Source organism: Podarcis raffonei, chromosome 1 (genome assembly GCF_027172205.1).
Source record: "Podarcis raffonei isolate rPodRaf1 chromosome 1, rPodRaf1.pri, whole genome shotgun sequence".
Classification (NCBI taxonomy): Eukaryota; Metazoa; Chordata; class Lepidosauria; order Squamata; family Lacertidae; genus Podarcis; species Podarcis raffonei.
The window spans coordinates 91964639-93118071 of NC_070602.1; the positions used below are offsets into that span (position 1 = coordinate 91964639).

At 41.2% G+C, this 1153433-nt stretch overlaps 15 protein-coding genes, 1 long non-coding RNA gene and 1 pseudogene across 53 annotated transcripts in view; 4 read left to right on the top strand and 13 right to left on the bottom strand.

Annotated features, from left to right (window-relative positions):
- Positions 1 to 2865: 2865 nt before the first annotated feature.
- On the bottom strand, positions 2866 to 20308 carry HACD2 (3-hydroxyacyl-CoA dehydratase 2). The gene is made up of 7 exons (XM_053404033.1): positions 19944 to 20308; positions 17887 to 18004; positions 12805 to 12823; positions 10386 to 10474; positions 7260 to 7381; positions 4790 to 4968; positions 2866 to 3264 (listed from the first exon to the last, which is right to left on the bottom strand). Exons 1-7 carry the CDS (start codon positions 20099 to 20101, stop codon positions 3182 to 3184), a joined length of 768 nt encoding a protein of 255 aa, XP_053260008.1. The 5' UTR covers positions 20102 to 20308; the 3' UTR covers positions 2866 to 3181.
- Positions 20309 to 24140: 3832 nt separating this feature from the next.
- MYLK (myosin light chain kinase) lies at positions 24141 to 204288 on the bottom strand. 8 transcript variants are annotated; one of them, XM_053404081.1, is made up of 32 exons: positions 203880 to 204288; positions 159227 to 159399; positions 142189 to 142396; positions 139922 to 139970; positions 136831 to 136996; positions 135688 to 135853; positions 131049 to 131085; positions 128395 to 128978; positions 127219 to 127422; positions 125948 to 126082; positions 118810 to 118962; positions 103760 to 103900; positions 102094 to 102291; positions 98868 to 99114; positions 94232 to 94306; positions 92782 to 93824; positions 81643 to 81759; positions 78425 to 78496; positions 65815 to 65865; positions 63937 to 64064; positions 59878 to 60031; positions 52342 to 52644; positions 49841 to 49882; positions 49661 to 49754; positions 47419 to 47622; positions 42021 to 42238; positions 40210 to 40333; positions 31660 to 31812; positions 29181 to 29304; positions 28348 to 28477; positions 26409 to 26540; positions 24141 to 24872 (listed from the first exon to the last, which is right to left on the bottom strand). In XM_053404081.1, exons 2-32 carry the CDS (start codon positions 159389 to 159391, stop codon positions 24625 to 24627), a joined length of 5865 nt encoding a protein of 1954 aa, XP_053260056.1. In that variant the 5' UTR covers positions 159392 to 159399; positions 203880 to 204288; the 3' UTR covers positions 24141 to 24624. The 8 variants fall into 8 exon arrangements, with proteins under 8 accessions (XP_053260056.1, XP_053260066.1, XP_053260074.1 ...); XM_053404091.1 differs by lacking the exon at positions 203880 to 204288 and adding an exon at positions 202981 to 203129; XM_053404099.1 differs by lacking the exon at positions 203880 to 204288 and adding an exon at positions 166432 to 166521.
- A 10249-nt stretch (positions 204289 to 214537) lies between these two features.
- On the top strand, positions 214538 to 223042 carry LOC128402882 (tetraspanin-6-like). The gene is made up of 6 exons (XM_053367299.1): positions 214538 to 214722; positions 216330 to 216404; positions 218338 to 218433; positions 218981 to 219130; positions 222408 to 222491; positions 222862 to 223042. The coding sequence occupies exons 1-6, from the start codon at positions 214552 to 214554 to the stop codon at positions 222928 to 222930; spliced, it is 645 nt and encodes a 214-aa protein (XP_053223274.1). The 5' UTR covers positions 214538 to 214551; the 3' UTR covers positions 222931 to 223042.
- Positions 223043 to 226014: 2972 nt separating this feature from the next.
- CCDC14 (coiled-coil domain containing 14) lies at positions 226015 to 246090 on the bottom strand. Of its 3 annotated transcripts, none has more exons than XM_053404142.1 (13): positions 245956 to 246090; positions 244045 to 244100; positions 243283 to 243358; positions 241747 to 241819; positions 241517 to 241657; positions 240712 to 240954; positions 240517 to 240614; positions 238222 to 238795; positions 236658 to 236799; positions 235685 to 235764; positions 230232 to 230447; positions 230019 to 230148; positions 226015 to 227253 (listed from the first exon to the last, which is right to left on the bottom strand). In XM_053404142.1, exons 1-13 carry the CDS (start codon positions 245983 to 245985, stop codon positions 226281 to 226283), a joined length of 2832 nt encoding a protein of 943 aa, XP_053260117.1. In that variant the 5' UTR covers positions 245986 to 246090; the 3' UTR covers positions 226015 to 226280. The 3 variants fall into 3 exon arrangements, with proteins under 3 accessions (XP_053260117.1, XP_053260113.1, XP_053260127.1); XM_053404138.1 differs by having other exon boundaries at positions 230019 to 230151; positions 245956 to 246089; XM_053404152.1 differs by lacking the exons at positions 241747 to 241819; positions 243283 to 243358; positions 244045 to 244100; positions 245956 to 246090 and having other exon boundaries at positions 230019 to 230151; positions 241533 to 241600.
- A 5052-nt stretch (positions 246091 to 251142) lies between these two features.
- On the bottom strand, positions 251143 to 264485 carry LOC128421410 (ropporin-1). Its single transcript, XM_053404167.1, has 6 exons — positions 264341 to 264485; positions 262369 to 262495; positions 260928 to 261045; positions 255378 to 255539; positions 252202 to 252377; positions 251143 to 251288 (listed from the first exon to the last, which is right to left on the bottom strand). The coding sequence occupies exons 2-6, from the start codon at positions 262482 to 262484 to the stop codon at positions 251222 to 251224; spliced, it is 639 nt and encodes a 212-aa protein (XP_053260142.1). The 5' UTR covers positions 262485 to 262495; positions 264341 to 264485; the 3' UTR covers positions 251143 to 251221.
- Positions 264486 to 278995: 14510 nt separating this feature from the next.
- On the top strand, positions 278996 to 767565 carry KALRN (kalirin RhoGEF kinase). Of its 18 annotated transcripts, none has more exons than XM_053404179.1 (62): positions 279004 to 279281; positions 361003 to 361233; positions 483972 to 484046; positions 492280 to 492394; positions 517869 to 518061; positions 523067 to 523579; positions 540877 to 540999; positions 546645 to 546836; positions 554319 to 554450; positions 557654 to 557884; positions 571675 to 571797; positions 582100 to 582291; positions 589777 to 589946; positions 594549 to 594723; positions 597933 to 598128; positions 599918 to 600084; positions 612625 to 612744; positions 615066 to 615284; positions 616205 to 616354; positions 618106 to 618220; positions 621189 to 621304; positions 622294 to 622416; positions 623439 to 623621; positions 625013 to 625131; positions 626991 to 627057; positions 627836 to 627945; positions 629183 to 629252; positions 630042 to 630131; positions 638763 to 638855; positions 639690 to 639801; positions 640521 to 640711; positions 641015 to 641116; positions 643121 to 643263; positions 644285 to 644387; positions 680403 to 680649; positions 718061 to 718344; positions 719390 to 719494; positions 725510 to 725605; positions 728513 to 728560; positions 729458 to 729591; positions 730677 to 730743; positions 731021 to 731124; positions 732053 to 732122; positions 733315 to 733401; positions 734637 to 734729; positions 735362 to 735412; positions 736992 to 737069; positions 737986 to 738171; positions 739401 to 739572; positions 740768 to 741009; positions 742160 to 742407; positions 746475 to 746598; positions 752155 to 752214; positions 756998 to 757025; positions 757906 to 758077; positions 759536 to 759657; positions 760625 to 760756; positions 762317 to 762481; positions 762864 to 762942; positions 763092 to 763292; positions 763708 to 763846; positions 765611 to 767565. In XM_053404179.1, the coding sequence occupies exons 1-62, from the start codon at positions 279278 to 279280 to the stop codon at positions 766154 to 766156; spliced, it is 9138 nt and encodes a 3045-aa protein (XP_053260154.1). In that variant the 5' UTR covers positions 279004 to 279277; the 3' UTR covers positions 766157 to 767565. The 18 variants fall into 18 exon arrangements, with proteins under 18 accessions (XP_053260261.1, XP_053260154.1, XP_053260163.1 ...); XM_053404188.1 differs by having other exon boundaries at positions 719393 to 719494; XM_053404207.1 differs by having other exon boundaries at positions 615093 to 615284.
- LOC128403246 (uncharacterized) lies at positions 406177 to 406234 on the bottom strand (annotated as a pseudogene).
- A 4377-nt stretch (positions 767566 to 771942) lies between the features above and the next one.
- On the top strand, positions 771943 to 826116 carry UMPS (uridine monophosphate synthetase). Of its 3 annotated transcripts, none has more exons than XR_008332328.1 (7): positions 771943 to 772133; positions 773186 to 773339; positions 774031 to 774699; positions 775153 to 775328; positions 775875 to 775989; positions 777382 to 777621; positions 825897 to 826116. XR_008332328.1 is itself a non-coding variant. In XM_053404365.1 (6 exons), exons 1-6 carry the CDS (start codon positions 771999 to 772001, stop codon positions 777561 to 777563), a joined length of 1431 nt encoding a protein of 476 aa, XP_053260340.1. In that variant the 5' UTR covers positions 771944 to 771998; the 3' UTR covers positions 777564 to 777779. The 3 variants fall into 3 exon arrangements, 1 of the variants encoding a protein (XP_053260340.1); XR_008332327.1 differs by lacking the exon at positions 825897 to 826116 and adding an exon at positions 781792 to 782512; XM_053404365.1 differs by lacking the exon at positions 825897 to 826116 and having other exon boundaries at positions 771944 to 772133; positions 777382 to 777779.
- Positions 782612 to 856810, bottom strand: ITGB5 (integrin subunit beta 5). 2 transcript variants are annotated; one of them, XM_053404347.1, is made up of 15 exons: positions 856630 to 856810; positions 845517 to 845602; positions 835598 to 835802; positions 829894 to 830143; positions 825077 to 825245; positions 822821 to 822982; positions 820337 to 820432; positions 819167 to 819256; positions 815846 to 815980; positions 811736 to 812165; positions 793427 to 793649; positions 791655 to 791758; positions 786961 to 787077; positions 785068 to 785234; positions 782612 to 783194 (listed from the first exon to the last, which is right to left on the bottom strand). In XM_053404347.1, exons 1-15 carry the CDS (start codon positions 856715 to 856717, stop codon positions 783099 to 783101), a joined length of 2418 nt encoding a protein of 805 aa, XP_053260322.1. In that variant the 5' UTR covers positions 856718 to 856810; the 3' UTR covers positions 782612 to 783098. The 2 variants fall into 2 exon arrangements, 1 of the variants encoding a protein (XP_053260322.1); XR_008332324.1 differs by lacking the exons at positions 782612 to 783194; positions 785068 to 785234 and adding an exon at positions 787247 to 787331 and having other exon boundaries at positions 786990 to 787077.
- A 7628-nt stretch (positions 856811 to 864438) lies between these two features.
- On the bottom strand, positions 864439 to 881139 carry MUC13 (mucin 13, cell surface associated). Its single transcript, XM_053404383.1, has 12 exons — positions 881025 to 881139; positions 875590 to 876105; positions 874652 to 874774; positions 874234 to 874340; positions 871168 to 871226; positions 870288 to 870442; positions 868650 to 868784; positions 868076 to 868193; positions 867446 to 867483; positions 866545 to 866632; positions 865793 to 866021; positions 864439 to 864830 (listed from the first exon to the last, which is right to left on the bottom strand). The coding sequence occupies exons 1-12, from the start codon at positions 881077 to 881079 to the stop codon at positions 864792 to 864794; spliced, it is 1662 nt and encodes a 553-aa protein (XP_053260358.1). The 5' UTR covers positions 881080 to 881139; the 3' UTR covers positions 864439 to 864791.
- An 8549-nt stretch (positions 881140 to 889688) lies between these two features.
- Positions 889689 to 944679, bottom strand: HEG1 (heart development protein with EGF like domains 1). Its single transcript, XM_053404396.1, has 21 exons — positions 944107 to 944679; positions 921466 to 921801; positions 920577 to 920903; positions 917634 to 917960; positions 916794 to 917117; positions 914482 to 914808; positions 912113 to 912454; positions 909473 to 909814; positions 908579 to 908911; positions 905822 to 907192; positions 904684 to 904800; positions 904458 to 904577; positions 903680 to 903759; positions 902934 to 902992; positions 901729 to 901889; positions 899936 to 900070; positions 894209 to 894251; positions 894021 to 894058; positions 893091 to 893178; positions 891623 to 891797; positions 889689 to 890195 (listed from the first exon to the last, which is right to left on the bottom strand). Exons 1-21 carry the CDS (start codon positions 944384 to 944386, stop codon positions 890046 to 890048), a joined length of 5475 nt encoding a protein of 1824 aa, XP_053260371.1. The 5' UTR covers positions 944387 to 944679; the 3' UTR covers positions 889689 to 890045.
- A 6118-nt stretch (positions 944680 to 950797) lies between these two features.
- SLC12A8 (solute carrier family 12 member 8) lies at positions 950798 to 1014723 on the bottom strand. Of its 3 annotated transcripts, none has more exons than XM_053404407.1 (14): positions 1014557 to 1014722; positions 1008534 to 1008764; positions 1007244 to 1007390; positions 1003389 to 1003580; positions 999853 to 1000084; positions 979682 to 979795; positions 972813 to 972900; positions 971887 to 971974; positions 961364 to 961510; positions 959763 to 960432; positions 958289 to 958386; positions 957146 to 957263; positions 954375 to 954435; positions 950798 to 951020 (listed from the first exon to the last, which is right to left on the bottom strand). In XM_053404407.1, the coding sequence occupies exons 2-14, from the start codon at positions 1008651 to 1008653 to the stop codon at positions 950855 to 950857; spliced, it is 2241 nt and encodes a 746-aa protein (XP_053260382.1). In that variant the 5' UTR covers positions 1008654 to 1008764; positions 1014557 to 1014722; the 3' UTR covers positions 950798 to 950854. The 3 variants fall into 3 exon arrangements, 2 of the variants coding, with proteins under 2 accessions (XP_053260382.1, XP_053260392.1); XM_053404417.1 differs by lacking the exon at positions 1014557 to 1014722 and adding an exon at positions 1013767 to 1013845; XR_008332332.1 differs by lacking the exons at positions 950798 to 951020; positions 958289 to 958386 and having other exon boundaries at positions 1014557 to 1014723.
- Positions 1014724 to 1016382: 1659 nt separating this feature from the next.
- On the bottom strand, positions 1016383 to 1018191 carry LOC128421516 (uncharacterized). Its single transcript, XR_008332333.1, has 2 exons — positions 1016525 to 1018191; positions 1016383 to 1016489 (listed from the first exon to the last, which is right to left on the bottom strand). It is a non-coding gene; the product is annotated as an uncharacterized LOC128421516 (long non-coding RNA).
- A 4857-nt stretch (positions 1018192 to 1023048) lies between these two features.
- Positions 1023049 to 1057463, bottom strand: ZNF148 (zinc finger protein 148). 4 transcript variants are annotated; one of them, XM_053404450.1, is made up of 8 exons: positions 1057275 to 1057461; positions 1056331 to 1056798; positions 1041697 to 1042043; positions 1039848 to 1039976; positions 1036634 to 1036757; positions 1035959 to 1036042; positions 1031784 to 1031902; positions 1023049 to 1030810 (listed from the first exon to the last, which is right to left on the bottom strand). In XM_053404450.1, the coding sequence occupies exons 3-8, from the start codon at positions 1042024 to 1042026 to the stop codon at positions 1029206 to 1029208; spliced, it is 2391 nt and encodes a 796-aa protein (XP_053260425.1). In that variant the 5' UTR covers positions 1042027 to 1042043; positions 1056331 to 1056798; positions 1057275 to 1057461; the 3' UTR covers positions 1023049 to 1029205. The 4 variants fall into 4 exon arrangements, with proteins under 4 accessions (XP_053260425.1, XP_053260436.1, XP_053260418.1 ...); XM_053404461.1 differs by lacking the exon at positions 1056331 to 1056798 and having other exon boundaries at positions 1039848 to 1039973; positions 1057275 to 1057463; XM_053404443.1 differs by lacking the exon at positions 1056331 to 1056798 and having other exon boundaries at positions 1057275 to 1057459.
- An 8746-nt stretch (positions 1057464 to 1066209) lies between these two features.
- Positions 1066210 to 1096491, bottom strand: SNX4 (sorting nexin 4). Its single transcript, XM_053404504.1, has 14 exons — positions 1096315 to 1096491; positions 1093183 to 1093301; positions 1088378 to 1088516; positions 1086858 to 1087007; positions 1084193 to 1084240; positions 1083656 to 1083711; positions 1079991 to 1080063; positions 1078140 to 1078201; positions 1076107 to 1076172; positions 1074304 to 1074393; positions 1073539 to 1073638; positions 1071549 to 1071694; positions 1068400 to 1068514; positions 1066210 to 1068031 (listed from the first exon to the last, which is right to left on the bottom strand). The coding sequence occupies exons 1-14, from the start codon at positions 1096489 to 1096491 to the stop codon at positions 1067984 to 1067986; spliced, it is 1389 nt and encodes a 462-aa protein (XP_053260479.1). The 3' UTR covers positions 1066210 to 1067983.
- Positions 1096471 to 1137538, top strand: LOC128421534 (TGF-beta receptor type-2-like). 2 transcript variants are annotated; one of them, XM_053404495.1, is made up of 7 exons: positions 1096471 to 1096559; positions 1118629 to 1118670; positions 1120369 to 1120571; positions 1127782 to 1128593; positions 1129780 to 1129921; positions 1135341 to 1135468; positions 1136673 to 1137538. In XM_053404495.1, coding segments are annotated over exons 2-7 (1521 nt in total). In that variant the 5' UTR covers positions 1096471 to 1096559; positions 1118629 to 1118668; the 3' UTR covers positions 1136907 to 1137538. The 2 variants fall into 2 exon arrangements, with proteins under 2 accessions (XP_053260470.1, XP_053260460.1); XM_053404485.1 differs by lacking the exon at positions 1096471 to 1096559 and adding an exon at positions 1103130 to 1103380 and having other exon boundaries at positions 1118629 to 1118779.
- A 2175-nt stretch (positions 1137539 to 1139713) lies between these two features.
- OSBPL11 (oxysterol binding protein like 11) overlaps positions 1139714 to 1153433 on the bottom strand; it is a 46863-nt gene continuing 33143 nt past the window's right edge. For all 3 annotated transcript variants that reach the window (XM_053404512.1, XM_053404513.1, XM_053404514.1), the window contains exons 7-13: positions 1152614 to 1152759; positions 1147799 to 1147939; positions 1146670 to 1147159; positions 1143756 to 1143942; positions 1141881 to 1142063; positions 1141219 to 1141372; positions 1139714 to 1140107 (exon numbers count right to left, since the gene is read on the bottom strand). In XM_053404512.1, the coding sequence (XP_053260487.1) occupies positions 1140030 to 1140107; positions 1141219 to 1141372; positions 1141881 to 1142063; positions 1143756 to 1143942; positions 1146670 to 1147159; positions 1147799 to 1147939; positions 1152614 to 1152759 (1379 nt within the window). In that variant the 3' untranslated portion in view covers positions 1139714 to 1140029. The remainder of the gene's footprint in view (positions 1140108 to 1141218; positions 1141373 to 1141880; positions 1142064 to 1143755; positions 1143943 to 1146669; positions 1147160 to 1147798; positions 1147940 to 1152613; positions 1152760 to 1153433) is intronic.

Consider the following 1153433-nt stretch of genomic DNA (forward strand, 5'->3'; position numbering starts at 1 on the left):
AACTGGGACACAGCAGACTATTGATAGAATGAAGTGGAATGGAAACATGTGCCCAGAACCCTCCAAGAATATGGAATTTGGACCAGCATAAATTAATAACAAAGAGCTATGCAACTTGGGGCAGAACTTCACATAAATGTCAAAAAAGCATGTCTTATCAAGCTCTAGTCAGATTTATTTTAAAAATTATAACCTACGTTATGGTCCCCGAGAGGCTTTCAAAGCAGCTTACAAAATATGCTCACAACTCATTCTACACAAATTCACAAATATTTAACTGGACAAAGGACTACTGCAGTGACCTGAGAAACTGTTTCACCTGGAAGGAAGTTAAGGTAAAGGGACCCCTGACCATTAGGTCCAGTTGTGGCTGACTCTGGGGTTGCGGCACTCATCTTGCTTTACTAGCCGAGGGAACTGGTGTACAGCTTCCGGGTCATGTGGCCAGCATGACTAAGCCGCTTCTGGCGAACCAGAGCAGTGCACAGAAATGCCGTTTACCTTCCTGCCGGAGCGATACCTATTTATCTACTTGCACTTTGACGTGCTTTCGAACTGCTAGGTTGGCAGGAGCAGGGACCAAGCAACAAGAGCTCACCCCGTCATGGGGATTCGAACTGCCAACCTTCTGATCCGCAAGTCCTAGGCTCTGTAGTTTAACCCACAGCGCCACCCACGTCCCTGGAAGAAAGTTAGGATACATGTGCATGTGATAGCAGTGTGCATTCAGCCACATGACTGTGAAAGTGAGTATATGTGTTTGGGAGGCAGGACAGACTTCAGATGTGAATCACAAATAAATCAAATTTGTTGCCACAGACAATGTAAAGCAGCCCTTAAGTGCTGCAGCAAAGGTTAGAAGCTGATTTTGGCAGAACTAAGTTGTACTGATGGACATTACTTGACCAGAAGCAGCATCTGACTAGTGGTAAAGAACTCTGTAGTTTGTTTCGATTCCCTCCCTGTCAGGAAGATGAATGCTGAGCACAAGCAAGAGACAACCACTCTCTGTGTACCTAAAGCCCTTATAATTACAGGAGCGTTGCTGCTTGGTCCTGCTGGGCTCCTATAATGCAGTTATATATCATAGCTTTTACCTTTTCCTAGGTTACCATATGCAAAGTCACTTACATGGGGAACATTAAGATTCTTTGCCCAATTATACTTGCAAGGCTCATACTCAACCTGCAACCATCATAGCCTAAAATGGTAGTGTTCTGTGGGAAAATTCATATAAGGACATGTACAATAAACGGGTTAATGTGAAACCCTTGTTCTCCCTCAAAACTATATCATGGAGGTGTCCTCACACTTTCTCTACAATGCTTAATGCTAAGCTGTTATAGATGTTACAATGAGAAACCTTTAAAAAAAAAAGCAAGCCAGGTAGCGCCCGTGGGTTTCAAACCACTGTGGGCAATTGCAGGATCCAAGCTACGTGTTGATGGAACCGCTGGGCTGAGCTGGCTCATGAGAAACCTCTTTTAACAACACAATGGCAGTGTATATCAGAATGGAAGGAAATAACAGAGCTGACTGCAAGAGGAGTGCATCTTAACTCAAGATGATTAACAGGAATGCCAAAGTAGTGAAATGAGTCAATTCTCTTTTTTTGTCTTTCTAAATGCAGCAGAACAAAAGCATGTGATAGTGTGATGTGAAATGAATTGGACTTATTGAATGAATGTGAAAAATCCTGGATACCACTCTTAGTTATAGGATAGAAATAAAGTTAAATAGTGAATATCTAAGTTAGACCATAACAGTTTCTATGATTCACTCTGCAGGAAGCATGAACAACTTTGGTGCACTGATATTCTTCATAGGATCCCAAAGACACAACAATAGTGCACTGATATTCTTCATAGGATCCCAAAGACACAACAATAAAATGATGAATCATTTATTTTCTTTTGGTACCAGCTGAGCTAAAGGTTAAAGTTTAGCTATCTTTAAAGAGAAGGAATCCTAGGTCATTTTAAGAACTGGTGAATTTTTAAATGTTTTTCCAGTATAACTAGGAAACAAGAAGTGCATAAAGAACAAGCTGCATTTTGTCCCAGAGTGTCCAAGTTATTTAATAAAAAATGTTCACCTGGTTCCATTATAAAAAAGCCATTCTCTAAATAAGCTTTGAAGTAAGCTGAATTTACTAGCATTAATATCACTTTTATAAAAAAAGCCATTCTCTAAATAAGCTTTGAAGTAAGCTGAATTTACTAGCATTAATATCACTTTTCAGACACAAAATTAATGATGCTTTTGAAAACATTTAAAACTTTAAAAACAAGCTCATTTTAAGAAAAGGCTTTTTAGATAACTTGTCAAGATGCTGAAAATATATCTGTTTATGCTTGCCAAATGCTACTTGATGTATTTGGACAGCTAATTCAAAGCCATAAAAAGTTCTCAAGTAGCATCCAGGTCAATTACAAATTAGTTATATTTTGAGTATTTCAATAAAACTGGGCCTTCATTTTCAAGAAAATAAGTAAAAAGAGCATTCAAGAACAGCAGGAAAACATCCCAGCTTGAGGTAATAAGATTACGGTAAGTTGCACCTATAGAACACATGCTCTTGTGCAACACTGCACTATTTTTAAGGCCCCACTCTGGAGGGAAAAAAATCAGTTGTGCAATTACAATGAGTTACTGCTGCAATCATTGTAATGCAGCTCTCTCTCTAAGTTTGTGCCCTGAATTGCTAGGATTATCGCCTCATCCAGACCTAGAGTCAGAAAAATCTTTTGTGGGACTTCATTAGTCTGCCCATGGCAGTTCTAGGCAAACTGTCAAAAGCATTCTAAATATTATCTTTACAACAATACACGTAAGTATCTAGCATGCAAAGTTTTTTTAAAGGAATAAAAGAATCCTAATTCAGGCACCACAATTATTGTTATCACTCATACCATCAATATAAGGACATTATAATGCAAGTTTTTAATAAATAAATTAAAAGGTAAAATAAAAGAATAAGTGTTTCACTGTAATGAGACATGCCAAAAATGCAGTTTCACAGAGCAATGTTTTAAAAATTAAAATAAATATCAGTGTGGAAAGATATCCTTAGTAGGTTATCAAACTTTTTTGTTTTGAAAACTCATTTTAATACTCTGTATTATTTATAAACATTTGAAACATGTGTATCTATATGTACAGCTGTGAACAAAAGCTGTGATTACTCGGATTTCTTGTGTTCTTCAGGAAGGGAAAGTACTTTTCTTCTCTGATGTATCATATGAAAATACAGCTGAGGGAAGACTGAAAAACAGAAAAGAATTATGTAAATAAAAGTTAGTATTTTTTTAACCTACACACAATTTAATATCATGTATTCAAGGGATTTCACATGTATATCAGTGCCCCCAAAGCCAAACATATACTTTCTGCTCTTTTAATGAAGTGGAGGGAACCCCCCCCCCAAAATACAAGATTGTTTACTTGTAAACCAAGGGACCATGAAGCCATTTCCCTTCTGTTCATCTTTAATTGCAAGATATAATGTATGAAACATTGTACATGACAATGCTCAACTTAATGGCAAGGTGATTTCTACAAAGTGCTTTGAAAGAGAACGCACACAACATTTCCCCCCCCCAAAGCCTAGCATAGAACTATGACATATTTTGTTTTACTATAAATGATAAGTATAATTATTGGTGCACCAGTAATAATTAATAAGTATGTAAGTGGTTATTCAAGTAACACTCATTGTTCTAACTTTAGACGCAGTCAGAGTGTCTCTGTTGCTCACCACTTAGCCAGCTAGTCAATTCTATAATATCATATTCATTTGTATACCTCTCTATTCTATACCAGAACTTGGTTAAAACAAAAATGAATATTTTTTACACAAACACAGAAGCTGAGATAGCTCTGTGGAACAAACAGATGCATTAATTTTCTGCTCAAATGACACTGGATCTTGCTGTGAGAAAATATTGATTTGGTAAGATACATGCACAAATACAGCAATGTATCTTTCAGTATCATCTTTCATTGAAAGCCCAATAAAATTTGCAACTTTCACTGGTCACTCTATGTACCCAATTATTTTTGCAGTTCTATTTCACAATGTGAAGCTTGTGCGCTCAAGCTGACCTTAGGAAACCACTAGAATGAAATGCACGAAAGACAGCCTCATCTAAGGGCTTTTGTACGTTTTGCAATGTGTACATTTGTCATGTGGTCATGACAGTTTTTGAGTTTTAATAGGTGATAACTATGATAAAAATATCTGCACAGGCAAATATGCCAGCATGGGATTAAATGAATTTTTCATTTCTATCACAAAAGTTCAACTTAAAAGCTAGGCTTCAAAAACTTATTATGCTCTATTACATGAAAGAGAAAACAAAGCTAAAACCCAAAGTCTTCCTTCAAAACATGAAAAAAAGGTCAGTTGCAACTAGCACTCTTGAAACAAATATATATTCTCTTTTGCTTTCATCCCCTAATTTGGCTATAAGAAGAAGGAGAGAATAAATAGAAAAAGATGGCTATAGGTAAAAGAAAGAGAAACAAGAATTCCACAAGTGCCAGAGGGAAATCAATTGTAGAATTAAAACATAGTTCAAAAACTTGCTTTTGTTCCATGCCTCAGTGATCTGTGCATTTAAATTTACTGCTATTTTTCACTGTTGAAAACCCACCTTTTATAATGCTTGTACATTCTAGAACACTGAAACATGTGCAGCTAAAATATGTTTCCAGGCATTTTAAACTGCTTTTAGTCTAACAGCTACAGATCTCAAGGGTGGAAGTATTTAACTAGTGCTATACTTACGTGGAATATAAGATAGCATAGTCAAGATCAGGAATGTATAGTAGTCAAAGGAGAAATTGTATTTGTTAGGTAAACTAATTGAAAACAAGTCGGACCGTCTGACATAGGGCAGAGCAGCATATATTGTGAGCAATTCTCCTAAAACTCCCATTGGATACAGTACGAAGAACAACGTGTACCTAAAACAAACAAACAAAAACACAGATATGCAAACTTACAGGTAGGTAGCCGTGTTGGTCTGACGTAGTTGGAACAAAATTTAAAAATTCCTTCCAGTAGCAACTTAGAGACCAACTAAGTTTGTTATTGGTATGAGCTTTCGTGTGCATGCTTCACATGTTCACTCAGAAGTAAGTTCCACTATGTTCAATGGAACTGCAGAGTACATGAGACTAGGAGTATGAAAAGGTTGCTAATACAATGCAACGTAATATTTTCTATATGACATTATATATATTAGTGCAAATAACAGATGCTGGGGGTCATTCATCAAGAATGGGGCCACTGTGAACAGGGAAGGAAATTTAACTATTTCCTCCTGCCCTGGAGCCCTGCTATTTCGCACCTGAAGGAAGATCCCACTGGTGCCCATGTCTCTCCTGCCAAATAGTACCTTAAGAGAGAGTGATTTAGAAAACAACAACTCCACTTTCTATCCCATAGTTTGAAGTTAGTTTGTTTAGACAGGATTCTTTAAAAATTAAACTAAACACCTCTAACTTCACTCAAGCTTATTCTAGCTGCTGCACATAGCAGAGATGCAGCACCTGTTCCTCAGTATATATGTCCCAACTCCGATCAGCCCCAACCAGTATACCCAGTGGTCAGAGATTATGAGACCTATAGCCCAACAACATCTGGAGGGTCTCAGGTTCCCCACCCCTGATGTAGCTCAAAACTATAGATGAGCACTATGCAAATCAGTTCTGTAGTTGTCCCCGATTGTCCAAACTAATAAAACTTGGAGGATCACTAGCTTTTGCTTAGTTAGGACTTTTATTCAATAAAGATATATTTTCATTAATTCAACTATATTTCAAGTGTATTCCAAAGTACAAAATATTCTTTTATACAATAAAATATTAACAATGTGTAGAACATTTGCAAATACTTCTGGTCCTGAACCAAAGTCACACCATTCAAGTTGAAGCTAACTCTTTATTAGCAATAATGCATCTGCACAGACTTGGCAGAGTGTCAAGCCTAATGAGCACAGCAGTTCATCCCCAAAAGGTCTTGCTCCATAGATCAGTTGTTGAGACTGAAAGTCCCCACCTCCCCACAGCTGTCTTAAGTTACCTCTTCTCCACGGCTTTTCCCAAGCAATTAAGAGACTGCACCTATGTGCAGCCAACCTCTCCTGCACCCTTTTCATTACTTTTCTGGTTCTGGGAGATAAAGGTAGAGGGGAACTTATTGCAGCAGGAGAAGGAGACACCTATGACTCTTCATCAGCCAGACTCATCTTTGCCTCTTGGCATCCCTCCTCCCCTGCTTTAGCTTCAGCTTCTGCCTCTGATTCTGGACTTAGACTCTCCCAGCTCACTAAGTCCTGCTACCACTTAGCTACCACACTTCCTCCCAGTCTTCTCCCTCTGATCACTCACCACTGTCCCACCACCAATCCCTGGGCTCTGAGCCTTCTTCCCTTGGGACTTCCCCAGCTGGTTCATCCCACCATTATCTGCATCCAACCAGTTCATGACGCCAAGTTTGTGAACTTGTATTGCATTGGTAACCTCAAGACTTAATTATTGTAATGCACTTTATTTGGTGCTGCCTTTGGTTCTGGTCCAGAAGCTGCTACTAGTGCAGAATACAGTGGCCAGACTGCTCACAGAAGCAGAATACTAGGAACATGTTACTCTGATGTTAAGGCAGCTGCACTGATTGCCGATTTGCTAGTGGGTCAGGTTCAATGTTCTTGTGTTAATTCACAAAGCCCTCAATTACTTGATCCCGAAGTACCTTGAAGACCATCTAATCATTTATACTCCACCTCTATCACTGGGATCTTCTGATGCACATCTGATGGTTCCTTATGCCCCTGAGGTTCAGTTGGTCTTCATAAAGGACCAAACTTTTAGTGCAACAGGTCCTGTCCTGTAGAATTCCATAACTAGAGGTTCAGCAGGAGCCACCCCTACCTTCTTTCAGATGTCTTCTGAAATTGTACTGTTTAGACAGGCCTTCATAATGTGCATTTTTGCTTTATTCAACCAGTATTAACAGATGTTTTACACTGTGTTTTATATATATTGATAGATTGGTTTTATTGTATTTTATATGCTGTAAGACTCCTTGATATATTTTATGAAACTGAAGATTATTAATTTTTGAATAAAATAAATATGTCAACATTCTCTTTATTTTCTAGGACTGATATTTCTGTCTTGCAATTATTAGGGAAATATGCCCACTGATGTATAGTTTCTCAGACTCATAATCATGAAGTGCTTAATACCCTTACCTGGCCCATTTGATGAAGTAAGGAAGGTGGTTCAATAAGTTGAAAGTATAAAAGGAATAACGGATGATCTCTGTGATTGTCCAGGCAACAACAAAAAGGAGGATGCAGTCTTCATTTTGTACCTATTAAAGAAAAATACAGTTGCTGTAAGTTGAAAATAAATTATAAACTTTCTAAAATGACAAGCTTTTAAATCTACCTTTTCAAACTTTGTAATTCAGGTCCACAGGAAAGCAGAAATATTTATCGGGGGGGGGGGTTGAGGGTGGATAATACTCTTCTATGTAATTTGCCTTCTCCTTTGTAATTTCAAGGTTAGAATGCCTGTGCATACACATAAATTAAGTGTTGCTCAGAAATGACACAACATAAAAATCTGAGAAAGTTACCTTAAGTTGCTTCATAGTATGATTACGGAGTATATTTTTAAAACCATTTACCATTGGCCTGCTTTTTAAATGAAAAATAAACAAAGGCATAACAGCTGACATAATGTCTAATTTCACCAGAGTTCATGATGTATACAATGTTTCTGTATGAAGGTATAAATATGACATCATTTGGTAATACAAAGTAACTAAGCTTGATGCATCATCCCATGCAAACATGACATTACATACTCGTCACACAAAATCATTTCCTAGAAAACCCTATAGCCAACAATTTCCAACTTCAAATTTCACAGTACCCTGTGCTTCGCAAGCTTCCTATATAAGACTCAAGAGAAACAGGGAGGGGCTGGCTTTGCACCACCCTGGTACTTGCCTGGTCTGCTCTGCCAGCCAGCAAATGTGTGTGCTTTAGTATTTATGAAATGACTGTGTTGGCTGTATTAGCATTCCATGAACAGAATACTTTTCAGAGTTTATTCTTCTTGCCAATACAGATTTAGGCAAGAATAAAATAAAGTGCACAGGATATGGTATTATTTTGACAGTTTTCCTCACTAACTTGTTTTTGATTTCTCAACTATGCTCTAGATCAGGCATCCCCAAACTCGGCCATCATCCCTAGCTAACAGGACCAGTGGTCAGGGATGATGGGAATTGTAGTCCCAAAACATCTGGCAGGCCGAGTTTGGGGGTGCCTGCTCTAGATTATTTTCCACTTTTCTCTTAATAAGCATGAGCAGCATTCAGATTGATGCTTAGTGAACTTGCCTGAGATTTCAAATATCAAGTAGCAGAAAGGCTACAACATGCAAAGAAATAGCTAACAACTTGACCATTCCAGGAATAAGAGCAAGCACATTCTTCAAACATTACTGAACTGCCTCATGCAATTACTATTAAATATTAGGAACAAAGAATTCAGAAGGAATAACATGTAAACAACAAAATTCATGTTTCAGATTCCGGAACACCATTTGATTAGGCTTCATCAGAAATAATGTAAGACTTCTTCTTCAAGAAAGAGTTAGATATGTGAGAAAGCAAGCAAAATATTAAGAGTTTCTCATTCAAGAACCTAAGAAGCATATGGCAGATTTAACCAAAAAACAACACACATTATTCATGCATCCACATATCATCTTACAAAATCCGTAATAGCTGAACTTGTTCAGGGAGCTCAGGTATGTAGGTATTCCTTCAGGGGGAGGGGGGGAAGCAAAAGTTTTTTTGTTTTTTGTTTATTAAGAATGTAGGTAACACTCATCTCACAAGGAAAGGAATGCTAATGTGAACCTGTCAACTATCTCTTCATCTGAGATACTCGGGAACCTGACAGAGTACAATACAGTTTTGACTATTTTTATTGCCAAATTACTCAAACTGTTTTCTAACATGTTAGAAATAATCTGGATTCTATTTGCACATATAAAATGCTGCATATTGGATATTTGGAAAGTATCTTCACTTCCTCTGTCCTACAGTTACACTTCCTTTGAGTCAAGTGGGGCTACAACATGCTGCTTGTACAACAGCAAAAAGCAAGCGCCAATCAGGAAAGCGTGGCCTTTAAGTGAGCTGCTGCCAGTTTAACAGTCAGATAGGGATTTGACTCTCAGTGGGAGAGGGACTGTCAGATGGTTCAAAACCTAAACTGTCCACACTGAGTGGGGTCAGCTACACAGTGCAACTCAGTTTTTATTTCCTGACAGGAAGTTAAATCCTAGAAGGGGCTGAGTGGGTGGATGCTGCTGCTTAGAACTTGATAGCCATTTTAGGTGAAAAGTCTACCTGAGACTTGATTTGTAGGAGACTGCTGCTTAAAAAGTTTCTCTGAAAGGAGTGAGTATTTTAAACCAAGCTGTGTGCCTTATGAAACCACCAAGCGTTAAACTTCCCTGAAGTATAATTAATTAAATAAACATACAGTTTTGTTCCAGAAGTGCTGCCTCACTCTGAATCCTTGGTTGGGGAGAGTGGACACTGGGCAGCTGCCACAAAAATAAAACACCTCGCAGCTGTGAAATTTTAGAAAGCTACCATAAGCAGTTAATCATAGACCTCTACTGTGAAAACAGGGGGAGTTTTATCTGTTAATGCACCCATAATATTGGTCATGTTACCCAGCACCTATATTCAGTGATGGTGTCTCTCACAAATGGATACTTTTTATTTTTTAATAGTGTTTCTATATTAGCCATGTAAATAAAATTACAGGAAGTAACAGCCCAGTTAACCAAAGTGTAGAGATTGACATGAAAGTGGGAACTTTTGATGCACTGTCCCTTTCCAAACAATGAATAGTTAAACCAGACCTACATATATGATTTCCAACTCTTAGAAAACTGTGAATCTTGTTTCACGTATACTAGCTATCTGAAAATGGCAAAGACAGGCAACTTAAACCAAGTTTTAAGTCCAAAGTTTTGAAAAGAAGTTCACTAGTTAATTTGTTTTACATGATTTCCATTTCCATTCCCCACCCACCTGCATGCTTCTTTCCACACTACCTTATCTGCACGGTAGGTGGGAAGATACAACTGCATCAGTGGGCAAGGAGCCAGCACAGATGTTACAATTAAGAGTTCTGGAAACACATCTCACAAAAACAGCTGATCCTGAGGTGTCCACCAAAAACACACACAGTGGACCCAGTAAAAGGAACAGGAAATATAAGAGTACAAATATTTAGTTCTAGGGAAGAAACGGATCATTTTCTTGCTCTCCTTTAACTTACCTCTTTTACACTATGTGTTACAGCCCATGTCAGAAAAACTCTTGACATCACCTGGAAAGTAGTTAGCACAACAGAAGAGGGAACAATTCCTGAAAAGAAAGTTTATATTGGTCTATATCCTCAGTTTGTTCAATTTATATAAATATTTATATACTGTTATTTCATGAAATGTAACAAAATAGGTTACAATGAAAGGACATAAAAACATACAGTAAAAACGATATAAAAGATTAAAATGAGGCATCAAAGAACCATTGTGGAAAGGTGTATTCTCAACTGCCTACATAGGCCTGGTAGAATATAATAGATTCAGCAGGTGTTTAAAAGTTGCAACAGAAGGCACCTGCTGAATCTCTATCTCCGGTATCCAAAAAACCATAGTGATGATGCTAAAGGCTCTATTTCAAGTTGTTTTAAAATGAGCCTTACCCACTCAGGGAATAACCAACAACACTCCTGCTGATGATATCAGTGACTGAGCTGGGATATTAAGGTTCAGGTGTTCCCTAGTGCTCTAGAAACCTTCATCTTAATCACATGTTCCGAAAAAGATTTTTACAATATACCATTGTTAACATGCATTCCATATCTTTAGTGTGAAGGGGCACAATTCATGTTATATTTTTTAGATGTTTCAAGTGCCAGATCTTGTAAAACAATAATAAACTATTATATTGTAGGTTTTGTAAGGTTCTCACTTTTTGCATTAGATCTTCTTCTTCTTTTTTTGAGTACCTGACAAATAAGTACCTGACAAATGTCTCTTGGGAAAGATTTCAGATGTCAAAGAGATAAGCAATTACAGTCGTACTTCGGAAGTCGAACAGAATCCGTTCTGGAAGTCTGTTCAACTTCCAAAATGTTCGGAAACCAAGGAAGCTCCTGCAGCCAATCGGAAGCAGCGGAAGTCGCTTCGGACGTTCGGGTTCCAAAAAACATTCACAAACAAGTTAATAATGGAGGGACTAATGTCCACCTATTTCCTCTATAATTCCATGTACATTCACACATCTTGAATATTTCATCTTCTCCAGATGTTTCTTTACACTCTGCACTGCCTTTTTAAAAATAGCTTTCTAATCATTTTGTTGTTGACTGACAAGTCTAAAGGTTCAGAGGCTGTTGTTTATTCCAGTCAGTAAGTTTCTGTTTTGGCAGTTCTTCCCAGTCATTCATTAACTCATATTTCAGTCTTTTTCACTGTGTAGCAAGGTCTTTGTTTTTATTTTTTATCTCCTATGTTGGTGCCTAGAGTCTCAAAGTCTCAAATGCAATTATAGAGGGCCCTATTTGCTGCAAGGGGAAGAAAGTTGTTGCTTTTTCTTTGGGTCTGAAATATTTCATAAGGCTTCCTGCCTTACCTCATTGTGCTGATGCCAGCATACCCTCTCAGGGAACTTAGCTTGAAATCCTCATGGTGCTGTTGGGGTCAGTGGTAAGCCTAATTATGAAGCTGGGGTCTGAGAAACCCCAAACATTATGTCCATCTTGTGGGCACCCCTTTTTCTTTTTTAAAAGGGTTAGAAAACCAAAGGAAGAACAGACCTCTTCAGAGTCTGTTTCTTTTTAAACATCCGATATTGGGGACAAACAACAGGGATCAGTGATCTCCATCATGGCTTATTTGTGAGATTCCCAGATGTATCTTTCTGCCTACTGTTGGTGCCAAGAACAGAACAAAATATCCTATGGCTTGATCCGGCAAGGCAATCCTTGTGTCCTTACAAGAATGGCATTGTTACACATCATTTTTTGCTCAACAACCAATCCTTGTTTTACTAAGCAGAAATTTACAAAGATAGTACAGGAATAATGACAAATATAGATGGGTGATATGTAGTAACAACCTGTATTACATCCTGAATTTGCAAGTTACTTCGGAGTCATATACTGACACACTCATTATGCAATTCAAACCTCCCCCACCCTATCCTGATGTTCTACAGAATGGTCAGGCCACTGCCACATCATCAGGCAGGAGATAGACTGTTGTGGCAGCATGGAGCTGGTACAGTGATTGGGCCCAATGCTTTCATGTGATGGCATTGAAATAGCTCAGGCTCCAATGTCTTCTGGACTGGCTCAGCCCTGCCACATATTCAGAACACCCCATTTAGGGTGCTTCTACTGGGTACTGCCAGTGGGTATCCTGACTTTTGCTCTCCCACCTTCAGTACATTTTACAGGCAGAACAGGGAGGCTGGCAATGACAAGAGGCTACCTTGGCCAGAAAAGCTAATCAGAGGTACAGCTCCGCTCCCTCCTGTACAGTATAAGTGGGGTTTGGAATCCTCCTTAGAATAGGCATTAGGAAGAAGAAAAAGTGTGAAATTAGAAATGTATATAATGCTTTATATTTTTGCTATTCTTTTTTTAAAAAAGAATAAAGTAAATAAGCTACATGAATCCAGTAACTTACCTATTGCGCAATGCAGAATCTAGAACAAAAAGAACATATAAAGTCAACAAAAGCTAAGTCTTTAAATCAGCCAAATATAAGGACTCAAGCATTACACAACTTAAATAGTTTTGAGCAACTAATTACTCAACTCAACCAACTGGAAGAGGGAATAATCTCCCAACTATATTAGATCCTCAAACAATTGGCTGCCCTTCCTCTCACTTCATTAAGACTAAAATGATATATATATATATATATATATATATATATATATGAAGAATTAGAGGAACAACTCTAAGAACAAATTTGGAATAAACTACCATTTAGCTCCATCTCAGTTAGAACTGAAGAAAATGCTTTAATGATAGCACATCGCTGGTACATGTGCCCAGCCAGATTGTATAGAATTAATCATAACACATCCAACCTTTGCTGTTGGGAATACAATTTACCTGGTTCTCTAGTACACATGTGGTGGTCTGCTTTTCTTTTGGGAAGTTTTTCAAAAAATTAATCAAATGATGGGATAATTGCTACAACCAGAATTAGCTCTACTATCTCACTTTACTCCTCAGATTAAGAACATAACCAAGGCTGCACAGAGCCCCCAGCCCCCCCAGTAGCCATGGCCCCACCGGGACCAAAAACACCCCCTCAACGGCCCAGTAGAGCTCCAAGGCCTGGAGGCCTCCAGAGGTGAACAGAAAACAATAAGCAAAAAGCACCCCCCCCCAGCCGAACACCAGCTTGCCGTAGCCACTGCTGCCACCACCACCAAGGGAGACAGGTAGGAGGGTACTGGAAAGGCCAGGAAGGCCGTGAGGAATCAGGCAGCGCAGCCCAGGCTACCATGAGCCTACCTCCCCGGTGGCTGGCATGAAAAGTGCAGGCTGAGGGGGGGGGCCATGTGCCGGAGACCACCCCAGGAAAAAACAAACGCAACGCGGGACCTCCCCACTGGAAATTAATTAATCAATTAACTTATTTATTTGATTTGATTTTAAAAATATCTTTTATTTTTTATTGTTATTTTCTTTGAAGAACTGTAGTAGCGTCCATGCAGGAGTTCTGAACCATTGAAGGTCACTTCTGGGGACTGCCGCCTTAGCCCTAACCCAGGAACCCAATATCCAGGCCCCATGGGCCCTGCAGTGAAATTAAAACTTCCTGTGAGTCAAAATTACCACCAATACATTTTTTAATTATATACACAACCCCCTTTTTCATTAATACCATTAGTTTTCATTTATTAATAAAAATAATAAAAACAACCCTTTTATGAATATGGAGGTAAGAACTCCAGACTATGAGCAAACAGATGCAGGGGAAAATCCCTCAAAACAAGAATATACTGTGTCACTAAAAAAGAAGAAGAAATAACTTCAGAATTTGCTGATTTTTTACGCCAAACTGTACATCTCCCACAACACCACCTGAACAGGAAATCAGAAGATTCCTAACAGGGCTGACCATGCCAACCTTAACTGCAGAGGAACAAGAATTCATGGACAGCCCTATCACCCCTGAGGAAATAGAGACAGTATTCAAAATCCTGAAACTACACAAAGCCCCCAACCTAGACGGCTATATAACAGAATTCTACAAAAGATGCAAAGAACCCCTGATTCCTTACATGACCCACCTATTTAACGACATCATAAAAGGGGCCCCCATCTCCAAACCTGGACCTCTTCCAAAATAGTCTCTCTCACAAAACTACTCAAAGATAGCCTCAAAATAGAATCATACCACCTAATCTAATTGATAAGCCAAGGTTACAAGATATTCACATCAATCCTGGTTAACCGCTTAAAATCTTCCTACACAAACTAATCGCCCTGGACCAGGCAGGCTTTACCCCTGGTCGCAATGTAATAGACCCCCATTAGGAAACTGCTGGATCTGATAGAATACAGCAAAATGACCAAACTCCCACTGACGATCATGTTCCTAGACATCCTTAAAGCCTTTCATTGCTTAGAATTATCTATTTGCAGTATTAACTAACATGAAATTTGGCCCCAACTTCCTACTAACCCTCAAACAAATTTACTCCCAAGCCGTAGCAAAATGCAGAATTAACAATATGGACTCCAATACCAAAGCAATACAAAGAGGCACAAAACAAGGATGCCCACTGTCTCCCGTCCTAGTCATCTTGGCCCTGGAATCCCTAGCAATCTGACTCCAAGCAGCCCCAGATATCAAGGGTGTGGAAATAAAAGGTAAAACCTACAAACTAGGGCTCTTTGCAGATGACCTGATGTTCACAACACCAGACGCCATAAACACAACAACCACCCTAACTAAAGAACTCAACACATTTGCAATGGGGTCGGGCCTACAAGTAAACTTTGCAAAATCTGAGGCTATGTGCTTCAACACTCTCCCCCTCTGTCTGCATAACCAAAAGGAATTCACCAACATCAAAAGATAAAACTCTGCAGCACCAAATTCAGGTACCTAGGGGTTCAAATAACCAGAAACCTCAATAAACTATGCCTCTACAATTACAAGCCCAGGTGGCGACAAATCAACAGAGACTTGAGGAAATGGAACAACACCAACTTCACACTCTCAGACAAAATAGCCATGATCAAAATGATCACCCTCCCAAAACTAACCTATTTATTCCAAACCCTCCCTATCTGGATTCCCCCAGAAAAAACTACACTCATTTATTTTCACACACAAATAGCCAAGAATAAGCCCCAAATACCTGCACTTCCCCTCCTCAGAAGGAGGGTGGGGAATCCCCAACACAGAATCATATTACATCGCCAACCAAGTACGCCACATAATCCCGTATATTCTAGAAGAAAAGACAAAACAATGGGTCCACTTGGAGAGAGACACCATCGAAAACATTCCCAAAAGAAGCATACCCATTTCTTCAAGACAAACTAAAGAAAATCCCCACAACACTGAACAGGCTCACACAGAACGGAAAGTCCCCATGCCCACTAACCCCTCTGGCCTATCACTCACTATTCCAACATGCAGCTCAAAACCTCCAGATAAAAATGCGGCAAGCCAAAGACCTACACTGTCTAAAAGACTTCTACAAAAACAACAAACCCATACCAAAACAAGAAATACAAGACAAACTAAGGAACACCCAAATACCTTGACTAACATATCATCAACTACATATCTTCTTAAACAATCCAGCAGTAAAATCAGCAGCCACTAGGCCCTTGACCACCTTCAAAAACCTTCTCCTTATAGCAGAGGGACACAGCAAAGGGATGGTATCCACAATATACAAAATACTGCTCCATAATCCCACAACCCCCCTTAATGCAATCAAAGAACAATGGGAGCACGACACAGGCTATGAAATTAACCCCACCGAATGGACTAGAATGTGGTCTAAACCTCCCTTTAAGACCATATCAGCCAAAAGGGAACTCACTCTGAAACTCACCACAGAAACTGGCATTGATACGCCTAAGAACCTCACCAAGATGTTGGAGAGGCTGCACCTCCACAGGCACATAGCTCCACATGTGGTATGTGGAATGCCCTAAATTCCAACCCTTCTGGCCGTGGTCCTACAAAAGATATGCAAAATAACTAAACAGGTGTTAGAACTCACTCCAGAACTGGCCCTACTAAACATCTTCCAAGATCATAACAACTACCCACATTATAAAGAGCTTATAACCCACATACTCTCAGAGAGTAAACATGGACCAATGCAGGCTTCCTCAACCTTGGCCCTCCAGATGTTTTTGGCCTACAACTCCCATGAGCCCTAGCTAGCAGGACCAGTGGTCAGGGATGATGGGAATTGTAGTGTCAAAACATCTGTAGGGCCGAGGTTGAGGAAGCCTGGGCCAATGGTATCAAATTGTATGGGAAATGGCCTTAACCAATAAACTGAAACTGACATGGGGACACATAGAAGAGGATGCCTTCACCCTGGTATGGCTTTATCACATACACAGCCCAACAAGACAACAACAAGAATCCACTGACAGCAGCATACAAATCAATCTGGCTTACCTGACCAACAAGCCCTCCCCCCTCACAAATGCAAGCAAATCCCACTGCAGCCAACCACAGATAACTAACCACACTCTGCCCCACAATACCTCTCACTACCAAGCAAATGTAATAAACAAATAGAAAGAGAACCTACCCAGTTGACGCTGACACAGAACCCCACATGTACACTATACAAAAGATTATAAGCCTCACCACCCCTCCTCTCCCCCCTCTTCTTCCCCAACCTTATACTGTACTCAACACTAATGTTTCACAACAAATGTAACTGATTTGTAAGAAATACTGTACAACCTGAAAAAAGAGACAAGGCATGTACTTTTGTAAACCAAGAAAATATTTAATAAAAATAAATTTAAAAAAGAAAAAAAGAACACAACCAATAAATACTTCATTTCCCATATATTAACTGCAACTAGAAGAGTTGATTAGTGATTGCAAAAAGTGAGAAAAATTTCAGAAGTATGGGACATTGTGCTTATAGACAAATTAACAATTTCACAAAAGGAATATTGATCTGGGGACGAGGAAACTCGCACATTCTATACCATATGCATATGGCATCCTTTTATTGATTTTGGTTCTATCGACTCATGGAACCTTATGGGGAGACATTTGTTTGCATTTCTTGGAATGTTTAAAACCACAAACATCAGCCACTATTTTTCTTTCTTTTCTGTAAAACTACAAAGCTCTCTTGGTTTTATAGTAAAGGGAACAAAGGCACTAGACAATGGTCTCTAGTGCTGAAAATTTCAACATTTATGTAAAGTAATTAAACCTATTTTTCAATTAAAATTATGCTATTTAAGAATGGTTGCAGAGGGGCAATCACCAGAGAGTAGAACTTCAGAAAATAAATTAACTTGAAAATAATAGTTTCACTGCATAATGCCAAATTCTCTTTGATGCTATTGTTTTCATGTTTCAGATTTCACTTCTGATGTAATGAAGGAAACCAATACTTACCAGTGGTCTATCTATCAAAAGGGATAGAATTCAATGCAGGAGCAAGTTAATGAATGAAATGCATAGGAAATACAACACTTTATTTCACTGCAATTAGAAGGGCATGTTCCCTGGTACACATACCTCAACCAAAGCTCCAGTTTGGAAGAACTTCAAAGGTTTTTCTATTGAATAATAAAGATTGTGGTAGCTACCCTTGGTGAGGTATGCTCTGACTAAACCAACTGCTATAACAAGCCACCTAGAAGAAAAAAGGAGAGATTGCAAATGCTTTGTTAATGCCTATTGAAAAACAACTATCTTCTGACTGAAAGCAGGAACTAGTGCCGCTCTAGGTTTTTAATAGGCCTTTGGGCAAGACACCTTCATTGGATGCCAAATCCTCAGGGAGTCTACCCCCTCACCATCACTACTGACAGTTGCTGAGGCTGCTTCTCTTTCTTAGCTTTGCTACACCTTGCAAAGAGACAGTGAACAATCAGGCAGTGGCAGTAAGTCCTGTTCCACCTCTGCTGTTTGTTTACTCATCCTCTTTTTTAAAAAGTATGGTATGCCCAGTGACCTATAAAGCAGACTGGTTTTAAGAGCAAAAAGGCATTCAGGAAGGTTAGTCCTAAACCTCTGCTATGGCTGTACTTAGCCTCCCTGAAACCTACCCCTCATTGTCACTTTCCTCTCAGCTGGGCTGTTGTAGGCTGCAGGTAGTGGTGGGCACCCACTTTATGTATGGTTGGGTAGACCCACATTTAATGAGTTGGCTGTGCTTTTTCACATCTAGTTACATTCTAAGAACAGGAGATGAAATTCATACAATGTAGTAACACTGCATTATCAGAAAAATAAAGGCTCATAAAACAATGATTTTTAAGTTTTTATTCTCCTCTTTACCAGTACCAAGCAATGATTAAAAAGAAGCAGTTATATCTGGTGCAATTAGATGTAAGTGTAATGATTAAAAATGATAGTGTTAGTTGCAAAATCAAATTAAGCAACCTTTTATGATGGATGGATATTAGAGGATGCTATATTCTGCATTACTACATACTGTAAAACAACTGTAAAACATTTCTTTTCCAAACTGCATATGTAGTTTTTTCATTTGATGTACACAGTTAATATGCAGATATGCTTTTCACTGCAACTTTTAAACATACCTTTGCACTAAACCAGGGCAAGATATAACCTTGTCTTTTCAGGAGATGGCTAAAAATACATTTTGTTTGTACATGTACTCTGTTACTAAAGTACACAATCTCATATAATTATTCTGAAAAGATGCCCAACACAGAAAAACATGAATGCATTTATGAGCAATATAAGTTTAACATTTTTTTTTACTATACACATTACTATGAAGATGATTGGTGGGAGTTTATTAGGAATTAACAAAACTTTCACTCCCCTAGAATTACTGAAATGCTCAAATATCACTACCAATTTAAAATCATATATAGGAATATTGCAGACTAAGTTATGGGCTGTACACAAGGTATCATCAGGAACTGACACACCCAGGCCGGCTTCACACATTTCAATGGGTCCAAGGCATAACTATCACAATCAACACGGAACAGCGGCCAATATTCACTCCCTAGCCTAGAGCAAGTATTTTGGTACATTTGGTACATGTATACATTTTTATTACAGTATTATTATACACCAACACATTATTACAATAATTGTCTGTTCTTGTTGAAAGTGTGTGGGGTGTGTGTGAAAAGTACCATTAATGTTCCTCAATTAAAAGAGGGGCTCAAAAGGGACAGCAGCTGCTATTATTTGAATACCAGCCAAGAACGCCACAGAAGACCTGCCTTGCTCTGTCAGAGGCCAAGGTCAGCACTAGGCCAGCCCCCCCCCCCCCCCCGTCACCCTAGGAGAGAAGGGAGCAAGCAGGCTGAGGCGAGGGTGTGTGTGTGTGTGTGTGTGTATATATATATATATATATATATATATATATATATATATATGTGTGTGTGTGTGTGTGTGTGTGTGTGTGTGTGTGTGTGTGTGTGTATATATATATATACACATATATATATATATATATATATATATATATATATATATATATATATATATAAAAAATGGGAGCGGGAGGGAAGGAGGCCTTCTTGGTTACGTTCAGACGAAGGGGAAAGATCCTCTCTGTCACACCCACACCACCGGCGCTCGCTCACCCGGCTGTCATGACCACGTTGTAAATGACCAGGTAGGCCGTGGCCAAGGCTCCGGGGCCTTTCCGCCGCCGGGAGCTCGCCTGCTGCTGCCCACTGATCCCGTAGCCATTATCCGTTCGACGGCTGCCGCCGCCGCCGCCGCCACCGAAGGCCGCCATTGCACTGTCTCTTCGGCAGCGCTCTTCCGTCTCCTCCAGCGGCCCGGTGCGACTGCGGCTTTGCCTTTGCCCCCGCCCCCGCGTCTACTTCCACTTGGCAGAGGAAAGAGGCGGCGCTGAGAAGAAAGCGCCGGCGAAGGGAAGCGGCGAGGAGCGGGGCTTGCCGGGCCTCTCCCTGCGGCTGACGCGCTCCGCCTACTCCGGGGCGGATGTGGGGCCGCTGCCCCGCCTTCCACCTGGCAGGGCGAAGTGACGCCATGGTCAGAGTCCAGAGCCTCCAGCGCCTGGCACGGGATGTTTTCGTTTTGTCCCTGTGGCAGAGAGCCGGGCTGGGGGCATGTAGGAAACCAGCAAGCGCAGAATACGCTACCAGGTAATTGTAATGCAAAGGCGTGTACTGGTCAGGTTTGTATTCCATTTGCGTACTACTTGCGTTTGCTGTTGGGCCAGCTGTCGAAATCCCCAACGCTGTTCACAGAATTAAGCCTATAAGCACCTGTTTATCAGGATTTATGTGCCATTCTCTTCCTAAGGACATTTAAGTGGTCTAGATGGTGACCATCCAGTTTTAGTTCGCAACCACCCTGTGAAGGTTGCTTAGCTGAGAAATAATGCCTACCACCATACCAGGGACACCCAGCCAGCTTTGAGGCAATTGGCTTGCAGCCTAACCTGAGGTGCAGCATAGTCGCCCTGTAACCTTGGCTCCCCGAGACAGATGGATGCCAATCAAATAAACATTGAGTCTGCATGTATGTGCTGGGTCTGAAGAGGTTAAAGCCTTCTGAACTACAGCATCACATTTCATAAGGGGACTTGGGTGGCGCTGTGGCCTGAGCCTCTTGGGCTTACCGAATGGTGTTCTGTTGCACCAGAAGCGGTTTAGTCATGCTGGCCACATGACCTGGAAAAGCTGTCTCTGGACAAATGCTCGGCCTGAAAGCAGAGATGAGCGCCACATGCACCCCATAGTCAAATTTGAATTGACATAACTGTTCAGGGGTCCTTTACCTTCTTACCTTTCACACTTTATCCATTTACATGGGTCTAACAGTGGTGCAGCTACCAAACAACACGTAGGTGGCTCTTACAATTACGGACTTGCATGGAGTATTCACTATGTGTACTCTCTAAAGACAACAGCATAATAAACAGCATTGTCACCCCAATCCTCTATGCTCTAGTTGAACGTTGCTTGATATTTTGTTTTTGTAAAATTGTAAAAATAAAATCAATAATAATAGTTAGAATCTGCAAGTTTTTACTGGTAAATTGATTAATTAAAACCTTTAGAGCAGAAAAATACCTCCCTTCCATTGGCTCTGCCCAGAGGGAAGAAATCTCCCTTCCTCCCAGAACTCCTTCCTTCTTCTATAACTCCATGAACTCTATAAAGAACAGCCTATTGGAATGTGAGTAATATTTCTACATGTGCCTTGATTCTCTTCAATAAATCTATGTATGAGAGGTTTGTGGAGTTTTGTTGAAATCTATCCAGATTGAGAGAGGTCTCAGGACAGAATAGGTAACATTAATTAAATTGCATGCTGTTTCACATTCTTTTTAGTATCTCAATCAGCCTTTTGTGTTAAAGTTTTGGCCTTTGAGTAATATACAGATTTTTTGTATGTTGCTATTTAACTAAAACATAAATATTGTTTATTTGGTTAGCAGCCTTAACTGCAGTTTTTTTTACTTCAAGTGAAAAATGTTGATATACAAATATAATACTGATACATACATATAATATCTAAACCTTCCTACAATTTCCACACAAATTTCAAATACAAAAATGAATTTTGTAATGTGTGAACCAATCCTATGGGGAAATGGCATCATGTGCAACCTTCTACAATGGTACCTCGGGTTACATACACTTCAGGTTACATACGCTTCAGGTTACAGACTCCGCTAACCCAGAAATAGTGCTTCAGGTTAAGAACTTTGCTTCAGGATGAGAACAGAAATTGTGCTCCGGCGGCGCAGCAGGAGGCCCCATTAGCTAAAGTGGTGCTTCAGGTTAAGAACAGTTTCAGGTTAAGTATGGACCTCCGGAACGAATTAAGTACTTAACCCGAGGTACCACTGTAGAAGCATAGAATTGTTGAGTTAGAAGGTACTCTGAGAGTCATCTAGTCCAACCCCCTGCAATTAGGAATGTCAACTAAAGCATCCATGACTTCTGTTCATTAAAATTATTGTGACTATAAAAGTTGCTTCTATGGGAATTTCTTCTAGCATAAATAGATATTTTTAGTGCCCCTTATGGAGTTTCATATGAACTACCTCACCAACTGATGAAGGAGACGTGTTTGGACAGAAGAGGGTAGAGTGAGAAAATAACTTACTACCTTGCTTGACAAATGGGAAATATTATTAGTAAGTAGGATTTATGAAAATTAGGTGACGTGTAATCAAGAGCAACGATCATAGAAGGTAGAGAACCATGTTGCAACAAAAGTTCTGGGTGTAAGATTAAACAAATGAGCAAATGGTAGCATGCTTTGTGGTATTTCTTTATTGAGAAATTGTGAGTAACTACAGCTGTAGTGTTCTCATATCTTGCAACTCTTTTGGTTTAAGAAATCATTGGCATATTTTTAATTATGGTATACAAAAAATACACCCCATTGTTTTCTTAACACATTGAAAATGTGACAAAACGCTCTGTATGCACTAAATAATACTAAAAACCTTATAAGAATGTGTGGCAAACTGGCAATTATTGTGTTTACTATAACAAAAGTTCTTTATCCATTCAAAAAGAAGACACGATGGTAACCTCCTCCTAGCAAGAAACAGCAAAAGCAGTTATAAAAACCCACAGCAATAGTGAGTGAGCCTCATATATAGAATGTTGCATTCCAACAGGCAGATGAGCAAATAATATAGAACACATAACATTAGGCAATATCAAACAATCAAAACATGATACCGTATACATCTGTATTAAAGTACACTTAATTTCTCCCCTTTGCCTTAGTAAGCTAAAGTAATCTTCATTGTATACTTTTTTTAAGAAAAAAAGAAATCACTGTTACACTTAAAATGTTTGCATCTTACAAATAAAGTGAGGGAGGGAAAAGCCACACAACTGGAATGATGTGCTTACAGTGGACATATTGATTAAATGTAACTTTTCATGGCCTCTGGACTGCAACTAACTGTGAAAGAAAAGCAATGTCAGTAAATCTAAATGTGTTAATCAGTTTGAGGAAGAATCACATTTTATTATTGATTGTGCTGATTTTCAATTTTAAGTCATTAGCCTCACAGATACTGCTAAAACATGGCTTTGGAAGTTGGTTTCAAACCAGAGTTTGAACACGATCATTGATTTTACACAACATATTGCTTTGCAGCAGCACATATGCCTTTTCAGTTCAATAAGCAAAGTTCTGTATTTATCTTGGTTGCCCACGCGGTAATCTGCCATCAGGTAAGGTAACATAGGACTGCTTTTGGTTACCATTTCTGTTTGGCAGCTGTGGGGAGAAAGCCAGTCAATTACTATATAACCTACAGATAAGGCAGTCAAGAGAAGCTGTCACACCAATGCTTACACAACATTTTGGATAGTTTGTGGTTGAGTATCAAATCTTGAGTGTACCAGCTGTTATGGTTGGAAATCGCCATAAACCAGCTTTTTCTTGCTCTTACTAATGTCATGGTAACAACTGGCACGTCTGGAGAAAGAGTAACTGAGGAGAAGATCTACTGCTCAACTGGCAACAACAAATTAATGGGAAAATGTGCATTTACTGTTCAGAGAAGGAAACCTACACTACATTTAAGCTGAAATGCTTAGATTTAAGCTTAATTCATTCTCTTCCAATGATAATTATTTTGCATAAATTTAGTTATTCTGAATTACAGTTACGAATGATAATGTTCAGAGGAAGAACTAAAGAAGATACAGAAACTGAAATGCTGCTGTGGGGGAGTCTTCACTTATAAATATGCTGCAAACATTCTACGGGATGATGGCAAAATAACTGTGTTGTGTATATGCTTGACAAGTTATTCTGTGCAGCTCTCGTTCTTTTAGTGGCCCTTTGCAGGTAAGCCTTCTGCTAGATTGTGCTCAGTGTTCTCAAAATACATTCATATAAGATCCACTGATGCTAGGAGACTTACGTGCAGACATGATCGGGAGGATTGGCTCTGAAGTATTCCAAGTTCTCCATAGCTGTTGTATTGGTTGATGGAACAATTAGCGCAATTGTTCAGTCCCCCTCTCCTGATCAGCATGTTCAACAAATAAATTGTGGACTCTTGTTAAAATTGCAGATTAGCTTTTCATATGGTGTTGCTCACATTGATTGTTTGGGCAATGCAACTGATGCCTTAACTTAAACTAAACTGAAGCTTGCGAATTCAAGTTAATGCCCATAAATAAAACAAACAGGTTATCAGCCGACTGTGCTGAAAAAACAGGAAAAAATGACCTAATGTTACACTGTGTAAGCCTTAAAAACAGTCTTTTACTGGGTAATTTTCCGTATCTCTACCCCATCTTGATTTCATTCTTCTTCCTCCTCCTCTTCTTCTTCCCCTTCTTTCCCCATTGTTTCCACAATGAGTTCTGCAGTACAAGTTATTTCTCCAAGACTGTTAACTGCCTTGCAGGTGTATTTGGCATCATCGTCCCCACAGACTTCAGAAATAGTCAAAGAGCAATTGCCATCCTCATCATAGTCTATCTGGAAGTGCCTGGACTCCTTGATAGATTGGTCATCTTTGTACCAAATCACCTCTGGATCAGGGTAACCTGTAAGAACAGCAGGTGCAACAAGTCAAGCAACTTAAAACTATTTTTGCATGCTTATCCTTAAAAGACTGGTTCACATTAAGGGGCTGATACACTAATATTGGGAAGGGATATGTGTGCACATGTGCATCTGTTAACCTAATTTTGGTTGACACTAGGAACTGCTGCTTCTACTCATGTTGCTCACCAACCCCCCAACCCCCCCTTGTCAACGGCCCATCCTGCCTCAGCTGTTCACCTACCTGGCTGTCTGTTTACTCTCTGCGCTTTCTCAGCCAGGCTACCTGTTCAGACCGTAGGCTTCCCTTGCGCTGTTTTGTACCCATGTGAGCAAGCAAGAGGGTAGGCAGGTTATGGCAGTGACAGCAACAATTATGGCAGGGGTAACTTGGAAATGCCTGCCTGGGCTACCTGCTTGCCCATTCGCTCCAACCTGCTGTTGGCATCCTGCAGCTTGCGCCTACTGGCAGTCACTCAAACTGCAGCACAACACACACACATATATATTACAATAAGACGTGCCAAAGTGGCAGCTAGTTCTCTTTGCCTAGTCCATGTCTATGTTTATGTTGCAAATCACTTGGAGATAACAGTGAATTTGCAACATACACGTCTAGCTGAATGTGTAAAGATTGAGTGTAAAGATTGAGTCTCACTTCACATGACAGTCTCGTAAAACTTAATCAGCATGGAGCAACATAGGATTATGTATTATGCCTCTGCACTTTGAAGCCATTTTTAGACACTCAACAACTTGAGCATGATCAATCACAGCACATTCTGTGAAGGAGCTTGCCTTCTTTTCCAGAACAGCTTTTCATTGCTGCTGCTGAGAGTGCTAGAAGGAAGACCACTCCCTTCTGCAAGGATCTGGCCTAGGGGGCAGGGCCCAGACTCACCATGAACAGCTAAAAGAGACTCCTGGGAGGCCAGAAGGATATTGCTAGAACAACTGGCAAAAGTGGTTTAGAACGGTTTTAATTTTGGTTCCACTGTTTTGTTTTTGTTGGGTTGGGGTTGGTTAAATATTTAGTTGGGGTTGGCAGTTATTTTAATTTGGGTATAAATGTAAACAGATTTTTTTAATGTTTATGTTTCTATTGATTTATTGGTTATAGTCTGTATAAGATATTCTGTTTTTTAATGTTTGATGTTTTATTATGTTTTTATATATGCTGTAAGCTGCTCAGAGTGGCTGGGGAAACCCAGCCAGATGAGCAGGATAGAAATAATGATAATGACAATGACGATGACGATGACGATGACGATGATGATGATGATAATGATAATAATAATAATAATTCCAATTGAAACTCTCTCAAATACACAGCCTGTGTCCTTTGTCTCTGGTTAGCTGGGCATAACTGTTTATTAATATGTGATTCCATTTAGTGGAGCATCAAGATGTACCTGAAGAGTAAAATAAAGTGGCTTATGGGTAGATAAAATACTAGTGTGAAAAACACTGATGAAGCAACACAGAGAAAGATGGTATGTTGATAGCAGAAAATAGTCATCCAAATTTATGATGAGTACCTTCAATTTTGCAGTCAAACCTAGCAGCACTGCCTTCCACAACTTCTATATCTTGAATTGTTTTAGAGAAATATGGCTTCACATGGGACCTTTCTTCATCAACTGCTTCCAGGAGAGCACTAGCAGCTTCATCTAAACAAAGTAAACAAAGATCCATTAAACTTATATAGAAGTTTCTCTGGCGAAGGGTCTTTGTTTTAGTGGCCTAATCATCACCATCAAAGTCTTCCTTTACTTTCAGCAACAGTGCAGAAGTTCATGGAAGTCTGCTTTGTGTGCACATCATGATAGTCTTTAATGGTGGAGCTATTTTTCAGTAGCATAAGGACATAATTTCATTTGAGCAGCATTCTCACAGTTCAATCATAAACAAATTTACATGGAAAAAAGTGTGAGCTCCTTGGGACACTTCCCAGTAAATATTACTCCGTGCTTACGCAAACAAAAATATTTTATTAGCATTAATGATGATTCATCATAGCAACTATTCTGTAAACTGTGTAGTGATATCATGATGTCATATGGGGGATATCATAGCTTATGGCCTTTCAAGGGCAGTCACAGAATGGCTCACTACACACTCATCCTTCTCCAACCTGATGATCTTCATATGTTTTGAACTACAACTCTAATCATCCTTGATCATTGGCTATGCTGGCTGTGGCTTAAGGCAATTGCAATTTAAAACATGTACATCACATCACATTGTAAGTTGTTGAAACTATTTCAATAAGTGTTTTCAGAACACTGATATTAATAATAAGACTGCTGTTTAAGATTGTTTATTGTTCTTTATATGCCACATTTCTTTTTTACATAAAGGAAGCATATGAGAGTTATTTTAAAAGGGCTCAATATCCATCTATATGTTCATTTATGAATTGCTTCCAATAAAACTACTTGAAGCAATTTATCAATAAAAACAAAAACAAACAATTTCATATATAAATTCCCAATCCAGATACAGGCAGGGATAAAAAATTCCAATTAAAAAGCTCGTTGAAAAAGGAAGGTCTTCAATAGGCACCGAAAAGACAATAAAGCCAGTGTGTCGGATACGTATATGTGTCCCATCTGTACAGCATCTTGTCATGGCTGTAGCAGTCTACTGATGATCTTCCCAGGTTAAACTGAGATCTTAAATACCAATATAGCATACCTCCAGGAACATGTCCTAGTAATTTTTCATTATTCAGGAGGATCTGCATGGGAATTGTGCTGAACATACAGTACTGTATATGGTAACAAAAGTTGGCTCCACCCCAACTCTCTGCCGAGTGGTAGCAAGATTCCAGGAGGTTCCAGGCACTCACCCAGGGTTTGTGTTCCTTTGAGAATCAAGATGCACCAGAGACTGTTGTAGCTTTAAGAAATATGATTTATTCTCATATTTACACCTGAGTTTAGATGGAGTCCAGATCTTACAGCCTGGTCATCTCCAAGAGGGGCTTGTTTCCCATAGCAGTGCAGCACTTGAGTCCAAGGCACCTGTCCTAATTATTCTGTTCATAAAAACTAAGCCTCCTTTAATCATTTGCCTTCTAATGCTCTTTTGATGCTTTGAAGTACTAATGTTTATTCCCTCCCCTCACCTAACAAAGCAGTTCACCTGGCTTCATCAACACTTGTTTATTGGTTAGGATTAAAGTACGGTAAGTCCTTCATGTACTATTTGCTGTTGCTCATTTCGTTTCACACAGATCTTGATTATTTTCTCAACGTCCCACACACAGTCTTTACACAAACACTAATTTAAAGATTTAAAACTTACATAAACTTCGTTCTTACACACATTCATAATTAGAGTTGTAAAATATTCCGGTTACTAATTACAAGGGCTGTACATACTGTTTACTATGGATTTAAAATATCTGCTCAAATCTTGGAAGTCATATAGGACACATAAGTATGTGTTCAGACCATATCAACATTTTCGTACCTTCAGCTTCTGTCTTTTCTGCATTAACAGGACTTGTTGGTGAGCTTGAAGATGACTTCCTCCCACTCAGGCCAGATATCATTGCCATAGATGATAGTCTTCCTATTGCACGAACCGCATTCCCTGTTTTCTGAAATTTAACCCAGAAATGCTTAGTGAATCCATTCTTGTGATTACTGATCCCCAAATGTTTATAAACTACGTAGTGAAGAAACCACACAATTGTGTCAGGCCATTTGATGAGTATCAGGAGACAAAGATACCTAGCAAAGATTTCCACAGCCAATATTGGGCAGCTTGCAGAGTCAGGAAGCCAGAGCATTACTGAAGCAGCTGGAATATTTAAAGTTTCCATTTAAGGAACGAGAACAGAAGGAGAAATAGAAATGAACAGGTATGGAGTCAATAGAAAAACCTCACAGAAAAACTTTTCACCCACATTTCTGAAAGGCATGAACATCGATCCCCACCTTCCCTGTCGTCTTTGCTGCTATTTCCAATAAAAGCATTGAGCAGTTTTCAGTCTTCTTCAATTGCCCCAAAATGAGGACTCAGAGAGAATTTTCCCATCCCATTATTATCTCAGGAGACGTTTCCCACAAGCTCTGCACAGGATATGCATTTGAGCTCAGTGATTATGTGCTTTGCAGGACATGGGTTAGGAAAAGGGTAACTGAAAATCTACCTCTCCCATCTTCCAACATGTTTCCTGCAAAATATGTATGTTCTTCATAACAAAAGGCCCTTTATTCCCTCATCGTTCCCCACATCACAAACTTTAGAAATGGAAGGTATGGGGGACCTGCAGCCCACTTTTCTCTCCACTATATTACCTGCCATTTTCTTCTAGCCATGTACTTTTTCATTCTATCTTTCGATAGCTTTTTGGCTTCCATGGTTTTGGTGTCCTTTTGCAGCCAAGGATGCTGAAGGCATTGGGAGCAATCTAACCGGTCCCTGTGAGTTTAGAGAAAACAAAGTCAGGGTTGCAATGAACTTGCTATTGTATTAACATACAATTGAGCTCTCTCTATTTTTTCCATGAACAGCGTGGATCATTCAATTATCTCCTATAAGTAGTTGCCTCTGAGTCCAAGCCCCTCCCCGCAGAAAAGGGTGTCTCGCTGGCTGCGGAGAGGAGGACGACAAAGAGGAGTGGCCGCCACCACAATGCGAATGTGTGACATCACTTGCGCATGCCTGCATGTGGTGGATGTAACATCAAACGCACCATGTGCAACGTCGCGTCCGTTTTTGGAGGAGCCCGCATTACGGTGGCAGGCACCCACAATCCTGAGGGCGAGATAGTGCCTCTGCTAGGCATACCTTCATTGATGAAAAAACACCATGCCTTAAATTAGCTTGGGTTGCCTGAGTGCCTGATTTGATTGCTCACTCTTTCCTACCCTAGCCTGATCAGTCCTTGACCCAGGAGTCAAATCCCTTTGATGAAGGAATTATTCTTGCTCAACTGTGTGACTCTATACTTTTAGAACAAACTGGAACTAATTGTTCAAGGACACTGCATACTACCAGGTGTATCAGCCTCTCAACACCCTTCTCTGTTGAGACTGACACATACTGTCAAGAGGATGAAGGCACACTTATCCAGAAGTACCAATTGCAGAAACATTTGGCATAAAAATCACATTTAACCTATGGATACCTGTAGGCTAGGGACGCGGGTAGCGCTGTGGGTTAAACCACAGAGCCTAGGACTTGCTGATCAGAAGGTTGGTGGTTCGAATCCCCATGACGGGGTGAGCTCCCGTTGCTCGGTCCCTGCTCCTGCCAACCTAGCAGTTCGAAAGCACATCAAAGTGCAAGTAGATAAATAGGTACCGCCCTGGCGGGAAGGTAAACGGCGTTTCCGTGCTCTGCTCTGGTTTGCCAGAAGCGGCTTAGTCATGCTGGCCAGATGACGCCGGCTCCCTCGGCCAATAAAGCGAGATGAGCGCCGCAACCCCAGAGTCGGCCACGACTGGACCTAATGGTCAGGGGTCCCTTTACCTTTTTACCTGTAGGCTAGATTGTTCGTGGGGGGAAACTACCAACAGCATATAGCACTCTGCTTGCGAAATTCACACTGGCTGCCAATCTGCCACTGGTGCATATAAGGCCCCATACAGCTCAGAGCCAGGTTACTTGAGAGACCTTATACACATAGCAGATAGCTGCACTCTGCAGGAGAGTTTCTCCTGAAAGTTCCAAAGATCACAGAAGCCCACACTGCAGTCACTCAGAGCAGGGCTTTTAGTGTGGATGCCTGTTCTGTGGAATAGCATACCTGGTGAGATAAGACAGGCGCTCACTATCTGCACTTTCGAGAAACAGCTGAAAATGTTTGTTCCACAGGCTTTCCCAACTGGATAAACTGGCATTTACCATGAGTGTCTACTTTGAATGGTTTTGGTCTTTAAATGTATTTGATAGTCTATTGTGTTTGCAACTGTTTTTAATCACCTTTAGTGTAAATTGCTGTGAGATGGTTGTTTAGAAGGCAATTAATAAATCAATAAAAGAAAGAAAGAAAGAAAGAAAGAAAGAAAGAAAGAAAGATACTCCCATCACACACTGGGATCAGCATTTTCTCGCCGGAGTGGGCACATCCATCTAACAGTGTAAAGAGTAAGTTGCACTAAAACCATCAAGAATAACTTAGGTATCATTCACACATGACCTAATGGTTGCCTTAAAATAGTATGCACATAAACAGTACGCTTATTGAAATAGAAATTCTGATGAACTAGCAACATGAACAGATGTATTCAATTACACAAACATGTTCTTCTTTAGTGACAGAGCAGCAGTGGTCATTATATTGCATATAACACACTCCTTCAGATAAACTTGATTATCTCTGTAAACTTTATATGCTAGTAAATTGGCAACATGGATTATTACTATTTATAGGAGATTATTTAAAGCCACTGTAACTTTATATTTTAAAATGTGGTTTCACAGTAGCCATTCATATATACTTTTGCAGAATTTGGGACTTGAATTTGTTTATATATGAAAATGGCATACAGTACCTCTCCCAAAAGCATATATAGTACATATTTTGCCTATTGGATTACTAGTATATCAACTTTGGCATGGATAAAGAGAAAAGACTAGACAAGCACTCAAGTGTAGCTCTTCCACAAATTTTGTCAACATTGATTCAATGATGGTTCTTCAGCATAGGAACATGCAGATAGCAGAACAGTTATAATATTGAGGCTTCTATGCAATTATCCCCACAAGTTCATGAGAGGCAATCATGTCAACAAAGCAACATGAAAGGAATTGCACATAAGGCATCTTTACTTCATATCTTTCTTTAGAAGGCTGCTGATAAAATCCTTGGCATCATCTGAGATCTCATCAAAAGCTTCGTCATCAAAATCCCAGGTGGCTGAGGTAACATTGGCTAAAGTTTCATTGTCATTGTCTCCCATGAAAGGGGAAAGTCCACTGACCCTGAGGTTTAAAAGAACAAGAGCATTTCAAAATTATCGAAGTTTTGAGTTTAAAACCCTATGAGGAACACACATATTTATTATCTGCAAATCTATACATCCAACAGTTGTATGTACACAAAGGTAAACACAATGCTTCCAAAATCTCCCTGTAGGCAAGCTGCAGGAAAAACATCATAATGTGATGTGTCCCCTGCTAGTCAGTGTTGGGTTTGAAATCTGTCAACTGCTGAACAAAAATAATAATTCTATTTTTCACCCACTAGAGGGAACCAAAAAACTATGATGGTCTCTTTTTTTAGTTGTGGATGTTTTCCCTCAACAGAAAGTACTTACTAAGCATACACAAAAGCAATGTATGTCATTACTAGCGATGAAGGGGGAATTTATTTGCTCCAGACCAACCCAATTTAACATTCCCAAATTTGCTTAAAACTATCAGCTGAATTCTCGGACGCGGGTGGCGCTGTGGGTAAAGCCTCAGCGCCTAGGACTTGCCGATCGCATGGTCGGCAGTTCGAATCCCCGCAGCGGGGTGCGCTCCCGTCGTTCGGTCCCAGCGCCTGCCAACCTAGCAGTTCGAAAGCACCCCCGGGTGCAAGTAGATAAATAGGGACCGCTTACCAGCAGGAAGGTAAACGGCGTTCCGTGTGCTGCGCTGGCTCGCCAGATGCAGCTTGTCACGCTGGCCATGTGACCCGGAAGTGTCTGCGGACAGCGCTGGCTCCCGGCCTCTTGAGTGAGATGAGCGCACAACCCTAGAGTCTGTCAAGACTGGCCCGTACGGGCAGGGGTACCTTTACCTTTACCTATCAGTTGGATTGTGTGCTTCGTCATATTTAGTACTATGGTTTTGGCCCCCAAAGGTTTTCAACAAAAACATGTATTGTACAGTTATGTCAGGATTTTAGGGGGAAATTCATTGAACTGCATTGAGCAATGTGTATTTTACAATAAATGCATACAACTTACATGTGGATTTTTCATGCTTTTTATATATGAAGTCTGCAAAGAATGGAACAGAATGGGCCTATGATTGAGCACCAGCAAAACTGACACAGAATAAAGGTAAAGGTAAAGAAGCCCTGGACGGTTAAGTCCAGTCAAAGGCGACTATGCGGTGTGGTGCTCATCTCACTTTTCAGGCTGAGGGAGCCGGCATTTGTCCACAGACAGTTTCTGGGTCATGTGGCCAGCATGACTAAACTTCTTCAGGCACACGGAGGACCGTGATGAGTGCCAGAGTGAATGGAGTACATTAAGTGCATTAAGGTAGCCAATCCATCACGAGACATTCCTGTGGCAAGCCAATGCATATTCTGAGGATCAAAGCACATTGTCAGGGAACTGCCATCGGAACGAGAGGAGGAGGAGAGGCTCCACGATGATGCTGGAGAGGGGCCAAGTAGGGAGAAAGGCAGGTCTCCTGTTGGGGAAGAAATTCAGCGCGACACCAGGGATGGAGGGGGGCCAATGGGGGAAGCGGAGAGCAGGCTCAGAGACTCTTCACTGGACACCAGCGGAGAGAGCACAGGTCCTCCAATACCCACGCCCACCCTGCGCAGAAGGCTTCCGCGCAGGGAGGCTAAGAGGAGACTGGGCGTCAAACAACTTTTATGTTGGAAAAGGTTGAAGAAACACCCACTGTCGGATTCTGCCAGCGACTGAGCAGCCACGAAGTGAGGGGCTGTCCAGCCAGGAAAGGTTTAACCAGGCCACCTACCCAGGAGTGGCGGCAACTTACGCACGAGCAACCCCATAACCATTAGAGCAATCTGACAGTCCCTGAAGTTGCTTGTGCGCAGCGACAGGCAGGCAGCACCATGAGCCAAACCGGGGGAGCAGGCGCCACGGAGCAGGCAGCTGGAGTGCAAAATCTGGTGGAGAGGAACCGAGATTTGGAACAGCATGTAGCTCTGCTGACAGCGCGGCTAGAAGAAAGGCAGGTGCAGGATGGACAGGTCAGAACCACCCCCGTCGCAAGGAAGGTACCAGGACTGGTACATAAGTTTGGGGGGAAGCCCCAAGACTATAACACGTTCCGGACGGAAATAGAGTACGCTTTGGAACTGCAGCATAATGACTTTGCTGATGATGGGGAGAGGGTCGCATATGTCATTGGGCATCTACAGGATGGCGCCCGGGAATGGGTCAGGCCTCTAATGGTGACGCAAAACACTGCCTTGAAGGACCTTAGGAAATTTTTTGGCGCGACGGATGCAATGTACTCCAGCCAAGTGGAGCAAAATGTGACTCGCTGGGAACTGATGTGGTGCAAGCAGGGGAGCCAATCAGTTAGAGAGTACTGGTCGCGTTTTGCGATGTTGATCCACCGGCTCGGGTGGGATCTAGACTCGGCGCCCATTCAAATGTTGTTTGAGGAGGGGTTGTCCCCAACGGTGAAGGACGAGCTTTCCCACGCGCCCCGCCTGCAGTCGATGGATCAGCTGACCAAGGCTGTGCTTGCGATTGGATTACACCAGGAAGCGCGGGCGGAGGAGAAGCGCGGAGGGAGAGGGGAATGTTGCCATGACTACCGCATCCCTGAAATACCGAGGCAGTCTCCCCAGCCGGCTGAACCAATGGAGATAGATGGAGCGCGCGCGAGAGAGGTTTCAAACTCCGGTGAAGGTCGCAAAAAGGAGGGAAAGGATTGGAAAACCACCAAGAAGTGTTACCTCTGCCAACAGCCAGGACATTTTGCCAGGGTCTGCCCTCAAAGAAAGGCCTGGCAAGGAATGGTGGGAGCCGCTGGTGAGGGGGAGGAGGAGGAAAATGGGCAGGGGCAGGGAAACGCCAACGCTTGGCTGCCGATCAGCGGGCACAGCAGCCAGGCCAGCAACTAATAGAAGTGCCCCAGCCAGACCCCCCCAAGGCAGCAATAGCCATAGAAGTGGTGCTAGAACTCCCGAATGGGCACCCAGTCAAGGTTAAGGCGCTGCTGGATTCAGGCAGCTCCTGCAATTTCTTTAGCAAGGACTTCGCTCTGGCACACCAACTCCACCTGCTGCCCCTGGATTTCCCCTTGCAAGTGACCACCATAGATGGCAGAGAACTTCTGGGAGGGGAAGTGACGCACCAGACCCCGCCAATGAGAATGAGGGTTTCCCGGCACACGGAGACCATTGCCTTTCACGTAGCCACACTGGCAGGACCCCCAATAATACTGGGAATGAGCTGGCTGTCACTGCATGATCCAGTAGTGGCATGGCATCAACGGACAGTCACCTTTGGGTCAGCTTACTGCTTGGAACATTGCATGGTGGGGGGAAACGCCAAGGATGACAGTGGCCAGGGTGGCGGGAATGGCGGTGGAGCCAAAAGGGAAGGTGCCACCCCAATATGCTGACCTGCAGGAGGTCTTCAGCGAGAAGGAGGCGGATAGGCTACCCCCCCATAGGCCCTTTGACTGCCAAATCAACCTACTCCCAGGGGCTCAGCTGCTAGTGGGTAAACTGTATGCCATGTCGGACAGGGAGATGCAGGAGTTGCGGGAATTTATCGACAAGAACTTGAAAAGAGGTTTCATAAGAGAATCAAAGGCGGTGGGGGGCAGTCCGGTGTTCTTTGTGGACAAAAAGGATAAAAATCAGCCCAGGCTCGTTGTGGACTACCGGGGCGTCAACCTGGTGTCAGAACCCGTGACCTTCCCAATGCCCAGGATTGACGACATTTTAACACGGGTGAGGCAGGGGAAATTTTTTACCAAGCTGGACCTCAGGGGGGCATACAATTTGATCAGGATGAGGGAGGGGGACGAATGGAAAACCACCATGTTCACCCCCCTGGGAGCCTTCGAATACTTAGTTATGCCATTCGGATTACAGTCCGGCTCCGCCTGCTTTCAAGCTTTCATGCACCACGTGTTGGGGTCCCTGCTGTACAAAAACTGCGTAGCCTTCTTGGACGACGTCTTAATTTATTCTGACAATGAGAAGCAACATGTCAAGGACGTCAGGGAAGTGCTAAAGAGACTGCAGAGGCACCAGTTGTGGGTCAAGCTGGAAAAATGCCAATTTCACACAAGGGAGGTCGAGTTTCTGGGGTACAAGTTGTCAGACAATGGTCTAGCTATGGACCCCAGCAAGGTGCAGGAGGTACTGGAATGGAAGGCCCCCAAGACCCGGAAGGACGTGCAGAGGTTCCTAGGGTTCAGCAACTTTTACAGGAAGTTCATCAAGAACTTCGCTCATTTGACAGCACCCATCACAGACTGTCTCAGCAGCAAAAAGAAGTTCGTCTGGACGGAAGGGGCCCAGCGATCCTTTGAAAGCCTGAAGAAAGCATTCACGTTGGAAGAGCAACTCCTGCACGTGGATCTGGAGAAGCCCATGAGGCTAGAGACCGACGCGCCAGACAGGGCCATAGGAGCCGTACTTTTGCAGCCCGGAACCCAGCAGGAGTGGAGGCCGTGCGCCTTTTTCTCGAGGAAGCTGAACAAGTCGGAGCAGAACTACACGGTGTATGACCGCGAACTGCTAGCTGTGCTGCGTTTCGCCGGTGGAGACATCTGTCGATAGGGGCGCGGCACAAGATCCAGGTTTGCACGGATCACAAGAACTTGGAGTACTGGAGGACTGCGCGAGTACTCAACCAGAGACAGATTTGATGGGCACAAGAGTTCTCCAAGTTTTCCTTCGAGATCCGGTATGTGCCGGGAGCGGAGAATGTTAGAGCCGATGCTCTCTCCCGGAAGCCGGAGTACATGGAAGGAGAGGGACCGCCGGAAGCCCGACACGTGTTCCCCGAGGACAGATGTGTGGGGGAGTGTTGGTTGGGAAACGGGAACTGGCCGGTCTCACCAGGGACGACGAGTTCGCCCAAACTAAAATCAGGGCACTACGGGAAGGAAGGGAAAACCAGGGAGAATTTGAGGAAAAGGAAGGGGTACTGTACTATAGGGGAGCGCTGTACGTACCGGGGGAGACATTGAGGGGAAGGGTACTCAAACAACTCCACGACAACCCAACAGCAGGGCACTTTGGTCAGCACAAGACCATGCTGCTTGTCACCAGGCAGTTCTGGTGGCCAAGGGTGAGGGAAGATGTACGGGAGTACGTACAGGGGTGCGACCGCTGCCAGAGGGCAAAGGGGGAGAGGGCGGCACCTGCAGGGCTACTGGAACCCTTACCTACACCGGGAAGACCCTGGGAGGTGGTCTCCATAGATTTTATGACTGATTTGCCCAAATCAAGAGGGAAGACAGCAGTCATGGTAGTAGTCGACCTACTGACAAAAATGTGCCATTTTATAGCTTGCTCGCATGCGGTGACGGCAGAGGAAACGGCCAGATTGTTTGTAAATCACATATTCAGGTTGCATGGGGATCCCTCGAGGGTCATCTCAGATCGCGGGAAACAATTTACTTCAAGGTTCTGGAGGAAGCTCATGAGCTTGCTGCAGGTCGAGGTGGGGTTCTCGACGGCGAGACACCCGGAAACCAATGGACAAGCGGAACGAGCGAACAGTATACTCCAGCAATACCTACGCTGCTACGTCAGCGAGAGACAGAACGATTGGGTAGAGAAACTAGCGCTGGCTGAATTTGCATACAACAACGCTGAACACGTGTCCACAGGAATGAGCCCGTTCATGGCCAATTATGGGTGTCACCCCCGGGCCTTCCCGGGGAGAGGGGAGGAAGGGTGGAGCGTACCTGCAGCAGAGCAGTTTGTGGAAGAAATGGAGGCCTTGCACCAGCAACTCCAGATGAATTTGGAGAGGGCCAAAGAAATTTACAAGAGGCAGGCAGACAAGCACCGTCGGGAAGGGGAGACCATACGGGTGGGGGACCGGGTGTGGTTGTCAACCCGAGGGTTACCCTTTAAGGGAGGGTACAAGAAGTTGCAGCCGAGGCGACTGGGACCTTTTGAGGTAACACAGCAGGTGAACCCCGTGGCATATAGGCTCAAGCTGCCGGACAGCATGAAGTTACACCCGGTGTTCCATAGGTCCCTACTCTCTCCGTACAGGGAGGGGCGGGAATTCCCGGGACGGGAGGGGGAAGTCACCACACACCCGCAAGTAGAGGAGAAAGAACACCACAACCAAGCCACGGAAATACTCGATTCCAGGTGGCAGGGGCGCAGAGTAGAGTACTTGATCGCTTGGGAGGGGGAACCCCGGTCTGAAGACACGTGGGTTCCCACGGAGGCAATCAATGACGGGTATCTAGTGGAAGAGTTCCACAGTCGGTTCCCACGCAAACCAAAACCACCAGCGAGATTCTGGGAGGAGCAATTTGGCACCACCGACGACGAGGAGGAGTTCAAGGGTTTTCCTGACTCCGAAGAGGAGGGAGGAGAAGCGTCGGAGAGGGAGGATTCAGACTGGGAGGCCCACCCCGCGAGGAGAGATCAGAGAGGGTGGGAAGCGGGTTTTGAATCCTCTGAGGATAGCGACAGCTCCTTCCGAGGATTTCCCGCATCGTCGGCCGAGGACCGGGACGAAGTTGGATCCAGAGGTGGGGCCGGGGCTGGAGGGGGTTCTGGGGGGGAGATGGATGTCAGGGAACTGCCATCGGAACGAGAGGAGGAGAGGCTCCACGACGATGCTGGAGAGGGGCCAAGTAGGGAGAGAGGCAGGTCTCCTGTTGGGGAAGAAATTCAGCGCGACACCAGGGATGGAGGGGGGCCAATGGGGGAAGCGGAGAGCAGGCTCAGAGACTCTTCACTGGACACCAGCGGAGAGAGCACAGGTCCTCCGCTACCCACGCCCACCCTGTGCAGAAGGCTTCCACGCAGGGAGGCTAGGAGGAGACTGGGCATCAAACAACTTTTATGTTGGAAAAGGTTGAAGAAACGCCCACTGTCGGATTCTGCCAGCGACTGAGCAGCCACAAAGTGAGGGGCTGTCCAGCCAGGAAAGGTTTAACCAGGCCACCTACCCAGGAGTGGCGGCAACTTACACACGAGCAACCCCATAACCATTAGACACATCAATGCTGATTCTCTCTTGTGATGATACAAACCTGACTGTCAACATTTAAGGTGGTTTCAAATGCAGTGGTGTGTTATGTGGGTCTCGGGAAATATGAAATCCAAAACTGGTTTAAAAATACTTCCAGGAAAAGCAAGTATTTATTTCTCTGATTTGGAAGTGGAAGAACAGTGCATGAGGGGAGATTGCTGGAACTTTTAATGAAGTTTATCCCTAAAACATGTCCATCTTTATCACAGATCTTCATGCCCCAGTGCTCTGATCTCAGCTTTAAATAATAGCCAACTAAAGCAATAATGGAACAAAATTTTGACAAATTATGGAAACAATTTCCTTTCTGCAGTACTGAAGTCAGAGTGACAAAGATGAGCTGTGTCTGCTTCGGAGAAATTATTTGGGGTTGAAGCTATACAGTTACTATTACAACTAACACTGAGATGTTTACTGGAAAGATTTTTTTCCAGCTACTTAGATCAGGCATCTTCTTGGCAACGTAACCTTAGGCATAGTTAAGTTTCTAGCAGCATCCAGGGCCAGAACAAAGCTGTTCTTTGAAAAGAAAGTATTTCCTTTCAAAAATACTATGGCAAATCTGAATAAGCTACTCTAGCATTAGGATTGCAGCAACCCCAAAAAGATGTTTTTCACTGCAGCTGGCTGTTAACCAGAAGGTGGGAGGCTCAAACCCACCCAGGGACAGCTGTGGACAGGATTCCTGCCTTGCAGGGGGTTGGATTAGATGACTCTTGGGGTCCCTTCCAATTCTACAATTCCAGGATTCACTGCCCTAACATTGGCTCTGTAGGTAAGCAGGAAACCAAGAGTGTGCATGGCAAGCCCAGGACATTTTGCTGCCTGACACAATGGTCTCTTGATGTTTGTTTTTAATTTATGTTTGCTTTTAACTGGTTTTTAACCTTTTATGACTTTCTTCTTTGGTTTGATGTTTTTATATTGTTGTAAAAACTACTGTGATATATTTTTACAAGGCAGTGGTAAGATGAATCAAGAAAAGTACTTGTCTAAATGAGACTGGACAAAGTAATTTGGCTATTGGATTGCTAGGGATTTTTATTACTTTATTCTTTTAATATTACTATACAATATTTTTACAAAAATCTCACAGTGGTCAATTGCAGCTACTGGTAGCTGAATTCCAGGAAGCAACTGTGGAATTTGTTAATGAATATATCTGTGGAATAAGTTGAAAAACCATTAGCATAACTAAGAGAATATATAACATTCCCATAACATAGCTAGAGTATTAACACACCAATAAGTGACTCTGAAGAAAGAGCAAGGGTGGGTTGGGGAAAATACTCTAGAATCAAATAACCCTACTGGAAATGTCTGGCTCTGTTGCAGCATATAGGCATGGGAATGCAGGTAACAAACATAGGAGATAAGTATCAGTGAGATTGAGAAATGGTCAAGATTTGGCCCAGCAGCAAGTACTCACAAGATGTAGCAGATGACTCCTATGCTCCACATGTCTGTAGCATACCCAATAGGCTCATAGTTTATCACTTCTGGAGCCACAAACTCTGGTGTCCCAAAGAGGACTTTAAGAGAACCTGCACTTTCTGTGAAATAGGGAAAAACTGTTACACATATATATATATATATATATATATATAGAGAGAGAGAGAGAGAGAGAGAGAGAGAGCATGGAAAAACTATACCTCCTACCTTTCAAAACGAGAAATACCGGTACTTCCAGACTTGAACATGCCCTATATCAGTCCAAGCAGCTGTTTGTGATCAGAGCAGCGTTTACCCTCCTTCCAATAATGTTTGGAGGGAAATTAGGTGGAGAGACTGCAACTTGTCCAAGGCAACCCAGTGAGCTAGAAGGCCAAGTTGGGATATGAACTTGATTGCCCATGTCCAAACTCAATACACTGGGCTCTAACACCATTTTGCTCATCAATACTTTTAGGTGGGGAATGGGATAAAACTGTTTTTCTAAAGAGGCAGTGGGGTTAAAACCCACGATTCCTACTATACAAATAATTTCCAATCCACTGAGGTGGGAAGTGAATGGACATAGCTGCTAATACAGGACCATGTGGTAGTGGAGCATGTAGGGCCTCATGTGTTTTTCTTGAGTAAAGTCAGAACAAGATGGTCTCAAATGCGGCCGTCAAATCAAAAAGTATTCCAGTTTCTAATAATACTAAGAAGAACATTACTGGATTAGGCCAAATATTCATCTGGACCATCATCTTGCTTCTCAAAATAACTAATCTGTGAACTGCCCTGAGACGTGCAGGTATAGGACAGTATACAAATTTAACAAATAATAAAAAATAATAATAACCAGGAGAATTCCTCAAGCAGGAGGTATTCTGCTTCAGAATTCTGTGGACAGTGAAACAAAAACCGACACTTATTTATGCTTAACTGTTTTATTATGAGGGCCAGTGTCCCACATTTTCTGCCCAGGACTTGATTGGCGATGTAAATTGGCTGGTGACCAAGACAGAGCCATGTATTTTATTACCATCTGCATATGGCAGAATTGGTAAAGGGCCCTGGCCCTTTCAGTGCATGGTGCAGAACAAATCAATTTCTGAAAATGCTTTTTTTTAAAGAAATGCTTGAAGAAGACACCCCACATGAGGCGAAAACATCACAATCCCCACATACAAGTTCTAAACATACCAAAAAAGGTCAGGAAAAATATCCTGCTATATCTTTGGCATGTCTTGGCAAAACTAATTCTCTGTAGAAATTGACCACAAAAGGATCACTGATCTTAACTCATTTAAATGACATCAAAGCATAGAAGCTTAGCTGCACTGGTTTCCCCCCTCCTTTTTTTAATTGGTGAAAATACAACGAAAAGGCACATAAAGCTTTAAAATCAGAGAGCAAAGGCTCACAGGCTTCTCTCAGTTATTGTCCTATAGGGTGTAAGAGGAGGGTAGGGTGGGAAATGTATAAAAGGGGTTCCAATTTCCATATTTAATGAACCATTCTTAGCAAAACAATAGCAAATAGCTCACAGTGTAGACTAAGGCTTTCACGTGGGCTCTTCCAACTTTTTGGAATCTCTGGGATATGATCACTGTGTGCCTGAGGAAAGGAAGTGTACATACGAAGTGCCCATCACTACAGACTTTGCTCCAAGGTTGACTCAAACCATACGGAATATGGGAAGATAACAAGTTCTGAATTAAATACAATGCTTGGGACTTATGACATCTACACAATCAAATACCTATCAAATAGGTCATAGTTTAGTAAAACAGTTCCAAGAGTTTTTACCTAGCCTTCGTGCAAGCCCAAAGTCAATCAGCTTGATTCTTGTACCAGTCTTGTTGACACACATAATATTTTCGGGCTTCAAATCCAAATGAACAATGCCTTGCTTATGAATATACTGTACTCCTTCTGAGATCTGTTTCATGTATTTAATGCACTCTCTCTCTGTTAGCTCAAAGTCCTCATCAATGATTCTCTCAAAAAGCTCGCCTCCAGAAACACTAAAATATAATTCAAAAGAGAAAGATTTTTAAATTAACATTATTGTTTGGTAAAATTCCATATGAAGACAGTTTGCACGTGGGTTATTCTGGAGGATGAAAATACAGTTGGTGGGGTATGAACCAGTAGAGTGGTTTAATGCAGAACCATTAATATGTCCCCCAACATTCACCCAGTCTTCCCCCCTACTCTCAAACATCACATTATTGGGTCCTTATTCTGGGAGCCCAGTAAGATGCAATCCCTCTGTGCACTAGAGCAAATAAAAAAAGGTGGCACAGGTACTTCACTGTGACTTCCACAGGGCCCTGAAATTTGCCCTGCTCAGCTGATTTCAGGAAACAGCAATGATCTCTCACCTCTTTCCTATTTCTCCCCCACAGCTCCTCAAGGACCTCCCCCATTGTTAATCTTTCTCCAGTTTCCTGAGCCATTATTCAGTTATTCCTTATCAAGACATTTAACAAAACTTCCAACTCTTTCAAGCAAAACATATCAAGCTGGGATAGCTCAGTCAGTAGAGAATGAGACTCTTAATCTCAGAGTTGTGGGTTCAAGTTCCATGCATTGCATGGGGTTGGAGTAGATGGTCCTTGTAGTCTATTCCAATTCTACACTTCTATTATTCTATGAAATCATTTTATATAAACATACACAAGTTCTGTTTCCTTGAGACAGAAATTGGATTCTGACTAGAACTGGGTTTGCTGAACAAAAAATGCTCTCTGTACATGACCATCCACATCAGATGGCATTTGAAACCGGATATAATTTAAAATAAATTCTAAACTCATCTTAATAGATTAATTGAACAGTAAGTTAAGTAAATGAGCATGGACTTGTATATGGGAAAACACAGTATTTCTAATTTAGGAATTATATTGCCTTTGCTATTAGATGGTGCACATAAATGTCACAACAGGCACCTTAAGTGTGGGATTGCCTCTTAAAATGATGCTTACCACCTCCAGTTTTTATAAGCGCATATTAAAAACAGATACTTTTAGAAAAGTAATAGGATGCCTGATTAATCACTACACCTCTTCAGTTGATTAATTTTTTCTAAATGGATTAATACAATCAATTAGTTATACCCCTACTTTAGATTTCCTACTGTAGCAGAAGAAAAGGCTCCATCAGCCTGAAAGTGAGATGAGTGCCACAACCCCATAGTTGCCTTTGACTGGACTCAGCTGTCCAGGGGTCCTTTACCTTTACCTTTTACATATGGAGATTCAAAGGTATAGGAATATTCTACGGCTTTGAAACTGCAGTGCGTGAGAAGCTAATGCAGCTAAACTGCTTATTATTCTTTATAATCATGTACTTTATTCTAATTTCTTTTTGAAGGGGAAAGATTCAGGAGGCAAAATAAATTAATGTTGTTGAAAGCTCTACACAGTCCAGCAAACTTCATACATTCTCCCTATTTTCCATTAGCACTGCCAGTTCCCAGTTCCATGCTAAGTAGGATTGTTTCTTTTATTTTCTTACCCTATACTGTATAATTTATTTTACCCACTATCACCAACTTGGTCAAGGTTTAAATCTAAAAATAAACAACTATCTTCTGTTCAAGCAATGAAATTGCATAATAAGGATTCCAACTCTGATTCATGTCTTTTTGGCCTGTATTTTTATGCACCCTGTACATATGGCAACAAAGGGAAGGGAATTATGTGACCCTTTTCCTTAAAATTATTTTAACAGTTTGCTCCATTGATTTTTTAAAAATGTATTTTTTATTAAAGATTTCTTGGTTTACAAAAGTATGTACAATGTCCTCCCCGTGTTAACAGGGTAAAAGAAACAACAGCAGTGGATCCTTCTGGTCCAACACTTTGGTTTGTTTGTTTTTTTAAATAAATGTTTATTGAAATTTTCAAAAAATAAAGAAAAAACAAAAAAACAATTAAAAACACATAAAATTTACATTTCTTACTATCAATAACCAATTTCCTTGACTTCCCCGCACCTCCCCTTCTTGTATTCCAGTTCCAATTTTTAGCTCAGCAAGTTCTTGTCCCCAGACTTTACCTTATTTTCTTTAATTCATTTTAATTAACCAATTTTAACTTAGAAACCTCAATCTTTATGCATCAGTACTTATTCTTAAAAATCTTTTTCTAAGGTCGACCCCAATTCCCTTCCACGAATTCCCCATTTTTATGTTAGTGGCAAAACAAAATTAAATGAAACAGAATATAATTGTACACCCTTTGGATTCCCAAAACCCCACCACCCCTTTCCCGGTTTCGAACCCCAACAAAAGTCCATCAGTCTATCTGCTGTCAGCCTGGCGACCTCACGTCCGAGACTCTTAATTCTCTCTCAATTCCTCTCTGCCGGTTTTTTTGATAGTCCTTTATATTGAACACCAAATCTTGAAGAAGCTCTGTCCGAATAAGGTCCATGTTTCTTCCAGCCAGGCCTCCATATTTAAAAATGGAGCCAAAATCTTGTTTCTTGCTTCTCTTAAGTCCAAATGTCCCAAAAGCTCCAGTTTCCACTTTAGCCAGGTTTGTATTCCATAGGTCTTCAGATCTCCACATATGGAGATCCCTCCATTTTTCAGTTCCCAATTCAAACCAGATTTTCATCATCGAGTTCTTATTTTCCTTTGTAACCATCATGTCAGGCCTCTGGCTCTCCTTTGTCATCTGTGGCATTATAGCTCCTCCTTCCTTTTCCTTCAAATCATCATGTTTCTCTTTCATCACATTCTCAAATTTCTCAGATTTCTTTTCTTGTTCAGCTGCAGAGATTTTTAGTTCAACTGCAAAACTTTTTTGTTCAGCTGCAAAGACTTGAGTCAAGTCCCTCCCAGGCTCAGTAACTTTATTTACTGTTCCATTCAATATTGTAACATTTGTAGCCAAAACATCACTTTATTCTTGTAACTTTCCCAAGAGAAAAAAAGTCCTCTCCAGTTCAGCCAGTGTTTTTCCACTTACAGCCATTTTTGTAATGTCCTGAACCCCCTCTAGAGGGATTCTGGTTTCTTAATATCTTCCAGTTCCAACCCAAAAGTCAAGTTAGCCTTTTCTTCTTTATTTTTAACAATTTGTTGCCAAATTGTAACAAATATAACCAGCAAAGACAACAGAAACAAAGTTCTCCTTTTCCTCCAACTTTGACAGCTAGTTTGACAGCTGTCAAAGTCTTCTATGTCTCTTCTGCAGGCTCTCTCACCGATCGCTCCCGGGTCCTGGGGGAGGGGTGACAATTCCACTCTCAATATTAGCTCTTATCCTCCAGCACGATCACTTATATCCACAAGAGAAAGATGTTCTCTCAACCTTAGTTATAAAATCCTTGCTTTAAGATGTTTACAAGGCGGGTAGGCGGACTTCCTCTTTGCACCTTACCCGGTCGTACCTAATTCCCCCCCCCAAAATTTCTCTTTTTAAGTCCAATTTCTGTATTACTCACGGGTTGTTACTTTTAGTCCAAATGTTCTGAGGAAGAAGTCAGCGCTCTCCGTCCATGGCATGCGGCTTCACTCAGTAGGGGAAGCGGTCGACTCACAGCACCGCACCGCTCTCCGTCCCCCGTTCCGGAGCCTTTAAAAAGGCTCCTTCGCGGGTCGGGGGGGCGCAAATGGTGCCCGCCGAGTCACCAGGTCCACAGGGTTTAGCGCCTGTGGTTTCTGAGGGTCCCCGCGTCGCCGCCGCGGCAGGACCCGACCCCTACTAAGCCGATTCCCTCCGGAGCTCGGAGGGAATCCGCCATTAGGCGATGGCGCTAACCCGGAAGTTCTGGTCCAACACTTTGGAAAATTAACAAGCTGAGTCTCCTCTTCCCAAATACTACTGTCACACGAAAAAAAGGTGATCTAATGAGAAACATGTGGATATCAAGTTATGCAGCTTAAAAAGGCTGTGACATAAAGACTCTGATCCAAAGAGGCCCATAATGTAGAGGATTAGCAGAAAATGGAAAATGCTGGGGTATCATTTAGCAGCAGTAATTCTGCACCGCAGAGGATGTTGGACTTCTGCTCCCATCAGCCCCAGCCAATGGTAAGGGATAATGGGAGTTGTCCTCTAGCAACATCCCTAATCTACTGGCATCTTGCGAGCCAGATCTGTCCTGTGGACATGCAACATTTCAAATTATCATCTTTGATTATCCTTGTTATTTCTGCTGCTCCCGGCTGTGATAAATGGATCCATGCTAGCTGGAGGCAGTAAGGAGAGTATAGGAAGTAGTTGAAAAAGAAGCCTGAAAAACATTGCCAAGGCAAAAACCTCCTTAACTTTCAGATTTGGCAGAGAAAGGATTTGTAGACTGCTTACAGAAAGGAGATTGCAAGGATAAGGAGAGCTTCCAGTATAATACCATCTCCCTCTAGTGTGAATTCTTCCTTGGTTGTTGAGGGTGCATGTGTGGTTCCAGAGGGAATTACCGTATTTTTCGCTCTATAAGACGCACCAGACCACAAGACGCACCTAGTTTTTGGAGGAGGAAAACAAGAAAAAAAATATTCTGAATCTCAGAAGCCAGAACAGCAAGAGGGATCACTGTGCAGTGAAAGCAGCAATTCCTCTTGCTGTTCTGGCTTCTGTGATAGCTGCGCAGCCTGCATTCGCTCCATAAGACACACACACATTTCCCCTTACTTTTTAGAAGGGAAAAAGTGAGTCTTATAGAGCAAAAAATACGGTAACTCATGCCATCTTCTTACCATATTGATCACCACTGATATGCAGCCATACTTCAGCAAAATCCAAGATATAAGTATTCCTAGTGGTGGTTCTTAGCAAATTCAAGTTTATCTGATTTTTAAAGGGTGTATCAGTGAAGAACGCAATATCTGACTACAGTGGTACCTCGGGTTAAGAACTTAATTCTTTCCAGAGGTCCATTCTTAATCTGAAACTGTTCTTAACCTGAGGTACCACTTTAGCTAATGGGGCCTCCCACTGCCGTTGCCCTGCAGCCACGTGATTTCTGTTCTCATCCTGAAGCCAAGTTCTTAACCCGAGGTACTATTTCTGGGTTAGCAGTGTCTGTAACCTGAAGCGTCTGTAACTCGAGGTACCACTGTAATGAGAAAACTGTGAAGAACAAAGGAAGAAGAACTTGCAGATATGTTAAGAGACCTAGGAGGCCTTCGTTATATTTTTTTAAAATAACATTGTTATGGGAAAGTAACAATAGTCTAATTTATACTTACAGTTCCAAGACCATGACAATGTTTGCTTTCTCTTCGAAGGCATCTACACACTGAACGAGTTTTGGATGGTGCAAACAGTTCATAATGCTGATTTCTTGCCTTATGTTTTCTTTATCCTTAGCTGAATATGCTTTAAAAAACTTTCCTGCCCAAACTTTTCCAGTTTTCTTCTCAACAAGTCTGAAGACTTGTCCAAATTTCCCCCTGCAAAATACAGAGGAATCCACATTAAGCTGTTTCAATGTCTGAGGGTCAGCACACAACACAGGCTGAAAACATTAGAACATGCTTTTTTTGATGTCCTGGAATGATTAATGTGACCTTGAACTCAGAAGATAGGACTTGCTGTGTTTTAGACCAAATGCCCTGAGTCACACACACAAACACATATTTTAGGGTGTATGGTGCAATACAGAGGAACATAGGAAGCTGCCTTATACAAAGAAGTGGTTGCTGGTCCATTAGGACAAATGGTGCACTGCCCCACTAAACTCAGTCTGCCCTCAGCCAGTCTCCACCTGCCTGCCTGCTTTTTTTACAACCAGTCAAGGGAGTGGCACTGCTTGTTAATGCTACCCTTGTAAAACTTAGTGGGGAGAATGTTGCGGACAAAAGTAGAAATAGTTGGATCCACCTTTCTTTGGCTCTGGCTCCATGTTTGGGCTCCCTGCCTTCTGTCCCACTAGCCCCAATGGACATGAGTCACCACTGAGACTCCATACCAGTAACTCTGCAGCTCTGTCTTATCTACTCTTGCAGCAGCTCACTAAGGTCTCAGGAAAGATCTTTCCAATCACCTGCTCCCTGCTCATTCTAACTGAAACACTAGGGACTGAATCTGGGACATTCAGCAAGCAAAGCATGTGGTCTCCCACTGAGCAATGGTCCCTCCCCATATTAGCAAAACTAATTTTAATTCATATGTTGGTTTGATTCTGTGGGAAATCTATTTTATTTATTTACTTGCATTGGGCTATGTCTGGAGAAAGCATTAGAACAGATGTGGGGAACCTCTGGGCCTCCATAAAACCTCCCCCCCCATATGTTGCTGGACTATAACTCCCATCACCCCCTGGCTATTGGTAATGTTTGCTGCAACTGAAGGGAACTGTAGTTCAGAAACATATGGCAGGCCAAAGGTTTCCTGCACCTAGTTTATAAGATGCCAAATGAGATACACCTGGGATCTCATTACTTTTAGAGACCACCTTCTCTTGTATGGACCTACCTATGCTCTTAGAAAGTCAACTGAGGTCCTCTCCATATCAAGTTAAGAGGATTGATATACTGGACAAAACCTTCACAAGTATTGTACCCCAGCTCTGAAGCTCCTTCATTTGGCGCACTAACTATGGCTGTTCTGTTTCAGATGTGTATAGGGCAGTGGGCTAGTTTTGTCTTACAGTTTTATTTTAATGGGTTAGATCCAAAGTTGCGCTTCTGCAAATGGAAGCGCCTTGGAAGGAGGCAATTTTCAGTGATTTACAACTGGCCTTCACTGAGCAGTATCATCATAGCTCATATATTTTGGGGATTATAACCACTAGCAGCAAGGAATCTCTCCTAAAGGCAAGGCAAAAGGTTGAATCTCGTAATCTCTAATGAAACCGTAAAAATTGCACAGTGCTGTTCAGTCAAACACAAATTAAATTGGTTTTATATATTTGTAAGCTTTGAGTACTCTCTTCAACACAGGCAATTTTGAAACCATCTAGGAACCGTGAAAGAAAGGAAGAAACTCATTCACAAGGTTAGACTATACCTCGGGTTAAGAACTTAATTCGTTCTGGAGGTCCCTTCTTATCCGGAAACTATTCTTAACCTGAGGTACCACTTTAGCTAATGGGGCCTCCTGCTGCCGCCGCGCGATTTCTGTTCTCATCCTGAAGCCAAGTTCTTAACCCGAGGTACTATTTCTGGATTAGCAGAGTCTGTAACCTGAAGCATCTGTAACCTGAAGTAACCTGAGGTACCACTGTAGAAGGAACCACCAGTGGTGGAGCCAGAAAAAAAACAAACTGGAGTGGGGTGGGGTTTAGAATAGCAAAATGGTATTTCTGGGGCAGGGTCATGGACAAGCTATGCCCCGTGTGGTACATTTCTCAGAAAGAAATCATGGTATGTTTCACATTAACACTCCCATCCTAAACGTATTTTCTCGGAAGCGCAGCCACATTGATTTTGATGGAAGTTAACTGGCAGGAAAACATGCTTAGGAGAAAATGCATATTGCTACACTTACGATCCCAGTCTTTCTTCAACATTGTAGGAGTCTGAAACTTTTTGTTCTGTATTGATAGCCACTGTCCGATAGTCAAATTCTGTTTCCTTCTCTTCTAGAAGTTGGTAGGGGAAAAACACATCTGATTATAAGGAGGCCCACGCACTGCAAACATAGTATGGTGAAAGAGCAATTTCTTACCATCATCAGATCCTTCAGCTTCTTCTTCTTCTTCTTTGGGACCTATAACCAAATATAAATGTATATGTCTATAAAGAATGCCTTCTCATACTATCTTTATTCCCCCCTCTAAGGATTAAAAGTTGAATTCTGTATGTGAGTTCCTCGTCTCTCAACAAGGCTACAGGGATGACATCAGCAACTGGCATGCATGGGCAACTGCCAAGGCCCATTGCTGAATCATGTTCTGCTCCTTTAGTTTATTTAAATTTATTATAACTGTGTTTCCTTTCATGTATATGTGCCACTGCAAAATACAGAATTAGGGAGGCTTAAATGGACATTCTTCCTCCAGTGAAAGAGAGGGGCCATGATAGCATAGGGAAATGGGTACTGCCACCCAGCTGCCACTTTTTTCTGCTCCATTCTCTCTTTGAGGGAAAATCTCTACTTATATTGAGTGCATATAAGAGAGGATAATTCTGCTGATCAGTGTGATGTCCCTCCATTGAAATCCTCAATGAACAGAAGCTGGATAAATCCTATGTGCTTAGGAGCTGACGTTAATAATATCATACAGCTCTCAATGATTGCAATGTTATTTTATTCTATTATTTTACTCTAGAATAATATTATGAACTCTTTGTGGTTATGCCGAAGTAAATTAAACCTACAAAGTACTATATATAGAACATACTTAAAAACAGGAAGAGGGAATTGGAACAAATAATCCATTCTTCATGGACTGAATGCAAGAAAACGGGGAAGGGCCGTCACCTAACTCTCAACTATCTTTCTTTTAAAAACTGAAGCTGAACCTTCCAATGTCATACATGGCTCTTAGGAAAAACCCTATACATCAGTAGCAAGAAATTCACAAGACCCCCTTTAATTCCACTCTTGGAACATGTGGACGTCTGGGATATGACTTGTGCTGTATTTAGCCTCTCTTTTACAGAGGTTGTCTTTAGGAATGGAAAACATTAGGGAAAATAATACATATAGTAACTTTCTCGCCTTCAGGGCCTTTCTGTTTGAGGAAAGGACTTCCCCTCCCCACAATTTGGCATCTGTAGCAGCACCATGATTTCTTCCTCACTAATGGAGACATGTGAAGCAGGGGTGCAGTGAAAGAGAGACTTGTGGTTCATTTCCCCTCCTTTTTTAACTAGTCCAGCAATCTGTGCTCAGGAAGGCAAAAGCAAGAACCTCCAGAAAAGGAGGGGTGAATAGGAAGGCCTGTTAAAATGGCTTGTAGGACAGTTGAAGGAACAGGTAGCCCTACTAGTGTTAATCTGTTATTGTAAAGGGCAGCATGAGTACTGAATAAAACAACTCATAGCATGCACACGATGCCCTTTCTTTCCCTCAAATAATTCTGGTCACTGTAGTTAACCCCTCATAGAGTTACATTTCCCAGAAACCCTTGCCAAACCAAAGAGTCCAGAATTCTTTGAGGGAAAGAATGTGCTTCAAATTTATTTTGAGGGTATAGTGTGCACGCTAGATTGGTAGCCATGTTAGCCTGTTGCATGTTAGCCTGTTGTTGATTCTTTGCTGTGATTTCTGACGCCTTAAAAGCTATCGTTTTATTGTACCACAAGCTTCTGGGCACCAGAGACAATGATGAAATGGCCTAGAAAAGCTTGTGCCACAATGATTTTTAATGTGTGGCCAGTCAGCTTTAGAGCCCCATCTGCAACAGGAGATAATAATTCTGACTCACCTTTACATGATGGTTGTAAGGATAAAAGGGCACCAGAATTACAGAACGGCCTCACAAGAGAAACATGCCTGGCTCAGTCACTATGCCCCCACTCCAAGCTACATGTGGAGCTTGTGGCTGAGCTAGGATCTGAACCAGGAATTTCCAGGTCACAGTTCATGGTTCACCTGCCCTTCTGTACTACACCACTACAGCAACAATATAATGTCAGAAACTGGGATTCAATTAGAATACATAACTCCAAGACAGAGTGGAATTCAATGTTGTGCGAAACACTGCTGCTTGCCAGATAGAATTATCTCCCTTTTCCTCCCCCTGCCCCACCCTGTGTGCTGTTCTGAGGGTTTTCCTGACCCTCCCAAGCAGATTTGGAGAGGGCATGTGGGGGAGGAGGGAGGGGAAGTCCTGTTATACTAAAAGGACTCGTTGCACTGGCTTCCACTACCACAAGAACTGGTAAATCTGGCCTGCAAGCTTTTCCCCGCTTTTTGGTAAACAGTCTTTCCAAAACGCCGAAGCTGATTATGAAATATTCTCATACATATACATGCACACTCACTTTTTCAATTCTTTGAATCCTACGTTTTATAAAGCCACCCAGAACTTCTAACCAACTGGACCATGGGGAGATGCAAGAGCATAAATACTCAGTTTTCTTGGGTGTACTATCCAGTCTGGCACCCAGTCCCCAGATTAAGAAGAAAAAGGTGATCGACACATAAAAGCTGCCAAAGTAAAAACCAAATGGTATATATTATCATAATTAAACATAAATTTCAAGTGACAACAAACTTACCTTCTTGTTTGTCTCCCACTTTTACTAGCTCAGATTCATGACTTGGCTCACTTATCCCATACACGTTAGCAGCTCGCACCCTGAATTTGTACTCCCTGTCAGCCAGCAGGTCCTGGACGTTGTAAGAAGTGCTGCGGCATGTAGTGAGATCAGTCCATTTCTTGTCCGCTGTATTCCAGATTTCCACAGTGTAGGACTGCACTGCACTTCCACCATCGTATGAAGAACCGTACCATGAGAGGGTGAGGGAAGAACTCCTTATGTCTGAAGCACAAGGCGTTCCTGCTGGAGGATCAGGTTTATCTACAGATATGGGGGGGAAACACATAAAAATGTGTTATATGCCGACAAAGACATTCTCCCATTTCTCTCTCTTACAGACAGGCACTGACTCCGCAAGTGGACTCTGAGAACTCCTGCTGATTACCCTGCTTCACATGCTCTATGTGAGAGATGGGAAAGCTGTGGCCCTCCAAATGTTGTTGAACTCTGATTCCCACAAACCTCAGTCAACATGGGAGGCATGCTCCCCTACCAACAATCTGGAGGACCACCGCTTCCCCACCCCTGCTTTGTACACATCTTGCAACCATCATATAGTGCAACAAACACCAGGGTATGGTATGGGTTAAGAATTTATAGCTGGACCTGAAAATTATAGCCTTGTTAGGCTAATCCTTCACCCATCACTGATTTGAACCATGGATCCAACAGCACTATTTGCTACCTGGCACTTCTCGTTGGTCATCCTGGTTTAGAAGGCAGCAAGAGCCAGTAGCAGAAAGTGTTTTGTCTTCCTGGGTACAGAACTCTTACTGCTATAGGGTTAGCATGCTACATTAATATATATGCTGCATACAGAGATCATGCCGCACTATGTTGCTTTAAGTCTGGCTTTTCTAGCCTAGCTAGTGCCAACTTCTGTGTGTAAAGGTACAGAGATTTAAGATTGCTAGGCAAAAGCTTTTCCCCACAGCAGACCATACAGGCAACAATGAATACATTAGCTAAACAGAGTTGTTGTTGCTATACAAAGGTCTCACCCCAAGAGCAGGAGCCAACATTGTACAACAGAGCTGAAATAATGCCAGTATTATGTTTTTAGGAGCCCAGGTATTCAGACACCTAAGGTCCTGGAACAATAGTCTACTCTTCGATGATTACAGTAATTCACAACTCACCTACACTGAAACACATTTAATAAGTTTAATGGGAATACTTTAGAATAATTCACTTAATAGATTGTCTTGTTTCTCCTGAGGTACAAAAAGGTATATTTGGCTTTTCTCTAAACAGACTTTGCCAACCTGGTGCCCTTCAACTTCATACATCTCCCATCAGCCCCAATCAGCACATCTTGAGGGCACCGAGTTGGTGAATTCAAAACTAATTCTAACATTGCATATGGATGCTATATGCCTCAGAAGAATCTTTTCTCAGAACTGATCTTAAAAAATAAGGGTCAGAATCCACTGCTTGCCACACAATCCATTGAGTTCAATGAAATAAACCATTTATGACTGAACCAAAGGGACAACAATAATTATAAAGTTGAAAGACAAAGTAAAAACAGTGAGGAAAGGTAAAAGGAGAGAATATAGACAGTAACTCTGAAGGGGGATAAAAACTGAAGTAGTAGACAGATGCACACTGGAAAGTAATGAGGCAAACACAGGAAAAATAATTTAAGATCAGGACATATCCATTAGTCAAGTATGTGAGCAGTAAAGATTACCCAGAGATGGAAGGGCAACCTATCATGATGCCAAACTTCCTTTTTGGAAAAACAACAACTAAGAGGTTTTTTCCAAAAACAGAAAAAGATGTTTGCATATTTGTGGGAAAGCCTCTATTTCACTAGTGCTGAACACAACAATCCTAAACATATTTACTAAGTAATGGCTCAGTTGCACAGTCTCTTGAGCCAATAGCAGCAGTTATTCTTTTTAATTGGACTTGTAACTGCATTGTTATGTGTTGAAATGGCTGTGTAGAAGCTAGCTGCTGCTGGCTGCATGCTATAAACACATCAGTTTTTTGAACATCACCACAACATTACAGCTTTACTAGCAAAGGTAATTCTGCTTAAAAGAAAAGAAAGAAAATGCAGCAGCTGCTCAGCTCAGTGGATAGCAGCAAGCAGGCCAAGCCAATATAGGATTATTAAAACATGTGGTAGAGGTTTATCAATGTCTACTAGTGATGGCAATGCCCAAGTTCAGAAGCAGTATATCACAAAGCAGAATTGAATAGAGGTGGACTCTCCTTCCTTGTGAGATTTTAAGCAGAGGTTGGATGGCCACGGGGTTGGACTAGTTGACCCTTGGGATCCCTTCCAACTCTATAATTCTATGATTCTATGTTCTTATGTGTAGTGATCAGGTGGGATTGCTAAGAGGAATTATAACAAATATAGAGTAAGCCATCTGTGTCAGCAGTGAAAGCATTGCGTTGACTGGGTTTAAACTATTTGGATATGATTTTTTATCAATCCACACCTCTGCATCCCTGTTCCATTTCTTTTTCTTCACAAGTCACTACCCATTTAGACAGGGAGGCATCCTGGGTCATCAAAGACTGTGGGCAGTTTCTTTGATGTAGCTTTTCTGGTATGTTAATCCCAGGATGTTAATCATAGGGCCAGGAAACAGATCTCACATGAAGGTGATAATGACCGCTGTCCTCCTGGCCATCCTTCTTATCATGTATATTGCTTGTTTATCACCTCCAGGGTTGCCAAATGCTCTCCTTTGTAGTTCTGTTCTTTGTTTACCCCAGAAATCTGTGTGCTTAATTAGTTTTGGTAGTTTAACTTTCTCCCCGCAAGGTTTGTTGAAATGCTTAGAAGAAATCTGATTGGTTCTTACGAACACTCTGTAAAAAGTTCTTTTGTGAATAAAACGACCTGGGCTGAGGGGCTGGAGGGAGAGAGAGACTATTATACGCACCCTTCCCAGAGTCTTGCTGGTTCAAGCCTTTGTGTGTATTCTTATTAATCAGAGTTCAATCCTTCCTTTACTTTGAGAACACCTCATTATGTAACATCAGCTGTTGGGAGCAACAACAATGCAGGGCTATTGACTTTATAACCTGCTTGTGGGTTTTGTAACCTGCTTGTGCCACTGTGGGAAGCAGAATGCTAGACTTGATGGCCCATTTGTTTGATCCAGCACTCTGGCTATTGTGCTCTTATGACGTCAGTGGAACTGGCTCCAAATACAGCTGGTGCATACTGATGTCAAAACAGACAAGTTATGTTATTGTTAAGTAAAAGAAAGACAGAGGTTGGATCTAGACACATTAAAAAAAGCATTACAGGAAAACGCATTCTTAAGCTCATAATGGAAAATCAAATTGACGACAGCTCAAACAGCACCATCTGGTGTTGCATGTTTATAACAGTTATAACAATATACCAGTAATTGCCTGAATGTAGCTGAGTCCAGAGACTGAACATGTGCAATCTAAAGTGGTATTTGTTTATTTGATTTTGTAACAAGAAACTCTGTAAATATTATACAAAAACCTATTTTGGGGTAGGTTTTTGATTTAAGTAAATGTTGTTTATGTAGATATAATTTAATTTTAATAGTAACAACAATGGAAATTTTGTTTTGGATAAAATCTGATACATCTTTGATCTCATGGATAATTTCGTATTTGCTTAGAACCTTATGGTCCAACTTTTCATTTTCAACATGCAGAATCTTTCAAAGTCTCTTTCTCAGCATCTGAGCAGGGAGGGCAACATCAGTCTTACTGACTGTAGGCCAAAGTGTAGGCCTTCAGCAGAGACTTGTATGTGGGAACCTGGCTCCCTCTTGACAATCTAAAAAGCAGTTGAGAGAGGGCATTGTGATTTTGACCAAAAATAATGTATGTCCCACTAACTATTCCTGCAATCACATTTCATAACAACTTCAAGTACAAGGACAAATCGTTACATCTGGAAACACTGCAAGCAAATGGATGTATTATGGCCGCTATTATTGTGACTAATTTGTATTGCGGTTGAGTACTAACAGACTTGAAATAACCAGTGGATCTCTGCCTTCTGCTGAAAGAGAACGGATGTTTACTTATTCTTCGGTATGAACTGATTAGATATGGAGGACTAAGATCCAAAATCAACTTTTGAATTTAAAGCTATATTTAAGTAGTCTTGCACTGTCCTATTAATATGCACCACATTGTTACCTCTCTTTAATATAGAGCACAAAGCCTCAGCACCAAGTAAAATTATCCAGATACAGATGATAAAATATTTTTAAGATGTTTTTCTTTATAGAACTGTGAGGCAGGTGTGTGTGTGTGTGTGTGTGTGTGTCTGTGGAGTGTATACATGCACGGGCCTTCCACTGTAGTCTTGTATAACACATGGAACTTGGTGTTTAAAGCCCCAAACAGCCTTGGTCCTGTATACCTGAAGGAGCGTCTCCACCCCCATCGTTCAGCCCGGACACTGAGGTCCAGCGCCGAGAGCCTTCTGGCAGTTCCCTCACTGTGAGAAGTGAGGTTACAGGCAATCCGGCAGAGGGCCTTCTTGGTAGTGGAGCCTGCCATGTGGAACACCCTCCCAGCAGATGTCAAGGCAATAAGCAACTATCTTACTTTTAAAAGGCATCTGAAGGCGGCCCTGTTTAGGGAAGTTTTTAATGTTTGATACTGTATTGTGTTTTAATATTCTGTTGGAAGCCGCCCAGAGTGGCTGGGGAAACCCAGCCAGATGGGCGGGGTATAAATAATAAATTATTATGATTATTATAAATTATTATTGAGGTGGAGAAGACTATGTGTGAACACACTCTTTCTCTCTCTCTCTGATGTACCAGTTTCACATGTGCAGGGACCATTGGATCAGAGGGCACTTTCAAAGCATATATGTGCAAGTCTCATGAGTGCTGTACTGAATGCTTCTTTGCATGCTTACACTGGCTCGGATAAAATGAAATGCTTCTTCCTCAGATACAGTTTGGGAGATAAGAGACATACAAGTTATTTAATAATACAGCTAGTGGGACTTCTTTCCTATATCTTCACTTTTTAACTTAGAAGCTATTGCTTCTTTGGCTTACAGCTTCCCAAGTCCCAACTGCCATGATTGCTGACTGGGTGTCTTCCACTTGGGGACTTATCAGGAGGTAAGTTTTGCTTCAGAAAGGAAGCACCACGCTCAAGGTAGTCCTCTTTAGATACCTTGGCTACTTTAATTTGAGTTATCATATTACCATTCCACACTATTATTAGCTATTGTGATATTTGCCTGCCAGATGAAGAGCAGACATAAAGCAACAATTAATTCCTTTCCATGGGCTAGGCTATTTAGCCACAGAAGGTATTTAATATACTGCTAAAGCCTGCTGGATGATATCCATGCCGACATTGCTGGCAAAGACTGCACTTGAGATTCATCTGCGGGAGAAAAATGAAACCATAAAAGGCCATAACTGAACTCTATGTTACCGCTCTCAGGGCATGTGTGTGTGTGTGTGTGTGTGTGTGTGTGTGTGTGTGACACTGACTGTAAACTGCTCTGCTTTCATTAGAAAAAAAAGTACCATGCAGCTTATATTTCCAAGGGGGGAAATGGGCTGTAATTTAAAAGCATTATTCTGTATAGATGTTGATGAATTCTATCTTTAGCATAAACATGGGAAGGGGGAAAGGACAACTCTCTTTTTTTAAAAAAAGCACTTAAGATCCATCTTTACATAGCTATCAAGTTCTTCAGTGAAAAGAACTTTCCCCTCATAAAACAACAGTTTTTCTCAATATACTGACTTCAATGAACTTCCACTTTTAATCCTCCATGAGAGCTTCTGTGTGTCATTTCAATACACCACAGTGATCGTGCTGCTTGTGTTGTTGCTTCTAAAACTTACAGGCTCTGCTTTTTCCCACAACCAGGAGTAGATTGTGCCCATAAGCTCTTCTGCACAACAATGAGCGCTATATTAGAAGCTTATATTTTTGGGATTGTATATGCTAATTGCCTTCTGGGTTCTGTATAAGGCTGTAGTGTGTATAGCTGCCTTTATGGGGGAGGGGGGAAGTAGCACTTATGAGTAAAATACATTAAGACCCTAAATGTGATTTGGCCATACATGTATCAGTTAAGGTAGGAGTAGGCAACCTAAGGCCCATGGGCCGGATGCAGCCCAATCGCCTTCTCAATCCGGCCCGTGAATGGTCCGGGAATCAGTGTGTTTTTACATGAGTAGAATGTGTCCTTTTAATTAAAATGCATCTCTGGGTTATTTGTGGCGCCTGCCTGGTGTTTTTACATGAGTAGAATGTGTGCTTTTATTTAAAGTGCATCTCTGGGTTATTTGTGGGGCATAGGGATTCGTTCCACACCCCCCCCCCAAAAAAAAAATATAGTCTGGCCCACTACATGGTCTGAGGGATGGTGGACAGGCCCACGGCTGAAAAAGGTTGCAGACCCCTGAGTTAAGGCTTTCAAAACCACCAGTAACACTTTAAAAACTATAGATGATTAGATAACAATTAATAGTGTGATGGTCAGCCTTTATCACTGGTATCTTTCTTTTTCTACTTCCAGTATCTATCATCAGGTCAAATTCATTAGGCAGAATTGGGCTTTTTTTAGCTATGCAATTATATCTATTGGTCTGTTCAAAGCGGCAAATTAGGTTTTTTAATGTCAGTTGAAAGACATGCATATGTTAGCTGTGGCACTGGTGAGGATTTGGTTAACATATCTTCATCTATGCAGGCACAGAGATAAAAGTTAATTCGAGGCTATTTAACCCACCTGTGTTTGTTACCACAGTAAAACTGGTAATTAAGAACTGGTAATATCCCGAGTCATCCCATAAGACATATTAGATGGTCTACTGATTCTAAACGAAGGCTTGAACTTTCCCTGGCATGCTAAATGAATCTCTTTCCCCAACAGAAGGACTTTCCACTATACCTATATGTAGCTCTCATACTGCTAATTTTTAGGTTAAAAAACCCAGGTGACATGCATTTAGATCCTAGTGGGTATGGAAAATATATCCTGAAAACAACTCACATTTATGACCCTTTCCAGAGGAGGGTTTCGACTGCCAAGAATGAGGTAAAAATCAGAGCCTTTAACTAGACAAATGTCTTTACAATATCAGACCTAGTGCTATCAATCATTAATTATCAAGATTACAATTTATATTACTCAATTATAAGTGACCTTTAGAAATTATTGAAGGAAGAATACATTTGTTCTCATTTTCACCATTGAGAATAGGGGATAAATTTTGTTCAGTTCACATTTTAATACAAACCTGCCCAATTCACATTTCTTGAAATGCGCAAACTGAAATACAGTTATCTCACAATATTTACACTTCTCTCAATTCTGTGATGCAGCTCTCCATCCAAAAAAGGACACAAACTAGGGCATAAACTGATTCCAAAAATATGGAAAATAATCATTCATTGTTTTCCTCCATAATTAATTGCATTGGTTCAAGTTTGAGGAGCCCAGGTCACTTATCAACATTAACTACAAAAATAATAATCCAGTTTACTTACCTACTATGGTGAGGTTAACCTGGGCTTGTCTGCTGCCCAGTTTGTTTTCTACTACTAAAGTATAACATCCACAATGTTCCTGCTTAGTGGAGGAGATAGTTAGCTTACTGCTGTTCTCAGCATTCTCAATTTTGATGTGTTCACTCTCTTGGATCTGCCAAATTAAAGAGATAGGTTAAGGCAGGTATTTTGAAAATATAATTTAAAGTCAATTTAAGGAATTGCCAAACACTAAAGAAGTGGGACTCGTATGTTTGGCAGGACTCATCAATCTGTCGTATCCCTTGATATCACCCTTCAGTTTGCTCTCTTAGACCCCTTTCTAGTTGCCTAGGTCACCAGTCAAGCAGTTCCTATAATACTGTATGTTTTAAGTAATAAAACTGTGCAAAATTATTTATTGTGTAAAATAGTTATTTCAGTCATCAAACTGGGTACATTCAAAACATTGTACCCACTTTACAGAAATGAATTATAACTAACAAACAGCAAGACTGGCCATGAATTTCTTCAAATCTCTTAAGGGCTATCACATGGAAGACGGAGCAAGCTTGGTTTCTTCTGCTCTGGAGGCTAAGACCTGAACCAATGGAATCAAGTTACAAGAACAGAGAGTCCAACTAAACACCAGGAAGAACTTTCTGACAGTAAGAGCTGTTCTACAATGGAATGAGCTCCCATTGGAGGTTTTTAAACAGAGATTGTATAGCTGTCTGTCATGGATGTTTTAGTTGAGATCCCTGCATAGCAGGGGGTTGGACTAGATGACCCTCAGGATCTCCTCCAACTCTACAATTCTATGAAGCTAAGATGAGAATCATGGTCAAAAATGTCAAGAATACTTAGAACTTGATTTTCATGAAGTTTAGAAAATAAGGGCAAGCAAGAGGTTAGATACTTAATTTTTTTAAAAAAGCAGCACAGTCTGTTCTAAATATGAGAATAGATAATAGCGTCAGTGTCCTCCCCTCCACTTCCTGTTAGATAAGAGTTGCTCCAGCTCATCCAGAGTTTCATTAAAAATGAAGCTTATTTAGTTTGGCATGTCCTGCTGTACATTTTGAGACAAAAAAATCATGAAGGTCTTAGTAAGAAAGTCTATTCTGGCAAAAGACTGCAAAAGCTAGCTTCCTGTAGCTGATCCTGTAGGAGTAGTAATAAATTCACAAGATCTCAGGAGGATTTCAGTTCTCAACAGGCTTTATTTTGTCTTTATCACATTTTTTTACTAGTGTTCAGCAAACCTTAATGTGAAGCTCAGACTCCTTTAGTTCTGTGCAACGGAAGAAATGTAAACATGTGAATCACACACCATTCTTGAAATTGTTATCAAGAAATTGTACAATCTAGATAATAATTTTTTTATGTGATGAACTTGTCACCAATGGATTCCCTCGGTCCACGTGATTGTAGTATGGACACAGTCATCTATGGAATTTAGCTACATCTGGTATGATCAGCAAAACTTAGAAAATCTTGAAAAGGTATTGAGTGAGCCAGGAATTCAATGTGGTGATCATTCCACTTAACAGAACAGATTATTGGGGTATCAAGCCTAACAGAAGCATTATGGTTACATAGACCATACCAGAAACGATAGATTGGTACAACTGTCTGCCACTGAAGTCCTAGGTCTCAACATGAAATATCCCCAAGCAGCAGGCCTCTTGGTATATTGCTGCCCAGGAATTGGCACTAGGCTGGCCACTTATGCATTACCAAAAGGAGAGGCAATGCTTCAACAAAAATTAAAACAAAAGATGGCAGAGATGTTCATATTTGCATATGCATATGTATGCAAATTCAGAAATACCTTTGTCAGGAGCTGCTGGCAAGGCAGCTTCCTGATCATACTGTGAGCTCAGTGGTCAGCTGTGGACATGAGCCAAAATAGCCAAAAGAGGCTCAGCAAAAACCTCTGTTCCTGCATAATCCGTTGTCCACATGCTGTTATGAGCAATTTCAAGGTTCCTTCTCTTACTTCTTATCACTGTTGGTGTTTTTTTAACCTTTAAATTGACATTGGAGCAGACAGCTATTCAAATAGAGGACTGCTTTCTGTAAAGTAGGACAAACAGCCATCCTCTTTTATAGAAGGGACTTAGAGCTATTTCTCGATTGTGAATATTTATATCCTGCCTTTCTAGTTGATAACTGAACAACTGAAGGTGGCTAAGAAACAAAAATTTAAAACAGCATTCATAAAACAGATTTTAAAAGCTAACAAATGAGAAGCAAGTAAATCATCATCATAAAATGTCCCTGCCAGAAAGAACACTCAGCTCCAGCTGTCCGTTGCCCTGGGACTGCAGAAACAAGCGAAAAGGACACTCTGGCTCCATCCGTCAGCCAAAGGGAACAAAAGCCACCAACCACTGTCCAAGCAGAAACACCAGCCTGGCTCAAACTTGATACAGCTTGCCACATCATTCTGGCCTTGATGGACTGATCTCTCTCTTCTACCTTTTCTTCCATTCCCCTTCCCTTGTGTGCTTTGTTTAGTTTGTTAAGACTGAAGACAGAGTCTCTCTCTCTCTCTCTCTTTACTTTTGAGCTTCTTAGGGAGACAATTCTTGGCTGTAAAATGGGATAAAAATAAAGGAAAGAGACCCACAAAGCTGTCCAGAAACCATTTGTATTATTCCTACCTCTAACTAAACTCAGTTTGGGTGTGATCTCCACAAAGTAGGGGGAAAAAAAGTATACGACCTTTTCCCATAGAACACAAGTTATGCAGTGGTACGAAAGTGTAGCTAATATCCAAGCACTTACCCTTCCGCTCAAACGGCACAAGCATGTGGGGCAACTGGATTAACACTGATCTAAAAATAATAATGTATAACCCCTCCAAAGCAATTACAAGGGATTTTTCTAGATTCCAAAATGGTACTAAGGAATGGGCAGAAGAAGGAAATGAAGACGTATTTGTTGAAAATAATGGAATTCGTAAGAAAAACACAGACCAATGAAACTACAAAAACGTAAGAGTGAGAGAGGTTAATGACAAGAAAACCTCAGAGTGTAGCAGGCATCTCTTTCTGATCCTAAAAGTGAAATAATAACGAGTCTAATCATATCCCTGGTTTTTCAGTCAGCACTCTGAGGCAAAGCAACAGCTATCCGTAAGCCAAGATCTGAATACTATATTTGGCTGCCTCCACACAAGCTGAGATGGGACAAAAAAGCATATCTGGGGGATCTCTCAAGAGCAGTGTAGGGAGGAGAAGATCAGTAGAATTTATTTATTTGCATAAGATAACATACTATTACTGCTATGTTTGCCTCATGGAGGCAAACACCATCCACAAGCAATTAGTTTGCTAAATGCATCACTCATAATTTCATGAATGCTTATGAAATATTAAATAGCATGCATAGTGTGTGATCAGGACTGTGTTGTGCTGGGAGAGGGGATTTAACCACCCCACTCTCCTTGGTAGCTGTAGTCCCAACAAAATCAGACACACAAAACCTGCTCGCTGTTCCAGGAAAGAAGTTCCCATTGTAGTGACTTTCTTCCTGAACTAATAGCAGCATGGGAGGAGAATGTTTTTGCTGGGACTAAAACTACAGGACAGCGGAGGTCCAATCTCCTCTCCTAGCAAACGATGGCCCTAAACCTCATGTGGAGGGGGGCAAGGAGGGGGAGCTACCTACCACTGACCATTTAAAAAGGAATCACTACCTTAAGTGATGCATTTAGCACTGTGTGTATCTTAGCCCTTACTTTCAAGGAAACAGCAAGTCATTATTGAACTACACATTCGCCATGGTGTCTGTTTTACCACCACATTTAGTTAGGACTTTTCAGTAATATTCAGCATGGACAAACGTGCCACAGAGTTATCATTACTAGGATATTTCATAGGATAAAAAGCTTCTTGCTCCAGCTGATGTAGATGCAAGTTGCTGTGTAGGAAAATAGCTGACATTTGGCTGCATGTGCAACATATGATTCTGGGTGAACATGAATACTCCATATGTGCAAACATTATTTTCAGATACCACCTTCTATCATGCAACCTATGAACAAAAGAACAGCAACAAAGATAGTGTTACCTGCTTCCGAAATTTCATCCAGGTACAGGTTAAGGGCAGAGTTCCTGCAACTTTGCACAACAGCTCCACCGATTCACCAGCCCGAACTTTTTGGTCTTCTGGGAACTGAACAATCTGGGGGGGAAGAGCTGGCAAAAAGGGGGGATTTATTTAGAGGTAGGGTTCTCACTGGAGTAAGTTCTTGGTTCTGAGTTTAGGAAGCTAACAATTAAGGCATTAAAAGTGTGCCTACATCTATGTGGCTCTGCTTTCCTCCATTTTTCACTGATGGAGGGCTGCTTCTTGGGCTGACGGACAGACTTTTCAAAGTTATCATGTCAATGCATCCAGATGGGTAAGTTAACCTATTCCCATTTATCTAACCATTTTTTCAAAGCTTCAACTGTGAAAAGAGCCCAGCAAAAAGGAGCCCAGTTTCCTGGCTGAGTGAAGCCAGGGATGGGGGGTTAGAAGTAAAGCACACCAACAGCTCTACCAGGATTACAGGATAACAAGGCAGCAATTTCAGCTCAGTCTTGGAGATGCCCTATAGAGGTCTCTAGAGACAAGACGGAGCTGACAAATGAGGAAGAGCTGCAGCTCAGTGGTAGAGCAACTGGATCAGTGCTTGCCATCTCCATGTTAGGACTGAGAGAGAACCTTTCCTGAAACCCTGGTGAGCCTTTCAGTGTAGGTAGCACTGAGCTAGACAGACTAATGATATGACTGGGCTTATTCACACTTACCTTTTGCCTTGCTCTTTCCAAGCACAGGTCCACACTTTAAAGTTCTGTGTCCAAGTGCTCTTCTTTTTCCCCTTTCCCCATGAAAACATGCTCTTTAAAGTGAAGCGCAACAACCAGAAATTAGAGTTTTCCATGGATTCAGCTTTAAAAGAGTTGATTTTAATGGGGAAAGCTCTGGAGCAAAGAAGAAAGGGAAAACAAGAGAGAGCACTTGGACACATAGCTTTAAAGCATTAGACTGTGCCTGGAAAGCATGGAAGAAAGGGAAGTGTAGATAAGTCCTGCATATAAAGATAGCTTCCTATGGTAAAAACAAACAAGGGTTCCACGGAGGGCACTCTTGCCTAAAGTGTCCGTCATGAAGGGGGTAGGACTTCCTCCCTTGGTTTTGGTCTATGTAGTCACTCAAATCTCCCTCTACAGATGATGCAAGCTAAAAAGGATGTGTATGATTTTTTTCCAGACCTATAGGGAGGAAGATCTTAGATAATTTCTGAGTTAATCTGAGGGAGCTATGGGACAGCTCACCCATCTCTAGTCCCAAATTGAATGCAGCTAACCAGGCATTTTTTGTAGGCCACCAGAAGTCCATTAAACCTCTTGCTTTTTTTAGATGCCTGACATTGCAAAAACACTCATTAAGCATGAATCATTAGCCCTAATTTATAGTTGATGAACAGCATTTGACTTGATGGGTTATGAATTCTCCAGGTCTGGTTCAGTGTGAGTAAGGGCATGTATGGGGCAGAAATCTATCCATCAGCACAGGGAAAAAATTCTGATTTGGGATAAGAATTTGGTTAGTCTTTGAACTAAAGTCACTTTATTCAGTTATAATTGGTTTTTACTTTTAACTTGGGGAGGTCTAATGAGAGGGAGTTTAAGACTTCCTGTCTGACAGAACTGCACAGTCTCTTGAAAATGCTGTGTGTCTAAGCCTTAAAACAACATATTGTATTACACTGATACAAACACAAACCTGATAGACCTATAAAAGAAGACAGGTACCTGAGAAACGTTGTCTTGAACTGTCAAGCTATCAAACTCAAATGGGTACAACTAACAAGGTTGTTTAAAGTGTGTTGCATGGTAATTTTTCTGCATTTGTTTACTGTTCTCTTGTCTGTATTAATAGCAATATTCCAATCAATACCTGCTTTGGGTGAAGTCTTGGGAGCTGGTTTTTTCTTCACTGTTGCCTCACCTAATTAAACAAAGAGAGGGGTTTGTAGATGAACTTTGTGATGAGCACAACAAAATATGTGAATTCACTACACAAGTAGAAGCTGCCTGTTTGCAAAAGGGAACTGTGTAAACATGGCACTGTAACAAGTGTCAGGATCTCCCAACATCATTTTACTTTTGTAAAAAAGTCACTGGGAATCCCTTTGTTGGATTAGGATTATGAGACTCTAACTAGATCAACTCCCTGCTATTCCTACCAGCCAGAGGTAGAAACTTGTGCACTTAAAAAAAAAAAAAAAAAGTACCAACATAGCTAATAGCAAATGGTGCAGAGGCAACTCTGGTTTCAGGTCCCATGGAGCATGAGGAGAAAGCATCCAATTCCCCTCCCCCATGTCATGGCTCCAATCCAAAGCAGGGGCCCCCACTGTTGATTTTACAAAAAATAAAATTATATTGGCAGCTCCATACACACAAAGTACCAATGTAATGAGTGTAGTTTTGCCCTGAGAGGAAATGGGTGCAGCCTCCCCAGAATGCATTTGTTTCCTGTCAAGAGTAGGACTGAGAGCAAAGGAGGACAAATACTCCTATAATGTGGCTATGTAACTAATCACTTGTACGTTTGTTTTTAAAGGGTGAAATTTTCAAAGCATTAAAAGGCTGATATTGAAGCAGAATAATTTTAGGCATGAGAAAATCACACCTACTGTGGGGAAAGGCTCCTTTTAAATGGGTTTGCAGCTATGGAACATTTTGCCAAGCCATTTCAATGATGCAAATGCTAGTCCCATAAGTAGAGATGCTCAGAAGCGTCTGTGTTTGTGTCTGTCCCGATCTCCCTCTCGTTTCCCTTTTCAGGCATTTTACTAAAAATAGTAACACGAAACTCCCAACTGCTCCTTCCTTCCCAGGAAATCACTCACTGCACTGTCTGAGCCACACAAAAATGATCAAGTGGAAAAATCTCATATAACTGCAGTAAAGGCTGGAGACTATCTGGGCAAAACCTGTATCCACAAGTCTTCCTGTCATTATGAGTTGCATTCAATGCAGTGCTAAGGCTAAGGTTCCATCAACACAAGGATTTCTTGCACAATACTGTTGTCCCCCACACTCTGCTGAAGGTCCTCCAAAGTAGATTTGGGGATGTGCAGATGATGATGATGATGATTAGTTTATTAAACTTGTTAGCTTCTTCTTCTTGTCCAAGACAATTCAAAACAATTTCCAACCAACCATCCAACCAACCATCCACTTCACATTTAAAGAGCTTGTCTATCTTTTGATGCTGCCAAGTTGCATTCTAAGCACCCACAAGATGAAAAAAGATTTCAGGGAGGTTTGGTGCAAAAAGGGGGGGGGGAGAGTTTATTTTGTAGATTGGCTGTCTATATGTTCTCTGTCAAACTACCTCAGGGAGAGTCCTCTCACCTGGAGAAACCATGGCCTTCTGCTTTGTCACACTGCCAAGCTGTAGGAGAACTCCACCACAAATCAGGTACAGATGTTTGATAAAAATAATCAAATTGACAGATTTGTCCATCCTTACTTATAGCTAAGCACAGTGCAAAGTGCACTGCTGGTGAGACCTCAGATACCCACCATCTTAATTTCCCAGCGTCATCTCTCTCTCTCTCTCTTTATATATATTAGCATATGTAAATATTATGCTCATTTGTGTCATAGGCTTCTGCCCCATTGTCCTTTCAGTACCTACCAATGCCTGCTTCCACTATAAATTTTACCAATGTGGTCAAGCACAAGTACTTTCCCTAGCTTCGCTTCTATAAACCTGAGAGGTTACTTCCAAACAACCAGAAATTTTTAATGACTTCAGCAGTGTGACCCTGCACAATAATGCCACTGCAAAGCTTTTCAAAACAAAAGCTTATAGCTAAGCTTCTAAATCTCCACACTTAGGCTCTTTAATAAGCAGCTTGATATTTTAAAATGCTAGCCATTTAGCAGCTCAAACTTCAGCTGCACTCACAGGACAGCCCATACTTTCTGAGAAATTCAAGGAAACAGAAATTCAAGGAAATTTACCTGAAGCTATAGCTTTAATTTCCAGAGGGAAAAGAGTACTGTTCGTATTATAGATGTCTTTGCACACCATGGGCCATTTAACACCCGTGCCCACTCTGTATTAGTCACTGCTGTGACATCCTTAGAGTCAGGTCAAGGTCTCTCAAAATCCTCAACTATCATTAGCCAAGATTTCTCATGTCCCATGCGGCTTCCCCTCCACTTTGCCATACATTCCAACAATAGCCTCTGCTCCCGGAATACTCCAGTCTATTTGTATGGTGGGAAGCTGAAGAAACAATAGCTCAGTGGTAGAGCATCTGGTTTGCATACAGAAAGTCCCTTGTTCAAAACCCAGCATGTTGGGAATGTCTGTCTGAAATATCGGAGAGCCACTGCCAATCAGGGTATTCAATACTGAGTTACATTGGTATAAGTAGGAATAGTGGTCAGGGGGGAGCAGCACAAGGATCTGGGCTTTCTGGTACCAGAATTGCTGCTGCATACCAGAGTGGGGCAGGGGTGGGCAGGGCAGGGCAACAGTGAGGGCTGGGCAGTATGAGTCCACTGATGAACCCCTAGTGGCCTTTCCTTGGTATAATGGAGCCTTTTACATTATTATCTTTTACCAAAACCTTCCAACCAAGTTTTCTGAGGGCATTTCTAGCATCCATATTGCCTTTCCTCTCCTGCCCAGTTCTCCCAATATGACAACATAAAACTGTATCTACCTTTCAGACAGCTGGGTCTAGACTTGCATTCCGTAAATGAAAGGCTCCTTCCATTTGCGGAATGAGCTTTGAACAAGCAAGAAAGAGGAGACTATTGTCACCGATTTCCCCTTCAGTTTTGAAGGCCAGTCAAACACACTATTCCAGAGGGTGCTGTAACTCATCAAAGCAGTTGTGGTATGGTGTGCATGGGAGCTACAAGGGCAGGAGTATTTAGTGAAAATCACCTCCTCCCCTTTCACCAGTGGGAACATCTCCTGAGCAAAATTCTACTGGGATAACTTCCAGAGTCTGCAACTGAATTAGTGATCTAGTAAGACTCTTTTCATGATTAAATTAGCAACTTGGTCTTTTGGGAAATGGGCATGTCATGATGCAATCTGCCTTCTTTCCCACCCCTGCTATTTGGGTGGGCAGAGTTCTGCAGTACAGGATCTTGCTTTGCATGAAGAATGGCCCAGGTTCAATCACCAGCATCTCCAGTTAAGGAAGAGCCGCTGCCAGTAATTGTAGAAAATACAGAGCGGGATGGACTCCATATAAGGCAGTTCCCTGTGTTCTTAAGCAACTGTGTCTAAGAATCACACACCATTTTAAATTTTCCACTGCAACCAAGAACAATGCTTTTAGGAGCTCTGGGGCACTGTGTGAAGTTCAAAATGGTGGGGAATACCGGACTAATAGGAGAAAACTCTGCCATAAACAATCTGCTCCCACTCTTAGTAATCCTCAGCTTTTGGCCATGTGGATCTAAAGTTGCTTTGCTCATTGACCTTCGATTCCTCTACTATCTTCTTGGGAAATGGTGTGAATCCTATTGTTATCATATGCTTCATACGCATGAACTATATAAAAAAGAGAGGGGGTATTGGTTGGGGAGAAGATACCAAGTACATGCACTGATAATTCTAAGTGGAACTTTAGGCCCATATTAAGAGTGCAGCAATAGAATGGAAAGAAAAGCGAAATAAGATTGTATGAAGCAATTCCTGCCTATATAAAGAACTAGATGCAAAGCAAAACATCTAATCTGATTAAAATGGGTTAACCATGTTTGAGGAATGCCTGCTGCTGAAAGAAAACCACAACACATTTTAGAAGGATCTCTGGGCTGACCTTCACTGAGAGGACACGGGCAATTCAGCATAGATTGTACATTTACAGACAAGAAAACAACATTTCAGGAGTGGTGGAAATAAAAGGCAATTTTCACTGTGCCATGTGGGTTGTGTAACACAGAGATAAGATGTCATGATCAACTTCTATATGTGGCGATCAATAACAACCACCCTTCTCTTCTGCCTGTCCCCAGATAACTATGCAGAATGCAATGTAAACAAAGCCCTCATGGAAAATCCTGCTCTTTGCCAGTATTAACTCAGTCACAGCTTGTCAGGATGGCATAAACTATAAAGCATAATAAGCTGGCGGAGATTCAAGTAACATACCTGGCATAAACTTAAATACTTGCCAAGGAGGAATGGCATGCTCAACCAGAACATTTTCCTTACTGGTTTAGAGCAAGGATGGAAAACCCCTGGTGCTCCAGATGTTGTTGGGCTACCATCCCCACTATCTCACCAGTGTTTGACCCTTTTTCTTTGTTTCAAGTGACCAAATAAGCCAGCCATATGTTCAAAATGCCTTAAAATGTGGTATTTGCCACACTGATGCTCATCTCACAATGAAAATAGCCTCAAGGAATTCTAGACCAGGTGCTGTTTATCTAAAAGAAAGAAAGAAAGAAAGAAAGAAAGAAAGAAAGAAAGAAAGAAAGAAAGAAAGAAAGAAGCCCATTGCAGAAACTTTCCTGTACACTCCCCCTGAAACTGTGGATAGGAAGTTCTGTTATGATTCTGGTTCTGTTATGATGCGAAACATGGTGGGTAAGAGGAAATATTTTCTATTTTATCAGCTTCCAAGTGTCACTGAGATCTTCAGGTTTAATCCAGGAGTTTAATCTAACTGACAAGGCAGATCCAAAACTCCCCCACCCTCTATAGGCTGCTTTGACAGGTGGGTGGGGTGGCCCACCTGTCAATCACATGGCATCAAATGATTCTACTTCAAAGCAAGAAGCTGGAACACATTCTAAGTGTGCTCTCAGCTTTCCTTTCCTCCTTTGAAGCCCCAGCTTGAGTTCAAAAGAGATCCTCCCTTTCTAGCTGTAATTCAAAGAGCACACCATTTCCCCAGCAGAAGGAAATGAATGACCATGAATGAGCTTGGTGTGCACTTTTCTGCCTGACATCATACGTGTTGTTTGGGTCAAACTAGGAAGCCAGTGGGCCTAATTTGGCCCACAGGCCAGAAGTCTCCCACCAATGATCTAACCCTTAAGAAAATAAAATGGACAAACCACTGTAGAACTAATTCAGACAGAGGGACCAACACTTGAGAATTGTTATTTTTCCCACTTTGAAGACTATTTGTAAAATGAGTTCTCACACTATTGATTTGCCTGAGTTCTGTGCAGCATTGGATATAGTTTAGATAGAAGTCTGTTCCATGTTTCTTCTAGCAGTTCCAACATACCAGAATCTGGAGCAGTTCCAACTCAGGTTCATCCCCCCCCCCCCAAACAAAAGGTCATGATAGGTCTCACTCTAAGTACTTATTGATACCGAAGTTGTTTATTAAAACCACATTCTGTTTAAATCACTTCTCTGAATTTTCCTGGGTCTGTGAGAAATCTTATTCAAAGTGGAAATTTCACAAGCTCTCTGAATAGTGGAACATACTCTATATTTTGTTCTCTGGGACAAATGTGACAGCAAACTCCATTTCTGCATTACAGTTCTCTGCAGTGTAATTTGCCTGTCACTATCTACATAATTATCAAGAAGCACAAATTGTCACAATAAGTGCAGGGCCTAGAAAGCAAGATCTCAGCCTTAAAACTGTTCATTTCCTCATGTTGCACATGTTCATTCTCAGAAGTTACGACGACAATGATACCATTCCACTCCAATGACTTTTCAAACATGGAAAACTTGTTTTAAATGTCTAGGAGCTTGAACACAGTGGCATTTTGTTTTTATGCGAGGGGTGGTGGTGGTGGTCCTACTTGAAGCTGTTACTTTATTTCTACATTTTTATAGCAACTATATCTTATTACAGAGTATAAAGTTGCAGGCTAATGGAATTAAAAAGAAAGAGCAACGATGGAACTTTTGCTGCCATCCTCTTAAACGTATTGATGCTGAGCTGGGAAAAGGCAAGTGTGGGAAGCAGCAGGTTCTAGAACTCTGGGAGAAAGTGGTGATGCTGTGCTGAAGACTCCATTCATAAAAAGTGATTGGGCACACACCTCTAAGCCCTGTCCACAATAGGAAGTGGTCAGAGGCAGCATGTTGGCTATCAACTATGGCCGCAGACATGTTTAATGCTTTTATAATTGGAGCTTGGAAGAACTACTGGTTCTATCCCTAAGAAATAGGAAATGGAAATTAAGTCAAAACATTTTTGTGATTAGGTTGCAAAGACATTTGCCTAAAATGACACCTGTAAACTCCACTCCTCCACCTGGGGAAGATTTTGCTTTGTTTCTGAAGGGCAAGCAACAGAATAGGGCTTTGATCATTCTGGCTACTGAGAGCTAATCCTGGCCAGTTAAAGTAAGTGCTTTATATATATTTTCCACTGTGGAGCTCATGAAAATGAGGAGGAACTTTTGACATGTTTACACTGATGACATCCTTGTACACTGGCACTGCAAACATCTGTCTAATAATTCAAGAACAATGGAACATTGCTAGGACTCAAGCCCTACCCCACTACCAGTTTCACCATTTCTCCTCTTGAAAGTGGGGAGGGGATATCAGCAAGTTTGGGGGGCAGGCAACACAAAAGGATATTTGGATTGCGCAGGCTTACCTTTAATGATTAATTGACTGTTTTTTGTTTTTAAATAAAAGCTTTGCCGCTGCTTCAAGCAGCTGGTTGGATATGCCTTAGCAACCTGATGGTCTCTCCTTTGACAGTGTTTGGGATGCAGTCCTATAGTGGATTCTCTCTTAAGTTTCACGGGAAATATCACTGAGCTGCAGAGGGAAGCTAATGCACTAATTAAGCCTGTCCCAAAGTCGTCGTCCCCCCGCTCATTAAAAACACACACCAAAAAGCTCTTCTATTGATTGATTGATTGATTGCATTTATATCCCTCCTTTTTCTTCATGGAGCTCAAGGTGGCTTACATGGTTCTCCTCCTCATTTAATCCCCACAACAATCCTGTGAGGTAGGTTGAGCTAAGAGACAGTGACTGGCCCAAGGTCACTATTTCAAGCCCACCCAAAGATTAATCCTGCATTTGCCCTACGCACCGAAAGCACAGAGACTTGCTAGCTTGAATTATTCAGTCCAGCGCTAGCCAGGATATCAGGTCTAAGAAATAACAATGGAGATTTCCCTAGGTTTTGTTCTGGACAGTGTCAGTGGTGATGTATATTAACAACTCTCTGCAGGAGCACAGAATAGCCTAGCCAATACTTTTGTTTGAAATAAAATCGGACAGATTTTATGCAGTAGTCAGCATGAAGATTTATTAACTTAAGGATATGAGATACCCCCAAGCACCGTTCTTTTGATTGCTGGAAGACAGACAGAAAAAAAGAAAAAACATTACACAGTGAACTGTTTTAAACAGTTGGGATAATTCCCCCCCCCCTCCAATGAACACAAAAAGGGGAGTGCATCCTCTGGGACTTAAGATTTTAAGGTTTTTTTTAAAAAAAAATATGCCCTAAAATGAATTGGGAGACACAATTGAGGAGTTAGACAGCTGCTGGGAGGCCATGATGAACCAATAAATTGAGGATAAATTCTAAAAAGACATAGCTGTTATGTGTTCCAAGTCCTCATGTCCAGAAGGTGGTCTGTCCTGGATGGAGTTGTGCTCCCTTGGATGGAATAGGTCCATACCTTGGGGGTGTTCCTAGACTCATCCGTGCTTCTAGAGGCTAAGGTGGGCTTGGTGACTAGGAGTACCTTTTCCCATTTATGATTTGTTTGCCAGCTACTCCCCCTTTTGGACAGAAATGACTTGGCCATAGTGCTCTATGCTCTAGTAACTTCCAGACTGAGTCACTGCAATATTCAGTTGGTCCAAAAGGCAATGGTCAGATTACTGGCTAAAGTTCCATTTAGATCTCATGTAACTCATGTTTGAAAACAGCTGCACTGGTTGCCAGTTCATTTCTGAGTCCAGGTCAAGGTGCTCACAAATTCTGCAAAGTAGCCTAATCATTACTCACTCAGAGAGGGACAAAAATCCCAAAAGACTGTTTTTTTAAATAAGACTTCAGGGAACTATGCAGTCTTTGGGCTATAGATGGCATATTGCTCAGGGATCATTTGCTTACTCCAGGGGTCAGCAACGTTTTTCAGCAGGGGGCTGATCCACCATCCCTCAGATCATGTGGTGGGCCGGACTATATTTTTTTTTTTGGGGGGGGGAAATGAAAGAATTCCTATGCCCCACAAATAACCCAGAGATGCATTTTAAATAAAAACACACATTCTACTCATGTAAAAACACCAGGCAGGCCCCACAAATAACCCAGAGATGCGTTTTAAATAAAAGGACACATTCTACTCATGTAAAAACACGCTGATTCCTGGACTGTCAGTGGGCCAGATTGAGAAGGCGATTGGGCAGCATCCGGCCCCCGGGCCTTAGGTTGCCTACCCCAGGCTTACTCCCTGATCAGGAGTAAATCTAGATCAGCAAAGTCTAGAAAGTCACCCTTACAAAACTGAGATAAATCTGAGGCACAGTTTTTTAGTTGCTGTAAGCTCTCTCCCACAGTAAGCTTATGTCACTGATAACTTCTCCATGTTATCCCTGCATCTGCTTAAGAGTCCTATGGGCTAGGCTGGAGATAAGAGGAATTACAGAAAGTATATAAAAGGGAACTGCCTAAACATTTGTACAGCCCATCTTCCTGAGGACTGGTTATACAAGTTTAGGGACTGTGTAGCAGTCTTGCTCACTTCCAAGATTTGAAAGCTCCCCTGAGTGGCATCCTGCAGGCTAGTTCACACAACATCAGCATTTTCCAACCTGGCATTCTCCAGAAGCCTACTCTGTAGTAACTCAGTAGGGCGGCTGTCCCTGTTGAGATATGGCAGCAGGCACCCACTGCCTGTGCTTCCTGGAAATTGAAGACACTTTTGTTTTGACAGCGAAATGAAAAGGTCTTTGCCAAGGTGTTCATTTTGTATTATTTTAAAACCTATCTTCAATTGTTTTCTTACTGTTTTTTTTAAAAAAACAGTAGCAGCTTTTTAATGGTGTTTGTAAATCACCTGGAATCATATGTAAAAGGCAATTCAAAATCTTATTATTACGGTTAACAATAATAATGTTTTGTACCACAACTCCCATCATCCTTGACAATTGGCCATGGTAGTTGGGGCTGATGGAAGTTGTAGTCTAAAACATCAAGAGGACACCAGGTTGGGGTAGGGTGGACTACACAGTTACTTGGAGCCTTAAGGGTTATTTTCTCTGAAACTTGCTGTAGTGCAGCGATTCAGAAGCAGAGTGTGGCTGAGGGAGACTTATAAAACACCTTTGCTCTCCCAGTGCCTTATACCTGCTCAGCTCTATTCTGAATATTAATGTTTGAATAAACCTTTACTGCCTTTATCTGGTTTTTGCTGAGAGAATCATAAAGAACCTTTCATAAAAGAACATGGACTGTATGAAAAAATATGGAGAAAGCAGGCTGCAAAATGAGGTTTTATGTTTATACCAATCAAAGGAAGACATAACTTCTGAGTTTTTAGTAGTGAGATGGCATAAACATTATTGAATCCATCTCATTGTGAAATTCTTCATCACATATAAACCTAAAGAGTAACAATTTAATGCTGTTTATTTCAGTTCAAATATGAACACCCATAAAATTGGTTACTCTGGCTGTTTTTACTTAGAACAGTTCTTCCCATTAGTCGTCACAAAGCCAACACAAACACCATAAGATGAGAACAAAATGGCAATAAGTAGGCTTGAGTAGCAATAATTTACATCAAGGTTAATTTAATTACAAGATTAATAGCTACATTGTAGGGGGTAGATGATGATCCTTGGGTCTAGATGATCCTTGGGTCCCTTCCAGCTCTAAGATTCTATGAGTCTATGATCTAACACTGTCCCTATATTTTAATTTCCATGGATGGTAACTAGAACTTCTGAAAGACTCAACCCCTTAGTGATGCAAGATTGACTTAGATAGCTATACTTGTGACTTTAGTGAGAAAGCGGTCCAAATGCACATATAAGCAGTGAAGTCTGATCCATTAGGGCACTGCCCCACCAACCTCAGTCTGCCCTCAGCCAGCCCCCACATGGCTGCTTTCTTTCTTACAACCATTCCATGGGGTGGCCCAACAGGAAGGATGGGGACAAAACTAGAATTCGTTGGCTCTGCTTAGCATTGGCTCCGGCTCCACCTACTACTGACATCTCAGATTTCTGCCCTAACAGTCCCAAGGGGCACCAGCCATCACTGAATATAGCATATAAACTGTACATATATAAGGTGCACCATCCATTTGGGAACCCTGACTAGCCAGAGTTCATGAACTGGTGAAAGAGCTGTGTATATGTATGGCCCTTTTCTCACCAATGCCAAACGCTTGGCTGCCAGGGGTCATGGCCAGCAGGTGCCTCAGAAATGGAGGGGCTGTCCAGGAGGCATGACTCCATTGTTCCTATCCTGCATTTGCTGAACCCGTGAGGAGATTTTGTAAAGACCTCTCCTGACAAACACCATTCCTACACTAAGCTGCTCTGTTGTCTGTGTGCAAAAGGATTCCAGATTCTTTGGATGTTCTGAAAAATACCCTCTTAGAGACTAGATTGGGGTGGGGTAGAGGAGGCAGCAATGGGGAAAAGGTGGGATTTACTTTTGAACGGTGAAATTCAACTATTTCAGTATCAAATATGCACCAAGCACCACTGATTCTCCTGACTAGATTACTGGCTACCCAGGGTGCACTCAAATCTACAAATGTCAAGACTACCTTTCTCTACATTGTGCATTCTTTATTATAATAATCCGGCCACATCTGAGCATTGTACTGCACTTTCTAGCAAAAGGTAACCTTTATATAACATGGCAGCATCTAAGTGGCTACAGCTTACACGAGTGAATTTGCGAGTCATTCATTTACCGATATTATATTTCTTCATTTTGTGACATCAGAATAGATGGACATTGTTATTTTAATAATCATTTTAGGAGATTCCCCTTTTCCTTCTGAGGAGCCGAAGGATGACAGCTTCATTGTACCCCCTGCTCATTCTCAGCAGAGTTTGACAATTACCCTACACAGTGAAATAGTGACTAAGAGGACAGCCATTCTCAACAAAATGCAAGATGTCTAAGAGAACTTTAACTGTCTTTCTGTTATAATCTCAAATAAAATATTGGGTGGCGGGAGAGACAAGACCTTCAACAGCAGCAGTTGTAGTCATAGCACCAAGAATTAAGAATATATGCAGTAGCTAACAGTGATTTCTCTCTCTCTCCATTATTCAGACACAGGTATAATGTTACTATTTTCCCTTTGATGTTAAATTGAATAAAAACTCTTCCCTTGATTTTAACTGGATTTGGTAAAAGAATGTTGCTATAGAGGTCTTGTTTACACAGCCATGGAATCTGGAGTTGTTTCAAGGGTTTGATTTAGTCTTGTTATTCCAACTAAAATACATCACCTTTGACTGATTCATACCAACTTAAGTTTTTAACTCTGATTCCCAGCAGCAATCCTAGGGCTGCAGTCATCATTAATAGGAAGGAAGTGTTCTGTTCGCCACCAAAAGTTGTGAATGATCAGCCTGCTATTCCTTTAAGATGAAACCTACAAATAACTACCCTAAAAGAGGGCAAAGTAGACCTATTCACATGCTGAAAGAGCCAGTGTGGTATAGTGGTTTGAGTGCTGGACTAGAACCTGGGAGATCAGGATTAAAAACTTGACTTAGCAATGAAGGTTATTGGATGACCTTGAGCCAGTCATTATCTCTCAGCCTAGCCAGCCTCAAAGGGTTGTTGTGAGGATAAAAATAGAGCAGAGGAGGAGCTTGTAGGTCACCTTGAGTCCCTTGGAGGAAAGGTGAGATATAAATATAATACTCAGATGTTCCAAAAAGCAAGGGTATACAAGACAGTTTGTGGATATCTGACAATATGGAGTGGAAAAGGGGGAAACAATGCCAAAATTTAGGGATGGGTTTTATATATATCTTTAAAACAAAACACCTGAGCCAGTTTTGGAGACAATATATCCAGTATGAACAACGAACTGCTTTTGCATTCACCAACTACAAAGCAATTCCATTTAAAAAAATCAGTTCTAAATACACAAGGATTTGGCTTGGTGCACCCTTATTAAAACCATTTTTCCACCTCTTGGCTGTTATTACTTAAGATACTTTTGTATGCCCTGTATGAGGAATACCACCCTCATGATGACCCAAGTACGCCTAAGATTTCTGCTCATGTGGCTCCATAACAATGAGTTTATATAATGCAGAAATTGGGGGATTTGCTGCTTGTGTATCATACAAACATGATATCAAGAAGATTCACCTGGGCAGAAGGCTTATCATGATCACTGCAGGAGGTGACATCAACCACCCATACAAATATGTAAATGGAGGACCAGATTTTCATTATTGATGCTGCTGCCCTCTTTCTGTATGCCCCTAGCTTCAGTCACAATAAAGACAATCATCTTCGGAACCAACTACTTTCTAAAGTACCTGTTCAAACTCAGCCGAAAGGAAACAAAGCAGAACAACTTACTCTCTGTTGCAAGCATAGGAGAGAGTGAACTCTTTGGCTTTTTGCTCTTCTTTTCAGTTGGCTTTGAAGACTCTATAAGCAGAGGGAAAGAAAAAGGACAGTTAACAATTAAAACAACAACAAGCATTTAGAACTAAAGAGCAATGATTGCAAGAAAAACAGACCTCTCATTCTTTTAATTTGATTCTGATTGAGGTGGAAAGCAGATGGAAATTGTTAGCTTTTGTGATGTTTAAACAAGACTTATTGCACACAGTGGTTTGGAAAGGCTACATTCTGAATAAAAATAGCTGTATCTGCTGTCCAATAGATGTTCTGTGCAAAACTCCATTAAACATCAATGGCTAATATTAACAATTTAGTAGGATGCAACTTTCCACTGAAGTTACTCTGATTAAGCCCCAACTAGAGGACTCCCTGTTTTAAAAACACAGGGATCGACCAAAGAGGGTTTAGAGTGAAGGGATAAAATAAGATCACTATGCTGAAGTTGAAAGATTAATCAAATCTCAGTTCAAAAATATAGCAAGGCTAGGTAGCAGGCTGTTACAATAAAGATAGAAACCAAGCCTGGGAACAGACAGTAGTGTTTCCAGAAAGTTAAATATAGTCTGAAAGAGATATTACTGCGCATGGAATGTACGCTCAGTTGGTAAACAAAATCTGTAAGCTTTTGTATCATTTAAAAAACTTCTTAACCAGGAACAGCAATGGGGCAAACAAAATGTGCACCACGTTAAGACAACATATTATAGAAAAGCATGTGTGTTTGACTGGTACACCTCTTATAGGAACCACACACATTTGTAAGCTTTTAAATGGTCACCTCCCTGGTTGCCTCTAGTGCATAAACAGTAACTCCAAGTAACCAGGCAAACAAGTCTTACAAAAAACATGTTTCTCTGAAAGAGCCACTGCCATTCAATGCAGACAATACTGAACTAGATGGAATAATGGTATGAGACAGTTTGCTACATACATTGAATTCCTTAGAAGAAAAGCAGAACGTAATGATTTAAAAATATATGCAAACTTTGATTTATTCTATTTGCAAGATAATATGCCTCTAGCAAAAATCATTCATATCCATTCCATCCTTCCTGTTCAACCTGTGACGTCTTCAGCCATACAGCAAATATTCTCTTCCTTATATTGATCATGGTACCAGCATTTGTAGAACAGAACTGATGGGGCATCATTTTCAATATATGTTGCTGCCATTTCTTCTTTTTAAAAATATACCATCCCCTCCCCCCAAAAGCAGTAGGATGTTATACCAGATTAGCAAATCCAAAGCAAAAATGCTGTTATATTAAGTATTAACTTTTGTTAATCTCTGAACTCAGTAAATTGAATATTATAGAAAAGTTGGACCCAGGGAGAATATCACAACAAGGAAGCAACTGTAATGAGTAATGTAGAATTTCTGCAACTGCAAAATTTCATAATATTGGTTAGATTCAGAAATGCAGAGTTTCTTGCCTTTGTGAAGATGAATGATGTCCTAGATACTTCCAGGAAGTCTTCACAACAATCCAATGGAACAATAAAAGTGACCCAGGCACTATCCTGGTATCACTATGAGCAGAGTTTATTGCCTTACTCAAGTTTCTTTAGACAGCTGATGTAAAATACACATTCAAAGAAGGGTGTTTAAGTAGCTGAAGGAGCTGATTTGTTCTAATGATGTGTCTGCCTTATTTGGACTTTAAGGATTTGGTAGCCCATTTTGCAACAGCCAGGATCTTGTCTAATGCCCTTTGCCAAGATTTCACCTCCTTGGCAATTATCTGCAAATGGCTGAATGGCTACATAATAGGGAGACAAGTCTCGGCAAGAGAACACAGTAGAGCAAGCCCAGAAGTACTTAATTCCCCTGATGTTGAACCGGACACCAACAAGTGACATACCACCAATGCCTTGGAATTCAGCACATAACTGCTCACTGTCCCATAACAAAAAAAGAAGGGACTGCCAGAATTTATAAGACAACAGATGAAATTTTGAGCGAAGCAACTCCAAGCCTATGAATCAGAGAATCAATTCTGTCTTAATAACATAAGAAGAGCCTGCTGGATCAGGCCAATGGCAGTCGTAGCAGTTAAAGTGTAAGATAAGGATTGTGGAGGCAAAGGCCCAAATCCTCATTCAGCCATGAAGCTCACTGGGCCCGTCATATAATCTCTCTATACCTAACCACTAGGTTGTGATGAGAATAAAGCGGGAGGCGGGGGAAATGGCCAAATATACTGCCCTGAGCAACATGAACAAAGGGTGGGACCTAAAGGTAATAAGAGTAATGAAGTGAATAAATAAAGGGCTTAGAGAATCTGGGTTTGCCCACATATCATTTTACAGTGGTACCTCAGGTTACAAACACCTTGGGCTACAAACACTTTGGGTTACAGACTCCGCTAACCCAGAAGTAGTACCTCAGGTTAAGAACTTTGCTTCAGGATGAGAACAGAAATCGTGCGGTGGTGGCGCGGGGGCAGCGGGAGGCCCCATTAGAACCACAGGTTAAGAACGGTTTCAGGTTAAGAACGGACCTCTGGAACGAATTAAGTTTGTAACCAGAGGTAACACTGTACGAGGAACGTATGTTCTGTTTTCAGCTCAAGTGACCCCCAGAAGCCACGTTTGCTTCAAGACAAGTCTTTGCTGTTTGCTTTCCTGTCTGTTTGCATAGTGAAAGTGAGCATTAGCGCAGGCTGTTGACTGCAATGTGGTAGGTACAACAACAGCATGGAGCTCTTTCTGCTACCATCTTTGGTAAAAATTTCACCACGGTTTCCATTTGGCGATAAGAGTACCAGAACAAGAGCAAGTTAAATATTAGTTTATTTATTTAATTTTGCCTCAAAAGCACACACCATTGCTTACAAGGCAGCTTTTTAGATATGGTTTCAAAATGCCACAGAAACTATCATAGGTGAACTTAAATGTATGCAGAGAGGATTTTAAAGTCAATTCAGACGCACAGTTTTGGCAGCCTGAATGTGGAGTTGACACACAATGGTGTGGACACTGTTTAGCTCCATGTGGCTCATTCACTGTTGGTTTTAGATATTAAAAATTGTAACGTTTTCATGGAAGGAGTGTAGAAGAGAAAGAAGCAGAAAAAGCTACCTTTTTGTGGTTTTACAAATCAGAATCAGATTAAACAGGGTGAGGATAGCAGAAATTGAGGTGGGATAAGGAGGGGAAAGTCTACTTACCTTCCACCGACACGTTGCAAGCACACTCTGATTTTCCTGCTGTATTCTCAGCTATACATTTGTACTGGCCCTCATCTTCAGGGAAGGCCTTGTCAATGGTTAGTGAGCACAGTGATCCTAATGGGCAGGAAATAGAGGTTAGAAGGGGCCACCGAGCATTGTTTATGACAAAAGCACAGCACTGTTTGTTTCTGGTAAATTTTTATTTATTATTCAGATAATAAAACAATAAAACCCCACAATCAGTACAGCGAATACCAGATACATTTGTAGAAAAAAAATATGACAGTTAATAAATTATTTGCAATAGTGAATAAAGTCTTTTCCCCCCAGCTCTGTAGGTCCTTTGAAATATGCCTATGGAAATACAGCACTGTTAACATTACAACTTTATTTAGTGTTACACTAACTGAAATAATACAGAAGAATATATCTTAAGACTTATCTTGGTACATTCCATATTCATAGGCAAAGCAGTCTTAAGATAAATATTTTCTTCCTTCCTCAGCCTACATCCAGATGTATTGTTATGCAGGGCGGCAAAGGGCCATGGGTCTCTGGCAGGGCATATGCAAGAAAAAGGTTCCTGATTCAATCCACAACATCTCAAGACAGAGCTTGAAAAAGATTTCCCTCTGAAACTCTGGAAAACTACTGCCAGTTGTTTCAACCTTAAGTCACCAGATGTTGGATTACAGATCTCACCATCCCCAGCCAGTGGTCAAGGAGTTGTAAGCAAAGAACGTCTGGGGACCCAAGGTTGAAGAAAAGTGGCGTGGACAACACTGAGCAACACAGAATGCTCTGACTCAGTGTACACATTCTAGTGCTTCTCCTTACAACAGTTCTGTGAACACAGAAAAAGTTCATATATCATGAAAAAGGATTCTTGCTAATTGCCTCCCAATATGGGTCAGCACTGAAACATGTGGTCCCACTAGCTCTCTGATTTGGTCCACTTCAGCAAGAGCATCAACACATTAGTCTCCTGGTTGTGAAGCAGGAATCTTTAGTGGCATTTTTGCCTTCCAGCACAGTCACGCATATTCAGCAATGTGTTTATTTCTCAAAATCTTAGCTACTTCATTTTCATGAGAGGAACAGGCACTTGTACAGAACAGACAAAGAAAACAGGTTAAAACCTGATGCCTTTCAAGTTTGCCCCCAAAGGTGCTTTAACAAAAAAACACACCAAAAAATTCATTGAGAAAATGAAGTGGGAATATCACAGTGTGACGACTTCTTCAGTACCTTGAAAACTGTTGCATGAACTGGGATTCAAACATACCAGGAGACACGGAGAAGGCTGATGAGATAATTAGTGAATCAAGAAATAGTGTGGTGTGTAGTATCCAACTAATGAGTCCAACCACCACAAGATTTTACATTTGTGCAATGCAACTCTCCCACCTTCTCCCACTTCTGTGCATGCCCTCCTCAAATCTGCTCTGTGGGGTTGGGGGACAGATTTAAAGGTCACACAGATTTAAGGGTCTCACAGGGAGGGGGAAGAGAAAGTAGGGATTTTATGTTGTGCAAGTGGAAATCCTTGTGCCAGTTGGATGCTTTAGTGGGATACCTTTGACAGTCCCAACAATACTCCAGAAGTTGCAAACATCACCGGAGCAGTGATAATTGCATCAAACTGAAGACCAGCCACATGGTGAGGTTGCTTGTTAATAGCACCATGTTAGTTCCTATATATTGAATGTTTCAAGCATAAGATACATACAGGCTTATGATGTTTAATATGAGTTTTTAGGAGGTTAATCAAGGCTATACTCTCTGTCACCTTGCCAAGCTATGTTATCTGCCACCTTGCCAAGCGATTTTACAATCCACAATAAAATGAACTGTACTCAAAGAATGTTGATGAGACCAAAACAATCATCTAAGTCTAATTTACATAAACCAAAGTGTTAGCAGAAAAACTACAGAACTTCAGAGACGTTTTCTGCAAACAAAGACCAGTCTCACTTGTGACATGTATCTTAAGTTCTGTGCACACATATTTTACAGAAATCGAAAGTGACTTCATTCAGCCACTTTCACTGAGGTTGGGGGTTCATATGTATATTTTATGTACTATTATTGTCTTAAGTCGAACAGCAATGGCAAAAAAATGTTCAACTAGAAACCACAGTGGAACCAAAACAATTAAGACATGTGCCGGTGGGCCATCATCTACCTTCTCTGAACAAATGCTGTCTGTAATCAGTCAGAGAACAGAATGTACTTTTTAAAAGCTTAGACATTTTGGGTATGGTGTCAAGTGCCAGGGTAAAGAGGTACATCTTCAGCATATAACAAAAACTACATAATGAAGATGCCACACACACCTCTGTAGTGAGTGAATTTCGGAACTGTATGGTTGTACTGTACATATTTTAAGAATGAAGCCATTTTTATTTTTTAAAATGACTCTATTGTTTCAGATTGTTTTTATTTAAGAACATTAGAGGTCCAGAAGAACAATAAACTGTGGTAGAGACTGGTATATTGCTCCTTTCTGCTTTACACATAATGGTTCAATCCTATTCCCAATCCCATTTTGTCTATGCACTGAAACTCTATGCTCCTTCTTCTCAAGTCATGACCTTCAAAGCAGGGATAGAAAACCTTTTATTGAACTACAACTTCCTTCATCAAACCCAACAGTCCCATGCTGGCTGGAGCTGATGGGAGATGGAGTCCAACAACCTCTGTAGGGCCCTAGCTTCCTCACTCCCTGCTCTAGAACAATTGTGTTTTGTTACAACAAACCTACCGCCAATTTATGAACTTTAAAGGCTAATGAAGCCAAGAGAGTGTTGATTGTACACCACAGTGCACATGTAATAAAAGAATGATGAGGTAGAATGTTATCTTTGGACATGTGTTTGAAATCTGTCTTGAATCATGCACAAGTATTCCTCTTAACTAGATATACAAACAAAAAGCAAGTCGGATATATTTACTAGAGACATGAAACTTTCCAAAGAGGGTTTTGCTTTCTGTGACATAGGCAACTGCTTCATTCCCTGAGATGGGAGGCCAAATGTCTCTCAATGAAGCATTTGGTATTTCCTCTACAAAAGCCTCCACTGACCTCCAGAGATGAGATTCTTTTCTCATAGTTCTGAGGAAGGCTCTGTCTGGTGACTTCCACTGGGAATTCTGAATTTTTGGCACCTTACAAAATGAAATCCCAGGAGGGAAAATAACAAGATCGCTGTAAATGTTGACCTCTCCCCGCCCCCAAACTGTTTATATAGCTGTCAGCCAACTGTGTGTCATAAAGTTTACATGTCTATGTGAAGAAAGCACTGCAATGCATAGAGTTAGATACACTTGTGTATTAGACACAAAAAACGTGTTCAAAATGCCTATAATTGGAAACTTGTTGGAATATCCATGGCATACTGTGGGAAGGAGCCAATTGTCTGGAGAGTTCAGAGGCTTAAACACTTTAAGACACTCTCCCTGGAGTTTGGGGCTTATGGGAGATGTTTGGTTTAACCAAAATAGCACAAACTTGGCAAAATATTTATGGTTCTTGCCGCATGATAGCCAGTGAACTTCAAAACAAATATGCAGAGCCTCAAAACAAGGATAGCTCCTATATTTTACTTTCCTATCTTTGTCAGCAAAACATATTTCCCTCTGTTCCAGCTGCAATAACTCAGTTCGTGTACCCTGAGCAGTTTTTAAAAGGCAGCGGATGCCAAAAAGGATGCTGAAATCTGGAAGTCAATTAAGTCTGGGACGAAGAAGTAAACAACTTTGTGGATTTCAGCTTAGCCATCTTTACTGCTTTAGGGCCAGTTTACACTTCATTGCTGAAGCATATCCATGTTAAAATGTAGCATGCATTAATTTCTACCATGTAACCTAGGGTTCAGCTGCATACCGTTGTGTTAACTTATGTACACTCTGAGACCAGAACTAGGGTGAATCCCTCTGTTATGAGGATGAATCTTCATCATGGACACATGATGAAAAATGTATATTACTGGTAGGGGTGACAGATCCAGATTGCAACAACAGATAAAACATGTTGAGTTTGAAATTCAACAGTTAGGTGGAAGCTGAAGTAACCATAGATGCTTCCTCTTTTTCCTCTACTGATGTTTTCATCCATCCTTCCTTCTTGCCTGCAGTAGGGAAAACATGGAGTCTTGCTCGGTGCCACAGACAGGCAGATGAAAGGTCAGGAGATGAACAAGTAGCAGCAACTATGGCTACCCCAGTTCCTACCTTAATGGTGCATCTGGAAAAGGTTAAGTGCATGTTCTCCAGATTGAACCCTAGCAATCATTATAGGGGACACAGCTTATATTTATTCCATGAACTCATTTCTACTATATCAGGCATCCCCAAACATCGGCCCTCCAGATGTTTTGAGACTACAACTCCCATCATCCCTAGCTAACAGGACCACTGGTCAGGGATGATTGGAATTGTAGTCCCAAAACATGGAGGGCCGAGTTTGGGGATGCCTGTACTATATCACAGGAAGCATTCCCAAAAGCAGCCTCTCAACAAGAAGTATTCCTAAATCTATCCACCCACTTAAAGTTTGGGGGCAGTTGTATTATCCTTCTGCTGATTTCCAAAGTACTTAAGATCAAGGAGAATAATATCTGCTCAGGAAAACTGAGAACATCAAAGAAATGAAAAAAACCAAGGTCGCACAGAAACCTCTCCTACTAAGAAATCATATTTAAATGTAAGCAGAATTATTAGAATGAATTGTATACAATCACAACAGCCAGCCAATGTTTCAAAGTAATCACTTGCATATCAAAATGTGTAGTAGTGCTATAACAATATCATTATCTTCAATACGACAGCTATGGCACTTTCCACTAAGTCAATCTATCAAGAGTGTAGCATTTATAGTCCACCTATGCTGTATACACAGATCCAACAAGGCACCCTCCATATATTGGACTCCACCTCCCATCAGCCACAGCCAGCACGGCCAGCAACAAAGGGTCATGGGATTTGTATTCCAACAACACCTGGAAGGCACTAGGTTGGCCACTTAAGGTTAGATTAATGCGTAATTGTTGCCTGTTAAAATTTGTGCTGTCATCTGCTCAGCCAACTATGATTTCTTTAACCATATATGTTAGTGGAGTAATCAATTAATTGGCCAACTAATCCCACTGTTACAAAGCAGTCTTAATTAGAACCAATTAAAAAAAAATGAATGGTTGGGATGAGAGCATCAACGACAAGCCTAAAGCCTGATTCTGAAGAATATTTTTCTACAGAGGACATTGGGCACAAAGAATACACTGACAGCTCCAAAATAGCTCTGTAAGAATTAAATCCATTAAGGTGAGTTAACCCCAAGCAGCATTAACTAGTCTTCTCCCTACTGCACCAACCTTTTTTTTAGCAGAGGACGAACAGGCAGATTATCTTCAAAGATTATTAAAAGTTGCTCTTAGATTGGCTAAAACAATAGCTGTACAAGGCACGAAGACTAAGTAGGTTTCCCTTTCACCTCACCAAATTCCAGGATAAGCAAGTGGGCATGGATACAGTGATGCCTACAGTTGTGTTTGGATCATGATGTACTATGTGCTTTATGTTATGATTAATCACAGTAGTTCATTATAAAAAGGGTGCGTAAGAGAGTGTGTGAGTGATGTATATATTGCCATGTGCAAGGATTCCCTGGTCACTAGAGGTAGGATGAGTGAATCTGCCCATTTTGATTTCCTTCAGTTTCTGTTTTTTCCAATCTTGCGTTGCAATCTCCACATTTCCGAATTAGTTTGTGAATTATTTTAAAGAAGTCCTCATCAGCAAAATTCACCAGCATTTTAGTATTGATTTCTCTGTACCATGGGTAGGCAAACTAAGGCCTGGGGGCCGGATCCGGCCCAATTGCCTTCTAAATCCGGCCCATGGATGGGCTGGGAATCAGCATGTTTTTACATGAGTAGAATGTGTGCTTTTATTTAAAATGCATCTCTGGGTTATTTGTGGGGCACAAGAATTTGTTCATTTAAAAAAAAAATAGTCCAGCCCCCCGCAAGGTCTGTGGGATAATGGGGTGTGTATGTATGTATGTGTGTGTATATGTACATATATATATATATATATATATATATATATATATATATATATATATATATAAACTCTTTACCCTATTATATGCATTGCAGTGCATTTTGGTTGGCTGGACAACTGCACTGCAAAATTCAGAGAAGTGCAAATGTTGAAGGATGACTGTGTTTTGATTCTCAAATTGTTCCAGGAAGTGAGAGTTAGACAGGTGCACTTTTAAAAGTAAACAATCAAAACTCACCCCCACCTTCCCTAATTAGAGGTAAACTTAAAGCTTCTGAGATAGGGTAGTTCAGCTAGAATACAATAGGAAAGGCTACATAAGGCTGGCCTTTCAGTGATGCAGTTGATCACTCCTACCTGTAGATTGACATCTCCTGTACTATTACAGCAAAGTTTAAGGATTTAAGCTGGCTGAAGAATTACGGAGTGGCTTTTCCTTTTCCTGGCCCAGCTTTTTCTTCTCTCCTGTACCACAAGATCAAACTTTTCAATAGACAGATAGATAGACAGATCCAAACTTTTGCAACTCAGATTCAACTTTCCTGCTTATTGGGTAAGCAGCTTTCTAGGAGGATTTGCCTGCTAGTCTCCATGGGGTAGCTAAACTGTGAAACTCACGGACAAATAGAGTAGGATATGCAAGAGTTAGATGCAAAAAAAAAAAAAAAAAAAAGATCGAAGAAAGGATTACATTTCAGTGGGGAAAATCATAGTGAAAATAAATTATCCTAATGTATACATATGTAAGGCTGGTGAAAAAAGGAGCCAAAGAGAAGTACAATAAAGGCATACAAAAAAAGACTATTGTAATGAAAGAAAGTATGCCAGTGAGGTCCACTGAATCAGCAAGATGCCAAAAGACTCAAGGATGAGAATTATATTGTTTCTGACTGCACTAAGGGTAGACCCTGCACAGCCAGTCAAATGAGACAATACTGGGCCAGATGTAGTCTGATCAGGAACAAGGCAGCTTCCATAAGCGATATTGGCATCACTAACCCTATTTTTTCTAAGCAAGGCACTAAAGAATAAGCACAAATCAAAGTGACCACAAAAAAGATTTCACAAAGTAATTAATATGCTGAACATTTTTCCTTTGATGCCTCCAGAAAGATTCAAATTTCTCTCCTCGACCACAAAGAACTTGGAATGTGAAGTATAATAGCCATAACTCTTGTTTTGAATAAACAGAGAGATTGAAGAAAGGTTGACACCTTTCTGAAATAAAATTATATTGATGTCCCACTTTTCAATGCATGCTTATTTGTTCTCTCTCTTATTCCAGAATCAATAAAACTTTGGTTTAAAGGAAAAGTTAAAGTGCTGACAACTTCACTCCTCAAATGTTCAAGTTAAGGAGCTCACTTTAGCTGATGCAGATGCCTTTATTTGTGCTAGGTTACAAATTAGCTTTCATTCAACCATACTTTTGGGATGTTTCTTCTGGATGTCAGAGGATAATGAAACTCAGGCCACTATAAGATGGGTGGCCACGTAGCTGCAAAACTCTAAATAAAATGACCCTCTGCTTTCCCTATAAGCTGTCATTTCAGAGAATGACATTCATTAGAAGTGACGGGTTCTATATAAATTGCCAAAAATTTAGAACTGTGACAACTTTGCCATTTTTCAACAGAATTTTTAAAAATGTGGACAGATTATACCGTTCACCACGTAGATCAGGCATAGGCAAACTCGGCCCTCCAGATGTTTTGGGACCACAATTCCCACCATCTCTGACCACTGGTCCTGTCAACTAGGGAACATGGGAGTTGTAGTCCCAAAACATCTGGAGGGCCAAGTTTGCCTATGCCTGACGTAGATGCTCCATGACAAACTCACAGTGAAAGGAACACACCATCTTGATTTTATGATGAATACAATTATCAGGCTAAGGATTAACTGATGTATATTATCCATCTCATCAGATGTGAGTTGAACCTTGCACTGTAAGTCAGATAAAATAGCTAATGGAATGTTTACCTTTAGGACAGTAACCTATGAACTACACATTGGAAAATTCAGGATACAATTATAAACCAAAAAAAAATTGCTATTTATAACCATTATTTCCATGTCATTCTGTTGCCAGGAACTGAGGCTGTATCTCAAACCCACAGCTGGGCTCATATGTAACATCCAGTTAACCCACTCTGAGCATTAGCCTGTCCTGAGCACAGGGGGTGGAAAAAGCACTGCAAAGCAACTGCAAATGGAAGAAGCAATTTCACAAGTGCCTGGCAACTTGATGCACATACCAGCCTGAACAGTTATCAGCACTGAGTTGTCTAATGATACATTGTTCTTCTCAAACCACTGTACCATCAGGTACAAGGACACTGAGCTTAACACCTAGTTCTTCCTAAGGTGATAAGCCTATGCCTGGGCTGTACCATCACAGATTGCCTGCAGGGGCTCACTTGGTGGAAAGCTCTTCCATACACATTTTCTTCCTTCAACATAAAATACAGTAAGGATTCTAGCTTAGCCTCCCAGATATCTAGTTTTCTATATGCATGTGTGTTTGACCGAATTGGCACCTGAAGTGGCACAGCCCAGGTACAGATTTACCACCTCATTGAGATGTAGGGACACTGTGATTTAAAAAAGGAGACTTAAAATAAAACATTATTGTTAGAATTAATTGTTATTCATAAAAATATATATTTTTATAAATAAATATTACGGTAGTCTGTTTCCAACTAGTGCCCTTGTGGCAAGCACAAGGGCTTTTAATTCAGTGGGAGGTTTCTACTAACAGAAGAGGGAAGAGGATTTTTGGCATTTCCCTCAGCACCCCCTGAACATCTTTCCTGGAGAATACCACAACCCTCTAAAACAGAATTGGGGGGGTGATGCAGCAGCAGCAGGGGAAGAGGAGGAATCAAAGAATAAGTCCCCCCTGCTTCTTCTGTGAGCAGAAACCTACACTGGAGCAACTGCACTAGGAAGATCAATTGGATTCCGCTCATTATGGTTACGTCAGAGTAACTATCACCACCTCCACAATGACCTGGTTGTTGTATTTCTCTGACAAATTACTGCACTTTTCAGAGAACTAAACTTTTAGGTGATTTGTGGCTATCAAAATATAATAATGTGGTAAAGTGAAGGAAGAGTTCGGGTTTCCATCAACTAAGTCCTACTCAGAGTAGGACTTAATGGAATTAAGTGAATCTTGAATATTAGCTTCAATAAGTCTACTTTGCACAGGACTAGCATTGAATACTACCATTTATTACTACAAGTTCACTTAGGCAATGTCTCTGGCTTCTTTTGCCTAAGTGTAGCACAACAGCAGTTCAGCAACGAGGAAAAACACATCACTTCTTGCCAGAACATCAAAATTGGGTCTCATCAAATTCAGTAATACATAGCATTCCTCTTGTTATTCCGTCACACAACATGACAAGACAGTTGTTTTGCAAGGCCTGTGCAGAACAGCAAAGATATAATTCTCTTGGTTAATTCCAGGGCAAAGCCTGCATTCTTTCACTCTGCATCCCAACCGATGTGCAGCTACCATCCAGGGACAGTTTGGTTGGGCATCTTCCCAGCCATATAGCCCACTAGAGGGCCCACCTCTAGAAAACCGCAGCTATGTTGCTCCTGTTCCTTCCTGTTACCACCTGTTTCCTTGCACCCCCACTCTTTGGTATGAGCAGCTCAGTAGCAATAGCAATGGCAAACACAGACACAGGAATGTGGAGGTAGACCACTGGTCCACCTTGCTTGAGGATTTCCAGGGTTTCAGACCAGGAAATTCCCAGTCTTTCTTAGAGATGCTGGAGATGGAACCTGGGATCTTACGATTGCAAAGCACCAAGTTAACATGAAGAGTAGCTGCTACCTGCTTGTTCAATCACCAACCTTCTACCTGACAAACAAGTAGCAGCAGCAGCAGCAGCAGTTATGGCAATGGGGAGGATGAGGCCCCACAGAAAGAGGGCCCACATTTAAAGCCTGACTGACCTTAGCTATTGTGAGGAAAAGAGACTATGCATCTCCTCAGAAACTCAACTTTATTACTGCTGTTGTTTTAAATGTGTACCAATTTTCCTACTCCCCACAACCCAACTTCTTCCAGTGATTAACAATTGTATTAAAAAGGGTGGTTGCAGGACCAAGCCCTTATGAAGTTCAGGTGAAATGAGGCCTCAAGATAGTTCCAATTTAAAATATTAACCTGTAATGGTGCTTTGTGACTTGGGCACCTGAACAATTTTGATTGGTTAAATCCACTCTGCATGTTCCAGGTATCTGTGGCAATTGCCATATCAATCTCCCGCCCTCCCTCTGTGAAACATCAGCATATACACAGTGTGGGATAAATTGTTAGAATCCTTTGCGCTAAGCATTCCTAACTCTTATGCAGAGAATTGGACTAGAGAACTTTTGTGTCACCACTGACCCTAAAAACAGTACGAAAACAGGATGTTCTGTTCAATAAAGCATTTCCTGAATTCTGGTATGCTACTACTGTATTTGTCAACTAGTATCAAAATTATTTAAAACATCTATGTTGAACATACCAAGAGTCAAGTCACTTACACTCTTATTTCAGAGGATTCCTTTCCAGGCTTCATTTCCAGAACATGTTTTAAAGTATAATTCTACCCCAAACTCATTTATTTTCCTTCCAAAGTTCCCACGACTCAGCAAGAGTCATGCAAAAATTTTCACGTAATAGGAGAATCATACCTGAATTTAGATACTGAAATTGATATGATCCCCTTGCTATAGACCAGTTTCCAATTAAATACTCATTAAGTAGATACTGGATTTCAGAATCCTAAAACCACATTTAAATATAACTTAAACAAGAACGGAAGACGATTCAGCTTGCATCTGCAAGTTGTTAGATGCTGATCTGCCGGAAACATGTTTAATAAGACTATTCCTTGTCCCCAGCACGCCAGCAACCAACACATCTGGAATCAATTACAGGGTTAGCACTAAAATAGTGATATACATAACAAGTTAAAAAGAGCAAAATTTACTTAACAAAAATGAAAGAAGTAGGCTATAACAGCAGTGAGCCACACGGCTGCCTTGCTGTTTGCATCCTTTTACCTTCTTGAGAGAGGACAATGAACTTCGAGGATTTGATGACTTTCCCATCCAGAGTCCAAGTGACAGTAGCAGGTGGATCTGAGGAAACCTGACACTGCAAGATTAATTTGTCACCTTCTACAACATGAGTATCCTGTAGCTTTTTGGTAAATGATGGTGCTGTTCCCTTTGGCTGCTCTTTTTTGTTATCCTCTACTTTCTCTTCAATTATTCCTCCATCGACTACCGGTGGGCAACCACCTTTGCAGTTGTTGTCATTCTTATCCTCTTTCTCCTTCAGTTTGGTGTGTGGCAATTCAGAGTTGGTTCTGGCAAGCTGGGCTTCAGAGTTAATGCTAGCATTCTGTGTTTTAGATGAGGGGCTAGCATCCTTGGCTTCTGAAACAGTATTTTCAGCATATGGTATTTTAGAGCTGGCATTCTGGGTGTCCAGTGCTTTGGATACCGGTGGGTTTTTGGAGTTGGCACTTGCATCGGCCACTTTGGGGTGGGTGCTGGGTTTCTGCACATCCGGGACAGCGTTAGCATTTTGGGCTTGAGCACCAGGGTCACCATTCTCAGTGGGTGCTTTTTTCTTAGCGCCAAGCACAGACCTAAAATCTGGGGTAGCTGGCTTTGGGGCAGGTGCCTTCTCTGGAAATGAAGGTTTGGGGGCGCCCTTTTTTGCCAACACCGCACGGAAGTCTACCTGTTGAGGAGCATGGACTTTCCTTTCCTCTTCCGACAAGGTCTTGGGCTTGACCTGCCGCTGCAGGTTAGCACGGAAGTCCATCTGTTCGGCTGGAATTTCTTTCAGCTCCTCCTCAGAAAAACTTTTGGTGTTGACTTTCTTTGCCAAAATGTCGCGGAAGTCAATCTGTTCAGCCTCCTGCTGCCTAAGCTTCTCCTCTGTACTCTCCCGGGTTTCTACTCGCCTCTTGAGCACACCCCGAACGTCCTCCTGCTCTTCCTCAACTTGCTGGACTTCACCAGTACTCTTTCTGAAGTCTCCAAATGTCAGTGCATCATGATTATCAGCATCTCTCTGTTCCGTCTGCCTCCCACTGCAAGCAGAGAAGGGTTGCAGGGAAGGGGGAGGGAGAAGGGGAGGGAGAAGAGAAAAAGGGCAAGCAAAGAGTTGGTTTAAAATATCAAGGAACCACCTTAGAGCCAGGACAAAATATGTTTATAGAAGAGAAGGCTGATTAGAAGAACTTGCTCCATTAGTTAACTGCATCACTGATGACTTCAGGAACCATATAAGGCTACACACATGCAAAAAAAGAATAAAATAAAAAGTGTTCCACACTGGCTTGGTACAGTTTGCTTCAGCTGTGTGTGATGAAAACAATTTGTTGGGTCACATTTGGGGATTAGGCTGAACAGCAGCCAGCTTGAGTCTAAAAGGTAAGAGAATTAGCAAAGCAAAAAATAGAACCCACCCATGTAAGTCCCTGGGAATTGTACTTACTCTCTGTGTATTTCTCCTGTGGAAGTTTCTCTCAGCATCAAAGACACCTGACAGCTGCATTCTCCAACTTGGTTCCTGAAAAAGTTAAAATCAGAAAGTAAACTGAGCAAGCCACATACCCAAACCACCCACCCTCACTAGGCTTGGTTTCCCCCGCACCCAGCCCACTATCCCAGTAAACATCCAAGTTGCTATCACTGTCAAAAAACAAACAATATTCCCCACCCCTGGAACTTTTCTCCCTGCTTGAAAGGCACACTGAGTCATTGCTAATGAGCTTCAAAATAAAGGCTGGGGTGGGTGTGTTTTACCTCCAAAACAAGCAACCTGAAGGAAAATAAATATCAAAATTGTGAACCCAAGCAAGGGAAAAGCACTGTTTTGCAACGCTTAAAAGGTTCTCCAAGCCTTGTCCCTGTGTTTGTTTATACAATACCAAGCTTTTAACTTTCCTAACACTAAGATATTAAAAGCAGGGACCCCTCTTCCCTTCCCCACCCCCTCTTCTCCTTCCCTTGCAGATTGTTTCAGTCTGTGCATGTTTATATTAAAAAAAATATAAAAAATAAAAGTGTCACCATATATGGTGCTGAGCACTTATTCTTCCTTTTGCAGAGGAATGCCAGAGATGCCTGTTGGAAATGACTCCCATTAAAGAAGTCATTAAAATACTTTCCCCTTTTCCCAACCCCCCCCCAAACCATGTTATGCTTCACAGAAGATACATCTTCAAAATGGCTCATCTCCCCCAAGAGATGCCAAGTGGGGGAGGGGGGAAGCAACACAGATTTTATGGCTTCAGGCAACTCTATAAACAATGCTACTGCATTCATTTAAAAGAAAAGAAAGATGGACTGGCCCTTTGCCAACAGTTAAAAGAAGGAGGAGATATTTTATCAGAGGGTGGATTTTTAAGGGTTTCCCACTATAAGCCCAACCCCATGACTAGCCTGGAAGGTTTTTCTTTTAATTAATATTATCTGGAAGATTTATCTCTCTGGAAACATTCTCAAGGCACTGGATGTAGAAATAGGAACATGAGAAACTCCTGGAGTATTCTTTTTTAACCGAATCCCATTATGTTTTCAAAATGAATGGGATTTAGCAGAACCTTCAGAACAGAGACATATGACTAAAATCAACCTGCTGAACATTTTATTTTAGGTGTGAATCAAGCCACAATCTTCTACACCCACATAATTGGCTTAGACCATACAGTCAAAACCAGGAATGGAGAACCTGTGGTCCTTTTAAGTCCAGCTCCCATCATGTCTGACTATTGGCCACACTGGCTGGGGCCGAGGGCAGTTGGGAATTGGAAGCAATGGCATCTGGAAGCTCACAGGCTGCAAATAGGTCTATTCAGAACTAGATTCAAGTCATTTTAAATCACACTGATGGCATGTTTACAGCTAGGCAATTTGGCATGCAAACTCAAGCTCAACACAGAACACACAAACATGTGCTGACACAAAATACTTTGGTCACTTGCAACCCATTTGGTGCCTGATCATCTGCTCTACAGATAAAGATCACTATTACGGGAGAGCAGGAACCCTGAAGCTGCCCATTTATAAGTTGTACCTGGACAGCAACCTGGTCTCAGCTTTCCTCATTGTGGTGAGATGTATAGTATTTTTAGTTAAATTGTACCATTTCTTTCTAAATTTGCATGACCATGTACACAATTTTAATACAAATTTATCCCCTTTTTTGGGATGCAGATGACATCAATCTGGGAGGGGTAGCTAATGCCCCGGGAAGACAGATTCAGGATTCAGGATGACCTTAATGGTTTGGAGAACTGGGCCCAAAGTAACAAAATGAATTTTAATAGGAACAAACATAGTTGCACAAATATAAGATGGGGGACACTTGGCTTGTTAATAGTGCAAAATAAAGGGATCTAGGGGTCTTAGTAGACCACAAGTTTCGCATGAGTCAACAGTGTGATGCAACAGCAAATAAAGCTAATGCTGTTCTAGGCTGCATCAACAGCGCCCAATCAAGGGAAGTTATAGTACCACTCTATTCTGCCTTGGTTAGACCACAACAGTTCTGGGCACCACTTTAAGGAGGGTATTGACAAGCTGGAATGTGTGCAGTGGTCTGGAAACCAAGCCTTATGAGGAACAGCTGAGGGAACTGAGTACGTTTAGCCTGGTGAAGAAGAGACTGAGAAGATAGCCATCTTCAAATATCTAAAGTGTTATCACATGGAAGATGGAGCAAGCTTGTTTTCTCTTGCTCCAGAGGGTAGGACTCAAACCAATGGCTTCAAGTTACAAGAAAGGAGATTTTGACTAAACATCAGGAAGAACTTTCTGATGTTAAGAGCTGTTCAACAGTGGGACGGACTCCTTCCAGAGGTGGTGGACTCTCCTTCCTTGGATGTTTTAAAGCAGAGGTTGGATGGCTATCTGTCAGGGATGCATTAGTTGAGATTCCTGCATTGTAGGGGGTTGGTCTAGATGACCTTCAAGGTTCTGCCCAGTTCTAAAACGCTATGCTTCTATGAACCTTCAAAGCTTAATTAGATTCAGTTTTAAATCTCTACAACACAGCTTCACTTTCTATTCTAAACCCAGAACCAACAGAGGCCCATCAGCCCACTAACTGCAGTCTCACCTCCTCTTCCTAGACATTCCATACTGAATATGTAAGGTAGAAAGTTCAAAAAAACAAGCAAATGAAAACCAAAAACTTGTACCCACAGAACACTGAATTGGGGCAGTAAAATTTAAAATGTAACCCTAAGACTACAATACTTCCCTGAGAGTAAAGCCCCCACAGTAGAACTTACTTCCTAGTGAGTTCCATGCCTAGGACTGGGCTGCACAGGAAACTTTTGTATTTAACTAAAACTAAATAGGTAGCACAAGACAGTTTGTTTAAAAGTTATCCCAGGCCAAAAAAAGTCACGTAGGTTAAACAAAATCAAAAATATTAACCGAATAAGGCAATACATCTAAGCACAGTAAATAGCGTGTAATGATATTATCAGTATGAAGCTGTACCACTGCTTTTCTTAAGACCATACCAGGGAATATACTTTAGCATTTGATCAGCCTTGCCTGGAGGAAAAAGAATCTGAACATGAGTTGTTTTTCCCCCAGTCAAAAACATTTAAGTTGACACAATGTTTAAAGAACATACCTAAATTCAAATCCTACAAAAGTGGTGAATGGATCCATATGTGGGCAAATAAATGCTGTAAATACTATAAACTGCTTTGATAGGCTTTTGCAAACAGCACAGAGTTCTTTCCACGCTATACCAATGAATTAGGCGTGGTCAGAAGGCAGACTGGGATCTATTAGATTTCTGGATGATTTGCAGTAGCTTTTCAAAGATTTCTGACTCTCAAACTTTAACGACAGCAACAAAAAAAACTGCTTTCCCCCTCCCCACAAAAGGACAGGCTGTTACTACAGTTCAAGGATTCTAACTCAGATGTAGATTTGCAGTTATATATTCAAGTCATCCAAGGGAATGGCTCATGGAGTATGGTTAAATAACTGGCTCTGCTCCTTGATCCACTACTCTGCTCATGGCACTGGTTGGTGAACCTCAGGGTTCCAGTTTAAAAAAAAAAATGAAGCCAGGTCTGCAAGCCTGAAGTCTGTCCATGCCAAAAGAAGTATATAAAAACAATTTTTTGACCTGCAGTCCATATACATTTCAAACAATTTTGTGAAGCAGCGAATCCCCCTGTTTGTATTGTGGGAAATTATCAGGACAGAATGCCCAGTTTGAGCCACCTACTATCACACACAACAATGTTATGCATGCCTTTCCCCCTACTCTGAGTTTAAAAAATAAAATAAAATCAGCCTGGACAGTCTGCAAGCCAGAGCAGAATAAAGGTGGAGGGGGGACGGGGGGGGCGGGGAGAGCGCACACAGCCATTTAACCCTTTCCTTGCTTCTTATTTTCAAGACAAAATCTCCTACCCAAAGGTTTTTCACCTGCAGGGGGGAAGGCAAGAGATCACCACATCTTTACCTGTATCTCTGTCACTGAGGGTTAAAATGCCACTTTGGAAAGTTACTCTCACCAGAAAAAAATGACTGCCTGACAGTGGCGTAGCGTGGGGGGTGCAGGGGGGGCTGGCCGCACCAGGCACAACATCTGGGGGTTAGGGGGCGCAAATCCACGGGTTAGGGGTGCAAGTTACTTGCCTTGCCCCGGGTTCTGACAACCCACGCTACACCACTGCTGCCTGATTTTCATTTGTAATAAAGGAATGGGGAGCAGAAGAATAAAAACACAGAACCCCACATGCTGTGTAGTTTGAGCCTTAAAGATCCACTGAAAGCAGGCCAATGTGAAAAGCAGGCCATGAAAAGGCAGCAACAGCAAAATGCTTGCAACATAGCAAGCCTGGGCTAAACATCAATGGCTGCTACAAATATAAACATAATGCCCACAATGTCAATTTCCATGACTACTTATGCATGCTCTGGGAAGGTGAAAATAACCATTCATTAATAAATTATTAAAATGTCTTATAGTTCACATTTAGGATTACATTTCACGTACACCACTTTTAAATGTGAATAACTAAGTGGCATAGAAATGGCATGCATAAATAAATAAATCTGTTTAGCACCGTATAATTTTGCACTTGACGTACCTGAGCTGTATTTCGTACTGCCCAATATGAGAAGGCTGTACATTTCTTATAATCAATGTGAAGATGTCTTCATTTTGCAGGAATTCACATCCTGCTCCTGGCATCACTTCCTGCCCATCTTTGAACCAATGAACCATGGGGAAAGGATCTCCAGCAATGGCACAGGAAATAAGGACATTCTGCCCAGCTTCTGCTATCACTGATCTTGGCTTGCTAATGAACCATGGCTGAATGCCATCCTGAGGCTCTGGAAGAAAAATAAAGAAAAAAGAAAAAGCTGAAAGAAGTAATGGAGGTGGGTGTGATTCAAAATATAAACAGCTAAGTGGATTAATTCAACCTGAAGTTACTATCTTAGGATTCACATTAATTTACTGTATTTACATCACATTAATTTACATCATTTCTTCTTTTGTACACAGCACAGGTGCTTCATCATCCAGGGAGAGAGCTATCCTATGTGCATAAAGTCATAGTCTAGCCCAGAATCAAAGTTCTTCTCCTCCCAAACCAACACTGGAAACTCTGGTACCCATTCTAACCCAAACAACACTAAGCCTTGATAGATCTGAGACCAGGATCCATCTGGCTCAGCAAAGTCTCATCAGCATTTGAACACCAATTTGACTCTCTCACACTATTGCAGAACATCATATTGGGCCATGACTGAAACTAGTTGTTCAGGAGTGCACCTGTTAGAATTACTAAGGTAGAAACACAATGAGTTAAGTAAAAAATATAGAAATAGAAATTCTTATGCACATGAACATTTCCTTCTTTCCTTTTTCTTCCTTTCTCCATTTTTTTCTTCCTTTCAGGCAAAGGAGATGAACCCACCTGCTGGCCATGACCACAGTGGTTGTATAAAATAATTCATTTAGGAATTTTGCCTTCTTGTCTGTTCTTTCAAAGGTTGACCACCAGTAGAGAACACCTATGTCAAAAGACCAGAAGTGCTATCCTCATTTGAATTACTTTCCACTACCACCTTGGGAATATCCAAAGGGTTAAACTCTCCATTTCAGAATTTTAATGCTGTTAATCCTCAGGTTGCTGGTTCCTTTCTTATATTCAGAGGAACTAAGGAATGGGAAAAGTCAACATCTGAAATGTTATGAAAATCAAACATAGGCATCTGAAGTTCTGAACAGCAACTCACAACACTGAAGCAAAAACTATTTGGGATTGCACATAATTAAGTCAATGGAGGGAAATAAAGCTTGGGGCCTTAGCTAAGGGTATCTTCCTTTCTTCTAGTAGTGAGTACAGCCATAACAGGGAGATTTATCTAGGGAGAATCAGCCTTCTTTTAAGGGCTTGTTTGTATTTGCAGATATCCACTATTTTTATGATCCTAGCAATAAAAGCCAGAAGAATGTCTGGCTTCTGAACAAGTTTTCCAAGGGTCCAAAGTTTAAGTTAGGAAAAACAACAACATGAATTTAAGTGCCATTTAACAGAATTATTGCATGGCCTCTAGTATAGGGACAGTAAAGAACAATATATTTGCTTGTAGACCAATTTTTATTTCCATTGTGTCTAAGAAAATTTACATACTACTTGATTGTATAAAAAAATCCTCTAAGTGATTTACAAAAATATGAAATAAAACAGTAAAAACATATTTTAAAGATGTTCAGAAAATTTAAAGATGTTCAGAAAATGTTAAAAAATGGCAGTAGCTAAAAAAAAGTTAAAACACAGGTAACCTGTTTGCATAAACAAAAATGCCTAAATAAAAATGTTTCAAGCAGGTGACAAAAATGAATACAACAAAGGCACTGCTAATCCCCATCCTCCCATCGTTTGCCCCAAGCTCCCGTCTCTTCTCACAGCTTCTCACAAGACCCCCTTTCACCAATGCCATGGGCAAGGGGGTTGGGAAAGAAGAGGAGAAAAGCACACTTCTTTCTGTTGGTGGTGCCCTACCCCACTCACTCTGCTTGTCCCTGCCTGCTCATTCGCACACTATCTCCCAAACCAACCAGTGGCAGCTCCTGGAGGAGAGCAGGAAGGCTTGTAAAGTGTGAGCCACACTCATCTGCCTGCCTCCAGTTACCTTCTGCTTGTCCCTGCTTGCTCACCTATCTGCCTCCACCTCCTGCCTGCTGTTCTGTCCTCATGGTGCAGTCGCCATGGCCATGTATCAGCAGCCACATGAACTGCAGTGTGACGGCATTTTTCCTTACAAAAATATAGTATGGTGATATAGTGGTCTATAAATATTTTTATAAATAAAATATTTTCAGCAAGCATCATCCATGCAGTTACCTTACCGAGCACTCCTTTTAACTCCTCTTTCCCCTCTGATACTGATGTAGAGTTTGCTTCGGTTTCCCTATCTGCATTTTTCTGTCCAGAAAAAATTCACGGCAATCACTCATTGTGCTCCTTAGCGGCTTGGCTACACTTCCCTTTTGGATTAGTTCCTCATGCTCACTTACGATAATATCAAGGCTGTTTGCGTATAAGCTGGGCCAAGCAGATTTCCAGAAATTTTTAACTTTAAAGCCTAAAGAAATACTTGATCCTGTCAACCATGGTGAAATTGAACACCTCCAATAAGACTGTGTTACTCCCCACCCTATCATCCATCCATCCATCCATCCATCTATATTGTTACTTTATCCACAAAGGAGAGGATCCACAAAGAAGAGACATAACAGTGATACAGATGAATGCAGACTGTAACTTGATCTTAAAATGTCAGATTAATTATTGACAGTCTGCTAAGTTTCTTGAAGTGTAAGAAAAGTGTGGCTGGATCAGACCAAAGGCCCATCTAGTCCATCATCCTGTTCTCACAGCGGCCTACCACAGGCAGGACACAAGCATAATAACAATTTCCTCCTAATGGTCCCCAGCAAATGAAATTCAGAGGTATGCTGTTTCTGGTACTGAAGATACTGTCTTATCCCTGGCTTATTATTGACACTCACGTGCCTAGCTTTCCAAAATTTTTGCAGAAGCAATCTACAACCTTTACATACATCCTTATATTCTGATTTTATACTCTGCTATGCTTTTCCTAGTTTGGAGATTAGAGTAAATTCTTAAATACGCAGAATTCTTGAGAAAGTTATACAGAAAATGAAACCACAAGGGGAAAGTTTGAATTCTCTCCTCTCTCTTTGAAACTGTCATTCATCGGGTACAGCAGAATGCTTTCCTGTGTTGCTGTCACAAATGCTCAATAATGCTGAGGAGGACAGAAAAGAATGATTACCTTGTACAGTTAGTGTTGCTTCAGTCTGAATTTCTCCTAAGTCATTCCAAGCCTCACAGGTGTACTTTCCAGTATCCTCAGGAAATACCTCCTGGATATACAGGCTATATTCATTCCCCTTCTTCTCAAAATGAAAATCCTCCGTTTCCTGGATTTCTTTCCCATTGTGCAGCCAAATTATTTCAGGAGGCGGGTTAGCTGAGCCACAACAAAACACAAGGCTTTGAGATAAACCATAAGCAACAACGGAAGCGTGCGAGCTATTCTACTAGGCCAACTGCAGTCATGAGATAAGGAGGAACAAACAACTCACTTTGACTTCCTTTTGCATAGGTTTTTAAAATAGACCTATTCTCAGCTACATTCAGGTAGCTCAAAATTACCCTGAGGGCATATTGCATATAATGGCACTTAGGTTTAGCTATTTAACAACCCTCCTGCTGTCCTATGCTTTCCTGTGAATCCAGGAGCCACAAGGCTCTGCACCACCTTTCCTCTCTTATCCTCGGCTCTACTTCCCCCATACTAGGATGGCCATGTATACTTCTTTACAGGAGGCAGTCCTCTATTGAAAGATCAGTGAGAGGACAGTCCACTATTTGATGGTGTCCTCTATTTGAAGGGTTGTCCAGTCCAGTTGCTGAATATCGATAAATAATCCCATGGAGGAGCCTTGAAGTAGTCCATTCTCAGTCTGCATCCAGACAGCAGGCTGAGCAGGCACACAGCTCACCTGACAACAGATTCTCCGTCCCTCTGTACTGTTATTTTTATTTACATTATAATATTTATTTCTAAATTTGCATCTATCCATGTATATTAATTTATGCAAATCTTATGCAAATCTGTCCTTGAGAAGGGGTGATGCACATATTGCAGTCCTGCCCTTCTTATGGAAATGTCTGCAGCAAAATCTATATAGTAGCATATGCAGAAGTAGCATGTAGTCTCTTTTTTGTGCTTTCCTCACTATGGAATTGTCAGATTCCAGCCTACTTTACAGTCCCATGGTACACAATGATATCCCCCCCCCAAAAAAACCTTCCACTTCCTCGGCAGTCGCACATGCACCCACATAAAGACATCCACAATTCTGGTTTTCCAAAGCACACCAGATGTAATAAATTCCAGATAAAGATTTCTCTATAGCCTCCTTTTTACACATTTTAAATGACTCTTCCCCACTCCGCAGACAGTGGCTGGAAATACCATCCGCTGCCCTTTCTTTAAACTCTATCTGTTCCATGCAGATGGAAGAAGGGTTTATATGGATTTTTTTGTACTTTCCACTGGGCTGTGGGTGGGTTTCAGCACTGGCCTTAAAACATACCATATGTGGCAGATAATGCCCCAGTGCAAACTAAAATTAAAACCCCAGCCACACAAAACATATTGTCTGAAAGGACCCTATTGTCTGCCTAATCTTTGAAGTCTTAGGATGGGTTAAGAGCAAAATATGTTTAAAATAAGCAAATTTCTTGAAGATATGCATGAAATTTCCTGGCCAGGACAAGCCTCCCTAAATGTTGACTTTCCAAACGTTAGAAGGAAAAACTGGGATATAAAAAAGTGCCTAGAAACCAGGAGGAGAAACTGCTGGGTTAAAGTAGCCTTGTCAAACCTCAAAACAGGTGACCATGATCCATTAATAAGCACAGGCTCTTACCCGAAACTTCTACTGTCATAATCACTTGGCTTCCATCCATCACCTTGAGGTCACTTAGGCCTTTTAGGAAGATTGGAGGGAAGGTTTTGTTGACTGGGGCAGGATGTGCTCTTTGAGGTTTATTTCTGCTCTTCTTTTCTGCTTGAACAAACAAGACAACAGTTCAAATTAGGAAAGACTTGTACAAAGTAATAAACTGCTTTTTAATTGGAACAAAAACGGAATGGGACAGGGACCATTTCCAATGAAAAAAAAAGTCCATTGCTATTGTTGATCCAGCAGCAAGAGGCAGTTGTATGGAACAGAGGGTTTTCTTTCTGAAACTGAAAACAGCCCCCTAATATATTTTTCTGTTGAAAATTCTTTATATTTTTTAAAAATGCAATATTGACTAAAGCTGTGCATCCATTTCTATCATCCTTTTTTTTGGCCTTAAATTCAAATAATGTGGGAAAGAGAGAGAGAAAACGGGAGGGTGGGAGGATTTTTTTTAAGAGGGTGTAGCTTTCCCCTTTTTATTAGGCCTTTTACAACAGTTTTTATTTACCAAAGCTTTTTCCTTCCATTGAGAGGGATAGGAGGGAAATATGCAATGCCAGCTCCAGGGCTGGCACAGTCCTGCCACTGCTCCAGGGGCACATCAGTGAAACAAAATGATTTGGATTCTGTGGATCCACAGCATCTTCCAGCACATTCCTAGCAAATCCCCAGCACACCTAGTTTTTGTCATCTCAAAGTAGGAGAAGCACTAGCTGCAGACCTTTTGGAAGCCGCAGGTAGGAGGATTCCAAGGTTAGAGTTCCCTTTTCAAGGAAGGACCTCTCTCGCCACCTTCAGCTAGGAGAGACCTGAAATATACTGTTTCCCCCGAGACAATCACTGAGGAATCATAGGATTGTGCCTTGTGAGTATATACTTATAACAATATGAACAGCCACAACAAAGAAAGTTGCTCTCAGAAAACTACAATAGTCATGATTGCTGTGGCATGGCGGGTGGGGGGTGGGTGGGACACCCACCCACACCAGCATGATCATGCAAATCCCCTTCGGGAAGCAAGGTTGCCTGTGGTCTCTGGCTGAAATTGAATGCTTTTGCCAGCTCCTTTTTATTTTGTAGTAACAGGAAGGAGGGAAGTGGAGGGCTAACCCAAATCTACAGCCTTTAGAACACAATCCTACATAGAGCAATAGCAAGCCCTGCAAATACTTAAGAAAATGTTTCCTGGATTGCATAATACTCTTCCTTAACACTAACTATATTCACATTATGAGGGGGAGGGAGGTTTAAAATTCCCAATCAGAAGAGCTAAATTCTATTATTAGGTCAATTTGGTTCTAATCTTTAACCGATGTTCAGGTTGAAAAAATATGAATTCCAGACATGGTCTACTTAAAAAGAAAGTAAAGAAACACTAAAAATGATGCTTTAAAAAGCTTCTGATAAGAGCATATTAACAGATATGTCCTCACATACTCAATGAGTGCTATTATAAACATACATGCAATAATGCAACTTACTTAAGAAAATTTTATAATGAACAGCTTTAAGCTAGTTGACAGATAAAACACCTGTACCATAGGTTATTCAGTCTTATTGTACTCAACAAAAGGGAAAACACAACTTCTGCATTGCTTAACCTTTTGAGATCACTTAATGCAATAAAACATTTTATCTCTTTCTTATTTATTCAGAATCTATATACCTACCCCATCCAGGCAACTATTTCATACACCTAATGCCACAATATAAAGTCATTAAAGATACTACAGGGCTCTTAGTCGTCTCTTCTGCTACCAAAACAAATATCCTCTGTGATTTATGAAAAAAAGTATGTTTCCACTAAGCATTCATTATTCCTTAGTCTGTCCCGGATATATTAACATGGGAATATTCCTACTAGCAGTTTCCCAACTGTGCCCTGTATAAAACTCTTCACCTTAATGGATATGTCCATAACTTTCTCTTTTTAATTAAGTGGGATACATGCCATCAAAAATGCTTTGAGGATTAAATTATCCTCTTATTCATATCTAGACATGGTTATACAAAGGGCCAGCAAGAAGATTTGATCCAAATCTCTAGATCAGTAACAGAATCTTAATCTCACTGTGACACAATCTAGGTTTCAAAGAACAGAAAATTGAAGGACTACTTAACATCAGCTACTCTGAGTTGAGGGGCAGCAAACCCAGTTTCCTGGGTGTAAGCACCACTGACTTCAGTGGGACTTGCTTTTGAAGTAGACATGTATAAAATACTTCCAAAGCTCTAAACATACACAGAACTTGGCAAAATTATGTAACCAATGCCAGAAGACTAGTAGAAAAAGCTCCCATTGGCTTTTATTAAATTCTACAACATGCAGTTGGTAAATTCTTATTGACACAAAAAACTCAATGATTTGTACATGCATGTCTTCCTTCTGGTTTTAATCCTATCCCTTCAGATCTTTCAAAAGCTGCAATGACACAAGATTCAGATTTCAAATGGGGGAAATGAGAAGCAGCACTTCCAATTACTGGTCTAAAAAGAGCCATGCTTAGTTTGAGAGATTAGAAAAGAGAAAAAAAGGAAATTCTAAAATCCCATATCCTTTTTTAAAAAAATAATAAAGGCACACATTCACAATTAATTTCCACACAACATTTCATTTTATATAATGTAGTAACTTGGATCTGAATGAAGAGGTCCAGCACTTCATTTGTGGGCATTATCACTGCAAGTCATACAAACTATGCTTCACGGATGAGCTCCACAGAGATTAAAGTTTTCAAGTGCTTCCTTCTGAAAACAGTTTTCCACGTTTGGAAGTGAGGCTCATCATGCAGAGAAAATGCAGCCTGCGTTCAATCTTAATTGACCTAACAGCATGACTTACACTAAAGTTTCCCAGGACCTTCAGTTTGATGTTTGCTACAAAACCAGAAGTGTAAGTAGTATCACCAAGAAAATGCCCAGCTGAAAGGAAACTGACTCATGTGCTAACTCCAAGATCCCCGTGGTCTATCCCTCTGGGAATCAATGCAAAAAGGAATGCATGAACATGACCACACAGCCTTCCTCCCCATTCAAATATCCAGTGTGAATACACCTTTTTTTACTTAGCCTAACACTTACACTGTGCATTTTTCACAGTAGAAGAGTAAAAATAAAACAATAAACTTGGGTGGGGGGGGGGAGAGAAACTATTCAATTTTCTGGTATTTATTTTACTTTTGAAGAACATTTCATGCTGTAATTAGCACTCTGAATCAAAGTGCAAATCACCCACATATCACAAATCCACAAAAGAGTGCTGTTGTCATGATTAACTAAATGGTTAATCTAGCCACAGAACCTACTAATGATGGACTTTCTGTTTACGGGATGGGTGACAGAGGAAATGGGCTCTATTCAACTATGTTATATTCAGAGTAGACCCACAGAAATCAACGAACCAAGCTCATGAATAGGACCAACAGTAGATGCAACCCATTCTTCTTTCCACTACCATAGTCCAAGAAACGACACCAAGAAGCAGCCTAGATGTTTTGAATTCACCAGTAGGGAAAGTTGCTGTTGCACAGGTCCTCCTTGAAGGCTTCCCATGGCCACCTGGCTGACCACTGTGAGAACAAGAAACCTGGACTAGATGGGCCCTTGGCCTAATCCAGACATATTCTTCTCATGTTCTTAGGAATTCTTATAAATCCTAATTATCATCATTGTACAAAGTTCATCTCACATATTTCCACAAAAGCCCTTCAAAGGGCCCTTGCATGCTTAGCCTACCAGATGACTGCATAGCCCCTTCTGTTCCATCTACCAGTCTGTGCTGATGATGGTTAACTTAGTAGTTAAGCATTCAATTACATGAGACCATCCCTTAACCCATATCTAGAGAAGTGCTGTTCTCTGACTTGCAACTTCTATGGTTTCACAAAATCTGTTCCTATGACTTTGGGGTGCATATTGGCAACACATGGTTTATGGGCATATCTCCACTGAAAGTAGTCACTCGTCATTCTCTTATAGTCATTATTAAGTACACTAAAATGGTATCCAAACTGTATGGGGAAGGACTGTTTGTTGTTGTTATTGTTTTGTACAGCTACCCTTCCCCATGCCCTCTATTTTATCCACGGAACAAAAGATAACATAATCACTGTACTGATTTATCTCAACAGCCTCAGTAGTTTTTCGTAGTTCTGAGAACTGCCATGGGCCACTCTTGTGGCCAAGAATGGCAACATTTATATTCTTAGCTCTTAAATCTCCTGTGAATATCACTACCACCAGCATATCTAGCAAACACAGAAACTCTGAGAAACTGGTCCAGCTTCAAGCTTTTTCTTGAAAGTTGAGGGGGACTGAACTTCTGCTGACACCACTGTAGCTCATTACTGAAACAAGGAAAAGCAAGGGAGAGGGAAATGCATGCTGCTCATAATACTTTAACACTCGATCCAAACTATAATTCACATTTATTTCTAGGTTGGACTCTTTTAAGCTGGGATTGCCTATTTGCATATTTACATTCAAATGAACTGATACCACCCAATAGCATGAGGCTAACAACCAGCCCTACAAACGGCAAGAGCAGGCTGGTTCAAAAGTAGCCAAACAGCAATCTTATTTATTTGTCAGTAAATTCTCATCCTATTTAACTGAGTCTAAAGCGAGTATAATGTGAATAATCTTCTGTAGTGTTTAGTTTCTGGAAAAGATCTAATTATACCAGAAGAATCTGTTTGCCAGAGCCATACAATAATGCAGCCAAATAATGCCTAGCTTGAATCCTTTGCAGACACACATGCTCAGCAACATTGACCATTTATGGTGATTAAAATATTGTGTTGGCTCTGAGTCCAATAAATCAACTGAACTGCAGAAAAAGACTTAACTCACAAAGTGCTGGTTTGCTAAGCTCACAGAGGAGAAATCACACACAATTATACACAGCCAAGTAGTCACAGAACAGCTTCCAAATATGATTATATACTTCACAGCGTTCATCTCCATTCTGGTTGACATCCAATCTCCACTTTTTAACAGTGCTTTAATACTTTAATACTGTCAGCTCCATAAAAAGAAAAAACAGCTTCACGGAACAAGAATATAGAATTTATCTGATTTTTTTTTAAAAGTTGTAAAATATAGAAGTCTTGTTATAATCAACATGCACTGATATACTGTATTTCTTTCTTTCATGAATACCCTCCTTTCAGCTTTCAATTTTACAGATACAGACAAGAAATCTGGAGGCAATTTCTGAAATAAAGTGTAATAGGGTACACATGCAAACCCATCCAGATTTCTATTAATTAGCTACTTCTTCTTGTTGCATTAAGTGATATACCTTTTAGACAGAGAATCTTCTCCCCAATTCATAAATATATACAAGACAACCAACAACTGAGCAGGAGCTGCATAGTTGTGTCATTCAACCTGCCATCCACTGGCTTAAATCAAGAGAAATGCAAGCAGCCCAGAAATTGTCATGTTAGTTGCACCGGCCCCTTCCAACTTAAAACATTCCCCCCCCCCCCATGGCTGTAGTCCTTTCAAGACTATGTGATAGCATTTAAAGAAGGTATAAAAAATACTCTCCAGCACCGAGTTGAGCTTATTTTAGAAGGGTCTGTCTCTTTAAAGGCAGTCCAATATCCAGCAAGTTCGATTTGACTGCAACACTGATGGGGAAATTTGGACATTTCTCCTTCATCTGTGCTCCTTCTTTCTTGATTGAGAGGGGAGAAAGAAATGCTTAGCCAGGTGCATTTTCAGCACTTCTCAAAGCGCCAAGCGGAGGGCTGGGAACAGCCCTTGAGCTGTGATTCTAAAATACATGACAGTAGCTGGCTGTTAAAAGTTTGGGAATCCTGAGCAAGGGATACAGAGGCAGGGGCAGAACAACCCACCTGTCAATTATGTGACTTCATAATGATGTCATGTTTAACAGGAGGTTAGCCTGTGGGGTGGTGCCAGATAAAGACCTGGCTCGCAAAGTCAAAAAGGTTCCCCTAAAGCAGGCATGGCCATACTTGGCCCTCCGGATGTTTTGGGACTACAATTCCCATCATCCCTGGCCACTGGTCCTGTTAGCTAGGGATGATGGGAGTTGTAGTTCCAAAACATCTGGAGGGCCAAGTATGGCCATGCCTGCAAGAGTAAAATAAAATAAAATTGCTGTATCTAGAATATGGTTTTTGTCAATGCATGAACAGGCAGTGGCAATAACAAAGACTGCCTTTACCCAAAGTAGGCTGGTGCACTAGACAGGATTTTAGTTGCTATATAGGACCATGCTATATTTATCTTGCAATGCCTCCTGTTAAAGGAAGGTACCTCTAAACAACATAGCCTTAATAAACATGAAGCTGCTTTGAGTTGTTCCATGTGAAAGGCAGCAAAAACGTTTTTGTTTCGCCAAGCATTTTTAGAGAATTAATTTGATCCACTGTTCATCAGTTCTTCTGTATTTTATGATTTTATAGTCTTATGAAGTTTTAATTATTATATTGTGTGCCATAATGACATTTTTATGTGACACTGATTTATAAGTATCTTACAAATAAATAAGCATGGATGTAAACATAGGAAATACTTATGGGACTATCGGAACTGAAAATTGTCTCTTAGTGAATCAAAATAAGCTGATTGGGGAAGGACAGGAGTGTTCAGTTGTGGCCAGAAGAAATACATAGAACATTATTATGCTTCGTAAACCAAATGAGACATATACAAAACTGAGTTTGAAGGAAGGAAACAGCAGGAGCCAATACTTCAACTCCAAATTTTGTTCAAAATCTGCAGTATAGGGCAGACCCCTGTACTCCACCTCATCATATTAACTCATTTCCTAGATCACAAATGGCCAACTGGTACCCCACCACCATTAATTCTGCAAAACAATTTTGTCCAACCCCCTCAACCTTTAATTGTGCTCCACTAGAAATGAAATTCAAAAGGAAGGCAACAATACAGACGTGCTCTGGCTTCCTCTTAGGAATCAGTTTCACTGATGGCACAAGTGCCCCTGAAACTTCATCCTCTCTTGCTTTCTCTGTTCACTGCACAGGTTTGGAGTGGATGCACAAAGGGGAAGCATGTCTGCTCACACTGAACCTGGTCAGGAAAGGATGCCAAGAATATTTCTATCCTCACATCCTCCTCCCTGTGAGTTTGAAAATGATTGTACAGTCAAAGTGATCCGGTTCTCAATTAGGTTGTGGATTACTACCATGTAATAAGTAAGGTGTTCAGTTTACAATGTTAAAAAGGAATATGCCCCACCCTGCCATGCCACACGTCACAGAATGATCACAAAAATCAAACTAACATAGGAAGTGTCAATGTAAAACAAAAGTCACTGTAGGTTTGGTTTGATAAAACTTCACCATGATTTATGTTCAGTTCAAGTTAAAAAACAAACAATTTCAGTTTCTACTGTTGGTGCTGACATGTCAAACCATGCAATAAGGTAAATAAGACATGTGAATGTGTGGATCTAGTGGACATGAAGCCAACATCATCACATTTACTCCCCCCCCCCCATTAGAGCAAGACAGTTTCTCTTCTCAAAATTTAGTTAAAAGGACCTGCTTTTACATAAGACCGCTTCTCAGCTTCACGCCACAAGTTCTCCTGTTCACTTCCTTTTCAGACAACCTGATGTTTCACTAAAAACAAGCAACAACAAATCCCACAAAACAATACCCCACAGAACCATGACACTAGCTTTAGCAGACTTCTCTCAAGCTTGTTTTATATAACAAAACGTATTTTAGGCCCTCTTGCATGTTGTGTTCTTGAAGGACAAAGGAACCTACTGTCCCATCTCTAAGGCCTGAGGCTTTCAGCTAGGACCTCAGTCATTTTGTAACTATTTATTTCAAAGTTTGTACTGTACTCTGTCTTTCAGCTAATAAAATTACACACAACTGCCAGTAAAACATATGAATGTTGGAATATGATAATAGAAAGAGATTTACTAAGATTTACAAAGAAGCATGTTAGTACTGCTAGTTTGATTCTACTTCCAAGCTTCCACTGTATTTATAGGGTTAGAAGCATCCATTATATGGTCCTTCGTAGGTGTGTGCAAGTTCTATATGGCTACTTTGCTCACTTTATGAAAGTTTTACACGCTAAAGGTAAATAAATAAAAGTGAAACAAAATTTGAGCAGTGGAGCAATTTTGGAAGTGCATTCATCAAAAGATGCAACTTCATGTCCCAGGTTAAGCTCAAGGAAAGCCAGTTTTTGCAGTGTGCCAGGCACTTCAGCTGGGAATAATATTGACTAGCAAGCCTTTGGACATCATGAACCACCTCACCTACCATAATTCACCTACCATAATCCTTGGAACAGTTTTGCAACTTCTTTTTTAAGGAAAGAAATGTTCAAGTGAATCAATGCTTCAGAAAATAAACAAGGCAAAGCACCTCCTCCAAAGATTGGAGGGCAGGCAAGACTGATAACTAAACCAGCATTAGAATGTATGTGCATTTCTCTTTATCACAGTGAGCATCTGGGCCCACTTCAATGGAGGGGAAAAGCAAACAGCAGCAACAATAGTGCAACTACTATTTCAATGTATATTTGTACACATGCACACACCTTCCCCACAAACATAGAATAGAAAATTCATTGTCTGAAACGAAGGGCGTATTCTTATATACAACTCCCATATCTATATGCCATAGTGCTCCATTACACAACTTATTCTCACATCATGCTTAGACATGCACATTAAATAAATGTAAGAAGCTGCTTTCCAAGAGAGCATTGTCAATATGCAACAAAGCCTTTTGACACATGTGTGTCAACATATGGCTGTTACTCACTCATACACACAGAAAACAAAATGCAGCCTCAAACATGTTTGCACAGTTTACATAACAGCAAGTTGCCATTTTCCATGTGATAATTACACAGGTCACTCGAGTTCTTGTATGAATGAAGGCTACAACTACAGGGTCTGCTATCATGCTTTAGTGTTGAGTATGATCAAATGCACCTCCTTACATTGGTTGTAAGGTGAAGCAATAGGAGTAGCTGGGGAAACCCAGCCAGATGGGCAGGGTATAAATAATAAATTATTATTATTATTATTATTATTATTATTATTATTATTATTATTACCATCAATATTATAATCATTATTATTATTATTATTAGTGCAATTACTGTAAGGCAAACTGTCAAGTGCTCCCATGAATGGACAGATTAAGCTCAGTGTTCTCCATAAATTGCATTACTTCACAAAGTAACATGCAACATAATGTTTTGCATTCTGGATGGTCCTGGAACACTGGCAGATGACAGAAACTAATAATAAAATAATAATAATAATAATAATAATAATAATAATAATAATAATAACAACAACAATAATAATAATAATTGTATTATTTACAAACTGTCCTTCACCTGAAGCTCACAAGGTGGTTCACAACAAAAAAGACAATATGACAACACAAAATACATAATAAAACAAAAACAAACCAATAATCCCCCTCCTACATAACAGGTGTGACACTCAAGCACACATGCTATCTCTTAAACTCTAAACATATTCAAAAGAGTTGCTTTAAAAATCAGTGCACATTAATTTACAACATATATACACAGTATTTTGATTTAGCATGCCACTCAAGAAAGAAACATGTTTTTACAGTGCTATAAACGAACACAAGAATAAACCCACTTCTTCAAGACATCCAGAAGGGAAGCCTACCTGAAAACACCAAGTTGTATTTTGCTCCTGAAACAGGTTTTGCAAGCAATGTCTCTCTCCTCTCTTGCTGTGATAAACTGGTCACAGCAGCCTCTCAGGGGAAAAGCTTTCAGGTGACTCTAATCTGCTTGCCTGCTGGTCAATGAATGGTTGCTATAATCAGATTATGAGGACTATGGCTACCCAACACAAACATTTAATGCGGGTAGACTATATAAATATCTGTGGCTACTCCCTGGCTTCTAGCCTTGAAGGTAAAGAAGGTAAGAAGAAGAAAGTGCAGTGCAAACAACATCCCTCATGGTGTAGATCTTTCCCTCATGAGGAAAGTGTTGGAGAGTACAATGGCATCCTTGCAAGCCTGGGGATGTGATCTGTGCTACTTGGCTCCTTGCCCAGGGGCAACTGCTACCAGATGAAAAGCAGTAACAAAAATAAATAAATCTATAACTATGACAAAAATGCAAACTACTCAATGTAGCGTGTGAATCCTATCCCATCAATAAGAGCAAGCCTCATTTGATGAGAATAAAATCATTGTATCACTTCATATTTTGTGGTGTTTGAACCATGCACACTGCACCCTTGAATGCATACTTAAAGCACAACAGGTAATTATGCACAACATGCATTATGTCAAGGAGAAAGGCCATATAAATGGAGACAGAACCCCCATTGTGGAGCAGTATCCTTCCAGAGACCATGAGCTCTTTCAACAGAGACCCAGTGTGGTGCAGTAGATAATAATTAGAATCTTGGATAAGGGATACAATAATTCAATTCTTTGCTGAATTCTTTCACTGAGAAAGAAACCATCTCCCAGCCTTATTTCCTAAAAGAATCGTGAGAATTAATGGGGCGAACCCTGGGTCACAACACCAAGCCTTCTTGTATAAATGCAATATTTGAGCACAAAGGTGCACAAACAAATCCACACATACAATGAAATTATCTTCTTTTCCAGCCATCATCTACTCCAACAGTGAGGAACCTCTGACCCTCTGGCAGGGCCAGGCTTTGGTCTTTCAAATTTCAATGGTGCCCTGTGCAATGACAAAACTTGGTACCACCTCTCACCTTCCATTCTGCTCAATTCACTACATGATGCCCTGTGGTGCACCCAGGCTTGGTGCTCGGAGCAGCAGAACTGGTCGTGCTGCCCCAACCTCAGACCTAATGAGGCTCCCCATGTAGCCCATAAGACCATTTCGGTGAAGTCAGGCCGAGCTGTAGTAGACCTAACATCATATATGACATCTGATGTGGGGCAAGTAAAAATTATACTCTAGGCCAAGCTTCTGCTCTCATGCAGGCCACATGTCGTGTGTAGAGATATAATACATCATGTTGTGAGCTGCAGGAAACGGAAAAGGAACACAGTATATGGAGCTGCCATTCATGCACTACTTCAGAATAAGGGCTCCCCATTGGATGAGACCCTAATCTATAGCATACTATAGCATAAAATGACCCAGATCTGGGCAACACAACTGCTGACCAGGTTGTATGTAACACCTCCAAAAACACAATGTAACATGGATATGCAGTGTAGGGATGGTCATACTCCTGGTAGCAGGAAGATGGGTAAAGATAGCACTTTACACACAAGCTATTTTTACATCCATTTGACAGAACATCTCCTTTTGTGCTGATAATATGCTTTCAGTTTTAGAACTTGATCCCATAATCCCATGGAATTTATAAAGGCATGCTTTCTTTTCTTTATGTTATTTTCCATTTCGTTTACAAGCTGCTTATATGGGCCTTTTACAAGACAGTTAATGTCAAAACCCTTGGTTTAGTTCAGTAGTTCTTGTTCTCTTTTATAATAATAAAAGAACAAGGAAAGCTCTGAAAGATTTCTGCAGGGGGAAAATGTGTGGGCCACTTTAAAGACACTTAGCAGCAGGTAAACTTCCCCCAATCCTGTCAGCAGATGCTGCTGCTACGACTTATTCATCACCAAGGTGTCTGAAAGCAAAATGATTTATACATTAAAGTCACAGGCCATAGTCTGAAGCAGACACCTTACTGAAGTTAAGCAGGTCTGGGGCTGGTCAATGACTGAGTGGGAGATTGCCTGGGAACCCTATGCACACCGCTTTGAATTAAATGACAAAAAGGTAATGTAACAGAAATAAAGCAGCAGCTGTGAAAAAGTAACAGGTACTCTAAGGCACAGGTAACTGTAAAATTAAAAAGAAAAAGCAGTTGCTGTATAATCTCTTTCAGGGCAGAGTTATGCATTGCACTAGCAAACATGGATTCCCCACTCTGTGTTTGCTTAAAAAATGTGACCTGGAAGGAAGATTTGGGTAGAGTGGTGGTGGTCAGGAGAATTGATGAGCAAAAATATTAATCTCTTGGATGGTGATAAAATATTAATCTCTTGGGTGGCTGAGATCACAAGCTCTGTGGGATAATATCAAACACAGACATACTTAATTTAAGCAATGCATATCCAAAAGGATCAAAGAAGACATCTGGCAGACACAAATGCTGTTCACACAGATATAATACAGGAGAAAGGGCACAACGAATTCAGATACAAGGACTCCGATACCAAATTTCAAATGATAAAGGTTCTGCAGTATCATAAGATAATTTGATAGTACTTCACACATAACATAACCACAAACCTAAGACAGTCTTAGCCAGACCCCAACTGTCGTGTGACTTTTGAAATTAGGTGAATACATCTAAAAGTGTAATGGGTGAATATACTGTAATGGTCTTTGATAGGAATTTGCTTAATACTTTCTTCATTAAGATTAAAATACTAATCTTATGCAAATCTTTGTCATCAAATTCTAACACCAAAGGTTTACTCATTATTTCTCTTCTGCCTCTTACAAAAATTAAAACATGGCAAAAAGTGCTGGGGCAAAAAATCAATTTCAGCTCTCTGTGACCCCAACAAATGGGATATTTCATTGGACATGGGAATGCTATTTGTGGGACAGAAATGTGTCATATAGTAGAGAAACACTTCAAGTATATTATCCCTTTGTATCTGTGTTCTGATTTGTGGGTGCTTATTCTCCAACCCTTGGAAGCCAAAGCCCTGAGCAGTAGCACATTGTATATTATACAGTGTTACACCACAAGTACTCTTTAGGGAGCTTTAAAGATATGGGAGGAATATGTGCACAGATTTTTGAAGCTTCAATTCCAGTTTCAAGCCTATTTTCAGCACAAAAATCCATGTTTATCTCAATCTGAGACAGCAAAAATAAAATCCAAATGCAAACTAATGAGGTTTTAACAGGATGCCCTAAATCTGTTAAAATATTAAACATATGGCTCTCAATACATTTAAAATACTCAAGTCTATTACTGTAAAAAATATTCTCCATTTAGTCTATGTATCCCTATAACTAGACTGACATAAAAAGCACACCAAAAATCCAGGAAACAAACTCTACTCAGAACAGCACCAGGTAAATTTGGGTAGGGTCAACTGAAACATACAGATGACTTGTACCAGGGGTGAAAGACTGGATCCAGCTAACTTTCAATGGAACACTGACTGGTGAGCAAGGCTGTCAATCGCACAACATCACATGACCAGGTGATTCACAGCTTGTAAAGGGCGAATGAGGAGCACAATCTAAGTATGCTCCTGATTCTTCCTTTGTAGCCCTAGGCTTAATGTAACTGGGGCAATGGCAGCAAAGGAAACACTGGAAACATACCCTTAAGTGAACTATTTCTTCTTTTCCAGCTATAATTCAGTGCTTTTTTTAATTTGGTGCTTTTTTTGGTCACTGCAAAAAGACAGCAGAAGGTGCCAAATTTTCAAGTTCTGAATTCTACTAGTGGTTGAAAAGGAAGAACCGGGAGCTCATTTCAGTTTGGCCCTGCAGGTTTATGTGTCCTGTGCCTGAAGCCATATGATAGCAGGTGATTGACAGGTGGGTGGGAGGTTTAGGCCAAACTACATTCTGTGACATCCAGTGCTATTTTTCTAGAAAAAGAGGTGCCTGAGTTTACCATTAACTTGTTCTCTTAGAATGGCAATGGCATCTACCTGAGAGGTGCTGGAGCTGACCTCTGGTGAGCTCTGTCTGGAAAAAAGACCTGGATAGCCTTAGGTGGTCTAGGAGGTTCTCATTAGATTAGATTAAGTTCTGTTTAACTGCATTGGTTTGCTTAATTGTATGACTGGCTGGCCATAATGTGGTTGGGAAATGTGTGTTGGTTTCCCCGCAAGTGGTGGCACATGAACAGTGCTGATTCACTCAAAACAGCAGCACAAGAATGGAAGACCAACCAGAGTAATTTGAGAACACATGATCTTGGTTGTGAGCCCTAGAAAACCTGTTCCTTGCCTTGCAGGACTTTTCCCACCTGGCCTGGGAGGGTGGGGCCTTACTGACTACAGCTGCAAGAGCTGAGGCTGCTGAACAGACTCTTGGGTTGGGGGTATTGTTGGTGGGGGTTCCTGGGGTGTGTGCTGCTGTTATTGATATTAATTTTTTTGTTTCTTTATTTTAAATCATATTAGGATTTATTTGGCAAGTGTTCAATTTGGCTGTGTATTTTTTGATGTTTTATTTATTATGACTACTTTCCTATGTTGTAATTATGTATTTTTTCATGTTGTAAGTTGCCTTCAGCATGGTTTGGAAAGGCAGCATACAAATAAAATGACAGTGGTATCTCTGGTTACGTTACCTTCTTAGTTATAAAACTAAGAATGTTTCTATGTGGTCTGTCTAGATGGGAGAGTTCATGAGAGCTCTGAAATAGGACTGAGATATAAAACTTAAACATTCTAATTTCAACCTACAAAATGTAAAAGAATTTTTTAAAATGGAGTGCAAGAGAAACTATTCTAGCCTCTACCATCAGGGCTGAGTCATTCTTTCTCCAATTATCATTGCTGATCACACTCTTCCCTGCATTATAATTTCAACTTTTAAGTAGCGCTGAGAATAAAACCTGCAAAGAAATAAAATGAACTGTAAAAAGGCAATTCCAATCAAAGATGCCCAAGGTTCCCTGCTTCAGCAATGAAAATTTATCAAGCTGACTGAGAGCTGTTAATAAGGTCAATATGTAGATAAGGGCTTTTCAATCAGTAAGCATACAGAAATCATTTTTTATCGGTTCAAAATATGCTGTCAATTTCATAAGTTGCCCAAGAAGTATGAAGATGTATCAGCCAGACTCCCAAGATATAACAGGATTCTATCTGATCACCACACCGCATCATCAATTACACCATGCAAACTCTTATAAGCCAATAAAAAAGGCCAAAGCTACTGCTTTCAATTTAATCCATATTTGCTTCTTCTGAGCTGTAAGTAAGATGGGCACTCACCTTTGACAGTAACTTGAGCACTGCAGGATGCCCTTCCAGCACTATTTTCTGCCAAACAAGTATACATCCCATCATCTTCTGGTAAGGCATCTTGAACAGTCAGTTTTGCAAGTCCATCTTCAAAGGCAGAATGTGCATACTGAATAGGCCGATCTAGAGAAGTGGGGGTGGGGGGGAGAGAGAGAGAATCAAGAAATTGTTGAACATCCCAGTTACCAACCGATACTTCGTAAATCGCCAGTTGCTAGCTTTAAAGCTCATCTCATTGCCTTACCATTTCGTTAGAGTCAAGGATTAAATGCTTCTCAGTCACACAGGGATTCATTTATACAGATTTGAAATGCAAAAGAAGTTTCCAATAGGATCAGTCCTTTAGCTAACTTCAACTCTTTGTACCATTTTGTTAAATAACTTATAGAAATGCCCACTGTGAATTATTATGCATAAAGTCCACACCAAGCAGAGATTTTACATACATATGTAAACATGCAGAGATTCGTACACAGCCCTCTGTCTCCTTAACACGAAATCTTGTTTCACTAGTAACACTTGTTTTCTGGCCTTCCTTCAAATAACTCAGGGTGGCATGTTAGCCTCATGGCAACCTTTTGATGTAGATGTGGATGCCAACGTGGGGATTCAGGGCACAGTCCTTCAATGGCTGCGCTCGTTTCTCTCTGGCCGGGGACAGAGGGTGGCGCTTGGGGGGGAATTGTCATCGCGCCACTCCTTGGTGTGTGGAGTGCCTCAGGGTGCAATACTCTCCCCGATGCTTTTTAACATCTTTATGCGCCCCCTCGCCCAGCTTGTTCGGAGTTTTGGGCTGGGTTGCCATCAGTATGCCGATGACACCCAACTCTATCTGTTGATGGATGGCCATCCTGACTCGGCCCCAGACACACTGACCAGATGTTTGGAAGCTGTGGCTGGATGGTTACGTGGGAGCCGATTGAAGTTAAATCCTTCAAAGACAGAGGTCCTCTGGCTGGGACGGGACGATATGGGATTGAGGGGGCAACTACCATCTCTTGCGGGGGTGCAATTAGTGCCAGCACCGTCCGTTAAGAGTTTGGGTGTAATCTTCGATACCTCCCTCTCTATGGAGGCACAGATTATAGCTATAACAAAGGCGGCATGTTTTCATCTCCGCCAAGCTAAGCAGTTGGCCCCTTATCTCTCTCGCCCTGACCTAGCCACTGTGATCCACGTGACGGTCACCTCCAGACTGGATTATTGTAACTCGCTCTACGTGGGGCTGCCCTTGAGACTGACCCAGAAACTCCAGCGGGTGCAGAATGCCGCAGCGAGACTCCTTATGGGGTCTTCGCTGCGAGATCACATTCATCCGGTACTATACCAGCTGCACTGGCTCCCGGTGGAGTACAGGATCAGGTTTAAGGTGCTGGTTTTAACCTTTAAAGCCGTATACGGCCTAGGACCCTCGTACCTACGGGACCGCCTCTCCTGGTATGCCCCACAGAGGAACCTACGGTCTGCAAATAAAAACATCCTGAAGGTCCCAGGCCTCAGAGAGGTTAGGCTGGCCTCAACTAGAGCCAGGGCTTTCTCGGCTGCGGCTCCAATCTGGTGGAACGCTCTGTCACAAGAGACTAGGGCCCTGCGGGACCTGACATCTTTCTGCAGGGCCTGCAAGACAGAGTTGTTCCACCAGGCCTTTGGTCAGGGCACAGCCTGACTCCCTCCTCTGGCAACCTGCACAGAATTTTGCTTAACGGTTGCCATTAATTTGATTTTAATTAAATTTTATAATGAAATGTTTTTAGAATGTTGGATTATTTGATTGTTTGATTATTTGATTGTTGTTAGCCGCCCTGAGCCCGGCTTCGGCTGGGGAGGGCGGGATATAAATAAAATTTATGATGATGATGATGATGATGATGATGATGATGATGTTTGTATTACATTTACATCCCCCTTCTAGCATAAATATACATTATAGCATGCAATAATTATGTGGGTGTGGGTGTGTAACATTTACAAAGAGAGACAAAGTTAGCAGTTTAAAATAGTATAAGCTTATCTGCCATGTCAAAAAAGCCTGCTGAAATACAGAGGTCTTCAGCAGCCAGTGACAAACAGTTAGGGAGGCAGCCAAGTATACCTCATGGGCAGTATGTTCCATAATCTGGCCGCTGCCACCAAGAAGTCTCTCTTTCTTGTTTCTTACAGCTGTGCTGTATGGGTAAGAAGATGGGCCTCACCTTCTAATTCTAGAGAGTGGGCATGATGATATGGGAGGAGGTAATTCTTTAATGTATGTTAGGCCTAAGCCAGGGAGAGCTTTGGAAGTGCTCAACAACACTTTCAATTGTGTATGAAAGAAGACTGGAACCACAGCAGCTATTGTAGGGTGGGTGTAACATGATCATATGGACAAACATCCACCAGCATCTTTGCAACTACATTTTGGACCAAGTCAAGCTTCCAAAGACATTCCAAATGTACCACCATTTAGAGGAAGCTGAAATGCCAACCTAGATGTAACGAAGATGCAGAAGGACCTTCTCTGTTGTGGCTCCAAAGTGTTTGAATGTCCTTCCCTCCGAGGCATGTCTTGTTGTTTTCAGCACCACTGTTGTTGTTTTCAGCATCAGATCAAGATAGACTTCTTTGCCCAGGCTTTACGGCAGTGGTGGGGAACCTCTTTGGCCCAGCAGCAAGTGCCTTCTGTGCATTATGGACCCTTCTTTAAAATAAACTGACGTTTATCCAATCTAAATGACCACTGGATCAGAGACTAAGATAATATGGAAATTCCAAACACCAAGCTTACTCCTGCAACTGTACTGCTCACCATTTTGCCATGAGCACCATTAAGCATGCCTGGAACTAACAGTCATGGACAAGGAATGCAACTTTCTCCTTTATTTGGTTATGGACAGCTATCCTTTCCTGCAATGTATCCTTCCATGACAGAGAGAAGCAGATTGTTTGCATTCATGAGGATATTACAATTAGCCAACTTAATCCTTAAGCAAAATTATTTTCTAGAAGGTATATGCTGAAAAGCTGCAAGAAATCCCAGAGTTTAACTACAGTTTATAAGCTAGCCCATGTCTGTTTCCAAGTGATGTATAAACAGTTATGTATCAAGATCAGAAGTGAGAGAGATGAGAATTACTGGCAAGTTCTGGGAGTTGGGAATGGAAGTAACATGTTTATGTCTTTCAGATAATACATAATGTCCCTGTTTTCACTTCACATTTCCATGTTTCTTAAACTTCTGTTGCTGAAAGCTATCCCTGCCTGCCGGCTTACAATTAGGGTTAAGGTTTTAATCTGTAGCTTCCAAAGCCCTAAATGGTTTGAAAGCTAGTTACTCAAATAACTCTCCTTCTCCCCATTAGACCTTCTCAACAAGCATAGTACATAGTTCCGTATGCGGAAAAATAGAGACACAAATTATTGTACAAAATAAATTTGGAGGGCAGCTGACGGGTGCATCCATTGTAGGGTAGGTCTACGTAGGTCTACATCAAAAACGTAAGAACGAGAAAAGCCAAGGTGAACCAAACCACACATCCATCTAGTTCTGCATTCTGTCCTCTCAGTGGTCAACTAGATGCCTACAGAAGGCCTACAAGCAGGACAAGAGCAAAATGCTGTCTGCGATATGGGACATAATATATAGTTATTATAACTAGTATAAATGAAAGTCATTGATCAGAGAAGAAGCTTTGCCTTCCAAGATGCCAACCCCACAAGGCCACAATGGCCAAGTGATAGGATTTTCATTAACTCTTAACAGTTTGCAATGCAGAACAAACTACCTCTGCTTCAATTCAGACATCACGGAAAACTATGCTTTGTGCGAATCATAGTCAAGAACTGACCCTATCATTTAAACACCCGAACACGCAGAGCAAAGAAACCACGGTGCAGAATTTTTTGTCTGGTTTGTTTTCCTTCTGTTCAGGTTCTGCTCAGCATTCATTCAGTTCATTCTCACCTCTGTGGTGCACCAGCCTTAATTATGATGCGTGAACAATTTATGAGTTCAGACATATCTACAGTTATAACAAACTGTGAAAACCAGCTTCAAATCATGGTTTTTACGTCCTGTTTTGGCAGCCACTCACAAACCATGATTTGCAAAGCTGGGGTTTTGTGTTATGTCTGAATAAAAGCCTCTGTGTAGGGATGCAAGGCACCAAGTGGCAGTACTAGGCAGCTAGTGGTATTCCTTAAGAATAGGACTACTTAAGAAAGACAGCAACTGGACTCAGTGGGCTTTATTTTCAGGGAGCCACTTCCTCAATGTTTACAAAGAAATTGTCTGGAATTCTGTGACCAGAAAACCTACAGATTTGAATAAATGCATATAAACTAAAGACAGTCCACAATTACTGAGTCAGATACTTGCTCCATCTAGCTCAGCACTATTTACACTGACTGGCAGTGGCTCTTCAGGATTTCAGACGGGGAATTTTCCCAGACCTACCAGGAGAGGCTGGGCACTGAACCTGGGATTTCCTGCATTCTACCACTGAGCTGCTCCTTCTCACAAAAGGGATAAGTATCAAAATATTCAGTAAAACACCTCTACCATCAGATGTGTAGATGCAGCAGGGCACTCACTGAAGATAAGATGCATTCTGTCCATTAAAGCAAAGCTAAATAAGATCATAGCTAAGAAGATTTGCTGACCCTATGATAACAACTTTAGATCAATATGTGTAGCTACGAAACCAGCCAGATTACTGCAACCAGCAATAGGAGGCCCTGTTAACTGTATCATGGCCTGCAGAAGCCCAGCAGAGAAGGGGCTTTCTCCACAGTGCTGCATACAGTGAGGGTATGATCTTCCCCTGGATAGTAGTCAGCACTGACTGCAGGGTGCTTCTTCTGGTAATTAAGAACATACCTTTTAACCAAAGATTTACCGTATTTTTCGCACCATAGGACGCACTTTTCCCCTCCTAAAAAGCAAGGGAAAATGTGTGTGCGTCCTATGGAGCGAATGCAGGGGGGAGGCAGGCGGGAAAAGCCCCCAAGAGCTGCACACAAGCTCCGTGCGCTCTTGCGGGCTTTTCCACAGGAGGGAGAAGGGACTGACTGGTCGCATCAGTCCCTTCTCCCACCTCCCAGAAAAGCCAGGAGAAGCCGCGATCTCTTTAAAGGAGTCGCGCGGCTTCTGCCGGTTTTGCGGGAGGTGGGTGAATCCCCCCACCTCCCAGTAAAGCCAGAAAAGCCCTGCGCAGCGTCTCCCGGCAAGGAGAGGCTGCACGGGGCTAAAGGGAAAGCCAGAACAGCGAGCGGGATCCATCCCACTGGCTGCCTTGGCTTGCTCCATAGCTGCGCTCAACCCCTCCGGCAAGGAGAGGCTGCACGGGGCTATGGATTCTTTAGCTCTGCGCAGCGTCTCCTAGCAAGGGGAGGCTGCACGGGGCTAAAGGGGAAGCCAAAACAGTGAGCGGGATCCATCCTGCCCCCTGCCTTGGCTTGCTGCATAGCTTGCGCGCAACCCCTCCGGCAAGGAGAGGCTGCACGGGGCTATGGATTCTTTAGCCCCACGCAGCCTCTCCTGGCAAGGAGAGGCTGCACGGGGCTAAAGGGGAAGCCAAAACAGCGAGCGGGATCCATCCCGCTGGCTGCCTTGGCTTGCTCCATAGCTGCGCGCAACCCCTCCGGCAAGGAGAGGCTGCACGGGGCTATGGAGTCTTTAGCCCCACGCAGCCTCTCCTGGCAAGGAGAGGCTGCACGGGGCTAAAGGGGAAGCCAAAACAGCGAGCGGGATCCATCCCGCTTGCTGCCTTGGCTTGCTCCATAGCTGCACGCAACCCCTCTGGCAAGGAGAGGCTGCACGGGGCTATGGAGTCTTTAGCCCCACGCAGCCTCTCCTGGCAAGGAGAGGCTGCACGGGGCTAAAGGGGAAGCCAAAACAGCGAGCGGGATCCATCCCGCTGGCTGCTTTGGCTTGCTCCATAGCTGGGCACAACCCCTCCGGCAAGGAGAGGCTGCACGGGGCTATGGAGTCTTTAGCCCCACGCAGCCTCTCCTGGCAAGGAGAGGCTGCACGGGGCTAAAGGGGAAGCCAAAACAGCAAGCGGGATCCATCCTGCTCGCTGCCTTGGCTTGTGCCATAGCCGCGTGCAACCCCTCCGGCAGGGAGAGGTTGTGCGCAGCCTGTACGCTGCTCTTTGGGGGCGGGGGGGGGAATTTTTTTTTCTTGATTTCCCCCCCCTAAAAACTGGGTGCGCCCTATGGTCCGGTGCGCCCTATGGTGCGAAAAATACGGTATACCGGAAATGGAGGAAATGAGAAGATACGGTACTATATTCACTTTTCTTGATAATCAACCACAAGAACTTTGGAACTCCTTGCCTATTAAGATCAAGAATGTGCCTTTGTTGTATTCTTTTCAGTGCCTGCTAAAAACATTCCTGTTAAGGCAAGCTTAACCCGACGCTTAGAAAATTTAGGTAATCTTAATTTGTTTTTAGTATTTTAACTTTTGTATGTTTTTATTGATTTTATTGTTTTATATTTTTGTAAATCTTATGAAATAAACCATACATACTAAGGAAACATTCAGTCTCATTTCCTAAAATCTGCATTCTGTTGCAATAAAGCTCACGGCCATACAAGCAAACAACAAAAATGCAGCCTTGTCACAAATCACCCTCTACTGGACAAACTTCAAAACAGCAGCAAATATGTTTTCTTTCCTCGCTCCAGAACGCCTTGCCAGATCTTAGTTGTGCCACATATTTTAGGCAACTGTGATGGGATAGCAGCCTTTTTAGAAAAATCTGCCCTGAACTGCTCTGCTAATCTCAGACAGCTTGTGCGTACCTTCCATTGATAAGAAAGCAGAAAGATGCCTTAAAGCAAGTCAAACCATTGGTCCACCTAGCTCTGTACACCAACTGGTGGCAGCGCTTCGTGATCTCAGATGCCAGAAAGCTGCTGCCAGTCAGTGCAGGCAATACTTAGCTAAATGGGAAAATGATCTAAGTCAGTTTAAGGTTGCTTCCTATGTTCCGATCAAAGTCCCCTGGCTACCCCCTCACTGACTGACTGCCCCAATTCGTATGTAGATGCTGGTAACCAAAGTGTTAGCAATGTTACAAGAAACAGACAGTAGGGCTGCCATTTCTTTCTGACCAAGACTTACCATTGAGGAGCCAAGTGATCTCAGGCACAGGGGTACCCTCAACTAAGCACTGAAGCACAAAATCCTGTCCTTCACTCACACTGCATGACTTCAAAATGGTGGAAAAATAAGGAGCGACATCCTTCACTTTGGGCCCTACAAATCAAAGCAAAGGAAGACACACTAGAAACAGAAGGTTTGCAAAATCCAGCACCGGTAACCTGTTTCAGAATGGAAAAGCAATTCCCACAATAGACAGCAAAACAGTAAGTGTTTTACCAGCTATACATAATTAAAAGTTTCATTGTCAAAATGTCAGGTCATATTGGTTAAGGACTTCATAAAGTGTTGCAGTCTATTACGTATAAACACCAAATGACAGGTCACAATGCAGGCTTCATGGGTACCATTAGCCCAACAGCCCCTTCTCTGCATTCGTCCACACTTTAGCTTGTCCCATGCCTAGAAAGAATGGGTCTGAGCAGTTTTCTGTTTGCTCTGCCGCTTTCCCTGGGAAAATCCGCTTGTTAGTGCTGAACCGAAGCAAATGCCAATCTGAAGAAAACATGATGGACGTTTGCTTCAATTCAGCAGCAAAAATTGGGTTTTCCCAGGGGAAAGTGGCAGTGCAAGTGGAAGTCTGCATGAGCCCTCTGTTGCAAAGTGTCCTCAGGAGGGTTGCTTTGCAACAAAGAAAAGCTGGCGTCAGCAAGAGGGAGATGGTGCTTAATGCTTCCCTTGTTAACCTCTTTCTCCCCTGACACACTGCTGTCTATTCCCATCACCCACATTCTTTTCCCTGGACATATTGATTTTTCATTGCTTATAGAAAGCCTAGCTTTTGACTAACTGCTCTGAGAGCCAAAAGCATATTATAGAGTTTTCACTACAAACTTTAAAATTAGTGCTATCTCCCACCAGGTTATTTTTAAATGTGGAGCAGCTATGACTGCTTGGCATTGTTATAAAGAAGCACTCTTTTTATTTCTTAAATATGCAGGGCCCAAACGTTTGAGTGGTCTGGTCAAATCAGCACATTCCCACAGCCCAAACTCCCAGATCAAGAAACAATCACTCATGTTATGTATTAAGTCAAGGTCTCCAAGAAATCTTACCCAACTCATAATAATTGGGTAACAATCTGTATCATGTGGGCCCTTATGGATGACTTGCTTCATAGGTTTTTGTAATTATTATATTTAAACAAAACTGCTTTAACCTTTCCCCACTCACCCTGACACAAAGTCCTGAAACAATCATCTGTGCTAATCATGCACCAAAAATGTACTTACTTTTTACTGTTAATATCCACCTGGTTGAAGCCTGGCCTTGAGCATTGGAGGCTGTACAGCAGTAAGACCCACTGTTTTCCAACTGAGTTTTTTTCAGACACAAACAATGGATTCCATCCTCTTCGTATATTTGGACTTCATCTCCTGCTTCCATTTGGCATCCTTCTTTGAACCATACAACATTTGCCTTGGGTTTCCCTGAAACTAGTTCATCACAGGTGCATTATTACTAAAATATATTAATGTTACATATATATGTTGAGTGCATGAAAGAGTGTCTATGGGTATAAAAGTGTGGGGTAGCCTCACCCACTTTTGGCCATATCCACTGCTGGTCCAGAAGGGTGAAGGCCAGAAAGTACAGCTACTTGTGCTTTAAATAGAAGCCAGCCACCTTCTAGTTACTGAAAAAGCACAGAGGTCACCCATCATTAAGCAAACTAAAAAGTTCATCAGGCTGGAATATAGTGAGCAGAATGAAATGGGTTGTTGTGTTCTTAGCAGGAAGACACATGACACGACACTTTGTTTGGAGAAAAGCTAGTTTTGAAAATTCTTAAGGCAACAATAGAAAATTATGATGGAAACTATCCAATGGGACATCCAGTTCACAGGTCCCCAACATTTTGGGGGCCTGTGGGTACATTTCTAATTTAAAGATGATGTAATTAGCACAGGCATAGGCAAACTCGGCCCTTTAGATGTTTTGGGACTACAACTCCCATCATCCCTGACCACTGATCCTGTTAGCTAGGGATGATGGGAGTTGTAGTCCCAAAACACCTGGAGGGCCGAGTTTGCCTATGCCTGAATTAGCACCACACACATACCACAACCACATGCACACATGCAGTGAAACCACTCACAGAGAGAGAAACCACATGCATGCACTCCCTTCTCCCTCCTCTGCCAGCAGGTTGGAGATAGGAGTTCTGAATACCACCCCCCCAAATCGAGCAGGATCAGGGGGACTAGTCCAGCTTGTTCCCTATATTGCTAGTTTTCTTCTTGGAGGGAGGTGTTTTATGCATTTTTGTTTTTATCATCACGGAGAAGCATTCACAAATCTGATGCCCCTCCTGCATTGCAAAGTGGTACAGATCCTTCTACTAGCCTCAGTATTTTACCACCTAACGCTGCTGTTGCAACTGTGGGCAAAGCCTTTCTCCTATTTACCTTTGCATCTGAATGTAACCACTTCTCCTTCGAGTGCTTCTTGGCTTTGTGGGCGACACTCAAACTGGGGAGCGATCCCTTGAGTCTCCCTCTTTACATCAGTTATGCTTTTCTTTAATCCAACACGGTCATCTAATTCCTTAGTCCTCAAACCACTTGGCCTGATAGACGGGGCAGCCTGCCAGCCTGTTGTGAGTGGTTGCTTTGGCTTTTTCCCATCATCTTCCTGCCCAGAGGAAGCTGCCTTCACTTGTGCCTTTGGTCCAGTTTGTACTTTAACAGACTGTAGAGTTATGGTGCTTGATGTTTTTTGCAGGACTCTGCAACCTTTCCCTTCCTCTTTACGTGGCTCTATATGGGGTTCCTTCACCTCTTCCAGTTGATTCTGTTTGGCTTCTTTGGATGAAGTGAAAGGGATCTCTTTCTTTACGGCTGGCCTTTCTTTGGGTTCAAGCAAAAGTTCTGTGGTAGTGGATTTGAGTTCTTTAGCAATTCCATTGCTAGTGGCCTTTCTGAACTCTGACGTTTCAATAGCTTTGGTTGTGATGGTGGGTTTTGTAAAGGTACTGCATTTTGTTGGCATGCTAAAGAGAGGAGGGAAGTTTATTAAGTACACGGAACAATTCGCATCATGTTTGCATGCATTTCTTCAAATCTCTTTAAAATGGCTTACTAATCTCTTTTAAAGCAGGCTATATGTATTATGTGAGAAAGAAAGAAAGAAAGAAAGAAAGAAAGAAAGAAAGAAAGAAGGAGCTGTAGTCTATATAAAGTGTGCAAACCTTCTTCCTGACATGCTACTTGTATGTGCAGGGACAACATTCAAGCACTCAATCCTGCACCTACCACATGAATGATATAGGACATCTATTACAAGACCAACTAATCCATTACAAGGGATAAGGAGAAGCCATAGCTTAAAGTGCAGAAGGTTCCAAGGTTCAATCCTCAGGACCTACACTTTAATGATTTCAAAATGGAGACCTATATCTTAAACCAGAATAGGCAGTGTGATACTCTCCAGATTTATTGGACTCCAATAATCAATCCCAGGCACCATGGCCAATGGTCAGGTATGATGCATTTTGTAGTCTGAAGGTCACCATGCTGTCTACCCCTGCCCTAGACTTTGGAGAGCAGCTGCTGCTCTGAACTAGGCTGGACCAAAGGACTGACTCAGTGTAAGGCAACTTTATAAGCCTCTTGTGCCTTGGGTCACTAGTTTTAGCTCTGGGATTTTTGCTGAAGGTGGCATAGAAATCCATTAATGAAATAAAACCTTGAATAGGCACTTAATTTGCTGCACCATTTATCTGCTGTTCTTCTGTAACTAAAAAGCTTTAAAATGTACACCTTCTGGTGTAATTTTTTCACAGCACCTTGCAATTTTAGGCACTTTATCAGTAATCAATAGTAACTATAATAATTATAAGCTTCACAACACGTGGCCAAATGGATGATTCATGGAGTTTTAAAATATTCTAAGCTGTGGGTTTTTAATTCTTTTTATTTATTTATTAAGAGCCTACTATGAAATATTCAGTTCTTTCATGAGCCCATGGTGTGAGGGTTTGAGGTAATGGGAAGCAAATAAAAGCCTACTATTAAACCGTACATTTTGACCACTCAGCTAGTAATAACTCACATCCCCACTGTTAAAGTCTCAGGGCCTCATATATAGAACAGAAAGGGAGGAACAGCACCCCAAATCTCCTCTATCCTATTATCTGCTGCCACTAAAGGCACAGCCACAGTCCTAATCAGCCCCGCTACCCTGACTTTTAAAGTATGTGCCATATACTCACAGTGAGCTATCAGCCTCTTGCAGGCCCCAAGAGGCATCAACTCACTGTGGTGCTGCTTGTTGGAAGACTGACAATCCAAGCCTTCATGGCTACTAACAGATCCTTGGCCTCCAACATCATACTGCAGCTGTGGCTGGTCAGTCTTCCAACAAACAGTCCAGCCCTCTCACTGCGGTCAGGAACAAAGGGAGCTTCCCTGCTTTTCTCTCTGCTCTCCTTACCTTGGGAGTAGCATCCATGGGATTGAACCCTGGGCACCCAACACAGTATCTTTGCATTTCATATCAAAACACATTCAGGCAGATGCAGGGAGGCCAGGCAGAGCAAATTCCACCCAAAGAGCCCTACCCCTTGTAGTTCCACTAAACTTCTTATATGACCTGCATCCACAAGGAGTCAGGAAGCCCACCATAGAAAACCCAAGCCTTATTCAGGCATTCTTCTAGTATAGGATAGTCCACCTGAGAGGTGAGGACTGTGGGGAGGAGCATGCTAGTTCCACCCCTCCTTCCATCACCCTCCATGAAGGGTGATTGTCTGAAGAAGGGAGCCTCCTGTACTTATGTTGGGTCCCCACATTGAGGCTTAGAACCTTGGCAAATCAGGATTCTACATTGCATGAGGAACCTACACAAAACGAAGAAGCCCCATTAAGCATTTATCTCCAAATTCTCTTCCTCACATGTGAAATATCCAGATTAGAAGAGGGATCCTATGGAATTTGTAAACCATTATTAGGCTATATGGACTCAACAATGCAAAAAGACTTGTGACATACAGATAGGTTACTGTTTATTTTCTTAAAAGGATGGAAATCAAAATGTGGGTAGAGGGAGTTGAACAACATACCAAGGAGGATGAGTGTGCACGTCTTTCTTAATAGAACCTGAAATGACGAAGCATTAAAAGATATTATAAAAATATGATATTGGAATGTTAAGGAGAGGATATATGTTACAGTTTGTTTTCAAGACACAAGATCTGATATTACTGAGAATTCATGGTGGCCCTAAATTATATTCACTTGTCCCTGAGTCAGCAAAACACAATTCACTTCCAGCCACACAAATATTTGCCTGCCTAGCTTAAATGATAAGGTGACCACAACCAAATTATTTCTGGGACTGGGAAGAAAAAAGCCCCTGGAGATTAAACCCTTGTTAGACTGGGACTTTCAGAAAGGCCATATACAAATGATTTATTTCAGGGCTAAGGACATTGGCAGGATTATTGTAATAACCTGCAGTTTCATAAGAGTATATAATTAAAGTAGATGAATAAAATAATAAATTAATTTAGAATATGCAGGAAATGATAAAAAATAAATTTAAGGAATTGCAGAAAGAGGTGGAAGGAAGTAGAGTTTTGAAATGTTAAAATGACTGTGAAACAATTGAAATGTATATAACTGAAAATAATAAAATATAATAACAACAACAACAACAACAACAACAACAACAACAATAATAATAATAATAATAAACAACTTGGGTGCTCAAATCAGTACCATACAAAGGCAAGAGAAGCATGAAAGGCACCGCAGGTATAAGTCATAGCTAAGCAAGCTATAACATTGATCCAACAGTTGACACACCCTTCTGGGTTCCCATTATAAAGGGTGAGAAAGCATATTTGAGCTTGGCAAGCAAATGAAACGTCCTTCTTGTGGGCTGGGCACCTCTTGTGGAGGTGGAGGCAGTCCTGGCTGGGATCCAGACTTGCCACCTGATGTCAACTCTGAAGGCTTGGAAGTAGAGAGGAAAGCTCAGCAATGCAGGAGGCAGAGCAGGGGCTTCAGGTTGAGCTGTTGTGGGCCAGCCTGGTGACAGGTCAATCCTCAGACTCACCACCTGCCATGACCTCCCTTGACTACTCTGATACCTTGCAGGTCCTGACACAGCCCATCCAGGCTCACTGGGTCTCCCCCACCCCAGCCCTCCTGGGATCATCAGCCTCTAACTGCTTGAGCTCATCCCACCCCTTGTCCTGGTTTGACCAGCTTCTCCAAGGCATTTCCTCAGGGCTCATAACAATCAGACTGGAGATATCTTCAGTGCCTCTCCTGTTTTATTTCCAGAATGAGTGCACAGTGATGTATAAAAAAAGAAAACATCTCTTCCTCATCTAGAAGCCAAGTGTTCAATTTAAATACTGGTGGGATTTATCACCATCCCAAACTAAGTCTTTTTTCATTCTTCAGTTTTTAAATAGTTGCGGAAAATGGTTTCTGGGCATATTTAAAATGAGGTTTTGAATGACAGCCATATCCAAACTGCAAACAATATCACAAACGCAATTATCCTCGACTCAGCAAGAGATCACAAACTGAAACTTAGAAAAATTGCTGAGAAACATCCCACCCCCATTGCAGTGGACCTTTGCAGAAATGTAGCTATGTGCAACATTAACTATTGAGAGGAGGAATGTCATTTCACATGCACTGGTGTAGGTTTATGCCTGTACTGTGCTTTGGAGCTGTATACTGCCCTTTGCTTGAGTGCTGACTTCCATCCTCAAGTTTTATCCCCTGCGGCCATGGATTGCCTTCTTGGTTTTGATTAATTTGAAAAGCACAAACTCACTGCCTCTAACATGATCACGATTAAAGGCCTTTTATGGTCACAATATGAATATTTTGGTGTTTTCATCCCTACCTCAAACTGGGATGAAGTTGTGCCTCTGTACTGGCTTCTTGCTGCTTTCTGTTTCACATTTTAATTAATTGTCACTTACTTGACTGGTATCCTGCCTTCAGACCACAAGACCTAAGCAGGGATTCATCTTTTCCTGCTGCTCTGGCTAGGGTCAGCATCAGCATCTGGCCTCCTCAGGGCACTACTTGAGCCCACAGCATATGCCTGCACTCCACCCTCTTAATTTCATTTTCTGTTCTGTACCACCAGGTGACAGGATCTAGCCACATTTGTCATTTCCCCCTGTGCCCACGAAGAAGCATTGCTCTGGGGCACTGTGGGACAGTTAAATGATGAAACTAGGCCCACTGCTTGCAGTGCTGCCACTGTAGCCAGCTAAGCCCAGCAGGGCCTACTGACAGAGAAGGGGGGCCTCCACTCAAACTTGGGATTGGCCTTGGTTGCAACTGTGTTTTCCAGAAAATTCAGAGACAAGATTATATAGGTGATGTTCAATAACCACGAACCATTTTGAAACCAGGTCACATTTTAAATCCTGTGCTCCAGAAAGCAAAAGGCTACTGCTGGGTGTGCCCTCAGGAAAACCTGACCAACCGCTTACCTAGGCCTTTCTGCCTCATGCTGCAAACCTCACACAAGTTTTGGGTATACAAGAAGAACAAAAGCCCCTCCCCTATTAAATTACAGTGCTCAGTTGGGATCAGGGACAGTGTGGTGTAGTGGTTAGACCTCAGAGACCAGGGTTCAAATCCCTACTCAGTAAAGAAACTCACTGGGTAACCTTGGCCAGTCACTGCCTCTCAGCCTAACTGTGACCTCACAGGGTTGCTGTGCAGATTAAATGAGGAGGGGGGAGAACCATGTACACCACCTTGAGCTCCTTGGAGAAAAGGTAGGTTTATCAATGCAATAAATATATAAAATATCCACAGGAAATGTGTGTACCTTAGGCAGCTGTATACCGTAATTGTAAAGCATCTAAGCTAAGGGATAATGGAGCAGAATCTGACATTCCCAGAATACAGCCACAAGTGGTGGTGAGTTTAATAGGTTTTCTGATCCTCCATGATTTAATTCATTATTCGTCAAGGGAATAACAAGAACTCAGAAACAGAGCAAAGGAAGGCAACACAAGAAGAGGCCTTTTCAGTGGTGGCTCCCCAGCTATGGAATGCTCTCCCCAGGGAAGTGTGCCTGGTGCCATCATTATCAACATTTGGGTGCCAGTTAAAGGCATTCCAGTTTATCCAGGCATTGATTCTTAATTGGGATCATATGGCATTATGGTACCCTAGCCTGTTTTAGTGTTCAACCTTTAGTAGGGTAGGGTAGGGCAGGAGTACTTTTAGTAAAGAACGTTGCTTAATTCTTTTATGTTGTTTAAAATCTTTGTATCTGCATGTTTATTGCAACTGTAATTCACTTTGACACATTTTATGTAGTAAACAGCAAATACATGTACTAGACAACAACAACGCTACATAATGGGGGGAGGGGGGAATTTCTTCAAATGTCCCAGATCCAAAAAGATCTACAGCATCTTTGGGTGCATCCCAGTCTAGAAAAGAATATTACTGTGGAATTATTTTTTGGAGAGAGAGAGAGGAAGAAAGAACAAGAGAATTTCATTATAGCTGAAAGATGATCAGATAATCTAGAGAAGCTTTGAAAACACTCAGCTGTCGCTACAGATGAAGCAGCACTTTATGATCCAATCAACTTAAGAGGCCATTTACTCCCCTTCCCAGTGGAAAAATAAGGTTGGGGGGGGAGCTTGGAAAGAGCTTATCTATACAAGAGGTCTACATGGTTTTGCTTAAAATAACAATAATTCCAATTGTGTAACAGTTTATGTTGTTATGTTCTGAGGGGTAATGAAAAGGACTACAAATGAGGGCTTGAAGTTGTAAAATGAGTTGATAAAGACAAGTATGCTAAATATATAATGCTCTCTTTGTAATCAAAGTCTAGGGGGTCTGAATGACTCTAACAACAACCCTCTGAAAGTGGGAAGCCAACCAGTATTTAGAAATAGAAGAGAAAGATAGCCAGGGTATCTGAACACAGACACCAGTTTCAGAGTTGTGTAGTGAATGGAAGTATTGGAAATGGGCTGGTAATACCTGGACCAAAATTCTCATACAGCCAGAAGGCAGAACACCAGGCAGAATTATAACATGCAGAACACCATTCTCCAGTTGTACTTTTTTCAACAGCCACCTGTTAAACACGTGGGGTTAGTGGTAGTGTAATGGTTAAGAGTGTTAGAAAGGAGTTGGGTTCATATTCCCACTCGTTATTGAAGCTAATCATTGTAAGGATAAAAATGGTGAGAAGCATGCATGCTGCCTGGGAAGTCCTTTGAGAACTGGCAGAATAGAAACCTCCCCCTCCTCCCTCTATACCTTCACTAAAGCTATCAATTCTCAGGTCTGAGAAGCTAGTAAAGCTTCTAGAAAATAACATGCTTGTTTAGCTTTCCAGTTTATTTACAGGTGGGGGAAAGAAAGAAACACACACATGGGGCCAAAATTTCAATTAAAATAAATATAATTTTCAGTTGCTGTAATTAAGTGCATTCAGGATTTCCAAGATGAATAAATGAAGAATAAACATGCATTTCAGCAGCTCATTTCCGCTAGATTAAAATACAAGGCTTTTCTAAAAAATCTAAATGCTGAACTGCAAGTGTGGACCTCGTTTTAAATGTCATTCAAGAAAGCAGGAGGAGGAGGAGGGAGAAGAGGACTGATGGGGAGGAATTGGCTCAACTCTCGGAAAACTTTTAGCTGGCATGCCTGCATTCTTTCCCTTTTAGTCTATTTTAACCATACCTTGAACCATGAGCTCTGCAGACACAGAAGCCTTCCCAGCACTATTCATCACAGTGCAAGTGTAAATTCCAGCATCGACCAGCTGAGCATTCTGGATCTCCAAAAACTGGATGCCTGCTTTCTCAAACATGTTGAAACGATCACTTTTCTGCACCTGAATTTCACCCTGCATGCATCATGAAAAATACCAAAGGTGAACAGATACATTCATTAATGGTAGAGGGGGTGGGATGAATGCCTGGCAGATTAACACCTCATCCTTTGCTATTTTTCTGCTTTTACAATTCAGCTCACTGCTCTCTGTGGCATGTTTATATACTACTAGAATACTCCCAAGCGACCAGACCTCAGGCATTCCAGATAATCTGATTTACACCACGGATAAGACACACTCAGAATATGGACATTTTAAGGCTCAGTTGCCATAACCCAAAGCCAGAACTTTGTGAATTCTTCAGTCAAAAGACCTATTTGCCACAGCCTGAAAACCTAGCCCTTGCAAAATAGTTTGCAAACTAAATTCAGTCTGAATTACAATGGTCTGGATTCAACTAACCAGGTAAGCTAGCAGAAGCCAGTAGAAGGACTCCCACTAGCACAATGGGGCTTCCCCCCGTCCTTCCCCAAATCTTCTCTGGAAGGTCAGAAGAACTCACAGAACAACACACAAGGGGAGATTGTTCCATGTGGCAAGCAAAAATGCTTGCACTGACTGAAAGATTGCAATGTTGAAATTCCATTGTGTATTTTGCAGTATAGTTGCCATTTCTGAGTTCTCAGTGTGTAAAGGTTTATAAATTTGTGATTAATTAAAATGTTATTGCAATACTTTCCCCAAGATATCTCAACTTAATTTTGTGTACAAGGTTACAGAACATACTTCCACTGCAAGTTTTCCATGTCTTTCAGTGTGGAATAATTTATCATGGGAGTGTTCTGACATGTATCCCCATAATTTATTCTCACAGGGGAATAAGATTGAGGAAACTAAGTTTTCATGGTCAGGTTGAAAACTTTAAAAAATCTGGCCAAGCAAAACTGTGGCTAAAGATACTTCAAAGTACACAAGTTCAAATAAACAAGGCTTTGGGTTTCATTCCCTTTAGGAGAGGTGAATTTGGAAATCCTCTCAAGTAATTGTACCTTAAACCAAGTGACTTGAGGCTGAGGTCGTCCTGTTATCTTACAGGAGAATTTACCAGTCTGTCCCTCTCGCACTATGACCCGATTGGGTTTTGTAGCAAACTTGGGTGGGCATTCGCCCCAGATGCTTGGTCGTTGATCTACCGATGGAACAGTAACTCTACCACTGGAAAGGAAACAATATTATCAGAGCTCAGTAATTAATATAGCTACATTTAAAGAGATTGTTACTTCTTAAATTGTGCTACTTAAATGTGTTTTAGGAACAGTGTTCAGGTGATTAAAACAATGAAAGCAGTAGACTGGGGTAGGGAACCTGTGGCCCCCAATGTTGTTAAACTACAATTTCCATCATTTCTAAGCATTGGCCATAATGGCTGAGGATGGTGGGGGTTGAGTTCAGCAATAGCTGCAGGGGCACTTGTTCCCCACCCCTGCGGTAAACAATATGGTGTCCTTTTTGAGAACCTATTTGAAGTTTTTAAAAAATTCTAAGGTACAGTTACACAATGCATGTACCTCTCATCAAGTCTGAAGGGGGCATATGTCATATGAAAATACTAGGAAGCAGAGGCTTGACCTTTGCCAGCCACCCCTTCTGAGTACTTGAAAGGAACATGTACCACATTTTGTATATTAATTCCCTTCAGACCAGACACAATCAGAAATTGCATTTTGCACTTTATCCATACCTACGTACAAAATATAAAGTAAACAACTGGATATATGGAAAAGTATGGAACAATGCTGATTGATAGGTCACGAGTGTCCTTAAAAAAGGAATGCAGGGTAGCTGCTTACATAATGATCATTGCCATAGGTTCCTCCCAAAATGGAACACCATTTTGCCAGATGCCTTCATTTAATATGCACACAACACATACAAGCATGCTCTTTGACAGCTCTGGTTGTTCATAAGTAACAAAGAACAGTCTAATTGCCACATACAATATAAGTTCTCTTACTGGACATATATCCATGAATATTCCACTACGTAGCAGAATCATCACTATCCAAAATCTGATAAAACTGTTTATCTTTCTGTAACAATCCTCCAGCAGAACTGGGTGATCTTCTCAACATTCTCCTTCAGTTATCTAAGAAATTGCCCAACTTTGTTTAGAATAAAATAGGAACTAAAGGAACTAATACAGACCCTCTAACTCTCTAATAAATAGCACCCTAACTTAACTGGACTTCTGTCACAATTTAGATGCCTCTGGCAAATTCATCCAAAAGTGGGTAGTCATACTCTTTACAAAGGGGCCCAAGTGAGACATAGTTTTGCAGAAAATCCAATCATTGTTTTGCAGAGCATATAAACAAGTGCATTTAGAACAGAGATGGGCCAGTCCTTCAGCATCAAGAACCACAATGGAAGTTCTATGCGGTAGCTTGCTTGCTTGCATGCATACGTTCTGTAAAAATTTAACACAGGCACCTACAAAGGAGTTCAATGGCAAGTTATGGTGCAGGCATACATGGAATTTATTCTGTAGCAATGGCAGGTGCCGTGCCTCTGTCACTCTTTGGCTTGGCTGGATTTTGGAATCAATTTGAAATCCTGGCACATCAGAAACGTGGGATATGTCCCCCTTTTGCCTACAGAGTGACCCAGTCAACTGGTGCAGCCAAGTGATCTAATTTGGAGTAATCCCTCCAAATCTTAAAAGCCAAGAGCCACCCTCTTTTTAAAAAAATTACAAAGTGAAGAATCGTGTGATTTGAGGACACCTAGTTGATGACTGAGGTTTGTTTTACACCATAATCTTTTAAATTCCGCCCCAGCCCCCCAAGATTTAAGAATGAAAATTCATAGAACCTGCAATTCTGAAAATTCAGCCATAAACATGAAGCCAAAACCAACTCTAAATCAAAAGCTGGAAGTGGCCTTCCAGCCGCCTGCTGCTACATTTAAGGTGCAGAGTTAAATGACCAGCGTTAAAACATCTTTATAGTGTTGGCCCATCTCTGCTCATACTCAAGGAACAAGCTACTTCAGTGATGAAATCATCAATACCAAGTCAACTGAGCTGGTCGCTCTCATTCATAAACAGCCTTGAAATATGAGCCAATACGATAGCATGACGCAAACCCATGCAAATTACTATGGACAAGGCCTATTTCAACAGCAAATACACAACCACACATTAGCAGGAGATAATCAAGGGTGATGAATTTGAAGCTGTGGTTTTCAGGCAAGCAAACGAAACAAACGTTCTTGGGCCATGTGCATTTCACACAACAGCTTACCCATAAGCCAACAAGTTGTGCCCATCTCTTTCTGCTTCCACAACATATCAGAACACTAAGAAAAATCACATATGGCCTCAGCCCAAGGAGCAGTCACATCAATGTAAACATGACAATTTGGGGGCAACTTGATAATTCTGAATAAAATAAGGTCATGGTGAAGCTTTTTGTAGGCAACTAGAAATATAGATGGTCTCAGAAATCACATGAGTTGAAAAACATTGCTTTGAGCCTCACTTGCCTTGCCTTCACTTTTAACTTAAAAAAAGAAAATAGTGGGCTACTTAGACTCAGCAACAATACACTTCATACATTGCTCAGGAGCACAGCATGTAGGAAAAGCGGGAAAAATCACCCCTGAAACTGCTATTAGCCACAGGAGGAAAGTGTTCACCGGCACACACACACACACACACACACACACACACACACACACTCCTCTCATGCCCACAGCAGTTTGCGGAGAGACATGATGCTATTGCCTGCCTCCCAGCCCCACAACCACACACTATTATTTACATTTTAAAAAGGTACATGACATGCATTCACACATTTCAGCTGGTATCTAGCTGGCCTTAAAGGCAGACAGGTGGAAAGAGAGAACAAAAGGGACAATCAGTTAGCTGAGAAGCCTCAAGGGGCTGGTAAATGTACTGCAATTTTCTGTAAGTCTGTCCTAGTTGCAAGGAATGTTTTGAGCAAAATTGATATTGCTAATAGCAAGGGTCAATCTTGCTCAAGAAAGCATGGAGGGGGAAGTATTTCAAAATGTGTGCATATTCCAAAAGCTATCAGTATTCTTCCGCTCTAGAAATGTGAAAACCACTGGAATTCTTACCCAGAACTTTTGGCACCAGAAGGCAGACTGTACTTCTTCAAAACAGATCCTGGAAGCAGAAAATAGAAAGAAAGAAATACAATAAAAATACTAATCAGGGCTGCAATTTCTTTCAGATTTAGGGACACTGGCTATAGATTTAGAAAATTAAAAATTAAAAAGCCATCCTTCCATCAATTTCTAGTAAAATATATGATACAAGGTGGCAAAAAATAAATACATGTTTTCCTTCTGCAGCAAATGGGGGAAGCATTTACGTTCCATGTCTTGTGTGTATGTGTGTTTTGCTGTTTATATATCACTCTAGAGGTGGAGAAGCCACAACACTTTGGATCCCAGTGGTAACGGATGAGCCATTTGGTGTGGTGTGCTTTTCAACCAACGAAACAGGAGTCCAAAACTGAGTCCCATATATAAAAACAAAAAGCTATCTTACTCTTCACTAACATTTCTCCACATATACAAAGAGATAACTTTACCAAGCTGTGAAATGTCCTTTGCCATTTTTAAAATTACTAATTACTTTTCAATAGTGCATTTATATTTACTTCCAAAAGTAGTCCATTTTGATTTAAGCTCACCTATCTAAATTTGTTACCTTTTATTTCTCTCCATAAAGACAAAAAAACTGTTTTATACAAGAGTCAAGATATGAGGAATGCATTATTAACTGTATGTTTAGCACCATCTACTGGACATGGGCAGGATTATCCCAAGCCAACATAACTAAATGGTGAATACGCCCCCCCCCCTTTTTTTGGCAGAACAGTACTGTAGTATGAACTGACCTAGGAAGCTTGAGCAAAAGAAGCTTCCATAAATAATAATATCTTATTATTCAAGCACAAAATAATAATAAAGCACAGTGGTGAAGAATGAGCTGTGAATGCCTCCAGCTCAAATCTCACCTGCACTAGGTGATCTCACTAGGAAGCCATAGGCAAGCCACTACAGCCTTACCCAGGCCTCCTTATCACCTGATGTGGGGCAGAGCAGAGATGCACCAGTTAGTTCTGCATTCTCTATAGTATCTCTGGGGTTCTAAATTATGTGGAGAGCCTCCATGAGTAAAGCATTCGCCCTCCAATGCAAAGGCTTGCAAACTTATCACAGGCATGCAGTGGAGGAGCCAATGATAGCTAGCATATGCCCACACTTCCCCTCATTGCCCCCTCAAGAAGACCTGAAAATATCATGATAATATCACAATAGTAGCACTGACCTACCTGATAGGGTTATTGTTAAGAATTACTGAGATAATCAGCATGAACCACTTTGAACACTCTAAGGTGCTGCATCTGGATGATTTATTACACAAATAAGCCACACACAAAACACGCACAGAAACCTCAGTATTAGTGTTATAAATATTTGCAAAGAAAAGCAAAACAGATACTGCTGAAATAGGCCAGACTGGAGGAGGAAGAGGATCAGGCCAATCATCCAGTCCTGCTACTCAACAGAAGGCCACACCATCAGGAACTGGGGTCATCTGCATTCACAGCAGCTAAACATAGCCTTGAAGTGGATCCCCAACATTCCACAAGCACTGTTCTTAGTGGCAGCTGTTGCAGAGAGCTGATACAGTGGTTCCTCGGGTTACATATGCTTAAGGTTACATACGCTTCAGGTTACGACTCCACTAACCCAGAAATATTACCTCGGGTTAAGAACTTTGCTTCAGGATGAGAACAGAAATTGTGCTTCGGCAGCGCAGCAGCAGGAGGCCCCATTAGCTAAAGTGGTGTTCAGGTTAAGAACAGTTTCAGGTTAAGAACGGACCTCCGGAACGAATTAAGTACTTAACCGGAGGTACCACTGTACTATCAATGTGGAAATGACTTTAGCTTTGGTGCCTATGTTCTCCTTCTCCTTGGGTGGGAAGGCATAGGAATAGCCAGAGTTTCATTTTCTGCCTTACTAAAAGCCTTATCATTTTTATAAGCTTTTCCTGCTTACAGTGGTACCTCGGGTTCAGTACTTAATTTGTTCCGGAGGTCCGTTCTTAACCTGTAGCACCACTTTAGCTAATGGAGCCTCCTGCTGCCGCCGCGCCGCCAGAGCACAATTTCTGTTCTCATCCTGAAGCAAAGTTCTTAACCCGAGGTACTATTTCTGGGTTAGAAGAGTCTGTAACCTGAAATGTATGTAACCTGAAGCGTATGTAACACGAGGTACCACTGTATTTTCAATCTACTTCTCCGTTCATTTGCTACCAGGGTAAAGCATGCTATACATAACATGCAACAGAATGGAAAGACCCTTACCTTCCACTGTTAATTCTACTGTCACCTGACGAACGCCACCAGCATTCCGGGCCTCACAGGTGTATGGCCCACCATCTTCCTCCTGCACCCCTTTTATAATTAAGCTGAAAAGCCCTCGAATGCTACGGTCCACTACACAGCGCTCTCCCTCTGTCAGAAGTTGCCCATTCTTGTACCATGTGACTTGGGGTTCTGGGATGCCTCTGACCTAGAAAGATTGGGTGCAGAAAGATTGGGGGTGGTGTGAGGAGAGTGAGAAGGGGGGGGGAGAGAGAAACAAACACAGAAGGTGACTTTATCTGGAAGAAATGCAGAACACTTCATAAGCCAGTGGAAAGTATTTTCTAAAGCCATATCTGTTAAACACATACAAACTGTTTTGAGCCAAATGGCAAAAACCTGAAGAAAAAGAAAAGAAACTATTGGGTGCATCAAGCTGTTAAAACTAGCAATGCTGCTCCAGCAGGCAGCTACCCAGACAAAGCTTTTTTCTGTCTTTTGAAATTTTAAAGCCAGAAATGAGAAATTCTGAGAAGCAGAATCATGAGCCAAAATTATTAGAGCATATTCTACTGTCAAACGGCTGTCTAGACTAACAGATTTATTGTAGCATGACATTTGCAGGCCTCATTATCAGATGCATTCACTATGAGAGGCATTTACAAGAAGCAATGCTCATCAGCCTCTTTAGAAAGAGTCAAATACCACCCATGGAAAAATAAACCTGGTTGTGTCTTTTGAGTGTTAAGTGTGCATGTGTAACACTGTGTGTGTGCAAAATTTGGTTAACATTTTATCACACATAAAAGCTGAACTTTCCCCAAAATGAATTTCATGAATATCCAAAAGTAGCTATTTCTCCCAATTTTGGGGGGCAAACACCTGAAGAAGCACTTATTTCCATACCAACCTGTCCATGAATTAAGATCTTCTGCTGAGGGTCTTCTCCAGGTGTCGCCTTTATCTAAGCTACATTACTCAGTCACAAAGGAGAAGACTTTTTCAGCGGTTGCACTCTAGTTACAGAATGCCCTCCTTAAAGAGAGTGCCTGATTTACATTTTGTTTTGCATGAAGCAAAAAACATGTTGATTCATTCAGACATTTAAAAATTGTTGTTATTTCTATTTCTGCTTTGAATGAGCTTTATTTTCTGTTTTATTTCAGTCCATATTATGATATACATTTTGAGTGTTACACTTCCTTAAAATCCAAATAGGATACAAGACAGTACATAAGTATTTTATACAAAATAATAAATCCAACATTTACATTCCGAATGTCAACATTCCGAATTTCAAATATTCACTGAACCATATATTTCATTCCAACAGAATAAATCAAGAGGAGTGCCTAACATTCTTAACTAGAGCTGAAAACTGTAAATTTAGTTAAGCAATCAGTAAGGCTGGAAGTTAGTGAAACATCTGATTTTTTAATGTACTTTTTCTCCTGCATATTCAATTTCTAAACTGCAGACACCCCTTAATAATGTGAAGATGTGGAACTGTCACCATCAAGACCATGCAAAGTTACCTACTGACCAGTGCCAATGGGTCACCATGGCATTTTATCAAGCAATTCTTCAACCAGCAGATTTAGCCTGGGAAATTATACAAGCTTATCACATGTAGTCCAGGAAATGATATAAACTTTTCACATATAGTCCATCGCACTGAATGCATTTACACAGTTATTTTGAGCTACGACATAAACAGGATTAAAAAAATTATCCACCAGGTGGTGTCCTTGGCAGTTACAAAGTTCTCACAAAGTAACAAAGACCAACACCAATTAACAATATGTTGTTCCCCACAATAAACAAATATGGGGTGTGTGTTTTAATTTCATTTATTGTAAAGAAAACTGAAAAGCACACACAAAATCAACTGGAAGGAGGAGTCAAAAAAAGGGTTCCTTCCAGGGCTGTCCATGGTAGAAAACAGCTAACATGGGAATGCATCTGTAAATGGGGATGCAGTACATTTGAAGCATGAGCAGTGATCCTCATGGAGAAGTTTCCACAGAATGTTAAACTCCAAGGACAAGCATAACAATACAATGTCCAGCTGCAGTCTTAGCTATTTCCTTCTGCAACTAGGGGAAAATACTATACTATAACAATAATCTTTGTGAAGACTGGCAAACATTCCTCACACCATAGGAAGGGTGGAGCGGACCTACAAAGATCTGGTAATCCACTAGAAGGATTTAGTGGAATTTAGGAATTTAGTGGAATTTAGGAATTTAGGAATCACTGTCCTCTCCTCTGCTAATTTACTAATGAGAAACTTAGCTTCCTGATGTTCACACAAGCAATCATTCAGTTTATCATCATCTGGTGTAAAATAAAAGAAAACTAAAGATTTTCTGAAGTGGCAGTTAACAGCAGACTGAATGAACTAAGGCATAACTCAGGTTTCTCTGGCACTGCCATTGGTATTAATCTAATAATGTCACAATAAAGCAGATCCAAGCATATTCTCTAGATTACAGCGTGTCAAAAGCAGTGAGGGGTTTGGATAAAAGCAGGCACCAATGTCAGAAGTGCTTGCAGGAGAAGGAATTGATTTAACAAAACAAATAGATGGTAGATTCCTCCCTGGAAAATATTATAATCTCTTCCTATCATCCAGTCCAATTTCAAATAACACAGGCCACAAAGTATTGTGCCTTTCTCCTTCTGGATGCTATTCCAAATTATTAGTTTTCCCTCATGATAGAACATATCACTATAATTTCCCTTGGCTCCAATTGGACCATTCTATGTCATTCCTATCCAATTCTTCACTTATGGTTAGTTTCATAGGCTTCTTTGACCATCTTTTGGCTCTCCCTCATACATAAGCTACATTTCAATTTTTTCCATGTGTTTTTATTTTGCAAACATCAAGCCTCCAATTTGAGGAAGAACAGCAGGAGGGGCACATGCATCCAAAAGGATGAGAGAGTTCTTCCTAAGAAAGTCAGAGAGAGAGGCTGATTGATGCACAAAGGGCTTAATTTTTGTGAGCTTCGTTAGCCCACATTGCCTTGCAGCTTCATCAGTTGATACTGTACTTGGGGGGAAAAGGAGAATAAGGAGAAGCAGCAAGTGGCGAATTATTCTGTTTGTGAGGATTTACATTTCAAGCTAGAGTTTGAAACACATTTCATATGGAACTAACCCCTGCACTGAAAAGATGTATTCCTGCCATAAAAATGTCTGGCGATCCTAAAACAAGCTGCCAGTTACCTCAGTTTGATGCTGATGGTGGACCAATTCCAGAACTGCAGCAGGTTTTTCTATAAATAAAAAATTAATTTTTCTGGTAACTCTTTCAGGCTCTGCAGAAACATCTGCATTTAATAACACATCCACAATGGGTAAGGACTTATCCACTTATCTAATGCTCTGCAGCTTAAGGCTATAGCCCTTATTTATAGCCCTGTCTGCTCCTTACACGGGCCCTACAGATTCCTAAGAGTAAAGGGGTAGAGGATTGCTTTCACCCAAAAGAAAGGAACAAAGATTGAAATGCAGTTTACTTCCAAGTAAGGACCAATTCACATTGCATGCTGATTGTCTAACCTGTCTCCACTAGTAAGTGGGGTAAGGCCCTATGTGTGCAAACACATTATGCGTATGTGACAGGGACTGAGTTATAGCCAACTTCAGTGTCCCAATTGTATGGACTCTTGCGTTTTAACTGTTGTAGCCTGCTCTGGGACCTTAATAAATTGTAGTACAGTGGTACCTCGGGTTACATACACTTCAGGTTACATACGCTTCAGGTTACAGACTCCAATAACCCAGAAATAGTGCTTCAGGTCAAGAACTTTGCTTCAGGATGAGAACAGAAATCGGGCTTTGGTGGCACGGCGGCAGCAGCATGCCCCATTAGTGGTGCTTCAGGTTAAGAACGGACCTCCGGAACAAATTAAGTACTTAACCTGAGGTACCACTGTAATATTAATAGGTTTACAAATACTCATATCCTTTTTGGTATTAAGGTGTTCAGTAGGAAACAAATTGTAGATATGTAGAACATCCAGCCAGCCACGTAGTGTCTGAATTGGCCCTGAATTCAGTGAGCATTGTAAACTTGAGTGAAAGTTCCACAGAACATTAAAAAGTCCCCTCAAAAAGCTACTAGGACTTTCTCTGAATATTTTGTAACTGTTCTTTCCTCTTCAATAAATGACAGAATCAATGCCTTGGTTTGTACAGACTTCAGATAATGGAAGAATCTTGATAGGTTTTCAACCCATATCCAAACAACAAACTGTTTCTGGTCTAACCTGAAACCAGAAGTAGGCTAAACACATATAAGCTAGTTACAATATTTCAAGACCTATTTAAATGACATAGACCTTGAACTCCTGCAGTAAATTTCTGCTCAGAAGCCCAATGAAGAGTAACAAGACATGCTGTACCATTACCAGTACAACATGCAATGTCATAAGAAGGTGAGTTTCTTCCATTCTGAACACCATGATCCTTTTTATTACCCTTCTCAAGCTCTAATCAAGAACGAGTTTGCAAAGGTTTACAAAATATATATCCCCCAGTGCATGAGAGTTTTTGTCTTGCTTGCAATGCTGACTTTATAATCACACGGTTACACTAAAAAATTCAGTTGTCAACCCTTTTAAGGTCTGCTTTTATTGGCATTTTAATGAATATCTTGTATCATTTTGTGTAAGCTGCTTATATTTTTTATGAAGCTACATATTAATAATGATAAATAAAGAAATCTACCATGGATATAAAGTTAATCTTTAGAGGCAGTGTCCCAGATGACACATGAATTGCCTCTAACCTATTGTGGTTTTCAGTTCTTGGGATTTCCTACCTTAACCCATGAATCTGAAAACTTGCCCAATTGGGACTAGTAACACCTAGGACTCTTCTTACACAATAATAAATGTCTTAATTCAATAGTTATGCTCATTGCTCAATGTTTGGAAATCACACAAATTATTGCAAACACACACTGTCATCAACGAGTCTTAAGTATCCATTAAAGTTTTCAATCAAATTCCAGATTCAATATGACACCAGAAATGGCACACAATAAAATCACGGCATGCTTGATAGCAACAAAATATGGTAAAGGGCTATTTACCTATGTTCTAACATGGCTCCCAGTGCTTAACAATGCCTGGTCTAGAATCCTAGATGGCTTAGATTAACATCATCATTCAACTCAAAAGGGGAATTAACTCTATCTCATTCAAAATCATCCATGCATTGAAAGAGAGAGGATCAAATGCATGCTTCAGCTTGCAGCATAAGCTGTCATATTTTGTCTCAACATCTGGCATTGCTTAAGTTTCTTATTCCATATGTAAGCAGTGCTAATAAATCACTGCTTTGGGAGTTCACATTTGAAGAATGCCACTACTGAGATCTTCCCCCAAGCAATCCAAAGTAGCAGAGGAAAAATTTCAGCAATGTCTTTAACAAAATCCCTCAAAATCAGAACATTATTGAATTATTAGTCAACACTGTATCTAAGTAGCCTGACTCTACCTCATCTTTAACTGTGTGCTTTAGGACTTCATCCCATGGAACTCTTAGCTCTGTTTCCCTTTCATCGCAAATGGAAGTAAATTTTGCTGCACTGATTTATCCATCTATTTTAGGTAATGAGTCCATAGGCTAGTAACATTCATGGAAAACAGATTTATTAGCCACAATGGCTATTTGGAACACCCATGTTTAGGGGTTGCTTGTCTGAAACCTGAAAGAACATGCTCAGGAGGCATACCTTTGCCACCACAACCCTTCCTGGCAGCCACTATCTCACCCAACCCACCCAGCCCCTGAATGATGACATGGGTACACAGAAATCTTTCTAACAGAAACACCACATCATCATGTAGTGTCACCCTGATGAAACTTTAGAGGAACAAATGGCAGCTGTTTATAGAGGGATGTCTCCCATTTCACCGCCCACAGGAGGAGCAGCAAAGTAGGAGGGCATTTCATCTCAACCATAACTCATAAACAATTATTTTTAACAATTTAGATTTTAAAACCATGGGCCTTAAGTATTTTTTTTAAACCCACAGATCATATATTTTAAAAAGTTTTCAACCACCATCTAAAAATGCAACTGATTTTCAAAGGAAGGAAATTCAGCCATCAAGAAGGCTCTGCCTCTTGTTGCTCCCGGCCTGATCACACAATAGGACAAAAACCATAGCCTTCAATGGCAATCAGGAAGGCTAGTCAGGCCAGGTCAGAATTTGTGTACTTATCAAAACATAATTGCTTTGAAATATGCTTAGGGACAATGCATTACCCAGAAAAGCCCTCTGCTAAAAACCTTAGTCTACCCACAGGGAGTCTGCAGGAAACAGAGTCAAGACAAACTCTCTAGGATAGCCTCAAATGACTTTTATAATCTTAATTACTGGTCCCCCCGTGCTCTATTTTACCTGGCTCATCTACTGCAGTACCTTATTCAAGTAACTTAATGTGAAGGGAACATCCTATGTTCTCACCTCATGGCTTTTCACTCTCATCTCATATAAAGTAACAGAAACTCCACATCATTAACCAAGGTAACAGATGAATGAACTGACAAAATGCAGGAGAATGGCAACAGCAGAGGAAAAATAGGTCCATTTGGAAAGCCCCTGAAGCCAAAGCAATGAACCACCACTGTGGAAGCTGTGGCTTTTCCAATAAATACAAAAATTACTCCAAGGATGAGTGGAGAAGCTCCAACTAAGCCAACATTTATAGTACTCCCAACAGTGAAGTATTTATGAGCTATCTACAAAAGACATGGTCTGTTAGCAGAAAAGCAGACAGCAGCTGCAAATCATATTGTTGACAATCATCTTATTGTTTTCCAGGTTTCCTTACAAGAAACTGGTAGGGCTCTTGCACAGAAGTTGATTCTACCATTAGTCACCATGGCACATTAATCTGAACACAGCAAAAACATCTATTTCAGTATTCTATTAAAAGTGCACATGCTTTGAATTGTTTGTCCTAAGACAAAATGACTTTTTAGAACTATAGTACTTTTCTGTCCTTGCAAATAAAGGAGATAGCAAAAATGTTCTGGAAAATGTATGCAGAGGTTCATTATTACAATGGAGTTAGCTGGAGATTTGGAATTGGTGTAATCCAGATTCTCTTATATTATACAGCAATTAGAAAGAGATTCTTAACAAATGGTAAGTACGTACAAAAAAACATAGCTATGATGATCAGCAAAGCTCAAGTCTCCAAGCAAGTGCTAGTTCTGACATCCTTCTCCTGTTCACAATTAGCTTTGCTGCATTGTTCTCTATATTGTCTTCCAGGTACACAATCCCACTTTCCACTGCCAACATCATCTCATCCAACACCTTCCTTAGGCTTTCATCACTTCTAACCTTTCTTTTCTTGCCTTCTTTACTTGGCTCAGCAGCTGACCCTACCACAGATGCATTCACCTTGGCCACTCCTTCCTCCACACTTAAATTTTCTACTTCCTACTTCCTCCAACTTTCCTTCCCTGGCTGCTTTACAGTCAGCTATCTTCATAATTACAACAAATGGCAATTGGTTGCATACAAATACAATAAAAATACAATACATTGGCCACAATGCTTGTCTGGGCTTTGCCCCAGAGGAGGATGCACCCAATGGTTTCAGGGCCCAAAGTCATGTGTCATCACCGCATGCAAGTAGGAGTCAGATGTGATATATTGACTCAACTAAATATACAGTATTACATAAGTGCTATTTAGCAAAACTGGAATGAATATGCATGAATAGATGTGTGGGATTCCACTAATGAGTCCCATCAGAAGCCCTGCCCCAGGACGTCTGCTTGCACAACTGTCTTCCCGTTTCCTTCTGCGAAAAGTTATCTTGGGTGGTTCCAGAGAACCCCCAGAGCAGCACACAGGGGGAGGAGAGGAGGGATTGTTCCATTTGGCAAACCCAAATGCTTGCCCTGGTGGAAAGATCACCATATTGCAATGCTGAATTACTCTCAAATAAGGATAGCAACATCAAGATGTTGAGGTGTAGCTAACTAAGCTTCCACTATGTATATTTAGAGATTAGGCTGGAACACCTTGAGATGGAAAAATATTCAAATTAAGTCCTTAACTGTGCAAATGTTTCATCTGCACTTGCATACCACCAATGTGTCAGTGCCAATTTAAGGCATACACATGTAACCCTAAACCTGCATATGGAACAAAGATCTGTGAATTTGTACAGAGGTTAACTGTACAGATTGCACACTTGCAATCCTTCAACTTCAAGGAACACACGCCTCTTCTATCCTGGCTATACCTCTGCTGCAACTTGTGGTTGCTGCTGGGAATGCCTAATTCCCTGTCCATCTAATGCAACTAATGTTGTGATTAGATAGGTGAGCCAAGTTTGTTTACTGAACCAGGAAGATCTAGGATCAAATGCCTGCTTTGTCATGAAGCTCACTGGGTAATCTTGGGCAAGTCACCATTACCGCAACCTAACTTACCTTACAGGCTATAATGAAGTTAAAATGAGATACTCTCCCCAGGCATGTCAACTTGTCTGCTTGCTGGAAAAATAGGGTACAAATCTGATAAAAGAAATAAATCTTGCTGTTCAATGTCACTACTGATGTAAGACAACTCATGACACTCCACTTGAGAGGTGTGCAGTTTTAGATATTAAAGCACTCAGGTACCACTTTAAAAATACTTCTCATACAATTGTGCCCTGCAAATTAAAAATACTTGTTTTATTTTATATGGAAGGGCAAAAAGTTTCAATTTCCTGAAACAGAAGGCAAATAGAGAAATCCTATTTTTTCCAAAGGTGTATAGGATCTTTTTACCTCTCATGTTCTCACATTTCTACAGTTATCCTGCACAGTGACTGTTGTAGAATCAAATGTTATATATAATATTAAAAGGCACAGGACTTCAATTCTTCCCAAATAGCGCTTGCTTGGTCTTTATCACAGAATTGTGTCCCTTCAGAATACCAGATTTTTCAGAATTGAGTTGCAAGAAGGTTATTGGAGGGAAATGCATTTCTTCATAATGGACACATAGATGCAAGACATTAAAAAATGCTCTTTTGTGTTTTTAGCACAAGTCTCAGACAGAATTATAGCAAAAGGTTACTTTTTAGTAAATTGTCATGATAAATCATTACGCTGCAGGCAACATCTATCTTCCTTTTTAAGTATTACAGAGCTCTCGGCAGTATGTCCTTTATTTATGCAATCCTTTGAACAGGTGGAACTTTTATACCCTCCTTTGACCAACCCTGAAAAGCAAGTAGGGCTGAGCAAAATCTGTGCCTATATTTCTGCAGCATTTCCCACTTTGTGTTTCCAGCTAGCTGCTGGATTCTCCCCCATTAAAAAGCAATTGTGCAAACTGTTGTGCAACATCACGTGATACCAGGTCATGAGAGTTGTTGACTAGCTATGTCAATTGTCTATGGGAACACACATTGGAATACTTTGCCCATTCAGAGAAGGGCAAAGCTGTCAGACATTAGACTAAGAATGCCTTTAACCAAAATTAACCTGTGAATTACTGGAGAATATATACCAGGCATTAGAAATTTATAATGCTTAAATGTGGATGACAAAAATTGCATGCCTGCACTATCTCATGACATATTTAAATTTGTGAAATAAAATAGCATTAGTTCCAAGTGAAACTTGAGGAGCTGCCCAGGGCACCTGCAATTTTCCACACATATTTTCTATGAAATTTCTAAAAGAATGTTTGCAGGTTAGGTCCTTCAGTACAAGCTATTTCCAAGCATCAGCACAGCAAATAATCCAGGAACTACTTTCAGTGCTTATCAAATCAGTTCAGGAATCTGTCCGGAAAATTATGATATGCTCAAGTATTCATTTCAGGAAAAGCCTCTGGCACAGGAAGAGAGATTATTGAAGAACAACAGCAGGTTTGTGTTGCAAAACCCACTAGGACAAAAAATTTAAAAAAATCACCAGAAGCAACTCAAGAAAGAAACTAATAAGCTGTTGTGTTATGCTGTAAAATTGGGGTTCTTCTGTCCCTTTTTGGAATGGATAGTTTAATCACAATGTCCCTGTTGAAATGTTGTTAGGTTTAAATTTAAAAAATATCTTTACTAAAGATCAAATAAATTTTGCAAGATGTCAAGCTTTACGAAGTTCTTCAGTAGGCATAAAGATCTTGAGCTCCTAGTGTAACATGGTGGCTAAGACTGCTGTATGAATCGAAGGTTTCCCCAGTTAAATCTAATCTTGCCATGGACTCTGCTGGTGGCTTTTGATAAGCTGTCATCTCTTAGTCTGTGACGTGAGGTTGGCAATTTAGTATTTACAGGCAACCCAGGGTATTTACAGGCAACTCTCAGGGTGGCTCAAAACAAGAAAGGTAATGTTTTACAACAATAAAAGCATGTATACAGCATTTGCAGTGCATAAAAACGACTTAAAGCTAAGACATAATAAAAGACCTAGGGAAATAAATAGGCCTTTGCCTGGAACCAAACAACAGCAAGATTCACACCAATGAGCCTCTCTAGGGAGAGTATTCCACAGGCAGGGTGGCATCACTGAAGTTATGCACCTCATAGCCTCCTGCTGCATCACAACCAATGAGGGTGCATATTGAAGAGTCGTCCAAAAAGGGGCTGTTATTGTACAATCAGGGTTCTCTGCCTATGTAGCTACTAAAACAAACTACAGATCACGCCTCAATGCAGAGCCAGATATTTGGTTGCAGCTGTCCCAAATTTAACCAGTGATAGCCACATTGTGCAAATCAAAACAGTCCCATACCTCTCATTAGAATCTAAGTTCCCAAGCTATACTTTTATCGTTCTTTTTCGATGCCAAGTGACATTTTTGGTTTTGCAACTGTAAAAAAAAGTTTTAACTAGCATATGCATGCATGTAACATATTGTTGATTTACAATACCTGCTTTGAATTCATTCTCAAATGTTTTGCCTTACTCTATGTTTTTTGTTATTGTTTTTTGTTTACGTAGTTAAGTAAGTTCCTTATTTCTCTGAAATTAGTGGGGAAAGTAACATTTTGAATGAAGTGAAACTTGATGTTTAACATGCCCAAATGCTTAAAAGAATCCTCCATCATCAATACTACTGTCATTCAGTTCAGTGCCTATGTAGGTGCTAGGAGAAAATATTGTCCTTATGCTAAAGATATGTAGTGTTTTGAGAAAACAATATTTAACTTCCATTTTTAATGACTTTCAATGGGGAAAAATAAATTTGGATCAAAATTTTGCTATATGATAAAACATCAACTAACAACTTTGTGACTTTAAAAGTTTGGGAACTGCTGTTGTACACAGGTTACATTTAAAGCACAGCTGAATCATGTCTTCTCTCAAAGTGCTTAGTGGGTCCCTATAGTGGGCCTGCTATAAGCCTGTGCCATAATACTGGTTCTCTTGCAACATCTGTTGTGTCCTGGACTATAAGAACAATAAGGTGAGGATTGCATTATGTTTTAAGTGCACTGAGAAATCATTTACTAGTGGCTTCTGGTAACCCAGCTTTTTGCAGTACAGGCACACTAATTATTTGACAGCAAGGGCTATACACCAGATTTTGTACTCATTAGAATTTTTCTGTTTTTCCTATGCAGGAATCAAAAACGTCTCATAGTTGCATAAATGAGACAATGGTTCCTTAAAGTACCCCCTCTCCAGAAAATTATAATTAAACTGAGCAAACTAATAAATAAATGAATGCCGAATGAATTTTAGACTGGAAAAAAGAACCATGTTCATCATCTTCATACCTGCTCATACAGCCAGGCTACTGTCTTTCTCCCGAGGCATGGCAGAGACAACATGCAGCCCTAATATCAGGCACAGGTTCAGAGCAGTGTAAGGTTTCCCATTTCCTGATACACTTCAAAAGAATGCTTGTATTGCAAAGATAGCTTTGTTCTGGTTAGCATCAAGTTCTCAACAGCCTACTGATTTAGAGGGAGTTAAAGCTATCAGCCATGCCAGAGAGCACAAACATAGATCAGAATGCCTCTATTTCCAATGTTCAGCTGCGTGTGCCGTTGTTTGTGTAGCCAACAAAACACAACCCACAAGAAAGAAGAAGGTACCGTCAAGCTTCAGGGCACATCAAGGTTTTCAAAAGTACAAAAACCTTTAGGAAAAATAGCTAATAGTGATCTCACTTCGCCAAGTGGTGATGACTGGGAACAGAACACCGATGGATCATTAAAGGAGAAAATAGAAAACTTTGTAGCAGGCTGCACTTGTAAATTCTAAAGAATGGTGCCTTTCACAGGCCCATTCTAAAGCAATATTACACACACACACACACACACACACACACACACACACACACAATTTTCTTCTGCTGATTTAAAGACTCTTTCAAAATGTTTTACCTGGAATATAGTCAGACCCAGTTCTCGCTTCTAGACACTATGGACTAGTGGTCATTTTCTTGGCTTTTTTTTTTTTTGCAGTACTTCCCTTGAAACTACAAGGTTTAAATTTCTCTTTCCTTGGACCGAATGCACGTTGTCTATACAGTAATCTTTTAAAAATCCACTAGAGTTGTAATTTCTATAGGGCATTGGTCTGCTGCCCACTCAAAGCTGGAAGCAAGCAGTCAGATTTTTAAATAATTTTTTTTTGAAATGTCTGCAACCAGTTCTTTTAAAAAGTACCTGTCATTGTGAGGTAGCTGGACCAGTAAAACAGTGGCTAGCTGGCATCCCTACATTCACACCTTCACATTTATTTAATGCTCCTTATTTCTGCTTTTATAAAGCCAAACTTATTACTGGCAACAGTAGTTTAAAGAAGATGATACAGTGGCACCTTGGTTTAAGAACAGCTTAGTTTAGGAACAACTTGGATTAAGAACACTGCAAACCCCGAAGTAGGTGTTTGGTTCGTGAACATGTTCCGCTTCCTGTTGAGTGTTTTCTATTTGTAAACTGAGTCCCCCGCTGCTATGGGAAAGAACACCTTGGTTTAAGAACACTTTGGTTTAAGAATGGACTTCCGAAACAGATTAAGTTTGTAAACCAAGGTACTACTGTACTGGACTTCCATAAGGCAATTTACCATGGTTCTGTCATCTAAAATATCAGCAATAAGTATTTCCCAATATCAAGGAAGCAGACAGGCCATAGCTAAAAACCTTGTGTCTCTTGTGGAGGTCATTTTTGCACTTTCATATGCACTGATCTAATTTGTATGTAACACTAAACTGTGGTTTAGCATTACATGCATGAACCTCAGGGTCATGAGCTTCCCCCTTCCTTATTCTGCACAGTTACAAAGAGCTCAGAAGCATATTATTATTATTTAAATTTCTATACTGCCCTTCATCCTAGGATAACAGGACGGTTTACAATATAGAAACACAAAAATAACGTAGTAACAAATGAAAACAATAACTCCCCCCCCCCAGGGGCCAGGATTTAGGGAGAGACAACATCATGTTCTACATGGAATAACACAAAACATTTCCTTTTATTGTTAGTAAATTCATAGAGAAATTTCTTAAAGAGGAAGCACTACACATCTTGCTTTAAAAAGAAACTATCCATGTTATCAGAAAGATTGTAGGTTTTTGCTTTTTTAAAAAGATACACAGTATTTTGTTTTTCACCTCTACTTCAGTTGCCCTGAATTTATGAGGTCACTTTCTTTAACTTCTGCATTTTTCTTCTCTTTCAAGTTCTGCTTCCATGCAAATTATTTTGTCATATACTGTACACTGGGAAAAATAACAGAGATCTGATTCTGTGGGATTTTTATCAGGTTTTTTAAAATGAGAATATAAGATCTTTACAATATCAACTTTATATCCTGCCTTGGAGTCTCAAAATGTTTGTTCTTTCTGATAACATAAATTCCAGTACGGAAGAGTTCTTTGAAGAAAATCTCCTGTCTAGCCATTTTTGTTTTAGCCCAAGTAGAGTTTAATATTTATATTGTGTGATTAAGCCAAGTATCAGCAACCATCCATCAAAGCATCTGCTCCTTATTTTTCTGATAGAAAACTTTATATAGCTATAGGTACCATAACAGCTACACTTCAGTAAATGCTATCAATCAAATTAAAAACAAACTTGGTCAAATGTGGCAATCCCAAGTCAAAATCCCACCTTAGACATAGTCACACCTGGTCTTTCCATACAGGCAGAGTAAGCAAATAGCATACAGAGAGCAAGTTATGTTTTTTAAAAAATTGTCCACATAAACAGAAATCCAATAGAGCAAGCAAAGATCTGGGCTTGAAGCCTTTGTGCTGATCTGTTACTGCACATCCCATCTGCATTATACCTTTGAAGCATTATTTTTTTTTAATAATAATATTTTATTAAGTTTTAAGAATAAAAAATTCCAGAACAACAAACAGAAAAAAGTAAAAACACAAGAAAAATATAAAAACACAAAAATACAAAGTTACAAAATACAAAAATACAAACATTTAACATAAAAAAGAAAAAGAAGAAAAAAAAGTACACAAAAAACCACAAAAATCCCTCTTTTTTAGTTTCTCATCTTTGATTAACTTATTTTCCTGACTTCCTCACGCCTCCCTTTTTTGTATCCCTTTTAAAAAGTTGGTTCAGCAAATTCATATCCTATTAATTTATCCTTAATTGTTTTTCCTCACATAATATCGCTTCAAATTTTCATCTATTATCAATCCAATCTTACATTTTACCTTGTTGCTAGAACCCCTTCATTTCATTTCAATGTCATCAACATTCAAACATTTTACAATTTTTCTGTAAATAAATTTTAAATTTCCTCCAATCTTCTTCCAACAACTCTTCTCCCTGGTCTCGGATTCTGCCAGTCATTTCCGCCATTTCCATGTAGTCCATTACTTGCATCTGCCATTCTTCCAGAGTGGGTAAGTCTTGTGTCTTCCAATGCTTTGCGATGAGTATTCTTGCTGCTGCTGTAGCGTACATAAAGAAAGGTCTATCCTTCTTTGGCACCAATTGGCCAACTATGCCCAGGAGAAAGGCCTCTGGTTTCTTCAGGAAAGTGTATTTAAATACCTTTTCATTTCATTATAGATGATCTATACATTTGAAGCATTATTAGACCACTTTAAGTAGTCAAAGATATCTAACCTTGCTCAAGAGTTAGCAAGGGCTACCAAACAATGGAGCTAGTGGGGAACCCCCCCCCCATTTTAAGTAATTTCCCCCTCCCATTTTGAGCACTGGATGACACAATGTTTGGTAGGTCCCTCCCCACACAACCATATGAAGAGGCGTTTGTGGGGAATTCAGGAAGCTGCAGAAGGGGGAAGGACGAAAATCCACTGCATGAGTTTGTCTTCTATTTGCACAGCTCTAGATACAACCCAGTGTTTTATGGACTTACTGTTTTAAAATTCTTAGCAGCCCTGAGAAGTTTTACCTGAAGAACAGCAATCATCAAATAAATAATAGTAAATATGGAAAACCCCAGACCTTCATTCAATAAAGTGGAAACAAATTATTTGGAAGACATTCCATTAATGTCAAATGGGACTAATTTCCACATACTTATCAGAGGAGTGAATCCAATAGGCCATTGTACAAGCGAAACAACTTCCGCTCACAAAGCAGAACAGGTTGGGGAACTCCTACAGCTGATGGGGGGGTGTATAGGGGCATATAGAGAGTAGGAAAGGAACTTAGGTTGTGCTGGTGAAAGTCATTGGGCTCCTGCAATGATTTGGTTGGATACAACACAGTTTGAGCTAGTATTTTAGCAGGAAATAACAGCTGCAGCTTGCTTGAAAAGCAAAGTGTTGGTGGAAATTGCCCCCCCCCAAAGTAGAATATATTTTATTCAGACTTTCTGAAACATAATTCTGGAATAGATACTGTTCTTATAGAATAGTATCTAGTCTTCAAGTCTTCAAGTGTAGAAGCACTCTTCGTCTTCAAGTGTAGAAGCATCTGTGGCAAACTGAAACAGGGCACATTTATTAACAGTAGAACCTGCCAAAGTATAGCCCAGGGGAAATGCATGCAACTAGAGCTCTTAGTTGAAATATATACCCCATTCAAGTGGTCCGCAGCCAGTTATTAAAAGGAACTTCTCTGTTGTTGCTGCTGCTGCAATATTGAAAGAGATGTTGTTTTGAACAGCACATACACAGTGTGATTGCAGATGCAAAGGTGTGATTGCAAAACCCACTGAAACAAAAAAATCCAAAATGTAAAATAATGACTCCATCTCTACATATCATGGACAGGTTGTGTAACTTTTATAGGGAATATCATCAGTGGGAAAAGCTGCATTGCTAGTAGTTTCAGACAGGTATTTTAAAACAAATTTAAGTTGGCCTCTGATTAGCCATGAAGTTCACTGGATGACACTGGACCAGTCGCTGTCTGAACCTACATGTTTTCAGTCTACAAAAGCAGAGAATGAAACTTGTATAGTAGTAAATTACCCATGATGACAAACCCTCATATGGCAAAATATGCTGGTACATATATTTTCAAAGAACAGGAATGCAAAGCATAATACTCAGTGATAGGATCAGCTGACAATCACACGTGGGCAAACAGTAGTGTAGTAGTTATCACTCTGGACTCTAGCTAGGAATACCCTATCTGAGCCCACCCTACCTCAAATGCTTATTATAGTGTAGGTGTAGGTAATGCACATTTGTGGATGCCACCTTGAGCTCAATGGAAGAAGGATGGGATACAAACGTAAACATTAAAGTACCATATAGTGAACATCCTACTATTTCACATACTTGTGGGGCTCATTTTGAGCTGCTCATAACAGATTGTAGACAATCATATTATTTTTTACACATATATTTAATTCAAGGAAGAGACACCTTTAGGTCATTTGAGATTGTGCACCAAAGGCTCTTGCCAGGTAAATGATTAATTCAGAATGGCTGTTTTCCAATTTCTCAAGTGCACAACACTGGTGAATAGTACTCCTGCTGAGTACTTTTTTCCTGCTGTGAACATGTCCCTCCATGTTCCTGAGTTCAACTTGGGATACTTTCTTGTCCCCCTTTGCCCCAAGCACCCACCCAGAAAGCTTGCCTTACCTTTCCTTCAAACCTGGCCGTGCTTCCAAGTGGCACCCGGATATTCCTTGGGGGTAAAGTAAATGCCGGTGCTTCTGTTGGAGCAGGAGACTTTAGAGAGGAGTGGTCCAGGGTCAAGGTGGCTTTGGAGATCCTAGTAGTCGTTACCAGTTTCACATCCCCCATGTTAAGAGCTTTAAAAGCAGATGAAAAACAAGGAAGTACAAATGTCAGTTATTACTTCTATAGGGGCACTGTCAAAGCACAGAGAAAATTAAATTAAATACCCAAGTCTTATTTATTTCAGAGGGAGAAGCAAGTAGGATAAAAGCTGAAAACAGGCAATTGTTTCTCAGAACACTGAAGTGTTAAATCTCTTTCATCCAAATCAGTGCAAATTAAACGTGCTCAACTTTTGCAGGATTATGCCCAATAAGAAGACATTAAACCTATAGGAAAATGACACCGTTACTCTGGAAACCCCTTGGCTGCAAGAACAATGAGAATTTTTTAAAAAAGAAACCGAACACATAAAATAATTGATCCCTCCTTGTGTGTGAAAAACTGGAGGAATAACGAAGCTAGACCAACTATGAAATAATAACCACAAGAGCTTAATGGGAAAGGGGTGGAGGGGAATCCAGCAACCTGAAAACTACTTGCATCAGTAATAAATAAATACAATCGTCTAGACGAAAAGTGTGGTTTTAAAGATGGACTGTCTCCATTTATATGGCTTTTCCAGGACAGGACAGACAAGAATTAACTGTACTATAAACAATTTTGCAACAGCAAGCCTCACAATGGGGAAGGGAAATGAACCAAAAGCCTAGAATTATGCCTACAGTGGTTGTGCCTTTTCTTTTCACTGATTATACAAACTGATTTCACAAAATGTGATGGCAAATCATCAGAAAAGGAATTTCAGAAACAACTATGCAGCTGCATTTGGAAAGCTGCAGATTATTTTTTCTCTGTGATTTTTAATGTCTGCTAGGTCAAAGTCATAGTGATCCTATACCAGCCACTGAATCCCCTTATAAATCTCCACACAATCAAATACAGCTTTTGCCTTGCTGTGGCACCACTCATCAACAATATGAATTCTAGACCCCACTGAACCATGCTCTGACTTGCTTTTTATTCTTGTTGCTCTCAGTCTCATTCAGTCACTGCATCTACTTGTTGGTCCCTCAAGTGTCTTGCAGCAGCTATTTCCAAATTTTAGTAATGCAATTCTTAAATCCTGCACTGACTTCAAGGCTCTCTTGCCTTTTGCAAGCAGGGGAATCTAGGCCTACTAGAAGAAAGGCTGCTAAAATATTTTTTGATGAAGATTTTCTCCACAGTAAGAGCAGGAGGAATCTCTTTTAAAAAAGGAAAACAGAGGTTAAAATGTTTAAAACATGCAATACCACACAAATTAAGCTTTTTGGCCACCTGGGTTACTAAGCAGCTGGATATCTACCTGCCAGCAAAGCAGACACACTTTTTATATTCAGGTATGTAATGGCCACTGCCCCAAGTGCCTCTAGCAACTTCTTTCATGATTCTCAGAGTGGATTAACGATCACTCCCTCTTCACAAGGAATCTGGGAACTGTAGCTCTGTGAGGGGGATAGGGGCCACAGCACCATTAACAAACTTCAATTCCCAGAATTCTTTGGTGGAAACCATAACTTTTTAAAAATGGTATCAGTGTTTTAAATATATGTGTGAATGTGGCCTTATCCAGGTGACACCGGGTGTACTGAACGTCAACATCAAGGATGGGGGCCAAATCTAGCCCCCTGAGGCCTCTCTACCTAGCCCTCAGAGCTCTCCCAAGGCTACCACCTCCCTCAAGCCCTGCCTTGTTCCAGTGTGTTTTTGCCTAACTCAAATGTGTCCTTGAACTTTGATAACTCTGCTTGCTTGCTTGCCTGCCTGCCTGCTTGCTTGGAAGTTAGAAGTATTTGTGTGAGAGTATACAGATTAGCTTACTGTACAAATTTAACATTTATGTTCATTGCTTCATCCAATTTTGTCAGTTTTGGCCCTTTGAAGGTTTCCCACAAGGGAATGGGAACCTTGAGCTGAAAAATGTTTTCTACCTCAGTACTGTACAACGTCATTAAAATGGGTAAGAGATGAATTTTTAATGGACAAGACTTATGTAACGATTAAAAGAAAAGGTGGGGGTCTCTGGCATGCTACATGTCCAATACTTTCAGAAATGTATGTGAAACAGCAAGCGACACCTCTGTCCTCATCTGCTGACATTTATAAGGCAATAGCCATGAACACAAAAAATAATCATCAAGAACTTTTAGGCAATTATCAATTTATTAGGGAAAGGACAAAAGCACTAGTTCACAGGGAGGAAAAATGTGGACCTTAAGTCAAGAAATTAATTTCCCTTCTTGTTTTTCCAGTAAAATAAAAGTCTGAGATCACAGTTGGATCCCATTCATGAGACTGTCCCAAGAAAAGTAGACAATCCACTTTGATTTTTTCACACATATAATTGTTTTCAAAAGTCACAGTACAATTACTAAACATTACCTAGTCTATTCTGCCCTGTGCAGTCACAAAACCTAGAGAACCTTGCAGCTGAGCAATCAGAGCCTCTGTTTCCCCCTATCTGAATGTGCACACACACAACTATAGCTCCAATGCTTTTATCCAAGCTATCGCATGCTTTGTCATGAGGAATGCCAGGGGCTCTACAACCACAGGTTGTTAATGCTAAGTTATTACAGAGGTGACACTAGGGTGAGGACAAGCATGCTAAAGGCTGGAATGCCGGAATGGGATAGAATCTGGCTTACAGGAAGGAATGCATAAAGGCACCTGGATTCCATTTTCAAGTTCTCCATGAGTGCTCTGAAATCTAGGTAAAAGATTGCTACCCTCTACCCACCAGCTGCTAACTGAAAAATTCAGTGCATTACCCACACCTGAGAAAGAAAAATATTTTCATCCATAAGCCTAAAGGTAAAGGTAAAGGGACCACTGACCATTAGGTCCAGTTGTAGCCGACTCTGGGGTTGCGGTGCTAATCTCGCTTTATTGGCCAAGGGAGCCGGCATACAGCTTCCAGGTCATGTGGCCAGCATGACTAAGCCACTTCTGGCGAACCAGAGCAGCGCACAGAAACACCGTTTACCTTCCCGCCAGAGCAGTACCTATTTATCTACTTGAACTTCGTGCTTTTGAACTGCTAGTTTCGCAGGAGCAGGGACCGAGCAATGGGAGCTCACCCTGCCGCGGGGATTCAAACTGTCAACCTTCCAATCGGCAAGTCCTAGGCTCTGTGGTTTAACCCACAGCGCCACCCGCATCCCTATCCATAGGCCTACCTGCACCCTATAAGAATAGCACCCTAGGACCTTCAATGGATGAAATATCAGTAATACAGCATATAGGTGTCTTTTAGTGGATAGAAACTCTGGAGTCTTCTGTAATGCATATTCATGTCCATAATTTTAAAGTAAGAGGGTGAGTGGAACTTCACATGAGAAGGCTTATATTCCAGTCTTCCACTCTGCCAAGTCTGTTTTTCTTAAGAAATCATATTCCAAGGTTTAGCCATCCCCAAATATGTAATGCAGTCACTTTCATGACAGCATATCCATCACGGCGGATGTAAAGTGAGATGGAGAATTGCCAAAGGCCTCATGTCTCATATTCCAGTTCCTCTTTTCTTTTTAAGGAATGCTAATCTGTTTTCTTTATTAATTGAAGAGACCCCACAGTTCTATACTATGCTATTATTCCTACTATTCCTATTTTGTAGTCTTAAATCAGGAACAATTACTCCTCACTGGCCAAAATAGATGTTATTTTAATAATGATATAAACAGCAGCTGGGGGAGGGGTTGATTTTCAGAAAGAAAATGGTATGGGGCGGAAGAGTTAGATCTCCTCTGCTATGGCTGCTTTTGGTAAGGGAAAAGGTGTCAGAAATCCCAAATAAGGGATTCAAATGTGCTACAGTGGTACCTCGGGTTACATATGCTTCAGGTTACATACGCTTCAGGTTAAGAACTTTGCTTCAGGATAAGAACAGAAATCGTGTTCCAGTGGCGCGGCAGAAGCAGGAGGCCCCATTAGCTAAAGTGGTGCTTCAGGTTAAGAACAGTTTCAGGTTAAGAAGGGACCTCCAGAACGAAGTAAGTACTTAACCCGAGGTACCACTGTACAATGGTACTTCGGGTTACATACGCTTCAGGTTACAGACTCTGCTAACCCAGAAATAGTGCTTCAGGTTAAGAACTTTGCTTCAGAAGTACAGGTTAAGTACTTAACCTGAAGTACCACTCTACTAAAGTAATGCCTACAGTTCTGAAGCAGGCAATTCTCAAGGGAAACTTTAAATGTACATCACCAGTCCAGAACATTCATATTTGCAGTAGTTACAGCAGAGTTACTAAAACCAGGGCACAGTCTCTTAATGCATGTCCAAGGCACATGATGCTGCAGTCATAGTGAAGCTAAGCAGTCTGAACAACTTAGCTGGGACCCCATGTAGGGTCACCTGGAGTTCTAACGTGGAAGGGTCATAAATTGGGAAATGTAACATGGGTACTAGCCTTTAAAATAAAGAAAATCCTTACAAACAATACCAAGAGTAAACTGCTTCAGAAAATCTAGTTTAAAAGCATCTGACCCCCTATCTACTCGGTATTTGATATAGATGGAGACGGTATGTTTAACCTCCAACAGGTATGGAAAACTGATTTGAACATAGAATTTGAAGATGATGTTTGGAAAGCTTACTGGAATAAACCTAATCATTACAGCATCTAAACAAATTCAAGAAGGTATGATAAAGGTTGTCTACAGATGATACACAACGTTCGAAACTCCCATTGTTTTAGCCACGCTTCATAACAGGGAATTTCATTAATGTGAGCAGTTTCTGAGCTCTGGGCGCAGTACTATGCCTAAGATTTCAGATTAAAACTGGCACTGCTGGAAGGAAAGGAGTACATTTTTCTGGCTCCCCACTTCCAGCCGCAGTTTTGTAGTCTTCAGATGAGGACTAGACCATGTGAAAAATTAACAAACATTTTAGCTGCAGTTCATTCATTTTCAGCTTTGTATTCCTTTTTTAAAAAGTGTGTTTAGTTACTCGGTTGCAGTGCCCATAACTTACATTTAAGGTGCCATTTAGCTTCTAGCTTTCATATCTCAGTTTCTAGCACTGATGGTACATTATGCCTGTACACATAATGTACCATCAGTACATTACTCCACCATTATGGTAGAGAGGTTGCTTAATCCCTGGCACAGATTTACATATGTGGTAGACTTGCTCAAAATTTAATTATGAATCCACAATTGGCACTCTTAAACCATTTTTGTTGAAAGCAAGACTCCAGGCCTGCTTGAAATGAAGTTACAGGGCAATATAAGCAATTTCTGTGAAACGAGAGTGAGTGTGGTGTGACCACCTTGTATATTTTTCCTGGTATTGAGAAATGTTCCCTATTGCAATTAGAAGCAACAACATCAATGGGTGTAGATGTGTAAAATCAACACTGTATGATATCCACAATCAGGACCAGAAAGAAAAATGTAGCTGACCTCCTTTAGTAAGCATAGTGACGATGGGAGCAGGGCAACATGACTGGGTTGATTTAATCTTGGCCATTCCCTGCCTAAAACAACAAAGAATTCAGGGATTCTCTACATGTGTTAAGGTAAAATATAAACCCACAAGGACTCTTGATAGTGAAGCTCCCTGTGGCGACTTATTCCCTCACCTAGGTGCAAACTAAAGCTGGGCATGATGGAAATGAAAACTGTACTTTTATTAAGTAGCACTCAAAGAGGGATAAAAAGCATGGAAGTGTAACAATTAAAGGCACAGTACTTATTTTCTGTCAAAAATGCTGTTTCAGGTTGAAAGAAGAACTTTACTTTTAATTACCCACAACAGAAGTGTTTCTATCAAAATTATCTCCTCCTAGAATGGGGCTTTCCACTTTTACTCTTCCTGTAAAAGCACCTCTATCCCCTTTTGGGGATCTTTTCCTCAGGAAAATTAAACAGGTTTATCCTGCCTACCAAATCTCTAAGCATACCTAGCTACTTCCGTAGCCAGGCCCTATCTGCCAGCAAAACTTCCAATTTTCTATTTGCCATCCACATTCTTCCCTGGTTGGCTGTTTCTCCTGCCTGTCTTAATTTGATTAATGGTCTCCAGGATGAGAGACCATCACAAGCATACGGTTGTTGCGGGTGTTGTTTGTTTGTGTGGCCATAACTCCCACTCCAAAGCAGCTATTTTGGGACAAGCGCTCCCACCTTCACAATATTCATAATACGCCCACTGTTCCAAACAGACTGACAACCCCTGAACTAGACATTCTTTAAATAGCAGATTATTCCCTCACAGCAGCTCTTTAGATAACCCTGTCTTCAAGCAAAAACTACATTAACTATAATTACAATGCTGAATATGGCGTAACATCCACACAAAAAGATAAAAAATACAGGTGCACAACATAATCCTTTCTAAAAAGAACACAGATCCTTACAAATTCTCACACTATGCGCCATAATCTTCCTAATACTGAGACAAGCTGAGCACATTTCAAGCATTTTCTGTCAGGAAACTGCAGCCCAGCCCCACTGCCTTCACAGCCTCCCCTTGCTTTCTGCCTCTCTACATGCAGAAATAAAGGCAGGAAACGAAAAGATTAAGTCATAACTAGCTGCTCTCACCATAAATTTGTGGCAGGAGGTAAATATGTACCGTCGGCTTCCTACATAGCTGTTTGATTACATTAGGTTTCCTTTGCCCCAGTCAGAAAAAGAAGGGAAAGACGGAACTTAGATGCAGCCAGTGTTTACAGCTTAAATTTATTATTTATTATTATTATAATTATTATAATTACTATCATTATTATACTTCATTCCACAGCACTGCAATGTGGATTTTTGCTGCTGTTTTGTATTGTTCCTTAATAATGGGAAAGAAAAACACACTGGTTGTTGCTTGTATATATGGAACTACTGTATTTCACATTTTAAAATGTTGATAACAAAATTCAGTAAGTCCCTGCTTGGCCCAAACATATATTAGAAAACTCAGCAAAAATGTTGCTAGAAATTTTATTATCCGGGTTACTTTACACCCACAAGGTAGGATGACTAGTTGCAAAAGGGACAAGAATACCTCCTACCTTTAACAATGGGAAAGACAAATGCATTTCAGCTGATTTAGCTTCACTCACCTCTGTATGACAAGCTGCATGCAGCTTTCAAAAATTTCCCACTTCCACACAACTGTAAGGGTACAGGAGGAGCCTTAGCTTGCCTTGGCTTATTGAGAGAGCCAGCGTAATCTGCTCAGCTGCAGAGCACAAAGGAATCAAGTGCTCTGAGATTAGAAGATATCTAGAGGGGTGGCCCATCCCATTTAGCTACCAAAGGCAAAACAGGAAATGCTGCCTTCTGCTCCCCCACTGCATCCCCCCACTTCTGACAGTCACACCCCAGTTCTTGCTGAGCTTGATGGGAGTCAGGGTGCCCCTCAGAGCATTGCTGCCCACTAGGCTTCTCTGCCCATGGGTAGGGAAGACGAACGGCAACACCGCACATCTCCCCCTTGGTGGTGGAGCGATGCCTTTGCACTTCTGCCATCTGAGGTGGGCACTTCATTCTGCCTCATGTGTGTGCCATCTCTACTAATCTGACACTCCACCCTCTGACTCTTAAAGCAGCATCCGTTCCCCAATTTGGATTGCCAGTAAATATATCATTCTTAAAAGATGCACTTTTAAACATTTGCCTCATAAAAAGTACCCCGATAGTACACATTGTAAATGATTCCAGACTCTCTTTTGAGGCATACCAAACACCCATCTTCTCTCTGCCGCAATCCCTTCTTAGCACACTTCTTTATGCTAATCAGCCGAACAATTAAGTGTTGCACTACTTTAGGTAAGGTCAAATGACTGCCACCTGGTGCATTGTCCGCCTAAGCTCTATTTTGTACAGCTCTACTAGGATTAGTAACAAGGAAAGGCTCCCCTCGCAAAACTTGTGTGGTTTATTACAGTGCAACCTCAAGAAAGCCACCTTCTTTCCCTCCCTCTGGACTGCAATATAAAATGTCATTAAGAACATTTACTACTAGAGTTGCTAGCTATAACCTGGAGATTTATAACTGCTGCTGAATCAAGGGACACAACAATCTCTCAATTATTTTTCCTCAGCTCTTCAACATGCCAGATTCATACATAGATTTAGAGGGATAGGAAGAATCTCCAAGTTGCAACACTATTAAGCACTTCAGAGGTTTTTATGGAGCTATAGCAGAAGAATTTACAACTTGCTTTCGAGTAACATGTCTGTAAGGAAGGTGCAACGCCATAACACATCCTGCCAGTGTTACGGTGACAGCCTTGTGGAAATACATATTTATTTATTTTTCAAAAAAAATAAAGGAATTATATAGCTGACAAGTAACAATAAAAGTTGTAGGAAGGGCCTTGAAAGCATGTTTTCATCCATGTTTGTAAAAACTCAGAATGAAGCAAGTTAAGTAGTCTTTGGTGCAATTTCAGGGCCCTTGTTAGGAATCGACCATTATACATACAGATGTATGCACTGTATTATAATCTTTCTAAGAATCTAGTGGTCTCGTGCACAGACCCCATCACTCTTCAGAGAGCAGAGTTGTAGTCTAGGAATGCAGCTATACATACCTGTCAATTCCGTGCTTTGGCAGAGACACAGCTGATTTTAAAAGTAGCCTTGTGCCAAGTCTATCAGGCGCCACCACTCTTTTCATCTCCAATTTTCAATTTTAGATACCATTTTTTAACATGGCTGCACATGCACAGACTTTTTTAAAAAAGAAAATAAATGTAGGTAAACAAAGGTGGTTATACCCAATGGGGCTGAAGAGCAACAGAACTCATTCTCTGTTTTTCTAACTGGAAACCGTGGCAGGTGTGGCTACACTGCCCATGGCTTCCTAAAGAATGTATTTTCTTGCTCAATCTTATGTTGTAATTGTATTCCCTGGGAGTAAGTTTTATTGAACTCAAGGACTTACTTCTGAGTAGACAATGACATGCATAAGAACTCCACTATTAATATCTCTCTGCCAAGTCTGAAGTGGTTAAGATATTGCTGGATTTTTAAGTGCAAATTACATGGATGTATTAATGTTGATTAAACCACTGAGTTCTACATATAGGGCAAAGTAGGTCCACTGAAATTATTGGGCCTACTTAGTCATGTTCATTCATTTCAATGGGTCTATTCCAAATAACACTTAGGGCTCATCCACACTTAACTTTGCTCCATGTTTCTAGGCACAGGTCTGGCCTTTCCATGTCTGTGTCCAAGCACTTTTCTTTTCCCCGCCACTTCCCCCATGAAAGCAAACAGCAAGTCACAGAAAACCTGAATGGCTGTTTGCTCCAATTCAGTGGTGCAGATTGGGTTTCCTGGGGAAAGTGGCAGGGCAAAAAGAAAAAAAGCTCTTGGACAAGGACTGGGAAAGTGTGGGCCTGTGCCTGGGAAGCACAGGGCAAAAAGTAAGTGGGCGTGAGCCTTTAGCTGAATACTACCCAGCTGAATAGTACTGTAAATGAATTTTAAACCAGGACAACCTTGCATGCCTAATCTGAAACAGTAGATTAGGAAGTAGCAAATCAAGTATTGACCAAAGAGGAGGAAAAAAGTACAGCTGTTAGCTTTAAAATATTTTTTAAAAGAGCAGATAAAATGTGAAGCACACTGCACATTTTTAAGGCAATCTTCTATACTCAAGAGCTATTTTATAAAAGCAGAGTGGAAATTGAAACAAGTGGGAGATCCATATGGTAAGCAGAACACAAGAATCCAGAGGGAAGTGAGGAGGGAGTCATAGGCATTTGTGGTGGCAAATACTCCAGCTGCATCAGAAACATATGTTATGATTCTACACCATGACAGAAGGAGGAAACAATCTGTAGATGTTACAGGGCAATTTAAGTCTTAGTGATTATGCCGGATGTCCCATCTTATAATACATAGCATTTATTCTTAACTAAGGAAAGGCCCATTGAATACACACTGCTGGTTTTGGTTCTGTGTAGCTTCAGTCCTCCTTCTCCCAATACCATTTACCAGTTCCAGACTGCCTCCCTTCATGCAGTCTTTCCCAAGCAAACACCTGAGTTTCATGCAGGAACGTGGGAAACTTTGCATTGGTTCCCTTTGTCTCACCACAAAGTTAGATGTCATTTGAGATGGGATGGAAAATAGGCAACATTCCTTCAGTGCATTAATTTCTGCGTGTTGGTTACAGCAGCTATCTTGCTACCATTATGGTAGATTACTGTCATTCTCATTTTTACAGACCAGAAACTGAGGTTTAGGGTGCTTCTGGACTAAGCAAGGTGCATGATTTCTCAAAAGTAAGTGTGATTAACTATAAAGCGAGAGTGGGAGAATCTCAATTTCAGGTTATCTTATTTTTCAGTCTTTGCATTAAAAAAAAAATCCTCACGAAAATTTATTAGCATTTTAGTATGAGTTTCCCCTAATACACATTTTTCTATGCAATTTGCCCTGATATCACATTTTTGCAAAACAATTTCCCCTAATTTAATACAATTTTGTATATTATTTCCACTAATATATGCACACTTTACGGCAATTATAAGCATTTCTGTACATATTGCTTCGCCGGAGAACTGCATTGCAAAATTCAAAGAAGTGTGAATTTCAAAAGATGGCTGTGTTTCAGGGTATGAATTAGGTTAGCCTTGCCTTTGAATGGAAACAAATTGAATTTCTCCTCCATCAGGTACATGTTTTCTAAGTGGCAATTCCACTCACACTTATTTTGAAGTAAGCCCTGGAGAACCTATTCCAAGTAAATGTGTGGAGAATTGAGCCATAGGTTCCTCAGCATAGTAGCTGAAAACCTGGTAGTAAAATAGGCAATATCTTAAAGAAATAGTACCTGTCATGACAGCAGTTTGGGAGCTATTGCTAGAATGGTAGAAATGAACTAAAAGCAAGCAGCACAGTTGACCTGACTTGTACAGGCATATAAAACCATCAAACACCAGTTTTATATCTCTTTAACCATCAGAGTCTCTCCCAAAGTCTACTGGAAATTGTTAGCTGAGTGAAATGCGAAGTTTCCTAGGACAAGGGAATGAATATGAAACTAGCTTTAGTCTCTTGGGCAGATATGCTTTGGATGCCTAGCATGTGTCTCAATCAACATATTGGTTAAACGCAAAAAAACACTGAGATTACTAAGGAAATCACACCTCTGGAAGTCCCTTTGAAGAAAGCAACAACAACAACAAAAAGATGCCTCGCTAAACAAAATATCTGAACTTAAGGCTCTTTGGCTCAAAAATAATGCTATGTGTTGTAGACACTTAGGGTGGCCAGAGGTCAGGACTCCTACACCTTTAACTAATATACTGCCATTTCAGCAGGTGTAGCTTGCACGACCCACTGTTAAAGGTGCAGGGATCCTCTTCATCAGCTGCCTTCCCTAGACAGACTGGACATTTGCAGGGCTGCATGAGTCCCAAAGTATGTGACAAACCAAATTCTCCAGTGGACAGGCCAGCTGGTTTCACAGTGAGTACACATGCAGATGCAATAAAGGATAGGAGTGAAAAGGGTAAAACTGCCCAAAGACTCTTTACCTCTCCACAGGCACACTCTCTTTTCTCCCAACCAAAAACACTTCCTGTACTAAAGCTGTGCATGAAACATTTCAGGGAGGATTCTACTCTCCTCACCCATGTTGCTATAAAAAATGCATCTCCTGCTTCTTCTCCCTCCAAGGATTGGGATATATTAATGTCTACATGCTCGGATTTGTTGCCTTTCCATATAGTTCTGTCCTGACAGCTGGGTGTGTGTGTGTGTGTGTGTGTGTGTGTGTGTGTGTGTGTGTGTGCGCAAACTGAGAACATTTAAATTCCAACTGCACTATGTTAAGCCCAGTTGTTGTGTACAGACATGTAATGTCTGCAACTGCAAGCATCTCACTGCCATTTTTCATTATTGTAGAGAAAACTCACAAAGCAGGAACAACCTAAGTTTTGCTAAATCTCCTTATTATAAAGGCATCCACCTAGAAAATATAATCCAACTCCTTAAAAAAATCAACAATTATTTTACCGTAAATGTCAGTTGCATGTTGTCTGAATATCTGATTTTAGAGAAGTAACCCTCAACACAGGATCTTTTACTTGGAGTTTGGAGCCTTACAGCAATTCTGTAATTAACCCAATATGACTACTTGCACTTACCTCCATGTGCCATTACCCAGTTCATCTTGGGAAAAGATTCTTTGTCAGGATATTGTGTGATCTCAGCTATATTTAAGAAAAGGGGAAGCTTCCTGAAGAAACTTGAAGTTCCCTGTGTTTAAAGAGCTAATTTCATTTCCAACAGTTCTTGTAAGGTACATATATTCAAAACAAGTCAATGCCAGGCAGATAACAGCACAGCAGGAGGACCAGTCTTTCTTGAACAAACTGAAATTTGCCACTGAGTATAGACTTGTTTTCAGCCTTGTAGTCAATGACTGTAAGCTCCATAAACTGCTTTAATAATAGCACCACTAAGCTCTTAAATAGCACTTTCTACCCAACCCAGGGCCTTAAAGCCCTTTACACACAATAATGGATTAAACCTCTCAATGCCAGTTGAAAGCATGCAGGGGGAAGGCATTGCAACCTGCATTTCAAAGAAATGGAAACCATGGGCAAGCTGAGCTCTAGCATCACACTAGGGTACCCAAGTAAAAATGAAGGCATCTTTAACTGTGTTGATAGCCTTTAGGTACATATATCTGTTCCTTTGTGCAAAAAGATGTTTCCGTTTGCTCTATAGGACTTAAGAGATCACATGGAACCAATTTGCGATGCCCATGGACACATTCTGGAGCAACGTCTGGAAGGCTGGCAGTGCATTTCTACCTATATCTGATCTCACTGGAACTAAGCCTAAGGTATGTCATGCTCATCTGATAGCTATATGCAGGTAACCAGGTCAGGAGACTGGGTCACAGCACTGAAATAGTATCTAAGACCAATTGCTCAAGGTCATCATCACCTTTTTTTGACCAAGGCAAGGCTCCCACCCTCACCTCCTTTCAAATAAGTCATCGTAACCAGTTTCCACATTAGAAAGCATACTAGGTTGTGACTACTGGCTACCCACCTACCAAGTGTCATTCTCCACTAGAATAGCTGCACTTACGATGCTGCCAAGTTTGACAGACAATTCACAAGGACAAGTTTCTCCACATAAACATGTATACAGTACAGGCTTGGTTCCAAGAGTTGTGCTTATAGGTGTAAATTGTGTATAGAATTACCCTTGCAGCTGTCCCACAGTAGGCCAGCTTGCCTTCTATAAGACAATCTCCCCACCCTAACCCTAAAACCACTGCAAGAGTTGCTACAAGTGCTTCTTTTGTCAGTAAAGACTTAACTATCAGACATGTGCCTTCCGTAGCTGGGGTGGGCCAGGGCAATACATCTCTACAGGCAAACAAAGAGGGCATGGAGCAAGCCAGTGAGGGAGGTGGCCCAGGTAGTCCCAAGAACCTGCCTTGGATTAAGGCATAGGTTCTGCCCCTAGATGCACATACTACATCCTTTTATCACTGGGCTCCCCATCCCCATCCTGCTGGGTTTAAGGGACTTCTCAACCCAAGTTCACCAGCAACAGCACACAATTTCTGGCTATGGACAGAGATTGAAAGCTCCCATATCAACCCACCCTAATTCATCTCTACTTCAGTTAATTTGTTATCTGTTTTGCCAAGAATACACCTGTCTAATTAAGAACTCCATTTATGTCAGTACAGTAAGTTTAAACTTCACAAGTTGTAAGTAACTAGCAAGGTTGGCCCCCAAAGAGTTTTGAATCTGTTTTATATCCTTCCTTCATTCTGTGGGCCCAGTGCATTCTTTTCACCAAAGGGTCACCATTCAAGTAAGGCAGGGCTTCTCAAAGGCTTTAAACAACAAAAGCGATGTCCAGATGTTTCAAGTAAAGCCATAGGTTAGATGTAGCAGGGCAGATTGTTCAGAAGCAACATTAACAGGGCCTCTTCTGTTCTTTAGAATTTTGGATTCTGGACGTGACAGACAACACATAAGATGAGCTTTGTTCTGATAAAGTGGGGGATACAGATACATAAGGATGATAAAAGAGTGCAAGGAATAGATTTGGAATGCTTGGGTTTTGCAATCTGAAGCTTTTCTAGACAGCTGCTGAACAGAGTTAAGTCCCTGATACTGATGAAATTTAACATTTTACAAAATAATCGTGACTGTGGTTTTCCGCACTCCACTGCAGAAAGATGGGTTACAAGTGCTAGTCTGAGTTTTTGGGATTGTGAAACCAATTTAAATGGGATTGTTTCACTTTATTCAATTAGGTTTTCACTACATTTCACTCCCAAATCAAAATTCTGTATCCCAGAAACCCAGTTTCCACAATCAGAACAAAGTTATGCTCATTGTTATGCATTGTTAGAAGATTTCATTTTTGAAATGAAATTTCATCTTCATTTTTGTTTATTTATTTAGCAACAGCAGTAATTTTGACTTTCATATATATTCCAGAATTATTTGCAAGGCAGGGTAGGTAGCAAGGAGGCAGAGATAATTGGAGACACACACAGGGAATACTAACAGACGAGGGGAAAGTTTGCAATGCCCTATTGCCCTACTGGCCAATAATGCCATAAGCTAATGCCAGAGGTGGGATTCAAGATGACCTTAACAGATTGGAGAACTGGGCCAAAACTAACAAAATGAATTTCAGTTGGGATAAATGTAAGGTTCTACACTTAGGCAGAAAGAAACAGCTGCATAAATATAAGATGGGGGCATCTGGCTTGCCAGCAGTACATGTGAAAAGGCTCTAGGGCTCTTTGTAGACCACATGCCTAAACAGTGTGATGCAGCAGCAAAAAAAGTTCACATGTGCTTTAACCCCTTTTTGACTTATTGCTGATTTTAATTTTCTTTTGATTTTTTTATTCTTGTTTTTAATTGTTTTTATTGCTAATTTTAATGTTACATTCTTTTTGTAAACTACTTAGAGGTTGTTTTTTAACAGTCAAGTGGTATATAAATCTTGCTAAATAAATAAACTGGACTCTGGACATACAGACACAGTGAGCAGAGTCTGGACACACACTAAGTCGCTTCCTGCTCTTCCTTGAAGTTTTGAAGGTGAAAGATTCTACAACTATCTCAGGCTGTTTTTCACACAACTAAACTGCTCTTATGACAAGTAAATGTTTAATATCCACTGTGAGCCTTTCGTCCCGCAGCTTAAGCCAATTTGCTTGTTGCCTTTTCCATAGCAGAAAGAGTAAACAAAAGCTTTCCCCTCTTCTTCCTAACACCCTTTTTCATGTTAGATAACTGTCAACATTTCCATTCAATCTTTTTGGTCGTAGCAAAAGCTCCACGCTTCCTGCAACTCCTCCCCACTTGCCCTCTAGACACGTCTTCTCCAACCCGGTGCCTACTCCAGATGTTGTTGAACTCCAGCTCCCATCAGCCCCTGCCAACATGGCCAATGGTCAGGGATGATGAGAGCTGTAGTTCAAAACACCTTGAGGGCATCAGGTTGGAGAAGACTGCTTGTCATTCCTCTGGGTCTCCACATATCTCCACATCTCCATATCAACATGCATATTTACTAGAGAACCACCTTGTCATGTCATATGACAATTTTGATTTTTAGATCAATGAACAGCACAATCCTATGCATGTTTTACCCAGCAAAGTCATTGAGTTTTACTCCCTACTAAGTGTGTTTAGGGTCGCAGCCAAATATTTATTCCCCCCCTCAAAGCCATTACCTAATCTATTGATTGTCCTAATTAATCATTAACTGCTCATACTTCATGGAGGTGACGAACTCCTGGGAAAGTATGAAAGAATCAATGAAAGTTACCATGAATCCCAGTGAAAAAGGCCTGCCCACCTACCAACTGCACTATAGTTGAGAGAAAGATATTTGCAGAAGAAATTTTTGTATCTTGACAGTAGAAAAAGAAGATACACAAAATAGCAAGACCCATGGACTCTCATTACCTTGCAATATAAGTGCCAGACAAACCCGTTTAAATGAGCTAAAGAAGGTCATGCATTCCTAATTTTGATCACTTAGGTCAACAGGTTAGAATAAGAACCGAGGCAGGTATGCATGCTGACATCATTATGGTAGGGATGTTCATGCAATTCATTTATCAAAGTGGCTTTGAAGAGACCATATGTATCACTGTGTCACAGTGGGAAATTGGTTTCTTGTCCATTACCGCAAGCCCCCCCCCCCCCACTTCTACACTGCATGGCTGTTTTCCTTTACTAATGTTTCCTGCTTAAACTGATGTAGTACAAATTGCTATAAAGTTACCCTGAGAGGCCAATTTGCAGTAAAAATCATCTTATTGTTTACCAATATGATGTAAGAACACCAGTAAGAGGTACACATACGTATTTATATAAAGGCATTTCTGTAGATATATTTATATAAATATAGTGCTATCAATAAGCATAGATGTGCATGATAAACCATGCAGAGGGAGAAATTCTAAGCAAGGTGGTGATCACACTCACCTCTTGGGGTTTGCACTTTCTATAACGCCTTCTACAAGCACTGTAACCATGCTCGATAGATCTTTTCTAAAAGCATATGATGGCCAAGGAGGTGTTGCTCAGTACTGATTATATTAGCCACAGTTACCTCAATAATTTGCCAAACAGTACCCGGCTGCCTTGCCAAAATCACAGCTAAATGGCGACAAAGCCAAGGGAACAATCCCCATTGGCCTTAGATTGCCTTTAGATCAGAGCCTTGGCAAGGATTGCTAAGTATGTGTGTTGTGAGATTCTACCGTTAGGCACTAGCCATAATAATACTTTCCACATCTGTGGAAATTAGACACTTTTTGGAAAGTGTTTCCCTTCCACTGAATATGTTTTGACCAAAAGCTCTGCAAACTCTCACCATTTCAATTTCAAACTACGAAGCCATTTTACCCAAGAGCTCTGTTAGGGAGGGGAATAATACTCAAATAGGACTTAGTCACTCTTGATACAGAAATGAAGCAGATAATCCTTAAAGGTGGTTTCCTGTTGCAACCCAGGGAGGGGGGGGTGTTGTCTAAAGGCAGGTAATCCTTACTGTTAAAAGTTTGAATTAAACATTTTTGCAGTACTGTATAAGCGTACAATTAAAGGGATTGTTTTCCTTGACTTTTCTTATGATACACTACACCAGCCCCCAACAAATTGAGCAACACATTCAAAAGGGGTCAAGAACCAGAGAGGATGCCAGCAGAACTCTGCACGATATACTTAAGATAGAACATGTCATTCACCAGACAAAACGGCGTTTATTTCAACAGATCAAATGAGACAAGCCAAGAAACCCTTCAAATATCTCCAGGAGAAACACATCTGTTATCCCACATGCATAAAGAATCTACTTGCATATTGTTCACGTTACATCTTCCTCTGAACTTGACGCAGGTCATTTTGAAACTATGCACTAAATAAAATACAAGTTTCCGAGATACAGACAAGGGCGTAATTTTGACCACATGTTTGCCAGGAATGCCAAGTCCTTAAAAAGGTGTTGCTGTTGTGTGTGTTTTTTTTTAATGTTAACTAAACAGAAATTGCTCTCTAGCTTTTTAAAAGAATTTCATAAGTTAAAGTGCTATTCACCCATAATAAAAATAGACAGCTTCAAATACAAACTGTAGCTGTTTATCTCAATTTTATAAAGCCATTGTGTCAATACTGAGTAGAAAATATAAAATTTGAGGCAGATTTACCACTCCTAACTCCTAGTGAGGCAGGCTGCGTTCCTATTAATATGCCTCTTTAGGGTAACCTCTCCCCCTCCCTTAATGCTGTTTTTCACCAGCAATTGATATTTAGTGGCATATACTGCCTCAGGACATGGAGCAATGGGAGGAATCACAGAACGATGGTGGAGCACATGCTTTACATCCACAAGGTCCTGGGTTCAGTTTCCAGTTGAAATGAGATCATACAGCAAGGCTGGAAAAGCCCCTTGTCTGATGGCCCTGCAGAGTTACTGCCCTACAGAGCATCTAATACTAGGGTAGATGTAGCAGGGACCCGATCAATAAAAAGCAACATTTTATGCTCAGGTTTCAGGTATTATGTTTTCTAGTACTGTATTGTTTCTTTTAGAGATGATATGAGTCTTTAATTCAGACTCACATCAGGGCCTATGGAAGTAAAATTTTCCTTAATACCTGGTGGTTGTAAGGCCTGGTCCAAACAGGCAGCTTGCCTCTGTGGGTTGCTGATTGGTACATAACCACATTACAGATAACTTCATATGGCAAGCTGTTTGTGTCTGCAACAATCTTAACCACACTAACCAAACCCTTGGTTACGGTGGCATACCTGAGCAGTGTCAGAAGCCGCTTCGCATAAACAGCTTAGCCCACAAAGCTGACCTCATACAGGTGTAATAGAAGCAGCTACACATCTGCCTGCCTGGCTGCAGGTATAATTTAGGCTTCAGGAAGTTAATAAAGAAGGAACTATCAGTCTTGGTTGAGGGGTGGATTTTGTGTTTCCTCAAATGAAATGAAAATGTTGCATTTCTCCATTGGGAACCATAGAGGCCTGTCTCAGAAGCCTTTTGAAATCAGGGCTCAAAATGTAACAACATAGCTAAAAGAACCCTGTAAAAAAAGGTACACATCCTACTAAATCTTGCTGTTATTTGGTACTATGGCTGACATCCCATAATCTCCAAAGGAGAAAAGTGCTAATGATTTTGAATACTGGGAAAAAATACATCAAGTTCTTGGAACTATGAAATACATTCACAGATCTTTCTACTTCTTGGAACCCTAACCTCTCCAGCACTATTAGTATCCTACAGTGTGCCTAAAATGACATCATCCTATGAGATGGAAAATGAATATTAATATTAGAGTTTTGAACTATACCAGTTCCTTTTACACGTACGTCCACATGCTAGAGGTTAAAGTCGTCAACAAACATACAATTGCTGAGCAACTAGAGTTGCACATAAAGCCTTCATTTTGAAAACAGACAGGTCAGATTACAAAAGAAAAGGTTGCACACGTATTGCCAGGATTGTAATAAAACGCATTCAGGAAGCTTATACCATGATGTTGTGAAGTCATAAAATAATCAGATATGCCTGGAGTCTTGGAAAGAGCCCATGAATTGCTTTAGGATTGGCAGCATTCATGTGTTGGTGACTTATTTCTCTCCCTGTACATGGAGCGGGGCTTCTTTAATGAAGGGCAAATAAAACAGAAAATAAAAGTAAGAGAGGAAGAGTAGAGTTCTGGAGTTACAGTACTTTACTCACTGGCTCTAGTTTCTCTCTTTTCATCAAGAGTAGCATGCTGAAGTTCTGCCTGGCTTGTACCACTATGTTTTCCCACTTCTGCTGCCTTTCTGCTATGGGGACAGGAGACTCTGTAACTCAAATTGCTGCCTCCTTCAATACTTCAGAGGGAAGTCTTTCTCCCTGCCCAATCAGAGAAAGCATGGGTGTGTCATTTGAAGCAGGAAGCACACATACATACATACACTTTTCCTTCTGGGGCTGGCTAACCAAGCTTCCTTTGAGGGTGGACATGCAATGAGTCCTCTATTTGAAGGGCTGGTCAATCTGAGATAGGGCAGGGATATTGAAGTTGCTGATCGACAGGTGGCTCTGGATAGCAGACTGAGCAAGGATACTGCTCACCTATTCACAGTATTTCCCATTATGGTGAGATGTATTTCTATAGTTGTCATTGCTAAATTTGCATCTATGCATGTAAATTAACATAAGCAAATTTTATGCATTTGCATTTTTTATGTATTGGGTGTTTTTTGGTTTGTAGAACACAAGTGGCCACCCAACTGCCCTCTTCACATCTTCCTAGAGTTGTTTTTTACTAGCTCCCTATCCTCCCACCCAGCAATTATCAAGAGCGCAAGAGACTGGCCAAGTCAGTGCAAGTCAGCATTATTCTGTTGGTGGCAGATGGGTATAGCTGATAGAGCAGTTTCTTCTCCCTGCCTTAGCTAGCATAGAGCTGGGCAACCTGCCAACAGCATGGGACCCAGTGGAAAATTATTTGCTTAAAATCTTCAAAACTGATTTTTCTCCTCCAATATTTTAAGGACTGCGTGGTACTATAATCCCAGCCACAAGAAAGCCAATAGGAGCACCTGTAATTGCTTGAGAAATACAGCTGGTTGCCAACATTGTAGATTACTTTTCCAGCAAAGGGTGTCTGGCAAATCACTCCCTCCATCAAATCATACTGAAGGCGGCGGCGGCGGCTGCTACTGCAGCAGCAGCAGCAGCAGCAGGAGGAGGAGGAAGACCGTAACCACCATAATCTGAGATAGGCACCTACAGTAGGCTATGCTGCTGAGAAATTAACGTACATGCACCTTCCTTAAATCTGATTTGTACTTTATGTGTACTTTAACAGACAGCATGAAACTCTATTCTGGAAAAGCTGTGGTTGTATTTCTATTACCTTATAGCCTTATTTTTTAAAAAAACAAACCCACAACTAGAGAGTCCTGATCTGGACTGGGGAGGGGAGGGGAGTTAATCCTTACATACAAACACACAGAGAAAGCCATGCCATTTCCTCCATAAAATTTGTTCTCCTGAAATGGCAATTTGCCCCCAAATGGAAACTACTATTTTCACCCAAACAGTTTTCCTGTGGCTTAAGGTAGAATTTTCCATGGGGAAATTGGCAAATCCATATCTTAACTGCTTCATATGTAAACAAGGAATGTCTTCAGCGAAGTGACAGAAAATCAGAGAAGTTTCAGAATACAGTACTCATAAGCTTTAATGAATCTGATCTACTTTCTGAGGCAAAGCAAGGCGCGTTACCAGTATATATAGTGGAATAAGTATATGTACTTGAGTTTGAGTTTCTTTTGCATATTCATTTAGGCACTTTCCTTATAGTAGGTTTGTTTTTTGCATTATTATTAAATGAGCCTTCAGGTTTTCACAGAATCATAGAATTGTAGCGTTGGAAGGGACCCTGAAAGTGGTCCCCCTGGAAGGGACCCTACAACTGTCCCTGGGTGGCCTCAAACCACCTACCTTCTGGTTAACAACTAGACACATTGACCCACGGTTTTTATAGCACTTGTCTCTTTAATGCTATGTAAACTCTGGTTTCCTTAAATAAATAAATAAAATAGGACTGGTAAACAAACTAGGCCTGTTATTCCTGCATAACACCCCAATCCTATCCATGTCAATTCAGTTCCACTGAATTCAGTGGGTTTACTCCCTTGGTAAGTGTGCTAGGCTGCAGTCCAAACCTTTATTTGCATTACCTTTCTTCATGTGAAAATCACTTTAGAGGCCATTTTGATAAATTACAAAAATGGGCGATGGGTTGGCACAGAAAAGGGACACTTGCTTTCATTATGTGTGTATGTCTAGTAAATACAAAAAGACAGCTGAAATAGGGACAGAAAATAACACCGATAACACCAAATGTGTGAGATTCTTAGGGGTTGAAACTAGTATGAGTGTCATTATACTAAATTTGAGATCTGTGTGTGATCCCTAAGTTTTTTTCAGTTCTGACTGAAATGCCAATCTTATACACACTTACCTGGGAATATGTCTTAATTTTGTAACAAGAACAAGAGAAAATCAACTCTATGTTTCACTGAATGTTGATTTCTGTATTGTAATAAAATGGCCTCATGAAGTACCACTTGCCTGGAAACTCTGGAATAGACCGGTTCTTTAACAGATGGCTGAATCATATTCTTTAACTCCCTTGACAGGTAGTAATCTTACTTGACCCTTAATGTGCACTCAGAATCCTCTTTAATTTTAATTATCATCTATCTTGACCCTATGACTATAGTATTTCTTAGACATAAGTATAATAGTGGATTGTCACCATATCACAACAGGATGGGTAAAATTGGCATAAACTGGATTTTCCCAAGGCAAAAACCACTGAGTTCTACATTCTTTTTGTACTGTTGTTGTTGTTTTTTTTTTAAAAAAAAGGATAGTAAGATTAATCCAAATTTTGTATGGGATTTGTGGCAGCACACACAAATAACACCATTTGGGTCTCATATAAGCCAAGCTCACATATGAAATAAATAACAAGGGTCATAAGCGTTCATATGTACAATTATTACAAAGTTTTTACAAAAAAGCATTGGTATATCAACAATGATTCTACTTCCTGTCAAGAAGTTGATGGAACCAAAAAAAACATAGTTGGGAAGGGGCCATAGCTCATACTTAGCAGATTCAATTCTTGGCATTTGGTAACTGTAGGAAAGATCTCTGCCCAAAACCTACTGAGTCATCAAGGAAGCAACACTTTATTTGAAACCTATGCCTAATTTTTGTTCTCCAATGATTTCTGTTTTGTTCTAATATTTTTTCTCTGCCTTGTTACCTTTAAAACTCAACAAATATTATTCCAAAAGAAAAAAAGAAACCAAAGCTTGTAAGAATCCATCCACAGGTTCCATTTCTTACTAGGACACACACAAAAACAGATTGCAGGGGAGTTCAGAATCAGCCCACCTAACTAATGTCCTAGGGGTCATTCATATTCTGAGGAGAAAAATTCTAATAGCCCAGCCAAACATGTATGAAGATATTTTAAGAACTCAGCAAACGATGTGCATCTTCGTAATTCCTGGTGTTTAACAATTGTAACTTTAAGAGAAACATCAGATCAAGCCCACAATGGGGGTATTCTAGGAAGTGGAGCATGAAATGTCCTGTTTTAAGAGCCATAAGTGTTGGCTGCTTGCACTAGTGCAAAGTTCTCAAACATTCCAAGGAGGCCTTTCCACACTAACTTGTCATGTGAGAAGCCCCTGGCTGTCAGTTATACAACTAACCTCAATGAAGGCTGCCTGTCTCAAGCCATTCATAGGCAGGTGTATTTCTGCCTTGTAGAGAAGCTTCTGACATGTACATCACACCCACCAAGGGTGGCCAGTACTGCTTATGGTGCTAAGAAACCTCTTTGAGGGAAGTTTAGAGATCCAAAGCAATTCCACTTGCTGAGGCAATATTTTCTTTTGAACTCCAGAGCTATAAAACTTGCAGAACACCAAGATACACAAAGCATCTGCAGACCCCACACAAGCCACACCACAGTCATGTTGTTTCAGACCTAGATCTTCAGTTCACATCCACTGGAGACGTCAGAGGTCACAACATGAAAAAGACCAACCAACCTCCTTTGAAAGCCACAATCCAGACAAAAGGAAGCTTATATTTTGGAATGGAACAATATGAACACAGTCAAAATTATCTTTATTCTGATCAGGATCTTTAGACACAGTAACATCAAACAGTATGTAAAACCCTTTGATGGAAATTTAATTCTTTTAAAATATGCACAAGGTAATTGAGAACACATTTTAGAATACTTGGTTGTAAAAGCAGTAGACCTGCAGCTGCACAGCACAAACAACACTGAAACCTTTTCCTTCTGCCTGAAAATGATCTCGTGGACATTCACCACCACGATGCATAAATCTTACCTTGAAACCAATTCTTCAAAATGCCCCTACCCCTAACCATTGAGGTGTATAGGGAAAGACCTGCCCCTAGTGCTTAAGCTTTAAAATTAGACCTTTTATCATGAAACCACAACTGTGAAATTCCCTTCTCAAGGAAGCCTGCCAGGACTTTGGCAGAAGACAGGTGAGATCTTTCCTTCTTAGGCAGGCATTCAAACATATTTAATTTTCTGAATAAATTGTTGGATATGACTACTGCTACATACTTTTCCTGGTTTTGCTGTATATTTAAATAACGGCTAGAATGCAAATCCCACACACAACTTTCCACATGCACTGTTGTGCACAGGGCTGTCTTAAGCATATGCGGCGCCAGGGAGCAAAGATCTGCCCAGCGCCCCAGAGTTGCTGACATTTTTTTAGGGGGGGGGACCCCAAAGTTGTTGATTATTTTTTTTTAGGAAAGGTTCCCCAGAGTTGTCAACCTTTTTTAGGGAGCTGACACCACACTTGTCTCTACTCCAGAAAGAAAACAGAAACAGGTGTCTGGGGCTGCAAAGAGGAAGGAAACAGACCGTGGGGGGGCCGTATATTAATACCCCACCTTTTCCCCTGACAGGACTCAAGGCAGCTTACAGACCCCACTAGGATCCCACCCCACAGGGTCCTTCAACTCCAACTCTTCAAGTTCCGCCCATTCGTCCTCAGGATCCAACCATCCCATTTATGACACTTCTACAGGACTCATGACAATACTGGAGCTAAGCAGTTCAATTATAGCTAGTTCTTAAAAACACACAGAGAGACAGAGAGAAATTGGTTGTCTTCTCAGAATCCCTAACGATGATAAAACTGATACCTTGGAAGAGGCCTAGAAAGAAATGCAGAGTCAGACTTTGTGTATGCCCATTTTGGCATTAGGAAAGTGGTGTATCCGTCCATTTGTTCCTCACTTCCTGAGCCTTGAGTAGAGGAAAAACAGTGTTGGAACTGGCCCAGACCATTCAAACTATTAGAGTGCACGGTCACTTAACTGAATTCAAGCCTAACACAATTATCAACCAGTTGTCCTGCAAAATATACATATATTATAAAATAGCGGAGTCTTCTGAAGAAATGCAGAGCAATTTAGGGTTATTACAAATAATCTCAAGCCATTACTTGTCTGTAATTAGAATGATTGAGGTCTGAAGCTTGCTGCTTGGTTTGAAGGAATGAAAACTCCTAGGCTGCAGCAATCCTTCAAGATAGTAATTTAGAGGGCTGTAATAGCATGAAACAGGACCCCTGACAGATTCCTTCAATTACTGTAATTCCAGACACATCAAAAGGGTAGCTCACTTAAGATTTTTACAGAGGATTAAAACAAATAAATAAGCATAACCAGTCCCTTCAATTTAATCGAAAAGCATTTTACTGCTGGCACTAGATTAGTGTATTTAACTAGCAAAAAAATAAACCAATGCTCTCTCAATCAAAATACAGTGCCACCTCAAGAATATCATCACAAATAATCAGATGTCAGGCACATTTAAGCCCACAAAAATCAATGTTTGTTTGTCCATTAGTTATAGCATGTGACACAGGACACCAGTGTGTCTTTTAGTTATAGCATGTGACATGAGATATCCTATAGGCACCACCTGCATATTATTATTCTGCTTCTATTATCTGGATTAGGAGCAGGGAATCTGTGGTCCTCCAGATGCTGTTGGAATCCAACTCCCAACAGCGCCACCTAGTATGAGCGATTGTCAGGGGTGGTGGAAATGGTTGTCCAACAACATCTGGATGTCCACAGATCCCCTGATCTGGATAATCCAAGATTAAGAGGTAGCACATAGATAAAAATGGGCATAAATATTTGTTCTAATCCACATACACTGCTACTTATGTGAGTGCTGCAATGCCAAAGAAGCTCTTCCTCTGCGAACAGGGAATGTGCAAGATGCAACATATCAGCATCAGATGACTTGCTCGGTTTTCCTCTGCCAAATGAAGTAAGGTGTGTGGTTACATGATGCAGGTCCTTCGTAGTAGTGGCACCCAGGCTTTCCTTACTGCTTAGGTTCAGAAGGGTAGTGAAGACACTTTTTTCAGAGAGCTTTTGGGATAAGTGATCATTGAGTATTGTTCTAGATGTTTTCTGACTATTTGGATCATGTTGCTTTGGTTTTCTTTTGCAACTGCACCAATTTTTTGTTGTGCTTTCAGTATTATTTTGTTTACACTTCATTTTCCTGTTGTCTAACAGGCAACAAGGCAGGACATAAATGTATGCATACTTTATATCGGTGATTCCCAATCTGTAGATCGTGATCAGGAAGTAAGTTGCTAAGACTGTTCAAGTGGGTTGTGGGTTTTATTAGTAAACTCAAAATAATTATTGCTTTTAATCTTTAACGAGTATGATGAATACGTCTTACACCTGAAGTGCTCTTTTTATCTCAGGAGAAGATTTTCATCCGCCCCCTGCTTCAAGCTGTCCTGCCATTTACCTACATTCTAGTATTCCACCAGAAAACTTTTGGGAGGTCTAGACTTTTGATTAGCTTCCCATCACCCTGAAGAACCAGGCTGAATGGCTGAAAAGAATTATCCTTTTTAGCTTCAGTCATTGAAGAACTAATCTAGCAGTGGCAGCAGCAGCTACCCTCTGAGTGAATGAAGAAAGCGAGGATGAGAACATTTGCTTGACCTCTCAGCCTTTCCACTGTGGTTCATATCTCTAGTGTTTTGCTAACAGAAGAAAACTTCTCCAGTGCACTGATGAGGCTCAGAGACTAAACATAACATCTTCTGGTGTGGCTTCACTTCAAATGAAAAAATATATTCATTCTCTCTTCCTGCCGTCTGCCTGTGGTGCCAGTGCCAAATCTGGGCAAGAAGACAAAATTTAAGTATACAAAAGAATGCATTAGACACAGCGTCCAGGAGTTTGAAAGTATAAAGTGGACCAGTGGGAGATGTATGACTGACTCAAGTAGAAACATTTAATCAAAGTTCTATGCAACTAGCCCCACTCCCCATCCCTCCCCACCCCCTGGTGGGGTGATTGCCCTCCCTGAACTAATACCATGGGCCATGCTCTATCCAGTACACATGCAAATTATTCATTCGTGAACATTTAGGGTCAAACTCATCTTAAGCCACATTCATTCCCTAGACATTCACTTCTGCTGTGTGCATTAATCTGCTCCAAGTCTATTTTTTTCTTAAGTGTTTATGTTTAAACAGTTTTATTGGGGAGCTGTTGTTTTGCAACAAAGCAACCTAACTCTATTTCCTGATACTGACAGATCTTATCCTCTGAGCATCCACCCATAGGCAGAGTGCGCAGGAACAGATGTGAAGAGAATGCAGCCAATAGCCTATAATCTGACAGGAAGCAGCTAACACCTCCTCACATCCCAAAATCTTTATGGTACCACCCATGTGTTTTTCCTCTGCATAGTGAATCCCTACAACTACATAATAGAAGCACTTAGGACTCTTGAACGCAGCATGAGAAGGACAGTACAGGGGAACAGATGTGGGCACTCACTGTTTCTACTCCCAGAATTGCAACTCTCCCTGGCCCCCCCCCATTGTCTTTTAGATGTTTGTGGGCAGAAACCACATTCCCAGACTTAGGTCTCTGCCAAATGTCTAGGTTGCCCCCATATGATTTTGTAAAACAGCTAGGGCATTGCTTCTCTAAACTTTATGAAATAAAGTGCCCTAATAAACTTACAAGAGTGCCTATGTTCCTTCCAGTCTAAACATCTCAACGAGAGAATATACCCACATGGATCCTTCACTCCTTCAGCCATTTCTTCCTTTATACAGCCAGTTCCTACACTGACCAATGTGGTGTGGAGAAAGTGAATAGACAGAACTCTTTGGTTATTTTGGATTGGAAGATGCAGCATTTAAATAAATAAATAAACATGTTCTCCCTCTCCCATAATACTTGAATTCAGGGGCACCCAAGGAAATAGATAGACAAGCCCCTGCGGGACTTGACATCTTTCCGCAGGGCCTGCAAGACAGAGCTGTTCCACCAGGCCTTTGGCCAGGGCACAGCCTGACTCCCTCCCTCGGCAATCTTCGCGGAGCTCTGGCCCAATGGTTGCCAGTGGCTTGAATTAATTAATTTTATAATGGATGATTTTAGAGTGTTGTTTATGCTGTACTTTTGTACTGTTTTATTGTTGTTAGCCGCCCTGAGCCCGGCTTCGGCTGGGGAGGGCGGGATATAAATAAAATTTATTATTATTATTATTATAACATATTCAAGAAAGATCCCCCATATATATTTTCCCATCAATGCACAATTAAAATAGGGAAGTTGCTGCCATATACGTGGTGGTGACCACAGCCTTAGAATGATTTCAGCAATTCCATGGAAAATCGAATTATTAGCATTTACTGGCTGTAATGGCTAAATGCAATCTCCATGTTCAGAAGCAGGAAGGGCAAAGGCCTTCATGCCGTGATTATGGGCTTCCCAGAAACGTCTTGCTGGCTATTTTGTAGAACAGGAAACAATATACTAGATAAGGGTTGGGGTGCTAGATGTTGTTGAGTTCTATTCTCATGAAGGCAGGGTTGATGGGAGCCGGAGTCCAATAGTGTCTGGAGGGCCACCATTTACCCATCCCAGAACTAGATAGATCTTTGTTCTGATCCAGTTGGTCCTTCCTATCCCCCATTCCTTTTTTGGCTACTACACTGAATGGCTTACAACTCATGCCTCCCTCTTCCTGCACAACAGCAGCCTGAGTAACTGATAGGCAGCAATCTGCTTCAGAACCCAACTCCCCTGTTTCAGTAATGATGTGACCCACATTGCAAAATCCTGAGATTTCCTTTTGTTTAGGCTATAAGCAAGGTTGTTGATGGTTTACAAAATGTTTGGGCAATGAATCACCTAACTTATATATAAAAATATATTTGTGCACATTACCAAAGCATCAGTGTAGCTGCCTTCTGAAGTAACTATAAGGTAATTTAAGAAACAGAAGAGAGGAGTTATTGCCTTTGGCGCAGAAGCTAAATTTAGTCCAGAACCCCATAAATCAAATTCAACATTTAGAGCAGTGGCTATTGTAGAAGAGGGGATTTCGGGAGGTACGACAGCCTTTTTTGATATTTGGGTGTTATTCCCTCACACAATTAATGTAACATGAGAGGAAAAGCATAGTCTTCCTCGTATGAGGGCAAGCTACACATTGGGGAACGTTGGCAATGGAGAAGCCTGATCAAGGCATTATTGGAAGGGCCCAAATAGTGTATCACGGAGAAGTGAGTAAAGCTGAAACCTCTGTGATTGGCACAAGACCATAAGCAAGCCATTTTCCTATTAACTACAACAACAGAAATGGGAGTTTAAGTTGATTTTCCAGCGAGGAAGGGGCTGCTGCCGCATGGGAAACGATCCACAGCTCTCCAAAAGAGTGAATGTTAACAAATTATTGCACTTCTGCTCCTTGTAACTGATTATTTTATTTTATTTTACATTCAGTAGTGTTGGGTTTATTAACAACCACTTTGTAATATTAGGAATAGCACCTCAGACAAGTTTAAGCAACCAAATATTTCAAAGGTTTCCTAAACTGATTTTGATTTTTTAACAAAATAAGTTTCCTAGTTTGAGCATTTTGCAAGGGAGGGAGAGAAGGAGAAGATAAATCACCTGTGCTCTGCAGGTTGAGGGCCTCCTGCAGATACCATCTTAATCAGGAGTCTATTCCACACAATGTAGGAATTGGGCCTTTAGTGTTGTTGCACCTGCCGTTTGGAATTCCCTCTTCTTGAATATCAGAAAAGCACCATCTCTGTTGTGTCTTTGGCACCTACTGAAGACCTTCCTCTTTTAACAAACCTTTTAAGCAAGTATCTTTCCCAGTCTGGAATTGCTTAAGGCAGTAGTTTTCAACCAGTGTGCCATGGCACCCTGGGGTGCCTTGAATGATGGTCAGGGGTGCCACAGGCAACACTAGCCTCTGTCCATCTTTTCTTCCCTCCCTTCTCTGATGCCTTCTTGCATCTCTGCCTCCCAAAGGCTTGCACAGCTGTTTGTTGCAGCAGCCCTGGCTACAAGCTCCCCCAGGCAAATGGTGCCTCTGGGGCTGGCCAGTGGGTGCTTCCCAGGCCCCTCTGGGCAGAGGGAGGAGGCACCTCTCTTTGGGGTGGAGGTGGGGCATCAGCTCAGAGACCAGGAGTGGCAGTGCTGCTGCCCAGAGTACTTCCAAGGAGAGGGGAGAAGAGAGGAGACTGAGGGAACACTCCACAAGGGCCCATCCACACTTTCTTTCATTCTGTGATTTCAAGTCAAGGGTTCAAGAGGGGGCTTTTTGACCCACCAGTTTCCCTGGAAAACCTGCTGTTTACTGATGAATCAGAACAAATCTAAACTGGGGTTTTTGTGGATTGATGTTTGTTCCAATTGAGCAGTAAACAGCAGGTTTTCCCAGGACAAAAAAACCCCAACCCTATCAGACCCGTGACTTGAGATCATGGGACAAACGAAAGTGTAGATGGTCCCTTACAATCCATCCAGTCACAGAGACCTAACGAATAATGTCAGTGCCTCCCCAAGATTGCCATTTTCTATAGAAGATATATTCAATGCACTTCTAAGCTTCTGTTTGAACAACATCACTATGGAAACAGATCTGTGATGCCCTGCACCTTCATCAGCACTTCTGTATTTAAATGCTCTTCTTGAATTTTCAACAAAGCCATTCAGTGAACCTTAACTAATCTAAGATTCTGTTCGGATTCTCTCTTCCCGCTCTCTGCCTTCAAAAGATACTTTCCCACCATCAGTCCTAGAGTTCTGACACAACCTGATTCCTTGCATCTTAGCTCAGTATCTTTAGTGCTCTATTCAGTACTACACAACCAAAAGTGGAATTATTTTGATTTAAACTGCACCTTTTCAAAAGCTAACCTTTGAATTTTTATTTTGCAAAAGGCTAGAAACTATTTTGCACCAATGACCTGTGTACAACTATACTTCTCTAAGATTTATGGCTGATAAGCAAGCTGCTTTTATTGTTCAATCACAGGTTTCCTTACTCAATATAAAATCACATTGTATTGTGCTTGGGATGTTGAAATTTCTGACAATGATTAGCTCAGCTGATACGATGGAATGGAATGTTGACTTGCACAGGGAGCTAAACTGTTGACAGTCCAGATTCTGTGAGGGAAGGAAAATATGTCCATTTGCTTGGCATTAAAATGTCAAAGAGCCAGGCTGATGACTGGGATGAAGTCTTGACACACTGAGCCTGTATACACATTATAATTTTCTCTTATCCTAGTGTGCTCCCACAGCTAGCTTTTGAATCAGTGCACTGCCTTGTCGTGGCAAAGGGGCTTGAATAACTCAGAGAAGCTATGAGCTATGCCGTGCAGGGCCACCCAAGACGGACAGGTCATAGTGGAGAGTTTTGACCAAACGTGATCCACCTGGAGCAGGAACCGGCAAGCCACTCCAGTATCCCTTCCAAGAAAACTCAATGGACAAAGAAAACTGGCATATAAAAGTTATGACGCTGGAAGATGAGCCCCTCAGGTCGGAAGCGTCCAACATGCTACTGAGGAAGAGCGGAGGACAAGTACAAGTAGATTCAGAGCTGATGAAGCGGCTGGGCCAAAGCCGAAAGGACGCTCAGTTGCGGATATGCCTGGAAGTGAAAGGAAAGTCCAATGCTGTAAAGAAAAATATTGCATAGGAACCTGGAATGTAAGAACCATGAACCTTGGTAAGCTGGATGTGGTCAAAAATGAGATGGTAAGAATAAATATTGACATCCTGGGCATCAGTGAACTAAAATGGACGGGAATGGGTGAATTCAGTTCGGATGACCATCGTATCTACTACTGTGGGCAAGAATCCCGTAAAAGAAATGGAGTGACCCTCATAGTCAACAAAAGAGTGGCGAAAGCTGTACTGGGATGCAATCTCAAAAATGACAGAATGATCTCAATACGAATCCAAGGCAGACCTTTTAACATCACAGTAATCCAAGTTTATGTACCAACCACTGATGCTGAAGAAACTTTCTAGAAATGACACCAAAGAAGGATGTTCTTCTCATTATAGGGGATTGGAATGCTAAAGTAGGGAGTCAAGAGATAAAAGAAACAACTGGCAAGTTTGGCCTTGGAGTTCAAAACGAAGCAGGGCAAAGGCTAATAGAGTTCTGCCTAGAGAACAAGCTGGTTATCACAAACACTCTTTTCCAACAACACAAGAGACAACTCTACACATGGACATCACCAGATGGGCAGCATCGAAATCAGATTGATTATATTCTCTGCAGCCAAAGATGGAGAAGCTCTATACAGTCAGCAAAAACAAGACCTGGAGCGGACTGTGGCTCAGATCATCAACTAGCTGCAATCTGAAAGGAAAACACCCAGGGGCAGGAGACAGAAGGAAATGTACATAGTAATAAATGGGCTGCAAAAAAGAAACCAGAAGTAAGGGTAGGTGGCTTGAGGAAACGGAGAAGAGTGTTAGGTAATTGGGGCAAGGAGGAACTAATCAGAGATAGAACAATGTAAAAAACTTCCTAATGGTCAAGAGGGTCTGCGTGTTATGGAGGTAACAGGTAGGCAATAGGTATACATACTTAGAAGCCAAATCAGTGCTCAAGGCAAGAGACAGCGGGCTTAAGGAATAGACTGCTAGGTATACTCTGCAGATAATTCTGCCATTTGTGACTTCTTTTGTCATTGCAGCATTGCAAGTGGGCAATACAGGAGGGCTTCATGACAAAATATTGATTTGAACTAACCAGCCAATCAGATGCAAGCTTTTAGTACAAATGGAAATAACAGTTCCAGTGATTGCTTTGGGAGCTGCTTATACTTTGGGCTCCTTTGAGAGGAAAGGAGGGGAAGAAATGCAATATTGAAAGAATGAATAGAATTCCCACTCCCTATTAAACTACTCTATCCATTAATACCAGCTGGAATTCTGCACCATGTAATCCTAGGTGGCGGGGTTTGTATATCATGTCAATTTATTACTCTAACAGCTATTCCACAAATATGGTTTTTTTTTAAAAAAAAATTGTATCTTTTCAGAGCTTATATACAACTGAAATTATATATTTAACTCTTTTATTCATTCTTTTCCAGTTACAGAGACTGAAGTGTACCTTGACTGAAAAATTAACCACAGTTAGAATGAATTATCTCTTGTAAGTCATAGAGTTTGCTGAAGCAGCTGTTACCAGACATGGCCATTTTAAATAAGGACACATGAATAATTATATCAGCTTTTTGGAATGTAGCAGGAATGTACAAGATGTGCCAGCAAGAAGGTTCAAGCAACTGATGGTTGTCTTCCTAAAGTCAAAATATACAATTTAGCTTGTACATGGGCTCTGAATTGTTGGTTGTGTAATTTTTATGTTTGACAGTATGAATGGACATTATATAACTGCTGTGTAAGCAAACCGAATACATGGGGTAGCCTTGTCTCATCCAGTTCTCACTGAATTACCAAATTTCCCAATTTACTTTTTTAAAAAAAAGTTTTGGTTGGTCTTTTAACCTCCCCACCCCCCACAGCAGGGCTCCACTGTTTTTAACAGCTATGCAACATGTGGCAATTTTAATAGGGAAAGCTTTTCTTGTCACTGCACCTTTATCCTAAAAAAAAGAGCACCTGTTGAATTTCTATCTGTCATGTAGCTGTTAAAAGCATGGCAGCATTGCCCTGATGGGGAGCTAGTAACTCTAGTTTCAGGTCCTCTTATTTGCAGAGGCAAGGACACTGAAATCGTAATAGCAATAAGCAAAACATGCTAAAGGCTTAGAAACCATAGAACAAGCTAATGGAAAGTTAGCAATCTTACTTTAGTTAAGACCAAGGATACAATCAGATGTACACTTTTCTATGTATGCCCAGCTGAATTTAGTGGGGCTTACTCTTAGTCAAAAAATGCTTGCAAAGCTCTTCTTTTTTTAGGAATGGACTAAAGGTGTTTCACATCTAGAGATAATAATTTCAAAATACAGTGGTACCTCGGGTTAAGTACTTAATTCGTTCCGGAGGTCCGTACTTAACCTGAAACTGTTCTTAACCTGAAGCACCACTTTAGCTAATGGGGCCTCCTGCTGCTGCCGTCCCGCTGGAGCACAATTTCTGTTCTCACCCTGAAGCAAAGTTCTTAACCTGAAGCGGGTTTCAGGGTTAGCAGAGTCTGTAACCTGAAGCGTATGTAACCTGAAGTGTATGTAACCCGAGGTACCACTGTAGTTGATTAATTTGACTAAGAGCAACATGCTCACTGTAAAGCCTAGCTTAGCAGCTGCCATCACATTCATGTGGGTGCTAAATAATTTTGCGCAACAGGCAAGTTCACAACATCCCTGTATCATGTGCTAAATGTTCTTCCCCATTCCAAAGCTGCCTGTCCCCCTACTTCAGCCCATAAGCACTTGAGCTTCTTACATTTTTCTCCAAAGGAAAAAAAGAAAACTAGAAATCTTTCCTATACATTTAAGTGAAAGCTGAGATTTTTTCCCATTTTCATCATAAATCTGGCAACTTGAGACTTAAAACAACAACCCCATAATCATTTCTGATCTGTGGTTTAAAAAAAACACAATTGGAAAAATGGCATATTTCCATCCCGCAAGCACATGGTCTACAGAAGCCAGTGAGAAGGTAAATATCCACTGGGCCTGCTGAAAGATGATGAGGTATTACATCTTGGTTTTCTAAGGATTAAGAGAGCTTTCATTTGTGATATAAAGTCATGCCACTGCACAGTCTTCCAATACATACTGGCCTTCCACAGAAGTTAAAGTTACCGCAAAGCTACTGGTTTTTAGCATGGCAACAGCAACGAGTGGTATTGATTTGCTGTGACTAGCTTAAAAGAAAGCCATTTTATTAACCCTTCACCCTCCCACCAAAGCTACATCCCACACAGCCAATCTGCCTGCCAAAAAGACCTGGATATTATATCACTGCTACACTGTACAGGCAGTGGCACAAGCACTCCTGCACATTAATCAAGTTGTCATCAGTATTTTAAGGCTGTAGGCATCCTCAAGGAGAAGAAAAGAGAGGAAGAAAGGCCTGGGTAAAATAATGAGTAGTCAGGATCAGTCCCGAGAGTCTGCTTTCATTTAAAATGAGACATATGACTCCCAACTTGGCTTATAGCATGTAGATTTAATTCACCACTTCAAATAGAAGCAATTAATGTGCATGGCAACATGAATTCTTGTAGGGGAAGGAAAGAATGAAATGGCACATCCTTTGTTATATTATTTTCTCCATGGTAAGTTTTCAGTACAAATCTCTGTTATCCCATATTACACAGTGGCAGATACATTTGTGTGCTATATAAATATGGACAGTACCAAACAAAGAAGCTTATTAAAGTCTGAGAGGCTTCCACAGCTGTGGGGGAAAGATAGAAACTTCTTCCTAAGCATTTATGTGCATGACATTACAAAGCCAAGAGCTCAGAGTTAAGCCGTTCCCGCACCTCCTCCAAAACAAATGTATCTCTACCCCGCCCCCTTACTGACGATGCTCGGCAATCACTTTGTTTGTTCATGTCTTCACACATTCCTATAGGAGAGCCAACACACCATAGTTTTGAAATCACAGATAAAAACACAAGATAAGAGCTTGTAGGAGACCTTGAACCTTAACTGGTCAACAAATCCCATTTCTCGAAGGATGTTCTGATCTGCGTGACCTCAGAATTAATAATCTCCTGTGGAAATGGCAGAACATCCAGAAACTTTGGTAAAGTACATAGCGCTGGCATGATTTGAAGACTGTGAAAAGAGTTTGATACCTCCCTCTCTACTAAGTATGGATATCATGGAGCTGTAATCAAGAATTAATGACTGTATCTATGACTGTCAGTAATTGGCAAGAACCGGCAAACAGCAAATGAGTTGAGGGACATTTTGAAGTTCTGCCTAGTAGTGCACAGCATGGCGGGGTGGTACCACTCCCCTGGCCTCCAGTCAGCTGCCCTGCTGCAAATGCACCAGTGGAACCAATCTAGCACTTCCGGTGGTACATTTGTAGAGAACTCACTGATATTTCCTACCTCCCAGTGAGCAGCAACAACGCAACTGACCAGAAGTCAGATGAGCTGCAGTACCTCACCAAGCTGTCCACTACTGCTCTAAGCAGGATGTGTTTGGGAATGTACACAAATTTCCCTTTGCCTGTCCTCTCCCACATTTCTCTTGAGAAACACAGCAGCTTTCAGCTTCTAGTAGAACGCAATGGAATCAATGGGCTTACGCCTGACTAAGTCTGCATAGGATTGGACTGCAAGAGAAGCCCTACTCAGGCATTCAGTTTGCGCAATTAATAATTGCATGGACTGGGAGAACAGGACCACATTCACTGGCCCAACCCTTGCTCTGCCCATGCATGGGGGCAAAGGTCTGAAGGACAGGACGCAGCCTCCTGTTGGCACATATGTTTCTTGCACAATTTGGAACTCTTCATACCCCATCTTCACTCCATGGGGAGGCTAGACTGTCCCACAGCTCTCAGCTTTCAATGCTAGCAACTCCTTGTCCAGAGAGGAGGTGGCAAGGAGGAAAATGAATACATTTATTCTGATGAAAAAGTAATCATGGGATCCTGATCCAGATATGAGCCCCTCTCACCATGTTTTCCAATTAAAATTGGTTCCTCCCTACTCGTAAACAGCAACGCTGGGATCAAATTGCATACAGGAAGGGGCAATTCTCAGATGGAACCAAAGAGGGGATCTGATCTGGATCAGGGTCCCATGTTTGCTTCTTTGACAAAATTAAAATGGCCACTTCAAGCTTTTAAAAAGTGTGAATAACATACTTTGTAGTTTGGCCCTTGTTGTGGGCTAGGAGAGCTGAAAATAATGCCCATATATTTCACATCTGTCAGCCAATATGATCCTTTGGTTTCTGATAGTACATGGGTAGAAAAATCTAAAAAGACCGTGATAGAAATTTTCACAGCCCTCTAGCAGCTATGGTGGATCATTTACCAGAAGTACAGTGGTACCTCGGGTTAAGAACTTAATTCATGCCGGAGGTCCGTACTTAACCTGAAACTGTTCTTAACCTGAAGCACCACTTTAGCTAATGGGGCCTCCTCCTGCTGCTGCGCCACCGGAGCACGATTTCTGTTCTCATCCTGCAGCAAAGTTCTTTACCTGAAGCACTATTTCTGGGTTAGCGGAGTCTGTAACCTGAAGCGTATGTAACCTGAAGCATATGTAACCCGAGGTACCACTGTAATGTATTTAGCATTAACTCTGGAAGGGTATACTTGATTCTGAGCAAAGTAACCCTTCAAATGAGCTGTGAAAATTTGTGTTCCAGGCTTTTTAGACTTGTCTACCCTTGTACTATCTGAAACCAAAAGGGCACATTAGTTGCCAGAAGTGAATTTATTTCAGCTCTCCTACCGCACTATTGGTTAACAATTTACTATTCATCTACAGTTAAAATATGTGGCTTTATGGGTGACGAATCAGTGCAACATCTGGCCCAATGAGCACAAGAAACAAGAATCTATGACCTCAAGGACACCTGTTTTCACATCATGCCTCACAGCCACAATTAGCTCTGCATTGAGCCCTACAGTTTTTTGTTTTGCTTTTTTATTTTAAAAAACCCCCAATGATAACAGGAGTTGTAATTTCTTACCAGTAAAGGAACTAGAACAGCAAATTGGTAACATTTATCAGGCAGATAGCAGTGTTCACATCCCTTTGGGATTCATGGAATTTTCCTAAATCATAAATCAAAAAAGATTCCTTCTCAGGTGACAAACATTTGTCAAGTGGGGAGAGAATAGAATTGCTGCAAAGCTTTGTGCAAGATATAATACTAAACATATTTAGTTGGAACTAAGTAGATTCATCTGAAACCATGGGGCTTACACTGAAATCAATATGTGTTTGACAAAGCAAGATAAAGCTGGCAAAATTGGATTTGCATGACATGTTCTGACTGAATTCTTTTGCATGACTGAATTCTTTTGCTAATGACAATTAGTTTTGAATAAATAAAATGCAAAAGTAATTCTAAATTAAGACTTTAAGATAGCTGATGGGTAACAATAACATTTCAAAAAGATGAAACAATAATTAAAACGTATTGCAAAGGGCCTGTGTGCTTCTGTCAGCTAAATCACTTCACAAGGCTGAACATCTGGATTGGAAAAAAATCAGATCTTAATTCCTATACACTGCATGATAGAATGGATTTTTTATTTTTTACTAAGCAGCCAAAATCTGCATGAATTCACGAGCAGACAAGAATATTTTCCTTACTAAAGTTTTTTTGGAAGGGATTTGCATCCAGTGGATGCCACTGGAATTCATAAAAATCAAAACTTCCAAGTTTTCTTTAGCTCTGCTATAATAATAGACAGGAAAAACTTCTATGGACTTTTACATGTAAATTTTGATATGGCATAAATCACTTCAAAATAATTATTCAATGTTTTAAGTTTTGGAAACTCAATGTATACTTGCTCTGAATCCATTTCCCCCCACTCCTACTTGTTATATAAGGGAGAACTATTGAACTAAAAGATGCAAATTAACCTTTAATAACTTTAAAATAGTCTTTTTTTTATCTAGGACTATTTGTTTCTTTCCCCCACGATTTGCAGGATGCTTGTTTCACAGTAGACATTTCACAATGGAATGTACACCAGTTTCGCTTCCTAGCAATCTAGTGCCAGCAGATGTACTTGATTTAATGATTTTTTTAAAATCCAACCAAGGTAAGTACATGTTTGAATAGGGCATCAGAATAGCATGTGTTTTCACAGCAGCTTTCTCATCAACATCCCTTTACCCATCACACCAACCAAACTGAAAAAGTTGGATCTGGCTAGAAATGAAAGGGGCTTGCAAAGCAGTTATAGAATAATAGGAGTGGAATGTCAGCAAATCAACACTGGCCAGTGACCATGGCTTGCTAGCTGCAGCGTATTATACAATAGTGATTAAAAAACAAAAAAAGTTACTTATTATTTTTATTCACAATTTTTTAAAGGAACTCTACTCCATATAAAACACCCTACCCAGTTCTCATGTTGAAATTGATGTTCTAGAGTTTTCTTCTTCTTGTATAATGGCTACTCTCATATCACCCTGCTCATGTACTGAGATTTCCCTCAGCAGAGGCTTTCCTTTAGATGCCCTATCACCTGAGGAGAGGGCAAGCAGCAAACCCTAGAAAATGCCTTTTTAGCAATGGTGCCCTGTTTGTGAAATTCCTTTCCCAAGGAGACTTGCCTGGCAACTCACATTCTTCTATTTTCAGTATTGGGTAGGTAGAAACTGCATGTAGCTGCTGCTATAGTTTTTTTATCATGATATTCGCTTTCTGTTGGGTATTTTTATTTTCGTGCACACTGCCCTAGACAGCGTATGCTTTTCTTAAATAAATAAATATTGTGGATTATAGAATCTTAAATTTCTCACCTTCACTCCCAAAACACTGCCATGATACCCCCAATGTCCAGGAACTGGCAGCAATTCAACAGAGAGAAACAACCATCCAGGGGTGGTGAATTGGCAAGATCAACCCCAGAAGCATATAGAAAAAGCACTGTTTTGGTGATAATACACAGAAATCCTCCTCAGTTATTCAGTGTAGAATATAGCCATTGTGCCCCCTAGCCAGTGATGGACACCAACTTGTTCCTGGCCCTTTAACAGCAGCTTGATCTGGTGACATTAGCATGTGCTAATGCTTATGCAATGAGGTGCCTTATATGCAGAACTGGATTCCTGTCTCCAAATGCTTGTGCTGCATTAAGGCTGCATTACGACTCTTACTATTTTATGGTTGTTCAATCACATACCAACAAATCCAGATCCCACAATTAAAGCAGATTTGGCACTCTTGCCTTCTTCTCTCTCCCCACCCCCCACCCACCTCAATGAACTTTTTGCAGTAAGGAAAGTGATGGGAAAGTGTCAGATAACAATTGATGATAAGATGAAAAAGCCACACACAAAAATCAGAATAAAGGCTCAATAAACAGTGACTATTGTATAACAACCCTGCAAATTGATCTGAATGTATGTTCAAAAAGTGGGTCATCAAAGCGCAACCTAAATCTGTTAAGACTCTGTTGTTTTATCTACTGATTTCGGTAGATCGAACTGCTGTAAATTGCACAGAAGCAACCTTGTTTAAAATATTTATATTTAGTATCTCTGGAACTATACAGTGGTACCTCAGGATGAGAACGGGATCCGTGACTGCACATCTGCGCGTGCGCAGGTCGTGATTCACCGCTTCTGTGCATGCGCATAACGTCATTTTGACCGTCTGTGCACACGCAAGCGGCGAAACCCGGAAGTAACGTGCTCCGTTACTTCCAGGTCACCGCAGAGCACAACGCGAAAGCGCTCAACCTGAAGCATATTCAACCTGAAGTATGATTGTACAATGAAACCATCAATCAGGAAGATCAACCAAAGAAGAGTCGTCCTGTGGCAGAAGAAATAAAGAGAACCTGAGTAAAATTATTAAAGGCTCTCCAGTGTTTCTCAACCTTGGGTCCCCAGATGTTGTTGGACTACAACTCCCATCATCCCTGAGCTCTGGCCTTGCTAGCTAGGGATGATGGGAGTTGTAGTTCAACAACATCTGGGGACCCAAGGTTGAGAAAGGCTGCGAGTCTACCCAAAGAGTCAATATCAGGTACTCTACAGCATAGCTTCTTGTGCATCATCCTAGCGAGTGAGGAATCGAGGATCAGCGCTTGTTTCAGTCAGTTTAAGTGAACTGCTACACATCTGGGTGTTCACAGGTTTCTCAACAGCTGTATGTCGAGTACAATGAGAAAGAAAGATGAGAACCAGCACTGACCCAAGCCGTTTTGCTGCCTGAGACAAAGGGCAAAGTCGAGTGCCTTTCCTTCCATGTGCAGAAGCTGACTGGACTTCAACACTGGCAACAGGGCAGTGACCTCCAGTGCACCTGAGAGCTGGAGGCTATTTTAAGGGGTACATGGAAGCCTGTGTGGCACACATGGGTCTGATCTTAAACAATTGGGAATGGTCTGGGAGCTCAGCAGCAGCAGCTAGATAGATAGAGTGTTACTGCTGCCCCACAGCATCTGCTACCTAGGGCGATTGCTTCACTCTGCCTAATGGTAGGGCCAACTTTGGTGAAGAGGTAAGAGATACTGGGTGGGATTCAACTAATGAGTCCCATCAGTGGAAGCCCTGCACAATGACTTCCACTTGTGTAGTGGGGCTTTCCCCTCTCTCCTCCCCTCCTCCCCACCCCCAAAATTGGCACAGGGGGTTGGGAGAACCCCTGGAACAGCACACTAGAGGAGGAAAGGGGAATCATTCCATCTTGCAAGCCAGAAAGCTTGCGCTGGTGGAATGATCCACTTAGCACAATGCTGAATTCCTCCAACAGGCAGTGTCAGCATTTAGTGTCATACAGATAGTGAAAATCACTTTTTTAAAATACTGAAGCATATGGGTTCATCATGGATCCATACAAGTGATGAAATACTGTTACACTGTATTATCTATTATATTCCTTCCCCTTCCCTCCGGCCAGGATGATTATATGAGCAGGATCCATTTAAAATCCATCTCAAGGCATCATCCATGAACAAGCAGCGTGAACGTATTGCAACATAAAATTTTCACTTTTGCACCCACAGAAATAATTCCATGCACGATAACAGTTGAACAGGCAGAAAACTATTCCTGTGCACGGAGGATTCTGATAGGGTTCAACAGACCTCCCCTAGCACCATCCAGCCTGCCCCTCTTTGCCGTGCAATAGACAGAAGACATAATCATGCCTGAAGCAAAAGACAAGACAGCACTTAAGCCATTCCACATACAGAATCCAGCCAGACTGGCAGCTGAGTCTTACACCAGCAGAAGGACAGAGACCTCCCACACACAACAGAGAAACTTAGAGGGTGCTTTGTAAGGTATCTCAGGGGGAATTGGTGCAGGGGGTGCTGCGTACACTGCTGGAGGAGGTTGTCTTATTCTACCTAATGGTAGGGCTACAGTAAGGTAAAGATAAAGGGACCCCTGACCATTAGGTCCAGTCGTGACCGACTCTGGGGTTGCGGCGCTCATCTCGCTTTATTGGCCGAGGGAGCCGGCGTACAGCTTCCGGGTCATGTGGCCAGCATGACTAAGCCGCTCCTGGCAAACCAGAGCAGCACATGGAAACGCCATTTACCTTCCCGCCAGAGTGGTACCTATTTATCTACTTGCACTTTCACGTGCTTTCAAACTGCTAGGTTGGCAGGCGCAGACACCGAGGAACGGGAGCTCATCCCATCACGGGGATTCGAACTGCCGACCTTCTGATTGGCAAATCCTAGGCTCTGTGGTTTAACCCACAGTGCCACCCGCGTCCCAGGGCTACAGTAGTCCTACTGCAAATTATTCACTAGTAACTTGCAAGAAATGAAAATGGTGAGGCAAAGGTGGGGAGATACACACAGACTCTACACAGAGACCCTGCAGTCCCCTTAAAATGCATGTAAGTGGACCATTACCCAAGAACTTTTTCTCCATACCTACCACCAACTTCAGGCACATGCTCATTTGAAGAAACATAATATATACTGCAATTAATGGCAAGTACAGCTAGCAGCAATTCCTGAAAGTAATGCAGCACTTTTCCCAGCCAGTGCACCCAAGAGTGATTACTATGTACTTCTGGCTCGCACATTATGTTTTGCTTCAGGAGTCCTTGCTTAGTAGGCACCACTTGCATGTCTAAAAAGTATACTATTTGAAAGGGCCATAGCATTCCACTATCATTACATGCACAAGTACACATAGCTCCTGCCCCCTGGAAACATGTTGTATCTTAACAGACTTCAGCTGAAGGTGGTATTTTTGCTCCCCATCTCTTCCATATCACTCAGTCAAGGTTACTGGATTGAGAGGACATTGGTTCTTAGTTCCTTTTATTCCTTGCTATGTAAAGCAGGTTTGTGCAGTGTTTTTTTTAAAAAAACAAATACATAAGTACTTGCACCTTGTTTTTTTATTTAAAACAACAACAAGGCGAAAGTACTCATATATCGAGTGTCATGGGTGTCAGCACAAAATGGAGGTCATGGGCAGCAAAAAAAAAAGAGGTGTTGGTATTCTGTACAAGTGAATATTGTCACCAAAGAAAGCTTTGTGTGCGTCAGGACTTTATCAGGACTTCTGCTGGTTCCAATGCAGCCTACACAACACCTAACAACACTCCATACAATACAATATTACAAAGGCACAAACAGCAGGCTAGTGCACTTCCAAGTACAATTCTATGCATGTCTGTTCCTAGGTAAATCCCATAAAACCATCAATTCAGGGCTCAATGGGACTTATCCTCAGGTAAGTATGCCCAAAACTGTCCATAATAATTCCTTATGTTACAGATAGGTAGCCGTGTTGGTCTGCCATAGTCAAAACAAAAAAATTTTTTCTTTCCAGTAGCACCTTAAAGACCAACTAAGTTAGTTCTTGGTATGAGCTTTCGTGTGCATGCACACTTCTTCAGATACTTCTTCAGGTATCTGAAGAAGTGTGCATGCACACGAAAGCTCATACCAAGAACTAACTTAGTTGGTCTTTAAGGTGCTACTGGAAAGAAAATTTTTTTTTTGTTTTAATTCCTTATGTGTTCAAGTCAAGCATGCACAAAAGTCAATATTCTTTGCTATGTGAATCTGTGACTGAAATATATCAGACATTAGTCCCAGATAGTGAATCCTCTTTAAAACCTATTATAGTGGGATATTCAGGAAGCAAAACAGCTGCTGTTGATCATAGACACCAGGAAAAAGAAGTTGGGGGAACTGGTGTTCATCAAAATGATTCAGAACAATTGATAGGATTTGTACAGAGGGGGAAGGAAGGATGGTGCCTGGTTCTGGGCATGTGTTGGGTGGGAGAATGCGGCCCTTCAGGTCATGTGAGGAGTTGTTTTCAAACAGACTTCTGAGACAGAAGTAACAATTGAATTAGTCAGTTCAGATAGTTCCCACACATCGAGGCTCCTACAGGGCGATACTTTCAGAAAGTTGAAAAGGGGAACAGCAGCAGAAGTTGTACATTTCAGGCAGAGGGCGAGGAGTAATGGTGACCTTCGCTGCACAGATTATGGAAATAAATAAATAAAAGCCAGAGGCTTCAAGTAACAAACCGGAGAAGTTTCTTCCTAAGCTGCGCGCCAACCAAGATTCCCTCCTTGTCACCTCAGCGATTCCCTTCAAACGCTCCCTCCACAGAGACGCTCTAGCAGTCCCCCTCGCGCCATTATTAATTAAGAGGAAGTCACTGCTCCAAGGCAACCTGCACGTTTCACACACACACACATACAGTCACTTCCAACACCAAGCCAGCGACAAACCAAAGCAAAGGCCAAGAGGCTTTGTGCCTTGCACGCCCGGCCAGAGCTATAGCTGCACCAGCCCAAGCCGCCTCTCTCTCTCCCCCCGCCCCCTTTGCATTCATTCTCCACCACCAGACGGCTGCTGGCATTTTTCAATTAGGTGCGAGAGAAAACATCTTTGTGAATGGGGAGCTGCTGTTGCTGCAGCCGCAGGACACTCTCTGCCTGCCTGCCCGCCCCCCCTCTTTGAAAGGTCTACAAAGGTGAGGGAGATCAGTTAAACGAAACGCGCAAGCGCGAGTCAAAAGCACGTCTCCTCGGAAGTAAATCCCAGTAAGCCAAGCAGGGCTAAGGCTTTAGCAGGATTGCAGCACTGTTTCATACAGATTTACAGGGGGTGCGGCTGGAGGAAACTCCCCCTGTGGTAAACGGGATTTGCTCCCACGGCAGATCTGCAGCTTTAGGATTACAAAGGATTGGTTAGGAAGGACTGCAGCCTCAGTTACTAAGCAAACGCACTGAGGGAGGATGGCTAAAAAACCCAAGCCCACGTTTCAACGTGGAAAGAGGCGCATCATATTCGCTACCGCTCTCTAGCCATTATTATTGTTAAATCTCTCTTCGCCTGCACTTAGCCTAAGGTGACCAGAATCGGGGGAAAGAGACCCGCATCATCGGAGGCAATGGAGAAGAGGGAGGGAGAGACTCACCGCGTTCGCTTTGGTTGCTGCCGCCGCCAGTCAAGTTAGAAACTCCCGCCGGATCTCAGTCCCCCGCGCTCTCGCTCCGTCCCCGCTTGCTCAGTTTCTTAGCGACACGGTCCAGACGGCTCCCTTTTAACTCCCCAAGGCTGCCCCTTTCGAAAACGTGGACTGTTTAATGCCTGGGGAGCCTTATTAGGAAATGTTTGCAGGAGTTGGGAGCAGGCGGGACATCGGTTTTTGTGCGTGTGCATGTGGCTGAAAGCGGGGTGGGGGGCGGAGGAGGTAATCAGAGGCGGCGGCAGCAGCAGCAGCAGCCCTTCTGCACGGACTGCTCGCAGTTTTGACAACAAGCGTTGGTGACCTGCAGCCAGTGGGAGGGGGAGACGAGGCGGGGATGCGATAGGAAAGGCTGGAGGTGCAGAGTGGAGAGCAGACCGGCGCGGCGTGAGAGAGACACAGAAGATCACACCGCTAACAACTAGTGATCCATAGCGCAGGCAGCGTCGCCTCAGACCTGAAAGAAACCCGAGGGGCGTGCGCACCAGACTCCGTTGTCGTTGTCACAGGTGGAATCCCCTCAAAAAATAAAAAGACCGAAGAAGCGTCCTTCGCATTATTTGAGTAGATGACTATTGTCAATGCAAGAAAGGAGTCATTACAAAAATAATAATGAGTGCATCTTTTCTAACTATAGCTGAGCCAAGATTTCTCATTTTTTTCCTGATAAAGTTTCCTGGATTTTTTCTTTTTCTCACTACCTTAGAAAAAGGCCACTTTGATGAATTTTCTCTGAATTTTCTCCACTCCATTTTTGTTTATTTGTTATTTATGAGTGGTAACCACCATTTTCTAAAAAAAAACAAAAAAACTAGAGAACAACAGTGGTAAGGCAATTTGGACACTGTAAAATGATGGCTAGGCTACCTATACAAGTTGCCGCTTCTGCCACTTGCAGCAGTAGGAAACAAAAAGATAAATCACCCTTAGGTTAAGTAAGAAGGAGCTATACTATTGCCTTTGCCGGGGGGGGGGGGGCGGGCAAAGGCAATAGTATAGCTCCTTCTTACTTAACCCCAAGGAAAATGTAGGATAACTCATCCACCCCCAGTAATTTGGCAAAATGCTCCTCTCTTACTAAAAATAATCAGATCTGGCAAAGCATCAACCAGTTCATAGAATGGTAGAACTGTAGAGTTGGAAGGGATCACGGGGGTCACTTAGTCCAACCCCCTCCAATGTAGAATCACAACTAGATCATGCATGGCAGATGGCCATCCAACTTCTGCTTAAAAGCTTCCAATAAATTAAGCGGAACACCATTATCATAGAACTGATACGCACAATGTAGTTCCCTGTCCCTCCATCCCCCATCCCCATCATACCTACAATTCCTATTATAAAAAGTGGGCGGAAAACCAGGGAAATAAAAGGTGATTAAGCTGGTTCCAACACTTCTGCTTTTGCCTTCCGGGAGTTAAACATAGTTGGAGTAAATCTATTATTCACCTTTAGACTGGTTCTAAATCCTTGTTTCAAAAAAAAGGAACACCGATACTGGGAGACCATCTGCTACTTCCCTTCCTATTTGAACTCAGTGTTTGGTATCTTCTAAAATAAAAGGAACAATATGCCTTATTTGATGGGCAAGATAATAAAGTTCTACATTAGGAAGTCCCTCCACCCCGTCTCTCAAGGGGAGATATAGCTGCTTTCCTCTTATCCTAGGACGTTTACTCATAAAAATAATATAATTTAATTGCCTGCAAGGATTGCAGTTGCTTGGACTTAATCCAAATCATAAGAGAATAATAGAAGAAAAAAGTAAGCTTAGGGAAAAATCTTGTTTTCACTGTAGGCTGGTTTCTACATACACTCACATATTCCTCTCTGTTGTCCATCCAGGCAGGCCAGAAGTTCAAGGACACATTGGCCCTCAAGGAGAGTGCAAAGCAGGGCCCCTGAGGGGTGTAGCTGGGGAGAGTCCCAAGGGCCAGAGAGAGAGGCTTGGAGGGCCACATTTGGCCCCTGGCCCTGAGGTTCCACATTCCTGTCCCAAGGGCTCGGTCAATACAAGGTTCTTCACCACCCCAGTGTTTTCCTCCCCATATCAGTCCTCTGGCATAGGTTAGGTTGAGATACATGACTGGTCAGTTTCATAGATGAATGGGTTTGTAAACATGAGTCTCCCTCGTCCAAGTCCAGCACTGACCACTACACCATGATGATTACCAGACACTGAGAGATTACCTTGCCTACAGCTCCTACATGCCTCATCATTTATCATTTGTATTGGGCATTTGGCTGATCACTATAGGTGAAAGGAAAGGAAAGAATCCCCACCTCCTTATTTGCATTACTGCAAAGTTTGCTTGAGCATGTTGTAAAAGCAGTTAGATGTGTAAACACGACAAACAGGAGATAAGCCTCTAGAAATAGTCCACTCACTTTTGTTTGTGTACATAAGGCCAGGCATTGAATATTTGTCCTTCGCTCTTTTAACTCATGACATCATTCACATGTGAGCCAAGGGCAACTTTGGAAGAAAGGCTCTAGACCCAGCCATATTTGTTCCATATGGTTTTGTGGGTAAAGGGGTTTTGATGGAAGAACATGCTACTTTTATCACTAGGTACCATACAGTACTGAAAATGAACTGAATCTGAATGGTCATGTCCCTCACACACGTTAAACCAAGCTTTCTGCTAAGAGTACCAGTGCTATATTCCTTCCCTCCACCCACTTTTGTCAGGGAATTTGAGCACGGGGGTGGATGAGGCAATAAACTGAAACCAGTATATTTTCTCCAGAAATGATCCAAATAATCTGATTGCTGCGATTTTATCTGGTGAGGTGACCCCACCTTCTTGCATCCAGATTCCACACCCAGCCACAAGGAAACCTTTGGCAGTTGACCAAGTGCCTCCCAAGGTTAGGGAGAAGTATGCTGTGCAATTGATAAGCTGATGGTAAGTCGCTTCCACAGGAGACAGTGATGTTCACCAGCTTCAATGGCTTTAAAAGAGGATCATATTCATGGAGTGTAAGGCTACCAAAAGCTACAAACCACAATGGCTGTGCTCAGCCTCCACTGTCAAAGGCAGTAATGCTTCAGAATTGCTGGAAACTGCTCAGGTCCTGCTTGCAGATTTCCCCACAGGCATCAGGGCGGCCACTCTGAAAACAGGATGCTGTACTAGATGGGTCACTGGCCTGATCCAGCAGGCTCTTCTTATGTTCTTGTGTTAAGAATTTCATACCCACCTATGCAGGTTCTGAAGCTGAACAGCAGAATGGAAGAGCAACTCTGAACCTGAAAGATAAAGAGGAATTGGGTTGGAATAGTAGAAGGCTTTTGTCCATGGAGTTTTCTTGGCAGGGATACTAGAGTGGCTTGCCGGTTCCTGGTCCAGGTGGATCACGTTTAGTCAAAACTCTCCACTATGACCTGTCCGTCTTGGGTGGCCCTGCACGGCATAGCTCATAGCTTCTCTTAGTTATTCAAGCCCCTTCACCATGACAAGGCAGTGATCCTCAACAAAGGTCTGTATAGTTAAAGCTATAGTTTTCCCAGTAGTGTTGTATGGATGTGAGAGCTGGACTGTAAAGAAGGATGATCGCCGAAGAATTGATGGTTTTGAATTATGGTGCTGGAGGAGACTCTTGAGAGTCCCACCGACTGCAAGAAGATCAAACCTATCCATTCTTAAGGAAATCAGCCCTGAGTGCTCACTGGAAGGACAGATCCTGAAGCTGAGGCTCCACTACTCTGGCCACCTCATGAGGAGAGGAGACTCCTTGGAAAAGATCCTGATGTTGGGAAAGATTGAGGGCACAAGGAGAAGGGGACAACAGAGGACGAGATGGCTGGACAGTGTTCTCGAAGCTACCAACATGAGTTTGACCAAACTGCGGGAGGCTGTGGAAGACAGGAGTGCCTGGCGTGCTCTGGTCCATGGGGTCATAAAGAGTCAGACACGACTAAACAACAACAGTAGAAGGCTTCAACAGCCTAGGCTGGCTCATAGTTTGAGCCAACAAACTACCTAGACACATACCTGGGATAGAGGTGGAAGAGTATATAGTTGGAACCACCCTTGTTGGTCAGTTAATTACGTTTGGAGTTGTTTTTTAAAAATGTTTTTATTGTAACGATTCAGCTCCCCTCACCCTCCAATTTCAGGGTTGTGTTTGTAGAAGCAAACACACACAAAAAAGTGTTTAATGGAATCTTGCTTAAAAACTAACCACATGTATTTGAGAAAGTAGTTTCCACACAAAAACTTTATGCTATAATAAATCTGTTAGTCCTGAAACTGCCACAGGACTCTGTTGTTTACTCATTATGGAAGTACAGTGTTGAAGGCACAGGATGTGGGTCCTGGCTGCGGACCCTTAATATATTATGTTGCTCCTAACTGGTCACTTATTGTTTTGAAAGCTATAAACATTTTTCAGACAGCTGCTACAGAGGCATGTTTAGGAAGCAGAGTCCTGATGGGCTTATGCCTTGTTAAGGCACATTCTTTGGTGATACAGTGGTACCTTAAGGTCTGTTCTTAACTTGAAACTGTTCTTAACCTGAAGCACCACTTTAGCTAATGGGGCCTCCTGCGCCGCTGCTGCACAATTTCTGTTCTCATCCTGAAGCAAAGTTCTTAACCCAAGGTACTATTTTTAGGTTAGTGGAGTCTGTAACCTGAAGCATCTGTAACCTGAAGCTTCTGTAACCTGAGGTACCACTGTACTTGCAATTTTCCAAGCTTATAGACTACAAACCCCAAGGAGAATTTTCAAGCGGCTTCTGTATGAAACAAAAAGCAGGATAAAGTTACTGAGTGGATGCGTTTAGGGAAGCAGATGATTGAAGCTGAACTGTAAATACTGCAGTTCAGAGATGATTATCAGAAGATTAGGAACAGAGATGCCTAAAATGAGTTACAGTAAAAACGAGCAATGGATATGTGAGAATGTTAAGGAAGGTAGGAGAGGATATATTGTTTTGATATTATCCCTCCTTACTAATACTTACGCTAGTGAGTAAACAGCAGAGCACATTCCCTTTGCAACTTATTGGAAGCAAGCTGATGATTCATTAGAATCCTTTAATTAAGCAATCCAGCCTGGCTTGTCCCTGGTAAGTTTCCCCTTTATTTCCCTCTTAAAATAATAATAACACAACACAGTCTTCTTTAAAAGTAAGAACAAAGTTTTACTCACACTCAGCTCACAGCAGTAATCTGAAGGCAGGCTTTATCTTGTGGTTACAGTGAAAAGAAGTCTGAGCTACATCTCAGACTTTCTGCTTGTGGGTTTCATTGCATGTGAAGGTTGAGCCATGCACTGGCTAAGAGCCAGGAGAGAAAGAGTCCAAGGGGGAGATGGTTGCGTGGCCAGCCCTTTTATCTGGTCAGCTAGAGTCATGCCCATCTCTCTGATAACACACAGGACACCCTCCCTGTCTCCCTTGTCTGGAGCCACATTCCCCTATGGGTCCATTCTAGGCAACAGGAAAATGACTGCTCTAGTAATAATAACATCCCACAGGATATGGAGTGGTGTGGATGTGAGTTGAAGATGTTTATGCAGGGTCCTTTAACTTCTGTTGCAAGAGCAATGTAGATTTAAGACTTCTTTGACACAGCCATCTCTCACTCTCAGCTCTCCTCCTCATGGACCCACTCTCTGCCTGCACAAACCCCCACTCCGGTTCTCGCTCTCCTCCTCCCACCAGACCCACCCTCTGCCTGCATAGTTTGGGGGAGGAAGAAGAGACTGAATACATGAAAAAGGCGTCAAAACAGGATAGGTGACACTTTTCTCAAACAAATGATCACATTTTTCTAGGGATGGGTGGCAACCCTGGTTACACATGACAATACCACCCAGTGTTGTTAACTTCTGTGCATATATACCCAACTAAGCACCAAGGCCGTTGCTAACTGTTCTGGTACATGTGTGAGCATTTCCATTACTAAAGGTGTTTATACCTCCACCGATGAGCAACCCTGTAGGATATAATGCCATACAATGTGTGACAATTTTGCACATTCTTTGTGTGTGCTGCATTGTATTGCATTCTGTTGTGTCCTATGTGGTGCTTGTGTTGTGGGGAGTACATTATCTAATGTTTGCATGTGTTCTGTCCTATTATATTTTGTTCTGTTTGGCATATGTATTGTCTTGTGTGTTACTGAAGAATAGCTCAGCCGGTAGAGCACGAGACTCTTAATCTCAGGGTTGTGGGTTTGAGCCCTACATTGGGGAAAAGATTCCTGCATTGCTGGGGGTTGGACTAGATGACCCTCATGGCCCTTTTCAACTCTACAATTCTATCTCTTATACCTGCTTATTTCTCACATCGGAGTAAACAGGATTTAGACTATGCACGTTTAGTTGGGAGAAAGCCATGGGCATAGCCATGGGGGTGGCAGGGAGGCAGCTGCCCCCTCAATAAAGTAAATAAATAAAAATACTTAACTAACTGACCAACTGTATTGCAAATAACTTGGTTCTGTCCCCCTCTAAAACAAATCCTTGCTACGCCCATGGAGAAAGCCCAATCAAATTAAATGGGAGCTACTTCTGAATAGATCTCCATAGGAATGTGCTGCTAAGGAGTTTACTTTCACTGGCTCATGCCCTAAACTTGTATATCTCTTCTCTTTTTTTAGACTCAAAATGTTTCTTTTTGTTATGTGTCATGCTGGAGCACACCTGCAATTTGGCCTCACAAAATCTGAAGACATTTCAGAACTACAGAGGAGAGCCTCTTCCTCTAGCTTACTAGCAGTAAAAAGGTTCTGAAATGGCACCGCATGTACAACCTTTTGTTTATTATGGAAACACTTTAATCGCAAATGAAGTCAATTATCTAAGCAGCTGGAGTTGAAAATGTGAACAATGGAATAGTGACATTCCTGGATTTGCATGTAAAATGCTTGACTGGTAATGAAGAGATCAACTACAATCAGGGTCAAAGAATATTATTCTAGGCATTCTACATTTAATCCACTAAAAGCAAAGAAACCTGGAATACTCAGATCTCTCAGGAACAATTCACACATTGCTTACATTTAAAGTGCTTAGGACCCCTTTATGTTAAGATTCACTTATATGAAATGCATTTAATTAAAAATGTTTAGAATCCATCTTATATAATTATCCTTCAGAATCTATTGAGCTGCCTTGCTGAACCGTATAAAAACAAAGCTATTTCAAACAAAAAGGAAACAGCAGCAGTAAAAAAGCACAGCATACCCAGATAAGGAATAAGGACGGCTAATTGTATTCTGAACCTAAGGCCCTCTGAATTTGCAGAGCCTTAGCCTGTCAACCCAAGCATGAATCAGGTGAATATTTCCTGGAAAGGTGATTAGATGCCACCACTGAAAGGACTCTGTTTCACATTGCCACACACGGCATATCAGCATCACACCTGAGGCTCCATCTACTCAGTCGCTTTCTTTGCTTTGCCAGCACGAGTGCAATGAAAGACAGAAAGATAGACCTGGAGAGGGGAGAGATTCATTCTGTTAAAGCTCCAGCAATATTTTCAGAAACCTAGCAAGGGAGCCAGAGGTTGCAAACAGGAGTAGTCCATGTTGGGAACTACAACTCCCATCATCCCTGATTATTGGCCATACTGGGTAAGGCTGATGGGAGTTGCAGTTCAATGATACCTGGAATGTTGACTATGGTACAACCTCCCAAAAATATTCTTTAGACTCTCATGCCTAGAGTGCTGGACGGTGTGTGTGTGTGTGGGGGGGTGCTAGCTTGCTGGGAATGCCTAACTTTCTAATGCCTGCAAGCCACAAAAATGCTGAACTTCAACACTTGCACTGGCTGGAGCTCTGTAGGCTTAAATAATAATAATAACATCCCCATAGACTTTCTCCTGCCAAGAGCAGGACTGCCAGGTTCTGCGTATGGCCATTATTATTGCTTTGTTCATATACATAAAAGCCGAGACATGGTCTGGGACACAGTGGTAAAATGCTGGGAGCTGGTTCATACTTGGGGGGGGGGGGAGAGAGTGAAAAACAGACTGTTAATATTAATGTACACTGGCAAGAAAGTTCTAGTAATTTTTCCATGCAGGTGCAGACATGGCTGTTCTTGCACCCAGCTTTGATTCCACGCCAATACAAGCTGTTGTTTGCTGGCAAAGGACGGTTGCTAAACGGAGATACTTTTGAGTCCTGAAATTTTAATTTTTTAAAAAAGCAAAGCACAGACTCAAGAATCCCCCCTCTGGTCAAGCTGGAGCATGGCCTGGTTTCTTTCTTTAATTTATTAGTTAAAAAAATAGTCAATACTGTATCTGCAATTGCAGTTGCAGATAACAACACTAATTAGCATCACCTTTCACCAACAATATCTAATAAGTTAGTTACATTTGTTTAAGACAAGTCAATGATGAGAAGAAATGTTTGAGTTCTGGCTTTAATGGTCTGTTGGTGCATCTACTGCAGAGCAAGTCACAATTAGGTGTTCTTGTCTCTGAAAAGCTTCGAGAATACTACTAATGACTGGTTGGACCTGGACTGCATGGTCTCCTTGCAATGGCATATGGAAGCAGTATTTTACATCAGTAGGCAAAGCTTGTTTTCTAAGCATTTCACCACAACCATGAGAACTAGACCCTTTATTCTATTTAAAAAACATTCCTGAACTTTTCAGTATTTCAGATTCTGCAACAGCTTCCATGATAAAGCCCAGATGCTTTCAGAATAACAGCCATTAAAATATCAGGGTTTGATGATAGCTTCCTTCCTATATTTATTCTGCAGTGTACTACCATTTAGATTGAAAAATCCACAATAAGACAATATTTTTCTTAGGACCAGAGAAAGTAGTGAACAAATTTTCTGGTACTTCAGAACTCTTTAAAGATTTTCAATTATTTTGTAAGTTGAATTTCTCTGATGAACCAACACATCTCCCTTTACTTTTTGTTATCCAGACTGGTTTTTTTATTATTATTTTATTTTTTGTACACAGCTAATGACTATGCACAAGTGTCTTACTTCATTTGTTTATGGATGTTGGTATTGATAATTAGAAGGCATGAGCAGTGATCTCTATCCCTACATAGTGACTGGTAATTCAACATATAGAAGTCTGGAACAAGTTGCTTCAGGAGCAATGCATTATGTGACCACAGCTGATTTAGTTTGCTTTACCACACCACTCCAGAATAAGTGATTTAGGACTTTTAACAAACCTGTTCCTCTCTATAAAGCACTTGACATTTTCCATTAAAAGGATAATTAACTTGAAATTGGTGACAAGTGCAACAATTGAATGCTCATTAGAGTTAGTATATCTATCATCACTACTGGTTATTCAGGAGGTGTAAGACAGCAGTAAGCAAGATGAATGAAAAAGGGATTAGTAATTTTGAAAGATTTGTTAAAATTTGTTTTTGGCTGGCCATCTTCTTTTATTGGGTAAGTTGATTTTAGTGGCATATTTAGGTTTTGTGTTGAAATGTAGTGATTTGAGTAGAAGCTGTATAATCTATTACATAGCTTTTTTGTTGTTGAGTGAAACATTCTTTGTGCTTACAAATTGAATTGTGTTTGTGTGCAATCAGCTTCTGGTTTTGTTTTAGTTGTTCTACTGCTGTGCTTTCCAATAATTGTATAGATTTGTAACTGCTATAGGTTAGAAGTCTTAAGATGTCACTGTAAGGTTTCTGTGTAAAAAGTACTCTAGATAATTCTCTAGCAACCTTTCAAGTTGTACAGTGTTAATGAGCATAGCCTCTTTTAACAAGTTAAAATAGTTTTATTAAAATCTGCTTGGTCATCCAGTGTTGTTTAACAAAAATTATGCACTCCCAGTTTTTGAGAAAATAAGGCTGTAATCCTAACCCTAATGAGTAAAACCCATTGTGTTCAATAGGACTGGGTTCTTAGTAGGCATCATTCTTCTTCTTTTTATTTTTATTATATTTATTGCATTTATATCCCACCATTTTTCAAGGAGTTCAAAGTAGCATACGTGGCTCTTCCCCAACTCATTTAATCCTCATAACCACCCTGTGAGGTAGGTTAGTCTGAGAGGCGGTGACTAGACTAAGATCACCCAGCGAGCTTCATGGCAAGCTGGAGATTTGAACCCTGGTCTCCAAGGTCCTAGTCCAACATTTTAACCACACTGGCTCCCCTTGTATTGAGACATAATGAGAAAGTCAGACTTTCCTATTGGCCTCCTTCCTAAAAAGAAGTGCTTATGCAACACAAAATTTAAGAAAAAGGATGAATACAAAACTGATTGTATTTATATTGAGATAAAGAGGTGGTATGGGTGAAACGGAAAGGCAGTACAAGTCCAGGCCTTCCATGATGCAACTTAGAACTGGTAAAAAAACAAAGCCTGAAAGAGTACTGTACTGATATAAATTAGCTTTTATATTCTACATAGGAACAGCCAGCCCATGCAGGATGATACACCAAGGCTTGATCATTTGCAATCAGATTTACAATGGGGAAATTAAAGCAGTCCTTAATGCAGAGACTAGGGGGCAATTTAACAAGTTACACAATGCTTGTTTGTCATTTTTTAAATTATTATTATAAACTGTGTGACTAATATGCATGTTTCCTCAAGAGTAAGCTTTCACAGCTTCTTTTATTGACTCTTAACATTCTAGGTCTCTGGAGTTGTGTTAATGTCCATTGGAGTATCTGTTCAGGTGAAGCTCCGTGATATCTATGTAGTGATAAATGATGCTGCTTCAGAAGTCCCTGTGATCATAACAGTTATTGGCACACTTGTCGTCCTTTCGTCAGCCTTTGGGAAACTTGCTCTACTAAAACACAGTCCAAACTTGATCAAATTGGTAAGTAATGATACCCAGATTTCTAAGTCAGATCCAAAGCATGAGTAGGCCTTTAAATTTAGCTGAATCTTAACCTCTACCCTTCTGAAGGCACAGAGGAGGGCTGGGTCAAGAGATGCCATACTGTAATTGAATTGTTTTTTTAAAGTTGCAGTGCTTTCTTATCTGGGTTGTGTAATCCAATGGGGAGGTGCGCTTAGGTCTCTCACCCATTCTTTTAATTCCTTGTAATACCCACAGGAAGAACTATGCTAGGCAACCGTCCTGACAACCACAAATAATAAATGTATTGTTGCCTAAGCATAAGAAATAGGCAAGAAATAAACTAGTAATCTTGCACAATTGATTTCCCCACCCTCACTCAAAACAGATTAGGTTCAGAGCAAACGGTATAATGACCTGTCTTTAGAGCAAGTAAAAACCTTCTGAAGACCATAGGCCATGTACGGTGGAACCTCGGGTTAATTCGTTCTGGAGGTCCATACTTAACCTGAAACTGTTCTTAACCTGAAGCACCACTTTAGCTAATGGGGCCTCCTGCTGCTGCTGCGCTGCCGGAGCACGATTTCTGTTCTCATCCTGAAACAAAGTTCTTAACCAGAAGCACTATTTCTGGGTTAGCGGAGTCTGTAACCTGAAGCATATGTAACCTGAAGCGTATGTAACCCGAGGTACCATTGTACACATTAGCCATTATTCTGCCTCTATTGTATTCCCATTCCTGGCTTGCGTGTACACACCACATTACCCACAATGCAGAGCTATCCTATGGTTTATTGAGGAAAAACTGCTGTTTGATGTGATTTCCCTCAAACCAGCTTTAATCCAAAAGGCAAATTAAACCACATTCCATTCGCAGACAAGCTGAGGTGTGTAACTTTGAGACATCCATTGCAAATTCACAGATGGCAGCGTGTGTGCGGATGACAACTTCATGAATGGGAATTGGAGGGGGTACCAAACAGGTATCCCTGCCACCTCTCTGGTGTACTTAGCAATGTGCAAATGCATTGTGTTTTAAGCCGCTAATGTGTACATATCTTATATGAAGGAGTTTTTGAGTATACTTTGTGATAAGTAAAAAAATCCTCCCTATGTAGGTAACTGTTCTTCATCTCAAACCCTGTTCTCTTGTTCAGCTGGGAAAACTACTCCATCCGAGTGTGTGCCTGTTGGCTTTTAATACTGAACACATGCCCCAAAATATGTTGTTTTAGAAGTGAACATATAAACAGTGGTATACACTTTAACCACAGCAGGTTAATTTACCATGTATGGACCTGAAGGCTGAACTTAGATATGATCAGCCATTTGATTTTGACTATTCCTAAGTGTGACTTCATTTCTTAATCTATATTGGTGCCAGTGATAATGGACAAAATGTTGAATTTGGCTCTGTAGGCATCATACAATCAACTTGGCATCTCAGATAAATTAAAATTAGACTAGGGGATGTGGGAGACCTGGGTAGATAAATAAGAAAAAAATGAGGGCACCAATGCAATTTTCTGCAATTATTTTTAAAAAAACCACTTAGCACAATCCTGATGTTTGTTGTTGTTGTTAAGAAAATGACCTTTAAGCTGAAAGCAACTCTTCGTTTCTAGTTCATAGGCATATTGTTGGCACTGTTGGTACTTGAAATCTCAGTTGGTGCTGTCGCCTACACTTACAGACATAAGGTAAGTTTTGTGCTAAAACAAGGCACCACCTTAAATAGTTTTTTGGTGATGTTGGAGAGATGTAGAACTAGAGTCTTACCTAAAGTCAATATTCACAAAGAAAAGTGGGCAATTGCAGTAAGTGGGATGGGCACATATTTTATTATTTCGAACCGATACATAACACTCCTGTGCTTACCACCTTCCACAGCAAGGCGGTATTTCTTTCCTTCTCTGTCCCCCTCCAATAAAACAAAAGCCTTTTTAAATAAACGTTCCCAATCCAATAGCTTGTGCTTGCAGCCTTGGCCCTGTATACCTGAAGGAGCGTCTCCACCCCCAGCTTTCAACCTAGACACTGAGGTCCACCTTCGAGGGCCTTCTGGCAGTTCCTTCACTGTGAGAAGTGAGGTTACAGGGAACCAGGCAGAGGGCCTTCTCAGTAGCGGTGCCCTCCCTATGGAATGCCCTCCCATCAGATGTCAAGGAGATAAGTAACTATACAACCTTTAGAAGACATCTGGAGGCAGCCCTGTATAGGGAAGTTTTTGATGTTTGATGTTTTATTAAGTTTTTGTATTTGCTAGAAGCCGCCCAAAGGAGCAACCCAGTCAGATGGGTGAGGTACAAATAATAATTATTAATTAATTAATTAATTACTGCTGAATTGTCCCATCAGTCACATAGCCTACCTGCCCATGTGTCTTACTTTTGGGCAGCAGGTTTAGAAGACTACTCCAACCTGAATTTGCCAATATGTGATTGAATCCCACTTGCAAAATAGCCTGAAAACCAGCCGTGGTCTACTAATTCATGTAACTGGAACAGGCCTTTTGGTCAAAACTGGTGTGGAATGAAGAGATCTTCCCAGTCCTGAAGCCCATGTTCTTAATCTGAAGCACATACTATTTGCTTCAGTGGATAGAAGTAGGATTGAATCTGGTGGGGCAAGTCTTCCCTGGTTATCCTCTATACGTGTTGGTCTCTACCTACAGAAGGCCTTCAGGTTATTCCTCTAATTTGAGAGGGTGGTCCTGATGTGGTTCTTTTATATTTGCTTTATAAATGCTTCATAACACATCATTCCATTTTTAATTAAATCTTCAGCATTGAATTGAGTTTTTCTTGGGATATTTAACTGTGTGTAAGCTTTTAACTGCCTACAATGTGCTCAATAAATATGGAATAGAAAGGCTGAGGGAGAAAGTATGAAAATAATTTGTCTTGGCTACATTTCCCAATTGGTAAGGTGGACAAACCTCAGAAAGCAAATGAGTTAAACCAGAAGTCTTACAAGAAACATTAGTGCCAGTCATGTCTTCATAGGGTTTGCCACTAAACTGAAACACCAGAGAAAATACGGAAACACTTCTGCACAATGTTAGACTATACCACAGATGGTCCACATTTTTTCTCCAGAGCTAGTGTAAGAAGTGCTTCCTTAACCAAAATATGTAAATGGATTTCCATTCCTGCTTCTGCCTTGAGTGAGACCCTATGTGTTGCAAGTTGATGTACAAAGGGGGTGTTAGCTTGGAAGCAGTAAAGTAATATGCAGTCTAGTAATTATGCTTGGAACCTTGTAACTTGTTAATGACCCACCTGTTGAATGTGCCAGTGTCTCTCAGATGTTTGAATTCCCCTTTCTCTTCCTTACCTGCCACACAGAAAAGATAATATTGTGTAGTCCTAATTTAAGTGATTATTTTAGATGGATCCTTCTAGCATACCAAATGCTGTTCTTGCCTAAACTTTCATGGCCAGAATTGTGGGAGCCAAGCTAAGTGGAGGGAAAGGGCCCACTCAGTAAGAGTCCAATTGATTGATTAAGACACAACTTCCACTTGTGTGCTTGAAGTCCTTTCATAAAAAGAAATGGTTCTCCTTAGCTCTACCCCCCTCCACGCAAATTATTTTCTCCTGCCTTTGGAAAACCCTGTGTGTGTTAATGCAGTTGCATCAGACTTTGTTGAGTGATACCTTGAAGACATTGGACAAATATAATGAAGAAGTGCAGATCACCAAAGGGGTGGACTCTTTACAGACAGAGGTAAGCAAACTTTCTTTTCAATTATAAAGAGCAGAGGACTAATGGTGAAGCCCAGTATTCTGATAACATTTAAGAAGCTCAAGCGTGAATAACAATATTTTTTTTCAGTCTTTCTATGTTGCCATCTAAAGGCTATCGGATTAGACCAGAAAACCCACTGGTTCTAGAAAGAAAAGGGAAGAATCCCTCTAAGTCAAGGAGGCACAACTTTGAAGATGGCATGATAGAATGATTGCTTTTTGAGATTTTCTGTCCCACCATTTTCTCTGGTTGAAAAAGACTTTGTAGGGCTTAAAATAAAACCCTTGCAAAACCTGTCTGGCTAGAGTTGACAATGGGAATAAAAGAAATTAGTATTCACCCTATGGCTGTGACAAATTGTCATAGCGCCTTCAGATTACCTGTTTAGCAGAATAGCATATTAGTATAAGTAGAATCTTTCTTCATACTTTTTGTTGTTGTCAAGAAGAGTTGCTAGGCTTTCATCAACAACCACACTATCTGTTCCACTGCTTACCAACCTAAATTCCTTTCCCTTCCACTCTAGTTCCAATGCTGTGGTGCAGAAAACTATACTGATTGGCTGAACACAACATTTGGATCTCTCTCTTCATCTGTCCCAATAAGCTGTTGCAGAGTACCTGTGGAAAACTGCATCACAGATCTAAGCAAAGACACAGCAGGCATTAACCAGCAGGTAAACATCATATTGTCAAAAACCACATCTTGCATGTCTTGTCTCTTAAGGGAAATGTGTGTTTGAAACTAGGATATCCTTCAAAGTGGGCAACCAGTTAGGGATGTGCTAGCAAATAAAATGGGCTAGAGCTAGGCGAAAACTAGAGTGCAAGTCTCCCTCTAAAGTCAACCAAACACAGATTAGTGCACATAATCATGTCTACCAAGTGGCAGTGTGGTCCGTGATGTGGGCACATTTTGCAGCTAGCATCGCAGCTTCTAGTAGCCAACCAGCAGAGTTATTTAAGGTGGTCCAGAGACTGCTGAATCCCACTGTGGGGGAAGGGCCCCCTGGAGCCTTTGAGGGCCTGCTGTGAATAACTGGCTGCACATTGTGAGGATAAAGTCACCCGACTTCTGAATTATCTTGACTCTGCAGCTTCAGTGGAAGCATCCAATTCTATAGTCTTTGACATGTTGTGGAACTGATTTCAGATTATGTGGCCTGATGATGTGAACATCTGTATAGGGAAGTTTTTTAAGGTTTAATGCTTTAGTAAGGTTTTTATATATGCTCAAAGCCACCCAGAGTGGCTGGAGCAACCCAAACAGATGAGCAGGGTACAAATAATAAATTGTTGTTATTATTTGCTTGTGGCTATATGCCCAACCATGTGTCCTCTTGACCCCCCAACCCCTGGCTATAAGGCATAGTCGAGAGTAACATTGGGAGTGTGTTTTTTGTCTCCCTTGGAGTTCTGCTACAGAGGAGTACAGGGCGCTATTTTATTCCCAGTGCTATAACAATCTATATGGAGCTGTTGAGAGCGAAATTAGGTGATTTGGGGCAAGATGCCATCAGTCTGCTGATGTCACTCATCTCTGTCTCCATAAAATCTGAACTGGGAGAGGCCTGGTGAGCCCCAGACTGGTGCCTAGATGTAGTGGTGGACCAGATAAGGGAAAATAAACTCTATCTTAGCAAGATAGAGGTGCTCTGAGTGAGTGGTTCCCGCCTCTGAGAAATTGGCCAATTCCCATCTCTAGGTACTCCCTCTGAAGGAGCAGACTTGCATTCTGGGGGTGATTTTGGAGTCAGCTGTGTGTCTGGAGGCCTAGGTAGGAGCACATTTTTTCAACTCTGTGTGGCAGCTGCAGCTGTTCCTGGACTGGTATAGCTTAACCACAAGTAGTCCAAGCACATATAAATACTGAATTACTGCAATGAACTTGATGTGTTGCTCCTGTTGTGCTTGATCTAGAAACTACTGTTAGCACAGAATGATAAAGCACAATTACTAACGGGGGGGGGGAGACCTTATCAGCATATAACACCTGCACTGAGTTCTGCACGGGCTAGTAGTTTGTTACCAGGCCAAATTTAAGGTGTCACTATTACTATATAAAACCCTTAACAGCTTGGGACCAGTTTACTTAAAGGATCGCAATATATGCCATTTCAGCCTATGGATCTTGCACTTTTACAAGTGTGACATAATTTCCATTCAGCACTTGCAAGCAAATGATCCTTCAATGTGGCAGTATGTAATATTGTTCTAAATTGGCTGATTTTATATTTTGACATTTTCTCAATTTATTTTTAAGGTTTGCTTTCATTGGTATTTTAAAATGAGTGTTTTAGATTGCTGTTTGTAAATCACAAGCAGTGTGTACGTTTTGTTAAATGAAATGAGTAAATAGCGTGCGCATTTTACATCAATGCATCTGTGAACAGGAAGAGCTGTTGCATGTACAGAGAACACATTAAATCGCTTGTCTCTTAATGTAGCTGTCTATAATGTGTACACCCCACCACACACACCAGAGTGAGCCTAACCAAATTTGGTGTGACATCATATTTCTCAGTGTGACCAGCACTTGGAATACTTAATATGCATGAAAAACATCAGGCTACCATCCTCATCCTTTAGATCTGTCCTGAGTTCTAAGTTGATGGGGAACGTTTGGAATTCCAACACTTTGGTTTGGTGTTCAGATACGACAAAGCAAAACTCCATGTACTGTTATGAAAGGGAAAAGAGACCGATCCTATTTACATAAATAGCAGGATGTTCAGTGGTGTACCCCTACACAAGGTACGCACTAGGGACTTCCATTGTATTCCTGTAACATTAATGCAAGCATATTGCACTGAAGCTAGCAGCACAATCACTAATTCATGTAGGAGTTTCCTGAAACTCCCACTGAACTCCCAGTGATCTTACTCTGCCCAGATTCTAAATGCTGATGCTGAAGAACTTATACTCCCATCTTCCAGACAGGAAGGAGGTTGCCCATTCAGGGAAGCATGGCTCACGTAAAGGAAATATCTGCTGATAATCTCTCACCATTAGCCATTTCTGGGCCGGTTCATTTTTAAGTGACTTCTTTGCTAACGCTTTCTTTGCATGCCAGGTCTAAGTTTCTGTTGCAGTAACTTTTGGATTTCACTGAGAGTTTGAAAATCACAAACTGATTCGGGACTTTGGTCCCAGCACTCTTGGTAGCAGACTCCAGAAGTGCTCTTAAATGAAGGACCAGGTTAGGAATGTGGCATGGCTGGGCTCTCCAGATAAAAACTTCTAAAAGACAATGATCTACATTGTTTTAGACTGCATATATAGTTGTGTCTAAGCCCTGATCTGATGCTTGATAAATGAGTCTTAATGTTGCAAAACCTCCAGACCTTCCAAGCTGGCTTGGACATTGCATTCCACCTTGATTCTTTCTTGTGAAGAGGGGGAGGCATTAATTCATTTGTAGCTAGAGGTTCTCGTTCTTGTTGTTTAACCCTTGGAGGCTTCCCCATCTGTTTCCCATGCAAAAAAAAGCAATGACTGCTGATTTTCCCATCTATCAACCATTTTGGGGAGGAGGGTAGAGGAGATCAGCTTTTTTGCCTCCTGTGATGGTCCCCTTACCTACTGCCTTTAGGAAGATATGGGGATATGATTTAGCTAACACTGGTGGGAGTTGGGAGTCGAGGAATGCTGCCTGTGGATTTAATGATGGGCATCACTACTTTCTATCATAATTAGACAGCAGGAATAAAAAGAACTGGAGCCTCTGTTTGAAGACACACTCTCTCTCTCTCTCTCTCTCTCTCTCTCTCTCTCCCTCCCTCTCTCCCTCCCTCTCCCTCTCCCTCTCCCTTTCCCCCTTTGTGTGTGTGTGTGTAGGAATCTTAATCACAATGTGAAACTTAGATTTTCATTTATTTAAAAAGTTCTGCCTTTGATTTTGAAGGTGCCCCTTGCAGCAATTAAAATATCAGGTTTTTCTCTTTCTTTCTCCAGGGGTGTGTTCTAAAACTGAATAATTGGGTTGAAGAGCACATTGCTATACTTGGAGGGGTTGGGATTTTTGCTGGAGTTGCACAGGTAAGCATGAAGTGTTAAACTGAAGTGTTAGACTGGTCTATCAAGTAGATCTAGATTTAAACACTATAGATGGGTGCTATTTGATATTGATGTTGACAAATGTGAGAGCCAGGCTTTCGAAATTTAGAAATAAGGACCAGCCAGATGCATTTGGTTTTTCTAAAAATGTTTTTTTCTAATGTAAGGAGACAATCCCTATAATTCACATTGGAAGCAATGAGGCAAGTGGTTGCCCCAGTGTATATATAAAAATACATCTAGAGCAAAATAGTTCTGATTACTGTCTAGCTATTGCGTCTTCCCTCTTTGTGTTTCAAGTACCCAAGTACCCAATCCTAAAATTTCTGTATGTTCTGTGCTTTCTTTTTAGCTATTTGGGATTCCATTTTGCTATCTACTGCTGAGAACGCTAAAAGAAAATTATGAACATATTGAATAAGTTTCAAGAAGCTGATGTGAATTCTGTAGCTGGGATTGGAAGAAAACATTTAACAGTGCTGCGCTTTTGGGGGTCCTGCTTGTTGTGTAGTGCATAAATAAAATACTTACATCACTCCAGTGTGGTAGTTCTCAAACTTTCTACCATCCCATGGCCCATTTCAAATGGCTATACAAATTGAGACCTACTGCTCAAAAAATGGCTGCGGATGGAAGCACCATTTCTGTTGCATCACTTTCTCTCGATATCTGATCCCTCTTTGCAAATTGCTAAAAAAGTTATTCGTGAGTTCCTTCTATGGAACTTCCTGCCGCAATTCAGCTTTTCTCAGGACAGAAATAGTGGCTCTGGAGATATTATGAACCCACCTCCCCATTTCAGGCAGAATTTTATGCAGAGGTGCTGCTGTTGTATAGGTCCTCACCCACTCACCCCACACATTGCCTCTTGGTGTCTTTATGCAGCTCCTATGCTTTCTTCTCCACGCTTAATTCCATTCTTAGCATGTGCCCTCTGGACCTACCCCAAGCTACCAGTTTCTTTCATTCTTCCTTCGTGCTCCTTTTTTTTAAGTCTATTTCTTTCTCTTAATAGGTTTTCCTCTCTTCTCTGCTTCTTTCCTATTTCAGTGTGTGTGTGTGTGTGTGTGCGCGCGCGCGCAGTGGCGTAGCGTGGGTTGTCAGCACCCGGGGCAAGTAATTTGCGCCCTCTAACCCGTGGATTTGCGCCCCCTAACCCTAACCCCCCCAGATGTTGCACCCGGTGCGGCCGGCCCCCCCTGCACCCCCCACGCTACGCCACTGTGTGTGTGTGTGTGTGTGTGTGCACACATGCCCCCCTTACTTACCTTTCAAGGCACCCTCTTGCCCTCTTCCTTGAGAAGAGACTTCCCTTCTCTGCCTGCCAAAGTTCCCCATCTCCCAACCATCTTTATTTGGTATGTATACACTGCTGTTGACTTCTCAGCAAAACTGCCCAATGCTTGCTTGTCCTTATGAGGTATGGACTCATTGTTAAAACCCTGTTTATGGAAGACAATCTTACTCAGCTACGAGTGATCGCCAAAGAAGAAGGTAGCTGCTACCTTGGAGCTGGGCAGTAGAAGCCTTCTGGCTCAGCTGGAGACCAGGGGGGAAGGAAGATTTAGTGGGCTGTGTGTGTGTAGTCAGAAGGTTCATCAGCGTCATAATCACGGGTTGCTTTCCTGCCCTCCCCCCTCCCCACCCAATCACCCCTACCCTTCTTCCTCCACACTTGGCCAGCCAGTCCATCCACCCAATTGTCCATTTCCCTTATTTCCTCTGCTTTTCTGTCCCACCACCTTGCCTTCTAACCTACTTCCACTTCCACATGTGACGATGCTGTGTGCTGGTGGGGTTCTGCCAGCAGTCAGGCGAGGCAGGAGGCAGCAGGCAGGCTGTGACCCTGAGGCCCACTGCTAATTCCCCAGTCCAGTTTGATAAGCACTGATCATTTTTTCCCCATGAAAGGATATATGCCCTGCTTAGAGGAAGTGGTGTGTGTGTGTGTGTGTGTGTGTGAACAGGAGCAGCTCTACCATGAAGTAAAATGAGCTAGCTGCCTCTGGCTTGAACCTAGTCTGTCGCTTTTGGGGGCAATGGAAGACCCTGTCCCAGCTGCCAGTCCAGCTGGCTCCTGCACATGGAAAGATGACCGGTGGAAGGGCAGAGTCTTTTCTTGACCTTATTCCCCTCAAGCAACCAAGTATATTGAGCCACCCCTCACTGCGACGTGCTGGTAATACAGCTGTTCTCCGCAGACAACTTAACAAGGATAACCATGTTTATAATTAAAAACTTAACTATGTAAAAGTTTTCTAGCTTCAACAACAAAACTTCTATTTATAAGCTCATTCTAGTATAATGAATAACTTATACAAGCTGTTCTGAGAAATGAAGGCAGTGGCTTTGGAAGTTTCCTTTCCTCCTTCTCCTCTCTCTCTCTTGTCCCCTTTCAGAAATAACTATATAACTACACCTGGAAAATGATGTTAAGTCATTTTAGGACCTTGCAGTTTTTGAATTATAGCAGTCTTGGTAATGGGAACTGACAAGACATCACCTCAGTTAGTTTGATGGCTGGGACAATGGTAATCAAATCCAAGATAATGAAAAATTTTGTGGAAATGGGAATCATAAAGATTGGGGCTAAAACGCAAGCTGTCACCTTTTGAACAGGAATAGTACAATACTGCTTTGATTTCGATCAGCTTCTTAAATGTGATGCAAGCTTTTGATTTCATCAAGCTGAATGTTCCCAAAAGGGGAAGGCTATTTAATCTTTTCTCAGCCACCACCTATTATGAACTTCTGTATGATTAAAACCTTACAGTGCTGCACTGCAAGATTTAGCCCTGATAAGCTAATATTCTACTGTTTCTGTAAACTGGGATCTTCGTAAACCAGGCTACCTCTCTGACATTAGAGTACCTCAGCTACACTGTGGCGTCACTATTTCAAATGTAATTAACTTCAAAATCCTTTAATGCATTTCAATATAGGCTAAATGCCATATTTTTACACAGCAGTGGTTTAAAGCTCTTCGAGTGCTAGTTTCAATTGCTTTTCAGATGTCCTTTGAATGTGTCAAGTACCTCCATGTCCATTACAAGACCTGAGCAAACATCCCCACCCCAGCTGCTTTCTATATTCCGAGGGATCCTGCTCAGTCTTTGCCCAAAGGTTGCTCAGGCCTTTGTGGTGAATATATGGAGGTCAAGTATACAAACAAAGCTGCTCCCTCATTCCTCCCTCTCAATATTCAGATGTGTGAAAAGGGTGTCTGTTGATGGTGGGAACAAAGAAAGGAAAGGCTGGTGGGAACAAGGAAAAAACCGAAGGCAATTGCCTCCAGTGTTGAATTGTGTGTGGAAATCCAAAGGTCATCTAGTCCAACCCCCTGCAATGCAGGAATCACAGCTTAAAGAATCCGTGATGGATGGCTATCCAATTTGTTTAAAAACTTCCAAGGAAGGAGAGTCCACCACTTTCTGAAGTACAAAATCAAGCTTCAGGTGGTGTTTAGATGAAAAATTAACAGTAAATAAAGCCCACAGAAAAACAGTAGGTTCAATCAATTTATTAACTAATAATTAATAATTTATTAGAAAACTTACATTTATTTACATTTTAAAATTAAAATTTACAGGAATATTTCAGATTTAATGTTCATTTAAGTAATGAATAATTTTTTGCCAGTAAAACAGCTCATCTTGTCAGTAAAAAAAAAAGGGTTACAGCAACAATTCCAAAGTTATACAAGTACAAACATGGTATAAAATAACCAGATTTCAAGGAAAGCATTTCTCTAGCTTCTTCTGAAATAGTGCATTAAGGACTTGCTGTTTTTTTCAAACTATTCTGCAAAGTCTTTTGCAGTCTAGCTATGTTTGCATCCAAGGCTGCTAGACCGTTTTTGAAGTCTTCTTCATCTCTAGAAGTGAATGTTGAAAAGGAAGATATAGTCCATTCAGATTTTCCAGACATCCAGTCAAAAGTTGAGAAACTGGAGTCAGGAACAGAAATACCAGGGCCTTTTTTCTGTGTGTTTTCTTTCTGATGTGGAATAGAAGCATAAAAGAATTTATCAGGCTGAAGTCCATCTGGATCGTCTGAAATCATTTTAGCAGCTTCATTTGTTATTTCTTTTGGCTGCATTTGGCATCTGTCCCCCTCCAGCTTTGCTGTCTTCCCCTTACTTTCAGACTTATTTTCCGCAGTCTTTTTGGGACTAAAGCTACCATACAATTTAACAACGGCCTTTGCATTGTTGCCCGGCATCCCAAACCTAATTGGCTGCTTGGTATTGGCCAACCCAAAGTTACAGTCCTGTTTTGGGGGAACTTGACACTGTGTATCTGTACTTTCAGCTGCTGCAGCTGGTTTTTGAGATGGACTGCTACTCAATGGAATGTAAATAGTCTCATCCGGCCCATGCCCTTCTACCAAAGTACTTGAATTGCTGGCTGCTTCAACTTCAGGCTTTAGAAAGGCAAAGCTTTTTGGAGCCACTATTTCTCCTGCAATAGGGCTGTTTAGAGGAGGGTCTTCAGTTGCCCTCATGTCATATCCTTCACCTGGTACCTTCATCTTACTTTTTGGTAAGACAGGCTCTGCCAGAATAGGACTGGTTTCTAAATTCTTAAGGTAGCTCATTACAGAATCACTTAGAGGGTATGCGTCGGCCTGCAGCTGTTTTTCATGAATTTCCAAGAGTGCTTTTGACAGACTTCTTTCCTGTTTTGGTTTGGCAGTGTCCACAGTGAGGTCCGAGAGAAGTTTGGACATACTGCCCTGCAGAGCCCTGTTGAGAACAATTCAGTAGTTTAATTTTAATTAGGACAAGGAATATGACAAAATCCAAGATCCTGAATTTGTCTCAAGCAGTTAGGCATACAGTCCACCTTGAGACAATACAGAAGTTAGTAATACTGGTTAGTCATACCTATACAGAGCTTTTAAGTAAAACTTAAAAACTATGACTGCAGGTTGGACTATTTTGGTGGTCTGTCTTAAGTTTATCTTCCAAACGACCATTGTATTGAAGTAGAACATTATCTATTAGTTTTGTAAAGAGGCAAACACATTTAAACTTTCATTGAAAATAAAATAAAAAGAAAACTGAACATTGTGTGTGTGTGTAAGTAAATGTCATAACCGTGTGGGAGAGAGGATGCCAAGTGAGGCAGGCTATAAGTAAAGGGGGGTCTCTAGAAATGGGGCCATGTAAATACAACCGTACACCCAGCTACAAACACTGCTAGGAGGAAAAGCGCTGCCCCTTCCCCCAAAACTAGTGATCAATGGTTGGCTTGTTTCCCTAACATGCCCTAGTATATGTGTTGTTGTTGTTGATGATATTAATACAGTGGTACCTCGGGTTACAGACGCTTCAGGTTACAGACTCCGCTAACCCAGAAATAGTACCTTGGGTTAAGAACTTTGCTTCAGGAGGAGAACAGAAATTGCACAGCGGCAGCACAGCGGCAGTGGGAGGCCCCATTAGCTAAAGTGGTGCTTCAGGTTAAGAACAGTTTCAGGTTAAGAACGGACCTCCAGAACAAATTAAGTTCTTAACCCAAGGTACCACTGTAATAATAATAATTTAATTGTGTTGTGTTCTAATGTTGCACAATGTCCTGATATTACATGTTATAGTGATATAGAAATATTTTTATAAATAAAAGCCAAACGGCCACCATTCAGCCTTAAAGGAAGAACTAATGCTGCAATCGGAAGTCTTTACTAAGAGACACGCTTCCCATAACCCATTGCAATGGGTGTCTGGGGAAGAGCAGGAGAACCCCTCCCTTTGCCCATTGTTATGAATGGAATGCTTGCAACTTGAAAAAATAAATTGATTAAATGCTGCATCACTCTCTCCTGGAACATTCAAGGAAAATTCCAAAAACATTAAAAACTGAACTCAAAAGTGCTGCCCATGAAACTGTTGTGGCTGCACCCACGGTTCTTTTAAAAAATAAAACGGTCTGAGGATTAGCTGTTTGCGCGGTGGAGGAGTCCTGGCACGTGTTCTGCTCCCCACTGTCCTGAATAGCTGAAGGGGTAAAAATTTAAGCTTTTTGAATAGTCTCAGTAGTTCAGTTCCAACCTATTAAACAGGAGACAAACGTATGCACACAGGTTGCACAAACAACCCCCATCTAGTTTGTGCTACAGTCTGAAAAATCTACCTGTAACGTGTGGTAATGGTGCCCAACTGGATTCGGTGAAGCAACAAGAGAAAACAAGAGCTAAAAACCAATATGTGACAACTTTTATTCACCCTGGCAACTGTAAAGGGTAATTTTTTCCCCTTTCTAGCAAGACAGGTTTCAACTTAGTCCATGAATCTCTGACACCATCTGGTGGCTAAGTACTACACCCACAGTGCAAGACTTGATATAACACTAAATATATGTGACAGAACTATCAGTTAAACTTCAACAAAGGTCTTGTGCAAGACTACCAGCTCCAGAAGCAGTTGTTGTTTTTATTATTTAAATTTGTATACTGCCCTATACCCATAGGTCTCAGGGCAGTTCACAGGATAAATTATGCCCTCTTCAAACAATATTCTATTAAACAAGTAGCTCAAGTGAAATAAGGAGAGACAGAGCAGCTGGAGGTAAGTAAATAGACTTGGCTAAGCAGATTTGTTTCTCTTTGTCTGTTTCTACACAATTTCTTTTCATACTTAATGTACCACCTCAAAAGAAGTCTTAAGTAAATTGGATTCTTGATAGAAAGAGAGATTATTCAAACCCATTAACTGTAGAAAAACAAAGGACAAGTTATCTTTATTTTCTGAACTTCTATACATCCTTTGGACTCTCCCTCTGGGTGGCATTCTATAGTGAATGAATCAAGTCCCAAGAAGACTGAGCATGACCACCTCAATGTCAGCCGTAAGCCAATCAAGTTTCAGGAACTAGTGTAGAACACTCAAGTTCAGCTAACTGTCAGGATTACTTGCATTATACGGTTTTCAAAGAGCAACTAATTATTGAAACAAAGTCACAAGAGCAATACATTCTTCCCTAATAAAGTGACAGAAATGGGTTTCTACTATAATATTTTGCCAATTTATATAGTTAATGAATACTAGTTGTAATATTAGTTTCCAGTGAAACTAGTGCTTGACCCAAACATTTAAAATAAAAAGCTGAATATTGTTCCTTTGCCATGCTAAACATATGGCATGTTCCCCCTCCCAAATCTGAAGTTTGAAAATCCTACCTGAAATTATTCTGCAAAATCTTCGGAGAATGTTCAATTTGGCTATTATTTTCAGAGATATTGGTGCTTTTAAACTGAAAAGAATCCACCATTTTCCAATATGGCGACTTCTCCCAGTCTTCTATAAGTTTATCATAGCTTTCAGATCAACATACATGCAAATTTCAGCTTTTCATTCTAAATGTCTTGGGCCTAAAATTCTGCTAACTGCACAGGACTAAAGTTAAAAGAAGGAAGTTGGAGCAAGGGCAATGTTACTGAACATTAGTTATTTGCACCATTTGATTAAAAGGTGAGATACATATTTAACAAGCAAATTAAGATAGTTACCGAGTCAATTCATGTAACCTATTCACTTCTGCATCTTTCTGACGCAATGTTATGCCTAAGATCTGGTTTTCTTTCTCAGCAACTTCCAGCTTGTACTGCAAGCTCTTTGTGCTGTTCAACATATCGTCTGCTTCTGAAACACATTGAAGAAGTGTAAATTGTAATGTTTACATTAAACGAATATGAACCCAGAAAGTGCCTCAGTGTACACACCAATTTTGAGCCTTGTTGAGAAAATATCATATTGCTGTTGCTTTTCATGAAGCTCTTGGTCCCTCTTGTGAATTATTCTGGTCAGCCTTCTATTTTCCTCTTTTTGGCTTTGTAACATTTTTATGATCTCTTCATTTTTATTCCGCAGCAACTCATTGCTTTTCATATATTCATTCAACTGACTCTGCAATGTGATATTCAAAGACTGGAGCGAGACTATGGGAAGAAGCAGATAGTTGTTTTAAAAGACAAGTTCAACCCCAACAAATATTTATAACTACTAAAATATAAATAGGTGGCATGCCCTTGTAATCTCTAGGATTTTTAACAGCAATACATTTTGCCCGAGGCTTCCTTTGGAGGCTGTCTAGAAATTTTAATCAGTAGAGAATGTTGCAACACATCCTTAGGTGAATATGTATGAACTGTTCTGTTGTAGCTGTAATGAGTTTTTCTATTTCCTTCTAGGCCAAACTGAAGATGTCTTACTTACTGGTTGGAGCTGACTTAGAAAGTAGCAGCTGCAATCATGAAGATACAGCCAACTCGCTGCATGCACTAACTGGCTCACCTACTTTTCTCTACACAATAATGTACATGAGTGCAGGTAGAAATTCATTAGTGTGACCCAACTATACAGACTTTAACATTCAAACTGTAAGAGAAACCATGCATGTAACCACTTCCACAATCAAGTCAATAAGCCATTACTGAATAAAGTTGTACGATACAATGGCACTGTTTCATGTGTAAAGGGAAGTTCTCTTTCTGCACATAACTGTGGCATTCTGGGAAGTCTTGCTATGGGACGTCTTGCTTCTTTTCTCTGGCATTCTGGGAAGTCTCGCTTATAATCTTTTCTCTGCTTCTGCACACACTGTACAAACCTGTTCCAAATACCAAGACATTCCCTCATTGCTCAGTTCATCTTAAGTTCATGATGACCTGTTTTCAATGCATAGCTGACCACATCTACGGAACTCGATTATTATATTCTTTCATGTTATGATCAATCATTAGTAATTGTTTTAGTCATGCTATATCAATCTTTAGTTATAATTTAATTAGGAGGTTTCATGCCTGTCTAGTTCCAGCCCCGTTTCCCAGCCTTTAATCTATTGGTGACTAATGTTTATATGTAATTCCCGCCTTGTACTTATGTTAACCAATCAGCAACAAGTTGCTTTGTGTTTGTATCAACCAATCAGCCACAAGCACACCTGTGGCAATGTTTGTAATATTCAATAAAAGTGAGTTCCCGGGGCTTGCCCCGGCACACGCCTCTCATATGACACCTGCTACTCGTCTGTTGCGGTTTCATTCCAACATCTAGTGACCCCGACGTGATCTGCCAGATCCCTTATGCAGCCAGCCCTCATACTTCACTCGACTGGAAAAGTCTCAGCGCGCTATTTCGTGAGTATGGGAGGGGAATTGACTAAATTCCAAAAAGAGCATGCTAAAGAATTGCTTTATCTAGTTAGACAGCGGGCGGTGGGTGTTCATATTTCCTTAAAAGAAATTGAACATTTGCTATGCGAGATTGCTTGCCAGTGCCCTTCCTATCCAGAGACTGGTTCTTTGGAAGTAGAGACTTGGCAAAAGATCGGAAAGACCCTCTTCGCAGAACCGAGGGCTCCGATTCATTGTCTGCTCACTTGGCAGAAATGTGCAGATGCCGTTGCTAAATTAGGGCCCCAATTAGGACCCCAGGAGTCTCCTTTGGCCCCTGCTCTTCTAGCCGTAGCAGACAATCCCCCACCTTACCCAAAGCTTTTGCCTCCCTTGCAACTCTGCCAACCCCTCCCTGCGTCTCAACCGTCTCAGCCTGCATCCTCCCCCCCATCCCTCCTTCGCCTGCCACAGCCCCTGCATGCTTTACAGGAGCTGTGCGCACTGCGCTTTCTCTGGCCAGGCAGAAAGGGCTGCTGTCCTTAGAGGAGGAATCTGAGTGGGCTGGTGAAATGCCATCTGCTTTCCCTATCACCTATACAAACCCAGGCACTGCTCAACAGCAGGTTTTATACGAGACACTTCCTTATTCTGTAATGAGAGAATTAAGGAGAGCCATTATTGATTCTGGCTCCTATGTGATAGGGATGCTGGAGGGGATAGCAAGCGGTTACACAATGCTACCCCAAGATTGGAAAGATTTGATGCGCATGCTTTTATCTCCAGCGCAATATGTAGTTTTTGAAAGTGAATTTAAGCATAATGCAGCAGCCCTGTCTGATCCGCAGCATACAGCCAATCAACTTTATGGCACTGGTCCGTATGATAATATAACAGCCCAGGCGACATTGACACCTTTGCATTTCAGTCGCACCGCGACCTGTGTGCAACGCGCCTTTCGGAAAGTCCCTGTCTCAGGGCAACCACTGAGCTCTTTTGTTAATATTAAACAACAACATTCAGAGCCCTACCATCAATTTATAGATAGATTGAAAGAATCAGTCACTAGGCAGATTGATAACACCACAGCTCAAAATGAGTTGATGAAAAAATTGGCTTTTGAAAATGCAAACACCGATTGCAAGAAAGCATTGCAGTCAATCATACATCGCCCTAAATATGACCTGGCCGATATGATTCAAGCTTGTGCAGATGTCGGTAGCCAGAGCCATGCGATGTCTTTGCTTGCCGGCGCAATCCAAGCTACTAATAGACCTACAGGTAATTGTTTTAATTGTAAGCGCCCAGGCCATTTTGCCAAGCAATGCAGAGCCCCTGGCGGGGGGGGGGGCAAACAAGGATGGTGCTGCCAACAAGACTAGACCTTCCAAAAAATGCCCGAAATGTGGAAAAGGCTATCATTGGGCTAATCAATGCAGGAGTCCGGGCCACTCTCGGGCCAGGGCAATTAGAGAGTTTTCCACCTTTAGTTTCCGCCGCTGAAAACTTTTCTAAAAATACACCCTCTGAATTTGCCATTGATTTGATCAATCAAGAGACCAAAGGCTCTGTTTTACCTGGTGAAATTGTGCTTATGCCCACCCAACTGGCAGGCCCACTGCCTCCTAAAGTCGCAGGTTTAATTTTACCCAAATTTTCTGCAGCAAAAGAAGGAATCCAGGTTATTCCAGGAGTTTTGCATCCTGACTATGTGGGCACAATAATGGTTCAACTTTGGAGCCATATGCCCATGCAGTTAAAGAAGGGTGAGTCCTGGGCACATTTGGTAGTGCTCCCTTCTCAACCTACTGCTTCTATTATAGATAGTAATTTGCACCAGCTTTCTCCCCTCTCTCCGCAGCTATTAGCTGTAATCCAGAGGATCGGTGAACAGAAACTTCTTCGTAAGTATAAAATCAATGGCAAGGTTCTGGAAGGCTTGACTGACACGGGCGCAGACATTTCTGTCATTTCCAGTAATTGCTGGGACCCCACGTGGCCCCTTGAGTCTGCCTCTGCAGTTTGGGGTGTGGGTGGCCCCCAAACCTCTTCCAAAAGCGTACAGTGGCTGCCTGTTTCTCTGCCTGATAGCTCTGAAACCATTGCATACACCCAGCCCTGTGTGCTGAAAATCCACCTCAATCTGTGGGGTAGAGACTTATTACAACAATTACAAGCTACCATTCAATTTAATGAGTAAGCTTGCACTTCCCCTCAGCTGGAAATCTACCAGTCCTGTGTGGGTAGAACAATGGCCCATAACGGGAGAAAAGCTACTTGCTTTAAAACAATTAGTGAATGAACAATTATCGGCAGACCATATAGAGCCTTCAGTTAGCCCCTATAATACACCCATCTTTGTCATAAAAAAGAAGAGTGGCAAATGGAGATTTCTCCAGGATTTAAGGAAAATAAACCAGATCCTTGAACCCATGGGGCCCTTGCAGTGTGGTCTGCCTAATCCAAATGTGATTCCACATTCTTATCAATTGGCTATAATAGATTTGCAAGATTGTTTCTTCTCCATTCCCCTACAGGAGAAGGATCGTAAATTCTTTGCTTTTACTGTTCCTGTGTTAAATAACAGTTAGCCCACGGAACGGTACCAATGGAAAGTCCTACCACAAGGAATGTTGAATTCCCCTACCATGTGCCAATATTATGTGAACCAAGCCCTTCAGCCCTTTCGTTTGCAGTATCCACACCTCTCAATTTATCATTATATGGATGACGTGCTTCTCAGTGGGCCACACCTTTCCCCTCAATGGAAACATGATTTGATAACCTGTTTGTCACTTTATGGTTTGAAAATTGCCCCAGAGAAAGTTCAGGAATCTTCTCCCTTTCATTATTTGGGACACAAAATGATAACTAGCTATTCTATTCCTATTGTCCCTGAACTTCATGTTCCAAAAACAATGAAATATGCCTAGTTGCAACAATTGCTGGGCAATATCAACTGGATAAGACCCTATTTTAAAATCCCTCTTGAAGTTTTACGGCTGCTTTTTTCAGCCTTAAAAGGCCATCACTCTCCTGGTGCAAAAATCACTTTGACCTCTTCTCAACAGCAGACTGTTGCCCAGTTAAAGGAAATCATGCGTCTCCACTGGGTTGATCGAGCGATTCTTAATGTTTTGCCCGATGTAGTCATAATGACAGATTCTGTCCAACCTTTTGCGGCCATTATTCAGTTAGGCCCATCGAAAGTTCATATAATTGAATGGCTGTATTTACATCATACGCCAAAGAACACGGTGACTCCTTTAGTGGATCTCCTTGCTCAGCTCATCAGCAAGGGATGCCGTCGCTGCAAAAGCCTCTTTGGCTTTTGTATGAGAGGGATGAGAGGTAATGAGACAGTGGTAATGTTTTGATTAGCATCTCACATCTTAATAAGCCAAAATGTGAACCAATCTTCTGCTCACACATGCAGCTAATTCACAAGAGCACGTGAACATGCTAGGAAATCTTCAGCTAACTAGTTTCTGCTGTCATATGTACTGCAAATCTATTATTAACATATTTAGAAAATGTATTTAGCACTGGATACAACATATTATAAAAAATCATCGGCATAAAACAAACCATGGAATAACAGAGTGACATAGGTCTGAATAACGGCTAGGAGAAGCAGCAGCATAACTAAAAACCTTTAGAGCCAGAAATCTGCTGCAGTTTAGTAGACGTGAATGAAAAAACATAGCTAATAGTTAATTGTGAATGTGCCAATCATGCACACTTTGCTCTTACTAGTGGGCAGGAGAAAGAAAGCACGATCCTTCATTTGTTATTGGAGCAAAACAAACCTCTATTTCCAGTTTGGACACATTTAAGCCAGGGAAAGCAGGTATAATTTGTGGTAAACCATTAACTATGGCTTACTATTACATGAAGGGCTTTATATAAAGTAAATATATTCAAGTACCTCATTAGACGAAAACAGCATTGCTTCCAGAACTGTTAGAAGTGTGAGTAACCAGCAGAGACTGTGAATACGCCTCAAATTCTGTTTTAAGTGCTTTTAAAATACATTCAAATCTTTACACTTTGTTACTTACATTCATAGTTGCTATCCAGATTGCATTCTTTTTCTGCTCTCTCTTGGTTCTTCAGCTGTTGATTCAATATTCTTAGTCGTCTTCATTTGAATTGTGGGGTGGGAAAGTTTGCATTTAACAACTATTTTCTATGGCAATGGTTTTGATAAAAAGTGAGGGGACAAAACTATCTTCCTCAGCTTTTAAGTTAACTTTATCCATTCTGACAACCCTTCATTCTCTGCTAGATCCTCTTCTGCTTGGGACAATTGCACCACAGCTTTAAAACAATGCCAATACACAAAAAGCGCAATCCAAGAATGTTCCCACAACAGCTTGCATATTATACAGTTGAACCCCAACTGCATCCGAGATGAGCATCCAATCAGCTGAGGTTACCAGTGCTGATCTGATAAAGTCAGCAGAGAGGTTTGCTGTTGCTGAACCACAGTCCTATCAACCTGTATACACAAACTGATCACAGTTGTTATCACTAGAATTACCAACTGTTATTAATCACGATAACGGAACTATTCTGTTCCATTACGTGGATAACCATTATGTGGCGGTGCGGTGAACTGCCTTTTGCAGTTCCCCCCGCAGACCCCTCTTCTTCCACAATGAACTCTACAAGAACTGAAAACTGGGTGGAGAACAAGGCTTGCGCCAACTTTTATATCAAGATAGTCTGCTGATGTTTCAACTCCCAAATGCATCTTACTCATTTTAGTTGAACATTGATAAACAAGTTTTAGATTGTTTTGCAAAAATGTTTCAACATGTTAATTTATTATACAGTATTTCTGTTTTATAGATAACAGACTTAATTTATATGTATACATAAGCTATGCATCTACTCCTTTAAAAAAGGGCAGAATTGTAATCCTGCTGTAAAATGCTTTTGTTTTAAGTGCACATTCACCCTTTTGTTAACTGTTCTGAACTGAGATCTGGTGAATTACCATTGCTGATCTTCCATACATGTATTACTGACCTGCGCAATTGGGCATTTTCACTTCTGAGAGGTTGAACAGCAAGTGCTATTTCAGCTTGTACATTTGCATTTCCAACAACTGCAGGCAAGAGTGATACTGTGTCTTCCACTTCACCTAGCACCCTCAAAATTTCTGAATCATCTATAATGGGGAAAGGAAGAATCTGTTGAGTAATCAAATGCACTCCTCAAAACATGTTGTGGAAGAATAAAAATTCACAATCCTAGAAAGATACCAAGAACTTTTACATCAGCTTTATGCTACAATAGATTTAAGACAGAGCTCTGTCTTCAATATGTCCCTTTCCAAAGGAAGGGAACAAATTTCATTAATGTTTTTGCAGTGCATGTTGCTAAAAGAAAAAAAACCAGCACTTTACCCTGAGAATAATGAGAACCCTTGTGTATATATATCAACCTTGTTGTTCCAGGTGTAATGTTGGCAACATGATCCTAAACACATCTGCTTAAAGCTAATTATTCCAGAAGCTTCCTTTACTTTCATATAAGCTTGCTTGCTTACTTATCTGCCGCCCAGGATGAACAGTACTTGCCAGCTCACAAAGCGGAAATAAGAAGAATTCCACCATGGGTGTTTCCCCATCTAATAAGACTTAAATTAATATGGGAATCCACAAGAAACATTTTATAACCTATTCATATTAGGTAGGGCAAGGCAGATAGTTATATTTGCTTTCTATACTCATCAGATTATTTTTTAAAAAAAAGATGTCTCACATTCAGCTCCACTACCTAACAAACTCCATTGGAAGCTTTTATGCTGTACTGATCTGGAACATGATTCCTTAATCAAGAAAGTATCCAAAAATATTTTAATAAGAATAGCAATGAGTTGTAAATCACTAGTTTTCAATACATGAAGAAGATCTGATTAGGAAAATGAAGAGGAAGAGATTTGATTTATTTTTTTTTTACATTTGACTTCAGATTTTTTACAAAACAAAAAGCACCACTCAGCCATATTGCGAATGTGAACACTCTCCCTTGTGCAGAAAGGAGTCTCTGTGTTTTATTGCCTACTAAACGTAAAGGGACCCCTGACCGTTAGCTCCAGTCACAGACAACTCTGGGGTTGCGGCACTCATCTCACTTTACTGGCCGAGGGAGCTGACATACAGCTTCCGGGTCATGTGGCCAGCATAACTAAGCCGCTTCTGGCGAACCAGAGCAGCACACGGAAATGCCATTTACCTTCCCGCCAGAGCGGTATCTATTTATCTACTTGCACTTTTGTGCTTTTGAACTGCTAGGTTGGCAGGAGCAGGGACCAAGCAATGGGAGCTCACCCTGTCGTGGGGATTCGAACCGTGACCTTCTGATCGGCAAGCCCTAGGCTCTGTGGTTTAACACACAGGGCCACCCGCGTCCCTTTTATTGCCTACTACTAACAGATAAAAGGAACAAAATACTAAAATATGAAACCTTAGTAGAAAGAAAGACAAAATTAGTAGAAACAAATGTGGTTTTGTCATGTTGGTATTCAATTAAGTAACCCTTACAGAAGTATAAATCAATTATAGTGTAAGCAGAAATCTCATATTACCCTGATCAGTGAGCAAGGCCTTAAGTTCTCCCAAAAGATACTTCACGGTTTTCACTTTCTGAGCTGTTTTTTGAAGGCTTGTCTTTTTACGTTTTAAAATGTCCTTGTCAAAGCTCGTCTGACAGCTTGTATCTCTCACTGGTGCCGTATCAACTCCATCCAAGTTTTCCTCTTCACTCAGAGTACCCTCACTATATTCTTCAGCAGTGTCTTCTCTAGAAATCAAGGGCTTGGACTGAATTGGGTCAACATCCTGGTACTTTCCATCAACCTTCCCATTCTCCTTTTCATGTGCTTGCAACAGAGCCAGATGTGCTTGAATACATCTTATTAGGTCTGCCTCTTTAATCTGCTGTTCGTGGTTTCCTTGATCTGGCACAGTTTCTCTGGTACTAGGTGGAGCAAGTACTGTGGGTGGCGTAGGATTGTTTAGAGCAGACTGAATCATGTGGGGCAGGGCAGAACATGAAGGAACAGTCTGCCCTTGGGCACCAGAAGTGGAGCCACTGGGGCCTTCTGGCAAGAGAAGTCCCATTTGTGATGCACACTGAGTGCAGCTCTCAATGACAGCACCCTATAAAAAGAGCATACGCATAATTTATTATGTAATTTCGTTGTCCCTGAGAGGGGGCAATGACAATAAAGATATTTCTATATTTCTATATTTATTCTACACTGAAATGTTAGTACTGCACACTTAGTTATGAGTAGGTTGCAATAAAAAATAGTGTTCAGATGTGCAGCCTTCTACTATAAAGGTAAATATTACGTTAGGTACTGTATTTTTCGTTCTATAAGACGCACCTGACCATAAGGGGCCGTAAGGGGCTCCGTTTCTCCTCCCGCTTTGCTGAAGGGGCGCTGCACAGCTCTCCCTCTCTGCGCAGTGCCTCTCCAGAAAAGCGAAGTCAGAACAGCAAGAGGGATCGCTGCGCAGCGAAAGCAGCGATCCCTCTTGCTGTTCTGGGATAGCCACACCAAGCCTCTTCAGGGCAGGGGGAATGTTCCTCCCGTTGCTCTGAAGAGGCTTCGTGTAGCTATCCCAGAAGTCAGAACAGCAATAGGGATCGCTGCGCAGCGATCCCTCTTGCTGTTCTGGCTTCTGGGATAGCTGCACAGCCTGCATTCGCTCCATAAGATGCACACACATTTCCCCTTACTTTTTAGGAGGGAAAAAGTGCGTCTTATAGAGCGAAAAATATGGTAACTATTATCTTTTCTATGACACCATGCAGGATCTCTTTCCCCACTTCTTAAGCATACTTTCAAAGGCACAGCAGTTGACATACCCTATCCTAAAGTCTTATTTAACAATAGGCTATTATGCCATTTGATAGTTATCCAACACACAAAGAGAGACAAAGAGAGATTGCCTAAATTGTATTAGTAATTAGTTGAACCTGATGGGGTAATCTATGGCAGGTGTTTCAAAATATATGCAGAATTAAAGGTTGCTTCAGTACTGGTGTTCTTTGAAACAGCTTCACTTTGAAGCAGGTGAAGTTGGATTTGTTTTAACAATTTTTTCTTTCTTTTCCCCTTCCGGCTCGCAGAATTAATTTGTTGCAATTGTGCTGTATTGTGCTCGCCCAACGTCGTGAGGAAGAATTTAGAAGAATGGGTGACAAGCAAATTCTACTTATACAGCTCTGATACAGCTGACACCTTCCAGCATTTAGACATATTGGAAAACATGAAACTGATTCAGGACTAAGCATAAAGGTGTTCATAACAGTTTATTATTGTTCATTTGTAACAGTATTTATATAATGCCTACTACGGTCAGCCTCAAGACGGTGTACAAGGTGATAAAATATAGCAATAAATCTCAGTAAAATATAAAAAATGCAGCTGATAATCCAAAGGGCACTATTAATTCTCAACATTAAATGCCAGAAAAGGCTTAAGCAAAGAGGTATGTTTTTAAGAAGTGTCATGTGATGTGAAAAATAGAGTGTTTTCCTGAATGTGATCTGCCGGACTTTGGCACAAGCTGCTGACCTTAACAGAGTCTTACATTCCTGTTGTCCCCTCCATCCTCTTATGTCCTCAAATACCCAAGGGGAAATTGAAATTATATTATGGATCCTCCTCTTTGACAACCACAAATAAATAAAATGAAAAAAATGACTAGTAATCTACATCTACAACAACACTTGTTAAATTGCTTAGACTTTAGAAGCCCCCATTTTAACATGTATTAAGGAAACTTTTAAGGAAGGCAAAACAGTAGAAATCTATCAACAGTATGCACAGAACAAAACGTGGCAATCCAAAATTTGAGAGAGTACTTACAGGCTGAACAAACGAAGGATTAGCTGCATATTGTGGGGACAGAGCTGGTGTAGAGGTAGGCAAACGGGAGTTGAATGCTGTTACAGGCTGATATGTTGCTATCGATTGAGGTATAAAAACAAAATTGTCAATGTTAAGATTAAATATATCCATCCCACAATGTCTGTCAGATCAAATCATGCCATTCCCACTCACTGTGTTCAGGAACGATGGAACATGGAACTTCAGGAATGCTACTGGATTTTTGCAGCGGTTGGGTGTTTAGCAGAGACATCTGGGTTTGCACATGCTCACACAGTTTCTCATGGATCACAGGAGAGTGCTGAGTGCAAGGTATATGAATTGGTTGAAGAGGAGCAGGTTGCCCTGTGCTTACAGGAGTTGTGTCTTTTTCAACAACTGCAGCATTCACTGATGCTGGCTTATTTGGTATAGGCGCTACGAAAAGCAAAAAAGATAACCTTTAACTCTGTTAAGTTATATTCTAAAACAACAAAGATGTAGCAGTAACCTTTTGAGTTTTGGAATTCTGCTCTTGAAGCATTGCCATGTGCTTGTAGTCTGGATTATGTTTTATCTCACATTACGTAAGATAAAAGTAAAAATACGTAAGTTATACTCTTAAGTATTCCTCAAAGTCTAAACTATTTTCTAATAGTTCAAGAATATTCTTTGTGCAGTCACATGAGTATTGTTCACAGACTCATGGTGGCCTGTACTTGACCAAAGACTGTACAGTGAAACACGTAATTTAGTCCTATTGATGAATACAACAAAAAACTTAGACCTCCATGAAGCAAATTTGATCTACTAGTGCAGGTGAAATCTACTGAACATTTATGGTACAGTAAGGCTATTTTTTAAAAAATCAGATCTTTTAAAGAGTAATGTATAAATTGTGTTTTATCATTTTCTTACAGCTATTCTGTAACAAAACACTGAATGGATATAATAAAATAAAGAATTAACTTGAAAATAAAGTTGAAGAAAAACATCTTACCCATTCCTTTACGCACATTTGCAGAAATACTTTTTTTCTTTTGACCCCTCTTCTTTGAACCATTGACTTTACTGAGTAAAGGTCTTGAAGCTGTTCTGACAAAAGCTGCTTTTCCTGCCTTTTGACAGAGGTTTTCCATCCCTAGCACCATTTGAAATAATATCATTTAGCAACAAAGTAAGTTACTCGCAGAATGAAAACTGAATTCCAGTAATTAAAAAGAATACTACCTTCAGATTCATTTTGCAAAATGTCCTTTAGTAAAGATGCACAGCGATCCAGGCCATGATGAATGGTTGCAACCTATAGAAAGGATATGAAAGAGAATGCAAACAGTTTTCATTCACAGAAAATGGCTCATTATTACACCTTCTTTATTCTGTGAGCTAGTAAATGTTCCAAAGTGTATGTTGGAAACTGCAATCAGTACTGAATGCTTCTGCTAGGATGCCCGTGAGTGCTAGGCATTGAATGATTTGCCCTGGCTGCTGGTTTGTTTCCAGGCTCAATTCAAGATACTCATTACAACCCTTGCTGGCTTGGGACCTGCATATCTTAACAGCAGGGGTGGGCAACCTTGGGTCTGTAGGCTAATCTTGACCTATGAGGTCCTTTCCTTCCAACCATGTCTACCTGCCTGTCAGTTGACATAACTGGGTTAAATCCTGCAGTGGCTGCATGTGATTGTTCCCAGCAAGGCACAGGCCTATGTAGCAAATGAGTTAAATACTGTTCAAGTCAAATGATCAAGCATTTCTGCTTTTCAACATTGCAGTGTCTCGCCAGCCAAACACCGTCTACCGCGATGTTGAAAAAACAAGATGCATTGGCCTCTGCTTGCAAGACTGAAACTGCCCCAGCTCTCACCTCAAGAGCTGAGGCGATTTCACCCAGGCTTGCAGGCTAGGACAATGCAGCTTGTTCGCGCAGCTCAGCTGGGGGGAGGGAACATTTCCCCTCCCCAGCTGAGACACCCCTGTTCCTTTTGCTGCTCACACACGAGTGACAGAGAGTATTGGGGCTCCTTTAATTGCTAGACTGAGGCAAGGGCAGCTGTGCACTCCTCAGGTGAGCAGTTTAAAGATTCAGAGGGAGGAACAGGCTGTATCGGCGCCTCGCCGATACAGCTTGTTTTTCTCCCTCCGCGTCGTATGAAGGCAGTGGGATGGTGGTTTCACTAAGCCATGTATTGCTGGTGAAACCACCACTGCTCCTGAGTCCCTCTGCTAGCAGTGCCCGCTGGAAGAAGAAACATTTGACTCCCTCCAGTGCATGCTGCTAGCACAGGGATTCAGGAGCGGTGGCGGTTTCACCAGTGATATACCGCTTAATGAAACCAACATCACGGTCTGCTCTTCATACTGGTTCTGGGCAATATATTGATATATCGCCCAGGCCTAGTTTGAGCCTACAAAACTAGAGACTCAAACAGGAGCTGTCTGAAAGTCCTTTGCAAACAGGAAATGAATTTTAAATACTGCACTTTGAAATCCCAACAATCGGGGCTTCAAAGCGCAACATGAGCTGACATCACAATGGCATTAAGTGATTAACAGATGGGCAGCCATCCATCCAGAAAAGGTTCCTTACTCCTGCTTAAAAGATTACGCTCTTCCATATAACTTTCTGACAAGGCCCTGTTCTCCAGATTAATTGAAAATGTGAAAAATGATGACAGTAACCAGGGCTAGTGGCTTTTCGTAGCAATATTTAATATGCACAAATAAAAAACTTTGCTCAGATTTTGCATGATAGTCTGTCATTACCTGATCTTCAGAATCTGTGGAATACAAGGAGTAGCCAAAATCAGCATCAGGACGTGCCACTTTTCTTAAAGCATTCCTGAAACACAGAAATGCTGTGTCAACTCTCTCTCTAGCATACATACAAAACAACACTTGGACACATTTTGGACTTTGATATCTAGGAAAGGATAAATGCTAAAACACAGTATCAGAAACTCTAAAACCAACTTAAGGTGCATTTTGACGTAGTTTGAAGGCATTATATGTAATATTTGATAAGGAATTTAAGACGATTCTATACTCTTCATTTCTGAAGACAAGCATTGGTCCCAACCAGCCAGTCTGCAGGACCTGGCGCTTTGCCAGCAAAAAGGACATGTGGTGCTGTGGGTTAAACCACAGAGCCTAGGGCTTGCCGATCAGAAGGTCGGCGGTTCAAATCCCCGTGGCGGGGTGAGCTCCTGTTGCTCGGTCCCTGCTCCTGCCAACCTAGCAGTTCAAAAGCACATCAAAGTGAAAGTAGATAAATAGGTACCGCTCTGGCGGGAAGGTAAATGGTGTTTCTGTGCGCTGCTCTGGTTCGTCAGAAGCGGCTTAGTCATGCTGGCCACATGACCCGGAAGCTGTCTGCGGACAAACGCCGGCTCCCTTGGCCTATAGAGCGAGATGAGTGCCGCAACCCCAGAGTCGTCCACGACTGGACCTAATGGTCAAGGGTCCCTTTACCCTTTACCTTTACTGCTCAAACCTGAACAAATGTAGAAGTTATGAGGATATTCTTACTGTTTTCCTCCACTTGCTAGTTTAGCTGATCCTGTCAACCTTCCTGATGACAGTACCTGTTGGTTGCACAAACAAGCACTCAATATTTGGTATTAGTTTTCCAGAATAAGTATAACAGAACACACACCTCAGGCTTACAAAAGAGAGAGAGAGAGAGACACTACATCTTCTACAGGAAACCCAGCATGCAAATGATGTTTTATTTCAAAAAGAGCATAGAACTGATAACAGAAATAGTTCATTCTACTTCAAGAGTGAAAAGCGATATACAGTAGTGTAGCATGTCTGACCAATACTTTGTATGTAAGCTAGTTAAGAGTCTTTTTTAAGAATAAATAACCATTAGGAGCATCTAGGCCTTTGTGAATTGATTCCAATCAATCAGCTAAACCATATTTGCAAATATCAAGAACAGAATACTTCACATTTTGAAATTCAGATTCCCTGCACAAGCATGACTATTAACTGGCCATTTCAACAAGGAAAACACTGGTTTCCAACTAAGAGCCTTTATAACCTCAACCATTTCGTAATGTGTTCTATAACTATTAATAATAAATAAAACCGCTGCAGACCAGGAGAGGTTATGCTTAAGTAGTTAAACTCATACTATTTTTGTACAATCTGGTACAGTGGTGCCTCGCAAGACGAAATTAATTCGTTCCGCAAGTTTTTTCTTCTTGCGAGTTTTTCGTCTTGCGAAGCACGGTTTCCCATAGGAATGCATTGAAAATCAATTAATGCGTTCCTATGGAGACCGCTTGCCAGGCTGGCGGTGCGGAGAAGGGCTTTTCTCCCCACCGCAAGCCTTCAGGACAGGTACGGGAACAGAGGGGAAGGCGCGCAGCGCTTCTCCTCTGTTCCCGGGGCTTGCGGTGGGAGGAGGGTTTTTCCTCCCCACCGCCAACATTCAGAACAGCATTCTGAATGTTGGCGGTGGGAAGGAAAACCCTCCTCCCACCGCAAGTCTTCAGGACAGCCATCCGAAGGCTGGCGCGGGGAGAAGGTCTCTCCGCCCCACCGCCAGCCTTTGGAGGAGTCTTCCGAAGGCTGGCGGCGGGAGGAGGTCTCTCTGCCCCACCGCCAGCCTTCGGAGGAGCCTTCCGAAGCCTGGCGGCAGGAGGAGGTCTCTCCGCCCCACCGCCAGCCTTCGGAGAGGCCTTCCGAAGGCTGGCGGTGGGGCGGAGAGACCTCCTCCCGCCGCCAGCCTTCGGAGCAGCCTTCCGAAGGCTGGCAGCGGGAGGAGGTCTCTCCGCCCCACTGCCAGCCTTTGGAGCAGCCTTCCGAAGCCTGGCGGCGGGAGGAGGTCTCTCCGTCCCGCCGCCAGCCTTCGGAGGAGGTCCGAGGACAGTGGGGAAGACGCGCTGCGCTTCCCCCGCTGTCCCGGAGATTTCCCTATGGGCTTTCGTCTTGCGAAGGAAGCCCATAGGGAAATTCATTTTGCGAAGCGCCTCCAAAACGGAAAACCCTTTCATCTAGCGGGTTTTTCGTCTTGCGAGGCGTTCGTCTTGCGAGGCACCACTGTATTTCAAAAACAATCACAGTTCACACCATCACATTTTGCGTGTGTGCTCCAGGAGCAAGAGCAATAGTGATCAGCTTAAAGATCTTCTGCTTTTACGAATTCTAGAAGGGTGGGCTTGTTACCTACTCTGTTGGTAAAAGCAACAGAGTCCCGCGGCACCTTAAGAACTAAATAAGATGCATCAATAACAGAGGCGTTCGCGGATCCCACTCCACTTCCATCATCAGGTGCATGAACTGCAGCCTTGAGTCGGTAAGCATACAGGCATCATGCATGGTTATGGGGAATGCAGAGCCCTGCGGTTACGAGGGGGAACTCAGGGCGAAGAGCCCGAACTTAATGGCAAGGGAGGGCGCGCTTGCTCCCCCTCTCCCGCCCGCATTTACCTTGTGCCTTACGGAGCCCGGCCTCGCCATCTCCTTCCAGCCAAGAGGCTGCCTCTTCCTCCAAGCTGACTGACGGGCCCAACGGTTACTCACGGGGCAGAGCCTGTCTCAAGCCCCGCCCCCTACTTGCTCTCATTGAGGCGGCGACGGCGGCAGACCGAGCGGGAAAGGAAGAGGTAGGAGGGAAATAAATAAGAGCCCGGCGGTCTATTCTATTCTATTGGTCTATTCTATTGGTTAGAGCCGTTCCTAAGTCGGACCAATAGAGGAAGCGGAGCGTGAGAGAGGCGTGGCTTAGCCTGTTTTTCCCTTAGTCAACCCGCGGAGGGTTGGACCGGTGTTTACTAGGCGCGCTGCACACGTTTCTCTGGGAGTAAGAGCCATTGAACTGAGTGGGAAATCCCCACAGGCCAATTTTTTTTGCTGCTGGGGGAAGGGAAGGGGCCCTTGCTTTTGGCTCCGGAAGCTCATCCTTCGCTCAGTTAGCCTAAGGCAGAGGTTTTCAACCTTTTTGAGTTCACGGCTCCCTTGACCAACTTCATTCTTTTTGCGGCACTCCTGTGGGGCTCAGGAGCCCAGTTACGTCACCCCTGCAGAGCTGGCAGCCTCTCACCCTTTTTCGAACACCCTTGTGGGTGGAGAGCCTCCTCTCTTGGGAGTCCTCTGGGCAGCTGCTGCTGCTGCCGCCGCCGCCATCCCTGGTCCCCTAGCTGCGTCCCCTGCCCACAGGGGCCTGGCAAGCCCCAGAGGCACCCTTTGCCTGGGGAACTGGTAGCCAAGGCTGCTGCAACAAACAGCTGTGCAAGCCTTGGGGAGGCAGAGATGCAAGAAGGCATCAGAGAAGGGAGGGAAAGAAAAAGGGGCAGAGGCCAGTGTTGCCCGTGGCACCCCCACCATCATTCAAGGCACCCCAGGGTGCCACGGCACACTGGTTAAAAACCACTGGCCTAAGAAGATACCCAATCAGCCTTGTGGTTCTTTTATAAAATAAATCACTTTCTGTGGCGCCACAGCATTTGTTTCAACATACAATGCTGCTTCTTGTGACATCCTACAGTTACTGCTCATTTTTCCAACAATTCAACGCAGTCAGCTTTGTTATTGGGCAGCATATACATATACATATTGTTAATTTTAAAAATCCACTTAACATCAACCTACTTTTGCGGGAGTTATTGATTTGTTCTTGTTTTATGTATTTTGTCTTATCATTTTGTTGTGAACTGCCCTGTGATCTTTGGATGAAGGGTGGTATACAAATTGTTACTACAAATTATTAGTACAAATTAAGTAAACTTAAAGGTGTCAGACAAATTATTAAGGTATTATTTATCCCTTTGGTGTGCCACCTTGCACTCCTCAGAGCAGAGGGGAAAGAGGCAACAACAAACAAGCTTCCAGGCACCCAAGTCCAGTTTAGGATCAGCCCAGGTCTGGGAAGACACTTCAATAAGTGGCTGTTGCTTGGTGTCAGTGGGAGCAGACTGGCAACCCACTCCCTAGCGCCCTACCGAGCCTCAAAGAGGTACAGAGAGATACTGATGTTATTGCTCGTTTCAGGGTGAGAAACACACTCTGTGTTCAGCTCTTCAGCATCCTCCACCTTCGCAGGGGGAGCCTCTGCTCTGCACCCCAACTTTCAGGCACCCCCCCAAAAAAACCATAAACCTCATTCTCATGCTTCCTACCCACTCATACTCTCCACTCACAACACACAATTCAGAGGTAGATTCTTACCACTACCCATCTGAAACCTTTGTGGTGCTTGGTCTCCAATTTCTGTTACCACATTCAAACACCTGGTGCCAACACAAAGCAAAGCCATATCATGCCTACAATTTCCCCTGAAATGCCTGGGTGAAAATGATGCATTTTCAGTTGTTGACTAAAGGTAGGGAGGCAGGCAGGCAGTGATATCTCCCAAAAGAGAGTTCCAGAATTGAGATGCTGCTTGCTGGATTTCAGTGGGGTTAGCACTCTAGCAGTTAAGTATTAGAGACAGGCAAATTAGCTTTTATTGCTTTTTGTCTTGTACTCTGATTTCCAAATGTATTCTCACACATTAGTTTCCTTTCTTATTTTAACCGGTAATGGGTTCATATTTGTATGCTGCTATTTTTATAGTTATTAATTACTCGACTTCTATGAACCTTGTGTGTTTTCTTGGGGTTAAACTTTAGCTCTGAATCCTACTTGGTCAAACTGCTACTGAGTAATGTGGGCTTGTTGCTCAAGAGGCAGGGTTCTGGTTGTTTATCTCTTGCTTTCCTATCTAGCTCTTGCACACTGTTCAGTGTACAGCCCAGGATTCTCCTGGCTCAGGTTGAGTGGACTAACAGGAGTGGTGGCAGCATCTGCTGTGCAGGGCTGGTTTTACCCTAGTCATTTGGCACCTTCTACACCAAAGGGTAGCTAGTGCTCAGGTCTTGAGTGCCGAGAGTCTCTTACAGCTCCTATATATATCCATTTTGCCAGTTTGTAGTTGTCAAGTGAGCCAGGGCTAACAGATAAGTATAGTGGTTCTTGAAGGCCCATACCGTGGATCCACACTTCACTGAAGTGTAAATGGAAGTGTCCTGTCTCCTGTGCTGAATGCTTCTGAGTAGGAGTTTTTGGCCCAAGAGACGTTAAAAAAAAGTTGGTTAACCCTCCAGTGGCTGATGCAGTAGTGGGCATGGCCAAAGTAGGTATGACCAACAGACATTCACACAAACATTCAACACACATACAACACCAACACACATTCAGATAAGTAGTTAGGCAGGCAGATGTACACACATACACATGTTCATACAGTTTCCCCAATACACGTTCACTCTTCTGTCGATTTCTCATCACTACATTGGGCTGGGAGATGTTCCATTCCTCCTAGGTCAGCATGGCAATGGGGAGGAAGAATAGTCCTTCCTCTTCAGTTATCGGAACCTCCCCCCACCCCAGCCCATCACTGCAATGGGGAAGAAAGCTTTCCAATTACCTTGCAAAGTTGTCTCTTCTTCATCTAAGGTGGCATTAGTGCTTAGCAAAGAGGAAGGACTATTCCCTTAGAGTTAACACCTAGGAGCAGCAGTGCCCAAGAGGGAGAAAAAGTGCCTTTGTAGGATTAGTGGAGGTCAAGAGGAAAATAAACAGCACCCTTTGGCAGAGGGCTGGCTGGTCAGTCACAGGGAGCAGCTTTGTGGGCCCGATGCAGCCCACAGAGTTGCCACCCCTACATCACAGCAATGGGATTCCTGTCTTTCTGGCACCCAAATTCAATCAGGGCTAAAACCCTACTACACATTGACCATATTGAGAGACTGTTCACGGTTGCGATCATCTGGTCTAGTACCTGCTCTGATATGAAGCATCTTCGACCCCTTGTCTAAAACCATCCTTGGCAGCTCCCTTCCATCTCCCACAACTTATTTTGCAGTAGGTGTTGTTGTCTTTTGTTTCCTTAAAAGTGAAACTGCTTCCAGTTGTTTACATTTAGTGGACTTTAAAAGAGCAATCTTGCTACCAGACATTCAACCTAAGCCCTTCTTGCAGCTACCAGTTAGGTGCCTTATCAATCTGTGTGCTCAAGTTCCTGGGCAAATATGGATTTAGGGCACTTCTGCAGCACTGGATGCCAAGCCCAGGGGGTGCCACAGGGTGTCACAACTACTGTATGATCTAGTGACCATGCAAAATGGAAGGCAAGAGGTAGAGGGGTGCCAAATTTTGGCCTTGCACTACTGAAATTTGAAAGACCAAAGTCCACCCCTGTCCTGGGTGGAATGAACTTCTGCCATGTGCTTTTTTGTAAGAGTCTTTTAAGCATTCTTTAAAATTTGGTATCCTTATTGTGCAAGCTATGAGTACTTTCTAGGGAAATTTCTAGTTTGAAAGAGGCTTCCATTTAGTGTTGACCACCTACTGATTTTATGGGCTACAGAGATGTAGCTTGTTGAACTCACAGTAACAGTGGGTTGAAGGCCTGGGAGTTGGAGTTCATCAGCCCCCCCCCCAAAATCATGTAAAGTTCAGGTATGATACTCTCATTATAAAGTGTTTAAAAGGTGTACATATGTATAAAAATGCTTAAGGAAGCATTTATTGTCTACATTTTACATAGGTAGGAATCCTCTGGTCCTCCATATGTTGCTGGACTGCAACATCCACAGCCTCTGACCTTCAGCTGCACTGGTTGCTGGGGATGATGAAACTGGAACCCAACAACATCTGGAGGACCACAAGTTCCCCATTTTCTGGTTTTTTTAAAAAAAGAAATTGAAGAAAATAAAGTGCTTGGATTTTCCATATCCCACACCAGCAGTAATTAGAAAGGCAAACAGATTTCCATTGCAATTACTAGAGGGTGTAGCAAACAATGGATTGTGTCTCTTTTTTGTATGATATATGTTTTAAAGTAACAGATGCTAAATGAATGAATGAATGAATGAATGTACATGCACTTTTAAACTCTCCCACATGGTGCATATTTGTTTTGTATTCAAGGAAGCAGCTCTAAATTTCCAGGTCTTCACCGTTCCAAAAAGTTGTTATTTATCACTCCGAACATTCACAAACACCAGTGTTAAACATCTTTTATAAATCTGCTTATAGAGCCAGAGAGTCAAATAATACAATGTGTTTCTAGAGCCACTCTATTAGCTGTATTGAGACTGGGGTACCTTATTTCACGTGTGCGACACTCACACTTTTGTCTGCTTGTATCATTTATCAATTATAATATATCAATCATACCACAGAAAGTGAACTTCAGACTAGTTCATTTGAAATATGAAGGGTTGCACTATACCTGAATAAATGCACAACTGAACAATCACTAATGGAAAGCAAACTTGAAGGCCTCCTTTTTGTTCCCAGGGAAATAATGGAAACAATTCTGAAGTTTTCCCCTGCAGATGAAGGTATCTGAAATTCCCACCAGTTTCACATGGCAGTGCCGGATATTTTGAAATGCAAAAAGAGGGGAGAAGGGTGGACCTCAATATATATTTAATATAATAGGTTTATACTATTTGGTAGTCTATGATATTTATTTGGGTGGACGTGTGTATATCATAGCACCAGAAAGTTTAACAGTAGACTGTACTCTACTCCAGTGGCACCTTCTCAATCTATGTTTCCATCTTTCTTATTTGTTGCTTTGCGAAACTGTTTATTAACGGACACAAAGGGAAAAAAGAGACTGAGAGGTTGGCCTATTTGTAATTCTTATTCTGTCCTCTGTTTCGTCTTCTTCCTATCAACATAGCAGTGTATGATGTACTGAGAACTACTCCAACCTGACCCGCGGATTCTGGGTAAAATCATTCACCTTGATCAAGCCGTCTGGCCCAATGCTGTGTAGGGAACATAAAAATAAAAAATAAACTTAGAGGTTTGCTCAACCAGCAATACTTGATCTTTATGAAACATTCTAAACTTTTATATCACAAACATAATTGTAGCACCATCTTCTGTCTTTCTAGATGCCAGTCTTCTACCTCAGTGAAGCACATTTAAAAGAACTGCACTGAGTGCAGGCAGCGTAGTCCAAATTAGTCTGTGAGTCGAGGAATGCCACAAGGGGGCAGCAACCATATATAGTTTGAAATACAGGATGCTTTGACGCAAAACACTTTTCCCAAGACAGAGCCAAAGTGGATAGGAAAATTGGGATTTAAAATGTATGCGTAAATAAGCAATTCTTGCTATCAGTGGCCACGACAGTAGCGTTAACTATAATAAGTCAGGGATTATGATCAAAAGATTTCTAAAGAGACCCCGCAACCACAGTGGGCATGGAAAAATGTTTTAAATTCTTAAGTATCAGAGTCAACAGGTATAGTGGTTAGAGTGGTGGACTGGGGCATGGTGGACCAGGATTCAAATCCCCACTCAAGTCATGAAGCTCAGTGGGTGACCTTGGGTCAGTCATTGCCTCTCAGAGTTGTGATGATAAAATGGGAAGGGGGAGAAACATGTATAGCAGCTTGAATTCCTTGATGGGGCTTCCAACTGGACACAATCCCAAGTTTTTAGAGACATGGTATATCAAACTGGGATTTTTTCCAGTCCTGATTTTTCTGTTTAATGCGAGGATGTCCTGTCCTGTGAACAAACTGGCCCTAGAACTTAGCAATATCTGTCTCTATAGCTGTAAAAACTACTGCACTTCAATACCATACAAGAGGGTAAAACCTATGATGCAAATAGCCACACGCCTTGACATTTACGTTAGCTGTATGTATTAGATATACTGGGGTTACTTACATCTCCTGCTCAATATAATTCAGCATTCGACTAACATGAGATGCTGAAATCTCCCCATCTACTTCAGCGATGTAAGTGTAGAGAAACTGGAAAGTGCTGAAGGGGATACGGGCGGGTCCACTGTCATTCTCATTGGATAAAACCTCACATATTATCTTCAGAGTTTTTGCAATAGTCTATTAAAAAGATAAGAAGAATTGGTATCTAAGTTTGCCTTTCATAATAAAGCAACTAGTTATTATTCATTTCTAGAAATACTAAAAAAGAAATTGCTCGGTGTCTGGCTATAAAGCCATAAAGCAGTGATAGCTATTGTGGTGTCCTCCAGATGTTGTGGCCCAACTCCCTTCAGCGCTGCCCAGTTGGGAAATGGTCAGGGATGGTGAGAGTTGCTGACCAAAATGTCTGGGGGCCCCCACATTGGCTACCCCTGCCATAAACAGAAGAGTGAGCAACTGTTTATTTATGTGACTCAACTAAACAGTCACAGCTTCTTTGCCAGAATTCCTGAGAATTATAGTTAGGTGGTAAGTATAGTTCTGGATAAAACCGCTATGCTGTGGTGGATTATGGTGTAGTGATTAGAATAGGGGAATGCCAGGTTCAAATCTCCACACAATTATGAAGCTCTGAGGTGAGTTCCCGGCCTAGTCTTACCTCACAGGGTTATTGTAAGGAGGAGGATAAGGGAGTGGAGGGCCTTGTACAAATCATGTGAAGCTTAAATTTTTAAGGTAGGTGTTTCTTGATAAACATCTCTTATTATGATGGAAAGCCACGCCAAGAATGCAGTTCAATTTTCATGTGCTAAGATGTATCAAAGAACAGTGGCCACAGGGCAGAGTTACTGTGATACTAATGATTTCAGTGGGATTAAGCACACTTTAATATCTGTTAGACTGCGGCCAATTACTATATACACTGGGCTTTATATACTCTCTTAAAAATATGTATATATTGGCACTTTATAGTAACAATAACAGTAATACATTAATGCACAACATTGTATATAAGGAGATATTCTCTAGGAAAGTTGATGTTTGAGTTGCTCTGTTTTGGTAAATGACTATTTCCTGAAAATTCCCCTTTACTCAGTAGATAGAGTACTCTTAATTGATTTGTTATTGGCCTGTGCCTTATATACTCCTTCCTGCCTGGAAGAAGCCAATGGTGAGCCTGGGTGGGCTGAGATGAGCCTGGAAGCTTGTTTCCTAAGAGGCTACAGTTATGCTGCGCACCACACAGGACTGTGATAAGTGAGTTTTGACTGTCAGCAACAGGGTATGTTTTTAAAATCTCCTAAAGATCTGAAAACACCAACATTGTGATAAGAATTAGATATATAAGTAAAGTGAATAATTTATTCTGTCTGAAAGAATTCCCCTCCTCCCTGATAACATGGTTGAGTTTGGGGGAAAGAGAACAAAATAAAAAGCATAAAGAATTTTGTTGCGCCACCAAATCTGTAGGAACCAAGGAAGTGGAAAGCTAAGTGACACACTAACAAACATAGATGAACAAAAAAACAACAATATATATTAGCTCTGTCTGCTTTTTATCTTTTGCTCACCTGAAGTCAAAATCTTCTCTGAAATCAGAATTATCTCCACAGCTGCTAACTGTAATGTTATAAATATAAGATTATGACTTCAGGTGAGGAAGAAGACTGCAGGAACAGGCAAATTCACAGACACAAAAAGCCAGATTCATAAATGGTGCCCCTAGTAAAACAGGCTAAAGGGCAGGAGAGAGAAACAGAAATACAATGGATTATGATAAAGTTTTGGATGCAAGATTACAACAGTTCATTCCGAGAGATACATTAATCAGCCTATATTAATACAATCAGTGGTCATATGAAGAGTAATGTTAACCCGCACTGTTAAGTGTCTTTATAGCATTAGATGCACTTCCGCAGATAATAGCTGCCATCAGGACAGCTGCAACAGTGGGATTCTTAGGGCTTCTACCATGTGAGAATGTGGCAACCCATGATTAGTTGGATGTTATACCAATCCAGCTTTACTCCTTGTAAATTTGCAACCTCCCTTTGTTACATGTTAAAGCAATAATTTCTGTGGAATATGTTTGTGTTCATGAATGAGGGAGAGGCCTAAATATCCATACAATATTATCTTACGTTGGTCCAATTTAATAATTCAAATTGCAAAAGTAAAGATTGGGTTGTTGTTGTTTTTTAAATCTAGTCTATTAAGGGAGATTGGTATTACTTGTGATTCATCCAAAAAAGAGCCCACCAGACAAATATGGTGTAACAAAATCCAGTATTGAAACTCATCTGGGATCTTATGCAGTTGCCATGAAAAAGAGGGGGAGAAAGGGTGGAGACTGTAGCTGTTAGCTGGTGAACTATCTTAAGGTAGAAGGGCTTTTACAAAGCTTATATGATGTGCGGTTCCTCATGGTAGGAAGAGTACAGAAAGTAGGTACAGTGTAGGGAATAGGACAACTCGGCCACTAATGGCGACCCTCCCAACAGCACCAGATTTACTGCAATGGGAAAATGTCCTCTGCCCTTTTAATTCGTCACACACAGCAGAATACAGTGGTAGAATCCAAGCTTGTGGGGATTGTGGAGTGGATTGTACCAATTCGAATTGATGTTTAGAATTGCCATTCACAGTAAGAAGAAAATTAGGACTCTGAGGACCAAAGTACGGTACTTTAGTGGCCTGCTCCTTGCTGTGCTACTTTTCAACTTGTATTTTTTAAAACTCACAGCAGAATATTTTTTAAAAAGTGATTCCCCCTACACCTGAAATGGTACCCATCTACTACCACTTCTGAAATCTATAGCCTCTTTCCCAGCTCTTTCTGCTCTGTGTGTACAAGCAGACCTGGGTGAGGCCATATTAGGAACAAATGGGCAGCCAAGGTATTCTTTCTCCATTAACCCAGGTAATACCTTCATACAACAGTCCAATAAGTTGTGGTTGTTGTTCTCGCTTTCCTTCTGCTCTGGGACTGCAAAAATACAGGAAGGGAGGCTGCTGCAGTAAGGCCCATTAGGTGGCAGCTGGTTCTGCCATTCACTGTTTCCTGAGTGAAACTTCGAGCTCTTAATAATAATCCATATGACATAGACCCACTAAAAGTAAATACTAATTATTTAACGAATCTAAACATATCGGAAATTCAAAAGAAAAGGAACTTACAACTCCAAGAGAGCTGCAGGCCAGAGCTAAAAACTTGAGCCATTCAATTTCTTCAGTAAAGTGTCCAACGTTCATAATACTGTCAAATAGGTCTGTAGGAAGATTGAGCACCTTCCACATCTGGGCTAGCTCATCTACGTGGATTATCAGCCTCCCGCCCACCTGGAAAGAAATATTGGCAATATCTATCATAAGTGAATAAATGACTGCAGGTTTTTTGTTTTTATCTAGATCTCGTCTCCTGCTTTAGTGCCAGGAATTCCTTCCTAATCGTACAAATTTCAGAGATGGTAAGCATTCTGTTTGCTTTGTAGAATCAGTAAAAATAAATAAAAATGTACGAGATCACAGAACTAAGATACAGCTAAACAGATTGGGATGTTGGTTGAATTCTTGCTCTGTTCTTTGTAAGAAGGAGTATGTTGCTGCTTTGATATTTTTTACTGTAAGTGTCCAGGCAAAGAATGAGACAGAAATGCCACCGGCATGTACTTACTGTTTTAGAAAATGTTGTGCTGAGTTTGTATTAACTGTGGTTCTGCTTTGCACCATGATATCTTGTACTCCTCCCAAAAAGTAAGTAGGATGTAATCCTACTTCTTCTCAGTTCTGTGATGGGGCAGGGTATCCTTGCTTATTTGTATATGCCAGTTTATCAATATATTAATACATAACTGTCTGGTACCGAGACTGAGCCTTAATTATGAGGTGACATACACAAACCTAATGTAGATCTTTTGAAAATGGACCAGGTGACATTCAAACTGCTGCTATACTGACTTAACATCTACTAGGCTGGAAAACACTGAGGATGCAGGTACTGGGGTGGTGCAGCTGCACCAAGAACTAATTCACCTTCTGCTTCTAGTCTAGTATATAGCTACACCAGGATAGTTTGATTCTTTTTTTTTTAATATACTTTTTATTAGTTTACAACCAAAATTATACATTTTAAACCAAATTTTCACAAATTATACTTTTGAGACTTCCTTCGATTTTTCTGGTAATCATCCATATTTACTCCTAACTAAAAACGCATTCCCTTTTTTGCATTGCCTTTTAACTTTCACCTTTTCCAATATATATTTTCCCAAACAATACATCTTAACCTTTACAGTGCTTCTTGAAACCCCACTAGCGTTGTTTGTAAATCACATACATTTTTCAGATAATCTACAAACTTCCCCCAATTTTCGATGAACTTTTGATTTTTAGAATATCTTATTTTTCCAGTCAATTTATCTAGTTCCGCATAGTCTATTAGTTTCATTCTCCAATCTTGAATTGTCGGTGTTTCTTCCTGTTTCCACTTCTGGATAGTTTGATTCTAAACTTGCAAAAACAAGTACAGGACTGCTGCTTTTACTGCAGATTCCTACTGTGCAAGAAGGAGAAAATGGACTTACCCAGTCCACTTTTTTTGGCAGGGGAAAACTGTATCTTATATCTTAGGACCCCATTGCTGGATAATATGCTAATGCTTCCATATCTTATTGATTGATTGATTAGATGTATATCCCAGCCTTTCTCTCAAAAGCTGCAAGGGGTCTCACTCTCTGTGTTCATTCCAAATTTAGTAGATGGTGCTTGAACTCATAGTAGCAAATATTTAAGAAATAAGTTTGTGAGACTGCAGTGCTTGACCATGTGCTTTGAGATTATTCCAGCATTTTGCTGTTTTACTATTCAATATGCAGCTGTTGAAAAGTTAATGACATGGCACAGTTTTAAGAGGTGTCCACAGCAGGTCTACTGCCTTTCAGTGTGTTGTTTTAAACCCTTCACTGCGAGTTGTGCAGCACTGTCCTGAACATGTTTACTCAAACTTAATCTCTACTTCTGAGTAAGCATATTTAGGATTACAGCCTTAGTATACAACCATAACCTTGGGAAGCAGTATTTCTGGAAAAGGTTTAATTATGATGTTGAGCTTTTGCATCTATAGCTCTCTGTTTCTTGTGCAGGCTGTGCAATCTGTACAAACAATGCTAGGTTTTCCTTATGTATTAAGTGTCCCAAAGAAGAGGATCAGGCAGATGAGGGTCATGTGGATCTTGAATGGGCCTGAATTCAATGTAGAAAAGCAGGCAGGGGCTTTGGAACAATATGTTGACACTGTCCACTTGGGAATAAATGATGCCACTAACACTGGGGATTTCTATTTTGGGGATATTATCACCCACCCAGTTAATGAAGTTGGTATGCTGTGTCTGCTTTTGAGTGCCATTGTGGGCACAAGAAGAATATAGGAATGAATTCATACACACAGGGAAGAATGCCCCAGATATGCAGGAGTATATATTTTGTTCTCGAAGCTACCAACATGAGTTTGACCAAACTGCGGGAGGCAGTGGAAGACAGGAGTACCTGGCATGCTCTGGTCCATGGGGTCACGAAGAGTTGGACATGGCTAAACAACTAAACAACAATATATTTTGAAAAAGACCTTTGTACCCCAGAACAAGAAAGAACACAGGGATACACATGTGTGCTATCCACATGCTGTCTATTCATGTTGAAGCAGAAAGCAGGACACTAGTGATAGCTCTCAGGTCTCTAGAGTAAGCTGAAGGGAAGCAAGCAGTTGTCTTTCAACTGGAGGCCTGAAATGTGTTTAAATGTGTACAAATCTCCCAGGTCACTTCCCCTTCTCTAGATCCTTTGAACTGTCAGTTGGCATTTGTCCTTTCAGGGTTTATCCATACTTCCCATTGCTTTGTGCTTTCTGGGCTTTTCAGGTTCATATCTGAGTGGGTTTTGTCCCAGGGCTTTCCTCAGGAAAACCCCTGTTTTACCACTGAATCAGAACAAACAGCAATCTGCAGAAAACCTGCTTGCTGTTTGTTCCAATTCAGTGGTAAAATATGGGTTTTTCTGGGGAAAGCACCAGGACCAAAAATAATAAGTAACCACTTGGACACAGACTTGGAAAGCCCAGACTTGTACCTAGGAAGCACAAAGCAAAGGTAAGCAGGGTGCTTCCTAGACTGGTAACTGGGGGTAAGATAGGTGTGTGCTTGAATGGAGAAGCAATATCTCTGCACACCATAGTTTTCAGAGGAGTGTACATTTGGTTATACATTTGAGTGAGCACCTGCATTTGGGATGCACATCTGCTTTTGGAGCCTGATTTCTCACGGGCACACAAGTACTAAAGTTCCTAGGGATTATTTGAGCTGCAGGTTGTCAATCACAGACACCTGTAGAATCTTCATGACTTCGAATCTGCCACTTGAATTAATAAACTGCTGTATATTTTTCAGCCACTCTAAAGTGTACTCCAGGGCTATAAAATATTATAGGTAGTGCTAAAGTGATCTTTCCATCATCACAAGCATTTCTGCTGGCCAAACAAAATCATCTCCCATCTCCCCCCCCCCTGCACACTGTTCTAGGGATTCGAGGAGGGTGCAGGGGGAAGAGGGGGAGGAAGTCCCATTGTGCTAGTGGGACTCATTGTGGTGCACCCTGCTAGCTCAACAACCTAGGTGAAAATGGCCCATAGTTTATTAGGACTGAAATCAAATTCCAGTGAATAGGAGCCAGCATCAAATGTGCAGGTGTCAGTGCTGTGCTGATGTGAAGATACTAACATCCTAAAATTCAAGGAGTTGTTTCTGGAGTAAGGAACTTATCTTGTGTAAATATATGGTGGGAGAAAATGGAGAAACAGTAGTAGCACAGAAGCACTGTGCATCACTAACTGGATCCTAAATCCTGTGGTGGTGTATACCCGCTGTGTTCCTAAATAATACATCCTCTTCCACCTGTTCTCTGCTCAAAATGAAAGGCTTAAAACCACAAAAATGGGATCCATTTAACCCATATTGGTACAATAACTGAGCAGTTATGGTTGGTTGGTTAGTTTTTTTGTGAAGAAATTCAAAGCTTGCCATGCTGCTGATGGTATTAAAATTTTGCATGAAAAGCTACAGATATTGATTCAGAGTACATATGAAAAGATGTCCATGTTCTAATCATAAAGCCCAGTTGTGCATTTTTTCAGCTAATTTGTAAAAATAATACTTGGGCTACAGGGGCGGCATCTTACCCTCAGGATTGTGGATGCCCATTGCTGTAATGTGGGCTCCTCCAAAAATGAACACAACATTGCATGTTGTGTGTGTGACATCACATGCACCATCTCCAGGTATGTATACGTGATGTTGCACGTCCATGTTGCAGCATCGGCTGCTCCTCTTCCTCCTTTTCTGCGGGGAGGGGCATGGACTCAGAAGCAGAGAGACTGCCTCCATGTCCGAGCCCCCACACTGGAAAAGGGTGCCTTGCTTGCTGACTGTGGAGGGTGGAGCTGAACTGCTTCTCTCTCTGAGGCAGCACCACAGAGGCTAGCTGGCTGCCTCTCTCCAGCTTTGCTCATTGACTTTGTGGGTGCTCAGCCCCCACAATTATATTATTGTGGGTGCCCAAGCACCCATGGTCCCCTGGAGTTGGCTTCTATGCCGGGCTATAACTGGGTATTGATGAACTAAACATTGGAGTAATTGATTGCATTGCATTGTGCTTACAGTTACAGAAAGAAGCTGGTCATGCTGCTGAAGAGAACTTTATCATGCTGATTCTCCATTTTCTTCTGTGTAACAAGGGGATGAGAACATTTGAGAGAATGGTATAGATAATGGGTAGGGAACCCTTTTCAATTCCCTTTTAGGCAATCTTCTGAGGGCAACATGCTAGCAATGGGCAGGACCAAAGCAAAAGTGGGTGGAGTGGCCTGTGGAGAAACCTGAGGGCCAGATAGAAATCCCCAAGTCCTAGTATAAATGGCTTGCTTCTTATGTGGTTGCATGCAGAGAGTGACAAGCAAGTTACTACTTTGTAAGTTGTCATCTTTATTCATTGTTTGAGTTCTCACAGGGTGGTGAACTATAACTGATGACTTACTATAAACATGACCATCTGGGTTGCTTTGCTTCTCCCTGGCATGCAAGGGAAACAAACCACAATTCCTGGCTTAGCATTATGACCAAACCAGGGTTGTGGTTTGTAGTGCTCCAAACAAACCACAATCAGTATGCTAAGTATAAACTTTGGTTGCAGACTGTGGTTTGCTTGGAGCAAAACAAACCATGATCTCTGGTTTGCATGTAATGTTAAGCCATGGTTTATTTCTCCCCAGGGGAGGAGCAAAGCAGCTCAGATTGGCACATTCAGAGTAATACATGAATTGTTGTTTACCATGAGGTGCAAATGAAGTCAGTGTTTAAAATTTGAGCGTGCACAAAGTATTGCTTACCTATGTGTATCAGGAAGGTTGTGGAACTAGGCTTGAATGTAATAAAAGTAAAGGAATTATGAAGAGCAATAATCTTTAAATAGTCTTCAGACTTTGGCAGAAGTCTTGTAAACTTGACATCTTGTAATAGTTATATTCTGTCTGTATGCATCTTACAATGTGAACAAAAAGTAGCAGATATAAGACTGAAGGCAGTTACTGGAACCGTGTCCAAAACCAATATGAAATAGTAGAGTACAAACACTCAAGCCTCTTATGTACTTGCCCCAAAATGGAAAGGAGATGTTTCTTACTCTCTGGTGTAAGACCTTCAAGAGCTCTGGTGTAAGCTCTGCACAGTTTGATAAAGGGACTCTATCTGGTCGTTCTCTTACAGGAGGATTCTCTCCACGGGCCATAGCATTAAAATAGCTAGACAGAAAGAAAACAGCAGGTGTTTGCATTTTAGCAAAATATGTTAACGAAAAGTGTGACTAGAATTTGGCTATTTATTTTCAGGTTTATAAATGACATATTAAAGCTCAACAGTGAAAACTCATAAAGTACGCATATCAAAAGGACATAGCTTGAAGGCACCTGACACAGCATCCTTATTGAAATTTAGCAGCTCAGTTCTGGTTAGTGATGGATAGGGGACAGCCTGGAAACTATGTAAGCTGCCTTCCTACAATGAGGAAAGGTGGGATATTGTAATACAGTAGTACCTTGGTTCTTAAACTTAATCCGTTCTGGGAGTCTGTTCGTCTCTCAAAACCATTTGAAAACCAAGGCACGGCTTCCGATTGGCTGCAGGAGACTACCAAGGTACCACTGTATAAGGGTAGGAAGCCTGTGATCTTCTGAATATTGTTGGTCTGGAACTCTCATTATCTCTGAGCATTGACTATGGTGGCTGGGACTGGCTGGAGTTTGACAACATCTGGAGGGTCAAAGGTTCTCCCCACTTGTCATGGTGGTAGCTGATAGGAGTGGGAATCGCATGAGAGCAACAGGCCTGATTGTAGCCTCTTTGCAGTAAAAGGGCATTTCCTCTCCCTCACTGCCTTCTGCCTTAGCTTGTATGATCACTGAGGCTGGTGATGTGCCACTGGCTGTGCTTCTCCATCAAACTCTACCACTGCTGGCCAGGAGTTAGGATTGCAGCCTAGCTATTATTTCTGCTTAATTTGAAATGTGGTTGTCTGTTCACTGAGGCGGGTAGTACTTATGTATGCTGGGTAGTAGAGTTATCATTATTTGGCTATGACAGTGATAGCAGTTTTTGTTCACATACTACAGTTTTGCAATACTCCCACCCACATTGATCTTGGTGTTTTTGGTTTTCGTTTTGCAAAAACCACTTGAAAATGTTGCACATGGGAAAATGAAAGTCATGTGTGACTGTTGCTCTATATTCCTGTAGGTTTCAGGGGATATATTTTCTCTGGATTTGTTATTTACTGTAGCCTAGGGTTTCTTGAGGGATATTTTGCTCCCTGAACTTATTCCACCCAGGGTTCCTTGTGGCAAGCATAGGGCAGTTCTTCATAAAATGGTACTGGTGATTCTTTAATGAAAGCTGCATTAATTCCTGATACCAAATAATTGCTACCCATCTTTGCCTGAAAAATGTGTGTTCTCAAAAGGTACCAGGGAAATGCCACAAACATAGAATCCCACAAGTAAACCTATAAACTATTAAGTATAGTATGAGTTTTAAGGATACAGTTTTTTACAGTAAAATATTAAACTTACTCAGAAGACCATTGGATCAGATCAGGAGGCTGTGTCCGAATGGCAGCTTTTGTAAACTGCTTCAACAAATCTGGAAGCTCCGGAGGGATGCATACTTGTTTGTCTGTTTGTGGCATAATTCCTGTGCCTGTTAGAAAAAATAGCAACCTTCTCTGTTAAGTGTGGGAAAACACATTGCAATTACCCATTGAAACAACCCTTCGGTCAAAGTTCTTCTTTAACCTATAAACTTGTGTGGTGCTATAAAAATGTTGAAAAACAGAAGTCAGGCAGTACCACGCAAGAAAAGCACATAACCTTTTACTGAAAATTATTACATTTGAGTTCTTACTCATTTCACTAAATCACTTTGTATTTTATAACCTTGTGTAATAGTAGCTATATGATTGTGGATTTTACATTTCTACTGTTGGGGAATCCTCCCCCTGCTGAATTTGTCTGGTAATGAACTTCTATGTGCCTGTTATGAAGTCCCTGAACATTGTGCAGATTTCCAGAGTGCATTATCAGTGCATCTAAGGTGCTGTCCACACCTGTTGGGCCCATCCATTATCATCACTCATGAAAAGAATGCACCCTTGACCATGTCCAATACGCCATTGTAGTTGTGCTTTCTAGGTGAAGGCTGACAAGCTATCTTTTGCACAATCAAAAAATCTGCAAAAGGCAGGCAGGATCTCTGACTGTCTGTACAGTCTGTGTCTGTACAGCACGTACAAATTCAGACTTTCAGTGAAGAGGTTGAGACCAGCAGGTGTAATTTAGATTCTCTTCCCTGCTTGCATGCCCTGACCATCAGTACACACAGAGCCACTGTTGAGCCCTTATGGACACCCCAGTTTCTCCAGAATTGGAAAATTTAGGAATTTCTGAATACAGTAGATCCTATACAATGATAGTTTTCAACATGACAGGTCAGCCTCCCGCAGAAAGCATGGTCCATTGCTAAGGACAACAGGACAATGAATGTTCCTCTATGAGTGCAGGACTAATGCGTCTCTTGTGAGAAAGCCTTGTTCCTCTGGGAATGTCAAAAGTATTTCTTTCTCACTTGGCAGTCATAGACCATGATTCATGTGTCCACAGCTGCAGTGCTACTGCTGTTGCAGTGGCTGCAATCCTATGGTTGCAACTGAATCTAATTGGGCACCCTATATATGGGCACTCACATATAGGATAACATTGTATGTCCTATATCAGTGATGCGAAACCTATGGACTTCCAGATGTGCTTGGCTCCAACTCCCATCAGCCCTAGCCAGTGATGGGAGTTGCAGTCCAGCAGCTTTTGGAGGGCCACAGATTACCCACCCCTTTGCGATATGAAATATTCCCTTTGCTGGTGATAGGAATAATTGGTTCCAGTTGTAGAAACTTTGGATAAATGCATATAATGATCACCCAGCCATACCCTCACCAAAATACAAAAGAAATAAAAGGGAGCTCAAGGAAGTGAAGAGGCCTTGATGAGGCAAGGCTTGGGGGATTTGTACAGAGCAAACGTCTCACAGAAGCAGTTTCACAGACCACTTAGCAAGCAACAAGCACTTGCAAATATATTTTTGTAACTCTGCCACCCCATTCCAGCTACCCTATCTCTATTCTTTCCATCCATGCACTGTCACTATCTCATGTTGGTCTCCCCTACAAATTTGTCCCCAGTCTTTGGCATTGGGCTTGCATCTAACAGACCTTGGACAGATCCACACCATACATTTAAAACACATCCAGCACACATTTGAAGCACACGACTTCCGCCAAAAAATCTTGGGAACTGCAGTTTGTTAAAGGTGCTCGGAACGGTAGCTTTGGGCCAGGAAACTACAGCTCCCGGTACTGTTTGGGGGAAGTAACCAGGCTTTAAATGTGTGTTGGATGTGCTTTCGTGGTGTGGATCTGCCCCTCATTGATGTCGGAGATTAGCAAAGTGGGTTAAGAATTCTGTCCCCCAGGGTGGTTCTGTCCTGTATTACCGGAGGCTGAGACGACTCAGCCTCTTCGTGAAGATCGCCCAGCTGCTGTTTTGGGACAGTCACACCAGGCTTTATCGGGGTCTTCACGCTGCTTCCACCCAAGATGGGCCCTTGCATTAACTCAGGACTGCGCCCTTTGTTTCCTCGCAGCTCTAGGTATCCTAGCAACTGGTGCTCTACCTCACAAAGGCACTGATTCTGTCAGCTGCCTTTGCTGGCAGTAAACAGTGAGACACTTGAAAAGGTCATGGGGTTCTTAGTGAGGAGTTAAGAGAACTTCATCAGGGTGGGGTTGGGGAGCCTCAAACTCCATGGGTAGGACAGGTACTTTAGATAAATTTTAGGGCTTTCACTATCTCCTAGATATCCATAAAATGAGTGAGTCTAAGGTTTGCTTGATGCTATGGGCATGGCTGCATGGATTTGTCCTGTTGTTTCTACCCTGTCATGTAAATCTATTGTACACCGTCTAGGTTTTTCCCCAATAACACCTGCCATTTTCACTCTTTTGTGGGGCAGAGGAAATTTGAGTTAGTAAGGTGTGGCAGTGATAAAACAAAGATGACCAGGAAGAAAAATTCTAATCACAGTTGTGGGGAGCAAGAAGTGTTGCTTTTATGGGGGAAAAAGCTGCCTATGATGAGGGCTGCAAAACGCTGCTGAGAATGCTTACTGCTGCCTGTCTTCTCTAACCCATTGGTAGGGTGACCATTTGCACATAGACAAGAGAATGCCGCACCAAAGCAGAGGACAAAAGGCAACAGAGCTTTGCATAGAATATTAGTGTGCTAAATATATATGTAGAGATGGAAATGTGGAAATAATTACTATAATTTAAATAGAAATATAATGCATGTCACCATAGCGGGGAAGCCTATAGTCAGGTGGCTTGTGTGCTTGCTCTGTCTGATGTCCAGGTGCTAACTGTTGATGGACAAGTTCAAGGTCGCTGCTCTGCCTTCTTATGGTTTTCTAATCTTCAAACCAGACTTGGATTGGACATTCCTTCTAATAGAGGATGCCTTCAAATGGAGGGCTGTCCTCTGACAATGCTTTAAACAGAGGACTACCCTTGGGAAAGTAGGTCACATGGCTACCCTTAGTATTAGATGGTGTTTCATTGGCATAAACCACTTCCAAACCATTTTGGATTCCCAAAGAAACTTCTAGTATGTTAATATTTCTGTAGTTCCATCCTGTGTCTGTAGCCGAAAAGAACCAAAGAAAGCAATATATGTTCAATATGATTGTTACCCACACATTAAGGAAGCTGTTATGTTTTTAAACTGATCTTAATAATGTATTTTTACATTACGGGCCCAGTCGCAGTGCTGCCCACCCCTCGTTAGTGTCTATAAATGATTAATAACTCAGGCGGACAACAATCTGGATTAATATTGGCCACAACTTTATTGATTACAGAATGTATGTGGGATTTTGGCTCAGGAATTGGGTGTATCCATTCCAGCCTCCTGCTGGAGCACTGGAACTTCTGCAGGTGTGTGCCAGGATTGTGGCCTCTCCAAGATGTCAGTCTACTGAGTTGGCCATCCTAAGGCTGCCGCTGGAAGCCTTATAGGCCCATCTGCCGCACCCTTGGCCGCAGGACTGGGACATCCACCAAGACCCCTTTAACGAGGTACCCTGAAAACACCGCTGGATCATATTGGGTGATGCACCACTTCACCCCACACTTGAAGACTAGGATTCCACCCAGTGCTTTAACCACCAAAGTTGAGACAATTTGCTGCGAGGAAGGCAAAACCTCTAAACCAGCCAATTTGTCTACAGGGAAAATTCCTTCCTGGCCCCAAATATGGCAAACGTGTGCGACCATAGCAAGGTCAGGAGATACACGGGAAACAAAATAAGGTTAAACTGTGAGTGAAGGAATGGAGCATTGTTAAAGCAGCAACCTGAAAGGCAGAAAACATTTTAGAACAAAATGAAATTGACCTGGAAAATAAAGAAGATGGTGGGTGGGCTTTGTTTGCTTCTCCACTGACTGTGCTGAGGCCGGACAGCGCTGCAGACTTTTATGCAGCCAATGCCCTCCCAGACTGCGAGGCACACCCACAAGGGAGGCCACTGACTGGCCCATTTAAGATGCTGCAGCAGGCAGGAACTTGCCAGATGTCTAGGCAGCCAGGGGGATTTCCCTAATGGCTGCCCGGACATGTGCGCTCTGCTCTGACGGACCAGGGATGGCGGCCGAGCGCGAGAGGCCGCAACAGATGCCCACCCAGGAAGGGGTAAGCGTCCGTTGTTGTAAGTTGCCTTCGGATTTCATAACGAAGGGTGGGTAAAAAATCTGATAGATAATAATAATAAATAGCAACAGGAGTTATGTGTGCGCCTGGCAATAAATTGCATGCATAATGCCAACACAATGCTATAGCGTGGTTCTAGATTGGTTAACTCAGAAAATAAGCCCACCAAGCTCATTGAGGCTTGCTTCCAAGTTCCAAGTAAGGTTGTACAGGTCTGTATTATCATCTGCATGCTATAGGCTGTATTATTAATCCTCCTATTGTGTGTACGTGGGTGGGATGGGGTTCACAGGTAATTTGTAGCCAAAGAAAGATTTGAACCAGGGCTCCTTGAACTCTGTATGCACAGAACTCCGTGGGGTTATAATTTCAGCCTTAACCACTTGAGTGGCATCATTACACTCCCTACTAGAAAAGGTAAAGTGGGATCAGGGGGTGACAAGTGGGGTAAATTGAGGGACACATTCAGGAAATGCCAGCATGATGATTTTTCTTCCTAGTTTTAAATTTATCACAAAGCTAATGTCAATATCATGTTTCCCTGGCTCTCCTTTCAAGAAGAAGTGATAGATGCTTCAAAGTAATAACCTTCAAGTGAATGGTTTTCTTTTAAAAAAGAACGAAGAGTGAATATGAAATAGCATGAATATCATAGCAAATAACATAAGACCTAAACCTAAAACTCAGTTTGACAAAAGAGCATGAACAAAAATGTCAACAGATTATATTGCATTGTTATACGGAGAGAAATGTTTGGTGAAGCATATAGAAATTGTGCATTATGCTAAACAGGTGAAGTAAACATTATTTACCCGCTGTTGAGATGACAACTGAAAGTTATCTCTTGATTCACTCTTTCACTGGGGAAATGTATGATAAACGAAAAGAAAAAGGACATTTCTTTTCATGTAGTCGAATCCACCCCAAGAATGACTGCAATGAAAGCTGCAAAAGCTTCTTAACTATTGTGCCTTTAACACCCCATACTAAATAGGAATGATTCTTTCATTGAAAATATTTTTTTTAAAAAAAATCTTCATTTTCCAGCTACTTCTGGTTTAAGCTCCGACAGGGTATACTTCAGGAGCAGAGGGTTAAAGTGCATGAAATATAGTTGATAAGATGGAAGTAATTTAAAATACCACCTTAGGGTTGTTAGCTACTTTTTTTCTGATATTTTTTACAAAATTCTAGTGGAGAGAAATTAATTGTAGTCAGTCTTTTTCCTGCTTCTCCATGCCAGGGAAGCTTGTGCCTTTTGTTTTGTTTTTACCTTCTATGAAGCTGATTAAAGGCACAGGACCTGTATTAACAGACCAGGGTTATTAAAGAGGCAGGATATAAGAGGCAGGTAATAACTAGTATCTGTTTTGTCATGTTTTTACATATAATCCATGCTGTAGCACACCAATAGTAAGCATCTACAGATTAAGATCTGAGTAGCTGTAAGAATGAAGCAGAAAAACGGTATATTTTGTCTCTTTGACATAGCAGTGAGCCTAAAGTTCCTACTTGTTAGTAGCTACCGTACTTGGAATTTGGGGAGATGGGGCTTGGAAATTCTGGAGTTACTAAGTGGCTGGGAGCTACAAGTGATCTCCTATTCATGTAGTGAGAACCATCATATAGTGAGCTTTTCAGGAGTTACTGTATTGTTGTTAGTATCATGTTTCTGCAAATAATAATAATAATAATAATAATAATAATAATAATAATAATAATATTTATACCCCTCCCACCTGCTTGGGTTTCTCCAGTCACTCTGGCCGGCTTACAGTACATATAAAACATATTAAAACATCAAATATTAGCATCAAATATGCCTTCAGATATCTTCTAAAAATCAGATAGTTGTTCATTTCCTTGACATCTGATGGGAGGGCGCTCCACAGGGAGGGCACCACTACCAAGAAGGCTCTCTGCCTGGTTCCCTGTAACCTCACTCCTAGCAGTGTGGGAACTGCCAGAAGACCCTTGGAGGAGAACCTCAGTGTCTGGGCTGAGCGATGGGGGTGGAGACGCTCCTCCAAGTATACTGGGCCAAGGCTGTTTAAGGCTTTTAAGGTCAGCACCAACACTTTGAATTGTGCTTGGAAACGTACCGGGAGTCAGTGAAGATCCTTTAGGACCAGTGTTATATGGTCCTGGCAGCTGCTCCCAGTCACCACTCTAGCTGCCACAATTAAGTCAGCCCTGGTTAAGCTACATGTCAAAGCAATGTAATTAAGCAGAGGGAAACAAGCAAGGGAGGTGCATCTGTCTTTCTTGTTCATTGGACCAGCTGCCACTGCTCCTCTTTCTTATTATTGTAAGGCTGCTAATTTGTTTTTGTCAAATCTTCCCCCATGCCTTTAACAGCAATTTGATATGCAGGCATGGCTAGGCAATTATGCTTATTTTTCAGTTGTTTGAAAACTTTACCTGCTGATTTCTGTAGAACAAAGCAGGGCAATTTTTTCCTTAGTCAAATGTGGAAACTAGGTTGTTAAGAGTTATGCAGAAGTAATTACAACAAACGTTATTATAACATAAACTTAATTTAGAATATATCCAAGAGCTCTGGACCATTTCTACCGCTCCCTAAAAATGGCTTCCACTAAGCCTGAAATAATATTTCTGGAAAAAGAAGATAGGAACAGACTATATAAATGGAGGAACAAGGTAAGTTAAGTTCCACATTAGGACTCATAATGACCTTAAATACAAGGATAACATTAAAGGTAAAGGGTAAAGGGACCCCTGACCATTAGGTCCAGTCGTGACCGACTCTGGGGTTGCGGCGCTCATCTCACTTTATTGGCTGAGGGAGCTGTCGTACAGCTTCCTGGTCATGTGGCCAGCATGACTAAGCCGCTTCTGGCGAACCAGAGCAGCGCACGGAAACGCCGTTTACCTTCCCGCTGGAGCGGTACCTATTTATCTACTTGCACTTTGAGGTTGGCAGGAGCAGGGACCGCGCAATGGGAGCTCACCCTGTCGTGGGGATTCAAACCACCGACCTTCTGATTGGCATGTCCTAGGCTCTGTGGTTTAACCCACAACGCCACCTGCGTCCCTATGCCACCCGCGTCCCTACATTACATTACAGACCTCAAATTCTTCTCTGGCCCATATTTGTATCTAAGCCAGAGAAGAATCTTACCCTTGCTCCATCTCCTATCCACACAGTCCCCATAGAATTCTAGTTTTGATTCAGATTCTGCTTGCCTCCCTGCCTCTTGTGCAGCAGTTTTTCCACAAGGCTCTGCATAGTTGTTTCCACTTCTGAACCACAGGCCTCTCAGTTCTTGGCCAATAGTGTCTGATGGCATCATAGTGTGATCTATGCTACTGAGCCGCCTACTCATCCAAATACCATGGGTACTGTAGTCCCCAGAAAGCAATAGTGGAGAACGCATTGTCACAGGCATTGCTGAGACCTCCAGGGATGCCCTTTTGTTGTATGGCAAGCAATCTAATATCCCGTCCCCCCCTTTGAGAATGTGAATGATCCCTGCTGTGGCGAGATCATGAAAGCGCTAGTGAGAATGTACTGTTTTGAATGTTCTCTGTACCTACATACTGAAGGATAGGCGGAGGAGAGAAAATTGTTAGGCAAGCTGTTTTAAGGGCACAGAGTCCTTTAGACGCAATCATTCATCATTATTTCCTCTTCTGTGCTAAGCCATATCACAGAAGGTAGCACAATGTCTGTTCATCACATATTTATAGAAATATGGAGTTGCACAAAGTACTGTGCTTCCACATCCACATCTTGAAATGAAAGTAAGCAACCAAATTGATAATGGAGCTGTGTGTAATATAGAATTAATTTGTATACAATGACAAATTCATGTTCACACGTTTAGCCAATATTATATAAAAGTATGTGAAATGGTTATATCACAGGCTGTCTTACTATAGCTGCTTTTTTCTATTTAATGCTTTAAATTCTTATTTCTGGAGCTAAAAATACTGCTGTGTCAGTGTGTCTTGGAGAAAAATGATTTCAATGTAGTACCTGCTGGAAATGGACAATAATTTTAAAGGTGACATTTTCTGGCTCCTGTGTTTTTCTTAGCCGGGGGGGGGGGGGGGGAGGCGGAAGGACGCAATCTTCAGTGAAAGGAAGAACTGGGGAGCTTGTGAACAAAGAAGGGAAAAGATGAAAGCAAGACTGAAGGATGAGGAAGAAATGAGTGAGAGAGAAGGTGTGAAAGGGTCAGGTTGCTTACTAGGAATGGCAAAGAAAAAGATCAAAGGACTAGAAGCCAAGTACTGGGAGGAGGGCAAGTGAGGGGGCAATCATTTTCAGCAGCTGGAGTGAAGACTGGAAAAAGAGAAGTAATAGGTTGCACTGTTGGCAAGGCAGATTGAAAGGACCCCAATAAGCGTTTGACAAAATTGTGTGCACAAGGTTGGGGTTATAGATGGTGCGTAGAAAACAGTGAAATCAAGTAACAACGTGGAAGACAGCACTCTGTCATTCGGACTAGAAGGTTGGGGGAAATGGGAAAAAAGAAAGGTATTTAGCTGTTCTTGTTAGCTTTTGAGAGCCTACAGTCAAATACCAGCCTTTCTTCCCAATTACATGGATTGAAGGGTTCTTAAAAAAAACCAGTGTAATACCAACAAGGCTCATCCAAATGTAGGTGCCATAATTACAAACTTTCAAGCCTAAGTTGATGTTGGAAGAACTGCAAATTCCTGTGCAATGAAGTTATTAAAGTGTCCATAATGACTGCGGTGCAAACCCAACCACTCCTCATGGCAAAACCTCTAATGCATGATTCTTCAACATTATATGGAACATTTACAGTATATAACCAAATATACACCAGTTAAATGCTTAATATTAGCATTGTTTTTTTACTACAAGGTGACCTCCCACCACTTTTTGGGCAATTCTTGAACAAAACCATAGCATCTGATGCAAATACCACTCTTAAAGCAAGTAAAGCAAGATTATGAACAGGTGTCCCCTTACATTTACCTGCTGTGAAAATACCAAAATAAGGACGTAAGACTTTAATTAGACATTTGTGGTGTTGCCGTGCGTATCCATATACTCAGGAAATATTTGTTATGGTGACAATCATATTGAGGGTAGGGGGTTTCCTTATTATCACCCAGCCATTGTTTATATTTTATAAATGAACATGCCATTATTTTACCAGTTTAGAAATAATGGCTAAACAACTGTAGCTATTGCTGGAGAGTTAAAGCACCTGCTGTGGTTGTAGAGAACGATACAGGAGAGACATGTTTAATTGCATGTGGGGCAGATGAAGGCATCTGATTTTGCTGCTACAAGTTCACTGTGTCATTTCTTCTTTCTGTGCTCCTCCCAGCGGTCATTCAAACTAGGCAAGTTACTCCATCTGCTCTTCCAGATGGTGGCATAAAGAACTAGAAGTAGTTATCCAAAACCCAATATGCCAAAAGCATATTTCTGTGGATGGGCGGGCTATCGGGAAAAAGATGGTCGCATCCACCACTTACTCCCACAAGAAAACTGAATACAAACCACTCCCATTGTTCATGGGGGAGCAGAAAGTATTGAACACGACTGACATGCTGAATTGCAGTTATTATATTTTCTTCTTCTTTTGCTGTATGCTTGTTCTAGCTTTGGGTGTAAGCGTTTACCATCTATGCTGATTTCAAGGGAAATCCAGGGACTTAACAGTGAATCCCAAATTTCAGTGAAGAAATTGAGGTTTCTAGTACTAGATTCAAACCAAGCCAAGGGCATTAAAAGGACATACAAGGTTCTTTCCTCTATCTAATTTCAGTGATTGAATAAATCTGCAAAGCTCTAACAAGGACAAGGAGGATTTTCTGGGGGTGGAAAAAAAGGGGAGACTGCCAAACACAACAGCTTGTTGGATTAAGCTCCAGACTTAAATACACTTGCAAGTTTGTTTTTAGGGGATGGGCAACTTTTTCAACACCAGTAGCCATACAAGACATGTAACATGAGCAAGGCAGTCAGATATATCTTACACGCAAAAATTATACAGTTTTGCATACTGATCATTTGTATAAGCACATCTAGTTTTGACCCTTCTCTTATGAAGACACAACTGCTATTATGGCTTTGTAAAGAAACACACAGAACTGAAGAAGCGTAACTGGGAGGGGGGGGGACTATGCTTTGGCCCATCCTCTCTTAGAAGTAAGGACTTTTTAATTCTATCATGGCTTTGTATTCTCTCTTAGGATGTTCCCTAGTTTACTTACCATTTCATCTCTCCCCACTACAAGTAGTTGACATCTGTTCCTCTTTCACCAGGACCAATTCTTGCATGTTCATTTTCCTTGGGAAGATCAGGTGACAAAATGACATCACCTTCCCTGGGTTGGCTGCAGTAGGAAGGAAAGCAAAGATGAACCACAAAAAATCCTGAATACATTTTAGAGTACTAAACAAGGCTCTATACATAAGGGCACAATTCTGCTGTGTTAGAACTTGTTTTTAGAAACACAGTAATTATCTATACAAGCAATTGGACACAATGAAGCACACAGATATGCTAAAATGCCTAGTTTAGGTATGGATGTTGGCAGCTATCAATTGCCTACTTAGCAAAATTGCTCTGGCAAGCAACCAGTATCAGAATTTGAGAATTCAGTAAAATTTACAGCCCACATGATAGTACATTATTATTATTTTCCTTTGGTAATTTGTGAATGTGGCTCTTTGACAACACCAAGGAAAACCATTTTAAGATAGGTAGTGAACAATTTCTTCATTTATTTTTATGTATTAAAATTCATTTAAATCCCACCTCTCTTCCATCATGGAAATTTGTCTACATGTGTTTGTTGCCTTGGGCTCCCTTTGGGAGGAAGGGTGGGATATAAATTTACGGTAATAAACTAAGAAACAAACATGGGAGTGTCAGGTAGCCTGCCATTTAGGCACTGACTAGACTCAAACTGACTTCAGTTCAGCAGGTAGCTCCAATATGTGCTCTCAGGCCATGCCTTGGGACCTTCATATTCTATAATGAATCTCTGTGTGTTTATTTTTGCATATACTAAACTTCTTTGCATATTGTCCACCCTTGACTCACTAGTTTCCATTTGTGGTCTACATGGTTATGCCACTTGAACCTCCCCAGTAGTAAATAAATTATCATCATCATCATCAACAACAATTAATTGCCTTTGGAATCGAGAGCTGGCTGGTCACCTTAAACCTAGATTCATGTAAACATAATAAAAAATGGAAAAATAATTTGCAAACTGCAGTTGTGGTTCTTTTCTAAAGTCAACAGCCAAGAATAAATTTAAAGACCTGCTTCTAAGAACATCTGATTAAGCAAAAGCGAGTATTGCCAGAGCTGCCATCCAAGGTAGCAGTAATTTGTGTTCACCAAGCTATGCAGCTCTGTAGCAAGATGTACTTATCTCTTCTGCTTATTGCATTTCCTCCACCCTAGTGACTTATTTTTCTTTCTTCACTAAAAATGCAAAGCCTGAGTAGGAAAGCAAATGTGTAATTGTATGTGCTCATTAATCCCTCTTATACTAATTACACCCAGGGCAAGATAATTTTAGTTTCAGTTCAAGGCTGGTTTCTACAGAGCCTTGTTGAATTTTAAAAGATGCTTCTGACAAATAGCTTTAATTAGATTCTAGTGATGGTTCTGTTGTTTTGGGAACCTAATCTTCACAACCTTTTTGTCCATGAATATTTGGCGGTGGGGGGAAACCCAAACTGCACTGTAATTCTCCAAAGAGCTCGTTGTACAGTGATAAGAAGGCTGCCAAAATTTCAGACAATGATACGTTTTGAATATGTATTCCTGGTGTTTTGAAATTTTCAGTCAGGGTTAATGTTCAATTCAGAAAGGCAGAGAAAGGTCCTGAACTTGCATGTCCTTTGGCTTTATCAAAAAGCTCACGGTGCACCATTTATATTCAAATATTTTAAACTAATGCATATTAATAGAACTCAGCACAATGGGCCAGATGCTGTTGTGTGCAGCACAGTATGGAATGGAGAAGGTGGTGTGGAACACAGGGAAAGTGCCTCTGTATTGAAGAACAGGCTGCAATACCCCAGGGGGGTGGATTTTCCAATATGCAGGGAGGATAAACTTACTGAACTCCATATATGATAAGGGCATGGAGATATCATGTACTGAGGATCTTTAAAGAAAAACACCTCAATTCTAAGGCCATGTATACTTAAACATGCAGACTGGAGCACTATACCTGCAACGGTCATTAGGGGGCCGCCAACTGCCATGGTTCTTTGTCAACTGGATGTACACTTGAGGAGAATTTGGGCATCCCTCTGCAGAATGAGTGAAAAATTATTTCATCTAATATCCCATATTCATTTGCGACCTCCAAAGACTACAGAAAGTGGGGGAAATGTCATGGTGGGCAGTTTTATTCTAAACATGTCTAAATCCTCTCCTAGTGGAGAGGAGAAAGAGGTATTAATTTCAAGCACTTTGCATATATTAACTCAGTGCTTGCAATAGTCCTGTGAGGTAGTCCATGGCAGATGTAGGACTGAGACAACAGGGGGTCACCAAAATATAGATGCTTTGGTCCTTATCATTTTTTCCTGCTGCAACAACACACAAGCAGGTCATGTTAGAGGCCTTGATTTTGGAAGTTAAAGTAGATACTTTTTTAATTTTATGAGACAAGCAAATATTGCTGATTTAATAATGACATATAATATAATAAAAATCACATGTATGCTTTCCCCAAGTTATAAAACCATTTGGTCCGGCTGTAACAAAAATGTATAATAAATGAGGCAAACTTGCAAGAATTTATTGCAGACACAAGCCCCTTTCATCAGTCCCTTCTACCTGTACAGCTAATATGTATAAGAGGACAAGACCATGCCCACTGCCCCCATTCCCAGACCTGTTCCACACGAAAAACTGAAAACAGCTCCCATGTATGTTCACCTGTATGCGCAAAAGGGTCCCTTCTGAAGCCTTAACTGTCCTTGCAGAGATCTCGAAGTGGGGCCGGTGGCATATGGCGATGTTGGCATCTGTGTGGAACACAATTCCATTCTTTCCTGCATGTTATGTATGGAGGGGAAGGTCTGAAAAGGCCTAGTGTGACTTCAAATTCCTAGATGCTGCATTCCGAGCAAGCTGGTGGTGTTGTAGTTAACTGCAGGTTATGCCAATATAAGGTAATGTCAGTAGTAGGTACACTATAACTATATTGTTATGCCACCACACTTTCCCAAGCAGTGAGAAGTTCCGGGGTACAACAACTATCTGGATTTTGTTTGCTTTGGAAGGATATCTCTGGAGGTTTATGGCATAATGATGTAGCCAGATAATTTTAGCCTTTTGGACTAAAGGTCTTATGGGGAGCCAGCCACCTTCCTTAAAATGGTAATACCACACTTCAAAATGTGATAAACCAGCCCTGCTACGTTAAGTGCTCCTCCTGCTCGTTCTGATGAGGAGGCCCTAAAGTCCTACCCTGACATCACCACTGTATGACGTTTTGTAATGTTTGAATTTATTTACAAATATACAGATTGAGCATAGGTGGAGGCATGCTTAACACTTCAACAAGCAGCATATCCACTGTGCCACCTCGGCTCTCCAGAAAGCCAGGCCCTCAAAGGGCAGGAAGAGAGCAAACTCTGGAAAGTTCCTCTCTCTCAAGATTCCTAACACCTCTGACTTGGGAATGGGAGTAGGGATCAGCTGTGAGGTTTAGTTGCTTATAAGCTCCTTGCAGTTGCTTTCGTGTTTTAGACTCTGGTTGGAAGCGTGGCTAGGGGGACTATTACAATTCGCTCCTGCACATCAGCATTTACTCCTGCACTTCTATATATGATAGATGTCCATTTCTTTCTCTGTGTCACGCTAATTGCTCACTAAAAAGTTTCCAGTGGTGAAAGAACTATGAAATATGACCTATAATCGGTAGCTGGAGGGAGATGCTCTTGGGTTCTGAACAAATGGCTAAAAGGAGAAAGGGCCAAGAAACATGGACCAAGCCCTGTGTGTGGAGGAGAGGGTCCTGGGGATAGAGGCTGAATCAGATGCCTGTGAAGAGCAGAGGAAGTGTTGCATTAGCTACCTTATCATAGTGCAGAGACCAGTACCACTCTCCTGGTCAACCCCACCTGATATAGAGAAGACATCACCCTAGAGAAGGTGGTGTAATGAAGTTAGAGCTTCTAGAAACAGCAGGATTCTGAGATTCCTGGCAAATCTCATAGGCTATGTCTACAAGGAATTCCCTTTTGGGTCTGATTTTTGTATAAGGGTAAGTCACCCAGCATGGGAGCAGTACTGGTCCTTACCCTGAGTTCAAGAAGCAGGCTCAAGGAAAAATGTGAGAGAACAGCTCTGGACAGACAAGTGGGGGGGGGGAGGCAACACTCTGGGAACCACCTTGTGCTTGATAATAAGCTGCAGTTCATGTTGATCATGTAGAGTTTGGGATGAATACTGTGGGTTTTGAGGCCACCCTTACACTAGCATTTCCACAACTCCTGCCATCTAGCACAATACAAGATTTCTCTGCCAACTGATCCTGGAGAAAAAAACTGTTCTCCAACATCTCATTCCTGTGCTTAGCATGAAAGCAAACTTACTTCTTAATTCTATGGTGGTCTGACTCCTTCTCTGTGCTAATTTCCTGCTTTGCATAAATTACTTTTCAGGATACACTGCCAGTGGCATAGCGTGGGTTGTCAGCAACCGGGGCAAGGGAAGTAATTTGCGCCCCCTAACCCGTGGATTTGCGCCCCCTAACCCTAACCCCCAGATGTTGCGCCTGGTGCGGCCAGCCCCCCTGCACCTCCCACGCTACGCCACTGTACACTGCTTCATTCACTGTGTTTTACAGGCTACTATCCAGTTCTTTTTCCTGCATCATGGTTTTCAGTGCCAACATGATAAGCTGCAAAAGACTTGCCCTTCTATATTTTCTTCTTAAGCAAACAGTTATTTCTTCTTTTCCAGTCCCATTCCTTACCATGTAGCCACCTGGCCCCATGGCTCCCAAAAGAACTATAGTGAGTAACCCAGCTATCAATTAATTCAACAAACTCCAATGTAAGATTTTATCATAGCTTGCTTTAAATCAATTTCCCCAGCGTGGCCAACTCTAAGGAGAGTCTCTATAGCTGATTTGCATAAAGAGAAGTATATATCTGTGGCTGTTGTCTCTAAAGAAGTTCCTCAAAGTACAAGACCCACAAATGCCAGAGTTTCCAACCTCCATAGAATAAACCAACCAGGTAGGTAGTGATTTCAGTTTAAATCAGAAACACACATGGCTTCAATTCCGAAGACTAATCTTGAAGAATGATCTATACCCTAAGCTATCACAAAACAGCACACACAACTTTTTTACCCATAGGTAACAAAAGGTGTAATATTTGTTCACCAGAGGCAAATTTTACAACATTTATTTACAGATCCAGTGACAGTCCAAGTATCTGTTTGATTTGATTCCTATCAAGCTAGTTTCATTGACCCATAGATGCATGTAGGTTATGCCACCTAAGGTTATATCTGTAGCAGTACAACTCTTACTGTAACATATAAATATGTCAGGCTGATATAAAATATAGATCTGTGCACAACACGCAGCCAGTTCATTCATTGCTAAGGTGAAACTAGCAAGTCCCTAATTCATAGCTTTAACATGAACGGTAAAAGACCCTTCTCTAGAGGAAGTGCACTAGGCTCTAACTTTTTGTCTGCTTGCTAGTTACAGAGATATGCCTTTCAGAAGCACATTGAAGGAAGAGCATCACATAGCATGGCCAGAGAAGCAGATGGTTCACAGGACTGGTTGTTAAATTGTGCACATGTGCAGCAAGAACTATCTTGCACACTGTGTAATGAAACTGCCACCCACTACCTCCTCCTATAAAAGGTGAAGAAGTCCATGTACTCACTGTGTGCCAAAGGAGGAAATTACTGAAAAGGTGAAAGATGTCCCAGTTACAGAATTCAGCAGATCTGTGCTACCTCACAATCTGATCCCTTTTTACAAAGCACTTGGCCCATTCTATGGATGTCAGCCCTACTTGTTTAAGTGCCAGTGAACTCACACAGAGAAACATTCTCAAAGAGGGGGCCACCCCAAACACCAGGAAAAACACAGCAGGCAAACCTGTTAATGTGCAGCAATTATTTATAAGTAATTCTTCTGGTCTTTGGGGAATGCATGGTGGTTTCCTTCTGCTGGCTGGGATGGTAAATTATTGCTTCTAGACTTTTATGAATTTAATAAATAATAATGCATATTTACACTAGAGGGAGCAATAGCATCGTCACTTACTTATTGCTGCTTAGCTACAAGTCAGTTGCATGGCAACCTTGCAAAGTGGGAGATATATAAAAGAACAATCCAGATTAAATGGTTTGGTCTTTTATGTTGTAAAGTTACCCTAATGATTTATGTTAACTATTAGTAGAGCATATTGTTGAATACAAAGCTGAATGTGCTTTGTACGGAGTACAGTCTTGGCAAACGCTGCTTGATTGGCTGCTCTGAAGATTCTCTCTCCCCCTCCCCATCTCTGTAAAGAATTTCTACAAGGGCATTTTGGGTTGTTTTGTGCCCCCCACCCCCGGAATGATTGCAAAGTGGATGTGGTTCAGGGAACCAACCTTTAATGGCAGAGATTTTTAAAGACTGAAGCTGATGAAAATATCAGAGGATGGGTAAGTCAACTTGATCTTTATTTGGGAATGGAGGGAGACTTTGCCCCACATGCCAAGTTCCTGTAGGTAGTCTCTTCCTTAAGGCTGCAATCGTAACCCCACTTACCTGAGAGTAAGACCCACTGAATTCAATCAGACTTACTTCTGAGTGGACATGGTGAGAGGATTGCACTGTGAGATAGTTTCTCCTGTTTAACCTCTGTGCTGCATTTTGAAAGTTTCCTCATACAGAGTGACCATATACCAAAGGGGATTTGACTGCCATATATTTCATGGTTATATAGAAGCTGGATTCTTGACGGGTGCTACTTATCTTGCAGAGGTGAAAAGAGCCACAGCTGCTGATACTCTCCTTTTGCCTGATGATTAAAATATAGGAACCTCTTTTTCCACCTTGGCATCTTATCTTCATAGCAGCTCACTGTCCAACGGCCACAGACTCTTAAAGTCTGTTTCTCTGGCACATTTTGGAATCTTTAAAACTTCAGCTATGATGAGTGTTAGAAAATGCTTTAATGTGTTGTAAAGGACCATCTTTCAGAATATCCTAATCTAAACAGAATATCCTAGCTTTAAAAAAAAATGAGCCTGAGGGATAGTTTCTGAGGGCCTGTTACATTAGAAACATAAGCTGTTTTATATGCTACCAGATCTGATTATTTGTTCATCACTAGCCCAGTTTTGTCTACTGTGGGTGGCGGAAGTCTGTCACATCACCTGCCACCTAGTTGTTTTTTTAATTGGAGGAATTGCCAGGGATTGAATGCAGGACCTTCTGCTAGCAAAGCAGATAGTCTCTTATTGAGCTACAGCCCCTTTGTCCACTGGGCAGTGAGTTGATAAGTGATAAAGTGACCAGACTCTTAACAGTGCAGTCCTGTGCATGTCTACTCGAAAGTAAGCTCCATTGCACTTTGTGGGATTTTCTCTCATGTAAGTCAAAATAAGAAGGAAATAACCCTCAGTTATGTGGTCAAACCTGTTAATTTGTCCAGCCATTCATATAATTTTAGTGGATAATTAACACACACTCAAAACAATCTTTTTTATTTTTTAAAAAGTAGCATTGGCTTTTACAAAGTAATCATTTTTACTAGTGTACATTAACACTCAGCAAGCTGATGAGCCTCTACAAATAATGGTAAGAATTGCCTAGGCAGGTGTTTAATTGGAAGTTGCATGGGTAATGTTTCATATCGGGCAGTTTTAGTCCTAGAATCCACCTGGGCCTTACTAATTTAATCAAGTTACATAAAAAGATGTATAAACTAGCTGTAGTTCTCTGCCTCATGGCGTTGCCCTTTTTCCGAGTGCTGAACAGGCTGTTCATCTGATTGTAAGATTGCTGCGTTCAAACCTGAATAACGTTCTTACAACTTTAAATCTCCCAAGGCAGCCATGACTTCTGCTGCCTGTTCCCATCCTAGATCATTTCCCCCCTCCCCCTACCTCCTTTGAAGCACACCTGGAGTCAGATCGGGTGAAGGGATTGAGATGATAGTACTGATGAAGGACTGGGGTGGGAGAAGCCACAGCTGCCTTGTCTCCCTATGTACCAAGAGATTTTAAGGTAAATCTCATTGAGGTAAATGAGCTTTCACTTGGTTGTAGCCTGGCAGCTCAACCTAACTGAAAGAATATTTTTAGAGAATATGGCAAATTCAAATTATATATATATATATATATATATATATATATATATATATATATATATATATATATACACACACACACACACACACACACACACACACACTGCTAGAGAGTATTTAGTAAGGTAAATTCTTTTGCTCAAAAAGGTGTTTTGGACCTTAGTAACTTGCTTGAAGCTTCACATTTACTAATTTGGCAAACAAGTTATAATGTCCTCATGCTGAATAGCTCTTATCCAATGAACATGTGTTCCTGGTCATGTTCAGCCAGATTTCTGCTTTTCTTTCAGATTTGTTGTCATTGGAGCCAAAAGCCACATTCCAAGTTATTAGGTATATCCTGTGAAGATCTCTTGCTGTTTAGATTCTGTTGGAAGGTGTTCTTCATTTGCACAGCAATGAATTAATTGGCTCTAATTACTGAAGTAGCAGTCCCTGACCAAAACTGATTACATCATGAAGGCTGCTTTTGTCTTGAATGATTTAACAAATTAATCGTACAGGCAGAAATTCAACTGATCTTGCTTTCCCCCAGCATGGAGATGCAATGATAGAGAAAGCTGTACCTATTAACCATCTACAGCATGCTTCCAATTCATTTTTAAGAGAATGCATTGCAATAATCTAAATGAGAAGTTCCAAACCAAATAGCTAGATCTGAGAGGAGGGACCAGATTAGGCTGTCAAAAGGTCAGAAGGTAATTCTTAGGAGAGTGGATAGCAAGTTTAATGTTTGAGTTAAAACATTTAACAGCAGTTCCATGTACTCCTATTAGTGTTTAACCAGGCATCATTACTTATCTAGAAATGCATATGTGGTAAAGTACTGGCATTCCCTTGCATGGATGTAGAATCTTAATAGGCTACTCACGTTAAAAAATAATTTCCAGAGTAGGAGTTATTTGTTCAAGACGTTTTGGCTGAACTAAATGAATCCCACATTCATGACTACAAACTTTGGTGTTTTACAAAACCTGCTTGCTTGGACAGAGTGGAATGAAAACAAAGTTTATGACATTATGCTGTGTTTTGAAACTGAAAGCTCTGTAAAATCAGCAAAGCTTGCACCCTTCTTCAGCAACCTATATTGGTCCTATTTATATAATCACCTCCTTTATATATCCTAGCCTTTAGAAAAGGCGCAGTAACTACAGACTGCTGATTTTAGAAGTGGTTATTTGCTGTTGTACAAGTAAACAAAAAAAGCACCCTTACGTTACTGAATAAAGCTTTTTATAAAAATAAAATTATGTTTAAAAGGAGGCATAAGGATTGATAATGGGAATGAATAGCACTCATTAATTCATCTCACTCCCTGAAAAGTTTCCATCAAGTCACTGGAGAGCGTTATAGAATCTGGATTTATGTTGTACCAAAACTCCAGAGTAGATTGTGGGATCTGCCATGAATTTTACAATTCACTCTATACATCTGCATAAAGGCCTAGTGTGAGAACATAGGAAGTGATCTTAAAATGAGACGGGCTGTCTAACTCAGTATTCTCAAAACCAAAGGCAGCCAATGTGATGCCCTTCAAGGTATTGTAAACTACAACTCCTATCATCCCCGGCCAATTGGCTTTATTGACTGGAGGCTAATGGGAGTTGTAGTCCAACATGAAGGACACTGCATTGGCTACATGTGATTGAAACAGGTCCACAGACTTCGAGTAGCATAGATTGAGCTGCATCCCACCACAGGGCTTGAGTAGCAAGAGGCAGTGCTGAGAGACTCCAATTGCTTACTAATCTGTGGATCACTTACTGAAGTCCACCCCTTTCTATTTGTGTTGGATATAGTTCTCTTTTTTCCTTTTCTTCCCTTCCTTGCTATATAAATTCTACCTGTTCTTGCCCATTTCATTAGGTTGTTTGCTGGGCTTCCTCCAAAAGGAAAATGTGAGGGCAAGTGGTCTGACTGGAGACACTATTTGGGGGGGGGGCGCAGCAGCATTTCCCCCTCATCCATTTCACTAATAATTTGAGCTCACAATGTGTAGCTTGCCACCACCACAAGGGCCTTCCGGTGAGGAACATAGGCTTATATAAAGGTAGATAGGGCTTCTGTACTATTATATCGCTGCCTTGAGGAGAGGCACCATTGTTGGGAGAGAAAGGCAGGATAAAGACTTTTAGAAGAGGGGGGCTTGCAATGTAGGGATGAGATGAGCTGCAGCTGTTGATATTCTCATCTTGTTTAAGAATGGGCCATCACTAGATCTAAAGCTTCTGCTGATAGTTCCCCAGGCAGTGGCCCCATATAAAATTCCATATATAACTAATGCACAGTGATTATTTGCAAAGATTCCTGCTGGTTTAACTTGCATTTTTTTTGCATTGTCAGTTTGGATTTTGAAAATAAATTATAAGCTTAGCAACATTAACTCCATTGGCATTAGGCCAATAAATTTGTGCGATTTTCAACTATAGGCACCAGGCTGACCTTCTGGGGAAATTGATAATGAAAAGTTAGAATGGAGTAAGCAATGTGGTGACAAATGTATTCACCCTCCCCTTCATCTAACAGTTTCTAGCCTTTCTACTGCAGAAGCATGTTAATAGATTCTACTCTGCACCTATTGCCCTTTCAAAGCTCAAGGTGGCTTGTTCTATACTTTAGGGAGTTTGTCCCAATTTGCTAGTGCTGTATTTTCAAATAGTAGCTCTTCCTTCCTCTTACTGAATTAGTTCTAAAATGAAATCTCTTTCAATGCAGTCCTTTGTACGTTTACATAAGACTTACCTCACTCATTGCTCCAAAAGTTAGAATCAGAATGTGGCATTCATTTTCATTTATTTGAATTCATGGTTAAAATATTATTTGCTCATAATTTTTTTCCCTTAAGCTGTTCTACACTTTTGTAGTACCAAGACTTTGCTGAAATTTCACCCCCAAAGGAGAGGACTTTCTATTGTCTGAAACCTTCTAAACATCCTGCTCTGCTACTGTTTCTTCTCCAGGTGTTCTGTCAATCAGTCAGGACTCATTTACAGAATGCAGTGACATAACAGCAGTCCATAACCAGTGAGATTTGGTGATGTGGTGATGTCACTGAGGCCAATCGAACTCAGACTGCTGTGAAGGGGTGTATCCTTGTTGCTAAGGAACTGGAGTGACGCTCCCTGTATATCTGTGCTACTGTGGAACCACCATAGGGTAGCATAGCAGTGCAGTAAGACGCAGAGTATTGTCCCCAGTTGTCTTGGCAACACAGTTACGCTTGTCTTTCCGGCTATGATGGTTTCATTACAGCATGGCAAGGCAAGGCAGGAAGTGTTGGTTATAGGAATGCTTCCATGATTCCACATCCTTTAAAATCCCTCCTCCCCATCTTCACTGAAGACACAGGGTGTTTGGGGGGGAGCTGCAAAATGCTTGCAAAATATATTTCAGCTGAGCCCTATACTGTATAGCATTGCTTTCCGGTCTTATTTTGGGGACAACTATGGTTTATAGTGGGAAGCAAAAAACATCCTTGCGGGGGCTCCAGAAGGTGTTTTTTATGGGAACATTTTTGTAGTGTCCACATGATGTCATCGGCATCAAAATGCCAGCCTATATTTTTTGCCCCATTTAATATGGACTTACTCTTTCTGAAGAAATGCAATAATTTTTAATAAGTGTTAATGATCCATTTGTGATATTTTAGTTACAAATTAAGCCCCTATCTAGACTCAGCTTTAATTTAGGCTCCATGGAACATTTTAATCTGTCCCACCTACACTGACCTGTAATTTAAACTGTAATAATACACCTGACCCATATTTATTTTCCTTATACAGTATTAGATTTTTCTGGACTTGTCAATTGAGACTAGTACAAGGTTACAAAATGATAAAATAGTCATTCAGGAAAGTCCTATCACCTTCTAGATTTTCCCCTCTGGTTTTCTCTCTGTAGGGGGCATGTTGTTAAAGAGACTAATCCCTAGCATGTAATGTCCAGAATATTAAAGATTTGTATTTTTAAAAACTTTCTAATTTTAATTGTTGCACAAGTTTCTTTTTAGAGTAAGGATGCAGAGATATGTAGCAGCTAAGCAGGTGGTTGTTTGGAAGAGGAAGTCTATGGAAATTTGACGGAAATGGAAAAATTGTGTGTGTGTAAGAGGGAAATCTAACTAATAATGGACATCCTCTTTTGAGGGCACTTTCAAATAGCTTCCTTAAGGATGTTAGCAGCAACTATGGCAGCAAAACAAGGTACCGGTAGATGTAATTGAAGCAGTACCTTTATCTTGGAGACTTGAATCTACCATTGCAAATTTTGTATGGTTATCGTTCTTTCTCTTGTGCTGACTCTAGTAGTATGTTTAGAGCAGCATTAATTAGTATTTAAATCATTATTGTAGTCTAGCTTGCAGGTGTCTGGAGCAGTGACATATCAGTGTGCTAGTCACCACTGTAAGAATTACAATTAACTGAGAATGTTGATTTCTGTGAACATTTCCACTCTGCCTAAGTTTATTTTGCCCACACTGGGTAGCCTGTAGATGTCAGACAGTATCTGCTGCGGATTTTCAAATAGCAAAACAAATAAGTGTTGCACTGTTCTGGTTCAATGAAACCACATTGTTGACAATGAATTTTACAAGTTTTCAGGTCATTCTTAATGCAGCTATCTTAAATGCATCAGACAAAGCATTTTCGGAGGGGAGCAATGGCAAAATCTTACCATCTATACTTCAGCAAATCTGAAGATGTGCTGGGTTTTCGAAACTAACTGCAGCACATAAGTCACTCCTGGATGGCCTGCTTACTGAGGATTCGTCCTGATTTGTTTGCACAGGGTTTTATCCAGTGTTAGTCATACTTAGAGTAAGTCTATTGGAATTAATAAACACAACTAACTTAGGTCCATTTATTACAATGGGTCTACTGTAGTAAAATTTAATAGGCTACAATCCCCAAAGTTTATTGGGAATTTATACAATGTTGGTTGTTTATTGAGCATTCATCCTGCTTTATTGTAGGGAAGTTATGTGACATTGCTGCAAACAGTTGCTATCCCACACTTGTCAGTGCATTTCCTCATCATTTCCCTCGTCACAAAAGCCATTTCAAAGAAGAAGAAGAAGCAGGACTTCCGGGTTAGCGCCATCGGCTAATGGCGGATTCCCTCCGAGCTCCGGAGGGAATCGGCTCCGCAGGATCCGGGTCTTGCCGCTGCGGTGACGCGGGGACCCTCAGAAATCACAGGCGCTAAGCCTGTGAACCTGGTGACTCGGCGGGCACCATTTGCGCCCCCCGACCCGCGAAGGAGCCTTTTTAAAGGCTTCGGAACGGGGGACGGGGTGAGCGGCGCGGTGCTGAGAGTCGACTGCTTCTCCTGCGGAGTGAAGCCGCATGCCATGGTCGGAGAGCGCTGACTTCTTCTTGTGAACAATTGGACTCTAAAAGCAACAACCCGTGAGTAATACGGAAATTGGATTTGTAAAGAAAAAATTCTTTTGAATTAGGCACGATCGGGGAAGGCGCAAACAGGAAGTCCGTCTCCCCGTCTTATAAATAATCTAAAGCAAGGTCGAGAGAATTTCTTCTTCTTTATTGGGTAAAAGACATTAATTTCACGATTTGGCAGTATAAGTAATTTTACTGGAGGATAAGAGCTAATTTTGAGAGCTGAAGTGCCACCCCCCCGGACCCGGGAGTGATCCGCGAGAGAGCCTGTTGAGGAGATATAGAAGAGTTTGACAGCTGTCAAATTAGCTGTCAAGAAGGAAAAAGAGAACTTTGTTTCTGCTGTCTCTGCTGGATATATTTGCTACAATTTGGTTATATTTTGTTGAAAACAAGGAAGAACTGATACAAACTAACTTGATGTTTGGATTTGAACTGGAAGGAAGATAAAGTAACCAAAATCCCTCTAGAGGGGATTTTGGGACATTACAAGAATGGCTGAAGGAGGAAAAATTCAAGCTAAATTGGACAGAGTGTTTCTTCTCTTGGGAAAGTTACAAGGCCAAATTGATGTTTTGGCTACAAATGTTGCAACTCTGGACTTAACAATAAACAAATTCATTGAATTTGATAAGGACCTGACTCATGAAGTTCATGCAGCTGGACAAGAAGAGAAACTTGAAAGATTTGAGAGTGTGGAGAAAGAGATATATGTTGTTTCTGAGGAAAAGGAAGGAGGAGATGTAATGTTGCAGATGACAAAGGAGAGCCAGAGGCCTGGCATGATGGCTACAAAGGAAAATAAGTACTGGATGATGAAAATCTGTTTTGAATTGAAGATTGAAGAATGGAGAGATCTCCTTATGTGGAGATCTGAAGACCTATGGATTACAAATTTGATTAAGGTGGAAGTTGGAGCTTTTGGGACATTTGGACTTAAAAGGAGTAAGAAACAAGATTCGGGCTCCACTTTTAAGTATGGAGGTCTGGCTGGAAGAAATATGGACCCTATTGGGACAGAGCTTCTCCGAGATCTGGTGTTTAATATTAAGGACTACCAAAAAAACCGGCAGAGAGGAATTGAGAGAGAATTAAGAGCCTCGGACGTGAGGTCTCCAGGCTGAAAGTAGACTAAGACTGATGGACATTTGTTGGGGATTGAAACCGGGAAAGGGGGGGTGGGGTTTGGGAATCCAAAGGGTGCAGAATTATAATCTGTTTTTTTATTTTGTTTTGTTATTAGTATGAAAATTGGGGAATTCGTGGAAGGGAATTTGGGTCGACTTTAGAAAAAAGTTTTAAGAATGAGCACTGATGTATAAATACTGATGTTTATAAGTTAAAATTGGTTTTTCTAAAATGAATTAAATATAAAAAGGTCAAAAATTAGGGACAAGAACTTGTTGAATTAACAATTTGAATTGGAATATAAGAAGGGGAGGTGTGGGGAAGTCAGGGAAATATGTTATTGAAAATAAGGATTGTAAACTTTATGTGTTTTTAACTTTTTTGTTTTTTCTTTTTTTTTCTTTTTTAATGTATAAAGGTGGAAAAACTCAATAAATATCTTTTAAAAAAAATCAAAGAAGAAGCAGCAGAAGTATGTTTTGCAAGAGCACCAAATCCACTTTATTAACCTAACTTGAATTTACCAGCACACAATTGAATTCCACCCACAAAATAGTAGTAGTCTTGAAGTATCTATAGCCTTGTTAGAAAGGCAGCATCTCTATCACTTTTAGGCCACTAATCTCTAAGATTTCTTTAGGTTGCTTTTACATGTCCACCGTAAGATACATGTTATTTTCCTGATCATTGTGTATCTTTTAAAACCAATTAATTACACAATTGGTAGACTTGATGCAGTTCGTTCACTATATCTGCAAACTGAGGTTTTTTGCACTCTTATTCAAGACTGAAACTTTTTCTTTCTTTTTTTAATTGACACATCTTTTGTAAGGGTGAATTGGAAACCAGGTTTGTATTTATGCCCAGCCATGTGTGAAATTAATGTCCTACAAGCACACTCAAGTGAATGCATGTGGTAATAAAACAGTGTTCACTGTTCAGTTTAGTGGTTAAGAAGGATTTTTTTGAATTCTTGCCATACATGCCTATAAATGCAGGACACAATCCAGCCAATCAGAGACTGTGTGACAGGCAGTCTGCTCTCATGCACATTTACTCAGAAGTAAGCACCACTGAATTTAGTTGGACTTACTCTCTCACAGGCATGTTTTGGATTATTATTATAAATAATTAAATTTGTATACCGACCTTCATCACAAGATCTCAGGGCAGTTCACAAGATAAAAATGCAAGGCAAAAGCACAAATAAATAGTTAAAAACAAAACAACCCCCCCCCCACAAACACATTTAAAAGCCTATAGAATACTAATCAGCCAAAGGCCTGGTTGAAGAGGAACGTTTTTGCCTGGAGCCTTCAGTATATATCTTTAGGTGCCAGGTGAACCTCCTTGAGGAAAACTTTCCACAAATGGGGAGCCACTGCAGGAAAAGCTTGTTCTTGTGTTGCCATCCCATGCACAACTACTTGGAAAGGAAAGTAATGGAATTCTGCATACTGCTACCTGTGAGCAGGAACAGCCCTACCATTAGACAGAGTGATGTGGTCACCCCAGGGAGCTGAACGATGTTAGATGTCATGAAAGGACAGCAAATTGTATTTTTCCATGCAGGGGGAGATGCTTTGGGGATGTATTGGCTGAGGTGTCAAAATAACTTGACCAGCCTTTAGTACTTTGTACCTTGATGTGTGTGTGGATGGAGGTGTCATTCCATGTTCTGCCTCAAGTAACAAAATGTATTGGGCCAGCCCTGCTAGTGTGTAAGCCATGGCAAAGGAAGTAAGATTTAGTTCTAAGAAAACATGCTCATAACTGCATTGATATGAGCCTTGCATTTGTAATCTTGATTAAGTCCCATTGAAATCAATGGGATTTCTGTCAATTGTGAGTAGCCTAAGTCCCACTGATTGTATTGGGACTTAGTCAAAGACCATCATTTGCTGGATCAAAAACCATGAAAGGTCTTGTGGCACTTTAAAGACTTACAAATTTATTATGGCATAAGATTTTCTGGGTTTGAATTCACTTCATCAGATGCATAAAGTATAATCCTCAATTGTGTTTGTAGCTAGCTGCCTGCACTGTCAATCACCTGATGTCACAATGACATCAGATGATGCAGAGGAACATTTTTCCTTTGAAGGAGCAGCTCATTTGAAGAGAAAGATCCTTTGCATTGCCAGCCAGCAATTCAAAGGAAGAAATTCACATTTCAAATATACATGGTATCTTCCCTGTGTGCAGATGAACACATTGTTGAGCATCAAGGGTGATATTTCCAGTGAATGGGAATTGGCACAAATAACACATGTTGACAGTCACAAATAACTTGACTTATGTATCAATTTTCTGCCAGGGCACCTCTGCCTATCCTATTCCAGATGCAGGGGTCCCCCACCCTTGCATGAAAGGGAACGTTCATATTTCTGAAATTGTGCTTGAAGTACTGCTCAACGCATGCCCTTTATGCTTCAGTAATATTAACAGTAATCAGCAATATTATAGTTGGGACAGAGTGTGAAGGCAAAGAACCAGCCTGCCCACTCTATCTACCATCTTGCTGCACAGTTGGTTCACATTGATTGAATAAAAAGATGTCCTTAGTGGAACCCTTGTGCCAGGCTCATCTCTGGATACTTGAGCCAAGTTAGAATGAAACTCTGAAAATGGAGAAAAGTTGGTACAATTTCTGCCTGTTGCTTCCAAGGATCTCATGATATATTGGTTCTCTTTGGCGTGAAATTGATTTAGAAGAACTTGAAGGGAGTTATCTTACCTTTACACTCCTATACATTTAGTTCAAGGACTTTCTGCTCCAGTATTGGGAGACTTTCTCAAGAACATTTAACATGAATTGGCTTACACTTTATGCAAACCTTTGTTCAAATCCCTGCTCAGAAGAGAGACAACTTGGTTCAACCTACCACACAGGATTGTTGGGAAGTTGCTGTTGTATGAGGATTTGAACTCCTTGGAGAATGGTGGAATATTAGTGTGAAAAGAAAGTAAATAAACTTGACCTAAGAATACCAGTTCAAAGCATAGCATGTTATTCTGCTTTATAGGCTCTTGGCCCCACTGGTGGGACTTGTCAAAAAAAGGTTTAACTGTGATTATGCTATACTGTAATTTGGACAGTTGTCTACTTGGAACTGAGCTCGGGCTTATTTCCCTTAGGCCACTGAACAACTGCTGTTGAGTAATAAAGATTGTCAATCAATCCTACCTTCATCGAAACTAAGCAGAATGAAAGAAGTTGTTATACCATTTCCTGAGACTTTCTGTTCTGTACAGTTGAGGTCCAAATTTACATTTTACAGCTTAATAGAAAAAGCATTTTACAGAAGCTACATATAAATGTCACTCAATGAGCAACACATGTAAAATAAAAATCTAGCTGTACTTTATCAAAGCCTCATTTTGCATTTAGGGTTAATCCTACCCTGGGATGCAGGTGGCGCTGTGGGTTAAACCACAGAGCCTAGGACTTGCCGATCAGAAGGTCGGCGGTTCGAATCCCTGTGACGGGGTGAGCTCCCATTGCTCGGTCCCTGCTCCTGCCAACCTAGCAGTTCGAAAGCATGTCAAAGTGCAAGTAGATAAATAGGTACTGCTCCGGCAGGAAGGTAAATGGTGTTTCCAGGTGGTGCTCTGGTTCGCCAGAAGCAGCTTAGTCATGCTGGCCACATGACCCGGAAGCTGTACACTGGGTCCCTTGGCCAATAAAGCGAGATGAGCACCGCAACCCCAGAGTCGGTCACGACTGGACCTAATGGTCAGGGGTCTGTTTACCTTTTTAAGCCTACCCTATCTTGGTTGCATATTTTCAGTAGTATGCTACTTCTCTTGGAGAAAGTGGGTGAGGTTGGCAGTCAGTTGTGTGTGGCACTGTGCAAAACCTGGAGCAAATACACTACCCAGTCTTCTGACTAAGGGCTCACCCACACTCCCCTTTGTCCCATGATTGCTTCCGTTTGTCCCATTATTTCTAGGCATGGTCTGAGAGGTTCTTCTTTTCCCCCACAGCTCCTCTGTAAATCAGTCTGTAAACATGTTTCATCAACACACGGTGGTTTTTCTGCTTTTGAAATACTCGGCTGTGTCATGGCACCAGGTGTTGCTGAGGTAGTGGGGCAGTGCTGTGTCACTGCCCCTTATGTGGCTATTGTGGGGGTGAGGCAGGGCAAGCTGAGTTTGGGGCTGTGTGAAGCCCTCTAGCACTGCACCAGTGTGCCTGTGAAGCCCTGACCTCACTACTATCTTGCCCTGCCTGGTACCACCCAGGTAAGTGGCAGTGGCACTGTGCTGTGCCACTGCATTCCTGAAATGCTCCAGTTTGCACAAAAGCGGCATTTCAGGAAGGCACTCAGTTTACTTATCTATAGATTTTGTTAATCGTTTTTTATCACATTGTGCACCTAAGGCAGGACACAGTATAAATGAAACAATAAAAATCATACAGTTTCTATATGGTAATCCATAAAACAAGGAAGGATAAATGGTGTTCAGGTGCCGATATATATACAAGAGCATCCACAAAGATACTGAGAGATTTTTATTTATTTATGCATTCATTTTAAAATGGCAGAACGTGAAATGATACTGGTTTAACCACATATGTATAGGCATCAGTACAGTAGCTATGCATGAACAGCAAAGCTCTGTCCATTGCAGGACAAAACTGAATGAAAATGGATGTGAGCAGTTACAGAAAAAGGTCAAAGGGTTCTGAGGAGAAGTGGGGCAAACTTGGAAGGGGTGCTGCCTTTGATTCCATGCTCACTGACATGCAGTGGAAGCATGATGGACAAATGCTGTACCTTGACCAAGTTTCTAGAAGTCTCCCATCTCTTTCATGTGTTTTGCTTTCTTGGTCCAACATGGCATCTGCCCTTACTTACACCATATTTATTACTAGCTTCCTAGAGAAATTTGATATTATGTAATCACCTTGTTATTTCTCCAATAAATCTAAAGCATTTGTCTGTTTATTTATTTTAAAGTATTTATACGTCATCCTTCAAAAACAATCTTACAGCTTCCAGTAAAATATAAAAAACACAGCACAAATAAACAATAATAAAAGCTTTATAAAACAACAACGATAAAGTCAAGCAGCAAGTAAGAGAACAGGCTAAAACCCAAGTATCAACAGTAAAAACGCACAAATTAACATGCCTGAGAAAATTAAAAAAAGGCTTTTGCATAGTGCTGGCATGACATCAAAGTAGGTTATTGCAGAATGTAGGCTTCATTTCCCAATTCTCATATTTGAAGGGAATCCCTCACCATCCAGAATGGCTTTTCCCCCCTTGGCCCTTAAAACTGCAATCTGCATCTCTGCTAGGGATATCATGAAACTGTGCCCAAAAGCTTGCCAAGATGCCTCCCTTAGGTGAGGAGGCCTTGTGTCCTGCATTGCCAAGATTCCTTCAGAAAAGCAAGATGTGAAGGAAGGCATCTTCCCTTGTTTCACAAAGCTAGCAGAATCCAGCTCATGATTACTTAAAGACTTTGCAACACTGGTAGTGCTTTTAAAGACTTATTTTTATGGTTTACTAGTTAGGCCTTACATGTTGCCTCTCACCCTCAAGGACCTATCTGGTACTCTTCTATTCAGTTCTTCTCATAATCTAGCTTGGCAGAACTGTGGAAGGGTTATTTACAGAAACAAATTGTGCTGAATTTATTGGGATTTACTACCAAGTGTGCATAGGACTGTAGCTTTTCAGCATAATCCTATTGTTTTTATTTGCTCAGAACCAAATTCTTCTGTGTTTGATAGGTCATAGCCATCCAATACCTCTCAGAATTGCCAGATCTCTTCATTTCTTGCATGCTGATGTCTTAACTTACTTTGCAAATGTAGCTTATTAAATAAATTATGTGATATATAAAACCTGGCAAGCATGGTGTTCTTGGTAATTACGGTATTTTTCCGTGTCTAAGACTACGTTTCCCCCCCTAAAAAATAATGTCAAAAATTAGGGGCTGTCTTATAGTCTGGGCCATCTCCCCCCATTTTCTTGAATCTGAGTCCCCCAAAATAGGGGGCGTCTTATAGACGGAAAAATACGGTATGTGCCGCTTAAACCAAGGCCTTCGCAATTGTTTCCATAGAAAGGTATTGCTAATTCATCAGGACTATGTACTGTTATGAAAAAAAGTCATTGTTTTTATGGTGTGGCTACCAGTTAGGCAATTGTAAAGGCAATGAAACTGTGGAATAAAAACTGCATGTCTTGGAGGTTTTCCACTGAAGACAATAGAACTACTCCAGAAGTAGATAGTATGGGGATTTTATTGAATTTACTTGTGGAGGATTGCTGATGCTGCAAGAAAACAAGGCCTATTCTTTTTGACCTTTTCATATATATTTATGGTCTTTTTTATTGATACTTCATGTTAAAAGCTGTCACTGAGAGCCATCCTTAGTGCTGCATTTTAGCTTTTTTGACTGATATACCCAAAGTGAAATATACTTGAAACCCTTGCCCTAGAATAGTTAAAAGCACCAGCCCATGAAGGAGATAGATAGATTATACATACCTCTGTTTATTAATTTTATGACTTTGTATTTTGCTCTGCAGCATAAATGCAAACATTTATTATAGTAATTACAGAAAAATAAGTGATTGCTACAAAAGAATCTTTCAATTATTTAAGTGCTCATTTGTGAACAACAGCAAAACTGCTGTCCCTACTGAACTCCGTGCTTTTAGAGTGACAAGTGACTACATTCAAGTTGTTGCTGTCAGTATGAAATAAAGCCATTTTCTGTGCTGGTATTAATGGAGATGAAAACCCTTCTCCAAATTGTTAACGTGTTTTCATGTTTCTCCTGAGGTAGTTTGCAATAGTATGGCCCAGTTGTCTTTTGACAGTGGTTGTGACAGAATTCTTCTAGCAGGGCCAGTACCATACATTTTGCTGCCTGAGGTGAAGGACAAAATGGTCCTTCTGCCCAATTCCACACCCGCAATCTGCCTGGACTAGCAGTTGAATCTTACTCTGACACTTCTAATGGGACAATATATTCCACTGTATCTGAGGGCAGCATACTACCTTAGGAGGTGCCGAGTAGGCTAGCTTATTTGACGCAGAAGGCGTGCTGCTCCTCAGGACCTGCCATCTGAGGCAGTTGCTTCACTCTGCCTAATGATAGAGCCAGCCCTGGCTTCTGGTGTCATTAATTCATCATAACTGTTTACATGACCGCTATTACTACATGACCCTAGCTTTTGACACTTGAGCTGTACCCACCTTACTTTTGTGATTATAAGTTGTTTCAAACTATTCTTAACATTGTGTTTTAATTGTTGCCATGCACCCTGGGACTTTAGGGTGAAGGGCAAGATGATGATGATGATTAAGATTATGATTAAGATTATGATGATGATGATGATGATGATGATGATAATAAATTAGCAGCAGTGACACTAAACTTTAAAGTGATTTGTATTGCCAAGCATGCTCACGTGGTTTGAAGCCACACAGTTTCACTGGTGGTAGTAACTGCTATAATTTCAGAGTAATAACTTCCATGTGTGGAAATAGAACACTAATTGTCCTGTGAGTGAGCACATGACTAATAAGAGGAAAAACTGACAATAAGACCCTTGACACTCCATGTATATACCATCTTCCTGCTCAGTAAGTATGTTTCTGGTATTGCCTTCTTAAGGACTTCTCAAGGACTTTCACTTGCAGAACAAGGCTTTCCCTCTTCTCTCCCCACTACACAACCCCTATGTCCCTGAATTTGGCTTTGAGGGGGTCAGGAGAATCCCTAGAACCAGTGGGGGAGGGAGAAAGGAGGAATTGTTCTGTCTACCAAGTAAGAGTGCTTATGCAGATGGAACAGTCGGAAGAGCACAATGTTGAATTCCACCTGGAACCTTTGTGACACTGAAAGTAGGACATTGTTTTTGTTATTCAGGAGACAGCTTATAGTTCTAGTTATAGCTCAGTGCTTTCAGGTTCCCCATAGGCATCTGGTTGGCCAGTGGGAGAATAGGATGCTGGACTAGATGGAACATTGACCTGATCTATTCTAAGGTTCTTCAATGAAAGTTAACTTATAATCAGAAGGAAAGGCTAGCTGCTATTATGTTAACGGGTTGTGTTCTTTGGTAATGCTGAGCATTCAGTGCCTGTTTCTTGCCAAAAGCTCTAGTCACAGTGAACTGGTTTGCGCAGCATGGTAAAGCAAACTATGGCTTAGTAAGACTGCTCAAACATGTGGGATCTGGGAGAGGAGCTCTCAGCCACTTTTCTCCTCCCTAGTCATTTTTACTAAAGTGCTTTGTAGATCTAAGTCAAGGTTTGGCATAGTGCGCAATCCCATCTAGGCCTTGGGGCTAAGCTTTCTCCCCACTAACCATGGTATGTAGCCAAGAACTAGCCTTGCAACAGTAAAAAAGGACCAGGGAAGAACAAAGTGTCTAAGCTCCTCACTGGAGGCATGCACATTTGCATGGTCTCACTAAGCCATAGTTTAACTTACCATGTCATGTGATCCAGGTCAGTGCAATGGAAGAACTGAGTGCCAGGGCAGTCTCACTTTGAAGTGGCCTTTGTGTCCCTTGTGTTGGATGGATGGGATGAGCCCTTGGCAACCCAGGTTAGGCAGATAAAGTGAACAATGGGGACAGGTTGTTACCATCAACTGCACTATGATTCTCTTAAATGCCAATATACAGGGAGGGGAGATGACCAGCTTGAAAAGTGTGCTAGAGACTCTTGCATACTCCTTCCAGCACAGCCAGTTCTATAGACAAAAGCTACCCAGGGATTAAAAATAAATAAATGAATGAATAATTTTGAATCTCATCAGTACTGTGGAATATCCAAATTTAAAAGACAGGTTCACATTGATTTCCAGTAAGCATAGTCAGATTCATTTAGCGGTAGTTCTTACTGCACTTGGGAACCAGCAGTCTTTCACAGTGCAATGCAAACCTTGTTTTATATTTCAATACAAAGCAAGAGAAAAAAGCAATCTTGAAAAGTTTATTTTGCATCAGATTTGTTCCTTCAATTCCAGATATATAAATATGTCCAGCATATAATGTTTGCCTGTATTACAAATTGTGTGCTGTGTCCCTACAGTACCTTCTGCACAGCTTCAGGGCAGAGAGTAGAAATGATGGAGAGCTGTTGGAGGACAGAACCATGAGGGCCATGTAGTTTGTGATGTGGCCCCTAAGAGAGACTGCTGCTCTCAGGAGGATGCTGTTGATGCCCGGCTAGGGTTGCCATATTTGAAACAGTGAAAATCCAGGCAGAAAAGTTATTGAGCTTTTTAAAGTTTTGCCCAAAAGCAGCAGTGCCGGCATGAACTGCCATAAGTCCGGATTTTCCCGAACATTCAGCCAGATAAATGGCAACCCTAGCTGAACAACTTCTGGACATGGAATGGGGAGGGGGAGTACCATCTTGTCCTTTGCCTCAGACAGCCCTCATCAGCTTTCTGTTAAAAACATTCCTGTTTAGACAAGCCTCCCCAGATTCTTAGTAAGTGGAGGTACGGTAATTTTAATCTATTTTAAGATCATAATTTTTGTATGTTTTAAAGTATACTTGCAATTTTTTCTTGATTTTATTTTTTTAATCAATTTTTAAACTGCTTTGGGTTTTTTTTTACAGTCAAATGGTGTATAAATTTTATGAAATAATAAATAAATAATGAAGTAATGAAATAGCTAGGAATAGTGTTCTCCACTTGACCTCTGCTCTAATTTCCTTTCTCCTTGGATACTCTGGTCACCCCAGTCTGTGATAGTTTGTTCCTGATACCACTCACTGGGGTTTGCCGCTCCACTTTCATCTCTCATGGGATGCCTTCCAGCTGCCTTTTCTCCTTCCCTGGGTTCTCCTTGGTCCAGCTCTGCCTCCATCCTCTGCCCTCTTCACAACTGCAGCAGTTCAAGAGGTCTGGACTGGGCAGTGAGCTAACTTCCCCAGTATCCTCCATGCATGGGGAAGTAGATCACCACATCATGGTCTGCAGCAATACCCAGCAGTCCTTTACAAGCACATGTGTGACATTCTCATATAGCCAGCGCTACCAGATTTATTGCCTCTTAAATCACTCCTTTTTTCATTTGAAGAACAGTGTTGTGAAGGTTATTGAGATGTTGGTCCAGTAAATGGCATTTATCTATCCTTCTAGGTGGTGCCATAAGAAGGGAGAAAACAGAATTCAGCAGGAGGGGTAAAAGGGAAAGGCCAAGTCTTATATATTCAGCAGTAGCTGTGAAAAGGGTTGTGTAGTTGTGCCCATCTTACTTAGGAGGAGGAAGTAGCAGCTGTCACAGCAACTGCGCTTCTTATCCTCCCTGCCAATCCAGATTGTGTAATGTGAGGCACAAAGCATTGACCTCACTGAACTGGTTACATGTGCCGTCAATGATGTCGTCACAGCGCTAAATCTCAGTAGCTGTTTGGCCTTATGATGTCATCACATTCACATCATTTTCTGCGATTGGCTGGATTGCATTTTGGGGAATAATAAAGCTGGGGTCAGGGGGAAGACACTTTTTTTAAAAAAAAATTGAAACAGGTAGTGAACAATGTGGATGAACTGATGCCAATAAGGTAAAATTTTGGGAGGGGTCTGTCAGGCAGGAAATTTGGGGACCTTTTATTGTTCTTGCCAAAGTCTCCTGCTGTGCAAAAAAATGTTCACCCATGAACATTGAGAGGCACCTTAATTTTAAGATAATTGTTTAAGGTTTTTAATTTTTAATTTATACTTAATCATAACAGGAAATGCATGTGTTTCAAATGAATAAAAGCATGTTGCTTGAAATATGGTGAAGGATGCTGCCTATTATGCCTTTCCTGGATGGCACCTTTACAGTTCACAGTGTCTTTCTTTGCTCTGTTTGCTCCCTCTGCAAGTGGTGAGTGAAGATCCTTCTGAAGGCACACCTGTTTATATAGAAATGTTTAGGATCAGTAAATATGCTGTCATACCAGATCAGACTATCGTTTGTCTGTCTAGGATGGACCACTCTGATTGACAGTGGTCCAAGTAAAGGTCTTTCCTGTCACCTACTAGCCAATCCTTTTATTTAAATTAGAAATGTCAGGAATTGAATATGGGATCATCTGCATTCAAAGCATGTGCTCTACCAATAAACCATGGCTCTGAAGTGAGGCCTTTGTGCTCAGGGGCAGATTTTGCAATGACTGGAGCCCACCGGCAGCCTCAGATATTCCTGGAGTATAACCAGGCAAATGTCAGTGCAGCATAGCCTCTCAGGCTGTACTGCCGAATCAGGAAGATCAACCAAAGCTGATTGTTTTTGTGGAATTCTTGCTTATCTATTTATTTCAATCTTCTTCTTTTCCTGTAAGAACTCAAAGTGACTTGCAATAAAATAATAAATGCAAGTTCATAATACAAAAATGCAACAAAACTCATTTTTAAAAAGCAATAATAAAAAGTCGGGCTGATTTGTTATTTTCTATCACTGCTGCTGAAGGAAAGTCTTATAATTGCCATTGTCCTCCAAAGTGCTCCCTAGAAGAACCACAACTTGACAAAGTGATGAAAAGTACACAAAGATGTAGTGAGGTGGACTTCCCTGGGGAGGGCATTCCACAGTGTTGCTGCCATAATTGGGAAGGCCCTGCCCCTTGCATTCACCCACCAAAGCTCAGTTCTCCTGGTACCTGGAGCAGGCTTGACTGGAGAGCTTGGGAGATTGGGCATAGTGTATGGAGCTAGCTATGTTATGCAGGCCAGGACATGACAGAGACTAGAATTAGGATGTTGTTCACATCGGAGGTGACACGGGTACACATGGCAAAAGAAGCAACGACTGGAAGTTGGAAAACTAACAGTCTTGTGGTGCCTGAAAGACTAAAATTTATTATGACATAAGCTTATACCTTCTGACTGTAAATCTTGTTCTCATAAGGCAAATGTAGTGGGGGGGGAGCTTTTATGAGAATTCAGAATATGCTAATTAAGAGGCGGGGAGCATTTATTGGGGAAGGCTATTTATTTATTAGGGAGAGTGCTGTTGCACACATGTACTGCTTGTGGTCTTTCTTCCAATAGGCATCTGGTTGCAGCAAAAAGCTGCACTAGATGAGCCTTTGGTCTGTTCCAGCAAGGTTATTCCTACATTCTTAATTACCTCTAATTTATCGCTCAGCAGCATCTATGTACATAGCACTTTACATAGTAGCATAAGCAAAATTAGCCAGTCCCTTGCTCACCAGCAGCTTACATTCTCGATTTCAACAGAGGAAGGAGGGAAGGGGGTAGTTTAGAGGGGGTATATCACCCCAGTCTTGTCTTTTGATCATGTCTTTACAATGGTTCTCCACAACAGCCAGTCATGCTACCAACCACTGGTTGGATTCTCTTCTCTTTTACAATGGCACACGTTACTGACCTGAACGGAGCAAGATTAGCATAAAACACAGAAAAAACAGAGTCTGTTATGATGTTACACTATCCAGTGTCACTCCGTCCTGCGTAAATATGTATGTATCTTTCCAACTAGTACTTATATGGAGTCTTTGGGGACATAGCACTTATACTTCCAAGTGCTTCCATCATGTAATCCTGGCCTGGCTGAGCTACAGAGGCACCTTCCCCCACCCTCATAAAAATATTGATCTTCACTGTCTAAACGCATCATCTTGGGAGCCTTTAGGAGGCAGAAATTCACTCACTTGATATAGAAAGGGAAGGAAGTGAGTGGAAATGGGCAGAACAAGTGATGCAGAGTGTTGATGCCACAGGCAGCTCTTCTTATGAATTCTAAGCTGCAAAGCTGCTACCTTGGAAGTATCCTTTGGGGGGGGGGAGTGACTTGTTGGAAACATGGTATTTTCTCTCCCTTTCTCTTTCCACTTCCTCTCTCACACAAACCTTTGCGGGCATCTTTAGAAATGGAACTTCAGGTCCTATTCTGGAAACTGTCAAGCCCCCTAATTATTGTTTGGAAACCAACTGATACAACAGTCTGCAACAATTACCAAAGTGACGTCTGTGGAGCCGCTCTCCTGCCGCCTCCCTCCACCTCTCGCTCTCTGAAATTCAACAGGAGCCAGTTCCCTGCCCTTTTCTTAGCTAGACACCACCTCCCGTCGCTCTCCCTGGCTGCCCACCGTGGATTTCCTTGCACACCTGAACGTTGCCCAGCTCCTACACCCTCTTGTTTGCTTGTTACTCTTCCGGTTAAGTAGGAAAGGATTTTAATTGCTGCTTCTATAATGAGAGGGCAAGCGGAGGTGAATCATCAGAGGATGGAAAGGGTGGGGAGGGGGAGAGGAGCTTAGGTGGGCTAAAGAAAGAAAGAGAAGGGAAGGCAGGCTGCGATGACAGGGAAGGTGGCCCGAGCGAACTAAGGGGATTGAGGCGAGGGGAAGAGAGAGAGGAAGCCCCTTTGATCTTCGCCCAGGGCACTTCCCCTCTCCCTCAAGCGCACGCGACCCTCTCTTTCCCTTTACGCGGCTCGTCGCCTCCCAGCTTTTCCTGCCTCCTTTCAGGAAGTCCTGCCAAAGCTGCTTTGCAACAATGAGGATTAAAAAAAGAGATGGGGGTGTTGTCGTGCGGGGGGACGGGTGGGTGGTAGCGGTGGCGCCCGGGGAAAACTGAGCTGTCATCTCTGTGTATATCCCTACCTCGGGTGGGTGGGTTTTTGTTTGTTTAGCTGGGTGGGTGGGGGGAGAGTATCACGCGTGGAACAAATAGGAGAAGGGGGATCGCCGGCAAAAGCTGAGGAGGAGGAGGAGGTGGTGCTGGTGGGTGGGGGAGAGAGAGAGAGAACGATCAGAGAGCAGGTCTGAACAATAGAGAGGAGAGGGGGCGGGCGCAGCGTGAGGCGCTACTGGTGTGTGCGTGTGTGTGTACACGCCTTTGGGGTAAGAAGAAGAGGCGGAGGAAGCGGGGACCCCCCCCCGAGGACAGGCAGGAGTAGCCGAAGATCCCAGCAGACCCCCTGGCAGGGATGGGGCTCGCCCGGGCTGGCTGCTGCTGAAGGCTCCTCCATCCCTCCCCTCCCTGCTTTCTCTTCCCTACACGCCCTCCCTCCCCTCCCCCCTCCCTCCTCCTGGCCTGTGTGTGTGTGTGTGTGTGTGTGTGTGTCTCCTCTCTCTCGCCCCTCTCCTCTCCTCCTCCTCCTCCTCCCCAACTCACTGGATGTTACCCAGCCGCCGGGATCGTTGCTGCTGCTGCCGTGACTGCTGCTGCTGCTGCTGAGCCCCCTGCTTCTCCTCCCCGAGCCCAGCCATGAACCCCGCCGAGGGGGCAGCGGAGGAAGGGGCAGTTCCCGATTCCGAGGTGGATGCCTTTTTCCGAACAGGTAAAGAGCAGAGGGGCGGCGGCGGCGGCTGGTTGGGGAGACAGGCTGGGCTGCCAGCGCCCCGGCGAGACCTGGAGGCGAGATTTGGTGATGTGTGTGGTGTGTTTATATCTCGGGTGATGGTTTACGTTGCGGAGCGTGTGATGTTGGATTCCCTTTGTTTTGAGGGAAGCAAGGGGAGGGTATTTTTTTGGGGGGAGGGCTCCCCTAAGAAAAGGGATCCCCAATTGATTCCCCCCCCGGATTTATTGCCTCGTCTTCCGCCCTACATTGTTCCCCCACACCAGTAATTATTGGACAAAAATAAAAACCCACCACCACAAACCAAACCCACTTATCGTCTCCTCTGTATATCCCAACCCCCTCTGCCCTCCCCCCGCCGCTCCTCTGGCACGACAGACAGACACTTTCGAGGGAGAAGCCGCCGTCTCCAGGCACAACGATGCTTTTTGTGCGCTGGGCTTTGGGTTGTTTCCACGGATCTGGAAGGGGGGAAGGGGGCAAACTGTTGGCTGTCAGTCCGTTGTACGAGGCAAAGCAGACTGATGTTTCGCTCTCCGTCCTGCTGGTTTCATCCCATATGGATGAAACCTATATATGTTGAGTTTCCTGGGCTTCATGGCTAGTGGCTCATCCGTATTATACAGCATATAACCCACAAAGCTGCGTTTCGCTTTTCGCACAGGAACGGGGCGATCTTCGATCACTTTTGGGAAACCTGAGAGCAGGCTTGCTTGCAACCCATCCACTACACGCACACACCCCTCCAGATTGCCCGCTGTACTTCAGGCTCTTTAAAGCATCACGAAATCTTCCCCAACCTACAGCCTTAAGTCGAACGAGGGGCTGAATGATGGTGTGTGCCTGTTGTGTAGACTAGGAGAGATGCTGGCTTCTTAAATACGCCGTTTAAGCTTGGCTGGTGTACAGGTTGGGTCTGGCGATGGAGCCATAGGCTTAGATATTAGCCATCTTTGAGCTGCTGCCTCAATCTATGTTACCTCGCTGGATGAATAAGGAGAGTGAGGATCGTGGGTGGGGAGGAGAGTATTCAGGGACCATAATTAGTTATTGTGGAACCTATTTGACCCCCCCCCCTCTCCACCTCCCTATTCTGCAGGTAACAAATCTGTGCTTTTAGTCGAGATGGCATGTTTGAAATTGCACCAAGATCCCTATTTTTGTTTGCACATCTTAGTGCTTTGTGTCTCCCTTTGATTATCCCTGATGAAATCTTTGCATAAACCCCCTCCTTGGCTCCTAGCTCCGCTTGTGCACTGTGTTAGCCAACCAACCTGTGTGTGTAGCTGTGGGTGTTTTCATTCATATGTGCCTTGAAGACCTCGCTGGTGTGGATTTTTGGTTTTCAGCAAGGTATAGGCTTTTCTGCTGTGAACTTTCCAGGCAAAGTCTTTCAGTAGGTGATTTTAGAGGGCATGTCACGATGTAATTCAGTGTCCTGGGGATTGGTGTTTGCTCTCTGGTTTCAGGGGAGGGTACTAACATAACAGCAGAAGTTTGAATACAAGCAGCTGCGCCTACATCAGAAGAGAGCATGATGGGGGAGGGGGGGTTGTGAAACTTGCATGTACACAGGAGAGCCCTATATGTTTGGTCTTAAATTCTGTTCTTAGCTCTGATGAAAGTATAAGAAAAAAACCCCACCTCACAGTCCTCCAGTGTTTTCCAATTCCACTAGCAGAACTTCCATGGGGAGGGGGAGAATTACAGGCAACTTGGCAGAGCCTTAATTAAGGATAGTAAAGGATTAAATGCTCCCTTTAGATGGAGGCTTGACCCTTCCAGACTGAGGCTGTTTTTTACTCCTGCAACTACAGCTGCTTTGCTTTTCCAGCTGCCTCTCTCTCCTGCTTTGGTTCAGCCCTGATCATCAGTCACGCGGAGTGTTCCTCCAGCCACAGCAGAACAATCGCATCATCGCCCAAACTTTTCAAGAAGTTTATTCCTGCAGATCCATGACAGGCCCCCTGGCTGCCCTCCATGGAAGGCTGCACCCCATTTATGTGAATATGCTTTGATCTCAGAGGATAAGTATAATAAGGTCTGGCTGTGTGTATATCTCAGGAGCCACACGGTGCTGATGGATATTTGCCTGTTGATACCTTAAGAAGGCTACAAGCAAAGCAATTATAGATTTCTCATAGCCCTCTGGTGTGCAAGTGCCTTTGGGCTGTGCATGGTTTAATGGACGCTATTAAAACAATTTTCTCCAGCCCAGCCACCCCCCACTCCATTCCTTTATTTCTACAGACTGTTGGCTTTTTATTCAAAAGTTATTTCTGAGTGTGTGTTTAGGTAACTACTCAGTGACACTTCTACTGCAAGAAATGCTACTAAAAATAATGTTCTGATCAGATGTTTCCTTTTCTGACTGCTCTGCCAGAAATTCTATACCAAAATAATCTTGATTATAATCCTGTTTAGGTGCCCCATGGATTTCCTGGAAGGTTTCTTGGCATTCATATCCATTGATGTTTGAGAAGCTTCTCCTTCCATTGCACTTTTGTACATGCTATGATTTAGTTTCACACAAGAATTTGTTATTAATTCATAGATGCAAAAAGTGTCATTTGTTTGTAATGATAAGTTAACAGGCAGACTTTTAAATTAATACAAAGAATTATGAACAAGAGCGAGTGAGTGTGAAAGACAGATCTAGGCATTTGGCTGTGGGCCCAAGCATGGCAAAATCAAATCTCTTCTTATTGGAAAGAAATCCATTTATCTAGGGAGACTTCTTGTTCTGTTGGCTCTTTGCTTTGTGTATGCTTGTGTTCTGAGTGCTTAGAGTTGCCGTTCTCAGTGTTAATAGATACCAGAAAATGGAAGGGGGAGGAGATGCTAGCAGTCAACATAGTATTCAAGGAAGTAACTCTAGTACAGATAGCATTCATAAACAACCAAATGCTGTGTTTTAATCCAGAAACAATAAGCTCTGCACTGAAAATTTCCACTGGTGCAGTTAGAAAGGACTGTGGGTCATTGCTCTATAGCACCATAGTTAGTTTTTTAAGTCTTTCCCTGAAGTCTTAGTTATAGTTTGCCAACTCTTTCATGATCAGGGACCACCTTGTTCTCCAGATAGTGCTCTGAGGGATGGAAGGATATGTTGCTCTTGGAGATGCACAAGCATCCTACTCCTCACCCAAAATGCACTTTTGTAAGTGCTCATATCAGATGCTTGCAAAGGTCCAAGGTTGCCCATGAAGTGCCCACCACAACCTCTTCCTCCCCCTTCCTCTGCTCCAAGCTGCAGAAACTTAACTTTGAGCTGGGAGAAAGTGGAAGTGGCAGGTAGTCCCAAGCCCCAGCAGAACATCTTTTCCTGCTGGGAATCTTGGTTTTGTAGTCCAAGTCACTGGGGGGGGGATGTTTTATTGGGCCTTTGAAGTGCTTGCCACTGCATCTTCTGCCACTTTTTACCTGTTCCGAAGAAAAGTTTATGGACTTTGGGGCAAGGAAAGTGAGAGGTGACAGCAGCTTGCAGGATCAAAGCAAGCACAGATTTGCTGGTCTTACTTAAAGAAGGCTTCTAACAGAAAGTTTCCCAGTGGTGAAAGTGGACAGAGGAAAGTTTTCCTTCATCTCTCATAATAACAGAACCCAGCCACCCAGTAAAACTGAATTGTGGAAAATTCAGGACAGGCACGAAGGAACTTTTTCACACAACACATGGTTCACATAGCAATGTGGAGTTTGCTACCACAAGATGTAGTAATGGCCAAGAACTTGGACAGCTTTAAAGTCGGATTAGACAAAGTCATGCAGGATCAAGCTATAATTGGCTAATAGTCATGATGGCTGTCTATAGCCTCTGGTATCAGAAGCAGTGCCTAAGAATACCAGTGTACAAGTGGGAGTGGGAGTGCTGTTGTGGACTTCCTGTAGACATCTGGTTGGCAACAGGGAACATGATGCTGGACTTGATGGGCCTTTGGTCTGATCCACCAGTCTTCTTTTTATGCTCTTAATTTATGGAGCACGTGCACTCTGGCACAGTAAAAACTCAAACAAGTATGTACATTGACATATGTGAAATACAGAATTAGGGACATAACAGTGCAGCATGGAATATATTTCATTTGCACAATTTGAAAATCCGATTCTTTTCCTTCTGAGTGAAACTCTGGAAAGAAGGAACCCCCCTCCTTACAAGTGAAACATTTTATCAGACCCTTGATTAAAGTTTGGGAGAGACCAGATAAAATTACTTTTGGAGTCACACCTGCCAGCTGGCCATTCCCTAGGGGATGATGAAAAGACCAAGAAGGTGTAGCAACAAACAGCTTCCTTGTATCTCCTCAATGAGCCCATCTGAAGTACATTTTGTTGTTGTAGATTAATCCACTCACTGATTCTTTCAGTACAGAGTTGCCATTCTGGTCCAGGATATATTCTCAGCATAATTTATAGTCTGCTGCTTACTCATCAGTGCCAGATTAAACCCTGGGGAGGCCCCATGGCAGTCGAAATCTCTCCCCACCCTTTCAAACTTATCTCCTGATAAGTTTTTTATTTTACCAGCCAACAATTTTAATAACCAAGAGGTGGTGCTCCTAAAAGGCATGGGGCTCATAGGCTGGTGCCTGCTCTGCCTTTTTGGTAATGTGGCTCTGTTACACATAGTCACGAATAGAGCATTCTGAAATTCTACATAAATGTAGCATTCTCCACGGCCAGTGATATTGAAAGTCACAGATATATCTAGAAGAATCAACAGGATTGCAATCTCCTCCCTCTCTCTTTTCTGATCCTGGTCATCCACCACCAGGGTGACCAAGGCAGTTTCTATCCCATAGCTAGGCCAGAAACTGGACTGAAATGGATCCAGGTATTGAGTATTACCTATAATTCCATCTTTTCCAGCACCTTATTTTAAAAAGTGGTGCATTGTATACTGGGAAATAATGGCTCACATGAGCTGGACCTAAATTTTTAAGAGAATTGGAACCACCACTTCTTTCAAGACAGCAGGACCTTACTTTCTCTCAAGGAAACATTAACCACACCTAAGAATCAAGTTGATTGCCCACCTTTGACTGCTTTATGAGGGAAGTGTAAGGATCTAAAGAACATGTGAGAGCTCTCAAGCCTCCAAGCAATTTGTCCCTCAGTCTAGAAAAGCTAAGAAGTATCCATCACAAGCTGACCAGATGGTGTTCTAGCTACATTAATTTATGACTCAAACAACTGTAAAGTTCCATCACTGTCACCTGACCCTTTTAACTGGAGATTCAAGGATTCAATCTGGGACTTTGAACCTGTATGCAAAGCATGTGCTCTACTACTGAATGCTGATAGGCCTTTCCTAGCGACTTTCCAAGGTCCCTGGCAGAGGCCTTTTCCATACCGATCCTTTTGTCTAAACTGGAAATGCCAAGGAGCTTGTAGATGCAAGGCACATGCTCTATGAGCTACAGCCACCACCCATTAACTTTCCATTAGGCTTCCATAATGACTGTGTCACTCTTAAAAAATAAATAAGTAGTTTATCTGCCTTCTGATTTGCCAGTCTGAGAGTCACATTCACCCTGCATTCTCCCCTGTTGGCCTTAGCTAGAAACTCACCTGCAAGAGCTGCTGTTTAGTGTTGTTCTGGGTTCCCTCTGTGCAGTACTAGGAGGGCCCTCAAGATCCCTGTTATCCAGCTCTACCTGGCAGTAAGGTGATATCTTATGTATGGCAAAAAAAGAGAGAAAATGAATAATAAAAAGAGGACTGAAGCAGCACAGATTTCTGTAAAATTGACATGCTCTAAATTCAGGGTTTCACAAAGTTGGGTATCCAGCTGTTTTTGGACTACAGTTCCCATCACCCCAACCACTGGTCCTTCTAACTAGGGATGATGGAAGTTGTAGTTCAGCAACAGCTGGAGACCCAAGTTTGGGAAACCCTATGTCTAATTTAGACATACAAATTTGGAAATAGCAGTTATACTTTCAGTAGAAATATAGTACACCTCGCCATAGTGGGGAAGCCTGTGACCTGGTTGCCTGCTCAGTCTTGACGGTCAACTTCAGCATCCTATTGCCCTCCGTGACCAACCAGATGCCCATGGGAAGCCCATAAGCGGGACTTGAGTGCAATAGGCCTTTCCCACTGTTCTACAACAACTGGTATTCAGAAGTAAGGTACCTTTGATTCTGGAAGTTGTATATAAGCATAATGATTAGTAGCTATTGATAGCCTTATCCCCCATGAAACTTAACAGCATGTGGCCCCATGTTCCACCAGTTGCTGACCACTTAAAATTATATTTTTGCATGTGTTTAATTCTGCTGTTTATTCACAAGATGTAGGAGAATTGAAGCTTGGGTATATAAGGATATATTAATCACACTCTTTTTATGTGAGTTTTAGGTTTTCCAGTTGTTTTGGCTATTCCCCAGGCATCTTGAATTAATAGGGGTTGTATATAGTTTTCCATTTGTGAAACAAAATATAAATTACTTTGTTGACTGTATCAAAAAGGAAGTTGTGTGTATACATTAAAAAAAAGGAGGGTGGCCTTTCTAGCAATACTTTTTGCTACAATAAAAGATCTGTGGGGAAATATATTTTTTTCTGTGTATTTCAAGAATTCCTTAACAACACCTTGGTGAAAACAGACAAAGGAATCCTTTGTCTAAATTAAATATTTATAAAGGAGAAGTGACAGAACAATACAATGCAAATTCCCAAATGCCAGGAAAGAGCAATTATTAGTTCTATTCATACAGAGTGGGGGGAGGGTATTGATTTCTAAAATTACTATTCTATTGTGTAGCTTGAACATTGGTTATATTTAATATGGTAGGATATGTTATCTGTTCCTGATATTCTTCTACTTTTTTTTTTAAAGGCAATGAATTATTCTGTCTCTGTGGCTCCCTCTCTCCTTTCCATCTACTTGTGTGTCGGACTTTTGTTATTGCTCATTTGTGCACAAGTGACTGGCAGTTCTATCACTAAACAAGTTAAAAATGAATGATTGGCAGTGGACAAGCTGTTTGATCAATAGAGGCTCTTGAAATTATGTCTGCAAAGGAGTTCCTTGAGGCTGAGGAACTATACGGCTCTTAATAGGACATAGACATTGAATCAATCTGTTTGTCTCCGTGGGTAGACAATGCTTTTCATGATGTCTTTACTTTCTTGCTTTCAGACTTCATAAATGGTCAACCTCCATGATGCGCTTAAATCAATGAGGCTGAGATGCAGAGTAGATTGTCATAATTTGCCAAGGAATCCCAATGTTGACTTTAACATTGTGGCAGTTTTGTCCTACCAGATTACTAGTCAGGAGCAGATACTGCCTGTTGTAGCTGGAAAAAAATGATTGTTGTTTGTTGTCATTTGGGTATATAGCTAACATACATTAATTCAAGGTGAATCACAGAATTGTAGAGTTGGAAGTGACCCCAAAGGTCATTTAGTCCGACCCCCTGCAATGCAGGAATCTCAACTAAAGCATCCATGACAGATGGCCATCCAACCTCTGCTTAAAAACCTCCAAGGAAGGAAAGTCCACCAGCTCTCATGGAAGTCTGTTCTACTGTCAAGCAGCTTTTACTGATCAGGAATCAGTTATTCCTGATGTTTAGGTCAGGGGATAGCATTCTTCTTTGTCAGCATTACATTGGAAGGTGGTTAAATGCTATCACTGAGGATGAATGTGGGTAATAATTTACAAAAAAGGGGGGATTAGATGTGAAACCTGCCAGTGCCCCCCTTTTACTAGGTGACTGAGCATGGTCAATGAATATGCATACCAATGACAATGGGATCTTGTAGAAGAACCTCTCACCATCAACATATGTTAATTGCAGATTGTCTGCTGACAAGACCATGTGCATACAGCAGTATTAACAACAACAGCAATAACATAATTTATTACCATCCCTGAAGGTGGTAGAGTGGGTCACAATTTAAAATACATTAAAAACAGTATAAAACAAACTACAATCACAAGAATAGGGTGAATCCTAAAAATGCACATCTCAAATCAAATTCGTCAAGAACATAATAGCTACCGCTAGCTGTTTCTGACCATAGAGGGATATAGGAAACATTTCAAAGTGTAAGTTTGATTTTCAGTGGAGAAATGGTCGCACACCTTTCAAGAGAGAGGACCCATTGCAGGGAAACTTGGGACAGGTGTGTGGGGCCTCTTGCAAGCACCTAGGAGCCATGATGAAGTATTTTGTTGCTTCAGCTGCTATGACTTATAGTTCCAATGAAGTTTCAGTATAGATACAGAGCTGCAATTTTACCAAAGTACTATGACACATGCTTGTACAGTAACCATTGGTATTTATGAACATATGAAAGGAAAATACTTTTGGAGGGCTAGGGTTTATTAACCCAATTTTCCCTGTAATTTATTACTTGAAACATCAGCACGGCTGAGGGCCAAATGAGAAGCATTTGTGCCCATATTTTATTTGGATGAAGGTCCTGCATTCAGTACTATGGTGAATAAACAATTCTTGTTCTGTAGTATGGAGTAGACCAGTATGAAACCTCATGGAATTCAGTGTTTTACTATAGAGTGGTCTTGAAAGTGGAACATTCAAAAAAACCTCTTCAGCAAAGGAAGGAAAGTGAGCAAACAGATCAAACTAAAATGTTATGTTTTTTTAAATGTAACTATAAAATGTAATGATAGAACTGTGTTTTTCTAGTCACCTGCATGCTAGGATTCATAGAGGGTGCTATCCAGCCTCCTATCAGTTTCAGGCTGGAATTCTTTGTGTGCTTACCTGTTGTTGGCATCCCTCTGTCCTGAGAGACAATGGAGTGTGCCTCCGGGGGCGAAGTCAAACTGCTGGAGAATCACAGCGCCTGTTGTGGCTGCAGAGACCAGTAAATCGTAACTGCTGCCTCCTGTGTTGTTATTGCTGTGTTAGCAGCACTGGTGACCTCTCTGGGGTGCAAGCCTGGGCAGTGTGTATGGAGATCCTGAGCTACCCAGACGACAATACTCCCCTCTCAGCCCTGCTGATGTGCTCCAAAGGAAAGCAGCAGCATTTGACACCAGCTTGGCTGCAGGAGTTGCCTGAGTTACCTGAGAGTAAGCCTCATTGAACTCTGTGGAACTTACATCTGTGTAGCTATGTAAAGGCTCATGGTGCTGGCCATTCATTTACCCCCTTACTGGAGAAAATGAGCTATTGAAGTTGGACTCTGCAAGCACAGTAATTGAGGCAAGAGCTCAGGGATGGCTTCCTAAACATTTCCCAGAAAAGACTTGTGCCCTGTGGCAGGGAAACCTTCATTCAAGTACCATCTGCAGCTTCAAACATTAGGTGGATAGATTTGCTCTCCAGTTCTACCTGTGGAATATGTCTATTGGCAGAGATATTCCTATTCAGTCAAGGTAGCTTTGATCCTAACTTGGCTCAAATGTGGCAACATCAGGCATATAGAGATCTACTCCTTTTATCTCTGCATCTGACACTTGCAGATAAGAAGTTGCCTGTAATACAAAAACTGAAAAACTCTTTCTGCAGTTTTCGTGCAACTTTTTCTTTTATTTCAGCCGTGGAATAAAGCTGCTGTAATTAGGCATACTGTGCTTTTTTACTCTTATCATGCTTGGCTGAGGATAATGAGAGAAAATTATCTTTAATAATAGCAATTGGTGAGTTGGAGTGCTGTGGTCATTTATATTGCAGAAACAGTCTTTGGTGGGGATATGTATGGAGGGAAGAGACGTAGGCTTTGCCTCAAAGTGTGAATCAAACAATATTCCTGTAACATGAATATCAGTAGGATGTGGAGAGAATTCCTAACTGGCCCAACTGCTGTGTTTTAAACAGCAGTCTAACAGAGAAATTCAGCATGAGAAAAAGTCCATGTCGTTTTCTCCCTCCATGCTAGGAAAATATTCACATGTTTAATTTTACATATCAAGATGTGGGGCAGGGAGTTTCAGGGTCAGTACTTGAGGTGCAGTCCACCTGAAATCCTGCATACTGTAATGTGATATATTCCTGCTACTATTCCATGCTTTCCGGAAAATGCCAGGTAAGGCTTTCCAGGAATGTTCTGGTCATATGCCGTGCTGGCACAATGGAGATCGTGGACTCTGTATCTAGGATTAGAATCCCCATGCTCACATTGCCTTTTGGATGTTCTTAATTAGATGACTCTTCAAGGTTTTGTTTTATTTTGAAGTCTCTCTGTCTACATTATTAGCTCCTGCACATCTAGCGAGCATGAGAAAGTGAAAGGAAGTATCATCACATAGCAAGTGAATGACCAAGCTGAAAGTTCTCTGTGGTGGTTCGCAGGAGGGTCAGATAAACTTAGCATGCAATGACAGGAGGATTGCCAAACACATGGCAGTCCACAACACATGGTTAGTGGTGGGCTGGCATTGATTTGCAGTTTCACAAGTTATGCAGGCACACTGTATAGCTTGTATGCCTTTAGTCAGGAATGGTATGGTCCTGGATAAACCAGCACTAATAATAATTGTGATGCAGTGAGATGTGAAATCTATGATTGCATCCAAGGGCAGTGCAGATTGCACAAACTGTTTGCACACAGTTGTGCCCATCTGATACATGCCAGTCTTGCAGTGCAGCACTAATCAAACAGCTGCATCTGATGTCTAATGGACCCATGGCTTTGTGCTAGTGCAACAAAAGTCTACCCTGAGCTATCCTGCTAAGAAGTAGTATGTCAGAAAATGCTGTGTTCCTTTATGAATTAAAAAAAAATTATATACTTGAATACACACACACACACACACACACACACACACACTTGCCCTGTAGGAGAATGGCTCAGGCTTAGTGTGATGCTACTCCTTGTATATTCCAGATATAATATCTTGAATTAAAAACTAAATAGTAAAGAGATCCCTGTGGAATCCCCAAATGTGCAAGAGAAAGGAATCTGACCTGATGTGGTTTAGCTGCTGAAAATAGAATATGCACTGTTAAATATGACTTGGTGATATTCTATGGAGTTGTTGGCACAGATCCTGAGTCCTAGAGTGTCCTGTGGCACTCCTGCTGTTATAATCAGAATTGGCAGCCTACATGCGGACAGCAGCATCGACAGAGAACAATGGTGCCTGATTCTTATTTGTCAGCTTGGACAAAGGGCCTGCTGATGGGTTATGGTGGAAGGGAGAGCATTTCTTTTGTATGATGATACCAGCATGGCAGATGGCTAATTGGACATGATAAACCACTGGGGCAACTAAAAAATGGGATGAGGGGAGGGTGAAAAATGGAGGTCTGTGGGGATTATCAACTCCTGCTCTGACATGTTAAAGAAAAGGAGGAAATTCTCGGTCAAAAGCAGTTGACATTAACTTTTTGTTGGGGGGGGGTGTATTGTTGTCGCTTGACCATATGTCATCCAGAAAAGGATGGGGAATTGCCTATTGAACTCCTTACTCAGCCTAGCTAATGTGAAAGCGTATTTCATTATCTGCAAGCAAATCATATTACTGGATGAAAAGGTAAGGAAAGAACATTGTCCCCAGAGATGCCAGTTCAGCTCTTAGTAAAATTAGCAGATCACAGTCTTGTCAGAGAAACATTCAAGTGTTGTACCAAAGAGGACCTAGACGGGGTAGGGGTGGGGAAAAGGACATTGTTGTGCTGGCAATTTCAGTGAAAATAGGGATGAAATCTCTGCCAAAGTCTGAACATTTGATCTGCGTGCAAAAACAAAATAAAAGCATTGATAAAACCAAGGAAGAATTTATATGACCAGCCAGTGTATCCATATATTTCTCACTCATTGAGTTTAGGTTATCAAACCAGGTTTTCAGAGCAGGCCTTAAACTGCCAGGCCTATTTGCTGTGCTAATGATTAATTTATTTGAAATTATGAACTGTCAGGGTTAATCTTGAATTTGTTAAATCTAAGTCATACAGAAATTAATGTTGCTAGGTTCTTGAAACTGAGAGGAAGACTAGTATATTCAGAGGAATCCTCCCTGTCTCAATTATGAGATGATCTTCTTGATTTCCATGTTGGCAGTAAAGAAACACTGTAATATAATGTGAAAGCAATTACATCTATTCCTTGTATTAAACAAGTGTATGGACCCTCTGTTTCAGGGGATGAAGTTTGCAGTGTCAGTTGTGTCACTGTAGCTGAGATAACGGCACGGATCAACTTGTGACTGTAGTTGGGTTTCTTGGGTGGTGTAACAGCAGGGACAGATGGGGAGCAGGACTTAAGGGTCACTAACATACAGTAAACCTGTGGCTCTGACAAGAACTGGAAGGGGTGGGGGGCTGGGAATTATTTATTTGCTGTTGGTTCAGGAGGAAGCTATGACCAGGATAGTATAGTGTATCCAGAAAGTAGCTAAGGAATAGTGCATTCTGTAGGTGTTTCCCTCCCATGGTTGCAAAACTGAGAAAATGTTGCATTGTCAAGGGGAGTGAGTAAATTTGCTTTGTTCAAGACTACAAAGTCTTAACCACGAACCATCTGAAGGTGAAAAGATGGCAAAAAGTCTGCAATGTACCAATCAACCAGTGCATTTTCAGAAATCGTGCGGTGGCGGTAGCACAGCAGCAGCAGCGGGAGGCCCCATTAGCTAAAGTTGTACCTCAGGTTAAGAACAGTTTCAGGTTAAGAATGGACCTCCAGAACGAATTAAGTTCTTAACCCGAGGTACCACTGTACTGTTCTGATATGTGCTTGCCATGCCCTTTTGCAGTCCCAGCAAGAAAACAAGAAAACGAAACCCCCAAGAGATTCTCTGGTGGGCTACATTGTACATACTTGATGAACTGCATTCAGCTGCCGAGTCACAAATTGTGCAGATCCAATCTAAGCTATTTCTCAAATTCATACCTTTCAGTGAGTCGGAGGAGAAAACAGACCTGCTTGAAAGGTCCACATTCTCCTAAATAACCAACATTTAGAAACATACAATTTCAACGAACACTAGACAGGATACATTTACCCACCTACTCAGTCTGCAGTCATATATGCATCTACTCAGAAGCAAGTCCTGGCGAGTTCAATGGGACTTATTCTCAGGTGAGTATAGATAGGACTGCAATGTTAGAAACTTATGGAACTGATGGGAGTTGCAGTCTAGCAATATCTGGAGGGCTACAGGTCCCCAACCCCTTTGGTAGAGGCTTTTCTGGTAAAGACATGAATTTTGAAGAATGGCAATGATAGTGGCTCTCCCATACAAAAAGTTTTAACACAGCATCTCCCATCCTGGAACCCTTCAGATGTTTTGGGCTATGGTTCCTATCAGCCCCAACCAGCATGACCATTGGTGACGGAAGCTGTAGTCCAACAACATGTGGAGGGCACCAGGTTGGGGAAGGCTTCGGTAGGGTAAGATGGGGACCAAATATTAGGGATTGTGATTTTCCAAGGTTGAGAATATAGGAGTGTATGCATATGGTAGAGAGGAACTGGGAGCTAAGACAACTGAGGAGATTGTACTATGCTTAATATATGTTCTGATTGTAGTTATTGCCTCCTATTCAGAGGGATATATCATAAAACAGCTGGCCCTTTTGGAAATATCTACTGTTGCCTTCATGGCAATTTAAACTGCTTGCTTCATCTTTGAAAAGTGGAGCAGGGAGCTCAGAGAACGATGCTAATAGACTCCATCTGAAGCATTTGGATAAATTCAATCCGAAGGAGCAAGTCAAGCCTAACGGGTGTGAAGTAATGATCTCGTGAGCTTTGAAAGCCTGGACTGACAGCATTTCTACTGGGAAGCAGGGCTGAGCAACCAATTGGAGAAGCCTATCTGGGTGTACTTTGCCTCATTCTCCAGATTTTTCTTTTGAACTTTTAAGAGAGAGAGAGGGAGTGTCTGCTGTAATTTTATTTTTTAGGGGAGCAGCTGCTTTAGGTACTTCAAAAAGCTGATGCTAGAAATAAAGAAGCAGCATGAATGGATGAGTTATTTTATATCTGTGTTGCCCTTTAAACAATAAAGCCAGTGTTACTGGTATAATCCAATCATCCTTTTGTACACACTAGAGTCTGGTTTTTCCAAGTTTCTGATAGCTGAGGAAAACTCCCTCCCTGCCTCCAGAATTAAAATTGGAGACATATTCCAGTCTTGCAGCTGAAAAGGAGTATCTGCACGAGTCACTGATCTGGGGATGCCTCCTGATTGGGCAAAGGCCCTCTGCCAAGAGTAGTGACTTTATGCATACTAAGTCAGAGCACCAGCCCAGCTTGCACAGTATTGCTACTCAAGACAGCAGCCTTTTCCAGCCCTACCTGGAGGTGTCAGGGATTGATGTTGGGACTTTCTGCATGCAAAAACATAGACTTTGCCTCTGAGCTGTGACTCTTCCCCTTTCACAGTAAGTGACTGTATATTAGGTCAGTCTGTCCATCTGTCTACACTGAATGTCACATGGAAGATGGAGCAAGCTTGTTTTCTCCAGCTCGGGAGGCTAGGACCTGAACCAATGGCTTCGAGTTACAAGAAAGTAGATTTCAACTAAATGTCAGAAAGAACTTTGTGACAGTAAGAGCTGTTTCCGACTGGAACAGGCATCTGAGAATGAGACGTTGTACTACATCTCTGCAACAGGAGTTGCTCATTATTTTATTACTCATAGAAACATTTTAATACCACCCTTTGGCCCTAATGAGGACCACCAAGGTGTTTTACAATAAGAATTTAATACACTTGAAAGCAAAGCATTAAAACTTAAGAGTAAGATATTTAAAAAAACAAACAAACATTGCTGGCAATGAGAGCAGTGTGGTGTAGTGGTTCAGAGCGGTAGTCTCGTAATCTGGGGAACCGGGTTCGCATCTCCGCTCCTCCACATGCAGCTGCTGGGTGACCTTGGGCTAGTCACACTTCTTTGAAGTCTCTCAGCCCCACTCACCTCACAGAGTGTTTGTTGTGGGGGAGGAAGAGAAAGGAGAATGTTAGCCGCTTTGAGACTCCTTAAAGGGAGTGAAAGGCGGGATATCAAATCCAAACTCTTCTTCTTAAGATCCACTACAGGCCTGGTGGAATAAAAACATCTTAAGCACTTCCTTAAAAGACAACAGAGAAGGACCAAAATTTTGAATGACCCAGTCCCACTTGATCACAGTTACATAGCAGGATTTCCTGCTTCCAATGGGGGTTAACTGGAAGACAGCAAGGCCAGAACCATGATGTTGTGGGCAGGGCTGGTGTCAGGGATAGGTATTGTCAGATCTCTGCCAAAGCCTACACACTTCAGCTACACACTTCCAGGTTTAAAGTGTTTGGGTTCCAAGTAGTTTGAGAACTAAGCTGTTCGAAAACCGAAGTACCACTGTACTGGGAAATAACCAGGGATATTTTACATGTGTTCTACTTGTCAAGGTAACAAGCAACCTCCTCTGAGAATGAGTAATTGTTCTAAATCCGTGATTTTCTTTTAGAAAAGTTGTGTCTAAAATAGTTTAAATAAGGTCAGCTGGGATCCTATAGGCTTCTCAAGTTACCTGAGCCACACTGCGCCAAATGCTGTAGAATCCGCATCTCAACTGATGGCAGTCTTGTCACTATATTGCTGCAAAATTCTGAACAGCACTTACCTCCGCTTGCATACTGCCTGAGTAAAGTGTCTGTTGCCAGTCTCATTCCATGCAATCATTCAGAGACATAAGGGCAGACTCGCCTGTGTGGGCAGGTGGGTACTTCGGGATCACAGCAGTCTTTATTTAATATGTGTTTTTTTAATGACATACAAACAGCTCTTTCCTAGTACAGTAGGGTCCAGTGCAGAGTTTGGGGCTGCTGGCTGTAGTCAGAGGTAAAAAGTAAGGCAAAACAAGAAACTCTGAAGACATTTTGTAGCTTGGATGGAGTTGATTTTCATCCTCAGTGAAATCAAAAGTATGCTGATGCATAGATCTGCAACACTTCTTTTGCTGGGAGACAAATAATAGTTTTAGTCATCATGTTTCATTAGGCCTGCTATCAGGTCTGAAGTTCCAGAGCTTCAGCCTCTTTCTTGAGCTCTCCAGGCAAAGGAGTCAAATTTCATGAGCCAGACAGAAGGGAGCAAGCCATTAGGACCAATCCCTATGTTTCCTCACTGTTCTGAAGAATGAGATAAGAGTGGCAAGCATGTACATAAAATGTGTTTCCCTCATTATCAAGGGGAAATAGCTTATACTTGTAATATTAATTATAGCAAAATCATTTTGGAAATATGCCAGTACCTCATTCAGTTAATTATACCTCTGGAAACCAGAAGGTATTTTCATCTACTCTTTCTGCAGAAAGTTGATTGAGCTATTGCCTAATGTTTTGAGGTTCATGTTGGGAATCTGAGGTGAGATACCCATGTAGAGGAAGTTGCCCCCAGTTCCAGTCACCAGAAGCAGCTTAAGGTCCAAACTAGTTTAAAGTTGCAGAAGATAAGGCTTCAGTAATACAGTTCTGGATGTAGATTCACAGCTTGTAGGCTTTGCAAATACATATAGAGATATATAAAGGTACAAAGTATTTCTGTTGCTCTAGCAATTCAAGATGTTATACAGACTCCAACTCACACTTACTCACTGACCCAGACAGACTGACGACTAATGAGCTGACATGCCACTATTACTTATATATTCAGCACTGGGCTGATACCATAACATTTGGCTTGGCTGACCTTGTACCTGTTGGAGATGATAATAATAATAATAATAATAATAATAATAATAATAATAATAATAATTTGTATACCACCCTTCTTCTGAATACTACAGGGTGGTTCACAACATAAAAATACAAAATGAGAACACAAAATACATAATGAAATAAAAAGAGAAACAAACCAATAATCACCACCCACAAACACATTTAAAATACCATTGAATATTAAATCAGCCAAAGACCTGGTTATAGTCAAACATTATAGAGAAAACTTCATGGGGTGATTTGTGCTCATGAAGGAAGTTAACCCCTTCTCCATGTCCAGTTACTCCAACACCTTTTCTTCTGTTTTGTTTGTGATATTGGCTTCCATTTGATGGCATATGTACCTGTATCAGGTGGTACCTTTGTAAGTACCAGGTGAGAGCATTTGTGGAGGCAGTGGTAGTGGCATCCCACTGTTATGCATAAAGAGGGTATTGTGTTGTGCCATGAGCAGGAATGGGATTATGTTACAAAAAATCCTTGGCAAACGTTACCATCTCCTCAGTGCCCAATGGATGCCCTGCAGTGTGAGATTATGTATCAAAGAGATTATTGGGTTTATCTGCTGACTGGTAAAGATTGTAGTCCAGCTATGTTTTAACAAGGAGACATGATTTGAGAGCATGTTATAAAAAAGTTTCTCTATGTATCTAACAGGCAGCTGTGTTGAAAGCTAGGATAATGATATCCTGTAGACTTCCAGACTGCAGTGCAAGTAATTCAGCCTCCCATGTCATTACTTTCTTTCTGGAAAGTGAAATATGGATGTCCCCTTTACAGCAGATCATACACAGCAGCCTGAAGCCTTTTTACACTTCAGAGAGAGAGAGAGGAGAGAGAGAGAGAGAGAGAGAGAGAGAGAGAGAGAGAGCGCCAATTGCAGCTAATCTATTTTTTCCAAGTTATTTTGGGGAATTGGATTTTACGACCCGGTTTGAACTGGAAATAGACAGTGCAGGCATATTGGACGGGTGGTATTGTAGCTCTGAGTTGGCTGTGCCAGGTGGTGGAGGTTATATGATTCCAGATGCTTTCTTGGAAACATGCAGTGTTAAGCATGAACCTCCACCACCTGGCACAGCCTGAATAACATTCCAGCCAATATTAGGCACTGTGTCAGACAATTTCCAACTTCATCATGTTGTTCTTTAAGTACATTAATATTAGCGGTTTTCATGCAAAATGTTCTCTCTCTCTCTCTCTCTCTCTCTCTCTCTCTCTCTGTGTGTGTGTGTGTGTGTGTGTGTAAAGAATGAATATGAACATAAGAAGCTACATAATACTAAATCAGTCTGTTGGTCCTTCCAGCTTAGTACTGTTGCTTCCAGTATTTCAGGCATGGGTCTCTGTGCTGGAGGCTGGACAGTCTGAGCCGGATAATTACTCTTCTACTCCTACATGTGACTTTTCAGCTCTATGGGAAAGGAAACTGTCTCCCTGATTTTAATGCACCACACTCAAGAAGAAATTACTGCCATCATAAATCTTTTACACCTGAACATTAGACCGAAGCATTAGAGGCAAATGTGAAGCCAACAAATGTATTCAGGAATACACCAGAGCCAAAAAGAGTGTGTTATTCTGCAAGCCCATGAAGACAAAGGCTTTTTAGGCTTTGGGACTGAGAGAAAGATAGCAATGCACTAATTGCTAAGCACTGTTTATCTAAGTTAAATAGACACAGGGTTGTGCAGTTCCTTATGGCCAGTTCAGATGTTGATGACTGAGGGAATAGCCTGGGTATCATGAGGGGCAGCCCCATTGCAGATAAGAAATTCCGTGTGATCTGCGCAATTTGCCTCATACCTATGAATCTCTTACCCCAAAAAAGAAGCGGAAGGAATGTAGAAATTGGGTGAAATATGCGTACAGTGGTATCTTGGGTTACATACGCTTCAGGTTACATATGCTTCAGGTTACAGACTCCGCTAACCCAGAAATAGTACCTCAGGTTAAGAACTTTGCTTCAGGATGAGAACAGAAATCGTGCTTTGGCAGCGTGGCAGCAGCAGGAGGCCCCATTAGCTAAAGTGGTGCTTCAGGTTAAGAACAGTTTCACCTCCAAAACGAATTAAGTACTTAACCCGAGGTACCACTGTATATCCATACATATGAACAACAAGTGACACTCTATGGATAGCTGTAGCTTCTAGTTGTGTACTCAGACAGGCCTAGTGCAAGACGTTGCACAAATGTCCTTTTTGAAGCAAGGTGACTAGAGCTGTACACTGTATTCCAAGCGTGTTTTCACCATAGATTTGTATAATGGCATTATGATATCGGCAGTTTTATTTTCAATTCCTTTCTTAATGATCTCTAGCATGGAATTTGTCTGCAGCTGCCGCACAAGATGGTATGCAGCCATTGTGCCTCCTCCTTCATTCCTCCGCTGGTCTGTTCATTTACCTCGCTCCCTCCTATCTGTTGGCAAGGGATGAAAGTAGGTAAAAGGGTCAAGGCAGCAGGAGAGGTAGGGCAGCTCCATCCTCACTTTAGAACTTTCCAGGGATGATCTCCAGGGCTACATAACTCTGATTTTTGCATATCTGAATTTTAATTTCCAGTCTCAGTGGTGGGTTCTGAGACACATTTTATTCCAGAATTCTCTTACTTCTAATGCAGAAGTATTTATAACTGTGTGTGAGAAAGAGTGTCTGAGACAGCTGTATGCTGTCTGGCCTCTTAAGTTGATGACTCTAGGACTAAGCAGAAATTATTTTCCCTTATCAGTGTCAATTTCCAGATGCAGTCTGAATGCAAAAGCTTACATGTCTGGCCTTCACTGATTGAAGCAAAACAAAACCCAGCCTTTCACTTCCAGTTTCAGCTCCCTTGACACAGACGTGTAATGAACAGGCCTAGGAGCTACAGTATATTTTTCTGGGTCATCAGACACATTATATTATTGTTCTTTATGCACAGAACACAGTATCTTTCATCCTTCCACACATGGTTTAAAATTTGTTATTCCCTTTTTTCAAAAAAAAAAAAAAAAGAATTTCTTTTAAGTAGAGTGACTTTTAACACCTGATCAGGACATGTATGAAATGCCATTGTGGTGTTGGATTCCATACATGTATTCAAAGAGCAAGATTGTGAAAGTGGTGTGGTGTGTGTGTGTGTTCTGAGCTCCACGTAGTAAATGATTTGAAAATACGTATATTCCAGTAGTTCTTCATGGGAGGTCAAGTGACTTGTCTGATTTTGATATCATTATTGGTACTGATTTTGCTGTGGTTTTTATCTTCTATCTGTGTGATGATTCTCAAAGACTGGGAATCTTTGATTTTAATTCAAGGTGAGTTAATATTTCCAATAAATGAATACCTTAATATTGTGAGGGTGTCCCAACATCTTTCTGTCTACAGCTGCTTCTCTCCATCTTGAGCAGGCTCTGGTAGCAGATCATTTTGACATTACAACCAAATGAGTCACACAGCCAATTCTGAAGTAGTCAGTGTATTCTTTTTTCAAAACTCAGCTTCTCCTCTTCCTTTTTATACATTGCAAAAAACAAAAACAAAGAAAATCCTACCCTAAAATATCTGGATGTCATTCAACATGAGCAGATATTCTAAAAATATAACTGGGTAGAACAAGCTTATAATGGAAAAAGAGAAGCAATCACCACAGAGCCATACCTGTGGTCAGCCTCCCAGCTAGCTAAACTTAGAAAATCATACTTGTCTGAGGAAAACAATAGATGATGAAATAGCAAACTATCTGTCATTTTAATTTATTTGTTTTAGAATGTGGCTTTTATAATGGAGTTATAGCTTATTTAGAAATTGATGCCAGTTATTGCATTGTATAAGGAGTGGGTTTCTTACCACCACTGTCACTAGAAGTGCTTCCTTCTCCAAAATGCAGCCTTGCTCTTGTCTCCAATTCAAACCATTCCAGAGAGTTTTCAGTGTTGTGTACAAGTCTGTGCATGGTACAGCTGTCATAATCTTGCTGTTTGAGCAGAAATTTATGGTGAAACAAGACAGATACGTGGGGTCTTGGGTTATGAAGCTGACAGATAGGCTGTCATGTCAGATAGCAGTTTGCCTGAGATAAAGCGGCGTTTTATTTTTGTATTTGCCAGAAGTGCAAAGTTCAGAGGTGAAATGTTTGAGGACTGAAATGACATCTGCAGGGCCTGATTCTGATACTACAGGGCCTAGAGCACATCTGACATCTGAGTACATTATCTTGGGCTGGGAATTACTAAAGAAAGCAAAGCCTTATATACTGACCTGTTTAATCTACCTGCTGATACAATCCTGATCCCTTAAATTCACTAGTAATTTTACTTCAGTGGAACGCTTTCTTATATCAGAGTACTGCACAGCTTGTGTGTGAAAGTGTTGATTTAAGGTAAGAGATTGGTTTATTTTTGTGGGGACTGTAACAGCTAGATTATTTAGTAAAATTATCTTCGTTTGGACTGGGCTCTAGCCCACTAATGTTTAGGCTGCAGTTAATCTGTTAGACTGGAGTGTCACAAGAATTCTGTGAGTGTAGGTATGCTTGGGTTTGCCATAAAAGACCAAACACCAACCCATTTGAAGTCATATTTCTAGATTACACTGTCCTAATGATATATCGGATAAGGTGTCAAAATGGTCTGCTCTTATTCTATGGAGACCACTAGAATCTTGTCCATTGTATTCCTATGTGTGGATGTAAATGAACTTAAGTCCTGATTTGCAGCTGATAGTCTGACCACTTTAATGCAGTATCATAGAAAGTGACTGATGCCAATTCCACAGCAGCTATGGGTGATGCTTCATCTTTCAGATGTGGGATTTTACCAAGAATGCTTTTGTTTCAGTAATTCTATAAGCTTATGGCTTTGTTATTTAAGAACCAGTGTACCACTAGAAGCAGCTTCTTGCTATAATATTACTTTTGGTGGTTTGCTCACCTTTATTACAGGTGAGGTTTACAATACCATTGGCAATCATGATCTGGAAAATCAATGATGGATAGTGAGATTTGGAACTGCCCCTTCAAATGACTAACTTGAACCATTGCACAGATATACACATTACTTTAGGGTGTGTGTATGTGGAAAGCATAATTGGTATGGTATTATTTCTTTATTTCCATGTTTTGAGAAAAATGGGGTGTATGCCTCCTTAGGAATTTATAATTTATATAACCCATCATATCATTCTTCAGCTGCTATTACCAGTTTGTGTTCTTTTGCTAAATTGGAACAGATTAACAAGTGTTGGAATGGAAAGACCGTATAATTTTCATTGGAAGTGGCAGATAAGCCTTGTTAACTCTAATTTTATTATTTGCTTTATATTTCCATACTGTTGCATTAGCAAGATCAGAGTTTCAGATGTGAAAGCTGAATTATGGCTGGCTGACTTTCTATTCAGAGTTTTTTGGCTATTCTGGATCTGTAGTCAGAAAGTTCTACTTCTGCATAAAGTCAGTAAAATCGCAGAAATGTGTAACATCTGCGTAAGTTAATTCTAACATTATGAAGTCTGAGTGGTAAGAAATACATTTAAAGACTATTCTATTTTCTGATTATGAGCTTTTAACTGTATTTTAAATACTTGCTTTTTTATTGATTTTCTTGTATGCCGCATTGGAAGCAATTCTACCTGGTCACTTCTCAGCTTGCCCCAGCCCCTGCTGAGAGAATGTCACTGTAACTGCTGTTCCCTTGCCCCTGCTGCCCACCCCTGAGAGTACCAGAATCAAGTTGCATTATCCCACCCTGTTCCTTTGCTACCACAGATTAGGATATTCTGAGGAGTTATGCTTGTGCCTACTCTTCAAGTTCATAAAGTTCATAACTGAAACACAGTGTGGTCAACGGAGCATATTTCTCCTGTCTGGAGAATGCCTGGAGTTTGTTTTGGTCTGAATACGTGCACCTTTATCATTAGAAACATTTAGTTTCTGATCCATCAAAGTGAAGCTAAGCTCTTCAGTTCCCATTGATTGCTTACCACCTTCCAGGAGTGGGCTTTGGAGGCTGCCTGGGGTAAAGTGTTTTGTTCTGATCTTTGTGAAAGTTAATTTTCTCTTTAGATGATGTTTCCCATAGCGTTCTCAACCGTTTACTTTTATTTGTCTTTTAAGTTTTCATCAGAGTTGTTGACAGACTAACACAGGTTTTGTTCAATATCAGAGCCCTTTGATTTCTTTATTTCAGTTTTTTGCTCCACCATTGTACCTCTTAAAGGCCTACCTACCATTGTACCTCTTAAAGGCCTACCTACACTGCACCCCTGTGACTAAGTCCTAAAGGAGTTGCTAATATATTAATGTATGCTACCACCAGTTTGTAAAAGAAATAGCTCAGTAAATACCACCATTCATACCCACATGTTGAAGACCAGTTTTCTGGTTCAAAATTTTCTTCCATGTAAATGCCTTTAGATTCAGGCTGTCTTCCCCACATGCTGTGCAGCTTAGGGGCAGGAATGATTATGACATTATATATGAAAACAACACACTTGAACTTTCTTACCAAATAAGGCTGTGGTAGCAACACTGAAGTCAGTTTCCTCTGGCTATCTCATTCCTGGTTTTCATTAGCATTCGATTCAATAATCAGATGATAGAGGTAATGGCCCAGCTGAAGAACATGTAGCTCATTTAGTACTAAAAAATACAATGAATGCTCATGCCAAAGGGCTGTAGTTACTTTGCACATTTTACTTATACTTTACATATTTTATGTGGCAAAACTTGCATATTCATTTCCTGTAAATGGAAAATTTTAATTCATGGTTGGTGGAAATATCAAACCTAGATATGGAAGTCACCTTTGAGTACTAAGCTTTTACAGAAATGTGAAATGGTATTTGAAATCATATACAATGGATTCCCCCTTTTCCAATTTCTGAGCATGTAACTCATATTGTCATCATTGCATTTATAAAATCAAACTCCAACTATTATGAGTCCTAAAGATGTATGTATTTTTATTTTAAATAAAAGCTTGGATTTCAACAATTTTAAAATGATTTTATATAGGTAAGACCTGCTGCAACAAAATCTTGCAGTGTTGACTGCTACTGTTCAGGATTATAGCCACTCCATTCCATCTTCCCACTCAGTTTTCTATTCCCTACTCCTAATATTCAGTCACAATTTCTTAACTACTAAAGATACCCACTCCTGAGGGTTTTTGTCTAAAATATTTTGGTACCTCTGCACGAGTGTCTGCAAGGGTAGGCAATTGGGCACTTGCCCCACTGGAATTCTAAATGCATGGACCCCACACTTTACTGGATGAAAAGTTGCTTGTTCTGAATGAATGATGCTGCTTCTGCAAATTTTGCAAGATTTGGAAACCCTAGAATGCAGTGAAAATATAAGGCTGCTAGAGAGAGAAAGCAAAGAAGCAGATCTATTTCAAAAAGCAGAAGACATCTTGTGAGCCCCATATTGAAGCTAGTGCTTCATTAGGCATCATTGCACCCAATGAGTCTGCCTTAAAAGTGAGGGACAAGGGCATGATAACATCCCAACAGAAAATACAAAGGCAGGTACCAGTACTGTACAATTTGAAGGACAAGAAGAGCTGAACATGGTGAACTACATTTCAAAAGTGAATCCAGATGTGTTAAAATTTCAGCTGCTTACACAATACTGGACCCCTGCAGGAAGTTATGACTTAAGGTATGCTTGTATGGGTCCAAGAGCATTTCTGCATGCATGGCTTTCTAAATATTCTCCTTGGTTACCATACCCTGCTGTTTTGAAAGGACCTGTATATCATTAATGCATTTTATTTCTCCAGCTAGTTGTAAGAGGGTTACAAGGCACATTCGTTACCAATGTTTGTACCAAGTACAAGGACTTCAGTGAAGCTACAAGAAAGTGCTCAAAAAGTGGATGGCACATTGGTTCACATTCAAATACTTCTAACTTCCTTTCTGTCATGAACCATGCTTATCTAACATCTGGAAACATTAGTCAATAATACTTTGCTACCAGTAAATCAGCTGTTCTCCAAACTATGACATGGGTCTTCTTATGTACCCTTCTTTCTTTAGTGTTTTGAACAGCTAGAAAAGCAGAGTCAGATTCTCTTTGAAGAGTCACAGATGTTCCCAACTTCATGCTTGTGTGATTTCACTGGCAAGACCACATAGGCCTCCCTCGAACCACAGGCTCTGTTCATTCACCAAACAGGGAAGAATAAATGGGTGCATTAGAGATAAGGACACCTGTAACCTCCACAAGTTCATCAGCTCATCTGCATGCAGCCTATGTGTGCATGTGTATTGGTATTACGTATTAGAAGTATATATTGCCTTTCTTGCAGGGCCTGGGGCTCTGCAAAAAGTCACAATACCACTTCCCCTGTCGACCCATTCGGTCTATCCTGTTTGGTCATGTAAACAGGCCTATAGTTGCTTCTGAGTGGTGTCTGTAGTTACTGAGGCAACTCTCTCTTTTGTATTCAATGGGGCCCACATCAGGCACCATTCTTCCTTATTCTCATTCTGCATTTTTGGCAAGCCCTGAGCTCTCATTGTCTCCAGCCTCCCAGTTGCTTTATAAAAAGGACCATGAAAAGGCTGCTAGTTGGCTGTTCAGCAACTTCTGTTTTGAGCTCCTTGGTTATGCTTCCAGTTGACTTCCTTATTTGGTTCTTTTTGCCTAGCTCTTCCTGGACTCCCCTTGAACCCTGCTTAATTTGCTTGCGTGTTACTAGCTTTGTTTGCCTTCAGATCTCCACTGGTTTGCCCAAGTCACAATGTGACTGCTGTCTGTCGCCCCAGTTATGATGTCTGGATCAAGCTTAGAAGAGAGTGCAGATTGTAGAATGGCCATGCCTGTCATCAGTGCATAGAGACAGGTTCAGAGGTAGGACACGCACCATTTATGTATAAGGTCCCCAGTCCAAGTTCTGCTATCTCTACTCAAGAATGATTTTAGAGAGCAGGTTGGGGACAGGCCTTTGTCTGAAGACCTTGAAGGGCCGTCCAGAGTAAAGTCCGGTACTAGATGTTCTGACAGTGTATGGCAGCTTCACATAGTCCCTGATCCATTCCTTTATTTCATTCCCAGGCAACTCATTACAGTATATCTGTTTGTTCTGCACCCACCAGCAAGTTAACTAATTTGTCAATTCCCGGGGGGGGGGGAGTGTTATCCATAATTCTTCTTTTCAGTTTTGTTCTTTCCCAGAAGAAGCTGCTACTACTGTAAACTGAGCATTCATCTTTCTGGAGGGGGCATGCTAGACTGGGTGGAATTAAATTTATACTTTAGCTGAAGGGAACAGGATAGGGTTGAAAGCAAAGGGCACCTAAATCCTTGCAGTGTATGTAGTTAGCAGCTGGCTTATCACAGTATCATATGTGAGCTTCATTGTTAGCCCCTGTGCAGTTCAATGTAACATACAGTGCCTGTTGTCTCATGAAGCACATCCATTGCCAGCAAGTAACATATTTGTACTTAATACTGAAGCTTACCACACTCAAGAGAGTTGGAAGGGATCAGTAGTTCAGTCCTCTTCTGACGCAGATGGTCAGACACCCATACCTGTTGCTCACACATTTTAATCTATGCAATTCAGACAACTGGAATGCACTCTGCCAACCCTACCTGAGAACCATTTGCATTATACTGAGCCAGACCACTGGTCTATTTAGCCCAGTATTGTACATTCTGGTAATAGCTCTCCAGGGTTTCAGATAGGATATTTCCCCCAGCCGTACCTGGAGGCATCACTGGTGGAACCTGGGACCTTCTGCATGCAAGGAAGATGCTCTACCACAGAGCTACAGTCCTTCCCTACCCTGCGCCTGCTTAGGAGTGCTTTCATCTCCACTTTTTCCATGGGTTCCATTGCACTAAAAATAGATGTTGGAGCTGCTCCCTGCTACTTATGTAAAGCTACATGCTTTACATAGGAGCTTGGGTGCCTTCTCCGTGGGGTTTCTCAGTGGAGCCACTGGTCCCACCCACCATCAAGCCAAGCTATGTTGCAGAAAAATCGTGATGAAAACAAGTTGATAAGAACTGTAATAAAAAGCGGTCCCAAACAATGGGCTTCAAAGGGATTTTTGTGGCTGGTGGTGAAGGCAGTGAAATATAAAGGTGGCTTAGCCAGCTGTAATTGAGCTTTGCAGAAATACCAGGTAGAAGGCCACTCTGAGAATGGCATACAGAGAAGGACACCAGATCTTTATTACTCCCAAAGATGCTGGGATTTTAGAGCTCATTTGAATACCTAAGCTTGAATCAATAGCAGGGAGAAGATATATCCCATCCTCCTGTTGCTTAAACTGTACGAGAAGTTGAGGAAGTCCTTGAAGAGCATCCTCCACCCCTATCCACAAATCTCTCATCTTAAGCAAGAATTTCAGTCACCTAGTAGTGTGCTTGTCCTTACCCCACCTTGGCAGATTGTATTTTTAATGGGGCCCCCAGCCAAGCAGAATAACAGACCTGAAGATGTGAATGTGTAGGCGCTTTTTGTTCTCTCTGAGGGGATAGTAAAGGGACCCCTGACCATTAGGGCCAGTTGTGACCGACTCTGGGGTTGCGGCGCTCATCTCGCTTTATTGGCCGAGGGAGCCGGCGTACATGTGGCCAGCATGACTAAGCCGCTTCTGGCGAACCAGAGCAGCACACGGAAACGCCATTTACCTTCCCGCCGGAGCGGTACCTATTTATCTACTTGCACTTTGACGTGCTTTCGAACTGCTAGGTTGGCAGGAGCAGGGACCAAGCAATGAGAGCTCACCCCGTTGCAAGGATTCGAACCGCCTACCTTTTGATCTGCAAGTCCTAGGCTCTGTGGTTTAGCCCACAGTGCCACCCACGTCCCATCGAGGGGAAAGTAGAGATTATTTCATAAATTGGAGGTAAGGAACCAGTTCTCTCTATCTGACCTTCAAGATTTTCTCCAAGTCACACCCCATCCCAAGCTCTCCCCATCATTGCTCTACCCACTTTTGCCTCTGGACCTGCCAATCACTGGCATGTTGCCCCCAGAAGTTTACCCAGAAATGAATGGGGCCCCTGGCATAAATGGAGTGTCCTCTGATTGGAGAAGATTGGGAAGTTGCCAAACATTCACAGCTTTGGAAACACATTGAAACTACCAGACTGTGAACCAAGTGCCTAAAAGCAACTGGGTTATAAAGTTTTAAAGTTAAAGTAGCCGTCACAGATGGAGTGAATATCAAAAAGTAATTTAAAATTAAAATGGTAAATGGGAATGACACTGTGCAAAATTTTACAAATTCTGAGGCTGCCATTTTGATTGACTCAGTCCAATTTGCTTATGCTGTCTAGTGAGGCTGAAGGTATTAATATCTGTGGTGTAGATTGCTTAGGCTGAATTCAAGCTGAACCATACTGAAAGCATGATATTTGGAAACTTTCAAATTATGCATGGTTTTTAACTTCTGCAGTAGTTTGAATAGGGCTGTGCTAGAATGTGATGTCATTCTGTGATCACCCAAGCTGTGGATGATTAAACTTAACTTTGCACTTCTCCCCTGGTACATGATTTCATATCCAGTGCTTTAATGTAGAAATGTGCTCTAGGAGTTTTAATTTAATGAGTCGGGGGTAAAGGCTGCAGTTTGGGAATGAGAGTAAAAAAGTCCATGTGGCGGCACATGGTAGTTACAAAACAAATACATGGCATGTTAATGACACAAATTTAACTTAATCCATGCTGGGTGTTGGTGCAAATGCAGATTGGTCTTGGTCTTGGCTATCAGCTGTTAGCTGTGCTGGACATAGTATCGGCCTGAGCAGAAAACTCTAAAAATTTGCTGGCAGAAAAGAGGCTTCCCAAATGTGGAGGGAGAAAAGCAGGCTTTGAATTCTTCACTGCCAGTGGATTGTCTCAGTTCATGCCATGATTTGTCTCAAAATATGCTGGCATAAAGAACTTCTGAAAGTTCCGACAAATGATCTGTTAAGGTCTCTGAAAATTCATGGGGAATGAAACACTCAAATGAAGGCAAAGATTGATCTGCAGCTGAGAAACAGAGAATACTACTTTCTGCCCAACTTGAGCAGAATCTTTCTATTGCTACGAGTGCTTGACTGGCCAGAAATGAGGATGGACTCGTATGTTACAAGGAAGTGATTATGACAGCAGAAGCACACATGACTTGTTCATCTTGTTTCCCAACCAAGGAGAAACACATGAGTTCAAATGCTTGTACTCTTTCTTTACATGTCACACAGAAAGCCTGAAAAGATGTGCAAAATCAAGGTACTGCTTCTCCTGCTGCTTCCTTGTAATGTATTTCTGTATACAAATGTTAGAAAAAGGGAAAGCAAATATCTTTGTCTGTGGTGCCAGATCATGAGCCAGTACCGACTCTTTATGAAGACAACATTTTTGAAGGGATGGCTGGAAATATGCTGCTCCAAACTATTTCTTGAAGAGCTTGTGGGTAGAGTCTGGAAGGCTGGTGGAAGGAGCTTAGGAAGCAGCTCTGGTTTTTGAGGCATTGGCCTTTGCTTCCTTTTAATGTGGTCCTGGAGCGGGATTCAGGAACCTTAGTTTATCTAGGCATTTGCACTAAGTTCACGTAATTACACATTATGTAATAATTATATGCATGGAGAGTATGTACTTGGAAGTGGCTGTTTTCTAAAGCTATCACACCTCAAGTGACTTTATGGAACTTTATGCTACTTATAAGCTTCATCTCTTCATCAAAGAAGCTTAGGCCAATGTGTGCCAGAATCCTAGAGCACAACCAAAATCAAAGCCAGAGATAGACCACATCAAAATAACCAATGGTTGGCGGGAGTTGTAGGATTGCTTCAGATGTTAGATGTCTGAGAAAAGAACTGTGTGGTAGGAACAGCCCTGTCTTCCTGACGTAGACATCATCTGCTTTGCTCCTGGCTCTGATCTGGGGGCAGAGTGGGCAGGTGTCTCCAGGAAAGGGTTGCCCTTTGTCAAGGCCAGAACAAACAGAGCTGCTGTTCAGTAATGTGAGGGAGGAGGACAGCTCCATCAGAACCCCTTCTGTGACAATTCCTATTGCCATCAAGCCAGCAGTTAGAGAGGAAAAACAATGGTATGTTAGGAGTATCCCTGCTCTCCTGGCCTGGACATTATCCCCTGTTTCATACCCTCCAACATTTCTCTGATAAAAATAGGGATGTCCCATTCCATAATGATAATTTTACTGTTTATACTTCACACATCTTACTGGGTTGCCCCACCCACTCTGGGCAGCTTCCAACACATATAAAAACATAACAAAACGTTAAAAATTTAAAAAAAACAACCCCAAACAATAACTCCATACCCTCCAACATTTCTTCAATGAAAATTGAGACATCCTAAGGAAAGTGGGACATTCTAAGATCAAAATGGAAACCGGGACGGCTTCTCTAAATCACGGATGTCCAATTGGAGGGTCTGCTGTTTTGCTCTCAAATCTGACTGGGGTGGGGAAATCTTTTTCTGTGGAATTGTTGTTTCCTAGAGAGCCAGAATCTTAGACAGAACTATGTGTTACAAGACCTATATCTTTAAAAAAATGGTTCTTGAGCTTGCTTCCTCCTGCCCCACCCCTTCTTCTTCATGTTTAGCATCTTTTCTTATTGTAAACCTGAGGGCAGCGACTACCTTATGATTTGTTTCTGTAAGGTGCCATAGGAACCTTTTGAACTAAATGTTGCAATATAACTGCTGTTCAATATATTTGTTATATTATGTACTCAGTAACTGGTTCACAAGTACAGGATATGTTGAATTGCTGGAATGTGTGTAAATCAAGCCAGGAAAAAGATAGCAAATGCTGCTTACAAACCATATGATTTTAGCTATTACACATCATTCACAAATTGCACTGTTCATTTTTTTTTTTTTTGTACATGGTTTGAATTTTGGAGTACAGAATTTAACAGTAATCCTTTAGTGAAAGCCAGAAATCATTTGAAAAATCACAAGGAGGGACACCAGAAAGATGGTGGTGAAGGACAAAACTCCTCAGGCCAGGACTAGTAGGACCAGTCCAAACTACAACAGTTTTGACACAGTAGTCATCACTTTGTGAAGATACTGGCCATTTTCTGAAAAATGCATTTCAAGTGCCTAGTTGCCTATTGAGAAAAAGGCAATTGCACCGTGAACACATGTTTAAAGGTGCCTTTGGCATACTACGGGCTGATAATGTCCCATCAGGCAGTTTCTGGAGATTGGTCCTTTCAGTAGTTATTTTGCAAGAACGCATAAACAAGGCATGCATGCTGGGATTTGACATGTGTTTTTCATTTAAAAAATCCATATCCGTGTTTCTCAGGAATAGCTGACAGCTCCACAATGAAAATGGAAAATATTATTTTTGATGCAACGGTTATTGTTTTGCCTTTCTGCTAATGTACTATGCAAGGCTTTTGAGGTGACTTTGTGTCCCCAAAGAGCAATTGTTCCAGGAGAAGGATATCAATCCTAGCACGAGACTGACAAAACACAAGGTATATGGGAAATAAGACACTGTATATGTCAGTCAAGCTGGAAGCCTTTTACCTTTTAAAAATGTCCAGGATACACAGACTGGTTCCGATTCTGCTCCCAGTGGACATGAATGGGAATTTTGCCATTCAGTTTAACAAGAGGAGGAAATGGTCGTCACTAGCGAGGCAAATGTGCAAGCCAAGAATTACGTTGCAAAAGCCATTCTTTCTCTCTGGGTACACTTCGGATGTTCACCACAGGCTAAATGTGATCCATTACTTAGAAATAAGGCATGCTGTAATTTATTTTGTTAAAAAAAGCTCACCATAACTTGCAGCTCGCCTGGAGAGCAGAGTATCTGTGTGAAAGTCCTGTTTTCTTCACCAGTGAATAATCAACACTATTCGCCACAGTTACAGTGGTACCTTGGGTTACAGACGCTTCAGGTTACATACGCTTCAGGTTACAGACTCCGCTCCGCTCACCCACAAATAGTACTTTGGGTTAAGAACTTTGCTTCAGGATGAGAACAGAAATCGTGCAGCGGCGGCACGGCGGCAGCGGGAGGCCCCATTAGCTAAAGTGGTGCTTCAAGTTAAGAACAGTTTCAGGTTAAGAACGGACCTCCAGAACAAATAAATTTCTTAACCTGAGGTACCACTGTATAAGGTGTGGGAATAGGAATCGAGTTCAGAGGCAGCAGCTTTGATATTTCAATTTACCAAGAGAACATGGGTCCTATAGTAGGAGAAGAGCCACTAAGCCACAGCTCAATGGCAGAGCAGGACTGGGAAAGACGGCTGTCCGAAACTCTGAACAGCTGCTGCCAATCAGTGTGCAAACAATATGGGGCTAGAAAGACCAATGGTTTGAATCAGTCTCCTGGATTCTATATTCCTTTCACTAAAATTGGGCCAGTTCTACTATTCCTGTATAAATATTATCCACAGTTTACAGATACAAATAGGAACACTCATATGTATATGGGATACCCCTGTTCTCACATGACTGATCACTGCCTGGAACCTGATGGCAAGCTTGTGCCTGGTTCCTAAGGCTTTATGTATGTGCCAAGTTTTCCAGGCAGGGTCTTCTGAGCTCCTTTTCTAGATCTGCTTCAGTGTTCTAGAGATCTCTTTCATGGCTCTAGACTGCAAAGCTTCCCCCTTGACTTCCAAGCTGCATCTTCTCAGCTTTCCCCACACATCTCCCTAAGGTGCCAATATATCTCCATCCCAGTTTTAGTTTTTTCGTTGGTTTTCTCCCTCTCCCCAGACTCTCCAGCTGCAGACTCTGTCTTCTTCCTTTCACTTGCGTTCTCTCCTGTCTCCTTGGTAACCAACTGCATTCAGCTCCTCCCAGCAGACTACTGGCAGAATAAACTTCACTACAAGATACTATATAGTATTCAAATGAACATCTAGTGTTCATTATTATGGTCATTAAGTTGAAAAAAGGCACTAATCTCAGAGGAATTCTAATGGCATTCTAATGTGCTTGATGTGTCCTTTCGATAAATGACTTTATTTAGGCTCCGCTCAGATGATGTGTCCACAGAAAAAGAAAGGGGGAGTAGATCATGTGGGCAGATCTTAGGGCCTAATTACATGAGATGCTGAATGTACTGCTGCCAATTATGCTGGAGGTTTATGATTATTTAATATTAAGTAGGGGCCTCCCAGATTTGTATCTGATCTGCTATGCATGGGGAATAAAGGTTTTCTTTCGTAGTATCAGTATCCACAAAAATGCCCCCCATGCTACAATTAGTGATGGGGTGAAAGCTCCAATTGGTGCAACCTAAGGTCATGTTGTTGTTGTTGTTGTTGTTGTTGTTAACATTTATATACCACCCTTCATCTGAGGTGGTTTACAACATAAGCATCTTGTGAAGATGTATCACCTCAGTGCTCACTCATGTGAAGGGCCATATATACAAGATAGAAGCTGAGCCTCCCCACTCTTAAAAAAAACCCTAGCCTGGCACTCCAAGCAGCCTCAGGTATTTCCCACAATGACTGAAAGTGATACCAGACAACTAGGTATTTTCCACTATGACTCCAAAGAATACTATGTTGAGAACACTATGGGAAATGTTATTTATTTGTATGTATTTAAACACCTTAGGGGATGCGGGTGGCGCTGTGGGTTAAACCACAGAGCCTAGGACCTGCTGATCGAAAGGTCGGCGGTTCGAATCCCCGCGGTGGGGTGAGCTCCCGTCGTTCGGTCCCAGCTCCTGCCCACCTAGCAGTTCGAAAGCACCCCTAAGTGCAAGTAGATAAATAGGGACTGCTTTCTAGCGGGAAGGTAAACAGCGTTTCCGTGTGCGGCGCTGGTGCTGGCTTGCCAAATGCAGCTTCGTCACGCTGGCCACGTGACCCGGAAGTGTCTTCGGACAGCGCCGGCTCCCGGCCTCTTGAGCGAGATGAGCGCGCAACCCTAGAGTCGGTCACGACTGGCCCTGACGGGCAGGGGTACCTTTACCTTTACCTATTTAAACAACTTCTATACCACTTAACTACAAATAATACCTAAGCTCTAATAACAGTTTGACTCAGCACCAGTTTGAGAGCTGTGGTTAGCTGTTGCCCACTGTCAGGTAAACATTTTGGATGAGAGCTGGTTGTTTTTTTAATTTTTACTTGCTTATGACATCGCCATTTATATGCTTTGTTGTTATTGTTTTTGGTATGTGCAAATTAGCTGCTGTTCACTTTTATTCTTTTCCATCTTTGGAGGCAAGTTAATTCTTTCAGGTATTTCACCATGTATAGGACCACTGCAATCCAATAGCATCAGAACAAGTTACAAACGTTACAAACAGGGTTTTCTTGTGTGTGTTTCTTGTGGCTGATTAGCTGCTCTCCCTGTGCAAAGGTCAGAGGGGGCAGCGCTTCTGTTGAGGTAGGTGATTAGCTGTGGGAGGAGCATATCAGAGCTTGCAGGGCAGCAGCTGAAGAAAAAGGGTTTTCTTGTGTGTCTAGTCTAGATGTATTCAAGTCTCCAGGGCCAGATGAACTGCATCCAAGAGTATTAAGAGAACTGGCAGATGTGATCTCAGAACCACTGGCAGTCATCTTTGAGAATTCCTGGAGAACAGGCGAAGTCCCGGCAGACTGGAGGAGGGCAAATGTTGTCCCTATTTTCAAAAAGGGGAAAAGAGAGGACCCAAATAATTACCGCCCAGTCAGTCTGACGTCAATACCAGGGAAGATTCTGGAGCAGATCATTAAGCGAACAGTCTGTGAGCACCTAGAAAGGAATGCTGTGATCACCAATAGTCAGCATGGATTTCTGAAAAATAAGTCATGTCAGACTAACCTGATCTCGTTTTTTGACAGAATTACAACCCTGGTAGATAAAGGGAACACAGTGGATGTAGCCTACCTTGATTTCAGCAAGGCATTTGACAAGGTGCCCCATGATATTCTTGTAAAGAAGCTAGTAAAATGCGGTCTTGACTATGCTACCACTCAGTGGATTTGTAACTGGCTGACTGACCGAACCCAAAGGGTGCTCATCAATGGTTCCTCTTCATCCTGGAGAAGAGTGACTAGTGGGGTGCCACAGGGTTCTGTCTTGGGCCCGGTCTTATTCAACATCTTTATCAACGACTTGGATTATGGACTCAAGGGCATCCTGATCAAATTTGCAGATGACACCAAACTGGGAGGGGTGGCTAACACCCCAGAGGACAGGATCACACTTCAAAACGACCTTGACAGATTAGAGAACTGGGCCAAAACAAACAAGATGAATTTTAACAGGGAGAAATGTAAAGTATTGCACTTGGGCAAAAAAAAATGAGAGGCACAAATACAAGATGGGTGACACCTGGCTTGAGAGCACTACATGTGAAAAGGATCTAGGAGTCTTGGTTGACCACAAACTAGACATGAGCCAACAGTGTGACGCGGCAGCTAAAAAAGCCAATGCAATTCTGGGCTGCATCAATAGGAGTATAGCATCTAGATCAAGGGAAGTAATAGTGCCACTGTATTCTGCTCTGGTCAGACCTCACTGTTAGGATATTTCCGTTCCACCTTAAAAGGGAGCAGGATGTTTGTATAACAGCCTGCGTAAGTTCCTGTCTCACAGGATGTTTATGTTGTAAGTTCGTTTCGTTTTTGCCTGTCTTGTCTGAGCAGTCGGAGCAGACGGTCATGCCTTCTTTGTTCTGACCAACGCCAAATAAAACTGTAAATATGCATGTTCTGCTCTCACGCTGTGCAACTTCCTGCTGTGTGAATTCTGCTGTCAGAGTGTGCACTAAGCCTGAGGCTTAGTGTCGCTGAATTGCTGATATTGCCTGACTACCAGAGGTCGATGGATCGTCCGGCACCGAGCTTGGGGGCTCAGATGGATTCTATCTCCCTGGCAGTATCACCTGGAGTACTGTGTCCAGTTCTGGGCACCACAGTTCAAGAAGGACACTGACAAACTGGAACATGTCCAGAGGAGGGCAACCAAAATGGTCAAAGGCCTGGAAACGATGCCTTATGAGGAACGGCTAAGGGACCTGGGCATGTTTAGCCTGGAGAAGAGGAGGTTAAGGGGTGATATGATAGCCATGTTCAAATATATAAAAGGATGTCACATAGAGGAGGGAGAAAGGTTGTTTTCTGCTGCTCCAGAGAAGCGGACACGGAGCAATGGATCCAAACTACAAGAAAGAAGATTCCACCTAAACATTAGGAAGAACTTCCTGACAGTAAGAGTTGTTCGACAGTGGAATTTGCTGCCAAGGAGTGTGGTGGAGTCTCCTTCTTTGGAGGTCTTTAAGCAAAGGCTTGACAACCATATGTCAGGAGTGCTCTGATGGTGTTTCCTGCTTGGCAGGGGGTTGGACTCGATGGCCCTTGTGGTCTCTTCCAACTCTATGATTCTATGATTCTATGATTTACTAACTTGTCAGAAAACAGTAATTTTATTGAGACTTCTGCTTCTGACAATGAACCTTAAGCCACCATGGTCCTTGACAATGCCACAGCAGAGCTTTGTATTTAGGAAAGCTGGTGCAGTACAGCTGGAATTCTCGGTGGGGAGCAGCGGCAGTATATATGGAAAATGCCACTAAAAGAGAAACCTTTTTACATCAATAAAAGGAATACAGTTAAGGGCAAATAGTTTACATCCTAAACAGAAACATTCAATAAGAAGGTGCAAAGATAGATATTTTTCTGCCGTGTTGGTTGACTCTAGTTTGAACCACACTGCCACTCATGTTTGTGCTGTATGATGCAAAGATTCCTTCATAGACCAGAAATCAATAAGAGGACCAAAATTTGGTTTAAGTGTTTCCAGATAATGACAGAAGAGCAATACACTTGTATAATGATAAATCATTCTGTAATGTGACTGTAGTGAATAGATGCCACATAAGCTATAAATCATTGACCAGTTTCCATCCTGTACCTTGCAAATACATTCTTTCTTTGGAAACAGTTAATTTATTTCTGGTGTCATGCAGGCACTGGGTTCAGTCATGCACCTCACCCACACTGCCACTATGATAAACACATCTGAATGGAATTCCTCCTCTTGCCCTGGAAAAAATGTTAGTCAAACAGGCCCTGGAAGCAAACTATATTTGTTATGATTAGATTCACTGACAACAGTCTAGGCTTCCGTCAAGACAGCCGCAATGTGGTTATGGCAGTGGCAGATATAGTTACTATTTTATGGGATTCACCATTAATGAGTATCCCTTCAAGACAGCAAACGAATTTTAGCAATAAATATGTTAGCATATCTGACTGAACAAACACAAAACTCACATTTCTGAATGTCAGTCCTTATGTAGACAAAGCAAAACCATTTATGTACAGGAGGGGAAGTATCAGCAAGCTTATGGGAACCCCTATATTTCAAGAACACTTTTTTTTGGGGGGGGGGCAGAAACTTGTAGGAGAGAAACTGCCCAAAAACAGAGCAGTGAGAACGTAGCATGCTTAGTGGGCAATGAATGTTATTCAGAATGGCAAAATATATTGAAGTAGCCATAAATTACCTCCTTGATCCCTGACTCCTGCTGTAAAACATTTGCAATATTTCCAAAAATGCCACCTTTGGCTTGAGTACCACTTTCTTCTGGAGGGAGCAGACTGACTGAGCATCCGTCATGGCTTTGTCCTTTTCTTCCTTTATTTGAAAACCAATCCACTTCTTTCCTGACTTACACCTATGTAAAATTTCGTCTCCTGATTTTCAAGTACAGTATACCGTATTGGCCTGAATATACCGGTAAGCCTCACTTTTTTTCCAAATTCTGACTGTGAAAAGTTAAAGTGTGGCTTAAATCCGCGACCTTACAAAAATGGGCTTTTACGATATCACTGCTGAAACAGACATACAGTAAAATGGAACGGGTGTGAGTGCCTGCGGAATTTTAAGGGAGTAGCTTATATTCGGATATTGTCTTTTTTTTCTTAACCCCCCCCCCCGAATTTTAAAGGTGTGGCTTATATTTGGGTGCAGCTTATATTCGGGCCAATATGGTAGGTTGAAATTGGTTCTAGCACATTTAACTTCCCTTTATATCCATTTTCTAGCCGTCCAACTTGATAGTTTCTACTTCCTACCCTCCACCATCAAGTAAAGTCAATCTGCTTTTTTTTACAGTTTCACTTTGTTACAGTCATGTGCATGGAAAACTAATACCCAATCAAAGCAATGTGATCTCCAACTCTGAGGGAAGATTTGCTTTGCTTTTTTTTAGGCATGACTAGTTTCTTTTGTAAAGAGACTTTTGGAACCAGCTGTTCTGACCTTCTAGCTGAAGTGCAAGTATGTCCAAATGGACTTCCTCCAACGTCAAGTAGTCTTTCTCTCTTGGCTTTGCTTTCAATATTTCTAACTATTTTAAGTATTTTTGGTGTTGCATTACATAAGAATAGCAAAGCCTAGTCATGATAGGGGAGAAGAGGATTTCTAAGATTGATTCAGAAGACTAAACCAAAAGAATTAACATTCTCATGTGAGCCTAAATAAGCAATTGGGGTTACAAATAAATAGATATAGGTTTGTATCCAGATAATTAACCTTTAAACATCCCCAAGGCTTTCTGGCATAAATGTAGTATTGAAATAATATTAATAAATGACATTTTGGGACTTCTTGGATTGCCATAGAAGATGGCATGTTGGCTTGTTACACACTTCTTTTTTTGTAGAGAAAATAAGTGTCCTCCAAGACAGGATCTTGCTTTGACAAGGGGTCTGACATTCCTATCCTTTTGCGAGTGTGCAGCATACTGAAGACCCTTTCTATGCAGATATCTGGGGAGATAATCATATGCAGATATCTGGGGAGCACACACAAGCATGTATCCATAACTTCTGTGATGGCCAATAATCTTGATGCTTTGTATATAGTACTCAATGTGAGCCCCTTCTGGACTCCAGAGCCCTAGCCACTCTTACCATTCTTCCCTCTTCCACTGTTTCCCCTGTTTTAAAAAAATTGGTTTTCCTTGTTTGTTGTAAACATCATTAAAAATACAACAAAGAGATACATTTTAAAAAAGAATGTATAGATTTTTATCAAGGTAGAAAAACATGGGCTGTAAACAAAGTGAGTAAACTGAGTAAACACAGAGATGACCCAACCTCCTCCATTGTGACTGTAGGGCTGAGTATGAATACATTTGCTTACTAGTTAATGCTACTCAATGTTAATGCTGGGCAAATATTATTAATTTCAATTTGCAAATGTGAAAAAGAGGGAAAAGTATACTTGTTCAAAGTACATTTTGCTTCATATATGCAGGGCTTTCCATGTGAGGGATTCAAAATGTTGAGTTCTTCTCTGTTAACGTTATTTGACATTTCACTTCAACCCCTCTGGCCTATACGTATGCATTTCAATCCCAACTACTCAATTTATGTTTACAATAAAATCAACGGAAGCCAGAGTAGATTAATATTTGCATCCATTCCAATAATAGTCATAAATCATGCTAAAAGCAAAAACATGAAGGTGCTTGTGCTGCACATTTCTATGCTTTTCAAAGAGTGAACAGCCTAGCTCTACAAATTTGAGCTAGATTTTTCTTGTTTGAATGACTTTGGATCAGATCTGTATAGCAACTCAGATGCAGCAAAGTTTATCTTAATTCTGCTTTGATCAGGCAGTTCATCTACTTCAAGTTTGAAGCAAAGTGCTCTGCAAAATAACACAGGTCCTTGGAATGTGAAGACATTCTCCTTAGTCCCTAATGTGGCATGCTGCACATCCTTAAAGTTATTTTCTTCCTTGCCATTAATCATGTTCCGGAAATCCACCCTCTTCACATAGAAAGCAGGTTCTAGACCTCTGCTGGGATCTTATGTTAAGTCCTATTTATACATGGCACAAATGATTTAGTGCCAATTTTGCAACATGTACAATGTACAAAGTTGGAAATTGTAATTAAAAGTAGTTCAGGGCTCAAGCCAGCCAGCTATGTTCCCTTCCAGAATACCCCGCTTTTCTGGTTTTCTTTTCCAATGTATATTCAGCATGCCTTTTAATTTTTTTAAAAAAGATTTTTTGTAGTTCTCCAAACTTTGAGACTACCCCAAGCCTGCCTTTTTTCAGTTACATATGTGTCTGCACTCACAATCTTGGTTCATTATTAGAGACAGAATCGTCTAGTAATTAGCCTATCACATCATAAACTCATCAAACATGGTTGCATGAGTACATCCTTTTCCTGTAGCCACTATTCTTCTCAACAGAGGTATGTGTGTTGAGAATGATTTTTTATATTACAAGGTGGTGAAAAGCAGATGAATGAGTGACTTGTGTTTCCATTTCTCAAGCTTTGTTTGAATAATTAGCTCATTCATTTTACCTGTGGTCAAATCCATAAATTTAAAAATGTTTTTGGAACCTTTGCATCTCACTGTGAGAGTAGATGTTCAAGTACAGTACGTATCCCCTTTGAATGTTAAACTATCCATACAAACAGTGAAACCATTAGTAATTTGTGCACCTACTTTCTGCTGCATCTTGTAATTTGTGAATTTCTCTCTCTCTTTTTCTCCCCCCTCCCCCTCTCTCTTCCCTCCTCTCTCTCTGACACCCACCCACACACCCACCCCTCAAGTGGAGTGGCAATTTCTCATATACCCCACAGCCATATCCCATAGTAGGTGTTTCAGAAATATCATCCAGATTAAATTAGCCAGTGCATCGTATGATGCTCAGCAGCAGCACTTAGTTGGTATAAACTGAACACTTCAAGTTAATGTAATAAAATAGCTATAAAGATGTGTGACTGAAAAATAATGCCTTTTGTTACAAGCTTTTTCCCAGGCAAATGCTTTGTGTCTCTTTGTTACCTTATATGCTTCATCTTCCATTCTTGCTGTAATACTTGTTTCCTAAGAATACAGAGTTGGTAGGCTGAAAACATTTAAGTTCAGTGGGCATCATCTGCCCTTGTCTAGTCCTTGTTTAATACTTCTAAATGATGAAACTGAAGTCCCAGTTCTACTGAATTTCAAGCTAAATGGAAAAAGGGGAACTGTTACTTCCGAGGATGTGGACAGGCTGCTTGGACAAGTGAAACCGACCACCTGTCTCCTTGATCCTTGCCCATCCTGGCTCATAAAAGCGAGCCGGGAAGAGCTGGGCAATGGGCTCCGTGGACTCTCTGTGAGGGAGCTTTCCCAGACCCGCTGAAAGAGGCAGTTATTAAACTGCTTCTTTAAAAACCATCTTTAGACCTGGCCAATATGGCCAACTATCACCCAGCCTCAAATCTTCCATTCTTGGGCAAGGTGATTGAGTGGGTGGTTGCTGAACAACTCCAGGCACGCCTGTTTCCCAGTTTTCCTGGATCTCTCAGCGGTCTTTGATACCATCAACCATGACATCCTTCTGTACTATCTAGAGGGGCTGGGAGCTGGGGGCACTGTTATACAGTGGTTCCGCTCTTTCCTCCTGGGCCGTGTTCAGAAAGTGGTGGTGGGGGATGAGTGTTCAGACCCCTGGGCTCTCACTTGTGGGGTGCCTCAGGGTTCCATCCTCTCCCCCATGCTTTTTAACATCTACATGAAGCTGCTGGGAGAGATCATCAGGAGGTTTGGGCTGGGTGTTCATCAATATGCGGATGATACCCAGCTCTACCTCTCTTTTAAATCAGAACCAGTGAAGGCGGTGAAGGTCCTGTGTGAGTGTCTGGAGGCAGTTGGAGGATGGATGGCGGCTAACAGATTGAGCTGGAATTCTGACAAGACAGAAGTACTGTTTCTGGGGGACAGGGGGTGGGTGGCTGTGGGGGACTCCCTGGTCCTGAATGGGGTAACTGTGCCTCTGTAGGACCAGATGCGCAGCCTGGGAGTCATTTTGGACTCAAAGCTGTCCATGGAGGCGCAGGTCAATTCTGTGTCCTGGACAGCTGTCTACCAGCTCCATCTGGTATGCAGGCCTACCTGCCCGTGGACTCTCTTGCCAGGGTGGTGCATGCTCTGGTTATCTCCTGCTTGGACAATGTGCAGTACATGGGGCTACCTTTGAAGGTGACCTGGAAACTACAACTAATCCAGAATGTTGCAGCTAGACTGGTGAGTGGGAGTGGCCGCCGAAACCACATAACACCAGTCTTGAAAGACCTACATTGGCTCCCTGTACGTTTCCGGGCACAATTCAAAGTGTTGGTGCTGACCTTTAAAGCCCTAAACGGCCTCGTCCCAGTATACCTCAAGAAGTGTCTCCACCCCCATCATTCTGCCCGGACACTGAGGTCCAGCTCCGAGGGCGTTCTGGCGGTTCCCTCACTGTGAGAAGCCAAGTTACAGGGAACCAGGCAGAGGGCCTTCTCGGTAGTGGCGCCCGCCCTGTGGAACGCCCTCTCATCAGGTGTCAAAGAAGTAAAGAAATATTGGACTTTTAGAAGACATCTGATGGCAGCCCTGTTTAGGGAAGCTTTTAATATTTGATTAATCAATGTATTTTAATCTTTTGTTGGAAGCCGCCCAGAGTGGCTGGGGAAACCCAGCCAGATGGGTGGGGTAGAAATAATATATTATTATTATTATTATTATTATTACCGCCTCTGTCACCTTACAGCTATTTTTTAAAGCTCAGTTCTAGGGCCAGGATCCGCAGTGCTTCTGACATAGCTTGAGGGGCAGATCCCCTGCACTTAAATCCAGCACAGAGCCAGTTACTCCCTAAATCACATCACCCATATGCTTGAACAGGTAGGGCAGAGGTTTTCCTTCTTTCTGTTTCTCCTCTCTTAGTAAATATTGAGAAGGCAGTACAAGAGGACAACGTGTTGAGGTTCCCTCAAAATGCTCTACCATCTTCCAAGGTTTTGGAGAGGGTCAGTGGGCAGAGGAAAGCAATTTGTTTCTCCCCTTTAGCTTGTTCATTTACCAACCACTATTTGCTACCTTTGATTGTTGCAAAAACCAATGCAGCAATTTTCCAGGTCTTCTTGCAAAATTGCTTCCATGCTGCTGCACCATACATTATAGAATAGAGCAACTCATGTTTTTTTGGGGGGTGGAACAGAAACCTTGAACGTTGATTCCACGTTCAATTTTTCTGATGACATACAGCTGAAAAGAAAGAATTCTTTCCATCTAGCCCCATACCTTCTTCATTTACTTTTTTCTAATTAGCATCAGATATGTGTCAGTAGTATTTAGAACAATTAATGCTTTAAAGATGGGAGTCACCACAAGTTTTTCTTCTATTGAGACCAAATTGAAAACATACATCATTTGTTCAATTGCTAGTACAGTCAAGTTACTTGGTTTATTTACTTTTGTGTTTGTTGGTTACTGACTAAGATCATGGGGTCTAATTTTTCCATTCTGTTACACAAATAGTTTTACAATCAAATTGAGCTGGTTCAGTTAGAATGCCTCAATATAAAAGTGATGTTATAGATTAGGGACATGATCCATGTTATCAAAAGCAGGGCTGAAAAGTAAGGTCCAAACTAGACATGATGCCAAATGTGGCGGTAGCAATCATGCTTGCACTGTTTTAAAAATGGAACATGTGATGGCAGTGGTTTTTGGGAATGTAGCAGGGGGTGGGGAAGAGTGAGATTTAACCTTTTCCTTTCCTACGGAGGTTCTACTGAAAATTGTTACTCCATTGACACCAAGCAGAGCTTTCCTCTGGGGCTAATAACATATGTGGATATTTTTGCTGCAGGGAAGAAAAGGGACAAAAATATCCCCTCCTCATCAGCCTTAAAAACCCACACACACATTCAAGACTGAGTGCTAACCAAGTATTTATTGTGATTTCTAATTTGACCCTAGAGGGCTTAACTCCAGAATCTACTTGGTTTGCTAGAAGAAGAGCCATGATGACACCATTATAGAGTACCTCTCACTTTATAAGTTGGTCCCAGGTGAGAAGAAGGAAATCGAAGGGCATAGGAGAGGCACAGTAGCATGACTGAGCTTGGGGGCAATTATCTCAGTGTGTCTAATTAGGTGGCTTTTCCACCTGAGGAATAAGAGACAGTAGCCTAGTTTGCACATAATACTAAGTCATGGCTTGTTCAACTATGAGTTGTCACAAAGGCTTTCAGAAAATCATGGCTTGTTTCTTCAGTGTTTGTTTTGTTTTCTAGCTGATCTAGCTGGTCTTTATAGCTAAGGAGAATCTGGAGTGTGGTAGTTAAACAAGCCACAGTTAAGGAAGGGGTCTGGGTTCACATATAACACCAAGCAATAGTTAAAACAAGCCAAGGTTCATGTGCCAACAACAAACCATGGTTTAGTACAGTGGTTTGTTGAAAGCAAACAAATAATAGCGAAGCTAATGGACGAGCTCACACATAACACTAAACCAATGGTTTAGTGTTATGTGTGAACCAGGTTGGTATGAAAACTTTGCAGAGTTCATTCACAAGGTTTTGAGCCTGACTGTAAATGGTTCTGTGAGCCAATTTTACATTTTGAGCATGTAGGGAAGGAGAATTCGAGCCCTAGCAGGTTACTAGGGGCAACACTGGGGCTTTGATGTGAAAACTAACAGCTGGGGAAATGGAGAGGATGGTAACCAAGAGCTGACTGACTCAAGTGGAGATCTGAGGAATGATTGGCCCCAGTCTGACTGACGAAAGTGAAGAATAACATCTGGCAGAGAAAGAGAAAATGACCCAGCACATGTGCAAATAACTGGGTGAAAGGAACACAGTGGCATATCCTCCAGCATTTCACAGATGAAAATGGACACGCTTGTAACATGCCTATTTTCATAACAAGGAGGACGACAGCCAGAGTCCCTCCCTCCTGCTCCCTCTGCCTGCTGTGTGTTCTGCTTGCACTGCGGTAGCCCATCCTCTGCAAATTTACAAGCAAAGAAGCTGATTCTTTTGTTTAATGGTATATTAATTGTAATTAAATGTAATTTTCCTACAGTACCTCATAAATGGTTCAAAATAAAGCTTAGTTGCTGCTGTATGTGAAATGGTAGGCTGTGCATCACATTGTCAGGGCTGGCCCAAGATATTTTACTGCCTGAAGCAGAAGAGCAAATGATTCCTCTCACCCCACTCAGGCCAAGGTCACTGCCACATCTGAATTGGATGAAGATGAGAAACAGAGCTATCTATCATCAGCAGACTGACTTCACCAAGTACTGTCATGCAGATTTTCAAAAGCAGGGGAGATAAAACTTGGATGACCCACAGTCTCATAGTACCACATTTGAAGCTTAAATTGCAGGTAGGAGTGGAACCAAGTGGGAGTGGTTCCTCTAGCTGCCAACACACCAAGGCAGACCAGAAGGATACCATATTCAATGTTTTGAAAAGGCGAATTCATGGGGTCACGAAGACTACCTGGTTGACTATTCCTGGGGTAAGTTGTCGGTTACGATGAACAATACAATTTCATTCCCTAAACCAGCAAGGGCAGCCATGCAAATTCAGCAGGGTCAAGCAACCTGCTTCAGGGAGCACCATGAAGGGAGACTGATGAAGGCAGGAACTGGTACCTAATGGTGCAGCCACATTTTAAAGTGTTGGGCTTAGCAGGGGTGCGGACATCATTTGGGCTCTGCTTCAGGCAGCCAAGTGTATTGGGACAGCACCACAAGCCAGGTTAAAAACTGAGCCAGTAAGGATCTAGATATTCAATAGAACCTGGAGTTGACCAGTCATAACCTGTTTAAACTTCTTACTCCAAAATGGCAAATTAGAGAGCAGCCTATGGTGAATCTCTGGGGATAAAACACTCGAAAAACCACCAAGGTAAGACCCTTCCAAATGTGAAATCAGCAGCAGAGGACACCTATACTGAAGTGCTTTTCAGTGGGTCCCTACATGGTGGTTGTCATGTTTAAATCAGCCTGAAGCTTTCAATGTTTACTGCTGCAAATTTATGTTAAAAGCTACTGGGCATGACTAGCACTTTCAGTTCTGGTATAGTAGGGCTTGATATATTGCCCCCTGTTTATTCCTGAAGCAGAGGTATAATTTTCTGCAGCTGCCAAATTTGAATTATATTTATACCTCTTGCTGTACCTCAAGAGGACTGTGTAGAGACAAAGCATTCATCAGGATATGAAATGTAGAACATGAAGCTTTAACTAGTAAACTACTCAGGGCTGTGTCAGAAAACACCTGAGAGACAGTAGCAGGTTCTCATCTGGGCTGGAGTGCCTCAATATGATAAAGGCAAATGTTTGCTTCTAAACTGTCACAATAGTTCTCAGGTGTCTGTAATGATAATCTAAGGCATGATTGTGGGGATCCCTGTTCCGCTTCTTAAGTTATTCTTGGGAATATCCCTGGCATTACACTTAGCCCAGCACCTGTCTGAGGAAGACCATTCCACTGTATTAGTGGGTGGTGGGCTCTTACTGGCTCAGAGCATCCAAAGATGGGACAAAGGAATAATAGTGAGCCAACAAGGTCTTATGCAACTCCCCTCCATCATAACATTTAGGATAGCTAGATTATTTTCTGTACATTTCTGTTTAATTATTATTATTTTTATCGGGAGCAACGTCACTACTTTGCAGACATTGGGATACTGTTCTGTTATTACACATTCCAGCATATTTGTTCTTGTCCCACTTCACATGCTCTGGAAGCTGGTACATACACCAGAAATTACTGGTAGCGGCTTCCACATGAAGCGAGTGTGACTTCAGTGCTTTGCCTGTTGGTGTTGCTTGAGAGTTGTGGGACTTTCTGTTAGGCTGTGCCCGTGGTGTTAAGAATCCACATCCCATCCTCATCCATGCTACTGTAGAGCTGTACCCATAATATTTGACATGTTTCCCAAGAGGACCCAACCTCAATGGTAGGACACATGCTTTGTCTGCATAAGGTTCTCAGGTTCAGTTCTGGGCATTTCCAATTAAATGATCTCAGCAGGGACTGGGAAATACCTTGGAGAACGTTTGCCATTAGTGGTCTGGATAGGCCACTTATTCAGTTAAGAAAGCACCGTATCCATAGAAAACTGATTCTCTTAATTGTGCATTACTCAGGGTGAAATCCAACATTTTACAGAGCTGTAGCATCTCCAGTGTTGACAGATTAAGGACCCTGGAGGTACTAGCAGGGAGAACTTCACATAGCCAATAAAGAGGCTTTAGAAAGGGAAAACATATGTGAGATGTTTTGAGGAGTATGATCTCAAACCTCTCACTGTTCTTTATAACCCGCATATCCAGCATCCCCCAAACCTGCAATACAAGTCTGAACTCAAATTACCATTTTTTTTCAAAAGCTTTTTTTGGAAGCAGGTTCAAAATGTGAATATTTCTCCTATACTGCAATCTTAGTACCCATTTACAGAGTGGTATTTGAATCACATTGGGACGCGGGTGGCGCTGTGGGTAAAAGCCTCAGTGCCTAGGACTTGCCGATCGAAAGGTCGGCGGTTCGAATCCCCGCGGCGGGGTGCGCTCCCGTTGCTCGGTCCCAGCGCCTGCCAACCTAGCAGTTCGAAAGCACCCCCGGGTGCAAGTAGATAAATAGGGACCGCTTACTGGCGGGAAGGTAAACGGCATTTCCGTGTGCTGCGCTGGCTCGCCAGATGCAGCTTTGTCACGCTGGCCACGTGACCCGGAAGTGTCTCCGGACAGCGCTGGCCCCCGGCCTCTTGAGTGAGATGGGCGCACAACCCTAGAGTCGGACACGACTGGCCCGTAACGGGCAGGGGTACCTTTACCTTTACCTTTACTATTTGAATCACATTACTGGTTTGGGCAAGTGAATCTGAGAATAACAAACATTGATCCATTGTCTTATTAGTGAATAAGACAGTGAGAGACCTTTTCGTTAGCCAATAATGTGTTGGGGTATTTTGGAATATTTTTTCTGCCTGGAAGACACAGTGTGCGTTCTGATAACTGATTTTTGGGTAGTCAGAACTCTGGAGTTTAACAATATTTGATTCAATTCTGTTATTCATATTGGCAAAAGTGAAGTTAAAGTAGATTCAGTGCCAAGTTGCAGCTGTTAAAGAGTTACTAAGAGCCAGAGACAGATGAGTAAGCAGGGATTCAGTATAAAGAAAAATGAAGATATTTTGGCTGCACTCCACAAATCAAACACAACTGAGCACTTGAACTGAAGCTGATATCATACTGATTTATATGGGACAAAACTATGTTCAAGTAAGTACTTTAGATTTAACTAGTTTCTGGATGTCCACCCCATTCATTTAAAAGGGGCTGACTTCACAAGCCTGTGCATTTCTACCCAAAAAGCCTTGCTGAGTTCAGTGGGACTGAACTTTCAGGTAAGCGTGTGTAGGATTGCGGCCTTGGACTGCAGTCATGCCTGTTTACCTGGGAGTGTCCCTTTGGATCTAGCAGGCCTTACTTTGAATAAACATGTATAGGACTGCAGGGTAAATTAGCTTCAGTCCAGGTAGGTACTAATAATGAAAGTGAGATGGAAGCCAGATGAAAGTGACAAGAGGATTCCTGCACCTTGATCTTCCTCCAGAGTTCTGGCTCTTTGCCCTGGCCTGGCCTTGCTTGGGCAAACACCTATTCTCTCTCAGTGGTGAGTACTGTATTCCTGTGGATCATGAGTAGCACCACAGTTAAAGTTAACCACAGTTCCAAGCTTGGACAAAAAAGGACAAGCTGCAATTAGTTGAAAATAGAAGCAGATTCTATATCCATTTAGTATAACATTTAGCATCACAACTGAGCCAGGCTCTTGGCTACATATCACGGTTGTAGAGCCACTGTGGAGTGAGGGCAATGTCCTCACTCCAGGATCTTGTGGGCAGAAAAAATGGCTTGCAGCCATTGGAAACTAGATGATTGCTTCTACCAAAACAATCAGTGAAAAAGGCTTAAAAAGGGTGAAAAGGAAGGGCTTTGAATCCTCTAAAAATCCCCTGGCCATCTTTCAAGCTGGGGAAAAAAAAAAGATTGGTAAATTAACCCTGATAGTTATATGTTATGTAATATTTGGGTGACATCTAGAATCCGAAATCTCTAAAGAAGAAAAGGTTTCTAAGACTCTTAGGAGGGACATTTTTGAAAAGTACATAATCCAATTTATTTATATTAATATATTCAGTTTATTTATTGCGGAAGAATATATTCAAACATTACATGAAAGTGTGGAGACTTGAATTCGAAAGCATACTTTTCCTTTAGCATAACATTGCTCCAACTGAAGTTGGAACAGCCTACAATGTATTGCACGCTGGGGAACTATTCAGTTCAACACAATCTTATTCTGTCTTGCAGATGTCTAAGATAAAAATACACAGTGCATTTGCTCATTGACGGTGGATTCATTATTCCTTGCAGTTTTCCAGTAATTACTAGTTTCTTGGTCCCTCCTCATATATAGTCCTCTTTATTTTGTGTCCTCTGCAAGAACATTGTCTTAAGTGTTCTATGGCATTAGATATTAATTGTGCTTGAACTTTTATTTTCTGCCAATCAGAGTTTTGGTAGGATCTTTCATACAGCTACAGTATGTTAGCCATAAGTTAACAGTCTAACCCAGCCTCTACCAACCTATTGCCCTCCAGATGTTTTGTGCTGCCTAATGGTAGTTGTGGTCCAAAACATCTGGAGGGCACCAGGTTGGTGAAGGGTGGGCTAGGCTATCTTAGTTGTAATGTTCCCCTGGCAAAATCAGGAGTAGCCCAGGTGCTCAATGTTCATAGGTCTAGGAACACATGTACTTAAAAAAAAATAACATTCCACATTTGTTGCATAGCCTCAGGTTAAGAGGCAGACTATTTTAGATAGGTGATTTATATTCTCTTGGATTCTCTTCTTCTTTTTCTTCTTCTTCTTCTTCTTCATCTTCATCTTCATCTTCATCTTCATCTTCATCATCTTCTTCGTCATTTATTAAATTTATATCCGGGGGGTCTCAGGGTGGTTCACAGAAATCTCCTTAAGAATTTGTCTTTATTTTAAGAGGACAGAGCCCTGCTTCACCAAGTCAAAACCACCAGCATAAGCACCTTTCTGTATGCATTGTGATGCTGGTGCACATCTCCGTCTGTGTCGCAATGATTAGCTGAGCCGTGGTGAATGGCTGGGTGTGTCTCTTGAAGAGAACGGAGATGCATCCGAGGTGGAAGGGTGGACACTAGCTCTTTCTCACATGGGATTTGTTTCCCACAGTTCCAATGGGACTATACCTTCAGTGTGTTTGGTTTGACCACATTTAATTGATTGTATCAGAACTCTCCATGGGCCCAGTACCTTCTGGATATGTTGTTTCATGTGCTTACTTGGGCCAAGTTGTCGTGGTATCTTTGCTCTCCTATAAGTGAGTTTTTGAACGATTACCATATTCATTCTTTGCCTTCTTTAGCGGTGCCATTTGGCAGAACTCTCTTATTGCATTCTCTCCATTTTATATTTTTGTCTACAGAATAATAATTCAACAGCCCATTCACTGATGCTGGTACCACCTATTGTCCTTGTACCTTTGTTGTACCTGCTATTCCCAAGTGTCTGTTTTGCTTTTGTTGTCCACTGTTGCCATTAAACATGCAGCTGTTTTCCGCTACAGGTATATACAGGCCTTTTGGCTTAGATCGTGTGTGTGTGTGTGTGTGTGTGTGTGTGTGTGTGTGTAGTATATTTGCTTTGTTTCCATCCCTGCTGGAAATGTGATGGCTACAGCTAGGAAGATCCAGTATGTCAATGGGGCATAATTATGCGGGTGTGGGTGGGCAAAGTAATTATGCCAATAGGGGTAGCTATTGTGGTGCCCTCTAGCTTTTGTTGAGTTTCATATTGCATTCGTTTCAGCCAGCTAGCATGGCCAACGATCAAGTATTGTGAGAGTTATAGCCCAACAATATGTGGAGGGTACCTCATGGGCTACCCTAATGGTACTTCTGCCTGGGTGAGAGGGTGAAACAAACAGTGATCATGTTTTGGAAAACACAGCTTACAAATGAAGAAGTAAATATAGAGCTGGTTTCAGCACAAAGGGTAGAGAGAAGGGCGAGGAAATACAGCAGAATCCCTATCAATAAGCAGCAGAGCACTGGCTTATTTTCCAGCCAGTATCTTGGCTGTGGCCCATTACAGTACTTGAAAGCTGAGCCACAAAAGCAATCTGCATATGAGTCACTCTGAGTTAGTCATCACAAACTCTCTTTAAGCTGCATCACCACTAGAGATTGCCTGGAACCAGGAGCCCAGAATTCAAGCTCCACTCTTCCTGGAAAAAGCTTTGGGCCGTTCTTTGTGGTTACCCTCTCAGAGGGGGCAACAAAGATGTTGGCGGGCTTCAGGCTAGCATGTTTGTCTTTACATTTGAGTAGACTGGTGTGTATGGCAGTATTTTGATTGAGCTTTGGGTTTCCAGCAGCTGGGGAAGTATTGATCCTAATCCGGTCATAACGAAGCACTTACAAGCCCCAGTGAGACTTAAGTGGGAGACTAAAGCTTGTATATAAGCCTCTTTTGCTACATAAAAATAAAAATGGCACCAATCAGTAGCAAAGGAAGAAGCAGATACCATATCTTCCAACATTTCTCAGATGAAAACAGGGACGTCCCTTTCCATAATGATAATTTTACTATTTATACCCCATACATCTTACTGGGTTTCCCCAGCCACTCTGGGCAGCTTCCAACATATATAAAAGCATAATAAAACATTAAGCATTTTTTAAAAAAACTTCCTTATACAGCATTGCCTTCAGACTGGTTGGGGGTCAGAGAATGCCGTACTGTCCAACATTTCTCCAGTGAAAATAGGGACATCCTAAGGAAAAGTGGGACATTCTGGGATCAAATCAGAAACTGGGACAGCTTATCTAAATCAGGGATGTCCCTGGAAAATAGGGACTCTTGGAGAGTTTGAGATACACTGAGGTGGCAGCTGGTGTTCAGGGCCAAAAATTGACAAAGACAGCAGCAGTAGTTAGCAGTTCCGAATGTTTGATTTGACTGGGGTCAGGTTTTTGAGTCTGAGACATGACATGAATGTATTTGGGTTGATCTGGGGCATGCTCAGAAGACCTACATTAAGTTGTGACCCACCAAGTCAAATATGCCTCACCAGCTATGTATAGGAGGAGGTAGCAAAGGCACTGCAGGCACCTGGCAGGCCATACTAAACGGCTTGTGAGCTGTTTTCAGCTTGGTTGAACACAGTTTATGCAGGCCTGATCAAAGCCATGTGCTTTGGTGCTCAGCCACTAACTTCAGAGCTTCTAAAAACCTATTACAAAAAAAAGAAGAAGATTTCTAGAACAGACCATTTCAACCACTACTTCTCAGTGTTGGTAGCATGCATAGATGTTCCAGTGTTTGTGTTTGCCACATATGACTTACATCAGAATGGCGCACCTGTGGCTCTTATCATCAGACTGCCACTTCCCTCATCCCTGACTATGACCATGCTGGCTGGAGGAGATGGGAACTGGTGTCCAACAGCATTTAGGCCCTCAGATTCCTCATCCCTGACAAAATAAACTACACATAGCCAAATGCTCTGTTAATAACAAAAACAGAAACCAATGGAGCTGATATTGTCAATGGTAATATCTGCTACATTTTTTTGCCCTTTTTGATCACACTTGATCCCCAGTTCAGGAATACCGTCATATATTACAGTTAGTGACTCTTTCAAAACATTTCATGAGGAATTTCCTGCGAAAACAAAAGCCACATCATGTTTTCAACAAGAGCCCCTTTAATCCCATTCTGAAAATGAATTGCTATTAGGCAATGGGAATGAATACATTTTTATAGTTGCTAAATCACAGTAGAGTAACTCCATTAGACATGGGGGATATCATTGCCAATTAAATGGTCAAAAACACTGGTTACAGTTTAGACAAAATTAAGCACTTGTAAATGTCATTTATCTATGATTTCAGTAGGAGAGTGGTGCAGATTCTCAGAGTTACACTCCTGTGTACACTTACTTTGAACTCATTGTGACTTATTTGTTTATTTGATTGATTGATTGACTGATTGATTTATATTCCACCCTTCATCAACAGATCTCAGAACAGTTCACAAGATAAAAGCATAAATAAACAGAAACCACAAAACAATAACCCCCTCCCACAAACACATTTAAAATATTTAAAATATTTAAAATAAAATATTTAAAAGAATATTAATCAGCCTACACACACATTCATAGGATTGGTCTGCCACTCTTTCCCACTGAATTCAAAGGGTTTGTAAAGAGAGCTGATTTTGACTAAATGTTTCCTCATTTAACACAGAGACAAATATGATACAAGTATCATACATGGAATCTCTACACTGTTTTTCATTAGTGCTGCAGGGTAGATTCCCAAGAAAGCCAGGCATGCAGATAAACCATAGAAATTGATGGGTTTGGTGGCACAATCAACAGGTTATAAGGCTGTATGTAACTTTCTCTGGATTATGCCCCAAAGCAGGAAATTTCAAAGTAGAATGCTATTTGCCATAAGCCCGGCCTACTTTATCTTTACTCTGTTAAAAAATATTGTGTAATGCTAGCGACAGAATCAGTTATGAGATGTTATCCTCCAGTTATTCTGCTTGACAACTTCCAGTGGAACAAAACTGATGGAAGAAAACAGTCCAAAGAATGCAAATATTGCCACAGTAGCAAGCAACTTCTGTCATCGTCAGGGAAATAAATGTTGGAACTGTTGCAGTTTTGGAAGTTGCTTGCTACTGTGGTGTTTTGTTAAGTTCTTGGCTCACGTGAAGCCCTAGTTGTGAAAACAAGCAACTGATTGCAACATACTATTTGAGCACCAGCTTTGATTTGAAAGGGGGCGGGCAGTGGAGATCAAGAGCCAGTGGTTGAGTAGTGCCAAGATTACAAGTGGAAATACTCATGTTCAAATCCTCATTCAGCCATGAAGCTCACTGGCTGATCATGATCACAATCTGTCAAAGGGTGGTTGTGGGAAAATAAGTATTACATACACCGCCATGAGGTTCCTGGAGAACATACGGGATACAAATTAATTTTGAAATCAAATACAATTTGTTTGTTTGTTTGTTATTTTAGAGTTGTCTGTCCTCCCTGTTTCTCCAAGGAGACTCAAGACTGCTAACCAACAGTACTAAAACAGACATAATCTCTGTACCCCACAATGTAAATTCAAATTAATAGTATCTGATCTGCTTAACAAATAAAAACAGCAAAAACAAACCCCAAAACAAGCCTAAACTAGAAAAATTGCACAGTTAACCAAAGTCCTTTCCACGAAGCAAGGTCTAACCCATAGAAGTATAGTGACAGAGCCCACTGGACCTCACTCAGCAAGGCATTCTGTTAAAAATAAGCAGACAGGTGTATTGCTAGGATTCTTACAAAGAAGGTTGGACTTGGTACACCTCTGAGTCAGCAAGGCTCTTCTTACTTTCTTAAACAAGAGTGCCTTCTTTTGAACCCATCAGGACTGTGCGGACTGTGTAAAATGAATGTATGCAGAGTAGGGATTGGGGTTATTCCTACTGGCCCTACTTTCTCCCAGGTATATATGTTCAGCATAACGTCTGGGTCCCCTGCCCCATGGGTTCCTTATTCCTAGGTGGAGTCTATGGATGCACAGCTTACATATGCATAGGTTATGTACAGACATATTATGTCTGATGTGTATAGGCCATCAGGTGCTAGTTCAGTCCCCGCTCTATGCATGTGCATACTACACAGCCATAAGCATCTGAATAGTCCTAGATTCGTTAAGAGATGCCGATTATGGACTTCATAATGAACTGCTTTGTAAATTTAAAGCACACAAGTGAACCATGGGGAAAGCAAAAGTAGAATTCTGAAGCTGGCCCATACTTCCACCAGAGGACTCAGGAAGGAGTACACTTTGGTGTACATTTCCCAAGGCACTGTACTTCTGCATGCCAGTTGCTGAGGAGCAACAGTGAGGAAAGGTTTTCTTGCCCTGGTGGGTAGCTGGTTGGCCACTGTGGGAAGAAGAAGAATGGTGGATCTTCAATTTGCTCTCTCAAGACTCTTTTTACACTGTAAATCTCTACTAAACTGTGGAATGAAATTGGGGATGGAGGCATGCAGGCAAGATTGGTGGGTAAGATCAAGCCATAGGATGGAAAGTAGGGAAGAACAGGAGATCTGGCATACATATTTTTTGTCCAGAAAGGCAAACCATCTCCATCACTGTAACACTTTTAGTAGATGTAAGGATTCAGCTTACAAGGAGAAACAACAGCTTGAAAGTTCTTAGTTCAACTTTCTTTGTTTCTGTAATACTCGCTAATAAATGAGGCAAAACGGGGTGGGGGTGGAGGTGGAAATAGCATGTGGGAAGCTCTCCTACATAGAGACTTTCATTCCCCAACTCTCTGCTTGAATGCTTTTACTATAAGCACAAACATAGTTCAGGTCACCAGGTCAGAAAGCTGGGTGCTGCCCGGAGCATGCTTGCTGAACATTAGTAACCTCTCAATTTTCAAATAGTCCCAAGAAATCCTTTCTCCGTCATATTTCGTTTTAACTTTTGCCTGCTGTCTGCTGAACTCTGACTACTGGGGTTTGAGTGGAAAAACCTACTTGAAATGGAAATTGCCTAGCATTGCTTTTCTGGTGGGACTGCCAAATCAGATCAGAATGATGTGGATTGCTTCCTATTAGTTTAAATTAATAGCAGGTACCAGCATTTGCAGTGATATCAGATCGTGCAATGTACTTGAACAAAAGTTATGCAGGCCCTGGGATGGATTCTATTTTCATAGGAAGACAAAAGAAAAGAAAGCTTCAGAAAATGGTACTTAATTATGTTACTGAGAACCATGGTTCTTTTTGTTTTTGTTTTTTTAGGACGATGCTTTGCAGTCCTGTAAACATTGAAGGGGTCAGGTCTATGGTGGAACAAATCCACTTGGCTTAAACCTTCAGGCAGTGTTGAGATTCTTTGCCAGAGAGGTGTGTGGTCTTCCACCCTCTTTTCAGAAAGAGTGGTGCACATATAGTGAGAGGCAAATAGGTTTACTTAGTCCAAGTGGAGACACTTGTTTGAACCATGCCTTTCTGCAAAAAAAGTAATATAATATATTCAGTTTAATATCAATGGGGTTCAGCTCATTCAGTGCTAGGGAGCTATTCACTATCGCAACAAGGTTTGTGAATTCGCCTCCACCCTTGTACAGACTTGTGAGCAAACCCCATTGGAATAAGAAGAGCTTAGTTCTAAGGATCAGGGTGCAACACATGGCAATTTAAATTGGCTCCAAAGATGGTGGGGGTTATTGTTTTTATTTGTTATAATGGTATGTAGTTTTGTGTTCTTATACTGCAAACTAACCTGTGATCCTCAGATGAAGGGCAGGATAGAAATTAAATAAAGACATAATGACCAAGTCCTACTGAAAGCAAAAAGACTTTACTGTTACCAAATTGTCCCATTGGTTGCATACAGAGCTGCATAGGAAATAGAATCAGAGAATTGTAGAGTTGGAAGGGACCACAAGGATCATCTAGTCCAACCCCCTGCAATGCAGGAATCATTTGCCCAACATGGGGCTCAGAGATTGAGAGTCTTGTGCTCTACCAACTGAGCTAGAATTTGGGTACTCTGGAAGCACACTTATTGAATTGTTGAAAAATAGACAAATCCCTCAGGCTAGCTTTACTCTGAACATGGGTGGCCATGACTACAAGTTTGTGTCATTTAAGTGCATAGTGTATGCACTGTGTGAAGAAGAACACCAACCAGAACTATGCACAGTATTCTGTGAATAGGATCCATAACATAAGTAGAAAAGATTGTGGCAACTACAGTTTTTAAGTAACTTTGCATGCACCCTAACTTTGGCTGGATTGAGACCCCTATATAGAATTGGACTCAGCAACTGATAACTTCCATTGGTAACAATAGTGAGAGTTTCATACCACCAGTCAGCCTTGCAACTTGCTTGAAGTTAACTAACTCTGTAGGGAGGTGGAGTTAATTCATGGGACTGTCTAAGAATAAGGATGACCTATCAAAGGAAATCCGTGCATTCCAAGAAGCATTCCAGGAGACATTTTGTGAATGGAAGAAGTTTATGCCAGAAATTGGCTTTTAAAGAACATAGATACTATATAAGACAAGTGCAAGATTAGCATCTGTAGCTCCGTCGTCTTTACCCAAACCAGCAATCTGTTCTAGGCTACGAGCTGGGGAAAAGGTTTCAGGTTTTACTAGCCATCTGGTTTACCTATTGGTATACCAGTGGTAATAAATGACATCAGTATTTTCACAACCAAATGACATTGGTGGGATTCTATTACACCAGGGATATTTGGGTATATGAGCCCAAAGACGTTTCTAGTTAACAAGGTTACTGGTATTGACTTTGCTGAGTTAATAACAGATGTAGCAACCAATGTATGAATTTCAGTTTTTCCACAACACTGGGAAAAATGAGAGCTTCTATCCATGCCCACCAGACTAATGAGTCTCAAGTGTTTTATTTCCATTGCAGACAAATTAAGGGAGAAGGAAGGGGGCTTACCATGCCTTAGGCTTTATGCCATCAGAAGCCTCAGCATATCAAACCAATAGGAAATTTATTTTTATTTTTGAGGTTTAACATTCCCTGTGTAGATGAGATCTTCAAAAGAGCTTAGTTCACCATTTAGGCATCTGCCTAAACATTAAGGGAAGAGCTTCCCCCTGTTGAGTTCTTTGAAAAGCTAGTCTTACTGCAGTCTCACAGCCCTTTTCAAGGGTGGTGAAGGTGAATTTACTTCAAAAACTGCTTTGAGCTTCAAACCTTCTGTGTGATATCGTTATAGTCTGCTGCTTTAAAAATATACCATTTGTAGGTGAGTGAAATGGAAGGGAAGAATAGGATATTGTGGCTCTTGATCCTTGCATTTGTTCATTTATTCTGCTATGCCAAAAGGGACCAGAGCCATTAGGTTGTTGCTTAATGCCTTCTTAAAGAATGGCAATCATGTGAGTCATCTGTGGGTCCTTTTGATTGAAGGTAATTATGAGCCATTCAGAAATATACTTTTTGGGAACACTGTTGAATCTGCTGTGGCCTTTGTAACCATTGATCCTCTCTGTCTGACAGAGCTGGAGTTGGAGGAATTCTTACTTTTCAAGAAGGTTCCAGAAGGTGGTGGTGGTAGCCTGCTGCTGTATTTTCCCATAGGGCGCTACACAGTTCTATGCTGTTTCCTATCCTTTTCAACATTTATGTGAAGCCACCAAGAGAGGTATTTGGAAGGCATGGCATTCAGTGCAATCAATGTGTGGTTGTCACACACTTGCTTCCCTCCTTTCTGTCACATACAACTGAGGTGACTTATTCCATATCACTGATGAGTTGGATGGCGGCCAATAAATTGAAGCCGATTAAAGATAAAACAGGTATTGATGGTAGGAAAATCTCTTGTTCAGGATAGTGGATAGTGCCATTATATAGTTTAACCACTAGATGGCAATCTAATTAGTTGTATCTGCATGGAGTCAGGAGGAGCTGAGATGTTAAATACCTTGCTTGGCTTTGTGACCTCTTCCATGAGAGGTGAATAGCTATTATGTTTCTTCTCTTTAGTTGGAGGGACTTTGCCACTGCTGTACTTGCCTTGGTGACTTTTGTATTAGATTATTGCAATGCACTCTGTATGATATGGCTGTGAAGACTGCCAGGAAACTACTGCTGGCCCAGAAAGACTAGTGTGGGCAGGAGGGAACATATTACAACTGCTTTTAAACATCAGTACTCCGAAAAAGGTCGCTTACAAGTGCAATTCAGCATGATAGTGAGAGAGAACCATGGCTAGTCATAGAATACAAATTTGGACTAGATGGATCGGTGTTCCAACATAGTAGAAGAAGGCCTCATCTCATATACTTCTATTAACAACTAAATAAATTTTAAACTGTTTTGGAAGCATAGCTGAGAAGAGATCTAGAAATGTAATACAAACATACACACCTACATAATGCATAACATAAATAGTGTGCCTGAAGAAAATATTAGGGCTGCCACAATGAATCATAAGAGTAATTAATATAATGCAAAATATTTTATACATTCTATATAAACATTATAATTATTTATTGCCCATATAAAATGAAAGCATCATCCATGCAACTAATAAAATCATCCACAACTGGGTTATGAGACTATTTCTGCCTATGATAGATGGGATATATTCCCTCATAAACCTGAATCAACGTTCCCAAACTTCTACCTACCATTATTGACAGGCTCAACCAAAACGGAATAAAATATAAAAATATGTAATATTATGGGAAAACTGCAGCAGGGCTTGAAAAACATCTAATACCAGTTTCCTCAAATGCTGCTGCTAGCACTTAGAATGTGTGTGTGCATGTGTGTGTGTGCGCGTGTCACACACACATACTGTTCTGTGAAGGCTTAGTAGCCAAGATTGTGAAAAAAAGCTATCAAAACATCCTAGAGCAAAGAATTGAAAGCCTAGATGTAACTTAAACGACTCATCTAATCAATTTAACAATATGAGGGGAAAGAAATATAAGTTATATCTGGCTCTAAATTTGAGAAATAATGGTTCTTCTTAATAATCAGGTGTCTTCTTCCATTATTACTACTACTACTGCTACTACTACTACTGCTGCTGCTACTACTACTACTAAGGTTTGCAGTGGTTTGGCCCATTAATCAGCCCACCAGGATTTGCCTCTAAAAGAAAGAAAGCAAAAAGCAGAATGAGAGGAGGATAATGTGAAAGTAAGCTGAAAGAGGGAGGGAGAAGCTTTGACTCACCTGTGCTTCCTCAGCAGCCAGGGAAGAAAGCAGCAAGCCCCAAAGGCGAGAGAGCAGAAGAAGCTGCAGCAGAAGCCCTGCCGAGCCCAGACTGCCACAACTGGTGGAGGTCTCCCATACCAGAAGCCAAGACAAACAACTGGGGGAAGCAACTTCCAGAGAGGTATTCCAAACAGGGAAGACTACAAAACCTGAACATCTTTCCAGTTGGCACCCTCGGGTGAGGCCTGAGAATCCAAAACAAGGTCAGCCACCATTTGGACTTCAAAGTGCCCCAGGGATGGAGAGAGTCCCCTGTGAGGGTTTAGTTCTCCCCCTGCCCTTTGCAGCTAGGAGCTGATGACAAACCTGACAATAAGAACACAGTGAAAACTCAAGACCGTGTTGAATAGTTGGACATAAACTCTTTCACACCTGTGTCCAGATAAACTTTTATCTGGATAATTATGTTTACAATATAATGGAGAGAAACTTGGTATGACCCGAAGTTGTGAAAGACAAAATGTGGTCCAATAAATAGTGTTAGACTTGGATGTGAATATGTGAGTTTTAGTCAAGCTAGTGTCCATTGAGTGCCTTTGAGTTGCTGTAGCTGTTCTAGGCCTCAGGGATTTAATCAGGATTTAATTTATAGTGTTATACTTTTATTACCAGAAAAGGGAAGCTTCTAGTGCTTGCCTAATGTATTGTCTCCACCATCTCCACAAACAGATTTGTAGTCTTTTTCTTGGCATAAAGAGGCTAGCATAGAAGGAACTTAGTGCTTCAGGGCCTGAAGCCATTTCTTGAAACTTGTGTGTTTACTTGTCTGTGAGTGGAAATTATAATTGCCTCTGTTGGCTTCTGTTCCACTGAAAAATTCCCATGTATATTAAATACTCGCAGTCGGATAGCTCATGCCAAAGAGCGTTTTGTACCCCAATCCTAAGCCTCGTCTATGAAAGTAACTTCCACTGAATGTTGGCCTTAGACCAGGGGTCAGCAACCTTTTTCAGCCATCATCCCTCAGACCATGTGGTGGGCCGGACTGTATATATTTTTTTTTTGGGGGGGATGAACAAATTCCTATGCCCCACAAATAACCCAGAGATGCATTTTAAATAAAAGCACACATTCTACTCATGTAAAAACACCAGGCAGGCCCCACAAATAACCCAGAGATTCATTTTAAATAAAAGGACACATTCTACTCATGTAAAAACATGCTGATTCCCGGACCGTCCGCAGGCTGGATTGAGAAGGCGATTGGGCCAAATCCGGCGCATGGGCCTTAGGTTGCCTACCCTTCCCTTAGACTTCCTGTCAAGATAGGTTTCATTAACTTGGTGCTCTTTAGATGGCTTGGGCTTCAACTCCCTTCATTCATGAGTATTGGCCATGCTGGTGGGAGCAGATAGGAGTTGCAGTGCAAAACTCTGGAAGGCACCAGGTTGGGAGAGGTCGTTCTAAAATGTTAGTAGCAGGCCCACCCTTCTTGGGGCATAAACTTCAGTTTTAAAATAACATTGGGGGTAGGGAAATGCTGGTCACTCTCTAATCTGGTGCCTGAAGCCACTTTGCCATGCCTCATATAATAGGGCATCCTTGGATTCCACTGAATGAAGTCAATATATTTCATAGTTAGAGCTTGTTCTTGCTTCATGTTTTTAACCCTTGCGAATGTTGGAATGATTTATGGGCACTGACATGAAAAATCCACATCAATGTAGCAGGAAGATTATTTGGGTAGGGTATAGGGATGCTTAGTAAATTCCCCCCATTTGAATTTCTCCGTATATTTTGGGGTGCTGAATAATCTGATCTTGTTTGCAGAGTGGCACTGACACATTAGCGATTTGCAGTTCTTCTCTCTCTTTTGTTTTATTTCTGTACTTTGTCTAAGTCTGCAGTTTGCTTCAGTCTTCAGCCACATCTCTCCCCATTGTTATTGATTATCAAAGTACACAAGCACATATGTGCATTAATTAAAAACTGAACCAAAAGGGAGTCTTGGTATGACTGCATGGGGACTGTAAAGTGCAGCAAACTGGGCATGTACCAATTCCAAAATTGATTTTAGAAATTCTCCAAGTTAAAATAGGAAGGCAGGTGGAGTGGAACATGAGCCAAATCCAACCCACAAAACAATAACAGAAGGGGACATCTGCTCATCCGTAGTGGGATACAAGATTTCTGTCAGCTCCTGCTCACAGATATTGTCTGCAAAATTCACATGCCTTTTTATTCCAATGGTAACACTTTCCATATGGGGAATTGCTTCAGTGAACTCTCACTAAGAATACAACTTGTGCTGCAACCAGCCCAATATGAGTTTTTGCATTTAAGTAGAAGCAAGAGAAAAAACTTTTTATTGGACAGTACCATTTCAGGTGAGAAAAAGTGTGTGTGTGTTATGTAAAAATATTCTTCCATTAAAAGGTTTTCTGTGTCTGAGGGAAAGGGGAGGGGGAAGCGCAAAAGATGAGATCAAATATTCTTGTTCACATCCTCCTTGGCGCTCCTGCCTTTAGTGTAGATGAGTTTGCTGCATTCCCTCACTCCTCACTAGGACTGGGCGATATATCAATATATTGTCCAAAATCGGTTTGAAGTCCATATTGTGGTATTGGTTTCATAATTTTTGACCTGGCAATATATTGTGAATCAGTGTGTGTGTGTGTGTGTGTGTGTGTGAGAGAGAGAGAGAGAGAGAGAGAGAGAGAGAGAGAGAGAGAGAGATGCAAAATACAATGGGGAAAACCATGAAGCCAGCCCAGGCTTCTCCTGCAGCCCCTGTTAACTCTGCCAGCTCAGCTCTCCCCTGCAGGGGACAGCGAATCACAAAAGCAGGCACTGGCAAAAATCACAGTGCAGGAAAAACCATGAAGCCAGCACAATACCAAATCAAACACATCTTTACGAAAAATACACTAAGGATGAACCCTACAAGAGAAGTATTAAATATTATTGGATTCTGGGTAATACAGGAAACTGGTTCTGTTCATGGAGCAATTGGGATCATATTTGCCCTTCTGTGATTTTAACACAGATATTGATGATTAACTTCTACCAGACACAGTATTTCTTATGTAAATATTCAAATGCAATCATGGCTGATTAGGCAACTCAAACGTACCTCCCTTAGCTTAGCCTTTGTTTTCATTCAAACATTACATAAGGTATCCTTGATAACACCAGTGTCATGCAGCCTTGCTTTCCTTTTATGCCATCTTTAAATTATGCTCGATAGTTAGAGGCCATCTTTACTTAGAGCAGTTTTTAGAGGTTAATCCAAGCTAAGGTAATTTAAATATTGGCAGAGAGCTGTAGACCAGGCGTCCATAAAACCCCTGTACAAAGTGAAGAGATTGATTTTCTTTTTGCTAATAAAAACAAACAGTTGTGTCTCCCATATGGTATCCTCTTGTACAATATTTACATCTGAAAGGCACCCAGATCCTTACTGAGGACTGCAACTTAAACCGTGTTAGTAAGGAGGGAGAGGGCAATCAGAAAGGCTCTTAGCCCAGCTTCTGGATCCCCCTCCCTTTTCATGTTGTATATAAAGCAGGGCTATGGGCCACCTTCTGCTCCCACAATAAAGGCAAGTAATCTTTCCTAGTTTATGCAGGCTTGAAAATAATAGTATCTGATTAATATTAAAAAAATAATAAAAATAAAGCAGTTGTCAGCAAGCACTGTTACGTGAAGCTTTTAATTCTACAGAGCTTGCCTGCTTTCATGACAGGTGTTGTTTTGCCCCTATGAGTATGGCAGGGGAAGTATTTGTCCCCCCACCCTGTTTTCAGTCGTGTCATGGAAATTTTTGAAGTGCAGGTGCTGTCCCAACAGCCCCTACAACCCTGCTACCAAGGGTGGGCAAAAATGCAGGGAGCTGTGTTAACTGTGCGTGCCTATATCTATATGACTGGAAGGTCGGCGGTTCGAATCCCCGCAACGGGGGTGAGTTCCCGTTGCTCGGTCCCAGCTCCTGCCCACCTAGCAGTTTGAAAGCACGTCAAAGTGCAAGTAGATAAATAGGTACCGCTCCAGCAGGAAGGTAAATGGCGTTTCCGTGTGCTGCTCTGGTTTTGCCAGAAGCGACTTAGTCATGCTGGCCACATGACCCGGAAAAACTGTCTGCGGACAAACATTAGCTCCCTCGGCCAGTAAAGCGAGATGAGCGCCGCAACCCCAGAGTTGTTCGTGGACTTAACTGGACTTAACTGTCAGGGGTCCTTTACCTTTTTATATCTATATGACACACACACACACACACACACACACACACACACACACACAGTAGAAGCAGTAGTCTATAGCATAATGTCCAATTTATCAGGACCTGCTGTTTGCCCTTGTATAGTGAGCTTGCCTTCTTCTCTGACTGCCTCCATACTAATCTGCCACAAACAATTGTAAAACTTGAAAGCCTTATTATCAGCTCATTTGGTTGCCAAGGTCCGCCACTGGCACTCTAGCAGATGATGTCATTGCTCCTATTTTGAAAAAAGTCCCACCCTCGCCCACCGCTGTCTGTTTTGCCTCAAATTGTCCTACATCTTCTGGTCACATTCATGCAGGCTAAAATAATGTATCATGTCAAACCTTAGTTTATTAAGCTTGGCAGTATATCCAGGTTGACAAACAGTAGCTTGTGACTGGCTGGAACACCAGAATAAAAAGCATGTTTGGTGTGATGTGTCAGTTGACAAACCTTGGTTACAACTGTTACTTCCTCTCTGAAGACTGCCACAGCATAGAGAAAGGAATGGATGGAAAACGTAAAATCCACAATGAGCTCTTGCTGCTAGTTCCTTAAACAGGGCTGGCTCAGCTCTCTAATCTATCCCTAGCCCAGCTCTGGCTGGTTGGTTCCCTATGTATAGTAGATCCCAGTATGGGCAGTAAAAACATTACTTTTATATGGAAAATGATTAACAAGACTGATTTACATCTTTAAAATCGAATTGTTTCAAACCACCTTCAGTTCCCTCCCTATGTCTTCTTGAACCCTGTACTTCAGCAGCAGCTGATTCAGACTCGGGAAGAAAACCATGCCCTTCTACCATAAGCTGGCCCCTTTTTCAAGGAGAGGCGGAATGACACCCTTGGATACAGCTTAAACAGCAGTAGTGTAACCCATGGCCAGATACATGCTTGGGGACAAAGACAATAATGCCCTCAATAACACCGTTCTTTTATTATTGGCATCACATAGGTTGCTGGTCTTGGTCCAGGTCCAGCTAATACTGCATTAGCTGGCCTTGATGCTGAACAAGGTCCCAGCAAATACATGAGGTATATACAGAGGTGCCGAGTCACTCTGCTTTGCAGTACGTATACATTGCCGAAAATGGAAACCAAAATAATTCTCTTATGAAATGATCTGGGTGGAATCTGGCACTGTTGCACGCACAGAATGGCTGCTGCTGGAGTGGAAGTGAAAGCTAACAGGAGAGAGAATGAGATCTCTACCTATTTCCCCCCTCCCCCTAAAATCAGCTCCAGAGAGTTGGGGGACCCTCCAGAACAAAGTGGAAGGTGGTGGGGGTGGGGGTGGTGTGTGTGTGTAGGCTGTAGCTAGCAGTCTCTTTTGCTAGATCAAACTACCTTCTGTGAGAACAAGGACCTCAACTGCATCCCACCATTTTCTTCTTCTTTTACTTCGCCAGATTATTATTTTTAAACATTATTTGGTGGTTGGATGCTTTCCCACACACGATAAAAAGGCTATTTCCTCTTTCAGTTATTTATCATCAAGATCTTGAAGCACATGTTGCTGTTTAAGTGGGAACAATTATGTACTCTTGGTGGGAGGCTGTAATGTTCTTTTGTAAGGTGGAGCCAAAAGATGGTCCAGGAAAGCTGTCTCTCTTTATTACATGGAATGCTTGGACTTGGTTGTACAGTTTATATAGAAAATAATAAATTGTCAGGAGCTGGGAAGTGAGAAACACCCACCCATCCCTCCCCAAGATGTGTGTGTGTGTGTGTGTGTGGGAGAAATGCCTTTATTGGCTAGAAAGTGTCGGGATTAATAGTTAAAACACCACATGAACCTCACAGTGGTCTGATTTTCTGAGTAAGGGCTTTCCTCTTGACATGCACATATGGAAAACATGGTGTATAAATAACAGGATCGCTAGTTTTTCTTAGGAAACCATTCCTTTTTAAAAAAACAACAACATTAGTATGGCAGGCTAATACAATGCTTTCAGGTTGTACTGTTCTCTTCATATTTTAGGCCATCGCCTTCTAGGATTTGAACTGATCTGATCTTATTAGAAAAAGTAAATCTACAATTCTAAGCATACTTACTTATCTGGGAGCCAGCCCTGCTGGAATCAGTTGGGTTACTTCTGAGTATGTACAGGTATGTAAGAACACACAGTTATTGATTTCATTTCATTCTATCAGTCAATACAACTTATTGTATTGCTTATCTAACCCATGAGTGGGCAACTTCTTTTTTCTATTAAGGGATGCACTCCTTTAGGGACAAACTGCCAGGCCAGTTTTCTGAGCTAAAAGTGGACACCTTCTATATCTTTCTACCAGCTCCTTCCCCCCTGTTTCCCCTGCTACCCAGTCATTGCAACCCATGTGAAATTAGGCCATGGGGTGTGGGCTGCCCACCCTGGTTAACCCTTTTAAAAAGCTGTCTAAGGAAGTAGCTGTCACCACATCTTGTTAGGAATCGTAAGAATAAAATTCTGATATGAGGCAGACAGAGGCGTGAAGTCCTTAAAACATGTCTGCAATCCATTGGATGCCCTCTTCTGTTTGCAGAGGAGAAACCTGATCCGTATCAAAACAGAATGTCGTGATCGTTGTGGCATAGATTGTCTCTTCATGTTTTCTTTTAGCAGCTACACAGGAGGTATCCAGAACACTGTGTTATTGCCGAAAGCACTGCTTCTGCAAGTTGCAAATTAAATCAAAATGGTTAACTCTCTTTTACTGCAGTGTCTTTGGCCCCCTTTAACCCTTGTGCGGCTTTTGGAACAGCTGTTGGCAAATTTGAGTCCTCCAGGCAGAAGAGCGCACAAAAGATCGACTACATCAGGGTTGTGACCCTGTGTTAATAGAGACACTTTTATTATGCGGTTATCAAATGACTTCCTTTTGCTTTATCCTTAATGCTGGCTGGTATAATAGTCTTGTCAAAAGTTATTTTCTGGCACGAAAAAGGATCGTGACTTTCTGACATCAGCTTTTGTGGAGCCTGCCTGCCTTTCATATTTCCCGTCTGCATGCTTGGTATGAAATTTGCTTGTTTATTTGTTGCACTGATAGGCATCTGTTTCCAAATATCCACATTCTGTGAAAATTCAGTTCAAAGTGGGCCACATTCATAGAGCACAGCTACTTTCTCTTTTCTAAACCAACCCTCAAAATATAGTTTCAATATTGAATCATTCTGTTCTCTGTACAGTTTTTACTGATCTCATTATCCAAGAGGTCAATTTGCATAAGCCCTTTGTAATCAGCTGGTCTTGGCCAGGGCTGCTTCGAAAAGGGAGTTGGGAGTTAATGGGCAACCTCAACTCCCCAACATGCCCTCTTGCCAATTTCTGTTCTCATGATCGCTTCTCATCCCCACCCTAGACCTTGGGAATGAATTGGACCTGGTTGTTGAGTGAAAGCAACTTCAGGAACTAGCTGGATGGAAACGTAATACTTGCTGAGATAGTATACCTGTGACTGGAAACTTCCACGTCAGACAGCAAGTGGGCACTTGAGTCAGTGATTCTCCATAAAAAATATTAGGTAAAGGTAAAGGGACCCCTGACCATTAGGTCCAGTCATGGCTGACTCTGGGGTTGCGGCGCTCATCTCGCTTTATTGGCCGAGGGAGCTGGCGTACAGCTTCTGGGTCATGTGGCCAGCATGACTAAGCCGCTTCTGGCGAACCAGAGCAGCGCACGGAAACACCATTTACCTTCCCGCTGGAGTGATACCTATTTATCTAGTTGCACTTTGACGTGCTTTCAAACTGCTAGGTTGGCAGGAGCAGGGACTGAGCAACGGGAGCTCACCCCGTCGCGGGGATTCGAACTGCCGAGCTTCTGATCGGCAAGCCCTAGGCTCTGTGGTTTAACCCACAGCACCACCTGTGTCCCTTATAAAAATATTACCTGCACATAAAAAAGCTAGCATAGCAGAGGGAGGGCTAGGTTAGATCCCTTTCCTCAGACATGTTAGGTTTTTTAAAAATCTTTTGTTAGTTTTTTTATTTTGGTTGGGAAAAAAGTACCCCCCCAATATATATATATATTCTGCCATCTGAGGTAGCACAAGCTCACCTATTCATTGAGAAGAAAGTTTAAGGGAACCTTAAAGGGGCAGCTTTCTGGCCTGGACTATAGCATTCCATAGTGTTGTGCACTGGCTGGCCTGGCAAGCTGCCTCTGCAGAGGGAGTAGATGTGGGGGTGAGGATGCCACTTGTTGATGGATCCAGACTTGATGACTGCAGTCTCTGGGGGTCCAGACCTGAGAGCTGAAGCTCAGTGGATTCCTGGGTGTTGGGTTTAGACTCAGTTGTGAGTCTTGAGCCTAGTTCCTTCTAAGTATAAGCACCACTGCTCCCTCCTCTCTGTCCACTGCTACTGGATCTCTGCTACTGGAACTCAGGGTTGTGATATTTGCCATTTTATCATGAGGAGGCACTTTTTAACCAGATCACTTTACAGCACAAACTTTGGATAAGCAGAATGGGCACCATACGGTAATTGTTACACTTTATTAAAAATAGTTGTATGAAGCGGTCCTAATTGACCCAGAGTTTGGAAAACAGAAGCCTGAAAAAAAAGGGGTTCAGTCAGCAAGCAGCTATGTATTATTCACATCTTTTGATAGCCAGTTCATAAAGTAGAATTGGGATTACAGTACTTTCTGTGTCTATGACTGAGAACTGAAAACAACTAATCATTTGAGGATTTCTTCCTATAGGGAATATATTTATACGTAAGCGATGAACAGAAATGTGAGGTGGTAACGCTGAATACTCTGTGGCATGTGGAACGTGGAACAGCAGCTTTCCTGCCAAATAGACTAGACCAACAGTGGTGAACATGACCATTCCTACATATTTGGGATGTCAGCCACATGCTAAAATTCCAAACAGTCAAGTCTGTCTTTTTTTATTACTTAGGGAGTCTGTTTTAAATTTAGTTAGAAAATGAAATGATTAAATGTGGCTCACTACCAAGTATGGAGAACTTTTCTGCAATGGATGTATTTGAGCTTACATGTAACAATGACTACCTTTTCATAAAATGATTTAAATTAAAATGGAACTTTGCTGCCTCAATGGCTGCAGTCCAAAGCACATTTCTTAGTGGACAGTTAGCCCACATGGTGCCATCCAGATGTTGTGGACTACAGCTGCTACCATCCCTAGCTATTGGGCATCCTGGCTGGGGCTGATGGGAGATGCAGTCCACAACATCTGGATAGCTACCCCTAACTTTGTATAAACATGTTTTGTATAAACATGCTTTTAATTACCCAGTTTCCTAACCACACACCCCATGTTATTAGGATGAAGCAAAACTGATGTGTTTAAGGACAAGTTGTCTGAAGCATAGCCGTGTGCAAGGCAGGTAGGCAGGATGTTGGTCACTGACAGATAGGTAGTCTGGGGGAGGCAAAGAAAGGTAGGCACTGGACAGGAAGCCAGGTATAATAATAATAATAATTTATACCCCGCCCATCTGGCGGGGTTTCCCCAGCCAACAGAAATAATAAGATTAAGAATAAGAATGTGATAAAAGATCAGACATTAAAAGCTTCCCTAAACAGGGCTGCCTTCAGATGTCTTCTAAAAGTCAGGTAGTTGTTTATTTCCTTGACATCTGATGGGAGGGCATTCCACAGGGCGGGCACCACTACTGAGAAAACCCTCTGTCTGGTTCCCTGTAACCTCACTTCTCGCAGTGAGGGAACCACCAGAAGGCCCTCGGAGCTGGACCTCAGTGTCCTGGCTGAACGATAGGGATGGAGATGCTCCTTCTAAGGTAAACTTAGCTGATACATTGATGAGCTGGGAAATTGGGCATTCTGGTGTGGACCATCAGAGAGTGGCTTAGACTTCAAGCTAAAGCCAGGCAAGAGTTCAAGCTTTAAAATATCACCTGATGCTTACAGAACGAGCAAACTGCAATACCTCCTTCAGACCAGAGCATTGATTCTCAAACACTGGTGAGCTTCATCTTGTGGTAAGCTATTGTGGTGGTGCAGAGAGGTTCCTGGGGAGGGGCTGTCGCTCAGGGATAGGACACAGGTTTTGAATACAAAAGATCCTGGGTTCCATTCCTGGCTTTCTCCAGGTAGAGCTAGGAAAGATTCCTGTCTGAAATCCTGGAAAGCTGCTGCCAATCATTGTTGACAACCCTAAGCCAGATGGGCTAATAACCTGACATAAAATAAGGTAGTATAAGGTAGTTCAGTTCGTCTTCTGTTCCTGGCACTTTACATTACTAGGGCACCAGCAATGCTTGTGATGTTTGCATGTATGGAGAAAATGGTCGTTCTTCTTTCAAAGGTTCTTTCCATGCTTTCATGCTCAGTCAATAGCTTGCAAAATTATGTGTAGACATGCAATAGAGGCATTTGTGGGGGGTAGGAACTGTATTTCAGATGCCTGCCCAGCACTGCACTAGACAGATGTTTTAAAATATGCATTGTTAATCCAAGTGTTAGATGACCAGTCAAGACAGAAGATATTTTTGTAATTATATTTGCAAGAGAAACTTAGTTATTTCAGTTGCCTGGTTAGGAATCAGTGCTTCCTATTCATTTGTGTGCTAACACATGTGGATAATCATGCCACACAAATTAGATTTCTTTTTTTGATAGATTTACAGGCTTGGTGGATCGGGGGGTGCTGTGGGCATAGTGTATCTTGATTTCAGTAAGGCTTTTGACAAAGGCCCTCATGATATTCTTGCAGATAAGCTGGTTAAATGTGGGCCAGATGAGGTAACTAGGTGGATTTGTAGCTAGTAGACTAACCAAACCCAAGGAGTGCTCACTAATGGTTCCTCGTCATCTTGGGGAAAAGTGACAAGTGGGGTGCCACTGAGTTCTGTCCTAGGCCTGTTGTTGTTCAAAGTTTTTATAAAAGACTTGGTTGAAGGAATCGAGGGCCATCAAATCTGCAGTATCACCAAAGTGGGAGGGGTAGTTAATGTCACAGAAGGCAGAATCGGAATTCAATATGGCCGTAACAGATTGGAGAACTTGGTCAAAATTAAGAAAACCAATTTCGATAGGGACAAATGTAAGATTTTACACTTAGATAGGAATAGCCAGCTGCAACATTATAAGACGGGGGGGGCACATGTCTTGCCAGTAGTACATTTGAAAAGGATATAGGGAACTTAGTAGACCACAAGCTTAGCATGAGTCAACAGTATGATACAGCAGCAAAAAAGAAGAAGAAAAAAAGATAATGCTCTGTTAGACTACATCAACAGTAGTGTCCTGATCAAGGGAAGTAATAGTACTGCTCTGTTCTGCCTTGGTCAGATCACAACTGGAATACTGTGTGCAGTTTTGGGTGCCCAAATTTAAGGATATCAACAATTTGGAACATGTGCAGAGGAGGGCCTAAGATGATCAAGGTTCTGGAAACCAAGCCTTATGAAGAACAGTTGAAGAAGCTGGGTATGTTTAGCTTGGAAAAGAGGAGACTGAGTGGAGATATGATAGCCACCTTTAAAAATCTAAAGGGCTGTCATATGGAGGATGGAGCAAGCTTGTTTTCTCCTGCTCCAGAGGGTAGGACTCAAACCAAGTTAAGAGAAAGAAGATTCCGACTAAACGCCAGGAAGAATAGTGGAAAGGACTCCTTTGGGAGGTTGTGGGCTCTCCTTCCTTGGAGGTTTTTAAGTAGAGGTTGGATGGCCATCTGTCATGGATGCTTTAGCTGAGGTTCCTGCATTGCAGGCGGTTGGACTAGATGACCCATGGGATCTCTTCCAACTCTACAATTCTGTGTTTCTGTGATTAACTCATCTGGAATGTTAAGCATGCTTTGGAGGGAGTTTGTGGACAAGACTGTTAAAAAACAACAACTACTGTTAATGACTATCTTGACAAAACAAGACAAGTTGACAAAACAATGACAAGTTGATTGTGCCATAAGATTTGATGGACTAGAGCCCCCTTATTAGATGCACGAAGTGTTGTTGGGAGGTATAGATAGGAGAAAGTAAGCAGTGGATTTAAATGGCAATGGAATGTAGAAAATTCAGTTTCCCGTAGTGGAACAGGAAAACCATTATTTGTCTTGATGCCCAAACAAATAAAATCGAACCTTGGTATTAGTTCTAATTGAGCTATTTCACTGGAATTTTCCTTCTGAAATATCATTTTTAGAAGATGGCAGCTTTCAAGTCAGTGACAGTGTGTCCAGGGAATGTCCCCTAGAGTTTCTGAAATAGATGAATGGGATATTTCTATGAGTAAGTGGAGGTTGGCTACAAGTACTACAAAGGCTGCCATAAATGTGCGTAATGGGCACATAAATGTGAAATGGCCCAGCGTTAACACTTACTGTGTTTTAGAGTCTAATTTCTGTTGTAAAGTCTATTTTCTGTCCCTGGTCAGAATAATGCTCTTGAAATTATGGTTTCAGAAAAAGGCATATGTAAGGCCTCCATTGATGCTTTTTTGGCCTGAATAGGTTGGCAGTGTTGCAGCAAGTTTAACAGGGCCTGTATCCAGACTTATGACTCTGTTACAGCTCTGTACTTACTGATCACTTTCTGTTCTTCTCAATTACTGTAAACTGTGGTTTTCTGTGATAATGATCTTGGCCCTTCTTACTTAATAAGCAGGTCAAATTCAGAAACTGAGCTAGAAAATAGCCGTAAATTAAGCCCATATGTATCAACTGCTGTGTTTTCAGGTGTGGACGTAAGTCTGCACAATGCTGAATGTGCAAAATATCCTTGATTCTGCAACAACTGGGTCAGTGGGATAGGATTATAGTCTGACTGTAACCCACAAACCTCTTACCCTGGTATAATCCTATGTTTGCCACCTGGCCTTTTCTAAATTGGCACAGCTGGTATTTTTGTTTCCCAGATGGTATCATCTCCCATCCCTCAATTCTATATTTGTGGAAGCCAAGAGCTGGTTTTAAATACAAATGCTGTATAAATGAATGCCTGTATATTCAAATGAGCAATGGCTACTTAATCCCAGCTAACCCTCCCACCTTCTGGACAGCAACCCTAAATAATCCTGATCTGTATTCATAGAATTCAACATGACATCCCCAGAGTAAGAAATACTTGAAATGTAGGGCAGATTTAAATATTAGGAAGGAGACTCACTTCAGATATCACACCAACCAGATTCTTAACCATAGTTTAGAACCAAAACCATAATCTAAGGTAAACCATAGCGTGAAGCTGCTTTCCCCATCTACTTTCATCTTTCAACACTCTTGCTTCTGTGGTTCAGATAATTCTGCTTTGTCAATTCGGACACCACAACAAACCCTAGTTAGTACATTCTCTGGTTTGTAAGCTCACCTCATACTGTAGCTTTTGATTTTTGCTTCTTAGCTCATTAGATGTCCTGGTCTGTCAGTTCAGACACCAGTCTTAAGTATAGTTAAGCTTCTTTAACCACAGGGATGCACACATTCAGCCATTGTGGGAGGACTGAATGGTGCTATAGTTGAAATAGACCTCAGATGAGTGTTCACTTACCACAGATATCAGACCTAAAATTCTAGATTGCCTTTCCTCTAGTGTGTTTGTTGTCTTTGTTGCTTGAGTGTTTGAAGTATTTTACTGACACGCATTGCTTCAAAAGCCCCATCAGTTAATAAATCAATAAATCTATCTGTATGGAGAATTAGTTCTGAATGAAGAGGTTTACCTTATGAATGGTTTTGTGTTAGACCAGGGATCAATATTGTTAGATCTCTATAGGTTTTCCAGCCTTATGATTCTTCCAGGTATGTGATTCTGCTACATTGGGTGCCTGCATAAATATAGATTATATTTTTTAAAATCTGCAAGTTTTGTATATGAAAATTAGTTCCTTTGAAACAAAAAACAAAAATACAATTTGAATAAAGCCTATCAAATTCAGGGTATAGTCCACTATCAGCAGGCTACATTGGCTTAGTTATGGTAGTTTTGTTTTATATGACTTTTCTTGTGTATGCTTGCCCAGCATGTTAACATATACTCCCTGCTGAATCTATTTCTCTTCCTGATACATGTTGTAAAGGCACTTAATGGTTTACTGGACACTATGGACATCAAGGAGTTTTTGAACAGTTCATTTCTGCATCTGTGGAGAATTCCAAGAACTATGCTAAATAATATTATTCACTTAGGGCATATGTACATTTAAGGCAAAACCATATAAGATTCCAGGCATGCCCGCATAACACCCTATATGACTGTCATATATATTTAATAGATAGCATAAGAGGCCTTGTCCTTGCCTTGAGATTGTTCCCCAGGCAATCTCACCAGCAGCTATGCTCACAAATAGCACTACTGGTTTAATTGATGGGTTTGATGACCCAGCTTTATGGCTCTAGTGTTTATGCCTCAGTGTGTGCTCAGCCAGTGCCCTTTAATTGTGCAGTCAATTAATTTTATTCTCCAATATGCATGACAAAAGTCGTTGCCATCTTAGTAGCATTTCACATTAAACAATCTAATAACAAAGAAAGCAAAACAGAAAACCCCAACTCTAAAACAGAGACACACATTTGGTAGCCACTCGCATCTTCCTGACTTTACTTGCTTTCCTTAATCATGATTGTAAATCGTAGCTTGGCTAGGGAGTTAAGATAATGATCTTTATATGGTGAACAGGCAAACTACGGTACATTAATTCAGTTAGCATCAGAGAGAAGTTGCCATACAACTAGCCTGCATTGTAGATGGGATAGGGCAGAGCTTTCCAAACTTTTCATGCTGGTGACACACTTTTTAGACATTCATCATTTTGCGACACAGTAATTCAGTTTTACTACCAAACCGGAGGTTTAACGAACCCTTTCCAGCCCTGGGAGGAGCGTGGGGAATGTTCATGCGACACACCTACACACTGCAGCTGACACACTAACGTGCCGCAATACGCAGTTTGGAAAGCTCTGGGATAGGACATGACAAATATGGAAGTCATACACAAGTCAGATTTCCTCTTTCATTCATTTATATCTTTTCATCTTCACTTACTCTCCTTTGCATTTATATGGATATATTGCCTACAACCATCAGGGGCATGTACTGTATCCATCACCACCTAATGAAGCACCTGTGTTGTGCATTTCAACTCTAGTGATTATTTGTGCATTGCACAATTGTTTGAAGACTTGATTTCTGTTTTTCTTTTTTTTCTTTTTATTGATTCTATATGTAGCTTATAATTGATTTTAAAAGTTGATATTGGGAGAGGGGAGGTGTCCCTAATTCACAAAATCCTACTTTCCTGATCCACCACGCTGTGAGTCTGTCATGTCCCAGAAACAGAATTCAAGATGCACCTATGAAGATGAAGGGGATGGACTATGGAAATAAAGAAAGCGTGATTCTCAGTAACTAGTGGCATTGGGTGCAGCTTAAGTCTCAATTAACTGATATATTTGAGTGTACTCCTTTACTAAGTGAATGCTTTCCACCCAGTCCTACTGGAGAAAATAAATTGCTATGTTCCGTGAAATGCTGAAATAAGAGCAAAAGCTGAGTGACAGGGATCCTACTGAAAGTCATCCCTTGCAATATTCAATTGATCTTCCTCCACACTCCCCCCCACCCTAACAAAATGATAATCATTATGATGGTAAATAAATGTGACCTAGCCTTAAAGCTAAAGATACAAATATATATATATATATATATGTACAATGTGTGTGTGTGTTCATGTGAGTGTGCATGTGCAGGCGTTTGCATGTCTGGCTATGAGACCTGGGCATAAGTGATACTGAACTCTCTGGGACTTTGTTCTGAATGTACATGCACAGTATTGTGCTGCAAATTGTTACACGGAGATAATGTATACATATATGTCCATGTGCAATGCATCAGTATATTGAATATACTGCTGTAGTACATTCTTTGTTTTAAAAAGCCCTTGTCCTATCTATCTGTGTGTATGTCATCTGGTTGTAAAAATATTGATGCTTATAGTCCATAATGGTCTTTGGAGAAAATCTATTTGATTGTACTCAGGGGCAAAATGCATTTTTAAAGAGCCATAGTCTATTTGCGTAAGAAATATTGGCAGAAGGCTTACATGCGATAGCTAGTCGCTGCTGTTTTGCAGTCAATGTGAGTGATAAAGAATTGAACAAGGCTAGGGTGACGTTAGTTTCTCTTTCCCATGAAGATCTCCTGGAAAAGTAATTCACATCCAGGGGTCAGCTCCAACCAAATAATTTCTCCCTGAATTGGAATATGTGCCGCACAAACCCTGTTATTCCAAAGTGGCTCTGAAGTCTTCTTGTCCTGTATTCTTAGGAACATAAGAAGATGCCTGCTGGATGAGGCCAAAGGCACTCTGTTCTCATAGTGGCCAACCAGATGCCCAAGGGAATCCCACAAGCAGGACCTGAATGCAACGCACCCTCCCCACATGTGCTTCCCAGCAACTGGTATTCAGAGGCATACTGGGCCTGGCAACAGAGCTAGAACATCGCCATATCCTCCATTGATTTGTTTAACCCTTTTTAAATACCATCCTTGCCTTTCCATTTCTTGTTTCAAACTAAAGCTCCGGGAGATAAGTCATGCTGGGAAGCGAATATTATAAGCAAATATTAATACATGCAAACAGGACTACATAGAGCTCTTTCCACCTTGTAGCAGGAATCAAGGATAGACTAGCCAAGAAGGTCTTTATTCTGTCTTCCTTATTAATTCCCTGTTGCCAGCTGGTCTTTGGCTGCTGTGTGGGAAGTAAGGCCTGTCACATCTTGACAACCAGCTAGGGTGGCCATATTCCCCAAAGTGAAAAACTGGACAAAGTTGTCACCCTCCAAATCTTCCAGGACACCATTTTGCAGCCCGAATCCTGGATGTATGGCAGCCCTACAACCAGCCCCCACACAGCCTATTCTCTCATGGTTACTTGCAGAGTCCCTCCAGCCCTTCCTGGCTTCGAAGAAGAGATGAAGGGAAGCAGCTGCATATTAGTAGGAATGGAAGCTGGGCAGACTGCTTTGCCACAGGCAGGAATGTAGATAGTTAGCAGCACATTTCAACTCTGCCGTTTCAGTTTGAGGGCCACATTTCCACATGGGCAACCTTCCAGGTACACTGTGATGAACCAAAGGTGAAATGTTCCGAAAGGCCTGCAAGCACCATCTTGCTAGTCAAGCTAAGCCCAAACTAATTTGTAATTGCTGCAAGGATGAGCTCATATATGTTTATATTCACTTGCTTTGATATTCTGCCTGGACACTGAGATCCAGCGCCGAGGGCCTTCTGGCAGTTCCCTCATTGCGAAAAGCAAAGCTACAGGGAACCAGGCAGAGGGCCTTCTTGGTAGTGGCGCCCGCCCTGTGGAACGCCCTCCCATCAGATGTCAAAGAGATAAACAACTACCTGGCATTCAGAAGACATCTGAAGGCAGCCCTGTTCAGGGAAGTTTTTAATGTGTGACATCTTAGTGTATTTTTGGTCTTTGTGGAAGCCGGGGAGACCCAGCCAGATGGGTGGGGTACAAATAAATCATTATTATTATTATTATTATTATTATTATTATTATATGCTAATTGGCTTGCTTTGATGCTATGCTTCTCTGTAGGCCTGGCCTTGGGATGCTGGGCTCTAGGCCCAGGATAGCTGCCACTTATGGCCTCACCAGCCAGGTGTGATGTTCTGGGTAAGCTGACGTATACTGCTTTGTGCATAAAGAATATATACTTGTTTACTTGTGTGTTGCATCTGAGTTTTTAAAGGGATTGATTGGCAGGATCGCAGGGTCGACACCAGGAAACTCGAAGACGCGTATGACAAAATTTTCGAAATGCATATGACAAAATTTAGCTCCATTTCTTAGATGTGTTCAATTGCGATCTTCCCAAGAAAATGTTTCCTGTTTTGTTCTGGTGCTATCAGCTAGTTGAAAATGTGTGCCATCTATAGCAAACGTGAGTGCTAGTCCAATTTCATAAGTATCTTAAAAATTGTCTAAAAATTTGCTACTTCTTTCCTTCAAAATAATTTGTATTTTAGCACTTTAAATAGTACATTTAAATGTCAGTTTGTGTCCATTCTTAACAGAACTTTAAAAAAAGTAAAATCCAAAACTTTCATTGCAGTCAGTGGAAGAAAGAACAAGCCTGGTTCAGCAAGATCATTAATTTGTCTTCTGTTGAACTTTTTCATCAGTTTTTTTTCCAAAAAATTAAAGTTTTCCATCGCTGTTTTTCCCCCTGTGCTTTTCTCATTTTTTAAAAGGATTAATGCGCTGTAGTTTTTAGGCATGGGGGAGTTGGTTTTCTCTTCCTGAGGCGAGAGGGAGGCGTAGACAATAAGTGAGCTGTAGTAGTAGCGGTTGTTGTGGGAGGACTGGCACCATGCACAGAACGCTAGCAGCTGCTGCTGCTATTTATGTTCCAAAAGTTATTTATTTGCTTTAGGTGGTCTATTGCACTGGGGGAGTGGGGAGTGGGGCTCCATCAAATGCTTCTCAGAAGCATTTGAGCAAATTGGCCTGTTCACACTGTACTCTGTCCAGCATGTCCTTCAAACTAGATTGTTCCAAAACCAGTGGATTCAGCTGGAACTTAAACTTTAACTTAGATTAATGTCAGCAAAGGAATGCAGCCTTAATCCAAATTGTATGTTAGCTTGAAATACTGTTTGGATAAGCATTACTGGATGCTAATAATGTGAAACAAGCTGTGTTGTCCAACCCCAAAGATGACTAGATTGGGGCAAAATGGAAGTACACAGAAGAATGAGCTTGACATATTGTAAAACAGGCCACTGGCTCTTGATATGTGCAGCATCTAATAGATGGGGCCTGATGGAAATTCCTATGCTTCAGTTCATTGTGCTTTAGGTTCTTTGCATAATAACTTGTGTGGATGTGCATGCAATTAAGATTCAGATATTTTTTTCTTATTTGTTATGTGGAGTCCAGATGTTTTCATTCAAGGCAGCACTTCTGTTGTGAGGATATTCCTGCTGCCCTGGCAATATATTCATTGCTGCTATTGAGATTGTTCTTGGGTGTGTTGGTGAGTGTGGGTCATGGACATTTACCAGATAGTGCCAACCTGTGACTTCCTGACAGTTAGTGCCCAACTGCTGTTCACTATGTATGTCCACAACATGTTGTAACACTTAATTATATCAACATTTGAGCTGTTACTTTCAGTCTTCCACTGCAATCTTGCTTCATAATTTTGTGAAGCTTTTGTTACTATGAATTGAGTTCAGAGTAGTGCAAAGTGGGGTGTGCATGCAGGGAATGAGGTCTGCTCATGCAATGGGACTTCCCCCCCTCTTCCCTCTGAACCCCCCAAACCTGTTCTGGTCCCCAGTTTAGGGCTAAACTAAAAACCAAACACAGTTGTGTATAACATTCGCTCCGTGTGCAACATTTTCTAAATGTCCACCCCCCCCCCCAGGGTACCTAAATAAAAAGCAGTTTCAGGAGAATACTGTTAGTGGAGGAAAGGCATGTAGGAACGGGGATCCTTAAATCCTGCCCCCTTTCTGTTTAAAATGGCTACCAACTTTTTCCAGGTGAAAGAAAAAGCAGCTAGGGGGAAGCTGCCATTTTGATGGGGTAAACTACTTATGGGGGAAATGTCAAATACTGCCTTCTGTTATTTTGATCAAGGATTGAGCATCCATTAAAAATCAGAAAAGGGGCTTACAAAGAACAGCATGTAGTGCCTGGTTCCCCACTGGAGAGAAGTTGAAAGGGTCAAAAATTTATAGTCTCATCTTTTAAAATGAGGGACATTTGAGGAATTCAGTCATTGAGAATTTGGCTGCCTTCAGCTATTTGAGCAGCTCCACACTTCACAGAGGACTAGGAAGATCTCAGATCTCCCAGTCTTTGCTGGGAGGTCAGTAAGATTAACGTCCTATTCTGTTAGAGCTCGAGGCCCACGTGGGAAGTCAGACAGTGCCCCCATCTGTGGCTTGAGTCAGCAATCCAGAGTACCTGCAGGACCTTGGAAAGCTCCCAGAGTTCTGCTGAGGCAGCTTTACAAGCTGTTGTCCTCTCAAGCACCTAGATCAAACTGAAGGTTTACATAGGTTGATTGGACCTGTCCTGTGTAGTAACCCTTCCCTCTCCAGAGGAGCTGCCTGTTTGTTAAAGGGTCCTCACTTTATTTTGCAGTATGGCTCCAAGAGAGCTGATGAGACTGAGGCACTGTGGGACTGGGAGATGTATTCTCTGACTCAAAAGAAGGTGGCAGTGCTGCGTTCTCTGGCCAGGAGGGTCCTGCAGAAGGTCCTGGCAGTTCTTCCCTCAAGAATGGAGACAGAACCACCATCTCCTCCTCCTCCTCCTCCTCCTCCTCCTCCACACAGTGCATGGTTCCCAGGTCTGGGGCAATTAGCAAAATGAGACTCTTAGTGAAGCCTCTGACTTTTTTGGTCACCTAGCATAAATCAAAAGATCATGCCATTTGATTTTGTTGGATGAGGGTGTTGCTGTCTTGGGTTCAGTGATTGCAGTTCCCCCAAGAGGGTCATGTTCAATGTTACGCATGCCTTTTCTTACAAAAAACCATGCTTTTCCTGAATAAACTCCATAGAAATACTTAATGAATTTCTCTTACGTTCATGTGAATGTAATATTACTCTCTTGAGAGTTGATCTCAATTAATAATTGTTTTCAGAGTGTCAGTGAAGTTACATTGAGATTCCCCTTAATTGATCTCTAATCTTCATAGCGTCCTTTTTATTCTTGCAAAACTGATCATGTCTTTACACAAAGCTTGCTAATTTCTGAGACTCTCCGAGAAATTAGAGTGCAAACCTTTTGAACCAGAAACTTATTAGACCTCCTTCAGACTTGCAAATCTCATTCAGACTTCATATCAGACACATTTGGCTTAGTTTTCGTAAGCACTTCACAAACATCATCACAGTTATCCTTACAAAAGTTGATTCAGATGGGCTGGGAAGATTTGCTCCCAAATTATAGATCTGAATCAGAGGGTGGGTGAAGCACAGTGACTTAGTATCTGTTTACGTAGTAGAGGACGTCTGCTGTAAGTTGCTTTGGGTTGTCCTGAGCAAAATAAATATACCAACAAATTTAATAAATAAACAAACAATTTAAAAAGTGATTTCAGTAGGTATACTCTGAGCAAAAATGGTTAAATACAACACATAGAGGTGAAAGAGGAAGCTAGAAGTGTGATGGATGCTTTTTCTGCTTCTCTTTCACCTCCATGTGCTTTTAAAGAATCAATTTAATTCTACTGGATTTAACTTTTACACAGCTTCTTTGTGAAGTGAAGTGTGTACATAGGTTATTTATTTCTGTTCGGGGGCAGGCTGATCTGGGAGCAGGGAAAGAAGCAACCAGAAGCTGTGGCACCCACAGCACTCATTCAGAAATCCAAATGTCCCCATGGTCTGTGCTATGGTGTCCTTTTCTCTCTTCTCAACCTCCAACTAGACCTCAGGTTCCCAGCATGGGCATGAATGAACCCTGATGCATACATGAGATTTTCAGTAAACCAGGGATTCACCATCTTGGAACTTCTCTTAATATGTTATGGCTACGGGTATCTTATATGTCTTGCTCTCCCTGGTTTTAGGTCTTTCTTTTTCAGTGTTTAAGAATAAAGGTTTTTGTAAACATTAGGCAGTACAGCTATTTAAATTTATATTGTTTTGGGCAAATTTGTTTTACAGCAGGTGAAACAACATCAGTTAGGAAGGCAGCCTTGAGGCCAGTTACTGTGGTGTACAAGCTGTGAAACAATTGCTCTTTGCATTGCACACCTGTAAATTTACAAGAGCTCTCACTGTCTGCAGCTCAGTACAGCTGATTTGTTTTCTGCATCCATTGGCAGAGGAGATTTAATGCCTTCAGCTCCTTCTCATAACTGTTTGTGATGACAATATGTATACAGGGAAACTTCAGAAATTGGTTAATGGGAGAACTGATGAGGTTGGTGAAGTTTTTAGCCTTTGGTAAAATTTATATATTTTCACTTACTTTTTCTGTTGGATTTTTTTTTTTTTTACCATCCCTTGACAACCTATGTGGTTGCCTTCATTCATTGTTTGTGCATCAAGGAAATTCCCGATTGCAGTCTTAAGAGAGATGACACATCTCTGGGATATAAGCAGCAATTCCCTCACCAGGCTGCTTTAATTTCTGATATTTAAATCTCTAGACAATGACTTATAGTGCTGATGAGATGTGTGCCTTCGGTAGTCCTAGTTCATAAAATGTTTTAGTCTTGGGTTGAAACAGGTGCAAAGATTGATTTTATTATTCTCCAACTCTGTGATTTCCAGCAAAGTGGACTTGTAAGGCTCAGAAATTTAATCCTAGCTCTTGTAAGTCAACAATGACTTTTTTTTTAAGTGCATGGTGCCATTTTCATGGGACTGTGTCAGCTCTAGGATTCATGTGTAGAACAGTTGTGTCTGTGCCCCTGCCACATGCAGAGAACTAACATGTCAGGAGAAACATGAGCCTCCCTTCTGATGTTGCTAGCATTGGAATGTGTACGGTACTTTCAAGTAAAAGATTTTTCCCGATGGGCATCTTAAAAGATTATACAGTTCCATGCAGAATTGTAAGATGTGTTTGTATTTGCATAAGTTATTCGTTTTAGAGAAAGGTTAAAACAAACAGAAAATTGCAGCTTTCACAAGAATTTAAATAGTCCCACTGACTTCAGAGAGGCTGATCTGAAGTTCTTGGAAGACTCTGGAGACAGACCCACTTATTAGTGAGCAGACATTGCTAATTACTAAAGGCTGGAGTTTGAACTGTGTGCACAATGATGTGCCCCTATTACAGATTAAGGGTATTTGCATTTTAGAGCTGAGGCAACTGGTACAAGGACACTAAGGATGGCATTAATGTAAAGGGCTAAAGGTTCATACGCGGCAAAGAGTTTCATTAAGAAGCCATTCGTTGACATGGCTCAGACACTTAACGTTTGGTGAACCTGAAAACGTTCTGCATACACGAGCTATTTCTGACTCTTCCTCTAACAGTGTATTCAAAATAATGAATTCTTCTGGGAGCATTATGAAAACGATTGGTAATACAAGGGTAATTGGTAATGCAAGAAGATACTTGCATCTGGTGAGCTATGATTCTATTTAGAAACTGGGTCTGAAATGGATGCTGAGTGTTTCTATGTCTCCTTTCAATGTGTGAAACCCCATAGAAATTGGCTGTTTTCTTGTGGCAGAAACTTTCACAGTTAAGAGCCTACTTTTTGAAAGGTTTAAGATAGATTGAGAAAATGGTGGTGGATCTTGTATGTGTACATGTGGGATATACAAAGAGGCTAAGGTACAGTATATGGCAGGGGGTGAACCTCCAGCACACAGGCAGATCTTTAACTTCCAAGGGTTCCAGTTTGGCCCATGAAGCCATTTTCACCAAACTCTGCCCATCTGCCAATTAGCTGATGTCACTTATGAAGTCAGCTAATCAGGAGGGCGGGCTTTGATGCTGCATTGGCTGTGAATGCTTGTTCCTAGCAGGGTACAGATGCCTGCAGCCAATGCAACAGGATTTAACCTCTGCTCATCAGCTGACGAGAAGCGCTTAAATTCTGCTCAGGGAACAAGTGCAAGGAGAGAAAGAAGTGCTGAGCATAGGGTAAGCAATGCTGCTTGTGCTACAGTTCCCAAGTGCCTGTCAGCCAGCTTGGGAACCCCACACAAGGGATTTTGACAGCTGGGCAGTACAAACAACTTGCCAGTTGTGTGATGCCATAATGATGTTGTGTGACTGAAAGGTGGGTGGCCCTGCCCTCCCAAATTTGGCCCATGAGACTGATCCTGATAAGGATCTGGCCCATGAAGCCATAAAGGTTTCCCCGCCTCCAGTGTATGGCAAGGTACCTGTTGTCCCCCAGATGTTGTAGGACTACAACTCCCATCATCCCTGACAAATGCTTGTTCTGGGTGGAGATGATGGGAATTGGGAATTCAGCAATATCTGGAGGGCCATAATTTGCAGATGGGGAAATAAGGTAAGAGTTAAAGATAACAGTAATGCAAAACAACATTAGCATAGCGTAGCACTGAATCAGTCTCCAAGGCCAATATTAATGTGCCATATAAATATTTGTCTCCTGAATGCTATAGACTTTTGGCTGTTTATACATGGAACTGAAAAATGAGATATCCATGAATACACTGGGTGGGGAGAATAAAGTAATGGAACACTAAGCAAGATCACAGCTGCGGTGCTCCTCTCTCAGTCCTCCTGCTGTTGTGCTACCTGGCTAAACCGTGGTTACATCCAAACCCAGGCTTGTGGTTTGTCTCACAACCTTGATCCATAAACCAAGAACAAACCTTGGTAACAGTTTGTGGTTTCTCTGGAGTGTGTGAAACAAACCACAAATCTGGGTTGGACATAACACTAAACCAAACGCAGGTAGCACAGCAGTATCAAGAATGGGGAAGAATGAAACTGCCACAACCTTTGCTCTGCGAACCTGCAATTTCGTTTGCTCAGGTGAAGCCATGGTTTGGATGAGCATGATGTGCAAACTAGATTACAGCTTACAAAATAAAACACAGGAAATTCATTGACATGATTTACAACAGGCACCTCTTTTTAAAAAAGTAATTTTGAAATAGTGAGTCAAGAGTCCTGTGGATAACTGACTTTAAAGATGAGTGACTGTAACATTGTGGTGGATCCAAAGGAATGTGGCGGTCTTTGGGACATCCATACCTTTTCCCCATACCATTTCCCCATCAGTTCTATTATTTCTATTTCTAAAATGTATACCTTTATGACCAATGGCCAGTGAGCATTCCCAGGATGGCTAAGGCACAGCAGTGGCTCATGTGGTGGGATGGAACTTCTCTCCCGATAGTGGTGTTGCTGCACTTCACCTGGGCAGGGAGGAGAGGTGACAAGCTTGGGAAACACCAAACTGGTGGTGCACTTAAATAGCTCCAACCTCATTATCACCTTGCTCCACCCCAGATCCTTCAAGATAAGCTGCAGTGACGCCAGTGTAAGAAGGGCAGCTCCACCTCACCACAGTGGCCGCTAGTGTCCAGGTGTCCTTTAGATGCGGGCAGAAGGTCTTGGTGGGATCACAGAAAGTCCTTTTAACTCTTTGGGAGACCTGGTACCTGTGTTTACCATTACTGATGTTCTTGCATATTGAATGTGATGATATACTGTTTCTCAGGGCCAAGGTACACTGACTGCTGCCATCTTTACATGACTTCCCATGACAGTGTCTTCATATGTTGAGCTTTTTGCCTTCAGATTTGGGAGCATCTTCTTATGGTGAAGAAAATAAGCTTTAAATGTCATGATGTGGACCTGGTGATCCAAAATGTATAGATGACCTACCATATGGAAGTAGCTGTTATGGAAAAGTATTCAAAGTTCAACAACAACAACAACTTATTACTTATACCCCACCCATCTGGCCGGGCCTCCCCAACCACTCTGGGTGGCTCCCAACAGAATATTAAAAACACAATAAAACATCAAACATTAAAAACTACCCTAAGTGGCCTGTTTTGTGGACATTGACCCATACTTTGTGTTTGAATGACATTCAAATGTCAGCATCCTCTTGGAGAAAAGGCAGTATAGATTTAGAGGCCGTGTAACTTAGAATGTTTTAACTCCCCAATGCCAGAACAAAGATTTCCAGAGAGTTAGCTATAGAAAAGGAAGTGCTGCCTGCTATCTTATCTGTATTGACTGTGTAAATAAGTTGTATTACTCAACTGCAAAAAGTTCAATAAAGTAATCTAATCAATGAACTCACAGTTTCCTTGGCAACCTGATTGCTGAGGCATCAGAGAGAAAGGAGACAGCATTCAGGTACCTCTCCATCATGTCTGGATACAGCTTCAGCTGAGAGCCCCCCTTCCTCTACTTGTCAACAGCCATTGTTGAGGTCAGAAGAAGAAGAAGAAGAAGAAGAAGAAGAAGAAGAAGAAGACTCTCCCTTGTGCTTAGATCCAGCTACATGACCCAATGAATTTCTACCTTTCAGTAGTTGCGAAGGGCTTTGGGGAACAGAATGTCAAGGCAGTCTAAGCATGCCAGAAAGGGAGTGTTATTCAAATTCCAAAATCTTTCCACTACTTGAATAAAAGTTCCACAGGCTAAAGCATTGAAGGTGTGAGGTATATGGGCTAGGAATGATTTAGATGGACAGGTACAGTACTTTGGATCACAGGACATTGGGTAAAAGGAAGATCATGGGGACCTGGACCAGAAGTATTGTAAGTAGGTTATACTGGAAATCATTTTGGGGTATCATGTTTCTGCAAAGTAGGATATAGTAGATATAGATATATATGAAGCCAGGTTTCTTTTATATTCCACATTGACAAGGGCTTTGCCCTAAAAGACAGCATGTAAGCACCTTAAATAAATAAACCTTCATTTGATGTCATGTGGCTGTAAAATGGCATTCTACCATTATGTGGTTGGTAATAGTGGAAATAAAAATGGAAGAAGGTTGAGGAAAGAAGGGGGCTACAAGCTTTTTGGTTTGTTTGTTTTTACAGTGAAGTGCAACTGCCTTGTTTTGGTTAAAACTTATGGTCATTATCAAAGTTTACCAAGCAAAGTCCTGGGTCACCAAGGACCTAGCAGGAAGGCAATCACACATCTGGTAAAGGTATTTGTTGTTCCCCAAGAGGAATTCACATTACTGTTTCCACAAGCCAGTGGTTAGGAAGTATGATGGTAAGACCAAACTCCAAGAATGATAGAGGTACAAGTTCCAAGTACTACTAGTAGGCTGGAAATCTTGGAAAGATTTTGGAATAACCGGCAGGCCAAACTATTTTGTACAGGGCTTTGAGGTCACTCACAACAACAGAGACCTGAGACTCGGTGGAAATGTGATAAAAGCGACTGAGTCTGGCAAGAGCAATCCATATTAAAGAGTATGTTAGGAGGGGGAGAACTGAGCAGAACAATTGGAACTAATAGACAAAAGTTGTGGCTGTGAAAAGCAGCTGCCTAGGGCAAGGAAGGGTAAGATGAATACAAATGAAAATCTAGTTCATTTTGTGTGTTTGTTTATGCTGTCTGGTGTGCAGTTTAGCTTTCTCATTTTGCAGCTTTGGTCCACAGGCCTGATGAACACAGAACGAACTTGTTTACATTGAAGTTGGACTGCAAAACTCTAGATGACGTTAACAGCATTGATGATTTAGCACTTATTTATAACCACCTAGTGAACAGATGATAGACAATAGCGCTGCTGGCAAATCTTTTATTTAAGAGAGTCAGGCACAATTTCATGCAATCATAGCTTCTTCATGTTGTCTCGGAAAGCAATTAGATGTTTAATTAAAATCAGTGCTCCCCCTGCTTTCTCTCTCTTTGTTGGCTACAACTGTAAATATCCTGGAACCATCAGACATGTGTCTGCCTTAGCCACTGAAATATTGTATTTGCAAATGAATTGTGAAGTCTTGCCAAGATTCTGCAATGGAGAAAAGTTCTGGCACTCAGTTAGAAAGCCATATGAATCTTAAATTAAATCTTTGATATTGGGTAATAATAATATCCACATTTTCAAAGCTATTTTAAGTGTATTGTGTCCCTGCATAAAGCAAAAAAGGAGGATGTGTGTACTTTCTGATTGAAAGTCATTAGTCATCAGGTATAAATAATCAAGAAGAAATTCAACTTTAATATTATAATATAAACCATGTTTCCTGCTGGCTGTTCAGAGGAGCAAAAAGCAGTTGGTACAAAATATAATTAAACATGTAAAACTGATAGGATATGCTGGATTCCTCCTAGCTTGATGGCTGTGCTGGGAAAGATGTGTAGAAGCTATTTACTGTAATTAAAAATGCTCTGCAATCTATATTACTCAAGGCTGTCTCCATTGAATTAAACTGTAGTTTGGCTACATTCCCTGCTCCCCTTGAAGTTTTTACATATATATGACAAGTACAAGGCTACTTGGTGAAAGGAAACATGAGTTAAGTAAGTACAGATGTCCAGATTTAAATCTAGTACAGATATGCAAGAAGGGAAGCATGCTTCTCTTTTGTCCATAAAAGGCCTGATGACATGGTCAGCTCTTTGGGGATCCAGTGAACACATAACTTTAATAAGGAAGCTACTATGGGGCAATGAATTGCTGCAGTGTTCCAAAGCCCTGCTTTTGGATACATTCAAGATTTACAGTGTAAATTCCCCTATTGATAAGTAACTCACACAGACTCCAGTGGGATTTATCTTCCTAGCAAGTGGGCTAAGGCTTATAGCCTAAATTGGGAGTGGGAGGGCACAACTTATTTTTAAGCCACAATGTGTTATGGCTATTTTTTCTATCCCGCTATTCTCCCAAAATGATGCTTTTGCTGTAGGAAGATGGCTTTAACTTTATGAGCTTGTTGTTTCAGACCTAACATATCTGGTAGCACTTTCATATCCCCAGTGAAAGTGCTACAGTTCCAGAGATTTCTGATTTTTTGGCAAGGAATTCAGAAAATGAGAGAAGTGTTTTAGGACATGCTTAGTGAAAAAAGGGCTCAGCAGCCGCATGGAGGAACAGACAAATTCAGTGAATGAACAGGATATCAGAAGTTGCCAACCATAGGAGTCCAGTAGATTACGATATTAAGAAATAGTGTGGAACAGGTTGCATGGTATAACAGACAGGGGGCTTTATTTGGACACTGTGAATGAAAAGATTGGAAGGGACAAACAGTGATACAAACAAAGCCCAGAAAAGCAAGTTATTAATCATTCTCTCTTATTTACCTTTCACCCAGCTCCAAATAGTCCCTTTCCCCCTCTACTTGTCTGCACCCACAACAGAGTTCCACATGCTCAAAATGACTACTTATTGTCTCCTTCCACTGATCTACTTTGCTGTCTTCTGTGTGCTCCTCTCTGAGCTCTAGAGTTACCCTCTGGGTTAGCTATTTGGTCTGGTGGTAGTACTAGCTATCTGTGATGAGTCAATATGGCTAGAAGCTCACTGTACAGTGGTACCTCGGGTTACATACGCTTCAGGTTACATACGCTTTAGGTTACAGACTCTGCTAACCCAGAAATAGTGATTCAGGTTAAGAACTTTGCTTCAGGATGAGAACAGAAATCATGCTCCGACGGCACGGCAGCAGCAGGAGGCCCCATTAGCTAAAGTGGTGCTTCAGGTTAAGAACAGTTTCAGGTTAAGTACGGACCTCCAGAACGAATTAAGTACTTAACCTGAGGTACCACTGTATATGACTTATTTTGTATTAGTTGCCAAGAAGCCTTTGTCAGTGGCAACAGAAATAATGGGCATGGGTGTGTGACAGCATCTCCATAGCTGATAATCTTAGCAGTGAACATAGCCTTGGTTCCTTTCCTGGTGGACAGCAATAAGTTCTGGCCATTTTACAATTTCTGTAATACAGGAGATTTCTTTTCAATCACATCCATTACATTTATGTGCCACCTTTCTGCCAAGGCGGTTTATAATTTAATAAATAATGTCATAAATAATGTCATAAAATGTAAAGCTGGCCAGGGTGGAAAGGACAGCACAGCTGCAACAGGGCGCTGATGTTGTCTGACAGCCTTCCTTGCTCTCTTTTTTCTTTCTTCCCCTCAGGGCAACTTTGACAATGCCATGTAAATTTTGCCTTATAAACCAGAGCTTCATTTCCAGTAGTAGATTTGGCAGTTGCAGAAACGTACTGGACAACCATCTCACGTTTTCGTGGTCAAGCGCTTATTCTGTAAAGGAGCTTTTCTTTCTTTTGTCCTTTGAAACTGGCTTTTGGGTATCCTTGCCAAGTATCCTGACTGTTCTAATTTACTTGAGAGAATCCAAGATCCTGCGAACAGATTATTGGATTTGGAATTGTGCCTTCACCTGTGGACTGACCTTCCCAGCCTTGGGTCCTCAGATATTGTTAAGCCTCCAGCTCCCACCATCACTCCCATGCAGCATGGTCAGGAGTAATGGGAAAATGGTTGTAGTGGAGGAAAAATGCAGGGGCACATAGTTATGGATTCTCACCCCCCCCCCGAAGCAAGAGTTATTGCATCCATCAGTTGGACTATCTGGCAAGTGAATGAGCTGATAATGAGGCTTTCAAGTTTCTTTGTGGCAGGATAGCATGGAAGAAGTCAGAGAATGGAGAAAATAAGCAGAAGCCAAATACTCGCCCCACTCCCATTTTAAATAGGATTGCTACTTCATGCTAGCAGTTTAAATGATAACATTTCCCCCACAGATTGTTTGCATTTCTAATTAAAAACTAAAGGTTGTATTTTAGCAGGCTGAAGAGCTTTTGTTAAAGCTCTATGTGTTTTATAAGTTGAACTTGTGCAGTCAGAAGTGAACACTGAGTTCAATGGTGCTTACTCCCAAGAAACTATACAAAGGATTGCAGCCATGCTGATTCTAACAAATTGGGTATTATGTAATGTACTGCTAATATAATGGATCAACACAAACGCCTGCATTTTTGGACTCTCCATGGGGCATGGCAATGGGGACTGTAAATATGAGCTCCTGAACTTCAAAATTAACCACTACACCGCTGGATGAGATTTGTAGTCTAATAATAATATGGGGATTCATCATGGCTGGGGACGTGAGTAATCATAGTCCACTTCTATTTTCCCTCAGCTTAATTCTCAGATTTGTAAAATGGGAATAAACTTGTTCTCAATGGGTACTGTGAAGACAAGGTAATTGTTTGTTGCATTTGATATACTGTATATAGTGAGTAACAAAAATTATGATGCATAATGGAAACTTGAAGAAAATAAGTCCTCTGAAGCCAAGTGACCTTTTGACTACTCTCTGTAGCCTATTGGAATGTATATAAATGGCTTAGAACATTTTGTGTGTGTGTGTGTGTGTGTTTGTTTTAATGTTTTGTTTTGCTTGATGTCTTGCAAAATCACTTAAATCAACTCAGTGGGAGAATAGTCGACCATTACTAGACCACACAGTTTCCATAATTGTATCTTTCTAACTCTTAATTACAAAAGATTCCCACCAATTTGCCAAACTGAATGCCAAGAAAGGCAAATGTGTGTTTGTTTGTGCGGGTGTAAATTACAATCCAGTTTTGGTCTTTCTGTGTTGCAAGAAGCATCATCCATACTGATGGCTTAGAGTGGGATTTTCCTAAATGTTGTAAAGGTAGGGATGGGGAAAGGATCTGGGGGTAGAAATGCAGATCAGAGAAAAGTGCTCTTTGGTGGTGCTGGGTGGAGTGGGGGGATCAGGGAGCCTTCTGAGCCAATGGGGATTGAATTCTGTCATTGGGAGTGACTGCTGTGTGGGAGAGGATAATAGAAAGAGCTGGCATTTGAAATGTGATTAGGATAAACAAACACTGCTTCTTATCCCTTCGTTAGTCACCATCTAATCCAAGCAGCTCAGAGTAAAAGTGCAGTTTTGGCCTTAATTGATATTTTACTAATCTCATTGCACAGGCCGTAACAATCACATTTTTGCTTTGACAGCACAAATCCCCTTGTGTAAAATTTCATCTGTACCATTTCAACATAAACATTCCTTTTTGGCCAGCCTACCATAAGCTTAATGTTTGAACATAGGACTGGGTTGCCTTGATGGCCTAAGTGGAGCAGTTTTCCTGGCTTGAAAGCAGAATTGTCAATGTTGGCTCCAGAAAAAATCAATGCATGTTTCTCTTCCACTAACTGGAATTGCTTGTGTTCTTTGAGACCTAATCCTATAGGTCTTTTTTTCTCTTCCCAGCTGGGAATTCCTCTGTATTAAGAGGTGAGTAACATACTCAAAAGAACAGGCAAAGTGGCCTTCAAATCTTTTCAAGGCAGCCGGGTTGATGCCAATACAATTAATGTATTAACTGAGAAGAATTAAAGTCTTTAAACATTGATGAGGGCCAAAACTCATGAGGATTATCTTATGAAATCAATGTCCTCATTGATTTATCTACGTTTTAGAGTGCTCTCATTGTGTCTGCGTATTTGGTCCGTCATTTGAAGTGGCGAGCCAGTTTTTCCCCTTGATTTCTGAATAAGTTTATTTGGAAGTGGTCCCAGCTTCCCCACATATTACCAGAAAGGTACTACTTCTGGTCGATTGGTGGACAGGGGTAGTTGAGGCGATTGGGGAGCAGGCCAATACGTACATTCACACACCCCCTTACCCACACCCACCAACCTGAGCTCAGGCGTTCACCTAAACTTGTGGTAGGGCCACTTTGGTGTAACTTCTGTTCTAGATGTCAGGGAAGTTTGCTGCCTGGAATAGAGCTCTGAGTGTTTGTTAATGTTTGCCCCAAAGTGGGGAGGGGGAATTTTTACAGCTACTGAAATTCTTTTTGCCTCAAGGATCCCCTGCAAGGGATGGGTTTTTGTCTCCAATCCTAGTTTCTCAGGGGCAGCCTGTCAAAACAGCCACATTTTGTAAAGTAAATATGATAACAGTGGTTCAGTTTGGTAATTTTAGACTCTGGATTTAATAGATTTACTGGGGAGGCCCATTTAAGATAGCAATATTATTGACACATTTTGGAATAATTGAAATAATCCAGGCCTTTCTGCTCATTCTCCTCAGTGAGACCCTGGATCTCTGCCCAAAAGTCCAGCCCTGATTGCACCATTGTATGAAAAGAATAGTAAATGTTGCTGTCTGTGCATTCAGGCACACATTCTTCTCTTAACATTTTGGCAACCATATTGTATCATTATAGAGGCTTCCAAGAAAATATCTGCCTGGTAGTTTGAATCAGTGTGTGAAATCTCGTCCATCTCCCTCCTTGTCTTCCTCCTCCACTCGCTGCCTCCAAAATATGCATATAGCTGCCTAGCTAGAGGATAAGTAGATTGTGGGCAGGGCCTCCTTTATCATTTTTGTACTGAACTTAGATGTAGGTACTCCATAAATAATAAATACTAGCATTTTCCTCTGGCAGCTTTGTATGGGTAATTCTCTCAACCTCATAGCTGGGAGGTCCTTGCTAAAGGCTAGACACTACTATGGCTATAGATGTGGTGACATATGACCACAGTGGGTACATTTGAGAATGTGACTGTGGCACATTCACTTTTGTCATAACCTTCTCTGCAACCATAAGAGAAAAAACCTGTTATTTTAAATGTAGACTTGCCACTTTCAAAAGTGCTCTGGACCTGAGAAAAGCATCTTTGTGGGGCAGATGTTTTGGCTAAAAGGAAACATTCTGTATTGAGGTTGGTCTGTTTTAAGTTACAAAAGCCACAAGCCTTTCTTGTGTAGCACAAGAACCCAGGGATAATTAGTAAGGGCTGCTGCTACTCCTGCTATAAAAGGTAAAGGTACCCCTGCCCGTACGGGCCAGTCTTGCCAGACTCTAGGGTTGTGCGCTCATCTCACTCTATAGGCCGGGAGCCAGCGCTGTCCGCAGACACTTCCGGGTCATGTGGCCAGCGTGACAAGCTGCATCTGGCGAGCCAGCGCAGCACACGGAACGCCGTTTACCTTCCCGCTGGTAAGCGGTCCCTATTTATCTACTTGCACCCGAAGGTGCTTTCGAACTGCTAGGTTGGCAGGCGCTGGGACTGAGCGACGGGAGCGCACCCCGCCGCGGGGATTCGAACCGCCGACCTTTCGATCGGCAAGTCCTAGGCGCTGAGGCTTTTACCCACAGCGCCACCCGCGTCCCTACTCCTGCTATACCGCTGTCCAATTTATAGCCATTGTGTTAGCTTACCTGTATAGGCAGGTGGAAAACTGGGCAGCCTTTGGAGGGCCGCATGCCAGTGATGGGCAAGGCCAGAGGTAAAAGTGGATGGAGTGATGAATGTAAATGTCCTCATTGTAGAATAGTTTGGCCTCTGCACACATTCAAACATCCCTCTCTGTCCACCATCCAACAAGAAAGAGCTTGACCCACAACACATTCTAGCCAGGCAAAAAAACTTGGGGGCAAAGCAGGGCCTATGAAGGGTGTGGCCTAAGGAGAATTCCAAGGGCCAGATAGAGAGGCCTAGAGGGATGCAGCTGGCCCCTGGGCCCGAGGTCCCCCACCCTATTTGTATAACATGGTTAAGAGCATGATCCAGAAGTGCTTGGTTTAAACCTGAGCTCTCTGGGCAGCCTTAGGCAAGCCCCCCTCTCCATAGGAGCCAACTTCTAGGGGCCAAGGTCCCTTGCCTCCCAATAATATGTCTGAGGGGGCCAGGTCCCCCCAAAATTGATTGACATTCCCATTAAAATAGTGTGCGTGTGCGTGTGTGTGTGTGTGTGTGTGTGTGTGTGTTTTAGATGGACCAATAGTCTGACTAAATGGCAAGGATAATGTTTAAAAGCTCCTTGCTGCATGCACCACCCCGTCACGGCAGCCACTGTATGCCAGAGATTGCCAGGGATGTGCAGCAATGGTGTGCAGATGCTGAATGCGGTTGGGAGAGGTACAGTGGTATCTTGAGTTACAAACGCCTCAGGTTACAACCCCTTCAGGTTACAAACTCTGCTAACCTAGAAGAGTTACCTCGAGTTGAGAACTTTGCCCCAGGATGAGAACGGAAATCGTGTGCCGGCGGCGCAGCGGCAGCAAGAGGCCCCATTAGCAAAAGCACACCTCTAGTTAAGAACAGTTTCAGGTTAAGAACGGACCTTCGGAACGAATTAAGTTCATAACTAGAGGTACCACTGTATGTGAGTGAGAGGTTTTAAGCATTTCATTGGTTGCACGTGCCACTCTCATGAGGAAGGGCTTTGGGAGAACTGAAATGCTGATAAGTCAATCAGATGTTCAGCCATTCTGTCTGAGTGCTTTGCTGCCAGACCATTTGCACATGAGGTTAGAAGTTCATGTTCAAGATAAGAATATGTTTTGTCCTTAGTGCAATTTAACTGTGGTTTTTTAGTCACAGTCAGGGTGGTTAAAGGGTGAATGCTCCCACTTTTATATGCATGCTTAGTTGCTGGGAATGGAATCTCAACAAGGTGCTAGAGTTAATGCTTTGCATGCAGAAGATCCCAGGTTCTGTACCCAGCAACTGTAGTTAAAAATGTAAGAGGCGTTAGGAAAGACCTGTCTACCTGACAAGTTGCCACTCAGAGTAGACATTACTGTGCTTAGAATCATGGACAAATGGCCTGATCTAGTAGACAGTAGCTCTGGAATAGTGAATTCTTATCTGTCATGGTGTTTTGAGCATAAAACTGGGTTGAGATAGTCATTTCAGAACAAAAGACTATGCTTATGTGGTTCTGCCATATGATGGATTCTTTCACAGGAATCTTTGTGAAGCAGGATTGCTGAGTATATGTTGAATTATTGGGTGGAAGTGATGGTCAGATTTGGAGAGGAGTTTTAATTCCCATTTTTGTGGTGTTCACAATGGTGTTAGTTGACAATGTGTTTCTGTGTGGTCAATATATATATATATATACATAGCCTATGCAGCACTGTCTAGTTGCTTTTATTTTCTTTTGTCGTTTATAGTACATTTCCTTCTTCTCTACCCCCCCTCCCTATTTTCTTGATTTCCACAAGGAGGAAATCTCTTTCTCTCTGCTTTATACCTGCCACATCCCAAATAAAAGAATCTGTATTTTTGGATGACAGCTCATACTGCAAAAGCACCAAAGTGAGATGCTATGCAGGAAAAAATGATCTCTGTTCTGTCTTTAAGTGTTATGTGATATGATCTGTTGCAAGGGAAAAAATGGTCTTCGCTTATCAGGTCTGTCATCGGAGTGCTGTCCTTTACCGGCAGATTTCCCACCCCGCCCCCTACTTTTTTGTATTACAATTGCCAGAGAATTTTCCATTGACCACAACCACACAATAGCCTTATCATAATTACAATAGCACTACAATTAATCATTAATAGGTTTGAAGGAATGTGTTTTTCTGCCAGGGGCCTTCCATCCGGGGAGCACAGTCTACCTTGCAATATTTCAGTGCTTCCTTTGGGAAGGAACAAAGCATGATCTAAAAAATATGGGAAGAGCTGTGCGTGTGTGAAATCAAAGTTGTCTACATGTTTGGGCCCCGGGCAGTGTTTTTCACTTCCACTACTGACTCTTATAGGCAAATCCATTTCTTATATGTCATTCTGAGTTCAATAGAGCTTGTTGTCATGGATGTATAAGATGCTGGCAGTACAATCCTAGGGATAGTTATTCAGAAGCAAGACCCCACTGGCCTCTGTGGGACTTATTCCCAGATAAGTGTGTATAGCAACTCTCATTTTGAGGGGAAACTTGAACCAATTCAACAATCCAATTCAAACGTTGATCTCCAGTGTATCTATCTTGTAGTGAAATAAAATTATACAAATAAGCATTGTCACCTTTTCTCAAGGCACAGAAAAAGGCTATATCAGGGGATGGAATTGGCAACCTTACCGAGGAGCTCAGCCAACTCATGTCACTACAATAAAAAAGAAAAGAGCAAGAAGACAACACAATGGTGTGATTCAGTGGAGGCTGGTTGTTTAGGGTAAATGGAGTAGTGCCCCTCCAACCTCTACCCTCAGGCAGTGGGCACCCAGTGGAGTTCGAGGCAGCAGCTGACAAGTGCAGGAGGCAATGAGTGGCATGCTTTTTGGAGGTTGGATCTGCTGCCCCTCCCAGCTGCCTGGAGCCTGCTGCCCTGCGGCCACTGCCTCACCTTGCCTCATAGGTGGACCGGCCCTGCATAGATTGTGGTCTCATTGCACTTGTATCCTAGATGTTACACTTAGTTTCCCCCCATAAGACTAAACTGTATCCACTCCTTTCATGTGAGAAGAGATTTTTTTTATAGATTCCAAGGATTTACTGCTTTCTCCTAGTGCCTGTATGTTTTGGAGAGTTTAGGGCAACCTTTTTCAACCCTGGATCCCATCATTCCTAGCCAGCTTGGCCAGTGGTCAGGAGTGTTGGGAGTTTTAGTTCAAGAACAGCTGAGGATTCAAGGCTGAGAAAGGCTGGTTTAGGGTTTCCCACCCCTACTGGAATCAAGTCAATTGCAGTGCATTTACTTTGCCCCTGAAACCGAATGGGAAACCACTCCTCCCTACATAAAGTCATCTTGCGTTCTCTTTTTTGATTGTGCTCTGGTATAAAAAATGATACGTAATAGATCAGAGTGCTTATATTTTTAAAAAAAACTTAAATATGCTTGAGAGGACTGAGACAAATGTTCCTCAATGAACAGTTCCAGCTAAAAAGGATTAGATCTTTAATCTCACAGAGAGTTAATTCTTTATCACAGGAAAAGGCAGTGACAGTATTCTTCCCACTGCGGCCGGACAGTTTCCTCTCCACTGTCCTTTTGAATCAGAGTGAGGACAAGAAACATTGACCTTCATTCTGAACTGGCTTTGTGATGCTGTCATGTAGGCATATTTGACAGATGATGCAATGGGGCTACACCGCTTACGTCAAAAAGTGAATTATAATTTTTAAATTCTATTTTGTGAGAAAGGAGTTGAGATATTTTAAGCTGCATTCCTTTTGCACCAGGAAGTAACCCTGTTGTACCAATACAGCTGTAGCCCTATAGGGGCATATTAGTCCATATGTTCAGTAGAGGGAAACCAATTCCATTGAACTTTTGAACATGTGCCATTCTTGTAAATTAGTGTGAAATTAAATAAGTAAAATATTTTTACTGTGTATGTGTGGAATAGTAGCAGAATCAAGTTACACTAAATAATATTTTAGTCTTTTGTTAACACTCTGTGGATTAAAAGTCTTTGCAAGCATAAGTTCGTATGGTTGAGGTGTCCTGTATCATATTTGTGTGATATCCTGGGGGAGCATCCTGGGAAAGTTTGCCAGATAAAGTTTGTGCCTTGTCTGCCTGTAGTGGATTTTCCATCCTTTCCTTTCCTTGTGGAGAAATACTCCTAGATGAGGAGTTAGCCTGGTTTATAGATGAAGGAAGAATGTCTGGGATGCAGAGTTGTGGAATGAAAGTACTGATAAACTTATCCATGTGGCACTGCATTCTTCATTTCATTGAAGTAACCCCCTTACATTCAGTAGGGCTTGTTTTTAAGTAAGGTGCTTCTTGCTCCCTACACTTTGCAGTTAGATAGAAGTTTACCATTGATTTCAACTGTCTTTCCCATTTCCCATAATGATAAATGTAGGTACCTGTGCATTGACAAAAGTGCAATAGGATTCAGAATGCAGCTAACACATAAACAGGGTAAAGGCTAAAAATTCTATTAAACGGCCCAAAGAAAGCTACAAAGCACTGTCATTATCTTACTCCCCTTCAGTGATAACTTTTGGTGGATGGAGCTGTGGCTGGCGTGCAGCTCTTTCCATGGTGCAGCCTGCACAGAGGTTCTCACTAACAGATGTGTTCTTGGGGCTCATATACGCTTGGGATCCATTCCCAACAAAGAGAGCGCTGGGGTTGCATAAGCCACAGCTCTTGAAGATTGTCCCCTAGCAAGTGTCTTTACAAGTGAAGTCCTAAACATGTCTTCTCTGAGCTCAAGGAGGCTTGCTTCCAGGTAGGTTGGCATAATATTGCAGCTTTAACCAAGAACAAGGGTAAGCCAATATGGTTCCTTCTTAATGTTTCTGGACTCAACTCTGATCAGCCCCAGCCAGTTTGGCCAGTGGTGAGAATGATGGAAGGTACAGCAACATCTGTCTGGAGGGCATCACAATGGCTACTCCAAGCTAGAACATATCTATGGAAACATAGTTCAACCATGCATTTGAGTTTTATCAAATGTGACAGATGGTACGCTAGGCCTGGCATTTATTCTTTCATGTAGTATTGAAAAGTTTCCATTAGCAAGGAAAATTTGATATTAACTGTAACTTTCTTCTGTATGCTTCCCACTCCTCCCCCCAACCCAAACCCCTTTTGAGCCAAATCCCTGATCTACAAGGCAAAGAGCTATTAGTATCAACATTTAGACTCCTGGAGCACTTGTACAAATACAGGAGAGTTGCTGTCAGATCTTATGTTATCTTCGCCCCGCAGCACATGGCAGGCTTACCGGTTATCACTTGCTTGAGTTATCTGCAGCTGTTTACTCTGCAGGCTCTGTTTTGTGCCACAGCTGGTCTTTGCCTTGTAAAACACTTTGATTTGGAATGAGTAGGCTGGGTGATCTTGAGCTTGCTAGCTCATTCTTGGCAGCAACAGCGTGGAGGAGACAACTTTTGGTCTCCCAAAACTGCTTTCAAGGGTATGAAATAAATTTCAAACATGATTGGCAGAAACCAGCAAGCTGCTAAAAGTTGATCAGAAGACATTGTGCCTTAACAAAGATCATCTGGCAAATGTGTAGCTGTCTCAGAACATTGTGAACGTACATCTCAGAATCTGTTTGCCCAGAACAAATGTTATAATAACAACTTGGTGTGCTGTTTGAACAAGAAATAAGCCCCTTTAATTTGTATAATCAGAGATTAGATGGGGCTGAATGAGTGGCATTGTGCTAGTAGATGCAAGTGCTTAAAATGACGTCAAGGTGTATCTAAAGACTGCATGTCTACAAGCTATCGATTAAAATGCATTTGAGTGTCTCTCAAACGATAACAGGAGTAAGAAAGACACAGCCATTTGGCTTGGACATGGTACAAGGATTTGCTTCCACCAGTGCTAAAGGATGTCCAACCCTTGATAAGCACTTATGCCTACTTGTCTACTTTAATTTATTGGAATACTTTAAATCTCCGCAGTTATCCTTAGGCTGTCCTGGAAAGGAGGGAAGACGTGAGAATGATAACAAGCTGATATAGCTGTCTCTCCTGCCAGCAAACCCAAGTCTCTTGGCTGGAGACGGGAAGAGAAATGTGCAATGTCAGTGGCAGAAGGGGCTAGAGATAACCATTGGTGGTCCTGCATGGCAATTAGCCAGAGAGTTATCAGCAAGCTCAGCATAAATCCTCGGGGCCTTTGTTTACTCTTGGGCCTGTCGAGAACTCGACTGCACTAACTTTTTGGCATCCAAGAAGTGAGGTTTTTTTAAAAAATAAAAATATATAGCTGTACCCATTGCAGGGTTAACTGGTGCTAGGAGCATTTAGATGAGTGGTGTGGGCTGGGCCTGATGGGAACTGTAGTTCAAAACATTTGAAGGGCACTGGATTGGTGAAGGCTGACCTAGAGAATGCCAAGCACCCTGAAGTCTCGTGGATGTGCAAGCTCCATCGATTGAATGCTTCGCTCCTCCTGAATTGTATCCATACTCTCCCAACCTTCATCTTAAGGACAGAGACAGCTTTTTGTAACAAGGAAGAGAGCAAGCAGCATAAGCAGAGTTGTCCATGTAGACTGTTATGAAGAAGGTTGGGGTTAGCACTTAACATGGTATGTCACATTTTGTTTTAGTATCGGGAGATTTGGGGGCGAGGTAAAGAAAGCGTAAAAACTTTTGATCCTCCCCCCACTCTTGTTGTATGAATTGGTTTAGTTCAGCAGTAAATGGATCACAGGGGATTCTGCTTGCCTATTTTAGCTCTTATTTGCTATAAGCAGCAGGGGAATGGGGTAATTCATTCCTGGAATCTCATATTCTCCCTTGCAAGGGCAAAGTTGGAAGATGCTTTTTCTCTCCTTACTGTAATCCAGCCATTTGATTAACCTCTAAAGTTCCAGTCAATGCGGGCCTATCAAAAGAGGTATAATCCTCACTGCCAGCATAATTCCAATCAGATTCATATTTCAGTTTATCAGAAATTACCATGATGATATAGCACACAAAGCCTTTATTAGCAGGGTAAGCCTTTGTAATTAATTTTCTGCCTTCTACTTAGCAAGCCGTTTGCCAGCACCATTTGCATTTCCCCCCCAAAAACCCCTCTTCCTACAATACCATGGATTTAAATATTTAAATCTGAATTAAATTAAAGTATAAATAAATCCTTTTACATCATAAAACATCTTTGGAGACCTCTGACTGAATATCCAAGAAGGTCATTAAATCCTTGTGTTGTTCTTAGATTATGAACCACGGCTGTCAGAAATGTTAATACTGTTCTTTTGGAGTGATGAGTGAAATATAAAAATGCAAGATAGACAGGGTCTAGGAACAAAATGCTGATTCTGTTACAATTGGTGCCAAAATTCCCATTTACATTAATGGATCCAGTCTTGATGCCTCTGTCTTTTAAATACATTTCTTGCTATATGGAAACCTGAAATAACTCATTCAGACTGCTGTCTCGGCTTGTCAGATTTGATCTCTCTGCTATGGTTTGTTTCAGTGGGAGATTAATAATGTCATGACATACATACATACACATGCTTCCTCCCCAGGGATTCTAGAAGTTAAAAGCAGAATCCCATGCCAGTTTTCTCAGAAGTCCGACTATACTCAGTGAGACTTATTTCCTATTCATATGAATAAATTGATGTGTGTACCCTACAGTATGTCCAATAAACTGGAATGCATCAGAGAGTGAATTAGGGTGGGTATAAAGTAAAATTGAAGACAGGAGTGCCTGGCGTGCTCTGGTCCATGGGGTCACGAAGAGTCAGACACGACTATACAGCAACAACAAAGGAAAATTAAAACATTGAGTCTGGACTATTTGATATTAAAAGATAAAATGAAAAACTCTTAACAAACAGATACTGTGTGTGTGTGTGTGTGTGTGTGTGTGTGTGCGTGCGCGCGCGCACACACACACACACACACTTAGTTCCTATGCTACTCAGTTGCTTTCTCTACTGCTTAGAAGTCAGAGGTTGTGCAGGAGGAGTTCATACTGTGGACCACAGATCATTTCTGGCAGAGGAGTTTCTTGTGTGGGAAGGTGCTAAATATAGAAGTGAGTTAAATATCTTACAATGTGGAAGCAGGGGCACCCTCTTCCCAATATGATTGAGGGGGTTCAATGTGACGTCCTGATGTCATGTGCATGATGTTGCATGCTCAATGTCTCGAGGAGCTAAGAGGCGGAGCTGAACGCCCTCTGAACATTGAGGGGGCTCAGCCCCAGCCCCCTAAAAAAATCCATGGGATTGAAAGTGCCTCAGCCCCTAGGAGCTGTTAGCCTATGTGCGGAGGCATTTGGGGGTTTTTTACTTTGTCACAAAAAACATGTATTGTGGTCTTAAACCATCTCTGAAAGAAACTAATCCAGAAACTTATTCCTGAGGAGTAATTTCCCTAGGTACATTGGATTAATCTGTTTTTGGATTTAAGGGTCCTGATAATTCATTTAAAAAGTATATATTTACTCTTCTACCAATGAACATTCATCTACAGAGATTGCTTAAAACTTTATGAGATATTTCCTCTAACTTCCACTCTGGCAAACTTTAACTATTGATGTTACTGTATTTCAAAAATTTAAGAAGAACATCAAAAATTCTTGGTACACATTTTCCCCCTGGCTTTGCTCATGGGCAACACTTGTCAAAATTTCTCTTCCTCTGAAGACTCTGGCTCTTTGATGCTGGCAAGAAACATATATGCATCTGTTCAGATAGTATTGTAGGCTGTCATATTTGTGGTATACTAATAAAATGAGCAATCACACAGAGCAATCACTACTCACAGTGACTGAGTAGTGTAATTTTTAACAGAAACAAGTATTAAAATACACATTTAATTAATTCAATTGTGGTGTGAATCCCGAAGTTAAACATAAATGTTATGAATAATTGGTTCTTCAAATTCAGTGCAAACAGACTACTTAAAAGAGAAAATGAAGTATAATAATTTTGTTTGCTTTTGTAAGTCTGCAGAATGACTTCAAAGGTATTACAGATTGAACATTCGATTTAAAACTGCTTCCCTGATCAAGCAAGGGTCAGCCAATCTTCTTTGTGCATATTGCTTTTCTGGACTAGGCTCCCCAATGCATAAATGTGAGCAGTGTTTTGACTGCTTGAACAGAACGCTGTGAGATGGTTTGAAACTTGCTGAATGAAGCAGAAAATTCTGGTTTCCAGCAAAGCGATCACCCTCCAGATCTAAAAGCATTGGATTGTTAAAAACACTGGGGAATTGCTAAAATAGCTATGTTGGATTCATCATGGAGGAACGTTGTCCAATCATAAAAATAATAGCAGATTTGAATTCCTCATACCCAAAACCACTTTTTAAGATCCCTCCCTGAAGAAATTTGCAAAAAATAAGTTTCGCGCCCTAAAACAGCATGCCCTATTAGTGAGGCAGGTGAGAGTTGGAGATCAGCAGCAACATCTGTGGAGCCAAAGGTTTGCCACACCTATCTTTACTTGCCAGATTTCAAACCTGTCCAGATCATGGTCCCTCCAGCAGATCTCCACACTGCCAGGGATCTTGAGGAGCCTTTGGATATGGACATCCTTGCCCCAGAACAGGAGGTTCCCATACCAGCTGTCTAGGTTCTTTATTCTCTCTCTCTCTCATACACATACACACACACACATCCTGCACACACATCTCCCTCTGAGCCTCAGAAATAGAAGGACAGCAAGCAAGGCGGGAATGTAAGAGTCTAGTTAGTTGCCCATGAGGGGCAAACACATGGAAACATCTGCATGGACGAACACCTGGCTATCAGCCAGGAAGGGATGGAACCTCCACCTTCTATGTAAGTTCCCAGTCTGAGCTGCTCTGTTGCTGAAGCTCCAGCATCCCTGATACGGGGAATGCTGAATGGCTTTTGACTCCCCATTGCACCACTTTGTATTGGTCCTATTGTCCACACCAATTAATGTGTGCTCATGTGGGCTTCTCTTTAATTCCTTCAGCACTGACTTATGGAAAGGTATGATGCCATCAGGAATCATATGCATTTTTCATGTAGAACATGTTATAGCAGAACGTTATCTCCATGTAGATGTCTTTTAGACGTGTTGTTGTAATAAGGAAGCAGCACCAATTAGTACAGAGTTTGCTATCCAAGGTCCTGGTTGCTTCAGCTCACTGTGTGACTTGTAGCTTGCTATGCTGTCAAAACATGTTACACCAGTGCAAGGAGGCTGGATAGGCATCTTACTTCACCAAACTGAGATAACTGGAAGAGTGGAACTGGAAGAAGCCAAAGCTTCTTCACTGGTGACTTTAACCTCTTCTGCCCATTTCTTTTCCTTTTTCCTCATGAAAAGTTGATATCTTTCTGTATATTTATCACCTGGAGGCTTACTCTTACCTCCAGGCATTTTGAATGTAGAGCCATGTGCTGGTTGTGCAGGAAGGCTCAGCAAAACATACATCATACCATCAATTAGGTGCATATTATTGGGCTGAAACACCTGCTGTTAATCTACTTTAGGAGATGATGCATGAGTTAGATAGCCTTAAAAGAAGGACTAGACGTGTAACTAGTCCTTGTTCTGTGAAGGATAAATATACCTCTGATACACCAAGGGAATCCTAATGCTCTTTTATGTTGTGGTGCTGTTTGAGAAATTGCGGGTGCTGCTATTACTAATTTGGCAGCTGATGTTCTGTTGTGTTTCTTCCTTGGGAATTGCCTCATTCTTGTCAGCAAATGGATGAAAGCCTCACATTCTCACACAAAGACTGGGTGAGTACAGTGGTCTCCAGACGTGAAACTATTGTGCTTCCTAGGGATTTTTTTTTCATTTGTTATTCAACTGAAAGGGGCCCCTTCCCCATTTTTTGAAATAGTGGGAGGTTGTGTTGAAAGGGTGCAAAAAGAGGCAGTCAGTGGTCTGATCAGCTGAGATCTCCCTGTGAGATGGTTTCCCAAACTCTCAATCAGGCAATATTTACTTATTTATTTGAAATATTTTATAACCTGTTCATTCCTGTAGAGATCAGAGCAGCATACATTAAAAACAATATAGAGCAATATTAAAAAGCAATAGAAACCAATGCAGCTCTTGGCAGAGTAACTAGGAGGGCGAAAAAGCCCTAATTCTGAGCACTGTAAGGACAGCAACAGTATCTTTCCAGTCAATTCTGAGTACTCTAAGTACCATTGATTTTAACTGAAGAGTTAAGTGTGTGAATTTTTATTGACAGACTTACATTACTCTTACCCAGATGGCTAATCCATGGGTTAGAATAATGGTGTCCAGCAATGTTGTAAAACCTGGACATGCATCCTTGCACATTTTATTTTTTTATGCCTAAAATTAGGACAATAGTGCTCGCTTTTTTCGTGCTAATCTTCTCTGTATCGTTCCAATTTTAGTATATGTGCTGCCGAAGCGAGCACCTCGCTTTTTTCATCTTAGTTAGCATCTAGCATTTTGTCTGTAAACAATTAAGGCACATGGATCCCATGTAATAGAACACTTCAGTTCTCAACCAACGTGGTTGGGAAATACAGTGTTAATTGCACCATATTCCAATGATTATTAGAATTTGAACGTAAGTAAGATAAAGATTGAGGATGGTATTAAACTTTGTTTTACTCAGAGTAGACCCATTGACATGAATGAACATAAAAAAGTTAGGTCCATTGATTTCACTCTGAGTAAAACATAATTGTATACCACCCTTGTTCTTTCAAAGCTAACCTGTTGTACATTTAAACTGAAAGCAAACCTGAGTCTGCCACTGAGTCAGCCAGTTGTGACTCTCTAATGAATGTATTTGTATTTTCTTCATTCAAACCTTATATTGTTAGTATACACTATTCTTAGATGCATACCTTTAAAAGGTGCAAAAGGCCATGGGTCTTCCAATTCCATTGGAAACAAGACACAGACCTTAGCTGATTTTTAGCTTAACTCATTATGACGGTTTTGGTTCATGGAGCCATAACAGCATTATGAAAAGAGTACTTGTGATGTAGAACATGAGTCTCATTTATATCGGGTAATCTACTAGGCATCCTGGTTTAGTGCATGGAGTTGGTTCTGCAGTAGATAGGCTATTATACCATGTGACAGGCCATTGTAAACTTTATTTCATAACTCATTCATTAATTACACCCCCAAATCCACTAATATTTTAAGTTGTGATTTCTGGAAATGACTTGTTTCTGCTTCTACCACTGCTATAAACACAGTTAGAATCAATAATGGAACTTGCTTCCAAAATAAGGCAGGCAATTTTCACTTGGAATTTACTATTGCTCCATGGGGACTAATAAAAATTTAAATCCTGTATCGTTTAAATCATTAAGTATCCTTATCTAGCACTGTGGAAGAAAATATTGTCAGATTATCTGCCTTCTTTGAAGTAGAAACCCTTTTCCTGGGGTGAAGCTTTTTAAAAACAATTCTTTCCCACTGAAAGATTATTCATGTCATTTTTTATTATTTTTATTGTTTTCACACGTGGCCTATATTATCAGCTTAAGGACAAAATGCAGCTTCCTTCTGCCTTTTGAAATATGGAGCTCAATGAAAATATTATTAATCTTTCTGGGATGTTTACCCAGTATTACTAGTAGCAGATCTGTGGCGTCAGTGTTAATGATTTCGTGTAGGAAAGAATGGAATCCTTACATTGACCCTGTCTTGCCAAGTATTATTCTGCAACACAGACTTTTACTACTTAGGATTAGTGTGTTGTGGGGGCATGTTCTAGTTCTAACATTGTTTTTCTTATCCGTTTGCTTGGATAAAGAAAAAGAAAGCTAATAATGTGCAAACACTGAGGAACGTAGAACTGAGCATTAGAAATCTCAGAACAGGGGTAGTCAATATGGTACCCCTGAGATGTTGTTGAATGGCGGCTCCTATCATCCTTGACCACCCACCATGCTGAAGGGGCTCATAAGAGTTGAGTCCAACAACATCTGGAGAGCTCCACGTTTGCTATCCATGGGTTAGAACTCAGTGACAGCTGCTTTGAGGTTCCTTCACAGGTACACATATTGAGAGAAATCTTGGGCCCAGGGCAAGACAATATCTATGAACACCTTACAACACAAAGCTGTCAACTTAAAAGTAAGCTTCATTGAGTTCAATGGCTTACTCTCAGGAAAGTGTTCCTGGGCTTGCAACCTAAATCTGACATGTACTTTTGGTTAAGCACTATATGGCTTTGGTCAATTGTAACATTAAAATATAGCGCTTCAATTGGTGGCCATCCTTAGAGCAAAAGTAGCAAACTATGGTTTGCACTTGCCCTTATAATCAAAATTGCAAACCACAGTTTCAAGCTTTGTTGTAACATCAAAACAGGAAAATGGTTTGTGGGTGGTGATTGCTGCACGGCAGATAACTTATTGAAACAGAAAAGGCAAGGTGCATGAGCTTCTGTTTCTGTAGTACCAAAACACATAAACACATAACCAAATTGAAGTTAACATGTTGAGCTTTTTTTTTTTGCAATGTTGATGAGCTTTTTTAGCTTGATCAAAAAAAAGAAGAAAAAAGAAGAGTTTTTGAGCTATTTTAAAGGAAATTCACCAAAATCTTCCGACATGGGAGGGTTGCCATATGTCCGGATTCTTAATATTTGACACAATAAAGGTAAAGGTAAAGGGACCCCTGACCATTAGGTCCAGTCGTGACCGACTTTGGGGTTGCGGTGCTCATCTCGCTCTATGGGCCGAGGGAGCCGGCGTTTGTCCGCAGACAGCTTCCGGGTCATGTGGCCAGCATGACTAAGCCACTTCTGGTGAACCAGAGCAGCGCACGGAAACGCCGTTTACCTTCCCACCGGAGCGGTTCTTATTTATCCACTTGCACTTTGACGTGCTTTCAAACTGCTAGGTTGGCAGGAGCTGGGACAGAGCAACGGGAGCTCACCCCGTCACAGGGATTCGAACTGCCGACCTTCTGATCGGCAAGTCCTAGGCTCTGTGGTTTAACCCTATTGACACAATAGGAGTGTATAAATTGGTGTTTGTGGCCTACTGGCAAGTCTATATACTACTCCTCTTCATCTTTCCTCTGTATTATCTTGTAACAGTTTGAGGTTGAAAAGAGGATAAGTAATGAATGGGGTGGAATCATTTCCTCTTCCCTCTGCCTGTTCATGCTAGTCTCTAATAGCTCCAGGACTATCAGTACTCAAATACATAAAAACTTTTACCAAGTGTGAATATAGTAGCTTGGCAATCCGGTTTTTTGTGTTGTCCTGCCAAGAGGTGAGGCGAATATTCTTACTCCCCAGTTCCTTCAGATTTCTGAGCAAGCATGACAGTGAAGTAAAACACACACACACACACACACACACACACACACACACACCACTTGGTAGGATGATATGTTTGCGCAGTGTACAAAGGGATTATGCACCCACCATTGTAATTTAGCACTTGCTAAATGGATGCTGGCTCTAGGTGATCGAGGGGTAGGAGCATTTTGCTTGCTTTCGCTACTGCTAGGACAGTTTCTAAATGACCACGAACTGAACAGAACTGCTGCTTCACTAGGCACTGTCAAGAATTGCCTCATAGCTCTTGCTGCTAATCAAGACAGAAAGTTATCATCACAAATCATGTTAAAGTTCTCGAAAGGCACAGTTGAAAAATGTGGAGCCAGGGGACAAACGTAAGTAGGCAGACATTATGGTCTAGTTATAGATGATGCTACAGGAGGTTACCAGAAGTGGGCAAGATACTGGGCCGCTAGTAGCTGTGTAAGGAACTGATTCTCTGATTGCTAAAATGAGAAGCTATCCATCATTTAATTTATATACTTCATCTATAGAAGAATTTCTACAGATTAAGTTTGCTGCTAGGGAAGAAAGAAGTGTGTTGGATAGTGAGCAGTGTTAACCCTTACGTAGACTCATGGTTTAACAGCACATACAGCCCTTTGATGACTAAATAGTCCAGATTTTTCTCCAGTAACATGACCTTCATATATTTGAAGTCTAACACTCCAGATACATCTGGAGTGCCAAATGGACCTTTTTTTTTTTCCTACTGGAGCTTCAACCCATGATTCCATTAAGTTCTAACAAGAATGTCTACTGCTGTTTTCTGGAAACGCTTTACAAGAATCCTACAAGTTGAGTGTTTGCAGAGAGAGGGAGAGCATGAAGTACTTATTCTCCATCTGCTGAATTCTACTGGAATTATTAGCCCTTCATGCTTATTCCTTCTTTCAGCTCATAAAATCAACAGCAGCAAATGAATCTGTAAAATAACAGATCCGTGTTAATAATGCATAATTGTGCCAAACCCTGTTAAAAAGAACACCGTCCTCAATAGGCTCTTATACCTCAGATCTGTACATTCACTGTGTGTGGGGGGGGGCAAAGACTCCTTCACCAATACTGGTATGACATGGGGTGGGGAAGCAAACCCCAGAGACCTTAAGACAGGGTTGGGATGAAAGCAGTTAGAAATTCACATGTGGTCAATTTCATTGTTAAATTGCAAGGATTGTAACTAAATGGAGCTACTAAGCAGTTTTTCTGCCTGTGCTCTATTCTTGAGGACTACCAGAGGCTGCAAGGGAGAGATGTTATAAAACTCAAAGGGAGGTGTATATTAAGAGGCCTGTCTTCAGTAGTTTAACCAAGCTGCACATGATAGAAGCCAAGTCTTCAACAGAAGCAGTCTGGCATAGAATCATTAAGTAATTCGGGCAGAAACTATAAAATTGTTTTAAAATGATATTTTGGCAAGTTTCTCTTGGAGGCAGGACATGATTCCGCCCCCCCCTCGAGTTTTTCAGTGAGTAATTTTTTTTCCAAGTGAATCAATGTTTGTGGCAGACCTGAACTACTCAGCTGAGTTTTCTATTCTGTATATGAGAGCTTTGTCACAAATGGAGGTTACTTAAAGTGCCATAATATGGGTAGAAGGATGAATTCTGATTGGTCATTGAAAACCTATGCTCTAATATGCCTTTTTTACTGTCCAAAATGTATCATCCATAGTACAACAAACCACTTTACTGCTGGTTACCTTTTTAGTTCCACTGTTTGGTTCCACTTTGGTCCCCAGTTCTCCAAGCTTTAAGGTCATCTTGAATCTTGATTCAGACCTCTGTGGCACTAGCTACCCTGCCTAGTTTGGTGTCATCAGCAAATTTGATGTTGTTTAGTCGTTTAGTCCTGTCCAACTCTTCGTGATCCCATGGACCAGAGCACGCCAGGCACTCCTGTCTTCCACTGCCTCCCGCAGTTTGGTCAAACTCATGCTGGTAGCTTCGAGAACACTGTCCAATCATCTTGTCCTCTGTCGTCCCCTTCAACTTGTGCCCTCCATCTTTCCCAACATCAGGGTCTTTTCCAGGGTGTCTTCTCTTCTCATGAGGTGGCCAAAGTATTGGAGTCTCAGCTTTACGATCTGTCCTTCCAGTGAGCACTCACTCAGGGCTGATTTCCTTAAGAATGGAGAGGTTTGATCTTCTTGCAGTCCATGGGACTCTCAAGAGTCTCCTCCAGCACCAGAATTCAAAAGCATCAATTCTTCGGCGATCAGCCTTCTTTATGGTCCAGCTCTCACTTCCATACATCACTACTGGGAAAACCATAGCTTTAACTATACGAAATTTGATGTGCACCCCCTCAATTCTCTTGTCCAAGTCATTTATAAAAATATTGAACAACAACAGGGCCTAGTACAGAACCCTGTGGCACCTCATTGTCACTTTCCCCAGGATCACGAGGAACCATTAATGAATACTCTTTTTAAAAAAAATTATTTAATCATTTTTTCAATACAAACAACAACTGCAAAAGACACATACAACAAAAACTATAATAACACCAATAACACAATTTGACAAGTCAGATTTGAATACTGATATACCTATGGCTACACTTTTTTAACAATATCTCCCCACCATTAATGAATACTCTTTACCAGCTTCTCTGCAGGAATATCATGGTGGACTTTGTCAAAAGCCTTACTGATATCAAGATACATTACATGATACACATGATTCTGTTCATTTATACTGTACATCTGTTTTGCCAGGTGGACAGAAAAGCTTGTACTAAAATGTGACAGGCCTCTTATTGGGAATGAAATACTGCTGTAGCCTAATTTTCAGAGTGTTCCTGGTGTTTCCATATTCTGCCTTGTAGTTTTGTTGTTGTCTCTGGGCACCTTGCGCACGCACTGACACACAAGCAGAAATATCCTTATAAGACCCACACTGATTTCCATCAAAGTAGTTTTCCCTTTTTGATTATGTGCTTCTTTTGAGGTGAGGAAAAACCAAGTTTTCAAAGCAATAATCTCAGCCCTGTGCCTGTCAGATAGAGATATGAGATTTATCAGATGGTGCTGGAATGTGCTCTAGTTTTCATGTCATTAACACAGCTTCCTGTCAAGCTAGCACCAGGTGAGGTATATGAGCTTCTGCCTGAGGATATTTGGGACTGAGCACAAGGCGGCTGTTGACTATCCATGTAACACAGTTATTTCTTATCAACTTGTCAATCTATGAACTGAGCACAATTTATTTTGGTCTGATTGAGGAGAAGGGGGCAAATCAAGCAAATTTGCTAACCGATTTCTCCCATTTATGTACTGTCAAACAAAACACAGCATGTGCTTCTCAAAAGACAGGTTTGTTAACAGCAAGAGGTTAAGGTTGCCCAATAAATTATTTAGAACAAAACCAAGAGCTGTGGGGGATCTGCTGAACTGGACCACTTCATGTTTTACTTTTTCCCTCACTGGTATTACTACTTGCATTCTAAAAACCCAGCATAAATACTCATTAGTGACGGGAGATTCTCCCAACTCATTTGTAATCAGTCTGCTTAAAATAAAGATGTGTAAAATCAATCAGATAAATGGGTCACTTACAAATTAGCAATGCCTGTGAACCCTTTGTTCTATGGTAGCGTCCCCTCAGCCTGTAACCTTTTTGACATGGATGTGATTCTTTCACTATATATCTTATTTTTATTTTTTTTACTTTAAGAGAACCAGGGAGGCAGGATCCTAACCATGAGCATCAGCAGGCTTTGGGGAAGGGCTTGAATGATCCCTCAGTTGGAATAAAAGGATTCGTTCCACAGGTTCAACTGGGCAGGGATGTATAATAAGCTTCAAAGGTCATGTAACATATCAGTAGTTATTAAAACTACATAAATTATGTATTGGCTTCTTTACAGCTTGTAATAATTACATATATTTCCAATGTGCTTGAAATGCCAGAAATCGGTTTACTATGACACTTTGGGAGGGCAGCAGGCCAGGCACACTAGCACCCTTGGAGCTTTTTATTAGTGTCTTCATGGTGGTATCCTAGCACAGCCAAGCACACTGCTGCTGAAGGCAGGCGTGTCATGTTCAACTCTAGCCAACAACTATTGGTTGGATATGTAGCACATTTCACAAAGAGTCCTATCAATGCTCAGTATTTCAATGGCCCCCAGGAAAGCCCAGTTAGTGAGTTGGGTTTGATTTCTGTTCCCTTTAATTAAAAGAGGCTCATAAATACTAGTCTGAAAAATCCTACTTTGGAGGATGGTAGAACAAGCTAGGGTTTCAGACTTGTACAAAGACTGAAGAGTTTGGCTGGAGGATGGTAGAACGAGCTGGGGTTTCAGACTTGTACAAAGACTGAAGAGTTTGGCCGGATAAGCATATAGCTTAAATCCAAACCCAAGAAACCATTGAGATGGCAAAAGGTTAATTAGAAACCAATGGGAGATTAATGTCCACAAGGGTGCTTCATTGAGTAGGCCATTAGCCTGTTGAGAAAATATTTAATTATACTCTAATTGAGGAGAAGTTTTTTAATGTGGAAATCATAAGCATCATGTACATTCATGGCACTGAGTTTAATTAGTGTAAGAAATACAGGTTGCTGTCCCCATGGAGTGTATGATCTAAAATTTTACAGCCAACAAGGAAGAAAAAGTGCCAGCTAAAGACAGTATTCTTTCACAAGGCTTGTTGAGGTTTGCTGAGTATTCTTAGGAAGCTAGGCGGCATTGTATAAGAAAATAATTGAGTGTAGTTTTTAGTGAGGAGATTCTCTGTTTTGAACTCTGTTTTATTGTGTGTTGTGTGTATTAGGTTGTTGTGACCTATTCTGAGATCCTTGACAAAGGGTGGGATATAAATATGGTGGAAGCAGTGGTTGTATTTTAATCATTTACACAAAATGACTCCCCATACAGACCTCTTGTCACTGTGTAGCTAGTTCACAGTGGGATGGGACAGGAGGCTCCTCCACCTGTTGATCAAGGTTTGCCAAAACGGTGCTCTCCAGATGTTGGGCTACAGCTCCCATCAGGAGTCATTGCCATTGGTCAGAATTGATGGGACAGCAACATTTGGAGGGCACCATTTTGGCTACTTGTGCTCCTGGTGAAAGACTCACCTTGGGGAAGCTCCCATCTTTTGGATCTGCTTGAGGCAGACTCTCTCTATTGATGTGCATTTCCCCTTAGTAGATACAATAAAAGGTGAGTCAGTTTTAGGCACAATTCAGTTACTGTTTCATGAATGTTATGTTCATGATGTGAAAGATGCGTACCTGGGTGTACCTTTACGTGGAAGAAAGCAAAATATGTTACAGTTAGTGGTGTGTGGATGCATTATTTAAATGCAGTTTTCAGCTAGCTGTTATAGAGGGATAGGCAGATATATTCCTCCTCTGTTTTAATTCAGTTGCATCACCTTCAATTGGAAAAAGCTCTGTGGTTACTGTGCTACTTTCCAAAGTGAAAAGAGACAAGAGAAAAACTGGAGGCTGCTACTATGGTTACAGAGAGAGAGAGAGTCTGTGTGGGCGTGTTTCATAGTGGTACTTAGGTGCACCACGAAAGTAATGGATTTATAAATAAGTCATGTCATACAACCGTTCTTCCAGCTTACTCCCAAGACAAGATGATTGGGAAGGAATACTCTATGCAATTCAATTCTTATTCAGTTTAGGTTGTTCTTTGTAGGAGGGGGGCCAAGCGATCCTACACATCAATTTATGCCGTGAAAAGGGGATGTGTGCTCTCTTGTATCCTATACCCACTCAACCCGAGTGAAGGAAGAAACTCACAATGCAGAAAATCAGAAAATTGCATTCCATTACTTTTGTTTGCCTGACAAATTCTGCACCAGCTGAAGTCTCTGAACCGTCTTCAGAGGTAGCCCCACTTATAATGCATTGCAGTAATCTGACCTAGCTGTTACCAGAGCATAGGCGATAGAAGTCAGGCTATCCCTGTCCAGATAGGGGCACAGCTGGGCCACCCACTGAAGCTTACGGAAAGCACTCTGTGCCAAGGCAACCAAAACCTCAAGCAACAGCAAAGGATCCAGGAGTACCCTCAAGCTACATACCCGCTACATACTTCAGAGGGAGTGCAACCCATCAAGAGCAGACAGCTTTCTATCCATCCAGTCTAGGGATCCTCCCACTAACAGTGCCTCAGTTTGGATTGAGCCTCAGTTTATTGCCTGCCATCCAGCCCATTACTTGAGGTAAGACACCAGTCCAGCACATCCACTGTCACACCAGCAGATGCAAAGGAGAAGTAGGGCAGTGTGTCATCAACATATTGCTGACAACGTACTCCAAAGCTCCAGATGACTCCACTCAGCGGTTTCATGTATATGTTAAAACAGCATAGGGGCTAAAATCAAATTATGAGGACCCCACATTGAAGTCTCCACAGGGCCAAAGAGCACTCTGCCCAAGCATCACCCTCTGGAAATGACCATCCAAATAGGACCAGAACCACTGCAAAGCAGGGCCACCCACCTGCAACTCAGAGAGTTGCTCCAGAAGGACACCATAGTCAATGGTATTGAAATCCACTGAGAGGTTGAGGATAATTATGAATCCTATCACCTGGATAAATTCAGGAGTTTTTACATAGGCTTGCTTATTTTGTGTAATGTACTTTTGATACCTGTGGAGAACACCACGGAGCTAACAGGGTGCTGAAGCACTTCATCTCACACACTGCAAACCACACTTTGTGCCATTGTCCAAGCAGTTTCAGACCTATATGTGTAGCCATAAGGGCTAGAAACTTGAGTTTTCTAAAAATTCTTAAATGAAAGTTGGTATTCTCAAAATGCTAATCCTATCTGTAATACCACATTCTGCACCTATACAGAGGAACTGTAAAGCACATGGCCCTGACTATAGACCACCTGTTTTGCAGAAAAGTGCTTCACACCAATTTAGGCAGTGGGAACTGAGTTAAGTCATTGCCATTCAGCTGAAATTGCTCTTGTGTTCTTTCCATAATGGCTCAGGGTGGTGCTACATATTTTGTCCTCCCCATGCCTCCAAATGCATGTAGGGCTCTTTGTTTTCAGTGCTTGAAGCCAAGTAAGTGAAGTCATGCAGCAGAATAGGGCCAACCCACAGGTGTTCTTATCTGAACAAAACCACCCCAAGTGGTCCCCATCCGTTCCTAAGCTTTAGTGAGGCACTTTGCTGCTAAGGTTTCTTTAGTTTTACACAATGAAAATTCAGGTTGTTTTGCTGGCATGTGGTGTAAAGTTTTAGTGTAGACTGCAGAAATAAAAATCAATCATAGTCCAATTAATACAGCATGTCAGTTGCACCCATTAATGCTTCTTATTTCCAGCTCTGTTTTGGTTTTATTTTCACAGTGCTTTTTTTGTTTGTTTGTTTTTAAAAGGATTTTAAAAATGTCATTATTATTAATTGATCAGCCATCCTTCATCAGAATGGTTGCTGGGTGGCAGTACAGTGTATGCTGAGGCTATGTATAAAGGACAATTGAATAAATGTATATATATATTTAAAAATCACTAAAAACAGGAACAATAGCAGTACATTTAAGCCTGAACAATTTGGTTACTTACTAATGCTGACGGGTCTTCATATTCCAGTAAAAGCTACCCAGTGAGGAGGCAATCTGAACCTCCTGGGGGAAGACACTGAAAAGGCCCTGCCATGAGCCACCATAGCTCAAGTGTCACTTAACAACTTAACACATTCTGAATTAATTGAAATTATATACAAATAACACTTTGCTTTCCATGATAAATCCTATTGGCCCTGATGGTTATATAGCTGTTAAAGGCACAATTTCCCCAATGCCAATCTACCATACAGTGTTGGTGAAGCTTTCCCCATAACTGTATTTGCATGCTAGCAAGGCTTAACTCTGTTTCTCCCCAGTGCCAACCTTAAACCAAAGCTCAGGCTGCCATCCTGTATCCACTTACCTGGAAGTTAGCATCATTGCCTGGTGTTCAAACAATTCACTTATCAATCATTGCTCCTATTTAACTCATGGGCTGAAAAAAACACCTGGTTGTAACTAGGCTAGTTCATTTAACAGAAATCATTCAGAAGAGTACCTGCACATCTTGCTTTCTACTTTTCTTTCTAGGGGGACTAGAAATTTACTTTTAATAAATATTGAAGCTCAGAGTCTTAGGGTTGTGTCTGGGAATGTCAATGAAAGTCTTTGCCTACAGGCACCAGGTTGGCAGTCCCTGAATTAATTAGCCTCCTGTAAGACTGTTGAGGGACACGGGTGGAGCCTAGGACTTGCCGATCAGAAGGTTGGTGGTTTGAATCCCCATGACGGGGTGAGGTCCCTGCTCCTGCCAACCTAGCAGTTCGAAAGCATGTCAAAGTGCAAGTAGATAAATAGGTACTGCTCCGGCAGGAAGGTAAATGGCGTTTCCGTGCACTGCTCTGGTTTGCCAGAAGCGGCTTAGTCACATGACCTGGAAGCTGTACGCCGGCTCCCTCGGCCAGTAAAGCAAGATGAGCACTGCAACCCCAGAGTCGTCCGTGACTGGATGTTATGGTCAGGGGTTCCTTTACCTTTTAAGACTGTTGAGTCCAGATCCTAAAATTATTTAATCGAACCACTGACAGCAGGTGCTTCATGAAGCTTGAATGTTATTACCTGTATTCTGGAACTCCCTGGTCATAGAAATACATCAAGCCTGCTCTGTTGTGAAGATTATACAGACCTTTCTCTTCTAGCAGATGAGAAAGTAGTTATTTTAAAACTAGTGATACAACTTACCTGGAGATTAACTTCTATTTTTTATTAATTTATATCTCTGTGCTGTTTTTAATATTTTGATTACATACTTTTGCTATTTTTAAAAATATTTTGGCTTAGGATTTGTATTATTGTATGTCATTAAGGTTCTAAGTCACAAGAAGAGATCAGCTGACCCATATGGCAAGATAAAAAATTTAAAAGCAAATGTCTGCTGCTATCATAGAAATGTTTGTCCCATTTCCTGGTGGTGCCAAAGGTGGTGGTAAGGAGGCCAAAGGAGGATGGTGTGACTTAACCTTGTTAGGCCACAAAAAGTCTAAAGGCCATGCCAAGTAATTAGCAAAACTGACTGGGGTGACATACCCATTTCTGCTCCCAAATGCAGGAGATAAATTAGATCTATTACTTAAACAGATTTTACCATGGTGGGAAGAACTGTTTCACCAATTTCTTTTATTACCTGGATGGTATTTCCTAGTTCCAGTTTTCCTAGTTCTTGGCTGCGTAGACTGAAGAGTATAAGTGATTTGCACATACAAAACTGGTCTAGAAATTTGGTAGCTGCAGAGGGTCTTTTTAGCTGTGCCATTAACAGCAGCCTGATGTGTGCTAGAAGATAAACATTATTATCTCCATTAAAAGCTTCACCTGTAACATTCTACATCAAGCAACAATTAACAGTGCAGCAGCAGCAAGTCAGGCCATTTTTTCTGTTTTAGTTGGCAACCCTACTGTAGCACTCAGTTGCCAACTTCACAGTGCTGCCAACTTAAAAGTCTTTTTCAAATAAGAGAAATAAGGAAAGGAAACCATGCACAAAAGCATTCAGAGAGTTTATGAAATGCTCTTGAAATCTCTGCTCTTTTAAGGAACAGTGTGAAAGAACTGAATAGAGCAGCAAGCCGGAAAGGATCTTATTCCCCAAGAGTGAGACTTGGTATACCTACAAATCTTCACACAGTGTGAATTTAGCAGCAGATGGAAGAGGAGAAGTTACAAGGTCAGGATGAAGATCCACTGAGGTTTCTCTTAGAAGCAAGTGGTAGACAGTGCCTGAAATGAGCAGCAATAGAAAAGGTAAGAAAACACACACACACACACACACAGAGAGAGAGAGAGAGAGAGAGAGAGAGAGAGAGAGAGAGAGAGAGAGGTTTAGTTACTTTCGCTTACCTGGATTGCCAAGTTTCTTTCTGAAAGGCATGTTGAAGTTCAGCCGCTGTAATTTTCTTTTCCCCACCACGATCAATATGAAACAAGATCTGTACTCCAGGAAATTTATCACTTGCTAATGAAAATCATAATGTAGGAATCCTTAAGGGCTGCTTTCCGCTTCTAACAATGGCAGTGTCAGGACATGTTGATTGTATGGCAGTATTAACCTATGGGAAAGGTGTACACATATGAAAAATAAGCCCAGTGGAAATTGTCATCATACCTTCCATCCCTTGAAGAAGCCTGTTGCTCTATCAAAATGTTCCCAACACCTGTTGAGAGAGCTAGAATGGGGGCATGCAGACATGGGGAATATTGCGTTAGTTTTCCTGATTATAATGCTAGCACTTCTGTCCTGTTTATGAATATTCCTTTCACCTTGCTGCACTTGTTGCATTATGGAACTCTGGCTTTTTGACCTATATTTAGCATGCCGCGCTAACTTTCACATTGGCAGGCATAGTATGGCACAATGAATGCCATAGAACAACATTGCTACTCCCCCACCCTTTTTCACATGTGCTTGCTTCTGTTCTCCCCATGATTCACTCATGAAAATGGCAGAAAATAACCATATACCAGTATACAGCCCCAAATGCCATCAGTTTTCTCCTGCTATTTTCTGGGTGAGTGGGGGTTGCAAATGGTTTATTTCCAGAAGCAGTTAACACAGAAATGCTTAAACTCAGTGCTTAAACTTCCACTATATTCTGCTAGATTTCCAGAAGTGATTTGTACATTGGGTAGAAGCTAAAATATAATGTGGAAACTAATAGAGGAATGTTGGGGAAATTGAATAAACGGCCTTGTGAATGGAGTCAATAATTGCTCATGGGTAATAAAGAAGGCAAAAGGCAAGAATATGGTGCCCCCTCACCTCTGCCATTAACTTACATTGTAAAATTTTAGTTTTGACACAGCAGCGGTGAGAGGTGGGTAAGGAATTGCATTATTTCTTGGTACAACAGAGGTTTTAAAAAGACAGACACCATCTCCATCTTCCCACTTGCTATCCCTGCAAGTGATAGATCGGCTGAGTTAAACACAGTGCAGCACTATAGAAGTTACACATCCAACAATTTACCCCAATCCCTTCAAGAGCAAGTGGCCTTCAAGAGCAAGCACTTTGATGCCATTGTCATTGTGTGGATGTTGCAACACCCCCCCCCCCATGGCTTGCATGAAAGGCAATGATCCTACAATAAACGCTTGGCTGGAAGTAGCCTCGCTTATAGTAACCCTCCTATACCAGGATGTGTATGGACCAAGGTGGAACTGTGAAGATGAATTGCAGCCTAGGGAATGTTGAAAGTGAGAGGGGTTGGGATGACTTCAACAAGGCTTGACTTTTGCCTGGTTAGAGGTTGCTCTAGGCTTCTCAAATATTTGAACACAGCAGATCTTGTAGGTTTGAAACTACCCTCTGTGCTCAGTATAGCAGTCTGGTATCTTTTCTCCATTTCACCACCTTCCAGTCAGTTCAGCTAGAAAGGTGGACATCAAATTACATCTTCATCAGTCTGAACTTGAACAAGAGACCCCACTTACTCATCTAAAAACAAACAAATAAATTGCATGTAACATGTCCAGCTAGATTACAAGACTGATTAATTATCTAAAAGCAACTTAATAGGAGCCGAGAAACACCTCTCTGGAGAAGACTTATTGTGTAATCCATGTTACTGACCTCTGTCGTCTGCTTCTTGTTTATACAAAACAAGAATGCTCTGTTGCTATGGTAACTCCTTTTTATGGGCTCAGAATTTACAAAGTACTATATATCTTTCCTATATGATAGATAGACAGAGACAAATGATACAATGGTAGGCTTGCAGATCAGTGTATGAAACAATAAATAAGCTTGCAAGGTGAGCACGTAATCACATAAGGCAGAACAGACCCTGCACACAATATTGAAATATATCTGTGTTATTCTCCCTGTATGTGTTATTAAGCAGGCATTTATCTCCTGAGAATATTTGACTTGGGGTTTTTTGTTTGTTTTGTTTTTGCCAATGGCTTGTGTGTAGGTATATATGTATTCTATACAGCTATAATGCATTATAGTTATATAACACTTCATTATTTGCTCAATAAACCTTTGGAGCTGCCTAATTTATTAGCAGGATTCATTCAAACCAGGTGGAATGCCATGACTGGGTTGCACAGCAGCTATGCTAGTGCTGTCCTACATAAGAACATAGGAAGCTGCCTTATACTGAATCTGACCATTGGTCCTCTGCTTCCTTACGCTTTCATTAATCAGCTTAATTCTCAGGGCACTTTATATTGTAAGTGGGTGCTGGGTTTTGAGTTCACTGCAGTGTTGCAAAGTGGTGAAGTGTGTGTGTGTTTCCTTCTAGTAAGCCATGCATGGGAAACCTCTTGCCTGTGCGCCAAATTAAACACAGCAAAGGTTCTAATTTGGCCCATGAGGTTCTGTTTTGCAAGTCATACCTACCTGTCCAATGCCTGTTATATAATGATGTCAGGTGTGCAACAGGTAAAGATGCAGCTGCAAAGGAATGTCTGAGAGCCTCTGAGTGTGTGCTCTATGATTCCTTGAGCAACTGAGGCTTTAAATTTGGGACCAACTGGAAGACCAACTCTGAGATTGGTTTCTTATGGGAGCTCCTTTTCAGGAGATTCCTGCCAAGTGCTATATGACTTTGGTTCTGTATCTGTAATGAATCCTTCTGTGTGCCAGCATTTATGCTTTGGGATTCCCTGCCTATTAACAATAGTAAGAAACCCTTGCTTTACTGTTTTACACATCTGCATAAAAACTGTTGGAGAGCCAGAAATCCACCTAGACATATAATCTAATTACATATGCTTTGTTTTAATCATTTTGCTGCTTTTTATATGTGTATTACTGACCATTGTTTTATATTATTTTATACATACTGCTTAGAGATTTATTACATAGTGTACATTTTTTTCTAAATAAAAGTAAGATAAGTATGACACAAACCCTCACCCCACCTATGATGATTTTACCAAAATTTTCTTTCTCCTTCAATAATTTTCAAATGCAGTTTCTTTTCTCATTACTTGATGGTTGGAAAAAATGCTGGATTTGTTGTTGTTGCTCAGTGCTGCTTATTGCCCAGTTAATCAGGACAGATGCCTTTTTATTGCTCCTCTCGAAAAATACAGCTCCCTGTATCTGGCAGTTTTCTCACTCTTCCCTGCTTACAGACAAAGTCCTGCACAGCTAACGGCAATTGCTTTTGGCAGCTGTCACACATTGCTGCAGAGTGTAGTGTTGAGACTGAGAATTTGTAGGGAATGTTAACTGTAGTGGCCTCTTGTAAGACCAAAAGTGATGCCAAATCTGACAAAACCTAGCAAAAGCCCAGTTTGTTCATGACTCAGGTTTGGAGTTTCAGTTTTCTGCATAGGTGCCTTAGTTTATAATGATATATGGTATTCAGTTCAATGTGGACAGAGAAAAAAGTATTTCATTTTAGTGTTTTCCTCCAGCATATCTATAATTATCAAATTAATTATGGCTCAATTGTTTTTATTATTATTATTATTATTATTATTATTATTATTATTATTATATGTATGTTCACAGACCCAGGATCCTATACCATAAGAAGTGGTTTATAAATGATATACCCTTCTTTTCCTCCAAATGAAAACCCAAAGTGGCTTTATTATTTATGTTTATTCACACACAGAGTTACCTCTCTTAATTTAGGCAGGGGCACTGTTGCCTTTAACAACTGTGTGACAGAGAGAAATTCATCAGGGGTAGTATTCCCATCTCTATGCTGGAAAAAATATTCACCATATGAATTACTGCCTGTCACATAGCAATTTATACAGGGATGCTGGCAGGGAAAAAGTGGTCAAGACCTCTTAGAAATAAAGCAAGCAGCTGTTCCAAGAACACAGAAGGGCAATTTTTTGTATTGCTCGATCTTAGTCACACACAACCTAACGTCTGCAGCAAGACTAGCTATTGTAAATGCATGGGAAGATGGCAGTTACTGCAGATCATGACCTCTCTGCAGTTGAAGCAATTGGTAGGGTGTATTCAGAAAGTACCTTAGAAATCCCTTCTGCTGTTACCTTAGTGTTGTAGAAGTTGCAGCTGTGGTGTTTCAGTATCACAGAGGAGGATGTGGCATCTCCAAGAAGCACAGCATGGAGGAGTAGGTGGTACTAGGGATATTATGGTTATCCAGGGGGCCAGTGAGCCAAGGCCACCAGGCATTATGGTCTCCCCCAGCTTCTGCCACTTCTCATAGAAGGGTCCAACTCAGAATTTAAGATAGAAGCTAAATCACCTCTAAGTCCAAGAGAGCTCTGGCTCATAAACATATGGACACTGGACCAAGGTCCCTTTCCTATAGTTTTGCTACAGCTCAGCAGTGATCAGACTAGTAAAGCTTGTTCATATGGAATCATTTGCCTCTCCCGCAAACCCATTCTCCTGGTCTCCACCTCATGCTCCATAAGTGTCTTCTCCATCAGTGTTTCATGTTCCAGTTGCTTACCCTCAGCTGAAACGCTTGCCCTCTGTCTCATGCCAAAGACTGCCACACTTATCAGGCACAAACCTTAAATGGTAGCTGTACTGTAGTGGTGGGAGAAAAAACCCCAGACACGCAGAGCCCAAAGTCAACTTCTTTCCATCAAACACACCAGCTGTCATTCTCTAGTTTTATGGAGACATAAGAAGGCAAGCTTGGTGAAATCAAGGGGTTAGAAAAAATGCCAGCAACAGCAAGGTTCATCAGTGGTCTGGGGAATAAATGAGTTTTCATTAACCTCTTCACTTCAGTCATTTGTTAGTTGACTGAAACATTTGCTTGTTTATAGTTCTATAAACTTCATCTGAAAGCTATAATGGAAGGTCAGAAGAGTTCCTTATTTCAATGAGTATTGAAAAGTGAAGAGGCTGAAGTATGCTTTTCACACATTGACATGCCAAGCACTTAACATTTGCACCATTTCGAGATAATTCAGCATCATTGGTAGCCACTGATGGCCCAGTGATGACCCTGAAGGAGCGTCTCCACCCCCATCATTCAGCCCGGATACTGAGGTCCAGCTCCGAGGACCTTTTGGTGGTTCCCCCACTGCGAGAAGTGGACCAGGCAGAGGGCCTTCTCAGTAGTGGTGCCCAACCTGTGGAACGCCCTCCCATCAGATGTCAAGGAAATAAACAACTCTCTGACCTTTAGAAGACATCTGAAGGCAACCCTGTATCCGGAAATTTTTAATGTCTAATGTTTTACAATTTTTATGTGCTGTCAGTCGCCTAGAGTGGCTGGGGAAATCCAGCCAGATGGGTGGGGTATAAATTTTACACACACACACACACACACGATTGTTGCCACCAGGCTCTGCTATGCTTAATAGCAGAGGTAGTCTCTGTTCATATCCCCTTGCAGACCATGTACTGAGCTTTCACTGTCTTTTTACATTACTAATTCCAGACTGCAAACACAACAGTCTTCTTTTTTGATGTCCTTATTCCTACATTGGTAGATTGAAAATCTAACGTACACTGGCAACATAAAATTCAATCATGTTTGATTGAAAACAACATAACAAGAGAGAGCCCATAAGTATTTGCCTGCTAAATCTCATATTCCATTCATGTGTTTATTCATCCTCATTTCTCCAAAAGAACTTCTTTCACCCAAGTGAAAATGAATCACCAATCTCTTCTGTCAGACAATTTAAAAAGCAACCTTTCTTGCAGGTTTTGCAGTGATCAAATCTACTTCGTTTTAAATGTTAATAAGCATTAGTAATCAATTGACATTGCAAGTAGATGGCAGTAAGTTCCTATTCCAGAAATGTAGCATATATTGAACTAATCAAATCTCTTTCCAGGAGAGAAGGGTGAGTTAAAGGTCTTACATTAGCCAGCCCTAGAAGAAAACTTTAATTACTTTCTTTGAACAAAATTAACATTTTTGATGTGTTCTTTGTTAATTTATGAATCCTCCTGAGATCCAGAGAAGCTTTCCAGTGCAATTCTTTGTTGCTGATGTGATTAAATATTAGAGGTTCTACATTTTTTTAGCCAATGGTTCAATTGCATGTTAATGCTAGGGTGTTTTTTTTTTGCAGTTATAAGCATTCTCAGTTTAAACATATTGTCAATCGACATAGAGGATGTGAACAGTTGCCATCCACTATATTGAGAAATTGGTTGAGCACAAAAAAGTGCAATATCATGTGATTCCTAGTACTGGATCTCTCCATGGAAGCAATTGGAGTGGATGCCGTTATTGATGCTGAACTTGGATCCAAGGAAACAGTGGGTTGATGACAATCTGAGGACAGAAGGAAGAGGGCTAACCTGTCCTCCTCCTCCCACCTCAAATTAGTGTGTGGAGAGGCTTGGGTTGGCTTTAATTCCTACTAAATATGATTAGTATATCAAAATTAGTGGCTATACAGACTATATTGCTACATAGATATATCTCTACATTAGGACCTACATGTTTTGAAAATGGATACACAGCACCTTCTCCATGTTTACGGCCATCAATTTTTAGTTTAAAAATATTTTACATATTAAAAATATTCACAATAATCATATTCAAAATGGACACTATGTGTTTGTGTGTGTGTATATACACACAATTATGCTCATTTAGTTCTCTACTAGGAAGTTTTATATGCATCTAAGAAAACCCCTGACAATAGGGCTACCCTGCACCCTATTACTCTGTTGCAATGTGAGACTCCTTTCTTCCCTGAGGAGACAGATAAACACAGTGGCCCTCGAAAGACAAACCTGACCTAAGTAACTTGATAGTTATTTAAGCAGTTCAGATCTAATACTTTCTGGTACATTGGCAAGGAAATGGTTGTGTGTATGCTCTGCGGTAGCTTCCTTTTAGAACCTCTCCACCTTTAGACGAGAGGTTGAGACATCTTTATTTTATTTTTTCAAATTTAGAAGAGTATCATCAACACAGGAAGACCTATCCTTGTGGGATGAGGATCTATACATCGTCATTTGTGGGTTACTTTAATATAATTAACAGGCCTTGTTTAGTAAATATGCTGCTACAGCAAAAGTCATAGAGGATTTGCCATAAATTAATCTCAATCTGAAGTTCCCATTGATTTAAAAACCACAGGGGAAGTAATTAAAATGATTGCTCTGAAGTGATGGTATAGAGATTATCTCTATATTAAAATATTACATCCAACATTATATTCAAATGGGGAAAATGACTTTATCTGTTGTTGTTTTTAAGGTATCAATTACCCTAACATCTAACTGTCCCAATTCTGTACAGAGTAGCTAATAGAGGAACTCCTTGCCTGGCATCGCAGTTGGCTCCAACTCACATCAATCCCCACCAGCATGACCAATGGTAAAAGGTGATAGGAATTGTAATCCAAAACATATAGAGTGTCAGTTTGGGGGAGAGGGTAGCCTCAATGCTAAGAAACCACAGTGCATATGTGCGTGTTGTGTGCACATTATGTGTATTTGACTTGCCTTGTAGTATCTGACTTCTCACCTGCTTTTGAAATTAGTGGCTTGATTGCCCCCTTTGGTTCCTGCTTTCTCCTTGTGACTCATATGAGACTGAATTGTGTTCTCTCTACTGTTGTCCACCAGGCCTTGCTGCTAGGCTCCACCACTAGTCACAGGGACTCATGCACAGGAATGTCCCTATTTTCATCTGGGAACCTTTAAAAATATGGTATACAGTACAGCTTCACTGAAATCAGCTTATCCATCCAATTGTAGATACCTTGAAAACAGTTATAATTGTAGATGCCTTGAAAGCTGTTGAGATCACTAAAAAAACCAGGCACACTGTAATGTTATAGCAAATATCTGAAATTTGCTGAGTGTCGCTATTCATGTGATTGCTGCCAATCCAAGTAACCTTTAGTGATTGTCCTAAAATTCAGTACACTAATGGTGAATGTGGACAGTCCCATAAATGTGATTGTAAGCATTTGGTAATCTGAAAAGTGGGGACATTAATATATCTTATTTTATGTGTTCAAAAATTGATTTGAGGTCACCAGCATTCCCATGACCACATCCACCAAAGTTTGGACATTTGCATTGGCGTAGTTCACATTGAGAAGAGGAGCGTTCAGATGACCTCCATGTGTTCAAAGACTGCATGCATCGTGGCTCTGCCCCCCAGTCCAGCTCTCTGTATGTGTGTAGAAAGGGTGTACTGCTTCTACTTGGCCCCACAGTGCACTTCTGAGGTGGGGACGCCACTACATTTCTACACTAGATGACTCTGAGCAAACGCTTACATGATATTGGTGTGAATCACAAGGGCAGGGCCAAGGAATGAGGCCAGTACAGCCCCACAATCCCTTTCTACATACTTTCCTGCCTTCGCATGTACCACCCGTGAATGAATTTTTCAGTTGAGGAGCATTCAGTCACACAATCCCCTCACCCCCACTTACAGCCTGAAATGTTGTAGCTCAGACACAGGTTTACCACCTCAGAAGTTGGCCCTAAGGTCAGGACAACTGGGGGTTGTTAACAATCCCTGAGACATTTTGTTTTCAGAGCCATATTTATTTCCCAAGACTGACTTTTAAATATGTCCTACCAGAGTCCTAAGCTCACGAGGAACAAAGTAGAGGTGGGGGAAGTTAAAAATAAGGTATGTGGAGTTGTGGGTGAGCGTGTGCGTGTAAAGGGCTTTCTGTTCAGCACACTCCATTTAAAGCTTGTTCATAAATCAAGCACTCACCTCTCAATACACAGCTGAAAACATGTTATACGTCGGACTTTGTTTCGTCAAGAATCACTGCTCTCTCACACAGGCCTTCAGGTGAACGTCTGCAAGACTTCGTGGAAAGCAGTAACAAGGCAACCCCCTCGGGGCTCACTGCTAGGACCAAATCCTATTTAACATCTCTGTTAGTGACGTGGAAAGGAAAATGAGGCTTAATTGCCAGATGATAGGAGTTGGCAGCATGCCCATTGTTTGGAGCAGCCGCACCAGAGGAATTTATATTTGGCCTTGAGATGACATGCAGTTTTTCTCTCCAGCCTCCATTACATGCCAGCGAGTGAATGGCAGTGAGAAGAAAAAGTTTCCAAAAGACTAAAACACTAATCAGCAATCTCTAAAATACAATGGCTGCTTTAAATAAATAACACATTTTTTCAGTAAACATATTTTCATTTTTCTTGGTTTTTTAGTATGCATTTATAGTGACTGCTAGATTATTCGAGTTGAAAGTATTTCTCTGCTGCATAATCAGTAAGGCTTTTTAACTTATTACTTTTACTTAAAAGTAAAATAGATCAATAAAGAAACTTTTGAAGTAATGAGATGTCAGCATTGACATCGTCTCAGCAGAAAGCAAAATAATGCTATTATTGGAATAATTTGTCACGACTATTTTTAATGAGCTTGGTGGGGGCTCTGTGCCTCTTCAAGGCTGATGGTACACAATAAAGTACAGTACAGGTGTGGCTTTCTGTCTGCCATTAGATATTGGTTGCATTCACATGTAACAATGAGCCAAACATCCTGGATTACCACAGTTCAGCAATGGGCAAGCAGTATGCTGGTGTACGGTGACATGTCGTTTCCATTTCACTGTTCCTCTGGCACAAGGAGGATAAACAAACCAGGAATCTTTGTCTTCACATGACAGTGGTACCTCGGGTTAAGAACTTAATTCGTTCTGGAGGTCTGTTCTTAACCTGAAACGGTTCTTAACCTGAGGGACCACTTTAGTTAATGGGGCCTCCTGCTGCTGCCGCGCCACCGCCGCCACACGATTTCTGTTCTCATCCTGAAGCAAAGTTTTTAACCCCAGGTATTATTTCTGGGTTAGCGGAGTCTGTAACCTGAAGCATCTGTAACCCGAGTTACCACTGTATATCACAATGTTAAACTATACCACTGTACATCTGAGCCAGAAATCATGGTTTCTTGCTGCCTAACAAGCCACATCCCTATGTCATGGTGTGTTACTGACTTTCTGATTGTGGCTTGTTAAGAAGTAATAAAACATAATCCCTTGCTTCCTTCTGTACATTGCAGTGAAATTAGAATAAGATCTAATGGGAGATCCATGATGCCTTACTTGTATCCAGTGCTTTTCTTCTAAGGAAAAAAAAGATGCCTGTACTGTGTGCCCTTGAGTACCCCCAGAACAAAAGCACTGCTTGCAGCCAAGATTAGCCTGCAAACATAATTCTTCAAACAGGTGACAATATTCAGAATTCTGTATGAATACAGAGTTTTTAAAAATTATATTTTGAGTTATGGATGTCTCTGTGTACCATTTCAGCTTCATAGGTGTGATTGTTTTATATCCTGCTATTAGATGAAATCATCAGAATGGCTCCAGGCAGCACCCCACACTTGTTTGTGTGAGGCAAAATCCTTCAGAGAATTGCAAATGCTGGGATTTCCTAATCATCACCATTAAACATTTGAGATAATGTGCCTGAGGTTACGTCACCTAGTTGAACACTATTGTGAGGGAGGTAGCATATTTGGCATTCTTGAATAAGAGAGGTTTGAAATTTACTGTTTCTGTTGTGCAAAGCAAAAGCAAAGGCAGCCATGTTGGCTCAAATACCTAACCCTGTTGGCCAATCAAAATGTCACAAAATCATAATATATATTTGACTATTGGTGAAGCTATCTCCACTTGCACCTTATAAGAATTTTAAGATGGAGGAAAAAAGAGGAGGTAGCAAACATTCAGATCACCTTATATTAGGTGCTATTCAAGTTATTCTTATGCGCTCGGAATAGTAGGTGCCAGTGTTGCTCATTTCCAGGCTCTCAGATGTATGTGAGTAAGTGTGCACAGAATAACTCTCATTAGATCCTAGGGGTATGGAGTAGGTTTAAAAGGCATTTGCTTCTTGTGTATATAATATATGTGGATACATATATTTGTATCTGGCTACAGATTCAGACAGGAAACTAAAAGTGTAAAGAGCTTAGCTGTGCAATCCTCTGCATACTTACTAGGGAGTAAGTTCCACTGTGGTCAGTGGGATTTATTTCTGAGGAAACATGCTTTGAATTTCGCTGCACACAAAGACATCAAACAAAACTAAACACACCAATTAGTGGGTTAGCTTTTCAGCACAGGCAAGGTCTTTTTGGTGGGGAGGGGGATAAGGAGGCACAGAGAAATGATGCTTGAGCAGTGTGTATATTTGCCAGAATTCTATGTGAAACTGTGTTTGCAAGTGCCAGTTAAAAATGCCTCCTGTTTACTGATCAAATATATTCTCTGTTTTCTACTTCTGCCTGCAGTTTATGACAGATATACACAATGCATATAAGACTACAGAAGGGCAATTCCTGAGCTTAATTGCACCAACCAGCCACCTCATTCATCCTTCTGAAACAAAAGCAATGTTTGTTAGAGCTTAATTAGCATAATATATTGCAGTTATTACATTCAGAAAGCTACAGACATCTTCCTTGGAGGGGGTAAATAGGATCCTGATAATTGGGTTTCAAACAACAAATTGAAAGCTGCATTTAATAATGCATAGGATGCAAATACAGAGAGCCCCACCAACCCCTTCATGTCTGGCCATGTGGGTCTTTTTACTTATAATGAATTGAATGTGCCTTGTGGTAACACTGAAATTGCTTTTTTTTTAGTACTTGTTTAGTATAAAAATCATAATATAAATATTAATTTTATATTTCCAGTATTATTCAGTGCTTTAAAGAAATCTGCTGCTTTTGAGAAAAAATAAAATGGATTCCTACAGCTAATGTAATGAACATATAAGTTATTCTGTGGCTTGCTTTCAGCATTCAGCAGACAGCTAGAGAGAGGGAAATGGCTTTATCCTCTGCAGTTTATAGCTGCGATAGATATTTATGTATACCATCAGATGTGACTATTTTCCTGCTCACAGCTTATTTAAAGGCACAGATAATAATTTGCAACATTCCAGAATTTAAACCATGGATCTTCTGGGATGCAGAGCATATATTTCATTTAGAGATTAAAATCTTCATTCTGGAGTAATGCTGGGCAACATGTGATTACCCACCACCCCGCCACATTTGATGTTTGCACCACGTTTATGTCTCCGAGAATTCAATTATGTACCAATAAATCTAATCCTAATGGTTGCAGAAGCAAGTCTGAAAATATAGCACTGAACTTCAGGTGCATGTTGTTTTCACAGAGGTCAGATCCCTTTCTCGAGGAGTTTACAATTTAACATTTGATGAAGGGGTAACAGGAGGAAGGGTAGAGCAATGGAAGCAGGACCAAAGAATGCAGAAAGAAGGTGCATTATATCTGTTACACATCCTTAAGCACCGTAGAGCACGAGAAAACTAAAGGATTGAGCCAAAGGCCTCACAAAAAAATAGGGGTTTTTAAGATAGAATGGCAGTAACTACCAGAGATGGCTCCAGGCAGTTGTTCTGAGAGGCACTTGCAAGCAAGGGACTCATGGGCTTTTCAGACACACTCGAAGTCAGGACGCAAGGGAGAAATGCGCTAAGAGGAAGGCACGCTTGGCAAATCCACACTGTGATCAACTCCCACCCGGAAACCTATGTCCCCACTGTGGAAGGACATGTGGATCCAGAATTGGCCTCCACAGTCACTTACGGACTCATTGTTAAAACTGTATTTATGGAAGACCATCTTACTCATGATCGCCAAAGAAGAAGAAGAGGAAGAGGAAGAAGAAGAAGAAGACATGGTGGAGTCTTTCAAGGGAGCAGGAGATGTTCAAATGGTAGAGGGTTATGAAGCTCAAGGAATCAACACAATGGACATGGGTATATTGGGTTATAAGAGTGGAGAGATAAGGGGGGGGGAGGCCTTGGAGGGCTTTGAAGGAAAGGACAATGAGCTTGTGCTAGATCCAGAAATGTGGACAGGAAGCCATATAATCAAAATGGCAAGAGAGGTGGATGTTTTTGGCAACTGTTGGACAGTAGTGGATGGCAGGAAGACATGGATGGGGGACAGTGTTGCTCACCTGGCTTCCCAAGGCTGAGTATCATAGTCAGTTACCAAGAGGGGGAAAGATGAGGTGCCACACCACTGCTTGCTATTGGCCCTGGGTAGATGTGATGGGAGCAACGTGAGACAACAGAAGATCAGAAAGAAAATTAGTATAGTCTAGAGAAAGATTGCCAGTGTTCACTTTTTCTTCTTCTAAACCTTGGTGAATTCCTCACTTCACTTCTAATTTTGAAGACTGATAAATGTATTATTAAAAACTATGTGCCCAGAATTTAAAATGTTGCTGGTGAGAAACTTTAAAGTGCTTATTGCTATTTTGGTTGTAAGAGTTCAGGTGAGACTTTTTTATTTTTAAAGTAGAAAAATTATGAGAGAAGTGTGTTTAAATTTAGTGCAGCACATCCAAGAATGTTTTGAATGCAGAAATCATGGAATGGATTTCTTAAAATTCCATTAGTGTCCCTTGCAAAAAGGCATTTTGTTTTTCAAAAGCACTCTACATTACTGGTATGTTCAAATTGCTTGGCTCAGTACTGCTGCCATGCAAGCTAAAAACACAGTTGTGGAACAGCTTGTTACGCCCAGTAGAGTACTCTCTTGCTGGGGTTGTGGGGAGAGTTTTAAAGATGCTATACTTTGATATGAATGCTGCATTCAATTCTACATAGTGCTACTGAAATGTAGCCCTATAGGATTCCCTTTTTAAAACAGACCAGCTCTGAAAGTGGAAAAGAAGAATTTGGTCAGAATTTTGATAGGTAGCAAGGCTCTGAAATCTTCAAAGAACCTTCCTCTTGTAGCATCTTAAAGACTTAAGAAAATAATTATAACGTAAGTTTTTGTAGACTTGATTCTGTTTTAAAAATATATAGAATTTTAGCTGTTTTCATTATGATATACAGTAAAATAACTCGAGTTAAAATGAAAAGAAGGGAGAAATTATGAAGTGTTTTAACCCTAATGCATAGGATCAGGCTGCAATTCAGTATAATTGCTCACCAGCGTGTGGAGACTGCAATAGCATGTGCAGTGGGGGGATTGAGTTAAAAGTAGGGAGTTATATTAAAAATTATTTGAAGACTGTAAGCTGAGCTCCTCTGCATCCAATAAAGACAAGATAGAAAGATCTGTAGACAGCAAGTATATGTTTTATACAGAGGGGTTTTTTCAGCTGGAACGTTCTAGAACTCAGTTCCGGCACCTCTCAGGTGGACGTCATTGCCATTATAAGAGAACAAGGGAAGCGTTCATGGTGAGTTCTGGCACCTCTTTTTCTAGTAAAAGAGCACTGGGTTTATAAATCATGGGTGCAATCCAGAAAAGGACTGATTTGCTTAAATCCTATTGATTTACATATAGTTAGCTTTGACTTAATCACCTACAAACACCTTTCTGAGAATCAGGCTAGACAATAAAGGCCTAGTCTCCAACCCTGTTACCACCACTAGAGGGGTAAGACAGGGTTGTCTATTGGCCCCAGCATTGTTTAGCTTTTACATTAACTCACTGGTGACTCACATGGCCAATGATGCTTTCCACCCCCCCAAATTAGCAGGCCGATCTCTGAATGTTCTTCTGTATGCGGATGACGCCGCACTTCTTGCCAGATCCCCTATTGGACTGAGGAGAATGTTGCAAGCTCTACATGAATACTGTGATCAGCATGAGCTCCAACCCAACTATGCTAAGACCAAGATCATGGTCTTCTCTGCCCGACCGAGACTCCATCGATGGTCGATGAACGGGATCCCCCTAGAGCAGGTTAACTGCTTTAAATATCTGGGACAAGTAATACGGTCAAATAGGTCTTTTCTGGCCCATAGAGACTATATAACAACTAATGCATCTAAAGCAGCCACCCAGATTAGAGCTCTATATGCTAAGAATCAGGCTCAATCAGTGAAGATAGCTTTGAGACTCTTTCAAATGAAAGTCCTCCCCCTTCTTTTGGTGGGCATCTCTTTAGGCTCCCGTAGGGATTTTTTGAAACTGGATTCTATCCAAACGCGATTCCTTAGAGCCATCCTTAGGATTCCCCCCTCGGTAGCGGGTGCGGTTATGAGATTAGAGGTCGGCTGGCAAGCTCTACGGTATGTGGCCTTGAAGACGAAGCTCTGGCTATGGCTCAAGCTTTGTTTTAAACCAGTAGGCATTGCCCCCTTGATATTGAGGGACGATTTCCAATCATCGTGGGAAAGGGAGGTCATTAACAAGGTTCAATCCTGCGGATTGTCTCACCTTTACTTTGAGTCTATGACGTACAATCAAGCTAGAGCTGTGATCTCCCGGAGACTGAGTGACATTGCCAGACAAGAGGACATAGCCCAGGTAAAATCAGGGATGTTCCTAGGGGACCGGATTTATCGGACCATACCAGCCCCCTACCTTGCAGAAATCCACTATGTGGAATACCGCAGACTTCTTACAGCGGCTAGATTAAATGTCCTTGACTCTGCAATATTGTGGGGAAGGTACAGGGGAGTACCATACGCCCAGAGAACCTGTCATTGTGCCATGGGTGTGGTTGAGTCCACCGAACACATTCTCTTGACTTCCCTTCTTATGCAGAGCTTAGACAAAATTTTATAGACCCACTCCTATGTCAATTTAGCTTCCTACCCGGAGAAAACCAGGTTTTACACTTGCTGAATAATGTCACTAGAGCTATACCTTCCTTGGTGGCCAAATTTCTTTTTTTAGCTTTTAAGCGTCGCAATACTATAATTGACAGTATTGATATGGGGCTATCTGTTTAGCCCATTTTAGTGTTGGCTAAGTTCTAAAATCTTCCTGGATGTTTTAACTGTGTATTGACAAATGTACTTTTTTCTGACTGACGGTCGAATAAAAGGTTGATGATGATGACTTAATCACCGTAGATTTCTCAGGATTTAAGTGTACCTATATTATTCTGATTTACACTCCATATACACATAGGTATAACTTTTAGGTGCTTTGGGAGTCCTTTTGAGATGAAAGGTGCTACATAAGCAAAATGTTAATCATCCTTTTATATAATCATTATTTATATAAGGGCAGACTCGTCCCACCTGATTGCACACAGTCTGTACTGGTTAATTTCAAAGATGTTGAAACACTATCACAGAACGAATTTAAATTACTGACAGAAGCTAATTTGTATTTTTATATTTTCAGTAAAACCACATAATTACTTCGTTGTGTAACTTAATAAAGATGATGTGCTAGAATTAATAAAGAATAAATTAGTGGATTTCATAGAACAAAACAGGGATTCTGATATTGGCTGTTCAGTGACTAGAATAATAAGTGAGAGTGAAATAGCAATGTCATTGGTTTTATACCTAATTATCAGTGTCTGCTGAAAAATACCTTGTAGGACCAAAGATACCACTGGCTTTCCCCCTATTTTTAATTCCATGAAATATTTCATTTTTGTTAACCCAATTTAAATTATGTTTGCATAGAAGGGATTGTGAATTTTGTTTCTGGAAGCGACAGTCATTATTATGGAAATAGTCCAGGATAGCCTTTGGCTGGAATCAAACAATCTTTATTTTATTTTTTAAGATTTGAAAATGGTTTGAGAGAGGTTTTCCTTCTCATTCCAGAGATGGACTCAGGGCTTCAGCAGAACCGTCAGCTGTGGTGACACAAAAATTCCTCAGTGTTTCAAGGATTCCATAGGAATCCATCAGTGTGTGAACCATCCAAATAGTCCCTCATACCTGTAAAGTTTTATGTTACTGAGTGTCTGAACAACTGCAGGATCCCCACATCCTTCAAATTGAGGAGCAGGTCCCTCCGAGCATATGCTCAGCCCAAGTTTTAGTATATGGGCTGTGCTCACAGTATCTTTTCTTTGTTGTTGTTGTTGTTTAGTCGTTTAGTCGTGTCCGACTCTTCGTGACCCCATGGACCAGAGCACGCCAGGCACTTCTGTCTTCCACTGCCTCCCGCAGTTTGGTCAGACTCATGCTGGTAGCTTCGAGAACACTATCCAACCATCTCGTCCTCTGTCGTCCCCTTCTGCTTGTGTCCTCCATCTTTCCCAACATCAGGGTCTTTTCCAGGGAGTCTTCTCTTCTCATGAGGTGGCCAAAGTACTGGAGCCTCAGCTTCACGATCTGTCCTTCCAGTGAGCACTCAGGGCTGATTTCCTTAAGAATGGATAGGTTTGATCTTCTTGCAGTCCATGGGACTCTCAGGAGTCTCCTCCAGCACCATAATTCAAAAGCATCGATTCTTCAGCGATCAGCCTTAGTAGAAGATAAAAAATCAAGAAAAAAATAACTTCTGCTTATGTCTCCACTCACCTGCTTATCCTTGTTCCAGAAACCCAAATCACAAAATAAAGCTGTCCTTTTTGCAACATGGTTGGGGGGGGAAGTACAATATGATGAAATTTATCAATAAAGTAAAGCTGTAATGACCAATGCACACACACACCACTTTTAGAATCTGAGAACTAGTCAATAGTTTAAACACATTTAATTTGCATGTTACATTGAGGGGTTTTTTGGGGGGGATTGTGCAAAGAGTTAGCAATTTTGTTTGTAAAAGAAACACCATTTTATACCTTTTTTTAAAATGTTGTGGTGAGAACTTGCAGTTACTAACAAAATAGTAGCTTATATAGAACTTAGTATAGTCATACCTCATGTTATGTCCGCTTCATGTTACGTTCTTTCAGGTTACGTCCCGTGGCCACCCGGAAGTACCGGAAAGGGTTACTTCCAGGTTTCGCCGCTCGCGCATGCACAAACGTGCAAAATGAAATCACACGCATGCACAGAAGTGACAAATCGCAACCAGTGCATGCACAGACGCGCCGCTGTGGGTCACGCTCTTTTCATGTTGCAAACAGGCCTCCGGAACAGATCCCGTTCACACCCAGAGGTACTATAATAAGTCAGTTTATTTTTGATGCCTACTCTTGGCTTCAGGTTTAGGGCTATAGGGCTATAGGGATCCATTTCAGAAAGTGGGGTGGGGAGTGGGTGGGTGGGTGTAAATATAGCTGTTCCCTTCAATCTGGAACAACTGTGGAGGATGACACTTTTCTCTAGGGCAGATATGTGGCATGTGTGACCATTGAAGGATATGCTGACAGGAGAAAGAATAGAAGCCTCTGCTTGATTCTCACAAGGAGCTGCCTAAACCATAGCTTCCAGTTGGGGTGGAAACCTTTCCAGAGCAGGCTCTGGTGATCCTGAGCTATTATGGAAACACATGGAGTATGTGCCCAACAGGCCATTCCTGGAACCTAAGCCTTCCTTGAGACCCCCTTTGCATGACTGCAGGCTTTGTAGCAGATGCAAGGAGACCTAGTACATCTTGAGAGGCATCCCGTGGGTTAGGCCTCCTCATCGGCTCTGAGGTGTCCAACATTGCCTTGGAGGTCCGGGGCCCCTTGAGGCCACATTGGGCGTCTTCTCTACTATATTAGATCTTTCTAGATCCTGCAATTTTGCTCTGGACTTGGGTCAGAATAGAATAGATCCGCTGCACTTTGTTCTGCCCAGTCTTGTCAGAGTGGAACCATTAGGCAAAATTATATTGTGTTAGAGCACAATATAATAAAGGAATATTATCATTGGGAATCCATGGTATGACAGTAATTGATTTTTATCTCCTACAAATTCAATATGTGTGTTTATTTGCAATTCTCTTGTGCTGTGCTACCATTATCAGCAGACCATTTGAAGGTTGGATTCATAGGCTAGTTGTATGCAGTGTGAATAAGATTTTCTTTGAGTATTTTGGCAGCAATTAATAACATTGTGACTATGACTTCTCAGCTTTGCTCTGAGTTGCCTGCAGTCAGGAGCCAGCTGGTTATCTTCTCAGTTTCACCAGCTGTAATGTGGGATTGCAGATTATGAATACCTGGCAACAGGATTAAAAGGCAACCCTCAAAAAGAAATAAGGAGTGGGTTTACCATTTGGTCAATTATAATTTATACAGTGGTACCTCGGGTTACATACGCTTCAGGTTACATACGCTTCAGGTTACAGACTCCGCTAACCCAGAAATATTACCTTGGGTTAAGAACTTTGCTTCAGGATGAGAACAGAAATTGTGCAGTGGCAGCAGAAGGCCCCATTAGCTAAAGTGGTACCTCAGGTTAAGAACAGTTTCAGGTTAAGAATGGACCTCCGGAACGAATTAAGTACTTAACCCGAGGTACCACTGTACAGTATAGTTGGAAGGAGGAGCCTCCACTGCAAAAGATCTTCAGGGGAGTGCTATTTTCACCCTTCCCCTCCCCTTTAGTGGGATGTAAGAGTCCTTATGCATACAGAAAGGTAAGAACTCACCCTTCCTTGTCATTTCATGTACTAGAAATAATAATTAAACTATTTAAAAACAGCTACAAAGCTGTTCTGGCAGCAAGAGAGAGAAGTGTGTTGTTTGTTATAGGGTGAGTGTCTGGAATAGTAAAAAGAAAACATACTCCCTGGTATATTGTTTCTAAGGACTGTTTTCACCTTTCTTAGGGTACAGTGGCTTGAACCACTACAAAAAAAAGTTTAAATGGTATGACCAGTGGCCATGGTGGTGCAGAAAAATGAGAGGGACTCAATGCATTTACATTTACAGTCAGAATGTTAATGTGAACTAACCATCACCATCTCTCAGCTTCACCTATCTCTCAAGTTTCTTGTAAAGATAACAGCATGTATATTGGCCCTGATTTCCTCAGAGGAAGGGTCGGATACAAATATGATAAACGAGAATATAATAAGCTTATTTTGGAAGAGGGGTGATAGGAAGGCTGTGAGCTGTAGATACTCTACTCTAAATGTGCATTGAAGAAGTAGACCACAGCTGGCCTCAGTGGAAATGTTATCATAATAGGAAATCAATTCTGAATTACGCCATATGACGTTAGCTGCGCTTTCATCTTTCACTATGATTAGCAAGCACAGCTTCGCTAATGTTGAACAAGGCCAGCAATATGAAAATGTCCATAACGGAGGGGAGGGGACAGAGAGTTACTTGTAGAATTCCATGACAGTAGAAAGCCCCCCCCCCGCCCCCAATTCATACGCTTCATTGATTTGTTACAATAAGTTAAACTGAACAACTAATCAATACTATTGATTCATTATACAGGTTCAATTGTACTTTCCTTTCATTATGAAACACTGCTGGCAATAATGAACATTCCAGTAAACGGAAGAACTCCCCTCTCCCCCCCCCCAGTTATTTGGCTTTGTTTTTCTCTAGGGAGCCCTTTTCTGAGCCGGGCTGCTCTCTTGCAAGAATAACCACAGCTTTTTCTAATGCTGTATTAATGCTAACTATCTCCAGGGCTATCCAAGCATAGGAAAAGTAAGGCGCCAGCCTTGCTGAGGGAGGATGCACATGCTGCCTGAGGAGGGAGGCTTTACATTATGTTGTTTTGTGGCAGCAGTCTTGGAGTGGGGGGTGGGCAGGACACACTCCTGTTGGACTCTCAAAGTGGCTTAAATAGGTGGGGGAGAGAAATTTGGTGATAGGCTTCAAGGGGAACCGATGAAGCAAATGCAACTACTTTTCCTCAGTGAGGAGCCTGAAACCTTCATAGAGTCAGAACTAAGAAATACTGATGATGATGATTTAATTGCATCATTTGTATAAAAGGTGTTTTATGTGTGTAACAGGCAGCTGGTTGTCCACTGTGAGAACAGGATGCTGGACTAGATGGGCCATTGGCCTGATCTTATGTTCTTATTAACCAACACAAGGTAAAAATAATATATCAAAGGAGATTTGCTTTAATTTTCATATTGCAGGGATGAGTGTGACACAGCAGTAGAAGATTAAAAAGGTGACAGTCATCCCTGAGAATTTTTCTCGCTCTCCTAAGGCAACGATCCCTTGCAATGTCATCTAGCGGACTCAAGGGACAGCCCATGATATCATGGGCTGTATTCACCACCCTCTATAGAGACTTTCTGTCCGTGGCTGTTAGGCCAGCATACCACACTGTGATGCAATATGAAAGGACACTTTCTATTGTGGACCAGTAAAAGGAGTTCATCAGTTGTTTAACATTATTCGTTCGCAAGACCCTGAGGAAATGGAGTCTCTGTTGGGCCTTTCTGACCACCTGAGTTATGTTGATTTTCCAAGTGAGGTCCTCACTAAGGTAAACTCCCAGGAATCTAAGCATCCAAGTGCTTGAGACAGGCTCTGTTGTACACTTAAAAGGTGCCAACATTTACCATATTGGCCTGAATATAAGCCTCACTTTCTCCCCAAATTCCGACTATGAAAGTTAAAGTGCGGCTTATATTCGCGACCTCACATGTAGTCCCCAGTCCTCTCCCCCAAGGGAGAGCGAGGAAAGGGAAAGGCTGCTGGCAACGCAGCACGGCTCCCCCCTCCCCGCCCAGTATGCAGCCAGGAGCAGCGAGGAATAGAGGAGCTTATATTTGGGTATTTTTTCTTTTTTTCTCCCCCCCCATCAATTTTAAAGATGCGGCTTATATACAGGTGCGGCTTATATTCGGTCCAATACGGTAAAAACAGCAACAACTTTACAGATGGGGGCAGGGGAGGAGTATCAGTATCCATTTCCAGGGCCGGAACCACCATTAGGTAGACTGGGCAGCCATCTTAGGCAGGTGGTGTGTGTCTTGTTTTATACATGGAATGCAGGAGATATCTTTGCTTCAGGCAGCAAAGTGTCTTGTCCTGGCCCTGTCTGCTCCAGACTTACATGTATTTATTAGACCATCTGTAGAGAACCCCCATGAATATACACATGTAGGTAGTTCTCTGTGTGACAGGTTCCCCATTGCACAGAGAGAACCCTTTTGCTTTTACAGCTGTGCAGATGGGGGGCTTTCTACATGTGGGTCAGGGTGGTAGAGCCTTCCACCATGATGATGCTTTCCTCCACATGTAGTCATTCACCCCCACTGAGCGTTTGTAAGGTGTCTTCTGTTTATAACTGTAAAGTTAGTTTCTCTAGATAAAAAATAATTCTGTTCTCTCATTACAATCCAGCCTGCAAAAGTAATATAGAATAAAATTTTCCTTAAAAGCTCCAAGATTGCTGACTGGGACTTAACTGTTATGCTTCACTGTCTAAGGGACAAACTAGACATTATATGCAAATGTGTGCATTGAAGCCCAGACAGTTTTTACTTGGGAAGCTGCAGTTTTGAGTGAAGCAGCAGCAGGGCATGACGTGTGTGTGTGTGTGTGTGTGTGTGTGTGTGTGTGTGAACCCTTTCTCTGCCAGACTTCTGTTGCTGTTGCTCAGAACAGCTCTCCCAGCTGCTTTCCCTCTTCGCTTTCAAAATTTCACTGTTAGAGCTTTGTTGTACATATTTCCAGCAACCTCTTTGCACCTCGTTGAATTTTCCACATTTTGAAATAGTATTTTCTCCTTCAAGTCAGACTGATTAGTAGTCTTGAGTTTTCATTGTTCTTGCAACTTCCACTTTATTTTATAGTTTGTGACTTCTTCGGCCTCCCTTCCTTGAGACAACATACCTGAATTGTTCTGTTAAGCTTTTGTTGTTGGGGTTGTTTGTTTTTTATTTAAAAAAGCCACTTTGAACATGAAGGTTCAGTCTTCTCTTGCAACACACTACACAATGAACAATTTTGATCAGGGTTGTAGTTCTTCTGTTTTGACTTGTGTTGTTGTTTTGTTGTAGTCAACAAGCAGTATATAAATTGTTGATCAACAAGCAGTATATAAATTTTATGAAATAAATTCAAGTCAACTCCAGCCAGATGGCCAGTAGTCAGGGATAATGGGAGATGGATTTCATCCACATCTTGAGAGCTATAGGCTGACATTCATGAAATTGTAAGAGGCGTTGTGTGGACTCTTGAGGAAGTTCTTTCCAGAAATTAAAACAGCACTTCTGTCATATAGATTTCCTCCACTTCCCCAAATAATATCAATTAAAGGGTTAACTCTGTAATGTCAGCATGCCAGGAGGAAATTAAACACATAACCTCTTGATATATATGAAACTGGATTTTTCATTTTCACACATAAGTTGTAAAGTTGTACAAGTTAATAAGAAAGTTTTAAAGTTAGTAAAGGAATAAAATAGGAAAAGTGCTAGGCAGCCAAAGATTCTAATTAAATTCTGCAGGTCAAGTGAGCCTGGTTTCAGATGGTTTATTATGCAAGTGTCCTCTTCTTGCAGTAAAGACTGTGGGAACTCTCTGCTTGAATTTCCGAAATCTTTCAAAGTGTTTGACAGCACACTCTCCCCAGGCTGTAATTCTGGACATGCTTACCAGGAAGCAACCTCATAAGCGTGGTGTGATTTGCTTCAGACAGCACTGCAAGTTATTTACAATATATATAGTTTGCATGTAGACACTTTAAACATGTTTGCACTGACACATCTTTGGGTGTGTTCACATGGGTGGTTGTGTAGTGCTACTGAGAGAGATAAGTAACATTACTGTACTGAATTTGTATGGCAGAGTCGGTTTCAGGCTTTTGGGATCCCCAGTGGTAGCAGAACACCTCAAAACCTTCTACTCAGATTCCTAATGCAAGGAAGCCCAGCCATATGCCAGTTGCTTAAAAAATAATTAAAATATGCACACACCACTTTTCAGCTTGCTGCAGTATAATTAGAGGACTGGACAGCTTCACCATTCTCCTTAACAGTATGCTATGGATTTGGTTGTTCCACACCAAATCTCACAAGCTACAGTATCTATGCAATATCCCAGAGAGAGAGAGAGAGAGAGAGAGAGAGAGAGAGAGAGAAATCCACTTTTTCTTCATCCAAATGCCAAGTGCAACAATATGGTTAATTGCAAGCCTAGTTAAGACTTTGTAATAGACTGTGTTTGAAGGTCTTGTCCCAGGATTTCATGAATCTGCGGTGGTTGTGATATAGTGGGCATGTAGAAGGTCAGAAGTGAGAAGAAGAGTTTGGATTTGATATCCCGCTTTATCACTACCCAAAGGAGTCTCAAAGCAGCTAACATTCTCCTTTCCCTTCCTCCCCCACAACAAACACCCTGTGAGGTGAGTGAGGCTGAGAGACTTCAAAGAAGTGTGACTGGCCCAAGGTCACCCAGCAGCTGCATGCGGTGGAGTGGAGACACGAACCTGGTTCACCAGATTACGAGTCCATGGCTCTTAACCACTACACCACACTGTATATAAAAGAGTTATTAGTTGGTGGCAGCTGGTGAATGGGTGCTGTGGCATAGTGATCTATCCTGAAAAGGACTGCTTTGCAGTAGGGCTATGATTCTAGAAAGCTCATTTTATTATGGGCCTTCGGGTCTAGTATAGGAGAGTGTGGGAAGTGATAGATTTATGTTGATAGCAAAAGACGTGGACCTCATAAAGGCCAAGTACTCTTCAGTTCAGACTTGCAGAAACTGAGAAAAGAAAGCAGGTGGCAGGGATAGCTGCCTGTGGTGAGTGGCTTATTGTTGACAATAGATCATTCAAGAATAATTTAATCAGAGTGCCGACTCTTTATCGAACTCCAGCCTTAGTCCATCTTAGCCATTTGACAGGTGGACTTAAGTACAATCAGGTTAAAACATTTGAAAAACGGAGAGACAAGATTATGTCCAAGATAAATAGCACTATGAAATTAATTAATTGGTTAAAATAATGTATGCACTGTCTTTCATTTGAAATAAAAGCAAAGCGTTTGGTTTGGTTCAGTGCAGCACAGAAGTAGAAAGACCAGAGAGGAGCAAAGCAGCTTTTAAGACATTTTGGGAGCCTGCATGTTCACATGGTCTCAATATGCCATAGTTTGGCTTCTTTTGTCATGCAAACAGGCCACACACAGGACAATAATTGATTTCTTTTTATGGAACCAAAAGGAGGCTACACTCAACTGGTTTCAGATGCATACCTTTAACATCAATAGACCTAAAAAGGACGGCTAAATCAGGACAAGGCATTGCATTAGGCGTGTGCTTCTACAAGTGGCTTATGAAACTTTCTGGCCTGTAAAATTTTCAAAAGGCTGAATACCTGTATTAATAGTTTTCTTATGCACAGCATTTATAGACTACTCTCAAACTGTTGTTTAAGCCTAATCGTTTCATGCACTACTCTGTGTGTTTTAGGCTGCATTTTAAAATTGGTATTATTATTATTATTATTATTATTATTATTATTATTATTATTGAAATTTCTATACAGTGCCTTCATCTGGGCAGTTTACAACATAATAACACTAAAACACATACCATAATAACAAACCAAACAATACCCCACCACACACAGTTTAAAAGGCCATAGATTGTTTAATTAGCCAAGGGCCTGTGAGAAGAGGAATGTTTTTGCTTGGTGCTTAAATAAATGTAACAAAGGTACCAGGTAAGTCGCCCCAGGGAGAGCATTCTATCAGCAGAGAGTGACCACAGAAAAGGCCCATTCTTGTGTTGCTGGCCTCCACCCTTGTGGAGCAGGAACACAAAGAAGGGCCTCAGATGATGTTCACAGGGTCGGGTTGGTTCATATGGGGACAGGCAGTCCTTGGGGTATTGCAGTTCTGAGCTGTTTAAGGCTGTATGGGCACTGATTTTACACTCCCATCTTGGTCTCATGGAAAGGATAAGTATGGTTGTATGTCATCTGAATATTGATGGCACCTCACTCCAGACATTTCAGTGGCACAGCTTAGTTGTTTCATATAGAAGTCGCAAAGCATGCAGAACAGAATAGAACTCTACAGGACTGCAAAGCTTAAGTGCTAGAAACGGAGCTGAAGGTCCCCTAGAAAAGACCGTCCGGGCATGAGTGGAACCTCTGAAAGCATTACCCCCAGTCTGCAACTCAGACAGTTTCTACAGAAAGATATAATGGTTTGTGATCTCAAAAACCACTGAGAGATCCTGGAGAACTAAGTCATACTCCCTCTGTCGCATCCCACAGGGTGACCAAGGCAGTTTCCATACAAAACCTCAATTGAAATGGCTTTAGAAAATCAGTTTCATCTGAGAGGGCCTAGTGTTGGCAGCAATCACCCACTCTAGAACCTTGCCCAGGAAAGGAATATTAACCACCAGCCAATAGTTGTTCATGTCTTCCAGAACCAGTGTAAAGTGTTTGTTTGTTTATAATATTCATATACTGCCTCTCATTAAAATAATAACTATGTGATACATGGTATGATTCAGTAGAACAACAGTTTTTTAAAAATCAATATCACAATAACTAGGAATTGTTCAACTGGTATCAGAGGACAGGGACAGCTTGAGCAAATAGATATATTTTTGAAAGTTGGCAGAAACTCACAATAGTTGGTATTTTAAGACGGCTTTCTAATTATAAAAGTAGCTTTTGTTACAGTAGCATTTTAAAGGTAAATTTAACATGGAAGGAATTCAATATTATCGTGTTCTTCTGATTGTTTCAGCAGCACAAGCCAGATAGAAAGATCCCCTTCCCCACCTCCCCGCACTGTTCTGTGGGTTCCCCCAACCCCACAGAGCTAATTTCAGAGGGTGTGGGGTGAGGGGAAAGCCCCACTGCACAAGTGGAAACCCTTTCACCAGGGCTTCTACTGATGACATTTTTAGGGGTATCCTGCCCTTCCTCAGTCTGGTGCCATTGAAATGTTTTGAACTACAACTCCCATCATCATCTCTGAGCATTGGTTATGCTGGTTTAGTCTGACAGGAGTTGTAGTCTGGTGAGCACCAAGTTTACCATCTGCAACAGCAGTGTGATTTGCGGGGAATGGGAGCTTTTTTGGTAGTAATTGGTTAAAGCTGTCAAAACAGAAGATCAGTGGAGTATTCATATGTGCATAGGGTCCTTAAGCTAGGAGAAGCTAACCTCCTAGCTTGATAGCTAGGCATCTTCTGCAGCTGGCAACATTTCTGCTATCTTGGTGCCTCCTCAGTGGTAGTATACAAAATCCCATCAACAGAAGCGTTTGATTAAAATCCACTTCATTGTGCTAAAGAAGATTGTCTCTTTACTCTTTAAAGAACAACAAAGAGACAGAGAGATTGATGAGACCACTGAGAAAATTCATTACTATGCTATGGCTTAGAAGGGAAATAAAAGTTTTTCTGTTGAGTTATAGCCGAAAAATAAATACTAGAAATCACATTAAGAAGACAGACAATGTGTTTATATAACGATACAGACTCCAACAAATCAGCAGTGTTCTCAACAAGATAAAAAGACCAACCATGTATGTGTGGCTTCATACCTTATACAGCACATGTGATCTCTGCATGTACGTGTGCAGCAAGTACCTATAGCATGGATAACATACATGCTTGTTGTAAAAGCAGTGGACTTGTGTCTGGTCCCTCAGTAGAGTCCATTAACAGAAGCACCAGGACCAAAGCGAGACTATATGGGTTTATTTTATTTATATATAAAATGTATGTTTCACCCTTCACCATATGTTCTCATTGGGCTGCATTCAAATAATATAAATAATACCATAAAATCATACAGTAAAACTATCTCACGTAATCTGCTTCCTATAACAGTATCAGATAACTCAGTATCTCAAATGCCATCTTTGCCAAAAGCCTAGAGAAAGAGATGGATTTTTAGTGTGCACCAAATCTGAACCATATTGACCCCAGCCACACTTGAGGGAAAGACCATTCCATGTACCACCACTGAGAAGGACCTGTCCCAAGCTAAAGCATCTTGAGAACTTAAGAAGGGTCTACTGGATCAGAACAGTGGCCTATAAGTCCAGTATCCTGGTCTCACAGCAATGAGTCAGATACCAGAAAGAATCTGCTAAGCAGACCTGGGCTGACATCTTCATCAGCCTATCCACTGTGACCCTAAGATTTTGTTCCTGGTTAGTCATTGCCAATTCAGATCCCACAAACATATATATGAAATTTAGGTTCCTAGTCCCAATATACATCTCTTTACCCTTCTTTACATTGAACTACATTTGCCATTTTACTGCCCATTCACCCACTTTGTAGAGATCCTTTTGGAGCTCCTTGCAATCTGTTTTTGTTTTAACCACCCTGAACAGTTTGGCATCATCGGTAAACTTTGCCATCTTGCTGCTTACCCCAAACAAGTTTAAGGTTCCTATTACCAATGCTTGGGGGACTCCACTTTCTACATCCTTGCAGTTACGGCTCCCCAATATGAGGACCTCTCCTCATATTCTGTAACTTCAGAATGGCTTCAGTTGGTGCTTGAAGCACAAAAAGGGGCTTTCCTGCAAGTCTTAAAATCCAGCAGGGCAATGTAGAGAAAGCTGCTCCTTCAAATAAATTGCTGTTCAAACTGCCCACAAACTGATCAAAGTGTACCATGGCTAAGGTTTTTGTGACTCAAGAATCCCATGTCATTTTTTGACATAGTGGCATCATCAAACAGCTGATTTCTTTCTTCCTGTGGTCTCACCTATAGCATCAAGCATAGGAGAGATCCTTTGCTAGCTAACGTACCTTGTTTCATGTACTGGAACTTTATTTTTTGTAAATTGTTTTGAGATTTCTTGTGGAAAGCGACTGAGGCTGCACTCTGAACCTCACTTCCCTGAGAGTAAGCTCCACTTAATTCAGTAGGGTTCTGAGTAAATATGTTTAGGATTGCACTGTAAATAAAGACATTCTGTGACCTTGGCCAAGTTCCTTAAGTTTTCTGTGACATTTTAGCATCTACTCTAGCTCATTAATTTGCAAATTATTATGTTTACTTAGTTCTGAGTGGAGTCTCAATCTCTGAAAAGTTCTGGCAACATCCCTAGCATAAGAAATTTTAAATTCAGGTGGGAGTCTGAAGGCGTGCAAATTAATTGTATGGGGTCTAAAGTTGTTCTCTGTACGGCGGCTGACTTTTGGAAGAGATGTTGCATATGCATGCGACCATCTGAAAGATAGACAGCCAGATAGTTTAGGGACAATTAGACAAAGTGGTGGCAGAAATCACATCTTGAATTAGTTCCAGCACCACAAAGATAATCTCCTGGGCTTTACTATTCCATTTAAACTTAATTCATTTAGATTCTCTCTCTCTCTCTCTCTCTCTCTCTCTCTCTCTCTCTCTCTCTCTCTGTGTGTGTGTGTGTGTGTGTCTGTCTGTCTGTCTGTCTGTCTGTCTCTGCCTCCCCACTTATTTGGGGATTCCCTTTGATACTGTGGGTTATTCACTAGGAAGCAGACAGGTGTAGAAGTGATGTCTACTTAGATAGCACCCTCTGCTTATCAACCTTTGCTTTGAAATTTATTTATTAATTATGTAGAAGATTTTTATCCTGCCTTTCAATCAAGTTAAAAGGTGGCTAACAATAGACTGTAATAATTCACATAAACGCAGACTCCAAACCCTTGGTTCTCTAGCTGATGGATGGGGCCAAAGTATGCTCTGCAGTTCCAGGGCAATTGGCAGTCAGAGCCAAAAGTGAAATTGAAATTGAGGTGGGGGCAGCTGGAAGCGGAGGCTCCTTCTGGTGAAAACCACTGATCTCATGATACATCCTTCACCACACCACATAGCCATGAATTGCAATCAGTGAAACACAGAGAGCAAATGGGAAGTGGATTTATGTTATGCCAGGCTCTTGGAAGGCATCTATGAATTCAAATGGAAATGAATAAGTAGGCTTTTGCTGTTAAAGCATGATGATAAATTTTAATAGAGGCACAACCTTTCCTGTTCTAAAGGAGGAGGAGGCAGTAGGCTTTTATAGCTGCTCACAAATAAAACCTTTTTTGTTGTGGCCTGGCACATCTTGTGATCTCAGCTCAGAAAAGGGCAGAAACAAGAGGAGGTAACCTTGCACTGCTTCTAGTCTAAATTCCTAGGAAATATGAACTGGCCATATAATACGGATATTAGTCCTTGTGTGCTTCCAGAAGTGTTCTTTGGTGGAATCAGTGCTTTTCATGCATGCAAGTTTTTTTTGGCAGTGTCCATACAATGTTGTCAAAATGCCAGCCCATATTTCTCTCCCCGCCCTTTAATCTGGATTTATCCCTTTTTGCGGGAAATCCAGTAAGTAAAACAACAATAACACAGCTGTTGCCTATGGTCCACTTACAATATCCTAATCACCCATTTAACCACATTAAAGCCCCCATCTCGAAACACCCATAGACAACATTTTCCTGTCATTCTTGTCAAAATGTGTAGTCCTTTTCATATACACTCCAGGGGAGGCCCCCCAAAATAGTGATTCCACCATCACTGTCAGAAACACTTCCTGTATGTTGCAGAGTGAGTTCCACAACTGTGAAGTCTGCAACAGTCCTCAAAGACTGGTATCTTCAGGTATCATCAGTGAATACACATGATGTACAAGTGATAGATCTACGAGCACTCTCCGAGTTAATATTAACAGATCACAGAAGCACTAGAGAATGAGGCGGATTCCAAGGGATGCAATCCCCAATCCACTCCTTATGTTAGAGCTGAAATACAGCATTATGAATTGTGTGGGGATGGCTACAATAAAAGCATTGGAGCACTATGTGCACTAAGTGAGCCCACTGCCCACAGGGAATTCAGTTTTTTATAGAGTTGTCGTCAAGCATTCATGCCTGTTAATGTCCACCTTGTTCCTGATGGTGTGATGTGTCCAAGGTACATTCCCAGATTGTTTATCTGTATCAAAAGGAAGCTGAGCCCCACCAATTATGGGCATCCCTATCTTTCTCTAATCCACAGGTCACAAGGCCTGTGGATCTTCAAGTGTCTCAGTCCCAGTAGCTGTCAGTCACTGTAAGCAGACCTATCATATTTTCAAGCTCATTGCTATGTCCATAGGGACTAGAAACTTCAGTGTTGAAACTATAACAAAAACATGATGGCTACACCAAGCTGGAAACTATGCACAGTAATATAGGGGCTATATACACTGCATGCTGCTCAGCATATTTAAGCTCAAACGTGCAAAAGAGGCCTTGCATTGATACCAATAATTGTAACCTGGTTTCATATGGCTATTTTCAAGAGTCATTATAAATAAGCTCTCCCCCTGCCTCCACTGTAAACCAAACAGAAAATAAAGATTTCATATGTAATAGTGTTAAAAGCCGGGGTGTGGGTGTGTGTGGGTGTGTGTGTGTGTAGAGGAAGTATGGTAAGAGAAAGTTACAGAAATGTTTTAAAGATTTAACTGCAAGAGGTTATAAAGTTGTTCAGCCCTTCATCTAAGCATATATTATTCACAGTCTGCAAATAATTTCATTTTTTTAAAAAATATCGCAGATGAAAAGATATGTAAGTTGTACTCTTCTGCGTAGGTAGGAAGGAATATAAAACTTAATTATTTTAAAATTCTTTGTCAGCATAGAATTTCTGAACATTTAAAATGCACTCAATTTTGTATTCTAATTAAATCCACTCCGTCAGTTCCGAGCAGCTGTAGCAGTAGGAATGGGCATTACAAGAAGCAGCTTTTTTATTTCTTCAGCTCTTTACCACAAAGCGAGGCCACAATGCTCCTTCAGGTATTAGATTAGAAATCAGTTCAGGTTTAGGTCAAACTATTCCTTCTGCAAAAAGAATACGAGTTCATTTTGACATTCTTGAAGAAAAGATTTAGAGTGGGAAGAAGGAAAGGATTAGCTATTCACATTTGCCTGTAAGTAGCACTTCAGAGTACAAGTGGGTGGATCACGTTTTTTCCAATGCTCCTTATGTGATGGGGAGTGGGGAAGTCTCTGCAAGCCATAAAATGAATAGGGGAGGGATAGAGCTGTCTGTATCCCCCCCCATGCACCAATTTGCGATTTACAGTGCATTGTTGACATAGAGAAGAAATTAAAAGTGATCCCCCCACCTGCAGTCAATTCTCCCACAACTTTCCTGTCCCATTTTGCAGCGTTTGTAGACCCACCTTCAGACCAAGCCCATTCTGTGGGTTGGTTGATTCTAATGTGCCCCAGTGCTTGGAGTTTCAAGATGGTTGTGGAATATCTAATGCTCTGGGCAGTAAACTGCAAGCAGAAATAGGAAACGAGATAGGAAGTGAATCCTGCTATTGATCATGCTGACTGAGCATCCTGCCATTCAAAAATTATTGTCTTGTTAATTTCCCAGAGAATGTTCAGCCTCATGCTCTGCTAGAAAGCTTTGCAATTCATGTTAGAGCTAGACATTACTCTTGTGTTCTTGTATGCTTCTTAATAAAAGATATGTGGAACACTATGGACCTGATGAAGAGTCTTCACTCAAAACTTAAGAGGCCTAATAAACTAGACATTTCCAGTCCACTTTGGAGGTTTTCCTCTTTTATTTTGTATTGGGGCCTTCCTTCATACTCTCCTACAGTCCATGGTAATCTTAGAAGAACATAATAACCTTTCGGTGACAGTGAAAGCAATTTGATGGATGATCTAACAGTGATTTTACCTGGCCTTTGGCTTTGTTGGTTTTGGTTTTTTTTGCTCAGTAGTTTTTGAAAGAAACCTCATGACAGACATAGAACTGTCTTGCTTTGTGCAGCTGACTAAACAAGGATGGAAACATAGAAGACTTTTCTTGTTGTGTTGTGTGCTGTTATTTAATCCCCACAGACCACATTTCATGAGCTTTTGGGAGAAATCACTCCCCTGGTTTCATCTGCTAGTAATACTTCCACAGGTAGCTTGCCTCCTTTCCAAACCGAAACACAATACTTCTCACGTAAGGTTGTGCCACCCCCTTCTGAATGTCACTTTAACAGCTCCACAACAGGCAGAAATTCAGCAACTGAATTTCCTACCCCAATGCAGTAACTGAATATTGTACCTGCTGAATTTCTGTTTGTAACACTGCTGGACAGGAGGTCTTTGCTTGAAAAAGTTCGACAATTCTACTTGATAATTTTATTCTTAGAAGTTGGGATGAATGAGCAGAATTGTCCAGGAAAACAAGCACAGCCCTTCTGGGCCCAAGAGGGTATGTTTGGTCTGTGTTAATAATGTTGTATGACAACAATAGAAATAGAAATGGCGGCATGGGGCTTTTTAAAATGTTGTCCCTTAGTCCTGCTCCAGTACATACAGGGGCAGGACAAAGCTGAGGCTGTGTGGAAGAGTTGAGCTGTGTGTTGTCAGGTTTATGAGGAATCCACTCCCTGATTCTTATCACTGTTGCACCTGTTGCACTGAAGCAGGTCCCACAGTTTACCTATACACTGCACAGAGTACTTTCTTTTACCTCTCATGAATCTGCCAACCTTCAGCTTCATTGAATGTCCATGAATTCTAGTATTAGGAGGGAGAAAACCCTTTCTGTCTCCACTTTCTCCAGACCATGCATAGTTTTGTAAACTTCCGTCATGTCACCTGTAACTTGCCTTTTCTCCAAACTAAAAAGTGCCAAAATACTGCAATCTTTTCGGGGAGTTGCTGCGTCCCCTTGATAATTTTGGTTGCCCTTTTCTGGACTCCACAATATTCATTTTGAGGTGAGGTGACAGGAACTGTACACAGTATTCCAAATGTTGTGACATCATAGTTTTGTATATAGTGGTACCTCGGGTTAAGTACTTAATTCGTTCCGGAGGTCCATACTTAACCTGAAACTGTTCTTAACCTGAAGCACCACTTTAGCTAATGGGGCCTCCTGCTGCTGCTGAGCCACCAGAGCACGATTTCTGTTCTCATCCTGAAGCAAAGTTCTTAACCTGAAGCACTATTTCTGGGTTAGCGGAGTCTGTAACCTGAAGCGTATGTAATCTGAAGCGTATGTATTACCACTGTAATAGCATTATGATGGTGACAGTTTTAATGGATTCTGTGGCTTGACTGTTCAAAAGGAATAACTTAGAATTGCTTTATAAGTTCTGGATGCATAACCACTTTCCATAGTTTCAGGAAGCACAATATTATGACCAACTCTACTTGAAATGTACTGGGATGAGGAAAAAGTCATTGAAGACTAAAGTAGTGATCTATTGTCACTGTAATCACTATGAAGCAGTAATCTGAGATAGCTCAGTCAGTAGAGCATGAAGCTCTTAATCTCGGGGTTCTGTGTTTGAGCCCCACATTGCAGGGCATTGCAGGGGGTTGGACTAGATGACCCCTGTGGTCGCTTCCAACTCTACAATTTTCTGATTCTAGAAAAGGCTGAGCAAAACAAAACCCTAGGAAAAACTAGCATGCTAGATCATCATTTTTGTCTCTGTTTTAAACTAGATGAAATCCCAGTTGAGGTTATAAATTGATAACAGAACATGCATAAAGACATAAAACAAAAATCTGAAGCAAATAGAGTTTTAGGATGAAATTACTTTAAAAGAAGCATAATCTTATTTTGTGTGTATCTGTGGCGCTGCTTTGATATTTCTGAAAGTATTTCAAAACAATATTTATTGGGTAAGGCAGATTACTATTAATCTAATGTTTCAGACGCCAGGTCTGTTTTCCCTGCAGGCTTAACAAAATGAGACAATACAAATTTATGCAAGATATATTAAAGGCATCTGAGCGGCTCCAAGGAGGTGGGTGATGGGGATGTTTTTGATAACTCTTAGGAATAGCAATGTTCACAATCTGGGACTGAGGAAGCAGGATAAGATAGGATACACCTATTAGGCCCAGCCAGCATGACCAGTGGTCAGAGAAATGTGAAAACTTTGCAGGGAGGCTTAGACATGTCTACAGTTGTGCAAGGACTAATGCCTCATTAAGAATTATAATTAACTTACAGTACAATGGTATACATGTGTACTCAGAAGAAATTCTCTCCCTATTTAATGGGGCTTACTTTTAGGCAAGTGGCAGCCTAGAATTTGGTTTAGGGTTGGCATGGGGGGGAACGGGGTGATAATAATAATAATAATAATAATAATAATAATAATAAATTTATTATTATTATTATTATTATTATTATTATTATTATTATTATTATCCCGCTCATGTGGCTGGGTTTTTTGTATTTTAACAGTTGTATGATAGACAGAAATTCAACAGGTTAAGCCTTTTCTGCTATGGAAAAACATTAATGGAAAAGGCTTCATCATGACTACTTGCTTTGATTTTGTGAAATGCCATGCCACCCCGCCCCCCATGACAGCCATTATATGACTGATGCTCACAACCCTCTCTCAAAATTTGAACCGTGGCCAGTGGTCCCAAAAATTAGTGACCTTGATTTAGCTGCCACACAGAGCTAAGAGGACCAAGGAGGAACAAAGTGAGTGTGAGTTCCTCTCCAGGACCTGGCACATCTTCATGGTCCCAAGAGACCATAGCTTAACATACTGTGATGTACAAAGCAGGCCATAGTTATTGATTGCATTGCAGTCAGCTTGCCAGATTAACACCAAAGCGGAGGATTCCATACCTCACCATTTCTCTCATCAGGAACATTATGAGGGCATAGCACAGGCTTAGACTTAGACACTGGTTCTAGTAGACCTTGGATTTTTTCCCCAATAGTTGAACTTTGGTTAAGAGGGTACAAATAATAATATGTAAAATAAATCTTATTTTTTTATTACAGGTGTTTTTATGGGATGTGCTTATAGAATATGTCATTGTCTCAGGAAGCTAAACGAGAATGGATTTAGAATTCACAGACAAGAATGGGATTAGAATGGTAGGCATATGAAAAAAACCCCCCTGATGAAGGTAGTTTAGTAAACAGAATATGGATGCTTTACTAAATTGAAACTTGATTCATTCTCTCAACAGAAGTTCCTTCTGAGTCTTTTAAAAAGGATGTCATAACTTTCTAAACAAATTCATACCTTTGATTCCCGCCCCTGCTCCCCTCCATTTCCTTAAAACAGTGGCACCCCAAACTGAATGCAATCCTCACGAAACCACCAATGCTCTGAATACTAGCTTAACATTTTATTTGCAGTTACTGTAGTGGTTAAGAGTGGTGGACTCGTAATCTGGTGAACCGGGTTCGCGTCTCCGCTCCTCCACATGCAGCTGCTGGGTGACCTTGGGCTAGTCACACTTCTCTGAAGTCTCTCAGCCTCACTCACCTCACAGAGTGTTTGTTGTGGGGGAGGAAGGGAAAGGAGGATGTTAGCCGCTTTGAGACTCCTTAAGAGTGAAAGGCGGGATATCAAGTTCAAACTCTTCTTCTTCTTCTTCTTCTTCTTCTTCTTCTTCTTCTTCTTCTTCTTCTTCTTCTGTTGTTGGAACTTGTTATGGCTGATTGGTTGTTTCCACTGTAGTTGTTTTATGCTCTTATCAGGCAGCGCCATGTGGTGGGAATGGGTGATAGCTGGGAGACTGCACTGTCAGCAGGTGTGAGCCAGAAGGTCCTGCTGTCTAGACCTGGAAAAGAAGTAAGCTGAGAGATAAGACCTGACAGGCTTAATGTGCTAAGCACCCTTTTCTCACTCCCGCTGCTAGGCACTTAGAGCAATATAAAGCAACTTGAAGGATCCCAAACTGGGACCCATGGTGTTCTGCCCTGCCGTGGAAAATTACTAATGGTCTAGATAGCAGATAACACACAGCCTATGTTTTGATTGATTTTGTACTCCGGGGATTAGAGTTCTCCGATTGCTGTAGCAACAGGAACTCTGCATAGTGCTCAAGCAGGTTTGTGTGCTGGTTAGCAAATATTCTGTTGGTAGTCGAAGCTTCTTGGATCCAGTGAACAGCCTGGGAACATTTGCTGCTGGGTTGCTGCTGAAGTTGGGCAAATGTGAACCTTGGATGACAGGCCACAAGCAGTCAATTTAAGAGGAAGATAGAAGTAAAGCAAACATTAAAAAGAAAATGTTCATGCCAAAGAAAACAATATTTACATCCATCTAAGGAGATTATAGCAATTGAACCTGGGACAATCCACAAGCAAGGTATGAGCTCCATCCCTGAGTACAGCCCATCCCCACTGTGGGAAGGGTAGTCAGTTGCCTGATGCTATACCTGGTGCCAGTCATCCTGCAGGACCCTTTATAAGCCCCTACCCTGCTTGCTAAGCCTCATGACAGTTTATATGCACTAGAAGCACAGTTTCAAAACAGCATCAAAACAAACAAGTGTGTATTTCATTCTCAGCTGCACTGATTAAAAGTTGTTCTCATTGAATAAGGTTGTTCCCCATCATTGATTAATCAACCAAAGCTTTAGTTGATCTGGTTATTTATTGCAGCTGCATTTAAGTCATACCAGTATGTCTGTTAATAAAGATAGAGGGATGGGAGATGAGAAAGCTACTTGAGTTACTTTTAGTAAGTATAAGCCTATGTTGTGTGATTTTTAAACAAATGTGTAGCAGAGTCCTTTTTAGAGCTTGGACCTCCTGGGAGATGTTGTAGTATATTTTAGTGTTTAATTGAATTGAAGAACAATCACTTCAGTGATTTCAGCCTGGCTATGCTCCCAAGGTATTCAGGATTTCTGGCAAGAAGATCAACACAGGACTTTACTACTTGAATTTTTTTTTAAGTAAAGAAAAGTATTTGGGTAACAAGTCGGGTTGCATAGAATGTGTGGGCAAGGTTGCCTTGGCTTGACTTTGAAAACTGAGATCTAATTAGTGCCAGGATGTTTCTGCTTCCCTTTGGGATACTCAGGTTTTGTCTAAATATAATCTTGCCATCAAAGTTTATTTTGGAACCTTGAGAAATTATTAAAAGGCATTGAAAATCCATCTCGGAAACAGGAGGTTTGCAGCTCAAGGAAATTCTTCACCTTTAGCATCAGTAATGTCCTGGGTCTCCTCTTTCCACCTGATGTTTCACTCCTGGCCTGAACAGTACTTAAAGGAACAGTATTTAAAGGAAAAATCGTGTGTTCTTCAAATTCAAAAACATCAGTTGTCAGATTGTGCTAGTTACTAAAAGTCAAAGAATAGCTTCTGTTCTCCCAAATGCACTTTGATTTGGAAGTAGCTTATTAAAGAGCCCTTGACACCTGATGGTGAACACAATTTTCCTAGTGTCAACAAGCTAGGCATGAGAAGGGAGCAGCAAGAAATGGGAGACTTTTCATACTGACCCCCCACCCCAATCTTCACCTCTGTCAAAAGCTTAGTAGGTTATGCTCAAACAGACACAGCCCAATCTTCTGGAGAGTTAGGTGTGTATGTTGTCATGACCGACTTTGCATTGACTTAGGTTGGTAGTGGTGGGATTCTGTTCTTGTTCTTGTTCTTTCTAGCCTGGCCAAATGGCAGCAAATAGGTTTTCTCCATCCAGAGGAGGAGTGGGGAACCTGTGGCCCTCCGGATGTTGTTGGACTCCAGCTCCCATCAGCCCAAGCCAGAATGGTCAATGGTCAGGGATGATGGGAGTTGTAGTTCAGCAACATCTGGAGTGTCACAAATTCCCCCCACCTTCATTACTTAATACGTGTGTGGGGGTAACTGCCACACATTGGTTGCACCTGATTACCATGGCACATTTTAATATGCATTCTCAGCACCTTCGTTCCATGATACTTTAACAATGGGCATGCAAAAGGGTTGTTGAAATATGTTAGGTTATTTGGATGTGCAGACAAGGGTGCTGAATGCAGCGAGTACAAACTGAATGGTCAGAAAGCTGAGAGCAAAAACAACATGGGTAACATTAATATGTGGCATATGGAATGGAAATAGCTAAACATTGTTAAATTCTGCACACTCTGGTTCATCTCTGGTCTGTTATGTCTGAGAGTGAATAATGCCTAGTGCATAACTTAGTAGCTGAAGGGGAAATCTACATCTGATTATAAAGATGGAATAACTAGAAAAGAAAACTGACAATAGACATGGTAACCTAGAGAGCAATACTGTGCATGGTTTTGGCTGCTTAAATCCCATTGACTAAAATAGAGCTTAAGCTGTGAAAATTGTGCATAAGACTGTAGTTGTTAGAACTGTAAGTATGATATCAGGAGGTTGCAGTGAGTCAAAGAAAGAGCTCTTGATTGACTGGGCAGATTTTGTGTGTGTGTGTGTGTAGACTGCTTCTCCATCCCTTTATTCTAGTAAGAAGTGAAAAATCTACAGCACCAGTAATTTGTATTCTGTCCACATTCCCGAGGTGCCAGCTGTCAAGCCCTGTACTGGAGCTAGGACCACTGTCAGTTGCCCTCAGTCCATTTTATTTGTTTTTGACATGTTCTGGATGTCGCCTTGAGTTTTGTTTAATTTTTAATTTTTTGCCCCCGGGTAATTTATCTCCTAATCTGGCACATGTCCCTATGTCTCCCAGCTGAATGCTGAGAAAAAAGAGTCATTTAGCTTCTTAGCTATTTCTGCCTCATATGCTATCCAAAGGTACTCTGCACTTGCCTCATATATTTCAGTGAAACAGTTCAAGACTCACTGGGGTGCTCTTTTTAGGAAAAGGAGAATAGGACTCTAAGATATTTAGCACATTTTCAATCCTATGGTAATGTAAAACATAACTGTATTTTTGTGCTTTAAAGGGGCTCAAATAACTCAAAAGGGTTCTTATGAGGTACAAGAATGGTAACCGTACTGTCGACTATTTTGGACAGGCAATTTGTAACTATATAAGTAACTATAATACTAAGCATGATGAATAAAATAATTCCAACAAGAGAAGAAGCCTTTGAAATTTTGCTGGGATAAACTGAGGTCCGAAATGTGTAAAGTTTACTGTATAAACCTATATCCATATATTGAGGAATACATTCCATTGACCCCGGTGGAACACACTTCTGAGTAGACATGTTTAGGATTGTACTGTAGCAGTAGTACTCATTTACTACTTAGGTAGGATTGTGATTTGACTGTTGCTTATTCATTGTGTATCAAGTAACCTGAAAGACCATATTCTCTTATATGAGGCTATCCAGATTTTCAGATTGGTGGAGAGATCCTTCTTCACAAGGGTAAAGTCCCACCAATATGTGAAAGAGCCTTCTTGGTGTCTGCTCCCAGGTTCTAAAACTTCGTGCCAAGAGAGACCTAATTAGGCTGTTCTCTTATGACCTTCCATTAGCAGACAATGAACTTTGGGGGGCGGGCAGATAGGTCTTTGATATAATAAACTGAGCATTATGCAGTAAATGTTGATACTGAAGCTGATACTGAAGGGCAGAGGGAAAGCATGATTTGGCTAAAATTGTGGGGAGCCAGGGCTGGGGTTTTGTGGATTTCATAAGAGTCTCCCTGTCCTTTCCACATGATTAGGAACCCAGGCACATAAATGTGTGCAGCAGACTTATTTCTCCCAGAGAGAGAGAGAGAGAGAGAGAGAGAGAGAGAGAGAGAGAGAGAGAGTGGCCACTTGGATTCACTTGCATACTAATAGGCAGAATTACCTTTGTAGATAGAAGGAAAAGTCTCTCTTCTTTTTCTAGGAAGGAAGGGGTATATCACACTTGTGCAGTGAGAAGCACCTTTTAAACCACTGCAGTAGCTGGTTTCCTATTGTGTCTGTTGTGACTATGCAGAGGAGTGTGCTTTGGGTACGCTGCTGCTAACCCTCATTCAGAGTGGTTTATGGCTGTAAGTGAAAAAGAAAAGGCCGAGCTTGTATGTTGCCCTGTACAAATGGTTCTTTGCAGGCAGGGGGCTAAGGCATGTCCAGGTTTCAAGCAGATTAAAGGCCAGCGGCCATCACATGCCCAATGATGAATTGGCCCTGACTGTGTGCTCCTGGCCAAAGGAACAATTCCTGCTTTTCCTTTTCTAGTGGCTTTTCTTGTGAATCAGTTTCAATCAGGAGAAGTGGATCCTGTCATTTATGCCCATTATTAATCTATCTGGCCTGATTTGGACTTGGAGATACTAGCCCCATTGCTACTAGAGGTGGGCAGACTTGAGTTTCAAAGGAAACTTGAATAGCAGAAAGCTGCAGGTGGGGCGGGGGGCAAGAAACACTTTCTTGCCCTTATAGGACCCTCATCTCCCACCCCATTGACAAAGAAAATAAAGAAGAGTTTCCTTTGGTGAATCCCCCTTCTGTTTTATCATTCTCAAGCCAACTGTGAATGAGAAGGATGGTACCTTCCTGGCATTAAAAAAAAACCCCAAACCAAAACAGTTGTTTTTTCTATCACTCCATTTATCAAAGAACCTTGCAAACTTGCTGTAGTTCCTCATTATTTTCTCTGGTACTCTAAAGGGAGCCAGTGTGAACTGAACTGAACATTGTGCATGTCAGTTTCACTTCACTGTTGCTACCAGGCAAAATGTCCTATTTGGTTTTCAGCAAGAAAGGGGAAGAATATATTTATCGGGCTTAAAACAACAAAGTTTTTGTCCACCTTTCTTGCCTGAGCTGTTTCCTAGTCAGTGATACACTTTCTCTCAAAGTTTACAAAGCTGAGTGAATCGATTTGCCTCTTACACATGGTCAGAAACATACACTTCAACTAATTAAAGCACCAGGATCCTAACTAAAAGGTTTTGGGTTCATGGTAGCATGAAAGAACAGAGTTGAGAGCTGAGAGGGGGGTATGAACTACTCTAAACCAAGGTTAACAAGAGTCTTCTGTCAGCAGACTGCACTATTACCTTGAAAGAGGCAAATGGAAGCAGATGTATCATTGTATGAAACCTGAACCAAGAAAAGTACCGTAGTTGGGTTGTGTCAGGGATACAGCTAGGCTCAGAATTTCCTGCTGGCATCCAGCATTACTGAGCAACACAGACATTTGGGGCAACCCTTCAACACAAATGCCTGTTTTCCTCCTAAGATACACATAATATACAGACTTAGGGTGAAAGGAGTAATAAAGAGCTTGTTTAAGGCACATTAAAACTATTAATACTGACACATTGATCTTTAAACCTTCAGGTCTGTAACAGTACAGATTTTGATTGCATTGTGAGTTCTAATAGTACAATTCTCCTGGGAAGAAATAGCACCACTATCATTTTCTAGAGAAGGTCCGTGCTGATGTGCACAACTTGACTGACAAGGCCAATGGGGATCTGCATTTGTCCTTTTCTGGCCAGATGTACACTGGAATTATTACTATTTTTAAAAGCTAAAAGCTTGCATGAAGCATGGGGTGGGGGGAACTGAAAGTCAGCAATGGGCTCAGAGACAAGTCTGTGTAGTTGTTAGAATAATAGAATCATAGAACTGTAGAGTTAGAAGGGGGCCTGAGGGTCAACTAGTCCAACTCCCTGCAATGCAAGAATCGTTTTGCCCAACAGGGGCTCGAACCCATGATCTTGCGATCATAGGAAGCTAATGCAAAGAAGAAGCAAATCTTTCCCCGCCTTAGGGGGGAGCACCCCACAAGAATTTGTGTAGGTAGTTCTGTCTCTACACATCTAATTTCAGTGAAGAGCCTATATCAGCAACATTGAAAATTAAGAGGGATCACACCATGCCCCCTAAATGTAGCAGTAATCTGAACATGGGGTGAAGCCTTCAGAGGCACTAAATGGGGACCCAGGTCAGGTTTGGGGCTCAGAGCTGAGTGCTGAAGGTAGGGAGACAATTGCACCTGAGGTTGTTGGGCAGGAACCTCCAAGACCACAAAGGCCTGTAAGGCCAGAGCCCAAACTCTCACAGGCACCTCCCTCTGAGGAACCTGATGCCTCCTACCACACAGTGTGGGGAGGCTATGGGACGGAGACAGAATGCCCATCTTCGGGTCATAGGTCGGCCTTTTACAGCTTTGAAGTCCCCTACAAGGGTGTGGAGCCTGAAGAAAGTAGAGTCTTAAAAGGACCCAAGCGCTCCCAACCTTGGGCAGAGCAAGTTGCTCACTTGGAGCTGTCCATGGTTTGGCAGCCTTGCCACTTTCTCTATGGGAGTCAGCATTGGACCAGAGCATGGCAGACCATAGCTCCGTGGCAGATCATCTGGTTTGCATGCAAAAGGTCCTAGGTTAAATTTCTGACATCTCTAGCTAAAAAGATCAAATAGTACAGGGTGGGAAAGGGCTCAGAGTTTGATTGACAGCAGCTCTTTGAAGTGTCATACAGTGCAGAGAGCAGCAGGCTAGATGGATAAATAGGGCAATCTGGTATAAGGCACCTTCCAATGTTCCTGCAAGGTGAATTGAGGTTGCACGACACCAGTGTCTGGAATGGGAAACTGAATTCCAAAGCCCACAACAAGCATATCATAGGATCCTGGTGGCTTTTGTGGGCAAAGCAACAGTCCAAGAGTGCACAAACCAGTGCTGAAGCCCTTTTAAATAACCCTTTGGGTGCTTACACAAATGATGCTAAGGATGCTTTTTGGGGTCTGCATTATTCTTTTTAGTACTGTTTCAAAATCTGATCAAAATTCACAACAAATGAATTAATACTTGCTTAGTCACACAGATGGATTGATTCCCTCAAATCTGCTGTAAGAAGAAGAAAAGGCTTTCAGCAGCAAATGTTCAGTTACCCTCTTCTTAATATTCCATGGCTTTGATTATTATGACCCAATGAATTTGTCACATTTGATTTGGTATGATAATGATCCTAAATGAAAGTGGCCTAAATTGCTTATTTCAATTTGCTTGCTTTTGCAGATTTTAATTTTTTGATTTGTAAAAGCTATTGCATTTGTTAGATCTCTCCTAAATTAATGGTCATAGTTTAATTCTTCTGGCTGCCATGGGTGCTTCAGATGTGCAGTTTCAGGTACACATTAAAGCAGCATTATGGTCCTGTCCAATTTCAATTTCATTGAGTTTTATTAAGAAGTTGCTTACAACCAAATGATACTAATCTATTGCAGTATAAATAGCTGTAATCATAGAATCATAGAACTATAGGGTTGGAAGGGGCCCCAAGGACCATTTATTCCAACCCCCAGCAATGCAGGAATCCTACCCACAGCCATCCCTTGACTTGAACCACTAACCTTCTGGTCAACAGCCAGATGCACTGACCCATTGCGCCACAGGAGCAAAAAGTTCCAGTTGTCAAGTGAGACTGACATGATCTGTTATAAAAATGTGTAAAGGCATCTATGATATATCAGCAGTCAAAGTACTGATTAAATATATGGATGGGTATTGTGAACTTCTTAGGCTGTGGAAGAGAACTTTTATCAGTTTGGAAGAAGGGAGTTATAAGGTAACAGCTGATGTGAAAGACCTCTGCCAGAGACCATGGTGAATTGTTGCCACTGTGACAAATTAAAATGGCCGCTAGGCCCAGTCTCCCCTGACATTGCTCAGAGCTCTGTTTCCTTCCACCTCCAAGGCCCTACCCATCAGGACCAACTTATGGACAAGGGGTCCCAAGGGAGGGCACTTTTTTCAGGATCCCTTCAAACCCTGAGGCAATCCACATTGCTTTTTAGATCCCAACCAAAAAAAAATGCTGATTATTCATTGCCTGCCTTTACTAGGCCCATATATGACAACACAGCACACAAGACTTGTCGCTGGTTCTCGCAACACATGAGTGTTACATGGTCCTTTCCTAACAGCAAGAGTGCAGTTTTTACAATACTATTGATTTAAGTGGCCAAGTGTTCAGAGGCAAGATACCATGGAATACCAGTTTCTGGGGTCATGCCTCAGCTGACCACTTTAGGAAGGAAGGATAGTGGTCTACATGACTCTTGAGTTTGATCCACCAGGGATTGATAAAGGTGTTCTCTTTGAAATACATGCTGGGTAAAAGACTAAAAGGGTTTGTCTTTTGTTAATAATTGATAGCTTATCCAGATAATTACTTGACAAGAGTGAGAGTCATTGTCAGATGGCTCATACATGGACATTTCCTTTTTGTTGCTGTTTAATTAAGTTGTTACTCTATTGTCCCTACAATGCTATGAATTGGACATATTAAGAAACACACACACACACAAATGTTTTTCTACCAAGCAATTAGTGTCACATGTAACTGTTAAAACCCACTTAGTGCCTTATATGTTAAGAGGTGCTAATTGTTTTCACTGATTTGTCGTAAACCATTAGCAGGTACCACCTCTTCTAAAAACTGCTGAACTATTTACAGTTCTCAGTAATCTGCCAACATGATTTATTAATGCAGCCCATAGTCTTCTGATGTTATTTTTGTCAGTATTCTTTGTTATAATAATTAACAAAAGCAGACATCTGCACTGCAGTCCACTGCAGCTGGCAAATGCAGCTAACTTATTTGTCCAATTTTTCATAAAGAAACAAGTTTTAAAAAATTATAATGTGAGTTTGAATGCAGACATAGGTGGCACCAGAGAGGGAGTTGATATGGGGGGCAAGTATACCCCCAAACCAGTAGCTCACCCCACCATTGCTGAATACTTGTGGATTATTGAAAGAAAATCACTTTTAACATACAATTTTTAACTGAATAATTAACCAGAAGCTAAGATCAGGCTACAATCCTAACATGCTGTTTATTTGGAAGGTAACTACATCAAAATCAGTAGAATTCTTCAGATACATTTATAACCAAGTGCCCAAAGGAGCAAACAGTAATAACAAATCCCATTGTGTTATGTAAATAACTAAGGGTGATAACTAACTGTGCCAAATTCAATGAAACTACTCTGCATACGACTATTATTCAACATCACATTTAGTACTGATTTAGAATTTTTATATTTTGCTAATGGCTAAAATATGTATCGAAGGCTACTGGAAAGGAGGAAAGTTCTGATTGGGGATAAGAAAATATGGTATAATGGTTATTACTAAACCCATTTATTATTTTTCTTAAACATTTTTATTATTTTTAAGTATTAAAGTAATAATTACAATAAATAAACAAGGGATTAGACAATAGAAATTACAAGTACGTGTGAACACGGGGAACTGGTTCCAATGGTGAGCATTTTCAATTTCCCCCAGGAAAAATAGAAAGCACAGCAAGTCTAGGGTTCAAAGGAATAAACTCATAGGGGTGTGGGTGTGGGTGTAACCCTAGTCCCAAAAGATTGTACTATCGGGCAGGTCCACCACATAAGAAAGAGAGTACCCACCCCGGCAACTGCTGCAACACTTTATAGAAGACCCTGGTTTCATGTTAGCCAGTCTCACACAAGTAAAATACCATCTCAGCATCACTTAAATCAGGCATAGGCAAACTCGGCCCTCCAGATTTTTTGGGACTACAATTCCCATCATCCTTGACCACTGGTCCTGTTAGCTAGGGATCATGGGAGTTGTAGTCCCAAAACATCTGGAGGGCCGAGTTTGTCTATGCCTGACTTAAATTAACCTCTTTCTTGATGAATTGCAAATACAAGACTGATGGATCTATCAGAAAGTTTTAGCTGACTAAATAAAACTAAATTAAACATGCTAAACTATATCACTCCCTCGGGCATTAGAAAACATTTCTGATGCAAACTGGAAATTTTATGATACAAACTAAAAATGCTCTGATGCAAAGTACCATATGCAAATTTGCATAGGAAATGTTTCCAGAAATGTTTCTAATTCCAACATTTTCTGGAAAATCCACATCACTGCTACGTTATGCCTGGTGGCATTTTCAGGAGCAGGGGTAGATGGCTGCCCCTGTTGCCTCCCCACCCCCATGCTGTATGCCTGTGCATATGAGGAGTGCTACTTACGCCCTTTTCCTTTCCTTCAAATTTGGTATCTGAAACTCAATACAACTAAAATGTAACATTTGGACCATGGACAAAATGGCTTTTCAGTTGCTGCAATCAATGAATACTGCCAAGAAAGGAGAGCAAAGAGATGTAGTGGGAAGAGAGCCGAGTTGTAAGAAGCATTTAATATCCTTCCATGTTTAAACTTGGGAGGGCTTTTCAGTACCATATAACGTCTCTGGCATGAGATTTCTGCACATCCTCTGAACACATACACTGCAGTAAAGGTACTATTGCACTCAGGCATCCTAAATCCTGCATCTCTTTGGGGCAAGCTAATTAACATCCTGTAGTGTTTGAGCCACTGTTAACACCTTACACTTTTTTATACTGCCTGCAAGCCTTTCTATTAACTTTTAGATGTGTTTGGCATTAATAATAACACAGCTCTCATTTGATGCCTTGTGATCAAACAGCTATTTCTATTTAAAATTTGTTTGCGTGGTGCCATTTCAGATTTCTGGTGGGTTGAATCTTTCTCAGTTTATGCTCTTGAGTATGTTGGGCATCATGAGACATGTAGTTATATTGTTGCACACCACCCCATTTTCTGAGCGATGCAAGATTCCTAGGGTTCCAGGTGCTTTCCTAGGGTGCACATTTCCTTTGGAATGAGGCACAGTGAAGACTGTAGCGTCTTTATGATATACACATATCTACAACTTGAACCTATGATGGAGGGGTTCACAGCATTATTCCACCCCCCCAAGAGGCCTTGCTTCCTCCATAGCCGCAGCATTGGATTCATACAGAAATCAGTCATGGATCTCTCTCTCTCTCTCTCTCTCTCTCTCTCTCTCTCTCTCTGGCTTCCCAGTTTGCTGCTTTGCTTTTAGCTCACATCACTCAACGCTCAATCCTGTTTTTGTCCTTCTAATTACCTATGAGTTGGGGGGTACCCCACCCATTTGCCATCTTGTGCAGAGTCCTTTCCTTTGTTCCCCTTAAAGGCCCATCATATCACCAGGAAGCTAGCCTGGCTATACCATGTATTGGAAGGGGGTATCTCTCTGTCTCGAGAGACACTGGAGTGGACCTCTGGGTGTGAAGCCTAATCACGGTGTTAGCAGCACTGAAGTGACCTCCCTGGGGAACAAGCCTGGGCAGAGTGTATGGAGGTGTGCTGGAAAACAGCCACCCTCCTCTCAGCCTTGCTGATGTGGTCCAAAGGGAAGCAGAGTAATACGCTTGGCACCAGCTTGGTTGCAGGAGCTGCCAGAAGGATGTGTACAAGGCACCATCCAACCATCTTGCTAACTCAGCTTCAGATTTTTGCAGGGTTTACTCCTTAGCCTTTTCTTCTCCCAAAGATATCCCACAAAGCAGTTAAAGTTTTTGATCAGAGTTTTCCTTTTCCTAGATGGGCTACCTTCCGAGGTTGACAAGCCCCATCTGTGTTGTGTCATGAACTACGTAATAAATGTTTTTCAATTGGCAAAGGATGGATATTATTATGTCTATAGTCTCACGGCTCAATAGCCCGTCGTGGGATCTCACTGAGATGTTTGCCTTGGCTAGACCTTTTCGGGTAGAGCTGTGAGGACTTGGCAGAACATGCTGAGTCAACTTGAGTTTTTATCAAGCTGATCTCAATTATTTTGGTGAGGTGAAATTCAAGGAAGTAGCACTTGAAATGAAGAAGACATACCAGGATTGTAAGGTGTGCTTTTCTACTTTTCTGGTTTGCAGATTTTAGCAGGCTGTATAAGAACGCTTTTCTCTGCAGGTAATCACACTTCAGGATCAGCAAGTTGCTGACTTCAGATTCAGTAAGCCATGTGTCAATTTGATCTTCTATCTAGATACAGTGCTGGAGAGTGGAGAAAGTGTTTTCTTTGTCTGACTGCAGAATGTCATTCAATAGCACAGTCCCACTTCATCTGTTTTCCCACTGGTGGTGTTAACTACAAGGTGAAGTATTGGTTGAAAAACATTTTGGTAGCATGACTTATTTGAGAAACCGGTTTTCAGTGTCATTAGAACAAAACAGCTTGATATAAGAAATCTGATAAAGCTCTGTTTAAGAGCCCTTTCAAATAATTGCTTATATTGAGATATTTCTTGTCTAGAAACAGCTAGCAAAACTTGCTGAGAATATGAACCTTTCCCCTAAGTTTTATGCTTTTGTAGATAATAGCAGCAAATACATATTTTCAATCTATACTGCTTGATGACTGAACACCAGGGGTGGAAACTTCAGATCTGCGGGCTGGATGTGACCCTCCAAGTTTCTCTATCTGGCCCACAGGACTCTGCTGTCGGCATCCTTTGGGGATCGAGATCCCAGCTGGATCATGCCTTTCCAGCTGTGACGATTCCCTGATCTCTGGTGCGACGTAAATCAGTGACTCAGACTTCAAAAGCCAGAGCACACTATATTAGCAGAGCATACTGCACAAACAGAACAGGCGTGAGGCTTGTGGAAACATACTAAGAGCTAAAGATTTATTAAGCCTAAATCAGGACCAAGAAAACATGTCGTCTCCCTTTCTTCTCCTCAGAGAAACAGAGTCAAACAAAAGCTATACACAAACGGAAGTTCCCAGCAGACTGTGCTGGAACGTAAACAGACATGTGACACGTAACAATCCCATGTCTGCTCCTTAAGGTGGAATGGAATTTTCCCACATCTGCCCAGCATATGTTCGCTCCGCAAGTCACATCTCTCACTGACCCTGCTCTGTGCTCCCTTCTGGTGGTTTCATTTGGTCAGAATGTGCTCCTGACCTGGCATCTTGCTTGCCAGGATGTAGAGTGATGTGTGTGTAGCTACACTCACTTTTGTCACATTCACCACTGGATTGTGTCCTTTAACCAGAAGATTGCCCAAGAGGGAATGGGGCTCTCAGCTGAAAATGGTCCCCCCCACCCTCCCCCATTATACACATTTATCTAGGAGTTAAGTCCTCACTGGGGCTTACATATGAGTAGACATGCATAGAATGGTTGTTACTTTGATGTGAATAGTGACTCATCTTGGAAAGCATATGGTTTAGGTACTTGAGTGATTGGCAGAAACTGGAGTATTGTGTTAATGGTCTGTGCTTATACATTTCCTCTGAGGCATCTGGAACTGGCCATACTGGAAACTGGATACTGGGCTAGGTAGACCTCTGGTGGGCAGACCCAGTAAGGGGATTGTGTTCTTATGGTACATTTGTTTCCTTTCCAAACATATTATGTAGCTTTTTTGCTTAACCAGTGTTGTCAGGGGAGCCTAGCGAAATCCAAACTCAGGAAGTAGCTGTATTTCTTAATCAGAGGTTATCATTACTGCTGAAGCTATTCAGTGAGAAGGCACTAGAGATAAGCACTTTCGCCATATTCTGTTCAGAGATTGTCATCTCGTATATTCATTTTCCAAGGCTCCCTGAATGATTGGCTGAGAGCTGCAAAAGACATCAAAACTGGGCTGATTTCCTGTCATGGACGAGGCCCTGTTTTCAATTACCATCCTGTAGTTTTCCTGAGCAACAGGTTATTGACTTGTAAGAGGGCAGGATAAATGGAAGTACGGTAACATAGATGTACAATTCTTTTTGAACCAGGATCAAGTCTGAATTTTGCTTCTTGTGGCTTCTAAGTTGTTGCGATGCTGCAGTAATGCATCGGACCCATAGCATATTTGTATTTCTTTCTCAGTTTCCTCTCACTCTGATTCTGCTTTCCCTAATTTACATTGTATTGTTAATTCTCATTTTACTGAAGCATAAAGTGTGGGAAAAGATGCCTAAATTAAGATCAATTCTGTTTCATTTAATAATATTTGACTAGTATTGAAAGGAACTAAAATATTAAATAACATGTTAAACATACACATGTACCAACAGGTTGGACTGAAAATGACAAGTGCTGTCTTGTAGATAAATCAATACATTCCTAGCAAATAAATAAACTCTCTAGATTAGACAGTTCATGGTGAGTCAGAGCAGTGGGGAAGGGGAATCTCTTTAGATTTAAAGTTCAACTTTCATCAAAAGAAACCTCTCAGTCCAATGATAACTCAATGTATGAGTTCACACTATGCCTCAAAATGCTTAACTTGTTTGAAGCAGCATGATCAACTGCAGTTAAGTCTCTGCTTTTTTATGTCAAAATGTGGGAGCTCTGTCACCAAAAAAGAGCAACTATTTCTGCTATAGCTGTTATAATTTCCTTCTTGTTAAACTGTTAACAGTTTCCTTTAATGATGGCAGCAGCCAAAGCTCACACTTTCCAAAGGAAAAGCTTTACACCTAGTTAAAAACCTGTAAGAGTGTAATTTAATTAAGCACCAGCAGACAACTTTGGAGGTAGAGACAAGAAAATACAATCGCCACCTTTCACATGCTTTGAGGATGCGTGGGCTGTGGAATATGACCTGTTCTGTATCAGGTGTGAAACTCTTCAGGTGAGGAACTTCCTCACAAGGGAAGTTGGTCTGGCTGAACACATGAATAGTTTTAGACAAGCTATTCCCCCCCATCCCCAAAGTCATTGGAACAGTATAATATGACTTTAGGCTTTTGTTCATACATATTAAGGTTCCTGTTTTTAAATATCTGGAGTTTTTATGTTAAATTTGTAAGCTGTCTTGGGTCCATTCCAATGAGAATGTCAGATTATTAAATGGTACAAGTAAATAAATAAACATCAGAACGGCAGATTTGGTCAGCACAATAGGAATGTGAATCAAAACCAAAACAGTGCAAATCCTGGTATTTTTAGGACTCAGTTTGAATACATGTGCAAAGTAAATCTGAATATGTATATATACGAAAAGCATCTGTAATTGTGAAATGATTAATATAGTGAAGAAATAATCTCTTGAGCTCCACAGCTCAACATGATTGTGCATGTATCCTACAAAAGTGTTACGATTGTACAACTTATACATGTGTTGTCTCTGTGCAGAGGTTTGGGTGAGTGCATGGCAGTTAGGGATGGGACTGATGGCTGGAATTACAATCCTTTTTTTGCCACATAGTCTTTATCCTGGGAATTTGGTTAACTGACCACACCGTAAAATAATGCTGAACTTTGAGTGCAATCGTTTTGCAGTTATTTCAGGACATTTCCTAGTGCTTGATTGGCATCAATTTTTAAAATAGTAGAGGTGAATAGTAATAACGCCAGTGTTTTATTAGCTTGCCATTAGCTAATTAGCTAGTTGCCATTAGCTAATTGTCATTAGCTTGCAGTGTCAGGACCTCCATTATTCACCTCCAGCCTTGGTTAGCAGAATCTCAAACTATCTCTGTTCCATGGTCTTGTTTACCCTATTTGTCCCTGGACTGTCTGAAGCACTTGTAACATATACACAGTGGCATTCTGCTGTGGAAACATGTACACTGAAATACCTCCTCACATAGAAGCCTGTCTGTTTATTAACATCCTTGGAGGCCCTACTTCCTTGGAGAACAGGCAGGTAGCACTCAGGTATAGGGCTTTCTTGAGTTAAAAACAGTGTCCTGGTTATTGGGATGCTCCCCCCAGACTCACTTCTTTGAGGAGTCCCTCTCTTCCATCAGCTCATGGGTTGCCCATCGAGGCTTTCCCTAGCATCTACTGAGTCCTCCGCCTCCCTATTCTTCTCCCTGTTGAAATTAGGCTTGAATAAAGGATTTTACTGGCTTCAACAGAAGGCTTTTTTCAAGCCTAACATTTTATCTTCTTGAAGACTGCAGCTGGAGAGGGATGTTAGGTTTTTCCTCTTTAGGTGCATTCTCTAGGATCCACATTAGGCTTGGAAAAAAGTGAAAACCCCAGCCTAATTGCAGGTGGGGACAGAGACTATGTGTGCATGTGTGCATGACTGGGGTATGTGTGTGGTGCATGCATGGAGCCCACAATACTTTCTGCTGCTTGCAAATGTGCCCACAGATCCAAAAGTGTTAGCTTTTCCTAATTCAAATATTAAATTAATAATATACTTATCTGGCTGGGATAAGAACAGTTGTCATATTGCTGCTGTTGATGGTTAGCTTTTTTAGTTGACTGCAGATTTTTTAATAGGTTGTAAGCAGCTTTGAGGACAAATAAAGCAGCTCTTTTACATGGTAGGGGCTTGGACTAGGTGACTTTCAGGGTCCCTTTGAATTCTACAATTCTGTGATTTGTCTCGGTGGACTGTGCCATATGAATGTTTTAAATGAATAAGCATATTGAAATGCTAGAGTAGTACTTTGATGGAATCACTGCCAATGCAAAATGGGCCAGATTGCAGATAAATGGGATATGGTCTTGATGCAGAATCTGTTGAGTTACTTTTATTTTTATTTGCATTGCCCCTTTCACATATTAATATATGAAATATATAACACTTACTAGTATTCAAACTACTAGTTTGCATACATTATTTTGTGTTCATTCTCAAAATAATCTTGTTAGGTAGATCACTATTATTAACCCAAAAGTGGGACCTGTGACAAAATGTTTTCTGTACTCTAACCTAATAAGAGTACTCCTGTTCATGTTTTTAAGGATCAGTCCTGCCCTCCTCCTGTAAACCGCCGTGTTCTCCCTTTCCACAGCTTTTCCTTTTCCTGCAGATAGTCAACATACCATACCATGTCTCCTGGGCATGCTCAGTTTTAGGTTGTTCTAAGTCATCTTCTTTTTTTAATTTCCCTTTCTTTCTTTCTTTCTTTCTTTCTTTCAACTGCTGCACTCACCACCTGAGTTTACTATTAGAAGGAATGATGATGTAAATACCAGGAGAGGCTCAAAGTTCCTTTCCTAAGGCCAACTTGTTAATTAATGCTAGAGGCAAAACTTAAGCTTGGAACTTCCTGATTCCAAACTCAAGTCTTCTGGTCACTATGCTATTATCAGCTCTCATTAATTTCAACTAAGATTGTTGAGGACTATTGCCATAAATGAAGATTGTGCTACATACGTGCTTGGTGTATTATATCTTCATTGTGTTGAATCTAGATAACAGGATTCTTAATTCAGCCTATAATCTAAATATTCTGGCAATATAAATTATTCAGTTAGCTATCATTAAAGACAATGGTTCTTAAATTGCCCTCCAATAAGCTTTTTCTTGAGGGAATGTACAATTGAAAAGATAACTGGTGTGTGTGTGCTTTATAGTATATTACTAATTTATGTACTCAGCTGAGCAATTTCCTCTGTTGATTTGTTATTCCATAATCCAGAATCTATGTTGGTTGACATCATTATGGTTTCTGTTCTATTGGATGCATGAGGTATGCAGAATAAGGTAGTTGGATCAATTTATATAACCAGTAGTATCATGCAGTAAAGTTTTTTGTGGACCGTACCATTTCGAACTGCATACTGGGGGCTGCATGTTTTAATACTCCCACACTGTGGAAGAAATCCCCCTACCAATAGATTGCATTCAAACATGTAGCTTCCCACCTGCAGCCTGAAATAGTACAGTTTAGGAAAAGCCTGTTACCACAATTCTGCTGCTTATATAAATTGGCCTTAAGATGCCATGGTGTTGTGTGTGGTTTTTTTCATTGTCAGTAGTCATTCCCCGCCCCCCCCGCCCCCGATTTGTAATTTAAATCAATAATTTGAGAGCTTATGAGTCATGATTTTGAAGACTTATCTTTGGCACTACCTAGTCTTCTGGTCACCACAGATGGCTGGGAGGCTCAGCTGGTGAGTGGGAACTTGGCACAGTTCTGACATGCGAAATTGTCAGACTAACCAATTAGACTAATAAAATATTCCAATTTCCAGTGCCACTCCTCTCCATGAAAACATTTCCAACACAGCTCTTGATGTCTCTGAATAAGTTTGTTTTACTTTAATGGCTAAATAATGTGTCGACATTTAACTAGAACCATGTTAAAGAAATTATGGGTGGTCATGAAACAGAATTATGTGCTACAACTTTACTTTGTGGAGGAACGTTTTAAAATACTACCTTGTGGAATAATAACAAGTTTCCTTGGTATTTTTCTTTCTCCTGGCTGCTTTTTCTTAATTTCTACAGTGTAGTGTGATGGGTTTTTTGTTTTTGTTTTAACTGAATATAAACCCCCCCCCACAGGTATTGATTTTTTTAATGTATAGTAGCGAATAGGGTGTGCTTGGAAAATGGCTTTGTAATATAGTTGTTCAAGTACAGTTAAGAATAATACAAAGCCTTGAAGCACTTCATTCAGCCCTGTCCTCCTTGTGTCTTGTGGACAAGCTAGATGGTCATTTCACCACAGATGTCATAGATCTATATGGCAACAGCTTGCTCCCCCTGGAGATCAGTCAAATTTCATTAACCTGCAACCAGTTCTTTGTGTGGCTCAGAGGAGCTCCTTTTAGCGAAGAAAAGCCAATTTGCAGAATTTAAGCAGTAGTCAATTTAATCTTGTTACATATTCCCCCACCCCCTGCCTTCTGTAAGCAAAGCCTTCTGTAAGCAAAGCATGTTTGGGATGAAGAGCGTATTATTGCTAACTCTGGTGCTCAGTCCTTCAGCGTAATAGGATATACGAGATGAAATTACACACATGGCTTTCTGCTTTAGACCTCAAGACAGTAGACGAGTTGGTTTTTCTTTCTCTTTTGCAGTGTATTTTCTAGGTTGCACTTCTTCATAGTCTAGCAGGGAATTGACCAAGCAAGGGAAGAGATGAGTCCCTTCTTGTCTATCAATGTTTTAACCAGTTGGCTGAAGTGACTTAATTTCCCCATCATTCTGGGCAAAATCAGGTGGCTAATTCTTTTATCCACCTTCCATTGGAGATCTATGTAGATGTGGCCAATTCCTGAATTGAGTATCAGAAGCATTTGTTGTTCTTAAGACTACTTTGTGAGATCCTATGAGCCACACTGGCAGGTGTGTATAATAAAAATAACAAATACAGTGGTACCTCTGGTTACAGATTTAATTCATTTCAGGGTGCCATGTGCACCCCGAAAAATCCATAAATAGAGGTGCTGCTTCTGTGCATGCATGAGTCACGCAGAGTGCTTCTGTGCATGTGCACGGCACGCAGAGCACTTCTGCGCATGCGAGAGCTGCGAAACCCAGAAGTATACACTTCTGGGTTTGCCGTGGCCGTAACCCGAAGATTCCGTAACCTGGAGGTTACGCAACACGAGGTACCACTGTAATAATAATAACAATACAGTCATACCTCGGGTTACAGACACTGCAGGTTGTGTTTTTTTGGGTTACGGACGGCCGAAACCCAGAAGTACCAGAACGGGTTACTTCCGGGTTTCGGCGGTTGTGCATGCGCAGAAGTGCTAAATTGTGCTTTGCACATGCGCAAAAGCGCCGAATTGCAACCCGCGCGTTGATGCGCCATTGCGGATTGTGAATGCTGCAAGTTGCGAACGTGCATCCCGCACGGATCACGTTCGCAACCCAAACGTCCACTGGACGTTGTTCCACTGCTCAGATGTGGCATTCATACAATCATTTACCTGATAAATATTTGTAACATCAGTTTTAGATTTCCCTCCCTCCAAGTGGCCTAACGAAGTGTGGCTTCCCTCACCCCAACACGTACACATGTACCACTACCATTGAAGTGTGTAGGCTGAGAAATAGTGGCTGGTCCAAGCTCTTCCAGGGACCTTTATGATTGAGTGAAAATTTGAAAAAATCTGAAGGGTTATACCATTGTCCTGAGGTTTATGTAAAATGCGTACAAATATATAGAATCAAATAGATGGGCCAGCAGAATCTTTTAATTCAGAACCATTTTGTAGGATACTATTAAGGGCTAATATTAATGAATAAAGTGACAACCAGTGTGCTGTCATGGTTACAGGTCTGGACTAGGACTAGGGGACCTACGCCCACCATGAGGTCATTGGCATATTACAGATGTAACCAACAAACCAACAGGCCATGTTCAAACCAGTGAAAGTGGAGGTAACCCAGGATGTTAACAGGACTGCTCCAGATTAAGTAGCATGAGTATTGCAGCCTGGGAGGCCTTCCGACATTTATCAGATAATTTCCCAAACCATTAGCGGCACTGGCATGGCAGCTTAACTAATTAACAGAACAGCAGGTTTGCAAAAGCAGGAGCAGCAAGATTAGGGCCTGGTGGCTACAGTGTAAAAATGCCACTGAAAAATAATTGATCTTTCACAGCTAGCCTCTCATGATGTTTCTTTGGCTATTTAGTGGCACATCTATGGGTCAACATATTTCCTGGTGCTGTATGCTGATGAACACTCGGAAGTTACAAGCAGCTTGGCTGTCAAAAGAGCTAAAAGCATATGGAAGAGTCAGGTGGCAAGATATGGAGCCTTTACAGACTGACAGTCATGACTCAGCCACCCGTAAAATGATTTTTCATTAATGTTTTAAAAAGTGTGTCAGGGATGTCAGAATATATAAGCAGCACACATAAATTATTTAGGCTTCTGCTTTCGTCTCTCTTCCTTCTTCCCAGCTCCTCACAGCTGATGTATGTAAAGTGTTCTAGTTTTGTTCAGATTTATACTCCTGTCTGGCAGATAATACTCATCACCTGTAAAATAGGGCTATTTCAAAAATGACTTTCTTTCCGCGAACAAACAATCCATCCATGGGTCGGATTTGTGGTTTGAGAAGGAGCAGCAGAACAGTAAAGAACTTGGCAACAGTAGATATAAAGTATGAATAAATAAAGGCCAAAAATATCTCACCAGAAAAGGTGTCCTGGTGAGACACAAAGGGCCAAAGGAAAGAAGAGCAGTGATTTGACTGACAACAGGCTCCATTTTGCGTATGATAGTTTCATAATCAAAATCCAATGGAGAAAGTGGGATGGCTTTGGGGTGTGGCTTTTATTATTTCCTTGTTTATTTTAATTATTATATATTGCATTTTAATATTGTTTTGCTTGTAAGCTGCCCAGGATGTATTTATTGATGAATGGTTATATAGATTTAACAAACAAACAAACAAACAATTGTTTTTAAATACATGTGCTCTGACATATTGCTGAATCTGATTTATTGGCAAAGCTCCCAGTTGAGTCAAAAGGCACTATACCAGAAAGAAGGAAGGGAATGGGAAGAGATAGTGAATTGGACACGTACCCTGTAAGCACAGAATAGTAAAATAATTTTTGTCATACATTAACAAAAAGCAAAAAGGGGGTGCGGGTTTGAGCAGAATGTATCTTCACTTTAGCATGCAGGAGAGAAGGGGGATACCGGTTTTCATTTTGTTTTTAAAAGATTCTTTAGAAAATTGGAGGCCTCAAAGTGAAGGTCTGGCTTGGTCTCTAATTAAAGCTGCTTTCTTTGAGTTTCACATGAAATCTGCCTGGGAAGCAGATGTTTGGGTCATGTGCAGCATATTGTTCTTTTGTATGCTCAGTATTTCAGGAAAAACACCTCTGATGAGCCAACGAAGAGGGTCATTACTCAATCAGCAGTACAGCTTTGCTGTATGCAGTGCATATCAGAAAGGGGTGTGGTTTTCTTTGCTTGGCAAAGATAGATGACCCGTCTCTTTTAGAAAAATTTGTTACTTGGACCTGTATTGTATAGGGTTGTGTGTCCAGTTCCTGATTAACTGAAGTGTTTAACCTGCCCTTCAGGGTTAATTAAATAAGTCTTTTATAAGAATAAGAATAAATCCCAAGCCCTGCCATCCTGCAGCAAACAACGTTGTTGAATTGCTCAGGTCTAGAGCCTTTTTAGTTACACCCTTTGTTTGCTTAATTAATATGGCAACATGTTGTTAGCCACAGCGTTCAGTTAAATTTAAGCAGAGCTGCAGCACTACTTCCCATCAGCAGAGTTGCTGCTTCTTAGAGGGAGGGGTCCCGGACTGTTGGAAGGTCAGACTGGTACATTTGCACCACACTGATTTCCCTGCCATCTCTCGCCATCCTGTTAAGGGGCAGTGAGTTTGCTGATAGGAAGCCATGTGTGTAGCACCATCCTTTCCGCCAGCTGCTACTGAAAAGAAAACTAAACTTCCAGCCAACTAGCTATAAACCTGCTGAATTACATGCTACGACTATTCCTATTCCCTTCTATCCAGAGTAGTTCCTGAGGTTTTTGTTCTTCTGCATAGTAATTTATATCCCCATTTTTGCCTTTTGTGGACACGTTGTTACAATTTGGTTAGTATGATTTGGAACAATTCTTCAAGGTTTACACACCATTTGAGAGATCCCTAGATGTTAAATCTTAAACATGGGAGTGGATGCTTCTTGTTTCTCATGTACCATGTAGATTAAGATGCTAAGTAACCTGTCATTTGACATGCTCATGAGGATATTTTTGAGTGTGTTGGTTGCAGATTGTAGGATAATTATGTTTTTCTACCTCACATATCTCTTTAATTTAAGAAAGGAAACATTTTTGGCTTTTACATGAAAACAGCACATAGCCGATGGATTTTAGAGCAGATGCCTTTGAGATGTTGTTGAACTCCAACTCCCAAGAACCCTAGCCAACAAGGAAAATGGGCTGGCAAGGATGATGGGAGCTGGGGTCCTGCAACATCTTACAGGCACTATGTTGGCTACCCTTGAAAGTATTCAGCAATGTGTAAAGGGGAAGCCTGAGTGGTATAAAAGGATTGCTAAATATGTGGAAATGTTGGAGGGCATGCTGAGAGGGTTGTGTGTATGTGTGTCTCAGTTATTTTTCATTTAATTGCTATAATGCCTGCTATCAAATCAGATATCAGGGCTGTATATAACATATGCAGACCACAATACAATTAATATTAGTATTATAAAAATACAGCAGTAAAAGCACAAAGTGTTGAGGTGTTGTATACATTTTCAAATATCTGGGGTAAATAAGAATGTCTTAACATGGCATCTAAAAGCACACATATGGTCTGTTAACAAAGTTTTCATCAAATGCTTTCCATATGGCTGTTTCTTCTCATAGGGCAAGGTGTGGCTGTTGGCTTAAGCGGTGATATACAACATGTTGACATCAAATACTGGGATGCGTCTTTCTGAGAGGCCATGGGTGTAAAAAGCTTTGATTACATTTGCATGTTTTGGTACAAAGTGCTTTATCAAAGCCCTGCCTCTCCTTTAGCCTGCTCTCGAGCTGCAGGGCATCCATTGCTTTTGATGTTTGTACATTCAGGCACCACTTTTCAATCCCTGCCCTGCCAAAGGCCTCGTGTAAAGAATAACAATCTTAGCAATTAAATATAATACACACACACCTCTGCCAGATTTGAGGGCTGCAGGAGGGGGGAATGGAAGCAAGAAAGGTGGAGGTTTTTTCCCCCTTTTCCTTTTTACAAAGGCTGCTCCTGTGTGAAGATCCAAAAAGCAGGAAATCTCAGAGACAGGCCTTTCCATTTTAAAAAAGGGCCCAAAGTGCTGGCTCTCTGACAAGCCTTGGCAAAGGGCTTTGAGGCTTTGGAAAGCCTCAGCTACCCATATGGCTTGAAATGGGAAGGATGTTACAGCAAGTGGTGGCGATGTATAATTAATAGAAGGAAGGACGGGACAAGAAAACTGGGAGAAAATATTAGTCTTGGATCAGGTCTAAGTAATGCACACCGATGGCATTAATCTTTTTCATCTGAGAATAAATTTCAGCCATAAAGTGAATATAGCCTTTGTCTTAGATGGAACAAATGGTTTGGCGTATGGGGCAGTGGGATTTAGTATACTGTGCAGATGGCCTGTTTGGTTTCCATGGTTCTAGGGAATGAACTCTTTTAAAAAGTTCCCCAGGAAAATGCCTCAAAGCACAGAGCATGTGACGTGTGCTTTGTTGTACCTCATGGTATGCAAAGTCTTCCTCAGTTCAGTGGTATCCATAGCAGTTTGGAAGCCAAGGTTTCCTGTCAGTTATAAAACAATGGAAGCATATATTTGCAATACAACGCTGTTCATAAGTACTCACATTCAATATTCAAATACAGCGACATTTAAAAATATGCAGGGAACTCTGTTTCTAAGTACTAGCTCACTTGGCTATGTGATCAGCTGAAATACACAACATAGCTTGTACTGGGCTTTGTCATTTCTGCCTGGGCGCTCCTAAAAAGCCTTCCCTGGGTCAAAAAACTATATGGTTACTGCTTTGGGCAAGGTGCTTAACCTTGTGGCTGTGATTCAGCTGCAGTTGCTCTTGGAAGAAACTGATAATCTAGACCCATTCCAGTCAGGGCAGGCCCAGTCTGGTAGTAGGATCAATTTTGATCCCCCTGACAGATTACCTTTATTAGGGAGAGATGGGGGCGTGTGATCCTGTTACTCTTATTTGATCTCTCAGTGGTTTTTGATACCACTGACTGTTGTATCCTCATGAACTGACTTGGTGAGTTGGGAGTTAGAGGTAGTGTGGTCCCACTCCTACTTACAGGGATGCTTCTACAGAGTAGCATTGGGGAATTGTAGTTGGAAGTTGTGCTATAGGTAGCTGTACCCAACGTCTAGATAAAGCCATTGAGAATGGGCATTGGGAGAGCTATAATGACCTGAGTAGGGGGTCTGGCAAAATTAGGATGGAGACAATTAGTGGTTGGCCAATGATGACCCTTGGGACCCCTTCCAACTCTACAATTCTATGATTCTTTAATCCTGGGGTGGGATCCAGTGGTTGAGGCAGATCTTTGCCTAAGTTGGAAGTGCCTGAGGAAAGGGATCCTGGAGAGGTGGGGAGAGGGATTCCCCTCACCCTGTTTTATCTCCCTATCTATCCCCATGGCACAAGGCAGGGACACCACTTTCATCCCTGGAGCTGTCAGAGTCTGGTTCTGGTGCATCCACTCTGCTCGTTGCACAGCCAACTCCACCTCCAGAGTTGTCAGAAACTATGCTGAGTCCCACCTCCCCAGGGGAAGCTGCTGCCCTGCCTGACCCACACTTCTTCCATGGGCTGAGAAAGCAGTGGAGAAGACAACAGCAGCTTTCTACCATCATACAGCCTTCTTGCAACAGTGGCTCCACAGTCAAGGCAGTGATGGAGACTGAGGCCTACTGCTGCATCCCAGGCCAGGACTATGTAGCCAAAAACATAGAGAGATTCCACATGTTTACCTGTGAGAAATAGGTGCCTGTTGTTCCGTCTAAATTATTCAATGACTAAATATTTTGGCAGTTTTAATACACTCAGAATTTGTGAGTGAATTACACTAGCTATTTTTAAGGCATATAAAGAAGCATGTTTTGAGGAGAATAGGGTTGAGCGAGGGTGGTGGGGCTTGAGGAGCTCATCAACACCCCTCCCCCCCCCACACTCAAATTTGAGCCCTGGACCCAAGAGTCTCTCTATGCGAGAGGTGCTTTGGTGCCTTTGCTTTCTAGAGCTTCAAGTGAAATTCTGTAATAATGAACATGTTGTTATGTAGCATTGTGGCCTGCTCCAGCAGTTCAGCTAGGCACAGCAGTTCAAAAAATCTAAACCTCTTGCTCCATATCTTTCTTAATAAAACCTCTTCTCAGGATCAATCCTCCCAACACACACACACACACACACACACACACACACACTCGAACACATACACACACACGACTTCCACACTGCCTCTCCACAAATTTCTCCCCCACTTGGGGTTTTCTTCAAAGATGTATAAGGCATACCCTGACTTTACTTATGGTACCTTTAAAATAAGGGCTACTGAATTCAAGTGTGTGTGTGTTTCAGGCACCGGAAGCCCACGTGTTAAATTCTTGTAGAGAGAGCACAGTTGAGGTAAAAGTTCACCAGTTCAGGAGAAAATACATTTAAAGGCCCATTTAGCTAACAGCTATGATACCAGTTTGGATTGAAAGGGAAGCTTTGGCTTTCTTAGTAATGCTGTCTAGGGGAAGTCCCACAGGAGCTTGAGGTACCATCTAGAAGATTTTGGGGTGACTCAAAAGGTACGTTTTTCAGGGGAAGTTGTTAAAAGTCTGCTGGAAATTATCACTTTTGTGTTTGCCACTATCTTCAGAATTGTGAATATTACATAAAGTTTTTGTTAATTTAATGGTATTGTGGTTTTATATTGAAACCTCTCCTGAGGTAATATATGACAGCATGCGCTCTCTCTCTCTCTCTCTCTCTCTCTCTCTCTCTCTCTCACACACACACACACACACACACACACATACACACACACACACACACACACACACACACACACTCACTCCATTTGAAGTTGGCTTTCTGAAAACAAATCTTGGAGCCCAAGAAATGTCTAGTTGTCCATTTCTCCTAAAGCAGAGGAGGTTGCTTAATATTTTATTATTTGCATGGCAGATTCCTGCCAGAGCCTGACATTTTTTCCAAGGGGTTTGGCTTCACAGTTTCTGCTTTTGGCTTTGATAGATAATGGAGCTTCTACCACCTCAGGGGTTAGAATAGATTTGTCAGATTCAATATGGGACTGGGTGCTGTTTACCACAGCAGAATTCTAATGGCAGAAGTTATACCTGTTTTAAATACAGTGGTGCCTCGCAAGACGAAATTAATTCGTTCCGCAAGTTTTTTCTTCTTGCGAGTTTTTCGTCTTGCGAAGCACGGTTTCCCATAGGAATGCATTGAAAATCAATCAATGCGTTCCTATGGAAACCGCCTTCAGACCAGGTCCGGGAACAGTCTGTCCCCCGACCTCTTCTGAAGGCTGGGGGGGGGGGGACAAGGGCTTTTCTTCCCACCGCCAGCCTTCAGAACAGCCTTCTGAAGGCTGGCGGTGGGAAGAAAAGCCCTTCTCCCCACCTCCCGCCCCGCAAGCTCCGGGGACAGGAGGGCTTTGCTGCCGACCGCCAGCATTTTAAAAGCCCCCGGGACAGCGGAGACTTCTCCTTTTTCCTTTTTCCTTTTTATGCTAACTTTCATATTTTCAGTTAAAAAAAACAGAAACGCCCATCACGTTAGTCATGCCTCATTAGAAAGAGAAAAGTATACTCCTGGGCTAAAAGACTTTCATTTCAGGTTAGTGGACGGAAGTGGCTTCTAATCATTGGCTTCATCTTCTGTCCTACATCTTTCAGTTTAAAGCTAAGAAAAGTTATATTTCTTTGTCTTATCATAACCTTTGTTGTCTTGACAATGTGGGTGGATTTATTACTGTATAGTTCTTATCATGTGGGAGAGCATGTATTGTTTGCTCTTCTGTGCACCATAGCAACCAAAAATGTGACCTCCTTCAAACTCTCAAGCAACAGCTGAGCAGCTTCCAGTCTGCCAAGGAATGACTCATTCACCTTGGCAGAGAGCAGACATGCTCCTGGTTTTGGAATGGCAGGAAATCTTTACTTCATTGGCCTTCCTAGGGAGGACAAAGTAATGATTTATTAATCCAATTCCTATATGAAGAGGAAGCTCCAAGGCCAAATAAACAAGACACCATACAACACTTTTGTTTGTAAAGAGTGCAGCAAATTATATTTCAGGCAGTGCTTTTTTCTGGGGGGGACGCAGGGGTACGCATACCCCTAAACATTTTGTGAATCTAAGTTTGGCCTCATTGAGGGGCAGTATTTCAATATGAGTAGGAAAACGAGAGTGCCCCTTGAATTTTTTAAGAAAAAACAACAACACTGATTCCAGCTATAAGAAATAATAACCCATTATTGGAACCCCTCTTTGTAGCATTTATGTGGCCATCTACTGTACATGAGTTGCTATGTAACTTCATCAGCTGCACTGAGCACATTCTGAAGCTGGGTGTATTAATGGATATGTGATGGAGAGGCTACCCATTTTCAGAACCATATTCAGATATTCAGCAGTGGGCAGGCATAAAAACCCAGCTGCTTTCTTTGTAAAAAAAAAACACAATAACAGGATGCAGGCAAGACAGACCTTGTCTTCATTGTCTTCCTTAAGTTCAAAGCTGAGATTGCTGCAGGAGGATGTGGATGTTAGAGCAGCAACAGTTTCATGACAGAAAAAAATGGGTAGGCGCAAAGCCCCCCCCCATGATATTCTAAAACTGGGATCCCCAATGTATTGACACAATCCGCACAGTTCAAGCATGTTTACATGGAAGTAAGTTCCACTGGATTTGAAGAAATTTTAGTTTCAAGTAAATGTATTTTTGATATGACACCTGAGCTCCACCTGTACGAGTAAGTCCTTTCACTTTGCTGAACATGTGGATTAGGCAGTATTTTGCATTTGCACTACATCAGCAAAATACCGGTATGCCTACATGGGGGATGAGGGTTGTCTTTCTGGTGTATATTTCTTACGCAAATATTGGTCACTTGTTATCTGTATAGAGCCATGACATTTTTCAATTTGGCTGCAGCCATACTTAGAATGGAATTAGGTAATGTACTTATAGTTTTGATAATTTATGGCAGCTGTAAAGATTAGGAATTGCCAGTGCTGTTAATTAGTTATATTACTGAATGCTCAGTTTCATATGAGAAATGATTTTATTTTGTTATGACCTGTGGGTTTGTTTTGTTGTTGTTATATCTTTTATATTAGTCACTTACTCATTTCTTGTTCCTGATATTGTCATGACCTGACAACAGTGATAATGAATAGAAGCTTGTGCAGTGCTTTTGTACGTTTTGACAGATATCATGCTGCCTTCCCTTTTTATTTGGAAGAAAATTAGTGTTGGAGAAAAGAATGTTTTCTGTATTTCCATAGCTTGATCTACAAATTGTAGGCAATCGCTTGTTGATTGGGGCAGTCTGGAACACATTGCAAGCACTGTCAAAGGCAGACTCCTTTCTAATCAAGACATTCCTATTTTCTTCTCGTTTTTGCAGGATCTTTCCGAAATGATGGTTTAAAAGCTGCTGATGTCCTTCCCATACTAAAGGAAAAAGTTGCCTTTGTTTCAGGTGGGTTCATTACTCTTTTCTTTTTGAAGTGTGTGAGCACATTGCACCAGTGAAAATTATATAAGTATAGCAGCAATATATAACAGAATATTACGGAATAGATTATAATCTGTTTGCTAGATTTTAAGCACAACTACTCATAATTCGGTCCAGTTGTATTCTTAGAGACTTGCTTAGTTAGGGAAAAGCCATAACTCAATGGTGGGGCATAATGTTTTGCATGCAAAAGTTCCCATGTTAAATCCCTGGCATTTTCAAGCAGAACTGGAAAGACTCCAGCCTGAAACTCTGGAGATCCACAGCTAATCAGTGTAGATCATACTGAACTAGTGGTCTGAGTTGGTATAAGGCAACTCCCTAAGTGTGTGTAGGATTGCAACCTCATTCACTTATTGGGTCACTGATTTAAATGCAGTAATTTAAGAAGTACCGTATTTTCGCCCTATAGGACGCACCGGCTCATAGGACGCACCTAGTTTTTTGGGGGGGAAATAAAGGGGGGAAAAATTATCCCCCCCAGCCGCGGATGTCTGTCCGAAGCGCGGGTCGCTCTGCTTCAGCGCGCCCCGCACTCCGTGCAGCAGGCTGCGGATGCCTGTCCGAAGCGCAGGGCGCTCTGCTTCAGCGCGCCCCGCGCTCCGGGCAAGCAGGCTGCTATCCGCAGCCTAGGGAGCCCTGCGGGAACTCCCGCGGGCTCCCCAGGCTTGCTGATAGCTTCCTGAAGCCTGGAGAGTGAGAGGGGTCGGTGCGCACCGACCCCTCTCACTCTCCACACTTCAGCGAAAGCCTGCATTCGCCCCATAGGACGCACACAGATTTCCCCTTCATTTTTGGAGGGGAAAAAGTGCGTCCTATAGGGCAAAAAATACGGTAATTTTTATTGCTGTCAGTAATTAAAGGTGGTGGTATATGGTTTTACAGAGAGCTGAAACACATTCAGGATATTTTCAAATTTCAAATTTGAGTTCCAGTGCCACGTTAAAACCAAATGTTTGGACAGAATTTGAATGTGGGAATGTTAACTTTCTGAAAACTGCATGATGGCTTGGCATTATATTTATAAGTTATACTTTCCACTTTTGATTAGTGTGTTCTAAAAACAGTTCAGGAGGAAAGGAAAGGCAACTGGCAGGAGGCAGAGTAAAAGTAGAAGACCTTCATGCAAGGACAGGGGATTCAGAACAAGTGATTAGTGATTATTGAACAAAACAAAAAGGTTTTAAAGGGTGACCAGGTGCAAAAGACGCATCCTCCCATTTATACGTGATAGAATTGTGCAGGACCACGTATAATCACAGCACTGGGAAACAAACAAACAAGATTAACAGAAGTTGTCCATCCACCACCTAGACCAGGCTTCCTCAAACTCGGCCCTCCAGATGTTTTGAGACTACAATTCCCATCATCCCTGACCACTGGTCCTGCTAGCTAGGGATCATGGACGTTGTAGGCCAAAAACATCTGGAGGGGCGAGTTTGAGGAAGCCTGACCTAGACCACAGTCTGCATAATTTGCTGTCATTGCCATCCCCAAGTGCTGTTAATGTTATAGCCATGATCATGGTGAGGATCCCTAGGTGAGGAGAGTTGCAGTAACACAGAAAAAGTCAGTTACAGTATATGAATTGGCTCTTGCCCTTAATTGCTATTAGAAATACTGCACCTTTTGTTTTGAGGTGTGAATGGATTTCCAGTTCAAAAGGTAGATTTCATCATACATTACATGTCACGAATCGCTTAGTCCGCAAGTAGAAGTCTGACCCAAACCTGCGCAGGTTGCACAGAATGAAAAGATTGCTCACTACTCTTGGTCAATGAATTCCTCTTCAGTTTCTTTAAAGAGATGTCAGAGGAAGACACTTGGGACATCTCAGCTTGCTTTGCTGCTTTGTCTCTGCATGGAAAGGCAATCATTTCTGACACAGCTATTTCAATAGCAGCCTTCCCTCTCAATGATCTGCAGACATAATAGGCAGAGCCAAGGCTCACCAGTGGCTTTTGAAAATGTAGGGCAAATCTTTGCAACCTATTGTGACAGTATAAAGAGGGTTATCCTTTAATATGGAGCTCAAGTGCTGTTTGTTTGCTGTGGACTGCATGTCTGTTGAAGAGATTTCACAGAACAGTCTGTGGCATACAACTGGTAGGAACTTGGAAGCAAATTCTTTCACAAAGAAAAGTAATTTGGCCCACTTCCACATATTGGTCCTTACCTTGCAGGATTTCCTCCATCTTCGTGTCCTTCTTTCCTGGTATACCCTTCTCTGTGACCATTGCTCCTTCCCCTATGTGCCCAGCTTGCTTAGAAGACTCCATCCCATCTTCCTTGTTGCTCCGTATATCAAGACACCTTGACATAATCAGAACACTGAAATTTAGTTCCTGAATGATACCTTTGCCTTTGTTTACAATCTATATACCAAACATACTCTTTTTAGAAAGCCTTTGCCTTAACTTCTTAGTTTTCACTCCCAGTGGAAACAAAGCTTAAGTACATGTAGCTACATATTCATCTTCTGGTATCCTTGCTTCTTTCTCCCCTTCCCTTTTGTTGGCTCCCCAACTATCATTTTAAATTGTAAGCTCTTTCAAGCAGGCATCTTACTTTTGACTTACCCATTAAGGTAGGACCAGCCTGGAACATTTTGCTGTTTCAAACAGAGCCCCCAGTCCCACCCTCGCTGTGCCTCACTGTCATCTTCTGCTTCTCCTCCTCTCCCACCCCACTTCTGCTGGCACAGCTGGGTTTCCCAGTAGTGGGGGGACATGACCACAGCAAGGGGGCACAGCCACAGTGGCAGAGGAGCAGGAGCAGCAAGCGCTCAGCAGTGACAAATGCCCCGTGTCCCCTGTCCCCACTGCATTCTATTGCCACCTCCTGTTCCTCCTCCTTTGCAGCCATGCCCACCACGGCCACCAGGATTTCCTGGCTGTGGCGCTGGGGGAGGGTATGGACACAATGGGAGGTGTGTGACCAGAGCAGCAGAGGACCAGAGAAGGAGGTGGGTGCCCATCAGTGTGCAGCAGGCACACTACAATGGTGGTTCTGACCACGGGAGCCTGTGGCTTGATGGCACTATATGTATATTGTTAGTGAGGCCGTGAACAGATTTTTTGAGAGCAAGGATACTTGCTGGAAATTGCTCATGTGAATGTTATGTTCACATAAATTTGGCTGTGTTTGGTGTGTCTGTTATGAGGAATTAACCTTTGGAAAGATCTGGAAAGAATAAATGATGGCTGTTAAAGGGAAATGAACATGAGGAAGGAAATACAGAATGAACTGAGTGTTACAGTCTACACATTAAAAAAAAATCCATGTGAGAAAAATCACATATGAAAAATATGTCATCTTTCCATGCACTCAAAATTAAAATTATTCAGTTGCTAATTAATGACAGCTGCGAACATGCATATAGACACCAGAGGAGGGGAATGTTCCTAGGAGAGTATTGTCTCCGTGTGTGCCCAATTGCAGTCTTCAAAATGTGGTTGGTACTTAGGGCTGGCATAGCAGATTCTATCTAGCATCATAGAAACTCTCAGCCAAATAAGAAATGAAATAATCTCTTTGGGGTTTCTTTCTTATTCATCCATATGATGTGGCAGTTCATATAAAAATTAGTAGACTGTGGAGGCGCTGGCTACATTTTATTTTGCATATGTTTTAACAATAACAATAATCTAAACCAGAGAGGTAAGTACAGCTATTACCTGCCACTACGCCTTATGTAGTTTCCAGATGCCATCAAAGACATTCACCTGTTTCCAAGCTGAGGGAAACCTTAAATGCTTCTCCTTAACTAGTTTGATCGGGGTTAATGAGGCCACATATGCTGACCAAGTAAATGCAGCTCCTTTCTCTCGGGGCCAGTAAAACCAGAGAGGGATCAAACTTTCACCCACCTGGATTCTGTTTACTCAGAACCTGCTGAAATCTAGACAAGAATCAAAGCTCATTGAAAACCCCCCTGGAATCTGTAAGGACTTCCAGAGTAGCCCCTAGAGTCTCTCACAAGGCCTGCATATATCATGAAATCCAATCAGCCACCATGCCTTTTTAATTAACTGTTGGGACTTTTATTGAAGCAGAATAAGTTCAACAAGACAAGTTAAATAACAGGGTCAGGGGTGGAATTAATAGAATCTTAAGAGGAGAAAGTCATAGAGATATTGTGCCCATCAACAACTTTGGAGTCAAGCTTTCAACCTTCCTCCACTGGCCCTGCCCCTGTGCTTATAATAACAGCCTGACCTACAGAAATTAATTGAGCAGGTGAAGGTTTTTTCTACCTCAGGAATGAGTTTATGTGTGATCTAAGTGAGTTGTATTGTGGGGTAATAAGTAGTATGTTGAAGCAGGGAGGAATTGATAGCTTCTCTGAATGCTGCCTTGGGCTCCTTGGATGAAGGACAGGATGTGAATGTGGCAAATAAATAAAACAGATATGATGCCTGAAAATGCTGACCTTGGTTCAGAACAGCCCTGTGTTTAACCAGAAGGTGTTTAGAATCACCTGCCAACTTTACCTTTACTTTCACAAGCTATGCTGATCTACAAAAAGTGGACGATACAGTTGGCAAATGTTACTGATTTAAGATCACATCCAATAAATCTGACACTGAATAACATCAGATTAGTAATACAGTGATACCTCAGGTTAAGAACTTAATTCATTCCGGAGGCCCGTTCTTAACCTGAAACTGTTCTTAACCTGAGGTACCACTTTAGCTAATGGGGCCTCCCGCTTCGGCTGTGCCGCCGCCATGTGATTTCTGTTCTCATCCTGAAGCAAAGTTCTTAATCCGAGGTACTATTTCTGGGTTAGCGGAGTCTGTAACCTGAAGCGTCTGTAACCTGAAGCATCTTAACCCAAGGTACCACTGTAGTAATAATTTATTATTACAGTCAAAGACCAGTTCAGAAGCACAAATGAGACTGCTTTCAGATTCATAAATTATGCCAGCTTAACTGGAAAATAGTGGGTATAGCTTACTCTGCTTAACTTTTGTACAGTGGTACCTTGGTTGTCAAATGGCTTGGCTCCCGAACAAATCAGCTCCCGAACGCCGCAAACCCGGAAGCCAAACGTTCGCAAACCCGGAAACTGAACATCTGATGCGGCTTCCGCAGCTTCTGATTGAGTGCAGGAAGCTCCTGCAGCCAATTGGAAGCTGCGCCTTGGTTTTCGAACTGTTTCAGGAGTCGAATGGACTCCCAGAATGGATTAAATTCAACAACCAAGGTACCACTGTATACTCCACCCATCTGAATGGGTTACCTCAGCCACTCTGGGCAGCTCCCAACAGATTAGAAAAAGTGTGATACACCAGACATTAAAGACTTCCCAATACAGGGCTGCTTTCAGATATCTTCTAAAATCTTCTAAAACACTCCCTTGACATCTGACAGGAGGGAGTTCCACAGGGCGGGTGTGACTACCAGTAAGGCCCTCTGGCTGGTTCTCTGTAACTTCACTTCTTACAATGAGGAAACTGCCAGAAGGCCCTTGGAACTGGACCTCAGTGTCTGGGCTGAACAATGGGAGTGGAGATGCTCCTTCACGTATGCAGGGCCTAAGTTGTTTAGGGCTTTAAATGTCAACACCAACACTCTGAATTGTGCTTGGAAACGTACAGGGATCCAATCTAGATCTTTTAGGACTGGTATTATATGATCCCAGCAGGCACTCCCAGTCCCCCATCTGGCAGCCACATTCTGGGAAGGGGAATACCATGTTAAGCTCCTTGAGGGGAAACATAGGACATAAATAATAGAATCATAGAACTGTAGAGTTGGAAGGGGCCCCTAGGGTCAAATAGTCCAACCCTCTATAGTGCAACCCTCTCAATATCAACTAAAGCATCTATGACAGATGGCCATCCAACCTCTGTTTAAAAACCTACATAGAAGGAGAGGTCATCACCTTCTAAGGAAGTCTGTTCCACTGTCAAGCAGCTCTCACTGTCAGAAAGTTCTTCCTGATATTTAGTCGGAATCTCCTTTCTTGTAACTTGAAGCCATTGGTTCTAGTCCTACCCTCCAGATCAGGAGAAAACAAGCTTCCTCCATCTTCCATGTGACATCCCTTCAGATATTTGAAGATGCCTATCATATCTTCCCTCAGTCTCCTATTTTACAGGCTAAACATACCCAGCTCCTTCAACTGTTCCCCATAAGGCTTGGTTTCCAGACCCCTGATCAACTTGGTCGTCCTCCTCTACACACATTCCAGTTTGTTAATATCCTTCCTAAATTGTGGCACCCATAAATGGACAAAGTATTCAAGGTGTGGTCTGACCAAGGCAGAATAGAGTAGCATATATGTATTTTTTATTTTTTATTTTTTTATAAAAATTTTATTGGTTTTTCAACATATAATATAAGACAATACAAACCACAAACACTAACAAACAAACATATAAACATGTATAATTTCATAAAATTTTTCATATACCTATTTTCAACGACTTCCCCATGCCTCCCTTTTCTGCATCCCTGTTTTAAATTTTTCCAGCAACCCCTGGTCTAAATTACTTATAAATTCCTTTCTTTAACCCTTTTCTCTCCTCATGTCCAATCATTTATCGCTGCAAATCTGCTTGCTTTAACCATGACATTTTAACACTCAATAATTTTACAAGAATTTTTAAGATAAAGTTTAAATTTCTTCCAATCTTCCTCCACCGTCTCTTTCCCTTGGTCACGGATTCTGCTCGTCATCTCTGCTAGTCCCATATAGTCGATCACCTTCGTCTGCCACTCTTCCAGTGTGGGTAATTCTTGTGTCTTCCAATACTTTGCTAGTAGCACTCTTGCTGCTGTTGTAGCATACATAAAAAACGTCCTATCTTTCTTTGACACCAATTGGCCTACTATGCCCAGGAGAAAAGCCTCTGGTTTGCATATATGTATTTTTATACACACTTCCACCTAATATATGCGTTTATACCATCAGAAACTATGAGTTACTGATACTGTATGTATCAAAACCAAAAAGTGGGAAGGACAAGCAACCAGTTCCCTAATCTAGAAGGAGCTTGCAGTAGTAACCTGTGTGTTGGCGTGGAACCTTAGAGCCTCCCCCCTGACACCGGCAGCACTACAGCTTTGCTGGATGGGGTAGGGCAACTGTGAGGTTGGGGCTGTGTTAGTGCACTAGTGTAGCCAATCTGGTGCTTCTGCCAGTGCGCCCACATAACCCCAAATTGACTGGCCTAAGCTGTGATGAGTAATAACCCTCAAACACATCCAAAACCTGCTTCTACAGATCCATCTCTTATTATCCAGGATAGATGGAACTACAGATTATATGTTAAGGTTTCCATGGAAATCAGCAAGAGAAAGGTTGATTCAGTTCCCATTAAAAGGGTGCAAATTGCTATGGATTAAGCATAAATTATCTCAGAACAATTGTGCTCACCTGGCATGGTTAGGTCTGTTGCTAAGGCCAAGCAACAAGTGTGAGTGTAACCTATAATTCAACTTAAAATAAATGCCTGCTCATTATGGAAATTTTTGGAACAGCTTTTGTGTGTGTGTTTTTCCTCATAAAGGCAAGGAGCTTTAAAACTATGAGCCTGCTTCAAAAATCACAGAAAAACAAATATTCCCTGTTGGTGGTAAACTTCCTAAATAACATATTTTAAAGGTTGTGTGAAGAGGCATAGGACTCAACCTTGTAAAATGTCACAGCACACATCAAAATCATTCCCCCATTAAAAAAAATGGGAAAACAACAGCATATTTCTGGAGTTTGCACAACTGTTCCCTTTTTAAAAACAAACAAACCACTATGTTGAGGAAAGCAGAACAATCGCTGGCTAAATGTGTCAAGATAAAAACTGGATAACATCCTCATTTGGTCTTCCTGTAAAATATGAGTGAATGACGCATGACAATTCCCCCAATTAATGCCTTTTCTTGCCAGTATTGTAGCTTCTCTAGAATCTTTGGGATGTGTGATTAATGCAAGCCCAGTGAAGCTGTGTATACCCTTGAACTGTGGGCACAAATTCATAGATTTGTAGAGCATAAGGCAACAAGCATAAGGCAACTCCCACATTGTAACCCATTTTATGTATGATCACCAGCATGTCCACTGAAGTAGTATGGAGTGAGTGGAAACATTGATGATGAAACTGCTTCTCAGTCATTTGAGTCTGTCAGCTTGGCTCATATAATGTAATGTGCTTCCTGGTTAATTTTCTAACAACCCGTTATTTTCCTGCAGGTGGCCGTGATAAACGGGGAGGTCCCATCCTGACATTTCCAGCACGCAGCAATCACGACAGAATAAGGCAGGAAGACCTTCGGAAACTTGTGACTTACTTGGCTAGCGTGCCAAGGTAAAAGTTCAAAAGAAATGCATTGGTGGGGAGGATATGTTCTTGGCAAGCTGCTCACTTCCAAGTATTGGCCTTTGGTACATTTTTGTATGCCCTGCCAGGGAAAACAGCAGCTCTGCCTTTCATGTGCACTCTAATCATATCTTAGGCAGCCAAATAAGGCCCAACACACACACACACACACACACACTCATGACACCATATGAGAACAGAGCAGAAACTGACTGAAAGGCTAGAGATTTAGGTCTGGTTGTGTGTCATGTATGAAAACAGCACAATTCATTTACAGATTATTTCATTCTGTGCGTGCAAAATTGAAAAAGCAGAGGGGGAGGTTTCTTTTTGGCATTTTCACAAATGTTCAATGTGGTTTTTGCACTTACATCCATAACACAGATATAAGCTCTAGAATGGCTAGAATGAATGTTCATTTTGTTTAAAATGGATACCCCTCCATATTATAACTTGCATTTAGCAACGGGCCCAGGTGACTGCTGGCCATGGGTCTTGGGACAGAACTCTGGGGCTGCTTTCCAGGGGTGGGATGTGTGCAGCTGCCTACAATAACATACAAGATGATCTGAGAACTTTTTTCCATCTCTGTCACACTTTGTACTTTGACTTTATAATCATACCTCAGGGCCTACTGGTGTACTCAAAATCAGTCTGGTTGCCTGTGTGCTTTCAGAATGGTCACAGAAGTGACCCAAGTAAACACAGAGCACCATCATTATTCCCCTCAGAACATCATCCTTCCTTCTCTCCATCACCAGTTCCCATTTCCCCAAGTTAAAGACCACCCTATTTTCCGCAGTAATCACTACCAATCTCAACTGACTTTTCAGTCCCTTTCGGTCATAGCCCATGATGTTCCCTTCTAAATCCATCAGGAATTTAGACTTCCGGGTTAGCGCCATCAGCTAATGGTGGATTCCCTCCGAGCTCCGGAGGGAATCGGCTCCGCAGGATCCGGGTCTTGCCGCTGCGGCGACGCGGGGACCCTCAGAAATCACAGGCGCTGAAGCCTGTGAACCTGGTGACTCGGCGGACACCATTTGCGCCCCCCCGACCCGCGAAGGAGCCTTTTTAAAGGGTTCGGAACGGGGGACGGGGTGAGCGGCGCGGTGCTGAGAGTCGACTGCTTCTCCTGCAGAGTGAAGCCACATGCCATGGTCGGAGAGCGCTGACTTCTTCTTGTGAACAATTGGACTCTAAAAGCAACAACCCGTGAGTACGGAAATTGGATTTGTAAAGGAAAAAATTTTTTTGAATTAGGCACGATCGGGGAAGGCGCAAACAGGAAGTCCGTCTCCCCGTCTTATAAATAATCTAAAGCAAGTACTAGCTAACTAAGGTCGAGAGAATTTCTTCTTCTTTATTGGGTAAAAGACATTAATTTCACGATTTGGCAGTATAAGTAATTTTACTGGAGGATAAGAGCTAATTTTGAGAGCTGAAGTGCCACCCTCCCGGACCCGGGAGTGATCCGCGAGAGAGCCTGTTGAGGAGATATAGAAGAGTTTGACAGCTGTCAAATTAGCTGTCAAGAAGGAAAAAGAGAACTTTGTTTCTGCTGTCTCTGCTGGATATATTTGCTACAATTTGGTTATATTTTGTTGAAAACAAGGAAGAACTGATACAAACTAACTTGATGTTTGGATTTGAACTGGAAGGAAGATTAAGTAACCAAAATCCCTCTAGAGGGGATTTTGGGACATTACAAGAATGGCTGAAGGAGGAAAAATTCAAGCTAAATTGGACAGAGTGTTTCTTCTCTTGGGAAAGTTACAAGGCCAAATTGATGTTTTGGCTACAAATGTTGCAACTCTGGACTTAACAGTAAACAAATTCATTGAATTTGATAAGGACTTGACTCATGAAGTTCATGCAGCTGGACAAGAAGAGAAACTTGAAAGATTTGAGAGTGTGGAGAAAGAGATATATGTTGTTTCTGAGGAAAAGGAAGGAGGAGATGTAATGTTGCAGATGACAAAGGAGAGCCAGAGGTCTGACATGATGGCTACAAAGGAAAATAAGTACTGGATGATGAAAATCTGTTTTGAATTGAAGATTGAAGAATGGAGAGATCTCCTTATGTGGAGATCTGAAGACCTATGGATTACAAATTTGATTAAGGTGGAAGTTGGAGCTTTTGGGACATTTGGACTTAAAAGGAGTAAGAAACAAGATTCGGGCTCCACTTTTAAGTATGGAGGTCTGGCTGGAAGAAATATGGACCCTATTGGGACAGAGCTTCTCCGAGATCTGGTGTTTAATATTAAGGACTACCAAAAAAACCGGCAGAGAGGAATTGAGAGAGAATTAAGAGCCTCGGACGTGAGGTCTCCAGGCTGAAAGTAGACTAAGACTGATGGACATTTGTTGGGGACTGAAACCGGGAAAGGGGTGGGGTGGGGTTTGGGAATCCAAAGGGTGCATAATTATAATCTGTTTTTTTATTTTGTTTTGTTATTAGTATGAAAATTGGGGAATTCGTGGAAGGGAATTTGGGTCGACTTTAGAAAAAAGTTTTAAGAATGAGCACTGATGTATAAATACTGATGTTTATAAGTTAAAATTGGTTTTTCTAAAATGAATTAAATATAAAAAGGTCAAAAATTGGGGATAAGAACTTGTTGAATTAACAATTTGAATTGGAATATAAGAAGGGGAGGTGTGGGGAAGTCAGGGAAATATGTTATTGAAAATAAGGATTGTAAACTTTATGTGTTTTTAACTTTTTTGTTTTTTGTTTTTTTGATTTTTTAATGTATAAAGGTGGAAAAACTCAATAAATATTTTTTAAAAAATCCATCAGGAAACTTTCCCCCCAGGTTCTAATTTTTCAGGTCAAAGTTTTTTTCACCTCAGTATTTTCCTATTCTGTTTTCAGCCCCTCTGTCATACCATTAAATATATTGTACTATATCTCTATTATCTCCTTCAGAACACACAGTCTCTCTCTTCTCTTGTCCCTATATTCCCACAGCCTCCCCATATTTCCCTAAGCAATTATTCCCCTTGAAACACTTCTAAAACCTCCTACCCATTGATTCTAAGGTTATAGCAATTTAAAAATACAGTACTACCAATAGTTTAAAACAAATTACAATCACAGGAATAGGGTGGGCCATAGAATATATATTGCAGATGTCAAAGGCCAGAGGTATGTCTTTTTCCTATTCTAGTTATCCAATAATTATAGTGAATTTCTTCTGAGCAGCGAATAAAATTTGAATTATTTAAAATTACACTTCAGATTGCTTGCTGTGATGGTAATAAGTGTCTCAATTAAAGTAGCTATGGAATCCTGACAGCCAGGATCTAAGAACCTCTGTCCCTCATATGCTGTGTTCTTTCTGCTCTCTCTAAATGCTTTGGCTGACATGCAAAGGTTCTTACTGTGTTCTCACTTACCATCTGTGGATCAGATGGTAAAGTGCGCAAATGTTGTGAGCTCCTAGATGGAAGCTTGCAGCTGATTTGTTTCTCCCTAGTCTTTTTTACTCCTACACTGTGCTGAGCTATGCCAACACCCTCTCCACTCTATCTCCAAAAAATGAGTTCTTTCTACCTACTAGATTTTCTGTGGTATGGGGAAAACTTGATTAAATTAAGAAAAGGTACAGGCTGACAAATTCACGATAAACTGCTGTGTGGTGGCATCTCTAGACTCAAAGATTGATCTAGCTGTGTGTTAGCATAGCAAAGGAGTCACACTTCCATAGTTACCTGGTGATGTGGGAAGAGCTTAAAGCTGAATAAGAATAAAACCTAAATCAGACTAGCAGAGCAGATATTTGGAGGCTGAGAGATCACACCGCAATAAACCTTCAGATTTAATTTCCTGAGGAAACTTTTGCTTTCAGTCTGCTTGGAATGGCTTTTGTCATTGCTTGATTACTTTTATTTTCACAGTCTTTAATAAACCCCAACACTAGCTTTCACCATCCAGTGTTATTTGTGACCATATTTCGTGAATGTGCCTTAGGATAAGAGGGCAGTAGGTCAAATGTCCATGAATAAATGTCAACTAGTCATCCATCTCATGCCGGATAACGTGGCAGTGAAGCTGCCCCTTTCGATGTTATCCTGTTTTGTGTGTACTGCAGGCTTAGAAATCTGATGCTTAATACTTTCCTACATAGATCACTGTCACAAGCACTTGCCCCACACCTAACCATTTAGCACACTTTTTCTTTTTAAAATTTCCCCCCTTGGGTTCTAGTGGAAATAGATTATATCTATGTTGTATTTTCACACATACACTTTATTCCTCAGGTACATCAATTGGAGATGCTTGCTGTGACATTTCTTTGTTTAGCATAAGATGTTAAATAGTTTGCTTAGCATAAGATGTTAAATAGTTTGGGTATATATATTCCAGCTCAACTAAAGCACTTTTAAACCCTGTCGCTTGTTCAACCCAATGGGATGTTATACTGTTGTACTTTAAGATCGCAGCCAGTTAATAGACTGTGCCCCATTTTATGACTGCATGACTTGTTGCGGGTACATTTCCTTTTAAAAAACACAGAAAGAGAAGATCAGTGACCCAATGCCTCCAGTAGCTGCCTAGTTCTACATTTGCCATTTCTTTGATCTTACAACCCTTATTTTCCTCTATGGTAGCCACATTATGATAGCCTCATTATGTCCACTGACAGATGTTCCTCTCCTTCCATCCTATAATCAGACCACTCTCTGGCTTTTTAAGGAGTTTTATTCAAGTCTGCCTTGGGGCAGAAGGGAGAGAGAGGGTCATGGTGGACAAGAATACCAAGACCATTTTTTAAAAGTGTGCGTCTGCAGTACCTTGCTGTCATTCTTAGCTATTAGACTATAATGATTAGAATATATAGACCACCCCCCCCTTGTTTATATGCACTCCTGGTGTTTCTTTTGTCTGATTTTCTTTGTTCTTGTGTTGGACACTAGAGTTTGGTTTATGATATTTATGTGTTGGAGAGGAATGATTCCATGAACCTTTTTTTTTTTGTAACATTTGGTTTTTCTTTGCTTGCATACAATACAAGTCTCATCTGTGGACTTTGTTCAGTTCAGTGTGTGTGTGTGTGTGTGTGTGTGTGTGTGTGTGTGTAAGGTGATTAACTGATTGTCCTTAAGGAAGTTACTGTATTGCTAGTATTGCAGTACACCTCATGAGACGAGAAGACTCCCTGGAGAAGACACTGATGCTGGGAAAGATGGAGGGCACAAGGAGAAGGGGGCGACAGAGGACGAGATGGGTGAATAGTGTTTTCGAGGTTACCAGCATGAGTTTGACCAAACTGCGGGAGGTAGTGGAGGACAGAGGTGCCTGGCATGCTCTGGTCCATGGGGTCATGAAGAGTCGGACACGACTAAACGACTAAACAACAACAACAACAAGTATTGCAGAAGTATATAAATTAGAGTGCAACTCAGTGGGGTAGCTAAGATTTGGTGTTATCACATTAGGAATTTGTGTTTTGAGCTGGTATGGAAAATATCCATCTAGTAGAGTCTTTCTAGGCAGTACCACTAATCTATCCATTCTAATTAGTCAGCTTCCAATAGTGCCATGCACACTTGATGCTGCTGTTTGCTTATGTCTATATTATAATAAAATTATAGCTAGATCTGGCTGTTGTTACATATGAACATAAATACTTTATACTGTATATATATATTTATACTGTAAGGGACACGTGTGGTGCTGTGGGTTAAACCACAGAGCCTAGGACTTGCCGATCAGAAGGTCGACGGTTCGAATCCCCGAGATGGGGTGGGGTGAGCTCCCGTTGCTCGGTCCCTGCTCCTGCCAACCTAGCAGTTCGAAAGCACGTCAAACTGCAAGTAGATAAATAGGTACCGCTCCGGCGGGAAGGTAAACGGTGTTTCTGTGTGCTGCTCTGGTTCGCCAGAAGCGGCTTAGTCATGCTGGCCACATGACCCAGAAGCTGTACGCCGGCTCCCTCGGCCAATAAAGCGAAATGAGGGCCGCAACCCCAGTGGGTCACGACTGGACCTAATGGTCAGGGGTCCCTTTACCTTTACCTTACTTTATACTGTATCAGGCCATTTGTCCATCGACCTCAGTGTTGTCTATTCTGACTGATAGTGACTTTTCAAGGTCTCAAGCTGAGGTCTTTCTGAGCCCTGCAATTTGAGTTTTGTTAGGTTGGGACTTTTAGATGTTGTTGGACTCCAGTTCCTTTCAGCCCCTGCTGGCATAGCCAATAGTCTGTATGACTGGAGTTGTAGTCCAGCAACATCTAAAGGACACCAGTTTATGTATCACTGCTTTTGCAGGAATCATTGAGAATTGAACCTCAGACTTGTGCATGTAAAACATGTGCTCTACCACTGAACTTTGAGCTCACCCATGAAACAATATATGAGCATGGTAAATTAGTGGTAACATAGCTACATATAGCATAATCTTGCATGGCCAAGACAGACACCTGATTGCTAAGCTATGCATCCAGATGGATTTTTAGTCCATGAGGAGAAGTCCACCTGATCACCAGTGTTTGCAGAAAGCTCTGTGCTGCACTTTGAAGACCTAGCAATCTGTTGATCATCAGGGCTTGCAAATAGTCACACAATGCACTATGCACAGGGCTTTTCAGGGGCCATTGATCATATGATGTACAGTGTCTGCACACTGCTTTTGGTCCCAGCTGTGTCTTTGCCTGCCCAGCACCTGACTTCATATATGACATAAGGTATATAGGGCAAGTGGGAATGGCTTGGCTAAAATGGAATTCTTGGTCAAATGGAGAGGACTGGCACATCTGTTTAGACCTGTGAACCAGTAGTTGGAATATTAGGAAAACTACTTATTTAGGATTGGGTTATTTTAGTTTAAACAGCACTAGCAGGGAAAAAGACAAAGTTCATTTTCAGCAAAAAGCCCTATAATTTATCATATTGACCTTACTTTAACAATCTCCTCTTTCTTCTTTCTGTCTGAAGCAACAAAGTGAGGCAGATTATTATCCTCATTGATGCTGTCTAGCAATTGACCCCAGATACCTCTCTTAATGGAAATGGCACAAGTAGTACATTTCTGTGGACAGTGTAACAGTATGAAATCAATGCAGGAATATGGTGATAAATGAGGAGGAGCAAGGAATTCTAAAACACAGTTGGCAATATTTTAAGTATTATTTATTCACAGCTATGGATTAAATATATGTGCAGAAGATACAAGTTTTATTAGACCAACCAGGCAATATATCACTAGATTTTGCAATCAGAAATGTAATTCTTCTAAAGAAGGATCAAAGAGAAAACTGCCTATATGCTCCCAACATTTTGTTGAACAGGCCCTCAGAATGATATTGTTTAACTACCTGTATTTCATTACAAATGTCTATCAGTAAAGCATCACTCAGACTCTCCTTAATCCTGGGAAACTCCTAATACTCATTAGTTCTTTTCTGCCACTTCCACTGGCTTACAACAAAAATCTATGTCACGTACCCAGAGATGATGATGATTTATTAGATTTATCAGCTGTCCTTCACCATAAGGTCCTAGCATGTCTACAACAATATCTAATCAGTATAAGCAAGTTGTGTTTCTCACAGTACCCCAGAGTGACGCTATGATGGGGGAATTGTGGGAAATTAGAATACCGGTAGTTACCCACCAATTTTAGTGTTGGGTAAACTCACAGTGTGAACCCAGGATACTGGAAGGGGGGCATACCTGGATGCTGAAACCCCATCAACAGCTCTACTGTGCCAGGTGCTGATGTTAGATCTGATTAAAAATATACTTCAAATTACAAGAGGAATGATCAGAGGAATGTTGGCAGCTCTCCATCTCTCTGCATATGACATAAATTATCTCTAGTCGCTGTGCATGTATTGAGGTTCAGTTACACCATACTATTTTGCCTAGAGTTCCATATAACTTTGGTGGGAATTCTTAGGCTTCTCCTTTTCCTCTTCCTTTGACAGCCATAAAATGAAGCTTCCCACTATGTCAGACTACCAACACCTCTCCTCTTTAGCTGCTAAGAGATTTTTGAGTAGCCGAGTGGATACATGGCCTCATTTCCCAGGTATCATTCTGGTATGTCATATGCAGACATCTGCAAAGGAAGGGAGGAAGGAAGGGAAAAGATTTTCATTCTAGGCCTATGCAATCTCTTAATTTCCATTATATGTATCTTGTTTCCATATGGCAAAGGTAATATTCTGTCTCAACCCCGATTTATCTTTCTGCTGAATACATCAGCCTGTCTGAGAGCCAAGATTCTCAACTTTTCTGTGATGGAAACACATGATACCTCTGAGGCCTAATGTTTTATATATGTCTACATTTACTTGTCCTCAGAAAACATCCTCAAATATTTCACCCGCTCTGGGGAGCATCCAAGACTCAGAAAGCAATGACAGAAGGTATTCTAGACAGACTGAGAAGTTGGAGGTTCTTTTCTGAGACAATTTAAAGGTATCAGAGCCCATTAAAATAATCAAGTTTCTGGGTTAGGGACGGATTATTGACTTGGCAAAATTTACTAATATAAAGTGCTGCCCTGGCTTAATTTCAAGCAGTTTCTTGGTGAGCTCAAAGTATATTGTGTATTAGCAGGTCATACTAGAAGTAGTGCGCAATTCTTTTTGTTGATTGATAAGGATTAAATGTTGGAGCTCTTATTTTCTGTTACATGATCCTAAAATAAAGGAAGCTTTTTTAGAGCCTGGGTGGGGAGGGAGAGACTATAATAGTATTATGTATATAAAAATAACCATATGTTTTTAAAATAACACAAGAGATTTCATACTAATTTGGGTAACTAGATATCTGGCATCCTTTGTCAGGTCATGATTTGGCAATGCACATGCATCAAAAGGACCCATTAATAAGTGAGTTGAAACTGGTAAAGTTACTGGATCTTTGGTGCTTTCTTTAATGGTGTCATCTGATTTTTCTCCCCACATGAAAAGTATCAAGCATTTTCCATTTACAGAAGGTTTTCTGGTGGCTTAGAATAGTTTGAAGAACTAGTAATGCTTTAAAAGCATTTTTATTTTGTTGGTGTTATTTGTAGTGTTGGCTAGAACAGGTATTGGAAGGGAAATAAATTTATTCAATATCATGGTTCATATGGGAGTTTCAATCTGAAATGGTTTGCTGAGTACTCTGCAGAGCAGGAATCTTTGAGTTTTAGCATGTATGTAGCAGGCATTTGAAGACAATAGTGAAAAATGCTGCTGCCAGATCAGGTGCCAGTCTTCTGCATGCTGACAATGCGGCCACCAACCAGGGCAGGGTGGTGGTGACCACCACATGCTTTCTCCGCTGGCACCACTGCTTTAGTGACAGTGGCACTCACTGCCCTCCTTTGGATTTCCAGACATTCTTCAGTGATGCACAGGTGACAGCACTTCAGAATGAAAGCTAACCTTAGCTCCAATCCATATTTGCTGCCCACCATCTTAAGTTACCCAAAGTTCAATACCCCAGATCATAGACCCATAAAATGAATGAATCAGTAGATACATGAAATCAATAAATTTCATTGATAGTATTATTATTCAAACACACACACACATACATTTAACCTACTATATTTAGTATAAGTGCATTCCAGATATCATTCTACTTGTCCATGCAAGTCTATGTCTGTAAGCAATCTGTTCATAAGTTGCATAAGTTGCAAGTGTAGTCATACCTTCAATCCATTGATTAGATGGAGCTGAACACTTATTTTTCCAGTGCCTTATTATTAGTCTCTTGGCCACAGTAGGAGCATGAAGAATCCATTTACATTGTCCAGTTGTCAAATTCCATATACTGTAGTACGAATGTAGTTCACAAGAATTTCCTCAGAAAATTGTAATTTCCCCCCTCACAGTAATATTTACATAATCCACTACTTTCTCTCAAAATTTAGTAAGGACATTGCAAAAGAGCTCAGTTTACAATACTTCTAACTTCACTTCATCCGTAGCCTTACCAGTTGAGAGTTTGTTTTCCCCCCAGTTATTAGTTTTTGCTCCTGGGTGTCTAGCTTGGCCTGTGCCACCATCTTTTCCTGCAATACTGTGAAGTCTTGTTCAATGCCTAAATTGTCTTGTAGGCAAATGGCATTATATTTAGGTTAGGAAGAACCTGAAAGTGGTGGTTGTTTGGGACCATAAAAAGCTGCAATTGGCACTAGGATTCTAAACCTGTTTACTTAAAAGTAGCACTGAGATTTCAATGAAGCGTAATTGCAAATAATTTGCATCTTATAAATGTTTTCAATAGTACTAAGATTATGTGAAAGTTTGGAATCAAGAATACTAGGGAGTAAAAAGGATGGGATCTAGCTTATCTTTTGGTCATTTTCTATTAAACCTTCAGGGTGTCTTTATGTTACTCCAGTATAATTTTAATCTAATAATTGGGGATAAATCTATTAGTTATTTCAGAAGCCATGTGTTATCTTTACATCAATATTTCCTAAATATTGGGGGGGAGGTGAATTAAGCATTAAACAGGAATAATTTCTGTTTTGGTCTCTTGGAATGCTTCTTGGAATGCCTTTCCCTGATTTCCAGAAATTGACTCCTTTTAATCAAGTAGCAGTTTGTTTCTCTCTTCTTTTGTTAGAGAATTCAGAGACTGGTTTTCTTCTTCCTTATTTTCAGAATTCTTCTCTGAAATGAAGAGCACAATCCATTAAATGTTGCCCTGACACAAACTCTATTTAAAAGTCTTTGTGGGAAGAGAATAGCACTTGGTGGGTTGTAATAGTTACATGAATCAGCACATGGTCAAAATTTGGGCCTAGTTATCTGAAAATAGTCAAATGATTATTTATCTTTTAAAGTATTTTTATCGTGCTTTTCTGCCAAAAAATGCATTTGTGAAGACCCTGATAAGAATATCTGGCAGAAAATAATGTCAGTCTGACCCTTTCCAATGGTTTATTGGCTAAGGAATAAGTCACTGCAGGCCTCAGGCATATGTGTTCCATTGTGTTCCCTTACTGTTCCATTGCATGCAAAGGAGTTTGCAATCTTCTGCTTTTGCTTTAAGGACAAATCACAGTTCTGTTATATGTCCGAACTATTGCTTGTTATAACCAAAGTTAGTTTGAACAAACCATATCCTGGTGGTATTCATGGGATGATGATCAGTATACGTATTTTAATTCATCTTAAACAAATTTATATTTTGCAACTTTAGGAGTCTGAGGTCAAATTCCCTTGGCAGGTGGTGGACTTGCCTTCATTGGAGTTTTTTAATAAGAGGTTGGCTGACCACCTATCATGAATGTTTTAGCTGAGATTCCTGCATTGCAGGGGGTTGGGCTAGATGGTCCTCGGAATCTCTTCCAGCTCTACAGTTCTGTGATTCTATAAACTAATCCAAAATAAATTAAAAATATTGAGGGGGGGGGAATAGAAGCCCTTTAAAGTGAAGAATGTCTAATGTTTTTGAATTGTCACTGTTTTTCTTTGGCTGGTTACAGACACTCAGCAAGATAAATTTGCATTATATTATATTATATTGCAATGGATAGCTTTACAAGCAAATGAACTAGAAATCTAATTTAAAAATGGCAAGCTTTGATTCTGGAAAAAGCAGCAAAATCCTCCAAGTCAGTTCAGCCCTTTGGCCCAATTTACAAATACTCACAAAGTTCTGCATTTAGGGGAAAAGAATGGATGCATTTGCTCAGTTGTGAGCAGAATGAAACAGAATGTGGCACTATTCAACAAGCATATGCGTAGAACTGTAAAGATTCCTTGTATAAAATCAGTACATATGTAGAACAGAGTCTGAAAACTCTAGCATTGGAAATGGGAATGTGGTTTGATTTTTGAAATCACATTTATAAGGTTTTATGAGCTGACCACACTGTGCTCAGCTTTGCGATGTAATTTATAATTTTGTTGACATCCCACTATAGAAACAGCTGTCTAGAGATAGAAAAATGACTTGTTCTATGGCTACTGTACTACTGTTTCTAATACTAGCAGATGCACAGAAACTGAACCTTGTGTTCAGTGATCAAATTAGAGATTGCCATATTTGAAGTATTTTTCTATGCACTAAGTTGCACAAAGAATTCACATTCTGACATAAGTTGGAATTAGTGGGAAGGAAAGGTGGACAGGCTAGTGGGGAAGAGTCGCCTGGATGTAGATGCAAATGGATCCAAGTAGCGAAAACATGCTGTATTAATTATTTGCCCAGGGTGCTAAATGCCTAAAAAGTGTCCTGTTGAGAGGCATTCACTAAAGCATAGTTAAGTTTGCTCCCTGCAGACATTCTGAGCTTCATCAACAAATCCTGGCAGTTGCTTTAGCTTCCTCATTAGTTATACTTTGAAATTATACCCAAACAAAATGTCAAACATGTTCCCTAGGCCTGTTTGTGCGAATTAAATGTTTCCCACTTACTGAAACTCTACTTTTCACAGTCCATTTGGACAAGCCATGTCTGCCCACAAAGCAAGAAAAAATAAAGCTTGTTGAGTTAACTTCATTGGCCTGTTTTGTATATAATGGTAAGCTGGAGTTAAACAAAATAAGACTTACTGGCCAGAAACCATGGTTTGTTCTTGGCTTGTTCTCATGGTTTGTTTCGAGAGAAGCGAACAGCAACCTCTAGTTCATATACAATGCTAAGACAGTGGTGTGGTGTTTTTTTATTGGCACGGTAAAGGAAAGAGGGCGAAGGTGAGATTTTGAATAGAGTGCATGAACATGCTTGTCCATGCCTGGTAAGCCATAGTTTGTTTGTTTGTTTGTTTGTTTGTTTAATTTGTATACTGCCCTTCATCTAAAGATCCCAGGGGGATTCACAACAGAAAAATACAAAATTAGAATACAAAACACATGATGGAAGAAAAACTAACACAGATCACTAACCCCACTCCCACAAACACATATAAAAAGCCATAGAATGCTAATTGCTGAATACCTGGTTGAAGAGAAACGTTTTTGCCTGGTGTTTAAATATATGCGATGAGACAAGTTGACACAATAGGGCATTGCGTTTGGTTGTTAACCACAAGGTTGGTGGTTTGAGCTCACCCAGGGATGCCTGTCGACAGGATTCCTGCTATGCAAGGGGTTGAACTAGAGGGCCCTAAGTGTCCCTTCTGACTTTACAATTTGAAGGCACATAAGAAATGCAGATTGACCCTACTGGGACAAGGCAGTATTCCACTGAGACTTGTGATACCAAGATTTTGTAGTGCAGGCAGGAGTCAGGTAATATTTTAGCACTCAAAGATGTAGGAACATTCTCTCTTGTTGCAGCCTGCTTGGAATAGCAAAACAAGAGAGTTGGTGAAGTGCATTTAGCTTTCTGTGCACTCCTATATTCTACATATTTTGATCCAACAAGCCTGTTCCCTCTATTTTTTATGATTGTCCACAAAGCATGCAACTTTCCTGGATCACCATCAATTAGTCTGTGCTTTGCTGCTGTTGACTTGGCCTCACCTATCAACATCCTTTTTTCTCCTACATCAGACCTGGACCTCCATTTTAATCCTCCCCTGTTCATGTTCCTCAGACTAAAAACACATTGGGACAGGGTTGAATTGTATCTTAATTTGTACTAAAATGCTAAAGCATTTTAAAATAACACTAATTTGAATTTCAAAAAGGCAGATGTATAATTGAGTCTAAAATAATCACCCATTAATTTTTTTCTTTTTGCTGTGGCTAAAAATTTACATCTGTTTTTGGGATTTGATAGATAGTCAACCCAAAATGTTAATCCATGTTCGTCAATATTTTACAGATGGCAAACACTGCCATAATGTCTTTATTATGTGATGATGTTGCAACTTGTGTTACCCCACTTGTCCACATTCAGTGAAAAAGAATAACAAAATGTGTCATCACAAAAATTCCTATTTCCTAGTCAGTTCCTATTGCCCGTGATTTCATGGAGTCGGAGGAGAATGATCATGATAAGAAGAAATACTGAAATTCTGATGCTGAAAAACAGTGAATTGTGTGCTAAAGGTTGCAGCAAATGCATTCAGATGAACATCCAAGTTCAATGTACTACATCCCTCTAACCTCTCCTTCACTGTGATAGTGTCTATTTATTATCCTGGAAGCATGGGCTTTCATGCTTCCATTAGATCAGGGATGTCCAGCAGGTCGATTGCGATCTACTGGTAAATCCCCGCGAGGTTTTGGTAGATTGCGGTCGATCTCTGGCTCCCTTTCCTTAGTTCTGCTAAAACTGACTCCTGCCACACCCCCTTGCCCCACCCTCCATTGTTGTATGATCTCTGGAAGGGAAGACGGAGCTTTCTCTGCTGTTTTGATCCATAGCGATTTTTGTGAGTAACTTTACCCCTTTGTCCCTTGCCTTTAACCCTCCCAAAACCAGAACTCCCCCTCCAAAGCTTTTTGTAAATCCCTTAAAAAAAGTTCAACAACTTTGAGCTGAACCCAAAAAAACGGGGGTAGATCACTGCCAGTTTTTAATTTTGAAAGTAGACCGCAATCTCTTGAGAGTTGGCCACCCCTGCACTAGATCCTACCCTATGATGAAATTCCATTGTGACAGACTTAGAGATTATAACCAGAATAATCACCAACTTTTCAGTGCCAAAAGCAAATGTATTTATAACAGCCGGAGTTGGAGCTCAATTGCTTCCTTAGAAATGCTCTCAGTTAGCCCCATGTCCATCAGTGTCTTTCTCTGAAGGGCGTGAGAGTTCCAGCAGTTAATTTACCAGCAAGTAGCAATTCTGTATTGATTTTCATTCAATCAAGCTCCTTTTTATTGCTACCGAATGACTTGGAGGAAAGAGATACTAGATGGGAAAGAGATAATAAGGTGGCAGTCGCTAGAGAAGTATGTCAATGTCATATCAACATTCCTAGAAAATATATAAAAATTGAGGTTCACAGTACCTTTCCTCCATGACAAGCAGCATACACATGATCACTCTGAACATATGCTGTAGCTTGCCACATGGGTCCTTTGGAGTGCATAGGAAGTGTCCACAGCAGCCATTGATACCTCCATAAGCATCTGGCGGTGGTAATCAGTCAGAAGGAACCACATGATAAGTGTCACTAGAAGGAGAATTGCCATGCAGACAAAGCTTGCTGTGGAGATACCACATGTATATCACTTTTAATCCTGGATTTTAAATTTTTTAAAAAAGAAGAAGAAGAAAGGAGCCCTGATTAATACCATATTTATCCACATGGCTACAAGAGAGAGAACTTGCCAGACACTGCTGACTGCAGTAAATCTGAGATAACATCAACAGAATAGGACAAGTGAGAGTGATACCAAATTGCCAGACATCAGCCAGGTTTTAAAAAGAATCTGAATAATAACATTCTCTCATTAGATTTGGCTTTTTAAAAAACAGCTGTTGTGATCATGTATGCTTATTGGAACTTGAAAACAGCCTGTTTTATCTTGTTATGTTAAGATAATAAAGCTTCTTTATTTCTGGCTCACAACCACAAAGTTATGATAGTTGCTTGAGAAATGGTTCTCCTCCAGACTTTACTTTAATGGATTAGCTAAGCATATGAATAACTGGACAATCAAGAGCAGGCCTGCCCTGCCAGACTTGTGACCCACCAAGTTGAGCTGAGCCTACCAGCAACTTACAGTGGTACCTCAGTTTACGAACTTAATCCATTCCGGAAGTTCGTTCTTAAACCCAAATTGTTCTTAAACTGAGGTGTGCTTTCGCTAATGAAGCCTCCCATCGCCGCTGCCCTTCCACCTTTCGGATTCCGTTCTTAGACCGAGGTAAAGTTCTCAAACCGGGACACTACTTTCGGTTTTGCGGAGTTCGTAAATTCAAATTGTTTGTAAACAGGATTGTTCTTAAAACGAGGTACCACTGTATTGTGACCCGACAGGTAAGTAACAATACTACCATGCCCCGAATTTTGCAGTGACATGCAGCCAAGAACAATAAAAGAAAGCAAGTTATTTCTGAGCTGTAATATGTAATTGCCACAGGGACAAGATATTATGTACATCAGTTGTCTTGAATTTTTTTCGCAGCTCGGACCAATTCTTTCAACCTGTAACATGGGATACACTTTTTATTTTATTTTTCTGCAGTCTCTCTCTCTCTCTCTCTCTCTCTCTCTCTCTCTCGTTGTTGTCATCATCATATTCTTAAAATAAATATCAATTGCTGGTGTTCTGCATGTATTAGAAATTTGTGGCTGTAGAAGTGCAACCACTAATTTCAAAGTCATTCAGCTTGATCTAAAGCAAATGTTTATGCCAAATTACAACAAAGTATTTACATTCAAAGGGACACGGGTGGCGCTGTGGGTAAAAGCCTCAGCGCCTAGGGCTTGCCGATCGAAAGGTCGGCGGTTCGAATCCCCGCGGCGGGGTGCGCTCCCGTTGCTCGGACCCAGCGCCTGCCAACCTAGCAGTTCGAAAGCACCTCCGGGTGCAAGTAGATAAATAGGGACCGCTTACTAGCGGGAAGGTAAACGGCGTTTCCATGTGCGGCTCTGGCTCGCCAGAGCAGCGATGTCACACTGGCCACGTGACCCGGAAGTGTCTCTGGACAGCGCTGGCCCCCGGCCTCTTGAGTGAGATGGGCGAACAACCCTAGAGTCTGTCAAGACTGACCCGTACGGGCAGGGGTACCTTTACCTTTACCTATTTACATTCAAGGCTACTTCTTGCCTGCAGAAGGAGGATAAGTAGGAAAAACCCTAAAAGGACACTATATTTCTCACTACTCTCTCAGTCTCTCTGAAGCTGTCATAAAAAGAAAGAAGGAATAACCCATAGAAATGACAGTTTCTCTTTCAAGATCACACATGTATGTACAGTTAAACAGTAGGTGGACTGTACCTTAACTAACCAGATACTGCAGCATTTCTTTGACAAATGCAGTGCTTGGTTATTTCCTTGAAAACAGCATGGGCACTTCTGTTAACTTAGCTTTTTGTTGCCAAACTTGAATTTTACTTTCTCTTTTGTCTTTGCTTTCTCATCCATTGGTATTTGGCCAGCGTTTCTGGTCAAATGAATCCAGACATTGTGCAGTTCCACATCTGCATTCTTGTTTCATTCACAGTCCTGTCACATGCCCCCTTCAGCTTGCAGTAACTGTTGGCCATGATAACTACAAATTCCAATGGTTGACTACGGTGATACTGAAAAACACCAGTGGTGGTGCTTTCAAGTCTAGTTCCAATAAAAGAAAAACTAGTTTTAGTTTCTTTGCTGGGGGAGGGGGAGGGAGCGTAATTGCTTTTTCACTGGTAGAGAAACAGAATGTATTTAGGCACTGATAAGAAAAGAACAAGTAATTGCAAATAAATGAAACATTGGAACCACATTTTTCTTATTTCTTATTCATTCTCTCTTTCTCTCTCTCTCTCACACACACACACGCACGCACGAACGCGCACGCGCACACACACACACACACATTCATAGCAACTGCTGGCTCTTTAAGATATGGGGTTTGCAATATTCCAGTAGATAAACAAAGGGAAATATTATAGCAAATTAGAAATACTAAAAGGGAAGAAAGGAGATGAAAATAGTTTATTATAGTACTTTCCACTTGCTGCAGTGTAAGAAGACTCAACATATTTTTGCCTCAGACATGTCACTCAATATACAGGAGACTGGACACTGAATAGCAGCCAGATGTGCTTACTATACAGAGGACTGCGTGAGAAGAGGCACTGTAACCATTATAATTCCACACAAGAGTTTGATGGGACAGAGATGTTGTGATAGATCCTCCTGCTCCTTCATGCTATCAGGGTAGCAGAAGCCTTGAAGTGTTTAAAATATGATGCTATGCTGACACAAAGAGCTGGACAAATCCATCAGTATACTACTCTTCTGTGGAAGATTCCAAAATGGATGAATCCTAATCCACAAAAGTTTGGTGCTTCATGACCACCCTTTCCCCCCTAGAAGTTGGGAGCCAAATCCTGGCAACCCAGTGCAAATCCAGGAGCCATATATAACACAACTATAGAATTACCTCCAGGGCTTCTCTATTCCCAGATTGTTTTGCTAGGGATTAGCTGCCTGCTAGGCATATAATTGGGAAAGAAGAAACAGTTACAGCCAAGAGCAGAAATTATCAGTTTTAGGCTGCATTGACCATCACTGCCTGCCCCACTCCCACATAGTTACCTATTAGAGCCAATATGGTGACCTTCAGATGTTGTTGGACTACAAGTCCCATCATCCTTTACCATTGGTTATGCTGACTGGGGCTAATGGGAGCTGTAGTCTGCAACACCTGAAGAACACTATTTTGGCTACTGTACTGTATAGAAATACTCTTGTTATTTATGATGATAGGAAGCATCTTAGATGTGGAGCCTGTTGTAGCAATAAGCATTCCTCAAATCTGTGAGGACCTAAAAACTTACACATCTACAACCCTATAACCTCATTTCTTTTTCCAGTATTCTCAAACACATCATATATTTTTGTTCAACTGACTCTCTGATTGGTAGAGCAGCAGTGGAGACATGACCTTCTTTATTTATGTTAAGTATGAACAATGTAGGTTTGTTTGTTTGTTTTAATTGGAAGGAAAACAGCTTCAGAAAAGCTGATCTAAACATCTCTAATGTGGGAATTTTAAAAACTGTATCAGAGTTTGGCATGTGGCATATATCAAAGATGTGAGTTCTGTTGTCAAGGTAATGTGTTGATAATTGTACCAGCCAAACAACTGCTGGTAGAATGTATTTTTTCTGATACTGTACTATTTATTTATTTATTTATTTATTTAAATATTTATATACCACTGTATCATAAAAATATATCACAGTGGTTTACAACAATATCAAAATATATATCTTTTTAAATCTTTTGTTAGTTCAAGGTTCAAGAAGTAACACCACATTGCTTGCCATCCACTCATGCTTAATGTGGTGAAAATGTTAGATTATTTCATCTAATTACTATAGAGCATTCTAAATGTCAGTAGCTTCGAGGCAAACTACGCAGGATGAAAGATACGTATCGCTATTACCAAATATCTGAAAAATTAATTGAAATAGAATGTTTCAAAACATGTTTGATATTGGAGCAAGCTACTTCTTGCTAGTGAAAATGGATAGCTAATAGCATTAGCACACATTAACAATATATTTTTAAAAAAATATTTTTTAAAGATATAGCTGAATTATGGATTTTCAGATGTTAAATTGACTGTACTTAAGTAGCCTTTTTTGTTTTTACCTACACTTTTAATGCAGACAGCAGCAGAAGTTGTGTTTACAAGGGCCAAATTGCATTGCTTTAAATGGGCAAATGTTTCTGCTAAATGTTGACAGGATGTAAAATGAGTGAGATGGGCATCCAGGTTAACATAATACTAATACTTGGACAGGATGGCAATTGGATACTAGATGAGGTGCTTTTCCTTCATCTCCTACATTGTATTTCATTTTTTGTCTTTGCCCAATGTACCTGTTAATCAGATGAACACACTGTTGTTACTGGTTCTTTTTTTAAAAAAATGTTGTGTGTGTTCTGACATCTCTTAGGACAATTTTTAAATGGGTTCCATTTGAGATAATATTAAAACACACACACACACACACAGAGAGAGAGAGAGAGAGAGAGAGAGAGAGAGAGAGAGAGAGAGATGTGCCTAAAAGTTGGAATTAGTGTAGCACTGGCAGCAAAGAATGGCTGAAAATGTCATTTCTAGTGTGAGATGTCCCCACTCCGTGCCTCATAACATTTAGAAATGATAACCACATGAGATGATGTCATATGCTGTGAGTTTCCTTGCCCTTCCTCCCTGTCATTGACTGACACAGACAGGGGGAAGGAACTGTCAATGTGATTGATAGCATGTTGTGGTGACTGTCTAGAGTGCTGTTTATTCTACCTATACTGGATCAGTTTAGATTATTGCAGCCTGAGGATGTACAAGATGGTTATGTCTTGTGTGTTTATTGAGGATGTAGACAAGCTGCTTGAATAAGCGTGGCCAATCACCTGCCTTCTTGACCCTTGCCCATCTTGGCTTCTTCAAACTAGCCATAGAGGGTTGACTGGGTGAGTCTCAGAGTGATCAGTGCTTCATTAGAAAGGGGGAAAGTACCATTTGCCTCAAAGGAGGTGGTGGTGTACCTCCTGGCAGACTTCCCTGGACCCAGAAGCGTTAAACAACTATCACCCAGGGGCAAATATTAAGGTGGTGGTGGTGGTCCATCTACAGGCTGATTACTTAAAGGAAGCTGATTACTTGGATCCATTCCAGTCTGGCTTCAGGCCTGGTTCTGGCACTGAAACAGCCTTGGTCACCCTTGTTGATGACATTTATGGGAGAGAGCTGGTGGGGGGAGCACAACCCTGCTGGTTTTCCTTGACATTTGCTGAAGGAATGGTGATATAGGTGAAACTTAAAACGTTAGACCAGTTGTTGCTTGGAGAAGAAAGTGCGGAGAAAAACAACAAAAGGGAAAGATACACACAGAAAGAAACAAAATCTTAGACTGAAGTAAAACCAAAAGACAAAAATGTTGGTGGTCCTGAAGCTGAGCATTTATTTGAAGTGAGTAATTGTGAACATAGCAATGTAGTATGAACAGATAATGAGAACAGGAAGCTTTGATTATTACAGAAGAGTGAGTTATTATCCTTGTTTTTTATGCAAGCCTCCCCCAAGTGCAAGTTGAATGATGGTCTGGATGAAGGGAGTATATAGTCCTAAATGTGTACTCTGGCCATGGACTGTAATTAACAGTGGAATTTGGTCTCCTCGCTTAACCTCCTTTTGCTTGTGTGTTCCTCCCTGAGTACAGTATTACCTTTCATAGGATTACTGTGTCAGTCTTCCAGAAGGAAAACATCGTTACCATCATTCATACAAATGCTAATTTAGCCTGTTAGTGCCTGTGGACTGCTGCCACTGAGATCACCCAAAATATTCAAGTGATGGAAAACACAAAACAGTCCATGGAACCAAACTTAAACTGGACATTAGCAGGTCTAATTCCACACCCATTGCTGCCCCCTCTCTCCCCCCTCCCTTGATCCCTCCTTTTACATCTGTCAAACTCTTAGTGCTCAAGTGTAAGCTTTTTAATGCTGCCGGTGTGGATCCAGCTTATTTGCTACTTTCTGCCTTGTGATCATTGCTCATAAAGATCTGTTCATGCATATACTCTGATTCTGAAGGTGTACATTTCACCTGTCACCCCTTACTAATCCGATTCCATTCTTATCATGTTTATATACAGTAAGCCTGAAAGTTATGCAGGGTTGATGTTCCCTGGGATCATGCCTAAAGCCAAAGTCACCTATAGTGAAAAACACATTGGGAGCAAAAGGGTGGGTGGGATTGCTAAAGTTTTTTTTACTGGAAGCCCACCCCCTTTCTGCCACCTTATTTCCCCCCCTAATTGCTAAGTGCATAAAGCTAAATGCACACAAGTTAAATGTGCATAAGTTGCAGGCTTACTGTATTTGTATATCCCAAGGTTTCGATACTCAGTAACTGACAGTCATGCTCTTACAAGCCAAGCCAATCAAGGAAAAATGAACCAGAAAATACAGGAAAAGGAGGGGGTCAGGCTGGGGCATAAGATGCACTCCTATAAGTATGCAGCTTTCATAAGGGATGCTGAGGTTAATCTATGAAAACAGAAGGCATATGAGGACTAAACCCCATTCTTCGGAAGCTCTGCTCCTTCATTCTGTATGCATGAGGGGCTGCCTGTTGGTAGTAGTGGGGTAGAGGTAAGAGTGCCATAGGATGAACTCTGACTCAGATTAAGTATTCACAAATACTAATATTGATCTGTAGCAGGAAAGCAGAACCTGTGGCACGTTCTTGTTGAAATACAATTCCCATCATCCCTGAACATTGGCTATGTTATCTGAGGGGAGTTGGAGTCCAATAACATTTGCAGGCCATAGGTTTCTCATGCATGATCTTTAGAATTTATCCTTGATTTTTTCTACTTCAACCTTAAAAAAATGCTCCTGTTATGAAAGGTAAGAGTTTTCCCATCCTGCTTTGTTCTCTCATCTTAAACACTGCTGAGAGTCTGTCCAATGAGAGACAATTGCCAGACAACAATTACTATGGAAAGTGAATAAGTGGTAAATGACTTGTATGTTAATAAGCTAAACAGATTAAAACAGCACCCTCAGTCATTTGAAATCAAAGCAAGCTACTGTGCTCAGTAGGAGTACAATTTAACAGTTCCAGGTTAATTAATCTTCAGTTTGCTTTTAATGACAAAAATCCAAGGCACGTGTAACATGTACAATATGCATAATTCCAAAGCTTTGACAAATATACCTCATTGAAGTTTGTATTTATAGTTTGTTTGTTCATGACTTTTATTTGTATTGAACTAGTTTATAATATAAACAAACAAGCACTCTACAGTTTCACTTTACTGGATTGGCATTATTGACTGAACATGTGTGTGTGTGTGTGTGTGTGTGTGTGTGTGTGTGTGTGTTACCTACACACTACTGTATAGTCTGATCATGTAACAAAGCATTTGTGTCTCTAGATTGATCAAGGTCTTCCTAATTATTTAGTAGCTGATCAATGTATTGAAGGCTATTCTTAATTAAATTTTGAAGAACATGAAGACAGAGCTACTGTTTCAGATTGCAACAGGGAGGAGCCAGTTTGAGAGTCTGTATAGACAAGGGATAGAAGCACTTGAGAACATGGGCATAGCCAAGGGAGGACAGGGAGGGGCAGCTGCCTCCCCAATCAATAGAAATAAAAAAAAAATACATAGCAAACTGAGATTCTGCCCCTAACAAAAGGCCTGCCCCCCCACAAAACTCCTGGCTATGCCTATGCTTGAGAAGCTTGCTTACACCTGGCCTGAACCACAGGGGTGGAAATATTGCTCCCCTTTGCCAACCTAAATGTCACTCCTGAAGCTAGGCTCTCACTTTCAGAGAACCTGTTATTTCTCCTGTTAATACTTTAATTAGGTTAATGGCATTCACCTAGAAAAGCCTCCAGGTCCTGTCTTTCATCTAAATCTGAACTCTCTGGTATCATGATAATTGCATGCTGCTTTTCTACAAAGTTATGATCAAATTTTAGTGTCCAACCTCTGAAGCTACTTGTCAAATGCCATTAGTTAATTCTGGGTAATCTGCCCCCAGCCATATAGCTTCCTGCTAATTACCATGTATTTAGAAGACAGGGTGTGTTGTTGCTTAAAGTATGTATGTGTGCTGCGATGCCTATCATGAGAAAATGGCCAAGCATCAAGTGAGGTCATGAAACTTCCATCCTTTATGAAAGGCTTTTAAAATATAATCATAAAGCACTATCAATGCTGCAAGCTTTCCTAGCTTGAGCATCAAGGATCTCAGCTCTTGATTCTGAAATCCATTCTATCCCAGCGCTATGTCTGTATATTAGTGTAACTCTAATATGTAAATAGCATTCCTGCAATGATTGTCTCCACCCACCCGTACTTTTGATCAGTATACTTTGGCTGTTCCTCAGGCTATTCATTTAAACCAAGGCTCTTCTCCGTTTTGATCCTAACTACTGCAAGGCACAGATCCCTTCGTATCTTCTTCTGCAGCTGGAAAACTGAAGTGAAGCTCAGTTGCTACAAATTCCACACATTTTTTCAAAGTGTGTGCATTTAAATTTAAATGTGAATTAGCATCTCACTTAAAAACTTGAAAAACAAGATACGCAAAGGGGATTTCAAGCTTTCTTGTTACTAATTTGTGCTTTTGCATATTCATAGGATGTGACTTTGTAAGTCACTGTTTGGATATGTAAGTAAATAAGGTTTTCAGCTGCAGTGAAGCTGCTGTGACATCAGCTACTACACTAATGGAAAACATATTGCTGACTGCACAGTAACAACTTGCCATGTCAGGAAAACTTCTAGTGGTAGCTCACTTTTCGTCCTCCAGACATTGGTGAACTACACCTCCTGTAGTCCCTAACCTTTGGACATGCTAACTGGGGTTGATGGGAGTTGGTGTCCAACAACATCTGGTTGGCCACAGGTTACCCCTGTTCTAGTTGTGTGGCACTGAAGGCCCATGGACTCTCCTCATGCAACCTCCGCATCTCCTTTTTGTCCTGCCCCCTTGCAGGCTTTAGACTTGAGTCTAGAGCAGAGCTTTCCAAATTTTTCATGTTGTGACACAGTTTTTAGACATGCATCATCTTGTGACAGAGCAATTCAGCTTTACTAGCAAACCAGCAGCTAAACTAACTCATTATAAGCGCATTCATGTGACACACCTACATACTGCAGCTGACACACTAACATATCGCGAGACACAATTTGGAAAGCTCTGGTCTAGAGCCTAGCCTAGCTGATTCAAGTGCCCAGGTGCCAACTTACAGGGACTGGGATATCCTCAGCCAGGTTTTATTTCTAAGTTTTTATAAACAGAAAAGAAAAAGGGAAACCAAGAAGGGCAAGAGACAAGGAGAGGAGAGGAAGGGAAAATTTCATTGCACACCCAGAAGTCCTTGCGCTAACATCACTAAAAAAAAGCTTTATATCATTTATAAACAAATTAATCATACACCGAAGACAATACAGCAAAGATACAGTATTGACAATTATAACAGTTAAACAGCCTCTTTTACAGGAGGTTGCATAACATATTTGTTTTCTATGCATCCAGCCCACCCTCACCTTCTTATCTGGGAAAGCATCAAATTTGGCCAATTCTGTAGAAAGATAAATTTGATGTGAGTTTTTCCATAGTTACCTAATTCCACATCCTCAAGAACCAAGTAGCTATTATTGGATTTATTTCAGTCTACTGAGCACACTTACTGACATAACAAAATGTAAACACAAAAATACTTTAAAATGCTTATTTGAGAAAAATGGGTTGTGAGATATGAGCCTTTCTGTGACCTGGTTCAAAAGTCTTTTCTCCAGGCAATGTTTACAGTATTTTTGTTTATTTCTTTATAATATACTTTATATGTCTCCCTATAACCAAAGTTTTCTGGGCAGTTTCTGGGCGTGGCAGAAGCAGGAGGCCCCATTAGCTAAAGTGGTGCTTCAGGTTAAGAACAGTTTCAGGTTAAGAACGGACCTCCGGAACGAATTAAGTACTTAACCTGAGGTACCACTGTATATTTATGGACTTTTTTGGAAAAAAGTATTAGGATCAAATGCTATCTGAGTCAAGGATTTGTTGTGTGATCTTGGACAAACCAGTTAATCTATGCTGTATATTGGGAATTATAATAAACTATGTCACAGGGTTCATTTGAAAGTTAATGATTGCACACTCAAAGAAACATACATAATGGCAACAACTGAGGAAAGGAACAAAATTCTCAAGTAAATAATATGATAACACTAAGTGGAGATCTTTAGTAGGAGGACCACCTGGACTGACACACCTGGATCAGAAAAGAAGCAAGCCAAGTGTCGTGACACTTGTGTGTGATTGCATCTTCACATTTCTGTGCGTCATATACCCTGTGCTCCTGAAGGCACATTATTTATCCCATGTTTTATCCCTACAGTGAAGATGTCTGCAAACGAGGGTTTACTGTCATCATTGATATGAGGGGGTCTAAGTGGGACCTGATCAAGCCCCTATTGAAGACTCTTCAGGAGGCCTTCCCTGCAGAAATTCATGTTGCCCTGATAATCAAGCCTGATAACTTCTGGCAGAAGCAGAAGACAAATTTTGGAAGTTCCAAATTTATCTTTGAGGTAAGATTGAGAGCCTTCTGTAATGTCTGAAGAGTTTCAATTTGAGTAAAGATCACATATATCTAGGCAATTCAATCTATATTGATTAATTGAAAAATTCACAGTCAGTGTTAACTTTAAAAAAGATAATGCCCACAAGTTTAGAGGGGAGGGATGTTTATGCTACAATAGTTGCTGCTCCTGCAAATAATCTGCTCCTTAGTTGGCTTTTTTGACAATTGAACAACCCCAACAATAGTAAGGTTTACTTTTGTATTTTCCCTTGTGGGTACAGTCAGTCACAAGTTGTAGGTAAGCTAAAAAGAGCAAAGCTGACACTTGATTGACTAATGCAGATTCAGGAGCTTGCTGTCAATGAGAGGGATGACCCAATAAACCTCCTTGTCATTAATTCAGGAGTACTTTTGCAAATTATTTTTCTTTTCTCCTGAAAAGATTGAATGAGTAGGCTGTGATTTTGATTGGTTGCATCTAAGAGAGAGAAATATGACAGCTGATAGGCTGTTACCTTGCTTTGCACATCCCTTCTCCCTTCCTGATGAAGTTTGATAATGTATTCCTATTCATCTCTAGTTCTCCCGAGAGAACCTATCTGAATAATAAATGCATCTTCAGAGTGCTTTAAACAAAAAGGCCTCCTGTCACATCTTTGTGCCGAAAAGGCCGATTGTGACAGGAAAGAATATTTTTGAAGTGGATTTTAAAACCAAGTGGGGAATCTTTGACCTGCATTGACATATTTTATGCTAAATGTAATCATCACCTTAAAACTTTAAAGGGTTACTGTTCAAGATGAGAGACCATAAAAGCTTGAGGTGCGTTTTTGAAAGGTCTACTGTCTTAATATGTATCTGACTGGCTCCATAATTGTAAATACAATACAATGGAGTATTGACCTGGTTCCTGTGTTGTGGAGTACGCCATGGCTAATTATTTACCATGGACACACTTGTCTGAACTGGTTGCCTCCTTCTAAATCAGCGGAGAAAAGCCACCACCCTGGCTCAGGGTTCCATCCAAACTAGGCGTCATAGTTTATTCCACTCTCAAGAAACCATGCTCATTAAACCAAGAACAAAACTTGGCTGCAGATGGTGATCTGTTGGAAGTGAAAGAAGCCATGATCTCTGGTCTGAGCATAATGTATTTCTCCTTCATCCTAGCAGAAAGGAGAAAAATAGCCAATAAATGTATACCTTAGTGGTTTACCATGATGTTTGAACAGGGTCACCATCTTATGTACATGCTAAAGTGTTACCCACACCCACACCCCAGTGATCTCATAATATCTTCCCCTTTCTTCACCTTAGATACTAAGGTGGAAAATGAATATGTCATGACACTGGTTTGAGGGTGTCTGTTTCCTCACTTAGTCAACAGGTAGAAAGTGGACCTGAGAGAATGTGGGAAGGGAACTATGCTACTTAATCATGCACTGTAGTTCACTTCCCACTTCCTCTCATTTCCTTGTTCAAAATGCTAGCTATCTGTCTAGATGGTGGTTGCCCAGGTCCTTGTTGTTGGCTTCCTGAAGATCACTGTGAGAATAGAATGTTGGACTAGATGAGCCTTTTGTTTGATACAGCCGTGTTCATCTTATGTTTTTTCGGGCTGTTGTTTTTTTATCATGGTCTCTCCCCAAAGCTGCCCCATAGTGCTACATGGCTTGGATTTTAAAGTGCATTTCCCTTCTTTGCTTGTACTTTAAAATCAAAGAGGCACAGTTTTGCTGAGACACTGATAGCAGTCCAGGCATTCAGCATAGGCTCAATCCAGAGCTGGTGAGTGAGTGGCAAGCCAAAGTGTTTTTTGCCCACACCTGAGGTTAGGGGTTATAGGGCCCCTAGACCTCTGCCCAAAGCCCAGCCCTAAGAGCACCATTGACTGCTGCCACAAAAAATATGTATATAAAATTAGTATTGCACTGCACAGAAGCAATGTTTAAAATTTATAGCTATCAAATCTTATTCTTAAGAGTTATCAACTAGTTTGTCAATCAAGTTTGAACTTTTCCTGTCCAGGTGAAAGTCACCATATTTACAAGCTGGAATTGGTGTGGGTGCAGGGGAGACTCCTTTTGGGGCAAGAGAACCTACCTCCTTTTAAAGATTTCAACCTTTTAAAAAGCATCAAATTATAATATACATCAGTTTAAGCATCCTACAATATGACCTTATACAGATATATTGTATTATTTCCAATTGCTCTAATGCATCTTCTCCTTATTTGGCAATGGATGTCAGTAAAGGTCAGTGGTGCAGACCTGAAAATTCTAACAAAGTGCAATATCTGCGATCAGCGTTGGGAGATGGAATTGTTATTTTCTAAAGTAGTGATGTGAAGTGAATCACCTAGTCTAATTCTTGGAAATGTCCCAGATGCACAGTTTGCTTTGATATATTCCATGTTCTCATTGCATTGGAATCAGATGCCTACAGTAAGGCTCCCAAAGTGGCACATTCTGTTCTGGCCTTCATAAGTAGCCTCCCTGCAGTGCTTTAACTTCTGTAGCAAGAGCTAGGTGATTAAAAAAACCAAAAACGCCTCTGTTCTTCTTTATAAATTGTCATTCAATGCCTACTAATAATTAAAAAAGAAATACATGTACATAAAACAACAGGAGAAAAAGGCAGGTCAAACTGCAACCAAATTACAATGCAGAATAATCCAATACTGACATGAAATTTCACCGAAAACCTGGAAAAATAACCAGGACCTGCTGCTGAAAGCTTAGTAGCGTCAGTGCCAGTTGTATCAGAACAATGGTGCTCAGACTGAGTTCTTGCCAGATGTGCCTCAGGTTGCCAGTTCTGGAACTTTTGTTGGCTGAAGACTTAACAAGCACATGTCACAATTCTGTATGCTTTGGTGGATAGCAGGGAGAAATAAACTGTACAAATGGGAATTTCAAAAGACAATATTTTTAAATTGTGGGGCTTTAAAAAAAAACGAGCTAAAGTGCAGTACAGTGGACGCTCGGGTTGCAAACATGATCTGTGCGAGAGGCACATTCACAACCCACAGCATTCACAACCTGCAGCGCTGCGTCTGCGCACCAGTAGGTTGCGATTCGGTGCTTCTGCGCATGCACAAAGTGTGATTTAGCTGTTCCAGTACTTCTGGGTTCGGCGCAACCTGAAGCATCTGTAACCTGAGGTATGACTGTATAGTGAATTTAGAAGGAATGGTGAAGTATAGTTATTTTAAATGTAGCATTTTGGGTAGGGATAACTATTTGCACACTCTCCAAGAATCATTGCAAAAGAACCTGGAAAGTCATCAAACAGTGTTATAGGATACATGGCCAGGCCCTTACCTTCCTATTCAAAACTAATAATGTAAATGACCATCGATTCCAGGATTTCCTGTTTTTTTTTATTCCAAGTTAATTTTCACTGCCACAAATTCATTTGTGTCCTCACCCAACAAAGACCACATAAATTACAGTGGTACTGTTTATTGAGTGATAGTCAGTTTCTCCCAGGGCATTGTGCTAGACCTAAAGCATGGCAAACTTCAGTGCAAACACTTCTTTAGCCATAAATTTACTGGGTGGCCATATGCAACAAATTCTTATCTCATGGCCTAACTTATCTGTTAAGTGGGAATAATAAGTACATACCAGCATTGTTGATAGAACGAAGAAGATAAAGCTTGGAAAGCACATTGTAAGTTTTATATAAAGTAATAGTAAACTTTTTTTTTCATTATGACTCATAGGTAGTTCTTTTTATCATGGCAAGTTCTTCTGTAAATACCTCAGTGGCATTTAATTTTTACATTAATTTGGCTTAATCATATTTAAAAAGGGTTGAAAAATAGCAGCCATATGGAAGCCTGTGTGATCTGCCTGTGGGAAAAGCCAGTTGGAATAATCTGAAAGAAAATAAGGAGCAGTGAGATGTGTATTTTGGCAGGGTAGAGCACCTGCTTCCAGTCACACGCCTGAAACCTATATAATGGCTGTATAATTCAAATAGCAGAATCTGGTGTGATATCACATATCCACTTAGGAGAACATTCAAGCCAGAATAGCTAAAGGCAATGGGGAAGAGTTGTATTTACAGTGATACAAAATACACTCTTTAGTTTGAAGGGATATGTTGTGGAAACATTATTCCCCACCTTCCAAAAAAAGAACTTTCTAATGATCACTTTAGATTAAAAGGCACCAGTGATTCAAGAAAGGTTTGCTGCTGAAAGTAGAATCAAACAAAAGCACAAGTTCTTAAAGTTTGTGCAGTGATTATGAAGTAAATGTAGTCCCTGGTGCTCTTTAAAAGGCTCCCCACCCCCCAGTGAAATGTATAAGTTAAAAAAGCCCATTAACTCAGTATCCTTCTCATAAAAACCCAATATGTGGTGCCATTGGCTGGAACATTGATGTTGGATATGAGAAATCTGGCTTCAGATTCCAGCTCAGTGGGCTTTCTTCAGCAAAATCACATCTTGTGTCCTGAATGCATGTTTCCACAAGAATGTCTGCAGTTCAGCTAAAATCCCAGCAAGCTCATCTTTGTATAAACCAGTATCACGTTGTGCAGAGTTTGATGCATTAGCTGCATGTTACCACCCACAAGTGAAATATTCATGGACTTTGCACATGAGTACTTAATGCTTTATACTCAGCAACGAAACTGAACAGTAGATTACCTCAACCAGACATACCTCAAGATCTCGAACAGTAAAATGGAAAGTAAGAGGCACTTGCTGTATAGAACAGTCACGGGAAGCATTGCAAAATGTTTGTGCAAGAAGTCTGTGGGGAATTAATGGAATTACAGTTGTGTTATTACAGTTGTTATTCTCTAAATGCTGCCATGACATCTCTGAGTTGTGGATGGTGGAGGAAATTCTTACCTGCCCTGGCTGTCAATGTCCTTTCCCTCCTACAACCTACCTTCCCATGACAAATAGTTAGATAATTATAATGTTTAGATCCCAGTATTGCAACATTTCTCATTCTTTCACTGAAACCACATTTCAATATTTTTTATGCCCTTAGACAAGCATGGTCTCTGTTGAAGGCCTAGCAAAACTGGTGGATCCCTCCCAACTAACAGAGGAATTTGAAGGATCCTTGGATTACAATCATGATGAATGGATAGAGTTGAGAGTTTCATTGGAAGAGTTTTTCAACAGTGCCATCCATTTGTTATCCAGGCTAGAGGACCTTCAGGAAATGTTGGCTAGGAAGGAATTTCCAGTGGATGTGGAGGGCTCAAGAAGACTAATAGATGAACACACACAGCTCAAGAAGAAAGTAATTAAAGCTCCAGTAGAAGAATTGGATCGTGAGGGCCAGAGGTTATTACAATGCATACGGTGCAGTGATGGTTTTTCTGGTAGGAACTGCATTCCTGGCAGTGCAGATTTCCAAAGTCTTGTGCCAAAGATCACCAGCCTTTTGGACAAGCTGCATTCAACTCGGCAACACTTGCATCAGATGTGGCATGTCCGGAAACTGAAACTAGACCAGTGTTTTCAACTTCGACTTTTTGAGCAAGATGCAGAAAAGGTAAGGGGTAGTTTTCTTCTTCTTCTTGAGTATTACTGTGAAATCACACGGCAATGTTGTAGCCAAATATATATGCTTCTGCAATTAGCAACATGAGGAATTAATCAGGGATATAAACCTCAAGTTGCTAGCAAATGTATTTTATGTGACTTGTAAAGCAAAATCACTGAACTAATTGTTGGAAGTAGCAAGCAGCATGAGAGCCAAGAATAACTCACCTCTGGCTGTTCTGAAGAAAACTGATCTGCTTTGGATATATACAAGTAGATGTAAGGCACCCCAAGTTAAGCTTTGCTGCTTTCCACCAGGCTTTATACCAGAACTGGTTGATGTGTTGAGAAGGGGTAACCAACTCAGGAGTTTTAGTCAGGGGTTTATTTGTGAGAAGACAGAAAAGGAGATATAGGAAAGGAAGCAATAAGTAAGCTTCTGAGGGAACTGGTGTATATGCTAGCTGTAGGAGGCTAGCTGTGGCAGAAGCTTATTCACAGAAGTATAGCCCCAGCTATGAAGTGATGGACAGTATAATTATCTAAAAATGTATTTTAGCCATGATGGGCAGGGAGGTCAATATATTAGTTAGGTGTCAATATGTAATATCAATTGCCAGAGATGTCCCTTCTGCTCTGAGCAGGTGGTGCTGATGGTGCAGCAGTGAGCTGGGAGTGGAGTGGTTGCTCAGCTCCAATAGGTGACGGGTGGCTGCTGTTTTTTCTCTTCCTCAATCCAATGGCCAGCACCAAGCACAGGAGATGGTGGTTCTGAGAGGCAGTCAGATCTGAATGTGCATTGTTCCAGAAAAGCACACTGAGGCACAGCAATGGCACTACTGCCACTCAAGAAAAGTATGATTTATTGTAGCAGGAACAAGGGATAAACTCAAGTGCTCTCCTCCGCTGGCTAAAGAGATTTCCTAATTGGTTAGGCAGATACTGTGGTTTCACAAACCAGGCTTCAGTTTTCTGTTTCTTAGAGATTATTAACCTTACATAGATGGTGGTAGTCAATTGGATTTTGGTTTCTTTCAGGCTTGCAAGTAGAAACCAGTAAGGAAAAAATGACATGTGGTTTTCAGTTCAGGATAGAACCAGTCAGTCTACAAAGTCATAATCTGCTGAGCAGCACACACATTTGGTAGAAATCAGGGGACTGGGAGGTAGCAATAATACTAGGAGCTTCTGTCATCCAACTTCCATAGAAAAACTTGGTTTGTTTAGCTTGGTTGGTTTTTGTTTTTTCCCTTCCAGCATGCAGAGAAGAAAAAACCCATGGCCTCTAGGATTCCACAGGTGCAAATGAAATTAATCCATAGAGAGAAATTGCAATCTTCTTGTGGTTGAAGTCTAAATGCCATGATTCAATTAGGTCAACTGTGTTGCATTCATTGCCGAGCAATAGGAGGCGGTTCACGTAGTGTGCATCCCCCACCACAGTGATGGCCTGATTAACTCACATTAGGATCTACAGGAAAGATAGTCTCAGGCTTTGCTATTCAGATTAATTCCTTACCTGAGAGAAGGACAGATAACTGCAGTTCTTGATTGTGTCTCTGTTGGACAGCAAAGTAAGATAGGGTTATTTAATCATAAGAAAAAGCATAGCATTTCACTGTATCAGATATTGTGGTGATGCAACCCACAGCCAGCATAGTTTTTCAAAACAAGGGAAGGTATTGGAAATATTCAAGAAATGCTAATAAGTTTGTGTAGTGGTGGGAGTTAAAGGGAAGGAAGGGCAGGGTGGATGCCTCATACTCTACTGGAATAAGCACACTAAGGACAGAAAATATTTATCAGCCTACATACTGTCTGCAGACCTTCTGGAAATACTTAATGTTGGCATGCATCCTGGTTTTTCTTTTCTTTTCTTGTGGGAGGAATTTCTCAGTTATTCCACAGCAATCCCATGTCAATATCATTATCTCAATGCATCTGAACTAAGAAAACTTATGTGGCAGTGAGCAACCAGCTCACCACTACTGTTAACATGGCTGGTACTTAGCGTATGATCCAGACCATAAGAAGCATGTTTCTTCTCAGATGCTTCTATCCCCCGTCTATTTAGTAGATATAAATAAGGAGGATAAATAATCATTCATGGCAGTAAGTAGAGGGAATCATGCACTAATACAACTCAAAATATTTCATAAAATGGAATTTTATGGCATGAAGAATAGTGTCTCAACAATCCTCTGCCTTTGTGTTGAACCATGGCTGGGGGAAACCCTGGTTCAGATTTCTGCAGCCTGGGTCAGTCACATTCCCTCCAGCTGCTGTTAACTCCCAAAGCTGTTGTGAGGGAAAGCATTAGGGGAGGGGATCCTCACCTCTGTGAAAGAAGGGCAAGATACTATAATGTACTGTATTGCCCCAAATATAAGCTGCACTTTCCCCCCAAATTCTGACAGTGAAAAGTTAAAGTGCGGCTTATATTTGTGACCTTGCCGGCAAAGCGGCTCCCCCCCCCCCCCCGTAAGCAGCGTGCCACTTCCAAGGCTGCCCTGAGCCATCGGGGGGAAGGGAGGAGGCCACTGGCAAAATGGTGTGGCTGCCGGCAAAACGATGAGGCACCTCCCCAGGAAGCAGCCCAGGTATTGTCTTTTTCTCTTTCCCCCCTTCAATTTTAAAGGTGTGGCTTGTTTGCGGGTGCGGCTTTTATTTGGGCCAATACAGTATTACTTAATAATAAGCCTGTAATTGTTACAGGATGATCCTTACAGTAAAATCATGTGAGCTGATGAACTAGCATGGCATTTTATAATATATTGTGCTAGAATCCTTGTATGTGGAAGAAGGCTATTGAAGTGACAGTGGGTCTCAAGAAGGAGGAGGAGTTTGGATTTGATATCCTGCTTTATCACTATCCGAAGGAGTCTCAAAGCGGCTAACATTCTCCTTTCCCTTCCTCCCCCACAACAAACACTCTGAGATGAGTGGGGCTGAGAGACTTCAGAGAAGTGTGACTGGCCCAAGCAGCTGCATGTGGAGGAGCGGAGACGCGAACCCGGTTCCCCAGATTATGAGTCTATCGCTCTTAAGCATTACACCACACTGGCTCTCCTTTAATTCCAGTACTTGTGGAGGAACTTCAGTTAGTATTACTGCATCAACAGACCCCTGATAGTAGGGTACCAGAGAGAAAAGCTCCTGAGCAGTTGAAGCTGACTAGCTTTAAATTTTCCCTCATAAAAGCCAGGAGATCCGAGTGCCTGTTGAAACAAACCTGAAATGTTCCAAAGTGAGGGGAGAATTCACAATACATGAGGTAGAAGAATGCTAATTATTGGTACTGTCAGTTTGGAGGAGGCAGAAGCTGGCTGTCAGCCAGTCTCAATTGAGAGGGAAATCCTGAAGTGAATCCCTAGAATGAAACAAGAAAGGGAACACCAGCAGTTGACATCCACAAAATACAGTATTTCCCTTCAGGGCTGGCCAGGAAAAGGTAAGGCAGACCCCTGCTGTATGTGACACACAAGGAAATTAAACACAACACGCCTGTAGGCAGGCTGCTTACATTGAAGAGGGAAAAATGGAATTGGAAGGAGTGGAAATGGAATTGAATAGATTAGGTTGGCTCAAAATGTCTGGACAATATAAGCTGCATGCAGGGGAAGCCAAAGTGCTTGGAGTACTTTAACAAGGAGTGGTGCATCCTACCAAACTGCTGATCATCAAGATCTTCTGGCCCCATTTGTGTGTTCAAAGCTTTCACAGCCTCTTCTGAGACCTTATTTGGGAGGCTAAAGAAGAGAATGCTTCAGGAATCTAGGGAAGAATTGTCACTAGATTTTTTTTGGTAAGTTTATAGAAGTTTATAAAAGTTTATAAACCCTTTTTAGGGTTTTTTAAATATAAATTTATTTATCATTTTCCAACAAAACATACAAATTGACAAAACCCAAAATAACATCAAGTTGACTTCCCCTCACCCCATCTGTGCTCCCTTTCATTTCATCTCTGCTACTGCATTTCCACAATAATTGAGTTTTCTTTACTGCTCATTTTACATTAACCCTGCTAATGTTTTCAGTTGTTTACAGTAAGTTTTCAGATTTTCAGTCTTTATTAAAGATTCTTTCTTCCTGGTTCCTTATTCTTCCCATAAGTTTAACAGTTATGGAAGCATCCTTCAGACAAAGGTTATCAGAAGGGCATGTTCTGGCAATTTACCAGGGCTACGGTAGCTCACAATTTGTGATGCTATCTTCCTCCTACGAACTAATCTTTTACCTCTATTTATTGTAGATTTCCACTTTTAAGCCAGAATACCAATGAAAGCAAAGGATCACCAGAAAGGGAAGGTGGTAAATTAAGGGAATTGTTGGAATCCAGCAATGGATGGCAGAGATGGGGATGTACTGTAGGAGAGCATGGTGCACAAGAAAACAGTACTTTGTTGTAGTTTCTTTGGAGAAAGGCATTTGGACATTCAGGGACAAATGCATTATCATACTCCAGCCTTAACCATTTCAAGTATTGCTTCCTTTAGATGCTTCATGAGCTATAATAAAATGGCATTACACAGCTGATGACAAGATCCTCTTTGCTAATAGGAAGCAGTTTATTTTATTACAGTCCATTAAGTGCAGCAGTAGTAAGTGTCCCTGAGCAAATGGCGTTCGTGTGTGTGTGTGTGTGTGTGTGTGTGTGAAAAAAGGATTTCCTGGAAATAGATTTTGGCTCGGTTTCTGGAAGGAATAGAGTTCAGCAGCACTTATCAATCAATAGAGTCATATTTCTTCCCTTCTCTGTTATGTCATCTTGTAAAAACTAAAGAGTATTTTTAAAATGATATAAGAACAGGAGTTTTTCTCTTCATTCATTCATTTGGCCATTGGTTCTGGCTACTTTTAAATATTGTAAGTCACTCTAGGGAGAACTGTGTTCAAATTCCAACACAGCATTGGGTATACTGATATTGTTGGCATCAGTCTGTCTCAAGAGACAATGGAGTTCACCTCCAGGGTGAAGTCAAACTACTGGAGAATCACAGCACCTGCTGTGACTGCAGAGACCGGTAACTCATAATTGTGTTGTTTTTGCTGCGTTAGCAACACTGAAGTAACCTCTCTGGGGCATAAGCCTGGGCAATTTGTATGGAGGTCCTGGAGATAAACTGGTATACATGGATATATATTATATATCTGTGTTGGTTGGATGTTCATGTATGTGTTTTATATATATAATTGTAAGTTGTAAGTTGTGAGAAACAACAAAAAAGAGAGTTCTTTCTAGACCCAATTGCCCTTTCCCTCAAACCCCCACCATATTGAAATGAGGGGTGCCATAATGAGGCAGATGAGAGTTGAAAATACATAACAGTAATTTATGTCTTTAACCTTTTTGGCAGCTCATTTTCCTGTTTTCAGAGTGCTTATTCAAATTGAAGCTTTTTCCACCCATTTGAAATAATTTGAATATTCCCCATCAAACTTCTGTTCATGTGAAAGAGTGTGGTATCCTCTCACTTGGTTGAAGCCTCTGTTACAAGTATTGGCAGCAATTAAAGACACTGCCTTGTTTTTAGCACATCTACATGTATTTATAATAAGTGCTGCAACAGTGATGAAGAGACCACAACTGCCACTCTTTCAAAAGCTTAGAGCTCAGGCAGTCCTATCTTTTTTTCTTAGGTTAGTATCATAACCTTTGCTTATTGCAAAACCAAAGCTCTCACAGGGGCTTACTATATCCTTCTGCAAATATATGAAAAGGAGGCAGAATGCTGGGGGGGGGGGCTGATTTGGGAAATGAAGTCTCTAGCACTCCTAGAATGAATGTTATAAAGGTTTAGGGTTGGCATTCGGGTAAAGCAAGGTTCTTCTGCTTTCCGTAGTGCAGCAGGCAAAAATTCAACAGGTTAAGTATTTTCTAATACAGAAATAAAATTGTGTGAAATGCTTCACCTCTTCACATTCTGTCTCTCAAACATTTTATTATGTGTGCGGTCACTGATTTATTTTTGGGTCCCTCCATTCCACCTGCAAAAGGGAACACAAATATGTATCCTCATTTACAAGTGGGTTGGAAGGCCCAATCCAGGTACACAATCCTGGGCGCACAAAAAAACCCTTTGGCAACCTTGACTGGAAGTTTGTCTTTTTAGAAGCAGAAAGGCTTGTGGATGTGGCAAACTGGACATTGAAAGTTATAACCTCTGGTTCCTAAGCTAGCATCCCACCTAGCATCCCTCAGTTTGTAAACCAGGCTAACCTACAAACTCTTGTTAACAAAGGGCCAATCCACCCCTTCAAAGCAATATAATATACAGTAGAGGAGTGCAAACCTCATGCAGCTTATTTCTTCCTAAGAGTTCTTCCCTCGGGGGCTTAAAAACATGCAGGAGGTCAAACTTTGACCTGCTTCCTCCAGACTAATTACAAGTGTGAACACGGTTAGTAAGTCATCCATCTTTGTTTTATTCTGGTCACTTCTGAGGAGGCTTGAACCATTCTCCTCTTTCCTTGAGGAAGCTGGCTGTGATGAAGCTTGAGAGCCCTTTGCTTTACTACTACTACTGCTGCTGCTGCTGCTGCTGCTGCTGCTACTACTACTACTATTAATAAAATTTATACAACACACTTTATCAAAAGATCTTAGGGTGGTGTACGTTAGAAACACATTACAAAACATCATAACAAAAACACGGCAAAAAGCATACTGACAGACAGCCTAATAGTAAAATAATCACAATATTAACAGTACTCTCACACATACTTTCACAGGCCATAGATTATTTAGGCCTGGGTAAAGAATAATCTTTTTGCCTGGCTTCTAAGGACTTTTAATGATGGTGCCAGGCGAGTCTCTCTGGAGAGAGCATTCCACAATCGGGGAGCCAAACACAGCAATGTTTTAGGCGGAATCTGAAGTTTATATCCGAAATGCAGCGCTAGAGTGGAGAACTCAGGTTCACCTCCCCACGCCCACTCCTGCCATGCACATTACCACAAACCTCTACATTCTTGTGATTCTTGTGAGATTCTTTCACACAAATGACATACACCAGGATTCTACTTCTTCTATAGAATACCATATGCCATTCTATAGAATACCAAATGCAGTGTAAGGCAGCCTTTCCTAATCTTGGGTTCTCACATGTCATTAGACTACAACTACCAACACCCCTGACCACTGGCCATGCTGGCTGGTGATGCTGGTAGTCATAGTCCTGAGGACCCAAAGTTGAGGAATGCTTGTCTAAGGAGTGTATGCAGCAAAAGCATACCAATCCACATTTTCTGAAGAAAGCTAGGTTTTAAGTTAGGTGGAAAACCTCTTTGTCTCCAGACATTACTGGACTACAACTCCCATAATCCCTTGCTAGCTGGAGCTGATGGGAGTTGGGAGTCAAGTGACAGGTTCCCTGCCCCTGTTCTAGGCCCCATATTTGACTTAAGGGTGACATCTTCCCTGCTCTGCTCACTATCCTTCTGATATCCATGAGCAGATCATAACTGATCTTTCAGCTTTGGAGTGGCAGCTCACATGACCTCCCATGTGCTCACTGCAGGTAAACAGAAAAGAGAAGGGAACAGGAGTGTTTACAGCACTGAGAGGGAGGGTAAGATTAGTGCAGTGCATGAGAGGTTGCAGAGTGTCCAGAGATGTTCAGAAAAAGCCAATGATTTATCAACACCGTGTCACAACTGAGAGTAGAAATCTTCTTAAAGCAATGTCCCTTGATTATTCCAAGGGAATCACTCATATGGAGAATGTAATATGTGACCTGGGTCCTTCATGGATGCAGATGCTGCTTCCCAGAAGTGATTCCAGTGAAGACAGCAGCTGAAAAACATACTTCCACAATTGTGGGAACTGCTGCTGGGAAGCTACAGCTGAATCTGTGGGGGTTCTAGGTTGCATGTTTATGGTCTCCACGTGAATGCATTCCTAAAGGCAGTTGGGATGCATTATACAACTCTGTGAACTCTCTTGTAAGCAACTGATAATCCACCCCTTTCTGTTTTCCCCCCAAAACTGGGTTTTTTTGCTTCCCCCACCTCAGCAACTCAGTTACAGCTCTTATAATTTTAGTAGCCTAGATTTCCTTCAAAGCATATGTGGAGCTCAGACTGGTAACTGGATTGTAAAATCTGAACATGCTCTTTGGTAGATAGATGTGCCAAATTGCCTCAAGATCTCTCAAACTGTAGAAGCTTTGGATGCTGTTGCTTTCCTGAACAGCTATCCAGATTGTAGTCTCATTCCTCTGGGTATCATTAGCATTGTGAACAATGACTTCCCATCTTCCAGCCACCTGCAAAGAACTGTGTGTATGTGTGCGAAATAGCCAGCAAGTCAGGCAGGTCCTACCAGATTGGTCTTTCCTCTGATTGCCACTGAGAAGAGAAATAAAAAAAATCCTAGCTGCACACAATTGGTGCCCCTAGTTGCTTGCTTGCTCTGACTCCAATGCAAACCTGTGCTCATTTACTTGGGAGTAAGACACACGGACTTTAGTCAGACTTCTGAGTAAGCATACATAGGACTGAGCTGCATGGCAAACAAAATGCCTGTATTAGATGTCCATACAATACTTATCTACCCCGTACTATAGCTTCTTCCCAACATAATACTAGACAGGAACCATTCTGTAGGCGAGATCAGAAAACAGACAAAAGTTGTAAACCTATGTATCTTTAATTTGGTTTAAGTGCTATTGCATATAATTCTGTTGAAAGATGTCCTCTGTTTTGACCAATGTGTGAGGAATAGCAGTGAGCTGAGTGTGAAAGCACAATAGGCAGTGTACTATGACCTCATTTTTGATTGACCTGTGATCTTACAAGGCACAGAAGGATAGAAAGCTTAGAAAATTCCAACTACAGTAGTACCTCGGTTTTCAAACGTAATCTGTTCTGGAAGACCGTTCGAGTTCCGAAATGTTCGAAAACCAAGGCGCAAAGGGCTGTCTGCAAATTCAGTTGTGAAATTTGAAAAACACGCAGCAGAAGCCATTCGACTTCTGAGGTGCATTTGAAAATGGAAGCATTTACTTCTGGGTTTTCGGTGTTCAGGTTCCGAACGGAGACGTTTGAGAACCAAGGTACCACTGTACTTCTATCTTTCAAAATGGTTTTTATTTTTGGTGAAGTTCATGTGCATACATGAGGAAACCCGCCCCCCCCCAAATAAATCCACATGTACAGATTCCTGAAGCATCATATGTGGCAACAATATGTGTTTCATGTTGTTCTAGAGTACAAAAAAGACACATAAAGCAACAAAATTGAGAATATCTTTGTTGACTTATTTTTATGTATTACAACTCCCCTGCCATTTCCGGGAGTTAGCAGTTTTTAAATTGTTGCAGTTGTTTTGGGTTGCTGGTTGTGTTCAACAATGCAACAGCATTTAAGAAATTGTAACTGAGTAGGGCCTGCTACAATTACGGAGAGCAAAATGCACCACAGAAAAGGCACAGGAAAGAAAATATGATTTTCTTTAATGACTTCTGGACTGCCCCCCCACCCCAAGCTTGCCTCATTGTCAGGCTCCAGCGTAGAAGTGGAGTTTAAACTTTGAATCCAGATCACTACAAAATAGGGGGTTTGAAATTCACCGCAGAAACAGTGGAAGCATGACCAGAGCTTTGGGGGCACTGCGACTATGATGCAGAATGGAACAATGGGGGGGGGGCACCAAATTTTGGCACAAGGCACTGCTGAAATTTGAGACCCCAAGGTGTGATGATCCAAATCTGAAAACTGGAAAATCAGGGGAATATTCTGATGTAGGGATCAAAACAACAGGGTAGTTGTATAGAATGTGCTAGGCCTTTGCTTATGCAAGTTGTTCCTCCCCTCTCCCTGGTAATCACATAGTAATGGAACTCACAAATGGTATAACTGCACCTAAATCAAGACATATTTATGTTATTCTGTCTCCCCATTCAGATTAGTTGAACAGTTGTGAGATTTGCTGCCAGAATTCACTTTACTTTGGTGGCAGCAAGTAAGCAGCAAAGACACCACCCACATTTAAACAAATCTCTTTTCCTTCATACCCCTACCAAACATAAGGTGTCAGGGAACTGCCATCGGTTCAGGAGGGAGAGAGCAAAAGCCGAATGGATTATAGAGAGCCTCCAGGGATCGTGGGAAGCAGCTCATCTTCAACGGAGGAGAGTAAACACGCCTCCAGTGGAGAGGAGCTGCAGGAGTCGGAAGTGGCGAGGCGGTCCCAGGACTCCTTGCCTGGGAAAAGCGGGAAGGAGAGGGGTCCTCCGCTACCCGCGCAGTGGGTATCCACGCAGAGAGGGGAGGTGCAGACTGGGCATCAAGAAGCTGCTTTGCTGGGGAAAGTTTAGGAACCGCCCACTCACGGATTCTGCCAGTGATTGAGCCAGCCATGGGAGAGTGGGGCTCCGGACAGATAAGGTTTATTTTGGCAGCAAAAACAAGGCTTCACAGCCAAGCAGGGAGATATTTGCCTGCTTGCTCTCGAGCAACCCCTTGGAAACATAACATAAGGAAAGCTGAAAGGTTACAGAAAATGATAGCAGATACAGCAAGGTATTTATGGCGATGTTGCTACAAAGTACAATATCAACCCGCAACAAAGAAATGCAATTGATTAATTGATTATTTGGTTAAAAGGCAAACAATAACTCAGTTAAGCCTTCTTTAAAAGAATGGCAGATCCACATTTCAAACAATAACTATGTTATGGAAAACCAGTTAGTATGAAAGAAAAAGTAGCAGAGAAGTAGAGTAGGGAAATACATTCTGATTATGTTTGTTTGTTTAATATACCCCTTAATATAGCAGCTTTCAAGCAGTGTAGAGCTTCCACATTCTTCTTTAGTTAACATCTACTTCTGCTTTATCAGCACATTGGCGAGTGTGAGTTTAATAAATGCACATATGTTGTGTCCTCTAGGTATCTTGTACAGATAGACTGGATATTGAACTATTCCTTTCATGTTTATTGTCTACTGTATTGATGACAGCAAAAGGAATACCGGTAATTGTTAGTACTACTTGTTGCACTAAATCAGGAGTGTTGAACCATTGTGTGTGCAGGGCAGGTCTAAACCCCACCCAAGCATATCTTTGGCTCCCAGACCACTTCTAAAATTCGTTGGTGGCATCTAGTATACACACACACATACACACACAGTGCTTTTTTCTGGGGGTAGCAAGGGTGCGCATACCCCTAAACATTTTGTGAATCTTTGTACTTTTGTCCATTTACTGTATTTCCCCCCCTGATTTGAACTATAAAATGGTGATTTTATTGAGTCAAAATGAAAGTACCCTAAACATTTTTTGAATGTTTTTAGAAAAAAGCATATTTATATATATAAATTATTTCATAGATAAACATCCATCAAATATGATTATCTCTCTAGCTCATTATCTCTTGTGTTCCATGAAGGAAAAGCAAAGGCACATACTGTACAGTACAGCTAAGTGCTACAAAATTACATGTAATTCAGTGAATTATTCTCTCATGAAAAAATCCAACAAATTGTGTGCAGGCTTAATCCATGCAATATTTTGCTAAATTACCCACAAGAGCCTGAGGCCTCTCTTCAGCTGATACATAGAAATGTTCATTACCAGAAATTTGACGAAGGCCCCTGCACATTTATTTTATTTCTGAGCTGGGATTTAAAGCTACGTCTTTGCTGGCTCCTGTAAACCCTCTAGCAGTAGCTTATTGCTATCTGCTTAAAGAAGGATACAGAGAATACCCTGAGCTGTCTACAATATACATTATTGAAACGAGTTCCAAGTTAAACAGCAGACCAAGTGCCAAGTCCCTAGAAGCAAAGACAATAAGATTTACGGAGGTAAACAAGAGAGCTGCCCATTTGTTTCCGAACCTGCTGATGAACTCATTAAGGTATGCAGTGCTGCAAGTATACTGTAGTAACAAATGTATCTGACTAATGGAGGAGGCACATGAGGGATGCCCTCAATTATTGCTCTGTAGAGCATTCTGTGACATTTATCCTATTTACCATTGGCAGCTCTTCAGGTATTTTTCACACTGGGCAGAAATACGACAGCACTTTGACTCCCAGATCACCTCCATCCACACATAAGTTATTGGGTTATGTTTCAGAAGGCAGTGAATGTTCTAGTCACTGTGTACCCTGGCAGGTCTATTCATTCTCTTTGATATTTTGAAAGGGTAGAAGTGGGGAATATGATGGGAAAATATCTTTCTGTCTTTTAAACAACCTTCTTTTTGTGCTTGTTCATGAAGAAGAGCTCTAAAGAGAAAGCAAAATATAATTTTACAGTAAAAGTTCCTTCCTTTGTTTCTTTTTTGAAAACCTTTTAACTACTCCAGCTTATAATGTCTAATGTTGTATATAGGTAAAACTAGCATAGTCTCCAACTGCCCTGAAAATGCCGAGACCATCACGAAAACCTTTAAGTCACCATGAATTCTCATGTTGTCCCGAATGCAGAGTCCTTTCATTGCCAGTTTCATTTGAGAATCTGAAGTGTCTCTAAGCCGCTGCCACCTGTGTGTGTAGTGTGCATTTCCTCTTTGGCTCCTGCTTTGAGAGAGACACAGAGAGTTCTGATCCCGAAGCTTGGCTCTTTCTATGACTTAAAATGAACAAGACTAGATTTCTAGAGATGAAGGGGATTTGAGGAAATGGGGAGGGGTTCACTGGAACAAAAACACATGCCTCCAAAGCCCCTTCCTTCTTGGTTTCTCATGTGGACAGGGGGAAGGCATTGATCTCTCCCATGAGGTAAATTGGTGGTGCCTTCTGAAATCTGATGACTCTCCCCCTTTTGTGCATTTGGGTGAAGAGGAGTCGCAGCTGGGGAAGGGGATGCCAGGGGTGGGTGTCTGTGCACCTGATCCATCAAGGAATCAACACAGCACCAGGATGCTGCAATTGCTTACACATTCCTAATTTGCTCAGAATTTCAAAACACTTAAGGGAAGTTTATGTATCCCTGAACTCAAAAGTTTTTATGTCCCTGGACCCCAAAATAAACATTAGGATACCCCATATCTTTTTCCTCAGGCTTCTCTAAATGCAATACAGAAATTCAAATTTTTCTGTGCTCGTGTCCCTATTTTCCTCTGAGAAATGTTCCTCTGAGGGTATGAACTAGTCAGCTGACATTTAGTACATTCATGATATGCTATTTTACATAGCCGCAAATCTTAAATTAGCCACGGCCATTTGGTTCATTGTGCAGTTCCCAGTTAGCCCCTTGTTCTGAACATTACCTTCTGTGCTAGGGAAGGGTTACAACGGAGGAATTAGCCCACTAATTCATCAAACAGATTCCTATGAAAGTTTTCCCATCCATGCAATAGGACCACTTCTTTAACACTGAGTGATGCAGGGGTGGGGAACCTCAGGTTTTAGGGGCAAGTGAGTCCCTTCCGTTTTCTCTACCTGGCCCTTGAGACACTGACTAGGCGTCCCCATGCCACACGTCTCACTGGCCCCGCTCTACACTCCCTTCAAGCACTTTTAACTGGCTATAGTTTGCACTGGAACTAGTAGAAGAGCAAGGCTTTCTATAGTAAGCACCATGAAGAGTCACTTACTCTTGCTTTTTTCTTTGTGACAGTTGCCATCACCACAGAGTAAAGATAATGTCTGACTGCATCCTGACAGGCATGTCAGAAAGCCCACTCATTCCTAGGATTGTGTTAATAGATCCATGTTTCCTTGCATGGGGGTGGGGAACGATTTGGCCAGCGTTATTTTAGCAAGCTATTAGAAATAATCAGTGCTATTTTTCTAGAAAAAAAGAGGTGCTGGAACTCACTATGTATGACTTCTTTGTTCTGTTATAATGATAATGGCCCCCCACCTGAGAGGTTCTGGAACTGAGTTCCAGCGAGTTCCGGCTGGAAAAAAAACCCTTGGGAAATAATAAAGATCAGATCAGAAGCTGCTGGATATGGCTGCTACATGCTGCTAATATCCTTTCGTAAGTAAGTTTGGAACAAGAATAGGTAGGAAAATATAAAATGCAAGGTCCCAGCTCACACAAGACCAACGCTGCTTCTTTCTCTAGTATAAAAGTCTTTATTGAAGTTCAGTTTCACTTCCACACGCGCAGCGTGCAACGCTGCGTCTGTACCTTAGACCGCCGAAGCTCCATCTGAATCTCCTCCCCCCTGACACCAGTTTAAGATTCTAGCCTTACTCCACCTCTTCCTCTGTTCCTTCCTTCTCTGGGTCCGCCTGATATTCGGAGTCTCACCCTTCCTAGACTCCTCTGACGCTGAGTCCCCTGACTCTTCCCCCTCCCTCCTTCGGGCTTTTGGACCTGGCTCCCAATCCGGGTCTTCTGCTGTCCCGCGCTCCTGCACATTTGAACTTGGCGCGCGCGCGCAGCCTCCCACTTTCCTTCTGACCGTTACACTTGTGTCACTGCTCCCTCCTTCGGGGAGGCTAGCTGGACCTGACCTTCCCTCCGTCTCCCCACTTTTCGATGGGGGCGTGGTTATCCCTGACTCATCTTCTCTCCCCGCTGGAGGAGAGGCTGGTCCTGACTCATGTGACTCTTCCCCCCCACTGTGCTCTGGTGGGGGAACTGGTCCTGATCCTCCGCTGCTCCCTTGTGAGTCCCCGCTGGTCCCTTGTTTCTGGAGCGTCCCCCCTGGGACCCCCCTTGCCCTTACCATAGGCGCCCCCTTCTGGGAATCTTCTGATTCGCTGGAGAAGCTCATGGAATCTCTCGGGTCACTGTCATATTCCCCTACGCTCCCCTCGGATTCCTCTCCTCCGCTCTCTATTTGCTCTCTCCCCTGTGCTTCTGCTCCTGAGCCTCTGACAACTGTGTCCAAATAATTCTGCATTAGTCCATGTAGAGCCATTACCCAATCACATAATAGTTATTCTGAAGATGGGGAAAGAAATGTTCTCTTGATCCTTTAGCAACAATCTGTCGGGGTTTGTTAATTACTTAGTTCCGGGTTGATCTCAGTTAGGTTCCTCGTGAATAATGCACTAGATTGACTGTTTATTTTCTAGGGCTTGTTGCCAGATGACTCTTGCCTTCTTAAATGGCTCTACCTTGGTTTGGAAAATGTTCACATCTAACCTGCAGTTACTTAACAGGATAAACCTAAGTTGTTTCCTAAGACAAAGAATTGTTACAGTAAATCCCCAGTACACGAAGCTTTTCCAAGACAGAAAATGTCCAGGCCAAGTCATCCATTGCTGTAATGAAAGCTTCTAATTTAAACTTCAGAAATAATGTATCAGGTGGCTTCAGAAGAGAAAATTAGTGGGTTGGGAGGGTGACAGAACAACTGGAATATTTTTTTCACCCAGTATTTTTTTCATTTTTGCCACATTGGAGTTTTAAATTTCTAATTAGGAATCCTGTTGGATTGCTTTCTTCTTTTATGTGAAACTGCCAAAAAAGCAATTGTAGGCATGAAATAGTTAACAGAAAAAAATACTCTGTTGCTAGTGAAAATGAAATGTAGAACCTTAAAGCTTTGAAAACCAGAGGAACACATTCTACAACCCTAAAATGTTGATCTCAATTATTATCAATCTCCTGTTCCATCTGCTGAGTTCCCTGCCATTCCCAGCACAGCTTAGTGGCATTCTTTTTCCAGCTGTCCACTGCAAAACTCCTCCTGCCAACTTCCTAAAAATCTTAATCCATCCCTGTGCATTGGCCGGCTGGAAAAATGCCTCTTCACAGATTTTCTCATTTACCCACTTTTTCACTTTGGGGCTACAGTCATATCATGCACAAAAAGCAGTTGAGCACTGCTGTTAGAATGATCCAGCAAATGGCAGAAATCCAGATAAATCCATTTGCTGTGTTTGCACTTCATGCTAACCCATGGTTTAGCATGACTTGCACATGCTGGAATGAGCCCAAGTGTGTTTCAGGCTTTTGCACTCCTTCCTTCAAACCCACAATTTTAATTTGGCTTGTTTTGAAACTGACTAGACCTGGTTATCTCTGAACAGCACTACAAGCCACTACAAGGATCTTATGTCATACCTTACAGCTATGATCTATATACATCACATCTATTTGGCAGCAATCATATAGGGCTGGTTCACATAACTATTTTGTAGTTTTCATAAGTTGAGGAGTGATGTGGAATTGAATTTTTTGCTATGATAAACTTCTTTCTCAAATATATTTGCATATCAAGATTTGTTTCTTCTTGGGGTAAATAATTAAAGATAGGATTGAGCCAGAACTTGTTGAGCTGCTGTGTCAACCCATGTAAGGCTATTCAGAAGACCAGCCATTGCACAAAAATCCACCACACAAGTCAATATGGTAACTTCATCCAGTTTTTATATAAAGAACATTTAGATAGATCTAAGATAACAAACACATTTCTAATTTATTGCTAATCTCTCTTCTGAACTATTCTGTTACGTAGAGAATTCAATTGTCTCATTGTCATAGAGTTTATGCTTCTATGATTTTTCATACAAATTACAAGATGACCACCATTCCTGTGTCACATTATAAGGGAACACCTACCATATGCGAATGTTCCAAGGGACTTGGGGCTCATGGTCAAGTCATGTCTCTTTTGAGAGGTTAGGGCACATCAGGGTACATCTCTTTAAAATGCAACCAGGAAAGTCCAGACCATGGACAGTTCCCAGTGGCCCCTACTGGCTGGAGTTCACCTTCCTATTGCAGCAACAGAGGGATGTTGTCTCAGCAGAGAGCTGAGGTTGACAGAGCTGGCTATAGGAGCTGGCTGTGTTGGGACTTTGCCTGGTTTTGTATCTGTTGGATTCTGCAAGGTCAGGGAAGTGGAGTTCCTATCATCTTCTGAGTAAGAGGGTGATGGTTGGACTCTGTCAGTTAACAGGGAGGACATACAAGAAGGTATTTCAGGTTATCCTCTGGATGCAGCACCCAGTTTACCCTTGGAGTATTGCTGACTTCTGTGGTTGGGGGCCATGATGCATATATTCTGAGTTGCTTGGAATTATAAATGAATTCCACATATAAATTACATAGGCCCACATACAGGTTTCTAATTGGTCTGAGCCCTATAAATGCATACATATTCCACCCTGGGCTTGTATCTCCTTTCAACCTGACCTAAGACTAAGTAGATCAAATTTGAAATTGTATCACAATAATTTGGACAGTTCAAATATCCAAGCTTCATATGATTTGAGCAGTGCTTTCAAAGTACATATGCCATGTTTTTATTCACAGAGCATAGTTTTGGTAGAATTTTGTATAGGGTGTTGTGTGTGACACCAGCATAATTTTGCAAAAAACAATATGCTTGGGTCCAAGGTAAGGTCCTCATCTTCAAGCCATTATTTTGTTTTCTTTCTTTTTTTAGATGTTTGATTGGATCAGTCACAACAAAGAGTTGTTCCTGCAGAGCCACACTGAAATTGGAGTGAACTACCAACATGCCCTGGATTTGCAGACACAGCATAATCATTTTGCTATGAATTCTATGGTAAGTACCTATTTTCTTCCTGTCTAAGGATGCATATGGGACAGAGATGAAAAGTCAAGGAAGAAGCACCAGTTAAAAGATTAGGGAAGCCATAGAGGTTCAATGAGTAAAAGGTCAGGTTGAGCATCTAACAGCAATACTTTTTAAAAAAAAGTATTTAAAGGACTGTTGGTGCAATACATATTTTGCCATGTTCATGAGATACCATTAATGAGAGTCACTAAACAGAAAGCTTAGTACTGTGATAACTGACATATTTTTTCATATGACCAGGATTTATTTTTCCTCTTTGATCACGTGGTCGTTTAAACTGCTACTGAAGTTCAGAATTCCAGAAAATAAACCATAATGCTTATTTTCAGACATGCTGATGCCATCTGCATTGGATACATGCCCCTTTTGTATGTGCTTATAGCAATGTTGAAGCCACTTCCCTCTGGTATGATTTCATACCACTCCAGGAGTCATATTCTTGTTTTCCACCAAGTACCGTATTTTTCGCACCATAGGACGCACCGGACAATAGGACACACCTTGTTTTAGAGGGGGGAGAACAAGAAGAAAAAAAATCTCTCCCTCTCTGCCCAGCGCCCCTTCAGCGAAGCGGCAGGAGGCGCTGCGCAGAGAGGGGGAGAATCTCCCCCCTCTTGTTTTCCCCCTCTAAAACAAGGTGCCATTTAAGGTGCGTTCAGATGCCTTCAGGCGGCTACCTTGGAAGCCTGGAGAGCGAGAGGGGTCGGTGCGCACCGACCCCTCTCACTTTCCAGGCTTCAGGTTCCTTTCGACCTGCTCTTTGGGGCTGGTGGGGTGAAGTCCACCACCAGCTCCAAAGAGCAGGTCGGGGAGCAGCGCAAAGGCGTGCGGCTATAGATGCTCCTGCCATAGCCGCATATCACCTCTCCAGCCGGGAGAGGGTCGCGGGGGGCTTCTTTAGCCCCGTGCGCGCTCTCCCAGCTGGAGAGATGGCGCGCGGCTAAAGAGGCTGCTGCAATTGCTGCATGTCACCTCTCCAGCTGGGAGAGGGTAAGCGGGGCTTCTTTAGCCCCACGCGCGTTCTCCCAGCTGGAGAGGTGGCGCGCGGCTATAGAAGCTCCTGCCATAGCTGCGTGTCACCTCTCCAGCCGGGAGAGGGTCGCTGGGGGCTTCTTTAGCCCCGCACGCGCTCTCCCGGCTGGAGAGATGGCGTGCGGCTAAAGAGGCTGCTGCAACAGCTGCGTGTCACCTCTCCAGCCAGGAGAGGGTAAGCGGGGCTTCTTTAGCCCCGCGCGCGCTCTCCTGGCTGGAGAGATGGCGCGCGGCTAAAGAGGCTGCTGCAACAGCTGCGTGTCACCTCTCCAGCCGGGAGAGGGTCTCAGGGCTATGCTGTCTTCGCTCCATAGGACGCACACACATTCCCCCTTCATTTTTGAAGGGGAAAAAGTGTGTCCTATGGTGCGAAAAATACGGTAATTGCTTGACCAGTAGACAGGACAATTATTGGGCAACAAGTTTCCATTAGATTGTATAACAGAAAATTAGCTCCCACACTACCGCATGGGCATGGGAACGGTGCATCAGAATAGAGCTGATATAGGTTCTTCCTGTTCCAGTGCTTCCTGTTCCAAACCATTCCTGTTTTATGTGGATTGAAGAAACCTTGTGGCCATTCTGAATCCCCTCACATCAAAGTAGCTGCTTCAGGACATGCAATCACAGCTCAGCACCCCACTATTTGAAATTATTGTCCAAATGCTTGAAATTATGTGACAGTTTGTTTGCCTGCTGAAATTGGATGACAACTTCTAAAACTCAAAGAAAAATTCAGTCTCAAAAAATAGCAGTGGTTATAAGAGGCCCCATGACAAGCTGTGGCCATCTGAATTTTTGGCTTAAAGATGCTCAGAGCTTAACAACTCATAGGGCGGTTAGAATGTCACTGGCCGCTCGGTAAATGTAAAACAAGTTGCTTTGGTGTTTGGGGGTCACTAAAAAAATAAAATGTCATGTTTCATAGGACTGTAAATGATAAACTTTATGTTCTAGTAAAATACCATCTGATTATTATAATCCCAGTGGCTTTATGGGACACTTGCAATAATATTTCAGTTTAATTTGTAGTTGGCTTATTGAACACAGTTAACAATTAAAGAAGAGAAAATCCACCTGTTAGCTGTCAGTGTATCACTCAGTAAAAATTAAGTACTGCTAATGCATGAAGTTTTATTCAGAAACTTCGGTTTGTGGCAGGAAGTTAATCATTCCTATAAGTGTGTGGATGTTGTGTGGTTTGTCTCCATTCAACTTTACTAGCTGCTGGGATTGCTATTTCTACAAAGCTGTTGCAAACTTGGACACAGACTTCCTATTTAAGTGTCATTTCAGAACACTATCGTATAAATTGCCATAATGTAGCTTTATTGAGAAAGCAACACTGACCATGTTATAAGCGCCTTCCTTTTGATGTATGATGTGACTGGAGACGTGGTACTCTTGTCTCATCTAGATAAACTTGCTTATTTTCTGAATGCTGTTCTCCTAAAAAGCATCTCCACAGAGGAACCATTAAAGGAGCAAAATGAAGAATTTGATTGTGGAAGGTCTTTATGGGCAGGACTCTTCATAGCCATATGATTTTTCTGTGACTCATAAAGCATAAGCTGAACCTCTTTGAACGTTTAATATCTGAGTTTCATAGGGGACTGTCACTAGCTGTGCATTGATTAGTAATGCCTAGCTTTACACCACATGTGTGCTAGTAATGGCTATGGCTGAGTTCCCAATCCCCACGGGATCTTAACAGCTTTCCAAAAGAAAAACTGTTAAAGAAAATGTCTTTAAGTGCAGTTCTCTAAACATTTTATTTATTTGCACACTTTTTTCATGAATAATCCTTCTTCATCAGTTTTGTCATAGTTAGACTATACATATTGTGTACAGCTGTTAGTTTCATTGCCATCACTATTTAAAATAAACTCCCATTACAGTACGTAGATTGATGTTTTGTTTTCTTTTGTTCTAAAAGCTGGTTTCATAAAAGCAGGTAGTCAAGGCAAAATTCTTATATTTTAAAATCATAGGAGATATGGAATGTTCCTTGTGGGAGGCTTTTAGATTGATTGGAATCCAAAAAAATCTCAGCTTTAGGGTTTTTTCTTTTCTTTTCTTTTTAAAAAGTAACAGTCTTCATGGCTACATGTGCTACTTTTTGTATTAAATACATGTAACACATGTTTCAAAAATTAGAAAAAGGAGGAATGTTTCAAACAACCCAAATTCATTACATTTGCTGCATTAGTGGGCCACTGAGAGTTCCGAGCAGCCACCTTCCTCTTGCTGCTGCGAGGTTGAGGCTTTACACACCCTCCGGCCACAGCGGACACCCTGCGTAGGGGCTAGTCGGGGCTGGGTGAGAGAGTAGGACTAGCATGTTGGGCAGCCCCCGGGGCCCTTTCAGAAAACAGCAGCGTGATGTGTGTGTGGGGGGGGTGCTGCTCTGCGTGCGCTCAGAGGGCAACGCTGAAAACGCTTGCTTGCTCAGGCTGGAGCTTAAAAGTGGGGAATCCTTAAAGTATGGAATTCTCTGCCAAATAATTTTAAGTCAATGAAAGCACTTGGGATTGCTTTCCTTACTTAGTTTGGATCATCTTAATGCAAACTTTTATAAGTTGTTTGTATCATTGAAAACTCTGTTATTGGGTTTTTCTTTTAAGACAAAAGATGTTAATGTATGAGTTGTTGTTTTCTAAGCTAAAACCTCAGTATTCAGGTTAAATTGCCGTGTTTGCACTTTGTGATAAATAAGTGGGTTTTCGGTTGCAATTTGGGCACTTGGTCTATAAAAGTTTCGCCATCACTGCTATAGTGATGCTATAGTGCATAGTAAGAAAATGGATTTCCTAGGCTGTTATGTTAAACCAAAGGAATATTATATAGCACTATGTACTATGTGTTTATTTTAACAGAGCAGTGTTAAAATTCTTTTTTTTTAAAAAAAATGGATTTTTCTTTTATTACAACTGTGCAGTATTTACGTCTATATGTTAATGTGTCTCATTAAAAGAGAAAACTGACTTTAAAGTATATTTGCTATCCCATTAATCTCATTACTTTTCAAAAGCAAGCTTCATTGTCCTATTTAAATGGGTACAAATCACACTGATTGCCGATTTATATTTGAATAGCCCAGTGCACATGCTGATTATTCTAATTGAAGCTATTCATAACTGCTTCACCAAAATTGGTTTATGCTTTATATGTGACCCCTTCGAAGGGTGAGTCATGACTTCAGAGAAATGTGCAAAGTTGTTTTCCAACATGGCTACATCAGCCCACCCATTGTCAAGGAACTAATTGTTAAAAACTAGGACAAGTTGCCCTCTCTCCCTAGAGTTACAATGCATAGGAAACACATTACAATTACCCTCTAATGACATCTTTCTGAAATAAGATCTTACTGTTTGTCATTTCCATGCACTGTACTCTTTATATTATGCCAAGACAATATGCACTTCAATTAAAATCTGCATCAGGCCACATGCAATTAGTTGGTTAAGAACATTACCATGGGAATTGGGTTCTTGAAGAGATCATATGAGAACAAGCTATTGTTCTTCATTAGAGCTTATACAATTGCTGGGTACAGTTTAAAGATTACAACTTCATTCCCTGCAAAATCAAAGCAGCAATTGGATTTCTTCAGAAAAACATGGACTCATATTAATGTATTTCTTGAGTTCATGGAGTCTTCTGCTTCTTTCACTCCTGAGTGGGGTTGTGTTGTGTGTATAATTTTTCTTTAACTTTATTCTGGTGATGATCGTTTGTTATAATAGAAGGAGGAGGGAGAGAGAGAGAGAGAGAGAGAGAGAGAGAGAGAGAGAGCAAGTCCTAGCAGAATCCCCACCTTCTGTCCTTAATTCTTGCCCACCCTGTGTGTCTCCAGGAACTAAGTGGTGAAAAGAGGCATGTTAGACCATCATGATAAGCACAATGCATTTGATCTTTTAAAAAGCCATCTCCTTAGTGAACATTTTATTAATTCCATGTTTGTGTAGGAGCATAATCCTTACAAAGCAAGTAGAAAGGTTAAGTCAAGAGCACTACTTATTGTAGATTCATTTGAATTTTTAATTTATAGCTTTTTTTGAGCATTTAAAAAAATACATTTAAATACAACATTGAAGTAAAATAAAAAGGTGGAAATGAAATTATGTTGTTCATGATTTATTTATTTCAGTTTCAAAATAATATCTTAAATAAATCAATATTTACTAGTTTAGCATGGTTCCAACCCTCATCTTACAATTTCAGTTACTCCATTTGTCTGGCTGGGACTCTGGATATGTGACTTTAAAAATAACAAAAATTGAAGCATGGGTGGCAAACACCATAAATACATTACTGCTTTCAGCAGGTAGAAAATTTGGCATTCAGGAGTGGGAACTTCCATCTGCAAGATGAAATGCTACAATCAATAAATAAGAATATCACCATATGATCCTGTTAATAATTTAGCTTGGCTGTCAGATCTTCCAAAATGCTGCTTGGTTGTGTACCTGTTCTCTCCTTCACAACCCATTCTCAGTTTTGAGAAATATATTAAAATGTTTTGGTGAATAATAGGGAGGGTGGCAGTTCTTACTTAATATAATTTTCTCTCTCCCCAGAATGCCTACGTGAATATAAATCGCATCATGTCGGTTGCATCCAGGCTTTCAGAGGCAGGCCATTATGCATCTCAACAAATTAAACAAATTTCTACGCAGCTAGATCAAGAATGGAAGAGCTTTGCTGCAGCCCTGGATGAGCGCAGCACTATACTAGCAATGTCTGCTGTGTTTCACCAGAAGGCTGAACAGGTGTGTAATTTCAGTTTATTTGGGATGTTGGTCTGGTTGAGAATTTTATCTTTTTTTAAAAAAAAAAAGAGTTTATGAGTAGAGATAAGTTCATGTTAGTCCACAATCAGAGTCGACGTGAAGGTCCCAGCCCCAACCACTGAGCAGAAGTCAGAAGTCAACCACGGATCAGAAACCAGGACAGGGCCCCGCCTCGATGCATTCACCCTCATCAGCCAACTCCCTGATGGTTAAGAATTTTATCGATACCATTAATTCAACTGGTATCTTGGCTCTTTTCTTGGTGATGTGTTACAAATAGGGATTCAGTTTGCGGATTCACCAAGCTCAAGGAAAGACAGGAACTAGGGAAGGGGAAAAAACAGATCCTACATCACAGAGAAAACAGGGAATCATAGAGAGAGAACACTGAGGGATCCTGCAATCCGCCATAAGGGTGGGGCCCTGCTGATCTTTCATTGGCAATGGAAAACTATGCTTCAGGTAGGTACGGTCATACTTCCCCCCCATTTCCCTGCAATGAAGGGTCAGCAGATCGGGACATACCAGAGCTATCCCATTCTCAGGTGGGAGAACAGCTGCAAGATTACAGAGGAAGGACCCATTGTAGGACCCTCCTACTGAAGGTGGCTTCAACAGAAGCATGGGCATTGATGCAGTAGTGTTTTGTGAAGGTGTTGGGAGATGCCCTGGTGGCCACTCTAGGAGAGGAGCATTGGAGGAGAAAGCAGCCAAGGTAGCTGCTGATCACATGTAGTGAGCAGTGATAAAAGGAGGAGCCCAGAAGCTTTTGTGCTTCATAGGCAAGAGCAATACAGGCCTTAATCTATCCAGCCAAGGTAGGGGAGGTCGCTTTGTTCCCCAGGGAGGAAGTGTAAAAGGATACGAAGAGGGATTCTGTTCTCCTGAGTTCCCTGGTCCTGTTGCTGTAGGCTTTTAAGGTCCTGCAAATGTCTAGGGAATGCCAGGCTTTCTGGGCAGAATGTGGGCAAAACAAGTTCCTGTTGTAAGTGGAAGCTGGAAGAGACCTTCAGTATAAAGATTGGGTCACTGCGCAGGACCAGTCTGCCCTTATGAAAGATGCAGAGGTATTTGGCTATAGAGAGGTCGCTGAGTTGGGATATTCTCCAGGCTGATTTGACAGCCAACAGGAAGCCTACCTTAACCAAGAGGAGCTTAAGGGAAACCTTGCTGAAATACTGTATATCTGGGTATGTTTTGTTGTTATTCTTTTCTTAGCAGTCATCCTTTCCCCTCTTCTGACATGGCTATCTGTTTACAAATAAACAAAAAAAAATCAGGCAATTTTCTTTTTCTTCTATACTTCTTTTTTAAAAAAATGCTTATCTTTTTCAATCTAGGGGATTTTACATTTTGATTAATGCCTCTTTATTTTATGGTCTCATTTTCAAATATTAATTTATGTCTAATTTATCTGATTTGGCCAAGAATTCTCTTCCTCTTTTTCTATTTCATTTTTGTAGCATATAATATGTGAAAGCTGTTTATGCTAGTCTTTGAGAAGTTTGGCAGTACAGTATTTTAATCTGAAAAATCATATTTGATTTTCTTTAACACTCTCATGTAGGTTGTTTTGGATTCCCTCTCCTATTCATGGGCAGATCTTTACAACTAGCATTCAAGATTCAGGTCTAGGGCTGATTTGGGCATGGTAATTGTTTGTATGAAGTCTCAGGGCTTTAGGCTGAATTCTTCAACCGCTTAGTCTGCAAAATCTGATGAAGTGTAATGCTCCATAATCTAGTATGCCACCATCCTCCTTAGCAACTCACAATTCAAACTTAAAATGCAAAAAATCACTGTGCCACATAAATGTTACTTCTTCCACATATGAAAAAATTAGCTTAATATAAATAAGCTTTTTGGGACGCGGGTGGCGCTGTGGGTAAAACCTCAGCTACTAGGGCTTGCCAATCGCATGGTCGGCAGTTCGAATCCCCGCAGCGGGGTAAGCTCCTGTCTTTCGGCCCCAGCTCCTGCCCACCTAGCAGTTCGAAAGCACCCCTAAGTGCAAGTAGATAAATAGGTACCGCTTTATAGCGGGAAGGTAAACGGCGTTTCCGTGTGCTGCGCTGGTGCTGGCTCGCCAGAGCAGCTTCGTCACGCTGGCCACGTGACCCGGAAGTGTCTCCGGACAGCGCTGGCCCCCGGCCTCTTAAGTGAGATGGGCGCACAACCCTAGAGTTGGACACGACTGGCCCGTACGGGCAGGGGTACCTTTACCTTTAAATAAGCTTTTATTGGTTAACAAGGGAAAATAACTAAAGGGCCTTTAGTGTGGTCCAGCAGGACAGTTGCTGTTATCTTGTAATTAATTAAGTTCTATGGTATATACTACTAAGTAATCAGTAACAACTTAATAAAGGTCAAATGTTCTAGCTAAAATACTTCAGCTTCTGGATCTTAGTCTCAGTGGTAAAGTTGATTGCATTTCTAAAAGTTGCTTAGGATCAGACTCTGATGTGACCCCAAAAGCTCAACGAGTCTGTGCTTTATACCTTGCACTTCAAAACCAGTTAAAATTACTCCCCATACTGGTTACCCCTTTGTCAGGGAAGAGTTAGAGTTAGAAGTTTCCAGTTTCTCAGAGGGAGAAAGCTTTCCACAAAGGGGGGGAGGAGGAGAGCAGTGAATCTAATAGAAGAGAGCAACAGGAACAACAGGGAGGGACCAGCTGTTCACAGGAAAGGCAAGGGTTAAGTTCTAGCTCAGATTCGGAGGAGGGGAGATACAAGCCAGCTCTAGCCAGAAGGTTAGAAAAAAGAGCGGGAAAGCAAGGGAAGGGCGCCTTCGCCATTTTGAGAGTGGCTGGTCACGGAGAAGCAGAGCTCAGAAGGTATCTGAAATAAGTGACTCTGAGGAAGAATGGTTAAGAACTGTTTATAAGATTGTTTTGTTAATACGCAATAAAAAGTTAAGAAAGAACAAGAAGTATTCGTGTGGTGATCTGAAGAGGATAACGACCAGTCCTGACACGCTTTGTATGGAGTAATTCCACATGCAGTTGGATTCTCCAGCACAGGCATATTATGGCTTTTTCTTGACTGCAGTACTTTATTACTTCTTTAGACTACTTTTTGTTATTTCTGGAGTGTTCTGTAAGAATAGATTATAAACCTTGTTGTTAACCAATTTGAGCACATTAGTTGGGACATAAATATTTGTAATAATAACCAATAAAATATCTTAACGGAGAGTTGTGTTTTGGGAAGGCGGGTGTATTGCCAAATGTCATGATGATATACTCTGTTGAAACTACTTAACTATCATGGGACTTAGAACTGCCAGTTGGAGTAATTTCAAGCATTTCCACAGGGCAGCTGTAACAGCTCTGTGATCCCCAAAATCCACACTGTGCCTGTCTTCAGATCAGCTGGTCTCATCCCCATGTGCATTGTGTGTAGTAATTTAAGGACTAGCACTGGGGGTGCACTCTGCACCGTGCCAGACTAATAGTACCTTTCCAGACTGATAGCAATGTGGGACTTTTAATGCATACTTGTTAAATGGCAATTTTTTGGACTTTCTAGTGAGTCATGAGTAGAGATGTCAGGTGCAGGCACATTCTTAGAGATCACAAGGAAACACAGAGTCAAAGACAGAAATACCTAAATGGTTTAAGCTTTGACAGGACAGCTGTATCAGCCGCATTAACATGCCTAACTTTTAATGGGCCCTCTCACTTGGGTTAGAAAGCAACTGGAAAAAAGGAACCCTTTCTTGAAATAAAGGCTGATGGACAGTTATCAGAGTCTCTCAGGACAGGAATTAAAGTGGGTAGGAGAATTTGAGTCCAACTTGCTACTCATTTGGATTAAAAGAGACATTTGTGGGAGGAAAGGATTGGTTTGGAGCCAGCAAACTCTCAAGTGCCTGGGTGGGGTGGGGGCTGCAATTATCTGACTAGGCTTGCAGTTCCATCAGCTGGGAGTCTGGAACTGAACTGTGTAGTCTGCTCTTGTTCTTCTATTTAGTGAAATATCCTGTTGACTCATCGTCTTATAATTTAGAAGATCAACTCCCTGGTGTGCTATGAAAGTTAAGGCAGGAGCCAAACAGTAATTCCCAGAAAACGATTCCCCTAAAATTGAGTTTGTTGAACTTTTATGTTCCTAAGTATGTTTACTCAGAAGTAAGTCCGAGATCACTGGAACTTACTCTCTAGTTAAATGTGCTTAGAATGGCAGCCTTCACATTGTGTGGTGTCTTAATCTCATGATGTTTCTTCTCTTTTCTGTTAATAAAATTATATTCTATATTTCAGCTGGGTTTCTTTTAATCCCATGTGCTTTAACTTCCATCTCTAGCTCTTTTCTCTTACATACTAACCAGAATACCCTTTGTGGAATACTTGTTTCTATCTCTTTCTAAGGTGGTTGCTATTTTAAAACATACAACATATCTTACAGCACCTGATGTTTACAGACACACTTAGACCATTTACAAACTGTTGCAGCGGCAGTTTATCTGAGCCAGGCATAAGCTGATTGAACCCTTGGGAAGCACTTTATAAATATTTATCAAGTACATGAGTGACTTTGTTCTTCTTTGTGGTCATAGCTGAAATCAGGTTGCTTCCAAGTCATCCCCAAAGAAATTTTGTTTTGAATGCCCCAAATAAAATTATTTTGAATTCATTGCCTTCTGACTGACATGCAATGACTTGGAAAGAAAAAACAAGCCAGGGAGTAGTTGTGATAATAGGAAAGAACAAAATGAAATGCTTGGAAAATGCTGTATAAATGAGGATGGGGGGGAGGGGAGTTTATCCCTACTTAGGTGCAAATGCATGACACATGTATTCGTACCCAAAAAGTTCATTTATGTTTGCATACCTAAACTTTAGCTTCACTGCCAGAATCCTTAGACACTGAAGTTTAGGAATTCAAAGGACAGGAATTGATAACCATGCAATGTAATACTGCCTTTTGGTGATCAGTAGGTGCGAATCCTTTCCTGTTTCCCCCCACTTCTGGTTTGATAACCACAGTACATCACCACTAATCAGCGGGGAAAGTACACACTGAAAAGCAGAAGCAATCCAAAAAAGGTGTATTTGTCCAAGCATTGTTACACTTAATTCAGTTAGCTTGGTTGAGCCCTAGGAGTCTTTTATGCTAAAGTGGCTTCCCTGTCGTAAAGCTGTTGGGCACAGCATATGCTGAGCTATGCTTATGATTCATAATAATTGTGCTAATGTGTTTAGGTTGGGGAGGACTCTGCTCAGGGTGGGGTTGAGATGGGGTTAGCCAATGTGACCTTCATATCCTTTCAGGCTTCTCATTCTAAGATATCCATGATAAAAATGGCAAACTTAACAGGAACTCTTCAGTCAGTACACCTCAGTAGGTACAACGCTTAAATAAAGCATTGCCTAAGCAAGGCAGAGGACGGAAACTTCAAACTTCAAATGTGGGTTAAAATACTGGGGCTACAGAGGTGTTTTTTTTATATTACTCAAATGAGGTAGTGTAGCTACTGTATAATTAGCTGTTCTTTTTATTGATAGGTGTTTATGCATAGCAGAATGAGCAAGAGAGAAAAAAAGACTAAGCGAAACAGGAACATTAGGAAAGAGTAATGCGGTGGGATTAAGAGTGTGTGGAATCTTTCCTGGTCTGCATCCGTATTGGAATTGTTTTTAATATGTTGTTATCGTTTTATCACTTGTTTCCAATACTGGCCTCCTTTGGGAGGAAGGGCAGGATATGAAATAAATAAATAACAAGTTGAAGATGTGAGCTTGTTAAAAGGCACATCAATGTGTCACGTTCAGTTTGAACAAACAAACCAGCAAGCAAGAGAAAGTTATGTTCAGAGAAGGCAGGGTCAGGATAAGCTTTGTAGGCTTATGAAAAGTGTGCAGGCTACATGGCCTTAGAACTTGCAAGCCTTCTCATTGCTAGTGTTTACTGTTTGGCACCACAGATTTAGCATCCTGGAAATCCACAGTTCTTTAAGAAAATATACATACAGTGGTACCTCGGGTTACAAACGCTTCAGGTGACAGGCTCCGCTAATCCAGAAATAGTACCTCGAGTTAAGAACTTTGCTTCAGGATGAGAACAGAAATCGTGCTTTCGCAGTGCGGCAGCAGCAGGAGGCCCCATTAGCTAAAGTAGTACCTCAGGTTAAGAACAGTTTCAGGTTAAGAACGGACCTCCAGAACGTATTAAGTTCTTAACCCAAGGTACCACTGTAGTTTCAGTGTAGATTGTACCTCACTGGTGTTGGATAACATGTCTTTGGGTGATGGGTTTCCCTTTCTTAAGGCTCTGGAATTTCTCCATTGCCCCATAGAGTCATAAAAACTGCCCCTTGGTGTGTTTGCTTAGCTCTCTATGAGATGCATTTAGTGTCCATATGGCAGGCCAAAAATAAATAAATAATAGCAACTAACTAGATTTTTGAACCAGTTAAAAATGAAATAGTATGAGAAGATATTACAAGGGCTCATGGAGAAAAAGCAATCTTTTTAAAAGTGTTCTCCAATAAACTTTCACATTGGCTGATTCAATATCAAATCAAGCTGCAGGGAGATTTTCCATCATTACTGGATGTTTTTGAAAGATAGAAGATGGCCTAGCTCTGCTGCTTTAAGTATAGGGTGACCATATGCAAAGTTGGGCAGAGATATCTTTAATAGTTGTGTAGAATATAGAATTTTGGCAAGTGTTGCTAATCATAGAGGGATGCTGAATCTGTCAATTTCTCCCCTTTTACATGACCTTTAGAGGTAGGTGTTGTTTCTTTTTGTTGTTGAAGTGATTGCTTGGCCTCGATTTTGTATAGTAGTGCTAAGATGTAGCCCAGTCCATTTCAACATGTAGCATACTTCATGTAGAGATTGTCTTAAAGAAATTACCCTGTGAGTTGCACTAAGTTAATGGGTCACAGGTTTATCACTTAAGCTCTTAAAATGAAAGCTTGTGTACAGTTAAGACCAGCACTCCTTTTCTTCTTCTCATTCTGTGCTATCATGGGCTAGGATCTAAAAACATGTTATAGGCATGCTCAGTGGGTTAGGTGCACCCAAGGGGCTATGCTATACAGCTTTCTTCTCTCTCTCTTGCTCTCTCTCTCTCTCTCTCTCTCTCTCTCTCTCTCTCAAAAAAAAATATAAAAAAATAAAAAAATAAAAAAAATCTGCCTTCTCCATTCTGTTATTTTTGAAACTCAGGGAGTTGTCCAAAACCATTGCAGCACTGACAGGTCAGGGGGCTGCTGATTGATTATCATAAGTTCCGTGCCCCCTTGGGTACACAAGTTCTGTGGGTTCTGGTTTCCACTCAGAAAGTGAAACTTTGTTTACATGCTTGTTTCTCTCACTCTACTTTTGATGTGCTATGATGTGTAGTACTTCAAAATGGCTCTCCTGATAATTTTAATTATTATTATTTCCTGCTGCTGCTACCTGTCTATTGCATTCCTGTAATGTCCTTTTGGAATTTCTTCTTGCAGTTCCTTTCTGGTGTAGATGCCTGGTGTAAAATGTGCAGTGAAGGAGGCCTCCCCTCTGAAATGCAAGACCTTGAACTGGCCATCCATCATCATCAGTCCCTTTATGAACAGGTCACCCAAGCCTACACGGAGGTGAGTGTTTACGGAACAGACTTTAATAACCACTAGCAGGTTGGACAGTGAAAATTAATGAAAATTGCTGGATATGCCTCTGAGGTGTGGAGGTATTAGCTGAGTAATATGTAGGACATATTTATCTGACTTTTCATTTCCATGCTGATGTGACTGTTTAAGCACCTTAACTAATGAGTCTTCTGTAAGCAGACAAACAGTGGAACCCTCTGCATTGCAATCCAAAAACATCTACCCCACTTTCTCCCCAGTAAGCACTTTATAGTATTGCAGCCTGAGCACAATTATTAGAAAATAAGCCCCACTGTACACAGTGGGACTTAACGTCTGAGTAACCATGCCCACGATTGTTCTGCAAATTAGGTACCAGAGCTTGGAATTCTAACATTTATTAAGTGAACCTGTGGTAGAGTCTCAGCACAGGGTGAGCTATGTGACAATCACATCTCAAATAGTCCTCAAAGGTCTCTTGTCCCCTGCTTCTGAAGACATTCATTCATTCTTGAAGTGATGAATATTCTCCAGTTTTGCTTGTTCATTGCATTATTGGTGAATTTTAATGATGCGTGAGCAGAAGGAACTCTCTTCAGTGGGTAGAGCTGCCAGATGATTATCCATATTAACCCCTGCTTCTTTAGCTATTCTGTTAGTATTGTCTATGTCCAGCCTACTATTTTGCTCTCTTCTCAATATAATGAGTGAACATTAAATTGAGTCACCTAATCCATGAAAAGCAGACTGAGAGGTGATGTGCCAGCTATCTTGAATTATCTGAAGGTCTATCATGTGGAACATGGAGTGAGCTTGTTTTCTTCTGTTCCAGAAGGTAGGACGCGAACCAATGGATTCAAGTTGCAAGAAAGGGTATTTTAACAAAACATTAGAAGGAACTATGACAGTAAGAGCTGTTTAACAGTGAAACGGACTCCCTTGGATGGTGGACTCTTCTTCCTTGGAGGAATTTAAGCAGAGGTTGAAGACCATCTGTCAGGGATTCTTCAGCTGTGATTCCTGCATTGCAGGGTGTTGGACTAGATCAGGGGTCAGCAACCCGCGGCTCCGGAGCCGCATGGGGCTCTTTTACACCTTTGCCGCGGCTCCGGGGCGGATACTAGTGAGGGGAGGAGGCGCATTGTGCGCCCCGACACTCCCCACTGTGGCGGGCACTGTACTGGCTGTGACGTCGCATGGGGGCGGTGCGTGCGTTAGTCACGCACGGTCCCGACGTCACCTTCCCGCCCGCTGTCAGATCGTGGCTCCGGAGATATATTTGTATTAAATGTCACAATGGTTTTGCGGCTCCCAGTTTTTTTTTCTTCGGAAACGGGTCCAAGTGGCTCTTTTTCTCTTAAAGGTTGCAGACCCCTGGACTAGATGATCCTTTGGGTTCTTTCCAACTCTATGATTCTGTGTAACATTATTGTGATCTTAGCTGCCTGCAGTGCTGGATTGCACAATAAGAGAAACTGTGAAACACTAGACAGCCACCACTGTCAACTTCTGGTCTAAATATAAATCCATAACTAGCACAGTGTGTTACCTACACAAAGTAAAACCCAAACTTTGTTTTGCTTAAGTAACGTTCTCCAAATAATTTGCACAAAGTAATTAATTTTTTTAAAAAAAAATTCTATACTGCTTTATATTTTTCATAAAAATCTCAAAGCTTTACAGATATATAATTAAATTGTATATATCCCTGGTACAGTGGTACCTCTAGTTACGAACTTAATTCATTCCAGATGTCCGTTCTTAACCTGAAACTGTTCTTAACTAGAGGCGTGCTTTCACTAATGGGGCCTCTTGCTGCTGCTACGCCGCCGGCACATGATTTCTGTTCTCATCCTGGGGCAAAGTTCTCAACTCGAGGTAACTCTTCCAGGTTAGCAGAGTTTGTAGCCTGAAGCGTTTGTAACCTGAGGCGTTTGTAACTCGATGTACCACTGTAACTGTGAAAGAGATGATAGAAGTACAGAAGAAGAAGGAGATAATAACTTGTGTAGCTGTTGTTTTTTAATAGTGTGGATAGGGATCATGATTATGGCAAAAAAATGAGTCAACATACCAATAACATTTGGGCTATTGGGTTGGCAAACTGAAAAGTTTGGGAACTTACGCCCAAATGCAGGGCATGTATTGTATACACATTATCTTTAAAAAACCAAATCCTAAATTTACTGCTGGAAGAACAAAAACAAAGTTAATAAAAGGCATTATATACATTTTAAAAATAAAATAATCTCTTAGCAGCAGTGCAAAAATGCACATGTGTGTTCCCTAAAAGTAAGCCAATTTAGAACTCTAGGGGAAAAACTGATCTCTTTTCAGTGTTCTCTGATGATGCTTGCAATTAGCAACCCAATTACAATTTGAACTGAGGGGAGAATGAATTCACCCACTAGTTTGATTGTATAGCCCCATTTTCAACTTATGATACAATACACACTTCAAAGCTGCTCTCTAAGTGTATTTTAACCTTGAACAATCCTTGTAAAATGCAAATCACTGACATAAGACATACATGTATTTTTACTTCTTAAAGGGAGCGCTGGAAGGCTTAAATGGCAGGTAGCTGCTTACTTTCTAAATAATTCTTTCAAAACCCATTCATTCATTTGCAGGGACTTTCAGGACTCACATAATTCATGTTCTTTTTATTGGTGTTTCTATGATATCTATAACAACATTATCAGAACAATTTTTTTAAAAAGCACTGAAGAAAAGCCATTAAACCAAGTATGGATTCCCACTGTGTTCAAAATAAAGTAGTAAATACTGTATGCAACAAAGTACCTAGTGAAGTTCTAATTTGCTTGAATGTTTTCATAATAGGCTTGAAGGGCAATGTTTTAAGTACACTCTTTTGGTGTGAGCCTGCTGTGTTGCATCGGTATAAATTAATGGCAATTCCATTTTTCCATATACAGTTTTCACCAACATTACAGCTTAGAACAACCCCCACTTATAGGCAGTTTTTAAAAGGAAACACTGAAGAGAATTCACCCATGTTTTCTTAAGAAGAAAGTGAAGTTTGTGAATTAATCTGAACCTTAGGAATAAATATCCTTCTGAGTTTGCCTTTTCACAGGGAAAGAAAGAAAAAGAGTGACCCCATTTAATTACATATGTATTTTTAAAACACAATTACCTGAACAATTTTATAACATTCAACTTGATGGATTCCCCCCCCCTTAATCTTACAGGTAAGCCAGGATGGAAAGGCTTTGCTGGATGTCTTACAGCGTCCCTTGAGTCCGGGGAATTCGGAATCTCTTACTGCCACAGCTAATTATTCCAAGGCTGTTCACCAAGTTTTGGATGTGGTCCATGAGGTCTTGCATCACCAACGGCGTTTGGAGAGCATCTGGCAGCACAGGAAGGTCCGGTTACATCAGAGGCTTCAACTTTGTGTTTTCCAGCAAGATGTTCAGCAGGTAATGTAATTTCTCAGGCATGTGAAACTGAAACTTAGAGATTAGTTCATTGTGGCCTGAAAATTGGCTTGGAGTTTCATCTGGAAAGCCTCATGAAACAATATTTCTATCACCTGGTGCTGTTAGGCTGATATACTGAAATATAAAACAGCTTCCATAGACTTTTACCATATCATGTGCCACCAATTATTACAAAATTATTATAGGAAAGCTTTTAGAAATTATTTTGGAATTTGTCTTTGTGAGTAGGTAATTAGCTGTCAAACCACTGTCTATGCCTGAAGGACAGTTAATTGAAAAAAGCAACATTGAGAGTGGAATAAATTATATTCCTAGGTTATTACCTAGATGATTTCAGCATTATATAATCACGAGGGGTGTGCAGAAAGTGAACTGGAAATCATTGTTTACCTTTCCTTAGAATATGAGAACTATGGCACAGTTGTCAAAATTAACAGGCTGTTGAGCTGGTTTTTACATAACATGCCTGGATTAATAAACCATGGAGAAGTAGCCAATATTGTTAATTTATTTCTCTGCGTTGATACTGACCTATTTGTCTTATGTGGACCATGGAAGGGTGATGTTGGCAGATAATGGCATATACAACATTTAAATATGAGCAGGTGGATGAACTCTGGATGTTATGGTTGACATTATTAGGTCCAGGTGTTGCCAGAGCAGACATAAGAAAAAAGTTGTCCTAAACAAACCATAGTCTCTCAACCTTAACCTCACCTGGAAAGATCAGTGTCAATATTACAATACTTACAGGGTTGTTGTAATGATTGTGACAATATAATGTTGGTGAAATGTTTGAACATTCAAAAGCTCAGTTAAATTCTACATATCATCATGATCATCACCTTTGGCACCACTTCTGTAGGCTGCCCATTGTCCCCACCACAGCTGTTATTTAAGATATCACGGCTGCCTCTAAGACCTCGATCTTCTTTTCCCAACTTTCTTCCCCTTCCCTCAGCAAGTAAATGTTCACATTTAGGAGTTATTGTGCAGAACCAATATGTACAAGAAACACAGAAACCCATATTGATTCAACAAAACTGGGAAATGTGTCTTTAATCCTTTCTAAATACAGTGGTAAGGAAATACCCTTTGTTTCACTAGAATACAGAGACATATGTTTGTGTTTTCAATTACAGTATTGATTTGGTCCTCCAAACTTTACACTAATCTTGCAATAAGATCTGCATGTTTTGAGAAGGCATAAATGTCACAATGCATATATTTCGGTGTGTAGTGCTACAAATTGCTGCCAGTGGCTTAGCTTCTATTCCTGTACAGATTTCTACATAAATGGAAGTTTATAAGAGTAGTGAGGGTAGATCCACACATACTAGTGATACATTGTGAAATGTGCTATCCCCTACCCAATCTGCTGATGTATGCATGCACAACAGAGATGGTATTGGTAAGATACTGTACATTGCAAAACCAGACCCATGCCCACTTATCTGTGGCATTATATCACTATGTTTTCTGGATTGCCAGAAATGACCCCATGAACCATGATTATATATTCATTTTATAGGTCTCCGCAACGGCAGTGAAAAATACATGAAACCCATCAATAAAAAATTAAACATGTAAAAATAACCTCAAACACATCATCAGAAAGAAACATAAAGCCACATTATAACCACAAAACTGCAGAGCACATTTTTTCTGTTCCAGAAACCTTTTAACTGGGGAAAAGATAGGTTCTCCATCCTCCAAGTTCCTGAAGCAGGACAGTGCAGCAGCCAGACAGACCTAGGCAGGGAGTTCCATATGATGGAGCATAGGATTATAGGGAGCTGCCTTATGCCAAATGAGACCATTTTTCAATCTAACTTAGCACTGTTGATGCTGACTGGTAGCAACTCTCTTGGGTTTCAGGCAGGAGTCTTTCCCACTGGATATACCAGTTACTGAGCCTGGGACCTCTTACATGCAAAGCATGTGCTTTGTCATTGAACTATGGTTTTTGGCGCCTCTATAAAGAAACCTCAATCCCGCCTTGCCTCATGTCTATGCATTGTCAGGGGAGGGAGGGCAGCATGCATATGAAAGACATGATGTGTTTGCATGTTACAGGAACATGTGCAAATCCCCTTTGAGACGTCTCAAGTAGTACAGCATCTGTTCACTTTGCGTCCATCTTGGGTATATTATCCCTAGAAAGTTGGAGAGGATTCTGGTGGGAAGAGGGATAGTATGTCTCAGAATATGCTCTTCCCCCTAATATTTCAAGCATAAGCAAAATGAAGGAACCTCAGTCTCAGGGTTACTAGTATTGGCATCACAAACAGAGACCAGTGGACTCATGGTGGATGCATTTTAACAATGTCTTTTGAAGGTTTTAAAGATGTGGCAGCATCTCTGTCCATAATTAACAAATGAGTTCTTTTTGGTTCTAATCACTGTTTGATGCAGTAACTGAGAAAAGCCATCTTGTAAGTAGGTCTCTTATACTACCCGGGGATAAAGGGGTGGAGTTGGGTAGTGAGAATATGTGAGATATAGATAGATGGAGATTTGATCTGCCATTCAGTATAAGGTAATATTTGCCAGAACTGCAGATATTGGTGATACAAGGTGGGACCTGCATCATCATCATCATCATCATAATGGTGATGGTGATGATGTTGCAGTATATCCTCATCTCCTAATATAAGTGCTCTAGTTCAAGGTTCTATTTAGCCAGCAGCACCTACCTTTTGGATACTATATTATATGAGTCTCTGGGAAGTTATACACTTTCCTCTTCCCAATTTCAGTTTTCATTTTTTCTTTTCCAAATGATACTCAACATACATTTACTGAAAGGTGTGTTTAAAACCTCTGATTAATTTTTGCTACTCAGTATAGACCTTTTTTTAATGTTGCAAGGCATTGGTCCAAGAATATTGCACAGGTGACTATTGATGTTAGGCTAAGCAGTTAATAGGCTTCAAATTTTCCACAGCCTGCTAGGAAGCTAAATAAAATTATTCCAAACATCAGACAATGATGCTTAAATAAAGCTCAGTGTAATGCCATGAAACTCTGTTTTTAAATAATTTCATTTTCATGTAATGATATTTCCTCAGGACATTCTATAGGGCTCATTATTTAACCATACCCTGTCATTTGCATAATTTGATTTGAACTTTCATATGAAATTAGTCTCCATCTGTAATTCTTTTCTCCTCCCTAGAGTTGCTAATCAGAACAGATTACTCTGCTTTGTGCTTTAAAGCGGCTCTCATTAGAGAGTTACCATTACCCTTACTATTTTTCAATATCTATTTATTGAACAGTGTGTTAACGATCCTGTAATTCATTTTTAAAATATAGATTATTAATGTTGAAGTTACATGCTATGTGAAAAAGACACTTACCATATTTTTTGCTCTATAAGACTCACTTTTCCCTCCTAAAAAGTAAGGGGAAATGTGTGTGCGTCTTATGGAGTGAATGCAGGCTGTGCAGCTATCCCAGAAGCCAGAACAGCAAGAGGGATTGCTGCTTTCACTGCGCAGCGATCCCTCTTGCTGTTCTGGCTTCTGAGATTCAGAATATTTTTTTTCTTGTTTTCCTCCTCCAAAAACTAGGTGCGTCTTGTGGTCTGGTGCGTCTTATAGAGCGAAAAATACGGTACTTATTTCCTCAAATCTCCTGCCAGTCAGTTCCATGGGTCACCTTGAGTTCTTGTATGAAAGTGGGAGAAAAACTTCTGCTTTTCCACACTACTCATAACTTGCTAAACCTCTGTTGTATATCCCATTAGTCCTTATTTCTAAACTAAAATGCAACATTTAGTAAAATGTAACATTAGGAAAGGTGCTCCAACTACCTCATAATCACTGATGCACCTTTTTGCACCTTTTTGAGTTCTAGTAGTGTCGTTTTGGGAGATGTGGGATAAAAATATATGCGGATCAATCTAAAATATAAATGTGGATAAAATATATGTGGCTTCCTGATCATGTATAATTTAGCCCTTATATCATTAGGTTAGATAAAGTGGAATATTTAATTAGAAAAGGTTAGGCCTGCACCAGATGTTCTCCATTGAACTTTTTTGACACATTTGGAGGAATGGGGATGATCAAGAGAGGGTGGTGAAAGGTTCAGGGGGATGGCCAAGAATTCCCTTTAAAAATAACTTAAAAGCAGCAAGTGGCTTGACTCCAAACTCTCCCAGCTGCCAAGTGGTTTGAAATTGGTTGGGTGCATATTCGCTTCCTTGGAGACAACACTACATGGCATAGTGTCATTGCCATGGCATTATATATTAAGAAGAGGGCTGCTCCAGTCATCACAACTGTATACATGGAGGGGCATATTGATGTCACCATTTTCAAAGTGCAGGGTGGCCTAACAACTTGGCGTTTAAAGGAAAGGAACCCTCAGACATTTCATTTAATTGTAAGTAAGTGATCGCTCCCTCCAGAACATAGGTCCCTAACCAACTTTCCTGAGAGACATAACTGCTGTGGAGGTGATGAAGGGGATCTTCTATTGACCCTGAGTCTCACAGGGCCTGATCCAATATAATTTCCCCTTTTCATATAATTAATGTCCAAATACAGAAGTAAAGGGGGGCAGAGAAGGTTGAATTTCCCTTCGTGGTGTCAAAAAGGTCAGAGGCAAGTCTAATGTGGAACAGTCAGAGCTTCCCACCCTGACTCACCAACATTCTGAAGGCTTTTGTCTTCCATTAGGCCAACAAGGAATTTTAGATAAAAGCAACTTGGGTAAATCAGCGTTCTGCTGCATTACATTTTAAAAGGAGAATATCTGTTTTTTATAATTGAAATGTAAGGAAGGCTATTAGGTTATTTGAACATTTGGAGTTGGCATCTTGACCAATGCGTGGAAAGTAGATGTGGTTTGTGGCAGTCTTGGAATAAAGAAGAACATCAGCACAGAGAAGTGGATGCTAATGTGATAAATTTATTGAATTAAGTTCTGAGCCTTTGGGTAATGCCACTGACTGGCCCCTTTTAAGCTATTATAAGAACTGTAAGGATTTTAAGTCTTTGTAAAGCAAAAGAAAAAAGAAAAACAACCAAAAGCTTTCTGTAGAGTACTCTTGCTTCTTTCTTATATTCTGTGAGAGGGAACACATTTTCTATATTTCTTTGCAGAAACATGCACATATTCAGTTATTTATAGCTCATCCATCCACACACAGTTTGGAAACATTGCTATACAAGAAGCAAGTTCAGCATTAAAAAGTATGGTTCCCTTCTCAATTGACAGTTTTAGTTACTACTCCCCTCTCCTGCAATTTATTAAGACATAATTATAAGAGCACAGAATATGATTGAAGGTGGCTGGGGAAATGTACAAAAAATGTTTTGTTTTTCTGTGCAGTATTTTTATAGCACAGTTGGTGACATTTGTCACATTAAGTACTTAATCAACAAATTAGGAATTTACCTAGGGAAAAATATGGTATGTCAACAGGCAGTAGAGGTCAAAATGATACAAATTGTACATGGCATTTAATCGGCACATGATAATGAAATAGCAATCTTTCAAGATACACATAACATTATCTTGAAAATGCTCCAAAATGATGAAGAAAACAAACTGGATTTTTAATATTTTTAATGGATTTTCTGTCTGCCTTTTAGGATGTATACTTTCCTAAGGTGGGTTACAGCAGATCAATACAATGCAACATTAACATCCCAACAGGCTGAAAATGCAGGAAAAAAGCATAATTCTTTGTAGTAGCAATCAAATATAGTTACACCATAACCAAATGCTACTGCCCATTTATTCTTCAGAAAGAATGAGCGGGTTGGTGGTGGTAGTCAGCAAAACCCTAAGCATGCCTGTGAAGGAGAAAAGATCAGTACTGGATTTGGAAAACAGAGATGTGTGTCATTAGAGAAGTCAAGGCAGCGTTTATGGGATGGTGATCATAGCAAAAAATGAGTTCATAAAAATTCAGAAGTTCCATTTTATAATAGAAATAGAATTTATATTAGGATGAAGCTCTTGCAGTTTGGATTGCGGGCTTATAAAAAATACCTACATGCTGACTTTAAGGGATTTCTTCAGCTTAATATTGGCAAGAGGATAAAGAAAGATGATTTAAGAGTTGTAATTGCCTCTGCACTTAATTTTCTTCATTAATTTAGTTGTGCTGAGCAAAAGAATATTGATAGGTCTGCAAGGTTGCTCTTCCTTTCAAGGGGAAAGCAGATTGCATGTTCTTTTCAGAGTCTTGGGTGATTATGTATGGGAGGTAGGCCTCTAAACACTGGTAGTGGAGGGGGGGAGAGAAAGCAGGATTTGATTAGAAAAAATTTCATAATGGCTCATGGATTAGCTCCCAGACTTTCTAGAAAGAGCTGTTTGCAGTTCAATGTGTGGATATTTTGGGAGAAGATGCTGAGAAAGAGAAGGGCACATAGATGGTAGAAGAATCTGTAAAGACTTTTCAGTGTTACGATCCATCCCAGTAAGCTATGCTTGCATATATAAGAATTGTATGGGACATTTTTCACAAGCAGAGAGAATTTTCAGAGATAATTTATTACACGGTGCTAATAATGTCATGCCTGATGTGACTTTGAATTTAAGGCACGGTAAGCGCTCTTTTGCCATGCATATGTTGTGGTTCTAGATTAAACAGATTCTGCTGATTAGTAGACCCATCCAAGTCTTCTCCAATATTAAACTGAACTTTGGACCAAATTCTAGAGCAGCGGTTCTCAACCTGTGGGTCCCTAGATGTTGTTGGACCACAACTCCCATCATCCCTGAGCTCTGGCCTTGCTAGCTAGGGGTGATGGGAGTTGTAGTCCAACAACATCTGGGGACCCACAGGTTGAGAAAAGTTGTTCAAGTGCAAATTCAGCATCTGCTCTTGTATTCTCACTTTTGGATCTTATGGGTGGGACATGATAGGAGATGGCAGAAATGACTCCTCAAAATGACACAGCAGTAACTGAGGTCCTGGATACTACTACATATGTTGACAGTTCAACTCTAGGGATAGATAAAATGTGAGAACTGCAGCTCCCATTGTTTCCAGCAGCCTTTAATTCTGTGGCCAACATGTGTTCATGTGCCTGCTGTGGCATTCCTTGGACTCTCCCCTAGTACTCTCCTCACAACCCTGCTTCTGGTAAGTTGCAACAAATGATGAAAGTGGCATAGAGAGCTTCAAGAACACTATGTGCTGCATGTAATGAGGCCAGTTTTCATATCCATTTCAGATTTGGCCAGACCATGGATAGTCTAGGGTATGCTCTGAAATGGATTTGAGGAAACATGTTCAGAGCTTACTGAATTAGATAGATTTGTTGCTTTGCTAGTACATGGTGTTTTAAGAGCAAGAAGTAGAGTGGAAGTATTGCCTGCTGTTATTGTTCTCACCTAGAATTGCCAGATTCAGGGCACAAGCATATTGTTCCAGGTTACATAGAAAATCCAGATGCAATATTAGCATCTAGCATACACACCCAGGCACTGGACCCCTACTGACCCCTATTTTTGACTCTATATCTGCATTGCAATTGTCAGGGGCACTGGCACACTGAGGGGCATTAACCCCAAGGCTGCATACCAGAAACAGACTGGACCAAAAGTGCTAATAAGATGGATAAAGACCTGCCTGGTGCTTTATCCTTACGAGTAAAAAATAAGGTGTAGCATAATGAGTGTGAAGAGAATAGTATTTATTGATTGGTGCAAATATTTCCATCTAAAGCAGTATGTTATATGATGCTGCATTTACCTTGTCTTCTCTGATGGCCCTTAAGGGTAGCTGAATTACATAGCTTCAGGCTGGAATTGTTTAGAAGTGATGGATTTGCTATTGGCAAGCTAGTCATTTCTTATAAAACATACAGGAATCCTGTGGGCTGATGTTTAATTGTTTTTAACTGTCTGTACGACAGGCAGTATTTCCCCCTGATGTGGCCATTTGTCTGCAGTTTGAGCATCTACTACAGTTCTATCAGACATTGTCCGTTCTGCTCTGAGGAATGGAAGGATCAGTGATGTTCTGTCCTGTCCTGGTGATAGTGCTAGTATAAAACATTTGCCACCTGACAATATTACAGATGTTAACTTGTAAAACTCTGAGCCTAATTTTGCAATGTCTGAAGGGGGGAAACTCTCTGCAAATAAATGTTGTATTATTATATATATGAGGAAGGACCATAAATCTGTGCCACAACACATATTTTGCATAGAAAATGTCCCATGTTACTTCCTCGGCATCTCCAGTTAAAAGGATCAAAGCAGATGATGTGCAAGCAGCAAGGCCTCTCCTTGTGACTCTGGAAGGTTTCTGCCAGTCAGAGCTGACCATAGTGGGCTATATGGGCAAATACTCTGCTCTGGTATAAGGCAGCTTCTTTACTGGTCTTTTCTTATTAAGATTGCAGATTGCATCCTTCTTCTAATGAGAGTTTCTAACATCTATTTATAATATTTTTAGGTCACTTGTAAGGGTAAAAGCCCTCTCAAGGTGACCTAAAAGATAAACCAAAGCTCAGTAAATAAACCCAGCAATAAACAATAAATCAGCAATCTCCATAAAAATGTTAAATACAATAATAAGATATGATTGAAACCATCATGCCAATAAGCACCTCAATAGAACATCAAGAAAATCAGGTTTGTTCTCAGAAATAGAAGGGCAGATGTTGCAGTGCTGAGGATTGAAACTATTTCTTAAGGTGTATTTTGTCTTTGGTATTAATTTTTGAATTAAACCAGATCTTAATTTCTCGACAAATTCTGATCTTATATTTGTTACTAAGTCATTGACAGAACCTGTAGTGAAAATTCACTTACCGTCTTGGTTCTGTGTTTTATTAAGAAGTCTTCTAAGTGCCAATAAGAACAGTTTAGTTTATTTGTGACTCAGCTATTGTAAGTCATTAATAATGGCAGGAAAAGCCAGAGGATAATTTCCTTTGTATTTAGAAGTGTTTTTCCCTTTCTAATAGACCTTTATTTGACATTACTCTTCCATGATAAATGGGGAAGAGAAAAGAGAGGGAAATCTATTTCAAGCAGTGGCTTTTAAATAAACAAAAGGAGATTTTTTTTGTGTGTAATTAAGTTGGTGAGCATTATTGGCCATTATGCAGGATTAGGATTTAGTAAGACTCCTTAGATTTTTTTCCTCAAGACTTTTTTTCTTTGTTTTTTATTTTGTTATTAGCATTTCTGAAACCAAGGTCCTTCTAAAACTAAGAGGGTTGCATATTCAGCATATATAGTGCTGGATTGATATGTGGAACCCACTGATTTCCCTTTTATAGTTGTACCTTGGTTTTCAAACAGCTTAGTTCTTGAACATTTTGGCTCCCGAACACCGCAAACCCAGAAGTGAGTGTTCTGGTTTGCAAACTATTTTTGGAAGCCGAATGTCCGATGCACCTTCCGCGGATTCCAGTTGAATGCAGGAAGCTCCTGCAGCCAATCGGAAGCCATGCCTTGGTTTTCGAATGTTTTTGGAAGTCGAATGGACTTCCAGAATGGATTCCATTTGAGAATCAAGGTACGACAGAAGATTCCATAACATCTGTTTATTGAAGAAATTCACAATGTTGTCTCTACATTTTCATTTTGTATTGTAGCTAGACTTTGGATTTCAGCCACCAGAGAATGGTGCCAGTATTGCTTCTTTTTACTTAACAGCTACAGTAAGTCTTCTGCTGCTGAATGGGAAGCTTCCTGCCCAATCCATCCTCCAGAAGTACACTTTTATTTATTTATTTATTTTAGAAAAGTACTGAGCTTGCTTCATGCTGTAGAATTAGGCTGCATTCTTGAGGCACTGTCCCCTCCCAAAGCTGTGCTTCCCACCCCCTCCCAGTTTTTTGGGGGGGATAATTGTCTCTTTAATTTGTGATGTAATGGTCAATGACAGCCTTCATTTGAAGAATGACAACTTGTTTTGAGAACAGGAGCAATGGGACCCTTTGATAAATTCGGGTAGGGCAAGTACACAGCAAAAGCCTGATTCTGAAGAGCCCTCCAAAGTCTACTCATTCAAGAATTTCCCTGACTTTGGGTGGATTTTTCATGATCACAATCACCCTATAATTGCTTAAGTGATCCTGAAAAAACACCAGCCTTTATAGTAACATGACCCTTCAAGAGTTAAATATTATAACTTTGTATGGACTAGAGTTAGATTCCACCCCTCTACCCATCCAATAGTAAAGAAATAAGCTTGTTTGCCTGCAACAAGAAGGGAGAGTTTGTTTATTCTGAATTTGTATTGATGCCTAGAGCAGGACTGGGTGCTTTCTGCTAAAGGTTGAAATAAAGAGATAACTTAAAGTGATCTGAAAAAGTATCTATCTTAAGATACTCTTTACTCTTTTAAAGCACTTACTATACAGTACTCAAAATCTTTTTATTGAATACTTACTGGTAAAGGATGAAAATAACCCTAAAGGAATATAAGCATTGTTGTGCACACTAAACTTAGCTGGTTGGCTGGCCAGCTAGGCCTAATTTCTTATTTTTCCAATGTGTGCAGCTGAGCATGAGGCCACATTTTTCGGTGGACAGAAAAGTAAACCAGCAACCAGCAAAAATTCCAATTGCTTTTCATATAGTTTCCAATTAGTCCTTTATATTGTGACCAGTTAACAAGTTTTCCATTGATTATCCAACCAGAAGGAAAATCTAAAGGTTAGGAGCGAGATGAGGAGGGACCCTCAAGGAGGAATTAATGAACACACCCTAAATGATCCCCCCTTCCCTTCATAGTGCATAGTTTTAAGCCAATAGAAAGCTTTCACATGTTTGTTCTTTTAGGGTTCACATGGGAACTACATAGCTGTTGCAGCTGACTGGTGCTGTGTAGCTTTCCAGACATGTCCCTTTAAACCTTGGAAATTGTATAGCCCCCAGTGACAATTTCTTCCGGTAGTGGTAGAAAAATCATTTTTATGCACAGTCAAAAATGAAACTGTTTTGGCTCAGATGTGCACTGGAAGCACCCTCTGCTGGTTGTAATTAGAACACATCAATTGTGTGACCCAAGGTCCTGTAAATATTAACAATGGATGGAGATTCTCATAGTATCTTCCGTGAAGAAGAAGAGAGCTTGAATGGGGACATCACTCTTTTCAGTGACCATCACACACTGAGCATTCCCATATACTTATTGTTGTTTGAAAGTTGATAATGAATAATATGAAGGCATGGGATACAGGAATCCTCAATAAATACCTTGTTCAGAGTTTCCAGTGAAGGACATAAAGTAGTGATGTCATATACGTCTGACACTACTTCTTCCTGCAAACAAAGAAGCCAAGAAAGTTACATCCGAGGTAAATTATATTTTGGCTAAGAATGCAGTCTCCCAACCCCAATGAAAACATTGTGTGTGCTGTATCTTATATTCAAAATACATAAGAAATTGCATAGCTTCCCTGTAAATATATAGAAAATAATTATTTTCAATCAGTGGGAATGCCATTTAGATTTTCTCTTTATAATCAGCATATTTTAGGTCAATGGACATTTCCTATTTTCAAATAATATGGCTCTGCTTTCAACTTCCACTTTATGCTTAGACTGGATTATAGTAGAGGATGTGAAGATTCCCTGATGAGGAGAAAGGATGTTAACAGAAGTATTAATAGATTTAATAACAGCGGAGCTAGCTAGCAACTGTTCAGTCATTCCTGTTATTACAAGCCATGTACAAACACTAGAGCAAAGACATATTAGAAGAAAAACCTGTCATATTTTGGGTTCTCTTATCTCATATGCGTAGGAGTTCAGTCCAAGAAGGAAACTGAGGTGGCAGTTTCCTGATAAACCCCATAAAATGTTCCTGATCCATCAAACAGCAGCTACCACTGTATCCCAACATTAAGTAGGATAGTGGACCATTTTCTTTTAAATTGGTATATGACCTACATTACAAAATTCCTAAGTGTTATTGTACTATACCCACCAAAGAAATAATGCAAAGTTTATTTTTAAAATGCAGTTTAAAGAAGATCTTGTTCTGTGGAATATAAATGTAGCCTTATTGTGTGCATATTTACACAGGAGTAAACACCAGGCAGAAAGGAACCTGCACATATCATTTACAGGAGGCTTGATAGTCATACTAAGGATTAAGGTACTTGATGTTCAGCTGTTTCAGCTTCCCAGGTGTCCTAGATGGAGGCAAGCCAGCTCAGTTTACAATCTAAGCCAGAAAAGACCTTTAGGAAGAAATGTTGCTCAGTAGGAAAACTACTATTTCTCTTTAGCACTACCTAAACAGTATCATATAGCGTAGGTGGTTGCCGACAGACATCTTTAAAAACCAGCCTTCATAGGCTGGTTGGGACTGATGGGAGTTGTAGTCCAAAACATCTGGAGGGCACCAACTTGTCAAAGGCTGCTATAAATAATAAAAAAATCAAAAGAGCTTAGGCAAGAAAGGCAATGTGATACACCCCAACGTTCAGAGTATTGCAACATCCCTGCATGCCACAAGCTGAAACACAGTTCAGGAAGTTGGTGTGATTCTCATGACCAGAAGGTTTCTCTGTAGTTTCTGATGGTGCCCTTTTCAGCAGACAGGGTAGCAAACAGGCTGGGTGGGTAGGCGTTTGTATATTTCATTATAACATTCATTTTTGTTGAATGTGAGAAGGAACCAAGTGCCTGAAATATCTCAGTAGCATCTGGGGCTAACCAGGAGTTGAATAGAGCATGGGTCGTTAATGAACAATCCAGCTGTCCTTCCTTTCTGTCTTTCTGGTTGTACAAGATTTTGCTCTCTGTGTTCTCAAGCATCATCCTACTGTTAGATGGAAAGGAAGGCCAGCCAGTTCGTCAGCTTGTGAGAAGGGCTCCTTCTGCTTGTTACACATTCTGTCAGCTATCATGGTTCAGCTGCCGCTGGTGCCAGTTTTCTAGAAGACCTGAATTATGGCATCAAAATTTATGGCTACTACTTTTCTTCTGTAGCATTTATGTCATCCATGTCATCTTGAATCATCTGCATATATGGTATAACTGTATTTTATTTAAAAAGCATGGGCTTCTAATAATGGATGGATGCTTTTGATGTTACTTGCACTTGTAACATTAATGTTTTTACTGCTTGGGAGAAGCATCTTTTACCTGCTGTGGCAGAGCTGATTTTTTTTTTTTTTGGAAAGATAATATTTTAAACCTCTTGCATATTAGGTATGGTGGGATCAGTTACAGTGAGTAGATTGGAAGCTGATGTTACATTAACAATTGGTGTCGTCCAATGTTGTATGGTTTAAGACCTCAGCCTTAGACTTTGGATTAAACGTCGAAACAGCCATCTCCCCTCTTCCTAAAATTAAATCCTTTACTTTCAGTTCAGATTTATTTTAGATACTCTGCCTTGGGATAGGCTGCTCATATGAAGTGAATCATTGCACATCTAAGACACAAGAACTTGAATGGAAGGGCAACATAGTAGTTGTAACTGTCTCCCCTATATGATGATAGTAGTGGTTGTTTTCTTTTAAAAATCCCAGTAATTTAGAACAAATTCATTTCTGCTGCAAAACATGTAGCATATGATGGAAATAAACAGACAACAGGTATTCAATAACAGCAATTTATCAGTAAATAGCGGGGGGGGAGCCTTTTACTTTGGATTCTGAGTAGATTTGTCTCTGAATGGTGTTGAGTGTTAGATAAACTCTTCAGTTTATTGAATCCACTTATATGGAATGGTGTTGTTTCTAAGTACTGCCCACAGATAATTGGATGTTTTGTGTTGAACAGTCACGAGAGATAATTGGATATTCTTCTTCTCTGTCCAGGTATTGGACTGGATTGAAAACCATGGGGAAGCCTTCCTTAGTAAACACACTGGAGTGGGAAAATCCCTGCATCGGGCACGAGCTCTTCAGAAAAGACATGACGATTTTGAAGAAGTAGCACAGGTAAGCAAGTGACAAATCTAAGCAAATTGCTTTGACAGGGGATACCATTGTACTGATTTATTGTGTTGTTTCCAGGACTCTGAAGTGCTCTGAGCTTTCTTTTCAAACATGTGAAATAAACTGTTTTGTTGGGATCTGGGGGTGAAAACCTACAATGTTTACAGGTTGAGTGCTCACTGAAAAGAGATGGAGGAAACTTTGAAGTACAGTGCCAGGAGAGTCTAAATTTAGATGAGTGTTCAGTCTTTCTTTTTCCTTTCCTTTTTCTTTTTCTGTGTGGAGATGGTAGATGCAGTAAAGTGGGTAGCAGCAGAGCAACTACAGGTTTTCTTGGATTATACACCCTATCTCAGTCCTTTCCATGCAGGATTCTTGCCTGATTATGGCTGGAAGCAACTTTCACAGCCTTGGTAAATGATTTGTACCTAGAGGCTGACTGGGGAAATGCTGTTGATCAGAAGCATTTGAGATTGTACATTGTTCTCTTGCATCATTTGGCTTGTTGGATGGGGATGTCAAGGTTGGCACTCCAGTGATTTAGTTCATTCTGTCTGTTCATACTTAGGAAGACTAGGAGAGCCCAATGGGAGTTAAATAAAAAATAAATAACTTCCATATTTGGCCAGTGTAATGTGACAGTGACTCTGGAGTTGTAGTTTACATGTGCAGAGGCATGATGATATTTAAACTGTGTTTCACCAATTGTATTAACTGACTGTGGTCTTCTGGGACCAGTTCAAGACTTGACTGATAAAGCCTGGGCATATCTAAATGATTGACCATGATATTATCATATATATATATATATATATATATATATATATATATATATATCCATGGGAATCAGTCCACAAAACAATTTGATGTCAGAATAAAGCATAATCCACAAAAAGCACATCAAAGGAATTACTGTTGTTGTACCTTTTTATAGCTAAGGCAAAATAGAAAAATAGTACACATCCAATCATCATACTAGCCCTCTCTAACTCTAGGTTCTATAAGCTGCAATAACCACAAAAGCTACCTCTCATGCTGTTTCTCAGTGTGGCTTCTCCTTGGGCATCCAGTTTATTCAGTCAACATGGCGCTATCCCATTCTCCAGAAGACATTAGCTTAGCCTCCAGTATGATGGCTTCAAATTCCTTCACAGTAAGGCTTTTCATTCTCACAGGTACCAGTATGTACCTTTGAAAGTCAATTTAGCAAAGATAATAATCTGAAGGATCTGAAGGATCTTAATAGTCTATTGTTCTTACTGCCATATTCTTGAGACTAAAAGATGTTATACCATCTCTTGATTTCTTCCATTGGCTCCTGTTTATACATTCAATCTTATTGTCATGATTAATTCATCTCTTCCTTGGCATTTACAGCCAGTGGATAGAAGTATGTCTCTTCTTAATTGAGACTTCCCATAACATACATATTGAATTCCTTTGGGCTACTTTTTGATTACTTAAGCATCCTTAAACCCTCCCCCACCCATCATTTGACTACTTATTAATGAACTTCCGGAGAGTGTAGAGGTGTTCTGGTCAGAAGAGTAGCTAGTCAAGAAATAAGGGTTCACTCTGTATTGGGTGAGATAGCACACCATAATTCACCAAATAATTAGCACTCAGTTGTCTGTACCACATTTGTAATAGAAACAACAGCAAAACAACCTATTTTTTTTTTGTATTGGTATTTGGAAAAATATATTTGGTTTCATTTGGGAAAGAAGTAAGAGAACACAGGAAGCCACCAGTCTCAGGAAGAAGGAAAGAAACCTTCAGGTGCACAAGCGACAAGCTTTTATTGAGCCCAATGCATTTCAGACTGAGCTCTTCCTTTAGGGCACTATGAATATAAATAATATGAACCTGAAGAAAAGAATGGGCATATTCCTCTTGAGTATGCTCCATTATAAATGGAACATATTGCTGATTTTCAAAGTGCTATGTGACACTTTCATGTTCAGAATGTGAGATGTTTGGCTTTTGGAAGTGAATAGGAATATGCATGCACAATAAAGGTTTTTTTGCATATGCCCCAACCCATTATATGTGTGCTAAAAAACATCTTTACTGCACATCCACATCTCTGTTTGCTAAGTTTTCATACTGGTCACCATCTGCCAGGAGAGTCCATTTTCCCCAGCCATAATGAAACTATGTGTGTGTACTTTTTACATCTCATCCTATTATTTCCTTCTAGCTAGTCTCACTGTCTCTACAAACATAATACCTCCTTCAGAAATCTACAAATCCCAGTCTTGTTTTTTAGGGAATCCTGTTACAAAGTTATTTTAATGCAGAATGTTAGGTCCCCTGCTGGGAATTCATAAAAGCTTGATCAGAAGTAGGAAATAGGGTTAGAGATTCAAGCGGAGTATTTTTGTTTTGGAAACTGATAATAGTGCTTTGACATGGCTGTTTGAAAACTTGTATATAAGGTTATTTAAGAGAAGGTTTTAAAGGGACTGTAGAGGAGGGCAGAGAAACATCCTTCTGTCTCTCCTGTCCTCTTGCTTCATGTGGATAGGAACTGAACATCATGGCAGGGAAGCAATGGGAACAGAAGGGCTTTCCTGCTATTCTGCTCAATATCAAAGACTGCTTATGCCAAGCCAGAGAGAACCACGGGATTTCCATGTCCCTTCTTTCTACATGTGAGGATGCCAAGCCAGAATTGTAAATTTTTAGAATCCTCTTTTTAAAATAGGTGACAAATATCCTGGATAAAGGAAAGAGGGTTTCATAGTTTAGGGTTCGTAATATTTTGCTCTATCGATCCAGAATGTCAATTACCATTTCAGAACATGGCTCTTCTTCCCACTATTGACCATAACCCCCTACTGACTTCAATAGCAGCTTGACCTGTGCCTTGTCTCTGGATAGATTTACACAATTTACACAAGAATCTTCTTACTAATTTATGGGGAATGTCTGAAATGTGACCGCTGAATGCTATGTGTCACTCTGGTACATATATAGCTTGAAACCAGGAAACTCCCACATTGTATCAAAGGTTAAAGGTTTGTGAAAATAATACTCATTTCTTTGGAAAAGTGTGATAGCAAAGTGCAGAGGCCAGACATTTGTCAAACCTAGGATTCCTTTGAAGAATTGTATCTTGTGTTGGATATAATTTATTATGTGGTTTGGGAAGGAATTTGTCTGTTATCCACTGGTTGCTTGATGATAGTCACTTGTTTTGCTCAAGCCATCTGTCTGTTTTCAAAGTTAAATGCTAACTGTGTAGATTTAGGTATATAAATGGGAGGGAATATAAATGGGAGGGGCATTTTGTGGGGTCAGATGGAAGTACTCCTTCCCATAATTTTTCTTCAATAACATATATATATATATATATATATATATATATATATATATATATATATATAAAATAATCACAGCTACAACCATTGTTCTTCAAATGTGCTACAGTTTGATAATCAGGCCACTGATCTTGCTGTGAACCTGGTCCTTCTTCTCAGAATCTGTAATATAAAAGTCTGAATATAAAAGGTGATTTCTTGCTCTGTTGATCCCAGAGCATAAGAAATACTGAATGATTAAGATGTAATTCTGAAGTATCCTGGATTCCCAGAAAGGTCTCTCCAACCCCTCATTGCATTTGTAGTGCCCCTGATATTTCCTCCCCACCCCCTCTGCTGTTGCATTAGATTTATGAGTTCATTCTGACGACATGTTGTGGATTATTTGCATCTCAAAAAACCTGGGCACACAAGCAATTTGTTTGCATGACTAGTATAATATGGGAGCCACATGACCATGGGCTCCTTCCATGAAAAGAAAAAATACATCTTCTACCTTGTGGGAAATGAAATTGTCAGCAAGGCAATTGAGTTTGTTGGACCTTACATTCTTGGCAGAGCTTGAGTTTCAACAGACATCAGGGTAGTTGAAGTCTTCCATGACTACTATAGCTCTCCTTTTTGAATATTTGGTAATATCATTCAAGTCCTCAATCTGGCTTAGAGGTCTATAGTAGACAGCCACAGTAAGGTCACTGCTGTTTCCCTCTCCTACATTTTTTACCCATATATTCTCAATCTGCTTCCATGCTCCCAAGTCATGGATCCCTTCACAAGTGTACACTAGACTGGATGGATTGGAGGCTGCCTGCACTTGATGGGGTTGCACTCCCTCTGAATGAGTGAGTACGTAGCTTAAGGGTACTCCTGGATCCTTTGCTGTTGCTTGAGGCTCAAGTGGCCTTGGTGGCACAAAGTGCCTTCCATCACCTAGTGGCTCAGCTGTGCTCCTGTCTGAACAAGGATAGATTAACTTCTGTTGTCTATGTTCTGGTTACCTTCAGAAGGCTGCCTCTGAATATACTTCAGAAACGTCAGCTGGAATTTGGTGGCCAGATTGCTCAATGAGGCAGGGCAATTTGGTTTCCAGGCCCGATTCAAAGTTCTTGACCTATAAAGCCTTAAACAGGTCTTCTTGACCTATAGGTCTTCTTGACCTATAAAGCCTTAAACAGCTCAGGACCTCAATGCCTCAAGGAGTGCCTCTCCCCATATGAACCAATTCTGGCCCTGAGGCTCTTCTTCGTGTACACCCTCAATGAGAGGTCTGGAAGGCGGCAACACAAGAATGGGCCTTTTCTTTGGTGGCGCCGTTTGTGGAATGCTCTCCCCAGGGAGACTTGCCTGGTGCCTTCATTATAAATCTTCAGGTGCTAGGTAAAAACGTTTCTCTATAACCAGACCTTTGACTGATTAAACAATCTATGGCCTTTTAAGTGTGTTTGTGGGAGACAATTATTGTTTGTTTGTTTTTGTTTTGTTTGTTATGTATTTTGTATTCTCATTTTGTATGTTTGTTGTGAACCATGATGTGATATTCAGTTGAAGGGTGGCATACAAATCTCATTATTAATAATAATATGTCTATTAAGGATTGGAAATATAAATAAATTGTGTACCCCTTTATCAGAAAAACAACGCTGTTGCAAAGTGAATAAGGGATGGTGATTAGAATTTGCATTTTTGGTCCTGCAGATGGCACTGTCCCTGCATCTCGATGTCAAAAGTCTGACCCAGTGGCCTCATTTTAAAACCAACTTAGGAAAGCATTGTTTGAATAGTAACAGGTATCTGCTAGAAAAGTGCAGTATTTCCTTCAGACATTTCCATCCTTGTCTAGACAGCTTGTTAATTTTCTTGCTAGAAGAGGTTAAAAGCTATCTACTTCATACTTCCAGAAGCCAGCTCATTTTTTAATACCACCTTTCTCCCTTTCCCCCCATAATGCATGAAATTAATTACACATTGGATGGATGGATGGATGCATGAGGGTATTTGCACAAATTCAGCATTTATTAATTAAAATTCTTTAAACCCTGTGCATGCAATTCAGAGAGGGAGACACAAGCTTGAACAGGAAATGCAACAAGATTTTACTAAACCTATGAGGCACTAAAAAATTAAAACAAAATGAAATTTGACATGTGCTGATGATATGGGCAGAGCCTTTCAGTTGTTCTTAATGAGGGAATTGAAGACTGTACAAATTCAAGAAAGTGCAGTTTGACTCTTTCCTTACATTTCATAAATGATGTAATGGGGCACGCGCGAAGACTCTGCCATGAAAATGGTCACAGATGTATTAGCTCAGTGATAGAGCCTCTGCTTTGCCTGTAGAAGGCCCCAGACTCAGTCCCCAGAATCTTCAGGTAAGGCTGGGAGACATTCCTGTCTGAAACCCCATCCTGTCAGTGTAGGCAAGGCTGAGCTAGTTGGACCAATGTTCTGACCCAGTATAAGGCAGCTTCCTTTGTTTCTGAAAAAGCACGTTTGAATATAAAATAGGAAACTGAAATCCCTAGTCCCATTTGTACACATGCATTTCACAAATCATTCCACTTTAATTTAGCAAAAATGACAACCATGCAATGCCTTTATGAAGCACTCTCTTAATATTTTTCCATTCTGAACTGATTTTTTTCTTCCTGTAGTCCTTATACACAAATTCTACTTTGATTAGTGTCAACTTCAACAACAAAAAACATTCTTGTTGGGGTGGGGGTGGGGGGGACTTGTGTTACTTTTGGTTTGTTGATAAACAGGACAAGTCCTTAATTGGCCCTGCTCCTGTTGGCTAATTCCCACACACTTTGCATCCATTAGCCATACATAGTACGTTCTGTGACAAACTGAATCACATTCTTTCAGTTAACATCTGCATGCTCTTTCATCTAATTTCACAGACTGATATGCATAAGATGAGTATAGCAGAGAAGAACACCCACCAGATGTGCACAATGTAACCCCATCCTCACTGCTTTCCTGTGTCTTTTCTTACACATTACCTTTATCCTATGCTCCTCCATCATTGAAAAATGATAAGAGGCTGCCCTCAGGGCTCCCTGAGCCTTTCAGAATGGAAGGGGAAAGGCAAATGCTCCGCCAGAGAGTCAGTATATCATTCCCTCTCCAGAAGGTGTGAAGGGATGCAGGGGAGCTCATTCATGCTTGGAAAGGCTCCTTTGATGAGAAGCTTAATCATGGTCCATTGCTCAATTATTTTTTATAACAAAGGGGGAGGGCGGAGTGGAAAGATCTGCTCAGGTGGTTTGCAGACCTTCAGACATTACAACTGTGCTGTCAGATATATCCGTGAAAAAGCAGCTCCAACAGGAAGGCTGTAGAATCTTAAGGACACTGCAGACAACTTCTGACTTATTTTTCAAGGACATGTTCAAGCTCTTCTAAGGAATTCCTGAGATTCCTAGCTGTAGCAAAAGACTGAGTCTTGGATTTTGTTGTTTACCAAGAAAATACATGTCAACTTTATTGGGCAAGAAGTCTTACTCCTTCCCCCCTCCTTGGGATAGATATTTATCCATGTTTGGCTTGAAGCACCACCAGCCTGATTCCCTGATTGAGTAAGGGTAGCATTTGTATGTATATTTGTCTTGGAAGACAACGCTTTGTATTTGGTAATTATTTGGTAATCATTTCTTAAAATGTATTTTAAAAAATATGAAGGAACACTTCTGATTGGTAGAACATACACTTCCAGCTTTGCTTGGCTTTGAAGAATGAACCAGGTGCAAGTAGGTTGGATCAGAGATTGTACCTACTGAGTCACTCTACTGAAATATGGTGGGTTGAAGCCTCCTGCCTTTTTGTCACCTGGTTCAATGACTGCTCTTGCCTTGTCACTGGAGGGATGAGAGACTAAGCCCTACCATGTTACTATGTAGTTGTTTGATTCGATACAGTGTCCTGGCCTTGTCTGGCTTGAAAACAAACATAGCTGGGGACTGAGTAAGATTATGCCTCATCAAACTATTATTAATAAAAATAATTGAATTTATATACCGCCCTATACTCGGAGGTCTCAGGGCAGTTCACAGAATAAAAGCAAAATATAAAACCACAAAATACATAATAAAAATAAAAATAAAAACAACAACCCAATAACACCCCCTCCAAAAACAAAACAAAAACTACTGCATTTTAAAAGGGCATAGGATGTCAATCAAATCAACCAAAGGCCTGGTTCAAAAGGAATGTTTTTGCCTGGCGCCTAAAGGTGTATAATCAAGGCACCAGAACTTCCCTGGAGAGTATTCCACAGATGGGGAGCCACTGCAGAGAAGGCCCGTTCTTGTGTTTCTACGCTCTGGACCTCTTGAGGAGGAGGCACACGACAGAGGGCCTCAGAAGATGATCTCAGGGTCCAGGTAGGTTCATATGGAAAGAGGCGGTACAATCTCTGTTCCAACCTACTACACAGTGATCTAGCAGGACTCAGACTTCTTCCTTCATCTTTGGTGCTCAATTTCCACTTATTGAAAAGAAACTCTCTCTCTTTTTTACCCTGTGTGATAAGCATCAATTGCTAATGAATAAAAAACATGAAACATATTAATTGACATGGTAATCTGTTCAGTCAAATAAATGCCACTGACTTTTTAGCCCGTGGTGGCTTTTCTTCCTGTGACCTTTTGAAAAATAGTATTTGCCATTTCTTTTTCTTAGTAGTGAAGAAACCAATTTATGCCCTCTTGTTCTTTCACACATAAAATAATTACATGTGTGTACATTTGTAAGTGTGCCATTTTGCAGTCTGTAGGAAGTTTTCCAGTTTTTGAGATGGCATATTTTATCAGTTTCAAAAGATTATTATTTATTGCTTATCACAGAGAAGTTATTAAGCTAATTGAAATGGAAAACTGGTTTTGCCTTAGCTTGAGTTGGTTCAAAGCAAGATAAAGCTATTTAAGATATTTGTTTATTTCTGGTATTTATACCCCATCTTTCCATAAAATATATAATCAAGGCAACTTACAAAAACCATCACTTCATAAATATTGTCAAATACAATAAAATAAATTGTAAACTAAAACATGTTGGTGATTTATTAAATTTGTATACCACCCTTCTTCGAAAGATCACAGGGCAGTTCACAACATAATAATACAAAATGAGAACACAAAATAGAGAATGAAACAAAAACAAACCAATAAGCCCTTCCTACGCAAGCACATTTAAAAGGCCATAGAATGTTTAATCAGCCAAAAGCTGATTATAGAGAAACCTTTTTGCCTGGTGCCTAATATTACTAACATCTTTGAAAAGTGGCAGCAGTTTAAAATTATTTTAAGAGCATGCAACAAAGCTCCACTGGGTGACAAAGCCTTAGGCAAACCACCTTAAAAACATATTATGTTACTATGGCCTTTTGGGGCTAATTAACATCTGTAAATTGGACATTGTTCTTAAACTAGCTGAATTTACTTTTCTTTTACTATATGATATACAGGTCTGATATACTGGTCCATCTTGATAAAAATCAGTATTTTAAATATTTAGGGTTTTATCCAACAAAGTTATCCCACTTGCAAAAGAGCTTCAACTTTTGCTCCCCGCACTGTGTCCCTTCCAAAACTGTTCTGGGTGTTCCCCTTACCCTCCAGAGCTGATGGGAGACATGGGTGTGGGGCATGTGTGATAGAAGAGGGAGGGGAGGTTCCATTGCAGAATTGAAAGTACTTGTTCAAAAGGAATTACTTCCCTGGGTGCAACCATTAGTGATTTTATTATTGGATTTTATGGATTTATATTATATACAACTGTAAACAACTTTGACAGGCATTTTTGCCTTAAAAATGGTCTAATCTATTAAATAAAATATTTATATATAAAAAAGTAGGAAAGCTGTTCTGAATTCTGAGAGTCATGACTGAGAAATGATGTCTTATGCCTACCCTGCCACACATTTGACAGTGGAGCAGGTTAAAAAATAGCAAGCCAAATAATTTGTTGGTATTTTTTAAAAGAAATGCAAAATAAGTATTTTAAAATATTAAATTACTTTTAAATAAGTAATTTTAAATATTTTGAATTCCACAGAGAGCTTTGTTTATGTGGACTGCCTTATTTTGTTCAGCATCAGGTAATACTCTACGACACAGTAGGAACTTGCATTTTGAGCTCCCCTGACATTATAGAGCAGTGGTGGGGAACTTGTGGCTTATGGAAGCTGAAGTTTCTGGACTTCAGCTTCCATAACCCCTGACCATTGGCAATGTTGACAGGGGCTGATGGGAGTTAGAGTCCAGCAGTATCTGGAGGGCCACATGTTCCCTAGCCACATTGTAGAGGTGTCTCTTCTTTGTGTGTAGCTCCACATGGATGTCAGAGCCCCTGTGAGTGCACTGAGGCAGCTTAATCAGAAATAATCCACACACTCAGGTAAGGGAGTTGTTAAATTCTGTTGATTTTCATGAGTCCAATAGATATGTTTGTAAATTAGGCCAGAATCTCACAGATTGATTGCTTTTGTCAAAACACAAAAATAAGGGAGTGGACACATTTTTTAAAGAAGTAATGTTTCCAGTTCACTACATTTACATGTTGCAACATGCTAGCCATCAGTGCTCCTGCTTAAACAAATGCATTGTGAAATATCTCCTGGGAGACCATGTCTGCTTCCGAAGTAGTTAACCATCTGAATTGCTTCTTACCCTACGTCATATTTGAAAGATTCCAGGGATCATGGAAATAAGTGAATGCTGAGCCTTTTTAATCTGTCAAACAAGCTAGCTCTGGAGAGGTTATGCGTTTCAAATGAGAAACTATTTCATGCCTATTTGGAGATTACTCTGTGTGGGTTTTTGCTAGCTCCTCTTGCTGAGAGCATCACTTGGAATAACTGCTGTCATTTTAAGATGCTGGTTTCTGTTCCTGCGTTTCGGAAGTGTAAATACTCATGCTAGAGCTTCAGTTGCCACATTTGTGTGACTTGCACTTTGTTTCTTGCTCTGTTTCCTGGTAGAATACCTATACTAATGCAGACAAGCTACTGGAAGCAGCAGAGCAGTTGGCTCAAACCGGAGAGTGTGACCCTGAAGAGATCTACAAGGCAGCACGGCATCTGGAAGTACGGATTCAGGACTTTGTCAGAAGAGTGGAGCAGAGGAAGCTTCTTTTGGACATGTCTGTATCCTTCCACACTCATACCAAAGAGGTAAGATGCTTACAGTGTGATCAGAGCTGCATTGAGGGGAGTGCGACCAGTTTGCCCGAGCCAAGAGGGTGCTGCAGGGGGCGCCGCAACAATGACTTAGAACAGAAAGCAAGAGACAGGGGAGCACAGAATTTTGCCATCACACAAGTGACTGCTGATATTTGACTGATGTTGCAAAGCCTGTAACACTCAAGAAAGTTTTAAGTTGCTTAAGCCATAATAGACTGAATGTGAAATGTACAGCATGAAAACTCAGAAAACATTGACAACTTGTATATCTTGCAAAAATGCCATATTTTCTCTCCTTTCATTTGTTTAATGTAAATCCAAGAAAAAGTGTTGTTGTTGTTGTTAATTCAGTTTATATAACGCCCTTTATCAAAAGAGCCCAGGGCAGTGTACAACATTAAAAACACAGAAGTGATAAAATGTTTTTAAAGCAAATTTACAGCAGTCTCATGAGAGGAGAGCAAGGTGACCAAGTTCATAATAATTAAATAGTAATAATGTACAATTTATACTAATTGCATTTGGTCTGAGCTCTTTTTAAAAGAATATCAGTTATAATCACAGGCATAACTGAGTAGAAGTGTTTCTTGAGGAATTTCATTATAATGAAGCATCTGTTTTACTATTTCTAGTAACTTTCTAACTAAGAATTCAGATTATGTCAGAGATGGTTATACTTTCATACTATTTAAAATGGGCCCAAAATGCATGTTCCCATGTGTTGTTCAGTTGCTTGCTCAGAACGAGACTAAATGCTGTTTTAGTTCAAGTGAAAAATGTGCAAAGATAAGACACTCGAGCAGGAGACAGAAAGGACAGGGCGTTGAAATTGGAGGCCCCTGAGGGTGCAATTAAAGCATACTTCACATTTTTCCCCTTTCGACCAAAGGCTATTCAGCAATGTGTGCCTTTGGAAGATAAGTTTTATTCTGTGAGGAGAAAGGATTAATCTGAATCATTGTTTTTTCATGCAATGTAGCATCTGTGTGCCACAGCACTCTTGATCCATAAAGGCACCCGCAGGAGCTGAAGGCTTTGCCAGTATTAGCTGAATTATGTACTACAAACAAGTAATTTGTAATAAGCTGCTGCAGAGTTAGGGGAGCCTGAGCAAACAAACGTATTTGGTCACAGATAAGCTACTGTAAAGGAAATGGTCTGCAGTGCATGGGTCTTTCTCTTCAGCATCTTGAATGATATGAAGCACTTTTAGCTATGGATGGGACATGGAAGACAATGTGCATTCCTTTTATGAATCAAGTATCTCTTTATTGGTTTGGTTGGGTCTACCCACATATTCAGCTAGCCCATAACTTCTTATCACATGATGCAGTAATGGTTGTGTATGCACACATACACCACAGTTCTTAGGCACCCCAGAACTTAAGATTTGTCTGTTGTAAATTGCTTAATATTAAATAGTTTGTTGAGGAATATGTGTGGGCTCATAATTGCCATTTGGAAATGTACAGCTCTTCTTTACTGTTACTCTGGCAGGGTCTTGTCTCTCCTGAAGTGTGCTGCTTACTGTCTGGTGATTTTACTTTGTAGATCAGAGAGATAAGGAAGATACTGGGTAGGTAAAACTTAACCATCTGGAGCAGGAAAATTATTAAAAGACAGTACTGTAATGGCTTAGCCTGATACCTGTGAGTAAAATAAAAATGAAAAATAGCACTTGGAGCAGTGTAGGGATAGTGTTTACCTATTAGGTTCTAATCTCTCTTGGGCAGGGGAAGTTGTCTAGAAAAAGGAACTTGTTCAAGGGAGTGAGGAGCTGGCTTTCAGTCACAGGAACCTAAGAACAATGTGAGAGTATAATTTATATCATTTGGAAGTTTCAAATGTTTGAGGCCAGGAGGAAAGGGTGGGAGACATACCCTTGTGATCTGAGACTCCTAGGCCATACACTTTTAGATTAATGCACTGAGCATGTTAAGGGAGAAAATTGCACAAAAAGAGTACAACTAATATGGACTGCCCATAGGTTTCATGATTTTAATTCAGCCTTTCTAGAGCATAACATTTGCAAGCTATCCCAAAGGATAGTGCAGTGTTCTATGCATAAGCTATCCTACCCTTATTGATGTGTATAGTTTTTTACATCTACTTTCCTTTATGTTAGCTGGTCTTTAGGCCTTTGGTGTAGAGATGATGCCGTAGAAATAGTGTTATTTCATCAAAAGCATCAAGATGGTGTTATTTTATCAAGTACAAAGTTGAAATTCTAAGCTTGTACAAAATAAGGAAAGCTGGTTGATTCAGTGAGGTTTGGTAGGATGTTTTGTTTAACCTTTTAAAAAGTTTTTGCAGAATGGTTTAGAATTGTCACAAATGATTTACTTTTGAAATTCCAGGACAGTGGTGAGGAAGTCACATAAAGCACTTGGAGATCTATCAGGATTATGTCCTGTGTCATGTTTAGCTAATGAAAATACAAAGCAGAAGGAAAATACATAGATGCTGGAGAAATTACATTCTTTGACTAAGGATTTGTGGAATGTTTCAAAGCAGCAAAAAGAGTGGGAACTTCATGGTTCCTTCCAGACAGTCTAATAAATCACTTCCTTTTCAATGCAGGGTGCTGGAACCCTTAGAAGCACACATTCTGTTGTCAACTTATCACGGCTTAAAAAATAAGCAGTAACTGTTGCCCTCTTCAGGCTGACTGATTCAGTGTTAAAACTGGCATGTGGGGTGTGTATGTGTGCTGTGGGGACAGGAGCACTAGCTCTGTCCCTCTGTCTCCATGCCAATTGCCTTCCATGGGTTAGAGGACAAACTTCTCTACCTTTTAGAACTTGGGGGTTCTAAAATGCATGGAAAGTCTCAATGAGTTCAGGATGCTCTTCACTTCAGCAGTCCCCCCCCCACCCTTCAGCTCATAGAGGGTAACTGGAGTGGCAATAAGGGGGTGCAGCTAGGGTGATCATCCCTGAAGCAGCACCCTGCCCCCCGTGTCTACACAGTATTCAATTTTCTGAAGAGGGCTTATATTAATGCTGATTGCTTTCATCCAGTTTGCTTCTGTAAAGTAAGCATGGAATTTGGCTTGCCCTTGACCGTGTCTGTTCTTAATTACCTCCAGATTAATAATGACATAGAAATTAAAATATTATTTTAGATAGGAGCATGTTTTTGTCAGTCATTCTAAAGCTACAATTCATGAGCATCTGACTCCCCAGTAGCACAATTTAATATTATGGGATGGATGAACTCTGAATCCATCACACACATTTTTGGGGACCTTGGCATGCTAACTGATGCAAGCATAGCTGCCTTAAGCATATTTGCCTCGAGTAGAGGTTATATTTAGCTGTATCAATTTGGCGCATGAAAAAATCTGAAACATCAGATTATAAGCACTACAATTTTTCCCTATGATGCAAGGACATCATTCTTGTACAGAAACATCAAAAGAGGCCTTACTTTAATGATGAATAGCTTTGAGTTGATATCTGTTTATTTCAAGAATGTCTTAGCTTACATTGTGAGATGGATTCTTGTTTTGCCCAAGAACTGTCGGCTAGAGTGAAACTGTTTCCAGGGCAGGTCCAGAATCCTCTTGTAAGGTGTTGGAAAGCTTGAATCAGAGAATCTGACAGCAGGACTTGGGCTCCTTATTTTCTTTGCCAGTAGGGTGGCTGTGAAGGAGATATTTGTGTGGTCTTTTATTCTGTTAGTGCTACCCAGATAATGGTAGCTCATCCACCTAGCAGAAGCAGATTTATTGCCAAAGCAAACGAGGGCTTGGCTAGCCTTATATACGGTAATTGTTGTCTTAGGCTTGGTTCCTCTTTCTGAGCAACTTATCATGCAGAATAGTTGCTTTGGAGATTCCTGTACTTGACCTCCCTTCTTCTGTCTTCCGTCTTTTGGAACCTAACCCAAATCTGTGCACATAGCAGACAGAAATACTTCCCTTGGCTCTCTGGAGGGCTTTGTGCTGGAGAGGAATGCACTGGAAGCCTCAGAATAGATAAGACAAAGTCTAAAGTGGCCCAGAAGACTGCACTAAGCCTCATGCCATATGCTACCAGGCCCCTGTGTGTTAAATAGGCAGTACTATTACTGCCTCCTTAGTTTACTTAAAGCCACTGAGTAGGTGCTGTGATGCCTTGTTCTACTTGCCCCTTTTGTACATAGGTTGAATGCCGTAATTTACTTAGATTCAATGCTTTTTAGACTTGAAACACTAGGTTCCATTCATGACATATTAATTCCAATCAACTCATCACTGTTGAATTGTTTACTTACAAATTTGGGGTGTCTTTTACCTACTAAAAGTTGTCATTTGTCCCCATATTACACATAAACTATGGCTTAATGTAGCTGTACACTGAGCTGGTACACACCACTGCAAAGCTTGAACTTCACTCCCCTCACTGTTCCTGCAGCTGCTATGCTGTCAGAAGACAAACTAGAATCTAGCTTGTCATTATATCCAAACCCTGGCTTGTGGTAACCATGGTTTGTTTTTTGCCTACTGTTTGTGGCTTGCTTGGGACATGAATGGGAATCCTGTGAATCGATCAAAAATCACATTTTGATTGAAATTGTTTCTGAAATATTTTAAATCTTATTAACAGCACAGATTCTTTGTAATGGGATTTTGCAGTCATAACTGAAGACCAGGGGACTAAAACCTTCTGAGTCAACGAAGATGTACAGTTTAAATATGCAAATCCTTGTTGTAAAAGGTCATGCACCAGGAATAAACACTGTTAATGTAGATTCTGATGCTATCTTGACCTGATTTGTTTGAGTATATTGCAAATGCGTAAGAGTTCAGGTTGCATCATCAGTAGTAGTACTTTAGAGGTATATCACATGAAAATAACTAGCTGAGAGCAAATCTTAGTCTTTGCACTGAATTTATCATTTTATTTTCTCAAACTTGTTTTCCTCCTCCTCCATTCTAGGACTAACATGACTTCTATAATGTATCACCATCACTTCAGTGCTGCTTTTCACTGTGGTATACAAATTGAGTCCTTAATTCTACTGTATGATAGCCAGATGTGTCATCTACATCTCCAAAGTTTCTTACCACATGTTTATACGTTAATATCCCATATGTACAACCCCATACACCAGTAGGAAGAAATATCAGTAGCTGTGGGATTTCCCCCTACATTTACCATGAATATTTCATTTATTTATTTTATTACATGTGTAGACCACTCCTCACTTAAAAACAAAATAAATCACTCGTTTACAGTACAGTAGTACCTCGGGTTAAGAACTTAATTCGTTCTGAAACTGTTCTGAACCTGAGGTACCACTTTAGGTAATGGGGCCTCCCGCTGCCGCTGCACAGCCGCATGCTTTCTGTTCTCATCCTGAAGCAAAGTTCTTAACCCGAGGTACTATTTCTGGGTTAGTGGAGTCTGTAACCTGAAGCGTCTGTAACTCGAGGTACCACTGTACAAATAAATATAATAAATATAATAAAATAATATTATATCAATACAATATTACAAATATTAAAACCCAATAGTACAGTACATAATCAAAGCAGCAAATATGAAAACACAATCAGAAGGTATGTACATCCACAGAAGGGGGATGCATCACTAAAATTTTATTTTGCAACTTTATGATGCTTTTCAATTATGGCAAGCCACTCTGAAAGTGATACTTGCTTGAAAAGCAGGGCTAAAATAGAATGAATGAATGAATGGATGGATGGATAGAGAGAAAATAAAGCTCCTGAATGAATAGCCAATCTGATTTGTGGTGGAAATTATTTATATTGAGGGGAACCTTTATAAGGTCTCTCTTGATACATTTTTTGCACTGTTTCCTCAAAGAACAGCCCCATATATTTTAGGTAGCTTTTGTGCAGGATGTTGGAGTTAAGGGCTGCCTATCATTTTTCACATACCTCATCATAAGGATGAACAGCTTTCTGTATACTAAACAATTTGGACAAATAACTAGTTAGCTTTGAATTACTGAATCAATCTGGACTCTGTTGGAGAGAAAAAGAAACTTCATTATTTAATTTCTTCAAGGGCAATGGGATAGTAGGGTAGAATTGTAATCAATACATTTATTATGTTTGGCGGGGGGGGGAGGAATCTTCACACTTCAGATTTATGCTGCACGTTTCAAAATGACTTTGGCAAAAGCGTGGCTGACATCGCCTCAAAGAATGTTACAGACTCTTTAGGACAGCAATTTCCAAATGGTTTTTTGATTGCCACACTGGCCACAGTAGGTTTTGGGGAAGTGCATTACAAAAGACTAAGGGGCAAATGGTGCTATAGCATATGTATATGCGGCATGAAGTCCTGAAGGTTGTTTTTTAAAAGCAGAGAGGGACGTGGGTGGTGCTGTGGGTTAAACCACAGAGCCTAGAACTTGCCGATCAGAAGGTCGGCGGTTCGAATCCCCGCGACAGGGTAAGCTCCCATTGCTCAGTCCCTGCTCCTGCCAACCTAGCAGTTCGAAAGCACATCAATGTGCAAGTAGAAAAATAGGTACCGCTCCAGCGGGAAGGTAATGATGTTTCCGTGCGCTGCTCTGGTTCGCCAGAAGCTGCTTAGTCATGCTGGCCACATGACCTGGAAGCTGTACACCGGCTCCCTCAGCCAATAAAGCGAGATGAGCACCGCAACCCCAGAGTCGGCCACGACTAGACCTAATGGTCAGGGGTCCCTTTACCTTTAATGAGGGAAAAGCTTGGCCCTGCCCATTGCATCCCAATGCTCTTGCCAAACTCTGCAGTAACTTGGGCGCTCCTCTAATTTCTGCTGCGGTGGGGTGGGCACAGCACCGCCTGAAGCAGGTGCTTCACCCCCTAAGCATAGGCAGGCCAGCTCTGAAGGAGTAACATTCTCCTTCGTAGGTTGATCATGTAATGTGTATCACATTCAGGTAAGATATGTTAATGAGACATATATTCTGCTCGTGAAGTCGGAGGAGTGAATTTATTATGGTGTCAATATTTAGAAGATTGATCATAAGCTAAGCTTCTGCACAATGGAAACAGAAAATAGCTGAAAGTTAACCACAAAAATTTTGGAATCTGGTTTTCTTCATTACACCTTAATATTCCATACATTTCAGAATATGATATGCTCACAGTCTATATGAGAACTGGAGTCTAGTATTCATACAGGTGGGTGGGGTATTATATACCTACCAATATTTTAACATTTTGATTATCTTCTTGATAAAAAGACAGTAAATTACAGCCCATTCCATATGTGCTCATACTGTGCATTCATTTTAATATGAGATTTCAGATTACTTCATCTAATATATTGGTTGTTCAATACATGTAATTTTCAGTGTCCTTTAGCATCTGACATGGTGTGCTTTGTAGTACTCTGATTAATACTCTTTGAGCTGGCTTTAGAGGATTAAAGGGTTAAAACTCAATCTCTTCCTTTTTCTTCCCCCGCTCCCCCCCCCACTCCATTTGTGTTCCTTTTGTCCTTCCATTTGTGTTCCTTTCCTCCTTTACAGCTGTGGACATGGATGGAAGACCTGCAGAAGGAGCTCTTGGAAGATGTTTGTGCTGACTCAGTGGATGCTGTTCAAGAACTCATTAAGCAGTTCCAGCAGCAGCAAACAGCTACCCTCGATGCAACCCTCAATGTAATCAAAGAAGGTGAAGATCTAATCCAGCAGCTCAGGTAAGTTCATCACACTGCATCAGAGGCACAATGAACAGAGGCAGGATAATTTAGAATTTAATGTGAGAATTAATCACTGCCCTGCTACGATTCAGAATATTTTATTTTATTGAAACTGCAAGGAATGATTTGTAGAGACTGGTAAAAATAGTCTTAAATCACTTTGAGCTACTGTGTGTAATGGATGAGAAGAACTGTAGATAAGGTAAAGTGAGTATGATTAAATGGTTACTGTATAAATATTTTTGAAGTAGATATTTACAGAATATTGTTAAACTGTTATGAAGTGAGACCTGGTGATTTATTTGCTTACTCCTGCTAGGCATTGTCTGGCAGCTACTGAGCAAAACGCGTAGATTCAAATAACACTGAATGCAATATTTTACTTCCTGTAGGAGTTTTGTGTTTACATGTGGAGTATTCATATCATCACATAGTGCCTGCTACTGGCAACAGACTGTCTGCTGTTATCATCATGGTTGTGTGTTTTAACTCTCTGAATTTTAGTTTTGATGGATGTTTTAGTTTATATCTGTCTGGTTGGTCTGATTTTATGTTTTACTTTCTTTTTGTCTGTTTAAGTAGTACATTGCCCTGAGAACCCCAGCTATAGCATCACCAGCTATAGCATCACCTAGAGAACTCAGATTAAGAGGTGATGGATGAATGAAAATAATAAAATAAATAATAAATTATGGTGTGACTCGGCCTGTATTCAGACAGTACTTGTTTCCATTTTCATGACATTTCCTTTCCTGATAATTTATGTGTTTCATGTGAACATAAAAGCTACTCCTAGAAATCAAGCAGAATCTAGTGGAAGTTTAGTGCTAATTTTCATGATAATTGCTTCCAGAAAAAAATCTGTTTTCAACCCTGTTAACCTGGAGAATGAGAGGAGCATTTGTACTGTAATTTTCCTGTGGTTTTCATACATTGTGCCACTGCCATTCATGTGATGAAATTTGGGTATTCCAGCATACAGTGCTTTCTCACCATTTTCATGGCTGGGTCATGGGGGCACAGAAGTGCACATGTGCATAAAGGGTGGCAGTATGGTTGATGGTGTCCACTCTTGCACCATAGCATGCCCACTGTTGTGAATTAAACTTAGCATAACTTCTACCATGTGTTAATGTAAGTCAACTCTTATTCAATTTTAATTAACACAGTGCAGTGACAGAGGCAGTCTCCAGCAACCACCCTCCTGCCATTCAGTTTACTTTTTTGCTGTCTGAGAAGTGGATCCACCTTTCATCATGAGGAGTATGTAGTCATCTGACTGCAAGTTCTGACTGGCCATAGACTATTTGTTATATCCCTGCCTCTATAAGGCAGGAAATTTATAACATGTCTGTAATGGCCGAGTACTTGAATTAATTAACATATAATGTCCAGCTGGCTTTAATTAAATCACACTTTGTGCCAGAGCCAATGTCTTTCAGACATTCTCTTTCATATAACTGGGACCTGCTCAATTATCTCTCAGGCTGTTCAGTGCTCTTCTTCAGTTCCATGCCACTGATTCCCAAGACTGCTCCAAACTCATGGATGCTTACAGGAGGAGCACTTCCTCAGCCTTAAATGAAACCTACCCTTGCCTCCTTCCCCATCTCACTGCTTCTCAGCCATATTTGCTATTTTTCTCTTTTGGAGTAGTCAGGACCTTGTGGGAAGCACAAAACTGTGTCATCCCAAAAGGAAACTCCCCCCTCCTACTTTTAAACTTTATTGGGACAGGTTTCTATGAATCCAGGGTGGAATTCGATGCAGCCAGGATAAGCCTCAGCTGAAGGTTAGTTGGACCATCCGAGCAGTAAGCAGAGACAGATTAATCTGTCTCTGGTTAACTGCCTGAAATACCATTGCATCCCAGATGTTCACTGTGACTCTGTACTGTTAAGTCACAGTGAAAATCCAGGGAGCTGTTTCTGTTCTCTCCTTTTGGGGACAGGTATTTACTGTGTTTCCACCCTCCTTGGCCCCTCCCCAACTTTTCATATTTCTCAGATCTTGTTTACCTACATCAGCCTTTGCCAACATCTGATCTCCAGATGTTTTGGACTGCAGCTCCCCTCCGCACAGCTGTGCTGGCTGGGGCTGATGAAAGCTGTAGCCCAGAACCAGGTTGGCAAAGGCTATCACAAGATCTGTAATGTTGCTATTTGCATGTGAACTTTCCCCCTTCCTGGTGTTTTTGGCTAACCCACTGCATTTCTGAATACCCATCCTAAATTTCCATATAAGGAAATTCTCTGCCTTTTAGACTCTCTGTCACTATCTCTTTACTAGCAGCTAAGTTTATAGTCCAGGCAGTGTGGGTTTGTGTGGCCTCGTGCTGAATCAATCACCTTTATCCTTCTGTATTGCTGAATACTGGTGGACCATGTTGCAAAGCCATTATACTTTCTGCCTGCCATTTTGTGCAAATAAACTTTTCCCCCCATTTGGATTGGTATTTAATTAGTTTTGCCAATTTCCCCCAAATAAGCAAAACAACGTTGGTATTTGCAGAGTAATTGTTTCCATTGCAACAACATCTGTGGAGAGTAATTGTCCACAGCAAAAGTGCCCAATGTGATAGATATATGTCATCATGTGTGCATGATAAGAGTTCACATGTATGTATAGATGCTTGAGTTTTTTTCTTGTTTTGTTCTATTTTAATATCACTTCTATTTAACTTTTTTCACTGGTTGCAGAAATCTGTAAATATTTAATAAATGAATTAAGTTGAAAGGGAGGCCAGTTTCTCACTTTTGATATTGCAGTCAGTGGACAGGAGAACACTAGTGACTGTCAGCACCACCCCAAATTTCCCTTGCAACTGGGCATGAAGGTGGGCGAAAATAAACTATCTTTTCACAAATCATGTGACCCTATCACTAAAAATAGCTGAAATACACTTTTTCAGCTTGTAACTGGGACCCCCACAAAATATTTGCACATTTGCTTAGGTCTAATGTGATATATTATTAGCAGTGGTATGGCAACTGTTTGCCCTTAGCATTGATCAGCTGGTCAGAAATCATGCCATCGCCCTTGATCCATGCATTATTTCGACATGGTTAAAAAAACCCAAAAAACTACTTGAAATTTGCTCTCACATTCCTATCACTAAGGTATAAATTGGTTCTATTGGTCCTAAGTGTCTTGTTCTGCTGCGTCTACAGGCCCACAGTGGAAGTGGTAACAAATACCAGAACCTCTTGCACTCCAGGGAAAAGCAAGGCAAAGCAAGGCAAATCAGGACCTTGGGCAGCTCCCACTGGTCCCTGCTGAGTTTAGGAAGATGTCTCAGCAGATATTTTCCTGAAACCCTAAAAAGACTGGCAGAACTTAATATTCCAGTGGCACAACTCCCCCAGGGGAGCTGTTTGCAATGGGCCTGCAGCCTGTTCTACAATTGCATGCTCCTGCATGGTGTTAAGAGTAGGAGAGGCTGTGTGGGAATCAACCTCAGACTCTGAGGATAATGGAAGAGCCATGTCCTCAGGCCAAGGAAGTGTAGAATTGAGTGCAGAGGGATCCTCCTCAAGTCAGAGTCTTCCTTTGGTCAAAACTGGGATCCTGAGGCAGGGGACATAACACCAGGACAATACCATGCAGATAAGAGTTCTGAGTGTCCATGGGTCCCATTAAATTCTATAGAGCTATTAGCAATACTTTGCAGGAAGAAGAACAACCTACTTTGCTCCATACAAAATTAACATCAGCAGGGGCAGACTTGGCCTGCTCAACACACTCCATTAGTGTTCCTTAGTGGTACTCCTACAAACAATTGCAACAAAATAGATGGTGCTATGCTTCTCCCCTCCCCTCAGATGAATACAGATTTAATGGTGGAAAGTAATATCTCTCTCACACATCTCTTTGCATATATATATATATATATATATATATATATATATATATATACACATACATACATACATACATACATATATATATATATTCTGGTGGTGATTTTTTTAAAAAAAATTATCATAGTATTAAAAATGGCAATGTTTGTTGACATAATAATTTAATTCACTCCACTTTGAGATATATTTTGAAATTATTCAGGTTTTGTTGTTTTGAGCTCCCTGTTGTGACCACATGATAAAGTTTCAGGTTTTTTTTAAAAAAAATAGGAAATAATGAGAAATATCAAGTCCCTGCATATTAATATACAGTTTATTCTGATGCAATCTAAAAACAGGCAGATACTTGAATGAATTCAGCAAATAGTGTTGTGCACAGCATGCTAGTAGAAGCAGTATTGGTGGGAGAATTGGGCTCACTTGAAATAAAATCAAGGACGATTACTAGTCAGAGTCTTCAAGAAACTTTATGCACCATTCACTCCCTTCTCCTTTCTCTCCAACTCCTTGTTGGTGCACAGAGGTCATAATGTCACCAGATATGAAAGGATGCATACAATTCACTGTGTAATGCAGGCATTCTGTAATGCAGCCATTCAGCAACTGAACGAGGTGAATCCTGGATAAAATTTCCTCCAACCTTTTCCAGCTATTTTTAGAGCTGAGAATGTTTAATATTCTTTCTTATTACCTTTTTCAACACTGCATTTTTAACCATTCATCTTTGACTTTACCACAGGGATTCAGCAGTCTCTAACAATAAAACGCCACACAATAGTTCCATCAGCCACATTGAATCTGTCCTCCAGCAGCTTGATGAAGCCCAAGTACAGATGGAAGAGCTCTTTCATGAGAGAAAGATTAAGCTAGACATTTTCCTTCAGCTCCGAATTTTTGAACAGTACACCATTGAGGTAAGGGTTGCACTGAATACTCTGAAACGGAAGAGCCTTTGAGGAAAATTGGGGTGGGAAGAGATGGACGATCAATTTTTTGTTTGTTTTATGATAATGTTTGAAAGTCAATTCCTAGCCTTATATGCATTTATTCAATGTGACCAGAATGTATACTCTGTAGTTTAGCATAGACAGCTCAAGGAGGTGAGCGGAGGTGGATGCTCTTTAAGGAGAGCATTACCTAACCTTGGTGCCACAAAAGAAACATCCCTTGTGCCCACCTGTTATCTGTCTCATGGTGAAAGGGCACAGAGCAGACCCTCCAATACTGACCTCAACATTCATGGGGACAGCTGTGGATACAAATCAAAACAGAAAGTTGACTTTCAGAGTAATACTGCAAATTACTAGACCTCAAGTAGGAAAAATAATCTCAGAAATAAAGGAAAGAACCCAAACCGAATATATATATAATGGGCCTAGTTTTGGCAGTTTGCAGTTTAAGAGGGAATTTGTATGTTCAGGTGATAGGACTATACAGTATTAACAAATATTATTGGCAGGGAAGAATAACATGTGCAGGAAAATAATTTATTATTATTATTCTGAAAATGTTTATCCTTGAAATTACTGAAATAAGCCCCATGGAATCAGGACCCTGTGGGAGCAAGACTACTCTACTCGCTTCCCTGCTACGGAAATACTCCTCATGAATCTCAGCATGAATCTTAGAACAGCTGTTCTTCATACAATTAATTTAACCCAACATTTGAACTGTGAAGCATTTAAGGAGGTTTTAAATATATATATATATATTCATTTATCATTGCCATTTAAGAATGATTTGATTTCAATAGGAACAGAATTTGAGTGGGCACAAGGGTGCTATGTTTCATGCTGGCTGTACGGTACTCAATCAGGATGCATGTGTGTACTCTGCCTTGTCTGTGTCAGGAGAGACATTTAAAAAAGGAAGGAAGAAAAGGAAGACTTTTATGGCAACGGTACTGTCAGTAACATGCCTCCTGTGAGAGCCTGAATTCTTTTTCCTGCAACTCAAGCTGTTTCTCCATTATTATTACTATTATTTATTTATTAAATTTGCATACCACCAAACATCACAGGGCAGTTCACAACATAAAAATACAATATAAAAATGAGAACATAAAATACCTTAAAAAACAAGAACAGAAACAAACAGGGGGGGGTGGAAGATCTGTAAAAGCAGCCTTCTGAAATCCCATCTCTATGAATTTCTGCCCCAGGTTTAGTGATGCTGATTGAAAGCAGCACTCACGCATTTGCTGTCTACTGTTATTCTGACTTGCATTTCCAAGAACTGTAAATTGTCAATGCTCACATGACATAGCAAGTCGAACTACAGCTTACTGGGACAGAAAGAACGTGTGGGCTCCTGGAGAGTTTGCAGCTGCTTTGTTGTTCCCTAGGCTTTTTTTTTTTACTATTGCACTTCACTGTCATGGCCCTCACTACCAGATGAAGAACTTGAACTCACAGGTCACTTCCTTCCAAAGACTTTAATGCTTAAATCAGAGGAGTACATAAGCGAGGCAGTGTTCCATGTTGCAGTAGATGTGCAAGAGGATTAGCTCCAACAAGCGGCATGCCCCCTGCACGTTTGGGTGGGCACAGCACTAAGTGCAACAAACAGCAGGGTCTTGAGGCTGGAGAAGCAAAGAGGCACTCCTCCAGGTGGATTCAGCTTGCAAGTTCTGTCTATGCTGGCACTCAGCATCTGATTTACCCTCCGTAGCCTCCTTCTCTGAAGGAACTTCATCACTGATAGGAGGAGGTGCCACAACAGGAGGGATCTGACATGGGGTGCCCAGTGGCTCTGGAGCAGAACACTTCTCTGCTAATCTGCCAGGACTCTCCCCTGGATCTTACTCTCCATCCTCCGCATTACCAGCTGCTTCTGGATTCTGACACTCCTTGGAGTCCTCCTTCTCACTAATACCTTCCTCAGGGTTGTCCAGCTCTCTGAGCTTCTCCCATTCTTCCTCAGGATCAAACCACCATGACACATCTGTAGGACTCAGGTCATGGGCTGAGCTATGTCCTTAGTGTGTTTTCTGTACCTGGACTCGTGCTGAAGCTCTTTCCCTACTAACCACAAAGAACAGCCAATAACAAACCTTGGCTACAACACATGGTTAGAGGAGTGAATTTGTTGTTGCTGTAGATTGTTGTTGCTTGCTCCATTCGTCATCGCTTCCCTCCTCCAACTTACCCTTCCCTTTTACTCCAAGCAAATGTGTACAATAACCCTAGAAACTCCACCAGTGCTCACCAATCAGATACCACTATCCACATGGTGAGAAACAATGAATTCATAAAACAAGAAGAGGCCAGGGTTAGCCAACATGGTGCCCTCTCGATTTTGCTGGACTCCAGCTCCCATCAGCCCCAGCCAGCATGTCTAATGATCAGGGATGATGGGAGGTAGAATCCAACAATGTTGGGGAGAACACCATACTGGCTACCCCTGCTGTAGTGTCTCCACTTCATCAGCCCCATTTATTACTTTAGAAATATTTATAAACCACTTAATTAAAGAGCTCTCTAAGCAGTGCACATAATAAAATTATAAAGCAGCTAAAATCTACAACCCTATTATATACACACACACACACAAAATAATTATCATTCCATTAAAACCTTGGATAATATAATTAGGTTGCAATCCCCTATGTCCACTTATGTGAAGGTAAGCTTCTCGCAAAATAGAATTATGCTAAGGAAGATCCATTTATCTTTTCTGTGAATGGCTCTGAGACCTCCAGGTATAGGGCGGTATATAAATTCAATAAATAATAATATTAATAAAACAATAATTTATTCTCATAGGCAGCTAAATTGTACTGATTTTGTGATGTTTGAAAATACCCAATTTGGGCAATTTCTTCAATTACCCACAACTTCCAGTCCAATCTTACCTCTAAGATTCTGGTATAATAAATATTACATCATTTTGCTTTATGCAATATCATAAACATTATATATCTTTATTTTATGCACTTCTGAAAAACATGTCTTGCTTCCGAATACCATTGTATCTTATATAATAACCAGTTAAATCTGCTGGGCTGTGAAATATAGACTGTAATAACAGAAAATAACAAAGCAGTTTTAGATTATTTTTCTCAGTAACCATGTTTTTGATGGCTTATAATGCTTATTCTGTATTGCTTGTTTTTACTTTGAAGGTAACAGCTGAGTTAGATGCCTGGAATGAGGACTTGCTAAGGCAAATGAATGATTTCAATACTGAGGACCTGACCCTGGCGGAGCAGCGCCTGCAGAGACACACAGAGCGGAAGCTGGCAATGAACAACATGACCTTTGAGGTCATCCAGCAAGGGCAAGATTTGCACCAGTACATCATGGAAGTCCAAGCTTCAGGCAAGTGACATACATTTCTTTGTACTTTCCAGTTTTATCCCTTGAGGCTCATGTTAGCATGCTTTCACATCTACAAGAGGTATTCTCGAGGAAATAAAACAACCAAGAGAAATTAAGTGAAGCCTAGCACTCTTCGAGTACACACAAACACTGAAGCTGGGTAAAGTTCAAATCAGAAAGATGTTTCTGCTGTTCCATACCTGCCCTGTTTCCATGGGATTTGTGCTTGGGAGTAATACAGAGAGCTTATGCAGTTTATACTTCAGCCCAGTTAGTTAATTCTAAACTAACTAACAGCCCAGTTAGTTACACAATGGAGGTAAGGGAATGTTCCTGCCTATCTAGGGGATCTTTTTTCACTTACAACTTCTCCAGCTGCTTAAAGTGCTAGCAGAGGCAATATGAAACATAGCCATCTTGGGAGATGTGGTCTTGTAAACCTGCGGTATTGAAAACTGCATGGAAGTGAAAATCAGTAGAAAATCTGGGCCCAAACAAAATAACATCTTCATTACTAAATAAGATAGAAAGGCTCTTGAACTTCACATTCAGGGCATGGTAATCTATCCTCCCCTTTGGGAGGAAGGTTCTTTTTAAATGCCAGATACAGCACACATTTGTTATAATTAGCCTGCATATGGTGTTGTGTCCTCAGGACTTTTCCTGCATTTAGTATGCTTGACTTCGCTACATGTCTTTGATCTGGCTGCATTCACAATTTTCAATCACACACACGGCTGGTGTATTTCTGATTGTGATAACTCATCAGTGGCAATCAGTAACGGGCCTAGGATATCAAAGGGCAGCTGGCTCCCCTGTGATGAATGATTTGGCCTTTCTGTCTTGCCACATGTCGAACAGTTTTAAGCCACATATACGATGACAAAACTGGGATTTCTTAAAATGCTGGTATTAACAGAACTACTTTTTCTGTTGCTTTGAATGTATTGTCTTAGGTAAAATAGTGATTCATTAATGTTTTTGCTGGGTGGATTTATTTTCCTAAATCACAGGGAAATTTTAACTGGGTTTGAATGTAGAACCTTTCTATATACTATGCTTTTTATGGTCCTTTACTTGGAGTCTGGATCCTAAGAAAACTTTGGGGAGCATGTGGTGGGCAGAGTGTACCTCCTCTTGACTGCAAACCAAGACTCTTGTCCTTAGCATTGAACAAAGCAACACATAAATGGTCACATTGAACCCACGAGCCTGAGTTCAGAACATAAAAAGGGTTAATTTTTCTTTGGCTCTGTCTCTTTCTTTTCTGCTATGTGGTGTGAAAGAGAAGTATAATCTTCTCTTATAATGTGCCAAAATCAAAAGGATATTTACTGTGAATTTCAGTAATTCTGTGCTCTCTCTTTCTAATAAAATCAGTAGTGTACAAGAGACAGAAATTCACCTTAATTTTAAAAAGTAATCCGTATTCTTTAGTTAAACATTGCATCCCTAAAAGGCTGAGAGCAATTACTCACTGCAAAACTGTTGCTTCAGAAGGCCATGGGGAAGAGAAGCTGCAGCTGGAAGAATAACATTTTGGTAGCTACACAACACATTTCCTATCCAGACACCAGCTGCAGATACATTAGATTTGAGCAACTAGCAAACTGATTTCTTGGTGCTTCACAAGGCATCTGTAAATGTGAATGGGTTTATCTACAATAAATTACCAACAGAAAAGTTCAGATGATTGTTACAAGTCACAGCACTTTTCCAGGCTACTACCTTTTTCCTTTTGTTAGGAGCAGGTCCACTGTTCCATCTGAGGAAATTTTTTTCATTACAGGCATTGAATTGATCTGTGAAAAAGACATTGATCTAGCAACACAAGTGCAAGAACTGCTGGAATTTCTTCATGAGAAGCAACATGAGCTGGAGCTCAATGCTGATCAGACGCACAAGCGGCTGGAGCAGTGCCTTCAGCTCCGACACTTGCAGGCAGAGGTCAAGCAGGTCAGAGCTTTTCACCATTGTCATTAGTCTGTTTTTGTGTTGGCTTAAATGTTTCTGGAAGACATGCTGAGCTGCGACATATTGAAAGTGTTAAACTCCCTGGGTGGTATTTAGCTTAGTTTTTTCTCAAAAACAACATGAATTGGCAGCTTCCACATATATTTTATTTGAAAAAACTTTTGTTGCTCATTCTCTAGGATCTCCACTAGAAAGTAATATCTTGATCTGCAGATGTTGCATGCATAGTTATGTTTCTGATGTAAGCATGGACTTTGATATCTAATACAGAGGCTGAGACCATGAGAAAGTTTAGTTTTCAAAAGCAGGTTTCTAGACCGCTTTTTGTGTAGGACAAATTAAATTGTGCAGTAGACAGTACCATGGGTAACAGCTCAAGTACCCAAAGGAATCTTGAATTGGATCAGGGCATTGGTATTTTGTGTTGCTAATGGTCCTCTTCTGTGCAGCTTTCCATCATTCAACAGCTTGATATGGGTGACAGGCCCTTCATGCTTGGAAAATTAAGTCTAAAGCTCCTCAATCCATCTAACTGCTTTTGTAAACCAACCTTAAATTTATCACTGTGGACAATGGCACTTGATCCCTTCCCTGTCAGCTTTACATACTTTCTTCCTTATTGTCATTCTGATAAGAAACATTTGGGATTGACTTCTGGCGCTGCCGCCATGGCGAACTGCAGATCCCACAATAGCGGACACCAGCCATGCAGTAAATTAAGGATAATCTGGGAGTAATTATCCTTGCAAGCCCCGCCCCCAGGGTTGGGGGTGGAGCTTTCACTCGCGGATTGTCCAATAACTGCCTCTCGCTCTGATGGAATGCGGGGCAGGGACACAGAGTGCATAGCACTGCACGTATTGGAAACCTCCCAACGCGGTCGCCATGAGCGGAGGTACTTCTGTTTCTTTTAAGATGGATCTGAATTTGGACTTAAGAAACAGATGTGCTCTGGATGAAGGAGAAAAATAACCTGCTAAATGAATCAGCCAATGAGTGTCAATGTTTTGATCTGGAGAGGCCTCTCGTCGTAATTAGATTGCTATGTAAGTGAAGGGGAAGCCTTTGTTCTCTTTTTACATTATATTTGCTTTGCTATGATTCAGCAAGCCTTCTCTGAAGAAGAATTAATTAATTAATTACTAATGGAATAAAATTACTAATGGATTACAACTATATATGGAATGCAAGAGGGATTTAACAAGAACTATAATTTTCTTTACGGAGTACTGGAAAGAATAGTCTGTGTGAAATGCTGTGATGATTTGTGACATTGCCTACTAAAGAGGGCTCTAACTCTGATTTATTATGGTTTTGGTGAGACACCAACTTGTTAGTAGATTGGAAAGGATTAAAGGAGATAAAAGCTGGAAGTAAACCAGGAGTCACGGCCGGATGCTGGAATACTTTCGGTTTTAGAAAGGCAAAATGGAAGCTGTGGTGTAATGAGAATTAAGTTCTCAAGGGAGGGACAATGTTGAAGAGGATTGATTGACTACAACATGAAGGAAAAGAAGAATGTAAACAAATATTTCACACAGACAACTGCAAGAAATAAATTCCCTTTGCAAGTTAATGGATATGGATTTGCTAAATATGAACGAAAGTCATCACACCAGTGGCTGTTACAATAAAGGATCAAGATCGGAATTGTTGTATTTGTATTAAGAGAATTGGCGTAGGACCAAGGAATAACATCAACTCCTGATAGCCAGAACATGGGAAGTCATCAAAAAATGCTGAATTCAGAACTGATTAATTGGCTCTTTTGATTGTATTATGATTTGGTAAGATTTAGTGTTGTCTTAATGTGGCCTCCATTGGATTGTTATTAATAAAAAAATTATTATTATTATTTATATAAAAAAGAAATATTTGAGGATGCTTAGTATGGACACTTTCAAGATGGAGCAAGCTTGTTTTCTACTTCTCTGGAGGGTAGGACCCAAACCAATGGATTCAAGTTACAAGAAAGGAGATTCCAACTAAACATCAGGAATAACTTTCTGAAGTAAAGTGCTGTTCATCAGCAGAACAGACTCCCATTAGAGGTGGACTATCCTCCATTGGAGGTTTTTAAGCAGAGGTTGGATGGCTATTTGTCATGTATGATTTGGTTGAGATTCCTGCATTGCAGGGGGTCGGACTAAGTGAACCTTGGGGTCCCTTCCAATTCTGTGATTCTATAGTGCACTTTTCTGATAAACCATTTCATTGTTTTTAAAGCATACACATTGTTTGGTTGAGATGCATTGTTCCGTTCTGCCCAGTAGGATATGTTCTCTTCTTATTATGAGCAAAGTTGTCCTAGTGGAACAAGTATTCAGAAAGTATTTTCAGTGAGGTAAAGTACTGAACACAGTTGCTGTGAAACTGCAAATATTCATACAAATGTTACTAACCCATAGCATTCTCTGATACACAGAAATGGAACATTTTGTTACTGGTAATAAAAAAAAGAGATGGTTGAGAACTAGACACATGTTACTGTAGAGTGGGGAGCTGGAAGAAGCCAGATTGCTGGGTGTGTGTGTGTGTGTGTGTGTGTGTGTGTGTGTGTATTTGTGTTTGTTTGAAGTAGGTTTCTTTCATTACTTAGCAAACATAACCAGAAAAATGTCTAAAGTTTGTTTCTGGAAATAGGACAGCACTGTCCATATGACAGAATGGATTTTATTTTGTCACATGCTGCCTTGAGTGCCTCCTATTGAAGCAAAAAAGTAGTATATAAATGTGTTTAAAATTAATAATAAAATAAATATATATGTGGCTGCTTGTGTGGGCCAATGGATGTGGAAAATTTGAAGTATCAGGTAAATTGGCAAGATCCACTGATCCATGAATTGTCCAGCAGCCATAAAGTGGTTGTGTGGTTGCTTCACTCAAGTTCCACTTGGTTTCCGTTTGCTATGCACCGCTGCCCAGCCTCATACTTCATAGCTTTCTCAACAAGCTAGTGTGATCATGTGCTCCCAAGCAGTATAAATTCTAGAAGACAATGTGAGAACGCTAAAATATCAGGTTTTACTCTATAAAATGATTTTCAAGCTACCAGCAAATGGTGTTGGTTGTTGGAGGTGTTCAAAACACATCAGAAAATCAGAGGCACTGTGGACAGGGCTTCCAGTAATCAACCAAAGGGGCTCCTCTATTATCTGCACTTTTTCTCCCCATGGTCTTATCACTAGTCAGGAGCGCTGCAAAATTTCTTAAACTTCAGGCAATTTAAAAATTTTTAAAAGTGGTTCAGTTGCGGTTTCTAGTGCTTCAAATGCTGAAAGGATTTGTAAGGCCTAAACTTCCATTTTGCTGGCTCTTGCTGCCAATCAGAGACAGTTGTTGAAACTGCCCCTGATGTATCATGACCTTGGCTGGCAACTAAGAGGAGACGGGGAAGCAGAGGAATAGAAACATTTACACCCTTGTAACATATTGACAACTAACAGCCTTTTTTGTAACACTGGAGTAATATGATTAGTGTAATACAATCACCTGTTGAAAATGTTTTCACATTTAAAACTATGTTGAAGCTTCCAGACTGTCTTCAGGGGCAGCTCCACATGGAAGACATTACAGTGGTCATAAGACTCTTAGGGAAATCTATGGCACTTGTTTGTATCTGTAACTCATTCTGAACCTTTCCCTTTCTGATTTTAATTCTTATTCTTGCTTGGAAAACTATCTATATACCAATATATATTATCTGCCTTAAAATATTCCCTCAAAATTTCATTTTAAAGGAATTATTGCTTTAAAAGATGCAGAATGAGTCATGCTATTTCCATAGTGTGCTCCAACCATCTACAAACTTGTGCAGAGTAATCTAAAGCCCAAACAAAGTGTGCATGGATTTAGGAGTGAACTTTCAAACTGTTTCAAAAGAGATGTTAACAGCTGTGGTTCATTAGAGTTTCTTTAGAGTTTCTTTAACGTTATTGGGAAGCCTTTCTCACTCCAATGCTTTACAGCAAGCCCATGGTGAAAACACATTTTATTTGTTCAGCTGAATACTTTAAAAGTCAATTGATTATTAACCTGTGAATTATTACAGCTATAGCTTTCCCTGGAAAGAGCTGGGTTTACATATATCACTGCCCTGTCATAAAGCGGCTGGATTTGGCTTCCTGTGGGATGAGTCATAATCACGATCACTTAGTGAAATTGGAATTTATATTGATTTTGGCCTGTTGTTCGTTTCCAGTCTAGATCCAAATGGGTTTCCCTTTTACTTTAGAGCATCTGAGACGATGAATGGTCTCAAATCCATTACCAAATTGCTCTTGCTCTTAGGATTAGAGGAAGAGTGGACTGCCACCAACCAATACCTGGTGCTTACTCAACTCAACTTTTGCTGATACAGTAGAAAGTCTGGAGAGCTCTAGAATGCCTACATGTGGTTGCATTTTAACATAATGGTGCTTGGAAATATCTGAAATTGTTTTTTTCCTTTCCCTTTCTCTTTAGGAAAGTTTTCTGTTTTCAACAGTACATGCCATTGGCTTGGATGTTAAGGCAATGAGTTGAAACTTTGAGTAATTGGATATAAAGGATGTGTAATGTGCATGGGGGCTGACTCTGTAGAATACTTAATAAAATAGGTGGCTGGTTTTTCACATTCTCTTATGCTAAGGCAGAGAGAGATAATTAAGGGTGCGCCTTCTACCATTATCTACCATATCATCTAGTTGTTCGTTTCTCCAAACTGTCCTGCCCAGTAGTTTTCCACTTTCTTCAAATGGAAGACTTTGCTTGGGCTGCCACCAAATATGTCTGTTCCCCCCAACCCCACACACAGCTACTTCTGACTATTCCCAGTTCTGTCCCTTTATAGCATCTTTGACTGCTTAGTCTTTCATCTGCAAACCACATCAAAAACAGGGGTCTAAGAATACCATGACATGAAAGATTACAGTACAAAACTGAGGTGTCAAAAATTTAGTGCTTCCTAGAATGTCAGATCAGGGAATAGAGATTCAGCCTGGTTCTGTCAATGAGCCTGGATGCCCAGATTTCAGCAGTGGCAAGTAGTGGTTTTGCATAGCTGAGACTGGTGCACCTTTGAAATTCCTGCCTAGTCTTCTCTAGGGGGTTAGTCAGCCATTAGGCAAATACCTTTTTTTTTTTTTAAGGCCTTTAACCTGTTGATGTTTTACTTCGGGTTTATTTCTCATCTTTACAATTTTTATGTGTTCTCGTTAGTTTTATCTTACTATTACTGGATGTTCTTTAAAAAACTGATTTATTTTATTTTTGTTATGATTGTTGTTAGCCACCTTGGATGCTATATGTAGAAAACTGAAATATAAACTGAAATCATGATGATGATGATGATGATGATGATGATGATATTGATAAAGTTTTTTGTCTAAAATTATTTTCCACCATAAGATCCAGGGAGGCATTCTTCTAATATGTAGCTATTTCAGTAGAAATGAGGACCAAACTATGTGTGATGTTTATCACATAGTTTGCCCAAGAGTGTAAACTTCTTCCTGCACAAAGTGCTATAATGGATGGCCAAATCCATATCAGGACCTTGCATATCAGATCCCTTTGCTGTCCACCATGGTCTCAGTCTGAATGAGGGGTCCCACATCTGCAATACCCATTTTTGGGGGTATTCAATTTGTCTCAGTCAGAACGTCCCCCCTATATAAATTGTTGGTGTAGGGCAGGCAGGGCTTATACAGATCAAGATTGCGGTGAGGGAAGCAAAGAGTTAAAGGGTTTGATCAGACTCCCACACTGGCAATTTATGAAAGCAAAAGCTTGAACTCAAGGGCAAAGTATGTCATAAGCATCATGTGTAGTTTGGCCTTTCATGTGTCATAAGCATCATGTGTAGTTTGGCCCTGATATCGGTGCAGAGAAAGTCAGAATTAAAACCAGTTATTGCAGCAAGAGCAATTACGATTCTTGAAAACTTGCTTATATTGAAATTGTTCCGTCTGCAGGAGCTGACTTGACTCTGAGCATTCCACAGCATTATTCTGCTTTTTCATCAAAAAGAAAATTATTTAGTGCTTTTCTATGGGTCTTCAGGCTCCACTTAAATCCGGAGATATTTAATGTCTCCAAAAATTGATAAAATCTTCAATTTGGATGAAATGTCTGCCTAAAGGTTACTGCCTTTGTTAGTTTGTCTGTGCATTTAGAGATAATAGGCATATCTGTTACTTCATTGAAAGTGGTGATCAGAGAAGTGTCTGGGGAATGCATTAATCCATATACATAGTTTCTTGTTAAAAGCATGTTAACACCATAGGAGCCTGTGCCAGCTAACAAGCATTTTGTGTAATGCAGATACATATTATTTATGCATATAAATGCTGATTTCCAGCCACATCCCAAGATCCAAATTTATGAGGTTAATACTAAAAGGGCTTTTGAAGTCATTGCTTTGTTACTTATTATTTGTGGTATATTTAAGGATGAGTTAACAAATCAGTTTTGGTTTCTCTCAGGTTCTTATTTTTCCAATTGTAAGTTCAGCTAGCATTTTCTTTAAAAGTCTGAATGCAAATTGATAACATATCTGTGCATTTTTCTCCTAATATAAACATTTTTGTTTATATTGGTGCTTCACCGTATTATTAATGCTTATTATTAAATGTATGCCACTTATATCCCAAAATGGCTTCTATTAAATTAATACATAATTAAAATACACAATAACATTAAATCATCCTTAAGGTATACAACAAAACAAGCAATTAAAAAGCATAACACACAAATTAAAACACTTAAAAACAGTTAAAACTACAGGTCTGTTTTCAGAAGGCAGCAGAATGCCAACACTGATGGAGCTTCTCATATTTCAGCAGGGAGGGTAAACAGGCAGGCAAATGAGACACACTCCATCCAGTTCAGCCTTTTCAATCTCAGGGATGCAAGCTAGTTTGGTTCCCTCATCCACTGATGGGTAAGGTCTTATTACTTACTGACCTGGTGTTGCATAACAGCAACATCAGACTATAGAGCCTGGAGAATGCTGTTAGCCTGCATAAAGCTATATCCAGCCGCAAGTGCATGGCTTTTTATTAAGGAGTGTCATTTGTTAGAAGGCAGTATGTAAATACTTTAAATGAATGAATAAAGTACCCAGGGTGGGGGAGTTACACAGCTCATTTTCTAGGTACTCTGTCCAATGGAGGACAAGCACCTCACTTCACCTTAACAAAGGAAAGGTACACTGCGGCACATGTACTTAGAAGCACAGAGCCCAAATTTTCAAACTCTGGATGATGGAATGGAAATGTCTCCAACACTTATATCATATTTCAAGTTTAAATCTGCTTAACCTGGCCTCCTTAGTTGTACCAACATTTGTAACCTTGAGGGAAGATTCAGCCCCCTCCTCAGCAGATAGATGAGAGAGATGTGGGTTGATGTGCCTCATTTCCTTGGCCAGCCCTAATGCTGGAATGTCTTTGCACAATTGTCCCTATTCTTACTGTGTTTATGGCAATTAAGATAATGCCTGGATTTTCATGGGAGATTCCCAGAGAGAATGGGAAAAGGTACTAGATGGATATACAAAGCTATAGGAAAGAGGTTAATCCCTATTCCTTCGTTTTTTCAGCAAACCCTTTAGGAGATTACTGTAACATTTCCTAATTGTAGTAGCTTAAATGCTCTACCCTATGATGATGATGATCAGCACAATCACTATTATCCCTGAATCCTCCAGACAAATTTCATTTACAAAGAGCTTTGCAAAGGAGGACATGTATTAAGTTTCCAAGATGATGTAAAGAGTAATTAATGTCTCTAGAAAATGTGGATGAGTAACTGCAAATTCCTTTATCCTATTTGCTTAAAGGCTCATCAGAACATAAAGGAGTTGCTCTAGTGTAGCAGAACAAATTTCTCATTCTGGCCACTAGTGGCATTTGTCCCACAACTAACAGCACAATCCTATGCGTGGGAGAAGTTAACCCTGCTGACTTCAGTGGGACTACATGTATGTAGTGTCACGGCCTGAGTCATATGAAACCATTCTTGCCTTCAGTTTTCATCCTCTGGAGGTGGTTCTCTTACTGTTGTTGACATCCATCTGTCTTGGGAGGAGTGTACATTTGAGGGTGAAGTCAAACTGTTGGAAGCTTGCAGTGCCTGCTGTGGCTGTAGAAATTGATGCAGGAGAGACATGTTTTGTTGCAGCTGGGGCAGATGAAGGCATCTGGTTTTGCTGTTGCAGATGCACCACAGTATTTCTCTTACTAGGCTGGGTGAAATAATGGCACTTTTGTGTTAAGGTAGCCATACAGCCAAAATATCATTTGACATACATCTCAAAATCCATCATTTGTAATATATAAGGGCTATTGTCTATGAATGCATTGGCCCAAAGCAGTTTGCAGTATGAAAAAAGTCAAATTGTCACAGTAGATCATCGTCTGTTTCAGTTTGCTCTCATGAAATGACACCTCATTTCTTCTCAGGCTATGTAAAATGTACAATTCCTGATGCAAGTGCAAATTTATCTAGCAAGTGAAAAATGATAGTGTATGACTCCCCACAGTTTTGTTGCATCAGGCTTACATCCCAACTGTATAGGGCAGGTATCAATATGTGGTAGATCAAGACTAATCCAAGTGTTATGTATTCTACATTTAAACAATGGAATGTATTTAAGGAAGGGGGAGGAATGTTGCAGTTATCTTATGTACTGTATCTAAATATCATTGGCTTGAGAACTGCACCAACTATTTAAAGAGCGGGGAGTTGAAGTGTCATTTTTATGTATTATGCACACATGCAATGGCAACTTGAGGTTTTGTCAACATGTGTAAAAGTGAAGAATGACCCACAACACCACTCCATGTTGCTAAGGTCACCAACCAATTTTGCAGTTGCATGCAACATTTAGCTGCCTTTCCTGTTGCTAGAACAGGCAGGTGTAAAATTAAAATAAAATGGGCTGCTGTGCTGATCGCTAGTCTACATTTTAGGGGTCAGCTATACACTGTGCACAATGGTGTGTACTGCAGCTCTGAAGTTGTTTTCTTTCTTTTAAAAAAAGAAAGGAAAAACACCTGTGTACATTTTGAACAAAGAATTGGGTGTAGTGCTTCATCACTGTTACAAGACTCAAATAATTCCCCAATGGCTTTATAAAAAGTATGTGATTTGGATAATAGTGGGTGGTTAAATACACACAGTATTGCTCAAAACTACCTTTTCAGAATGTGTTTTTAAAGTATTATTATTATTAGCATTAGCATTAGTGTTGAGGCTGCATCGCACAAAGTTGCAGTGAGGGACTATAACTCAATGGTGGACTTCATGTTTTGCATGCAGAGAGTTCCAGGTTTGGTATCTGTCATCTGCAGGCAGTACTTGGAAAGTCTCCTCTTGGAGCCCCTGGAAATCTGCTGCCACTCACTGTAGACAATACTGAGCTACATAGACCAATGGTCTGAGGCAGCTTCCTACATTTATGCATGCCAGGTGATTTTTTTGGGGGGGGGAAATTAATCATGACAATATTCTTTTGGCAACTGGCCAGAATGTGCTTGTGTGTGTGTGTGTGGGCGCGCATGGCATGTTCTGATGGTGGCTTCTCATTTTGCTTTGTTTGCTCTTTAAGATACATTTTCCATAAATTTGGTATGATCCTGTCAGTGTGAAACAGTTTCAACAGAAAAGGGAATGGGATTGCTTGCCCACATACGACAGAAAATAGGAATGCATGTTCCTCTTTTGTATCAACTCCCCAAAGTTAAGAGTTTCCTTAAATCACATTCTGGTGACTGAAACTAATGTCCTTTTTGGGAGGCTACCAGACCATCATTAGGAGAAGCCACATTATGCTCTCTCAGTTATTTGTTTTCAACTAAAATCTCTCCTGATTGCACTTACCGCTACTCAAATCACTGTTGAACTCACTTCCTTTTTTTTAACCCTCACCTTGCATGGGTGGGTCTCTCTACACAGTATGTTTCCCAATAGTTAATTCAATTCTACAGTCCTCATTAAATGTTTATTCTAGACTCTCACTAATCCAGACCATCTGCTTGTAGGGATCAGTTTAAGGTCTATGTAAAAAGACATTTTAAAAAAAGGTTATCACTGTAAACAAATCAATTAATACTGTAGGCAGATGATCTGGCACTGGTGGCCTTTATTCTGTAAGCCGTGGGTTATAAACTTATCCCAGACTGCATTTAGTAACTTCAGATTGAGCTGGCCCTGATTTCAGTGACTGAAGGTGATCTGGGATAATTTATATTGTAATCCTGTTCACTGTGTTATTTACACTTCTTGTCTGTTTAAGTCAGTAACAAGCCAGACAGTTAGAAGCTGGTGATGCAGAAAAGATATTGATCACCAAGTAGCTGGCAATTAGACACAGAGTTTCATATTCTTGGTATTGATTAGTTGTGCTTAACCATAGGCTCACATAGTAACAAAACTGCAATAGCAGTGCTGGTGGTGAGATAGAGGGAAGCTACATTCATGCCCCCCACCAAAAAAAAACAAAACAAAGAAAACCCCAACCTAATGGAGTTACTGTGGAACTCAGAAGCTGTTTAAAATACTTATAAAACTTTTTAGCTAACTTGAATCACTTCATACTCCATGTATTCCTCAACAATTTGGAATCAGTTGTTCTCTGGTATTATATCTCTCCCCACCTTTTCATTTTTTAAGAAAACATACCCCACCCCCAATTCCATTCCATCCTGTATGTATAAAGCAAACCCACTACAAAGTGCTGCACAGGTCAGTTGGACCTCAAAAACAGATTCTGTCCTTAGGGTTAAATTCTGTCCCAAAGTGGATTTATCTTTACATACAAGTTTTAAACGATTTCATAATGTGAAATTTCAAGAGTTGTTTCTAATTTATCATAGATATTTTTGAGGAGGTGGAAATTTATTGAGGTATCTTTTTGTAGGGGTAAATTAGACATTAGCTATTGGGATACATTGGACCCCTTCCGTTATTTACTTTGAGTTCAGTAACTCACCTGGCATTTTTGTGGTTTTCTGATTTGTTTTCTCCTTGATTTTTCTGTGAGCCTAGTCTTTCACCTATGCATCTCTCTTATTTTCTTTACAGGGCTTTCTTTACAGAGAAATTTAAGTTAATGTTGTGAGGCCTAGTGTACCCCAATAGCTTTTGGGGGGTTTTGTTGCTTTTTGTGGAATGTGATACCAATTAAATCAAATTTGGCATTAAACTGGGTGGCGGGGTAGGGGTGGTGATGGATTTCTTGAAGACCCCACTTGCAGAATCTTCAGTCAGCGCCTCCATGCAAACAGATGTAATTGAAACATATGGACTAGTTACTTCTTTTCATTTCTAATGACAACAGATTTCTTTAAGGATGGTAAATTGTGTTGATGAGAGCAATATATGATATATGGGGGGGGGACGTAGTTCCATGAGTCTCAGCTGGGAAGGGGATTGCAGTAGGGCTGCTAGTGAGAATATCGAACAGAAGCCATTGGATTTTAAAGCCATGTAGCTAATAAACACTTTTGATCATGAAATAAAGATAGGCTGTTTCTATTTGTGAAATGGATGAATCTGTTTATATATAGACAAAAGAAAAAAAGAAAAAGAAACTCAGCATTTTGAAAATAATGCAGCACTGTTTCCAACTATTGTAGTAACTGTACTGGGAAAATATATCTAGAAGTGTAAATATTCAGCATGGGAACTTGCGTTCAGAATTAAGTTGCATTCTTACCCATTAAGCAATGGATGACATCTGGCAAGTGAGCCACGTGTGGTGCCTGAAGCTATTATGTGACCCACGGGCTCTTATTAAAATCTGAAGAATCTCATTTTCAATTAAAATCATAAAGTAAGTTTCTAGGCCTCAGAGGTACAAAGATGTACATTTAAGATGTAGTGCCAAAATGCTAAACAGCTGGCATCAAAGAAGCAAATAAAAGATACCTGTTTATTGATTTTCAATTCTCATGGTTCCTTCATCCATATATTAATATTTTCTAAAAGCCAAATAAGACCTTACATATTTTAAAGTAACAGTTTAAGGCTTCATGAATAGCAGAGAAAGTAGAGCAGGAATATTTCTTTAAAATGTTAAATAAAATATTAAAATAGTATGCCAAAACCAACTCAGGGCAGGTACTTTTGGTGAAATTTGGCCCATCTCAGGGAGAAAAATTGTTCATAGGTAAACTGTATATGCTGCATATGCACAAATATTGAGTTTCCATAAGCAAAAATAATATTTTGAATGAAGGAAGACATGAATTAGTTGTCTAAAGTGTGTGTGTATGTGTGTTGAGTGCACCACAGGAGCTACTGAAAATACATGCTTGTCAATAAATGACTTGTGGCCATTGTCCTCCTTGGACTGGGTGTGCTTAGGACTCCAATCTTCTGATTTGGTTTCAGACTCTCTTTCAACTCAACTAACTTAGAACATGCTGTGTGAAGCATAATGGTGAAGAAGAACGCATCTGAGGTACAGAGCCTTTTGGCTTAACTATGCTAATCAGAGGTTATCATTCAAGGTGTCTTTTTCTTTCTTTCTGGCAGGTCCTTGGCTGGATCCGGAATGGAGAATCAATGCTCAATGCCAGCCTTGTCAATGCAAGTTCACTGTCAGAAGCTGAGCAGCTCCAGAGAGAGCATGAGCAGTTCCAGCTGGCCATAGAGGTAACCATAATAGGCACGTTTGGATTTCCCTTTCCGCAAACATGAGGCCACATCCTTGGGCAGAAATTTAATGGTGATGAAAGTGCAAGGGACCAAAAACAAGATGCTAATTTAGCAGTGGGAGGAGACTACAATTGTGACAGATAATTTACTATCAGTAGCTAAGCTTTCCTGTTACTTGACAAAAATCACAGTGCATGAAGAAGCTACTCATTTCCCATACCACCTTTGTAATTCCTTGCAAATGGTTCAGCAGAAATATAAACTACTCATGGAAGTAAACTTAAAGATTGGAGCATTGGATTTCTTTTAAGCCTTTACAAAACTTGAATAGCACCTCTATCTAACTCTGCAATGGGCGTTTTTAGGTTTTGATAGGCAAAACAGGCTTGTTTTGTTGGTTGGAGAGGAATTAGGTTAAGGGCGCATTTACGCACATACACAGGCCTGTCAAAGCATCAGTCTGATTTGTTGCAGCAGAACAAAAGTTCAGAGGTTAAATAGGCACTGACTGGAATGAATATGTGAGGGCCAAAGAAGTATGCAGTGAGCATAAATTGTGTCATTATTTAGTTCAGCAACACTGAAGGTCTACAGGTTCCTCACCCTTGGCTTGAAGACTGGGACAGATAGTCAAAAGCAGGAGAGCAGTATGTACCCTGCTGTATTAGTGACTTGGAAACAATTGCCATTTATTATGTTTATATCCTGCCTTTCTTTTAAGGAATTCAAGGCAGCATACATAGTTCTCCATGCTCCTCCATTTATCCTCATAGTAACCCTGTAATGTAGGCAAGGCCAAGAGATAGCTATTTCTCTGCATTAGGTAACCCTTGTTACTTAGAAGTTTGGAGTTTTCCACTCCAGCATTTGCTTATGGATGGAGTCAGAGGTACTAGAAGTGACTGTTCACTTTAGTGGTTGTAATAACATGGCACCATGGTGGTGGTGGTTGTTCTTTTTTTTATTCCCATCTGCAAAATGCAATGTCAAGTTAAAGCCTTCATGGGCTAGAATAGTCATCCAGGGTGGGTTTTTTAAAGTCTGTTTTTTCTCACATTAGTAGCAGTCACATATGCACACGAATAGCTCAACAGGGGTGGGTCCAAAGCGACTTTTATTGTCATATGTGAAAATACCGTAAATTAAAAACATACAAACCAGGGAATTGTATTTCCCCCCTCTTCTGATTAATCTGAAATAAATTAGCATTGTCTTGGTATATGACCATTGTTGATGTTCTTGGAACTTCCCATAACAGGAATAAATAAGTCACTTTTCTGTAGTGGTATTAATCATCTCTTAATGAGCATCTGACAAGTCTTTACATTATCCTGCCATATTGGCAAACCCCAAAGGGAAGGGAAGCCTTTTATCATCCAGTGGAGGAGGTTACCATTCAGCTGCATCTTGGCAGCCTTAACCAGGCACCTCTGTGGAGCAGAATACACATTTCCTGTTAGCACAGCTTTCCACACTTCAGAGATGCTTGTACTTGGTATTAACTAAGAGGCCCACAGTGAGACATAGGTTCTCACGCTGCCAATGGGAGAAAAGAATTTTGTTCAGAGATGGGAATACCAGATTAAATATTGATGGTCCTTAAAATCTCAGCATGTAACTAACATCCAGAAAAGCATACAGTGAGGCAGGGAAGGTCTAACTGTTGATGGGGTTTCCATTGCAAATTCTTTGACATCTTTTTTAAAAACAAGCATTCTCATTATCATCTGGGCAGCCCCCCCCCAACTAATGCTATCTGGGCATTTTCAGAATGTGTATGTATATATAGAGTGGGGGGTTACTGCTTTTTATGCACTATGCAATTCAGCATGGTGTTAGAAGAAACTCTTGAACTAATTTTCAAGTTTAGAGGTTTAAAAGGCTTGATTTATTGCGAACAAATAAGGTGAACAAAACCTGTATTGTGGCCATACTTCCTAAATTATCTTTCTTAAAATGGTCCTAATAGTGTTGTACGTTCCAGGGTTGTGAGGAGGGAAAATAACAAAGATTTTAAAGCAGTGATTGCATTAGAAGTGTAGTGGAAATTATTAATAATGCCGGTGTTACCTTTGTTTAAAAGCTGCCTTGAATATTTCATAGAAGAATGGGGTATAAATATTGATAATAAATCAGGAATAAAAATAAATATGCCCGCATGAATCTGCAAAATGTTTACTGAAGAGAATCTGTTGGTTGTGGAAAACACTAAAAATGTTTCATTCTCTCGCATTTTCATTCTCATGCTTCACTTCACCTCTTTTTACCATATGTCTGGCACATCTGTACAAATCTCTCTTTCCTCCCCTCATACACAGTCCCTCTTTCATGCCACTTCCTTGCAGAAGACGCACCAGAGTGCCCTCCAGGTGCAGCAGAAGGCGGAGGTATTGCTGCAGGCTGGGCACTACGATGCTGATGCCATAAGGGAATGCGCAGAAAAGGTGGCACTGCACTGGCAGCAACTAATGTTGAAGATGGAAGACAGGCTGAAGCTGGTTAATGCATCTGTCGCTTTTTATAAAACCTCAGAGCAGGTGAGCCGAATGATGTGCAGTGATACTTGTAACTATTTAAAAAATCCCATAGTATTCATTGTCATAACATTTTATTTAGAGCAGCTGTGAATTCAAATCTCTGAGCTAGCCACATCTTTATATTGCCCACATATTCATTGATGCTGTCTGAATCTTACATAGTCCTAGATTGAGATTCATTAACTACAAATCCCAAGATTTGGGATCTCCTCCAAACCTCTAAAGTTTTGAGCCAAAACAAATTTTAAGCTTTTGGCTCGGCCTTCTCCACAATGGATGCATATTGTTGCTCAATGTACTATATGAAAGTGCATTGACAGTGAGTGTGGTCAACATCAATTCAGACTGTATTACCGATACATGAATTTTCTGTATGAATAACTTAACTATCTGCAACCCAGGATTTTCCTGCATGGTTTGAGCACAATAACCTAAACAATTAAAATACATCTCAAGCCATTTCCAAGGCATCAGTCCTAAATTTGATGCCCTTGACTAACAAATAAGAGAACTGGCTAGCTCAGCACCATAGCTGACAAATGCTGACGTTGCCCGATTGTTAGCTGGGCAAACAAAGAGACCATTTCATGAGACCAGGTGAGTCTCAAACCTACAAATCAGTATATTATTTTTCTTCTGTAGTTTTAGCACATCTTGGAATCCTAAAGTTCTGCATCATTAAAAATCCACATTAGGAAATAGGCTTCATCAGCCACAGGGCCAAATTCTCTTTAAAAGGTCAATTAATATTTCCCAAACTAAAATGTTCTGAGTTAGGAAGCCCATATAACATTTGTCTGTGAATCTCTCCTTTTCTTGTCTTTTGTTAGCTTTCTAGGTTAATGGACTTGTAGTAGTTTTTCTATGTTTCTGGATGTAGCTTTTATAGCTGAAGTACTGTGTCCTGACTTATGCCTCAGGTTTGCAGTGTGCTAGAGAGTTTGGAACAGGAATATCGAAGAGATGAAGACTGGTGTGGAGGTCGGGATAAGCTTGGACCAGCATCTGAAATAGACCATGTCATCCCCTTAATCAGCAAACATCTGGAACAAAAAGAAGCCTTTCTCAAGGTCTGTTGTAGCCTTCCTCTTCTCTGTAGTTGTTTTTATTTTTTGGTAACTGAAAATAGCTGTGGTGGAAACCTGTCAGCAAAGCATGCAGATGATGTTCCGTGCACTGTCATTTCCATATAGAACATGCCTGAATATAATTTTATGGGAATCATAAGAACAACACAGTTTTTGCATGCAGTCATAGTGCAGCTTTTCTCTAAATGTTTTATGACTGGACAACTTGCACAATCTTTCTCCAGAATAGAGATTTCCCAATCCTCCCCACCCCCCACCCTCATTTTGACAGTCAGTTCCAACACTACAAAAAATGGATATTCTGCCCATACAAGTGGCTGCTTCCACAGGCAGTGTAATGTGGGACCAATCAGCTTGCTCCTTCCCTTTCATGGCCTGAAAGAATTACAACTTGTGATTTTTTTTTTCAATTCATGGAAGGGAACAGAAGAGCTCATATTAATCTGCTGTGCTAATGTTACATCCTTCACATGAATAGCCTGCTCATGTGGGCAGTGCCTTGTGCACTGGATTCCAGTGCCTCATTTGAGCCAACTCTTTAGTGTTGCAAAAGGCCAGGTACAATTAGCAGATGGAGATACAAGGGTTTGTAATGTTTCATTGCTCTTTGGCATTAAAAAGGAGTAGAGGCCTACTAACCAAGCATGATAGAATGTGGCTTTGAGCAAATATCAGTAGTTGGTTTTGTTTCTGGGCAGATGTGAGGGCAGGAACAACTGTTTTCTTCTGCCGAGGGTCTTCTAAGCAGCATTCACATTGAAAGGGTAAAGAACTCAAGGTGCATCTTTTCTTCCTGCCCTTATTGTTTCCCTTTCTCCCAGATCTCATTTATCTGGCTCAAAGTAGCTGCAGTTGGAGAAAAAGCTCAACACTCAGTAGTCAAGCACATGATTTACATGCTGACAGTAGTATGATTCAATTCCAGGAACTGCTAGTTAAAAGGAATTCAGAGCTGGAAAAGATCACTACCTTTTGACTTATGAGAACTGATTCCGGGCAGGATTGACCAGAGGAACAGACAATGTGGTACCCTCCAGATGCTGCTGAATTAGAACTCACACCATCTCTGATCACTGGCCATGCTGGCTGGGGCTGTTGGGAGTGTCCACTGTCATCTGGAAGACACCGCATTTGCTGTCTCTGGGATACATGGTACTGTGGTATATTAACAATTGTTCTGACTAGGATATGGCAAGGATAAGGACAAGTTCCTGACCGTTGTATATGCTGTTGCAGGAATACAATGGCAAGAAGTGACTGGCCTTTCTTCCATGCATCCCTAGATCCTCACTTCAGCAAGCCATAGCTTGTATATAAATGTTAAATAATTCTTAACACCTTTGCTTTTCAAAGTTGCATACAGATAATGTAATGGTATGTTTTTGAAAGACTTCATTCCAGAATAAATCAACTGTCACCTTCTGGAATAAAGATCAAGATGTACAATCTCCCACTAGCAGTGTTATGCTTTTGCTTTTCTACTGGAATCAGCCAATTTTTTCCACATAGCATTTTCTCTCATATCATACCCATTCCCAAGATGATGGATGTGTGTGACTGCAGTCTGAGTTTCTCAGTGTTTTCTCATGCACGTCAACATCCTTCAGAGGTCAAATGAGAAAAGAAGCTCATGTCACAGTTCAGTGGTTCCTCTGTGTTTTATTCTTCTGATTCACTTGTCAAAAGGGTAACTGTTGTGCTTGGGGGTGGGGGGTGTTGTTTACTGCCCACAGGCCTGCACACTAGCACGAAGGAATGCAGAAGTGTTTCTCAAGTACATTCACCGAAACAACGTCAGCATGCCAGGGGGAGTGAGCCATACGAGGGGACCTGAGCAACAAGTCAAAGGTCAGTGTGTTTGTTGGGGAGATGTACCACACACCCATGGATGACGCTTGTGCTCACCACTGATGCTTCCTTACACCGGATTAAATTTGCCACATAATAATTACAGGTGCACCTTTTCTGCTCGACAGAATAAGATTAGAATACAAGCAGATGGTATGAAAATGACAGCGTCTTTTTCATTTCTGTGTTGGCTCTGAAATCTTAGGAGTGGATCTAGTGAAGTGTTTTGCATATAAATTTACCAGTGTGCCATCATCTGTCATGAGAACAATAGAAATTCCATGAAATCTATAGGCAATACTTCTCCTATTAGTATGTTTAGAGTATTTTTAAAAGTAGTAGTCATTAAGATCCTTTCTCTATTACACCTATCACGTACTTCTTTCATATCAATGCATGCTTTAATCCTCCACTTCAAAATGTGTCAGGGTGTGGGTACTAAAATCATAGCAGGGTCAAGCTTCTTTAAGCTATCTCATTTTACTACCCATGATCTAAGTGATGCCCTGGTAGTCATTTGAATTTTTTTAAAAAAGCAAAAGAGGTAAGAGGAGAGCAGTGATGGATTTGTAGGAAGGGGAAGGTTACTGTGCATATACAGATTCCTTCTTATTTCCAGACTGCCTACAGGTGTAAAAGAGAAACCATCCCATCTGATTCAGAGCTTAGTTATAGAATCTGAAAGCAATTAATTACTAATCTAATTTGGGGCGGTGGGGAGCGGGAGAGAAAGACTGAAAATGTGGGCAGTTTAGCTACAAAGAGCTGCAGTAAATAGTATTTCCTTCTGTTGAAAGGACTATCCCTTAACTCCTTCCACTTCAGGAAACAGTGAGCAGAAAGTATCTGTCTCATACTACATTCAAGGACAGAACCGTTATTATACTGGGTTTGTTTGTTTGTTTGTTGGCATTTGGAGCTATTGCAGGCTTCCATACCAAGACAAGACAAGCCAAAATTGAAATTCACAACGTGATCACTTTTCTCAGAGTTCAATGTCTGCTTCTCTTTCTTAGCTATTTAGCTACAGTGACCAATAGAATGACCTTCTTATGCTTGCCTCTTTCATATGTTCACATGAACATGGGCTGCTGTGGTGATGATACATTCTTGGAGGAGTCTGGGGTGATGCATCCCCTGCTTTCTTTTGTAGCTGTAATCCACCACTTGCTAATCTGTTCCTTGATTCTGTGAGGAGCTGATAAAAATGAACTAAAGTAAATCTGCAGAACTAAGCCATTTTTTCATCTCTGATTGGATTACTTTTAGAGCCATAGAAAAGAACAGATCAATGACAGTGTAGGGCAATAATAATTATGTAGTATGATACTGAGTACGCCATACAGTTGCTATCACTAAAGGGGTTGAAAATGCTGCAGCCTAACATAAAATCTGTACTTTAAAAATATATATTTCTTTGGTTAATATTGCTCAAGAACTCAAAACAAGAGTCTGCACTCATATACATGAGTATCTTTTTATAAAAAAAATGCACACACAATTAAGCTGGGTTCTTAAGATACAGTTTTAGGGAGAAGGCTTACTAAAATATATGGAACTGCTTATACATGTTAAGCAACAGACATAAACTTTAGGCAGCCTCTCACATTGTCATTTTAAGACATAAGATATTTCCTATGAGGAGGCAAGCAAGGAGAGTAGGCTACTTTACACAGTGGACATAGGTCCTCTTATTATTTTTATAAATATATTTCTATACCACTGTATCATAAAAATATAACACAGCAGTTTACAACAATATAAAAACCAACCAATAACATCATAAAAGTAAAAATACTAGCACATTTACAAAACTAAGCAGGGTCCAGTATGGTTTCAAATGGGGACTGCAGTTGAGATTCCTGCATTGCATAAGGTTGGACTAAATGACCCTAGGGTCCCTTCCAACGCTTATGATTCTGTGATTCAGGATTAAAACAAAAAACCAATATCAATAGACCATTGTAGGGGATATACGCTTAGTTGCTTTAATTAGTAAGCTTGGCTGTGAGAGACAGAAAAAGCTGGGACATTCTCTTTCACTCGCCCCATAGAATTTTATTTAACTGAAGTTTGCACAGAAGAATCTGTTGGTAATCCCCCTATTAATTAGTGAACCTGAATATGAGTTGAATTTGCCCCCTTAGCCACCAAAATGTCCTGGACTGGTCCTTGCTTGTACCTCAAAAGAATCACGTTGGAATGTTTATTTGTGAGTCTAGAGGCAGCTCAAGGATATGTATGTATCACAAGAACCTCCTGCAGCCCACCTTTCGGAGTTTCAATTCTAAGAAATCAATAATGTGAGCTGAGCATTCTGAAAAATTCATAGGACTGATTTTAGGGGAGGCTTTGGTGACCTAAAATTGTAATACCATTGAACAAAGAATAAAGATGCCTCTCTGAAATAGAAATGTATGGCAGAATCGTCAAATATGTTTTGTTTTAGTATAGTATGTCCACAGCAGGCCTAAGACATCACTGACTGTGCTCCAAATAAATGTTGTATAAGTGAGCAGGTGAGTGTGGGAAGTACAAGGTAGACATTTGTGAGTCTGGCCACTATTGGTGCCAAGGCATGGTGCTTGTTCCTTCTGCTTTTACGAGGATACATTTAATGACTGGGTATCTAAACTGTTGTCAGCTGCATGACTTGTAATTGTTCCCCCACTCCCGTTGCTTGGGCTTTGAACAGTGTGGTCTGAAGTGCTCTGAACTGTATCTGTATCTATGTGTTGGGAATATAATATTTTTTCTGTTGGTTTTTGTCCACACACCCTTAATGAGCCCCTTGTGTTAAGGACTGCCCACTCTCTGCTATTTTGTTTTTTTCAGTTAACTCTGAAGTGCTTCATACTAGGGAGCTTATATCACTGTGATGGAGTAGCAAGTTGAATTTGCATTGACTTGCGTCTGCATGTACTCACTGAGCCACTGAGGGTAACGACCATCCTCCTTTTCTCCACAGCCATTCTGAGTGAGCTGCTGCAGAGAGAGAACAGAGTTCTTCACTTCTGGACCTTGAAGAAACGGCGATTAGATCAGTGCCAGCAGTATGTGGTCTTTGAGCGTAGTGCTAAGCAGGTAGCTTAATAAAACTCTGCTTTCCCCTCTTGTTCTGTTGTTACGGCTGACAGGTAATAATGGACTGTGTAATAGATTAGTTGTGGGAAGGGTTGTATCTCAGGGGCTGCAGACTTTGCATTATGAGACCCCATGTTCAATCCTTTGCATCAATCAAGATTGGAAAACTTTTTGTTATGAGATGCCATGTTCAATCCTTTGCATCAGCCAGCACTGGTAATGACCCTGGAGAGTTAAGTTTCAAACCTGACACTAGTTGAAACTGACAGTGTGAGCTGGATAGGCCATTGGCCTGAATAAGGCTGCCAGACTGCAAACCAGAAATAAACATTTTGCCTTGTACATGCTGAATACTGTGGGAGAAATTGTTAACTGCTCCCACCTGTTTCTTTCCTGGGTCTCCTAGCAGTTGGTCTCAGACCTCATCTGGTGTAGGGCAAAACAGAAGTTCTCCTTGTTTCAGTAGATGGAGAAGAAGGGTGAGCCTATATTCGGGGTGGTGGTGGGGAAGCGGATGTGACGAGAAGCCTAACATTGGCAACCTCTCACACTGCGTCTGCACTGCAGTGATCTCTGGTCCGAAGTCTTGCAAGATTATTACGGTCAAGATCAAGCAAGGAGTCTCATAGCACCTTAAAGACTAACAAATTTATTACCTCTTCAGCTATTGTGAGCTCAAGTCTGCTTTGCCAGATGCAAGGAAAAATATATTGTGTGTAAGTGTCTGTGATCACATAAAATTCAAGGCAGTGGACAATCAGTCCCTACTGTGCTACATTTTGCTTGCTTGTTTACCGTGTAAAGTGTTGTTAGACTTGAATTTGAGGCCTGCCTGTCAGGCTTCTTCTTTTCTGAGGGCTAGTGGTGCTCTTCAACTGCAATAGAACTTGAATAATTAATTTTGAAATATGCCAATGAGAACTGGTTGCATGGGTGAAAACTAGTCACCTTGTTTTTGTTCATTTGGTCCCCCACCCTCCCATTTGTAGGCCTTAGACTGGATTCAGGAAACAGGAGAGTATTATCTTTCTACTCACAACTCTGCGGGGGAATCAGCAGAAGAAACTCAGGAACTTCTGAAAGAATATGGAGAATTCAAAGTACCTGCCAAGGTAAACCCTACTATTGATTTTATAATTTCATGAGCTTCCTTTGGTAGTTTCAGTTAAGGAAATGTAGTAAATGTATACAACTCACAGGATTTAGTCTCAGTTACACTATTACTTATCTACATGCATCATTTATTACTAAATAAATGTATAACATGATATATTTAATAGCTCTGAATGTTATAAATGCCCCCCCATTTTAAACTCTATGGCTGAGATCCAAAAAAAAAACTAATAATGCAATATTATGTGTGTCGAGTCCCATTGAGTGTATATAGGATTGCAGACTGAGGCTCATGGAAGGGGCCTGTTTTCCTTTGGAAGCTCACTCCATGCATTATCACAAACGTCTTTTAAAACTCACTTCAAATCCAAAAGGAGCTTGTGATGTGGCATGGAGAAGAATTTCTTGAGGAAAACAACTCTAAAGCCCCCTTTTGCTAACAGAGCTAGTTTCAGAGTTCTCTTGTATACTGACCAATGATATTAATTATTTCTAAAGAACTACCAAACTTCAGAATGACCTCAGAATATTCTGCCCTTGTTTTCTAAATTCCAATATCTGCCTGTTTGGGGACATCAAGCTCTGCAGTCTCCCTGCTATCACTTTGTACCCACATCCCCATGCTCATGTCATTCCTGTCTGCCGCAGCATCCATTTGAAGAGAAATTCTGACCAAGCAGGTCAAAATTAACACCCATAAGCAGAAAGGTGCTATTACTCTCTGCTCACATTGCCACTTTCGAAAGATTGCTTCAGAACCAAACAATTCTGCAAAGTATTGCAACCTGTAACAACTAAGTTCCATTGAGTAGTAGTGAGTGGCAGTAGGAAATTCAGAACCATTTTAGATAATAAATGAAAAGATTGCACTCCACCTACACTATGCCTCCAAAGATCTCAGGAACATTTTGTGTTAGTGATGCTTGTGAAGAATACGAGGTCCATATGGTTATTATGTGAATGAAAATTGAACAAAATGTCCATGGAAGATATGATAACCAAGGAAAACTCTTTTGGGCAGCAAACCAAGGAGAAAGTGAAGCTTCTCATTCAGCTGGCTGATAGCTTTGTAGAGAAAGGGCATACTCATGCCACTGAAATTAGGAAATGGGTTACCACCGTCGACAAACGCTATCGGGACTTTTCACTGAGGATGGGGAAATACCGCTACTCTTTGGAAAAAGCTCTTGGAATCAATACAGAGGTACTGTAAGTCACATGTTTTGCTGACATACTTTAAACAAATGAAAAAACCTAAGAGGAATTAGAACTGTCTTATGTGAAAATGCTTTCATGCATTACATAGCCAGCCTTACCTTGCAGTAGCATAACACAGAGCACACTAGGTGTGGATTTTGTGACACAAATTTGTTCCTTTGTGACACAAAGGCTAGACAAGATGACAGGGGAATGATTGGTTGGGTGCCCAGGAAGTTGCTATAAGGAGTAATCAAGTAGACTTCCAGGTATAAATTCATGTAGATGATGATCAGTCAACATAAGACAAAATGGTAATTCATTCAAAATAGCAGGGCAAATCAATGATTAATCTGTAATTAATTCCTAGCTGGTGCTACTTGTGAAAAGCTGCAGACTTTACTGGGCTGCACATGGCCTGTTACAAGGCTTTTCATGTTTCTGGCACTGGCCTTGTGTATGTACATGTTTGACTTGAGTCCCACAGAGCTAAATGGTTGCTATTCTGGGTAAATCTACTGTTTTGCAGCCCATTCTGTTACGGCCAGCAGGACATGTGAAGAGCGGATTTAGGTTACCATGTATAAGCCAGGGCAATGTTAACTTTTAATTATTGCCTCAAAAATTCACTTCAGAACCATTCAAGTGAGAAAGAGGGATTGGATCCTAATTTCCATATGTGAGTTCCTCTGACAGTCACCTTCACCTTCTTGCTATGGCCATTTTGGCTCCTAAAAATCTGCTCCTGAAGATTGGGAGGCCTTCTGGAATAGGATGGGATGCCGTGAAGCTGACTGCAGCAGAAAGGGGGATTGGCAAAATTGGGCACTTACCTAGTGCAAGCAAAAGTGTGCTTCTACTCACACAGGGGTCAAAGCCAGTGTTTTTATTCAGATCTGGTTCATTTGAATGAATAATGCAATAAAGATGTGCCAAATAAATATCATTTATGAAATTTGAGCAAATACTGTCATTTGGGGAAAGTAGAGTACAACCCTCAGAGGCAATATTGCAGAGCAGACAAAATGTGTCTGTTTGCTGCCACCACTGATGTGTCCCAGGATTCCCATGAGGAAAGCCATCCCCTTCCTGAAGTCAAATGAGAGGAAGGGTTACTGACGAAGCCTAGCAAATTGTTTGGGGAAAAGGACTGAAACCCTCCTACCACCTGCCAAATTTGTGATGCATTTAGCCAGTCATTAGTAGATCTGTATGTGCAGCTGTTTGTTTCTTTTTCTTTTTCTTTTTCTTTTTCTTTTTCTTTTTCTTTTTCTTTTTCTTTTTCTTTTTCTTTTTCTTTTCTTCCAGCCCTATAGCCTTTTCTTTCACTTTGTAGATATGCTTACTTTTACAAAACATAGAAATGTGTTTTAAATCCAAGACACTACTCTTTTTCAGGATAACAAGGACCTGGAATTAGACATCATTCCAGCAAGTCTGTCAGATCGCGAAGTGAAGCTGCGTGATGCCAATCACGAAGCTAATGAAGAAAAAAGGAAGTCAGCCAGAAAGAAAGAGTAAGTGGTGGGAAATGGGCACCTCATAAAATATAGCACATGAATGACAAACGGCAGCAGTTCCATGTGAACAATTCACCAAGCCCACCTATTTGTGAGGCAGGTGAGATATCCTTGCAGGAATGTTATGCAAACAAAAGACCAGAGTTTGGAGAGAAGTAAGATATGTGGGATAAGTCCATGCCTGATAAATTAAAAACGTAATTGTTTTTTCTCTCTATGTGTGTGTAACTAAATGCTAATTTATTTTTATTTATCAAGATAGAAACTCATATTTATATAACTGTCAGGGAACTGCCATTGGCTCAGGAGCAAGAGGGGAAAAGGTGGATGGATTACAGAGAGCCCACAAAGATTGTGGGCAGCAGCACTTCCTCAGCGGAGGAAGGCAGCCATGGCTCTAGTGGGGAGGAGGTGCAGGGCTTGGAGGAGGCAAGGCGGTGCCAGGACACCATGCCTGAGCAAAGCGGGGAGGAGGGCGGTCCCCTGTTACCTAAGCCTTCCTTGCGCAGTAAGCTTTCGTGCAGAGAGGGGAGGCACAGACTGGGGGTCAAGAATCTACTCTGCTGGAGAAGATTTACAGACTGCCCACTCTCAGATTCTGCCAGTGAATGAGCAAGACATGGAAAAGAGGAGCTCTGCATTCTAAAGGTTTTTACCACCAATAAGAAAGCTTTAGAACAGACTATTATGGCATATTGCCTGATTGCTCTCGAGCAACCAACCAATACCTCCAACAATAACCACAACAAGATTAACAACATTTATACTTGATTCTAGAAATTTATTGAATTATGCAAGTATTGTGCAAATTACATAAAAATGCAGAGATGGCTACAATACATAAATCTTCAAACATGATATGATACATTCTAAATGTATTTCCATAATCAGGGAGAAAATACAAATATGCTAGAGACGAAGAACTAATGTAAACTGATGGGAAGGGAGAAATGGCTTGAGGAATTACATTTTATTTACTTATTAACACTTGCCATACTTTTACGTGTATAAGACTGGGTTTTTTTACTTTAAAATAAGGTTAAAAATCTGGGGGCATCTTATACACAGATAGTGCATATACCCATTTTCTAAATTTGGGGTCCCCAAAAGTAGGCGGTGTCTTGGACATAGGGATGTCTTATACAAGGAAACATAAAGTATATCTCACTTTTCCTCCAAAGAGCTCAAGGCAGTATATACAATTTCCTTTCCCCAATTTTATCACTGCAGCAATTCTGTGAGATAACTTAAACTGAGATAGTGTCTGGCGCAATCCAATGTCACCCAGTGTGCTTTGTGGCTTAGCGTGGATTTGACTGGATATCACCAGTCCCAGGCTGATTACTACATCATAGAGGAGATACTTAAGTTCTCTTTTCATACATTACAAAAAACTGGAGAAAGCAGAATAGTGTCCACACTTGCTTATTGCATGCATGAAGCATTCCCCACACTTCCAGTTTGTAATCCCTCCATCCCTTAACATGAATGCTTTTCTAATTTGGAAATGATAGAATTGTTGAGTTGGAGGGGATCACAAGGGTCATCTAGTCCAACCCCCTGCAATGCAGGAATCTTTTGTCCAACGTGGGGCTTGAACCCATGACCTTGAAATGTTATAATACATGATGAGATGGTCACATAAATTATATTTTATTCTTTCATTTACAATGTGTAATTTAGGCAGCCCAGAAAGATAACAACTACAATATTCTGTACACTTACTTTCAGCAGATATCCATAGCATTGGTCTACGTAACATTGAAAGTATTTTTCTTTCTTTCTTACGAAAAATATAACAAAGAGAGAGTTTCTGTTTGATATACAGATTTACTCCCATGCATTTCTGCTCCTAGATTCATCATGGCTGAACTGCTTCAGACTGAGAAGGCCTATGTCAGGGATTTACATGAATGTTTAGAGGTATGTTTATAAAGACGCTGTACTGTTTCTGATGGCTGGTGGTCATAATAACTACCACCATGATGTGGTGTTGTGGTCTTCAGTTACGGCAGGGTTTTCAAGGATTATAAACTTGCCTGGATGTAATAGTAGATGAGACCTGTGTGGAGTTTTGCTGTACTGTGCAGGCTGGTTCATGATGTTTGTGTTTCAACAATCTGAAAATTCAAAAGCCTTCAATATTTTCTACAGGTAGAATGGAAGGTGGGTGCAATGTATGTGTTCAAAACTGATAAATTACTCTTGCTGTAGACATGCAACACCATAAGTAATAGACAGCTTTTAATGTTGTATTTTTAAATTGTTTGTGGTGAAGCGTAGGTAAGAAATGTAATTATTATTATTAATTAGTGTGTGAAGACAAAAGCTAACATTCATAACATTTTTTGCTATTCATACAAAACCTCAGAAAAGGGTTTTGTATGCATAGAAAGAAAGAAAGAAAGAAAGAAAGAAAGAAAGAAAGAAAGAAAAGGTTATGGTAACTAAACCTTTGAACTAACTGAAGGTGTGCCTGAACATAAAGCATCTATTTTTGAATTTGTTGAGATATTTCTTATCACTGAAACATCCACATTCATTGTTTTGGTTTATTAGTTGTGTTGGTTTTTATTATTATCTTTTAGCTTAGAACTCCATGTTTTCTGAGATATTCTGTGCCTTTGGCAAGAAAACTGGAAGATCTTTTCTTTTGTTGTGCACTTCTTCTCTGTATTTAAGAACTGCTGTTGTCTTCTAGACCTATCTTTGGGAAATTACAAGTGGCGTAGAGGAGATACCCCCAGGGATTCTTAACAAAGAGCACATAATTTTTGGCAACATCCAGGAGATTTATGACTTTCATAATAAGTACGTATTCTTCAACACTTTGAGAAAGGTACCCTTTTGGAAGCTTGCCCTGTTTTGCAAAGCTAGGAACCAGCATTGAGGCCAAGTGTTCCTCTCCTCCGGCATCACACACTGGATCTGGTGGGTAGACCCTGGCTTATTATTTAACAGTAAGCTACAGTTCCCTGGTTCAGACATAACAAGAACAAGCCAGGATCTTCATGCTGAAACCAGTGTGCCCTGAGACAGAGCAGAGGAGGGACATGGAGAGGAGTGCTCAGTCCCAATGCTCGTTCATAGCTTCATATATAACTGATTATGAAGTGTCAAACAATTTGCAGGAGTGGGCTAATGTGTGGCAAGAACAGGTGCTGAGCTATGTAGGATTAAAATAACTGTGCTATAGATTTTAACATGAGAAATATTGGGCAGCCCTGGCCTACCTGCTTATGCAGGCTGGAGACATGTTCTGTGCGATGACACTCCCCACTCATCTGCTCAGACCTACAATGTCTAGCATGGTTCCCCATGGGGATCTTTCCAGTTGTGCCAAGCGTTTCTACACCAGGAATAAGACAGTTCAAGAATATCTAGTCCCAACTTTGAAACTCACGCTCTACGTGATAAGGAAATTGGCATGGCAATTATGCTAAGTATTACAGCCAGACATGTGTGGCCTGCTATGTGGATAAGGTAACCAAAGCTCAGTAACTTGCATTCACCTACCATGAAATGTGACTAATTCTGTACTAAAAGAAGAGTTGCTACTGAATGTCTCATAAAGAAAAAAATCAAAGTGAATTTGAAAGGTCCTGCTCAGCTGAAACATCTATAGCAAGGATAGGGAACACATGAGTTGTTGGTCTCCACAACTTCCATCAGTCCCACCCAGAACACACAGTGGTCAGGGATTATGGGAACTGAATCAAGTTTGTGGGAATTTCAAGGGGAAGTGAAATAATTTCTTTAAGATTATTGAAATGTCAGAGGTTGAGGTTTGCACATCTGTAATCTACTGACAGATTTTACGCTCAGCAACATTTGAGATGAATTTGGAGGGTCCTTTTTTCTGTGAAATATATGAAAGCATTTATCATCATCCAGCACCTGCTTCTACTAGGTGGTTGCGATGTTCCCCTGAGTCACTCAACTAAATAGCATTGGAGGGTGTACACTCCTTAATATTTTGTATCGGGTTGGTTGGGGTGCAGGTAGGGCAAGCATATTATAACCAGAGTCCTCTCTCTTACTTTTTCAGCATTTTTCTGAAAGAACTGGAAAAATATGAACAACTCCCTGAAGATGTGGGTCATTGCTTTGTCACCTGGGTAATGAGTCTTAACATAGCACCATTTATTAATGGATGTCTTGAGCATTTGTAACAGGGACTGAGTAGCTTTAAGTAGGCCAAAGTAGTGGACTGTGCAGTTCTTCAGGCAGTACTTTGTTGAATGGTAATTGAACCTTTATAGGAACTTTTCTTCAAACATTAATTTCAGCCATCTAATAAGTCCGCTATTTGCAAAAGGTTGCAAATCATCACAGGGCACCAGACTTCTGCCAATGGACAATCAGATCAATATAACACAAATGCAACTTAAAATTTGAAATTCCAGGGTTCATCTGCTAATATAGATTTGTTTTGATCAAATAACTTCTATGTACTAAGTACAAGTTTAAGACAGATCCAGAATTTTTAAGGTGTACAGTACCATAGGTAACAGCAACATTTATATTTCAATTTTTAGAAAATCTCAGTTCCTAATTTAATTATTTCTAAGCACCTCATCTTACATATTGTGGAAGATATATTTCTGTGGCAAAAAGGACTTTTAAATAGACACTGAAATATGTCAGTGGGCACTATAGATAAATTTTTCAAAAGGACACACATTTAATTAATAGGAAAGGCAATCATGATTTTCTTGTAGATTTTTTTCTACTAGTCTAACATACTCTGTTATACTTTTTATTGTTCCTTTCATTTGCAGTATATTTCTAATTAGAGGGGACAGGCATAAAGTATTCATTTATTCTGCGGAAGTTGAATTGGAAATGGTTCAAGTACAACTCTTTATTATCTTGCCTTTCCCCCCTCTTGGTGTTTATTTTCACAGGCAGATAAATTTCAGATGTATGTTACCTACTGTAAAAACAAGCCTGACTCCAGCCAGCTAATCCTAGAACATGCAGGAACATTCTTCGACGTAAGCGTTTATTGTTTTTCTATGTCAGATTAGACAATAACATGTGCTGCTCTTTTGCTGTTGCAATGGCCATCCAGTTTGGAGGCTTGTTGGTTATATGAGAGTTTTTTGCGCTTGTGGTATTAGACACCATGCAGCAGAGACTTGATGGCTGCCTCAGTTTCCCTCTCATCTCATTTTCTCCTGGCTGCCACTGAAAAATTAGAACTGCACTGGCCCAGTTCACACATAGCACTAAGCCAAACCATGGCTAAATATGAACATGCAAGTATGTGCATACTTGTAGTAAACATTGTGACTGTTTAGCGCCTTCCCCAGTCCTACTGCTGCGCTACCTGGAGCTGTGCCATAGTTTGTTTAGCATTACTGTATGTCTGACCCTGGGCTTGTGGTTTATCTATCTCAGTGGACCCAATCCAGACCTCTTTGGTGTTTCAGCCTGAGAGCTGCTGCAGCAAAACCTTCTGTCCTGGCCAGTTTGTGTGGAAGGACTGTGCAAGTGGTGGTGGTTATGCCACTTCATCAAACTCATTGCTATTGGCCAGGAGTTTGGATTAAATCTGCTCTCCTGAAGTCTCTGAAGCCCTGATGCACTAGTGGTACATTTTAATTTTCCCATACAGCTCTTTGTATCCTGGTCTGATTCCATTAATAGAAGTGTAAATTCAATGGCCAACTCACATTTGAGTGAGAAATTTCAAATTCTAATGGCAGTGATTTTGGACTTTTTGCTAAAATTTGGGTTGTGCTACCTACATTTTATTAATAGGATTCAAATTTACCCCTAATATTTGAGACTCTGTATATTAAAAATATATATAAATTTAAAAGTCTGGGGGGAGAAATGAATATTGCTTAATTTTAAACAATTTTTAGGGCCAAACTAGGTGAAACATTAGAGATCTGTGACTGGTTCTGCCTTCTTTTCAGCAGATAACAGCCACAAGGAACCCATTCCAGATTAGGGCAGCAGCACTGTGGAATGAAGGTTAACTCTTTTTCCAAATGCTGTTTACCCAATGAAAATCCCCTGTCAACCACTGCTTTCTTTGCTCTAAGCCAAGGCAGTTTTTCAGGAACCAAAAATAAGAGTGGATAGCCTTTTTTACTGCACAGAACCACTCTCAGCTTGTGCTATAGGTAGGACTCCAGTTTGGCTGGGTCCCTGCTCTACTTAGCATAATGGTTAATCTAGTCCTAAATTGAACATCTCAAATTACAAATATCATCCCTTGGCAGTCTTTCCACCTAGATGCAGCTGTTAAAGTCTTATATGACTCGCCTCATTACACGCCCTTGATTACATTTTCTCTTTTTAGCTCATTGTTTAGAACATTTTCGAGTGAGTTAAGGAAAAAGAAAGGTGGAGAGAGTATTATTCTTTTTAATTGGGCAGCGTCCCATAGGAGTCTCTTTTAGAATTATCCCTGTCCCTTTGGTGAATATATGTGTGATAGTTAAATATATGAACCAGCAGGTGGCATTCTTGCCTACTCAAAGGTTTCTGGAAGGGATGTAACATTTCAGCAGATTTACATGTTTAACAGGGTATTGACACAGATTAGAACGCATTTGCCTGGCTAAGCTTTTCTAGCCCAGCTGCGTTATGCTGGTTGGAAATATTCTGATAATGCTTAATACAAAAAAAAAGTTGATGTTTCATCCCATTTATGTTTTGCAAATGAGTGGTAGATTTTTCCTTTCTTTTTCAGTTTCTAGGCTAGAAAATCCCTTTTCCTGAAAAGCAACAGGAAGAAAAAGAGAAAAAGAAGCTGACTTTTTGTGCATTTTGGAGAGTTAGCCTGACTGTACTTTGTCATAGCTGCTCACATAGTCATTCAATCATGCAAAAAGACTGCAAAATGTTCCTTGCTTGATTTGGCACCTCTTCAGGTGTCATTTTCAGAAGGAGGGCAGCAGAAAATCAGAGATGGGGAACATTATGGTGGAAATTAGGTCCTCTGGGAACATTATCAGATATCTTCTTGTCTAATTCTGGCCTTATACTTAGAACCTTTTTTTTTTTTTTTAGTGTGAGCTGACAGCAGTCTAAACTAACATTGAAAATCTGGCACAAGATAGATTAAAAGCCAACAATACTGGGCATAACCCAGGCAAAGTGCACAAAGAGTGGGTTGTGGAGGCCTCCTTCCACTAAAATTATCTGAATCCAGCCAGCAGGGCATTGTGGCTTCTCCTGCTTTAACATGGCTGAACCAGAAGACAGCTTACCTGTGACTTATTTATTGATTGATTTATTTAGTAAATTTATGTACCATTCCTGATCTAAAGATCACATATACTGTGTGCCTCTACACACAGCATCCAGTGGCCCAGGTAGGGACCATATCAAGGATGCAGATTAATCCTGATCAGGATGCAGTTGAGGAGGCTGGGCCATGATGAGAGTGTGTATTTCACAGCAAGGTGGGGGTTACAGTTTGGGGCAGCATTGGGTAGGACAACAGTGTATTTGGGAACCATGTCTGTGTGCCCTGGGATCACTGTCAGTGTACTGCTGCTCTCTGTGAGGCCTGATGCCCAGGCCTGATACCAGTGGTCAGACAGATTGGGCACTGGTCAAGAAGCCAAGGGGCTCAGCAGGATCCCTCTTCAACCTGACCCACCTGTGCCTACAGTGCAGCTGGATGCTCATTTTAGCAGGTGGTGGTACCATATAATTATTATTATTATTATTTGAATTTGTATACCACCCTTCATTGGAACATCACAGGACAGTTCACAACGCAATAATACAAAATACATAATACATAATAAAACAAAAACAAACCAGTGATAAGGACTGCATTCATCTGCTCCATTCCCAATGACCCAAAATTCATTCAGGGATTGAATGTGGCTTCACATGCATGTTTCCTTGCCCCTCCATGTGAGAGCTGCACTCCCTACACAGATATAAGGAATAGTGCCATCTCATTCTGTGCAACTAGGTTCAAAAGCATCAGGGAAACTGGACTAATTAGGGCCCCTTCACTTGTTGCACACAGTTTCTGTATGGAAGGTACTTACAGTTTGTGTAAAAAAACAGGGAAGTGCTCAGTGGGTGGCCTATGAGAAAACATGATCTCTCAGAGAATGATAACTTGGGTCTACTTTGCACAGTTGAAAGGATTACTGAACTAAACAAAAGAAGCACTATATTAAGGATGGAGAACCAGGGGCCCAGGGGCCACATCCAGCACTCACAACATTTCTATTAATCCTAGCACCCTCTCCTTCAAGCCCTATACCCTCATCAGCATAGGCCCAAACCCTCATACCAATGCCTGCCAAAGTAAGTCAACAGCCTCCATGCTTGGAAGCACTTGTATATTCAAAGAAGTGTCTGTGCCTTTCCATTCTTCCTCTGGCATTCTTGCCTGCACTCAGAAGTGCTTGGATGCTCCAGGGAGTTTTCTGCAGCTCTCGACTTCTTCCAAAAGCACTTGGGTATGTTCAGAGGCACTTGTCCATTATTGCTGCCTCCCACTTATCCCAAAGCAATAATTATCCCAATCAGAGTTGTTTCATGTCCCTCAGTCACAACCAACATAAGCAAAATCAGACTTCAGATTTCTCTCTCACACACCGCCCTGTTGTTGTTAGATTGATTGAAAGAAAGCTTTCTGTTGTCATTGTCCCACTGGGGACAGAGAGCCCAGCTTGATATAAAAGACAAATAGCATAGGGCTACTTGAAAAAGCGAGAGATAATACACAGAGATGGGGGGGGGCAGAGAGACACAGAGACTGAGATGAAGAGGGTAGAAGGGAAGGAGAGCAATACTCCTGTCGCCCTGAACTGTTGGGAGGAGTAGCCTGATAAGATGAATCTGAAGAATCTGGAACAGGGAAAGCTGAATGTTATACAAAAGCATGCACCCAAATGTGTATTTGTATGGAAGGATGGGTGTGAAAGGGATGTGAATAGGGTGTGTATGTGATTCCACCCCCACCTACTTTTGCTTTATTCCCTCCTGCTGGCATGTGGCCTCCAGATGTTTACCCATGGGGAATGCGGCCCTTGAGCTGAAAGCTTTCTCCTGCACATGCACTATATGCTATATGTAACCCTATATGCAATTGAAATTAATAAGAAACCCATGTATAGATTGTAACTTGTGACTACATGCAAGTCTTTCATTACCCATGCCACATGCTCTGAGAAGCCACGGCCAACTAAGTTTTCTCAGTGTGAGGAGAAACATTTTATCAGAAGTTACGATCGACACACTAGTTTTTGTACATATCCTTATAGTAATTCTTACAGTAATTGACTGTTGAAATGGGAATCAGTAATGGGGCAAAACAGAGCATCATTCACTAAAGCATTACGTTGTGCCTTGGAAATGAAGCAGAGCTGACTGTCTTTACTCAGCAACTCTCTTAACACATAGGTGGATTCTTGCTGCTTCCTGATTTCTCCAGACTGGAACTATACAATATCAAAGTTGCACCTTCCTCTGAGAGCAGCTGCTGCTTGTTCTTGCTACATGCACTGCAGTATCTCAAATTGTAGGGGTCCAGAGTGGGCCTGGCCTTGTTACCTTTTGTAATCACCCCTTAAGAACATGGTTTTGCTAAAATAGGAGAGGGGGAGTCAGGAGTTAGGCCTTATTGATTTCATAACAAACTCCCTTGTCCTGCTCTGTCATAACTTGAGCAGTGCCAAACACTTTTGTTTTGGGAATTTTTTTTTTTTTTTATAATATTTTTATTGAACAATTTTTTTATATAACAGAAACAAAACATACATGAACAAACATTCAACAATAATAAAACATAAAACAAGTACCATTTCATAACCCAATTTCTGAACCTTACTTCCTCGACCTCCTCTTACTTTCCGTTTCTGTATTCCAAATTCTTACAGTTATTCAGCGAAATCTTGCCTTATTTTATTATAAATTTATGCTAATCACCCTTATTCTCTTTGTCATAACCATTACTGATAGTAACCATTTATTTTAAACCAACATCATTCTAACTGTCTCCAATTTTATGATATTTCTTTAAATAGTCCTTGAACTTTTTCCATTCTTCTTCCGCCGCTTCTCTTCCCTGGTCTCGGATTCTGCTCGTCATCTCTGCCAAACTCATATAGTCCATCACCTTCATCTGCCATTCTTCCAGTGTGGGTAGATCCTGTGTCTTCCAGTACTTTGCAATGAGTATTCTAGCTGCTGTTGTAGCATACATAAAGAAGGTTGTATCTGTCTTTAGCACCCCCTGGCCGACAATACCCAAGAGAAAGGCCTCTGGTTTCTTGGGGAAAGTATATTTAAATACCTTTTTCAGTTCATTATAAATCATTTCCCAGAATGCCTTAATCTTCGGGCATGTCCACCAGAGGTGAAAAAATGTGCCTTCCTTTTCCTTACATTTCCAACATTTATTATCAGGCAAATGGTAGATCTTTGCAAGCTTGACTGGGGTTATGTACCACCTATAAATCATTTTCATTATATTTTCTCTTAAGGCGTTACACGCCGTAAACTTCAACCCGGTGGTCCACAACTTTTCCCAGTCAGCAAACATGATGTTATGACCAATGTCCTGGGCCCATGTAATCATAGTTGATTTAACCATTTCATCTTGTGTGTTCCATTTCAGCAGCAGATTATACATTTTTGACAAATTCTTAGTACTGGATTCTAACAGTTCAGTCTCTAATTTTGACTTTTCCACCTGGAAGCCTATTTTTCTGTCTAGTTTAAACACTTCATTAATTTGGTGATAATGTAGCCAATCTCTCACCTTCCCTTTTAGTTTTTCAAAACTCTGCAATCTCAGTTTGTCCCCTTCCTTTTCCAAGATTTCCCAATATCTTGGCCATTTCGACTCCATGTTTAACTTTTTAACTGCCTTAGCTTCCATTGGTGATAACCATCTTGGAGTCTTATTTTCCAGCAAGTCCTTATATCTAACCCAAACATTCAGCAGTGCTTTTCTGACAATATGATTTTTGAAACTTTTATGCGCTTTAACCTTGTCATACCACAAATATGCATGCCACCCAAAAATATTGTTAAATCCTTCCAAATCCAAAATGTCTGTGTTTTCAAGAAGCAGCCATTCTTTTAGCCAGCAGAAAGCTGCCGCTTCATAGTACAATTTAAAGTCTGGCAGGGCAAACCCCCCTCTTTCCTTTGAATCCGTTAATATCTTAAATTTTATTCTGGGCTTCTTGCCCTGCCAGACAAATTTAGATATATCTTTCTAGATATATAGAAATAGAATGGAAAATTAAACAAATGAGACAAAAGACTTTTGAATCTGCAGATAAATGTGGCAAGTTATTGGCTTGGCAAATAAAGAAGAGACAAAAACTCAACACGGTAACAAACTTAGAAGTGGAGGGAAAGAACATATGTAACCCAGTGGAAATTAGGAACTGTTTTCAGAGCTACTTTAGACAACTGTATACACAAGGGCCGCAGAAAGAAACAGATATACAACAATTCCTCGAGAAAAATGGGCTGAAAAAGATTTCGCAGGAAAGTAAGACAATTTTGAATCAGGAGATATCAGCACAGGAAATAGAAGATGCCATTCAAAACATGACGTTGGGCAAATCACCTGGACCAGATGGACTGACTTCCAAATATTACAAAGTTTTGAAGGAAGGGCTTATACAACCTTTGAAGGAAGTCTGTAACGAGATTATGAAGGGGAAAAGGGCACCCGATACGTGGAGAGAGGCCTACATTACACTTATACCAAAGACAGAGACTGAAAAGACCCAACTTAAGAACTACCGACCCATCTCCTTACTAAATGTGGATTACAAAATCTTTGCTGATGTTTTAGCAAAGAGATTGAAAAGAGTTTTGATGGAGGAGATTCATGGGGACCAAGCGGGCTTTCTCCCGAAAAGGCATTTGTCGGACAATGTAAGGAATATAATTGACATTTTGGAGAAGTTGGAAGTGAATATAAACACTAAGGCTGTTTTGATATTTGTGGATGCCGAGAAAGCCTTTGACAACATTTCTTGGAGTTTTATGTTGAAGAACCTCCGGGGGATGGGGGTAGGCCAAGGGTTTGAAAATGGTATAGGTGCAATATATTCTGAACAGAAAGCAAAATTAATTGTAAATAATGTTGTAACAGAAGAGTTTAAGATTGAAAAAGGGACACGACAGGGGTGCCCTATCTCCCCACTACTTTTTATATCGGTCCTTGAGGTTTTGCTTAATATGATCAGGAGGGACCAGTTGGTTAAAGGGATTCAGGTCGGAGTCAAACAATATAAATTGAGAGCATTTGCAGATGACCTGGTACTTACATTACAGGAGCCAGAAGCTAGCACGAAAAGAGTTTTGGAAATAATCCAAGAGTTTGGTCAACTGGCAGGATTTAAATTGAATAAGTTAAAGACTAAGGTATTGGAGAAAAATCTAACACAGATTGAAAAAGAAAGGTTTCAGAATGAGACGGGGTTGACTGTGGCTAAAAAAGTGAAATATTTGGGTGTGAATATGACAGCTAAGAATGTGAATTTATTTAAAGACAATTATGAAAAAACTTGGACAGAAGTGAAAAAAGATCTAGAGATATGGTCAAACTTGAAGCTTTCCTTGTTAGGTCGAATTGCAGTTATAAAAATGAATGTATTGCCAAGAATGTTGTTTTTGTTTCAAGTATTACAAATAATGGATAAAATGGACTGTTTCAAGAAGTGGCAGAAAGATATATCTAAATTTGTCTGGCAGGGCAAGAAGCCCAGAATAAAATTTAAGATATTAACGGATTCAAAGGAAAGAGGGGGGTTTGCCCTGCCAGACTTTAAATTGTACTATGAAGCGGCAGCTTTCTGCTGGCTAAAAGAATGGCTGCTTCTTGAAAACACAGACATTTTGGATTTGGAAGGATTTAACAATATTTTTGGGTGGCATGCATATTTGTGGTATGACAAGGTTAAAGCGCATAATTGTTTTGGGAAATTTTAAATTGTGTCACTGCAGATCTTTGTTTAGATACACTACACAGAAACAAAGCACTTCAGTTTAGGAGCAATTTGAAGAAGACAGGGAGAACTCTCCTATGTCTACGGATTGTGATGAGAATCAGGAAGATTTAACTGGCTTTCTCTTGTTTGCAGAACAGAAAAGGAACAATACATATTATGCCCCATTAATTTTGTTGGGGCTGTATTTCACTCATTTAGCAAACCATGCTCAAAGGGTTCCTGCAAGTTAAAAAGCAATCGAAATTTCCATATGTAGAAGGGGCTTAGTGATTCCCCCACCATCCCTGCCAAAATATTAAAATTGATCTTGGCTTTAATGTTAATTATCAAGAAAAAGTCACATTTTTATGGGAGTAAAGATCTGTTCAAAACAAACCATTTATTGTTTTATTGGGAAAGCCTTAATTGACATATTTGTATTGAACGGTCTCCCTCAATGACCACAGGGAATGTTATAAAATTTCTCTGTGGATATACTGTTATCCATCAGGTAACCACATAATAATTATCTGTTCCAAAAAAACTGGTCAGCTCAGGTATTGTGCAGCTAAAATTGATTGTGTGTGGCTGCTTTTCAAACTGACTAAGTCTAGGAACTTTTTCATCATGTTCTATTTATATGTTTAACTTAACTGTGGTTTTGTTTTGACTTTTTTAAAGGAAATTCAGCAGAGGCATGGTCTGGCCAACTCCATTTCCTCATACTTAATCAAACCTGTCCAGAGGATTACCAAATACCAGCTTTTATTGAAGGTACATCAGTGATTTGTTTCTACTCTTATGATACGTATTTGCATATGCCTTTATTTAACTGATGGTACACTAACTGATAGGAATGTGAATCCCACACCAGCTCAGATTGAGTAATCTAACTTAGATTTCATTTACAAGGTACATTGTGATACTAGATAGCAGGCTTGGAGAATCATTAAGTTTTTCATTGTTATAATAATATATGTTGTGTTTCTTCCTTGTCCTCTCCTGGTCCTGTTTCTGTTGTGCTACCCAGAGCTAAGCAACGGTTTGGCTTAGCATCACATCTGAACCTGAGGATGTGGTTTGTTTTCTCTAAACAAAGCATGAGTTGTAAATCAAGAGCAAACCATAGTTGTGGCTCATGGTTTGTCTGTAGTAAGACAAACCACAAGCCTGGGTTTGGATATACTGCTAAGCCAAGCCATAGCTTTACCCCAGGTAATGTGGCAGCAGCAGAACTGGAGGAGGAGCATAGCAGTCACTATAATCTCTCCAGGAACCCACATGTTTGCTTGTCTGCAAGTCACTATCAAAATGGCATGGGTCACATGCAAAGTCACTGGGTGGAGCTCAGAGATGGTTGGGTCACAAAGGAGAAAACGGGCTGAAGCAATATTGTGATCATAATACCCAGTACTGAACTTAACTTTAATATTCAGTAAAGTGGAGAATGAGTGTTTGTTATTGATGTTATATCAACATTATCTACATCTGACAAGATACACACTCATCCAGGTGCCAAATACCTTGATTTGAATGTTCTTACTGACTGCAAATTAAGGAAGCAGCAATCTTTTATGGGGTTTTGTTTTGTTTACTGTTTCTCTTCAGGAGCTTCTAACATGCTGTGAAGAAGGGAAGGGAGAACTCAAGGATGGTTTGGAAGTGATGCTCAGTGTTCCCAAGAAAGCCAATGATGCCATGCATGTTAGCATGTTGGAAGGTAAGCATATTTTGACAGCAGGGAGAGCAATGTTACTACATACATACATACATACACACATACATGAATAAATACGCCAGTAAGTGCAGAAGTGAGCGTTCTTTTGGATGGATAAATAGATAACTGCATTTACAGATATTTGGCTTTACTAACTAACTTTGCAGATTCCTGCTCCCAAAGAAAGAATGAAAGAAAGAACTTGAGACTGTCTATAACTTGTGCCACACATTCTTAAAAGTTTTTGTTTTCAACACACAACATACTTCCTTGAAGTTGCCACACTTTGTCCAAGTTTAACTAGTACCCCATTCCTTTCTCGACACATCTTCATCAATCCCTTTCCCTCTTGTTACATAATATATATATATTTGTTCTGTACAGTAGTTTTGTACAACTTTAGCAAGTATGTATTTGCATCAGAGTTCCAAAGGGCCATTGCTTCCTCACCCCATTTATGGAATCCCTCTTTTGGGAAGGAAAAGGGGGTCTCGGTGGTGGAACCCAAGATTGATATGGCAAGGAGGTCAGACACAATCTCAGACTTGCACAGAATTTCATGGCATTTATAGATATGGCACAAATGTCCTCTTCCCTTACTTTTGGTAATTCTTTAGAGAACAAGTTTCATTTCTCAGTCTCTGTCTTATCAGTTTGTCTAAAACCAACTTCATTTCATGATCTTTATGTTTTTCATTTGATCTGATTTGTTTTATATGTAGGATTTGATGAAAATCTGGATGTTCAGGGAGAACTGATCCTTCAAGATTCCTTTCAAGTGTGGGACCCCAAATCTCTCATCCGGAAGGGTCGTGAGAGACATTTGTTTCTCTTTGAAATTTCTCTTGTTTTCAGCAAAGAGATCAAAGATTCTGCAGGGCACACTAAATATGTTTACAAGAACAAATTACTGGTATGTTTGCTGAGACTAGGATGAATGTTTGTATGGGCTTATTTTTTAAGTATGAAGGGCGGGGAATTAAGGTGTGCATGTCTTTGTACCAAATTTGGAAAATGCTAGCAGTTTGGTGCCACATCCCATGAGGGTTAGTTTTATTCTACTTGGGTAGCAATGTTCAGAGGATACCTGAAAAGGCTTAACACTATTCAATAAAGTTACATTCGTTGCAGTATGATACTAGATGTGAGTTTCTTCCTAGCCTCAGTTCTAAATCTGTAGAAAATGTGTTTCCCAACCATCTCTCTTTCCTAACAGACCTCAGAGCTGGGAGTGACAGAGCATGTGGAAGGAGATCCCTGCAAATTTGCCTTGTGGTCTGGACGGACTCCCTCCTCAGATAACAAAACAGTGCTGAAAGTGAGTCTCCAAGTTTATTTTCTGTGTCTTCATCTCATTGTTCTACCTCAGCAGCCATATGTTGTTAGATAAACCTAGCTCTGTGGTACAGCTGGCAGTTTGATATTGAGTTTGATGTCAGTTCTTCAGACTGTGGTTCCTTAGCAGTTCTCTACTTCCACAGCTGGGAGACTGCATACCTATACAATCCACTTGATGATGTTGCATTCATAATGATGTAGCTGAACTGGCCTTGAGGTAGGAGTTAGGATGCTGTGCCCATATGAGTTAGCCACCTTGGGTCCTTTGCTGTGATGGGGATGCAGATCCTGCCAAACACAATGGCTCCTGTTCACCCACTCTCCCCATTTCAGGGCTTTCTACCAGCAAGTGATTGGGTTACCCCCCCCCCGCCAAGCTAATTATCACCATGTCTCCCAAGAACAACTTAAAGTAGCATAAAGTTAAAGGACCCCTGACCGTTAGGTCCAGTCGTGGGTGACTCTGGGGTTGCGGCGTTCATCTCACGTTATTGGCTAAGGGAGCCAGCGTGCAACTTCCGGGTCATGTGGCCAGCATGACTAAGCTGCTTCTGGTGAACCAGAGCAGCGCATGGAAATGCCATTTACTTTCCCGCCAGAGCGGTACCTATTTATCTACTTGCACTTCGTGCTTTCGAATTGCTAGGTTGGCAGGAGCTGGGACAGAGCAACGGGCGCTCACCCCGTTGCAGGGATTCGAACTGCCGACCTTCTGATCAGCAAGCCCTAGGCTCTGTGGTTTAACCCACAGCGCCACCCGCATAGAACTTGGCTTAAGACATGCATGGTGAATAATCAGAGGTAACAAGGTTTTAATGAAGCGTAGATAAAAGTGTACTAAAGTGATACAATAATTTCTTAAGAAAAGGGTTTTACGTGGAAAGGTTATAGAAAAACAAACTCAACCCACAAATGGAGCAAAAAACAACAACAAATTAATCATGAAGGCTTACACACAAATTCCACACACTCTCTAGTCACATTCCTTAAGGCTACAGACTTAGGACCATCTTGCAATATTGATCTGCCTCTCTAAGGATTTCCTGGGTACTTTTAACCTGAAAGTTCATTTGATTTACAAATCAAACAACACACCTTTCAAAGGCTTGAAAGAGAATGATGGCCCTTGTCCTTGATAGACAACATACTTTCCTAACTAAAACGAGGCACCTAGCAAGTTAATTCTTTTTTTAAAGAAGTAAGGTCTAGAAGGTTGATAGGAAATTAAATCATACCCAAGCATTGCTAGGAAAAGTCCATGTGGTCCAATTGAATGCAGATCAGGTACAAATTATCAGATTCATGAGACTGAAGTAGTCTGCAGGGTTTTTTTAAAAAATGGTTTTTATTAAAGATTTTCTTATGTTAAAAAACAAACACATAAACAAGGAAGAGGACATATACCGTCTCCATTTTCAATTTATAGAGTCTTTTTCATAGTTGGTGTATGTTCGGTATGAGACACTATTGTTATAGACATCATGCAATTGTGGGGGGAGAAAGTGGGGAAGGGGGAAATGGTCTGCGGTGTTGACGTGGTGTGACGTAAGGAACGTATTTGCTATTCATTGCTTATAACAGAAGAGAATCAAGTTCACTGAAAGTTCCTTTATAGTATCCCCCCCCCCTTAACTACTGCCCAGTCTCTCTGGATTGTTTTGACTCTAACGATTTTTTCACCACCTGAACAAGCTGGTCATTTTTGCTGATTGATTTTGTTTTAACAAGGACCTTGTAGCATACAGAAATCCTAGTGATGGAACAACATCCTATTTCCCCCTCTGTCAGGCGTATTGTATTTCATGTACTACACACATTTATCTGGTTTTTGCTGAAGCAGCTGGTCAGGTGCTTTTGACACTTGAACTACTTATGATTTACCCAGGCAGATTGTTCTCTAATGAAGAACAAAGGAATGGAAGAAACTGAAACAAAGCACTAGAACATGAAGCCATACTTCTGCTTTCTCTGTTGAATTCTTTAGGCATCCAGTATTGAAACAAAACAAGAGTGGATAAAAAATATTCGGGAAGTGATTCAGGAAAGGATGATACACTTAAAGGGAGCCTTGAAAGAGCCAATACAGCTCCCCAAAACCCCAGCAAAGCAAAGAAACAACAGTAAGAGGTAATCTTAGTAATTCCTTGGAATAGCTATGATTTTTAATCACTTGATGCTTTGCTTAAGGTAATTAGTTTGCTATGCAAAGGCTTTGTGAAGATTTGTCAATGTAGGAGTAATTGTATAAATAGTTGTTTCAGTGAATATCAACAGCACAATAAACTTTGTCTACAGGGATCAGTTTCTCCCATAGCCTTGGATCCAGCAGAAATCAGGCATGGCTCTGTCTCTCAGCTGCCCAGCTGGTTCCTTACTTCTAGTTCACACTCCTCAATTCTGGCCTTTGTCTTTCTAACTAACAGTTATATGTGGGAGCCCCGCCCCCGACCCATTTTACCTCTAGCTTGGAGCCACTTCCTTTGTTAACCTTAGCAACCCATACTTAGCCGGCCATTACCAAGAAACTTGCCTGGCTATTCCAGCAATTGAATCCTTGTTGGATCCAGGAATTAGAAGGGACTCAGGCATACAACCTGTCCCCTGCTACATACCAAAAAAAATCACAATAGTATGACTTACAGAGAGAACATTTGAATGGAAAGGTAGGAAATACTCCAAACTCTTGTAAAATGGAGGAAATATATAAATGGAGGGGAAGGGTATCAGTACATTAATGTTTTACATTTTTCCTTAAAGATTGTTATGATTTCTTAATTCAAACTACTAAAAATGCAATGACTGAGAAATGACCCTTGGCAATTGGCGTCCGTTTTCCAAAACAGCAAGGCTATAATCTAGATAGCTTGGTTTGGTTATGTGAGAAATCCAAGCAGAATGGGCTATGGGCAGGCCACCCTCATTACAGAGCTATTTTAAGAAACATTGCTGTCACCATATAAGCCCAGGATAGTCAATTTCCAAGAGCAAACATGGTTATTATGTGCTAGCTTCATGGTAGAGGTGACATCATTCTAAATTACAGATTGAGTTGTAACACAAATGTGATCGGCTGAGTAACTGACTCTTCACACACTAGCAGAGCAGTTTTCAAATCCATTGACGAAATTTTCTGGTTCTTTCCCCGCAGAGAGGGAGGAGAAGATGCCGACAGCCAAGGAGATGGGAGCAGTCAGCCAGACACAATTTCAATTGCATCCAGAACTTCTCAAAATACAGTGGACAGTGACAAGGTAGGATTTGTTCTTGAAAATATAGCACTGCTGATTCTAGTTAGAAGAAACTGAAGTATTAAACTGTCGTCAGAGATAAAAATTAAGTGTTCTATCTTTTTGGAACTGCTTAAACTGTCCGTTTACGTGCCATTGCTGCATAGAGTTCATATCAGGTGATGTCCAACTTTGTCCCTCAGCTGACAGAAGTCTCTTTGATCCTGTGGAGGTTTCCATGAGTGGAAAGGGACAGGAGATGATTTTTGCAAATTTCCCTTGTGCCGCTTTCCATTCTATTCAAAAACATCCTCTGGAGCAGATTTGAGGGGCACAGAAAATATTACCTCCTCCCTCAGGAGGTTGTACAGTCTCCCTCAGGAGGTTGTGGATTCTCCTTCCTTGGAGGTTTTTAAGCAGAGGTTGGATGGCCATCTGTCATGGATGCTTTAGCTGAGATTCCTGCATTGCAGGTGGTTGGAATAGATGACCTTTGGGTCCTTTCCAACTCAAAGATTCTATGATTCAGTGTTTCTGCCTTTCTACTCACAGAAGCTTCAATTGGATCAAATTGCCCTTCTCTCATTGAAGAGACACAATTGAATACAACTCATTCTTTGTGAGTATGAGCATCCTGGAAAAGTAAAGCAGCCAGGCTGGATTCGCTCCATAAACTGGATCCAGGGTTATTTTTTCTTTGCATTGTGAATTGCACGTCATCCTTAAGTAGTTATCACCAAGAATTTATGTGATGCAAATGTAAAAGAGCTGAGTTGCACTCAAATCTGTGGCACCATAACATGGAAAAGACTTTCCTTTCCAAGTAATGTCCATGTGTTACTCCTGCTCTGTAATAGCAGGTGGAGGAGGAAGGATGGGCAAGGGGGCAAGGGCTGATTAGCAGGGCCAGCCTGATAGCATAAGCAACCTAAGTAGTCACTTGGGGAAGGAATGTTTTTAAGGTTGTAAGTAGATTAGTGTGTGATTTGTGATTTGTAGCCCAGAAACTCTTTCAATATTCTGGTGGCCATCAGGGTACTACTTCTGGATTGAGGGAGGCTCTGCTTGCTTCCTCGAAATTTTAAGGCACGCATTTCAGATTGTACAGCACAATTGCTTGGAGGCATAGACAGATGGGGAATGTGAGCTTGTTGGACCCTGGAAATTGGTGGTGTTAGAAGAGCCCTGTCAGGAATTGATAAACCACATATGAAGAGGGCTGCCAGGTCCAGGAACTCAAACGCACTTCAGCAAGAACAGCACAAGACGTTAGTGTGGTGTCCAAGGTACAAAACCTGGTAAGGAGTCATTTTGTGGGGTTGAATAGTCTCTATCTTTTCTCTCTTTGACATAGTGGAATGCTTGAAGATGATTGGATTCTGTTTTCATTGAATGCATTGTTCAGATCTGGATATTCAGTTGCCATATTAATTTGATTGGGAACAGAAATGCATCTGCTTGGTATTGTTTCCTGATCTTTCAGCGGTGACAGATAGATGATAGATAGATAGATGATAGATAGATAGATAGATAGATAGATAGATAGATAGATAGATGATAGATGATAGATAGATAGATAGATAGATAGATAGATAGATAGATAGATAGATGATAGATATACAGACATATAGATAGATAGAGTCCCAAGGCACACAATTCAGAATGCAGACTTCTGATTCAGTGTATCTGAAGAAGTGTGCATGCACACGAAAGCTTATACCCAGAACAAACTTAGTTGGTCTCTAAGGTGCTACTGGACAATTTTTTTATTTCATTTCGACTGCGTCAGACCAACACGGCTACCTACCTGAATCTAGAATCGTGCAGAAGCAATTACTGAGCTGTAGTTTGCTGATTGCTATTGAGTCTTGAAATAACACTGTTTGGTTCAGGTACAAAAGCAGTAAAGGTATAAAAAATTTCCTAAAATGCCTGAAGAGTATTGTCTGTGGTACATTTGGGACAATGTTATGGCACATTCCATAGAATTATAGAAGTGTAGAGTTGGAAGGATCATCTAGTCCAAAACCCTGCAATGCAGGAATCTGAACTAAACCATCGATGGCCATCCAACCTCTGCTTAGAAACCTCCAATGAAGGAGAGTCCACAACCACCTGAGGGAGTCTATTCCATGGTCGAACATATGTCCTTTCCAGAAGCAGGGTAAATATCATAAGCAGCATTGTTGGCAGAGCAAACCTGTGAAACAGGAGTAAATCTTAAATGAATAACTTTTATAGGAGTCCTAAGATATACAAATTATGTTTGCATTAAAGGCATATTCTGGTGTTATTGGTTTAATTTCCTTCCAATAAAGTGGCAGTCATATGATCCTTCACAGATGTCTAAAAGGTCAGTAGGGCTGGGCAAATGCACTATTCCAAACACATTGTTCAGAAGCAGCACAAAAGTTAGCTATGCTTCTTCCTTTTGTTTTCTTTTCTTAGGACCAATTTTGTATGTGGTTTGCTTAAGTGATTAGAGATCAAGCTCTAGTTTGTTATCATGGGTGTACACTTGCTTAACTTTCTTGGCAGTCTGAATCTCTGAATTTCAATTTTTTTTGTAAAGAATGACATATTACAATTAAGCACATAATCAAAGCCCTTGAGAAACCACAATAATCTTGCTCACAATAAAAGTGACCTTAAAGCAAGGAACCAAGTCTGTTGGCAATACATTTTGAAGTCTGCAATATTTTGTCTGAAGGATCTTTTTCTTTTTTTCATTTCAAAATTTGGAAACTGTGGCAGAATTTAGACTGTACACCTTATCCTGACTATTGCAAACCCTAGCAGGTGGCAGCAGATCTACTCACTTATTGACCACTCTGGCCACCAACATCCCCATCCTCAAAGAAGATTATGCATTTTCTGAGAATTTAAGGCAAATTTCCCATGGCAACACATCTGCAGTGCCTCTCCAGCTGTTCCCATCCCTGCAAAACTGAAGCAAAGGCCAATCATTCAGTGATTTCCTATTATGTGCATATGTCACACATTGCTTTCTCAGGGAGTGATGCAGGTTTTTTGAAACATCCAAAGGCTGCATGTTACAGGTGGAAAAAATGATTTCTAACCGGTCACATTTATACTAAAACATACTCAGCCAATTTATATACCACTCACTGAAAATATATATACAGTGGTACCTCCGGTTGCGGACGGAATCTGTTCCAGAGGTCTGGCCGGATCCTGAGGTTTTCGCAACTGGAGAGACTGCTTCTGCGCACATGCATGTGGCAAAAACCCGGAAATATACTTCTGGGTTTGCTGCTTACGTATCCCGAAGTTGACGTCACCGGAGGGATATGTAAGCGAATGTACGACTGTATATATGTGTGTGTGTGTGTGTGTGTGTGTGTGTGTGTGTGTGTATTCCTGTAGGCTGTGAACAATAATAAAAAATTATCCAGGCTGTATTAATGCCATCAGAAATAGTGTCTGAACAGTTGGACACATTAGGTTGATATGGTGGCAGAATTTACCTGTCTCTTGCCTTCCATTTGCCTGCTCTTCTACTGCCTGTGTTCATTTTGCTTGGCTCAATATGCATCTTGCTTACTTACTTACTTACTTACTTACTTATTTACTTACTTTGTGCCTTAGTTATGCAACTGCTAAAATTCATCAAGTCCCATCTACCACAGTCAGGAGCCAGGAGCCCATGGGGCTCTCATCTGAAGTCCATGCTTATGTTATATTTTCATATTGTAATGTATGGTATGGAGACTCCCTTCTGTTTGACTTGTATTTTGGTAACTTATTTCAGATTTTCTCCATGATGGGGAGGGGGCAGAATATGATTGTCACTTTGCCTTTTAGAGTTCTAGTCTGGCTTGTATTATTTTTGATCATGTGTCTTCCTGCGATGCCACTGGGGAGCTGTAGCGGGAGGGTGGGCAAGCAGCTCTGTGTTGCTTGATATCCTGTTTGGCTTGCATCATTGTGGATCCTGATTGGCTGCTGGAACATGGAGGAGGAAGCGTTGGCAGCTCCAGTGGCATTTAACTATTTTTTAAAGTTAAATGTTTCTTTGGTGAGCATGAAGTCTCCTTTTGACAATACAACTCAGAATCCACTTATGATAACTTTCCCATGTGGATTATCTGCAGAGGAATAGACAATGCCCTTTTTACCTTCAAATGTGCTGCTATCAAATATGCTGCCAAGAGTCTTTATGCTGTATTGATGTAGCTCCCTCTCCCCAAATAGAAAACTCTTTTTATTCTAGTGGTCATAACTGTTTCAAGTGTAAGAATCAAACAACAACAGAACAAAACGCTATGTGGTTAGTGTTTTATATAAAGGCAGTGCTTTTTTTCAGGGGTTACTCAAGGGTACACGGTACCGGTACACCTCTCTTTTTTTGTTAAAAAATGTGGCACTTACTGTAACAGCTTCATGGTGAGTACTGGCACCTGTTTTTCTAGAAACAAGCACTGTATACAGGAATCAAGTCTTGTCTATCAGATAGTAAAGAGAATGCCACCATAGAGCAGGTGTACATTCCTGCAACATGTATCCTCAAATCTCCCCCCCCCCAACACACATATGGAAGTGGAGCCAATTCAGTAAGTGGGAATTATAAGAGCAGGCACAGGTTGAGATTCTGAAAGCACACCCTCCCCACCCCTCCCTAGCAATAGAGAAACAAAGACTGGACTAAAACGCAATTCTCTGGCAGAAACAGCAGTTTCCCACCAAAGCCCAAGTAAGAGGTTAAAGCAATCAAGTTCTGAGAACTCTTCATTGACCTACCCCAATAAATGCTGACCACACAGGTACTAATGTGAGACATCCGGTTGTTATTAATTAGTAATTTCAAAAGGTTAGGGTGCGTGACTCACAACGAAAAATAATGAAAAATAAACAGTGAAAATTCATGTTATTTATTCATTTGTTTGTTGAAAATCTGATGCCCTGCACTTCCAATGCATTTGCATCACTCATGGTGGCAGATGGTTATCTACGCACAGCATTTTGTGGGTGGTGTCACTGACGTCTCTTCTGGAGACTTCAATGCCTGAATTTGTGTGCGTATGTAATCAATGGTGACACATACATTATTGCTTTCTTTCCTGGATAATTTCCAGTACTGCTGGGATTATTATTATTATTATAAAGAGTTGTTCTGTCTTAGGTAGGACTCTGAAATAGGTAACTGCCTACATGGAATTGCTGTGGAAGAAATAAACAATTCATCATGGAAATGGAAAGGTTGACAAAGGGCAGGAAATAGAGAGAATGGTGTCTGTTTCTTCCCACAGAGCTATTTCCCCTGCTAAGGTAGGGCAGCAAGATCACCAGATTGGTTCTGCAGATTAACTCAGTTACAGCACAAGAGACCCAGCCAGGGTAGGAGGAATGCCATAATGAGAAGCCACAGCAAAATGTTGCTTGGATTAAAAAGCTTAGTGCCCTATACAACACCTCACTCCTGATTCTCCCTTCCCTTCCCCTACCTGTCACCCTGTTTCTAACTTCCTCTTCTGCAATCCCTACTGTGTCTTTCATTTTATACTTCTCTCCTTTCTCCCCTTTGTGTTCCACTGTTTATGCTGCCATTTCCCCTCCCTCCACCTCTGCTCCTGTCAATTCTCTCTCACTTGATCACTCTGTTCTCCTCTGCCCCCAGCCCCACCCTCACCATCTCTTGTTCTTGGTCCTTTTCATCCTACCTTCTCCTTACCCCTCTTTGCTGCCTCTGCTCTCACCCAACTCCTCTGTTGCCTTTTCTCACTCACTCTGTCATAAATTGTTTTTCACTACCTCCTACCTCCTGCTTTCTCCTTATTGCCCCCTCCTCGCTGTCATCCTTTGGGTTTCTTCTTTTCTCCACTCAGTTTCTCCTTCTGCTTCTTGCTTCTGTTTACAGAAAGGTAGCTGTGTTGGTCTGCCATAGTCAAAACAATTTTTTTTTATTTTTACCAAACTTAAAACCATGGAGAGACCTGGTCTGAACAAAGACATTGGATTCTTATCTCATTATACATGACAAAGCCATTTTTCACCTTCTCACCCTTTGCTTTTTCCTGTAAGACCTATTGCAGTCGTTAAGAGTCGTCAACAGGCTCATCACAGCTATCTGCCAATCACCCATTCCCACCACTCTTCTGAGTAATACCCCTCCCCACCTTCTCACTATATAGAAGGATCTGGCAGCTTCTGTTTCAGTATATCTGAAGAAGTGTGCATGCACACGAAAGCTCATACCAAGAACTAACTTAGTTGGTCTTTAAGGTGCTACTGGAAGGAAAAAAATTTTTTGTTTTGACTTCTTGCTTCTGTTGTCCTTCTGTCAGGAGCCTGTGTGATGGTTTTTTAAAGCTTGCCATGCAGACCCTGACCCTACAGATTATGAGACAGCCAAAGAGCACAGCAAGATTAACATATACTGCATGCTTGTGCAGTTGCATTCAAAACCTTGTGGGGGGGGGAGAAGTGCCCCATCTGTGTTTGTTTCTCAACCCCACCCCCACCCCAATTTTTTGTGTTTCTATATTCCTCAAGATTCACCAAGCATTCAGATATCTTTCTCTTGCTCTTTTGTCAACCCATCTTGGCTACAAAGCTTGTTGAGGCTGACCTCCCATCTCTCACACTTTGTTCTACAGCATTATTGTGGTGCCTCCTGCAGCATGGTGCCCAGTGCAGGTATCTGATGTGGTGGAGCAGCAATCACCCACCCCCAATGTGCTAGGGACTTGTACCATGTTTGGTCTCTGAAGCGTCACACCCATCCTGGGCTGTGGTGAAGTCATCGGGCATTGGCAGCCAATGGCTCCTGTCCACAGACTACCTTAGTGTTTATGTGCACAAAGCTGTTCAGAATTACTTGAGATATAAAATGAATGATTCTGCTTAGTAACTCATTGAGATTTTGGGGACTGTGGACTGTAGGAAATATTGTAATAGGGTTCCCACCCCCGTTGCTTAAGGGACAAAAGTTGAGATTACAAATACTTAAAACTTTCTTGAGGGGGAATTTTCAGTGACAGTAACATCCCATTTTATGTGTAGAACAAAATAACTGATCATTTAGAAGTTATTGAGCAATATGGGGGTAAATCTGTTTGAGTAGTTTGGACTCCCCCCCCCCTTCAAAAAAAGATGTAACTATGATCCGGTTCAGCATCACTTGTTGAAATGAATCAAGTATTCCTCAGTTTCGTGAAGCATCCTGATATTTTGGTTTTGACTGATTCATGGGTATCTGTAAGCCACAGGTTGGCAACTCAGTTCCAAATCATCAGAGTTCCTTCCTTTCTTCCTGTTTGTTTCCTCCTTGCTTTTCTCTCTCTTTGTGTAGTTTTAGAGCAATTGAAAGTGATAGTATTTTATTTGATAAAAATAACTTCATTTTTTAAATTTAAAGCTCCTGGTTGTTTGGCTTAGAGTAAATAAGTTTTCCCCTAGTCATGCAGTTGGTAGGCTACTGTCCTGTGTGTTTGTAGCATACTAAAGTCAGAACAGAAATACTTCCTCTTGCTTTCCAAAAAAAAGGTGCATTGCACTTTAAGTGCATTGCACCTCTCTGCACCTATTTGAAAGTCACCCTATCAAACTAAATGAGGCTTACTTTTCAGTAAACCTGGGTGAGATTGTGCATTCTAACATGAGATGCACATTGTGAAAATTGAAGTAGGGTGGTCTCTTTCCATTTAGTTCATGAGAACACATAGAGGAATGATCCAAAAGAAAATGGCTTAAATATACTTCAGAGCCTTAAACTATTAAGTTTTAGCAGCAGGAACTTATTGGCTTATAGTTGGGAAGGCGGTGAGCAAGAAAGAACTCTGCCATTGCTATAGATTGTTCATCATTTATAAAAGCAAACCGCCCAAAGCATGTGCTTGCAGTGTAAATTTTGATTACCCCATCTGCTTCTGAGCAGAGTTTAACCAGCAATTCCCATAATGCAACAATTATGACTCCCCCCTCCCTTTCTGGGTCACCCACATAAAGCTGTCCATGTGATTCCCCACCCCCATCCCTGGCAGGCTCTTGAATTGACTGTGATGCATAAAGGGGTCGATCGACAAAGCGGTTGCCTGGGTGGAAAGACACATACACAAATGAATCAAGAGCACAAAGATTTCATGTTTGCTTCCCACACTCAAGACTTTGAGAAATATTCATTTTTCTGTCGCCACCTTTGGGGTTCTGCACTGAAGGGGACAGGTAGGCGTTTTCAAATAGCAATAATTTGTGCTTCTATGGCCTTTTGCATCTGCACCCAGGGAGCACTGCATATATGAATCACAAGCAGGCTTTTCTTTTTCCTCCCCTCCCCCTTTCTATCCTTTAAAATATCTGAGCTATGCCCAATAGTTGTGGAGGTGGGGAGGGAATAAGGAAGCATGCTGAGTCCTCTTCTTCTGCTATTACTATCTTTCATCCAGTACAATGTCATCATAAGGTCAAGAGTGACAGCAAGAGGCTACCCTGCAGTAGGCTGCATGCTGACAGTGCCATGCAGAATCAATAGAGTAAGGGAGAGGCCAGGTGATGGAGAAGTTCACTCAGCAGAAGCAGGGCTAGGGGCAAAAGGTGCTATGGCAGTGAAGAACAGATGGACGAGTTAAGGGGAAGTTGAATTGGATATTTAAATGTTACTTACCTTCTGTTCCACCTTCCAGCCTCAGCTCATATACTCTGTCCAACCGTTGATCAGTTTTTAGAGTCTGTATCTGACACTGGGAATTCAAGATATGATTATCAATTAGTCTACTAGGAGTGGAGTTGCACTGCTGGCCCCATCTCATTCATTGGGCACGTTATTGGCCCTATGATGACCAAAAACCTTTGTTTTTATATTGCAAACTGCCCTGTAATCTTTGGATGATGAGCAGTAGAATGAATGAATGAATGAATGAATGTTGTGGATGGCTGAAATGAAGAAGCCATAGCTGAGCAGCTGCTTGCATTCAGACTTCGACAAAATTTGTAAGACTTTTTAGGAAGGCTTGGTACAAAGTTAGTTATAATGTAAGAGACTGCATGGATTTGCCTGCCCCCGTGCCCCCAACACCTCTTAATTGATTTTCAGGAACGGATTCATTCTGTTTGCTCCTTAATGTTGTGACACGGTCTTCTTGTTACCATTGTCATGGCACCCTCTTCTGCCAGACACTTGTGTTGGGTTGCAAATAATCCACTATCACCTGTCCCTGGCCACTAAATTAGACCAGGCTTTGAACATAGCTCTTATTGTGAAGTTATATTTAATGTACAAACCTACATGAACTTTGGAAGGGTTTTTGTAGAGCGTGCAAATAGCCTAGTCATATTGACTGACAATCTTGGAATGTATGTGTGCCTTTTACAGTAGAATGCATCTTGGAACAATTTCAGAAATTGTGGGATACAGTACACCATATTCACACTTGGTTTAGTTTTTGCGCGCGTTTGATATTTTGTGTTAATTTATAGGCAAGATTAATGTGTGGTGTGTATGTAAATGGTAAAGGAATCCTATCTTTTCAAGATGCAGGAGCTGCTGAAAGATCTTCAGGTCACTTCTAACCCTGTGATTATGCATGGCTTTAATCAAATTAATAAGACATTTATGTTTGACTAGTACAAATCATATGGTGTGCATTCCACATCATCCAAAAGAGACATTTGAAAGGTTGCCAGAGGACATCCTTCCCAAACTTCTCAACACACCCACAATTTATTATAACCAGGTCAGTTTTAAAAGCAAAAACAACTTTCATACTTAATGTTGAATTAGGGGATAAACAGTGTGTTTTGAGAATAGCTAACTCTTAATATAGAGACAGCGAAATCTGAATTTCTGTTTTGAATTTGGGACTGTAGTTTGACAAAGCACCCTTAGAAACACTGTTTTATGTAAGAGCTTCACACTATAATCACCGAAAGATGCTCGAGACACAACTCTTATAGGCATCTGGTTCATTCTGAGCAAAGCTCTCTTATTTATGATTTGCTGCTTCTCAACCACACAATTGATATACACCTTCATTCTTGTAACCTTAAGCTACAGTTTAGCATTGCATTTAAATACAACCATAGAATAGACTGGACAGCCAAACAGCTTTTTTAAAGAATAATATTGAAATAGAGGAGTTAATCAGATTGTCACTGCCTTGTAGTTTGAGCAGTGTGAAAAAATCATTTTACAATCAATACCTTCATAAAATGTCTTTGTAGTGCAAACACCATAGCTTTCAGCTAAACCTCATGTTAGTGAACTATTTGCTATTGCAGCTAATTGCTTATGCAATGTCTGTAAATCACAAGATGCTTCTGATGTACATGTGATCTCGCTGTAGGCAGAATGGCTGAATCTTCCAAAGCATAAGGGAAGCCCAGTTACTGACATAAAAGTTGGCAGCCCATGCAAGTTGCAGAGGTGGTACAAAGTCTCTGTTCAGAATGACTGTGTGGTGCTAAATTGCAGGAAATAAACCATGTTGCAAACCTATAAAGCTTCACTGGAAAGTCAGACAGGCAAGGGGAGGGGAAAAGAGAGAGAGAGACAGACAGAAACATTTTCAGTTTTGCCTTCAACCGCAAAGAGGCTGCAGCCAGCAAAGGAGCAGAATGTTAAAGTGGATGAGTTCGAGGCAACCAAAACAGATCAAGAAGAGAGTGAGTATGACCTGAACCCCTCCTTTTCCTCTTACATCACATTAGGTCAAGGGGATAATAATAGTATAATCATGATCAGCTAGTAAAATGAACTATTCAAACCCAAGTCTGTAAAGGTACAAACAGTGTTTCGATTCAATTTCTAATTAGGAGAAAGAGTGTTCTCTCCTTTTGAAGAAGCCAGATTTTATTTTGCTATTTGAATTAACAATTTAGGATGTAAATGTGTTGTAAGAATTTGTAGAGTGTGTAAATATGGTGGGCAATCATTTGTGTAAATGCAGAAAAACAGCTCCATGTTATAGGGACACGGTCACCAACATAGTTACCATTCAGTCCAGATTTCTAGCAATTGGGTGAAGAACTTGAAAAGATCAGAATAGACTTGTGGCAGAATAAACTTGCAAGCATTTTAAGTAGGTGTAAAGTTGAAATGGAAAGTGTAAATACTGTGATGTTGTGTTTTGTCAGCTTATTAGTAGAAGCTACCTAAGTGTTTAAGCGACGACCTAAAAAATAATTATCCATTCCTCTAGAATAAGCAGCTCCAGTCCACAGATTCCTTTTTAATATACTTATTTGCTTTCAAAGAGAGTATCAAGGAAGTGCTTCCTCAGACCACCCATAAAAGGGAATAATGGGTGTGGTGAAATGTTGCAGACATTCCCTCTTTGCTGCTGAGCAAACTGCCCTGCTGGGGTTATTTGCAGTCCAGCATGTCTTTCATAAATGGGAGCACTTGTGGAAAGTTTGAGAGTAGGGGAAAACATAGCTAATGTTGATTCCCAGCTAGCTCTGTCCATTTCGAACTAGCTATGTGCATATGCCTGTTTTGGGTGAGGTTCATATTTACACTGGCATTTTACAAGCCAAACCCTGATAACAGTAGTGCATGCACATGAACAACCTGGCCCAAGATTCCTATTTACTAGAAGCTAGTGTGTGTACCCTTTTCCCCTCAACAGCTCCACGCTGACACTGTAGTTTTTTGTTGTTGCTCACTCATTCATGCATAGAGCCTGTGGGTGCATTCAGACATGAGGATTATTGTGTTAGTTTTCCTGGTTATAATGCTAGTGCTTCTGTCCCAGTTTCTAACATTCAGCACCTCCACATGACACTAAATTCCATTCATAGCAGAAGGTGTGGTGTGACACAACAGCTCATATTATCCAACATGTTTCGATCCCCCACCTTTTATGTGCGTGTGAGCTTCTGTTCCCCCATGCTCCCCCTACGAAATTTTATGCTGGAACACCATCCCAAATCTTATCTCACAATTTTCTAAGTTAATTGGTTAGCCAGCTGATCTTTTTGTGGAAGCCATTAACATGGAAATGTTAGCATTAAACTTCCACTAGAGTCCACTAGATTTACAGAAGGGGCTTTTATATTGTGTGAAAGATTGAAAATTATCAGGTAAGGAAACATTGGGGAAACAGAGTAAAGTGCTGTGTGAACACACCCTGCCTTACCTCTAGCCCGTTAAATAATATTTTGGATTTGGCCACTGCTTATATAAGGCTGTTACACAAAAATAAAATATTGTTTTGGAAATATATATTTAACTTACTTTCCTCTTTCATTTTCTTCATTTTGACGCTTGCTTATAAAGTCCTTAAGGCAAGCAGGGCATTTAATAAATAACTTCAGGCATATATCCCCCGGTTAAGGAATGAGTTACTCTCGCAAATCATTTACATCTGCTAAAACAGGGATATTATTGATAGAAAGTGACAGGTGAAAACACCAGGAAAGGTAATTTACAATATATATTATTTGCATGCTCTACACTACAAATTTGATCAAAGTGCTAACAATATTAACTTTGTAGTGACACATTGTTGCCTTAATCTTTTATCAAACAATTTTATAATTCTGTAACAGCTACTGTAACAGTAACAGATACCGTTATTAAACATTTCCGCAAATCTCTCTTAAGACGCTAAAGAGAAGCTATTGTTTATTTGAAGATTCAAGGTTATCCCAAGAATATTATCGCAGGCCATGCAACTTTGTGTGAAAGCTTGGCTGATGAAAAGAATGGTTCAGATCATGCATTGAACCAATTTTTAACAAAGGTTTTACTCAGTGATCCCTTCTGGGGTTTTGGTTTTGGAACCTCTCTACTGTTTGAAGCATTTACAAGGTTTCTAGATGGGTGAGAAAACAAGCTGTGGGTCTAGCTAGGGAAAGGGAGAAGAAAGGAGAGGCAACTAGGCTAACAAGCCGTTCTAATTGTACATTCTAATTGAACATTTGTATAAGTTTGGTAGGATTCATTAGCACTTGCTTCAGGTCAGATATGTGCACTGCTTTGTATGCTTCAGAGACACTGTGACTCTGAGGAGGTTTTCATATCAAAAGGGTCTCTTTCAGGCCACACAGAATCTAATAATAACTCATATGGCAAGAAGTGGCAGTGCATCCAGGATTCTGCCTTCACATCCCAGGGAGATGGACAATATTCTCATGACTTTGGCTTTTTATTTCCCTCCTGTCTGTAAGATGCATGTTCTTGTTACAATTGTTTTAGAAATAACGGATGTGATCGTTTCATTGTTACTTGTGCCTCAGTAAGAGCAAGTATAGCATAGAGGTTATGGTACTAAAATGAAAGTACTAGGAAGTATCTAGTTCAATCCTTATCTCTGTTAATGAGCTCACTAGGTAGCACTAGTCTGTAAGCATATATACACCTACCTTCAAGGAAATCTTATTGAACTCAGTGGAGCTTATTCCTGAGTAGACATATACGCTATCATTCCTCTAGTACTATGGAAATACTTAAATATGATAGCTTTTATGATCCATTACCGTGATGTATTAGAATCAAAATAGCCTCGATAATTAAAAGGTCTGCCCTTAAAACTAGCAGTCCTAATATTACTTGACAAGTAAACAGCATGTATATTTTACATATTACAAATAATATTTCCCCATGGGGGGGAAAGATTTGAGGAATTTATTCAGGACAGTGGACGACTGGGGACGCTTATCAAACAGTATACAATGAGGAAGGCATTTTTTTGTAACATATAAAATATACAAGCTTTTTCCTCTTCCACACACCAACATCCTTTGATACAACCAGAGCATTGGTAAAGTACTAGTGCATAATATTCCAAACTCTTTGAGTCTAAGGAAGATTATTTCCTATCCGAAGCACCCTTTAAAAAAAGCCCACCCAACCTTCTATTGGGGGAAAAGGAGGAGGGATCACAATCCTGTATTCTGTGGAAACAGAATTCTGAAATTTGATCTAGAAAGGCAAGTTCTTCCATTCTTTCCTAGATGTGGCACAGTGCTTTTTCGCTTGTTTTCCAGAGTCTTATGAACGGGCCATTTATTTCATGGCAGATTATTAAAGGGAGCCGATCAGAGGGTGAATAATATGTAACTAGGCTATCACCACTCCCTAAGCAAGCACATGATATTCACTGTCCTAAGCTTTAAAGCATACAGCTTGGACAGATAGTAGATCCTGGAATGGAATCCATTCTCAAATTTTACTTTTATGCTTATCATTCTTCTATATAATATGGGCTTTTTCACATACTCCCCCATGAGTTACTATGACGACTGCCAGAACATAAAATAACAGCTTTCAGACAATATGGGCACTGCCTTACAAAGTGTTTCTGGCTCATAAGAGCTGAAGTGATTGAAGTGCTAAATTATTCATTGTTGTTCAAAGAGATTACCCACAGATTAATGAACTTTGAAAATTCAGGACTAGAATAGACGCCCCAGAGAAGCACGGAGAAAATTTCCAAAAATGGTGGTAATCAAATAAAAATGTGTGCAGTAGATGTATTTGCTGTGTTAGCGATGCTGCTACATGCTGAGTCTGGAGGTGTTGATGTACAAACCCACTGTAATAGCCGTGTGTGTGTGTGTGTGTGTGTGTGTGTGTCAGGGAAGAGTTAGAGTTAGAAGATTCCAGTTTCCCAGAGGGAGAAAGCATTCCCCAAGGGGGGGAGGAGAGCAGTGAATTGAAGAGAAGAGAGCAACAGGAACAACAGGGAGGGACCGGCTGTTCCCAGGAAAGGCAAGGGTTAAGTTCTAGCTCAGATTCGGAGGAGGGGAGATACAAGCCAGCTCTAGCCAGGAGGTTAGAAAAAAGAGCGGGAAAGCGAAGGAAAGGGCGCCTTCGCCATTTTGAGAGTGGCTGGTCACGGAGAAGCAGAGCTCAGAAGGTATCTGAAAGAAGTGACTCTGAGGAATATTATTTAAGAACCGTTTATAAGAATGTTTTGTTAATACACAATAAAAAGTTTTATAAAAGAACAAGAAGCATTTGTGTGGTGATCTGAAGAGGACAACGACCAGTCCTGACAGTGTGTACATGTGTTCGTGTGTTTATATATTTTTATATAAAATGTACAGTGGAAAGCAATGCAGTGTGTAAAAGATTTCTTAATTATGTTCATTTTGAACATAATTAAACTGACAAATCTCTCCTTGACTCAGAGTTGTTCTCTTGGACATATTGTTCAGGGAATTTTGCTTTGTGAAGCAGGGGACATTCTCTGCTGAGGTTTGCTCTTCGTGATAATTTTGACACAGAAGTGTGTTTGTCAAGATAAGGAGATGCAGACAAAACTCTTCCTGACAAGTTGGGTCACTATCCATCATTTTGTTTTATGAATATACTGCAAGTTGTGAGAAGAGTGTGGAGAGACCAGGCATACGTACAAGTTGTTTAAATAGTTCCAGAGTTCTAGAAGTCACTCCAAGGAATTGAACACACTTCAATACAGGTTTGATTATTGATGCTATCCTTAGTTCTGGTGCTGTATAATTATTTGGAGACAATAATGTGCATATGGTGATTAAAAGAGAGGTGTATTATTTAGTGACCATCAGAAGAAATCTGACCTGGTCATGGGGTCAGCAGAGATATTGCTTCCTCATCAATGAACCATAATAGACAACTGAGAAAATATATCTATTAATGTGTTATATCTTGTACAAAGCTGCCAAAGTTGCATCTGCCTTATATATATATTAAATCAACTTCCTGTTACCAAATTAGAAGCAACATGTATAGAAGGGGGGGGGGAAACATGATTTATTAAAAGTATGATGTTCTGGAAACCATATGCAGAGCATTAAGGATATGTATGTGCCGATGCAACCTGTTGGAAATCTGGTTCCAATTGACCTACCCAGCCATACAACAAATGATTTGTATTGACTTTCATCATTAGAACAAAAAATGGCATGTATTTACTAATAATAGAAGTTGCCAAGTCTTACCTTCTATCGTTGGTTGCTAGTAAAGTAAAGTTACTGCTGTTTATTTTGAGGAGGAAAGACTTTGGTTGCTCCTGAATTATTTTGCTGGCCTAATCACTCATTTATATTTTGTGACAGAGTGTTTTGTTTTTAATCTTAGAAATTCAAAGAATAATAATTGAATTAGTTGTATGCAGCTGAATGCTTGACTGATTCACAACAGCACTGTGTAGAAGTTTAGAAAAATATTCTAAATAGACATACAGTAGTACCTTGGTTCTCAAACGCCTTGGTACTCAAACAACTTGGAACCCAAACACTGCAAACCCAGAAGTAAGTGTTCCAGTTTGCGATCTTTTTCGGAAGCCAAACGTGCTCATTTTTGAGTGCCACGCTTCCGTTTTGAGTGCCACACTTCCATTTTGAGTGTTACACTGACGTCTGCCTGTTTTTGCTTTTTATTTTGCGTTTTTTGTTTTTGCAGCTCTTTTTTGTTTTGTTTTTGTGACTGTGTGGAACCCAGTTCAGCTACTGGTTGATTGATTGATTGTGTGACTGCAGTGCATTGTTTATTGCTTTCATTTTATGGATCAATGGTCTCGTAAAGATGGTCTAGTAAAATTCATGTTAAACTGCTGTTTTATGGGTTGTTTTTGGAAGTCTGGAACGGGTTTTGCATTACTTTCTATGGGAAAGTGCGCCTTGGTTTTGGAACATTTTAGTTTTGGAACGGACTTCTGGAACAGATAAAGTTTGAGAACCAAGGTACCACTGTACTAAAACGCAGAGCTCTTTTACTATATATGGGATCAAGTTTCATTCTTTCTGTCCCTTCCCAGCTTCTTGCCCTTGGCCTCAACTTCCTGGAGCCTGCCCCACCCCCAGTAAAAATATTTCAGAGGGCAGGGCTTCAAAGATCAATGTGGACTTTTTGAACAAGGCTTGCACTGATCAATTCCAGAATGAGGAGCCCTTGCATGGCAAGAGTCGTATCATTGCCAGACACTCCAGTGTGTACTATACAGTGGTACCTCTGGATACGAACGGGATCCGTTCCGGTGTCCCGTTCACACCCTGAAGCAAATGCAACCCGCGTCTACGGGTCATGATTCGCCGTTTCCGCGCATGCACATGACATCATTTTGACCATCTGCGCATGCGCGAGCAGTGAAACCCGGAAGTAACGCATTCTGTTACTTCAGTGTCACCGCAGAGCGCAACCTGAAAGCGCTCAACCTGAAGCAACTTCAACCCGAGGTATGACCGTACTGTTCTACTTAGTGGTGTCTACAGGCTCAGTCCCATTTCCTTAACCTTGAAAGGTTACCTTATGGCATCAAGCTAATAATTGTCTTTAGCATCTGTTCACACACAAAAATAAGAAAAGAAGGGATGTACAGTATATGCACTGTCAACTGGGATAACTTTTCTACCCCACCTGCAGACCAGTAATGTGTTAACAGAGCTACAAGTGCTATGGGAGTTTCCTCTGCACCCAGAGCCCCGCTTCTAGCATTCTTTTATTAGAGGATTGCAACTGTGATGGGATGGAATATGAAAGCTACTCAGATTCCTGCTGTTCCACAGCAACTTATCATCCATGACTACAGAACATAAATTACTTCCTTGAAACACCCTGATACGTATGGAAAGCTGTGTCGTTCCATAATCCATGTGAAATCTCCTCCCAATCATGCAAAGTTCAGACATCTGCTAGTTATTATGAGCTCTGTCTGCTTGAGATGATAATTCATAGCCATCAGTGTGTTTGTGTATGTAGAAGTGGAGAGATATACTTCAAAGTGTTACTAGAATTGTGTGCTTACAAGGTTTGTCGTTTCCTGTGTTACTGATTTCCTTTGTTAATGCAGATATAGCCAACAGCTTTTGAAACTACATTGTGTTATGGGTCATAAAGGTGTGGTCACAGTAGAAGCAGAACAGGAAGCTGTGGGAAGAGCTCAACAAATAGCTTTGTTTTACTTTTTCCAAGCACATGAAGAAAGACATAAGTTAAATTTCAGCTATGCATTCATCCAACCTAATAGGTGGGTGTTACCCATGAAAATGTTGGAAAAGAGAGGTAGTCTTGAGGCATCGTCAGAATTGAAGGGGACAGATCAGCTTTCAAATTTGTCATGGAAACATCTTGTCAACCCAGTAACAATGACGTCAAGTTGATAAGACAAGTGTTAGTTTGTTCAGAACACACCTGTTCAACAGCAGGAGGGCAAGGTACAGTGGGTTTCACATTTTTGGTGCACTGCTATGATTGTGTCTCGGTGATCAGTTTTGTTTCTCTCCATTGTGGCTTGGATCACTGTACTGAGATAAAAAAGTAGTTAATAGAAGACTTTGATGGGGGAAATCTTCTGCAAAATTATCCATCTTCTCTTTTGAAGTTAGTGATATTAATATATGCAGTCTGCAGTGAATTTTCCTTCCTCTTTATTTTTACCCTCTTTGCATGTGAGCAAAAGCTTTTAATTTCTGTAGCCAATGCAAGATTATAGCAGATGTTAGCAGATGGTCATTGCAGCAGGGTCATAATAATTCCATCAGAACTGCAACTTGATGAGAATGATTTTTTTCTTCATATTATTTGTTTTGTGTTTTAGATTTTTATCTAATACAGTAGTCAACTTATATAGATTTAATAATGAGTGAAAAGTTGTCTCTGAAGGTACAAGGAGTTGATGTAGGGTTTGTTTGTTTTTGCATAATTTGCACAAATAATGGAAAAGTAGCTTGGTCATATGAGTATATAATAATAGTTTTAAATACTACATGTTACAATGTAGTAGGTAAACTGCATGAGTAGAAATGGGAGATTACTATAATACAGTATACATGAGGTGGAAAAAGGTATGCCTCTTGATGATACAAAGCATGAATGGATATAAGATTTGGAAAGAGAAGTGTTGAAAGGTATTGAAATTAATTTAGCCTGAGAGCTAAATTAAGACATCAGGTGTCAGATGGCATTACTATTAATGGGTTAACACCAAGTGGAAGCAGTACCAACCAGGACTCTCCTTGGTCAGTAACTAGAATGGTATCATACTGCTATTGATGATTTACCAAAAATCAGGAAATGGTCAGCCATAAGGTAGGTGGTAATTATCTACTAGCTTAGCAAGTGGTGACTGTTTTTTCGTATGTAATACTGTGTGGATATTGTCATTGTGTGGTTTAGTCACTGCACAATGCGGGTGGCGCTGTGGTGTAAACCACTGAGCCTAGGGCTTGCCGATCAGAAGATCAGCAGTTTGAATCCCTGCGATGGGGTGAGCTCCTGTTGTTCAGTCTCAGCTCCTGCCAACCTAGCAGTTCAAAAGCACGTCAAAGTGCAAGTAGATAAATAGGTACCGCTCAGCCGGGAAGGTAAATAGCGTTTCCGTGTGCTGCTCTGGTTTCGCCATAAGCGGCTTAGTCATGCTGGCCACATGACCTGGAAAAATTGTCTGTGGACAGACGTCGGCTCCCTCAGCCAGTAAAGCGAGATGAGCGCCGCAACCCCAGAGTCATTTGCAACTGGACTGTCAGGGGTCCTTTACCTTTACCTTTTTTAGTTTAGTCACTAGGTGGCACTAGACTTAGCAGTAACTGGGTGGCCTCAGGAGTTACCTCTTGCTGTTCTTGTTGGAGAGAGAGATTAAGGTATGTGGCTGGTGTGTCCTATAAGCCTCCCATGACAGTAACCATCACTCACTAGTACTACACAGTTATACTTGGTACGTACATTTAAAATTTATCTGCTATTGCTAACAAAAAGTTATTAAGACAGTTAAGTCTATTGCATTGATAATATGAATAATTTAAAAATAGTGGTGTGAATTTTTAGATTTCTGAAGAATGCCAAGAAAGGCAATGGTGATACACACACACACACACACACAGTGTAGTCAGGGAAAGCAAAATCATGGGGTGTGTTAGCAAAATAGTTGGTTGTTCAAATTTCACAGGTGTTGTCTGTCTTTGAGAATGAGACCCTTATTTTGTCAAAGATAAAAAAAACCTTCATTTGCATATAAAAGCTGATGGTCATTGTATAGAAATTTGGGGGGGCCTGGTTGATCCTTGATTTGTCAAGGATCTGGGAATCTATTCACATCCTTTGCTGACCCTTTTCTTCCTGTAGTGACTTTCCACCATGCTTTCTTTGATAAAGGCATTATAACTCATCCCCTAGTGTATTACCTAGAAATAACTTCCAGTAAAATCAGTGGGATGTACTTCCACTAAATGTGCTTAGCATTTATAGAAATTAAGGTTATAGTCCTATACACACTTGCTTTCGAGCTGAACTCAATGTGACTTACTTCTGAACAGACATGCATAGGATTGCAATGTGAATAGTGCTGAAGGATAGAGAGGGAAACCAGTTTATTTCAAATGAACATTTTAGAAGTGATAGCTGAGAACAGGATAGGGAACCTGTGGCCCTCCAGGTGTCATTGGCTTCAGCTCATATCAGTCCCCACTAGCATGGATAATTGGGATGATTGAAGATTGTGGTGGTCACAAGTTCCACATCGTTTGCCTAGAATAATGAAGTAATTCTGTGCTAGTTTTGCTGTGCGCAATTTGAACACGCCATTGTGAATCACTAGTAACAGTAATCAAGACCATTATTAGGATAGGACTGCTGGCATACTGCTTTGGATTTGGGGGTGCAGAAAAATACTGGTAGGGTTCTCCCTCTCCTTGCCCTGGTGACTATTGTAGTAGTAGTAGTAGTAATATCCTGCCCATCTGACTGGGTTGCCCCAGCCACTCATTATTTTTTTCCAATTTGCACACCAAATTAATAAAATTAGAGTATATTGACGGGGATTCATGCTGTCCACAACTTTGCCTATTCATTAGCATGCCTTTTCTATGAAGCTTTCCCCATTCCAAATCAACTAAGGTGGGGAAGGAGAATGGGGTAGTGGTTTCTCAGCCACAAATGGAACAGATCAGGAAGAAGAGCCATGAAAACGAATGAAGTGTGGCATTGTGCCCCTGGTGTGCACATACTGTACTTTCAATCAACAGAGTAGAGGTGAACAGGAAAAACGAGTTGCTCAAAATCGCTAGCCCAGAATGCTTCTTCCATTCTTCCATTATTATAGGAAATTTTGAAATGTTTTAAATCATGAGTTTCATAAGAATAAGTGCACACATAGAGTGAGGTGTCTGCATTCAACACCTTCTAAACAGTGAATATTAACAGGTGTATCCTTAACCTGAAATTATTTAGATTACTTTTCTGCAATGCAACACCTGTGAGATTCCATTTAAATGGGGGGGGGTGCAACTGTTTGCCCTCAAAACTCCAGTATTGCTCCCCCCCATAAAAATAAGAAATCTCTGGTGTTGCTAAATCCCTCTATATTTCTATATTTCTTCTCTGTAGGATCAGTCCAGTGAACCATTAAGTTAAATTTATTCCAATCTTCCCTTGAGTCAAAGCTGAATGTTGAATTTACAGTAACTGTGCCTGAAGACAGTCAATAAAAATGAAAAAAGCAACAGTAAGATTCTTAAATGGAGAGCAACCTAAAAAAAATGGCAAAGATTGAAAGAAGCCTCTCTAGAAAGGGGCAAAAAGGAGTGTGACTTCAAGAGCCATCTGGTTTATACATAGTTTGAATAATCCCTTCCAATTAAGATTAAAACCATTTTCATATAAAACATCTGTTCTCTGATTTCAGCATTTAGAAGAGGAAAACACCAGGGAATAATTTGAACCCATCCATCAGGATTTTATTTTATGCATTCAGAACTGATATTTGGTTTCTTAAGGTGATGCTGCCAAGTATGTTCAACAATGCTTATTATCTTAGCAGTATCAAACAAATAAGGTTTTTATTTCAATGTATTTTTCACCTTGGTGGAGTGGGATATTTACAGCTATCATAGTGAACTGGGCTGCCAGTGGGGAAAAACCCTAATCCAATAACTTATTTTATATAGAGATGAATAGGAACAGAGGTTTATCACAGTGAAGCCCCATGCAAAACTGAACTATTCAGCCGGGCAAAGAGTGTTTTATTCTAAATCCAGACCACATTTTAAGATTACTATCCCAAGAATAATGTGGCAAATGTTTGATGAACCCACCACCATTATTGTCATATTTGGATGGTCATTGAATTGAATTCCCTGTCCCTGCTCTTTTTTTCTTTCTTTTGTAAGAAATTTGTGTGCTTGTTTACAAAAAAATGAGGAGGAAAGATTTTTTTTACCTACCTCTTCTTTCTGCTATCCAGCAAATGGTAAAATGCTTGTTAGTGTTTCTGCTTTGCATTTACAAAAATGTGCCATGGAAACTTAAATACCTATTGGCAGCAAAACATTATACTGCAAGGTAATGATTCACCCAGGGTTAGGCTGCTAGGGAACAACCCGAAGTTCCTTGGGAGGGTGGCTGAGGGGCTGCTGCAGACTTTCTGCTTCACCAACAGAAACTGAGTGAAGAAGGTAACTGCTGGAGACTTCCATGGTGCAGCAGTAAAAAGTTCTGTGGCCTGTGATGCTCTAACAATAGTAGGAAAACAAAAAGGGCATGTTGGGGTGAATCAGAGACCTTTGATCCACTGGATCAAAATCCCACCTGTTCCCCTGACATGCCCCCAAGAAGGGAGAAATACTATGCTGGCAGATTTATTTTCTCATGCACTGGAACCAAGGGAGGGGATTTTAAGAATAAAACAGAGATGAAAAGGGTGGAAGAGATACCACATCATTGACGGGCCCAGCAGGGCTTTGCCTACTGTCAGGCCCGAGTCAGGTCTGGGCAGGCAGCAACAGGATCTCTGACAGCTCCAATGGGGCTGTGTTGGCTGAAGTGTTCTCCTCTGCAGGCAGCTACAGGAGATGTCATCTCTGCTGGGAGCTAAAGCTAACTGAAGCCTTGTACAGGCTGACAAGACATGGAGTATGGTAGGTCCTTGAAGCAGCTGGATGGCTGTTTAAAGGCTCTTCACTATTTTGTAGTCTTTTGACTTCTATGAGGTTCTTCTAGGGACTCATCCTCTGAGTCAGAGCTCTGTCTTCCAGATAGGAAGGCCCTCAATAAGGCACTTGTAGTTCTCCCAGGGAAGTGGTCTGAACATTTTCCTCATCAGAGTCCTCCATGGTGTACTGCAAGGTCATAGGTCATGGTAGGCTTAGAAAGTGGTGCATCCTCTGTTATGGAATCTCCCCTCCTCCTCTAACATTGCTCTTCCATAGTCTTAATTAGGAGCAGTGACTAAGTGATTAAGGGCCAGCTGAGACAATCTGGAAATGCTATGTGCCGAATAAGGCAGTGGGGACCCACCTGTAAGTCTATTACTACATGAGTGTCGTGGCTGTTCACCAGTAATGCCATGTTTTGGTAATTAATCAGTTAAAACCTTTTGATAAATTGAAAAGGTGTTTCCAATTAATCAGGGAGCAGATTTTAACTCTTTCAACAATTATTTTATGTGATATGTTTAAAAATCCATAGGTGCCTTCTTAGAAGAACAAAGGGTGCCTGATACAACAGATGTGTACATAATCTAAAAACAAATAATCCAATTTTTTCTGTCTGACTTGCTACTTTAGATGCAAATATATGCAAAATTCATTAAAACTCAGTTGACCAACTATGATTTATTTATTCAAATGACAGGCCTCATTCAAATGACAGGCCTCTTCTTGGAAGCAACAGAGCACACCGTCTCCACCAAGGAGGAGACAGGGGACTCCCCTGAGGAGGCTAGTTCACCAACACAGGAGCCAGATATATGGAGAAACGTGACTCAAAGAAGTAGGAGGCCCAGGGTTCGCTCTGATTGTTTAGAAATACGCAATCGCTTTGAGGTCCTTTCCCCTAGCATGGAAGACGAAGAGCAGACTCCATTTGAGGATCTCTCCCTCATTACAGTCGATCAGGTATATGAAGACGAGCAGCAAAGTCAGTCCTCAGGGAATGTGCAGGCGACCTTGGAACGGACAGCTCACGGAAGAACCCCGACCAGACCTAAGAGGAGGCGTGTAGTAGTGATAGGGGATTCCCTACTGAGGGGAACAGAAGCAGTGATCTGTGGGCCTGACAAGATGTCTCGGGAAGTGTGCTGTCTCCCCGGGGCTAAGATCCAAGATGTAACTGAACGACTGCAAGGAATCATAAAACCCACTGACAAATACCCCTTCCTCTTGGTTCATGTGGGAACCAATGACACTGCAAGCAATAGCCTCCAGAAGATCAAAAGAGATTACGAGGCTCTGGGCAGGAAATTGAAGCAATTAAATGCACAAATTGTCATCTCATCTGTCCTCCCAGTTGAACGACGTGGCCCAGGGAGAGAGGGAAAAATAGTGGAAGTGAACAACTGGCTTCGCAAATGGTGTAAACAGGAACGGTTTGGATTCTTAGATCACGGAATGCAGTTTCTTGAAGATGGACTTCTGGCAAGCGATGGGCTGCACCTCACAACGGTTGGGAGGAATGTTTTTGCAAAAAATCTCAGAAACCTCATCAGGAGGGCTTTAAACTGACTAATGTGGGGGAGGGAGACAGTGCTCCTGAAGGTAGGAGTCTATCAATTGATGAAGATGATCATCCAAATGTCATAGACCGAATGGAGCAAACAGCACGCAGACCTAGTGGTGGGAGGAAAAAATCCTTAAATAAGAGACACGGGGGAATGATTAATGGACTTCAATGTCTGTACACTAATGCGCAAAGCATGGGAAATAAACAAGATGAGCTTGAGCTCTTGGTACAGCAAACTAAATATGACATAATAGGAATCACTGAAACCTGGTGGGATAAGTCCCACGATTGGAATGTAATAATGGAGGGATACAATCTATTTCAGAGAAACAGACCAGACAAGAAAGGAGGAGGAGTGGCGTTATATGTCAGGGATGTGTATACCTGTGAAGAGATCCAAGATTTAGAACCTCAAAGCCAAAGTGAGAGCATTTGGGTCAAAATTAAGGGAGAGAAGAATAACAGTGACCTCACTGTGGGAGTTTACTATAGATCCCCAAGCCAAACGGAGGACATAGATGATGCCTTCCTGGAACAGATGGCCAAGCATGCAAAAGGAAGGGAGATAGTAGTAATGGGGGACTTCAATTACCCGGATATTTGTTGGATGTCAAACTCAGCCAAGAGCATAAGGTCAAACAGATTCCTCACTGGCCTTGCAGACAACTTCATTGTCCAGAAAGTGGGAGAAGCAACAAGAGGAACAGCCATTTTAGATCTGGTCCTAACCAATGTTGATGACCTGGTTAGTGGGGTAGAAGTGGAAGGATCATTAGGCGCGAGTGATCATGCTCTTCTGAAGTTTACTATACAGCGGAAAGGAGCAGCCAAGCATACTAGGACTCAATTTCTTGACTTTAAGAAAGCCGACTTCATAAAACTTAGGGAAGTGCTTGGTGAGATCCCATGGACAGTAATACTAAAAGGAAAGGGAGTTCATGATGGCTGGGAGTTTGTTAAGAGGGAGATAGTAAAAGCACAACTTCAGGCAATACCAATGAGACGGAAACATGGAAGGTGCCTAAAGAAGCCAGGGTGGCTATCTAAAGAACTTTTAACTGAGTTAAGATTAAAAAAGGATGTGTACAAAAAATGGAAAAGGGGGGAAACCACCAAAGAGGAATTCAAACAAATAGCCAGCACGTGTAGACACAAAGTCAGAAAAGCTAAAGCACAGAATGAACTCAGGCTTGCTAGAGAGGTTAAAAGCAACAAAAAAGGCTTTTATGGGTATGTTCGTAGCAAAAGGAAGAACAAAGAAACAGTGGGGTCACTCAGAGGAGAAGATGGTGAAATGCAAACAGGGGACACAGAAAGGGCTGAACTCCTCAATGCCTTCTTTGCCTCAGTCTTCTCCAATAAAGAAAACAATGCCCGACCTGAAGAATTTGGAGCAAATGATTCAGCAGAGGAAACACAGCCCAGAATAACTAAGGAGATAGTACAAGAATACTTGGCTAGTCTAGATGTATTCAAGTCTCCAGGGCCAGATGAACTGCATCCAAGAGTATTAAAAGAACTGGCAGATGTGATTTCAGAACCACTGGCAGTCATCTTTGAGAATTCCTGGAGAACAGGCGAAGTCCCGGCAGACTGGAGGAGGGCAAATGTTGTCCCTATTTTCAAAAAGGGGAAAAGAGAGGACCCAAATAATTACCGCCCAGTCAGTCTGACATCGATACCAGGGAAGATTCTGGAGAAGATCATTAAGCAAACAGTCTGTGAGCACCTAGAAAGGAATGCTGTGATCACCAATAGTCAGCATGGATTTCTGAAAAATAAGTCATGTCAGACTAACCTGATCTCGTTTTTTGACAGAATTACAAGCCTGGTAGATGAAGGGAACGCAGTGGATGTAGCCTACCTTGATTTCAGCAAGGCATTTGACAAGGTGCCCCATGATATTCTTGTAAAGAAGCTGGTAAAATGCGGTCTTGACTATGCTACCACTCAGTGGATTTGTAACTGGCTGACTGACCGAACCCAAAGGGTGCTCATCAATGGTTCCTCTTCATCCTGGAGAAGAGTGACTAGTGGGGTGCCACAGGGTTCTGTCTTGGGCCCGGTCTTATTCAACATCTTTATCAACGACTTGGATGATGGACTCAAGGGCATCCTGATCAAATTTGCAGATGACACCAAACTGGGAGGGGTGGCTAACACCCCAGAGGACAGGATCACACTTCAAAACGACCTTGACAGATTAGAGAACTGGGCCAAAACAAACAAGATGAATTTTAACAGGGAGAAATGTAAAGTATTGCACTTGGGCAAAAAAAATGAGAGGCACAAATACAAGATGGGTGACACCTGGCTTGAGAGCACTACATGTGAAAAGGATCTAGGAGTCTTGGTTGACCACAAACTTGACATGAGCCAACAGTGTGATGCGGCAGCTAAAAAAGCCAATGCAATTCTGGGCTGCATCAATAGGAGTATAGCATCTAGATCAAGGGAAGTAATAGTGCCACTGTATTCTGCTCTGGTCAGACCTCACCTGGAGTACTGTGTCCAGTTCTGGGCACCACAGTTCAAGAAGGACATTGACAAACTGGAACGTGTCCAGAGGAGGGCAACCAAAATGGTCAAAGGCCTGGAAACGATGCCTTATGAGGAACGGCTAAGGGAGCTGGGCATGTTTAGCCTGGAGAAGAGGAGGTTAAGGGGTGATATGATAGCCATGTTCAAATATATAAAAGGATGTCACATAGAGGAGGGAGAAAGGTTGTTTTCTGCTGCTCCAGAGAAGCGGACACGGAGCAATGGATCCAAACTACAAGAAAGAAGATTCCACCTAAACATTAGGAAGAACTTCCTGACAGTAAGAGCTGTTCGACAGTGGAATTTGCTGCCAAGGAGTGTGGTGGAGTCTCCTTCTTTGGAGGTCTTTAAGCAGAGGCTTGACAACCATATGTCAGGAGTGCTCTGATGGTGTTTCCTGCTTGGCAGGGGGTTGGACTCGATGGCCCTTGTGGTCTCTTCCAACTCTATGATTCTATGATTCTATGATTCTATATGCACTGTTACTGAGGTACCAGCTTACCCTCATCCTGAGTATAGCCAGCAGTGCAGGGGTGAAGAACCTTGGGCACAGGGACTGAAGGTGGTCCTCAAGACCTCTCAGTCTGCTCCTCCATATTTGCTATTTACTTCAGTCTTAGTTAAGAACCTGAAGGTGACACATGACTTCGTTTTCCCCAGTATTTCACTGGTCACCTTCGCCATTCACCAGTATTTCACTGAATTGTGTAAAGTTTGAAAGCAACATATGCATTTTCATTTATTGTTGCAATCTGAATGTAAAGCTATAGTATTTGAATATGAACTATTATTTGCTTCCTGCTAAAGGTTCTGAGGACTTTGCAAGAGAGGCTCACACAGACTTGCTGATCTTAGTCTGATGTCTACAGCAATATGTGGCGTAAAAGAAGAAAAAGTAGCAAAGCATCGTGCCGTATAGACATCCCCAACCTTAAAACAATTCCGTGATAATCTTAATGAGCTGCTATTCTAGGGCAGTAGTTGCAAAGTCTTTCTTTCCTAGAGAACATTTACAAATTGTGCAAGCATATCATCCCAAGCTGTGTAGCGCATGTATGTGCACAGGCTGCCTACATCAGTCCAAAAATCAGCAGAGTCAGGTTGTAGATGTGGTTGTCTATTAAGGTTTCCTGTTGTGCCACAATCTGCCCAAGCAATCTGGAACACTAAAAGGTGCATGTTATCTAAACACAGAGAAACAGATTTTCTTTCAGCTACTATAACTGCATGTTTCCAGTTACTGTTGTGGTCTCTTCCACCTGTTGTAAAACAACTGGATTTCTCTTGGTCTAAAGGACCATAAATATACGTATCGTATGTTTTTAAGCAGAGGTTGGAAGGCCATCTGTCATGGATGCTTTAGTTGAGATTCTTGCATTGCAGAGGATTGGACTAGATGACGCTCGTGATCCCTTCCAACTACAATTTGATGATTCCATAATTCTCTGGACATTTTCTCTTCTCCTTTGGTAGCAACAAAACCAACTGAATCTCACCCTCCCTCCCATCTCCTTCTTTCCTACCTAAGAGACCTAGACCAGGAAGGAGGTTTCACAAGTCCATATTTCTTTTAATTCAAACAGCTCTTGGATCCCAAAGTGTTTTGAGATTTCTGTATTCAAGAAATCAATGAGGCCTCCTAAAACTAAGTAAAGTGGAACTGTGTTTAATGTGGAATGTGGGGATACTGCCCAAAATAGCGTATTTGTATGATTTCTTCTTCCCCTGTAACATGTAGTATCCCTTACCCCATATATGGACATCATCACGTTCCCCGCCTCCACAATATCAACACATGGTAAGTGATCATATGCATTATAAGAAAAATGGAGATTCATCATGGAGAGGTGTTTTTGTTACCATTCCTACACATTATGCATGATATAGGATTGGTGACAGAAACAGTCGTTGCATGTTGAGCTACATGCTGTGTAGGATCACTTAATATATGTCAACAATGTGGAACAGAGAAGGGGAATGTGATGTTGACAGGGCACAGGGTGGGTGTCCATACAAAGACAATAAAATATCATGCAAAAATACCTTTGGCAGCATCCCAGTCCTCTGCATAAGATATATCTGAACATTTTTAGGAGGACTTTTTTCTGCTTATAAAGGAATAGCTTTAATTATTCAAATGTTTGGATAGCTCTCTGGCCTGGTACACATAGGCAGGGATGGACAAAAGTGACTGGTGCCATCTGTTTTAATAGGAGGGGAAATACAATTCATAAACTACGCAGGAAACTTTTTGTAAACTGCACAGAGAACAATACATCCTGCCCTTTCCTATTCACCCAGGTGGGCATGACAACAATACTGAACAATGTGCAGTTGAAATTCAACACGTGGAGAGAGATGAGTTGACAGGACTCCGTTTTCCACCCCCACCCTAAGTTGTAGACATAAGTTAATCATCATTCTCTATCTTTCTCACTTTTCTGCTCTCTGAATTTCATAGTGACTAAAACAGGCTTTCATCCAAGCCTGATGGGCAGAAGTTTCCTAACAGAAATGGCAGTTTGTTTAGTATTCAGTGAAGATGTGTGCTTTGTTTAAATCATCCTGGTAGTGTTGAATGTTGTGAATTTTGTTGTTGTGTGTTAACAGTGTTTCCTTACTCTGAATTTCTTGAGCTTTTCCCCTAATCTAACCAATTTTTCCTAGATAAAGAATAGATAAAATCAGTTTGTGCTATAGAGGAAACATGTCTCTTTAAGAGAGTAGTGCCAATTCAGTCTCTCAATATTTTAACAAAACCCTGTCACAGGATAGTTCAGTATTGCCCATCCAGTGGTTTTATGGAGGAGGCTTACTGGAAAGGTGTGGTTAATCTGATTGCTGTGATGGACTTGAATAATACTCTGTCATTATGAGCAATGATTGGAACTGGAAGCAAATATATATGCTTCCAGATCTATTGAGATATTTTCCCTTACATTTCCATATTTAAATATGGAAAAAGAAAGTCTAGGACTGGAGTGTCATCTTTTATAGTTTTTCTTCGGCTCAGTCTTCCATATTGATGTACGTAGATCAAACATAACGTTATAATATTGCAGAGAGCCGAGTGCCACAATAGTAAAGGAGGCATGCCACCTACAGATAGGTGCCTCATGGAAAATCAAGTATCATTTTCCACATGGGACTGACGTAAGAAGCACATCGTTGTAGTTTAAAAGGCTCTACCAGTTTCTGTTAGCATTGTGGAGCAGCAGAGAGTGGAACCAGCACTTTGTGTTTCCTTGTTCTTGATTTTATTGTGAATCTAACTGCACTCCACAACAGTGTGATAATTTTCCTGAGTTTCTACAGCATCGATAGGGAACCCATGGCTCTTCAGATATTGTTGGGCTACACTCCCATCATCCTTTACCATTGACCATTCTGGGTGGGGCTAATGGGACCAGGGCTTCAACAACATCTGGAAGGTCTCATGTTCTCCTTCCCAGTTTTATATATTTGCTCTTAAATCAGCTACCAATTTCCCCCCGCCCTTTTATTGTTTGCCTTTGCTCACATAAATGTTCCCTCCTCCTTTTATTGAATGCAAACATGTGGTCGCTTTGTGAAAAGCTGTTAAAGAAAATTAATAAAACTTAATGAGGGAATTTATTACAGAAATAAGGAGACACAAATATATTGCTGGAAATGGTACTAACACATTTACCTGAGAAATATTATATTCTCAAGGCTTAACTTTTATCCGATGTTACTCACGTGTATGTGTGAGTAATAACATGCAGCCTTTTTTTAAAAAAGGTATATTATAAAACAGTACTTGGATTAACATTGGAGAAGGAGACTGTCATCCTATACAAAATTACCTGGGGGAGAAAGCCCCACTGAACTCAGTATTCTCTTTTAAGCATTCTGTTACAAATAAATGAAAGCCTGATGCTTCTGGCAAGCCTACAAGCAGGTCATGTAGGCAACAGTCCCTCAGCAACTGGTATCCAGTGGCAAATTATCTTTGAACATAGAAGTTACTGCTAAGAACTATCTTAGCAGTGTTACTTGAAAACAAACAAACAAACACACACACACACACACACCCCAGGACAGCTTTTAAAAAATGTTGTCCTTTGAACTACGTACTCCCTTCAAATGTTGCTGGTCTACAGTTCCCATCAGCTCTGGCTAGCAGGGTCAATGGTCAAGGATGATGGATATGACCTAATCCTTTTGTCCTACTCCTAGGATTCTAGATAACTTGCATGCATGATTCCATTTTGAACACTAACAATGCAGTCCTAAGGTTGGTGGGGAGATTGAAGTTATTTGAGCCAACAGGGCAGAAAAATGGACAAAAGAATGATCTTGTGTTTGTCCATTTCTGGGTTTAATTTATTCAATTTATATTTTCCTTCCTATTGGGAACAGAGGAGAGTGCAAGGGAGATTTAGGCATGCTTAGGAATTACAGGGGCATGTCAGGGGCCTGGGATGACTATATCCTTCAGATCTTAGTGGTTTCCCATACCTTCCCCATGCACCCACATCAGTTGGGCCTGGGGATTGGAGGCTTCAGTGGCAGCGACAGGGAAGGGGAATCTGACATTGAACTCCCTCTCCAACATAAGAGACCATAGGATTGCCTCATCATTAATATAATACATTGTACTGCCCCAAACCTGCAGTATTATACATTTGTTAATATAGGGGGGAGGCAGTTGCAAAGTTATTCCAGCAAGTAGCTCCGCTAGAAGCAACCTTATGTCCTTGATCAACTTCATTGGAATTCCTCTGGCTATACTCCCACTGTGATGGAGCCATAGCTTGAGTTCTACCTCAAGTGACATTTTAACAAATGAAAAAAGATGAAAAGGACAAAGAGTCTCTGCCTGGTAACAATATATGAGGGTCAAATAATACAAATGCTCCTTAAGCACCAGAGTTCAGGAGTGCTCTCCCCGTGACCCAAGCGGTTTTCGCTACTTCAAAGGATTAAGAGTTTAATAAGTTATTGACAGGAGCTATGTCACAAATTGATTTTTATGTTAGCCCCTGTCTGAGGCATGGGGTCACAAATAATTGATGAGGAGGCTTTTGCAGTTTACTGTACTGTTCCTTAGATAAGAGTAGCTTCCCACAAAGCCACTAGAGGATCTAGAATTCAGCAAAATGCCAAAAGCTGCAACCAGAAAATGGAAACCCTGCTGGTTGCCCAAAATATTCATTCATTTAATCATTAATTCATTCAAGTTGTGTACCACCCTTCATCCATAGATCTTGGATAAAATACAAGATGAAAATGCAGAATACATGATAAAAACGGGGGAGCCACAAACCAATAAACCCACCTCTTCCCACAAGCACATTTAAAAGGGAATACCATGTTAATATCAGCCCAAGGCCTGGTTGAAGAGGAATGTTTTCGCCTGGCGCCTAAATGTATATAAGGAAGGCGCCTGTGCCCCTTAGCCAAGGGAAACCTTACACTGTCCTTAAAAGCTTGTTGAGCTTTTAGCAGACATTGCATCCATTTCCTCAAAGCTTTCTTCATTGCAATAAGGACTTCATTTTTGCAAAAATATCCAAAATATGCAATTTTAGGAATGATAATGAAGCTTATAAGGCTTTGTTGTAGAAAGCTAGATGCTATGCCTTTGATGTCATTGTGGTCATGTAGATTTCTAGGAATTTTGCCACTTGACTTTGCTTATTTTTCGTAAATTGTCCCCTCAGCATTTAAGGGTACTTTCCTCTTTCCTTTGAATCTTTACATTATTTTTTCCAAAAGTTGTATGAAGCATCTAGAGAAAGTTTGCCTCTGCTTTTGTAACATCTACCAGCCTTACTACTGTAAGCAGCAATTGATGGGTACTTTTAAAGCTTTGGTTGGTGCTGTCAGTTACTAATTGACCATCATATACACTGTCCGGGCATATCTTGTATCACACCCCCACCATTCAGTCCAAAACAGTCTAGCTTGATGCAGACATCCAGTTTGCCATTAGACAGCAAATATGGACATCTAGTGGTTGTGTGTTGCATTGTATGCAGACTATATTCTTTTTAAGGTGTTGAATTGAACCTGATTCTCTCGACTTTTTAAACGAACTACCTTTATTATCCATACAATAATAAATTATGACATTGAAATCCTTGACTGATGTATGTCAAGGCAGTCATAGTATTTTTTGCTATGCTGAAATCATATGAATGAGCTAAACTCATAGTTCACCATGTAACTACTACAGAGCCTTCAAAAAATGTAACTTAAGCAACTAAAACCAGCTAAGCTAATGGGCATCCTGGTTTGTTCAGAGTGCCTTATGATCCCTTAGATATACACTCCAAGGAAGTTTCAAGTCTGTGATGAAAATACAAGGCTAGGGATGGGTGGCTCGGGTCTATTTCTTGTCTATGTCACTTTTACATGTGTTCGTTCAGAAATCCATTCCATCACATTTCCATATTAATCTGTGAATTTTAATGCATAATTAAATATGTTTTCCTTAAAGTACTTATTTCTAAACATATTGTCTCTCAAAATGTGCATTTTAAAATGCATTTTGGTGAATTTTGAGACAAGAACTGTGTCAGAGAAATGTGAAGTTCAGTTGATAACTGGGTTCCAATCCACATATTAATCCAGAGTTACAGATCAGCTCAGTTCATGTCAGATTTCATAAAGATCGAATTGCTTAAGCATCCCCCTGAGCCTCCCAGCACCATCAGGCAATAAAAGTGGGGTTTGTTCACAGAGGAATGTGCTCTGTGCTGATTCCAAGGACCAGTTTAGCAGCCAATTCCAGATACTATCAAAGCACTAAAAAACCCCTCTAGGCATAAAGATAGGTCAGGAAGTAGTTTGGTTTGCAGCTCCCCAGGGAGATATACTGGCTTCACAGTTTGAGAGCCATTTTGTTCCTTGGTAGTCCTTCAGCTTTTGGGGCCAGCTAAGGATGATGGGAAGTAATATATGCAGAGAGGCAAGATCTTAAGTGTCTTTGCTGTAGAAATGGTAAGAAAACATTGATCTTAATGAGACCTAGTCAGTGTTATAAATAAAGGTCTAATCAATCTTCTGCTACATTCCTTTTTACCCAACTACAGAGTGATCTTTTGCTTAAGACCTTTCATAGGAAGATCCACAGAAAATAGTGAAGGAGAGGGAGCAGTCAGTAAACACATCTTTATGCAGTTGAGTACATGGATCAGGAATCCAGAAGCAACTGAGTGGGATGCTGAGCAAACAGTAACTGCCCTAAACTATTGTGAACATCAAACAGCATAGACATAGGCCAAAAAGAAAGAAAGAAAAGGGTTGCCAAGAGTTGGTAAAAAGAGTAACAAGGAAGCAGTGAAACGTAGAATAATAGAACTGTAGAGTTGGAGGAGACCCCAGGGTCATCTACTCCAACCCCTTGCAATGCAAGAATCTCAGCTAGATCATACATGACGGATGTAGGCTATTGATTCTTTTCAATACAGCTCCTTGCTGGGGGTGCCCATACAACTCCTTGCCAAGGATGTAAGGGACCCTAGGTAGGTCTTTGCCAAAGGCAGACCTTTCTTGAATGCCACAGCCATTACCTTTATCATTAGCCAGCTGTGTGGACTAACCTGTGGTCCTCCAGAGGTTGTTGGACTACAGCTCCCATTAGCCCTAGCCAGCTTAGCCGGTAGTTGGGAGATGCAGTCCAACAACTGAAGGGCTGCAAGTTAGTCCCTGTAGGCTACACACAGACTGGTAAGAGAATAATGAAGGCTGAAGCACATCATGCTTCAGCACTGCAGACATCAACAGTGCTTACCATTAGAGCTGAAGATATATACCCCCCCCCAATCAATATATACCATATTTGCTGTTGCAAGCATCTATCTGAGAGTAATTATGGTGTAAAATATATTATCTCGTTGTAAGGGCTTAGATTGACTTTTCCTTTTCCTTTCATCACTTCAGTTCTATTATTTATGGAAAGTTTATATTTAATGTTATTTTTGTTTTAACCATATGACATAACAAGGCAGAACAGAAATATAGAGAGAACACTGGCCGCCACTTTGTATCCATGCAGATTTGTCGTAGCCTTCCTGTTTGTTTTTTTTAAAGACCTCTCTTCCTTTGCAGCCAAAAACTCTGTACATGTTTTGTGAATTTGTTCAAAACTTAAGGAGGAAGAGGCGAGGGGACACGAAGGGACTCATGCCTCCTTATAGATGTACCATTGAACAATATAGCGGGGGAGATCCTCAGCATTATCTTCTCACCAGACAGATAGTGTTTTAGGTGTTGCATAAATTACATTTATAAAATGTGTTTCTGAATTTTGCCTTTTCCAGCACTCCCTTGCTGTTTTCTCTCCTTCATCTAATTCTTAGATGGCAAACTCTTATACCAAGTGCCTGCTTTATTTAATTCTGTAATGCACCATTTACACTGATGGCACTCTTTAGCTAACAGTGATAATAATAATCATTGTTTTCCCTCCCGTGGGGAGTAGTAGATGTCTCATGGGCTCCATCATTTTAAAAACTAGTGATCCTGCAATAAAGTATCCTTTCCCAGGAAAGAGATGAGAGATTCTTGGAGGCAGATTTAACATATAGTAATCAGAATCAGATGGTAACAGCATCTAACCACAATGGGAAGGCTAGTCCAGGCATATGTTTAAGCAAGGATACCTCTGTTTTGTGCTTTGCTGTCCCATGTCTGAGCACTAGCCAGGATGTGAAACCTACTTGGTTTTAACAGTGGAAAAAAACACTGAGCCCTCCCACTCTTTTGACTGAAAGCCGAACCACACATGATATTTAAAACCCAGTGATAGTATCTTATACCTTTAGAAAGAAAAGTGGGGAAATGCATGCATATGAGGAGTTGCATATCCAGTCAGGATCACACCACAGAGGAAGGAAGATTTCCTCCTGATTAAGTGACCCACAGATTTGAATCAGAGGAAACATACAAGTACCTGTATGAGTCCCATTTGCTTTGCCCTACAGGTATGTGGCTGAATCCCATCCAAAGCAACAGATTGGAAGCATCCACAATGGAAACTGTTAAACTGAACTATGTTTCTCAGTACAAGAGCCAATGTTACATGAAATATCACTGTGCCTTGTTGTAGGTGACTCACTTTTCCTCTTTTCTGTTTCAATTTTCTCCCCTTACAGCTGTCTGGAGGATGTGAACTAACTGTGGTACTACAAGACTTTATAGCCAGCCATAGTAGTGAGCTGAGTATCCAGGTGGGGCAAACGGTGGAGTTACTGGAAAGGCCAAGTGAAAGACCCGGCTGGTGTTTGGTACGGACAACAGAGCGGAGTCCTCCTCAGGAAGGGCTGGTCCCCAGCAGTGCTCTCTGTATCTCACATTCCCGGAGCAGTGTGGAGATGGACTGTTTCTTCCCTTCAGGAAAAGGTAGGCAGAAATTGAACAGGGCTGATATTCCCTCCACTGTTATTTCACTAGCTAAAATGAAGGGAGGATAAAAGTACAGATATTCATAATTTGAGCTGCCAGCCTGCTGTGGAAGTGTGCTGTCTGCACTTTTGATGTGCATACTTATCTTTTCACCTGCATCAGCCAAGAGAGGGTGGGGGAAGGAAGGGGCCTGTTTTTCCTGCTTGAGTGGAAACCCAATTACATACTGTTTAGCCAGACATTGTATCTGCTATAAAACAATGAGTGCATTGACTCTGCATAATGCTGATTGGATGGCTTTTGAGTCATTCAGAAAATCACCTTCTCCCAGTATATAGGGTTTTCAAGGGTGCTTTAAAAAATAAATTGGGGGAATATTTAAAAATAAAGCACCAAACTTCTGTTTTTGAAACTTTTGATCAGGTGATCCAAAAAGCAATACCTAAAGCACCTGAGTTCTATCACATTATAGCAGTTAGCTGGGAAGGATAGTTTTGTTAAGCAATTCACCTTAGCATCATTTCTTCTAAGAAAGCCCTTGAGCTTTTGCCTGAGCTGGACAATCACAAATATAGTCTAGGTGGAGAATGCCTAGTTGGATTTTGTTCGCTGCTGTCATATATTGTTTGTTTTTATGTTTTTATGTTATATTGTTTTAAATGTTATAATTCACTTCATGTGTTCATGGACAGAAAAGTGGAGTAAGAAAAACCCAATAAAGGTCAAGCCAGTAACACACTTAAACCTCAGGGAAGAGGGTAACAGAGACAAACAGCTATTATTCTGGAGCCAGGTGTCAACAGAGAAGCAAAGGCAGTGAAAAGAAGTAGTGAAAAGAACTGACATTCCTTAATCTTAGTGAACAGGCAAACAGAAGAATGTAGGCAAATTTCACTGTCTGCATTTTTCTGAAGATATTGACTAAGTACAGTAAATAGAAATTTATCTAAAAACTAGACAAAGGGACAGAAGAAGGCATTCAGCATTCTGAGATTTGTTCTATAAAAGGGAGGAATCTTAGGCTCAATGCACACCATGCACCCCCCCCAAAAAAAAGAATACCGGGAACTGTAGTTTTAAAAAGGGTGTTGGAAATGGTAGCTCTGTAAAGAGTAAACTACAGTTCCCAGGGTTCTTGGTGGCATGTGTATGCTTTTCATGTGCTTTAAATGCATGGTGGGTATGTAGCCACTGCTTGTGATGTATGCACTTATTACACTTTCACTTCTGGTAAACAGATTGCACAGGTTTTTGCTTAAAAATCTGCTTCACAGGTCCAAAATCTGATCCACAGGCCCAATGGTGAGCTTGTGCGATTGGTTTGGTGCAGGGATACCAAACAAGGATGTCAAAAATGCCAAAGTGATCAATTCTAGTGCTTTATTAAAAGAAGGTGTAAATTTACAACACAGCCTGCAGAGCCTTGCTGCCTTTTTAGACTTGGGACAGACACAGAAACAGCAAGCATTCTAGATTTGAAAGCTAGGAGCTGAATGGCACCTTAAACCTAGGTTATGGGTACAACAATAGAATATCTAGGCCCACTTTTTTATAAGAAGAATACAGAGCTGAAAATGAATGAACTGAAGCTAAAATATTGCATTCGTTTTTCACATGGTCTAGTCTTTCACCTGCCCACCCCCCTAATATTCTTAAGCGGGTCTCTTCTCCAATCTTCAGAGAGTAGCTGGAAGTGGGGAGGCAGAAAAAGGTCCTCCTTTCCTTCCACTCTGCAGTTCTGAAATCTTAGGGGCAATACTATTCTCAGAGTTCAGAAACTGCTCGCACTAATGAAATTCCCTGTCGCAAAATGCGCCTAGCCCTAGAACAATGAGAGTTTCGAACGCTGCCTGCCAATGAAGGCATAGGTGGCAAGCCTCCAAGTCTTAGATTGCGCCCCTGCCTAGGCCAATAACCAAGCATCCTAAAGCCTACAGAGAAGCATAGCATCAAAGCAAGCCAGTTAGCATATATCAAAGCAAGCCCATAAACATAGGTGAGCTCATTCTTGCAGCAACTGCTAATTAGTCCCAGGGCTATCTTGACTACCAATATGGCATTTACAGTCTTTCTGGAATGTTTTCACCATTTAGTTCTACACAGTGAAAGAAAAGGAAACTGCATCTACAAAAAGCAGAGCCTTTTTCAACTGTTAAAAGCATTTTTCAACTCCTAAAAACTATTGCTGTGATCTAACCCACGCCACCCTCTTGCTGTGGCAAATGTGTGTGCTGTTACTCTTTCCTCTCACAAGAGGGCTCTCCTGATTTATAGTTTCTTTCTAGTTACTTTCTAGTTACTCAGTTATTTATAGTATTTATAGAAACTTTATATTTATAGTAACTTTCTAGTTACTCAGTTATTGATAACTCATTCTAAAAAGATAAGTTAAATTATAATATAAGAATCAGGGTCAATACATCGAGAAAATATGCATGGAACTAATTCTCACTGATGTGAGTCAGCTGTGTCTGGCTAACCCACTCCATATTCAATTCTCCCTAATACAAAAATAAAAATCCATGCATATGAAAAACTAGCATGTCAAGGGAGATGCTACCCAAGCATTCCACCCAATACAACAGGGATTTGACCCCCTCCCCTTGTCATGGAGAAGCATCACCTGGTGGCTCAAGTGGTATAGCTCAAAGACAGCTTTACCTACTCAGTGAAAACTAGGCCTAAGAGCAGCAGTTTCCAAAGGTGAATGTTATGTATGTCTGACAGCAGTGTCCATGCTGCCCCTTGGGACAACAGAGGAAGCTGCCCCTTAATATGAAGAGGGCTCAGAATAGAGACAATGCTACAATAATAGATTTTCAAGTTGACCTTGGGTTAACCTAGATTAGTTTTGAGTGTACTTATAGCAGGTTAGATAAATGGATGGATCCAGAAGAAAAATCCTTTCCCAAATCATGAATATGGAAAGGTGTTTAAATTTGTTACGTGAACTGAGTTTGCATTGTGCATGTGGTACAAGTGTCCCAGTGCCCATAGATGATCTGCAAAAGCCTGATGGGGCAATCTTGTAAGTTAGGGGGTTGGACTCGATGGCCCTTGTGGTCTCTTCCAACTCTATGATTCTATGATTCTATTATTGGGCTTGCACTTGCTGCTGCCTCATTTGACTGGTGTTGTTCCACTTTTCCTCCTCCCCGTTCCACCTTTACTACTATGATGCTGGTGTTCCAGCCTTTTGAAAATATATCTGTAAAGTAAACTCAGCAGTCAATATTGAAGGCAAAAAGGGGGAAGTGGTGTCCTTCCAGAAGTTGCTTGACTGCAGATTCTATCATCATGGTGAGAGTTGGAGTCCAAAAACACTGGGAAATTCCCTATCCTGGATTTAATGTTGAAAATTCTGGAGGAATTTAAGAAAAAGGATTATGTGAAACTAACTTCTTATACACCTTTAGTTTTTCCAGCAAGGGTTAGTGTTTTAAATAGAACAGGACTTATCTCTTTCAAATGAAGAATTGTCATTTCTTTCCCAGGGAAAGAAAATAACATCTATAATCTACTCAGACTGCAAATCTGTCTATACTACTCTCTTGAGCTTAACAGAGGGAACAGATTCTTTTATTCCTGTAGTTTTCCCGCATTATGGAGATGTGAAGTATTAAATTACCATATGGTAAGCCTGCAACTTATACCAGGGTTACATTTCAGGGATCACATCTAAAGCCAAAATCATGTGTAGTCAAAACCCATTGGGGTAGGATTGCCAAAGTAATTTTTTCTGGACCCCTGCCCCTTCCTGCTCCTTCCTTCTATTTTTTATTTTTTGCCATGCACGTAAAGCTGAATGTACACAAGTTAAATGCAGGCAGGGCTTTTTTTTCAGCCTGAACTCCAGAACTCAGTTCTGGCACCTCTCAGATGGGCACCATTGTCATTATAAGAAAACAAGAGAGGTGTTAATGGTGAGTTCCAGCACCTCTTTTTCTATAAAAATAGCACTGAATGCATGTAAATTGCAGGTTTACTGTATTCGAATTGGAAAGGAAGTGGCAGATGGCAGAGATGCCATGGATGGAAGGCAGGCTATCAATCCAGCCAAGTAAAACACACCTCCCTTTTTCACTCCTTTCATTTAAATAGTACTATATCTAGCATTAAATTGACATAGCACAAGGAAGTGGTTACATAAAATTGACATACCTATTTATGTTACCATTGCAATTATGAATTACGGTAACCTGCAGACTCTGGAGTAAAAAGAAAGAAAGAAAGTTATTTAAAATAAAATTTGTCATGTTGAAGGTGTTAGTAGCAGAACACTTTGCAGATTTTCTTAGCTTAAGTATCATGTGTTTACACATTCTAAGAAGCTTGAGCCAAAGAATCTGGCTTTAAAGCTAATGAGCCAGCTCACTCATGGAGCAACATCCACTGTACAAGTGCTGAGCGGGAAACTCATTCTGCGAAAAACTGGCTTACAGTCACAAAAGGCCTTAGAAATGAGCCTGCAAAATGTTTAGTAGCCCAGAAAAATGTTTAGTAGCCAAATTGCCCTCATAGTCATTTGTGGCACAGCCTGAAAGATGCTAAAATACTGTTGCAATTTCTAAAATTTCCTGTTTGGTCCTCCAAGTGTGATTCTTACCATAGATGAGTATGTGCATGACTAAGTCGTCTTTTAATGATAAGAAAGTGGAGGAGGGCAACCTATTGGCAGTGGGAACATCCCTCTTTTGTAGCTCCTGTGCTAAAATCCAAAGTTAAGGCTGGAGACTTTTGTAAAAGAAAGTTGTGTGTCCCACCCTCTTTATGTAAGATACTGTATGTCCAGCAGCTATGATGGGCCATAGGATCAGGCTGTTAGCCTCATTAAAACCAAAGGTGACCTGCCTTTCCTCTTGCCATACTTTATATGAAAGCATGTAACAGTTGAATGTGAGAAATTTGATGGATCTACTGTGCTAAAATGCCAGGACAGATTCCTCTTGGAAAGGCTCAACAACCAACATTTTCAGATCTTCTCTGTGTTGTAGCACCTGGCTTAATTTATTTATCTGAATCAAATAACTTAGTATAACCTATTTATCTAAAAATTATGAGATTTATATTCTTGACCTGCAGCTATGTTCAGACTGGACATGTCATGCTCATGATGTCTCTTTGTTTCTGATGCTTAATCATAGGTGGTTGTGTTTCTCCTAATTAAGTGAATTAAATTAACTCAATTATCTTCAGTTCCCTCTGGCCCAACAACTGGAGAGCAGGTTGCTTTGAATTTGTCATTAGCTTCAGTGGAATGTATTTTGCCACTTGTGCTTCTGATGACATTAGTCTTCCCCTCACTGCCTAAAGCAATATTATGAACAGAATATTAGGGAAATGAAAAGTATATTAAAATGGTTGTATTATGATAGGACTAGATTTCCAGTGTAGACGGTTTGGAATCTTTGTTGTCTATAACATATATTTTAGATTGCAGTCACGTTGTTTCTGAGCACACAAGCTTATCTAGACTTACATTTGTTTACCAGAACTGGCAAACCAAATGTATTAAATGTATCGTTAAAGTCACTTGACTTTAATCAGTAGTAAGTTATCCCTGGAGAAGCACCACTGGCAATTCATCAGGCTCTTTATTTCCTCTGTAAATTCTGTAATAAAACAGGAAAGACTATTTTAAGAAACAGAGTTGGTACCATTCTATTTTAAACTTAGAGTTTATTTAGAGAGAGAAAGAAGGTGTCCTTTTATTTTCTGAAGAAGGAAGGGATAAAAAATTATCCTCAGCTTAACTAGAATTCAAGTACCATGTGAGCCATGATGAGGTTTCATTTGATAATCTCATAATGTATTTTATCAGTAGTCTTTAAATGACAAAGACTACAACAGAAAGGAAACAACTGGCTTTATCCTGCCCAAAGGGCATCTCATGTCTTTCTTAAGTATAACTGTGAGCTGTCAACTGGATAAAAGTCATTTGCACTGTTAGCTTGTGGGCTGGGGGCTTTATGCCTTTTGTATTTTAAAAAATATTTGCTTACAATGTGGCTAGGCAAAGCACAGTACCAATTAGACCTACCCACCCATCATCTGAATTTACCCAGGGCACATGCAGTAAGGGTAGAGAAAGAGGTAAGTGGGAATGGGTGGGTGACTGAGACAGAGAGAAGTCGTGCTAGATGTTGGACAATGCTTGTTGTAGTTTAATTATGTAAATAAGCAGTTCTAACCAAAAGATTTCAGGTGGGACAGTGGGCCACATACAGCAGGAAACCTATGGCCCTCTGGATGTTGCTGGACTGTAACTCCCATTTTCACTGGCCATGCTGGTTGAGACTAGAGGAAGCTGAAATCCAACAACACCTGGAAAACCAGAGGTTCCTTGCCCCTGACATAGTGTACAGTGTCCAGAAAATCCTGTTTGCACTTCAAAGCTCAGAGCAAGCCCTGACAGCAAGAGCCAGGGTTTGTTTTTGTTTGTCTAAATTTGTATCTTTGCATATAAATTAGCATATGTAATTTTATGCAGTTTAATAATATGGGGCTGTAATCTACCAATGCACCTGGTAAAAACTGCTATATATAGTGCATCAGAAAGTCCAGGACTGGTGGGCTGCTTAGTTATTATTTGGGTTCTTAGCAAGTCACATTAATATCAAGAGTTAAAAGTCAAAAACTCTGTAATACTGATATTATTAATATGTGAGTGTCCACTTATCTGTAGATTACAGTGGCAGCCACAAAGCTTAAGCTAGCTAGCAGTTACCATTTTCCATAAGAAGAAACGTATGTTCTTTTTGATATGGAATGCAGGTGTACAAGATTCTCAAACTTCTGATCCAAACCTACATTGGTGCTCTAAAAAACTGGTGTTTGTAGAGTATTTAGATGAAAGTAGTGTGACACAGGCCTCCTGGTTATATAGACAAAGGAGAGGAGAGTAACTTGTTGAAAATTTCCTCTTAATCATCCATTATTCTTTGCAGTATGTTTAATGTTGTGTCAGACAATGCTGGATTTTTCAATCCTCATTTACAGTCAACCCATATCCCAACATTGTAGTCATAATTACCCGAATCCCCACTCTTACCTCTTGATACTTGTGTCATCACACAAGACTCAAAAATAACGCAGTGGTTTTCCCTGCCCTGAAGTACTACAGCAGCATGTCTGTTTCAAAATTAAAACAGCAGGTTTGGTTAGATTGCTCTTCCAGTAACTAGTTTATTTTCCAGAAACTGTAGGTCTGAAGTTTAATATAGCATGAACCTGTCTGTTTTAGGGTTTGCTTCTTCCTCCATAATTTGAGGAATCAAGTGATCATTGGAATGTTTCCACAGGCCAAAAAAAATACATTTAGCTTTATTGAAATTGTTGCTTACTCTCAAAGAAACCATTTTGCCTCTCCTTTATGTTCCCTCTGGTATTCATGGCACCTGTATACTTCCTCAAAAGCTGACAATGGTCCATTATGCCTCTCTTTTGCCTTAGCTGTGGAGAAACAAGGCTGGTGGGAAATTTGCATTTGGTTAGTTGAATAAATATTTTGCTAAGGCAGATATTTTATTGCAACCTTCCATTGGAAACCTCAGTATTTTCATCATCTTCTTTGAGTGGAACAGATGGCACGTTATTTGTCACAACCTGTCTTGCTCAGATGGAAGCAAGTCACAACTGATTTCAATACAGGCATGAGACAGAACCATAAAGGACAGCTTTGTTCTATGATTATTGTTGGGATAGAAATGCCCTCTAGGTGGCTCAGAAGGACATCACGTTTTGTCAAAGAGCTGAAATAGCTCCTGAGAGATTCGGTTGTGGAGGGTTTGCAGAAAGGTGATGTGCTGTAAAGTCAAAAGAACACTCTAGCATTGCCAGCTCTCTTCCCGCTGTCAGAGCTTTAAAACCTATGAAAAGGCCAAATTCAAAATATTAAGCCATCCCCATCGCATAATCTCCACGCTAACAAAACTTTCACCTGCTCACTTATGCCAATGCTACTTCTGTTAAAGACATAGGAGCCCTACCAGGGTGGGTGGGTGTGCATTGTGTGTATTTCTAATGTACACTGGAGCAATGAGTTCCAGTTGTTGATAAGCAAATGTAAAGGATTTCCCATTGTTTACAAACACAAATCAATAATTGTCTGTTGCAGTAAGTGATGATTTAATCCTTCGTTTTCTCATTCTGTTGTGCTTCTGTGTTCCACCAATAAATCTCCAACCTTCAAAAGAAAACTATTGTACACATGGGTCATCTAGTCCAACCCTCTGCAATGCAGGAATCTTTTACTCAATGTGGGGCTTGAACCCATGATGCTGAGATGAAGAGTCTCATGCTCCACCAACTACTTACATGTGCTGGGGACAACCTACAGGACACTTAAGGAGTGGGTGCTACCTAGGCAGCAACTGCTCTCTATGGGACGGAAACTATGCTTTGCTCCCCAACCTGGAGTCCATCCACCCTGAGCTTCATTGCACACAGTTAAATCCTAATGCTTCAACTGTTCCAGGTTCAGTTTTAAAGAACTACGTAGCTGCTCTCCGGTCAGCACCTATCAGGGTCTTCCCTTACCACTTTATTGTTCAAATTTATGTGTAAGCAGTGAAAAAAACCCTGTTTTTATTTTTACTATCAGCTTGGAAATGTCTCTATAAAATCCCAGATGCATCAGGCATGCATGTTAAATGTTATTGATTGGTGGGTTTCCATGTGCTGGGTACACTGGATAAGAAACGTCGCCTCCCATCCCCTGTTCCTGGGATTTTAACAACAGGCCGAGAGGCTCAATTAAGCAGGTGGAACTTCTCTCATCACATTATTTCCATGGCAGTAAAAGCCTTCACCTGCCTAATTTCCCAGTAGTAGGCTGCTGTTAAAGGCACAAGAGCAGGGCTGGTCAAAGAAGCTGCCAGCCCCAATATAATACCACTATTTATTAAGAACATTCCAAAGGAATTTATAGTTCAGAAGCATCACACCATACTAGACTAAGAAAAGCAAACAGCTCTCTGTGGTATTCTTCAAATAGATAAAATAGCTACCTTGAAGAACAAACAAGAAAGGGAGTGGCAAGGAGTCACAGGCTGAGTTTCCATGCTAAAACATCAAGCCTGACATTGCTTAAAGATGTCACTCGCACACCCTTTTGGACTCTAGTACTGTACACAAACCACTGCTGAAAGTGTTGAGTCATGAACCTACTTATTAGTGCCACTGAAGTCGATTCATTATTCCTGAGAACTGAATTATGACATATCACATCCTCAGTAGCAAACTATTGTTCTGAAATTGGAAGCAAGAACACTAGGGTTATATAAATACTGAAACACAACATCAGAAGCTTACTCAGACATGTGTATCTCACTTCAGAATGGTTACATTACCTTTTTTTCTTATTGGCAGCCCTTCTGCATTGACAGGCAGAAATACAACAGGTAAAGTTTTCCTCAGCCTTGCATTACATGCATGAACATTTTCACCTGCTGAATTTCTGGTTATTATGCAGCAATAATTAGGCATGTTGCTTCTTTTTCCTGATTAAAATTTTTGTTTTAGCAGCTGCACCATGGCATATTGAAATTTAGCAGATGCAGTTTTCCCTGTTATAGTCTATCTGTGCTGGTGAACTGTGTCGGTTGAATTACTTCCTATAAGGCAGCCACCTTATGTGGCTGTAAATCAAATAAAAACCTATATTGGCTACACTTGCACACATTTGTTTTAAAATAAGCCTTCTGTTTTATCTCTTGCAACATTCCCAAGTGATGCATTCTAAACTCAATGTTTATCTTAATATATATGCTATAAGCAGCCTTGGGGTAAGTGGCTCCTGAAGGGAAGGACTATGCTTTGGAGAAGAGTCAGCATGTGATCCACAAACAGCTGATACAACCAGGGCTGCCAATTTTCTCAGTGACCCTGCCATTCTGCCTTTAAAATAAGCAGGAATGGGGAACCTGTGGTCCAATAGGTCTTGTTGATTACAATTCCCATCATATCAGATAACTGGCCATTTTGGCTGATGGGTATTGGAGTCCAACAGCCCCATAAACTGTAGGAAAGGGGAAACTTCGTTCACCACTGCATCTGAAAGCTGGGGGAAAGCTTAACCTGTTGGATATCTCCTTCTTTGCTAATTGTTGAACCAGTCCCAGTAACGCCCCCCGCCCTGAAGTTTGATTGGCTGCAGCTTCAAGCCCTAAAAAGTTTCATTTAAAAAAATAAAATGGCACACACACAGCCAGTTTCTGGCTAGTTAGCAACTCTGCAAAGGAGCCAGCTGAGAAAACAGGCAGCGCCAGAACCAAGAATATGCAAGTTGGTAACCCACGATTTCTCCGTCCACACCACCGACAAGTTGTAACCAGAATTCGCAATAACAGCTGATTGATCGACCGAGATCCCTCCAAAAAGAAAAGAGCCGTCACTAAGAAGAAGCGGGCGGGAAACATGTAGATTTTCTCCACCCTCTTTCGCGGACGGGAAAAAAAAAGATCTATCTTTAGACAGCTAATTGCAGTATACCACAGATGTGATGGTCGCAGACATGGGGTTTTTTGTTATTTAAAGTTGGCGCAATCGAAAGTGACATACTGCCTACTTCATTGTTTGCAACGTCTATCCCAAGGACAGGTTGTCATTTGTTTTCCGAGTAGACGGAAGAAGTCCTTGTGCAATGTTTTGGCTACAGAGGAAAGCGTCGCGATTCGTAGTAGGTGCGTTTCTCGCTCCCTCCCTCCTCCGCTCTCGTCCGCGTTGCATAATCGTGTTTCGAGCCAGTCTTGCAGGCAAGAGTAGATAAGCACCAGCTGGGGGTTGGCCCTGCCCCTGTCTCCAGAGAGCTCCTCCCTCTGCTCTCCTCTTTTTCCGAAGGTAGTTTTCTTTCTTACTCTGCGGTGCGATACTTTTGGTGTGAGTGTGCTGCGCTCAGCTGGTGGATTCCGCGGAGCCTGGTTGCCATGAGTACCCCGGAGGCAGAATGAAGGGTGGGAGGCACGCTTATACCAGCACGCCTTGCCTGGGCTGGTTCCTCGCCAAGTGTTGCTGCTGTTTCCCAACGTGCAGAGGTTGGTAGCCTGCTACTAAACTGGATGTGCTTCTCGTTTGAACATTGGAGCTCTGGGAGGAAGAGGGTAGGCTGTTCAAATCCAAAACTAAATGTTTGCTACTCCTAATTCTGGGGATATTAAACTTGAAATGAGTAACCCTGGCTTTGCTATATGGCTGGTGTTTGAAGGGTGCTCAAGAGTTTTCCCTAAGGGGGCTAGGAAGAAGCTGTACTTTATATTGAAACTGCCATAAAAATAGCATGTTGATGTGAAGTTTGTTCTTCTTAATCTGCACCCTTCCCAAGTGGTATATGTGTGTGGTTTCTAGTTGCTGCTGACATGTCACTCAACTCCGTATCTCTGTTTGCACATATCCTCTGATGTCTTCTGCCAGGAGAGAGAGACCTCTTTCTAGGTTTCTGTCCAGCATATGCTGCTGGTTCAGGAAGTGCAAACAGAGTCCACAGCTTTTAGAGCTATAATTCTTGTCTACATGCCTATGCACTCTATATGTTCATTTGACCTTAGGGCTGTAGCCCTCTGTGCATTTGGTGATGAGTAAATCCCATCAGTTTCAGTGGAGTATGCTTCTGTGTAAAGATAGGATAGGCCCAGAAAGACTGTTTGATACTAATAAACTAACAAATGTAATGATTGAATGAACCAAGGCTGTATTTTAGAACCAACTCGGAGATAAAAAGTGTGTGTGCTGGAGGATGGAGCAGAGTTCATAGTTTTTCTGCAGACAACTTTGTGACCTTGCTTTGCCAATAAGAGCAAACTGTTGCTGAAGGAGTTGTGAGAAAGAACTACAGTATTTCTGAAAGCATTTATTCCCCTCCCATTAGGGTTTTTTTCCAGATTGCAGATTCGAAATACTTTGGTAAACGCTGTGTATAAATAAATGAAATTCCAAACCTCTCTTTCCGCTGACTTTGGACAAAATGTAATAGGGGTGGGGGTTCTTAATTTTCTCTCTGTGTTCCTGGAAAAGGCAATAGTGACTTCAGTCTGCATTTAAAACGATTCATCAGAAGTGGGTGGGATGACAAGGTGTTAACTACATTATGTAGTTTGTATAATTCCTGACTTGGTTTTCTATAGCAAGAAGGTATATAATCACTCTAGTGGTCATAAGTGCTTGTTGTGAACAATGATAATTGGTATTTGTATTGTACTTAATAGGTTTGGCCTCTGTGAGAAAGGCCATTATTTTCTATTTTACAGATGAACAAATGAGATTGAAAAGGAGAGTGCATTTGCTCAGTCCAGCAGAAAAGCTTTTTGGACAAAAAGCTTCTGTGCACAGATTGCTTTCTGGATTCCAGGCAGGCAGGGGGAAAGGAGACAGTTTCTGGAACTGCCTGTGCAGTGTTCTTAGGGCTAGACAACTCCTATCACCTATTGGGGGGAAAACTCAGTTCTCACCTCTGCCTCTCAGCTGAAAAATACTCTTTTGCCAATGTGTGTGGATGGTTTTCCAAGTGTGAGGATCTCTTGGTGGTTGCAAGCAGGTCCATAACAATGACCCTAAAATCAAGCCCATTTACCTATGCAAGATAAGGTGGATGTTTCACCTTGCCTGATGGTTATGGAAATCATTCTTGGGTTCCTTATTTCTTTTATAGAATCCCATTGAGTTGGTTCCTCCCTAGCATTATGTTTTCTCTAATTATAGGACCACTTCCCTAGGAGGCCTTAGGCACTGTTGCTTAGCCTTAGCTGCTGCCCATCAGCAATTTGAGCCTATGAAACTAGGCTGTACAGACAGTATATATTAATGCTTTGTTTGAGCCTATGAAACTAGGCTGTACAGACAGTATAAATGCTTTGTTATTACTCACACTTGAGGAATTTTCTTCATGGGTCTCATGTATTTGCTAGAAAACTGCATAGCCACAAATTTTATAACCATCCATGGGTGCTTTTTTCACCCAACATATGCATGTAGTTTGAGATACATTTAGAAAGGCAGAAATCTTATAAGATCTCCTTCAACAGACTTAATAAGTCATATGCAGTCTTTAATTTTCAAAGTCCGCTTCGCTTTATTTTTTAAGTACCTTAGATATTTGACTTTCTCACATAAAAAGATTGAGAAGTTAAACTTCAAAAATATGTTCCAGTTGCTTTGGTTTCATCTAAGTGCTCATATATATTCGTGCCCCAGGAATAATTTTGCTTCCTCTAGCTGTGATTAAAAGGTGGTGACTTTCCAGAAACTGACTTCTGTTCTGTCAGAATCTGGCTTCTGTTCTGTGGTCATACGGTTCTGCTATTTGCATTTCACCCCCAGTTGTAACATGCAGTAACCATTCTGTTGCATTCTTTACAAGAAATGCTAAGCAACAAGATATGCCCTCTTTTGCCACCATAGCAATGCAAATTCAAAATCCAGTGTAAACTTTCATTGTTACAACAGTTGTCCAGCATTGTTTTATAAAGTGTAGGTGGTGGTTGTGGACATGCAAAAAGGCTCAAAGGGACAGAGTTCAGCATGGTGTCTTAGTCGCTGCTTTGTGGGTTCCTTTCAAAGATCTCAGTGAGTGAAGTTTTTTATTGTGAGAAATAAACTGGACCTTTTTGCATAGCTGCAGTTCACTATAACAGTAGGGAAACCTTTAGCGTTCTTGCTGGCTGTATCGGAACATTAGGTAGAGCATGAGACTGTTAATCTCAGTCGTGGGTTCAAGCCTCATGGGTCAAAGTTTTCTGCATTGCAGCGGGCTGGAATAGATGACCCTCATGGTTCCTTCCACCTCTACAATTATATGATTCCGTGATTCTAGGTTCTGGTTGTAATATTCCTTTGGGAGCTGGAGAAACACTTGCTGTGCAGAATATAGTAATTTAACAAAGAATATCTGGTGGTGTGGATGACATAAATATGGACTTTTAAAAATTCTCCACGTTCTGCTGCTCTTGCTCAGGAGGAGAAATGTCCCAAAGATAATGCCCCAATGTGGACCCTAGAAAATAGTTGGTCTGTCTTCCTGACTTTAAATTAGTCCATATAAATGTTGTTGGACTTCCCTTGGTAATCCAAGGTCTGGGTCATACGGCTCTCTAAAGTATCAAGTTTGGATCTTTACATCCAGAGGACCCATTACAGGGACAGGCACATAACTTTATGACATAAGGTGACCTGAAAACAAATGACAGAGAACACTTTCCCTACTTTGGGTTGCTGTTGAACCTTTAAACCCAATAAATGTTACAATTATCACTTGCTTATGAAAGACAGATCCCAGTTGTTGCTTTTTGGTTTGGTGACACTAGGTTGGTGCTTGCATTCTGGTTCCCGACCAGTAAGAAATGCACAATTTTTTCTCAGTAATGTGTATGCACTTACACAAAGAGAGGCACATATGCCCTATCTGCACTGTACATTTAAAGTAGTTTTATATCACTTTAAACAGTCATGGCTCTCCCCAAAGAATCCTGGGAAGTGTAGTTCGTTAAGGGTGCTGAGACTTGTTAGTGCAACCCATTTTCCCCTCACAGAGCTGTGATTCCCTGAGTTCCCTGGGAAGAGGGATTACTTGTTAAACTACTCTGGGAACTGTAGCACTTTGAGGAGGATGGGGTCTCCTAAGAATTCTTAGCGTCCTTAACAAATTACACTTCTCAGAATTCTTTGGCAGAAGCCATGACTGTTTAAACTAAGCTTTAAATATAGTGCAGATGGGGCCATAGACATTTCAAAGGTACTCTTTGATGAACATGCAAATGGAATTAAAGTCATAGGTGCTCCCGTGTGTCTATCTCTAAAGAATTGTACAGTGGTGCCTCAGGTTACAAATACTTCGGGTTACAAACTCCACTAACCTGGAAGTAGTACCTTGGGTTCATCATCATCATCGACTTTTATTGCGCTAGCCATTCAGAAAAATAACAAAAGGAAAAACAGCAATAACCATAAAAATAATCGGGCACCACACATACAATATAAACCACGGTCACAACTACTAATATTGATTGTTGCATAAAATAGAATAGCAGAAGATTCTCTAGTAAAATGTGCCAAATTAAATATCCAAATAGTACCTCGGGTTGAGAACTTTGCCCCAGGCTGAGAACGGAAATTGCATGGCAGCGGCGCGGTGGCAACGGGAGGCCCCATTAGCGAAAGCGCGCCTCAGGTTAAGAATGGTTTCAGGTTAAGAACTGACCTCCAGAACGAATTAAGTTTGTAACAGAGGTACCACTGTATTTGAGACTTTTTAAAAGCCTGTGCAGTTTGCTTTCTGCATTACTCTCCCATGTCCTTGTACCTTGAAAATGTAAGTTCAGATAAGTAGAGCTAAGCTATGGCTTAAGTGTTTCCTGCTCTGTAGAAGGTCATTAGCAAGGAAAATCTAAATCAGACTAGAGAAAACGTGAAACCAAATTTTTCCAAGAGGGGAAACTTGGCTTTGGATTTCTGCTGAAGCTTGGGCTCATTGATACTTGACTTCCTACTTAGGCTACTAGTACCTTCCAAACCAAAAAAATGAGCCCACAAGATTCAGGCAAGGCTACTTGAATGTATGGGTTTCAAATATTAGAACAGTGCCTCACCAGAAATAGAAATGTATTCAGTCTGGAATGACGTTTTGGTATGTACCTATTATGTGGAACACCATCTATTTTTGCTGGCCACACACAGATAAATTCTCTGAGATCATACTCTATCCCTCTACCTCTCAATTCATTTCAGAGTCAAGCAGAAGATACTTATGGTGCAACCAGTGATGGGATCTTCTGACATCCTTGTTTTTCTTTGTTTAAGCTGATACGTGGGGCTCTCAAATTGGCCAAAATAGCAATTTCTAAATTGCATTGAGATGAAATGCTTCCTGACTCCACCATTGAGTCAGATAGAGATACAGATTTTTCTTTTACAACATCAAAACAAGAAGTGTTGAGTACAACTGAAAATTACAACAAAACTCTAGCTTTCTTTTAATGTAGAGATAGCACTTGTGGACGCATTGTATCATAAGGATATCTTTGGTTGTAACTTTGAACTTCTGACTTTACATTTGCTAGACCTAGGTATCTTCATGTGAAGGCGACAGGAGTGAGGAGGGATAGGGAGGGTAATGTTTTTCCCCGATAGCTAGTGCTTTCATGGTATCTGGAATGCAAACTGGTCATGTTTGTTTGTGTTTCCTATGTGGCAACAAAGGGTGCAGGCCTGTGATTCTGGACCTGGCTGTTTTCACCTTTTCTACATCAGGAGCAACCTATGAGAAACTGGTAAAAACCTACCCTTAATTGCAAATAACTATTTGTGGGTTACATGCATTGTTAGCCTTTGGAGTCTGTGAAATTAAAACAATGAGAGGTGTTTTGTTTTTGCTTTTTTAGTACGTGTGTCCAACAGTGCTTAACCAAAGACTCTCTTAGGAGGTTACAAAAAGAAAGCCATTGAAAGCATTCTTTTGAGCACTGGTTTCATATATATATATATATATATATATATATATATATATATATTACACACACACACACACACATACATAGAACTGAAGAATAAAAAAGAAATAAGTGAAAGAAAGGGAAGGAAAAGGAAAAGGAATAGATATATTCCATAATTCTATTCTGTCCACTTCCCATCCATCTTTCCATTGTTCCCTAAAGCTTCCCATTCCTACTGCATATTCTATTTTTTCTAACTATTTAAACATTCAAATTCTTCTCATTATGAACTTTTAACTGCTGAGCTTACTTTTTAGGTACTCTACAAATCTTGTAGCTCAGAGGGGAAGGCTAATTGTTATTGTTAGCTGATTATTTTTGATAGTGGGTTAGTGTTGGTTGAATAGTTCTGATGCTTTAAAAAACAATTTGTTGTAGTTTTATATTTTTATCCTTTTCCTGTAAGGCACTTTGAAACTCCATCATCACTGATATCTACTTGTTGCAGGTTTACTTCTCTTCACAATGTCAGTGCCAAGGCAGCCATTCTTCACTGTAGCTCTCTGGGCAACCCACCTGCCTAAAGAAATCAACTGCTACCGTTTCTGTGTCTTCTCTTTAGTAGTTTTGCTGCCAAATTGGGCTCTGTATATCTTCTCCCTATCTGCTATCATTTAACTACCCTAACATGCAGTTCAACGTATAGATTTGTACTCTAAAAAAACTCCACTAGCAGGATCTTTTGATTGCCAGAAAAATCCTGGTATAGTGACACTGTTTTAATATTTGATGCTTTTCCTTTAAGGCTATGTGCTGACCTTTGAACATATAATGTTGTCTTGATAAGACATGAGAGAGAGAGACCTTGACTCTTGGATCCACTGTGCATCTCTAAGAGTGATTCTGCTTTTAGACTTGCTTTAGAAAGCATGTATCTTTTTATTATTATTTTAATAAACCTTATAGATTATAATAATACAACAGCTATGAGGTATTTTGAAGAGGTATTACTTCATGTGTAAATGACTTCTATTAGTCCCCAGATACACAAGCATTGTTCATCTTGTCATCATGTTTTTTTCTCTGTGTGTTTTGCCCACCCCCAAATTATACTGATTTGAATGTCTTTTTTAATCTTGCTATTGGGTATTAATACTTGAATCTTTTTTGTGTCAATAAAGCCTCTTTTAAGCGATCTAATTCTGAATAAACTCAATGTTTTTACACTGTTTTGTAAAACAGTGGTCACAAGAATGGAAGAACTGAAAAGAGAGTAATGTGGATAAATTGTTATGGGCGAAATGGGGATAAGGAACTTGTGGCCGGAGCTCCTCTCTAGAAATCCAATGCTATATAAAATAATTAGCTGTTTGTTTCAGTGCATAAAGAAGCCGTGGAGGAAAGAGCAGGCTCTTTCCTCCAAGGCATTCAAGGTGGTACATATGCTTCTATGTCATTGTATTTTCATAGCAGTCCTGTAAAGACAGCTCCCCTTTTCCAGGGGGCTGCGTTGTGGGAGGGGTTCTGGGACCCCCCAGTTACCCGGCAGTGGGTGGAGGGATGCTGCCCACATCAGTGGGATGCCCAGCCACGTCACGCCCCCCCAGCTGACCTATTGGGTTAGCTGGGTGCGTGGCCATTTGCCATTTAAACAACAGTGCGACTTTGGGCCAGCCTCCATTCATCTCCTTTCATCGGATCTCCCAGCCCGCCCACCTTCTTTTCTTGCATTGCCTGACTATGGTCTTGCTATGACTAATGTTGGCAAATTGGCACCAGGCCTTTAGTTTTTGCCTACCTAGTAGCAATCATCACAACTTTGTAAGGTTAGGCATCCTGCCAACCTAGCAGTTCGAAAACATGTCAAAGTGCAAGTAGATAAATAGGTACTGCTCCGGCGGGAAGGTAAACAGCGTTTCCGTGCACTGCTCTGGTTTGCCAGAAGCGGCTTAGTCATGCCCGGAAGCTGTACGCCGGCTCCCTCGGCCAATAAAGCGAGATGAACGCTGCAACCCCAGAGTCAGCCACGACTGGACCTAATGGCCAGGGGTCCCTTTACCTTTACCTAAGCCTTGTCATGGGAGGGGCAGTTGTTGCCTCGTACCTGCCCCTCCACGTTAAGGGTATCCAGTTAAAGGGATCCGGGGGTGTAGTTCCTGTCCGAAGCCTGAGTGTGGGCTAGGGCCATGCCAGGACCCCATCAGTAACCCTGGGAGTTCTCTTAATTGATGTATATCGTAGGGCTCCCCCCATCAGTGGTTGACCTTTTTAGACTTCCTGTAGGAGTCAGGATAAAGTCTTGCTTTACCCAATTGCTTAAGCCAAACTGCTCACATCTGTAACCAATAAAGTTGTGGCCTTATTTATCCCATTAACCCAACATATGCATGTCTATGTGTTTATTTCTGGGGGAACTGCGGGGCCCGGGGCCTCGCCACGCAAATAGGTTAGGCTGAGAGATGGTAACTGTCCTCCTATCACTCAGTGAGATTTTAACCTCCCAGACCTAGTCTAATACTCTAATCCAGGGATGAGAAATCTGTGGCCCTCCAAATGTAGGGCTACAGCTCTTATCAGCCCCAGTCAGAGTGGCCAGTGGTCAGGGATGATAGACAGCAGATAGCGATAGTAGACAAAGTTGTATTTTAGCCAGGTTTGAGCTGTAATCTTTACTAAATCACAATGGATTTGTAAGTTCATTAATAATAGCAAGTAATGCCAATTGGAAATACAATATTAGGCAAGCTAAATAAAACCACTCTTTAGGGCAGTGTTTTTCAAACTTAAATTAATTGTATATTCCTTTTGAGAATTCATTTCTACTAGCATACCCTTTCCCAGGTGAAGATAATTTGTGGGTAGTCCTAATATTACTACAGTGGTACCTCGGGTAACATACACTTCAGGTTACAGACTCCGCTAACCCAGAAATAGTACCTCGGGTTAAGAACTTTGCTTCAGGATGAGAACAGAAATCGTGCTCCGGCAGTGCAGCGGCAGCAGGAGGCCACATTAGCTAAAGTGGTGCTTCAGATTAAGAACAGTTTCAGGTTAAGAACGGACCTCCGGAATGAATTAAATACCTAACCCGAGGTACCACTGTATTTTATTTATGATAAAATTAAAAAAAAGAATCTGCCATGTCCCATTGAAATATTTTCACATACCCCTGGAGGTATGCGTACTATACATTTGGAAACACTGCTCTAGGGCATCAGAAAATTTTGCAATGCAAACTGAAAAAAATCCTAAACCTGGCAAGTCTAGATTCCCCCTCACCTTTCCCTGGCATTTTCCTTTGCTCTTCAGGCATGTTTGGAAATGCATGATTTGCACAGTAGCAGTTGCACACTTCCTAAAAACTCTGCTGAAGTGAATGAACAATTTACTTAAATCAACTGATCATTTAAAGTGATCAGATACTTAATGTCACCATAGTAATATAATTTCCAAGCTATAAATGTGGAAGCTGAGGTGGTAACATTTACTGGGTTGCCCAGTTCCTGGCTAAGTTGAAAATTTGGACATAACATGCCAACTGGTTAAATGGGAATTGGTTCTTTGTAATATTTTCCTTTAATGTTTAGGACGGGTGTCCTGAGGGATTCGTGCAGTTCATCAGAGGGTTTAAATTTAAGAAGAAAAGGGGGCAATGAACATGATTATTTGCTATGTGCTGCTCAGTGCAAAGTACAATACTGATAAGGTACCGCAGTGCTGTGTTGTTTAAACAAGCTATGAAAGCTCAAAAAGTTTGAGTAGGAGAAAGTTCTGAGCTATGTTGGTGACCGAAGCCTGTGGGAAAGTGTGTGAAATGCATTAGCAGCTTAAGATACCTAAGCAATAGACTTTTAGTGGCCAGTACATAGGGAAAGTGAATTTAGTACAGGAAATCTAAGATTTGGATCTACAGTGGTACCTCGGGTTACACACGCTTCAGGTTACATATGCTTCAGGTTACAGACTCCGCTAACCCAGAAATAGTACCTCGGGTTAAGAACTTTGCTTCAGGATGAGAACAGAAATCATGCAGCGGCGGCACAGCGGCAGCAGGAGGCCCTATTAGCTAAAGTGGTGCTTCAGGTTAAGAACAGTTTCAGGTTAAGAATGGACCTCTGGAATGAATTAAGTTCTTAACCCGAGGTACCACTGTATCAGTAAATTGCAGAACCTTACATAACGTGTTTGTCCCTAAACCACAGGGTCTGACACACGAGAGAAAAAACTTGGAGGGCATTGTATATAAGGAGAAACTTAGGGTTATAGGTAGGGTACAGAATTCCTCCAAATTCTGAAGCTAAGGACAGTCTATATTATGCTGTTGAGCAGCTTTCACGTGTCATTGGGCAGCCATGAAATGAACCAAGCTAAGTATTTCTTTAAGTCCCTAGATTTTTGTCCCACTTGCTTTTTCTAAGGTGGTGAATGTGTCTAAGCAACACCACTGCAGATGGGGAAGCTTTTATGATTGAATGTTCATCACTTTTTTAAAAAATCCTGTTCATAAACAATTGACCAGGCTGGGAGAAATGTAGGCTAGCATGCTTTACCTGAGATGCCAGTTTTCTATGCCAGTGGAAGAACACTGAAATCATGTGAGCCCCCACCTGTAGTGGTACTGCCCAGACACAGACCTATCATTTCAGTGAGAACTAGACCTTAGCCTGTCCTGAATCACAGGTTTTCCAAATGGAATTGTGTGTGGTGTCTTTAATCAGAAGAGGCATAATAACTACCCTCCAAGAGATCTGGGATCAACACACAGCCTTAACTATAATAACATCTTAGTTTTGTCCTTCCTGGAAACTGTGCATGCGGTTTTCTAATTGATGCCCAGGGCTTCCCACAGCTGCCCAAGGCGAAGGCATGCCACATTATCTGTGCACTGCTCTCAGCAGCGGAGCACTGCAGGTGATTGTGGGAGAGAGGTGAGAGCAAATAATAAGCAATTCTAGCATAACCCTGCCAGGGTTGAAAGAACTGTAGTGATTCACTTACTGCAATAAATACACAAAATAACTTGTATAATTTGTTCTATTTCTGTAAATGCATCTCTTAAGCAACTGTTTCCATAGCAGCCCTGTAAAATGACCAAGATATGCCATTTAGAAACAATCCCCCTCTCTGTGTGATTAATTAATTAATTGGATTTATATCCCATGCTTCCTCCTGAAGGAGCCCAGGGTAGCAAAAGCATCAGTGATACAATACAGTTAAAAATAAAATAAACACATTTAAAAGCACGTAAAAACAATAAACTTGGTAAAACATCAAATTTAAAAGCAGATGTAACCAAATCACATGTCTGTATAGGTTGCTGAAACAGGCAGGAACAGCATAATAAAGGTGCCTGCCTGGCCTCAATAGGCACGGAGTTCCAGAGCATAGGAAGTGCCACACCGAAGGAATGACTCCTCACAAGTGCAGAACAAATATTGTGTGTGCAAGTTCCACAGACTGAAGTGATCAAGAAGGCACATGTGTGTTAAGTGATCCCTTAATTCAGGCATCCCCAAACTCGGCCCTCCATATATTTTTTGGGACTACAATTCCCATCATCCCTGACCACTGGTCCTGTTAGCTAGGGATGATGGGAGTTGTAGTCCCAAAACATCTGGAGGGCCACGTTTGGGGGTGCCTGCCTTAAATAAGCTGGTTATAAGTCATTAAAGGTTTTATACACTAATGGTAACAGCATAAACTTTTGTGACTGAATGCAACTTAGGTTACTGGCTAGCAGCCTACCTGTTCTTAAGCTTCAAAGGCCCACTTTTGAGAGGTGGGCGCTGCACACTGGCAGTTAGAATGAGGTTTGCCACTTGTTCCTTAAATTTGAAAGAAAAGTTCCCTATTCTGAACATTATTTGTGTGATGCAAAAACTTAATATATAGGTTACAAGCACAATATATTCTAATGAGGTGCTGTTAATAGTGTTCTGTCACACATAATACGTCGCTTTCTTGCAGTCTTGCTCACAACAGGCTTTATTTGGGACCTCTAGTTACAGCCATAGTTATGTCACATACAAGAAGCTATTGTGAATGAAGGCTGTTGCTCAAGGGTTTCTGAGAACTGATCTGTCAAATACCAGAGAGTAGCAATGCTAGGAGTGCCAGATGTGTGTGTCTGTGTGTTAAGGAAGTGGTCAAATACTGACAAGAAAATTAATATATTTCTGATTCAAATTCCTTCCTGCACTGGTATGATTTGCACCACAGTATTATCCTACGAGGAAATGTCAGGGAACTGAAGGATTCACGTTTTAGTTTTCCAGTTGAACCATAAAGCAGAGAATATAAATGTGTGTTCAAATTGGCTCTTTTGAAATTCTGCATGGCAAGGGAAAGATGGTGGAGATTAAGATAGTTGAACAAGTTCCTCAGGTTTCCTTGTGCTTCCTGAATGATAGCTATGAGGAAGCAACTGGAATTACTCAGATGCATGGTCTGGTGAAACCCTGTCTTACCAACCAATAGTAGGCATTGTGATGCTTTCATAGGGGGGAAACCACATGCTACAGGTAGTTCTGCAGTCCTTTGGGGGGTTTTCTTTTTGCAAAATGTAGTTCTTTCCTTTGTCAGGTAGGTGTAGTTACAGGATGTGTAGCACTAAGAATGGGTTGACATGGGAAAGAATAGCATAAAAAGTCTTTAAAAGAGGCATACTTTTATGTCAGCTGTAGAGAACCTCCAGCCTTCTCTCTCCAGCCCGATAGGACTCTTTCCTAGACCACTGGCCTTTCTTTGTGCTCTCCTTAAGTGTTTTTCTCTGGCTGAACTGTGATAAATGTCTCTTGTTTGTCTGGATAGAAAAGGGTGGGTGTATATGTGGAAATCACTGTGTAGAATGATAGCGTTAAATATTGTCATGGTATTCTTATGGAGTAGAGCCAAGACTCCATCCTTTAGCTTGTTCTTGTGGTCACTTTCATTTTCCTTGTGATGTTTCGTTTTGCCGTGTTCATCAATAAATAGTCTCTTGTTCTGGGTCTGCAAAAGTGAATAACCCTGCCTTATATTAAGTAAGAACTTAGCACTCTTCTCTTTTTCCTGCTGTACAACGGTAGGTGTCCTACCCATTTTCCCTGTCCACTTTTGTCCCTGACCCTGCCCAACATACATATGTGGCTACTGTAGGGTTCCTTATGAGGGAATATGCCCCTCAGATTGAAAAAGCTTCCCCACACTTGCTTTATGGACAGTTTGCAGTAAGGCAAACTGATAAAATGTAGTTAATGTTAAAGGTCATTGATGTTAAACCAGGTGTAGGCATCCTTTTTATTATTTTGAGTGTCCTTGACTTTGAAAAGTGGTGCAAAGAAGCATGTAAAAATAAGGAAGGAAAAGAAGTCTTGTAAAGAACCAAAGTTTCACAAATAACTCCCAGCTGAGAAAACAATGGGTTACCAAAAAAACAGCAACACACGAGATCAAATGAGATTCACCATTAGAAGTTTTGTTTATTTTATTTGTAGGAGCATCATTAAACTGCCAATTGATTCAGAAAATAATGCGGCAATTTACAATAAGTTTAACCTGTGCAGGGTTGTTTTTTCTTTTTAAACTTACCTTAGTGTTCTGTGGGTTTGAGAAGTAGGACGCTAAAGAGCACAAAGTTGGTTACCTTCTGAATCAAAGAGAGATTAACTGGGCCCCTTTCACACCCTGGTTACAAGAAGGGTGTGTTTGTATTTTCTGTCTTCCTCTTGGTGCCAGTATAAACCTCAAGTATGCATATTTAATTCACAAGCCAACAATTGCAAGCTGAATATTGGTGTAAGCTATCCATTTTTTACTGTAGCAGTTTTTGTGCATTTTGTCAAAATTGTACGTTCTTTGGAATGAAACATAAGGGTTAATACACAAATATTCTTGCTTCAGTGCATGTAGAAGGTTATTTGCTAATTAAGTCTTGGTATCTGATAGACAAAAAGAAATGATTTAATTTGGGCGAGCCTATTAATAGATATTAAATATTACATATAACAAGAAATTGAGGAAACTTCTTTAACAGGTTTCTTTAAGACAGTTGAATAATCACAGGTGGATGTTATACTCCATTTGGTGCAATAATATCATCATTGTAGAGTATCCTGAAGTTAAAAGTATTTCTTTGAGTTTTGCTACATCTTCCTCAAACTAAAGACTCCTACCACATGCACACCCAGATGGCTTGAACAACAGCCTCTTTTCTCTCTCCCCTTTGTGTTTTTTTTTTTTTTTTACCATATAGCCTGATGAAGAGTTCAGGGGAACTCGAAAAAGTGTGTGCGCACGTGACTTTTGGGTTGATTTGTTGGACTACTTTTTAGAAGGCCCTGCACACATGGATTTAGCACATCCACTGGCTCTGCCCCACACCCTGTGAGTCTTCAGTAAGGAACTATGGCTGGGGGCAGCTGTAACTTCGGAACCAGAACATTATCACACCACTCTGCTTCCCGATTGGTCCAGAGAGAAAGTGCTACCAGCAGAGGGACTTCACTGATTAGAAGACTGACTTTGTATTGTAATGGTATTTTCAACACATAGCAGCTTTGGAGTCCAAGCTGCTGATTTGAAAATAATCTTAAGTGTACTTTCTAAATAAATAGGTCTGTATAGATTTAATTCATTGTACACAGTTTCAAAATAATTTAAAATCACCTTAATTATCTTTTTTGTTAAAATGATAGCATTTTAACCACTGTACCAAATAACTGATTTTCTACTCTGATTTTAAAAAGCAATAAATGTTAGAGGTACATGCGGAACTGACTTTATCCATAATGAATGTTCTCAGGAATCTAATCAGAGGAGGTTAGCATAGGGTTACCAGATGTCCCCGTTTCCCAGGGACAGTCCCTGGACAAATTTCATCCCCAGAATGTCCCCGGATTTCATCTAATGCCCCCGGGAAATGCAGCAGTGGCAGTTTCAGCAGCCCGGAGCAGTTGCCTCTGGCTGGCTTCAGGAGCTGCTTGGAAGTCTCCATATGATGGTGGTGCAGGGGCTCTAAGATGCAGCTTCCAGGCTGCCTCCACCTTCCCTGACCCCAGCAACTAAGCTGCGAAGGAAGGCTTCATGCTGCCTATCGGAGCAGCCTCCCAACTCCTACTTGTGTGCAAGCAGGAGCGGGGTGGGGATCTCTCAGCTGTGAAGGGAGGCTTCACATTGCCTAACAAAGTTTGCGTGCAAGCAGGAGGGGGCAGGGATCTCTTAGTTAGGCAACAGGAAGCCTTCCTTCCCAGCTGAGGAATCCCCACCCCCTCCTTCTTGCACACAAGTAGGATTGGGATTGGAGCTGCTCTGAGGGGAAGGGAGGCATCACACTGCTTAACTGAGAGATCCCTGCCCCCTCCTGCTTGCACGCAAGTAGGAGTTGGGATTGGGGCTGCTCCATAGACCCGTGCAAAACCTCCCTTCCCAGCTGAGGGATCACCACCCCCTCCTGCTTGCACACAAGTAGGAATGGGATTGGGGCTGCTCCGATGGGAAGGGAGGCATCGTGCTGCCCGAGCCTCGCCGCCGCTCTTGGCCTTCCTCCGCCTTCCATGCCTGACCCACCACACACTGCTTCCTCACCACCACCGAAGAACCAACAACTCAGGGCCTGCCCAGGCTCATGGAGAAAGGAGAAAGAAGCCTCGGAGGAAGGGGAAACGTGGCGGTTGAGGTCAAGGCGGCCGCCACCCCTCTGACCACCGCCACCGCTGCAGCATCAACGTCCTAGAAGTGTAGTATTTATTTATTTATTTAAAGTGTCCCTGGATTCATTGAAAAAAATCTGGTAACCTTAGGTTAGCAGGCAAGCCAGTCAGCATTTATTCAGGGGAGCCATCGGGGGGGCAGGCCACCCAAAAATGTGGGGCAGGGGGCTGAGCCTGCCTCAAAATTTTCAAGGAGAGAGCTGAGCCCCCTCAGCATTCTGCAGTCACAGTGGGGCCCACTGGATCTTCCTGCAGCTGCAACAGGCCCTGGCGGACCCTCCCAAGGTTCTGACAGGCATTTTTGAGGCTGTGGCAGGCCATGGCGAGCCTCCCCATGGCTGCGGCTGTCCGCATTGGGCCGCCTCCTACCACGTGACATCACATGTGTGTGCTGGGCCCCCTCCAAAGTTGGGTAGGACCCAGTGCGTGTTCATCTAACCATTTGTAAGAAAGGAGAGTTCTCTCTTGGTTTCTTCGTTGAGCAGTAGGGCAATTTCTATGGCAGTGCATATATGAACATAATATATGTGTGTGAATTGCTTACAAATAGCATCTCTATTAGTTGTCAATGTTAAATTATTTTAATTGGTTTAATTGGTTACCACTCTTTCTTCATTGTTTGAGAGGGTGATTATGTGGGGAAATTGGCTCATCTTGCAATCTGAGAATCATATCTCTACCGGGTGGGAGGATCAAGTTTTAGTAAGACTGGTGACTGAAGGCAATAGCTAGGTTCAGAAGGGCTTGTTTCATTGCCATGGAACTGTATTTGTCAGGGTGATGGTCTATCAGTTGCCTACTACGTGATGTGATAGGTGATTTAATGAAACTTAATTTTGTGCGTGTGCTGTACAAAATGCTTTCATGCTACCTGGAATAAAGCCACTGTTACTTTTTTCCTTGAAACCTTCTTTTAGACATTTCTGAGCCCAGCTCACTTCTATGTGTTGCTATTAAATATTGCATACTGTTTAGCCCATAACCCTGGGCCAAGTTATGTTATATTGGAGGAAGAAAAAAAGAGGCAGTTGTAAGTCCCATCAATAATATTGCCCATCAACGGATGGATCAAAAGGTCAAATGACCATACTTTGTTTACTGGTAGATAATATCCAGTAAGAGGTGACTTAAATCAGGTCTAACTCTTTAACTCAGGCTTCTCAACCTGGTACCCTCCAAAACTAGTTGAACTCTTAATTTCCATTAGCCCCTGCCAATATGGACAACAGTCAGAAATGATGGAGCTAGGAGTCCTATAACTGGAGGGGCAGGCACCAGGTTGAGGAAGACTCCTTTCAGTCACCTATGCAGGTATGCATAGAACTCATACTTAAGTGCTATCTTTTGTTGAGACTTTCTATAAACTTCTACAGCACTCATTTCATGTCGTAGGCACTATACATAGAAATAGCAGTCCTAATGCTGTCGGTGTTTTCCTCATATGAAGGAAAACTGCTTGAACCATTTGACCAGACCCATTTTCACATCTCTTGGAGAATATCTGGAAAATATTCACCCTGGAAAACTGCATACAAAAGTTGCATTGTTGAGACTTCAGTGTATTTATTTATTTATTTATTTGATAATCATACATCGTTTCCTTTCAGCAGACAGGTTGGTGCTTGCAGCACCTATTCTATTCTTTCTCTGCTTCTTCCCCCACCCCAGCACATGCTGAATCCCTGATGCAGACACATGAACCTGCTTGTTTCCACTTTCTCAAACTAAGCAGGCATTCTATAGATCTTGCTTTTTATATGAGAATGTATTGCTGTGCCTCATATTTTGTTCAGAATTATAAGAGTTTTCAATAAAATGTGTATCCAACTATAATTAAACTTTGTCTTCGATTTCTTTCAATCCTGTTGGAGTTGGAGAAAAATGTAGCAGTTTCAGTGGCTCAATTAGCATTGCCAGTTTTATTTCCTTCTGAAAATCCCTTGTTGATACAGTGATGTTTTATGTTGGGGGGAGAGAGTATCATCCCCACCCATTTTCCGAATAATTCAGAGTAGCAGTTGTTGTAATGTAGCTATAATACACATGTTTTCCAAGCAGCTGTCAGCTCAACACAAGCTCCATTGTTTCACAGAGCATCAGAGAGCATCTTCATTTGCTGGCTCTCAAATTCAGCTGTGAAGGTCCTTTCCAGTTCATCTGTTAATGAAACAAATTTCTTATTGGAACAGATTACATCATCCAAGGACAGCACCATCCTATACAAAGTGAGTCAAAAAGTGGCTAAGCATTCTTCTAACAGAGCCCACTCTGATCACACTGGTATGGTTGGTAAACTACTCACAAATCGTCAGTGGGAGAAATTTATAAGCAGAGCATGTGTGTGGATGCTAAACAATAGTTCCATTTGTTAAGCTAGTGTGGCTATATAGCTACAGAGCTTTAAAAGGGAATTTTCTGTGTTCTAAAAAAAAATCCCTGTTCTTAAAAAAAAATCATTTCAGCAAAGTTCTAAAAACAATAACATCGTTTCAGCAAACTCTAAAAACAATAAAATCACCCTACTGGGCTTAATTGTGTGGTTGAAGGCTTCTGTCAGCCACTTTCAATGTAGTGGCAGGCACTATGTGGCAGGCTTTTAGATGCCTACTGCATTGTTTTTTGTTATCTGAAATCATCCAGAGTTGACCCAGAAAGGGCAGGAACAAATTAATACTTTTAAATAGCTGACTGATCATGTTGACTTCAATACACCTTTGTCACACAACTTGGGGATGATAATTTATATTCAGAGGATGAAAGGAATAGAGAAGGTTGCTGTGAGTCATAATTTCAAGGCACTCGGCCAAATTCCTGGAACAGCCTCCCTTCTCTCAAGCTGCAAATCAAGTAGTCAGGAGCAGCTAGTTATACCTGTAGCTTCCCCAGTTCCCCAAATCCCATCCTTTCCTTGCAGAAGTGGAAAAGCTGTCTGGTTAATGGTCCATGACTTGTGTTCTTTCAAGAGGATTTCTGTAGGGATCAATGAAACGAGTTAATTTTCCTGCTTGGTTGACTTGAACAACTACATGAAGCAGAAAAGACTCTATAGACACCAGCTTGTTAAGAACAGAAGTCAACAGAGTTCACGAAGAAAATTGTTTTCATACTCGTATGCTATGAAATAATTGCCTGCCACCTGATTGTTTGCTATGCTTCCACCTGTAATTATGTTGGTTGGCTCACAGTCTTGCTAGCTGTCAGTTGTGACCACTTGCAAATGATTAACCATGCTGCTGTTCTTAAAAGTTTCTCTATGTAGAATACCTGGGTTCAAATCTCCACTCAGTCATGGAAGGTGTCTGAGTGACCTTGGGCAAGCCAAACTTTCTCAGCCTAAGCTACCAGAGAGCTTTTGTTGTGAGGGTGGGGGCTAAAAAAATGTAAACTGCCTTGATCTCCCTGAAGTAACAATGGGATAAAGTGTAATAAATAAACTAAAATAAATTAGCCAGCATCTGCTGGGCATGAGAAATAGTTTGTTTATTTTTGTTGGTTTGTTTTTAAAAGGCCAAACTGATCTGATTCTATGAAATTCGAAACCACATGTTCTCCCTGGCCACCTTTACTCAGCATATGAGGAGCTGCTGGTGCTAGCCTAGGTCCAACCAAAAGGCTATGGCAAGAGGCAAGAGAGGTGGTTTTACATGAGTCAGTGTTCAGTCAGGAAACATGTCAGAATGATCAGTGACTTCATGCAGAAAGCATGGATAGACTCTTCTAAGGGTGGATTCCTCTCTTACACTTACACCCTAAAGGTAAACAAATGGGGTTTTAAGACTGATGTGCTCCTCCCAGTTTAATTCAGGGGTAGGTCAGTGTGCCTCTGCTGTCAGAAGTTTGGAAAAAGCTTTCTAAATAGACATTTCCAATTTTTGAAGAGAGCAATCTTAAAAGGCTATCCAGTTCCTACTGGTTTTGTGTCCTGGCAAACTGCTACTTTTTTGGTTAAAGATAAAGGTACCCCTGTCCGTTAGGTCCAGTCGTAAACGACTCTGGGGTTGCGTGCTCATCTCGCTTTACTGGCCGAGGGAGCCGGCGTTTGTCCACAGACGTGCTTTTGAACTGCTAGGTGGGCAGGAGCTGGGAATGAACAATGGGTGCTCACCCCGTCACGGAGATTCAAACTGCTGACCTTCCGATCAGCAAGCCCTAGGCTCTGTAGTTTAGACCACAGCGCCACCCGCGTCCCTTTCTTTTTTGGTAGCAGTAATCTATTTGTTTGGTAGTGGTAACTTCCTTAAATTCACACAGCTCAGATTTTACCATGGAAGCGCAAGTAAATAATATACAGTGGTACCTCGGGTTAAGCACTTACTTCGTTCCGGAGGTCCGTTCTTAACCTGAAACTGTTCTTAACCTGAAGCACCACTTTAGCTAATGGGGCCTCCCGCTTCCACGCCACTGAAGCACGATTTCTGTTCTCATCCTGAAGCAAAGTTCTTAACCCGAGGTAATATTTCTGGGTTAGCGGAGTCTGTAACCTGAAGCGTATGTAACCTGAAGCGTATGTAACCTGAGGTACCACTGTACTGTGTAGATTCTAATGTTGATTTCATGAAGACCCAGGTAACTACTGACCAGTCAGTTTGATGTCGATGCCAGGAAAGGTCCTAGAACACATAATTAAGCACTTGGTCTGTGAGCACTTAGAAAAGGATGCTGTGATTACTAAGACCCAGCATTGGTTTCCCAAAAACAAGTCCTGCCAGACAAATCTAATTTCTTGTTAGATAGAGTTGCAAGCTTGGTGGATCAGGATAATGCCGTGGGCTGAACACGGTAACTGAAATGTGTGCAGAGGAGGGTGATCAAGAGTCTGAAAAGCAGCTTTATGAGGAACAGCTGAGGAGCTGGGCATGTTTAGCTTGGAAAAGAGGTGACCGAGAGGAGATGTGATAACCACCTTCAAATGTCTAAAGGGCTGTCACATGGAAGATGGAGCAAGCTTGTTTTCTTCTGCTCTGGATGCTTGGACCAGTGGCTTCAGGTTTTAAAAAAAAGAGATTCTGACTAAACATCAGGAAGAACTTTCTGACGTAAGAGCTGTTCAACAATGAAACAGTCTTTTTCAGAAGGTGGTGGACTCTTCTTCCTTGGAGGTTTTTAAAACAGAGATTGGATGGATGTTTTAGCTGAGATTCCTGCATTGCAGGAAGTTGGCCTAGATGACTTTTGGGGTCCCTTCCAACTCTACGATTCTAAGTTTCACTGCATCCTTGTTATTCTTTCTCCCTATAGGGAGGCATGCGTTAAATACATTTCAGTCCAGAGTAAGGTCATGTGTAAAATTTTAGGGTGCCTATTTTTTCTTGCAGCATATCAGAACACTAAAGAAGCATTGTTTGATAAATACTTGAGTATAAAATTTAGCTAGGAGCACATCCTTGTAATTTCCAAAATTGCTCTTCACTTCTGTAAGAAAACTAAGGTGGTGCAAGACGTGTATATGCAGGAGGATCCTATTATTGGTTATGTAATAAACCGCTCTCATGACTCATTGGTGTAAGTCAGTATGGCCCAGTATCATTTTTAATACCTAGTAGCTCGATGGTTTCTATACACGTCTTTCCTAGCATACTACTCAGGACTCTTCATTTGAAGATGCCAGGGCCTCATATAGGCAGCATATGTTAGACTACAGACCTGAGGTCTGTTTCCTTGCCAGTCCATAGAACAGGTTCAGTTTCTGATATATACCATATTTTTTGCTCTATAAGACTCACTTTTTCCCTCCTAAAAAGTAAGGGGAAATGTGTGTGCATCTTATGGAGCAAATGCAGGTTGCACAGCTATCCCAGAAGCCAGAACAGCAAGAGGGATTGCTGCTTTCACTGCGCAGCGATCCCTATTGCTGTCCTGGCTTCTGAGATTCAGAATATTTTTTTTCTTGTTTTCCTCCTCCAAAAACTAGGTGCGTTTTGTGGTCCGGTGTGTCTTATAGAGCGAAAAATACGGTACGTTTTTGCAGCTAAAAATATGTTTGCCAGCAGAAATTGGTTCAATGAAAGATAATTGCTTTTGCCTTTCTTGGGTACTTAAACCCTAGATCTGGGATTTTGGTGGGATAGGCAAGCTATTTTTTTTAAGGAGTTCTCCTGATAAGGCATTGATTGTTTTAATTGGCAGAATTCCATTTTTCAATCAGAGTAAATAATAGTTATATGACGGTACTATAAGTTGATTAGTTCATGTTGCTCCAAGCTTTCTTACTTAAATAAGAGACCTCTCTAAAATGCATGGTCAATGAAACCACTGTAAGATGAGCAGAATGAGTTTCAGTGAAGGTTTGCTAGGTGTGGTGTTGTTGTTTTTTAATTCATGTTAATCTCATAATCACAATTTCTCTAATCGGCTGGGAAGGCAAATTCTTGCACACTAATGTTTTGATAGTAAAATTTATTCCTGGCCTAGACAGCCTGGATGAAATAAACAAAACATTAGAATTAAAACAAGCTTTCTGTTCCTTTCTGGATCCAAGTAATAACAGGCTTGCAAATGCCACTTTGTATTTAGTCTGTTTCTGTTTGAGGTGTGTTTATGGTCCATTTTGGAGGTTTGAAGTTTCTTGCTCATCCTTGAAGCAGGCAGACAGGTTGCGACTTAAACTTGTGAGTGGCATCAATGTAAAAATGGAGATGGCTTCTCTGTCTTTCTTTCTTACTCGGAGTAAGGTATGTAGTCCTAAATTAATTATGCACAAAAATCCACACCTTTTGATGAAGCCTTTAAATCAATTGGGTCTGCAGCTAAGAACCAGTTTCCATAACATTTACAAGAACAAGTAACCATAGGTAAATATCACCTTGTGGCATTACCCTGTTGTCAGTCAATCAAAAAGGGCAGCTGTAGAGCTGTGGCTTTAGAGAGCAGAGCCATCCTGAAATACAGGACATGTGAGGTTTTTCCTTGCGATCTAGTGGTATATACACTTTATGAAATAGGTTCTGTGGAGTTGTGGTGTCACAGCTTAATGAAGTACCTGGAATTATCTTCGGCCCTAACTTTGAAAGTATTTTTTGACGAAGCCCCAGTTTTCAAAAGGGAACTTATCTCAGCCTACAGTTTATCTGTTGGAGATAACATTCTTTGATTGATGCTTTTGGTTTGAGGTTATAAAACTTTATGTAAGTGGCGGAAGTTACTTGCCTAGCTGAATTTAATGTTTTAGATTATTGTCTTCTACTGTTGAACTGACTAAAGTCATATTATTGCCTTAAATATTCATTAGTTACCCCCACTTGATCTAAGAGGTAGTGTATCTGTTAATACTCACCCAAGCAGTCTGCTCTTGACATAATAATCTTACATGCCTTAAAAATTCACCCCCACCCTGTCTTTCCCTTCTTTCTTACTACTGGTGGTAGCAAAAGGGAACTTGTGATCATAGCTTGTGTGCTGCTAAAGCAAAAGTGCTGATTCAGGAAGCCACCTGAATGAGAAGCAGTTGAAATACCACCCCAATACAGAACCATAGTTTTTCTAATGAATCTTGCCAGAAACAAGTTATTGCTTAGGCTAAATTGGCAATATTAATGGAGCAGGCCAGAAGTTTAAACTTGTAAGGAAACTTGCCATTGAGAAAGTCCTTGCCTTCAATGTAGTGCTCATGCTCTCTCTCTTTCTCTCTGGATCCAGACAGTGACCTGGTTCAGACCTAAGAATAAGCCAAACTATGACTTAAAATGAAGAAGCAGATGTGCAGATTCTGAGAGCTGTTTTGCTCTTCATTTTGGTTTCTTTCAAAATTATCACCTGCACATATATTGGGTTGTATTCTAGGCTAGATTTGCCTTGACAGAAAACACTTCCATTTGCATGAGGTAGAAGGCAGCCCAACAACCATCAGGCAATGTGAGGCAACTGCCTCAAAGAGGGGATACTGGTAAGTAGGGAGTGGCAGCAAAACACTGGAGGATAGAGCTATGAGTGCCACGTAGCTTGCCTGTAGGTATGGTGAAACATGCTGCCCTCTTGCCAGTGTTGAAGTAAGATTCAGTTGCCAGTCTGGATGGCTTTTGTACATGGATGAGAGGAGGTACCATCTTGTCTTTTGGCAAATGTCTTGGACAAGCCCTAGCAAGGCACCCATTTTTTACTGATTCTCTGTTCCTACTTAAGCCCCTTACTCCTCTTGAAAAACTATTCTTGAGATGGAGGGGGGATGTTCTGTAGGATGTGGTTGCATACAGTGGGGTCTTTAGCATATGCACCGCTGGGATGCAAAGATCCACCCAGCGCCCCCAAATTTAGTTGAATGACAAGCGCTGGCGCGGCGCATCTTTGATAAATGAGCACACAAAGTTGGAAGTCCTTTAGTGAAACAGTAGGTATACATTTCTGTAATACAGTGGTATCTCAGGTTACAGACGCTTCAGGCTACAGACTCCGCTAACCCAGAAATAGTACCTCGGGTTAAGAACTTTGCTTCAGGATGAGAACAGAAATCCCACAACGGCAGCACAGCGGCAGCGGGAGGCCCCATTAGCTAGTGGTGCTTCAGGTTAAGAACAGTTTCAGGTTAAGAATGGACCTCCGGAACGAATTAAGTTCTTAACCAGAGTTACCACTGTACCTAGGTATATATGTATTTTGTTTTTCTAGCTTGATCAAAATTATTTATTATTTCGTAACAGGTAGATAGTTAAGAGCTTAGGCAGCTTCAGCGGCGGGCACCTGGCACCCCCCAGAATTTGGCCCCCAAGTGCCTTGCACCCCCAGGCAAAGATGGCCCTGGTTGCATAGGTTGGTAGAAGATGGTTGAAAAGTGGATGCTTTGACTTGCAGTAGCGGTTCCACTAAGGCAGGGGTGTCCAAACTTTTTTCAAAGAGAGCCAGATTTGATGAAGTGGACATGCGTGAGGGTTGAACCATTTTGCCTGACCTTTTTTAAGGATTGGTCCACTCAAAGTTGTTGACCTTGAAACTGTAGTCACATACTTTTTGGTGATATTTTCATTGCTAATAACTTAACCTACCAAATTAGCAAAGGATCTACCGGTATATATGAACACATCAAAAGCCTTAAAATTACCATATCTTTATATATATCTAGTCTTGGATCAAGTGCAACCAGTGTGCAGTATTCTAAGTCGCAGGTGTGTAAGGTACTTGTCAGACTGAAGTTCTGTATACTCTCATGTGCGTCAAGAACTGTCCCAATCACTGGTGTGATTCTAAGGAAACTCTCCTCACTGCATTTGGGATTTGTCTGACCATTTAAAAAGTGAATGAGAAAGTTTATGCGTATGGAAGTTCTTTGTGAATCAATAGCAGTGGGACGGCTCTGTCCACATGGAGTTGCTGCTACATGAGTTACCCACTCCACTCTGATCTAAGGCATGTCCTTTCTTTTAATCATATTTACTTTACTTTCAGGCCTTGATACTTTTGTCTTCAAAAACAGCAGGTCCATGATATTCAATTCTTTAAGCAGGCTTAAACATAGGAGGAGACTCCTTACATATAACCTACCCACAAACCATAATTAGGGCTCAGCTAATCACGTTGTGTTATGGATAAACTGTTACAAAGACAAGAGAAAGGTTAGCTATTACAGTACTGCTTTTCTTTCCACTTGGGTTGCTAGACTACAGCGCCTATCAGTCCCAGCCAGTGGTCAGGGATACTGGTAGTAGTAGTCCAGCACCCCATCTGAAGTGCACCATTTTGGCTGCCCCTCATTGTATAGGTAAAGGGACCCCTGACCATTAGGTCCAGTCACAGACGACTCTGGGGTTGCGGCGCTCATCTCACTTTACTGGCCGAGGGAGCCGGCGTACAGCTTCTGGGTCATGTGGCCAGCATGACTAAGCCGCTTCTGGTGAACCAGAGCAGCGCACGGAAACACCGTTTACCTTCCTGCCGGAGCGGTACCTATTTATCTACTTGCACTTTGATGTGCTTTCGAACTGCTAGGTTGGCAGGAGCTGGGACTGAGCAATGGGAGCTCACCCCGTCACGGGGATTCGAACCGCTGACCTTCTGATCAGCAAGTCCTAGGCTCTGTGGACCCACAGCGCCACCCGCGTCCCTTTGCCCCTCATTGTAGGTTGTTACAGTTCTCCAAAATACTTCACAATGGGAGGGATGTGCTTGATGACTTTATTGCCCACTTTATTGCACAGTTGGAATGTTGGATCAAACATATACATGCTGTGGACCTTTTAGCATGTCATTTGGAGTTTTCTGCAGAAATAATACGGTGTGGCAAGTAAAATGTTCTTCCAGTTAGCAATGCTTGTTCACTCAACACAGAGCTCCAGTCCTGATGCAACAAAGCTTCATTGTACAGAGATTTCAATATGGCACCTTCCCAGGCATTCAAGCCCCCACATATATGTTGGTATTTTTATAAACTAATTCAGCAACTCCTAATGTAATTGGCTGATCCAAGTGCCAGGACATAGGACAGTTGGGTCTGTTCCAAAGTACAACTCTAGTTTACTGGGGGAGGTATTGCTGAAACATGGGGTACCAAATGTTATTAACTCTGTAGTGACCACACACCAAGTATAAAGCACTTCAGCAAAATTAGAATGGTTGGTAGTGGAATAAGACAAGCTTGTATCCTGCATATATCTTCAGAATGTTAGATCAACCAGTCTAACCTTGGAATCTGCTGACAAACAGCATTCTGATAATAGTTTGCGTTATTCACCCGCCTCCAAATCATGTGGCTTCCGTGAATGGAAAATTTCCAAAGCATATCGTACATAAGATAGCGGAGTGGAAGCATTTTCAGTGGTTGCTTATCTCTTGTCAGTTTAATGCTACTTAATATGAATGCATAGGCTGAAAATATCAGTAGCAGTGAAAAGCCAGTGCCAGCTGTTTTTACTGATAGGCAACTCTGAAGTGTTAAGTTCATTTAGCCCCCCCGTAACTTGGCCAGAAAAAGCAAACTTCCCTTGGCGAATGTATGGACAGACATCCAGCTGCCCATAATGGATTCTTCATGATTTTGGCAGGAGAAGCAACAGTACTGAGGATTTGTGAAGTCCTCTGTATGGAGAAAAGATTCCTTATATTCATACCTGACAAACAGACCAGCCAATAAAATAGATTTAGAGTGGTCCATAAGTACAGATCAGGAAGGGGTGGTGGACACCTGTGGAAAGGGAAATGAGTACATTTAGTGTCCACTTAGTTTAGACTTAACTGTGTGTTCTCTTCTAATTTTAAACATAGCACTCTCCTTCTGATTTAATATTTATATCAACAAAATTAGCTTCCATTTCCAGAAAGAAATGTCTAACATAATACCCCGTCTTGCTTAGCATTTTTATTATTTTGTTCTGGCAGATTCCTATTCAGCATCCTCTAATGAAAATGGAGGGAAATCTGAATCGGTGGCCAATTTGCAGCCTCATTCATCCATCAATTCCATCCAGAGCTCCCCTGGTCCAAAGCGCTCTACCAACACACTGAAGAAATGGCTAACCAGTCCAGTACGCCGATTGAATAGTGGAAAGGCAGACAGTAACATCAAGAAGCAGAAGAAAGTGCGCGAAGGAAGGAAAAGCTTTGACCTGGGATCCCCCAAGCCTGGAGACGAGACCACGCCTCAGGGAGACAGTGCAGATGAGGTATGGACATAGTTTGATACCTTTTTTAAAAGAATGCTGACTTGAGCATAAAGCTTCCTTTTGTTTGATTCTTCACATTGTTTTGAAATAAGTTTTGAAATAACTGTAGAAAAGCATCCATCCTTGTATCAAAACTGGGAAAGCCCTATATCCTCACTATAAAGAGGATTCTTGTATCACCCCATCCAGACTAGTTACTCCCTAGGCCTCAGCCTTTATGTTTGTTGGCTCCTTACTTCCAAAGCTTGGGCTTGCCTACTGTCCACCATCTTTGCTGTGTGATGTAAAATAACACCATGGATCATGAAGGGAACCAGAGCTCTTGCATTTTTATTTTCCATCACATTTTTCCTGGTCATTTTGCATAGATTTGTTATCTTCCTTTTGCAGCTGCAGATATGGATGCATTTATGGGTATTTTATGACTGCTCTAATAGCTGCTCAAAGCATTTTAAATTATTCTATTGGAGCTGCGTTTAAGGTGTTGGCATGCCAATAGTGAGAGTGATGCAGGAATGCTATAAATCAATAAATAGAACTAGGTTGCTGGAAGGCGCTAGTGTGCTCATTCAAATATATGCCCAGGAATGTAGCAGGGTTAAAAAACGAGAGTTTTTTTCATGCCTGACAGCCAGATCCAGTTCAGTGAGGAACTTGAGAACTGGGTAGCAGAACATTTGCTATTTTAAGCAGCACGGTGGTCTTTCCTGATCAAATTTGAAGTCCTAATGCTGCAGTGAATGATTTATTGTAGATCCTCTTGCCCCTTTAAAGGAAATTAATAATGTTTTATGTAGATGCTAATATGGGGGTTAGAGGACTGCATTGGACTCCCTTATGTAGGGAATTCCCTTTCTACTTCACTAGGCATCAGAGGGGACAGGCTAGATAAATATTTTTTATATCTGTCACAACAACCCATTCCTCTGTCTGGATTGGATTTGGTCTTATTATGGAATTCCAACACCATAAAAATATTATGGGAAGGGACTCTCTCATTCTATCCAACTTTGCCTGTTCATAATGAAATTTCCCTTGCTTTCAGAAGAGCAAGAAAGGTTGGGGCGAAGATGAGCCAGATGAAGAATCTCATACACCACTCCCTCCTCCTATGAAGATTTTTGATAATGATCCCACACAAGATGACATGGTAGGACTCGGGTCTTTTTTTCATTTTTTTTTCTCAGAATAACTTTGTGTTCTTTTGTGTTGTTGTTTTTTTAAAAAACCTCCTAGAATCCAAGGAACCAGGCATGGTGTTTCAGTAGGGTACTATATATTGAAATTTGTTATTTTACACCCTCACTTTGTATCCAGAAGGAATGGCACTGAGCAATCCATCTTCAAGGCCATTGTTGCAACGCTCAAGGATATTTTCCCTTTCCTTTCCCTCCTGTCATAATCAGAATATTTGTGACTTAGTCTGCTTACCTTTGTAGCTTGATTTTTTAAATTTATTTTGCATTTCATGCCTTTTCTGTAGAGCAGTTGTTACGTACAGAAGAAAGCTTTCTATGTGAACTTGCCTGCTGAGGAATTTCTGGACCTTGTGGGTGCTTCTGGGGTGTATTATAATACGAGTGTTGGGTTCAGATGGGGCCCCTTCCACCTCTACAATTCTGTGATTCTATTATCTGTTTTGCCTCACCATTTCTTTACATGAACTGAGAGTTAGTGCTAAAACGTAAGCAATACTTGCCCTGCAATACACTGCTGCAAGGAAAGATTTGTCAGTGGGTGGGCAAGCTTTCTTTCAGGGAAGCCTGCCTACTGTTACTAGTATTCTGAGCGAGAAATTATTGATAAACTTCCAAGGAACTTTTGGGTTTCCCAGAATACTTCTTAAAACCACTGTGGTACAGCAACAGCCATACATGTGGTATTCTAGCATGATCCTGGTGTTCTCTCCACCTGTGTTGCAGCGAAATTGGGCAAGAAAAGGTGATTGCAGCAATAACTGCTAATGGTGCAGTGTGTGGTGCACGTTGTGCCCAAGGTTTGAAAAACTTCATCATGGGACTGGGTATATGAGTCATAATGTTGCCAGCAGGGGCCTCTGAAGTAGATATGCAGTAGTAGACTGAGTGTTCTACAGTCAGTATTGTTTCAGTATGATGCAAACAGCAGATTCTCTCTTAAAGTTCACCCAATATATATATAGTTCAGGTCACCCTATCTCAAAAAAATACTGTAGGGCTGGAAAGATGCAGGAAGGGGGAACCAAAATGATCAGGGATGCAGCTGGAAGAGGAGCGATAAAATCTGGGGTTTCAAAGTATAGAAAAAATCAATGAAGCAAGCACAGGATGACATCTTATACTTGATGTGGAAAACATGGATGCAGAGTATCTTTCTATTAATACTAGAACCCTTGGTTATCCAATGAAACTGATTAACAAGAGATTTGACGCAAACAAAATAGTACCCGTAAAGACATAATATAATTAGGTTATGAAATTCAGTGTCATGGTGTGACAAAAGACACTGGCTTAGATAGCTTTAAAGGGGGGTACATATGAATTCATATTCATGGGGCCATATTCAGCTGAATTGTTGTACTACCAGAAGCCAGCACAACAATTCCCGCCAATGCCAAGGGACTTACGGTATGTCCTAGAACAGTGTGCAAGGGGAGGCCAAGGGATATTTTTGTTAGGCAAGCAGGAGTGCTTGTGCTGATGGAATGATCTCCTTAGCACTATGTGGAATGCAACTCATGGGGAATAAGTCTTATCAAGGATGACTATTCATGATGTCCAGATGCAGCCTTCAGTTGCAGAGGCAGTATGTCACTGAGTACCAGCTGCTTATGGTGTTGCCAAAGGCCTACTGGGAAAAGCAGGATACTGAATTAGAGCTTTGATCTGATCCAGCAGAGCTCTTAAGTGCATATACCCGTGTGAATGAATGCTTGTAGTGATAAAGTACAGGTGGACCTCCGCTTGCTAAGCCATGTACCCGAGCAACTTCCACTGTGATCTGGGAGGTTATTAACAATGTAATCCCTCACAAGAGCAAGATGTGCTTGTTGATGTGACTTGTGAAGTTTCATCAAAATCATTTTTCAAAGAATGTAGGCTGGGCCAATTCTGGGTGAAAGTTTTTGCTGATTATAAGAAGTTTGGTGAAAAAGCTTTGAAACATCTAGTTCCCTTCTGTTCCACTTATCTTTCCAGATACATGCATAGAAATTGGCTTGATATTGAATCAGATTTGAGAATGAAAGTAGGAAATATTGAACCAGATGTGGAAGGGATTGTTCGGGACAAAAAAATGTCCATCACATTTAGGTTTAGTGTGTATTTAACATTTTGTTGGGAGCCGCACAGCGTGGCTGGGGTAACCCAGCCAGATGGGTGGCGCATAAAATGTAGGCATATAAATTAGGTTTAGTAGCTACTAGACATGTCATAATTTGTTCACTTGTACTATACTTTAATAAGGGACGTGGGTGGTGCTGTGGGTTAAACCACAGAGCCTAGGACTTGCCGATCAGAAGGTCGGCGGTTCAAATCCCCGCTACAGGGTGAGCTCCCATTGCTCGGTCCCAGCTCCTGCCAACCTAGCAGTTCGAAAGCACATCAAAGTGCAAGTAGATAAATAGGTACCGCTCTGGTGGGAAGGTAAACGGCGTTTCCATGTGCTGCTCTGGTTCACCAGAAGTGGCTTAGTCATGCTGGCCACATGACCTGGAAGCTGTACGCCGGCTCCCTCGGCCAATAAAGCGAGATGAGCGCACAACCCCAGAGTCGGTCACGACTGGACCTAATGGTCAGGGGTCCCTTTACCTTTACCTTACTATACTTTAATAAAATTAAATTTGTTTCCCCCACCCAAAACTAAATCTTTGTCATTTCAGCGTGGTAAAAACTGTTACCCCACATTTTCTTCAAAAAAATTGCTTTGCCAAGGTAACTACCATAGAGTTATCAAAATTTTCAAAAGTAGGGGGTCTGTGGCTTGGCTTTTGAAAAATAGGGGGTCCTCAGTAATTAGCTAATTGGGAACCACCACCATAGACTTTTGCTCTATGGAGAGAAGGCTTGCTGATCATTGGGAGTCCTTCATTTCCCATCAGTGTGGTCAAGCTGTTTTTGATTGTGGCTAGGTGTGATAGCCCTAAAGAGGCATGGACAGACCTTGGGCTTTAAATGTTATTTAATAATGTTATTTGTAGTTGTGAGAGCATTCTGCAATCCCGGCATTACCTTGATTTGTTCATTGGAACACAGAGTGCTCAGTTTTCTGGATGTACTAGAGTGGTAAAAAGTGCCTTGCTATAGATTACCGTATATTTGCTGCTTGTTGAAGAGTGGTGTAGTAATTGGCATGTTGGTTTGGAGTCAAACTACTCATAATGTGAGTGGTTTCCCAAGGTTTTCCCATCCTACCAAAGCAGCTGCAATAAACTTTTATCTGGCTTAATAGGGGGAGGGGGACTACGAGAAGTTGAAAGGGGAAATGCTTATCTGTTTTCCTGAAGGCCATTTTTTAAAATAGATCTCTCCTCCTCACCCCACAAAAAAAATGTTTTGCCTTGTAGGGGGAAATGTATGCATTCCTGCCTTTTCTTCCTTAAAGCAAATAGCAATTGGGTGAGGTAATTTTGATGAGACAAATGCCCCACAAGGAAGATGATAAGTGTCCCCTCCCCCTGACATGAACCACAGCTATTTTGGTTGTAAACAAAACCACTTTGGCCATATTGAGACTCAAAGCATCACATGAAGTTTAACCCTAAGCATTGAGGCTGAAATCCACATGGGTTGGAGGGAACCCTTAAACTGTAGTCTAGTCACTTTGTCATATAACTTTTGAAGAAAGCAGTCTTGAGTATCTCCTATAACCAGAAGATAGAAAAGTGAATGATGTGGTTACACTTCTCTTGAAAGGAAATACAGTAAAATGGTATACACGAGGAGGACTAAATCTCCAGAGTGAAGAGGAGCCTTTTACTGTGTTTCCTCTCTTAAATACATTTCCAGTAACCTGTATTATTCATTTCTTTTTAAGGCTTTTCCTAAGCTGAGATATCAGGCAGTGATATGGATTTTCTGAAATATATTGAGTTGGAAAATTTTCCGAAAATGTTTAGATCACTCTGGAAAATGATCTCATTTAGCAAGTTATTTTGCTTGTATTTGATAAACAAAGCTTAAAACTTTTGAAACTGCCAGACTTATCTAGTATTACATTTACTACTGGTATCCATTCATTGCTAATGAGTTTAAGAAATGGAAATGTTTATGTGGAAGAACAGAGCACTGGAACATTTTTCCACCTCACGTCACTGAGATTGGTCGCCATAAGGTAACTCCTCTGTGCTGTATTTTGAAGTAACCTTTACGGTTACTTGGAATTCTGTTCTCACCGACTTTAATTTGAGTTGCTGATTGGCTCTAAGTGAATGATAAGAGGAGAATGACAAGATGTCTACTGTAGGTATCCTCAGGGATAAAGCGACTAGAGTGATACATCACTCAGCAGCAGTTCCTAAGGAGCCTTCAGCGGTCAGTGCTGGCTGACTTTCAGACAATAGTCTGCTTTATTGAGATAGCTACCTGCCTGATATTTGCTGTCACTTCTCCGAGTCCAATTTAGCAACAATTACTAATTTCACTGGGTTTTTCTTGGTGCTTGATTGCCTTTACTCTTCTCCCCTCTGCTACACCTGTGAAGTTGATTAAACTTTGTTAATCCTAGTAGTTTACTTTTAAAGCTCCATCTGCCCTTATAGAATTCAGGTGGCAAATATGCAAGTTGTATGCAATCTCCAGACTATGCATATTTCTGTACTACTTCTGTAGTTTTCCCACATAGTCAAAACTGGACAGTACCAGGGCCTAGAGTAGTCGAGGTCAAAGGAATCCATGGCTATGCCACATTTGGTCCAGAATTATTTTGATTGGCGCCCAGTACTCTAGGATTGGGCATATTAACTATATCTGCCTCCTCATTTAGCTATAGTACAGTTGGCAAATTTCTATGCCTTTGAAGGAACAGGAATGGCCTGGGCATTTGCATCCACCACATGCAAACAACTTCTGTCTTCACTCAAGGTCCAGTTCTGCTGAAGAACTGGCAGGATGAGTCTTTTCTGTTGGCCTCATTCCTCACATCCCAAAGGAAATGACATGGGGAGGTGTTCTTGGGCGTTCTTCTCGCTTCAGAGTATTATGCACCTTGCTTTAAAAACAACAGCCTGCCACCACCCAAAATCTAGTCTTCAGGATAGGTGGAAAAGATTGCAAACCTAGTAAGAATGTATTTTAAAGCTGTTTTAAGATTTGGAGGATCTCTCTGTACTGCTTCAGATATTTCTCTTTTCCTGTCTTGGAAAGGAATTGGAAAGGGGGGAAGAGACGACCTCCAATGGCCTTCTAAGTGTGGCACACATAACTTGCAGTCTGAGTTTGGGGAGAAAATGCATATGTTTTCTCTACACATACTTACATTTGACAGTTTTGGTATTGTAAAGAAGGGTACCACTGATACTTTGATCTATCTTTGCCACTCACATTTTTAAAGTTGACAGCAAGGAGAAATAACAGTCCAAAGTGTTTTCCATTTTTGAATCTTGGGCAATAAATTGTACACCAAGTAGAATTTCATAATAACATGAGGTTATTGCAAAACATTACAATGAAGTGCTGAGCTTGTCAAATCCCTAGTCTGATCCAACCTGCCTTGTATTGTATTCTATAGGAGTGAGCTTAGCAAGAGAAAGGGATGGATTCTGCATACTGGCAGGGATATGGAGAGAGCCTTGGGGGAAAGGGTTGGTCCCTTCACCCACTGCTGCTTGTTCCTGAAGTAGCACAAAAATCTTGGAAGATTTCACAATATAGAAACAAGAGCCAAACTACTCTTTTAATTACTCTTTGGCTCTTCTTTGTGACTAAGTGGTGGTCTTTAGAAAAACCCCTTCAGACATACATTTTACCCATAATCCCAGAGCAGGTTATGTGCTTTGCCAGTCTGCTGCTGAGTGCTGCTGCCTTTTGTATGTCATGACCTCCCCTCAACCCTTCATGCTCCTGTCATGTCTCCCCCCCCCCACTGCTTGTGCCCCATTGTGTGACCTCAAACTGCTGGCCTTTTGGCTTTCCTAGTTCCTTCTCATTCCTGCTAACCTGCTGTTCCTTTGCAAACTGGTGTCTTGCAGTCCTCCTCTTTGCTAGCTGCTCGACAGAGCATCTCCGATGTCCCAACTGCAGCGGATCTTGTCAGTGCAATAGAAAAACTGGTCAAAAGCAAGCTGGTAAGTGTGAAGACCTAGGATCCCATGAAGAGAAACGTCCTAGTTGAGCAACACCGTAATTCGGCTGCTGGTCATATTGCTGACTATCCTCACCACTGAGTAGCTAATTGCAGTTCCATGTTGGTTCTATCGTCAACTAGTTGCTAGAGTTAAAGTGCAGTAAAACCATTTTTATTTTTTATTTTTTGCAAATGACTTGATTCGTTGACATATTCCTGATAACATCAGTGGGCTATAGTATAGTCCCTAACATCTATTACTTACCTGGTAAATTTCTAGGGGTGTGATTGCAGAACAAGTATTTTTCCTTTTAAAATGTTTTATTTCTTTTACAATATTCAGTCAAGTGCTATGCTGTGTCGAATCTGTCATTTTTGTGCTTGTTTTTTTTAAAACACTAGGCGTATTAGAAGGTTGTTGTTTCGAAAAAAATGAACCACTTTTGGAAAACTTGGTTCAAGGGCTGTTCAGTATATGGTTCATGAAGCTATATTTTCAATTTATTTTTTTTAAAAAAAGATATTTATTGAGTTTTTCCACCTTTATACATTAAAAAAACAAAAAAACAAAAAACAAAAAGTTAAAAACACATAAAGTTTACAATCCTTATTTTCAATAACATATTTCCCTGACTTCCCCACACCTCCCCTTCTTATATTCCAATTCAAATTGTTAATTCAACAAGTTCTTGTCCCCAATTTTTGACCTTTTTATATTTAATTCATTTTAGAAAAACCAATTTTAACTTATAAACATCAGCATTTAAACATCAGTGCTCATTCTTAAAACTTTTTTCTAAAGTCGACCCAAATTCCCTTCCACGAATTCCCCAATTTTCATACTAATAACAAAACAAAATAAAAAAACAGATTATAATTCTGCACCCTTTGGATTCCCAAACCCTTTCCAGGTTTCAATCCCCAACAAATGTCCATCAGTCTTAGTCTACTATCAGCCTGGAGACCTCATGTCCGAGGCTCTTAATTCTCTCTCAATTCCTCTCTGCCGGTTTTTTTGGTAGTCCTTAATATTAAACACCAGATCTCGGAGAAGCTCTGTCCCAATAGGGTCCATATTTCTTCCAGCCAGACCTCCATACTTAAAAGTGGAGCCCGAATCTTGTTTCTTACTCCTTTTAAGTCCAAATGTCCCAAAAGCTCCAACTTCCACCTTAATCAAATTTGTAATCCATAGGTCTTCAGATCTCCACATAAGGAGATCTCTCCATTCTTCAATCTTCAATTCAAAACAGATTTTCATCATCCAGTACTTATTTTCCTTTGTAGCCATCATGTCAGGCCTCTGGCTCTCCTTTGTCATCTGCAACATTACATCTCCTCCTTCCTTTTCCTCAGAAACAACATATATCTCTTTCTCCACACTCTCAAATCTTTCAAGTTTCTCTTCTTGTCCAGCTGCATGAACTTCATGAGTCAAGTCCTTATCAAATTCAATGAATTTGTTTACTGTTAAGTCCAGAGTTGCAACATTTGTAGCCAAAACATCAATTTGGCCTTGTAACTTTCCCAAGAGAAGAAACACTCTGTCCAATTTAGCTTGAATTTTTCCTCCTTCGGCCATTCTTGTAATGTCCCAAAATCCCCTCTAGAGGGATTTTGGTTACTTTATCTTCCTTCCAGTTCAAATCCAAAAATCAAGTTAGTTTGTATCAGTTCTTCCTTGTTTTCAACAAAATATAACCAAATTGTAGCAAATATATCCAGCAGAGACAGCAGAAACAAAGTTCTCTTTTTCCTTCTTGACAGCTAATTTGACAGCTGTCAAACTTTCTATATCTCCTCAACAGGCTCTCTCGCAGATCACTCCCGGGTCCGGGGGGGGTGGCACTTCAGCTCTCAAAATTAGCTCTTATCCTCCAGTAAAATTACTTATACTGCCAAATCGTGAAATTAATGTCTTTTACCCAATAAAGAAGAAGAAATTCTCTCGACCTTAGTTAGCTAGTCCTTGCTTTAGATTATTTATAAGACGGGGAGACGGACTTCCTGTTTGCGCCTTCCCCGATCGTGCCTAATTCAAAAAATTTTTTTCTTTACAAATCCAATTTCCGTATTACTCACGGGTTGTTGCTTTTAGAGTCCAATTGTTCACAAGAAGAAGTCAGCGCTCTCCGACCATGGCATGCGGCTTCACTCCGCAGGAGAAGCAGTCGACTCTCAGCACCGCGCCGCTCACCCCGTCCCCCGTTCCGAAGCCTTTAAAAAGGCTCCTTCGTGGGTCGGGGGGGCGCAAATGGTGCCCGCTGAGTCACCAGGTTCACAGGCTTCAGCGCCTGTGATTTCTGAGGGTCCCCGCGTCGCCACAGCGGCAAGACCCGGATCCTGCAGAGCCGATTCCCTCCGGAGCTCGGAGGGAATCCGCCACTAGCTGATGGCGCTAACCCGGAAGTCCTATATTTTCAATTTAATGTCTTGCCTTAGTTGTAGACACTCCAGGTGGCTTACAGTAATGAATACAGTAACAAATAATCCTAGGCAGCTTAATTCAGTTGGGCAAACTAAAGCTGCTATCTTATCTACCTTTGCTTAGGAGCATGTGCTGTACAACTCAGTGGGACATCTCAAAGGAACATGCATAAAATTGAGTTGTATTACTTAAATAAAGAAACAACTTCTTGGGTCAGACTTGCTTGTTGCAATATTACATCACCTTTATCATAGCTAAACTTCATTTTAGGATGGAGGTTGGCGTTTCTTTTTAAAATCTATCTATATTAGTAAGGTCAGCCATCTCTTAGTCCTGGTTACAACTTGACTATGTTAAGCCATGGTTTAATTGGCTTGAGAACAGCACTTATGCCTTTGTGAATTCTTCTTGCCTCTCTCCTTACCACCTACCTTTCCATATGTGATTTCAATGCTGATATTCTGACTTAGTAAATCACAGAATCCCATGACAGCTGATCTAGAAAACCAGTTTAAGCACTGCTTACAAGTAAGAATCTAATACAGGAAATGGAAAGCTCATTTTGCAAATAGTTACATAAATTGCCATTCAGACAATACACTTTGTACTTTTTTGAATCCAAGGTGCTGCGCTTCTGTGTCTTGAAATTAAAAAAAATAAGAATTCGATCTCAGATGGGATAATGGTATTTCTGTTAAATGAAACAAGTATTGTCTTGAGTGTTTTGTATACTGAAATAAATTAAATATTTAAATGGCTTGTTTTAGCCATCTTCTTCTAGTGTGATGTTAGGTATTGCAAATCAGCAGCCCTCTTCCACTGTTGGTATCCCTCAGTTTCTACCCTTCCTATTTTCCCCATTAAAACAAAAAGGAGAGATTTGGTTTTCTGCACAAATGTGGAATAAGAACAAAATAGCTGCACGACCCCACAATCACCTATTTGCTACCTTTTACTGCGAATTAGGTATCATTTGGTTTGGGACTAACCAAATCCATGGTACCTGACTAGCCTAAAAGTGTGCCGCAGAGCAGATCTGCAGATGGGATGTACAAAACACTTAGGGAAAAAGTGGGGACCAGCTTCAGGAAACACCTAGCACAGATATACTGTAACCTTTTGACATTTATCCTATTCAGGAGGTCTTCAGAATATTTAGGAAAACTTTGGAATGAATGAGATGTTCTTAGCTTGTAAACTGCTGTACTGAATAAAGCCAGTTCTATTCTTCTGTCTTCCCCCAATCAGCCTAAACAAAATAAATGTCACCGTGGGGTACATTTTGAGAAAATTTAAGGGTCCCGTCCCCCCGCTTACTAATTATTGCAAATACAGATTCCCTGAGGAAGTAGCTATAGAAATAGCTATATAGTCAATCTGTTAAGATTTTCTGTTGAATCCTTTGGCTTTTTTCTTATTTTTAAGACATTAGAAGGAGGCTCCTACCGGGGAAGCTTAAAGGATTCCACTGGATGCTTGAACGAAAATGTGACGCCTTCAACTCCTCCTTCAAGAAACCTTGAAGAAGAACAAAAAGCCAAAGCTATGAGAGGCAGGATGTAAGTAAACTTTGGTTATTTTTTTTCAAATCAGTATTTAAAAATTGTGTTTTTAATGTAGAAGAATGCCCCTTATACATTACCTCAGAACCGGTGGATAAAGCCTATAGTGGTAAAGCTCTGGGCATTAGCCAGTAGGCTCCTTCAACAACTGACTTTGCTCTGATTCAGAAGAAGTTATGCTGAAACCACAGAACCAATCAAAGCTCTCCCAGGAACAGTTTTATAAACTATGGTGATGGCATTCTTAAAACTAATTCCTCTGTTCTTAATATGTTATAGAGGTAACTCGCAGCTTGCGCTTGTAAACTTACATGATTGCAGTTTTGTGAAATTGAGGGGGGAATAAATAAATGGAGAGGGTAGGGAATCCACCATTCTCCACTCCCCATTTATTTAGTCCCCCACCCGCCACTGCCACCACCGCACACAACTGTGATTGGAGGCTTGGGAAGAAGGCTCAAGGGTTCTGGCAGTGTCCTAGAGCCCTTGTGTGACCTTCCTAGAACCCAGTAAGCAGCCCTCCACTTTGAAGAGTCTCCTGGCTTTATGCATTTTGTGTTTACGCTTGAACCTCTAGAACAGGCTTCCTCAAACTCTGCCCTCTAGATGTTTTTGGCCTACAACTCTCATGATCCCTAGCTAGCAGGACCAGTGATCAGGGATGATGGGAATTGTAGTCTCAAAACATCTGGAGGGCTGAGTTTGAGGAAGCCTGCTCTAGAACCAAACCCTCTCGTAAGATGCGAGTTAACTGTATATGTCTTCACCCACTATTTCCAATTGAGCAAGCAGTGACATTAATGTATGTAATGAGAGTTGAAAGAATTTGGTTACTTTGGTGGCTTTGAATCCTCTTGTACCACCATATAATTTTCTTTTTCTACAATGCATGCCTTTGGTGTGGGAACTGCCTGTTTATAATCGACCTGAGCTGCCCTGATATTGCCCGACTCAGATGAGAGTCTACTTAGTGAAAAGTCTACTACTACTACTTAGTCCACTAGTGAAAATAGTTGCTTACCATGTATACCTGACATATATTTAACCTGGCTGCTACAATATGCTCCTCTTTTGAATTTTAGGTTTGTTTTAAATGAACTTGTACAGACAGAGAAAGACTATGTCAAAGACTTAGGAATTGTGGTGGAGGTGAGTAAAATAATCTGGATTGAGTATATATTCTTACTGTGGCTTCTCAAATTGAGTGATAGTCTAACACTATAATCTTCATGAACCAAAACCAGATAATTTTGTTTGTCATCTGAGGGCATGGAAGAAATGTTTTAATGCTGTCTTTTTGCACCTCTTTAAGGTTTAATTGCTCCCTTCCATGGATATAGAATAAGTCTCATTTGAATATGATGTGTATCTCTAAAATATAACAAAATCTGGAATTTGAAATTTGCTTTTTTAAATTTCCTTAAAGGGATTCATGAAAAGGATAGAAGAAAAAGGTGTTCCTGAAGACATGAAAGGGAAAGACAAGATAGTGTTCGGTAACATTCACCAGATCTATGACTGGCACAAAGAGTAAGTCTGCAGCCAGCCTTTAACTGACTATTGCTAAAATGCATAGACTTCTCATATACACAGACATTTTACTTGGCCTGAACTACTATACTACATCCCCTCACCCTCTGGGAGAAGTTCATTGTGAGTTAATGTTCTATAGCTAGTAGCAGCAATCAACATTTCATTCAGTGCCACAAGGTATGTGATTCTGAGCATTTGTTATACCCCAAGAGGTCTCTTGAAAGCTTCAAGAAAAAACTCTAGTGTCTAGTGCCATAGATGTTAGTTGACTGAATATTATGACTTACAGGACACAGCACTGTTCTGGCCTCTCACTCTAGTATTGCCTCTTTTACTTGGTAATTGCTGAAATTATTTTTCTATGCCTCCCATTATTTGTGAGTTGCACCCATGATGATGCTCTGTAAAATCCTTCATTTAAAATCAAATGAACATATGTTATTGGAGAATCTCAGGCTTGCAAATTGGTTGCAAAGATGAACTTTTGATTTATTATATGTGCAGAAAGGAAATAGTTCAAAAATGCAGGTGGTGGCAGGGATAAATTCCATGGAACAGAGATATCTGTTGACTCCTGTTTTCACAACCTTTTCCTAAGAATTATGGGCAATTATCCCTATTTCTTTGCAACAGGAGGACTGGACTGGGGCTATCTTCATTAACAGATGAACAGCAAGGTTCTAAGTATTTGGAGGAGGATATTGCATGCCAAGGGTGGACTTTTTAAATTCACTTGTTCCTCATGTGCAATTAAATTCTCTTAACCATTAGCAGGATGATGCAGGCTAAGCTATTCAGAAATAACCAATCTTATATGAGGGTAGTTTTATCTGTGATGCAAGACAAAATCAGATAAAACTATATAGTATGGTGGTGAAGAGTACTGAGGGAGACTTTGTGAATAGCTGTGTATTTTTTGTTGCAGTTTTTTTCTCGCTGAACTGGAAAAGTGCCTTCAAGAGCATGACCGTTTAGCACAGCTCTTCATCAAACATGTGAGTTACATGCTAGTCCTTTTAAAAAACAGAAATAGCTCCTAAATATGTCCCTGTTGTACTGATTGGATATTTTAATTACACACACACACACACACACACACACCCCAAATGAGGATAGGAATAATACCTGGATTTCCCTCAAGCCATAAAATGGGATGTGTGGGTGGAGTATTTATTTTGCTTTTCCAGAATGAAAGTAATTTTCCTTCAATATCCACAAAATTGTCTTAACTAAAGCCATAATTGTAATAATATTGTGTTTTACTTAATTGCTTCTGTTAAAACTTGGAAATGTACCCACCATCCCAAATGCTGCTTCAAATACTGTTTAGCTGCTTACTTCCTGGCTACAACCTTTGTATATTTGTACAGGATGTGTGTCTTCAAGAACAGAGCTAAACTAACACAGATGTATACCTCAGCAATTTCTAATAATACATTGCTTATTCAACAGTCTACGTTTTTTACACTTCAACTAGGATTATAGAACAAGTGCCTCCTTAGTAATAGCTTGATGGGCTTGGACCTGGATTAATATCCTATATCAATCATATACTTGCTGGCTGGCTTTGAGCATGTCCTCATCTTTTGGCTTGAGGAAGTAATAATAGTGTAGGGCCATTTGACGCAGGAGCCCATGAACTAACTCTTTGTATATTGAAGATTCTAGTTGACTGTACCACCTATCCAAGGAGCTCTGTTCCTGTCCTCTCAGCAGCAGCACTACGGCAGTGCCTAGCTGCTTCAGAAAGCTAACCAGAGAGATATGGAAGTTGCAGCAAAATGAAAGCAGCAGTGGCATGTCTGGCATGTCTCCTGACAAGCAATCATGCAGTCTTACCCTTCTTGAACAAGATGAATTGTGTGAATCTGATGTCCACATGGGATGACCCACTCACACATTATCTTTGGGAGGAAGGAGGGTGCTTGTGCTTCGGGTTTAGGAACTGGACTTTAGTTTTATCTTGCTTTCCTCATTCTTTTTCCGAAAGTTGGTGTCTGTACACAATCCTTTGATCAGGTGATAGTAGACAGTAAAATTAAAACAAGGAAAATAAATACTCCCTAAGACCGTCAGGGCTGTGACTGACAAGAAGAATTAAATTTGCTTTCTGTCACTGTCCATGCAGTGGTAAAAGGTTTAGTCTGGGCTTAGACTAAGAAAACTATGCAAATTTTGCTTTTACAGGAGAGGCGATTACACATGTATGTGGTGTACTGTCAAAACAAACCAAAATCTGAATATATAGTAGCGGAATGTGGTGCATATTTTGAGGTAAGGCTTGTCCTTCATTCCTTATTCATGTTGCAGCTTAAAATACACCTGACAGGATCTCTTCTCCCCTCTCATATTTGCACACACATTCCTACAGCTGTGTCAGCAAGCTTATCCCATTTGGATTATTGGCTTTCCCCCTTTCTATCTTTGCTTTCCAAGTAAATTCTGTCTTATATTTAGCAATGTGTTCTTTCTCTTGTGCCCCACCTGATTCCCTGTACATTTGTTGCTGGTAGGACCAGACAGTTTGTGGGGGGCTGTCTTACTTACCTGTGGTATCAAATGTTTTGTTTGGTATTTATGCAAATAGTAAGGGGTAATGCAAGCTGTACACCTGCCACTTAGAGTCAAAGATAGCTCTGAAAGAAAACAGGTGGAATAGATACAGATGAAAAGTTACACCATAATTAAATTAGTTCATCTTTAAGGTGCAAAAATACTCTTTATTAGAAAGTTTTGTCATTTACCTCATTGTTTTAACAGATGCATAGGTGATTGGCACATATTGTAGCAGGTGTGAGGAACTGAGGGTGGGTGGGTGTGCTTGCACACAAACATACAAATATGGAGAATGATACCAGAAGTTAAAGGAAGAGAGCAACCCCTCCATACTTTATGGTTCCTAAACCATTTTATGAAAGGCTTCCATTTATGTCTGTCTCAAGGTCTAGCAACTGCCTCAAATATTAAATATAAAAATTCTGACAAATTCTGCTTAAAATCCTTTTTTTTTAAGCAACATTTCTGCCATGTAAGCTGTTAACAACTATTTGAGTTTCATTCCCTTTGGTTTGGGGGTTGTTTCATTCCATTTAATTGACAGATAGTGCCAGTATTCTTTCCAGAAAATTTTTGTACCTGTTTCTGAAGACGTTTCATGCTTCATATATTCACTTTAGTCTCCTTTTCTACCCACCCACCCACTTAACAAGAAGAGTAAAAGAAAATTATATTCATCTGTACAATACTAATTTTAATTGTTACGGGCCTATTGTAGTAACATTTGGACTAGTCTAACTGTTCGGTTTGGAAAGATGGGCTAGTCAACATGTCATAGATGACTATAATCTCAGGGAATTGACAGAAGGGACATGTTACAAAATTTTGCTAAAACTAAGTAACGCATAGTCTGGTCAGTGCTTGGATGGGGACCCCTTGAGTTTCCTTGGAAGAAAGACAAGATATAAATAAGTATTTTTTGTTGTTGATATTGCCTACTTTTTGTTTTCTAGGAGGTGCAACAAGAAATAAACCAGCGGCTAACTCTCAGTGACTTCTTAATAAAGCCCATTCAAAGAATAACCAAGTACCAGCTGCTACTCAAGGTGAAATATACCAGTGAACTGTTGTGTCTAGGAAAAAGGTTATCCAAATACTTGTATACTGATAATGGCAAAAAAAACCCCAACCCAGTTGCTGTAGCAGGCTAAACTACAATGCTCCCTGGAGCATTGTATGTATACTGGAGCTTTACTTGTTTGTTTCCCCCCATACTGCATCAAAGCTATTGCAGTACAGGGGGCATGCACTGTGAAGGCAGGGTTGAGTGGATGGGGTGTTTTCCAGGTGCCCTATAGAGACCATTTAAATTTGAAAGGTACGGTTTACATATTCTGCATTCAAAAAGCCTTCAGATTCAATCATGCATAACAAAATTACTGTAGATCACAATAAAATTTGTAAATGTCACCTCGTGTTCTATTTGCTCAGTCTTGTGTTCTATTTGCTCATCAGTTAGGACCTTTATGTCTATAAATGGGTGGCACTTTTAAACCGCAGCATAGACTCACTTAAAGTTAGTGGTCTCATGTGTCTTTATTCCTTAACATCTCGGGAGGGTTTGGGACCTTGCCACGCAAAATCATTTCAACAAGTAAGCAAGTATGCCTTCAAAGGGGAAAATGTCAATATGTATTCTTGTTAATTATTTTTAAGAGGATTTTTTTCCTTCCTGTAGGATTTTCTAAAATACAGTGAAAAAGCTGGGCTGGAATGTTCAGAGACAGAGGTATGGACTTTTATCTGCTTTCTTTTCTCTTTTGTATTGTTTTTATTGAATGATTATAATGTGTTCATGTTGCGAGCTGGCTTGGGTGTTTGTATATTAACAGAAAGTCAAGATACCAAAAAAGTATATAAGAGTGATTTTCATATGGTGAAACCAATAAGAAGATGAAAAAATTATTTTTTAATTGTTTACTCCCCACCCCACCCCCGCTGCCTTTAAATACCTGCTTTTATGCTGTATTCATTTTCAGTAATGTTTAATGTAAAATGTCAACTCGAGCTAAAATTAGTGAATGAAAACCTAGCCTTATGAGCAGCAAATTGAATACCCTTACTTTAGACTTTCCTTGCCCTCTTCCTTTGGTCATCAAGGATAGTTGCAATTGACACAAGGTGACATTTGATATGATGCATTAATTAAAAACACCAAGTTACAAATTTGGAAGACACAAGTTCGAATACCAGCCTAGAACTTGCAAAGGGTCTTTCAGTAGACCAAGATGTTGCTTGATCTCCCTTCCATCGGTCCCAGGCAGCATCATTCCCTCCATGAGTTGTGATCCAACAGCTGGAGGGGACCATGTTGGCTACCAAACAGTATTTGTTCAGATAATTTTATTGAAGTCCCTTTCAAGCATTCTCCACATGCTCACCTTTGTGTTGAATGGAGCTTTACTGCCCCTTCCTGCCATCAGTTCATGGGGGGGGGAGGAGGTCTAAAGTGGGGAGCTTTCTCTTCATGCATAGGCTCACTCTGTCCCATACTGCAGTAGTTGCCGATAATTGGATCAGTGGACACATTTTGAATTCTGAGAAAGTGCACCATGAGGGCATGGCATAACACAAAAATAGACAATACAGTCAGATGGAGCTTTTCCCTCATTCACAGGTCTTGAACCGGAGTTCAAAATCCTTTTCCTATGTCCAAAACCAACCCTTCTGTAGTCCCACTTAAAGGCAGGCTGTGGAGCTATGGCTTCATCAGGGCTTGCATTTGGTAAAGTTAATGGGGCTTGCTGATAGTTAATGGTCTCTAGATGGTTTGAGGCAAAGGCAGCTTCATATGACTGGCTTGCAAGGTAGCAAGGGATTCAATTCTTGTCCCACCTGTGGTTGGCTTCACTGAACCACTTTCACACCACAGCCAAAACAAGGAAGACTCTTCTTGCTCTGGTCACTTCGGGCATTTCCTGTGTACAGCAGGCATCTACATGGGTGGGAATTGTGGTCAGTCCTTGGTGGCAATAATTGTGCCTGATAGAATTATTTTGTAGGTGGATTTTTGGGTCACACTGTAGGTGTGATGGTGTGATGGGAAGCCATATTTGAAGTTCCACTGTCTAGCTGCTTTAATAATTGGTTATACTGTCCTGCAAAATAAGCATTGACCCCCTTGCTTGAGTGTTCTTGAGCTATTTGCTCCACTGACATCTTTCTACAAGATACCCACTTTCAGACTCTGGCCTGTGTACCATGGATTGAAGGGTCAATACGTGGTTTGCCCTACCTTCATTAGGGTAGCACACTAGATGCCCTTTCATTCCTTCCAGTTCTGATTATGTATTGCCTCTCTCCAACAGAAAGCTGTGGAGCTGATGTGCCTTGTTCCTAAACGCTGCAATGACATGATGAACCTGGGTCGTCTTCAGGGCTTTGAGGTAGAAGTCAATATTTTTGAATGTGGATGTAATAGTACAATTGTTGGCACTAATAGCTGTGTCTCATTGGAATAGCCCAACTGCATTTTAGAAGGGGGGGGGGTTGTGTGAACTTTCTTCCATAAAATGGTGGGTATGATATGCTTAAACTTTCTACTTTGAGTCTTACCCAGGAAGGAAGTTTTGTTTGTACACTTGTGGGCAGGAGTGTGCTCACACACATGTGCAAACACACACACAGCTGAACAGAGACTGTTTAATCATTTCCTTTGGCACCTGTAATCACATAGCAAGCAGTTTCTTATGCCTGGTTCCTTTTACCTTTGCTGTTGTTGTTGAAGGCATCACTGTGACTCTCAGTCCAGTGAAACCTTGAAGCTTCTATGTAGTATTGTGTGGAAGTTGTTGTAGCTTATAGATAATTTCCCTGTTACTCCCGAATCTCCTGTGGGATTGCTTAATTTATAAGTCATTTTGAGTAAAACTTCAGGCATCTGCTTCAGAGTCACCAATGTGGAAATCTTACATATGGCAGAGCGTTGGACTGAATCCCTTATAACACATACAATATAGTATGGTGTGGGAGATATGCACATACACCTCTGTGTGTGTGCATGCCAAATTCCTGTGTTCCTTCGGGGGGGGGATTGATGCAGGAGGTTTCCAAGGGTCAGATATATGGGTGGGCATGCATATATTGTACATAATTCCATATTCATGTTAGGGTATTGGGTACATGAACTTGGTAGCGAGTTTTGAGCATAAATGGCTAAACATCATGTGATAATGAATCATTTCACACGCGTCAGCAAATCCTAAGGTCTACCCCAGACCATGTGATAACATGCTGGCCATGATTGGGTGCCTTTCCTCTTTCTATGCCATCTATGTTTAACTTAACATTTATTTAACTTAGGGCAAGCTGGCAGCCCAAGGGAAGTTGCTACAGCAGGATACATTCTATGTAATGGAGCAGGATTCTGGAGGTCTCTCTCGGCCAAAAGAACGCAGAGTTTTCCTCTTTGAGCAAATTGTCATCTTTAGTGAACTTCTGAGGAAAGGCTCTCTAACACCTGGGTACCTGTTTAAGCGAAGCATAAAGGTAAGTTGTGGTTGTGCTTCCTTGAATCATTTGGAAACTTCACTGCAGCGCATTTTTCCTTTCTTGGTTTGCTGCACACTAGATAGCAAAGTTGGTGGCGTGAAAAGGTCCTTCTGCTTTAGTGCAGGCGGTTTAAAGAAGATGGTCATTAGGTCCTTTTCCAGTCCTACAGTTATATCATGTCATTCTCTGACTTGCAGTCATGGTGTACGATATATATATAATCTATTTTAATATTCTATTATTCTGTGACGTGTGTGTGTGTGTGTGTGCAGACTGAGTGATTAAATAAAACTGCTAGGATAGCATGGGTTAGGATAATGAGCATCAAAATAACATCACATCTAATTAGAGCTGAACTATCTAAACCAGCATTGGAGAACCTTAGGCCTAGGGGCCAAATGCCCCTTGGCCCCTCAGTACTCTCACTTGGCCATACCCCATCCCTGAGCTACACCCTCTCACAAACAGCCTCAGCAGTCTCCTTCACTGCTTTTGCCTGGATGAAATGTGTTGTTGACCTACAAAAACACCTCTCGCTTGCCTTGACGGATGGGTGTGTGTTGTGTGTGTGTGCGCGCTTCTGAATTCTACATGGCTCAAATATAGCCTACTGTACAAAGGTAAAAGTTGCATCCATTGCCCCACCCACTTTCGTCTTTGGCCTACTGGCATCCAACCCATAGAAGGTTGCCCATGAAGGAAAGAGGCCTTCAGGACTGAAAAAGATTCCAAACCCCTGCTCTTAAATGTTCAGCAAAAAACTGCAGTCAGCGGATGATAAACCTTTGTACACTTGCATTGTATGCCTGGGCAAATAGCATTATACTTTCCCTTTTAGAGGCTGTTCTGATGCTTGTGTTTATTTGGCAATATGACAGAAAGCATTTTCAGTTTTGGAGGGCATCTCATGTAGAGCAATTTTCTTCCTCCCACCCATAATTATTAGAATTGCTAACCATTAAAGAAAGCCAGTAACTCAAAGATAATTGAACTGTTCTTGAAGATGCTTAGCACAGAAGCTGAAGAACAAAGCTGAGAGCCAAGTATTCTGTATGGGATGTTACTCCCAGAGAGTTCCTCCTCTGGAGAAGTGAACCTTCTGTGGTTGCTGCTCTTCATTTGGACAGTGGTGGCAGGGCCATCTTTCTGTTTACCTGCTATATAGTTTACCTGAATTTGCTTGCTCCCCCTTGAATGAGCATTGAGCTTTCTCTGGTTGCTTGCAGATGACATACCTAATCCTTGAGGATAATGTGGACAATGATCCATGCAAATTTGCACTCATGAGTCGGGAAACGTCAGAAAGGCTCATTTTGCAGGCAGCCAATCCTGAAATCCAGCAAGCTTGGGTGGAGGATATCAATCAAGTGCTGGACACACAGAGGGACTTTTTAAATGGTAAGCATTTTTATCTCTGTCCTTGATTATAGAAAACCCAAGTGCTTTCTGACTGTTCTGGGCAGAACCTTATTCCTACCTAGATTGCTGTTGCAGGCCACCTCCATAACTGTCATGCACGCTAACCTTCCTTTCAAATGGAGCATGACTGGAGGCAGATAAATTTTGTGCTAAGGATTAAAATCTAGGGTGAAAATCTTTTTCTTTTAGGAAGTCTAGCAGTGGATTTCAGGATGGGGTGTGTTGGATTGTACCATTGTCCCCCAGATCACCCCATCCAGATACTTACTGCCACTCTCGTAGAACTCTATAAATGGTTAGCAAGACAAGTCCTACTTTCTCAGAAGCCATGTTAATTCTTCTTCAGCGGCACTGCTTTTTGTATACGCTATCATCTTTCACAACGGTGTCCACCAATTTACCTGGAACAGATGTTATGCTAATTGGCTTGTCATTTCCTGTATCCCTCTTTAAAAATTGGCCACTTCACAGTCCTTAGGTATGCAAGCCAGTCTTGGGTACAAGCTACATTTTTTCCCCAATGAAGCTAAATCATGTGAGATTCAGGACATATTAGAGGAAGTCCTACTCCAAACAGTATGTAGTTTCAGCTATGGACTCCTCTTCTACTTAGAGAGGATATAGCAGCTCACAGGTTCCCCATCCATGTTATATTTGCATATAGTAAGGGATGGGCATACAGAGCTCCTGACTTTGAAACTAGGTTTGTTCTATTTTCTTGTTCTTAAGCCAGAATTTTGCAGAAGGTGCCTTTGCCTCTCTTCTCTACCAATTTCATCTTAAATAAAATAAAGATTAGTAAACTTTTAGGTCTAGCTGCTATTTAGGATCAACCACCAGAGCAACAAATTATGAAAGCAGGAGGGGTATCACTGAGCAGACACTGCTCACTGTTGCTGTTACCAAGAGGCTAGAAGTAGGGAGTATTACTATGAGCTCCAAGTGGGCCTGATTTGCACCGTTGGGTTTTTACGGTCTTGTTAAGTCAGCACTTGTGAAAGTGCTTCCCTCACTCTTCCTGAAGAGAAACTTTCAGTGCTTCCAAGCTATGTAGGTGGTTTGTATTTTCCCAGGCTACTTGTTTGAAACAAGCTAAACATGGCATCCCTTGCATTAGGCAAACATGGTGTCGCAAATGGGCAGGTCTGTACTAACTCCTAGTGTTTTACTCCAGCACTACAGTCTCCTATAGAGTACCAGCGCAAAGAAAACAGCAGTTCTGCTGTAATGAGACCCCAGACCAGCAGGGTACCTCAGCCCATCACCAGACCCTATTCCTCAGGTCCAGTAGGGTCGGATAAACCTTTGAAGGCTACAATGCGTAACCCATCTCTTCCACCTCTGAAAATATCTACCTCCAATGGCAGCACAGGGCATGAGCAGCACCAGCCTGGGGACAAATATGAACTAATCAAGGTATGTGTGTATTTTCACTTTGTATGTGTGTTGTTGTTTTTTTACTGCAATTGCCATCATTTCAAATTTGGCCTGTTACTGATCCTGGTTAGTGGATGTGAGTACTTGAACCTGTGAGTCAATATATAGATGGTAACTTCTGATCCAAGAAGGAAATGGTCTTCAGCTTTCAGGCAGCAAAATCCAGTCTTAAGTCTGTTCTGGGTGTTAGGAAAGGGCTCAAGAATCTGCATGGTGCAATTTTTTTAAAAAGCTGAAAGCAAATTCGACAGAGGGAAACACAAGTTCATCTCTAGCCTTGAAATCACTGCCACATGTGCTGGTGGTTATTAGTTGTAGTTGCTTTAAAGAACAACAACAATCTTAAGACAAATTCATGGGGAGTGGTCCCCACTGATGGCTGAATGGGAAGTCCATGTTCAGAGGGAGTAGATAACAGCAAGAAAGTGCAATTGCCTTTATTCCTTCTTGCAGTTTTCTCAGCAACAACTGGCAAAAGTGAAACCTAGGAATCTCTGGTGTACCAAGTCAGACTGTTAGTCTGCCTAGCTCAGTATTGTCTACACTGACTAGCAGGGTTTCAGTCCTAACTCTCTCCCAGCCCTACCTGGAGATGAGTTGAACCAGGGAGCTTTTGCAGACAAAGTTCTTCTTGCTTCTTATTTTTCTTTACCTTAACTATATCAGCTGCAGTACTTCCATTATGTGACCAGGGTTTCACTTTGCCTTCCAAAACCAATGTAACTTGATGCATTTATTTAACTGATCTTCTTTCTTTGCCCTCCCATCTCCCAAATTAGGAAAATAATTGATTTTCAAAAATGTCCTATGAAATTAGTTGACAACTGTTGTTTCCCAAGCTTGTGCGTAGGTTTTTTTCACAAGCAGGCTATTAAAAAGAGCTACTGCTTATAGTGACAATGAGTATGCATTTGTGAATTTACGCCAACTGATCTGTAGTCCATCAATTGCACAGCATCACATGGAAGGAAACACAGTGCAGTTGCCTAGGCAACATACTGCTGTGCACACTGAGATGTCTTGTAAACTCTTAGTACAGTTAAATGTGTTGCCCAGGAGATGCTGATAAAAAACTTAGCATTGCACCCGAGCTATCTTGTCACTGTTGCTTTCTGTGTCTCTTCTTCAGAATGACTTGGGTGGGTGCAATGGGACCTCTTCTATGGTGGTCATCAAAGATTACTATGCACTGAAGGAGAATGAAATCTGTGTCAACCAGGGTGAGGTGGTCCAAGTACTTGCCATTAACCAGCAGAACATGTTCCTTGTGTACCAGCCTGCCAATGACCATTCACCAGCAGCAGAAGGATGGATCCCAGGGAATATATTGGCTCCCCTCACTAAATCAACTACAGATAATAGCGATGGAGGCATAAAGTAAGTGCTGTGTTGGATTCCCTGGGAGCAGTATGTGGATTTTTGAGGAAAAATAAAACCCAAATCTTAGGATTTTCCTGCCTTTTTTTTAAATCTACAGTGCCATTGGAACAAACTTTGCTTGGTAACACAACATGGGGTACCTATGTTGGCATAGTTGGGCTTTTGTTGGAATTTTGTTCTCTCCCCGCTCTGCCCCCATAGTTTGTAAAGAATTGAGATCCATAGACAGTTTAAAGGGCATGGTTCCCCCCCCCCATCCTTTCCTAAATATGGACCTGATTTGACTGGACTTGTATTTATCTTGTGTTTTAAATTGCTTATAATATATATAAATATAAATATAAATATATAGGTTATAATGATATAGAGCAAAGAAAAACACCACCCACATACATCAGGCCTTGTATTGGATTGAGACCCACTTCTCAAGGACTAGAGATTCAATGTTGTCAATGGCAATTTCTTGTACAGATTATAACTTTTTTATTTTGAAAGTTTCTTTTTTCTGTTCACATAATATTTTGTAAAAATAATTTGGTTTGAGAAATCCCCTTTGGAGTACATTCCTGTAAAAAGTATTTTGCACTATTTAAAGAAACCCATATTTGAAGTCAGGTTGTGCAATATTATGGATAGTCGCAATGTTCATCATTGTACCTGTAATGTAACTAATAATTTTAAATGTACTATTTTAAATATGTAAAATAAATTTTCACCATGAGCATGTTTTGATGAGGTTAAAAAGGACCAGTTTTTGACCCTCTTTAAGTTCTTATTTTTCTTAAAATGTTTTGTTGCTTATTTAACAAATGTGTGAATACTATTTCACCTTTTTTTGAAATTTGTCAGTTTGAAATGATTAAATAATGCAAGAAAATGTTTTTGATATTAAATACTGAAGGTACAATCCTTTTTGTAAAACCAGTTGATTTTTATTTTTTTTAATCTTCAGTTGTCAAAAATTGATTCAGCATTGGTTATCTTGCACAGATTCCTTGGAGTACAGTTGCTGAAGGGAGCTCTTCAATGGACTTTTAAGTATTGAATATTAGGTGTGTTGACTCATTAGATTTAACGTATGCTGCAGCAAATGAATAAGGCCCAGTGCAGGCACAATGCTGCCAGTCTTTATAACTTAAGAGAGAGGGAATAGCCTACATAACAATTTCCACACAAAGAATTTTTTCTTATTAGCCTTAGCCATGATTTATTGTTTCATCTGCATAGATGCTAACCATGTTTAGCTATGAGTCTGATTTCTAACCAGGATTTGAAACAAGATTGCAAATATTTGCTAAGCTACTTCGCATTAACCATGGATAGCATTGGTGCATCCTGAATGTAGTGCTCAACTATGGTGAAAACCAACAAGAGAAGAGGTGAATTTACACCAAAGAGGGGAGAAAGAATGTGAGCTCAGCACACCTCCTGCTTTCTTGTCAATGTTTAATATGGTTAGGTCTGCACTGGGCCTAATAATTTATAGTCTTTACAAAGTTATCATAGAATTGTAGAGTTGGAGGGACTAGTAGGGTCATTTAGTCCAATCCCCTGCAGAGCAAGAATCTTTTGCCCAATGTGGGGATTGAACCCACAACCCTGAGATTAAGAGTGTCGTGTTCTATCCACTGAGCTATGTCCTGACCATCATTCATCCAGTGAAGATCGGAAGATGATGTCAAGGCCTGAGGAAATGGGGAGTAACAGAAGTTTCTTAATGGAACTCACATGCTGGTTTTACCAGGCGTTTGTGTGATTGGCCTTGCTCAGGGTACCTCCCATATTAGGAACAGCCCAGGGGGCATATTCACAAAATTCAGTGAGATGTGGGAGCAGTTATTTTCATGGCAAGGGGAATTGTCATGTGGGTTGGGACTTAGGTTTTTGACCATGACCTTTCATGCACAAAACTGCTATGTTACAGGAAGACCAATGATACAGCAAACATTGCACCAATGGAAATAAAGCACAGTGACTTGCTGGGTGGGAAAAACATGGACAATATATGCATAAATACATAACAGTACAGAGAGAGAAGGCCTATGTATCTCTCTCATGGGTTTCACGCTACTATAGAATATCACTGCAAATGCTGAGAATTCTGTACACTTTGTTTCAAAGCCTTTTATGTTCTCAAAATTACTTCAAGCTAACTTGAATGTATAGGGGGAAATGGGAATTTTTCTTCCCCTCCTCTCCAACATTAAAAGTTTGGCCTTTTATTCAGAAAAAAAGCAAATCTATATCAATCTTACTTCACTAGTTTTATGTTCCTTAATAATGTTCCCATTCTTTCCCATTTACCTTTCATGCTTCTATGGATATTATGCTCAAGTATAATCTTGGAGAAATCTGCCCCCTAAGCTCTGCAAACCAAAGTCCTGTTCATGCCTGCATTACACACATTCACTGAATGTTTGGGTGAAGGAGTGAAACCACAGGTCATTAGGAGCCCCTTTCCACACCTTCTGCTAAATATACATGAATATGAAGCTATATTTCCCCCACTTGTTCAGTGAGCATGCATGTGGAGGTTGTGAACAGGACTGGAACAGCGCAGTATCACATGGTTTGATGATATTGATATCCATTGCATGCTCCCAAACAATGTTGCCTATCAGACTTCTCTTGTAACACTAGCATATACACAGTTCATAAACTACGGTTGACCACAATTTGATATAAATCAGTTTAGTCTTGTGATGGTGTGGCTTATTTGCTCTAAGCCTTGGGGTTTTTTTGCTTTTTAATATTACACTGCAGCCAAGTAATCTGGTGAACAATACTATAAGCACAAAAGCATTTCAGTATTGGAACAAAGTGTTGTTTTGTGAGAAAATTCATAAAATGTTCATCTACCAGTTTGCATGCAACTTTTTGAGTAGCTCTACACACCATTTTTCACCACAGTAAAAAAAGGCGAATGTCATACGTGTGTGCACACATCCAGAACCTCTTGCTCAATTGGGAATCCCAGATATATGTACATGAATGTTTAAAAGATGTATGTGTGGATGCCCACCCTTCACATATTTTCTGCAGGAAACACTGATGTTACAGCAGTGTTTTCCTGTGGCAGTTATGAAGTGCACACCTGCCCTTTCTTGTAAGGTATGTTGTTATGTCTTCATAGCTGGGATCAGAGTCTAGACTTGCAGCATACATACATACATACATACATACATACATACATATATACATACCCAAGACAAATGCAGCAGACAACTGAGCCATGGTTCTAGCTGTTTTGCTTCTGTTTTTGAAAAGTGAGTTCTCACTCAGCTGTATACATGAAAATGTATTACAAATCCACGGAGGGGGGATTCTCTGTTATAAAGTGGCATGCAGTGGCGATCCAGTTAATGACTAAATAGTTGTCAGTAATCTTATTTGCTTTGATACAAACACTTTACTATTCCTGCTTCCCCATCCTAAAGAAAACATTTTGTGGCAAAGGTAGGATGTGTATTGGGACACAAAATGGGAATATAGAAACTTCATTTTCTGTTCCTTAGAGCAGAAAGACAAGCATTGCTACACTTAAGCAAAGAAGTTCCTGTTCTTTCAACATGCCTGTGTTTTAGCAACTCAGCTGTACTATGATGTTTATCTCCTCTATCTAATAAAGTGGTTATTATCTAACTTCTGGTGTTTGGGAGCTGGCGCCGAACCATGGAATATACAAATGCTTTGCGTTGCTCTGTAAGATATGCACAAAGACTTGATTTCTCTCTAATTTTGCAATATTTTCACTTTAACTGGAAGAATTTACTTTGCCAACCCTTGCAGGTTATGAATAAGAAGTATGCTGTTATCTGCGGACCTGCAGCCAACTTACAGAAAGTATCTTTTTTCAGTTAGCAAGAATAAACAAAACATTTGTTCTAGACTAGTTTGAAATCCTGACTTGAATGTTTGCACCCAAGTGGGCATATTGCAAGTTGCTTCTCCCTTCTTAAGGGGGGCTGCAGGTATCAACAACATGTGTGCTGATTGCTTTTCCACATCCCTTCCTCTTCCTACTAAGATACGCCATTTGATTGGTGCATTTTTTGGTACAACAGGAAGTCATGTTCATGGCATACCCTGCGCATGAGAAAGCGGGCAGAAAAGGAAAGCAGTGGCAAAACTGAAGCCAATGGCCTACGTAAACCCAAGGATATTCTGGGCAACAAAGTCTCTGTTAAAGTGAGTAAGGCCATCAGAAGCTGTGCGCTGCCTCCTGCTTCTCATCCTCACTCCCCCTGCAACATCCTCTATATGGACAGGGGGTGACATCTGGCTTTTTACTTTGTTTTGTTTTTCCCTTTTTGCTTTTTATTTTTAATTTGTTTTACTTTTCGGTAGTAGTAGACATTTTGGCCGGATTTTGCATGCAAGATACAACACAGCTTTTTTCCCTCCTCACCACTGGCATCCAAAATGTAAGTAAATAGTTTCTGTGTGTGTGTGTTTGTGTGTAGTATTTAACTTCAGAAGTTTAATGCAACCATCAGACGTGTACGTGCAGTTAAAGATGTGCAGTTAAAAAGACCAAGCAGAGTCAAGCAAAATTTTCCCTTGGAGGGACCAAAAATCATGCCAGCCCAAACAAGGCAAGACTTGGCTATTAATAGATGAGGAACAATCTGCAACAAATGATCCATGAGCAGCAAAATGCCTTCAGGGGTTGGTAAGCAATGGCAGTGCAGAACAGGCAGCCTCTGTCAAAATGACCTGCTAGAAGTTTTGGTGGGGCTGCTTCATCCTTCTAGGGCTGCTTAAACACTGCCTAACACTGCTGTTTTTAAACTAGTTTAGCTGTTGCGGCATTTCCAATACTATAGAGATTGATTTGTATGTTATAGATATATTATGACTAAGACTGTTCATGTTGATGACTTCCATGATGCTTTCAACAAATTCCTAGAAATTAAACTCCTAGAAATTAGGGATGAGGAAGAAAAACTTCACCTTTCCCCACACCCAGTTATGTAAGGGCAATGTTTACTTACTGCTCTGGTTCTTTCATGTGGCTTCTGACATCTTCTCCTGGAATTGTGCCTGCTATATAGGAACAACCCAAATAACTTCCAGCTCTTCTGGCTAATCATTCACCCCCCCCCCCAAAAAAGGAATTAGGAAAATCCAGTTGTAATAATGAGTCATTTAGTTGGGGGGTGGGGGTGGGACACCACTCTGAGTATTGTCTCTTTTTATTTGTTTTATTTAACAATATTTCTAGAATGCTTAAGCAAAAAAGAAAATTTCTAAGAAGTTTACATAACAGTCATAATTCCCACTTATGCCCGCTAGTCCTCAAAGTCGTCATGAGAATCACATCACTGGTTGTCATTTTCTAGCTGAAAAAGAGACAGACTGATTTGGCAAGGAGTATCCAAGGAATTTTTTGTCCACCATGGGATTGAATTCCACTCCCTGAAACCCAGTTTCAATGCTTTTCCTCTTAATAGGCATGACTTACTGGAGACAGTGGAAGACACGCAAGTCATGCAGTTGGCACAAAATTCCTGCCCTCCATAAACATGATCTGAAGAAATCTCAGTGCAATTTTTTAGTATAAAAGTGCCAGGAATGTTTGTGGAAGTGAAGCAGGAGTTTTGTAAGTGGCCCAACAGAGATGTATGTACATTTTGCTTGCAGTGACACATTTTTTTGAACATTTCCATGAAGAAGTGGGGCATGGAATTAATTGTGAAATGCCAGCTTTACCTTCTCGCCCACCACTACACCATTGTTTCATGGGGTTGACATATCAGCTTTATGCCAAGCAACCTTCTCATGGACAAAGGCTGCAGATCTGTGACTTCCAGCAGAATTACAAACAGGGTACTCACACTGCTTGCCTTAGTGATGGCCTGAGTTGTTGCACAGTGAGCATTGTCAATTCACCCTTTGCAGTTCCCTAGACCAGTATCTCCCAACCTTTTTCCAACCGTGGCCCCCTAGGCACTAGCTGCGGTGTGATCAGTTGTTGTGGATCACCCTCCTAATATTGTGGGTGTCTACTGGGCTCTTCTATCACTAACTTCCAACAACTATTTTGATCAGGCTCTTAAGCCTCAGTCCATCTTGGTCTCTAATGAACTGCTGAATTCAGTGGGGCTTAGGCAATCAGAAAGTTGTTTGTGGGTTTTTTCCAAATATGGTGAGGAGTCAGCCACTTTTTTCATGTTCTCATGATCCCTGCTGATGCCATTCAGCCAGCATTTGTCGGGGCTACTAATACACTGTCATTTTTATTTGTAAGGTTTTTCTTAGTTTTCATTCTGGTTGTGTGATTTGTCACATACAGTGTTTGGATAATATGGAAGAGTGCCTAATCCACCCCAGGTCCTTCTTGCTCCCTCTAGAACTTTATCAAATGGACCAAGTCTACATTCTGTGACTCATGCCATAGAAAATCTTCAGGCAAATAATTTGGTTTCCATTCAAATTAATGCTGTTTTTGGAATACCAGTGATTGCACAGAAGTGTTTTTGTTGAATTGGGGTTTAAATTGAATTAACTGTGGTGGTGGCAATGTAAAATCTGCATGCATTCTAACAACGTTTGCATTTTTGTGTTAATATGCTTGTGTTTGTCAGTGTCTGTTCAGCAGTGCTAACTTCAGTGAGCCTGCTTAATGCTTTCATCTGCTTACCCTAGTTGAAGTAAAGGAAGATAGGGCTCATATAACTTTAGCAGATGCGTAGGAGCTGCAGTTCTAGCAGGTGCAGCTTTTCCCCACTTCTGCCATGACCAGCTGCAGCTGCTAAAATTCTTCTGTATAGCTGCTATATTTATTTAAAACTTTTCATACCATTCTTCACTCATAAAAATTTCAGGGCATTGCACCATCAAGATAGACATAAAATGCAACAAAAAACCAGAATAGAGAGAGGCTACATTCTTAAAACATGAACAAGATTAAATGCTGGGCTGAACAATATTTCAGCCTGGTGCCATCAATGTGGGGAACAGGCTAAGTCTCTATAACAGTACTCCGTAGAGGGCATGCCAGTACCAAAAAGGGTCCTTAATCATACACAGGTTGCAGTGAGAATGGGTGCTCCTTCAGGTTTGGAGATCTTAAGCTGTGCAGGGCTTTAAAAGTAAATACCAGCTTATTTAATGTGGCGAATAGATCGCCACACACACATATAGCCATCTGGCCATACTATCCAGAACTCTGGCAGCGATATTCTGCATCTATACCAATTGAAGCTTCCAAGTTGTCTTCAAGGGCACATGTAATGCAAGTCAGTAATCAAGCCAAGATGTTTCCAAAGCAAGAATCATCTTGACCAGACTGTTTAAGGTATATGAGCCTGGTTCTCCTTTGCAATCTCAGCAGCATAACAGGAAGAAGAGGGTTGAGCCATATATTGCAATTTAAAATGCCTTGAATAGTTTCTACTTGCAGTCCGGCATGTTTCAATCACATATCGGTCTTTACCAGGAAACTACATTTCTAAAAATATTCCACAGGGGTGCAGGTGTGGAGAAACCCTTATTAATTGGAAACGAATGCGTTCTTAAAATTCTTCACTAATATTCTGTATTACATATAATTTGTGATATTGGGTCACATTTCTAATATAATATCTAGAACAATATTTTAGAGACTCAAAGAGAATTTAATATTTCAAAATACATCTTTGCAAGTGACATAAACAATTGAAAGTTATATAAACAGTTATCCCTACGGCCCACCATTCCCAATCTGCTCAGGAGGTTTGGAAACTCCCAGAAAAGCCAGATGGAACAATAATTTAGCATGATACTGACTTCCACCCTATGTGTTTAGTGGTAGATCTATTTCTTTAAAATTCTAACTTTAAAATGTTACTTCTCAAAATATATATTATGCAGAACAGTTTTTTTCTTTGCATTCTCTTGTGTCTGTCTTAAACATATTGTAGTATAAAGAGAGCTCTAGCTACAAGCTCTTGTGGTAGCATATTTCTCAAACCTGTCTGGACAGTTAATAGTTCTATAGGTGCACACTATCTGTTGTGTAGATTGAAGCCAACACAGAGATTCAAATTTTCATTTAGTATTTCCTTCGCTTAGTCTTTTTTTGACACATATAACATATGATTTTGAGCTGTGTTATAAATAATAATTGTGATTAAACAGCAATATATGGCTTTTTAACATCTCAGATTATTATAATGACAAATATTGATATGTAGCTTTAGCAGTTTGTGGGATTTTCATGGAATCATTATTTGTCTAAATCTTGGCAAAACTGGTTTGTGGATCTCAACCCAAAACTCTTTGGGCAGGAACGAGAAAGATCCATCAAAACTGCTTTGCAATTTAAATGACAATGGAGAGAAGTCTGGTTTAAGTGCAGCACTTATTTTTGTGTGAATGCAGGACAATAATAGTCACAAGAATTATGTACAACTAAATACACCTTAAACACTCTTGCAGTTCCCAGGACAATTTTCTTTTTTCATTTCTGTTTGATATAAAAGCCCTTAACTCAGGGGTAACCAATGGAGTGTCCTTCTGATGTTGCTGAACTACAGCTCCCTGACCATTGACTGGGGCTAACAGCACTCAACCACATTCTGAGGGTACCATCTGCTTGGCTACCCATGATCTGCTCTACTGATCAGTCAGTTTTCTTTCTTTCTTTTTTTAAAGTAATATTTTTCTCTTGGTGCCTGTTTGACATGGTAAAAATTAAACACATCTACCACCTTGTTCTAGCTAAGGTTTGATACTACACTTTTGATCAGGAATCGCATTATTGCATCCTTCCCTTCCATAATCACTACAGGGCAGGCAGGGTGATCCACTTTTATCTGCTTGCAGATTAACCTACAAAAGAATGGAAAAGTTTCCACCACTCAGAAGGGTGCCTGCAGTGCCTGTTATGTTGTGTGCATACCGTCAAACGAGTAATTTGATCTATCAGCAGTGATAAGACCAATAACAAACAAAGACCAATAAGCAGTTGGGATAGGATTCCTGGACTGAGTCTGGCCACACACACCTCAAATCAATAGGCAATCAGTATTGTAAGGACAGTGCGGGAGGGGGTATCTTTGAGTGCAGCCGTAAGTGGGAGACCTTATGCTGTGCTCTAATGTTTCTTTTGATTTGGGCCAAGGAGCATAAAAAAACAGAAACAAAGAAAATGCCGTTTGGATTTTTAAGGTGGGTGCTTAAATTTAAAATTATGTACTTGCACACCTCAGATTGCATTTATGTTTAAGATGACTGAAGTATATGGATCATGTACATTTTTAAAGGATTGACATTTGATAGGCTGAATGGTCAAACACCTGAAAATCTTTTTAAAAAACACATCAAATCCAAGGAGATTGAACTCTTTTGGCTCCACCGGACGTTTTATTTCAAACTGAGTTCATTGGGAGGATATAGATTTCAGCATTAGAACAGAATGTTAAGAGTTTGGTGAATGCTCTCCATGTATAGTATTGTTGTGGATGTTTTAAGGGCCTTGCAAAATGGGGGGTGGGAGTGGGCTGGTATAGCAGAGGTAGCTCCTCATACTGCTGCTTCCATTAAAACCTTTGATTTTCCCCCCTACCTTGAATGATTTCAAGATTACTACACCTTTTTTCTTCTTTTCCTGCTTGCCACTTAGTGCCTCTTTGTTTGGAAAGCATGTTAGTTGCACAGTGCACATTGCTACCTTGCGCTCACCTGCTTCTGCTGATCTTGTGCCTCTTAATCTCTCTCCCCATTGTAACTTTGTTCTCTTTCCTCCATGCTGCCAAAAAGGAGACAAACAGTTCAGAGGAGTCAGAATGTGATGACCTTGATCCCAACACTAGCATGGAGGTAGACAATAACCCTTTTGCACCTTCCCCTTCCCCCACCTTGCACCTTTTTCTATCCCACCCACCCCCCTGAGAAATTCTGCATGTGTAGTGGAATGCACTTGGCGCTGACTGATAGGCAGAATGCCATCTCAGATAGCAGATCTAGGGCGGTGTTAAAGGGCAACAAACTATCACTGATCTAATTTGTTAAAAACCTTTTAACTGCCCTTTATATTCTGCACATGAGGTGTCAGATTGGCTTGGGCTAATACTTACTATACTGCAAATGTGTATCTTGTATGCACCAGTGTGTTTTGGACTGCCTACAATGCTGGTTTTCCATTCCCTGGAGAAGAGTGTACAAAAAAACCACACCTACCATTGGTGATCACTTGAATATGCCCTTAATCATTACCAATGAGAAATGGTCCTGTTTTGACCGATATTAGCAACTGTCCATGGTCAGCTGCTGTCCATTGGTACTACTGAAGTGCATTTACCAGTAAGATCTGGGCAGTTTCAGATTCCATTTAGTACAAGGTGGGGGAACCTGTGGTCCTCCCACTGTTAGACCCCCAACTCCCATCAGCTCCAGCCAGCATGGCTAGTGGTCAGGGATGATGGAAGCTGTAGTCTGTAGTTGAAGAACCACTGGTGCCCCATCCCTGGTTGCAGTGAAACTTGCCTTGCAGACTTCAGCTGTAAGGCAAACTTGATACAAGAAATAAAAAATTGTCCAGTAGCACCTTAGAGACCAACTAATACAACAAGGCAGTGAATTCCTACCTCCCAACTTCCTTCTTTTATTTGCTTTTGGCTAAACAGTGCTATGTTGATACCACTGTACTTACTGTGCCTTTGTAATTATAGTTTATTTTAAAAGACTTTTAATAGAATATCCATTGTTGGCCTCACTGCTTTGTTTACATGAACGCAAAACCTAGGGACAAAGGAAGCCCAGAAGAAAATGACATACAGCAATATTTTTGTATGGAAGGAGTCAGGGGAAAGGTCTCGTATTCTAAAAGGCCAGCAACACTGGGCCTTACACAGGCTCATTTCATGTGCTCCCCCATATATTATGTTATTGTCATGAAAAAGGAGCATATCCCTCTTTCCTCGTTATGAAACATTTGTCCCTCTGCGAAGGCGGCCTTCTGCCATCTGCCTTGCCCTAGCAACAGTACTCTGTCAACTTGCAAAATGTTACAGTGCTGTTTTGAACTCACAAACAAGTTGGCTACTTATACATTGACAGAAGAAGACACAGATGTATGTGCTAATTTATGTATGTGCTAATTTCTATGTATCTATGCAAATATAGGGCAGTGTAGAAATTTAATAATAAAAATAGAGACAATTACTGTGATTTAAATAGAAATATGATGCATCTCAACATAGTATGGAAGACTTTGGCCAGGTGATCTATATGCCTTCTCAATTTCTGGTCCAGATACTCACTGTTGATGGACAACTTCGTGGGCCCTGATGTCCTCACTTGGGGGTCTTTATCTTTAAACTGGACTTCAAATAGAGGACTGTCCTCTGTAAAGTAGGACACATTGCCACCCAGCTCCCAAAGTAGACTTGCAGTATCCCAGTGCTTCAGTTTGTTCTGTAATACTCCATTCATCTGGTTGACCATGTTGTGTCCAGTAACCCTGCCTAATACTTAGTGTCCAGCCATCTTCCCAGCAGCTGGCTTGGACCACTCACAGTTCCACAGTCTCCCTGCTTTGACTGTCTTCATCCATCCATCTTCGTTTGTTCTTCCTCACTTCCTTCTCTTGAAAGGTGCATATATAGCAAAGGCAGGGGAGTGCACACACTTGCCTCTGTCTGTCTGCTAGTCATTAGACTCCAAAGCAGAATACTGAGGCTCTTCAGTCTTTGGGTAGGTTAAGAACAAAATGGCCACTATATACCTCTTCCCTTCTCTAAGCGTGTCCTTAATAGGTGCTCTCTGCTTTTCTTAACACAACCAACCAGCTAAATTTCCTGGTAAACAAAAATGCAGCTGCTCTTGGCTCTGAATGGTGCTGTCAAGAGCAGAGAGCAGGTAAGGGGTGACATTTGACAGGAAACTGGCTTAGAGGTCTCTATAGGCTGCTTTTTCTCCAAGTAAGAGTGGTAATGTTTTTCAGAAGTGTAACATAAAGTGTAGTTTGACCATCACATTGGGCCTACACATGCAGTTGGATAACGTGGCAGTGTGTGTATCAGGCCCTTACAGGTGTGGAGGGGAGGATACCATTTCCAACTACTCCCCACCCCCCAGGTTAAAACACAAACCATCCCTGGGAATAAAATCTTAACGCATCTAAGAGAGAAAATCCAGCCTAGCTCTTTTCTTAACTGCCTTCTGTTTCTATTTTGCGAAATCTCTGGACAAATGGAATGTGTGTATTAAATGCACCTTTATAACACTGCTAACAGTTATGGCTCCCCCCCCCAAAAAAAAAATTACTGGAAACTGTAGTTTACCCACCACAGCGCTACACTCCCCAGCACCCTTAACAAACCACAGACCCCAAGATTCTTTGTGAGAAGTTGTGTACCAGACTGTACTGTGCGACAATCAGAAAGCCTTGATTACAAGGTCCCTTCAGCCTGCATTGTTTATGCCTGAGTGGAGAATCTGTGCCCTTCGGGAAGTTGTTGCACTCTGACTCCCAACAGCCCCAGTCAGCATGGCCAGTCATCAGGGATGATGGGAATTTGGAAGTCCAGCAACATTTAGATAGTCACATGTTTCCCATTCTTGATTTATGTCTTCTGGTTTTTCACAAAGGACAATAATGTTACAACAAAGGTAGCTTATAATTATTTCAGTTTGTTTCACAAGCCCATTTGGAAGTGCAATTCAGATTGGAAAGATGTGTGCCAGTTAGGATAGCCACCCTCCCCCCACCCAAAGAAATGCCCCAAACTTTTAATGGCTAGATGACAGGTAATACAGTAACTGCTATATTCTCCATGAGCAGAACTCAGGCTGGCAAAAGGCAAAAACAGAAGAGATGGATTCTGAAAAGGCTTATTAGTGCGCAACTGAGCCACATCCAAATGGACTAGGCAATTTGCCATGGCTACTTGCCCTGAAGGTGCGTTGTGAAAACCTTAAATAATGTGGATCCCTTTTTGCCAGTCCTGCTTTCTGCATATTTAGGGTCTTTACAATTGTTGCAAGAAATGTGAATGTTAGGGAAAAGTAGTAAACATTTAAAATTCATAATTTTAAAACTGAAACTTGGAGTTTTACGATTCGTCAAATTTCACTTTTGAAATTTGACTTTGAGAGGTTTCAGTAAACTATGATTCTTGCTGGTGAATTTTAAGACACAAAATGCCAGCTCTATTTCCTGCAGCACTTATAATGTGTAGTACTGCCTATAAACAAAAAAAACCCTCCCATCTCAGCCTTATGCAAAATAGTGATATTTTGTTTTAAATATCCATTTGTGTTTGAGTGGTTGCAAAGCAGTTCATCGTTAATCCACGAATCTTGGCGCAAAGCTGCTCTCTGCTGCTGAAGCAAAGTATTGCTTACAGAGGCTGCTTTTTCTCCAAGAAAGAGTGGTAATGTTTTTCAGAAGTGTAACATAAAGTGTAGTTTGACCATCACATTGGGCCTAAATGTATATAGTAGGAATGTTCTATAGTAGGAACTGAATGAATTTCAGAATATTTGCACTTTATTATGTCCCAACATTACTATTTGGAGATATTATTAGATTAAAATGATTTTTTAAAAAGCTAAAACATTTGATAGGTTAATAATCCTGTCTCAGATTTCACTTCTCAAGACTAACAACCGTTTTCTAAAGTCATCCCACAAAACTAAGGTTCAAATTTCACTTGAAACCCTTTGTAACTGAAAGCTTCAAATTTTAATGTTGTGCACATTTAGAGCTTTGTCTGTGGTTATAGTGTGCAAGTGCTTGTCAGTGATTATCCCACCACCCCACCACCCCCAATTTTCGGCCACATGCTGCTTGCGACTACAGTATTCCATGTATGTCCAGGAAATTCCAGACGTATGGCAACCCTAGTTGTGTCTACATCACAATGATGTGCTGCAGAAGGCCTCACTGTGCAGTTTGTTACCAGAAAGCAAGGGCAGTGACCCACCAACAGTTGGGCCTGAGGGCAATGTGGTTTGGGTCAAAGAGTCTAGAAGTGGGCAATGCCCACTTCTGGCTTGTTCTACTCACTGCCAACCTTTGACAAATTACCCTTGAGAGACGAAAGAACCACACTGGCTCTTCAGATCACCAGATACTGGAGGCATAGAACAGCAGGTGGCCCTTGTCTTAATACCCTGATACTTATCTAGATGTTCAAAAGTTGGCTGCTTTTGAGAGCGGTATACTGAACTGTATAGTTCTTTGACCCCAGCACAGCAACTTTATGCATCTCAAGACTGTCCAGAACTAGCTATGACATGAACTTTGTGGTTTCCTCCCAGTCATGTTGATTGCTGAAGAATGGGCCTAGGAAACAGTGGTTGTTGCACTTTATGACAAGGACATAGGACCTTGGGGATTAGGGGCACTGACTCACATTTGGTCCCAAAAAACTTTTCCATGCTGTGTGCTGCAGCACCTTGCACTTCTAGACTCTGGAAGTCACGAGTGCTGGAATAGCACACCCAGGATCCTGAATCAGAACCTTTCAGACGTGCTTCTAGTTCCTCAGCAACCTTTATGTCAATTCTCTAATACTTTGCTGAGAATAAGCCCTCTTCTCATTGTCCTGTTAAAAAAGACTTTTCTATTTCTTTTATGTATGTGTTCTTTTTCCAGATCATCAACCCAAACTTCATCCAGGAAGGTGAGTAAGGACAGAAATGTGGCAGGTTGTTCCCATGATCTAGCAAACCAAACATTGGGTTTAATCATCTTTGCCCAAACAAGTCCTTATCTGAGTAATTAGTCAGGAAAGAATGATGCCAAGCAAGTACCACTCACAGTCCCAAGGAATCTATTGCATGGTCAACCAGCCAGTTTGAACCCACATTCAAATTTTGTCTGGTAAATATGTGTGTGAGAGGGAGAGACAAGGGAGGAATATGAGATATTCAGTATTCAAACATACTTCAATATTATGTTACTTGGATTAATATTTGGTTTCATATTGCATCTGTTCACACAAAAATGAACATAATTAATTTATTTGAATGCGGTTTACTTGCTTTCCTTTGGTTTATTCAAATTTAAATAGATTTTCGTGTATTTTTAATACGATCAACATGATTTTAGTTATTCATCCATCTTTGTGTTCTGGAGACTCCCGTTTTGGTTCTGAAAGGTAACCTTTACTTTATTGGTAACCCTTATTACCAACTTATTGGTAACTTATTGGTAACCCTTGTTCTAGAACTTCCTTCAGAATTCTTTGCAATGCTCTGGAATTTCATGGGAGACCATGGGATGTAGGGTTTCCTCATGGAGACTTTCCAGGTGTGAATTTGTGTGTGAGAGTGCTGAGATTTTCAGGTTCCCGAGTTTTACCTGATAACGGATGCTGCTTTTATTGCTTGATGCTTGGTTTTACAAGAGGTGTTGGGCAAGGTCTTTATAACAGCCCTTTATAAATAACCCTCAGTACAACAGAGGCATCACTGAGGCACATTTTGTATTTTCAACGTCCTGTGGTTAGTTTTATGTTTTCAGTGAACATTATGTCTCTATACGTGTGGCCTTTGCTGCAGTTGCTCCAGAGTTTCTCGTGCCCTTAGTGGACATCACCTGCTTGCTTGGTGACACGGTAATGTTGCAGTGCAAAGTCTGTGGGCGACCAAAGCCAACCATAACCTGGAAAGGACCAGATCAGAACATCCTTGACAACGACAACAGCACAGCTGCATATGCAGTTTCCTCCTGGTACGTTCATATTTTGCAGAGGGCATTGGGATGGCACAAATGTAGCAGTTGCACTCCTAGAAAATGCGGTGCATTAAAAGTGTTTGAATCCAGCTAATGACCCTGTATGCCCAACTATGTTAGGAGAGCCAGTTTAGGACATTGAAATTTGAAAAAAAAAATAAGGTAAACAAATGTAGGCATATGTTTGGCGAATGTGGGAACAGGCTGCTGAACTAAATGGGTATTTGATCTGATGAAGCAAGACTCTTCTTATCATTCCTCCTCAAAGGGGGAATTGGACAAATTAATGGAGGCCATGACAGCTGTGCTCTGCCTCCATGGGCCACAGAAGGGGAGAGTGTTATTGTGCTCGGCTCCTGGTTGCCAGTTTCCCACAGCCATCTAGTTGGCTGCTATGAGAATAGGATGCTGAGCTAGGTGGGCCAACTGGCCTGATCCAGTCCAGATCAAAGCATGGCTTCAGAAGAGGAAGGAGGTTAATAATAATAATAATAATAATAATAATAATAATAATAATAATAAATAATTTTATTATTTATACCCCGCCCATCTAGCTGGGTTTCCCCAGCTCCACTCTCATCACTTTCAAGGGAGCTGGAGCCATACCTTCTCTAAGGGAGGTTTTAATCAACTCCCTGATCACAAGAGAGAAAGAGAAAGAACACATGTAGTAAGCCACACCTCTGAAAGAACCTTGTCCACATCCTCAGGAAACAATGAGGGAAATTCATCAGAGCAGCTGAATGCTTCTGATGATAAGAAATCAAGGACACTTTAGATATAGGCGCTGTAGTCAAAGGCACACATATGATGTGAGTACTTTTATCCATGAAATACATCACAGGGTACAACCACAGAATTGTTCTGTACGGTTTCCTTGTGACATTTTCATGCATCTTAAAGTATGTGGCCGCAAGCGTTTTTTTAAAGTAAAGCAAGGGAAATAGTTCTTTGGTAGCCCTTTCGGCAGGTCAAAAGGAAATATTGATGTTCTCTGTGGGACACCCCTATTGCCTTTCTAATGGGTTTTTCTGGCACTGCAGCAACCTTTTACTGTTTATGCTGACTCCAGGAGAGGCAGGCAGTGCACGTTTAAGTGATAGTATTAGAAGAAGCAGAGGACCACAGTAACAGCCCACACTGGTTTTATTATTATTTAAAAAAACAAACCACTTTCTACCTGGTGCTGAACTGTGCCATTCTTATGGGCCTCTAAATCATTAATCATTAACACAGAGAGCTGGATCCATTACTACTTTCTTCCTCCTCTCCTTGTAAGTCACCTGCATCCACAAAACTGCATAATACGAAGGGCTCTACTTGTCTGCTATCCACTGAGACTTGTTTTCTGTGTCAGTTGAAATGGATTGGCAGCAGCTTGCCACTGGAAACTGAGCCAGTGTAAAATGCTTAGCAGAGTAACAGATTAAAACACTGACATCTGCATCTCTCCAGCGATTCAGGTGAAATCACTCTGAAGATCTGTAATGTGATGCCTCAAGACAGCGGTATTTATACTTGTGTGGCAACAAATGAGCTTGGAACAGCGTCCACTTCAGCTACAATAAAAGTACAAGGTAATGGATTTCTTGCTGGATTATATTTTGTTTGCAATGGTGGAAGACATAGTTTGCAGGGGCTTTTTGTATGTTTGCTCAGCCAGAGCTTCCATTGGTTTAAATCATGGTGCAATCAGCTTTTGAAATGTTTGGTTTAATGGTACATAGGCCTGTATACCACTTCAAAATACAGGTGAGGAATCTACACATGTCAAAACCATCCCTGCCTGTGGAAAGCTGACATGCTAGACTTTTACAGACCAGGTTGGTTGTGTATGTGTGTGTAATGGGTGATTCCTCATTTGCATTTGAAATACTACATGTACTTGGTGTACTACTTTCTACATGGGAAATATTAAGTACATGGGAAATAACCAGTTCTCCCCTCCACATGCCCCCATCACTACAAATTCATCTCTTCCCCTTCTCCCTCTCTCTAACACACACACACACACACACACACACACACACACACAGAGTTAAAGTGATATAATCCTAGAGGGTGAACAGCATACTTCCCACCACCACCTTAAACATGTATATCAGCTCTCATGTGTACTATTATTTGCAAGAAGAGCTTCGACAACAAAGTTAATTGCCCACAATTTTGGTATATAGCATGGCCCATTGTCACCAAATGGGTGCTGGCTGGTGATACTTGGATTAGGTTAATTGCAGGTTTTGTGGGAGCAAAGACTGAGGAATTAGGGCTAAAATTTTGGGAGGAGTGGAGTTAGCGCCCCTGCCCCAACCATTTCCCCACCCCTCCAACCTGCCATTTATCCTGCAGAGTAAAGCATACAAGTACAGGATCAGATTCTAGATCTCTGGCAGTCTCTAATAGTTGTGTCCTAATATATGTCCATCAGTTTTTCTGTACCCATGATTGCACTAGGAAACTTTCTCTCTCTGTTTTATTAAACCCTCTTTCACGTGCTTTGCTATGCAACTCTCTCCTGATTTTGCTCCCCTGTCTTCACCCCAGGTGTCCCTGCAGCCCCAAATCGCCCTATTGCTCAGGAAAGAAGCTGCACCTCGGTGATTCTTCGCTGGCTGCCTCCATCCAGTACAGGGAACTGCACCATTTCAGGTTACACAGTGGAGTACAGAGAAGAAGGTATATGCTTAAGCATTCCATACTCATAGTACACCTTTGGTCTGCAATTGATTGCAATAGGATGATCCAGGTTGTTGTACGGAGCTGCTAGGCTGAGTTAATAGGCTTCGGTGCCTTTTAATTTGGGGTGTTGCCTATGCTGCCTCTTTCAGCTAGGGTTGTCTGGTGCAAGTGGGACAAGTCGTGTCCCGTGGCAGGCAGGAGAATACAAGTGAGCAGAACTGGTTTGAGGTTTTTGGGAGCCCTTAGGTAAGAAGCCCTAGTGACCTCTTTCCTCCTCCCTGCCACTACCCACTTGCATACTCTCTCTTTCTCTGCCAGCAATTGAGCAAGCAGTGGCAACTGCTGTTCCTTCCCTTCACTCCCATGGCTTCTTTGCACTGCCTGCTGTGGGCCATGGCAAGAGAAGCAACAGCAGGGCCAGGTTCTTCTGCTGGTCAGCAGTGGGCCTCCAGCTTAACCATGGGCCTCAGAGGATGTAAGTGCAAGTGGAGCAAGGGAGCACCAGTTTTACATGGGGTTGCCAGCGTATATAAGTGAAAGGCGAAACCTATGGACTTGATCTGGCAAGCCTGTTTTCAGTCATCCTGGCTCTCACAGTCCAGATGTGAAGGGTTCTTCAACTGGTGGTGATCACCACACTGGTCCATACACCTGACAAAGACCAGTGAAAAATGCATGACCAGCATGCTGCAGTAAGCTGGGGGAAGGAACCTCAGGCCCATAGACCAAATGTGGCCCTCCAGGCCTTTCTGTCTAGCCCTCAAGCAAGACTCCTAGGCAGCACACCTCACTGCCCCTGCTTCCTCTCTCGAGTGTTTTTTGCCTAGAATGTATTGTTGAACTCTGATAATGCCTCTTGCTTGCCGAGATGGAGGACAGAGAGGAATGTTTGCATGTGTGTAAAAACTAGCCCGTTGTACATTTTACATTTAATGGTTCTTCCCACTTTTGCCTCTGGCGCTGCCCACCACTGGCATGTGGCTGCCACAAGATTGCCCAGAAAAGAATCGGTAGTAATTTGAAGCTCTTTACAGCTGGGTCTGAAGTGGTAGAACAGACCATACTGCTTCAGTCCACCAGTCCACAGAGGATGAAGAGTATTACTGAATACTTTCCTTTGCAAATTTTATTTATTTATGTATTTATTCAACTCCCTACCAATAGAAAATAAAGTTCTAATGATTTCCCCATTGCACAAGTTTTCCACTTGGAATGATTTTTTAAATATGGTGTTCAGAAATAATGTCTCTTACCTCTAGCCTAATATGGTATAGACCATTCTACAACATCACACTACTGCATGTTTAAATCAGACAACACAAGAAGACAAAGTGGTTGCTACTTTTCTTAGCCTTTTTTTTTTTTAGTACAGGTGACTTCTCAAAGAATCTGTATTTCTTTTCTTTTTTTATCAATTAGGGCCGGATTAAAGCTTAGTCTCAGTGTGGTGGGGTGGAGGGGAAGAGTCAGTAAGGCACAGCATCCTCCGTTCTCTAAAATCTATAGTCATGTTCTTTTAAAAAATGTTATCTTAATCTCTCTCTGCATAACCCGTAGGCTCACAGGTCTGGCAGCAGTCTGTTGCCTCCACCTTGGACACCTACCTCGTTATTGAAGATCTCACACCTGGATGCCAATATCAGTTCCGAGTCAGCGCCAGCAACCCCTGGGGAATCAGTTTGCCCAGCGAAGCCTCTGAGTTTGTGAAACTTCCAGAATACGGTGAGAACTTGGTCAAAAAGGGAAGGATACTAATTTTCAGAGGGAATAATATTAGAGCTGGTCGGTCAGAGTTCTGCTTTAAAAGCTAAAGTTTGTGTGATTATCAAGCTTCTTGTTGGCATTTTGTAGTCAACTATAGATATCTGAGGGCGACGTATATATGATTGTGTCTTTTCCGATCAGCACACATGTATTTAGATCAGCTCTTTTCTTTTGTTTTCAAGGCGTAATATTCAGGAACCGGCATGCCGTCTGCTTGCTTGTCAAGGCTCTTGCATGATTTTCTTTCTTTAAACTTTTCCCTTTGTATTACTGATGTGTAATAAAGACTATAATTGGCATTGCAACCAACTCTATTTCCCCATCCCTTTGGGTTTCACAGACTCTGCAGCAGATGGAGCCACTGTGACCTGGAAAGAGAACTTTGATTTCGCCTACACAGAACTGAATGAGATTGGAAGGTGAATTATTTCACTAAATGAGATTGGAATCAATTATTTCACTAAAACACACAAGCCAGTCTTTAAAAGTGTTTCTTTTAAGTTATCTGTTAAGGCAGTGGGTGCGTGATTTATGAATGAATAATGCTTATTATCATTTCTCTCCACAGGGGTCGATTTGCTGTTGTAAAGAAATGTATCCACAAAGCCACCAGGAAGGATGTTGCAGTGAAGTTCATCAATAAAAAAATGAAGAAGGAGGAGCAGGCAGCACATGAGGCAGCCATGTTGCAACATTTGCAGCATCCTCAGTATATCACTATTCATGACACCTATGAGTCACCTTCCTCCTATATATTAATTTTAGAACTGTAAGTCTTTTGATGGAAGCTAAACTTCTTGTTTGTTATACTGAGGGAATCCTCCATCTTTGCAATCACACATTTCATGATTGTAATGAAAACGATTTCATTTCCCCATGAAAAGAGCAATATTTCAGATGACTGTGAATGTCAAATTCACACAATCCAGTATGTGCATTGGCCGGGGTGGGGTGGGGGGTGGGCATAATAAGTCAGTGTGAAGTAGCATGCACTTAAATAAAGAGTCCTATACTGTATTTAAAATGAGATAGCCCTTATTACACTGCAATATATAAGTATTTTATTTATTGCTTTTTAAAAATGCCACTTCCATTGTAAGGTGCTAGTCGCATGTTTGAAGTATTAGCAAGCGTTTGTCGTTATGCTAGATTGCTTTTCACGGTGCATAATTGTTGGCTTTTAGGATGGATGATGGCCGTCTCTTGGACTACTTAATGAATCATGATGAATTGATGGAGGAGAAAGTAGCTTTTTACATAAGAGACACAATGGAAGCCTTACAGTACCTTCACAACTGCCGAGTCGCTCATTTGGATATAAAGGTAGGAAGCTTGTGTATATCTCTATCTATCGTGGTGAATTCCAAGCATTCAGTCTGTTCTAAATTCAGGTGAAGAGACAATCTACCTATAATGAAAACACTTAAAAGTACCTGCTTTGTGTCACTAATCTGTCCTTCTTTCAACTACTTCATTATAGCCATATTTGTGATGAAGGCATCTGGTCCAAATTTCAAAAAAAATTCCAAGCAGTTCTGAGAATTCACTTACAGGATGTCATTTTTTCTGTTTTAATATCTTGTCATTAACAAATGACATATAACCAGTGCTTTTTTTCTTTAAAATAACCTTTAGGGGTACTCTCATTTTGACTCAAGAAAATCACCATTTTATAGTTCAAATTGGGAAAAATAAATACAGTAAAGTACAAAACTTCACAAAATGTTTAGGGGTATGCATACCCCTGTGTACCCTCAGAAAAAAAGAACTGTGTATAACTCACATACATCTTCAATGTTTTCCCACAAAGACCCCACATGCCAGTTCTTTCCTTCCTTTCGCACTAAAGCTCCTTGTTGAAAAATGTGTAATTGGGGGTGTGGGTGTGGAGGGGGGTGATGAGATCTTATTTCATTTGTCCACATAACTTTGCTTATACCTTGATAGAGATAGTTCCAGGTGGGTAGCCGTGTTGGTCTGCCGTAGTTGAAACAAAATAAAAAAATTCCTTCCAGTAGCACCTTAGAGACCAACTAAGTTTGTTATTGGTACTGTATGAGCTTTCATGTGCATGCACACACGAAAGCTCATACCAATAACAAACTTAGTTGGTCTCTAAGGTGCTACTGGAAAGAGTTTTTTTATCTTGATAGAGATGTAAACATAAAACTAATTTATATGTTGCATACATGAAGCTTAAATCCTTCCTTAGACTGGCTCAGAATGTTGTGGAAGATGGATACTTCAGCAACATACACACATGGATTAAGCAGTGTAGCAGAGGCTTATTCTTGTTTTTTAGTGAAATGGCCTGAGTAACCAGACTGTCCACATGTCTGCACTGCTGCTCAAAACATGCACAATGTTGGATTATAGCCGTTTTGTTGCCTTTTCTACTTAACTAGGTTTTTCCTCAAACTACTCCTCAGACATGAGCTTATATCTACATAAATCTAAGATGTAAAATATTTTCTATAAGGTTGTACATGATGCTTGCCATTCACCCACCTCTACCTAGTGAGCATTTGTGGCCTGTACATCTTACAGGCTGGTCTCCTGTAGTGCCTTTCGTTTTAAACATCACTGTACCCCAATGTAGACAAGTTTCAAAATGTCTCTATCCTTCAGCTGGTATCCACTGAAACCTTTCACTCAAGTTTGTGCATGGTGCTTTGCTGGGTGGTCGATCTAATTTTATAATTAAGGCTGCAATCCTCTATACATGAAAGTAAGGCCTATTGAACACAGTGGAACTTACTTCTGAGCAAATATTCATTGAAATGCTCTGTAAGTACCAAAATGCAAAGCCTCCAAACTAGCTGAGCAAATACTTATGGTACTTCACTTGGGACATATATGTGTGCTGAAGAAGAAGTGCCAGCACACACATTGTTGGTACATTTTTTCCTTAACAGGAAAAGCAAAAGAATGTATGATCTGAAGGACCACAGGAACCACATATACACTGCCTTGGGTTCTGTGGTGGAAGGCAGGCAGGCTATAAATGTGATAAATGTTGGCTTGAACTGATTTATAATACAAAAGCAATGAACAATGGAACCCTTTTTTTATCCTTGCTCTCCACAGCCAGAAAATTTGCTCATTGACTTGCGAATCCCGGTGCCTCGCGTTAAGCTAATAGACCTGGAAGATGCTGTTCAAATCACTGGTCATTACCATGTTCATCATCTGCTTGGAAACCCTGAATTTGCTGCTCCAGAAGTTATCCAAGGTGCTCCTGTTTCGCTGGGCACAGATATTTGGAGCCTGGGTGTGCTCACCTATGTCATGCTGAGTGGTGTGTCCCCCTTTCTGGATGAAAGCAGGGAGGAGACTTGCATCAACGTGTGCCGAGTGGACTTCAGCTTTCCCAATGAGTACTTCTGTGATGTAAGCCATGCTGCCAGAGACTTCATCACTGTCATCCTTCAGGAAGACTTCAGGAGGCGGCCAACAGCAGCCACTTGTCTGCAGCACCCTTGGCTGCAGTTTCACAACGGCAGCTATTCCAAAATCCCACTGGATACCTCACGCCTATCCAGCTTCATTGAACGCCGCAAACACCAGTTTGATGTGCGGCCAATTCCCAATGTTAAGAGCTTCATAATGAGCAGGATGAACCCAGGAATATAATGCAATACAAGTACTTTGATTTGACACTGAAGCACCGTGGCGTGTGAAAAGAGAGAAGGTGGAATCTATGTCTGTGTAAAGTATTCTAGTTGATGTGATGTCAAAGAAAGTGTATGTACTTTTCCAGCAGTTGCATTATCTAACTGGTTAGAACTAGAGGCTTTCAGATGTTGCATATGCAACTCCTCGTGTGGCTTATCTTGCAATGATGAAGTCATGTCAAATACAGAAGAATATTTTAGAAAAATACATCATTTGAAAATGGTAACCAAAACACCATTGCCTTACTTTTGAAAGGCAGCCTTCTAAAAGACCTGGACACCCTTGCTGATCTTATTAAACTTTAACTCATGTATTTGAAAGGCAACGGAAAGTAAAGAAATAAAACTAGGCTGACCCTCCACAGTCAGCATTTCCTGAAACAACAACACTGGACTAGATTCGAGATTTTGCAGAAATAGTTGCTCCTCAAGTCCTAATGAAGCTCTGTTTCACTAGGAGAATTCCACTTGTCTTCAATAAGAATTAACCTTGTGGCAGAATTGTTTTTTTATGGCCCTTGTGCTATCATAATGTCAGCTTTGCCTGTAAAGTGACTTAGGTATGCCGTATTGGTCAGGATCATAGTATACCTTTGTCAAAAGTCCTTTGGATTCTCCAGCATTCACATGTTCAAAGCTAACATACTGTAAAGTAGCAATGTGCTACGGCTAAGATGGTAAATTCACTGGAACAAAAAATGTTTTGATGAAGCACAATGAGACATTTTTTAAAGTAAATTTTTATAGCTCTTGTACAGACTTTTTTGTGAAACCTGTGTGTTGAGAAAAGGCTATGTTACAATAATTACTGTTATCTGTAAACTAGATGTCAAAGACTTTTTCTATTGCAGAATGTTTGTTGAATTCTCATATAGTCTGTAAAATGAAAAGGAATCTTATTCCTTTTTCAGTTTTAAAAGTTGATCAGTTGTGAAATCAATCCAAAGTTGGCCAAAGTGTGGTAAACATAGTGGGTCCATCCTTACAATTATTGCTTCAAAATTAGTCTTGATGTGTGAGACTGGTAGTTTACTGCATATTTGTACACATGCATCTCTCTTCCTAGCTCCAGAATCCTAACTTCTATGCTAGCATATTTGTTCCATCCCAAACTCTGGTGTTAAATAACAATTCAAAAAAGACTATTAATATAAAAAGTCATTGTAATGGTCCATTATTGTGCACTAAACACGCCACTAACTTAATAGCCCCTTATAAATCATCAAAGTATTTTCAAACTAAGAAGCTTTTGAATAGTTCCAAATTGCAGTTATCTCAAATTAATATTGTAAGAACTAGTCCAGCTTTTCACACCAAGAGGAATTTAGTGCCAAGACAGTGACTGACCATATCCTAATCATTTAGAAATCAATCAGCAATTCATAGTTAACTTTTTCCTCTATCCCACCAACTAATCTTCTATAAACTCTGCAATGTGGCAATGGACCTAGTAATAATCAAAGGCATGGTGAGCTCTCTCATTTTGCCTGTTCAGTTGGTATCCATTTGTTGAACACAATATACTAATGGTTCTGGCACATCTTTTAGTCACTTGTGTCCTAAGCAGCTGTCAAGATTAGGCAACCTGGTAGCCAAGTGACAAGGGTTCTGTAGCCTCTCAGTGGCACATGACATATTATATTAACCTGGAGTATTTTACCGTTTTCTCCTTTCTCTTGCCCACAACCCCAAACAGATCAAATCAGGAGCTGTAAATGTTCTTACTACAGTGAGAGTAATAAGAAAGGTGGTAAACACACTGATGTCTGGTGAACCAAGAAACAAGCCAACAAATCAGTACAGAAAAGGAGAAAGGTACTTGACTTAGATTTTCTGGCTAGAAAATGTGGTTCAACAAAGCAGAGGGCCTTTCCATAGGGAAAGAAGCTGATGTCCTTTAACTTTTCAATGAAGTGGTTTTTTCCTGCTATTTTTTAATCAAGAGGTTTGTTATACTATGAACATCAATGCAGTGATCATCTAACCCACTGTTATAAAAAAGGAATGTGGGGATAGGATCAACTCTTGAGGTTCCTTTTAGCTGCTACAATTTCCTCAAGGCACTGACAATCATCCAGAGGCGGAGCATATCGGCTCAGGTATAAACAATGGCCAAGATCCAGCCCAAGTTACCAATGGCGGAATCCCACTGTAATCAATGGAAGATATTAGTCACAACTAAGTAGTCCCAGTGGCTTCAGTGTGACCTAGGCTAGCTACAATCCTATGCATACTTAATGGAAAGCTAGTTCCTCTGAACACAGTGGGTACTTCCTTCTGAGCATGGGCAGTCCAAAACATGTTGATGTCAGAGGCAAAGGGACAAGATGGTGTCTTTCCCCATTCTATGTACAAAAGCCAAGGAGACTTTAGCTCTGTTGATGGGGCAGCATCCTCCACTGCACCTGAGTGCCGTGAGCTAGTTCAGGGATGCATTACAGGCCATGCGACACAAAGGCTTTCAGCATCTGCGCAAGGCGGCTTCTTCACGTTACATGATAACAATTGAGCCACCGCTGCTTCTGCATAAACATACGTAACATAGTGAGACCAGACTGCATGTCATGGATCACTTCACTGGAACCAAGGGCAACCTCAGTAAAGCATCACAACTTTTAGATACGATAAAAGGAACAGATGTGGATCTTTGCCACATCTCCTTGTTCTTTCCAGCTGCAGTAGCCGCATCAAAAATGCCTACCTACTTTCTAGTTCTGTTCTTCTACATATACGTGGAAGAGTGACTGTCAAAATGTGTACCTACTTTTGGTTCTTTTATTTGTGATTCTGGGGAAATGCAAAAGAGATTACTTAAGCATCCTTGAAGAACAAACCTCTATGGTACATTTAAATCCCTATGGAATCATCTATGGGGGAAAAATACCTGAATCTGTGGCAAGCAAATAGGCAGGATTTAAGACAAGGACTGACTGCTGTTTTATCATGAAGTCTTGAGAGTTGTTTTCTCAGGCATAAAGCAGTTTTTGCTTCAAAGGGCTTTGTAATGTGAATGTAAAATCTACATTGAGCCAGAATACCGTTGATGTCTTACCTTCTGCAGCAACGTCAATAACAACCAAGAGGCTCAAAGGTCATTTAGGCATTATGTGTGACAATTCCTGGAATCTTGCTTTTAATCTTTTGTAACAAAGCAACTTAAGACTGGCTGCATATCTCTGTGTTCATGTGTGCCCTTCATCCTCTGCTGATTTTGTTGGATATGTCATCTGCAGCCGGTAGTTGTATGCAACAAAGTGTGACTAGCCACGATTTGGGACCATTGGATTGTAATTAGGAATTGCTAGACACAACTTAGTTCTCAGATGAATATCTGTGTGCCATTGCATGGAAGACATCTTTCCTATCCATTTGTAGAAGAAAATCCTCCACAGGGCTCTGGTTTCTCCTCAAAGCTGATTGTTTATGGACTGACACATCAGAAAATGGTGCTTTCCTAAGAGAATAAATGTCAGATCCCTTTTTTTTTGGCTCCCCAAGCTGGTTATACAATTACTGTCCAATATCAAACTGCTTCTAGAATTGTTATACTAGTGACTGTTAACAGGCCAGGATTCTGTAATTTCTCAGCTTATACTCTGAAGCTAGTGGTAACAAACATCTGTTCTACTTAAGCCATATCTTATCCTTATGCTCTCTTTTTCAGTGCTGGTGCTTTTGCATCTTTCTGTCAAACCACTGAGTCTGCTTTTGCTAGCATGTCACTTCAACAGTATACTACTAAGGTCAGACATGTAAAGGGCACAGCAGACTACAAAAAATAACACTTTAAAAAATATTTGCAACAATCATTTCTGTGGTGGTGGTGGTGGTGGGGATTGTATTAAGAGCTTAAAAAATTACAAGGTGCAAACGAATTCCACAGCCTTAATCATTTTCAGTCTTTTGCTGGTCTGCCTTAAGTGTTATCTCATTATTTTATTATTGATTTTGTTTTGTATGCATATGTGTTTTCTAAAACATTTTGTAAATATTTTATTTATACTTCTGATTCTTCATGTGTAATGTTGTAAAGTGATTTCCTGCTGTCACATGTTCTTACTCTTCTGCAGTATATATAAATATATATGTTATCTACAGATGATAAAATCTACATTTTAGGCTATTGCCTTCCTTATAAATACAATATACAAAAGATTCAAGTATGGGAATTTTTTTTTAATATAAAAGCAATTCTGCTGATAAAATCAATTAAGACAGATATTATAAAGACAAGCTTTTATTTTGACTTATATGGGGGGAGAACACAGGAGAAGAAATTGTGAGAGCTGCCTGCCATGTAAAGCCATTAGATACAACTGAAAGGGGGGGTGTGCTTAATGAAAGTCCGTTATCTATACTACTTTTCCCCCCTTAAAAATAGGATTTATGATTTCTGACATATGTGCTTTAAGACTGTAATATGAACCTTGAAATAATGAGAATTGATTAGCTCTACTGTGTTCGGGCCAATTCGATTTTGACATTGCTAACACTACCTTTAAAAAAAATACAAATTTTGCTACATGACCACACCAAAACTGTTCAATTTCCACTGGTCTATGTTGATCAGGTTACTCACTGCTAAAGGTGGTAGTGTGTGACCCCGAACTTTTAGCAGAGACTAAAGATTAAACGTCCACAACAGAGGACGTTCTTAATGTGAGCAATGCCCGAGTTCTTACGAAGCGAGTAAACCCGAACGTGCTATACGACCCTGCAGGTGATTATTGGCTCCCAGGGGGGTGCGGCTGAAAATAAATAAATAAAAATAACTGAACTGAACTAACCAACTGCGTCACAGATAACTCGGTTCTGCCCCCTTCCCCAATAATTCCTGGCTACGACCATGCTCCCAGGTCCTTATTTGCACAAAAGTTCGAAACACATCTCAATCGGGAAAACCTGTAGTCCTTTCTTTAAAAGTTATCCATCCCTGAGAAGCCCGAAGCTTCTCTTTCAAAATGGACCCTATTCAGTATTCTTCCGACGCAGATGTTGCTTCCAGTGTCGTCGTCGTCGACACTGTGCTGCACTCCGAGGGATTTTTCCTTTGGCGATGGAGTTTTTATTTGGCTTTTGGACGCACATGCGGCGCCCCCACTGCGAGTGCATGGCCTTCTTCTCGTACTCCCCTAAATTAAATGTACACACCGCTTTCCCCCTCAAACGCTCCAAGGCATGGGCGTAGCTAAGGGGGGCACCTGCCTCCCTCGATCAAGTAAAACAATAGAAATAACAAACTGACCAACCACGTCGGTCCTACCCCCCCAACAAAAGTCCTGCCCCCCCCAACATAAATCATGTCTACGCCCATCTCTCCTCTCCTGGGTAGCTCTATTCTGGAGACCGGGGGGGGGGAGTCGCCGCTTTGTGCCTCCACACAAAGGTGCTAGGTGATGTCTGCTAGGTGATGTCCACACGCGTCCACCCGGACACACGTGCACCAGAATATCCGTGTAGTAGTAGCACAAGCAACTGCAAAACAAGCCTCCCTGCCTTCTCCGCGGAGCATATACAACCTTCACTCCTCCTCCGGTACCAATTGCACCCCCTTCTTTCCAAGCAAATAGCACCGGCTAGGATGCAAGAGAAACCCAGGTGCCACTAATACAATAGTAGGTCCGGTTGGGTAAGAAGAGTAGTCTCCCCTAGCGCGCATGTGCAAGTGGCGCCCCGTAAGGAATCGCCCCGTTTCCTAGCGACGGAGGAGAGTTGCCCCGCCCCGCCTTCCCTTGCGTCATTACTCGGCGACTGACCCGGCGCGAGCTGTTCTCCGTACGTGCGCGCGAGAGCCTCGAAGGATGGAAGCGTTAGCCTCGGAGCTGTACGGCGTGCAGGCGGTGCGCTTCGGCGAGTTCGTGCTCAAGAGCGGCCTCGTCTCCCCGGCCTATGTCGACCTGCGTGTCATCGTGTCGCACCCGGCCCTGCTCAACAAGGTGAGCCCCACGGGCGGGCTGGCGGGCACGGGTCGCGCGTGAGGGAGGAAGGCGGGCCCGAGGCAGTTGGAGGAGGGAGGCCGAGAGACCAGCGCCTCATGTTTCTATTGCAGCTGGGGGTTATTATAAGCACCGCTGGTCCTGACTGGGGTTTGCCGGTTTGCCTCTCCTCTCCTTGTTCCCCCCCCCCTTTGGGGAAAAGGGTTTACAAGGGTGCAAGCGGGGGGGGGGCAGCTTGCTGCTATCGAATTTGTGTCAGCTTCTCTGTGAGCCTTTTCAGCAGGACAAAAACGCTTTAATGCCTCTTCTAATTTAGTGCTGTCGATGCTAATGGACAACAGCTGTCATCACCTCCGGCCCTAACCATGTTGACTGGGACTGAGGGAAGTTGGAGGCCAGCCATGCCTGGAGATTTGGAAAGCCTCTTTTAAACAAGCAAACAAACATGGCAAGAGTGTTAGAAGAGTCAGAAAGGGACCACGAGGGTCATCTAGTTGCTGGGGAAGAGGGCGGCTGTCAAAGATGATGCAATCCTGCCAGCTAGTAGTACTCCTGGAACCATGTTGGGGTGGGTTTTTCCCTCATGCATAATTGTCTGTGGTGGAAGGTGAGGTAGAGGGATATGGATGGAAGAAGGGCACAAAGTGATAAGAACATTGATCTGTCGTGTCAGCATTGTTGCAAAGGATACCCTTCTCAGAACTCAATAGCATAGCTGATCATTTGTGCCATATTCAACCAAATAGTTGGGCTAGTGGAACCCAACACAAGGATTCCCACTAGTGCAACAGAGATCACACAAATACATGATTCTTCCAAGGAAATAAATAAGTTATCACTGCTTGTTGCTCTTCAACCTAAATGCAAAGAACACAAGCATAATTAGGTGATGAAGTACGCATCATGTGAAGAAACAAAATCCATGTGATCTTTGGTGCTTATGGTTTCACTTTCTGGTGATTCTTTGTGGACTCTCCTTATTTTATTGACAATGTATTAATGTTTGGTTATAATGGTAGAACCTATTTAATATTTAAAACAATTTCTTTCAGGTAGCAGGTTTCCTTTTTCAAACAGCAAAGGATGCTGCAATCAAGTATGACTCTGTGTGCGGGGTCCCATACACGGCTTTGCCCCTGGCTACAATCATCTGCTCAACCAACCAGATCCCAATGCTTATACGGCGAAAAGAAGCTAAAGATTATGGTAAAAAGAATCAAATTTACCTAGATCATATATATTGGCATTATAAGCAATGAATATTCAAGACAGCAAAAATGTTTATAATAAATTAACAAAGTTTCCAACTTCCTCGGTAGTGTGTATACAGTTTGTTGTTTTAGCAGATCTAGAAAGGTAATAATTTGATGTACATAACACACCTGTGTTTTGACCAAACTGCGGGAGGTAGTGGAAGACAGAAGTGCCTGGTGTGCTCTGGTCCATGGGGTCCATGGGGTCACAAAGAGTCGAACACGACTAAACAACAACAACACACCTGTGATTTAGGAGCCTTAGTGCAGAAGTTGTAATCACAAGTTTTTATTAACTGGTGTAGTGCAGGTGTTGTTTTTACTAATACAGTGGTACCTCTAGTTACGAACTTCAATTCTTTCCGGAGGTCTGTTCTTAACCTGAAACTGTTCTTAACTAGTGGCGTGCTTTCGCTAATGGGGCCTCTTGCTGCCACTGCGCCGCCAGCACACGATTTCCATTCTCATCCTGGGGCAAAGTTCTCAACTCGAGGTAACTCTTCTAGGTTAGTGGAGTTTGTAACCTGAGGCGTTTGTAACTCGAGGTACCACTGTAGTAGCAATAATATTTTCAGTTGAGCTGGCAAGCTTGGTTTTTTTTGTATTGGTAGGTTAATGAAAAATGCCCTTTTTTGCTTCAAAAGGTACCAAACGTCTTGTGGAGGGGACTATAAACTCAGGAGAAACTTGTCTGATCATTGAAGATGTAGTTACCACTGGTTCAAGTGTTCTGGAGACGGCAGAGACCCTTCGGAAAGAGGGGTTGAAGGTTACAGATGCTATAGTGCTTTTGGACAGAGAGCAAGGAGGGGTAGCCCTGTTGGAGAAGCATGGCATACGCCTACACTCTGTATGCACCTTATCTAAAATTCTCAAGATCCTTGAGCAGCAAGAAAAAGTTTCTCCTGAGATGGTGGCAAGAGTAGAAAAATTCATCCAGGAGAATATTATTAAACCACCTGAGCAAAATGGTACTCCTCCCGTGAAAAGAATGTGCAAAGAAATGAGCTTTGCTGCTCGGGCTGAACTGCCAGACACTCATCCCCTCGCTGCACAACTTCTCAGGCTGATGGAGAAAAAGCAGTCTAATTTGTGTCTTTCTGCTGATGTGACTAACTCCAAAGAATTGCTCCAGCTTGCTGCAACTTTGGGCCCTTCCATCTGTATCTTGAAGACTCACATTGATATTCTAGATGATTTCACCCAAGAAATAGCCAAGGAGTTGAGAGCACTTGCAGATAAGCATGAATTCTTGATATTTGAAGATCGCAAGTTTGCAGACATTGGAAATACTGTGAAGCATCAGTATGAAGGTGAATTTGGCATAACTACTAACCCCTTTCCTCTTTTCAACCTATAATGTGTTGCACATCTCTATAGGGCAGCATATGTTCCTAGTACTCTTAATTTGAAATGTTGGTGTGGCCTTCACTGACTTGAAACTAGCTCCTTATTTTCAAGCCTTCAAGGGCCTTGCTATTGAGCAGACTTTTATTCAGATTGTATGCGATATTGAGAAAAATAATACTGAGGAAACCAAGCCTGAGGCTAGCCTACAGGGTGCTAACAAATACAGAATATTGATATTCCATATCATGATCGTACTGTGTAGTTATGACCTTGATAGGTGTGGAAAATATGACTCTGGACAATATTTCTACAGTGGTAATAAAAGTTGTGAAAAGGGTATCCCTGGTTAATCTCTTAAGTACTTATCTGATTGCCAAAAAGACGCTTAACTGATACATTGTCTATTTATGTTTCAGGTGGTATTTTCAAAATAGCATCCTGGTCAGATATAGTTAATGCTCATGCTGTTCCTGGACCTGGAGTTGTTAAGGGATTGAAAGAAATAGGGCATCCTTTACAGAGAGGGTGTCTCTTGATCGGTGAGATGAGCTCAGAAGGGTCGCTGGCCACTGGTGACTATACAAAAGCTGTGGTAAGTTGGAGCGTTCATCTCAACAAAATGTCTTAAATGGTCTAGATCTCCCACACACACACACCACCTGGGAGGAAGGGGTAGCTCTTTTGAAAACCAGCATTTCTTGGATTTTAATGTGCTGCTATAAGTTTCTCCAGTTTGACATAGCCAGCAAAAATAATATTTGCTGGTGCTTTCTCTGGAATAGATCAGAATGGAAGTGTAGCAGCATAATACTGCAGTGAAATTAATGTCTGAGGGAAAATAGTGGGAGTTTACACTGCTGAAAAATGAAAAACAAAGTTCTTGGGGGAGTGTGGGTAGGAACTGAGGGAAATGGGGTGAGGCAAAGGAAACAAGGAGGTTAGGTTTGTGATTGGCATGCTCATTTGCTAATGAGATAATGGTATCCATTGTGAATTCTTTATCATGTTGTCTTGATTTTGTTAAGGCTGCAAGTCTTTGTGCTTGCATAATAGCACCTTGTTTAGTATTTGTTCCTCCATTCTAGAACAAGAGTGTAAATCATTTTCTAACTGCTCTTGTTTATTTGTTTTCCTTTAGGTTAAAATGGCTGAGGAACACTCGGATTTTATTCTGGGATTTATTTCTGGCTCCAGAATTATTGACAAACCTGAATTTCTTCATCTAACTCCTGGTGTTCAGATGCTAGCTGGAGGTAAGCATTTCTGTGGCACTTTATTTGATGGTACAAAATATTTATGAAAATACCAGAATAATTGAAATAATTCAAAGGTACACTCGTAAATATTTCTGTTTTGTATGCTGGTGAGGGTGAAAATGCAGTCAAAGTCCCCAGTAGTTCCTGTTCAGATTATACCCTTCCCTCTCCTAACATTGAGATTGCCTTTGGATTTGTATGTCTGGTTCTGCATTCCCTAGCCTTGGGTGAGAGATCACATCCAAATACTCAGAATTGTCCAATTCATGTACAGTACTACATTGAGGAGAGTGGGGAAGATGATGAACAGATTTACAGAGTTGTAGGAGTAAAACATACTAACTGTTCCACACTAGAAGCAGCCAAATAAGTACAATATCATAAAATACAATATACAAGTTCCCTAAATGTTCATAATGCTCTGCCCAGTATTTTCTTATTTCATTCACTGAAAACTGTAACTGGACATTAAGGTTACTGGAAATAATTTCCTACTTATCTGTGCTTGTATGCAAGTTCAGAATTTGTAACATCAGACAAATTGCATCTCTCACATATGTTTCCATGTGTCAGTCACTTCGTTCTGATAATAGTACAGCAGGTTTCCACTTGCACAGTGGAACTCTCCCCTGTAGCGCCGAGCTACACTGTAGGGTGCTGGAGGTCCCTCCAGGGCAGATCTTAAGGGTCTGTTGGGAGAGGAATGGGAAGTCCTGCTGTATGAGTGGATCGCTGCACACATAGCCTTGGCTGCAAACCAGTCCCTGCTGTTTTGTATGCAAGATTGCCATGCTTTAAATTATATGCAAATATCAAGGCATATTTGCCATGGATATGCCAGTGAGGCTTTATGTTTCATATTTAATCAGTGTTAATAACCCTTTAAGAAAACTGTTATTTTGTGCTATTTGGTTATTATTATTTGCTCTGATGTGCAGTACTTGATGTTGTTGATTATTTCATCTTGGTTAGATCCTTTTAGAGCATGCTTATTTCCTGTGCACACTTAATAACATTTTAATAATACAGTGGTACCTCGGTTTATGAACTTAATTTGTTCCGGAAGTCCGTTCTTAAACCAAAATCATTCTTAAACTGAGGCGCGCTTTCCCCAATGAGGCCTCCTGCCGCCAATGCCCTTCCACCGTTCAGATTCCATTCTTAGACAGAGGTAAAGTTCTCAAACCAAGACACTATTTCCAGTTTTGCAGAGTTTGTAAACCAAATTGTTCTTAAACCGAGGTACCAGTGTATAAGGATAAATCTGTACCCAGTGTTAGAGTGGGGAACACTTTTTGGAGCTCACCAGCATTCTTGAAACTCTTTTATGAAGGAAACTCCTGGAGAGCAAGCATAACACGGCATATTTGTGATTGTGATCCATTGCAGGTGATAATCTTGGGCAGAAGTACCTCAGTCCTCAGGAAGTGATTGGTAAAAGAGGTTCGGATATCATCATTGTAGGCCGTGGTATCTTATCTGCACCCAGTCGCCCAGATGAAGCAGAGACGTATAGAAAAGCAGCATGGGAAAGCTACTTGCAGAGAATTGGTGTCAGTGCACAAAAATAGCACAACTGCTGTGTTTCATTAAGCAAGCCAAATTCTAGAAGCAGGAAGGATTGAGAAGGTAATGCTTTGTTGTTATTTTGCCTAATGTTGTTGTATATTAAAATTTTGCTATAAAGTTATTTGAGAATCAGTACAGGAATTGTAAATTTTGATTCTGAATTCATACAGCTGTGTGTCGTCTGCTATCCCATTTTTAAAAACACTTTAAAGGGCTTTTTTTTTAACTCCAGTGGTTTTGCGAACCACAGAGCTATAAAGATTGTGAGAAAAGAGGAAGCCGAGCAAATCCTGATCACATTGCATTTGCAGTTGTTTAAAGTTCTTAGGTGCTGTTCTCAGTTGTGTTAAAATGTAAGGACTGAGTGTGATAGGGCGCTAGGCCCTCTTCCGCAGAGTAGTTTCTCCATCCAGCATTCGGTGCTTTAGATCATGATGTGATCAGGTGCAGGAATTGTGTGCCTTAGATATTAATATGCTTGTGTACTATGTGGAGATGATGCATTCCATTAATGATCTGCTACCTCAAAGCACATTCAGGATCCTTGCTTCTCTAATAATTGGCTCACTGGTAAAATGCAGTGGTTGTCACAACAATAAAGTAAACTTCAAAAAGACTATGTTTAAATGGTATGAGAATGGGAAGGTCTTTTTGTACATTAAATACTCTGGATGATACCCAGTGGCATGGATATCCTCTTCCTCCCCCTGAGCCCCCGCAAATCTGCCATCAAATGTCCCGAACTCTCTGGAGTAGAGGAAGGGCAAGTTCCACTGTGAGCAGAAGTATGTTCCACTTGCAGACAAGACAAAGTTGGGTGTCAATATATGCTTTTGTAAATTTCAAGCCCTTCTGTTTGCATTCTACAGATCTTGACTAAAAAAAAAAAAGAAATTTGTGTCATTGTATAAAATTTAAGCCACCAGAGGGTGCTATAACCCTTTGTGTTTTTCAAAAGTTTCTTTACTTAGGGTTGCCATGCATCCGGAATTTCCCAGACATATTTGGAATACCGCATTCATCAGCAGTGTCTGGGCAGAAATCACCCAACTGGGAAAATCTGAACATATGGCAGCCCATGTCGGCAATGCCAATTTGGCCAATTTTTCCTTAAAATAGCTGCAAAATGTCAATTTTTTGCAATCTTGCCAGAAAAAGCACAACTTTTCTGTCCGGATTTTCACTGTTTGAAATATGGCAACCCTACTTTACATAGACTTGTTTATTACTGTTTGGTTTTCCACAATAACTGCCGAGAACTAAGAAACTAAACTTACCGTATTTTTTGCTCTATAAGACTCACTTTTTCCCTCCTAAAAAGTAAGGGGAGATGTGTGTGCGTCTTATGGAGCGAATGCAGGCTACACAGCTATCCCAGAAGCTAGAACAGCAAGAGGAATTGCTGCTTTCACTGCGCAGCGATCCCTCTTGCTGTTCTGGCTTCTGAGATTCAGAATATTTTTTTTCTTGTTTTCCTCCTCCCAAAACTAGGTGCGTCTTGTGGTCTGGTGCGTCTTATAGAGCGAAAAATATGGTGCCTATTGTTTAGGACTTGGCAACCATTTTTGCTGGAATATAAATGTGAAAGCAGTTGTCTGCTGTACGAAATATTTGTCATTTGTGCTGCTTTGGAACAGAATAGACAAATGCAGATGTACTGTTCTCCTAACCATCTTTAGGAGGTTCATGTAGGCTCAGCACTACTCTTGCCATCTGTTTGAGTTACACCTCCTTTCTGCCATTGTCTGTGAATTCAGTGTAATTTCTGTGTTGATATAAGACAGTTGATGGGTCTAGCCATACTTTTAACATTTCCTTAGAGCAGTGGTAGGCAGAGAGCATTTTTAAATGTGCCTGCATTACTCATATGGGTTCGTGTGAGAAAACAGAGAAGAGAAAATAGATACTCCTGAAAAGTGATAGTTGGAGATGATTGAGAGGGAAGTGTCCAAGGCTGTCCCAAGTATAAAGAGCTGTTTAATTGAAGTAGTAGATATTTAACAGAAAAGAACTGTGTTTTCACTTCAGTAAACAAAATAGGGGAGTTCTGTTTTGACAAAATTATAGTAGCTGGTTCTCCTTTGTTTTGTTGCACATACCTTCTTCATTTAGATCGGACTTATTGTTAGCATACATTACTATTTGTATGTGCTTGGCCTTAATTGGCATGGTTTTGGAAGCGGCCAAGAGAACAATGCTTTTCATTCAGGCACATCTCTGTAAAGAAATCTGTGTCCAGGGTTAATGTGTTCTATAATCTCTAATTTTACATTCCCTGGCTTCCTTCCATATGTTAGCAACATGAGAACTAGGTCACAATTTGTTTGTGTGTTTTTTAAAAAACCTCATTTGCATAATATACCATAGGCATTCCTAGCTGAGGCAGTGAATGAATTACAGGGAGACGGGCGCTGGATGTGCTAACCTGTGCTAGTTTATAAAACAAGTTGAATTTCTTAATTGTATCTTTTTTTGTAAAATAAGGGTGTTTTTTTTAAGTGGCTGGATTTGACTTTTATACATTTAAGCTGATGCAGTCTTTGGCGTTGTGGTCATCAGGTGATATTTCTTGTTAGACTGGTTGCTTGGCAAACTTCTGTGCCAAGGAAATGCAGTAGCTTAATGATGGCAAAAATATTCATTCTGCAGTTATTTATTGGCTTGCAGTACTTGTTGAAGAACCAAATCCATCAGAGATTGTTACTTCATTCAATACTAGGCACTGAGCCAACTACCCCAATAACAGTGATTCTCCATAACTGGCTGTTATTGAAATGCTCATTACAGATTATTATAGGAATAACACAAACACTTGATAGCCATTTAAATTCTGTAGTTCTGTCCCATTCTCTGTTGAAGTGTTCAACGGCCATTTCATTCAGAAGATGTAAGTGGCATGAGGTGCTTTGCAGTACCTAATTGTTGTTGTCTTCAAGTTTCCACCCCACCTTTAATTTGGCTGCTTTACACTTTTATTTTGTAATGAAACTGGAGCCAGTTTATTTTAACAGTGAAGGACAATTTCAGCCTTTTGTAATGTGGCCCTTTATCACTGTAAATCTGTTATATGCAACCTTTCTTTGCTATTAGCCAAACAGTGCTTTTCCACTATGTCCAGCCACTATGACTTGTAAGAGACAACTTTATTTGTGTGAGTGAATTAGTTAATGTGGTTAAGATGGAAAGTTAATAAGTTCTAGTGTGTCAGGTAATTGTACAACTCTTCTCATTCCTCCATCAATCCTGGCTTTGATTGATGAGTGTTCTATTTTTACATGCCATGGGCTGTTCTCTTCTTATTGCTTATGTTGCCATTATAAAGCCTTTAGAGGCCTTGAAGGAAAGGTGGCGTATAAAAATATTAAATAAACACAGTTTGATGCTGGGTAGCAGATAGTAATTGTGTTCATTGTAGCAAGCTTAAACAGCCTGTTGGTCTATGTCTGCACCTACTGCTCCAGCAGGAAATGAAAATAACTTGGTTTTCTCCTGGCAAATGCATTTTGTGACCTGCAAGGGTCAGAAATAGAGAATCAGTGGTAGCTTGGCTAGCCTTTTATTTAATTTATGTTGCCTTCTGCACTGAGGCTGTGTTACAATAGTCTCTTAAGTTACCATAAGAAATAGATATACTCTAATCCTCAAGAATATTAGTTTCTTTCTTTTTTAAAATTGGAGGTTTGTTTTGCAGGCTCAACTAATGGAGCAAGAAATGCTTCCAGGCATTAGGCTACACAATTAGGTGTTAAGTTGTAGCCTTAAATTCATACTTGATGTATCTACACTGCACATGTAGGTGTTGGGAGTGATAGTTTAACTGGGAAGTTTAAGAAACTGTCATTAAAGTCCTAACAAAATTCAATTTGCAGCTGCCTGCTATATTGAAACTGGACAATGTTTGCAGTAATATTGTATGTACAAGGGAAGTGTATAGACCCTTATTTTTTATAATTGCAGAGTCACGAAATGTTTTGAGCACTGTTCTTTCCCCAGTCATTGCAAGAACTTGAAGCAGCACTTCATTAAACTCGTATTTGGATTTGTGATAATGGTCTTTGTGTGCTTAAGACCTTTCATACGTGTCATATTACTTGGTGGAGTAGGTGCAAGTGGCTACCCCATGTGCTTTGCAGTTGTCATTTTGCTACATGTTGACTGCGTGGAATAATATGAAATTTCTCCCTTCCTGGGCTGCAGTGGTCCCACCACTCACTTGATTTTGCTTTTCAGCCCATCCAATTGTTTGCCTGCTGCCACACCTCTTCATTACAGATTATTGAACAGTGAACCTAGCAACTTTGCCTCTTGGACAAGGTGATGCAGCATTAAGGCTGATTTCTTCGCGAAGAGGAAATGCAATGTCACTGCCAACAAACAGTAAGCTTTATAAAACAAAAGTACTTTATATGCTGCCTCTCTGTAACTAGGCATTTAGAAACCTGATCTTAATACATTTAACACTGTGCTTCTTTAAAGATCTTTATTGTTCAGTGTTAAAGTAGATTAGGTTAAACCTAACGTGTCATATAGTGAGAACTAGTGAGCAGCCTTTAGAGGACCTCTAGTTGTCTCCTTTGCCAGCATGCAAAACTGGTGACATTGAACAGAAACAGAGATTACGTATCTTACGTTTTGTGGTTAGTTGAATTATGCAAATATTACAGTGTCCACACTTGGGTTTATTTTATTTTCACCATGGGTCACGTAGTGAGTAAATAGGGGCTGATAAATTCAGGTTAAAAAGATCAACAACCAGATGCTAAGCATGTGTACTGGAAGTAAAGTTCAGTGGGAATTAATCCTAAATAAGCATGCTTGGAGTCAAAACATTTCCAGCTACTTAAAAGCTACTGTGACTGTTGTAATGTGGAATTTCAGATAACTGAGCAGTTTGTAAGTGTACAGGTAAACCTAAAACTGATGGGCTGAACAAGCAGTCTTCCTTGTTTATATTAATTTAAATTCTGATAGTGCTTAAATATAGTGCTACACATCTTTCATAAAAATAACTTGATCATGGAAGCAAAGGAATAAGTATACTCATAGCACATATATGCAATTGCTTTTATTTTTTTAATATAAAAATTTATTCTAAAAACTGTTTAACACCTGGATTTTTTTTTAAAAAAAACAATGCTTCCACCACCTTCTCCAGTGCTAGTTTTTCTCCCCTAAAAACCAGCAGTGACACAATACCCCTATGAAATGGACCTGCATGTTTTTTTCCTACCAAGATATGGCTGAAGCTGCTATATGGCACATTGTTCAATAGGTTGGCGCTTCCACGGCATCAAGAGCTCCAGGTCAGTGACAACACATTCTGAGCACATCAGCGGGGCTTGGGTTAGAGATCTGCAGAGCACATGGGCTGCTACCCATTTGTCCTCAATGTGCAATAGAAGCCATCTCCTGACATTCAAGTCAAAGTTTAGAATACTGTCCCACTGTAGAGGATTCAGTCTTCCTTTTTGGGAAGCGCTGAGGAAGCCAAGCAATTGTCAAGCATTCCAATCTCTCTTCCACCTTCAAGCATAGGGTCAATCAACTGTACCATTATAGGTCCTGTTAAGCTTGTTGAATGTGAAATCTAAGCTATGGGTGGAAATAGGTTTTCGGTAAAGAGGGTTTGAAGCCTACAAAAAAGAAAAAAAGGAAGTGATATAAACAGTGTATTTACAGGGAGATTAAACTCTGGACATGAAAACCAAATACAAGTCCTGCTAAAATCTCCATTGTTTTCCCCTCCCCTTAAAGTTATTTTGCTATTCTTTCCCCCTGCACTCCTAAAGTCTGTAATAGTGTTGTGTAGGCCTATGACAGCCAGACTGCGATAGAGGCGTCACCTAGCGGTATACCGCTGGTGAAACCACTGACACTCCTGAGTCCCTCTGCCATGGGGGGGGGGAGAGCGGCTGGCAGAGGCCAGCTGGTTTGTCGCTTCAGGAGTGACTGACTAGAAGAGCCCTCCAGTGTGAAGGCGGAGGCAGCCCCCCCCCGACTGAGTGAGCCCTGATGCCTCGCTTGCTCGGGGAGGGGGGGCTGCCTCTCCTCACCTGACCAGCTCAAGGAAGCCACACTGTCTTTCCAAGCAGGCAGGCGGCAGCCAAGTGCATGGAGCCTGAGAAGCACCTTCTCAAGCTCCCTGAATCTGTCTGCCTTGTGTCTTCTTCCGCTGGGGTCGGCTGTCTGTTTCTTCATGGCGTGACCAACTGCCCCAAGAGCAAAGCCACAGCCTGCCTTCCAGGGCAAAGGCAATTTGAGCTGCCAGTACAGTGGTGCCTCGCAAGACGAAATTAATTCGTTCCACAAGTTTTTTCTTCTTGCGAGTTTTTCGTCTTGCGAAGCACGGTTTCCCATAGGAATGCATTGAAAATCAATCAATGCGTTCCTAGGGAAACCGCCTTCAGACCAGGTCCGGGGACAGTCTGTCCCCCGACCTCTTCTGAAGGCTGGGCGGGGGGCAAGGACTTCTCCGCTGTCCCGGGGCGATCTGAAAATGCTGGCCGGCGGCAGCGAACGGTTCGCTGCCGCCTGCCAGCATTTTAAAAGCTCCCGGGACAGCGGAGACTTCTCCGCTGTCCCGGGGCGCAGCGAAGGCTGCGCTGCCGCCCGCCAGCATTTTAAAAGCTCCCGGGACAGCGGAGACTTCTCCGCTGTCCCGGGGCGATCTGAAAATGCTGGCGGGGGCAGCGAACGCTGCGCTGCCGCCCGCCAGCATTTTAAAAGCCCCCGGAAGTCTCCGCTGTCCGGGGGCTTTTAAAATGCTGGCAGGCGGCAGCGCAGCCTTCGCTGCCGCCCGCCAGCATTTTCAGATCGCCCGGGACAGCGGAGAAGTCTCCGCTGTCCCGGGAAGGCAGGTGGGGGGAGCAAAGACTTTTGCCCCCCGCCGGCCTTCAGAAGAGGTCCTGGACCTCTTCTGAAGGCCGGCGGGGGGCAAAAGTCTTTGCTCCCCCCCCGCCTGCCTTCAAAAGCCATCGGGATAGCGGAGAAACGCGCTGCGCTTCTCCGCTATCCCGGGAAGGCAGGCGGGGGGGAGCAAAGACTTTTGCCCCCCGCCGGCCTTCAGAAGAGGTCCAGGACCTCTTCTGAAGGCCGGCGGAGATTTCCCTATGGGCTTTCTTCTTGCGAAGCAAGCCCATAGGGAAATTCGTTTTGCGAAGCACCTCCAAAACGGAAAACTCTTTCGTCTTGCGAGTTTTTCGTTTTGCGAGGCGTTCGTCTTGCGGGGCACCACTGTACGTTGTGGCTCTTCAGCTGCCGCCAACACAGCCACTGCACATGTTTGCGTCCCTCCACCCGAGCCACCTCTGCCTCCCTGCACACCATTCTGGTCTCAAGCAGCCTCCATGAATCCTTCCCTGAACAGAGTAAAACGAGACTTTCCCTTCCTGCTCTGTAGTCCTCAGCACACATTTGCACATTTCTTCCCACCCCTATGCACTGAGCCCTTTTCCAGCTCTTTCCTGGTCCCGTCCCCCCCCCCCCCCCAATGAAGTGAATGCTTACCATTTCATATCTTGCCCGGGAACGCTCACTTTGGAATCTGGCAAATTCCCGCCTGTCATGAATAGTGACCAGCAGCTTCCAAATTGCCAAGAGGACAATCCCCAGGAGCACAATGCTGCCTACCACAGCCAGTAAGATCATCATGGCATCAGGGGCAGTGCTACACTCTGGCAAGGAAAAGAAAGGGACCCCGTTGATCATCATTGATAAGGACACTATCTAAATCCAGTGTAAACATCAGAACTTGCCTTTTCAAGTACAGTTATTTATCAAGCCTGAAAGGTTCAGAACCAACAGCAGAATTTATGATGCAGTATTTCAGAGACAACAGTTAACTATTAACATATGATCAGCTCTGCTAATTCATTTGCAGCATATATATTGTTGCAGCAACTGAGTTTTTATATATCCCCAATCCAGCAAGTGGCTACTTCTGTGCACATATAAGGTCACTGGATGGGGAATTTCACATGTCTTTTTGCTTGCTGCATGTGACAGCTCCATATGTATAGCATTTTTCAGAACGGGTGGGGAACCTCAGCCTGGGCTCTTCCCAAGTTTCACCCTTTCCTCAGCCACACACTTCCCAGGCCGCATTCTATTTCACACGCTCATTGAGCGTGTTTGCCTGGCTCAGAATGTGTCCTTGAACTCTGATAATGCCTCTTGCTTGTCTAGGTGGAAGCTAGAGAGGGGAATGCGGGTGCGTATACAAACTGGCCTACTTTACATAGATAAAATTTACATCCATTGCTCTGCCCCGTCCACCACTGGCATGCAGCCCCAAAGTCGCCTAGAAAGAAATGCCATCTGAAAATGATGCCCCACTCACCTCAAGCTCACAGCTCAGCTAATTTGACAGGAGACCAAGGCCAGGGCAGCAACTGCATTCAATTCCCTAAAGCTAAGTTAGGGCACAATACTGCCTAACTTTTCAACTACAAAAAGTATTAATTTTTTAAATTTTAAATCCAATTTTGGACTCTTTCCCCGAAGTCTGGAGCTGTTTAGATCAGGAGCTTTAGATTATCATGCTATACCATTGCTTATCTAGATTCTTTTTTACTTTGGTCATAGTTAGACTTAAAAATAAGGGTGGGGATTTGGGTCTAGCCAATAAGCTCCAATTGGCTCAGATGTTTCTCCTGGCAAGAATGCTTGCAACACTGAGGTAAGTTGACTTCATCATCCCATCACACAAGGTCCTTCTGATGTGCTCCAGATGTGCCTGGCACTGATTACTGACCATCAACCTTCATCCCCTCTCGCTAGTATTCTGTGGACCACTCCCTATGTGAATCTGTTCTTCTGGCTTAACCTACAAGCAGTTTTTTCCCCCATAGTGAAAATGAATTAGTGGGCAGAGCAATCCAAACTCCTCTTGTGCTCAGCTGTCTCCTCCCAGCTAAGCTGGACTCTTGCAGGCTGCCTTCAACAGAGCAATGCAGAACTGCCCCTTTAAAATATACAGACACTATGGGCAGCCAGTGAAAGGTCTCAAAACACGGTATATGGGGGGCAGGGAGGCTGAGCTGGCCTAGGATCCATCAGCATCAGGCTCAATCACTGCACCATCTCCAGGCTGGTGCAGCAATTTAAACCCTCACTTTCAGCCCTGGCTGCTGTGCATGGCAGGGCTGTGGAAGTGGCCCCACCACACTAAAGCCCCCAAAGGGGGAAGGCTTGGTTCGCCTTAAATACCTAAAACTGCTCGTGTGTTTTCTGCACATCTGAAAAGGGAAAGAGTATTTAGGGACAACATCCAAGCTCTTGTACCCTTAGTGGTGTTAAAAGAAGCAAAATATTCTAAGGGATTCTACAGTCAAGTCCACAACCAAACTTTTGCCTTGGTGGTATGGACAAACAGCACAAAGCATGTACGATATAACAAACCTGGTTCCTTGAGAACAGTGATGTTTGTCTTTCCACTGGTGAGTTCCGTGTAGGTGAACTTCATCACACAGTCCTTCACTGGGTAAGCACACAAGACTGAATGAGGGTCATCAGTTTCTGGAATAAAATGTAACACAATCCTATTTATAACACAAAGATTTAAAACCCTAGCATATTGCGGCATATGTTGAAAAACATTTTAACCTATAACATATCCCCAGCATTAGATGCTCCCTTTGTTTTGCTGGGCATTTGTTCAGTGCATCAAAACACATGTTTGAATTACCATTATTTTGACCCCAGAAATGGAAGAATATGTTGAGATTCTAAGTCTCTTGGGTCTCTGGATTCCTTTCAATATGACGGCCTTCCTGTTGGTACATATGGAGCAAATTAGGAAACCATTCAAATGTCTAAAATTGTTGAAACCATTAACATAGTGAGTAGGTGAAAGATTGACTCGGCTGCATGCCTAAACATTTTGAAAGCTATGGATAAACACAACTCCAAGATTGCAAAGGAGATGTTGGTATGGCCCTGCCCTCCTTAAAGAAGAATTTCTATGTGTCTCTGAAAGAAGGCCAAACAAAACTGAAACTTGGAAGGCTTTCTTTGGAAGAGGAAGTTTCATTTCCTTATGCCAATCTCCATGGAGGAAGTAATTGTCTGGAAATAAGCTTAATTTTGCAATCCAGTTGGGGCACAGGGAGTAGCGGGGAGATGGAGATTAAAATATTCAACACTGATGTCAATGTTGTGCATTACAGAAAAACATGCTGTGATAGATGCGCTGCATAGGGTCAAGTGAAGGCATTAAACTGAATAGTTATGTGGCCAGAGATCTGGGGGCAGGTCAGAAAATTGCATCCTCAGGCAGGTCTCATTGGCCAATCTCTCACTTTTGCCCATATGGGTTTGCAGTTTTTAAACACTACTTTGTCCCCTTGGGGAATAAGCAATCAAGTTTCTAATGGGAGTGCTTAGAAAAAGCAAAGCCACACTATGTATGTATAAACTTTGTGACTACCAGCAATATAATGACGCTATACAAAAAGTATTTGAAACATAGTTGAGCAATGCCATAGCTTAACAAAATTATAGCAGGAAGTAAAAAATAAGATTCAGTAGCCTAGGCCAAAAGCCTGACAATAAAGTTTTGTTTCCACCACACAACAAAACACCAAGGCCCCTCAGACTTACGAGTGTCAAAGCCTGGGTGTGAAAACAAGGAAATCCCATTCACCCAGCAACTGCATGTTTCCATTGGTGGATCTGAATGGGTGAGGCAGTATTGTATGGGAGGATTGGCCCTTCAATATCCTTGAGCAGGTTACTTTTCATCTGCCTGTGCTCCTGCTCCCATGTTAAGAATCTGATGTCTTCCCTTTTCATCTCTCTTACTGTGTGAGCGTTTGGCTGCTTGGCAGATGGCTTGTGGACCATGTCAGAAGCACAGACCTCTGCAGTTGCCACAAAGAGCTTCTGTTTCAAAGATGCCTCAACCTTCATTACTCCTGATAGCAGATGGCCCACAAATCCCTACCTGTACATGTACAACTTCAGACCAAACTAAGAGCAACTGGTATACAGACATTCAGTCAGGAAAGGAATCAAATGTAATCCTGCTAAACATCTTGAATTAGTCGCATTTAATAAATGAATGCTCTTTAAACTAATTCTTTAAAATTGATTCAGTAGTGCATCACTGGAGAAGTTCTGATGGACCTTCTAAAACAGATGTCATGGAGGATGAGACACCTAGCCATAATGGAGGCTATGCAATGTCTCCATGAACTGTGGAGGCAATGCTGTGCCATGGTCAGAGGCAGAATAATTCTGAATTTCAGTTGTCGGAAATTGCAGGAGGGTACTCTTGTGCTCAGATCCTGCTTGCAGGTTTCCCACAGGCATCTATCTGGTTGGCCGCTGTGAGAACAGGATGCTGGACTAGAAGGGCCATTGGCCTAATCCAGCCAGCTCTTATATTGTTATGAACCAGTTGTTGCTAAATTGCATCTCCCATCATCCCTAACCATTGGCCATGCTGGCTGGAGCTGAAGACCCAACCACCTCTGGAGGACCATGGGTTCCCTATCTGCTCTAGAGCCTTACCAAGAAGTTAAACTAGTAAACGTTAACCAACAAACTCAAACTAGCATGGGGACAAGCAAAGAAGGATGCCTTCACCATGGTATGGTTCCCCTTTACATACACAGCACAACAGGACAATGATCTATCCCCACAAACAGCATACAAATCAATTGGCTAACCTGACCCAACAACCTACCCCCCCCAACAAGCTACACCGCAATCAACTGAATGCAGCCAACCAAGCTTGGGACCGGACCCCTAACCTTTCACATTATCAATAAAAATAAATACATAAACAAAGGACCTACCCATTTGATGCTGACACAAACCCCCAACACTAATAATAGGCAATAGAACAAAAGAACAAAATGTCCACACTCTCTTTCCCCCCAAATGCAGTATGTCAATGACAAAAGTGTCTCTCACTAAATGTAAAGGAACTGTGAAAAAGACTGAATTGAAAGTGGAGGCAACAGATGTACCTTAACCGTTCATTTTGTAACACAAAAATCTTTAACAAAAAACTAATTGAAACAAAAAACTTAAGTGGTATTTGAGGGAAAGCAGTGTATCCCACTGTTTCTCATGCTAGTTGTTTGGAACACTGCTAAAACCAAGTATCAAGTTCACTTTTTGAGCAATAAACCAACAATTTGTAAAGGCTCCTAGGGTCTGATCAGACATTCCATCTCATCATTTTTGAACCCAGCTACAGATTTTCAGAAGAATGCACACGAAAGGCCTATCTGGTTTAGGCTAATAAGTAAAGCCCTAATAACAAAAGGGAGATTGAGAAAACGAGGTTCCTAAATGATGCCGGCTTCAATGCCAAGGGATTGCACTCTCTCCTGTGGATTCCTTTTGCTTTCCTCTTGCCTTCGTTTTTGAATACTCCACAGACAACAGTCTCATTTTGAGGCGCAAAGTGCTGACAAAGTGGAGATGTTATCAAAACTGCAATCAATCCACTGTGTTTGCATTTCAAAAATGTGCTGAATGGTTTTTATCGCCAGAAATTGCTTGAAGGGTCATTTTTGAGAGAAAGGGGGAAGTTGTGGGGGGGGGCAGACACAGCTGTTTCAAGCAGTTTCTCCCCCGGCCCCCAGTGGATCATATAAGGACAGGCTGTTATATGAAATGAAAAGGCCTGTCAGATGGGTTTGCAGGAAAAACCCATCTATAGCAGGTTTGGCCGCTGCATGTGAAAGTGAAGCAGAAGGGTCCATTCTCCTATATTATTCAACTTCTATATGAAGCCAGTGGGAGTTGTCATCTGGGGATTTGGAGCATGGATGGCACACATATTTCTCCTTATTCTGTCTGAATCAGGAGAGGCTGTGAAAGTGTTGAACCAAAGCCTGGAAGAGGCTGGATCCCAATAGGCCACTCTGGGGCAGAGGTGAGGAAGTATGTTTGAAGGAGTCCAATATGATCACTATGCCACCATAGTTATGCTCTGTCCAAATTGTGGTGGCTACAGAAGCCGTAGAGTCCATGCCTCTGTTGGGACCCCATAAAGGAGCAAGTAAGGAACGCAAATGTTTCAGTTCAATTCTACCCTAGACTTATAAAGCTGGTGCAAATCACTTCCCAAAAGTGGATCTCCAGAGTTTTTCTGTTTGCACAGGAAGAGCTTTGCATGCAATTCAACACAATATTGGCTACGTTATCTCTGCAGAGCTTAAGCATATGAGTTTGGAAAGCAGCTTCAAACGAAAAGCCTGCATTTCAGGGTTATCTGTATGCATGTTGTTATCTGAAGTTAGCTTTTGCGATTAGTAGGCATCTGTATTTATACAAGTACGCAGAAGGGCTTTCAGGGGCATTTTTAAGAACACACACACACACCCCGCACCTCTGTGGCAGTTTTGGATGCCATTAATGAAAAAATCTGGACTTTTCTCCCTAGGGGTTCATAATGGAGTCACATTTAAATAGCAAACAAACTCACCACAGACAGACAAAGAGGAAGAAAAAAAATATGTTGCAACATTTGCATTGGCAAATAGTCATTGTCTGTGAACTGGCGGGAGTGGGGTTGAGCCACAAGTACAGTTGAGCAGCTACAGCTGTGATGGTCCATCCCCCCCGCAAATACCACACACACACACACACACACACACACACACACACACACACACGAGAAATGGAATGTGACAAAAGCTTGAAGTCCAGAGATACCAAACTACTCAGTCCACATGACAATGTACTCCAGACAGAGAGTGGCTGGCTATATCTGTTGCCATTAGATCATGCAGCAACAATTTTCTTTTAACTCAGAGGTGGACTGCAACTCCCATCAGCCCCAGTCTGCATGGCTAATGGTAAGGGATGTTGGGAATTGTAGTCCAGCAACAAGTGGAGGGCCACAGAAAGACCACTCCTGTATCACTAGCCAATATATCTATACAATAGGATCACCTCTCAGCTACTTCTCTTCCTACGTTACGCACACAGTTGTTCTTTAATGTTCCTTTCCCTTACAATTCTAATACATTCAACCATTTGTCTACATTTTAAAGAAATACATTCCAAATTCCCTTTCCCCTAAAGTGGTGAGACTTCTGCCAGGATTCTGCCTAGTTTATCTTGCCTGTACTTACTGAGAACATCCACTCGAGTAATGATCTCGTCCCGGCAGTGTTTTTGGCAGGTCTGGTTGTCAGCCAGTCTTCCTGAGTTAAACAGCATACACTCAATGCAGTCCCTTAGAAAGAGGAATGAGAGGAGATTGATAGACTTCCCTTCAAATCACATCTGCGTGCAGTGGAGTCTGCCCCCATAGGGAATGGGGCACTGCCCCACCAACCTCTGTTTACCCTCGGCCGGTCCCCACCTGCCTTCTTGCTTAGAACCAGTCCAGGGAAGTGGCACTGCCACCAGCTTCATCCTCCTTAGTCTCAAGTGTTCCCATCGTAGAACTCAGCAGGAAGGAGGATGGGAGCGAAACTAGAATTAGTGGGTTCTGTCTGTCACTGGTTTTGTCTATCCTCTCTGGCTCCACCGACTGTCGGCCTCCCTATCCTCTGCCCCACAAGTCTCAGTGCACAGTAGCAACCACTATTTGCCTGAGAAAAACATGGACAGAGATGTTTTCTCAAAATAAAACCTTTCCCCCTCTGTGGCAACCACATATAAAGGCTGCTGCTGATTTTATTGGTACACGGGTCATGGCTACACATTTCTTTCTTGTATGTAAGGAGAAACCGTTCCCATTCAAGAAGAAAAAGTCACTCTCTAATAATACTTTTTAAAAAGGAAGAAAGGGGAAGTGATAAGAAGAACCCCAAAAAGGATTTGCACTAGAAAATTATATTTAGGACAGTCCTGTTTTGTAGGGAAGGTATCCAACCTTTGGAGGCTAATACAGAGAATTAGCCAGTTAAGGCTGTGTAAAATTGAAATGAAAAAGAAAATGCATATTGCTTCAGATCATTTTGCATTCTTTCATGCATTTCATTATACACAATACTATTAATGCATGCCTCCACAACATATGAACTGTCAAGCTGAAAACACCAGGCACATATTACAGCTTCATAAACCGGTTTTTGCTATATGATTTGGAATTGGGGGGAAATGGAGGTTGTCAGATACCTGACAGGTTCCAGTACAAAAGCAAGGAGTTGCATTCAGCTTGGGGGTGGCAGGGTGTCACCAGCTGTACAAGCCTGAACAAGTGCCATTAAGCAAAACAAACATCCATCAATGCAAGCTAAATGGATGTTAGAACTATAGAACACAGCAACACAGGAAGCTGCTTTATATCAAGTCAGATCATTGGTCCTTGTCTATGCAGACTGGGAGTGGTTCTCCAGGATCTCGGCCAGGACACATTCCCAGTCCTGCTTGGAAGTGTCAGGGATTGAACCTGGGACTTTCTGCTTCCAAAGCAGCTGCTCTCCCACAGAACTACATCCTTTGCTGCCTTGCATGAAGACAGACGGTGGATGCATGATCCTGGGACTGTTGGGTCTCCTACCCTCTAGCTCAAACGGATTTCCCCCAGTTCTACCTTTTTAACTGCTGAGGCCAAAAACTGATCCAAAGACTTCAGGTATGGAAAGTACTTCAAAGCTACGGTCTCATCTACAATAAGCCGTAATAAGCACAATGGACTCATGGATGTAGTCTTAGACATGTCACATGTCTCAGCTGCAGATTCCCCAACTGAAAAATGGGAATATTGATGAGCTACCTCACTGGATTCTAGTGATAAGTAAAGTTCAAGCTGTAATGCATCATCACTTCCTGATTTTTTGTAGGTATATCGGCAGATGGGATGGACACCAATGAAACTGGAGAGCGACATAATCAGGCACTGTCATCAAGTTGTTATTTGAAGGGTTTTCACTCTAGCTAGCTCACACAATACCTTTTTGTGCTGCAGACGCCTGGGCAGGTAGGGCATTTCTCACACGTCTCTCCAAAGGCACCCGGTTCTGTGCACTGGCATTTCCCACAAATGCAGTTGCCTCGGCCGCTGCACATCTGGCCATCGTTGGAAAGGCACTGGCCCGTCTCTGTCGAGCAGTTGCAGTTGTCCCCGATGTAACCACGGTGGCATTTGCACTCCCCACAGTGGCATTCCCCATGACCTAGAGGCAAATTAAACAGCAGGCGTCACTTATGCTGCCAACAAAATGGGGACACAGTTCTGGAAGACAGCTGAAAATCCAATTAAGAGGCAGTAATGCTACCCAAGAGCCAATGTGTTTAATGATACAAAACTGAGCTTGGCTCTGTGCTTGAGTAAAAAAGTCTTAGCTCAGCCATAGACTCGCTGTGAGACTTTGGGCACATCACTGTTCCTCACTGCTGGTCTGAAAATGGGGTATCAAATGAGCTACCTCACAGGATTGGGTTGAAAGCAAACACATTAAAGATTGCAATACTGTGTAAATTAAAAGTGTTGTGTAGTAGTAAAAAGGGCAATAGCAGGAATGAGTAATTAAAAACTGACTGTGGAGGGAGATATCACATTCAGCAAAAAGTGTCACCTACAAACTGGTGTAGTTCTCACAGGCTGCACGTGAGATGGTAATCCCATCTGCTGTCAGCTGTACCCCGTCAAACTGCAGGTGGGGACTCGCTTTACTGAATCCTCTCCACAACAACCCAAACCAGCCAACCAACAAGGATAAACAAAGCACATGTAACATACTTCTGATGCCGACAAAACAAGCCTTGCCATCCTCTACATAGGAATGTAGCAAAGCCCCAAATCATCAAGCTGCCCAGACATCTTATTTGTAACACATGTATCCCTTCCCTCTTCCCTTCAAGGGTATCCAAGGATGGTCCATTTTATCCTCAACCACTGCTCTGGAGATGACAAGTTCCCGCAAGGTCAAAGTCTCTCTGGGCTAATGGTTGCATGTGCAGAATGTGGTCCACTTGTACAACAGGACTAGCCCGCCCCTTGGCCTCTAAATCTGCTTTGGAGGGTGGGGGTGAGGGGAAAACAGAGCAAGTTTAGGGGTCACACGGGGAGTAGGAGGGGGAGAGAAAGTCCCATTGTGGAAGTGAACCTCATACCCCACTTAGCACTACATGGAATTCCACTCTCGGGCTCAACCCCAACACACTCAACGCCAGAACTCAACAAAGGCTAAAATTAATTGGCATGAGAATAGCTACACAAGGACTGCTAGACTCAAACGTAAAAAGTAACAAGGCTGTACATTTGATATGTTCTGAAATAATGGACACTTTTAAAATGGGTGGCATCTCATTTGTAGATCCCACCTGGCAAGCGTAAGCTGTACAGCATACAAACCAAGGGGCTAAGCAAGAAAATTAAAATAGAAGCAAGTTCCTAGTTATTGTTTCAAGTGGAGCAAAAGTTCAGACATACTCTTTTTGGCTCTTGATTATTTCCTGATGCAGCTGAAGGAATATGTTCTTAGTTAAACCCCACCCTCTTTTTTTCATCCTCGTCTGCTTTGCACTAACAAATATTTAATCTTATTAAATATTTTCATCTCAGAGTCTCTTTCCTTGTTTTGAAATAACAGATTCTACTTTGCGCCAACACCAACAAACATTAAAAGGCTACTACAGACCTTGCAGCACTGCTGTTGACAATATTTTGCAGCAATCTCTCCCTGGAGGAATCATTTCTTAGCTGCTTATGATAAAAACCATTCACAGAGGTCGCGACTTGCTATTTAGGATACTTGGAAATAAGAGGATCTTAAAAAGCAGGCGTATCTGAGCCAACCAAACAACTCCAGGCCAGCCACTTTGGGATGTTCAACATATTTGAAAAGTAGAGGTCCCTGGCTCCCCTCCTTAGACATTTTGGTGGTGGTTGGGGTGTGTCGAATCTGCAGTAACCTTCGTACTAGAGTCAATGAAGTTACATTGGAAAGAAAACTGATATATAACATAATGCCTTGATTTATTTAATCCCCCCCACACACTCCACTCTATTCCAAAGGTGAACAGTCTTTGTTTTAATGTATTGCTATCTCATGCGAACCTCGCAGCCGCCTCTATGGAGTAGATTAGGCTGAGGAAAAGTGACCTGCATTGAAAGTTTTGTGGCTGAACCCAACACTCACTCCTGCTTTCCTCGTACATGTCTCCTTGGAACTGTAAGGGCTTTGGACAAGTTCTGCATAATGTGAAGCAGGATGGAAGAGGTACATTAGCAGTAACCTAAGGGCTGCAGGCCATTTCAACCTAAGAGGTTGTGGATACAGCCCCACCAGAGTTTCTGGGAATCCTGTGAATGCTGCTTGACACTCCAAAGCCAGCATCACTTCCAGAGCGGCACATAACACATAAATAATAAATTGTAGCAAAAGCGCTGGAGTGCTAAAGATGGCTTATTACGCAGACAACAACTTTTAAAACATCCAGGAATATAGATTCTGGTTCAGCTGTGAAATTCCCAGTTCTAACCACAGGGTTAAAGACAGTCCACAAGCCCATGTCCCCCATACTCACCTGACATCAGGTGTGGGGCAGGTAAGGAAGCAGCTACAAAGAAAGACTTGCAAGTTAGAAGTTATTTTGCTGTCAGCAAGCCCCACTTTGTCCGCCTGAAGGTGGCACTGATGGCAAGGTTGACCACCAAGATACTAAACCAAGTGGTGTTTTGTTCATTTTTAAAAAATGAATCATCAAATGGGACTGTCCCTCCTCTATGGTAGCAGGTAGCTACTGTGGTATGTTATTAAGTATGGCACCACCCAACTTTTCTGAAAGTGTATTTGATGGTTTTGTCTGTTTCTAGATAAAAATGACAACAAAGTCAGGTAGCTCTCAAAAGTAGCACTGAATGCTCCTCCTGCCAGATGGGAGAAGTGAATGTATTTTGACTCGGATGCAAACTGAGGTTTTGTGCTGTGGAGAATTCTATTCAGAAAGAGAGGCACTGGTTAATTTTTGTTGTTTCCATTATTGCAAGGAAAATCTTTGGGCACTTAAAAAGTTTGCTCAGCTGGAATTACCTTGAAAGAAATTGAGCTGCAACTGGTTCACTACCAAGATTAAACCAGCTTTCAAGACACGAATGCATCAAGAATTCCCAAGCCTGTGGCAGTCTGTTTGATATTTCTTATACACACACACTCCAAATTAAGAGACAGGGAGGGAGGAAGAGGCCAGGAACTTTTACAATATGTAAAAGGCCGACTCTAAAAATAAATGCTGGAAAAGCACTGCACCCTTCTGCAGGCACAAGTCTTCCTGGTGAATTGGAATATATTCTCAGCCCAAGAAGGGAAAGTGCATTCTAAAAACAAGTCAGAGGGGTCAAAGCAACATACAGAGACTGGGTGACTAACACGCCTGAAACAGGGCATTCTGCCTACAGTACTTCAGTTTTTAAAAATGCTACGCCTGACATTGAATGATTGCAGCATGTTTCAATTGGTGAATGAGTTATGTTGCTCTTGAAACAAAATGTCAGCTATATGATAGTAAGGTACCAGTATCAAACGTTTAAAGCACCTCTCTTTTGGGAGTGGGGGTAGTATCAAGAAACACACATCTGTACCCTAGCACCTGTTGCTGTTAAATAAATATATTTTGTGCACTTGATAAACCCACCATTCTTGTTTTGCTTTTGCATCCAATTTATTAATGCCGTTTGCTAGAAATATTTCACTTCCAGCTTTGCCACAAGGAGCTTCTTCTAGTCCAACTCTGAAATGAGATGTCAGATGTTTCCTGCTCTTCCACTGAAAGCAGTAAACCTAATTCCATGTTTAAAATCAATAGCCAATTTTATTAGAGTGCTCTTAAAAGAGAGCAGACTGACAACCTGATCGTTTCCATGCAATATTCTCAGAAGCTCTCTCCCCTAGATCTCTATGCTTGTAAAATCAGTGGCAGGCAAGAGTGCAGTCTGAGCAGGCAAGTGATTCACAGCTGCCCTGCACCACCACTGGCCTGTGTACACATGGATGCAGGCTTCTGTGTGCACAGCCCCAAGCAGGGTGAGGGGTTTTGTATTCAAATCGGAATTATGCTCACACTTCAACAGGGCCAAATGTAGTAGCTAGTGATACACACATCTGTACCTTGCTGAGCAACTGCAAATGAACAGCTCACAGTAAAGTAACAGCCTCTCTGTGGGATAGTTCATAGCCACCACCATAACTTACAGCTGTAATATGTAAACTGTCCTGATATTAGACAAAACAGAGATAACGGTATCACTCCTTCAAGCTCGGTGTCCTGCTGCTAAACTACTGCTACAGGAGATGAGAACACCATAATGTCCATCTAGCTCAGGACTGTATACACTGACCGGCAGCAGCTACCCAGGGTTTCAGAAAGGGCTCTCTCCTGTTCTACCTGGAGGTGCCAGGGATTGAACTTGGGATTTTCTGTGTGCAGAGCGAATGCTCTGCCACTGAGCCACAGCTCTTCCCTTAAATATTATTGGTTTTGTTATGGTAAAAGGCCCTGCAGTTTGCCTCCCGTGTACTTTAAATTACCTTCCCAACTCCCAGGAGATGAAAACAAGACACACGGGCCAGCTAAATTAACAGATTCATGAGTTGGGAACTTGCAGCAGTCCAAGAAACAATGCTGGTTTCACCAAAGCTATTTCCTTTCTCAACAAGGGAGATGGATATATAGGACTCACTCAGACTCAAATTCCGAGATGCAGCCCATTGCAGCTAAATAAGCAAAGACTGGGAGAACACTGCTGTCTTGCTGTTGTCCAGGGGCTTGGCAGGATGCTGCCCTGGCCTCCTTTGCCCCCATTTCATGCAGGAATCCTTGCTAAGTGAACAAGGCACAACAAAGAGACCACCTCCCTTCATCTTTTCCCTCCCCCTCACTTTCCGTTTTTCTCCACTCCTCTGCCTTTTCAGCAGGAGTGTCAAGAGCACAATACAAATTAAGAGATTTGGCACAGTTTAAGACACAGACCTCCACGCTGCAGCTTTTCTGCAATTTGTTTACAAGGACACATGCCAGTCCTCATTGCGTTTGTCTGGGTTTTTGAAAAAAGGAAAGGAAAACAAAACCCAAGTGGAACCATTACAAATAGATTAAACTGGCTGAGTAGCATTTTATATTTCCCAAATGGAAACTCCTAAAAATAAATAAATGCATGACTGCCCTATAGCGCTGGATGGGAGCTCTAATGCAGTCCAATTAAGTTTCCAGCATGGAGAGAGATGGCTTATACAGAAATAAGGCAAACAAGCTAACTTCTGTCTCTTGCACCTTAAATCATAATGGGACTCCCACTAAAGTCAGCAGCAGGACTCCTACTTATTTTAATGGAGCTGGATTGCACCCTTATAAATGGTTGGCCACTGGGCGAACAGGATGCTGGCCTTTGGTCTGATCTAGCAGGGTTCTTCTTATGTTCTAAAAAGAGTGATAAGAAACTTCAGTTGTGCTCACCACTACATGGTGGGAGAACAAAACACTACTGTTGAGAAGAAATGAAGTGGTCCTCAAATTATCCCTGAGCAAAATTCAAAGTGCTGGTGTTAACCTTTAAAGCCCTAAATAAAAACATACATCTTGGTCCAGGTTAATTTAGGGCAAGGGGTATCCAACATGTTTTGGACCACAACTTCCCCCAGTCCCATTCAGCATGGCCAATAGTCAGGGATGCTAGGAGATGCTGTGGTTGAAACATCTGGAGGGCATCACATTGGCTATCCCTGATTTACAGAATGCTTTCTCCCACAGAAGACACTATCCCCTAGAATGCACAAACATCATCTGAGGAGGTGGGATTGCTCCAAGTCCCATTGTTAGCAAATGTTAGGTGGTAGTTACAAGCAGCGGGACCTTTTCTGTAGCAGCCCCTACTGTGGAACTCTCTCCCCCCTAAAGCCTGCTATGGCAGCTCTGCACTGCTTCTTACATTGTTAGTGAAACGTTTGGGATCTGAGACCTAAAATGGTTAGGTAGCTTGGGATTCCGACTCACCAAAGCTAATTTTTATATTGTTTGCTGTTGTTTTTGTCTAGAAGACTCCAATTTATAAAGTTGATACTTGGGGCGTTTTACAGTAGTTTTACTGTTATTTCTACATAATGTTGCATGCTGCCTTGCAGGCTTTGTTTGGTGGGATTCAATTTTTTAAAAATAAGTAAGTACAAACCTTAGAGGAATGTAGGAAAAAGCTTTGAACTTTGGAAAATCTAGAAGGTTGAGCTTAGAAACAGGGTATAACGAGAAGCAGTTCCTTCTTAGGCAAACAAGTTAAACAGCTTCCAACAGAGTTATTTCCATGACTCAAGAAAGGAGCATTAGCTTCTGTCTACATTCCAAAATAGCACAAATAAGCACGCATCAAACACTGCCACACATTGAATTTTGCACAAGGTAGCAGAAGCTCTCCCAGATGTTTTTCCTGGGATGGCAGACTACTAGGGCTAAAAGAGATTAACCAACTGTGAAGATGGGAAAAGCTAGAGCACTACCAGACTCAAGAGAATAAAAAAAAGATTCTAGCAAGACATGAATCTGCAGAGCTGCTTGTATATTGTGAAATCAAGACTGTGCACAATCTATAAGCTTCTGAAGAAAACAGAGAATCACTCTTCCCAACTCCCACAATTTCTGCTTTTTGCTTTGAAACAAGAGGGAGGATGCCTGAGCAAAAAACCCTCACAGAAACAACTGCGCCTCAGGACAAATAATTAAAAAGTTAAGCCAACTTGTCCTCCCTGTTCCACTATCTTCTGCCCACACTCACTACTGTAACTGGGGAAAATTATGATAAATGCCTCAGTTGCAGAAATGACGAGCAGAATCCGTGACCAGGGAGAAGAGTCGGCAGAAGAAGATTGGAAAAAATTTAAGGACTATTTACAGAAATATTGTAAAATTAAGGAAAGTTAAATGGTGTTGGATTGAAATTAAGTGGTTTATAGCTGTAATGATACAAAGGAACATAGATGAGGGGGAAAAACGGGTTTGGAAAATAAGGTAATATTATAAGCTGTAATGCTTTAAGTGAATGATTTGCTGAACAAATAATTTTAATTGGAATACGAGGAGGAGAAGTATGAGGAGGTCTGAGAAATTTGTTATTGGAAAGTATGTTTTATGAACTATATGTCTTTTTTAATTTTTTTGTTTGTTCTGTTTTTGTTTGTTTGTTTAAAAAAAATTGGAAAATTTAATAAATATCTTTTTTTTAAAAAAAGAAACAACTGCGCCTCAGGACAAATAATTAAAATAATTCCACCATCTTCTGCCCCCACACACTACTGTAACTGGGAAAAATTATGGTAAATGTAATAAATCAAGAATGAGAGGATGGGGGAGAGTTGATGTAAAAGCATCCACTATTGGTCACTTTCTGCTAGCTATTCCGCTCACTGTATTCTGGCAACGTGCTGCTCACCTGCTCAGCAGGATTACATATAAAAAGAAATCCAACCCAACCAATGAATGTGTGCTCTCCAGTTGTACACTTAGGCTTATGTTGTGCAGTAGAACTTAATGCAACCTCGTAGGGATCCTTTTTCACCCCAAGTGAGAGCTGCAAGCCAAAAGGGGGCAGGGGGAGGGGGAAAAAGAAATGCAATTCCAACAGTGGCTGTATAGATCCAAGAGCTGGTGGTTCCATTTTCCAGACTGTAGTGCAAGGAGACTGGAATGCCCCCAATAACACATTTCTTCACCTAAGAAAGCAGCATACATGTTGTAGCACTGGGGTTATATGGGCACCCCACCCTGGGTGTATATGAAAAGATGTGCCTTGCCCACAGAAACTGCAACAGGGCAATTCCCAAACATATTTCAATAAGCTCACCATTATGCATAATGAAGCATTGGGTTCATTCCCCTCACAAAGCTACAATTCCCAGAGTGATCTAACAATCAGTCCCTCTTTCTCAGAGCACTCTGGAACAACTCTTAACTCTGTGAGGTGAACAAGGGTCTCCTGGCAACTCTCAGCACCCTTAGGAAACTACAGTTCCCAGGATTCTTTGGAGGAAGCCATTAGCATTTCAAGTGATGCAGCAGGGCTTTAAATGGATGGTGCAGATGATGCCTTATGCAACAAGTCACACAGATACACAAACATGCCTCACTGGGAGGCAGTATTTGGAAAAACACAGCTCTTCCAAAACATTACACTTCTTTAGACTGTCCAGCACCCTCAGTCTTGCCAACCATTCCCATATAAATCATTCAGCATTCACAGATGCAGTTATTACTGAGAACATCGTCTTTTTCCAGTTATTCCTAATGCCATTTATTCTGAGTCAGCATTTTCCATTTAGTCTGTGTTGTTTCGTTTTTTTACAAAAACTACAGACTTCAAGCCACTACAATTGTCTTCATTATTATTATTATTATTTATTTGCAAATTTAACAAAGAAGGGAAACAAAAAAGAAATTTTAAAAAACGAAGGGAGAAAAAAGAGGCACTATATAAACAACAACAATAATTAAAAACACTGTCAGTTCACATTAAGGATACCTAGATCATGAAGTCATTACAGTCTTTCCACCATCCCTCCAGTTTGCTTCCTGTCTTCACACACACCCTTGTTTTTCATGCTCTCAGCAGGGGCTAAGAAATGACTGGAGTTAATTTAGCAGTTGGCAAAAAGCAGGCGTCCAACCCTTCCCCTTCTAGACTCTCGAGTTTTGTGACCTTTGCACATGTTAAGGATGAAGGCTTTCCTTAGCAAAATTATTCAGTCCCTCCTTTTCTGCAGGCAAAAAGCTTCAAATAACCTGTGCGTGTTCTGACCATTTTTTCCTTCTTGGTCAGATGACTAAAAGTACTGAATTTTCATGAAGGCCATGGAAGCTTTCATTAAGACAACTTCACAACAAAGTGCTATACACTAACCATAAGCCGCTTATGTCTTAAACAGGAAAACACAAAACTATGCAGAGGTGTGTTTTTACATTCCACCTCAGCCTTCAACATGTTAACTTGACTTAACAGGGCAGGTATGTCAACCCATGTGAATATAAGCTTGCTGTTCCACTTCAAGCTCATGCCACTTTAAATCAATGAGTCTTTAAAGCGCCACTGCACTCGTTGCCCTAACCACCCACTCAGGCCCCTAAAAAAAGAAACAAAAGTGGGGAAAGCAGTGGATGCCTTTATAAACTCTTTAAGTGTGTGTTATTGCCGCTTCCTGAAGAACCAAAATTTAGACTGGATGCTCACTGGGAGAACAAGGAACATCATAGATTCTTGTCTGCACATCTCTCACACACCCCAAGTAAACCATAATCTGTTTATTCCCAGCATTCATTTTTTTTAAAAGGATATGTGCCTAACATTTGAAGAGTCAGATATATGGGGCAAAAATGTACAAACACTATTCTCCTTTCTGTGTGAGAAACCAGACTGCCCCCCTTTAATTTTTGGGTCCCCCTTGCCCACACCAGAAAAAAATATTGCAGACGCCCATGTCAGGAGTCCTGTGGAAGACCTCTCTCATATCCACATGAACAAGCAGTAGCAGAGCTGTCAGCTGTGGAAGGTGGAACCATTCAATGCAGAAACACACAGGGGCCTGTCAAAGACCCAAGGGTCCAAGGCATAGGGAGTGGCTGGAGCAGCGTGGGACCCCTTGACCCTACCAAGAGAAAGCTGTTAAACCACCTTATAATGCCAATCTCACACATTTGTTGTTTTAAACCTAGGGAGAGCAAGCCCTGCCCTATTATGGGCCAAGCCAAATGGGATATTCAGTCACGTTGCCCCTGTCATTCCTCTTCTCCCACCCCGCCAAAAAATATAAATAAATTACAGAACATATATCACTGGATGCTGCTCTCTGCAGTGTAAACTGCCATGGAAACAGCTCATTTACTTTTCCCAACACGGTGCATTCTGCACTACATGGGGAAACATCCTACCAGATGCATGTAAGAGATCAATTGTTGGGATTAGCAGGAAAAATTGTCTTCGTGGGGGGAAAGCACCAGGGATGGAGGCGGTGGGGAGAGGGGAAAAGAGAGAGGGTGTGAATGCATCACAGTCCTCAGAGTGTTGCACACCAGTGGGCCACACCACCCTTTGCCTCAGCACCACCATCCAAAGGTGCTATATGTGCTTAAGAGCACAAAAGGAAATCAACAGTTGGGGAAGGAGTGTAGCTTAGTGGCAGAACACCTTCCTTGCATGCAGGTCCCAGTTTCAATCCTGGATCTCCATTAACTAGGCAGGACTAGAAAAGACTCTTTTGAGACCCTAAAGAGCTGCTCCCAATTAAGCACAGGCAGCAGCAAGCTAGATGGGCCAACGTTTTGATTTGGTATAAGGCAACTTCCGATGTCTCTGTGTAACAGGTTAAGCCTCTGTGCCTCATCATTTCCCGCACATTCTGCCTTTCCCCCCTAACTTGAATGCCCAGCATAAATGCAGCAGGTTCACCGAATCCATAAATTTACAGATAAGAACAGCTTACATGATAAATGTATAGCTGTTATAACCTGGGCCAGGACTGGAGGCGAGAATGTCTGGGGAAGGGAGTAAGTGGGAGCCAAGCAGAAAAAGTTAACGATTCTGCTGAAATCTCCCTGCTTTTTGACAAGCTAGTAGCAAGAGTCAACTAATATGCTAAGCAGCATGCCTTACTGAAATGACTGGATTTCAATAATCCAAAAGTGGTGAGCAAACAAGGGGTCATTATAAGCAGAAACAGAGATCTATTTATTTTGCACCCGTCATCTTTGTGCAAATTGTGAATTTCTTTCACAACTTTGCTGACTAGGAAGTTTGATTTTTTCCCCTCTTCCCTTGGAAAGGAAAGTATATGGGTCACAAGGATTTCTATACTCAAGGAAGTCTCCTTTGCCACTCCAACCATCCTAGATGCATCCAAACAATACTTTGCAGTATACTGGAAATAATAGTTGGATTATCAGTTCAGCTGCCAAAATGGTCTTTTGGATTTTCACAGTTAAAAAAAGTTGGTGCATGCAACAGGAATTCACTACTTGGAGGGGCTTTGTATATACACAGCTCATGTCTTTTTAGTGCTGCTGCCAAATTCATTCAGATGCTGAACAGTTGCTTTCCCTTTTTATAGGCTTTGGACATGAATGGAATAGCGATTCCTGTGCTACCAGGATGGCGCTTTAGTGCTTTTCTCATCAATTAAAAAAACAAAGATTTAATCCTTCCCGCTATGTTCATGCTATCTTCAATCTAATGCCAGCAGTGCAATACCACATTCCCGTATTGGGGAAAACAGCTCTGCTGCTACTGCTTGCATCTATTTCTTTACTAAACAGGATTAAATTAGCATTTGAACATGCACATCCAGCACAAAGTTATTTTAAACCGCAAATTTCAAGTAAAGGTTTCAGAAATCAGAGGTTAATACAGGGGAAAAGGGTAACTTAGCAGATCTGAAAAAAGGAACAAAAACATGCTAGATAAGCACATCCAGAAATACAGTAGCACTTAGTCAGCACATGCACATCTTTTAGGATGATGCCTTAATTAAGGAGAGAGGTTTCAACATCGACAGTGACTACTCAGCCAATAGCCATTTTTAAAAAGCATGTGACAGTTGCATGATTTCATTCCACATGGCAGTGCCAGATGGGATCTAAGAACTGCCTTTTTTTATCAACAACAATATACAGCAGATACTGTTCAAGCAGAATGTGAAGACTCTTCCCAGCTAATGAATCCCAACTAAACAGGAGAGGAGAAAATATATCCAGAGTCATTCGTTAACCAGCAGTGGAGGAGCAGGGGGCACAGAAAGGGCAAGTATATTTCAATCTAGATGGATGAGTTGTGACCCACATGTTAAGAACTGGTTCATAAGGGACAACTGCATATTCCTGCATATCATCAGGGTTCCTTCCAACTCTTATGATCCTATGATTTCTGATTTTGCCTGGTAGCTCAGTAGAGCTGGCAAGCAACAGGTGTGCCTGCTAAGCAGAAGCTGCAGCCCAAGATCTAGGGATACCACCTATGTATTCTTCCCTGTCAGGTCCACAGAGTTAATAGAAAGTATGCAAGCAGACAGCTGACCCTTTAAGCTTCACTTACAGCTTTAGAAATGGCTGTTCTTTGGGGGGGCAATTAGCTTTGCAGGATGTGCCTTAGAAGCACATTCTCAAAGTCCAAAACTGCTCCACTGTCACCTTGCCTTAGAATCTGGACTACTGATCAGGGATGCACACATACAAATGTGTTTCCCAGTACTGTACCAATCATCCAAGCAAAAACTCTGGACTGCATTGCTTTCAATGGAAACTGTATTTGGAGGTGCATCCTTCCGAAACCAACACACTGCAGACAGACAGCATATGTGGATTGTCATCATCTCTGCACTCTGTTGCTTTCAGAGGACTGCACAGCCAAAGGTGTGCTCTACTGAAAGTAGCACACATTTGCATGTATAAATGATAAACAACTGATGTTTATATACCATATACTGGTATCATCTATCTCCAAACTAAACCCCAGGCCTGCAAATTATCTATTAGGTGAAAAGAAGGGGTTCCAAAAGGTATGAAACTCTCCTTGTACCCTTAAGTAGGTATATAACCTGTTCTTGCATATCATGTGAAAGTCATTGTGTTAATTCTGGAAAAATCCAGTATCCATCAGTCTTGCTCACATCTGCTCTGGCTTCACATCACTTGGGCAATATGTGGTTAAGTGGTTAATTTTTTGGCCACTACTGTTTTTTTAATTTTTATGCAAGCAAGGGGAAGTTCCCCTGCCCTCCCCCTGAGCTGTTAGTGGCATTCTGTTGCATTATTACAGGGATGGGCAACAGACAGATCCCAGCAGGAATATCAACTCCTGACTTTTTACAAAGTGCATTAGGCAAAAGCAATGGGAGGATGGGAGAGGGGAGCTGAAGAAGAGATGCATGCAGGATGGGGGTGGTGTCAAACAGACTCCATAAACCCCTAGAGGGAATAAGGCTGATGTCCCCCAAGACACGTGCATAAAGCATCAGAAGAAGAAGAAAGACTGCTAAACTATTGGAACTCCCAAGCACAAAGAATATCTTCAAAATCTAATGCACATAGTGGAAGCCGCCCCACTACAACTAGCAACAAACAACAGGACTCCCCTTCCTGCTGTTCATGTCAGTCCTTATTACATCGGAGGGACCTAAATCTTGACCCCACATTTCTGCATGTTAACCCATGTGGCAGTAATGGCTAGAAGCATGCCACGCCTAATCCTTGTTAAGAGGCACTTGGAATGGAATTCAAGTAAAAGCAGGCCAGCAGACCCCAATGCTGGCTCACTTTCTTTTAAAACATGCCTGGGGAATCCATAAATCTCTGCCGCTAACCAGAAGTGTCACGGGTAGGGAGGAATAAATGTGTCCATTTCAGTCTCTCATTTTTCCAATCTCACGGTTCAGTCCAGTACATATTTCCACACCAGGTTTTCAAAAGTCTCAATGAAAATGTATCAGTATTTCAGCATGCGTTTCTCCTGCTATATTCAGTTTTGAAAGCCATCTTCCCTAACGAAATGCATTTTTGTGTGCTGTTTTTTATGCGCACCTCCCCCCCAAAAAAGCCACATTTTTGTACACAATCTTTGGTTGGAGAAGTGCATTAAGAAAATTCGAAGGAACATGAATTTTGAAGGATAGCTGCATTTCAGTTTGCGTATTGTTTCGGAAAGCGTGAATTCGTATGGAAATGTGAAACAACGCAAATTTCTCCCCATCCCTAGTCATGAGTCAGAAAACACACACACGGTTATACGTATCAAAATGCAGTAGCCATAAAGAGAGAGATGCTGAGGGAAAGAGAAAGACTTGTAAAAAGCCTGGTCAGTCTGTACAAGTTGGCCTTTGTATTTGCTGGAACTAAGAAATTGCTTCTTTGGGAAGCTTATGAGAATGAGAGAGAGTGAGAAACAGAAATCTAGCTGGATATATTTTCCCATCTGTCCTCTTACAATGTATTTGGAACATTTAACAGATATTAAAACAGAGCTCCTAAGCATCTTTTGGAAAGAGAAAAACTCAAGGCTATAAAACATAATAACTAGCTGCAATTGACTAATAGGTATTTGGAATACAGAACCAAAATGTGTCTTAGGGTAGGGAGAGGTTCCTGCCCTGGAAGGCCGAATTTGTCCTGTCAAAAGCTTCCCTCTCTCCTCGAATCAGAATATTAACTCAGTACATATTATTTAAGTGAATTATACATTGCAGAAAATTGTGTTGAATCTGCATTAGAAACGGAATGCTTATTAATGAAGGTGGATAACCTCTTAGTTATAAGGTTCTGAAATTCAATGATAAATTATAAGTTATACTAAACAATAAATTTATAGGTCAAACAAAATAAGGCTAAGCTTATAAAATGCTGATAATTGGGGAAGATACTAATATAGAAACTGAAATGGGAGCACATGGGGATATAGTTCTAACTATCACTCCATTATCACTCTTGCAGTTGTAGACTACACACATTTACTCAGAGGTTAGCCCCACTGTGTTGAATGTGGCTTGCTACTAAATAAGAGTGCATGGGATTGCAGCCTTATTGTGCGACATACCACACAATCCTCCCAAGGTCTACTGTACAAGTGCAACCAAGATGAAACTTCAGTATCACTTCCAGTTTCCAACCTGTTTCTGAGCAAAAGGGAGCAATCCATACGAAGAATCTAAAAGGCATCTGACCCGAAAAGAATCAAGAGTTCAGCAGTGAAGGAGGACAGCTTGTCTGAACTGCACCCCTTCTCCAGAGACCTCAAAGTCTACAAGGATTCAAATGCATCAGCAACACATCAAGCATAAAGAATGTGTTGCTAGTTGTTTGGATCCTGATCTCTAAAGCAGACAACTAGTGCCAAGAGACTGCATCACAAAAGTTGCAAGAGGCAGGAACTCCAGCTGAGAATGTTTCAATCGTAATGAGCAAACTAAACCACACAAAAATAACATTGCTACCCCTTTGGAGAGAAAAAAGATTTGGTAACATTTGGGGCTTTTCCCCCATTCAAACATCCCCCCCCTGCTCTACTACTGTGTGTAATTTTTGCAGAATTTTCTAAATTATAAGATATGGCTGAACTCTGATAGCAGGGAGAGTTTGCTGTTCTCCTTTGTGGTTACATTCCTTTAAATTATTTTGGATTGTCCTCAACTGATGCCAAATCATACCCTTTTGTTGTTGCCCCTATTATCATAACCATTTCCTCATAAAGTGCATGAATTATCTTATTTTACTTGCATGAAATATAGCATTGACATGATTCAACACTCCATGTGGCTTAAGATTCATTCCCCAATGTATGGGCTACTTTCATCCACAAACCACACTGTCTCCTTTTGACTTGCACTGCAATTAAACATACTGAATCACTCCTGGGAAAGCTTCCAGGCATCCAAGTCATCATATGCTAGCTATAAAACATGCTTTCACCTTCCTTCGCCATAGTAAAAAGAATATTATATGAGCCCTGTAAATTCACAATCAAAAGCACTATCCATCCTGAGATGGGCCCACCAGCTTGCAGAACTTTGCAGATATATCTTATTTCCAGATTCTCTGATCTGCACATAATTTTTAAGCTGCCTCGCTGCTGCTGATTGCTTTTGCAAAGTTTCTGGATTCTCCTCAGGGTGTTCTTGTCCTTCTGGGTTTGTCTGCCACAGAGTTTAATGACTGCCAGAGTTCAATTTGGCACTCGAGTAGCTAAAACGGTGGAGGTGGTTTCAATCAGCTGCTTCTGCTATTCACATCCAATTCAAGGAGCAGCGTAAAGAAAGGAGAGCTGCCCAAAAGGATGGCTCTAAATCAGGTGTGGGGAACCTTTGGCCCTCCAGAAGTGAACTACAACTCCCAAGAGCCCCAATAGGCATAGCCAATGGCAAGGGATGATCAGACTACCCTTTGCAGTAGGCAAAACCCAGGACAGAATACCCCAAAAATCTCCTCCAAAAAAAGAGGAACCTTTATTATGCCTACCTGAAGAGAGAACCTTCCCAGAAATGCTCATCTCCCTAGGGAGGCTCACCTGGCCCCTACCACTAATGGCTTTTCAGTAGTGATGTGGAGTGGAAATTTTCCCAGCCCATTATTTTTCCACATTTCCCCCCTGTTTCCTCAAGTTTATTTAGTAACAAGGAACGGGTGTGAATTGTAAATACAATATTAGGCACGCTTGGTAGTTTCAGAGTCTTGAGTCCTGTTTACTAAACAAAAGTAAAATGAATGTGCCAAATTAGATTCCTATTAATGGCACCTGAAAATGTTCTGAAGTAAATTGAACAATGACCAAAGGAGACAACCTTTGGAGGGACTTACAGATCTAGGGACTTTGGGCAGCACTGTGAAAAAATTCTTATGTATCAGCATTTCCTTAAGCTACTTTGGATATTCTTTTGGGTGGAAAACAACTAGCTGCCATAGTTTCAAGTCAGTTTTTATTATGATTGAAAATACAATAAAAATCGCTTCCCCACTCCTCTACATGCAGCTGCTGGGTGACCTTGGGCCAGTCACACTTCTTTGAAGTCTCTCAGCCCCACTCACCTCACAGAGTGTTTGTTGGGGGCGGGGGGAAGGAGAATGTTAGCTGCTTTGAGACTCCTTAGGGTAGTGATAAAGCGGGATATCAAATCCAAACTCATCTTCTTATAAGGTTGTTAAAAGAATTACAAAGCGAAAGTACATGAAGTGCTTTAAGCATTCAAAATGCACTATATAAAAGGATGAGTTTTCCAATTTTTTTATATTTTAGTAAGAAAGCAAAGAGATTGATAAGCCTGCATTTAGCAGGACTCTAGTCCTCAGTAATGATATTACATTCAAAGTTCCAAAACACCATTCTAACAATAGCAACGGTGCTTCATACTTCTGCTAGAAAACTTCACACACACTAAACAGCATAATTACATCATTTCTAGCAAAGCTATAGGGTTCTAGCTTAGCAGTAAATGTGGCACTAGAAATCCAATGTTTCCAAATGTCAAACTGACATCTGGACTAGGGAGAAAAGGAAGCCAAATTGCAAGAAGACAGGTAACACGGTTCCTTTTAAGGTTAATCTAAGCCATTTTCTTTTTCATTTCCTTTATTGCCACCACTGTAGCTTGCAGTATTTAATCCTTGGAAAGAAGAAATACTGCAGATCTAACATCTGCAGATTTGTGAGTGCCCAGTATGACTCAGGCTCAGATGACTACTTAAAGGTGGCTCTTGCTACACAGGCCATGGAAAGTATGCTTCATTTTGCAAGACGCTGCAGTGTTGTACGAGTTCACGCTTACAGTGATCAAGGCTGAACTGCAAAGTCAGGCAGTTACCACAGAGCCATTTTACCACCGTTCAAGCGGTATATAAATATTGCAAAATAAAGGAGTATGTATCTCGCTTGCCCGTCCCTTATTTCTGGGATGGTGTACATAAAGCTGTCTGCATGTATGTGAACATTTTGCAAGTGTTGTCAAAAGGATTAAAAAACTTAAACTCTACAGCATGGATTGGGGAACCTGTGGCTCTCCACAGATGTTGCTGGAATACAACCCCTGATCATTAGCTATGCTGACTGGGGCTGATGGAAGTCCTAGCCCATCAACATCTGGAGAGCCACTTAGCCATCTCTGTTCTAGTGGCTTGATCTGCACATTATTACCAATGCATGATCACAGTCAAATGCAGCACCATCTTCCCTTCTCCCAGATAACCATTTAATAACACAATACTCGTGGCGTTTTGTGGGTTTCCTCATCCATTTCACTTCATTAGCTGTCAGCAGAGACCACAGAGCGCAACATGCATAACTTAATGTTACCAGGAATGTATGATTTTGGGCTCCAAATCAGGACGTGATTTGGCCACACTAGTTTCACATGGCGAATATGGCTTTTGGAACATGCTTTCTTCTGGTGACAACGTAGGTGTAGCATATGAAACCACATTTTCCTGTGCTGAGAAGAGGTCTTGGTGCATTGGCTTGTAAGCGAATGTCTTTTGAAATGTTTTTGCACAATTGGGGTGGGGTGGGAACCTGTGACCCTTCAGATGTTGCTGGACTCCCATTTCCCAACAGCCCCGTCCAGTAAGGCCAACGGTCAGAGGGGATGGGAGTTGTGGAGTTTGATTATTTCTGGAGGGTCACCTTTGGCTTAAGTAAACAATTAACAGAAGATCTCGGGGAGAGGAAACTGCACGGCTCACCCTTCACACCTGAGAGCTCTTACAAGATCTGAGTTGAACAGGAAAATGCATTATTAGATCGCCTCGCACTTACCTGAACAGATTACACCTTTATATCTTGGGCAGGAGAAGTCATCGCACTCACAGAACAGCCCGTAGATCTTCCCAAATTCGCTCTCGAAGCAGACGCAGTGGTTGCAAGAGCATTCCCCTCGGCCGTTGCAGACCCGCTTCCCTTCAGCTTCGCGGCACATGTTCTGGTACATGTTCCCACTCTCGCCTTCCTCACATTCACACTTGGCTCCCACGTGGCCCGGATCACAGTCACATAACCCACACACGTAGGTGCCGTTCCCACTGCACTTGCTACTGCTGTGCTCTATCTGTTTGGTACATCCGCACACGCAGTTGTAGGTGACGGTCACCTCCAGAGTGTCCCGAAACCAATCCGGCCTGATAGTGAACGTATGCGAGGTGTTCTCAGCGGGGCAACTCCGAGCTTCTACTGATATCTCAAAGGAAACCTATGTGGGAATAGTGAAAGGTAGGAATGGGAAGTTATCAGAAGCCTTAAAAAACTCAAATGTTTTGGCAGAACCAGCTCTACTGTTGGACAGGTTGAGGCAGCTCCCTCAAACAGCAAATGCTGGGGGAAGGGGGGAGAAGTGAACCAAGGAACATATATCAAGTCAGGCTATTGGCCCATCTAGCTCAGTATCATCTACACTTCACGGGCAGCGACTTCAAACGGGGTCTCTCTCAGACAGAGACTGAACCTGGGACCTTCTGCATGCAAAGCTTTACTACTGACTGATGGACCTTCTCCTTAGACACCCTGCCGTTCCCCTGGGCATCCTCAGCTAGCCTCCTGCCATGCCAACCCCACCCCTAGCCCTGGATGTAGTGTTGGATGCTGTTCTGCTGCCACTACTGAAGTAGGATTCAGCCACTAGTCTGATCAGGTTCTGTCTGCAGAAGGGCAGATGGGGCTGCTGCATTGTCCTGCTCCACACAGAATAAACATTAGAAGTGTAGTTGAATGTGAAGCCCTGTTTACAGCCCAGGTTGGAGATCCTAGGAACAACCTTCAAAAGGGAAAAGCAAGGGCAAAGATATCCCTTCTATTGCAGCAAACCCTCATACCATTTCAAGCAATGGGAATATTTTTGTTAAGTTGTTCTTATTTTGTTTTGAAGGAAAGCTCCCTCCTCTAGCTTTAGAGCACAGATCTGCAAGTCTTCCATCCTCCCTGTTACATTTGATTTTATTCTGCTGCCATTGCTCTATTCCAGGCATAGGCAAACTCAGCCCTCCAGAGGTTTTTGGGACTACAACTCCCACCATCCCTAGCTAACAGGACTAGTGGTCAGGGATGATGGGAATTGTAGTCCCAAAAATATATGGAGGGCTGAGTTTGCCTATGCCTGCTCTATTCTGTTTGTGTATGCTACTCTGGGAACTTTTTTTTTTTTTGAAGAATGTGTTATAAATGCTTAATAAATAAAAGTCCAATTATCTCTGCAGGCTAAGGGAGAAGTCGGTCTGAACAATGATTTCCTGTTTTCAGGTTGAAAACATTGTTAGGGCTTGCCTTAATTCCTCCCCTCCCCCCGTTAATTTTTGTTGCATTATTATAGCTAACCTATACACACTTACCTGGAAGTAAGGCTCACTCAACTCAATGGGACTTATTCTGTAAAAACATGCATACAGTTGCACTTTGAATTGCAACTGTGAATTCTTTATTAATGAAAATGAACAAAATGGTGTTGTTTTTAAATGATTGCATCCACAAGCTACCAAATGCCCACAATATTATGATACACAATCCCCCCCAATGCTATATGTTTTTAAAAACACATGGCATAAAAAACCTGTCAAACTGGTAGATTCTGCAATGATACAAACTAAACTCAGCACTAGATATTTTTCTCTTTGAGAAGTGAAGGCCAATGGCTTAGACTGCAAATAAGTGTTGTCTCTTTTATTCCCCCCTTTTCTCCCTTGCTTTTTTTCTCTTTTTTTAAATGAACACAAATTTGCAGGCTGCTTGGAGAATGCAGAACTGTTGCTAATAAAACAAGGGACAGCCCACCCCTGTAAAACACAGCGGCACAAATGGAGCAAAGGAACTGATTTATGAAACTTTAAAGTAATTACATATGTCAATGCAGCATTTAGCTTTGTTCCAGGTTTATCTATCAGCTGATTTCTGATGTACTTCGAAACAGGCTTGGTTTGAAACACACAGTGGGGAGGGGGCAATCTCTTGGCTCTTTCAAAGGGTCACTGAGAATTCTCCGTTTTATTGAAATCCCAGCCTGCTCTGCTCTGCTGTGCCAGATGGCAATGTGCAGATGGGACACTGCAGCAAGTTTCACTATTAGTAACCCCAACAGTGCTGTCCTCGATTCAGAAAAAGCATAGGAAAGCCTGATCTAGAGACTTGCAGGGGTATGAAGGAAGGAGTAGCTCTCCTCCTTCACAAAGGAAAACAGATCAAAGAGTCAGAGCTTAAAAGGTTTGCTGGGAGGAGCCCCAGGATTACACGGACCATAGAAGTTTCCCAATCCTGTGATCAGAGCAGATCAGAACTCACAATACCCAGATTCTGTCTTCTTCATGGGAACAAGCATGAAGCATCTACAGCAGGCGTCCTCAACCTTGGCCCTCCAGATGTTTTGAGACTACAATTCCCATCATCCCTGACCACTGGTCCTGCTAGCTAGGGATCATGGGAGTTGTAGGCCAAAAACATCTGGAGGGCCGAGGTTGAGGAAGCCTGGTGTACAGTGCCTTCTCCCAATGTGTGGTTTGATATATTCATTTCTGTTGGATAACGGTGGCACATATTGAAAATGCCTATGCAAATAGGCCTTGTTCATGTCACCCATCTGCACTTTCTCTTTGCACGGCAGCAGGGAAGAGGGGTCCAATTCAAGGCCTTCTCACATAAGTGGTTTTTTGGTTTTATAAAACATTTTTCCTTATTTTTTTCATTAATAACACTCCAATATGTGCCACATTATTACAATGTCAAACCATACCAGATCATAATACAATTTAAAAAGCCAATTATACATTTCCAAATTAAACAAATTTGGTGACTTCCTGTGTTCTGATCATCCGAAGATAATTATTCCTTGGTCCTTCTCACTTAAGTGTTAATGCACATAGGCCCCAGTTCACACTGAATATTTGACACACTGCGCTGGATGTAAGCAAAACCACAGCTTGCATCAACATTATACTGTGCATAAAATCCACAGGCTGGGGCCACGTGGGAAGGCGATTATAGTAACAGCTGAGGAATGAGCACTGGAAGCAAAGAAGGCGATTGTTTGCAAATGCTGCTTTCTGACTTCTGCCTGTCAAGAGAAGGAATCTGCTTCCCCAGCTCTCTCCAAGCACAAATGCAAGGGGTTGTGAGCATGCCCCGACAATATAAACTCACGACTAGCCAAGTACAGATTAGTGCTCACTGATCTAAGATTGCAAAGTTGCTCCAAGGTAAATGGGGGATAAGGCATGCACAGGAATGTGCTGCTACCATGTGAGCAATGCAAGGGAAAGTAGTAGGCCAGCTGATGAAGAAGTTCAAAATGAGAATAACACATTAAAATGCTTTTACCATTTTCAAGATAGATTACATAATGTATGGAATGGAAAGCTGCTTCCCTCAAGCCCAACACGTTGTGGCCTTCCAGTTTCAAAGCAGTCCTCAAACAGAATTCACTGGCAGAATTTGGTCTCTCTTTTTCAATATCAGATCTGGAAGCAATCCCCTTAAACTCCTATCTCTAAACTAATAAAAACTGAATTTATGTGCCACTGTTGAGGGCACAGCCCACCCAAGGCAGCTCAGAATATCAAAAACATAACAACGAACAATCTTACAGCCATCTAAAACTGACAAGGGCAGCAACATTAAGTTATCAAAGCAGAATAGCAGAACAATATAACAACTAACAACAGCTATATTCTGCAACGTAGCTCCCTAGGTGGAGGGAATTTTTTTACAAAGAGGCCGTTTGAAGAAGGTGGGTTTTTATAAATTCATGGTGCAGAGGTCACAGGCACCTCTGAGAGGAGGGAACTCCTATTATTGAACTGCCTCAATTATCCCTTTCATGGGAGCCTGATGGCCCATATGCAATTCTACCACAATTATTTCCTATCCTGTCCACTGGATAAACAAACTCACCGTGTCTCCTATCTGAAGATCTGCACACTTCCTGACTCCAGGGTATGACAAGCCATCCTGACACGTGGCTGTGAAAGCCAGGTTGAGGTCCTCAGGGTTATCCCAGACAGTTAGCTCTACTTTAGATCGGATACTCTAGAAACGAAAAGAAACAGAGTCCCATCAGTTAAATTTTTTTAAAAGAACATACATCATTTCAATTCTTAAGACATTTGTGGGAACAAACTATGCACTAATGGGCACATCAAATTATATGAAACAACACAGTGATCTAAGGTTGCATCCATAGTAACAATAAGGAGCACCTCCCTTCTTCATCAGTGCCACATTCCATAGTTCTTGATGCCAGGGAAGGTTCCAGTTCCTAGCTATTAAGAAACATGTTTAGGTTGTGAATCACAGATACAGTAAACAGAAGTGCTACTAAAGAATCCAGAGTTACTGGCTGAGAAATAATCTTGCCTCTTTCCTGGAAGACCAATCCCAATATTGTGGAAATAATTGGGCATAACCACCACATATGAAAGGAAGTGCCTTGCTTTCCACAGTTTCTCCAGCACAGAGAGAGATGAACTTGAGTGATTTATTTTATGAACAGCATATGAAGTAAGACACTACCAACAGAGTAATGTGCTGGCATTTTCTTTCATTCCAGCTGAGACTGAGAGGAATGGAGGTTCATTCCACAGAGCGCTCCAAGAATCATCTTGTATTTGAATTTAAAGGCCCTGGGATTTTACTGCTTGTGTATTTGAGGATGAAGGGAGGTGTGTGTGTGTGTGTGTGTATATATATATATATATATATATATATATATATAATAAATAAACATTATGAAGAGGAAAAATGCCTCTTTTAGTAGTATTGCAATTTTGTCTAATGTACGTCTCAAAGTTGTTGAGGGGTCTGGTGGCTTGGGATATTATAACAATCACTGCACTTCCTAAATCTGTTCTAAGGATTCTTCCAAACCTCTTCACCTGCAGTGATGTTTGAGCTGACTAAATCCCCTACATCCCCTCTCCAACCAAGAAACTTCACGGAATATAATTGTCCTACTGCCAAGCCCAGAGTTGCTTCTCCACCACTTGCCCTTTTGCCTGCACTCCTTCTCTGTGATGCTTCAATCACTGCCTAGTTCCTCTTCATCAGTATTCCAGTGTTAGCAAGTGGGCAGTACTGTACTGGCTTTCCAAGGAAGGAAACAATGAGTTGGGCACACGTAACTATAATGGTGACTGGTTGTTTATCCTTCGCTCATTACCATTGCTGTAAAAATAAGTTCAAACCTTTTATGGTCCCCCACTCCTCCCTTCAGGGTCTTTGTTTATAAGCATTCTAAATAGCTATAAAGATTCACTGTCATAGTCTGGTGTCTTTTACAATGAGATAAACAGGATATCAAGTATTTCCAAATCAAAAGCAGAGTAGCAGAAAGTCTCTGTGTTGTTGTTGTTGTTTTTTTTTTTGTGTGTGTGTGTGTGTGTGTGTGTGTGTGTGTTTTAAAAAATGCATCTCTGTTGAATTCTCCAATGTTAACATGGCTTGTTTTTCAATAGACCCAGCATGCTGCTCTCAGGATATAATTGGACTCCCAGCTCTCATCAGCCCTTGCCAACAGCTTCTACAGGGCACCAGGTTGGCTATGGCTGTCTTAATACATTAAAATACCAACGAAACTGGAGTCTAATTAGTTATTATTATTACTACTACTACTACTACTACTAATAATAATAATAATAATTACTTACACCACACCCATCTGGCTAGGTTTCCGCAGCCACTCTGGGCGGCTTCCAACAAGAAATTCTTAAACTCTAAATAATTCCAAAATTCTCGTGGCATACACAGCAACAAATCATCTGCTGCCCACATGCCAACTATCCTCATCAGCCTCCCACACAATCAAAACAAACGGAGGAAATGGGCATCCCTCATACATGCCATCTCCTTTTCCTCCTGTGATCTTTAAAACAAAAAGATGCTGCCAGTCAGAACCGGTATTACTAGGTTGAATGTGCTGCTGCCTTTATTATTCAGCATAAATCTACCTTTCTTATCAGGGCAGGGTCTATCTATGTCAAATACAGGAAAAAGGGGGCCACAAAAATATTAACAAGTAGCTACATGCTCATGAGTGGCCAATTTCCTTTCTCCCAGCAGCCTCTTTTATAGTCCCAAAGAGCCAATCGGCGGACAACATGGACGTTGCATAATGCAGCTTTGACTTCTAATAGGCATCCATGCAGCCGAGCTTAACCTCTAAGCACTGCTCCATGGGAAGAGACTAAAAGTGCTTTTCTGGCACTCATGAGGGAAAGGGAAGTAATCAAAAGGAAGTAATAAACACTCTGGAACAGCACTTCTCTGCGTTGAAACATTATAGAGAAAACAGTCAAGAAACAGGATTAACAATGAGAAATCGGATAACAGGAATTCAAGCCAAGAGATGAAACCGTTAGAGCTCCTATTCTGGCTTCAATCCATCAAAGCAAAATAATTTTATGTTCTTATACAGCACCTATGTACAAAATCACTTACATACAGTATGAGAAGATCCGACCTCACAATCTCCGCCAAAGAGCAAGAGAAATAATTTGAAGTGGGTAATTTGTGTAAGCAGACAAATATCTGTTCATTATTTTTTTTACTGCATTTCTATCCTACCTCAAAGTGATTTTAAGCTTTTGGAGCTTTTTTCATCATATTGCCATGCATCCAGGCTTCCCATGACATTTGACCGATTCGGCAAAATTCCTCCAACGCCATTTTCACACCCGAAAACCAGGACATGTCAGGAATTTTCCTGACATATGGCAAGCCTGGGCTAGTGAGGATTTGAACTCCAGTCTCCTAGGTCCTAGTCCAACACTCTAACCACTGCACTAGACTGGCTCTTCTGTGGTTCAATAGAGAAATTCAAATGTCACAGTTACCAGGGCAGGGGATGGCTGGTCAACAATGATGGTGGAGGATGTGTGAAGCAAGAAGAAACAACTAGACTGACAATCTGAAGAGAAATGGACTGTAGTAGTAAATTTAAGGAAATCCATAGATTTACAGTGCAGGACACAAGTTCAATTTTCTTACCAGCTAGGTGGCATCATCTGCACACACCTCCTTTCATGATATGCTTGCAGAGTGGCACAATGTTATGTCTGCTCCCCAATACCACACTTGAATGCATCTTTTATTTTGAGACTCCTTTGTAAACCACTTTGAGAGCCTCTTGGGGCCACAGACAGGGATGTAAGTATTCTAAATAATTAAAACATACAGACGAAATTGATGACATCTAAACACCAAAAGTGAAAAACTCACATTGTAGGCCTTGACTATAAGCTGGATAATATTTGTAGAGTCTTGATTTAAAATCTCTACTGTCGTTCCAGGAATGAGGGCAGTAAGGTTCTTTTTAAAGAGAGAGAGGGGGGGGGAAGTACACAAGAGAAACAAGTTATTTAAAAGCAAAGGAAATTATATCCTCTCATAAGTTTCATCAATATAATTAAAAAGCCACAATTTTTTAAATGGGAAAAACATTGGTCCTTGGAGACTTCTGTTCACTAACATTAATTAGACGGAGGAGAATGGGAAATTTTGTTGAGACACAAGGTGCTTTGAGCCTCTGAACAGGGCAGAGACATAATTGACTTTTAAGTAGTAAGATTTAAGTAACGGCAGGCTGGGCTGAATACACTACTGTTGGCAACGTTCCCAAAATAAGGATTAAATCTCATAGCTATTTTTGGTGCCTTCATGATCACCAATGTTGATCTATTCACTTTAAGAAGCTTAGCTGCTTTTCACTGAAGCGCCATTCTGAAATTAACTGAAGAATGAAATTGGGAGGAGGGCGCACTGCAGAGCTGCTTGGGGCTGCAACCCTAACCCCACTTACTTGGAAGTAAGCCCTACTGAATGCCAACAGGACGTACCTCCGAGTAGACACGGTTAGGATTGCAGCCTGATTTGCACAGAGGCAAAACTCCCAGGGCTTAAAGCCAGATCATAAGCACATTCTCAAGTGCTTTTTAATTCCAAGCAGCTCTTCCTTCCTCCGAAGTACTAGACGTCTTAACACTCCTCTCACCCCAGAACTCCAGTGACAAAACTGCCGCCTTGCAATCTTAATCGGACCTGAAAGAGTCCTTTCAAGCTTCTCAAGATTGGGGCAAGGATGGGGAAATTCCAAAAACAGTGGCCAAATCTGCAATTGAGAGCTCCCAGTGTGCCTGCATGTGTGAAAATATGCCATATTCCTGCATGTGTTTATTTGTGTGTGCATGCATGAGAGTGTGGCCCACATCCACCTTGGCATGAAACCCCTGGAGGAGCTACAATGGGGCAATGCAACCCTCATAAAAGATTATCCACCCATGGAGTAGGGTGACTTTCAAGGCCCACTCTGACTCTACTGACTTCCCCCTTCACTTTCCAGCAGGTTTCAAACAGGAAATCAGTTCCTTCCTCTTTGTGCCTAACACTTACCTTATAAAGAACATAGTGACTTTTCGTCACTGCAAAAATTAGGTGTATATTGTTCTCAGCTAGTTTCTCTGCAAGAAGAGCAAGAGAAGGATAATCCTAGAAAAAGATAAAGAAAGAGAGACCAGTGAAGACAAAGAAAATGAATTATAACTGCTTTGCAACTTTAATCCTATTTGCCTGCGAGTAAGTTTCATTGAAGTTAACAGGGCTTCCTTCTGAGTAGATATGCATAAAATTGTGCTTTAAAAGACTCCAAGCGTATACAATTATAGCTAAGCACACACATCTGCAAATAAGAGATTTCCACACCGTGGATTTACTTTAAGACCTATTTCATATTACGGCATCCGTGTGTCAAGGAACGGAACTCTGTGGCCCGTCCAAACTAAAGCTGTATTTCTGGTTTGCCATCATTTAAGTGCACTCACTATGATCACGTGAAAACCAGGCCAATTCACAGGGTTGTTGTTATAGAGGTAAATTACAGAGAATTGCCAGGGCAATTACCCAAAATAGGCAGCAATAAAATTCAAGTGCTTTTATTACAGTAAAACAAGACAAAAACAAGAGCAGGGCAAGTTAGTTAAAACTTGAAAGGTTACAACTCAACCCACCCACACAATGGCATACATGAAGAAATGTGCCTTCCGCTGGCACTAAAAACTCAAAAGAATCAGTGGGGTGACGAATTTCATAATCAGGGAGCCACTACCAAGAAGGCCTCCCCTGTAGAGCTTAATACCCAGGAAGGCCTATATGGTATAGTGGACACTTCATCACTTATCTAGGTTCCAAGAAAATTAGTCGCATTAAGTCAGCCAAGCAACGAATTAATAGCCATGCTGCCCAATTCCCCACCAATTATGGGGTCAGCCGTTCTCTTTACCCTTTTTCATTACATCCCAAAACCTCTTCTCAGGAAGTACTGCATAGCTTGCACTGAGCCATCATGGCCACCCACCCAGCCAGGCTAAGACCTGATTGTAACCATGTACCCACATTATGTATTCTCAGACTATTCTCTGCAATTTCAAAAGAATATGTAAACCAATGGAGCTCTCCCTTCCAGCAGCACCCCCCCCCCATTACCCATACAAATGGCAGTGAAGTAACAGCAGGAGAAGGCAGCATCTTGCTCCAATATAAACAAGTGGAGGAAAACCTCTCTCATGTCACACGTTTGGCGCAAAGAAGAGAGTTCTGACAATAGCAATCCACTCTGTTTAGGCCATGCATCAATTACCTCCAGCTCAGAGCAAAGCTTAGTATGAATGCGCTATTAAGAATACTGTTTATACCCTCCACTTCTTGTTACATATAAAATTATAGGCAAGACGCTGAATAATCTGTACAGACAATTCTGAATACCTAATCTTTAGTGCCATCTGAATCCCACAGAAATTAACAAGACATGTATTCCATGAAGCTCATTCACCTGGGAGTTTAGGATTGCAGCTTTAAGCATTTATCTATGCACATTAGTACTATCCATTTCAATGGAAATTAGACGTGCCAAACTTTTCACTACTTCCAGCCCGTCCTGTGTGGATCAGCCAGTAATGTTCCCATTTTACAGGCCTTCCATTGTGAACCACACTGACATTCTTCCAATACTGTGGTGGCAGAATAGATTTTCATGTGATTTCTAGGCTAGTACACAAATTACAGAAATGGCCAATGAATATGTACATTTACTGACTTTGTTTACTCAGGAAAACAAAGAAATGTCCTGCGGAAGGATTCAAGCCCATTGTCAAAAGACAGCGAGTTAGGAACACTTTCAACATGGAGGGAGGGGAACATTACATGCTCATTAAAGGGCACAATAATAATTAGGATTTGCAATTTGCCTGGCCTGCAGAAAAACAACCCAACAGCTATGCAAGAACAAAGCGGCTCTTCATCCAGAGAAGCTAAAGAAGGAAAATAGCTATCTGCAGACCTCTCTACTGAATTCAAAGTGTCAAATCAAGGTTTACCTTGTCCTTTGCTTACCAATATTTTATTTATGTACCGAGACAAATAAATGGAAGGACAGGACTTAGCTAGTAAGGGGCACACAGAAGCTGAAACACATGACGGCTGCTGAAAGCATAATGGAGACACAACAAGTTGCACTGAGACACAGTAAGTTGTGAGACATTCACATAGCCACCGTCTTTAAACAGTAGTTAAGGGTTTGGGGGTAACAAGTTGTTCCATCCTGAAATGAAATGCAACAAGGATCAGTGATACAGAACACTGATAAGGAGCAGCTGTTTACCTCACAAAACATTGAGGAAAGAGTTGGAATGAAGCAAGGGACTACATGCAGCAGCTTTTATATACACTATTTTGCCTCATGCAGGGCTCTGGAGACACAAGCGAATGTGTTTTTAAAACTGTCTAATCATCCAAATGTGAAGTCAAATTGTGGCATTCAAGAGACCCTCAGAATGATAACTAGACATTTTACACATCCATTTCATTGCTATGCATTCTCACCAGTTGATTGGAAGCGGTGTATTCGTTGGCCTCATTCAGGTGACACTGCCCATCATGTGGCTGCACCAATCCACCCAGCTTCCCATCCAGTGCTATGTGTGGGACATCATCCGTAGTGAACACCAACAAGTGAGAAGCCTCCTTCCGCCATCCAATCTCCTTCTACATTGAAGTCAAGGCAAAAGAAGAAACCCGTCAGCCTTTGCTCATGCCAACAGACAGTTTCTTTCTGCATTGCATCAGGAGATAGGCATTGCTTAAGTATAATCGATAACACAGATAAAACTATTTTGTAAAAGAGATAAACAGAAACAAAGCCACAGGAAAACAATAAAAACAGAGCAGAATTATAACCATAACCTTCAAATTCTGTAACCAGAAATTCTAATGCATGTACTGTAATAAACGAAGCAGAATTGTAAGTAAAAATGTGCAAATTCAGTCCCTGGTGAGTAACTTGGAATGCACAGCATAATCTGTGCATGACATTATCTGCAGCAATTAAAATATGCTCTTCCTGCCACTGGTAGGAAGATATGGAAACCCATTCCTCCAAATATTCATCTCAGTGGAATTAGGCATCATCCTTTTGATAGGAAACCCTCTTAAACAACTGACTCCTGCCTAAAACGGGCAAATGGTTGTTCTAGCTATTCAAGCACAATGATGTTTCCAGTGGTCAACATACATGTCGCAGCCAGTAGTTGACAGCATGACCTCCAGGTCCAGCAAGATGCCACATCGGCTGTGAAACAGGTACAATACCCCAGTAGCCTGTGAGACCTGCTTATTTGAAGGAAATATCCAAAAGATCAAAGGCTGCAAAGGGCAGGCCAAAGCAAAATATAAGATGCCATGTATGCACTGCAGCAACTAACTGCATTTTCCCTTGGATATATTAGTTTAGGGAAGTTGTGCCCCCTTTGAGGTCAACACAGACTTGGTCAACTTGGAAAATCAGATTTGCTGACCTCAAGTCCTGTAAGAGTTCACTAATCATGCAATCGTTCCTCCGGGGGGGGGGGGGAGATATTCTATTATAGTTCCCAACTCTAGAATCATAAAAAGTGGCATGCATTTTATATTTGCTCCCAAAACTTAGGAAAGCAGCTCAATTTTCAGAACAGCGAAAAAAGGTGTGAAGAAATAAAATTTAAAAAGCCATGAGACATTATTAGCAGCAGCAGGTGTAAAAAAACCAATGCTGTCTTTAGTGTTCCCTGCTGAACACAGGAAATAACTCCCCCTCCAGGGAAGTGACAAACATATTATCCTTTTATTATGCTGACAGCAGTTTGAATAAAAATTGTCTTTCTGCCAAGAGTGGAACTTTTGCCAAGGCAGCTGACGAGAGGCAACTGTGCCTGCACATTTAAGAAGCAGGCTGTGTTTTGATCCGCACAGAAGCTATGGGTTTTATATATATATATATATATATATAAAAGGAAAACAAGCAGCAGAAACTGAAGCTCTGTCAGATAGATGCAACCTATCCAAAAATAGTATCAACAGATTCTTAAAATAGGCAGTCATGCCATATACCTTGCTAATATACAAAGGCAAAAAGGACAAGAAAAGTATTTTACTACAAATGCTGCACCCAAATCCCAGTGTCAAATGCAGTCATTGTTCATAAACAAGAGGCATATTTAGGATCTACTGGCAAGGAATGCCACTGATGCAACTGCCAACCTAAGGGACAAGTAACAATGGCACTGCAATTTTTCTTCAGATGGAGACACACACAAACGTGCCAGACCCTTTCTTTTTGTGCTTCGAAAGGGCAAACTAGCACATACACACTGTGGTGAGATGCACAAGTCCCAAGTCACAAATCTCACTATAGAGATGTATAATTTCCCCAGCTAACCTAAAAAGCACAAATTCCACATGGCACACAAAGATATTCTGAGAATTCATTTATTAGTGCCATTTTTTAAAGTATGTTCTCCCCACACACAATCAATTAACTTCCCATCTCCAATACCTGCAATCCCTACAGGCTACAAGGAATGGCAGATACAGTAGTACCTTGGTTTGTAACCGTTTTGGATTACAACCACATCAAACCTGGAAGTGCATGTCCCTTTTTTAAAAAAGATTACAACCCCGGGGGGGGGGAGGCCCCATTGGCAAAAGCGTGCCTTGGGTTACAACCTGTTTTGGTTTACAACCAGACCTCCGGAACGGATTGTGGTTGTAAACCAAGGTACCCCTGTATAGTCAACCATTCACAATCTGCCAGAAGTTACTCACCTCACACACAGCAGCCTGCAAGATTGCGTCAAAGCCACCTTCTGGGGCATCCCTATTGCGGGAAACCTTCTGTTTCTGAACCTCTTCATTAAACCGGTCAACTTTATCCGTGAGGGACAAAAGGTGGCGAAATCCAAAGGATGGGACGCAACTGGGAAATAACTTGTAACTAGAAAAGAAATGAAACATCACTGTGAGTCATTTGTCTGCACAGTAAGATAATAACACCAGAATTTGTGTCGCACTTCATACCTACTAAAGCTGCTCAAGAATGCAAATTCAGAGCAACTTTCTGGCTTGAAAAATTACTCACATTCTGAATAATGTACAATACAGTGACACTGGAAATGAGAAACTGAATTTTGAAACTGAATATGCCCCAGACAAGAGTCTCTATAGAGACTTCTTTCCGAGTAAACTTGGTACTGGCTGTTGTTCAGGATTGAGATTTTGGCATGAACCAGGAAAGAAGCAGGCAAGCCTTAGACCTGCTCCAGTTGGACTGTCCCTTCCAACCAAGAGGGCAATATTCCATCAGTTGCCCTGTGGGGAGGATCCTGATGACTTTTCAAGTAGTTAAACAATGTTTATTGTATTTTTAAAATAAATAAATTTAATTGGAAGCAACCTTGGAAATATTTCCCGAAAGATGGGAAATGAATTGTAATAGATACATAAATATTTGAGTGCATGTAGTTTAAAGGAATAGGAGAGAAACTGGCCTGCAATTCCATTAGGGCTATATCAGGTGCTCGTAATGTGTGTGCAAAAGAACCCTACAGATTTTTAAAATTTTTTATTTCCCCCCTCCTTGTCATAGTGTCACTATCACCTCGGCAATGTGAGAAGCCCACCAGGGAAGAAGAGGGGCCTGAGCTGGCCATGATGAACAACGGCTGCTGCTGCTGCTGAAAGCTGAGGCACAGATGGAAGGAATGCTGGAAAATTCTCTGTTTTCAGTCTCTGTCACTCTGTCTTGTATTTACATGACTGCTTTATGTACTCATGTGGTTGAACTGACAAGCTCATTTCTCCGCATGGTATGTACTAGAGTGAAGCACTCTAGTACATACCACTTCAGAAACTGAAAAACAACTATCCCATTTGAAAAGGACTTATTTGCTTTGCTTTCACTAGTTCTATGGTTTCAGGAGAATAATTTCATTTTAATCATGCTACTTTCTCTTATGAGCATGAACAGGAGTCCCTAGAAGCTTAGCAGCTTCTAGTTCAGTTAGCTAATACTCTGTGATTTGAAGCTTAGCAGAGATCTTATGTCAATGTTAAGTTGGGGTGGAGGCTTTGGCAAATTGGCCATCATAAATAACACAGAACCTCAATATGCTTGTTCTCTTCTCTTTATTCTCGTCATATATGCTACATACCAGGGGTTGTATTAAACCAGTCTGAAAAATAGAGCTCTGGGAAGGGTGTAGAGGTGTCTCCTAACAAGTCACAGCACCCTTAGCAAGCTACAGCCCAGAATTCTTTGAGGGAAGCCATGAATGTTTAAAGTAGTATGATACTGCTTTAAACGTATACTGCAGATGGGACTGTGGTTTGCAAGCAGAAACCACCCTCCAACCAAATAAGCATACCCTCTTCTCCCCTTCTCTTACCAGTCTTAATCATAATTTTAACATTACATCTGCACTGAAAGTAACCCCTGGTTTCAGGTCACTGCCAAATCATCTGCCAACCAGATTTCAGATCTGGTATCAAATCATGTTTAAGTTGGAAACCACTTAATGTTGGAAACCACTTTATGTTGAACCATAAATTAGGGAAGCAAGAACAAGGGACACTGGTAATTAACAGCAGCCAAGGGGGTTGGGGGGAGAGAGGTAAAGGAAGAACTGCCTGTCTCCTGATTTGAGAAACTCCTGATTCCAAAGAAGAGTATACAGAGAGTCAGCATTGTATCCACCAGGCCAAAGATACTGAGTTTTCTATTAGGTTATGAAAATGTGGCCTTGAGTGGGTGTGATTAAACGGGCTCTGTAACCATGATAAGTTACATTAGAGAAGGACATACGTATGTTTCGTATTTTGCCTGCCTTGTAAATTTGCTGAAAACCCTGACTTCCCCTGCTGTCACTTTGGGGTTGAAGTGCTTTTCTTGTTCTGTGTTCCTAGCACAGAACAGTTTGGACGATGTGCACTAATTACACACCCAAAAATATTGTTAATTAAAGTGCAGGAGATTTTGTCTACAAATAGTGGTTCACTTTACAGTTCTCTTCCACAATTTTGTGGTTTCATTCTCCTTTTTCCACACGGTTATCAGCCTAATTCAGGTGTTCACAGTCTACAAGCAATGACAAGTCGCACAAATCAGTGGCCCGCTGACACGCCTCACACCCTCCAACACATCCCTTTCTCCGATCTCAGCCTTCCATGAACTGGAGAGCCAAATGCTAAAGTGAGGAGCTTCTTCTACTTGTGGAAGCTGCCTGCCCGATTTAGAACACTCGGGGCTATTAGCAGCCCTGATTCACATCACTTTCCCCCCTACAAAGGTGATGCAAACAATGCAAACAATGACTGCATAGATGGAACGAGCACACAGACTGCAGGGATACATAAGCCAGAGAAGAAACAGTAGTATCCAGTATCCCTGGAGCTTTGTGCTGCACAGAGCCCAGAGCAGGTGAGCATGATGTCGTGCATAATAGGCCTCAACTGGCTGACACAAGGCAACCGTCAGAGCGAAAAGGCTCATGCCCAGGGCCAAGCATTCATTGACTGCCAGTTTAATTTCAGCAGTTTGGTGGATTCCCTCATGCCCAAGGTTACGGAGACTGGATAGAAGATAACAGGGGTTCCAGATGTGGGAATGCTTTGAAAAGAGGAACGTGGAGTTAGGTTGCTCCTAAGTCTGCAGTCCTACAGGTACTTACTTGAGAGTAAGCCCCACTGAACTCAGTGAGACTTGCTTCAGAGTTACCATGCATAGGATTAGGCTGCAACTTTCAGGGAGCGCTGTATTTTAAAACTAATATGCATGCGTGCAATGGACACTACAGAAGACTCCCGCTTTAAAAGAAGAAAGGTTCTACTTTTCATGGATTTAGATTCAGGAACAATACTTGCATAGCTGATGGTCTTTTCAATGCTTCAGCTCATGTTCCTCACCACTAGCAACCCTGTTACCCCCTTCCCCGCAATGATGCTGGCCAAAAATCTATAAATTGCTATACAAATTCAATCTGGGGTAGAGCATGGGTAGGAAAACTAAGGCCCAGGGGCCGGATCTGGCCCAACTGCCCTCTCATTCCAGCCTGCGGATGGTCCGGGAATCAGTGTGTTTTTACATGAGTAGAATGTGTCCTTTTATTTAAAATGTATCTCTGGGTTATTTGTGGGGCATAGGAATTCGTTCATTTTTTGCTTCAAAATATTGTCCGGCCCTCCACAAGGTCTGAGGGACAGTGGACCAGCCCCCTGCTGAAAAAGTTTGCTGACCCCTGGGGTAGAGCAAAATGCAAGCAAGGCTGCCGAGACTGGTGAAAAATACATATGCATAAAATAATTTGTTTTTTGTTTTGGATGCAACACATCCGCTCAAAAACAAACTGCACACAAATTTGCATTTTGGCTGTGCCAGGAGTGTGGTTGGTGTGATGGGAAAGGGGTGTGTAAATGCAGTGTGTGGAGGGGGCTTGAGTGAGCCTCCAGCTTCTCTCTTTCTCGTATAAGCTCTCCTTTTAAGTACAGTAAATGATTTTGCCTGCAGGAACGCCTATACCTGAATATTAGGGTTAGGGTTAGAAAAGTCTCCCAAAGTGTGTTGTCCACAGAGCTTTAAAATCTCTTAAAACTTTTTCTTTCTTAAAGCCACAGAAGAGTTGCTAAATTATCAGGAACCACTGGCTTCATGCCAAATAAATTTGCCCCCACTAGGCTCTTGTTTGAAATCCTGGAGATTGCTCCAGGAAAAAAAGTATGAGACAGTAGTTGTTAACTGCCCCAAACTTCCCTGCAAGTTACACAGTAATACTAGCTGGGATCCAAAGAACTACTTTCAGCTGCGTAGCTCAAAGGCTTGTGATCATTTGGTGAGTTCAGGTTTGTTTAACTTTTACTCTTTGGCAAACACCACTCACCATGCATCAACTACTTTTGCAAACAACCCATTCCCCTTTGAGTTGCTTGCAGGTGTTTTGCAGGCCCACACAATCTGGGACCCACTAACACAACTGCAGCCCTCCAGTCTAGAAGGGACTCGCAATGCTTGGTTTTGCTGCCTTTCTGGGACCTGTAAAAAAAACCAGGAAGTTGTCAAGCCACAACAAATAGTAGATGGACCCAGTTTAGCTTGGTGAGTCACTCATCTATGCAGGCCTGGTCTTCTGCCATGCAGTCAGAGGGGACGTCCAGCCAAGAAAATCCTATGCAAAGCACTAGACTGAATGGGCCTTTGGATCCTGGCCACTGCCCTAATTTTACATACACAAACGCATAGGCCAAGAATATAAAGAATAATATTTTCAAAAACCCAAGGACCAAAGTTTCCACTTCCCAAATATATTTATATCTGCACAGTTTAGAACGTATATTTTTTAAAAGGAATATAAAAACACTGCATTGCAGATATCATGATCCTACACAAAATTGAAAATAGACCAGTTTTTTCAAATGTGAGGTGTCTACTTTTTAATGATCCTGCAAGCTGTGAGGTCTTGCAAGCCCTTCCCTGCAGCCATGGGATGCTGCTGCAGGTTCTAGCTTGCTCTGCTCAATAGGAAAGAAATCTTATGTTCTTGCACATTCAGTGCCAAAGCAACAACTGCAGCAGCTGCTGGCCCTTTGCTTACCCAGTGCAAGGGTTGTTCTGGTATCTAGGTGCTGTGTAAGAAAAGGGAGAAATGTTTTTGTCCACGAAAGAGCCAAACCCAAGGCGGAAATTGCTGGTGAGTTTCCCCATCTCTTCAGCCAGCGTGGTTCCCAGATTCCGGATGTTGTCCAAATCATCCTTCATGGAGAGGGAAAGGTCCATCAAATAATACAGGTCCACAGGGTAGTCCTCTACCTGCCGAACGTGCACATGGAAAGGCGTTGGATCACCTGTGGAAGCAGCAGGTTTGTGGCAGGTTAATAACAAGCAAAAGGCAAGCCAGTTGTTTCCTTTCTTTGCCTCTTGCATTCACTCAGCTGGCGGTGCAAAATCACCCCCTTAACTGTTACCAGAAATAGCCACAGATTCATGCCTGAAATATGAATACTTCTTCACAAAGTTTCCTGTTGCAACATGTAATTGATATAACATGCCAAAATCCAGACAGCATACTTTCCTTTTTGTAAAATCTGTAAGAGAGCCCTTCCATTAAGGCTTCAGTAGCAGCCTGGCAATTGCAAGGGGGAGCAACTGAAGCAATTACTCAAGTTAGAACCATAGAATTGAAGCGTTGGAAGGTACCCTGAGGGTCTTCTGGTCCAACCCCCTGCAAAGCATCCATGGCAGATGGCCATCGAACCTCTGCTTAAGAACGTCCAATGAAGGAGTCCATCACCTTCCGAGGGAGTCTGTTCCATCAGCAGGTGGTATCAGGGCCACAACAATAACCCTGCAGTGCTACTCTGATGTGGCTGCTCTTTAGCTTGCATCCATGCGGGCAGCCAAGCCACAACAATATTTCCCAGTTGTGAGACTTGCAGCGACTGGCTGGGAGCCATTTCATTTTTTATTTTATTTTTTGTTTACCAATGCACTCAAGCTAGTTCACTGCAATAATAATAATGGATTACAATCAAACAGATGCAATACTAAAGAGAAAGGGAACCAGAAAGGAAGAAGAAAATAAGCAAATTCATGTACCACGGCTGGTGCATGAGACAGTTCTAAGGAAGGTGCCAGCCACTGTCTAGAACAATGGAGGGGGCCCTGCTGCCTTGCCTCTCCCTCAGAATGGCTGCAGATGGAGAGCGTTCTGAGAAGAGAAGAACCAAAATAGAAGTATGTTTCCATTAAGCTGGTGGAAGGGGCCCTACTCTCTCTCCCTCTGTGGCGTTTGCCCATTCCTTGTGATTTTGTTTGTACAGGGGGATGGAAATGGTTAATGTAGATTGACCAATGAGAAAGCTCAGAGGTGGAGCCTACCTGGTTTTGAGGCTCAGCCCAGGGGTTTTACCATTGGGAGATAGAGGAGTCAGACAGAGGCAGTGAAAGACGAACATAGCGGTTGTGACAGCTAGAGTGAGAGACAGGGATAGAACTGAGAGAGAAGAGTGTGACAGTGTGGGATAGTGCCACATCTAGTTAAGGGCGCGCATCTGAGAAACCATTCTGAATATATTTAAAACTTGTTTGTTCTTCAATAAACTTTAATCTTCGTTGTTGACTTTACAACCTGACTGAGACTCAGTATTTCACCGGAAGAAACCTGGTTAGTGGCAGCGGAAGAATAAAGCAGTGGTGTGCAGGTCAATAGTCCGTGAAACGACCGGGGGCTCTGCATGAACGCCCCTCTCTCTCTCTCTCTCTCTCTCTCTCTCTCTCTCTCTCTTAATTAAGTGGAATGGAATGAATGTGGACTGGTGATTACAGGACCATGTGGTCCTGCAGTATCCCAGCTCAACAATGTGCCTTAGATTTTCCTAGGGTTTGGGTGCCTGTGTTAACTGGGCTAGTTGGGGACAGGAGAATATCAGCACTTCTATGATCAATGTAGAGTCAAGCTCTGCTCTGAACCATCAGTTGCTACGTCAAATGGTTCAAACAAAAACTGAAGTTAAATCCAACATATTATAATAGGCTACTATAACACATGCATCCCACTGCCACTTTTTCCTCCCCTCCCATTGAAAAGACAGGATAAGCATTTGAAAACTGAAATCCAGATGCCTCGTAATGGTTGGTTCTAATAGGCTTTGCCTGGGAGCACTATTCTGTCACATCAAATGACATTTCTAGCTCAACAGATCAGGCTCTCTTTCACAGCTGGGTGAGTTAGATCCAGCCACCCAAGTGCAAGATTTTCACCTCCAGACTGTCAAGGAAGTAGAAAGCAGATCAACTCCTAGACCACTCAACTGAAGCAATCCTGTTTATTGAAATATATATTTTGCTTGGTGTAGAAACAAAACAGAGTCAGTCTCATTTACTAACTGCTCATTTTATAAATGCTTCTCCACCACTTACACTAAGGGCTGTTTGCAAACGGAAGCCTTGCTTGTAACACTCAATTATGTCCTGTTGCGTCTTGTATAATGTTTTGGTAACAGCTGCACAACACAGGTATGCAGCTAGGAAGTTATGGCTTCAAGGGTTTACAGACATAATCCTTCCTCTCTTCACAACCTAGCGAAATAAGATTAAATCTACTTTGGCCCCATAGGTATGCAGAGTTTTGTGGACACCCAGCAGTAGATGGGCATCATCCAGCTTCCTCTTAAGAACTGCCTGATAGTGAAAGCCCTTCACCATAAGGTCCCAGGGCAGGTCACAACCATACGGTCATATAACATTAAAATCCAGTAAAATCACTTAAAACAAACTGATGAATGTACATCAACAACAGCAGTTCCACATGGCTAGCAGAGTAACTTAGCACAACTTCTTTTTGACAGTAGTCCGACTTCCTTTCTCCACTGACATATATATGATCGTATTACAATGTTCGTACTCATCATTGGTAATAGATGGAGATAGGACAGATTCTAGCTCAGGGAGAGGAGGAGGAAACAGGACGCAAAGGAACTGAGGTGGGGTGGGTGGACAACGGCTTGAAAGCATAATGCAGTGATGGAGAGGTGGGGGACAAGGAAGAAAAGGCTCAACGGGCTAAAAGGTCAAAGTAGCAAGGTCCCTAAGAGTGGGAAGCTGCAGGAGCATTGAAAGACTGGGCTGGCTTAGGACAATATATGCCATTGGCTTCCTCTGCAGTAAAAGACCATTATAACCCGTGAAGCTATGTAAAAAGCTTATATACACATACATACAGAAGTGCTTTTCCTGTGTACATATTTTTTCTACACTTTCACATTTTGTTATCACTGCTTTTAAAGCCCCTGTAATTTTATTTTATTATGCTCTGAAAGAGGATTTGCTCCCCCCCCTTGCCAAAGTAAGAATTTCACCTGCAACCTAAAGATTCACTGTTGCTGAAGTGATTGATGTGACAGATGGCTCAGCTCTAGCAAAGCTTTTTTCCACCCTGCAACTGCTAGCAAACAAGGGAGCCTTGTTCCCATTCAACAACTATTTTCTCTTTGCAAACGCATTCTCTCCAGGACAATTGGAATGCGTCACATGGAGGGGGATTCTGAATGTGTGAACTTGTCCTGAATCAAATGTGAACTTTCAATCAATAGAAAGCTTTAAAATCAACATTCACATTACAGCATTAGGCTTGTATATATTACCAGCTCCTAGCTGCATCCACTCTGGATTTGCATAGATCGATTAGATCAGCCTACCTGATGTCCAAAACAGAAGCAGGGCCATGGATATAGTTTTGTGTATCTGCTGCCGTGTCTCATTTAGCAGCGGCAACTATATTAATGGATTTGCATTGGGGAGAACAGTTTACAAGAAACCATAGCCATTAAAAGGTATGCACCCAAAGCTCAGTGAAACGGAATAGACTTTGCATACAGAAAGCTTCTCAAAAAGCATTCTCTAGTTTATTTTTTTTCAAGTAGCAGAGCAGGAAAGATCTCTGCTGAGAGGTACTGGCAGTCAGAGTAGGGTCTACACTGAGAATACTGCTCTATCCGGTCCAGAGAAAGGGAACAGACATTGCTGGGAGTCAACATCCTATCAGCTTCACCAGCATGAAACCAAGTCAACTTTGCTTTCCGTCAAGTGCATGATGAGAATGCTACTGAGCTGTTACATGAGATCCATTAATGAGCCCAATGACAGCAATTTTGGAAGGAGGAGATTAAAACCATTTTTCAGGGTGGCTTTTGCAAGCTAGAATGCTCAGTAACCAAATTTCAATAGTTTATGTGAAACTAACAGGCGTTTCCCCTTTGGGTGATGGGACTTTCTTGTTTCGTGCTGTGATTAATTTTAATGTCGGGAAAATTCGTGAGTTTTAAGTGTGTGGGCAATATGAATTCCTTATGAACTTGGGGCTCACATCAGAGGAATACAAGAGCCTCATTATTAGTAAAAAAAACACACAAAAATTCCTTATTATTAACAAATAAATCCTAAACCTTTTCCTTATCAGAGGAGGATAGGACTGGAAAGGGAAAACATTTCCTCTATTTGCAGTTTGCTTGGACTACAACACAACACAGACATTCCAGGCACGTACACAATTGTTTAGTGAATCTGTCTTTCATAATGGCCTTTAGCTTCAATACAAAGGGCCTTTTTAGAAAACAAAACAACCAAATATCAAAGGCTAAATATTTTCGCACAAACGATGAAACTGTATGAATGCCTCTTTTCTGCAAAACTATTTCCACAACAAGATTCTTGATTTTTCCATTTTATTTTTTCATCTTGGCAGAAAGCTAATAATATGGTAAACTCTAGCTTCTTGGATCAAAAGTTCATCTCTCGAGTCAGTGCAATCAAAGCTCATCTTGTCTTTACAGGGAAGGTGGGATGACTGTGAGTCACTTAACCATGTTAAGACAAGAGATAATACAATGGGAATAATTTCTGAAGATGAGTAGCTGGTGGATTTCAAGGGGAAATGGGAACAGTTTCATAAAACTTTAATGATCGAGAACCCAGTGCGTGCCCACACTTCCATTTATTTGCCCCATGCCTTGAGAGCACGGGTCCAAGCAGCTCTTCGTTTGTTCCACCACTTTTCCCCAGGAAAACCAGTTGTTTACTGCCGAATCAGAACAAACATCAAGCCACAGAAAAACCAATTATTTGTTCTGAGTCAGTGGTAAGCAGCAGGTTTTCCCATGGAAAAGTAGTGGTACAAGCAGAAGTGTGGGCAAGTTTCTCAGTCAACAACACACTTCCCCAACCTCACGCCCTCCAGCTGTTTTAGACTGCAGTTGTGCATCAGGGCTGGGGAAGGCTCATTTCCAAGAAAGGAAGGGGAGGAAACAAGGGCGGTTTGACTATTAGAGATCTTCTCAATACTGTGGCATGCCTGTAACCCAGAGTCTGATCCTTACTTACAATTATGTATTACAGGGTCCTGAGGCAATGGTAAACTATGGTTTGTTGCAGCCCTTGGTATGTTATTATATGGTGGTGCAGAGATGCTGTAAATATATATAAACAATAAATAAACCCAGCAACTAACTAAAAAACTGGATTGTATGAGTAGAAAGCAGGGGAACGGGAACAACAGGCATAGGACTTACTCCCATATCTCCAAACCATCGTTTGGTATTGCATGTGAGCCAACCCATAGAGCAGAGGAAGCCAACATTGTGTCCTCCAACTTTTGTTGAACTGCAGTGCCCATTATCCTTGAACATAAGTCATGCTGGCTGGGGCTGATGGGAGCTGGAAAGCACCACACTGGCTCCCTGCCATAGTGTCCAGGTTGCTTGCAAATTAACAATACAGGTTACAGACATTTGGTGCTAACTTACCAGGCCGCAGATTTAGTGAGATCTTTTGTGGCATTATCTGGATAACATCCGAACTGGCCACACTAGAGCCCTTGCTGCTCAAAGGAAGGTTCTTCACTATTTTAATGCTGCTTTTTGTACTCTCAAAGTGCCCCGCACAACCATTGGCTATTAGATTTTCAGTGAAGTCACACCTCGAAGTGATGGATTTTTTGCTGCCAAATTCCTGCGAGGAAACAAAATTGAAGTATGCAGCATGAGAAAATCAGTTTGCCCAAAGGATTGTAATGATTCAACACAAAGCTAGCTGGGAAGATATTTTTATTATTGGAATTTTCATCCTGTAAATCCCACAGAAAGCTCATAAAAACAACCTTTGGGGTTATTCCATTTTAACTTACAATCAACCCTTGAGTTAGGTTGGGCTGAGAGAATTTGACTGGTTCAAGGTCAGTAACATTCATCAGCCACCGGGAGTCTGATTCCAGTTTGCCATGGTTCAAGTCTAATGAAGACCTACAATTCCAAAATCCATAGCAGGGAAATATTCTTATTTGGCCAGACCAATTGTTATGAATAGTGAGCAAACATCTAAGTTCCTCAGAACTCATCAAGGTAAATGTTAAACAAAACTGGGGGGGGGGGGTGTGTGGATTTTTTTCTTACGGGCAAACCCTTTTTAAATGCTTACAGTATCACCTAAATACCAAGGTAGGCAGGAAAATCAGTGAGTCATTTTTTAATCTACAAACCACCACAATTTAGATTTCTGCAATTATGGAAAGAGATCAGAGCAGCTGAATGACAAACAGATGGTTACTCTCTTGCTTCAGACCCAAACCTTTCCCCACTATGGACGAATCAGACTTGTTGTTCCCAAAGGAATGTTGGTGTTGGCGGAGGAATATCCATTGGACTAAGGAACACTAATCATTTAAAGGGATCTCGGGAATCAGGGCTGGGGAAAGCCCTTGGAGAACCTTTGTCAAGTAGATAATACCAGGCTAGATGGACCAGTAGTCTGGCTCACTTGTAAGGTATCTTCCTGTATTGACTCCAATTGCAGGCTACTACTTGTCAAATTTCTACCAGTTTCTTTGCCTTTGCATGTTTAACAGCAGTCATAATAGTAGTTACACAGTGCTTTCTTTAGGTACGCAAAGCTTTTCACAGCCAGTATCTTTGTAATCCAGCAAAGCAGACCATCATTATCTCGTATTACAAACAAGGAGCTGATGATATTAAGGCTTAGTACCGAAGGCCATAGAATGTGCTGAGCAAAGGTTCCCCGCTCCCCAATGGGCTTTAACCCCAGAAGTGCTGCTCTTTTAGCATTTTTCAAAACATTTAAAAAATATTAGAGTTTACTTAAACAGTCCATCTTGCTATTCAGGAGCTTTCATAGGAATCCAAGTTCCTGTCAAAATGAAATAAGAGATCTTTGGCCAGAAGTTATATTTGGTATGTGAAATGTAAATCTTGCCTCATTCCAAACAGTGATATTCTAGTCTTATAATAAAAACCCCTCAAAACTAAAAAACAAAAGCATGTAAACCATTTTTGTGGGCACACACTGCATATTTGATGTTGAAAACTGTTCACCAATTTGAGGAGACAGGGGAAAAAATCCCTCCAAATTATCAAGTTACAAATGCAAGGAGTTTGACTTGAAACTGCAAAATCGGCAAAGTATATATTGACCTAGTTGTGGCTTTCTTATTGCTACACATACGCATTATCTACTTCGCAACGATTTTTTAAAAAAAGTTTCCTCATTTGAACTTTCTATGCACAAATCACTAGCTAAGCCTGTGTCATAAAAAACAGAATAAGTAAATTTGCAAGCAAGCACAATCACAAGTATGCAATTGCACAATTCTTGGCAGAGATTTTTTAAAGGACTAGTTAGAAGAAAGGTCAAGCCGGAAATCAGGTCATGCTCAGCAAAGACCAGAGACCCAGTTCTTACCAGGCAATAAACCTGCATCTGGGTTGAACCACTCTATTGTTGCTTGTTTATTCTGTCCAATATCTCTAGGTAAAGGGTAAAGGGGCCCCTGACCATTAGGTCCAGTAGTGACCGACTCTGGGGTTGCGGCGCTCATCTCGCTTTATTGGCCGAGGGAGCTGGCGTACAGCTTCCGGGTCATGTGGCCAGCATGACTAAGCCGCTTCTGGCGAACCAGAGCAGCGCACGGAAACGCCGTTTACCTTCCCACTGGAGCAGTACCTATTTATCTACTTGCACTTTGACATGCTTTCGAACTGCTAGGTTGGCAGGAGCAGGAACTGAGCAATGGGAGCTCACCCCGTCGCGGGGATTCGAACCGCCAACCTTCTGATCGCTAAGTCCTAGGCTCTGTGGTTTAACCCACAGTGCCACCAACATCTCTAGCTATACACAAAACAACCTTAAGAGTCCATTTGACCAGATAACATGATGGGATGCACCTAGGGGGCAAGATACTTTGCCCATTCTACCTTAAATTTGGAGTGGGATGGGGTAGAGTAGGACCCTTATGGCTGAAGAGTAATCCAGTACAAATTTATACAGGAAGACTAACTTCTGAGACTTCTAAAGAAACAAGTATAGAAGCATTGCCCATCAAGCACCTTCCAGATGTTTTTGAACTACAACTCCCATTGTTCCCAGTCAGCACAGCCATAGTGGTTGTGACTGGTACAAAACCTCTGGAGGGTACCAGGTTGGGGGAGGCTAATATAGAGGACTGCACTGCCAATAATCTCTTAGTTGCTTCCGACATGTGGAAATGTTCTTCGTCAACACAGGATGAGCTGCATGCAGGGCTTCTGGCCAAAGCATACAAATCCATTAAAAGCAGTATAAATTAAACAGAACTTGTAAGGAATGCATGCCTATATCTCAGGCATCTATGGGATGGCAGGTTAGCATTTTTGTGTGCTTCCATAGTCAGATATCAATAGCCAGGAGTTTGTTTCACCAGGTTTGGCTGGTACACCCTATATGAAGAGATCTGGCCTAGCCACAGTAATCTGTGTCCTGGTCATGTACTGGCTTGACTAATGTAACGTGCTTTACATGGGGCTGCCTTTAAAGACTGCTTGGAAGCCTCAGCTGGTATAAAATCCAAAACACTAGAGAGTACTGGGCAGGTGGGTACGTGGTTGCATTTCTGGACCTAATTTAAGGTGCTAGCTTTAAGCTTTAAAGCCTGAAAGAAATAGGTCCAAGATATCTGAAGGACTGTCTGCACCCATGTTGTCTTGCATGCCCTTCAAGATCTGCATCACAGGTCCTCTTTGTTTGCCTGCCAACTAACCAATGAGATTGGCAGGCACAAGAGGGCTTGTTCTATGGTGGCCCCATGCCTTTGGAACACCTTACTCCAGGGGTGCGGGACCATTTTAGCTCAGCTGCCCAGATTGTTATCTTCCCCCACCCCTTGCCAATGACACTTCAACAGGTGGGCGTGCACTCTTCTATTTAATATGCAAGCCTCCATGGTGGACTTTTTATTTGGATAGGCAGCATATAAACGTTTTGAACTAAATGAAGGTGGGATGAGCCCTATTTCTCGACTAGCAAATGCAAAAAGAGAAACAGAGGAGCTTGCAGAGGCACTAGAATAAAATTCACCTCTGTACAGTACATTTCAGCCCTCTCATGTATCTACTCTTTTCTTTTTCTTAAAAAAACAACCTCCTGCATGCTTCCGGCCTGGTACACTCTGAAAGATTATTCTGCACGAACTATTTCAGTGATCTGTGCTTTGTTCTTCTGTATTTTTCCTCTGCACTAAGAGCTACCCAGGCATCCTTGGGGTTTATTTTTTAAACAAACGTGTTTTTTTCTTCCATCTCATTTTGAGGCTCAGGGTGAGTATGGATATAATGTAAATGCTGTATAAAATTGTTAATAACAGCTAAAGATAGGGGAGAAATTCGATTTTTGATTCAGTTTGTGTTTTGTGCCATATATATATATATATATATATATATATATATATGTGCTGATGAAAATAACTTAAAAATGCATTACACAAGGCAGGTTTGATTTGCAAAAATATGTATGAATACAATTTTGTACTGAAGAGCCAATGAATTTTTACAAGAAGTCTTCTTTAAAAAAAAGCAAACTAACGAGGAAATCTGGAGAACTGAACTTAAGAGTTGTTTTCTTTAATGAGAAACTGAAATTGACAGATTTGCCCACCTTGTCCAACAGTACAGTATAGGGTTTTAGTAAAACAAAAACAAAACAGACATCCCCAGTCAGTTATCTCTCTCCTGCATCTGTAATACTCCCCCAGCTGTAAAACTCCACATGTTTTTGGCACCAATTACAAAATACACATTATCTGACAAATCTTTGAGTACAGATTACATTCTACAGACCACAATAAAGTACAAGCATTTTTTAAAAACTGCAGAACCAGAAATATAGACAAACCACACCCTCCTTTTTTCTTTTCAAAGAGGAAGACATTAGAGGCTTTGAAAATTTTGGCTAAGGCACACTGAAGCTAACCCATAATATGAGCTAGAAGTTCATTACCTTATGCAAAGGTTATAAGAAAATACTGCCATTTTTTTCCTTATTCCTTTACATCTTATCTATCTAGAAAAAATAAACTCGTTCTCTGATGTTTTCTGCTTAGCATGCTAATCATTCCCTCTCTTTTTGCTCACTACTCTGCAACACCAATAATAAAAATAAACACTCAGCAATCCTCTTTTAATGTTTGCCATTTCTCCTGCAATATCTTGCCTCTTTCACGCCTCAGCCTCAAGGCATATACATACCAGGAGCATGTTATTTCCACATACAGTACTACAACTATTTCTTCTTCTTCTGAAAATAGAAGTTTAATGGAAGCTTTCAACTCAGAAACAAAATGCCTCCAGAAATATTCTGTCCAAGTATTTCAGGTGAAACATGCTTCCATTATGATACCATCTAGTTCTCTGACTTTATGAAAAAAAGATCATGCCAGTATAAACTATTGCAGGCTTCATAAGACCATGGTCCACCATTTTTAAGAATTTAAGGAAGCCCATCTTTTGTTATCCATTGCTTATTTACATGTTGCTTAAATCTGCATGTGTTTGATTAGTACAGTACAACTAATAACGAAGTCTCAACTGAAACTACTGTGGCTGGTAAGTAAAAAGGTCCAGGGGCTTAGTCATTCAGCAAGGTCTAGGCCAGGTGTACCCAAAACATATGGATAACACTATGTCACTCAAAACATATGGATAACACTAGGTTGGGGAAGCCTGATCTAAGATACAGTGGTACCTCGGGTTACATACGCTTCAGGTTACATACGCTTCAGGTAACAGACTCCACTAACCCAGAAATAGTGCTTCAGGTTAAGAACTTTGCTTCAGGATGAGAACAGAAATCGTGCTTTGGCGGCGCGGCAGCAGCGGGAGGCCCCATTAGCTAAAGTGGTGCTTCAGGTTAAGAACAGTTTCAGGTTAAGAACGGACCTCCGGAACGAATTAAGTACTTAACCTGAGGTACCACTGTATATTGCACCAAACTCAGGGCTAATAATTGTTTTTTTCTCCTGAAAAATAAAAATGTCATTATTCCTGAAAAACAGATTAAAGGGCACAGTGATCTGTGCAGAACTGCAAGTCTTAAAAACCTAGCTTTGGAAAATCCTCAGAAAAGAGAGGCCCTGTTAGACTTGCCACTGGAATTGGGGGGGGGGTCAGGGTGAATTTGAATATCCTGCTGAGATTCTGCCACTTCCAAACATGCATCTTAGGATGCTCAAAGAATAGCAGCACAAAACTGAATTTGTTAACGTTCCATTAGGCAGACAGATTTTCCACACTTCTTAGGACAAGGAAAGTAAAGCTGAAAATAAGAATTCTGCCTGCGGACTGCAATGTAGTATTTGCACTGATGGTGCAATCCTATATTCAGAAATGTGTGCATTTTCAAAAATTGGATTTATACCACACCATTCCTCCAAGGAGCTCAGAGTGGGGCACATGCTTTTCCCCCTTCTCCATTTTGTCCTCACTGCAAACCTGTAAGGCTGAGAGACAGTGACTGACCCAAGGTCACCCAGTGAGGTTAATGACTGAGTGGGGACTAGAACCCTCGTCTCCCAGGTCTTAAGGCTTACCCAGACTTGCCCCACCACTTTCCCCCGGGGAAAACCCAAACTCTACGTCTGAATCAGAGAGAACGTCAATCGGGTTTTCTGTGGATTGACATCTGCTCCAATTTATCGCTAAAGTGTGGGATTTTTGGTGGAGATCAGTGGGACAAGGGCAAAAACGGCACAGATCTGTCCCTAGAAAGCATAGGACATGCAGAAAACTACTCAAATCCATGCTTTCCAGGCACAGGATAAGTCTGGGTGAGCCTTTAGTATGACACTCTAACCAACACACCACACTGGTTCCATTGTTTTCATTGAGGTTCCTCCCAGAATAAGTGTCTGCAAGGCTGATGCTTAAGGGTTGCATTCAATGAAGTCAAAGAGTTGGAACTCAAATTTGCCCCGCTAGCGGGCTGCTGTTCTCAAACAGATCCTCTTGCCCGAGAGGTTCCACAAGCAGACAAATGTGTATGCACTAGTGAGGTCTTGTAAAATGGTTCCACCAGTGGGGCTGTTGCACTGGATCCTTCTCTTGCACGACTTTCAGAAATTGATCTCCATTACTGCAAAGGCCCTTCTGATAACAGACTGGTAGCTTTGGATGCAACCCTTAGTAATCCTGGAGCCCCATAAACTTGGAACCAAGGACTGGAATTCAATACAGTACTATCATTCAGTAAGTGCAAGCATTTTAGCTTGAACCGTGGAACTATCTCCCCTCTTCTCCCCCTAAAAAAGCATGCTGTTCTGGGGTTCTCCCGGCCACATGGAGGGGATTTGGGGCGGGGAGCTCAACTGCACTAACAGGAGCCCTTGTGCTGTTTTCCACTAGGCCACCAAATTAGTTTAATCCGGCCCAGGAAACCCTAAACTTTTTCCTTGGCTAACAAGGTTTTCGTGGCTCTAAATATAAATTTTCCTGGCTAGGGTTTCCCCCCCACTCAAAGTGGGAACTTTTGTACAAAGTGGGGAAGAAACAAGGACACTTAAAAGGTCTGCTACAACTCTGTACTGTTAGAATATCGATGTCAACTTTTTTCACTAAACATTGAAAACCTTTTCCTTACGGGCAGTGGCACAATTAAAGGGAGGTAATTTAAACTAAGAGCTATTGTGGCCTTCAGGAATTATTGTCTACAAACAGCCCCTTTTCACCTCTTTGCTCTCCAGTCAAATCGGGTGGGGGGGGCGAATCTAAACCAAATAATTGATTTGATAACGCAGCATCAGCAGCTACTGCTGAAGGCTGACCTATAACTAGCGGTCACAACAACTCCCGGATAAACATTTCTGTTGGCAGAGCCACTCAAAAAATAGCCCTTTTGTGCCAAGAAAATAAAACAAATCTAGCCCAACACCACAGCTTCGCAAGCAATATTTTTTCTTTCTGATGTCACCACCACTTATACACTTGGCAGAAACACACTTCTTACAGATGCATACAAGATGTCTCTGAGGCATTGGCGGGAGGGGTGGAGAGTAACCCTTCCCCTATGCATATGTACTCTTTGTACAAGAGGCTGAGCATATGAAGAACTAAACACCATTATCATTATCCTCCTGGCTGGTTGTATAAATGTAACAAGAGTGATTGTTTCCCATCCCTACAGGCAACAGTACTCTGCCACTTCTGACCTCAGATGACCAACTTAAGTGTTATCCTATTACTGTGCTTAAATTGAAGCGCGCTTCTTACAGGTTGCATCCTGTAAAGGATTTCTACTGGTGCAACAGGACTGATGTTTCCTCTCTTCTCCCCACGCCCCCCAAAATCTCCTCCAGAGAGTCCCACAACATTAGCCTTGGCAGGTCTCCAAGGAAGTGAGCCTAAGTATATACAAGAGCCAATTCCCCCATTTCGGCATGCCCCAGCATTTCCATTTCTATTGCCCTGAAGCTTGATTATCACTGTAGTGCAGGGGGCGGCAACGTTTACCTCACCTGGACCGGTTTACTCCCGCAGAGATCGCTCTGTGGGCTGGGTCGCGTCTGCGCAGACGCAATTTCTGGAACTGCGGAAGCGAGTCCCCGCTCCACGCTGTGCCGGTTTAGTGCAGCACGCGGGGACTCGCCGAGCAGACGGCTCAGTTTGGGAGGGGCTTGTGGGCCGTTTAAACGACCTCCGTGGGCCGCTTGTGGCCCATGGGCCGCAGGTTGCCGACCCCTGCTGTGGTGGAACTTCTGTAGGGAGAACAGAATAAGAAAAGGCCCTACAGGTGGAAATAGGATAGAGAAACTGCGGGTGCTGGTCTCCCTGAAGTACCAAAACCCCACTAAGAGAATACAGATGGACCCAAACACTGGAAACAGCAGTGGCCCTGACTGAATGCACACTGTCCAAATGTGGCAACAGAAATAACTTTTGAGGGATAGTGTTGTGTAGGTCGGAGTGGTTGCTCAAGAGCAAACAGGCAAGACCCCCACTGGTCTTTTCAAGGCTTTATTATCGGTGCAAAAACATTCACAGTGCAGAACGTCTCAATTCCATGTCTTGCTTAGTCACTAGCAGAATCTGGGAGTGGGCAGTCTTTAAAATTTCCCCAGCAGAGTAGTCTTTTGACCCCCATCCTACACCTCCCCTCTCTGTGCGTAAACCGACTGCACAGAGAAGGCGTGGGCAAAGGGGGACCTGCCTCCCCCCCGCTTGGCTCAGGCCCAGTGCTGTGCCTCTCCCTTGCATCCTCCGAGCCCTGCATCCCTTCCCCGCTGGAGGCGTGGCTTCCCCCCTCCGTGGAGGAAGTGCTGCTTCTCACGATCTTTGGAGGCTCCCTGTAACCCAGCTGCCCTTCCACTTCTCGCCTCTGAGCTGATGGCAGTTCCCTGACAGACAACATATAAGACATTGCAATGAAAACCTCAGGCCATTATCCAAATGTATAAAGTCAGGTTGCATATACAGCATGATACCCACAACCCAAGGCACATTTTAAGTGGGCAGGGAAGTCCGTTACACCAAAGTGACTTCAATAGCTACCAGGGTTCCACTTCAGATCACAGCGACTGCAGGCCCAGGCCCACATTAATCATGTGCATTTAAGTCGCATCGGGTTCAGCAGCTCCCGTGTTACAGAAGAGTTGCCACAAAAGGAGGATGTTTATGTCATAATTATGCAAAAGCTCTATTCTTTAGAAATTTTCTTTTTTATATAAAGGATAAAAAATGATAAACATTATCATTCTAACTCATAATAAATCATGAGATGATATTATAAAGAAAACCACTGCACTTAAGCATGTATTGTTGTTGTTTAGTCATTTAGTCGTGTCCGACTCTTCGTGACCCCATGGACCAGAGCACGCCAGGCACTTCTGTCTAATCTTAAAAAAGTTGGCCCATTAAAGTCAATAGACTTAAGCCCATTGATTTCAGTGGGTCTACTATGACTAATGTTGGTTATCAACCATTTCTTTTTTCTTGGACTACACACTACCGATGCAATTTTTATTGCAGATGGGTGGGAAAGAAAAAATACAACTTCCTGACACCATTGCCTCAAATAGTCAATTAAGTGTTATTATATAGGTAATTACAAACTTATTTAACAGCAAGGTTCACAATAAGACATGTGAACATTTGAGTTACACAGAACTCCTCTTCAGGCTAGAATTAAAACGGAGAAGTAGAGATTTTGGGCAGAGGCTTGGAGTCGCACCCTTGGTGTTGTTTACGATTTAGTACAGGAACTGAGGAAGCTATGATACAATACAGGAACTAAGTAAGTAATCTGTTGACCAGTCTGCCTTGTACAAAAAACCCCTGAGGTTAAGGATTCTAGACTGCAAATATACAAAGTTAGTTTTAAAGTAAGAAGGACCAAAGAAAAGTGACAACTCACCTCTTTATAACACCAAGCACACTCGGGATGAACAAGCAAACATTCTTCACAGGAGGTAGCACTGCCACTTGTGCAAATATTGAGACCTTTAAGAGAGCAAACCAGAGAAATTGACCAAAAAAATACCCCATGAGACATAACAGGGTGCTTGTTACTATTCACACCAGAATAAATATGGCAGATCAGAAACAAAACTAAGGCTGCAATCCTAACCCCACTGGGGGACTAAGCCCCACTAAATTCAACAGAACACACGTCTTGAGTAGACCTGGACAGGACTGCAGTCAGCAGACACACTGAAATCAATGGCCATGACTAATTTAACTACAAAGATTTCAGTGAGTGTACTCTAAGTATGACTTTATTAGAGACAACCCTTTAGGAATATCTTTCTCTTGATGTGTGATGACTTTGCTCCCCCCCCCCCAAAAAAAGCCTGCATTTGTTGCTTTATAAAAATGAGGTAATTGCTTGTTTTACTTAGAAAAGGTTAAATAAACAGCCCTTGTCTAGCAAGTTACCAAAAACTACCATATTTAGCTAAAAACACGCTAGGTTAGGCTGTTTTTAGTGCTAGGAATTAATGTTTCTATAGGCAGGCAGTCAGCATTTGAACGACTTAACATTTTCAATGCTTGAGCTAAGACTTGCTAGTCTGGGCACCTTTGGGAAGAAAGATGGGATATAAACTTAATAAATAAAATAAGGGTTATCTTAAAATGAGGGCTATTTTTAAAGCCACACCGTGCACTTTAAGACAATCTGATCACCAAAGTATTCCACTGTACTGAAGCCTCAAAGCTTAGGGGTGTGTTTTTTTCAGCCCAAACAACCATACAGTGGTACCTCGGGTTAAGAACTTAATTCGTTCCAGCGGTCCGTTTCTTAACCTGAAACTGTTCTTAACCTGAAGCACCACTTTAGCTAATGGGGCCTCCCGCTGCTGCCGTGCCGCCGGAGCACAATTTCTGTTCTCATCCTGAAGCAAAGTTCTTAACCCAAGGTACTATTTCTGGGTTAGCAGAGTCTGTAACCTGAAGTGTATGTAACCTGAAGCGTATGTAACCCAAGGTACCACTGTATTACCTTCCTATGTGTTTGGACAAGAATCCTCTAACAAAGTGATATTCCTATCTACCAGCAGTACCTGGAATTTTTATAGCAGGGCTCCTTTAAACAGCAACATGAGAGACGAAAAGTCAACAGCCATAACTTTCCCATTCATGGCATGGAGATGGGATGATAAGGGAAAGTGTTTATTTCTGCTAGTTGCACAGATGTTAAGAGACAGGTACAGGAGCCCTGACAGAGTAAAAAGATGCATCTTACACTGTAAGCAACAGGCCAGTATTTGAGAGAAGAAAAATCCTAGGCACCTTTCTAGCAAATATTTTAAATTCCTAAGCACCAGCACAAACTTTCTAGGCACATGGCAACCAGATGCTTTGAATTTTCCCCACGCTGCTTGCAGTGTGGTAAAAACATTGGTGAGTTAGCATGCTGAAAGTGCTGTGTAAATTACAGTATTTTTCTGTGGCTGCGCATACTCAATGGAATTTTAGAAATCTAACTGTGGGCAAAAGTTTCTCTGGAAAATTTATGGAACTCTATTTAAATAAAATATGTCTAGGTTATTCTCTGAAATACGAGAACTCGTGGCAGTCAATTGACTTGCTTTTAAAAAGGGGGAATCACAGGCATCCCTCATTTTAAGACTATTTAAGATCTGAATGGATTCTGGTTGAACTGAGTAAACTGCACTGATCTGAACTTGACCTTTTAATAACATGGCATTTAATTATGTGTCTGAACACACATGCAGGTTACATAACTATCTCATTTCATCGCTGTGACCTATTTATTCTTTTAAAGCATTAATATAATAATTTCCACCGGATATCCATGTTATGCAGGGCAGTTTGTTTATCCTGGACAATAGCCAATAAAACACAAAAGTCAGTGTGTATATGCGCAGAAATAATACACACACACACACCCATAATCAGACAAGCCACATACATACACACAGAGAGAAAAAGAGAATAATAGAATTGTAGCGTTGGCAGGGACCATGAGGATCATCTAGTCCAACTCTCTACAACGTTGGGATCTTTTTGCCCAATTCGAGTCTCAAACCCACGACCCTGAGATTAAGGGTCTCATAATGTACCAACTGAAGGGGTGGAGCATTATTTAATATCTCAGTCTATCAGTCTCACAAGGAGCATTGCTTTTACAGAAACCAAGGCAACAGCTGATAGCAGAGACTTCACTCCATGAATTTGGAGCACTTTCTAAATTACTGGCCAAGGGTATAAAAACCTCCTTTCTGCATTTGTAGCTTCCTCCACCAATGTCTACCTACATCTAAGCTGGGTATGCCAATTCTATGATGATCTCATCATGGATGTGTTTCAACACACTTGGCAGAACTGCACTCCCAGCACAGATGTGCCATGGCAAGGAAGGAAAGGATCTTGCTGATATCACCTCTGTTCCCTGCTCTCCAAAACACAAGGGGAGCAGGACTGCATCCCATGACAGCATCTTTAAACAGTGAAATTAACAGGGAGGTTTTTAATGTTTGGTGCTTTATTATGCTTTTAATTCTGTTAGGAGCCGCCCAGAGTGGCTGGTGAAACCCAGCCAGTTGAGCAGGGTATCAATAATAGCCCCCTCCTTGAATTTGTCTTAAAAATTGCACATGTGAAAGCGAAGGGAAGAGAACTATTTTGTTATGATGTGATAGTATTTATAGACAAGGTAAAGCTATCAATAATACTGATGTGTCAATTTTTCTGTGCCCAGATATTAATAGGGTCAATATCTAATTAAATGAACACAGCTGATGACATTGAATTGACACTGAAATGTAAAAAGAGGCTGACCCAAGGCTAGATTCTAAAACCATTGTGATTTCTTTTTTCCACACTGAGCGATCAATTCAATGACAATATGCACACAGTCCTACCGAGTCAACAAAAGCACTGGTCAGTTCCCCCCACGACTTCTCATTGCAAGCAATCGTAGCTTCAAAAGAGAAAGAACTGAACTACATGGCAAACACAGAATGAACATATTCCAATTCTGTAGTGGAATATTTCAAGCTTCCCTTCGTAACAGCTTCCTTGGTAGATTTCTTGCAATGTGTGCTGATATGTGGAAATTTAAAAACTTGGGCGGTGGCTGCATACATCATTCCAACTCAAGAACTGAGAATTCCCAAAACAAAGTCCAGAAGTGACACCCTATTCTTTTCACTATATGAAACTTAATGCTTCAGAAGGAGTCAGGTGCCCCAGATTCAGTTTTCCAAAGATCTGAATTTAATCAGACACAGAGCTCAATTCAGGCTTTGGGGCCTAGCAAAAAAAAAACCTGTGGCATTTTCAGTCAGGGGATAAAGAGAAGCGCTAGTGTTCTGGTGCTCCCCAAATAAGGCATCCATCCCTTGTCAAAACACTGGGCTGGGTTTCCCTATGTTGTCCAGTTGACTTGAAGAGGGGTGGTTCTGTCGCAGAAACCCTATACACAACGCTTTTCAGGCTCTTCAAACACCATGTTCATGGAACAAACATGCAAATGATGTTTTTAAGAACACAACTGAAATGTCAGGTTTGCAGCAGCATTCCAGTTTACGCTATGCCTTGAATAGACCACGCTGTGATAAGCAATATGAACTAGCATCTTCCTTGATTTATTACTGAATTAGTGGAAATTCTTGTCCTGGATTCACACGCTCTACTACAGCAATATCTGGAAGGTTATTGACTCGCCATATAATGAATACAAACATTGAGAAGCCCTATATTGTTTTATAGTCATTTGCCACAGGCAGCTTGGCAGTACATAAAATAATCTTGTTAATGTGGCTTGTTAAACTGTAAACAACACAGAAGGAAATAAATGAATAAAGAACTAAAAGCCACTCCGTTGCACTCCTCCTTTTAAAAAGCCCAGAATAATATTAGGGGGAGGGGAACTATGAAGAGAACATGGTGTGCTATGCAGATACATTTTCTAAAGCGGTGCTATTTTAAAGTGCATTTCAGAAGCAGCATAAGAGCATCCCTACTGTTTAAATGGGAGGTCCCTGGAATGAGTGAATTCTTTTACACAGAGCTGCTAACTCAACATCAGCAGCAGAGGGAAGGGCTGTTAGTCATGCTTCCAGCCCCACAACCCCACACATACATTAAGCAAAATAGAAACATCGCCTCTCGACCCCACCCCCACCTACCATGGCCTCCTCCACCTCTCCTCCCCTTTTCTTCCTAATGTAACCCTAATGTCTCAACAAATGAAACTGACCTGTAGAAAATGAAACTTGAAAAAAGAGACATTGCACATACCTTTGTAAACAAACTACTACTACTACTACTACTACTACTACTAATAATAATAATAATAATAATAATAAACTTTATGCTATATTCTCTCCCTAGAATATGGCTGTTTGTTATTTGGCTTGAGGGCGTAAACCACCATGTGAGGTTAAATACTCAGAAAGATGGGATAAAAATCTATGACCTAAGGCTCTTCATCTGATCATTGTACACAGCTTTTCACAACAGAAACAGGCAGTGAAAACATATTCCAGGACCAGGGCTACCATCCTACAAATATTTACTTGGGAGTAAGTCTCACTGAACTTAAAGGAGCTTATATCTGAGTAAACATGAACATTATCAAGCTATAAGCCTTTACTCAAATTAACATTGTCCACACACATGTTCAAATATTTAACCACAATCATTAGCTTGTTCCATTGTAAACAGGAGCTGGAACCAGTAAGATCCAGTATATGGGTTGCATCTAGCTAAGTCATACTAAAGAGTAGAAAAACTGGAATCAGTGGACTTCAAATATTTCAGTGGGTCTACACCGAGAATGACTTACTTGAATTTAGCCCTAGGCCTCCAGGTAGACAAGTGATGTATTATTCAATATCTGCCAAATCAGCTTCCATGCACAAGCAAAGCAGTTTACAGTAGTCAATGGCTCCATAAATACACAAAGCTTAGCCAATTTATAACTTTATTTGGTTTGAGGGGGAAAGTGCTCTCTGAAACCTGACAGTACAGGAATCAATGGACTATAGCATCAGTGACCATCAGGCATATTTGCAGGCTAAGAACTGAGGAGGAGGAGTTTGGATTTGATATCCCGCTTTGTCACTACCCTAAGGAGTCTCAAAGCGGCTAACATTCTCCTTTTCCTTCCTCCCCTACAACAAACACTCTGTGAGGTGAGTGAGGCTGAGAGACTGCAGAGAAGTGTGACTAGCCCAAGATCACCCAGCAGCTGCATGTGGAGGAGCAGAGACGCGAACCCGGTTCACCAGATTACGAGTCCACCGCTCTTAACCACTACACCACACTGGCTCTCACACCACACTGGCTTCTGAGGAGTGTATCCTACAGGATTCCCTCCTTAATAGAAAGAAAATTACTAGATTTTTTTTTGAGGCATTATGTCTCTGAATACCAGGTGCTGAGAACCATAAGTGGGTAGAGTGCTGTTTCACAAGCAGAACCTGAATTTGCTCCCCGTGGGTATTCGGTTGGGTACTGTGAGAGATAAATTCTGGACTAGATGGACCTCTGCCCTGAGACAACAGACTCTTTTTCATACACACACACACACACACACACACACACACCTTTCCATATATAAGCCACCCTTTCCATAATCTACTGGGGGGGGGGACATTGAATGACTATCTCAGAACAACAACACCACCTATATTGATTGCAGAGGGAAAGTGCAATAAAAGCAAGCCTTGACACTGCTCTACTATTGTTGTCCTGCATGCCAGTCACAGAGTTCTTTTCATGCAGCAAATATACTGTAAATAATAATTGTTTTTCCAGCCTTTGGCTACATATGCTTTGTGAGCCACAAAATTGCTACTATGAAATGTAGGCCAGCCTAGAGAGGGGAGGGGGATTCCATTGAAAGACTTATGGAATTTGTCCAGTCCATAGGTCTGGGTCATTGAGACCGAGTCCTCCAACAGTCCAACAAATGGGATCCTCTCATAACAAAGGAGACCCCACCTGGCTGAGAGAATAGTTAAAAGGCACTGGTACTGAATGGCTGTAATCTACCTTGCCCTCCTCTAATCAAAGTACTTTATTTTGCACCCCACGTGTTGAAGTCTAAACCACTATTTTGGGGAATCATCCAGGAATGTAACTGCAGGAAGAAATCAAAAGGGCAACCAGAGAATACACTGTAAATATGCATGTTGGTAGCTTTGTAAACATGGGTTGTTGGAACAATTGCAATACGACTGGCAAGACATTTGATGGCAGAGCCGCAGCCGGCTTTATATGACCTACAGAGAGAATTGTGTCAATGCAGGTCTTATCCAAGCACCTCTTCACCGCCATTTCTAAGGCCTTGGAAATGGGGGTTAGATGACCCTCGATCTAAATCGACTGCATGCTATTCTCAATTGCCCCAAGAGAAAAGTAAATGGTTCCAAGAGGATATTATTTCCTTGACCGCCTAATATATACAGGCAAAGTTCCAATTCCTTTAAAAAGGATGATAAAAATGTGATGAGATATTTAAAGATTTCCTGTACACAGACATCCCAAGGATAAGCTAGAGGTGTAGGGGGGATGGAGGAAACCACAGTTTGTTTATTTTCAGTCAAAGTTATTTTAAGAAGGGCAAGATTTATTTCATTGTTGTTAAGGTCACAACAGCAGACTTTGTGAATACCCACAATTAAACCTCAGGTACACTAGTATCTACCACGGGTGGAAGCTATAACGAAATATAGTAAAGGTCCAGCATTTGTTAGACAAAGGACAAAGGAATGACAGTAACTGACCAATTTATCTGTTGGAAACTCACTCAGCTCTTAAAACACAAGCTTGTTTTACACACAGTTATCAAGGACGTTCCAATCCCATCTACCTCAACATCTGTCTATAAGACTAGCATTGTGGAATGCAAGTCCTACCACACCCAATACTTGGTCATGCTGATTTGGGCTGATGGCAGGCTGGTGAGCCAGAAATTTGCCATCACTACTACAAACTGTAGCCAACAAAATTATTCAGAGAGGTACACAAGAAAAGTTTTATGGCCCATCCCCTGTTGTGAGTCCCCAGTATCTGGTAGTCAAGAGATTTACTGTCTTTCAGAATGAGAAAGAAGCCTCAGACTTTGCCTTCAGACTTTGCCCTCCCCACACCTAATATATTATCCATATATCTATTTTTAAATAAATAAAAAGATACTGAAATATCCTAAGCTGATGGTTTGCTTACTCTATAAACACAGAAAACAAAGCAAGCAAGCAAAAAACAGCAATGCTCACAAACATGTGGAAAGTCGATTTCAAATTCTATTGGTATCTTACAAAAGAAGACCAATTGATTAGGCAGCACTAGGAGCCACCCATCTGGAAGTAAAGGTAAAGGTAAAGGGACCCCTGACCATTAGGTCCAGTCGTGGCCGACTCTGGGGTTGCGGCACTTATCTCGCTTTATTGGCCGAGGGAGCCGGCGTACAGCTTCCAGGTCATGTGGCCAGCATGACTAAGCTGCTTCTGGCGAACCAGAGCAGCACATGGAAACGCCATTTACCTTCCCGCCATTTATCTACTTGCACTTTGACGTGCTTTCGAACTGCTAGGTTGGCAGGAGCAGGGACTGAGCAATGGGAGCACACCCCGTCACGGGGATTCGAACCACCAACCTTCTGATCGGCAAGTCCTAGGCTCTGTGGTTTTACCCTCAGCGCCACCCGCGTCTGGAAGTAGCCACTGACAAATACACTGTTATGTGGAAAAGCACAGAAAAATTATCTAGGCTTTTAGGGAGCTTCCTAAAATGTTATTATAGAATAAAATACACTAGATATCAACAAGCTGCAGCACTAATTTAACAAAGAACAACGGTGCAGAGACTTGACAACTGCAGCCAAAAGTAAGGTGTGCAATGCTTTGACTCAAACAACTTGAATTCCCCCCTCCTCTGCCAAATGGCAAAGTAAAAACAGGAGTCTCAAACAACTCCAGCACCAGATTCTACTTTTTTTTTTTAAGGCGGAAGTTTGGCAAAGGATTTGCCTCTTCTCAATATTCTTAAACCTCATAACAAAAGCCAAATAGAGGTTTTACAAATATTGCAATTAGAACAGTAAAGGAAGCAGGGGGAAGTACACACATTCCACAAGACATTTAGAAAGGCCCATAATTTATAGGTGCTTATTTGCTAACCCTAAAAACATACGAACCAAGAAAGAGGAGACATGCCAGTTTGTAAGCAGAAATGATATATATAGTGGGCAAAACTGAAACAGTCAATGGGAATAAACTATCCAAGGATACAGACTCTATAGAATAAACTTCCAAGCATTTTGAAATTCTAAAAGATCAGAATGTTTCCCATTGGCCATTATTTGCATGGTCACTATGAGAGGCTACTACTGGCGAGTTTTTCTATGGACATCTTTCAAATTCCCCCAGCTCTCTCTTTCTTCACAACTATCTTCTGGGGATGCCTGACAAAGAGGAAAGCATAAGGGAGAGTTGAGGATCCCTTATCTGAAGGTGCAGACCTCTACAAGGCCCTGATAAAGACTTGGTAATGATACTAGCATACAAGAGAATATGTTTTTATTCTACCAAAAAATAAATTAAAAATCCTGTCATATTTCAGTACAGTTCATTTACAAACCAGTTCAACAACAATGGTCCCAACACAGCTCTTTGACAGACATTTGCCAAGAGAAGAGGCACTGACATATCTAAAGTTGTCCCAAAGTCATCCCTTATTCTGTTGGTCTTTGTGTGAGAAGGGGTGAGGGGAGAACATATGTATGTTTGATCTGAGAAAGGTTATGCATGAAAATATGGCCTATGTGTACAGTGGTACCTCGGGTTACAGACGCTTCAGGTTACGCGATTTTGGGTTGTGCACCACGCTGAACCCGGAATTACCGGAACGGGTTACTTCTGGGTTTCGGCGCTCGCGCTTAAGTGCTAAATCGTGCTTTGCACATGCGCCGAAGCGCAACCCGTGCGTGTGCAGACGTGGCGCTGCGGCTTGCAAACGCAACGGGTTGCGAACGTGCCTCCCGCACGGATCATGTTCGCAACCCAAGTTTCCACTGTATGTGTAATCGCAAAGGAAGAGGGATATGCATTTGGGCTGAGAGAGTGGGGAGATGTATGTATGGGGGGGGGGCGTGAAGGGAAGAAATATGCCTGTGTGCAGTTTGTGAGAGGGACATATGTATGTTGGGGGTGTGTGAGGGAGGGATACAATTTTGACAGGGGTGCAAAGTTAGTATTTAAAACTCATGGATTATATCTACTTGTTTTTGAAGTGCTAAACGATGTACATCTATTTTTCAAGATGAGAGATGAAACATCAGATCTCAGCTTGCTCAGTAGCTGATCTGGGACAGCAGACCAGAGAGAGGGTGGCATCTCTGCAACTTCACTGGCCGTGCACTAGCACACATTCAGCCATTCAATACTCACAAGTCAGAGGCATGTGATATTGGGACAGCAGCAGCCTACGGGATCTTTTCTGCACAACATCTGGGCAAGAGCAGTCAATCTGAGCAGAAATAATCTGCCATTTATGCAGCAGTATTAAAGGCGTACAACCATTTCTAACTGAAGCATGCAGTAGGACGTAGCATACAACAAGCATAATTCCAGGGCATAATTCCAACCCTGGCTTGCTTGAGAAACCAACATCCAAACACTGTTGATACACACATTTTGTGGGCCAGCTACAGAGAGCTGCCCAACTCCTGTCAAGCCACTAACATATTACAAGTCTCTGCTTCTCTGGTCATTCCGAAACCACTTCCCCCTATACATTTTTTAAAACACAATTTCAGTAAAGTAACATAGGAAGTGAACATGTTTATATGAAGCCAGCTCCTATTTTTTAATAAAAGACCTTATGTGACAGCCAGCTCTAGCATGATAAACACTTCTACAGCTTGGCTCTGATGGAAAAACCCACCACAGAAGCCTCTCTTGTGCGGCAAGATAAACATGACCCATCTTTGGTGGCTGCTTTTCCCAAGTGGTCTTTCTTTGTAAAGGATGCATTATAGTGTGCATGAAAACAAGATGTTTTCTGTGAGGGAAGTCTTCATGTATAGCCTATGATTATACACAGTATATATACTGTATATGTGAAGTTTTCCTTTTGCAAATTCACTCCAGGGGCCTACCCATGCCTCACTGTGAAAACTTGGCACCTGCATTCTTAATGCAGCGCTACCAACCATCTTTGGCTTCTGTTTCTCCTGCCTTTACTTTTAGCAAGTGGTTGCCCAAGATACTTGGCAAACCTGATGCTTAGTCACTCACTCGTTTCCACTCCCAAATGCCTCTCCAAAACAACAAACATCAGCTCTTCTGAACAAGCAAGCATAGGATAGGCTGCAATTAAGTCTGATTCAACTACATCATTACACCTTTTACATTTTGTACTACAACCTTCAAGAGCTCAAGATGACTTATTGATAACTACTTTTCTCTATTGTATAGAACAGGGGTCAGATGGAGAGCCTCTGGCCCACCAGCAATTGTCAAACTACAACTCCCATAATGCCAAACCATTGGCTAAGCAAGCTGGGCTAATGGGAGCAGGAGGGCCGCAGGATCCCCACCAATGGTCCAAAATGATTATCCACAACTTCCTCCCCCACCCCCATGCTTTCTGATTTGTTTTAATATTTATGCAAAGTCTTTATATGTGCTGTTTTCACACCCTAGGAATCTTGTCCAGAAGGGCAGTATGGGCAATTCAAATCATCAACAATGTTGAATAAGTCACAGGATTATTTTAAAAATATATTAAAAAGAGTAGCCCCACCGACTTAACTTTCTTCCTCAGTCAATCACTTTTGGAGTTCGTGCACACCTCTCTTAAATATTCAACAACTAATTCCATTAGTTTGTCTCCCACTCGGTATGCCAAGCTTTAAAACCCTGTTGCTGGGGGATGGGGACTAAGACGCAGCTTCACATATTCCCTTATACCCAAACACCTTCCGAAGCAGTTTTATTTTCAAAACACCATTCCTCTCAATTATAATTCTGCTTCTGAAGCCATCCACTAACCTCTAACAGTGTTGAAGAAGGAGAAGATGCATACGCAGGCGGCGGCGGCGGCGGCGGGGTAAGGCAGGAGCCCCCTCCGCCGGGACATGACGACCGCAGCTGGAGAAGGGGAAAAATAAAAAGGCTCCTCGAAAGTCTTTTGTGCAGCTGCGCCGGGAGAAGGGGAGAGAGCGGCGGCGGCGGCGGCGGCGCTGCTCCTTCAGCAAAGGCCACCGCTAGAGCGGCTGCAGGCACCGGTCGGCTCGGCCAAGGGAAGAGGCGCGATCCTGGGCATTCCTGCCTTGTCCGGAGCAACCAAGGCAAAAGATAAAGGGGTGCGCGCGCGCGTGTGTGTGGAGAGAACGAGAGAAATGGGGGAGAGAAGACACTGCCTCCTTCTTTACACCTCCACAGCAGGCTCCATCTCGCGCAATGCTCGCCTTCTTGCGCCCGCGCCGCCGCGCACTTCTCCCGGGACTCGAAAAGTTGCGCGACTCCTCATCCGCCGAGTTCTCCCAGGCCCTGCCTTAGCAGCCTCTTCAACATCTCCGCCTGATTTTGCATCTGAATTTCTGACTAGTGGTTTGTGCGCCCCTCTCTCTCTCTCCGCGTCTCCTTTCCACCCCCTTCCTTTACTGGAACTCTCTCTTTTTACTCTCTTTCCAAGACTCAGCAACTTACTTCCTACAGGATCTGAATGGCAAATCTCCGCCCAGCCTGCCCAATAGGCACCCGGGGATTTTTAACTCTCTGTAGCCCGATCAGGATCACCTCCCCGCCTCCGATCACAGCATTAAGTTCCAAATCTAAACTAAAGGCTTTTTTTTTTTTTAATAAGCTAAATGGATCTATGGATTCCAGGTCAAAAGTAAGCGAGTGCATAATAAACTTGTTCTAGATTCAGGTAGGTAGCCGTGTTGGTCTGACGCAGTCGAAATAAATTTAAAAATTGCCCAGTAGCACCTTAGAAACCAACTAAGCTTATACCCAGAACAAACTTTGTTGGTCTCTAAGGTGCTACTGGACAATTTAATTTTTATTTATTTATTTAAACTTGTTCTAGATTGCCGCAACCTTAAATGGCAATCCTATACGCATACTTATTACTTGAATAAAATTGCAACTTGGGCTGTATACACACCATACATGTAAAGCATGTGTCTCTCTCCTCGCCCACCTCAAGAATCCTGGGAACTCAGAGCTACAATTCCCAGCACACTTAAACTACAGCTCCCAGGATTTGGTGCCTGCGTGTGCTTTAATTACGTTTGTTTGGTACATAGCTCCAGTACTGAACTTAATTGCCCTCCAGTTACATGGTAACCATGGATGTAGCCGGGGGGGGGCAGGGAGGAGCAGCTGCCCCCCAATCAATAAAAGGTAAAGGTAAAGGGACCATTAGGTCCAGTTGCGGACGACTCTGGGGTTGCGGCGCTCATCTTGCTTTACTGGCCGCAGGAGCCGGCGTACAGCTTCCGGGTCATGTGGCCAGCATGACTAAGCCGCTTCTGGCGAACCAGAGCAGCACACGGAAACGCCGTTTACCTTCCCGCCGGAGCGGTACCTATTTATCTACTTGCACTTTGACATGCTTTCGAACTGCTAGGTTGGCAGGAGCTGGGACCGAGCAACGGGAGCTCACCCCGTTGCAGGGATTTGAACCGCGAACCTTCTGATCAGCAAGCCCTAGGCTCTGTGGTTTAACCACAGTGCCACCCGCGTCCCCCCCATCAATAAATACCAATAATAATTAAAAAATCAATCAATCAATACCAATAAAAAAAATGCATAGCAAACTGAGATTCTGCCCCCCACCCAACAAAAGGCCTGCCCACCCTAACAAAACTCCTGGCTATGCCCGTGATGAAAACGTATGCTGCATTACTTTTCAGTTATCTCAAAATGTGGTAAGCCAGACTTGCTGCTTTTGAAGGCACTCCTACCCATTTTGCTGAGTGAACCCTGGACTTCTACCCCAAAGTGCTGCCATGAGGGCACCATTAACAAGGCCCTGCCATGCCCAGCGACTTGGAAAAACCCTCACTGAACTCACTGAAAAACACACTTCTTCTGATAAAACGTCTACAAGGCTATTGGACTGTAAGGTATTGATTTGTGGTGTGCAATTCTAAGGTAATGCCCTGGAGTAAAGGTAACCTGTGTATTATCTTCCAAGTACACTTTCCTACTAATACCCTGGGTGTATCTTTTTAAGTAAACTATCTGCCAGGGTTAGGTAAACCTAGTATCAGCCAGTCTCTGTCCACTATTTTAAGGATCAGACTGTTAAGTACTTACATCAAAGGCAAGGCTACTCACTTTGTAGGCCCGGAACGCTTTGTAGGCCCCTTGATAAACAAGCTAACACATTACTGCATTAGTAAATGAAAGTAAAAACAAGCTGAAGGGTGGATCCTTTAGCTCCAACCCATAATAACCAGAGACAATATTTAACTCTATAATTACCAATTACTGCACAGATCTGCTCCCAGTCCCCTAGAGAGAAATGAATATGCCATTTCAAAAATAGCTCAGCTCCTCAGCGGACACAACAGCTCCCAAGTGTCCCTGATCCGTCAGTGCATACCTGTACACATTGGATAAATGACTTCACACTCGCATGACAAGTAGTTAAAGCTTATTGCCTACTCTTTCTGGCTGTGAACTGCTCTGGTCTGGTCTGGTCATGATTGGTACTAAATTGGGAAGCATGCAAAGAATAAGAGGGGGGGAATAAATTTTGTGACGTACTGCAGCTATCAAATATAAGTAAAATTGGCCCCTACTAGAGATTATGCGAACTTAAAATGAAAGATCAGGTAGAGTGCATGTATTCTATTAATCACCACTGCTCTTCTTCTAGAAAAAGAGGTGCCAGAACTCACCATGAATGCCTCACTTGTTCTCTTATAATGGCAATGGCGCCCACCTGAGAGGTTCCAGAACTGAGTTTGGGTGAGTTCCAGCTTTAAAAAAGCCCTGCTCTTCACATATTCCTGAGCTGCCGTTGCTTATGGTGTGATATATGCTCTATCAGCAATAGCCAACCAGGTCCAGATGTTGTGGACTCCAGCTCCCATCATTCCTGCTGATTGGCCATGCCAGCTGGGGCTGATGAGAGTTGTAATCTGAAACATCTGGAGAGCTCCACATTGGTTAGCCCAGCTCATCAACTGTCAGGCAGACATTGGTTTTTAGGGTGCCACGAGTCTCTTTGTTGTTCACACTTAGGATACAAACAACTGTCCTATAATTTTGACTCTGCTAGACTTATTGCTGTGAGCCTTGCAATCCTTACATGGAGGGGGGGCATATAGGAAGATATGTCCTGGTGTATCTAGTCCAGTAACAGTTAATTCTCTTGGGACAAGCCCAATAGCTATTTCCACTGATAACACAAAAAATGACTTGCTGTGCATGTTTACTTGGAAGTAAGCCCTGTTGTGTTCAATAGGACTTACCCCCTAGTAAGTGTGCCTAGGACTGCAGCTGCAGAATAACTCATTTTATTGGTTAATCTCTAGTTTGCTGATAAGTGCAAAATCTAAAAGCCATTTGCTTACTAACTAAAAACCGCAGCTAATTGCTGATTGCCCCATGCTATTTAAATCACAAACAGAAAACATGTCATAATTCCTTATGTAATAACCAAGTGTTTCGCTCTTTCTCCTTTTCATGTTACTCTTCTGCCTGTTTTACCAAGTACCTACATTTTTTTACATTGTATTTATTGATGGATTTATTTCAGATGGTTCAGTTGGGTGAGAAGGAAGAAGGGAACGAGGCAGCAGGTGAAGAGCCTGTTCCAGTCAGACTGACTTCTTTCCATACCCAGCTCCAGAGCCAACTTATAGCAACAGTTTTGTAGAAAGGAACATCCACTGCCAGCTCCTGCTCATGGAAAAGGGACATAGTTCAGGAGCAGAGCATCTGCTTCACATTCAGAACGTCCCAGTTCAGTTCCCCAGCATCTCCAGGTAAGGCTGAGGAAGCTTGCTGCCTGAAACTGTGGAGAGCCGCTGTCAGTTAGTATAGACCAGAGTTTCCCAAACTTGGATCTCCAGCTGTTTTTGTACTACAGTTCCCATTGTCCATGACCACTGGCCCTGCTAGCTATGGATGATGGGAATTGTAGCCCAAAAACAGATGGAGACCCAAGTCTGGGAAACCTTGGTGTAGACAGCACTGGGCTAGATGGACCATTTGTATGACACAGTATAAAGAATGGCTTCTTACCTCCAGCGCAGCTGGTTGTGTTGTCTTGTTTTATTTGTAGCCTGATCATGTGCTACTTGGTCTAGCTCATGTATTTTATAAGTGTCATTGGTGGCTTTGATTCAAAAGGCAGGATGTGAATCTACTGAATAAATAAATAAATAAATGAAATAGCCTAGCAAATATTCTTAGGTTAGCTTGCAATTTAAAAGTAATCTCCCTACCCCATCCTTTTCTAGTCTTCCTTAAGCATTGGGATACATATTTTACATTGTGAAACATTTTGGACAAGAATTATAGAGGAAAGATAATAATAAAATGCATGAGCCCCTCCCCTCCTGGTCTGTGCCCCTCTCACCCGCCCAGTTTTAGTCATATCATGTCCCAGCCGCTGTCTAAAAACAGTAGCTGGCAGAAAAGTAGCTGTTCCTCTGTCCTTCCTGTAATTTGAGCACCAGGCTCTTCTCTTAGGCTAAGCAAGCTAGGAAGCTGGCAGTCAAAGGATGAATTAATATGATGCTGATGGACACACACCTCACTGAAGTGCAGTAAGTGTCATGCAGATCTCAGCATCCCTCCCAGTGAACTAGTTCACAAACCAGTTTTATGAGTTCTGGTCTTTAACGTAGAATGCCAAGATGCAATAGAAATCATTCTGTGCTGCATGATGATATATGGAGGGTGGAGGGTTTTTGGTGTTTTTTAAAACAAGCTTGTGGCTTTAAGCCAATCCTTCAACTTAACATGGATGGCTCTTCAACAGCAGTTTAATCATCTTGCTTGTCAAGAAAGACAAACATGAATACTCCCAGTGCTTGCATCGTTGGCTCAGTTAGCCAATCTCTCACTTCCATCATACATATATTGCTTTCTCCCTCTGTGTTAAGACCAACATGGCTGCAAATGAAGCATATGAAAAAAGGAAGAGTTTCAGTTCAACCATGCGTAAATCACATCCAAAAGAAAAAAAATCACAGAAAACAACATGCTTGGAGGAAGAGGGCTGTTGCAAGTTTTCAATTAGGCATTTGGGAGAAATTATTTGAAAAAGAGATTAAGGCTTTGATCCTATCCACACCTAGCTGGCAATAAGTCCCATTGAACTAAATGGGGATTACTTCTGAGTCGGCATATATAGCATTTTACAGCACTTTTGTATGGCTTCATATGTGTGGTTTTTTTAAAGGATCACAGGTATTTGAGGTAGAGACATTTTTTGGAACTAGAAAAAAGTAGTAAGCATATTCTCAGAAACCATATGAAAAAGCAGAAACTGTTGGGGAAATGTCAGGCCTATGACCTCCAAAATCGACACCACCCCCATCTCCCCTAAAACACACACACACACACACACACACACACACACAATTTACCACTTGTCAATGAGGCGGCAAATTTCCACTGTGCTTTTTTGTTCTATGTACCACAGGCCCATGGGCCTTGCTTCTACTTTTTGCTGCTATAGCCAAATTTAAAATACTCGTATCGGGAGGGCCAGCTTCCAGGTCCCTATTGATGGCTAAGGAGATGGTATGTTCTTATGGGCAACATTCTGTGTGGCCTGAGCTGAGATTCCCTAGAGATCTTCAAATAAATCCTTCCTAATTGCCCACAGTGATGGGGGCCAACCAGCATGCATGTTGTTGTTACTCTGGAGGATTCAGCAGGAAGCTGGGAGCAGCTGCCAGAGAAGCATTGTGAGAACTTCTCGCATTCCTGCACATGCCAGCACTTAAAATGAGCCATTTGTCTTTACAAACACGATAGCTGTTGGGAAGGAGAACAGAAAGCTGATCTTGGGCAGATGCATTAAAACTGGATGGTTCCACTGGGATGCTATGGAAATGTGGCACGGCTGTGGTTTTGTAGGCAGTTTCCAGCGAAACCTGGCCTGGTCTTTGATTCGGTTTCTGTACTCAAACCATGTCACTGTAAGACTATTTGAATATGAGGAAACAATAGGTGGTATAATCATTCCTGGACCCCACAACCCAGTTTGTGGACTAGCAAAGCCAAAAAAAGGACAACAAAGCCAGCATTTAAATATTTATTTATTTATTTATTGGTTGGCCACACTACAACAGAAGGTCTCCAGGTAGCTCCAAGATAAAAAGAAGAACAAGAATAATTCATACTTATAAATAAATAAGATACAGGAAATACTATTAATGCAATACAAATACAGGATCAAAAAGTTTACTTTCAAAACAGAGCAGAGGAAGACAACTCAACAGCCATAGTAAAAGTGAAATCATTATGGGCGTGATTTCAGGTGTGGTGATTTGGATATATGGATAGCAAAAGTAAGACTCTTGTAGCCATACCATCCAACACTTCTCTGATAAAAACAGGTACATTCCATTCCATATCTGTCAACATTTCTCCGATGAAAATAGGGACGAAAAGCGGGAAATTCCAGGCTCAAATCAGAAACCAGGATGGCTTCTGTAAATCCTGGACCGTCCCTGGAAAAGAGGGACACTTGGAGGGTCTGTTTTGGGGGCCGTGCATCATAAGAAGCTATGTTTATTCCAAGAAAAAATGGTATCCTTGCACCAAAAGTTTCAGGAACACTGGAACTCAAGTTTGTTAACTAGAGTTATAGTTAATGATAGAGCACCATCTTGTGGCTGTTCATAATTTTTGCAAAGCAATTTCGGCATTTTTTGGATAAGAACAACTTGACATAAAATAACTGTGGTCACGTATTACATGCTTTTATTTAAACACTTATAGCAAGTAAACAACTTTAAACAGTTTCTTAGGGAAAGCATGACTGACACTTGATTACATCTGTGTGTCATAATTAAGAGTCATCAAGCAATCTACAAGGACATGAGCATTTCTATGGCAGGCCAAGAACAAGCTGTCATTCAGGCCCTGTTCGAGCCAGGCTTCTAGGGGCCAGTGATATCTGCCTACAAACCATCAGCAACTGATCGAGGCAGGTACAAGTACACACACTGTGCTGTGTAGATTCCAGAGTTAACAGCTAATTTTGGGGAACTGGTAATACTACTCTTGGGATCTTTATTGGAGACAGTTCACACACACACACTAATAGGCTTGGCTTGGTCACCTTCCCTACTTTGGGGGAGGTTAAAGGTAAAGGGACCCCTGACCATTAGGTCCAGTCGTGACCGACTCTGGGGTTGTGGCGCTCATCTCGCTTTATTGGCCGAGGGAGCCGGCGTACAGCTTCCGGGTCATGTGGCCAGCATGACTAAGCCGCTTCTGGCGAACCAGAGCAGTGCACGGAACCACCGTTTACCTTCCCGCCGGAGCGGTACCTATTTATCTACTTGCACTTTGAGTTGCTTTTGAACTGCTAGGTTGGCAGAAGCTGGGACCGAGCAACAGGAGCTCACCCCATCACGGGGATTCGGACCGCCAACCTTCTGATCGGCAAGTCCTAGGCTCTGTGGTTTAACCCACAGTGCCACCCGTGTCCCTTTGGGGGAGGTTAGCACTGAGCAATAAAAAAACCACTGTGTAGCATGTTTACCCTAGAGAGGTAGCGATGACAACACAGGGTATTGCAACTATATTTATTTACAAAATAATTTTAAAAGGGGGGGTTTGTGCTTAAGCATGCTGCTGGAGATATATACAGAGTTAAAGGGATTAATAGTAGATTACAGAGGTCACATCACCAACTTGCGTTGCTTGGACTGTTCACCTAGTTTCTAAGGCAGAGATACAGGTAATATTTGTTGAAAACAATACTTAAAAAATCCTTTAAAAAAAGACAAGAAGAAATGAATCAGCCTTTCTCTGGACTGAGACTAGAGCTAGTGCCATATAGGTGGCATGTCGATCCTTCAGAAGTGATTAACCGGATTCTTCTTCTGTATTGTGAGCACTCTAATTACCAAACAGCAGTGTCAGAAAGTGGTTCAGAAGAAACGTGTGTTGGCTTCTCAGTAATGCTCACATTCACAAACATCCGCAGTCTCTTATGGCTAGACTCAGAATCTGTCTCTTGGTGACATTTCAAGCCAGGGATTCTATTAAACAATGTTTAAAAAAAGGAAAATAATTTAACAGGTATAGATGCAGTCACAAGAGTTCTGTTGCCTAGCCATATATATTACAAAACATGCTTGTTCTGTCTCCTTCCACTAGTCACACCTCTACCATTTAAAAGCTAAAAGTTAGTTCTGTGCTAACAAGCCACAAATACTTCATTAAGTATCACTTTTATTGCTATAATTGTGTTATTAAGATTATCTCCCCTGTTACCTGAACTGCAATGTTCAACACTAGCTATCCAAATTCAATAGGTGTCCCACAGCAATAGCCAATATCAGAGGCAAGGCAAGGCAAGGCAGGAATCTGTCCAGGGGATCAGTGCTCTAAGGAAGCTGGGTGTTGAGTTTCCCATTAGAGTTCAGTTCCCAGTTACAAATGCTGTCAACCATTCAAGGCTTCCAGAGCAAGAGCTGCTAACCCTCTGGCTCTTTTCTTTGACTCATTGCATGAAAAGCAAATGTCCAAGCAAAAGTGTAAAAAGAGAGAAGACATTGTAGTTCTTGTAGCCATCACTCAGGTTCCGGCAATAGCTAAACAGCTCAAGGAGATGAGATATTGCAACTTGGCAAAAGGGAAATAGTTTCTAAGCAGTTTACAAAATAAACTGAATCAATGGGCAAATATTTAGGGTGAGTAGGTGGCTGAGAGCACCCTTAATTCTTCTAGCTTCGGAATTCTTCCCCTCCCCTATGTTGTGGCTTTGCTATCTTATATTGTTTTACCTACTGATTGATTTATGGCGACTTATTTTACTCTATTGCATATTTTGTTGTAATAGGTTGTTTTCCATTGCAGGGACTTTTGTGCTGAAAAATAGTACAGAAAGGAATTGTAGGAGCCGTAATAGTAATAATAATAATAATAATCTGGAACTGTGAAAGGCACAACAGTGCATTAGAAATGAGCAGCGTGAATCTCTACTAAAGCAGCCACTTACATTGTCGTCGTCATAGTCCCGTTCAGGAACGTAAGCCTTGTTTGCTGCGCCTCCTTGGTTAGCTGTGGTTGTACTGGTTGCCTCTGCAGGATTTCCAGCTTGGACTCTTGGGAACATCCTCTGCTTTACAGCAGGGTTGCTGTAAGAGCCATTTCCAGGAGTTTCTCTTGTGGTTGAATAATCATTTTGTAGCAAGCTCGTTCTTTCAAGTGAAGGCTCTTTATTTCTTCTAAGAAGGAAGGAAGGAAGGAAGGAAGGAAAAGATAAACACATCTTGGTCTTTTCCATACCCTGATTAGCCTTCCTATATTCCCAAAAATGCAAATTGGACACTTCCCTGAAATGAGGGATAATGAATAATCACAAATAGTGCCGCCATTCAAAACAATGGCCAGGCAGGGTGCAGCTGATTGTATCAGTTTAAGATGATAAATGAATATTTTTGGCGACAGCTGCTACTGGGGATACAGGAGTAGGCCTGTGTCCATCAGGAAGCCCAAGTTGTTCTCTTACAGTATTTTGATACAAATTCATTGGGGTAGTTAGACTAAGGTTACCAGATTTTTTTCAATGAATCCGGGGACACTTTTCAGCTTCAATGGATTTTGTATGGGGACTGATTTGTAAATCCAGGGACTGTCCCTGGGAAACGGGGACGTCTGGTAACCTTAAGTTAGACTCAAGTGGCCACCCAGTGTTCTAAACTTTACCATTATGCATATTCAGACAACTCAAAGACCCGTCATTTGTACCTGATTACTTTGTAGATGAGCACTCCAATTAAGACTATAATAACAACTCCACACGCAACAGATACTCCTACGAGGGCTGCCAGGTAAACTGAAAAGAGAATGATGATGATGATAATTTGTTATTTATATGCCACCCTTCTGACTGGGTTACCCCAGTCATTCTGGGCCACTTCCAACAAATTAAAACACAATATGACATCAAACATAAAAACTTCCCTGAACAGGGCTGCCTTCAGATGTTTTCTAAGAGTCAGATAGTTGTTTATTTTATTTAATTGCACACATGACCCTCTTGCAATATATACATAACATGTTTTATAAGATGAAAACATTCAGCTATTCAGAGGTAGGGATGGACAAATCTATCAACTTTCAGTTCTCTCAGGTCCTCATTTTTCTGATCTTCAATTCTGTTCTCCACATATTTCCAGCAATTTGTGTGGGATTTCAAAAATCTAATTATGAAAATTATTGGGCAGTGTAAAATAGTGTAAAATTATCCTAATGAACAGGATTTTGTATGCAGTTTTGACCAATATACACATTTTTGCAAGCTATTTTCCTCAATATAATGCATATTTGTATGTTATTTTCTCTAATATAGGCATTTATACGTACAATTTACTCTAATGCATGTGTTATTGTACACATTACTAACCTGAAAAACATCACTGCAAAATTTGGAGAAGTGTGAATTTTGAAGGATAGCTGTGTTTCAGTTCACGTATTGTTTTAAAAAATGCAAATTCAGTAAGTTTGCCTTTAAACACAAACTAAATTAAATTAAAGGTATATTTATTGCTGTGAATTCATTGTCCTAATTCTGTTACTATGGACTCTGCTCAACTTGCCGATAATGGTTCTAGGCTTTATATAAAAACCACCCCCAATTCATGCTTACCTTCTTTACAGTCTTCCCCAGAGTAGCCAAAAGCACACCTAAAAACAAAGAAAAAGTTACAGAAAGTGACTACTGCACATGACATCCAAACTATATGGGGATTGTCCATATGGTGATAGTAACTACCAAGAAGAAATAGAACAGAGGGACTGACACACTTGTCTTTCTATAGCCCAATTGACCTTTTCTGGCCATCACAGCGTCAAGAGGCCACTGCCACTCTAATTAACCCCCCTCCAATTTTCTGTGCCCCCCATTTTTTTTCTTTTCAGTAACAAATTGGGGGGAATGGAAAAATGGGGGGGGGGTCCTCAGCACCTCCCCGTGCCTTCACATCTTTATCCTCCCTGTAGCAAAACACCAAGCACTGAGAGCAGGAGTAGGGAATCATTTCCAGTTCAAAGGCTTCATCCCACATGCCAGTGGCAAGCAGAGGCAGAAGCAAAAAGTGGGAGGAGCAAGAGATGTTGTTTGGGGACTGGTATGGCCTGGGCAGAATCCCGAGGGTCAGACAGAAAGACCTAAACAGCTGCATTTGGTCTGTGGGCCTGAGATTTCCCACTCCTGCTTTGGGAAAGGCCAGGGAGAAGCACAGTAAAATCCCCCCGCTTCCATTTGCCTCTTACTTACTCCTGACATTTGTCACCCTCTTTTTGGAAACCAGACTGACACCGACACTCTGGAACGTTTCCCGCTGTCATAATACAGTGTTGATTCTTTTCTGGAGAGCACTCAGTGGACTTACAAACTGCAATGAAAGTGGAAAACGAGAGAGAGTCAAATATAGCATTGTACTGTACCAATGGAAGTCAAAAGCACTTGCTGCACAAACACAAAATATGTGGCAGGAAAATCACAGTGCAAAACATTTCCAGGTTAAGGGGGATGCAAACATTTATTTTTTTCTGGAAGCAAATGACAAGGAAAGGAGAACTCAACTTCCGCTATACTCCACTGGAAATGAATATGTAGGGCGAAATTGGGAAGACGAAATAAACAGCTTTGTAAATTCAGCTATAAACCCCAGACATAAAGGAAGGGAAGGGGGAAAGTAAGAGAAATGCTATGGGATAAAATATTCAGGGTGGGTGCAATTCGGGATGAATGCTCAATAAATAGGTAGTCTGAAGGAACCGAATGACGGCTGAAAGCAGAGATGAGAAGGGTGAGAAAGAAAGCGCACACATCTGTGATAAGGCCTTACGTAAACAAGCTTTGTCCTCAGGGTTCATCTTGGCAAGACTTGGACGACATTCACAGGTAGGATGAGAATCACTGTTTGTGTCACTGCATATTGTAGTTTTTCCATCACAGCCGTAAACAGCACACTGTGATAGATCTAAAACGGAGTGCAACAGCAGAGAGAGCAACATCACTTTAAGCAACAGTTATTTCTATATGTTAAGCACAACTTAACAGTGGATTCTTTCAAGGAAGGAAGCAATTAACAAGGGCAGCTGGCACATGTGTCTTCAGTCAGTAGCGGTTGGTGGTTGGGGTGGGGGGTGGAGTGGCATTGCTCACCTGGCTTCCTAATATCCTCACTATCTTCCCATCTCAGGAACTATCAGTGACACTCAGTGTTAGGATGCCCGGTGAGCAGTGCTGTCCTGTTGACTGCTACTGCCTACAGCTGTGGTGGGGCAGAGCCTCTAGAGCTTATGTACACAACATCTGCATGAATGTAAAGCAGCAAGCAGGGCGCTTCAAACTTTGGTCACTAGCAATTAGTCTCCAGTATTTTCTGTGCTCTAGGGCACCAAGCAAGTTAGGCTGTATTTTGGAAAAGAGTACCCTCTGAGCTTCACTTGTCAAGCAAACTGGAATAAACCATTGGCTGCCGAGCCAGTTTATCAGCCTGAGTAACTTGTAGACAGTAGTCTGTCTACTCTCCTGGCTGTGACCTCACATTTGCCTCTGGCTCTTGGATCCTCATCAATCTTATTTAGTGCCTGCCCTCTGGCACAGATGTGGCCATTTTGATTGCTTTTCTGACCATGTACCTGCATCTCATCAGTGCCCCATGTGCACCCTATCTTGGAGCTAGCAAGGTCTGACAACACACCAATGTGTCAAAGACATTGTTCCAGTAGATGCCTTCATCCTGTTTACTGTTCTTTGGCCTGTCACTATGTTGATTATTTGTCCTCCAAACCTCAGGTAAAACATCTAACAATATACTGCTTTGGGGGTGAAAATATAGGAAAGATACTTAACTCTCAGATTAAGATTGAAACTTTCTGGTACAACTGAGAGCAGCAGGAGATTTTGTGTAAGATCTCACATACACACCCACTAAAAACTACTATTAACATAGTAATAATTTAGACAGCAAAACAGGTTCTGTCGCAGAAAGTCTTGGCTTGAGAACAGCATTGGCATGCTATTGGGAATTATAGAACAGCAGCAACTGGGGTTCTGGGGTGCAAAAACTTATCTATAGGGAGCAGCAGCAGTATAATTCTGTAACTGTCAAAAACAGTACAATTACTTTATCCCAACCAACAGGAAGAACTTGGGGTTGGTTTTTTTATATATATATAGGCAGGAAATGAACTCAGTGCTATTGCTGTTTAATGTCCTCCCTAAGAGGTGGAAGAATTAAATTCACCTATCTCTGCTAGGCTGGACTTGATTGACTGGTCGCAGTTCATCTCAGCAATTAAAGTAATAGGTATCTACTACTGGGAAGAATGGGACTTTGGTCTCAAGAGGAAGGAGGAACGAGAGCATTCCATTCAGCAGAAGGAGCGCTTTGGGGATAGGGATTTTTCTATAGACTACTTAGTAATAACACTGGTGTAGGATCATGTAAGGATTCTGAAAAGATTACGGTACTTACTTCGATCGAACTTGATGGCATTCGAACTATTAACCTTCTCCATCCATACTTGAGGTGTTACTTTTGTGTTTATATCAAACAAATTGATTAACGTAATGTTGACGTTGCTTGCGGCTTCAGCCTTACTCAGCCTTTTTGATGCTTGTGTAGATCGTCTGAAATGTATATACATACATATCTTAGAGATACGTTAGCAATATACTCTCTGTGTGTGTACACACACACACACACACACACACACACACACACACAGTATATATATGGGTACCTTATGCCCTTGGTCCACCCAAACACTATTGTAAACACCAGCTAAGTGACCTAACATATTATTCATTAGATGATGCCTTATGAGGGGCTACCCCACATTTTGTTCAAAAAATTGCTTTGCCCAGGTAAGTACCATAGAGTTATCAAAAATTTTCAAAAGTAGAGAGTCGGTGGCTTGGCTTTTGAAAAACGGGGGTCCTCAGTAATTAGCTAATTGGGAACCATTGCTCTAGAGTACTAGCAACCTTGATTCTTCCAAGTGTGGCTCCTTATGTAGCCAAAATGATGACACCATCCAAGCCCAAGAGGGAGGTATCTGCAGGATAGGGGAAACTCCCAAGATTTGCAAAAGTGTGGGGGGAAAAGTGTTTAGAAAAAGAACCCTAATTGTGGGGCGGTGGAGAGTCTGATGAAGACTGAGCATGCTTACTGGCCTCAAAATACTGGCTGACAGTCCGAGATAGAAAACCAGAAAACCCGGGGGGGGGGGAGGGACAGAAAGGCATATCCTTGAAAAGGGCATGAGCTGGACTCCTAACTAGGAACATTCTACACTGCAACATTTTGTTGAAGGCCCTACTGGCTATGTATATATTAAACTTGCCATACTTACTTTATGCTTATAATGACTGTTTCCTGGTAACTTTTCTCATCTTTGAATATTTCACTGAACTGTAAAACATGAATAAAAATAAGGATCAGTTTAAAGGAGGCAGAAAACATAGAAAAACAGATGAGGGGAAAATGACAAGTGCAAAACTGAATCCCAAAACGGTGCCCCATGTACCCCTTCCAGTCCCCTATTTCTTAGAGGTCTCCCATGGACCAGAAGCACAACTTGTGAGTCGTGTCAGTAATGAGTCATGCATCCAATGCAGTAGGCACAACTCTATGGAACCCCCTCTCATTAGAAACCAGGCAGGCGCAGTCCCTGCAAAGTTTCAGGTTATAATGGTTTTCATTTTATAAGGCATTTGGACTCTGAACATTGTTTGAGTGTTTCTATAGTCTGGTGTTTAGCTCTAGGTTTTAAAATTTTTAGACAGTAGGTTTTATTTAGAACTTGCACACCAATCTCTTGAAGCAGAAGCACCTTGTGTTTTAAGTGTTATTGAATGCTTAGTTTTTGGAACAAACAGTAGCTTAAAAGTTCCTCTTTCATGTTGCTTGGGCACCTCTAGGGTGCTGGAGGCAGGGAGCCTGCTACAGAACGAGCGACGGGTCTTCAACCCCCTGCAGCCCGAGAACACTATACAGTGGTACCTTGGGTTAAGTACTTAATTCATTCCGGAGGTCCGTTCTTAACCTGAAACTGTTCTTAACCTGAAGCACCACTTTAGCTAATGGGGCCTCCTGCTGCTACCGCGCCGCAGGAGCACGGTTTCTGTTCTCATCCTGAAGCAAAGTTCTTTTTTTTTATAAGATATTTATTAAGATTTTTTAAAGTATTACAATAAAAATGAAAAAATAACAAAAATACAAAATAAAAATAGTTAAAAACACACAGATTTTCCATTGCTTATTTTCCTTTAGCTTGTTTCCCAGACCTCCTCATACCTCCCTTTTTTGTATTCCACTTCAAATTGTTGGTTCAGCAAATCCTTACTATTAAGTTTTTACCTATTTATAACCCTTTTTTCATATTCTCTTAAAGCATTACAGCTGGAAACCACTTAATTTCTATCCAACATCATTCTAACATTCATTAATTTTACAATATTTCTGTAGATAGTCTTTGAATTTCTTCCAATCTTCTTCCACCGACTCTTCTCCCTGGTCTCGGATTCTGCCAGTCATTTCTGCCAATCTGAAGCAAAGTTCTTAACCTGAAGCACTATTTCTGGGTTAGCGGAGTCTGTAACCTGAAGTGTATGTAACCTGAAGTGTATGTAACCTGAGGTACTACTGTACTACTGCTTGCAGTAAACAACTACCAGGAAGGTAGTGTAGAGGCTCTACCCTAGCCAGCAAACCACTTCTTACAAGATGGCAACTGACACATTGCAAGCAAAGACAAAACATTTACAGAGCTCACTTGTGTGGCGCTCTAAGTAGTTGAATATATATTTATGTCTTCAATCCCCTTACCCATTCTTCTACAGTGGTACCTCAGGTTACATACGCTTCAGGTTACATACACTTCAGGTTAAAGACTCCACTAACCCAGAAATAGTGCTTCAGGTTAAGAACTTTGCTTCAAGATGAGAACAGAAATCGGGCTCTGGCGGCACGGCGGCAGCGGGAGGCCCCATTAGCTAAAGTGGTGCTTCAGGTTAAGAACAGTTTCAGGTTAAGTACGGACCTCCGGAACGAATTAAGTACTTAACCTGAGGTACCACTGTACATGTTTCCCAAGGCAGTACTCTTTCATTTCCACTCTTGCCTCCATATTACAAATTTATTTTCAGATGTGATGTACAAGGAGGAAGAAAACTGGGAATAAACTTCATTTGCATGTAACAACAAACACTGCTTGACCAAGGTTTTGCTTAATGCAAACTGAGTTGCTGAGTAACTCCCAGATGTTATGATGATAGCTCTAGAAATGGACCACCATTCAGCTTCATTCAGATGTACTCATATACTGATTTTAAATTATGTCATATTGTTTCTTTTATTTGTATTGCTTCTTTTATTTCTTATATTGTGTTTTATTGCATTAGAGTTTGAATTCCATGGAATGTAAATGACAATGCAATACCATAAAAGAAGCAAGGAAACACTACTTAAAATCATACCGGATCTAACATAGTGCATTACAATTTGTACAACGTGCAACTCACAAGTGGTGCATCAAGAGAAAAGAGTTTTGTAATTGCTGCTCTGGAAGCACACACAGGTTTTAAATGATCAAAAAATTTCAGCAGAATGCATGTGCAAAAATAAAACTGATATTTACACACGTATCTGAACTGCCCATTGGATTAGTTTCCTCCCCTATTTATGTTCAGTGGTGTCTTGTATAAATTGATGGTGAGGTTTGCACCATTTCAGAACTTCCATCACCTCTTCCAATCAAGTAAATCGCCAAGTGAATAATCAAAGGGGGAGCTGGTTTGTGGGGCAGTGCAGTCTCTGCCATGGCCAGGAGAGGGATCAAGTGTTCCCAGGGCTTCCTTCTTTGGCATGGCCCAGAGAGATCTTGAGAAGGGGCAATAGGCTCTTTAAAAGGAATTGTGGGTCCTGACCTTGGCCTTCTTCTTTTCCTTTATTTTCTAGAACTTCATAACCACTTCCAATCAGTCTTGCCTTACAACCACTAGGTTTGATTGGGTACAAACTGGCCCTCAAATTTGAAGGCAATTCGAATGAGTTTTTTTATGCATGGAAATAGCCGAGATATATCACAAGACTGTAGACAAGAGTATCATTTTAATACAATTATTAAGTGGCATTTTCTGGGTATTAAGTAAGCTTGCATTACACAAACTTGTTTCTCAACTATAGGAGAAAATGTCAGTTTAAATAAAAGTAGTATCTGCACGTGCAGACAAAATCTGGTTATAATGTGTATGTCAAAAAGCACCCTCAGTGAACTTTTTCTCTATGCAGTTTAATCATACTCGCTCTGATATATCTATGAATAGCAAGAAATATCTATATGCACCTACGTCTTTAAAAGAAAAAGATGTAGAGCATTAGTTTATAACAAAGAGGATATACAATGAAAGAAACTTACAATGTTGGTGACATTGTGGTACAAAGCTGCATAAACTTCAGAATGAATATTTTCCATAGCTTGATCATATGGTTCCATCAGAATGAATTCTCCTGGAAATACTTTGCCTAAAATTACAATGGATCTTATATTAGTCATATAACGTCTGGAAAATCAAAATGCCAGACTTGCAATTTGTCAATGTATGCTTGTTTTGAAAAGGATATATCGTCCTGGGTTAGACAAGAAGCAGAAAAAAAATTCATGATTCTAGGATTTGTGTTAACAAAGAGAGAGAATGCTAGGCATTGGTGAATGGATGCATATTAGTGTTTTCTTCAGACATGTTCAGCATTCACTAAAACAGAAGCATCGTAACAGAAGCATTTCTATTCATTTGAACAGAGCCACACAAGAGATAAATAAATGCATAACTCACCTTGCTGGCAACCTGATGTGTTCATATAGTAAAATCCATAAGGACATTGGCATGAAAAGCTTTGGAACAGATCAATACATACAGCAGCGTATTCACATGGTTGGTCAGCACAGGTAGGGGGTCCTAAAATGAAAACCATAATGAGAACAAGGATTTCCACCCCTCCTTATAGATTATACATTAGTAGAACTTATAAAGCCCACCAGATCCATTGAGAGTGCACAATGGGGCTTCCTCCCCTCTCCTCCACTGTACATACCCGTCACCACCCTCATATCTTCTCCAAAGAGTTGTATGAAACACACACCCCAAGCAGATTTAGGGGATGTGTCTGTTAGGATTCTTTTCCCGTGTTGCAGTCATGGGATTGTTTGTATCACATGACGGTGTATGTTTTCATTCCACGTTGTGGGAAGTGACGGAGAAAGGATGTTTGGATTACTGTGTTTCCGTGATGTAATAATAATGATGATGATGATGATGATGTAGGACATTTGTCCTTTGTTCTTTCTCTTTGCTGTCTGATACTGAAGAGGAAGGAACTGAGTTATGATGCTCCAAGTGTGTATATGTAAATAAATGTAGTTTAGCCAAAATGCTGCGCTACTGAGTCTGTACGCTGACTGCCTATACTCTGCTGATCCTGAAGTGTGCTGATTCCTCTAAGGTATCAGGCGCTGTGATGTTTGGGCTGGAGAAAGATTTTGAATCTCCCAAATGAACAACCAGGAGTGAGAGAACATGCCAGTCAGGCATGTGTGTCTGCCAGACTCCTATTCGTGTGTAGGACCTCCTGACAGTGCCTGGGGACGGGGAGAAGAGGGAGAAATATTCTGTCGCGAAAGCAGACATCCTTGTTATACAATATGCTTTGCAATTTAGTTAGTATCTGGTTATTTTGAACAAAAAAAGCCAGGAAGCAGTTGTGTAATAATTACCTGATGTAGTTACTATTCCTGCAGTTGCATTTGAGGAAGTTGGAGCATCCGTTGCGTTTGTGAGCATGGAGACACTTGATATTTCTGTGGGCATGGAGACATTTGATGTGTCTGTGGGCGTAGAGTCACTCGATGTGTCTGTGGGCGTGGAGACACCTGATGCTTCTGTGGGCATGGAGACATTCGATGTGCCTGTGGGAGTGGAGACACTCAATGTTTCTGTGGGCATGGAGACATTCGATGTGTCTGTGGGCGTGGAGACACTTGATGCTTCTGTGGGCATGGAGACATTTGATGTGTCTGTGGGCGTGGAGACACTTGATGCTTCTGTGGGCATGGAGACATTTGATGTGTCTGTGGGTGTGGAGACACTTGATGCTTCTGTGGGCATGGAGACATTTGATGTGTCTGTGGGCATGGAGACACTTGATGCTTCTGTGGGTGTGGAGACACTAGATGCTTCTGTGGGCATGGAGGCACTAGGTGTTTCTGTGGATGCTGTGGTATTTGCTACTCCTGAAGGTAAAACAAATAAAGGGGAGAAAAGCACCACATCTCTGTGCGTCTAATCTATCTATCATCTATCGAAACAACAAATAGCAATTACTCACAGAAAGAATAAGAGAACTACTGTCATAAGCAAGTACACTTATTCAAATCTAGAATAATTAATGTAGCGTCATTTGTTTCGGCCATAGTGGAGTTTTGGTTCACAGTTGTGGTCCAGTGTTTAGGCCGTACATATTGTCTCTAGTGGGCTGTGGGAGTGGGCCTCAAGCCTGCATGACTCCCACCACACAGGCAGCACTTTCAGAGCCTCTGGATGTAAACACCTGTACGAAGAGGCCCTGGTCCCATGTGATACATATGCTAAGGAAAAGGAGTGGACAGATTGTCAGAGTGGGGTCTACTCATGTACATATATATGCACATTGGCCACAGTTCTCACTGAAGGCTCTGTGTGCAATACTGGAGGGTGAGTGAGCTGAGGCCTTGTCATGTGTAAGAGCCAGACCGTACTTCAATTAAAATGTATTTATAAAATATTTCACTCCAAAATAATGCTCAAAACAAAAACAAAAAAATAGACTGTGGAGCAGTCTAAAATAGACAAACTGCAAAACACTTATCAAATCATTAAAAAAACACACACCCAAATATTTGAAAATGTAGAGAACAAATAGTACTCAATTACAAATTATATTTCAAAATTTCATGCCCAGGACAGATGTACAAAAACACAGTAACATAGGAAGCATATATTGAATCAGACCACTAGTGCATCTAGCTCAATATTGTCTACTCTGTGCTAACTGGCAACAGCATTTTCCTAGCCCTACCTGGAGATACATGCAAAGCAGCTACTCTAACTAGTCTATTAGAACAGGTTGGCCCAACTTTTCATACTAAGTGCGCCACAGGTGTACTTAGACACGGAACCCACAAGCCACACACTGCCTTGTCATGCAAGGGGGAGAACAAGGCCAAAATTTGACATGCCCCTCCCAGCCCTTGTGTTGCCTTTCCAAAGCCAGGTAAACGAGGCGCTGGGTTTGGGGAAGGAGGTGTGAGGCTCTGGCAGGTCCTAGAGCCCTCTCATCTGCTTCCCAAAATTGGGAAAGCACGAACTAGGCCTTGAGAAGGAGGTGGGAGGACTCTAGGACCCTGCCAGAGCCCTCATAGCTCCTTCCCAAATCACAGTGGCTGAGGGCCACTAAAAAGACTTCAAGGGCCACATGCAGCCCTTGGGCCACATGTTGAACCCCCCTGTTTAGAAGGATGGGACCTAAAGTACAGCCTGCCCAACTGTACCACAGTAGATGAAGCAAATATGTGGCCTTCCTCAAGATATGTGGAGCCCAGAACCGTTGCGGCTTTGGAGGATAAAACCACCCTGTTGAACTAGTCCTGGAAGCCATTTAGCAGGCTGCTGAAAATGTCGGGGTACAACTCAGCTTGCACTATAGGCTAATATACCTGCATGAAGAGGCTAGATAGAGAAGAACCTCCAATTTTCCTAGACTGTCCTTACGCTGATCTCAGGTGCTAGGCAGCTCATTTCCTACTTCCTACTTCTTCATTCTTAGCTTGTTAAAGGAGCGATCTTTTGTGTGCCCTCCTGCTGAGAACAAAGAGCAAACATGGCTCCTTGTGTATTTCTATCTTAGCTAGAAAGAACTTTCCTATCAAGTATAATGAATATACTATCCTGTAATGAACCTGGCTTTGTTATTTTCCTAAACTCAAGACTCTCAGTGTGATTTTATCCAGGGTAAAGTGTGTTCTTTCAGCAGTGATTCAGTATAAAATTCAGCATCAGTATAGACACCATTGGTAAGGAAAGGAGTTGTACGCGCTCTGAGGCTGTCTCCAATAAAAGCTGGACTTAATAATTCTGCACAAGATGCAGGTTACAAATCAGAACAGTTTCACAAAGAGTAGTAAATTTCAATAATCAAAGTGGAAGGCTACCAAAGAATAACGGTAGAAAGTTCTGTATCCTGGAGAAAAGTGTCACTATGACATTAGTCAGAACTGATCAAATGTTATCTCACCCACAACTGACACCTCAGAATCAAGTAGCAAAGCTGATCAAAGATCACATTTGTGCTGTGCATATGATCAGATCTTTTCTGAAACCCTGGAGAACCACTGCTATAAACAATACTGAGCTGAGTGGACCAGTAGTCTGACTTGCAAGTGAACTGTGACACATTTTATCAAAGGGGCAATTAAAACCAGACTCCTTCCAATATTTTTTATTATTATTTAAAAAGACTCATTTTTCTCAGTGTGCCCTGATTTTATTCCCTACATAGTTAAGAGACTCTGCAAGACCACACCCAATTATATTATACTCATATTAAGAAGAATGACTAATAAACACATGATACCTGTTTATAACTAGAAACAAACTGAGATCTCCTAATCTGATATTGGCACACAAGGATGATGTAAACATTCTAACTGACTGGAGAGAAAGGTGCATAGTTCTCTGTAGTCTTAAAAATCAGCCTTGTGAGATTTTTCACAACTCAGTGTGACAGGACATGGAGGAGAAGCAAGATAACACTGTCCATTGTCATGAAATTTGTTTAGCTTTTTACACAAATGTTTCTCTCTTTTTCATCATGCAAATTACAACTCTAAAACTGAAACTCACAAGAGCTGACATTAATATTATTGTCAAGTAAATTTGGACAATGTAAATATCCGAGAAGCCAAATTTCAGACTGGATGAAAAGATAAAGCTTCATTCACAGTATAGTAGTTCTGTTACATAACTTGGATGTGAAGTGTCTGTTGTAAACTGTTAACCTGTTCCAGCAAAGGAGATTTACCCCCTAGAAGGAGGCTATTGCATGCATCACTGCCACAGGTGAAAATTCTCATCCCTATCTGCATTCTGATGATTTTCCAGGTCCCGTTGAACTGACTGCATGTAGCTTTTTAATCCAGATAACAATGCACAGTACCTTCTGGGGTCACTTGGGGTCACATATGCGGTTACTAGTTGCATGCAGCTACAACTGGAGTCTATATACATATTTTTTGTTTCCTTCTGTCTCGAGAGACATTGCAATGTGCCTCCTGTGGTGAAGTCACACCTCTGCATTAGCAGCACTGAAGTGACCTCCCCAGAGCAGAAGCCTGGGCATGTATATGGCGGTCCTGGGCTGCCCAGATGACAAGACTTGGCTTTGCAGATGTAGCCCAAAGGCAAGGAGAGCAATACGTCTGGCACCAGCTTAGCTGCAGGAGTTGCCAGAAGGAGGCATACAAGGCTCTATCCAACCGTCTTAGGGACTCCACTCTGGATTTGTGTAGGGTTCACTCCTTAGCTTTTTCTTCTTCTGACGATATCCCATAAGGCAGTGGAGGTTTAGGATCAGAGTTTTCCTTCTCCTAGATGGGCTACCCTCCCTGTCTGACAACCCCATCTGCCCCTCACTTCCCTCTACATCATGTGCAGAAAACACCTTCCTGACCATTGGACCCACTATTGGTCTCCTCTGCTCAATCTGCAAGAGCATGTCTTTGCTTGCAGGGAAAGTCCCTAATTCACCGAAGGTTTGAGACCCATTGGCTACCCTCACCTGGTTTAGCCAGGGGTAGAAACTCAGTATGCGGATGATACCCAGCTCTACCTCTCTTTCAAATCAGAACCAGTGAAGGCGGTGAAGGTCCTGTGTGAATTTCTGGAGGCGGTTGGAGGATGGATGGCAGCTAACAGATTGAGGTTGAATCCTGACAAGACAGAAGTACTGTTTTGGGGGGACAGGAGGCGGGCAGGTGTGGAGGACTCCCTGGTTCTTAATGGGGTAACTGTGCCCCTGAAGGACCAGGTGTGCAGCCTGGGAGTCATTCTGGACTTGCAGCTGTCCATGGAGGTGCAGGTCAATTCTGTGTCCAGGGCAGCTGTTTACCAGCTCCGTCTGGTACGCAGACTGAGACCCTATCTGCCCGCAGACTGTCTTGCCAGAGTGGTACATGCTCTGGTTATCTCCTGCTTGGACTACTGCAATGTGCTCTACGTGGGGCTACCTTTGAAGGTGACCCGGAAACTACACCTAATCCAGAATGCGGCAGCTAGACTGGTGACTGGGAGCAGCCTCCAAGACCACATAACACTGGTCTTGAAAGACATACATTGGCTCCCAGTACGTTTCCAGGCACAATTGAAAGTGTTGGTGCTGACCTTTAAAGCCCTAAACGGCCTCGGTCCAGTATACCTGAAGGAGTGTCTCCACCCCCAACGTTCTGCCCGGACGCTGAGGTCTAGCGCCGAGGGCCTTCTGGCGGTTCCCTCGCTGCGAGAAGCCAAGTTACAGGGAACCATGCAGAGGGCCTTCTTGGTAGTGGCATCTGCCCTGTGGAACGCCCTCCTACCAGATGTCAAAGAGAAAACCAACTACCAGACTTTTAGAAGACATCTGAAGGCAACCATGTTTAGGGAAGCTTTTAATGTTTGACAGACTATTGTATTTTAATATTTTGATGGAACCTGCCCAGAGTGGCTGGGGAAACCCAGCCAGATGGGCGGGGTATAAATAATAAATTATTATTATTATTATTATTATTATTATTATTATTATTATTATTTATTCTACTGGGGTTGAGGTGGGGTATTTCCATATAGTCAGAAGTACAACCCTTTTGGATTGCTTAGCTAGTTACTTAAAAGGCAAAGTTCTGGCCTAAAGCTGCAGAGGTGGTTAACACAAAACAGTTAACTGAAAAAAGAAGAAAGAAATTGGATTTCATTGCAAATCACCACGACTGCCGTTCATAGATCATGGATTAATAATTGAGATGCAGAAGCTGTCAAATTCAGTCCTTCTAAAGAGAAGAAAAGGAACCCATAAATACAATGGGTTTATCCCACCCACATAACTGGTATTTAACCATCTTTCAGAGAAAAGGTTGCCACTTACCTGCCTTTGTACAGAAGATAAACCATACAACGGTGAGGAGAACACAGCCTTTCATTGTTGCAGTTGCTCTCTGCTAATCCTACAAGGAAATGTTTTCTCCCCTTCGGGTTAGTATATTTTAGATCATTGTTACCAGTCCAGAGGTCAACTTTTTATTGACGTCAGAACTGTGAATGGATTGTATCGCTTAATTTATGGCTGGTGCCTTACTAAATGTTGGGATGGTGTTTATGTATTACGCATGCTCCCAAAGACTTATGTAAGCAGGCATCCAAATTGATGGTGGTTTAAATACTGTTTTATTGGTAGTATATACCCATATTTTAGGTTTTTGTTGTTGTTGTTGTTTAAAAAAAAACTTTATGAAGAAAGCAGGTATAATAGTGATTGTACAGCAGAGACTTTCTTTCTTTGTTTATGATTGGAATTGATGCCTGTAGGCTGCAATCCTAAGGCTGGGGGAGCAGGAGCCAAAAGCAATTCTGCTGGCTCACCTAGCACTCCTCCAGGCTCTCAGCGGCAGGATGGAAGTGAAGTCATTTTCTATGCTGTGTGTAGGGTTGAGCGAATCTAATATTGCAATATTAGTGTGACATTTCACGTTTGAAACATGTATTTGATATGTTAGTAAAAGTTATATGATTTTTCAGACCTTGGGCACATTCCTATCTTTTGCCTCTTATGTGCTCAATTTATCCTGCATATATAATAAGGATTTTAATTAATTTATTTTTAATCTTATTCTAATTCACTTGGGGAAGGAAGGATTAAAATTGAGGGCCCAATATAAAATTTCACCCTGAGTCCTCCAATCACCAGCCAGCAAGCAGAAATAAAGAAAAAGAGAGAGTTAGAAGCAGGAATGAAATAATCTATTGCCTTTTTCTGAACTCGCAGCCTGTGTTACATGGCCCTGTTGATTCTAGGTAGCAGGCAAACAAAGCAGAAGTTCACAAATAATTTCTGTAGATAGTTACGGTAAAACCCTTGAGATTTTAAAGCATATACCTGCACCAGAGCATTATGATAAAGAATATTATACCCTGTCCCATAGCATATTGAGTCTGGTAGGATGTTTTTTTCCAAACACATGCAGAAATTCTGGTGCACATTTGTTGCTTCTCGACCTGCAAGGGCTCTCCCATCCATTTCAGTGAAAGAAGCAGGTCCATTTGGGTCAGAAGTGCCTATCCGCTAAGATGAATGTGCTATGGGGTGCATAAGGGACTCAGGATATCAGGGCTTGTGCCTGGAAGCACTTCTCTAAAGATTTTGCCAAAGTCTTGGTCATTTTGTTTCATAACCATCCTCCTATGTAAAACAAGAATTTAAAGTTGCTGCAACGAATTTCAAATCCGGATGAACATCCTAGAAAACTGTGCACTGATCCATATGTTGCCTCTCGTGCAAATTATTTCCCGGTGGTTAAAGTCCAGGTTTTTTATCTCCAGGTTAAGCTTTCACAGACTGGAGCAGGTGTTTATTGCTATGAAACTAAGCTCTACTATTTTTTGCAGCTATCTAAGTATTGGTTTTGTTTCCTTGTACTACTTAGGACCTTGAACTCAAGATGAACTGCCCTGGAATTATGTGCTCCATTTATTTGCAATATTACAGTGGTACCTCGGGTTAAATACTTAATTCCTTCCGGAAGTCCGTTCTTAAGCTGAAACTGTTCTTAACCTGAAGCACTACTTTAGCTAATGGGGCCTCCTGCTGCCACCGCGCCGTCGGAGCACGATTTCTGTTCTCATCCTGAAGCAAAGTTCTTAACCTGAAGCACTATTTCTGGATTAGCGGAGTCTGTAACCTGAAGCGTATGTAACCTGAGGTACCACTGTATATTGACACTATTGTCATAGACCAACCTTTGCTCACCTGAAAGCCTTGCAAGCGTACTGGCTGGGACTGGCAGAAGTTGTCCAACCATCAGGAGAGCACCAGGTTGGCAAAGGTTTGTGTTTGCAACCAAAAGATGGGTCAGGGTGTTCAGGAGAAACTGCTGCGGAGAAGTGACTAGTGAGGATGGGCTGGGAGAGAGAAGGTTATGTACAAAGATGACTTTAACACCTTCTCCTACCTGCTGCTTTTGCATAGATATTGCATCCTCCATTTTGCTCTGGTGGAGCATTGTTCATTGACACCCCTGGACTTTAAAACTTCCCTGCCAAGAGAGGTTGGTCTTGCTTCCTGCATTTTGTCTTTCCACTTCAAGTCCAGGAACTTAATAAAGATTAAGATCTTTAGAGGCTGAGAAACTAGTTTTTAATTTATTGCCTACTGTAACTATACACAACCCTTTGTGTTTGCTCTTATTTGCTCTTTTCGCATTGTCTTTTTATTATGCTTTACCTATTATTTAAAATATTTCTAAACTGCCCCTCACCCAGTCAAATTCTGAGGCAGAGAGAACAATGGGCAAGAATAAAATGATCCACAGCAAATGCAAACAATAAAACACCCCAATTCATAACAGCAAAATAAGAGGCAGTCACTTGACTTATAAAGCACACTGAGGTATGCTTTATTATGCTTCTTACAGTTTTGTGGTAGTTTGCTTCATATAGTGTTGTATTTTACTGTTTTGCAAGCAGGTTTGAACTTCATAAAGAAAGGAAAGATTTAAATCTTCTTTCAATAAATTATTCCTATTGAAGAGCCATGGTTGCAATAGACCTACTGTCAACAAAAAATGATTATATAACAAAAATATAGATTTAAATAAATCAGATAGTTGCATCTCACGTGATCAATTATTTTTGATAAAACTTTAATACAACTTCAGCATGGAAAGGCTATCTTCCCTGAAGAAGCCAGCAGAAAACAGGTGCACCTAAATCCCACTGTAATAAGTGTATTTTTTTCTACTGGATTTAATAGAACAGGAATGTAAGCCTGTCTAATTATCCCTTACGTCGTTGTCCTAGGCTATAAGAAGCTAGTAAGCCACTGTGTGCAGCCTCAGCTCAGAATGATCTGGAAGACCAGTTCTGATCATGGGCTCAGGCTCCTGGGGGCCAAGGCACTTTGGGCCCCCTCAATATATATTTTTTTGGATGGGCTGCCCCCCCCCCATTTTTACTGTAAGGTTTATGAAAAAAGCACCTGTTCTCATTTTCTGAATGTATAATATACTTTTCAAATATGGATTTTACAGCTACAGTAGATTTGCCAACTTTTATAACCAGAATGCACCTGCTTATTGAAATACGATCTCCTCCCCTCCCTTTTCAGGAGCCCTAGAATATTGAGGTAGAGAAAAACCTGTTGTAGCCATTACCTATCAAACCTTTCAGTGGAGACGTTTGAGAAGTGTATTATTTAACTTTTCTCCATATGCAAACTGAGATGCGGATGCTGTCTTGTTTGCACATACCAATAAAAACTCAGGTTCAGAATATTATTAATACTTTTATTGTATCATTTTTATTACACTGACTAGAACGCCAGAAATCAAATATTTGGATGCTGGTATAAAATAATCCAAACTTTATACTTTGGAACTACAGTACTGTATAATTAGTGGAGGCTGCAAATAAGATACACCTTTAAATAACACTGTGTTGGAAACATAAAATAAACAAAACATCTCAGAAGTTATGTTCACAGGTATGCAAAGCTGAAATCCAGAACAAAGTACAATAGACAATTGCAAGTCAAACTGACGGTACATTCAGAGTCATTATGAAGACACACAAACAAGGCTTTATCCATCTTGTCTGAAAGACATGGTAGATATCACATACATTTTTGACTGGTAAAGATGAGAGTGACTTCCTATTTTGCAGTCCTGCCAAATTTAGTTGTTGTTGTTTTAATGAAAGAAAGCAAAGCAAAACAAAACCCTTAGCAGATTTCATTTAACAACCAACAACACTGTAAAGAAATATAATATATTGGATGTTGTAAGATCATTTTCCTCCCAACATTGGACAGAATGATATAGCAGAGATAGAACTCTCTAATAAATGTTGTAAGCTTTCTAAAGTTTGTGCAACATTCCATAGGCCTTCCTATGAAACAACTGACCACGAGGTCTCAATAATAATTTAGGGAACATTCCAACTCTCTGCATTCCCCCCCACTCCATCCTGGCGGAGCTTTATGGAATAGCAGAGCCCACCTCCTCAGCTGCAGTCCTGCTGCACACAGTGGTGAGGATGGCAGGTGCTGGGGCAGCATCTCAGGCTGGCTCAGCTCCGCCCTCCCCCCAAAAGTCCAGTTTGGGGCTTTGTGCTGGCTGCTGGTGGTGAGGATATTGCTGGCCGGCAGAAGAGGAGCTCTGAAGGTGGCATCCAGCAGGAGGCCAGAGGAAGGACACTTCCGCCCAGTCCAGCCACCAGCCCAGCACAAAGGGAGGTTGGACTGCTCCATTATGCTGCAATCCTAACCCCACAACCTGGCAGTAAGCTCTACTTAATTCAATAGGACTTACTTCTGAGTCGATATGGTTAGGGTTGCACTGTTATATCTGAACAAGAATCCCAAACACATGACCGTTTTTTACTACAAACTTAAGCCTCTATCCCACTAGGTCCAATGGGACTTCGGTCACATAACTGCATAGGCTCATAATCTTGATTATTTCTGCAAAATACTGTAGTGTTAAAATATTGCAGGCTTTCCCCCATTGTACTACCCATCACAGATTTCAGTATCTCACTGTCACCAAATATAATAAAATATTAGCATAACTGATTTTCCAATTAGTAACTAAGAAATACTCATTCATTTCTACTAAACAAATAAATGTTTTGAACTCCCCTTTATACTGTTCCTCTTCTTGTTGCTTCTTCTATGTGGCATCACAGTGGGATTCTGCAGAGCTTCCACCAAGGACACTTTATTATTCACTTTTGAATCCACAGCAAGTTTGACCCTAAAGGATCTTAGGAACTGTAATTTGTTGAGAGTACTGAGAATTCGCTCTCTCATAAGAAATTCCCAGTTCTGTGAACAGAACTACAACTCCCAGAGTTCCTATAGCTGAGGTAATAATTATTCAGCTAGTCTGTGGGCTGGTTTGCAAGTCACATTAAATCATAGTTAAAATAAAGTTAAAAGTCATTAGGTGCTCCACTGCCACTCCTTGTCTTCCACTCAAAGGGAAAACAAACCAGAGGCTTGCTTCCTGCTACATGCAACCCAGCCCTCGTGATGGTAAGCTAATAACAAAGCTGTATCCCTTGAGGTCCACGTGACCTCAGAGGTAGGAATGCCCATGCCCAGTTTTGGCTGGTGCACCAATTACAATCATTTCTGGACAGAGATAGCTTGGCCACAGTTATGTATGTCCAGGTGTGCATAGCTGGTAGAACTATGTGGGGCTGCCCTTCAAAATGGGCCAGAAACAACAACTAATGCAAATTGCAACAGCTAGACTGCCAGTAGGTATCTGGAAAAGCTCATACAGGACACCAATTTTGAAACAACTACAAATCTTCCAGGCCATAGTTAAAGTGCCTGTGTTAGTAATTAAAGCCCTTAAAGATCTGGGTCCCAAGTATCTAAAATAATGTCTCTTTCCATAAGGTGGGGACCCATAGTTGGGCCTTCTCAGGGGTAGCCACGTTCCTTTGGAGCGATCTCCCCTCTGAAGCCTGCCTCACCACCACATTGTTGTCACTTCATCGCTGGGCTTTCTCAGGATTTTAGGGAAGGGTCAGGTACATTGGGGTTGGATTTTAATTGACGCTGCTGTTTTATTTGTATGGAATTTAAGTTTTCAGGCTTTATTATTACTAATTTCGGTTTCAATTCTGTGTAGTCCTGCCCTGGGGCCTTTGGGTGAAGGGCAATCCATAAATAGGGTAAATAAATAAAATAAATAACAAATAAACTTTGGATAACCATTGTGGCTGGTTAGGTAGGAAAGAAACAATACACAAGTGCTTGTTGGCACTTAATGGGAAGCCGTCCTCCATGGTGTTTCCTCCTCCAAGTGGGAAAGGAAATAGTAGTGGTGGAGCACCACAAGTGCTCACTTTAAACCATAGTTTAAACTGTGGTTTAAAGGGATGCTTGGACGAGGCCTGTAATATAAGATTATGACAGAAAGCGTTGAAAGTTCTTACGGGTGTTTGGCAACTGTTTTGTCAACTACACCTTTCCATAAAAGTGGGCGTAGTTATGGGTCATTTCCCTTGCCATCCAAACCAAAGGTCCTGATCCAAAGATTCCTCCCATGGAGGGAATATGGCTGAACATGTGCTGCTTCATCTAGATTTCTGTGTACACACCCGCCAAGCAGATGGCTCGCAGTATCAGCTCTGTTATAGCTGGACTGCAGTGACCATCTGGGTATAGCTCCCCCGCCTTTTCTTTCACCCCACACGTGAATCATCCTTGCCAGATCAAGGTGAACAAACTCCCTTTCGCATCCGTCTTCCTTGTGTGGCAATGCAAGATCAGTCTGTGGAAAACACCTGATGATTAATTTTACATGGGGGGGGGGCTTTTTACAGTACAAAGTACACCCTGAAGCAATTTGCAATACAGAAAGCAGTAAAGTGACCTGAACACAGATGATCTGTTTTTAAAAAATAGAAATATTGTTCCCAAATAATTTCAAAAAGCAGAATAGGTACAGCTAGAGCAAGAGGAACTAGACTACTCAGGATATTTTCCCTGTTCCTTTTCTGCTTGCAGAAGTGGTTGCTGTAGCTAAGCTTATGAATTTAGCCGTTATACAGAATGGTATCTTAGCCTATTCTATGACTAATGAAATCTGAGGTTGGAGCCTCGAAAATGTCATGGACTATAGTTACAACTGAACTTAATTCATAAGATAACATGGTCACAGAGGGTAGTTTTATCACTGGCAATTAGCCTATGTATTCAGAAGTGGTACACAGACAGTGTATGTCTCTTCCACTTTCTCATGCCTTCCTTTCTCTCCCACATCCTTGGATTATTTCCTTCTTTTTCTGCACCTTCTGGTGAAGTGCATCCTTTTTCACAATTTTGAAGTGGTTGCTATGGGATACAGGAGTGCAGGACAAGAAACACCTCTGGCCTGACCCAATCTTCCCCCACTCACCCAATCTGAAACAATCACATGCCGCTCTGCAGGCTAGGTCTCTCACTATTAATCACTGCCTCCAAATCCTTCATGATTAAGCTGCAAGCGTCACCACTCAGCAGCCCTGCAGCTTCCTGCACACTGTACAAAGTCCTCTTTTCTCATAAAACCACACCTTCTTTAGAACATTCAGAGAGCAAAAGTTGTTTTGCACTAGGAAGAGAACTTGGGTCCAGGTTCAGCTACATATGATGACAATCCCACTTAAAATGTTTCCTGGTTGCTTTCTCCCACGGCTACCTGCATAAAAGTTAAGCCACCTTCCGTACTATATCTTATCTCCACGATATGGAATGGGTCACGGCTAGCCTTGCAGGTGGGGAAATGTGTTGCCAGGGATTGGGAAATCCTAAAATAAATAACTATGGGAGGTGAGCTATTTAGTATTGCAGTGGGTGAACACCAGGTCCCTGGTTATGTGGATGGGAGGAAGAAAGAGGCAAAAGCACACTTTTCTTCAGCAGCAAAGGGATGGACATTTTGAAAACGACAAAAATAAATAAATGAGAAGATGTCTTGGGTTACAACTCAAGACACCACAAAAGGGCATTCTAGTATGAGACTCCTTTTCCTATATGGAAGAATGTGGTTCTGGGGCAAACCACAATTTACAAGTGACTTGGAATCCTGGTTTAAGTGCTAGGAAAGGACAATGAGTTAACGAGAGGGAAAATTTGAGTTGGTAAGCTGGCTGTATGCTGTTTAAACCAGCTCTATTAGCTCAACCTCTTGTGGGGTTTAGTCTGGTAGCAGCAGTGCACTGAACAAGCACAGTTTGTTGGTCTCATATCACGGTGATCAGCCTAGCTAAACTAAAAGTGAACAGTCAGCTGCCTGTGAAATTCAACAAGCATCCCAACCAAATTTGGGGGCACATGTTGTGGCACTTCAGGTATTCTCAGCCAGAGTTTCAGATTCCTATCACTTTTCTTCTTCTTGATCTGATGATTTCAGGATTTTATTTTCTGAGCTCAAATTTCAGATACTGTAAACCTGAATATCATAAAACACCCCCACACCCCCATTTTTACTGTGGGAAATCCTCACCCACCATTTGGGTACACACACACACACACACACACACACACACACACACGTGCTTCTATAGTATGAGACCACCATACATAATCAATTCACTAAGAGTTCATGGAGGAAGAAAAAATTCATGGCTGGAGAAGGCATGGGCATGGGGCAATGATTACTGTTCATGAGACAATGGTCAATAATAAATTCAAACAGAGGGCAGGAACAAGCACCATTGCAACTGAGTCAATACACAACTGAATGACAAGACAGGAAATAAGAAGATGCATTATCCAAAGAAAAGAAAAGGACCCTGAACTTTGCACATTACACATAGAACCCCCATCCTTAGGCCACATTCCCATACACATCCCCGGCATTCTGTGACTATCTCATCAGTACCCATTAATAGATACCTGGTGACAGAGAAATGGTTCTTTCCATAAAATCCACTCAACGCAGCTTTGCATAAAACGTGGGCAACACAAACACAGCACTAGTTGTTAACTGTAAACACAACACACTTTACTGGCATTAGATTTAGAGTGTCATCCACAGTGTTTGTTAGCTTTGCTTTAGTGATCTACTATCAAATTCACATTATGTGACACAATTAGTGATAAGGAAAAGATGCAGAATGTACACACGGGAACTCCTTTAAGTTTCTCCCTTGCCTCTTAGACAGGCCTGTGTGCTGACTTGCTCTTTACACCAGCCTTCCCATTGCTGTTCAACAGCAGCTTACAAATGGCTCCTTTCGGACAACCCTGTTCAGTATCCTCCAAGGGTTCAAAGTTTCCTTTCTGTATACAAACTATGCCAGCATCTGAGCTGTATAATTAATGTGTACCCAGAAAACAATTAGCAGGCAATGGCCGGTGTTCCATTCACTTTCCCATCTCTCTCCTGCAATTCCATTAAAAGTAATCTCTTCTTCTGCTGTCATCACTGACAAAGGAAGGATTGTATTGGCCAGGGTAGATGCAGGAGTGTCGGGATCCCGGAAGACCTGTGTAAGGTGGGTACAGCCCGTTTCTTTCTAGTTCAGGGTTCCTTGGGTTGGTTGTCTAGAAGGATAAGACATGGACAGAGAAAGGAAGGAAAAAATGGTTCAACAGTCAGCACTTATCCTTTGTGGGATTTTAATAATAATACATGAAGGTACAAATGCTTCCAATAGATAATATGCTCTTCTGATAGAGATTAAGCAGATGTGTTCAGTAATAATTGTTTGAGCATTCTAGGCCACCAGGCTCATGAAGACAACTGAAGAAAAAATAATAGCTGGTGATCTGTTTGGGTTTTATGTATATAATGCACTGCTTTGAAATTTTCGATGGAATTGTGGTATATATATATATATATATATATATATATATATATATATATATACACAACATTACCATGAAATTAAAACAAAAATCAGAGCATAGAAGCAGTTACTATTATTATGTCTATATGCAGCCACCATGCATGACAAAGTTAAACACAGTAATATCTCTGAATCCCTCTTTTCACTTTTATTTCTCATTCTCTTTCAAACCAAAAATCTGGAATGCCAAAGCTTTGGAAACAGAATTATACCAATCAGATGCAACCTAGGAAAATATATTGCTGCCTAATACTTCCTTAGCATACTGGAAAGCAAGCTTCTCCCACAAGCTGTTAATGGCATGAACAAATCATAGCCATTGCAACCCAGACCAATGAGTACATAGAAAATACAGCACATTTGTTTTGTACTCCGATGCACATGTAGATATTATGGGGAACGCCTCCAGGGCAGCTATTTTGGGTGAAGCACAGCCAGGTAGGAATCAATGATGTAGGAGATACAGTATGCTGCTATCATTGTCATATGGCTGCTAATCCCAGAGATTATAGGATGAAGATGAAGGAGACCTGGATACAAATTTCCACCCAGCAATGAAGCTCATTTGATGAACTTGGGATAATCATTCTCTCTCAGCATAACTTAGCTAGAGAGGGGTGGATTCCATTAATTTATTGGGCAAAGGGGAGGCTATGAAGGTAATGAACAATATTCCTGGCCCTCCCCAACGCCAAGATCTTAGTAATCTGTCATACTGGAGAGACAAAGACATCACTGTTGGATGTTATGGGAATTGTTACATCATAATTCATGTACTATTATGATGCTATAGCGGCTGTATGCTCTAATTGTGGCAGCCTGTAGAAGGCTGGACTATCTGAATGCATAGACATAGTTTTGCCACTAGGTGGCAATGGACTTAACTGGAGCTAGGTGAAGTGGAACGTTTCCTGGGTCTGTTCTGTTCTTTATGGAGAGAGACAATAAAGTTCTCATTTAGCTTAAACCTTCCATGGCAAGATCAGCATATGAGGCCTGCAGGAACATACACTGACTGCACAACAGCCCCTGCTCAAAACCCATTATCTTTACTGTAACCTTGGTTATATATCACTTTGGACTTTTGTTAAAACGCACATGTACAAGCTGAGGATTAGTTACCATATAGTAAACATCTGTCATCTGTAGTAGGTTTTTAGTGCTCCCATTCTCTTGCATTTCAATGGTTTCTCTCCCCCAGTCTTGAGCTCGAGGGTTTTTGGGATACTCAGCATATGGCGACATCTGGAAATCTCCACTTTTGAAGATGAGTTTGCTTATGTCATTTTTATTCTTCCTGGGATAAAGAAAGAAAGAAACATTTATATGCAAATCATATGAAAAGGACAGGAGATAGCTATAAAACTCCCATGCATCTTTTTCATAACCGTAAGAGAGCCAGTGTGGAATAGTAGTTGAACTTGGATGAGGGAGACGCGGATGCAAATCATCACTGAACCAGCCATGAAGCTCATTGAATGTCCTTGGGCCAGTTGCTCTCTCTTTCTGCACAGCCTTGCTTACAGGGGTGTTGTGAAAACACAATTATGACTGGGGTGGGGAATAGGGGTATGCAGAATATGTTTCCACATATGTTTGAATTTTTTTTTAAAAAAACACCTCATGAAAAATCATAGTTTTACTGCAAATTTCTCATATTTTTTGGTATGAAATGTTGCCTAGTATACTCATTTTTGCAAAGCCATTTCATTGCATATAAACACATTTTGCATGTTATTTTCACGGATATATGCATTTCTATGCACAGTTGACCCCTTCATGGATCACTGCCTTGTTGTGGCGAAGGGGCTTGAATAAGTAAAGAAGCTATGAGCTATTCCGTGCAGGGCCACCCAAGACGGACAGGTCATAGCCGAGAGGTTAGACTAAATGTGATCCAGCTGGAGAAGGAACTGGCAAACCGCTCCAGTATTTTGCCAAGAAAACTCCATGTACATAAAAAGGAGAAGCTCTGAGAAGAAAGTGAGAGTTTCCAAGGCATGCTCTGGTTCATGGGGTCACGGAGAGTCGAACACGGCTAAGATGACCAAACAACAACATGCACAGTTGACCCTAGTGTATGTATTTTTGTACGCAATACTTGGCTAGAGAACTGCATCACAAAATTGAGGAAAGTTTCTTTGAAGGATAGCTGTGTTTCATTTCACGTATCATTTCAGAAAGTGCTGACTAAGTAAGTTTGCCTTAAAATGCAAAGTGCATCAAATTTCTCTTCCATCCTTAGCAGGGAGTCAGATACTACACTGCTCTAGTATGCTCCTTGGACAAATGGTGGTGGTGGTGGGGAAATATAACGATAATATCCCTTTCTTTTGAAAAATTAAAGAAGCTTCTGCCAGATCTTACTTATGCTTTTCAGTATTTATGACATTTGCCAAATCATTTATCTTGATATGGTTGATATACAGCTCTGAAACATTTGGACGTTATTAATTTTTGCAAAATCACAGTAAACATTTTAAAGGTGCAATTTCGTTCAACGAAAGTATAATCAATAGATAAACAATTTCCCCATGACAAGTATTTAGTATTTTATTTTAAAAACAGGCACTTGGCTTAGGATACCTACTGGCAGCATGTGACAATGAGAGCTATCGCCATGATGAGCAGAAGTCCCCCTCCAGCTGCTGCGATCACAATGGTGATTAGCTGATACGCTAAAGCAAAGAACAGAAACAATATTGCTTCAATGGAAAATTGTTCATCTTTTATGTATAGGCAATAATGTGAAACTGTCACCTTCTTGATGCCTGTAAAGATTCCCTTAGCTATAACCTCTGAGGTGCTCTTATGCTTACAAAGCCACCATCAGGTATGGGATAAAGATTCACTGATGTAGCTTAGCTTCTTTGACAGAACTGGAAAAACTAGTTAGCCTATGAGAAAATGCTCACACAGAGACAATTAACAGGTACTAGTTGATATACACATATTTTACATATTTTGAAATGTCTGAACTCATTGCTGGCTGGTTTACGGATTCAATTTAGTGTGCTGTACTGGTTTTGTTTTGACATATAAAGAACTAAATTGCCTGGCTTCAAATTACCTCACAGAAATTCTCCTTCTGTATGAATCCTCCCACCCAGAAAATGAAGAACTTTCAACAGTTTTACATTGACACCACGTTAGCTTTCAGAAGATGAAGGGCCTTCTTTGCTGTGGCCCAAGTACTCTGGAATGGCCTCTGACAGGAGTCTCATATGGCTTCCTCTCTGTATTCCTTCCAGGGTCAGGGTGAGCTCTCTTTTTCACAATGTCTAAAAATTAGGTTTGAAAATGTTTTTTTCTTTTCTGCTCTATTTGTACTGATCCCTTAATACTGCTTGCTTAGACATCTGTTGGTTTTAAATTAATGGTTTTTGATGTGCTATAAGTGACTGCCTTTAAAGCCTCGGTCATACACTGTTTTGGAAATCTATTGTTGAAAGACCATATAACTTATTGAAAGAAAAGCAAAACCAGTTTGGGAGTTAGAGCTGCTAGACCAGATACTCACGATTCCCACAGTTGAATCCTCCTAATCCAAATGGGCAACTGAAACAGGGGGAAAAAAGTTTCCAATCAATTAAGTGTTAATTGAACCAATGTGAAAGTGATCAAAATGTGTTAATGACTGGTGATGGCAATGAGCATGAGGGAAAGGAATGAGAAACAAAGAAAACAGATTTCTATAATTTACTGTACCTCACACAAGTGTCATTCACAAGTTTATACCCATCTTCACAAGCTAAAAGAGAAAGAGAATGTCCATAAGCACATCTCAGTGATAGAAAAAGATAATTTCTGGTATCCAAAGAACTACTTTAGGTGAACTCAGTGCAATATTTTTTTTTTTACATCACTGCCCACGTTAAACAGCAAACACCTGTGAAAAACTGCTTTTGAAAGTCCTCTCAGTTTCAAAAGTGGGTTTCCATTGGGTATGGCCAGCATTTGCTTTTCAATCAACCACAAGCACATCTTGGGTTGTCCAGAATCAATTGCACCATTCTGTTATATTCTGGCCAATAAATATGCGCAATCATGCGTAGTGGCTGGCAGGGTGGTGTGGAAGGGACCCAACATTAATGAAGAGGGAGTTCTAACACAAGCCTGGTTCAAACCTTGGCTCGGCTCAACTTAGAGAACCAGGGAGGAACAGAGTGGCGGAGAGTTCCTCTCAAGAATCCAGCACATTTATTCAGTCTTCCTAAGGCATAATTTGGCTTTCCATGTAGTGTGGAGCAGCATACAGAAAGAGTGAGAGAAAGCAGTGAGTGAAGACCTTGAAATAGGAACTTTCTATTTTTCACCAATTGGCATTGAATTATGTTTTATTGAAGTTTTTATTAATGTTTTTATGATGCATTCTGCTGATTTGATTCTTCTATGTTGTATACCCCCTTGATATATTCTCACAAAAGCATGGATTACAAACAGCGCAAATAAATTAATAAAAATAAGACAATACTAGGCAAGTAACGCAATGCATTTAAACCATCTGGCCAGTGGAGGTCACTCTTAACACACAGCAATGCTACATATTAAAAGACTTGCAGCAGTGTCCACATTTCACTCAAATACATCTTTAACCAAAAGCAGCCTGTGCAGACTGCAGTGTTGAGCAGAGGAACAGGGGTAAAGGTGGGGAGGGGAGGAGGCATGGGCTGGGCGGTATCAGCTTTTCAACATCACGGTGTATTGCCAGCCAAACATCGGAGTTTGGCGATATACCGTGATGTTGAAAAAACAAGATGCATTGGCCTCCGCCTGTGAGACACCAGGTGAAACTGCCCCAGCTCTCACCTCGAGAGCTGAGATGGTTTCTCCCAGGGCTGCAGGCTGGGACAATGCAGCTTGTTCATGCAACTCAGCTGGGGAGAGGGAACTCCCCCCCCCCCCGGCTGAGATGGCTTGCAGAAACCAGCTCCTTTAACTGCTCAACTGAGGCAAGGGCAGCTGCACACTCCTCCATCGAGCAGTTTAAAGATGTAGAGGGAGGAACAGGCTGTATCGGTGGCTCCATTGTATGAGTACAGAGTGGTACTCAGTGCTGAGTACAGAGTACTCAGTGATATATTGGTGGTGAAACTGCCAGCACTCCTGAGTCCCTCTGCTAGGAGCGCCCGATGGAGGAAGGAACTTTTGACTCCCTCCAGTGGACACAGCTAGCAGAGGGACTTGGGAGATATGGTGGTTTCACCTGCGATATACAGTGGTACCTCAGGTTAAGTATTTAATTCGTTCCGGAGGTCCGTTCTTAACCCGAAACTATTCTTAACCTGAAGCACCACTTTAGCTAATGGGGCCTCCTACTGCCGCCGCACTGCTAGAGCACGATTTCTGTTCTCTTCCTGAAGCAAAGTTCTTAACCTGAGGTACTATTTCTGGGTTAGCGGAGTCTGTAATCTGAAGCGTATGTAACCCGAGGTACCACTGTACTGCTGAATGAAGCTGGCATCATGGTCTGCTCCTCATACCGGTCCTGGGCAATATATCGATATATCGCCCAGGCCTAGAGGAAGTTTTCACCTCTTTGACTGTAGCCATTTTCCCATTCATAATCATCCCTTGCATGGTATATAGGCACACTTAACTTTTCCTTTTCGGGGGGAAGAGGGGGGAAAAAGAAAGAATGTCCATGACAACACCTCAGTAACAGAGAATATATATAGAGAGAAAATGAATACTTTAGATATCCAAAAAACGACTTTAGATGAACTCAGTCTAAATCAGCTGGGAGTGATATTGAATTTGTTTTTTAATGGCTGGAGGGCAAAGGGTTTAAGTATCATCACTATTCCCTTGCTCAGTGTATCAGGGTCGTATTCAACACTGAGTGGGGCGTTCCACTTTTGCAGTGGGACTTCCCCTTCTCCTTTCCCTGTGTACCCTCAAAAATCTGATCCAGAGGGTTATCCAACCCTCTGGAGCAGATTTTGAGAGTGCTCAGGAGACTACAGGGCAAAAGGATGAAGAGGAGTTCTGTTGTGCAAAGTGAAGTCTGCTGCTCTAGTGGGATAGCAGCACTGGATACAAGCTAGAGTTTCCAGAGGCTGTTTTTGGTTTACAGATTTACATGTCGTTTCTGCCTAATGGCACATATTTAGCATTCACAAGGTCCCAGAAGGCATAGGAAACAAGAGGCAGAATGCATGCTTTGCATTCAGAAAGTCCCAGGCTGAATCCTTTGCATCTCTGGATAAAATGATCAGTTAGCAGGTAACGTGAAAAACCAGGCCCTAGGACCCCAGAGACCCACTGCTATTCAGGATAGACAATGCTGGGATAAATGGAGAAATAGCCTGATGGTATAAAGCAGCTTTCTATGTTGTTTCTAATACTTTAATCTGTGGCATTCCTGTGGATTAATAGTGACCTCTGCTAGTCAATTGGTTTAAATCAATGCTGAACCAAAGACCCATCCCTGTACATTTCAGGGGGTTTAAGGGAATGAGGCCAAACCCATGCCGAAGACTGGGGGAGGGTGAACATTTGCAATGGGAACAGCAAAAGTTCAGGAAACTTTTACCAAGTAGTGAGGATTTCCTCCTCTCCCCTTCCACTGAACAAACCTGAAGCACTGCTGCAAGTACAGCAACAGTGTGGAGTGAGCAGTGGAGCCTGCATTGTCGTTCCTGTGCAAATACAGGGCTTTTGATGCTATTTGTTTAAATGCTGCATTTCATCTTTATGTTATAAATTAATTGATTCTGTTATTTATTTAAGTGGGGCCAAAATTCAGATTGTATTTAGTTTTCAAGGAGATGACAATCCTCTTTGATTGTTATTGGTCGCATTTATATGTGGTCTATAGAGCTTAATAAAGATAAGGAAGGTAGGAAAAGTGAAATATGAAACTCGGTTGCAGCTTTCCAGCTATGTTTTGCTGGAGCCCACAAGGCTAAACAATTTGCACACAGTGATTTTAAGTTAGGCCCTACACGTTCCTTATTGGCAAACAATTATGTGATGTTCTGGCCCTGCCCTTGATGCATCATCCATAAAAGGAACCCCTCTAACTATTCAAGTGAGCAGCTTAGAACAATGGAATGAGCAAGTTAAATAAATTGCTGCTATGCTTGATGGAAGGCGGGGGAGGTTTGGCACCTTGCCTCCACCCCTCTGAGAATGTATAAAGCGTTAACTCCAAAACATGCTATTATCTGAAAGCCAGAAACCACTTTTCCCCCAACACTGAAACACATCTGGATATTTTTTCTGCTGTGCAGTGAACCCAGCCACCCACCGTGTCTAAACACAACCATTTTCAAAATGCAGGACACGTCAACAGAACGCTTGAGATCCAGAACTCAAGGCAGATAAACAGGCAGGTGAATCTGCATCTGTTAGACAAGTACAGCCAAAGTTTAGGTTGATTTTCATGCAGAAAATCTCTGGAACCAAATGGCACTATAAACTTGGCAGGGAAGCTCCTTATTAAGAGTTGGCAGCGTGTTGTTCTTCACCAGCCAGCCAGCCTCTCTACTGTTCCCTGACCCTGCGTAAGAGTCACATACACTCCTCATTCACTCGCTTGCCCTGGCAGGACTTCAGAAATCTAGCTCTGGCTCCTCCCCAGGTGCCATGAACTCCTGAAAATTGCCAACAAAGAGGGCATCCTGGACCATAATTCAGCCATATTTCCCAGTTTTGCTGGGATTACTAATGTAGGTATCGCCAAAACTGGTCAAGGACACAGCTGTTGCTTAATGGGGCACTTGTGTAGGAGTTCCCAACCAATCTAGAGTGCTGCAGAAATTAAGTTAAACCAAACTTGGTGTTGCTGCATTTAATTCTGGCCTGCTCTGATCAAGAGAGGTTCAGAGGCTGCAGTCTGGAGCAAGTGGAACTGCAGGTTGTCCAGTTTGTGACTGCTGCCAGCAAATGAGCGAGTGAATTGGTTGATTCACTCCTGTGTCCATAGAAAGGATTCCTCTCAGAGGATGGGTGGAGGAAGAAGCCTTGATGATCTTGGGAATGGAGTCGGGGGGGTGGAACACAGAAAGAAGCTGGATGATTGTGGAGCAAAGAGAGAAAGGCATTGGATGGGGATGGGGGTAGAAGGATGCTGGATGGCCATGCAGAGAAGAAAAAGGAGCTGGGGGGTATGGGGGGAAGAAAGAGAATAAAGATATAAGTGAAAGGAGCTGGTTAGGGAAGAGAAAAGGAAGCACAACATCCCAAGTGCCAGGGACCATACTCCCCAGAAATTGTGGGGCATCTGTATCTTTTAAAGTAAAATTTATTTTGGGATTGAGGGGCCTTGGAGCATAGGAAGAGGAATAGTAAGGTGCTGTCTTGGTTTTGGCCTTCACTGATTTGATAAATCGCAAGTGAATGTGAGATTCTACAAGAGGTTTTAAATTTTTGTCTTTATGATGATTTGTTTTATAATTTTACTTATTATATAGATGAAAGCAGACTGACGAAGTTTCCTATTCCAATGTTGGAAATGCTCCGTGTGAACAAAGCAACACTTTCAGGCTAATGCTGAAGGTGTATTGGTCAGGGGCGCCCCCAGAGTGTGCAGGGAACCAAGGGGGCGGAAATCAGCATCCGTGTTCATGTTTGAGCCTCTGCAAATTCAAACTGAATGCCTGCAGAGAACTACAGAAATAAAATGAGGGTTATCTCAGAGCGAGCACAGATGTCAGATTTCTGAAGTTCTTCTGTCTCTCCATGTTTAATTAATGTCTGAGGTGTAGACTAATGGAAGGTCACAGCGGCTACTTCCATTAACAGAAAAAGTGAGGTCATATTGCTGAAATCTAGACAGGATCTAGGTTACATCCACATGGCTTAGTTAGCATGGAGCAAGAAGTTCCTGAACAAGCAGTGGGGATAGTATTTTATTTTGGACTGAACTGGATTCAATCTAAAAGATATCCAATAGGGTAATTAAATGCGATTGGATCATGTTTCTAAATGTGTTATCTGCTTTTCGGGATGAAAAAGCAATTCACACTTTGGGTCAGCTCAATTGGAACATTGTGAAGGATCCACCAAAACAGCCTGTGAATAAAAAGCAATTATCTTTTTTTTACTTCCCTTGGAGATCAGACAAAACAGAGACAGAAATAACCGCACTATGTCATCTCTAAAAACTGAACTTTCGCCACAGGCATATCAGACCCCTCCCTGGCCTGCCCCCTTTTTATTCTTTTCACTGGATCTTTCTGGCTTACACAGCATGCTGTGTAAAAGGATAATATTATTGCTGCACTGAGAGGAAGCAAGAGACCATATCCCCAATTTCTACTGTAGAAAAACGAGCACTGGGTAAAGGAAACCTAAGCTTTTAATACTTATTCGTAGGGCTTAGCACGCATAGAAATACAAGAAATCACATTGATCTGTGGAATATCCTTTGATCTGGAACCAAAAGATTAAAGATGAACCCCAGCGATCCAGCTGCACAATGCATAATACCTCTGCAGGAATGATCCCGTTTGTTGTATTTGAAGTATCCAGCCTGGCACTTGCAAACTGCAATGCCGTCCAAGTCCACACACACAGAAGTTTCTTTGTCGCATTCCGGATCTTTGTGTTTACACAGACCGCCAACTATTGCAAAAAAAGAATATTGGGAAGGTCATTAACTAGGCAGAGGGAAAGTGCACCTTCACTGGATTCTTTCTCCACAGATATCAGGACTGGAATTAGATATTTTGTGAGCAAGGGATGGGGGAAACCTGTGGCCCTCCAAATGTTGCCGGACAACAGTTTACACCATCCACAGGTTTCCTACCACTTGTTTGACCCTTATTGTTCCCTTTTGAAATTCCACCATTGCTAAGGTACCAGGCTGTACAGCTGTTGCTCATCTCTTAATGACAAAAAAACCTAACCAGCTGATCTTGCTAATCCAATATCCAAGCATTTCCAGTGTGTTGGTAATAACTGTGTATACTACTAACTACGGTTGTAATTTTTAGATCGTGTTTTGTGTTATTTGTGCATGATTTTATGCCAGCGTAGATGTCACTGAGACAAAAGTGCAAACGTGCGGGGAATGTGGTCTTGGGAGAGCACAACTTTGACTGAGACTCTGTCCTGCCATGTGATGCCTAAAATCTTCCTAATAAATGCATATGGAAGGCATTGAAGCGTCACTCTTGGCAGGTGTAAAATGGCCATGATTCACCTCCATAAGGCAGCGTGCTCCGCATGGAAGCCTGGTAGACCGTTATCTTGGTATTGGTCATTAGCATCACACTCTCCCATACTCTTTTGAAGAGGCAAGCCATTGCCACAGATGTCTTCTCAATACAGTGGTACCTTGGTTTACGAACTTAATCCATTCCGTCTGGAAGTCCATTCTTAAACCGAATCCGTTCTTAAACCAAGGCACGCTTTCCCTAATGAGGCCTCCTGCTGCCAGTGCCCTTCCACTGTTCAGATTCCGTTCTTAGACCAAGGTAAAGTTCTCAAACCAAGAAACTATTTCCAGTTTTGTGAAGTTTGTAAACCAAATCGTTCTTAAACCGGACTGTTCTTAAACCGAGGTACCACTGTATGCTTGTCCAGCTCTCATTGATGGATAGGTTGCTGGTTATGGTAGAGCCTATTTTCTTGTATTGGTAATTTAACTTTGTGGTTTTGTGTTATTTTGTGTTTCTTCTGTGCATCCTTAGTGGGTTGGACACTGAAATACCATTTCCCTTGCCAGTTCTGACTGTGATCAGGTTTTTTTAAAAAATTCATTTTCCTTCTTTTCCACTAAGGATTAGCATCCTTGAAAAATCTAACTGTCGGTAAGCTAATCAATTTAAAGATCTATATTATTAGTAGTACTACTGTTTTATTTTAAAAACCTGTACTGTCATCTCTCATCCTGTGGCTCTGAGAAGTGTTGCCCCATAATTTTGACAGGTTCGCACCATGTGGTCAGGATTCAATGCCGCACCTCTGACATGAAAAGCCTGTACACAAAGACCATAATCCCACGGTGTGTCCCATATTTTACTTACAAGAATGTTTTTGTAGGGAGGCAAGCTTCTCACACATGTGAGAATGAAATCTTTATTTTATCCTATAGAGGCTTTCAGGAGGCTTTCTGTTTCAGTGAAACAAAGCTTTTCAAAGAGAGCTTTGAAGAAAGCAAGCTTTTTTAAAAAAAAGAAAGAAAGAAAAGACAGAATGTTCTTTTGAAAACTTTCTTTTTAAAAAAAGAAAAAGAAAAAACCAACCCCAAAGCACAGTGTTTCACCATGTCTTTTTACCTCTGTGGAGCAGTGTAAGTTTAGAGATGAACTGGCAAGTCTGTGTGGGAGCCTTGCAGGCTCGAATGTGGCTTCGCACGGTGCTAGCAACCTCAAAAAGGGTGACGTTGGAGACCAAAGAAAAGGTGCTCAGGACAGACACTTGCATGATGCCCGACTGCCTGTGGAAAGAGTGAGAAAATGCAAAGTCTGCATCATCATCCTGCAGTTGTAGAACTACGACACTTATTTGAGAATGTTACAAATATCATACACACAGCATGAACGCATTTTCCTAGTCTTGGCTTGACAGTATCTGTCTGCCTGCGGTGCTTTATATCAAAAAGGCAGGGAGGCAGTGCACTTCAGAGGCTGCTAGAGTCAAAGCGCCCACCTGACCTGACCCTTCTCCAGGCAGAGCTCCTACCACTTTTGCAGGTTCCTGGGGGAAGACTAGGACCATGCCAAGGACCTGACTATAAAGCCAATGCTGGTTGTGCTAGAAAATCTGGCATGGCTGATTCCATTAAGAATCTTCAGAGCAGGTTCATTCCTGTGACCGTGCTGGCTGGAAGCGACATGTACATACTGCAGGGAAGGGTTATGGGTTTGTTTTGCCAAATTGCACCAATTCCACGCAATATAAAGAAGCCACAGGTTGATCAAGGGGAAAGGGGAAAAGAGCTTCTGCTCATTTAGAGTTGTGCACACAAGAAAATTTCAGGAGCGGCATCTTTTATTACTCAACATGATAAACTGCTCCTGCCCAAATTCCCTCTTGTAGTTATCATTTATTATTTCTATAGCAGCAGCAATGTTTGTGGCATTTTACAGGGTAGATGAAGACCGCAGCCTGTACCAGAAGGCTTCAATCTTCAATTGAGGCAAAGAGTTAACCGACTGAAGGAGGTGGGGAAACCCAGGGAAAGAATATGTGTTACTGCAGTCTCTCTTCTTCCCAATTATGAATGGCACAGTACCATGGGTGGGGGGTGGGAGGGACTGTGGACTACATATCACAGTATAAAATGGTTTTTATATGTGCTGGAAGCTGCCCAGAGTGGCTGGAGAAATCCAGCCGGATGGGTGTGGTATAAATGATAACACCATCATCATCATCATCATCATCATTATTGTTATTATTATTATTTCAAAGCTCTAGGGCAAGAGTTCAAATCAAAGCCCAGCCACCAAAAGTGATGGTTTTACTGTTTCATGATCCTTACCTTGATGCTTTAACAGTGGAAGTGTAATAGCCTGGCAATGTTGAAAGAGAATTGTTCAGCTGGGGAAAAAAATTGAACAGACATTGTATTGGTTGGCTTGTTTGTTTTGCAAATTGAGCCAGGAGCTCCGAGCTTCGCCATCATGCCATGCATCCCAACCCAGCTGCACCAGGAAGCTGGCCTGCTGCTGCTCGCTTGGTGTGGTCCCTCACCACCATTCCGCCCCCCCCCCCAGTGTGTAAGGAGGTCCTGGTCACCCACAAATAGCAGCACGTGGGGACATGAGAGAGGAACCTGGGCCACCTATTGCAAAGGAGAGGCATAGGCATGATGTGTGTGTGTTGGGTGCATGTGTGCTGTTGCAAGGGGCCCACACAAATCTGGAGCTGGCTCTGCTTACACCTTTGAGGAACTGATGGTGCTTCCTAACTGTGAAGGTTCCGAATGCAAGCTCATGGGTCACGAGAGGAAAAAGGCAAGAAGCAGCATGATGGGGATAGTTGTCCCCGGTGGACAACTTTAGGATGTGCTGGAGAACTTTCTAAGAACATTCACAAGTTTAAAAGACAAGCTCTACTGCGCTGTAGGGCAGGCAAAGGTGCCAGCCATGCCCCTGATAAGAGAGCCTTCTGTAAAAGAGCTGGGCAAGGAGAAGAAGCCCCCTTATTTCTTTCAGCAAACTGCCTCCTCACAAGCTGCCACTGTCAGTTAAATACTATGCTTAAAAAGCAACTTTTGACACTTACCATGTTCATAATAGCTTCTTCAACTTGAAACTCGGAGTACTGCCCTCCAGTTGTGTTAAACTGGCCAACAAAGGTTCGAACTGAAGGCAAGAAGATAACTCGTTAGCTATTTTAAGGGCTAGATCTCTCTCTCTCTTTCACTCACGCACACACTGAATGCCAAGGAAACCTAACTTTTCTCCACAACAGTGAAATAGAAACATGTCTTTTTATTTAAATGGAAGCTTTGTTTCTAAGTCCCAAACTAGACATTACACAGCAGAACATTGTTAACTGCCAATCATACATTAATGTTAGAACACAGGAAGCTGCCTTATAACAAGTCAGGCAATTGGCCCATCTAGCTCAGTATTGTCTACAATGATTGGCAGTGGCTACTCATGGTCCTCCAGCCACTGTTGGACTGCAACTCTCATATTCCCTGACTATTGGCCATGCTAGCTGTGGCTGATGCATGGTTGAATCCAACAACGTAAGGCACATCTTCTCTACTCCTTTAAAGTCTTGAAGTGTAAAATCATGGATTGGATAAGTTAGTTGAACTTAGGTTTCATTGAAATTGATAACACAAGTTAAACATGACTGACTTCAGTTTCATTGATCTCAATGAGAACCAGTTCCTGCAAACCAGCAAAGTGAGGTTAAATGTATTTCTGGTAATAAGAAGCAGCCGGTGCTAGTAACACCTTTTAAAATAATAATAACAAATTAAGCTAAATGTGGCTTTATGTTTTATTAAGAGGTTTGCCCCCACCCCCAGTCTCTTCAGTTCTCTTACCTAAATTGCACTTTCCTTTCTCCATCTGGTAGCCCAGGGAACACGTGCAATGGAACGAACCTTGTGTGTTAGTACATGTGGCCAAGGCTGGGCATGGATTAGACAGACACTCATCTACATCTGAAACAGAAGGAAAAAGCCACAGCCTTTAGAATGGAAGTCCACCAACCCACTTTTCACTGCTGTAAAGCATTGATGTAAAGGGCTGCCATTATTCCTCCTTTACCCGTACTGCAGTCCTCTCCCTGCCAACCAGGTGAACACTGGCACTGGAATTTGTCCATCAAGTTATCCACAATGCATTTCCCGTTATTAAGGCAAGTCTCTGCGGTGCACGCATTAGCTGTGAAATAAAGCATTTGAAGAATTAAGTCAGGATCAACAGATGTGACCAAATTCACCTCTGAACCCCCACATTCAACAAGCAAGGTAGTGCACTGCACCTTTCACCCACATGCACACAAAAGCTTCCTCTTCTGATACCTAGAACCAACAAGTCAAGCTGAATAGACTATACGCTGCTGGGGTGATCACTCTCCAAAACCATCCAATGAATGGCTACTGCTGGTTTCCCAAAACACACGGAGAACCAGCTTCCACTCATTCTGCTGATCTGAGTCTCATTTCTGGCATTCTGAAGGTGGGGTACCTCTGGAGCATTACCAGCAATGGGCACCTTCAAGCCATAAAGAAGTGGTGCGCTTCACAATGTAGCCTTACACCTTGGAGACAAAGCGCTATTCAGCCTACATCGCAAACATAATTTTGTGCAAGAGGCAGGCACAGCAGAAAGGGCTTCAACCATAGGTCATTGCCTTGTTTAAATGCAGGTGAATATGGCCAGCAAACACTGGCACACTCTATTAACTAAAGGAGTAAAGGCATTACAAAATAACTATAGTACATAACTGCAACAAGAGGTTGCATTGTAGAAAGCTCCAGGGTTCTAGAGAGATGGAATAGCCATGCCCTTTTTTCTGCAGATTCCATTTTATTATTCTAGATGATCCTTCCCCCACCTCAACAGACATTCAACATTGTGTGGACACTGCTGGGTTGTTTTGAGACAGGTGTTACTATGTCCCCTTTCAGTTTCATCCCCTATAGATGCTTTATGTGTGTGTGTTTTTAAAAAACTTATTCCCCCCCTCCCCCAATCTCCAAATAATTTTTGATTCTGAGCTCCGGAGTAGATGGTTTCTGTTTTTTGTAGAAACGCATAACCACTTAAAAAAAAAAGATTAAAAAAAAGATAAAAAGATAATCTACCAAATGAATTCCCATCCAAAAGTGCAACGATACAGCACCATTAAATCCCTTTTTCGTGTTATACCCATTTCCATCATTTCTCAGAGAAGGCTTACCTTTTCCACGTGCAAATGTAGTGGCTTTGGTGGGAACCGGTGAAGGAGAAATGGTCCCTGCAGTGGTTTTGCTGGAAGGAAACATTTTGGGAGGGTGGGCAGTAGTGGCTCTGGAATCAGTGGTTTTAGAAGCAGTGGTAGTGCTCGTTTCCATCCCTTTTGTGGGAGTTCCAGTGGCATAAGATGGAGTCTTGGTGGGAAGGGGAGGACGTACTTTCTGAGGCTTTGTAGTGACCACATAATCCACGCTTGATGCCAACATAGGTAATCCTAACGTTGTGTGTGCTATATTTACAAGGTTCTTTCCCGTGGTTACTCCCACCAAACTGAAGGCATCCCCTAGAGTGGTTGTATATGGCAACGAAGCAGTAGTTGCTTTGGCTGTCTCTGAAACTGTGGTACTTTCGGCCCTGTACGTGGGAGACATAGTCGGAACAGGAGGCATTTTTCCAACCCTGGTCCCTGGAAGAGAAACGTTTTGCCCCTCTGAGCCCTTGGTTTCATCTAGGGGTACTGTCATAGGTGACAAGTGGTCTGTGAGCTGTTCAGTAGTTTGGGTCAGAATAAGAGAAGATCCTGTTGTCCCCAGATCAGTGCTGTCCTTCAGTGGGTATGTCCCAGTCTGGTTGCTGAACGGCCTGTTGGAACTTCCAGCTGTGGGTGGGTCTGTTCCAGTTGTCCCTTCAGATGCAGCCATAGAAGCACTGCTTTCCAAAGACTCACTAGGCTGCAGCAACGACGGTGTTGAGGAAAGAGGAGGCAATAAAGATGAGGATGGGGGCAGCGTGGGCAGTGCTGTTGGCGACTGCCTGCGTGAAAAAGTTGGCAAAAGTGTTTGAGGGGAAGGTGAAAGCAGGGATGGGAAAGAAGAAGAAGACAATGGAAGAGGGGATTCTGAGGTCGAAAACAGAGTTGGCAGCTGAGTGGGTGGAAGTGAATCCTGTTTCAGTGACGCTGAAGAGGAAGGTGTGAATGATAAGCCGCCAGCAGGTGTCAGTTCGGATTTCAAATATAACTGAGTTGCATGCAGCTCACTGACTGTGGAAGAGTAGGCCGGTGTTTTCAGGGCATGTACAGACAACGGTTCTGTTGACGGTGTGGAGAAACCCATGTTGCCGGAGGACATGTTGCTTCCTCTGATCTGGGTCACAGAAAATGAGGACCGTGCTGACTCTGAAGGGCTGGAAATTTCTGCATAAAAAGTGGAACTTTCGGATGAGTCAGCTGATGTGCTGCTTTTTGGAATAGACAGTAACGTCCTTTCTCCACCCCTTGTGAAAGTGGTTGAAATGTACGTGCTGTCAGTATGAGAAACAGAGATTATTTTTCCAGTGTCAGTGCTACTCATTGGCTGGTAGTCTGTTCCAGTGTCTAAAATACAAGCAAAAATTATTATTAATTCTTAGCATGAAATTTCCTCTGATACAGATTGGGGCCCCCAATAACAGTAATAGTTCCAGATTCCATATGGAATAAAATTAAATCAAAAAAATTACATAAAATTTTCATTTTTTTAAAAAAGCCTCAAGGTGGCAATTATTGGTAACTTCCGTTATCATTTTATATGAACTCATGGCCATAGGTGGTTTGATGGCTTACGTTACGACTGTACACAGAGAGAAAAAATCCTAGACAATAATCATGGTAGGAAGGAATATTAACAACAATTAACTAAGACAGCAATAGTCTATATCCTCTTCTTGCTGATATCTTCTTGTTCTTACTGAGAACAAGTGACTATTGAAGTAACTCACAATATTGGACTGAGCTTCTGCATAAAATGAGCTGTAAATGCGTCATTTTATGTTGCCAGCCGATAAGAGATGGTAAGTAAATATCATTAAACCAAAAGGGATTTACTTATGACTGGACATGCATAGGATTAGGTGTTAAGACTGCAATGCTATGCATGCTTATTCAGAGGTAAACCCCACTGGGGGTTACACTCAAGGAAGTGTCCACAGGATTTCTGTCCAAAACTAACCCTAACCTTTTACATTTATTGCTTCATTTCGTTTTTCTCTTACACACTTTTTAAAAAGTGCCAAGGATAGCTTATGACAATAATAAATAACTCAAAACAAATTCCTTAAGTACAATTCACAGTATTAAATCCAAACTTTTTTTCCTTAAATCTCCTAACTAGTATCAACAATTACTTCATCCTAACCTCCTAAAGATTTGGAGAAATGTTTTACAATGCTTGAGCTATGGCTCTAAGATTGGCAGGCTTTTCTGGGAAATAAATTCCAGAGAATTCTTTCAGCTCTTCTAGTCCAGAATGCTCCCAGCTGGGGGACCTGATGAACTCACAAATCTGTCTGTTCTCTGAGGTCACCCTGACAGGCCCACTTTCAGAACAAACCTTGGTTTCAGCTCATGACTTGAGCAGAGTGAGATATATCCACGAGCCCAGGTTTGGACATATTGAGAAATCAAACCATGGCTTTGTTCTCAGCAGCAGTAGGACCGGGAACCTGCACACTTGCTTGTTTGCACTAAGCTTGGCTTAGTGTTACTTGTGGATCACTGTGGACATCCAGTAATTGTTGGTCCCAAGAATAAAAAGACATACACAAAAGCAATACCTTTTACAGATTCATCTTCATTCAGTTTCACCAACAAGAAATATAGTTCAATGAAACTTGTTGCCTTGTCTTGTAAAGCTTACATGCACTTGAAGAATATGCAATTAGGGTGATAATTGTGTATTGATAAGTGCTGGCAGGTAAAGCAGGGTACAAAATAAAAACCAACCTGAAGGTTCACTTTGGAAGGAAGAATAAGTTGGTATCCTGGATGAGCTGAAGTTTTGGAAAGACTCAGTTGAAGGCCCAGAAGTATCAAAACCTTTAACTGATAAGTCAGTCCTTTTAGAGTATGCTTCTGACGAGGAAGGATTTAGTTCTGAGCTGTTGGACTCTTCTATATATGAAAACGTTCTTTCAGTTGCTTCAGCAAACGTATTGTTAATTATGGATTGTAGAGTTTGTGCATCTCCTTTGCTGAAAGTTGCTGAATGGTAAGTGCTTTCAGTGTAAGAGTGTGAAATGCTTGAGTCACTCATTGAATGATGACTACTTCCAAGAACTGAAAGAGGAATTTGAAAATGAAATTTTAAAATTGCACTTACAGTATATAACTTCACTATCAGAACCTGTATTATTTATAATGTTTCATTATTTATAATGTTTCATTATTCATAATGTGTAGTTACTAGACTTCGGTAAAGTGAATTATATCCTGCCCCATTTTGAAGGCATGTGGTTTAAGGCGATGCCTACAGATCTGACAGTGGAATACTGAAAATAGTGACATTTCATTGGTTCATACTGTACTCCAGATCCCCTTTTGCTGCAAAAAAAAATCCAAACTCAAATGTCATGCTCTGAACAAATTATACAGTTCATAACAGAAATGCTTATCATGAGAGACTTGATAATTTGTAAGTGTGTATGCATACAGACACACACACACACACACACACACACACACACACACACACACATCTACCTATGCATACGTAATATATACATGAAAATAAAGCTCTTTAGAATTCCAGGTGTTTACAGCATGTATAGACATACATAATGCAAACTATGGTGAGTACAGTCAATTCTTCCTTCACTCTTTTTCCTAAAGAACACTCACTTGACGGATCCTTTGGTGAAGATGGGGACGTTGGAACTTCAGAGGAATGCTGAAGCAGGTGCTCAGTAGAAGATCCAGCGGATTGCACTTCACTTTGTGAGACATTATGAGTTTCTCCTCCAGAATTCAAGCTCAGGGTCAGATCTGAAGACTCGGAAGTTTCAGTATTGTAAGTGGTACTGTCTGTTGCATCAGGAGATGTGCTGTTATCTGGTAAAGACCGTGAGGTCCTCTCTCTACCATGCATGAATATAGTTGATAGGTATATGCTGTCTGTAGAAGCCCCAGAAAGCCTTCTTTCCACATCAGACACTTTAACTGGCTGAAGACTGCTTCCAGTACCTAAATCGAAACAGAATACACCATATTTTTCTGTGTATAAGACAACCCCTATTTTTTTGAACCCAGAATTAAGAAATCAATATTTTAAACATCAAACAGAACAACTCTGAGATTTTTTGAGGGAAGCTGGCTGCCCACGCCAGAGCTAGAGCCTAAACCCTTGTGCATTCACCATCCATGTATAAGACAACCCCCAATTTTTGACTAATTTTTAATAGCAAAAACCATAATCTTATACACAGAAAAATACGGTAGTTGGGAAAGAGGAAAATACAAATTTCATATGCATCCCTCCTTTGAATTCCTTTAGGTGTTCGTACTTCCTGTCAAAAGTACCGCTTCTTTCGATTCTTTTAAGTATGAATACAGCTGATCCTCAAAGGTTTTCAACTAATGCCACACAGCATGATTACAATTCAAAGAAAGATGTTGTTAGTTAGGCTTAAGTGCTCACTTCTTATATCCTTTTGATATAGGCAAAAATTATTTTGATTTTAATGAGACTTGAGAATGTATTTGGCTGGGTGGCCCCCAGTACATGTTGGGTCTAGAAATGGAAAATCAGATGACACATCACACTAATTTTTATGGTTCCATGGAGTTGAAGTATTTTCATAAGGTTGAAGTGGAATGCAGACTAGCACAGAATGTTTTAAATGAAAAAATGGTGCAGAAACAGGACAGTGGGCATTTGAAGTCAGCGGCTATACAATCAGAAATGCTGGTGAGCTGTATTTTACATTGCGTGTAATTTTATAGACCATAATAATAGAGTTTTCAAAGATGGAATACAAAGAATGGACATGTGCCAAGGAAACAATTGCATGAAAGCCACAATAGTTATTGTTGATACTATTATTATTATTATTATTATTATTATTATTATTATTATTATTCCCTCAGCCTTCCTCCCAAAGGAGCCTAGGCTGGCAAATATGCAAGTGATAAAACAATTAAAACATCTAAAAAAATTGCAATGCAGATATAGACCAGGAAAGATATCTCCTTAAAAGGCTTTTTGGAAGAGGAAGATCTTCAGTAGGTGCTGAAAAGTTGACAGAGACAGTGCCTGTCTAATATTTAACAGGAAGAAATTCTAAAGGGTAGATGGCACAACACTAAGGGTCTGAGTCCTGAAAGCCAGTGTGGTGTAGTGGTTAAGAGCGGTAGTCTCGTAATCTGGGGAACGGGGTTTGCGTCTCCGCTCCTCCACATGCAGCTGCTGGGTGACCTTGGGCCAGTCACACTTCTTTGAAGTCTGTTAGCCCCACTCACCTCACAGAGTGTTTGTTGTGGGGGAGGAAGGGAAAGGAGAATGTTAGCCGCTTTCAGACTCCTTCAGGTAGTGATAAAGAGGGATATCAAACCCCAACTCTTCTTCTATTGCCAAAGAGTTAAGCTGTTACCCAGTTTAAAAATGGCATATCTTTTTAGCAACAGAAATTGCTGCACCTAAGGGCAACCTCACATTTTTTAATCAGGTATGAGCAGACTTCAGATGTACTATTTTGTACTATGTTACCCCCCCCCCCGGAACTTGAGGTCCAGCAGATGCGAAATAGCAGTGCAGTGGGCTGGGGCTGAGGCAAGGGTAAGGATGCAAAGTAAGAATTCTTCTGAACACATGCCCAGGAATTTGTTGTGCAGAACTGCATTCCTTTCATATAGAAATCCAGTCCTGGTTTTCCCTTAAGTTCTCTCTATTTCAGCAGCCCAATTTGCAGAGTGGTAACCCTACTGGTAACCCTACTGGTAACCCTTGCTTTACATGATAAGCATATTTGTTCCATGTATAGCAGGGGCTCCAGTTGCATGTGCTTGTGTGTGTAAAGACATACATGCGTTATGCACATTTTCATATGTTTCACCACAGGAACCACAAATGTATACAAAACATTTGTGTACACATTATACCTCTAAAGCATATTTGAATCACAGTTCCTCTCTGAAAGAATTCTGGGCATGGTAGTTTGTTAAGGATTCCTGGGAATGGTAACTCTGTGAGGTGTAAACTACAGTGCCCAGAATTCTTTGAGAGAAAGAATGTGTTTTGACTGTGCTCTAAAGGTATGTGTGCACAGGACTGTTAAATAAAGTGTGGATGTGTTACAAAGAGCAAAGTTATAGTCGTTCATATTCATGTGTATAATACAATAGTTAAAAGCTGACTGTTACTTTAAAAAGGAAGAAATAAGGGGAAGATTATGGAGAAAACTACATAGACAGACAGGAAACAAATGAATGGCTACGTCTCAATCAGATTTTTAACTGAAGCAATAACAAAAATGGAAAACTCACTTGAAAGATCTATTGCAGAAGATGAATAGGCAGAAGTTTTGGAGGAATATGTAAATAAATGCTCTTTCGAGGACTCACTGAAATCCATCTGGGTAGATGGGAAACTTTCTTTTCCACTTTGGGCTGAGGTTGACAAGTTCAGGGTTAAATCTAAAGAGCTGACATTTTCCATATCAAAGGTTGATAGCTCTGTTGCATCTGTGGATTTGCTCTTGATAGCTAGAGATCCTAATGTCCCATCTCCACTTTTGATGAAGGTGGCAGTAGAGAACATACTCTCAGTCTGAGAGACCCTTTCCTCTGTACCAAAGTTGTTGAATGTGTGCTGGCTACTCCTAACATCTAGAAGAGAACAAACTGGAATTAGAACTTTGTCTACAAGTTCAGGCTAAAGTTATGCACATACATTAATTGTGCAACTGTATGCACATTTACTCAGAAGTAAGACACAATGTGTCCAATGGGGCTTATTATCTTGTAAGTGTGTTTAGGATAGCAGCCTATTATAAAAATCGTGATTTTCAGTTTTCAAGTTTATCATTCTAATGTCACTGTCATCTCATCCAAATACAACTTTCTGTATTTTTTTTAATGATATGGAAATGTTTTACATTTCAGGAGAATTTGCTTATTTAGATTTATTCTATGGTGTTCATTTTTTAAAAAAACAACAACAAACATTCTGTAGAGAGAAAAGAAAAACACAATGAGCTGGGAGCTTTCCCATGAGTGGGCAAAATCATGTATCCCTTATAGTTTCTTTAAAAAATGTGCCATAGTGGCCACGTGCTTTTCATCTTACCTAACCTAATTTAAAATTTCCAATCTAGTACCTCATTATGGCTTCATCTAGCCAGTCCAATTATAAGAGGTAGTTACTATCCTATGTCTCATTATCTTTGGCATGGTCTTAGTTGGGCAACATATTACATTTAGGTCAATGGAATTAATCAGTAGAAACTCTAATAAGCTAAATTACTAAAGCTAAAATGTGGATTTTTCCATTTGAATTTAACCAGAGCAGAGGCCACAACTAGTGAGATGTTCCAAATCAAAAGCAGAGAGGTATGTGCCACCAATAGCCTTGCTTGTGTCACTTAAGAGATCCTAAAAGCCCATATTTGCGTCTCACAAGAGCGATGGAAGAGTACATAGTAAGTAAAAATTTCCTTTTTCAATACTGTCTTGAGTTACTCAGACCTTTGACTTAGGAAGACACTTCCAGGGTAGGAATGCTATGCCCCTGGGCCCACTGTGAGCCTAACAAGAGACCCAGTGAGAGAAGTTATTATCTTTTTACAGCATTGTTCCTACAGCAGCTTCCTTTTCCAAGAGTTCCAAAAGCCAGAATCTTCTATGCCATCTGCCCAATGAGGCCTACAAGACTCAATAAATCACTAGCAGGAACTTCCTAATTTAGTTGTTTTAGAATATTTTAACTGTTGTAACCATTTACTTTGTGTGCTGATTCTTAAATAAAATTACAGTTGGAAGCCACTCCCCACGTGGATTGCTGACACTGTTTTGAGATCATCTACTCCAGCAGTTACTATGAATGAATGCACAACACTGGCACTCAGATGACAAGCCACTTATAGGTCACATTCACATCACATGGCTCCCCTCAAAGACTCATGGGAACTGTAGTTTGTTAAGTGTGCATTGTAAATTACAGTTCCCAGGATTCCTTGGGGAAAAGCCATGTGCTTTAAATGCATGGTGTGGATGTGACCAGATATTATGTCCCTCACATGGAAGTGTCACCACATGGAAGTGTTCATCAGTGAACTCAATGTTAACACTGTAACTTATGAAGTGGCCCTGGAGTATGGCGAAAATAAAGGATTTTCAGAGCAGGTGATGAAAAGGCTATACTCCTTATGGGGCTCAACATCCCTTTAGAAAGTTTACCATTCCCAAGTCAAGCCGCAGCATAGCTCGCCACAGGAGCTGGGGCCACAGCGGGAAAAGTTTCCTTTTACTCCAGCCCACTCCTGGTCGATGGAGTGTGTGGAAAGTCCCAACATTATTGCCCTGGTTCATATGGTGGCTTATATAAACAATACCACTGAGAGGGAGAGGGCACTTACCACACGGATGCTGATTTCCAGGGAGTGTGTAATCTTCAGATCAGCCCTTAGGGTGGGGCTGGAAAAGGGATGTCATAAAAGAGCTAAATTGTTCAAAGGTGTCCTCTAAGCACAAACAAGAGTCCCCAGGGCTATAATGCAAAGCTTATGTGAACTTTCTCTCATTGTCTAGGGTCAGGAGCAATCCCCTCTTTTTCCACAGGAAATTTGGTTTTACACCAGCCAAGGCAAACCAGTGCTCTCAAATCTGTAACAAAACAGAAGATCTTAATTCTTTACCTGTTGCTTCTGAAGGGGACTGGGAATGTGTAACTGCTGCTTCAATAAAATCAGTGTCCTCTGTTGACAAATTCGTCTGTCTGGTCTGCCTTGGAGTCAACATGTAAGAAGAATTAGGGAGGGCCGAAGAGCTGGAGATTTCAGTATTACCGGCGATGGACTTTTGTGTTGTGTTCTGAGAAATGCTGTTGTTGCTTAGAGTTTGTACTGTCCTCTCTCCACCTCTGTCAGGTAGAACTGAAACAGATGCACTGTCAGTATGAGAACTAGAAATACTCCTCTCTGTATCTGAGCTGCTTGCTGACTGGTGATCAAGATCTTCAGTAGCTGAAACAGTAAAAAAAAGAGAGAGATGTGCCATCTCCAGATATAGAAAGAGTATCTCAAGTTTTATTATGTAGTTTTCTTATAATCATGCAGATCAAATGGAAAACATGAAGGGGGGCCTGCGCGCTGCAGCCCAATAAAAATAATGAATGCTTAGATTAATGGTTGAATTCAAAAAAATCAATGTGCAAGAGGAATGGCTTCCACCCACACAACAGAACTTTCCCTCCTCTCCTCCCACACTGTGCCACCACACCAAACCCAAATCTATTCTGATGGGTTGCTCTGATTAGGAGGGTTCAGAGGCCACTGGAGGGGAGGAGTGAGATGGGAAGCTCCACTGCGAGAGCAGAAGTCATTCCACTCACACAAATATTTAGTTGGAAACAACCCATTGTTTTATGACAAAAAAAGTTCAATGTTTTTGTACATGGTTTGTTTTTATTTCCAGTTGTCATCATAACATTGGAAACATTAATTTGGATTAAATACATTTTATAGCATAAATTAATAAAAAACATCTTTTTTGGTCTTTTTTCTTTCAAGTATGTATATATCATGTTAAGTACCTCTATACTTCATTAATCCATTCCTCAATAGTTGGAGAAATTGCTTGACTTGTACCTGGTTTTTCAGCTGCTATAATCTCCAAGACCATTTATATATATATACACACACACACACACACACACACTTGTTATAGGTTAAAATGCATATGTGGGTACATGTTGAATCCCTCTGCTCTAATTTATTATACTTTTATATTTCCAGTAAGCTGAACCATAATTTTTATTTAACTATTTAACTAATGTACCATTTGAAACAGTTCTCTCTAATAGCCACCTTTAATAAGAAACAAGTGTTCCCGTTGGCAAGACATTTTCACAAATATATATAATTACATACACTCCAGTATATTAGCTCCATCCGCCATATAGTTTTAACTTGATTAAACTCACATATGTATTCCAGGAGGGGAAAAATAGATCTTTGACAATATGTTGTTATTATTACCAGTAATCAATCAGTCAAAATATGTTAAGGTTCTGAAAGGCATATTGGGTGACATCCGGTGATCTACCAACAAGTCACTGTTGATACAATAGATCCCCCTGCCCTGCCCCAGTGTGCCCCTAAAATTTGTTCAAGACAGTTGGGAGTCAGTTTGGAGTAGACAGGGGAGCAACGCAGGAGGTTCCAAGGGAGAAAAGGAATTGTTCTCATTGCATGTGTGGAGGTCCATTCATGTGATGTTGGACATTGCCAAATGATTCATATCCCCTCCAAAAGTGCAAATAAGTCCTAATTTGAAATACCAGTACAGTGGTACCTCGGTTTACGAACGTAATCCGTTCCCGAAGTCCGTTCTTAAACCGAAACCATTCTTAAACTGAGGCGTGCTTTCCCTAATGAGGCCTCCCGCCGCCGGTGCCCTTCCACTGTTCGGATTCCGTTCTTAGACCGAGGTAAAGTTCGCAAACCAAAACACTATTTCCAGTTTTGCGGAGTTTGTAAACCAAATTGTTCTTAAACCGGACTGTTCTTAAACCGAGGTACCACTGTACTATACTATTTAGACATTCTAGTCTTAAAGAATAATGACCAACAATTAAAACCTCATGTTTGCATAATCCTCCATTTTTTCTAGATTTTAAAGTTTCCTTACTTAGTGTAAAAAAAACAGGATAATAAATGACTGAATCTGGTGCAGATTTGAGTGGGCTCAAACATACCATAACACCTGTCCTGTTTTCTAAACCAAATTGAGATTAAAGAGCTACTGTTAACTTCCTTCAGTTGTCTGCACATTTGTAGACAAGTTTATTTCAAAACCTCCTTTAGTGGTTTGTCTCTCTAATCTTAGCCTATCTCCTCTTGCTCTCGTTTTTTAAATCTATTCATCCTAATGCTTTGGTTTCATTGTTACACCAGGCAAGTGAAACAGTACACTGAGATTTAGAATAAAAGAGATCTTCATGCTTTACCTGTCATTCCCAAAGAAGCCTGGGAATGTGCAAGCGTGACTTCGGTGAAATCATTGTCCCCTGGTGACAAATCCATTTGTCCAGTCTGTACTGGAGTTAACATATGAGAGGAATTTGTGAGGCCTGAAGAGGTGGAGATTTCATTGCTAGCCATTGTGGATAGTTGTGTTGCATTAAAAGAACTGCTGATGTCTCTCAGTGTCCGCAATGTCCTCTCTCTGCCCCTATCAGTTAGACCTGAAACAGACGCACCGTCTGTGTGAGAAATGGAAATACTTCTCTCTGTATTTGAGCTGCTCCTTGGCTGACCACTGTTTTCTGCAGCTGAAACACAAGAGCAAGACATTAGATGTGCCATCTGCATGCGCTAAAAGGGCATCACATTGCATTTCTTCCCATAATTATATTCAGACAGCTCTAATGGAAAACAAGTCCATATCCCCTTTTGTCTGACAAAAGCAATGAAGTTCAGAAAGTTGCCTTAGAGTATGATAAGAAAGTGTGATCCTGTGTTGAGTCAGTCAAAAGGGTGGTTGTCTGTGAGTAGTAGAAAAAGGAGTGAAGGTATGACTGTGTGTATGTAGGAATGCTTCATTTCTGTGCTTTTAATGCTTGCACTGCAGTGGGTGCTGCTGTAGAGGGCGCTCTGGTGCTTTTGGGTCTGGGAGACAGAGCCCAACAACATTTGAGGAACACAGGTTTCCTGTCTCTGAGCTATAAGGTATTTGCTCTTTTTCTCTTCAAGTTTATATTCATTGCTAATGTTTGGGCATCATCTTCACACCAGACAAGTGAAACAGTGCTCCAAAACCTGTAATAAAAGAGATCTTCATCCTGTACCTGTTGTTTCTGAAGGAGCTTGGAAATGTGGAAGTGCTGCTTCAGTGAAATCATTGTCCTCTGGTGATGAATCCATTTGTCCAGTCTGTACTGGAGTTAACACATCATGTGAGGAACCCATGAGGCCTAAAGAGGTGGAGATTTCATTGCTAGTGGTTGGGGATATATGCGTTGCATTAAGAGAACTGCTGACATCTCTTAAAGTACGTAATGTCCTCTCTCCATCCCTTTCATTTAAACCTGAAACAGACACATCATCTGTGTGGGAACTGGAAACGCTTCTCTCTGTATTTGAGCTACTCCTTGGCTGACTACTGCCTTCTGCAGCTGAAATAGAAGAGGAAGATATTAGATGTGCCACCAGCAGGTGCTGAAGGTGGATCTTATTGCGTTTCTTCCCATAACTGCATTCACACATATTTAACAGAAAACAAGTTAATTGTGCTCCAGTCCCTGCACCAGCTGATAGAAATGATAAAACCTTGGGGGGAAAGTCAGGGTTTAAAACCTTTATAATAAAATGTGAGGGGAAAGTGCTAGTATAAAAGAACTGCTTTGAAATATTCAAAAATATCTACATTTTTAGGAAATTCCTACAAGCAGTAGCTTGCTCCACTTTAAACCCAGTGGAATACTGTAAACCCTGCAAAGCTATAGGATTGTGTTATGAAAGGAACCTCTAGTGTGACTCACGTTTTGGGACCAGAAAGGGCAAGAGACTTGAGAAAGCAAAGAACAAGATCTTGGAAAGACGGGGAAGATGCTAACTCTGGCGCATATTTCTGAGCGATCGTTGTGCAACATATTTTCTCTTTAACTGCAAGGCTCTCACCCACAAGCCAAATTAGGCTCACGGGGTCTTAATTTGGCCCACAAAGTCATGTCCCAGCTAAGTCCACCTGCACCACAGCCAAGGCACCTTCAGACTTGCTCTGCAAAGCACATCACAACTGTGGCATGCAATATTGACAGAGGGGATTGACCAAAGGGAGCTGGTGTTACTATTGTGATGCAATCCATTTTCAGCTGGAAGCTCCTCCTCAGAGTGACACTATAACTCTATGCATTATTATAACAAGACTTTAATAAGGCAGCATTTGATAAGACACAACCATGATTATTTACCCCGTCAGCTTCCAACAGACATTGTGTATTTCAAAGAGCCCATTTCCATTAACTGAATGAGCTATGTCTGCAGCCCTTTTGCAGCAAGGATCAAAGTGCAGCAAGCCATCAAAGTTCAGGATAAGATTGTGGCTAAATGGTAGGCAAAAGGAAGTCAAAAGCCAACAGCTATTCCAAAAGCCCCCACTCAGACATCCTACGAAATAATCTTGCTGGCAAGTAAGTATGCCCACTGAATACCCTTGGTCCCAAATAAGGAGATGGCCTCTTTGTCAAGAAATGGAAGCAGTGCTCCCAAGTCTTGGCATCCCCATTCACTCACTCTTTTCTTCCTACCAGGTCCCAACCCAAAGAATGCACAGATTGCATCAGCAGGATATGAGGTAGCCAATGCTTCTTCTGCCCATCCCTTTTTCACTCTACCCCTGCCTGTTTCACTTGTTGGTTTTCTCCCTTTTCTGTTCTTAGCAATGAAACCAGAGCTAAGTCAATGATCAGTAGTAAACTCCACCACCGCCTGGAAGAGAAACTGAGAGTGGGGCAATTGAATTGTGTTGCTTTCTTGTTTTGCTGTCCTGGGCTCCTTTGGGAGGAAGGGTTGGGTAGCAAATTAATAAAAGAAATAAACTGGGAAAGGCTATTCAAGAGGTGAACAAATAAAATCCCAGCTTGGATCAACAGGAAGCAATAAAGAGGAAGTGTTCCATTTAAAGGCACAGAAGTTCTGAAAAGCATTAATAGTGCTTTGCCGATTGCTGGTGCTAAAACTGTGCCTCCTCATGGGGTGGGAGGTGGGAAAACATGGGAAGAAATGTGAGTGAACAAAAGAAGGTGATTCTAAAGAAAAGGGATACTGTGGAAGCAGTAGGATTTCTCCCACATTGCATCTTTTCCACTTTTGTCTTATCAGGATTCACCCGTCTAGAACCTAAATCAACTCTCCAAAATTCCTGGTAAAATTTCTTCTTTTGCACAACTATTTAAAAACATAGGAACCATCTTCCCCTTTCCATCTACCTTTTTCCTATAAGTGGAAAAGATGTCTTCCAGTGGTTACTGGTCATGAAACCCCAGATGGGAACATCAGTCTTTACCAAAAGTATACTATCCATGCTGATGATTAACAACAAGGAACGGATAGCTTCATCATGCTCTGCTTTATGAATTTCAGTGAGGAATCTTGCTATCCACTATCAACAGACTACTGCCATGACATAGAACGACAATTGTTTTGATTTCACATAAAATATCAACAGAGTTTCTGTTGTTATTTTTGAACGGCATGCCAAGAATCTAGTCCAGGCTTCCTCAACCTCAGCCCTCCAGATGTTTTTGGCCTACAACTCCCATGATCCCTAGCTAGCAGGACCAGTGGTCAGGGATACTGGGAAATGTAGTCTCAAAGCATCTGGAGGGCCGAGGTTGAGGAAGCCTGATCTAGTCCTCAAATCATAATGGTGACTTGCCTTACCACTTCTGGAGAAAACCCCCTCAAATTAATCATAAACAATCCTTTGCATTTTGGAACATACTAGAGAGCTTAAAGTTTTCAGATCTATTATCTCAGGAATCCTTTCAAAAACTCTGCAAGATAGCCAAGTATCATCCCAATATCTGAGATGCAAGGAGGCTAAGAAATAGTGGCTTCCCTGTCGCCACCAATATTTGCTCAGCTGAGATAAAATCTGCAGCAACTTCCTGGCTCACAGCACACATGGCATTACACTACAGCAGTTCTAAAACAGGATAATGCTATTATTTCTCTATGGAAATTCATTAAGAAGTAGACTTTTGGAACAGAAAAAAACAACAACATACTAGTCTTTGGAGGCAAGTAAGACTGGGCAAGCCGAATCCTTGCTGAAGAATCAGGAAATTGTGTGACCTTTGATGTGTTACTTCTTCCTCTGGAATGTGTTGCATGAGATGGGAACTGGGTTCGATCAGGAAAGGTGGTGACTTCCCTCTGAGAAACTGGGTCTTTTCTTGATGAATCAGTCAGAGCGACACTGTCTGTAAGAAACCGTGAAGTCCTTTCTGTGCCTCTGTTGGCCATTGTTGAACTGTCCATGCTGATGATATGCAAACTGGATGTTGTGCTGTCTGCATCCCACCTTCTATCTATATGGTGGCTGCTCCCAGTAACTGTAAATATGAAATGAGAAAATTAAACCCTATCAGGCTCTAACAATTTGGTATTTGAGGTGCAACCATGGCTTCCATCCATCTGATGTCTTGAATTACATCTGGTGTTGAGAACTGTACAGAACTTGCAACAACTATATTATACTTGGGCATTACACAAAAAAGCAACTGGAGGGTAAATCTTGCAAAATTGGCGAATATATACAAAATTCGTTATTTGCATAAATGTATGCAGGTTCAGCTTTGTGTGGCATCTTATTCATACCTTTGCTTGAAAGGGGGGGGCATGTCTCAGATTCCATTTGTTTTCATTTTCCAGTTAAATTCAACTAAGACTAACTACAAACATGTATAATTTAATGATGACAAACACCATTAAAAACCTTTATGTTTGTACATCTAATCGTTAACAAAGGAATGACCATAGCCTTTCAAATTAATCTGTGCCTCATCCAACTTCTCCTTATTCTTACACACACCCATTCAGCTTTATTGCTTCAGGTATTTTCCCAGGGCTTGTCAGTCCATTCAGTACAAAAAGACTTTTGATAGTGGAACTCACTTGGGTGATTATCCTCTGAAAGTGAAGAAACGGGTGTCCTGGGAGAATGTATCCTCAAAGTCCCTGTTTCAAATCCAGCAATATCCAAGGAACTTGGTGAGGTATCAGCTCTTCTGGCCTGCATCACCGAAGATGACTGCTGAGCTGTATCTCCAGACCTGATCATTTCAATATAAGCAGAGTTTCTTGTTCTGTCTGTAGACACAGAAGCACTGTCGGTTATCGTCCACAGGGTCCTTCCTTTGACACTGCCAAGGGCACTGAAGGCATCTGTACTGTGTACATGAGAGCTGGAAGTCCTTGTTTCGATGTTGGAACTTTCGCTGCTCATAATGGCTGGAGGGGAGAAAAAAAGATCATTAAAACAGAAGCAAAACCAGGTCTGATCCTAATTACCCTGGACAAGTCACAAATTTATTAGCGGACGGCAGATGGTTGTTATGTTTGTGTGTGTTTGGGCCCAACCTGTGCATATGTGTGCGCATGTGTGAACAAAAACAGAGAGGGAGGGAGAATGTATGTATGTGCATGCCCATGTGCCCCCTCCGTCACATCTCATGTGAATCATCTTGGGTTTCCACTCATTTCTCATTTCAGACTACCAATAGCAATGCAGCAGCAAAAAATACTGGGCATTAATTTTTTCATATCATCCCAGGGCCAATAGTTCTCTAGCAACAGACACTACACCACCACAGAATCCTTTGTTTTCATATCCCCTGCCCCTGGCAGTCATAGCTGCATGAATTACTGCACTTTGGAATGTATCCCAGCTTTGTAATTACACCCTGTTGACCTAATTTATCCTCCTAATTATTTTTAACATCTTTCCAAGAGACCATGGGTTGGCTGCAAACAGTTGGTGATCATTACCAGCGGTGATCATGCTTTAGCGAAGCCCACAATCCTTGCAAGTTAAGAACATAAGAGCATAAGAATAGCTCTGCTGGATCCAGCCAATGGCCCATATGGTCCAACATCCTGTTCTCACAGTAGCCAGCCAGATGCCTTTGGGAAACCCACAAGTTATCCATATGTAAAGATGTTTCAGCTTAAACACAGAGACGGGGAGATGTGCTTTCAGATAATGTATTCCTGGATTCAGAATCTCTTCTAGGACCATACAAGGCAAAGCCAAGTCTATTCTCATAACAACAGTGGTCTGGCAAACTCTGTCCTGTAGGTTCCCTTCATCTGTGAGAATCCTGTGCGTTCGGTTACTGTTATCAACATTCCAGAGCCAGCAAACATGAGTGTCCAGAGTGCTCATCAGTGACACAGTGAGACAGTGTCACACCAACAAATCATGCCCCCAGACAACAAGCTGCTTGCCGGGGCCAGTTTGCTCTAGAAATTCGAAAACCTAGCAGGCTGTGCAGCACATGCATTTGTAACTCAATGCCTGGAATGTAATGTAGACCATAGTCCCTTTTTAGCAGCACTCAAGCAGAAAAAGTTGGGTATGCGTGTGGGCATGCAAAAATGTATGCACCTTCCATCCCCCCTTCCAAATGTTTTGAGGAACGAGCCATCAGACTTGACTGCTCAGTGACACACTAATGCCTTATCCGGGTGGAATCACATGCTCTTTTCTGACACAGAGGTTCTGGAAAGTGTTGATAGTCCTCCCACATGATTTTCCCTTTAAGGTTGTGTTATGCTTTCTTGCTTGTTCTCTCACACGCTTCCACTTTCTCTCTGTGTGTGTCCATGCGCACATATACTGAGATGTAGCCAGAATTTTAAAGAGTGGACTCATCAAAACAGTTATGATACCAGCTATGGCCGAACTTGGCCCTCCAGCTGTTTTGGGACTACAATTCCTATCATCCCTGGCCACTTGTCCTGTTAGCTTGGGATGATGGGAGTTGTAGTCTAAAAACAGTTGGAGGGCCAAGTTTGGCCACCACTGATCTATACCAACAGTGAACTCATTCTTTGTATCAGTCTTGGGCTGCCCCTGCTGATGCCTAGTTTGTTGTATTTCTGATGCTATACAAGTGGTACTCTTTACCCTGAATTTTAGTCGATGGCTTCTATCATTGTCTTTAGTTACGGTTGCTTTTAAGATTTGTGATGGATGATCCTCACTGCATTTTATGTATATATAGCCTTAGTAAAGGTTTGGCTCCTTCACGCTCTAGATCAAGTGCATGAGAAAGAAATCCTTATCTTACTATTTGTTTATTAAACTTATATTCCCCACCCCCCATCCTGCAAAAGAGGGTAGCAAGCGTACAAGTGATAAAACAATTAGAACACCTAAAAAGCAATTCCAATCTGGATGCAGATCTTATAATATTGAGGAAAGTAAGATAACAAGTAATAGGAAAGCTGGTCTTTTGAGATAGATTAGCTTAGCAGAAGTTACAATGGCCTCTTATATAAGTAACTCCCTCTACATAAAGTTCAGTTATAAATTCTTTTGTCACATACAAAGCCACTACCTCCTGATTTGAGCAGAAATGGTGTCCATCCTCTCCTCTTGTTAAGATAAATTATTTTAGTTGCAATATGAAATTATCGCACAGCCTTCGGTATCTGTGACTTTCTTCCCGAGTTATAACTACAACATGAGTTGTGATGATTACCAGACTTGCCTATTATAAATGCTACTTCCTCCTACACATTTGTGATACTGTTATAATGCATCCAGCATAAACAGATTCTGCTTTTAACCCAACTTCTGGGTTTCCACTTTAGCTGTTTGACTGGATTGTGAAGTTCTTAAAACAACACATAATGGATGTGATCTATTTGTATAGCACATTACAATGGACTTCATCATATATTTTTTACTCTTGCCATTGAATTTACAGCTGCTATTTGCGTTATTTATAAATCAGTCTGAGTTCTGTTCAGCCCAACCCCCATGAACATTTCCTTGGAAGTTAGTTCAAGATAGTTGCCTTTAAATCTATGACATGTGTTCATCTGTCAGCAGCACCAGCCCTGCCTCTTCTACCATTCCCAATTATGTGGTTGCCCTGCAAGAGATGGTCAAGCAGATAATGATGCCAACAGTTATTTACCTGGCACTTCAAGGAGCAGGGCCTTTTCTGTGGTCTCCCCTCCCCTTTATAGAACTCAGTTCCAGGGGGACAACAGGCAAGCCCTGTCGCTCAGCTCTTTTAAATGAGCTCTAAAAGTGTGCTGTTTTAGAATGGCCTTTGAGGATTAAAATGTGAGATTGGTAGAATGGTTGGGCCATGCATGTCCAATGCTGGTTTCAGCCTATTTTAGTCCGTGTTTAATTGTCTGACTGTAATCAGATTCAACAGGTTTACTTTTGTATTTTAATGATTGTTACTAGTGTATTTCAGGGATCGGAAGCCACTTTGTGGGCTGACTGTTCTGAAAAGTGGAATACAAGCCTTTTAAATAAAGTGCAGAAATATCTCCCCAAAATTATGTTCCTTATGTGCTCCAGTTGATTACAGGTTTCGTTCATGCCTCAAACAGCAGGAAGCTCGCTAACATTACCATACGACTCAAATCTTTATTTTCACAGAGGTCAAAGGCACATAGACTCTGAATCCTCTCGCTCCATTTCTGCAAAGGGCAGCCACTAAGACTTGTTGAGGCCTGACCCTACTTAACTTGTATAGTCTGATAAGCTCACAACTCAAATCCTGTTCCTGCTCAATTTGATAGCAAAGCTCAAATTAACTCCCATAAGTGAGACTCCTAAAAAGGGGGATTACCGAATGGAAGTATTGGAATGTGGCAGCTGTTAAATGAAAATATTATAAACATTTTAGGAACTTTAAACCCAACATTTGTAGGGTTTTAAAAAGAAATAAAGATGGATACCTTTTCTAAATTTCACAGACTCTATGAAATCAATGTATAACAGCCCAGATAGGCTTAATTTATGAATTAATTATACATGTTCCTTTGGTATTGCATGCATCCCTGTTCTGTTAACTTATTTATGGCATCTGCTGACAAGGGAAACTGTATTTTTCATTTCTCTGTATACAGTATTATTATTATTATTATTATTATTATTATTATTATTATTTTGAAAAATGCATATCTGATCTGTAACAAAATACTTTGTATTGGTACAATTATATTATTTTTATTTGCCCCTTCATTTCCTCACCGTTTCCTTTTGTGTGTATTTGTTACTACACCGAGAAAATGAAACAAAACGTTTTTGAAACATTTCTGGGCAGAATATAAAGGCTAACTGGAAGACTTGCAGAAGGGAATTAGAGAAAAGTGTTTGCTTTTCAGCTGGGATGCCAGGATAAGCAACTCTGCTGAGTAGAGAAACGAAGTTCTGAGTTCTGATTTATTCAAATTTTGAATGGTTGAATACTTCAGAGTTCGTCTTCTGCAGTTATCCTTTCAAAACACATTTACAAATTAAACATTCAGAGACAAAAAGTGGAAAATTATATCACTCAATAGGTTAAAGATAATGAGCTCCTTCCCCACAATTTGTCCTTGGTAGATTCCACCCTTCAACAGCTACAAAAGTGTATGTGTGTATGGATTGGAGGACACAATCCACTATAAATGTGCTGTTTACACAGCATTATATTTTTAATATTATGATACAAAAGGAATTTGATTAGCAAATCTTATTGAATAAAAGAATGGATTAATCATTTACCGTATTTTTTGCTCTATAAGACTCACTTTTTACCTCCTATAAAGTAAGGGGAAATGCGTGTGCGTCTTATGCAGGCTGCGCAGCTATCCCAGAAGCCAGAACAGCAAGAGGGATTGCTGCTTTCACTGCGCAGCGATCCCTCTTGCTGTTCTGGCTTCTGAGATTCAGAATAATTTTTTTCTTGTTTTCCTCCTCCAAAAACTAGGTGCGTCTTGTGGTCTGGTGCGTCTTATAGAGCGAAAAATACGGCACTTAGGTTTCTAGTCCTCTCCATCGCAAAGACTCAGGCTGTGCTTTAACAAATTGAAAACATAGATTAAGAAAACAACCAGTTAAAATGAAATAAAATTTAACCATATCGGAACTCTTATCAACAAGACACACATGAGGTGATTGTGAGGCTATGTAGGCAAGGCCTGCCTACCCACCAGCTAAACATTTAGCAAACTTTGGAAATGGCCTGATCAGGGTATCATCCCATGTACTGTCAGTCATACATTAGTAGCTGAGTAAGACCACTTCACAAGCTTGCCTAATATACAGTCAGTAGAGAGCATGGTTGGTGGGTGTATTTTGGCTTACTCACACTTTAAATTTAAACCTCCCTAGTTTACAAGTTTCATAGCTGTAGAGGAACAGTCGCCGAGAGTCACTCTACGCACCTTTGTTCCCTTCACTTGCTGTTTACAGTGGTACCTTGGGTTAAGTACTTAATTCGTTCTGCAGGTCCGTACTTAACCTGAAACTGTTCTTAACCTGAAGCACCACTTTAGCTAATGGGGCCTGCTGCCACGCCGCCGGAGCCTGATTTCTGTTCTCATCCTGAAGGAAAGTTCTTAACCTGAAGCACTATTTCTGGGTTAGCTGAGTCTTTAACCTGAAGCGTATGTAACCTGAAGCATATGTAACCTGAGGTACCACTGTATTACATTTTTTTATTCCTCCCTTCCTCAGGACAGTGTACATGGTCTCTCCCACCCCAACCAAGGCTTTACCCTCACAATAGCCCTATGAGGTAGTTTAGAGAAAGTGACTGGCCCAAAGGTATCCGCTGAGCATCATTTATGAATACAATTTATACTTGGATCTCCCTAAACTATATCCAGTACTCTAGCTTATGCACTGATTCAAGGGCAGAGAATGGGGGGGGGCATCACACATCTCTAGCAGGAACCATGTCTGTTTTTTGGGCCCTCAATCGTTGTGGTCTCTGAAATGAGAGGTACATGTTGTACTTAATGCAAATGCCATGCTCTGAAGTGGTTGGTTACTCCCTTCCTTAGAAAGGGTGTCTTCTAAGTAAAGGAGCATCTGGCAACCTTAAAGCTAAAAAGATATGTTCTTCATCTTTCTGTAAATTAAACCGCACTGAACAAAAAGAGAATCTCATGAGAAAAGTAACTGAAACTGTAAAAATAATGTTTGCAATCTGGCAAAATCCACAGTAAGTCTTCACACTCAAGGGAGAGAGAAAGAGAGAGAGAGAGAGAGAGAGAGAGAGAGAGAGAGAGAGAGAGAGAGTGTGTCACAGAAGAAAATCTGTATTCCCTTGTTCCTCGGTCTGTGTAGGAAACCTTTAGCAGTAAGGTTTAGGCTGAAAAGAATAATAAAGAAGACAGTCGGCCTCTCCTGCTTCATGGGGTGGCAGCACACACTTTGGCAGCCCACTCCTTTATCAGCTACTAGGAAAGCAGCTCTCTGGACTGTGTTTTTCAAACACTGCTGCGGATGTAATGATTATGGGTGGAGGCCGTTTTGGAGCCAAGCGAGTTTGTGCTGTGCGAACAAAAGCTTCGGTCCTAAATCTGGACTCTTTCAGTTTCCTTCCGTGTTCTTTCCCTGAAAGGAGCAGCACTGAGAAAAATCCTCAAAGCAGAAAACCAATTCTACAGCGTCCTCAGCATGTGGAGAATATTCCTTAAAAAGGGTGTACTGTTTTCTCTGATAAGCAGGGGAATGCAATTAACCCTTTCCTTAGTGGGACAGGCAACCTGTTCAGCACAAAGGGAAACAATGGAAACCACATGGACAGACCACATACAAGTACCACTATTTTTTTTAATAAGCTGCACCAGCATGGTCTCATGCAGGCCACACTCTGGCACATGCGCAGCCACAGCACATTTATTTCACATTATTTGTAAACCTTGAATGTTGAGCAACCGGCGCTAAGCCCAGTGTAATGGGCTTTGAAATTCTGGGAATGTATGGTAATTATGCTGTTTCTGAGGACAAGTTCACACTTAGAGAGAGAGCTGCCACACACATGCCTTGGGAGCACACACAGGGAAGGTCACAGGAAGCACTGGTGCCTTTCGTGAGAATCTGTGGTTCCATTTGGGCATATAAATGTGGCACCTGCAATCTGTTTGACTGTAGCATCCTAAATCCTAAAATCAACAACAGTGCTGCATGTTTTGTTTTACAGGTGGCATTTATCAAAATATATTCAAATTTGTTTTGGTATTGCATTTGTTGAATTACATGCAGTTTTCTCTGCATAATACTCTATACTTCTTATTGACAATACACATTCCTATTTACTTATGCAGATCACTTCATTTGTAATGTCTCTCCATTTTGTTCCTACTGTGTTCTATACTAGGAAAACAAGCAAGGACAGGACGCCAATGCCAGATAAATCCAAGTAGGTCTCACAGCCCACCATAGAAAAAGAGAGAAAATTACCACAGAGTAGACTAGAAACTGGTTTAAATGCACAGGAGAAGATGAGAGCCCTATAAAAGGGCTAGCCTCCATGCATTAAGAACTCATAATGAGCCATGCACCTCTAAGGAATTATTAATCACCACCATCATCAATATTATTATGTTCTAAGTCTACAAAAATTTAAAAGTAAGGTTGCCAATCCATTATTATTTCTCTTTGAATAATACTTGAAAGAGGGACTCTCCATGTTTTGTGAATGCTAAAAAAATGTTCAACATGAGACCAGCATAAGGGCTGTGTTGGTTTTTGGGCATAGTCTCAATCTACAGTAATATTTTTTCTGCTAACAGACCCCTTTCTATTCAGAATCGTCAATAGACATTGGTTGGTTATAACTATTGTTTTCTGGTGCATAAAGAACATCAAGGCGTCTTTCTATAAATTCTGCATACGATTTTGCTTTATTGACGTGCTTTTCAGCTTATCTTCTTGACAGTGCTCAAGATTAGCAAAGTTCATTCTGGTATAAATGGATTTTCTTGCTTGTTTAAAATGTTACCCCACCCAGTATCTATATTCCCATTTGGAATTCTCTTGTGAACTCTTTCTGTTCCTGGTAAAACAGAATTGATGCTTTGGGCTTTAATAACAATAAGAAGAAGAACCACAGCCACCACAACAACCAAGGAATAATGTGGATGAGTAGGAATTATAAGAGAGAGAGAGACCCTATTTTGTCACCATTTCAACTTCTACTCATTTCTGATGGCAACATCATTGGAGTCTGTCAGGCAGCTCAGAGAGGAAGTTGACTGGCAAGAGTCCACCGGTGCAGAGTTGCTAGGTCACTGGAACAATAAAATGGCAAGAAAAAAAACATCCTGGCTGCAAAAGGGGCCAGCCGAGAGTATAAAAGGGCGGGTGGAGGCAGGGGGCACGGGGAAACACAATGAAAACCATGGCAGCTCCCTGAGTGTGTGGAGAACAGGTTGACTGGGATGAAATATAGTTTCAGGCCTGAGTGATCAGAACATTGCCTGGCAGAGCCTTTGCTGGGTTAATTTTATAGCACATCAGATTTGGATAACTGTAAGGAAATGTCCTTAGCTACCAAAGCGTGCCTTTAGAGTAGGCACGAGGAGGCCATGGAAACTGGATTGTTTTCCATATATGAAGATTTTCATTGTCATCCAAATGCCAAACATGTCATGTTAAGCTAGGGCTCAGATATTCTGCTAGACAGTAATCAGGAAACGTCTACATTCTTATATAACCTGCAACCCACAGGAAAGCTGCAATTAAACAGGAACAGAGCTGAACAATAACACGGACAAAAATCTTTCAACCATTTATAGGATCGGCCAAACAACATGCCAGAGCTGTTCCACATTTTTGACATTTCTGAGTTCAGATTTGGGGTGATGAGAACCTTGTAATTTTTATTAGGGTTCGGTGTCTTAAAACTGATAGCTGAGTGCAATTATTAGCACTTTAACCTAAGAATGACATACTAGTACAACCTGCAATAAAATGCTGCAGTGTGAAGTATTCCTGTTCAGTGTGCTGGCCAGCCAGCCAGCCAACCAGCCAGAGGATACTCCATTCCTTTTGCCCTCCCTGCCAGTTTTCTATTCCCTACCTGCTACAACAGACACCTGGAATTATGTGGTCACTGAGAATGCTCAGCCCTCACTGGGCTGTCTGGGGTATTAGTTTTCGGTCTCTCTGTGTGTGTAAAACCAATAGTTTTTTTGAACTTCTTGACATCATTGGACCCCCCATGCATCCTGATATCTCCCCCTCTTGTTTCAGGGTCTCAATTTTGGCTACAATCCTGTCAGCGCTCACCAGCAAAGTCTGCTATTAGAAGGAGTGCTAACATACCGAACGAATAAAGGAGCATTTAGGGCTATCTATGATGGTTCAGCCTGGGCTAGACTCCATGGCAGATGTATTTTATTTATTTTTACTTGTAATTATTGTTATTAACTCCGCCTCCCCTTTCCAAGTCTCAGGAGGAGTTTATCCCATTGTGCTCAGTTTGGGAGTCTGTGGAAGTGCTTCCGTGTGCTCTAAAGCCTAGGACCATACGAGAGGCCACTCCATCATTCCACACACACCCCTCCAAGTTCTCTGAGTTGCACAGAAGACTCTGAAAAAGGTAGGGACAAAACACGGCTAGCAAACCCAAGCCAAAATGTGTGGATGATTCCTGCTTCTGTATAGCCTCTGTATCCAACTACTGAAGCACTATCCAAGGCTCGTGCCTTTGCAGTGATAAGAGTGCTCATTTTCCTTGCTCCACAAAAATAACCATTGGCTTGCAACCTGACATTTTTGGGTGAATTTCTGTCTCCCTGATTTGGGATCTGGGTGTCGTTAAGAGCCTGGCTTCACAGAAGTTAACGGCAGGCTCCTACCGACTTTGAGCAAAGCTGGGATTTCAGCCAGGAAGTTAGAAGCAGAGCTAAGAATAGCCTTCAGATCCCAATCCTGCACTTTAAACCCTAATAATACCCACCTTCCTCTTCTTAATATGCACTTGGAAAGACTATCGTGAGGCCACTAAGTCTGAGAGACAGGGTCGAGTGTCACCCTTTGTTTATCATGGTCTTCCTGGGGTCCTGCTTCTTCCCATACCACAGAATTTAGCAATGCCAGACCGCAACAAATGCCTGTTGTGGCTGAAGCAGGTGGGAAATCCAGATCCATGGTACTCAAAGCTACTCTGCCCACTAAGCAAGGCCTTATGTGCTTTTTAACCTGTTAGTTCTACCCCCACCACAGCAGCTTCAGAAGCAACAGGCCCCAAGCTGTATGTATGTAATGGAATTGTTGTTTCTTGCTCTGCTGAATTTTAAGTGAAGATGACAAACAGGCAAGGCACAAATTTCTGCCCTGATAACTCTCCTAGAGATTGCAATGAACCAGGCCTTGGTTTACTTCAAGACCAAGTAAGGTCGCACTTCTGGGGGGGGGGAGATAAAGGGGGTAATCTATTTTGATAACCTGTAGTGAGAAAGAATTACTCAGTTTCTGTTTAAACATTATCTGGAGTGGCGTGGTTTCTGCCATCCTAGATATTTCTAGCATGGTACTCATTGCTAGCTATTTTAGGCATTTCTTATTAAACGTCTGCCTTTCTACCAAGGAGCTCAAGGTAATGCACATAGTACTTCCACCTTCCCCATTTTATCCTCACTACAAACCTGTGAGGTAGTTTGAGCTAAGAGAAGGTGCCTGGCCGAAGGTGACCCAGCAAGTCTTGTGGCTGAGTAGGGATTTAAACCCAGTCCTCCCAGGTCCTTGTCCAATATTATAACCACTACACCACACTGTCTCACACCACATGGTTAGGTCAAACTATATGGTTGCATACCATCTGCGGGAAGGTGCAAGTTTCTGACAGGCTTATGTGCTTGAGAAATCAAGAACTGCATATGGTAGGGAAATGGAAACATACTCCAGAATCTTTTAAGGACATACTAAAGGTTACAGGACAGCCCTTCTCTTGCAACATTAGCCTGACAGGAACTGTCTGTCCCCTTGCAAATACACTTCCAGGAGAGGAAAGCATTTGCAATGGATAAAAAATAATAATGAAGAGAACAGGCTTAACTCTTCCCCTGCTAGCCCATACTCAACTGTGTTTAAGTCTGAAATCCAGACCTGAAACAGCGTAGTAAATTGGTGTGTGGAAGGGGGAGTTTCAAAAGAAAAATGGCTGGCAAGAGAAGAGTAAAGCTGCTTCTCAGTTACAAATCACCCCCTCTTGAGCGTAAGGTGCAAAGCAGAAGCAGCCACCAAGCCAACCTTACACACGGCTGAAATTTAGTCTGAGCGGATTTGTTGAGCGAGACCTCCAGACCCACTGCAATTGCACAAGGTGCTTCTGCCAGTATGTGACTGAATCCCTCTCAAATGTAGGAACAGCCTGGGAGTGTCCTGAGTGCCGCAAATGCATCAGGAGTGAGCAAGGGGTACCACACTGGGGGTGTCCGTAAGGAAGGCTTAATTAAACACCCTGCAGATTAAGGTCACATAAAGAGGCAAGCAAGTACGATGCAAAGGTCTATCGAAAGGAACAGAGCGATTCTGTGGTTTGGTGTTTTGTTCTTTTAGAAAAAAGGTCAGCTAAGGAAACAATTCTGTGGTACTTAAAAAAAAAAAGGTCAGCTAAGTGAATTAGTCAAAGGGCAATTAACTAAGAGAAAGCCTTCATTAAAATGATCTTTGCATGAAATAACCAGATTTTGTAGTTGAGCAAGCATTGCATTTTTTTTCAGCACAGTGCTGCGCTGCACAGATGTAGCCAGTCTGTAGGCACTTGATCTAATTCAGCCTCATAAAGTCCAATAGGTCTCAGCTAGGCTGGAAGGGCAGGCTTCCTGATTTAAGTGGTCCTCAGGGCATGAGGCGCCAGCCGGGAGTATTCCACCTTCTTCACCTTACCTCCTCCTTCCTTGAAATGGCATCCCGTTCCCCACAGCTCACAGAGAGCGGAACTCCCAAGCCCAGGCCCCTCCTAGGCACATCCTTCCAGTGCATTGTCTCAGAAGGGTGTAGCTGCTTCAGTCTGAACTGCACTTGGATCTCTCTACACCCTATAATTTTCACCTCTTCCCCCTCGACACGAACCATCTTGCCTACTGGCATAAAGGAGAGAGAGGATGGCCAGGGGGTGGGGAGCTGCAAATTTTGGGCAGGCTTTTCCTTTCCTAATCAAAGCCCCACCAGTTACATTTCAGTATTGAGCTCGAAAGCCACAAGGCTAGGAGGTACCTAACAGCAAAGGGCTAACATTCCCCTGTGATTTAACATCTGCTGCATTCATCCCCACAAAAGCCACAAGCCATCTTGGCTGGAGTGCGGGGATCACTTTACTCCAAATGAGATTATGGGGCTAGAGGAGGTTTTGTGCTCTGCCAAGCCTCCTTCCCCAACAAGCTGCTTTGTGCCGGCTTCCAAGCCACCCAGGCTTCTGCCAAGGAATTCCTGTGCCAACCCTGTGGCTGGCCATGCATCCATGCTCATGTCCTTCTGGACGTCCTCTGCTCTTGAGCAAAAGTACCACCTTCTCCCATTCACTTCATCTGTACACCTGTTTGAAAGCTAAAAGATTGTGAGCCGGGCCACCTTGTATTTATCTTAAAGGTCCCGTGTAGTTATTTGATTTTACTGCCTTTCTTCCATGAAGTGCAATATCCAAGGCAGTTAACAGCCTGTCAATAAAAGGCGCATGTAAAAAAACACCCCACAAAAACAAACAAACAAAAAACGAAGCAAAACCACAACCCAAACCAATTACTATTATATGAGCAGGAATGGGACCCCTCCCCTTAAGAACACACACCTAAGTTTGTATTTAAAAATAAAAATAAAAGGAGGGAGGAAAAGTCAAAAGCAATAAATGAACAGTGAAAGTCTACATACAGTGGTACCTCAGGTTAAGTACTTAATTTGTTCCAGAGGTCCATACTTAACCTGAAACTGTTCTTAACCTGAAGCACCACTTTAGCTAATGGGCCTCCTGCTGCCGCCGCGCCGCCAGAGCACGATTTCTGTTCTCATACTGAAGCAAAGTTCTTAACCTGAAGCACTATTTCTGGGTTAGCGGAGTCTGTAACCTGAAGCGTATGAAACCTGAAGCATATGTAACCCGAGGTACCACTGTATTTCTATTCAGAAGTAAGTCCCAGATATATATTTATGTATTGGATTGCAACCAAAATTGCACAAACTGTCCAAAAGGGCACCTGTTCTATGCAGGTGAGGACATTTGAAAGAAGGCCCTCCTCCAATGGGGTTAAGAAAAAGCAACAACAACAACAAAAAGGACATAGTGGTGAAATGGAGTGTCATTCAGGAGACAAAGCTGACTGGAAAGTTGAGCACTTTTGTTAGGTGGTACAGATAAAAGATCAACATTTTGTTATAGGTCCTGTTTGTACCCCACCCACCTGAAAAAGCAAGGCCAGGGTATAAGCAGATGGGGACCCAAATTTAATTTTTGTGTTTGTTGCAAATATGTGGATACTAATCCTCAGATATGAATTCTAGTTACTTTTTTTAAATTAGCTCTGAAGCATATCTAAATAACAATCTAAATACAAGTCAGTAGGCATGAAAGTGTATCTTTTTCAACTCATTTATGCTGCCACAGAAAATTTGCAGTTAAAAAGAAAGGCATCAGACCAACTCGCCTGTTTTTCCTCATTATTCCAAGCAGAGATCGCGTTTCTTCTTTAAGAACTACTATTTGAAAGAGCCTTTATTTGCTGTGTTATCTGCCAGCCTAGCAGTATATCACATCCCACTCTGGATAAATGAGTTGATAATATCCCAAAGAGGACTGAAATGTCTAGCATTTCACTCTGTAATTTAAGCTGGGATCAAGTAACAATGGCTGTTTAAATGCTTGGATCTTTTTCAGGGCTACATTTTCATATGGGCTTGCAGAACCTGCACCAAGGGCAGAATGTCTTTGCAGGTGACAAGCACTAAAACTTCCTAGACACAGATGCAATTATGCCCAGAGTCCACAATAAAACATAATAAAGTACAGCAACAAAGGTAATTAGACTTCATGATGAATTGTGAGCCTTGACTTGCCCATTAAATAGCCAAGGTCTTGACTTCAATGCTGCTTTTTGAAATAACTTTTTTTGTAATGGTTTTGCTTTGTCCATCAGAATTGTGTCCAGTTCCTCTGGAAACTCCTAAAAACCAATGTTCCTCAATTGGACAAACCACTTTGAAATTAATAAAATGTTGAAATATACATATACTAAAAAACCGGAAGCTGTTCTACTGGGAATTGTAGGTACAGACATTAACAGACAAGATACTAAGCTTTTCCTATATGCAACAACTGCAGCAAGAATTTTATTAGCACAGAAGTGGAAACAAGAGGAATTACCGACAAAGGAAGAATGGCAACTGAAGTTAATGGAGTATGCGGAACTGGCCAAAATGACGGGAAGAATCCGAGAACAGCGGGACCAGAAGTTCCTCAAGGAATGGACTAATTTTGTAAATTATTTGAAAGACAATTGTAGTCAACCAAACACATTGGTAGGATTGCAAGAAGCTTTGTAAGGAAAGGTACAAAAATCACTGCAGAGAAGAATAAGAAAATATGAGCCTTTGATGTTTTTGATTTGCAAGCAATGGTTAAGTAGTGAAAATGCAGAAATTTGAAATGAAAGATAGAAAATCACAAGGAAGGTTTGAAGGAAGTCATGGCTCTAAAATGCCAAAATGTATAATGTAAGAGGAGAGATTGTAATGGAAAGCATTATTGTAAAATTAATAAAAATGATATGGCAAAAAAAGGAGTCCAATAACTTTGGGAGATAATAAAGCAAGAATACACATGGATCTGTGATGGTTGCCTTGGCAGCACTGGAACTTGAAACTCAATGTGGATTTCCAATGCAACTTAGGCTCCGCTCACATTTCAGATCTATTTGAAATAATACCCCAGATATACCCTAAGCTGACCTAGGATATATTAATTTAATTATGCAGTCAACTCATAGAACATTATTAAATTTAAGTCCCTCTTATCTCCTTGTGAATCATTGACTTGCAGGACATCCTGTTTCATTGTTCAAAAACGATGGATTATCTACATCCCAACAGTGTCAGGGCAGGGCTCTGGGGCAGAGGTCCAGAGCCCCATTCAGCAGAATGAGCAGGACGGCCCCCAAATGCAACATAGCTTCCTCATCGCATGTCAAAGAAATATACACATCTTAAATATACACATCCATTAACTTAAATAAAGGCACAGTCCTACACTTACCAGGGCTTTAATTCCCACTGAACTTAATGGGACTTGAGTCTGAATAGACATGTATGGAAATAAACTGTAAGACCATTAAGTCCAGAGTCCAAAATTACCTCATGGTATCCCATGATACATAGCTCTTCTTCAGGGCAATATTTAATACCCTGGGTAGTTATACACATGTTGGGGGAGGAGAACCTTCAACAGTCATCTTTACTTTGGTAGATCACAATGACCCTTCCTTCTAAAGATTTATATTATAGGGAGAGCCAGTGTGGTGTAGTAGTTAGGAGCGGTAGACTCGTAATCTGGGGAACCGGGTTCGCGTCTCCGCTCCTCCACATGCAGCTGCTGGGTGACCTTGGGCCAGTCACACTTCTCTGAAGTCTCTCAGCCCCACTCACCTCACAGAGTGTTTGTTGTGGGGGAGGAAGGGAAAGGAGAATGTTAGCCGCTTTGAGACTCCTTCGGGTAGTGATAAAGCGGGATATCAAATCCAAACTCTTCTTCTTCTTTACCTTATTAGAGGTATAAATAATCTATTCTTTTCAAATAATGTGTCAACTCTGCAACTTTTGCCATCTTTGTCCCTGCATCATTACCTCATTTTGGCTACAGTCCTGGGAACTGTAGTTTTCCCCTCCACAAAGCTACAGTTCCTAGAACCCTTGAACTACAGTTCCCATAATTCTCGGGGAAAGTTAGGTGCTTCAGTGTATGGTGTGTATGTAGACTTTGTCTCCTTCGTCTTAGTGCTGTTGCCATCTAGTCTTGCTGTCCTTCTTGCTCCTTGTTGGCCCGCTGACACACCATAGCCACTGGCCCAGAAAAAGCAGAGCAAGGCTTATTTGCCTCAAAATGGATGTTGCTGGGTTCTTGAAGCTCAGTTTCAATGAGAGCAGATGTTGGGATATTAAAGATGCCTACGCCACCTGAGGAGACCACTCTCATCTCAAGGGCCATGTGTGTCATTTATACACACAAAAGAAAATACTCCCCCCCCCCGTGCTTCACTCTGAGCTCCCCTCACCCCGCATTTCAGAAGCCTGGATCCGCAGACAAAGTTACAGCCAAACAAGCAACAGCTATTTTAATGGCTCCGCATGTTGAAGTTTTTAGAACTTCCTTTACTCGAGGGAACTGCATTCTTCTAAGATTATATTATTACTTGGGCTGGCTGCCTCAGCAACACAGCCTCTCATTTCCCTTTTGGGTGGGAAAGTTTTTCTCCTTGTCCGTGGACTCTAATTATGATTTCAGCCTGAAGGGTGGATGGGAATGTTCTGAGCGGTCAAAAAAAGCATAAGCTAGCTAGCCATGCCTCGGGGTGAAGCAGGAGGACACGGTGGTTTAGCATCGCAGCATTTGAAATATGTGCCTGCATCTTCTTCACACAAAGTTCACTATGTCATAGATGTGCCTCTGCATCTCTGTACCTAGCTTTAAAGCAGGAATGGGGGAACTTTTTAGCCTGAAGGCCACATTCTCTCATGAGCAACCTCCCATGTGTCAGTTGTGTGGGAGGCCAAAAGGAAAAGTGAGAGGGGCAATGGATACAGTAGCTACACCCCTCGCACACAAAAATTAATTTCTATAAACACACACAAAACACACCCCTTTCCATTTCAGAAAGCAAGAGACACTCAAGGGCATTTTATAGTCTGACAAAAGCCCTCAATGGTGGCCAAGTGAGGAGTGTGGCCTAGGCAGGAACATGGTCGCCTGGCAAGAGTTTTGAGGGTCACAGAGAGAAGCCCGGAGGCCTGAGATTCCCCAGCCCCATTTAAAGGAAACCCATTAATAATTTGCTGCTCTAATTTCCATATTTTGTATGAATAAGGTATTTCTTCACACTCTCTGGTCTCCTAGTCTTTCCTGAAGCTACCTGATTATAAACTTATTGTTGGGGTAAAAAAAAAAGAGCACTGTCATCTCTCCCCCTCTCTTCTTCGTCACCTTCCCCCCGCCCTTGCATGCCATACGATATGTATCAGATACAGCAAGTCTGCGCTTCCACATGCAGACAGAGCAAAGTCGGTAGTTTTTGTATCTTTCTAGAGCACAAGACTGAACGCTTGTGATAAAACAAAAGAGAGGCAAACCTAAAAACGGTGCTGAAAAATAACAGGTAACATTGAAATAATACCTTGCCTGGTGTATTTTGGTGGGACCCTTTCCGCAGTAGCGTGGGAAGTCTATTTGTTGAGTTATTCTAGTAAGACATTTGTCCACAGAACCAAGCCCAGCGCATAAATAGAGAGGAAGAAGAATGCCAAGGCAATCACAGCTGTAATCCAAAAATGATTCAATGGGCCATATGTGACCGCTGTTGTGATAATGAGTAATCATTTGTTTTGTTTATTGCATTTATATCCCTCCTTTTTCTCCAAGGAACTTAAGGTGGCACACACTCCTCTACCCCCTTCTCATTTAATTCCCACAACCCTATGAGAGGCAGTGACTGGTCCAAAGTTTCCCAGTGAACTTCATGGCCAAGTGGGTGTTTGAACCCTGGTTTCCCAGGTCCTATTTGCTTGAGAGCTTTCTGCTTCTAGTCATATAATACCCAAGATACCGTATAAACAAGTGTTAGGGGAAATGTAGTTTATCAACAAATGATAGGGTTTGCAGGCATTTCAGGAAGCAACAGCAAAATGTCTGCCCATCCATATGTTGAAAACATGGTTACATTCCAAAATGCCCTAACAGACGGTCCAAAATGTCCTTGCTTAACAATGAGACCGGATATAAATGTTAGAAACAAATAAATCTACTGCACTCATTTATTCATTTTTGAATCTCAAAGGCACAGAAAAAGGTGGAGGGTCCCAGACAAACATTTGTTTTTCATAACCATCTGAGCTAGCCACTTTCCTCCAACTGCTGTCGCTGGCTGTCCTCACGATACCCCGTGTAAGATAGGAAATTCTTAATAATCCATCATAACCAAATAGGAACTGAGATACAGAGCCAATCTACTGCGTTTCCTAAAGTCACAAAGGGAGGTCTAAGACTGAACCAAGGTCTTTTGAATCCCTGCCCTGTTTCTTATCTACCAGACAATCGTTCCTTCCTTTTAATGTAAATGTCGTTTTCTTTTTTTACATTGTTTACAGTCGAGTACTGAAAAAGTGGCACAATGAGGGCAAGACCATCTAGCCCAGCATCCTGTCTCCAATAATGAGCAACGCTGCTTATAGTAAGTCACCGCCTAGTGGCTTGGACAACATCTAGTAAGCCTGCACACGAACTATACATTTAAAGCCTGTAACCTCCTCCCAAAGAAACTTGGGAACTGTTTGTTAAGGGTGCTGAGAAATGTACTTTGGTAAGGCATAAACTACCATTTCCATGATTCTTTATTTGGGGGGGGGGGTGCTTTTCCAGTCTATAAATGACAATAATTCAACCATGGACAAATAGTCAAGTGGACTTTTTTTTGAGAACAGAGGCATGAGTGGAAGCTCCTCAGAGTCCTCCCCTTAGCTCTGCAGGAGTCAATACCTACACATTTCCTTTCGGAGCAGGCAACCCGACCTGCTTCGTAACCATTATCATATCTTTAAATGACTTTTGTCTTTTATCCTTGCTGAACACAATCCAGTACATGAATAGCTTCAGTTAACCTTATTGATTTAAATGGGCTTGAACTTAAGTAACTCTATTCTGATTCCAAAATGCATATTGGGGCCACATCTTTATAAGACCAACTAAAATGTCACAAAATAGTATGCAAGCTTTGGAGTTCTCCAGAATGCTTCATCAGGTTAAATGGTAAACAGAGCAATAATATAGATTTTGGAATTTTTCTTATGGGCCAACAAAGCTACCTGTAATTTTGTTTTATTCTGATTGTGGACACTACACATATTTAGTTACTTATATGCACAATTTAAAAAAATAATACATGTTATTTGACAACATCTTTTTCATATAAAAAATGCTCAAATGCTTTTAGATGCTATTGTTTTTAATGATTTTGGATACTTATACTTTTTTAAAAAAATTGTTTAAAATAAGTTTTTAAATGGTATTGTTTTATCACAAATGTATTTGCCAGCAGGGACTTCTTTAGGAGGAAGGGGGTGAGCTAAATGTACAATAATAAACCATCCATCCATTCAACTGTTTGGTCTATCCCTGGTATCACGACATAAATACTGTATCAAGAAATACCACCATCATTTCCTTTCATTATTACAGCTTTAAATACTTGTTTAAATTTGTTTCACTGGCTTTAAACACCTGAAACAAATTTATTCTGGCCCAACTCTAGACCTCAAAGGCCTATTGAAGGGTGACTACAACAAATACTAGTCAAACAAGGATTATCTCAGTATTATATAACAGCACTGGAGTGCCGTCTTTACAGGGGTTGATTTTACCGCATTCATTTGCCCAAGTCCCGCCAGGGCAGTCTGTATGTTAAAACAGGTTTGTGGATCCCTGGTCAGATCAAGCTTTGAAGAACCAAATGGAAGCTCCATGCTACATGAAGAAAGGCCCGTGCAACAGATGAAAAGGTAGTCCGCTCTAGAAGAAAGGATCACATACTGGGGTGAATTGTTTCCAGTCTATGGTAAACAGAAATTACGCCATGTGAACCCTAGTCAAAACTAACTTGCCTTTGGATTTGTGCATTGCGCAGTTAGGCATAGAAGACCTCTGCTTTAGTACCAGGTTCTGAAGTACACCTGGAGTTGGCAAAGCACTGTAGGTATCTACTAACCTTTCCCTCTCCTCCAAAGGTTTTTCCTCTCCCGGGCCCCTTACCACCTTAATCTCCAGAGCATAGAAAGTAAACCGAATGCCGCAGATCTGCAGCGTATCCTCACCACCCAGAGTCAAATCACAACTCTTGCCCTTGCATCTTTATGATGCCATCTGTACAGTGGCTGGCAGAGATAACTGCGGTACTATAGAAAGGAAATTGCAGCATCTCCAATAATTTACACACCCTAGAGCCAGACTTTCTGCATCACCTTAGCAGATGATGAGACGCACCAGCTGGGAAAACCTTATGTTATACAACACAACCCTATGTGTATTCACTTGGAAGGAACTCCCATCTTGTTCAACATTGCTTACTCCCTACTAATTATGGTTCGGACTGCAGCCCAAACCTTTCTAGTCCTTTTCAGATGAGATGCAGTTCTATGCATCCACAGTGGCCAAAGTTTCTAGGTATCACAGTATTCCCACACTCCAACTGATCCAGCCAGGGGATGCCTGCTCCTTTCATTCCTTCTTCAAGTGCCACTGCCTCTTTCTGGGTTTCAGAATCCCTGTATGGCTGGGAGAGGAAAGAGTTGCAAAGAGGGGACGCCTCTGCTGCATGCTTTAAGTTTCTTTTAACGTCTGCACCAGTGTTCAAATGATGGGAGAAGAGATAAGCCCTCTCCTTTATGACATCCGTGAGTCCCAGCCTCTTGTCTCCCTCCAATTTTAGCAAAGGGGACCGGCAGAAAAGGTAAAGCCACCCCCCTTATAATTCAAATCCTGAATTATATATGACTTGAGATTGCTTATCCCTTAAATACATGCTAATCATGCTTTGATAGTCACAAACTTGGGAAAGAAAAGTAGAATCTATTTCATGCCACTCTTGCAATACATACTTCTCAGAGGAGTCTAATTTGTATGACTGTGCAATCCTATAAATGAGTTCAATAGGGCTTTCTTCCAGGTAAGTGATAGGACCCTGAATCCAGACAATATGGGACCCTGAATCCAGAGATTCAAATGTACCTGGGAGTAAGGCCCCATGAACTCAATGGGGCTTACTACTGAATGAATATGTAAAAGTCTGTGTGTGTTTCTAACTATTCAGTTTTTCATTGCTCTTTTCTTGAGCCAGGCTCCTGCTTGCTCTCTTCTACAGTATTATAGAGTTATAGAAATAGCAGGAAATCAAATTAACATTTACCTGCATTTTCTACTTTTGTTTATTTTGCATTATTTGCATTCATTTTCAGTTGCTTTGTGACAATTATCATAATCAACAACAATAACATTAATTTTCATCATGATCATCTTGTGGGTTTTTTTTTTTAATCCTTCTTAAAAAGACTTTGATCAATTTAATATTAGGAAATGACAGAAAATCATGAACACAAGTACAGTGGCGTAGCGTGGGTTGTCAGCACCCGGGGCAAGGCAAGTAATTTGCGCCCCCTAACCCGTGGATTTGCGCCCCCTAACCCGTGGATTTGCCCTAACCCCAGATGTTGCGCCCGGTGCGGCCGGCCCCCCTGCACCCCCCACACTACGCCACTGCACAAGTGTCCAAACAGTTTATAACTGGCTCAATGTAATTTACAAGTAAAATATTTAACCAAACTCTGCTCCCTGCACAAGCCTCCATTCATTCAACTGGAGAAACACTGGTTGTAATGGGGGCAGGCAGAGAACCCTTGTTCAATGAGATAAGGTACATTTACAGTGCCATGCTATGCATCTTTGCTTAGATTGAAGGTCATTCCACCAAGTTCAACAGGACTTACTCCTAGATATGTATAGGATTGCATCTTAGCCAATCAAGTTACTCTGTGGGGAATTCTTCAGAACTCTGCAAACTTATTTTACCTATAGACTTCTGTACAGTGTGCTTAAAATAGCCAACTGTTTCTATATACCACTCACCTATCAAGCCCAAATATATTTTTTCTTATTCTTTTCATTGTTCCATGACTTCCAGCAGCTTGTTTTCTGGAAAGCCTGTTATTTATCTTTACTTACTGCAACAGAAGTCCTAACTAGAGGCATAATACATTACTACTAGTAGTAATAATAATATTTGTTTTGATCTTTAGATATTAATTAATTGTGAACGGGGCAGCTTCTCTCTCACAAAATAGCCTCGTTAGATCTGCAAATTAAACCCAGTCAAGTTTTGACAGGACAATCCACCATGCCGTTCATCCAGTAGCCGGTCTCCCAACGCCTTCTCCCATAGCCAAGTGTCCCAAGCCCTTCTGCCAACGATATGGGGCCACCAGCCCGACCCAAGCGAGGAGCAGAGCAGCTGTCGAACGAGCCTCCCTTACGGCACTTGCAAGTGGCGCTTAAGAAACCTTTCTCCCTTTGCTCCCCACTTGAACATCCCCCAAAGCCGGATCCCTATAAAGTCCTAAGAGTGGGAGGTTGGGGAGGGGGAGAGAAGAGATGGCGAATAACAGAAGTTATTTTTATTGTTATTGTTTCAAAAACAACAACTCGGTGCTGTCCGACAGAAGTGGCTTTCCTTTGACGCGCAACCCCTGCTGGGACATGGGTGGGAATGATCACCGGACTAGAGCTCCTTTTTTTGCTAAAGGGAAAACTGGTGGTGGCGATGCTGAGGGGGTGGCAGAGGCGCAGAAATCGGCCGGCTGGCATGTTCCTTCTAATCCGTCTGCAGGAATCCTCCCCGCACCACCACCCCCGTCCAAGGCGGGATGAAATGTGCCGGATGAAGCTAAGCCCCCCCGGAGCAGCTGCTGCTGTGGCGGTGGGCGGGCGGGCGGACACACACACATCCCCACCGAGCTTCCCTCCGCTTCTCGCTCTTACTCACCCAGGTCTCCAGCGCCGACAGATGCCACGGAAGGCTCCGGGCTCTCCTTCGCCCTGGGAAGCAGCAAGGAAGCCGCCGAAAAAGAGGACTCCTCCTGGGGAGGGGTAGATCCCCGCGGCCCCGTCGTGGCGAAACGGGAGCGATCGGTGGTGGAGGAAGAGGAGGAGGAAGGGGAGGAGGAGGACGGGGAGGCGAGGGGGAAAGATCCCACAAAGAGATGCAGCCCCACGAGCAGGAGGAGGCAGAATTGATGGATCAGAAAAGTGCACGTTGCTGGCATGATGCTCGGGGCTTCACATGCCCGGTGGTGAATAATAATAATAACAACAACAACAATAATAATAATTAATAATAATAATTGCTGTAAGCACCATGCTCAGTGGGCGGGGAGGGAAAGGGAGCCCGAGCAAAGGAAAGGAGCCGTCTCTACTCTCGGAGTTCCCCGGGTCCGTGGCGAAGCCGCTGGATCAAGGGATTTCATCGTGGAGGCGCGGCTGATCTGGGAGGGAGAAGAGAGCAGCCCCAGCCGAGTGGCTCACAGCCGCATGCGAACTGCACGAAGCCTGAAAGTAAAAGCACACAAGGGCAAGGCTCCTCCTAGAAGCTGACATCACCGGGCGATGCTGCTCCCCTCCCTCCCGCCGTCCTCCGCCCCCAGCGCGCCGCCCGCCTTCATCTCCCCCACCCTTGCAGGCGGCTCGGGTGGTTCTCTCCACAGCCATGGTCCTAGCCGTAGATTCAAAAGGACAGAGGGCATCCGTAGACCAAACTTTTTTCGGGGGGGGCGGCGGGGAGGGAGGGTTTCCGGATTATCAAAATCATTAGGGAACATCCACATCACCTAGAAAGCTGGTGTGGAGGAGCACAACAGGCCCAAGACCCTGGATATCTTTCCCCCCCCAAAGCAAAAGCCTGAAAACAGGAAATTTTAACTTAGGACAGGAAGTTTCCTGCTGAACAGAAGCCCCATCACAGAATCTGCCCAGGCAATCAGTGGGGTGTAATGCTGACCCGGGGAATTTCCCCTGACCCTTCACACACACGAGCCTTGCATGAAGAGGGGTTTCCAGTAGCAGTCAGGAAAGCTGTTTGTTGTGGGGGGGGGTGCTGGGTGTTCATTAGTTCATGCAAGACGCAGGGATTGACCAATTTGTGGCATCTAGGCAATGTGGATTGCAAAGGGCAGGGTCTGGGCAGGTAAGGACCATGATATGTAGAAAGAGGACCTGTCAGAAGTTCACATGGTGATAAGCATCTTCAGGTGCTCTCCAGCATGGCAATGAAGCTGTTTTTTTCACTGTCGAATGTAAAACCTGCATTTGATTTATTTTTATAAATCAACCATAAATGCAAGACACATGCGTAAAGACACAGACGGCACAATTCTAGATAGCCATGGAAAAGCATTTTGTCAGCTCCTTCAGCCAAGTGACTGGCTGCAGTAAAAAAAACTTCCCCAAGCAGTTCTGGCTGAGTAAGTACATCTCTGCCCCAGACAGGTGCTGTAGCTGTCTAGGATTCCATCCAAAATCTTTATAAGCTAAAAACACATTGCATTACAAATTATGGCACTACATAAATGATTAAAGTGACCTTACAACATGCGTATATATTTTTTTAAAAAAACTTCAAACTATTGATCTGCTTTTCATCAAATTTATACTCCTCATTCATTCCAGCAATAAATAAAACTTACTTCTGCTGGTAATTATTTATTGCCTGTCTTCTTTTATCCGACTTTTATTTCACAATTGTTCCATTCTGTTTTCTATCTCACATTTACAACATTGAGGGGAGGGGAGAGAGAGCAGGACTCTTGCCAGCTTGGGAGGAGAAAGGGGTGGTGGAGGTTACATTAGGGGAAGTCCTTATAGTTTAGTGGTAGAGTATCTGCTTTGCATGCAGGAGGGTCCCAGGTTCAATCCCTGCTATCTCCAGGTAGACAATCCTCATGAGCCAATGGACTGACTCTCCATGGCATTCTACTATCCTGCCCAATGCAGTGAGATTCCATTGCGAAGACACCATTACTATCATCCTCCATACCCAAGCTAAGAGATTTAGCTTGCTTATGTTTCTTTGTAGTAGTTGGTCATGCTACTAAGCAAGATGCATGGCAAAAACACAAAGTCGCTTGAAAAAAGCTTTAGGTGTTGCATCTAACTTTACAGTATTGTATTGGAAACCAATACAAGGTAAGCTGTGATATCTTTATAGCACTACTACTGTTGCTCCAGAATTACTTTACCTTGTAGAGCTCACAGCAATAAAATAATTCTTGGCACTTGTATAGTGCTTGGAGAGCTTCACAGCCGTTATCTCAGTGATCCTTACATCAACTTACGATGGCTTGGCATTAAAATCCTTTCATTGCAAATGGAAACATGAGGCTGAGAGAACACCCAGCTGCCTATGGCCCCCTAATTTATGGATTGGCAAATCCAGTTTCCCACATTTCCACATCAGTTTAGATTTATTTTTATAAAAGTTCTCATGAAGAATTATCAGTAGTTTAGGAGATATTTCTGCTAATACGGTACACACATTTTTATATGTGGTTTTGCCCAATATTGCATTTTTGCATGTTGTGCACACTTTCCCCTAGTATATGTATTTATGTACAGTGGTACCTCGGGTTAAGTACTTAATTCATTCTGGAGGTCCGTTCTTAACCTGAAACTGTTCTTAACCTGAAGCACCACTTTAGCTAATGGGGCCTCCTGCTGCCGCCGGAGCACGATTTCTGTTCTCATCCTGAAGCAAAGTTCTTAACCTGAAGCACTATTTTTGGGTTAGCAAAATGTGTAACCTGAAGCGTATGTATCCTGAGGTACCACTGTACACATTATTTGTGGTTGGAGGATTTTAAAACAAAATTTTGGAGGATAGGTATGTTCCAGTTTGCATATTGTTTTGGGAATGAGATAGGTTCCCCATTCATGAGAATTAAATCTATTTTCTCCCTCATCTTTACTCTAAATAATTCATTGCCAAGGTGGAACTGAAACAGGCTCATATTATTAACATCTGTGCTGCCCTAGATGCATGAATAATACTACAATCACTAGAAAACAATTCTAGTTTATTCCCATCTTTTATTTTGCATGGTCATCGCTGCCAGGCATCGTAGCACCACAAAGTTTCTTTTATTTAAGGTTAGCAGCCTACTTTAATACATGCCTTCTCAAAATTGGAATCATTTTCCAAGACTCGCCCCTAACCTTTTTACTTTCTGCCTGCCATGTTGTTATTTTACCCTTGCAACCTGGATTACCACCTAAAATCACCCACCTGCAACAAGAACTTGAACTCTTTCCAAGAGGACATACCAGATAATGATTGAAAGGAAGAAACTGCATGGATGAATTGGCATACAATCCATCAATTGAACTGCATGTAGAGTTTTCAGGAGATAAGTAAATAGGTATTTTTGAGGTTATTGGCACAGGAGCATATAAGACTTCAATGTGCCAAACACACAGCCAATGAAAGCAATAATTGCAGAGAAATATGTATGTATATCCTTGAAGGGAAATGAACAAGAGAGAATGAAGCAGATTTAAAGAGCAGGAATTCAAATAGCTTTTTATCATTGTAACTTCTTAAACATTTGTCATCCTATACCACTGTAGTATTCATTACTGAAAATAGCCAAGGAACTCCAAGTTTATCCTCTCAACAACTTTGTGAGGTAGGTTAGTTTGAGAAAGAGTGGCTAGTGCAAGATCACCCAGCCTTCCTTTCTGAGCAGGGATTTGAATCCAGATTTCCCAGGTCCTAATTCAAAACCTTAACCACTGGCTCCACCACACTGGTTTGGGCATTATGAAAGGCATATCACTATCTTGGAAAAGACCTTAGCTTTGGGACCAATGTAATCTGCTCTTGAATTTATGCTTACATCCCAAACACAGAGCATCACTAGAAGGAAGTGATGTCACCTGTAGCACAAATGTGCTTTGAATGGTCCACATGATTAAGAAAACAACAACACTGCTCTATATTTGATGCAATCATTTCTTGCAAGCAGGATAACACAAATATCATAAGCACAAAATTCTGCAACGTACCATTCATCTCAGCTGAATAACTGTAGCGTGAAATATGGTAGCAAAATCACCATTCCTCCCTTCTGCCATCAACATTTTGCTTCTGCATAGAACACATTCTGAAAAAGAAACAATGAACTGCCCTAAGATCTAAGGGAGGGGAAGTATATATTTCATTCATACATGTCACTTATTTGTTCTTTGCAATTTGTGGAAGATTAAGTTTAAATCAAAACACACCACTCACACACATTCGCAGTTGACAAGCATCAAACAAGTTTAATAGTTCTCCAGTGAAGACTCCAAATATGGAATAATGATAAAATTGGCAACTGAATTAATTAGACACAGTATCTTATTATCTTGCATGTGAGAGCGATTATTTAAGCAAGTGAAAAGTAAAAAGCAAGTAAAAGCAGAAGCCGAATTATTGGGCGGGGGTAGAATTACAGAAGTTTGTGTAGAATATTTTTGAATCAGCTGGCAAGACTGGCTTTTCTTCCATTAGAACCAAAGTGGGAATGCAAATAAAGTGAGCTAATAAAATGAGGTGCTATTGCTGAGTTGTAGTGTGGGGGTGGGGGGGGAAGCATAGCAAACGCTTCCAAGTTCAATCCCTGGAATATGCAAGTAGCGCTGTGAAAAGCTCCATCCCAAAATCCCATGGAGCAGCTGCCAGTCACTACAGACAATATTGTGCAAGAATTACTCAATAGTGAGATGTGGTATAAGGCAAATTCCTGTGTTTTTTCTCTATTCATTTTATTTAACATAATTTATATACCGTTTGATTGTAAACAAACCAACAAACCACCCTCCAGGTGGTTTACAACAATTTAAAACTAAACATTAAAAATTGTTGCTAAAAACAGGTATTATAAATATTCATAAGATTAAAATCAACAGCAGCTAAAAAGGTTAAAACATGTGATCATCTTTGTGTCTTGATAGGCTTGCTTAAACAAAAAATGTTTTTAGAAGTACAGTGGTACCTCGGGTTAAGTACTTAATTCGTTCTGGACGTCCATTCTTAACCTGAAACTGTTCTTAACCTGAAGCACCACTTTAGCTAATGGGGCCTCCTGCTGCCGTGCCTCCGGAGCACGATTTCTGTTCTCATCCTGAAGCAAAGTTCTTAACCCGAGGTACTATTTCTGGGTTAGCAGAGTCTGTAACCTGAAGCGTATTACGTGGCATGCCAACAATGCCAGTTCTACAGATCAAAGTGGTCAAATAGGCGTATACTGTGTGAGGCAACCCAGCTAGTGGTCATATGTTTATATACTAACACCTAGAACTTGGCCCAGTGGCAAATAGACAACCAGCGCAGATTTCTGAGGGGAGCTACATGCTTATAGGGTCATGTTCCTGTCAGCACTCATGCTGCAGCATTCTGCACTTACTGCCGCTTCCAGATCAATTCTCCCAGTTCCAGAGTCAGCAACAAGCTTAGAGCTCCTGAAAATAATCCATGGGTACCCACTGAGTCAATTAATTCAGACCTGGAAATATACTTGCTGTTTAACGTTTTATTACAACTGCTGTTAATTTTTCACATCATAAAATAAGAGGTTGGTTTGGCGGCGGGGGCATGTTTCATGTTGTCCACCCTAAGCACCATGATACTGAATTCTGGTACTGCTCCAGTCTGAGTCCATGTAACACATGATTCCTCTTGATGACCTGTCTTCCACACAACCACCAGGTATCATTAAAACAGTAGATAAAAACGGTAGATAGTCACAGTAGCTGGGGGTGGGGTAGAGACTTAAGGGTCAGAAGCACTCAGCCATGTTAAAAAAAAATTGTCAAGAGGGTTTCTAAGTCAGCCTTGTAAATGTGCATACAAAAGTACAACAACAATGTTCTAGTAGCTGGCAGAAATGGAGCTCCATCCCTCCTCTAACATCCCACTGCACTTCTATGCAGAATATGGAGATGGGGGGCTTCCTTCCTCAGGCGCCTGCTTGATCCAGAGAGAGGTTAGAGAGCACTCCTGCCAGCCTGCTCACTTGTCTGCATGCAGCTTATTGTTAATTCTGCGTTAATTTCTGTGCCCGATCACAACATGCAATCCTCATTTTAAGCTTTGATGGTTTACATTTTTAAAAAAATACTCAGTTGCTGCATGGAACGTGTCTGATATGGGGCTGTCTGTTTCACACTACATGGATAAGGGGCACTACATATAGATTTAGCATTGGTTAGCTAAAGTTTGACAAAACTGTGTGTCCAAAGCTCAGTTGTCTAGCAACTCACCTGCTGAGTCTACCTATACTGAAGACTACTGTTGCTTCCCTTTTTCATTCTTCTGGTATCCTGTACCTATGGTTTTCTGAATTACATGCTAAGATATGGACATGTTAGAATTAAGCGTGTCATATAAACAATCTACAACAAAACCAGAGAACTTTATAAAACTGTATTTTTTAAAGAAAAATTATGAATTGTGGAGTTATCGCACACTAACACCCCCAATATTTTGGAAAAGCTGCAAAACTTTTTTGGGGGGGAATAGAAGAGAACAGAACAAAGTTTGGAAGCCAAGGCTTTAAAACTCCCCCCCCGACTCCCTCCTTTAATTGGAAGTTTCAGTATTCATTAAAATCGGTTCTAAAAGGGAAAGCCTTTTAATCAAGTGGTGTGTCTGTGGCCAGTGTTTTTAATTGGCTGGCAGATTGAATGGGCATGTTGCTTTCTCATTGGAACCGATTAACAAACTCTTCTCTGGTGATAAGAGAGGAATGGTGGTAGCGGTCCCGGGAGGCAAAATCTGTATTCTCTTCTGTTAGCTGAGTGGTCTCCATGCCAACTGTTGCAAGGGACGGTGTCACAACAAATCGCTCCTCCGGGGATGGCTTTCCCCTGAAAAACAAAAGGAATGCAGAACCTTCAGATGCCCCATTGTTTCCCAATACATCTGCAGCTGCACTCTTGAACTGTGTAAACAAAAATAGAAAAAAAAGAGAAAGAGAAAAGGAATCCACTCTGCTATGCACAAAGACACGGCACTTGAAGAAAGAATGCAAACTTTTCCTTATGACTTGAGGGTTTGGCCAAAATTCATCATAGACTCTTTCCTTATGTAAGTTTTATTTTTAAATGGTCAGTGAAGGCTTTCCCCCTTAATACATACACTTGCGTCTCTTTGGTTACGGTATTTCCCAGTTGCTTCAAATGCTCCAGGCATATAAAACTGCACTAATGTTTGGTCCAATTAAATCTATACCTCATGGCTGAAGACCAGTTCATGTAAAATAATGCCTGCTCGTTTCCTTTTAGTGCTTTCCAGTTAGGATGCAACAATTCAAAGAATGAAAAGGCCCAGAAAATTCATCCTGCACTTCTGTTGTTTTTCAGTAAAATCGTAAAAGACTACTAAACACTTATTCAATGCCTTTTAAAATTATACTTTTATATTCTGAATGTGAATTTAAATGTACTAAAGACCAATCTCAACTGCATTCACATCTAATTTGCAGAAGCATCCTTCTTAAACTGTTGTAGGAAGTGCAGTAGCATTTAAACCCTTAATGTCATTAGGGCCTTTTGAATTACTAAAATGTGTAAAAATGCTTCCAACTAGGGCAGTTTTGCCATATAGAGGGAATGAGTAAATACAGCCCCTAAAAATACTTGTAACATGTTCTTACTGCAAGAGGCACACATTATGGGAGTTTCCATGCCACCAGTTGTGGCCACAGAGTGATTACACCTTGAACTCACAAAAATGCTAGCAATTTTCTCAAAGTGAAAACTAGCTGCTAAGAGACTAACATTGACAAGGGTCAGATGCACACTTTGCTTTGAGTCTAATTAACATCTAATCCCATGAAAGACATCTCTTTGCAAGTGGTAAAGAATATGGTAAAGGGGAGTTAAGTTATTCATCCTCAATGAAATTCTGGACCACATCCGATGGTACTCTTGCTACCACTTTCCAGACATTACTTCAAATTGCTATATTCTTCTAACTGCATAAGAACTGCATTTTCCTAACAGCACGTTGCAATTTGAATGCTTAGTCCCCAAACAGAAGCACTTCCTTAAGAGAAGATATCAAGATGCTTATCAACAAATGAGAAACTTTATATTTGTTGCATTATAAATTGATCATCTGGGGGGGAAACACTCTACAAAGGAAGGTTGTTCCAGATGTACAGCACAGAGCAGCATGGGATATAGGAAAGGGGCTCCTGTAACAACTGTAGAGATGTGGGAGTTGGCAGGTTCAGATATTTAGGAAGGGTGCCTAATGTTGCACCTTCTGAAATGCCCTCTTCTACAAAATTACTAAAAGTTATTAAGATTGCTGTCCTCCTTTGTATCTAGTAGAAGTACCTGCTGACAGATGAACTTATGCAAAGTAGTGAAAATGAAAAGATAAACAAGGACTCCTATAGGAAGAAATATAAGGGATGTGGAAAATGGCAAGCAAAGAAAGGTAAGATATGTGTTAATCATCTATGATGCTCTTCTGTATTTCAAGAGACATGGTTTCTGATGGATGGCAATTTCACGTTATGTTGTGGATATAGAGCAACTGCAATAATTCTTTGACAAAAACTGAAGGAAGCCGAAACTGAGTTTTTCAGGGTTAGAGAATGTAAGAACATATTTCTAGCATCCTAAACTTGTGTTCATTTGTTTTTTTAAACCCTAATTGAAGGTTTCCCTCAGTTAGTTTGATTCTTACTATTTCATTGGTTTGTAAATTTATTTAAAATTAATATTGTATTTACCAGGACAGGTGGCAATAGGTAAGAGACTTTGCTTCTTTGCTCTATATGTCATCTGGTAAGTACACAGCTAGTGTTTACAACATGTGAAGCAGCAATAGCAAATACAATAGAAGAGGAAACACTTGGAGAGTCTGGGAAAGTGTAAAGCAGCAAATGACCATAGAGAAGGACCTATAGAGCAGAGTGGCCAATATGGTACCCACATCCCCAGATGTTCTTTAACTATAGTTTCCATGATTTATGACCATTGACCATGCTATCTGGTTGGGAGTCATTCGGTACCCCTGCCAGAGAGAAGCTAACTCAAAACAGCCAGGGAAGTTCAGAATTCTGTAAATGAGTGGTTTGGTCAGGGTGATTTCTGGCAAGAGAATGACTTGGAGGGAAAGGGTTAAAAAGTTCCCCACCCACAAAAAACCCCCACTATAGCCTCTGTGGCTGCATTTTGTAGAAAAAAGTTATGTACAGTGATCACAGAACGATGCTGTATGTGATATATAATTCTACTCTTAATATGGCAAAGTTAATGGTAGTGCAAGTACTTATAAAACTAATATTATAGCTATTTACACACATATTTCCATAAAAGAGTGCATACTGCTTTAAATCCAACAAAGTGTAGCTGTTGATAACTATTATTATTATTATTATTTAGTATTATTATATTTCTATACCACCCTTTATCCAAAGATCACAGGATAATTTACAATACAAAAAACACAAAACAATCCCATAATAACAATCATAATATAATATGGATTATTGTGGAGACCTCGATGACTAGCCAGAATGTTCTCCCATATTTCGCTACTAATTTTAAGATCTTCCTCCTTCCCCCTCATTGGTTCCTTGTGGACACGATGGAGTTGCTCTTCATTCAACCAGAGAATCAGAATCAATAAAGTAATTGTACTACCTGCTGATGCATTTCAAGAATGCATCATACAATGCACTTAAGTGCACTTCAAGTGCATCTCTGTTCATTCAAGTTTGTTAATGTTTCAGTGGCTCTGGGGGATGTAACTGGACATTTTGAAAAATAGGTGGGGTATAAGCTGATACGTTATGCATCTCTGCAATCTAAAGGATAAAACGGAGGTGGTGCAGTTAACCCTACCTTAGGAAGTGTAGCAAAATTCTTGCTCCCTCAGAATCTACTAAAAGTGAGATTATAGTTGGTATGGTTCCATTTAGATTTAGCAGGTGGGTTGTAGGAGAGCCAAGATTCATTATAAGCAGGGCAGAAAGAATGACTTGGCCTCTGCTTAATTAGCTATGCTGAATGGCTTATGAGAAATATGTCTTGTGGTATTTTGTAATATATCTGAGATCTAAATAACTTAGGTTGCAAAACTATACTTAGGATTAAGTGTCACCGAACTCGATGGAACTTAATTTTTACTCATGGATAGGACTGCACTGTTAATCTCAAATTAATTAAGGATATGAAATGTCTCTTTTCCTAGTTAACACCAACCTGCAGGCATTAAGTAAAAGTTGTTTTATCCATTGGAAAAAGCTGAAGTTGGCTGCTACACCTGTAGAAAAAAAAGCAAAATAAGTTGCACTATTGATAAACTGCTGTTAATAACTTGACACACAATCTAAAACCCTGCATTGATCCTTACTAATCCAAGCTGGCCCAAAGTTTAATGGTGGGAATGTGTTTTTCATATTTCTCCTCAAATTGAGGCTTTGCGATAGTCACTGAATCAGTTAATGCAGGCTGTAAATAACACTTGAGGGCAAGACAGTTTGAGCATAGATGCCATTTAGTTTCCAGGAGAATTCAAAGTGCTGGTTTCGACCTATAAAGCCTTAAATGGCTCAGGACTGCAATACCTCAAGGACTGCTTCTCCCCATATGAATTGACATGGACCCTTCAATCTTTATCTGAGGCCCTCCTTCATGTGGCTCCTCCATGAGAGGTCTGAAGGGTGGCAACCCAAGAATGGGCCTTTTCTGCAGTGGCTCCCTGCTTGTGGAATGTTCTCCACAGGGAGTCTCACCTGGCACCTTCGTTACCTATCTTTAGCCATCAGGCAAAAACATTCCTCTTTCATGCTGCCTTCGGCTAATTAAACAAACTATGGCCGTTTAAATTGCAGGAGGGGGTATTGCTTTGGGGTTTTTTTGTGCTTTTATATTGTAAACTGCCATGTAATCCTCGGGTGAAGGACTGTCATACATACATACATGCATGCATGCATGCATAAAGCATGCTTGTGCTAAAAGGTCCAGGCCTGGAAAGTGATGGCATGTGTTTTTGGACGCAGAGTCAGGATCTTATGAATAAGGAATCCCTGAACGATGAGATCTAGTAGGACAGAGTATATAAGGTCTCCCTCTTGAGCCTTCAAGTTCACAAACCTAGCTAGACTTTGTCCAGACTCCCTGTGGTATTGACCCTGAAATGTTGCCTGACTCTGGACCACATTTTTGGCCTGAAGTGATTCCCTGTGCTTGACCCAGGTTTGTTTGGTGTTTTGGTAAGAGGTTTATATCTCCTATGGTTGAGGGCACCCACCCAGCTGGACTCTCCTTATGTTCTGACATGCAGCTCTGCGGTTCTTTTTTTTGGGGGGGGGGATTTGCTTTTTACAAAATGGAGTCATTGAGACTACGATTTGAAAGAAAAGGGGCTGTTGTGGAGGGAAAAAGGTGATCATGAAGCCTTTTCTACCCAAAAAACTCCCACAAGCTGCATTTTACCCATCAAGAAAACATGCAGGCAACCATGCAGGTAAAGTCTGCACAGTGTGAGCAATATTGGGTGGTGCTGTTTGTTTGTTTATTTAATAAAATTTATGTACTGCTTTATTGTAAAACAAACAAACAACCCTCAAATTGGTTTACAAAAAGAATTTATCAGTGAAATTAAAAGGGCAATTAAAACAGCAATTTTAAACATTCAAAAATAATTAATCAACCGTAAGTTTAAAAAACCAGAGTAAAACACATGTCAACGTTCTACAGGTTTGAGTAGGCCATCCCCGCAGTGACTTGAGGTGAAAAGATAAGAACTGCCCCTGCAGTTCACCTCAAATTGCTTCCTCTCAAATTGCTTCCTCTGTGGCTCTATTTTGTAAGAACAAAACTATCCCTAAAAAGAATCAGGGAGCTACATCTACAGCTATGTAGTCAGTGAAATTGAATTAAAGCCTGGGAACCACTACGATAGGCTGTGGTACTTGCTATTTTAGTGCCATCGAGTACTACATTCTAAATCAGACACACACAACACCCCTAAACACCTGACATGCACAGACTCTTTTAATACTCTTTTAGCTTAAAGAGTATTTCCTCAGATTACATTTCTTGAATATTTAACATGTTTTACTTCATAAATCAAAGGGGCTCCCGCTTTGTAGTTAGAAATTCTGGTATTTAATGAGATTCTTATTGAGATTCCAATCTTTGAAGCATTTTTCTCAGGAGGATTTATCTAGACGGGTGGATGGGAGGTTATGAATGGATATGACCCACTTATATTTTCATCTTAAAAACAACATTCCTGTAAGGCAATAACTCCACCTAATTTATTCCACGAAGGTGCAACAGAATAAATTAAAATACTTTGCAAAAGGTATCAACTAGTAGAGCCTGATCATTCTAAATGCAACCAAGCTATTTAAATGCCTGCAGGGCTCCCTAGATGTTGCTGCACCCAGTCTCTCTCGTCAGACCAAGCTAAATGTCAGGAATGGCAGAAGCTTGTAGTCAGCATCTGGAGATTCAGAGGTTCCTCATCCCAGATTCAAAGAATCTTATTTTATGACTTGCAACAAAACCATACATGTAATCTGCAGTCAAGCTCAGGGCCTCCGTGTCAGACAGACACTGCCAGGTTCAGAGAGGAAGAGAGCAATGGAGAAAAGTTCTCAGTGACACCTCCTCTCCTCCCATCATTACGAAATTCATCTCCACTGAGACCTTCCAATGTTCAAGTCTCAGGGTCTTTCAGAAGTAGTGCAAGAGAATGGGTTGCATTGGAAGATTAGGGTTACATCAATAAAGGGATGGAAAGTGTAACTGCATTTTTATCTGCCTAACATTTCTTCTGCTACAATTGGATTGATTATGCTCTTATCATCCTCCTCCTCCTCCTCCTCCTCCTCCACCCCAACAACTTTTGATAGTCTAAGCTACAAAAATAAGCAAGTAAATAAAAAAGTGTTAACATCAATGAGAGGATGGGACATTTTCATGCAACTAAAACATAATGAAAACTGAGTGAAAACACTTACCAGGTGGTAACCCTGGACTCACTTGGCCAATGTAGAAATATAGAATAATTGCTAATCCCAAATTAACAAGAGTGTAGATCCACTGAATAACAAACATAATTGCAAGTGATCCTATTGCCTGTTGGAAAATGGAAAATGTAGGATTACTCTGGGGTACAGTAACTAGCGCTGCCATTTCCCCCCAGAATGTTTACTTTATTTTAAAATCAAACATTGCTAGGCAATCTGAAGGAGAGCAAATTGCTTAGAATAATTCTTCCAAGTCTCACCCTACTTTTTACAACTTTTCAGGACCTGCCACAAAACCCATTCTGGTACTTAGCAGAGGTGGGGGATAACCTCTAATTTAGTCTTCAGTGGCATGGGAAACAAGACGCATTTTGAGAATGAAGCAAATTACATGACCCACATTCTCCAAATGCCAGTCTGAGTGTGTGATTAGTCTAAATTAGAATTTTCAAAGAGCACATGGTGATCCAAATGGGAAAAGCAGCTGAAAATTTAGCTCCATTTAGTTTGAGTGACAGGCAGGAGAACACAAGAGTTCTACTAAATCAGACCAAGCGTCCATGTAGCCCAGCATCGTGTTTCCAATCATGTGACCTGCCAGATGCTTCTGGAAAGCCCAGAAGTAGGGCATCTCATATGCATACTGCTTCTGAATCTGGTAATTCCATGTAACCATCAAGGCTAATAGTTGCTGATACACCACATCTGTATACTCACCTTTTAAAGTCCCCTAAATCACTGTTCACAAGGTAGGTTTTATCCATACTGAAAAACAACAACTTTGAAATCTTAACTCCATTGGGTTCCATCTTACCCAATTGTGGACAGGTTCCTGGTGATGCTATACTCTAATTGGCTGGTTCATTTTGTAGTTCCCTGATCTGAAGCATCTCATAGTGTCCTGGCATCTCACTCCAGATTGCATTACCTTTTTTGCTACTTCTTGTTTCCTCCTAGGTTTCCAACCCAACGCCTATACCGATTAAAACTTTGTATTCAAAGATACTCTCTTGCATCATATGTATGTAGCCTTTTCTGTGAAGCTTGAAGCATCCCTATGGATCTGTAAGTAATGTTAGTTGCCACTTGCTTATTAGCCTAAAGAAAGGTTTGAAATATTATAGAGTAACTCACACCAACAAGGGAAACCCAACGGTCACAGAGTCTTGAGTAGAAGGACGCTGGCATTTTCTGAATTTCTAATTCATGGCTTTGTTGTTTTACATTTAAATCTACAGAAGGAGAGAGACAGTAGAACAATGGATAGATTCTGAAAAATCAGGCCTAGGCACTCAAGTGTCCTTGATAGGAATCACATAGTTCACTATGCCTAAACAAAACTTCTTCCTTCTTCTGTCAGAAGTTCAAATCCAGCTGCAGTATCTTCTCCCTCCCACCCCCCAAAAACCTATTGTTTTCAGAGGATACAATTCAAGTATCAGCTGCTGTGTTGTTCTGAAGTTTTCTGGCAACAACAAGCTAACTTTTCTCCTTCTCTGATGTGAAAGTCCCAAGAAAGCCCTAGTCTGCTTCAAGAGACAAAATCTCTGCAAGGAGAGCCTACTGAAGATGGCTAGTTAAGAATGGGCCTAAAATTAAGGGATTCTTCAATGGCAGCTCCTCTGGAGGAGGGGTTTGGAGAGGCTCAGGTAACAATTTCCCCACTACTAAGCAGATGTTTTTGTTCCTGTCTACAGTCCAGCCTTTGTTGGCCAATCAAGACAACGAGGGGGCTCCTCACATAGATGCTGAGGGAGTGGCCTTCTTGGCATGAGGCTTCCCTGACAAGCTCCAAGGTTTCAGAGGAACATAAATATATCACTATACATGCAGAACATACAGCTGGCCAGCACTCCAGCTCTTCTCCTTTTTCCCTCCCTTTCCTATTACTATATTCCTTGCAAAAATGAAAATGAAAATCCCAATTATTTGGAAACACGGTTTGTGCCAATCGCAATATATGCTACAACTAGTTCTGGTCACAGAATTTAGAATTTATTCACATTCAGATAACACAGCAGTCCAAGTTATGAGATCTTCCAATAAGATTGTTTAGGTAAGGAGAGCTTTTGCTGAGCTTAGCTACTGAACACTGCATGCCTCAGGTCCTTTTCACACTACAATTATGCAAAAGGCAACATTTTGGAAAGGGAAAAATATACGGGCATGAAACCGAACAATTTCAGTTTCTAGACCACAATCAGAATTATCTGATGAAGACCACCACAATCATTTCTGCCTGTAAAGAATGGAGAGTTGATGTTTAGGATGTTAACTTTTGGAAGCAATTACCTCCCATGTCAAGGTAAAAATAAATGTTGTGATACATCTCACAGTGAAAGGATTCATATGTAGACTACTGGCACAGTACACTGTAAATAGTAAATCTTCCTGCACTGAATTAAATCTGGGCAACATTTCCACAGGCAAATTAGAGGAGAATCTCTTGTGAATCATTAAAACAGACTCTACGGTTATGAAAAAAAGGATAAATTGTTGCCAGGTTTGACAGACTGACCCTGTAAAACCAATTTCCATCCTTGCCTATGGAGGAGTACCAGCAATATTCTTCATTTTAAAAGGTAAGTTTAATTGTGTTTCTTGTTACCTTCCACTTGGTGACTGGCAGTTTTGTGCCTCTCTTCAAAATGCTGGCCTCTGTCTTGGTCTTGCTTCCGCTTGGGTCCTACAGCAGCAGAACTCTCTTCATCCTGGTGATTCAGCTCTGAAAAGCTCTGCATACTTTTGTCACTGGATTCCAGGTCACCACTGCAAAGATCCTGGGTAGAGGCAATGTTATTGCCAAGATCCAAGAGAAAGCTGTCTTGTAACGTTTGTTTGACTGCCTTCTTCTGCTTCCTGGGCTTGGCCATTTGGCTAACACCCATGTCCTTTTCTTTTCCCTCAAGATTGGCCCCTGGGTCTTGGCCGGGAGGCCTAAAAATATGATCCATGTCTTTTGTGAATTCTAGCAAGGTGCCATTGGATTGGCCTTGCATTATTCCACCTGATCCATAACAGGATGGCTTGTCCAGTATTAAAGGCCGAGAACAGCTGAGCACGACCTTGGAATCCTCTCTCAGTATCTTTTTGGAGCTCTGCTGAAGTCTGTAGCTCATGGAGACAGAGAAATAGGAGTAATCCACGACAATATAGGTAAGCATGAAGTTTATGGTGACAATTGGAGCGAGAACATTCACTTGGCCAATGAAAACGAAGGCCATGGTGATAAGGCTTGTTAAGCAGATTGCAGCCACCGGGGTTTTGTTTGGTCCTTTCTATAGTTAGAACAGAAAGAATATGCATATTGTTATGTATGAGTAATAATCTGATTAGAATCTTTGCAGATAGAATTCACAGAATTGTAGAGTTGGAAGGGACCCTGAGGGTCATCTAGTCCAATCCCCAGCAATGCAGGAATCTCAAGTATGTCATACATGACAGATCACCATCCAACCTCTGCCTTAAAAGCTCCGTGGAAGGAGAGCCCACCACCTCCCAAGGGAGTCCGTTCCACTGTCGAACAGGTCTGACTGTCACAAAGTCCTTCCTGATGTTTAGTCGGAATCTCCTTTCTTGTAGCCACACTAGGGGAGGAATGAGTTAGCTCACTCCCCACACTTTCATTACAAATCCCTGCCCCTGCTCAGCAGCTATTAATTGTAAACAACAACAAAAAGTACACAAACAGAGGCAGCAAGTGTGTCTGTCAGATCAAAGAGAAACACTGCGATGCATTAGCTTTAGAAGTTAAATGCGGACCCTCACTTTAAACAGTGCCTGTGTTCTAGAGTGTTTCTGAATTCCAGCTTGGAGAGAAAAGGTTTGCCACAGGCCTTCCCTCTTAAAACAAACAACAAAAGAGCTTGAGAATCATTTGGCAAAGAAAGATGCAAGAATATGTTGAGAGGTAGCAGATGAGGTACGAACAATGTGGAATGAGGGTCCATTCCAAATAAAGTTCATGGTTTAGAAGCTAGTTTGGGTTTTCTCTTACACAAAGTTTGGAAGATTACAGTGCTTCCTACTCAGACTGACTGGAGATCTAAATATCCCTCTGCTTCTGGAAACTCAATTAGCAGCTAGCTACTACTCTGGTGAGATAAACCGAAGGTATGCTTGTCTGAACTTTTGTGTACTGTAAAGAAAAGGTGGATTAGTCTATGTTCCATGTTTAGGTGGATTAGTCTATGTTCCATGTTTACATACCCCCCGTCCAAGAAATGCAAGTATTGGTATCACATTTTCTTGGGCGATGCACTGAAGGATTCGGGGTGCTCCATACAGACCTCCCATGCAGGATGCTAAAGATGAAATGTACAAACCAAGCAAGAATAAGAAGCCCACCAAGGACACCTAAAATAAAAGAAACAAAGCAAAAATTGGCATGTTTCTTGACTAATGCTGCATACATCACAGGGCTGGCTCTACCATTAGGTTGAGTGGTGTGGCTGCCTCAAGCAGCTGTTTGAGCTGTACAGATGCTACACCTTCAAAGCACATTTGAAGCGCATTCTTTCCTGCAAATAATTCTGGCGACTGTAGTTTAGCCCTCACAGTTACCATTCCCAGCAACTCTTAACAGACTACAGTGCCAAGAATGTGCTTTAAAGGTATTGTGTGCACAGTCTTAGTTGTCGTGAAAGGACACAGTGTGTTATGTATTTCGTTTGTTTTATTGTACTTCTGCTCCTAGGAAGACATGCTTCTGGGATTTTTTTGTGCACCTCAATTGGGGGTGACATTTGCTGTTCCACATCAGACAGCAAAATGCCCTGGGCCAGTTCTGAACATGTGTGGGGTTACACAAGGGAGCTGGTATAGTATGGTGATGAGTTGGTAAATCTGGAGTCCAAATCTCATCTCAGCCATGAATTCACCAAGTCCACTCACACTCTCTTGTAGCCACTGCAGACTGGCACTCCCCAGCATGCCAGGATCTGTTGTGGGAGGTCCCTAGGACTGTTTCCTGGGCAGCAAAGGAAGCCTCTGAGCCGAGCTTGCTGCCTGGGTAATTGGCCCCACCTGCTCGCCTAATCAGCAATTTGCAAGCAGGCATGGGCCACCAGGCTTAGCCAGCCCCTCCAGTATATAACACAGGCCACTCTGCAGCCACTTTTTGTTGGGCCACAACACTCCCCAGGTGCAATCCAGTAGGGGCATTCCCCCTTGATGGAGGTCGGGGACTCCCTCATTTCCAGTTGACCCCATAAGTTATTCTGGCAGGCGGGCCAGAAGGGGTGGGGTCTACCCAATGCCTATGCTAAACTCCTTACATCTGCTGTCAATAAAGTTGTGGCCTGATTTCACCCAAATATTAGTTGCCATGTCTCTTATTCTTGGGTCAGCCTGGATAGCTCAGTTAGTTTGAGCGTGGTGCTGATAATGCCAAGGTTCCAAGTTCGATCCCCATATGGGACAGCTGCATATTCCTGGATTGCAGGGGGTTGGACTAGATGATCCTTGGGGTCCCTTCCCATTCTACGACTCTATGATTCTATTGGGGAGGGCCAAAGAGCAGTGGGGGTGCCTTGCATACAAGTGGTCTAGCATGCCCTTCTGTTTTCTCTGCCTCAGCTACTATTGTTAACTTATAGGTAACAGCATTGTTTTACAGGGCTGGTGTAAGGATGATAGAGACAATATATGTGCAGAGCTTTGAACAGTTAAAACATAGTATGCTAGGAATAATTACTTCTAAGTGAATCTGATTGTGATCAGGTTGAAATCTAAACTCTAAAGAACATGGCAAAAAGGCGGGTGCGGGGAGGATGGCTCCCAATCCACTGGGAAGCTCTCCTAAAATGAAATGAATGACAGCTGTTCAAGGACAATTTAAAATGTAGGATTTCAGCGCAGCTTGCCCAGGAAAACATCCTGGTGGATATTTCATCTCTAATTAACATGAAAGAACACACTTTAATTTGCCTTGCATGGCTAGCAAGTATGAGCTATGAACAGAGTGAAGCAATCCCATAGAAAAAGCTCCACTTAGCAGCAGCAAGAAACCTGCACAGCTTACAGGAAATGCAGCAGATTCTCAGTTCCATTTACATACTGGAAGGAAGCCTGAAGAGAGTTTTATTTCAGGGGAGTGCACTTATGTAGACAGATAATCAAACCGGAAAAGACGCAGAAAGCTAAAAGCCTCCCGATAGCCGGAAAACAATCCCATCTATCTGCCTAATGAAGAAAATCAATGTTATAGATGTTTATTTTTTACATGGAATATAACCAGATCAGATATTTAATATAAATCAAAGTGTTCTTCTGAAACACGTTCTAAATGATTTATTGCAGAGTGATTGATCTTGGATGTATGCTTTAAAAGATGGCTCCTGTGCAATATCAAGGGGGTTGCGCAAGATTGAGCACTGAGTGGATTGGGTCCTTTTATTTTCCTGTTTTAAACGTCGAAGTCACTTTCTTCTCAAACTGTGTTAGAAAAGAACAACTCTGTAGCCCAACCTTGCACATGTTTACTTGGATATAAGTCCCACTGAGTTTACTGGGTCTTGCGCTGTGGGTTAAACCACAGAGCCAAGGACTTGCTGATCAGAAGGTCAGCGGTTCAAATCCCCATGACGGGGTGAGCTCCCGTTGCCCGGTCCCTGCTCCTGCCCACCTAGCAGTTCGAAAGCACGTCAAAGTGCAAGTAGATAAATAGGTACCGCTCTGGCGGGAAGGTAAACGGTGTTTCCGTGCGCTGCTCTGGTTTGCCAGAAGCGGCTTAGTCATGCTGACCACATGACCCAGAAGCTGTATGCCGGCTCCCTCAGCCAATAAAGTGAGATGAGCGCCGCAACCCCAGAGTCGGCCACGACTGGACCTAATGGTCAGGGGTCCCTTTACCTTATTCCCAACAGGGTGTAGGACTGCAGCACCAGTGCTTTAAGCAGTTTGCAGTTAGAAAAACCGCATTTCCCACCATTTGATCTAGTAATCCAACTAACTTTTTCCCCGTGCATACTAACAAAAGGAAACAAAACAAAGCTAGCACATGTATCTCATGTTTCTTTTCTTATCATGAGAACAACTAGAGGCCTCAGCTCATTCTGCATTACATATTCCCTACTAGTTACAAGCAAGGTCTGCAAATATATTAAAACAGCGGACAGAGTAGGCTTGCCCAGGAGTCAGATGAGATGTAAAAGCACACCAGCTGCTTAACAGCAAGTAACCAGCACCCCATCTGTCATTAGGCCTAGACACACTACCAGAACTACTACTACATCTGGGTACTATTACCATTGTTTCTGCTCCTCATGAGTAAACACTCTGCTCCTTTTCTGGGTTTGCTAAGGGAAGATGAGGAGAGGGAGGAACACTGAAGCTGCTAAGCATCCGCAGGATAAATTGCACCCATTCTGGATCATGTGGCTAGAATGAAACAAGGATTGAAGTTGCTGAGGGGGCACAGGGAGAGCTATTCATCAAACCAAGTGTGTTGAGCCTGGATTGGGAACACTAACCTGTTATTTTTTGTTACAGGTAGGTAGCCGTGTTGGTCTGCTGTAGTTGAAACAAAATAAAAAAATTCCTTCCAGTAACACCTTAGAGACCAACTAAGTTTGTTATTGGTATGAGCTTTCGTGTGGATGCACACTTCTTCAGATACACTGAAACAGTGTACAGTGGACATGCGGGTTGCAAACGTGATCCGTGCAGGATGCACGTTCGCAACTCGCAGCGGCGCATCTGCGCACGCGCGGGTTGCAATTTGGCACTTCTGCGCATGCATGGCCGCCAAAACCCAGAAGTAACCCGTTCCGGTACTTCCGGGTTTCGGTGGGTCCGTAACCTGAAAATACGCAACCTGAAGTGTCTGTAACTCGAGGTATGACTGTATCTGAAGACATGTGCATGCACACGAAAGCTCGTACCAATAACAAACTTAGTTGGACTCTAAGGTGCTACTGTTATTTTTTTGCTATTGCACCGAGCAATCTCAGAGGGCAGTTCTCTTACATGGGAAGAACACTTAGTGTTCAATTAGCATCTGTTATTTGGGGACAACATAGCTGACTTCATGCTCCCCTTCGTATTCCCTAATTTCTAAATGCGGACTGAGCACAGGAAGCAACCTTATCTGGAGTCAGTCCATTGGTTAATCAAGCTCAGTACTGTCAAGGATGACTAGCAGCTGCTCTTCAGGGTTTCAGACAGCAGACGCTTCCAGCCCTACCTGGAGACGCAGGGGATTGAACCAGGAACTTCTGCATGGAAAACAGATGCTCTACTAATGAACCACACCACTGAACTACAAGCCTTCTATAGCTGACATGCATTTAATAATAATTATATAATTTCCTAAGAAAACATTCAGTTTTATGTATATATATACATCACCTAAGAAAATATGTTATATCATAGAAGTACGACCCCTACAAGTTTACTCAGAAGTATTCCCCACTATGTTCAATGGGACTTTCTTCCTAGTAACTGTGTTTAGGATCACAGCTTGTTTCTGCTTATGAACGCAGTCTGCAGGACCAGGAAGATCAAAGAATTCCTGCAGTCTTTCAAAACCAATAAAACCCACACAAAACCAAACTAAGCTTCTTTCTTCATATACAAAACTGTGTTGCTGACAGAGAAAAAGAACAGAGGAAAGGGGAGGGGGGCAAGGAATATAAGTTTTCAATTGGAAAATGAACAAATAAATAACTGATTTGAAAATAGCATTGCTACCCACTATCATAATACATTTTTAAAAGTCATCTCACTGTGCATTTGAAAACCAATAGTGGATTGTATCAAGATTCACATATAATTTCAGTTACCCAAAAGGTCTGTATTTGAAAGTGCTACTTGACATTCCATTCACAACTTGGAAGGAAGTTGTCTTTTCATTGAAAAGTACTTTTGAAAAGCTCAAAAGTACACACACACACACACCATTCAATGAAGACAAATTCTTCACAAGGAATTCTTAATTCAAATTTGATCACCTCTAATATCCCATTTACTTTATTTCCTTCTCTCTTAAGTTTAACAAAATTGCATTTGATGACAACGTTACTTTAAGAATAAATGACCCAATATACTACCACATTATTTTTCACAAATTACATCTGCCACGCAAGACCAGCAAAGTGCAATTCTGTCAGCATATTTTAATCCTTTTATTACATCAGCAGCACCTTGTATCGCTCAAAATAGAAAGAAAGCCCTTGTCTCCTGATTCCTGTGTTTTCATGTTGAATAGAGATGGGCTCAAGCTTTCTTTCCGAAAGAATTTGCTGAGCAGTCTCTTTTCCGAAAAAAGCAAAATTTAAACTAGCGTTTTCCATATGGCTTGCATTCTCTCTGTTTGCTAAAGGTAACAGCCAAGTGTGCTCCTTCTCTACTGTGCTGGACCCATTAAATACACATTATGACAACAAGGCTGGCTAGACCAGAACACAGTGTGAACTGCATTCACAACAGGGGATTACTTTCTAGCAGACCAAGTAAGAGAGCTCCATCATGATTGGTCTGATGTCTACAGATTTAATACCTGCCTACACAACAGGAATACAGTGTAGTATAACAGAGATCTTGGCTCAGGTCCCTGCTCAGCCAGGAAGCTTACTGGGTCAAAGTGAACCAGGCACTATTTCTCAACCTGACCTTCCTTAACAAGTTGTTGTAAGGAGAACATGGTAGAAAATAGGAGTTGTCTTGAGATCATTGGAGGAACAGCAGGATTAAAATGGATTGTGATGGTTAATAACTTGTGAACCAAAAGCCAAAGGCAGGCTACAATTGAATGGCTATTCAATAACCCTGTTTTTGTAGTCTCATGCTGGCAGCAAAATCAGGTGTTTTGGGTTTTTTAGTTTGGTGGGTTGCAAATTGTTTGAGCTTGCTAGCCTCCCCCCCTTTTTTTTACTGCACAACAAAATATTATGAATCAACAGCTAAGTGACCAGCAAAGAGAGCTCTCCAAGGGTGCTTCCAGACTTTCGCCATTTTGGGGTGGGAGTCAATCATGTGCCAGAAAACGGAGGCTGTGCAATTATAGTTGGATGGGAGGTCTTATGCAACAAACCTGCTTCCCAAAAAGACTGGACAATTTTGTGATAAGGAAAGTGACATGAAACACACTGGGAAGTGTGAGATAGGATGCAACAGAGATTTCCCTCTGGCTCTGGCGAACTGCCATTTGGAGAGAGGCTCAGTGCTGCAAAGGGCCTGGCTACACCTGCCAACATGTAGTCTGCCATCCAGGTGCTGGTCCAGACCCATATCTGCTGAGCTTCAACAAGATGGCAACATCATGTGTCCTCAGACCATGCCCTGGAAGTATTAAGAAACTGTTCTTGAACATGTAAGGGCAAATTGCTGAATTGCATCCTTAAGGATGCAAAGAACCAAAGAATCATAGAGTAGGAAGGGAACACAAGGGTCATCTAATCCAGGCATAGGCAAACTCGGCCCTCCAGATGTTTTGGGACTACAACTCCCATCATCCCTAGCTAGCAGGACCAGTGGTCAGGGATAATAGGAGTTGTAGTCCCAAAACATCTGGAGGGCAGAGTTTGCCTAGGCCTGATCTAGTCTAATCCCTTGCAATGAATGTCTCCCCGGACTTTCAAACCAATGAAGTGCTAATTTCAATCACAATAAGCTAGAATGGGGAATTAAAAGGAAACCTTTTATATCAGACTTCATAGCTACAAATTGGCATATATATATCACAATGGAATGTCTAGTATTTAATAATCCTCTTAACTTTCACTGCAGTTATGCTGGGCTAAATCTGAAAGTGTAAGATTGACTTTCTGAAAGGGAGCCTTTATAATTTTATTTAGCAATTTCAGTTTGGTCTGGGGTTCCAGTGAAGGAATAGGGGACACTGAACAATATAGAGCATTTGCTGTTTGATAATATTGGCCTGCTTTAATTCTTAAGGCTCTTAGTTCAATCCCTCTGTTAAGAGGTAATACTGAGATCTGTAAGAGAATGTAAGCTGGCCAAATCAGTTTTCCACAGTAAATTCAGTGTGGGATATTCCAAAAGGAAGTAGACCTTCATACTGGCTACAAAGTGTAATTTTAAGGCAGCAGTTCCCATATTTTTGTTGTACAAATGGCCATTTATTGTAAGCTGCCTAAGGAGTACCATACAAATGCTGAAAAGTAAATAAATAAAACTTTGATCTGCATAATAAACAAAATTCTGCAGATGTACAGTATGCAGAGTTGTATCTGTGTTGTATCTATGAGGCTTGGTGCATAAAGATAAATAATATACTACATATATTACAATATACTACATTATGATCACTACAGGCATTTGAAACGAATAAGACAAGTTTGGGAAATCCAAAAACCTCGTAAGTCCCTTCTCTGTCCCCATTCCTCTAACTCTTCCTGGAGCATATAGCTCATATAGTTTGGTCACCTGTGATCTATACTTGCTGCTGCTATTTGTGTAATATACTGATCACGTGTGTAACATGTTGCTCTGCTTCAGGGAGCAAGGGTAGAATCTCTTGCCTCTGACTGAGAATTATAGAATCATAGAATCATAGAGTTGGAAGAGACCACAAGGGCCATCGAGTCCAACCCCCTGCCAAGCAGGAAACACCATCAGAGCACTCCTGACATATGGTTGTCAAGCCTCTGCTTAAAGACCTCCAAAGAAGGAGACTCCACCACACTCCTTGGCAGCAAATTCCACTGTCGAACAGCTCTTACTGTCAGGAAGTTCTTCCTAATGTTTAGGTGGAATCTTCTTTCTTGTAGTTTGGAACCATTGCTCCGTGTCCGCTTCTCTGGAGCAGCAGAAAACAACCTTTCTCCCTCCTCTATGTGACATCCTTTTATATATTTGAACATGGCTATCATATCACCCCTTAACCTCCTCTTCTCCAGGCTAAACATGCCCAGCTCCCTTAGCCGTTCCTCATAAGGCATCGTTTCCAGGCCTTTGACCATTTTGGTTGCCCTCCTCTGGACACGTTCCAGTTTGTCAGTGTCCTTCCTGAACTGTGGTGCCCAGAACTGGACACAGTACTCCAGGTGAGGTCTGACCAGAGCAGAATACAGTGGCACTATTACTTCCCTTGATCTAGATGCTATACTCCTATTGATGCAGCCCAGAATTGCATTGGCTTTCTTAGCTGCCGCGTCACACTGTTGGCTCATGTCAAGTTTGTGGTCAACCAAGACTCCTAGATCCTTTTCACATGTACTGCTCTCAAGCCAGGTGTCACCCATCTTGTATTTGTGCTTCTCATTTTTTTTGCCCAAGTGCAATACTTTACATTTCTCCCTGTTAAAATTCATCTTGTTTGTTTTGGCCCAGTTCTCTAATCTGTCAAGGTCGTTTTGAAGTGTGATCCTGTCCTCTGGGATGTTAGCCACCCCTCCCAGTTTGGTGTCATCTGCAAATTTTATCAGAATGTCCTTGAATCCATCATCCAAGTCGTTGATAAAGATGTTGAATAAGACCGGGCCCAAGACAGAACCCTGTGGCACCCCACTAGTCACTCTTCTCCAGGATGAAGAGGAACCATTGATGAGCACCCTTTGGGTTCAGTCAGTCAGCCAGTTACAAATCCACTGAGTGGTAGCATAGTCAAGACCGCATTTTACCAGCTTCTTTACAAGAATATCATGGGGCCCTTGTCAAATGCCTTGCTGAAATCAAGGTAGGCTACATCCACTGTGTTCCCTTCATCTACCAGGGTTGTAATTCTGTCAAAAAACGAGATCAGGTTAGTCTGACATGACTTATTTTTCAGAAATCCATGCTGACTATTGGTGATCACAGCATTCCTTTCTAGGTGCTCACAGACTGTTTGCTTAATGATCTGCTCCAGAATCTTCCCTGGTATTGATGTCAGACTGACTGGGAGGTAATTATTTGGGTCCTCTCTTTTCCCCTTTTTGAAAATAGGGACAACATTTGCCCTCCTCCAGTCTGCCGGGACTTCGCCTGTTCTCCAGGAATTCTCAGAGATGACTGCCAGTGGTTCTGAGATCACATCTGCCAGTTCTTTTAATACTCTTGGATGCAGTTCATCTGGCCCTGGAGACTTGAATACATCTAAACTAGCCAAGTATTCTTGTACTATCTCCTTAGTTATTCTGGGCTGTGTTTCCTCTGCTGAATCATTTGCTCCAAATTCTTCAGGTCGGGCATTGTTTTCTTTATCGGAGAAGACTGAGGCAAAGAAGGCATTGAGGAGTTCAGCCCTTTCTGTGTCCCCTGTTTGCATTTCACCATCTTCTCCTCTGAGTGACCCCACTGTTTCTTTGTTCTTCCTTTTGCTACGAACATACCCATAAAAGCCTTTTTTGTTGCTTTTAACCTCTCTAGCAAGCCTGAGTTCATTCTGTGCTTTAGCTTTTCTGACTCTGTGTCTACACGTGCTGGCTATTTGTTTGAATTCCTCTTTGGTGGTTTCCCCCCTTTTCCATTTTTTGTACACATCCTTTTTTAATCTTAACTCAGTTAAAAGTTCTTTAGATAGCCACCCTGGCTTCTTTAGGCACCTTCCATGTTTCCGTCTCATTGGTATTGCCTGAAGTTGTGCTTTTACTATCTCCCTCTTAACAAACTCCCAGCCATCATGAACTCCCTTTCCTTTTAGTATTACTGTCCATGGGATCTCACCTAGCACTTCCCTAAGTTTTATGAAGTCGGCTTTCTTAAAGTCAAGAAATTGAGTCCTAGTATGCTTGGCTGCTCCTTTCCGCTGTATAGTAAACTTCAGAAGAGCATGATCACTCGCGCCTAATGATCCTTCCACTTCTACCCCACTAACCAGGTCATCAACATTGCTTAGGACCAGATCTAAAATGGCTGTTCCTCTTGTTGCTTCTCCCACTTTCTGGACAATGAAGTTGTCTGCAAGGCCAGTGAGGAATCTGTTTGACCTTATGCTCTTGGCTAAGTTTGACATCCAACAAATATCCGGGTAATTGAAGTCCCCCATTACTACTATCTCCCTTCCTTTTGCATGCTTGGCCATCTGTTCCAGGAAGGCATCCTCTATGTCCTCCGTTTGGCTTGGGGATCTATAGTAAACTCCCACAATGAGGTCCCTGTTATTCTTCTCTCCCTTAATTTTGACCCAAATGCTCTCACTTTGGCTTTGAGGTTCTAAATCTTGGATCTCTTCACAGGTATACACATCCCTGACATATAACGCCACTCCTCCTCCTTTCTTGTCTGGTCCGTTTCTCTGAAATAGATTGTATCCCTCCATTATTACATTCCAATCGTGGGACTTATCCCACCAGGTTTCAGTGATGCCTATTATGTCATATTTAGTTTGCTGTACCAAGAGCTCAAGCTCATCTTGTTTATTTCCCATGCTTTGCGCATTAGTGTACAGACATTGAAGTCCATTAATCATTCCCCCGTGTCTCTTATTTAAGGATTTTTCCCTCCCACCACTAGGTCTGCGTGCTGTTTGCTGTACATAAGTTTGCTGTACACCTGAACCACGTAGACTTTGGCTTGTGTAAACCATAGTAAGCCTAGTTTAGACAGTGCAAATGCAAACTAAAGTGAAGAAGTGAGGTGGCAAATCTGATCACACAAGGGGAGGAAGACAGAGTGCACAAGTCCAGCACTCAGCTACATAGTGCCAGACTATGATTTGGCTTTTAGTCTGAACAGACTCAAGCTCCAGGACACAGAAACCCCATAGCTTGTTTTCAAATATGCAAGTTTTCAATTATGCATTTTCAAATCCATCCATTTTATGTAGCTAGAGAATCTCAGTTAGTTACCTTTTCTGCCATCATAAAATCATAGCGCAGTGATACCCGGGTACAAGTGGCTCCCAACAAAAAAACAAATACTATGTATAGAAACCACCTGCAAAGAAATAAAAGAAATATTAGTGTCAAGCATATCAATTATTTTTCCAAATTATGTTAGGCATCCATTGCCTTACAGTATAAAACTATCCACTTAAGTAAATAATCAATGATAGTAGCATGTAATCTTCCTTGCTCTACATTCTGAAAACGCTCTAATAGTTGCTTCCTTGCTATTCCCATCTGAGTCGCTGCACAAGTGGTGCCCAGAACTAGACACAGGTGAGATCTGACCAGTCATATTACCCAGTAAGACAAAGCATATAGGAGTATAGTCAAGTACTTTAACTACTGCGCCACAATCTCTGGTTACAAATCAAAGTATTTATCTGTAAACCAAAGTGAGAAACATCATTTAGGTAGTAGTGTATCTCATTTATTATAAATTCGAATCCAATGGGATCCTTTAATTTAAGAATTATTTCTAAAAATCCATTTGCTGTGGAATTTATCTAGGGATCTGCAGTGGATGTTAGAGAAAGACTCAGCCTGTTTGTTTCATATTCCTTGTGGATTTTTTTCCCCAACTAGAGGAGGAGGTTGGGGCTTTCCCCCTCTTTTCTTTTAAGATTTATATCCATTTCAGAAGAATCTCAGCATCCATAAATTCTTATATATCCTCTAAATCAGAATAGAAGGTGGGGGACAAACATCAATTCATTATTCTTTTTGCTAAGCTGCCCAGGAAGATTCTTTAACTGTCTGCCTAGGTTTGATTTGTCAGGTAATAATTAAATCTATTTTCATATTACAATAATCTATATCACACATGACAGAAAGAAAGTTACCAGGAGGTTTCCTCATAAGCACCACCACCTTGTTTTCAAGGGACTTACGAAACACCTATAGCAGATAGGGATCCTAGAGGGATATCTGTTGCAGGCTTCCTGAGATCACCACTCATATTGAACCCAGCCATCACACCTGCGTTTTGGGAACACAGGAAAATAAAGAGGACACTGTGTTAGATTGCTGTAAGACAGTAGCCTTTTTAAAAACATTACCGGTGTATATGCTGATATCAGGGCCATGTATACAAGCTTTGTGATTAAGCCATCAGGTATCCAGTGGCAACAAGCTACGAACTACATGCCCACAAAGAGGTTCTTTGTTCCAAACTGGACAATGGCACTGGAAGAAAAAGCAGAGATTTAAACAAAAAAGGGCTTATCTCAAAACTATCACTTGAAAGCAGTCCCCTCTCCAAATGACCGCTGACATTCAACTCTGCAAATCATTCAAACAGGCCACACATATTATGTGGGTAGTGTACTCCAAATATATTATAGGTTCTGACACATTCACAAGATAACTCTTGTTACAAAATGTTTAGATCATGAGCCTTCAGGACAAAGGGATCCAGCATTTGCCCTTTATGTCTGTGATTACTGTTACCCACCCTCTACCAATTTGGTATAGGTGGGCTCTCCTTAATGAATTAATTGCAAAGTGTTCAATTGGTAACTATTTGATAAGACAACAGTCACATACATACTCTCAGTACGCAGGGGAAAGGATTACCCAGCACCCTGCAACACACATCTTTCTTCCAAGTAAAAAGGCACTAGAACTGAACCGAAAGAGCACTTTCCTATGTTACAGCTTACAGCAGCTCAGACAAAGGGCTTATCGGCACTTCCTCTTGTCCCACTGCTTTTCCCCAGGGAAAACCACTCCTTAGGACTCAACTGGAGCAAACAGCAATCAGTTTTCAGTGGGTTGCTGTTTGTTCCGATTTACAGCGAGTTTTCCCTGGGAAAGGAGTGGGGCAAGGGAAGTGTGGGCAAGCTAAAAGTCAGTTTACGGTATCAATAATCATCACCTTCTTTGCTCTAACTTGGGCCTTTCATTCTTACCTCAGTTTTGCATTCACACAGTAGCAATCTGTCATTTTTGTCTCAGTTCAAATGCTATCTTTCTCTGCTACCAACACATTCTTTGATTGCTCTGCTTGTTTTGATTCTGTCTTGTTCTAACCCAATAAAGGACACCCCAATCCAATGGTGTTTGGGTGCTGCTTGATACTTTTAAGATTGTCCCATTCTGTAAAATCAGTTTCCTGTTAAAGGTTGTACTTTTAACAGCAGTCACTCCCTGCTGGAATGGAGGACCGATTCAGATGGTCTGCCCTCAAAGGCTAATGGAAACTGATTCTTGAGTACTCTGGAGAGTTTCCCAGTGGATGGAGACTGTGATCCTTTTTAGGCCCTGGTCCTGTTGTGAGATGGCAAGATGAGGAGGACTGTTGATACAGTCACTCCCAAGGTCCTCTCCAATGCTACAGGGTCCATACAGCATCTTGGTTTATTAAGGTTGTGTGGGAAATGTTTATTTTTATGTACACAACTTAGAGATGATTACGCAGTATATAAATGCCATAAACAAAGAGATGCCTGCTTCCAGCTTTGGCTGATTTGCCAGCTATGTCTGTTCCTCAACCAAGATAACGTGTACAGTTTTGCATGCTCTAGCAACCTTTTGCCTAGATCACTGTAGCACACTCTACTTAGGATTATCCTTGAAAATTGCCAAAAAAGTGCAGCTAACACAGAATGCAGTTTCCAGAATAATGTTGGGTGCCTCTGTGCAATCCACCATAATGTCCAGACATGGCATTAACATACAAAGCCTATTCTAGTATCAGCTATGCTTGGATTTCAAAGGGGCCGTATTTGGGAATGCCTAAGGCTGCAATTCTAAAAACACTTACTGGAGAGACCATATCCTATTGAACCCAGGGAGACTCACTTCAGAGCAAACATGCTTAGGATTACTCTGCAAGTACATATTTCAGCCCAAATGAGCAAACTGTTTAATACATTTCTGCACACACACACACACACACACACACACGTATGGTTAAAAAAAAAAATCCTGTCTGCCTACATCTGGAATGGCTTTCCCTCTCAGTATTTTTAAACTATCTGTGGTTGTTGTTGCAATCTTTCTGAACTAATTCAGTAAAATCAACATCTCCCACACCCACAACTTCTCATGCAACTCATGCAACAGTTTAATTGCTTGGATGACAGAGCCACTTCTTTACTATTACATTACAAAATGTTCGGGAAGAAAGCCAGTAGCTTCATCTGAAATGCTTTAAATATCTATTACAAAGAAAGGAGCAGAGCTGCATGACATTATTGGCTGTGTGGCTATAAAATAAAGTAATATCACTGTTACTTACATCAGTGGAGCATGATAAACAGCAAATCCAAAGACACTGAGAATGAAATTTAATCCACAACCTTCAATTCATTACCGTATTGTTATTATTCTCTGTCTAAGCAGTCTCTAGAAACGACACGTTAGTCTGATTTAACTACACTGGAGCCAGATAGTGACTTAGTTGCAGAACTCTACATTACCGTAAGTGAGACCCAACTATGACCTTTGGTTCTGGCATGCTGAAGTAGGAGCAAGACTGCTCCATCTGTGTAGCTAGAGCTGCAGTTGCCTCTGCCAGGCTGTTCAAGTTATTAGCTCTGCAATCCTAAGGTCCCTGGTCCCTGCCCCAGGGGCTATAGGGAGCACAGGATCTCTCTCTCCCCAAGGGCAGAAAAAAAGGGAAAGAGCTTTAACCATTGACAAGGATATCTGAAGTCAGAAATCCTTTCTCTACCACCATTAGAACTTCTGCAGCCTTTCCCTTAACAACACTGGAACTCCAATATTGGTAAGGCTACAAATTGGGGGTGGGAACTGAAGGAAGTACATAGTCTCCCTTTGCTGGATGAGGTAGTTAAACCACCTTCTGTTTCCATCTTCCTCCCACACTTGGAATCACAGCTTCAGATGAAGAATGGGCTTGGATTAGTCAGAACCTCATCTTTTTTTCATAGAAAGCAATGGCCTTTCTGAAAATATTGCTCATGTGGCTTTCTGCCATTTCAGAATGTCAAAGCAATTCCTTACATTTATTCTCAGCTTAACAGGTGCATCCAGGCATAAAACCAGCCACTGGCAAACTCCAGTGCTGCTAAACCACACTCACTGGTAAATTAAGAGCATGATTCCTTAAATCTACACACTATATTCAGTACCGCCCACATGGATCTGCCAGTAAGATTATCCACCACAATTTGCATTTAACCAAATGTTTTGTTATGACACTATATTATAGACAGGGGCCAAGATCAATAAATGGGCAGTCTATGTCAAACACAAGAGAGGATAGGAGTCTAAATAAAAATGCAGGGAGATCTGAGTGAAAAACCTTTGGCTTGCAAGTAAAAAGTTTGCAAACCGTTTGTCAGATCTAGAATGGTTTACACCTGTGGCCCTCCGGGGAACCTGTGGCCCTCCAAGTGTTGTTGAACTCCAACTTCAATCATGCAGCCAGTATAGTTAATAGTCGGTGGTGATGGGAGCTGCAATCCAACATCATATTGGAGGACTGCAGGTTCTTTAGGCCTGGTTTACACAGATTTTAGAAAGAAGCAAAAACCTTGACTAGGGGCCAATCAGGGCCCCAGAGAACACTGAAAGAAGAGAGACTGGTGCTAGTATCCTAATCACATCTTATGTGCTAGCTCTATATTCCAGGATCTTAAAGAATAACTTGCAGTACTAGCCTCCAAGTGAAAAGCGCCCCATAGTCTATACAGCCCAACAAGGACTTCATAAAGCTTCTTCTAATGTTTGTCTGGGAATATAAAACAAGAGCATTTGCCAAGCTCATCACAGGCCACAATACTTGGCTGGTGGTCTAGGTTTGGGTTGGTGGGTCACATGTTTAAGGCTTTCTTGAGAGGGGAGTTCAGCCATCCACACAGCTTCATTTTCGTCTTTGGCTATTTATAGCAATGCCAAAAACAAAATTCTATGGAAATTCTCTAGAATGTAGGACTCCTACAGAATGTCCTACAGTCCTACAGACTAGGGAAATACCAAGTGACTGTTTGCCATGTTTGTTATGGGCTAAACAGTCTTAATGTGGAGTAAGTGAATGACGGCATTGCAATAACACATTTTAGAGCGGAAGCCGTGTTTGTTGTAGAAAAAAACAACAGAAAGTCTTGAGACATTGACTAAGCTTACATCACAATGTCGTCTGGTTACTGTTAGGCCCCTTGAATATTACTACTACTAATAATAAAAATAGTATATTGTGGCTTCAGAATTAAAATCTGTTCTGGTGCCTGGGAAACTATCCAATTCCTCCTATGGTTATCTCTAGATACCTGTGTTTCTCTTGCTCTGAGTCGCTTTAATTCCAGCTCATTCTTAATTGTGCTTCTATCCTGCTCTTACATTGTTTCCACATTGGCCTCCCACATGATCCATACCCGTGTGGCTTCACCAGTGCTACAGAATCAACCATTAAGTGGGAACAGATGCCCATTAATTGCACAGGTGTTCATATTATCATTATCACTTGATGATTTCACTGATGGCAATGTGAAGGCTCTCATGTGATAAAACGTTTTAGTCTCACAACAAACTAGTCCTAAACTTTGTTTCAGTGTGACTGACACTTGTAAAAAGGTTTAGGAGTAAGTATACTTTCACAATTTTTAATGTCTTTCACTTCTGGTCCTCTTCATGGGCTTCTCTCTACTTATTCCTCTCCCCTTACTAGCTGAAACTGTTTTCTGAGTCTGTAGCTCATAAGGTAAAGGTAAAGGGACCCCTGACCATTAGGTCCAGTCATGACCGGCTCTGGGGTTGCATGCTCATCTCGCTCTATAGGCCAAGGGAGCCGGTGTTTGTCCGCAGACAGCTTCCGGGTCATGTGGCCAGCATGACTAAGCTGCTTCTGGCGAACCAGAGCAGCGCACGGAAACGCCGTTTACCTTCCCACCGGAGCGGTACCTATTTATCTACTTGCACTTTGACGTGCTTTCGAACTGCTAGGTTGGCAGGAGCTGGGACTGAGGAACGGGAGCTCACCCCGTCGCGGGGATTCGAACCGCCGACCTTCTGACCGGCAAATCCTAGGCTCTGTGGTTTAACCCACAGCGCCACCCGCATCCCCCGTAGCTCATAATCCTACATTATTTTTGAGTTGCTGCTTATCTAGTTGTCTGCAGTTTGTGGCAATGTCAGGTTCCAAATGCTCAAGAGGGGTTCTTCTTCAGGCCAAGTTCCTGCAAGCATTATTTGAACACAGCTAGCTAGAGGAAAGGGACGTTAATTTACACATGCCACTGACACACGGCCATTGTGAGAAGCTAAATGCTATAAAACATACTAGAAGAATAAAGAGGAAGCTGTTTGGTAGCAACCAAATTAATGACATTCTTAACACACAAAAATTGCACTCAGGGAGAGCATTTAGCATAGCTACTGGTTTTACTAGTACTAATGAAGTAATAATTCACCCATACTTTTGAAATAAATTATATCTGTTAGGTTTGGCTTTTTTCCTAGCTGCCAAGAATTAGGAAGAGTGAAGAACCATTTAACGACATTGAGGGTAATTTTTATTGCAGCACTCATAAATATTCCTCCTTCTAAACTTGCCTGTGTTGGATGCAAAGCAACTATGCTTTGGCATTATGTATGGGGCTTCTCTCTGCCTCTCCCCCATCATTATCTATCTCTATCTCTAATTTTAGGAAATTTTGTAAAAATAAACAATGGTCTCTACTCAGGTACTAACCAAGCATGTAGCTGGAGGTGAGCCAACAGACTTTCATGAAAGGCTACTGAGCAATCCTAGCCACCATGTGGATCCTCTTGGGAAATCAGTAAAGGTTAAAGAACAAGAAGCACAGAGCAAGAGTCAATGGACAGTTCTCACAATGGAGGGATGTGAAAAAAAATGTGTTGTTCCCCCCCAAGATTTGTATTAGGGCCCGTGTTTTTAAACTTGTTCATAGATGATCTGGAGTTAGGGGTGAGTAGTGAGATGACACTGAATTAGTCAGGTTGATGAAAACAAAAGGTGATTACAAATCACTCCAAAGGTGCCAAACTGGGTGAATGGGCAATAAAATGGCAAATTCAGTGTCGTTTAAGCTGATGCACCTGGTGGTAAAAGAATCCTAATAAGCACACTGATGTGGTCTGAGCTGGTGGCAAGTGATCAGGAAAGGAAACTTGGAGTAGCTCAATGAAAATGTTGGCCTAGTGTGTGGCAGCTGTGGAAAAGGAGAAAACCACACGAGGGATCATTAGGAAAGGGATCTTAAAACTGCCAGCATCTTAATTCCACAGGTTTCAGGCCAACATTTATTGTGATAGTTTTCCAGTTTATCTTTGGTGTGTGGCTGGTCTATTTCTGCCATTGTGGAGTTTAATTGTATTGATTTTATTGTTCCCCTGGGGGCTTGGGCAGAAAGGTACAGAAACAAGCCAACAAATAAACAGCCCGCAAAAACACTCCAGAACGTTCTGAGGGCAAGGCTGCCAATCCTGCTTCTGCTGCTTTCATCAAAGACATAGCAAAGAATACACAAGATATTTGAGAGGGGTGGGGAAAAGAGACTGAAAAGTCAAAAGAAGAGACAGAGATCTATGTAGAGTTCAGAAGTCATTCCTTTTTGCACAACCACCAGTGTGTGTGTGTGTGTGTGTGTGTGTGTGTGTGTTGCACTTTTAAAGCAAATAGATATTGCTCCCAAATTTTCTTCACTAGAATAAGGACTGTAAACTTATGGGTTTTAAAAAAGCACAAGGGAGATGTTTAGGATTCTGTATTTGTGTAGCACACTTACAACCACAAGAATTATTAAGTGCATCTTATACAATTCTACGGTACCTGTAGCAGCTGGGAAGAACACTCCAAACACAGTGAAGAAAGACTCCCCCGGGCTGTAGTTCGGCAGCGTGTTATTCAACATTAGCTCCTCTGAATAACCAACGAAACCATGTTCTGCATGTTTCAAAGTAAAATAACACATGTTTAACGTCATAGCCTGCTGCAGTCTTTATTTATGCTCTCCTTATTTACATCCTCCCCATCATATCCTATTGTTTTCCATTGCTACTTATTTGCGGAGATGGTCTACTTTCCACGAGCGTCAGGAAAAGGCAACTGCATTGTTAATGAATCACAAAGATATGACAGCAAATGTTGAAGGGGAATACTGCACTATCAAGTCTGAAATAAGACATCTATCATGTTTCTGGACTGTGGTGCTTTGGAATAAATAGGAAAGAGTTCTTTTTTAAAAAACAACAACAACAACACACCAGCATGTATTAAAATCAGGGATAATTAACAAGCCTATTTTAATCATAAATTGCAAAGCCAGCAAAATTGTATCATTAGAATATTCAAATCCTGATCAGTGTTGGAGATGGTGATCTGGAAGGGAGGCAAAGCATCAGGCTGCTCAGACTGAGAAGCTATTCCAGAGCCAGGGGCTTATAGGACTGGTAGAATCTCATTTGCTCCTTGTATCACCTGATCCTACTGAGTTGGTAGCTACAGCACTGCCCTCTGGCCACCCAAAGCAGTTGCATTGCAGAAAGCAAGCAGATCCTTCATTCAACCAGATACCACAGTGATCGAGAGGCGAAGACACTTTGGTCCTGAAGCTCAGATTCCCAGTTTGAGACTACCTGACCCTTTACATTAGCTGAATTTCAATTATTATGGCTGGGACTGAGTATTTTTTATTATTATACAACAATGAATTGAATCTATGAATTATTTGCATCTTTTTTTTTATTCAGCATTCAAGGAAAGGCATTGAAAGTCATGTCTGGTTTTTGGGAATTGTTTATATAGCCTACATCTGAGTGGTAGCTGGTTTACCACTTCTACAGTACAATTAAAAAATCACATGTACCTGGAAGAGGGTGTTTTTTTGGGGGGGGGGGCTCAATTCAGTTCACATTCAAAGGCAAACTAAGCGAATTCACACTTTCTGAAACGAAACATGAACTGAAAAACAGCCATCCTTCAAAATTCACACTTATCTGAATTTTGCAATGCAGCTCTCCAGTCAATTAATGTGCATAAAAAGCATATACTAAAGTGTGAGTATAAATTCATACATTATTGGGGGGGGGGACATGCAAAATACATTGCATTATAAGGGAAATCGGTTTGCAAAAATGTGCATATTGGGGGAAATTACATATAAAAAATATGTACAATTTGTACAAAAATGCTGCTGAATCTTCATGCTAACTTTTATTTATTTTTTAAAAATCTGCAAACTGAAGTGGGCATGTGGAGAACTGAATCTACGATTGGAAAAATGAGCAACCAGGAGAAGCTGAAATGGACAGATTTGGCTATTCCTGTCTGGAAATAAGCTCTACTGTGTTCGATGCGGTTTATCCAAAGGGTAGCTCAGTTGGTAGAGCATGAGTCTCTTTATCTCAGGGTTGTGAGTTCGAGCCTCATGTTGGGCAAAAAGATTCCTGCATTTCAGGGGGTTGGCCTAGATGACCCTCATGGTCCCTTCCAGCTCTATGATTCTGTGATTCATCCCTAGCTATGTGTGTATTAGGTCTGCATCCTCAATCGCTTTTATCTGGCCCTGAAGAAATCTCACCTAACAGGCAAAGAGACTTGGGAAACGTCAGGTCTCTACTGGGGCAGTTCAAGTTTAACTGTTTCTGGATTTGAGGCAGAGTCTGGGCCCCTTGACATCTGGCAAGCCTTCAAGCAAAGTCACGGAGGTCAAATGAAGCTACACATTTCCGTGACCATCTTTAGCCTTCATGAAAAAGAAAAGGGTATCCTTCTTGATGCCTTAAAACGATAATCACTGATCCATGAAACCCGGGACTTGGCATCTATTATTCATGGAGTCTGCAGGCAGACTTTGCTATAAAACTTTACTGAAGGCTCCCTGGGAGGGGTTTCATAGGCAGGGTCATGCACAGCAAGGAAAAGAATCCCAGAGGAGTGAACAACAAGATTTAGCACAGAGGCTGTGCTCACATTCCAGACCCCCAGTGTGTAGTGTGCCATTGCAAAAGAAGCAAATACCCCGTAGCCCTCACTGACTTCCCTCAGCAAATGAACAGGAAACTTAGGAAACGTTTACGTTTCTGCAGTTTTTAACTTCTGTGTAAGGGTGACTGGATTTTTAAAAAACACATATTTTGGGATGTTAGAGTGTTTAGTGCTTCGGAGTAAAGGACACACCTTAAAGGTTTGGAAGAGTTTGAGGTTTTGGCCGAATGCTTTGAGAACTTGGAAAACGCCTTGAGAGGTGAATAAGCTGCCAGTGAGCAGTGGTTATGCAGGGTGAGCCATTATGCAACTGCCGAAAGGATATCCACCATGCCAAGTTCTGCGAAGCCTGGACTTCATTACAGATTAGTCAAGTTTTGGGTCAAATTCAAAATAAAGTCAGTTGACAATGTTAAAGCTGAGCGAAGTGAAGAGAAAGCAGTAGTGCAATACTCAACCATGCTACACTGAAAATAGCCGATGATGATGATGATCACTGAACTATACAGTGCTTGCAATTTGGGGGAGTGGTGGGGAGTTTTGGGTGTTGAAATAAAGCAGGTTTTTAAAAGTAGGACCTTCTATCATCATTCTGGAGACCTAGCTCAAGACTAAAAGATGCTGGAATAAGGGAAAACTCAGTTAAACTGGGCATTGAATAGGTCCCCCCCTCGTGTCACTGCAAGGAAAGGTGCCTCTAAGATGCAAAAAGAACACATTCTCTACAAACATTCTCACTATGCATTATTTCTTGTATATAGATACAGTGGTACCTCGGGTTACATACGCTTCAGGTTACAGACTCCGCTAACCCAGAAATAGTGCTTCAGGTTAAGAACTTTGCTTCAGGTTGAGAACAGAAATCATGCTCCGGTGACGCGGCAGCAGCAAGAGGCCCCATTAGCTAAAGTGGTGCTTCAGGTTAAGAACAGTTTCAGGTTAAGTACGGACCTCCAGAATGAATTAAGTACTTAACCCAAGGTACCACTGTAGTATGATGAGAGAAGACATCAATACTCAATATATTATTGTTCTTGCTGTTAATTTATTACCTGCCCTTCAACCAATGGTTCCAGGGTGGGTAACCATAAAATGCTATTTAAAATGATGTTGAAAGGTCAGGAAAGATAGTATTTGCTCAATGGGATTTAACGTAGTTGAGAGGTTGGTTGTCTTTAGTATAGAAAGGAAAGGATTCACCCAATGAGCCCACCAGCACCACTTGTGCAACTTGATATAACTGCCCAGAGATGAGGGAAAGGAAGCCTATATTTATTCAGAAGAAAGCTCAGTTTTTTTAATTCTTACTTTAGTGCTGATTCTTCATAATGGTTGAAGGTATTACAGCACCCAAGACAGAAAATCCAACCAGCATTTTTTCTCCCACCCAGTTAGTAAGTGGCTAACAATTTGGCCTCCGTTTCAGGATGTCCAAAGTTTTAGCCCCATGGATCTTTAAAGAAATGTACCAAATCTAACCTCTGCTGACTCTGGGCTCAAACTAAATTATGACTAAGCATATTTTCTCCCAAAAGATAAATGCATATACAGCACAAATGCATACCTAGCAAATGTATCGGACAGGACGTACAAAGACTTCTTTCAGAGAAACCTGATCCTATTTTAGCACTAAATATACATTGCAGCAAATGGTTAGGAATCTTTAGGGCTCTGATCCTAGCACATTTGGAAATAAAATCCATTATGAAGCAAGTCTGATTCATTTCATACAGTTTTCTCCTAACTAAACGCTTTTTAAAAATAGAATTACCGTGTAAATAGCTGGCTGAATAATCTGCAGCCTCTTTGATAATGGGTCGACCTATTTCCTTAGGGAAAGTGGTGCAATTTATTGGAAACACTTGATTCCTACATCTTTATATACACAGGAACAAAATAATTCATTCTTGCTTATCAGGCACAAGATAAGATGAATTGCAAATGATTTTTTGACATCTTCGCAATATTTCTGAGGCAGCTTCCCAGACCAACTACCACGTATCAGGTATATCATTGAGTTGAACACATAAAATAACTAGAAGGCTCTTGGTGCTGGATCTCAGTGCCTGGGCTGAATGTATCTCGTCGGATCAAACTAAGATCTAACAATCATTATGAAAGTCAACATCCTGTACCCAGCAGTGGCCAGCTAGATGCTTCTAAGGTATTTATCCTATTATGGCTGTTATGAGAAGCAGGACCACACTCCGACAGGTCTTGAAAAAGTATTATCTATAATCAATCAAAGAGTGACAAAAATATTGTATGGAGAGATACAAAGAGCCTTAGTAATGCAATTTTCTTCCTGATTTGTGTAAGCTCTATGTAGCAAATGAAAACAAAACAAAATGTCACTACAGCCATGGTGGGTGGGGGGAGATTATCTGTCAGGGCTGGAGTCACAGCACAAAACAATAAATCACCAGAGGCCAGTGACACTAACTCTTTATTCAAGGAAACAAACCACAGCTCTGGCTTAGTGGTCTCAGCAACTCTTTCTTGGACGTCTTGCCCCAAAGAAGCAGTTGCAAGGACTGAAGTTCTCTACCTTCCCAGTTCCCACCAGGACCTTCCCAGTGCCCACCAGGGTCTTTCCCACGCAGTCTCAGGCTGTGTCTATGCACAACCCCCCTCTGTTCTGCTCACTTCCTTTCTCTGCATGTTCTAGGAGAACAGGGGAGTGGGAAGCTGGTTGCAGCAGGAGGCAGAGACTCCCTGGCTTCTGCTTCTGCCTTTGAGTCTAAACTGTGCTCTGCCACAGCCTTTTCCTGTTCACTAATCCCTGCCACTTATTCTGCTTCTGACACTTCCCCTCCCAGTCTGCTCCCTCTTCTCCCTCTGACCACTTGTCATCCAACCACCAATCCTCTGGCTCTGAACCTTCTTCCCTCTGGGGGTTCTCCAGTTGGTGCCTCCTATCATTCCTTTGCGTCCAGCCAGTCTATGACATGAAGACAAAGTTTTCAGCATGTTCAGTTGGTATGGTGCCAGTCCTGCTGCAGGTCTATGGGAGATTGCACTAGATAAGTGATAAAGTCAGTCTAGTATCAGCACCCTAGTTTTTCACTTAAAATGTGTTTCTTCTTTTAAGTACCCTTCTATCCCTAAAACACAAATAATGGGCTAAGCTCATGAACACACATCTGCAGGGGAGATTTGCACAGAAGGTCTCAAGGTACTAGACTGGTATCACAGGTGTTGAAAAGGTCTCAGAGCTCGTCTAGTCCAGACCATTGTGCAGTCCAGGATGTACTACATTAAACAAAGAAAGATGTCCACAAGAAACAAAGGTTGTAGACTTCAGAACAAATCCAGCACAAAGTATAATTCATTTATTTTGAGGATAGAACATTCAGAATTGTCAATGAGTGGCTGGTTGGCAATGTTACTGCAGATGTAGAAAGAATAGCCAAAAGGAAGATTTTTAGTTGGGGCCTTACTGGGAGGAAGGAATGCTCAGCTAAGAATCTTGCTTTCTATCTTCCCTTTCTACGTCTTCTAGACTACAGCAACACTCTCAAACACTCAATCACAACCGATTCTGGATTCCACATGACAAGCAAAGCAAAGCCTCCTTAAAGCTTACATAGGGCTGTGGTTGAAGGGGTAAAAACAATCTAACTGAGGCCCAGCCCTGAGAAAGGCTATTTGGCCTCCTTATCTTTTGATGGAAAAGAATGTGCTCCCTCAGATTAATGACGTGTTTACCCAAAAGGAAATCACCACCCTTCAGAAGCACTGACTGTTTGTTCCTTCCAAGTCACTGTTTGCTGATTCTGAGCTGATCTCCCAAACCTTCCCATTTAAAGCCATTGTACAATACAATTTGCTATCAGTGGCCAGCTGCTCAGGGTCCCCCCATGTTAACCCTCTCCTGAAAGCTACCCTGTAGAGGAGATAGAAGAATGCACTCCACCTGTTGCCCCAGCTGCTGTCAATGCCAGTGAAGTGGGAACAGTTTGCTATTTAGGTCACGCTGCATTATTCATGTGCAGAGAGACAAAGGGGACTTCTTTTAACATGCAGGCAGCTACATTACTGCAGGACCCCCAGGGGTGACTCATCTCTAGCTACAGCACGCAAATATTTTTATGCCCACAATTCCAAGGGAAGATCATGTCTGTACACAAACTCAAGTCAAGGGAGAAACCACATCAATTCTGCACCTGCATCTGTATAATTCAGAACAGGCAGTGCTATGTATATTTGGCAATTTCTATGATTATACCACACAAATAAAGAAAATAGAACAGGACACAGATTGGGGCAATCTGAGAATCTCAGCATTCATTTAAAAAAACAACAAGCACATGCTACTAGCCCATAGGGCTTGAAAGCATGTGTAAAATACCTGATGAAATCTTACAAACCATAAGGGAGAATAAATGGTTTCCCCAGTGCCTAGCAAGCAGGACTTCTGTCTTCCTCAAGACAAGCAGAAACATAACAAATTATGACAAATAAGCAATAAATAGCACAATGTGGTCTTGCATTATTTGCATAGGTTAAAGAGTTCAGCAATTTAATGGTGCTGAATTTGGGGTGGATTAGCACTTTTTATTTATTTGAAATGTTTATATTCCTTGCCTCTCCTGATAGTTGAAGCATCTTAGGGCCAAATCAGATGTTACGAGGCATGCAGCTGCAACCTGGTGTCTCTTCTCCACAACTCTGAGGTAATATCTAGTGATGACATTGCAGTCCTTCTCTCACTGGTAAGGTGAGGGCTGGAGGGGTGGAATTCTAAACACAATGGCATTATTTTGCTAGCCAATATTGAGCAGATGCAGGGGAAAGTCTGCTCTGAAGGCACATCTGCTGACGTGTGACAGCAGCTATATTATTATTATTTATTAGACTTGTTAGTTGCTTTATCTTGCTCAAAGTGACCCAAGGCAACTTACCACTAACCAACCCACCCAATCAATACGCCATCAGACCTGGTGTTATTGTGCCTTAGGATCAACAGAGGGGGCCCTCTAGGTGATGCTGCCACCATTGAGTAGAGGCCTTCTTACTGGCAGTTTCCCCATTTGTGGGATGCCTTCCCTGGTGAGGTAAACTTGTCTCAGAAATCTTTGCACTGATGGGACTTGTTTGTAGAATGCAGAGCCATATCTTTAAGAAATGGTGATCCTCTGGTGTATATGGCCCCTTGGTTTGTTTTTTTATCAACCTGTGTAAGACAAAGAATCTATGCAAAGAGAACTTAGTTGCCATTTTGTTTGAAAAAATATGGGTTATAGAATGCTGAATTTAGAGTAGAAAAAAAGGGAAAGACAGAAAAGCAAGTTGGTTTTGCAAGTGGAAAATGAAGAAGAAAAAAAGCTTAGAAGGAGAAACACTGTGGACTGTGACAAAGCCTTTTCAAAGCTAACTGTGGGCTAGTCCAGATGGAAAAGTTCTTAAATGTACAGATAAAAGATTAATTAAAATGAAAGAAAACAAAGCTTAATGATGATAGAGAATAATGCCATTTTATTATCGTGATGGAAATGGTAAAAGCTCGAGAACAGGGAATGGAACTCTAAGATACCGTCTGCCCAGCCCACTTTATTGACCAACTCCCATCCTATGACCAACGTCAGAGAGAAAACAAGTCTATCAAAATAGATTCCTGTTGTTTTTCTCAGTTTTAAAGTATCTTTTCCCCTAACAGCCATTGCTATCTCACTACATCCTTAGCACTTCCCAAGTTGTTCAAAGAGGTATTTCTTTCCACCAGACTCTCACGTCAAGTCTTTCAAGTCCTATCTTATTATGCGATAAAGTAAACAGGTGCCTTTTGTGATTATCACCTAACGTATGTCTGCGATCCTATTTCTGAAGAATGATTTACAAACTGAAGGCAGAGGTGGAATTAAAAACACACAGCAGAAAAAGTTATACAAGCAACTGATGGAAGCTATGCTTGGAAAAGAACTTCTAAATTGTTTGGGCAATCAAAACTATAAAGGTTACAATCCTATATGCGCTTACCTAAGAGTAATATAGATCACGATAATGACTAGAAGTGAAGCATAGGTGCTAGAGGCAACTAAAAGCTTTTGGGAAAAGTGGCAACAGTGGTGCAAGTAGAAAACCAAAACACAAGTGGAAACAACTACCCGCACTCTATTAGAATCAAACTGCTAACCTGTTGCATACTTACCATATAATTATTGTTATATGGCAGAGCACGAAACTGATATGCAAGCTGGGTTGGCCCAAATCTTATTTTGGCCATGTAAATATGAGTGGTGCTTAATGCAATTCTTGGTTGAGGCAAAAAATGGGAGAATTAATTTTGTAAGCCTTTGAAATGACTCCATTGGCCTAGACAGCTACAGCTTTTGTCATATGAATATACAAGGAGGCCATACACTGAGATCAAATACTGGCCCATCTTGCTTAGCGCAGCCAGGTCCAGGAGAAAGCACTGCTGTATCTCTACTGCACAACTGCCATCTGCCACAGTCAGAATGGCCAACGATCAGGAATGATAGAAATTGTAGAAGGGCAGAATAACATCTATCCATGGCCTACTCCAGTATTATTTTTCATCCAGAGAGCAGAGAGTGAATCTGGGAAATGCTGCATGAAAAAGTATGTGTTCTACCATGGAGTTATAGGCCCTAGTGCATCAGCCAGGACATGTTCAGAATGAAAATTGAGACATCCTGCCTCCCATACACCATACTGAATCAGGCATTTTAATATATTTATCCATTCAATTAACATTCTAGCACAAATTTAACAACAGCTAAAAAACCCAAAACCAAAAACGGCGTAAAGCCTCACACATTAAAATGCTTCACATTTCCACAATTACAGCAAAGCAGACTTCACATTTTATGCAGGGCAACTCTATGCATGTTTCCTGGGAAGTAAGTCCCATTGCGTTCAACAGTCTCACTTGTGTGCTTGGGACTGCAGTGCTAATCTTAAATCAAAGGGGAGCTCAAGAGAGGTGTGTTTTGATACAGGAGCTCAACGCTTGCAAAGTTTAATTTTCCTCAGCCGATGCTACTCACAGCTGATGAAACTTTGCGGATATTGTAATACCCATTAAGGAGTATTGGCTTGGTTAGGCAGCAGGACTCACCTGACCTCGGGTCAGTTGCATCACTGCTGCTTACCATGACGTGGAGGGGAGGAAGAAGGTGATGGAGTAGTTAGCAGGGTGCCAGAGGAAGCTCCAGATGAGCCAATCTCACTGGCACAGATCAATGAAACAATAGAAACAATAGAAATACTTAACTGACCAATCATGTTGGTTCTGCTCCCCCTAACAAAAGTCCTGCCCTCCCCAACAAAAATCCTGGCTACGCCTATGTGTGGGCCACTGGCCCAACCACACTGACTACTACCGCCTTTGTTCTTTGGATTTTAAATGAGAAAACTAAAACAAACTACAAAGTGATAGATAGCTACGTATTAGTGTTCTGTCTGACAAAGAGAGAAGTGTTTGTATGTACTGGTGTTGGTAAACTGAAACAGTTAAACGTTCCTCCCATCCCTTCTGCCTCTAAAGTAGATTCACCCATTAGTAAATCTTTTATTTTAGCCATGATCTGGCTCTGGAATATCTACTTCAGAGATCCTGCAGGCCTCTGTGGGCTTGTCAATGTAAGGCCCCCTAACAATGTTATCATTAAAAAGAAAGAAATACGTCTGCCCTGCAATCCGGACTCCAGACAATTGGCAGGTAACCAGTTAATAAATTTCTTCGCCAGACTGTTGAATAGACTGGCCTATGGTCAAGAGTGATGTCACATCAATTCAATGCGCTATAATTGGAAAAATGTGGGTGGAAGCAAGCAGGGTGGGTTGTTTTTTTAAAATAAATAAATAAAAGAACGCATTAGCAGTCTCCTACTTAGTTCACCCATGGTGTCTACCTTGATCAGTAGCTGCATGGGATTTATGCTGCTGTTTTTGTTCAGTAGTTTTCAGCTCAGGAATTCAATGCCAATTTCCAGATGTATTTCAAGTTGGGAGCAATAGGGAGGGCAATGCCTGGGCGGTGTGTGTGATTAGTTGCACATCAACATCTTTCTCCATACCGTATTTTTCCATGTATAAGACTAGGTTTTCCCCCTAAAAAATAATGTCAAAAATTAGGGGGCTTCTTATACTCTGGGCCATCTCCCCCCCCCCCCCATTTTCTTAAATCTGAGTCCCCCAAAATAGATCGAAAAATACATATATATTTTACATATATGTTGCATACAATGTCCCTACGCATTCTCTTTCAAAACTGTGTCGAACTGTTTATATCCTGAAATGTTAAAGAAATATTTTAAAGCATGTAGCTTCCCCCACCCCCAGGGTGTGGGTGTGGGTGTCATCTGGTGTTCCACCCAAGCTCAGCAGGCATCCTGTTAACATTTCTTTCTCTGCAGAAATCCTTAATGAAAGATAACCTTAATTTACAATTGGCATTAGTGTTTCTTTTTGCTACTAAGTGCCCCACTGCCTATCAGAGTCAGGTGCTGGGGTGTCCATAGTAAAGACTATGCATGATCTCTGCTGAATCCCCAAAACATAGAAAAAAATTAAGCAACCTATATACTATTAAACACACACACACACACACACACACCTTTCTTCTCTTTCCAGTAAACAAGTATTAATGATGTCATTAACAAAAATTGGTACAAAAAATAACCCCATGGTAAATTATAATGTAAGGTGGTTAAATAATCCACAATAACAGCACAGCAAAATAAGGCATTTATGAAATAATGCAGCTAAGAGTCAAAGAACTGGAAGGGGACCATATTGCCATTTAGAATGATGTGTCAAGCTGCCCAAAATGACACTGTATTTGCACAAGGAAGGCACATTATGATTTGTTACTGTTTGTACTTTATATATCCTTTCCCCTCGTTAAAAGCTTGTATCTCACATGAATACATGAAGTTGCCTTAAACTAGGACTCTTCATGTTAGTAGTTTGTACAGTAAATGTATATAGTATTATGTTCACTGCCCTCCCTCACTTACACGTGTCTGGCATACTTTGTAAGAGTGGCAGGGTGTGAGATTTTACACACACACACACACACACACACACACACACCTGCAAGAATACAGGTCAGGTTAATCAAATTATGTGGCCAAATTTTAAGGCAAGATATTATTGTGAAGGCTAACACTTCCCTAAAATTCTCTGTTTAAGTGCACAAAACCATAGATATGTCTTACATAGAACAACTGTATCTAGGTGGAAGACTTGGAGAAGAAAGTGATGGGAATGCACTTGTATTTGTACATGAAAAATTCCTTGGGTTCATTTCAATTTCAGGCCGAACTACAGCAGGCATAGGGAACACAATCTCGCTGGGAATAATGAAATAATACAGGGAAGCTAGAAAGATCTTTATCACAATAGAGAAGTGCAAGTGACTGGCAGATGAATTTGATGTAGAACTTAAAAGCACCTAGAGAAACGATTGCAGCATTAACCTGCTTCCTATTGAGAATTTTAAAAATCAATGGAATGCAACATTCATTATTGTTCTTTTCACTTGGAAAGAACTGATCTCTTCTTATACCTGCTGACTTTATCTGTGCCCCTCAGTTAAAAGTCTGACGTTTTCAGAATAATGCTTGCTACAAACATTTAAAATATAAATTAACTTGTATGTTATGTTTCAGCAGATGTGTACTCACATCCATTTTCAGCATGAAATATGAATTTATGAAATAAAATGCTGCATTACAGAAAGTGCTTACATAACTGACATTGCAATGTGTGCAGGATAGTGCCTGGTAAAATGTTTAAGGTGCCCACAGGATTTGTTGCATGATAAAAACAGAATGCTTCCTGTCTTGGCGCCTGAGTGGGGGAAATGCGAAATGATTTTGTTTGTACTGAACTGCAAAATCATAGCAAACCTGCAATCTTAAACGCATTTACTTGGGAACTGTTGTTGGCATCCAGCTGTCTCGAGAGACAATGGAGTACGCCTCTGGCGGTGAAGTCAAATTTCTGCATTGGCAGCACCAAAGTGACCTCCCTGAGACACAAACCTAGGCAGTGTCCTGGGCTGCCCAGATGACAAGACTCCACTCTCAGCCTCACTGATGTGGTCCAAAGGAAAGCAGAGCAATATGTTTGGCACCAGCTTGGCTGCAGGAGTGGCTGGAAGGAGGCATACAAGGCTCTATCCAACCGTCTTAGGAACTCCACTCTGGATTTGTGTAGGGTTTACTCCTTAGCCTTTTCTTCTCCCAAAGATATCCCGCAAGGCAGAGTAGGTTTAGGACCAGAGTTTTCCTTCTCCTAGATGGGCTACCTTCCCAGGTTGACAAGCCCCATCTGACCCTCACTTCCCTCTTACAGCACATGCAGAAACCACCTTCTTGACCGTTTGACCCACTATTGGTCTCGTCCACTCAATCTGCCGGAGCCTGCCATCACATGCAGGGGAAATGCCTAACTCACCAAGGTTTTGAAACCCATAGGCTACCCTCACCTGGTTCAGCAAGCTAGTCGAAGCCGTTTCTGGGGTGTGGCCATTGTCACATGCTGACAGCTTCTAGGAGCTACAGGTGAAAGTTGAGTGAGGGTGGGGACCAAAGGTGGACAAACTACCCCCAGAAGGTGCACGATGTGTCCCCCATCAAAGGTACTACCCCTTCCCTAAACCCCCACACACCTACCTGGGAATAAGCCCTACTGAATTCAATGGAACTATCTTTTGAGTAGACATGGTTAAGATTGCCGCAACAGTAGCCATTAGCTACTTCAATAACTTTTGCAGCACAAGACTAATAGGGCTACCCCTCTGGAAATTCATTAATTTTGAAAAGGAACACACAGGCAAGGAAATTGATTTGTAAATATCTGTTGATGGCTGAGACACGCACGTATATCCTGCACTGTGAAAGACATTGAAAATTACATATATTTCTGTATCAGTGAACAAGGAAACAGAAGATGGGCATGCTAAGTAAACCAACTGCAGCAGAACAGAAAAAACCAGATGAAAGTGTGAAGGAATATCTGAATGGGTTTGTTTGCTTACTTATTGTTGTTTTGGCTTGTGCAAGGTTATAAATTTACCAAATTACATTCACCATCTGCACTAGTGCTTCTGAGCATCCACTTGCCTAGATTCCTTTGTTAATGATGTTTGCTGATTCTCAACTTTATCCAGTACAAAGAAAAAGGGGATAAGATAAAAATAGCATCTTTAGCATTACCATGTATGGCAAATGGTTACCAATTTGGTATACTCATGAAACATAAAACAAGTCAGATGTTCCTGTCCTAACTTTATCAGATATATAAATATCCAATTAAAAGTCCTAGCAAGAAACACAAAGAGAAACTTTTCTGCTTAAAAACAAAATGCCTGCAACATCAGTTTCTTCTTAAATCTTCCTTGTGAAACAAAAGAATACGCAGCAACAACAAAATGTTGGAAATTATTAACAGATTTTGTCCAGAAGGAATAAAAAAGCCACCTACATTTTTTTATTTACATTCTTACATAGCTTTGTTTTAATAGGATTCCTAAAAACAATTGACAAAACGGGAAAATGGATGCCTCTGTGTAGAGTGTTGCTTGGAAGGAATCACAGCCCAAAAGAATTACAGAGAAATGCTAGGATAATGAAAACTAGGGAATATTATTAGAAAGGACTCTTAACTTCTTTACTTTACTAAGAGTCCTTGAAAATGAATTGCAGGGCTGCCTACAGGATTTTTTGGGCTTGGCTCTGTACTTGGTTTAAAGAACACGCTTCCTTTTGGGTATGTGCACAGGTCCTAATTAGAAATGCCAAGCTGCTTGAAATTTTGCAATTAGTCCCCTATGACCCAGTGGGAATTGGAACCCTTTCACCTTCCCAAAGTGTGAATATGAAAGAATACTACATATCCCACTAGGCTTTTATCTCGCATGATGCAAGCACACTAATATAAGATGGAAAAGAAATCTAGTCTTCTTCCCACTCCCATTTCCCACGGCAAAGGGTTTGGGTTTTCAAAGCAGGGGTTCCCATTGCAAAAGAAAGGGAGAGAGGATAAAATGATTTGCATAATTTAGCATGTAAGGCTTTCTACGGATAGATGCTAATGTTTAAATTCTGTAACTTAAATAGAAATACAATTCATCTCACTGTGGTGGGGGATACTGCAAGTAAGTGACCTATGTGCCTACTCTAGCACATAACTCTCCACAGACCACATGCCTTACCCCAGGGCCAACCAGAGACGTTGTGTCGCTGTAGGGAAAACGTCCTGCCACCACCACATATACCCCCTGCCAGCCCCATCACCACAACTGTACCTGCCACCACAACACCTGTCACAATGCAGCACAGCACCAAGGGCTGTGCTGGTGGCATTGGTGAAGCCCTGGTAGGCCTGGAAGCAGCACACCGGCAGGGGTGGGGCGGTCAGATCCGCCACCTGAAGCAAATGGCCTCGCCTCACCTGGCTGCCCCTGCTTACAGCCCCAGATCTGCATCCTTCTCGACTGTTTTTGCCTGGACAGAATGTATTTGCCAATGTTTTTTGCTTGCCTAGGTGGAAGATGGAGAGGGTCGCGTGAGTGAATTTACATTGCTTGCTCCATCCAATTTTGCTCCTGGTCCTGCCCACCACTGGGCAAATGGCCACTGGAATGTGACTCTTTGGCTGACGAAGGTTCCCCACCCCTTCCTTAGTGTATAGTGCAATACAGATTCTTGTACGACCCATCTCAGAATGAAGAAGTTAGATCTAGCTCTGGCTTTCAGGTGAAGCAAAAGAATTACAGGGGAAGGAAACCACATGCTTTTCCTTAAAAAAATGAATATCTAATACATTGGTAGGAAACACTGTAGCCCTTCAGATATTTCTGCCCTACAATTCCCATGAGCTATGTGGGCTGGGTATGACTGGACTTGGAGCCACTGTTCTCAACTCCAGGCTCCAATGAACAGATACAAATAGTTGTGTCCAATCTGGTAGAAAGAAGAATGTGCAGCTCGTATCCAGGCACAAAGAAGGTTGCTTTGATCAGAGTTCTCTCTTCTAGGAAGAAAGAGATCTGGCTTTCTTTGCATCTGGTCCCTCTCTGTCAGCTTGCACTTTGTCCCAAAACCTCAGAAAAATCCACTTCTTCACGTGCCTAGGATTGTGAGGAACTCTGTCTCAAATTAAGCTATGATTGTTCTCCTCTGAAGTTTCCCCTCTTTTTATCTGTCTTCCTTTTCAAGCATAACCTCCAAACGGCTGAATCTGAGCACCATTAAAATGAATGCCCCACATACGTTTGCACTGATATGTTTCAGAAGAGCATTTAGTGAGCAATCCTATCTCACGGCTAGGGAACAGGGGGGCTGAATGGAATGCACCACCACGTTTGAAACCCTTCTGTTCATGACAGCCAGGGCAAAGGGGGGAGGGGCAGAGCTTTCCAAACCGTGTGTTCTGACACGTTAGTGTGTCAGCTGCAGTGTGTAGGTATGCCATGCAAATCCTCCCCTCGCTCCTTCCGGGGCTGGAAAGAGGTTAATTTAAGCTCCAATTTGCCAGTAAAACTGTATTACTGTGTCATGAAATGATGCATGTCTACAAAGTGTGTCACCAACATGAAAAGTTAGAAAAACTCAGGGAGGTGATTCTACGAAATTTTTGCTGTGTGAGCTGCAGGCTGTTGCAGTAGAAAGGTACAGATCAGGCCACTCTCTGGCTACTGGGCTGGCTTAGGTTGCAGCAGACCCATGACCAGCCCATCTCAATCCAATTGCCACTCCTCTTTTGAGGCTACAGCTGGTGGGAACACCATAAGCAATGTCCTGTCAATAGTCCATGCTGTTGGTAGGCAAAGGGGGGAGCTGTGGTGGTGGAGACCCACTCACCAGCAGAACCTAGTGGAAATAAGCCTCCACTACTCCTAACCCTACCATCACCTGCACAGATAAGGGGTTAAGATTGTTTTGTAAGTCTGAGTTTGTGGATGGGTTATGTTTTTGCTGCTGGTGGCGATTGTTGTAGGTCATATCTTCCACTTGAAGAACTCTGGGATTCACATGATTGGCATTGCCTACTCCTCCCTGTGAATTGGATAGAAATGCAAGGCCTTCTGATTCATTTTCAGGAATCATCCCGTTGTACCACTCCCAGTTCTGCAAAACCAGAACATCCTTAGGGATAAAATAATGTAAAAAGCTGCCAATATGTGTGCCCTTCAATAGCAACAGAGATCTCCTCAAGACAACTGCACAGACACTAAGTAAAATGTATGCCATTTCACATTTAACAAGCTAATGTTTATCAGCTAGCTAGCTACCAAAATCTACTTGTTCAGACAATATTTTCCCACTTAGGATGGTGACTATGAATAGGCCTCAAGCTCCCATCCTGACCCCACTGCAAAGAAGTGACTGAACTGAGAATTACTACATTCAATCCCCTACCCCCAAAATCCTTGGAGACAAAGCTCACTCTTTAGAAAGTTTAATCTCGTAGGGTCTAATATCTCCCTGGTCAATTACTCATTTCTCCTCTTATTCAAGGAAGAAGAGCAGAAAATGCATACATTTGAGGTCTGCTACTGATCTCTTCCAAATGACAATAAATATAAATATACCATCCAGAAAGACCCACAAAGACACCAGAACTTTATGCTCTGTGGAAAAGATGCAGCTGTTTTAATGTGACCTAGCAACAAAATCAAACAGGAGTTCTTTACTTCCAGGATCATACAATGTAGAGAGATTATTTTAGGGACAAACTTATACAGGAAGATAGGAACCCCATCTGAGAAAACCCTCTAAATGTAAAAATGTGTCTCTGCCTTGAAATTCTAAAAATAAAAGCAACAAGGGGAAGGAAGTGACTGAACACTGGGATAATATTGGTGTGTATGTGTGTGTGTGCAGTTGAGGAAATGGGAGTGATACAGCAAGGAAACTCCACCCAAGCATAATCACGTAGTAGAATTCATTTGAGAACCAAAAGGAGGGTGTACACAAGTCTGGATGTGAGGTTTTTCCCCCCTAGAAAGTTTCAAAGGGGGGATCTTTTAAAGTAAGATGATTGTGATGAGTAAGTCTAATATGTGTTAAAATATGTTTTGTCTTTCTGTGACACCATAAGAGCTTGGTGAAAGCTCTTTTAAAAGCCTAATTAGTATTGGTTTTATATTTTTAAGATCAGTATAGTTAATACTTATTAGTATTTCCTATGGAGGCTGATACTTGTAAATTAAATGTTCTAGTTACAAGTGGAGAGACCATGATGCAGCAAAACAAATGATTTTGTAGATGTGCTGTATCACTTAACTGAAACTTGAATGGTTAGAACACACCCATATTCTTAAAAATGTCAGTATCAGATTCCATTGTTTTGCATCCTCACATTGATTATCATTCCCATTAGATCCCTATATAAAATTCTCAATTATCTGATTGCATTCTAAATCACATCAAAGTTCCTGGGAGAAGTTTCCATATGGACTTGCTTAAAGTACGACAGCAGCAAACTACTAATAATGTGTTAAAAGCTCAGAATAATTATTTGGGGGGGGCAAGATGCTACATGCAAATAGTATTGAGGCTAGACAGCAATCGCTTGCACAGCTGCAGTAGCTAATGTTATTTTTAGCATTTATTGACCATTTGTCTTTGTTAGAAAAGAACTCTTTAAAAAAATCTATGTCGATTTATTAAGTGCCTTTGAAATTCATGAGGCTCAGAGGGGAATGCATATCCACCCTTACACACACACACACACACACACACACACACACACACACACTTCTTAAGAATGCTGCCACTTTTCAAACACACATTCTGAGCACAATCTTTTTAATGCCCAGTTTATTCAGAGTTCAGACACCACACAGAGGACATCTGCAGTAATGCAAGACATTCCAAGTAAAGTTTATATGAGTAATTAAAAGGAGGGAGGGACTCGCATACAAAAAAAGCACTGGAAACTACAGAGAGCTACATTTCTGAAAAAGTAGAACAAGTGAGATATTTTATTATTTTGTGTGCCATGCATAATGTGCTAATTCTTCCATCTCTTACCTCAGCAGCACATGCTGACATTTTAACCGAGAAATGGGTCTCTTTCCTATCAGAAACCCTAACCCTAATCTGAGATGTGTGAGAAATGACAATTTATTTAGTAACGAAAGGCCAGGTGCTGTGAACATGTTCAGATACTATTTTGACTTGTGATGATTACTCAGAGAGAAGAGGAACTATGTATTTTGCTCCTTTGAGGATACAAAAGTTTATTTATTTATGATTGCATTTATATTTCACCTAAGTCCAACTGTGTACAATAAGGCTTACCGAAAATATGTGCAGAATCAGAGCTTCAGCAATCACCAACCCCAGCAGCCTTTCACCCAAACTGTCAGGTAACTGCAAAACTCACACCTGTTCTTATAATTTGGACTCATTAAACACGACTGCAAAAATGTTAGGACCTTTGCAAAGTGAATCGTTTTCCTGTGCTGGTCTCCAACCTTTAACTTCAATGTAGATTTTACAAATAAAAGCAACATCAAAGAAAGAAAGAAAGAAAGAAAGAAAGAAAGAAAGAAAGAAAGAAAACAGCAGGATAACAAAAAATGAATCTAAAGTGACACCTTCTGTTTAGTTGTGCAACTACATATAATTTTATGTACTTATTTAACAGCGTGATCAAGAACAAATCACACTAAAAATTCTTATTTGTGCCATCGTTCACAGCATGCATCTCTTTAAAAGATGTAACGGTGATTAAGTATTATTCTACTTCGCTTTATGTAGCCAACTTCATGGTAAAATAAAAACAAACTTCAACTGCACAAATGAGAAGGCTCTCCAGTTCTTAATAGGATACTATAATCAACATGTTGAGCAATACTAGCTACATTAGCTATCTTAGGTAGTTTTATGGGATTGGTCATGCAATAGATCTATGCATGTCAAAATGCATTTGAAGTAGCAAAGAGGTGAAGATCTTTAAACATAAGGAGTTTTTAGGTAGAAATACGAAACTCATGGAGACAGCAACTGATAGACATAGAATTCCATGGAACTCCCTCAAACAGCTGTAAGGGGCCTAGCAACTGGAAAAAGAAGTCCGTTGCTTGAGGTCTCCTCATGGTGGTGGAAAGTTCTAAGCCATTAAGGAAAATGGTCCCTCAGGGATGCAGCTGTAGGACAGCATGTGAGGGACTTCTTGATACAGTGGCTCCCATTTTCTGACCCCCAGCCTGCCTCTTGTGCATCTAGCTGCAACTTCAGAGAAATTAAGAAGACATGCAAAAGCGCACCGTGTTCCACACAAATTTTGGAAACATTTGATCACGGTTCATCCTCTGTTCATGATTTTACTGGTTGTACTGTTCTTCTAGTGAGCCATTATTTATGTATCATATTTTAACTGATTTTTATTATGATGGAGCACACCCTAGAACCTTTGGTCAAGGGTGGGTAATAAATACAGTGGTACCTCAGGTTAAGAACTTAATTCGTTCTGGAGGCCCGTTGATAACCTGAAACTGTTCTTAACCTGAAGCACCACTTTAGCTAATGGGGCCTCTCGCTGCCACTGCACCACTGCTGCACAATTTCTGTTCTCATCCTGAAGCAAAGTTCTTAACCCAAGGTAGTATTTCTGGGTTAGCGGAGTCTGTAACCTGAAGCATATGTAACCTGAAGTGTATGTAACCCGAAGCGTATGTAACCCGAGGTATCACTGTACAGTGGAACCTTGGTTCTCAAACGCCTTGGTACTCGAACATTTTGGCTCCTGAATGCCGAAAACCCGGAAGTAAGAGTTTTCCGGCTTCCAAAAAATGTTCGAAAACCGGAAGTAAGTGTTCCAGTTTTCAAACGTTTTTCAGAAACTGAACATCCGATGCAGCTGTTGGCTATTGTTTCCGGGGCGCCTGTGCCAATCGGAAGCTGCACCTTGGTTTTCAAACATTTCAGAAGTGGAAAGGACTTTTGGAACAGACTACATTCAAGAACCAAGGTACCACTGCATGTCCAATAGGTAAGTAGATAAATAAACAATACCAAATTTACCTGGATCTAGGTGTGTGAAAGATCCAATGACAAAATCCAGCGTGGAAACAGCCAGTAGGAAGAGAAGCAGCAGCTGGAGACGGATTATCCATTTCACACCGGCAAGGTTAATTCCAAGCAAACCCAGCAGCACAGCAAGTGAGATGCCCCTTATGGCCCAAATGTTACTGAAGCCCAGGAGTTCAGAGATACTTTCAGAAAATCCAGTAATGTACATAGCACCTGCAACACACTGAAAAATACTTCCAGTTACGAAACTGCTTAGTATGTTACAAGCCATATAAACTGGAGGATGCAGAAGATTTTATTTCTTTTACTTGGCCTGCAAGTGGACCCTTGTGGCAGCTTAAAATGTCAGGAAGACAAACAAACAATAAAATGGGTATAAAACAAACTCTGTAAATAAATAATAATAAAATATATAGCTTACAGTTATTTCAAAAACAATGTGGTACAGTGGTACCTCAGGTTAAGTACTTAATTCGTTCCGGAGGTCCGTTCTTAACCTGAAACTGTTCTTAACCTGAAGCACCACTTTAGCTAATGGGGCCTCCTGCTGCTGTCGCGCCGCTGGAGCACGATTTCTGTTCTCATCCTGAAGCAAAGTTCTTAACCTGAAGCACTATTTCTGGGTTAGCAGAGTCTGTAACCTGAAGCGTATGTAACCTGAAGCGTATGTAACCCGAGGTACCACTGTATTTAGCAGCATAATGGCAGATAGAAAATGGCCCGGTCCAGTTAAGGCAGCCACCTGACTCAATCTTCTAGTATCTGCTGGAATAAATACATTTCCACTAATTTCCAGGAAGCAAGAACAGAACAAGCCTAGTGAAACCACATTGGGGAGGAAGTTGCAAAGAAAGGGAGTTAATGCTAAAAGAAGACTATCTTCAACAGGGGTTTGGAACCTTTTTGGGTCCACAGGCCAGATCCTCCCATGCCGAATTTGACAGGTGGGTGGGGCAGTGGCCTCTCAGCAAATAGGAGGCGCTGCTGGTCTCCTTCCAACCCTAGCGATGAAATGGCGGGACTGCCCTCTGGGGTCTCCTGGGCTCTACACCAGTCTTCAACCGTAGGGTAATACTGATTTGTTTCCTTGCCCTTGTTTCCACTCCTTGCTTCTTCCCTTGCCGATGGGGCAGGCACATTTTGTGGTCCGCCTCAGGCACAACCATCTATTGGGCCGGCCCTGAAATACTGTGTAAATATATTGTTACATAATTTTGTTACTGGATGGCATTGGATTTAGTTGTATCTGAGTGGAGTTTCCTTTTACTGTTCTGCTCTTTTTGAGAGAGGCAACAAAGTTCCTCTCTAGCTTCCTGACCTATACCAGGCATACTACCAGACTTTTAGAAGACATCTGAAGGCAGCCCTGTTTAGGGAAGCTTTGAATGTTTGACAGACTATTGTACTTTAATATTCTGTTGGAAGCCGCCCAGACAGATGGGCGGGGTATAAATAATAAATTAATATTATTATTAGTAGTAGTATTAGTATTATTATTATTGGCAAACTCGGCCCTCCAGATGTTTTGGGACTACAACTCCCATCATCCCTGACCACTGGTTCTGTTAGCTAGGGATTGTGGGAGTTATAGTCCCAAAACATCTTGGAGCGCCAAGTTTGCCTATGCCTGCTGTATACCAACCATGATAAGTACCTATTTATTACATTGGCTCATTTTTTATAGTTATCACTCAATGACCTCGTTCAAATATCACCCTAGGCCAGCCTTCTCCCAACATGCCCCCTCCAGATGTTTTGGACTACAGCTCTCATCATCCCTGATCATTGGGCTCTGCTGGCTGGGAATGATGGGAGACGTAGTCCAAAACAATCTGGAGGGAACCAAGATGGGGGAGGTTGCCCTAAACTAAAGATTGCATGATATGAATGAGTCAGAACAAGTCACAGTGAGCACTAAGCTTGCCTCCTCCCCCCCTCCCTAATCTCTCTCCTCTTCTGGTACAGCTACAGGGAGGAGTTTGGTTTTTCCTTAACCACCATCATCCATACCAACAAAGTGTGGTTAAAGTTATTTATGGTTTGTTTGACCTGTCATCCAATTTGAATAGCTATACTTGGACCTCCTAAAAGCTAGAAATAATAACTGCTGTCATGTAGTGAATGAGTTCAGTGAATGAGGCCAGGCTGGAACTTTTCTGTCAAAAGACTCAAACTACAGACAAATTGCCATCACCTTAGGAATCTCTACTACAAAATGATGTCTACATTGATGGAATATAGTTCATAGGCACTATGTTCCTCGAGCTGGTTCCTTGCCCAGAGGCTTTTGCTGAACTAAAATTAACAAATCACAAGTGCCAAACTGGATAATTCCAAAGATCTTAAAAGCTTGTAGCAAGCTGGTCAAGTACTTCTTAAACAGAAACTGTAAGAGTGTGAATAAGTGGGAAAGGCAACCTAAAACACAATCACAAGTATAAATGAAGGAATGATATAATAGGTAAAAGGTAAAGGTACCCCTGACCATTAGGTCCAGTCGTGACCGACTCTGGGGTTGCGGTGCTCATCTCGCTCTATGGGCCGAGGGAGCCAGCGTTTGTCTGCAGACAGCTTCCTGGTCATGTGACCAGCATGACTAAGCCGCTTCTGGCGAACCAGAGCAGCGCACGGAAACGCCGTTTACCTTCCCGCTGGAGTGGTACCTATTTATCTACTTGCACTTTGACATACTTTCGAACTGCTAGGTTGGCAGGAGCTGGGAGCAAGCAACGGGAGCTAACTCCGTCGCGGGGATTCGAACCGCCGACCTTCTGATCAGCAAGTCCTAGGCTCTGTGGTTTAACCCACAGCGTATGTAATTATTAAACATTATTGTGGAGGCCTCACTAAAGAATTAAAATAAGAATGATTTTTATAATCATATAATCATGACACAAAATCATTTCTTTATATATCTGCTCAAGGCAGTTTGATTGGAGTCACAAAGTGGTTTTGATTTATTTATTTTATACTGATTTTCAGCTGTCTTGGGTATCAATGTCATACTTGGGTAATTCCAAAGCACTCCTGGCCTAAATTTGGTTCTAAGCTCTTAAAATACCTCACAAGCAAGTAACAAATGTGGCACACTCATCTGCTGTGCGGCAGTAATAAGAAATAAATGTTAAGCCACCTAAATTGCTCCCCAGCAGCCCCCAAATCTTGAGAGCCACATTTCCCTTTGAGGTGTTTGTTTAGCTCTCCAGCACAGCAAATGGCATCCAGGACTTGGACTTATGTTAAAAAGCATTCCCGGTGCAGAACTTTGATCTAGCATTAGCCACGTTTCTGTTCCAATACAGGCAATTATAAATCTATTCATAACATAACAGATACATAACAGAGTTTTCATAATTTTTGCAATTGCACAATTTCTACTGAATATTTAAAAAAATCTTCTTCAGTAGCATAATATAAACTATGGGGTTTGTATATCATTGCCTCAAGCAAAGAAAAGGAAAGGTGACTGGAGATACACACACACACACACACACACAAATTTATTTTAAAAGAAGTTGCATTCCTACCTGACCAAAAATATAGAGGAGGCCAATGGTCCCCCCAACTTGACCTCCAAGGACAGTAGAAATCATTGAGTAGACTCCTCCACTTCCAATGCTGCAGCGTTCACAAACCCCAATGCCAGACAAGACCGTTACTAAGGCCACCAGGATGACAATGGACACCAAAAACATGCCCATTAAAATACCGGTGTTTCCCTGAAATGGGAGGAAAAAGAAAAGGTTGAAACTTAAAAGAAGAAAGAGATGCATAGATTTCAAGGCACACACTTACCTTTGTTTTGCTTGCTACAAAAGAATGCAATGCATTTGTACTTCATCTAAGCCAAAGTGTCTTGCTTACCACTGTCAAAACGTTAGGAAGTTTACATGAAAGCAGTAGGAAGAAGGTATGTGGTTTCTTAAAACTTAACACTTGAACTCAACTCTACTGCAAATCACTCCAATGTCTAAAAAAAGCAACGTAGGAGGACTGGTATGCTGTACATGATTTTCTAAGAAATACAAGGTACCACAAGACTCTGAGATGGGCTAACAGTGCTCATATCTTTCACAAAAACATGCGTGTAAAATAACAACTGACAGGACTACTACATTAAGGGAATTTCTAATGCATCTCTTTACAGAAAGCAGAAGCCAGGCCTTATATTCTTCTGTTTTCACAGCTTTTAGCATATGAACCCAGTCAGAAGGCCTTCAAATGTTATCAGCATGCAGATGCTAAATAAAAAAGTGACCTCTTAAGCCTTTCTTCTGAGCTTTAGAGATCCCCATTGTGAACAAACTCTAGTATTTTGCTTCCTTCGTGCCATCTTCAAAGCACTCTGTGTGCTGCTCTTATCCCACAGGCATTGTGTTCCTTCCTGCTATGACTTCTCAAGGAAGGGCAGTGGCTTTTAGGTTCTCTTGCTTACTAATTATTGCTTTGTGCAGAACATGTTAGGTTATGCTTGTGCCATCTGCGTTTCCAAATAGCACCCACTGTCCTGGCTAGTTCGAAGATATTTAGTATACACAAAACTGATAGTGCTTTTGTTTTGTTTATTTTGCTTAACAATTGATGCAAAGCTAGAACAATGCTTTCCTTTTAGAAAAAATATAGCTGTGTAGGGAGGCTTGTATGCTAGCAGATGTCTGCATGCTGAGTCCTGGCTCCAGTTCCCCTTGGTCTGATGCAACTGCCATCAAAACCAGCAGGATTCCAAACTGAAACTGCACTTCATGAAGGCTACAGCATTCGGGATACATATCAAGCTAGTTAGAGGAGCAGGTGTGGAGAGATAGGAAATGAGATTCTGAAGAAACAGCAGCATCCAATTTCTAGTTTTGATGAGAAATGAATGAATGGGCCCTCAGATCAGATAATCACTACTAGTAAGTTTGTGATAGTGCAAGGAGAACAGAAGGTGCAAAAGGTTGCAGGAGGCTTCTACAGGTCCATGGGTAATGCCGGTGGACAAACAAAAGACTCCCTCAAGGCAAATCTAAAAAAAGTGGTATAAACACCGACAACTGGGAAACACTGGCCTGTGAGCGTTCCAATTGGAGGATAAAGGTAAAAGTAAAGTACCCATGACAGTTAAGTCTAGTCGCAGACAACTCTGGGGTTGCGGCGCTCATCTCGCTTTACAGGCTGAGGGAGCTGGCGTTTGTCCGCAGACAGTTTTTCCAGGTCATGTGGCCAGCATGAAAATAAATCTTTTTTTTTTACTGCTGCCCTGGTACCTGTTTAATAATATCACTCAGTGATTATATTCTGTCTCCTCCAGCCCATAGGCAGATGCCAATGAAACCCACTGTAACCAGTTTGTTCCCCATCAACAGCTCAAGGACCACCTAGCCATTTGTTGCCTGTAGGCTTTTATTATTTAATTATTATTTGATTTATTACCTGCCCTTCACACCAGCAGGTCCCAGGGTGGGTTACAATATGCATTCAAGGTCCTCTTGCTGTGCAATTTGTAAATATTTGTTTCAACTCTCTGTCTCTTTTTTAAAAAACCACAATTATCCATTTTAACAATTTAATTTTGAATTCTAATCCAATCCACTTTCCAAATCCAATCTTCACAATGCGTACACACATTCACACTCAGTAGAAATTTTACACCACCGAGGAGCTTTAGCAAAGGAGAAAGATTTTAAGCAGTTAAATAATAATTTTAAGCAGTTCCACTCTTCTAAGTTTAAAGTTCAGTTCATGCATAACTGTTCATAATACAGTCGTACCTTGGAAGATGAAGGGAATCCATTCTGGAAGTCCGTTTGACTTCCGAAACATTCGGAAACCAAAGTGAGGCTTCTGATTGTCTGCAGGAAGCTCCTGCAGCCAATCAGAAGCCGCGGAAGCCCCTTCGGACGTTCAGCTTCCAAAAGAACGTTTGAAAACCGGAACACTCACTTCCAGTTTTCAATCGTTCAGGAGCCGAAATGTTCGACTCCCAAGGCGTTCGGGAGCTGAGCTACAACTGTATAACTGTTATCAACATATTTTAAAAACTCAATAAATTTGGTGTAAGGACAATGAAAGAGGGTGTTTGTTCCAGCTGGGCAGAAGGAGTGCTGGTTACAACCATCACTTCAAACTACACTATGTTCTTTCAGTAGAGCTTGGAGGAACATGAGGGAGGACGTGTAACTATGGCAACATGTGTTACCTGAACATTTATATTTGATCAGCTTCCCTGTAAATAGCCCAAGCTACTATTTTATGTTATTTTGACATAAAGGGAGAGAAATTAACAAAGCCATAGGAACCCAAGTATATTTTAAGCAAGTAATTTTGTGGGCTTTAAAGAGCTGATAAAATAAAATTTAAATCTGGTCTATGCCAACAGAGATTGCAAGCTGTGGTCCTAAGGACTTGGAACCAAGTCCTGCTGCAATCAGTTGAACTCAGTTGAGTTCCAAGTGATTTCAGCAGAACTTACTTCGAAGTAACCAATAATCTGGAGCAGGCTGTAAGAGGACCAGAATGACTGCTGCACCAGCAAAAAGCCAGACCCAGTGGTATGGAGGGGGTACCTCAAATCAAAACAGGATGTTGCACAAGCAGTGCCTGTTTCTACCATAATACAGCACAGGGCAAAGTGATTGGGGATGCGCCAACCTAAATACATTCTGGCCACCTAAGCACCCAACTGTGCCAATGTAGAACCACATGGTAACTATTTGGTAATAATAACAGGATTGTCAACCTAGCAGAATAGCTTTTGCACCATGTGAAAGGCATGGTATGCTGCTGCAGTCAGTATAAGCCACTTTCTGCTCCATCAAAGCTTCCCACATTTCATCAGGAGGTGGAAGGATCAAAAGGTCATCTAGCCAAATCATCTTGTTACCACTTGTGACTAAAAAGGATCAATCCCTACAACAGTGTGGTCCAAACAGAGGCCGAGAGCACCAAATACTATGCAAATTTCTCCACATGATCAGAGAATGTAATCAGGTTGGCCTGCAGGGCAAAATGTTGACTTGACACCAAAGCACACTGGTTTAAAATTATTTGCTCTCATTATAGTCTGAACTGGGCTGGATTGGGCTGTTTGCCAGTGCTCGGGTTATATCTCCCACTTGCTTGCATATGTGTGTGTGTGTGTTTTGTGTGTCAGCAAGCTGCTTAAAAAACAGACACACCATAGCTGGAGGTTGGATATGTGATGAAGGCTATGCAGATGAATATGCATTCAGCAGCTATTACAGAAGAGATGGTGGAAAAACCTAAAGATGATAAGGCAAAAGAATGGTCGCCAGCACACAGGCTTTCAGTACTAATTTAAATGCAATACCTTAAGGACATCAAAACAGATTCCAAGACAAATCAACAGCTGTATGGCTTGTCACTTTGTTCCCCATACTTACCACCAGCCACCCTGTCCTCAGAAAGAGAACTACTCCAAAGATATTGATCATACAAGAGGTAAAGACTCCGTCCCAAGTGCCAAAGAGCACTGGTTCCCAAACAAAAAGGTGTATCTTCCACCAAGGTCTGTTGTGTGTCGGAGAACTCTGAATGAAAATAGGATTTAAAGGTTACGTTTGCTTTTTCATCTTGCTGGGCACCAGCAAAGAGGCACAAAGGGTCAGTACTAAAATACCTGCAAAATGCATGCTTTAAGGATGACAGAACTTGCCCCGTTCTTACCCCCAGGGCACTTAATTGTACAGAAATGAGAATCCTAAATAAGTCACACTACTGTGGCATCTGGTTGGCCACTGTGACAACAGGTATCTAGAAGAGATGGGCCTTTGGTTTGATTCAGAAGAACTCTTCATCTTATGAAGGGTAATCATGTTGCCTGAATCCCACCCTACTACAAACAAAACCCAGATCCCCTGTTGATTATAGCCTACAAAGACCTACTTATCAGCAACTAGATTCAGTGCCAATTTTTAAGAATGGAGCCAGCAGGTAAGGGCAAAAGGTTCTGACACTTATCCCCCGCCCCTGCCATCAAAAAGGAAATCAAAAACAAAAAACTGCTTGCCAGCAAGTCCTGTTTTCACAAATACCACTCTCTTTTTGCCTCAGTAGTAACATTTTTAAATAATAATTTTTGTTGGTTTATTTTCACATTTCCCACTGAAACTGTTTCAATTTATGCAAAACAAATAGCAAGACATGAAACAGGGTTAAGGATTTTTATAAATAATCTACATAAACAACTGGAAGAATTGATCAAATAAATTGACGTTTTCTAATTAACAAGCATCTTCCTTGCAGGTTCCACATTACCCTTGACTCCCACCCAAACCAAAAGTTATTACTGTAAACACAAACAAGAATATGCAGCAGGCAGGGCATAATCATGTAAACTAGCTCCTGTATACTCAATAAAGCCATGCCAAAGGACCACAAACTTCTCCTGCGTACTATGTCCCCTGACAATTCTCACTTTTTGTGCGAGTTTCTCTAATAAGGCAATGTGCCACAGCTTTTGATACCAATAATCAAGGTCGTTAATTTGGAGATTATTCCAATGCTTTGTAGCAATTGTGGCTCTTGCTACAAAGTGATTAATTATCAATGATCTACGGATATACACACTGTAAACTGAACACAAATCTGGACTCTTCTCTTTACTCCCACCACCTTGCAATGTTTCAGAATTCAGAACTCAGCTGTAGGGAACCAGGGCTTTTGCAACATACCTGTTGTGCTTCTTCGTGAAAAAGTTCTTGCACATGTCCATCATGCCTCATGCTGGTGTTGCCCCTGGGCATAAACAATCTGCCATTCACATTAAAGCTGTAGCTGGAGGGTGATGCCATGATAATGGAAGCCACGGGGCAGGGAACAGAGTTCAATGTCAGCTATTATGCTCAGGGGAGTTCCTGCACAGCTGAGGCATGCACAACAGAGGCTTCATTGCTGTACTTCACCTAGTTCAGAGAAAAGGCAGAACAACTTACCATCACCTTCAGATGCAGGCACAACAGTTTTATCACAGATTCATAGAACAGAAGAGTTGGAAGGGAACCCAAGGATCTTCTAGTCCAAACCCCTGCAATGCAGGAATCTCAACTACATCATACATGGCAGGTGGCCAGCCTACCTCTGCTTAAAAGTCTCCAAGGAAGGAGAGCCCACCACCTCTCGCGGGAGTCTGTTTCCCTGTCAAACAGCTGTTACTATCAGAAAGTTCTTCCTGCTGCTTAGTCGGAATCTCCTTTCTTGTAACTTGAATCCATTGGTTTGGTTCCTAGCCTCCAGAGCAGGAGAAAACAAGCTTCCTCCATCTTCTGTGTGACATCCCTTTAGATATTTGAAGATGGCTATCTCAGTCTCCTCTTATCCAGGCTAAACATATGCAACTCCCTCAACTGTTCCTCTTAAGGCTTGGTTTCCAGACCCTTGATCGTCTTGGTCTCCTACCTCTGCACACATTCCAAGCTTGTCAACATCCTTCTTAAACTGTGGTGCCTAGAACTGGACAGAGAACTCTAGGTGGGGTCTGACCAAGGCAGAATACACAGGGTAGGTGGGGGCCAGAGACTGGAATAATAACATCAGACTGCAGCAAAAACATGCGTATCATAGCAAGGATGGCAAGGCAAATGCTAAACCTGGTTTTGCTTTTCCCAGGTGAGCTGTTTGATTTCCCTAACTCCTTACAATGCCAGCACTTTGACATCAGAAGCACCTAGAACTGAAAAGGAAAGGTTTGCTGGGCAGGCAACTCTTGTCTCATCCCTCCCCATGCTGGCTGGCAGGAGAAAGGGGAGAAATATAGTGCTCACAATGTCTATGAGAGGATGTAGAGGCAAGATGGGTCTTCGAGAATCCACATTGTGGTATACAAAAGCAGGATTATCTTCCTGACCTTCCCACTACAGACTCCCAATTCATCTGCACCTTGATGTTCAGAATCTAGCTGCCACCACTGTCCAAGCTCAGTAAGAAGCCACCCCTCCCCTATCCTGCTTTCCAGCTGCCTTCCTCATCCTTGCTCTCCTGGTAGACTATTGTGAAACAAGCCCAACCCTTCTTTGCTTTACCTTCCCAGGCACCTGTGATGGTAAAGCACAGGCAAATCCTTACACTACCACTCACTTCCTTTACCCTATGCAAATCGCCAGTTAAGCAGGCAATGAAGCAGTTAAGGTTCACTGATTCCCTGATGTTCATTCCCCTCCAGTGGAAGGAAGGAATCCTTGCCAGCTCTACCACTGGTTGCTGTTTTTCAGTGCAATTGAGGCTTCATGCAGCGGAAAAAGCAGCAGGGGGAATGAACTCTCAGCAACAAAGATAGAGCTTTTATGCAAATAGTCTTTGTCATAAAAGCCAGCAAGGAACATTAACATGGCAGGCAAGTAAAAAATGGTTTCTTAATAAGCTATTCCTGCCCGCCCCCAACAATTTCAAGACGATTTGAAACAGAAATTTTATTTTATGAGAGCTTTGGCATTATGTCCACATTTCGTTCAGCACCCAGTGCTTAAAGGAAGTAAAACGAAAAGAAAACCTGTATTGCTGCTCATGCTAGTTTTAGTGCCTAAGTATAAAAAAGGGACACGGGTGGCACTGTGGGTTAAACCACAGAGCCTACGGCTTGCCGATCAGAAGGTTGGTGGTTTGAATCCCCGCCACGGGGTGAGCTCCCATTGCTCGGTCCCTGCTCCTGCCAATCTAGCAGTTCGAAAGCACGTCAAAGTGCAAATAGATAAATAGGTACCACTCCGGCGGGAAGGTAAACGGCGTTCCCATGCACTGCTCTGGTTCACCAGAGGCGGCTTAGTCATGCTGGCCACATGACCCAGAAGCTGTACTCCGGCTCCCTTGGCCAATAAAGCAAGATGAGCGTCGCAACCCCAGAGTTGGTCACGACTGGACCTAATGGTCAGGGGTCCCTTTACCTTTACCTTTATAAAAAATGATTAAAAATGTGTTTTATAAGGAACCAGTTGGTGTTAAAGAAGAGGGTATCAACATGGTAAAGAAAAGACAAAAACATTTAGTTTGAGGGGCAGGTTCAAACGTTAAAAGACACCAAAGACTGTATCTCCCTGAAGAATGTGAAAAATGACACCAGACAAACCATAAGACCCCTTAATGAAGAGATCAAAAACCCATTTTCCATATTCAACTAGATTTAGCCAAACAGTAAGGTGCAGCATTTGGATGTCACATTAAACTACAGTTCAGCTGTTATCATTGTTGTCATATTTATAGCCCACCTTCTCCTCCAAGAAGCTCAAGGTTGAATACATGGCTCTCCCCCTCCCCATTTTATCCTCGCCTGTCAGATAGGTTAGGCTGACAGACTGTGACTTGCCCCAGCAAAGTCACCTAGTTTGCTTCATGGCTGACTGTGGAATTGAACCCAGGTTTCCAAAGGCTCTAGGGACGCGGGTGGTGCTGTAGTCTAAACCACTGAGCCTCTTGGGCTTGCCAATCAGAAGGTCGGCAGTTCGAATCCCCGCGACAGGGTGAGCTCCCGTTGCTTGGTCCCAGCTCCTGTCCGGGAATCAGCATGTTTTTATGTGTTTTATTTAAAATGCATGTCTGTGTTATTTGTGGGGCCTGCCTGGTGTTTTTACATGAGTAGAATGTGTGCTTTTATTTAAAATGCATCTCTGGGTTATTTATGGGGGAAAGGAATTTGTTCTTTTTCTTTCTTTCTTCCAAAATATAGTCCGGCCCTCCACAAGGTCTGAGAGACAGTGGACTGGCCCCCTGCTGAAAACGTTTGCTGACCCCTGTCCTAAAACATGGATTGTTGTTTCAAAATGCTGCACTAACTCATTCTTCTCTTCTACCACTAACCAGAGCATCCACTAACCAGAGCATAACTGAACTCAATGGGACTTACCGTATTTCTGAGTATACATGTATAGTATACATGTATAACAGTTGAGCTGTTAATTCCATACAGCTAAAATGATTGTGCCCAAATTATATCCATAGCAGATTCTGTGGCTTTTAGCATGCAAATATAGACTGAGTCTAAATCACATCTCTCCAAGACTAGTTGAGCCTTTTCTGTTCATTTAGCAACACCAAAATTTCTGCTTTTGCACCTTAGGATATTTTGTCAATAAACACAAAACTAAGGAAGCTCTCTAAGCTGAAATCATTGCTTTCAACAGATGGCTGGTTTATAAAAACAAAAAGGTTAATATATTTCTCGCCGTATGTACATGTGGTCTCACTGACTTCCGATGGGGCTCCCTTTCCTATTAGAGAGGTTCCTATTGGCTGTGCTATGTAAAGTGATCCAAGATCTCACATTTAAATAAAAGCCTTAACCAACATCTCACCTCATATCTTTAAAACACCTTATTTTTAGTACTCAAGGGGGAAACAATGTTTTAAAAAGTGAAAATGCATTACAGCAAATAAAACCTAATGCAGAACCTGTAAGTACACAAACATTCGTTTTACTGAGGTACCATAACTTCCCAGGCAGCCTCCATTTTCAAGTAAAGCCAGGGTAATAGGAGTAGAGATTACACCATTAATGAAAGTCTCCTTTAGTATTATCTTATCGTGGCTTTTCTTTAATACTAAGCACTACAAGAGAACATCGTAAGCTGACCTGCTGCATTGTAAGTCTTGAATATTTTATAAATAAAGTCTGGGTATCTCTCTTGAATAATATCACCAATCAATGAATAGGACTTGATCCATTGATCCAGAGCAGCTGCTCACACAAAGAAAAAGTCCATGATCTCCAATGAGTCTCTCATCATCTCCATCTGTAGCCCTTTGCACCACATCCCACATCATCTCTAAAGTTCTCCAAACCTTCGGAACTGGCTTTATTTTTGGGGTGGGGAAAGCAGAGGGTTACAGAGAAATGTATTTGTATGTTGCTGTACACAGGGGCGAATCTAGGCTTTATTTCATCCAGGTCAAAGACCCAGTTTGGCACCCCTCTATGCACATTTGCATACCTACACACACAGGCTGGGAGCCTCAATAGTGCCACTCTGGGGGCTTGACCCAGAGCAAAAAACCTGGCTAGCCCACTGTAGCTCTGGCTCTGGCTGCTCACACCAGAGAGGGGACACGGATGTGTCTTCACCCAATGCAGATTACAGTACAGTGGTACCTCGGGTTAAGTACTTAATTCGTTCCGAAGGTCCGTTCTTAACCTGAAACACCACTTTAGCTATTGGGGCCTCCTGCTGCTGCTGCGCCGCTGGAGCATGATTTCTGTTCTCATCCTGAAGCAAAGTTCTTAACCTGAAACACTATTTCTGGGTTAGCAGAGTCTGTAACCTGAAGCATATGTAACCTGAGGTACCACTGTACTTGATTGATTTCCTGGTGCCTGCAACCCAGACCACAAACTCCTATCCCCTAAAGCTGTCATCTGCGCATGTGCGAGGACTGTCCCAAATGTGAGCACCTCAGCTTAACTACTATGCAAATTTGGCCTACGTTTAAAAAAACAAGGAAGGGAGCTTGTCTGAGGGAAAGTGCATCAAAAAGCAACATTTCTACAACATACCTATGGACTAGGATGAGCACACCAGCAGTGGGAACACATTGGAGCTGGACTAAAGCTTAAAGCGCACACGGCCTCTGCCTTTGCTGCCTCGTTCCACGCATTTTTCACTCAATTTAGCAGGGATTCACTACTTGTTCTTTCCCCCGCTTTTCCCGCGGGGCTCCTGCGTCAGTAATGGCCGAAATCAAGTATCTCCCCCCACCCGAAAAAATATTCCTGAATCTTTATGCTAAGCAAAGTGCCGCACGTTGAAATGCTGTCCTCGTTCACGCAGCTGTTCCCAAGCTCTGGAACCCTGCCTAAGAGGTGAGGGGCGCCGGCCGCACCTCGTTTGGCATGCCATCACCTTGACTCGTGTGATATTTTCTTATAACCCGCCCCCCCATTAATGAAATCCTCTTTTTCCAATGCAACTTTTAAATACATACTTTAAACATAGCATTATGCCAATAAATATGCAGTTCCAAAATAGGAAAGGGCATAACGAGGCTTTGGTACGCTTTGAGCGAGGAAGAAGGCTCCACTAACTGCTGCGGGTGTTTGAGCGCGACAGGCGCCGCGATGGGGAAGGGCGGGAAACGCTGGGGTCTCGTCCACGCGCCTTTTGACTCCCGAGAGGAGTCCTTGGGGCGCGTGCAGGCGGGGCTCATTTGGGCGGGTTTCCCTCCCGAGCTGACGAGGCCTGCTTCGCGCCCGGGCCTGCCCACACTTCCACGTTCACGGGGCCCCGCCGTAGGAGTTTCCCGGATCCGGGAGGCACCTGTTGCGACCGCCGCCTCAGCTGCCTGCTTGCTTTCTCACGGCATCCGGGCGGGGCCGCTTGCAGCCTGCTCGTGAACTGGAGAAAACCTGCTGCTTCGTGCCCCTTGCGAGCGCCGCCCCGCCGTCGGTGAAAAACAGTATGATAGCGGCTGCCGGGCTCTTTCAGGGCGACTCCTGGTTAGCCTCCTCATTTTGCCCCGGATCCTTTGGACTGCTGGAATTCAGCCTGAATTCGCGCAGCTTCGAGAGCACAAAGTCTCAGGCATCTCTAAGAATGTTCCCTGTCAGAAACCCGGGAGAGCAGCTGCCAGTCAGTGTAGACATTAGTGAGCTGCCTGAGGATCTCCCCAATGCCTCCTGAGGGTGCGCTCTTGCGCGCGCGCTCTCTTACACAGACACCTTGCAGCAAAGCGTTGCTTGAATTTATCCAGCCTGGGGGATCCGCTGGATACTTACCTTGTTTCTTCTCGGCCTCCAAGAGCGAAGGATGCAGCTCCCCCCTCCGCCCCCGCCGCCTTCCAGTCAGAACCTTTGCGATCAAGTCTTACTGGACAGCTGGGACGGACAAGCCACCCAGGTGCCACGTGGGCCGGACTGGGGGTGGCTGGGTGCAGGACAGGAAGGGATATTCCCACGTCAGGATGTTTGCTTTTCTTTTGGCCCTCCCACCTTTCGGGCTTTACAAAAAGGGTTTTAACTGAGTCGTTTGTTCTTGAGAATGCGAGGGCGATAGCACACCCTCTCACCGGTGACATTATAGATCAGGATTTCTGGTGCGCCTGGATGTGTGCACATCTTGCTGGTTGCATCAGTTTTATTTGTGGGTGAAAAGTGTTGTGTATTGAGTCAAAGGATTTTATATCTGTATTATTATTGTCTGTATTTGCATTAGGGTAAAGTAACTGCCTTTTGGTTCCAGAGGGTACAGCTACTATTGGTTCATTTAAGCTGCTGTATTTGGATCCTCTGTCTTATTGGTTTCCTCCAAAAGGCAGGACTGTGATTGCCTGATATTGTTCCCTCCAAAATGTATCCTTTCTAGCTAGTTCCCTGTCCCTATAAATGTAGCTCTCCCCTCCTCAGTTCTCAGTCTTGTTTGCTTTAATAAAGAAGTGTTACTACAGAACTGTCTCCAGCATATTATGTCAAGAGAGCTGAAATCACAAACCCCACGTCACAACAAAAAGGCTGCCCTCTAACTTTGGAATGAGGTTTTAGATATTTCGATAATCCTTTATATATAGGTCCGTGAGGACAGAAAGCAACCCAGCCAGGGGTGTGTGGTATAAATAATAAAATTGTTGTTGTTGTTACCAATTCTACTACAGTACTACTACTTTTAAAAGGGGACAAAAAGCCTTACTCCAGAAACAGGCTTTCGGTGGGATTTTTGGAGCTCTCAAATCACACACACACAAATATAATACTGTACTAAATACACAAGGCACTTTGTGTTCCTATGTTTTTCCCACATTTATAGAAAAATAATATTGGAGCACAATTAATTACCCAGCTGGTTTTTAAACCACATACATCCTCTTAGCATTTACAATTCTTCTGTGGAAAAGAGAGGAAAAACTACTAAAATTAGCTCTGACCCCTGAAGCTTCCTCTTCATAAGAGGCCTGTCACAGTCGTTTATATTTAGTAGTTTTCTTCTCCTGTCTTAGCATAGCTTAATTTTTTTTTAAGTAGGAAGGGAAATCAAGCGACGCAAGTGTCATATGTTGAATGAGCAAGAGTGCATGACAACACAGCCAGATGAACTGGTTTATCAAGGCTAAACCAAAGAAAATACACAAAATCAACAGGATTCTGGCAAGCAGTACTTTAAAAAAATGCTTCCTTTCATAATACATTGCATATTTGTTTTGGTGCACAAATACCAGAAATATGAGATGAATGCCTCCCAATAGGGTTAGCTGCTTCCTAACAGAACCATATTTTTGTCCAAGGTCTAACAAATATTTTGTATTGCTGATGGTAGAATCAGGAGAGCATTTTCCATATTATAGTGCAAAGAGTCGTGGAAGAGAGAACATTTTATAGGTCATCCTATGGTGCATTCTCATCTGGTAACTTCCTGAGCTCTATACATCTGAAGTCCCATTGAGTTCAGGCAAGCGGGTACCGTATATGCTTGGAGCCAAAGAGACCCAAGTTGCAGGAGGTCTCCAAGTGAAGTTTCACCATAGACAGTGCTTTTTGCTCATAATGCACATGAAGTGCTTTGACTGTATATAAAAAGTATTTTTACATTTACATTTGTTCATTTTTTCTTTCTAGAAAGATTCATGAGTCTAGGTTGTAAAACCCAATTTGGGCAGTGTAGCTTGGATGTGTGGTGGTTTACTAATGGGTTACCATCATTCTGCAAACCAGCACTTCACTGAATAATAATTCTGGGGAACCTAACAAGAAGACAGCAAGTGTAATTTGTGGCTAGGAAATGCCGCAGCTGAACTATATAACAACATGCAATATTTTTAGGCCTCAAGTTGCCACAGCAACAGCCAAGCGGACTTGCCAAATCAGTGGGAACTTTCACAATAAGGTAACTGTTCCACAGGATCGTAGTCTTTGGCTGGTGAAAATGTAAGGCATGCAAAGACCGTCCATTTTATTCCTGTGCTGTAAAAAACATCAAAATTCATAAATTGTCAAAATGGAGGGAAAAAACTGAACTATGATCTTCAGCAGGGAAAGAACAATTTTAGTGTGTCATTAAAAGATAAGCTATAGCTCAAAGTGAAAATGTAGCCCACTCAGACACTTAAATGTTCCTTTAAGGCAGGCTTCCTCAAAGGCTCTCCAGATATTATGGCCTAAAACTCCCATGATCCCAAGCTAGCAGGACCAGTGGTCAGGCATGATGGGAATTGTAGTGTCAAAACATCTGGAGTGCCAAGTTTGAGGAATCCTGCTTTAAGGCTTTTTTCAAGGAGCCTTCAAAGCGTACTTTTATCCTAGTGGTATCTGTAATGGATTTGAATTGGTTTTATGTATGTTGGAGGGTTTAAGTTGTGTATGTGTGTATTGGTTTTTAATTGTATTTATATATGCAGATGTTTTAGCTGTTTTTAGTTTTATGTATGTTTCTAGCACTTTGGGATGCCTCATGAGTAGTTATTCTTAATTGAATTATTTTTTATTATTCTATGAAAACTTCCATGTTTCTAATTAACCTTTAATAACACGCAACATTTATATGAATCTGATGTGTGCCAGATGTAGAATATTGCCTCTGTCACTACTGCTCATTTGCTAGCCCCTCTTAGCCAAATTCCCACCACTGGTAAAGGCTGCTGGGCCTTTTCTTTGCTCTTGTCACTGGTCACACGCTTTGAGAGGGCAGATGAACAGGCAGTGACAGCAAGGAAAAGGAGCAGGAAACAGCAGGAAGCCAAGCCAAGCATGAGAAAGTACAGCCTGCACTAAAAGCGAATGGGCTTGAAGGAACACAGCCTAGTAACCTGGGCAAAAAGCAGGTAGCTCCTGTGCACATCATGAAGGCTTTGCACCTGATGCACCCTGGAGGCAGACCCTTCCAGTGGGAGCAATCCAGAAGCCTGTGATTTATGGAGGCAAGTCAGAGGGGAATTTATCTGGTTCAGACCGACTTTATGTCCACTATATGCAATGGGTGCGATGGAGAAGATGACTTACTGCCAGCCTGCAGCCAGTGTGGATCAGCCCAGCTGGTTGAGCAGAATGTACCCTTTGATGAAAACTTTTATCATGGCCCTTAAATCAGCAGAGTAGGCCAAGGGCCATGTCAGAGTGGGCTAGGAACTAGTGTAAAGTTAAAGGGACCTCTGACTGTTAGGTCCAGTCGCGGACGACTCTGGGGTTGCGGCGCTCATCTCGCTTTATTGACCGAGGGAGCCGGCGTACAGCTTCTGGGTCATGTGGCCAGCATGCCTAAGCCACTTCTGGCGAACCAGAGCAGCGCACGGAAACGCCATTTACCTTCCCACCGGAGCAGTACCTATTTATCTACTTGCACTTTGACGTGCTTTCAAACTGCTAGGTTGGCAGGAGCTGGGACCGAGCAACGGGAGCTCACCCCGTCATGGGGATTCGAACTGCCAACCTTCTGATCGGCAAGCCCTTCTACTTGCACTTCGTGCTTTTGAACTGCTAGGTTGGCAGGAGGTGGGACCGAGCAACAGGAGCTCACCCCGTCGTGGGGATTCGAACTGCCAACCTTCTGATCGGCAAGCCCTAGGCTCTGTGATTTAGAACTAGTGTAGAAGCAAAACAAAAAAGGGGGGGGGAAGGATCCTCTGCAGATGTGTCATGCAAGAAGCCAATGAAGCAAAACAGAAGGCCCTGGCAGGGAATCACTTCACTAAAAGACTAGTTTTGTGTAGAAATTTCATGTGATCTTACTGGGAATGTTCCTAGTTGTCTTTTGTTAGCTGTAGAAAACATTTCATCCCGGGACACAGGGAATCACAGCTCATCGAGGGAATGGTGTGGGGTGAACACAAGCTTTGGCTGTGGTATGTAACATTCTAATCACACACTTCACATCTGAGTAGATGAACTGTCAGTGGTAAAAGATTTAGTGGGGAATTTGCTTTTTGCACTGCAAATGAGATTGTTGTTATGCTTGAAGAAGAGAACAGGGTAAATATTCAAACACAAACGGATTAATTTAGTCTGTGTTTTATTTATCCATTTGGGCAATGCATAATCCACTTGTCAGCCAAATGAATCCCAGATTGGGAATGTGTGGTTTGATAGTGATTGTGGTGGCAGTGGTTGTTTTAGAACTTGATGACTTCCCAGCATCAGGGGGTGGAGGAATAAATATTTTAGGCTTTTAACTTTTGTGTATTTATGGTGGCAGAGAAAATAAGAATCCAATTAGCAGAATATGTGAATATGGCACACAGGCAAGAGTAGATCTGCATGACCTTATCAACACCAATGCAATTCTAATTGTCTAGAGCACTGGTCTTCAGCCTGGGGGTTGGGACTCAATTGTGGGTTGCAAAAGGAGCACTACCACCATGCAAGTATGTGGAGAAAGCTTAAGAAATGGGTGCCTAAGTGCATGCTTGGGTTAAATGTGGTTCCTGGGTCTGGAAAGGTTGAAGATACCTGGTCTATAGCATTGGCTAAGTAATAGCATACTGGAGACATTCAGTCTGGGATGGCAAAAGATACCATTGTTTTCACATGACAGCCATGTATCAGGGACTGGAGCAAAATATTGTTAGCATAAATGTGGTAATTTTTTCACCCTAGAGGGAAAAAGCTACATACCCCCATAGAGACTGAAATAGGCAGTGATACTTTGCTATTTGCATATTCTGACAAAGATGATCCAAAGGAGGAGGAATCCAAGATAGGTATACATATAATGCTTTGTAAGGAAACAGAAAACTTTTCAAACAATTCACTGCTTCAGAAAAATCTGGAAAAAAAGTGGTTTTAATATTAAGTTGCCTTTTACAAGTGACAATCACAATGGAATACTAATATTCTTCCTTGCAATCCCATAGACATCATCAGTCTACTGTCTTCCTAAAATAGGTAAGGTAATAAAAGGTCTGCCTCATCAATGAGATATGACAACAATCCAGGACCTATTTGCTTCATTTGCAGCTCTTGGGGCTAAATATGCCCTATAATGTCAGCAAGAATGGGAATACCATCAATATTCATTTGGCAATCAGACCTGCCCGCTCTACCTCATAAGGAGCTGAAGCTCTTGGAAATACAGTAGTAGAAATGGTTATATCAAGCATTCTAGTTCACAGTGATGTCAAGTTTGGACCTGCATTCAACACACAAGCCTTGACTGTAATTAAGATGGCATAGAACCAGGATTTACAGGTACCTGTTCATTACAGCAGTGAAATAAACATGGGCAGGGAGGGGAAACAGACAAACAGCTATACTAGATATGATTGAAACTAATGGCATTTATAGGAAACATTGGGCATAGTATGCATTGTGAATTGAGTGTCCCACATACCAAATTAATTCTCAAGCTACAAGGCGCACAAAATCCATTTTACACATATTTTAAATAAGAGCAGATTTCTGAGAATATGCATTTGCACTTTGGACATTGTACCATTTGTACTTTTAAATTAAAATTCCCCTGCATTAGGTTATATACCAGTAATATAGGACCTGCAAATCTTGAAGAGGACACCAATTTTAAAAGCAGCAGGGATTACAAGGAGCCTAGAAGTTAGACCAGGATTGTGATTCCTGGCAGAGACAGTCCTAGTTAAGAAGATCAGGGTGGCCTAACATGTGGCCCAAGGGTGGCATGTGGCCCTTGAGGCCTTTTTTTGGCAGCCCTCAGCAACATTTGTGCTGCCTTGCCAAAGCTGGCTAAGTGAGGTGCTGGGCTTTGGAAAGGTGTGAGATCTCTGACAGAGTCCTAGAGTCTTCCTATCTCCTTACCAAAGCCGAGTTAGCACTTTCCCAGCTTTCAGAAGGAAATGGGAGGGCTCTAGGACCCTGCCAGAGCCTTGGGCCTCCTTCCCCAAGCCCGGTAAATGGCGTGGCTTTTGGAAAGCAGCATGACGAGTGGAGTGAGGCATCAAAATTTGACTTCACTCCCAGCCCCAGCCCCCCCACCTGCATGACAAGGCAGTGTGTGGCCCACAGGTTCTGTGTCAAAGTACTCCAGCGTACCCTCTGGGTATAGATGGTGCTTGGCTCAGCAGGCTAGAAAACAAACTTATTTCGATATCTAGGTGTAAATGAAACCCTCTTGGAAATATCATATGGAGGCAGTGAAATTAAAGGCACAGGAAATCACAGGGACATTGATGAAATTCTATAACAATAAGGGAAGGCAGGTTATTGCTACCAAATATCTTTAGGGTAGGTTCAAAGTGTTTACCCAGATGCTCTATGACATTGAAATCTGGAGCTCTGATTTGAACTCCATTAAAGTTTTGGAAACTGTGCAAAATACTTTTCTTCCAGAAGCCATACTCTCTATCCATCAGAAATATCAGCAGTTCTTCATTGTACATAATCTGGGTAGCCAACAATTAAGGCAAGAGTGGACTGTGCTCGCTCAGTTAAAGTATGCTAAAAGAATGCTACCATGCCTATTGAGTGTTTTCCTGATCTGTGCTATATGGAACCAGATGATAACCAACCACAATGCAGCTTGCCAATGTTTTACATTAACATTATTTTCTAGAACTGAGCTCTGCTTTGACTTTGAATATGTATCAACCAATGGATTGGCTCTTTTGGATAGAATCCAGAGGATACCTGCAACTAATTAGAAACACTGCATTTCCCCCTTGGGTATCCACTCTTGAGAACAGAGCGTTTTAGAGCTAGTTGTCTGATCAAACTTTCACCAGCTTCCTTAAGAAATGCCATTATTGAGCTGTTTCCAAGTGATGCCCACTGCAGTCTTGGATGGCTGCAACAAGGTCTCGTATGCAGAAAGACTTTGAATTGATAGTCAACCACATGTAGAAGACATACCCTTTATCTGTTAGCCTGCCCCCTTTATACAGACACCCAAGAGATCGCTTGCTGAAACCTTTGCTTTCACAAGCAAGCAGGTGCAGCCCTGCAAAAATGGTCGTTTCTTTTGAGAATACTTTCGTAACACAGAGAGTGGCCCTGGCTGCCTTGAAGTTGACGGCCATTCATTTTCACTCATTTCTACATGTATAGCTTGCTGAAATGACAGATTTAGTAAAGAAGTAAAAATGTATATTGGTAGTGTGATACATAAGCACCATCCCAATCCATTCTGCCAATGCAAGCCCATTAGAGATGAAAATTTGGTAGTTTGTTCGCCTTCAGTTCTTCCTCCTTATCCAATGTAGAATTGGCCTTTTAAGTAATGAAACTGAGGTGTTAGCCATAGACATTTTAATGCAAAATGAATATACCTTATATAAATTGTAATGTGCATAAACAGTTCAAAGCTAGAGATGCCCTTTGAATACCCAGAGACTAATCATTGGCTTATATCAAGAATGAAGCTGAATCTTCTGCTACATAAGAAATGTATGCATTCTTCAAATGTTGTAACTAAATTATCATGAAAAATCTCTTGTGAGCCTTAATTCATAATGCAGAGTTCTGTATTTTTATTTTCCAGGAGCCAGAGCACACTGAGATTTCAGCCATTGCTTATACATTTAATAAGTTTTTTTTAAAAAACAAACCTGTCTTCATGTACATTTTTCAATAGTTACTATAAACTCCAAATAAATTAACCATAAAGAAAAAGGTCAAAAAGTAGCAAATTGCACTCTGTTTCTTAAACAGATAAATCCCATTATTATTTGGGCAGAACTCCCTTTCCAGTATTGCAAAGGTCTTTGGGTACATGAAATAACACCCCTGTGCAGTAATGGGCATTGTTGCATGAAAATTATATTGGCTTTTTGTGTTTTTCTGCATCTCCCATACCTGCCATTTGAAACTCTTTCCAATACTAAGATCTTAACTTTGATTCTGTGAGAAGGCAGTGGATCTTGTTGAGCTCCACCTACACAACTCAGTGCTTGTGCCACTGTAGCTGAAGCATGGCACTGCTTGGAAATACAAATGTGGCTCAAACGCACAGACCCCGTAAGCCCAGAACATTCAGATCTATAGAAAAGGGGAGCAAAACAATAATGGTCTGTGAAATCCTTTTCAGTCCCAAAGGACATAAGCCCCTGAACAATAGAAGGAACCATTCCATCCATTCCTATGACTTTCAGTTCACAAAATTTGTGAACCAAACTACTGGCCATATGACATGAACTGTGAGATCCAGGACTGAAGATGGCACTTTCTGGTCCAAAATACATAGAGGTATTGGCTGTGAGTACAGAAAGGTACGTGCATCTTCCCTAGAGTGCAAGTATCCACACAGCAATTTCTCAATGTATCTCACAAAAACCATTAAATGTTCTTATGTAGTGTCCATACACAACTACCACACAAACACATTATCATCACAATATTCCTGATTCCTCAGGAATCCTGCATTACCTAATTTATTTCAAATACAAAATAATTACACACATTCATACTTTCAAGTTTCATACAAAAGCATCTATATTACTTATACACATTTTTAAATTAATGAAACTGGGAATTTAATTGCTTTTTTTTAAAAAAACCCAACACTCACAGTAAAATGGACAGATCGCTTGTATTTTTTAAAGTAATACTGTATGACCACTGAAATCTCCTTTACTGATATTATAGGGGATTTTATGAACTGAAAGGCAAAGAAGGCGTATGGATGCTGGGGGGGGAGGGGGGAATACCGTATCAGAAAATGAATTCCAGCAGCATTCTTCTATTCTTTCTCTGGCCCTAATATTTTTTTAAAGTTGTGTATAAGTCCTGGATTTTCTACCAAACATAAAATTTGTGGACTCATTTGCAAATCACACAATGTATCCTTAAAAAAAGAGCAGATCATCAGGTTTATTTGAATACCAAGGTCCTTTTCCTGACATTGTTAAAATAAAGATAAAACTTACAGAGACAGAATCCAGTATAATTAGTTTCCAACAATAAAATCTCCTTGAACACTGTTGCAAAATTCCTTCTACTGAAATGCTTCGCTACAATAATAAAAAGCATACATTACATATAAAAAGATACCAGTGTACTAAAAGTGACAGAAGTGAACTAGCAAATCCTTCAAAGCACATATTATATAAATGACTAGCATTTAAAAACATTTCTTCCTATAAAATGTAGGTCATATACATTTATAAATCGGCGATCTTTCCCCACCAAAGCAATGATAGTTTTCAAATAATTATGTTGCTCTGTACAGTCCGAAAGCATTGTTCAAACTTTTTGACTTGGTTTTGTTTTGCTTGAATTCCGGATAAAGCTCATCTCAGCAGCTGATAAATCCCTATGGCAAAATTATATCAAAATCAACCATGACTCAGTGTTCAACTGCAATGTGAATTATGAACAAGAACCACTTTTTGTATCACGTGAACCTGATTCATACCAAAACCATACTGGGATTTAAGGATTTAAAATTAAATTTCAAACTTATTCAATTGGTGTGGAAACTGGAAGAGCAAATCCTTATCCTTCCTTCAAAAATAAGGACACTAACTCATCTTGCAGAAGCGCATCTGAGCCATTAGTTTCATCATGAATGTGTGCACAGGTGCAGATCTAAGGCCTGCTCTCCCTGAAACTCAGATTGTGCTATGTAAACAATGTTATATACTACAAACCAAAAAACAGTTGAATTTATTGATTAAAAACAATTAAGAATATCCATTAACTTAATCAAAGCTATTAACTCCCCAAACAGTTTTTGGAACTTTCCTTATGCTACTTGCAAAGTTAGCACTGTTAGGCATTATTGCTTACATACAGTACATCATATGCCTCCTGATATAAAGCAGTACTGTGATCTGTTTATATACAAGGTTCTTTTTTCCTTTTTTTAAAACAAGCTGTAAAAACATTACATACTTTACAGACAATACAAATTCCCACATTTGTACTCAAGTCTAACAAATGGAATGCATAACATTAATAAAACATCATAAAGGAAGACTGACAGTAAGTCCTTGATTGTCAAGACACATTTATATTTTATATATAAACTCTAACTGTGCAGAATCAAAGATTCAATCATAGGTACATCCTTATTTGATAACTCATATTTACAGAACAATATTGCATAAAAAAATAAAATAAACATTTACACTTTTTTGTCTTTTACCTTTCCATTCACTGGGAAAAAGAAAGCAAGAAACTACTTTGAGAAAGGTTTGCTTGCTTCGGTTTGTGTTCGCTACCAGACTATCTCTCTCTTAAATTATTATTGAAACAATGATTTTATACAAGTATAGCAAAAGCAACTAGAAAATTTCCCTGAAACAAAGTTGTTTGGAAATAATGAAAGTTATTTTTTTAAAACATAATGGTTTTCATTCATTGCAATACTTTCACAGGACATGTTTTTTTGTTTTGCAAAAGGAGTACTTAAATGTCCTACATATACCTAACAAACATGCACTTAACATAAAAGGAAAGCATCTCCAAAAGTTACAAGGCTTCTGTTGAGCAGAATTTAAGAAAACATAAAAATAGTTTGTTTTATTATGAATAATAACTGGAAAACTTACATTTGAATTTTTACCAACCAAAATACCCAGATCACTAACACATTTCTGCCTTCTAAAGCTTTGAACTATATTCTAATAGCTACTCTCCTGCAACTTGCAAAAGAGTCCAATGTCAACCCAACAAAATTTTAGGTTGGAATTTTACAAATACAAAGCAAGTTAATACTGAAATACTCAAACAGGCTGATCCTGGATCCATTTTAGATCCGTTTCAAATATTTACGAAATATGATACACACATCATAAAAATTAATCTAAAGAAACATGGAATATGCTGTATGTATCCAAGTGGAATTTTTTCAGGAAACAAGCCAGAAACTTGGAAATGAAATCAAACAGCTATACTAAAAATTCAGTAATTCACTAGTGACTTGAAAACCCATGTTTAAAATCACAAAATAAATAAGCAAACAAAAGCAGGCATATGACATTACAATGTATTTCATTCATTTTGACAACTGTGGTTTAGTTTGCAGTATTTGTACATAGGTTCTGCAATATGCTTGTTAAAGTTATAGTCATACTTTCATAAGACCTTGACTACACGACTTTACACCACTGAAGAAAAACAAGGAGAAATTATATTGTGTAGGGATTAGCATCCTCATTAATAATAATAAAACGTTCAAGCTTTCACTGTACTTTCTCTGAACTGCTCCTTCTCTCAAAAACCTTGTCCACCTACAATAGCTGGGAGTCTGTAATAATTCTCTTAAACTAATTTCAGAAAAGGCATATAAATGAAAAACAAATCCTTCTAAACTTTTCTTCAGAAATAGAGTACACTGCAGTACATGATGCGGTTTCTCTTCTGATAAATGGATAGATCATCTTTGATCAATTGTTTACTCTGAATAACTAAGACAAAGAGAAGGATAAGGAGCTACTTCAGCTTTAAGCCCAAAAGTCAGTTCCTTCATTAACTTGCTTTATATTCAAAGTAAAAGGAACAGGAAATTAGTGTTAAAAGGGACACTCAGGCCCAGCAGTCACCCAAAAGACAAGCCATTAAAAATTGAGAAAATTAAGCAGCACGTTTGCACTGAAGTCTAGTTTCAAAGAGTTTAAGTTAATTGAATCCAAACATAACATTGAGCTTAACAGGACTGTAGAACCATAGCAGAGATTTCCTAAATACACTTTAAAAAGCATTATTAAGAAAGTATTTCTATTAACACTGTCTCCTAGCATGTATATAATAGGTTTGTATTATAACTGACGAGGCTTGAGATATATCTGTGTCATTTTTTCTTCTTCTAAAACGCAACTTAGGAACAGGTTTTTACATGATTCCCGTGGGCACCCTCAAGAGCCACAGATGGAGGTTCGGCTCTTTATATTCCATCGCTTGCCAATGCTTCTCCTCAGCTACAGCCTCTCATGTTCCCAGTAAGTCCCTCTAAAAATGCTGGAATGCTATAAAACAGCACTCCCTCAATACAGTGCAAAGAGCAGCCACCAGAAGGGTAAATATGGAACTGCTTGGCCATGCACATTTGGATCCTAGCCATAGTTCCTTCCATTCCTCTCTGCTCACTTTTTCATAATGGACACTTTCACAGAAGCATCCCCTTGTCTTCTCACTGTAGGGATTATATTCAACTTGCACCCCTCCATTCACAGATGGCTCTTTGATGAAGTCGGTGCTTCAATGAATGAAGAAAGGGAAGGTCGTTTCACTTATTTCATCTGAGTCCCCTCTGCCCCCCACTAATCTCCTCCAGAGGGTTGGGATCCCTTTGGAACAGCGTGGGAGGAGGACACGAGGGTTGCGAGAGAAAGGGGAGTTTGCAAAAAATTGCCTTCCTCGCCCTTCCATTCATGGAAAGCTCTCCTGGAACAAAGAAACTCCCATGAGAGGGACACAAGATACAACCCATAGCCTTTACACCCTGACCTTATTGTCTTGCCATATCTACATACACACACAGACTCTTAGCCATTCCCTCTAGATACTAAATGTGTACAACTCTCACTTGCCAGTCCTGTTTACTTCTCTGAACCACAACTGAATGTTAATTGTACAAATAGTGGTGCACTCAAACACTGGGCCACAAATGCTTAATTAAATTAAAATATGTTATGTACTAGCTGTGCTGGTGTGGGGCAGGAGACAAACTAAAAAGACCTAAAAAGTTCCATTATTTAGAAGTTTTCATGTGTGCTTATTTTGACTCAGTACCACGGTTGCATTTACTTACTGTACTATGAAATAAATCCTTGGACAACTTAGGCAGAGTAATGGGATATAACAACACCGTCCTGTAAAATTAACCTGTTTGTGACCTATAGGAATAAACAAGGCATTTCATAACATATGCGTCTTGGCTTCTGCAGTAGCTGCCTATGACTTTCACGTAGATTCTAAAATGGGTCCGAAATTGCACAGGTGAAACAAAGGAGAACTGTGGCAATAAAAATTAGGAGTACCGTTTTAATTAAAACAAGGTTTTTCTCTGGGAATTGAAATTTTGCTTTCCTTAAATTTTTTGAATGAAGGAGGTATTGTTAGGGCTATCTTTGAGAGGTGGTGAGCAGGCCTGAAGCTGTAAAATAATACATGCACCCATCTCCCCTGCCTAAATGTTGAGTATGGTTTTTTTTGGGGGGGATGTATCTGCATTCCTGTCACTCAGCCTTTAGGTAAAACACTGCCCGCAATATTACCTTAAAGCAGCCCATATAATGAATGTACAATATAATGAAAATAAAAGCTTTAGTTTTAAAAATGATTATTATCCTGACATTTATGTTAAGTCGAAGCACAGTATACAGAACTAATCATTGCACCACACAGTGTAACTCAAGACAGTCTACTATTAAAACAACCACAGGGGATAGGGATAAACTTTGCAGTTAATTTATTTGTGAAATGCAGCAAAAGTTTGACCATTTATCTTTTGGTCACTGTTCTCAGTCACCAGCTCTAGTTAGTAAAACTGCAATGAAACTGTTCATTAAGATAACTCTTCTGTTGTTATGTAAGGTGATAATGATGCAGCCACATCAAACCTAAAGGTCTAAAATAGTTTTATTTTTGAGAAAGAAAGAAAAATGGAAAAGAATCTAAGTGCTCTAACGTTAATTATTGCAGATTTGTAGGCTGAAGTACAATTTAAACTCTTAAAACCTGGAGTTCACCATTCATATAAACATTATGGAAATGGGAATGTCATCTACAAAGCATTTTAGTTCAATCCTAACCATCTTGATACCTGTCATTTGGAGATAAAAACATAAAGAGTCATGTTTACCTTCAAAGGTACAAAGAAATATGCAATACTTCAGGAATGAAGCAAATGCATTAATAGTAAGTATTTTCCTTTTAAAGTACTTTTAATTGAATCAAACATTTAAATAGGGGAGTGCATCTAGAAAACATAATTACCTTTCTCTAAGTGTTGTAAAAGGAAATTCAAAGAAACCAAGAAGGAATATTATGTGTATTACTTTTTAAGAGTTGATAAAATGGATTTCCCCCCAGAATGCACTATAGTTGTCTAGCCATCATCTCCTGACATTAAAACTTTTAAGTTCATATTATCTGTACAGTCTATATTCATGTTCCCTGCTGAAGTGCAATGGCTTGACTAACTAACCAGGAAATTCCAAAATGAATAATCTCATAATTATCATTCTCTCCAAAATAATCAATGTTACCAAACTAAGAAATTATTACAGGAGAGACATCTTATCTGGGTTTTTTGGTTTCTTTTGTCTTGTATAAAATCTCAGCATAGCAAGCTCCTGATCTCCAGCAAGCAAATAACCATCTGCCTTTTCAGTGGACACCCACATATAAGGCAATTCAAAAAGAATGGTGACTAACCACACACACAAAAAGCAGTTGCCAATACTCTGTACCGGCTTACTTTTCTGTTGTAACCCAAGGCCTTCAATTTGTATAGGACTGACTCCATCTTAAACAGAAGATGCTCGCTCTTGACAGACCCATGCTAAAGTGCCCGTGTTATTTCTACAGATTTTCTTAGCCAAATGTCTGGCCTGTTGTGGCATCAGGTGAAGAGTTCATCCCAGCTCGAGCATCATTTACATTCACCAAAGGGAATTCTGGGAATTCGGCGCTTGTCCCTGGTCCCCGCAGGTTCACCTGCCCATTAGCAGTGTTAAACTGAGATGATATTCCAGCTCTTGTTCCATGGTACTGAGCCCTGAACGGTTGCTCAAAGGAACTTATTTGATATGCTTGGTGGACAGGCTGTGCTTCTGCCTTCTTCTGAGAAGTAACTTGATCCAGAAAGTCCTGGGTAGAGGATGAGGAAGAATGATTTGGCTCGTCACCTGAAAAGGGAAAAGAGTGCTGGGAATCGCCAACAATAAGTCCAAAGTGAGACTTGTCTGGAGTTGTTCTTAATGGAGAGTTCATTCCTGATCGAAAACTGTTGACCGGTATAGATGCATAGACCTGCTTGTCTATAGAAGAGAACGCTGGTTGCCCTGCAAGAGTCTGGTTGTCACTCACAAAATTAAGGCTTGGGTTGTTCAAATAGGCATCATTTTGGCTAGTTCTATCCAAAGCTTGCTGAAGAAACTTGGAATATTCCTGTAACATACTGGCTTTATCGGATGAGGAACCTTGAGAGCTTGTTGCAACATTCTCAGTTTGTGTGACTTCTGACACCTCGGAAGAATTGATTGATATACTAGAGGTCACTTCTGTATCAGCCACATTAAAAGCTATTTCATGCTGGCCATTAGCTTTATGGGAATAATGGTCTAAGAGAGTCTGAAGTACCTCATCTGGAATGACATTTTTGTCATGGTTGCCTTTAATCTCCACATTCAGCCCCGATGTATCCAGTATTGAGGCTGTGCTACCTTCATCTATGACACTGGCCACAGCAGCCTGTGTGACTGAAGGCTGAGAGGCAATGGTGCCTACATTCAAGGCATATTCTCTGCTATTACTATTAGCTGCTTGGAGATACCGCCTCTTCTTTAAAAACTGCATTGCATCATCATAGTTTGTGCTGCTGTGTACAGGTTTACTGGGGCCTTCCTGCAAAGTATCAACTTGGTCAATGTCAGCATTGCCTTCAGAGTCCAACAGGCCTTGTTTATCCACAAGATCAAAGGGATACTTAGAAACCTTGCTGTCTTCGTAAGACGCTAAAGATGAAATGGTCTGACTTTGCTCTAGTGGCTGTTTTAGGCTCCTCTTACTGTTAACTTTTTTGAGCACCAGTTTAGGTGGGTGTATTTCTCCAGAATTTGCTTCCTGTAGGTGCCCTCCACTGACGGAAGAATGTGGTAACTCCACTGCATATTCAGCCACCATATACTCATCCTTGATCTTAGCGCTGCCAGCATACAAAGGCAAAAAATCATTCTTATCTTTCTTATGCTCAGATTTATCTGCCCCGCTTTCTTTATCTAGCCCAGAAGACTTCAATTTCTCGGTTTTTTGCCTTTTCTTCTTTGGCAAAGAGCTGTCCTTCAAAGGCATTGGGAAGCCTTGATCATCATCAGGAGTCAAAAGGCCAATTTTGGTGGCACTTCTGTTGGGTTTCTTGTCACGGTTTTCATGGCACATACGTTTGTGTTTCAACACCCGGTCAGTCCTTGAGAAGAACTGCAGAGGACATTTTTGGTTAGAGAAAATCCATGCAGCCTTTTGGTCAATTCACATTTTTTCACATGATAAAGTCCTTCTAAGTCAGGGTGGGGGACATTTTTCAGCCTGAGGGTCCTATTCTCTCATGGAGAATGCTCTGGGGTGGCATGGCCAAGGCCAGAGGCAAACAAGGGGGAACATCAATGGATGTGATTCTTAGCTTTCTATAGTAGGCCACATTCCAGCCACACAAAAACTGTAAGTTTCCACACCTACCCACCCCACCATCTACGCAAGCAAGAGGCAATATCATAGTTCAGGGGCAAATTTCAGTCAGGCAAAAGCTCAAATATGGCTGATGTGGAGAGATGGTTGGTGAAGTAAGAGTCCTGAGGGAGAACTAGAGAGGGCTGAAGGGGTCAAATTTGGACCCAGAGCCTGAGGTTCTCCAACCCTGTCATAAGTGATTTTGGGAATTAAAAAATGGTCACATGTCACAAAGTGAGAACGTTACCATGTCAGAAGATGTGAGAGTCAATATTAATATTCAAACAAACCCAACCCTTTGTTCTTGATCTATATGAGCCTACTGCAGTACATAAGGGCCCCTCCTGCCACTTCACATACCTGCAACTGTGGGAAAGGTAAGACAAAAGGACAGAAACCTAAATGACCCCTCCAATTAGCATTAATTTGTTTCAAAGTATCTGTCCTTATTAATTCTGCATATTTTAGATAACTAAAAACTTAAGTTTCTCAATGGGTAAATGTTCTTTTCATACTGGAGAGCCATAATTTCTTTCATATATATCTATAAAATCAAGTTTTTTAAAAAATTGCTTTTAATTAAATCCACAATGAAATGTATGGTATTTAGAAGACAATCCAAAGTGCCCTCTTACCTCAAAGTTTTGAAACTTGGAATCACAATTGTCACGATATTGTAAAAACAGATTCCCTTAAACACCCTTCTTTCTCCTTCTCAAATTACCTGCAAGCAGTATTCACACTGATAAGGCTTCTCTCCACTGTGAGTTCTCTTGTGCCTTTCCATGTGATATTTCTGTATAAATCTCATGCCACATTCATCACATCGAAATGGTTTCTCACCTAAGAATAAAAATGAAAAGAGGAAGTACTGTTTAAGAAAAAAAGGAGAAGACAGAGAGTCTCATACCTCTCCCCACCATGCTATTATTTAGGTTTACTTAACAAAAACCTTACAAAGTATTGCTTTGATCAGCTAGATGTAAACAAAATATAGGTCTGACCACACACCAGTATTTTTTCATATGGCTCATCACTACAAACATGTTAAAAGAATCACACAAATATTGAGTAGAGGTGGAAGAGAATCAAATTAAAAAATAAACTAGCCCATCAAAAAAGAATGTCCCAACATTCAGAGCTAGAGGAAAACAAATAAAACAATAAATTTCCATTTTCATTCCAGTATTTTATTCATTATTATTTATTGTATTTTTATCTCACCGTTTCCCCAAGGAGCTGATGTACATGGTTCTCTCACTCCTCATTTAATCAACAACCCTGTGAAGTAGGTTAATCTGAGAGGCAGTGAGGGGCCCAAGATCACCCAGTGAGCTTTATGGTCAAGTGGGGATTTGATCCTTGGTCACCCAGGTTCTAGTCTAACACTGTAACACACTAGCCCCAATAAGTTGCCTGTATGTACTAGTAAAGTGAAAAAGACTGAATGTAAAAGCTCCTCATATTGACAAAAAGGTTGTGTTTATGAAGAGAATTAATTTTCTATGCCCTTGTGTTTAACTTGTCTCAGTTTTTTCAGACCAGCAACAGGCATGTTCACATAAAGTGCTATTATTTAATATCACATTTTTTTAGCATCCTTATAACAAGATAAAATAACTAAAACTGGAATAGCAAGTTGCTGACTTATAGCAATAAATATCCTGATCCTTTATTTAGTTATCCGAAGGTGTATAACAGAATCATAGAACGGTAGAGTTGGAAGGGACCACAAGGGTCATGTAGTCGAAGCCCCTGTGATGCAGGAATCTTTTGCCCAACGTGGTCTCAAACCCACGACCCTGAGATTAAGCGTCTTATGCTCTACCGAATGAGGTATCTGCTGGTTCCTTAGCCCTCCCCAGGGATAAAAGTATCATCTGGCTAGTGCACTGACAGATTTACACACAGTATACCATGGATCTCCCTGAACCTGCTTTCTACTCCTGGGGGAAAAGCAAATAGGAATCTTATGCACAGGTGAACGAGGTAAAAAGTTCGTACTGTGTAAAGAAATAAAGAATGGCCAAAGAATAAAAGACACAACAGAGGTGAAGCAACTCTAAAAAGATACAGTATATGCCAAAAGATAGACCTCATGTATTACTCTGTATTTGATTACTTTGTATTGAATTGCTTCGTATTCAAGGCAGCGATGAACTAGAGAATATTAAGGCTCCTCGCTTTTACAAAGACTAAAAAAAGACTGAAAAGCTAAAAATAGCTAATTAAAATTCAGAGTTGAATCATTCTGACAAAATATTTATTTATAAAAGCAATGAATTTTTATAAAGACTCAGACTATTTGTTATTTAATATCATAGATGGTTCCATAATTTTGTTTCAAAGACAAGTAGCGCTTAATATTTGTTTTCCATGTTAATAAATAAAACAATATCATTTTTTATAATTTCCTTTCCCTTTATCTATTTTTTTCCTTTTACACAAAACTGCTGTATTATCTTAGCTCATTGTATTAGTTTAATCCACTACACAGTTATGTTAAGATTCTTTGTATTGAAGCCAATTTGTCTCATTGATTTAATGACTAAGCTGACTTAAATCCAAGCATTTCAGTTCCCCAGGGGATACAATTTTCTGTTGGAAAGTAAAAAAATAATGTTGTATCTTGTCCACCCTAGCCTCTGACTCAGTCTGAAGCAAAACTTCAAGTCTTTGCCCTATCTTTCTTATCTCCTATACTATATATACTTGGAGTCACAACATTATATATTTCATGTTCTCAAACCTAACTGGCAAGCAGTACCACCCACACAGTTATAAAAAGATACACAGATCCAACTTATATATATATATATATATGTATGAAACATTAAACTGATAATTACTTTAGATGAAGTAGGTGTAGCCAAATGACAAATAAGAAACATACTACCAAACTCATAGGCTCAGTTCAGACTAAAAATTAAACCATGGTTTGTTTAGCTTAACTCTGGTTTGTCTGTGCATGGTTTCTTTAAGGTCAAGAAACTAGGATTGGTAATGTGGGTTTTTTGTAATAGCTGAACTCAGTATTTTGGTTTCCCGTGTAACTCCATTCTTGCTGCCTGACTACAGAGTCAAGAGGGAAGAATTGCTCAAAAAAGAAATAGCTCACATAGCTAAGAGACTCTTGCCACCACTTTAACAGACCTCAGTTTGGCTACAGGCTCCTTTGCTTGCCTACTAACCAAACAAGCTAGCCATCACAGCTCGGCTGCCTAACTGCAACAGCCCTGCAAGGGTGGCAGGTACACCAGTGCCACAGGTACCACACCCCAACAATCTTAATGAAATGTATGCAGAGCAGATAACCAAGCCAGTCTCCAGTCAATTCACATACATTCAGTGCAAGCCTGTGGAACTAAGTACACAGAAGGCATTCTAGAAATATTATCCTATTTTTAAAGTGAAGTATGCAAAATTATTCTCAGAAAATGGCATATAGTTAAATATTTTCCAAAAACAGCTTTCTTTGCACAAACTTTTCCATGGCTAAAACGGCATTGCTTCATAAAATTAGTAATATAACGAATAGATGTAATACCAGTCAAACTGGCAAGTTTATATTCTATTAATAATTGTGTAGTATAGTAAAGAAAGGTTTTGTAGATTATGTATTAAAACAGTAATATTACTTTCAATATCTGATTTATTTCATTCCTGCCCATTTATTTTTTGCATTGTTTCTGAATGTATTATGGGTTGTACTTAAATAAGCCATGTTGTTTGTATATGGATTTCCACTTGTGCAACAGAACCTCTCCTCCCACTCCTTCTCCCGTGCCCCCCCTTATTTGTTTTGGGGTTCAATAAGCGCAAAATACACAGACGTCAATTGTGAAACAGGGTTATATTTTTAAAAAATATATATTTATTAGTCACTTTTTCAAAAATGAACTCAACCTGACTTACAAAAATTAAAAACAGATATAAAAACCAAGAGTAAAAACAACCTAAAATTCAAGAAAATGCATTTCTTTCTCTATGCAGAACATACCCAACAGCACACCATTTAAATAACTGAATGCAACAATACTGAAAGGCAGCAGCAGCAAGACACCCGGGTGTACAGAAAAACACATGGCTTGAAAGAAACAGAAGTATAAGCAAAAGTGCAAATCCAAATACTAGTAAGGCTAGTTTGATGATAAGCACGGATACAAACATTCCAAGACAACCGGGGTATTTGTGCAATTTTCTGTCATGTTTTGTTTTCTCAAGGTTTACATGCATACACATAAAGTACTAGACATCAGCACCAGCAGTATGAACAGATATGAAACCTTTCACCAAGCAACACTCAGCATATTTGCAAGCTCCACTTTTCTGAAATATAGACTGAAAATTGGCATCTAGTCCAAAAAAGACTATATTTCTAAATATTTGCAGAGATAATGAAAGGCCATGCACCAAAATGCCAAAAACCCAGTAAAGCCAAGTCTTTTTACAGAATGTGGTTTTCCAGAAGTAAAATTTTAAAACAAACCAATATAAACTTAACTATCCTGCTTTAACTTTGGGTCTCATTTTTTCTATTTGTCTTTTGCTAAAGCGCTTACTCTTGTATAATTTTCTGTATGCTTTTTTTTTTTTAACAGGTTTCAGATACCTATGGGGTCAGGCATTTTGGCCATAATTGTGTTCGAAGTATTCCTATTTACCACTTACCCAATAAAAATATTTTTTCTCTCAAGGTTTGCTCACATCAGCTGTCAGTAACTTCTTGGGGGCAAGGGAGGAAAAAGGCAAGGCTAAAGCAAACACCTAAATTCTTTTCTAGAGTTTCTTAAACGGCACGTTAAAACAGAAGCTGCATAATCACCCAATACTTGGCCATGTTTCGGAAACAGTTCTTTAAACACACCAGTAAAAAGAAACTCAAGGCACTATACTCACCAGTATGAATCTTCTCATGTCTCTGTAGCAGGTACTTCTGAATGAAACGCATCTCGCACTGACTGCACTGAAATGGTTTTTCACCTTAAACAATATAATTCCACATCTGTAAGTTAAAAGCTACAAACATTTGTTTCTAACAGATTCTGCTGAGAAATAAAATAGCCGGCTACTGGAATCCAGCATATGAATGAATTCCAAAATATTTTAGTATAAAAAAGTCTGTCTAAACTACCTGGGCTAAAAAGAAAAAGGCTATTAATTCGGCGAGCCTGCTGCTAACAGAGGAGTGCAGCTCATGAGCAAAATCAGGCAGGATGCTGTCATCTAAGATACTGTAAAACTCTTTCATCTATTCCAACTAGAGTTCCATCACTGGTAAAATAAGAACCCAGAGACTATGCTATGAACAAGACAAAACTGGAAATTGGGTGACTTACCAACCCATCCTTGTACAGAAAGCAAAGCAACACAGTAAATCTCAAATTAACAGAAATGACACTAATTCTTTTCTGGTATTTTTTGACACTTTGGTGCATGGAATACCTAAGCTTAGATGCCACATTTCCTGCACTTTGGAATATAAAGTTTGCATCATTTTTCATAATTCAGTGCATTATTAAAGATCCAACCATTTTTAGATAATATAAAATACAACTTAAATTCAAGCAGTACCTGTATGAATGAAGACATGCCTTTGTAAATGATAGTTGGTTCTAAAGGCAGCATGACAATGCTCACAAATGTGAGATTTGGTAGTTTTCAGACCAAGTGATCCATCCTCATTTATTGTAAGGATCTATTTTTAAAAGGGCAAAATTCAGTCTCACATTAATTTCTCAACAATATTACAAGATTCATATGAATACATAATGGAGGAAATCAAGCACTTTTAGGCAAAACCACAATGCAAAATGGGAAGACTGTAGACATAGATATCAATTGACTATCTTTTAGTTGACCTAATTGAACCTTAGCTTTTCAAGATTTGTGATATATAATACACATAATACATCCAAAGAAGTGCTAGAACAGGCTTCCTCAACCTCGGCCCTCCAAATGTTTTTGGCCTACAACTCCCATGATCCCTAGCTAGCAGGACCAGTGGTCAAGTCTCAAAACATCTGGAGGGCTGAAGTTGAGGAAGCCTGTGCTAGAAATTTATTCTCAGTAGAGCAAGTCAGAATATTTTTGATCATGTTTGGTTGTCACTCAAAATACGGTTAGCTGTGACATGAGCAAGCCTATCCTCCCAGGTTTGCCTGTGTCTCCATCTTTCTCTAACATGGCAGACAAGAGGGGTTCAGAACCTTTATTTCTGCTCTTAGTTAACTGCACCTTCCTGTGTCATCAGACCACAAATTGTGGTTTCACACTAAATATGGCAGATTTCAGAACTAGCCGATTTCAAACCATGGATAATGAAGTTGGCTTGTCCCAAAACTAACCATTATTTCAGTTATGTTAAAACCACATATTCCAATTCAGACAACGTAGGAAGCTGCAGTTAACGAAAAGCTGAAGTAGAAGTTTCTACATTTAGCTATTCAGCAGGAGAAGAGGGGAGGGGAGGGAGCATGCAAGCCTGAGAGTGGATGACATTTGCTCCCATCATGCTAAACCATTGGTGTACAAACAGGACCACTATCTTCTCAAATGGTAGCACTATAAATCAGTCTTTAATCTACTCAGTTGGGCAAGAACAGAAAGCTATAAAATCTAGAGGCACTCATGTTATATCCATTTTATTTCTCAAGACATGGAGTACATCCAGCAACTGCAATTTTTTATTATTTTTTTTGTACAAGCATACTGGTGACAGGACTTGTAGCTTGGTAATTTTACTTACATGCGTTAATGAAATGATAATTGTGTACTTTATCTCTTCCATCTCAGCAGAAGGTTAAGGATAACCTTAATATTTTTCAGTCTTAATAACCCATTACAACAGCCCTGTTTGTATGTCATGCTAAGTCAAAACCATGGCTCAACAATAACAGAAAATCTTACGTCACTCCTCCCTGGTCATTTTTTTACTGTATCACACTGAGCTAAACTATAGTTTATCTTAGTGTGCAGTCCAAATCCAGGGGTGTGGTTCAGGTCTCTGCAGACTAACTATGAGTTGTAGAGAAGGCTTGTTCTATAGGTTATAGTTCAGTATTTGTCTGGGAGAAGTAAACCATGAGCCCGGCTTTAGACAACATGCTAAGCCCACCTATGGCTTAGGTCTGGGTGGCACAGCAGCAAAATGATCAGGGAGAAGCAAAGCAAATACAATCTCCTCTCCTGGAGCCCACAGGCTCGCACATTTGTGCTAAGCTAAACACTGTGACATGAACAAAGCCAACACATGACACTGTTAAAGCATGTTTCAGTAGTATGTTGTGACTTTTAATAAATCTGTTCTGTACAATTATGCATCTAAAATTCTAAAGATAAACAATTCGTAGCTACTTTAAATGCTCCCATGGGCTTTTTTACCCACCCCATGGCTATATCACAAGCTGCTTTTATTCCCTCCATTTTAACAGCGCAGAGAACTGCTGTTCAAGAAGCACAAGCCTAAAGCCCCTTTGGGTACATTAAATTGGTGCAGTTCTTCAGAGTTTGTTCTAAGTGAGTGTAATCCTTTTAAAGGTGTCCCTGCAAATGATTCTTTGCATGGAAGAAAGCCTATCTTTCTTCAGGTATTTCTAATTAATAAGATTCAGAAACAGCAGCAGAAAACACTTGTTTTGATAGGTGCTGTTGGTTCTACGGTATTTGGGTGCCTTATACAATTGGCATTCACCATCATGCGCCATGCGGGGGGGGGGGGACGACACAGTTGCTAAACGCGTTATAGTAGGTTGGTTTTACTTTCTTTTCACAGAAAAGAAAATACACCATTAATTATACTTGCTTCCAAAAGAAATATTGCCTTTCTTGATATACAGCTATGAACGTGATTTATACCTAGTTTTGCACATTCAAACACTTAAGATTGGGCCCTTCTAATACTTCATTTCCTCAGGGGAGTGTATATAATGTGCATGCTCTAGGTAGCTATGCTCCCTCCAGTACCCAACCTGCTCTCAATCTCTCTGGTCAATTTGTGATCTCTTGCTATACAATATTAGGAATATTTGAAGGACAACCTCTACTATGAAATAAAGGAAAAAAGGGGTTCTCAAACTATGACTAAGACAAGTACATGAAAATAGCTTCCAATCAGTGCTTCCAATTAGTTTTCATTATACTTCAGGAATTGCACATGAAAACAAGAATAATACTGCAGTGGGTAAGTACTCAGTTTGAATTTGCAAGTGTCAATTGTAGAGCAGGAAGCTGAATAAAAATATATTCAAATGCTTCATATTTTATGCTTCAAAATTCAGGCATAGCATTTTTGCTGCACTTCCTGAAAGGAAATTCAAGATGTGCAACTCTGAAAACTGAACTTTAGATTAAAATGGCTCAATTGAAATTAGAAGCCTGTGAATGGAAGGCAGTCATTTAATTTCAGGTGCATGCAGTAATCAATTTCAACACTTGTGCACCTGTCTGATTAAAAACGAAGTTGTTAGAAAAACACTACGGTATTTAAATAAGCCCAATATTATTATTAATCTAAACAGTCTCCGTAATTGATAAGTGGTCCTCAAAACTACACACTCATCAAAAGATAATATTTAGAGAAGGAGATGCCTGGGAAACAGATGTTAAAGTATGTCAAATATTCATGCTGTGAAAAGAATTTCAAAGAAACAAGCTATGAATATATTGTGGCTTGGCTTTGAGATTAAAGTTAGGTGGCTGAATCTATGGTTTCCAAATACTATCATTTCCAATTGCAAATTCAAGGAAAATCTCCAGTTGCCTTCAAGGTTCAAATTAAATGTCTTACCTTTGCTGGTGAACGCTGTTTCCTTTTCTTCTTCTTTTGCATATCTAAACCCTCTCGTATTAGCTTTTTGTCCCTTTTCTGCTGCTCTGCTACATCAGTAAATGTAATTTCTTGTTTCACGCTGATCTGCTAGGATACGAAGTGCCAGCATCAGATAATATTAATTACATATGACACATATAAGACACATTTTAACAAATTCTTTCAAAAATAGTAATACATCTGGAATTACTTTATACCCTTCGTACTGTTTTGAGGAAGAGGGGGAGAGGCTATTTTAAAAAGTCTTATTTGTGGCAAGTATTCCAATATGGTACTCCTTTCATACCTTCAAGCATAGAAGCTTGGATTACATGCCACATATAATTTAACATTTAACAAAGAAATTTCACCTGACAAAAAAAAAACCTTTCTAATTTAAGATATGGTTATGTTGGCATTTGAACCACAGTTTCACTGGTCTAAGCCAAACCCTCATTTTTGCCAAAGAGCTACTATGATAATTTCAACCCTTCTTTTAAATTCTGGTCTCCTCCTGCTGTGAATCAAACATTCATTTCTGCCAGTAGAACAGAAAGCCACCATGATAATATCAAACCTATCTGAAGGGGCCATCCTTCAAAGGGGCACGTGGATGAGGAATCAGGAACCTTTCCCTACCCCAAAGCTTACTTCCCTGCTTCCCTTCAGTTTTCCCCCAGGCAAGATCACAGGCTCAGCTAGAAACAAAAGCTCTTGGAGCAGGACAGTGTACCACAAGTATCCTGCAAATGCTGTGAAAGTCAGACACCCACCTAACCCCCTTGTTTTTTGTTACTAGAGCTGTTCCATGTTCAAACACACACAGCTTCTGTCACCTCAGTTTTCTCCCCTAAGGTTGCGAACTGTACTTTCAGCAACAAGATTCTGTTATAGAATCAGACCAAAAAACCAAACACCTGATGTAAACCAAGTTGCTGATTGACTTTCAATGCTTGAAAGTCTTCCACTACAGTGAAAAATTATTATTTCATTCTGTTAACCGTTTGAAAGCATCTCATTCTTTTCTAAAGTTCCCGTTACTTTCTTACAACAAAGCACCATCAACGTAAAACCGTATTTTAACTCAGCTGCAATCTAAGAAGCTATTCCTCACAAATGCAGAATTAACTGTGTAAACTCCATTGCTTTTCAATCCACATCATTAAATACCAATACTAAACTGTGTTAGAAGTGCAGGAACCACAACAACACACTACTTCCTTGAATATAACAGAAGCATTTTCAAGTCCTTATCTCCTGCGCAGGAAGAATGCAGACACTTAAAGTCAAATGAGCACCGTCTATGTAAGACATATATTTAAAAAGTGTATAAAATGTGTATTAAAACATGAGAACATGTTCCTAAATAAACAGTGGTTGATTCACAGCATCAAAGATTCCCAAGATTTTTAGAAAGCTTAAGATTGTTATCCAAAAGCAGTCCTTCTTTGCGCATAACCCCCATGCTGATTGCAAATACATCTATTATGACTATACTGTTTTTTACAGAGGAAGAAATAAGGGAACCAGGGGCTGATAATTCAGCCATTGGCTCTATTCCTAGCCCACACTTTAAGTCAATATCTTATTACCTCCTTAACTGTGCAAACAGCACCAGAGATAAAAAAAAGCCATGGAATTTATAGCATTTTGTTGTTGTTGTTGTTAAAAAACAACAACCTCCAATTCTTTTTTCTCAGAGTAATGAACTACTTTTATTTTAGTTTTCATTTGGTTGTTCCTGCCATACTTTTTTTTTTTTAAAGCAGACCTTTAGATATGATTTGCTCAACTTTTAAGTGCAAGCTGTGCTAAATAAATTGCTTACAGGGACATTGACTGCATACTGAAGCCCTTGAGGAAGCCTGTCTTGCCCCTCCATCTCATCATCATTTTTCACCGTCTCTTCGTGGACCATGAGTTCATCGTGTGGGATCATTTCTTGCTGTCGAAGTTCACTTTCCTGTAGCACTTCTTCTGCAGAAAGGATTTCCTGGTGCGCCATAGCCCGGTCTTGAAGCACTGCTTCCTGCCGTTCCACAGGAACTGCCGACTGGTCAGATGCAGCACCCATTCCAACCATATCCCTGGATGACTGCATTTGCTCTATGCTACCACATTTAAGAAACAATCTTCCCAGCTTATCTTCAATGTTCATTCTTAAGTGCAATTAACCTGCAAATACAAAAACAAAAAACAAAACTCAGTTAGCAGAGTATTTACCATTTATTTCATTTCTGTTACATAAGCAGACAGTTACACCTCAAAAAAGACAAACAGAACAAGAAAAATGATTTTTAGAGAATGAAACAATAAAAGAAAAAAAGTAAACAATACAATAGAGTTAACAGGCAGAGTGTTTAAAAACACAGCCCCACACTCAAGCTTCACTGACAATAATTGGGTATTTATGGATACATACATGGGAAATGTAAGGCATTTGGTGAACACTTTTACTATTTTTATGGGTTATTTGTGTTTTTTGTGATACTTTGTTCTATAATTTTAAAGGTACTGTGAGTCACTCTAACTTGTTTGTAAAAAAAAACATGAATCACCATAATAAGAGTAATTTCACAAAAATCTGAATACAGGGTATTTGTAAATCTCTCCCTAGAAAAAGGATAAGAAGTGCATCCCTCAACAAATACATGCCAACTACTCATAAAGTCTCAAAATCTGATACTTTGGGGGGGGGGGAATTCCAAACTGGGAATAGAATTTTAGAGTGCAAAAGATTCACTGCTTCCTTAGGTTTGGATCTGGAGCAGTTCAGGTAAAAAAACAGATTTATGCTTGCAAGATGGATGTACCATTTAATTTTTTTAGCTTGAAATTTTCCAAACTGTACCTTGATTCAAAACATGGGGCAGTAGCTAACAAGGTGCTTCTGCTGGTGCAAGGACTTTTGGTTGCACACTGAAACTTCCCTTTCCTCTCCTCTTCCATGCCCCGAAGGACAAACATAGCATAAGCACGTAAGGAAGAGCTCTGCTGGATCACACTCAAGGCCTAGTTACTCCAGCATTCTCTTCTCACAGCAGTCAACCTGATGCCTATGGAAAGTCCACAAGGAGGACATGAAGTCTCACTGGGTGAGCAGAAGTCCGCTTAGATTTATCTTTTCATTTGTGGGAGAGGGGTGTGTTTTTGTGACCAACATAACATGCTAAACCAACCTTAATTCATCTGATTTTATTCCTAACAAAATTTCTTCTCAATTTACCAAATGAGACAAACTGTCAATAAAGGATCTTTACATTGTTATCTGTTTTCTTGGATAGATCTTTAAATGAAGATTAGATAGATAAAAATAGATAAATTCTGAATCAGCTTGCACGTCAAACTTCTCATATGTAGAATCTGTTCTACACATGTGTAACATGCTATTTTGAAAACCGTTGCCAGATAATTAAACTTTGGGAAATTATCTTTAAAATGATGCATACGTTAACTATATATGGAAAATGAGTCTGTAGATTGACATTTTCATGAAACTGCCCTTTCCTGAATCAGTCAAAGGCTGGAAAAATATGCCTTGCTGCCGTTTAATTGCTTTAATTATTAAAGGACTAGACAGGCAATGAGAGAATTGCACTTAAATACATTTCTGAAAAAAGTCACTACATACTAACCATTTCCTTGGCCCTAGCAGTTTTTAAGAATACTGGGTTAGGCAGAGACCTTCATGCAGAATGTGCTGCTAATTTAAGCACTAACTCACCTTCCTATCACCACAAGCCTTGTCAGAAACTTCATGAAACTCTAGTAAAGCGTTCATCAATGCCAAGTCTGAGAAGTCAGGCATTGCCTCTGTTTATGGATACTGCCAGTGATTATGAGGGCCTATCCAAGATGGCTACTAGTGTACACCAGCACCTTATGCTTGACTACACACATGGTGGAAATCAAGAAAGCAACTATATTTCCCAGCAATAATTTACAGCAATGCTCTTGCAAGAAAGGTACATTCAGATGGCAAAGGCAAGACCACACAATTCAAACTGGAATTGATTTTTAAAAAAACATTATTGCAGGCCCCTCAAATTTATTTATATATTTAAAAAATGAAAGACAAAGATAGCTGAAGGCACCTTTAACAAAGTGATAGGCAAATTACCGTATTTTTCGCTCTATAAGACACACCAGACCACAAGACGCACCTAGTTTTTGGAGGAGGAAAACAAGAAAAAAAATATTCTGAATCTCAGAAGCCAGAACAGCAAGAGGGATCGCTACGCAGTGAAAGCAGCAATCCCTCTTCCTGCTCTGGCTTCTGGGATAGCTGCACAGCCTGCATTCGCTCCTTAAGACACACACACATTTCCCCTTACTTTTTAGGAGGGAAAAAGTGAGTCTTATAGAGCAAAAAATACGGTATTTAGGTAAGAAAAAAACCCAGCTTTGTTTAAAGAGACATTTCATTGAAACTTAAAAAATAATGGAATTCTGCAATAGGTAAGCCGGAAAATTGGATTGTATCTACAAAAGGAAGTGTTTCCAAAACAAACTGACCCTTGACAAAATGCATGATATTATACACCATGTACTAGCTCTGGTACTTTAATATGCTCCCTGGAACAAAATAGTGGCTCTTAAAAGAAGACTTCTCCCTCCTTCTCAAAAACTATATATAACTTACTTAAGTAATCCTGCAGTTTATTATTTTCTAAAAATATTATCACTTTTTTTAGAACATGCATGCTCATCAATTCAGCAACTGTCCCAAATTCTTTAAATCCTATATCAGTCTCACAAACAGAATAGTTACATACTTTTAAAAAAAACCCAGTATATTTTACTAGGTCTTGATAGGTAGTAGAAAGGATGGAATCCAATTTGATATATTTTCCTTACCATAATAAAATAAAAAAACCTGTGGAAAATGCAATGAATAGTTTTTTCCTGTCCTAAGTAGTCATGCTGCTGCCTGCAAATTGACCCATGGTGCTTGCATAGTTTCAAGCTCTGCTACACTGATCAACTCTACTGCACTGCATCTAGTTGCAATGCATCTCACACCATTTTTTACAATGAATTATGGCTATTTATGGAAAATATAAAAACCATTAGATTCAATTCAAAAGCTACAGATATATGAGTGTTTTGAAAGTCACATATCAAAAGATTTTCCAGTATACATTTAAGATCATGTTGATGATTCTACAAAAGGAAAGGAAGCAGGAAGTATCAGGAGAAATTGATATTTTGTACAACCACAGAACTGAAAACATCAAAGAAAAGGATTTACAGTGGTACCTCGGGTTACATACGCTTCAGGTTACATACGCTTCAGGTTACACACTCGCTAACCCAGAAATAGTGCTTCAGGTTAAGAACTTTGCTTCAGGATAAGAACAGAAATCAGGCTCTGGCAGCGCAGCGGCAGCAAGAGGCCCCATTAGCTAAAGTGGTGCTTCAGGTTAAGAACAGTTTCAGGTTAAGAACGGACCTCCGGAACGAATTAAGTACTTAACCCGAGGTACCACTGTATAGTGCTGAAGCATAATCATTGGCCCTTGACCTATTTAGACATAAGGTTGTGTCCAATTTTGTCCCTCTGTTGATGGAGGGCTCCTTGATCCAGCAGAGATTCCATGAGGGCAAGTGATTTTAGAAATTTCTCCCTTTCTCCTGCAGATTTCCAGCAGAGGGCAAGGGATACTACAGATGGAGAGTGGCAAATCAGCTCTTAGCAGCTCCACTGGAACAAAGAGCCTTCAATCAGCAGAGGGGCACAATTGGATACAACCCATTAGGGAATTGTCATTGACAGTGAGGAGCCCAAGTGGTGCCTCTCTGGGTGTTTCTTAAGACATGCTGTATTTTTCTCTGCTTTTAAAAAGTGAATTGGTTTCACTGAAGTGTTATTTTATTGTGACCTCCCCTGTGAGGAAGAATGAGCTAGAAATTATCTTATGAATAAATCAGATACATAATTAAAAGTAATTCAGACACACATATATACTGCAGGGCTCTCATCACCCAGTCCTAGATTCAATGTGAATACACAGGTTTTGTATGCGTATTTCCTCAGCTTGTTATTATGAATGGTTGAAGGACCAAACACTTCAGACCAAACTGGTAACCAGAGTACCAAACAACGCAAAGGAGACCAGCCTGTCCTGTTCCAGTTTGGGCAAAGATCTACAAAGCAACAAATTAGGTTGCAAGGCAGGAAATAATTCTTTACCACTAGATCCGATTCTATAAAAGTAACGTTCAGATTAATAATAGCCCCAAACAGAAACGTTGTCAGGAATGATCCATTCTAGTCTGCCAGTACAATGAAACAATATAGCAGGCCACTTATCTGACAAGGTTTTAAGAATCACAGAGATATCATAGCTCAGCAACAGCAGCACAAGCCTTGCAGGGAGAAGGTCCCAGGCTCAGTTGTTATCTGTTAAAAATGGATCTTGGCTGGGAAAAGTCTCAGCATGCAACCTTGAAGAGCTGTTGTTGGACAGAATATATACCACAGGGCAAGATGATGAAACGGTTGGATTTGTTATAAGATGGTTTCATATCTTCATGTGATCCTCATCACCCAGTTTTGAGAATGTGAGATTTTTCTGAAGGATTGGCACTGCTAGGCAAGATGCCTCCATTGTGAAGGAAATCAGCCCTGAGTGCTCACTGAAAGAACAGATCTTGAAGCTGAGGCTCCAATACTCTGGCCACCTCATGAGACGAGAAGACTCCTTGGAAAAGACCCTGATGTTGGGAAAGATGGAGGGCACAAGGAGAAGGGGACGACAGAGGACGAGATGGTTGGACAGTGTTCTTGAAGCTACTAACATGAGTTTGACCAAACTGCAGGAGGAAGTGGAAGACAGGAGCGCCTGGCATGCTCTGGTCATGGGGTCACAAAGAGTCGGACACGACTAAACATAACAAGGCAAGGTGCCCTAATGTTCTGACTCAGCATAAGACAGCTGCATATACAGTCATGTAACTGCGTCATTATCCAGTGCTGGATGAGAATACGTAGCGTCATATCAATAATTGCTTATGATACTGCCATATCATTATCCACCACATACGATAACAAAAACCTCTGCCCCAGCCACAGAATCTAAATGCATCAGTACACATTACTACTCTAGTTTTGTCCAGTGCCTTTTTAAAAGAAGAAAAAAAGATGTTGGTACTCACCATGAAGTTGTTACAGTGAGTGCCATACTTTTAACATTGGGGGGGAGCTGCCAGTACTGCATACCCTTGAGTACCCCCAGAAAAAAGCACTGGTCTTGTCTTTCATGCAAAAAACCTTTTCACATCTTTTGCAAGTGAATTCAGTTGTATAGCCTTTCACAGCAATGCTAAACATACTGCTCAAGTATAAAAACTTCTGCTCTGAGCTGGGACGTAACTCCCTGTCTTGTTCAAAACCCCAAAAGAGTTAATAGCAGAAAGATTAACCTCTGTATACACTGAGCTTCAAGTGCACAAAATTACAGGCAAGAATATCTTCCAGTCAATTTTCTTGATCTTTACAATAAAAAATAAAAAATTAGCACTGTAATAAAAGAGTAAGAAAGTTCTTCTATTACATGTAAGATTTTTTAACAGTATGCCAGTAAAATTCCTATACAGTACTGTTTTATCTTAGGAGCATTTCCACTTCTGCAGAGACTCCACAGGGGCTCCCTCTAACTTCCCATCAGCTGATCAGAGGTAGCAGCAACCTCCTTTGAACTTTAAGAGATATCAGTGAACTGATGTCATTATGATATCAGGAAACTGGCAGGTGGGTGGTCCCAGCCATTTGGCCAGTCCATGTTTTAAAGACCTGTATTAAAAAGGTATGTTGTTCAATGAAAGAATAAAGTCATGATAAATAGAGAACTTACAGAGAAATTGGTTTTATACCAAAATACAGCCTCATTAAACAATGACACTATATTTTAAATTGATTTGGTCCTATTGATTTCTATAGAATTAAATCACTTGAAATGCAAAGCAAGAAAGGCAAATGGGCAGAGGTAATTCTTGCGAAACAAAGTCATAAATTGCAACTGTTACTTGTTAGTTTAGCATATTTATACAACATTAAACTGTATAAACATTATTAATTTATTTATTTCCATTTCAAACCTGCCTTTTGAAAGCTTGGGAATAATGTAACACTAAATAGAAAAAGCCACTACTGCCCCATATCTTTTTGACTTAGGGCACTGAAAGTCAGCCTAAGTAAGCAAAACGCTGTAGACTTGAAATCTTGTGAGCCTCTAAGGAGGAGAGTATCACCATTTTGAGGCAGCCATTAAGATAACCTCTCTACATGTCCTTTTGTTTCAACTTGGCAGATGCACATCTTAAAGATTGGAATGGTACACGTGAAAGTGAGACTGGGTTTGTAAGGTACAGGAAGGTTTAGAGGTAATACGCTATGTTCCGTTTCAACAAAAGAAATCAACACACCCTTAAAAGTGTAACTGCCAAAGAGAATGGAATCACTGATGCTTCTAAGAGTCTGATACTCTGCGCATAGAGACAACTGGAAAGAAGAGTGAATGCTAGTTCCACTTGCTGACCAGGAGCTAGACTCGCACTCTGGAAAAGCACTAAAAGCCATTGGTATTACCACTCAAGCAGAGGAGAAAATCCCCTTCACATCACAGAAGCACTGTGCAATGAGGTTTTCAAGATGGGAAGAGAGGTCCCTGCAAAGACATTTCCTAACACCAGTACATCCTTGTGCCAGCAAGGAACTGTTCCCTTGCTCTGCTCTGCATGCCACCACAGCTTTTGTGGCACAAAACTTTGCTATCACAGCAACAAGAGGGAACAGAATTGAGCTGCCACTTGGAGAATTTCTCCTGTGGCATATGAGCAAATCCGAAGACTGAAGCAATGCCATTTAACTCCACAGCATGAGTGAAGCAGAAAGTTCAACAAGATCAGTGTCTTTCAAATGTTCAGATGCAGCCATTCAGAGCCACAATATCATAGCTTGTATTCTGCAACAAAAAGACTGGAGCTCTGCAGATTTGCATGTGTTGAATCTGTAATGCAGAGCTAGCCAGCACAGTACCCTCCAGATGTTGCTGAATTAAAAGTCCCATCACCCTGACCACTGGTCATGCTGTTTGGTGAAATGGGGACTATGTAATCCACACACAAAAAGGCTTTTAAATGTCTCTTTTTGATTGTTAATATATTGTATTTCTGCTTTGAATCATTTTCAATATAAAGCAATTAAATATTTTTTTCTTGATTAACAAACATCTGTAGGGCACCATGTTGACTATCTGTACTGTAATGTTCCCAACATTATTACTCTAAAATATAAAATTATTATTTCTCTTTGTTCATGTTGTGCTATTGATTTAAAACTGGCTTACTTAATGCTATGTGCAAGGAGAACGGGATGAGGAATATTTAGCCCTGCTTTTTTCTATCCAGTGACATCGCAATGCAACAGACAGTTAAATTACCAACTCCACTGGGCATTTTTGCCTTAAGGGAACATTTGACCATGGGCTAATCCATTGACTAGAATTGAAAGCAAGGACTCCATACTCATCTGACAGTTCTCATTATTATTATTATTTATTAAATTTGGTCACACTGGTCGATGACCTCCGGCGGGCTAGGGACAAAGGTGAGAGCTGTTTCCTAGTTCTGCTGGAACTCTCAGCGGCTTTTGACACCACTGACCATAACATCCTTCTGGACCGTCTAGAGGGGCGGGGAGCTGGGGGCACTGTTATACAATGGTTCCGCTCCTTCCTCCTGGGCCGTGTTCAGAAAGTGGTAGGGGGGGATGAGTGTTCAGACCCCTGAGCTCTCACTTGTGGGGTGCCTCAGGGTTCTGTCCTCTCTTCCATGCTTTTCAACATCTACATGCAGCCGCTGGGAGAGATCATCAGAGGGTTTGGGCTGGGTGTTCATCAGTATGCGGATGATACCCAGCTCTACCTCTCTTTCAAATTGGAATCAGTGAAGGCGGTGAAGGTCCTGTGTGAGTGTCTGGAGGCGGTTGGAGGATGGATGGCGGCTAACAGATTGAGGTTGAATCCTAACAAGACAGAAGTACTGTTTTGGGGGGACAGGAGGCGGGCGGGTATAGAGGACTCCCTGGTCCTGAATGGGGTAACTGTGCCCCTGAAGGACCAGGTGCGCAGCCTGGGAGTCATTCTGGACTCACAGCTGTCTATGGAGGCACAGGTCAATTCTGTGTCCAGGGCAGCTGTTTATCAGCTCCATCTGGTATGCAGGCTGAGACCCTACCTGCCCGCAGACTGTCTCGCCAGAGTGGTGCATGCTCTGGTTATCTTTCACTTGGACTACTGCAATGCGCTCTCTGTGGGGCTACCTTTGAAGGTGACCCAGAAACTACAACTAATCCAGAATGCGGCAGCTAGACTAGTGATTGGGAGCGGCCGCCGAGACCATATAACACCGGTCTTGAAAGACCTACACTGGCTCCCAGTACGTTTCCGAGCACAATTCAAAGTGTTGGTGCTGACCTTTAAAGCCCTAAATGGCCTCAGTCCAGTATACCTGAAGGAGCGTCTCCACCTCCATCGTTCTGCCTCAGACACTGAGGTCCAGCGCCAAGGGCCTTCTGGCGGTTCCCTCGCTACGAGAAGCCAAGTTACAGGGAACCAGGCAGAGGGCCTTCTCGGTAGTGGCACCCGCCCTGTGGAATGCCCTCCCATCAGATGTCAAAGAGAAAAATAACTACCAAACTTTTAAAAGACATCTGATGGCAGCCCTGTTTAGGGAAGCTTTTAATGTTTAATAGGTTATTGCATTTTAGTGTTTTGTTGGAAGCCGGCCAGAGTGGGCAGGGTATAAATTAATTATTATTATTAATAATAATAATAATAATAATTTATAGCCACCCTTCCTCCCAAAAAGGGCCAGGACAGCAAACACACAAACAACTGAAACAGCTAAAAGCAATTCCAATATAGATGCATGCAATAATCCCATTTCAGAAACTTGTGCATATTAATTCCTGGGACAGCATCCAAGGTGTCAACCTGCTTGCACAACGAACTTCTGTTTGCACAATGGGGCTCCCCTCCTCCTCCCTTTCCCCCTGCAGCTCCCCGCACACCCCCAAAATCTGTTCTGGGGCAGACTGAATGGATATTTTGGGGAGGAGGGAAACAGGAAGCCCCACACACCCACTGCTGCAACGCTGGGTATCTCCTGTGCAGAAGCGACAAGTGGAGCACTGGTAAAGGAACAACAGCAGCAAGTCAGGGGTCAATTGGGCAGTTGCACTGGAAACAATTGTGTAAGCTACCATGCTCAAAGAACAGCTCATTTGATCAGGTGCAAAGTCCCATTGAAGCCTCCAGCTTGCCTGTTGCATTTCACTTTTGTAAACCTCTTCAGATTTCATAGGTTGCGGCATTAACTCAAATAAATAACAACCAAGACAAATAGCAGTACTAATGATCTGGGCAGGGGCTTCCAGTAAGATTACACATTTTATAAGACTTTCTCTGTTGGATAACAGCCAAAAGACTACAGATGGAGCAGATACTTTGAGAAAAGTGTGTATCTTTGGTGTTCTAGAGTATAATCATTCTTCTGTGAGCTCATTTGCTATTTTAAGGATAAGTGGGTTTCTCCCACACAGATACTATTTGTGTATTTGGTCTTTTATATAAAAGTTGTGTGCAACACCTTTAAAGCAGGTAAGCACCTATTAGAAAGTCTGATTGCCTTGGCTAACAAAAAGAAAGGAGGGCCAGGATATTTATTACCTGTACTTCCAAAGTTCTCATCATTAAGCTGACTTGGGTTTCTTGCTTGAGTCATGTGGAATCAGCAGTTCTACAACATGGTCTCTACAAAATACTTCCACCTGGACTGATGGGGTCCTCAGGTTGCTGATGAATGGGTGGTGGTCCTACATTTTACCAAAATTACTATCTTCCATCACACCAAATTCTGCAATTCTAACGTTTAAAGAGTACTTTTATCACCATATGCCAATTTTAATATTAGCAGCCTAGGTGCATTGTTTGTGGTATCTTTTAAAAATGAGTATCATCCAAGGAAAATTAAACTATATGTTACATTTTTTTAAAGGCAAAAATAAAGTAATGTTGTGAACCAGGGTGTTTAACCATTTTTAGGCTGAGGGCCACACTAATCCATGGAGACCAAATGTCAAAGTGGATGTGGCCAAAGTGAAAAAGTGAGTGTAGGTGAACTGTAAAAGGAAGCGAGCCTTCCCCCTTTTTAAGGACACTTCCGGAGGTTCCTGGGGGTCAGGAAAAAAACTTTTCATACCATGCAATCACAGCAGGGGGGCTGTGGGAGTGATGGGGGGAGGAATTTGGGACAAATTGTTGAGAGGTCATGAAACCTTCTGGCATTACAGTATCGCAGGAGCAGTCAGTTTAAAACAGTTTTTTTTGGGGGGGGTTAAAAATGTTAACTTTGGAGGACCACAATAAACCTTTTGACACATCACAGCAAGGATCCACAGGAGAGTTTTTTAAAAAATTAAACTGCAAATTATGGGAGGGTCAAAAAACCCTATTAGGAGCCTGCATACAGCCCACAAGTTAGCAACACCTGTTGATAACATTTCATTGATAACATTTCATTGAAACTGGCCAATCAAATGCAATGCTTTGCAAAATTCAAAAATCAGTGCAAATGTGAAATTGCTCAAAAAATAAAATATTGCACTAGAGTGCTATAATGATATGTGATCTATTTAATAATATAGTTGGTACAACAAGGCCTAGCAGCTTTTAGTTGCTTTATTTGCTGTAACCAAATTCTTGATGGCTTGACAACTTAAGGATCCCAGGCAACCCACAAGGAAACAATGGCTCTTAGAAGTGTGGGAGATTCTTATCACAAAAAAAATTGACATTTCAAATTAAGCTAGATAAGACAGTTTACCAGAAAATAATCATTTTAGGAAAATGTGGCATCCACTCATTACGTATTTTGGAGAGTTGTGTTAGCTCTTAGCTCTGTTGAAATATGTGTATATACACCTATAGTGATGAGTAATGAATGATATCAATTCTCTTAAATGGCTGGGGGCTGTTTACTTGCTTTGAACCCAGAGTTAGGTGTTCATGTTAAACAGGATATAATGTACTGCTCTATTGACAATCTCAAATAGAGAGAATGATAAAATGGCTAAGATGATGATTTTACACTGATCGCCTTCATTCAATTTTGAAAGGTAATGGCACTCTTTGACCCTAGTAAAGTATAATCTCTTCAAACCGAGTAGACAGAGCAGTTTCCAAATTGCACAACATCACCCCTTGCAAACTAAGATTTTAATGGCAATATTCCTATTTCAAAAATGCAGTGTTCCAATATACCTGTGTCAAACCAATTTTCCCATGCACCTGTTGAAGGGTAGTACTTTCACATCCTGTTACATGCTTATGACTTTCTATATGGTTTCTCAGTGGAGGGGCCATGGTGAACATTCAATGATGTCAACATGCAGTGGGACTTCCGTTTCTCCCCCCCCCCCGCAGCTCCCTGTGCACCTTGCAAATACACTCCTGTGAGTTGGGGAACCCCCTGAGCATATTGCAGGGTGCAGGTGCTTTCAAGGTGGGAAAAGAAGAAGGAATTAACCGCTTTTGTCACAATGGATCTCACCTCATACTTTTTCTTTACCCAGTGGTGTGCAGGATACTCTTTAATTAATAGTCTAAATATTAACTTTCAATCCTTGCAGGCTTTGACTGAATTCTAAAGAATGATTAGGTGCTTATACACACACACAAAAAGGAACCCCAGCATTACCATAGCTGGTTGGAGGAAAAACCTGTCTTCTGAAAGGTTTGCAACTGATCTTAAATTAGAGAATCCTTTTGTGAAAGAAAGAAATAACATCCCAACTCTACATTTGTAGTTGAGGTTTTCTTCTTCAGATATTATTCTGAAGCATCCAATAATCATCTCCAATACATGAAAAGAGAGAAGTAAAGTTCAGTATTTTTCAATTCTCTATCAAGTTATATTCAAACTGCAGAATTATGAGAGCTCTTAAAAGGGTGTCCTTCTATCACCATCTGATCTATTGCTACATAGACCAAAGCAGTCAGAATGATAAAGAGATTATTAACAGAAAAACCCTAAGCAAAACCCCAGTTTATGAAACTTTAGTAGTAATTACATTACCTTATTGTTCCTCTAATCACTTAGACATGACTTGAAGAGGTATCAGTTTAAATGTATATAATTTATCAAAAACATGTTACTTTGGACTGTATCCAAGTACATTATATTTAAGAGTACAACCACTGAAGTAAATGGACCTAAGTAAGCAATGTCAATCCAAGGGTTTACTCTGAACAGGACCAACATTGGACATAGTCCTCTATCTTTTTAACGGTTATCTATCATATATGGTCACAGGCCAAAACCCCAGTTTTTTTGCAAAGACAAAAACTATGTTTAACAAACAAAAGCACAGCCTCACATTTTCACATTCAGGGCAAGATGTGTTATAATAAATAGCCAGCCACAAGTGTTTGTTCAAAACTGGTAAACTAGTTCTGCATTCAGATTTTAATAGAAGCCCCAGCCTGAATGAACCCTTCTCAAAGTTAAGTAAATATCAAGGCTACAACCCTGCACAAAGTTGCACATCTGCCAGTCCTACTGAAGTCTGAGGAACCTATTTGTGGATAACTCTGGCAGAACCGCAGCCAGCATTTGTGTAAAAAAATAAGCTCTCCCAACTCTCTATTCTGAAAAGGAAGAAAGCCTTTTCCCAAATCACTACCGGCAGTTCAACATCTATCTGTCCCACAAAAAGCAATTGTTATTGAAGATTAAAATCCAAAAAGACTAAGGTCCTTCAAACTAGTAACAACAGTTAACCTAGAAAATACTAGTTACACAACAAAGATAACCAACAGAAAGGATATTGTACCTTTAAAACTCTATAAAGGTCTCTCTCTTTTTTGAAGACACTTATAAAAAACATGGTGGAATGTTATCCAACATAACTGGACCCCAATCTTCTAAAAATGACACAGAGCAAGAAGGCCTCACAAAAATTGTATTGAAATTGAATTGAATTGAAACTATCTATTGATAGTTGAATTGAAAATATCTATTGAATTCACATATTTTAGCCCCATTGTTATGTTGAAAATGAATACAATCTTACATTTTAGGAAAACTTTAAATCTAAAACTGAATTTTCATCTACAGTATAAGTGTCTCAACTTGTAAATGGAAAGTGTTGATGATCTCTCTTATGCCCCACAAGCACTTACTCCAAAATATTGTTTACATGGAATGTAACCAGACTAAAGAGGGAATGGGATAGTGGATTCAATTGTGGTAGGTAGCAGATAGCCACAGATCTGGCAATACTGATTTCAGATATTGGATTACGATTATATTTATGTAGGCCACCATTTAAGTCTGGATCTGAATGTTTCTGACCTTTCCACAACCATTTCTGAAGGAAAGCAAATGTATTTGGGCTAGGTTTTAGCAACAACTGAGTTGGCCATTTTCAATGTATTTCTTTATGAGAACACTTTGAAATTATTCCCATACAGGCATAAATATAAAAACCTCTGGGTTGGAATTGTTCAATCACACAAATTTTTAGAGACAATCTCTGGACAGATAGTCAGAAACTAGTGCTGACAAACTTTTCCTCAGAAATTCATAGCGGTGACCAATTCCAATGCAGGATCTTCCATTCATGCATCTCTACTGAAATCATTCCAAATGAACTCCCAAGGAGAAATACACAATGCTAGAAGAAGCAGGAAGTGTGTAGATGACGTTCGAGTATCTCTATAGCTTAGAAGTAAGTGTATTTCTGGGTCCATAGTGGCACCCCAGTTTTATCTTCCTATTCATGCTAAGGTTGACTCTTAGTAAATACCCCTTGGTGCCCAATTAGCAATGCTCTCCTTATGACAAGGTATGTACCTTAATATACAACTATTTACAAATAAATGAGCCCAAACAGTATACTGCAAAATCCTTATCACATAGGAGTATGAGCTAGGCGAAGTTATGTATCCAAACAGTAGTTGTAGGAAGTAGACAGTATGTGCGTGCATGTCTCAGTTCCGTAATTCAGTACCTGAAAAAGAAATGTATTTGGGCCTATACTGGAAGCGAGGGAAGGAACGTTTAAGATTGCTCTGCATCTGGAAACTGATGCATTTCACGTTCTGACAGTCTTGTGCAGCCTGATGCTCTTACTCAGAAGTAAATTCCACTGAGATTAATGGCATTTACTCCCATGTAAGTGTGCAGAAGCCTGCAGCCATAATCTATGTTTCTGTCAGTCTGTCTCTAAGGAGACTGGAGTCCCCTGCTGAACAGGAAAAAGAAGCTAGATATCTCTGTTCTGCATATCTATTTACAGGCTCTTCAGATTCAGGGCATGTGGGTCTCTGTGAGACTTACTCTTGCGGCAACAATTCTGAAAGAGGAAGGGGGAAAGTCCTGCAGGAGATTTACCTACCCATCTATATCAAAATGCAACATTCAGAGCAGGACAAAATTGCCTGTTAGGTGTTGAAGATGCCTGTTCATAGGGATCTGTCAATCCCTTTGTCTCTAATGTTTGCCCGGCTGTCTTCAGGAATCCTAGGGATCCCTTGCTGGAACAGGAAGCAACCAGAGTTGGGGCTGGCCACTTCTGAATCAGGCTGTCAATCGCAGGTTTAGGTAGTTCAAGGGGCTGGTGGCAAGGGGTCATCCTTTGTAGTCATGACTGTCCCAGTGTCAAGCATCTGAAGGGTAGCCTATGTGACTTATTTTTTAAAAAAACAACAACCCTCAAGGTTATAAAAACTGCAAAGAGGGGAGAGGAAGAAATCACTGTGGGCCAAAGGTTTAGGAATGTGCATTTCTGTAGATCGGTCATCCCTGCAAGTCCCTTTGTCTGCCAGGCTCTCTTCTCCTTTTTTTTTATTTTTAAGGAGGCCACCTTGGAAGAAGAAAAAGAAGAAGAAGGGGGGTAGGGGGGTTGGGAAGCCTCCCGGGGGAGATCTGCCCCCCCCGTTCCCCCCATAGCCCCCTTCCTCCTTTGTTTGCCTATATCTTGTCTCCTTTGCCTTTGCCTTTGCTGACCTACGAAGGGCTCGGAGGGCTACCGGAGCCCCAGCGAGGCCTGCTCGCTCGCTCGCCCGAGATCCCAGCTCTCCTCCTGGCGAGCAGTTGCAAGGCCCCGTGCAAGCGGGATCTGGAAAGGAGGCGGGGGGGGGGACGGAGCCCGGACTCTCCCCTCCCCTCAGCCCCCTTTCGCCTCACGCACTTCGCACCGCCACCCACCCACCCGCTCCAGGCCCGAAGCGTCTCCCTCCGCCCGCCCCTCCCTGGCGGGGCCGCCACAGAGCTCAGGCGACGAGGCCCCACCAAGGAGCCCGGGCCCGCCTCCCGTCCCCTCCGCGGCTGGATTCTTACCGGCGGCCCGAAGCTGGGGAAAGAGTAGGGCGGCGGCGGCGGCGCGATGACGACGACGGTGGCAGAGGAAGGCGAGGGCGACGGGGGAAGAAGAGGTGATGGGGGGCTCAGAGCCCCCAGGCCGCGGCTCCGGCTCCTGCCCCGGGCACCATGATGGCGGCGGCAGCAGCAAGCAGCAGTAGCGATGGCTCCCTTCCTGCAAGAAGCTGCTGCAGCAGCGGCGGCGGGCGGCAGGCCGGTCGGGGAAAGCGCAGCCGCCTCAGCCTCCTACTGGCGGTGACAGCGACGGGCCGAGAGAGAGAGCGAGAGCGAGAGAGCGCCGCCGCGGTGCAGCTTGGGAAATCGCCCGCAGGATCCGAACCCGCCACCAGAAGCACGGCTGCTGCTGCTGCTCTCTCCCCCTGAAGGGAAGGTGGGTGAAAGAGCGAGAGGAGTAGTAACAGAGAAGTGGAAGGCCGAGGGAGGGGAAGGGGAAGGCTTCGGAGGTCTCAGCCGCAGGACTTGTTTCTGGGTGCTGGGGACTCTGAGCGTGTGCCCCTCCATCCCAAATCTCTGAGTGAACTGCAGCCACCAGCATCAAGGACTAATTCGATTAATCGGTGTGGTTTCTAGGCCAGCTTGGACTTCTGACTTGAAATTCAGCACTTGGAGATCAAGGAGGTGGGGAGAGAAGAGAATAGCAAGGGGGCCTACCTAAAAAGTGCAGAGGAGAGTGCAGGAAGGGAGTAGATGCTGCAACTGCATTGGGGTGAGCAAGGTTAAAGGGTGTTAGGTAGTCCTATCTTGGGTTATTCCACACACCTGATGTCCCCAAACTGACAACTGATGGAACACGGTAAGGCAAACAAAAAAGTGCACCAGCATCATCATGCAAGAGTTGGCCAAAAATAATTTATAATTTATAAAAAGAGAAAGCTACAGTTGCAGAGCCACATCTGAAAAGGCCCTGTTGCCCACCAATCTGGTCTTCACTAACAGTAAGCCAGAAAGCAAAGCCTGTTACTGATCTAATGGATCAGGTAGGTTCATCTCAATACAGTAGTGAGTGACTAGACAGCTGGTAGTTTCCCCTTCTAGGATGAATTCAGATGTGTTGCAGTGAGATTTTGGCCTCTCAGCACCTGCATAATCCCTACAGCAAGCTTAGATCGTGCTGCTAGAGCTAGAGCTACTCTCCAGAAGTTTGTCACTACAACTCCCATCAGCTCCACCCAGCATTGCCTTTGTTCCTGGATGGTTGAGTTGAAGTCTAATACATCTGGTGGATACCAAGTTGGGGAAAGCTGCATTACAAAGCTGAAGAGACAACATATATAAAAAACCCCGCCTACAATCTATACTCATGGCATTTTTGCAAGTATTAAAAAATATATACCAGCCCATCTATGCACATATACATTGAGTGGTGACTCTGACAGGCAATTTGCCCAGAACTGTTACTCATCCTAAGCAAGCAGCTAACAATAAGATACTTGGACTGCAATCCTAAAAACATACGCACACACAAACTGCACTTCTCATATGGGGTACTTCCTAACTGGTGGCTCTTAACGCTACCCAGTAGTCCTCCCACTGTTAGATATATGCAGAATTGCAATTGACTTTTCACATTTTTAGGTAAAAAGTGTTGTGTGTTTCATCTACACTACTAAGTGTGATGCAGCTTTATGGGCAGGGAAGGGGCAATTCACCTGAGCACAGCATTTTTTGATTATCTGTTTCCAAACATTAAAAAAATTCGTACCAAAGCACTTTTTCCATTTCAGGGACACTGCACAATTACTTCAGTTATGTTAAAAAGTAGATGAAAAGGGTAAAATGGAAAAATAATAATAAACACAGTGATAAAATGGCACAGACTGAAACGGCAGTTTGGGCTTTTAAAAATCATTTTGTACATTTGAGTTAAGACATTTTTTCATTCGTGTGCTGTTGCTCAATTTCTTTTTTTTTTTAAGTAGTCAAAAATACAAATTAAATATTGCCAAAAAGCTGTGCAAATGAAATGGCCCCAACCAGAAAGGTAATAGGTGAAATTAGTGCTAGACTGGGACCTAGGAGACTGGGGTTCAAATCCCTACTCACCAATGAAGCTTACTGTGTGACCTTGGGCCAGTCACACCTACCTCACAGGAGTGTTATAAGGATAAAATGGGGAGGTAGATAACAATGTACACTACTTTGAGGGAGGAAAGTTGAGATATAAATGGAATAACAAATAAATAATATCACTAACACATCAAGGCCACTTTACATGCCTCTTAACACAGATGGGAAATATTGGATATTGCAGTGCTGTGCTGTTGCTTCCACAGGAGTCTAATTTTCTGGGTAGACTGATGAAACACAGGAGAGCAACAGTTGATGAGAATGTAATGAAGATGCCCTCTTTTCCATAGGAAATAGTGTGGATGCACTTATAGACAGCATTTTATACTCCCCACATCCATGAGTATTAGGAAGTTCCAGGGCAGACTTTTATTTGATGTTCTTTCTGAGGAGAGTGTACTGGAGACAAAGAGAAGAGACACATGAATATGCAAATAATAGTATACTCAAGTGTAATATACTTTTTATAGAATGTTCCACTTTTTACAGGCGCTGCCTCTTTGCTGACAAATGGTGTTCTGCTTCCAGCTTCTTTCATTTGTTGCATCTTTTAAAAAGGAATTTAGATTCCTCAGAGCCAAGCTAGACATAAGGAGAAAAGATGTTTAAACAGAGATGTTTAAGCCTGCATCTGTCCCAATCACACTGCTTGTAGGGTTGGTGGATAATAAGCTATAGGGCAGTGGGAGAAAAAGTTTTAGCATCTCTCAGCCCATGTTATCCTTTTTCAGTTAATACCAGACTCTCATTTTCTACATGACTGGGACAGATCTGGGTTTAAGTACACAGCCTGCCACCATCATGACTAGCTTTGCCTCTAATGAGAAATAGAATGAAAGGCCTCCAGCACAACAAAAGCCACTCCTTTTTCCGAAGCTGCATCATCTGGAATCCTTTCTCAAATTTGTTTGGCAGCCTGTAGTTAGTTAAATTGCAGGGAAATTATGGTGAAGGCACTGGAACAAATGTCAGCAGGTCTGTGATGTTTCTGATACTTCCACAGCTCTCCCACACTCCTGAGATCTTCAGCAACATACTACTATGGTAGTGCCATTGTGCTGAGATTATCATCTCTCAAGACTTTGTGTATTGCTGAATTAACTTGATTAATCAGTAGTGATGGCCAGTTGATATTCCTGGAGTCACCTGCCTGTCACAGAGTGGGCCAAGATTGCACCCTTTTGCAGTTTGTAGACCACAAAACTGAAATACTAGTAATTAATGAGCACCAAATTAAACTATTTCCTTAACTGTTGGGCCTGAACTATTCTCTCACACTGAAATGAACTAATACAAACAATTTATAAACATTTCACAGGAATCTTAGAATAAATATCCACAAATATTTTAATATCATTTTATGAAATACGATCTAAATATATTTACTTAGGCTGCAATCCTGAACACAGTTACAGAGGGAACAGGCACAAAAGTGTTCTCTTGAGTTTCCACGAAATGTTATTCAAATGTCAGCACTTTGAATTGTGCCCAGAAATAAACAGGTAGCTTATTAAGCTATTGTAACATGTGCTGTCTATGGCAGGCTCTGGTCAATAGTCTGGCTACAGCACTGTGAAGCAGCTGAGGTTTTCAAACACTCTTCAAATACAGAACCAGTGGTTACAGCTGTCCTAACAATATAACCAAGGCATGTGTTGCCATGGCTAGATCTGACATCTAAGAATGGAAACAGTAGTCATACCTGGGCAAATGCTCCTGGTCACTGTTCAAAACTGGTTTTACAAGTTCCGGGCTGAATCGAAGAATGCATCCAAATTATGACTGGGAACCTCTTTTTTTTGCAGATTGAAATTCAGTTTATTTGCCCTCAACACGCCCATTGGGTTTGGACTTAGAATTTGAACAACTTCATTGAAATTAGATGGAAACAAGATATAGAGTAGGGTGTCATCTGCATATTGGTGATACTGAACCCTCCAGACCTGGATAAACTCACCCAGTGGTTTCATGTAGATGTTAAATACCATGGAGGACAAGTTGAAACTTGAGGGACACCATAGGTCAGTAGCCAAGGCACTGAACAGGAGTTGCCCCAGCACCATTTTCAGGAACTGCCCCACCAAGTAGGACCAGAACCACCATAAAACAGGCTCCAAAGTTTCATCACAGCCATCCAGCCCATAAACATAACATGTGATGGTATGCAAAGCTACGAAGAGGTTGAGTAGAATCAACAGTGACTGTGACATACTCCCTCCGTCCAGTTCCTGGCAGAGATAATACACCAAGAGAACCAAAACTATATCTTATCTCATAACCTTTCAGGATTAACCTAGTCTCGTAACAGCTTATCAAAGATCACACCATATTATTGTACAAATAATACATTATCAGAATGTTAATGTTCAAAACATTATCTAAAAGGTCATTCTAACACACACAAGATGGATGGACACACACACTTCAATAATTGATTCTGTAGTAACAACCACCAATGTGGCACACACATGCCATATGTAGTAATATTAAATAGGCACCCTCAATCTTAAATTGGCACCAGTTCATTTAGTGAGAATTACTTCCAAAAAACTACAGGATCAGGCTGCAAGACATACAAATTCTTTAAAAAGCCCTGTCATGGTCATGCAATAGGGCAATTTCAGTACACACACATTTAAAATATAGGCAAGTTAGGAGCAGGAACAATTGTTGGAAGTTTATTTCAAGCAGTGTTTTGCTTTGCTTGCTGAAACCCAAGCCTGTATAATCTAGTAGAATTAGACTTAACAGTATATATGTAACTGAGACACTAAAATGTTGTCAGATGCAGCAGAAAACAGATGTAGATTGTGCTCCCCACCTTACATGCCCTGTGTCAGAAGCCAAGCAGTACAAATAACCAATGATACAAGTGTTGCAAAAATTATACAGGCTGCTGGAAAAAGAGCAACATATTAACGGAGGTATTTGCAAATATCACAGACATTTCTATGCATCATACATCAATGAGCACAACCTTAATGGGAAGGAGCAACATACAGTGGTACCTTGGGTTACATACGCTTCAGGTTACAGACTCCACTAACCCAGAAATATTACTAATATTTCTATAAAGAGGATGCACATCTATAACAAATGGCATCTACAGAAAAGACTAAAAATTTAGACACTTCAAACATGTAAAAAATGTAACCATGCTACACTAGCGACATGAAGCTCAGCATATTTTGCCAGATACAAATAGAGCCGTCTAGCTACAAAATATGTGAAAAGTCAATGGCTTAAGGATTGCTTAGAACAAGCTCTGATATTTACTCTTATTTTCATGTAGCATACAGCTGAATATTTATTTAGTTCATGTCATAATATGCCACCTTCCACTGATATGAAATAAATTGCTTATTAATTTTGACATATTTATTTATTTGTTGTTGTACTGGTTTGTGTATTCTGACTAACATGAATCATCATTGCACGTTACACCTGGGAAAAATGTTGAAGGAAGGGCACACTTCCCATCTTGTACTTTTATCAGTAATGTACCTTCCATATGTTGCATTTAGTCTTTCCCAAGGTAGCACACAGCTAACACAACAACAAACATGATTCAGTTCCCCTTCAAGTCTCTTTGAGCGTGTCAGAAGTGTAAGGGAAATTGAAAGCAGACCGCATAGTAAATCTGCAACACCTTTCCAATTCTATGGAACCACATAAACAAAAAAATCCGGTACAGTATATAATTTTTTGCCTGTGGCTTTTATGGCAACCCTTGAACTAATATATAGATCTCCCTGAAAAGCTTGCAGTGACTTGTATGCTGCTGTTTTTCCTGCCATACCTGTTTCATTCTTAACCATGGTTTAACACACAGTCCAGCAATTGCAGCACTAGGCATGTCCAAGCCTTCAGCATCGGGCCAGAAATAATCTGTGCTCCCCTTAATTTTTTATTTTTGTTTTGCTGTATAGAAAGCAGGGGTGAGGTTGAGATCACATAGAGAAACACAAATCTGACATCCTGCTAGAGCTGTCGAAAAAATTGTGGCTCGTGGATCTATCAGAAGTGGATATGAAACTTTCAGCCTTGATTCCTCCGGTTCCCCTAACACACCTGATAATTAGAATGCAATTTACCTTTTTCTGCCAACAATTGCATTCCATAATGGCATAAAGGTCAGATTTAAAGATCCCAGCAACTCAACAATGCGGATCCTAATTAGGTGCAACAGGAGAGAAGAATTATGGCAGAGTCTGAGACAGGAGGGAAGCTGTAGGTAGAAAGGGGCATTTTGACAGTTGCAGAGTCTCCAGACTCTATTTAGAAGGGGGAGTTTACAGTGACTTTAACACCCCATTTTCACACAAGAAGATGTTTGTTATGTGATACCTATTTCTTTACAGATTCCTCTCCTGTGAAAATGTCGTGATAACCATTGCAAATTGTTCTGCCTTATTTTTGTGTGTGTTAGGCTACTTTGGAATACTTTGACACTAGGGGGCAATATGTAATCAAACATTTCTTTTACCTAAATACTTTTCATTCTAAAGAAACAAATTTTGGTAGACACTAATTGGGAGATGTACGGTTATTCACTGGGTTTATAAAATGTGTTTGTTTGCCAGTAAGTAATTTTTACTACATTCATAAATCAAAACTGTGCCCAAAAATTAATTACAAGAGAGTATATTTAGACACCACAGTTCAATGGATAAGTGGAGTTAAAAAGCACAAAGAGCCTATTCAGTCTATATCGAATTTTAAGCAGAAAGGATAGTCTTTTCCTCACAAGTTTTCCTTACCTTGAGAAGCTATGCAGTATCTAGCAAAGGTTCAGATGATCCAAGGCTGCTGCTCCATATCTACCTCTCCAACGACTCTCTGTCCTAAATTTTTCATAGCAGAAATTTCAATTTGTGAGCTCACACCTGTACTGTGGGGTGGGGGCAGGGACTACAGAGGTCCTTGGCTACAAAACAGGTCTGAATAATTATTTTTGCAATCCAGCATGTTTAATATTGTAAAATTATTGTTGAAATATCCATCTCTGTAAGGTAGTTGGAGTCAGGAGTCAATTGTCTGAGATGTCAAAACAGATATCTGAAATACCATGTTGATACTGAATATAGAAAGCAAAATGCCCAAGAAGTATCTGAGCATCTATGTGCAGTATAGATATATTCCTTATGCAAATATTAGCTTACTAGTTTACCTGTCTGAAAAATTATTGGAGAGAAATCCATGCATAGTTGATAGTAAGATTAGCTAGCTTACTTGCTAATGGTTGATGCAGGCACATGTTCCATTTGTCTTGTAAATGTTCCACTTCTAATACTTAATCTTCATATAGATGCTGACATTCTGAAGCACAGAGCAAGCCACTGTGATTGTTGGCATACTCCCGACAGCTTTCCCTGGATACTTCAAAATAGCAAAATGTACTGAACTAACAGCTTGTCTTTTGGGCACCATAGTAACATAGTTAAACTCTCTAAAACTGAGCTCAATACGAGTTAAGGTTTTTCAAATATGGCAGGCTAGAGAGAGGTTCTATCAACTGCTATAGTATTTGCAGGTGAGATAGGAGTATGTTCCTATCCATCCACTTGTAGAAACATTGTTGATGGGCTATGCACACAATTTTCCTTTTGCTGAGTAGCCAACATTTCAACAACACACTATTAGAACAATTTGAAACAGAAACAGACTTGTTTCACAGTACTGCAGAATGAAATGAGAGCCTATAGGGGATGCCAGCTTTTCTGAGACATGTTGGAAAGTCAATTTGCTCCAGTCTCAAGAAACCAAAGTGAGGCAAACCTTTAAAAATGCTAAAATCCTGCTTTAGTAAAGCAGTACATAAAGTTTTTATGCCTTATGTGTTTCAGGTATAACTTGTCAGATGCAATGCTTGTTTTGTGTTTTTGTCATATCAAAGTTCTCTCCTTTTACAGAAAACTTCTGTTAACAAGAGACTTTTTGGTCTGCTCCAATAAAAAAAGTTAGTACAGTACCTTGAAGCTGCACTCTCTTCAGTGTCTTGAGGAAAATGGCAGTACCCTTCTTGCCTCCTCCACTGCTTTGAGGGCAGTCCAAGAAGTACAATTCATTGTTATAATAATATATTATATACAGGATCCCCAGCAATATGATGACGCATCCTTGCTGAGGCTAATTAGATCTAGGTTGGGTCAGTGCCTGGATGGAAGACTGTCTGAGAACAACATGCACACTCCCTTAAATTCTACAAAACCTAAAAATTGCAAATAATACTCTCCATGAAGTATTGGACAGATAAGATGCGGGAGTCTGCTGTTACTGAGAATGAACGAGAATACAGGAGGGCAATGAGCTTATTATTGATAGCCCAATCCATCTTTTAGGTTACATCTGAAGCAGTGCATCAACCAGCATCCTCATCTAAAATAGGACTGATGTACAGTGGTACCTCGGATTACATACGCTTCAGGTTAAATACACTTCAGGTTACAGACTCTGCTAACCCAGATATATTACCTTGGGTTAAGAACTTTGCTTCAGGATGAGAACAGAAATTGTGCAGCAGCGGCAGCAGGAGGCCCCATTAGCTAAAGTGGTCTTCAGGTTAAGAACAGTTTCAGGTTAAGAACAGACCTCTAGAACAAATTAAGTTCTTAACCCGAGGTACCACTGTACTAGTTTACTTTGAGCAAAAATGAATTTGAGGTTACTTTTTTTTAGAGAGAGAAAGAGATGTATATTAGCAATCAAGAATTTGAGTCCCACATCAAATGAAAATGTACCTCTTAAAAAGTAAATGAAGCCCAATATAGGATACAACCATTTTAATAATTGGACAATTCAAAATAAGTGCAAAAAATACAAAATATAATAAAGTGTAGTTTTATTTAGCATTTGGCACAAAGCATACAACAACCTTTTGATCCCTTCTCAGATTTAATACAGTTAGCAAGAAAAAGGCATACTAATACATTTAAGTTATACAGCTTATGAAATAGAGGGGCGGGTTAGGGGAAGGCACTAGGAAGATCAAGTGCATGGAAAATATTGACTCCAAGTGCCTAGTGGTATTAAATTAAGGCACAACTACTCTAGGAAGTTTACTAGAAAAATCTATCTTTGTAGCTGCTTATTGTTTTTTGGAATGTACAAGTTTTTACTCAGTTTTAGGACCCAGATTCTACAGTTCTTTGAAATGGAATGATTGGCAATAGATATATTCATCTTAAGGTGGATGAATTTTCCACTTAAACAATAAAGATGAAACCATTCTTAAAATAAGTTGTTAACCTTTAAAACCACACATCAAAAAATTACATCAATTTAGCTGAAAACATTTTACTCTGGAAACCTGGTTTTATAACTGCAGCAAGAAACAAGATCTGATTTGGGGAAAATAAACAGATTAAGTTCTTTTTGGAATATGTAAACTAATACAGTGTTATCATCCGAAATAATTAAATGCATACTTGACAAATGAATACTATTCATCTCAGAAGCTTTGCTACAATTATGTCTGGCATGATTCCACATTTACTCAAGTGACATTTTAAAGACTCCTATGCAAAAGAGCAAATGTGCATTAGATCTTTCCTACAGCTGGGAATTAGTGTCTTGCATTTTAAGATTCAGAGCGAGCAAGAGCAACCTTGCTTTTGAACACACTGTACCAGAGAAGACACCAAACAATTCATTCTATTCATTTCCCTTTCAAAAAAAAAATCTGGACAAAATGAGTGCAGTAAACAAAACAGATGCATATACATATAAATGCAATTCACATTTATGTTGCTACAAGTGTAAGCAAAAGCAATTCAGATTAATAGTGTTCTTCCAGGTGGGGTGGAACGCTGTTACTATTCAACAAGGGAAATAATTTTATGTTCAGCATAATCTTAAAAAGACACATTGATGCAGAACCAAATACTTTTAACCTAATGGATGATGCTGAGTAAATTTAAAGCTGGTGTTAAGCATTTTTACTGAGGTCAGTAACAGTAACTATTCAGTGCTAATTGTTCAATCATGTGCTGGCAATTAGAGAAATTCTACAATAGATTTCTATTGGTTTTAAATTCAAGCACAGAAACACCACATTGTACTGTATGGAGCACCCCCACCGTTTAAAAATTTGATATAAGATTAAGCTAATTTTTTGAGAAAACGTTTCTTCAGAGATGCACAATGCATGTGTTATGTTACAAATGGTGCTTAAACTTTGAAAACATAATTTTGTGCCATGACAAAATAATAATAATGGGCAAAACATCAGCATATCTTATAGCATTACAATTGTGAAACAGCAACATATGAAGAAGGGGTACCTGGAAATGATTTACATAGTGCAAAGATTGGTGGTTCAAGAGCCTAGTATGTTGAACAGTTTAGTTTATGTAATCATTGGAGCCAACTTGGATCCTCCTTATAGCCTTACCTCAAGAGAGAACTACAATGTTCAATTTGCTACTGCATGCAAAAGAAGCCACAAGGTGGCCATCAAGGAACAGAGACCAATTCTTTGTGCCCTACTTTCACAAATACACCAATTCCATGGTTTAATAATGTAGCAACTTAGTATCCATGTTCATGCACTTGTGCTTCTGTTATCTGGCAATTTGCCACGAAGAACTGAGTTCCATACATCACATCTTGCTGAAACATTCTTTTGCATTTGTCCAAACTTGAATTCCCTTCATAAGAAATAGAAAAAAAACCAAAGAAAATGCTGGTTTTGAAGCGAGCTTTCAAACTGACAGTTGGATAGAATCAACTACCCAAATCCATGCATCCATTTCCACTTAAAAATCCTGGGAATTTTACACATGATGGAGGAGCACAAATCTTACATTCATCAGGATTCAGGATTCATGCATGCTCTATGCTTAAGCACAAACAGAATATTCCTATCCCCTGAGCATAACAGAACAGGGCTTTGGAAGCAGGCTACTGAGTAATGCAGAGAGGAGTATCCTGAGGCTTCCCTTCCTGAGGGCAGAAACATGTATTAAATCTTCATACTGTGCTTCCCAAGTTTAAAACATTAGTCCAACAGACTTACCTTTTTGCACATGCTGATCTGCATTACAGCATAACTTATCAGGGCCTCTTTCAAGTCATGGTTCTTTTGCTCTTTGAAGCGTTCAATATCAGTCCAGGCACTTTTCATAAAGTCACTGCAATAAATGGAAAACAAATTACTGCAAAAATTGCCTGCATCATGTAAACTCAAACTATCAATCCTGTTATTTACTGGATGAACAATTGCCGCCATCCTACTCAATGTGAGAAGCAACTGTAACTGCTCATGAGAAGGGGACATATTCAAGAAAGGTTGTGATTTCCAGTATTTTTTCAGGATTCCTTCTCTCATCTTTGCTCACTAATTGCAGTTGTGCATTTATCAATTTAATGTGTCATTAATTATCAATCCAGATTCTCCAATTAGCTCAACTGGGATCAGTTTTATATACAGGATTAAATTTTTGGATTAAAATACTGGATTAAAATTTTGGGGCCACCTGACTACATGTAATTAATGCATTTCCCCCCTCATGCTTCTTTTACTGCTCGAGGCTCAGATGGAGATCTGGACAGCTTGCTACTTGGAATTTTAACCTTTCACGGAAGTATTTTATTGCTGTGGATTCTGGAATGTGGAAACTATTTCCTAAGCAGCCTTGGGGATTAAAATACAACTTGGTGTCTAAATATACAAATATGGGTAAGGGGGTCGGGGAAGGAAGGAAATAAGCAAGGGGGTCTCCAGGAGTTCCCTCTTGTGTATTCTGCACTGTTTGTTCTTTGGAAAGTTTGGAATAGTTTTACTGGCCAGCTGATGGGAGTTAACATTTTAAGTATTTTATTTCTAAACTGAAAACTTGGTGCCTTTTTCAGTGACTAGATTGCATTTCCCAATCATTTTGACACAAAGCGTCAATGTCTCTAAACGTTTTATGAACAGCAAGTATGCATAACAGTCATTATCTATCTATAACCAATGACTGTTCATCCAAACACTCAAAACTGTTCAGTGGATCAAAAAGGTATCATCCAACCAAGACCCCAAAGCTTGGAGGCAATACTTACATGTTTTAACTGTATCAGCTTTGCATTCTTGAATAGAAATGAATGGTAGACATTCATCCTATGCAAGAAAGAAAAGGGGCTGCAATAATACACTCCATTGTGGTGGAAACAAAACCTCTTCTACTTTTTATGACCTGACAGATTTTCATTGTCAGACCTTTTTCCAGATGAACTGTGTCCAGGACCTTGGAAGTCTACTGATCAGTCGAAAGGACTACATAGAGTAGCATTCTGTTCCCACAGTGCGCACACATTTAAATGGCTATGAAAAGCCCACAAGCAGAACATGCCTGCAATAGCACTCCCCGGCTCATGCTCCCCGGCAACCAGGGCTCTGAAGCACACTGCCTCTGATACTGGAAATAATAAACAGCCATCATTTTACTCCCCTTTTAAAAGCATCCCAGTTGGTCTCATCACTACATCTTCCAGTAGTGAATTCCAGTTTAATCATGTGCTGTGTGAAAAACCTCATTTTGTTTATCCTGAGCCTTCCACTATTCAGCTTCACTGAATCAGCCCAGGTTCTAATATTGTGAGAGACGGAGAAACACTTCTCTCCATCCACTTTCTTCACACCATGCATAATTTTATACTTCGCAACATTGCAAACTTTCCTTGTAACAGATTGCTCCAGCTTTTCGATTACATTAGTTGTCATTTTCTGCACCTTTTCCAGCCTTATGAGGCTCTCAGACACAACTTTCCATTCAGGGAAAGGGGTTGCAATCCAAACTGACAGTTCTGTGAAATGAACAAGGTGTGTGGGGATGGAAGAGGAGGCAATTTTTGTCAATTCTCCCTGCATCTTCCCTTCTGTTCTGAAGAGTTTTCCAATCCTCCACAGAAGATTTTCAGGGGCACAATAAGTTGCAGCGGGAGGGAAAAACTGATGAGAAGCACCCTCCCTTCTGTGATGAATATTCCGTGAGCATAAGCCTACTCTCTGAATCCAAACCCAAACCATGTTCCCCACAGACCTGAACAGCATCTATTAATTTGCATGGCAAAAGTAAAATACAAACTTGCCCTTCATTAAATGGAATAGATTATTCAGGGTCATGTGTATGCTGCAATTCTGTGGGAGAGCAGAACTCCAGCTTCCTGAGAATCTCAGCTTTCATTTTTAAAAGCAAAATTTGCTTGTGATTGCAAAGATCTGTTTGGAAGTGTCTGGGAAACATCTGCTGAAGCTTTCAAAGCCAGAGGGACTGCTGAAGGAGGGGGCCTTCAGTGTCCTATACAGTTCCTTGCCTCGCCTCATGCCTAACAAAGCCAGAATTATGCACAATAATAAAGATGGGGAGAATTCTGCTAAGAACTTGCTACCTATGCAAATAGACAAAATTTACATAATTCATGCAGGTCACAGAGAAATCCACTACTCTTGGCATGAAGCCTGATTTCCCTAGGTGCAGAATTTTTGTTTTTTTAAACCAAGATGTACAGATAACACTGAGCATATTGATCTTCTTAGCTGCAATCCTTACACAGGAAATCGTAAAAGCTGTTTTCCTCTGCAACAAATACACTGGTTTTGGAAATGTCAGCACTTATTTCCTAAGACTTTTGTTCCTAGCAAAAGATCATTCTGTTTGTTCACGAGTAGCCTGCTGATAAATCTAACCTTAATTGGAAGCTACCTATGCTTTCTATAAAATCTCAAAGGGATTTTTTTAGTTACCAAGTTTTCTCAGTGTGAAGAAGCATTATGTTTGTATTCTGCTCTGTGACAGAGAAGCCAGCCTGCTAAACGTATTACTATCTTAATAGAACACACACAATAAACCATGAAACATGCTTTGAAAGTGTTCAGTTTTCTCTCACGAGCAGTAGCTAAGAATATGGAGTGATAGCCAATGAAAGTCATACTATTCAATAGGGCTACTCTGACTAATACTGAATATGTTCTTTTTGCAAGTGAAAGATTTTGCAAAAACTCATAAACACCAGAAATATATAAAAGTTGTGTGACAGATCCCAGATAGCAGCTTCCCTCGTATTTAGCATTTAACAGATAACCAAAGTTTCCAAAGATAGTCAGATGCTGGCAGCATACTGTCAGCTTGCACAAATATGACTTTCACATCTACATTTTCTTTAAACATGATCAACAGTTACCGGCTTTCTAAATTCTTTGCTTTGAGCTGCTCCTCTCCATCACGTATCTGTTCTTCGAGCACTTTTATCTTTGCTTCTCTTTGTTCTGGGGTTTCCTGGCCAAACAGCTTGCTGGTCATTCCCTTCAAGGAGAATGTTCTTACAGTCTGAAAACAGTAAACATGTATTCTAGGAAATTTGCTTTTCTGGAGGGGAAGGTGTCCAAATACATGGATAAGGAAAGCTTATATGGCACACATAATTTCAAAATATTAAGCTGCATATAAAATATATTCTATTTTTATCCCAGCTGTCTTTCAAAGAGCTCAGTGACAAATTTGGTTCTTCCAAACCCTGATTTCCTCACAGCCACCCTGTGAAGCAGTTTAGGCTGACTGCCCCCAAGGACACCTAGTGCTCTTCACAGCCAAGGGGGAATTAGAACCTCCCTCATTCAAGTCAGACACTCGTAACAATGACACCATGTTGGATCTCACACTGTCTAAAAGAGACAGACTGTTAAACCTAAATCAAGATTTATTTATTTTTAACTATATATCTTTACTTAATGCAGCATGACAAAAAAATTTTTTTCCTTCCAGTAGCACCTTAAAGACCAACTAAGTTAGTTCTTGGTATGAGCTTTCGTGTGCATGCACACTTCTTCAGATACACCCTTCAGATAGCACACGAAAGCTCATACCAAGAACTAACTTAGTTGGTCTTTAAGGTGCTACTGGAAGGGGAAAAAAATTTTTGTTTTGACTATGGCAGACCAACACGGCTACCTATCTGTTAATGCAGCATGGTACAACTCAGACCAAGAATATACTGCCGGCTTACACATTCCCATCCCTGGAGCCAACTGCCTGCTCCATTTCTGAGCAACTATAGTTGGACGAATTAGGCTAGCTTGGCAAACTAACGTTAAGCAGAAATAAAGATGAGAAACAGGGAAAGAAAGAGAAGCATAGAGCAAGTCCCCACCAATGAAACAGTGGCTCCAACTCTAAAAAAGCTATTACTGAATTTTAATTATAAGTACTCCTCTTTCAGTAGTCCATGTTTATAGCTGAATGTTTAGGTTAAAAGGGAGTTAAGCTACTCCATTTGTTTCAGAAAGATTTAAGTAACCATATGCAAGATTTCAGTCTTAGTGTTTTATTTTTTTACACACTGCTCTATTCCTGGTAGGGTCATGGAGTGCCAGTATCAAACTTTATTTTGGTCACAGACCAGCATATGATAAAACATATGGATAAGCTGACTACATAAGACTTAAAACAGGTAAGGGATAAAAACTAGTAATTAAAAGGAGATTATATCATACATACTTATGATTTACAATAAATGTAATATTTCCCATGGCTTATATCTTCCTTTTTATTCCTCCCCGACACGCATCCCTTCCATAACAGTTTTTTAAAAATGTGATTAAATTCCAAACAAACAGCTTCATGCCCCTTTGACTTACTCAAATGATCAACTCCATTCTCACAATCACCACAAACATATATGCTGTTAGACAAATAGAGCTATCCATAATAGTATTCTGAATGCAGTACTGTGCATTCTCAAAATCTTGCCAATGAGATAAACTATGCTGATGTCAATACCACCAAGTACACAGAACACTCCTGTTTATCCAAATTCACTGGGTGCCTCCCAGTCCACTGAACAAGGGAAGTTGTTCGATAATATTTTAAAATGTCTGAAAGTAAAAAGTTTCTCCCTCTCTCTCTCCTGCCTCCCTCTAAGTTCAAAAACTGCACTTTATCGAGCAGCATGTAACACACCCTTGTGGTCAACACATACATTTTCCACACAGAAGTTTTGCATGAACAGCATAAATCGCTGTGAAATAAATTACTAAGATCTACAACTTGAGTAAGACCCTTCACAAGTCTCCTGTCAGCAAGCAATACATTAATGCCATTTAGTGTAAGAACCTGGCTTTCTCCAATTCTAGATTTTGGAAAGGAAAGTGGAAAAAAAATGAAACCAGGCTTACTCCCGTCGCCAGTTCCTCACATTGCTGCTTCTTCGATGTCAGATCCTGAGCAGCCATTTCCAATTCATACTGAAGAAGTTCATGCTTCCTGCAAACAGCTCTAAAAATAATTCAATAAAAGAGATTCATGTGCAACTGTTTAAATCAGATTTTTAATACACATCCTAACCAACATCTAGCCTGAATTTTAATACAGTGGTACCTCACAAGACGAATGCCTCGGAAGACGAAAAACTCGCAAGATGAAAGAGTTTTTCGTTTTTTGAGTTGCTTCACAAGACGATTTTCCCTATGGGCTTGCTTCGCAAGACGAAAACATCTTGCGAGTTTGTTTCCTTTTTTTAAAAAACCGCTTGAAGAGGTGCAGTTGCGACTGACCGTGCTCCGCAAGACGAAAAACATCGCAAGACGAAAAGACTCGCGGAACGAATTAATTTCGTCTTGCGAGGCACCACTGTAATCCCATCATCATTATTAATGCATTACTGATCCAATTTACATGCTAGGGAGACTGTTCTCTCAATGTTGCTTTCAACTCACTTTTACAGCCATTTGCACCTCTGTCACATCCCATACAACCACTTTTATGTGAGCCCCATTATTTCCCTATCACAAACAGATCTGGAGAAAAGGCTGAGAAAGCAACTTGTTCCAGAATTTCCTGCACAATAATCTTTTACGTTTGTAAACTGTTTACAAATGTGCTCAACTGCAATGCTTTAAACATAACTAGAATCATCATAGAAATTATGCTAATTTGCTTACCGAAGAGCTTCTGCATAGAAGAGATATTCTTTCAGCTGGTCTGCATAATGTTCTTCCTCTTCTAGTATATCATCAATTGAAGCTGCATACCTACCAAAAGAGAGCATGATAAAAAGAGCCCCTGAAACTTCATCAGTGTTGTAAAATAATTATGTACTAGTCAAGAGACATATTTCTCACAACAAAATATATTGAAAAGGCACTTGTGAGAAATACTCCTTAAAAGCCTTCCAAGCCATTGCTACAATAAAATGATAAATCTTATATTAGTAACATATTTCCTGCTAAAAAGAAAGCAGTTTTATTGCAAGGGAGGGAAACCCAATAAAATAGGTTAGAGTAGTTGACTGTCACTCTTCAGTCAAACAGGCAGCTAAAATTATGAAATAAAAGATACGAACTGAATTTTACAAGACAACTATTACATTATGTTAGGTAGCCAATAAAGCAGGAGAAGAATTTTGGTACTCACCTACTGATCAAATACTATTATACCAAATAACTTTAAGAAATGTTGCAGTACAGCCAGAAAGGAGATGGTGTTCTGCCAATTTGAAAAAGCTTCTCCAGTGCTTTCCAGGATGCAAAATGTTGAAGACACTTAAAAGAATACTTAAAAGAATACTTCTTGAAACTATAATCCTTGAGATGGAGGATCAGCTAACTTTGATAAGCAGGCTCTGGCTTCCTGAGAGCCTCAACTGTCACTCTTGGTTTCCAGGCATTACAGATGCAAAGACAGCCAGAGAGAAAAGCAGCCCGCAGCCCCCAACCCCTTCCATCACCATTATGGTCAAAGCCCCTGCTGGCTGCTTAAGCAGAGTTACACCATTTTAAGTCCCACTGGCTTCAGAATGAGAGAGAATAAGCTTCAAGTTTTACCTTCCCGTACTGATCAATGCAAAATAAACACGTTGATAGCTCTGCCTAAATGATGTTGTTGTTCATGATGATGATTTTACATTAAGATCCCTAAGACCACCATAAGATCCCAGGTGAGTTACACCATTGAAACACAATATTTAAACAGTTAAAAACAACTTTCAATCACAAAAAGGTGGGTCCTAAAAATAGATGTATAATTTATGACAATATACACGTCAGATATCAACGGTCAAGGTAAAGAACGTTCATTGGAAGCTGTACAGTGAAGGTGCCAGACACACCACTGTTGGGAGGGAGTTCCACAGCTCAGGGGCTACCACAAAGAATGCTCTCTCACAGGTCTCCAGCCACTGAGAATGGAGGAACTACCAAGAGGGCACCCTCTGCCAATCTGTAGGGAAAGAGGCAGTCTTTCAGATACCTGGGGCCTGAATCATGTAGGGCTTTAAACTGCAACATATTAGGATAACTGAAAATTCCTCAGATTTTAAATACCCTACAGAACCCATTTAAAAATTCAGGCAATAAATAGATGTGACTTTAAAAAAACCAAACCTATAAAGTTATATAGCATCTATGGAACAGCTACTGCTGTCAAACAAATGGAGAACATCAGGTTTCATTCTACCAGTTTCTGGCATAGTAGCTTAAAGGAAACTCTGGAAGCGTTTCCAACTTCTTCTATAGTTTCAAAATAATAATAAAAAGAAATCCTTTTTAAGTCACCAGGGATTCCTTGGGCTACTTAATGCAACAGATTCTGAAGCAGTCCAAAGCTAAAGCCAATGAAATACTGAACAGCCTACAGTGCTATTTTTCAAAACACACCATCTTCTCAAAACTACATTTTCCTACACATGCACCCCTTCTTAATGTGTCCATCTGGATTCCATCAACTCTCAGATAGTCAATACTTACACATCCATGTGATGGCCAGCACTCTGCAGCCCATCCCCCATCTCCTTCTCTATTGCACTCCATTCACTAGAGACAAAAAAGAAAAGGAAAAAAACCTTTAAATAAGAAGCAACATAACACATGAAGGGTGAGAAAGTTAATAAGCTGCATCCTGTATGTAGTCTCTCCCCAGGTGGTATCTATATGGAGAAACCTCCAAGTTATACTTGGCTAAACTGCTGTACTTCCTCCGAGCAAGCAGTAGTTCTGAATGCAAAATTTGAAAGTCTGTTATAAGATATGCTATCCTATCTTAAACACCACATGTAAAATACGACTTTTAAGAACTCCCAACAGTTTAAGGCCCCCAAAAGAAGCTTGTTTGAACATTTAAAACTGGAAAGCATCTCCACGTCATTTTACTACACTTAAAAACAAATGACTTCCCAAAAGTTGGGGGAGAAGCACTCTTTCTCACCTTTATGTTATCACTAAATTTCATACTGAATAAAGCTTTAATTTTAAAAAGAAATATTTTCTCATCCATAGCCTGAAACATACTTTGATGGAGTTTGATTGTGTCTATTTGTTATCACTAGATCCATAGCAGGATTTTAAAACAAAGATGGCACTTGCCTTTCAGCTCTACTAAATTAACCTTTCACCAAATATAGTCTGTTATTTTTTGGCAACATTGTGTCTACTGTCCATGAGTTTCAGTAATATTTTCTTAACGTCTTATATTATTTCGGTATGTCGTTTTATGCTAAAATCTCAATAACATTTTTAGTAAGATTACTGAAAACCTACAGAAATCTTGCAAAGAAACCTAGCACTCCAAAAACTAATATGCAGTTCATCTTGTGTTCTATCTAGCATAATTACAGGAGTACTACTGATACAGTTTAGAGTTCTAAAATCAGAGATGCACATCTGCAATCAATTAGCCTAGTGGATTAAATGTGCCAGCTGCAGAACACAAAAAGGAGAATCAGATTCTTTAATTTTCCAGTAAGATGGCCAAGTTAAGTTCACAATCAGGCATACAAATCACAAAAGCTTATTGCTTCAGTCAGCTCTTGAAACAACTAAATATAGATCATCTTGGAAATTGTCATGATGGTGGTTGGTTTCTTACAGCACTAAAAAGTCACCCGTCATTTAAGTCACATGCAATGTGATCAAAAGGTTCATGGTCTCCAGTCACGTTTCATGATGTCACAATGTGGCTGGACTTTCTCCCTGGCTTTGCACAGAATAAGGTACAGGCAAAGTACTGCAAAGGGGATCTGCTAATAAGCTACCTCTTGCTTCCCTTTTCTTGATAGCTGGGAGGCAACAAAAGACACTCAAGTAGCAGTATTGGCATTTCCAGACAGAGCTAAGAAGTGGTTCTTAGCCTTCTGCAGTCATGAAACTTTTTATTTTGATTCCTGAGACTTCAGCTCTAGCCCAGTCTGCAGTTTGTACCCTCGGATTGGAAGTAGCAACATGTTTTGTTGAACTCTATTAAAAAGGTGTTAGAGATGCTTTTCGGCAACATTTACTGACAAGAGCAAAACACAGAGTTTTTAAAGACTAAATTGCATGCAATAATAAACACATTGATGTTACATTACAAGCTTTTTAAGTGGTGTTAACAGTCACAGGGAGAAAACCTGATCAGGACTGAGACCACAACATGAACAACGCCCCCACCCCACCTTTGGCCAAGCTTCTATTAGCCCTGGAAGCGAAGCACCCACCAGTCACTTCCCTTCAACAGGTTTCATGAGAGAAAGGAACCTTCTGTGGTGTGAAGATGCTTAGAATGTGAATCTCCCAATGACAGGAGCTCCATTCCACCCCCCTGCCCCAACTTTTATTCTGATACCAGCTGAAAACTTCACTGGTCTGTCTCCCATCACCACCTCTTGACTGTTTATCTACTGCTTTCCTGAATTAAAAAGTTGTTTTATAGTTTTGTTTTTTACAGCTGATTTTGTCCAATATGAATTGGAGAGGTGGGAATAAAATCTCAGTCAATCAAGGGGTAAATTGCTTTCATATCTTACCTGAAAACTCTTCCATAATTCCCATGGACTTTGTACACACCATACAGCCGGTCTGCCACTCTCTAAAGCAAGCAAGCAGTGGTCAGTTTTTCCAGACATATTATTTAACTGAAGCGTTCTAGGAGAAGTGTGCCATATAAGATATTCACATTAACAAAGCTCTATCCCACTTTTTCCTTCTGGAATGCTAGCCTGAATTACATTAATAAAATAACAGGGGGCAAGAATTTTATTTTTTCTTCAAATAAGAAAATGCTTATTTGAACTGCTTTCTCTTCATTGTTCCAATCCCATCATGAGCCACCAAAATATATGCTTTTACATTGTGACTGCTTTCTTTGGCTTAAAGGTAAAGGTAAAGGGACCCCTGACCATTAGGTCCAATCGTGACCGACTCTGGGGTTGTGGCACTCATCTCGCTTTACTGGCCGAGGGAGCCGGCGTACAGCTTCTGGCTCATGTGGCCAGCATGACTAAGCTGCTTCTGGCGAACCAGAGCAGTGCACGGAAACGCCGTTTACCTTCCCGCCGGAGTGGTACCTATTTATCTACTTGCACTTTGATGTGCTTTCGAACTGCTAGGTTGACAGGAGCTGGGAGCGAACAACAGGAGCTCACCCCGTCGCGGCGATTTGAACCGCCGACCTTCTGATCAGCAAGTCCTAGGCTCTGTGGTTTAACCCACAGCACCACCCGTGTCCCCTTCTTTGGTTTAAGAAACCATTAATAGAAAATCTTGTCAGTTTTTTTAAAGAACTGAATTACAATGTTATCCAAATGGTCCATGGCCTCCAAATGGCTAATAGGACGGGATATGATGGCATTTGCAAAATAGTTGCTGACTCTTCTGTAATGTATCAGGTGTGAGGTTTTTGCCAGCCTTAATTGTAATTTTTGACAATATGCCAAGCACTGAAGTCTGGCTCACTTACAAGACAAACTGAGCTTTCTGAAATAACAGAATTATATCAGCTACTTACTAGTCCCTAATAAACAGCCTGAAGACAGAAACAGACAACATGGAGACTATGGGCAGAATCCAACCAAGCAGTACTGTTAGCACCCTTCCCAAATTTGCTCTGGAGGGTTGAGGGAAACCTGAAAACAGATTAAGGGGCAATCGGGATAGGAGGGGAAGTTCTGTTGCACAACCAGAAGTCCTTGTGCTAACAGAATTCCTTTATTAGTTACTGCCTTAAGTAGGTCAGCAATTTTATATTTAATTTTTCAGATTCATGATATCAGATCCTACACTTAAACCAATGGATATTCTTACGGGACCAAACGATTCCTTACATCACCCCCGAACACAAGGCAGAGGTTTATTCTGAAATAAATCTTCTCCCCAGCCCACAACAAGCTAAAGAGGAAAAATGGGCACATGAGCTCACAGCACAGTCTGATGTTCTTATGGGAGGGATCAAAGCAAATCTAAGAGGTTGACCACTATACACAGTACAATGGATATGCGGGGTGGGGGTGGGTGGGAACCTTAATAATCTAACTGGGAAACACACAAAAAAGTATTTGACTATCCACACCTCCCAAGGGGCATCCCATTTTTGAGCACCACTTTTTTAATTTGTGAAATTGTTCTTGGGTTTTTTTACCCCTCACATCAGAGAACCACACTTAAAAATGTGTTTGTTCTTCCAACTTCTCGCTATTTCTTGAATTCTGGGACACAAAGCAAAGGCACATTTTTTAGAAAAATAAATGGCCACTTCCAAAACCCAGCACTACAATCAAATCAGCTGCACATCAACAAGGGATAGATGGATTCTTTTATTGTACTTTAACCAATGTTGATAAATGTTACTCTCCATTAGAATCCAAGCCGGAAACACTTACAGCTCTGACTCTCAGAAGGTGTGATATGACAGACTGCAGCTCATCACTGTAGTGTTTAAGTTCTGTAAATCTCCTGGGAATGCAAAAACAGATAGCAGATCATTAGCAATCAGGAACACAAACTGCCATAAACTGTATGACAGCTTCAGAATAGAACAGTTTAAGGAAAAGATTGACTTGTTTAAGTAGAATTATCTCTAGCTTCCTGAAGTAGCAGCCATCAGCTAAAGTAAGGATTTGGCAGAACTCTTATTAATGCAAGGAAGCGCTGGTTGAGCAAAACGAGGCCTTGGGTTTAACTACTAGCCTGTTCAGTATTCCATTTGGTCAGCTTGTAAAACAATTTATTTGGACAAAGGGATACTGGAATGAAATGTAGTACCCTCATTTAGGCACAATATTACATTTCAAGCACAAACACCAGCAGTTTGAGACAGATGGAAAACAATACAGTGACTTAAGCTACCAGTGCAAAGCAAGGGCTACACATTCACAACATGGTGAATTCAGTTAAAAAATACAGAAACATAAAAATCAGCTATCAACAGAAAAAAATGGCCCTTCTTAAACCCCTTTTCAGAAGTGCTTTTGGTACGGTTCTGTAGATAATGACCACATTAAAAAAGGGGGGGGGGGAATCAGACCCTTCCCCAAGTAGTGCTGACTGTGGAATGCTTCTTGGAGCAAACACAGTTAATAAAAATTGCTGAAAGATAGTTAGCTTGAGCAAGTTAGCTGTTTTCAAAGTGCAACTGCGTCTCAGCAAAATGAGTATTTTAAGGGTGCAGGCAGATGTAAGAATTTAAGAGCAGTCAGAAGTAGTGTTGCTGGAACTCTCAAAAAAGAAGTCTCAAAATTTATTTTTGCTAGCACACATTCATGAGTGCAGAGTCCTTCAAAATTTAGACTCAGCTCGACATGGGCTTGTTTTGACTCTTGCTACTACTGATTTCATCCCTTCCCTCAACTTACTCAGCTATGGCAAGGAAGGGCTTACAGTGCATCTGTAAATACTGCCACAGCATGCTCCAACAGAATCCAAAGGTTTCAGGAACCACAGGAAATGTTATCTATCACAGCAGTGCTTTCTTCAGCTGCACAACCTGTCAAGATTCTACCCAACCTACACTGCAATTAGGCTTGAAAAAAAGTATTCAACAGAAAACTTTTTTCAAAGCCAACTGCAGCAGGAGATGGGAGAAGAAGAGACACAGAGGGTTAAGTGCAGAAGTCTCAGCGGCACATCCAACACAGACCAGCAACTCTCTGTTCCAATCTCAAGCTGGAGGCCCCACTGCTATGGGAAAAGTTGCCAAAAATAAAGGATGAGAGGTAGGCCCCATCATCAGGAACATGACAAGGCCCAAACTTTAGCAAAGGCATAGACTTTGTGACTTTGTGGTATGGGATGGGGGAGGAAGGAGTGTGTGGTTGATGTCACAGGTGCTATCTAGTACCAGCTTTCAGCTACATGCCCATGAAAGAACACTGTATGTTTGTATGGAACTCCGTGAAAATACTGTATAGCTAGCCCTACTGTTCTAAAACAATTCCACATCTGTCTCCACACTAAACAAATGATTCTCATTGCCTGAAAATAGCTACCATTACTGTTAACCACGTGCAAGATTAATATATCAGAAAAATGAGAGAATTCTCCCCTCAGTTGGACTTTGTTGATTTGGGGTTTTTGCCAGCATTTGAAATATAAGGGAAAGGACTAACTACAGTCCAATTTCCCATTCTTATAGCAACAGGGGGCAAAGAGAACTGAAAAAGAGTAAGCAAGCATGGCTGAAATAAATGTAAAAGTGGTCTAGGGAATTGAAGGGAATTAAAGAGCACTGCCTTTATCAGCACATGGTTCAGCCAACACAAGCAGAGACACTAATTTCATCATGCAATATGTTGCCATGTTCTGCATTTGCTTTTTGGAAAGTAGCTGCTGGAGTTGTATAGGAAACTAACTAAAAGCTTTGAGCTTGGCAAATTTTGTTTTAAACTGAGTGACTGTGAGGGAAAGAGAGGGATTATGATGCAAGAAAAGAGTTTAATTAATGCATCACTGAGATATTCTTTACTTTCCATCAGCAGGCCACAACATTTTCATCATCCCTCTTAGTCGTTGCTTAGGACAGAAAGAGCTCTGTGCTTAGTTCAAGAACAACTGCAACAGCTAATATTTTGAAATGCTCATTAGAAATCAGTTTCAAATTATTAAATCAAAAAGACTCTAGCTGAAAATATTTTAGTTACGACAACATTTCATCTTTTTACCAGTCAAAATTGCCAAGCCCTTCTCAAAGTCTACTCCCTCTGCAAAAGACATGGAAAGAAACAGAGCCATAGCCAGTCACCAAACCTTAAAGCAGAAGGAAAAGTTATGTTTTGTATTTGTTGGTTGTATTTGTGAAAGATCATTTTAACTAGTCATGAAGTCATTTGAATACTGAGTTGCAGCATAAATGAGGGCTTCCAAAATCAGCCATGAAAAAATATCAAATTTGTAAGAGCTTTACAGCACCATCCTATACATGTATACTCAGAAGTCCAATGGAGTTGAATTGTGCTTACTCTCAGTGGGGATAGGACAAGGGTGGGGAACCTGTGGCTCTCCAAATGCTGCTGTGACTCTAGCTCTCCATCAGCCCCAAACAGTATGGCCAATGATCAGCACGCCTCTTGCACTTACATATTTTTGCATGCTCTATACTCTATTCACAATAAAGCAAAAGTTGGGCTTCCAGCTGCATCATTACCACATTATTCCTTTCACCCCTGGGTTTTCCCCTTTACTTTGGGAAAGCATAAGGATTTATTAGTAGATATACCGTGGTCATCTCAATGACATACTATGACATTTAGAAAGCCTATCTGCTTACAGTTATCATTGGGTGGACATATGTCAAGGAAGAAAAGGGAGAGATGCATGTGGGATGCAGGAGCATTTTCTGTATGTAAACAAAAAGAACAACAACACTCTTTTAAAGAGTTGGGAGAGGGCAGAGAAGCCGCCCATGGGATTTGGGAAAGGGAATGAGGATCACCTTTCAAATTTACATTGGGTGCTCTTTGGAGATAGGCTCAATAAACCAAGAGTGAAGGGAGAGACACACCTCCAACCCAAGGAAGAGCTGTGCGTGGTGAGAGACTCTGCATTGGCCAGCTGGTAATGCCTTTTTCCACCTGCCTTGCCCTACCCTCCAGTCATGGGGGTAGGGAGTGTGTGTGTGTATGAACTTAACAGTGCTTAGTTCATCTTTTGCTTGCTAATTTGTTAATGTTGTTAATATTTTTTATAGATTATAAATGCCATATTGATTTGTTGATCATATGACTTTTGCTTTACTTGTGATGTTTAGCTTGTTTTAGTTGTTGCTTTGTTATAGACTACTATACTATTGCTATTTTTAATTATTCTGTATGATTTATCCTGTACTTATGATGTTCTATTATGTTCTATCATATTATTGTTATTTATTGTTTGTAAGCCACTTTGGGATTCATCTGAATGAAAAGTGGCATAGAAATGTAATAAACCAAACCAAACCAAATCAGAGTGAATATCAACAAGGAGGCGGCCTTGTAAGCAAATAAAAAATATTTACACATTAACTGTAACTCCCAGTTGCAACACAAACTAAAAGCACACACAACACACTTACCTATCTGGGTTTTTCACTCTGAATGTTGCATTAAGGGCTTTTAACCTAGAATCTGCCTAATGAAGAACACACAAGACACTAATTTTATTCACTTAAATAAATTTAAAACACACATTTCAGAAGATTATCACCAGAATAAAATATGGTATCACTTGTGATTAAAAATGTACTAGAAGCAGTTATTGCAACAATATTTCAAGTTACATTTGAGTATAGAGGCCTAGCTATTACATCACAAAACTTCTATGAACAGAAATGGGAAAGCTCAGTTGAGACTATTAATCTCAGGGTCGTGGCCTTGAGCCCCACGTTAGGCGAAAAATTCCTGCATTGCAGGTGGCTGGACTAAATGACCCTCGTGGTCCCTTCCAACTGTACAATTCTATTCTTCAAATCTCTTTACAATATTATGCCATAACGTTCAGTTACCAAAAATTAATTTTGAATATTGCTCCCCTCACATTAAATTATGAAGCTGCAAATTAGGCTTACCCTTTGACAGAATGTCACACATTATAATAAAAAGGAGATAATTACCTTTAGCTGAAATCCTGTTTCATTCACCGTTTCCTTCCATCCACCTTCCTAGAAAAGGAAATTTCATTTCAACTTTAATTTCAATTTAATTTTTCAATGCATTATAAATGTGTGAGTGCTGCCTCTGTAACACCCCTGGTCCAACACAAAAAAGTACTAGCATTTTACTGTATTGTGTTTTTAAGCTACAGTAAGTTGCCCTGAGTGGGCACTAGGACGACGGGATAGAAATGTTTATATAAATAAATTGGCATCTGCATATATAAGACAGGCTTGCAAATAAATCCACAAGAGCTACCAGCCCACAGAACTTTTCATTATCCCATCTGCTCATGCTTACCAATTGTTTAAAAAACCCACCTCTGCTCCAATTTACAAGGATTTCCTATCTGTCACCTGGAATCAATTTCTACCCACTTCATATGAGTAGGCAAATGGGTATTTACCAGTCTGGTATAAGAGCCCAGGATATGCATTACTTCCTTCATTATTCTCATAAAACACATTCCAGCAATGCCTGTTCAGAAATCTGAAGGCTCTCTGGTGGCTCCATGCAAAAAACGAGTCATACTCAGGAAGAGTTGAGTTAATGGCCAGTTCTGATATTTTTATTTTAAAAGATTTATCAACTGCTCACATTCTAAAATATCACAGTAGCGTACAGAAAACTATTGTTCTATCCAGTTACTTCTGTGGCCATTAATCTTTCCCACTTCACCCTTTTCCCAACAGCTAGAAAAGACCAATCACCAGAAAAATAACAGAGCAGGCTAGCAGCCCTCCTTTTTCAGTTATGACATCGAGACACTTCAGCTTTGCCTACAGGGCAAATGCAATAAACAATCCTGAAAATCTTTCAACAGGCAGGACTGGACGGCTATTTATATGGATTTGATATACTACAGAACAAGATGAAAATGGGGCGCTTCCATTACTCAAATTAAACTATCAAAAGCCTACAGTAGATTTTTCTTGTTACAGTATCCTGCCCAATGCACTGCTGGCCATCAGGCAATGGCTTTTCCCACCTGCCTTGTCCCACCCTCCAACCCTAGGAGATGTTTTCAGACTATGACTTTAAGAACAGGAGAAGTGGCTGGGAAGGGAAACGAAGACTTAAGGTATTTTTTAAAAAAAAACAAAAAACCCAACAATTTTATAAGTTATGTGTCTTTGTTTTTCAATTTGATCCTTTTTACATGGTTTTGTATGTACTGTGGCATTTTATGCAGCGTGACTTGCTGTTTTTAAATTGACTATAGTTTAGTAATTATTTATTGTTATTGTTAGTGAATTTCTGTTTATTATTTGCTGATATTTAATTTTACTGTTTTCTATTACATTCTAATGGATTACTGAATATTACTTTATTTGATATACGTTGTTTATTTTAAATTTATGTTTTCATTATGACTTTTTTGTTATAAGATGTGTGATCTTTGTTGCATATTTTCTTCAGCTTGTGTATAGCAGTATAGAAAGATGGTATACAAATTAAAGGTGAAATGAAACAAGTCCAGGAAAGTCCAAAAAGTCCAGGAAACTTTCAGAAGCAGCACTCCAGTATGTCCATTTACGTACTGTTGCTAAAGGAGATATCTGCTTGATGGTCAGAAGAAGCCATTTCCAGCACAACAGAAGAGAGGCAACAGAGGCCAACAGCAGGTGAACAAGGCCTGACAGATTTCATTAACCATATTCGGTAATCAGTTTATGAGTTGAAGTGCATTACACTAATGTTTATTTTTCAATTAAACTGAAGGATCAAATCCAAGCAACTAGGGGAATAAAACATCTATCCCTTAAAAGTGGACTGGAAAATAAACCAGTAAACAACATGAACATGAGTAGAAGTAATATTACATGCTTTAAACAAAAAACAGGCTTCTATTCAATGTCTATAGTTCCTGGGTCTCAGACAGAGCAATGCAGACATTTGCCTTGTACTGTATCAGACCACTGGTCCACTTAACTCAGTATTGCCAACAGTGCAGGGCTGAGAAAGAGTCCTGCATGAAGTCCCAAATATCTGTTCTAGTCAGTGTAGACTCGACACTAACTGGCAACTGTCAGGACTGGTCGTTGTCCTCTTCCGATCACCACACAAACGCTTCTTGTTCTTTTATAACTTTTTATTGCATATTAACAAAACAATCTTATAAACGGTTCTTAACTATTATTCCTCAGAGTCACTTATTTCAGATACCTTCTGAGCTCTGCTTCTCCGTGACCAGCCACTCTCAAAATGGCGAAGGCGCCCTTCCCTTGCTTTCCCGCTCTTTTTTCTAACCTTCTGGCTAGAGCTGGCTTGTATCTCCCCTGCTCCCAATCTGAGCTAGAACTTAACCCTTGCCTTTCCTGTGAACAGCCGGTCCCTCCCTGTTGTTCCTGTTGCTCTCTTCTATTAGATTCACTGCTCTCCTTCCCCCCTTGGGGAATGCTTTCTCCTTCTGAGAAACTGGAAACCTCTAACTCTTCCCTGACAGCAACAGATTTCCTACTCAAAGAGAAGCCACCAATTGAATCTAGAACCTTTTGCAAGCAAAACATGCACTCTGTCATTGAGTTACAGCCCCACAATTCTTACATAATCTGATGCATTTATCATGAATTAGAATTAAGGTGGAAAAGTTTTTTTTTAATCCTGCAGACAGAATTAAGGTACCTTGGTTAAAAATGCATTAAAAATCTTCTCCTGACAAAGAATGGGATGTGAAGCCACCCGCAAAAGGAAGTTTTCCAAGCCAATTCTTCTTCTTTCCACAAAATCTGGATCCATGTTATCTGCTGCTAGCTTATGCCAAACAAACTCTGCCTGTGAAACAAGGGGATGTGTTAAGAGCATGATTGTGTATACTTCACACTAAGATAATGTTTTCCATTTGTACAAATTATGTGAATTAAGTATATAAGCAGCTATGTTTGCTTTACATAATTTATTCTGGGGCAAAGGCACAGAAACCTTATGCTCTGGTGACTGAAAATGCTGCTACAGTTCAGTTCCTCCGTCTTGAAATTTCACTAGGCACTGCCCATACTAGTGTAAACATAACCTCACAACCTTCTGAGGTCACCAGCTTTTTGGGGATCCTGGGTATATTTGGAATGTTGAGTGTGTGCTTTGAGAACCACATCTTCTGGCTGCTTCTCCCCCTACTAACCCAGGTCTCTCTTACATTCATATATATGCCCCAGAAAGAGAGAAAGCACACATACAACACTTGTTTTTCCCCCGTGTTGGTTGGGTAAAAGCTGGATCTAGTAGTACTGCGTGATCTTACATGGAGTCCACCCAAAAACCACCAAATTAAGGTTTATGTTGGTAGACAGCAAAATAAAAATAGGTGTCAGTAATAAAACAATAATGATGCAATGCATGAGTGATCATTATTATCATTATTTTACACTGGATGACAACAAAACCACCATCAAATCACAGAATACATCTACAGCCATATATCTGACCTATGACTTGATGGTGATTTTGAGAGAATTCCTAGTAAAACGGAGGATCTGTGCTGTGGATCTGCATTTTTGCACCACAACAGCACTGAAAAGCACTGGATCCATGATTTTCTTACAGCTTGGTCAATGAAAACAGAAATCATGTGTGATATAATGGTGGTCTGATGAGAAACTTGTAAAAAATAATAATACAAGAGGATCAGTTTTACTAGATCCAATGTATGTACATGTGCCGCCCCCCTATTCCTGATTCCTGTGGCACCCCTGGTTGCTACTCCTGGTTTCTCCATTTTTCTCACCTGTTTCCCATACTGCTCCCCTTTCCCTCCTAACTCCCACAGAATACCAAACTTTGTGTTCAATTCCTGATCTAAGCATTAAAAAGCACATAAAGCTGAAAAAGGAAGTGGGAAATAGTGTTGCTCTTCCAACTTCTTCATTTAGTCACATGTACTTTTAGAATAAAACACAGTACCCATCCACACCACATGACAAAAGGGGGCAGTAAGCATGTCTATATATGGTGTTGGGGAGGCACAGAGGCTTTACCAAGGAAAATCTACAAGGGTATCATTGTTCCCATGGACTCCACACTGGCAACCCCAAAAGGCTGCTTTTTTAAAAACCCAGCATAGTACAATACTGGATGAATGCTAGTGTGGATATTGCGTCAAGAAAGATGGGAAAACAGAGTGAGATGAAGTTGCAACATTTTCTTACCCTTTTTTCTGGCAAAGGTGGTACAATAACATGTGGGTAGTTAACTAGCAAATAATTCCTCAACAATTCAAATTCACTGTATCGCCTCCAAAGAGAATCTGGGGGAGAACATTGCCCTTCAGCCTGCGACTCCACAGCCCTGAAAGACATCAGATCATAATTTTGAAGAGAGAATGCTAAAGATCAGTACAAGATCTTAGTCTTCAAGCTATACACAATTTGCTAAGAAATGTTATTTTGTGGGTTTTGCAATGGCCTTTATAGAGATACTATATGGGGTTCTGAACTGTGAGAAAACAAATAATGCCAAAGATTCCAACTGTGACGTTTCACTGGTATTGCTATATGAACCTTTTAAAAATGCAGTGGTCATTCTCACCTTACTAAGTGCTTCTGGCCATTTTTGTATATCCGGTGTATTTACTTCATTTAAAATGTTTCTATATTTTAGTGCTAGATTGAGTTGTGAAACAGTGTACGTATACATAAAGCAACAAGTACCATAAGCTGGAACAGAAACAACTATAATGATATGCACCATGTTAAATATTCACCTAAAATGTTACTGAGGTTCCATGCCTATGAGATAACATACAAATATCAGGATATGTACACCCTTGGCTACTATTGGGAAGCTGACATCAAGCCAGCAGGGAAAGCAAAGGAATATGGAAAATGCAAATTTTGGCTTTGCTAGCATGACCAGCCAAAAATGGTAAGCACTTGAGTTAAATATATAAAATGGATGGCATCCAATGCAGTGAAAGTATGCTCAGACACAATGGGAATTCTGCCTCCCTTTCCTCCCTACTGCTGTCCTGTAACAGACTCTCCTGTCATTGCAGTAAATACAATGAAGAGACAATGGGAACCTATATCTGTGGTCTTGCTTGGTACTTTTATTTATTTTTTAACAAAAGCATAGGTTCAGAAAGAGAAATTATAATGGAAGGCTGAGATTCTGCACTACAATGGAGACAAGGTAGGGAAAATTGCAGGTATTTTTATTCTTGAAGAATATTTTTCCATCTGGCTGCATTAAGTGGCCATAAAATATCACTAATGTGAGAATACTTCACAGGAGGTTTACTCCACAAAAGGAAGTTAAACCCACAAAAGGTACTCATTATGCTGAATGCCTTCATCATCATTTGATTCTTGCAGCCACATTATAAACTTCATCTCTAAACACAAGTTCTGCAATCCCTGCTTCAATTAAGATGATAATCACTTGCTGACATTTGGTCTAACTTTTCAATTTATTATTGGTTTTGAAACATTACGATGCTTGTCAAGTGTTATGACAAGAAAACCATATGCTTTCCCACTTAATAAAGCAGTAACAATGGTCCTTGCCATGAGCTGAAGCAAGATGCCTGGGGGGAAAGTTAAGGAAAAAGTTATACCTCTGAATTTCCACCATTTAATGGTGTAAGTGATTAAGATACTCTAAACCCACATTTAGTTACCTTAGTGAGAAATGCCAAACTGAACCAATTGGTGGAGAAGATCCGTCAATTCTCATTGCTATATAAAACTAACTATCTGAAAATGGGCCGTTAAACAGAAAGAACCTATAAATCAGTAAAACACAAGAAGGACATTGTTTATTTCCCAGTTAAAAAAAAAACCTTTTGACTGGATGACTTACATGGTTAAGCCTCGTTCACACACAAGTTTACAAATGAATTATTCGATGTTTATAAGGGGACATAGGCATATTACCATTATTCCATGAGAATAAAAGTTACGTTTTGCTGAATACTTAGGCAAATGATTGTATGTGTGCTTTTCTCCAAATAAGAATATATTTAAGGGATCCAGTAGTCCTACAGCTATTTAAAATCCTTCTAGACCAGCATCCTGGTAAATATTATAGGTGCCCAAAATTATTTGAATATGAAATACAGAAAAGGGTATTTGACTGCTAAAGCTGACAGATAAACAATGAATAAAGGACAATGCAGCAGGTCCTTCCCACCTTAGGATCAGTGTTTTTTACCTACTCATAAATCTCTTTTCTCTTCCTTGCTCCACTGAAGTTGTGAAAAGGCTGGCATATCAAAGGAAATGATAAGAGCTGTCCAATTCTCTACTTGTTGTTTTTTTTTATTGATTTTAATTCGTTTTGCTACATCAAACATTAAAACAAACGAAAAAAACATACATAACACATACACACAAAAAAGAATTACATAAAAAAAGAGAAATAATAATAAAGAAAACAAAAGAAAAAACATCTCCTAACATAAAATACCAACAAATTAGGTTACATTTACTAAATAACACACAACACTAATTGACTTCCCTTCCCAATTCTCTACTTGAATTAGGAAGAACTTAAGTACTTAGTAAGATATTTGAAAGGAAGTCCAATATAATAAACTCCATACTTTAACATAAGAAGAGGAATTTTACGTTGACAAATAGGTTGCACACAATTATAATCTAGAGGTGTCAAGCAAAAGGGAAAAAGAGTGGAGTCTCTTATTAGTTACTCTCAACATGCTTTTGTAAACTTTGTTTTTTTAAAAAAGCCAAACCCAATACTCCTCATTTCTAACACACAAACAATTCAATACACTATAACCATTTCTGCCACACTGTTTATGCTTGCCCCATTGCTCTATATACAAAGCCAAGCACACACCAAAAGTGATGTATAAATAACGAACAGCAGCAATATGGGAAAACAAGATGTATATTATACCCTGTAGAACAATTACAACTTGTTTCATTTCCTTAATGTTCAACAGTCAAGAAACTATCCTAGTACCCTTTGGCATGGGGAGGGTCTACTGGGAAGCCCATTTGAGACCACTGGATGTAAGTTCTCAATTTTTACTGCCAACCATGACTCTTTCAGTCCTTATTACTATTAAGCAAGTCTTCAAACCTCCTCTTCTCCTAGGATAGTTTTTATTTCACAGATTTATCTGAAAATGATTTAATAAAGTTACCAGCAAGACCAGGGAATCAGCGAAACAGCTACAATTCTGCCTCTGGGAACTGCACATCTGTACTAAGCAATGACTTAGATTAGCATTATGTGTGAACTGCATCATTGTCAGTGTTCAAGTTAGCAATTCTCTTATACAGACAGATCCTTTTAACTAGTCCTGTTCTGACCCAATGTGCAGATCACTTGTAATAAAAACAGCTTGTTAATATTTTTTGGTTTGTTAAAAAACAAGTCCACAGAACTTGAATTCTCATTTAGATTTTGTTATTTTAATTGATTTTTATTTTTATTTTGGTGTTTTAAATCACAGCAAATCTAGCCTCTCTAACTGCACAGAGCTAGCAAAGGACACGTTACTTAAGAAATTCTTAATATGTTTAAATTCAAATAACTTCGAGCCTTAACGGATCAATCCTGTCTACTCAGCAGCAAGTCCTGCTGAGTTCAATAAAGCCTACTTCCAGGTAAGTGGATATAGGATAGCAGTCTAAGTGATTACTCATGAAACACTGGGAACTCAGCGACTGCAGATTGGAAGCATCATGACCACATTTACTATTAGGGGCAGGCTGGAGAATCTTTTTCCTGCTGCGGCTACATTCCCTCAGTGATTATGGGCCAGGAGTCTTACACTAGCAGTGGGCAGGGCAGAAGCCAGTGACAACTGGTACTAGAGCAAAAGTAGCCATGGCTGCTCCTTTTCTCTCTCTTTGTGCCCACCTCTTCCCCTCCTCCCTCTCCCCTGTCACCCTCCAGCCTGCCCCCAGTCACCCTCCTTGCAACACATAAGAAATTAGTGCAAGGGATACATGAAATTAAACTGAGGGTCAAAAATTGCCTGTCCCTGAATTAGACAAATAAGGGATCTTATTTTAAAACTGAAATATCCACAAGTTACTGATTTAACCCATTCTCATTCAAAGCAGAACTTATCCACGCTACATTTTTCTGAGTATATCAACTTTAGTAAATTTAACCTAGCTTTGGAGGTTTAATCTTTAGTGATGGGGATACAATGGGCTGATCACCATATATTGATTTTATACTATCATCCAGCACTGAACTTCAAGAAACAAACAAACAAGAAAGGATTCTCTTGTTTCCAGCAGTCAGAATTAGCCACTGCTCTCGATCTCCAGTTCAAAATAATCTTAAAATAAGCAAAGCTGATACAAAATTCTTTATAATAAGGGCTTAAGCAATTCACCAATATTGCTAATTCATAAGACACGAAAAAATAATGTTTGAGATGCTGTAGAATGGGGGAAACCCTACCATCTGCGCCACAGTGTAGCTAAAAGGTCAACAGAGTAGCAAGGCAGTTTTTTCAGTAGATGAACAGGACTATTTTGCAGTTAGGATTGAAAACAGTAATCTAGAACACTCATTTTATTGAATAGAGAAAAATAGTAACTGTGTATTATTTGCAAAAAAAATAAAGCTGTGTTAGAGAGGGTGCTACAGTAAGCTTGAACAGCTTGGTTAATAATGTACAAAGGGCCACAACAGTCAACCAACATTTATATGCAAATGCTTCTAGAATGAGTGGTCAGCTAGCTATGTTGAGCTTATATATGGCTACTGTTACTAGCATTTTGAATTCTTGCCAGTAGAGTAACTAAACAAGAAAAGACACAAAGATTAAATCTATACAATCTATTTAAGAATACTAAAGAATTCTGTGGAATACATACAACCCTCAGCTCACAGATTCATCTACAAGTAGGCTAATATGAATTGTCCTTCAAAGGCAGCCATAGAATACTGCAATGTAACTGGCCCTTAAACTACTGGAGAAGAGCCAATCAGATAACTAAACTTGGTTGAATGCTCTTTTACCCACCTTGTTTCCACGAGGTAAGCAGTGTAAGTTTCCTGCATGTTCATGGCATTCCGTCCAGTCCGTTTCTCTGCTTCTGCAACACTAATTTCTATTTTCTTCAATAAGCAATCTTCCATCATCTTTTTACGGGGAGAGAGAGAGAGAGAGAGAGAGAGAGGATATTAGTAAGCATTGCACAAGACAAAAACAACTATCAACTCCTTTTGAATTCTGATTCTTCAAAAGGGCACAGCACAGTTTAGTTTCATACTATTCATTGGTGCCAACAATACAAGTAAGCTCACCCCACAGTACCTATTGTTATGAATTTGTGGTAATCAGAGAAGCAAGACTCTCTTGGGGTGTTAATGCTGTGAGCCCCTCCATAGTAGGCCCAGGTTACATATATGTGTAAATAAACCATATATCATAAAGACACTAGTCTCTCCACTGTACCTCATTCTGAAGGAATCAAGAACCCTGGGTAAGTGTGTAGAACCTGTGGAATATCATACCATTCAAGAGATTGGGGTAGTGTGCAACAGAATGTTAGACTCTAACCCTAACATTATAGTCTTATTCTTCTGCTTTAACTATATCAGAAAAACTGCCATAGTACCCTATTTGTCTTTTAACTACACCAACAATGAGCAATGGTAGGTAGGTGCATACTGTACACTGAAGCTTATGGCACAGCAGAAGCTATCTCATATTGTACCACATGCTATTCTTATGTGAAAGAAAATAAAGAATTAAAAACGGGGGACTTTCCAGCATTCTCTTTGTGTTTCTGTTGCTTGGACCATCATACTGTTAATACACTTCTTACATACAATCTTGCCAGTGAAGAGCTGCATCAGTTATTAAGTATTAAAAAGGAAAGCTCCCCATGTACATGTGGAGAGGAGTCATGATTGGCCATGCCTCCTCACCATATATGCACCATTTATGTGCAGTAATACATATGTATGTATTCAAACATGACAGCAAGTACACATACTGTATGCTCAGTGATAGGTGAAGTAGCCATAATCCTACTTTTTCACCTTAGTCTGTTAGCTTCCCAATCTTTACCCCCTCCTCAAATGCTGGTGCTCATGTGCATGTTCACAATCACTTAGTTCAAATGTTGCTACCATTTCATCCACAAGCTAGCTGGTATAAGATGTCCCTCTCTTTCATACAGTATATTTCAGTCCCAATTTTTGTCACCAAATAGCCAAGCCAGATAGCAAAATAAGTTAAACTAGACAGAACTAGATCGAATGGACCAAAAATACAGAAGAGCAGCCCTGTAGAGGGACGTTTTTAATGTTTGATGTTATGCTTTTATACTTGTTGGAAGCAACAAAACCGATGGGCAGGGTACTACTACTACTACTACTACTACTACTATTATATTTCAGTTGATCATTAGAATGGGTTATGGGGTGTTAGCAGAATGATAGTACCTATGGAGGGGGACACATTGTGTTCCTTCTTGGGTAGTTAATCCCCACCCTACACTCAGTTCTCATCTGTGGCTCTGGGTCAGCATGCGATAAGCACCAAACACAGGGGAAAAGCTTCAAGTGGCTGGTTAAACTAGGTAAAGATAGCTGAGGGGTCTCAACCCCTCAGTGAGTTAGGGACTTCCTTGCATGTGTAGACAGGGTCTGGCAGATTGAGTGGATGGGACAAATAGTGGGTCCAAAGGTCAATAAGGTAGTTTCTGCACAAGTGAGGGTCAAATGGGGCTCGACACCCTGGGAAGGTTGAAACCAATGAAGCTTACTTTAGAGTACACATGCCATAAGTGGTGCTGTACATTACCACAAGTAATACAGCACCACAAGTGGTGCTTTAAATTAAGCCTCTGCTTGAATACACACACTAGAGTAACAAGTTTCAACCTATTTTGATCCAGGGTCTACCTTTAACCAAGGCATGAATCTGGGAACCCATTTACATTTTTAAAGCATGTATTTGTACGGCAGTAGTGCAGCTCTTGCAACCCACCTCAGAACATGTCATGACCCTGAAGTGGGTCCTAGCTCACCAGCTAAAGACCAATGCAACACTGCGCCTTAGGCAGACCACCTGCTTCAGTTAGTATTATTTATTCAATCCGCATTATCGTCCTTCATCCAAATATCACAACACAAAGACACAAAAGGAGGCACAAAATACATAACAAAGCAGAAATGAACCAGGAACATGGAGATGGTGGTGCCATGCAAAGCGCTCTGCACACTACAGTGGTACCTCTGGTTACGTACTTAATTCGTTCCGGAGGTCCGTTCTTAACCTGAAACTGTTCTTAACCTGAAGCACCACTTTAGCTAATGGGGCATCCTGCTGCCGCCGCACCGCCAGAGCACGATTTCTGTTCTCATCCTGAAACAAAGTTCTTAACCCGAGGTAATATTTCTGGGTTAGCGGAGTCTGTAACCTGAAGCGTATGTAACCTGAAGCGTATGTAACCCGAGGTACCACTGTACTGCCAAGTCTTTACCATCGCTATTGTCAACCCCTGAATTCCTAGGAGGGTTAAGAGGAGGACAGCAGTTCTGAGGGCGCTGAGGGAATTTCGTTAACAATGACGGATGCAGTAGAATCTTTATTTGCATCAGCCACTAGCCATAGCAATAAAATAAAATGTACTGAAGATAAGAGGTAAAAAACTTTGGGGGTTTACATTAACAATCAAATAATAGATCTTATTCTAATTGCCCCCGCAATTTGATTTCGTTAACCATGACAGAGGAGAGGGGTTTCAGCTGGGGAGGCTTTCCTCACCTGTGCACCTCAGCTGCACCTGCCAGAACTCCCAGCGGAGAGAAACTCTTTAGAGCCCAGAGGTTCCCCCTCCCCCTCCCTGCTTCTCAACGGAAAACGCCCGAGGGACCCTCTCCCTCCCTCCCACCCACCTCATGCAACTAACCCTCCCGAGCCCCCACCCCAGACCCTCAGCTCAAAGCCAGCCTCCCTCTGCCCCCCTACCCACCCCCTTTCCCGCCCTCTCAGGCCCTCCACCAACACCCCCGCCTCTTTCCCTGCCGCCCTTCCCCTTCTCAGCCGCCTCCGCCAGGAAAAGCCGGGGAAGCGGGACTAGGGCGAGGGCCGCGGCCTAACTGCCCTCCTGGTCCCCCGGAGCGGCGCAGCTCCTCTCACCGCGTAAGTGGCCGGGGAGGCGGCCGCCGCCGCCTCGTCGTCTTCCTCCTCCTCAGGCCCGCGGCCTCCAGGAGACTCGGGCTCCTCGCCTTCCTGGCTGCTGGTGCTGCTGGTGCTGCCGCCTCCGCCGCCGCTGCTGCTCCCGCCGCCAGGGCTCTGGGCACCGGGATGCTCCATGGAGGACACAAGGGGGGAAAGGGACGCGGAGACTCCACCGCGCAGGCGCGGAAGGCTCCCTGGCTGAGGTAACTACGCGGAAGGCGGAAGGAGGGAGTGGGCGGGGCGTGCGAGCGGAGAAGGGGGCGTGTCTTCCCCATAGGTGGTACAGTAGTGTCTCTCTCTCTCTCTCTCTCTCTCTCTCTCTCTCTCTCTCCCTCCTGAAAACGTGAAGTGGAATGCGCTCCTGCAGAGATCTGTTATGCTGAGATCCCTCGCACCGCAGGGGGTTGGGCTAGATGACTCGGGGGGTCCCTCCCGGCTATACTATTCTGTGATCGTATGATCCTGGGCACCACTAAGGCGAGATTTGCACCGCTTGATCACCCGGGTGCTGTGCATGTTTCGGTGGGACTTTGCTAGCATCAGTGGTCACTGACTTGAAGCCTGTATGTGTTGCTGCGTGCATGTTGTTGCTCAGAAGTTACGTCTTGGCAAATCCCAAAGGGGCTCGCAAGTAGCCCGACTCATTGGCTACAGCGAGAGATACTCTCCTTGGGTAACTTCCGCCCCGCCGACGCCTCCCGCGGTGCAGGTTTTTTTTTGCGTGTCCACCTTGCGTTTCCACCTTATTTGGTGGGGCTTACTATCTAGTAAACGTGTTTAGGCTTTATGTGTTTTCTCAGGCTGTAATACGATATACTGTACACTGGGATTAATGGGAGAATCAGTAAAGAAGAGAGGGTGTGTACCTTTGCATGTGCAATCTTAATTCTTGCAGCCCCCCATGGTCTGATTCCCCTTCCTCTCCAGTCCAGTTATTTCTCTTAATTAATCTTTATTGATGGTTGGATAGTGTTTTCGAGGTTACCAGCATGAGTTTGACCAAACTGCGGGAGGCAGTGGAGGACAGAGGTGCCTGGCGTTCTCTGGTCCATGGGGTCACGAAGAGTCAGACACGACTAAACGACTAAACAACAACAACAATCTTTATCAGCGGCAGATTTCTAAAGCTGTCGCAAAATATATATCTGGGGTATAGACAAGGCAGTGCTATGGGGGGGGGTATGTGTGTATGTGTGTATGCAAATACGTGGGAAGGGGAACGAAACTGGCTCTTTGACCCAGGTGAAATAAAACCTAGTTTTGCCCCTGGACAAAGCAACAGTTGTAAGCATCTACCAGTATTTCCATGCACGTGTGAGTTTTAATTAAACACAATACATTTAAAACACATGACTTCTGCCAAAGAATCCTGGGAACTGTACTTTGTTAAGGATGCTGGGAATTGTATCTAAGTGAAGATACAGTTCCCAAAGATTCTTTGGCAGAAGTCATATGCTTTAAAAACGCTTTGAAAACCAGCAGCACTTACAGACTGGCTGAACTCCACCACAATTGCTCCCTCCAAACCTCCTTGCCCAAACTCCAACTCTCCACAGGCCTCAAAGGCTGGTGCAAAGGCTTGTGGGATTGCTAGATGCCGTTCCTGCACTCTTTGGGAGGCCATTTTTGCCCCTTTCAGTGGCATTTCCGGGTTCTGGCAATGCATAGTCACACATGACTTGAATGTGCATAAATGGGGAGTTGCCGGTACACTGTTTAATGCAGACTACTTTTGAATCTTATTCAAAAGCCAAGCAATCAACACTTTAAGCCTCTCCCAGGCCATGTTAACAAGACAGGATGGAACTAGGCAATTTGCCTGGCTATGCTGAAAGTTATTCAGCTCAGAGATAACCCCATCAAAAGAGAAGAGAGCTAGCAAGACAGCACGGCCCTGTGTATGCTTTAATGTGGGTAAGGAAGTCAAAAGGTCTCTTTGAGACTCGTCCAGATTTGCTTTTGTTGTCATGAGAGAAGATACAATCCCAAGTTTCCCATTATCTTCATTTTTAGAACCCAGCCATAACAATAATGCTTGATGAGGCATATATGGGATTCGCACAAGTATTTCAGCATCACTGGGGTGGGTTCAGAAAATTCCAATATGCATATCCTTTAAAATGGAAGTGTAACTGATGCAAGAGACATATCTTACTGTATATCTAAAGTAAACACCCCAAAGACCACTTCATAACGGGAAACAGATTTTGGGCGACTGTGCAATCATGCATAAAATGGACTATTGGTTTATAAAACAAATCTTAAATCAGTCATACTCAAAGGGCACATCGGCAGTTCACATTCTTAAAAGGAGTGTTTGTTCCAATAAAATGTTCGTTGTAAAAACTTGGGAAATTCTATCTGACTAGGAATGAATGGACAAAGGTAACAATTAAAATAACCTTGGAAGAAATTTGTACAAACAATGGAGACAACAGAATAGAAACCAGATACACTGAAAGCACTCACAGGGTCTTTAAAATCATCTTTGAGTTTATTTTAACTGGAGTTGTGAAGGGAGGATAGGTTAGAGAGGTCAAATGCATGCAAGTTTAGTACAGTATGAATGTTTTGCTTGCAATAGCTAAAAGCTAATTTTACAGATGGAGAAATGCATTCAGAGACAACTGTTGATAAAATAGGTTTAAGGGTAGAGTGGCCCATTAGAAGAAACCAAGATGTCTTGATTGCTGGGACATCAGAAGAGGATTTTGATCCTTGTAAATTTTTGTAGTTTGATCAGTTGAACAGGAAAAAAAATTCATGGAAATCTGAACTATAGGTACAGCAGAACTATCACAGCCACATTCACCTGTGTTCAAAGCATACAAAGCAAGTCTGATACACACTGATAAGCAGTAAGCACATGTTTGTGCAAACTAGATTTTAAGGCTTCTTCTGTATGTAAGTAAACTCATTTCCTTAGGGAATATTGCCTTTTCTCCTCTTTGGGCTTAACACAAGGATAACAAAGGGAGCCACCTTGAATAAAATATGAGGGGGAGGAGACAGGTAAGCCCTGTCTTAATCGATCACAAAGCATTTGAATGGCAATGCCCATCAACTTTGAGGGCATGGCCCCCTCAAATATTTTCTGGGGAGCTGAAGGGACCTTGGCCCCTAGGAGTTGGCTCCTATGGATTGCTCAAATTTGCCAGTTCCACATGGAGAATACACAGCTGTTACACTGTATTCATCTTAGTGGGCTGTCTTCTGATCATTAGGTTACAGGTTCTGGAGGCCTTCCTTAATCATGACGTTTCTGATGAAGCAAGTAATAAAAGTAGGGTTGCCATACATCCGGAATTTCCTGGAATAGCCGGGATTAGACACAATGTTTATGTCTGGATTTTCACTTTTTGAAATATGGCAACCCTAAAAAAGAGGCAATAAGATGGAAAAGGGAATGGACTTGTAAGGGAAGACACAAAACACATTCTCTGTAATGAAATGTATGCTATGAGAGTACAGTACAGAAGTTGAGTTACACTTTTGTGTTCACCATTTTCATTTTTCACTTGCCCTCTTCTGGCATGTTAAATGTTTGTTTGCCATGATTGCTCTTCCATGATTGTTGGCTGCGTAATTGATCTTATCTCCCTCTACTGGTCTATTGTTTCCAAGTTATGTTTCCTGCTTGCTGGCAAGGATACACTTAGATGTGGATCGTCTTTTTTGTAGAACAACATAGAAAACTGCTTTGCACTGAGTCAGACCTTTGGTGCATCTAGCTTAGGACTGCCTAAGGTGACTGGCAGGAGTTCTTCATCGTCTTAGACCAGGGATTGAAGAGGGAATCTTTTGCACGCAAGGGGTGTGCTCGACTTTAGACCTCCTCCAAGTAAACTGTGAAAGCATGCTAACTGCATTTTTGGTCAGACTCTCCTATCCCAGCCTGAGTTCAGGGGGAAACCTGTTGTTCCTGTCTGTGCACAGCACTGATTGGCAGGGAACTGGTGAGATCACTAACATACACTAACTGGTGAGATCACTAACATACAAATACATCTCCAAAGGAGATTTTCAACATTTAAACAATTGATGCTGCTAATGCTGCTTTTTTGTTGTTGTTTTCTTTGGAGAGAGGGTGAATATTTATTTATTTATTTATTTATTTATTTATTTATTTATTTATTTATTTAAATATATATCCAGTACTGTGGAAAAATAAGAAGGCAATCTGCTTGAGGCACTGGTAAAATGGGTTATTCGTTCATCATTTGATCTGCTGCCCAGTATGTCTGTTGAATGGGATATGAAGGCACTCTGCTTTGTATGCATGTACACACACTGACATGATCTTTGAAGTGGTCTTTGTAGCCGAAGGTCTTAAATTCCAGTATGCTGTGGACTAGGATGTATTTTAATTTTGTATTTACTATAATAAAAAAAGGCAAATGCATTTGCTTGTGATGTAAAGGATGTATAAGATGAAAAATCCCAGCGGACAGTAATTAAAAGTAAATAATCATTGGTGGCCTTTTCAGCCACAAAAACATTTGCAAAAGGTGCCAAAGCCTGAAGGAAATGATGATTGGAAAAAGGGTGGGCCCTCATATACTGCTGTAGCAGCTTCAGAGATGCCTCTGCATGTAAGCGGAATGGCTGTAAAGAGACCACAAAGACTGCAGGAGGGCTGGGGAAAGCGAATATTAAGCCAAGCAGAAGCAGAACCCATAAAACAGAGTATCTGGAAAGTTTTCAGGGGGAAAAGAGGAGATGGCAATATAATAATAGTAGTAGTAATAGTAATAATAATAATAATAATAATAATAATAATAATAATAATAATAGTAGTAGTAGTAGTAATAATAATACCCCACCCATCTGACTCCGTTTCCCCAGCCACTCTGGGTGACTCACAGCATATATCCGAACCTAGTAAGACATCAAACATTAAAAACTTCCCGATACAGGTCTGCCTTCAGATGTCTTCTAAAAGTCAGATAGCTGTTTATTTTCTTGACGTCTGAAGGTTAGGGTGTTCCACAGGTAGGGCGCCTCTACTGAGAAGGCCCTCTGCCTGGTTCCCTGTAACTTCGCTTCTCACAGTGAGGGAACCAGCAGAAAATCCTCAGAGGAGGACCTCAGTGTCTGGGCTGAATATATACTGAAGCCAGAAGAAAAAATGCTAATTTCTTTCAGCTCATAAACACCAAATATCCACAAAGATAACATGAATGGTTATGATATTATTGCAGAGAAACTGGTCAGGGATATATGCCAGTGGAATTTAAGTGTCTGACTGCAATGACAATCCTTCCACTTAAATATTAATGTATTAATTGATCTGCCTCCTTTTCCTCTATGGTATTATGTATTGTATATTATTCTTTACTGTTACTTGCTCTCGGCCACCTGTTCCCATCATCAGTCTAGCTGTTCTATACCAGCAGGAGCTTCTGATGTGAACTGATGGCACCATGCTGAAAATATATTAAAAAATCACTGCAGCCAGGTTATCCAGATCTGGAAATGATCGTAGCTGGCAAACCAGAGAAGAGGTACTCCTAACTGCTGAGGTCATGCAGACATGAACTGACAACTTAGTATTGAGGAAAACCCCCAGACTATGTGCCTGCTACCTCATCCAGAACAGGTTGTCTCCCTAAACGCCAGGCATGGAACAACCACTTGCCCACAGCATCTCCACATGGGGGATATAGCCTTAGTTTATCGGTCCTCATAGAGCCAGTTACTGCTTGCAGATACCACTTGCAAAGCCCAATTCAGATGGAACCAGGAGGTAGAACTGGTTGTCATCAGCATATCAATGACAAGTGTGCTCCGCATCTCTGAATACCCCTCGTCAGCAGTTTCTCAATGGCCAAGGAGCTGAGCTGAAGTCCCCTGAGTTCTACGTCTGGTAGGAGTAGCCCTGCAGGAAGGAGCAGAACCACTACAGTACAGTGCCTCCCTCTCCCAGCCCAAGGAGCTGCCACAGGGAGAAATGGAAAAGGAAAGCCAACGGAGCAGGTCCCCACCACCACCACACTCCATCTCTTCCCTAATTAACAGTCATCAACCAGAGTGAGCAAAGGCTGCTTCAGTACAATGGTACCTCAGGTTACAGACGTTTCAGGTTACAGACACTTCAGGTTACAGGCTCTGCTAACCCAGAAATAGTACCTTGGGTTAAGAACTTTACCTCAGGATGAGAACAGAAATTGAGTGGTGGCAGCGGGAGGCCCCATTAGCTAAAGTGGTCCCTCAGGTTAAGAACAGTTTCAGGTTAAGAATGGGCCTCCAGAACGAATTAAGTTCTTAACCCGAGGTACAACTGTACTGTGTTTCAGACCTGAAGCCAGACTGAAAGGTTAAAATAGAGTGTGCTTTTGTATCCTTTTAAGATCTTTGGACTAGTTTTAAATAAAAGCTTTCAAAAAAGCAACAACAACAACAACAACAAAAAGCCCAATGATGATAACGGCAACATGCTTATAGCAATGAATGTACAGATGTTTTCCTGAATGTCGGATTTTGGTATTTGATGAAGCTTAACATCAAATTCCAGTACTTTCTAAAGGAAAGTGATAACATAGGGCAATAGTCACTGCTGGATTCTTTCATTCTCTTTCCAAGAAAAGGATTTGTACATCTAATCTTAGTAGACCTGTTAAAATTAGAGGCAGGAATTTGGTGCTCTTCAAACAGCGTTGGACCATACAGAGCCGTTTTTTCCTGAAGCAGCTTAGCATTGTCATCATTATATCAAGCCCTGCTCTCTGTGCCAACTTTTCCCTCCCCATCCTCCCCCTCCCATATTTGTGTGTGCTCAGAGAGTCAAGCTTAGCCTGCTCATAAACTTCAGTTCCTGGGCGGACCCCACACACGCACAGCTGGATTTGAAACAGCTGGATCTGCCTCCCCTTCAATTTTAGACAGGAGCCCCACAAGCTCTGGATGGGCTGGCGGAGGATGAACTGATCAACGCTGTGAAGCAGGGATTCAGTTTCTGGCAAGATCCAGAAAATGGGTTACCGGAGGAGCCTCACTCTGAGTCTGCTACTGCTGCTGTTGCTCCGTGAGTAAAGGAAAAAAGGGCTTCTGCTTCAGCTGTGCAAAGCAAGAGGCTGTTTATGTTCCTTCTCTCAGCTCCCTTCTCCTTTGCTGATGACTGGAAGGATAAGAAATGTCTGGTAATTTGGTATAAGCACTAGCTGCAAGGCAGGCTTGAAAATCCAATCTCTGCTTCTTTCTATCGGTAGATGTTTGTCCTCTATAGTCAGCCTTCTTGTAGCTGCAACTGTTACGGTACTTGCTGTAACCAAACGTGGGTTAATGTTAGATGAAGAAACTAATGGTTTTCTTGGGGGGAGGGAATTGCATTGGTTGTTTTTACATTGTATTGCAGCATTTTAAAATCAGCGGAAAGACTTGGTTGAATAGTTTGATGGTCAGGGTTTTGAGATGGTTGTAACATAGCTTGTGTCACTCTCACATTGACCCATTCACACAAATTTAAGTGCAGTACTAACTAAACCAATTAAGTATGATGTGGAGGGAAATGAGGATTTCTGCGATTGCATCTAGCTGCTTGGCAAGGCAGCCCAACTATCGCATAAGCAAATAATTCTTTGTGGCAAGCACTGTGTTTCTGTTTCTGTTAACGGTCTGTTAATACTGAAGATACAACTTCCATGCGTGGATTTGATAGTATGCCCCACCAGGCTGCAAAGGCTCTTGTTTAAATCATAGATGCACGCATATAGATGCTATATATACACAAGTCAGAAGAAGTATATACACTTCTTAGATATATATATGTGGCGCAAACAGCATGGCTTTATATGGGATTTGTTTATTGCACTGATACACAACATTTTAACAAAAAATGCATTCTGTGTCGTTCTATGAAACCATAAGGGTGCCTTTTGATGAATGATTACTTGGCTGTCAGTAATGGCAATTCAGTGTACCCAGCGCCTGGAGGGTAAGGCTATCAGTGGCTACTAGGCATGATGGCTGTGTTCTGCCTCAGAGGAAGCATGCCTCAGTATGCTAGTTTCTGGGAATCATAAAGGGGGGAATCATAAAGCAGGGAGAATTCTGTCGCTCTCAGATCTTGTTTGCAGGCTTCTCATAGGCATTTGGATCTTATATCTGATCCTGCAGAGCTCTATGTAGGCTCATGTGCAAGCCACACAGACAGGACCCTGCCTGTTCCATGTGCTGCAGTTTCCCACAAGCACAAATAACAGGGCAAGGGTTATCCTGGGAGGGGCACTGTTTAAGTAACCTATTTTGGCAGCATTGTCATGTTTCTTCCTGCACAACCCTGAGCTCTTCTTCATGGTTCAGTTTCTCCCCCTTCCATGGGACAGGACGATAAGAACAGGGGCAGGCTCCTAGAATTATATACCCATGAAGCTGTCTGATACATCAATGCCTCTGGTCAAATAGTGCCCACTGCAGCCTTCGACAGCCTTCCAGGTGTTTGGAGCAGGTGGGAGTTGGAGTCCAAAACATCTGGAGAGCACCAAGTTGGCAAAGACTGATCCACTTCACTTGACAATGGCTCTGCAAGTTCTCAAGCAGAGGTCTTGCCTAGACTTATTTGTTTAAGAAAATGTATGTATACCACTAGACGGTCAAACCCGCCACCCCAAGTGGGTTATTAGCTGTGGTATCATAAGGGCATGACTTTGGGGCAGAAATCTAGAATGAGCTGGAAGGCTGGATGACTTTGAATAAGTGAAATAATTCATATTATCATCTAAAGAAAAGGACCCCATAAGGTTATTACATCAGAAATCTTCAGTTACCTAACTGCACCACTTTATAACTTGAGAAGCCAGGAACAGAATTTTCTGCATGCAAAGCCTATGCTTTTTAACTGAGTTATGGCTCTTCCCCGTTTTTTTCCAAACAGCATGCTAAAGAATGAGGACTGGAAGCAACAAGAGTTTCCTTTACTCCCGATTCCTTTAAGGGAGTGCCGGGATCAAAACTCCCTCTGTTGCCAGTTTGGTGCTAAAGCAGAAATGCAGAAAGTGGAATGCAAAGCAAAGTAACATATAATAGGAAGGAATACCATGTTTCATGTTCCTTTGCAAAACCCTCCACCAACCTTTACAAATTTCTTAATTCTTCCTGTGTATAGTATGTAGTAGCAGTGTTCCATCGGTGAAGATCTTGTGTAGTTAGTGAGGATCAGAGACTGTGAATCAGGACCTCTGAGTTCAGATACTGGGCGCCAAACAGCCAAAATGAAGCACTTTGATTTCTATGGAAGGGCCTATTCAACATCCTGATCCAATGGATGGTAAATTCCACTGCGTTCAATGGGTATATTATATGAAAGACACCCTCTCTGCAAATATTTCATACCTCGTATCAATGCCCTGAGAAAATAATTCTTAATCATTTCAACAGCACTTCCCGAAGTATTTTATAACCATTGTCTTATTCCTACCCACAACAGCCTGTCAGATAGGGCACTGTGGTTTTCATTTCTAAGATGGAGAACTGATTTGCCCAAGGCAACTGGGGAATGTTTAGTGGGGCTAAGAATGCATGACTTTGAGGTCTCAGTCCAGAATGCAAGCTATGGTACAATGCAAGTACAGATATGCCTCAAGTGCCTTGAATTTAGGCAGATCCTTCGTGACAGAAAGAAAGACTGTGTATCTAGCCAGCAAGTAATAAGATTGGCTTTCTTCAAACTGGACATATGGAACAGGCAATCACACATGTTAGACCAACAAAGCCTTCAGAACTTTTAATTTCTGTGTTTAATTTGCAAGTAGGCATCTTTCCAAGGTTGCTGGAAAATTCTGTAGGATATTCTCACCAGATGTACAGGAAGATAGTTTTGGGGGGTTGCTTGCCATCCTCCATCACACGTTCTATTGTTGTTGTTGTTTCTCTAGGGATATAGTTCTCAAAAAGAGTGATCTAGTCCTTCCTATAGAAATGCAAGGATTACGTGAAGATGGGGGAGATGAAAGGTGTCTCCCAAGGTGGAGGGGTTTGAGCTGTGATTTGGCAAAGCAGAGACAGGCAAGGAAGAAGTGTCAGTTTATTTCGCAGCAGGGACTAGGATGTTATCTCCTGGGAAGCTATTTGCCAGTCCTCTGCATGCCAAATAAGTGGGGGTTTTTCTCGGAAAGAAACCCACGAAATAAGCCAAACGGAGGAAGGAGGTAACATTAAGCATCGCTTTCTTATGACCAATGAGAAGGTAGCAAAATAGTGAATAACCTTCATCAGGCTGACTGTTAAGTAAAGCATAGGGGAGTGAGAACAAAAGCTGGCTTCATATTGAAGCCATAATGTCTGCATTAGTGAAAAGTTAATTTTTCTTCAATACTCTTAGAAGAAGCAAGGCTGCGGGAGTTACGAAGTGTGACTGTACTCCAGAATTTATCACTTGCTTTGAGAATGGTAGGCATACTGAATTGAGTGTGGTGTCATGGTTAGTGTTGGACTAGGACCTGGGAGGTAAAAGTTCAAGTCCCCATGGCCATGAAGCTCACTGGCCATTCACTGCCCTTCACAGGATGGATGTGGGTATTAAATGAAGAGGGAGAGAAAACCATGGACATGACCTTGAGCTCCTTGGAGAAAAGGGTGGCATATAAACATAAGAAGAGCCCTGCTGGATCCGGCCAAAGGCCCATCTAGTCCAGCGTCTCATGGTGGTCAACCAGATTGCAGGCCCATGGGAAGCCTGCAAGCAGAAGCTGAGGGCCACAGGGCTCTCCCCCAACCCCTTGTGATTCCTGGTACACAGAGGCATAATGCCTCTTGACAGTAGAGGTAGAACATAGCTAGTAGCCATTGCTACATTTTCCTCCGTGAATTTGTCTAATCTTCATGTAAAGCCGTCTGGAGTTGGTGACCATCATTACTCCCTCTTGTGGGAATGAATGGTATAGTTTAACTATGTGCTATGTGACTAAGTACTTTATTCTCTATCTTTCCTTTTCTTGCCTACCACCATGTATCTTGGTTTCTAGTCACAAGGCAACTGTAAATTGTTTTTGTCAGAGCAGTGGCTCATCAAGCTCAGTATTGTCTACACAGACTGGCCATGTCACTCCAGAGTTCTTTCTCAACCCTGCTTTTATTGCATATAAAAAAAGGTATCCAAAGTTTAGGGATGGGATGATGGCAATAGGATGGTGAATGAAGTGCGATTGAGGGAGACTATAATTCAGTGGCAGGACACATGTGTTGCATGCAGAAGATACCAACTTCCATTTCTGGAATGTCCGGTTAAAAAGGATCATAATTTCTGCTTGAAACCCAGGACTCTGCTACGCAGCTGCAAATGAAACGTTTTAAGTGTGTTGCGAAGTTCAATATACAAAGGTGGCACTAGATGGCGAAAGTGAGCTATGGTAAATTCAATATATTTTTCAAAACTCTTTTTTTTAACACACACATTTTCACAGTGTTTTTTTTTATATGTGTGTTGAGTCCACCCCAGTCACAGTAGGCAATGCCAGGAGTTAGATGTTCAAATAACCTGACAGGTGTAATGAAGCTTTCTATGTTCTGCAGATCTACTTTGAATTGAAAAGTTTGCAGTCCAAAAATTGACTCATTAGTTATAACCAACATATACCAGGTTGGGAAAAGCTGCTTTAAGTCTATTTATTCCCTCTCAGCCACCTCTCACTAATTCTTTCTTGTCTCATTTCTCTGTCTCCTCTGTCCATTGAGCCTATCTACCTTACCCTACCCTCAGGGTTTGTGCAAGTTTTAATCCTAGCCCACCTTTTAATACATTTGCAAATCTGGACTAAAAGCATTTTAGCAGCTTTCCTTCAACAGCTGGAATGTTTATAAGCATTCCATGCCATCACACAGTTCAATAAATCAGAGGATTTGCTACCACAAGCATAATACTGTATCAATTCAGTATAAACTGAAATCCTTACCAAGTCTAAGGGACTGGCATATGAGTTAGAATTTTATTTATTCCGGAAGGCTTTTGGGAATTTGTGATCCACCTTGAGTTTCAGTTCTGGGGGAAAGGGAGGATATAGATAAATAAACTTAATAATCATAAAATAAAGAAGTCTTATTGTGCTGTTCGCATTATAGTTACCGTTGTAACGCATAGAGGGCTATTGGCTGAGTTTTGCAAACCCAGCTGCTGTAACTTGCAAGGAGTAGCAAATAGAGGACCAAGAAATATGAGTCCTGCTAATTGATTATAAAGCAACATTTTTTAAAAATTACATTTCAGTTTTCTAAGACTTTAAAAATAGTATCAGTTGGCAACTTTATCAGCTGCAAGGAGATGGTTACTGGAACTGTCTGATTAAGAAAGGGGTGGCATTAAAATTTAAACCCTTCTTCTTGCTTCTCATGATTTATAGCCTCTTGCAAGATTCATCATTGCAATAAAATAACAAAAAAGGCTGGAAAATGCTTAGCTTAGTGGACCACAGAAGTTTGTCACTGAGTTATAGCAGTTTCTTTGCTCTGACATCTCTTTGTTGGCTCATCAAAGTCTTTCTGCCAGATGGTAAACAGAATGCCTGCCAGAAATTTCCAAACACTCCCCAGGAAGTTCATCTAAATCACCAGTAAACCATTTGCACTTAAAACAGAGCACAAACCCCCGTTGCTCAAATGTGACACAGATAACATTTCTGCCATGTTTACTGTTCCAAGGACAACACCAGATTTCTTTACACTGCCCTTCCCAGTTCCTTCCCATCCACTTAGATGGGTCTACAATTCCTACAGGGGAAGCAAAATATAGGAAACATGAGTCTCAAGGACAGAGTTGTCACATGAAATTTGAGCTGCTTCCTGTGCAATCCTATGCGTGCCTACTCAGAATAAGCCCCACTGAGTTCAATGGGACTGACTCCTGGGCAAGCACACTTAAGATGGCAGATTTAAGAGTCTGAATTTTGGATCCAATGTCAGATTCTTTGCTTAATTCAAGAGGGAAAGTTGCCTGCACCCTTCTGGACATGCTTGATGTGGATTGGTTATAATGTTACAGCAGGGATGGGGAACTGGTGGACCATCAAGTGTTGTACAACTACAACTCCCATTAGCAATAAACCTTTTGTAAGCAAGATGATTGAAGAACCTTGGAAATGTATGGGATCTCTCTGAGAATCAGGTGTAGGGATAGCGGATTTGCTGCCTGCTGTTGGGGTGTTTCTTTACTTCCAGTGTCCTCTACCTGTGTTTCTGTAAGTAAAACAAATATTACAAACGTGGGAAACTGCAGTCAAATAGAACTCTTAAACTCAGGGCTAGTTAATCCTCGAAGGGGTTAAAGGTAAAGGGACCCCTGACCATTAGGTCCAGTCGTGACCGACTCTGGGGTTGCGGTGCTCATCTCGCTTTACTGGCTGAGGGAGCCGGTGTACAGCTTCCGGGTAATGTGGCCAGCATGACTAAGCCGCTTCTGGCGAACCAGAGCAGCACACAGAAACGCCGTTTACCTTCCCGCCAGAGCGGTACCTATTTATCTACTTGCACTTTGACGTGCTTTCGAACTGCTAGGTTGGCAGGAGCAGGGACCGAGCAACGGGAGCTCACCCTGTCGCAGGGATTCAGACCGCCAACCTTCTGATCGGCAAGTCCTAGGCTCTGTGGTTTAACCCACAGCGCCACCCCGCGTCCCACGAAGACCACATAAATTGTTTTCTTAGACTCAATTAGGTCATGCCCCCTCACCTTCAGTGAAGATTCTTTCTTCATTCTCTTCCACTATGTGAAGCTGACCAGGCAACATGCCTGGGCTTGACTGCTTCAAGCACAGACCGTGTTCTCAGAAATATTTTTCTTTATTTTGTAAACCCAAGATTTCTACTTGTGTTCTTCTTGCTGCTGCATGGAATAAGGCATTAATCTGAGCTTTGTTGTTTGTAAGTAAAACCTTTAAACTTAGTAACTGTGTGGTCTGTTCATTGCAAGAGGAGTAGAGGGGAAATGCTGTAAGTGGCTACAACGGGATATTTAAAAGGTCTATTAACCTATTAATCCCATGCTTCACTGTGCTGCATAATCCTGTGATTTTAATACTCTGCTGGGGGCTCTCGAGTGTTTTTGGATCCAGCAATCCTTCCAATGCTTTTATTAATTACCCCACACAGGTGATCTATATCTAATTTCCACCCAATAACAAAGTCACCATAAGATTTAAGGGTTCTCTCAGCCAAAGGAAACCAAACGCTGTGTAGCCCTATCCCTGGAAACTCACTGTTTAGGGAAGTGGAGAGGGCTTAACACAAAATATGATACTTGGGTATCAGTGGGCTATTTGTTCTGAACCACTTCAGAATGCAGGTGGGAGCTTATGTGTTAAAAAGAAATTCCCTTCATACAGAAAATTAGATGCCAGGAGAAACCATTCTAACCTATCCTTCCAGACCTCCTTATTTTTAATTGAAATGTGAGGGATATAATTTTTTAATTCACATGTCATCCTAAGAGTCCTGTTACCTGAAGTGCAGCTCATACATTGACAAAAAGAAAAACCCAAAGATTCCACCATATTAACCCAAACTGCAGTTTGAAATAGTGAGGCCCAGATTCAGGCATTACCACCTCAGCGAGAATCAAGCCTGTGCCCAAGTACAAATGGGTAGACAAGTTAGATCTTGTACTCTTAATACCCGGATGAATGTGAGAACTGTTTATCTGGCACCTAGGCTAATCTGCCTGGTATACACATGTAGCAAATTCTGCTGATGACAGAGAATGGACTGTACCACTCCAGGTTGTCAGTGAAGGAAAGCCATTTCCAGTGTTCCTACATTCATTCATTTATGAAAAAACTGTCAATAAAAGAAAAATATCAAACATTATATTATTATTATATTGCCACTCTTGAAGTATTTTCTAGGCTTCGGCCAAAGCCCCCAAAGTCAGTGGGAATTTTTGTTGTGGTGTCAATGGATTTTAGAAGAGGCCACGACTTGCTCTTGGATTCACCAATTCAGTATGCAATTTCTCATCTTCCCCCTTTTATTGAAGGATTTTCTTTGTTCACTGATCTGAATAATTTTCTACAAAGTGCTTCAGTAAAATCTTGATCGTAAATCAGCTTATGAGAGCAAACTCTTTTATTAAACTTGAAAGAGAGCCCTAAAGAGGAGAAAATTGGCTTTATAGCTGTAAATGTTTATTGCTTAATCTTCTAATCCCAGAGCAAATGGAGAATATTTGTTCAACATATTTTGTAGTTTAGAATGTCATGCAGCTTCTCCATTACTTTATTTCCAAGGGCCTGAGGTCTGATTAGTTGGGAAAAGGAAAAGATTTATTGTGAAAGTAACAAGTAAAAAGGCGCAGAGAAGAAATACTTTCCCATCACACACACGCATGCAGGTGTATGTACCAGGGTAGCAGGATTGACCACGAATCCCCATTGCACGTACACACAAGCAAAAATATATTGGCCACCATATTTTCTCCATACCAGCTTGATGACAGAAGTGTGTAGAATTTTATAATGTATACCAACCAGAGAATAAGAGAGCCTGTGTGATAGCTGCTATCAGAAAGCAGCACCAAGGGGACATCTGCCAAAACCAAAAAACTGTACAGTATTGCCTTCTCCCCGCAAAGTCACATCTTTAGAGGCAGGGGCTCCTATTGTTCTCTGTTCCATTCTCACTAAACCGACATTCACCTTTGCCTTCTCCCCATTGCTTGCACCAGATATAGAATTGAAGTTTATTGGATTAGACACTAGTGCTGTCTGTTGCCAATGAATACAATGCAATATGCATTTTGCAGGGATAACTGGACTGTCTTCAAAGAGAGGAGTTGATTTATTATAAGTTTGCTGTGTTTCACCTCACCCCCCAATCATATTTATACTAACATGACTATGTAGATACAATGACTTAAACGTTATGCAGAACAAATCTAATGGATTGTTTTAAATAATTTAATACAGATTAATGACCAGCAGAGGCTTTAACCACTATTTTATAGACACAGAGGTAGCAAAAATGGGGCAAAGGAATGGATTATTCCCCCGGGCATTTTCAGTGTATATTTGTCTTTGAAATATATTTTCTAAGTGCTGCTTCTGTTGCCATTTCCCCCTCATGAATTCTCATTAAGACCCTTGGGTTGTGCAAGTTTCCTGTTCAGCGTCTGTGGTTATTTGTGCTGACCAAGTTGTGTCTGAAAAGAACGCCACCCCTTCTCCACAGGCCATAAATAAGTCTTATAATGACTTTCAATTAAGGCTGTTATTAATTTGAACTGTTTCATTTCAGTATCTTTACCGGTAATTTCAAAATGTGTGCCAGTGGAGATTAGAGTACGGTGCAGGGATCGCCAGCAGGCCTGAAGAGATAAATAATTAAACTTTCCTATGAACCCAGAATATCCACTGAGAAAAGAGGCTGAAACACACCATGATAAATTCCTGGGCAGGGACTTATGCAAGAACATGGGGTGCAGGCTCCTCATGATGTTATTATATCCTGTTATCTTCCCCATATAATGGATGAGGCCTGCCCCAGGTAGCATATCTTGGATGTCATGAAAGGGCAGCCTACTATTAGTTACTTAACTTATTATTGTGTTTTTACTGGCAGAAAGTGGGAGAGGCACTTGTGGGATTTATTTATGTCTCAGGTGATAAAATAACTTGACTTGGTGCCATTTGCTGCTTCATTTCAGGCATCAAAATGTATTGGGTCAGCCTTGGATAGCACTGTAGGCATGTTTATTTTTTGAAAGAATGAGAGCTATGGAAAAGGAAAACAGGCTAGTGAATGTGTCTTCATTAAGTATAATTTGTGTTCAGTTATCTTCAGCATTTCGGGCATATCACAGGGATTTGAATAATTGGATGTAAACAGGACTGGTGTTTCCTTAACATTTCATGATGAATACAAAAAGAAACTGAATGAAGAGCCAAGTTCTTTTCACCCTATAGCTAATCTTGGAAACACTATGTAAGTCTATTCTTTGATAAATTTAAAGTGAAATTCTTCTTAATCATGATCATTTGGAGAAAGTTCTACTTGAAACCATTCAGATTGGCGTGGTTATGTTTCCCTATGTAAAATAAATAACTCCCTGAAAATATAAAGCTAGCAGAACAGGGAAATAACTGGTCTATAACCCTTCCCTGGTTTGCTAGTTTCCTGCTTGCATGGATTTATTTTCTTGGGGGAACATTATATATATATACAGTGGTACCTCAGGTTACATACACTTCAGGTTACATACACTTCAGGTTACAGACTCTACTAACCCAGAAATATTACCTCAGGTTAAGAACTTTGCTTCAGGATGAGAACAGAAATTATGATTCGGCAGCGCGGCAGCAGCGGGAGGCCCCATTAGCTAAAGTGGTCTTCAGCTTAAGAACAGTTTCAGGTTAAGTATGGACCTCCGGAACGAATTAAGTACTTAACCTGAGGTACCACTGTGTGTGTGTGTGTGTGTGTGTGTGTGTGTGTGTGTGTGTGTATTCTCATCCTACAGTCCAAAATGGCCAAGCCCTCTCTACCAGCTCATGGGTCTACTATCTCATTCTCTTGCATGTGCAGTAGTTCCAGTCAGGTAAATCCTTTGAAAACAAGCCAAGATTTCCTCCCTTAATATAAGCTATGTGAAAGGTGTTTGGAAATGCAATTACATCCTCAGTGTGAAAAAGTCTTCCTCCCATGTGACTTAAACAGTCTCACCCTGATAAATTTTGAAACCCTTGCTAATGGCCCTTTTGAGGTTAGGCTGAGGAGAACCCATCCTCTTGAGCCATAGGCTCTCATAGACCTATCAACCCCTTCATCAGTAGGGTGTAAACTGTGTGCTTCCAAGTAGGAAGCGTTGAGGAACTAAAAGTAACTGATACAGCAAACAGGATCACTAAGAAGAAGCGTGCTGGCTGAAAATTATTGGATACACATGGAAGAATCAACAACACTGGTGCCTTAGCAATCCCAGAAGCATATTTCTTTTAGGGAAAGATGCCTTGCCTATGTGTCATTAGACACAGCTGTCAGATAAATTGAAGACAGGCAAGTACACAAATAGGGGCAACATATGCATTAAGAGGCACTCTATGGAAAAACTGAGGTTCATCGCATAAATGAATGGATCACTCTTGCTTTTATCTCCTACTGTCAATTATATTTTCTTTCTCGGTGCCAGGCAACACTGTCACATTCCTCCAGATCAGCCTTTCTCAACCTGTGGGTCCCTAGATGTTGTTGAACTACAACTCCCATCACCCCTAGCTAGCAAGGCCAGAGCTCAGGGATGATGAGAGTTGTAGTCCAACATCATCTGGGAACCCACAGGTTGAGAACCACTGCTCCAGATGATCATGTAGATGCAGTTCTTAATTTTGGGCTCTGGAATCCATGGCCTTGCAGGGGCTCCCTCCATATTCACTCAATTCAAAATATGGCAAGCCAGTCCTGCTGCATTTGGGGCAGCTTTCCTGCTCATTCTGCTGAGAGGGGCTCTGGACCTCTGCCCCAAAGCCCCGCCCTGGCAGCACCACTGTGTGCAGATGTGCAGTGTTGGGTTGTGAAGAAAGACTAGTGCTAAACAATACTGTACATACGTGCAACGAGCCAGCAGATATTTCATATGGCCACATCTGTACCTTTTGCACAACTTACTTACAGAAATAGGTTTGCCATCACCCTCATGCGTAGAGCCCTACTAGCCTTTCACCATGTGGTTGCGTTGCTGCCTATATAGTTATGCGGAGGAATTTGCAGTGTGAACTGGCCCTGATGAGATTCTACTATCAATCATGGGACCCACAGTAAACAAGCCCATTAATCGGAGCTATCGCCAAATCACACTAGGAACACACCCAAGTATTGCACATGTAATCTTAAAAAAAAGAGAGAGACGTTCAAAAGAATGTTGGTTCTGATTGGTACACTGCCTCGAAAGAAAAATCATCACCAGCTGTGCAACAAGATGCATCAAGACCAGTCCAAATGGAGGGGGGTGGGATCTTAAGTGCAAAGGCAAATTAGGGTTGGAGGTGGGGAGTACTAATCAGTCTCCCCCAACCTAGTGTCCTCAAGATGTTTTGGACTACAGCTCCAATCATCCCTGGCCATTGGATCATGCTGCTGGGAGTTGTAATCCCATACAACTTGGGGGACCTATGTTGGGGAAGGCTGGTAGGCTGGTCCATTAGGGCAAGTGAGGGACTGCCCCACCAAGCTCAGTTAACCAGTTTTCCCTCCTTATTTACACCCAGTCTTGGGGGGCAGAGGGAGGTGTCAGCTCCCTCTTCCTCCTCAATCTCAGGGTTTCCCCTTGTTGCAGAGAATTCAGCAGGGACAAGGGTGGAGACAAAACTAGAATTAGTTGGCTCTGCCTGTCATTGGCTCTGGCTCCACCTACTATTGGGCTCCCCAACTTCTGCCCCACCAGTCTCAGTGGGTACCAGCCACCTCTATAGAGGTGGCAGATAAAACACTGCCACCAAGTTACGAAAACTTTCAGTGAGAGGTTATTGCTAGCTTGGTTCATCATGTGATTCCCCCCCATCTGTTTTGGAAGGCAAGCTTTTGCATAGGAGCCCAGCTTCTTAATTAGTGAAAATCAGGGCAAGAAACTTGCTAAAACTACTATTAGAACTTTGTGTCCCTGAACCATTAGCTTGTAGTTTAACTGCCACATCACTCATCTTACCCCTAATGAAACCCAGATGAATGCTTTCAATGTTAATACTCAGATAATTTAATAAAGCTGCACAGGCAGTAAAGTAACAATAAGCTTCTACAAAAAGCTTTCCAGATGTTGCAGAGGCAAATGCAAAGCATCAAAATAAAAACTTTTTTTTAAAAAAAAAGTTTGGGAAAGCAAAACTTGGAACGAACTATAAACTAATTAAATATGAGGATGAGGTCTCCAGGAATAAATTGAAGACATAAGGGTTTGGTGGTAGCCAATAATGATTGTACTAGTCAACGTTGTTGCAAAGTCTGTCTGTCTGTCTGTCTGTCTGTCTCTTCTCTCTCTCTCTCTCTCTCTCTCTCTCTCTCTCTCTCTCTCTCTCTCACACACACACACACACACACACACACACACACATCAGAATTCACCAATCATAGGATTACTGTCTCTTTTGTAATGCAAAATTTCATTTTATGCATCAGGAAATGGGATGGGAGATTTATTGCTGGTTGCCAGAAACTAGAGAACAATAAAGGGTCAAATCTGAATATTGGTATAAAATATTCTTTGGAAGAACATCATGATAATCAGAACCAGATATCTAGGTCTGCTTTTCAGCTTCTGAAACAGCATCCACTGACTCTCGTCTATAACAAATTTGCTAAGTACTGAATCTAACGAAATTGCTCTGCCTCATTCCAAAGAATTGGGGAGCTGTGCAAGCTTCTAGTAGCAAGGGTTAGGAACCCTGATGGTCACAGGATTTCACCTGTGGATGAGATTAAGTTTAATAGTGTTTTCCTTGACCCTCAATGAAACTGACTTGGGAGGCAGGCCCTTGTTCTGTACTGTCTTGATTTTTGAATCAAGCATGTTGCCTTAATTTGCTATTCTGCTACTTTTGGTCTTCTCCATCTGTCAGAACTGTGCCAGATAGGTCAACACAAATGTTTGTGGGAGAGAAGGCCTTTTCTGTGTGATCAGCAAAAATGTGTCTCAATCACATTTTGGCCCTTGCTTGATCCCTCCCTCCTAGTCTTGTTCATGTGAAAAGGTAATGTCAGAGCGGTTCTGAGAGCATCACACATGGGTTGTCCCCGGACCACAGCACCATATGTACAAGATTATTATGCTCAGCCCATTTCGAGTGTACAGAACTTACTGGGTTCTGCTTCCTTTGGAAGGAGGTCAGTGGCAGGCTTATGGTATTTTGTAATATGTGAGTTCATTTACAGATATGATTATAGGTAAAGACACAGCTTAAATACTTCAAAAGACAGCCAAAGTCTACATCAGATCACCAGATCATCAAATCACCAGGGGCCTAATTTCCTCTAATACTCTGAATTCAAACTGCATTTCCTATCGTTTCTCTTCACACACAAGACATCTAGATTACATCATCAAGGGGGAGGAGGTCTGCTTTTGCCCGATTCATAAGACACAAGGAGGATTGTCTGATAATTAGTTTCGATGGAAACACATCACCTGAATACCCAGGACTATTAACAGCCTCCTCTGTCAAGACTCTGGCACATATTGCCTTAAAACAACTCATGGTGATAGTCCTATTCACCAAAAAGAAAAGAAAAGAAAAACCTTGCAGCAAAACCCATTGCAGTATATTGCCCTTTGAGTGCTCAGGGGATACAATATCCCCATAGCAGAAGTGCAACCTTGAGAGAATATGAAGTTTGCTATAAGCATGTTCCTATGCATTAACATCGGGACACGGGTGGCGCTGTGGGTTGAACCACAGAGCCTAGGACTTGCCGATCAGAAGGTCGGCGGTTCGAATCCCCGCAACAGGTGAGCTCCCGTTGCTGGGTCCCTGCTCCTGCCAACCTAGCAGTTCGAAAGCACCTCAAAGTGCAAGTAGATAAATAGGTACTGCTCTGGCGGGAAGGTAAACGGTGTTTCCGTGCGCTGCTCTGGTTTGCCAGAAGCGGCTTACTCATGCTGGCCACATGACCTGGAAGCTGTACACCAGCTCCCTCGGCCAATAAAGCGAGATGAGTGCCGCTACTCCAGAGTTGGTCACGACTGGACCTAATGGTCAGGGGTCCCTTTATGCATTAACATAAACGTATGCAGAAACACCCAGAAAGCTTGTGACTGTGCATGTTAGTGCGTGGATGTGTGAATGCAAGACACAGAATTAATGAGTGCACTTTTAATGAGGCCTAAAGGGAAACAGAGTATGGTCAGCATTTGCTACAGAAAGAGAATCCCCTTATCCCACACACACGCATCCCTTATCACACACACACACACACACACACACACACACACACACACAAAAAGGGCTCAGCTATACAGCTGCAAATAAAAAGTTTTAAGTGTGTTGTCAAGTGCATTATACAAATGTGACACTAGATGGCGATGGTGAGCTATGGCAAATTCAATATATTTTCCAGAACGTTTTTGAAAAAACCATTTTCACAACATTTTTTTATGTGTATCTAGATTCCACCAGACACACACATTCACATGGTGCTTGCAATATGTGAAACCTGTGCATTCTCTCCCCGTGGATGACGGTATCATAGTACTGTATGTCAATTAATGACCCGTGTGTGAACTCAGAATCAGCAGATGAGACATATATACAAAATTGTTCATTCAAACAACTAAAGATGCTCCTTTTGTTTGATTTCTTTTTATTCACAGCACATGACGGCCAAGGAGGGCGGAATGTGAAGAGCAATTTATGTAAGTGGTGTAATAACACGTACCCAGTCTGTAAAGATCAGGAGTGCTACAGCAACTGTGATCTGAGCTCCTATTGTGAAAAGTCAGAGGAAATCTGTGTGTCTATATGGTAAGCAGGCAAAGAGCACCAACCCTCATTAAGCACATCCCTAATGGGCGATGAAACAAACTGTCAATGAAATCAAATGCACAGATAATATTAGAATATGGGTAAAAGGAAATATAAACATTATAAGCAGGGCTTTTTTTAAAGCCGTAACTCACCAGAACTCAGTACCTCTCAGATGGGTTCTGGCACCTCTGTTAATAAAAACATTTACATATTAAATGTAAAATAAAGTGCAAGAACATAGTTACGGAAAGATCCACACCTAGCAGTTACATTTTCCAACTGCTGCACATTATATCTTGAGGATTCTACTAAGTACAAAGTCACAGTTGGGGACAAGCAATTGACATTTTTAATTTATATGGGAGTTCATCTGATAGGAATGAAAGTGTTGTCCTGTACCTCCCCCGCCCCTTTAAATGTGGGGGTTTTGATCCTGTCTATTTTGGACTTTCCAAGGATGGAAAAACCTTACATTTCCAGGTTCAAGACAACACTATGATGAGGAGGCTGCCATGTGGACACCACTACATCAATGGGGAGGCAGGCAGGTGCAAATCTGTATTTTGATCCAGTGTGAACAAGCCCAAAGACAACTTTTGGATACACTTCCAGTTGGCATCGGGAAATATTAACAGCCTTGGGCAGCATTCACCTAATGAGCCCCATCAGCAGAAGCCCTGTGCAAGGACCTCCAGTTGTGCAACAAGACTCCCCCCCCCCAAATGGTCAGGAGAACCCCCAGAACAGTATGTGGGGTGAGGAGAGGAAGGGATCTGGCAAGCCGCAGAACATTTGTAACAGGCAATGGTGAATTCCACCCCTTGTACAAAGCACTATGTAGGCTACTGTGTCAAGGTACATTTATAGAATCATAGAGTTGGAAGGGATCCAAGGGTCATCTAGTCCAACCCCCTGCAATACAGGAATATCAGTTAAAGCATCCATGGCAGATGGCCATCCAACCTCCGCTTAAAATCCTGCAAGGAAGGAGAGTCCACAGCCTCCCGAGGGAGACTGTTCCACCGTCGAACAGCTCTTACTGTCAGAGAGGGATGTGGGTGGTGCTGTGGACTAAACCACTGAGCCTCTTGGGCTTGCTAATTAGATGGTTGGCGGTTCAAATCCCCATGACGGGGTGAGCTCCCATTGCTCTGTCCCAGTTCCTGCCATCCTAGCAGTTTGAAAGCATGCCAGTGCAAGTAGATAAATAGGTACTGCTGTGGCAGTAGGTAAACAGTGTTTCCATGCACTCTGGTTTTTGTGACGGTGTCCTGTTGCACCAGAAGTGGTTTAGTCATGCTGGCCACATGACCTAGAAAGCTGTCTGCAGACAAACACCGGTTCCCTTGGCCTGATGTGAGATGCGCACCCCATAATTACCTAACCGTCCAGGGATCTTCTGCCTTTTTACCTTTACCTTACTGTCAGAAAGGTTTTCTGTATGTTTAGTTGGAATCTCCTTTCTTGTAACTTGAATCTATGTTCAGGACTGATTTATTATTTGTTTATGAACAAGTACATAAATGTTGGCTTACATTATTCTACCTTCACAGTGATCATTTTTTCCGATTAATTATGCATTTCAGGAAACAAGACAATGAGAGCATTAGAGTGAGTACTCTTTGTCATAATCCGCAGCTTCCCGTGGAAAATGTCATGGTTCCCAAGTATAACACATCCCAGTGTGTTATGGTCCGTCAGCACAATGAGGAGGGGATATTTTACATCTGTGGCTGTGTGAATGAACAGGAATGCAATGACAAACTCATTTTTGAAAAGCACACCAATGGTGAGTATTCTTCCTGGTTTCAGTCCACCTTTCCTCATCTTAGAGGAGATTATTTTTATTCATACTGTTGGCAGTGGCAGACTTTTGGCTTTAAAATTTCAGTGGCGCCCCCACCTCTCACCTTCCGTTGTTTGTCATTGTGTGTGTTGTTTTTTTATTGGTTTTCACATAATACTTTACAATACAGATGTACCAAAGCCAACACCATTTCCTCCCCATCCCCCCATACATTTACATTTCTATTTCCTCAATCTATCATATTATTCCTTTCTCCTTCCTCCCGCTTCCCTCCGTCCCCACTCAATTTCCTCCATATTATACAATTTACAATAATCTTTGCATTCTACAACCTTCTCAAATCATCTATATATTCTTATTATCTTTCCTTACTGATTTTTCTTCCATCGAGTACTTCACATTTTAATCTAGGCATATTAGCATATCTTTTTTTAAGCAATATTTTGCCATATATTCATCAAAACATTTCCACTCCTTTTTTAATTTTTGATTTGACTGATTTTTTATTATAGCAGTTAATTTTGCCAAAATAAACTATTCATTTAGTTTACAAATCCATTCCTCCTTTGTGGGTATAGTTTGTGACTTCCACCTAGCAGCAATCACTATTCTAGCAGCTGTACTTGCATATAGAAAAACTCCACCCCCCTGTTGTTTGTCATTGTTGCGATGCCCCCTGTGTTGCCCTCTCGGTGTAGCACCCAGTGTAGGCAAACTGATTGTGCTCCCCTAAATCCGCCTCTGCCATTGGGGTGCGTGTGTTAAATCCTTTCTCCCCCATCTTCATTCCCAGTCATTCTTGCCCCTGCTGCAATTGGGGTGAAAGTGGGGAGGAGAGGACTGATATAAAGGCAATGTTATTTGGGTTGAAATGATTGAGTCAATTCCTAGAGAGGAGAAAAAAATGACTCCAGCATAATGTAGAAAATGGCTAGACTGAACAATCTAACCTGGCGGATTACAGTGGTACCTTGGTAGTTGAACAGCTTGGCTCCCAAACAAATCAGCATCTGAACACCACAAGCCTAGAAGTGAGTGTTCCTGTTTGCGAACGTTTTTCGGAAGCCAGACGTCCAACGCAACTTCCGCAGCTTCCGATTGAGTGCAGGAAGCTCCTGCAGCCAATCAGAAGCCACACCTTGGTTTCTGAAGCATTTTGGGAGTTGAACGGATTCTCTTGAATTTAGAGAATCAAGGTACCACTGTAGTAACACAGTTGGCCATTTACAGCTGGGGAAATGATGCAGCTACTCAACTGAATTTTAAAAAGCTTCACTTTCTGAGCTCTGAAGTGGGGCGGGGGGAGGGAAGCTGGACAGAACATGAGAGGGGGATGTTTTGTTCACAACATTATAGATTCCCCAGAAAAAGTGAGAGAATGCAGTGTAAATATTCTACAGTAAATGTTCAGTGTGAAAGTAGCCTATGTTGCAAGGCAGGGAAGGAGTTCTGCCTAAGGTCTCGTTGACTGTCAGAGTAGATCAGTTAAAGTACCGTAACTGACCATTAAAGTAGACCAGTAGTAGCCAACAAGGTGACCTCTAGATGCTGCTAGACTCGTGGGCCTTAGCCAGCGCAGCTGATGGCCAGGGAAGATGGGAATTGCAGTCCAATAACATTGGAAGGGCAGCATACTGGCGACCCATGGTGGATTGATGGTTTGACTCCGTAGGCATATGTTCAAGCCAGTATTATTTTAGACTTGTAAGCTAAGCCATCGCTTTCAGTGTTGACCTTATCAGATGTTAGTTTTGCGAGGAATGGGATCTGTTTCCTGCTTATACAGTCTAAAAACAGAGATGGCCCAACCACAGCTCCCCACCTCCCAAACATTCCATAGAAAGTTTGCCTGTCAGGCAAAAACATAAAACACCAGGCTGGGTCATGTGTGGGAAGGAACAAAATGTAGCAGGGAGATGCCTCTCCCCATCCCTCCTGCCCTAATTGTGGGTCTGCTTAGTTTGGACCAAACTGTGGTAAAGTTTGATGCAGTTTTTGAGCTGTGAAACTGAAACTTGAGTTTATCCAATGTGCAATGATTACGTAGCCTGCTTTAGGAAGAAAATCGCCCCTGAAGTCACATTATCAGCTTCAGAATCTATAGCTGAATTATAAATGGTGCTCCAGAAAATTCCACGGGCATGATGGGCAGACTATTTATTTTAATGCAACATTTAATGCAAATATTTATTTATATGTCATGTGATATGTGACATATAAAAATCAAGGTTGCACTGTTGCATCTTAATTGCATGGAAAAACAAGTAAGAAAGCAACAGGAGCAACAACAAACCGTAGTTGGAAGCAAGAGAGCAATAGAATTTTAGTTGAACATGTAGGAACTTAGCATTCTGTGGTTGCTGTCATTGCACACAGTTGATACTGTTTGCTGTGGTCTGGCTTACACATAGCACTAACCCAGACCATGGCTAAGTGTGAATGTGCAAGTGTTCAGGTACCAACAGAAAAAATCACAGCCACTTCACTGGTCCCTCAGTCCTCTTGCAGCCATGCTACCTTGAGTTAAGCAATGGTTTGACATGTTAAATCTGTCCAGGGAGAGAAACTTGAGCATGGGTTTGGACATAACATTAAGCCAAATCATACCTTACCTTACAGCAGGAGGACTGGAATGAAACAGACTTGATTTTTACTGTAAAAACACAGACTTATTCAGGCTTAGCCATGGTTTGGGCTTAACATTATGTGCACACAGGGCCAGTGACTGTTCTCTCAACAAGGAATATGTGAGCAACCAATTTACTGGATAAAGCTATTGTCCACTTTCTTTTTTCAACACAGACCAAGTCCACATAACATAAAACGAAACTGTTTGAAAGGAAAAGCGTACTAAGAACATGTGGTCGTCGGTGGCCATCACTTCCAGGTTTTGCCAGTATTGTGTGAGGGAAGCCCTCAAATGAATTATCATTTTAGTTATCAATAAGTTACACTGTGGATTATGATCACATCTTATGGCAGCCAGTGCCAAGGTCAAATGGACAGTGCAGTGGCGGCGACAAAAATCATTGCTTTTCATTATAGACCAGGGGTAGGCAACCTAAGGCCCAATCGCCTTCTCAATCTGGCCCACGGACAGTCCAGGAATCAGCATGTTTTTACATGAGTAGAATGTGTCCTTTTGTTTAAAATGCACCTCTGGGTTATTTGTGGGGCCTGCCTGGTGTTTTTACATGAGTAGAATGTGTGCTTTTATTTAAAATGCATCTCTAGTTTATTTGTGGGGCATAGGAATTTGTCCATTCCCCCCCCCCCCATATAGTCTGGCCCACCACATGGTCTGAGGGACGGTGGACCGGCTCACAGCTGAAAAAAATTGCTGACCCCTGTTATAGACAGTGCATTTTTCCTGGAGGGGCTGCAGGGATACACATACCCCTAAACATTTTGTGAATCTTTGTATTTTTGTCCATTTACTGTATTTCTTTTTCCCAATTTGAACTATAAAATGGTGGTTTTCTTGAGTCAAAATGAGAGTACCCCTAAAAAATTTTTAAGAAAAAAGCACTGATTATAGATATACTGTGTGTGAAGTTTTACCTCGGGCCTCTTAGAGTTAGCAGTATGCAAAGAAACTCATTTTTTTTTTGGCTTCCCTGGATCATTTAAAGCAGTGGCACATTATTGTTTGGGGTTCAGCAAGGAGCATACCATATTCATTATATGCCATTTATCCTCCTACACCCTTTTGAGAGCAGGCAAGGACCACAGGAAGGTGGCCAAGGCTATATTATAACTCTAAATCTACCTAATAGAGATTATATTGCTCGATTCAGAATATATCCATTGAGGAATATTTAGATGCCCTCAACATTTCTTGTTTCATTTGACTGTGAGGTGGGTTTTTTTCTTTCTTCCAGAACCAATTCATTTCTGGCAGAAAAAGCAGTGGGAGGCACAGAGAAATATGAGGCGATGGTTTTCCTTTTCTTTACATTTCAGCATTTGTTTTCATAGAAAACAACTGCCTGCCTGATAATTCTTCAGGCTCATTTAATGATCCCTGCTACAAGCTGATGACTTTGCAGCCCGGGAGGCAACATACTTAAGCAGCTGATGGGAATTATGTACACAGTTATTACTTCAGGGTTTGCACATAAGAGAAGTCCTGGAAAATCCTCTGAAAACAATTCTGCTTTCCATTGGATTTCACAGCCTTTAGCGATGTAGTCATACCCATCAGGTAAATCCATTAGAGAAGCAGGAGATAGCCAGGCTTCGCGCTTTCCAAAACAAACTCAAATTATATCATTTGAGGTTGATCCTGTGGTTTGAACTCAATGCCTATTTTAGAAACATTCACAGCTTAGCAGAAGTTAGCTGTGGCAGATTTTTATTTTTTTGTAAACTGCCAAGTAAAACAGCCAAACGCTTTGAGTTTCTTTTTCCAGTATCTGAACTGTAGGCTGCACCCACTGAGGTCATGCAGCAAAGGCTTTTTGCTTAGGGGATGGCTCTTGAACTTCTCTTCCTCAGTATTATACTTGGCCAAGAATCCTTTCAAAGATTTTATTTGAATTTCATGAGCAGCAGTGAGGAACTGCACCTATCTCTTTGCAACGGGGAGAAGAGATCATATCTCGTATCTTGCCTGTATTGAAAACAACTCCCCTGGCTCCTAGCAGGTTTCCAAGTTCAATTGAAAGTGCCAGTATTAACTCTTAAAGCCACAAGGTTTATCTTCCTAATACCTGATGGGCCATCTTCTCCCATATCAATCTGCCCATCCACTGAGGTCACTGCCTGAGGCCTTCCTTAAGCTGGTCTCACCATCTGAAGTGTGGTGGGCAGTGCCCAAAAAGAGCCTTTTAATCTAGATCCTCAGCTTTGGGATGCCAACCTTCCTATTGAGACCCATGTAGCACCCTTATTACTCTCATTTGGCTGCCAGGCAAAATCATTTATGCTTTCCCCAGACTTTAAAGAACTTTTAGCATCAATGGTAGCTTTCTTTTTTGCAAACTTAAAATAGTTTCCATTTTTATTAGCTATCTGAATGAACTGTTCCCATTTTAGTTCATTGTGTTAGTTTGTATGCTTTCTTTTATGAGTTTCATTTTTTAAAAAACAACACCTTTAAGCATGAGTACAAATGCACGCACATGGACCTTACTTACGGTTTATTCAAGGATGCAGTCAGTGAGTATCCCTTAGGTGGATCTCAGCATGCAGAAACGTTGCAATGTAAACTCAGCAGTAAAGCTTGTTTCATTGCAAATACTCCCAGCTAATGGGGCAGCAGTAGGTTCACATTACAACCAGCAGGTGGCAGCAAAGAGGCTCCTGCAACAGTCTGCAGCATCTGCGAATCAGAGGCGCAAGTACTGTAAGGTGCTATAGCTGCAAGTGCGGTTTACAAACATCCCCATCCTAGTAGTGATTTCAGCCACTAGGAACTGCAGAACAGGATCTTTTCCACAAAGATTAGCCAGCCTGTTCTTCAAGCATTTGGCATGGTTATAATCCAGCTCTTACAAACCTGGCCTAACAGCAATCAATCTGCTCCATAATCTTCAATTCACAAGGAAAGATAGTGGTGCCCAGTCTTAGTCTCTTTCCTGACCAGAGCTGCACTTCCAGGGCCACTTGGGTGCAGTGTGAAACAGGTTCTTACTTGCTGAGTGTGGCCGGGGGGGGGGGGGGGAGAGGGAGCATCTATGGCAGCTCCACCCAGCAGGCTCCTTTCACAGTGATGCATTTTGTGCTTCTTATGAGTGCATTAACAGCACCCACCACTGGGTGCTTTCTGTTTTTCCCCCTACAGAGATTTACCTGTTTAGGTGCCTCTGGGAAATTCAGAGGTCTCAGCAGCACTGCACCTAGCTGCCCCATGATAAAATTAAAAAATCTGTGAGTTAAAAGGGTGGGGGGAGGGAAGTGGAAGGAGTCTTGGGAGTCAGAACCTCTTGGACCACGCTCCCACACTGCCGCTGGACGGACTGCTTTGATTTAGCATTCCTTCCTTAGATTCATCTGATCATTGATAGCAGGGCCATTTATATTTTCAAAAGACCTGAGCAAAGGAGTTACCAGCATTTTCCACCCTCGGTCTCTTGGGTTTATGATCTAAGAGCTGAGTTTTTGTAAAGACTATTCATTTTAGTCGGCAAGAAAGATTTGGCTCTGTCATCTTGAGTGCACATGAAGCTGCTTATACCGCCGTCAGATCTACAGTACATATATACTAATTAACAGCACATCTCAAAAGTCTCCGGCATGTGCTTTACCCCATGAGTTGGGGCTTCTTCCCAGGTCAGATCTCCTGACTATGTCTGAGAACAAAACAACTAACTTACCAAATTGTAAAATGTGGGGGAAATGTGCCTGTTTCCTAAATGCGTGGTAAAGTGCTGCGATACAGATGACTGTGGCTGACTTGGTTGTAATCTTTGAGTGGCTGCTGCTCTGCCGATAGTTGCTGAGAATAAAATGAAAAGCAGAGGGGGACCTGATATACCATCTTGAGCTCCCAGGAGGAAAGGTGGGATATACATGTAATAATAAACAAATGAATAATAAATTAACATTTGCCACGTGTTAGACTGCATGGCTATTTTTTCCAAAATCGCACTACAGTGGTACCTCTGGTTACGTACTTAATTCGTTCTGGAGGTCTATTCTTAACCTGAAACTTTTCTTAACCTGAAGCACCACTTTAGCTAATGGGGTCTCCTGCTGCTGCCGCGCCACTGGAGCACGATTTCTATTCTCATCCTGAAGCAAAGTTCTTAACCCGAGGTAATATTTCTGGGTTAGTGGAGTCTGTAACCTGAAGCATCTGTAACCTGAAGCGTATGTAACCCGATGTACCACTGTTTATATTAAAGAAAACAGAGAACCAAGCAAACCCATGGTAGAAAATGTTAGCACTTGAAATGTTGAGCCCTAGGATACAGGAGAAGGTACGTAGGAAGCTGCCTTATTCTGAGTCAGACCATTGGTCCATCTAGCTGAGAACTGCCTGCACTGAGTGGCAGCAGCCCTCCAGGGTTTTCAGACAAGGAACATTTCCAGCTCTACCTGGAGTAGTTGGGGGTTGAGCTGTGATTCTTCCCCACAAGTTATTGGTTTTATGTTCATTCTTCACTAAGAAAAGCTGTTCATGTTGACTAACTGGCCTATGCGGAGATGTTCTTGCTGTATATTATTTTTCGCTTTCCTTTCACTATAGGATACTCCATGCTACAAAGCAAAGAAATAATTCCTGTGGCAGCCATCAGCCTGTTGCCCCCACTGCTGGTTGCCATCATGATAACGGTGACGTTCTATCTCTGCCGAACCCACAGGCAGAGGAGGAGAGCTAAGGAATGGCCCCAGAAACAAGTCCAGCACCGCCCACTGCCTGAACCCAGCAGAGCCACTAGCTACGATGAGATACTATCTATCAAGATTGACCACCGCGTCGCCTTGAGCACAGCCTGCGCCAACAACATCAACCACAACACCGAACTGTTGCCTATTGAGCTAGATGAGCGAGTCGGGAAAGGGCAGTTTGCAGAAGTCTGGAGAGCAAAGCTGAAGCATGCCTCTTCGGGGCAGTACGAGACGGTGGCAGTGAAGATTTTCCCCTGCGAGGACTATGCTTCCTGGAAAAACGAAAGCCAGATCTTCAGCGATGCCAACCTCAAGCATGATAGCATCCTTCAGTTCCTCACGGCGGAGGAGAGGCACTCTGGACTCCAGAAAGAATACTGGCTCATCACGGCCTACCATAGCCAGGGAAACCTCAAGGATTATTTGTCCAGGAATGTTCTGAGCTGGAGGGACTTGCAGAAGATGGCTGGCTCCCTAGTGAGTGGTGTGGCTCACTTGCACAGCGACTACACTGCCTGTGGCAGTCCAAAGATCCCCATCGCCCACCGGGACATCAAAAGCACCAACATCCTCATTAAGAACGAACAGGAATGTGTGCTCTGTGATTTTGGGATTGCTCTGAGGCTGGATCCAGCCTTAAGTGTGGAAGATTTTGCAAACAGCGGACAGGTGAGTGCTGTAGAATGAAACCAGCAGAGCAATCCATTCCGCTTGATGGAAAGTAGAAAGATCTTAGCCTCTTTCATGCGCTACCCATGCAAAGAGTTATGCGCACTGTGCAAGGGGCAGTGGGGGCTGTGCCACTGACCCCACCCCAAAACATCATTTGATTTACCAATCCCAGCTTCCATGTGTTGAGCATGGACATTTGCATAGCGGAAGCCTGCATTATACAGGTTTTCCATGTGATCTAGAACCCTGTGTGAATGGGGATCCAGGTCACATGAAAGCCTGCTGCATCTGTAGAGCATGACACTCATAAGCTTCCCCTGGACAGCCTGTTCAGTTTATAAATCTTGGGGTGGGGCCAGAAGTGCTGCCTGCTGCCCTTCTATGTGTGAAGGGGGTCCTTCAGAATGGCAAATATAACCCACAATAGTGGATAGCAGGCAGTATGAAAAAGCTCTGAAAAGGCAACGCTGCTATGGAATTTGCTGCAGGCATTCAGCATGTTCCATATACACACATGCAACTATGATTTAAGAGGGCGCCCTGCTTGTTGGTACACAATTGGCTTGGAATCACCTTTGATGCTGAATGACAAATAGCTACTGTGTTCCAGGTTCTGGAGGGTATCTTGTTTTTGGCAGCTAGTTTGTAATCAAAGGCCGGGGCTACTTGATCTTCCCAAGCTCTTTTTGCATTCAAAATCTAACACCACTGCAATACTCAATGTCTTTCCCCTCATGGTGGAGAAGCGGCAGGGAGAGGAGTGATTTGAGCAGAAAGCTGCCCACTGGACAGTAGAGTGGTACTTTCCTCCATTCAAACTCAGAGCTGCCCACAGCACCTTTTGGTTTGAATGAAACAAACAGAAAACCCAGGAAAGAAGCTCTCAATTATTGTCACATCTAATTTGGGCCTTGGTTCCCATCCCAGTAACGGCTGGTAAGTTTAGAGAAGATTTTACCATCACCATCAAGTTCTTAAGTTTCAAGTGTACGTTAAACACTTTCCTGGCTACCCTAAAAACCTAGAGACAAAAACCTAGAGATAAAGGGGTGGAGCAACTCTGGAGCACAAAAGGTCCAGTCTATACCGCAGATCTTCTAGTGCTTTGCAGCCTCCTTTTAACTTGGAATCACCACGGCTTCTCTCCTCCACCCCTTCTAACATCTACTCAATTTATGGTCAGGTGGGCACTGCCAGATATATGGCTCCTGAAGTTTTGGAATCTCGAGTGAATCTCGAAGATCTGGAGTCCTTCAAACAAATGGATGTTTATTCCATGGCTCTGGTTTTATGGGAGATTGCCTCCAGGTGTGACGCCATAGGAGGTAAGTCTATACCAGCAGAGTCTGCTGTCTTCCAAGCCCCGCTTTACAGGTCCACTGGGCAAAACAAACATGGCTGTTCCAAGAAGTTGCCAGAGGGAGGTGGGAGCAAACCTTAGTGCAGAGAAGCTAACCTATGGCCACCCCACCCTAGATGTTGATGAACTAAAACTCCCAATATCTCTATGAGTGCCAGTCATGTAGGCAGAGGCTGATGAAAGCTAACATCTGGAGGGCCACAGGTTAGCCACTCCTGCCTTAGCAGAAGGATGCATTTCTCAGATGGAAGGAGGGCATCTCTTGCAAAAATGGGTCTCAGGTAGCAAGGCCGGGAAAGGCTCCTGGCCCCAGGACTCAAAAAGCGACGCTGCCCATAAGCCAAGGCAAATAATGCTAGAATAGATGGGCAAATGACCTATCTCAATAGCATGGGGATTTGTGTGGCTCCAGTGGAGATTGCATTGCCTCTCCACTAGGAAATGATTGTACCATTTTATTATGTTAAAGGAGGCGTCACTAAGAGCCTGCTAAAATGAAAGAAAATACAAAGAAGATTGAAGGAAGCATTGGAGTGCAAATGGCCACTAAAGGAACCCACATTTCATCAGCAGTAACAAAAATTCATTAACGGGGGTTAATTTATTGCTTTAGCATTTCCCGCTACACAATCAGGCTTTGAACTGGTAGCAGCAATGCTAACCTGTCCCGCTAATTCAAAGCGATTTGGGCTTGTGCTGATTCTAATTCTCATGAGATGCAAGTCCAGACGCTAACATGTGGAACAGTCTACAAGGGCAGTGTATGTGAAATCTATGGGCAAATGTGTTAACAGGATGGTGGGGATGGGGAGCTATACAGCACTGGTGCAATATGGATTCGGGTTCATTTATCTGTCATTACATTTATACCCCACCTTTTCTCCAAGGAACTCAAGGTGACATGCAAGGTTTTCTCCCTCTCCACCTTTATCCTCAAAACTAACCTCAGGTTAGGCTGAGAGGCAGTGACTGGCCCAAGGTCACCCCGTGCGCTTCATGCCTGAGTGGGGATTGGACTCCTGGTCTCCCAGGTCCACCACCCTAACCACTACAACAAGCAACAAATACTTAGCGGCCTCTGCTGTGACCTGCAGCGTGGTCCATTAAGGAAGTACCTGTTGTACTTCCACATACACATCCCTCTGCAACTCCACATCTCAAACACAACGGTTTGGCTGTAGGTGCTACTACTTTTAACAGTTTACAGGTTTTAAAACAAACTGTGGGCATCAACCAGCCAATACCGTGCTGCCAATACTAAAGGAAGCAAACTTCTTTTCTGAAACATACAGTGGCATTTCGACAAATCTTTAAATGTGCTGCCTGAATTTAAAAGTGTCGTGGAGGGGGGAAAGTTTGTGGCTTAATTACCTGCAAAATAAGAGGAAAAGGAAGCTAAAATCCGCGGCCTAAAACCTGGGAACGGACTGCCCCTAGACAAGGAAAGCCGCTCAGTGGAAAGCCTATCGGTAAGCAGAGGATTTTTGACAGCTAGCTCTGCAAAAGAGATACAGTGTTTCTGGACTTCTCCTGGTTTTAAAGTAACTTTTTAAGTGGACTGAAACTGTTATCTTCTTTTTAAGTGAATTGGGGGACTTATTAGGACTATATTTGTACTTTAAAAGTTGAAGTTCTGGCTATTGTGTCCCCCTAGAGGAGGTTGACATTGTTACAATAACAACTGGGTTGGAAAATTCCTTTTCAAAACAACCTTCCAAACCGTGGGACTGACCTTGGATTCTCATGAGAGTGTTATGGCAGATGGAAAAGCAAAATTAGAGCCGGTGCAAGAAAAGACTACTAGGTCTGGCAGGCAATACCGAACAGACACTGCACAACAGCGAAGGGCCTCAACATCTGGTGCATCTGGAATACCAGGGGTTGCTCCCCCACAGGTTAAACCAAAAGTTATGTCATCTGAAGATGTTTTAGCACATGCACTTGGAAAAATTAATGAATCTTTGGAAAATTTAGCCAAGCAAGTAGCTGAGACAAATAAACAAGTATCTGAAGCATCAGTTAAAATTGATCTGAATACTACAAGCATTAACAATTTGGGACAGAAGGTCACTACCAATACACAATCTATTGAAAAATTATTGCAGGAATCTGCTTCGACCAGAAAGATTGCTGAAGAAGCAAAAGACATAGCAACTGCTACTCAAGAGAAGATACCACCAGTATATAAGCAACTGGAGGACCACGGTTTGACATTGTCTATGATTGAATTGAAAGATAAACAAAAGAATTTAAGAATTAGGGCGGTACCAGAACGTGAGAAAGACAATTTGGCTGACTTTCTTACACAGGAATTTACAGATTTTTGGCAACAGGACTTGGGCAAGGAAGAATTTAAGATAGTGAGTGCATTTAGACTTGGAAGAGGACAAAGGAGGAACAAGGTGAGAGACTGTTTGATTACTTTCCGATCAAAGGAGGAGAGAGACAAAATTTTGAATTTGCACTATCAAAGGACTTTGGAGATTGATGACTCAAGAGTGGAGGTATTCAAGGATATCCCAAAACATCTTTTGGATTTAAGGCTTGACTACAGTGACCTAGTTGCCCTGCTGAGAAGAAACAGAGTTCTTTTTAGGTGGGAATTTCCTCAAGGACTATCCTTTAAATATAAAGGAAGAAAGATAAAATAAGATCAGTCAACGACAAGGACAGGTTTTTGAAAGACCACGAAGAAGATTTACAGAAAGAAGCGGAAGCCGGAGAAGAGCCAAGAGCATTGGAAAAAGGAATACTAGACATAGCAAATCTATCCTTTGGATTACACGGCCCAGAGAAAGAGACACCACCGACAGAACAAGAACAGACACTTGGAGCAGTTGGAGGTAAAGTGAAGTAACCCCACCATGGCTCTGCAACTTTTAAGTTGGAATTGTAATGGCCTTAACTCCCCTCGGAAGAGAAAAAGTGTTTTTCACCTACTAAAAAAGGAACAATTGGACTTGATTTGCCTACAAGAAACCCATGTAACAAGGCTACACAGGAAAATACTCATTAACAAGAGATTGGGACAGGAGTTTATTTCATCGGATAAAGTTAAAAAAAGAGGAGTTGTGATATATGCAAAGGAGAGACTATTACCGAAATTAATTTTTAAAGATGAACAAGGAAGATTTTTGGCAATTGAAATTCAAATTCAAGGAGAGAAATTTTTGATCATAGGAATTTATGCACCGAATGAGGGGAAATCTGAATTCTTTAAAAAGTTGCAGGAGATTTTATTGGACTATTTGGATTATAAAAACAATTTTGATGGGGGACATGAATGGAGTAGTATCTACAAACATGGACAAGGCACAAAGGCAGGTAGTCACCAAGGATGGGAGACTACCCAAAACCTTTTTTGAGATGACAGACAATATGGATTTAGTGGACATTTGGAGATGACAGCAAAAAATGGGAACTTATTTAAAGATAATTATGAAAAATGTTGGACAGAAGTGAAAAAAGATTTAGAAATTTGGTCAAATTTGAAGCTTTCCTTGTTGGGTCAAATTGCAGCTATAAAGATGAATGTTTTGCCTAGAATGTTGTTTTTGTTTCAAACATTGCAGATTGTGGACAAAATGGATTGTTTCAAGAAGTGGCAGAAAGATATTTCTAGAGTTGTCTGGCAGGGCAAGAAGCCCAGAATAAAATTTAAGATATTAACTGATGCAAAGGAAAGAGGCGGATTTGCCCTGCCAGACTTTAAACTTTACTATGAATCAGCAGCATTCTGCTGGCTAAAAGATTGGCTGCTTCTTGAGAACACAGACATTTTGGACTTAGAAGGTTTTAACAATGTTTTTGGTTGGCATGCATATTTGTGGTACGACAAGGTTAAAGCACATAAAGCATTTAAAAACCATATTGTCAGGAAAGCATTGTTTAATGTTTGGATAAGATACAAAGATTTATTGGAAAATAAAACCCCAAGGTGGTTGTCACCAATGGAAGCGAAGGCTCAGAAAAAGCTCAATATGGAGGCCAAATGGCCGAAATATTGGGAAATTTTGGAACAGGAGGGAGATAGACTAAAACTGCAGAGCTTTGAGAAACTAAAAAACAAAGTGCGAGATTGGCTACACTATTACCAGATAATGGAGGCATATAATTTGGACAAGAAAATCGGCTTCCAGGTGGAAAAATCAAAATTAGAAACAGAACTGTTAGAACCCAAAACTAAGATTTTGTCAAAGATGTATAACTTGCTGTTGAAATGGAATACTCAGGATGAAACGGTGAAATCTGCTATGATTAAATGGGCACAAGATATTGGACATAACATTATGTTTGCTGACTGGGAACAGTTGTGGACCACAGGTATGAAATTCACGGCATGCAATGCCTTAAGAGAGAATATTATGAAAATGATATACAGGTGGTACATGACCCCAGTCGAGCTTGCAAAAATATATCATTTGCCCGACAATAAATGTTGGAAATGTAAAGAAACTGAAGGTACATTCTTTCACCTTTGGTGGACGTGCCCAAGAATTAAGGCTTTCTGGGAAATGATCTACAATGAAATGAAAAAGGTATTTAAATATACCTTTCTGAAGAAACCAGAGGCCTTCCTTCTGGGCATTGTCGGCCAATTGGTGCCAAAAAAGGACAGAACGTTTTTTATGTATGCTACAACAGCAGCAAGAATACTTATTGCAAAGTATTGGAAGACACAAGAACTACCCACTTTGGAAGAATGGCAGATGAAGGTGATGGACTATATGGGATTGGCAGAAATGACTGGCAGAATCCGAGACCAGGGAGAAGAGTCGGTGGAAGAAGATTGGAAGAAATTTAAAGATTATCTACAGAAGTATTGTAAAATTAATGAGTGTTAGAATGATGTTGGATTGAAATTAAGTGGTTTCCAGCTGTAATGCTTTAATAGAATATGAAAAAAAGGATTATAAATAGGTAATAATATAATGGTAAGGATTTGCTGAACTAACAATTTGGGGTGGAATACAAAAAAGGGAGGTATGAGGAGGTCCGGGAAACAAGTTAAAAGAAAATAAGTAATTGAAAATGTATGTGTGGTTTTTTTTTCCTTCTCTTAAAAAGTTTCTTTATTCTGTATTTTTGTTATTCTGTTTTTCTTTTTTTATTTTATTGTAATATTATAAAAAATCTTAATAACTATCTTATTTAAAAAAATGAATTTAAAAGTGTCCCCTGTTAAGAAAGCTTGGCAGCCAGGTTGTGATCAATGAACAGTTCTTCACCAGGTACAGCTGCAAGCCACCACTAGAGGTAGTTTTATTATCCATTTCCTGGTGAATGTTCTCGGTGGCACCACAGCACTGCCCCGACAAGTACATAGTCAATGTGTATCTAAATTGCACGCACATCTAACTAACATCAATGTTGCTTCCTTGCAGAGGTGAAGAACTATGAGCTACCATTTGGATCAAAGGTCCGGGAGCAACCCTGCATGGAGGTTATGAGAGATGTTGTATTGCATGGTCGAGGGCGTCCAGAGATACCTGGCAATTGGCTGGTGCATCAGGCAAGTACAAAAAAAGGAAGGTAAAATTTATGGCTTTGCCACGAGACCACCTTCTTTTGCCTACTCCTCCTCTTGAACTGTTTCCATTCAAGCTTATAACTGAGAACTGGTGCCCGAGTTTGTTTTCTTCTTCCCTCCTCATCCGTTTTGGTTTCTTTTCTTTTTAGATCGTAAGCCTGAGGGCAGGGGCAGTCTTATTTGTTATTGATCTCATGTTATTGATCTCTGGAAGCCCTTTCCTCTGAAGAGCAGGGCAAATATGCTTTAAATAAATAGCAGCAGACCTAGAAGTGTGTGGCTACACAAACAACATTTGCAGAAAACTTGAAGCCCCCGCCCCCGCCCCCCCAAAGCACAGCCCCCCTTCCCAGGTTTCTGAGGCAAAATGGAAATTGGGGGAAATTGAAATTAACATACTTACTTTCTTATCAAACCTAATATGTTTTAACATAAAATGCATCCTAACTTGGCATAGTACAATTTTATATTTGGCTTATTTCTGAAATGCAGAGAGCTACCCTCTGTATATTTACTCATAACTAATACTGATTCTGTTCAGTGGCACTCTCAAAGTACCTATGATTACAGTCTCAGAAGAATAAATGTTTTACGTTTTGTACAAGCACCGTTGCAAATGCACCCAGTATTGAAGAGAGCAAGCTGTCAACTGCTACCGTATGCTGCCTTGCACATTTTCTCATCTTAGTTTCTTGCAATTTGAAGAGGGGAAAAAAAAACTAAAAGCAGAAATCAATAATTTTGTATTAAACAAAGTGAAGTGTGCTCGGTGGACAAAAATGGCCTCATATAGTCCCAGTCCTCTCATGAACAGTCCTCTTCTCCTCTTAAGGCATTGTCCTGAGAGATGCCCCCCCCCACTTCCCATTATAACACTGCCCAAGACCCTTCCAGTCAATTTTTAGTTGCCCCAGCAAGTTTATTTTTTGGGAGGTGAATGGAATACGATGCCCCTTAATAGGGAAAAGGAAATCATGCACAAAGCCAAAAATCATGTTACTGAGCCAGTAATGCATACTGATTGCTCTTTTTATTTCAAAAGTGGGCAATAATTGTAGTGAAGCAGAAGGAAGAGCATGGAGGACAGTATCATAAATACAACACATGTCCTTATTTTGATGCCCTGTTCGTTTCGTTCCCCCTAGATTTGAGATTGCTAACTTCCCAGCTTCCTTCTTAATTTCAGGGAATGCATTTCCTGTGTGACACCATCACAGAATGCTGGGACCATGATCCTGAAGCCAGACTCACAGCTCACTGCGTGGCAGAGCGGTTCAACCTGATGGTGCAGACGGATTGCGACAACATCCTCAACAACAACAACAGCAGCAGTAGCCATGGCAGCAGCCTTGGTGATGAGGCAAGCAAAATGGGTTGCCCAATAGATGAGAATCAAGGGAGTGACAGGAATATCCAATGACTGGAGAAAGAAATAAAAGCTGGACAGAAGCACCAATGGGCATGCCACTCAGAAAAAAAATATACCTCCCCCAAACCCCATTTAGTTCTCTGAATGAATAAAACGTATTTATAAGCCCTTTTAATTTACTAGGCAAAAAGGCAGAGTCACTGTATTATGTTCAGCACGCAATATAAATCATTTTATACTTATTTTAAATGTATAACACAAAAAATTCTTTATTTTTAAAAAGATTCACAATTAATAGGCTTTTTTTTTAAAAAAAACCCATCCAATCTTCATTCTTTACAAGGGGGTAAGGCAGAGTCTTGACCTAGCCTGGTATAAGATCACACAAGAAATTGCTGGAACCATTAGGTGTTAATCAGAGAAGAACTCCATTCGCTTGCTTTAAAAAAAAATAAATAAATTTTTCTATTAACATAGGCTTCCAAAGTTTTGAAAAAATTGTTACATCTCTCAAAGACTTTAAAGAAACCCAATATTGATACCATGTTTATTCCTAAAGTTAAGGTTTGACACCTAACTCTGTCTGCAAACTTTCCTTCCTAATTTCCACTATTGTCATCTCAGCCAAAACCTACATTTTGTCTAACCAGCTTATTTGTTCTTTAAGCTGTCCTTTCATTTCAATCGAATTAGAACTCCAAAGGAATGCAATGTGGGCTTCCAAGTAAGAGCCAGGGCTTTTCAGCATCCCACCCTTTCCACACGAGTACCGCACGCCACCTGAAAAGCCACTTGTGAAAGTCACTGCTCTCTTTGGACAAGACAAGGCGTTGGCTACTGGATGAGGAAGATCTCTGCACAGGCATGGGGCTCTCTGGATTCTGGACTAAGATTGCAACTGTAAGCATACTGGGGAACTTAAGTTCTATTGAAACCAACAGGAGATACTTGAACTATATATATGTTTCACAGTGAAAGACACTGGCTTGTGCGGAAACCTGGCATTCTGTAGCAACTACTGGCAGATTTCTATTTCTTTTGTTATTTTGAATGGGCTGCTTTCCACGAAAACTATACAACAAGTTCATGGAAGCATATAGCTTGCCTACAATGCCAAAGCACCACCTCATCTTAACTTGCAAAAGCTGTGCAAGCTCTCTATGAAGAGAAATCTGGATGCTTCAGAAGTGGCATTTGTGTCATCTGCGTGTTTGAATAGACCAGAGCAGTGTGGGACAGGAGAGAGAGAGAGAGAGAGAGAGAGAGAGAGAGAGAGAGAGAGAGAGAGTGAGAGGGAGGGAGGGAGGGAGAGAAAGCGAGAGCGCAGAGATATTCTTAAAAGCCCACAAATTCTGAACTGAAAAATCCTATTCCACAATTTGAAGCTGAATATGCTGTCAGCATTGAGCACCACAATGATATGAACACAGACAAAAAACAAACAAACAGTTCCGTTTGGTAGCTTTATTTCCTTCCCTCCCCATTTTCTCACACATGGAATTGTACACTAGTCGCATTAAGATTTCAGTGCATTTCACAGCAAAAAAAAAAAAGGGACAAGGGAATCTTAACACATGTGCATAACCCCCTCCCCATTCCCCCAAACACTTTTCAGACTTTGTGGAAAATGAGGGTGATTACTTAACCACTCTCGGGTGCATTCGGATAACCTTTTCCCTTAATATGGAAGAAAAAAACACACTTGACCAGCACACACAGAGTCTGAAGGTTTTCATGATGGCAGGGAGAGGCCCCACTGTTGACACAAACCAGAAGATGACAGATAATGGTATATACACTGATTGGAAGACTACATCAGAAGAAACAGAGTAAGGCACCACTCTTAGAAAAATTAAGGTAGCTTGTAGTAACAAGAATGAAAGCCATAAATCAGTACTATTCTTAATTGCCAGCAATTCTTAGACTTCAATAAAATATTGGTATCATAAAAAACAATGGACGATTTTACCTGAACATGGTTTTCCGGTATCAGATTGCAACTGGTTTTGTATGTAGTCCCATAGCAAAAAAACAAGCCTTCTCAGGTGTTGTAGAAAAACCAAAGTGACGGTCTTTGTACTCAGCGGGGACACAAAGATGTCTGACTCGGAACTTACACAGAAGACAAATGAAATCACTTGTCTGGGCAACCTGTAACACTGACTCTGTCTCAGAGATGATCCATGGAGAACAGTGAGTGGGGGCAATGAAGTATATATATAGATATTTAAAAAAGGACACATCAGTCAGGTCTGAGCTTCAGCCTCTTCAAAGAGACAGAACATCTTCAGGGTATTTACAGCAGTTTGCTAAGGAAATGAAGGTGGGGGGAGGTTAAGGGAAATTCTAGAGCTCAAAATTGTTCTGAATTTTACGCTTCTCCTTCCACCTTTCTCTCCACAACTCTTTCACATATAGGAAACACCCCATAGTTACAATTCTAATCTACTTTAGAATGTTGTGGGGGGGAGGGGTTGTTTTTTTTTAAAAAGGTGAGGTTTACGTGACTCCCTCATTCTTCCACAGCCATGCACACATTGCCTCCGAAGAATAATTAAAAAAAGAAGTGTCAAGTCCTGATCCAGACAGTTCAATAACACTGATTCCAAGGTCAACATGAAGAGCTTCCTCTTCAAGGTTTTCAGCAGTAATAATAATTCAGAGCAGCAAAAGGTGTTTCTCTATACGGGCACTGAGTAGTTCAGAAACAAGTGGGAAATGGAGCACAGATTGGGAAGAACTGTTCAGCTATTACTCCAGAAGCAATTCCACTTGGGCAGAACAGCATAGCAGCTCTGAATGCTACTGTTTCTAGAAGATTATATATATATATATATATATATATATATATATATATATATATATAAATAAAACATCTTAGGCAGCTTTTGCAGTAGGTGTGCTTAGAAAGAATACAATACACAGTTCAGATAAAATCTTCAGTGCCATATAAAATGTTTTTTGAAGTGGGGGGAGAAGACATACCTGGCAAGCTTCTCTCTCGCTATCTTTTGATTTTCTGCAACTTTAAAGTGCCCTAGTAGTTTATTCCATTATGCTTACTTAATTTTGTGCAATTGTATAAAAATCCCAAAGGACTGTTAGTGAGACACAGCATTTTGGAAGTTGTAGGGATTAGAACAAAAGAGAAGAATAATTTTGAAGAAATGTCATCTAGTTTGTGTCTGCTGGTTGATTTTGTACGGCAGGCATTCTTTTCCAAAGAGGGTTATAATAAACCCAGCCCTCTCCCTGCAATTCAAACAGAGAACAAGATTACTCAGTTCAAGAAAAATTCTCCATGTAAATTCAATGGCGAATGCTAATTGTCCTAGGAACTGAGTAGTGCACTACTGCCCAGAGACTGATCATAACCATAATATCTGAAACCACAATTTGATCCTTCTCACTATCCACAGTTTAAACAATCCACAGTCGCCTGAGTTTGGATACCTTCAGGAAACCCACAAACTTCAAATCAGAAGCTGAATTTACAGGTACAAAACTGGAGAGTTGGAAGGGGACTATATATGCCTGAGGCTCACTATGACCCCCTTACCAGAAAACCAGAGCTTTCTAATACATCTAGGAACACAGGTGACCATTGTTCTCACCCTGGCATCTGATTGGCTATTGTGAGAACAGGAAGGAGTAGACGGACTCTTTTTATGTTCTTCCAGGAAGCTGCCTTACACTATGCCAGACTATTGAGCCATCTAGCTCAAAATTGCCCACATTGTTTGGCAGTGGCTCTGCAAGGTTTCAGATAAGAACATTCCCAGTCCTACTTGGAGAAGCCAAGGATTGAATTTAGGCCCTTCTGCATACAAGTCAGATGCTCGAAGGCTGAACTACAGATGAACTGAGTCAGTGTATAGTCTGGCCCTTACAAGGCAAGAAAGCCTAATTTTGGTCTTCCTCCTTGGGCGCTAGAGATTCTTCACCATAGCAGCTAATAGTTCATATTAGGAGATCCCTTGTTCAAATCTCAGCCACAGACAAGTCACAATATCTTATGCTTGCAAGATAAGGATAATAATGCTAACCTACTAGACAGGATTCTTGCAAATGTGACTTATTAATATGAAGCCAAAACTGCAGTTCAGTTTCAAAAAGAAGCATATACATTGAGCATGTAGAGAAACTGAAGCGAAGGCATTAATCTATAAAATAAAGTGGCAAGAAAAATGTTCCAGCAGAGGCTATTTCTATTCAACTATCTTCTGTTTATATGTGAGCTTTTCAAAAAAATGCAAAGAACTAAGCAGAGAATATTTTTTATATTTACAGAGGCAAGCAGTAGCCCCTATGACATGCTGGAAGGTTGGCATTTTAAATATTCAACTTGTGTTGAGTTACTTACATCTTTGACGAAGTACTTAGTTTGCCACGGTTCTCCTGTCTCAGCCCGGAGTCGTTCTTCATTTCTCTGCCGTTCCTCAAGTGCTTTCTTATGTTCTGTCGCCTTATCAATGTCCCCGTCCCTCAGAGACTCTGTCACATGTTGCCACAGCTTCCTGAATTAAAAAAGGTACAGCTGACTTCAAGCTCTCTTAGCAGGTCAGTGTGTTGTCAATACTTGCAGCACATGAGCAGAATTCACAGCTATAATCTTGGCTCCTCTCAGATTAAGAATAAGGTGAACTGAAAGGCAAGAAGGAACTGCCACCGTATCCTGGAAGGGCTTTCTCTCCAGAAAAAACTATGAGGAACTTGCAGTGCAATATAGAATATAGCTGTTACCCAACTGAAGAATAAAAATGCATGGCAGCAGTGGAGAACCTCAGTGCAGCCACATTTAACGAAAGTGCCAAACCACTCTGTGAAGAACCTCTAATTCCCTGGGCCATTTTTTGAGAGAGCCTCCTATGCTCATTTTGGTTTTCCTTAGGTTTTCCTAACACATTTTTTTAATTAAAAAAAAAAACACTTTGGCTCCCACAAATATGAATGAAAAAGAAATGCAGGCATCGTAAGTGTACCCAGTAAGTGTTAATTGCGAAAACATAAAAGAACTTCTCTTACCTGGATTCAAATGCCCCTTGTTTCTCAATGGGTCGGACTCGTTTTCTTGTGACAGACAGCTTTGTCAAGTCCATGCATTTTGTCTCTCCATTGCTGTAGGTGAATTCAAGGATGCTATTCCATTCCCCTTGCACTCTACAGACAACAGTGTTGGTAGCATTCTGTTTCACCTCACCGGTAACCCTAAAAAAACAGCATTCAAAAAGTAAAATGTGACAATAGCTGGATTCATGTAGGGATACAGCTCACACTGTGTTATTTCTTTTTAGAAACAGAGGAATACATGCAAGTTCTAGTACAGCAAGATTTGAGTGCTCGTCATCTTCTTTGCAAATGTGTTTTAAAAAGCTACATTTCTAATGTTTAACTGTGCAGCTAGTTCAAAACAGTTTTCAAACAAGAAACAAAATGGTAAACTTAGGAGCCCACTAATTATTTTTGCACTCATCTCTTGCATTTTACTTCTTTAAAAATCATTGTTTTCTGTTGATGGCAGCTCAAGAATTTCATGCCATGGAGGGTTGAGAGAGAGAGAGAGAGAGAGAGAGACTTAAGTATGTGGCTTGCCAATTAATACTGAACAACAAAGTTTAATGGGAACTTCACCAAATTTGCCAAATCTAGCGTACCAAAAAAAAAAAAAAGAGCATTTTGCTTACAATTCAATGCTAGATGAGTTTCTGGTGGTCTCCTCTAAGCTTTCTAAGATAGGAATACATTAGACTGGATAAACGTTCCTCTGCATCAAGGGTGGCTACCTTGTAGCCCTCTGGCTGTTGCTGGACTCCAACTCCCATCAGTCCCAACCAGGATGGCCAATGGCCAGGCATAAGGGGAGCCGCAGTCCAACAACCTCTTGAAAGGCTATTGGTTGGCCACTGCTACCTTAACATGCTGATTACAGAGAAGTATTGCAGATTTTGGATTACAGAGAAGTATGCAGTTTTCCCAACATCCTGTTAAAAATACCAATACCGACCAATACTAAATATGAAATAGTGTCTAGCTATCATATTCTATTTTAGGTTAAAACTCCCTGAAACCAGATGTTTCCCTAGCATTATTTTAAACCTAAGCAAATGCGAATTGTACTATGGAAGCCAACTTCTGCCTCAGCAATTCAGCTGTGCACAATACAGTTCCGCTCAATAAAAAGTATTTAATAGTAAAGTTCTCTGAAAAATCTATAGTAACATTATTTTCATTACAATATCAACTAGCAGCGGAGTCACTATGGACAGCATTTTCTCTCTTGTACTTATGACTAGAAAAAGCTCATACAAACACTAATCCAAAGTCCCATTGGAAATTGAAATGACAGACAAGTGCTTTGATGTATTTGATTTATTTGAAATAGTTATTGGCCATCTTTCAAGGCAAATGCTCTCCCAAGGCACTTGATATAGAAGCATAAAATTAGGAAGCACAATTTCAATAGCACAACACAATACATAAAATTCTGCTATTATTTCCCACTACTTCCCTGCCAGGGGCCAGAGTTCAATCAATCTTTTGCAAATATTTAACTAGTTAAATAAATCAAGGTGGTTTTAGACGCTGAAAATCTAGTTGAGATTCCTGTACTGCAGGGCGTTGGACTAGATGACCCTGAGGACCCCTTCCAACTCTACAATTCTCTGAAGATCCTTTTCGAGATACTGAGACTCTTTGACTTGAAAGCAACATTCCAGCAAGCACCAAAAGTATTTCAGAAAAGGTTTAGCTTCCTTTTAAATGTCCTTCTCAAGTTTTCAGAACAAAGTGGTGAAGTGGCTTGCTTAGATCAGTTGAAAAGATGCCATTCCCATAAGAAAGTTACCTGCAATTGATTCTGCACTACATTACACAAAACGCCTGGCAACCATAAATACTTACCGGTGAAGCTTGCCGCCATAGAATGGTTTGGTATGGAAAGTAATACTTGCAGAGTATCCCGTTTTTGCACAATTAACACTGACTTTTCCTCCCAGTTCTACCCAAGGGACAGTCAGAATCGACCGAGCATATGCACAAGGCAGAGAAAACGTGTATTCCTCTCCATGGTCCAAGAGACTTAAAATACCTGTGAGACAAGAGAGATGCACATCATCTCCACAATAACAGAAACAAATAATTCATACTCCCCATATTTATATTAGAGGATGCAGAGAACCAGGACATTTTTTTAATCATTTAGTATCATCAATGTTATACTTAAGGTGACAGCAGCCCTTTTCTTTTAACTCACAGAGGAGCTACTTGCACAAACAGTATAGGGTTGTATCCAACCAAGCTTGTTTGTTTATAAAAATATTTATATATTGCTATTTTATAAAGTTATCAGAGTGGTTTACAACAAAAGTACATAAAAGCATGCAGCAAAAACCATATTAGAAAGATTAAAATCAGTTGCTGTTCCGTTAGTGCAAGGACTTTTTCCTGTGCAATATAACTTCTTCCCCTGAGACGACCCCCCCCCAACGCGCCTGCAAATATGTTCTGGAGGGTTGGGAGATTCTTTGGAATAGATGGGAAGAAGTCCTATTGCATAGGTGGAAATCATTGCTCTAACAGGACTTTGTTGTATATACAACCCATAGTATATCTGTTAGGAAATTACGATCATTAATTGTAAAGACAGAAGATATACCCCCTGTTTTCCTGTGAGAGATAAAATTAATTGGGTTCATCTCCATTTGCATTTTCTACTTAAGAGGCCAACATAGTTTAGAACAGTAAAGCCTATGACCCTTCCCCCCCCATCACAATTCCTCTACATTTCTGAGGCTTGCTGGTATCTATGTCTTACTGTGACTTGTCAAAACAACCCTACATTACAAAAAATGCCTCCACTGTATAATGTTGAGCAATGGAGTAAGATTAGTTTTGGGTGCAAGATGGACGGCATCGCCTCTCACAAGGAACTAGAGCAAAGCAACAGTTTCAGAAAAAGGGGTCTGTGCGCCTGAAATTCTGTAGGAAATATTTGAAATTAACAGAAATGCGCAATGCAAAAGAAGCAAAGAAGAAACTGTTGATACTGAATGGAATGCATACTAGGGCCAGGACATAGGCATCATAAAAGAAGACGCAAAATACATCATCTGGAGACAAACTTTTTTATCATTTTCATGTGCTACAAGATTACCGAACTTTGTCCCAGCTGCTCCTAAAACAACTGAGGTCCCCTGTAAATTCTGACAGGATTGGAGCCTTGTCTTCTTCTCTGACCAAGAGACCAAAGAGAGGTTGCCCTTGGAAGGAGACCTAATCCTGTAGTCTGTTGCATCAGCAGCTGGCTGGGTCAGAGGGCATAAAAGCTCAGCTGCCCTTGGGTGGTAGGCTTGCCACCAAAAGGGTGACACTAAAGGAGTTCATTCCTCATAAGGTGTCTGTGCTTCTTGCACAGGGTGAGAACCTGGACAGTGAATTGTATGACTGGAGAAAGTTGCCAGATTCTCCCAGGGCAAGAGCCTGCAATGTGAATATGAGGCAGGATTGGAGTGTGGCAGGGACTGGGTGGTTTGTACATGCTTTTAGTAAAGCTGTTCTTAACCAGCTAGATACCTTCTGGGATAACTGATGGGTGGTAGTACATTTTTTGTTGTTGGGCTGTTATTTATATTGTGGGCTTGTGAAGAGCTCAACATGGTTAGGGTGAGAAATGGTTATGGGAGACAAGTTATCACTGAAGTTGAGGGAGAGGCTATTTACACCTTGATTCTTTCTCCCACCTCTCCCATGGCTGGGTTCCTGGTGGCCATCAGCCTGTCCATGGTGCATATGAGACCTGGGTGGGCAAGCTGGGAGTTGATCTGACTCAGCTCTGCCCACCTGACTACAGCATCAGCACAAGCCACAGAGATAGGATGGCAATGGAGTGGATGTGGCCCATAGTACTTCCACCTACATCACCAGAAAAAAACCCTGTCTTGGAGCTGGTTGTTGAGGCCTGTACCTGTTGTTGGGCCAAGAAGACATTCAGCAGGGGTCACTGCTGGTTTACCATCTACTCTGCTGCTCACCAAGCTGATGGGCATGGTGATGGAGGAACCCCTAACAATAGCCCTGGATGATGTCAACATCCATGCAGAGGATGCCTCAGGTGTTCCTTTTCAGGACTTCATGGCCTCCATGACAGCCATGGGGCTGTCCCAAGTTATTAGTGACCCAACACACTGGCCAGGGCACACCCTCAGTCTGGTCTTTGCTCCAGATGGAGGAAGGGGTTGTCTGGAAGTAGCAGGGGGCTCATAGTCAAACCACTTTCTGGTGAAGTATGGTCTAATGGCTTTGATCCACCCCTGCAGGGGTGGGGTACTGAATTGGAGGGCCCACCCCCACCACTGGAGATTAATGGAATCCAATGGGTGCCTAAATGCCCTGGGCCTTTTTCCCAGAGAGTAGAGCAGACAATCTGTTTGAAACTTAGTTGCTCTGTTGAACAGTGAAGCACAATGAGCTCTTGACATGGCCATCCTTGAGCATCTCTGACACCATGGAGCCCCGTCTTCACAGGTTAGATCAGTGCTTCCCAACCAGGGCCCATATGGCCCCTGGGGCCCCCCAGGATATTCCAGGGGGGGCACAGGCCTGGGGGCCACAGCACACAGCTGCCCCCCTTGGCTATGTCCATGGGCAGGCCACAGGAAGGAAACAAGGTCGGAAGGGGGCCACAGTTGGAAAAAGATTGGAAGACACTGGGTTAGCTGACAAGTAAAGCACAAGTGGTGAAAGACACACTGTGAAACCGACCAAATGTGAGTGAGCCTATTGTGGCAAGTGGCTAATTGCAGCGTTCTCCACTTACCTTCGCCAACCATAGTCACTCCTATTGACATTCCTAGGAATTTACTTTTAGTCCAGACGTGAGCATTGACACACATATTCCTTTCTACACATTCAGCATAAAACCCTGAGACTGGAGGGTGATGGGACACTTGTTCCGCTACAAATCTGACTGTGTGGTAGTCCGATTCTGCTTGTTCCTGTGACTCTTCTGAGACAGTCCCTTGCTCAGAGAGGGAATGGGACGAAGAGTTACTACTCGTGTCGGACGGTACTCGGCTCCTCCACGAGCAGTGAAACGTTTCCCCGATGATCGGGTTGTATGGCTTTTTCGCTATCGCCCCTTTGCGACCTTCATGAAAGGAAGTGAGGTAATATTCCACAAAGCGGATCATCCTCTCCTCGGGGCTGGCGCCGCTGGAAATCGCAATGAAGAGATCTGGGTGGGACATGAAGTCAGCATACATTTCCAGCAAAGAGCGTTTCTCTAATATAAAAGTGGGGAGTACCACCTGAAAAGAAAGAAAGGCATGAAGCACACCTAAAGCTTCGAATTGCAAGTGATGGGATAAGGGTATAACGCTTTTCTAAGCAAAGAGCACAACCTTAACTAGCGCAAACAAGAGGAAGACATGTTAATTTGTGTATTCTGAAAACGCTATGAAATACTTCCTCTCCCCCCTCTTCTTTAGGTGGAGGGTGGTTGTCTGAAGCTAAGGCATCACTTATACTTATTGGGGCTCCCTGAGTGTTCTAGAACCCTGATTTTTCAGGGCTCTGAAATGTACACCAAGCCTCCACAAGTGCAGGAAGCTTCCCACTGCAGTCCATGGTGGTCAACAGGAACGACAACCTGGGGTGAGATGGAACTAGTACGTACACACACACACACACACACACACACTGAGCAGATTCCTTATTACCCAAAAGAATTCCTAAATAAACAATTCTGAGAGCGCAGTTCAACTAGCTGATATAAATTCAGCTGGTAGGAATGTCTTCAGCGAGGGCTTTTTTGTGGGAAGGGGAGCAAAGGCTTAATTCCAAGTTAATTAAGTTGTCTGTGCTAATCCAGATGTGGCTGGGCCAGCCTTCAGTTCCAGAAGCACTTCCCTCTCAATTTCAAGAAGATTAATGTTTCAGTCACTTACTCTTGTTAAGTCCATGCCAAGTTTGAGTTGAGACAGGAGATGCAAGATAACGCTACGCTGTTCTTCCACGGCTCCAAGGTCATCCTCTTTAAGTTCACATGTATCCTCTATCTCCTCATCTGGGTTTATTTCCTCTGGTTCCTAGTGTAAATTCCAAAAACAAATGACACTTCAAATAATTCACCAGCCCTAAATATCTGGGCTTTATAACTTAATCCCTCTTCCTCCCATGCACGACAGTTCAGTCATCCTCCCAAACCTCACAGATAATCACTCATGTCTCAAGCAACATCATTTGTAGGAGTTATACCGAACAAGCCACTTAACAATAGTTAAGGCTGCAAGCTTCAATTAACAGTGTGATCCTGAGAATGATGAATCAGAAGAAAGACTTAGTCCCAATTAAACATCCTAACTAATTTCTTGGGCTGACTGAAGAGAATATCACTGTTCATCCTCCACAGACACACTAGCTCTCTTCTCCCTATGGAAGTTTTATTTTTTTTTTTGAAAACACAAATTTTATTTTTAGTTTCTCTACAAAACTAGCCCATATGTATGATTTCACTTCTAGGAATAAGAGACACAAGCTAGTAAAGCTGACAGCACTCAGTTTAAACCAATGTCAGTGTATCTCTTCTGCAATATGGGTGGGATTTCAGTATGTTCATTTTTTGTGTCTCTATGGTGCTATTAAAATAGGAATTATTATACAATCTGGATTTCTACATTGATAAAAAAAAATAAAGATGGTTCAGCAATGAATAGTAGCCTTTGCTTACAAGTTCTTATGCTGTCCAGGAGCATTCTTTAATGATCTCAAACACCCACCTCAAACACACTCAGGGTTTTGGTAATATGTACATTTACTTGATCTGTTAATTAAAAGCTGGGTGTTTCATCAATTGCATTTTAACTTCAGCTGATAGACCTGCTTAACAGATAGGTATAATCATATTTTGCCTTTGATGGAACAATTTTTTTATATTTCTAGTACTTGCTGTCAATTTCCTGAAATGAACAAGACAAAATCACTGAGTGGGAAATTTAAAAACCCATTTTAATAACAATTAAATGTAAAACAAAAACAAGAGGAGTAGCATATGTTATGTTTGATGCTAATGATGCTCAGTTTCTCCTATGTAGAATGATGACTTCAAGTATTACAGATGGAAAAAAGTGGGAACATTAAAAGTTCTCTGACAGACTTGCCCTGAATATAAAATGTGCCAACACACAAAAAAGAAATAAATGAAGTATAGCCTGCATGTATCCATGTATCACAGGATATGAAGTTTACTCTCCCAGAAGGAACTTCTGCTTGTCCTAAATGGAATAGCCAACTACAAAACAGCTATAGACCAAGCATAGCAGAAGTATTTAGTAAGATGACCTGGCTTGCCAGACTCAAAGAAAGGTCTATTAGCTCCAATGGCAGAGAGGGAATGATATATTCAGTATCATGTCTCACCTTGGAAGAGGCAGACTGAAGACAAAGACAGATAAGGCACACCAAGTATTTGTTTTTAACTAATTTTAATACTGTGTTTTAAATTGCTGTATCCCACTCTGGATCCTTGTGGTGAAAGGCAGGTAACATTCTGAATAAACAATAAGGAGTCTGAACCACTTGACCACTATGGTATCTATCAAAATGAGCAAAGCCTTTTCAAACATACGGACCCAGGAGTTACCCTCCATATTCCACAAAATATTTGTCAGTGATATTAATAAAGATTGCTTATAGAACAGAATAACTGCAAATGCTTATTGTTCCCATGTCCCATTTGAAGTGCCCTTCAAAGCTATAGTGAGTAGACATCTTCCTTTAATAGTTCTCGGAAAGGTGCAAAAACATTTCCCCCCTCTTCCCTGCTTTCTCTACAGGCGCCAAAATGCATCAGTATTTTAGGCTGTGACAACGATTCTTCAACAGTAGGTCTGGGAATGTCAGTGGGTCCCACTGCACTTTCAAGTGGGCCTCACTGACACAGCCCACACTGTGTCTCTTCACTTGCCCGCCCTGCCCCTGCCATTTTGGTTGGACTGGTGCCAGTACCAGCAATTCCTTGCTGATAAAGATGGGCCGGAGTCAGAGTTGGGGTGGGGGAGGAAAGGGAGTTTTCCCTTCTCTGAGAGGGAAGGGCAAGAGGAATGGAAGGAAATTAGAGATGCAAAAGGCTAATACAGTGGTACCTCAGGTTACAGACTCCACTAACCCAGAAATAGTACCTCGGGTTAAGAACTTTGCTGCAGAATGAGAACAGAAATCGTGCTCCAGCGGGACGGCAGCAGCAGGAGGCCCCATTAGCTAAAGTGGTGCTTCAGGTTAAGAACAGTTTCAAGTTAAGAACGGACCTCCGGAACAATTTAAGTACTTAACCCGAGGTACCACTGTACTTAAAAATAAGTAGCAACTGGAAACGGAAAGAAAGGAGATGAGAGGAAAGCTGTTGCAGAAGAAAGAAGTGAACATAAAAGGGTAAGGGAGGAGGAAAGGAAAAACTGGCAGCTTAGGTAGATAAGGCACAAGTGTTAAAGGAGAAGAAACAACAGGAGATGAATAAAGACTTTGAAATGGGGGGAGAGTATAATATAAAAAGACTTCTCCATCTAGAGCCTCTGAATCAGCAAATTCTACCTAAAACGGACAGGCTGAGTCATACCACCTCAGGGCCAGTATCTGTACTGTGGAACTTCTTGCCACAAGGAAATCGCTCTGCCAGGGAATTTAGAGATTTCTGAAGTGGAAATAGATATCAATAAAGAGCAATGTTCAGTAACTGCCAGCTGATTATGCCTGTCTACCTGCCACCATTTTGTAATTGTTTCTGCCCCTGCCCTGAGACCCAACAGTTTTGTAAGTGGTAGCCTTCAGTCCTCTTAAGTGGGCCCTGGGGGTAGAAAGTTTGAGAACTGCTGGGATACCTGAATTAATTTCCCCACAACTCAGACCAATTAGTCCACTGGTTTGTTTAGCACTCCCTCCTGTAGGCAGGTGCCTTGGCCTTATTTGGGCAGCAAGTACTATTTCTCATCCACCTGCTCTGTTCATGTCACACCATATTCTGCCCTGTGCCATCCATGGCAAGCAAATGACTATCAAATTGCTCTTCTCTCTAGCAGACTCTTTAGTGTCTACAGATGAACTGCTAACCTAGGCATTTTAGCCAGAACTAGCAGCCACCACAGCTCTGCATACACACCTCTCTTATTTGGCTTCTCACCTTAAATGTTGCTTGCTCTTTTTTCTGGGATGGAACTATGGTGGATAGTCATCCCAGTGCAGGCAGAAAAGTAGCTGAGAGAACAGCCACATTCACACTACTACTGCTGTTGTGGAAACTCAAAAGCTTTGCAACAGGCCTTGCTCATTCCAGCAACTGGGAGAGAATACTAAGGAACAGGGGATACAGGAGCAGAGGCTGAGGGGGCAGCAAGAACAGCATAGGAAGTGGGCTATGAAACTGACTCTTGCCTATGGCTGATGAGGGAGGTGTGATTTCATTTTAAATCATCTAGTTTCATCTTACTAAATGAGTTTATTTATTTCCTTGTATTTGTGTTTACTTGTATTCCTCTCCCAGCCTTCAAGTTCCCTGCTCACGGCATACTGCCCTCCGAATTCTATTCAGTTACATACACTCATCATTTAGGAATGCCTGGGTGTGTGGAGATTTATGCCTCAGTGAAGAATGGGTTGGGCACCAGGTCTTTTCAGGTACATTTCAGTAACTCTTCTAGGGAACACCGTCAAGGGCTGCAAGCAACAGGGTGTGTAGTGGGAATTTGCCATCTCCTAGAGCAAAGTATGGCGGTAACCAGGGAGAAGTAAAGAAAAGCTGTAAACAGCAGTCATCAGAACAGGAGCAGCAGCCATGACGGGGCAGGCAGAGAAAGGGAACCTATTTTCTTGCATTGTCTCTCCAGGGTGCGAACAGCTGCTGAACTGTCAGTAAGTATACTGGCATCACATTCTTCCGGTAAGCGTATTCCACTTCTGTAACTCAGTTTCTTGTTTGGAAGCAACCATGATTCAAAGGCTAGCTTTGGCTTCCAACTCATTAAAAAACTTAAACACACACACACTTTAAGTAAAGTTTAAATCAAATGGGCAATCACTAAATTTCTTCATTTTTAATGTGGGAAATGAAGAAATGACAGCATCCATTGATAACAACTTTCATTCGTGCCAAGGGTCATGGTTTGCTTTCTGAAATATGGTCATATTACAATTTTTTTATAGCTTTCATTATATCCTTTCAATTTAAGATATTTTAAGATCAGATATGTAGTTTTACAATGAGATCTTACAGCTTGTTGCCCCATTACAATTCTAATCTGCTGTTAATTTTTAAGAAAGGTATCTATAGATTAAGTATCTATAGATTAAGTGACAAAAAATATATATTAAAAACATCCAATTGCATTCTCACTTTATCTTGACTGATTTGGGGACATATACCTGGAAAGGTTTTCACCGTTTAATCTGCTTATGGCTTTGTAACTATATTTAACTGCATGGGATTTATTATAATTTACTTAATTATTCCTTTCATCAATGCTCGCTTTTCCATATTTCCTCCTGTTAATGACAGAAGGGAAAAACCTACAACTTAAAAAGTGATACCTGTATTGATACTATGTTACTTTTTCCTGTTTACACTCACAGAAACTGTTTACACTCTGATTTTTCTCAATGATGCCTACTCAAAATAGTAGTATATTAAAAGCCTGAGCCGTCCCCATTTCTTAAGTAAAGGAGGAAAAAACCAAAAACAAAGCACACAACAGGGGCTTTCATGTTAACCTTACCCTGGTTAGCTGACTGGAACCTGAAATGGACTGCTCCTCTCTGATCGATGATGGCTTGTTTTGATCTGCTGGGAAATTCTGATCTGCTCCATTTTTGAAGTGGTTTGGCAGGGAGATCTTTGGTTCCAACCAGCTGATAGTTGTCCCTGAAGCAAACGAGAGTTTACGCTGAAACTTGCTCATATTCTAGAAGCGTATTTTGTTTTTCAAAAAGGCAACTGTCATTAAGCAGCTTTGCTCCCCCCTCCCCCCAAAATGACTAAAAAGCAACTGAGCTTGCTCAAGCAGCTACAAAAAAACAAAGATGGGTGCAGGAGAACACCACCTCTCCGGGTCATTAGAATGATGCCTGTGATTGGGCCATGATGAAACACACAACTTGCTCCGGCGTAGGAGGAGATGGGGTTACGAAAGGTGTAATCAGACACCAGTTAAAGAACCCAATAAGACAGGGTTGTTACGTAATCCCTTTGGACAGGTTGCAGCATCGACATTCTAGCAACACCATTAGGAGGAAACAATTGCAAACTGCAATTTATTTCTAGGAAGTAAAGCTAAAACTAAAGAACACACGTTTTGCCAGAGGTCTTGTTGGGGCATTGACGGGGGAGAGGGGAATACTTGGTTTTGCACAGCTGAATAAATCTCTGTTGAATAAATAATAGTTGCTTGAAAATAAAAGCTGCATCATTTGGAAAACTGTCACCCGTTCGTTTAATGATTCTGGTGTCTCCAATTACCCCCCAGCTAGTCTATCGGAATGGATACAATTCCTCATCAATAATGAAAATGTTCCATTCTGTTCTCAAAGACTAGTGTG

What these genes read in the sequence shown, in the direction of transcription:
- MYLK (XM_053404081.1), bottom strand. Translation starts at nt 159,391, where the DNA reads ATGGGGGATGTGAAACTGGTAACGACTACTAGGATCTCCAAAGCCACC. An exon ending in CTCAAGTCACTTGGTTTAAG is followed by an intron (nt 135,854 to 136,830) that starts GTACAATTACTT and finishes TGATGCATGCAG; the next exon opens with GGTGAAATTCAGGTGCAGAA. An exon ending in CATTGTCCTCTCTCAAGAAG is followed by an intron (nt 81,760 to 92,781) that starts GTAAAAGGATGC and finishes CCTGCCCATTAG; the next exon opens with GATCACTGTGCTCACTAACC.
- KALRN (XM_053404179.1), top strand. An exon ending in TTTATAAAACCTCAGAGCAG is followed by an intron (nt 615,285 to 616,204) that starts GTGAGCCGAATG and finishes CTTATGCCTCAG; the next exon opens with GTTTGCAGTGTGCTAGAGAG. An exon ending in TTGAGCGTAGTGCTAAGCAG is followed by an intron (nt 621,305 to 622,293) that starts GTAGCTTAATAA and finishes TCCCATTTGTAG; the next exon opens with GCCTTAGACTGGATTCAGGA.
- HEG1 (XM_053404396.1), bottom strand. Translation starts at nt 944,386, where the DNA reads ATGCCAGCAACGTGCACTTTTCTGATCCATCAATTCTGCCTCCTCCTG. An exon ending in TTCAGAGGATAATCACCCAA is followed by an intron (nt 920,904 to 921,465) that starts GTGAGTTCCACT and finishes TCATATTTACAG; the next exon opens with TTACTGGGAGCAGCCACCAT. An exon ending in AGCTCCTTCAGAAACAACAG is followed by an intron (nt 917,118 to 917,633) that starts GTACAGGATGAA and finishes CTTGTGTTTCAG; the next exon opens with CTGCAGAAAACAGTGGTCAG.
- LOC128421410 (XM_053404167.1), bottom strand. Translation starts at nt 262,484, where the DNA reads ATGCCACAAACAGACAAACAAGTATGCATCCCTCCGGAGCTTCCAGAT. An exon ending in CTGATCCAATGGTCTTCTGA is followed by an intron (nt 261,046 to 262,368) that starts GTAAGTTTAATA and finishes CTTTCTGTCTAG; the next exon opens with CTATTTTAATGCTATGGCCC. An exon ending in CCTGCAGCTCTCTTGGAGTT is followed by an intron (nt 252,378 to 255,377) that starts GTAAGTTCCTTT and finishes TCTTTTTAATAG; the next exon opens with ACTATTGCAAAAACTCTGAA.
- LOC128402882 (XM_053367299.1), top strand. Translation starts at nt 214,552, where the DNA reads ATGTCCATTGGAGTATCTGTTCAGGTGAAGCTCCGTGATATCTATGTA. An exon ending in GTCCAAACTTGATCAAATTG is followed by an intron (nt 214,723 to 216,329) that starts GTAAGTAATGAT and finishes CTTCGTTTCTAG; the next exon opens with TTCATAGGCATATTGTTGGC. An exon ending in CAGCAGGCATTAACCAGCAG is followed by an intron (nt 219,131 to 222,407) that starts GTAAACATCATA and finishes TTCTTTCTCCAG; the next exon opens with GGGTGTGTTCTAAAACTGAA.
- SNX4 (XM_053404504.1), bottom strand. Translation starts at nt 1,096,491, where the DNA reads ATGGAGCATCCCGGTGCCCAGAGCCCTGGCGGCGGGAGCAGCAGCGGC. An exon ending in ACCTTCTGAGAGTCAGAGCT is followed by an intron (nt 1,078,202 to 1,079,990) that starts GTAAGTGTTTCC and finishes TGCTTGCTTTAG; the next exon opens with AGAGTGGCAGACCGGCTGTA. An exon ending in AATTATGGAAGAGTTTTCAG is followed by an intron (nt 1,076,173 to 1,078,139) that starts GTAAGATATGAA and finishes TTTTGTCTCTAG; the next exon opens with TGAATGGAGTGCAATAGAGA.
- ZNF148 (XM_053404450.1), bottom strand. Translation starts at nt 1,042,026, where the DNA reads ATGAACATTGAAGATAAGCTGGGAAGATTGTTTCTTAAATGTGGTAGC. An exon ending in GCATGTCTTCATTCATACAG is followed by an intron (nt 1,036,043 to 1,036,633) that starts GTACTGCTTGAA and finishes ATATTGTTTAAG; the next exon opens with GTGAAAAACCATTTCAGTGC. An exon ending in AGTGTGAATACTGCTTGCAG is followed by an intron (nt 1,030,811 to 1,031,783) that starts GTAATTTGAGAA and finishes TGTCCTCTGCAG; the next exon opens with TTCTTCTCAAGGACTGACCG.
- MUC13 (XM_053404383.1), bottom strand. Translation starts at nt 881,079, where the DNA reads ATGAAAGGCTGTGTTCTCCTCACCGTTGTATGGTTTATCTTCTGTACA. An exon ending in TGAGGACAAAGCTTGTTTAC is followed by an intron (nt 868,194 to 868,649) that starts GTAAGGCCTTAT and finishes CTTTCATTGCAG; the next exon opens with TTTGTAAGTCCACTGAGTGC. An exon ending in CTCATCTACAAAGTAATCAG is followed by an intron (nt 866,022 to 866,544) that starts GTACAAATGACG and finishes CTTCCTTCTTAG; the next exon opens with AAGAAATAAAGAGCCTTCAC.
- HACD2 (XM_053404033.1), bottom strand. Translation starts at nt 20,101, where the DNA reads ATGGCGGCCTTCGGTGGCGGCGGCGGCGGCGGCAGCCGTCGAACGGAT. An exon ending in AACGTGGTCATGACAGCCGG is followed by an intron (nt 18,005 to 19,943) that starts GTGAGCGAGCGC and finishes TTTTTCTTCTAG; the next exon opens with GTGGCTTGTTATAGCAGTTG. An exon ending in TATGCTATCTTATATTCCAC is followed by an intron (nt 3,265 to 4,789) that starts GTAAGTATAGCA and finishes TCTGTTTTTCAG; the next exon opens with TCTTCCCTCAGCTGTATTTT.
- CCDC14 (XM_053404138.1), bottom strand. Translation starts at nt 245,985, where the DNA reads ATGGCGAGGCCGGGCTCCGTAAGGCACAAG. An exon ending in CGGGCTCCGTAAGGCACAAG is followed by an intron (nt 244,101 to 245,955) that starts GTAAATGCGGGC and finishes TGCAACCAACAG; the next exon opens with GTACTGTCATCAGGAAGGTT. An exon ending in GAAAATGCCCAATTGCGCAG is followed by an intron (nt 235,765 to 236,657) that starts GTCAGTAATACA and finishes ATTCAAATGAAG; the next exon opens with ACGACTAAGAATATTGAATC.
- SLC12A8 (XM_053404407.1), bottom strand. Translation starts at nt 1,008,653, where the DNA reads ATGGCATCACCCTCCAGCTACAGCTTTAATGTGAATGGCAGATTGTTT. An exon ending in TCCTCTATATTTTTGGTCAG is followed by an intron (nt 1,000,085 to 1,003,388) that starts GTAGGAATGCAA and finishes AGTATTTTTCAG; the next exon opens with TGTGTTGCAGGTGCTATGTA. An exon ending in TTTCACACACCTAGATCCAG is followed by an intron (nt 979,796 to 999,852) that starts GTAAATTTGGTA and finishes TGAAACATGCAG; the next exon opens with AACATGGTTTCGTTGGTTAT.
- UMPS (XM_053404365.1), top strand. Translation starts at nt 771,999, where the DNA reads ATGGAAGCGTTAGCCTCGGAGCTGTACGGCGTGCAGGCGGTGCGCTTC. An exon ending in ACCCGGCCCTGCTCAACAAG is followed by an intron (nt 772,134 to 773,185) that starts GTGAGCCCCACG and finishes AATTTCTTTCAG; the next exon opens with GTAGCAGGTTTCCTTTTTCA. An exon ending in TGTGAAGCATCAGTATGAAG is followed by an intron (nt 774,700 to 775,152) that starts GTGAATTTGGCA and finishes TTTATGTTTCAG; the next exon opens with GTGGTATTTTCAAAATAGCA.
- LOC128421534 (XM_053404485.1), top strand. Translation starts at nt 1,103,329, where the DNA reads ATGGGTTACCGGAGGAGCCTCACTCTGAGTCTGCTACTGCTGCTGTTG. An exon ending in GCTACTGCTGCTGTTGCTCC is followed by an intron (nt 1,103,381 to 1,118,628) that starts GTGAGTAAAGGA and finishes TTTTATTCACAG; the next exon opens with CACATGACGGCCAAGGAGGG. An exon ending in CAGGTGTGACGCCATAGGAG is followed by an intron (nt 1,129,922 to 1,135,340) that starts GTAAGTCTATAC and finishes GCTTCCTTGCAG; the next exon opens with AGGTGAAGAACTATGAGCTA.
- ITGB5 (XM_053404347.1), bottom strand. Translation starts at nt 856,717, where the DNA reads ATGTCCCGGCGGAGGGGGCTCCTGCCTTACCCCGCCGCCGCCGCCGCC. An exon ending in CACTGTTCTCAAGGAACCAG is followed by an intron (nt 785,235 to 786,960) that starts GTTTGTTATATC and finishes TTTCCTTGCCAG; the next exon opens with AGTGTAGCACTGCCCCTGAT. An exon ending in CCCGGGCAAGATATGAAATG is followed by an intron (nt 783,195 to 785,067) that starts GTAAGCATTCAC and finishes TCTTTTTTGTAG; the next exon opens with GCTTCAAACCCTCTTTACCG.